Below are 960,246 nucleotides of genomic sequence, written 5' to 3'. Positions count from 1 at the left end.
ACTGGACACAGTATTCAAGGTGTGGGTGCACCATGGATTTATATAGTGACTTCGATATTTTCTCTTATTTTCTAGCCCTTTCTAATAGTACCTAACATTGTTAGCCTTTTTGACTGCGGCTGTGCATTGAGCTGAAGTTTTCAGACTCCAAGATCTCTTTCTTGAGTGGTAACAACTAGTTTAGAACCCATCATTATATACATATGTACTTGGGATTATTTTTTCCAATGTGCATTACTTTGCATTTGTCCAGGTTGAATTTAATCTGCCTTTTGTTGCTCTGTCACCCAGTTTTGTGAGATCCCTCTGAAACTTCATAGTCAGCTTTGGACTTAACTGTTTTGAATAATTACAAAAAGTAATTTTCCCTCTGCTGATACTCCCACCTTCTTGTCAACTGTTGGAAATGGGGCACCTTCATTGTGTTGGCCTCATTAGCACTACAAAAGTAATTTTCCTTCCCTTGGTATTCACTCCTTCTTGTCAGCTGTTGAGAATAGGCCACTTCCACCTTAATTTGAATTTGCTTGTTAGAACTGACCCCCCACTTGGTAAGGCAATTCCCATCTTTTCATGTGCTATAATACATATTCTGCTTACTGTATTTTTCACTCTCTGCATCTGATGAAGTGTGTTTTAGCCCACGAAAGCTTATGCCAAATAAATTTATTAGTCTCTAAGGTGCCACAAGGACTCCTCGGTTTTTTTTAATAGTTTTGTATCATCTGCAAACTTTGCCACTTCACTGTTCACTCCCTTTTCCAGATCTGTAATGAATATATTGAACAGGACAGGTCCAAGTACATCCTGGGGGGATCCTGTTTTTTTTTTCTGCTGTCCATTTTGAAAACAGACCATTTATTCCTACCCTTTGTTTCCGATCTCTTAACCAGCTACTGATCCATGAGAGGATCTTCTCTATTATCCCATGACTACTTTGTTTGGAGCTTTTCATTAGGGACCTTGGCAAAGATTTTTCTGAAAATTCAAGTACACTATATTGACTGGATCACCCTAATCCACATTTTTGTTGACACCTTCAAAGAATTCTAATAGATTGGTGTGAGCCACGACTTCCCTTTACCAAAGTGCTAAGAGGAAAGCTATTCTAACCAGTGTCAACAGCCAAACATTCTCAGAGATGAACAACCCAAGCATACTTACAAATCCTGGGAGGATCTTGGAGGAGGATTGGCTGCTGAAAAGGTAATAATTTATAGTTGACTTCATAGCCTTCTTATCATGGAAGAACTGATTATGTGAAGTGTTCAGTATTTTGCAGGATCAGTCCTTCAGACTTTTGTCTTCTGAGATGCCAAGGCAAAGACATATGTTCCAGGCTCCAAAAAAGCACAATAATTATTCACAAAAGAATAACTTTCCCAAACTGCAAAATGAGAGAGTCTTTTATACAGAATGTCTTCATCTGGGATACTTCCACATGCTTGATAGAATCATAGAAATGTAGGACTGGAAGAGACCTCGAGACATCATTAAGTCCAGCTCCCTGAGTTGAGGCAGAACCGAGTAAACCTGGACCATCCCTTTGAGGCGTATATGCAACCTGTTCTTAAAAGCCTCCAATGATGGTGATTCCACAACCTCCTTTGGAAGTCTATTCCAGAGCTTAATTACCCTTAAAGTTAGATTTTCCGAATATCTAACCTAAATCTCCCTCACTGCAGACATGGAGAGTAATTGATCACCAACCTCCTTATAACAGCCGTTAACATATTTGAAGACTGGTATCGGGTCATCCCTTGGTCTTCAATACATAAGAAATTATTGGTTTCTTGAAATAAAATATGATATACTGCAAGATACATTTCAGAAAGTTAATCTTTAAAAACACAGAGCTTTACTGGTTAGTTTATTTGCATGATTTATTTTAAAGTTTCATTTAGCATTATGCTGCTAAAAAAGTGTTGAAGAATGACATAGCATAATGCAGAAGAAGTCATTTCCTGTGGTGGGGGTGTGTTGTTTAATATAACAAGTTACTTTTCTTCTTCTTCTTACTGCTTTGTGTAAGTGCACAGGTGTTGCTACCTATCTTTCAGCAATGGTGCTTAGTTGCAGCCAATCTTATTGGAGACATTTCCTCTGTACAATATTTCCTCTATATTATTAAATGTATGATCAGGAGTTAGAAACCCAATAGCAAGGTCCATTTCAATCTGGTATAGTTATCATGGAGATTAAACAATTAGCAATTTCATCAAGCACTTACATTTCTGTCCACAAGTATGGATTAACACAAGATTAACACACACATTTTCTGATTCTTTTCATTAGGATGCCAGAAAAATGAAATTTTAAATGAATGTTAATTAAAGGGTTTTTTTGTAATTTCTTCTTAAAAGTTGTAAAAGAAAAAAAAAATAGATACCACTTAATTGGTTTTAATTTGTATTGGCCTATGCACACCAGCTGGCTTTATCTCACATGTGATGGCAAGGTCAGTGTGCATTGAACAAGGGATCATTGTCATTATTAAACGTTTTATTGACATGACAGAAGTAATCTTGAATTCTCTATTAAAAGCCTATTCTAGACATTGCCTATCATATGTTTAGTAGCTTGTGGAAAGGGTAAGTTAAATACATATAACTACTTGCCAATGGTGGGAGTTCAACCAGCCATGAAGGAATTGAGTTCCTGTTCCCACTACGCCTTTCTAATCTCTGCTAAAGGAACAATGCTGCCTTGCCTTCAAAGCTACACCTCATGGCCTTCTAGGAGTGCTGCCATTACCATAATCATCCCATTTGTAGTGGCCTGATCCTGTGTCCTCCAAGTACTTTCTGCGGAATGTTCTATAGGTCCTACAATTAATATGAGGGTCCTTAATGTACAGCCCTGTATCGTGGTGGTGGTTTTATGCAACAGCTTCATGGAAAAGTCATGATACCATGAAGGCTGTTTATTTTTCTGGAAAGACCCAGAACACACAGGTTTTTTTACACAGCAGCAGAGACAACCTGAAACTCTACAATGGACCTGACAGGATATCAGCAAAGGTAAGAAGTCAGAGAAGCATTAAAGGGAAAGATTGGAAATCACCATATCAGTCTCGAGGAATCATTTAAAGAAAGGAGCAGGATTTGGGATCAGGTCAAATGACTAGCAGAGGAAGTGGAGTGTTTGGGGAAGGAACTGGTTGTGGAGAAAGAGCTAAAAAGTTTTGTATAAGTATGTGTTAATGGCTTTTCATACTGCACTTTCATCCATCATTAATAGAAATGGATGTATTTGTAAAAAGTCTCTCTGGCTACAAGGGTTCACACTTGACTTTCCTATCTCGTGTTAACATAATTGTTTAAAGAAAAGCTTTTTCTTTTAAGAGCCATTCACAGCCACATAATTTGTTGCCTTTACTTCTTTCTTTTCCTCTCTTTGGGTACTCTTATTCCTCTAACTGGTACTCATATTCTTTCTGTAGTCATTAGGAATGTGAGAGTCAATGCCTGAACATGACCATCTTATAAGGAAGAGCCTGGAATGTGTTTGCAGTTCTCATAAAATAAAATTCCTCAGTTGATCCAGGCCAAGACTCTTGGCTCTTAAAAGAAACATTTATATGCCAAGTTTGTACCTCCAATCTGTTTAAGATTCCTGGAGTGGGAATAAGAAATGTCTTTGGTAGTTGTGACTGTGCAGAGGCTGTCAGGAGTAAAGTAAAATTGAAAGCCCACTCCTTTACTATAGATAAAATTACTATCAGGTGGGTGCATGACTGGTTGAAAAGCTGTACTAAAGAACAGTTACCAATGGTTCGCTGTCATTGGGTTCGGTCCGGGAGTGGTCAGTCCTGGGTCCAGTACTATTCAATGTTTTTATTAATTACATGGATAATGCAGTGGAGAGTATGTTTTTAAAGTTTGCAGATGACACCAAGCTAGCACTTTGGAAGACAAAATTAGAATTCAAAGTCAACTTGACAAATTTGAGAACTAGACTGAAATCAGCAAGATGAAATTCAGTAAGAACAAGTGCAAAGTACTGTACTCCACTTCGGAAGAAAAAGTTAAATGCTCAACAACAAAGTGGGGAATAACTGGATAGGTAGTAGTAATGCTGAAAAAGGACCTGGGGATTATAGTGGTTCACAAATTGAATGAGTCAGTAATGAGATGCAGCTGTGAAAAAGACTAATATCATTCTGGGGCACATTAACAGGCGTGTCATCTGTAAGACAAAGGAGATAATTGTCCTGCTGTAGTCGTCACTGATGAGGCTTTAGCAGGAGTAGTGTGTCAACATGTGGCACCGAGAATTGAAGAAACGTGGACAAATTGCTGAAGAGTCTTAAACTTCACTGTCAAAGCCAGCATAGCAATCTATTGGTTGCTACTAACACTAGGGTAGGGACTATTAACTGGCAGAGGAAAAAAATCTAGAGCAGAAGCTGCCAAGGAAGCCTAAATAAATTTTCTTCCCAACCAACAACATCCTCAGCATGACAAAGACAAAAAGAGCATGTGTGTGCCTGGGAGGTCACAATTCTTGTGCAAGACTCTTCCTTCTTATCCACCCTCTCCACCCAGAGCCTTAAGTGGCTGATGGTAGTCACAGCATGAGGTAGGCTGTCCATTGTGCACCTATATCCTTGCATAGACAACATGCCAATAAGTATGCTGTCCATAGAAACATACCCATTCAGAAATGAACAGCTGCTGGAAAGCATTCATAGCCACCAGTTCTTCAACATTAAAAGCTTTTGATCCTAATGCAGAAAATGGCTCTCCAGGAGTCAAGAAAGTCATTGCCCTGTCTGTAATTTTACCATAATGGTAAAGACTTGCAAAAATCAAAAACTTCATTGCATCAATCATTTCCTGAGGGATCATGAGTAGCCAATTATTTTCAATAGCTAGATTTGGTGGTGCTATGCATCAGCTTCATCCCTGGAGTGTCAGGGATCAGGATGCAGGTGGCTGGCCTAGTGGTCGGAGTAGCCATTGGGAGCAGGGAAACAGACCTGAGGTCAGAATAATGGAAAAACAATGGAATCAGAGTCAGAGGCCAGATGACAAAACCAAGAGTTAATCCAGAGTCAGATCCAGGAATTTGAGCTAAGGGTCAGAATTGGATTATCTGGAGCCAGAGAAGGCAGGAACAGGGCTGGATCCGAGGCAGGAGTGAGGCTGGGACAGGGCTGTGTAGCCTATAGGTATAGGTATTTGCTAGGTAAGGTATAGGAATAAATTAAGGCAGTAAAGCAATGAGCCTACAGACCTGTATATTGTAATTTATTGTCTTAAGCAGTTAGCATAAGGTCTTGAGGCCTGTGAACCGTGGCATAGTTAAATGGCCTGATAGCCACCTTGAGTTTTGGGGAATTGGGAAAGGTATGTTTAAGGGGAAGTTTATACTAGGCAACCACAAGAACATTGAACTAATACCAGCTTATGGATAGAAACATCCGCAGATGTCTGACTACAAGTAAACCATGTCAACAAATTGATGTACATGATAATAAAGTCAGATCGTTACTACACTAACATATAGGATGCAGGCACCCCACCATTAGTAGGGTGAGAAAATACAAATAAAGTAGAGGGGAGAAACCCTAAATATGTATTAGACATAATGGCACCAGCATAACCCATTATAAAAGTTGTATCCCAGCCTATGTTTTTGGGGCAGGGAGAGATGTAGCCCTTGGGAAGCGCCAGGATGGCGGCCACTGATGATGGTGATGAGGAAGATAATGGCTAACATTTTGATTGTTCTGCAAAGGATGGTATGAATATATGAATGTTCAAATGTACTTCTGTATTATCTCTATCTACCTTGCAGGGTTACAGTGTTGGTGACTTTGCTAACTGTACTAATAAACTATTACAAATACAGAAGGATTTTCCTAAGTGTGAGTTGTTGCAATCGTGCACATCGGGGTTCCCAACTGAACAGTAATTTTAATAATACTGGGCCTAATCTTGGGACAAGAACCTATCAAACCTCAGAGTGTTAACTGGGAATTCATAAGTAATATAATTAATACATAATCCATAGATCAGACAATAGCTGGACCAAGGCAGGAATGGGACTGGAACAAGGCATGAGCAGAAGCTAACACAGCTGTGGACAAATGCTTTGAGCAGCCAGCACACTACTACTACTACTTGTTGTATTTAATGGCGTAACAGACTCCGTTCTGAGTCTATGACCACCAGGTGCTGGATTTCATGATATACAGTTACATTCTCTCTCTCCCCACTATTTTTAAAAAAATGTAATATTACTCTTAATGGTGCCCCATTCTCCTAATGCTCTTACCAGGTATTTTAGTGTAAACTTTGTTGCTTTTAAGTGTCGGAGTTTCTCATACAAAATCCCCCTATCAGTTTCACATCTTTCCACTTCCAAAGGATGTGATCAACCATTTATTTTGTTTTGTATGGCTCACACAGACCATCTTTGTGTTTGTTAATTAAGACAAAGTTACTATTTAAGCCACAGAGTCTGGTAAGTAGTCAGAGTAGAGCTCAGCTACCTCACTCTTTGATTCTAGGACATTCATCATGAAATCTTTTCCCCCTTGTTTTGTTTATCCATATGTTCTGCCACTCGTTTCTTAGCTTATTTTTAATTAGAGTTTTAAATTCCTGTTTACTTAGAGGGATCTGTAAGTCTGTTTTCATTTTGTAACAGCATTTTTCCTACTTTGTCAGCCACCTCATTTCCTGCTACCCCAACATGCACTGGGAACCATGCTATTTCAATGTTTACTCCCGTCTGTGCCAGTTCTGTAGTTAGTAACCATATATCACTAATTATATCATTTCTGCTCTCTGAATTCCCATTTTTGATAACCGGTATTCCTGATAGTGAATCCGACAAGATGACACTGGAGGTAGGTCACATATCCAGTATAACACCAATGTTATTCCTGTTAGTTTGGCCATCATAATGGCTAAAACATTGATAGGTTTATGGATTTCTTTATTCCAAGTGTTGGGATGCAGAATGCTGTCTCCACTCTCCTGGGTTGTTTTTCCCCCCCACCTTTAGACCCATCTATAAATATTTGGCAATGTTTTCCCCATTTATCACATATAGATCAATTTGCTAAATAATACATTTAGCTCTCCTTTTCCCCTTTTAATTTCATTATATAGCAGTGGTGGCCAAACCATGGCTCGTGAGCTGCATGCGGCTCTTTTACCGTTAAAGAGCAGCTCATGGAGCCCACCCCCGCCATTCTCCACTTAGCAGATTGGGATGTGGGAGAGCTTGGGACCTCTGTCTTGCAGCAGGGTGGTGAGGTAGGGTCTTCTGCCCAGCAGGGATGGGGTCTCAGGACTTCAGCCCTGTGGGGTGCATCTGCCAGGCTCCAGCAGGAGTGGGGCTGAAGCCACGAGCCCTGGCAGGTGTGCCCTGGTTCTTGAACTTCTGAAAATTGTTGTATGCAGCTCGGCGGGTCTGTAAGTTTGGCCACCCTGGTTATATAGTTCCACATTTACATGAGGGGGTGTGATTTTTTCCACCCATAATGCAATTTCCCACGGCGATATATGCTCATTTCTTTTAGGTCTTTCTTTTCTCTTAGCTCCTTTGTCCACAGTTTAATCCTATTGATATGAAGCATTTTGGGGGGGTTTCTCCACAAGCTGTCCACTGAATTCCCAGCATTCTTTGTATATTTGTTTAATGTTTCCACCTTCCCTGTTTCCTATAACTTTTGCCCAACACGTTAAGTCCAATAACTTCATTCTTAACACTACAGGCATTTCACCAGCAGCTATCTGCATTGCACAGGTGTTGTGGTGCAGGTACCACATACACTGTGTAATGCCAGGGCTTGGGTTGAGTCTTCCTTAGGTTTGTTTTTGATGCTGAACTAAACTCTTGGCATCCATACTCAATATTGGGTATTATTAATGCTCTATAAAGCATTACCATTGCTTTCTTTTTCATGGCCCAGGTAGTTCTGGAAATACTTTTAAGTATATTTAGTTTACCATTACACTTATCTCCAATATTTTCAATGTGATCCTTACATGTTAGTTTGCTATCAGATGCCACACCCAGGAATTTGTAGATTTTAACTATACCTCTTTGCTCTATTTTTTCCCTCTGTTTGTCCATAGAGAGACAGTTTACAATATTTTTTTTATTTTCCTTTTAGTGAATATCATTCCTTTAGTTTTGAGAATTGAAAAGTCCCATATGTTTCCCCATTCTGCACTTTTCTAAGTGCTTAATTAATTTGCTTCTCAGCTGTTTCTGGTTTTAGCCCATAAGGCACAATCATCTGCAAAATAAGGATGCACCTATTCCAGCACTCATCCATTTTGGAAGATCATTGAATAAAATAGGGAGTGCCATTTGTGATTGTATATATGCTGGAGTAGACTTTCCCTTCTCTTATCTGCATAGTTCTTTTACTTAAGAAATCCTTTATCCATCTATACATTTATCCTTTTATGCCCAGGGAAGCTATTTTATGCAATAATCCCACTCTCCATAACTTGTCATATGCTTTTTCAATATCAAGGAAAGCTATCATCATATATTTTTTATTCCTCATACTTCTCTGTGCCTTGGTCTCTATGATCAACTGTACTCCTTTCCCTCCTGAATCGACTTTGCCCATTTTGTCTATAAATCCCTTTCTCTCTAGATATGTTGTTAATCTTTCAGTCACCATTCTTTCCATGGCTTTACTCATGATGTAAGGGTAATTGGCCTGTATGCCTTAGGGCTTGTTCAGAGCTTCCCTGGTTTCCATACTGGGACTACAACCACATGTCTCCACACCATTGGTAGCTCTCCGAGTCCCCATAGACTGTTTCATTGCATATGCCATCCTTGACAGTGCAGCATTTTTCTTTTTATCTGTTGCTTTTGGAAGTTCCCTCATCCAGAAGTTTTCGTTTAATATTGTAGCCTCATCTTCCTCCCACCTCTTCCAGGTCTCATGATTCTCTTTAATATTTTTTCCCCTAAGATGGATTTCTATATTCTCACTTTCATCATTAATAATGTGATGGGATATTTCTGCTAGGCCTTCCACTTTTCCTTCATTTCAGCTTTTTTAATCTCTTGACCTTCTGTAATGAAGCCTGGTATAGAACTGCTCTTACTTGGTATTCCATTCATTTTCAGAATCTGCAATTTCCCTTGATGTTTTAGTAGTTTTTTTTCCCACAGTACTTTCTCCAGTTTTCTTTCCTTCATTTCTTTTTTTTTCTTTTTTAATACCCTTTGCACAATTGCCTTGTTTCTTTTATATTTCATTAAGTCCTGACTATTGAGGACTCATCCCATATGCCTTGCTTTACTTCATTTTCATTCCTTTTGTGTGGCACCCCATATACAGCTTGTCTTGTCGCCATAAACTACTTAAGCAGTTGGCAGCTTAATTTCAGTTTTCCTAACAACTTAATCTTTGAGTTTCCCCATTTGTTCTTTGCTTTTACATTTGATTAAATTATCTCCTTCATATAGCTTTCTAGATCTTTCTGTTTCTCCAGCACTTTTTTTAACCCTCTGCCACTTTCAGACGGTTTATATCCCCTCTAGTCACATCCTTGACGAGTGCTTTTATTATTATTACAGTTAGATTTTTCTCTACTCTTTCCTGTCTTTCTGCCTATTGTTTCTTTGTTTAGCTTTGGAATGTCCACCGTTTTCTTTTTCCTAACCTGTGACCAGTCTTCTCCTCTGCTGTCTCTTCCATCATATTCTAGACTGGTTTCAGTATTCTTCATTATATTTTCCATCTCCTCCAGCCTGAGCCAAGCCCAGCCAGCACACTGATGCTGCTGTTTGGTTTTAAGAGCAGGTCTGCTGATCCCCTCAGCCAGTGAGGTGGGTTGGCTAATCAGGCAGCTCAACTGAGGCCTCGCTGAACTCATAAGACTGCCTGGGGAGGTTAAGTTAGCAGGTAAGCATGCTAGCTCAAAGTCCTTACTTCTAACATTTGAGTTGGATTTTCAAAATGCACTTGCTGAAAGTCCTTTTGAGGACCTAGAACTATGCACTTGGTGCAATGCAAAATTAGGCATCATTCTCATATAACACATAAATGCTTTTTTGTGGGCTAGTAAGTTTAAACAACATGGTGGAAGCCAACCAAATTTCCACTCTAGAGCCATGCATACTCTCTATGGAAGCAAGCATACTTGGAAAACTAATATCCAAAATCTCACAATACACATCCTTTCATTTCATGTCAACACACCTCTATCAGGGCATGTCTTAAGAAAAACAAAACCCTGCAAACATGCACATAAGGTATCAGACTAATTGGCCATCTGTGACGGGGCTATTCTGGTGGGACCCAACTGAGAGTGCCAAATCAGGACCAATTGCTTAAACTGGGCAGTCATAGCCCTAGGCTGGGGTTTTTCCACCTCTAAGGCAAACCAAACCAGCCAGACAAAAAGGACTTTGGTCTCACCCCACTGGCTAACCACAAGTCACACAAGCAATTTCCTTAGACACTCCAGTCTCCCAGCATCACCACCAGTGCACTCGTCCTGGGGATGAATGGTTATGAAAACCAACACCCCAATAAAAGAAAAAGGTTCTCTCGATCCCAAAGGACCAAGCCCCAGACCCAGGTCAATATACACATCAGATCTTACCCACAAATCACGCTGTTGCCAATCCTTTAGAATCTAAAATCTAAAGGTTTATTTACAAAGGGAAAAAGGTAGAGATGAAAAGTAGAATTGGTTAAATGGAATCAATTACATACAGTAATGGCAAAGTTCTTAGTTCAGGCTTGCAGCAGTGCTGAAGTAAACTGCAGGTTCAGATTAAGTCTCTGGAATACATCCCCCACTGGGATGGGTTGTTCAGTCCCTTGTGTAAAGCTTCAGTTTGTAGCAAAGTCCCTCCAGAGGTCAGAAGCAGGATTGAAGACAAGATGGAGATGAAGCATCAGCCTTATATAGGCTTTTCCAGGTGTAAGAATCTCTTTGTCCACACTGTGGAAAATTACAGCAAAATGGAGTTTGCAGTCACATGGACAAGTCTCTGCATACTTTGCTGAATCACAAGGCGTGTCTGCCTTCTCTCCATGGGTCAATTGTGTAGCTGATGGCCCTTAATGGGCCATCAAGCCAGCTAGGCAGGGCTAACACCAGCTTGTCTGGGATATTTCCCAGAATACAAAATACAGACAGTACAGAGCCAATACTTATAACTTCAACTACAAAATGATACACAGACATACAGACAGCATAATCATAACCAGCAACCCAGAACCTGGTCTTAGACACCTTATATGACCCCCTTTACTTAAGATTTGTTGCCACTACAGGACCTTGGTTGCAACTCCTGTTCTATATGGTCCCAGTTTATATCAATAACGTCACACCATCTAGTCCAGTATCCTGTCTATGACAGTGACCACTACCAGTAAAAGGTGCATGACACCAAGTAGTGGGCAATTATGTTGTTTTCAGAGAATTTTCCTTCTGCTTCCCATTAGGGGTTGGCTAATCATTGAGGCCTGAGTGTTTATATTTCTTCCAAAGCCTGGGAGTAACCAGAGGTCAAACCTTCGTCATGGCAATGGAAATAATGTCCTCGGTAGAAAAGAATCTGCTGCCTTTTAAGACAGTTCATATATAGCACCCATGGCCAAAACGAAGCTTGTGAGCCACATTCGGCTCTTTAAGGGATCAACTGCGGCTTGCAGAGCTTGGGGGTTTGTCCTGTGGAGGAGGCGGGGAGATGAGCTGGCACTCGCGCCTCCAGCTCCAGTGTGGTGGGGGGTGAGGCTTGGGGCTTCCCCCTGCAGCGGGGCAAGCCACTGCTCGTGGCTTCAGCCCCTAAGCGGGCTGGCAAGATTTGGGGCTTCACCCCTGTAACGGGGCACCGAGACTAGTGTGTGATTCATTTCAATTGTTGGTACAACATACTGCTGTGAATTGCTGTACTCCGTGATGAAGTTCGTAAAATCGAAACATTGTGCAGTCCTTACAAATCAACATCTGACTGAGCACCTCCATAACGCCTTGATAACATATCAACCAGATTTCCAAAGATTTTCGACCAGGATGGAGACCCACAAGGCCTCTAGCTCTAGCAGTAATTAGCCGGGATACAGTAAGTAGGATGTTAATATTTTTTAAAATGCATGTGTAAAGGTTGTTCATGTCTTGCAGCTCTCAAACTTCTGGAGATTATCATATGAGGCTCAGAGGGTTGATAAATTTGGCTACCCCCGATATATAGGATACAGAAAAGAGGAAAAGGGAGAGTTGTAGTCCTCTTTTTAGTCCTTCACTGGTCCAGAAGGCACTTTTGGACTTGCTAGACAGCCAAGGATCCCAGATTATATCTGAAGAGAACACCATACCTCTTGAAGAAGGGACTCTGTCATCCAGACTGGGAAAACCTACAATTAACAGCCTGGGCATTGGAATAGAAGTGTAGTTCAGCATGGAGTCTCCATTAGCCTGTAATATAGTTTGGTATCCAGGCAGAACTCAAATAGGATTTCATTCATTGATATGGTAAAATTTACATTTCAGGTGTGAAAAGAAACAAAAAACTCATTGCAGTGCCCAGTAAAATGGGGGCCTGATCATGTTTAATCACAACGACAAATTAGACAATAAGATGTGGCTGGCCTTTCTGGTTGCCATTACCTCCAAAAGGCAAATTTTGGAATTAGTTCCCATATTCATACAAGAATCTCACTGCCTTTGTATACAGAAAAGGTTATTCATATAGCTTCAGAAACCTTTCTGTTCAAGATAAATTCCTCCTTCCACAGTTCCTGGAAAACAGTTCTCCATCATTTTGGTCTAACTCTTGGAAGGTTGTGGTATAAGTGGACATTCTTAGAGCTCTAAAGACGCATCTCAAGCATATGGAATACATATGCCAGCTGTATCCTATTCATCTCATTTTATTCAAAATTCCAAGGCCTTATGGCCTCAAGGTTGCTGATAGCAAGATGTAAAAATCATGCACCAGTTGGCATGCTAGGCATCTGAGAAACTATTCACAGCAGTCCCTAGAGGCACTGGGAGAAAAAGTATATGAGCCTCATCAGACAAAATTTTGTAAAGTTACCATTGTTCTGCAAAGGCGTCATTTGATAGGAAGGTGCTTCCAGGTTGGTTCCCACATAACGCCTTAATTTACAAAGTTCTTGCTTTATTGGGGGAGGAGGAGGAGGACTTCCATTCCTGCCTATTATTGTAGTATAATAATTAAACTCTGATTGTCCTTTCCCTCCCTACTTCCAGGATTCACTGCTTGCTTCTTCCCATGGGTAATGAAAGAGGAGTAAAACTGCAACAGAATGAGAAATATCTTGCTTGATCATTTTTTTTCTGTTAGCACTTCTCTCTGAATTCAACCTACCCTGGTAGTCTAGTAAATGACCAGAATGGAAAATTTCTTGAAAGGGAGAATTATATCAAGTTGTTGCATAGTGTTTCTTCAGCTATAATAGAGCTCTTCTGATAGCCTGAGCTGAAGGGAGGAGCTTAGTACACTCCTGGAGCCTCCAGTAACAATGGACTGCCTCCGAATTCCACAGTTGGGGGCTTTAGTCCATGAGTAATGAATTCGGGAAGAAGCTGCTAACAAAGAAAATTATTAGGTAAAAATTCCTCATTCTAGTGTAATAAAACACAGATGGGAAAAAGCAACCCAAATAGAGAGTTAATAGCTATATTCACTATTCTCATGAGATTAACTCAGGGTTGAAGGGTACGTTCCTGCTGCTTCTGTTCTGGCCAGTGTCCATGGGGTGATAGCCAGCAAAAGAACATGTCCTGAGGAAACGTATTTGGTCAGTGCTGAAAGCCATTTGTCAGTCTGAGAAAAAACAGTCATCCCTTTAACGGCACCCCGACCTTTGGCTTTCTAGCATTCCCACAAAATTGCTCCAGGTCTGCAGAGTGATACCCATGCTGCAGGAATTCTCACCCCTGGGAACAGGCTTCAGAATTGCTTCCCAGGCCCATTGCTTCATTTCAGCATGCTGATCTTTTCAGTGTTTTCTGCCCTCTAAGTTTTGCAATGTCTTTACATTTCATTTTGCCTCAGAGGTAAATCAGCCTGTACTTAAAAGAGCCTGCTGTATTGAGCCTCCCTGTTTAATCTCATTAGCTGCCTTACACTAAATGCAGGATGTCCAGCAAAAGCAGTAGAGACTTTTCTTTATGCTCTTTTTCCAGGATGCACTACCGTTTAAGGAACAGAGGACTTACCTTGGGACGGAGGCAAGAGAAGGAGTGCATAGCTCGGTTGACCCTCAGTTCCAGCTATGCACAGTAGCAGATAACATGTATAATACACTAGAATTCTTTTTCTCCTTACAACTAGGAAAGCATTATATTAACTCTTTCCCGAGCATTTTATTTGTGTCTATCAGTGCATATTCATATATTTTAAAAAGCAAAAAACCAAAATATAAAGTCCTACAGCTTACCAAGATGCTACCTCTCATTATTTTTTCTCACGATTCATGAGGTCTCTCCCTCAGAGTCTCTCCTTCAAAGTGCTTACTAAGTCTACTATTCTTTTCCTGAAAAAAAGCACTGATCTAGATTCCCCAAAAGATTTTTTCCATTATGCAGCATATGTAGTTTAGCAGTGGAAAAATAAGGAGACTTCCAGAACTACTACTCAAAATTGCCTTTTTTGCAGCATCTAGTTTGTATCTCCTGCCTGTGGACTTGGATCAGTGAAAATTTTGTTCTTTGTCCCAAAATATTAAATCTCTTTTTTGTTTTTAGCTTTGTTAGGTGTTTTCCATATCTCATAAATCAGGTAAAGATATAATTAATGTGCCATGATTCCTTACTCTCTCATTAAGGTCAAACACAGTCAAAGGAATTCTTTATATATGGGCATAAGGAATAAAAACAAAAAGTGAAACAAATTATGGGTACCCACTACAGATCACCAGGAGAAAAGGAAAACAAGAATGGGGGAAAGAGGTACACACTCTAAAGATACTTCAAGCTACAGCATACTGTACTCATGAGGGAATTAACCACCAGGCTAGCCGTTGGGTAAAAAATACAGCCAAAGAGTTCCAAGTTATGCAGAAGGCAATTTTGTCATGTTTCAGAAAATAGTGACACCACCCTGAGGAGAAGCCATCCCAGATCAACTTTATATTGATTGATCAAGAATAGAGAAATTAAAGGACCACAAGTTATTTGAATTCCACAAGGTAATTAATAGGCTCATTAAATACAGAAGAACTAGGGTATTAAGAACAAGGAAATAAGAAATCTAGGGTCAGATTCACTAGCCATACTCAAGCTGCTTTGAGCTGCTCCAGTGATGCAAAGCAGCTATGAACCCAACCTAACTTGCCAGATGCCACTGTGTGATAGAAATTGAGTTGAAGTAAAGATTTCAGTGTATGCAACTGTGTGCTGCTCCCCCTGTTAGAGTTGCCAACCCTCCAGGATAGTCCTGGAGTCTCCAGGCATTAAAGATTTAATCTTTAAAGATTATGTCATGTGATGAAACCTCCAGGAATATGTCCAACCCAAACTAGCAACCCTACCCCCTGGGGATCCTCAACTGAAGATCTTTTTATTGCTCCACTTTCAGGAGACTAAAGAGGAGGGTCATGCTGTCCCCCGGTTCTGGGGTTGCCTAAGATCCCAAGAAATGAAAAAGAGAACATGCTTCAACTTTGTTGGTCCTCTCTAAAGGAGTGAAGAGGTTTTTTTTGGTGTTCCCCTCCAGGAACAGGGGTCAAAACTACAGTAAATACTAGAGCAACTTTAAGGGGAAGTGAGGGAGGGTAAGCAGACTCTACTACAGTGAAATAGCTTATAGTGAGGTCATTTTTTGAAAATTAAATGAAAAACGGACTTCACTGTGATTCAGTAATAAATGGTTACAGAAAACAGATTGTCCTTGTAATATCATAACTCTCTCTAGTTATATTCATATCAGGGTGGAACATGCACATTTATTTTTCCGGAAGTGAACTTTCATGCTTTTAGATTTCCCTGAGTAGCTCTGAACAATAGCAAGTCTGATTAGAGATTCAAGATAACTAGGAGTCTGGAAGTTTAACCTAATCCATCTTGACTGTGCAACATTTCTGTGTAGAACACACTGTAGTTCACACTGGGTGACAGCATATCTATTTTAGTTATACACACTGAAATGGCTGTACACATATGGAAATCACTATTTTTTGTTTTTAGCCACTTTAAGGGATCTAAACTGTGTAAAATTTTCTGTAATGAAACCTGAAGACTTGTGTAATGAAACTTGAAACTAATCTAAATTCTTTCCTGATTTCAGGCTTTGCTATAAATCTGAAACTTGTGTCAAGTTTGTCTAGATTTGCAAACCATTTGATGAACCTGAGATGATTTATGTTTTCTGGTGAAAAACAAAAAACAAAACAAAAAAGGTTTTGTATGGTTTAGACTCAAAAGCAGGTATAACAGTTATTTCGATTTAGTTTCACTTTGGCTTTTTAGGTTTGTTCAAATCCAAAACTCTAACCAAACTTCAGCACACATGAATTAAAACAAAATATGTCTAGCACCAGTAACTCTACAATGTAAAATAGTCTTGCAGAAAACTTCCCCATCTTACATTTTCTGGAGAAATTTGAATTTAAATTACAGAAATATGAGGCATTTGAAGAGAGGGGAAATGAAGAATAAATATAGTAAAATTTTAAATTAATCGAACTGTACCATAAAATCCCTATGGATAGAAGTTCCATGCTTCAATAATAAGAGTATAGAAGTGGGAATATACTACCAAACACCAGGATGGTGACAATGACTGTGAAATGATCAGGGAAATTATATAGGCTGAAAAAACAGTAATGGGGGATTTCAACTACCCCCCTATTGACAGGGTACATGTCACCGCAGGACAGGATGCAGAGATTAAAATGTCTAGATACTATCAAAAATTATTTTTTGTAGCAGCTAGTCCGTAAACCCATAAGGGAGAGGCAAGTCTTAGTTTAGTCCTAAGTGGAGCACGGGATCTGGTCCAAGAGGTAAAAATAGCTGAACTGCTCAGTAATAGCTACCATAATGTAATTAAATTTAACATCCTTTGAGGTGGAGGGGAAATACCAAAGAAACCCACCACAGTAGCATTTAACTTCAAAAAGAGGAACTACACAAAAATGAGGAAGCTAGTTAAATGGAAATTAAAAGGAAGAGTCACAAGAGTGAAATGCCTGCAAAGTGCATGGACATTATTTTAAAATACTATAACAGAGGCTCAGACGAAATATGTATACCCCTGATTTTAAAAAAAAGTAATAAGACCAAAAAAAAAGTCATAATGTCTAAACAGCAAAGTAAAAGAGGTGGTTATAGGCAAAAAAGGCACCCTTTAAAAGTTGGAAATCAAATCCTGCTAAGGAAAATAGAAAGGATCATAAACTCTGGCAAGTCAACAGTAAAAGTATAATTCAGCAGGCCAAAAAAGCATGTGAAGAGCAACTAGCAAAAGACACAAAAACTAACTGCAAAAAATGGTTTAAGTGCATCAGAAGCATGAAGCCTGCCAAACAGTCAGTTGGGCTAGTGGACTATCAGGGTATTAAAGGAGCACTCTGGGAAGATAAGGCCATTGCAGGGAAGGTAAATGAATTCTTTGCATCAGTCTTCACTGCAGAGGATGTGAGGGAGATTTCCACACCCGAGCCATTATTTTTTGATGCCAAACTGAGGAACTAGCCTGGATTGAGGTGTCAATAGAGGAAGTTTTGGAACAAATTGATAACAGTCCCAAGGATAACAGTCAACAGGACCAACGTTATTCTGAAGAACCCAAATATGAAATTGCAGAACTACTAACTGTAGAATGTAACCTATCGCTTAAATCAGACTTTATAGCAGATGACTGTAAGGTAGCTAACATAATGCCAATTTTTAAATAAGGCTCCAGAGGTGATCTCGGCAATTACAGGCCAGTAAGCCTAACTTCAGTACCAGGCAAATTGGTTGAAACTATAGTAAAGACAGAATTATCAGACACATAGATGAACACAGTATGTTGGTGAAGAGTCAATATGGCTTTTGTAAAGGGAAATCATGCCTCACCAATCTCTTTGAATACTTTGAGGATGTCAACAAGCATGTGGACAAGGGTGATCCAGTTGATGTAGTATACTTGGACTTTTGGAATACCTTTGACAAGGTCCCACATCAAAGGCTCTTAAGCAAAATAAGCAGTCATGGAATAAGAGGAAAGGTCCTCTCATGGACAGGTAACTGGTTAAAAGATAGGAAACAAAGGGTAGGAATAAATGGTCAGTTTTCACAATGGAAAATGGTAAATAGCAGCGTTTCCCAAAGATCTGTACTGGGACCTATGCTGTTCAACATATTCTTAAATGACCTGGAAGTGGAGGTAAACAGTGAGGTAGCGAAGTTTGTAGCCAATAATAAATAATTCAAGATATTTAAGTACAAAGCAGACTGTGAAGAGTTGCAAAGAGATCTCACAAAACTGGGTGGCCTGGCAACAAAATAGCAGATAAAATTCAATGCTGATAAGTGCAAAACAATACATATTAGAAAATGTAATATTAACTATACACACAAAGTGATGGGTTCTAAATTAGCTGTTTCCACTCAAGAAAGAGATCTTGGCATCATTGTGGATAGGTCTCTGAAAACATCTGCTCAAGGTACAATGGCAGTCAAAAAAGCTATAGAATGTTAGGAAAGGGATAGGTTATAAGACAGAAAATATCATAATGTCACTATCTATATCCATGGTATGTGCACACCTTGAATACTGCATGCAACTCTGGTTGCCCCATCTGAAAAGAAGAGAAGGACAATAAAAATGATTAGGGGTATGGAACAGCTCCTGTATGAGGAGAGATCAAAAAGATGGGGACTGTTTATCTTAGAAAAGAGATGACTAAGGGGGGATATGATAGAGTTCTATAAAATCATGAATGGTGTGGAGAAAGTGAATGAGGAAGTGTTATTTACACCTTCATGTAACACAAGAACCAGGGATCACCCAATGAAGTTAATAGGCAGCAGAATTTAAACCAAACATAAGGAAGTACGTCAATGTGCAGTGAACCTGTGGAACTCATTGTCAGGGGATGCTGAGAAGGCTAAAAATATAGCTGTGTTCAAAAAAGAATTAGATACGTTCATGAAGGGTAGATCCATCAATGGATATTAGCCAAGATGGTCAGAGATGCAACCCAATTGTCTGGGTGTCACTAAACCTCTGACTGCCAGAAGCTGGGACAGGATGACAGGGGATGGATCACTCAATGACTTGCCCTCTTCTGTTCATTCTCTCTGAAGCCTCTGGCAATGGGCACAATTGGAAGACAGGATTCTTGGCTGGATAGACTATTCATCTGACCCAGTATGGCCATTCTTATGTACTTATTAACAACATTCTCCCCCATGTTCTGAGAACTAAGAACATTGTTCTTTGTTAAGAAGACAGAGAAATAAAATCTATCACCTAGCATTTTATTCATGGTATTCACAAACCTGTTAAATCTCATTTATCAATTCTTAAAATGGTGATGACAAGCATTAGTAGACAGCCAGTTTTGTCAAAGGAGGAGTAATGCTCAGAGAAATCAATATAGAGTTGTAACTGAAGATAAGAGAGAGTGGCTGAAAGTACTGCATGAAAATGTCAGCTATTGATTACAGTAGCAAGGCTCTCCTACCTTCCCATTTTCCAGCCACATTTTTTGGAATCAGTTTTAAAATCTGGAGATCATGGACATTGGGTGTCATCTCCCACAGAGTAATAGTGATTGCAAAGAGCTCTCTACATCATGATTCCATACACTTGGCTGTTTCAAGGAATGCCTTTTGATTAGTTATAAGAAAATGCAGGGCCAAGTTTTCCCCCCACCTCACTCCCTCAGACTTCTTGATAGTTCTAGATGTAAAGACCATATTCTAATGCAGATGCACAAGGGAGCAAAAATACTGTTGTGTCAGCAACCTTAATTTTGCACCTCAGCATGCAGGAAGATGGGGGTGCAGGACAGAAGCGGGGGTAGGGCCGATGAATCTATAGTTACACTGGTCCATTCACCATTCCCCAATCCCACAAGAAAGAGTAGAGTAGTGGCTGTTGAGCAGCTTCAAGTGGGAGGAGGGTTCCCCCACAGAGACCTTTGGTGAGCGGCTCGGACAGTCCACTGATTCCAGGACTTGGCCATAAAGAATGATGTAAATATTCTAAACCAGATTATTTTTAATGTAGGATTTGGTTTGGTTTTTTACTCTCCAGTCTGTGAGAATATACACTGAAACTGCAGTAATTCTTCTGTAGATGAAAGTCTTCTGTATACACAAGTGTGGCCTTCAAAATTTTGGCCTAAAAGCCTGAAAACAAAGTCACATGTGATTACTTTATCAAATTTTAATTAATGGACTAATGCAGGGGTTCTCAAACAGGGGGTCGTGAGGTTATTACATGGGGGTTGTGAGCTGTTAGCCTCAACCCTAAACCCCACTTTGCCTCCAGCATTTATAATGGTGTTAAATATATAAAAAAATGTTTGTAATTTATAAGGGGGAGTCGCACTCAGAGGCTTGCTATGTGAAAGGGGTCATCAGTACAAAAGCTTGAGAACCACTGGACTAATGGGACTATCAGTACATGATTATTCAAACACTGTTTTTTTGTATAGGGGTATCTTAAACAAGAGATAGGTGCTCATATGCACTAGGAAATGTTTTCTATTTTTATCCACAATATATATTGTCAGTGTTTAAAATAGATTGTGTTCAGGCTAAGCTAGCTAGTCCTGAACCCCAACCACAGCCAATAACAGCTAGATCATGCATAAATCAGTTTGGGCTACCTATTTAAATACTCATGAAGCTTTTCATTTCACGCTAGATCAAAATGCTGTTCTCCTCCATCCCTAGGATAAAAGTGTATCTAAGAGGTTCTGAAAAGTGGCTCATAATTATCCTGGTTGGATGTAGAGTTTCTTACTATCTTTGATCTATAATGTAGTAACGTGTCAGCCCAGACCAAAGTAGTTTTATGTGTAGTAAATAAGACAAGCTGAGTAGCTTTATGGTTAATTGATTAAAATGTTCTAAAGAAGGTGCGAGATCAAAGAGCAACTTAATGGTTTTATGTTACTCTAGAGAACTGTCAGTCGACTCGTCTGACAAGGGTGACCTTGTGCAATGCGGTAAACAGGCAATTTTTAAAAAAGCCCCAAACCTCACATTGTGCTTATTTAGTTTTGGCACCCTTATTTCCTTTAGAGGAATATGTGTGTTTTGTTTTATTGCACCAATGCTGTGTGACAGGTTACATTTTGTTATCATCTTAGGTGATGCAGTACAAAAATACAATGAACAAAACTGGCCACTTTCCATACGCTTTCCCTGATGAACTCAGATTCACAAGCTGCCACATCATTAGTGGAAAACAGTTTTAAAAAACACAACTGAGGGGCAATTCATCCTACAGGGCCTAATCCTGTGAGTTGTTGGTTGAGAAGGCTCAACCCCATTAGAATCAGGCCCATAATGAAGAGTACTTTGGGGAGAGGGAGATGCCCAAGGTCATTTACTTGCTGAGCATTAAAATTCAACATGCTTTAATGGCATCATTCTTTGGCTCACAGATCTGAATATTTTAGGGAAGAAATTGTTAAAATCACTCAAAAAAAAAAAAGAAAAAAAGGAAAGAAAAGACCTACAAATGTGTCTGCTTAGGTACTTATATGACTCCCATCAGTATAGAACATGAGCACCTCACAATCATTATTGGATGTTGTCCTCAACACTGTGTGGTAGGAAAGTACTGTTCCCATTATACAGATGGGAAACTGAAGCACAGGATAGCTTAAGTGACTTGCCCATGGTCACAAAGGAAGTCTGGGGGTGAGACAGGAATATAATATATGATCCCAGACCAGTTCCCATCCATTTGACTATCCTACCCTCTGCCAGTTCATACTTTCCCATCAACATTAAGGTAAGTAGATGTATTGTTAAGGCGTAAGATGGCTTTAGGACCCCACTCCTACTTAGTGTTTCCCATGCTTGGGTTTCTCAAAAACTGCACTTCCCTGCTTTCAAGTCAAACACACATACCCTTCTTAGCATCTGTGTTACTACAATAACACACTTCAAGAATCAACTTAAATGAGAAAATGTCTTGTTCTGACTCTACAGTTTCTCCAGCCCCTTGTTGTGGTCAGACTTTCTTTTCCAAAATCCAGGTCCTGCTGCTAGGCATTTCCTCAAGCCTCTTTCTCTTAAGGCTCCTGCCCCTCACTGCAGGTTTTCCAGCTAGGCCTTTCCCTTTTGCTGGTGTGGAGAGAGTTTCCCAGTCCTCTCTAACCCTGGATTCCCTTCAGGTCTCTCTCCTCCTCAGTGATGAAATAGACTCTTCACAGGAAATCCAGCCACCATGGCTCTTATCAGGAGATTCTGGTCACCTGAAAGCCTAAATTCATCAGTTGGGGCTGGAAAATGAGGCACAGGTGAGACTGATCCCAATTCCTTAAAAGGATGAGTCCTCATTGGTACAGGCACCTGCAAACCTCTCCAGCTCTCAGATCCATAGTAATTAGAGATATCTCCCAACTCAGGGAAAATTGCACAGTCTTCCTAATCACACATATAGTCTCAGAATCATACTTTGACTAGACTCTTCTATTTATGTGAAGATATCCATCTCAGTTCAACAACTAGCCAGATCTTCCTGTCACTCCACACTTAAAAAAAAATGGCTAACTAACATTCATTGCTGCTCTTCCCACTCAGACCTTCATGCTGTAGCACAGTGGTTCTCAAACTTTTGTGCTGATGACCCCTTTCACATAGCAAGCCGCTGAGTGCAACCCCCTTATAAATTAAAAACACTTTTAAATATATTTAACACCATTATAAATGCTGGAGGCTGACAGCTTGTGACCCCCTATGTAATAACCTGGCGACACCCTGAGGGGTACCGACACCCAGTTTGACAACCCCTGCTGTAGCATGAATAAGGGCCTAATGCTTTCCAAGGTAAGAGAAAAAAGCCTATTTGAGCTGACCCACTGGAAGCTTTCCTATGTAACTGATCATCTCTCTTTCCTGGGGTCACTATGAACTAAGAACCTTTGAGTAAGGGGAACTGCTATGTTCGAGGATTATGCCTTCTAAGACACTGCCAGGTGGGCCTTTGTTTGGAAAGGAAGAGTTTTATTCATAGTCCCAAGTCAAATAAAAACTCTTGCAAAGTCAAATCAGAAAAAAAAATACTTTCCCTTGATTTTGTCAAGTCACTTGGGATTTGTCTTACTAGAAAGGGTTATTGTACAGTGACTGAGAAGTTGATTCTTCTGGAGGGAATGTGATTTAAACTACATGCAGAAAAATGGAGCTAAAATCTTTGCTATTCAAATAAGGACTTTGTCTTAGAAAATCTCTTTACAGAGCAAAATGAGGACTTGACACCTCCAAAAGACATATTTATGATTTGTATGAAGTAGTTAGACTTTGGGACTTCATATTAGTGATTTTATGGTTTTGTAAATACAAATAGCAAAGAATTATGGTGATTTAATATTCACTGCACACACTCACTTTATTCAAGTACAAATGGTGCCTAGAGGGTCCATAAAATCACTGAATTAGGCCCCACAGAATCTGTTTTATTGCATTCTACCTTGAAGATACAATTACTTGCTTTAATATAAAATGGTCATACTCCATTCTTCAAGGTGATCAAGTGTAGTTTTGTGGACTGCAGGTTCCTTTGTTGCTAAGAATTGTATCAAAGCCTCTGGGTTTATCACCTTCCACTTTTTCTTTAATCACTTTTTTTTTTTTACTGAATGCTTTTCTCCAACCACTCTCCCCTATATAGATACCTCAATCGCAATCCCATTCTGAGTGTTGGGTCCAAGTCTCCTACTGCTTGAAATGGACTTATATTTGGCTCATTCTGTGCAGTTTTCATATTCTAAAGTATTTTTAAAATAACTCACTAGAATTTGTATTTAATTGTTTATCTTTCCAAGTTAGGAGTAGTTCCCAGTGTATGTCCCATGTTCACCTATCAGAATGCACTTACTAATTATTTGATTTCCATCTATATTAATTGGCATTGAGTCTTTCTACATTTTGTAATGAATCTATGGCTCTATATTTATCACCAAGCTGCATATACTGCATCTAACACTGGCAAATAGAACTGAGGCCTTTATCACTTTAGTTACAGGAGATTGCAGTGTCTCTCTATTTACATTTTTCTATAGATCACTTTCCAACTTATGCCTATCACCTTAGCAACAAGGTGCCTAATTACATAAACAAACAAAAAAATAGGTTTAACAAAAAGGTCTATGTAACAATGTTCCCTTAAAATGATCAGGTGAACTAGAACTTTCCTGAACACAGGTACCTTATGTTGTGTCCTGAAACTCTCCAAACAAGGGCTCTGGTGGACAGCCGTTGAAAGCAGATTGAAAGAGCAAATAGCTAAAGATATGAAAGCAAACTTCAAGAATTTCTTAGGTATAATCACAAAACAAACAAATCAAGAAGCTTGCACAAGAATTGGTCCACTAAATCACCAGGAACTAAAAGGAAAAGTTAAGGACATTGGTGGGAAGACCAAATGATTTCTTTGCATCATTTGCACCATCGAGGATGCTGGGAAGATACCTGTTCTTTCCTGGTAATAAAGATGAGGTACTATTAGAAAATGATGGTTTGTAAGAAGAGGTGCTAGAGTAAACTGATAAATTAAAAAAAACAGTAAATCACCAAACATAGATGAGATTACAGTAAAGAGTCCGCAGAAGTTTAAGTATGAATTAGCTGAACTGCTAGCTAAAATGAGCAATCTCATTAAAAACAGTTACTATACTGGTGGATTGATGAGTAATACAAGTTTCACCTATGTTTTAAAAATGCTCCAAGGGTAATCCAGGGAATTAAAGACTAGTAAACCTTACATATGTACCTGGTAAATTGGTTGAAACAATAATGTAAAGAGAATAATAAAACATCTGTAAGATCATAATATGATAGGGTTTAACCAGCAGTTCCTTCAAAAGAAAATTCAATCGGACTAATCTGTTAGAACTCTTTGAATGTGTCAAGGTAATGGACAATGGGGAACCAGTTCCCACTTATTTAGACTTTCAAAAGGCCTTTGACAAGGTACCTCACAACAGGCTGCTAAAGAAACAGAGTAGAAAGACACAGTATTGTTGTGCATCAAAAACTGAGTAAGAGATAGAAAACAAAGAATAAAAAAAATAGTCATTGTGCGGCTCCTGCTTGGCAGCACAGCCCAGAAGCGGACAGCATGTCCCTGCGGGAGGTGGAACAGGGGGCCCTGCGTGCTGCCCCCACCCGCATGCACTTCCCCCGCAGCTCCCATTGGCTGCAGTTCCTGGCCAATGGGAACTGCAGAGTTGGCGCTCAGGCTTGGGGCAGTGCACAGAGACCCCCTTGTCCCTGCCCAGGGTTCCGCAGGGATATGGTGGCTGCTTACTGGAGAGGCATGGGGCCAGGGCAGGTACGGAGCCTGCCTTAGCCCTGCTGTGCCACCAGACTTTTAGCACCTAAAATCTCCCAGTCTGGTTTTAGTAGTCTCTGGGAGATAGGGCCTGATTCCGGGAGACTCCCAGCAAAACTGGGAGACTTGGCAACCCTAGTTAGGTGGGGAAGCATGCCACACAAAGCAACAACTTCCCTGCCGTGCTCACTTCCTGCCCCCAACATGTTGTCTTCAGAGCCAAGAGCCCTGGCTACATGGATTACTCCTAGCACTGGGGAGGGGATGGGCTTTCATGGTCTCCTATGAATGGACAAAGTATTTATTTCCCTGTTTATTATTACTTGCATGCAGGGGCCATAAAGTTCAATGAACTGCCCTTAATCAGCATTTCATATGTCATATATGCTCTGTTTCCTGGTCTGGGATAAAATTAGAAAAAGATTTCTCAGTAAATAAAACAGTTTCTCTGGCAATTGAGCTAAGAAATGTGTCTCCTTCCTATTCAGCAATCTCTTCTATTTTGGCACCTTTAATATGTGAATTAATAGAAGATTTTATTTTTTCCATGTTCAATTCCCCAAACTGACAGCAGCAGCATTAGAACAATGAGCAATGGGTAATATTGCAAACAGCTAGCACAAGCAAAGTAATGAACAAAAGACAGGGAATCATCACCACCAAGTGGACAAAACACAAAACTGAAAAAGAAGTATCTCTGTGGATTACTTCTTTTTCTGGCGCTCTATTAGAGAAACTGTATCAGACAAACTGTACTCACACTATCAGCCTAATTATCAACTGTAAAGAGATTTCTATATCAGTTTGCCTAAGTAGTGTATAAACTACATTCTCTCTGACTTCAGCTTATCCAGTTTAGAAGACTATAAGGGTGAATATGACAACTAAAACAACCAGTCTGCAGTAATTTGCTAGTTAGAGCAGACCAGCTCAATCTTCAGTAACTGTAGGAAAGTAATTTTACCCAACTAATAAGTATATCAGATGTGAATACCTGCCTCTAAAGCATACAGCCAGCATCAAAAGCTGTTTGTGCTGCGAATACCAAATTTTGTACTATAGAAATCTGTGGGAGCAGGATCAAGGGTAAAGTAAGTAGGTTTTTCCCCCATAGTATATTAAGGTATGTTATAAAGTAACAAACCTCAAATATGAAATAGAAATCAAGCATTTCTGAATGATCCAATTAGAAAAATGTGTGAGAAAATCCAAGCATCTCTGAATGTGCTGACAATATCTCAGATAGTTTGATAAAACTAGAGAATTTGGAGTTGAGAACACTGGTTTCCTGTTCTTAGAGCTGTCACTAATTTGTACGACTGGGTGTCACAAACCTTTCTGTATCTGATTTACTGTGATCAGAGGCATACTCTAATCCCCCTGTGCCTCTGTTTACAAGGATTCTAATACTATTTGTGAACCTTCACAGATTTGGTATAAGGCTGAATTAATGAATGTTTATGAAGTGCCTTGCGGTCTCTGGATAAAAGACACTATAAAAGTTAAAATATCATTATTGTATTACTATGGGTTTCTAACTTATTTGTCATCAGGTAGCCACTATGTTACATGGGACGATACTAACACCTAAAATGGTAGGGTATTAGGAGTGCTTGATAATGGCATATCTAAGGCTCACACATCTAAAGTACGCCACATGAAATGAATACATCTTGAGGGGGGAAGGTCCCAGAGCCCAGGCTCCAAACTGACCTTGGATGCCTACGCTGCAGCTGAAGCCCCTTGAGCCTGAGTTTGCTGCAGTGTAGCCAGAGGAATTGTACGGTGTTTTTGGTACATGATTATATTTTGTTAAGAATGTTGCTGCAATTCAAAATGGAGATTAGAAATTCAAGATGGCACATATATTAGGGAGGGTTTGAACTCCATCTTGGTGCCCTTCTTCATGGCATTTTCCCACCAAAACTCTGTTTCCAGGCAGAACTTGAGGGACTGAGAAATGGCTGGAACCGGTTGGGGGCAGGGCCTGTCAGTGTGTGTCTCAGAAAGGCGCACCACAGAGAGCATATAAGGGAGTGTCAGCGGTGACACAGGGGCTGTCCACCATCGAGGCAGCCATGTCCAGGTTCTTTGCGTGGCATCGGATCAAGACTTTGGCTACTAACATCTGTCAAGGACTCTGATACTTACCTGATTCCTGTAATCCACCAAAGGATCCAGTGAAGGTTTGCCGTCAGCTCAGATCTGTTGATCTCCTGCTTCGGCAGTAAGGGCTAGTCTACACTTACCAGCCGGGTCGACCCGGTGAGTTCGACTTCTCGGAGTTCGAACTATCGCGTCTAATCTGGACGCGATAGTTCGAACTCCGGAAGTGCCGCGGTCGACTTCGGTACTCCACCACTGCAAATGGCGGTGGCGGAGTCGACCTTGGAGCCGCGGACTTCGATTCTGCGGCGTCTGGACAGGTGAGTAGTTCGAACTAGGGTACTTCAAATTCAGCTACGCTATTCACGTAGCTGAATTTGCGTACCCTAGTTCGACCCCGCTTCTTAGTGTGGACCAGCCCTAAGAGAGCCAGATCTGCTGATGTTCCAGAGATCCTAAGATGGACCATCCATTGCCAGTGTCCTCCATCTGCAATTAGAAGAGAGACAGTAATTATTTTGGGGCATTTATTAGTTTAGCCAAGGGAGAGTTTAAGGCCTGGTCTACACTACGACTTTAGGTCGAATTTAGCAGTGTTACCTTGATTTAAGCCTGGCCCCGTCCACCCAACGAAGCCCTTTTTTTCGACTTAAAGGGCTCTTTCAATTGATTTCTTTACTCCACCTCCGACGAGGGGATTAGTGCTGAAATCGGCCTTGCCGGGTCGAATTTGGGATAGTGTGGACACAATTCAACGGTATTGCAAACACGCTGGCCAAACAGGAAATGAAATTCAAAAGTTCACAGGCCTTTTCCTGTCTACCTGGCCAGTGCATCTGAGTTGAGAGCGCTGTCCAGAGCGGTCACAATGGAGCACTCATAATAGACAATCAGGTCATACCAGCGATATTATTGAATGTTTTAGACAATCTATTAATACCCAGGGACTTTAGTCATCTAGCATTGCTCAGCTAGAATGGCACTTTTTCCACACCAATTTTCCTTGAAAATTTATATTTATATTCACAGCTCCACCAATTTTGAACAGGTGCTGAACTGCCTGATACTCTGTTTGAAGATGAATGTGTCTTGCGCATCTAAACCTTTGCACAATTATATGCCTATATTCTATTTTTTTTTTAGTCTCAAACTACTCTGTGTGGTTAGTCCAGGATAACCATGCTGAGATGAAATTTGAATGTTACCTAAATAAAAATAGTGTTACATTTAAATCAGTGCATGTCTCCTGAAGCTAGAGAAAATTTCTAACTAGTTAAAAAAAGTGTGTTTTCTCCATAAGAACTGGGGAAAAGGAGAATCAGGGAATGATGGAGAGTGGGGGGAGTTGGCAGAACATATTTGGCTCTGTTGTACCAGTGCCTTGAGAGCCCAATTCGGGACTAAGGCCAAATTATGCTAGGTGCTGTCCAAGCAGTCTCTCCTCCCCTGATGAAAAAAAAAGTTAACAAAATTAAATTCATATAAAAATGTTGTAAGCATATTTTAATTGGTGAGAAAATTATAAATTGTTATAAGTGGAGATATACCTATCTCCTAGAACTGGAAGGGACCTTGAAAGGTCATTGAGTCCAGACCCCTGCCTTCACTAGCAGGAACAAGTACTCATTTTTGCCCTAGATCCTTAAGTGGCCCCCTTAAGGATTGAACTCATAACCCTGGATTTAGCAGGTCAATGCTCAAACCACTGGGCTGTCTCTTTCTCCCCCCCCCCCTGCTTTCATTCTTGATTGTAAATGGCAGATGGGCTGATAAATTTTCATGACAGTTTTGCAAGGCTGTACTGAAATTGTATTGTGTTACTTTTTCCCATTGTGTATGTGTGTTGGGGAGGAGAAGCTTGCAGGATATGTAACCAATAATTTTTGGAGGAAAAGTTGTTTAAAGCTCTTTAAAATAATGTGTAAAAATATAGTTTTAAATGGAGTACTACAAAATACTGTAAGGCTTGACTCTTGCTAGTGAAATGCACGCTGTGCTGTGCCTCCATCCCCACTAGTGGTGAAATGGCCAAGCTTCCTGTACTCTCTCCTCTGATGAGTGAACTGAAGCTGAGCCAGCTTGGAAAGGAACATGGCCAGCGCACCACAAGGATGCACTGATTCAGTACATCTATCGGGTAATCTCCATTAGTGGGACTTTTATGGGTCCCTGGCTGTAAATTAATGGTGTTTTTCCTTTGCAGAAGGTAGTTGTGGTAGTGCTTTCGCCAGTTGAAGGCAGTGTAATGAATCCCCACGCCAGTGCAGTTGCCCTCATGGGTGTACAGGTTAAATGAAGAACACATTTATTATTGATATTTGCAAGTTGTGTCCTTATTGACACAGTTTATTTCTATTAAAGTGAATGTCTACAATTGTACTGTATAGGCAGTTATCAGTCACTTTAAGTCTGTCCAGATATCTTACTCATTATGAGACAGCAAGTAAAGCATTAGCCTGCACAAAGTAAAGAGTTGTGTACATAAGAAGTGGCTCCAATGCTGGGTTGCATTTGCATGACTTTCTGTGTGCATGCATACACATAAACATACACATTCCCCCGCCCCTCCCCTCCAGGAGAAGATTACTTGCAATTATTCATATTCTCATCTTTTTTCCCCCTAACTCATTCTCTTCGACTTTGCAGAGATATCTACAAACCTCAGTTAAATGTAATATTACCCACAGTGCATTCACTTATCCAAATGAGAGGTTTTTTTAGTTTGTATACTTTTCAGAGAGACAAATTGCAGTTCCTGTGTCAATTGCCATATTTTGTAAGCTCTCCAAGAGAAAGATATTGTCTTTGGAGGCCATCCTGCCTTTTCCCCCACAGCTGCACTCTTAAAGCAATGGCTTACAGTTCCAACACAGTCCTCAATATACCACAGTAAAGATCATATGTAAAGAAACAAAATTGTCTGAAGGCATCCATGTGTGTTCTCCAAACATTTTTCTGATTCATGAAAAATAAAATAGATTAGAAAAATATCCATAAAATATAATGGCTTTGGAATGCAAACGTTAAAGAATGCAGGCAATTTTATAAATGATTATAACCTATTCTAAAATGATTGCAATAAGAATTCCGACATGAACAGAAAATAGTCATAGCACAATAGTTATCTCATCTCTAGCATTGTTGATGAGGAAAGCTATATTGTGCTTTAGGCTCAGCGATGCTTTGGTTTTCCTAAACAGGATGTTTAATTGAAGTTTCCCTTACCTTGTAATAAGCAATTTTCCCTTTGCAAGAGAGATTGTATACCTATAGATGGTGGTGTCACCCCACGCAGCTGTTACAGAAATAATGCTGTTCAGTACAAAAATATATCACCAACACCAAGCAAAAAAGGATAATGGCTCAGAAAGGCAGCACTGGTGACTCTTAATGAGGATAAACACTTAAGCCTACATTTTCTAGTAGCGATTCCGGGTGTTCAAGTTGAGGCATTTAAAAGAAATCTAGTTTTCAGAGGGCAGTTACTTACTATTTTTTAAAATTTAGGCCTCAACTTAAAATTTCCCTAAATAATGTGGAACCATGAAGTAGTTACCTGAAGTTACTAGACTTTCTGATTAGTTTCAGCTAAATATTTAGGAAATGGAACTTTGGGATGGACCATTTTCTTTTTATTTAGAATTTTTATCGTCATCCTCTTCTGTATAAAAACCTCTTCTCAGCCAGTGTGTTTCAAATGAGTTCAAATGTGTGTCACTATGTTTTTCTCTCCAGCTTTCAGTCACTGGAAGAAATAAATCATTTTTGCTGGATAAAGCTTATTCCAAAATGCCAGCGCTGACCAAAATCTGGTCAGACAGACCATAACTATGTTTCAGCATTGCTATTGCCTTTTCCCATCTATTACTGAAGAAAACCAAATGAATAGGTTGTCTAATCCAATTTCTTTTTAAGTCTTATAAAGTCTCTCATTGTGTATTACTGAGTTTCAAGGAATAACACACACCTTTCACAATTTAAGCAATAACAAAAGAAAAGTGTCCTACTTGGGGAATTCACTGGCATATGTTCAAGATCAAATGTATCTCTTAAAGAGCAGTGAACATGCCATAGCTAATTCGGTCTGTTGGGAAAGAAAAACTGTAGTCTTCACTGGAAAGGTTACTCACTACACAGGCTTACCAGCAAATATTGTAAGAAACTTAAAACTGTCAAATGTTGATACACTGAGAACTGTTAGCTGGAAGATAAAACTGGTGGCTCAAATAATATCTTTATTGGAATGTTTTTATCCAAAAGTACTTGCAAATAGAATTTATATCCTGGTCTGCAAATTGCTACTCTGAAACTAAAAAATAAAATTAAACTAAAAATACTTCCCAGCCACTGGTGTTATCTTGTCTTCCTACTGGAGAAAAATGGGAGCTTGGCTTCACCAGCCTAATTCAAGTCACAACTATATAGCACAGCATATGTTGAAAGTCTTCCTTTTTCTTTCCTTTAACCTTTCTTCCCATAGATGTGCATCTACAAGCTGGAAGCCAAGTATTTAAGTTTTGATTTGTTCAAGATGCATCCTCTGTTTCTTGATACTTTATTTTTCTTTATGAACAGTTAAAGTAGCTTGACAGACAACACAAAGTTTCTAGCACTGCAGGATGACTTCTAAGGAGTCATTCAGCTTTGGACACGGAACCAATGCACACAGCAATGGCTAGTTGGTTCAACTAGCACCCTATCTTCGCTCATTTAAAATTGTCATCTGGTCTGGTGGAACAAATTTGTGGGAATAAAATGAGAAACCCAGGCCCTGCGTCCATCCATTTTGACTTCCCCCGTGGTTCTTGTTAGCGGCAGCCTGGGCATGTGTGGGGGTAACATGGGCACGGGGACTCTTGCCCAGATCCTTGCAAGGTTAGGACTTCGGGGAGAATATCCTACAGCCAGTGATTACACCTAGGAGCCCAAAAGGGAGCTGCCAGGCTGGTGGGGACAGGCCTGAGCAAGTGCCATTAGCTGCCCAGAGCAATAACTCTTTAGCGGGGATCAGGACCAACTCTACAGTTTTCACTGCCCCAAGCAGCGCGCCGCAGTGCCTCCGCAGATGGCCGGGGCAGTCCCTGTGCCCTTAGGGAGCCGTTACCGCGGCTTCGGCAATTCCGCGGCAGCTTCTATGTTTAGCTGAAGCCCCCGCGGACAAGTCTGTCTCCAGAAGCTGCCCCCGAATTGCCGCCACCGCGGAAACGCGCCTGCCTCCCTAAGGGCACACGGACTGCCCCCACTGTCCGCGGCGGCAATTCGGCGCGCTGCTTGGGGGGCAAAAGAACAGGGACTGCCGCCCCTTGCAGACTGCCGCCCCAAGCACCGGCTTGGAATGCTGGTGCCCGGAGCCGGCCCTGGCGGGCACAAGGATTGCAATGCAACAGTCAGAGCTGAGGAAAGGACACGGGCGCCCTAGTCCCAGAACCTGGCTAACGCTTCGCTGAGGGCAGCCAGGCTGAGGCACGGAGAGCTCCCCGCCCCGGCAGGGTGAGTGTGGGCGAGCAGCCCAGCCCCGCCCCGCTAGGGCTAGGACGGACGGGACTATAGCACAAAACTGTAGGGGGGAGATTCGTGACTGAACATCCCCCACCCCGCCCCCATCCACGCACGCTCCCCGGCCCCGCCTGCAGTAGCTTCGCGGGAAGTTTGGCCTTTCCGCAGCCCGTAGACATAGCAGAGCTTCCTTAGCAACCGGCGGGACGGGAGGTGTCGCTGTGACCGAGTAGCTGCGCAACCCCGGCGTCTGGCGGAGCTGGTAAGGGCGGCGGCGCGCAGCCGGGAGGGGGCTTGGCAGGGCGGAGCGCTACTGTGGCGGGCTGGGGGCTTCGTCCGAGAGTCCCTCCCCCGACACACTGTAACCGCCAGAGTTACGGACCGAGCCTCGCTCCTCCGCCGGACCTGGGGCCCCGCAAACGCCCCCGTAGACTGGAGCAGGGGCCGCAAGCTCTGGCACGCGGCTCGCTAGGGAAAGCCCCCGGCGGGCCGGGCCGGGTCGGGCCGGTTTGTTTATCTGCCCCCAATGGGGGCTGCTGGAAGCCGCGTCCAGCACATCCCTGGGCCCGCACCGCTTTCCGCGGCGCCCATTGGCCTGGGACGGCGAACCGCGACCGGTGGGAGCCGTGATCTGCCGAACCTGCCGACGCGGCAGGTAAACGCACCAGCCCGGCCTGCCGGGGGCTTTCCCTGGCGAGCCTGCCAGAGGTTGCCGACCACTGGACTAAAGCCCCAGCAACACCTCAGAGCCCAGCCAACACCCCCAGGGACTTCAACCCTGCATCCCCCAAGCCCTGTAAACACCCCCATAGACGGGAATCCCGCCACTACCCCAGAGCCCTGCAGACACCCCCATGGACCCACATCCTGCAGAGCCCCTTAAAAACTCCTAGGAACCCGAACCCTGCATCCTCCCCACCCTGAGCCCTGCAAACACCCTCCATGGACTTGACCAGCACACTCCCTCCAGAACCCTGCAAACACCCGGCCACATAGACCCACATCTAGGGTGATCCTATTTCCCAAAGGGAAAATGGGACACTACGAGAGGCTAGCCCTCCTCCCCCCACCCAGCATGGGCCCAGCCCAAGTGTGCCCCCTGCCCCCCGTGAGCCTGTCCCAAGCTGTTTGCCTGAGCCCCTACTGCACGGGTCTGGCCTTCCTGCTCACCCAAGCCCTGCCTGGTCTCCTCCTAAGCCCTGACTCCCTCCCTGCATGGAGCTGGTATCGCAACTTGTCCCCCAGCACATTCGTCCACACCCCACTTTTTTGACAAAAATGGGCATTTGTTTTGTTTGCTCAGTTGGCAGGAGCAAATGGGACAAATACCCACTTTTGCCGAACAAGTCGGGACGTCTGGGACAGGGCTTAAAAAAAGGGACTGTCCTGGCCAAAACAGGACTTTTGGTCACCTTACTCACATCCTACAGAGCCCTGAAAACATCCTCACAATCCCAAATCCGGAGTCCTGCATACACCCCCATTGGTCTATATCCCACAGAGCCCTGAAAATGCCCCCTATAGCTCTGTAACCCTGCATACCCCTCCAGATCCCCACACATAGCCTATAGACTCATACCACACATTCTCCCCTGTACCGTGCATACCCCCTCAGCTGCCTACATTTCCTATGCAACCCTGTACATACATAGAACCATGCAAAAATTTCATAGATCTATATGACATATACACCCCCAAAGCTCTGCTTACATTCCCATAGATGCCCTTGCTGATTTCGTCATATAACCCTGCATATACCTCCCATAAATCTAACACTCAAATATGCTGTATAGAGAATGTGTACTCATTACATAATCCCCTGCACTCCATAGACCTTAACTTCCTCATATGTTCCATATACCAATAGTCCCCTCTCTATGTCTCCATAGAATTATAATTCTCCACCTGACCTTATAGTTTCACTCCTCTGCATATACCACTCCTAGACATAAAACCCCACCTGAAACAGCCCCTTTCCATCTGATGAATCGTCTGTGGCCAATCAGATGGGATCCTGCTTTGCGAACCACAGAAGATTCTTCAGGTGGAGAAGGGCAGAAAGCAATATTGCTTCCCCCTCTGCCTCCACCTTATTTCCCCAAACTCCTGAAATGCTCCTTAACTTCTCCCACTTCCCAGATTATTAGGTTATTATTTATGAATAGGGATGAGGGTGCTGTGTGACATGTTAGATAGCCCCTATGCTAATGTTCCTCCTTCATATTTCCACAGTGTCCAGAGTGTGCCTGAGAGTAGATTCCAACAATTTTGTGGTAGCTCACTAGAGCCTCACTACTACAATTCTGCTCAATATTTCCTTTGGGTGTTTTAAAGAAGCCAGTGTTGCTTGGGCCACTCTGCTCCTTTCTTTCTATAGCCTGGCCAATGGCTTCCTGTTCCCACTCATGCAGGGAGAAGTTCTACTTGCCCTAGGTAAAGGTGCAAGTTAGTATTTGAAGCCCCAGATACTGTGATTCTACCTTTCCTGAATGACTCACTTAAGTCTGTGACTCTCAGGCCTGGTCTACACTGGGGGGGGGGGAAGGGGAGAGAATTGATCTAAGTTACACAACTTCAGCTATGTGAATAACGTAGCTGAAGTCAACATATTCAGATCTACTTACTGCGATGTTTTCACTGTGGTAGGTCGACTGCTGACGCTCCCGTCAACTCCACCTACGCTTCTCGCTCCGGTGGAGTATCGGAGTCGACGGGAGAGCGCTTGGCAGTTGATTTATTGCGTCTTCACTAGACGCGATAAATTGACCTCCATTGGATCGATCGCTCTGGAGGTATGTATAGTTGTGCCTTAACTCTCTCCTCTTCTGCTTTGAAACTTTTCCTCATGCTTGCTAGTTTTATTTCTGTTTAATGATTTTTAACTTAGGCCTGTTATCTACCATTGGGATGCTTTTATTTCTAGTTTAATCTTGGACATCACTTCTATGCATCTCACTGTATCTCTCCTCTCTGATCTTTCCTAAATGTGCGTCATTTATACATTTCTATTGTGCAGTCAACTCCTAGCTGCGCGATAACTTCAAATTCAGAAGTCTTCTTGGGTAAAGTATTATTTTCCTTCTGCCCTTCTTGTAATTCTAACTCTGTTACTATCTTCCTTAACTCCAACCTTGATTTGTCCCCAGGTGCTGAAATTTTTCTGTTACCCATAGCCACATATTTTATTTTAATTCTTATTCTTCTTTGCTGGTAAGGTCACTACATCTGGAATATTAGAATTTGCTGTTGCCTACTTTCTTCTCTGCTGAAATCTTTATCATGTGGCTTAATTAATTCTCAGAAGAGAAACTGATTTAGAGTGTCTTACTATGGATGACCATGCTAGTTATTACATTATAATATTTTTCTTCTAAAATGTGCTCTTTCAACAATCTGCAAGCATGTTCAAATGTTAAGCTAATTAACAATATTAAACAAAATGATTGGTGCACTATATTAAAATAGATTGCAAATACTGTATTTTCCCTATGCTTGCTACCTGGTGGAACATGCTTCTAATTATGTGAACTTCCTGAATGCTTTGCTGAGGAAAATAAATTCTACATTTCTCGTATTAAATATGGTTTCTTGTTTTATTGCTAATGTTACTTTTTAGCAAGACCATCATTATGGCTGAATGTAGATTTTGAAGTTTGGCACCAAGAGCAATATTGAATTGGTTGCCTGACATATTAACATAATGTTAATCTTAAATTTTGTTGTTTTACTATTTGGAGCTTTTATAATATGGAAACCATTCAGAGAACAATTATTCTGGCATTTGGAGAAATACATTAAGTATGATGTGGTAATAAGAAGTTTGGTGGTAATAAATTTGCACTAGCAAGTTACAGTAGAATCTCAGAGATACGAACACCTCTGGAATGGAGGTTGTTCATAACTCTGAAATGTTCGTAACTCTGAAGAAAACATTATGGTTATTCTTTCAAAAGTTTACAACTGAATATTGACTTAATACAGCTTTGGAACTTTACTATGCAGAAAAAAAATGCTGCTTTTAACTGTCATAAGTTAAATGAAACAGGCACAGAAACAGTTTCCATACCTTGCCAAATATTTTTTTAAACTTTCCCTTTATTTTAGTAGTTTACGTTTAACACAGTACTGTATAGTATTTGCTTTTTGTGGGGGGTGGTGGTGGAGGGGGAGGGATGTCTCTGCTGCCTGATTGTGTACTTCGGCTCCAAATGAGGTGTGTGGTTGACCGGTCAATTTATAACTCTAATTTTTTGTAACTCTGAGTATGTACAAAATCAAATAATTCTGTTACATGGGAATGTCACTTTTATCTGTGGAATCATTGCTAGCTTTAATACAGTGTATGCATTCATATTTTTTAAAAGTCATGGACAGGTCACAGGCAGTAAACAAAAATTAACGGGCCCGTGACCTGTCCATGACTTTTACTAAAAATACCCCTGACTAAAACTAGAGCGGGGGGGAGATGCTTGAGGGGGCCCCCATGGGGGCTGGGGAGGGGGCATGGCCCAGAGGGGTGCTGGGGAGGAGGACATGGGTGCTCGGGGGGTGAGTCGTGGCCTGGGGGGGCGCTGCGGGTGCTGAGGAGGGGCACAGGTGCTGGGGGCAGAGTGGTGGTGTTGGTGGGGCTGGGGCAGGCTCCCTACTCAGCTCCTGGGAAGCAGTGGCCCTAGCTCCCTAGTTCCATGTGCTGCCTCCGCTCCGCCCCAAGCCCCGGTTCTGCAGCTCCCATTGGCTGGGAACTGGGAACTGCAGCCAATGGGAGCTGCGGGGGCAGTGCCTGGCTGCCAGCAGAGGCAGCACATGGAGCTAGGGGAGTTGAGAGAGGGGATCCCCTCCTCCAGGTAAGCACTGGCCTGCACCCCAAGCCCTGAGCTTCCCACACCCAAACTCATGCTGCTGGAGTGCAGGGGGGGGGCCTTGACTGCCCAAACAGCAGCCAGTGCGACTGGCCCAGGGGCTGCCCGAGCTGCTCAGGCGGCTCCCGGGCCAGCTGCATGGGTCTGCTGCAGAAGTCACAGAAAGTCATGGAATCCGTAACTTCCGTGACAAACACGGAGCCTTAGTCATGGAATGCCAGAATTCTGAGGGGGAAAAAAAAAGAAAAGCCGTGAAGGAGAATCCAAGGTGTAAATCAAAACTAGAATTGATTTTGGTAATTTGGTAGAATTTGATTTCTCAGTAGACAGTGACTCAATGATTGAGTCGTTTAACAGTGTATACTATGAGCAAGGGAACTTGGACTATCCCAGCAGGACCAACACAATTAATAGAAATTAATTTTGAATTAAATCATTGTATAAGTCACCAAATCACTTTAAATGTTTTTGTAAAAAAACAAAACAAAACCCTGTATCTCTGAAGAACTTATAACTCTGAAAATGTTAATTCTTGTATCTTTCTATAAGTATGAAGTGATATCAGAGACTGTATATCTTTCCTCAGTAGTAATCTGGGTTCTTCATTAAAGTTTCACACTGAAGATTTGATATGTTAAATTACAAATACAATTTCCCCTGTTAAAAAGATACTAGAGTAGTGTTTTCTGCATTATAACTAATTTTTGAAACTTTGAGTATTTTGTTTATTTAATACACTATATGTACATGTTTTCTAATTGTTAGTTTTTAAAGTGTTCTATATTCCGAAAGTTACTTTTTGAAATCTCTTTTGAAATCTTGTCTTCATTTTCTGTTCTTTTCCCATTTTGTCTATCTTCTCTTCTTCATTTCTATCTTTCTCCCTATTTATTGTTCTCTGATTTTGCTCTATTTCAGAATATTTTTTAATCACTCCTTGCACTTAAATTCTCTTTTTTTCCCCATCTTTCCCATCCCTTCCAATATTTTTGCTTCCTCTTCTGTTGTATTTGTACCTGCCCTCCCTTCCTCCCTCCAGAGAACAGCTTTGTGCTTTAAGTGGGGCACTGGCAGCAGAGTGAAACTGACTAAACTCAATTTCACTTTGCTGCAGGTGTCACTCTAGCAGAGTGGTAAAGGACAACAATGCAGGAAACAAAGAGATGTGGAGGTGTGTGTTTGAAAAATGGAGTGATTGTTATGCACCCTGCACTGTTTTGGGTGTTCAACAATACATGATTTATATGCATTGGTTCATATTTCCTGCATTCCTTGCACACCCAAGAATGTGAGATTTGGACACAACAAAAATCAGGATTGAAGGTCTTAATTTGCTGTCAAGTGTGAATGAGAACTCTGTTTTTTAGGTTTGTTTCCTTTTTTCATTCTAGGAATTTATGATAAAAGAATGTCATCAGGTTTCCAAATAAAACCAAAGACTGCAATACAGAAAAGCAAGACATCTTCATCTCCTTCATCTAGTTCTCCAGACCTTGCGGTTAAGCCACAACCAAGGCCTAGTGATAAACTTAACCCCAAAACTATTGATCCGGTATGTAGAGATGGTATTTCTAAACAAATTAATTTTTCCTGGAAACAGCCAACCTTCTGTACCAGCATAAATGAGTAGGGCCAAACAGAGAGTGAGAGAGTCACAAAAAATATAGCATTCAATTGGGACAGCAGAAATCTTTGAGCACAGAAGGTCTATTGTTTTCTAGGGCTTAGATCTTCTTTTATATTGTCCCATATTTTCCAGAATGTAAACTGTTTCAAAAATAAGTTACAAGCCCTTTCAATTGCAGAAACGACAGTGGATCTATTTATGATATGAAGGTTACCATGTCTTGTTCACCCAGCCTGAAAAACTTAACAATAGCACCAAGATATGTTAGAAATTCCACTATTTTTTACTGGGGCGTTGATTTTGAACATCACTACCAACATTGAGTACTAGTTTGGTGCTGACCTACTGCAAATGTCTACTAAATGTGTTTGTCAAAACTTGCTGGACATAATTATCAAATTTTGACACTGCATTATTTCCACTTATTGTTCCTGAAGAAAGAGGATGCCAATTCTGAACTTACAAATAGTTGAAGTAATTGAATTTTAATACAGCTAAATATAAATGTGTACATCTAGACACAAAGACCGTAGGCCATACTTGCAGGTTAGGGGACTCTAACCTGGGAATCAGTGACTCCAAGAAAGATTTGGGGGTTGTGGTAGATAATCAACTGAACATGAACTCCCATAGCTGTGGCCAAAGTATGCAATCTTTGGATGCATACAAACAGGAATCTCAAGTAGGAGTAGAGAGGTTATTTTGGCTCTGTATTAGGTACTGATATGACCACTGCAGGAATACTTTGTCCATGATTCAGTAAGAAGGTTGATAAATTGGAGAGGGGCAGGAAGAGCCATAAGAATGATTAAAGGCTTAGAAAACATGTTTTACACTGATAGACTAAAGGAGCTCAATCTGTTCAGCTTAACCAAGAGAAGGTTAAAAGGTGACTTGATCACAGTCTATAAGTACCTTCATGGGGAACAAATATTTAATAATGGGCTCTTCAGTCTAGTAGAGAAAGGTATAACACAGTTCAATATCTGAAAGTTGAAGCTAGACAAATACATACTGGAAATAAGTGGACATTAATAGTTAGATTAATTAACCATTGGACAGTTTGCCAAGATTCATGGTGAATTCTCCATTGCTGGCATTTTTTAAAATCAAGATTGGACTTTTTTCTGAAAAATGTGCTGTAGGAATTACTTTGGGAAAGTTCTATTTTTCTTGAAGTTAGATTAGAGATTACTTTTTCGTTTTAAGGCAAAAAAATGTAGTGCCAATATACTTAAGATTCTTGTCTTCACTGAACTGTCAGCATTAGACTGACAGAATAAGTGGATAGGATACCTATGATTGTTTCTGTTAAAACCTTCATCCCTGACTGTTCTGAGGTAACATGATCTAGAAAGAGTGGGCAAAGCTATTGTGAGTATCAGCATCATTTTCAAGACTATCTTCTTCCTTACTTGAGATTTGCTGTAGAAAGCACTTTTTTCCATAATAGGAATATGTTTTCTATGCTTGGAGACACTTCATCTGATTTGTGAGTTTTAGATTCTTAACGTTTGTTATTAATCATTCACTCTCTGAGGTCTGCAAGCCCTAATGCCTGAGGTAAACAGTATCTGATTCCTTATCCTTTTCACAAGGGTATTTGACAGCAAACTCTACATTTCTAGGATTGGTTTTTCTGTATAGAAATACTTCAGTTTTCTCTTATGCTTTTTCCTTTTAAAAAATAAGCGCACACACACGCACACACACACACACACACACACACACAAAAAGGCTAAAGGGTTTTCAGTACAAGGTAGTTGTCACTCTTTTTAAGAGGAGATGGGTCTAGCCTCACCTGTGACTGATCAGCTGCCTCCCAGCTGAGGCAGACATTGGGTGATAGCTGGAAGATCATCTAGTATTCATAAAAGCCAGCAAATAGATCATTTGCTGGTGACAGTTGTCAGGAGTAGGAAGGAGCAGGAGTCCCTGGCTCAAGGGAGAGAATCTAGTTCATGTGAAATTTCCAGGTAATAGTCCTGTAGAGAGTAATCCTGCAAGGAGCAGCCTATAAATTAGATGGGAGAGGCTTGCTATGACTTGGTCATGGAGTAGTTAGTCCCCTGCAGAAGACTCTGGGTTAGTGGAGAGGGAAGTATTCAATATACTGAACTTGTGGTGTTTTGAAGAAATAAAGCCGAAACTCTGAGGAAAAAGAGACTGAAATCTTATGGCTGGAGACTGTTCTGTGGTGCACGCGCTGATGAGTTAGCTTACCAGTTTACAGTAGGTAACACCATAGGCTGAATGGAAAGCCAGTGAGAGACTACAAGCGTAATGCTTATGAAAGGTGCCAACTTGCCAGTACCAAAAATTGAAAGCTTCTGTCCAGAAGGAACAATTTTATTAAAATAGCATCTTTTTTGTGAAAAATATCGTGGTTTCATCAATTCACTGTTATCCAAGCCAACATACAATGAAATTAAACACAAAATTATGTTAAAATTGAGTTAACATTGCAAAATCAAGCACTCAAGAGGTAGGAAATGGCAGACTGCAACCTTAATCAGACTCCTCATGGGTGTGCTTTATGATACAATCTTTAATTACATGATTGCATACTATTTTTTTCCACAAGGCTCCTGGTTCATTCAGTGCACAGAATTTACAGCGTCACTGAGTGAGCAGGTATTTGTTATTACTTTTTAGTCTTGTTGTTAAACATGTGACACTAGACTTTCCTCACTATTCAAAACCCTGCTCTGAAGTAAAATTTATTAACTTTCTCAGATACTTTTCTGTGGTGCTCATCACTATAATATCTGAGAGATTCACAAACAATAATTTATTTCACAACACTCTGTGAGGTGAGGTGGTATTATCCCCATTTTGCAGGTGGTGAATTAAGGCACAAAGAACTTAAAGTAAAAAGTATCTACTAATTTTGGATGTCCAATATGAGACACCTAGGATTGGATTTTTCAGAGCACTTAGCTTATATAGCACTCTATATCAGAGGTTCTCAACCTTTCCAGACTACTGAACCCCTTTCAGGAGTCTGATTTGTCTTGTGTACCCCCAGATTTCACCCTACTTAAATACTACTTGCTTACAAAATCAGACATAAAATACAAAAGTGTCACACCACATTATTACTGAAAAATTGCTTACTTTCTCATTTTTACCATATAATTATAAAATAAATCAATTGGAATATAAATATTGTACTTACATTTCCGTGAATAATATATAGAGTAATATAAACAAGACATTGTCTGTATGAAATTTTAGTTTGTACTGACTTCACTAGTGCTTTTTACGTAGCCTTTGTAAAATTAGGCAAATATCTAGATGAGTTGATGTACCCCGTGGAAGATCTCTGAGTACTCCCAGGGAGAACTGCTCTATATGATCAAAAACACAGCTCCCATTGACTTTAGTTCCAGCTGTGAGTGTATAGTATTCCAGAGTCTCAGGTTGCGCACACACAATCAGTGAACACACTGTCAGTGAACATCTAGGAAAAGTTTTGGCTTAAGTGATCAGTTAGCATCCTCATATAGGAACTCTCAGGAAGAGGCAGGGATAGAATCCAGTTCTCCATGGTAGCATTCAACTGCCTTAATTATGAGACAATCTTTTATCTTCTTCCAATCTTCTGTATCTTTCATTACATTTCTGAAAAAATTAGGCAGGGGTCCTACCTCCAGCCTCCTTCATTGCACAATACTGCTTCATCTCCACTGCAGGTCCATCGTGTGCACTGAATGAGGCAAGGGTCATGTGGGGAAAAATTGTATCATAGCATATATCAGGGGTCGGCAACCTCTGGCACGCAGCTCACCAGGGTAAGGACCCTGGTGGGCTGGGCCAGTTTGTTTATCCGCCACGTCGGCAGGTTCGGCAGACTGCAGCTCCCACTGGCCGCGGTTCGCTGTCCCGGGCTAATGGGGGCTGCGGGAAGCGCTGTGGCCAGCACATCCCTCGCCCATGGCACTTCCCGCCGCCCCCGTTGGCCTGGGACAGCGAACTGCAGTCAGTGAGAGCCGCGATCTGCCGAACCTGCCGACGCGGCAGGTAAACAAACTGGCCCGGTCCGCCAGGGTGCTTACCCTGGCGAGCCGCGTGCCAGAGGTTGCTGACACCTGGCATATATGCACAAGGAGGCCAAATTATGGTTGCACAGCAACTCCTCCTCAATGGTGCCAAGGTCTCCTTGCCCAGCCAGTCCCAGTCTCCTTCCTGGCTCCTCATCCAGTCTCTCTTCCCACCCTCACTGGCTCACAGTCTCCTTGTCCCAATATCCTCCTCCTCCTCTTCTCCCCACCCAGTCCAACACATATCCCCTCTTCAGTCAAGTCAGGCTTTGTGATGTCTGTGTGCCATCTGGGGGAGCATGGAGAGCCCAGAAGCCATGCTCCGTCCCCACTTATGTGAAGAGACCCCTCCGCTTCTATGGGGCCATTATTGACTTTAGTGGGACTACTTGCATGAGAAAGTAGAAAAATGGGATGGGAAATGAAAAGTTCAAGGATGAGCATATTTATTATTTTTTCTTAACAAAATAGTAGTAACATACTGCTGTGAGGCTACTTTATTATTTAGTTAAATGTTAGAATTCTTTTTCCATCTAGTCTCTGCAATATCCTTTACAATTGTTTTCTGATCACAAGGTGGTTTGTCACATTTCTGTCTAAACTGCAATACTGAAGTACATTTATAATGGTTATAACTGAAATATTATGCTAGTGAGTAAATAATGTATTTTACTTTTTTGTCCACCCAGTTTGGGGATCATTCAAAAGCTCCTTCTGCGTTTTCTGCCATTTATTCTAAAGGTGGTATACCTTGCAGGTAATGAATTTTTAAAACCAATTGAACTGAATCTGTTCCGACAGTAGTCTTAGGTGCAGTTAAATAGATCAAGACTCGTTTAGTGTAGGATGAAAACTATACACTGACTTGTATGTTCTCTGGCTACTTGATTTTACTGATCTCTGAAGGTGCCTCTGATATTTAATTCTTCTCAAAAGGAAGCAAAAACAATGAGGAGTCCGGTGGCACCTTAAAGACTAACAGATTTACTTGGGCATAAGCTTTCGTGGGAAAAACCCCACTTCTTCAGATGTAGAAGTGGGTTTTTTACCCACAAAAGCTTATGCCCAAATAAATCTGTTAGTCTATAAGGTGCCACCAGATTCTTCATAGTCTGTATCCACAAAAACAAACTACCCCTCTGATAAAAGGAAGTAATCACTCAACATTTGTTTAGTTATTTATTATCATACATAGGTGTAGAGGCTGTACCACTCCAAAAATGGTGAAGTACTTACAGAATTAATTTGAGTCTACTTTGTGAAAGCTGTTGATTTCTTCATACAGAGATGTTTTCTTCCTCACAGTAGCAGAACAGAATCACATTTGGTGTCATTTTAGTGAGTAGGCAATTGCCAGTCCTTTTGCCTGCAGTAAAGGTGCAGGGAATGGAACATTTCTTACATGATCAGTTTCTTTACTGCTAGCAGCATCTTCCACAACTCTGTTACATTTGGGCTGCTCTCTTCCACTTTGCAGTTTCCAGAGGCAGTTTAGGTTGCAGCGCTACTCATGCTGGCCACGCCCCCTTTTCCTGCTTGCCTCCAGATAAGTCATTCCAAAACTTGTAGAAAGAAACTAGTAACAATAACCTCAATGCCAACTCAATAACTATGTACTTCAGTGCTCTTCTGACATCTAAGATGTGCAACAGCTTCTCAGTAGGATGCTGTGGCCTTGGACAGAATGAGGGAAGAATAATCTCCTGTGAAGCGTGGAAAGGAGAGTTTGCTTTGGTGAAAAATGATTCTGGAGTTCTCAGCACCACCTTTGTCATTGTGGAACATGCAGTAAGGTTTCTGCACAGATAATGCTGCCAACTCAGACTTATCTAGCAGATGCAATAGTGACCAGAAAACAGGTTTTGATAGAGTCTAGAATGCTGATTATTAAAACCAAAAGTTCAGATCGGTGAATTGTTATGGTTTTTATTACCAGAGGTAGTCCCATTTTGAGAACATTGGTCTGACAACTAGTCCAGCCAGTCTGACTGCTCTGAGAAACCTGGATACCTGAGAGTTGCCTGTCATGGATCCTGAGGATCCTGTGAATAGAATGCTATTAACGGCTGATACTTGGCATGCTATAATATTGAGTCAAAGACCTCTATCCATGCCCTTGGTCCAGATGGAGGAGTGGGCCTTTAATGGAGAGACTCTCCTAGATGAGAGCCAGGTCTTAATGATTTTGAGGACAGACCAAGGGTTGCTAATGCTTCTCTTGCAATAGGCAGGCTGTTAGTTGAAGCCAGTCTCAGTCTTGATGGGGAAAAGGCCTGGAAAATGATATCTGGTCTTCTCAGTAGCTCTAATGATGGTTCCAGTTTCAGCTGTATCAGAACGGAAAACTATGGCCTCCTAGGCTAGTAGGGAGTTGGCACTATTATCTTGGTTTGTTCCCTCTTTATCTTTTGGATCACTTTCCCCAGGAGTGGAAATATTTATGGCAGGCCTTGCAGCCATCTGTATGACAGGGCATCTGTTTCGATGGAGTTGGGGTGTACTTCACTGGTAAAATATTTGTCATTTTGCAACGTTGCGGTTTGCGACCCAATCAGCTGAGCGGAGATTGGCTGCTGGTTCACAATCTACATTTGCAGGGAAGTCCGTCCTTTTAAAGATCTTGTCCTTAGGAGTGGACTTAAATCTGCCCAGCCAGGCTCTGTTGTTCACTGCAGTTACAACCAGGGAATTTGGGGCTGGATGGGAGAAAAAGCCCTTAGCTCCCTGCACTGGGAAAAAGTAGTGTTTCTCCAAGTGCTTTGTGGTAGGTAGTATTGAAGCTGGCGTGCTCCAAAGAACCTTTGCAGGCTGTAAGAGTGCATCATTAATAGGGAGGGCCACTCTCCTGTGGCAGATGGCTGCAGGATATTGAACAACTTATGGATATTTTAGGAACTCTGCCTGAATGCCCAGGGAAGCCACCACGAGCTGCAAAAGGTCCTGGTATGTCTTGAAGTCCCCAGGCACTGAAGGAAAGAACGAGCCAGGTACTGCCAAATCATCCAGGGACGAAGAGGAGCCAAGAAGAGCCAAGGCCAGGTCCTTCCCCTTGTGGACCCAGATGGGATGATTCCAGAGGCTCCACAATGGGAAGGTTCACTGGTGCCTGAATCTGTGGTGGATTGGCGATCCCCGCCACCGTCCTGCCCAGTGATCTCATCTTAGAACAAGATTGAGGTGTGCAACCCTTGGGACCGAGGAGCATCCCACGGATTCCATGGAGGCCACTGGGCATAAGGATAGGACATTGGTGACCAACAGGTGCAGGGCCAACTGTGAGACAAGTGCCAATCCTGGTACTACTGGTGCTCCATGAACAGCCCCCCTGTGAGCCAGGCAATAGAGAGCGGGAGGAAAAAGATCCAGACCTTGATGCTTAGGAGTCTCAGTTTTCAGGGGACTGGTACCAACAGTGGAAACAGTACCACCAGCACTGAGTATGCCTCTGTTGTGCCCAGTGCCAGGAGCAATGTTGAACCCGAAGTCAGCGTTGGTACCGAAGTAGCTGATGGTGCAGAAGTGGAAGGTGCTGAGACCACCACTGTAAAATGGGCGGCGCAGGATGCAGTGGTGCCGAGGAGGTCCCTTGCCCCGAGCCCAGCACCGACCCCACTTCCACAGAGTGCAGAAGGGAAACATTGGGGTGTGGTGCCAACACAAAGGTTCAGCAGTCTGCCCAGCCAATGGGGCTATAAACGATGTAGCCCTGGTAAAATCTTAGACCAAGGGAGATGTCGGAACGGAAAGGCAGAGGTGGTCCTTTGGCAGAATGTCAGGAACCAATGTGGAAACAGTCCGTGCTGGCATTACTCTCATCGGTGCCAGACTCAACAGTTACGCTGGGGCGAGAACTGGTGTTGACAATACAGGTTCTCTAATCTTCCTGTGCAGTCCTGGGGAGTGGTTAGAGGCACCTGTGCCATCCTGCATGCCAGTGCGTGCTCTTTCTATAGGTGGCAGAAGAATCTCCACAAGACCTGAAGTGGTCTCAGTTGGTCTTATGTGACCTTTTCCTCTGTGCACTTGATGGGGAATGGCTCCTCCATCTCTTTAGAGAGGCCCTGGCTCCAGAGCACAAATAGCAGCACTCTGAGAACCTAAGGATGACCTCTGATCCAGCGTAGGCCACATAGCCTGTTTGAGCAGATGCTGCTTTGGGCAAAGGTTTCTAGCCACCGGAGTCCATTTTGTGAATGATTTACAAATAACGCCACTCCTTGACATGGGCATCGCCCAAGCACAGGTGTGGGGATCATTCTTGGGGATCACTCCCATGCACAACAGACAATGTTTAAACCGTGGTGAGGCCATCACCAGGAAAATAATTAGCTAAATTAACTAACATTAAATTTAACTAATACTAAGGTTACTAACTGTATACAACTAGAAAAAAGTCTGAGAGAGAGAGATTGTGAAGTTAAGAACCACTTAGAGGGCTCCAACTCTAGCCACAGGCAGCCTCATAGCCCCTCCTCTGGTGCTGTCTCATGTAGCCAGAGGAGGGGCTATGAGCAAGAGGTATCAGCGCCGCCTCCTGTGGGTATTGCTAGGCAAAATTCTCTACTTAAAGAAGAACCAATTAGCTCTAGCATAAATACAGATAAACTTAGTTAAAAAAAAAGTTTGATCTTGTAACTATCCATATAAATACAAAATCTTTGTTTTGATAAATATCAGCACATTAAGTATCAGAGGGGTAGCCATGTTAGTATGTATCCACAAAAACAATGAGGAGTCCGGTGGCACCTTAAAGACTAACAGATTTATTTGGGCATAAGCTTTCGTGGGTAAAAAACCCCACTTCTTCAGAGGCATGGAGTGAAAATTACAGATACAGGCATAAATATACTGGCACATGAAGAGAAGGGAGTTACCTATACAGGTCTGTCGCATCTTACGCACATTTAACATGCGCAAATTCAGCTTTATGCGATTGGCAAAAAAAACCACAACAAAAAACAAAACAAAAAGAGAAAAATAACAATGTAAATACTGTTCCTGTAGTGTGGGCAATTCCGCCCGCCATTACTCAATGTAATTTTGACTACACGTGGTTTTCCCTTTACGCGCTGACTGCGGAACGTAACCCCAGCGTAAGATGAGACAGACCTGTAGTGTTCTGCCCAAATAGGGCTGTGCATTTCACTGGGAAGGCAGTGCATATTAGAAGTGTCTATATACCTTTACAGTGATTTTTGCGAAACAATTGCAGATCTTTTGGTATGAATAGCATGTTAAAGAAATTTACTGTTATATGCTGTTTATTTTTCTCTACCATTTACTAACTTTTGTTTTACCTGATAGGTTGGTTCATGGCTCAGTAAAACACAAATTACAGTGGGAATGTCTTCCTGAAACTCTTCCATTTGATCCTCTTCTTATTACTTTAGCTGAGGTAAACTTGCTTTTCTTGAATAATAGAATAATACAATGCTTTTTTGCCATGCAAATCTCAAAAATGAAATTGGCATGCATTATTCAAAGAGGTGGGTAATTGAATGTTGATAACTACTATAACTAAAACAGCTGTTTACATATTACTTCACGTCAAGTGCCAACTCACTCTGATATCTAGATACTGTTGTGATTGGTGGTTTTCTGGAGACCCAAACTAAAATCTTACACAAATTACAAGAATAAATAATATTCAGATGTTGAGCATTTAGAGGCAAATCCAGTTTCCAGTGTCCAGACCAGCTATTTCAGTTGGATAGTGGGAACCTTCACGGGAAGGAACATGGGGAGGAACAGTGGACCTGCATAGAAGCAGATACTTTGTACTCCTCCAAACATCTCCAAGGAACTCGAACACATATTTTACCCCTCTTAGTTTTATTCCTAACTGTTATACCTCATTTTTATCTCAGTGTGGAATCCAAAAAGTTATATTCCTTAGGGGTTGTAACTAGTGAATCTTTCTGGATTACTGGATGAGCTGTGTCTGGTGGACACTCACTAGTCTCCTTTATCTGGATCCAACCATTGGATCCCATGTGCTCTTAGGCTGGCAGAGACTGGAGAGAGTCTGGGTGTTGTCTTTAGGTCTCTATGCGCACTCTCAAGATGTACTTCCTCTCTCTGGTATTCCTTCCTGAGAGAGAGCATTCTACAGTCCTATTGGCTAGGCCCTGAATCTAGTGCCAGCTCTTCCAAGCCTCCCCCATAGCTCTTGCATGCTTCTAGAGTTGTACTGAAGTTATGGATCCACTGGATTACTGTTCCCCTCTTCAGGGAATAGAGAACAGTAAAAGCAAGAGGCACACAAACTTTGCAACAGAATTACTAAATCAGTTGTACTTTACTTACAAACAAAGCACGAGATATACCTCTATAGAAAATAACAAAAACCTTTATGCAAAACTCTCCTTCCAGTGCCCTCACCACTCCAGGAGTGCTTTGGTCAGTCCTTTCAGGATCCCAAGACTCTCCTTGCCACCACCATTATTGTCTTCTCCTCCTCCCTCCTTCCCCACCCCCAAAAATTAGTGAGAGCCTTCGCAATATAAGGTTGCTGTCCCCACTTTCAAGTGACTTTCCTCAGTGGCTTTGAGTTCCTCATCAGGTGATTTGATGGTTGGGTACATACTCACCTAGGAGAACTAGTTCCACTGGGTAGCAGCTAGCTTATTGTTTTAGGATGTTTCCATTTGAATGGGAGACCATCCAGATTAATGACTCTTGCTTTGTCTGCATTATTAGCCCTTTGCTAACACTTCTGGGATCCTCACTCTGAGGTGGAGTTTTGATATAGATATGTACAGACATACCCTAATCCATCACACCTTTCCCAGTGAAGGCCTAAGGGATAGGTTTTAGTGGCATCAGGAGATGCCTTTTTCTCTCTGTCCTTGGGCTTTGGATCAGCTCTCTCTCCTTTTGCATACTCTTTGCTACACTAACTAGAAAAGGCAGAGGGGAAGGAAGATGAAGCACCTAATGGCTGCTGATTAGCAATTGCAATCAAAAATGCTAGTGGCTAGAAGGAAAACTTCAAGTAAAACCATCTTCCTAATCCAATATGAAAAGAGAAGTAAAGAGGAACAGCTGTTCATTCTTTCTTCCTTTCTACCCTTTGCAAACATCACATGAGTAGGATTCAGTCAGAGGGTGACTCGGGAACAGAAAGGACTGTTAGATTACAGTGTTTTTTCTTGCCTATAGAGTTGTAGCTTTCCTTCCCATCAATCTAAGAACAAAAAATAAGCATGTTAGCTAAATGTTTCAGTGAAAAAGAACAGTAGTTAATAATAGTGGTGTTCAATTGTCTTTATGCTTCAGAGGCAACTTCCCCTTGAATCCATTTGTCTTTGTTTTATCTGTATACGAACTTGGGAAGACAGGGATTTACAAGTCCTTATTTGGAAGATTTTGTTCACAATTATAAGAGCTAGAAATCTTAAATTGTGTACAATCTTAATCTATCATGGGAGTTAAATGAATACATAAAATAGGCCAGATGTGGCCTATATGCTGGGAGTTTGAGTATGATTTAGAGATTAGATTCTGTATTTTATGCATTGTACATCAACTGACAATAATGCTGTTCTGTAATCCTTTTAAAATCTCCTTTTGACCTTATATAGGCCCAATAAATACTTGTCCTAATAATGCTTTCTGAAGAACTGGAACATTTCAGTATAGCTCTTTATGTAGCTTCTGATAACGTATTGCTCTATTTTAATAGTTTTGTGTCTTAATATTATTTTAAATTGTTCTTGGAGACATTTCTCCTAGGAAATGAGAACTCTGTAATGGATTTCCAGCAATATTTTAAGAGAATTAATATTTTGAAAGCGAGTAAGCTTTTAATAAACCCATAGAGAGATTGTAAAATGTCATTGTCAAAAGATACTATATCCCTAGTGTTCAACAGACTTTCAACTGAGGGGTAATGTTCAACCAAAACAGTTATTTTATTACGATTAGTCACTGTCAGTTTCTATAGATACCTGTTAGCTGCAATATATTTGTTTTTGAGCCTTCAGTAAGATGTAGTTCTCAAATTGGAGCAAGAGTGTGGGTGGGAATTACAGCTCCCAAGAAGCTAATCTAACCAAGTTACATCCCACAGTGATTAACCATCTTCAAATATTATCTTTGTTTTTAGTATGTTTATCAGTTTGAGCAGTAGAATATTTTTTAAAAATAATCTTTCTCCATAATTTGGGTTATGGAAGAGTAATGGAAAGTTGCAGAACAAACAAGAACCCAAAAGATCTGTGGATTTTGCTGTTCTTTATAATAATATTTATTTTATTGGGAGTGACCACTATAATTAAAGTTGCATAAGGATTTCCATTCAAATCCTGTTTTCGGTCCCTTTACAACCTTACAGCACTTTCATTCTAAGGCCTGAAATATTTCACACTAGGGCTCTGTCTAGTGGTAAATTTTCTAAAATCCTGAGCAAAACCATCCTGAAATTTCAGATGTTTACATCTGAAACCATGAAATTGACTATTTTTAAAAATCCTATGACAGTGAAATTAAGCAAAATGGACCGTGAATTTGGTAGGGCCCTAGATAGATCATTGTGGTGTGAAAAGGAAGGCCTTTGGCAGAGCTGAGTTTGGATCTCAAAGCTTCAGCTCCTGTAGGGAATCCTTTGATTCTTTTGTGGTTTCAGAGATTCTCCTGTCAGTCACCAGTTTCCTGGGTGTAAATAAATTTAGGTCCAACCCAACTATGCAAAGAGAACCTTCTCTTCAGTGAGTTAATCTTGCTCACTGGAAGTGGGGCCTTGTAAACCAAAATGAATCAGTAAGCAGCCAGGAAACCTAGTAGAAAATATGCTCAAATTTATCCTTACCTTCTGCTCTTTGTACTGCTCACTACAAATTACTTTGTATCCAGTATTATTTCCTGATTTTCCAACATTTGGCAGAGAGTTTGCCTTAAAAGACATTCAACAAACTTAAATTTAGAGCGTGTCCACATTTGAAATTCTACAGCAGCACAGCTCCAGCGCTTCAGTGCATGCACTACCTATGCTGACAGGAGGGGTTCTCCCATCAGTGTAGGTAATCCACCTCCCCAAGATGCAGTAGCTGGGTCGACGGATGAATCAGGTCAATCAGTGGTGTGGATTTTTCACACCCTTGAGTGATGAACTTTTTAGTGTAGATCAGGCCTTAGAGTCCTGTATCAGACATGCGAGGCTGAACCTGAGCTATGTTTAGATGCTTTTGAAAGAAAAAATAATCTCTTAATATTTGAAGTGGCTGAGGGACCTTCTTTCACAGAACAAATCAAGGATTTCTGCCATATCGATTGTGAGTTCCTGTAACTCCTGTGATTCAGGATATCACAAGCCTGCACATTTGTACTGCTTTAAAGTGTCAGCCTTGTACCATGTTCTGTTTTCATTAAGGGTAGAGAAATCCCTTAGAAAGGTCATCTATTTTCTATTCATGGGGCTGTGGATAAATTAGTTTGGGAAGATGGAATGAAAATAAGGAAGTACATCTGTTGATGAAAATGACCATATTAAAAGGGTAAAAGTATTCTTTCACATACCAAGGAAAAAACCTGAATATTTAGTGAGCAGAGATATACTCAATAAATCCACATGGTGGAGTAAGTGTATTTTATGTTTTTGAATGGCTGCAATAAAACATAAGCAATATATTGCTGCTAGAGGGAACCTTTTGATGTTTTAATGTAATGTTGTGTTAAAAGTTACATATTAAGAAAATATATTTTCTATATATATATAACAGGGTCTAAGAGAGACAAAACACCCATATACATTTGTATCAAAGGAGGGCTTTAAGGAATTACTCTTGGTTGAAGATGCTACTGAAAAAGCAATTCCCTTGTTGCCTCGTCTGATTCCAGTGTTAAAGGCTGCTCTGGTATGTTTCTCTTATTTTTCATTTATTGTACTCTTGGATTTTTTTTTTCTTACAGAGATGAAGTCTAAAGAAAAAGGTCAGTTTGATACAAGTGTTGCAGATGGGAAACTGTCTGAGTCCTGGGATGACAGTAGCAACCCGTGAGAAGTGGGGCAGCTCTCAAATGACTCTTTAAGCTCTGAGAGTATGTCTACACTGCAGTGTAAGCCTGTGCTTGAGCCTGGGCTCAAGGCTACACCCCTCCAGCCCATCTACACTGCAGTTGTGTTAGCCCAGGGCTCGGTCCCAGGACCTTGCAGGGCTGGAGGGTCTGAGCTCAAGTCAAGCAGGGTCTGAGCCCTATTACTGTGCAGTGTAGTTGCAACCCCACTTGACTCAGGTCCCGGGAGTCATCTGGAAGTATCCCACATCTTCCTTAGTCCTCTCTATCCCAAGAATCTGCACTCTATTGAAAACAGAAGTCCCTTCCCTCCCTCCCCGTTTGCAAACAGAGGCAGCTCAGGTGAGTGTTAACCCATTCTATTCTGAGCACCAATCTGCAAGCACGTTATCAGAGAGCCTCCTGGGTGTGCAATGGAGAGCAAACCAATCAAGCCTTTTGCAAAGCAGTGTGCTTTCTGGTAATGTGCAGGGTGGGCAGTAAAGTTTTCCCACAGTATATCATGTTCCTAAGGCTAGAGTGACCACACTTCAGGGGGGAGGGGAAGGAGGACTGCTCTAGGGACTCTGAGATATAATTATTTTGATATGGCTCTGCACACTGCAGTGTGGACACCAGAGCACTAGGTTCGAGCACAGGTCAGAAAATTCTTAACTACGGTTAAAATATAATGTAGATGCTCAAGCCTATGGTTCCCTAAGACAGGTCAGCTAACTGAATTCCCATTAACCTTGGTCTTACGTTGCAGTGTAGACATACTCAGAGTATGGGAAACAGGCACCAATAGAACTTCAACATCATTGTGCTTTATGTATAATATGCATACAATCAGAGGTAAAATGAACAGACCCCAAAGCAAATAGATAAGAGTGTTTTATGTAAAGATTGAAATAAAATTAAAGGGGTTCAAAGGATGAAATGGAATAGATCAATGGGGAAAGAGGAATAACATTAGAAAATGGGATTAAGCATGCTTTTTAAAAATATGTATTACAGTAATGCGTCTGAAGGAATTGAAAGGTTATGGCAAGCCAAAAGTCTTAGGTTGGAATGGACCTGTATGGGGACTCTTAATACAATGGCCCAGATCTGCAAAGATACTTAGGTGCCTAAACCCCAAATTTAGGCTCCTTTGCAATCCCGAAAACCCCATACTTGGCTGCCATCCAGCCCTGTAGGAACTTGAACTCAGTGTTAAATTTCCACTAAAAGTTCCCTAGTCATGTAAGTATCTGCCTCTGAGCATGCACACTGCTGCCTCATTCTAGGCATCTGGATTCGTCTCTCCCACCTAAGCCTTATTGTTGTCCATAGCCGGGAGAGATAGGCGGAGAAGAGCGGTTTTGTCTGTGGGGCCTGATCTGATCGGCATGCTCAGAGGATCAGCATTGCAACGCCTAGCTCCCTTTGTGGATCTGGGCCCAAGTCTCTTTTCAGGGTTATACTCCTAGTTTTCCCACTGACTTGTTGTGTGAATTGAACCAAGTCATTTAATTTTGCTGTGCTTCCGTTTGTTCACGTATAGAAGTATCGTAATTGTTATTTACCCCATGGGTTTTACAGGGATGGATTAATATTTGGAAATTCTTTGATTCTTATGTTACGGGCACTACAGATGAATCAAGTAATATTCATGGGCACCGACTGTGGGTGCTGCAGGGCTGGAGCACCCACAGGGAAAAATTATTGGTTGCTCTGTACCCACTGGCAGCCAAGATCCCCTCATCCCCCACCCCACCTCCTCCTCTCCTGAGTGCACCACATCCCCGCTCCTCTGCCTGCCTCCCAGCGCTTCCCGCCTGGCCACTGTCGAACAGCTGTTTGGTGGCGTTAGCACGCTCTGGGAGGGAGGAGGAGGAGTGGGAATGTGGCACGCTCAGGGGAGGAGGTGGGGAAGAGGCAGGGTGGGAATTTGGGGAAGGAGTTGGAATAGGGACAGGGAGGGGGTGGAGTTGCGGTGGGGACTTTGGGGAAGGAGTTGGAATGGGGTGGGGCAGGGCCTCATAGAAGGGGCGGAGTGGGGGCGGGGCTGAGGTCAGAGGGGTGTTGAGCACCCACCAGCAGGAGCCAAAGTCGGTGCCATGGTAATATTTGTATTCTTTATCAGTCCCTTAGGCCTATTCTGGCAGTTCTAGTTATTCAAACTTTTTCAGTGTTTATCCTTTTTCTTTGAACTTTTTCCCAGTTGTTTTCTTACAATGTAATGCTGAAAATGAAATGCATTTCTCTAACTGAGGTCTAAGAAGTACTTTATGTACATCTAATCCTTCCATTACCACTGCAGTTCAGTATAACACATAGTTGATCATTACACAAAACAGTCATTAGTGTTCTGTAACACATTTGTTAATGATCCACAATAGATCCTTCCAGGAACCTCATTCAATATCTTTTTCCAACCTAACGCTACAATAGTTACTCTGGGTTTACTGATTTATTAGCTAAAATATTACTTACTATACTATAATTCCAGCTAATCCACATTTCTTGAATGCTTTTTAAAAATGCTAAGGGGTAATGTAGCAAAAACCTGACTAAAACTGAGATTCTGTAGATGGACTTGTCACAGTTTCAGAGTAACTGCCCCTGTATTCAATCCTTCATATTTCACTTCAGGCGTGTCCAGTCAAGTCTCAGGTCTGCAGCCATCACCAGTCTTTGTGTGGGGACCCTTGCCGCACTCCTATCTGACATCGGGTTTTAATCCTGCACTTAGCCCTGCCTTACACTGGGATAACCCCAGAAAGCCAGTCTGCCTAATGGCCAGCACCTGTAACATTGATTTATCTCTCCAAGGGCTATGAGCAGTGTATTGCCAGCAGTTACAGGTTACCACGCAGCTCTTTCTAAGCAAGCACCTTTAGTTTTAAGGTGAAAGCATTACAGAGAAGACATAATAAAAGCAATAAACTGATTTAAACACACATTAGACATACCAGGAGCCACCCATCAGTCTTATGGGGCCCTAGTAGGCCAAAGTAGTTCGCATGGTTGGGGCTCCTCTGTAGGGAAGGTCCTGTCCTTTTGCAGGGTCAAAAAGAAGACCCTGAGTCAGTTCACACACGGCCTTTTTAAGCCAAAAATGCTTTATTATCCTAGTCCCAGGAACCCAGTTTGAATCAGTATATGTGAACCTCCCCGAGGAGGTGATTTCTCTCTGGAGATCTTCAGTGAGTAATTCACCTTAATCACCCCCACATACACAGTTTTAATTCCTGAAGGAGCTCTGGTAACCCTCCCACAGGGAGTAGAACATAATCACATTCCCTGTCCCACAGTGTTACATAAACGTAATAAAATATGTTCCCCCAAAGATACTGCATGCTGTTTAACTACCTAGCTTGCTCTCCTATCAAATAAATAAATGATTAGTTGTCACACTACAGAATAAATGAAAAAGTCTGTTTCATTCTGAAACTTGCCATCAGCATCCAATATTGGATGCTGTAGTGTGTTTGTTTCCTTTTTTCCCCCTGAAAATACATTGGCACTTAAATGTTACATGCTTGATATTAACATATTCAATAATGCTGTACTTGTGTTTCTAAACCTCTTCAAACATTAGTGTCAGTGCTTTGAAAAAATAAAGCACTGTGTAAGTGCTAATTATTGTACTCCAGAGATTGCTGTTTTAGTGAGCTTGCACATTTGATTGTGGATTACTGTTTAATAGCAGTTTATTAATTTTTCTCCCCCTTGCAAGGCCCATTCAAATGGTGAAGTATTTGAAAGAGGATTGAATGCTTTGATACAGCTGAGTGCCATTGTTGGCCCTGCTCTTAATGATCAGCTGAAACACTTACTCACAAGTGTAAGTACAAAAAAATAGACACAGTAACTGTACCTCTTCATTTCTTATGTTACTTTTGTTTAGAGACTTCCTGTCATTTCACACAAAGATGATGGAACTTTCAGCTGTTCCATGAAAGGCATTTCTTGATAAGCTTTAGCAGAGATTCATAGTTTTATTTTATTATATGGTGAATTATAGCACTGTAACAGTCAGTATAGCTACTAGACCAAAAGAACAATTTGTACAATAAACCTCCCTAAAGACTGAGACAAATTAGTTACTGTGTTTTGACGGGACATTGTTTATTTATTATAAAATTACCTCTGAATTTTAAATATTAATATTTAGTAACAAAACCCATTAAAGTTTCTGTGATGGGGAGGACTAGGTCCTGAGGCCCCCTGGTGAAGGCCTTATGGCCCTGCCATACCCCACCTGAGAAAAGGGCCGTAGAGAGGTCCTCCGAGCTGCTTAGAGCGGCTGTGTGGGCAGCAGCCAATCAGGGCCCAGCAGGCTAGTATAAAAAGAGCTGCAGGGCCAGACTGAGCGCAGTTCCTTGCAAGAGCTGGAGGAGAGTGGATGGTGCTCCAGGCTGGTTGCTGGGACTCCATGAAGTCAAGACCCTGAGATCAGGGTGTAGAATGTGCAGGAGCCACAGGGAAGTGGCCCAAGGAATTACAGCAGCAACACAGTTTATTTAAAGGGACATTGAGGAAGGCTGCTATCTATAGGGTCCCTGGGCTGGCACCCGGAGTAGAGGGCAGGCCCGGATCCCCCCCAACAGCTACTGGGAAAGTGGCCTGGACTTTGAGGCACCCCAGAAGGGGAACTGAACTGTAATGGCTCAGCTGAAGAGCTGGGACCAGAAAGGCCTGAGAGGATGAAGACATTGCCTCCAGGGAAAGAGACCTGGGGCACTGCTGTATTCCAGAACAGGGACAAACAAAGAGAGATGTTATGGAGGGCACTGAGAGAGTACCCCGAAAGGGATTTGTGTTGCTTTTATCTCACAGACATACTGTGTTTGATTTGGCTGGAGGGCTGAGTCAGCGAAGACCCACCACAAACAGAAAGAGAGTGCAGGCACACACAGTTGGCCAGGGGGCACTCACGAGAGGTGAGTGCAACCCCATTACACTGGTAACAGAAGTGGGATTGTTCGGACCAGCCCCTGCAAACAAGAGGACCATGGAAGAGCTGATAAGAGCTCTAGGCCAGCAGCAGCAGGCTGTGGCAGCTTCAAAGCCTCAGCAAGCCACCCAGCAACAGCACGGCAAAACCCTTCAGGGGCTTCAACAGCAGCAATTCCAGGATCACCAGTCTCAGGCTTGGCAGGGAGCCTGGCGGCTAAAACAGCATCTACCCTCGCCCGGCTGCTGCAGGTGCCACAGAGGAAAGACTCAGAAGACCACCACCGCGGAGCTGTAGGTACTATGGGCAAGGAGGTGAGGTGAGATGGATTCACCTTGATACAAGCCATGGTTGTAAGTCCAGCCTGGTTGCCATGAGGGTTGCTGGGACCAGTAAAGGCCAGGTGAAAAAAGACACCTGGCCATGAATGGCTGGGGCCCAGGTTATAGATAAGGCAGAACAGAGGACCATTGGGACTCCATTTAGGGCTTGGAAGGCTGCCCCGGGGACAGTTTTTTTTTCCCATTGTGGGGAAATGGGCCACATAAAAAGCTATTTCCCCCCCCCCCCCAAAAAAAACAAAAAACTCTTACCTCAGGAAGGCAGTACTGGTACTATCATAGTCCCAGGACTCCCTGTAATTGGCAAACCTTGTAGACAAGGAAGAAGGACTGAGGCCCATGTGATAGAAATGGGAAAGCAGTTTAAACAACCCTTTTGCTGATGGGAAGACCCAGCCTCCATTGTCTGTCCTGAGGGAAGAGAACATGGGGAATGTACCTAATGTTGCAGGAACTGAAGCAGGGCCTTGAGAAGGTGAAGCTGGCGCTGGCGGCCAAATGTAAAGAGGTATCCAAAGAAAGCAAAACGTGTCTGCCTAGTGAGCGAGACACTGTGTATACAAAAGATGATAGGCAGGTGAAGGAGGTGAGCTGAACTAAAACCTGGAGGAGGATGTCTCCAATCTAAAAGATAGACAGAAGGAGTTGGAGCATCTGCTTGTTTTGGAGAGGGAATGCTCTGCCTATTATAGAAACCAGTGGGCCCATACAGAAATAGAGGTACAGGAGAGAGAAACTCTCTCCTTGAGCAGAATTCTGAAAGAAAGCCAGCAACAGAAGCTGAATCTAGACAGGACCCAGCAAGCCTTAGAGCAGCAGCTTACCATACTGGGAAAAGAGCCAGAGACTAAGACCAGAGAGTACCACGAGGCTTGTGTGGATACCAGTGTGTTGGTTGATGGGCTAGGCACCCAGAAAGGCCTCCCGAAAGGAGTGGGTAGCAGTCTATTAAAGAAGCGGGTGTCCTGTGGTACAAACACTAAGTTCCCATGTACAGCAATGCTGCAATAATGGCAGTAGCCCCCTCAGCCACACAGCAGGCCTCTACTGTAAAGGACTGGGGTAAGTTAGAAGAGAAGGCTGCTACGGCTGATTGGAATCAGGCTGAAATCCTGGACTATGGATACAGGTAGCTCAATACTGGCAGGAGCTGGAAGAGATCTCATCTTCATGGGAAAGGACTGTAGGGCAAGCAGTAAAACAGGAGCAAGAGCTGACTCATCTCAAAGTTGAAAAGGAGACAGCGGACCAACAGTGCTTAGTGCTGCAAAAGGAGCTGACCAAGCTCCAAAACCTGATCAAGGTCCAGCCAAGGTCAAAGTCCAACTCGGCTAAGGAGAAAGCTGGGTTTTTTTGGACTGAAGCCAGTACAGAAGGAAGATGGCTTGGATAGGGACATACTCACCTGCTGAAGCAGAGAGCTGCCTGACCATGGGTCTAAAAACCCAAGAGCATGATATAGTGGCAAAGCAGGGCAACAACTGGACCTCTGCTAAACAGAAGAGCTCTTCTCAGAGGAAAAAGGAAGCTAAAAATGGTCCTAACCTGCTGAATGTCATCCACACAATAGTGTGGGTACAGAAAGAACAAAAGTAGGTGTTGCTAAGCCAGGTATTGAAAGCAGTGGGAAAAACAGTACAGAACTTGGTCTTTGGAAGTCCTGGAAGGGATCTTAACCTGGATAGAGAGATCCTTAATTCTGAAGACTATACGTGCAGATGAATCCAGAAGGACTCCTCTCCAGATCAGGAGGCCACAGTAAAAGAGTTTATTTCTGGGGAAATCCCAGCTCTGTTAACCAGCCTCCAGGCAGTAAAAGGCTTTTACTATCTGAATGCGCCACATGTGGTAAATTATGATATGCCACTGACTATGGAGGGCTACGTGCACTGTATGGGCTACCTACAAAAAGGGGAACCCCGGGCTGTGGTCATTTCATATTTCTCTGAGGAAGGTAAGAGTATTGCCAAGGACCTGGTGGACTTCCTAGTGTAAGCCAAACGAGAAGTCGTCCGCCTTCCCCTTTGCTGAGAAACATGGCTAAAGGGTACCTTTGGTCAAGCCCACCTTTGAGATAGGTTTACTCTGAATAGAAGGAGCTCCTAGAGAGCCTGAACAATGAAAACCTCTCCAGACAAAGAATTCTGAGAGGAACCCTGATTAACTGGGGCAGTGAGATGTTAAAAGCTCTCCAGGTAGAAAGGCCTGAGAGGGAACCCTGCTAAAAAGGGGACAAGGATTATAAAAACTCTCCAGGTAGAAAGGCCTGGGAGAAAAGTATTCTGAAGAAGCAGGGCAAAATTAATAGGTGTGTTGCAGAGCTACTTAAGGAAGGAGTCTGAATTGGAAAATTTCTCCAGGTAAGAGAGGCCTGGGAGGGAACCCTGACCAAAAGAGGCAAAGATTATAAAAGCTCTCCAGGTTGATAGGCCTGGGGGAGAAGATCTTGAGCAATCAGGGCAGAAAGTGAATTTCTCTCCAGGTAGAAAGGCCTGAGAGAGAAGACACAGCTCCATTGGGGTGAGAAACTGCCAAATCTCTCCAGGCAGAGAGGCCTGACAGGGAAACCCTGAGAAACCTGAGCAAGGACTACTAAAGTTCCCTGTTTTTCCCACTGTAAGAGGCCAGGGAGGGAGAGACCTAACAAACAAGGGCACAGACAAGCACAGACAAAGGAACTCCACAGACTATTCCCAGCAACAGTTTCGTATTTCTTTGGTACCCTTGTTTTGCATCAAAAATAGTTGCAAACAGATATAAAAGCTGACTGTATATGGATTTTATACTGCTATCCATCATTGCAATAACTGAGCATTTTCTGCGAAGCTGTTTTTCATTACAAAAAACTTTGTTTTCCCCTTTTGCTTTTGACCATGTGTCTTACTTTGGAATTGCTTACTATGCGTAAAGTAAAATCCTTTTACTGCCTGTAGGCTGCTTTCATTTTCCTGAACTAAGGTGAAGCAATAATCTAAAGCAAAGTAAATGTGGTTGGTTTTCATGCATTGTACTTCAATCATTTTCTTTCCAAGTTATATTTATATTTTTATTTTTTCCAATAGATTTCAAAGAGGTTAATGGACAAGAAATTCAAAGAGCAGATCACTGTTGCGTTACAAAAGCTAGAGCAGTATGGCGGAAAGGTGAGTTGAACAGATTATTCTGCATTTTACATTTTGTTAAAAAATATAAAAACATACTTGAATTTAAATCATATCAAGAAAACTTCTGATTTCAAGTCTCTGAATCCTTCAAATTAGAGCTTTGATCCTGCCAACACTTATACACTTCTGCCCTGATATAACGTGACCCGATATAACACGAATTCAGATATAACATGGTAAAGCAGCGCTCGGGGGTAGGGGGGGAAGGACGACTGCGCTCTCCAGCAGATCAAAGCAAGTTCAATATAACACGGTTTCACCTATAACGCGGTAAGATTTTTGGCTCCCGAGGACAGCGTTATATCAGGGTAGAGGTGTATATGTGCTTAACTCTACAAACGGTGACTACTCTATGTGTAAAATTAAGCATATGTGTAGGTTTTGCAGGTTTGGGGCCTAGTGGTGTTGTGTACTGATTCATAATGTGCAAATAGCTTTATTTTCCTGTATATGAATGGTGACCTAGAAAATAAATAGACTCTACTTCATGTAATACATAGTCACTTGTAGCCTTTTATTTTACATTTCTATAGAGAATACTTTCTGATTTTAAATGATTGTCATACATCCCCACACTAATTTCTTGTGCTCCTTCATAAGAAACATAGGTGCAGACCTTAACATGACATTCCAAGGATCCACACCTACATAGGGATCCACACAGCAGGCCTCTTACTCCCACACTGAATTCCATTCTATGGGACTCCATTGGGAAGTAGGTGCCTGTCCACACAGATGCCCTTTGCAAGTTAAGTGTCTCAAACATTAAACTGTTTCTGCTAGGAGGTGTGTGCATACTTACTGGTGAGATGGAACATTTGCTATTTTTTCCTCCCTAGACACCAGAAGAGCTCTATAGTTCTACTTCCAGGGCTTGAAATTTGTGAGGAAAAAAGTTTATCTACTGCAGTGACATTTAATGTTTTTAAAATACTGGCTTTGTTAGTTAATCTAAAGTATTTAAATGTCCGACAGTAAGCATCAGTTTGATCCAAGTTCCATTTGTATTAACATTTTGTCTTCCCAAACAAACAGGATTTTTTCTAAAGCAATAATAAAACAATTACTAAGAAATACTAAAATTTTGTATATAAAACGTAAGAGAGATTGCATATATCTGATACATTTTTGTACTCTACTTTCCGATTTCCACTTCTTCTTTTGTCCTGTTTTCTACCCTCTCTTCCTGTCCCCTTTTCTTAAGAGAAATTCTCTTACCAACCATTATTACACCCTTCTTTAAGTTCTCTCACTCCTCCATTGTTGTCTTTAAATTATCTCCTAACTCTTATTGAGGATTAATTCTGCCTTTGTCAAACACACAGCTTCTATTGATTTAATTGAGAATTCTTTTGATAGTTTAGTTTGTATGATGGGTGTTTAGATATGTATAATTTTAAGGAAATGTTATAACTCAGATACTTCCCTTAGTTGCCTTCAGAACTAAGTTCTTCATACTGTGTAAACTTCATTTTTATCAACAGGAGAGTGTAGCTATCATCAAATCTAAAATTCCAACCTATTGTTCCATCTCCTCTTGAACGAGAGACCCAGCTAGTCATTTACACTGCATGGTGTGGTTGTGGGCGTCAGAAGCTGACTGTGGATGCTGTTGGAATTTCCTTATGGTACAATTTACAGAATGTTTGTGGTTAGTTTTATTAGAATAATCTGGTTTGGGAGAAAAATGAAGGTTAAGTGAATTGTGTCCATAATATCTTGTAATTATGGCAAACAGTTATATCATTTTTATTATATAAATCTGTTTGTGTATCCAGTCTTATGTTACAGTCAACAATTGGTTATCTACCATTAATTGTTTCAGCTGTAAACAAAGTTAAATGTTAATTCATTTTTGCTGTACATTCTTATTTCCTTAAATAATTCTGTCACACTTACTGTTTATCAGATGTTACATAAAAGGTAGAATTTGATTGTAATTATTAATTAAGCAGTAACTAACTCCCTGCTAAAGTGCATATACATATTTATTTTACATAGGTAAAACTTGCAATGATTTCTTTACATGATGAGTGTTACAGAGATGAAAATGTGAGTTTTCTGTTACAAAAGAACGGATTTAAAACTAGTTGTACGGTGTTGCTCCAGTAGTGTAAATAGTGTAAAATAATCAGGTGTTGATATTGGAATACTGTTTTTCATATTCCATCCCAGTAACCCTTTATTTTGAAAACTGTCACATTGGGAACTTAAATCTTAGCACAGTACTGAATTAACAGTTTAATACTTAATTCAGATGCGTGTATTGAAACAGTAAATCCATTTGGTTAAAGAAATGTCTGTAGTCTAGTATTTTTTCAAAAAACAAAAACATTCTGCTTGTTTTTCTTTCTTGTATTTTATTTTTATATATAGAATTTTTTTATTTATTTTTTTGTACAAAATGTGCACATTTAGTTTACGCAAACACACTACAGCAAATTTCAGGTGTACATGTATTGTACTACTCTTATTCCTACACTGGTGATAGCAGAGCAGCCTTCAGCATTCCATCTCTACACCAGAATAGATACCTGATTTATTTTTGCAAAATAATGGTTGCAGCATTCTTTCTACTCCAGTAGCCTCTTCACAGCTTTTGTGCAGAAATGTCACAATAAAGATTGGCATATCTTCAGTAGCATTTCAAAATATTGGCCTGAAATCACTGAAAACAATAATGTAGTAATTTTTATTTCTTAATTGTAATGGGGGAAAGATAATCCATTTTAATCTTTCAAGTGTGTGTACGTATGTTTTTCTAGGTCCAGAATTAAAGCTGTTCCTACTTTGGTAGAATTAATGTTCCTCAAAAATGTAATAGTAGTACTGCTTATAAACAACACTGATGAATAGCTAAAGTTTCTGCTTCTTTTTCACTCCCTTTTCATAGTAAACAGACCACTGAAACAGATATTAGACTGTCTAGATATTACTGCATTCTGAGCACTGAAGTGAGATGGAAGCTTCAAAAGACCATTATCTCCTTTTTTCCTCATTAAAACCGGTAAGACACGTACTTCTGGAAATGATGGTAAACTTAGATTTTCTTCACAAAGAAATTTGAACTCAAAATCTTTTCAGGTCCTTAATTTTGAGCAGAAAACTTTACTGACAGTCCAACTCGAATTGCACATAAAATATATAGGACTTCAGGTACTCATTTCATGAAAAATTCATAAATGCAGATTTATTAGGTAAGGATGATCTGTTTAATACCTATCAGTGGTACATGTCTATCTGAGTCATTACATTTTTTATTATAAAAAATATTTCTTCCTCTTATGTAAATTAGGTGGGCTTCAGTAAAAGAGGAAAGAAAGCCAAATAAAATTTGGATGTTGTTGCAGGAGATATGTATTGCTCATCAACTGTACCAATCTTTACTCAAAGTATTATGTAAAAATGAGTATTACACAATACAGGGTGATTTCTCTGTAAAACAGAGGTTGACACTTAAAATCCTGGGGCTGAATCCAATACAAACAAGTATCAAAAACAGCTATTTCTGACCTCTTTGTGTTAAAGCCTCTTTTATCTAGGGGTTGGAATGGTAATAAAGCTGTATAATGGCAGATGCTATGCTATTTTTGGGAGTTGTGGGGTAAAACCTAATATTTTTAGAATATCCCATTGGATAAAGGACAAATTATTACATCCTAACCTTTGGGAAATCATTTTTGAGAGGAATGCTTTATAATAAAACAAAACTTATTAGCAGAATACGTGTCTCAGTGTAAAGCTGAGCAATCCTACATATGATAAATGTGGCAAATCCAGCTTTAAGTAATGTTGCAGAATAGTTCACATTTGTCCATTAATTGCAGAGTAAACCACATTGTTAAATCACATTTTCAAAGAGCTGCATGGAACGCATTATGTTTTCATCCTGTAAAGAAGAAAAAAAATACATGTCAGATTATTTTAAGAGTATAAAGGGAAAAAGTGAGTAGAAGTCACTAATGTTAGTTACTGACAGCAGCAACTTGTTCGGAAAAGTGATGATAAAACTTAACACTGAGACGTACTGATTTTAGAAAAAAATATCAGAACTATTAATAGTTACTGTAAATTAAATAAAACTGAAAAGAGCATATTAATTTCATTTGTGTTTTTGTTAATCATTCTATAAAATAGTCTACACTGTTTTGGAGGTAATCAATTAATCTTTTGACACGCTATAAAAATGTCGTAACTTCATATGTGCAGTTTGAGTACAGACAATAACTTCCATATATTTGAAATTGTTGCCTGGCACAGTATATTCTCCCCAAAAAACCCTTTGGCATTATAGGGGACTATTTTGTAGATTGAAGAACAATTTAAAACTGAGTCAGCACGTGCATGCATCACTGTGTGAGCTAAACATCTTGATAATTTTCTCAAATGCATTGTTAAAATTGTTGGCTCCTCAGCTCAGATTTTTCCCCACTGGCAGTATGACATAGCAAGTGTTCTCTGATTCTACTTCTGTTTGTCGATATTAAATAGGGAACTAATTTAATCCATTTTTATTTAAACTTTTAGAGGTGCCTTTACACAGTTATCTTGCTCAGAATCATCAAAATGTACTTGTCATCCTCCACTAAATAAATATACATAATAATGGTGAAGACTCTCAGCAGTCACACTAAAACTACCCCTTATTGTCCACCTCTCAATACCTAAGAAAATAATTTGGTCTTGCATTTGCCTATGTTTTGGACCAAAGGAAGAGTGAATTTAAGAGTAGAGAGTATCTTATGAAGAGTGCTATCTCCTAGATCGAGGTAGCTCCAGCTCCTTTTCAGCTGTGATCTCTCACATAATTAGGGCCTAAATTATTCTGGGCTTTCTTAATAGGTTAAAATCCTTGCCTTGAATTCCACCCAGAAGCTTATTGACAATAAACTCTCAGCACGAAACTCCACCTAATAAACTAGCCTATGTTCTTCTCTAGCTCTAGTTTTCAAGTGGTCTCGTCATGTAGCTAATTACCATAAACTAATCTCAAGGTGAGGGTAACTGTAGCAAGGGACACATTGGAGTGAAAATGGTGAACTTGTATCAGCAAATGCAGCTAGAAGAAAGTGTACTTGTCCATGTACATAACTTGGGCATCTAGGAGCAATCAAGTATCTTCTTAAAACCTCATGGATTCTGCAGCTGTATTTAACAAATGGCATTTGTACTCTCTCACTGAAGTATATTATATCTGCATAATCATATGGCTCCTTCCCCCAACCAACCAACATTATCTGTCTTATATGGATTGAATTGCAGCCAATAGATCCTCTCTCCACTCGATTATTCATTCTACTCAATGAGGTCAGATGTGATAAACAGTAGTAAAATACTTCATAACAAATCCAACAACAAAACATCTGTTTATGATGTTCTAAACAGAATCAATAAATACCAATTACCTACCAGCAAAAAATGTCTCTACTACTAGAGTTGTGATGCTGTGTGGAAAGCTGTCCAAATTTCCTCTTTAATAATAGGATAGAACACCAGTCTTCGTAATGGTAGCAAGCCCACTTTTTACCCACTGCACTGTACAGCTGTCCTACTTCTTATGGTCTTTTTTAGGAAAACTTTGGGCCTGACAGATAAATGTAGGTCTAGCCTGTGTTTTAAAAGCTTCTTTCAACACTCTTTCTCAGTTCCGAAATAGGAAATGAACAAGTGAATCTGTTCTTAGTCTTCCTATTCCATCAACATTGTGATGTTGCTTTGTACTTCAACTATAAATCAGTGGCTGTTCGAAATAATTTATTCATTCTGAGCTAATAACACTCAGATATCTTGTTAGACAACTGACGATAGTGCTAGTATAGGGTTTTAGGCCAATGCCATTAAATCTAGTGGTACTTTTGGCCTCTCTTTATTATCCGTTATGCAAGACCGCTGATATATTGAAATTGTAATCAGTGCTATTGGCTTGAGCAGTTACAGGGTTTTTTTAAGTTAATAACTAGTGTAGAAGACTACTAACTACATTAGTTTCATCTATGTACAATTATCCAACTATGGCTAGTTGGCAAGTGTAGCAAACACAATTACAGTATCAACTCCTAAATTATAGAAAAGTATCAGAAAAACTGCATTTCACACTGTATGAATATTAACTAACACATTAATCTTGGTGATATGGGCTAATACACACACAAAAAACCATTTTTAAATAAAACAAGGACCTAGTACTGGCATTGGCAGTTGAAGGCTGATTTTGATCCTGCTATTCTGAAATAATTGTATTTCAGAAACACACTGTGGAAATGCAGTTACACAGAATAATTTTGCAGAAGAGAATTTCTCTGTTTTTGGTTCATATATGTATTGTTTTATCTCTAAAATTGATGAATAAAAGATAACAGAGTGAACCTATTGCAAGAAGTAGAATGAGCAGTGAGAAATTCCATTGTTTAATAATAAAGATAGAATCTATGAAATTAAGTCTGGCTACAATACCGAAGCTAGATGTTGTATACAGTTGGAAATTAAAAAAAAAAAAAAGATTGTTTGGCCAAGAGTGATTAGATGCTTGACGTGTCATCTTCCATGTCGCCACTTGTAATTTTTAGTGTTAGCCTAAACAAAGTGTCCATATCTAACCCAACCATGCTTATCATTAAGCTCTCTTTTGAGTGAACTGAAGCTCATCAAATGTGGGTTTTAAGGAGTATGGGGAAGAACAAAACACTGAGAATATCTGCTGATAGTCTTGAAAAGCTAAATTCCAGGCATTGATGCCCAACACCCTAACAGCCGTGGCAAGATGTAGGAGATGAGTTCCCAAATTACTGGGTCCCAAAGTATGTAGGGATTTAAAGGTGGTCACTCATGCTATGAATCAGAGATGGACTATAGCTGCCCAGTGCCAACATATCTGATTACTCAGAAACAGCAAAGGCTATAACAGCCTGCTTAAGCCATGAATCATTCTGGAAAAGAACCACATTGTAGCCCTTACTGCACAATCCTCCTCTATTCCTATAGATGAATTTTCCTACCTATCCACATCATTGCCATCTTGTCCAGACTCCATCTGTAATTTTATACCCAGCCTTATCCAAATCTGTTAGGCACTGAGGAAATAGCAGAATTGGCATTTAATGAGAGGGAGACCATATGCCATCTGCCTACTGGTGATCAGTCTGCCTGAGCAGCCTTCCAGACATACTGAACAAGAGAAGTGACAAGATAAAACCCTACAGCACCCTATATCAGATCTCTCCAGGAAATAAAACTTACTCAGCAACACTGCAATCTTAGAAAGGAGTAGATCCACTGCAAAGAACACCATCGACACTATGGTCAGTGGTATCCAAAGCTTATCAGCCACCATGAGAAGTGCTATTAAGAATAGTACATCATTGACTAGGTCTCTATACCCTTTCACTATCTCCTTGTCTTTGAACCAACAGGAATTTCCCATGGAATACCTAGAGATGCAAATAAAAAAAAACTAACAAAAGTCCATACCATCTTTTATATTTCCTGTGCAGCTTTTGAGATATAAGGTGTTGCTCATGGATAGACATGCTTTTCCTAGTCTTGTTTACCCATTCTATATTGCTGGCTCCCTTCTCTCATATACCAAGAGGGCAATACATTGACTCTTGTTGTTGTTTTTCCTAATCTCCTTTCCCGTATCCAAGAAAACCCAAATAGAGCTGGTATGTCCACTGAAATCTACTGTACTTTACTGTATTTATTGTTAGACAGAATTGATGGTTTTAGTTTGTTATAGCCATTGACAGTTCTTTTCTCAAGAAAATCAATCTGTGTGATCTAATCAATTGTTGCTAGCCCTTTCCCCAGTTTGGATCTCAACACTTGATCTAATGTAGTTATGACACCCTCTGTATGTACCATGCTCCTCTAATAGCTTGTAACCTTGTACAATGTACAAATAACAAGTAGCTTTGGTGTTTTCTGCAATTTTATTATGAAAAAAATAATACTTATTTTTATAAGGCTGTCTTGTCTAACTGTAGATAAATTCTTAAATAATAGCACATTCAATTATCCTACAGTGAATAAATGTGAGTTCTGGCAGATATTTACCCATCACAAGACTCAGATAAATATTCACATAACAAACAGTTTATTGTCTACTACATGGTAGCTTTGCACAGGAAGAGAGGATGCAAACACACTAGTAGAATAGGTGGACATTAGCTTTTAAAAAACTATCACCTCTATGAATACAAATATTGTATATGTTTGCATATGTAACTGATTGTTTTGTAGAACAGTTTGCCAGACCCATTTTTTTGTAAAGGTGCCTAGAAGTGTAAGCTACCTCTTTACACCCAAATCCTAATTGGTAGTACCATGTGACATCCATTTAGCCAGCTGATAGAAGTAACTAAATAGCTCACATTTATCATTACTTACTTTTTGGCAGCTTTCAATGAATTCATCTATGGTAACTACCCCATCTTTATTCTTGTCCATTTTCTGTCCAGAAAGAATAAGAATATTTGCTTAAATCATGGAAAAAATCCTACGTAAAAACACTTACTTTATTTACTACTTATTTCAGAGTTATACTGCAGGCTGGTGGCCACCCAGGTCAGGATATCATTTTGCTAGACACTACAAGTACATTCCAGTCCCTGCACAGGGAAGATAGAGTAACAAAAATAATGCGCAAAATTGTTTGCCAATCAAAACATGGGATTTTTCTTGTAGACCATCCTTTTTTGTTGTCTTGCCCTACCTGGAAAAATGTTTCCACATGTTGTCTAGGGGCGTCCTCTTTGAGAACAGGATAAGTGCATTTTCCCATCATATCATATATAGCTTTCATAATATCAAGCATTTCCTGAAGAGAAAAACATGTTTATGTAAATGTTTCTTTTGAGCATTTATACTTTAGAAGAAATATTTAAGACTGTGCCACAGTCAAATTGTGATTGAACAACTTCAGGAATGTAATGCACATGGATCACTTTGAAATTTAAATTAGCTACTGCAGCTTCCATACGTTCTACAATAGAGAGAAACAGATAAAACATCTTAAGTAACTGAAAACCCTTAAGTAGATGCAGATTTATGCTTCTGAATTTAAATGCTTTATGATATCTAAAAGTCCAATGATATTGTGGAAAGAAAGCTCCTGTGGACCAATAAGTGGAAACAAACCAAAATATATATATATGTAGCAGATGGCAATTGGGCAAAAATCACATCACCTCCCTGTGTGTTTCCCTAGCTTTTGTAAGGTGCTTTGAGATATGTCGCTGGAAAGTGTTCTATAAGAATGATTACAAACATGTAATTCATCTGCCAGTATGCTGAATAAAATACAACTTTTTTTTTTTTAAATATAGTAATCTTTATGCAGTGTCTTGCTGAAACTGTTAGTACCAGTATAATTTACAGTAAACAGATTAGGAGCCTGATCTTGCAAAAACTTATGTGCGTGCTCACTTCACATGTGCATTGTCCCATTGACTTTGATGAGTAAAGTTCAGCATGTACCTAGTCTTTGCAGAATAAGGCCCTTATAATAAGGAAATAATAGCATTTTAATACATTATGTGTTAACAAAAAATTATCAGGGATAGATTTTTTTTTAAAAGTGTTCACTTGCATTTCTGGATACACATTTTTATGTACAACTACCCTACCTAGTTCTTGCACTTCTGTGGGCAAATGTAGGTACTCAAAGGCATACGCATTGTACCTCTTCCTTAAAAAATTTGGCCAGCTATGTTATCTATGACTACTAATAAAATCTAAAGTTGTGCTAGTTCTTAACTATCTTTTTTTAAAAAGTTTCTATAAAATGCATTTATTTTAACCATTTTAAGTTGGAAAGAAAATAAGTTATCTAGTTTGCTACCAAACTCAGTTTTGACAACAGTTTCTCTAAAGCCATGTTCCTTTCAAACCAAACACTAAGGGACACATACATGCTCTGGTTTCAGTTATTGTGGCTACAAAATGAATTCTTACCTCTTTAGTTATGTATCCATCCTTATTTATATCATACAAATTAAAAGCCCAGTTGAGTTTTTCTTGTACTGTCCCTCGGAGTAAAATTGAGAGACCCATAATGAAGTCCTAGAAAGAAAACAAAAAAATCTAGGTAGTTTGAAGCTGAGCTGTATCTTTCTAAATATGCAACTTTTAAATCTTATACTCCAATGTGATAAATTCTCGAGTGTAATACCAGGCTGGAAAGAAGGACTGTTGCTTCGTCTTGTTTTGGGAACTAGTAGTAAAGACTGGTTTTAAAAAAAGTCCTTCCAGACTTTTTATGTAGTACTGCTAATTCATGGTGTATTGCTCTATTAATATAATACAAGCAATAATCAGTTTTGTAGCCTCCTTCTGTTAATGCATTGAATGTACTGTAGTGTATGACTTAACCTTATAAAATGCTGCATGCAAGCAACTCCTTTTGAAGTCAGTGTGGGGAAAAAACACATCACTGCTGTGCACAGGTCCAGAACAAAATCTATGTACGTCTTAAACCCTCAATTTAGGGCTTAACTGGGACTTAAATGGCATATATGACTTACTGTGGAATGCTACATGGGAGTAACTTTCACGCACAATAATAAAGATAATATTCTTAGCTCTTACACCTCTGCAGAGGTTTTCGTCAGAGGCTGGCTGCTCTATATATTGGAGCGCAAACAAAAAAAGGCTATTTTGAGAAAACTGTTCATTAGAGAAACTTAGCTTTATTTGTACCTCCTCTATACAGAGATAATGGTACATTAAAATATTGTAGAGAGAGTCTACAGAAGTAAAACAACAAAATCTGAATCCACTCCTTTGATACTTGGTGGTAGATAACGTTGAGATTAACGTAGTCAGCTTTCAAAGAATAAAATTAGTCATGCTACATTACTTCCCTAGAGGCCAAGAAGTCTAATGATTAATAGACTCGTGTTACACCAGTGCTAGAACTAGATTTGTGTTTCATAATGAATACGGTTTTATAGTAGCTTGTCAACAGAGACTGGACAAAGCAGTCAAACAAACTTATTAATTAGTTGTATTTCTTTCATATTTTTATCTAATTTTCAAAGAGACTTGGTGAAACCAGGGCTTTATCTTTCCCAGGCCCTTGTCTCCTAGTTACTCCTGACCTGATTTTGTGACATCATAGTCATTGCCATAGAAATTATAACCAAACATTGTAAAGGCTCAAATTGAAATGGGAATATATCCAACAGCAGTAAAGTCCTAGAGTAGCACCAAGCCCATTGACTACAAAGGTTAAATAATTCTGTACTGACGCTCGTCAGGTTTACATGTTTATTCAAGAAAGCAGAGTTGGAAAAAAGCCAGCATTTTGAGGGACACAGCCAATGGCCTTACAAAGAGGGGCTGATGCATCATGTTTTAGTGTTTTGTTGTTTTCTTCTGTATGGCCAGCACAGTTACGCTTCCAAGTACATATTGAGGACAAGATCATCTAAGGCCGCAAAGCTCTATTGAAGTCCTGTTTTTCTTGACTAGTTGGTATAGTGTGCCCTGGGGTTTGCTGATTTCCTCATCATTTCCAGTATTAGTATACTCGCCTCATGATGCATTTTAAAGTTATGAATCCTGAAAAACATTTTACTGAACTTACTTATAGCTTCAGTGACTCAGGGCTAAATCTCTACATGGCTCTTTGAAGGCATACTGCCAACTATTAAACCATTATGCTTCAGGAAATTCAGAACAGATTTGCTCATATAATGTTAACAATCATCATTCCCATTTCTCTGTGTGCTAAATCTTGATGGATCTTTTCCTGAACTCTGCTACGCTTAATGCTGTATTGTCAGCTTTCATGCTAGCATTTAATTCATTGCTCTGCTCCATTGAGCTTTCTCTCCTGTTTACTCCCATTTCTGGTGCTCCACCATTCCATTGTTTGCTCCCCTTCACTATATTCTGTCTGAACTCAAGGTACACTTCCTCGGAGGCCAAGCAGAAGCATGGATGGTGACCAAATTAGCTAGCCATTTTGGGAGAGGCAGAAAAATGTTCCTCTTGCTTTATCTTCCCATCTTAAAAGTTGAGCATTCAAGGCTTAAGGGCATATTTTGGAGCACCTCCTGCATGGAGCTGAGTGCACATTGAGCCTCACGGGTGTTGAAAAGACTCTGCTCTCAGGATGTGTGCACATCTTGCAAGATCAGCCCCTGGCTTGGCCTCATATTTTCAAATCTAATACCAATGGGAATAGTAGACACTATTGTGAAAGTAAACTGGTTTTTTTGGTTGGGATGTTCGCCTTGCCCTAAGGTGTAAGTCCATCTCTGAAGTGCTAATACAAACTAACTCTGATAGAAAGTTGTGACGTGTTGAATAAGAACCCCTATGCTGCGTTCTTTGCTAGGTATATGCTTTCATTTCAGACAGACACAACACAGTAATCAAAGTCTAGAGGGATGAAAAAGCTGATTAATCTTTTCCATTAAAAAAAAGTACAACTTATGTTTAATATTGTACATTTTTAGCCTGCTCTTGCCAATTTTCACTGTGTATATTATTTATTTATGTAGATTTCAGTCTAAAAACTTACAAATGTGAGGATGCCTATCCAAACTCTGGGTGCCACTGACATTCATAATATATTTGTTCAAAATATGTCACCCAAAACGCAGCATTTCTTCTGCCTGACCTTTCATCCATCATTTGTTCATGGGGACCAATCCAGTTTAAAATTACTTCGTATTATTTTTATTTAAATTCTGTGTGTGCAATTTAGTGCTTTGGGAAGCAACCACGTTATGAGTGCTGGAACCTGAAATTTGTTATTTATCCACATAAGGCGAAATACAGGCACCCTGTGCCCTTGAGAAACTATTTTGGTAAGAAGAAAATATCTCTCTCTGCCTCCTTGGGTTTTCAATTAATGCCCACCCCATTGGCACTGTCACCATGCTAAAACTATCTGCAAAAGTGCCAGCTGCCACTGTGGGCTTTGTGAGGTGAACCACTGGGAAATGGATGAAAACAATCTATAGACCACCAAACAAGTTCCTTTTGTGTATGATCCACAGACAGACCTTTGGAGCCAATTCTGCAGCCATTCCATGCACGTTACTTTTTTGAATACAATGGCTTTTTATTAGTAATATTAAGTGCCAGTGTTGCATTTGGCCCTGAACAAGACACAGAGAACACATGATTAGGCGCTTTACTTTTCAGTTCCCTAATTTTGAGTTTTATGTTAGTACTCTATTAAGGTTGTTACTTAATTAATTAGTTCTCCTCAAGGACTAACTGAGACAAAAGCAATCAGAAAGTCATTGACAACTTTGTTAAGAGATACTTAATCATCCTTGAACAAACAAATAAAAGTCAAGTTACTCACAGATCACAACCAACGGCTTTAAACAGCTCTTTTGCAGAAGTTAGATGTATGCAGGTAGGGTTAGCTCCACAAAGGGACTAACTTTTAAGTACCCTATACAATATATGGGGAGCGATAGGTGCATAAGCATGGGAGCCATAAAAGCCAGCATGCTGCGCTACCTAAGTTTTGACAAGAGAGGTGTGGTCTAAGCCCGCCACTCTCAGGGAGATAGGCCCCTAACTCCAGAGCTTCTCATCCATAATCACTCTCCTGGAGTTTGGCCTGTTACCAGTGTTTAATTTATGTCGGGGCTGAGCCCCGGCACCTCTAAGCTTGGCAGTTCATAGCCCCGGCACCTCTGGGCTTATCGCATCAGTTATGGAAGTTTAAAAAAAATTGCTTTACCCCGGCACCTAATTGCTTGAGCCCAGCACCTCTTTCCTTACAAATAAAGCACTGCGTATTAGCTGGTTTTTGGTTTGATTGATTTTTTTGAGGGGAGGGGTTGTAAGAAATGGAGGCAGCAGCAGCCCCCTTACAGATTTTAACCCAGTGGTTAGGACATTCACTCAGGATGGGGGAAATTCAGGTTCAAGACCTCCCACCCCACCCCGCAATGTAGAGAAGGGATTTGAATTTGGGTGTCTCATCTCTTAGATAAGCGCCCTAACCCATGGGTTATGAGGTATGCTGGGATAGCACACACTCAATCTCACTTAATTTCTGGTGTGGGAGTGTCTTCTTTTGACACAGTTCCATGGTATCTAACTAATTATGCAAGAAGCCAAAGAGAGAGTCAGAATCATTCTATAGGCCAATGGTTTGTGCATTTGCCTCAGAGATGAGAAACCCAAATTCAGAGCCTTTTTCTACAGCCGGCAAAGAGAGGATTAGAATCTGTCTCTCCCACATTCTGGGTAAGTGTCCCAAGTACTAGGCTAAGGTTCTATGGGGGCTGCCTCTTTCTTCCCATCACCTCCAGCAATTTTGTGAGCATTTAGCCCTGCTCTGAGCATACATAACAGATCAGACCCTGCATATGAGCTAGGCAATGGAAGCCTACTTTGAGGATCCCACTGGGGCTAAAATGTGAGATAGGCACCTAGATTGAGGCAGCAGTGCCCATGCTCGCCGGCAAAAATGTATACACCTACAGGATTAGGCAGCAGATGAGTGGATGCTTGGAGAATCTCACCTAAGGCTATGTCTACACTTAGAGTACAAACACTGCACACACACCCTAGCATGGGTATAAATAGCAATGTAAATGGTGACACACTGCTTAGGGGAGCAGAGTAAAGATACACCAGAAGCTACAGGTATGTACCCTACACAGCTCTCTACTCATCCAAGCTGTGCCTCCAATGGCTATACTGCTATTTTTAGCAGTGTAATGCCCCACTGCCTCCTCAGTGCCAGAGCTTTTTCTGCTGCCTCCCCCTGCCCTGCCTCACCAGAGCCTTTCACTGCAGTGTCCAGCTACACATACCCTACCAACCACCACCAGTGTAGAACAGGCCTCTGGGCATCCAAAAGGGCATTTGGCTACCTAAATTTTTTTGTGTCTCTAGTGCACAATACCGCAGCCATGCCAGTGATGAGTATTAGTTGGAGGTTACTGAGTGATCTCAGTTCCCACTGGCCCAGACCCTGTAAGTCACTGAGCAACATCAGTTGCCCATGAGGATGCTAGACGTCAGTCTAGATCAGGACCACTGACTTCAATAAGCGTTGAAGGCAGGTCGAGATATTTGTGAGTTACAAGGGCTAAGGCACAGATTCTCCCATTGTCACAAATACTTTGGAGAATCTGGGCTTAAGTGAATTAGACAGCTAAATCCCATTTTCAAAGCCATGTAGGCAATTAGAGGCAGCAAGTCTCATAGAAAACAATCCATGGGATTTAGACTCTAAAGGGCCAGATTCACATAGGGTACTTAGGCACCTAAGTCCAACATTTAGACATCACTGCCATTCGCAAAAGAACACTGCTCAGCCACCTAATCCCATAGGGGCATAAGGTCACTAGGTGCCACTTATCTCATCAGTGGGGCCTCATCGTGGAGGCATTCTCAAAGCACACTAAAACTCAGGCTCTGCACAAAAGACAAAAATGGAGGGTGTATGTATACACCCAGACCTAATAGCCCAATAGTTAAGGCTCGAGGCTGTGGGAGACTTAGGTTTAAATCCCCACTCTATCTGATCCAGAGCAGGAACTTGAACTCAGGTCTTTCACCTCCCAGTGAATGTCCTAACCATCAGGCTAGTTTGGGATGGGTATGTTTCTGTCTCTGCTATTAGTACTGTTCTGCTTTGTATAAATAATTAAATATTCACTGGACCAGTGAAAGAGAGAGAGAGAGATTAGCATATTCTCCTGTGACACCCAGGTTCCAGTACTGCTCCAATAAATACTTTATTATTTATACAAAGTGGAACAGCTTCAACGAGAACATTAAAAGATACCCACCCCCCTCGCCTCCGCAGTTATGTGGGAAGTAGTAGACCTGGATTCAAGTCTTGCAATAGGAGGCAAAGTAGGACTTGGAATCTAGCTGTCCCACATCCTGGGTAAGTGCTCTAACCACTGGGATACTGGAGCAGGAGGAGCACTTCCTCCAGCTGTGTTTTCTGCAGGGCCCTATCTGGTAAGTGGACTCTGAGCACTCCTACCAGATTGGGGTCCATGGGCAAGATAGGTGGGAGGAATGCATCGTTAGTGAATCCCACTTGGGCTTAGGTCTGAGATGCTCAGAGGTGTCAGGACTTTGATGGCTGTGCACAATCCCAGCAGCAGAAATTCAGTTGCCTAGGGGAATTTTAGGTGACTAGGGCCTGAATGCCAGTGAAGCCTAAATGTTGGACTCAGACATCTAAAGGTTAATTAGGCATCTAAGTAACCCTTGTGACTCTAGTCCAAAGAGACTAATCTCAAGGAAGCAGAAAGGTTAGTAAGAGGCGGTTTCTTACCTATAACTGGAGGTTCTTTGGGCCCTATTTGTATGCCAAATGTGGTTTCGCATGCACACCATGCGCCAGAGAAGGAAGTTTTTCAGCAGCAGTGTCCTTTGACTCTTGTGGCCGCCTTATGTCGCCACATGCTCCCTGCGAGGTTATAAGAGGCCATGCAGGGCAACATGCGTTTACTCTCCCTCTTACCACAGCATAGAGCATCCACAGCAGAGTGGAAGGTAGGCGGGCATTGAAATACAAATAGGGACCACACATCTTGAAGAACCTGCAGTCAGTGTCGCAATGGAGTGTGCATAGCATTCTGTAATGCAGTTAGAGAGCCAACTGATGTGTGCTGCAAGGAGAGGGCCTGCCTGCTTGATCATTCTGTGATGGCAAATGACGCATAGGGAGGCATGAAAGGCACAAGTTCTGTCCATATAGAAGGCCAGTGCCCTGCAGATGTCCAGGGAGTGCACTGTGCTGTCCATGGGAGTGGCGTGGGGTTTAGGATGGAAGACCAGGAGATGGATGAACTGGTTGAGATGAAACTCAAGACCTCCTTTGGGAGGAACTTAGGGTGAAGGTGCAGGGAGACCTGGTTTCTATGGGAAATGGGGTCAGCCATCATGGCCATCAGTTCACTGACCCACCAGGCAGAGGACCTTCATGGATAAGTGGGCCAGGGAGCATGCGGCCAGGGGTTTGAATGGAGACCGGGTGAGGGCAGACAGCACGAGGTTGCGGTCCTGGGGTAGGGGGCCTGTTAGCACTGGCAGGAAGAAGTTCATCAGGCCCCTCAGAAACTGGGTAGTGGTAAGGTAAGGCTGTCCATGGGAGGGAGGAAGGTGCTGAGTGTCACAAGATGGACATGGATCAAGCCAAATGCAAGGCCTGAGTTTTTGAGCGCCAGGAGGTAGTCTAGGATGATGGGCATAGAGACAGCATGGACGGGGAGGTGTCATCATTGTGCCCAGGAGGTGAAATGCTTCCATTTTGTGGCATAGCATGCCCTCATAGCCTCCCATCTACTCTGTGTAAGAATATAGTGGATGGTGCTGAACAGGCATTGCCTACGGCCAAGCCCCATCCAAAAACCAGGCCGTCCACTGGAGCAATCCCAGGGTGGGGTGGCAAACCCTGCCGTGGTCTTGGGTGAGAAGGTCTGGCCAGTTGAGGTTGATCGGTGGGTGGGCCAACAGTCTGAGTAGGTCAGGAAACGAGAACTGTCGGGGCCAGCGCAGGGCTAGCAAGATGACTGTGGCCCAATCTGAGTGGATCTTGCGGGGGACCTGGTGGAAGAGTGAGACGGGGGAAAGCATACCAAAGACCACCATTCACCTCTGGGGTCCTGACCCCTGGCTGCCTGGAGAAGCAGAGGGGGAACTTGTGGTTTGCATGGGTGGCAAAGAGGTCCCAGAGGGGGGTGCCGGAGGTCCAACAGATAGCGTGGAGCATGGGGCCATGGAGTTCCCACTCATAGTTGATGTACCAGGTTCTGCTGAGTGTGTTCGCCAGAGAGTTCTGCGTCCCTGGGAGGTATGCTGTGTGGGGCATGATGTTGTGGCAGAGACACCAGTTCCAGAGGTGGATAGCCTCTGTGCAAAGTGACCGGGATCTGGTGACACCCTGTCTATGTACGCCGTAGTGATGGTGTTGTCTAAGAGGATCTGAATGTGCTGGCCATGGAGAAGAGGCAAGCATACGTGGCAGGCCCGTTGGACCGCATGCAGCTCCAGTGCATTGATGTGCATGTGAACTTCCCTGGGAGTCCACCTTCCCTGCATGGTGTGGCCAGCCAAGTATGCACCCAACCCTACCAGGAGTCTCTGGTGAGGGTGGTCGTGGGGATGGAGGTGGCAAATGGGGTGCCTTGGAGCACTTTGGTAGGATTGGTCTACTAGTTGAGCGATGCACGGACTCAGCTAGGAATAGTCAAGGCTGAGCCCAAGTGAGTGATATGGGGCCTGCAGACCAAGAAAAGCCACAGTTGTGGGCAGCACATATGGAGGCACGTGCATGGTGTGTGACCAAGGCGGCAGAGACAACAGTAAACCGTTATGCGTGGGTTTTGGTGAAGTGGTCTGCAGGGCAAAAGGCTCGTGCTGCAATTGAGTCTATGTGCACTCTGATAAAAGTACTGAGTAAGTGGAGATCGAGGATAGGGCAGAGGCCCCTAGCCTCCTTCTAGATGCAAAAGTACAGGGAGTCGAAGCCCCTGCCGACGAAGGGGGTGAGCAGAGCTCCCTGGGGTGGTGGTGATGGTGGGAAGGTGAGGAATTCTATCGAGTAGCCATCTCATAGTATCTCCAATGCCCATCGATTAGTGGTGATCTTCCACCATTAGTGGGCAAATAGAGCAAGATGGCCCCCAAAGATGGCACAGGGGGCTGCAGGCAGTGACATGGGGGTTCGCAGCTCTTGACTGTTGCATAAAAATTGGGCCTTCTGCTGCTGTCAAGGTGTGGCAGCGGAAGCCGATGGCCATGAGTGCTGGGAGTGAGGGCACTAGCGAACTGGCTCTTGGTACCTAGTGTATGTGGGTTGGTAAGGCGGGTGTGTGGGGGGAACTATGGCTTAGATTGTTGGTGGGGGTGCTGGGGGTGTAGATCCCAAAGGACCGGAAGGTCACCCACGAGTCCTTTAGTGAATGCAGGGCCGTGTCTGTTTTTGTGGAGAACAGCTAGTCCTTGTCGAAAGGGAGGTCCTTGGTGGTGGATTGGTCCTCCCCGGGAAAACCAAACCACTGGAGCCACGCATCACATCTCTTTGCCACCCCTGTGGCCAGGGACTGGGAAGATGTTTTTGCCGCATCCACTGTGGCCTAGAGGCTGACTTTGGCCATCACGTGGCACTAGTCCAGCAGGGCCTGGAACTGCTGGTGCTTGTCCTGCAGGATGTCCTCTAAGAACTCTGCCAGCTTGGTATAATTGTTAAAAATATACTTCACCAGCAGTGCTTGATAGTTAGAATTGAAGGGCCTCAGAAGCGTAGTCTTTGTGACCCAGGAGGTCCAGCCGTTTCGCTGCCTCATACAGGGGTGTGAAAGTGGTAGAGTGCTGACACTCCTGTTCAATGACCACGTGTGTGACCAGTGAGGCTGGAGAGGGGTGGGAAAGCAGAAAGTCAGCCCCCTTAGCTGGCACAAAGTACCTGCATTCTTACCGCTTGAGTTTCAGGGCACAAGATGCCAGTGTGTGCCACACTACTGGGGTGGGTTGTAGGTTGGCACTGTGAATGGGCACAGCTACACTCATCAGACCCCGGAGCTGGAGAATGTCCAATAAATGGTCTGGTTGGTCCTGGACCTCCTCCAAGGGGATGCCCAAATCGAGGACCATCCTCTGTAGCAGCTCCTGTTACTGACAGCAATTGTCAGAAAGGAGGGATAGCTCAGTGGTTTGAGCGTTGGCCTGCTAAATTCAGGGTTGTGAGTTCAATTCTTGAGAGGACCACTTAGGGCTCTGGGGCAAAATCAGTACTTGGTCCTGCTAGTGAAGGCAGGGGGCTGGACTCAATGACCCTTCCCTTCCAGTTCTAGGAGATAGGTATATCTCCATTATGATTTATTTTATCAGGAGGTGAGCGGATCGGTGGGATCAAGGCCTCATCTAGAGAGGAGGGTGCTGCTGATGGGACCGGTGGTGCCAGGTTGAGCTCCGGATCCTCCTTTGGGTCTGAGGTGATCAGAATCAGCAGAGGAGCTAGGGTGGGGATCTGCTGTGGGGTTTGTAAGCGCACTCGCAACTGTCCTTGTGCATCTTCTCACGTCTTGGTGGTGCCGATGGATCCGGGAGTGAAACCAAGGGCAAAGCACTCCTTGCCGGTGATGGGCAGTGCATCACTGGCACCAGCGGTCTGGGATCAGACTCCACACAAGCCTGGAGTGACTCTGCCATGAGGAACTTGCAGAGGCACAAAAGTTTAGTGTCACAGATCCTTGATGGGAAGGACTTGCGGATATCTCAGTGGGTGACATGGTGTGTCTCGCCTGGGCAGTAGAGGCAACGTGTGTGCTCATCGCTCATGTAGAATGAGTGAGGGCATAACGTGCAGTTCTTGCACCCTGGAATGCGAGGCATAATCCTCCAAAGGGGTTGGAAGAGACCCCAGAAGGGGCTACTATATACACTAACTAATGTATTACAGAAGTACGAATTAAAAAGGAAACAGAACTATCTACCGTCGTTCTTGTAGAGTGTACGAGTGCGAAGGGAGGATTCCAACTCCAACCATGCGGTAAAAAGGAACTGATGGCGCATCGTCCTGCATGGCCTTTTATAACCTTGCACGGAGTATATGGTGACATAAGGCGGCCATGCAGGTCAATGGACACAGCTGCTGAAAAACTTCCAGCTCCGGTGCATGGTGCACATGTGCACCCACCTTTGGAATTCATATAGGGACCATCACTCGAAGAAGAACCAATGTTTTAGATTCTCGGTTTTGACTCCCGCACTTTTTATAAGCCCTACACTCATTTAAAGCTTTGTGGGGGGAGGGGTCCAAATAAACTCGACTTGAACCTCGGGCAGAGCTGCAGAAATCCAAATTGAAAGAATTCTAAAGGTTTACCACATGCACATTTTTTCTGGACACTTCAGACTTGTGTACAGATGCATTGTTCAGGAGATGAAGGCAGGCGCACACTTCTTTTGCCGGATTGGGTTTGAGGCTTTGGGAAAGGAAGGCTATAGTTTGGTGCCTTGCCTTTGGGAGATAAGCTATGAGGAAAACCCAAAGTCAGATCAGGGCTGCCCACTCAGCTGTGACTCAGACAAAATGGGCCCTAATGCTGCACAAAATTATGCATGTATTTAATTTCAAGCATACAGATAGTCCCACTGAGTTCAAAGTGACAACTCAAGGGCTTAAAATTTAAGTATCTACATAAACCTTTGCAAGCCTGGGGCTCAAATGGGGTGTAATACATAGGTCTGCCATATCCTCACTCCTCACTGCAGCTGCTGGTTGAAAAATTGAGTGAAAATGCCTAGAAAAAGTTGGAGCATAGGATTGCTTTCTCCCTTCTCCACAATTCCAGCAAATCCATGTTTTTTGTATTATATTCCTACAAATTAGGTTGGTACAGGCAGGGCCAGCTCCAGGCACCAGCCTACCAAGCACATGCTTGGGGCGGCACCTTGGGAGGGGGCGGCGATCGAGGTTTGTTTTTGTTGTTTTTGGTTTTGGGTGGGGACTTGGGCGGCGCGACGCGGTGCTAGGGGGGGCGGGGACTTGGGCGGTGTGACGGGGAGCTGGGGGGAGGGACTTGGGTGGCGAGGCGCGACACGACGCTCGGGGGGGCGGGGACTTGGGCGGCGCGACGGGATGCTTGGGGGCGGGAACTTGGGCGGCGCAACACGGCGCTGGGGGAGCGGTCAGGCGGCGCTCGCGGGGGCAGGGCAGCGCTCTTTTTTTTTTTTTTTTGCTCAGGACGGCAAAAATGTTAGAGCCGGCCCTGGGTACAGGAGAACATAGCGGAAAGGAAATTGCACTTCTTCTGGCTCTTCCTGTACCAATCCAGACAGCCTATTTACATAAAAGCCCATGTGATTTGTTCTTGATATAATGAGGTTATAGATAGAGAGCATTTTAGCAGTAAATAAAATTTACCACGACTACTACGGAAACAGCTGGTGACAAACCAGTATTTATGCCCCAGCTTTCTAGAGCTTTTCCTCTCTGTTTTCTTTTACTGGCTGGAGGACAGAAATACCTACAATATGGTATAGAAAAAAACTTTATGAGTAAGAAAAATTATTCCTTCTAGAATAATTTCTTCACATTACCTAATGAATCTACATGCTGTCTATAAAAAAAAAAAATATATATATATATAGTTAACTACTGGGTAATATGTTTAGAAATTTTTACACTACCTTAAAGAATAAAAAGAAGTACTTAGGTATTCATATTCTGCAGTTAGTTTGTAGGTATTATGCTGCTATATATTAAAAGAATGTTGGGCCAGTTTCCATTAACCACAATAAAGCTACTCTGGATTTAACACCAGGATAAATGAGATCTGGATCACTCTACCTAGGTTAATACTGTACAAAATTGAACCTGAAAACCTATGCTTGAAATGAACAAACCAGAACCTCATTTTTGTTTTTCTGTTTTCTTTTTTCAAAGCTCTTAGTATACATAGGGCTTCCCTTAGGTGTGTTCAAATCCCCTAGAACAGAGGTTCTCAAACTGTGGTCTGGTCCGCAAGCTCCATTCAGGTGGTCTGCAGCTAGCTTCCTCTAAGGTGCGCACCTGGGCAGCTGCACACAAGAAAATGAAGGGCCACCCACCTAATTATTGGAGCCGTGCAGGCATGGCTCCCGAAGGCCAGCACCTCACCTTACACGTGCATCTTCTCCAGGGTCCAGGCACCTAATTAATTTGGGACGTGCAGGGCTGCAGCAGCCAGAGAAACAGGCAACTTTCCCCAGGTCCAAGGCTGCGGCAGCTGGGGAGAGATGGCCCTTCTTCCCAGCCTCAGCTCTGTGGCTGCTGTGGCGGGGGAGAGAGGGAGAGAGACCACCCTCCTTTCCAGCCTCAGCTCAGGGGCTGCTGCAGCAGGGGAGAGATAGTGCATCCATCACATTAGAAAGGTCAGACTACTGATATTAAAATATGAGTTGTGTGCTTTTATTTGTAGAACAAAAAATGTTAATTATTATAATTTTTTTTTATATAGCACTTTTATCCAATGTAATTTACAATAGTTAGCTAACGGTACAAACAACATTTGGAAAGATCATTAAGTGGTCCGCCGCGACACTCAGCAATTTTCAAGTGGTCCGTGAAAAAAAAAAGGTTTGAGAACCACTGCCCTAGAAACTATAACAGAATAAGGCCAAACATGCCCTCCCTTTTTTAGGGCTTATTTCACACATGATGAAAAAACAACACAATAACATGGGAAAGATGCAGGAGGTCCTTTTACTGTGACTTTTTTCAGTAACAGACAATAACAGCAAAAATGTGGCTAGAAAATTGATGCAAACAATTCTTTGCCAGGGTTGCCTCTGTTGAATAATATATGCTAATATTATATGTATTATCCACACCATATTAGTATACATTAAGCACAAATAGCATTAAGCACAAATATTATAGCAGTTATATTGCCTAAATTGGCTATGTTTTCTTTAACCCTGCTCACTTATGATAAGTTTTGCATAACCCAACACATAGTCAACCTGTGGAACTCATTGCCAGGGGATGTTGTGAAGACCAAAAATACAGCTGGTTTCAAAAGTGAATTAGGTAAGTTCATGGGGGATAGGTCGATCAATGTCAGGGACAAAATCTCTTTCTCTGGGTGTCCCTAGACCTCTGATTGCCGGGAGTGGATGACAGGAGACAGATCACTCGATAACAGCCCTGTTCTGTTCATTCCTTCTGAAGCATATGGCATTAGCTACTGTTGGAAGACAAGCTACTGGGCTAGACAGACCATTGGTCAGACCCAGCATAGCCATTTTTATATTCTTCCCTTGCATTCACTGAAGTAAGTTTTGTTTTCAGCAATAGGTAAACTGTCAAGATCAGGACAGATGAGTGCTTTACCATAGCAACAGAAAGGGAGTTGCTCTCACAAGTCTGTACAGGAATGTCCCAAAGGAAGAGGACAAGACATCTGATTGTTCTACCCTAGTACAAACCTAGGAGGTGCCTTCACGTCCTTTGGTACCTAAAATACATGTGTTCAGAACAAAGAGATAAGTGGTACACCATTGTACCAGAAAAACAAGTTAGAAAGCTGATCAGTTCAATCTAGTTTCATATGATGTACATAGTACTTTTTACTTGTGAACAGGTAGGGTATAAAAAGATGGCTGGGGTGTAACTTGGGGAATTTGCCTTTTGTGATGTAAATGTAACAATGCAGCATGAGAAAGCTTCCCAGAGACTGGTATCATATAGAACGTGTGTCCTGTACTATATTATTATTATTGGCTTATAGCAATAATAGGATGACTGACATGGGTTATTTGGTCTCGAGTATATTTCGTAACGAACCAAAGTGTGATCAAGCAAATGACTATGCACTATCAAAACCTCTTCTGTTGTCAGTTTGAGGAGAAAGGAGGAGCAACCCATCAGTGCATCGATCGAAGATATGGATTAGGGCCCTCATTCTGCGATTGGCACCGCACAGAGCCTCCTTGACTTCAGTTTGCAGAGGTCCAGCTCATGGATCCAGATGCAGAATAAGGGCCCAGGTGTTTTCAAATAAACCTAAAGCCTAAACAAAATCTTGTTGCTGTTTTCTTTTTAAATATAGCAAAACCCCAATGAATTTGGTTTTTTACACACAGTAGTCACAGAACTTGTGCTTGGCAAAGGCACCTGCTTCCATGTTGTTCAGATTACAAGTACGCATCAATAATAAAAGAGTGAAAATACTTGTGAAATTGTCCTGTGTAATTGCCAGACTCTGAAAGAAATTATTCTCTTACAAACTACACATGTGAGAAATTTCAGACAAATTTAAAATTGGGATTATTTTAGCTAGTCATGACCTTAACGGTGAAGAGAATAGCAGCTCTTCATGATGGACATGACATAAAATAAACATATTCGTTAGAGGTGAATTGAAAGGCCTTTTTGAATTCCATGACCTAAGATCATGGTTCGTTCAATATTTGATGACACACATCACTACTGCAAAAAACACACCAGGGAGTTGTGCTCTTTACCATGCTATTGATGATGTCATCTGCTGGGGCAGGCAAAGTGCAAGAACCCTGAAATCATGTCTCGGCATTCAAATGGAGGAAGAGCTTATTTTAAATGCTTATGTCATACAGTACATTTGCCATGAAGCCTCATTTTCTAAATGTAAAGCTTGCGCCTGGAAACTACTTGTGCATGTGACTAATCCTTATTTATTTGAGTAGTCCCATTAACTTCAATTGGAGTTGAGAGCACTTGTCATCTCACAGGAGGCACTCAGCAAGATCATATGTTCTTATATGTCATTTGCATCTAATTCAGGTTGCCTTTTAAACGAACATTACATCAGCAGCACAGTTTGAGTTACAATGCTGAGAGATGCAGCTCTAAAATAATAATGGCTATTGCCAATGCACTGGAAAAACTTGAAATCTGGACCACAGCTAAAAAAGCTAAGTTGGTGAGCAACAGAGGCACATACATTCAGTCCTACAGTTAAAAACTGATAAAAGCACTTACCTCAAAACTCACAGATCCATTGTGATCAGTGTCAAATGCATTAAAGAGAAAATGTGCATAGGTTGTAGAATCTAAAATTTAAAAACAGAAAGTGTGTTCCTTAGTAAGTGCATTTTAAAAAATTACCTGGTACCCTAACACATTTTCTTTAATTTTCTTCTATGAAAATTTTTAGCCAGGGCTAAATTTGAACTCCAACTTTAATCAGGTTTCTCTTTTTGCAGGAACAAAATTATAATTAATTACACAAATAATTACATCCTCAAAAATAGCCTAAAAAATAGAGGCTATGTTCTAAAAAATCTATCCTTATGTGTGCTCATCATCATTACTACATGGAAGGGATCATTCACTGTCGTATGACTTTATTGTGACTATTATAATAAGCTCAGTATTTACAAAATGGTCTGTATTTGCTCAGGACTCTGCTCATCAGATAAGGGACCATAACTGGAGTTCTGTATCCTGAGCTGCAGAAGATGATGTTCATTTGTTCACTTTTAAGGTAGAAACGAAGCACAACTATCAATGCATTTGGTAGATTATTTTTATTTTGAAGGGAACCATGTTACCCAATTTGTAACTGAACTTGCCAGCAGGCTTCTACATGAACGAGCACTGGAGATGGCCACTGATTGTCTGGTGTGATCAGTAAGTTAAAAATATGACTGAACATTCAAACAAGTGATCCATTTATTAAACAACTATTTTATTCTCTCTGAATATAGTGGATACTGCTATATTGACGTACTTTGAAAAATAAATGTAGAACATAATAAAAATGTGCCAAACCTCTAAATCAGGGATCTCAAATCACCACGAGGGCCACATGAGGACTAGTAAAGGGCCGCATCACTGACAACTTTTCATATAAAGGTACAAAGCTCCCCCCCACGCCCCTGGTCTCACCCCCACACCCTCCTTCCATGAGGCCCCACCCCTTTCCCAAATCCCCGCCCTTGCCCTGCCTCCTCCGCCTCCTCCCCTGAGCGCATGGCTCCCTGCTCCTCCCCCCTCTCTCCTGCACTTGTTTGAACATATGTTACTAAGCGCTGCCAAACAGCTGTTTGGCAGTGGGAAGCACTTGGAGGTAGGAAGAGGAGCTGGGACGCGGCGTGCTGGGGGAAAGAGGGGGCAGCAGGTGAGGGGAGCTTGGCGGCCGCAGCAAATAACTCTGAGGGCCACTGTGCGTTTGAGACCCCTGCTCTAAATATTTACATATGGCTGTCTCCCGTTAGGGACTGCATAAGCTAAAAAGTGGAGATTGGTTTTTTTGGAGGATTTTCTGTGGTATTTGTCATCATAGCACCTGAGCACAAACACTAAGGAATTTGTCCTGACAACTCCCTTGTAACAGGGTAATATCTTCCTTTTTTTATCAATGCAGAACTGAGGCACAAAGAGCTATGGGTATGTCTACACTATGAAATTAGGTCGAATTTATAGAAGTCAAGTTTTTTAGAAATCGTTTTTATACAGTCGATTGTGCGTGTCCCCACACAATATGCTCTAAGTGCATTAAGTCGGCGGACTGCGTCCACAGTACCAAGGCTAGTGTTGACTTCCGGAGTGTTGCACTGTAGATAGCTGTGGGTAGCTATCCCACAGTTCCCGCAGTCTCCGCTGCCCATTGGAATTCTAGGTTGAGATCCCAATGCCTGATGGGGCAAAAATAGTGTCGCAGGTGGTTCTGGGTACATGTCGTCAGGCTCCCCTCTCCCTCCCTCCCTCCGTGAAAGCAATGGCAGACAATGGTTTCGCGCCTTTTTTCCTCGGTTACCTGAGCAGATGCTATACCATGGCAAGCATGGAGCCCGTACAGCTCACTGTACATCTCCTGGGTGCTGGGAGACGTGGGACTGCATTGCTACACAGCAGCAGCTCATTGCCTTTTGGCAGCAGATGGTGCATTACAATTGGTAGCCATCGTCGTACTCCTGGGTGCTCTTTTAGCCAACCTCGGTGAGGTCGGTCAGGGGCACCTGGGCAGACATGGGAGTGACTCAGCCAGGTCATTCCCATCTTCTGCCGAGCACCCAGGAGATGACGATGGCTAGCAGTCGTACTGCACCGTCTGCTACTAGCCTAAGATATAAAAGATAGATGGAGTGGATCAAAACAAAAAATTGACCCGATTTGTTTTGTGAAATCAATGGCCTGCTAAACCCAGGGTTTTGAGTTCAATCCTTGAGGGGGCCATTCTGTGTGACAGTTGTTTGTGTTTCTCCTTGATGCAAAGCCACCCCTTTTGTTCATTTTAATTCCCTGTAAGCCATGTCATCAGTCACCCCTCCCTCCGTCAGAGCAACGGCAGACAATTGTTCCGCACCTTTTTTCAGCGCAGATGCCATAGCACTGTGATCATGGAGCCCACTCAGATCACCGTGGCAATTATGAGCACTGTAAACACCACACGCATTATCCTGGAGTATATGCAGAACCAGAAGCTGCAAAAGCAAAACCAAGTGAGGATGCAATGGCAGTGCGGTGACGAGAGTGATTAGGACATAGACATGGACACTTCTCACAAAATACGGGCCGGGCAATGTGCCCTGGCAATGTGCACATCATGCTGATGAGCTCTGCATGAGCTCTGCATGGTCACCTGTGCTGATCAGCTGGCCAAACAGGAAACTAAATTAAAAAGTTTGCGGGCCTTTTCCTGTCTACCTGGCAAGTGCATCTGAGTTGAGAGCGCTGTCCAGAGCGGTCACAATAGAGCACCCTGGGATAGCTCCCGGAGCCCAATACCGTCGAATTGCGTCCACACTACCCCAAATTTGACCCGGCAAGGCCGATTTCAGCGCTAATCCCCTTGTCAGAGGTGGAGTAAAGAAATCGATTTAAAGAGCCCTTTAAGTCGAAAAAAAGGGCTTTGTCGTGTGGACAGGTCCAGGGTTAAATCGAGGTAACACTGCTAAATTTGACCTAAAATCGTAGTGTACACCAGGCTTAAGAAGTCTCATTTTAAGAAGTGAGAGCTCCTGCAGCAAAAAAAACCCAAAAAACAGATGACATGTGACCCAGCTTATCAGACTCCTAGTCTAATGCCTTAACCACAACACCAGCCTTCCTCTCTCTGAGCTCCCAAGAGTTCTCCTCTGGATTTCCGTTCCCACCCTAATACACCCAAAACCTGTGGTAGAACACCATGCAACTTAATACTGCCTGAGGTATTATTTACTTGTCCTACTTTCCTCTCCACACTTTATATATGTAATCCCTCCGTGCTTTATGTATTTGTATTGGCTTGTCTATAGTGCTCATTACCTTAATAACTAACTACCTCACAAACTTGAATTAATTTTAGTCTCAGAAAATCCTTGTGAGGCAAGAAAATGTTAATTTATAGATGAGGAACTGAGGCAAAGAGAGATTCAAGCTAATTGCCCATGGTCATGCAGGGAAAACCAAAGATGAACTTATCCTAGGTGTTCCTCTGGGAGAAGGGATGATCCTACCTGAAGGTGATAAATTTCTGCGGCCTCATTGTGGCAGGTGCAGCTCATTAACTCTAGCCTGGATGATCTAATACTTAGTCCTGCCTTATGTGCAGGGTCATGGATTAGAAGACCTCTTGAGGTCCCTTCCAGTCCTCCAGTTCTATGAATGTTACCCTCTACACTATTCTGTTACCCTCCTGTTTCATCACCTTCCACATCATATCACATTAGAATTTGTACTCCACGTCACATCTTCTGGCGTTAGTGGCAGCGCTCCTGAGTGGCATGCTTACAGAACAACACAAGGTCTTATCAGGGAGCAACCTTGTTACTGCCTGAGAAGTCCTTTTCGGTCTAGCAGGATCTACAGGGGACTAAACCATTGGCTCCTGTGTACCGTATTTGCATTTCTGTTTTATCAAAATCATATTAACCTTGAAAAACTGGTCACACTGTGCAGGGCCAAAACAATCTTCTTGCATTGGCTCTATCAAAGGCATTTTCTCTAGGCCAGGGGTTCTCACACTTCATTGCACCATGACCCCCTTCTGACAACAAAAATTACTTCACGGCCCGAGGAAGTCTGAGCTCGCCTGAGCCCCACTACCCTGAGTGGGGGGGTGGGACAAAGCCCGAGCCTCACCGCTCTGGGCAGGGGGGCCAAAGCTGAAGCACAAGGGCTTCAGCCCCAGGCAGGGGGCCTGCAACCTGAGCCCTGCCACCCAGGGCTGAAGCCCTTGGGCTTTGGCTTCAGCCTTGGGCAATGGGGCTCGGGTTTCAGCCCTGGGCCACAACAAATCTAAGCCAGCCCTAGTGACCTGATTCAAAGGAGGTCATGACCCACTTTGGCATCCCGACCCACAGTTTCAGAACCGCTGCTCTAGGCTGTATCATGCACTCCTAGTGGAGGCAAAATTCCCATTTTGAACTTAAAAAAACCCAAACCAAAACTCATGACTTTTATCTGAATAAGGACTGCAAATAGGCTTAGTCCTTATTATAGTATGATAATTAGATATTATATACATTAATTATTGTAGGAACAAACCCTGCACTGTTTGAACATATGTTACTAATGCGTCTTCATTTAATTCAAAAAGAAAATACTGTTGAGAAATAGACAATCACAACACTGGATGGATGGCTAAGTACCAACCACCAGTCAAATTCCCATTTTAATTTATTATTTCTTTATTATTTCTGGTATTGGAAGTTTGAAGACTCCAATATAGATCTGAAATTTTAATACACAAAATTTCTGGATTGTACTGAGAGAAGATTTGTTGAGTTGTGGAGGGTGGTATGAGAACTGTCTACAGTAACTTATGTTTATTATAAAATTATAATTCAATGAACACTGATTATTTAATACATTTTCTCACTATCATGGTAAAGTGTTACTGTTTATTTACTGTCTGTTGAGAGTGAATATAAATGCGTTAAGACACAATTTTCTATTGTTTACTGCCTTGTCCAGCCCATGCATAGCTGAAGGGATACAATTCAATTTTTAATTCTCATTTGTATCATGATGTATGAATAAAAATAATCCATGTTTTCACAATCTTTTCTTTAGAGTGATCTGTTTGTATATTTAAAAATATTCTTTAGGTCACTGTTCTTGCAGTCTTTGTGCAGGTAAAACACCCATTGAGGATGACTGGAATTTTGCCTGAAAAAAAGACTGCAGAGTGAGTTTACTTTAGTGTTTTAAGTAGAGCTACTTAATGTGATCTCTTTCCCACTAAATCGTGAATGTTATTCACTGCAGACAGAGCTTGACTTTTTAATGAAATACAGTTTCTCTTCAATGCCCAGGAATCATAACTAGTAGGATACACTAACATTTGGGCAGGCTGCAGCAGGGACAGATATAAAGTCATAATTTGTTTGAGATTCATATCATGTACCTTAAAGCATCTTAAATATATGTTTTATTGAAGAAAAACAGAAGTGGTAGCTACTATGCACCCACCAGCATCCCACTGAACATCAAGGGTAAACAATTTAATAATAGTCCAGTGAGTCCACTGTTATCTGTGACCTGAAAGGTTAGCGATCAAGTCCTAAGTTATATTTTTGGTGGTATGTAAACACATCAGTTGAATTGAACATTGAATGCTGGGAGGCAGTGTGCCCCCTTCCTTCACAGATACTGCAATGGTTTTCCTATATGCTAGAGAATTTAATGCAGCTACCTTAATTGGGTGCTTTTATAATGTAAAAAGCTTTTCTGAAAGCTATTTTTGCCTTATAAAACATGTTCATTTTACTGTAGTTCTTCATCATCCCTTTGTTATTTGGAACCCAAATCACTCTCTTGTCCCCTTTCTACCCCTGCTTCCCACTTCTCCTGCACTTTAATGAAATGACTTGCCTGGGAACATGTGAAACTAATGTCCTGAGGGCTGGTGGAAGTTGCTTGATTACCATACAGAGGAAATGTTACACCACAGTTGGCTTCCTCAAATGGAATGGGCAGATCCAACAAGAAGTTGTCTCATTTTTTGTATTGTTTACACTATATGAGCTGCTGATGCACATAGCTACATACAGTACAGGAATGATGATTCTAGGTGTATACCACACCTGTTTCTTTCTAGTTAGCTAATCTACAGTAACTCCTCACTTAAAGTCATCCCAGTTAACCTTGTTTCCTTGTTACGCTGCTGATCAATTAGGGAACATGCTCATTTAAAGTTCCCTAATTGATCTCATTGCTCCCTTCTAACGTCATTTGGCAGCTGCCTGTTTGTCACTGCTTGCAGGAAGAGCAGCCCGCTGCAGCTAGCTGGTGGGGTCTTGTAACCAGGGTGGACCGGCAGCCCCACTATCAGATCCTCACTCCCCTAAGTTCCCTGTGCTGCAGCCGCCCAGCAGGCTATCAATTACAGGCTATCAATTGCCAGGCAGCTCAGCTGTCCCTCCCCACACTGCCATGTGCTGCTCCTGCCCTCTGCCTTGGAGCAGCTCCCAGAGATTCTTGCTTGCTGTGCAGGAGGGTGGGGTGGGGGGGGCTAATGTCAAGGTGTCCCCCTCCCCACTGCTCCTGTACCCCGCTTACCCCTTCTCCATATAGAGCAAGGAGGTGACATGAAAGGAGAGAGACATAGAGAGCTTGAAGCAGCAGCTGCTGTCTCAACTTCCTGATCCACTTAAAAAGACAATGCACTTAAGAGTGGGTCAGCTTACTTAAAGGGGCAGTGTGCATAAAAAATAAATAAAATAAAAATAAATTAATGGAGATATCCTATTGCCTAGAACTGGAAGGGACCTTGCAAGGTCATCAAGTCCAGCCCCCTGCCTTCACTAGCAGGACCAAGTACTGATTTTGCCTCAGATCCCTAAGTGGTCCCCTCAGGGATTGAACTCACAACCCTGGGTTTAGCAGGCCAATGCTCAAACCACTGAGCTATCCCTCCCCCCAGCTCTCCTGCTCTCCCACACACAAGGTGTGTGTCTGTCTCTGTCTGCTATACTGTCTCCTCTCCCTCGTGTTTATGCTGCCTTGTGTGAGAGGCTACATTAACAACGTGTTAACCCTTGAGGGCTCAGCCGAGTGCTAGTTCATCATTTAGCAGCAAGATATTTCCTGGAAAATATCCCTCCCTCTTTCACCCTCTAACTTCACCACCTCAACCAAGCTTCACAATCATCATAGCTGTGAACAGTATTAAATTGTTTGTTTAAAATGTATACTATGTGTATATCTATATAATATATAGTTTTTTGTCTGGTGAAAAAAAAAATTCCCTGGAACCTAACCCCCCCTCTGCAGCGTGGGATGCAGGTCACTTGCTGGGATCATCGAGGTATAGCTCACTCAATCAATTCCCTGCCACTGCAGGGACCTCTGGTGTTGATGCACCTCAGTCCCTCCAATGCTCTGCCTGTGGTAACAGTTTAGTCTCCCGTGAGCGTTAACACTTGGTCTAATTTTGGTTGTTAGGTTTAGTGTGCTGGTGCTGGGTGGTGTAGGTGGCCTGTGATATGCAGGAAGTTAGACTAGATAACCTGGTGGCCTCTTCTTGCCTTAACCTCTCTGACTCTAAATACATAGACTGTTTTGGCAAGACTTTCAAAAGAGCTCAGCACCCAATCTCGCCCTTTGTTTAGGAGTTTACATCTGATAATCTGGATCGGTTTAAATGTATGCATGGTGTCTGTAAATTATTGCACTAACAAGGCATCTTGAATACCCGAGGAGCAAAGAACTGACTTTAGTGTCAGTCCCACACAGAGAACTGCACAGGTCAACCCGTGCACCTGCTCAGGGTCCAATGAAGCTCCACGCAGCTGTCTGCCTTTGTGGCCCTCTGTGTGGGATCAGAGTCTTTATTCTAAACTACTGGAAATTCCTAACACAGCTGAATATTATAATCCTTACCCAAGCAAATCTCTGTGTGGTTTTCTGCCCAAGTAAGGATTACACTATCAACTCACTATTTTTTCCTTTGTATATTGATATAATTTAAATAGAATGAAAATATCCTTTTACAACAAAAACTGAAAGTGAGACATGAATTTGTGTTGTACTTGCTCTTCCGACAGTGCATAAATATTTTATCTCTGACTAGAAGAATAAAATTTCAGTAGACAGTCACAGACGAATAGTTCACTTTTTTAATACCAAACTACTTTTTAAAATAATAATTAGGACATTGAGTCTTCTGAATATGCAAAATGTGAGTGTAAAGGAAAGCAAAATGACATTCTTTAGTATGTGCTTCTTGCAATGAAAATTTGGCTACATAACTGGCCTGACTTTTGTAAATGAGTGAAGTTTCTGTATGGGATTTTAAAAAGCAATTCTGTATTGGGCTAACTTGGCTCCCATTGAAATCAATGCCAGTTTTATCACTGGCTTTAATGGGAACAGAGTTAGGTCAATGCTGGACACTTTTAAAAATTCTACCTGCCATGCACTGAAATAGGAACCTATATCCCCAAATATGACTGACATATCAATCACTATCCTTCCTATATACTTCATAAGGATTTCTTGAATTTTATACATGTTAACAATATGGTAGCTCTAATGAAGAATACAATCAAGCATATTAGAACTGGGAACAGTGAGTTTAAGGAAACTGTGGGTGTGGATGTGGTTTATAGCTGAGCCACTATTAACAATGTCCTCAAAGAATCTTGTGGTCTCCTTCATACATTTGTACCTCTGTTCAATGTTAAGTACTCTAAGAAAACAGAAACATTAAGGGTCAGATTCTGAGCTTATTGACATTAGTGAAAATCATAAATAATTCCATAGGAGTCAATAGAGTTACACTGATGTAAAACTGGTCTAACCAAAAGAAAAAGCAGGCCTTATATGCTATCTTCTCTCACAATCCCAACAGACCATATACTAAATTTATGGTGATAGCTGTTTACATGTTTGAATTTTTTTTAAATTAATGTAATTTATATTCCTCCTGGTTCAAGGAGAATTATGAGCAGAGATATGAGAGGTGGAAAGTGGAGTTACAATCATAACATTCTGAACAACTTTTATAAAAACCTCTGCAAGCATCTTATTCAGAAGGAGAAACACATTATTAGCTCTCCATAACACCTCCTATTATTGATGAATGAATTCACTGGATTTGATACCTCTTAATGTTGACAAATATCAAGATGATATTAGTATGTGTGGAGCCCCTTTGAGAAATATGTAGAAATTCAGGAAAGCCTACATGCCATGGGTGAGAGCTTTGCCACTGACTTCAGTGGGGTCAGGACAGGGGCGGCTCCAGGCCCCAGCATGCCAAGCGCGTGCTTGGGGCGGCATGCCGTGGGGGGCGCTCTGCCGGTCGCCAGGAGGGCGGCAGGCGGCTCTGGTGGACCTCCCGCAGGCCTGCCTGTGGAGGGTCCGCTGGTCCCGCGGCTTCGGTGGAGCATCCGCAGGCAAGCCTGTGGGAGGTCCACCGGAGCAACGGGACCAGCGGACCCTCCGCAGGCACGTCTGCGGGAGGTCCACCGGAGCCGCGGGACCAGCGACCGGCAGAGCGCCCCCCGCTGCGTGCCGCCGTGCTTGGGGCGGCGAAATGGCTAGAGCCGCCCCGGGTCAGGATTTCACTCTCTGTTCTTAAAATCATTTGGAACTGAGAATGCACAGTGCTTTGCAGTAACAAGCCCTATATAGCTGTGACATTTGTTTCATGTATTTTACCAACATTATATGAAGCAGGAGTAAAAAAGGGTGAGTTCTGTTATACTGGTCTAGATTGGCGAATGCCTATTGGTGAAAATGTGGAAGATTGGAAGTTCATAGTTTCTTTCTTCTTCTTTCTTCTGTTGCTTTAACTTGCTGAAGCATGGTGGATTACAGTGGGAAAAGTTGCTTTTTACAAACCAGGGTAACTTATAACTGATACTACAGTTTTATACTGATTGGTATAAAAAACTAGACAGATAGATAGCAGTTCTACTCTTCTTAAATGTTTTGTTCTTCCTTTTGAATGTTCCTGGTTGTTGTGGGTTTCAACAGTGGTAACCCACAATGATTACTACCCCTTTACCTTCTAGTTTTTTATTTAAATTAAAACTAATTGGGAGTTTTTGTTGCTACTAATTAAGGTTTTACATAAAAATGAAAAGCAACAGCCATTGCCAGTTAGCTCCATGGAAACCTTCCACTCTCAGTGTTATAGGAAGAGATGAACAGGGACAACTGAATAGAAAAGAAGTGGGGAGGGAACAGTAGAAGGAAAAAGGGGGGGAGAATAAACACTGAAGGAAAATCTGAGGTTCAAGAAGGAAACTTTAGTCATAAGTGATTATGTACTTTCATATCACTGAAATATGAGGAAGATTGAGAAATTACTGAACATCACAGGAAACCACATAAAAAGGATGAAAAAAGACCTGGAGTAGGGAAAGAAATCCCACTGAAGTTAATGGGATTTCACCCACTTACACTAGATTTGAATTTGGCCCATTTAAACTACCTCCAACACAAATTCCTACTGGGGGGGAGAAAGGCAAAGAGTAGCAAAGACATAGCTATATTAAAGTTTACAAGGAGATGAGCTGCTGAGAGAATCTTGATTTTCAAAAAGACTCAGATTGTGTATTCATAACTATATCCTGACACCTTGTAAATACCTCCTCTTTTTGATTACTGTCATACATGCCTGTGAACACGTCTATCCATTAAGATACTTACAATTCTCTACAGAACTTTATACAACCAGTTTATTAATATGAACAATGGGCTGATAATCCAATTTAGAAATTCACAAGCGCAGTTCTCTGTAAATGCTAGCAATGCTAATTATGTCTGCAGAGTACTCACCTCCCTGTGGAAAGAACTGAGAATAAATCTCTTTGAAGGTCTCTTCATTAACAATCCCACTGGGACACTCCTAAGGAAAGTCACAGACAAGACGTATGAGTAAACTGTCCATTTACTGCAGTGCAAACAAATCAGTTGTTCATGAGATCATACATCCAAGTGATAAAGCTGATACAGGTAAATCTGAGATACTAAAATACCAAAAAAACAAAATCTGATTCTTGCATTTTAAAACAAATATTAATAATTTATCACTTTAAAGCCACTTTTTAATGAACTTCCTCTTCTATGCCACACCTAAACGTCAGTATCTTCAGAGAGCTGGGTGACTGACACAAGCAGCACTAAGCTCTGTTGCAGTCCTTCTTCTATGGAACTGTCAATGTAGCCTTTGGCCATAGGCTACCTCACAGCTGTAGACAGCACTCATGCTGAATGGAAGCCAGCTACACAGCACTGAAGTAGTATTCTCTTCAGACTCCACCTCAAGGATAAAGGATGTGGACATTGAACTATGAAGAACCCAGCACAGAAGAAGAAAATCAAGCCCTGAAGATCCTCCTGTCCCATTATTCCTTGTGTGTGAACCAAGTTAGTTAGAGAGGAAAACAAGATGACTGGAAGGTAGGCTAAAGGGCAGGCAGATTAGGAGGAAGGCAAAGTGAAAAAGATATCAAGGGAGAAAAAGAAAAATAGAATGGTGATTTTATAAAAATGATCTTTGGAGACAGAAGATATAGAAGAGAGATGGTGTTATCTACTGGCTAGTGCAGGCAACTTGGATCTGAGAGATCTGTGTTCAATTCCTCATTTTGCCAGTGACTCAGTGGCTGACCTTGGCAATTCACTTAACTTCTCAGTGCCTTAGTTTCCCCATCTATAAAATGGGGATAAGAAAACTGACCCACATTGCTAAGATCTTTAAGATCCTTGGATGGAAAGCACTATACAAAGTATTTTTATTAAACAGAAAGGAAAGAAAAGAAAAACTTTGACATTAGTACATTTAATTTTTATTTATTTGTGTGCTTACAATTTGGAGTGATGGGAAATTAGGAATTCATGGACCTAGCCTCAAGAAAGGGGACATGTGAGGTATTGGAGGATGAGATGAAGGTCATAAACAATGTGATTTTTCATGTGGGCTCATAAAAATCAAAACAGGGAACACTGAATGCATTCATAGTTCTAACAATCTATTCTAGATAGCAAATAGGAGTTCAGTGATAGCAAATAGGAGTCTGTACGCTGATTTCTCTCCCTTTTCTTTAGTTTATAGAGAAAGACATCCAGAGTAAGCCCTTTTCATTCAATGTGCAATCTGCTCTCTTTTTGGTAGGTCACAAGAGGCATAGTAAATATTAGCAACTCCAATTACATCAGTCCTTAGGTTAGGCTATACAGTAGTGTCAGGAAGAAAACTGCCATTTCCTGACAGCATACAACTGTACATGTTAACTGTTACAAATAATGCTGTCACAGAGGAGATGATTCAAATGTACCCTGGAACAACTTGCCTGAATTATATTTTATGTTAGCTCAGTTATAAGTTAGCAACTGCCATGCAGCTTTGTTTTTGTGATATGAGTCAATTACCATAGATAATAGGATTTGTCAATGCTTTCTCTAAAACTGATACTTTGCTTTGACACTTAACAAACTAATGTATTAACACACCGGTTGAAAGAAATACTGTTTGAAAAACAATCCACTTTCATGGAATTGTATAGCAGTAGAGCCAGTAATGACCACTTGGGTCACCTAACCTGACCCTCTGAATTTTGCTGAGCGCTTCACTACATCATTTCCATTAATGTCTTATTGGATATCTGCAGTAATGGCATCTTAAGCACAGCCATTCTACTGACCAATTGTTCTTGTTAAAAACTTTCCCTGTAAGGTCTAGCCTAAATATTCCTTTCTTTAGCTTAAGGCCACTTCTCCTTGTTCTAACATTCCCTGAGATCGTGGAGAGTTCTGTTCTTTCTTTAATACCATTATCTTGAAAATATTTATAGACAAAGATCATGTGGCCCCCTGAGTCCTCTCTTTTCTAGACTTATAAATGTATCTCTCTTGTGTTAAGGGGGTGTCTTTGGCCCACCAAGGGATAAAATATTAAGAAGACCCTTGTTTACTGTTACAACACTGAATAGTGTCTGTGCCATATTATCGCTGGCTTATTCCCACTGTAACAACCACGATTAAAAATCTTTTAAACCTTTTATTAAACACATAGAAAAGGAAGTTAAAGCATTTGAAAGTTAAAAAGTAAATAAGCCTTTTGTCTGAACAATTTTCTATATTCTGTTTCCCTTTAGTCATATTGAGTTTTTTATAGGAGGAAAACCTTTGTTTGATAGTCTTTTCAAATTGAATTCATGATGGTATTAACTGTTCCTTGTAGGAAAAAAAGAAAGTTCATTTAAATGGTCTTGAGCCGTGGTCATTGAAGTCAAATCCTGTTTCCTTTAAAAGAAAACAAGATAAACCCACACAAAAGGGGAGACAAAAGAATAGTAGAGATAGAAAATACAGCTTCTGTCTCTGACAATCACTCTCATTTGCAACCTTGGGAAATTAGAGGTACAGTTCATGGTCTTATCAGACACTCCTAAATCTGGCAAACTTTTACCAGTGTCATGCTGTCTAGGGCATTGCTTTCAGCTGGCCTTTCTGGGCACAGGCTCACAGCAGTGTTGTAACAGGGGGAGTTGTCTTGTCCAACTAAGACAGGTTCTTTTTAGCCAGGAGGCAAAAAGAGAAAGATAGAAAAGAGGAGAAATAAGAAGAGGGGAAAAGATGACACATGAACAAGGGCATAACACTAGGCACCTCAGGGTCACATTTTAGATGTTGTTAAGGAGCTAGCCGGAGCTGGCGGAGGTGCTGATGCCATTAAGCTTCCCTCTCTATGGCTTTGTCTGGTTAGGACATCTTTCAGGATCAGGATAATAAAGGCCCAGTGGTGTCATCATGGATCTTGGGGCCCCTAGAAGTGATAAGGATAATGGGAGCCATGATGATGAACTTGCTCCTTCCAGTCCACCCATCCCACTGGCTCTTTCAGTGGCCCCCCAGATAAACAATGTCAAGAAGGGTGGTAACCTCAGCCCAATAAAATTAATGAAGCCAAAATCACTTCAGTGATTTCTACTAGAGACATTACTTCCCATTTCTAGAATCTTTCAACTTCTTGTTAACCTACAAAATCCAATTACCGGTAGTACCAGTCTATTTATCTCCAACTTTTGCATACTTTTATAATCAATTTTATATGATTGGCTGAGTTGGACTTTGTACCTTGGATAATTTAACATAGGGCTCCTCACAATGGCTCTCTCCATCTCTCCTCACATGCTTTAGCCACTAACCCTTGTACAATTTTGTTTACCTTGTTTTGTTTCAGGAACCTGTTCATGTCCATTTACTTAGAAGCTGTGCATGTTTAATTTGTTTTGTCTTGTCCCCCTGTGTATGTTTTCATTTTCACTGAAAACTTTAATTTACTATAATCCCAAAATATAATGGAGCAACACGTGTATATGCTTTTAATTCTGATTCTTCAAATTAAAAAGAAATGAATTGCTTTCTTAGGGCCCAATCCAACTCCTAATAAAGGCAACGCATGTTTTTCTAATGACTGTAATGGGAGCTGGATAAAATCTTTAATCTGATACTTATAGGATGAGAGTTTAACAACGAACTTTCTTCTAATATCACAGTTCAGGCAAAAACTGGATCTGTCATTCCAGATAAAGGGTTAGTGGTCAGCTTTCCAGAACACATTAGCCCAGAGATACTCGCTGAAGCTCAGTCTAGGACCTTATAAGCCACATATGGCTCTTAGAGACTTGTAGAGTGCACAGATCTGAATGTGGCTCCTCTCAGGTGGAACACACTCTCTGTGTTGCACTGAAATAGATGGGGAACGCTGATCAAATTCACCAGAGGCACCATTTCCCCTCCCATCCACCTAAGCAGCTGGATGGAAAATGTGCAACTGAAAGTAGTAAAGTGAGGAGGAAAAAATCCCTCCTTCTCAGAAGGCAGCAGAAGTGAGGAACAGGAGAGGAGAGAGGAGGAACAGTCCCTCTCGCTCATCAACCAGGTAGGTGTGAGAGGAAAGGAAGAGTGGGAGAGGGTGATAGTGTTAAATGGAGTATATGAGAGTCACAGATAGACACATGCTGACATTCTGACATTGGTTTGTGCGATTTGTGAGCAAGCATCGTCATGTACTGATGCAGAGCTGCAATGTCATGACTGAAACATTGCAGCACCATATGGACACTGCATGTCAATTATTTTCCAGTTCTCTTTGAATCTGTTGGGCTTTATAAATTCAGTAGGTGTTGGTATAAGTTATGAGGAGGAGAAGAGCTGAGAATAGGGGGGAAAAACTAGTGCAAAAATGATGATTAAGCTGCTTTTCAGCCAAGTGAAAGAAATTGATTTAGTTGATTAATTCAGAACTATGTGGAAGAGTGCCACTAGAACTAATCTCCATAAAGTACTGAAAGAGCCCAAACGAAACTTAAATTGAAAGGGCAAACTATTTTTAACAAAAGTTCACATTGCTCTGTGAATTATACTCTGTGGATCTTTGTTCTGATTATCCTTGTAAGAAAGTCCATTCAACACACTATCTGACACTTTACAGCAATGATGGAGGAATGGAACTTTACCATTTGCAAAAGCTGTCCCTTTCACATCGGCTTTCTTATTCATACTTGTCCTGTGTGGGGTATAAATCTCAAACAGTTGAAATAAAATAAAAGGAACTATGAAAGGATGTGGCAAAAGAAAAAAAAATTCCAATATTTTATTACTTCATCAAAATATTTTATGTCGATTAGAAAATGTCTCACTGAATAGTCAGCTGAGAATCCAGGATGAGAAGAAAGGAGAATGTTGTTATAAAGGACATGAGAGGCTATAAGAAAGAACCAAAAGATAGAAATAAAACCTGTACCTTTTGCGAGAGATTTTTCCACAATTCAAGAGTGAAAACCATCTCTAGAATATAGTACAGTTGAACCCTGTTATGTCGCCGGCCTAGGGGTTTGCCAAAAATAGTCCAGATAACCGATGATCGAGATAAACCCCTATCCACCCTCCCACCCCTGAACTCCCCTGCCCTCTCTCCAACACCCCCTCCCTGCCCCCTTATCGCGGTGCCTGCACGTGGCTGGATCCGGCGAAGCGGGACGGGGACCCGGAGCCGGGCAGCCAAAGAAGCGGGACCCGGTAAGCGGGCCGGGCGGCAGGCGAAGCGGGACCGGGTAAGCGGGCCGGGCGGCAGGCGAAGCGGGGACCGGGTAAGCGGGGCGGGCGGGCGGGCGGCAGGCGAAGCGGGGACCGGGGACGCAGTGCCGGGCGGGCGGGCGGCAGGCGCAGCGGGGACCAGGTATGCGGGGCCGGGCGGCGGGCGGACGGGCAGGGACCGGGTATGCGGGGACGGGCGGCGGGCGGGCCGGGCAGGGACCGGGTATGCGGGGCCGGGCGGGCGGGCGGGGACGGGCAGGGACCGGGTATGCGGGGCCGGGCGGGCGGCGAAGCGGAGCCGGGCGGACGGGCGGGCGGCGAAGCGGGGACCGGCGAAGCGGAGCCGGGCGGGCGGGCGGCAGGCGAAGCGGGGACCAGGTATGCGGGGACGGGCAGGGACCGGGTATGCGGGGCCGGGCGGGCGGGGACGGGCAGGGACCGGGTATGCGGGGCCGGGCGGGCGGGCGGCGAAGTGGGCCGGGCGGACGGGCGGGCGGCGAAGCGGGGACCGGCGAAGCGGAGCCGGGCGGGCGGGCGGCAGGCGAAGCGGGGACCAGGTATGCGGGGCCGAGCGGGCGGGCGGGGACGGGCAGGGACCGGGTATGCCGGGGCGGGCGGGCGGCGAAGCGGAGCCGGGCGGACGGGTGGGCGGCGGCGAAGCGGAGCCGGGTGGGCGGGCGGCAGGCGAAGCGGGGACCAGGTATGCGGGGCCGGGCGGGGCCGGGCAGGGACTGGGTATGCGGGGCCGGGCGGCTGGGGACACGGTGGGTCGGGGACGCGGGGAGCCGGGCGGCTGGGGACGCGGGGAGCGGGCGGCTGGGGACGCGGGGAGCGGGCGGCTGGAGAGCCGGGGAGCGGGCGGCTGGGGACGCGGGGAGCGGGCGGCTGGAGAGCCGGGGAGCGGGCGGCTGGGGACGCGAGGAGCCGGGCTCGAGATATTAGGGTTCGGGGAATCGACATAAGGGATGAGAAACCCATAAGACAAAGAGGGAGTTTGGCGGTTCCACTTGTAAAACGTCGACTTAATAGGGTTGGCAAGTTAACCGAGGTCGAGATAAATGGGTTCGACTGTATTTAGAGCCTGATCCTGATCCCATTGAAATGAATAAGAGCATTACCACTTACTTCAGTGCAAGCAGGACTGGACTCTAAGCAGGTTACCAAAGAATGCTTAACTCTTGTGTCTTAACACAGAGCAAAAAGCCAAACATGTCTGTCTCTATTTCTTTATTAGTCTTTCTCCCCTCACCCGCTACCCATCCCTGAACTGCAATGCCTCCCTTCTTTTGTATCAACTTGAAAGTCTGCTCCAATTCTCCCATACCTTATGTGCATTACTTTTTGGAACCGCATAGTTCCCTCCAGCTCCCCGAAAACTGCTCACACAGTACTTGCCCACTACTTCTTTTCCATGCTATCATTCATCCGCAGGCTGAAGAAAATTAAAGAAAAACTTTGTACTTTTAAAGACCTTTCCATTTGAGGACTTCAATGTGCTTTACAAATTAAATCCCACAGCACCCCAGTACAGTAGATAAATTGGAACATGGTTTATCAGTGAGGCAACAGAAGTTAGCATCTCACCCTTAGGTGACACAGGAAGTCTGAGACTGCACTGTGAACAGAACACACATTCCCTGGCCTTAACATAAAAGTATCCTTCCAGCTGTGTGAGTTGAAAGAAACTGAAAATAACTGGGTATTGTCACAAAGAATAGTAATGTTGAGTGTGGGAGAAAAGGGAAAATCTTTATGATCCTAGGACCACTGCCTTTAACTATATCACTGGTTCATCTATAGGAGTAAGGTTTGTAGAACTGGCCCCTTAATTAACTGACTTCAGTTAATTGGGTTCAGTGGGACTACTCACATGCATAAGTCTTCATAATATCTGATCCTTACTTTGTTCAATATTTTGAAACAGTTTGTAGGAATGATGCTATATGTAATAAAATAGGATTAGATATAATTTATATTCAAGATAAAATATAATCTCAAATAGTAAATTTTGTAAATTGCAATTTAAAAATTATCAAGAATTTGGGTCTTGATCCTGACTGATGCAGCACATCTATCATTCAGCTCCCATTGTAGTCACTTATTAAGATCAGGCACTTAAGAGTTTTCTACAAAGATGTGATACCCTCTGATTGTATAGATACAACCAGATGAAAGCATGCGAGCATGATTTAATTAGAGACAGAATTAGATGGATATTTTTGCATACTCAAACTTCATTTGTGGACAGATGTGTTCATGTAACACTTTGTCTGTCTTGTCTATTTAGCTTAGAACAGGGGTAGGCAACCTATGGCACGTGTGCCAAAGGTGGCGTGCGAGCTGATTTTCAGTGGCACTCACACTGCCTGGGTTCTGGCCACCAGTCCGAGAGGCTCTGCATTTTAATTTAATTTTAAATGAAGTTTCTTAAACATTTTAAAAACCTTATTTACTTTACATACAACAATAGTTTAGTTATGTATTATAGACTTATAGAAAGAGACCTTCTAAAAATGTTAAAATGTATTACTGGCACGCGAAACCTTAAATTAGAGTGAATAAATGAAGACTCGGCACACCACTTCTGAAAGGTTGCCAATCCCTGGCTTAGAAGCTCTTTGGGGCAAGGTACTATATAACACTTAGCCCTGATATTAGTTGGAGTCTCTGGTTCTTACTCTAATAACAATACACAGCATCTTTCATTTAAGAGTGAGGGATTTTTTGTTTGCTTGTTTGAAACTCTAATCTCCTCTGGTACGCAATGTCACAAAACTAACAGCTTTTTTAACATCTTTAGTAATGTTAATTGCATATAATTATTCAGAACTAGATTTTATTAGTTTATATTTCTGTCTGATGTGTATTGCTATTACCTGGGGAGCCTGCATTTAGCTGAAACTGATACTGAAAATATATCACCATCAAGGTTAAAGATCCAGTGGTTTACATGAAAAGATAATTAGCGTCAACTTGATTATTATATTGTACACTCTGAGTGGTGATGAAGTGTGAGGTCTGCAATATCCCCAGACAGCATTTTTGCTGTACCTTTAATGGTTTTATTGTACACACATCCTTCTAGGAGCTGGCATTAACATAAAACATTACATTCTATAACTGTGTGCAAATACCATAATGGAGTCCAAAATGCTGCTTGAATACAAACTTCAGATTTGAGAATAGCGAGCTGGGGTTTAGTTGCAGTACAAGTGAAGTTACAGTCTCACAGGCTGAAGTGATCAAGATGACTACAGGAATAGCATTATAATTTATCACTGTGACAGACTGGATTCAAACACCTTGTTCAACTAATTGTATATGGAATATCATTCTATCTCATATTGGCAGGGAAATCTCTTTCTAGCATCCACTTAAATGAGAAGACAGGGTAACACCTTTTAAATGTGCTCTATATGAAACATTGACAAAGACAAATCAGAAATGGCATTGCTAAAGGTTGCCTCTTGCTGGAATGCTCTTTTTCTATAATAGTGACACGTGACAATCAAAAATGTGCAAGGGACAATACTCAAACAGTCAATGGGACTATGCAATCCATCCGCCATGTAAAGGCCAGTTTCTGTCCTTGTGCATGCAGGCATATCATATAAGTCAACTGGAACCCTGTGGGAGCATACTCAAGGGCAGAATTTGGCCTTCTTTTGTTGTATACTTGGATATCCAAGGTACTTTAACTTATTCTTAAATAGATCCGATACAAGTCTAATTCTTCAACTCTCCTAAAACTTGGTTCACATGGATAGAATCTGTTTTAGAAACTTGCACTAGATAAGCAATACAGATTTACTGTAGGTAAGTACAAATAATGGTGGGGCAGATCCGACCTCTGTTTTCTCCTCAGTGTAATCTTTAAATAATAATGCTGAGAGACAAGACAGAAGTAATGTGTTCTATAATGGACTTTTTTCAAGAGTGTCTGGTTCTAATTTCCATTAGTGTAACAATTTATTACTGCCACATATACTCTGTAAGGCAATCATGACCTAGCAACCCCATCTTAGGACAAGTAGTTCCAATATGAACTTTTGTACACTAACAACTCATGATAAGATACTATCTCACCTAAATAACTATTTTCTATTCCCTCCTTATCCCTTGGCAGTGTAACTTTAAAACTCTCAATTCTAAATGCTAATGAAAAGCTACAGTAAGGACTGGTCCTGCAAAGTGCTGAGTGCCACTTTTAATATGCTGAATACCATTACATTCTTGTAGGAGGTATTCAGCGCACCATAGAATCACAGAAATGTAGGGCTGGAAAGGATCTTGAGAGGTCATCTTGTCCAGTCCCCTGCACTGAGGGATCACCAAGTACACCTAGACCATCCCTGACAGATGTTTATCTAACCTGTTCTTAAAAACCTCCAGTGATAGGGATTCCACAACCTCCCTTGGAAGCTTGTTGCAGTGCTTAACTATCCTTATAGTTAGAAATTTTTTCCTAATATCTAACCTAAATTTCTCCTGTTGCAGAGCAAGCTGATTACTTCTTGTCCTACCTTCAGTGGACATGGAGAAGAATTTATAACAGCACCTAATACATTGGAAGACTATAATCAGCCCCCACAATCTTCTCTTCTCAAGACATGCCCTTTTTTAACCTTTTAATATCACATGATAAGGCTCTTAGGGCCAGATTTTTAAAAGTATTTAGGCTCCTCCCATTAAAATCAATGGGAGTTAGGTGCCTAAAATACCTCGAAAATGTGGCTCTCAGTGTTCAGCAGTAAGGAATGACAGATTCATCAACACCACAGGCACACAAGTGTTCAGATACTACAGTGATGGGATATTATTTTTCCCCCCAACAAATAACTAGGGACAATAGCATGGTCTCCACAGAAGTCTGCAGACTACATTCTACAAGCTGAACTCTGGACATTCTCTTGTCTCTGGTGACTGGCCCTTTACTCTGGCCTCATCCCACCCCCTTCTTTCTCTCATGGCTCTCCACTGACAGCTTCATTCTCCTTGCCCTACATGATCCTTTCCAGCTTCCTTCCTTCCTTCCCTCCCGCCTCTCCCCCTTTTTCCTTCTGTCCCCTTTCCTCCTTTTCACTTAATTTCTTCCTTCCCATTTCCTCCCTTTTTTCCTATGCCCATGCTGTTCTCACCTGATTATGTAAACATATCACATTACTGCTATGTTTGCTCTCCCTTTCCCCTTCCTTCCTTCCTAACATTTGTCACACTTATTGCTGTGTAGTTTCTTCAATTAGGTTGTAAGCTCTTTGGGATAGGGATAGTGAATACCTATGTGATTGAATAGCACCTAGCAGTACGAGACCCCAATTTCAATTGTGGCCTTTGGTTGCAATTGAAATATAAATAATAATAGCTATAAAGCTAAACTTTAGCTAGATTTACTGCTGTGGATTTTGATGAATATAAGTACTTGGTCTTCAAGATCAAGTCCTTATTAGAACCTGCCCTTCAATGCTGATATTCTATACCAATGGCTAATAAGTTAATATAGGGAACCAATTTAATTTTCAGTGACCATAGGAGCATAAGTATTGCTATATCAGAATGGATTAATGATCTGTCAAGTCCAATATCTCAGTTCATCCGGACAATATGGCAAATGGCACAGGAAATTATAACCCTCATCCCAGTTGTTCAAATGACTCAGCAATACTTTTGTCAAAAAATTTCAACCAAAACATTGAAAAATAAACTTTCTTTGGAAACTAATTTCTATGGTAAAATATTTTTTACTAAAATTTTAAATGGGAGATTTCTGAATAAAAAAAATTTATTTTGAGTTAAAATCTTTTTGTTTCTTTTTTAAAGAAACCTTTTTTGAAACATGGTTATTTCAAAACTTTAGATTTTTGTTTTTTTAAACTTTTCCTAACTGGACAAAAAAATGACATCTATGGAATACTTTTTTCTTCTTTTTTCTCTTTTATTTTAATTTTTCCTGTTTCTATTCTGTAAGATTTCAAATTTTTTCCATCTTTGGAGTTACAAAAGGGCAAAAGGAAAAATTAAAAACGCTGTAACTTTGCCACATTAACTTTTCAAAAGTTAAGAAAATTAAGAAGAGTTTGATAATCTCTAATTATATTATTATACTTGCAGTGAAATTTTTGTCTTCGCTTCTCCCAAGGACTGGTTTATCTCATAAGAACATAAAAATGGCCATACTGGGTCAGACCAAATGTCCATTTAGCCCAGTATCCTGTCTTCCAACAGTGGCCAATGCCAGGTGTCCCAGAGGGAATGAACAGAAGAGGTAATCATCAAGTGATCAAGCCCCTGTCACCCATTCCCAGCTTCTGGCAAACAGAGGCTAGAGACACCATCCCTGACCCTCATTCCCCTCTGGATGCCTTCTTGCTCCCTGAAGGTATCTCTCCTTTGTACATTTGTATCAGAACCCCAGATCTCAGTTCCCCAGGTCCCTTTGAGCAGGGGTACTCTGCCAGGCCCACTCTAGGTGTCTCCAGAGAGGCCTCTCCCTGGGCTTTCCTAGAAACAAATCTCCCCCTTGCTGACAGAGCAGGCTTCTTCTTTTAGGACTCCCCATCCACAGGCTACCATCACATGATGAGAGGTCACCTGAACCAATCACAAGCCCATGCCAAAACCCATGCCATCATATAATGCCAGATCACTTGACCCAGTCACAGGCCCATGCCAAAACCCATCACCTAGGAGGCAGATAACTAGGAATAAGAGGGGTTGAACCCATCTGCCCCTAAAGGGCCAGCCCACCCTGTAGCATTGTAAGAATCCTCTTTTGTATCCTCATTTGAGTCAGATCCTGCTGCCTGGGTGTAGAAAGCAGGAGGAAGGTTGCATAGAGAGCCTCTTCCCTATCCACAGTAGCAGAGCAGGATGCATGTAAGGGAGCGTTAGTGATACAGACTCACACTAGTGATGCTCACACTAGTGATGCTCTACCTTTTTTGCCTCCCCAAGCAGCGAAGCAAAGAAAGAAAAAAAAATGGGCGCAGCAGTGCCACCGAAGAAAGAAAAATGAAAGAGCTGCCACCGAACTGCTGCCAAAGAAGAAGAAATGAAAAAGCTGCCGCCGAACTGCCGCTGAAGAAGGGGGTGAGGGGAAAGTCGGAGTGCCACCCCTTCAGATTTGCTGCCCCAGACTTTAACTATGACCACTTAGTTATACTAGCTTCTCTTTGTCCCTCCCAAAGAAGCATCACGTGCATTCCATCTTTTGTCGGCTTATTCATCAACAATTTTTTCCTCATGTATTTTCTTCAAAAGCACTAAAACATATAATCTGTGAAAATTAATTCTCCATTGTGAAAGGGATGAACACAAAAGCACAAATCCAAACTTATATACCCTGACTTACTGAGTTTGTGTGATGGAAAGGGCGGCGGGTGAGATTTGGGGACCTGGAGAATGCTGAACTCTGGTTATAGTCTAAGGGCATGTCTACACTTACCGGGGATTGATGCTGCGGCAACCGATGCACTGGGGATCAATTTAGCGGGTCTAGTGAAGACCCACTAAATCGACCGGAGTTCACTCTCCTGTCGACTCCAGTACTCCACCGGAACGAGAAGTGTAAGGTAAGTCGATGGGAGAGTGTCTCCTGACGACCCAGCATGGTGTAGACACCGCAGTAAGTCAACCTAAGCTACGTTATTCATGTTGCTGGAGTTGTGTAACTTAGGTCGACTTACCCCCATAGCGTAGGCAAGGCCTAACACAAGGCACATTGAGGTATTACAAGAAGCTCATACTTTTCTTAGGGCTTGTCTACACTACAGGACTATTTCGAATCTACTTAAGTCGAATTTGTGGATTCGACCTTATGAAGTCGAATTTGTGTATCCATACTAAATACACAAATTCGAACTTCTGAGTCCACATTCACGGGGCCAGCTTCGACTTTGGAAGCGGTGCACTGTGGGAAGCTATCCCACAGTTCCCGCACTCCCCGCTGCCCATTGGAATTGTGGGATTTCCCCCCAATGCATGCTGGGGGAAAAAATGTGTCGTCATTGAACCGTCAATCCCGCCCTCCCTGTCTTCCTTGAAAGCGCCGGCGGGAAATCTGTTCGCGCCCTTGTCTGGTCGGTTACAGCGCGGACGCCACAGCACTGCGAGCATGGAGCCCGCTGCGATCATCGCTGCACTTATGGCCGTTGTCAACTCCTCGCACGTTATCGTCCACCTCTTCCACAGTCAGATGCTGAGAAACCGGGCGAGGAGGCTCCGGCAGCACGGTGAGGAGAGTGGCGCAGACCTCTCAGAAAGCAGGGTACGCCGGGCAGTGGAGATCATGGTGGCAATGGGTCAAGTTCATGGTGTGGAACGGCGATTCTGGGCCCGGGAAACAAGCACAGACTGGTGGGACCGCATAGTGCTGCAGGTCTGGGATGACACAGAGTGGCTGCGAAACTTCAGGATGCGTAAGGGCACTTTCCTTGAACTGTGTGACTTGCTGTCCCCTGCCCTGAAGCGCCAGGACACAAGGATGCGAGCAGCCCTGAGTGTGCAGAAGCGAGTGGCCATAGCCCTCTGGAAACTTGCCACGCCAGACAGCTACCGGTCAGTAGCGAACCACTTTGGCGTGGGCAAATCTACCGTGGGGATTGCTGTCATTCAAGTAGCCCACGCAATCGTTGAGCAACTGTTCTCAAAGGTAGTGACTCTCGGAAATGTCCAGGTCATCATAGATGGCTTCGCCGCGATGGGATTCCCAAACTGCGGTGGGGCTATAGATGGGACTCACATCCCTATCCTGGCACCAGCCCACCAGGCCAGCGAGTACATTAACCGAAAGGGCTACTTTTCAATGGTGCTGCAAGCTGTGGTGGACCATAGGGGACGTTTTACCAACATCAACGTCGGGTGGGCGGGCAAGGTTCATGACGCGCGTGTGTTCAGGAACTCTGGTCTGTTTAGACGCCTCCAGGCAGGCACTTTCTTCCCGGACCACAAAATAACGGTTGGGGATGTGCAGATGCCTACAGTGATCCTCGGGGACCCGGCCTACCCGCTAATGCCCTGGCTCATGAAGCCCTATACAGGCGCCTTGGACAGAGACAAGGAACTCTTCAACTACCGGCTGAGCAAGTGCAGAATGGTGGTGGAGTGTGCTTTCGGACGTCTCAAGGGGAGATGGCGGACCTTACTGACTCGCTCGGACATCAGCGAAAAGAATATCCCCGTAGTGATTGCTGCTTGCTGTGTGCTCCACAATCTCTGTGAGAGCAAGGGCGAGACCTTTTTGGCCGCTTGGGAGGTTGAGGCAAATCGCCTGGCTGCTGTTTACGATCAGCCAGACACCCGTGCTGAGAGAATATCCCAGCGGGAAGCGATATGCATCAGGGAGGCTTTGAAAGCGAGTTTCCTCGCAGAGCAGGGTAACCTGTGACTGTCCACTTGATTTTAAGAGAGCCTGATCATAAACCAAGTTTCCCCCAGTTCCGAAGGACGTTTTAAAACTAAGGACATGTTTTAGTAATTAATAATAAATCTTTCGTTGACTTTGCATTTCTCTTTCTTCGTTGAAACATGGAAGCACTCTGTGCTGGTTAAGGTGTGCACTGATGGGTGGGTTTGCAGGAAGGGGCGAGGGGTGCCGTCTTTGGATAGGGGTTAACATGACGGCTGTGGGTTTGGGCGTTGGAAGGGGTGAGGGGTGTGGGGGAAGGGTGAGTATCTGCCCCTGGATGAGGTCTCTTTTTGGGGCTCAGGGCACCGGGGAGGATCGTGACTACGGTCCAAGTGCATGTGAAGGGAAGCCTGCCTTTACATTCTGGGATGTCAGGCACCAGGACCCTGCACAAGCATACACATCAAGGAAAGACCCGGGGCAGCATACACCACACAGACTGTCCCTGGTGCCTAGTGACTGCAGTCTGTGTGTGCCCTGCAGTTGACCCTGCAGCCAAGTCTGTAGCATGGCACTGTGGGCTATGCAGTGAAATTACAACCCCCCCCCCCCTACAGAACAACAGAAAGTCTTCTGACACCAGAAACATGACGGAAACAGTCAGTAACACAAAACCGCTTTTAATAATGTAGTACACAGTGGGGGGTTTAAACTTGGAGTTGGGACTGGTTGATGCTTTAAGGAAAGAGCTTGTACAAATTTACAGCGCGACAGTTGTCTCGAACATTATCGGTGTGCTGCGGTGCAGGGACAGTTCTCACGGCCCCTACCGCCCCTCCGTCTTGTCACTTTGGGTGAGGGGGGGACAGGACTTCTTGGCGTTGGAGGGCGGTTGCAGATGCACTGCAGGGGGGCTCTCTCCTCCTGACTGCGGTCTTGCAGAACATCTACAAGGCGCCGGAGCGTGTCCGTTTGCTCCCTCATTAGACCAAGCAGCGTTTGAGTCGCCTGCTGGTCTTCCTGCCGCCACCTATCCTCCCGTTCCATGTGTGTGCGATGCTGCTGACACAGGCTCTCCCTCGACTGTCTCTGCTCTGCCGCCTCCGCTCTGGAGCTGGCCATCAGTTCCTGGAACATGTCGTCCCTTGTCTTTTTCTTTCGGCGTCTAATCTGAGCCAGCCTCTGCGAGGGGGATGGCGGGGCAGTCCGGGAAGGACCCGAAGCTGTGTGATGCGAAAAAGTAGGTGATTTCCTTGAACAAATACATGTTTTCCAACAGTAAACACAGTCTAGTCAGTTTCAGTTAAGAAGACCAAACAGGGAACCAAGTCTCAGGAGATCTCGGAACTAGTCCGAGATTTCGGAATACGCTCTCATTGGCGGCGCGATTGCACTGGATAGTGCACAAGCGAGGAGAGACAGCTGCATCCCTCTTGCACAAAGTCCTGGTAAGCCTTACAGTACAGAGTGCTTATCAGTTACTGCTTAGCTGTGCTCTCCTGCTGGAGGCAATGTGCAAAGCAGAAAAGATGAGCGTTATGCGGCACCTCCCGCCAGTGAACGGGAAAGACCCCTGTATGCGTTTCCTCTGTGGCCTGCAACACGTGGCTGTTAAGCGAGGGTCATTCTTATGCAAAGTAAAACTCTGTTAAGCGAGGGTCATTCTTATGCAAAGTAAAAGTCTACCATGCACAATAGTAACAGTACACTAATTCCACTAATTAGATGCAGCACTTCCACAACGACATCACCCTGAGGCGTGTCAGGCGCACACAGAGAGAGCGGATGCTAACAGAAGCCCTGCACAGACCAGGACCATACGCTGCCATGCTCGTCGAGGCGATGGTCCCCCTGTACCTGAGGATGGCCTGGCGCGGAAGAGTGTGCTTCAACGGAGCACCCAATAAAGCACCTCTCCCAAGAAACCTCTTGCTGAGGCTTTTCCAGCTGCTCTCTGAGAGCTTTTTTGAACTATCCCCAGAGGACTATTGCTCCATTGCTGTTTGTGTAGACCTGCTGTTTGTCTAGTTTCATATTTAAAAATTGTTATATAGTATTTCTATTTTTTATATATATCCCTGTTTCTTAAAAAAATAAATGTATCCCTGTTTGTAGCACTTACCGCCTGATCCTTCCCCTGATTCCGAGTCCGGGTTAACGGGCGGGGACGGTTGGTAGGGGATCTCTGTGAGGGTGATGAAGAGATCCTGGCTGTCAGGGAAAGCGGGAGTGGGTTCAATGTCGCCTGCGCCGTCCTCAACAGACCCTTCCTCATCTTCCCCATCGGCGAACAGGGAGGGGGAACTGTCCCGGTACACTATTCCGTCCTCGGAGTCCACCGTCACTGGTGGGGCACTGGTGGCAGACCCACCTAGAATGGCATGCAGTGCCTCGTAGAAGCGGCATGTCTGGGGCTGGGCTCCGGAGCATCCGTTTGCCGCTCTGACTTTTTGATACCCTTGTCTTAGGTCCTTCACTTTCACGCGGCACTGCATCGCATCCCGGCTGTATCCTTTGTCTTTCATGGCTTTAGAGACCTTCTCGAAGGTCTTCGCGTTCCGCTTGTTGGAGCGCAGCTCCGAGAGCACAGACTCCTCGCCCCACACAGCGATCAGATCCTGGACTTCCCGGTCAGTCCATGCTGGGGACCTCTTTCTATTCTGGGATTGCCCGGACTCCTCTGCTGGAGAGCTCTGCATCGTTGCAGGTGCTGCGGAGCTCGCCCCGATGTGCAACCAGAACGTCAGATTCAAACCGCCCAGACAGGAAAATGAATTCAAATTTTCGCGGGTCATTTCCTGTGTGGCTGGCCAGAGAATCCAAGCTCGGAATGCTGTCCAGAGCGTCAACAGAGTGGTGAACTGTGGGATAGCTCCCAGAGCTGCTAAGTTCGATTAGCATCCACACCAAGCCTAATTCGAGCTAGCAAGTGCGAATTTAGCGTTACTCCACCTGCCGGGGTGGAGTACCAAATTCGAACTAAAGAGCCCTCTAGTTCGAATTAAATGGCTTCCTGGTGTGGACGGTTGAGCGGTTAGTTCGAATTAACGCTGATAAATTCGAATTAAAGTCCTAGTGTAGACCAGGGCTTAGACTCCCATTTTTTGGCCAAGCTCCAAGACCCTAAAGAGGGGAATAGACCTAGAGGGCCAGATCCTTAATTACTGTAAATCAGCATTGCTCCATTGACTTCATAAGGCTATGTAAATTTACACCAGTTGGGGATATAGCACAAACACTTCTTTATCTCCCAGAGAAATAGGATAGGTAAAATATGTAATGTCATATGGTTTTTTTTGTATCTGAAAACAGACAGAAGGCTTGCAGTATAAATATGTATGTTAGTCACTTCTCCAAGATTGCTCAGCAATGTTTATGTACAGAAAATACATGCTGTAGGAACAAGGATTATTATACATAACAAAAAAAAGATTGAATGTACAATCACCATACTTAGATTTCCATTTCCATTCCCTGCTCTAATTTTAGAAAATATATTAAGAGAAGACAACATGGTTTTACTGTTATACACATATAGCTCCACTGAAATCTGTGGAGTTGCACCTGTGTAACTGTGAGAAATTAATAAAGTTAATAAAACTTAAAGAAGTTATTTCTCATCAGCATCAGAAGTATCTACCCTTTTTCTTCCCTACACACCGGATTTTCTCTGAACTCTCTTTTTTAACACACCTTTCCATGTAGCTGAACTGCTAACAATTGGTCCTTGATTTTTCACATCTCTTTTTGAAGTTAAATGCACAATAGAAATATTTAATTTTTTTTCTTGACAAATCTTTCAACTCTTCCACATCAAATGGGAGTATTGAGGATGATCTGGGAAAACTGGTACATGTGTGCGGTGGTTGCAATGACTGTAAAAGAGATTTCTGCTTTTGCTTGTCTCATAAGACAATTATATATTATTTCCCCATTCTGCTGTTTTTATTGAACTTTTCTAATTGCACTCTATGGGCCTGATTCCTAGTGGTTCCCAAACTGCACTAAGTGTGTAAGTAATGTCGTTATGCCATCTTTACATCTCCCTAGAGCAGCCTCAGCTCTTCCCTTATGTGCATCTATCTACCTGTGACTATAAGGAGCCATTGAGGCAACTGGAGATGATTGGTGCAGAGAAGTACCCACTCCTTACTCCAGTCATGTCCATACACTAGAGCAGAGGCCATGGCGTCCGCTGTGGCATCTATGTGTGCCTGATTACTGGCCGCCGGAAAAGCAGCCGCCGAAATGCCGCTGAGAAGTGGCAAAGTCAAGAAGCACAGCCGCTGAAATGCCGCTGATTTTCGGCAGCGACACCTCTTGATGATGCTACTTCTTGGCGGCATTTTGGCAGCTGCTTGTCTGGTGGCTACACTGAAAAGGTTGGGGGCCACTGCACTAGAGATTGGAGGCAGCTGAGACACAGAATAACTATGCTAGAGGAATTCCTTAATAGCTATTTCTGCTTGATTTATGGCCCCCTTGCACTGGAAAATATAGTGTACAGAGGCAGAAATGTAATGGTGAATCAGACCTGAGTCTTGCCCCGAGTCTGTGAAAATAAACTCTGTAGAGGAAACTAAATAATTACACTATACATTATATTTTAATATAACACTAATAGGCTATACTAATATTTTATGAAAACCATACAAATCCTAAATGCCTGTTCATTCAAAGCTAACGACAACTATTAGAGTTAATTAATGATTCTAGGCCTGGAGATTTTGGTCACTGTGCATCTCTTCAATGTAATTTTGATAAAAATGTTTAATATTTGTTTAACATAAGAGATAATTGCTTTCGCTAGACCAAACACAACTGTATATAACAGAGCAAGTATAAGTCACATGACTAGCTAAGAATTTGCACATCTTACTGTATTTATTTGTTACCCCATCTCCCCATCTTATCCTGGCTCATTTGTTCCATCCACTTGCATTTTGCCTCCTGGACTGTAAGCTATTCGGGATAGGGACTATCGTTTATTATATGTCTGTACAGTGCCAATCACAATGGGGCCCAACCTAGTTGTGGCTTTTAGGTGTTATCATCATACACATTTAATGATGATGGTAACTTCTCCAATAGAGCTTTCATCTGTGTAACCCGGGCCACATTTGGGAAGAAAGACCTTTAGTAAGTGTCCTAACTTACAATTTTTATAGAGCCAGAGGCAAGTTGCAGGGCTAGGAACAGGACTACACAGGACACACATTGCCCTACACTCTCCCAAGTCTCTGATAGCCTCAGAGCTCTAGAGGTCCCAGAAATTTGTTGACTGGGCAGGGGAAGATGAGGAACAGCCTGTAATAGAGGAAAGAGAAGCTCTCTTATTCTTCAGTATGATGGCTGAAAGTACAGTTTCCTATGGGAAGCCCCTGCACCTCCTGGCTGACATTTCAGATATTCAGGAGACCCTGCTGGGAAGAAATCATCATGACTGTTGAGAAGTCACATCTACCAGCATATAAGATTAATGCAAAATTAAAGAATTGGAGTTAGGGCTTGCCTACACTGGCAATTTATAGCACGGCAACTTTCATGCTCAGAAGTATGAAAAAACACCCCCCTGAGCACAGCAAGTTTCAGCGCTGTAAAGCACCAGTGTAAACAGTGCACCCAGTGCTGGTAGCTATGCCTCTCATTGAGGTGGTTTTTTAGAGCACTGGGAGATCTCTCTCCCAGCGCTGCACTGCAACCACACAAAGCATGTTAAAGCGCTGCCACGCTTTAGCACTGCCAGTATAAACTAGCTCTCAGTTTAAGTTTGGTTAAGAAAATATATATGTGTTATAAAGGAAGGCCCTGACTAGCAAGTAAAAGGAAGCCCTTTGAAGATAATGAATTATATGGCCAGAAGGAATGAAGTAGGGAGGATGTCTGGTTCAAAGAATGAGATATGGGAAAGTTTCTAAAGGAACACTTCTGACTGATAGGGGTGACTGCAGATGATTTTAAATAAAACAAAGAGAATCTGTCTTAAAATGAGACAACATGGCCCTTCCCAACCCACATACCCATGTTAAAGCCTATGTGAACCCAGGTGCAATGAAACAACTGTTGGTCAGCAAAGAGGAGGGGAAGAAAGGCCTTAGGCAGAGAGGAGGTTGTAAATCTTATCTGGAGTAAGACTGGAAATAAGGAAGAACTGTCTCAAATTGGTTTTTAGCTGAAGTCAGTAACTGGCAATGACATCACTTGTTTGTTGAAGGGTATAAAAATAATCTCTGAAAGGGTTCATTGCTAATACCTGCCTGACCACTTTGGAGCTGACCAATATGGGGCTGAGAAGCTCTGGGTTTAGCTCGTTTGTAAGCATCTTGATCAAATGTTTTTTTACTGTATTGGATGTAGTGACTGCTTATTTGTAGGCTGTTAGACACATTTACAGCAATTGTAGAAATACTATTTAGCATTTGGATTTAATAAAGGAATTTATGGTTAAATTAATATTGTGGTAATACCCTGCATAAATATTAATAATTCTAACTCACCAGGACTGCTCTGACACCATTATCTGCTACCCAGATCCTCTCCTTCCTCAGCCCACTTCTCCCTCACTTTCCTGACCTGCTTTCAACTTTGTGTGCCACCAGAAATGCCCTTCTCCACCCCAGGAGCTAATTATGGGGTTTCCTGCAGAGGTGGTAGGTAACTATATTGCTGAGGGTGTTGTGGGTAGGATAAGTAGCAATGCCATGGGGCACTTAAGATTTATTATTGAAGGGTAGGCAGTTTGAAATTGTGCTTTGGGCCAATACACGAATCAATAAATCATCTCAAGGTATGCAGCTGCACAGGGACCTCATCTTCCAGGCATTCCACATAACACATAGCCCGAATCTACCAGCCAGAGCACCTCACCCAGTGCCTTATCTGCAGTCCTATCGAACTCTGGAGAAAGCTTGCCCCACCTTCCCTTCTCAGCTCCCTATTTGTAAAATTATGCTTTGCATCCACTTCTGGCTTTCCATATGGGTCACCAGATGTCACAGAGCTTCAAACAGTTCTGGGGTGGCAATGTTGAACAGGTAACAGAATGAGAATTGTAGGTGCACAGGAGGTGGTATTGGTATATAGGAGAGGTGGAGAAGCACTCAATCAAAGGTGGGAAGAGAGCTAGATGTACCCAGCACAACATGCATCACTAACGGCTGCCATATCTCCTCCCACTTGCTGGACTCACCTACATCTAAACTGATCCTAACTCACTGTTGTCAAGCCCAATCACAAATGTCCAACGTCCAAAAATACTTTCCCCAACAGTGCCAGTCCCAACACTCAGCTGTTGAACTCACTCACAACCCACCTGCTTTTACATTTCACTGGTGATGCTGAAAAATGCAGTCCTATTGTCTATATGGTTTATGACAGGGGTAGGCAACCTATGGCACGTGTGCCGAAGGCGGCACGCAAGCTGATTTTCAATGGCACTCACACTGCCTGGGTCCTGGCCACCAGTCCAGGGGGCTCTGCATTTTAATTTAATTTTAAATGAAGCTTCTTAAACATTTTAAAAACCTTATTTACTTTACATACAGCCATAGTTTAGTTATATATTATAGACTTAGAAAAAGAGACCATCTAAAAACGTTAAAATGTATTACCGGCACATGAAACCTTAAATTAGAGTGAATAAATTAAGACTCAGCACATCACTTCTGAAAGGTTGCCGACCCCTGGTTTATAAACTTTTGCTGAATTTCAGCTTTGTACAAACCCACTCTCACCTCTTTCCTCCAGCCCACCCAGAATCTCTCTCATTCCCCCTCCTCTTCCCAGTTGGAACTATGAAAGGTCTCAAGCCTCATTATGTCCCATTCTTGGAAAAGGTAGACATTGCAGTAACGCCTCACTTAAAGTTGTCCCGGTTAAAGTTGTTTCATTGTTATGATGCTGATCAATTACAAAACATGCTCGTTTAAAGTTGTGCAATGCTCCCTTATAATGTTATTTGGCAGCCGCCTGCTTTGTCCACTGCTTGCAGGAAGAGCAGTCCGTTGGAGCTAGCTGGTGGAATCAGGGTGGATGGGCAGTCCCCCTATCAGCTCCCCGCTCCCCTAAGTTTCCTGTGCGGCAGCCGCCCAGCAGGCTATCAATTGCCGGCAGTTCAGCTGTCCCTCCCCCCACTGCCATTTGCTGCTCCTGCCCTCTGCCTTGGAGCTGCTCCCGGGAGCCTCCTGCTTGCTGTGCGGGGGTGGGGGGAGGAACTGGGGGGCTGTCAGGGTGTCCCCCTCCCCCCTGCTCCTGCCCCCTGCTTACCCCATCTCCATAGACTGGGAGGGGACACAACAGGGCTCAGGATGGAGGGAGCTTGCTCACAGCAGCTGCTGTCTCAACTTGCTGATCTGCTTAAAAAGACAGTGTACTTAGAGTGGAGTCAGTGTACTTAAAGGGCCAATGCGCACACACGCACAAGCTGTGCATCTCTGTCTCTCTCTGCCATGCTGTCTCCCCTCCCTCCATTTGTGCTGCCTTGTAGAGTGTGAAGCTACATTAACAACAATTTGTTGACCCTTGAAGGCTCAGCCGAGTGCTAGTTCATTATTTAGCAGTAAGGCATTCCCTGGGAAATATCCCACCCTCTTCCACCCTCTGACTTCACCACCTCAACCAAACTTCACAATCATTATTGCTGTGTACAGTATTAAATTGTTTAAAACTTATACTGTGTGTGTGTGTGTGTGTGGATATATATATATATATATATATATATATATATACAGTCTTTTTTCTGGTGAAAAAAATTTCCCTGGAACCTAACCCCCCCGTTTACATTAATTCTTATGGAGAAATTGGATTCGCTCTAACATCGTTTCACTTAAAGTTGCATTTTTCAGGAACATAACTACTATACCATGACTGGCACTGATTTATTTGGAATGGCTGACCTATAATGTTCTTTCATATTTTATGCTGGTGTCTGATGGCCTATCATTGACCTCCTGAGAGCAGATAAGAAATGAGACACTTTAAGGGCTATTGAATGCTCAGTGAATATTCACAGTAGATCAACGCAAAGCTCCTTGGCACAGATGCCTAATCATATCAAATACAGTCCTCTAATTGTGATTTATTTGAAAAATCCACTGTTCAATGGCCATCCAACACTTAATTCCACCTCCTGCTATAGATTTATATGACGAATTATGAAGTTTTCAACTAGTAGAATTCTCACCGTAAGTGTTTTATGGTAAAATGCTTTTTCAAAGAAGTGAAAGTAGATCAAGATAGGAGAGGGAGTTTTTGTGTCAGTCATCACAGGTCTTGACATTATAATGTTATGCAGCATTAAAGAAAGTTACGGAGGTGGGATTCAGCAAAAGGGAAATATGGGGCTAAAAGGTAAAAAAAGTCAAGCACAAATCAGCTAAAAGTAGATGTATGTGCAGAAAAATCCCTGGTGATTCCCATCCCACTCCCCATTTCTACTAGGATTGAGAATTTGATGAGGATAAGGAATCTGTACTGATGCAAAAATAAATAAAATTGTGAGGTCTGTCTTTCCCCCTTCTCAAAGTTTTGAAATACCCCATAAAAAGTTATGCACATTAGAAGATTTTAAGCCAATACAAAAGAAATATTTCATAATTTAGCTTCTCATCCTCACATTTCAAAGAGAGACGTGGGATACTGGGAAGAAGGGGTTGCTATTCTTCCCCTCTCCCCCCAGTGGGGATGGATTCCAATGTTAAAGGAAGATCTGACCTCCATCCTCCAAAGAGAAGGTGAATAGGTTATTATCACTTGGGACACTCCTCCCATTAGATGCTGCTGTGTTCCATCTACTAGAAGGAACTAATGAGAACCTTAGAAACAAGTTGTCTGTTCCTGCTGCTGCGATTTATGATTCCCTTCTTATTGAGTCCTCATTGCACCAACTATAGATGAGTGGGAATTCTGGGGAACTGAGTTCTTCCAAGCAAAAACAGAGAGGGAGAGCAGCTCATTCTTTGCTTTTAGAAGAGAAGCAGTTGTGCTCCTCCATACGCCTCATTATTTTAACCTTTGCTCTTTTGAAAGTAGGGCCAGATTCACCCCCAACTGATACATCCCTAGGAGAGGGCAGGTGATTTTTCTATTACAGCTTTCCTTTAGAGTTTCATGCCAGGAGAACAGGTTTAGTTTCTCTCCACAGCCAGCACCACCAAGTTTTGAACCCTAGCAACTAGGGAGATGTGGACACTAACATACTGCAGTCTCTCCTTTGGTGGACTCTCCACTTATAGGGCTCTGTACTGCATTTACACCTACAGAAGCAGACAATCTGGAGTGAATCTGGCCCATTGTCTTCAGACATATCTGACCTAACTTTTCAAATGTGAGCAGTGATCCTGGGAGCCTAAGTTTTTGGGTGCATAATGTGAGACACCTTAAAGGAGGCCTGATTTTCAGAGGACAGGACTCAGCAATTTATGAAGATCAGGCCCCTTTCAGATATCTCCATGTGGGTACCCAAAAATCACCTGAAAATTCAGACCACTTATTCAGAGAGGAATGCTATATTTCCTAATTGATACAGAGATCAGTAAGCTACTATTCTGTGCTTCTAATTAAATATAAGAAGTACTCTATTCAAGTAATAATTAATTTGGCAAGGGTGAGAAATTCCTACTAGTGCATACAACATTCCAATTTACCAACACAACTGTTAGAACAAAGCTTTCCAAAAACCTTTTCACTTGGTTGCAAGTTTGTGAAATTGGTTATTTCATCTACTGCTCAAGTAAATAAGCTTTCTTGATTATTTAAGATTTCTCTAAACTTGGTAAGGGTGTCTTGGGTGGTGGACTGTAAGTATATTAATTTAAGCCATCATGAAAACAATCCTACACCTTACTGCTTATCACCAGTGTAAAAAGTGCTCCTTTACAAAGATATGAGAGAGCACTGTAATATAAGTGGTATCTTCTTCACAAGAAAAATATAATCATCCACACAGTGGAATCCATCCTTGTCAAATGACTAAAAGTTCTGGAACTGCTGAACTGAGTACAGGGAATGCGTCAGTATTTTCTTTAAGAGGATTTAAAGTGCATGATTAAAATCACAATAGGACTTTTAACTCAAAATTGATGAGTTTTGGGGGAGAGGGTGATAGAGAAGGGACTGCTGTAGCTTTTTCTTTTGGCAAATAGAAAAATATTACTTACGCTTACAGTAACCATGGTTCTTTGAGATGTCTTGTCTGTGCATGCAAGTTCAGAATTTTTTAGAAAGCAGTTTTCCTGCACATCCTCACCCTCCCTGTGACAAGGGCGTAAAGGACCCAGCCAATTTTCAATTCCCTTGCTAATTTGGAATCCCAAAATGAGGACTCCAAAGGAATAGGACTGGTGATGGAGGGTGAGATGTCGGATTTATATGGACAAGCTAGCTAGAAGAATCTCACTTTAAGGTAAGTAATCATCCTTTCTACTTTGAGTCTTCATCTATGTTGATCCCACTATTGTATTACTGCGTGCTAGTCACCAAACTGGAGGGAGAACTGAGGAGTCTTATCTAAGACCGAAGACTAACTAGTCAAAGGGAGAGTTGAAGAAAGCCCTTCTAAACCTGGCATCAGTTCTGGCAGCCACGTCAAAGGCAGTGTTTAAAGGAAATGTATGTGGAGAGCGCCACATAGCTACTTTACAAATCTCTGACATGGGAATGTTTCTTGAGAAAGCTAAGAATGGTTTCCTGAGCCCTAGTTGAACGAGCCCTGATTCCCAGAAGAGGAGGCATATCTGCCAGTTTGTAATAAACAGATATGCAGTGAGTAACCCACTTGGAGAGGAACTGAGTGCAGAGCGCCTGACATTAACTGCTTACTATTTCCCTCTCGGCCCTTTTTGAGGTTGTAGATTGAGGCCTGTGTCTACTATAAATTATTCCCTGGTTTTAAGAAGACTATATAGACTGGCAAGACCAGTCTTGGCTGGCATCTGGAAGTGGAGAATGTTGAAGAGCTTATGGGTCTTTTCTTGGAATGCTGAAATCTGTGTCTTGAGTGCCTCAGGTATTCTCCCAACCAGGTCCTGCAAAGTCCTACAAACAACTAAAGATCCAAGTAGAATTGGCGAGACTATCTTACCAGGAGATGATGAAAAATGAACCACTGCTTGCTCTGTCACTTCATCTCCAGGATGGCTGGTGTAAGGCTCTTCTTCATATTCAGGCTCTCACTACGAGTCTTTCTGTGCTTGAGAGAGGCTGATCTTTGCAATGAAGGGGATCTTGATCTCTCTCTAATTGAAGGTGCAGGAAAATGAGACCTAGATGTGCACTTGGTAGGACCCTAGCATGCCCAGTAAGGCCAGGTAGGGTAGAAAAACTGAGAGGGTGGTGGAGGGACCAGGGGGGAGTGTTCCAAGCCTATCAACCCTATAAGTGGGGAGGGAAATACCTTTCCCTAGGGTAGGCTGGGGTGATAACCTTAGCTGAGCTTTTAAGGGCAGGGGAATGCTCTCTACTGGAAGCTGAGGAGAAGGAAGGGACTCAGGAGGGGGTGCTGATGAAATCAGTTCTGGGGAGATTGGTACCAAGGAGGAAGGGGGTCAGCACCAGGGTCCCACATGTGAGCTGTAAGCAGCACTGGGATGTTGTCCCCAAGACAGTGTCAATCTTGAAGAATTTTATTAGTACAGCAAATCAGAGCTCAAGGAGTGGAGTGGACTCTCCACTGATAGGAACACTGGGGTACGTTGGCTTGGGAACACTGTTTGGAATCCAAGGAAGGTCTCTTGGACTCTGAGATACCCCTCGTGGACAGTTCTAACAGGCGCAGCTTTAGGTGAGATTCCCTTGACTTTCTGGGCCAAGTAGAAAAGGACCTGCAGATTGAACCATGTTTGGAGATATGAGATTCCTTCAAGCAGAAAAAGCATCTTTTATGGCCATCAATTAACGAGATCAGCCTGTCACAGCAAGGCAGGGCTTAAAGTCTACCTTAGGGGAGGGGGGTGAGATGCAAATACCTGAGGAGATTCTCCTGCAAAAAATTCCCCAGTGACAGGACAAGCTGCCAAAGGGGCAGAAAAACTGCTAGCTCACTATAAAAACTACTAATCTAAAGCTATGTATAATCACTTATTAAAAAAAAACACATGTGTGGCTAGTCACAAGTGAGAAGCAGAGAGGACACTGCAGTTCCAACTCACTGCTGTGGGAGTGAAGAGGGAACTGAGGGTCGGTCAGGTCTGTGTGTCCCTCTTTGTCCTCAGCTGGGTGGGGGTATGAGGGTGTGAAGGGCATGGGCATAGCCTGATTGGGCACTGCTTATTAGAAAATGATGAAATTGGGGGTATTCACACAAAAAGTGAGATCCTCATAGACAAGAACTCAAAGAACATTTGAGGCTACATTCTTGAGACCCAGGAGCTACTGTAAATTTTATGAAATCTCATTTTTAATGTCCGATATTTTGCAAAGCTTCCCCCCCCCATTCATTAGAAAGACACAAAGCACACAGTGTAAATGGGGGTGAGCCCAGCCTCCTCTCCTCTGCTAGAAGAAACAGAGAGCTCCCTGTCTCTACTCTGTCTTCAATATGCGCTACAACTTCACCTCCTTCTTTACTATTGCAGTGAATGTTTCCCCTCCCATTTCAATCTACTTTAAACAATGGACACAGCTCTGTGTTTGCCACCACTGATCCATCCATAGAATGTGCCAGTTGGTTTTCTTAGAAATGGAGGGAAAGGCAGAGAGAAACTAAACAGCCAATTTTAGAAACATGTTTTCTCTGTACTACCCATTTATCAGATTTCCTTAGATAATTTTCTGTGCTTTTTCTAACTTCCCTAATGTATATATAAATTATTTTCAACATTTAATTATACACCCTCTAAACTCATGAGGTTGGTAAACGGTCTTAAAAAATGCTCAGTGAGATTATTCTCCAGTGGGCTGATGCACAAACAGAATTCTCTTTAAAGCTAATAGCTGGTAGTTTTTGGTGTGCAAGGTATGCAGTTTTGGACCCCAAGGGGACTTTTGCTCAGATGCAACAGTGCTAATTTCACAGTTCAGAATCCTCCTAAAGAACCTGAGCAGATCTGCACCTGATCTACACCATCTCATCTAATTTACACCATCTTATGATTTGGCCCTTTATAGCCATGTATATTTTTATCCTGTAATATATATAAACTAGTCTTGCTTATTATGATACCATAATTCATGCCCCCTAATTATATTAATGAGTCTATTTAAAGGAAAATTTATCCACAGACTAGCAATTAAAATGTAGTTACAGCTGAAGGGATTTCATTGAATTTTGTATTGGTAGAGCAGCTTCATACTGTAAATATGAAGATTACCTAGAATATTAGCAAAGTACTTCCCTGCTTCACAGGAGTTCTATGAAGCCCAGTTCATTAATGTGTGTAAAATACACTGAGGTCCTGAGAAGGAAGCAACTGTATAAGTGCAAAATAATAATTTTTATTATATTGCTTTAAATAACTCTCCTGAAGTTTGTAATTATAAGACCAGCATTCATATTCGTTCCATCAGTGTGATATTATCCCTGCTATGTATAAGCATGTACATTATATATGAGAGTGTGTTATAATGATCTAGCTCTATGCTGATGGATTTTCCCTAATTCTCTCTATTGAATAATCTGTGTTTGATTCAATTATGTTGCAAACCACTGGTGTTTTTTATTTCAATTATCAATTCTAGTCATAGTGTTATCAGGAGCGACAGAGCTATTAATTTAATCTCCTGTTTAAACTGAATTATTTCTTGTTTTCTTCTTTCATGTTATCTTTGCCAAGACTAGGATCTAAGGAAAGCTTTAACAGTACCTTTGCTTTGCCGAACAGTTCTTAATTCTTATTTTAATAAACTCTGTGCAATCATTTGGAAAGATGCTTTATTGCTAACCTATAAAGCAATGAAATCACAGAAACATGTTTGGTTGGTCAGAGATACACATGGTTTGAACCAACATCACTGTAGAGTATGGGCAAAATGCTAGCCCCACTGAAGCTAATGGCCAAATGCCCCTTGACTTCAATAGGCCAGGATTAAATTCTAAAAGAGCTTTGCCATTGTCTTCAGGAGATACAGGATCAAGACCGTAATTTAGAGAGTGCTTTTACATATTTTCCAACAGTCTAGTTTCCATTTTAAAGTATTATGTGCTCATTACACTTTTTTCCCAGAGATGTCCCATATTTATTCAGAACCCAAATCCTCTGCTATCTCCCTAATGCCTAAACAATCATTTTTATCTGATACCAATGCTTATTTCCCACAATACTGTTGCTCGAATACATAGAAGCAAAGAATTTGCAAGTGAGGTGGCTTGAAACAACCTGAAATTAATGCAAGTCTATACCTTCTCATAACCTCACTGTCTGCTTAATCCTCAGAGGAGGTAATCTGTTCTTCTTAAGTACATTGCCATCAAAAAGGGCCTCCAGCAGATCATCACTGAGCTGTCTGAGGACCACGAGCTCCACCATCCAGCAACGCCCCTCCCCCTGCAGGGCAGTATCTCTTTCAGGCCACCTTTTAAAAGTCCTCATTCTCCTTGAAGAGCTGTGAAAAGCCTGATCAACCTGGGGCCTGCTCTATTTACTTGGACTCACTCTCAATTAATCACCTATTTGGACGAATGAGCGCCCCCTGTCCCACCTCCACTAGTGTTTCCATTCTCCTTATTGCCCTTCTCTCTCCACTTCCCATGTCTGTACCCACCCAGCCATGCCTCACCTTCATCCCAGCTCTTGTACCCACCATCCTCAATCCCTCCCCTCCTGCTCTCATATTCCTCCTTCCCCACAGAAGCCCCCTGCAAAGAACTCCCAACCCTATTTAACTAGAAAATACATAAATGTATTTAAAAACTTGAAGATAAAAAAGTGGAACCAATAATATTTGTCTATTCTAAAACCTAAGCATAGACATTTCACTGTTTTCACCTTAATCCTCTCTTCCTCTACCTCCTTATTTATGGCTTTCTCCTTTCATGTTATATACAATGTCTGAACTGATGCATGAACCCTGAAATTGGATCAGCTATTGTGCCTCTGCAGAGCTCTGCTGAAAGTCACAGGAGATATGTCCCAATATGTCTGCACGGATGTACTAGCGGACCCACCTGCAGGATTGGGGCCTTACACTATAAACTCTTCAGGACAGGGAATTAAATATATATCTTTGGACACTAAACTACTACTAATAAATAATAACGAGAGATGTCAGTCATGTATGTAAAGAGATAATAGGATGCTTTGACTTCTGTTTCACCCCATCTCTCGCTTCAGAGAATTGGTAGTATTCTTTTGTGACGGCTCTTATGTTACTGTAATTGAACCTTTCTGCAACAGACTACTAGACTCTTCTTAAAGAGAAGCTTATTCTGTTGATTTATCAAAACAGGAATGTACAGAGAAACCAGAGGTGAAAGTAAATCGGTATGGTCCAGTACGGTGTACTGGCAAGAGCCGGTACGCTGTGCCAGACTGGACTGGCTTCTCCGGTGGTGATTTAAAGGGCCCAGGGATCCAGCCGCTGCGGGGAGGCCCGGGCCCTTTAAATCACCACCGGAGCTCTGGCAGTCGGGCTTGGGCAGGAAATTAAAGAGCCCGACTGCCCAAGCCCGACTGCCTCTTCCGGTTGAGGTCATGCCCCCACTCAGGACTCTGGTGTACCGGTAGGTCCTTTAAGTTACTTTCACCCCTGAGAGAGACAGAAAAAAATGATCAACAAAAGAAATATAAATCCAAAGGGAAAGTAGTAAAATGTCTGCTTAGTCCAGGGATTAGCTGAACAGGGTCGGGGGTCTCCATTGATTTGCAGCTTTTACATATTCATTTTCATCAGTGGAAAATGAGTATTAAACATTACAAAATGTAAATAGTAGCATTTTATATACACTTTGCACTGCTGTAAGCGATCGTTCCAGGTGCAGGTCAATAGGGAAACAGGGCTGTTGAGTTCACAGCTCTACCACTTATAAATTGTATGATTTTGAGCTCACACAATTATACTACTCTGACAGCAGTATAAATCAGCAGTAACTTAACTGAAGTTAATGGAGTTACACTGGTGTAAATGAACCATGCTTTTTAAGAATTTTATTCAGGCCCTGTGTCTACCTGGCTAAGCCTCAAAACTTCTCTGTGCCTCGTTTTATCCCTCTGTGTAACAGATATAATAATACATCCTGGAATATGGTAAAGATGCATTTAATATTAGGACAGGGTTTTGAACCTTCCTGTGCAAGGCATTATTATATATACAAACCTGTTCCCACCCACTACTAATGACCACAACAGCCTTCTACAGTCTCAAACCAAAATAAATAGTAACAAAGGAACTGGTTCACATCCATCCTGTGTGACTTGATGAACTAAATAACAATTAACAAATTGGCTACTGGTGCCAGCAATGTTTTAAATCTGTGTTTCTCTTTATGTAACAGTGCCAGCCAACTAATGTAATTTTAGTTACCTATTATTAGTGATGGCACTGACACAACTGTAATCAATTTGGCTTGCAATTTGAAATTATCCTGCACATAGTGAAGGGACTATTCACGTTAAATGGCCCATCAAGGAACACTTAACTCACAATGGACCATGGAAGATGACCATCTACACCTGATGGACTTTCCTGTGATGTTCTAACTAGAGTAGGGTAATAGCCTCTGCTATGAAGCATGCATGGACATGTGACTTGCCCATGTGACTCCAAACGCCATGTTCTTACCTGTAATTTTCCACAAACTAGAATAATGGGTTTCCCTTCACTTGGCAGAAGCTATAAATGGCCCTGGAAACATCTCCATTTTGCCTCTTTCCTGCTCAAACCTCTGGATTATGACCTTATACTAATGGGAGCATTCTAACCAAAAGACTGAGGACCTTCCAATGATTTGGAAGCAAACAGAGACTTAACAAGCCAGCAGTTTATTCCATCACTGCTACAAGCCTGATCCAAGAACCATGCATCTATTGTATGTATTTGATTCCTTTAACCAATTTAACACTCACCTTTCTTTCTTTCTTATAAATAAACCTTTATATATTAGATTGACAACAGCATGATTATTGGATAAGATCTGAGTTATATATTGACCTGGGTATGTGGCCGGTCCTTTGGGATCAGAAGAACCCTTTGATGAAATAGGTTTTAAATAACCATTCAGCATTAAGTCTATTGTCTGGGTGTTGAATCCAGGACTGGAATACTTAAAGAGGCTACAATTCTGACTTCTTGTTAGCCAGTGTGGTGAGACAGAAGTTGACTTTTGTTGCTGGATTGGTATATCTTATGTCAGAAACGGTCTAGATAATACTTAGTCCTGCAGTGAGTGCAGGGGACTGGACTAGATGACCTCTCAAGGTCCCTTCCACTCTTATGATTCTATGTTTCTGTGGCATTCTGTTCAAACATAGCCCTTAGCCTGAATGCTTCCCATTGCTCTTTTATTAGAAAAGTGAGTTGCAGGTTGGGAGCTTAGTTGGTGTTTTTATTTTAGTTTGACTAGCTCTATCTCTTGCACAATTTAAAATGGGAGTGGACAACTCACTGGAGAAAATACTGTAGGAAACAACCCTGCATGGAACAGGCAGAGAAATTGTGGAGATACGGCTTCATTTTCTAGAGCTGTCAAACAGGCACTTTTCATTATGAACACAAATTCATACCCACCTTTTGAAAAGAGCTTCCCAATTCAGCACAATGTATTTCCTAGAATGCCAACAATGACCCACTTAGTATCAATCACAATGGTGGCTTTTCTGATATAGACATCTGTGTATTGGGAACTAGACAGATGCAGATATTTTGTTTGTTTTTTAGGATTTAAAATGGAAATAAACTGAAAATGCTGTATACTGTCTAAAATGTTGTTTAGGGATTTTTGTATCTGGCAGACAAACATATGCTAGTATCTGGCTTTGCAACACTGAATTCAAATTTTATCGTTTCAATCCTGAAATACAAAATACAATGAATTGGCAATTCAGGTTTAATGAACACATCTATATTTACAAAATGTTTGTTTTGAAATTGTGCCAATGACTGAGTCTGGCTGTTATCCTCCTCATGTTATTTCAGAACTTTTCAAAGAGCACTCATTCTTTGTTTCTCAAAGAAGTTCATTGGTAGAGGAGGAATAGTAAATATTTAGTTAAATACTAAACATGAACAAATACAATTAGGAAGTCCAGCTGTTAGAGAATATAGTCAACTTGCAGAAATGAAAAGAATAAAAACCAATCCCTTTGGGAGGAAAAGAGAAATAGAGTTAAAACTATGCCACAGGCTTGCAGTTTCAATATTGTACCAATTATTTATGTCTGATATGCTATTTAAACCCATATAAATGTGCATGACTTTAAACATGTGAGTTATAGAACTGAGCTTGGAGTTAGCACTTATAGGTGTAAACTAGAAGTAACTGAAAAATATTGAAGTGAGTGACGTTACACTGGTATAAAACTTATGAGATGAATCAGGCCCACAGAAGCAAAACCCTTCTCTCTGTGCAACATGTAAGAGAAAATTTTTTTGTCCCTAGGTTGCTTGGCTGCAATAGACTCCTCTCTATTCACGAATCCATTGCCATGCCCACACAGACCACATCCAAGCTTCCTCTGTTCTAACGCCCAGAGCATGCAAGTGCTGTGTAATTCTGCAACCTGGTTTCACCATCCACAATAGAACTACACTGATTCTGCTACCATTTTGACGCTATGCTATGTGCTCAAAGAAGGGTCATAGTGGACGTTAAGAACTAACGTGTTAGGTCATAAAATTCATCTCCTTTGGAAAGGAAGAATGACTTTAGAAGATTATGGAAGATCTGATGATACATCCACTCACCCATAAGTATCAGGCATTGTTTCCAGGATTAAATGAAAGACATTAAAAAAATCAGAATTAATTTTTAAGCTATGTCAAGGGTGTTTAGAGCAAAGAGATAGCATTAAAACATTTCTATACATCTAAATAAATATATCACATAAAACCAATCTTCCATATCCTATACATAGATACTTGGTGTATTAATTTTTGGAGTGCTTTTATACCTTATCACATCAGTAATAGTTATTGGATCTGAATAATAAAACAGAACTAAGTATCTGGTGATACTGACTTTCATATATGTGTGGAAACATGAAGAGTGAAACAGAGAAAAAAAACCACACTGAAGGCTCTTTGTGAATAGAACAGATGACTAAGTGCATTAAAAAAATCCTGACACAAGGGAACTCTCACACATCCAAGGAAGAATCGCACCATACCGGGTGGCACTGAAGTAAGCAGATTATTTCATTTCTCAGAACTGTGCCAGCCCTCGGGAGGTTCCTTATTCTTCAATCATCAGTAAATGTGCAATGAGATCAAAACTTAGCAAAAACTACAGAGCTTCTGTTCCTCAAGGCTTTTCATTGACCCACAAATAACTGCAGCTTAAAAAAGACTGATATTTGCTTAGACTTTTAAGATAGGATATTATCACATCACTCTGCTAAGTAGATGGTGGTGTTTGAGGTATGGGCTTTTCTTTTTGTTTATGGAGGAAAAGGAGGGGTTGCCCTACTAACTAGAGGTAAAATGAACTATTCCAGACCAACTTGAGTCTGGTTTATTTGATTGTGTCTCATTGGTGAGGCTGATAAATCTAGAGAATCTTGCCATTTAGGAGTAAGAAATAGAAAAAATAATTAGTAGCTGAGCAAAACCTCCAAGCCCACTACTGGAGTGACCTTTAGTAGAGTGGGAATGCATACTTGAGACTTGTAAATAAATTGCCTAACAAATACAGAAAAAAGAGTTTTGTTTACATTTAGGACATAGGATTGGAAGGGATCTCCTGGGTCATTAAGCCAGTCCCCTGCTTTCACAAGCAGTTAAGTTTTTAAACGTATCAAGCTCCACCTTGAACCCAATTAGTTTGTTTGCCCATCATTCCTATCTGGAAGGCTGTTGCAGAACCTCATTCTTCTTATGGTTAGAAACTTTATTTTAATTTCCAGCTTAATTCATTCATGGCTAGTTTATACCCCTTGATTTTTGTGACTTTAGCTTTAATAGCTCTTCACCCTCCCTAGTGTTTGTCATGTAATTTGCTACTAGCAGATCCAGTTTCTGTACCAGATATGGACTGACTGCAGAGATTCCTTCTGAGAGAGCTACATCAGATGTGTTCACTAGAAGATCCTTTAATGCTCTCCCAGGTATGACTGAGATTATCTTAAATAAGGTATGTTCACAGAGCACCACCTAGTGGTTGCAGAGTATAATACAGTTTAGCATTCCATTCCATTCCATTCCTCCCTTTACATTCCTACCATTTACAAAGTTTGCACTTTCATATTAGCATTGAAGTTCAGTACAGATCAGTCTGTTAAGTGTCTCTGAATTGTACTTGTTTTCTAATTACACAATACAAATGCATTACATCTTAGTCATCTTGCTGTCCATTAGTTACAATTACTAGCTGTGGTCAGTTTGGAGTCCCTGAATCATCGTCATCTTGTTCTGCATCCACGTCTGTAGAGTTTCCTTTGTTGATTGTTTTTCTGGGGAACAAACTAGATGTCAACAGTTTCTGTTGGTCTTGATCATATATGATCTGGGTGATGAATTATTTTTCTTTATGACAGCTGGAGTTGTCCATTCTTTTTCTCCATCCAATTTAACACATACACGGTAATGAAGTTCTAAACACAGCAGTTCTCTGAACTTCATCTCTTGTAAGTGTTCATGAGCTTTTTTTTGCCTTTTCATATGATTTGGATACACAAGGGGTGGATGTGGCCCGCGGGACCGTCCTGCCCGGCCCCCAAGCTCTTGGCTCACAGCCCCAGCCCATCCCCCGCTGTTCCCCCTCGCCTGCAGCCTCAGCTCTGGGCGGCGGGGCTGTGAGCTCCTGGGGCAGCGCAGCCGCAGAGCCTGGCCTGGCCCGATGCTCTGTGCTGCCTGGTGGCGGAGGCGACAGCAGCGTGGCCAGGCTCCAGTCAGGCAGCGGGGCTTTAGCGCCGCCAGCCACTGGTGCTCCAGGCAGCACAGTAAAGGGGCAGGGAGTGGGGGGGTGTTGGATAGAGGGCAGGGGAGTTCGGGGTGGTGATCAGCGGGCGGGGATGTGGATGGTGGTGGGGGGGGGGAAAGGGGGTTGAATGGGGGCAGGGGTTCCAGGGGGCAGTCAGGAAGGGGGGTTGGATGGGGCGGCAGGGGGCAGTCAGGGGCAGGGGTTCCGAGGGCAGTCAGGGGACAGGGAGAAAGGGTGGTTGGATGGGGTAGGGATCCCAGGGGGGCCCGTCAGGAATGAGAGGAGGGGTTGGATGGTGCAGCAAGGGTCCAGGGGCAGTCAGGGGACAGGGATATGTGGATGGGGCAGGGGTCCCTGAGGAGCCATCAGGGAACGGGGGGGGGGGGGTTGGATGGGGCAGGAGTCCAGGGGGGGCAGATAGGAGGTAGGGCCAGGCCACGACCCCATCCCCTAACCGGCCCTCCATACAATTTACGAAACCCGATGCAGCCCTGAGGTCAAAAAGTTTGCCCACCCCCGGGCTACACTCTCTTCATTTGGCCACTTTGGAAATAGATCTACTGTTCTGAGTCTGAAACTGAGTTTCCTTACAATCAGGAGTTGTGCTGGACTAGTTGTGCTATTTGTGAGAAGAGCAAGGAATGGATCTTTCTGCTGTAGAATTTTCTTTGCTGTCTGTACACTCTCCATTTGCCTGCAGATCATTTGGGCTGCTAATAACCTGATCCAACTCATATTTTGTCCAGAATGATTTAAATTCTACTGCAGTGAATCGTGATCTGTTGTCCAATACTAGTTTCTCTGGACTACTTATGTGAGCAAAATCTTACCTCAGTTTCTTGAGAACACTGCAACATGTTATGTCTTCAAGTACATTATTTCTATATACCTGGAAAAATAGTCTATGATGACCAGGTAATTGTGTCCTTTGAATCACATACAATTGCAGCTAGTTTCTTCCAAGGTCTGTCTGGTAAAGGTGTTCGTATGCTCTATGGTTCAGCACTGTCTCAAGTTTATTTGTACCGGATCTCCAGTACATCTTCCATGCACTATGAAAGCTTTTGTCTTTAACTTTGTAAGTTGATTCTTACCCACATTCTGGGCCATGCAGTTCAGAATACCTCCAGGACTCGTCAGAGCCATGTCAAATGACTTCAGCTCCTGGAGGGGCTGAAGGTTATTGTAAGTCCCTTCTGAGATGATTATGATGCCTGCTCCTGAGTCAATTTTCAAGTCTATCCATGAATGTTCAGTTTCCTTCTCCAGGCAGACTCTGTGCCATCATATGCAACGGATCCCAGAAACAATGGCGCTTGATTGTCTGTAATATTTGTCAACTCCCTGACTGCTTTGGTGAGGCAAACATCTGCAAAATGTCCATATTTTGTGCATTTATTACATGTTGCAACTTTGGCAAAACATACATCTGTTGAGCTGTGAATTTTTCCACATCTTGTCAATTTAGACTGTAAGGCTTTGGTGTTTGACTGGAATTTGTCCCTCTTTGCCTGGGAGTTCTCTCTCATTGCTTCAGGGGTCTTATGGTAAAGCTAGTTTCTTATTTTTAAAGTTTGGCAAGTTGCTCTTGGTTTTGCTGTTTCACCAGCTCAGACTATTTGAATAGCTGTGTGTTAGGTTAAGTCTGTTTTTAATTGCAGTTGCTGTGAAATATTTTTATCTGTTAACCCAATAACCAGCCAGTCTGATATTTTCATGTTTTGTAGTTCCAAAAAAATCACAGAGCTCTTATAAAACTTTCAGCATTTTCCACCAGTTCTTGAATTCTCTGGTGGCAACTTGCTCTTTCATAAACCACATTTCTTTGAGATATAAAGCAAACATGGCCAGAACTCTTTTGTAGACATCTTTGTGACTGTCTTCAGTAAAGTTAAAGTCAACTTTGGCTGGTGTTGGGTACAAATGACCTTAGTATTGAATGCAGGGGTAGTGAAATATGGTTACCAATGTTGTAATTATTGTAGGAATACAGGAAAACGGGACTGTGTTTAACCTGTCCCAAATGAGGGGGTCCATCCTCAGTTGAAAGAATCTCGTTAAGCAGGGACTCAAATGTCAGATCCCTGTGAAAGTAAGAGGGGTGTGGACAGGTATGCCCAGCCAGGAGGCTGCACACCCTAAAGGGTCCTCCCTAGACTGGTTTAACCTGTTCCTCCCCACTGTTCAAAGAATAGAGCTAAATAGGCTTCATTAGGAGCCTCTTTGTTATGTTAAATGCCCAATCAGAGCTGAAATCACTTGAGATGGGGCAGTGTTTCTGCCCAGCATGCAAAGAGCTGAAAATTACTAAGAGACTGGTGTGCAAAGGTCACAGCAGAGGAGCAAGTGGCAGCAGAAGGCTACTGACAGTCAGCTGATGAATGAGTGGCTGGTGCAGCGGACAGGCGTGATGAGCAGCCAGAAGGGCAGCTGTTGGAGAGGTGCAGCAAGAGTGGAGAGCAGGCGGCCAGCAGGGCAGCTGGTAGAGAGGTGTGGCGAGAACGGTGAGCAGGCGGCCGCCAGAAGCAACAAGCAGGCGGTTGGTGAGTGGCCAGCAGGGTGGCTGGCAGAAAGGGGCAAGTGAGTTCCTGAGCAATGGAGCGAGTAAGGTACCTCTTTACCCCACTCGGGGAGGGAGGTGAACTCTGCAGATGAACCTCTGAACTCTGGGTCTGCACTGACCAAGGATAGCAACGGTGAGTGGGGTGCAGAGAAGGGTCAGGCATGTGAAAGGGACTTTTGGGTTGCTGGACTTAAGAACCCGAGGGGAAAAGGATACTTCCCAACCTGCTTGGGGGTTGGTCTTTTACTCATGGTTTGTGTTTATAAACCCTGTTTGCGGTGTTTTCCCAAATTAACGTCGAGTTACATCCATCTCTAAAATTAAATGTTCCTTTTCTACATTCAAACTCTGTGCTTGCGAGTGGGGAAGTATTGCCTCTCAGAGGTGCCCAGGATGTGTGTGTAAATTTCCCAGGTTACTGTGTTGTATCAATGGAAAGGAACCCCTAGATATTGAACCCGGCTCTGGTTGCTGCTGGCTCCACCTGGCAGACGAGTTACACTTGAATTACAGTGACACTTATTGAGACCCCAGTGGGCTTGGGACTGTAGAAATACTTACTAAGAGATAGTCCCTACCCTAAAAACTTTACAATCTAAATAGACAAGACAAGGTGTCGGGGGAGGGGAAGAGAGAGAGAGAGGCACAGAGCAGTGAAATGGCTTGCGCCAGGTCACCCAGCAGGTCAGTGGCAGAGCCAATAATAGAACCCAGTTCTTCTGATGCCAAATCCACTGTCCCATGCACTACAGACCACACTTCCTGGTCAACTAGAGCTAATGCTTTCCCCTTCGCAGCAGCACTCCTCCCACCAAAATCTAACTGCCTAATCTTAGGCAAATCTAATGCACTCATCAACTTGGTGTCTACATGCAATCAATAACAAATAAAATGCCAAATGCAGACACTGCTATAGTCAGTTGTTGGTGAAAATTATTCTTGATCACTTGTAGAAATGTTTACCTATACCTATTGGTATAATTTGCATAATACCACATAAGGGGATATGATTACAAAGAAAGACATCTTTTTCTCCTATTTGACAGATATGGAAACTGAGGTAAAGAAAGGTTAAATATCTTGCTTAAGGTCATACAGTCTGTTCATACTGGTACGTGTGGTACATACTCGTCACTATAGACTCTCCCAAATAGTTAAAGACAGAAATCATAATAATGAACCCTTTCTTCTTTCCCAGCCTGTATGAAAGTAGCTGAATTAGTTTATTGTTAATTTTTATTTTAGAAAAGATATAAAATTTAATATATATAGTGTGTGCATGTGTGTGAGAGACAGAAATTTATTGAGGGAAAACAAAGACAAATGCCTGAACTTTTATTTAGTTCCTAGCACAATGAAGTTACTGTTCATTCTTTTCTCTTGTATGTGTGAACTTACTGGCATAGATCCTGCTGCAGAGAAAGTTCTGTTTCCCACACTCACAAGCTTCTCTCTGTTGCTCAACAGAGGAATGTAACCATCATGGGAGATTGGATCTCAGTTAGCTCAGGCCAATCTCAGGGAGGACTTTCAATATCAGGACAGAAACATTAAATTAGTATCTGTTGTCAATGGAGAGTCAGTGCAGAAAGCAGAGAACCCGAGTAATGTGTTCATGGCCACTTGTGTTGCTAGACAGATGGTAGGCTTTGTTTTGCACCAGCTGGATCTTTTAAGGTGTGTGGCAGGCCATAAGTCAGTGGCAGAGTAAGTAACAGAACCCACGTCTTCTGACTCCTAGTCCTATGCTCTATTTACTTGATCATACTGTCTCCTGAGTTTGTTATTTGTTACATTATTATAATCATCATGTTCAGATGTCTATAAATTTATAGACGTTAGTTTTGGATAAATGTGTTAACCTTAAAATTAGTCACATGCAAAGCAATGGAACACTGTGAGAATTCGAATGTAATAGAAGTTGAGCAAGGGAATGATGAATACTGGATCTGTGGGGTTTTCGATTTGCACTCAAGTGAATCCAAGTTGGCTCAATGCTCTTGAGTGATACAAGTGTAGATCCTGGGGCTTTGGAACATATGGCTTTCCTGTTTATTTCACTATTTGTGTTTTTCAGTATTTATTTTTAACAGAAATGCAGAACAACAGACAGATCCTACCTGACATTGTTTCTGTGGAATTCAAGAAAAGATTCTGTGAGGAGGGCTTAAATGATTTATGAAAAAAATGGAGATGTATTTGGCTTTGATTAAATGAGATCAGGCTTTGACAAAGACTCCAACGTTTCTTAGAATTTCCAGTAATACACAGGTGCTGATCCTTGGGTCTGGTGGAGCTGTGCTTAGTCCATAATCTCAGGAGGGGGAGAAGGTGGTGCTAAGCCACTTTTGCATTTTTCAATTGTTAGGGACAACCTAGGCCACATGCTCTAAGTTACACCAGCCAGGGATCACCACAATAGAGGCAGTGCCTTAGTGATGAGCAGACTAGTATCAAGATAAACCCTTTATTCTGAACAGAAACTATACACAGAATGAGGGAACAAAACTTTCTACAACTCTGTGTAGCTGCAGCCTCTGCCTGTCCTATCCTAGGCTTTCTTGTTCTGCCCCAGCAAACCAAAGACCTGTCTCTATGATATACAGGAAGTGTGTCATCTCTGCATTTCCTGGAGGACTTACTCTATAGCACACACAGTACACGCCTGCCTAGGCTGTATTATCTTTCCCAAGTACCTTCTGTAAGTCTGGTGGGGGAAAATACACGTGTGCCCTAGCAGTATCATATCAGACTATACTTCTCCACCTGCACAGATCACAGAACCACAGAGTACATTTTGCAGGGTTCTGAATACGGTGATGGTATCACAAAAGGAACTGCCCAGTCTCACACAGGAAAGAAGTGGTGAGGCTCATGAATCTGAATGAAAGAATCTGGGAGGACTAATGCAAGTCAAGGTGTGTTTGCTCTGTTTTAGTGTATATAGTTGATCATCCCCTCCTTCTTTCTATGGATATAGCCCAAGGAGTAGACTAGTGGTTTTCAACCTGTGGTCTGTGGACCCCCAGGGATCTGCAGACTATGTCTAAGATTTTCAGAGGGGTCCACACCTCCATTCAAAAAATATTTAGGGGTCTGCTAATGAAAAAAGTTTGAAAACAACTAATGTAGACTAAACAATGTACTTGTGTGTGTGGAGATGGTGAGAGAACTCCTTCCCCTTCCTCCGCCTCCCCCCTCCCCTCCGCTACTCTGCACAAACATGATTGATTGACAGCCTCCCCCAGTCAAACACATAGAATTAACTCTAACCTTGGGAGGGTTTGAGCAAATGGGCAGACAGGGTGAAGGTGGGAGTGAGACTGGGATTCCTGTTGGGCTATCTGGAGGGAGCCACCCTAGTGGAGGTGCAGACCTGGCCAGATGACCAGAATACTTAAAATATTTTTAAGTGGCTACTGAGATTTATGGACTCCTGCCCCACCCCCACAGATGCAAGAGTTCTTTGCTTGAACCCAAAAACCTACTGAGAGACTCAGAGACTTTGCCAATAGCCTTCAAGTGATCTTCTGCTCCATCAAAAGAAGAGACCTTTCCTGGTTAAGGACCTGGCACAACAATTGGCAGAAGGGGCCTGTGATCGTGTTGCTCAGCTGGCTTTGCACTCCCTGCAGGTCCAATACCCCAATATGGGCGCTGAGAACTTTAAAGAGAAGGCTGTGGATTCAGTTGGGTCACAAACACCTGAGAGCCAGGGCTGGAATGCCACCCACAGGCTGGGCTTGGGTTACCTGCACCTGACCCTTGGGGCCTGATTGGGGGTGGACTGAAGTTTCCCAGCCAGCATAGAGACCACATCACCATCTCACAAGACACAGAGGCAGCAGTGGTGCAGCTTTCCAGACTGGGACCAGATGCTCGCCCCTCCACCAAGGGACACATTGGCCAAGTTGTCTAGACACAAGAGGAGCTGAGCACACAGACAGACAGTTTAAGGCCTAGTCTACACTTACGAGCCGGGTCGACGCGGTGAGTTCGACTTCTCGGAGTTCGAACTATCGCGTCTAATCTGGACGCGATAGTTCGAACTCCGGAAGCGCCGCGGTCGACTCCGGTACTCCACCACTGCAAAAGGCAGTGGCGGAGTCGACCTTGGAGCCGCGGACTTCGATTCCGCGGCGTCTGGACGGGTGAGTAGTTCGAACTAGGGTACTTCGAATTCAGCTACGCTATTCACGTAGCTGAATTTGCGTACCCTAGTTCGACCCCGCTTCTTAGTGTGGACCAGCCCTCAGAGAATGTCCAGTGCCCTGAGACAAATTCAGTGGCAAGGGGGAAGGCCATGGTGGAGGGTCAGTGAATAGCTCCATCAGGATGGCCATCCTGTCTGCTGGGAATGTGGGGAAGTCAGACACATTCTGAGGAGATGCTCCCAAGAGACGGTGGCTTTTAACCTGGGGTCCTCGGGGCATGGGACCAAACCCCAAAGGGACAACCAATAGGTCTAACGCCTGACTGGAAATTATCCAGATTCAGCAGCCAGTGCCCGTTTGTTCCCATCATCCTCCAAGATGTATAGATGGATGATTTGCTGGACACTGGTTCCCAAGTGACTACTATCCAGAAAAAGACATTTCTCTGGCACTGGTAGCCACAGGACTTATCAAACCCTTCCAACAACTGAATCCAGCTAGATGCTGGGTACATGCTTGCTGACATACAGTTGGGCTCCAGGATGCTTTGACAACAAAGGATGCAAGCAACACTGAAAACTATGTTCTGCTCCCTGTTGTTCTAGGCATGAATCTGCTACAGCAGTGCTAAGATGAACTTCTAGAGGCACAGTGGGCACAAGCCTCAGCTACATCCTTAGGGGAGGACGGTATGCAGACCACCATTAGAGAAATATGCTGCCAGTGAAAGTCCTGAACCACACCCATCAGCCCATAAGGCTGTACTGCAATCAAGTCATTGCATGGCTCCTCTACTTTGAGTGGGAAGGTGTGGTGATCCCCACAGAGAGACCAGACACCGGGAGTGCCCCCCCATTGCCTTGCAGAGCAGCATTAGTGAAGGCTTGGGAGAGGCCTAGCTTCAGGAAATAGACATGGGTACTGTGCAGATTACTACAGAACAGAGGGATCATCTGACCCAGCTGATTTGAAAACATTCTGCCACCTTCTTCCAGCACTGGGCTGTCTTCAAGTGTGCAACCCCCATCCAGCATCGGATTGCCACCAATCATGCCCCGATCCAAGAGAGGTTCTGGCTAGTCCCACCTGCCTTATCCCAACCAATGAAGATATGCTCAATGAAATGAAGGAAGCAGGTGTTATCAGAGAAAGCTAGAGAGTCCATGGGTAGCCCCAATTGCCCTGGTAAAGAAAAGAAAAGACGGGAAACTCCACTTCTTCGTGAACTATCAGAAACTCAACCAAGTTATGCATAAGGATGCACACCCACTCCCTTGCATGGAGGAGGCATTGACTGCCCTTAAATATGCCTCCTTATTTTCCGCCATTGACCTGGCTAGTGAGTATTAGCAGATACCAATGGGGCTGGAGGACCAGGAAAAAAGGGCTTCATCATATCCATGTATTTGCCTTTTGGCCTCTGCCATGCTCCAGTGAGAACTCTGAGATGGTTCTCCTGTATCTGGATGACATCACTGTATGTCTGAAGACACATGAGGAACACTTGAAACACCTGGACTTGGTGTTCGCCCAACTAACTGAATAAGGTCTGAAGATCAAACCTTCCAGGTGCCCCTTGCTGAAGGAGAAAGTGGTTTATCTGGGCCAGAGAAGGTGCAGGTTGTTGAGACGTGTCTGATGCCAACCACAATACAAGATGTCAAAAACAACCTGGGGTTTGTTGGATATTGTAGATGTTTCATAAAATACTTGGCCAAGCTAGTTGCATCCCTACATGCCTTGTTATGAGGCCTCTCCAAGGAAGGGGCTATACAGAAGGGTATTCTGAACTAGGATGAAGGCTGTCAGAGGGCCTTTGGATGCTTGAAATCTGCCTGGTAAAGGCACCAACAATGGCCTACCCAGACCACACCCTCCCTTTCAAACTGTATACAGAGGCCAGTAACCAGGGGTTGAGGGCTGTACTCTCTGAGGACCAGGACAGATGGAAGAGGATGATTGTGTATGCCTGCTGGGGACTGATAGAGTCAGAATGGAATGACGAGCATTACAGCTCCTTCAGACTGGAATTCCTGGCCCCGGTCTGGGTGATCACCTAGAAGTTAAAGGCTACTTGGCAGCCATTTCCTTCATAGTGTCCATGGACAACCACCCCAGGAGCACACCAGCTCTGCCAAATGGAGAGCACTAGAACAATGCTGGGCATCAAGACTGGCCAGCTACAACTTCTCCGTCGAATTCCAGTATGGCCAGAGCAACACCAAGCTGATGCCCTGTCCAGGCTGCCAACAACAACAGAACCAGGGAGATCATGGCCAGAGCAGCCACAGAAGCAAAGTGTGCTCTCTATATAGCAGCCACTAGCTAACTATGACAGCCTACAACCCAGCAGGCAATGGTCTCTGTGAGCGAGCCAAACAGCTGCTGCTGGAGGAATGGAAGACTTCCTACCTGCTGGAGCTGACCTACATATATAAAACACAGTGTACATTCCCCTCCTTTCTGATGTTCTGCAGATATGGCCAGCTGCCAATAGACAAGACCCTGGTCATCTGACAGGGGACCTCAAGGAACCAGGGTCCTGGGACCCCAGAATGGCATAAGCATCACCAACGTTTTCATGAGGCAGGCCAGACTGTAGCCTCTAACATGGGCCAAGCCTGAGAAAGACATAAATGGAGCTATGACAGACATGCTGGTGCCAAACCATTAGCACAGGGGAGGTGGGGAAATCAGGTCCTACTCAAGCAGCAGCAGAACTCTAAACTGGACACAGCCTGGAACCCTGAACTGTACATCATCTTGGGCTCCTGTATGCCGAATAGCTGGTATATAAGATCTGAGCAGGGGTGCCATTTCACATTTGGGGGGGAGTGGGCAACTTTAACCATGATTCCAGGGGCTACACAAGCATCTGAAAACTGTAGGGTTTTTTTTTTCTTCAGATAATAATTTAGAAATTAGCTGATGGAGCACTGTATCTAATTCCTATATATATAAAAAAAGAATTAAATAAATATTAGACCCACTCAGCTCTAAAACTAACATGTTCTCACATCTTGTGTCAACTCACTTAAGGGACACTGGTTAGGTTTAAAATTTTAATGTATATTCTTAGTTTGTTACTAATTCTTGAACACAACAATTGAAACAATTGTAGAAAAATCTAGATTACATTCTATCACATTTTTGCAGTTCACCAAGCTTGGAATAGATCATTTAACTTTGAAAACATCCCACTAGAGTAAGGGCCCAAGAGTTTATACTGCACATGCCTGGTCTTCTAGGGGTGTTACCTCACTACAAATAACAGACTAGAAACTGACTTTAAATAGGAGTGAAACTGATATTTTCAAGTCACTTTCACAGTATTGCCAATCCTAATGTTCAAAAATCATGAATCAGGCACACCAAAAATCATGAGATTGGCTTTAAAATCATGAGAGTATGTAAAAATAACAGATTTGGTGTTCTTTTTATTTGCTGTCTGCTTTTTGAGCAGTGAGGTGCCCTAGAGTCACATGTTGAAGCTTCCTGCACAGCAACAAGGACTAGAAACGTCATTTTTCTTTAAGAATGAAGGCTGAAATGATCAGATATCCACTTGACTCCACGAGCTGAGGCTTTAAGGAAAACAATATTTATCATGCCAACTCTCATGATTTGTCATGAGTCTCAACACTGCTTTCACTTCTATTTAAAGGCTAGTTACTTTCCTGAAGGCTCTTAAACACAACACTACAGTGATTGAGTTGCAGTTCTCACAGCAGAATATTTAAAAGCAAACACCAAGAAAATTCCACATTTTAAAGTTGAGAAAAAAATTGAGACTTCTGCGGTATATCAGGGCCACTGCAGGCAGGAAAGGAAAATAAATAGGCACAGGAACTTTGGGCAGCTCTTCCACTTGAAAGAAAGTTGGAGGGTCAAATCTTTGAGTCCTTAATCCAGCAAAACTTCTATTGTTTAATAACGATACATTTCATACTTAAATATCTGAGCCATCTTATCCAGGGCTATGCATTCTAAACACATTGGCTCAAGGATGACATTTTCTGGCATATTCTGAACAGTGCTGAGCACACAGATGGTGCCCAGTGAATAATACAAATCATGACAATAATCATCGACTCTATGGACTCTGTGGATGCAATTTCTGTTCTTTTTTCTGGAATTGTCCTGGATACAGCTGAAACCCTAAGAATTTGAGGTATAAACACACCTGATACTTAAATTATACTTTCTGATTCCTTCCTTTTCACCAACTCAGAACAAAAAAAGACAAAACAAAATGGTTTTCAGTTAAACCATTGCTCTACAACCCAGCATGGGGCAGAACCTGCCACCTCTTGGGTGTTAAGTGATCCCTCCCATCTGAGTCTCATTCTCCATCCTTCCTGACCTCTGTGCTGCTTTTCATGCTGTCAACTAAAACATCCATCCCAACCTCCTGAGACCATTTGCTGGAGTCTCAAAGAACTGGCCACCTTGGTTTTGCTCCCATCTATCAGAGTTCTCTTTTTTTGAAGCATGCAGCAGAGAAATGGACTGGTCTGCTGGATAGGGAACTAACCCTGAAAGATCTGGGTTCTACTCCCACCATGGACTTCCTGTATGACCACAGGCCAGTGCCTTAGTTTAAAAACATTTTAGGCACCCAAAGATGCAGCTAGGCATCTAGTGGGGTTCAGGGCCGGCTTTAGGAAGTACGGGGCCCAATTCGAACAGTTTTGACAGGGCCCCGGCAGGGAAGACGAAAAAAACCCCAAAAACACGTAAAAAAACCCACGTGAGGCTTGTACTCACCGGGCGGTGCTCCGAGTCTTCGGCGGCACTTCGGCAGCGGGTCCTTCACTTGCTCCAGATCTTCGGTGGCACTGAAGGACCCACCGCTGAAGTGCCGCTGAAGACCTGAAGCGCCGCCAGGTGAGTAAAAATTTAAAAAGGTGCCTCTAGCCAGGGAAGAGATTCTCACTGGGCGCGGGGCCCTCTTAGGCGCGGGGCCCGATTTGGGGGAATTGGTGGAATTGGTCTAAACCCGGCCCTCGTGGGGTTTACAAAGTACCTAACATTCTAGGCACTTTTGAAAATTCCAATAGGTGCCCAAATACCTTTGAAAATCTGGCCTTTAGTCTGTGTGTGCCTTAGTGCCCCATCTGTACAATATGGATAACAGCACTGCTCTACCTCACTGAGGGGCTGTGAGGAGAAATAGGTTAATACCTTGTGATACTATGGTGAAGGGGCCACAAAAGTACCACAGATAAAATGGGACCTTATCTATACCACTGCTATCCCTTCCCTTGGTTTTGGCCCCTTCTTTTCACCAATGCCCCCCAAATCGCCCCCTTTTCTGAATGTAACCTTGGCTCAGAGGGCTTGCCTGTATCTTTTGAGTCTCCTGTGTTCTCACTAAAACAACCCCTCTTCCCTCCCCCACTCCACAGAGGGATTCCTGTTTTACAGAATAAACTTCCAGATCCTTAATTTAATCACAAGCCCTTTCTTATCTTGCCATTTTGAGCCTGAGCCACAAAACAGCATGTTTGTGTGTTGGGAGTGGGGGGGAGGGAGGAGATTCTAGTTCTAGTAGCAGGAGGCAGGGCTGGAAGGAGTCACTGGGCTCCCACTAGTGGGGTGGATCATACAGGGGGGAATCCCCACTGCAGGCACCCTACACTGGTCTTGTCCTCAAGGCAGGGGAAAAGCAGAGTGAGGGGATCAGGGGACACATGGAGGAGGTACCCAAGTCTGACCCTGAGGTGGAGGAGGAGCAGAGCAGGGAGGAGGCACACAAACCTGACCCTGGAGGGCAGGGGCAGACAACAAAGAGGCAGGAGCACCCCACTGTTCTCAAAGGCTGAAGGGGGAGTCCCCCCTATTGGACTGATACAGCAATGCTGACAGTGGCCAAGCCATGAGGTATGCCCGCTATCTAGGAACAGGTGTGTTTACATGGTGGTGGACGTGGAACTGGTGACGGAGCTCCTTCTCCTTCTCCCTTCATTATTTCTCCTTCTCCTCCTCCCTGTTATTCTGCACAATCCGGATTGGTTTGGTGGGACTGCCAGTCAAACACACAGAGTTAACGCTGACCCTTGAGAGAGTATGAGCGAATGAGCAGATGGGTACTGGATAGAGGACCAGCCCAGGAAATTTGGAAACAAAAACACAAGAAAGAGCCCTGAGCAAGGAGAGAGGGGAAGCTGTTTGGAGGAGAGGAAGCAGCTTACAAAAAGGGACTCTTGTAATCTCTCAACCTGGAGGTGACAGGACAGCTGAGACCACATAACTGACACACCGTTTTGAGCTCAGACCAGAACATACAGATAAGCTGGACTGACCCAAAGGATGGAGAGGATTGCACTGGTGTGGGGCAGAGTCTGCGTGTGCCTGGCCAGGCATGGAACGGGGAAGAGCTGTTTTGTTGTATGCCATCCCAGGACTGAGAAAGTTTGTGTACCCCCTGCTAGAGATCTCGGCCTGGGTCAGCTCCTGGCTTTTCCTGGGTTAGATACAAGGGTTGCTCTATTATTAAGTGTGGTGCTTGTTCCAGGGGTTAACCCTGACCCCACTAAGAGAGAGGGTTGGTATTTGTGCTGAGGTATGTGGCTGAGATCTAGGACCTCTTCCCCAACTATGGGAACCCCCACCTGACCATTGTCTTTTCTTCTGATTTTGTGTAAGGTTTGTTGCTGTTTTTATAAATGTAACAAATACTAATTTAAGAAGGCAGGATAGCAGACTCCTAAAAACCCGCACCTAGAACATCACAGAAGAATTCAATCTCTCTAGCATCATTCATTTTTATTTTTCCTTTAAGAGTCAAAAGCCATTTTCCCTTGTTATGATCAGCTTTTAGCATTTGACAAATATAATGCAAAGGGACACATTCTCTATTTGTACTACAATACATAAATTCTACTCAAGAAACGGATTGTCTTGGAGACCACATTTGAAAGGGAGAATGAAAATTATTGCCTATTAATCACTGGTCAGAGTGGTTATACAAACTGAAAATTGCTTTAAGGGTGAAAGTCACCTCTGTGCAGAGAAGAAGCATGAAACCTATGTAACACTGAAATCTCACTTATGTCATCAAAATGACACTCTGCCTTGGGGAGAATTTCACTCTAGAGATGTAAAAGAAGAATTAGTTGTTCCTAAAATGTAATGGACACAGATGAGATTTACCTTTTACCTAAAAAAAAGGTATTAGAGATAAGACAAACAAATGTAAAACTTAAACCTTAAAACTTTTGTAGGGAGGTTGAGGTATTTTTCTCTCCACAAAACAGACACTGTATAGACTGCCACCCACAAATCAAAAAGTTCACGCAAGATTCCAAATATTAGGCACACACCTCCACCCCCAAACCTCAAAAACCAAAACAACCCCCCCCCACACACACACAAAGAAAAGGAGGCGGAACAGGAGAAAGACCTTATACCTGTTAAAACACAATAGACCAGTGGTCTAAGGACAAGGCACCAAAAAAGACTTACACCAACATCAGATATAAAAGGCAATAAGAAGAGGTTTTATAAATACATTAGAAGTGAGAGAAAGGCAAAGGAATGTTTAAGTCCACTATGTAGTGGGGAAGGATTGCTAACAACAGATGACATTAAGGTGGCTGAGGTGTTTGATGCCTATTTTGCTTCCGTCTTCATTAAAAAGATTAATGGTGATCAGATAGTTAATAGTATCTTTATAGTAGCAAAAAAGGGAAAGAACACAAGCCAAATGGGGAAATAACAGGTTAATCAATATTTAGATAAGTTGACAGAGCCTGATGAAATTCATCTTAGGGTACTTGAGGAATTAGCTGAAGCAAACTCAGAACCATTAGCAATTATCTTTGAGAACTGGTGAAATTCCAGAAGATTGGAGAAGGGCAGACATAGTACCTATCTTTTAAAAAGGGAATGAACAAGACCTTGGGAATTACATACTAGTCAGTCTAACTTGATACCTGGAAAGGTACTGGAACAAATGATTAAACAATCTTTATTTTTTGGGGCAGAACTCACTTGTCCTTGTCTGCTCCTCTCTTTGGCGGCACATACAACCAGTGACCCTGGGAGTGGGTGGGTATAAGGTATTCAAACCCTTTAGCAGGGATGAAATACTTCTTTTTGGACCTCTTGGAGGTGGGTGGGATGGAGGATGGGGTTTGCCAGAGGGCCTTGGCTATCTTTAGAATCCTGTCATGCAGAGGCAATGCGACCCCTGAGGAGGCTGCCACCAACAGCATGTTGAATAAAGTATCAGACTGCTCTGCCATTTCTTCCACCTCCAGGCCCAATTTCAAAGCCACTCTTCTGAGCAAGGCTTGGTGCTCCTTAGAGTCATCAGGTGGACGGACATGTGGGGGCTGCCACTACTGCATTGTCTGGTGACGAGGATGAGGACTGGACCACCAGGAGAGTGCCTGGGACATTGTGCCGCGTTGGGGAAGGTTCTTTTGGAGCGGACACCTGCTCCTTTACTCCAGTATCTGATCCCGCTCCACGTCAATGCTGGGGATTGCTTCTTCGAGGCAGCAAAGGAGGAGTGGTGTGAAAAGAGCACTGGCATAAACAGCATGCCCTACGTGTTCCAATATGGCTACTGAGCCAGCTACTGGCTCTACTGCCAGGTCGGCACCATGGAAGCTAAGGCGGTCTTGGGCACTCACAAGGGCCACTGCTGTCATAGTAAGGGGATGAAGTCCCACTCCAATCTGGACAAGTCCCCTTCCAGTGATTAGGGTGGGGCCGTAGAAGTTTGTGTCTGGCGACTGACCGTAGATGTGGGAGAGTGATGCCTCAAATAGGAGGACTGGTGCCTCTCCAAAGACTGGTGCCGGAGTCTGGGAGATGGGTGCCATGCCGGTGACCAGTCCCATATTTGAGGGGAACGATGAACTGACGGAGATCTATGACAAGGGGTTGGCTGGAGGGAAGATGACTGGTGCCGGATGTATGGGGACCGACGTCTCACCATAGGCAATCTGTGCCACATCAACGATGACCACGAGCATGGTGCTGGAGACCTGGGCCATCTGACAGGAAATCTAGATTGCGGAATCGGGGATCTCGGCTGTGGAGATGGTGAATACTGCCTCTGCTCTGGGGACCGACGGCATTCGGTTGCCCTCTAAGGAGATCTCATAGCTGGCTTTCCCCCATGGGAAGCCTTAGCCGGATCCAAAGCCATGCGTGGCACCGGCAGTGCCGGGAGAGGTCTCTGCTCCAGAGCCTCCAGGAGGGCCTCAGATGTCGATGGCCCTGCCAAGTGCCTGGGTTCCCTACTGCTCCAGGGAGTCGGATCTCTAGGAGAGCTGGGGGGTCCAGCTGGAGAGGTACCCCCTTGTGGCTCCAGAGTGGGTGGGCAGCCTGAACAGGTCCTTTGCCCAACGCCCCTTAACTCTTCTTGCTCGGTGCCGGGGAGCCTTGTTTCTTCAGACACTTCTTGGGCACCGGCGAAGAGGAGCAGTGCCGGCAGTACACTCTGCACCGATACTGAGGTGCTAGGCATAGAGTTGGAGTGGGAAGGCTCCGATGCCAGGCAAAGTGCAGCCTGCATGAGGAGGGTCCTTATATGAGTGCCACACTCCTTTTGAGTTCTAGGACAAAAGTCCTTGCAAATGAGACACTTTTCCTTCACGTGCGACTTCCCCAAGCACTTTAGACAGCTGCTATGAGGGTCACTAATATGCATAGGCCTATTGCAGGCAGAACAAGGCTTAAAACCCAGGATGGGGCATGCCCCAGCCCAGGGCTAAGTCCCGCTAACTTACACTACTTAATACCTACTTACTGACTAACTACTGTAAACAAACTATATACAACACTAACAAGGAGAGTTAGAGAGAACTGCTGTCCACTTGCGAGGCAAGGGGAAAAGGTGCTCCGACCAACCATCATGGGCAGTAAGAAGGAACTGAGAGGGCATAGGGCAGGTGCTGCACTCCAGAGGGTACCACTGCCGACCTGATGGATACAGCTAAGGCAAAATCTCAGATGGCTGTGCACATGGGCGCGCACACACATACAATAGAATTGACATGAGCAAATACTCGAAGAGGAACCTAATACACATTAAAATGAAGCACTAAACACTAACTAACTAATCAAACAAACACGGTTTGAGTAAGTAAGGCACTTTGTTCAATGCTATGGATCCATGAGATCTGTCTGACTGCTACGGTTGGAAGGAACTGAGGTGGCAACACGACCCATTTTATAGCCACACCTTCAGCACATGCTTTTATACTGAGGGAAGGAATTGGTATTTATTATTTAGCATGTGCATAGTCATTTAGTTAAGTGATGGCATCTTCAGTGGCGTGATGCAGTTCTTCTAGGCCACTGCTGAACCTAGTCAGCAGGCATTCATCGACAATGTGCATCATCATCTGTATTGCACCGCAGCTGCACAAAGGGCTGTCACTAAGGCCCCAGCAATACTGGTTGGCTGCACAGAGACCTTGCCAGGTCTGGAACCTGTTCAACAGGCACAACTGGTGCCAGGGCAGGTCAAAACCAGGGGTCAGCGACAAGGGACTGGTTGAGGATTATAACAGATCCATTCCTCTTGCCAGAGTGTTTCCGCCCTAACATCCTGGTGTGGCAAATGAGACCACAATGGGCGACATGACAGCAAATGTGCAACTGGTGGTTTAAAAAGGTCATTGTGCAGCGGCAGGCTTGGGTTGGTGTGTACTTTCTCCACTAACTTGCTACTGGCAACCTCTCGTCTGATATGAGGAGGAGCAATATTGCTCACAACTGGAAGCCATGGGAGTGGAGACGGATGCAGGGTGCCGGAGATAATACGCATAGAGGCATATAACTGCCTATCCACCAGTTTGATGTGTGATGATCGACTCCAAACAGGTGCGCAGTACTCCGCCACAGAATATGAGGTGGCAAGAGTGGACGTCCGTAAAGTTGGAGCATGAACACCCCATGACAAACCTGCCAGTTTGCTTAGAAGATTGTTGCACATCTTAACTTTAGCTGCTGTCTTCTTCAGCATAGTAACTCAGTGTGCAGTCTAAGGTCACACCTAGATAGGTCGGTTCTACTTCATGCTTCACCTTCTGACCATTCAGATAAACATTCAGCTCTCGAGTTGTGCTGGTGTGATGAAGATGGAACAAACTGGAGACTGTTTTTATGACACTTGTCTGGAGGCCCCAAGTCTTACAGTAGAGTTGTTGAGGAGAGGACTTACAGAGGAGTTGGTGGGGCGCAGGAGCATTCTAATGGGCACTACTATCAGCAAGGCTGCACCAAGACAGGGGGTGCATCTACATGCTTTTGAATTTTTTTGGGGGGGGAGAGTGTACAAGTTAAATATTTTTATTACAGTAGAATTTACACTATGTTGAATTTCAACATATTGTCTGTATGTGCCTGATTTATATACTTATTAACAGCAATATGAGCACTTTGAATGAAAGGTGTCTTAGAAAAAAAATTTCTCAGAAAATATAAATACACAAGGTAACTATTTAAATCTCCCTCATTCATAAAAGTGTCTCTATTCAGTTTCAGAGACTAAGGAATCAATTCACATTTTCCATGGTACAAGGATGGGGTTGGGGGTGGGTGTATGGGCCCCTAACCTGCATACGTTTCAGTAGTGACACACATCTAAAATCTATCCACATTTCCCTGAACGTCTGTTAGTCTTCTGAGATATTTATTAGTACAATAGAATTTGTGATGAGAACAATAGACCAAAATAAAGGGTCATTAATGTTTAAGTTTTGCACAGGAACATCCTTTGTGTGACAAAGGCATCATCTAAGATTATATCTACACTTAAACCGCTACAGCAGCACAGCTGCAGCTGTACCACTGTAGTGCTTTGGTGTAGACATTCACTACAGCAATGGGAGGGGTAATCCGACCTCCCCAAGAGGCAGTAGCTAGGTTGATGGAAAAATTCTTCCATCAACGTAGCACTGTCTACACCAGGTTTGGTTGGTGTAGCTATCTCTCTCAGAGGTGTGGATTTGTCACACTGCTGAGAGACATAGTTCTGCAGATGCAAGTTTCCAGCGTAGACCAGCTCTAAGTATTTTTAAAAGAGAAATGTGCAGTGGCTTAAAGCTGTGAGAGACTTATTAATAGACAAAAGAAAAAGCAAGTCCACATGCTGAGTGCATGCTTGATAGTCTAGGCAATTTACTGTGAAGTGCCATTTGTACTAGGCATGCCACAGAGCCATTGGTTTGAAAGGTTAATGATTGCAGCAATCACAATTTCAATTTACAACAAATGGATGACAAGAAGCCAAATAGAAAATGGAGGAGCCCCACTGTGATGGTAGCTGACCAACAATCCATCAACAACACTCCAGGAAGATTGTGAAGCCAGAATGCTGGGAAAATCTTTGGAGCCTGGAGAAGTCTGAGACTTCCATTCAGGGGCGGCTCTACCTTTTTGGCCGCCCCAAGCAGTCATGCGCAGGAGGCGCCCCGGAGCCGCGGGAGCAGCGGACCTCCCACGGGCATGACTGCGGATGGTTCGCTGGTCGCGCGGCTCGGCTGGACCTCCCGCAGCTGCGGACGGTTCGCAGGTCCGGCGGCTCTGCTTGAGCTGCCGCAGGGATGCCTGCGGGAGGTCCAGCCGAGCCGCGGGACCAGCGAACCGTCCGCAGTCATGCCTGCGGGAGGTCCACTGGAGCCGCGGGACGAGCGCCCCCTCCGCAGTCATGCCTGTGGCAGGTCCGGTCGTCCCGGGGCTCCGGTGGACCTCCCGCAGGCATGACTGTGGCAGGTCCGCCGGCCCAGCCTGCTGCCCCCCCGGGAAAGGGCCGCCCCACGCGCGTGCTTGCCGCGCTGGGGTCTGGAGCCGGCCCTGCTTCCATTAAGCCCATTTTTTCAAATAACGTAAAAGCTTTAAAATTTCTAAATTACTGAACACAAGCCTACGCCCTCCCGTAGTGCTTATCCTTTTCATAGCTCTTATCACATCAAAAGGATCATCTCCCACCCCTTCGCATCACATTTCCTTTCATCTCTCACCTCTTGTCCTTTAAGTGTTGCCCTAGTGACCGTGGCCATGACCCAAACAACCCTTCCCCAGAAAGCTAAATGAGTACTTCTGGCTGCTTTTCTACAATTGTCCTCTACTGCTCTCTCCTGAACATTGCAGCAGATGTGATGTTCTACCAGGGTAACCCTCTCCAAAGCATCCAAGCAGCCACATAAACTGAAAGACTCATTCCTTGACTTTCTGCTTCTACTGCATGAACTATTCTACTGCTTCAACTATTCTATGATAGGTGCTGTGATGGTGAGAATGTCAATTCGGCTGATCATGATATAGTTCAATGTAATTTGCTTGCATAAGGAAATCCAATTGATTAAAATGTCCTTGAAGGCTTACTTAGTTTTTAATTAAACAACAACAACAAAGTAATTGCCCAAACCTCTTAAATGTCATGCACATTACAAAAACACTTGATTCAGATATCATCTTTCTCGTCTACACTGAAGCAGAACTGTGCAGGCATACACTGCATACACTGGACATAATTATACAGGATATCACTTTTTATTTCTGTCATGACTGGGACCCAATGACTTATTCCCTCCTGGAGCATTTGGATAAACAGACATACAAGAGAGAACTGTACTGTATAAAGTAAAAATGCAGTTGAAAATTCAGACAATTATACTTTTCATGTGCAGTACATGATTTTTGATGCACAAAAGGCATTTAATATTATTACAAGTTCTAGTCAAATATGAATTTCAAGAGGATTTAATTAAAACTTTTCATGTTATGTTTATCATCATATTAGTCATAAATATATGGTGGCTGTTCGGAGTCTCATCCCCTTCTATTCCTTCCCAGCTTTGTTGTTATTATTACTATATTATCATCAGTTGTATTATGGTAGTGCCTAGAAGCCAACTGATGATGGGATCTGGTCATGTGAGGCACTGTACAAACACTGAGGAAGGGACTATCTACTACTCTAAGTGCTTACAATGCAAGGGCTTGTTTACACAGGAAACGTTCACCATTTATACTGGTTTAGTTAAATAGTTATAGTTCTACCAGTATAAACCTCGGCAGGAACACTTTTATTCTGGTATAAGAGTGGTTATTTTGGGTTTACCTTAAAATCGTTCCCAAATGTAATCCCTTTTTCTTTTTCTTATTTCCTGTTTTTCAGCCAAAAACACATATTGCTATAATTACAGCTGCTGCTTCTACTTGCTCTGAGTTGATATGGAAACATTCCCAGGAACCAAGTATAAAGCCTTGAGTGACTGCAAAGAAGTAGCTGCTAGGCTATTTCAGCACTCTAAAGGGAGTGCAGAAAGCTGTTAACCATACCCAGCAGCTGTTTGGAAGCTAATGTGGAAGGCTGCACTAAGGGCCGACATTCCGCACGTTCACACATACCCCTTAGTTAGAAGCTGGAAGGTCCTGCTCAATCAGTATTGAGTTCTGGCAGGGTTACAAAATTAGCAAACACCAGTCAGATCCAGCCCAGCCGTGCATGCAGGGAGAAGACAGAGCTTCCCAGGGTAACCTAGACTGTTCCATTTTGGCCAGGACAGTCCCTTTATTAAGCCCTATCCTGGCCATCCCAACTTTTTTGACCATTGTTCTTGCCAACTGATTAAGTTGGCAGAAGAAAATGGGACAAATTCCCAAGTTTGTCAAAAGAGTGAGGTGCAGAAGAACGTGCAGGAGGGCCAGTGGTGATGCCAGCCACGTGTGGGGGGCAGGGGAGAGAGACAGGGCTTGGGCAGGGGAAGGTAGGACTCAAGTGAGCAGCAATGCCAGCCCCAGCCTTGCATGGGGGCGGGGGGGGAGAGACAGAGCTCGAGCAAGCAGCGATGCCAGCCTTGCAGGGGGGAGGGGGAAAGGGGGCAGGGGAAGGAGGAGGAGGAGGACAGTCAGAGCTTGGGAGAGCAGCGACAGCAGCCCCGCATGGGGAAATGGGGGGGGAGGGCTCAGGCAAGCAGCTTAGGCCAGCCCTGTGCAGCGTCCCATTTTCCCTTTGGGAAATATGGGCATCCTAGGGTTGGATCTAAATACAGCCTGGTCTACACTAGGCGTTTAAACCGGTTTTAGGAGCGTAAAACCGATTTAACACCACACCCGTCCACACTAAGAGGCCCTTTATATCGCTATAAAGGGCTCTTTAAACCGGTTTCTGTACTCCTCCCTAACGAGAGGAGTAGCACTAATATCGGTATTACCATATCGGATTGGGGTTAGTGTGGCTGCAGATCGACGGTATTGGCCTCCGGGCGGTATCCCACAGTGCACCACTGACCGCTCTGGACAGCAATCTGAACTCGGATGCAGTGGCCAGGTAAACAGGAAAAGCCCCGCGAACTTTTGAATATTTCCTGTTTGCCCAGCGTGGAGCTCCGATCAGCACGTGTGGTGATGCAATTAAAAATCAAAATAAAGAAACAGCTCCCGCATGGACGATGCAGATGTGATCGCTGTAAGGGCAGGCAAATCTGTTCCATCAGCGCTCCGTTACAGAAGACGAAATTCAAAATCATTTTTAAAAAATCTCCAGACAGATGCCATAGCAGGGTCTCAGCGCACTGCTGCGTGATAAGCGTAACGGAAAGCCAAAGAATCAAATGGACGCTCATGGACTGGAGGACTCAAGTTATCCCACAGTTCCTGCAGTCTCTGAAAAGCATTTGCATTCTTGGCTGAGCTCCAAATGCTTCTAGGGTCAAAAACAGTGTCCGCGGTGGGTCAGGGCATAGCTAGGCAATTTACGCACCCCCCTACCTACCCCCAGAAGTGAAAGGGAAAACAATCCTCTCGACTCTTTTACATGTCACCCTATCTTTACTGAATGCTGCAGATAGACGCGATGGTGCAGCACTCAACACCAACATCCTTGCTCTCCCCACGCTATGGATGGCTGATGGTACAATATGGCTGGTATCCGTCCTCATCATCAGCCTATTGGCACATGGGGCAGTGCAAAAGGACTGGTAACCATGCTGACTAGCATCGGTAAGGTCAATCAAGGGCGCCTGGTCCTAATTTTTCGTGGTAGATGGTACAGTATGGCTGATAACCATCGTCATCATAGCAACAGGGGGCTGAGCTCCATCAGCCCCCACCCTTCATGTGTAAAGAAAAGATTCAATTGCCCCTGGACTAGCAGAGGGATGCTGGGCTCCTCTCCTACACACTCCTTACTGTCCTGTCTGGACTATCATAGCAGCTGGAGGCTGCCTTCCACTCATATCTCACTAACAAGTCACTGTGTCTTATTCCTGCATTCCTTATTACTTCATCACACAAGTGGGGGGACAATGCTACGGTAGCCCAGGAAGGCTGGGGGAAGAACGGAATGAACAGGTGGTGTTGTTGCAGGAGCACCCCCTGTGAATAGCATACAGCTCATAATTTCTGCAGGATATGACACAGAGCAGCTGTGCTCTCTGGTTCTATGATACAGTGGTTCTCTAGTACACTTGCCCATATTCTAGGCAGGACTGATTCTATTTTTAGATACCAAAAAGGAGGGATTGACTCAGGGAGTCATTCCCAATTGTGGCTTTTGCGCCCCTGGCTAAGAGCTGCCAGGGGCACTTATGACAGCAACAGATGGTGCAGTGCAAAAGGACTGCTAGCCACGATCATCTTATTACCAATTTATGGCATGGTAGATGGTACAATATGGCTGGTAACCATCTCTGCTATCATGCAAAAGCAAAAGCATGCTGCTGTGTAGCGCTGCTGAATCGCCTCTGTGAGCGGCATCTAGTACACATACGGTGACAGTCACAAAAGGCTAAACAGGCTCCATGATTGCCATGCTATGGCATCTGCCAGGGCAATCCAGGGAAAAAAGGCACGAAATGCTTGTCTGCCGTTGCTTTCCCAGCGGAAGGAGTGACTGACGACATTTACCCATAACCACCCGCGACAATGATTTTTGCCGCATCAGGCACTGGGATCTCAACCCGGAAATTCCAAGGGGTGGGGGAGGCTGCGGGAACTATGGGATAGCTACGGAATAGCTACCCACAGTGCAATGCTCCAGAAATCGACGCTAGCCTCGGACCGTGGACGCACACCACCGATTTAATGTGTTTAGTGTGGCCGCGCACACTCGATTTTATACAATCTGTTTTGTTAAACCGGTTTATGTAAATTCGGAATAATCCCGTAGTGTAGACGTACCCTACAGCTTCCTGTAATTTTTCAGAAGTCAGTGGGACTGAGACTGGGAAAACAGTATAAAGGAGGAATTGGAGATCGGAGGCCAAATGTCTTTGTGAGGTGTTTTATTACATCATTGAAACAGAGAGAGTGTGTGAGCACACAGCGACAGTTATCACCAAGGTTTTTTCTTTCTTATTTGATGTTGTTTATGTGGATGCTGAAACAACTGGCTATGTGGTACAACTAAATGTTTTATTTAACTGTCACTATAATACCTAGGGCGGGCCGAGGTGGAAGCAGAAGATCTCTGATTGTCAGAAGTCCCTATCCCTGTATTTATTTTGTAAGGGACTAGGCACTGTGTTATATTCTTCATGTTAAAGGAAAACAAGAAATCTCTAGTTAGTGATGTTAGTCTCACCAGGGTACATTGTAACTGCTGTGCTGTAATGATTTATCTTTGGAATGTTACTCATAAAAAGGAATTTGAAATTATTAATTGTATGTGTGCATAACTGTCTTATGGCAAAGGCTGGTACTGGATTCCTAAGAAGAAAAAGAAAGTGAATCCTATTACAATTTCAACTTTTAGTATTTAGAGGGTTCCTATAGTAAATCAAGCTCTTGCAAGGATAAGAATTCATGGTCTCTGCAAATACTTTAAGTCAGGAAGAGGGATTCTATAGCATAGAATTGGTAAGTAAATTGACTTACCTTCTCTCTACGTAGGTTCCACAAGCAACATAAATTAAACTGAAAAAGGCACCATCTCCTTTTTATAAGAATAAGAGTCTCCACTGGGGTGGAGGGGTTTACATTGGTATAATTATGTTGATTTAAATTCACAACTTAGCTTATACCAATATAACTTTCCCACTCAGGCAAACCCTGAGTATACACGACAGACAAGGCGTGGGGGAAATGAAAAGAACCAGACTTATGGTTTGCAAATGTCATGCTGGTGCCACATTTTTGTTTGTGTGTATGGTTTTGTTAGGAGGAGATTTGGTAAAGGGGAAGAAAGGAAGGGAGTAGGGACACTGAAGGGAGTTAGGTAAGGGGGATGGGGCAGGAGAGAACAGGGAGACAAGGAAGGAGGAGAACATGGAGGGCAGGTGGAGTGAGACAAAGACTGTGTAGGATGTGGTTGGAACAAACAGCCAATCAGCACAAGGGCTAAAATATCCTGAGTCAAATTTGCAAAAGCATTCTGACGACAACATTGGTGTCCAGTACCTGCTAAGGCTGCTTGAACTCCATTTGATAAACTATGTAAGGATGATAGAATAGACAAATATTTGTGGCTCAGTACATGCAAGATATCTGTGTAGTAGAGGTGCACTTGATCCACTCACGCTATGAGGAAGTTGGGGATCTTTGGCCCCAACACCAAACTTTGCAGCTAGAATTTATTACTACAATGTATAAAAACGAAACCCCAGATTCAACTGTGAACTTTGGAAAGAATCCAGTTCTGAATTCTGTGGCTTGGCTAGCTTCTGTTGCTGTGGCAGATGTTACTTTCCTAACAGTCTGTAAGACCGAAATATCCATTGCAGCAGTTTTGGAGACAACTGATAAGTTCTTTATTCAGTTTATAAACTGAATAAAGAAAAACTGCAGCTCATGCTCATTAACTCCAGATATTCAAAACTTGCATCTCTTGGATTATCATGGACGATAACGGAATGAAATATCTGAGGAAGGATGTATTACCATGATAAAACCTAGCTGATGCATCTTGGAATGTAAAAGGGGAAAACAAGTAAGGGATGGAACTCCTGTTTTAGGCTTTATTGAAAATCCTCATAATATTTCCTTATAACCAACACTTTCTACATACATGTTTCTACGTTCAAGAAAATATTCAGATCCAAAAAGACTCAAAAAGCTAGAAACTGCTCTTTTGGAAACATATAGGGAGCCTCAATTTGCCCACCTTACAGCTCTTAAAACCTTTCCAATTATGCCTTAGATAATTAGAGAACATTACCTCAGGATTTGCAATAGCTAGAGAATACTGTGAAGAACAAGGGAATGTTCTCTAATTATCTAAAGAAGTTGGAAAGCTAACAGCAATCACTCTTAATCACTACAATACCAATGTCTGATACCCATTGGTGTCAGGAATGATATTCAGTCAGGATGCCCTAAGGGTCTGACTGTATTTTATTTGCATTTGGATTTTTCAGTGAAAACCTTTTGTTTAAGAAGAAATTTCAGCTAGACTTCTTTCATTATAGATTATCCGAAAGCTGAAATCTGTAAGGTTTACTGTTTCTTCCGAGTGCCTGCCATTAAAAAAATATTATTCCTTCATTTTGTCATTGTGCTATCAGTATGCTATTAGTGGTACTGCATCTAACTTCTTATATTTCATTTTTATAGTAAATGTCAAGTGAAGGTCAAAAGAAAAACTAGATCAAAAGGGCCATAAAAGAAGGCTGCATATATTTTTGCATTCATCTGAACACAGGACTCAGCTCAGTGACTGGAAATTGCTCACTGATTACTGGTGTGCAACTCCAGTTCATATTATTCAAGCTCATTTAAAATCAAGGATCTTGGCTCAATGTTAATTGCATGTAATGTCATATAAAAGCATTCATAAAATAATCTAAAACAAAAAACAAAAATAAAAAAACACAGCTCTTGATACTTTCTGGTAGACACTCAAGGGTTTAGACTCAGAAATAACTTCATTCAGCTCTGTGGGCCAATAACTGCTTTATGCACATGTAATTCCCTCTGATTCAGTTTGTGCAAAATACTACCATTTTGATTTGATGTTGTTTTATAACCACTTTGCACAGGTTTAAATGATAAAATAAGGTGCAAGAAGACAGTGGAGAAACAAGCCTCATGTCTTTGGTTAAAAATGACTAATTTGTGCATGTTAAAATAGCTAGTAGTAGGACAGCTTATGTAATCCAGTGATTGTAAAAGAAACCTATTTGAAATTCACAAAGAAACACAGAAAATTGTACATCAGGGCTACAGCCACTACCTGTTTCATACTAAGGTTTACAACAATTGACCACTTAGGAACATTAATAAAAGTTTGCACTTACATAGTAACTCATGTAAGAATCTCAAAACGATTCATATACATTAATTAATTAAACCTCACATTACTTCTGTGAGGTAGATAGTATCATCCTGCTGAGTAAACCGATGCAAAAAGAGGTTAAATAACTTGCTAAAAATAACACTGCAAATCAATGGGACAGTTAGGAGAACAAGAATATGAGTCTACGGTCTAACCACTCTTCTTTACATTTCTCCATTTCTGTCTCTAAAACTCTACATCTATTAAACTTTGAGATGGGCTTAAGCTGCACAGTTTACCTCCAAACCCATTTCCAAACTTTCACACAGTTTGAAGATGTTCAGATTTAGGTTTGTGATTTAGTCTATTGTAGAGATAAGGACCATAACTTGGTGCCTGAGCCAAATTTGGGTCAGAACTTCTACACATTTCTGATGTTTTTCTATCCAGAGTTTGACTTAATTTCTCATTAAGCAAACTTTTGCCTATCTAGAGAACATCTATCAGTACTTAACCACCAACTATAAAAACCTCCTACAAATTGAACAGTCAAGCTTATGCATACCTTGAACATCTTATCTTGTTTATGGCAAACACGGTATTTGCTAAATTGACCAGATACATAGTATCCTGTTATTTAAACCCACAAACACTTTTATTATGCATTCCATTCATATACCATTTCTGATTTTGTTGTGGGTTGCACGCTGCTTAAGGTGACAATAAAGTCAGAAAGAAAGTGCTTACATTCTTGAATCCTCTATACAGAATCTGAAGTTCCTTCTTTGTGAATTTGCTCTGTGCTTCCAGCAGTTCAAGAGCCTCAGGCCGATGCCGCACGGTGGCTATTTCCATTTCATCTTCTACACTGTCTACAGAACAGAAAGAAAGCTCAACAAGAATATACGTGACACAGAAATACCTGCTCATTGCATAAACAGAAATATTAAATTAGAGTCTTTAGGAAAAAGGCATTTACAACATTGAAGAAAGAGGACATAGTGAATTCACTAGGGCAGGGATTGTGTCTACTTCTATGGTTGAACAGCACCTCATACAATGAGGACCCAATCCTGATGAGCATGCCTGGACAGTGCCATAATATAAACATTAAATAATAATAATGCACAGCAAGGGAGAATCCTGAAGGTTATGCATGACCTCCCGGATAGGTCCTTTTCTGTCTCTAATGCTTATGATTTTATGATAGCAAAAATAACTCAAGTTTCACAAAGTAGCATTGTCACCAGGATCTAGCTACAGGAATCTTCTGTCTAACCCATTGATTAGTTAATGAATGGGGGTTTGCAGCTTTGGGCTGGAGCATGTATGTGTTGGCCTATTGTTCTAAAGACCAAGGTGGTATTTGGGGAATTCTGTAAGACATCACTGGGTTGGTGTTTCATAACTGAGGTAGACCTTACTGATGTATACAGATACAAGGTAGCCTCCTGGATAGTCCTGTCTTTACATGGGTGGGAAGCTAGTTGGGGGATTTGCCAACTTGAGCACTTGTAGACCTTCAAGGCTTCCAGCAGAGCATCAGATTACAAGGAGTGAGAACTGGAAGATAACCATTTGATTAACTTGTTTGAGTTAAAGTTTCACAGTAAAAAGTTTAATAAAGTTGCGGCAAAGGCCTTTACACGACAAATACTTTGCTGAGACTTGTATTGTTGCTTCATGCCGCTGATCCCAGCAAAAGACATGTTTAAAAAGAAAAAAAAAGTTTCACGGTATTTTGAAATCACAGCACAGTGCAATTTCTGTAGTGTTCTAGGGACAAATTTATTAAACTCACTACCTTGTTCTAGTGTAACAGTTGATCCCTCTATAGATATGTAATCTGAGCCAAAAAACAAAAAACAAACATACATAACAATTCTTAGCTCATACAAAACACAAAATGCAGAGACATCGTTGGTTCAGAAGGCCCAATGCCCATACAGTATTATTGGGAAATGTTATTAAATCTATTTTTCCATGATCAAACATTCTTAAAATATATTACTTAAGTACAGTGGTGAGCTGCAGCCGGTTCGCACCAGTTCGCAAGAACCGGTTGTTAAATTTAGAAGCCCGTTTAGAACTGGTTGTTCCTGGAGGGACAACTAGTTCCAAAAGGGCTTTTAAATTTAACAAAAGCTCCCTACCCTTCCTCCAGCCCCAGCTCACCTCACCTCACTCCGCCTCTGCCTCCTCTTCGGAAGCTCCTCCGGCTTCTCCTCCCCCTTCCCAGCTTCCCACGAATCAGCTGTTCCCATGGGAAGCCTGGGAGGGCTGAGAAGAAAGCAGAGGCTTCCTGCAGGTGAGCTTGACCTGGGGCCGGGGCTGGAGGGTGGGGACGCCAGCGGGAGGAGGGCTCCAGGCGCCACGCCGCCCGGCGAGGTCGCGGCCGGACCCTGGGGCGGGGCGGCACAGCTGCTGCCCCCCGGGTCCAGCTGCGAGCTCGCCGGGCAGCACGGCGCGGCTCCTGCCCGGCCCCCGGGTCCGGTCCGGCGACGCGGCTCCTGCCCGGCCCCCGGGTCCGGTCCGGCGACGCGGCTCCTGCCCGGCCCCCGGGTCCGGTCCGGCGACGCGGCTCCTGCCCGGCCCCTAGGTCTGGCCCCAACCTCGGCCGGGTGGCACGGCTCCTGCCCGGCCCCCGGATCCGGCCGGGACTTCGGCCGGGCGGCGCAGCTCCTGCCCAGCCCCGACCTCGGCCGAGCAGTGCGGCTCCTGCCCGGCCCCCTGGTCCAGCCCCAGCGTCAGCCGGGTGGCTCCGGTCCCAGCCCCAGCCCAGCTGGGCCCCCACCTCCAGGCAGCATGGTAAGGGAGCAGGGAGGGCGTGTTGGATAGAGGGCAGGAGAATTGGGGGGGTGGATTAGTGTCGGAGCAGTCAGAGGGCAGGGAACAGGGGGATTGAACAGGGGCAAGGGTCCCAGGGGGGGCAGTCAGAAAGGAGCAGGGGTTGGATGGGGCGGTGGGGGGCAGTTAGGGGTAGGGATTCCAGGGACAGTCAGGGGACAGAGAGAAGGGGTGGTTGGATAGGGTAGGGGTCCCGGGGTGCCATCAGGAATGAGAAAAGGGGTTGGATGGGGTGGCAAGGGGCAGTCAGGAGACAGGGAAGGGGGTGGATAGGGTACGGGTCCCGGGGGGGGCTGTCAAGGAACATGGGGGGGTTGGATGGGGCAGGAGTCCCCGGGGGGGGGCATGACCCCCTCATGAGTTGAGGAGGAGGGAACCGGTTGTTAGTATTTTGGCAGCTCATCACTGCTTAAGTAGTGTTACACTTTAGGAAGCTCTCACTGCCAGGCCATTTTTTGTTCTGACATTTGCTATAACAGTGACTTCCAGCTGCCAGGCTGAAATCTGGCATCAGGACGTTGATTTCAACCAAACAATAAAAATGAAACCCCAGTTTAAAAAACAGCACATCCCCTGTAATATATAAACACACACAAGACTACTATAAACTCAGCTGTACCACTTAATGTAATTGCATTGTTTTGCCAAGTCTTCTAGTGCTGCTGGCACTAGAACAGAAGATCTAACTTTTAAAGAAGAATTTGGGAGGAGGAAAGGAAGAAAAACATGCTTTAAAAATGTGAATAGCTTTGGAAATGTTTGGTGTCCACCAGATGGTCCAATGCGTAAGGCACTAGCTGAGATCTTGGGAGATGAGGGTTCAATTCTCTGCTTCACTGCAGACCTTTCTATGTGACCTCAGGCAAGTCCCTTTGTCTTCCTGTGCTTCAGAAACCCATATGCAAAATGTGAATACTTCACAGGGATATTATACATTTAAGATTATGAGGTGCTCAGCTGCTATGGTAACCTTAGATAGAGCTGTAATAACAGTGTTCCCAAACATTAGTTCACATTTCAAACAGCTGATCATTTCAGTTATGCTCATGCCCTCTTTTCTCCACTGTTCTGGAACATTTGCATGGAAAAATTTGCATTCACTGTACTTAGGGGAATGGCAGCTCTTCATATAAACACCAGCATTATCACGAAAATAAGGGTATTTGTGTGCAAACAAGAGTATTCATTATTCACTGTTCATAATTATTCCTCTGCTCAAACGTTTCAGTCATCCAGTCGTGAAGTAAAAATAATATTATGTGATTTAGGTGCCAATGTCTGAAGTCTTTAGCAACTACCTATAGATAAAGAATTAATTCACAGAAATAAAAATCCTTTCAAGAATGACAATCCTGTTCAGAATGATTCACAACGGCAACCTTCATTAAATAATTTATTTGCAAGCAATTGTTTATCCAGCTCTAGTGCCCATGATTCCTCTTTTTTTCCATCTGGTTTATGCTGCCAGGCTTTTGGTGTCATTTCCAGAATCACTGCCTCAAAGAGATATTTAAAAAAAAATATTTTGTAACATCAGACACAACTCATTTGGTGATGCCTTGGAGGTAAGACTTATGGCAAGGGTAGCTGAAAGGCAGGTTCCAAGCCCCAATCCAGCCAAAAGATACCATGTACTATGTGGCCACCAACATCTGAAATATTGAAATGAGGTACACACAGACTAAGGCTTTCAGGATACAATGATGCATCTCATTCTGAGCAGCCTCTGTTCAGTCCAGAGATGGATTACTGTATGCCGGAATCTGTAGTGTCTCTGCAAGCCTCATCTCCCTATCAAAGATGAGGATGAGTGCAATTTGTTCTATTATAAGCAAATTAGTTGTTATGCTCAGACTCTGCAAGTTGTTGGGTATAGTTTGGATGCCAAATCAAGCTCCGCAGTTTCTGAGGACTACCTGCTACAGTAGCAACTGGGCCTAGGATTTGGCTGATTGGTTCATTCCTTTACAGTCATTGGGCTTGCATAGAAATAAATGAAGGATGATTTTGGCCTTTTAAATTGTGTGATGCTAGGAGTACACAGTTGTGCAAGATATCTAAGGTCCTAATACACCTAGAATAAAAAGTTACTACCTCAGTAGATTTTTTAGGAAAGGAATTGTATTCCAAAATATAACTCCAGTATTTTAGGATCCATTATCATCATGATGGTGACAAAGGCTTGTTCTAGAAATTGTGATTTGATTCAAATAGGATGTCAGTGATGCAGGACAGAAACAGTATGGGACATCAAAAATTGATTCTCATCAGGCGTTTATATCTTCACTGTAGCCTGCTCCTTTGTCTAGATGTTCTGTCTGTATTCTCTACATATATTGACTTTATATATTGAAGATGCTCGTGTCAAAACTTTTCAGCTCTCATTGTGTACAGAAAGATTTTTCTTGCTAAGAAGCAAAAAACTGTTCTACTTAGATCACTTATTTATAGATGCCATTATATCCAATTAGTGCAGTAACATGCTACCCTGGTTTATGACAATGATTATGCACGGCACACTGAAGATTAGAATATTTTCAATTAAAAATTAAAGGCTTTTTTTCTCCCCAATGCAATTCAAATCTTCCAATTTGCATTTGAAAATTAAATCTTGCATTCTTACAATACAAGAACCAGTAAGCTCCGCCATTCAGTATTCAGGAGTTTGTAAGCACTTGCATTACAAACCCTAATTTTCTTGATAAATGGCCTGTGAAAATTTGCTGGAACTTGTCATGCAAGGTCTAAGTCTAAGTGATACATTTTTACAAAAATCAAATTTGATTTACACTCGTTTGCAGTATAAAGATTGTGCACAGGAATTAATTCAGTAGAAGGACTTCTACAGCCTCATGCTGCTTACATGGAAATAAATGTCAGTTTGATCATTAAAGGTCTGACTGTCAAAGGTGCTGAGCAATCACTGACTTCAGTGGAAGTTAAGGGTGCTGAATATGGCTAAGGATCACATGATAAGTTCCTCAGAAGCAGGACTTTTGTATTCTTCCAGTGGCATAATAACACTTTACAGTATCAAACAGCAGATCCAGTCTTTTCCTAAAAAACTCCCACATTTTATAACAGGACCCTGAGAAGCATGTGTTTGGATTTCAGGAATCTGCATTTTTGGTTTCTCCAAGCCATTACTTATCTGTGTCAGCACCATTACACAAGAGTGTCTATAAAGAGGAATGAACAGTGACATAGTCATTCAAACCTATAAGAAGGAATTTTGTTACACAACAGATAAAAACATCGCCCTGTTTAAAATTTAGCCAACATACTCAGTAGAATACCACTAGTATCAAGGAATCTTCAGTGAACACAAGGGTACGCCTCAATTTTACTCTTCATCTGGAAGATGGAATTTTCAACAACATGGTTCCCAATAGTCCCATTCTGGGGCATTTTACTCACAGGGAAGACAAAAAAATTCTTCTTGCAGCACCCAAGGATTTCCTTAGAGGTTTATGCTATTACTTATTACTCTTTTTTTTACTGTTTATAAAGTTCTTTAAGAAATTCCACTTTTCAGCCTATCATCGGTGTAGCTAACTCATAATTTTATCATAAATCTGATGATATGTGGTCATTTTCTTAAAGCCCAATTCTTGGAATCACGGGATTGAAAGAGAACTTCAGTTTCCTTTTTCAAACAAAGTAAGTTTCTAGTCCTCATGGTAGCACAGAAAAGCTTGACAAATGAACCCTAAAAGATGGGGCTGGCACATAGCTGGCCAAGGAATGGAGAACATAAAGGCTACTTTTGTGCCTCCCTACCCCCAAACTACAAGGACTTATTTTTGAACAAATATTATAATTTTGCATAAAAACAAATCTTTCCCTTATATGTAAAAATTAATCTATACTATATAGGAATGTTATATTTACTAATTATCACAATGGAAGAAAAGGACCAGGCCTTAAAGGTCACCTGCATTCACACTATTGAAATCTTCCACTAATTACATGTCAAATTTAGTGTTTAGATTAAACGGAATAAAGAATCAACCTGAGAACAAGCAACTGTTGAAAAGTTACCAGTACTTTATGTCCTGGTGACTATTTACACATTTAAATAGGCCATACCTTAGGCACTTACAGACTTTTGCCAGAAATGCACACTCTAAGCAGCCATTCGTGAACAATTTGACAGCCTAAAGAGACTTTACTAGCTTTAATACAAGATCAATTCATCTATACAGTAAATGGTAAGGCAAGAGGCAAACACAGACACTGAAATGTTGAACACTGTCTGGGTTTTTCTTTAACACTAAAAATGTATACTGCATTTTAATGATTCATCAAATTATATTAGACAATAGTGTGGTGATGATGGTTCCATATTAATAAGAAATTTAGTCTAATACACTTGTCACATTGTATTTCTGTATTCTTTTATACTAAACTTCTCAGTAAACAAGACCAAAGTGAGACTTCTTTATAAAGAACAAATTACACTGATTGAAAGTGCTGTATTTCAGAAATATTATTTATCTGGTGTTACATTTAGAACACAGTACCTTTTAAATTTTTTTTTTCCATATGTTGGCTACAGAATCACACAAATTGGGGTCTGAGGGCACTCAAACATTTAAAACGCTGCAGCGTTGCAGCAGCACTGGTGCACCCATGCTGCTTTAGCGCTTCAGTGAAGATGCTACTTAGCCCTCCTGTTGATAGAGTGCTGTCTACACTGGGCGTGAGGTCGATATAACTGCATCGCTCAAGGGTGTGGATTTTTTGCATCCCAAGCAATGTAGTTCTACTGATGTAAGTTTAGAATGTAGACCTGGCCTGAGGCAGAAAACCTACATTCTTAAATATGCAGTGAAACTGTGTGCAAGTATATGTATTTATATACAAAGGGCTCATAATTATAGCGGCATTAATGAAAGTTAAAACCGCCCATATCAATTCTCTAGATCCTGGAGTGTAAGGACTTAAAGTATTTAATTGGTTTTTCTACAGAAAATGTCAGGATAGATATTAAATGACCTAAGAAAGAGAAACTGGCACACATTTACCCCTTAAAGTTTTATGTGAAGTATTTTTACAGTTGTAATGCTCTTCTATTTTTAAGTGGTTTTTTTACACTGGTTTCAGAAACTATTTGCCAGATGAGCTACGTTTTGAAAAATTTTCAGTTCACCAAATGAGGGAAAAGGTTAACAGCAATATAAAACACACAAACTTACCCTTTAAACAGTGGCATTTAGAGAAGTATTTCCAAAAGCTGGGCACTAAGTTGTGCGCCCCAAATTACGTATGCACACATTTGCGTACATAAAATCCAAATGTATATATTGCTATCAAGTAACTGCATGCACAAAAACTATTCATTTTTGGTACATTTTTGGCCCCAATTCAGTAAAGCATTCAAGCACAGGTGTGATGCTGGCAGACCAGATGCCAGCTCATGCCAAGGCCCTGGGCCTCCCTGAACATTGACAAATACATAGCTGGAGACCAATCTGGCTCACCTGTATGTTAGTATAATTAAAACAGATATTATGTATGTATGTAATGTTTAGTTATTATGTAGGTATCTAATGTTTAGACTTTATGGAATGCTTGTAGGATGCTGCATGTATAAATCCTACTTATAATATCTGTATCCCATGGTATAGGGGAATATTGAAATATTTGCTCTGTAACTATAAAAATATTTGCTAAGACTATAAGTCCCCCACAGTCACAGAAGAAGAATTACCAAGTGTGAAATACCAGTTCACCACAAGAGGTATTATCTTTGAGGTCTACAGACATCAGAGAGGCCACTGTGGACAAAAGACTTTGTTGACTGCTTCCTCCACAGCCCTGAAAAAGGTACCATCACAGCTTGAATCCTGGGGGAAGGAAATAAAAATGTTGTTTGAGGAGAGCTTATTATTCCTATACTGCTTGAATTCATAAGCATAAACAAGGATTCCCCAACTGTTTAGCTTGGGTTAGCCCTAAAAGACATATAAAGTTTGCTTATTATAGAAGTTCTATCATCATTTAGAATTTAAGACTAACGTGTGTGTGGGGGGGGGGGGCGGGCTACTTTAACCTTGTAAATAACTCATTTATTTTTCCCTGTTAATAAACCTTTAGTTAGTTTGTTACAGGACTGGCTAAAGCACTATCTTTGGTGTGTGATCAAAGGTACCAATTGACCTTGGGTAAGTGACTGGTCCCTTGGGACTCAGAGTAACCTCAGAGTATTTTGTGATCTCTTGTGTTAAGTGACCATCTAAATCAGCTTCTGCACCAAATGACTGGAGGATAGCTAATGTGATGACAATTTTTAAAAATGACTCCAGAGGTGACCCTGGCAATTGCAGGCCAGTAAGCCTGACTTCAGTACTGGGCAAACTGGTTGAAATTATAGTAAAGGACTAAACTGTCAGACACATAGATTAACGTAATTTGTTGGGGAATAGTCAACATGGTTTTTGTAAAGGGAAATCATGCCTCACCAATCTGCTAGAATTCTTTGAGGGGGTCAACAAGCATGTGGACAAGGGAGATCCAGTGAATATAGTGTATTTAGATTTTCAGAAAGTCTTTGACAAGGTCCCTCACCAAAGGCTTTTAAGCAAAGTAAGCAGTCATGGGATAAGAGGGAAGGTTCTCTCAAGGATTGGTAACTGGTTAAAAGATAGGAAACAAAGACTAGGAATAAATGGTCAGTTTTCAGAATGGAGAGAGGTAATTTAGTGGTGTCCCCCAGGGGTCTGTACTGGGCCCAGTCCTATTCAACATATTCATAAATGATCTGCAAAAAGGGGTAAACAGTGAAGTGGCAAAATTTGCAGATGATACAAAACTACTCAAGATAGTTAAGTCCCAGGCAGACTGCGAAGAGCTACCAAAGGATCTCTCAAAACTGGTTGACTGGGCAACAAAATGGCAGATGAAATTCAATGTTGATAAATGCAAAGTAATGCACATTGGAAAATATAATCCCAATCCCAAATATAAAATGATGGGGTCAAATTAGCTGTTACCACTCAAGAATGAGATCTTGGAGCCATTGTGGATAGTTCTCTGTAAACATCCACTCAATGTGCAGTGGCAGTCAAAAAAGTGAATAGAATGTTGGGAATCATTAAGAAAAGGATAGATAATAAGACAGAAAATATCATATTGCCTGTATGTAAATCCATGATATGCCCACATCTTGAATACCGCATGCAGATGTGGTCGCCCCATCTCAAAAACGGTATATTGGACTTGGAAAAGTTTCAGAAAAGGGCAACAAAAATTATTAGGGGTATGGAACGACTGCCATATGAGGAGAGATTAATAAGACTGGGACTTGGGACTTTTCATCTTGGAAAAGAAACAACTAAGGGGGGATATGATAGAGGTCTATAAAATCATGACTGGTGTGGAGAAAGTAAATAAGGAAGTGTTATATACTCCTTCTCATACCACAAGAACTAGGGGCCACAAAATGAAATTAATAGGCAGCAGGTTAAAACAAATACAAGGAAGTTTTTTTTCCACACACCGCACAGTCAACCTGTGGAACTCCTTGCCAGAAGATATTGTGAAGGCCAAGACTATAGCAGGGTTCAAAAAGAGAACTAGATATATTCATGGAGGATAAGTCCATTAATGGCTATTAGCTAGGGTGGGCAGGTATAGTCAGGGGCGGCTCTAGGCACCAGCAAAACAAGCTGGTGCCTAGGGCGGCAAAATGTAGGGGGCGTTCCCTGCCGCCGGGGGGGGGCGGCAGGCTGGGCCGGCGGACCTGCCGCAGTCATGCCTGCGGGAGGTCCACCGGAGCCCCGGGAGGACCGGACCTGCCGCAGGCATGACTGCGGAGGGGGCGCTCGTCCCGCGGCTCCAGTGGACCTCCTGCAGGCATGACTGCGGACGGTTCGCTGGTCCCGCGGCTCGGCTGGACCTCCCGCAGGCATGACTGCGGCAGCTCAACTGGAGCCGCCGGACCAGCGAACCGCCCGCAGCTGCGGGAGGTCCAGCCGAGCCGCGCGACCAGCGAACCGTCCGCAGTCATGCCCGCGGGAGGTCCGCTGCTCCCGCGGCTCCGGGGCGCCTCCCGCGCATGACTGCTTGGGGCGGCCAAAAACGTAGAGCCGCCCCTGGGTATAGTGTCCCTATCCTCTGTTTGCCAGAAGCTGGGAATGGGCGACAGGAGATGGATCACTTGATTATTACCTCTTCTGTTCATTCCCTCCGGGGCCCCTGGCATTGGACACTGTCAGAAGACAGGATACTGGGCTAGATGGACCTTTGTTCTGACCAGTATGGCTGTTCTTATGTTCTATCACAAAGTCAACCTTGCCTGAGTGGCAAGATAGCCCAAAATGCCAATGGGGACTGTCTGTGACTCCATGTATATTACCTGAGGAGTTTACACTTGTTACTTGGTTGATCAAATCTAAGTATAGAACTCATAACCAGTTTGGGGTTTGTGGCCTGCTTCTTCACAGACTGTCTGAGGTTGATATTCTTGCTTGTGAGCCTCTCCAGACAGCATGCACAATAACTACCTATTTTCTGTACATCATCCCTCAATTTTGTCCCAATTCAGCAACGCATTTAAGCACGTACTTAAGTCCAACTTCATTCAGCAAAGCATTTAAGTATTGCCAACCAAGATCCCAAAAATTTGTAAGAGTTTTTTTTAAAGAAAGACCATCTTGTGTTGGTTTTTGAGGGGAGTGGGAGTGAGGGAAAGAAATCTGTCTTGATTTTGAACTTCCCTACCTATTCTCACTGTGTGACAATTCATGTGGCCCTCTCTCCCAAATGTACTGGGTCAGGTGATTTTGGCCCCTGCTGCACAAGCAATCACTCCCACATTTACTCGTCTCCTATCCGGCCTTCAGCGCATTACTTCGGCCCACCCATATTAGTTCTACTCCCAGCATCAATTCAACTTCCCCAGCCTCACTTCTGGTCCTCTCCCATGCCCAGGAGGGCAGTGCAGTGGGATCTCTTCTCCCTCTTCCAGGCTGTGGGGGCAGCTCCCCCAGTTCTTCACTCTACTCTACCCCTTCCCAGGCTGGGTGCTGCAGAGAAGGGTAGGGAGAGGGAGAGTGACAGAGTAGAAGGACCGGTTGGTCAAAGGAGGAAGGGAGGAAGGAGAGTCACCCTGAGCTGGCTGGGCTTTTTCTGCTCCTTCCCTGCTCATATGAGAATACTTTGGGTGGGAGAGAGCTCTGTCTGCAGCATTTCTGACTTGTTACTCTGCCCTAAGAGGCCAACAACCCATCAGAGGGCTGGAGCTTCTTGGGTCATTGCAAGAATGGCTCCAGCTCCATCCAAAAGCATGTCACTAGTGTAAAAATTCAGAGACTTGGCAAGGATATGTACTTAACTTTAAACCTGGGTTTAAGTTGCATTAAAGGTAATGGGAATTAAGCACATAGCTAAAATAAAGCAGATGTTTAAATGTTTTGCTGAACAGGGATAGAATGCTGAACTGGGGCCTTTATGCATGCAAGTATCTATCTATTTTCCATGCAATATTATCTGAGTTGATCAAAGAAATTAAGATTTCACGCACATAATTGTGTGCACGCCTGTTTTTATGGTCATCAAGTACTTGTTTTGAAATTATATCCCTTACAGTCACTTAAGAGTTCACAATGCACAAAACAAATTATGTTTTGGTAATGCTCACTTTCTTTCTAGTACTCTGGAATGCTGTCTGGCCAAACCAAATAGCAGTTATGTCAAAAGGTGATAATAAATAGTGATGATGGGTGTCTTCAGTTGCCTTGACACTTAAAATTAGTGCTATATTACTAACTAAAGTACAAAGCGATATACTGACTCCATGTTCCCTTTTTAATATTCCGTTCCCAAATACAGTGAACTTCTATGTAAGTTTTACTTCAACTTGCCTTACTTGGTGGACACCACCATTTATTAGCAAACAAGTGCAAGTCTCATGCTAAAAAACTTGTTTTAAATTTTTTTTTTGTTTGTGCAACAATCTATTTTATTGGGGGGAGGGCAGATTACTATTACTTGCATGTAGGGCTTATAATATTAGGTTTTAACTGATAAACATTGAAAGACACCCTGATACAAAAACTCCCACCAAAATCAATATTTATCCAATAAACACTGGAAATCATTACTTGTATCTAAGGGCTGGTCTCCATGGAGCAGTAATGTGAACTAAGGGAGTGTGATTTCTAAAGCACAGTAACATATTACTCATTAATTGGTCTATGTAGACCCTGCTAGACACTAAAGGTTCCCTAGTGCACTTTAATATACTGCTGTTTGAAACAGTACATGCTAAACCACACTAGGGAACATTACAAAGAGATTACTCATTACCATACATACAGAGAAAGCCCCCAAACTCCCTGATTTTTGGACATTTACAAAAAAACCTCAAAAATTGCCAAAAATAACCCCTGAAAAATGAAATTAATAAACCCTGAAAAACAGAAGCTTTATTTATATAGCAGCAAAAAGCATGCTAGGCTCTTCACAGGTATACAGAAAGGTTGCTTTCTAAACAACTTAAATTGCAAACCTATAGTCATGACTAATACCAATGTTTAGGTCTTTTCAGCTTTAGGTCGCAAAGCTTTTTGTAAAGATGGGCAAGTATCACAGTCTCCTATAGGCTTTTGTATGTTACCACATCAATCTCCTTGGACATTCAATAACAGATTTAAAAGTAGCCATGTTTCAACAAAAAAAATTACTTCAAAAAGAAACTGCAGAGATACAATTAATTTGCAAATTTAACACCATTAATTTGGGCTTGAATAGGGACTGGGAGTGGCTGGCTCACTACAAAAGCAATTTCCCCTCTCTTGGTATTGACACCTCATCAGTTATTGGAAGTGGACAACATCCACCCTGACTGAATTGGCCTTGTCATCACTGGTTCTCCACTTGTGAGGTGACTCCCTTCTCTTCATATGCCTGTATCTGTAATTTTCACTCCATGCATCTGAAGAAGTGGGTTTTTTACCCACAAAAGCTTATGCCCAAATAAATCTGTTAGTCTTCAGGGTGCCACCGGACTCCTCGTTGTTTTTGAGCCAAGAATGAAACCCAAGTCTCCTGATACTCATATTAGAGCCCTATCCATTGGACCATATTATCTCCTGTTGACTTAAATGGGACTACTCAAGTGAGTAATACTCTTCAGGATCGGTCTGTAGTGAGACAACTTATGAATGAATACAACGTAAAAGGTTTTCTATCAACTCCAAACCTAACTTCCACTTTTAATTGTTCTTAACCTCAACCTATTTCTCCTCCTCTTTGCATTAAACCTCTAACTATTTTCTCCTATCTTTTTGGTTTTTTTGACTGCCTCTTTTTATTTATTTTTTGTTATTTTTTATCCCTAATCTGTTTTCACTTTTTTCTTTCTTTTTTATGGTTTTTAATCTTTGCTTATTTTCACTTGATTTTATTTCTCTCTTTTCTGTTGTCTCTTGTCTGTTTCCTCCAGTTTGTTTATAAACTTTCTATCCTCTCCAATTATACTATGTAACCTCCAACTGAGTATCACACCATCTGCAATTGTTGGTTTTAACCTTTCCTTTCCATGCTGACCCATAGATTTCTTACCCAAGCTCCATACAACAGTCACAGCCTCTGATTCTGTGCTGCATTCCGGAAACTTTGTACTACAGGCAAGTCTTATCCTACGCGGGGGTTCCGTTCTGCGGTTATCGCGTAAAGCAAAAACCACGTATACTGAAAATTATATCCCCAAGCCCTTTAAATCCCGCCCGCAGCTCCCGCGGCAGGGCCGGGGGGGCATTTAAAGGGCTCCTCCGGGCTCCCGCCGCCGTGGGGATCCCAGAGGAGCCCTTTAAATGCTGGCCCCGGCACCGCCGCCGGAGCTGTGGGCGGCGTTTAAAGGACTCCGCCGGGCTTCCCGCCACGGTGGGGAGCCTGGAGGAGCCGTTTAAATCTCACCCGCATCTTTGGCAGCCGGGCTGGGGCTGGCATTTAAAGGGCCCGGAGCTCCACGGTGGCTGGAGCCTCGGGCCCTTTAGTTCGCCCCAGGGGCTACCAGCCACCTCTGCAGCTGGGAGCCCCCTTGGTGATTTAAAGGCCCTGGGACTCCCAGCCACAGCTGGTGCCCCAGAACCTTTAAATCTTGAGACCACGCCTCTTCCACTTGAGGCCCTGTCCCCCGGACTCCAGCCCTTCAGTGTAAAGCTGAAATTGCACATGTTAAATGCGCGTAAGTTGCAACAGACCTGTATTCCTATGACAAAGGGGAAAGAAAGCATTCCAGCACTCTCCAGCTGGGAATTCCACCCATCAGAAAGGGTTCTCCTAAGTGGCACAGGACTAGCATAATGGCCTTGCAGCATGGGTGGGCAAACTATGGCCCAGGCGCCGCATCTGGCCCTTCAGATGTTTTAATCCAGCCCTTAAGCTGCTGCTGAGGAGCGGGGTCCAGGGCTTGTCCCGCTCTGGCGCTCCAGCCAGGGGATGGCTCAGCGCAGCTCCTGGAAGCAGCAGCATGTTCCCCTCCAGGTCCTATACGTAGGGGCAGCCAGGAGGCTCCGCACATTGCCTCCTCCCCCAGCACCGCCCCCGCAGCTCCCACTGGCCAATGAGAGCTGCAGGGGCGGTGCCTGCGGACAGGGCAGTGCGCCAAGCCTTCTGGCTGCACCTCCACGTAGGAGCCAGAGAGGGGACATGCCGCTACTTCCAGGAGCTGCTTGAGGTAAGTGCCACCTGAAGCCTGCACCCCTGACCCCCTTCCACTCCCCAACCTTTTGCTCCAGCCCTGATCCCCCTCCCACCTCCAAACCCCTTGGTCCCAGCCCCGAGCACCCTTCTGCACCCCTAGCCCCTCATCTCAAGCCCCAACCCAGAGCCCGTAAGCCCAGCCAGAGCCTTCAACCTCCCCCCCCCGAACTCCTCGTTTCTGGCCCCAACCCAGAGCCCACAGCCGCAGCCAGAGCCTTCACCCCCTCCCATACCCCAACTCCCAATTTTGTGAGCATTCATGGCCCACCATACAATTTCCATACCCAGATTTGGCCCTCAGGTTAAAAAGTTTGCCCACCCCTGCCTTACAGTATCACTTCCTTCCCCAGTGTAGGGGCAAGCTCTCTGTGTGGGAGGAAGCAGAGAGAGACTGCTCAGTGCTCCAGCTATTTTGGGCTGCCAGAATAGCCCATTGGTAGGTGTGGAAATCTATTATAAATTGGAATAGCCCCTGAGGCTGCTTAAAGTTACACCAGGGCCAGCGTAGGTGCTCTGCAACTCTCAAATTCTGGGCTTGGCGAAGGGGACTCCCAGGTCTACATTTCCTGACCAGCTCACAATTGGGGCCAAAAAGTTACTCTTAAACCCATTATTATGTTAACCAATTTATAGAGGAAGATCCTATTGTTGTTAAAGTGGATTTACCTCTATTCAATTTAGCCCATATACAATACCAGGATGAGGTGGGGCTGAGCAATTATTCTTTCACAGATAGTGTCCTTTTTCTCTTGCCCTCTTTTTCTCTTTCTCTCACACATGCACTGTAAAGTGTTACCTCCAAAGCAGTTCACTGTTAAGTAGTTACAGTTGCTTCCCCCCAGAACCAGTTATACTGGTATTGTTCTATGGGCTGGCCATAAATGGCAGTTTAAAAACCATTAACACCTTTGTCCCACACACAGACCAAGCATTTCCTTTATCCAGTGACCTAATTCTTAATTGTTTACAGGGTTGGTGTAGCTATGTTAGTCCCAGGATATTAGAAAGACAAGGTGAGTGAGGTAATATCATCTATTGGACCAAATTATATTGGTGAAAGGATGATTTCAAACTTGTAAGCGCAAAAGCTTGTCTTTCACCAACAGAAGTTGGTCCAATAAAAAGTTCTCACTCATCTTGTCTCCCTAATTCTTAATTAGCTTTCAGAGGAAAAATACACAGCAGCTATTCATGGCAATGACACCTTGACATCAATTTGAGCAAGGATAAAAATGCTGAGAGTTTACATACCCCTCCAGAATTACCTCTGAAACATCAGTAGATCATTTGAGTCATTAGCAGATATCTTGTCTCCCAAATGAGCAGTTAATAACATAATTTTAAAAAGTACAACTTGTGACACATGCAAACCTAAAAACAAAATCAAGTGAAAAATAAAACTTGCTTTGAATATCAGGAGATGGCGTTTTGGCAGCCGAGCAGGGCAAGAGCTTCATAAGCCGCTCTTTAATGCTGCGTTTGGTACTGTTCTGAGCGTAGAGGAAACCTAGAAGATACATTATCAGGACTGTTAACATAGCCTTAAGTACAGCTTATGTGCATGCTGCAAAACTCATCATGCCAAAATTCTGATGGGTAAAAGGGACAGGCAGCAGTGAGACAATTCCAGCTTGCAAAAGGCAATCAATAACATTGAGGAGGACAACAAAATTGTTTGTCTTTGCATATTTTCTATCGGGGCATTTTCCTGTGTGCGCCTCTCTTTAAAAGTGCTTGTCTAGCATAATAAGGTGCAAAATGTAGACACTAACTCGTGTCTTTAAAAGAGAACAAGAACTGTGGGTGTTTTTAAAGATTTAAGTTACAAAATACCAGCACTTCACTTTATTGTAATTATTTTAATTGCCATGTGATTCAAATATGAAAATAAAACTGTTTTGTTGTCCCACATGAAGGTTCTCCAGCTCCATAAATGAGCTTGCATCAAATGTTTGGACCATATCATTCATTTAGCAACTGTGATCACCAGCTGGCACTTTTGCCTTTCCTGAAAATTACAATGCTACTCGATACTAGCCATTCCTCCGTTCTCTGTCCTTTGACATATAAACAATTATAACTACCCATTATACATTGTTTATATATAAATGGCAAGAAATGAGGATATGGCTATTTAGTCAAAGTAAGTGTTAAGAAATGAGGAAGATTATTACTGGCACGAATGTTAGCCTGCATTAGTGGAAAAGAAGTGGCCATAGTAGATGCCTGTGACTTCAAACCCCTTGGGTACATGTTAAACAAAATATACAACACACACAGACAATCTCCTAGACTGATGTTTAAGGCAAGAGACAGAGTTAATCCCTGTAAAGCAGATAACTGATTTATCTTCCTGAGCAAGGTAGTGCTCAATCTGGGTATTATGCAATTCCCACACTTCTCATCTCTACCACATACAGCCCTACACAGTGCAGCACTTTTCCTGAGAGTTCCTGCTCTGGTAGCAGGAGTGAAGAATGAGTGGGGAAGGAATGAGGTGTGGTGGAGCCCACTGATGGTTCTGGCAGGACAGCTGCTACACCCTAGTGACCTGGATAATTTTGGGGTGTGCCAGCTGGGGTTCTGTGCTTGTGCTGAACGTTTGAGTGGAAAGTGTTATGAAGAAAAGCCATGCAACTTCCTCTCATCTCCTGAATGACTAGAACCCAGACTGTCCAGCCTACCACCGCCAGCAAGCAGAAACAGTCTGTGGAGCCTGCAGTGCTATCTGGGAAAATGAAAGTATTTTTAAAGGTTGATCTTTTTAAAAGATTTTAAAAATTAAAAACAAAGAAAAAAGTTGCGAAAATGTTTTTAAAGTGTTGAAAGAAGTGAGGAAAGAAGGAAAGGCTTTGGTGAGGGGGGGGGGAGGAGGAGGAAGGGAGGGAGAAGGCAGAAGATGCAAGAGTCAGTCCTGAAGGGAAAGCAGATAGAGGAGAAAATCTGAGGCACTGTCAGCTTTTGTGAGTGGCTGGGCGAGCCCAGTTTCAGCACAGGACCAAGGAAGTCAGAATTAACTCTTGGGGGATCTATTTTGAAAAACTGTTTGACAACAACAATGAATGCATTATTATTTGTATTACTGTAGTGCCCAGTGGCCCCACTTAGGATAGAAACCCCACTATGCTCGGCACTGCACAAACCCATCATAACAGACAGTCCCTGCCTCAAGGAATAGCTCAAACTTCAAAGACTACTTTGAATATAAAAGTGACCCATGAAACTAGGTTGTCTTTTGATTGGCAGAGTAGCTAGGCTGTCTAACAACTGCGTTGTGAGCTAGATATAGATCTAGCTTGCTGAAGAGTCTTGTTTTATCTTTTTTATTTTGTTTTATGTTACTAATTCTTGAAACAAAGCATTCTAGTGAAACGTAATCCTAACTCATCAACTTTATTACTATTTAGTACCTATATAGTTCTGCAGATGTGCATTGTATTTTACAAAAACCAATAAAAGATGTATTCCTTCTCCTAAAGGGCTTGCAATCCAAGACCCTGGATTTGCTAACCTTGTGCCCATAGAATTCAATGGAGTCCATGTGGGCTTAAATGTAGCTCATCTACTTGCATCATCGAGGCCAAAGGTAAGCTGAGAAAAACGAAGCGATGACAACACAAGAAGGGGTAAACAAGAGGTAGGACGGCATAATTTTGTTCTCATGTTGAAGTCTACTGCATATATCTTGAAGGGTTTTGTTTATAAAGATTTTACACTACAAATGGGTATAAAGTAAAGGGATTGGCCAATCTTCTCATAGCACAGTGAATCAGCAAGCAAGCTTATGCCTTCTGGTGGCTGCAATGTGTTCATCCTGGACCATACAGGCATCTGTGATGTTACAGCCACCCAGTACAACCCTCACAACTTCCAAGGAGTCTCAGATCACATTTTGTGAATGCTTAACCTGAAGGATTATTTCCCTGAAGCACTGAGATGACATATGGAACAGTTTTCATGAAGAAGCGCAAGTCCATACCCTCGGAGTGGGGGATGGGGACTGTACATACAGGAAAATTTAGGTGTCAAGCTCCATAAATAGAGGTCAGTGAGGAAGATGAATAAAAATGGGGATGAGGTGAGAAGTTATTTGTGACAGTAAAAGTTGTATATGTGTGAGCACTTACTCCTGCATATAATGATTGTAGAGTATATTATACCATCATAATCACAGCATTTGCATTATTATAATTAAATACTGCATCAGCACATTATAAATCTATTTTCAACCAAAATGTTCAGCCATGTTAAATTTAAATGATTATTAAAAAACTAACTGCATTTTTGCACTCAAATTCTGAAATTACATCCATTTTATGATGAAGTTCAATACATCATTATAATGGACAACATGGTAACCATGTTTAGTATTGTAAAGGAAAATGTAAAGTGTCTAAGCTAGTAAATTTTTAGAAGTAAATTTAGTGCTGATAAAAGTTGACAGAGTGGCCATTATTCATCCACAGAATACAGTACAAATTCCTCATACTGCCCAGCCAATGTATCTCAAACATAACCTGTGGGGATCTAGAAGAGGACAGAGCAGGGTTGTTCACTGCCCTACCATGTGCCCTTTGAAAAGCACAGTAGAATCACTGTGGGTCGGCTTATAAAACTCACTCATTCACCTTACTTGATGAGAAGCTCCATTGATTTCAATGGATCTGTTCATAGAGTAAAGTACTATTCAAACCAAAAAAGAATATGACAATCTGGTCATATGTATGCTCAGTTGTTGTTGGTTTTTTTGTTTTTAAATCTCTGCTGAAACTGTGGGGGGAAAAACAGTTAAGGCCAAATGTTGTATTTTGTTGCAAAATAGGCTCGGAAAACTGAAATGCTAGTAGATAACAACATTTGGTTATTACCAACATGAGACAGATTAAAACTGGAAATCTACAGGTGAAAGGCTCTATATCTCATTACAAGCTCTCATAGCCAATTCTCAAACTATTGTTTGTAGCATGCTGATAGTCCAGGAAGCACTATTAAGTAGATAAAGAAGCTGCTTCCCTCACAGTGCTAGAGCATAATAATAGTAATACTTAGCATATCTGTAATGATGTATGGGCCTGATTCTCTTAACTCTTCTTGGTTTGGTTTATTTAAGGGCTTATATTCAATGCAAAGTTAACTTGGGTCTTACTCAGGTGTTGCCCCAACCTGGCTCCCATCTATACACAAACCCTCCGGCCTGACTGTGGTGCACATTTATACCCAGGCTAGTTAGCCTTTCCTAGGGCTAGGCTAAAGCTCAAGTGCTGCTTACACATGGGCTGGTAATTCACCCACTTTGCAATGAGGATGCAAGCTAAACCACTGGAGCGCTGATAGTCCTCCAATGCCTCCCCACAATTCCTTCCATGTGCCCAGGACAGACAATTTCTTCCACAAGTCACTGGGAAAGAATCAGCCTCCTGCAGCACTAGAGAACCACATGACTCCAGAAGTCCTAATACCTGACAGCAGTAAGTACAATACCAGTTTGGACTGATTAACTCGAATGGCTTTGCAGTGTGGCTGGTCAGACCCGAGCAAGGCTAACCTAGGTGCTGATCACCCAGCTTAACTTTACTATAAAAACATATCCTAAGAGTGGCTTTTGTTATTTACTATAAATCATATTCTGTTACAATGGCATAACTCCAGAGGTCAATGAGTTATTCCAAATTTACACTGTGTAAGAGCAGAATTTGGCCCTATGATTATAAGTAGGGCTGTTGATTAAACGCAGTTAACTCACGTGATTAACTCAAAAAAATTAATCACAATTAAAAAAATTAATGGCAATTAATCACAGTTTTTAGCACACTGTTAAACAGTAGAAATTTATTAAATATTTTTGGAAGTTTTTCTAAATTTTCAAATATATTGATTTAAATTACAACAGTATACAAAGTAGACAGTTCTCACTTTATATTGTTCTTTTTTATTACAAATATTTGCACTGTAAAAATGGCAAACAAAAGAAATAGTATTTTTTCAATTCACCTCATACAAGTACCGTAGTGCAATCTCTTTATGGTGAAAGTGCAACCTACAAATGTAGATTTTTTGTTACAATAACTGCATTCAAAACAAAACAATGTAAAACTTAAGAGCCTACAAGTCCACTCAGTCTTACTTCTTGTTCAGCCAATTGCTAAAACAAACAAGATAATGCTGCCCGCTTCTTATTTACAACGTCACTTGAAAGTGAGACTAGGCTTTCGCATGGCACTTTTGTAGCTGGCATTGCAAGGTATTTATGTGCCAGATATGCTAAACATTCATATGCTCCTTCATGCTTCGGCCACCATTCCAGATGATATGCTTCCAAGCTGATGATGCTCAGTAAAAAAAATCATTAAATTAAATTTGTGGCTGAACTCCTTGGGGGGAGAACTGTATTTCTCTTACTCTGTTTTACCCGCATTCTGCCATATATTTCATGTTATAGCAGCCTTGGATGATGATCCAGCACATGTTTGATTTCTAAAGATAGCTACAGCACTCGACCCAAGGTTTAAGAATCTGAAGTGCCTTCCAAAATCTGAGAGGGACAAGGTGTAGAGCATGCTTTCAGAAGTCTTAAAAGAGCAACACTCCAATGTGGAAACTACAGAACCTGAACCACCAAAAAATAAAATCAACCATCTGCTGGTGGCATCCGACTCAGATGATGAAAATGAACATGCATTGGTCCGCATTGCTTTGGATGATTATTGAGCAGAACCCGTTATCAGCATGGACATATGTCCTCTGGAATGGTGGATGAAGCATGAAGGGACATATGAATCTTTAGTGCATCTGGCACATAAATATCTTGTGACGCCAGCTACAACAGTACCATGTGAATGCCTGTTCACACTTTCAGGTGATATTGTAAACAAGAAGCAGGCAGAGTTATCTCCTGCAAATTTAAACAAACTTATTCATCTTAGCGATTGGCTGAACAAGAAGTAGGACTGAGTGGACTTGTAGGCGCTAAAGTTTTACATTCATTTATTTTTGAATACAGGGTTCTTTGTACATAATTATACATTTGTAAGTTCAACTTTCATGATAAAGAGATTGCACTACTGTACGTACTTGTATTAGGTGAACTGAAAAAATACTATTTTTTGTTTTTTACAGTGCAAATATTTGTAATAAAAGTAAATATAAAGCGAGCACTGTATACTTTGTATTCTGTGTTGTAAGCGAAATCAATATATTTGAAAATGTAGAAAATATCCAAAACAGTTTAAATAAGTGGTATCCTATTATTGTTTAACAGTGCAATGAGTAGTGATTAATTATTTTAATTGTGCCATTAATCACGATTTTTTTAAAAATCGCTTGAGAGCCCTATTTATAATCCATCTCAAAAACAACACACCAGATGACATCAAGGCTGTAATGGAAGGAACAAAACAAAAAAACCTCAGGAGATTCTCCCTTTAGTGGTTGTGGTACAGTGGTAATTACAGTACCTTGAAAATATATTCACATGGTTAGCCAATATCATATAAGGTAGAACCCCACTTATCTGACCCGCCATGTTAACCACAACCAGCGGCACACTGGTCTAGAAGAGGGCAAACTCTCTTGCGGCCACTACATGGTGATGCAACATTGCACTCTTCCATTCTCCAGTTTATCTAGATTTTTATTTTCTGATCTGGTCCTAGTCCCAGTCAGATCGGATAAATGGAGTTCTGCTATACTTCTAAAAGTTATACTATACTTATGCTAACTACATGCATACTCCCAAGTATACTTTGCAAATCATGCCAAGTATATAGTGGAAATATATTTGTAGTAAACTGTGCATGATCTCTGTTCCTTGTACATGTAGAAACTGGCAAAAACAAGATGTATGTTCTTTTAAGATTTGTAAATATGAGCAGTGCCAGTTAAGAACATAAGAACATAAGAACGGCCGTACCGGGTCAGACCAAAGGTCCATCTAGCCCAGTATCTGTCTACCAACAGTGGCCAATGCCAGGTGCCCCAGAGGGAGTGAACCTAACAGGCAATGATCAAGTGATCTCTCTCCTGCCATCCATCTCCCTCCTCTGACGAACAGAGGCTAGGGACACCATTCTTACCCATCCTAGCTAATAGCCATTTATGGACTTAGCCACCATGAATTTATCCAGTCCCCTTTTAAACATTGTTATAGTCCTAGCCTTCACAACCTCCTCAGGTAAGGAGTTCCACAAGTTGACTGTGCGCTGCATGAAGAAGAACTTCCTTTTATTTGTTTTAAACCTGCTGCCTATTAATTTCATTTGGTGACCCCTAGTTCTTGTATTATGGGAATAAGTAAATAACTTTTCCTTATCCACTTTCTCGACATCACTCATGATTTTATATACCTCTATCATATCCCCCCTTAGTCTTCTCTTTTCCAAGCTGAAGAGTCCTAGTCTCTTTAATCTTTCCTCGTATGGGACCCTCTCCAAACCCCTAATCATTTTAGTTGCCCTTTTCTGAACCTTTTCTAGTGCTAGAATATCTTTTTTGAGGTGAGGAGACCACATCTGTACACAGTATTCGAGATGTGGGCGTACCATGGATTTATATAAGGGCAATAATATATTCTCAGTCTTATTTTCTATCCCCTTGTTAGGTGTTTTAGGGATAACAGGTATAAGATGCCTTTGTGATGTGCAAAATAATTGGAAACTAGATAAGAACAGGTGTGTAAGGTCTTTAATTAATCAAGTAGAATTTTCTATCTGTTGTACACAGCTGAGGTATAAAAACGGATTGTAGTTGTAATAAATTTGGAATAATGAAGACTGGGTAAATTATTAATTCCTTTTGTATTGTGCTGATTTATATAATCTGATTGAACCAAGTTATCTGACAATTTATCAATAAAGAACTGAACCCATTGGTATCAGCATTTTCTACATTCTTTTTCCTTAAATTTCCTCACCTTTCCTCTCTTTTTGTAGGCTTCATTTACCATCTTAACATTGGCAAAGGCTGTAGATGAGCAGCTCCCAATTACACTCCTGTTCCATTTTTCACTTGGCAGTAGCTGCTGTCACCAGCTGGTGAGGGCAATGTTCTCAACTTTCTGTGACCAAATGCATAGCTAAGTTGCCCTCTATTTCTGTCCACATCACAGGTTTCAAGTCACCTAACCAGCAAACAAGTTGCCATTGCCAATGCATTGCCAGCCTAGCTTAAAATATTAATTACAGGTTAGGTACATAAAGGAAAACAAATACAAAAGCAAATAATGAGAAAACTGTCACACAAAATAAGATGAAAGACAATAGTGGAAAGGCAGAAAGAAAACACATTGTTTCAAAGCATCAAGAATACATTTCATCTTTAAAAACCTTGAAATCAACCTTGAAACCTGAAAATAAATCATAGATTCATACATCTGTGCTGCTCCATTTTAGACCCTCCAGAAGAGAACAGTGTTACAAGCATGTGGTCATTTATCTTTTGTGACACACACTCTCTCATACACCAAGGATGCTATTACATATAAATGTCAGATAGCAACAGCAGAAGATGAGACATGAATTATGGGTGAAGTGAGTACTGATGGCGATAAATGTTTTTTCACAGGAAAAATATTATCTAAATGATAATTATGGTCCCTTTCTGCCTTTGTTTCTCAGTTTCAGTCTGGAAAAGCTGTTTAGAGAGTAATCTTTCTGACTGGTTTTCCGAGGCAGAGAAATGAAGCAGAGTACTGTTTCATAATTTACAGCCCTGTTTAGTTCACAAGTCACGCTTTTGAACTATAGTTACTGTTTTTCCTCCTGGCATGTAAGTCTACAGATGGCAAGTGAATAAAATAGCAAATAATATTTTCCCTTAGACATTATGTCTCCTCCGTATCAATAAATATCACAAAGTCATGATGGATGGGGAGACAATGAGGCTCAGGGTACATCCCCTTTTGTACCAATGATTGGGTCATTTATCTTTGTAAGGAGGAGGGAAAGCCCCATGCTCTAATACTCCCAAACGTGATTTTTTTGGAGGATGGTTAGTACAAATCCCATAAAACCAAGCAGTTAATGGACCATGCCTAGTTGCATAGGTCACATTTCCAAATTAATATTTTACAAGCACGTGACAGTCTTGTACAATAATTAGATGAGTGGTGTCTCAGGTAGGCATCTTATGGTGGGCTCAATTTCAGGTGTACAACTCATTTTTTCCCGAAGTCAAAACAGCTGGCAGCCTGGTGGCCAGGGGTCAGCTCAGATGGAGAGGAGATGGAGACAAAAGAAAGTTAAGTTTCATGTTCACAGTTCATGACTTGTGCAGGTGTAGAGATATTAAAGAAGGTACTAACAGTGATTCCCTCAAGTGACAAAAATCCCCCCAGGTTCACCAAGTACAAAAATCTTTTAAGTTCTTATGTTAAAACTTGTAAGCTCCTGTCTGCAGAAAACACTGATTTGTATCTGTCCTGTGAAAGATACTCTATTACTATGTAAAACTTACAAACAAGTTAATTGACTTTGTTCTTGAAGTAAACACTATGCTAGCCTTAAGCTGTAATTGATACAATGTAAACAAACAGACTCCCACCCTCTGTGATTACAGGGCCGGGAATCTCATCGGAATTAACACACACCCCAAAAGTGGTGGAGACAGTAAATTAAAATATGGTTAAGATATGGAATGTATGTTGATGAATGTTTGATGTACGTGAATGGTTAGGGGGATGCCAGCCTGGAAAGGATCCATCGGCCGAAGAATGTGTCAAGTGGACCCAGACAACCACCGGAGGGTAAACTGGGATCCACCCCAAACACCTGGAAGGAATGTGCCACTTTAGACAGTGTGGAGCCACCAGGAATGTGCCATCTGCTAATTGAGCCAACAACAGCAGGATGAAACGGTTCCCATAGACTAACATAGGAATTAATTCCTATAAAAATGGACTCTAAAAACGGAGGATTTTGAGTCTCTGGTTCTGCTGCCAGCCTCCAGGCGCATCAGGTGCATCTGACACAGACTCGGCTCCATCCTCATGACCAAGATACCTGGCCAGTAACTTGGCATGAGCAACTTCTAGGCTGGTAACTGTAACACCTATACAGAACCTGAATGAATGATTGTGTGAATGAATATATATTCATATATATATATATATATATGTGTGTGTGTGTGTGTGTGTGTGTGTGTGTGTGTGTGTATAAGGAATAAGTTGTAATATGAATAAGTGGTCAAACAACGTTGTTTATTTTTATCTTTTGCCTTATTATTATATTTACAATAAATGTGGCATCTTTGCCTTATCCCTCTTAATAAGATCCTGCTGGTTTTTATTATATTGGTATAACACAGGCAGCCAAGGCATAATCCTCACAGGGACTACTTACGTAACCAAACTGGGCACACAATATAATAGTTTACAACGTAATTGTCATGCCTGCCCAGCCAACTCTCTATGGTAGAGCCAAGAACAGAGCTCCTAGAGCTGTCAGCTGGCTGTTCTTTACAACTATGGCCAGCCTAAGCATTTTTTGCCAGGCCTGCAAGTTACCACCAGTTATATATCCCCTGTATTTTTTTTAAAAAGTAATTCCTGTCCTCTCCTCCCCTGCCAAAAAACTAACCTAACTCCTGTTCACATGGTCACACACCAGTATGTCCCCATCAGCTTCATAGAATGCAGAGTTGTGTAAACCCCAGCAAATCTGTCACCTGAAGGAGCCACTAAGAAGCTGAATTGATTAAACTAATGGCAAGATGGGCAAACAAGCATTTTAGGGACCATTGCAGAGACTGGTCATACTACAATCTTGTTGCTCTCCCATCCATGAAACCCATCTGTGTGCACCCACTTCAAATCAGCCCTCTATAAGAGAGACAGTCATGTGCAGTCTAAGACTCTGGGCATTGAAAGGCAAACCTACAGGCAGCACAGCTGTACAATGCTGCTACTGACCTAGATGAGGGACAGGCGTCCACTTTTCTGCTCACCTCCACTGAACTACAGGTGAGAATGAGATGGGGTAGTGGGGAGGTCTTGGAAACAAAGATTATGTGTGGGCTGAGAGAAAGGCCTGAGAATTACTAAATGTGCCAAACAGAGGAAGTGGGAGATATGAGGGTGGGAACTAGGGAGGCAAGAGAAAAAGGGAGATGGTGGAAGGAGAGAGGATGAAGGAAGGCAGGATAAAGATGAAGAAATGGAAAAAAGACAAAGCATAAGAAGTTACTCACCTTCTGCAATAATGATGGTTCCTTAAGATGTGTCCCCCTATGGGTGCTCCACTGTAGGGGTGTCTGCATCCCTGCACTGCTGATTGGAGAATTTTGGTAATAGTGTCTGTTCGGCCCCTCATTGGAGGTTGGGGCTTCGGAGTCAAGTCTGTTATGGATGATGGTACCGTGGTGCCAAATTTGGCATCTGAGTCCCCCAGGATGGCATAGTGCTCTGCAAAGGTATGCGCCAATGTCCAGGTAGCTGCTCTGCAGATTTCTGATATAGGGATACCTGATGGATGAGGAAACCGGTCTCGTAGAATGTGTGTGGACTGTAGATGGAGATGCTAAGTTGGAATCTGGTAACAGAGTATGATACAGTTCAAGAGCCATTTAGAGAGTCTTTGAGTTGAAATCACTGTGCCTTTGGGCCCGTCTGGAATGGAGAGGAAGAGTCTCAATGCTCTCCTTACATCTAGCATATGGAGAGTGGCTTCCCTATTATCCTGGTTAGGCTTAGGATAAAAGGTTGGAATGTGAATGTGTTGGTTCACGTGAAATCCTTGGGGGTGAACTTTGGATGTGGTCTAAGCGTGACTTTGTCTGTGAATGGGGGATGTGCCATCAGGGCCACTATCTCCCCTATCCTTCTTGCCGAGGTAATGGCAATCAGGAATGCCATCTTCACGGAAAGGTGAGTTAAAGAACAAGGGGCCATGGGTTCAAAGGTCGGTCTAGTCAGTCATTTTAATACTAGATTGAAGTCCCATTGTGGGGTAGGAAGCTTGGGTAGGGGAAAGAGGTCCAACTATGCCTTTGAGAAACCTCTTTGTAATCCGGTGGGAAAAAATTGAGCACCCTTCTGGAGTCCCAATTTCTTGAGATCCAACATATAGTCTAGGACTATGGGTAGAGTGGCCATATCCAGTGTGACCCTTTTGGACTGGCATCAGATCCGGAACCTAGTCCACTTGTGTAGATAAGTACGAGAGGTAGTCATTTTCCTACTGTGTAATAACACTTCCTGTACCTCTTCAGAATATGATGTCTCTATGAGCTAGAACTATGAAGGCTTTGAGGCTGTATTATCCACAGGTTGAGATGGAGAGTGCATCTCTTGTTCTGCAAGAGGAGGTAAGGAATGATTGGAAGAGTCATTGGTGGACACAGCGCCATTTGTGACAGGTAAGGGTACCATGTCTGTCTGGACCAGGTAACAGAGATCAGTAGGATGTTTACTTTTTCTCTTTTTTTATTTTCAACAAGACTTTCAGCAATAGAGGGCATGAGGGAAAGGCATAAAGGAGGCCCTTGTCCCATGAGAAGAGGAGAGCGTCTCTCATGGAATGCTGGACAAATGACCACTCTGGAGCAGGACCATGAGCTTTCTTGTTCCAGTAAGAAGCAAACAAGTCTATTATTGGTGGCCCCCATCACTGGAATATGTTGTGGAGTATCATTGAGTCTATCCCCCACTCATGGTCATGTAAGAATTTGTGTCTGAGACTGTTCACTATCATGTGATGTACTCCTGGTAAGTAAGCCGCTGATATTGTAACGTTGTGGGAAATGCACCAACTCCATAGCCTTAGCGCTTCAATACAAAAGGAGGGTGATCTGGCACCTCCTTGATGGTTTATGTAACATAGGCTATATTGTCTGTCATGACCTTTGTGTGTGTACCACTGATCATTGGCAGGAAGTGAGCACAGGTAAAATGTAAAATGTGCACTAGTTTGTAGTATGACTGCTCATCTCCTGCAGTGCCTCTGCCACTCACTGGGCCAGCTCATGAAACAGCTTAAAGTCATCTGTCAAAGATGGTGGAGGCGGCATGACCATCTCATCTGGTGATGACAATGAGTAATTAGTCAGGAGAGTAATTAGTGAAGAGGACTTCAGCCTCTTGTTCCTCTCAATTGTTCAGGGGGTTTGCATGCCCTTGATGCAGCAGCCAAAGGAGGATGTCTCCATGGCTCTTTATAAGCCACGCTAGAGTCACAGGAGGCACGATGTGTGTGTGCCTGCCAATGGTCTCAGTACGGCCACCGAGAGGGTGGGAAGGGGCCCAGTGCTTGGTACCATGTGATGGTACAGTTGAGGTCCATACTGGAATTGGAAGAGAAGAGGCAAGAGATCACGTCTTCTTACTCACTATCTGACTCAGTGGATAAAAAAGGGGGTATACAGCATGATGTTGCCAGCAAGTCTGGAGTTCTGGGTAGACTCAATATCTGGGTAGACTTAGACGGCTTCAGTGCTGTAGGTACCAATGAGACTGAGTGAGGCAGAGATCATTTTCAGCTCAGTCAGGGCTTGCTGGGGGATTCACGGCCCTTTTCTTGGAGGCCTTACATGAGTGGCTCGTGGGCATCTTCTTGGGCTCACCTCCCTTAGAAGTAGAGGGTTGGGCAAGGCTTCCTGCCATCTGGGGTCTTGGCGTGGCTCAGAGGGTGATTCAAAGGCTGCCTCCATTAGGAGACGCTTGAGTCTCAGTTCTCTGTCCTTTCTGGATCTGGGCTTCAGTTGTTGGCACAAACCACACTGCTGCAGAATGTGGTTCTCTCTCAGGCAGCAGACACACCGGGAATATCCGTCAGTTACCAAGACAGAGGTCATTGCTTCTGAGACAGTCCTTGGAACCCTGAGCATACACTATCCAGAGGGGTCCGCAGGTGTGTGTGGGTGTGTGTGTGTGCCAAAGAAAAACAAAGTCTAAAATAAAGGGAGATTCTTTTGGTAATAAAGATAAAAGAGTAAAGAAAAGAAAGGGAAGCTCCAAAAAGGTAGCTAAAATTAACAATTCTGAAGAAGTTAATGATCTGCGCAAATGGACAGCTAATGCTCCAACTCTAGCCAGGAGCAGTTGAGAAGGAACTGAGGAGGGTTCGACTACGCACCGTTGGTTAGCCTCATGGTAGAGCACAGGAGAGGGGGAGGGCAATGTATGCGTAAACAGACACTGCTACCAAAATTCTCTGATCAGCAGGGCAGGGACACAGAGACACACCTACAGTGGAGCAGGGATACTACTCAAGAGGGAGAAATGGTCATCCTTTTTGCCTTCCCTTCCCCTGTGCCAAACTCCCTAAGCCCCCTCTAACTATACCACATAATCCCCTCCTAACATGGACAAACATCCAGTTTTTAAACAGGAAAATCTAGTCATCCTATAAACAAAGTATTAATATTTCTGAACATAAACACCATCTCAAACTATTAGAGATGTTTCCAGTCACTTGAACTTAGGCAGCTGAGAGTTTAAGAGTGATCACTAAGCAAACAGTTGAGAAATGTACCAATGCCCTGATAATATGGGATTCATTTTATCACACACACAGAGCATGTGCATAAAATTAGCTGGCTTATTATAGCAATGGCTACATTTAATCTAGTTCACCAGCTTAACCTTGGAAGTCTAGTTTGAATTAAATGTAAAGTGGGTGAGCAGGTGGCGAGGTTCACATTGGACCAGACTGCATCCAGTTGTAGTTGTAGTAGCATCCAGTTTCATCACCTTCTGCTGCTGGTAGGTATTGGATGAATATAAAACAAGCTATTTAACCAATTGCAACAGATACAAATCATGACAGTCCTATAAAAAACATCAAGAAAGTTCTCTTGGGAGGCGGGGGGGAGAAATAGACTTAGGAAGAAAAAGAAGGCTCCATAGTAGAGGTGAAATTGCAATATGAGACAAAAGTAATCAGGAGAGCAAGGGGGTAGGCATGCAATTTTAAAAACTGTAAAAGTAACTTATGCCCCTATAATAGTTTCAGGGCAGGTTCCTTTTCTGAAGCTTCTCCTAAGCAAAGTAATCTCCATTTTTCATTTTCAGGCTGGGATGCTCAAAGGCATTCTGGGGAAAAAAACCTCCATTACTGAACTAGAGAACTTAATAGCCAACAACCCTCTGAATATAATGCTCTTTCTCAATAGCTTGAGACAACTACATAGCCTACTTTTCAATTTCTGCTCTGACTGGGACATAATTGTACTCTATCTCTGAAAAGAAAATATTTACAAGTAGACTTCTTTTGAATGACAAACTAGTGAATACAAATGTCTGGCAGAAGCAGGACTCCCTGATACCAACAATATCGGATAGTTTTACTTCATATTCAAGAATGCCTGCCTTCCCAGAAGAGGACTGTGATAGCTTTATTCCACCACTCCAACAATTTACAGAAAGGATGCATAATACAGGTAGAGATAAATATAGAGGGATAAGATGGGTCATTTTCCAAATCACATTCTGACTCATTAAAGATAACCAGAATATTGTAGCTCAATATACAGTATAACAGCTTTAAAAGCATTTTCATTGCTAGCCTCTAGCTAGAGAGTTCCTAAGCAACCAGTGGAGGTTATATTGTTAAGCATCAGTCCTTGTTTTTCCGAATGGGTAAGGATTACTTATGACCTCTTGGTTTTTAAACTTGCCATGAACTTTGTCCACCTTACTTCACAGAAATTCTTTCTATTTTATTCTCCACTTCTGATACTCACCTCCATCCTTTCCCACAATCTCATCACCAGTGGTGTGATACCTTTCTCCTATATAATGATGCTATCTGTAACAGCCTTTCTATGTTTTTCCTTATCATCAGCTTTCCATCTAATTTCTAAGATTATCTCAAAATAGCTTTTCTTCCTTGCTTTTGATTGTGCTCCCCTGTGTTATTATTATTTAACTCCTGAAAACATTTGGGGGATATTATATCACATCATCCCAGTACTTGAATTGAGGTAACTTTTTTGGGGGGTAGGGGGGTATATTCACATAATGTGTAATTGTTTCTTTTTTAAAAAGCCCTAAAGAATTCAGCTTCAATGTGAATTTTGCTAAAACGGTGAGAACTGCAAATGGCCTAAATGATGACGCTAAAATTTAAAGCATTGTTAAAATTGACCATAAAAATGCAAACTACTCCTATTGGCAAAAAAGATTCCCAAATGGAAGCATAGAATATAATCAAAAAATTGGGAGTAGAGAAGAATTTACTGCTGAGAAAACTATTTCTTATACTGAGTATAGTAAAGACTTGAAATAGCTAATCTAGATGGAATAATAAAAGAAAAACAACAAACAGGCATAAAGAAGTATGTTCTGCAGAGAATTTGAAACATTTCTTCTGGTGGATGGTAAAGAAGTAGAGGCAAGAAAAATAAAATAAATAAAACAAAACAGGCACAATGATCCCTTTGGCGTTTCACCTTGACTTGGTTTCTGATGTTATTTATTCTTTCATGCAAAAATGCTTGGTCTGCTTTAATGAACTGATTCAATAAAAATGACCACTCCTTATTTTATTTAATTAGATAGTGAAGGCCTGATTTTTCAGAGACTTATACTGTCAGCTATACCTGTGCAAAGTGGATGCTGCACCATATCAGTGCAGAATTGGGCCCTTCAGGTATAGTCCAATTAAAAAAATACTTTTTGCGGCTTCTGAATTGTATGGGATCCTCAGCCATAGACAAGGGCCAGATCTGCCACCATTTTACACTGGCACAAAATGAATTAAGACTATTGAATCCATGAAGTAACTCTGGATTTACACCACTGTAAGTGATGACAGAATCTAGCCCTAAGTCTGATTGCTGAATTAGGCATTCTGGGCCCAATTCTGCAGTGATGAACAGTGCTTTAAGTTAAACAGCAGGAGTGAGTTGGTCTGAAAACAGAGGTATAAATTGCATACATTTTGCATTCAATGTGCAAACCATGAGTAATCGCATGCTGAAGGAGTTTAGCAGAAGAAGCAATTGGGCAGGAGAGTGAAAGATAGGGTATGGAAAAAGCACACATTCATAATGATTTATCAATATGATGATTGGTTATAATGATACTGGGGATGTCATGATTTTAGGAAAATTAGGTGTCACCATAGAAGAACTTCACTGAGTGAGGGTCTAGAAATCCCTCAATATCCTATCATAGATTAACCCCTTTCCAAGTTGATGTAAACAATGCATGATGGTTATTTATGTCCACTGGGAAAATTTCAATATGAAAAAATAAAGTCTTAACAAAAGTAGGGAAACTCCCAACTCTGCCAACAATTTTAAATAGTGTTGAAAATGTGTAAGCCAGAACTCAAAGCCAGTCTCCTACCTCCTGTCTTCCACTCCATAAAGGAGCCAGTCACCACAACTGACATCAACCTGAGGAGGAAAGTAAAAGGAACACAGCAGCAGGAGCAAACTGATCAGTTGGTTGCTCCCACCCCAAAGAGTGTCCAAGCTGCCAGGATGGAGAGATCCCTCATTCCCAGCCAGCCACTGAAGGAGAGTCAGGGGGCAGCCAGCGAAACCTGACGTGGCCACTGTTGCCACCCCAGAAAGTCCCAGAGCCACCAGCAGAAAGAGGAAGCAGGAAGAGGTCTTGGTTCCAACCAGAGTCATCCATCAATTCCCTCTCAGGCACCTGATTCCTCAGATGGGGAGGGAAACAGACTGCAGGTGTAGAGTAGGAACTTTGATCTGCTAGCCTCTTGCTCCGCTTCAAAGCAGGGACAGCAATGGGACCCCAGGCAAGAGCCTGCTCTGCACAATGCCTGAGACCTCATGGGATTAGCTTGGGCAGGTGAAAAGGATCAAGTTGGAGCTTTGATGAATGTCTTGCAAGGCTCTAGCCTTTGAAGTGTTCATCAGCCCAGACGTTTGAAGTTTCTGAGTGGTTAATTGCTCCCTGGTGATGAGAGGTGAAGCTCAGATGAGCAAAACAGGGAAGATTTGGTATAAAAAGTCACTTGCTAGGCAAACTCAAGAGTCGTGAAGAGAGGCAGCTAACAGGACAGTTTTAGAGGGAGTTGAAAGAGGGAATGAGAGAGGCTCAGTACAACCTGTGATATCAAGATGGCCAGTGATGGAGCAGTACTGGTGACCTGGTGGATATGCCATATTCCCTTTCTTGCTTGAAGTCAGTGGGGACTTCCTGTGCATGAAGTACAAGTTGGTGTTTGTGCTGGAGGAACAGATTCTTGCATTAGAGGGGCACTACTAAGAATCAGAGAAACTGAAGAGTTCCTAGGAAACAAGAGAATCCCAAGTTCAAGGAAGAATGGAGCTGACTACAAAGGAACATGTGAGAGAGGAAGCCATAGAGGACACCTAGCGGTCTGTCAACACCAGAGGCAAGAGGTCACAGTAGCTTCTACATAATTGGAGACAGATGAAGCTGGAGCAGACTGTGGCCACCAAAGAGAAGAGAAGTAGGAGGAATTTCACACAGCTAGAAGTTTCAAATCAATACCACATCCTCAGTATGGAAACTATAGATGTTACCTCTCAAGATCCACAGGTCCAAGGGACTGAAGAGATGTACAGGACATCCATGCAGATGAAAGCTGAGCCCAAACTTTAAGAAAAATTTAGCTTACCCTCAAAGGAGTTCTTTAACCATCCAAGGTCAACAAATGATTCTTGTTGGCGATCCAATACTCAGAAGAAGCAAAAGAAAATTCTGCTAGGGCCAGGAAGACAACAGGATGGCGTGCTGCCTTTCCAGAGCCAAGATGAGGCATTGATCTAAGATTGAATAGGCTTTTGATATTGTTGGCAAGGATCCATTGCTGATAATTCATATTGGCACAAATGACACTGCATCATGGGATATATCACATGTAGTAAGTGACTTCAGGAAACACTGAAGTGTCTTGAAGAGAAGAATGTCCAGGCCATCTTCACAGATTCTTCTTGTCTTTCAAGCAAAAGGAAGACAGAAGGCAAAAGATGCAGAAAGTGAATCACTGGCTAGGTTAGTGGCAAAGGATAAAGAGCTTTGGTTTCTATGAGAAGAGGGGGCTATATAATTTGCATGGCCTCCAACTCAGTAGAAGGGGGGACAAATATATTTGGGGAAAGGCTGGTTAGAGTAGTCATGAGGGTGTTAAACTAATAGCAAAAGCGGAGCATAAAAAGAGGGAAGATGTGAGCACTCAGCACAAAAGTCAAGATGTTGAGAATAAAATTAAATCAAGGAATCAAAGGACATGAAAAAAAGAAATGTAATTGCCTATACACCAATAATAGATTCCCAGGTAACAAACAAGGAATTGATCATTTATGAGGATAAATTCAATCTAGCAGGTATTGCTGAAACCTGGTGGGATGATTCACACTACTGGAATGTTAAAATCAATGGTTATACCAATGTAGGAAGGATTGTAGTGAGCAAAATGGGAGGAGGGTGTCACTCTATGTCAAACATAGTATTACTTGTTGCCAAGTCACTGATGACAAAGAAGAAAATGATCTTGAATACTTATGGATCAATGTCCTAACACATAAAGCAAAAGATAGGGTACTAGTTGGTATCTGCTATAGAACACCAAATCATACTAGGGAACAGAATGACCACTTCCTTATGCACCTTATTCCTTATGCGATGTGTAGGGAAAAAACTATGTGAAGGGGGACTTCACTTTGAGTAACATATGCTGCAGGTCTCATGCTGCCAGTACTACAGCATCCTTGGAATTTCTAAGCATTATAAATGACAATTTCCTAATTCAAAAAAATATTGCATCTAACATGGGGGTATTCTATATTAGACCACTAGATCTAACAGATAAAGACGAACTGATCACAGAACTAAAAATTAATATTAGCTTAGGTGCATGTGAACATGACATCATCACATTTATAATGTGCAAAGAGACTAAAGTCCACACCAGTAATATATACCCTTGGTGCTTTAATAGGGCCAATTTCACAAAGCTGAAAACTGTATGAGCCAAATCAACTGGGAAGAAGAATTTAAGCAAAAAAAAAATCTGATTAATAATTAGGAATCATGTAAGAACACCTTAAGAGTTTCCCAAAAGTCACAATCGCACAAATTGACGAAGAAGACTGCACTGGAGGGAGAAAAAAAACCTGATTTAGTTTAGCGGGGAACTGAAGACAGCTGAAAAAAAATATAAGAAAGGGAAGAAAGGGCAAATTGATAGTAATGAATATAAATCAAGTTAGGAATTGTAGAAAATTGATAAGGGAGCCAAGGAACACAAAGAGAAAACTATGGCCAGCAAAGTTAAGGAAAATAAGCAAGAGTTTTTTAAATATAGTAGGAATAAAAAGAACAATGACAATCATAGTGGTCCATTACTAGATGGAAACGGCAGAATTATCAATAATAATGCAGAAAAAGCAGAAGTGTTCAATAAATATTTCTGTTCTGCATCTGTGGGATATTATATAGTCTCATCATATGGTGACAACATTCTTTCCCTCCCACTAGTATTTCTGGAAAGTTAGGTTTCAGAGTAGCAGCCGTGTTAGTCTGTATCCGCAAAAAGAACAGGAGTACTTGTGGCACCTTAAAGACTAACAAATTTATTGAAGCATGAGCTTTCGTGAGCTACAGCTCACTTCTTCGGATGCATAGAATGGAACACACAGACAGGAGATATTTATACATACAGAGAACATGAAAAGGTGGAAGTATGCATACCAACAGGCAGAGTCTAATCAATTGAGATGAGCTATCGTCAGCAGGAGGAAAAAAACTGTTTGAAGTGATAATTAAGATGGCCCATAGAAGGTGTGAGGAGAACTTAACATAGGGAAATAGATTCAATTAATGTAATGACCCAACCATTCCCAGTCTTTGTTTAGACCACAGGTAATTGTGTCTATGCAAACTAGACACAATTACCTGTGGTCTAAACAAAGACTGGGAATGGTTGGGTCATTACATTAATTGAATCTATTTCCCTATGTTAAGTTCTCCTCACACCTTCTATGGGCCATCTTAATTATCACTTCAAACAGTTTTTTTCCTCCTGCTGACGATAGCTCATCTCAATTGATTAGACTCTGCCTGTTGGTATGCATACTTCCACCTTTTCATGTTCTCTGTATGTATAAATATCTCCTGTCTGTGTGTTCCATTCTATGCATCCGAAGAAGTGAGCTGTAGCTCACGAAAGCTCATGCTTCAATAAATTTGTTAGTCTTTAAGGTGCCACAAGTACTCCTGTTCTTTTTTCTGGAAAGTTAGACATTTTAAAATTTGAAGATCCAGCTAACTTGTATCCAAGAGTTTTAAGAGAGCTGGCTGAAAGCTGGACCATTATTGTTGATTTTCAGTAACTCTGGGAGCACTGAGGAAGTTCCAGAAGACTGTAAAAAAAATCTAATGTTGTGCCAAATTTTTAAAAAGAGTAAACGAGATAACCTGGTTAATTTTAGGCTTATCAGCCTGATGTCAATCCAAGATAATGGAACAGTTTATACAGGGACAAGATTAACAAAGAACTAAAGGAGGATAATGTAATTAATGCAAATCAACATGGGTTTATGGAAAACAGATCATGTGAGACTATTTTAAGATTTTTTTGATGAGATTACAAGTTTGGCTGATAAAGATAATAATGTTGTTGTAACATCCTTAGACTTCTGTAAGGCATTTGACCTGGTACTGCACAATATTTTGATTAAAAAACTAGAATTATCTAAAAGTAACATCGCACACACTAAATCAATTAAATACTGGCTGAGTGATCAGTCTTAAAATGTAACTGTATATGTATATTTAACATTATTATTAAAGACCCTGAAGAAAACAAAATAATCACTGAAAGTTTTCAGATGACCAAAAAATCATGGGAAAGGTAATAATGAAGAGGACAGATTACTAATTCAGAGTCATCTGGATTTCTTGGTAAACTGGGCACAAGCAAACAATATGTATTTTAATACAGCTAAATGTAAACGTATACAGCTTGGAACAAAGAATGTAGTCCAGGGTGGGGGGGGGGGGGTAGGTCCTGGGAAGCAATGACTCTGAGAAAGATTGGAGGTCATAGTGGATATGAACACACAGTGTGTGACACTGCGGCCAAAAGAGCTAGTGAGATCCTAGGATGCATGAACAGAGGAATCTCAAGTAGGAGTAGAGGGGTTATTTGACCTCTATCTAGCAATCTAGCACTGTGCAATCCACTGGAATATTGCTTCGAGTTCTGGTGCCCACAATTCAAGAAGGATGTTGATAAATTGGAGAGGGTTCAGAGGAGAGCAACAAGAATAATTAAAGGGTTAGAAAACATGCCTTAGAGCAGGGGTCTCAACAAAATTTTGGTGGCCTCAGAGTGTGGCCACCAACTCTTGCTGGTGGCCGCTCTGACAATTTTTCCTAAAATACTTAATTAGCATTAGGAAAAACAAATAAACATGCAAATATACAGGTCCAAATCAATGTAATTTATTTATGTAGGGTTTTTGGCAGGCATAATAATAAACATAATTTACAAACAGAATAAAAACGCTAATAAGGTGCTTTGCATGTTCTTGTCTTTTGTTGTTTTTTTGTGTGCGCACTTTTTTGGATTTTTTTTATGACTTGCTAGCTAGTAAGTCTGCTTCTGTGAAAAGTGATGTTGAGTGGTCTCTGACTCACAGCTGGGAGGGAGAGGACCAGGGATGTTCATTATGGCTCGCTTCCCAGCATGGGAAGAGGGAGAAAGAGAAGCTGAGGGTGGCGTAGCAGGCAGCTACCTCTACAAATCAGAGTTTAAGGAAAACCTGCAAGAATATGGGAATGACTAGATGTTAACCAATTTGATTTGGGGTCAAAAGAAGTGACTTGAGCTTATTTGAATTGGAAATACTGAATTTATTTATATATATTTTCTGATGGGGACTAACTGATTAATGCCTTAATTGGAATGAAGGGCCAGCGATAATTAGAAGAATGAATTTGTGATGGAGAAAGTGTGTTAGGGGATAGGAAAAGAGGAGAAAAGAAAGCATTGTTGTAGAAAGACAAGAAAGACTGGTTGAAAGGAAAAGTAGCACCAGAGTGAGTGGTGGTGACGGCACCAATGCGTCTGCACCTGGAGAGTGAGTGAAAGAGATGGAATGAAGTGAGACAAGTAAGACTAAATGGAGTGAGTGAATGAGAAGAGTGGGATAAAGAAAAGGTAGTGATTGATAAAAGAGAGGTTGGAGAAAAGGGGAGTAAGGTTAGAGAGGAGGAACAAATTAAGGTGAAAGAGTGAATATGGAGAATGGAAGTAGGAGTGAAGTTTCAGAGGAGAGGGGGTGTGACCATATTTATTTCCTCCGCAGATAGCGTTTATTTAATCATATGTGTGGGGGCTGGGAGCATGTCCATTTCTGGACATGGAGATGTCCACTGCTGGTTTTGCTCTTTGGCAAGAAAGCAGTGTCTCCTCAAGAATTTATCTTGCTTCCTCTGAAAACTGATAGCACTGTTTTTGATCTTAATGTCAAGTCTTAACAATTCTATTTGTGGGTACTAAGGTATTGTCTGATTAATCAAATGCAAAAGTTGTTAGGTGGAGGAGAGTTCATCCCAATGACCTTCCTTTGAGAATCAATGCACCTGTTTGTTGATCTCTCAGCTGCCAGTCATGGAGTTAGGAGACTTGACCTTCCTAGGCTTTGGCAGTCATGTGTGACACAGACGGCTATGTATCATTTTTGTTGACCTGAGACAATGGTGAGTATTAATCAGCCATTTGACTAGTGAGGCTATCTACAGTACTCTTTTTAATTGAAAAACAGTATATACATTTAAAATAATCTAGCAGGTTAACTCCCATCATCATTATTGTACTTTAAAAATATATATCTTCATGATCATTAGAAAATTGAGATAAAACACAGAGTTCATGAATAATCTGTGGAGTTTTTCTCACGAGCTTTCAAATTATTATTCCATGACTTTAGATGGAAATAATTAACCTGCAGTGCTCTAGGCTATTATTTAAAAGTAACTGTGTGAATTTAGCTCTCATGAAAGAGCCTTAATTGAGAGCCCTGAAGATTTTCACAGAAGAGATACAGTGAAGGCAATGCCAGTGCACACTTGTCCACATGGGATGTAAGTTGGGTACTGTGACTCAGCCCCACCTAAGAGTATCCATCGATGCTTACTTAGAGCCTGATCTTGCACTCAGTGAAGTCAATAGCAAACCTCACGCTAACTTGAGGGTGTGGGGTTAGAATAATAAAACCATGGAGTTAGAAGGGTCTTGTAGTCTAATCCCCTGCCAAGATGTAGGATTTGTGGTGTCTAAACCATCCAAGACAGATGGCTATCCAGCCTCTAATGGTCTTACTCTTCACCCTCCTGCTAGGGCAGCCAACAAGTTTATTTTTTTCTGTGAATCTTGGTGATGATTTGTGTAATACTGACACTCGTCCTCGAGGTGGGAGAACGGCACTGATGGTAGTGGCTGCTCGGCGAGCAGTCTTGACTAGTGGACCCATGACGGCGAGGTGCCGGCGATCGATGCCAAGAGCTATGGTGTCTTGGCGGAGACTTTGAGTGGGATTCCGAGCAGGAACAGCGTCGATGGTCATGCCGCGACCGACTGCGGTACCACCTTCGAGACGAGGACCATTGGCAACATCTGCCACAGTCCTGTCTGTGCTCACTCCGTGAAGACCAGCAGTGCCAGGAGTCCTGATCAGATGGCACCCATCCAGACAGTCTAGCCGGCGTCAAGGGCAATCCACATGGACTGAGCCCTGAATGGTCACTGGGAGGTGAGCAGTGTTGGGAATGTTCCCTTGACCGAGATTGGTACCGGGCGGGAGGCGACTGCGGCGATCCCAGTGGTGGCTTGACTCTGGAACGTGGGGCCAACATCGGCAGCGCTCCTGGCACCGGCATGGACACGACATCCTTAGCCACCTGGAGGGCTTTGGGTGTAAATGGCATCCGGACATCAAGAGAGGCCTGCTCTGAAGGGGCCGGGCTACTTCGCTCCGCGTGAGTTGGAGGCCTAGGGCCTGATGGGGATTGAGGACTACCCGACATAGGCCTAGTCTCTGTCCCAGACTTCCCTTGGTGCCATTGTGAAGAGGGAGTCTTTCCGATCCTCTTGACATGCCCCGTGGAAGGGGAGCGGTGCCGACTAGTCGAAGGTACCGGAGGGTCTCCGCGTACTGACGCCACGGTGCTAGGTACCAGATCGGAGCGGCGTGCCAGGGTCGGGGCCAGCACCAACTCCATCAGGATGGGCCAGAGTCTAATGTCCCTTTCTTTTTTAGTCCGGGGCTTGAATGACTTGCAGATCTTGCGCCTTTCGCTGATATGGGTTTCTCCCAAGCAGCGCAGACAGTCTGCGTGAGGGTCACTCCTTGGCATAGAATGCCGACAGGAGCCACACGACTTAAATCCAGGGCATGCCCGGCTCACTAACTAAACTTTACTGAAAACTTAAACTGACTACAGGTACTACTGAATGAACAGTTCTGGGGACAAGCTGCAGCAAAGCTGGAGCTGAGCAGTTCCAACACACCTTCACTAGTGGCAAGAAGGGACTGAGGGTGGGGGGAGCGCGCAGCTCCCCTTATACCGCGCCAGGCAGGTGTCACTCCAGGGGTCGCGGGGGGTGCTCCCCACTACGGTTACTGCTAGGGGAAAAACTTCCAGCACCGGTGCACATGGCGAGCATGCACGCCTACTGTGGAATACACATGAGCAATCACTCGAAGAAAAAAGTTGGGGTTTTTTTTTGTTTTTTTGTTTTTTTTTAACATTTAAAAAAATGAATAAAAAGATTTCCTGGTAATATAAAGCCAAGGAAAGAAATTTAATTTATTCAAACCATTTCCTTGGACTTGGAAATTGCTTTTAAAGTTGGTATTGTTCACAAATATTTTGAAAACCATCTAATTTATTTCAGCTGGTTGGTTTGTGAACACTTCACAGAAACATGAAAATATTCATTAATGATAATATACAACTGATCAAAAGAGCTCTGGAAAGCCTAAGAGTGCCCTGGATTGAGCTTCACTGCCTAGGATATGACAGAACTTCACCACTGTGACTGAAAGGACTCAGCACAAAACTTGGGAATCATTGACCCAACAGTTCTTTCCCTGCACTTATTTCTACAGGCCAAATCCTGAAGCTTCGGGACAGTCTTTACTCAGACAAATTCCTGATGATGGCAACAAGCCTGTTTCTCCTCTCATTTATGCACTGTAAATTTACATGAAGTTAATGGAGTTATATAGGTATAAAATAGGTGTAAATGAATAGCAAACTAGCCCACAGGGAATACATATTTCTTTTTCATTCTTTTTTACATTAATTACTGAATTTTTAATATTTTTTTCATAGCACTTTTAAGGCCAAACCCCCCCAAACCAAAATCAATCACCATCCACAAACAGGAGGGATAGCTCAGTGGTTTGAGCATTGGCCTGCTAAACCCAGGGTTGTGAGTTCAATCCTTGAGGGGGCCACTTCAGGATCTGGGGCAAAATCAGTACTTGGTCCTGCTAGTGAAAGCAGGGGGCTGGACTTGATGACCTTTCAGGGTCCCTTCCAGCTCCATGAGATAGGTGTATCTCCCCATTCATTAACAATGTTCTTGCTACAAGATGTACATTTCTAATATTTTCTTTTTAAACCATACCTGCTTGTTTAAAAAGGAGATACTAAAGGCCCAGCCAATTTTAAAGGATGTATGGTTTGGGTTTTTAGGGGGAGGTGAGGCACATTGAATACTGCTATCCTAAAACGTTAGCAGATAGACAGCAGCAAAAAGAGCCTAAAAATGAATAAATATTTTAATTACCTTACAGCCTAGTTCTATGCCGATTTACATCCTGTGAAAATCTACTGACTTCAGTGACATTTCTCAAGGAGTATGTCAGAACAGAATTTGGCCTTTTCACAGCACAGTATTGTGCCTTAGTGGTCATAGTTATACCAGCACACCAAAAACCATGCTAATCTGTTAGTTCCTTCATTTTCCAGAAGAATCATGTAGCTATCTCCTTTTTTTCCCCAAATAGCTTGGACTTCATCATCATCTATCATTTTATCAAATGTACTTTTATGCATTTCCTATGCTGCTTGAGTGGTCTTCTGATAGCCCAGTCACTCAGGGTTACAAATGCTTTTAACCACATTTGGAACATGTTCCCAAGTTAATTTTTTATTTACCCATGACTCTTTTTGAATCCTTTATTTTTAAATCAAATACAAAGAGACCATGCAATGAAGAAAGCAGTAACTTCACTTTGTTTCTTTAGAGTTCTGTGCAGCAGTCTTAACAGTGTTTCTGGTGTAAGAATAGTGAAATATCCAGACTTGGCAGTAACTCCAAGACAAGGGGAAGAAGGCAGCCACACTAAAAGTGAGAGTAGTTATCTGTCTATTACTGGTCCCTGGGTCTTACATAAAAAACACAGAGCAGACCTTACTACTCTTCAGATAGGGTACCTTACTATAAGTGCTGTATACAAACCTAAGTATCTTATGATCTCAAGTTGAGCAATCAGGTGAACAGATAGACATATACAGAACAAAAACAGTCCTAAAAATATCTAGCTCATAATAAGGAATCTGTGTAAAGCTTCATCTTTTTTAATATTTTCAAACAATGCACTCAAGGTTTATATCAACATAAAATACTAACCAATAAATGTCAAAAAACTACAGATTTTTTTTGACAGTTATAGACTTCAGTAAATACAATCCCTGACTATTGGTGCCACTGAACTTCTCAAGCTTTTTTGGCCTATTGAAAAGTCAGACCAAAAAAAAAAAAGTCTTTGCTTGTTAAATATGGAGATATACCTATCTCATAGAACTGGAAGGGACATCCCGAAAGGTCATCGAATCCAGCCCCCTGGCTTCACTAGCAGGACGAAGTAGGGTCCTTGGGGGAAGGAGTGAAGTGGGGGCAGGGCCTCAGACTGAGCCAGGAGGTTTGGGGGTCTGTGGAAAAAATGTAAATCAAAATGGAGGTCCTTGGGTTGCTAAAGTTTGATAACTGCTGAAATAGTGGGTTTCAGAGTAAATGTTGTATTATTCTCTTATAGATGTGTAGAAGTTCTGCATGTTACATTATAGCCAATATAGTATTATACTGTGACAGTGTATTAAAGCTTCAAACATATGTATGAAGGGTGTCTGCATACCCTAGATCAGTGTTTCTCAAATGTGGCCACAGTGGCTGCATGCAGCTACCAGGGCCTTTTCTTATGGCCACAGCCTTCTGGACTGCGATGGGAGTGGGAGGGCAAAGTAGCTCTCCCTCCTTCTCCCTGTTGCTCCTGGATGCACCACCTTGGTGTTGGTTGCTGGTGCCACCAGCAGGGATTGGGCCCTGCCCCCTTCTGGAGTCACCTGGGGCACAACACAGTAGGAGCAGGCAGCCAGTGAGTTCCCCACTTTCCCTGGAGCAGCGGGGCTCAGGCTTTGGACTTCAGGCCTGGGGTGGCGAGGCAACAGGCTCTGGCCACAGGGTTTCAGGTTCCATCCCTGGCTCCTGTCCTCTAGCCGCGAGGCTTTGGGCTCTGGCAGCAGGGCTTCAAGTTCCAACCCCCTGCTGCCGCCCCCAGCCTTCCACCCCCATCTCCCCAGACCACCACAGCCTCCTCTACCCTCCCTCCAGGGCTTAATTTGTCCCCAAGCTTGCCAGGGCTGAGTAAGTCTGCTGTGAAAAGTGATGCTTGTATGTTTGTATATATCACTTTTCACAACAGACTTACTAGCTAGCAATAAAGAAATGACAATGATCTGGACATGCATATGTGCATATTTATTTGGTTTTCCTAAAGCTAATTAAGTATTTTAGGAAAAAGTGTGAGAGCAGCTACCAGCAAGAGTTGGTGGCCACATTCTGAGGCCACCAAAAAATTTGTCCTGAGAACCCCTGCCCTAGGTATTATAACGGTTATATGGTCCATGTATGCTGTGTGTTCTGTGTAGTCTGTCTTATTTTACTGTGCCACTTTAATTTATAATTTCTAAATAAGTGTTTTACTATGTCTTATGTATTGTACTGTATTCCTTGTTGCTTTATTGAATGTACTGTAACTCATTTTCTTTAAAACAAATGATCCTTTGTTTTCGAAGAATTACTGCTTGAATATCAATCCTTTGAGTGGAGGGCTGTATCCGTGTCCTTCCACGGGTTAGCAGAATTAATCTGCTCTAGGGAGTACCCTGTGAGTCAGAGATAAACCCCCTGGCAGTTCCTCTAGGGTAAGCCACTCCTTGTTATCCATTTGGGTAGAGTAAATTGACAATCAATTTATGGTTATAGGCAAGCAAATATTGTGGGTGCCTTGGGTCCAGATTTTTGGATTAACACGTGGACAGAATGTATCTTTTCATTAGCCTAAAGTCACAGAAATGACATATAGGTAGTGGTAAAATTTCCCATTTCCAGTCTTTTCCTACGTATAAACTATTGACATTAAAAATGACCCATATATAATTAATAGTTCTCTGTATATCTTGTTTTACACATTATGATGCTAATTCAACTTCGTGAAGCAGTTGTTTAATTTTAAGAAACAAAATAATCCACATTCTAGGTGATTTCTAATTTATAGCAAAATTACAGAACATTTTGCTATGGCGTGCTGTACTGATACATCATCAATCATCAATCATCATCATTCATAGTCAACTCACTATCATAATTTCAGAGCACAGAATACATTAAAACCAGTTCCTGCCTGAAAGATCTTACTGTCTAAGATGCGACACCTGCAATTGGATACACGTGGGCAAATACTCGTATCTGTGCAACTGAAGTTTATTTGTAAAAGTGAAGATGTGGAGCTTACTCTAAATTAAACCTTGCATTATCCAGCTCACCAACTAATCCAGACATCCTCAAGCTTTTCCATGTTGTGGACCAATGAAGAAAGTGAAGAGACAAGAAGAACATTAGCTCATCTGGTGTGGGCACAATGGGAAAAGGTGAGTTTTCAGAAGTGAATTAAAAAGAAGGAAATGGCTTGGCAAACCAGAGTAGGAAGGCTTTTTTAATGTGAAAAAGGCATCTTGCCCACTGGGGCAAGTTTCAACAAAATAAAGACAACTCTAATGGATGATGAACCGCCCATGAAGAAAAGGAAAGAACTGTTTAACTTCACTGTCCTTCCAGCAATGATATACGGAGAAGAAAGCTAGTCAATGACAAAAGCAGCAGAAGAAAAATTTGCTGTCACTCAGAGAGCAATGGAAAGGCAAATGTATAAGATATTGCTCTGTGATCACATACCGAATGAGGAGATCAGAAGGCGTACAGAGGTGACCGATGTAGTGCAGGAAATGTACGATGCAAAGCAAAGATGGGCGGGTCATGTAGTCCGCAGGCAAGACAGTAGGTGGACAACCCACATCAGTGACTGGATCCCAAAAGACCACAAGCGACTGCTGGGAAGATCGAAAACATGCTGGGCCAATCCCATGACAAAACTTTTTGGCCAGAAATGGAAAGAACGTGCTCGCAACAAAATAGAATGGTGTAGAGTCAACTTGTGTTTGTGGAAGGATGGGCGAGGACAAGCTGAACAAAAGTGAAAAAGGCATTGAGATGCTTGTGGAGGAAACTGATATGAGGTGCACAAATGCTCATGTCATTGACAGAGCAGAGAAGTGAGGGTAACATAAGAGATCAGATTGGCAAATTCCTTGCAGGTCAAAGAGCCTCTCATTTCCAGGCTGGCACAAGATCTGCCCCAATTACTGTTGCATATCTCACTACCAAGACACTTAGACATGTCAATAATGCTTCCTTTATCTACTGGGAAGTGTGAAGGTATAAGGGATAGCATTCCTCTAGAGTCAAAGGCCTGCAGCTGCTGACTAGCTGATTAGTCCCCCTCTGCACCGAGAAAGACCCAGAACTTAATTCGCTGACCCTTACGAAACAGGGCAGCAGGCAGTGGAGGAGGGAATTGTAACACTCTTCAGAAAGCTGATGGGCCAGGGCAGTGTTCTCAATCATAGAATCATAGAATATCAGGGTTGGAAGGGACCTCAGGAGGTCATCTAGTCCAACCCTCTGCTCAAAGCAGGACCAATCCCCAACTAAATAATCCCAGCCAGGGCTTCGTCAAGCCTGACCTTAAAAACCTCTAAGGAAGGAGATTCCACCACCTCCCTAGATAACCCATTCCAGTGCTTCACCACCCTCCTAGTGAAAAAGTTTTTCCTAATATCCAACCTAACCCTCCCCCACTGCAACTTGAGACCATTAGTCTTTGTTCTGTTATCTGGTACCACTGAGAACAATGTAGATGGACTGCTACTGGAGCTACTGCAGAGAGGCATTGCTCCAGAAGCCAAATGGACAGAAGGAAGATTGTGTAGATCTTTTATTGCTGAGGATCTGAGGTAAGAGTCAGGAAATTTTGGTTACTGGAGTTACTGGCATAAAGGATAGACTTGGGGAAGGGACTACTCAGCCAGCATGTACTTCGAAGAAAAAATCTGCAAGGTTTTGTTTGTTAAGAAGGCTTAAATAAAACAAGTAACCCTGCTGGAAACTGCTTCCCTGGATTCCTTGAGAAAGGTCAGACAGAATTAACCCAGGGAGTGAGCTGACTCAGCAAGATCAAAGCCAGATCTGATAGGAGGAGGTTGCTATAAGATAAGCCCTTATCCTTTTGCGGGAAGTAAAAAAGAATAGGTGTGAAGGATGTACACAGAGATGCTGCAGCCAGGCAAGGGTCTGATTTCAAATCCATATTTTACCTGCAGCTCATCAAGTATTATTCACAGACAATACAAACTTGAAAGAGAAATACAGAATTAATTAGAATTTATCATCAGTAATATGGAGGAAAGTTCTTGACCTAATACTTAAATAATCTGCTTCATATCCATGTCATTTATTGCAGCAGAGACAGATCTCTATGGCAGGTATTTGTAGCAGTTACAAGAAAATGGGCTTCAATTTCAGGTGACTATTGTGACAGGTTTATAGTTTTCTATTCTCTGGATTATCAATTTTAATAAAAAGAACACTACTAGGAGGCTTTTTTAAAATTAAAAAATTCTTATTTAAACCAGACATAAAAGACTTCTGATTTTTCCATAGAATACTTAATTCAATAGGATTCAAAGGTCTGCTACCAAATTCTTAATGAATATGCTGATGGTACATTAAAGGGACACCATTGTAATTATCATAGAGACTTTGGATTAGGAATCAAAATTACTCATGGTGGTGTAAAGAGGGAATCATTATGTAATGAGCCTCATCAGCAAAAGCACATTGATAGCACTTGGGGAGCCAGGCATGCAAGCCAGCAGCACCTGTCTGTACAATTCTTAGCAACAAATGTTTACAGTTACTTTAAAAGCAGAGGTGAAAGTAAGCCAGTACGGGCCAGTATGGAGGACTGGTAAGAAAAGGAGACTGGCTGAGGGAGGGAGAAGTCTCCCCCTACATAAGAATAGTTTAAACTCAGCTGTTCCCTGAGTGGTTCAGCCCCCAGGGTTAGAAGCAGTTTCTGGCATCCTTGTTAATTTCACTCACAGTAGCTGGGGGGAGTGGGGAGGGTGTGTTTGACCATAGCAGGGGCAGTCCTTGTCTGCCCCCGGGATACACATCAAATACAAGCATTTGGCTGCACAGCTTAAATCCAGAGCTAATAAAAGCAGGTGGAAGGGGAAAACTCACTGTCACATTGGTTTCTTGTCTCCTCCCTCCCCCTCCTCCAGCCAGGCTGCAGACAAGGCTCTGCAGTCCTCCCCCCTCCCCAGCAGGGGTTCTCCTCTTGGCTCTAGCTTGCAATAGGAAGAGTGGCTGAGATGCCTGCTGCTGCTGCTGCCTGCAAAAGAACAGTTTAAGCAGTTCAGCCCCCAGGGTTAGAAGCGTTTTTGGCATCCTTGTTAATTTCACTCCCAGTTGTTGTTGGGGTGTGTGTGTGTGACCATGGCAGGGGCAGTTCTTTTCTGCCCCCGGGATGAGGGGATCACCTATACACAAAAAACACAATCAAAATCAGGAACCATTTCCAAGTTCAAATCTATCCCATTCCCTCCCCAGTAGAGGATCATGGGGGGAGGGATAGCTCAGTGGTTTGAGCATTGACCTGCTAAACCCAGGGTTGAAAGTTCAATCCTTGAAGGGGCCACTTAGGGATCTGGGGCAAAATCAGTACTTGGTCCTGCTAGTGAAAGCAGGGGGCTGGACTCAATGACCTTTCAGGGTCCCTTCCAGTTCTAGGAGATAAGATATTTCCATTATAAAAAAAATGGTTGTGATGTCCAAACTGCTTGCAGATCCTCTTTGAAATGTTACTGAACCGTGCAGGGAACAGCTGAGTTTAAACTGATCTTATGCAGGCGGCAGGCTTCTCCCTCCCTCAGCCAGTCTCCCTGCTGCAAGCTAGAGGGAAGCCCCTGCAGCTGCTGCTCAGTGCCAAGTAGGGAGAAAGCATGGAGCCTAGTGTCCGCAGCCTGGCTGGAGGAGGGGGGAAGACACGGAGAAAAATGTGACAGTGAGTTTTCACTTTTTCAGGCTTATTCCAATAGTAAAGTTTTATTACAGACAGTACTAGTAGTAGTAATAGTAGCTTTATTTTCTCTATCTATGTCATGCAATGGGAGGGATCCATGAAGTACGTAGGAGAGGTGGGTTGCTTGCGATTAGACTATATGGGTAAGAAATGTAAATTATTTTCACTCCTGCCCAAACCCCAGGGCTCCCAGCTGCCTCTGCAGCGGGTAGCTCCGGGGGTGATTTAAAGGGCCCGGCTCTTAGCTTCAGCTGAATCCCCAAGCCCTTTAAATCCTGATTTAAAAGCCCCAGGATTTAAAGGCCCCACCTCTTCTGATAGAGGCTCCTCCCTCTCCACAGGACTCTGGAGTACCGGCAAGTCCTTTAAGTCACTTTCAATCCTGTTTAAAAGTCTCCGGTATTTTTTCATATGATGTAATAGCTGGTTGGCAACAGCTGTTGCGTGGTGTCAGAACAAAACTTGAAGAAAGAAAAGATGAGAACAAAGCAGGAAATAATGGACCAACTCAAGCCTCCAGGAAAATTATTGTTTGAAGAACAAATGGAGAAAGTGGAAGCAAGGATTTTAGCTATATAGCAATGCATGTGGTGCAGGAAAAAAAAAAAAAGGATGAACGGCTGCAAACAGCATTATTTCTTCATGTGGCAGGTGAACAAACAAGAGGTATTTAATACTTTTCAATTTGATGATGCACCAGATAAAGAAAAAATACAGGTCTTAAAGAATAAGTTTGAGGCACACTGTCTACCATGAAGAAATATCATATATAAGAGGCACAAATTTTTCACCAGAATTCAAACAGATAGGGAGAGTACAAATCAATATGTAACTGATTTAAAACTGACAGCACAATTTTATGAATATGGAGAACGGTGTGAATCCCTCTTAAAAGGCCTCTTGTATGTGGTATTGTGTCAGACTCTGCGTAATCTAGGTTACTGAAGAAGACTAACCCTTGAACATGCTGTGGACATGTCAGGCAGATGAAATGACTGCAAAATAATGGAAAGTGCTGGTGTGACGTTATCTAATTAAAAAGTGACCATAATGATCATTCTTGCACCCTCTGTTATATATTGTAAAGTATTGTAAAAAATGTGGCATGTAAGATATCTATGGCAAGGTTATAATTTGCTCAATATGATTATGTTCCTTGTATGCATGTATCATTTTTGTAGTTAAAGTTATAAGTATTGGCTCTATACCTGTATTTCAAAATGTTTGCTCTGGGATAATGCCCATAAGGTAATTAGCCAGCACATCTTGAAGGGACTATTCAAATTAAGTGGCTCAAAGAATATTTAACTGACAACGTAAGATACCCACCTACCCTGCAGGGACTTTCCTGTAAATGTGCTGTTTGATAATGGCTTCCTACTATGTCTGAGTGGAATCATGCATGGACATGTGACTCACCCATGCAACTCCAAACACTATCTTGTCACCTGTAATTTTCCACTAGTTGTGTTGAGGGATTTGTTTCCCTCTACATGGCAGAAGATATAAAAGGCCCTGGAAACCCCTCAATTTTGCCTCTTTCCTGCTCAAACCTCTGGACTATGGACTTATACTAATGGGAGCATTCTAACCAAGGGATTGACGTCCTTCCAATGATTTGGAAGCAGCTATAGATTTGACTTAAGTCAGCAGTTTATTCCATCACTGCTACAAGTCTGAACCAAGAACTTTGCAATTACTGTATGTATTTGATTCCTTTAACCAATTTTAACTCTCGCCTTTCTTTCTTTCTCTTTCTTTCTCTCTTTATAAATAAACCTTTAGATTTTAGATACTAAAGGATTGGCATCAGCATGATTTTTGGGTAAGAGCTGAGTTATAAATTCAATAATAAAAAAATAAATTAATGGAGATATCTTATCTCCTAGAACTGGAAGGGACCTTGAAAGGTCATTGAGTCCAGCCCCCTGCCTTCACTAGCAGGACCAAGTACTGATTTTTGCCCCAGATCTCTAAGTGCCCCCCTCAAGGACTGAACTCACAACTCTGAGTTTAGCAGGCCACTGCTCAAACCACTGAGCTATTCCTCTCCCTGGTAAAGTTATATATTGACCTAGGTGAGTGGCTCATCCTTTGGGATCAGAATAACCTTTTATTTGATGAAACTAGTTGTAAAGAACCACTCATCTTTAAACCCAGTGTTTTTGGGGGTGATACAAGGACTAGAATACCTAAGGAAACTGCTTTTATGACTTCTTGTTAACTTCTGTTTCACCACACTGGTTTTCTTTTGTTGCTGGTTTGGTATATCTTATGGAAGAATAACCACTAGTTTTGGGGTGTGTTTGCCCTATTTCTCAGCAGTTTGTCCTGAATTTGGTATTCTCAGTTGTGACCCACAAAGGCACAGTTATAGCTGGGTGAACCAGAAAACCTCATGAACACATTGCAATAAAAGTCTGTCTATAGTAAGCACCCTGACATGCAGTCATGGACTAGGGGGTGTCCTACTACTAATAAAAACCTGTGAGAAAAAGAAGTGAACAAGAGCAGTGTCAGAGGCAACTAAGGATTGTTATAAACGTGGCCAAGAGCTATGCCGTAAGGAATTATCCTGAGCATGGGCAAGAATACCAACGATGTGGCAAACAATCACTTTGCCAAAATGTGGAACTTTGGAAAGGAAAAGTCCCAGGGCAAACGGATGTTTACCCTCACAGAAGGAGATGAGCACTTGCAAGATCTGTTCCTCAGTATGCTGAGTACGAAACCTCCTAAGGAAAAGCGTTATGTGGATTTGCTCATTAACCATGAGTTTTCAAATTGATAATGGAGCACAGGCCAATGTGATGCCTTTAAAGTTATACAACACTATAAAGGACCAAACCACTTCACAGCTCAAATATCCTGGTGATAACTTATTCAGGGGAAAGTCTGCAAGTGTGTGGTGAATGCAACTTGGACTGAGAATATCAGGGTCAGAAACCATTGCTGGGATTTTAGGTGGGCTTACAAGACTGTGACAAGCTTACACTTGGTGCAAAGTGTCAATATGTTAAAAGGAAGAACCAGAAGGTGACTGGGATATATTTAAAGAATACAACGATGGTTTAGGGTACTTGCCAGGTAAGCACACAATAAAAATGAACTCACAAGTACCACCTGTAATTCAAGCACCTCATAAATCTTCTGTGGTATTAAGGGACAAAGTTGAAAAAGAATTGTACTGAATGGAACAGTTGCAAGTAATGCAAGAACCTACAAAATGGGTCAATTCTATAGTAACTGTTGACAAACCAGGTCAAAATCAAAGAAGAAAATAGTTCCAAGAGATATTAAGGAAGTCATACAAAGGGAACATTTTCAATTGCTTACAATAGAAGAAATCACCAGCAAGTTAGTGAAAATTGTAGCCTTTGCTGTCTTAGCTGCCAGTATGGATTTTGGCAAAGCTGGATGACAAAAATTCTAGATATTATATTCAACACACCATTTGGCAGGCGCAGGTTCACCTTTTGGCATCTGTTCAGCTCCGGAAGTGTACCAAAGGGTATTCCAACAAACTTTTGAAGATCTGAAAGGTGTTGAATGTTAACTAGATGACATACTGATGCGGGGGAATACCAGATGAGAACATGATGAAAGATTCAAGAGAGTTCTAGATTTGTTTCATGAAAGGAACCTTGAACAAGAGCAAATGTAAATTGGCTCTGACAGAGATAAAATATTTGGGGCCTCACTTGACAAAAAAAGGTCTAAAACCTGACCACTAAATAAACTGCTGCAATGGCACACACAAACCTGAAAGGCTGAATTGCAAAGATTTCTTGGAATGACTACTTAACTTGGGAAATTTATCCTGCACAGGTCAACATATCAACTCTATAAAAACACCTCATGGATGCCAATACATAAGGTAGCATAAGAACACCTGATAGAATTGCTTACCAGGGTACCCATGCTGAAGTACTTTAGTGTACTAAACTAAGCAGTTACTGTGTCAGTGGATTCAAGTTCTACCGGATTTAGGGCTGTATTGCTGCAAAAGCGAGTACTTGCTGTTCATGTCTCTAAAGCTGTGACAACTACACAACAGAACTATGCCCAAATAGAAGAAATGTTGAGAATAGTATTTGGCTGTACTTGATTTCATCACTTTATCTACAGGAAAAGAGTAGCTGTAAAACAGACCAAAAGCCTTGAGGTCATTTTCAGAAAATCTGTGTACTGTGCTCCACCAAAGATTCAAAGATAGTTGCTAACACTCTAGAAATATCAACTGGAATTTGGGTACAGATATGGGAAAGAGTTGGCAATTGCTGATGCTTTATCCAGAGTATGCATGTTGCATGGTGAAGGAGTATGTTCAGAAGAAGCTGATGTTGCAATATATCTCAATGTCTTATTTGCCTTTTTCAGAACAGATATTGAAGAAATTTCAAACAGCTTCAGAAAACAATGTTGTCCTGCAAACCTTAAGACAAACTATTTGGCAAACATGGCTAGACAAGAGACCTGAGGTATCAAAGGATATCCGTACTTATTGGTGATATAGAGAGGAACTGAATGTGTAAATTGGACTTGTTTTTAAAAGTGACAGAATCATAATACGGGAAAGTCTCAGAAAAAGATCTTGTCTGTTGTCCTCAACAACAATCCCCTCGCTTTCACAGGCCTTGGGAGGCAGGCCAGTCCTTGTCCACAGACAACCTACCAACCGTAAGCATATTCTCACCAGCAATCACACATGTACATAGCAGAGGGGCATTGCTGGCACATGATGGCATATGTTACATTGGTGGACGTGCAGGTGAATGAACTGGTGATGATGTGGCTGATCTGGTTAGGTCATGTGATGGTGTCGCTGGTGTAGATATGTGGGCAGAGTTGGCATCAAGGTTTGTTGCATGGATTGGTTCCTGAGTTAGAGTTACTATGGTGCAGTGTGTGATTGCAAATTATGAATGTTCACAGTGTGTGTGAATCATGGCAGACTTTGACCGATAATTATTCAACCATTTGTGTGTCTTCCAGGTCCTACACATTTCTGCTTGGCCAACATATGTGATTTTGCCTCTTATGTCCATATCCCTGTTCTTCTCTGCTCCCACAATGATGCTACTTGACATGAGCATCCTTCTTTCTCTTAGTCCTATTTACATGCCTTTTTTTATTCTTCTCCAGGCAGAGAATGACCTTCCAAATCATGTTTGCAAAGTCACCCACCTCATTAGTCTCCTAAAATGTCACATATTCAACAATGCCCTGAAATTCTGAGATAATAACAACCCATACATTATTCTCTCTTCAAGATTGTCTCGAGTCTGCCCTTTTTTTTTTTTAAACTGTAAACTCTTTGCATCAGTGCCTTTCTTTAACTTTGTGTCTTGTAAGTGTGGAACACATTGCCACTAAGCAAATAAAATCCTAACAGTGATTTTGAGTTAAAACCGCCTTTGCTGGAAATTGTATGCAATAGTATAAAAGGTGTAATTGTTATCAAAGGACATGTTTCCTTGCAAAACTCCCCCAAATGACCATACTCTGACTCTTAAAAAAATGTAAGATTATTAAACAGTTCACTTTCCAGGCAGTAATATAAATGAGAGCATTCTAGCCTAGGCAACTGTGCATGGCCTCTGCCAGGAGCACATACTAATCTTGTGTGAAGTAACAAAAGAACTGAGATCTTCCTTGATATCCTCTTGCAAAGCTATATGATGTTTTCGAAATCTCAAATAGTTACAGAGTTTGCAAGACAGTTCCTAGACATTAATGGCTGCAAGATTTCCTGAAGAGAGGACAACAAACATAGGCAAGCGTAAACCTTTGCCTGCACACACAAAGTTATTCGCTCTTTGATTTCCTTTCAGAGAACACTTGTAAAAAGACAAGAGTAATATCAAACAAACAAACAAGCTAGCACTTCCCACTAACTGAGGGAATCAGAAAAATATAGAGTGCTAGGCTACTGCCTTTCAGAGTCTGAAACACAGACATGGAGGAGTTAATGTTTTTTTCTGACTTTTCTTTATAACTAAAATCTTAGACAGCAATCCAAATAGTTGGAAATTTTGGGTCCTGATATTGCTCTCACTTACACAAGGGTAAATCAGGAGTAACTCGACTAAGTTAAAAGACTTAAGACTCAATAAAACCCTGTAAGATCAGAATGAGGCCCATGATGTTCAATTTGGACAACAATTGCGCCAAAACAAGAACTTTTCTAATGAAACCCTCACATGGAAGCAACCTGAGGTCATTTTGAAGGGCTTTTCATTTTTGGGTTGAAAATTTCACACAATGCTACCCACAATATAAATTGCTCCATAGAGTGGAGTGACTTACACAAGCAAGTCTGCAGCAGAGTGCATGAAATTAACAATCTAGAGATTTAAAATAGATGGAAATAATGAAGCCATGTAGGTCAAGAGCAATGTGGTATTATCAGGCTGATATTTCACATGCAACTTGCAAAAATGATTTACACTTGCAGAATGAGAGAACCAGGATCATACTTTCTCCGTTGGGTAAGTAAATAAGCCATTGCATTTGGTAAATTCAAGACTGCACACAGCAGAAGCAGAATCTAGAGTCATACAGTACTGCAATTTATAACTAAAAAAGATTGGAAAAGCCATAGATTTTAAAATGTGGCCGAACTGATAGCCCTGTGGTAATTTAACAGTTTATGTGCTGAATGACAAGAGTGGGATTTCTTTTGATGAAAGGCACAATACATATTTTTTTGGAACATACATAGCTCACATTCCATAACTGCTAACAGAAAGAAATAGCACCAGAGGCCCATCCCTGTATATGGATTTCCTCCCAAACACATTAGCAGCAGCCACTAATAATACTCTGCTGTTTTTCTATATCAAATAATACATGGTATAATGTTCTTCCTTATCTGTTCAAAAATATTTCTTATATATCTATGCAACAGTTGTGATAACAGAGTTTGGTTCCAACCCATCTCTGTCCTTGTCTAGCACTCACCCTAAATATGCAGAACTTTGTTAAATGTGTGATATTTATTTTATTTTTCTCCTTCCTCACATAATGGGCTGCTGCCATAACTGCCTGTTTCTGGCTGCGAGTATAACCAAGGGGATATGTTCAAAGCAGCTAACTGCAATGCAGCTTTTAGAGCTGTAAAGACTGTAGACTCCTCTGTGACATGCTTATCCCTCCATTGGCCAATTGCCTAAGAACTTGCTAATCTGCCTTACACTTTGCTTCCTATAGGTAGCAGCACTGATACCTTGGAAAAAGAATAAATCACCTCTGCAGTGATAAAGCCTTCATTGCAGACTGGGAAACATATGATGCAATCAAATAATGATCTGAAACAGTGGTTTTCAACCTGTGGTCTGTGAACCTTTGAGGGTCCGCAGACTATGTCTAAGATTTCCCAGGGGGTCCACATCTCCATTTGAAAATTGTTAGGGGTCCACAAATGAAAAAGGTTGAAAACCACTGATCTAAAATATCAGATGCATATGATGCATTAAAAAGATGATTTCATCAAAAGAGAATATATCACCACTTGGGATTCGATTTTGCCAGATACTGAGCACTCTGGCCTCAATCCACCAAAGAATTAAAGCGTGTGCTTAACTGAAGTCAATGGGGTTATTCATCTACTAAAACCTTTACAAGATCAAGTCCTTGAGCACAAATGCAATTTGATATGCCGGTTGCAGAATCAGGCCTTTAAACTTTTCTCCATTTATAATATTTGTCCCCCATCTGTAAAATGTGGATTATAATAATTCTCTCCATCACAGGGGTGTAAGGAAGCTTAACGTTTAAGTGCTTTAAGACCAGAGAGGAAAGATGCTATGTGCATAGTGGCAATATTACTAGAGGTATAATCTGGAAAACAATCTGGAGTTGGCAAATCAATGGACTTTCCATTTCAAGTTTCTATTATTCATGTTTAGATAAATCGCCATGCCAAGTAAATTTTTAACTTTCATCTTCCACAAACTGAACAGGGTTCTGGAATAATTTCGAGATACAGGGAGCACAGGCACTGACTTATTTTTCCCAGGGGGTGCTCTACCCCCACTCCGCTCCGAGGCCCCACTGCACTCCACCCCTTCCCTGAGGCCACGCCCCTGTCCTACCTCTTCACCCCTCCCCCACCCCACTACACCTCTTTCTGACCCCTCCCCCGAGTACCTTCTGCCAGCCGCTGAACAACTGATTGGCAGCCTGCCCGAAGGCCACAAAACAGCTGTGGCTGGTGGGTGCTGAGCACCCCCTATTTTTTCTCCATGGGTGCTTGAGCCCTGGAGCACCCATGGAGTCAGCACCTATGATGGGGAGCATTTTGCCTAATTAATTTTATAACCCCTATTTAGAGCCCTGTACAGCTATGTAATGGGGTGCACTCACCTCTTGTGAGCATCCCCTTGGCTGAGTGTGTGTGCCTGCTCTTGCTCTCTCTCTCTGGGGTGTCTTAGGTGACTCAGCCCTCTGGCTGAATCAAACACAGTCTCTGTGATGAAAGCAAAGGAAAACCTATTCTGGGGTACAGGTCCAACAGGGGTCTTTTTCAGTGCCTCCTGTAATGTCTCACATCAGTGTCTCGGGGCTCCCTCCCTGGTGACAAAGTCTTTGCCCTCTTAGCGTCTTTCTGGCCACAACTCTCCAGCTGGGCTGCTGCAGTTCAGTTCCCTTCCTCTGGGAGTGCCTCAAAGTCCAGCTTCCTTTCCCAGTGGCTGGTGGGCGGAGGGGAGGATCTGGACCCACCCAGTACTCTGGGTCCCAGCCAAGGGACCCTATAGCTAGCAGCCATCCGCAATGTTCCTTTAAATAAACTGTGTTGCTGCTATAATTCCTTGAGCCACTTCCCCCATGGCTCCCGCACATTCTTCATCCTGATCTCAGGGCCTTGTCCTCGTGGAGTCCCAGCAGCCAGCCTGGAGCACCATCTACCCTCCTCAAGCTCTTGCAAGAAACTGTTCTCAGTCTGGTCCTGCAGCTCTTCTTATACTAGCCTGCTGGGCCCTGATTGGCTGTTTCTCACACAGCCACCCTAGGCAGCTCGGAGGACCTCTCTACTTCCCTTTTCTGGGGTGGGGTGTGGCAGGGCCACAAGGCCTCCAGCAGGGGTCCTCAGGATCTATTCCACCCCATCACAGGACACAATATTTATATCCCTGGATGCAGATAGCTACTTTATATCAGTGGATATCTGCAGAACTGTAGGGCTCTACCAGGAACTGCAGTGGTGAAAGCAGGAGCATGTCAGACCACTCCTTGCAGGAGCCAGTGGCCAGCCGTGGCAGCTCCTCTGGTGGGGCTGTACTGTCCCCAGCCCTGCCCACTGGAGCAGGCACCAAGCTCACTGGCAGGACTCACTTCCATGCAGCAAGCCTGGTGCCCACGCCAGTGGGCAGGGCTGGGAGCAGTACAGCCATGCCAGAGGAGCTGCCCAGGCTGGGCGCTGGCTCCTGCGAGTGGTGGCCCAACATGCTGCTGCTTTTGCCACTTCGGTTCCTTGGAGAGCCCTGCAGCTCTGTGGATATAAATTTTGTATCCGCATAGGGCTCTACCCATATTTTACTAAAGCTCATCATTATTTCCAGAAAATTTACCATTAGAGATACGGGGACTTCAACAACAAAGAGAATGTCCTCTGCGCAAACAGGTTTTATGGGAATTTTCACCAGTTAATAAATCTGAATTCCAAAAGCTGTTCCCGAGCAATTTCAATACCAGTTGCAAGGATAAGCAAACAAAACATCCTTGCCTGTATACAAGTTTATAGACAAAGACTTCAAACCATTATTAAAGATTCTAGTTGTGGTTTATGTATTATACAATTTAAAGCAAAAAGCAATGGAGTGGATGTATAGTAAAAAATCCCATTCTGTTCTATCAAAGGCACTGGAAACAGAAAATATTATAGTGGCTACTAGAATTATTGCATCTTTCAGTTCCAAACACATATGTAAAACCCTTCTTAAAAACTGTCTATATCTTTCGTCTCTAGAACAAAACCTACCTGGCCAAGGCAAATCACTAACTTTACTTAAACTGGTAGTGATCAATTTAGTAAATTCGTTATAAGCAATAACGAGTGATGAAATAAGCTTATCGTTAATTGATTTTTGTAGGATTGTCTCTAGAGATCAGAAGTGCCCTATTACTTAATATCATTCCTTTGGACAGAAAGCGTTTAACACCAGCAGAATTTATTTTTTTTTAACTTTAGTTAAGTAAGAAAGTAATATGCTTTTGTACCGTCTCTGAAAGCTTCCCAGTTCACATCATTCACTGCGTTTTTTGCACAATTACCTCATCCCTTTTTGTACTTGGTACTTTAATAAGCATAACAGCATAATGTCTGGAATGAAAATGTGCCACTAGGAACATTTCATTAAAATGTTCTAATATTGGGAGAAATAACTTAGGAGTGGTGGTAAATTTACAATACTGATAACAGCTGAAACCATCTCCATCATTATCCACCTAGTGAAATCATGACTCAGAACAGGTGAATTTTTATAAGCATATCAAACACTAAATCATATAGACAGAAACTACTGGGAGAGGCATAGGGAACTGAGCGTTGAATCTTGATGATCTCATGAAAAAATATTTTTAGTTTGCCAAGTTTAAAAAAATATATATTCAAGTTCTTATACAGGAAGATACAGGCCCTGATTCCAGTTGCATTTGTATTGGTATATATCAGTAGTTATGTCCGTTTTATGCTGTTGTAGCTACACTGTCAGTAAAGTTGCTCATGATTAAGGCTATTTTTTAGTCACGGGTATTTTTAGTAAAAGTTGTGGGCAGTAAACAAAAATTCATACCCCGTGACCTGTCCATAACTTTTACTAGAGACCTGGGTGCTAGGAGGGCGGGTGGAGTCATGCGGCCTGTGACCCCCTCTGGTTCTTGAGGGGGTGGTGGCAGGCGGTTGGCATGCAACCCAGAAACCCCATTGGTGCGGGGGGGGGGGGAAGGTAGGGCCCCAGCAGGCTCCCTACCTGGCTCTGTGCCTCCTCCTCAACAACAGCAGAGTTTGGGTGTAGGAGGGGGTAGGAGGTTGGGGCACGGGACAGGGTGAGGTGGGCTCTGGGTGGCGCTTACCTGGGGGGCTCCCCGGAAGCAGTGACATCCCCCTTGCTCAGCTGCTAGGCGGAGGCGTAGCCAGGCAGCTCTGTGCGTTGCCTCCGCCCAGAGCACCAGCTTTGCATCTCCCATTGGCCAGGAACTGTGGCCAATGAGAACTGTGGGGGCGGTGCCTGCAGGTGGAGGCAGTGCGCAAAACTGCCTGGAAACGCCTCCAACTAGCAGCTGAGCAAGGGGGATATCGCCGCTTCTGGGGAGCTCCCAGGTAAGCGACACCCAGAGCCCACCTCACCACATCCTGTGCCCCAAACCCCTGCCCCCTCCCACACCCAAACCCTGCTGCTGCTGGCAGGGAGTGTGGTGGCCCAAGACTGCCTGAGCTGCCCCTGAGCCAGGTGCACTGGCCGCTGCAAAAGTCACAGAGGTCACGGAAAGTCATAGAATCCATGACCTCTGTGACAAACTTGCAGCTTTACTCATGATGTATACCTGTGTATGACAGACCAGGATCACAAACAATTTATATTTACATAAAGACAAAGGGTGAGGTCCTCAGCTGATATAAACCAATATAGTACCACTGAAATCAAACTATTCTGATTTATACCAGTTTAGGATCTGGTTCAAATTGTATTTTCCAAAGTTCAAAGCTTTGAAAAGTTAGACATTGTGCCACAGAGAGGTAAATGTCACATTGCAAGAGGATTTAACAATGTTATCTTTGTACCCACTTCTCTTTAGCAACAGCAAGTTTTATATTTACTAAACAAACTGTTTTATAACATTTAATGTAACCTGCAAGATAACAAATTTTAAAATATAAGTAAATGATACAAGGCATTTTCCTGGGATTAATGGACCAGCTAAATGGAGTAGTTGATGGCCTAAAGAATCCAGTTTAACCACTCAATAGCCAGGTGTCAACAGAAGCAGCTATTAAACACCTGTGATCTGGCCTTGTACCCTTCTGCTTATTTAGCTCTTTAGGGCTTGTTTACACCATGTGGCATAAGCACCAGAGGAGTGTAAACTGCAGAATGTCCTAAAGGGTTGCACTCTAACTGCCCCGTATAGACCCTGCTGACACACACTAAAAGGTTCCTAGCATGCATTAACATTGTACTGTTTGAAATGGCAGTACATCAGTGCATACCAGGTACCTTTTAGAGTGCATCAGCTAGATCTACAGATGTTGAATAGCTTCTTCTGACACCTGACTATTGAGTGGTTAAACTGGATTATTTAGAGTATTCAGTATTCCAATAAGTAAGACACTAAGACATTCAATGAGACAGCATTTTTTCAAGTTCAGGCATGAGTACCAAGTGATAGTCCTGAAGAGAGATGTTCCTAGGTAGCTTGACTTTCTCCAGTGATGCATGTTTGACAGTAACATAAATATCCACAAGAAGATACATTTGGGCAGATTTGCAAACTAACAAACAAACAAGGACACCCACTAACAAACACCACAATTCCCCTTAATATGTATTTCTGATAATAGAGAAAAATAGTGAAAACTTAGAATTCCCAACTACCTTCCAGACTAATTAAATCATAGCACATATACTTGTGTAAGACTGAGTGTATGATGTCAGTTATTAAAATGACATTCCTTTGTGACTGAGAAAAAATAAATGTTGGCTTCCTTCAGAGTAAAGGATGGAGAAAGCAGTTATTTACTAGCGTGTCTGAGTTTAATGTTTCTCTTTAGCACTCTGAAAATCTAATTTCCTCTAAACAGGATCTGTGTTATCATCCATCACATCCCTTTTGTGCTGGCTCCTTAGTGATATTGCTCATAACAGCTTGTCCTGATAGGACAACTGTGGTGTGAGGCTACAGTATCTAACAGATGCTTGCACCCTAATCAGATACACACTAATCAAATAGTATGTGTTAAGATAGATGAGTAACATACAGCTTGTTTTCTTCTGAATCCTCATCTTCTTACTTTCATGAAAGGCCTTCTTTATGTAACACTAAAAAAATCTTGGGGTGCAGCTCCAGCAGAGCCACTGTATTATTCTCAGTGTGGGGCCAAATAGTTAAAGGGACTGTCACCAGATGTGTAAATCTGCACCATCAGTTCTGTATGCAGAGTCAGTGGAAGACAGACAAATATCAGCATTTCAATCTCTCATTACTCTACATGGAGTTGCAAGACCAAGTCAGCTGGTTAAACATTGAAATTCAAATATTTATGCCATCAAATCATTTTAATTATACAAACAACATTTAGACATTTGAAAGCTGTAAAAGCACAAAATGCATGTGATCCAAACCAATTCAAGTTAGCATCAACAGGCTTGCAAGTTCCACAGCAAACTAAATCTATGAAAAGGATTTCCAGAAGAAGGAATTTATATCATCGCTCTAAAAATGTATGGCACAAACTTGTGGTACAATACATTACACCAGTTTGCTTCCCACTAGCAATACATACTATTCAATGCTTTCTCGTTCTCATAGTAACCTTCTCCAAGAAGCTGCAAAAGCAATACAAAATAGTGTAGGGCTGACCTGCTGCAAATTCAAACTGGTATTTTTAAACGGTTTATTGGTATGAGCTGTGGGGTCCATGTTAGTGCAGACACTGTCTGGAACCTAGGAGCAAACTCCAGTTTCCCCTCCTGAGTGAGCTTTTAACAGAACCACATGAAAAATGTCACCCTGCTGCTGAATCCAGAGAAAAATGTGCATTTTTAAACAAACATGAATTTTAGTAGTTAAATAAAAGCTTGTGGAAACCAAAAGGTAGCCCTGGTAGCTATTGGGAACCATGCCCTCAGTCAGCCACTAGTCAGACAGACGCTATAGGATATTCCAGTAGCTTGCCAGCGGAGATAAGGGTCGTTGTGGATGGCACCCGACTCTACATCTTCACTGCATTAACATTTCCCAGCAATTCCAGTGCCTCATTTACATCTGTGCAACCCTGATGGGCTGCACAAGTATTCAAAATATGACAATCAACAAAAGAGTTCAAGAATAGCACTGTGAAGTTTTAGGGGCACATTCTCAAAGTAGTGGAAGGAAAGCTATGGGGAAAGGAATGTGCTTTTGTATTAAATATTGTATAGATACATATTCTAAAAAAGGAGCATTAAAATTGAAAAAGTGTTAAATATGAGTTAAAAATACTTAAGAACTATTCAAGATTTACTCTGTCTGGGTGAACCACTCTGACCTTAGAGCATAGAAACCGCCCTTCTTTTCAGGGAGGGAAACTGGTATTTCTCTCATCATCGTCTTGAGTACCTGGACTCTTCTGGCCGGGACCAAAATGCCTAGCATGTAGCCATTTCATGGCTTCTTCTTTCCCATCACTAAACTTCATCCTTGAGGCATCCTAGATACCCATCAGCCTGACCTCACCCATGGCATTCAGCTATCGTAATGAGAGACACTGGTTAAGGACAAACAATCATCTTGCAAGAAGCTACATGGATCCCAGCAAATCTCCAAACCTGTACCATGGCTCCTCGAACCGAGCATCGAAGCTTTCCTTCAGAGGGTCTTTCATATCTCACTTTCTGTGGCTATTCTTGGCAAGTATCTAAGTTAGCTATCACAGCAGCCTTGGATCCCCTTCTCCAGTCCTGCAAGTTTCCTTTTCTCTCCTCCTCTACAATGCCAGAATGGGTCTGGCTTTCGGGAGGGGACGAAGAAGAGATGTGTACTGGTGACACTTTGAAGGGAAAGTGTAGTGTGTTACATGCTGGGAATGTGGGGATGTGATTAGTCAAGGTTGTGAGGAAGAAGAGGAGAGAAAAGCATTTCCTATTGAAGAAAATGGCAGCTTTACCAATTTTGGGTTAACCAGTATTACTGTGAAGATGAAATCCAAGTCCATTGTTTTCATACTAGCAGAGATGACAAATTAAAAAAAATTCTTCCTTTGATTTCAGAAGTAGCATTAAAAATGTCCAATTTAAAGCCAACAAAAAGATCAATTTTATCTCAGATGTGAAAGAGAAAAATAGTTTTCTTCCCATACCGCATATTTTTAGCTCAAATGGATGCAACTAAAAAGTCACCATTAAAAGTGCCTCAGTTCAATACTTCTGTAGTTTAGTCTTCTTTTTTACTCTATTAGAAAAACACACCTTGTTTGAGATTTTTATACATTTTTACCTACACCTCCTCCCACCCACCTGCACATACCTGTCCCTCCACACTCCCAGGTTAAAAATCACCAATATAATTGTTTATATGTATGATAACATTGGTGGGGTTTTATATTTTATAAAAATATAAATAAACCACCAATATCATTGTTTATGTATACCCCCCCACCCCCACCCCCAATTATATTGGTACCCTTTAACCTAGACAGGCATTTGCTCTAACAGTCACTGCCACAGTAAAACATAACGTGTAATATCACCCTAGATGAATGAATATTCTAGCACACAGCTGACATTAGAGAACACCCTAGTTATTTTCTTGTTACTGTTCAGTCCTCATCCTGCCCGCTGATCTATGTGGGTAGATTAGATCCTTACACTCACGCAACATCCCATTGAAGCCAATGGGATGCTGGGTAGGTATAAACTCCCATCTCATGGATCACTTTGCAAGATTATGTCCTTAATTAGCTGTTTTCTAAATGTCTTCTCTCCTTACAGCATATTTTAAAGAATCAATGTCCATTGAAATCTGCTAGCCATCTGATCAATAGCCACAGGAAATGAAGATTAGGAGGGGCAAGGTTCAGAATTTATGAAATCTGAATCAATAAAAATAATTAGCCTATATTCCACTAAAGAATCAAATAATTATCTGAGAACACTTTCAAAACCTTAAATTTATCATCACACCCAAAAGGCAAATAATTGCTTGCTGATACAGTAAATGAGAACTCTCAATTTCAAAACAAAATAAACATTTAATGAATACTAGAATACACTGGAATCTACTAGCCTATTAATAAACTGTCAAAATCCACAACAATTTCTTAGCAAACAATTTGGGGAGAGGGGGTTGTGCCTTACTCACACCCCCCACTAGATTTAACTAACACCAATCATGAATTTCTGGCTTTTGTAAAACAAAGTGCATTAAGAAATGTAGGGGGAGATTTTTAAAAGCACCTCAGGGATTTAGGAGCATAAATCATTGCAATTCAATGGCATTTGTGCTCTTAAAGCACTTCTGAAAATCTTTCCCCTATCCCTCACCACCTAGTAATTTGACAGATTCTTCTAGGGGTTCATGTGCTTTTCCTGAGGGTTTGAAGTGCAGATAGCTAAAGATACTTTTTCATTCCTGAACTAAATCCAAAATGTGAGTTAAGGTGGAGAATGGTGAGTGGGAATTAGGGAACAAAATTCTAGAACATTTCCAGGACATTAGACATAAAAAAACCCTATATTACAACAACATTAAGGTTACAAAGTCAAGCACTCAAAAGTTAGAAAATGTCATAATTAAAGTTGCCTTGGCAATCTTAATTCTGCCTCTTTTGTGTATGCATTATGACCCAGTCTTTAATTACATTATCACATACTAATTTGCACAGTGTCCTGTCTCATCAGTGCTTAGGCTAGACCTACTCTGGCAGTAAAGATTTTGAGCAATGACAATAAGATTGCATTTCCTGATTACTTTAGCGGGAGCTATATTTGTTTAACAACTCTGAAGATCAGTCTCTTAGCATCTCTCTCAAATGGCTCACCCAAAATTAAAAGACACTGAAAATGTTTGCTGTATCCTCAGAGCCTGTTTACCTATATGTAAAATGGGGGAATTATATTTTCCAGATTAAATCTGAAAATACATAGTATTTAAGATTTCTTCAGGCAGAGGTACTTAGATAAATATTGTCATCTCTATTTTACAGATTTATAAACTGAGGCTCAGAAACCATTAATCTAGCTTGAAAAAACAGGCAAATTTAACTGAAAAGAAGATGACAAATAAATGTTTCACTTGGCTTGTGTGGTCTCAAAGAGTGAAATAACTAATAAACACATTGTTTGGGCATAATAGGCAGACTGACGTTCAGGCATGGGCAGTATCCAATTTATTTGCCTAAAATATCTGAACATCAACTGTCCATTTTCCCCCTTGGAACTTGGAAAATAGAAATTATTTAAATATAAATGAAACAGCTACAGGAGGCTGGGTTTGGTCAGCCCTGGGAAAGTTCTGTAGCAAGGACGCCTGCTGTAACATAGCTAGTGAGTGTAACTATGGAAACAAGAAAAAGGAACGAGAAAGGAAAACAAAACTTGGTGATAAAAAGATGAAAGCAGACCATGAAAACAGTACCTCAAGAGAGCTATCCCCTTGGTAGTTTGCAGTCAAAATCTAAGTAAAATAGCAGAACTTCCTGATCTTTCTGTGATCTGTGCATGGAAGGGACCCTCTCCACCCAATCTGGTCCTTCCCATGCTGAAGGTTTGCATTTCAGGACAGCTGCCTTTCCATCATTATCCCCCCTTTCCAAAAAGAGCCCTCCAAGGGGAGAACAAAACTGCATGTGGAGTGGGGGGGTTGTATGGAGCTTTGAGGAATGCACATTATCCAATGGGGCTGGGGGCCCTAATGCTGGCACAGAAGTATTAGGTCTCTCCACAGATGACCCAGGGACTTGCCAGGTTTGAGGGTAAAACCACAGCCTGTTCCATTCTGAGGCAGTCATTTAGATGACTGCAAAGGAAACCTCCCCACAAGGGCTCATCCTTTGGTTATTTTTATGGGCTATGAAATGCGTGTTGTATTAAGGTGGTTTACCCATCTCCTGCCAGTATGCCATTTTTCCTCCACAGCATATTTATGAATATTTGTCCAATGTAGCTTTAATTTACAAAACTGATGTGGCTTCAACAACTTCCTCCCCTTGCAAGGCTACAACACAGGCCTTTTCTACACTACAGGGGAAATTCGATCTAAGCTATGCAATTTGATTTACACACTATGTGATGTTGATGGAAGATGCTCTCCCATTGACTCCCCCTACTCTTCTCAATCCAGTGGAGTACAGGAGTCAACAAGAGAGCAATCTGTGGTCGATTTAGCGGGTCTTCACCAGACCCACAAAATTGACTGCTGATGCATCGATGGCTGCTCATCAATCCCCCCGGGAAGCACAGATGAGCCCAACAGTTTAATAGTCCATCCTATTTACTAGCAACATTTATTGATGTTCTGAGTGTGTCTATTCATGAAAATTAATCCAAAATGGAGTTGAATGTGAATTTAAAGTGGATTAACTCCATGTGTGGACGCTCTTATTACCAAAAAAACCCAAAAACAACAACAACAAAAAAGTTGTGCTAGTTCTCCTTTCCTTATTTCCACACCACTACCTTTAGTTATAAAAATCCTCCTCCCCTCATTCTTGTAGCACCCTAAATAATCCCCTTTATAGCCATTTACACCCTTCATATACTTGCACATGATTATGCAGCTGCCATTTAGCCAAACTGTATATTTTTAGTTCTCATATTCTTTCCTCATATGTCACTGCCCCTTTTCATCTCTGAATTGCATTCAGTTTGTCAACAAAATACCTTTTTTCTCCATTTCTTCTCTCCCAGATGTTATCATGAATACCATTAAAATTCTCTGGCAATTTACAGAATGAAACAGTTTCTGAAAGTGAAAGGAAGAAATGCCATGGAAAAATGGATTGATATGATATTCTGTCAGAGGACAACAGGGACTGTGGAATGAGAGAGGCATAGTCTCCACCTCTGCAGCTGAATATGCAACAAGAGGTGCTCAGACTTTATCATCAGGCAAAGATTTAGGAACGGTCTTCTATTCTTCAAAGTCTTGCCTCCAGAATGGAAGTAAAAATTATTGCTGTTGTATTAGCTCATTGGCTCTTAGCACAACTTATTAAAGCTGCCCTGATTGAAGATAAAAGCCTCTGGCTGGCACCTAATCTTATAGTAATTGTTGTGAATTTGGGAAAAGCACCCTGAGGTTAGTTGTTTTCTAAAGCAGCCTTCCCAGGAGACTGCACTGGGAAGGGTTAGTTTCTTTGGTGACTATTAACATTATAAACATATTCCAAAACTCAACTTGATTTCATATTTCATTTTGTTGCTGTTTATATTTGATAATTATTGCAACCTAGAAAAAATATTTAAAATTAATTCAATTGTGAATGCTAATGAACAGTTCTACATTGTGTTCTAGTGGGAAATTGGAGCAAATACTCACCATATGCTTAGAATATAACTAACATTGGGTCTTCTGTTAAAAAGAGGCTCAGGAAGACATTGCAGATGCTGTCAAGAACATACCTTTTGATAGGACATTCTTTATGAGGGGTCTTTGTCTCTGAAATACTCCTTTCTTAGTCCATCAGGGTTTAGTAATCACCCAGACACTGCAACTCCCATCATTTCATGAGTAATGGTTCATAAGCAGAGGGGTTGGAGTTTGAAAGAGGGTTTATGATACAGCTGAGTAAAACGGTGTTAGTTTTTGTAAGAGGACTTACTAATCTGAAAAAAAATGTAACTAGGAACTTGATGGATCAAAATACTGTACTGAAATATTTAAATTTGCTAACGGTGTTTTAAATTTGATGAAGTACCTGGAACTCTGTAAAGATATGACAGAAATAAAAAACAACACACACAAATAAACTCAGAACTAGACAAGTTTTGTGACTTGTATGTGTGTAGCCTATGGTGTGAACATATATATTATATATAAAGCTACAGATGGCTTGAGGAAAGCTAACTATCACCATATATATAAACTTTCCTAAAGCCATCTAAATCTGGTTAGGAATCAGCTGAAGTGAGCCACATTCATGCCTGGTACAACTGCATTGATTTCACTGACTGATAGGGACAGTATTCTCATGTGCACATCATGGCTACTTTGTGCCCAACTGCACATGCACAATCTACAGAATCTTGAATCATATTCACTTGTACCTGGATTTGTGCTTTATGCTGAAAAACAAGAGAATTATCTGGCTATTTTGTACAGGGAAACTGCTTTGGAGCTTTAGGATACCAGCTATTATTGATACAGGGTTAATCCAACCTCTGTTTCTCAGGGTCCACTTATCACTTGCTGTTCTTAATAGCTAAGACTGACACCTATAACAATAATCCTGTTGCAAACAGCAACAAGGAAGAATTCTAACTATTTCACACTATATTTAATGGCATCACAGTTTTTATTTTTTTCAGCTGTATTCAGTGCTGAAAAAATGACTGTCTCTTAAACGGCACACCAGATAAGTGAATTTACTTTTGGCCATTCAGAATGAGAACACTTTTGATTTACTCTGTAAACATATTGTTTTGCATATTGATAGGTGAATCTCTTAGAGAATGAGGCCCTCAAATTATTTTGAATTTGTAAGAGTTAAAAAATATAATTTAAGTCCACGAACCTTTTTACCTTCAGTTCAAATCCATATTTTTGCAGGAACTGTACAAATAAAATGAAACAAACCAAAGGGAACCTGATTCTATGAGGGATACAAGAACTCCTTTACTCTACCCATCCCCACAAAGCTACATTGATGCAGGTGAAGGCCTATACGGAATACGCTCTGTCTTAGGGCACGGCTACATTTGCGAGTTAGAGCGCATTAAAGCTGCCCCGGGCGCCCTAACTCACGACCCGTCCATACTGGCAAGGCACCTAGAGTGCCTGGACTCTGCAGCTGGAGTGCTCCTGGTAATCCACCTCCACGAGAAGATTAATGCTTGGCGTGCCTTGGCTGAAACGCCCGGGCATCAGGGTGAACGAGGAGTTGCATTACTGTGCTCTGATCAGCTTCCAGAAACGTCCATAATCCCCTTAAGTCAAATGGCCAGGAATGCAGATATGCCCTTTCGAAGCTCCGTTTCTGACAGCTGGCATGCTTACCTGCTTCAAGACAAAGCAAGCCATTACTGTGGAATGCTGTGTGAGAGAGGGGGTCTGAACTTACAAGACAGCATGCTGACATGCTCTCAGCCCCCCAAAAACCCACTCTCTCTCCCCCCACATACACACAACACACTCCCTGTCACACTATACTCCATCCCCCCATTTGAAAAGCATGTTGCAGCCACTTGCATGCTGAGATAGCTACCACAATGCACTGCTCTCTGTGGTCATTGCAAGAGCTGCTAATGTGGTCATGCCAGTGCGCTTGCAGCTGTCAGTGTGGACAGACTACAGCGCTTTCCCTACTGCGCTCTACGAAGGCTGGTTTAACTCAAAGCACTCTACATCTGCAAGTGTAGCCATGCCCTTACACTCAAAGCACCACTATATATGTGGCAAATTACACCTACATAATTACACCTATATAATGCATCAAATTATACCTACATAATGATTACACATCAGTGACCCAAGAAATATGCAATCCTGCTCCACAAATGCACTCCCCCTCATTGTTCCCTCCCAGTCTGATCAGTATAGTACTGCCAATGTCAGGGGCTAGATATCATAGGAGAATGATTTAAAGGGACTTAGGGACTGGAGTGCGCCTTTTGTTAATCTGCAAGGCAATGTTCAGGCTGGCATAGGCCATAGTAGAATGCATGAGTGACTGAAAGGCTGGTAGTATCAGGGAGCTCACACCCTGCTGCTACAAGAAACCCAATGCCTGCAGCCCAGGGGAGTCTAACAGGGTGATCCACAGTCCTGGATGCTCTGAGTACTATCGCACAAGGTGGGTAACTGGAACCTTGGCAGAATGCAGGATTGCTCTGCCCAGGGAGGCATCCGAGGCACCTACTTGCATCACAGCACAGTGTTTTGTGAAGATGCGAACTGAGTTCCTTTTGCTAACATCAGTGATTGGTACATCCCAAAGGCTGCCTGAGCGCTTGTCGAGTGCACTATCACAGTGCCCTCAAGTGGGATCTTGTTCAGCTCATAGGAAAGTACTATTAAGCCCGAGACCCATTTTGACAGCATCTGAGCAGAAATGGCCTCCCCTTTCATCTGCTCCACAAATGACCCATACAGTCTTGGTGACTTCCAGAAAGGCTTTGTCCTTTGCAGGTAAAAAAAGACAAGGGCCCTACATACATCCAATATCTGCAACCTTGCCTCCCCTCAGCCAGCGTGTGGCTTAGGGCAGAACACAGGTAAATGGATGCTTTAGTTGATGTGGGAGGCCAACGCCACCTTAGGGATGTAGCCTAGTGGAAACTTTGTCCTTGTAGAAGATTGTGTAGGGAGGGGTCTGTCATGAGCTCTCCAACCCTCCTGATTGCCACCAGAAACCCTACCTGCCTGGACAGATGCAGGAGAAAGCACAATGCCAACAGCTCAAACAGTGCTCCCATCAGAGACAAGAAGACCAAGATCAAGTCCCACGCGGGAGCTGGCCTCGCCATTGGTGGGAATGTCCTTCAGAAAGTTCACCGTAACTGAGCACCTTGTTAGCATTCACAAAGTTTGACGACAAATGCAGTTCAGGATTAAGTTTATGTGCGATTTGCAACAACTGATTGGTGTGTGTGTGTGTGTGTGTACACCCATGCATGAATCTGATGGGAAGGGAGTAGTCAATAACTAAAACAAACAGAATATATCATTGCAACTCTTCATGGCAGTAGCTTCTTTATCAGATGATATCTGTATTTTTAAATGCATTTATAAACAAGAGATCATTACAATAGATACCGAGCTGAACTGAGATACACCCTCATCAGGTCTGTATATGACCCACTGTTTTAAAATTATGGGCCTTATCCTCTTCCTATATTGGGGAATTCACTGCTGCTATATGACCTCTTTGTGTTGGCTATACCTGCAGAAAGGGACTATTAAAACATGCACAAATCCACCCCCGCCCCTCAACCCACCGCTCCCACAGAATACTCTAGAACAAGAGGCGCACTTGTGGGGGCCATAAAGCTTGACCTAAGATCTAACTTCCTACCCTGGCAGGCCAGGGTAGCACTTCATATAGGTTCCCCAGCTGCCACAAGGCTTCCCTGTTTATTTGTAGTGACTCCTCTTACACCTGAGAGCCGATAATATAAGGAAAACTGCTTTAAGGGAACAAGGTGTCATCCTGTCTCAGTAACACAAGCACAATGAAAACAGAGTTGATGAACTGAAAAATTGCAGGTTTCCAGTACTACTGAAGTCTAATAACAAGGAATTCTCATTTATCTATCCAGAGGGATGGATCCAAATACTGACAGTTGTTATGGCTCAGCCCACTTACCTTTGATCAAAAAAGTTTAAGTAAATTAGGTTTTGGCCTTAGACACCTGGCAAGTTGTACCATTTGAGTGACCCTGAATGAGGGTAACTCATTTCTCTTTTGATGGATGAGTGTTTCCCTGGCTCACTGACAACTACAACTGATAGAATCTTCTTTTTATATAGATGTGTACTTGACAGTCAAGATAGTTCTACTTCTGCAATCCTAACTAGGATCATCTCCAAGCCTGAAAAAATAGTTGTGGACTGCTACAGAGGAAGATTTAATGTGCTCTATGCACTTCTGTGAAGCTTAAGTAGCATTCTTAAAAAAACAAAGCAGGAATAGGTTCCATGAGAAAGTTGATTTCTTGCTGAATCAACCAAACATTTGAATAGCCAGTTTTCTATGGGCTTCCTCACTACAAGGCTGGGAAATATTTGAAGAGAGTAGAGCATTACTTTGGAACAAGCTGCCCTATATCTTCAGTTAGTAAGTGGCTGCTCATCAGTTTGTAGCTCTTATGTAATTAATGAAAAGTATCACATATACTTCTGAAAATTATTACATTTACACCACATATTATAATCACATTAATTATTTTACAACCTTATTAGATCATATAGGCACATATTTGGTTTTCTTTCTGCAATGAACATTTGTAAAGGAATTATAGCATCTTAAAAATCAATCTGAAGAATTTAAAGATTCCTGCATAGTTCCTCTTGTCACAACACCAGTTGTTGCTATAACAGAAATTAGCTACTTGTGCTATGGACGGCAATTTTCCATATTCATTTTTCAAAAGAGTAGAAAAACAACATGAACATAAAAAAAAAATTTAGCAATTCTGAAAAACAAATAAAATCTTATAATGAAAAAGGTTTCAGTTCATCAAACATCTACAGCTGGACACAGTATCTCACTAAATGATAAATGATTCAATATGCACTTGAAAAACATATTCACAGAATTCTTCCACACAATCCACATACTTAACAGTCTTTGTGAGACATGAAGCACCACTCTGATATGTGACAGCTATTGCTTATCCACTTACTTTGGGATACACTGCAATCAATTTTGTGTGTCTGGAGCTGGTATTATAGCAAGTATTTTAAAATTCTCCAGACATTATATAATATCTGTCACTATGTCAGATAAGAGGGGGAAAATGGAAAGTGCACTTTTTTCTGATATTGTCCTTGGGCCTTTATTTTAATTGCTGTGTTATATATAAAAATAGAACTTTTAGTAAAATTTTCTTTATTTAAGGTAGCTCTGGTAGCGTATTATTGATGTTGCCAGACACTTCTCAGTAAAAGACACTATTTTCAGTTGCTTATAACTTTGCCAAAGTTTAACCCTTTGAGCTTGATTTTTACATGCAGCCAAAATAGTTCAACTGTTTCAGAAAACAAGTTTAGGGAAAAACATTTTGCCCAGATTAAAAAATTCTGGGGAAAATTAAAACCAAAATCAATTTGTTTAGAGACATATGGTTGTAAGGACTTTACCAGCAATTCATATAGTTCACCAATTTGAGAGGAATTCTCAGACTAAACAATTATGTCTCTGAGAAATCTAACATCAGAGTCCTCCAATCACCTGGATAATTTGTCATGAATGGCTGGGGTCCATTGTAGTCTTTTACAGCCATGTTGTTCCAAAGGGGTAAATAAGGTGTTCTCATCCATTGGAAATGCCCGAAGAAGCCTGAAGAATGTAACGCCAATATTTAAAAAGGGCTCTAGAGGTAACCCCAGCAATTACAGACCGGTAAGTCTAACGTCAGTACCGGGCAAATTAGTTGAAACAATAGTAAAGAATAAAATTGTCACACACAGAAGAACATAACTTGTTGGGTAAAAGTCAACATGGTATCTGTAAATGGAAATCATGTCTTACTAATCTATTAGAGTTCTCTGAAAGGGTTAACAAACATGTGGACAAGGGGGATCCAGTGGACCTAGTGTACTTGGATTTCCAGAAAGCCTTTGACAAGGACCCTCACCAAAGGCTCTTACGTAAATTAAGTTGTCATTGGATAAGAGGGAAGATCCTTTCATGGACTGAGAACTGGTTAAAAGACAGGGAACAAAGGGTAGGAATAAATGGTAACTTTTCAGAATGGAGAAGGGTAATTAGTGGTGTTCCCCAAGGGTCAGTCTTAGGACCAATCCAATTCAACTTATTCATAAATGACCTGGAGAAAAGGGTAAACAGTGAGGTGGCAAAGTTTGCAGATGATACTAAGCTGCTCAAGATAGTTAAGACCAAAGCAGACTGTGAAGAACTTCAAAAAGATCAAACAAAACTAAGTGATTGGGCAACAAAATGGCAAATGAAATTTAATGTGGATAAATGTAAAGTAATGCACATTGGGAAAAATAACCCCAACTAACATACAATATGATGGGGGCTAAAGAGATCTTCGCGTCATCGTGGATAGGTCTCTGAAGATGTCCACGCAGTGTGCAGCGCAATCAAAAAAGCCAATAGGATGTTAGGAATCATTAAAAAAGGGATAGAGAATAAGACGAAGAACAACTTATTGCCTTTATATAAATCCATGGTATGCCCACATCTTGAATACTACGTACAGATGTGGTCTCCTCATCTCAAAAAAGATATACTGGCATTAGAAAAAGTTCACATAAGGGCAACTAAAATGATTAGGGGGTTGGAACGGGTCCCATATGAGGAGAGATTAAAGAGGCTAGGACTTTTCAGCTTGGAAAAGAGGAGACTAAGGGAGGATATGATAGAGGTATATAAAATCATGAGTGGTATGGAGAAAGTGAATAAGGAAAAGTTATTTACTTGTTCCCATAATATAAGAACTAGGGGCCACCAAATGAAATTAATGGGCAGCAGGTTTAAAACAACTAAAAGGAAGTTCTTCTTCACACAGTGCACAGTGAACCTGTGGAACTCCTTGCCTGAGGAGGCTGTAAAGGCTAGGACTATAACAGGGTTTGAAAGAGAACTAGATAAATTCATGGAGGTTAAGCCATTCATGGCTATTAGCCAGGATGGGTAAGGAATGGTGTCCCTAGCCTCTGTTCGTCAGAGGGTGGAGATGGATGGCAGGAGGGAGATCACTTGATCATTACCTGTTAGGTTCACTCCCTCTGGGGCACCTGGCATTGGCCACTGTCGGTAGACAGGATACTGGGCTGATGAACCTTTGGTCTGACCCAGTATGGCCGTTCTTATGTTCTAAGTCCTAAACAGCTGCCTCCTGGAAAATGTTTTGGATAGGCTTTGATGATATAGCAAACATTTCCATAAACATTTCTGTAGTTGTGATAAAGATCAGAGGTCCAGTTCTGTGAAATGGCATGTTTTGTTTTGCCATGCTGCATTCAGCAGTACGTGTCTTTTACAAGCAGTTATGTCCCATCTTTAATCTTGATTTTTAAAAAAGATTAAGACAATGGTGAAAATGTTAATGCAAATTCAGTTGCATTTTCATAAGATGAGAAACAGAGGGCTGTTAAAACACAATCCTGCTAGTTTTATTCAAGATGACTGGCAGGCAATCAGGAAATGATTATAAGACATTAACAGGTCAATGGGGAGTAAAATCAATTGAACAGTTTAAATGTGTCGCAAAGTCTGATGGAAAAATGAGTTGTGTCTTCCACGGAACAGCAGAGACTAAAATTAGATTACTTATTATTTCTTGTTAGATTAACCTTCTGCTTTCAGGGAATGCATGAGGCAAATCCTGCCTCCTTCCATCTATTGGCCTAGAGGACCCAGGAGAAGAACTATAGTTCCAGTTCAATTCCACTGTGGAAGGAAATAATCAAGTAAATAAGGAAGTCAAGGTATGTGCACAACCCTTGTATGGCCCAACCCTGCAGAGGATCCCAATGTACTGAAGTGAAGAAGGTGGAATGGGTCTGAGGAAGAAACTATGTTGATCCAATGGCATTGCCCTTCACAAAATGTGTGCTGTCAGTGCTGTAAGCCAAGCCCTTTTAGCCCCTCTTCAGTGTACTCTTTGAGAGAGGTCAAGTCTGTCACCCAAAGGGTGGAATCTTGTGGCCCAATCAATTTTGGCCTGGATCTTGGAGTGGCAGCCCCCTTAGTTCCCCAACAATGTTAATATGACAGGCCTAACTATATTTGGCACCTCTAAGCCCTTTTCCTCCAGGACTAGTGAGCTGCTTAAAGTGACTCAAATATAGCTTCTTAATTTAAAAAAAAAAAAAGGAGCAATACTTATTTTATACCAATGTATATAACAATTAGAGACAAGGGCCTATATGACTATTTTCCCTTATCTAAACTTTACCCAAGCTCTCAAAGAAAGTTCTCTTCAGTTAAGTTCCATTCAGCCCAGTTACCTGCATCTCTAGGCTGGAAGAAGCAAACTGCACTGCTGCAGCATGCTCTGTGTGCCATTCTGTCAGAGAATCACCTCCAATTGTTGCTGCTGACCACTCAATCCCCACTTCCTACCTCAGCTAGGATCCTTCAGTTTTGGTAGGCCCTCTAATCCTACATTTGGCCTGGGATAAATAAACCTTGCCAGCCTAGCTGAAGCCAGAGCAGAAGCCCAATGAATAGCTTCCCCAATTGTTTCCCCAAGGCCCCTTGGTATTAGATATACCTTATCTTTTCATTGTTCTGTTTCCTCTTGGTTTGTCCCTTACAGCATCATTTGATTCATGCAGGATAATATCAAATAGGTAAACTGAGGTGCACATGATAGTTATAAAAATAATATTGGTATTTCTCTCATTCTCTGCTGGTGCTTAAGAACCACAGGAACTATTGAAGTCTTTATCCAAAGGAGAGGTAGAGCTGCCCATCTATAGCTTAAAAGGGTATATTTTCACTCCAACCATCACTCGACCTCCCTCCCACACTGGTCAGCCACAGCAGTTTACTTGGAGAAAAATTTCCTCAAAATAACTATGATTTCATATTATTAGGTCTACTGGAAAAACAAGCCATTAATGTTTTACCATGATAAAAAATCTCATTTCCAAAACTTAATTTTGACAACTGGGAATTTTTCATGTCACTGGACACAACAAGAAAAATAAAATTGCCACTGACATTTCAGTGTCTCTCCTTCCTCCTAAGTTGTCTCATCAGAGATGGATCTTGGACCATTAAACTAATTCTTAGCAAGAAGAGAGCGATTTTACCCTGAAAAAAAGGGCAGATAAAAGTGGACCTCTGCAAAAGGGTAAAACTGCAATTTGTTCATATATATGAACCATATTATCTTTTTATCTTATATTGATATTAGATATAATCTGAAGGTCATTGTTTTGCCAACAATAATAAAAGGATCTGATTCTTAATTTCTTGCACACCCAAAACTCTCACTGACTTTAAAAATGAAAGTTATTGTCAACAGTACTTCAGGGGAGCAATGTATAGAAGAAGAATACAGGTTGGGACCCAAATAGCCCTACATAATGAATGTATATCACAACTATCCCAATTACTTTCCAGTTAAAAATAGCTTTCAAATGAAATAGCTATTCAGAAAAAATGGCATAAGGTTCACTGCACTCATTTAAATATGACAGGTAAAATGCCTCACAGTGTATTAACCTAATTTAAAATAATATTGCGGCAGAAATTGTATGAGGTAGATTTTTTAACCTAACATTCCTTCAATTATAATGTAAATAGTATTCTTAACAGTATGTTGTCTGAAGTGTTTACGGGTGATGTTTGCCCCAGGGCTCAGGCTGATGCACAACCCTATGCATCACAAAAGCTCTGCATCAGGACTGAATGGAGGCGAAGGTCCCATCTCAGGAGTAGTGCATCCTGTGCACACCATGGTCACTATGCCAAACCCACATAGACCATTGCAGAATAGCACACTAGTTAGTGGCAGGCCAGGGGAGGGCGCCACCTATAAATTTTTACATAGGCCTGGTCTACACTGGGGGCAGGGGTCGAACTAAGGTACGCGTAGCTGAAGTCGAACTACCTTAGTTCGAGTTACTTACCCGCCCTCACGGCGCGGGATCGACGTCCACGGCTCCCCCGTCGATTCCGCCACTGCCGTTCGCGGTGGTGGAGTTCCGGAGTCGATGGGAGTGCGTTCGGAGTTCGATATATCACGTCTAGATGAGACGCGATATATCGAACTCCGAGAATTCGATTGCTACCCGCTGATCCGGCGGGTAGTGAAGACGTACCCATAGATTCAGTAGCCCTGTTATCATATGAAACCAATGAGAAGAGACTGTGGCCACTACTCAAATCCACCAGCTGGAAGAGTAGCCCTAGACAGCCTCACATCCTAACCCTGAGCTAGATGGTGGTGGATTTCATCTCTTCAACAACCCTCAACTACAGGAGGGCACAAATACTGGAGCTCTAGATAGTTGGAATGAATTTCACCATAAGTAAGCTAAGATAGACAAAAAAAAAGGAAAAAAAAGAAAAGAGAGAGTAGACCAGACCTAAAACCTCTGGTTGTATGGATACTGTGTGATAACATACTCTATCTTTGGTTCTTAAATGAGTACAATGGCACCTTGTAGACAAACTAATGAGGAAGTGTAAGAAGTCAGTGCAACTGTGCAATATATGAATCCTGAAGAACACAGACAAGTGTAATTCAATAAATATTGACAGAAGTTGTTCCTTTTCAATCAGCTTTGACAATGACCTTTATTCTTCATTTAAGTGAGTTTAGCCCTAGAGATAAATAATTAGTCATAGGTTTTGGCATCTTTGTTACACGATGCTTCTTAATTAAAGTCCCCAGTGGGGCTGTAAGAATTTGTAAGCAAGTACTGTGCTTGTGATGTTTCTTCCTTCAGGCAAACATTTTAAATATTTACAGCATACATGATCCGAAAGGCTTTTCAATTTTCCCCCCCTTGTGTTATAGTGTACAACAACAATCAGCATAGCTCACTCTGGAAAGCTAGTAGGAATAATTCTGAATCAACCTACTGTCAATAAATGGTTAACCAGTGCAATTAACATACCTCTAAAATCATAGGTAATACCCAAGTTTTCTCTTGCTAATAGATTATGCTGCAGTCAGTGCTATGCAGTGACTTTGATAGACATGCATTTGCTGAGTTTTTACTTCCTATATTGGTTGATTATACATCTCACCTACTTTTAATGTCTCTCTAAATGTTTCAGAGTGATTTAAATGTATTCACCACCATTGCTTCAGGGAATTGGAAGGGTCCACCCTTCACTTGGATGCTTTCCTGGGATTTCACTGAGGGAGCACAGCTTTAAACTCCTGCAGGATCGTCACAGTGACCTTGCTGGCAGAGGTTGCAGTGGAGCTGAGCTCAATCAGAGTATTCCCTGTGGCTTCCCTTTTTGGAAAATCAGAAAGAAATACTTCAGAAAGTGGAAGCATGGGCAAATTGCTAAGGATGAGAACAGAAGAACAGCACAAGCATTTAGGGAAAAAAATCAGAAAGGCTAAAACACAAAATGAGTTCTACCTAGCAAGGGACAAAAAAGGCAATCAGGAGTGAGCAGGCTGGACAAAGGAGCTCCTGCCAGCAAGCTAATGAAGAGCTGCCAGAGACAACAGTCCAGGAGGGGACGAACTGACCGATAGGCTAGAGAGCCTGCAGAGATCCAGGGGAAGGTGGGAGCTCAGGGCACTGTCAGAGTCAAAGAACACTGATCTTGACTATCCTGCTTGAGGATCCTGAACTGGAACCCAGTGGAGTAGTTTTTTGCCTGGGTTCCCCTACTAACTGCCCGATGGACTTAGGAATGAAGAAAGGGTTTTCAGACTCCCAGGCACCAGGAATAGATTGACAGCCCCGCTAGGCTATATGAGCCCAGGTGCTGCACGACACTTGGGCAGAGGGGGTGCCACTACCTCTCAGTACCAATGTAGAACGTAAACATTGAATTCATCTACAGCTTTTGCAGTGTTTTATTCTGTAATATCCTAATAATTTAGGAATGGAAGGAAACTGATCTCAGAATGTATTTGTGCATCAAAGCTGCTATTTTAATTTGATAAACATAAAATCCTACCTGCTTCATGCCACCAAGAATCAGAGCTGACAAAAAAGGAACTTTTTTTAGTAATAGCTTGGCCTTAAACTTAATATGCTAATTTAAACAGTAGAGAACACTAATAAAAGCTAGTGTGATGGTGCTCCCCTCCCCATCTCTCATGAGTCACAGATATTGCTTTTCTGAGAACTGTAAAAGAGTGGTTTTCAACCTCTGGTCCACAGACCTCTGAGGGTCCACAGACTATGTCTAAGATTTCCAATGTGACATTTAAGGGTCCGCAAATTAAAAAAGTTTGAAAAGTATTGCTGCAGAATATTTGTGATTTTAAACCAACAAGGATTATAACCTTTGAAACAGATTCCATAGTTATGAATTCAGTTATGTACTTTTTCTCTATGAATCTCACTGTTAAACAACACACAGTTGATCAGCACCAAACACATGCAGAATTGACAGACATGAGATGGAACAGTTATTGAGCATTTAGTAGTTATTTCCTCCCACAAAGTAATCCATAGCACCTCACTACTAGCTACAATGGTTAAAGAATCTTGGAACCTTTTGAAGTTAAATAAATTTTACAAATAAAACAACTTTAAAATTGCCTGCACAAATAAATGTTGTTTGACATTTTCCTCACAGATCCAAAGAGCATAATCATATAAATCACATAAATTCTTCACCACAGTATAAATATGTTCTCTCTAGTCTCTCAAAAATATAAAGTTGCATCATTCATATTATATACCTGATGGGAATTAATATTTAGAGACTTGCTGATAAGAGGAAGGTTAATGATTTCTCTAAATTGTACCCACCAGGAACTGTTTTTAATTGTCTTGAAACTACTTAACATGCCGTTATACAAATTATTGAAGTTGCTCTCTGCTGTCACCACATAATGATGTTTCAGGAGTGGAAGAACTTTCTTTTAAGGGTAGAAACAACTTTACAATGGAAGGAGTTGTGGGCACTCCCTGCATTACGCAAGATCTAATTGGGTGAAATTCAACTCTGCAAGGAAGGCCAGCACAAGGCCTATGCACCACTTAAGCCCTGTTATGAGGTCATAAGTGGGATTTAAATTGTGCATAAGTCATTTGCAGGGCTTCTGTAGAGAGGGCTGAATTTCACCCATTGTAAATTTAGAGGTCATGTTTTCAAAAGAGCTCATCACCCAGCAACTTCCATTTAGGCAGCTAAATAAGTGGAGATTGTTTCAAAAGAGCTCAGCTTCCACTTAAAGCTTCTCCACTGGAAGCCGCCAGGTGGTAAATTCTTTTGAAAAAATCTAGTCCCACTTGGGAATGCTGAACACTTGAAAATCAAGTCAGACATGATAGGAGGTTCATAAGGATATAATTCAACTACCTTTCCCAATCTACTTAAGGCAAATGCTAATCACTTATGTGGGCTAACAACATTCATTTATATTATAACAGAGAGACATATTAGGAGAAATGAATTTAATTCCCTCAGCTGCCCCATTTCTATATGAAAATACTATACTTAGCCACCTTTCATTGAGCTTTGAAATTCTCAGCTGGAAAGCACTATATACGTGCAAAGTATTTTTAATGAACAATTTAAAGATAGATTAAGTTTGTCCGTATATCTGAAACTCACCATTTTAGTTCTACAGATTGCTGAGTTCCATTATTCTGAAATATTTTCCCCCTATCATTTTGGAGTTTTTATATTTTATATATAATTATATATTCTGTGTTTTACACATACACACTCCCCTAGCTACCTCTTCTGGCAAAAATGATGTTCACACTATATAAAGCACAAAAAGGTACAGTATAGCCTATTTCACCCCACTGCAAAATGGATGTGACTTAAAAAAGAGCAGTAAATATTATTGCTATTACTTTTTGTTTAACCCTCCCCCCCCAAATTCTAAAAGGCAGAGACAGCACTTCATTTCTCATTCACTTGTAGAATTAGACTCTCTTAATCACCTTGAAATCATTTTTAAGCAGAGTGATGCCCTATTTTATGAATTTAATTATAATGGGAAGAAAGTAATAAAGCCATTATTGGGTTCATTTTTCCTCAGAAATGTACAACTTTCTAATCTAGTAATAGTACAGTATGAATCGTTTTGTGTCAAATACAGCCTCTAAGTACCTGCGGGGTAAAGCTTTGGTTTTATTGGAATTAGAGGGAGAAATTATTCAAGAGGCAAGACTATAAAAAGTTGTTCTCTCTGTATGTAGTGGCTTAAAACAGGGCCCTGGATACTTAAGTCCACTTTTCTCCCTCTGAATATCATGGCAGTTGGGCTTATTTGAAGAGCTAGAGGCAACAGCTTCCTATGCTTTACCTGGAGGACCTAGTGGCTGGGCATTCTGTGATGGATGGTCTTTGGCTGTGGAGTTTACTTCCCCAACAGGTTTGCCAGTGCCTGGACCAGAAAACTTTCAGAGCATGCTGAAAGGACTCACCTGCTATTCCTAGCTTTTTCTGGAATGGATGTCAAGGAGGGGATAGATTGATTTGTAATCTTTTTTTAGGGCCTGGTAAAGTTTTGGGAGGTCTCTCTCTCTCTCTTTTTGTGTGTATAAAAGATGTTATGTATTTTATTAATTCTCACAATATGCCTAGAAAACATGACCAGCATAACCGGAATGAAATCTAAACAAACAACATTTAACAAATAGTGAAAGTTTTAATACAAACGTTTTAAACTAATCAGAAGGATGATGAAGTTTGTTTTCTGGACAACAGTACATAGGATAATGAATTTTGACAATTAGGAACAATGCTTGGTAGATATATGAATTGAATAACTAAAGAGAGGTCAAAAATATTTACCCCACTTGAGCTACATATTTTGAAATGGCAAGGCAAAGAAAAGAAACAAAGTTCTGTTGAGAACAGACATTGCACTCAGAACTGTCACTATTTACACCAGTTTTAAACTAGGGTACCTAAATCAAAGTGGCCTCATTTTCAGAAATGCTCCCTGTGAAAATCAGGCCACTTACTGTGTTCCTGTGTGATGCCAACTTCAACTACCCATTTGATCATTTTTCCCCACAAGCACCACTCTACCTTCTTCCATGCACCATGGAACACCGTCCCCAAATTCATCCATCCTCTCAGTCAAATCTCTATTCAAGACACTCAAATAAACATAAGTGAATTAAACTGACTTTTATAGCATAAATAAAACAAAACCCACTGTTTAACAGTATTGACTCACATAAATGTTTATTTTGGAGTGTCACTGTCCACCGTCTCTCACTGGAGTTGCATGTCTGGCACTGTGAATTCACAATGCAGTGACACAGTCACTGTTTGATTACAAACTTGTCCAGTATTCCCTAGATCATTACACGATCCACAACATTGTCAACCTCCTTTTCAAGGTGATATAGGAGGTTAAGATCATTGAAGCCCCTGTACTTTACATCACATCCTTTATTTGGGTCGAGGATGGGACAATTACCTCAGCATTAGAGTTCGTCTCCATCATTTTCGAGTTTCACTTCAAAGTGGTCTCTGATATCAGTCACAGTGTCCTCATCAGAGAGAAGTTTCCACAGCAGTAGCATTGTTGTTCTTATCAATGTGGTGCAACACCATGTAAGCCATTTGCTTGCGAAAGTACACCTTGACAATGCTGATAATTCCCTGATCACATGACTGAAAGATAGAAATTATGTTCTTTGGGAGGAATTCAAGTCAGATATTCCTCAGTGCTACATCTTTTGTCATGTGGGCTTTCCAATTGTCCACAAGTTGCAAAATCTCTCTCCTTTTCTGGCCCAACTTTCGATCCACATCCTTCAGCCATTAATCAAATAGATACCCGCTCATCTAGGCAGTGTATTGGCAGTGTAGCAGACTAGAAGATGTCTCACATTTTAAAAACAAGGTGGGTTTTGACTTTTCCTGATGATGAAAAGGTTCTTTTTCTTACCAGTTATGGAACAGAGAAACAGACCAGTAATCCTTTCTTTATACTTTTTTCCTCCTTTTTTATTGTGTGATTTGAAGGTGAGAGTGCCATCAGGCAGGACTTGAAAGTAAATTCCACTTTTATCTGTATTCCAAATGCCTTCTTCAGCGAAGTCATGTCTAATTTTGATCCACTCATTTTCTAGCCATTCTTCATCTGACCTAACATCCACATCTTGGGCTTCTCCATGCATTTTCTTTAAAAAAAAATCCCACCTTATTTTTTAAAGCACTCAAACCAGCCAGTGCTGGCCTTGAAGTCACTAACATCCAGGTAGTTCTTCCACTTTCTGCATCACCAATGGTCCTCTTAGGGCGGCATTTCTCTTTCTGGCATTTCTGATTCAGTTTATAAATACCACCTCGAACCTAGCTGCCTTTCCTGACCACATTCTTTTTCTTTATCCTTCATTTTTCATGTTGCTCTCCCTGTCTTTGAGAATATTATATACTGAAGGTTGTAGGATACCCAATTTCTGAGCTGCATTTCTTGGGCTGGTCTTGGAAAGACTATTGTAGGATTCCAGAAGGTGGCGTATTTCATCTGCAGAAAGTGTCTTTCTTTTCCTGATACATCGACTCACACATAAACAGCATAAATTGTTTTTTTCTACACAGGGATTATAGTTTATACATGCTATATGCCTAATAACATGAGATATTATCAAATTTAAAACAGCTTTATTGGCTTATTACATGTCATTGCATTTGATTGAGTGTTGTATTATATGTAGTTGGTTTGCCCTGAAATGATTCTTATAAGCAGATTGCTTGATTCTTACAAGCAGAATATTTTAGCATGGTTAGTATAGGAATTATTTTGATCACTATAGACGGTCCCCATATCTTTTCTAGCGACACCATCGGATGATCCAACCACACAAGCCACACCATCAGGGGCTCATTTACCTGCATATGTACTAATGTGATATATGCCATCATGTGCCAGCAATGTCCCTCTGCCATGTACACTGGTCAAACTGGATAGTCTCTACATAAAAGAATAAATGGACACAAATCAGACATCAGGAATGGTAACATACAAAAACCAGTAGGATAACACTTCGATCTCCCTGAACGTTCAATAACAGATTTAAAAGTAGCCATCTTTCAACAAAAAATCTTCAAAAACAGACTTCAAAGAGAAACTGCAGAGCTACAATTCATTTGCAAATTTAACACCATTAATTTGGGCTTGAATAGGGACTCGGAGTCACTGGCTCTCTACAAAAGCAATTTTCCCTCTCTTGGTATTGACACCGCCTCATCATAGAATTATAGAATATTAGGGGTTGGAAGAGACCTCAGGAGGTCATCTAGTCCAATCAAAAGCAGGACCAACACCAACGAAATCATCCCAGCCAGGGCTTTGTCAAGCCTGACCTTAAAAACCTCTAAGGATGGAGACTTCACCACTTCCCTAGGTAACCCATTCCAATGCTTCACTATCCTCCTAGTGAAATAGTGTTTCCTAATATCCAACCTACACCTCCCACAACGCAACTTGAGTCCATTGCTTCTTGTTCTGTCATCTGCCAAAACTGAGAAGAGCCTAGCTCCATCCTCTTTGGAACCCCCCTTCAGGTAGTTGAAGGCTATCAAATTTCCTCCACACCCCCCACTCTTCTCTTCTGCAGACTAAATAACCCCATTTCCCCCAGCCTTTCCTGGTAAGTGATGTGTCCCAGCCCCCTAATCATTTTTGTTGCCTTCCATTGGACTCTCTCCAATTTATCTACATCCTTTCTGTAGTGGGGGGACCAAAACTGGATGCAATACTCTAGATGTGGCCTCACCAGTGCCGAACAGAGGGGAATAATCACTTCCCTCGATCTGCTGGCAATGCTCCTACTCATACAGCCCAATATGCCATTGGCCTTCTTGGCAACAAGGGCACACTGTTGACTCATATCCAGCTTCTTGTCCACTGTAATCCCCAGGTCCTTTTCTGCGGAACTCCTGCTTAGCCAGTTGGTCCCCAGCCTGTAGCGGTGCATGGGATTCTGCCTTCCTAAGTGCAGGACTCTGCACTTGTCCTTGTTGAACCTCATCAGTTTTCTTTTGGCCCAATCCTCCAATTTGTCTAGGTCACTCTGGACCCTATCCCTACCCTCCAACATATCTACCTCTTCCCCCAGCTTAGTGTCATCTGCGAACTTGCTTCATCCCATCATCCAGATCATTAATAAAGATGTTGAACAAAACTGGCCCCAAGACCAACCCCGTGGGCACTCTGCTTGATACCGGCTGCCAACTAGACATCGAGCAGTTGATCAATAGCTGTTCAGCCCAACAATCTAGCCAGCTTTCTATCCACCTTATAGTCTATTCATCCAATCCATACTTCTTTATCAATTATTGGGAGTGGACCATATCCATCCTGACTGAATTGGCCTTGTCAACAGTAGTTCTCCACTTGTAAGATAACTCCCTTCTCCCCACGTCAGTATATTTATGCCTGCATCTGTAATTTTCACTCCATGCATCTGAAGATGTGGGGTTTGTTTTTTTTGCCCATGAAAGCTTATGTCCAAATAAATCTGTTAGTCTTTAAGGTGCCACCAGACTCCTCGTTGTTTTTGTATATTACGATTGTTCCCTGCCCCTCCTTCATGAGGCCCATCCTGCACATAAGGTGCCCCCATGCGCCCCTGTGCTGGTATGCCACCTACTTCTTCCTAGGTGTAGGGGAAAGCCGGCTTTGTAGAACCTCTATACCCCTCTCCTCTTGCAGTTTAGTTTGCGCCCCTCACTCCAATGCTCCCAATGATGTAGTTATGCAGACATTGTCAAAGATCATATGCTGCTACCGATATTGTCCTGTTGCTGTTTACCACTCCACAGCCACTAGGAGACCAAGAGAGCAATTGTGACTCTCTGAATAATAAACTCCATCATGGGCTGACCCTGGAGCAGTGCAACAACGCATTTAGTATTAACTAAAGGTAGTGTTTGGACTATACATTTTTTGAATCTGTCTTTCTGTATGTTTCTAAACCACCTAGTATATTGGGCCTGATTAGAAATTCTGGGTACTACCGTTATATAAATATTACAAAGCAACAACAGTGGCACATAGGTCTTTCAAGGTTATTACCCTAATTGTATCAAATGTATGTATTATTATGGGCTGGAATTATATGCAACCCTCTATGGGGGGAAATGTAACATAAGTGAGGCCTGGAAATTCAAAAGACTACACTGAAAATATGCCAGACAAGTATCAACTTTTGAGACAATAAGTGTTCAGTGGATTTCCTAGGGAATCCCTAGGGAGATGTTAATGCAAATTCCCTAGCTCCCATTATACAAAAATTCAACCTTTTGAAGCAATGCCCTGAGGAGGGGGTATTGTTTGCAGATTACCTGTTACAGAAGGCCAAGATCAAAGGCCTGAGCTGTATAAAGAAACTGCTGATCAGCCCAGTCTTTTTTCTAGATCTAAGAGGGATGAATTTATAACCCTGGGAAAACCCAATTCTGTTTTTTTAAGGACTGAAACCTGCCAGAGCTGGGAATGACCTCTGGTAAGCTTTATAGCATGTATGCAGGCTTTTATTGATTTAAATGTTATCTCTGTAATGCTTTTGCCTTAAGAATAAATGTGCTTGATTAGAAGGATGTAAGTGGTAATGTATAACTGTGGGCAATACACTGGTCTTAGCCTTCAGAGTGAAAGCAAAGCACAGGCATTGGTCTACTCAGGCAGTCTGGCTTGCTCAGGCTATCACAGTGTAAATTCAGGGAGCTGTGCTACATTAAAACCCCTGGTCAGGAGAGAGTGAGATGCAGTTCTCTGCCAAAGAGAGATAACAGCTGAGAGTAGGAATCCTTTAAGTGGGGACTCTTGAGGGACCATGGAGGAATACAGGTAAAGTTACCCTGAAACTGTGACAACAGCAATTGCATAAAGCCCATAAAAGCAAAGATTTTGAGCTATGGATTTGACTTGATCATGATTTTTCAGTCACTTTTATTTAAACATTTTTCCATAAGATATAAGTTTAACCAGGTGAAAACAATCTAACTGAAAGTCTTAGAATAGTATTTTTAATAATTTCACCCCCATTCAAACTTTAAACAGGATACATCTAAATGTCAAAAAGCTAGTAGCCTAACAGTATAAAATGATAATATAAGTGTATATGTAGAAATGTCCATTTATCGCTAGTACTCTGGAGTGCTGCTGCTTTGATAGAAATAAATCTATACTTCTGTGTGGGTTGATTACTTTACTATGAATACTGCCATCTTGTACACAATATCCTGCTAAGGGATTAAAATGGTCAACACATATAACCTCTGAAGAAATTAGCTTTGCTTTTGTACAGTGTAGCTCATTGATCTTACTCATCTGAGAAGTTGAAATTCTATCATTGTACAATATGTGAGAATCAGGGTGGAACCCAAATCCCAAAATGATTACTGTGAATTAATTGGGTGCACTCCATTTAATGTCTTTAGTAAAGCGAATGAAAGATTGCCCAGGAAAGGGAGGAAAGGCTGGGAACAAAAAACTTCTGCTGCAACTTAAGTCAGATGACTATTATTCAAAGGACACACACACAAGTGTGCATAGGTAATCAACATACTGTATACAATATTTTCTTTTGAAAATATTATTTACCAAATTAAAGGAAAAGTAGTGATTTTTTTCAAAATTTTGGAATCATATATTGTGTCTAAAATATACATATTTTGCAAATTTAGGCAAGTCCAGCCATTGCACTATCATTTGAAAAATTGTTCTTAGTCTGTGTATATGTAAACTAGGTTTGTATATTAGCAAAAAAGGAAAATGAAAACAAAAACCCACACAAACAAGGAAAAAAACACCCAAGAACACACACCATAGCCATGAAAAGGGCTAAGGCATACCAAACAATGAAAGAAACAAGGTTACCTTTGACACCAAAGCCCCAGTTCTACAGTTCCAATCAATTCAAGAGTATTACAAGCTGTTGGATTGCTCCCTTTGTGCCTTACATTGCAGTTATACGTATTTACAAGGGGAACAAGTATTTGATAATGGACTCTTCAATCTGGCCAAGAAAGGTAAAACACAACCAATGCCCCGGAAGTTGAAACTCCACATATTCAGACTGGATATAAGACATACATTTTTAACCATGAGGGTAATTAATAATTGGAACAACTTATCAAGGGTTGTGGTAGATTCTCCATCACTTACATCTTTTCTATCTAAATTGGATCTTTTTCTAAAAGATATGTTCTAGGAAAAATATTGGGAAAGATCTATGGCTTGTGTTATACAGAAGGCCAGACTAGATGATCGCAAGAGTCCCTTTTGGCGTTGCAATCTATGAATTCAACAACAAGAAAAAATTGTATAGTGGTTATCATTTTAAAGTCAGCATTTCCCAATATCTGGGATATCACTAGCTTTCCCTGTTCTTAAGGGAGGATATTTTTATGGTAACTGTGGAAAGAAATGGCAAATATTTACTTTTTAATGGCTTCTTCAGTATTCTTAAATACTGAGCAAGCAATAAAACACTCAAGGAAGAGCATGGCAATGGTGAACTTGTCCATGTAATACAGGGTCAAACTGAGAGCAGAACCCATGTATGTATGCAACAGAAAAAGAGCTCCTTTTCCAACTTGTACCTGCAGAAGGGCAAAGTATAATTAACAAGTTGTTGTGTATTTGGTTGTCATGGTTTTTGTTGCTATGGCAACTGAGTTAGATTATTATGGGTTAGCTCAGCCAGCTTCAGCCGGCTGAGTGAGTTCTCTGAGTCTGTAAATAAAATGGTGGTTTTGTTAGCTGTCTCCTGTCTGGCCTCAAGTGATTTCTTCCAAAACCGGCTGCCCCCAAGGATATAACACAAGTCAAGTTACAGGAGTGTTTAAAAGGGTTGTGTTTTTCAGAGAAATTAATGCCCAAGGTTTTACAAATATGTACATGAATAACTATCTGCATGACAGACCCACTGAAATCAGTATGACTACTCACATGCTAAAAGGTTTACAGGATTAGGGCCTAGGCTTTGAGGTGTTTAAAAAGGGAATACAGATTGCTTGTGAACTGGTATCTGCATTTGCAACATCTGTCTATGTGCTAAACACATTGTTCAGAAAGAAGAGAATGCTCTGTTCCACTATCACATTATTAAAAAAAAGTAGGAATGATAGGCAGATTGGTCATATCAGCCATGCAATGAAGAAAGTAGTGCATAGATCCAAGTCTAATGAAGGCTTAATGCAATGGTTAAATAGAGGGCATCTATGGCTGGAGGAAGTACAATGGAAAATGAAGGTTAGGTTAGAGAGACGACAAAACTATTAGTATATGATCTACTTCACAGCAGCTTTTTGTAACAACCTAAAATAAGGCCACACACATTTTCTCTGCAGCAGCAGAAATACTGCAGGTAAAAATTAAAAACCCTCTGAAGGTGATAATGGTAGTAGGTATAGTCCATGATACACCAACCATGAAAGATATGCAGAATCATAAATAAATTTTACTATTATCAGCTTTTGTTTTTGTATAGGTCACTACACCTGAACACACACACAACACAAGATACAATACTTTGGTATTATAACATACTCGTTATATGAATTTTTGAAGCGTGGTTAGAAGAACAGCTGACAGTATGTTATCCCCAATGCCAATTTATTTCTGGGTGAAATTTAAAGTGGTGTATATGTTTGTTTATCTGTAAAGCTCAAAGCAGGTCCTGGCTACAGGAGATACATCTTTCCCCCTGTTGAGATCAGATGAAATTCTTGAGCTGGTAATCTCTTGGTTTTTGTGAAAGTTTAAATGGAACTCCATTTATCTTAGGTACTTATATGTGAGGTACTCAGGTAATAGTGCTTATATAAGGTGTTTATCCTTACAACACCTCTCTGAAGTGGAGAAATATTATCATTCCCATTGTACATATGAATGATTGAGACAAACAAAAACTTGCACAAGGTCACACCGGAAGGGAATCAAACCCAGGTCTCCCACCCCAAATACTAGACCATTTTGGTCATTCTTCCTCCTGCTAAATGGAGTTATTCCTAACTTATACTTGTGAAACTGAGGGCTTGTCTACACTTATCAGAGGATTGACACTGCGGCAATCAATGCATTGGTGATCCACTTAGCGGGTCTAGTGCAGACCCGCTAAATGGACCGCTGATCGGTCTCCTGTGAACTCCTGTACTCCCCCTGATCAAGAAGAGTAAAGGGAGTAGATGGGAGAGCGTCTCCTGTCAATCTTACGTAGTGTGGATCCCGCGGTAAGTAGATCTAAGCTACATTGATTTGAGTTATGCTATTCACATAACTCAAATTGTGTAGCTTAGATCGACTTTTCACTTTAGTGTAGACAAGGCCTGAGAGGAGAATAAGGCCCACTATATCTAGGGCCATGCAAATCTTTGGATATCCGCTTCATATCCATGGATGAGTTTTGTAGATAGTGGATTGGATGCCAATACAACCACAGAGGGATTTAGTCACTGGCAGCGCCTGGCCTGCCGTGTCCGGCTTGGTGGGCACATGCGCTTTGGGCTGGCAGCCAGTGGCTGGGGCTGGGCAGCAGGCCAGAGTGAGGTCTTGCACGGGTTGGTCGTGGATCGGGTTCTGTTCAACATCTTCATTAATGATTTTTTCACAGTTTGCACTCGGCCAGATTGTGACCATTCTTCAGAGGTACACCTTGCTACTGTGAGCTTTGTCCCCTCAACAATGGATTACTTAACATGGAGCTACACACTCAGAGCATCCTGAAACCGAAGCTGTTGCAGAATGCAGATGCACACTTGGCATGTGGAGTATTTTACCTGCAGCACTTGACACCAATACTCTGGGATCTATACTGGCTGGATGTGGGTTTCCAGGTGGGACTTAAGATGCTTGTTTTGACTTAGGAAGTTCTCAATGGCTTGAGACCTGCCTTCTTGAAAGACTATTCTCTCCCAGTTCCAAGCTTCCACAATTGGAAGGCACTAGCTGGACAGTGTGTCATAATCTGAGAGATTTTCAAGAACCTGTTTAAGGGCTTTTTTCTGCAATAATAGATAGAGGGAAAGGCAGTGGAGAGGAATAGCTCCTAATTGATTGCAGAACTGGTAGACTTGATGTACACAGTGAGAAAACATTCAAAACCACACTCTATACTTCAAAAACAGACAGTTACCTTTTCATAACTGTTGTTCATGTCCATTCTATTCTAGGTGTGTGTGCTCGCCACATGCACATGCACTTTCCCTCAGTAGTATCTGTAGGGGACTGGCTCCGGTGCCCTCTGGAGTGACGCGCATATGCACCGGTATAAGGGGTACGACTGGCTCCCCCATCCCTCAGTTCCTTCCTGCTGGAAACTCCGACAGTGGAGAAGGAGGGTAGGTCATGGAATGGACATGAGCAACACATCTAGAAGAACAACAGTTATGAAAAGGTAACTGTCTTTTCTTCTTTCAGTACTTGCTCATGTCCATTCCATGTGACTCACAAGCACTACCACTGTAGGTGAGTAGGAGTTTATGGACATATTGATTACAACACAGGTGTGATGAATCAATCATAGAATATCAGGGTTGGAAGGGACCTCAGGAGGTCATCTAGTCCAACCCCCTGCTCAAAGCAGGACCAATCCCCAGACAGATTTTTACCACAGTTCCCTGAATGGCCCCCTCAAGGGCTGAACTCACAACCCTGGGTTTAGCAGGCCAATGATCAAACCATTGAGCTATCCCTCCACCCCCCATCATTTCTGGCCTACTGAGTGACAGTGTAATGCATTGTGAACGTGTGTACCTAAGACCATGTCACGGCTCTACATATATCATGGATACCAGGGACATGCGCCAGGAAGGCAGATGAAGACACCTGCGCCCTAGTCGAATGGGCCTTCACTATTGGTGGAAGCACAACCTACACCAACTCATAACAAGTACAGATGCAGGCGGTGATCCAATTTGAAATTCTTTGAGAGGACATCTGAAGGGTTCATCCTGTCAGCTATCGCGATAAAGAGCTGGGTCAATCTGCAGAAGGGCTTGATGTGCTCCAGGTAGAACCCCAGGGCGTGTCTGACATCCAGATTGTGCAGCCACCTCTCCTCATTGGTGGAGCAAGGCTTTGGACAGAACACAGAGAGGGAAATATCCTGGTTGACATGGAAGTGTGACACCACCTCATGCAGAAAAGCCGGATGGGGCCGCAGCTGGACCTTGTCATTGTAGAATACCGTGAATGCGGGCTCCAAAGTGAGCAAGCAGTTGCCAGGGGATATTATGAAAGGCAAAAGTATAACTGGGTTAAAAAAAGTTCATGGAGTTCACTGTACATCAGTGGCTATTAGCAAAGATGGTCAGGGGTACAATCCCAAGTTCTAGCTGTCTCTAAGCCTGTGACAGCCAGAAGGTGGGACTGGATAACAGGGGATGGATCACTCAATAATTGCCCTGTTCTGTTTATTCCTTCTGAAGCATCTGGCATTGGCCACAGGTCAGAAGACAGGATACTGGCCTAGATGAACCATTGGTCTGACCCATATGGCCAGTCTCATGTTTCTTCTTAGTGGAGTAGTTTTAGTGGTATACCGTGGCTTTGTTTTTGTTGTACAGTTACTTTAAATAATGTTCAATGTGCTTGGAATAGTAGATGAGGGCCTTTTTATCTTATTATAAATGATAGTAATTAAATAATCAATAAAGTGCTACAGTTTCACAGTGTGGATAGATTAAGAAGCAGTGAGGCAGGTAAAGAGGCAGCAAAGCCCTTTTCAGCAACATGCAGACAGGGGAGAGGAGAGCAAGCTTGGGGAATTGGCAAGAGTATGACTGACTGATCCAGGAACTGTGAAAATTCACTGATCTCAAACAGAAAGGAAGGATAATTTTGTGGGTAAACCACTGGGCTGAGACTCAGGAAATCTGATTTCTGTTCCCACCCTGCCACAGACTTCCTGAGTGAGCATAGCCATGTCTCTCTGGGGCAGATCATCAGCTGGTGTAAACTGTCATGCATCACTGCCATAATTTCATTGAGTTCAGTGGAGTTATGACAATTTACACCCGCTAAAGTTCTACCCTTTCACCTCTGTGTTTCAGGTTTCACAACTGTAAAATAGGGATAAAAATGCTTCCCTATCTTCCAGTGGTGTTGTCAAGACAAATTCATTAGTGTAGGTGGGATGTTTATATATTACATTGATGAATACCACCAGAATGCCTATAAATATAAACAAACACAGGGCTGCTGCACTGGCCTGCTTGTGCAGGTGCCTCGTGCAGGATCTGGGGAATAATCCTCTATCTTACATTTTGAGCTAAATACACAATCCTTCTTTTGTGCAATGGATCAGTATTTGGCTATTAGGACCTGATCCTTGTCCCACTGAAGTCAATGACAAAGCTGCAGTGAATGCTGTAAGTTATGAATGTCGTGCAAAGCACTCCTTATTAATTTCTTACATGGGCAAAATTCCTATTAACTTTAGGGGGAGTTTTGCCAGAGTAAGTGATAAGTGAAAGAGCATGAAACAGGCCGCACTGGGGTAAGAAATCCTGCTAACTACTGCTGCTAGTCAAACTAGTAATATTATAATGTTTTTGTTGTGTTTTATAATATTTTTTCTCCTGTACAGATCTGTCAGTTCCATGTTACTGGGTGATTTTAAATATAATTATTATATTATGCGAGGAAACATCATGATACTATTGGTTGGAATTAATTACATAATTCTAGTCCTAACCCTGAATAGTTATGCTTCCTATTGTATATCACACTGCACTTTTTATTTCTTACAAGGTTGGTTCGTTACTAGCAGATTTTTTTAGGGGCATGATTTACTGCATTTGCTGTAACATATAGAACACTTTCTCAGACTTAATCACAATATGATTTTGTGAAGAATTAAGAAAAGGGACAAATTCATAATTGCTAAACGGATGAATTCTGTATTTTATCCTTTTTCTATAAATACTTTATTGCCATCAATTATAAAGCAATGAAGCAAGATGAAAGTTTAAAAACACTGAATGTTTATGTGCAAATCTACACAGCCAGAGTTTAAAAGAAAAAAATGTGAGTATTATGAGGGACAGATTAACCTGTAGTATAGAACTTTGAAAAAGAATTTCACACTTCCATAACAAAAAGTATTTAGTAGAAAGTTTTGCTGTTGCCAGATGTTGTAAATTCTCACAAGCGGTTTTAAGGATGAATTATTTAAATAGTTCAGTAACTGTAAAAATGCTAAGTTAAATATTTCACATTTCATCAGTACGTCAAACAGTTTTATGAGGTGATTTTTCAAATCTCCATCAGTCAAAGATCTTTTCCCACTATGAAGAAAAAAATTATGCTTCAGAAAATTAGTGTGTTCTCCTTAGCTATCTGACTATGACCAGAAAGTGCCAAAGTTACAGTGAATATCTGGTATTTACACAACAACAAAATCAAGCTTTAGGATATAAATGTTTTTTTGTTTACTACAGCATTCAGACATAAATTAGAGTAGATGACAGTATAATTTGATTTTTAGAACTAAATTTAATTAGCAAATGTGAAGTTAACATATTCAGTATCATGAAACAATGCTTAGTATCTGTATCAAGGTCTACACTGTGCCACTGAGTTTTAAACAGAATCAAGTACTGAAATTAATGGGAAGTTCTGTTTATTAACAGATGGCATGTTATGTCCCTATATGCATAGAGAACAGACAGTCTAAGCAAATAAACAGGTTATACACACACACCAGAATAATTATTTTTAGAACTTATATCAAAGCAGAAGAGCACTCAGTTTTATAAAACAAACTATGACACATCTCGATGTATTAAGTTTTCTACTAGTGAGCAGCTTTCAAAGGTTATTGTAACTCATAGATACATGTGTTTTCAACCTTTCCAACATACTTCAATGCAGACACGCTGTAAAATGTAACACGCTGTATATAATAAACCCTATGTTAGATTCTACTTCTGTTTTAAAATATCAGATAAAGGAAACAAATCAAAACAAGATTTCACAGTCCACAGGTTATTCTCACTTTTTCAAGCACTTTCACGTTACAGGTTTTATATCAGACTGGCAGTCTGTTTTACGTAGACAGCTTTTAAGCAGACTAGATACTACAAACAGCACAAACAGTGATTGACCACTTTACCTTCTGAAAAATCAATCAGTCCCAGCAAATGAAGCAGCTTCAGAGACGCAAATATAATCACAACAATACCCACTGTTTGCAGTCCCTCCGACTCCCACTCTAACGTCAACATTCTTCAAACAAACAAATCATTCCAGTCTTCAAGCCAGTTCGTAATCAGAGGGAAATTAGAGGATTTTACCAATATTTTGTTTTGAAAAAAAGTTGCAATGGTGAAAAGCAACCTGGTGCTGTACTGTGGAAATTAACTGACCACCCTAGTTGAGGCAAAATACTAGCTAAAGCCCTGCATCTCATGCTTCTCTAAGCATTTGATTTCATTAGCAGTGAGTCCTCTTAGAACGCTGAGGTGGACCACTAACCCCTGGATATGACATTGTATCCAGCAAGTAACGTTACTTCAGAGCTGCTGGAAGAACATCTGTTTCAGAACTGGAGACTTTGCTGTGTCAGTTCAAAAAAAAAAAAAAGAAACACTCCCAGGAAACTTGCACTAGGGAGCACACTGCTACCAGTACTGTGCATTCTAATGCTCCTAGACTCATGCTTTAGGATTCTACCCAAGAGCCTATTTTTACAGTTTTTGTTTTTTGTGGATTTGGTTTTTTTGGGGGGGGAGGGTGGAGGGTGGAGGAGGGGGGTTAAATCTGACAAATGCCAGTTTACTGAAGACATTTGTTTTCACATGTCAAACTCTGCATATCAGAAAAATACTGTCTTTTGCATCTTACTGCAGGATATTTACAAATGCTGTGTCTCTTCTTCCTGAGCACCACCAGAGCCTAGTTAGAATCTCTAATGAAAATGACAATGAAATTAAAGGATAACATTTTTAACATGATGATCTCGTGTCCCTGTTTAACAAAATGTAAAGTTGTAAAAGGGCCACGCCTTCCCAACCCCCAATTTTTGCAACATAGGTACAGTATGTCTTTTAGACATCAGAAGTGCTTCTTTTTTGACTAAGGGCTTGAGCCTGCACATTCATAGTTTTTAATTGAATTTAATGATGCTCAACTACCACGAGGAACACAGCAACTGCCAGAATTAAGCCCAAACTACACATCAAGAAAAAGGCTCTTCTTTACCATTGCTGATATATCAGTAGGCTTTTATAAAATTAATCTATTCTCTGTGTTCAAATGAACAGAAATAAGGTATATAATGTACAGTGCTTACTGTAAGAATTATTTATGAAGAACGAGCCTTCGCTTTAACTATAGAATCCAGTGTATTCAGCGATATTCAGGTAAATAAAATAACCATTCTTTCCATTCCCCCCCCAACTTAGATATAGGATATCTGCAGAAGCAGCACAATAAAATAGTGGATCATAAATAAACTAAATTCACTAATATTTTGCGTGCATCTTCTTGCTTATTCTAATCTTCCTGGTATTTATATCCTTTAGTTCTCATTGTCCATAAATGACCCATTTGATCCATCTCCATATTCATTTTCTATTCTCTCTCATTTCTGTGCACTGGTTTTATTCACAAGCTCTTTTTTCTTTGAAGAGTAGCATCTCATTCCCTCTTTCTCTCATTTTTCTATTCACCCCCCTTTGCTTTCCACCCCTTAGCTTTCTCCCATTTCACACAGTTTCCCTTTCTTTTGTCTCTGTCACCTTTTTCACCTTATTTTCATCTCTCTGGCTCCTTTGCTCTCTCTTCTATCCCACTGTCTCTTTGGGCTTCTCCCCCTCTTATTCTCTCTTTCAAATAATGTTAACATTTAGTTATGGTCAGATTTTCAAAACTGCTCAGCAACTAACATACTGAGAGTCCCAATGAAAGTTGAGCTTGTTTGAAAATATGACCCATAGTGTTCTAAAGACATTGACAAACTAACATTCTGCAGCCCAAGAGATAAACATTATTTTCCCCACTAACTAGTGTTAGACACACTATTAGAATAAAAGATTCTCCCACTCTAAGTTCTGGCTTAGTCTCCTAGATCAGGCCCTAAATGGGACCAGAAGCCCCACCAGTTGCTCAGCAGATGTGCCAGAAGAGGAAGTGCAGTTACCAGAAGCCCAGGGTTCCCACGTCATCCAACTGATCTGGGTTCTCATGTCATCAAACTGATCTGGAGTCCCTCTAAAAATTTGAGGGACCAAAAGCCATGTATTTCATGGGTCCCACTGATCAGCCCTGGCAGCCATGTGTCAGTGAAAGGAGACTCTTTAAGAAAACAATCACTAAAACCTTGTCACAAAATCATCATGATTCTACAGAATGATAGACAGGAAACAGCAGAATAAAGACAATGGATTTCAAGAAGGCAGACTTCAGCAAACTCAGGGAGTTGGTAGGGAAGATCCCATGAGAAGCAAGTCTAAGGGAAAAAAAACAGTTCAAGGGAGTTGGCAGTTTTTCAAAGAGACATTATTAAGGACACATCCCACTGCATAGGAAATATAGGAAGTATGGCAAGAAACCACCCCGACTTAACCAAAAGATCTTTAAATATCTGAAACTCTAAAAGAGTCCTACAAAAAGTGGAAAGTAGGTCAAATTAGGATGAATATAAACCAACACCACAAACATTCAGGGACAAAATTAGAAAGGCCTAGGCTCAAAATGAACTTCATCTACTAGAGACAAAAAGGGTAACAACAAAACATTCTACAAATACATTAGAAACAAGAGGAAGACCAAGCATAGGTTAGGCTCATTACTCAGTGAGGAGGGAAGACAACAACAGAAAATGTGGAAATGGTTGTTTCAGTTTTCACCAAAAAGGTTAGTTCCGATCAGACATCTAACATAGTGAATGCCAGTGAAAATGAGGTAGGATCTGAGGCTAAAATAGAGACAAAACAAATTAAGAATTAGACAAATCAGAGGTCTTCAAGTTGGCAGGGCCTGATGAAATACATCCTAGAATACTCAAGGAGCTGACTGAGGACATATCTGAGCCATTAGCGATTATCTTCAAAAACTCATCGAAGACAGGAGAGATTCCAGAGGACTGGAAGAGAGCAAACGTAAGTGTCAATCTATAAAATGGGGAATAAGGACAATCTAGGCAATTACAGACAAGCCATCTTATTAACTTCAGTATCCGGAAAAATAATAGAGCAAATAATCAAGCAATCGATTTGCAAACACCTAGAAGATAATAAGGTAATAAGTAACAGTCAGCATGGATTTGACAAGAACAAATTGCATCAAGCCAATCTAACAGCTTTCTTTGACAGGATAACAAACCTTGTGGATAGAGGAGAAGCGGTAGATGTGGTCTTTTTTGACTTTAGTAGGCTTTTGATGCTATCTCGCATGTCCTTCTCAGAAACAAACTAGGGAAATACAACCTAGATGGAGTTCTATAAAGCGGGTGCACAACTGGTTGGAAAACCATTCCCAGAAAGTAATCATCAATGGTTCAAACTTAAACTGGAAGGGAATATCGAGTGAGGTCTTGCACAGGTCGGTCCTGGATCGGGTTCTGTTCAATATCTTCATTAATGCTTTAGATAATGGCATAGAAAGTATGCCTATAAAATTTGTGGATGACCAAAGCCTGAACCCCACTGCCCTGTGGTGGGGGCAAAGTCGGTGTCTCATCCCTCTGGGAAGGGAGGCCAAAGCTGAAGCGCTTCAGCCCCTAGTCAGGGGGCCTGCAACCTGAGCCTGGACGCTCAGGGCTGAAGACCTCGGGCTTTGGCTTCGGCCCTGAGGCGTGAGGCTCAGGCTTCAGACCTCAGCCCCAGCAAGTCTAAGCCAGCGCTGGCAACCCCATTCAAAGGGGGTCGTGACCCACTTTGGGGTCCCAATCCACAGTTTGAGAACCACTGATGTAGACAAACTGGAGAATGTCCAGAGGAGAGCAATACAAATGATTAAAGGTCTAGAAAACATGACCTATGAGGGAAGATTGAAAAAATTGGATTTGTTTAGTCTGGAGAAGAGAAGACTAGGGCGGAAAGGACATGATAGCAATTTTCAAAAGGTTGTTACAAGGAGGATGGTGAATAATTGTCCTTGTTAACCTCTGAGGATAGGACAAGAAGCAATGGGCTTAAATTGCAGTAAGTGAGGGTTAAGTTGGACATTAGGAAAAACTTCCTAACTGTCAGGGTAATTAAGCACTGGAATAAATTGCCTAGGGAAATTGCAGAATCTCAATCACTGGAGGTTTTTAAGAACAGGTTAGACAAACACCTGTCAGGAATGGTCTAGTTATTACATAGTCCTGCCATGAGTGCAGGAGCTGGACAAGATGACCTGTGAGGTCCCTTCCAGTCCTACACTGATTTTTAGAACTGAATCATAGAAGTTTACATTCCCAAGGCAATCTCCATGGTAAAAAGGGCTAGACACATACTTTTTTGGTTATTTTTAAAGAAAGTTACACTTAGCATTGATATTCTCAAAGTCAGGGGGCACACAGCCATGGACTTGGTGAGCCTCAAAGTCTCTGCTCTGCAAATTAATGCAATATGGATATGACACAAAAGTGCATGCAGGTGAAAAGAACGCAGCATTATATTTAATGCACCATGCACCACTTTCAACTGTGGCATTAAAATATGCTGAATTCCTCCTGTAAACAATTCATTAAAAATAAATCAGAAGTGAAAATTTCCTGCTTCATAGCATTTGAAAGTAAAGTAGAATTTGGGCAAGGTTATCAATCAAGTACATCCACTGTTTGTATTTTGAGCACTCTTAGAATCCACAACCGAGTGTGATTTCTCTCTCTTATTTTACATCCTAAGAACCACTTAAGAAACATTACTATATGTCTTTATGGGAGTGTCTGTGCAAGCACTCTAAGCAAAATTTAAAAAGTCTTATTTTCAAGAAAAGCAGACTTGTGGGCACCACCACAAAAACACTCAGTAAAATATCCAGTTAAAAAAAAAACCAGACACTTCTCTGCTAACACTTCTCTGCTGCCACTTCCAGAAGCTCTCATTGGCCGGGAATAGTCAACCACGGCCACTGGGAGCTGTGGGGGGGCCATGCCTGTGGATGGTCAACGTCAGCAAAATGTCTTGGGTCCGCAATCAGATTACCCTGGTGGGCCGCATGAAGCCTGTGGGCCGCAGGTTGCCCACCACTAATCTAGTCTGACCTTCTGCCTAACACCTTAATAGAATTTCCCCCAAGTAATTCCTGTTTGAACTGGAGCACATCATTTAAAAAAACCTCCCCTCATGATTTAAAAAATGTCAGTGATGGGGAATCCACCACAACATGTGGTTAAGTTGTTCCAATAGTTAATTATTCTCACCGTTAAACTTTATGCCTTATTTCCAGTCTGAATAGGACTAGCTTCAACCATTGGATTGTGTTATATACCTTTCTTTGCTAGATTGACTATAGGTACTTACAAACTGTGATCCAATTACTTCTTAACCTTCTCTTTGAAAAGCTAAATAGATTAAGCTCCTTGAGTATCACTAAAAGCCATGTCTTCTAATCCTTTAATCATTCTCATGGCTCTTCGCTGAATCCTCTCTCTGATTTATCAGCATCCTTCTTGAATTGTGGGCATCAGAACTGAGCATAGTATTCCAGGAGTGGTCGCACCAGCGCTGAACACAGAGGTAAAATAAGCACTTTACTCCTACATGAGTCTCCTGCTTATAAATTCAAGGATCGCTGTTTAAGCAACTGCATATGCTGGTACCTAATACCAGCCTCATCTGGGTTTCACAAACTGGTGTGGGAGTCTTTAAAAGTCTACTCCGCCTGGAGAAACTCCTTTTAATATCCTTCCAGATTACTCTTAAAATAACTCATGTACATTAAAAAAAGCACAGGGCTAAATTGTTCTTTCCCCTCACAGGTGTGCAAGGAGGGAGGGTAGGAAGGCTGTATGTAATTGCCAAGCCCCAGGGCTCTGTGAACCTAGCATTACTAGCAGAGCCAGAAACCTCCAAGAGGAGGTGATTGAGGTCTTGGCCCTGCCCAACCCTCCTCCTTCCCTGTAGGCCAGAGCAGTTGGTTGGTCACACAGGAAACACAAGCTTTTCCCTCTTAATAGTACCATGGAGGCACCTATGTGCCACAATACTGGAGGCAACAGCATCTCTCCTGAGGCACGGTGCCTCCTGGAGCTCCCATGTAGTGCTATGGATCTGTATTTTCCTCAGTAGAGACAGTGTCTGTTGGACCAATCCAACCCCCAAACTCCTACATGCAATTTTTTCCACAGGAAAAAAAAAGATTCTTCTTTTTCAATGTCCTACTTATTCCTATACATATTAGAAGTAACATTTATGTCATGTGTAAAAAGGGTGTATTAAATATTAGACTGGACTGTGTAGAGTGTAAGCACTTAAATCTTTGTTGTGTGGACGCATGTATGATACCTAGTGCAATGGAGCCCATACCCTTATCTGGTCTTCTAGGGTATGTTTACATGAAAAAAAAAAACCTGGCAGCAAGTCTCTGAGCTTGTGGTATGGGGCTAAAGTCCCCTTTCTGGTTTCAGAGACCGGGCTTCAGTTCGAGCAGGATCATCTACACTACTGGTTTTAGCTCCATAGTATGAGCCCAAGACAGACTGAGACTCACTGCTGTGGATTTTGGTTTGATCTGGGTTTTTTCCTTGCTTTGTAGAGGTGTGTCTAGTTTGTACTGCAGTAACATCAACAAATGTCAACACATTAATCAGGGTATTTTGCTCCCCAAGTGCATTGTCTGTACAGTTTGGAAGTAGAAAACCAATACTGAAAATGGTTTCAATAATTTCATACAACTGAAGTGGAGCAAGAAGACAGGAATTGCCATATTGGATCACAATAGTTCTCCAGGTAGTCTAACATCCCATCTGTAACTGGTACCAAATGCTCCAGAGGAAGGTATAAGGAACCCTGAAGCAGACAATTACGGAATAAACATCTGATAGGAAGTAACTTCTCCTGAGCCCAATCAGTTAGTGGATGATTTATTCCCTGAAGGTTTATAAGACCTTTGAAAATTGTATCTGATGCAACTGTGGACATTCTCATTACCCATATAAACATCTAAATCTGTTTTTTAATCCTACTAAACTCTTGACTTCAATTTCAGCTTGCAGTAGTGAGTTACACACTAATTATATAATGTGTACATACATTTTCTTCAATCAGTTTTAAAATTTATTATTAGTTATTATAATTACCACCACCACAACAGCACTCAGGAACCGTAGGTAGACCAGGATCCCATTATGCTAGGCAGTGCTAGGCAACATAGGACAAAAAAAAGATGGTGTTTCCCCCAAAAACCTTATAATCCAAGTTATACAATTTTCTGCCTTTTAGTTACCCCTTGTTCTTGTGTAATAACTTATGAGAAAGGGTAAATAGGAATGCTCAACTGTTTTTCTCTATATCATTAAATATATCATATTTCTCTATCATGTCTGCTTTTATCAATCTCTTTTCTAAACTGAACAGTTGCAGTCTTCAAATCTTTCCTAAAATATAAGTTTGCCTGTAATCATTTTCATTGTTCTTCGCTGGATACCTCCTATTTTTGCTATATCTTTTTTGAGATGGGGTGACCAAAACTGAATACATTTTTCAAGGTGAGAGCATCTATCAATTTACAGAAAGGCATTATAATTTTTCCTAAGTGATGGCATCTGCTTAGTGTTATAACTAATTTAAGGAAGAGACATAATTGACTAGTAAGGAACAGTACTTCATTAGAAACTGGCTATTTGATTTTTTTCCCCAAACGTAGTTAAAAAAGGAAATTGCTGATGAGTTAGAAAGAGAGACAAAGTTTGGAGGGATTTAATTAGCTGCCCTTCTTTCTGCACTCCGCTTTTCCACAGGGAAATGTCAGTCAGCCAGAAAAGAGTGAAGTTTTTAAGTAAATACAGAAAAAACTTAAGTATAATGCATACTGAACTGAACGGCTTCTTGTATTTGTTTTGAGTGCCAGATCAGAATTTATTACAGAAATTCTGGAGCTGGTAACGACCTTAGCCTTCCTGTTAAATATCTGGTAAAGATTCCATTCATCAGTAATAATCCACAGTTTTATGCACATGGAAAACTGACGAGAGATCTTAGATCTGCAGCAGAAAACTTGTTCAGTAGACAGTATGGCTGAAACCCAGGGAAGTAATTTTCTTAATTTATGCAGGTCCAGACAAGGATTATCCACAGAGGAAATTAATTCATGTTTCTGAATACTACATCCCCTGTGTACTCTGCTACTGATAATCGTATAATATCACACATTCATCCCAAAGTGATTAAAAAAAAAGAGACTGATACATAGGATCCTTTGTTCATCTCAGCAATATGGCAATGATTTTACAGCAGAATACCACGTTAGAAGAATAATTTTTTCAGTCAAAATTGCTGGCAGTCTTTAACTAGGTAAAAAGCGACAAAGAGTCCTGTGGCACCTTATAGACTAACAGATGTATTGGAGCATAAGCTTTCGTGGGTGAATACCCACTTCGTCAGATGCATGCGAAAGCTTATGCTCCAATACGTCTGTTAGTCTATAAGGTGCCACAGGACTCTGTCGCTTTTTATAGATCCAGACTAACACGGCTACCCCTCTGATATTTAACTAGGTAGAATTCAATTACCTGAGCTGGAAACAAGAAAACATGGTTTGCTCCAATTTTCAAGTTGTGGTCTTGGATTGTTTTTTGTTTGTTTGTTTTTTTAAGTAAATTACATTGAAATATTGCTGTAGCTTTGACTGCCTAAAGATTTTTCTCTGCATTCTGCTTGTTCTGAGTTATTGTACCAGAGTTCTTATTTTTATTCTGTTTCTGATGTGTCTGACACTTACTTGGTCTTAAACATTTACTTTTGACCTTCCTTGAACATACATTAAAATGCCACAGCCACCACCGAACTGAGATGATTTAGAACTCTGACTGTATAATAATCTACCTCAAGTTCATGTAAAAATTCTAATGCATAAAAATATAAAGGGTAATCATTCATCTGGTTTGCAGTCTAGAACTGATCAATACAGAGTGGCATTAGGCTGCCTGATATTGTTGAATGCTCATTGTGACTATGTCTCTGAATACATTTTGTGCATGGTCTCCCTTCAGGTCAGGCAAGAATAGCTTGATGGGGAAGAAACCACGTACTCTGGAGCCATTCACATGTATTTGGATCCAGTATCTTTGGGGTATCAATTGTAAATATGAGAGCGCGACATTTAGAAGAGAACTGCCTTCATAGAAAAGCTTCTCAAGGTTTCTGCAAGTTACAGAAACATTTCATTTTTTCTAAAATAAAACCTCTGGATAGTTGCACACTTTACAAAATTCTAGGAAAGATATGTCCAAATTTCTCATATTCCTCAGCATATATGTATGTACTTTAACTTTCACTTGGCCCAAATCCTGATGTATTAGTCTGCCAATTAAGGCAGATTCAGGTGTTTTTTTTTAAAAAAAAACAACCACCCCCAAATGCTCCCTATGGGGTAGTTTGAGATCTTGCAGCCAATTTTTTTAAAACAAACATAAATGTATAAAAACAATATACAAATTAACTTAGTGGATAAAACACAAAGTGGTTTGCAAATTAAACTGCCTCATTCAGGAAGCAATAGTGAAGTTTGCACATTATAAGGATAATACAAAGTATTAGAAAAAGGCCAGTTCCTTCCTAAAATCATATTAAATTATATTTTGCAGCAGCAGCAGCTAATAATCAAACTGTAGTTTATTTTACTATAAAACCCACTTGGTTGGCAAATTGTACTGCCACTTCTGGCAAAAATACTATGTTTCAACTATATGGCAGTAGGTTATAGCACACAAACCTTATCCTCCCTTTTGAAATCAAATAAAACTGGCTCTTGCAATAGCAAAAGCTGCTGTTGCTAAACTTGCAAGAGTAAAACTTGCCACACAACCTACTCTGGATTGGCTGGAAAATAAAACTGTTCTTTGCCTTTCTGGCAAAGGTATTGCCTTTCAACTACGTGAATGCAGAACAAAAAATCCAGGCTCAATTTCTCCCTCTGAAGAGGTCTACTTAGAGCACTAAAAAACAACATAATCCTCCACCCGATTCTTCTGACTCTCTCCCCCACCGCAAAGTCCATTTAGCTGGTTTGCTTTGCCAACCCCTAGCCCTGATTCACCCACAATGTCTGCTTCCTCCATTTCTACTCTTGTGCTGAGGAGAAAGACTGGCAGAAATCCTGTGATCAGGCTGACTTCCTCCACTACAAATTATTCTCTCCTCCTTCAGTTCTTTCTTGCTTAAACAACGCTACTTCTCCAACACATTTGAATCCCATGCCCACAATCTCAGCTGCCTTTTTACCACCACTGACGCACTCAAACTTTCCACTCTTTCTGCCTCCATTTCTTTTTCTGACCAGGATCTCACCAAATTCTTCCTACAGAAAATTGACAAAATATTACATAACCTTCCCTCTCCTCTCAGCTTTCCTTCCCTTCTCCCTTACCCCCAACAACTCTTGACTCCTATCCTGTCGCAGACCCTTCAATTGCTGCAATGACCCTCCATCCCATCTCCTGATTTCCCTTGCAATCATGCTCATAGCTTCCTTACTCTTCTCTTCAACCTCTCCCACAGCTTTCCCCCCTCAAAATACAAAAAAAAATTTCATCCCAGACCCACTCCTATCCTGTTTGCATTTCTTGCACTCGATTGAAACTGCTCTTGCCGAAGTCTTGAATTACCTCTTCCTAGCTAATGTGCAGAAACCCAGTACTCTATTCTCATTTTCCTTGACCTCTCAAGCTGCCTTTGCCACTATGGACCACGCTCCTCTTCTTGAAATTTTGACCTCCCTTGGATTCTGTCACTATATCCTCTCCTGGTTCTCCTTATACTTCTCTAATCACTCCTTCAGCATGTCCTCCAGAGGATCATCCTCTTTTGCCCTCCAACTTTCTGTGGCAGGTTTCCACAGGTCTCTGTCCTTGGTCCCCTTCTCTTCTCCTCTACACCTTATCTCATATGCAAACATAATTTCAACTACTATTTCTATGCTGATGACTCTTAGATCTACTCCTCTGCGACAGAACGGTCTCCTTTTATCCAAACCAAGTTCTTAGCATGTCTCTCTGGCATTCCCTCATGGATGTATAGATGTTAGCTCAAGTTCAAGATGGCTAAACCAGATAGGGTGACCAGATGTCCCGATTTTATAGGGACAGTCCCGATTTTTGGGTCTTTTTCTTATATAGGCTCCTATTATCCCACACCCCCGTCCCGATTTTTCACACTTGCTGTCTGGTCACCCTAAAACTAGAGCGCCCAATGTTCCCTCACAAGCCCTCCCTGTTACTTTCTTTCTTCATCACTGTAGACAATATCACCATCCTGCTTGTCACTAAGGCCATAACCTGTGCATCATCTGCAACCTGAACCCCTCTCTAGGTCCTCAGATCCAGGCTATGTCTAAATCTTGCCAATTTTTTTTTTGCATAATATCTCAAAGACATGGTCTTTTCCATCTATCCACAAAGCTAACACTCATCTAGCATCTCGATTACTACAACATCCTTCTAGCCTTGACAAATGCAGATTTGCCCCACACAGGATGCTGTCATAAATAGAAGTCTCATAGCCCATCACTTTGTCCATGTCACTTCTCTCTTTTTATCCCTCCATTGACTCCTCTTATCACCACATGAGCTGTTTGTATTCACATTCAAAGTCCTTGATGGTCAGTCCCCGCTCTACTTATCTCTCATTTGCTACTGAGCTGATGACACTTGCCTCCAGTCAGACCATGTCAGCTTCCCTTGCCCACTGGTTAAATATATGAACAAGTACCTTCATTCCTTTTCCCATGCTGCCCCTCATGCTTGGGAGGAACACCCCATAAACATCTGCAAAGCTACCTCATTATCATCCTCCTAATCCTTCCTCAAACACTCACCTTTGTCTAGATCCCTACCAAAAAAAAACCTCACAAAGCCAACAAAAACCAAACACTCACTGAAATACTCGGTGCTATTTTTGTTAATATCCTTTTGAGTTAGCTGACATTTATCATCAATTACGTTCCTTACATATACAGGAGTTCAAGAGAGATCTACAGGAACAAGTTGGCAGAAGAGGTAGAACACAGAAGCAGAATATTTAACTCCACGTTCAACTGCAAAGCTGAATTAGGAATACATTAATAGATTCTCTACCACTCATCTTAACAGCTACCTTTTTGTGGACTGTGCAGGTGTCGAGGACCCCAAATGAGTTCCCAAAGGAAAAAAGACATGTACCTGAGCCCAAATTCTCTTGCTTAGGGATATACAATCATTACTTTGAATATATTTAACAGTCATATTGATTTGACAACAGAATTGCATTATGCAGTAATAATACATAAGAATGTAATATTCAGAACTGCTCTGTAGCATCTCCTGTATGGGCTAATATTTATTTGATTTATTAGCAGCTGCTAAAGCATACATCACTGTCTATTTCTCACCCTACAGTGACCAAACATCATTTATAATCTTTTTCAGTGAAACAGCATCTTCCAAACCTTCTTTCCTAAGTAGGAATTCTAACTTACATGTTGTATAATCTGAAAACACGCTGCAGAAATGTTTATTTCTTTAGGACAATAATTGACAATTTTAGATTTAAACCAGATTTCAGCCCTCCTTAATGTAAAAAAAAAAATTACCTACCTTTTGTAACTGTTGTTCTTTTGAGAGGTGTTGCTCATATCCATTCCATTCTAGGTGTGTGCGGGCCCACGTACACAGTTGTCAGAGACCTTTGCCTTACCGGTATCTGTAGGGTCGGCTGTGGTGCCCCCTTGAGTGCCTGGCTCATGCATCAGTATATTAGATGCCGCTGACCCTATGCCCCCTCAGTTCCTTCTTGCTGGCAACTTCGACAGAGGGGTAGGAAGGGAGGTAATGGAGTGGACATGAGCAACACATCTCGAAGAACAACTGTTACAAAAGGTAGGTAACCCTTTTTTCTTGGACCGCTTGCTCATGTCGATTCCATTCTAGGTGACTCATAAGCAGTATCCTCAGAAGTGGGCTCAGAGTTCACAATTTAGCAGCTTGTAGTACAGCCCCATCGAAGCTGGCATCATCCCGGGCCTGCTGGGTAAGTATATAGTGGGACGTGAGCTTATGGACAGAAGATCAGGTGGCTACCCTACAGATATCTTGGATAAGCATTTGAGCCAGAAAAGCTGCCAAAGAGGCCTGCACCTTGGTCTATTGGGGAGTTACAATCATCAGGGGTGGCACCTTCGCCTGATCATAGCAGTAGCGAATGTAAACAGTGATCCAAGAAGAAATTCTCTGAGCAGACATTGGGTGACCTTTCATCCTGTCAGTCACCTTGATGAATAACTGTGTTGACTCATGGAATGTCTTGGTCCTTTCAATGTCAAAGGCTAACACCCTCCTGATGTTTAAGGAATGCAGCCTATGCTCTTCCTCCAACTCATGCAGCTTTGGAAAAAAGACATGTAAGAAAAATGTCCTGGCTCTTATGAAAATGAGGGACCGCTTTGGGCAGGAAAGCTGGGTGTGGCCTCATCTTGCCCTTACATGTTATGGTTTTAGCAATCTGCCGCCTGGTGCAGCACCTGCAGTGCAGGTCAGCCTACTCGTTCTTTAGCCACTGGGGCTGCTTCAGGCAATGAGGGCCCTGAGAGAGAGCAGGGTCCCTTGCCACTCCCCAGAGGCGGATCCCTGGTTGGGCTCGGGGGGGGGTCCAACCTCCATGGTACCCCCATGAAGCCCCAAGGCGGGCACTGGCCTGACATTGGTCCTTTGCCCAAAGCACCTTTTCCTTCCAGTGCCAGGGAGCTCCTCTTCTTTTGCCGCTCCTTAGTCACCGGTGAGGGGGAACCGTGCCGGGTGGAGCATGGTGCTGGCAGTGTGCTTTATGCCAAGTACTCAGCATGGGGTCCAAGTGGGAGGGCTCCGATGCAGGAAAAAGAGCAGCCTCCACCAGGAGGACCCTCAAGTGGATAGCCCACTCCTTTTGGGCTCTACGTCAAAAGTTTTTACAGATTTGACACTTGTCCTTTCTATGGGATTCCCCCAAACACGTCGAGCATGGTTTGAAGCTGGGAGAGCAGGGCAGGTCCCACTCTGGGATGAAGTTCCAGCCAGGACTCTAACTACCAACTAACCTAACACTTAAGTTAATGGCTACAAACTATATACAAAGAGGATAACAAAGACTGCAAAGAACCACTAATGCTCTTGTGATCTGCAAGAGAAGGTGCTCCAACCGTCATGGGCAGTAAGAAGGAACTGAGAGGCTGTAGGGTCGGTGGTGCCTAATATACTGATGCATGAGCGTGACACTCAAGGGGGCATCACAATTGACCCTAAGGATACCACTAAGGCAAAAGTCTCTTGACAACTGTGTACATGGGCATGCACACACCTAGAATGGAATCGACATGAGCAAGCACTCAAAAAAGAACTTGTAGAGCCAGATCATGCTCTTAGCCTGCAGAGAAGACACTCTGCATTAAGGGCTTTCTGTGGATCCATGGATTCATGAGTGGGGTGGGCACCAGGAGATTGTTGTAGGGACCAAATGGAGGCCAGGGAAGTAGCCAGAGGGATGTACATCTTCCACTTCACACACAACATCAAAGGGAACAGAGGCTGTATCCATTTTCATGCAGAGGTTCTTGTGTATTAGTCATCTCAGGGAAAGTCACTGCTTGAAGATTCCCTGGCAATGTAGATGAGGCAGAGGAGAGAGGGTCCAGAGCTAATGCAGAGCTTAGGAACTCCATATGGATCTCAGGAGATTCACAGGTTTGTGGGTGGATGTTGTACTTGCCACCAGTTGTGTGTGAGGACTGTTTGCTGTAAGGAAATCCCACTAGGGTGACCAGATGTCCTGATTTTATAAGGACAGTCCCAATTTTTGGGTCTTTTTCTTATAGGCTCCTATTATCCCCCACCCCCATCCCGATTTTTCACACTTGCTGTCTGGTCATCCTAAATCCCACCCTCCAAAAAATATTTAATAATGAGCTCTTAAATCTAGCAGTGAAAGATGTAACACGATCCAATGGGTGGAAGTTAAAGATAAACAAATTCAAACTGGAAATAAAGTGTCAAATTTTAACAGTGAGAATAATTAACCATTGGAACAATTTAACAAGGGTTGTAGGGGATTCTCCGTCACTGAAAACTTTTAAATCAATATTGGAAACATAGGAATGAATAGTACAGAATTGTTCCTGACAGTCCATTTTCTTGTGCTTTGTCCAGTCAAGTAAAGTAAGCCAAATGATGGGTCTTTTGACACTTCCCATGGGAAATTACTGTAGAGTCTAATAGGCCAAATTCATCAGTATGTTCTCTTCTGATATACTGCCTGGGCTCAAGATACTTCATGGGAGATGTAGCCAGAACAGGCAAGTAAAACTTCCTGACAAGTCTCCAAAAAGGTACCAGATTTGCTTGGAATAGATACTATTTCAATAACCAGCCCCTCTTCCTCTTTCTCACCATATCTCTGAAGAAATTACTACAGCACTAAGGCTATAGTTTCTGTGGATATAGTGGGCTGCTTATGTGGATGTGCAGCTCATTTTGATGTGCTCCTTTACATGCAAAAGACTCTGCACCCAACACCCCTTTCATGATCTATTCCACACTAGGACAACTATTAAAAGAATGTCTGGCCTAGTTCAACACTGGTTTAAGTGTCAGTAAAGGGATTACACAGCTATTTTACCATTTAATCAGGGTCCAGGATTTGGTCCTTGGTGCTTAATTTCAAATTCTCAGACAGTTATTTCCCCCATTTATCTCTTATCCAGACTGTGCATTTTAACTCCTCTAACCTTCTCATAAGTCATTCCCCCAGATTCCTAATCATTTTACTCTTCTCTGAACTCTTTCCAATTAGGCAATATATTATACAAAAATAAATCCCTCCAAAATAATTCTATATAAATTTCACCTTAATATTATTAGTCAGTCTGATATTTTGAACAAATAAAAGCAAAAAACCACTTTATTTTTCTGATTTCTTTGCAGCATTAGAAACACTATACCAGGGGTTGGCAACCTTTCAAAAGTGCTGTGCCGAGTCTTCATTTATTCATTCTAATTTAAGGTTTCGCATGCCAGTCATACATTTTAATGTTTTTAGAAGATCTTTCTATAAGTCTACAATATATAACTAAACTATTGTTGTATGTAAAGTAGATAAGGTTTTTAAAATGTTTAAGATGCTTTATTTAAAATTAAATTAAAATGCAGAGCCCCCTGGACCAGTGGCCAGGACTCCGGCAGTGTGAGTGCCACTGAAAATCAGCTTGTGTGCCACCTTCGGCACACGTGACATAGGTTGCCTACCCCTGCACTATACAGTAAGCTGAATGTCCACGGAGTTGGTGGACTATCTGAGCTTCACTCTATTGAAAGCGCACTCCCCATCATCTGAACTGAGGAAAAAACTCTGTTTAATCCAGTGATGTTTATTTGCAATCCTATTCTTCTCAGCCTCTCTTTGTTGATAACAGCAGCAAGGCCAGATTGCAATACTCTTAGACCAAGTAGTGCATATTCCTCAAGCATATTCCTTGTGCCTGTATCAGGTCCTGTTTAGCTGACTGAGCTCTAACCCACCCTGCGAGTTAGATTATAAATACATTATCTTTTTTGTTGTTATACTAACAAGGTTTAATACAACAACAACAAAAAAAGATGGAGATGATACCTGTCATAACTATAAAGGGAAAGGTAACAGCCCTCCTGTGTACAATACTATAAAATCTCTCCTGGCCAGAGAAACCAAAATCCTTTTACCTGTAAAGGATTAAGAAGCTCAGGTAACCTGGCTGACACCTAACCCAAAGGACCAATAAGGGGACAAGATATTTTCAAATCTTGGTGGGGGGAAGGCTTTGTTTGTGTGCTCTTTGTTTTGGAGGTTGTTCGCTCTTGGGACTAAGAGGGACCAGACATAAATCCATGCTCTCCAAATCTTTCTGAAACAGTCTCTCATATTTCAAACTTGTAAGTAACAGCCAGGCAAGAAGTGTTAGTTTTATCTTTGTTTTCTCAACTTGTAAATGTTCCTTTTGCTAAAGAGTTTACCTCTGTTTTCCGTAACTTTGAACCTAAGGCTAGAGGAGGTTCCTCTGGGCTCTATGAATATGATTACCCTGTAAAGTTATTTTCCATCCTGATTTTACAGAGACGATTTTTACCTTTCTTTCTTTAATTAAAAGCCTTCTTTTTAAGAACCTGATTGATTTTTCCTTGTTTTAAGATCCAAGGGGGTTGGATCTGGACTCACAAGAAATTGGCGGAGGAGTCTCTCAAGGCTACCCAGGGAAGGGTTATAGTATTTGGGAGGGAGATATTCTGGGGTGAAGGTAGACAGAGTTTCCCAAATGACTCATTAACAATTTGGGTGGTGGCAGCGACCAGATCTAAGCTGGTAATTAAGCTTAGAGGTTCTCATGCAGGTCCTCACATCTGTACCCTAGAGTTCAGAGTGGGGAAGGAACTTTGACAATACCTATTCTGAGTCTCAAGCTAACTATGGAGATCTCTCTTCACCACCAGGACAGGGTTGTTTTATTTACTTTTAATTGTTTGGGGAAGGGGAGTGCCACTACAGTATAAACCAAGCTACACTTGCCATCTTCTTTATTCTTGTCAGCTGCATCAAGCCTCCCATTTAGCTGTATGTGGGAAATCTCAAAATTTCCAAAGGAGGCCGTTCAACGGTTTTCACAAATTACTTCTTTGTCTGCAGAGGAAAAACAAAAACCAGTGCCCAATAGTTTTCTCCTCACTCCAAGCCTCCATACATAATATAGTATCTGGAAAGGTCTTCTGCCTTATAGTTCAGTCATTCCTCATAACAAGTATCTATTTAGCTTGAACTTTGGGGGCTTTGACATATTTCCTTTAAAAACATTCAAGACTTTCTGCTTTGCATGTAGCAGGTTTTATAGCCTCTCTATGAAGTAGGTTAGAAACAGATAAACATACTCTACTCTGGGAACCTCAGAAGAGTTGGTTTACTGGACAAATGAAAATGAGGCAGAGGCATTACTCTGTTTAATGTTGGACTGAATTTGAGGATGATCCCACATAATCTTGGTGGGGAGGTGTGTGTAAGTGGGGTGGTATAATGGCTGCCATTAAAAAGCCAGCATTTGCTGGAGAGTTTCAACAGTTTCCACAGGCTCATTTAACTAGAGAGGGAAACTGTGCTGTCACATACTTTGTGTAACAATTGTCAAATGCTGACTTTTTAATAGAGGCCACTGTAACCAATGCACCTCCACTACCAACAACAACACAGCAGAGTTGAAAAAGAAAAAGGTAAGCACTACCAAACAAACTATATTAACTTTCCTTCTTGATTGTACTGGTACAGACAGTGGGTTATGTCCTTTTGCTGCCAGCTAACTGTTATGTAGTTCAAGTGGTAGCAGTCTGTACTACAATGCCAAAGGTTCAGGCTTCCAAACACTGCGGATGAGGCATTATTGGAGACTTGTTACAGTTATATTGACTATAATTTGGTTTAGGTTTAATCACACTCCCCTCATTTGGAAATAATTCTTAGGTTGAAATGTGAAACACTCTAAAAGTTTAGAAATAATAAAATGTTTTTGCAACCTTAATTCTGCACCATGATGTGTGTATTAAGATACAATTTTTGACTACACTTGAGATACTGGCAAACCAGGTACCAGATTATGCCGACATGCATTACTTGGATACTAACAAATACATAATTGGAATTAGTCTGACTCACCTGTGTGTTAGTATTGTTCAAATAGGTTTTAGAGTTATAAAATGTGCCTTTAAAAGTCTTTATTGAATGCTTGTAAGTTGCTGCATACATTAATCTCACTTATAACATCTATATAAAGTAATATTTGAGCATTTGCAATTCCTGTCTGGTGATTTACACAGTTATAGAGAAGGAGACATGAATTCATGTGAAATGCTTGCTTCCAACAGAAGGTGTTTGTGCCTTTTCTGTTAGGCAGGACCTTCAACAGAAGAACAACTATTGTGGAACATCGGAGAACAAAAGACTTTGTTGACTGCTCTCGGTTGCCTCTTCCCCCCCCGAAGAGGAGACATGCAAGTGAATTCCCCCCCATCAGCCTAGCTGGCAGCTCAGAGAAGGGCAGGGGAATGAATAGAAGTCCAAAGAGGAACTGTATCTTTATGTTGCTTGGACTCTCAAGAACAAGATTTTCTAGGCATAAGCAAGAGATTCACCTGGGTTAGCCTTCTGGGACATGTAGAGCTTGCTTGTTATATTACCTTTTAAAACGTAAGACTTTATTTCATTTGTGTGTGTATGTATACTTGCTTTAACCTTATAAATAACTCTCTAATTTCCTTTTACAAATAATAAATCTTTAGACTGTTTATTATAAGATTGGCTACAAGCATTGTCTTTGATGTGATGTAAAATGCAATTGACTTGGGGCAACTGACTGGTCCTTTGGGACTGAGAGTAACCTGAATATTATTAGAGGAGTAGCCATGTTAGTCTGGATCTGTAAAAGCAGCAAAAAGTCCCGTGGCACCTTATAGACTAACAGACGTATTGGAGCATGAGCTTTCGTGGGTGAATATCCACTTCGTCGGATGCAAGTGGGTATTCACCCATGAAAGCTCATGCTCCAATACGTCTGTTAGTCTATAAGGTGCCACAGAAACTCTTTGCTGCTTTTACTGAATATTATTGTGATTTTTTTGATGTAAGGGATCACCTATCAAAAAGGCAAGTTTACCTGTGTAGCAAGATAGACCAGAGTGTCCAAGGGACTGTCTGTGACTCCACGTTAAGGCTGTTAGAGTGCTGAAGAGTTTACACTTGATAATTGGGTGGTGAAATCTAAGTATGGAACTCACAGCTGATTTGGGGTTTGTGCCATGCTTTGTGTCAGTCTGCCTTGAGGTTGATACTCATGGCCTTCAGCCACTACAGGACAGCTTGGCATTATCACATACTTTTTCTCCCCGCAAACACCCCACCCTCATTCCGGATAGAAGCACAAGAGGACAGAATTCAGATGAGACAAGGAACCTTAGAATTGGCATTTCCTAACTTACAAGTGCTTGATTTTGTAATCTAACATTGTTCTAGATGCAATACTACATAAGACAAACAAAATCAACTTCGATATTTATAATCAAGAGCTTACTCCATTTCAGGTATGATACAGTTCAGTGAGAGTATATAGTTCAACTGTCTTTGTCGAAAGTAGTTTCTTTTAACCCTGTGAAGATGTGACAAAGATATTGTCGAATATGTCATTCAGACTGCTGCAACCCTGGTAATAAATAGTGCTCAAACATTTTTCTCCTACATAGTATTTATGGCGTACATAAAAGTGTGCAATGTGAATCATGAATTAGAAATGACAAAAACATCTGTTATTAATATACAATACTCCAGAGAAATGACATGTAAGTAGCACAGAAAACCTTTAGCCCGCTTGTGTATGCCTTGTGTGGTACACAAGGTGCTACACAGTTGAATCATTACTTCATTGGGAATTGCATGTACTCTGCAGCTCTGAAACTCAGGATATAGGGTCTCAAATGTTGGGCACTTAAAAACACGAGGCACGCAAAATTAGTGATGTGACCTGAGTCATTACTTCTTTTCTCTTTTTCCTCTTGTACGGTTGACACGCAATAACTTCATCATTTCTATAGGAACTATCATGTGATCTCAGCAATAGTGTCACAGCAGAATATTTAATAGTTAAGATATTAAATCAAGATTACAACATAGATTACTACATCTTTAAGAATACTAAAGATTGCATGTTGAGTGCTGTTAAATGTAGCTGGGCAAACAAAGGAAAAGTTTTCTACTGTATGATCATCCTTAATAAAGCAAAAAAAATTTAACTCTTACATTTACTGACAAACACCAGTGATCTAGTTTACAACAGAAAAATAATCCATATTAACCTATGCCTTTTTTATCTGAGATGTAATCAAAGCATCTGTTAAACATCACTAAAGATCTGTTCGCATAGATTATAATGGACCGAACTGAATACATTTTCTAATTTCTGGAATATTGCCCAATTGGAGAACAAAAAGTCAAACAAGATTTATATTTTAATTATATTGAAACTGCTTAGGAATCTAGATACATAAGCAATTGGCAATACATAACCCTTTCATCAGTCTGTCATCTTTTATCTGACATTTACATTTTCCTTTAGAAATAATAGCAAACTATCATCCAAGCTATAGTAGCTTTTACTGTGCCTGCAGATGCACTGTGTAACATCTTAAGTTTGCTATGTCTCTATAATGCCTTTTTGCCAATTTTCAAATCCACATATAACGAATACCATGTATGGCTCTTAACTTGTAAAGTCAGATGAAAAAACCTCCATTATATTGGCTGATCAGAAATTTTCCCCTCCATATTTGTGTTTGTTAGCCAGTCATCATCAATCCAATTAAACCTTTCCAGCTAACTGATAAGAGCACACTTGTTTTCCATTCTGCACTGTTGCAGTATCACCAGACATGCCAGCTGCGGATGCAGTCAGCAGTTCCATTTATTCCTCACCATGTTTAATTCTATCATTTGCTTGTTCACCATAGTGAAGACAAACTGGTTGTACTACCTCGTGCTGACCATGAAGGGTCGGGAGGAGACTCATCTCCAGATAGTTCAGGTGTGCAAGATCTCTGACAGATTAACCCAAACCTACAAGCTAGGAGAAATGTGTCACATAATTTCTAATCACCTTTATCAGCTAATAAGATTTCGATAGTGTTCATCACCTCCATATCTGAGCACCTTACAAACACTAGTGAATTAAGTTTCAGAAGAGAGTGTCTTTCTAAGAGCTGAGAATAAAATCCAAATCTCTTGACTCCAAAACCTGTGCCCATACTCATTCCTCACCCCCCAAAAGATATTGGTTGCCAAATGACAAGTAAATGTGCTACAAACATTCAGATTCATAGGAAAAAACAAAAACTAGAACTGCATTTTAAAAACATTTATATTGTTATATTAAGGATACCAAGGTTTTCAGTGAAAGAGTTAAAGATGTCATGCAATAACTGTCCAGAGAGAGTGTTAAGGGTCACATGAGACATTGCAAACCACCTACATCATATGCTGCAATTCCCACTGTCTCTCGCAGACAAAAGGATGCCAACAATCTAATGCATAACTGAACAGTGAGAACTCCTAAATGGCTACAAGCCCATGATTATGCTTTATTCAGATTAATTTTTTTTTATTTTTTCTAGGTAAAAGACTTGCTCTAAAAGTGTGAAATCAAAGAAAATTTCAAAATAAAGACAAATGAAAACCTGCAAATGGCATGGAAGAAAGGCCTTGTCTACATGAACACAGTTTTTGGCAAGCTGCGATGTAAATCTACCTTGCATAGCCTGCTGCATGCTAAGGTTATGTCTATACTGCAATTAAACACCCACGGCCGAAGCATGAAGGGGCATACAAATATTTGGCATGTAAATATCTGGCACGTAAATACCTTGCAACACCAGCTACACAAGTGCCATGCAAATATGCCTGTTCTCACTTTCAGGTAACATTGTAAATAAGAAGCAGGAAGCATCATTTCCTGTAAATGTAAACAAACTTGTTTGTCTTAGTGATTCGCTAAACAAGAAGTAGGACTGAGTGGACTTGCAGGCTCTAAAGTTTTACATTGCTTTGTTTTTGAGTGCAGTTATGTAACAAAAAAAGCTAAATTTGTAAGTTGCACTTTCCCAATAAAGAGATTTCACCCAGTACCTGTATGAGGTGAACTGAAAAATACTATTTCTTTCATCTTTTTTACAGTGCAAACATTTGTAATAAAAATATAAAATGAGCACTGTACACTTTGTATTCTGTGTTGTAATTGAAAGCAACATATTTGAAAATGTAGAAAAAAATATTTATAATATATTTAAATTGGTATTCTATTATTGTTTAGCAGCACTTTTAAAACTGTGATTAATTGTGATTAATTTTTTAATTGAGTTAATTTTTTTTGAGATACTCACTTGAGTTAACTCCAATTAATTGTGTAGTGCTTATACTGATACAGGTTATTTTGATTTGCTGAAAATATACGGGCATAATGCATCCTATACACGTATAACTGTATCTACGCTAGGACTTTTATCAGCTTAATTATATCAGGATAAAAATCACACCTATAAATTTCAAAGATATGCCATTAAAACATTAAGTATAGACCAGGCCTCATCAGGATAGCTGCCCCTAATCAAGAAAAGTTACTTTTGTATATAGCAGACATTAGCAGTGAATACTATACTGAGGTGTTTCTTCTCTAAAATCATTAATTTTTGTCAACCAGTTGGGAGAAAATTCACCCTCTTCTTTTTTCCCCTCCTTTATTCTTGTCTGAGAAGATCCTAAGGAAATTCTATCCAAAAATCTCAGCCGAAGAAATATTATTTACACAATTAAATCACACAGAAATTAGAAAATGCAAAGTTACAGTTTCACATTGTATCTGTAATTTTCAAGGAGTAGTAAAAGAGATGAGCATCTGGTAGGCCAAGGAAAAAAAGTTAAGAATAAGAGAGGAAGAACAGCAGTGCCAAGAGGAAGAAGCTGGAGTTGTGAGGGAGGCATGAATGGGAGAAGAGAAATAGTGGAGAGTATAGGAAGTAAGAGGAAAGTACCAAGAGAGGGAGATAGCCTGGAAGATACTGTGATCAGACCATTGCAACCCTTTGTACATTATACATACTCCATGTATCCTCCATCATGACAACGGAACCATGTTCACTCTAGCTGGTACTTCTAGAACTCAGGATAATGACATTGAATATGAATGAAGTGAACACAGTATAAAATTAGCAATTGTCCACAGTTAGTATCTGTAGAACACGCAAACAGAGGTAAAAGGCTATGCTTGTTGTGTGGGTGAATGAAAAGGACATCAATTAATGGACTAGTGGGATCACAATCATTCAGACTTATAAAAAACTAACCACCACCCCACCTGCCACTCTCGTTTATAGATGTACAGAGGAAACTGAAAACACCACATCTGCCCTTTAGAGACCTGGACCATCTATAGCCTGAAAATGTCTCTCTGGCAGCTTCATGAAGAATAATCTTCCAAGACACTTATTTACAGGAACATAGTTGTGCATTTGTGTTTTGGCTATCTGGGAGCAGCTGTCTTCTCTTAGCTGGCAGCAGCATGCATTGATTTAAATCAAAGTGATTAAAATCACCGATTTTAATCATGATTTAAATCAGTAAGCAGAAAACCTTAATTTAAGTACATTTTAATCATGCTTTGCATTCGTACTTTTTAGTTATTTTTCCTAAAGACAGATTGCTTGATTGATTTTCAATTAAATAGAGTCTTTACACCAAACTTAATACTTTATGCCTTGTTAGGTGTTTTTTTTTAAAGTGTATCTACACATAGTTATTCAGATTCCTAATTTTTACACTTCTATTAGGATAGAAAATGGTGAATAATGCATATCTTAATTACTATGATGAAGAGTTTTACTTGGGATTTGTGCCAAACTATTTGGATGAAAATTTGAATTCAATTAATGCACAAAAACATTTTAAAGTTGTTTTTCTTAATTAATACTACCGTAAATACGTTGGATATATAAGGGAAAAGGTTTATCAAAACATGTTTTGCACTTAAAATGGATTTACAAAATGAAGGAAGTACTATCTGGAGTAAGTGAATGGATCTGATTGTTTCTCACTAGCAGGTCCTTCAGGATTTTAGAACTAATAGATCTCATCCTCATACTTAGTTTTTATTCATAGACTGGAAGAGGAAAACAAACTTTCCTAATCATTCAGCTCCCAATGGTCTCTTGATTTTTTCTGTGTCTGCACTATCAAGACTATACCCGCATAGCTACACCAGCATAACCCCATAGCATACATGCAGCCTACACCAATGGAAGAGGTTTCTCCATCAGGAGAACACTATCTCCCTGAATCAAGTTAGCTACATGGACAAAAGCATTCTTCCATTGACATAACTGCATCTAGAGTAGTGATTAGGTTGGCACAGTTATGTCAGTCAAGGATGTGTTTTTTCACACCCCTTACTAATGTAGTTATGTCAGTCTAACACTTAAGTTTAGACCAAGCATTTGAATGAAGAGATGGTTACTCACCTTGTGCAGTAACTGAGGTTCTTTGAGATGTGAGTCCCTGTGGGTGCTCCACTTTCAGTATCTGTGCGCTCTGCACCTCTAAGTGGAGAATTTCAACAGCAGTACCTGGCTGGGCTGCACATGCGCTCTCCCCGTCTTGCACCTGCAGCAGCAGTTAACTAGTGGAAATGGTCCTGTTCCAGTACAAACCGAAGAAATTTCCTGTGCCTAGGGCATACAGAAATATGAAAATATGAGTCTTGCAGATCGAGGGCTGCAAACCAATCCCCTCGTTCCAGTGCTGGAATGATTGTAGCTAATGTAACCATCCTGAATCGTCGTGTTCTGACTAATTTGTTTAGCTTTCTAAGATCAAGGATGGGTATCCATCCTCCAAACTTCTTTCAGGTTAAAAAATAATGGGAATAGAAGCCCTTCCGTCTGTGATGTACTGGGACTGGCTCTACAGCAGCCAGTTGTAGGAGATGTTCCACTCCACTCTCAGGAAGGGCTCGTGAGAGGGGTTCCTGAAGAGGGACAGAGAGGGATGGTGGGTAGGAGGGATGGGGAGTAACTGTATAGCATAGCCGGTCTTGATGATTTCCAGCACCCATCTGTTGGAAGTGATGGTCTGGCAGTTTGGATAGAATGGTATTAGATGATTGGTAAAGGGATGGCTGTTGGGAGGAAATGTTGGCAGCAAAAGTTGGGGGAGGTCCGGCAAGCCCTCGACCAAACCTTCAAATCTGCTGTTTACAGGTTGATTGTTGAGATATGGTGGGTTGGGATGATCTTGGTCTGCATCTAGGCGGTCTCTGTGTATGCCTCTGGTTATCGTATTTTCTTGGGTGCTGCGTGTACGGGGCCTGTCTGGGATGCTGCAATGTATAATACCTGCCTTGTTTTTATTTTGTTGCAGGTGTATAGATGCCAAGAGACCTGAGCATGGCCCTCAAATTTTTCAACGAATGGAGCAACTCGTCAGTCTTGGCGGCGAAGGATTTTGGACCTTTGAATGGAAGGTCCTCTACTGTGGCTTGGACCTCCCTAGGGAAGCCCGACAGGTGAAGCCAGAAGGCCCAGCACATAACTATGGCGATGGTGATGGTACTTGTTGCCATGTCAGCAGAGTCAAAAGAGGCTTGAAGGGCAGTTCTAGCCAAGAGGTGGCCCTCGGAAATGAGCAATGTAAACTGCTCTCTTTTGTCCTCTGATAGTCAATAAAATCAGGGGACAGAATATTTTTTTGTCCACTCTTTCACATATGGGCGGGATGATTGCAGGGATCTGCCAGATGTTGTGGTGGGTTCCATGATTGCTGAGTTAATCGGAAGGGCAATCTTGGAGGAGGTGGATGTGTGACGTATGTCCAAGAGCTCGTGACATGACTCACAGACCTCCTCTACAGTTATCTGGAGTGTCTCTGCTATTCTTTTGAAGAGCTCCTGGAAATTCCTGAAATCATCTCCAGCAGTAGGCATAAGGGGCACAATAGTCATCTGGAGAAAATGAAGTGAAGGAGGCAGGAGCCATTTCCTGCTCTGTTCATGAGGGGCAGCTGGTGGCACTGTGGGTCATGGTGAAGAGTGCTTATGTACCTCCATGGTGCCACTCGGGGGCCCTAGGATAAAACTGTCTATCAGCTTCCCATGGGTCCCAGAATGCCCATTGAGGTGGGAAGAGCATAGTGGGGCGGGGGGCCCAGCAGTGACCATGACATCCTTGAAATCCGGAAGGAGGCTTAGTGCACTCCTGATGTGCTGACTGAACACTGCCTTGCATAGGTGAAGTGTTGGGAGAAGAATCCACCCCCCCTTCATCATCTTCATCCTCCTTGGTAGAGAAAGGAGGAGTGGCTGTAGTTGGTGGAGTGAGCAGTAGCAAAAGTACCGAGAAGAGGTGATTCTGCTTCCAGGGCAATTTTCAGGTCCTTCAGAGCAAGAAACTGTTGAGGCTGTGGTATCGATGGAAGTACCTGTGTGAAAGGCAGTATGGAAAATTGTGGCAGTAAGAGAGGACCTTGTGGTACCAGTAGGAAAGGAGCCGACAGAGAATATGCCAAGGACGATGTGGCAATCAGTGCTGCAGTGTCCATGCTATTCAATGTAGGGCCAAGCAGCTGGCACTGTTTCCTTTTGTACCACAGAGTCGCTCTGCTCAAAGCACTTTGTCTGTGCTGCCAGTGCAAAGGTGAAGGAGGTGGTCTTCTGCCTGCCTGCCTGGGGTCTTCGGCTGTGACAGTACCGCTGGTACCGGAGGGCCCTGCTGACTCAAAAGTACTAAGCTGTGGCACCATTGATATTGAGGTGGTGAACGGAGTCCAGGAATGTTTCCTCTGACACAATCTTGATAGGGGGAAGTGTTAGCTCTCCTCTTGCCACGTCCTTTTGTCCCTTTCTTTCAGGGTGAAGGAGCGGGGTCTGTCGGAAGCCTTCTGCAGTGATACGGTGGCAGGAGAAATTTGCGAGCCTGGGTCTGAAGACCCAGGACAGAGGGACTTCTCCATTAGGATAAGTTTCAGTTGAAGATCCCTTGCTTTTCTTGTGCGGGTCTTAAAATTGTGGCAATGGGTGCATTTTTGGGGCACGAGTTTCCCCCAGGCACCAGACTCATTGTGAGTGTCCATCAGAATGGGAAATCACCTTGTGACAGGAGAGGCAGCATATAAAGCCAGGCAAACCTTGCAATCTGAGGAAAAGTAACGTCCCTTAAGGGGATGAAAGGCAAAAAAATAAAAACCAAAACCTTTGTTTTTTTAAACGGGGAGAAAAAAATAAAGAGTTCTTAAATAACTAAGCTAAGTACACTAAATTACTTGACTAATCTAACTAAACTAAATCTGAGGTAAAGCGAACAAGCATACTGCTGGAGCTCTGACTTGGACCAAGGGCAGTTGAGAAGGAACTGGGAGATAAGGGGGGGCCACACAGCACTAGTTAATTGCCGCTGCAGGTGCAAAGACAAGGAGAGCGCATGTGTGGCCCAGCTAAGTACTGCTGTATAAATACTCCAACTAGAGGTGAAGGGTGCACAATCACCTAAAGTGGAGCACTCACAGAGACCCGACTAGAAGAACTAGTCACTGAACTAAACTAGTTGAATAAATTTAAATAAAGAAAATGCTCTCTCTGTACCTGCAAAAGAGGCTACTGCTATCAAAACCTGGTTTAGCACTTCAGCAAACTCCTGGAGCTCAGCCAATGACTTCCACTAGTTCAATGATTTGACTTTAACACTTCAGCAACAAGTACTGCATATTTAATTTAAATTTAAATTTAAAGTGATTTTAATATATTATAGTGAGTTTAGGCCTTAACATAGGTTGTCAAAATTTAATTTTAAATACAGGTCTGTTTTTAAAGTAAATCTATATTTAATTTAAACAAAAATCCAATTCAAATTTAAAAATCCATTTTATTATAATTAATTATAGATTTTTAATCCACCCTTGCTGGCAGCCAGAGGAACATCAGCCATTGACAGCACATCCTACTCTTATAAGCAATTTTGGTATTCTCCACCAGGAAAAGTATGAGCAAGCAAAGAACTCTAGCATGTGATTCCAAAAATAAATGAGATGAAAGAAGAGTGATGTAGTTGTTAGTACACAAAGAAACACTACATCTAAGACCATTTAACTTGTGGAGAGAAGCTTGAGAATCTAAAACACCCTTGGTTTTATTGTGAGCATTAATAAAAATTAACAGTGCATTACTGTTGGCCTTTCAGGTATACTGGAATGAATACTTTCTCATAGCCAGTTCAACACAGGCTCCCAGAAGTGGTTTAGTGAAAATAATGTAAAACTGGAGAAGACTGAATATAGGACAAGCTGTTCAAAAAGAATCTTCTTCCGGGGTAAATTTTATTTCTTAACAAGTAACTTCTCAGGACCCAAGAAATACAAAATAGATTTAACAAATGTTAAAAAGAACGCCTACCCATAAGCTCTCACTTCCCTTGACATAACTTAAAATACAACTCAAATAATATAAGTGCAGCAGTACTTAGCTATTGTCCTGAATAGGTTAAAAGGGAATCAATTTTTTGTGCTCATAACTTACTCTTTGTTTCTCTTTGTAAGCAATTGGTGACACAGGAGTTAGGGAATAGGAATTAATGGGCATTGGTAGCTCTACTTGTGTATTGCAGACTGTCACATTCATTTCTACTTCTCTGGAACTAAATTTTGCATAGCAGGGCTATGCAGTTCAAAAGCAGAAATAATATCTACCCTCTTCATGTTACAAATGACCTTTTGAATATTTTTTAATCAAACTGGGTTTTAGAGAAAAATTAGAAATGGAGGAGTTCCAGCAAAAAAGTAATAAAGAATAATACCTAGTTCTCATATAGCACTTTTCATCTACAGATCTCAAAGCCCTTTACAAAGGAAGTCAGTGTTCTTATCCCAAATTTACAAAAAGAAAACTCAGGCACTGAGACATAAAATGACTTGCCCAAGGTCAGATAGCTGGCCAGTGGCAGAGCCAGGAAAAGAATATGTCTTCTGAGTCCCAATCCAGTGTTCTGTCCAATAGGCCACCGTGCCTATCAAATAAGAAAAATTCTCACCAACCTTGGCAGAATCTCTCTGGCTCTATTTTGAATGTGCAACATCCATGTTGGCATATCATAGGGTTTTTTCCTTTGTACGTAACCAGCCAGATATTGATCACACATATGCATAAAAGTTAGGTTTACAAATACTCATGCAGTTAAAAAAGATAGACCCTAGATATATTCCATAAAGTGTTTGTTTAAACTATATAATCTTTTCCTAATTTTTCAACTGCACATGATGAGATGTGAGGAGTATTGTTATGGTATTCCGAGGTCTACCAAAGACTTCGTGACCTTGGGGAAGTTGCCTGTTGTACTTTCCTCAGAGCACAAAGTGGAGGAAAATAATATTCACATATTTGATTCATTAATATTTGTAAAGTGATTTCAAATCCTTTGATGGAAGCTGCTGAAATATAAACTATTGCTATCTTGTCATCTATATCACCACTTACTAATGTTTATAAATTCCAATTCCAATGTGGTCTGAACAACAAACTTTTCTTTTTCTAAGCAAATGTTATGATGAGTTGTACTTAGGCTCTTTTCTTTTTTAACCTCATCCTGAATTTTCTCATTCTTTATTAAGTCTTACCTTATGCCTGCCTAAAGTGATTAATCAAAAGAGGGGAAGTCATGCTGATTTTAATACAAATGGTTTGGTTCTATAGGTTCTCTCATATTAAACACATGATCTAATTAACAGCTGACTGAATTAAGTGGAAGGCAACTGTATATTACAGTGATTTTGTTCTTTTATGATGAAGTGTTTATTCATAGCATATTTTAGATCATTTTCTGTTAATTTTATAACTGATCTGTTCTAGTCTTCAAAAAAAAATTCTATTTTTCATTTGTATATTCATATTACAGTGGATGGATAAAATTAATGTTTTTGTGAAACATTAAAGTGCTATTGAATTTTTTAAACAATTAAAATGAGTTCCAAATTTAAATAAACTACATGAAATTAACAATCCTTTATCAGAATCCTGAATTTATTGCAACACATTTATCATATTCATGAATTCAACAGTGTTCTAGTGGATTCATTAAATTAGTAGCAAAAAGACTAATCAAAGATTAAGTAGACATCAGCTAGCACAAGGCACAAAATTAACATTAATTTACTGGATTAATTATTTTTCCCCCACGCCACGGTTTCATGAATCAAATAGGAGGCTGGTGATTTTAATGATAAGTGTTTGATATACAGTATTCATGACTCCCACATGATTTTCAATTTCATGTAGGCATGTAAATTGAAGTACTCTTGAAACAGTTTTTAAAAGATCAATAGGAATTCACTTATGTAATGAAGCCTTCATTTTTGCAAATTCTAGAAAAAGCAGTTTAAAAAAAATTCAGTTTAATTAACCTATTCAACCAAATCAAATCAGTGGACCATATTTATTATATATTCTAATATCCTGGTCCCATTCAAGTCAATGGCAAAACTCCCATTATAGTATTTCACCTATAATGTGTAGCATTTAGAATCCTGTAGATATTCCCTAGCAAAACTTTAATGAATTCAAGTGTTGATACACACAGTGCATCATAACAGTAGTATTCCTTTAGCTTTGAAAAAAAAAATGCTTTACGACAGTAAAGATTGTTAATACAAGAAATGTCTTGCACCTTCAATTATAATCACCGGGCCTTTATTTATTGTTTGTGGAAAATCTCAATGCTATCTTATCAGGTGGCAGGTACTGGATGTCAAGTTGCCAAATACGGCACTTGGTATCATGATTCCACCTATTGTATTCAGTACAATAGGGTTCTGTATTTAGACAAAGAGCCATTCACTGTTGTCTTATTTTCATGACTTTTTTTAAACCCACAATAAATGATAAACTTAGAAACAATTGTATATAAAGTAAGGAAACCTACTGAACTGTTAAAATCTGTGGGTAGCCTTTTCACTTGACACTGATTAAATTATTTATTGTTTATAGTATTAATGGTTTAAGTTTTCTAAACAGTAGGATGTATCATCAATACTCAATGCTTTTTTTGCCTTGGTCTTCACAGACAAGGTCAGCTCCCAGACTGCTGAATTGGGCAGTACAGTATGGGGAGGAAGTGGCCCACAGCAATGAAAGAATAGGTTAAGGACTATTTAGAAAAGCTTGACATGCACAAGTCCATGGGGCCACATGCAATGCATCAGAGGGTGCTGAGGAAGTTGGCTGATGTGATTGCAGAGCCATTGGCCATTATCTCTGAAAACTCGTGGTGATCAGAGGGAGGTCCCGGATGACTGGAAAAAGGCAAATATAGTGCCCATCTTTAAAAAGGGGAGGACGACAATCCAGGGAACTACAGACAGCCTCACCTCTGTCCCTGGAAAAATCATGAAGCAGGTCCTCAAGGAATCCATTTGGAAGCACTTGGAGGAGAGGAAGGTGATCAGGAACAGTCAACAGGGTTTCACCAAGGGCAAGTCATGACTGACTAACCTAATTGCCTTCTATGACGAGATAACTGGCTCTGTAATTATGGGGAAAGCAGTGGACGTGATGTATCTTGACTTTAGCAAAGCTTTTGATATGCTCTCCCACAGTATTCTTGCTAGCAAGCTAAAGAAGTATGGATTGGATGAATGGACTATAAAGGATGATAGAAATCTGGCTAGATAGTTGGTCTCAATGGGTAGCGATCACCGGCTCGATGTCTAGTTGGCAGCCAGTCTCAAGCGGAGTGCCCCAGGGGTCAGGCCTGGGGCCGATTTGGTTCAACATCTTCTTTAATGATCTGGATGATGGGATAGATTGCACTCTCAGCAAGTTTGTGGATGACACTAAGCTGGAGGGGAGAGCTGGATATGCTGGAGGGTAGGGATAGGGTCCAGAGTGACCTAGACAAATTGGAGGCCAAAAGAAATCTGCACTTAGGACAGAATAATCCCATGCACTCCTACAGGCTGGGGATCGACTGGCTATACAGCACTTCTGCAGAAAAGGACCTGGGGATTACAGTGGATGAGAAGCTGGATATGAGTCAACAGTGTGCCCTTGTTGCCAAGAAGGCTAACAGCATATTGGGCTGCATTAGCAGTATTGCCAGCAGATCAAGGGACGTGATTATTCCCCTCTATTCAGAACTAGTGAGGCCACATCTGGAGTATTGAGTCAAGTTTTGGGCCCCCCCATGCAGAAAGGATGTGGACCAATTGGAGAGAGTCCAGCAGAGGGGAACATAAATTATTAGGGGTCTGGGGCACATGACTTATGAGGAGAGGCTGAGGGAACTGGGGTTATTTAGTCCGCAGAAGAGAAGAATGAGGGGGGATTTGATAGCAGCCTTTAATTACCTGAAGGGGGGTTCCAAAGAGGATGGAGCTAGGCTGTTCTCAATGGTGGCAGATGACAGAACAAGAAGCAATGGTCTCAAGTTGCAGTGGAGGGAGATGTAGGTTGGATATTAGGAAAAGCTATTTCACTAGGAGGGCGGTGAAGCACTGGAATGGGTTAGCTAGGGGGAGGTGGTGGAATCTCCATCCTTAGAGGTTTTTAAGGCATAGCTTGAGAAAGCTCTGGCTGGGATGATTTAGTGGGGGTTGGTCCTGCTTTGAGCAGAGGGTTCGACTAGATGACCTCCTGATGTCTCTTCCAACCCTAAGCTTCTATGATCAGTGTATTCTTTAGAGAAGACAAACTATATGCAGTTATTTTCTCTGACTTTTGTTTTACATAATTTGTGAGGAGCATTTTCCAGTATCCAGCACTTTTCTCCACATTTACCTTTTCTCTAAACAGCTTCTGTCCAAAAAACTTCTCTAGCTATGGACGGTTAGACACCAATCAGAGACACAAAGACAGTCTTTACAACTGATTGCAAACCAAAGGTTGTCCATAGAAATGATGTTAGATGTTGCTCTCCTAACCGGGATCTGGATGTGTTATTTCCACAATGTTATCACCACATTGTAGGCTCTGGAATCAAGATCGGCCCCCACCGTGGATGTCCTGCTGGATGTTTTGAGCTACCAGTAGGTCACTGAACAAGCCTCACTTTTTTGTAATCTTTAAAGATATTTTCCTACTACTCACACTGTAGACTGGGGCTGTATGCCCCATTTCATTATACAAGTTAATTATTCTGCACCCAATCAAACATCAGAAAAACGTTTTGCCAAAATGGTGCATGTCAAATACCTATATAAATGTTGTGTGGCAGGATTTTTCTTTTACAGACATACATTTTTAAATTATCTGAAGCCATCAAGTTACGCCACAGCTAACCTACATGAAAGTATGATCTTATTACTTTACCCTTGTCTTCCCTCATATTGTTTGTCACAATCACTTACACTCTTTCAAATTAGAGTGTAAGCTCTTCAAGGCTTTTTCTTATGTTTGTTTATTTGTACAGAGCATAATTCAAATGGACTCCCAATACTGACTGGGTCTTTGGGTGCTACCACCATATGACACAAATAAAATAATAGATAAAACCTTCCCTCTCTGGTCTCCTCATTTACTGATAAGTGTCTTTAAAAAGAATCAACATAAACACCAGAATTTAGATGATATAGCTACTGCAGCTGAATCCAAGACTGGCATATTAACCTTCTTTTGACTTAAAATTTGTGCCATAAAATAGCTTGAAACAACGAATATTTATTATAATTTGAATCAGCTATGGATAGAAGAACACAGTGCGTGAGACTCTTCGGGTCTTTTATTGATTGGAGAGAAAATTTTTGCACAAATCCAATGAAACAGCATGCAAATTTCTTTCTGCCTTAAAGATCAGCGTATTTCCTGTGGGGATGTTCAAATCACAATCTTTTCATAGAATTGAACCAACCTGGATGCAGAGAAGTGGAACATAATTCATAATAATTGCAACAGATTCTCAAATGGAAGTTCTCTTCCCAATGCCACTTTGATTCTCCACCCCCGCATCAGTAGGGTTAAGGGCGGAAGCTACATAATATTTTTCTAAAGTCAACCTAGTAATCCTATTAACAACAATATTTCCACTGGATTTTATAATATTTGTAATTGTACTTCATTGATGTGGACACAGTAGCAAAATGAGGGCAGGCACATGCATGGAATTAAACAGCAGGCTTAAACTTTTATTAAACTTTTAACGAGGGAGGGGCACTACCCGCTCATCACCCATACTCTCCTATACCAGGCATTAAATGGAGTCTAGGGCAGGGATTACAGGGCTCCTCACCATATAAGCTGTAACTGGTGTCAGTGTTACAGGACTCCTCACCATATAGACTCTCCTTAGCCAACTCCCCAGGACCCAGCTCTGAGTCCTAGCACCCTCCCCCCATGAGGGGGACAGAGGTTGCAGCAAGGTAGGGACCTTGGCCTGCAAGAGCCATTAGGTCTGACCTTGGCCCAGGTGTCACCCTATCACATGAGCCCAAGGCCCATTACCAAAAATCCTATGTCTTTTACCTCTGGGAATCATTCAATGAATTCTCTTAACTGCACTGGAACCTGGCCACCAGTTGTGATGAGTAAGCAACACCACCCCAGTATCTTGGTTAGGTACATGCACAGTCCTACTTAATCCACTGTGGCTTGCAGATGCTGCAAAGAAGGCAAAAAACTGACCCATCGGAAAAAATTTCCTCTACCAACTGACCCATCGGAAAAAATTTCCTTCCTGACCCCCTAGACAGCCAATCAGGTAGACCCCACAGCATGCATCAGGCTGGGTTCCATTCCCAATTTGGGTGGGTAGGATGAGCTGCTGGAACAGAGTAGGAAGAGCTCCACATGGCCCCTATGATGGGCTAAATCCTAGGACGCAATCAGCACTCCTCCCACTCCCTAGCTAATGGTTGCCAGAGACTCCCATGGGAAGAACTACCTATTGTCCCTTGGCAAGTGCGTCCTTCCCTTGCTACTAGGGCTGTCCCCCTTTCACCACTGGTCCATCCATTTCCCTCAAATGTTGAGGTTGGTCAGTTGCATTTCGTTTTTGTCTATTATTGTGCATTCTAAAAAGGTAATCATATTCACAGTGCTTTTACTTTAGAGGGAAAAATCAATCTTAATATGATCCATGAAGAAAGGATAGTTTCTCCCCACAGTACATTAAATACAGAAATGCATTTAGCATTCTGGCTAAACCATTGCAGTGAAAATAAACAAAAGAAAAAAAGTGGAGAAAGACTATGGTTGTATGAGGAATGTTTCCTTTTGGTTTATGTGTACATTGAGGTCTGGCATTTTAGGGTGTGAAGCAATTCCTGATCTCTGCAAACTTAACCAACTGTCCACATTACCAAGCCATTATGCAGAAAACCTGTGATAGAATTTTGGAATAATCAACCAATGAGATGATTCTGTGCCCTCTACCCCACAACTTAAATTTATAATAATGGATAAATATATCCACGCACCACCCTCTGTTTCAGATTCACAGAAGTCCTGTAACAAGCTGTAAAACATCAACAAGCTGTTGATGCATTGAATCCAGAGTGACCAATACAACAGAGCAGATTTCTCAAAACAATTACTTGAGGGAATTGGGTTGTGTTTTTTTTCCGTTGCAAATGATCAGCAAACAGACTTAGAATGTACCACAGTATCTGTGAAGCTACAAGAATGCATTACTTGAATAAATGCTGTATTGAGGCATCTGGGGCAGGAATCCCATCCAAAACTTTACAGTGCAGTGAACAGAATTCTAACTGTACTGTTTCAAGTGCCCTACTCTGTATCCATATTGCTATTAATGTACACTAATCGCCAATATCTAATGTAACAATCTGGTTAGATAAAAGTCCAAATGCAGACCCCCTGCTGCAGCAATATGTTTAGGATTCTAATCAATAATACACTTTTCCAACAGTTTTCATCATTTCACCCTCAGAATCAAGACAAATCCAGTAAAATGTATAGACACATTTGTTAAAATACATTTGTCCTGAACATTCACACTGTATCTTATGTATCAAAGACCATGTTTGCTAATAAATTGAACATGATTGACAATATTACATTCTTATTGACATAAAAAAAAAAATCACATGAACTAAGAAATTTACTTTTTTGAGCCCTTCTGCAGTCCATTTGGCTACCATATATTACTAGTAGGTTTCAGAGTAGCAGCCATGTTAGTCTGTATCCACAAAAAGAACAGGAGTACTTGTGGCACCTTAGAGACTAACAAATTTATTTCAGCATATGCATCCGAAGAAGTGAGCTGTAGCCCACGAAAGCTTATGCTGAAATACATTTGTTAGTCTCTAAGGTGCCACAAGTACTCCTGTTCTTTTTACGTATTACTAAATTCAGCAGTGCCAGGAGTGTTGATTTGTATCTCACAATTCACTGACATGTACACATTAATAAACTAAATAATTTCCAGCCCTATCTCACACACATCATATCTCTGTGGCTCATGCTTGACAAGAGAAGTCCCATGCTGAGCTGTGGCATTGAAGAAGAAAAATCACTGTTGGCAGAGATGTTTTGAAAGCAAGTAGAACAAATAAATATTGCATGTCCGATGCACTGTTCTTTAGAACAATCAAACTTCCAAACATGGCTTTTTGCTAAAGGGCTAGTGGCAATTTCATGATAAACCCCCAATTTAGAGTTTTATGACTCGTCCATTTAGCTTCCTCTAGTCTGAAGAATGGAATACAAGATATAACCCGGGAGCAAAAACTTTCAGTGGAGAAAATGTAGTAGAAAAAAGTTTAAAAGGCTATTTTAACTTATAGGAGTACAAAATAAAACAGAAGTCATTTGCTCTGGACATTTCTATGCCTACAGGAAGCAAAAAAATATATATCTTTGATTTACAGAACAAAAAATATAAATGCAATTTGATAAGTTATTAGTCTGTGATATGATCTGTTCATTTGAGAGATTCTGAAAAAAATAATCTAAGAAAAATCTCTGGAGCTACTGGGTGAAATTCTGGACTCATTGAAATCAATGCATTGACTTTTAAATAGGACCAGGATTTTATCCATTGTAGTTTTGGGTCTGACATACCAACCATTAAAAAAAAAATCTAAAAAATGTGTTCTTAATATTGCACCCATACACCCACTTCCCACTGTACTTCCCCTCTCCCCACTTCATTTCTTGGGTAGTCTTGTCATAGAACGTAGAATTTTGGAGCCCAATCCTGCAAATATTAACCAGCGGGTGTAGTGCTTACTACAGACCATAGCTGCATTTTCTCCAATGAGTGTACACACAGTTATACAATTTTGAAAGATTAAGCCTTTAGATTGTGAACTCTTCAAGGTAGAAAACATAACTTTTCAAATAGTTCTCTAAAATGCTAGCACACGTTGAGGTGCTGTGAAAGAAAATGCTAAGGGTAGGATTTTCAGATGTGCCTACATGAGTAGGTGTCTAATTCCCACTGACTTTCAATAGGAGTTGGGCTCATGAATCACTTAAATGGCATTCATTTGTTTCCTCAACCCCCAAATCTAATGTGTTCCATGAAGTTTTAAATCCAGGTTGGGGAACAGTACTAGAATAAATTCTTTGCTTGGTTATTGTATGACTATATTGACTGAAGGCTAGAATTTACTGTATTCTGCTACATATCTGATGCACAGCTGCAATGCTATTTCATATCTTTGAAATTATCTTTTAATTATTCCAATGCTGATCACTTGTTAATGGTTAAGTTAAAAATGTACCAACTATATAGTTTGTTAAAAAATCATCTGCAGTATATATGCAGTACTATTTCCCAATTAAAATATTTTTCATAAAGGTATTTGCTGTACAAACTATATCATGCATCCTAAATATGTAATTATATGAATGAACAGAATGCTTCCTTCTGGTCTGTTGTGTAATTTATATACTTTTTGACAATATTTGTAAATAGAAATTTAACTGCTTGACCAGAGGCTCTAAAGCAGATGGTATGATATACTAGCTATAGAAAATACAAGATTTAGTAAACACAAGGCTGAGGCTGTACTGGCAGCCCTATGAAGAAGTGAAAGAAGCATTGCTTCCTCAAGAAGGAGAGGAAAATTCTAACACCACATCTTTACTTGGCCTTTGCTCCTGTCTAATGGAGATGCATTACATTTAAATTATATTCTGAGACAGTATCTTCAGTCAATATTTTTGTATAGATGCAGTGAGGATTGTAAAGTATACTGCTTTATTCACACAGAAATTTTGCCTTGGACAAAGGGTGGATTAAACCCTTAAATATAATGATATATTTATGATATAACCTCAAGATCATGCAACTTGTTAACGTTTTTCTAATTCAGATAAGATGGAGATAATACTAACTCACTTCCCAGCGAATCCTTATTCCAGCTAACCATTGAGAAAACAAAGTATCACGTCATTTGTGTGATGATAGTAGGATAGTTATCCATATGTCATCTGGGCATAATTGTGTATTCTCTGCTAATTTTGTGAATTTATATACAAGTTGAACTTCTGTATTGTTTTGTATGTTTATTTGCATGGTCTCTGTCTGGTTCTGTGATTGTTTCTGTCTGCTGTATAATTAATTTTGCTGGGTGTAAACTAATTAAGGTGGTGAGATATAATTGGTTAGCTAATCATGTTACAATACGTTAGGATTGGTTAGGTAAATTTTTGTAGAATGATTGGTTAAGGTATAGCTGAGAATATTACTATATAAATTAGGGGCAAACAGGAAATAAGTTGGGATTCAAAAATAAGGAAAAGGAACTTGAATTTAATCTTGCTGGAAGTTCACCCCAATAAACATACAAAACAATACAGAAGTGAGAATTTCACAACTACGTCTATACAGACATAAGGGTTTTACAATTACATCTATAGAGACATAAGGGTTCTCCAGCTGTGTCTATTGATAAGTGAGTTCTTACCAGACACAAAACTATCAAACTAAGGGCTTGGCTACACTTACAAATTTGCAGCGCTGCAGCAGGGTGTGAAAACACACCCTCTGCAGCGCTGCAAATTGCGGCGCTACAAAGCGCCAGTGTAGTCAAAGCCCCAGCGCTGGGAGCCGCGCTCCCAGCGCTGTCCGTTATTCCCCACAGGGAAGTGGAGTACGGACAGCGCTGGGAGAGATTTCTCCCAGCGCTGGTGCTTTGACTACACTTAGCGCTTCAAAGCGCTGCCGCGGCAGCGCTGCTGCGGCAGCGCTTTGAAGTGTAAGTGTAGCCAAAGCCTAAATTCCTTTTACATCTTCTAGGCTCTTCCCTTTCTCTGGAGGTGATAGATCGAATTACCTTCCTAACAGCCCCAGATTGCCTTATTTTAATATGACTAGTTTGGAATGTGAGGATGTGACCATACATTTCCCAGTTTATGGCTGCTTAGCTGAAGAACCAGGCCTCAGACCGTCACAGTAAGAGAAGGCCATTACACAGACAGTGATTTTTGATTCTCTCTTTTATACCTCTATAACTAGCTAAGTGATAAAAATACACCTAAATTCTTAAAGTATAGGCCTTTGCAGACAGGCCTGAATATCTATATCCTAACTTACTTCACCTCTATTTCACCTTCCAATCCCATGCATGTCTTGTATATTGTAGTCAGTGGGAAAACTGCCTTGACTTTAAGGTCTGAGTTAAGCAATTTAGGACAGGTCCTGTCCCTTACCATGTGTTTGTACAGGGCCTAGCACAATGGGGCTTTGATCTTGGTGCTACTGGAACACAAATAAAAATAATACTAACAACAATGGCAAAACAAGAGAGTTTTAACTTTTTTTCTTAAGCCATCCAAAACACAACATCCCCTAAGGTTTTGCTGGAAAAAAACATTTCAGATATCTCTGGCAGAAGCTTGAATGATAGCAATAAGAGTGGAAATATTCTTGGAATGAAAATATCTAGAAAGGGAAGTAAATTACTAAAGATTTTATTTTCCCTTGTTTGTGCAACAGTTTCTCAAGTATAACAGATAATACCTACAGCAGCTACAAGTAAAACTAATCTTGAGTAGTGCTACATGGGCTAAAATGCTTGAACAGTAAGATGCAGAGTTCACTATGATACAGTATCCTGTAGATACAGACCTTTGGAAAAAGTAAATCAATAGAATTTTGTTTTACTGGATGTCATAGAAGTTAAAGGCTGGACTGGAAGTGATAAAAGTATAGTACAGAACATGTTCTACTAAGCCTTTGTGAAAGTATCCATTAACTCAAATTAATGAGCTACAAAACTAACAACTGGTGCAGTGTTTTAGATTTCAGTTGTCACAATCTCAATCATTAAGGAAGTTTGCTGTGTTTCTGTCACATTTTCCTTGAGACAAACCCAAAGAAAAACACCAATACTTTCTATAACTATAAAATATTCTTTTAACAGAGGTCTGATTCAGCAATCCAAGCAGTTGATACACACCTGAAAATTTTGGGCCCTATTCTTCATTTGCAGGAAATGAGTAATTTCCACTGAAACCAACAAGTGTTACTTGGCCTTGTGGTGGGAGAATCAGACTAATTTATTGGAGTATCTACAGAACTCATCCCTATAGTATTCAAGCACAACACAGGCATTAAGAGCCAATACTGTCTAACCCTTACACATGCTGAATATCATGCATTCACATGAGTATTCCCAATTAAATCAAAGATATTATTCAAGAGGGATGTGTTAGTCAGTGTATGGGGTGCAGAATCTGGTCCTAATGAATTAAGGACTGTCATAAAATCCCCTGAAGTTTATGGAACTGCACCCACTAAAAGAAGAGGATAAGTAAGAGGTCACATAGTAAGTTTGCAGAAAGTAGAAGCCAGATTTCCCGCCACCCAGGTATGTGCCTTAATCATAAGATAATATCTTTCTTTCCATATTGACCCTATTGGACTACTATAGTGAGCCCTCTCACTGTTCCCCGGGGCTCAGGTCTCCAACAAGGAGACATCAGCAGCCCCTCTGCTGCTGCTCCTTCCTTCAGCCCTCTCTGGAGTTCTAGCTCTCTGGCTCAGAGCCAGCATGCAATTCCCTCTGCTCCTTCCCATTAGTCCTGGCTCGGTAACACACCTCTTGCTGCTCTTCTGCCTTCAGCCCTCTCCTAGGAACCAGCTTTTGTCTCTAGCAGCTCTCATCTCCTGTCCTTCTCTTGACTGACTCAGTCTGCTCTGATTCCTGACTGACTTTTTATAACCCACCAGGTGCTGCCGAGCCCTCTTAATTGACCCAGCTGGGAGCAACTGGACTGGAACAGGAAAGCTGAGCCCAGTTTCATTTAATGGGCTAATCACTCTGTTACAGCCACACTCAAACACTCCCATTGCCTTTAGTGGGTGTTCCACGTGCAAAATAATTACAGGACTTACCTAGAAAAGTAGAAACCATAAAACTAATGAAAAAATGTTGTTTTCATTTGAGAAAATATCGACTGAAACCCCAAATAATACACTTGTATTCTGACAGAGAAAAAGAGGCCATCTATTTGGGAATAAGGGGAAATAATGCTTTTAATAACATTAACTCATTAGTATTTTATACTTTATGTGCATGAACAATAGGTTGGAATTTTGCATGCGCTAATGTGGGATCTCTTATGGACACCAAAAACACAGGCCTTGCACACTAGAGTCTGACCCATTTGCTATGGCCCAACAAACCTAACTTTTTCTCAGATCTCTAAAACAACAGAGATGTGACTCCAACTAACAGTAACAATTATTAGCTGAGCTTGTAGAGGCCTTACAGTCAACCTTTGTCTGTAAATGCTATATTCAATAAATTCCAAAATTTCAGGGAATTTTCTAGGCATTAATGGCCAGAATCATGTTGATTTTAAGGGAAATAAGAAAACTGAAACAGGGAAAATGAAGGACGCACGGACCCACTACCAGCTGCTGTCAGCCTCAAGCGCCTCTGCAATTGTCTATAGATCAAACAACTGGTTGATGGCACTTATTAAGATAAATACATACATACATCCTAACGCCTAGCTATTATATGGCTGTTTTCATGAATAAATCTAAAAGCACAGGTCAGTATCTTTTATCCTAGTTTTACAGATGGGGGAAACTGAGGCAAAGAAGTAAAGTGATTTGCCCAAGGTCACCCAGCAAGGCTGTGTCAGAGCCAGAAAGAGAAAAGATTGTTACCTTTCTGTAACTGATGTTCTTCGAGATGTGTTGCTCATGTCTATTCTACAGTAGGTATGCGTGCTCGCCACGTGCACCGGTGCCTGAAGTTTTTCCCCTAGCAGTACCCGTAGGGGAGTGCCCCAGCAACACCTGGAGTGGCACCTCCATGGCACGGTATAAGGGGCGCTGCATGCTCTCCTCACCTTCAGTTCCTTCTTACCAGACACTCTGACAGAGGGGAAGGAGGGCGGGATGTGGAATGGACATGAGCAACACATCTCGAAGAACACCAATTACGGAAAAGGTAACTGCTTTTTCTTCTTCAAGTGATTGCTCATGTGTATTCCACAGTAGATGATTCCAAGCTGTATCTGCTGGAGATGGGTAGGAGTTCACAAGTTCTTGGGATGGAGCACAGCCCTGCCAAACCTGGCGTACTCCCTGGTTTGGGAGATGACCGCATAATGCAAGGTGAAAGTGTGAACCGAAGACCCTACAAATGTTCTGGATGGGGACATGGGCGAAAAAGGCAGCCGAGTCCTGCGCCCTAGTTGAGTGTGCCCTCACAATTGGTGGTGGAGGGATTCCCGCCAGGCCATAACAGGTACGGATGCACGAGGTGATCCAGTAGGAGAGCCGCTGAGTGTAGACTGGCCGACCTTTCATGTGCTCGGATGAAGCGAACGGTTGCGAGGACTTTCTGAATGGCTTAGTCAGTTCCAGGTAGAAAGCCAGAGCCCATCACATCCAGTGTGTAGAGGCAGCACTCCTCACTGGACACATGGGGATTGGGGCAAAGGACCGGAAAAATGTCCTGACCCATGTGATAGGTAGAGACCACCTTCGTGAGGAACAAAGGGTGTGGGCAGAGCTGTACCTTATCTTTTGAAACACCATGTATGGGGGCCTGGAGGTCAGGACCTTGAGTTCCAAGACCCGCCTAGCTGACGTGATCGCAACCAGGAAGGCCACCTTCCACAAGAGCTGTGGCCAGGAGCACGTGGCTAGAGGCTCAAACGGGGGCCCCATGAAACGGGCCAACAGCAGGTTTAGGTCCCACTGCGGCACAGGGGGCCTAACATATGGGAAGAGATGATTCAAATCCTTAAGGAATCGGCTAGTCATAGCATGGGAGAATACCGTATGGCCCTGCACCAGCGGATGGAATGCTGATAGGGCCGCCAGGTGCACCTTGACTCACGAGGGCACCAGGCCCTGGGCTCTAAGGGGAAAGGGGTAGTCCAGAATGAGCTGGATCGGGGCGGCTACTGGGGAAATGCCCCGCTCGTCCGCCCATCTGTAAAACTGAAACCACTTTGCCAAGTATGCTCAGCATGTGGAGGGCTGCCTGCTTTCTAGGAGGACGCGCTAAACCCCTTCCAAGCACGTCCTTTCCTCCCTACCTAACGATTTAGCAGCCACACAGTGAGGTGGAGTGCTGCTAGGTTGGGGTGGAGGCAGCAGCCCTGGTCCTGGGAGAGCAGGTCCAGGCGGGATGGCAACAGCCGTGGCGGGGCGACTGCCAGGCCCATGAATGTCCCGTACCAATGCTGCCTGGGCCATGCCGGGGCAATCAGAAGGACCCGGGCCTTGTCTGACTATCTTTTCCAGGACCTTGCTGATCAGTGGGAACAGGGGAAAGGCACAGAGAAACTGGCTTGACCAGGACAGGAGGAAGGCATTGGAGATAACGCCCCATCCCAGCCCCCCTCGGAGCAGAACTGGGGACACCTGGGGAGTTCCCCACACTTGGAAAAGTCTGTGCACCACCTCTGGGTGGAGAGACCACTCATGCTGAGAGAAGTCCCTGCTCAAGTGTTCCAGGCACCCGACAGGTGGAAGGCCTGTAGGCAGATGTTGTGGGCTATACAAAAGTCCCACAGCCTGAGGGCTTCACAGCAGACGACCAGGCCCCGCCTTGCCTGTTGATGTAAAACATCAAGGCCGTGTTCTCTGTGAGAACCCTGACCACCCGGCCCTCCAGGTGCAAGCGGAAGGCCATGCACGCCACCCATACTGCCCTGAGCTCATTGACATTTATGTGGAGGGTCAAATCCTGAGCTGACCACAGACCATGGGTCTGAACATTCCCCACATGGGCCCCCCATCCCAGGTCCGACACGTCAGACACGAGTTCCAGCGACGGGGCCCTGCCCCTGAATGGGACCCCTTGGAGCATGTTTCTAGGGGAGGATCACCACCGTAGAGAGGTGATCATTGGCTCGGGCACTGTAAGGACTTTGTCCATACTGTCCCTGGCCTGGGAGAACTCTGAGGCCAACCAGAGCTGGAGGGCCTCATCCTGAGTCTGGCGTGACGGACCACACATGTGCACGCCAACATGTGACCCAAGAGCTGGAGGCACGCTCTGGCTGTTGTCACCTGAAACCTTGTGACTGTGTTGATGAGCCCCTTCAGGGTCTCGAACCAGTCCGGTGGCAGGGAGGCTTTGGCTGATGAGGCATCCAGGACCGCCCCGATAAACTCTATGCATTGTACTGGGACTAATGTAGACTTGGTGTTGTTTACCAACAGGCCCAAAGTGGTGCACGTGGACAGAAGGAACAGATTGAACTCATATCGGCCCAGGAGAACCTTGTGGTTTCAAATGAGTCCAGACTCCTTGAATCTTTATTTTTCATGATAGGGGCTAGTTGTCCCTGCCGTTCCCTGTGGCTAACCCACTCGACTACCAGGGAGTTAGGAGCAGGGTGGGTGTATAAGTATTCATGCCCCTTGGTGGGTACAAAATACTTGCGCTCCGCTCTTTTAGAGATGGGGGCCAGTGAGGCCGTGGTTTGCCACAGGGTATTTGAAATTTTTGCCACTCCTTCGTGGAGAGGCAAGGCCACCCTGCCTGGTGCCAAGGAGGACAATACATTAAACAGGGAGTCTGAGGGCTCCTCCATCTCCTCTGCTTGGAGGTGGAGGCTTGATGCCACCCTTTTTAAGAGTTCTTGGTGAGCCCTAAAATCCTCCTGCGGGACGGAGGGAGAAGGGGCTGTTATTGCCTCATCCGGGGAGGGTGAGGACGTCAGCACAGTACTTTGGGTGTCCACCGGCACCGGAGGGTCCACCCCCTGGTCGGTCTCCTGGCATGGTGCTGAGGATGTACGTCCCACCACCTCCTTCCTCGGAGGTCTGGAGAGGGAGGCCAATGGTCCTTCTGAGGCTCCGGCTACCGAGGGAGCCCCCACTGGGGGCTGCGTCAGGGGCCACGTTGCCCACTGGTAACTTTGGGCCAGCCAAGGGGCCTGGTGCCACTGTACCTGCGGTAGCACCGGCAGAGCCAGCTGTTCAGCCTGGCTGGCCTGGCCCATCAATGGACGACTACGAAGGGAGGCCGGGCTGACATATGACCTGCTGTCCCTGGACCAGGAGGAGCAGCGGCGCTGGGAGCAATGCCGACCACGGGACCGCGATCCCAATGTGGAGGACCGGTATCGTCAGTAACAGCTTCTCCGCAATCAGCTCCCGATGGCAGACCAGCGACAGCGAGATGCCAGCGACCGATGCCTGGAGCTGCAGAGGCGGGACGTCAAACGGGAACGACATTGATGTTCGTGCTGTGATCGGATGCAATAGCCCCTCCAAGATAAGGACATTTGGCATCGTCTGCCTTGGTCCCATCGGTGTTTGCTCCTCAAGGCGGAGCAGTGCCGAGAGTCTCCATCAGATGGAACCCAACCAGACACTGTGGTGGGCATCGAGGGCGATCCATGTGGACTTTGCCCTGAACAGTCGTAGGGTGGCGAACAGCATCAGGAATGTTCCCTTGACTGAGACTGGTATCAAGCTGGGGGTGACTGCAGAGATTCCAGCGGTGGCTTGACTCTGGAGCGTGGGACCGACATCGGCAGTGCTCCTGGTACCAGTATGGACATAACATCCTGGGCCGCCTGCAGGGCCTCCAGTGTGGAGGGCATCCAGACATCTAGGGAGGCCTGTTCCGAGTGGGTCGGGCTACTCCGCTCAACTTGAGTTGGAGGCCTAGACGCCAGTGGGGATCTAGGACTGCCAGATATCGGTAGTTTACTACAGGTTTACTACAGTGCCATGGCAAAGAAGGCCTCTTTCTAGCCTTCTTGGTGTGTCCCAAGGACGGGGAGCGGAGCTGACTAGTCGATGGCTCCGAAGGGTCACCGTGCACCGACACCGTAGTGTCAGCGCCGACTCTATCAGAATAGCCCGGAGCCTAATGTCCCTTTCTCTCTTTGTCCAAGGCTTAAACGACTTGCAAATCTTGCAGTGATCGCTGAAACAGGTTTCCCCCAAACAGCGCAGACAGTCCGCATGCAGATCACTCAGTGGCATAGATCACCTACACGTGTCGCACGACTTACAACCTGGGGCACATGGCATGCCCCGGCCTGGATGCTCTAGCTAAACTAAACTAACCTAACTACAGGTTAGGGGGGGAATCAAGGCACACATAGAGCCCCTGCCAAGGAGAGGGGAATGAAGGGAATGGGGCACACACAGCTCCTGGCACTGGTGGTGGGGGGAAGGAGGAGACTGGGGTATACAGAGCCTCTGCCATGGAGGTGAGGAAGAGGTACCTGGGAATCGGAGTACACAGAACCCTTGGGGCAGAGGGCAGAGGATTGGGGGACCCTGCTATAAGGAAAGGGGCTCACATAGATATGCCCCTGCCATAGAGACAGTGTGGACTGATTTAACTCAAACTGATTTAACTCACTGATTTTAATCATGAGTTAAACTGACAAGCAGGAAAACCTGACTTAAATCACCAATCTTGTTTTGCATTTGTACTTTTTAGGTGTTTTCCTTTAAAAAAAAACTGTATTTGTGTACAGTTCTATTTGGATTGAAATTAAAATTCAGTTAAAATGCACAAAATCGGCATTTAAAAATGTGCTGGACACACAAGCAAAAAGGTTAATCAGAAAGTTTATCAAAACATATTTTGCATTTAAAACTAATTGATTTATTAAACTAAAAAAACCTATATCTGTAGTTAGTGAACTGAACTGATTGTTTCAAGTTAACATGTCCTTCAAGATTTTAGAATTAGTAAATCGCATTCTCTAACAACTAGGCTTTTTTTCTATCGATTGGAAGACAAAAACATGCTTTCCTTCTTTTTCTGAATGAAAAAGTCATTTACCTAAACTTCCGGAATAAACTAAAATTAAGATAATATTCTCACTGCACATGTAGAAAAGGTTACTGCTGTCAGGTGCTTAACCAGTGACTTCCATCAATTCAGTGGTTTGGCTTTCTTTAAAACTTGTCAAACATATACTACTTAATATTTTAAATTAATGTAAATGATTAACAGATTGCAGTTAATTTAGACTTTAAAAATAAATTTGAAATTTTGACAACCTATGTTAAACAGGTTTATTTTTAAAGAAATAAACCTTTAGCAGATTTAATTTTTAAAAATCAGATTTAAGTAAAAAAAATCTGATTTTTCTATTTTTGTAAAATATAATTGATTTCACTGGTCTACAATTTTTGAGAAGTCATCTGCTTCAGAGATAAAATGTGATATTTATTATGTATTTTGATGTGCTGAATTCAAATATGACAATTAAAACAACTGATTGGCTACTGTTTCTAAGAGATTTAAGTTTTTACATTTTGTGTCTATGTATATTGTGTAGATAGTAGAGTTTTAATCATAAATTGTAAGCCTAGGTCTTTTCATGTGTTTATGGTTGCTTTACATGATAATATTTCACCTGTTCTGTTTATGTAACAGTTTAAAAATCAGCAAAAGGGTTATATAAATAAAATTTATTATGAAACAAGGCAAAAAACTATTATGTACATAGTTTAGTCCTATTCAGTGTCTACTCGGCGCTTCTTGTCTTGTCTCTTGTATTCATTAAATGGAGCATCTCTTGTCACTGTCCAGCAATAGTCTGCAAGCATTGGTGGGCTCCATTTGCCCTGATAGCGTTTCTCCATTGTTGCAATGTCCTGGTGAAATCGCTCGCCATGCTCGTCGCTCACTGCTCCACAGTTTGGTGGAAAAAAATCTAGATGAGAGTGGAAAAATATGTCTCTTTAGTGACATGTTGCAACCAAGGCTTTTGTATGCCTTGAGGAGGTTTTCCACCAACAACCTGTAGTTGTCTGCCTTGTTGTTTCCGAGAAAATTTATTGCCACTAACTGGAAGGCTTTCCATGCTGGCTTTTCCTTGCCACGCAGTGCATGGTCAAATGCATCATCTCAAAGAAGTTCACGAATCTGAGGACCAACAAAGACACCTTCCTTTATCTTAGCTTCACTTAACCTTGGAAATTTTCCATGGAGGTACTTGAAAGCTGCTTGTGTTTTGTCAATGGCCTTGACAAAGTTCTTCATCAGACCAGCTTGATGTGTAAGGGTGGTAACAAAATCTTCCTTGATTGAACAAGTGGTGGATGCTGAACACTTTTCCTCCCAGGCTCCAATGACTGTCGGAGTGGCCAATCTTTCTTGATGTAGTGGGAATCTCTTGCACGACTATCCCATTCGCAGAGAAAACAGCAGTACTTTGTGTATCCAGTCTGCAGACCAAGCAAGAGAGCAACAACCTTCAAATCGCCACAAAGCTGCTACTGATGTTGGTCATAGTTTATGCACCTCAAAAGTTATTTCATGTTGTCATAGGTTTCCTTCATATGGACTGCATGACCAACTGGAATTGATGGCAAAACATTGCCATTATGCAGTAAAACAGCTTTAAGACTCGTCTTCGATGAATCAGTGAACAGTCTCCACTCATCTGGATCGTGAACGATGTTGAGGACTGCCATCACACCATCAATGTTGTTGCAGGCTACAAGATCACCTTCCATGAAGAATGGGACAAGATCCTTTTGACGGTCACGGAACATGGAAACCCTAACATCACTTGCCAGGAGATTTCACTGCTGTAGTCTGCAGCCCAACAGCTCTGCCTTACTCTTGGGTAGTTCCAAATCCCTGACAAGGTCATTCAGTTCACCTTGTGTTATGAGGTGTGGTTCAGAGGAGGAGGATGGGAGAAAATGTGGGTCCTGTGACATTGATGGTTCAGGACCAGAAGTTTCATCCTCTTCCTCGGCTGACTCAAGTGAGAATGATTCTGGTGCATCAGGAACCGGCAGTCCTTCTCCGTGGGATACTGGGCGTATAGCTGATGGAATGTTTGGATAATGCACAGTCCACTTTTTCTTCTTTGACACACCTTTCCCAACTGGAGGCACCATGCAGAAGTAACAATTGCTGGTATGATCTGTTGGCTCTCTCCAAATCATTGGCACTGCAAAAGGCATAGATTTCCTTTTCCTGTTCAACCACTGGCGAAGATTTGTTGCACAAGTGTTGCAGCATATGTGTGGGGCCCACCTCTTGTCCTGATCTCCAATTTTGCAGCCAAAATAAAGGTGATAGGCTTTCTTAACCATAGTGGTTATACTGCGCTTTTGTGATGCAAAAGTAACTTCACCACAAACATAGCAGAAGTTATCTGCACTGTTCACACAAGTACGAGGCATCTCTGCTCACTTTGGCTAAACAGAAATGTGTCCCTTTGCAAAATCAAACACAGACAAATAAGAGAGCACAACACTGTATGATTTCTAGAGCTGATATAGGGCAATTTGTTCAGCAGAGTGATGTAAGCTTCGTTATGATTGCATCATCCATGACTTCTAGGAATAACATGATGCAATTCATATCATGTATGACGCAATACCAGCTTCAGATTGCATCATTCATTGTTTTGCCTAAAAAGCAAGTACTGTCCAAACCCAGTCATAGATTTATTCATAGATCCAGTCAAAGATGTATTTTAGTCATTTCTGGTTTAAATTGAGATCCCTTCCCTTTATAACTCACTTATCCTCCGCTATTCCCAAGTCAAGGGTCGTATATACTGACCCAATAGCATGTCTTGAAGACTAGAGCCAATCAACAATTTTAAGCATCATTTTCGTTCTCAGTGACCCAGAATTAATGAAGTTTGACTACATTTATTTCAGAAGCATTTTGGCTGTAGAGCAGTGTTTTTAGCCATCCTGCATGGAGGACTTTTGGGAGGGGAAATGTGGTGCACATAGAGCCAGTGGCATGGGAGGAGAGGGAATGAAGAACACACACAATCCTTGGAAGGAGAAGATTGCAGCGATTTACAGGGAATCCCTGACAGAGGAGAGGAGGGTCGTATATAGGGAGCTTGATGCGGGAGGGGTAATGGAAGGTTGCAAAAAACCTCTGGTGAGTGCTCTGAGCTTGGCCTACACACGCTACAAAGTGTGTGATGCCATATTAAGTTAAGAGGAGCACTTTCTTGAATCCATAGTACAGCTTAGGTGAAATTCTGCCCTTACTTACTTTCTATTCAGTCCCACTGACCGAGTGCAAGTCAGGGAAGACTGACCCAGTGGAATGATAGCTGAAATCTGACAAATATCATTTGTGTGAGAGAATGCAGAGAATTACAGCATAGTACATTAATTCTCTTTTAGCCTTTTCCCTCCAAATTAATACATTTTAGAGATCTGGTCATTGATAGTGTGGGTTGGGGGGGAAGTTGGGAAATTGAGTCACAAATCCCCCCCAAGTTAGGCTTAATCAATTTTCACCTTTATCTGTACTATTTCAGACAGAATTATTGTCACTTATAGTGTATGGACATACATTTATGTCTGACAGATAATAACTGTCAAGACAGAATTGGTAAATGGGCTCAAGTTACAATTCTAGGGCACTAGGAAGCTCTTCCACCTTCCATGATAGTCATCACCTTTTCTGATCCCTTGGTCTGTTCCTTCAGTCCCTTTATTCAATTTCTAGCCTGATGTTTCTCCAATTTGGGCCTATGTTCACTTAGGTCTTGTATACATTATAGATTATTTAACCTTTATCCAATTGGCTTTTAGCACATCAATCCTAGAGATTTAAGGTAACTCATACATAATGCCTACACAAGCTTCAATTATCCAAGTTTGGTATTTTTTCCTGTGGTTTGAGTTTCTGGGTCATGTTGTTTTGTGTAACCTGTCTTGGGTCTTTCCAGAAAAAAGGTTGTGTTTTCTTAATCTATCATTATATGTTTGCGTATCTCTAATTTACATCTTCCAGCACAAAATGTTACCTTTGTTCTGTCAGCAACAACATTTTAAGCAGATTAGAAAGTCTATATAAAAGAAGAATCAGCAAAAAAAACACTTATACCAGCAAAGACTTGGCTTAAGCGTTACCTCATCTGTACTCATTCACTATATATAATTACAAATTATTAAAATATAGCTAACAAAGCTCCTAATCTGACCATTAACAATTCTTCATTTTACATTTCAATGCTATAAATCAGTGTATGTTTTTCCATACTATCTATTAGAAAAGGGGACGGATGTTATAAAAAAATTATTCTTTAATGGCCACATTTCTTATCTTCTTTAAACATAGCTTTTTCATTCAAAGTTCAGTTTTGCTTGTGATTCATTACAAAGAAACATCATTAGAAAATTTCCTATAAATGCATTTTAAGGGGTATCTCAATTTCAGGGCCTTGATATTCGGTAGCTTTTAATGGTACCCCAACAGAGTTATTAAACATGGGAACACCTTACTCATGGTTACTCATTGAAGAATGTTTCTGTATATTAACAAAGATCACATTATATGGTGGTAACCATTAAAAGGTCAACATTTGCCAATACAGGGACCCATGTTGCGAGAATAGTTAGGTAAATTGGCAGGATGGGGGGAAAGCTCCTTCACTGGCCTGAGGAAATACTGTCCTCCTTCCTCTCTACCCCTCTGAAAATTAATTCTGCCCTAAACTGAACAATTTTTCCTTAGTTCCCACCATTGCATATGGGAACCCTGGGGACAGCCACTAGATGTTGCAGTCATCCTGCTAGGGAATAATGAGGATGCTGAGTTTTCATGGAGCCTTTGATACAACAATTGGGTACATATCTCTAGATTATTTAGGTTTGTACACCATGACCATAACCATGGTATCTCCCTGTAGCGAGTCGGTGTGGCCCCCCTCCTGCCCAGCAGAGGGAGCCCCCTCCCAGATGCCCAAGTGGGCTGAGTCACCACTTCCTGTTCCCGCCCCCCGGAAGTCAAGGGGCGGGACAGGAAGTAGAAAAGGAGAACGCCAAAGCTCAGTCAGGAGCCAGCCACCGCCGCGAGCAGACGTGTCGGCGGGAGCTCCAGACTGGGAACCCTCCAGGGCCCGAGGCGGCGATCAGGACTGGCCCCCACTGCCCCGCGCCCGGTACAATGAGGAACCCGCGGAACTTCCCCGGGATCGGAACCCGGAGCAGCCGCTAGGACTTCCTCACGCCCGGTACGAGGAGGAGCCGCCGCCGCTTCTGCCCTGCTCTTATCCGGAGGAGCCATCGGAGGCAGCCGGGCCGGACTTCCAGCAGGAGTTGCCGGACCTGCCCCCAAGCCCTGGTCCTGCAGACCCCATGCCGATGGACTGGTCCGAACTCACGGCGACCGAGGAGCAGGTACCCATAGAGGGGGAAATGGAATGTAGCCCGGGGATAGCCGACCCCTGTCAGGCTGTAGGCACCGAGGTGCACATGTCAGTGTGTTGCAGTCAGGACCCCACTGACCAGCGGCAGTGCTAGCCACTAATAGGGCCCCGGGCTGGGACACAGTGGAGTGGGTGGGCCTGTGTCCCCCCTGCCACCCCACTCACGGGTGGCAGTCTCCCCCTCACCCCAGCGCAGACAGAGACGCCTGCACTAATCTGAGTTGCTGTCATTGCTCAGCTCCTGACACCAGGACCTGAGTTCTGTGGACTATGGTTTGTTGCCCCGCCCTGACCAGAGGGTCTGGGCTTACTGACTGTGTAATTGCTCAGCTCCTGAGGCAAGGACCTGAGCCCTAAACTGAACTGCTGTAGTAAACTACTGTGGCCCAGCCCCCTTGCTCCAGAGGGCCTGGGCCTGTTGGTACTGCTGGTGCCCAGCCCTGCTCAAAGGGGCCTGGGCTTAGTTGAACTAGTGTTACTGCTCAGCTCCTGCGACCAGGACCTGAGCCCTGAACTATTGGTGTTGCCCAGCCCCCGTGCTCCAGAGGGCCTGGGTTTATATTGAACTGGTGTTGCCCAGCTCCTGCTGTAAGGATCTGGGCGTAGAACTGCTATTGTGCTGCCCCGCCCTAATTGAGGGCCTGGGCTTACACTGATTGACTGTGTGCCTTGTGTTCGGCCCCTGCGTGAGGGTCTGAACCTGTGAACCTTCTTGAGACTGATTGCTGTTATCCAGTCCCCCTGCTCCAGAGGGCCTGGGTTTATATTGAACTACTGTTACCCAGCCCCCCCTGCTCCAGAGGGCCTGGGCTTATATTGAACTGCTGTTATCCAGCCCCCCTGCTCCAGAGGGCCTGGGCTTATATTGAACTACTGTTACCCAGCCCCCTGCTCCAGAGGGCCTGGGCTTATATCGAACTGTTGTTATCCAGCCCCCTGATCCAGAGGGCCTGGAGGTGTCGAGACTGATTGCTGTTCAGCCCCCCCCTGATCCGGAGGGCCTGAGACGTGAGACAGTGCTAACCCTGATTTCTTGCCGCCCCACCAGTTAGAGGGGACAAGGAGCGAGTCGGTGTGGCTCCCCTCCCGCCAGCCGGAGGGTTGAGCCCCGACCAACAGTTTACACTCCCCCTTAACCATTTCACAAGCAGTTGGGAGATAGTCAGTCAATCCAAGTTATTCTTTTTCTAGTTAAGCATTCAGTGCTTTCCAGACTGACATAATGCCAATATGGATACGAGAGTTTAATCCAAAGCATTCTTTACAGAGTTGTTGTGTCCTGTGCTACGAACTGAAAAGATTCTAAGAATATTAACTCACCCCGAGAAAGTGTCCCAATAATCCAGGGAGTCACTGGATGGAAAGCACTACTGTCACTGAAAAAAATCATGGAAAGTTTTAAACTATTCTGTCTGATTTTAAAAGATTTTAATTTGTTTAAATCTAATAAGTAGAACTAGTCTTCCACAGCTTATTATTCAAATCAAAGAGAACTCCACAGAATTCTGAAGAAGCATTACACTATTGCAAAACAATTATTTTAGCAACCTGAGTCAAAAGATAATACAAGGTAAGAGGTAAAATTCCATTAATTCGGAATGCACATGACTAAAATAAAATGGATTGACACTCTTTACTAAACATATATGCAGCTATTTCTGGAATCACAACTGCATCTTCTTCCACTACAACTGGAGTAAAGTATCTGTAACACATATTTGTCATCTATTGGATAACGTGAAGAATGGAATTCAGGAACCTATAATGTACGTTGTTACCTAAAAAGCAGGTAAGGATGGACAGCCCAATTAGAGAGATGTTTCCCACCTTTCTCCAAAACCCCTCAAAGTCTGAAAGAGCCCACCAGAGTGCAAATGGATCTGGGAACCAACCAGAACTTTCCCCACCTCTTCTCCAGTTCAGACATCTATATTGTATTGTGGACCAGTAACCAGGGCCCAAAGATCAGAGCTGTGAACCAGAATTGCTGAAGTTTTGTTTGTGTTTTATAACAGCTACATATAAAGCACTTTTTTAACAAAAGGATCTTAAAGAACTTCCCAAATGTTTATTAAGACTTACTACCTGCTGTAAAGTAAGATATTCATCTTAAAGAGGAGTAGACAAAGATACCCAGATGTTAAGTGACTTGTCCAAGATCATATAAGAAATCACTGGCTGAGTAAAATATAGAAACTAGGCATGCTGACTCCTTTCATGTTCTAACCAATCGAAAACACCCCCAGTTAACTAAGACGACGGTAGTATTTTACAGCAAATACTCTTATGTAATCTTTTATAGGAAGTGGCACTTGAATAACTGATTTCAGACAATCTCTCAAATTAGAGCAATTTATGATGAAGTTGCCTATTATGTTTAATCCGTACCTGGCCTCATTATCATATAGTTTCATATATAAGTATCAAACCTGTCAGTTAATTATTTCCTCATGGGACAGATTTATTTTTAAGTAACATAACTAGACAGGCATATTTATCAAAGATGACTTGTAAAATGAACTTGTATGGAATGCCAAGTAATATTTCAGTCAGTACTTCTCACAGTGTTAAGATTTACTGAGCCCAGAATTTTCAGAAAATTCTTTTGACTAAACTTGGCAAACAACTAGTGTTTTGACTGCAGCAAGCAGTTCTGAGAATATAGTTTCAAAGAGATGAGAATGTAAACCTCATTACCACAGCCTATGACCACTGACCAATTATTTAACGCCACATCACAATGTATATAAAATTAGACTATTTTGTAAGCTGGATAAAGTTCAATAAAATGTTTATATATAATGGAATGAATTAGATTCTCCAAATTTCATGCCTGTCTAAAATAGACATAGTAAGTGAAAAATAGTTATAAATATTGTACATCTGTTTCTCTGACAACTCATACAACAGTAAAGGATTATTCCTAAAAGAAGAAAAAAACAGGTCCTGCATAGGCAAGTGATCATGCATTTTATTCATAGGTTCTGTATGCCTACAGCTAACCAAAAGTTAATTGCAGCCAATTACAGAGGAGTAAGTCAGGATGCCCAGATCACATTTATTGAACAAAAAAATGCAAGCCTGCTGAATCACATGATCCTAAGCCTCCCCCCTCCCCAAGCTCTAAGGGAGTAAACAGATCAAGTTCTATAAATATTTCTCAGATGACTACTATTTATCTTAATAAAACATATTTCTGATTTGGCAACCAATAGATCATCTGACATCACTTTACCAAGGGTTCAACAAAATTTGACCCGGGAGGGGGCAGAGAGGAGGGCAAGAGTCCTTGAGCAGCTACCAGCTTTTGAAATCATAGAACGATTAACAATACCATACTCACATCAGCTTCGAAGGGAAATGCTTTTTATGGATTATCACTGCAATAAAAAATGCTGCCAGTGACCTTTTGCATAAAAATAGGATTATTTTGCATTTAAGATTCAACTCTAAATTCACCTACTGCTATCAGACAATTATATCACTTTAATATCTGGCATGTGTTTAAAGTAGATTAGATTATCTGGACAATATTCAATTTGTTTTAGCATTTTGATAACAATGTTGTTTTGTGGGAAGCCAGTTATTAAATTCACTTCTCCTACTCAGTGCTGGATCACTGGTTGTGAATTATCAGAAAATACGGGTAATATATACTGCCCATAGCTATAATGTAATGGGAAAAAGGATCCTTATCAAATTCCTTTCTATACTCACAGTTCACTCAAATTTGCCATCTCCAAGAGTTCCTTGAATAACTTTCCACATTAGGGCAGAATAAAATCTCCCAACATATATTCCATGGCATTTTATTTGCTAATTTTTTAAAGGACATTTTGTACCATCAGTTTGAAATTCAAAGCAAGAGAGATCAAAAAGCAACTCTATGCAGCTCCAAATAAAATGAGCAAAATACAGCTCGGTGACCCAGTGTTCACCCTACACTCAAGTGGAAGGGTTAATGGAGGCCTACCACACCCCACCCCAGAAAGAAGCAGGGGAGGTGAGTCCTCCTAGCAGCCTATGGAGCAGGTGGAGGAAGCAGCCAATAGGAGGGAGGCTGCACGGAGCAGCCAATCAAGGCTCAGTGAGCTAGTACAGAAGGAACTAAAGGGCAGAGCAGGGTGAGTTGCTGCAGGTACATAAGAATATAAGAACGGCCATACTGAGTCAGACCAATGGTCCATCTAGCCAAGTATCCTGTTTTCTGACAGTGGCCAATGCCAGGTGCCTCACAGGGAATGAACACAACAGGTAACAGAATAATAGAATATTAGGGTTGGAAGAGACTTCAGGAGGTCATCTAGTCCAATCCCCTGCTCAAAGCAGGACCAACACCAACTAAATTATCCCAGCCAGGGCTCTGTCAAGCTGGGCCTTAAAAACCTCTAAGGATGGAGATTCCAACATCTCCCTCAGTAACCCATTCCAGTGCTTCACCATCCTCCTGTGATCTGGAAGCATCAGTTAGTTGTCTACCTTATTCTTCTGATCTGGTGGTCTGTTGCACACACCCACCACATCATCACCCTTGTTGCTCTCGCCTCTAAACTTAACCCAAAGGCTCTCAACAGGCTTTGCTCCAGTTTCGTACTGGAGCTCTGAGCAAGCATACCACTCTCTTACATACAATGCAACTCCTCTACCTTTCCTCCTGTACCTGTCCTTCCTCAACAGTTTATACCCATCCATGACAGTGCTCCAGTCATGTGAACTGCCCCACCAAGTTTCTGTTATTCCAATCACATCATAGTTCCTTGATTGTGCCAGGACTTCCAATTCTTCCTGCTTGTTTCCCAGGCTTCTTGCGTTCATGTACATGCACTTAAGATAACTAGCCAATTGCCTTAATTTCTCGGTATGAACCAGGAGGCTTCCCGTCTTGTACCCTCCTCCTTGTGTTTCCTCTCGGTATCCCAATTCCCCACTTACCTCTCGGCTTAGGTCACTATCCCCCAGCAAACCTAGTTTAAAGCCCTCCTCACTAGGTTAGCAAGCCTACCTGTGAAGATGCTCTTCCCTCTCTTCATTAGGTGGATCCCATCTCTTCCTAGCAATCCTTCTTCTTGGAACAACATCCCATGGACGAAGAATCAAAAGCCCTCTCTCCAACACCACCTGCGTAACCACGCATTCACCTCCACAATCATCAAATGATCCATCCCCTGTTGCCCATTCCTAGCTTTTGGCAAACAGAGGCTAGGGACACTTCAGAGCATGGTTTTGCATCCCTGCCCATCCTGGCTAATAGCTAGTAGCCCAAGGATTGAGGACTGTGTTCCTAGCAGGCTGCAGCACGGGTAGCACCTTGGACAGGGCAGTTGCTGGCAGGGATGGTGGAGCAAGAGGGAGCTCCTAGCTGACTGCTGGGACTTGCTGGCTGAATGCCCTGAGAAGAGGGTGAAGAAGGTGTTGGGGCCATGGGGAAATGGCCCAGAGAACTGAAGCCACATGGAAGGAAGTTAAAGAGACATAGTAGGAGGCTGCTATCTATAGGGTCCCTGAGTCGGGACCTGGAGTAGTGGGGCAGGCCAGGTTTCCCTCCCATCCGCCACTAAGGAAGTGGGTCGACCAGTAGATATTGATATCTAAGCCTGGAAGGGGGAAACGGGTAGTGACAGGGCTGGAGGGTCATGAAGAGGATGCTGTCTGCAGGCAGAAAAGACGACAGGAGAGGCGCCACCTAGAGAGGGCACAACGTCTGGCAGAGCCAATCCCCATGATGGCCAGCAGGAGGCACTGCTGTGGTGAGTGGACCCATCAAACAAATAATAAATCCTAGTATGAAAAATAAATGGTTACTTACTGTAATTGTTTTTTGAGATGTGATGCAGATGTGTATTCCACTTAGATGTGTGCACACCAGAGACTTTTGCTAGGCAGTAGGGGTTGTCTCTCTCCATGACTGTGGCCTCTCCTAGCTATATAAGGTGGCACAGCCCTGACCCCCCTCAGTTCCTTTGCATCACAAGCCCATGAGAAGAATACAGTGTAGAGGGAATGGAGGATGGGTTACAGAATACACGTCTGCATCACATCTCGAAGAACCACAATAACAGTAAGTAACCATTTCTTCTTAGAGTTGATGCAGATGTGTATTCCACTTAGATGACTCATGAGCAGTATCCCAATCTGGAGGTGGGTCAGAGTCTACTAAAATAGGAATCACAGGACTACTCTTCTGAGGCCTGCATCTACTCTGGAAGATGCGGTAATAGCATAATGGTCCGTAAATGGAACATGGATGACCACATGGTCATGCTGCAAATATCCAGTAAGGAAATATCACTCAGGAATGCTATCAATGTCGTTCTCATGGAGTGAGCCCGTATCTGCTGAGGCAGTGTAGCCGAAGCTATCTCATATGCAGGCTTGACACAGTATGTTATCCATCTAGAGATGGTCTGGCAGAGACTGTTTGTCCCTTCATGAGGTCTGCAAATGCCACTAAAAGGCAAGGCGAAAAATGAAACTGCTTAGTCCTCGGTAGATAAAAGGCTAGAGTGTGGCTTAAGAAAAAAACACAGGTAAGTACATTGCCCAATTCAGATGAAACTGACAATCCATCTTCGCTAAAAACTTTGGGTTTGGTCACAGTGTTATCTTGTCCTTGGACAACTCGGGGTAAGGCGGCTCAGCCATAAGGGCCTGTAACTTGCAGATAGGAATGCAGTTTTCACAGACAGGAGGGGCAGCTCACAGATGCAAGGGGCTCAAATACTGCCAGAACCGGGGAAAGGCCAGAGGAGCGGGTGCTTGGGGCAGAGGCAGTGCGCGGAGCACCATACCCCCCCCACTCCGCCTAGGAGCCGGACCTGCTGCTGGCCGCTTCTGGGGCGCAGCACAGTGTTGGAACAAGTAGGAACTAGCTAGCCTTAGCCAGGCAGCACCGCCGACAGGACTTCTAACGGCCCAGCTGGTGGTGCTGACCAGAGCCACCGCAATCCAGTGCCTTCCATTCTGCGACCCAGTACTGGACCCAGGAAACACTATGAAGTCCTTTGGGGCAGAAACCAGAGGGGGTGTTTCTCTGTCTGATGTGCACCTAGCTGTGAGAATTTTTTTTTTATTAAGCCTGCCCCTCCCCCACAGCACAAATCTCTCTGAAGCAGCTGAAAAAGTGACTCAGTGACCCAGTGAAAACATCAGACCTGACCAAGTGGGAACCTCTGGGACAAGGGAGCAACAACAACAGCAGAAGAACTGAGCCAACTTATTCTTCTCTATTTGTAAATGCTATCTTATCTATGCTTCCAGAACCAAGATTCAGTCACTGAAGAAAACAGTGGTTAAGCAAAAACAACTCTGCTTACTCAGAAAAACTAGGTGTGAACATTGACCAACATCTAGGAGGAGAATATATCTGAAGTATCAAAAGATTCAGATAGACGTACATATGGGTGTAAAACACACAATAAATAATATCACTTTGCCATTCTATACAATGTCTTTTATCTAAGAATCTCAATGCAAATATGAATTAATTAAGGTCGAGAAAATCCCTGTGAAGCAGATTGTTATCCTCATTTTACAGATGAGGAAACTGAGGTGCAGAGAATAAAGATGAAATTCAGCCATGGTGTGAAAGGCCAGCACAAGGCCCCTTGCACTGAGGCAGTGGGGGAACTGTGAGAGGAACAGTTCCACATCTCCCATGCACTGTCAAAAGGAGGTCTCTGCAGCAGTTTTGTGGAGATCAGCAGAGAAAGAAGTGTGCTTATGGATGAGCCAGGATAGAGACCACAGAATCTTTATTTTAATGGAATCATTGGTCCTGATACAATAAGCAAGTGGTTAAGAGGTGCAGTAGCTACTACTCCATCCTATGCTAATGAAGTAGCCCTGCAAGAACTATGCTGCTGCCCTGGGCCCCGGCGCAAGGTGGATTTCATCTCCGCACTTTAAATTACCACCTTAGGGCTTAGACATTAGTTAGAACGCATTAAACCCTGTGCAGGTGCACTCATTCAGACATAAAGCAAAGCTCAGTTTAGCTTAATTCACTGAACTAAGACCACTTTACTTCTGAATGAAAGTGCTCACACCGCAGTTTAATGCACTTTAACTAATACGTTTGAAAATTCACACATTTAGTAAATTAGGCTTAACTTTCTTGAGTGTATAGACAAGCTTTATGTGCTGGAGGGCAGTGACTACTTTTACTATATGTCTGCACAGTGGGGCCCAACACTACTCTATTAATATTTACTGTTTGTATTAATGAGTTAGGACAACTAAAGTTTGCATTTCTCCTTGACAGGATCCTGAAGACATACCTACTGCGCAGGCCAATGTTACAGTGTTCTGGGGCTGAATACCACAGTAGCAATTTTCCATAGTTCATTTTATTTAATCATGCCCATGGCAGTAAATCAATTGAACAAGAATGCAAAGTGGTGATGAGTTATTTGTTTTATTAAAAGCTCACTTTCTCCCTTTAGGATTAAAGACCAAAGCCCTCGGAGTTTTAAGCCTGCATTGCATTTGATGAGCTCAGAATGCATCCCCAGAACAACAAAAGTCTATTGTTGATCAGTTAAAAGTGGATTCAGTCAAAGGATAATATGAACTGAAGTATTACAAGACAAGTCATTTTCCCAGGAGCAGCAGGCAGGGCTAATAAGCCAGCCAGGTATAGGCTGACCTCAGAGGAATGGTATTCCTTACACCTTCACAGACCCTTGTAGTGCTAGGTGCTGCACAAGCACAGTAAGAGAAAGTCCTGCCGCAAAGAACTTACAGTCCAAGACAACAAAACAGACAACAGCAGACAAGGTACAATCTAAATATTAAAGGTGATATTAGGAACATGTCTTAACTTCTCTTTCCTCCCCCACCTCCAAAACTATCTCTTCTGCCTCTCCCACCATTAACTCTATCACAAGTTATCTGGGGCACTGGGCCATTGCTGCCCCAATGTGCCCTCCTTATCCCACTGCAAGGGGGAAAAATCCCCACAGTCACTTGAAGTGTTTGTGTCTCTAATGGCAGACATCTGGTGAGCGCTTGGGGTCAGGGAAGATCCCTGGGGTTTCAAGGATCCCCGAGTCTGTAGCAACTCCCTTAAGTATAAATGTAAGTACCTGATGGATTCAAAAAGGAATCCAGCTTTTCCTAAATAAAACCAGAAATAGAAGTACAGTAATGACATGAGTTACACAAGCTGCAAAGTCTGCAAAGCAGACCAGGATAATGATGAATGGATCAGATTTGGTATCAGTTACAGTGGTGTAAACCTGGAATAATTTCACTGAAGTTACACCAGATTTACTCACAGAAGCAACTGAGATGAAAATCTAATTCAAATAAGTGGGTAGAAAAATGGAAAGAAAACTTCAGAAGGAAGTTAAATACATAGAGTACTCTTTTCTAACCATAGTAAATACTTATTTGGTCCTTTTGAAAAAAAATTGATAACGGAACTCACTGATGCAGAGGTTCAACCAAATTTAAAAGCAAAAATCAGACCGCGCTATTTTTCTACAAAATAAAAGCAGGCCTACATTCTGAATGTAAAGCATTGAAGTAAGGCAAAATTATTACTTTCATAATGATCTTTGCTATAATAGTTAAGGTTGTCAAAGGAATAGATGAGTGCACATTCCAGAATACTTTGTTCTGCCATGGCAAATTTATTTTTCTGTGACTGTTAGTGGGATGGGGATTTCATTATTTTGCACTTGGTGGTAATGAATGAATGGTTGAAACTGACCATTCAACCATATACCTCATTTGGAATCGGAAGTACACAATCAGGCAGCAGACATGTTGCCCCCCCGCCACCATCCAAAAAAGCAAATACTGAACAGTCGTTACTGTGTTAAACAGAAACTACTAAAAAATGAAGGAAATTAAAAAAAAATTGACAAGGTAAGCAAACTGATTCTTTGCTTGTTTTATTTGAATTAAGATGGTTGAAAGCGGCATTTTTTCTTGTTCATAGTAAAGTTTCAAAACTCTAAGTCAATATTCAGTTGTAAATTTTGAAAGAACAACCATAACATTTTGTTCAGAGTTACCATTCCTTAGGTGTTTGTAACTCTGAGGTTCTACTGTACACAGTATAGTAACTCCTCACTTAACATCATCCTGGTTAACGTTGTTTCATTGTTATGTTGCTGATCAATTAGAGAACATGCTCGTTTAAAGTTGCACAATGCTCCCTTATAACGTTGTTTGGCAGCCGCCTGCTTTGTCCACTGCTTGCAGAAAGAGCAGCCCATTGGAGCCAGCTGGTGGGGGCAGGAAACCAGGGTGGATTGGTAGCCCCCTATCAGCTCCCCTAAGTTCCCTGTACTGCAGCTGCCTAGCAGGTTATCAATTGCTGGGCAGTTCAGTTGTCCCTCCCCCCACTGCCATGTGCTACTCCTGCCTTCTGCATTGGAGCTGCTCCCGGGAGCCTCCTATTTGTGGTTTGGGGTGGGGAAGAAGGGTGCTAATGTCAGGGTGTCCACCCCCCGCCCCCGCTCCTCCCCCCTTGCTCCTGTACCCCATCTCCACAGAGCAACTTGCTGATTTACTTAAAAAGGCAGTGTACTTAGAGTGGGGTCAGCGTACTTAAAGGGGCAATGCACCTCTCTCTCTCTCTCTCTCTCTCACACACATGTACGTACATGTCTCTCTCTCTTGCATGCTGTATCTCCTCCCTCTATTTGTGCTGCCTTGTAGAGTGTGAGGCTATATTAACAACAGTGTGTTAACCCTTGAAGGCTCAGCCGAGTGTTAGTTCATCATTTAGCAGTAAGGCATTCCCTGAGAAATAGCCCACCCTCTTCCACTCTCTGACTCCACCACCTCAACCAAGCTTTACAATTATAATTGCTGTGTACAGTATTAAATTGTTTAAAACGTACACTGTATGTGTGCGCACGTGTGTGTGTGTATGTGTGTTTATATATGTATATATATAGTCTTTTGGCAACAAAAAATTTCTCTGGAACCTAACCCCCCATTTACATTAATTCTTATTGGGAAATTGGATTTGCTTAACATCATTTCACTTAAAGTAGCTTTTTTCAGGAACATAACTACAATGTTAAGTGAGAAGTTACTGTATTGTAAATAATATGTATATGATTCTAAGAAATGGTAGGAGGGGGAACAGGACAATAAAGACAATGGATTTCAAGAAGGCAGACTTTAGCAAACTCAGGGAGTTGGTAGGTAAAATCCCATGGGAAGCAAGTCTAAGGAGAAAAACAATTGAAGATGGTTAGCAGTTTTTCAAAGAGACATTATTAAGGGCACGAGCAAACTATCTCATTGCGTAGGAAAGATAGGAAGCATGGGAAGAGACCACCCTGGCTTAACCAGGAGATCTTCAATGATCTAAAACTCAAAAAAGAGTCCTACAAAAAGTAGAAACTCGGTCAAATTACAAAGGATGAATATAAACAAATTACACAGAGATCAAACTAGCTAGGGAGGTAAAAGGAAACAAGAAAACTTTCTAAAAGTACATTAGAAGCAAGAGGAAGGCCAAGAACAGAGTAAGCCCATTACTCAATGAGGAGAGGGAGACAATAACAGAAAATGTGGAAATGGCAGAGGTGCTTAATGACTTCTTTGTTGCAGTTTTCACCAAGAAGGTTGGTGGCAATTGGCTGTCTAACATAGTGAATGCCAGTGAAAAAGAGGTAGGATTAGAGTCTAAAATAGGGAAAGAACAAGTCAAAATTACGTAGACAAGTTAGATGTCCTCAAATCACCAGGGCCTGATGAAATGCATCCTAGAATACTCAAGGAGCTGACTGAGGGAGATATCTGAGCCATTAGCAATTATCTTTGAAAAGTCATGGAAGATGGGAGACATTCCAGAAGACTGGAAAAGGAAAATATAGTGCCCATCTATAAAAAGGGAAATAAGGACAACCCAGGGAATTATAGACCAGTCAGCTTAACTTCTGTACCCGGAAAGATAATGGAGCAAATAATTAAGCAATCAATTTGCAAACACCTAGAAGATAATAAGGTGATAAATAATAGTCAGCATGGATTTGTCAAGAACAAATCGTGTCAACCCAACCTAGTAGCTTTCTTTACAGGGTAACAAGCCTTATGGATGGGGGAACGTGGTAGATGTAGTATATCTTGACTTTAGTAAGGCTTTTGATACTGTCTCGCATGATTTTCTCATAAACAAACTAGGGAAATGCAACTTAGATGGAGCTACTATAAGGTGGGTGCACAGCTGGTTGGAAAATTGTTCCCAGAGAGTAGTTATCAGTGGTTCAGTCATGCTGGAAGGGCATAATGAGTGGAGTCCCACAGGGATTGGTTCTGGGTCCGGTTCTGTCCAATATCTTCATCAATGATTTAGATAATGGCATAGAGAGTACACTCAGAAAGGTATGCGGACGATACCAAGCTGGGAGGGGTTGCAAGTCCTTTGGAGGTTAGGATTAAAATTCAAAATAATCTGGACAAACTGGAGAAATGGTCTGAAGTAAATAGGATGAAATTCAATAAGGACAAATGCAAAGTAGTCCACTTAGGAAGGAACAATCAGTTGCACACATACAAAATGGGAAATGACTGCCTAGGAAGGAGTACTGCGGAAAGGGATCAGGGGGTCATAGTGGATCACAAAGTAACTATGAGTCAACAGTGTAATGCTGTTGCAAAAAAAGCAAACAACATTCTGTGATATATTGGCAGGAATATTGTAAGCAAGACACGAGAAGTAATTCTTTCGCACTACTCTGTGCTGATTAGGCCTCAACTGGAGTATTGTGTCCTGTTCTGGGTGCCACATTTCAGGAAAGATGTGGACAAATTGGAGAAAGTCCAGAGAGGAGCAACAGAAATTATTAAAGGTCTAGAAAAAATGACCTATGAGGGAAGATTGAAAAAATTGGATTTGTTTAGTCTGGAGGAGAGAAGGCTGAGAGGGGACATAACAGTTGTCGAGTACATAAAAGGTTGTTACAAGGAGGCGGGAGAAAAATTGTTCTTCTTAACCTCTGAGAATAGGACAAGAAGCAATAGGCTTAAATTGCAGCAAGGAAGGTTTAGGTTGCATTAACTGTCAGGGTGGTTAAGCACTGGAATAAATTGCCTAGGGAGGTTACTAATATGGGATTAATCATTTATTTTTAGATCCAAGTCATATGGCATAGTCAGGGGTACAAAAGCTTATACCCTATTCCATGGCCTTGCTTACTAACCAACTCTAGGCATATTTTTTTATAAATGCAAAAGAAAAAAAGAATTAGCACCAACCAAAAAAAACCCATTTCTCCCTGCCCCTCCCCCCCGCCTCCAAACACACACACATACTGCTCCCTAGGAATTCTTGGGTGCTTCCTCTGCTCCCTTTCTCAGCTCAGGCTGCATCTTTTTCTATCCATGCTTTTTCGTATGTTTCCACATGCAGTTGTATGCATATACTCTCACCTGAAGAAGCATATGAATTCTTGTGCTCCTGTGTGCATAGTAAGCCAAGCAGAAGGCTGATGGATGTTGCTGCTGCAGAGCCAGTCTTTCTACCCTGTGAGCTTCCAGCTACTAAGTGTGGGCATGTAAAAGATAGAGCATCAGGATAGATGCTGTTGGACAATGGCTTACTGAGAGCACAGAGAAAGCAAGCCTTGATCTAGCAGGAGACAGCAGTGGAAGGAGAAAGGACAGCAACAGGAGTCATCAGTTGAGCTATTGGCGCTCTGCATCTGCTTAGCACAGCCCTAACAGGCTGATCACAACGCAGTATGGGGCATGGCAAGATTTGCCAGTAGTTGCAGCACTTATACCCCTGCATCCACATGTCAACCTTCCCAGTAGCTTTTATCTGAACCATACTTGGGTTTAAATTATAAGTGGGAAGAAGCAGCCCATGGACTGATGCTTGTTTTTCATAGGCAAATATTATTTTGAGATGCTGGCAAAGCTTCGGCTGAATGTGGTGTATTTTATACTGTACTCTGAAAAGAGTGCTGTTTCATTAGTCTTCTCAAGCCATATGAGCTACACCTCCTCAATTTTACTATCATTAGTTAATCAGGCAGGCTATTTTTGAACCTCTTATTCAAAAAAAAGAACACAGAAGTCAGTTTCATTATTTTGCACCTGATTCACTTGGTGGTAAGAAAGTCTATGCTAGCCACAGAACTCTCACAATGATAAAGCGTGTCTATAAAAACAACACTGTCCTTTAAAATAGTATCGTCTTTCAGTACCCAGAGAAGTTTCAAGGACACAGAGTCCTCATGCTATTTGTTGTTCCTATTACAATTCTAGTTCTTTTTCTCTTGCACATATGCAATCATCTGAAGTTAGCCAGAGTGCATTTCTAAATTATGGTATAGCTGTAGAAGGACTGCAGGATCAGGCCTGTGATTATATTACAGATACTTGTGTGCCACCATAGGAAAAAAACCATAATAAAATATAGGACTGATCTTCAGTTGGTATAAATTAGTGTAGATCCCTTACAATGAATGGTCTTACAAACATTGATAACAGCTGAGGATCTAGCCCAGTGTTTTTAATTCAATTTAATCATAAATTGCCGTTTTCTAACTTGAATGTAACTCATTTAGAATGACGTATATTGTACTGTAAAGACGTACTCGAATGTTTTAAGATTTGTTTAATAAAATCTTAAGTACCTTAATATAATCTACCCAAAATATACTTGAGAAAAATAGGTTTTCCTTCGGTGTCTTCCTCTCTACATGACACTTATTTACTCTTTGAAACCTATGTTCATATTCAAATGGCAGAGTATTTAACAGACCATGTTTAGTCCATCAAAAAAAAATTTTTTTTTAAAACTGCACTATAAAAATGTTTAATTTGCAAAATATCAGCAAATGTATGAAAAATAAGACGACAGTTTTTGACTAGTCTTTTTCCTTTTTATAGTGGCATCTTGAAGCAGATGGGCACACACACAATTTTTATTCCAGTAAATGGCAAATAATTCCCTACTTAATAAATTACGTCAGTGGCTGCTCAAGTATATGACAGAAGAAATGTGAGTTCCTTCTTCTCAAAGGCACCAAAAATCAGCAGAGATATCCCATGGGGTTCTATAAATGTAAATCGACGTGGGGTACTGACCAGAAACAGATTGCAATCACAGGGAAATATCATGAAGCACAGCAATTGTATATTTTCATCAAGCTTTGAAGGGTACCACCAACTAGTCACATCCTAAAAAGGTGGCTCAAAAATGAAACACAGAAGGATGGAAGTTACTTTTCAGTCCATCTGGAGATGCAAGTACAAATAATTCCTACAGCAAGCATGTGTTAAGATAGTGATTTGTTTTTATCCAATCAGACGAGAATAAACATTAGAAAACATCTATTCAAAATACTGCAAGTGTACCATTAATTGGGCATGAAACTTTTTTTTCCTGTTGCTTGCCTTTTTTAAAAGTTAATTTCCTGTTCATACATGCTGATCTTCTCTGAGGTCTTTACACCAAATACTGCAATCATCTATATTATTTCACACTCACTATAAATGGACAACCAAAAATCTGATGCAAGAAATCTAATTGATATTATTAGCATTAAACTAGGAATAAATCTGGGCCAAAGAGAAATAAGTCTTATTAAAAACTCATACAGAACTTAATAATCTTTCTGCAGAATTTTTAAACCAAGCTTTAGCAGGGTTAGAATTTGCTAAAAAACCTTCATAACTCATTATTTAGTTGTACAGTATTTTAGAGTAATTTATAAAGAACCTGATTTAATTTCTTCTTGTTTCAACTAAATTAAAATTTCTATACAATTTTTTCATAAGGGGAAAAAAGTTGATCCGATTGATCCATTTCAGTCACTTTGTTTGACCAAACTTAATTCTTCCTACTCCCCTCCCAGGAGCTATTAAACCCTTCTATTCGTTTTGGTGATTTCCACTCACACATTTGGATCATTTTCTTCTCCCCTCAGAATCCTCAATACCATAATGCCTAATCAGTCATCACCTGGGTTAGATAGCTTTCTGTTCCACATATTCACTTATGTATAGTCTATATTTAACATGTTGCTTATATCTCTATCAAATATAATTTCAGTAATCGAAGATATGCACCGCATGCAATCCCTGACCACAATGACGCAAAAGTACTTGCTCCTGTCACTTCCAACAATGCCTTCTCTTGAAACAGTGAAAGTGCGGTTCTTGACAATTTACAAAGAACTAGATGCAGTCATTAGCTGCAAGGATGAAATGGGAAAACAAAATCTGTGTTCTTATAAATACTGCTGTCAGGGCCGGCTCCAGCTTTTCTGCTGTCCCAAGCGGTGAAGGAAAAAAAAAAAAGGAAAAAGAAAAACCCAGTTGAGCTGCCGCCGAAGTGGAAGAGACGGAGTGAAGGACCCGCCGCCAAATTGCCGCCAAAGACTAAAGCGGAGCACTTGAGCTGCTGCCGAAGTGCCGCGGAAGACCCGGACATGCCGCCCCAATAACGGACAGAGTGCTACCCCTTTCTATTGGCTGCCCCAGGCACCTGCTTCCTTCACTGGTGCCTGGAGCCGGCCCTGACTGCTGATATAGGAAACTGAGTTAAGTGCCTGGTCTACACAAATAATTCAGGAGAAGTTTATCTAAACAAGCCACATAAAACTTCTGTGGGGATGGAAGGCCACAAAAATACTGACATCCCTTCTTTTTCAGAACAAATTGTGAACTTGACCATTTCTTCTTGTAAATTAGAAATAAAATCTAGAGACTATGTTTATTCACATGAATGTTGCGGGTCTTACTGATAACTGAGCAACTTCAATTTTCCCTTTCATTTGCAAACTGGAAGATCTCTCCAGCAACAGGATTATCCTCATCCTTTAAAAATCTATTCAAACATGACAAAAAGCTGTCATAAGTTTGTTAAAAACCTACTGGAAAAAATGTGTGCATATTTTCATAGTTTTATTTCAAGTAATTTTTAACTCAATATTTCTTTGTGAATTTTGGCAAAATGAAGTTTAATATTGATAGGTAGAAAAATTAAAGTATGTGTGTTTTGACAAAAAATTAATCTTGTCTAAATAAAATTTCCAGTTTGGAAGGTTTTACTAAGAAATAGCTCCATTTTTTATTGAAAACAGGCCCATCTTTCACATCTACAGTTCTTTCCTGTTTCAGTCTTTCCAGTGAGTCGCTTCTCTTCCTCCGCTGCATGAAGTTCAAAATTCTGGTCCTTGCTTTCAAGGCCAGCAAACTTCTGATCCTCTCTACATCTCCGTCATTGTCTCTTTACATGTTGTTCCCCATCCCCTCCATTTCACCAACAATGCAAGCCTTGACCTAGTATTTGTCTGCTTCTTCATCAAATATCTCCATATCTTCTTCAATATTATCCCCTTATGAATAGAGAGCTCTTTTTCCTCATTTAAATCTCTCCTAAAGAGCCATATTTATTCTCATATCTACAGGTAACTACTATAGTATGGTTGAAGGCTAATTTAGGATAGTCTATGCATTCACACATTATATATCTATCTTTTTATCAAATAATAATTGCATATTCAAATGTTGTTTGAGCAAGATATTGCCAATCACCTCTTGTCCATCTTGCTTGTTTGTTGCTCATTTTCCCTGATCCTTTGTGTTTTGTTTCCATTTTTTGTTGTTTTTTGCACGGTCTCGATGGGCCACGCTCTCCTTGCGAGGTCTATGTTCCCTTGAGGCGGAGCGGTGCCTGAAACCCCTGCCAGTCAGTACCCAGCTAGACAACCTGGTGTGGGTCAGCAGGGACCAGCACGAACTGACACGGGGTGGTCACAGAGTGGGGAACGGCATTGGGAACCTCCCTCAACCGTGAGCGGTACCATCCAGGTGGTGACTGCGGGGGGTCCGAGCGGCGGCTTGCCTCTGGACAGGGGAACCAACGATGGCGGTTCTATTGGTACCAGTAGAGACATAACATCTTGAGCCGCCTGCAGGGCCTCTGGCATGGAGGGCACCTGAATGTGGCCACTGGCATCCAGAGAGGCTGGCTCGGAGTGGGACGGGCTACTCCACTCAACTTGAGTCAGAGGCCGCTAGGCCAATGGGGACCGAGAGCTGCCCAACGTGGGTCTACTGTCTCCCCCAGTCTTGCTCCGGTTTCTTGGCAAAGACCTCTTCTTCACCTTTTTGGACAGGGACCGGTGCCAAGAGGTGCCAACTGGTGAAGGGCACCATTGGGTCACCACGCACCGATGCCGCGGTGCTCGGTGCCGACTTGGAGCGGTGCACCGGTGTTGGGGTCAGGGCTGCCTCCATCAAAATGGCTCAGAGTCAAATGTCCTGCTCCTTCTTGGTCTGAGGTTTGAAGAATCTGCAAATCTTGCAGCGGTCACTGAGATGGGCCATTTGCAAGTGTAGCATGACAAAGTCCGCGGCACGGGGCATGCTCCTACCCAGGTGCACTTAACTAATTGTAAATAAAACTACTATAACTACAAGGACTACTAACTATGAACTAAGAGTCCAAGAGGAAAAGCTACAGCAGAGCACCTTCACTGGCATCAAGAAGGAACTGAGGGTGAGGGGAGTGTGTAGCGCCCCTTATACCACACCATGGCAGCACCACTCCATGGGTTGCTGGGGCACTCCCCTATGGGTACTTCTAAGGAAAAAATTTCCGGCACTGGTGTACATGGTGAGCATGCACACCTATTGTGGAATGCACATGAGCAGCACACTTCGAAGAAGAATGATCATTAAACACCTAAGGTTTCTTGATGTCATCAATTATTAACTCTCCTTCACCATGGTATAGAGCAGGGGTCCCCAACCTTTTCAGGACCAGGGACCGGTCATGCCTGCGGAGGGAGCGCTCGTCCCGCGGCTCGGGTAGACCTCCCGCAGGCGTGCCTGCGGGCGGTCCAGCTGAGCCGCGCGACCAGCGAACCGTCCGCAGTCATGCCTGCGGGAGGTCCACCGGAGCCCCGGGAGCAGCGGACCTCCCGCAGGCATGACTGCGGAGGGAGCGCTCGTCCCATGGCTCGGGTAGACCGTCGGTTCGCGGCCCGGTTTGTAAGAGGCCGCGGACCGGTACCGGGCCGCGGACCGGGGGTTGGGGACCCCTGGTATAGAGGGCCTATATTTTCTTTAGTCTTTTTCTTGCTTTTAGTGTATTTATGGACCCACTTCTAATTGTCTTTGATTGCCTTTGCTAGGTATAACTCATTTTGTGCTTTAGCCTTTCTGAATTTGTTCCTACATGCTTGTACGATTCTACTGTACTCATCCTTAGCAATTTTGTCCATATTTCCAATTTTTCTAAGATTCATTTTTGATATTTAGGTCATTGGAGAGATTCTGATGGAGCCATATTGATCTCTTACTCTTCTTCCCATCTTTAATTCACATGGGGATAGGCTGCCTTTTTTTTTTGCGGGGGGGGGTGGTAAGTAAAAACTGCAAATTTTCATAGGCTTTTTATTCAAATTGGATTATTTTTGCATTTTTTGTGAAAATGGAAGAGAACCTCAAATTTCCCCCTTAGGGGCACAGGAAAGAAACAGGCCAAGAGTAACGTGAGCACAGAGCTGACAGTTGTGCTGTGCCAGAAGGGGTGACATGATGGCTCCTTTCTTTCTCCAAATCATCGCACACCCATGTAAGAGCAGCCTCTCCTCCGCCACACACCATGTAAACCAAGAGGTGTGACAGCTTGAATTGTCCATGAAATACTTTTTCTTCCAATGTCTACATACAATCCCACTCATTGTGAGAAGCATTGTCTCTAGTGTTTGTTTATGGAATGTTCATGACCATATGAGTTATATGTTGCAAATCCAAATATAAAGAAAAGAAAAGGAGTTTGGCAGAATGTCTCTAGGTCGTTAGGAAATATAGAATTTTCACTTCACTATCATAGCTTGATATAAGAACTATTTCTAAAGCAGTAATTTTTGCTTATGGCTACGCATCAACCGTGTCAGACCCTGCTGCCAGCATCTCATTCGATAGGGCTTATAATTGCATTACCACTTCATAGATTTTTTGTTATGACACAAAATTTAATTTCCAACACAAATGTTCTTTATGTTTTAAATTAAAAAAAGTAAACACATAATGTACTAATTGTAATGTTACCTTTGCTACAATAACTTTTATTCTAATCTCTATAAAGATTATTATTGCAAGAATTCTTTAGAAAACTACATTTCAGTTTCCCAATTTGGAGGATGTGCAAGATGATCTTCCTTTAGAATCTTAAGACTTTAAACTGAAATTCTGAAGTTATTCTCTGCTATTTTAAGGCCCAAATCTACATTAATCATTCATACATAACTTTAATTTCATTCACTGATGTGCACCAACACAGGATTGGATTTGCAATTGCAGTTTTGTCTAATATTTTTTGTTCAGGTTGCAAGTAACTTTCCATATGGTGACAGGTTCCCTTCAATTTTCTCCTGTCTTACTTTTATTACCAACTTATGGTAGTAATCTAAGCTACAGCAATACATATCAGCAGGGCTGGCTCCAGGCACCAGCGAAGGAAGCAGGTGCTTGGGGTGGCCAATGGAAAGGGTGACACATCCGGGTCTTCAGCGGCGGGTCCCTCAGTCCCTCTCTTCTTCTTTGAGCTGCCGCAGAAGTGCCGCCAAAGAGGAAGAGAAGGAGCTAAGGACCTGCTGCCGAATTGCCACCGAAGAAGGAAGCGGCACGATTGAGCTGCCGCCAAAGTGCCACCGATTCGCTTTATCTTCCCCTCCCCGTTCGCCACTTGGGGCAGCAAAAAAGCTGGAGCTGGCCCTGCATATCAGTAACTAGAGTAGGTACTATGGCTAAAATTCATCAAGGTTCTTAAGCACAAGTCTAACTTTAAGCACTTTAAGTAGTCACATTTACTTCACTGAGAGTACATATATGCTTAATATTAAAATGATCTTAAGTACTTTGCTGAATCAGGACCTATATTACTAGTATCATGCAACTCAATTCATTGGGGGAGGGGATCAGTTTTCACACCCAGGTGAAAGGTTTAAGTAGGGCGTTTATAGTGCATAGAGTTGTGTGTGGATCCTCTTTATTGGGAAGGAATTTCATATTGGATGAAAATAATTAATATTATAATTCAGCTTGGCAACATCTCCAGTCCCATGTCATTTTTATAATATTTGTTAAAATAAATTGTAAAATAAAAAGTTACAAACTCTTACTTGGATTATTCTTTTTTAATGTTTTGGGTCTAATCCAATAGCCCTATGAGTAAAACTAATTGAATTAATGAAATTTTGAGATTCAGGACAGGTCCTAAAATGCATAAATAATTAAAGATAAACGGGCCTCTTTTACAGATGCTAGTCTAATATTAGGCTCTCTCTAGATATCCAGATATCAACATATTAACAAATGACATCCCAAGTCAATGTAGAGATCACAAATCAAATCTGAAAGCTAACCTGCTTGCCACTAATATTTACTTAGATAGATAGATAAAATCCATCTATCTATATATTATATACACACAAATGTACTTTTCCAAAATCTCAAACACACTTCTGACACCCACTTAAAACTATCTAAATAAAATCAAATGCAACAATTCTCTCAAACAGAGAGAGGAAAAAAGTCCTGACTCCAACCTCTAACTCCAGCCACACAAAGCACCCCCAAAGACACCTCCTCCCTGCTCTCTCCTGTGGGAAGAGAGATGAGCTGTGGAATATTCCCTAAAGGTCAATCTATTCAAGCTATTTCACACCAAAGGGTGAATTCACAAGCCTTTGTTCTTTAGTTCTCTGTGTAACCCCTATTAAGCTGTAGCACAATGCCGTACAAGTAGAAAGAAGTATTCATTGAGAATTAGAAAAGTTTGATGTGACATGAATTAGCTACATTCACATAGCCTATAACCAAGATGAAACAAAAATGGACTCAGTTTTTAAACCAAAACCAAGTACAGTGGGCCAAATTCCTTGCAGGTGTAGCTTTAGTGACTTAAAATTACCCAAAGAGGCTTTTAACCCAAAACATGTTCTCTATATACCAGCAGTTCTCAAACTGTGGGTCGGGACTCCAAAGTGGGTCGTGCCCCCACTGACAGACTTGCTGGGGCCCAGCGCTAAAGCCCAAGCCTGACTGCCCTGGGCTGAAGCAGAAGCCCAAGGGCTTAATCCCTGGGTGGTGGGGCTCAGGTTACAGGCCCCCTGTCTGGGACTGAAGCCCTTAGGCTTTGTCCCCCGACCCAGGATGGAGAGGCTAGTGTGGACTCAGGCTTTGGTCCCCCGTCTCAGGTTGTGTAGTAATTTTTGTTGCCAGAAGGGGTTGTGGTACAATGAAGTTTGAGAATTTACTATGTGTATAAATGCACTTAATAAATAAATAGCAGAAACACACACACTGAGTACATAGCTAAAGAAATTGCAAGTGGTGATTTGCTGTGTCCAGAGGCCTAATGGATCAATTATGTCCTTTACAGGCTGAAGCCAAAACTCAATTCCTCTCTTAAAAGAGATACATAGATCAAATCAATAAGGCGGCTGTTACTTACATGTGAGCACTGCTCATATGAAGAAACATTGTGACCTCAGCCTTATTTTCTGTCTGCAAGATATGATCTTACTGATGTGAAAGGTTATGATAAAGCTCCTCAAGAAATGCAGTCAATCTCTGTATACATACACTGTAACAATTCTGTTTGTAACAATGACTGATCCAAATTTTGATAGAATTAAAAAACCCTTTTAGAATTATTATAATACTGACAACAGTCAAAATGTTACCTGTGTAAACCCTGTAAATGAAAAAAAAAATTGTTTGCAGTGACCAAAATGTTAAAATAAAAACTACTAAGATTTGAGGTTTTGTTTACCTCCCCCCACACCACCTTAGATTTGTTTTAGTCTCTCTCTTTGTGCTCTCATTTTTACAGATTTTCAAAAGAATCTAATTTTCTCATGCAGAAAGTCAATGAAAGACAGATGACTAGTAATGAACAGAAATCAATGTTTTAGAACAGGGGTAGGCAACCTATGGCACGGGTGCCGAAGGCGACACGCGAGCTGATTTTCAGTGGCACTCTCAGTGCCTGGGTCCTGGCCCCTGGTCCAGGGGGCTCTGCATTTTATTTAATTTTAAATGAAGCTTCTTAAACATTTAAAAAACCTTATTTACTTTACATACAAGAATAGTTTAGTTATATATTATAGACTTATAGAAAGAGACCTTCTAAAAACATTAAAATGTATTACTGGCACACGAAACCTTAAATTAGAGTGAATGAATGAAGACTCGGCACACCACTTCTGAAAGGTTGCCGACCCCTGTTTTAGAACATATTGCAGCATATTTTATTGTGATCCACATGGGATTATCTATAGTACCTCCATTAGGAATTTGTAAAATGACAGTTCCCTATCACTCTAATATCAAAAAGTGTGAAATTCACCCCGATGCAAGAGCCATACTCTGCTTATGTTTCACATATTAGCCAAAACAGAACTTAAGTGGTGCACAGGCTTTCCCCTGGCCCCTCTGCCCATGGCTGCATTTCTCTCTCAGTGCTGAATTCACTTTGCATCTGTCAGAAGGCATTTAATAATAAGTAGGGTCCCATCAAAATCACGGTCCATTTTGGTCAATTTCATGGTCATAGGATTTTAAAAATCATACGTTTTATGATTTCAGATATTTAAATATGAAATTCCATGGTCTTGTAACTGTAGGAGTCCTGACCCAAAAGGTGGTCGGGGTCCGGGTGTGTGCGTGCGCAATATTATTGTAGGGGGAGGATCATAGTATTGCCACCCTTACTTCTGCACTACTACTGGAGGTGATGCTGCCTTCAGAGCTGGGTAGCTGTTGGTTGGGAGCCCAGTTCTGAAGGCAGAGCCGCCTCCAGCAGCAGTGCAGAAGGAAGGATAGCATGGTATGGTATTGCCACCCTTACTTCTGCACTGCTGTCTTGAGGGCTGGGCCCTCTTTGGCCCAACAGCCGCCACTCTCCGGTCACCTCACTCTGAAGGCAGCCATGCAGAAGGGTGGAATGGTATAGTAGTGCTGCCCTTACTTCTGCATTGCTGCTGGCACGGCACTGCATCCAGAGCTGGATACCTGGCCAGCAACCACCACTTTCCAGCCACCAAGCTCTGAAGGAAGCACAGAAGGAAGGATGGCAATACTGTGACCCCCTTACAATAATCTTACTCCCCTCCCATGGCCCCCTCTTGTGTGGGGACCCCCAGTTTGAGAAACACTAGTGAAATCTGTATATGTAGGGTAAAAGTACACAAAAGACCAGATTTCACGAGTGAGACCAGGTTTCATGGTCCATGACATATTTTTCACAGCCATGAATTTGGTACGGCCCTAATAAGAGATGTACATTAACCCATTATGTTAATAAAAAGTTGGTCCCAATTTGGCCTGCAAGATGCTAAGCACTCTGACCCTGATCCAGAAAAAAAAGAGGATGTGCTTCCATGCTGATGAGGCTCGTTAAAAAAATGCATTAATTACATTTATGACTGACTCCTTGTGGTAGAATTGTATGCCCCCTGCTCTGTTTTACCTGCATTCTTCTATATGTTTCATGTTCATAGCAATCTTGGATGATGACCCAGCACATGTCATTCCTTTTAAGAATACTTTCATTGCAGATTTCACAACACACAAAGAAAGTACCAATGTGAGATTTCTAAAGACAGCTACAGCACTCAACTCAAGGTTTACGAATCTGAAGTGCCTTCCAAAATCTGAGAGGAACAAGACGTGGAGCATGCTTTCAGAAGTCTTTAAAGAGCAACACTCCAATGCGGAAACTACAGAACCCAATCCACCAAAAAAGAAAATCAACCTTCTGCTGGTGGCATCTGACTCAGATAATGAAAATGAACATGTGTTGGTCCACACTGCTTTGGATTCTTATCGAGCAGAACCAGTCATCAGCATGGATGCACGAAGGGACATATGAATCTTTAGTGCATCTGGCATGTAAATATCTTGTGATGCCGGCTACAACAGTGCCATGAGAACACCTGTTCTCACATTCAGGTGACCTTGTAAACAAGAAGCAGGAAGCATTATCTCCTGCAAAACCGTAACCAAACTTGTTTGTCTGAGCGATTTGCTGAACAAGAAGTAGGACTGAGTGGACTTGCAGACTCTTAAATTGTTTTATTTTAATGCAGTTTTATTGTACATAATTCAACATTTGTAAATTCAACTTTCATGATAAAGAGATTGCACTACAGTACTTGTATTAGGTGAATTGAAAAATACTATTTCTTTTGTGCAAATACGTATAATCAAAAATAAATATAAAGTGAGTACTGTACACTTTGTATTCTATGCTGTAATTGAAGTCAATGCATTTGAAAATGTAGAAAACAAAAAATATTTAAATAAATGGCATTCTATTATTGTTTAACAGTGCAATTAATTGCACGATTAATTGTATCGCTTGACAGCCCTAGTAATTTTTTAACTGTTAGTACAATTATCACATGAATATACTTTATGTTTATACTCAGTTTTGTCATTACAGAAAAAATGTTGCAAGGCTTATTTTAAACAGTAGGATTTAGGTTTTGAAGTCTTAGGAAATTTTGACACCTCTTCCATTTAAAATGGATGGAACATGTTCTTAAGTCCCTGTGGTGCAAGTAAAATTTATTTCTTACTGGTACGCTGCACATAGGTGACTCATGGGAGGGACACAAGGGGGGGCACATGATCCCCCACGTGACTCCGCCCCACTCCCATCCCACCTTACCTGGGCGGGGGGCTCTGTCCTCCTGCTGAGCCGGATACAGACTTCTGAACCGCAGGGCTCTCTGGAACCACAGTGGCAAAAGGAGCAGAACGTGGGACTGTTGGACGGCCCCATGCCGGCAGCTCCTCTGGCACAGCTTTACTGCCCCCAGCCCTTCCACGCAGCTGCATTTCCTGTCTAGGGTCCGTACAGCCCTGCCAGAGGGGGCAGTGGGCAGCCCTATATTCTGCTCCGGTCTCTTTCCAGTACGGCATACCGGCAATAAATATCTTAATGGTACTGCGTATTGAACCAAACCACCCTGCTTGCACCACGGCTAAGTCTTCAGGACTGCTTTCAAAATATCAAACTAATCTGGGAGGAAACTGAAGAAAGAATGAATAGTCCAATTGCCAGCCACCTCCAAATTTATTTATTTGCCCATGTCCGGTCTCAAAGGAATTAATAATTGCACTTGTTCTAACTAACATTAAAGACAACCGCTGGTCACATAATCAGTCTGTATGATTTGGCAAACAAATCAGTATTATCAATTCACTGTTGAAGAACAGAAAATTTCCTTCAGTGCAAGTGTTAGTAGCCTGTTTTGGAGATGAAGAGACAATTATGTAAATTAGACATAACTATGAAAGTCAAAGCTTTTCCCTCTCTTTTCTTAATGTACCTTGATTTTTTATTGGATCATTTGTCTTACAGTATTTCGAGGGTCTGCCTTTCCTTCAAAGCTGTACTTCAGACCTCTTGGGAGAAGCAGACAAAAAAAAAGTACCTATCTTGGAGCACCTAGCTGAGGCAACCCTTCAGGTTACATTTACAAATGGAGAATGAGTCATTGCTCACTTAAGAAGAAAAAAAGAGGGTGTAACACAAATCATAGTTAAGCTTAGTGGTATGGCCTTAATAATAATACTTCACACTTGTGATGCTGGTGGACCACACCACCTTTGCCAAAACTATAGTCATCATCTGAGCACTGACAAATTCAGAACTGGAAACCAGACCAGTTCACCTGCATGTTAGTGCTGTTCAAAATAGGTATTAGACTTATATGCATTCCATAGAGAGTAAACACATTTTTGTAAGTTGCTGCATGCTTAAATTTCACTTGTAATAGCTTTATCCCATGCTATAAGATGATATACAAGTTTTGCTTTATAACTTTAAAAATGCTTGCTCTGAACCTGTGAACACGGTCAGGAGGCATAGTCCACTGCCCATCAAGGAGAATTATCAAAACTAAATGGGCAATTGTGGAATATCCCAATACAAAGACTACATTAACCATAAAGGCCCTCTCAAATCCATGAAGGTGCTACGTGGAAGAAAGCTCATCCCATCAGCTTGAATTCTGAAAGAAGACAGATAGGTCTGCTCTGTGAGCTCACAGGGCTGAAGCTGGGAAATAGAAACAGAGATACCCATAGATTGTCCCCATAGATTGTCACTCATTTGTGTATATATGTTGCCTGCTTTAACCTATAAATAACATTTTTCCAAGTCAATACATCCTTAGTTTAGTACAGGATTGGCTACAACAGTCTTTGGTGTGAGATTTGAGGTACAAATTGACTTGGGGTAAGTGACTGATCTCATGGGACTGGAAGGAACCTGAATCTTTTGTGATCTTTGATGTATGGCCACCAACTATCACTAAGTCCAACTTGTCTGGGTGGCAAGATAGACTGGAAGGCTGAAGGGATCTGTCTGTGACTCCACTGTAAGAATGTTATAGTGGCTTCAGGCATTCACATTTGTTACTGGACTGGTGAAGTCTAATTACAGAATACACCACCAGTTCGGACTGTCTGCCCTGTTTTTTGACAGTCTTCCCTGAGGCAGGCACTCACAGTCATGAACCACTCTAGACAACGCAACAGCACTTACATAGCATCTTTCATCCTAGGAGCTAAAGAGACTTTAAATTGGTATCCAAGTAAGATTCTTCACCCCTCACTTATAGATAAGGAAGCTGAGGCACAAATTATGAGGCTTCTTTATTGTCAAATAGCATGGAAGTGCCAGAGATTGGGTGTAGAACCCACACCTGCTAACTCCCAGTCCTATATTCTAAACAAAAGACAGTGTTGTCTCTGATGGAAATACAATCTGCAATTAGATATTATCTGGTCTTTGTTCTTTAAAAACAATTTTTGAATTAAAGATTACAAACAAACCAAGGAGTCCATTCCTCTACATGGCAATAGCTATGTCCTGAATTTAAAAATTATAAAGCTAGCATGAAAGTCAAAACTCCAATTAAGATTTAGTTACTACTACCAAATCACTGGGCTATTTGTTAATATTAAAACATAAGGTTGCAGCGCCTTCCAGCATCATTCCTTTATTATATGAGCATTTTGAGAGGAACAAGCTTGCAGTATACAGCCTAGGTGGCATTGCATGTCTTTTGGGCAGTAGAGAGGATATTTATACACAATAAGAGATTTTAGTATCATTATCATCAGCATGCTCTGTGAACTCCCTCCAACAGTTAGTTTTGGCCTCAAGGAAGTAGCATGTGGCACCATTATAGTTATGGTTACAAATTCTTCCTGTAGTGTTATACTTTCTTTTCATCATCTTTGTTAGTTAATTCTGCAGAGAAAATTCATCTGTGAAGTCAAGTGTGAACACAGTATGACACTTACAAAGAAATAAAATTGGTTTCTAGCTGGTAATGTATGAGGGGTTTTTTCCCTTTAATTAGCACTTTTGGTACAGGCAAAGTTGTAATATTTTAAAGGGTGAAAAATGTCTAAGTAAAATGTAAAGTGTTGGGTTATCATCATCAAGTGTCCTCTGAAGCTTGGAAGAGCAGAGACAAGGAGATGAGAAATATCCCTCCCTGTATACTGTCTCTTCTGCCTTCCAGAGCTCAGCGGGTAGCTTGGAGAATTTCAGGCTATTTAGCAGAAGCATTTTCTGCATGTAGAAAAGTAAAATTAAAAAGAAAATGAAAAATTAACAAGAGAAAGTGTGTCCTGGATCCTCCACGAGTGGGAATGGCTCAGTAATCTAAATATCAGATTTTAAATTTATTCTCCCCAGAGCAACAGATAAAAATCTATGTACAGCTTGAAAGGCAGAACCAATCTCTAGGCTGAAAAACTGAGTCCCATGCCATTTACTGGGAGGATTTTTCAGAGCTCACCTTGGTAACTGAAGCCCAGGTCTGTTATTTGTGGACGTTAGAGTGATGATATGTTTTATAGAAGTAGAGCCTGAGCACAGGACCAGAGACCAGGACTGCTAGCTCACAGAATTTAAGGCCAAAAAGGGCCATCATAGTAATTTAGTCAGACAGCCTGCATAAAGTAGGCCACAGCACTTCACTGAGTGAATCCTGTGTTGACTCCAATAACTTTCATCCATTTGATCTTCCTATGCTTTTATTTGATAGGTTTAAGAATTATCTTGCGCCATACCTACTGTTTATAAAATTGTGATTCAAGTCAGCTATTAATCTTTCTTTGGTCAGCTAAGTAGACTAAGCTTTGTTGATTTCTTATTTTAAGTATGTTTTCCAGTACTTGAATATTCTTGTAGCTCTTCTCTAAACCTTCGCCAATTTATTCAACATCCCTTTTCAAGTGTGGATGCCAGAAGTCAATACAGTGTGCCAGTAATGGTGTCAGCATTACAGAAGTAAAACCATCCTGCTTACCCTGGCGAGCTGAGAGCCAGAGGTTGCCGACCCCTGCTCTAGATTCATAGATGCTAAGGCCTGAAGCGACCAGTGCGATCATCTATGTGGACCTCCTGAATAGCACAGGCCATAGAACTTCCCCAAAATAATTCTTAGGGCATCTCTTTAAGATAAACATCCAATTTTGATTTTAAAATGGTCACTGGTGGACAATACACCATAACCCTTAGTAAATTGTTCCAACTGTTAATTACACTCTGTTAAGACGATAGACCTTATTTCCAGTCTGAATTCATCTAGTTTCAACTTCCAGCCATTGGATCATGTTATACCTTTCTCTGCTACATTGAAGAGTCCATTATTAAATATTTGTTCCCTATTAGATACTTATAGACTATAATCAAATCACCCATTAATCTTTTCTTTGTTAAGCTAAATATATTGAGCTCCTTGAGTCTATCACTCTAACGCATGTTTTCTAATCCTTTAATAATTCCTGTAGCTCTGAACCCTCTCCAATATATCCACATCCTTCTTGAACTGTGGTCATCAGAACAGGACACAGTATTCCAGCAGCAGGCTCATCACTGCCAAATACAGAAGTAAAATAACCTCTCTACTCCTATTCAAGATTCCCCCATTTATGCATCCCAGGATTGCATTAACTCCTTTGGCCACAGTGTCACACTGGGAGCTCATGTTCAGCTGATTATCCACCATAACCCCCAAATCTTTTCAGATCATTTCTTCCAAAGATAGAGTCACCCTCCCCGCCCCCACTATGTAAACATGGCCTACATTCTTTGTGTGTGTGTGTGTGTGTGTGTGTGTGTGTGTGTGTATATATATATATATACACACACACACACACACACATATTATATATATACACACACACACAGAGCATATTAAAAGGCCTATTATTTGCATGCACCCGCTTTACTAAGGGAGCCAAATTGCTCTGTATCAGTGACCAGCCCTCTTCATGACTTGTGCGCTCCCCCAATTTTTGTCATCTGCAAATTTTATCAGTGTTTATTTTTTGTTTTCTTTCAGGGCATTGATAAAAAGTGTTAAATACCATAGGGCCAAGAACCAATCCCTGAGGGATCCCATTGGAGATGCAACCACTCTGTTTACAGTTAAATTTAGAGGCCTATCAGTTAGTCAGTTTTTAATTAATTTAATGTGTGTCATTTTAATATTACATCATTCTAGTTTTTTAATCAAAATGTTGTGCAGCACCAAGTCAAAGCCTTACACAAGTCTATTATGCCAACAATACCACCTTTATCAACCAAACTTGTCATCTCATTTAAAAAAAAAAGAAAGATGTCAAGTTAGTGACAGGATTTATTTTCCATAAACCCATGTTGATTTGTATTAATTACATTACCCTCTCCCTTAGTTCATTATTAGTCGAGACCTGTAACAGCTGCTCCATCATCTTGCCCAGGATTGATATCAGGCTGACAGGCCTATAATTACCTGGTTCATTCTGATTACCCTTTTAAAAAAGCGTTGGCTTTCTTCCAGTCATCTGGAACTTCTCCAATTCCCCAAGACTTACTGAAAATCAACATTAATGGTCCAGCAAGCTCCTCAGATAGTTCTTTTAAAACTCATGCATGCAGGTTATCTGGCCCTGCTGATTTAAAAATGCCTAATTTTAGTAGCTTTTCTTCAACAGCTTCCAGAGATACTAGTGGAATGGAGTGTTATTCTCTGTTCACTCTTATTCACTATTCCTATGCTCAGACATCCAGGGACGTTAGCCTTCTGATCTTGGGAGCTCATGTTTAAATGGTTATTTACCATGACCCCAAGATCTGTCAGAGTCACTGCTGCCAGGATATAGTCCCACATCCTGTAAGTGTGTTCATAGATGTGCAATTTTGCATTTGGCTGTTAGCATTTTGTTTGATTATGCTCAGCTTGCCAAGCAATAAAGATCATTCTGTGTAAGTGTCCTGTCCTCTTCATTATTCACCGTTTGACCAATATTCATGTCATCTACAAACTAGATTTTACATTTTCTTCCAGATAAAAATACTGAATGTTATTGGGCTCAGAACTAACTTTTTGAGCATTCCTCTAGAACTAGATCCACTCTTGGAAGATTGCCCATTACCAATTAAATTTTGTGGTCTATCAGTTAGCCAGTTTTTAATTTATTTATTAGGTGCATTTTGATTTTTCATAGTTCTCATTTTTTAATGAGAATGTCACAAGGTCAAATGGCTTACAGAAGTCTAAGTCTGTTATGTCAGAGTTATATTGACCAACCAAATTTGTTATTTCAAAGGAAAGTATTTCTTCTAATGCAAACTCTGTCACAGATTCTCTGTGTGGCCTTGGGGAATTCATCAGAGGTGATTGGAGAATAAGTTTTCCATTTTGCAACAACTGTCAAGGTTTAAAGATCTGGTTTTGTTCCACAATGGAAAGAAAAGTTTTTATGGTTTTCAAAAAATTGAATTCTGTTAAAAAGACAATTTTTTTTATCCAGCTTCCTTACACCCCCATATCCACCTGGACCTCAGAAACCCTCTCACCAAAACTTCATTGATATGGATAGATCTATGCAAAATGTTTTGACTTTATCAAAGTAAAAAGTTTCACTGAAAATGTTCCTAGCAGCTCCAGAAGTCACTTCACCTTTGCATCTTAGTGTGCCAATCTGTAAAATGCAGATAATATATATAAATGCCTACTTCACAGGGACATTGTGAGGATGAATTAATGTTTGTATAGTCCTTTGAGTAAAACCAGTGTAACAAACTGTCAATTTCCTGCAATCTCCTGAATGAAACTTATGTTAAAACTAATTAAATGAGGTTTAACTTCCTTAGTGTTTATTGTATTAAAAACGCTGTTGTGTGTTATTCTATGTATTTTCATGGAAAATACAAATAGGAGAATAGCAGGGGGTGATTAGGCAAATAGTTGTAACATCTCCAGAGAAGCCATCCTCCAGGAGCAATACATATAGACTAGCTCATACTGGATTCTCCAGGGACCAACGGACAAAGAAAGGGGTTTTGGATAAATAAACTGGTTTCAAACTGGCTCATGGCCTTCATCCTGATTCAACAATCGGACAGGACCCCTGGTCCACAGAAGGACCCAATCCTTAGACTATGGCAGAAAGACGGGGCCTGCCAGAATCCATGTTACTGTTGGGGTTAATTCTAATAAGTTTATTAGCACGCGTGTAGGTTTTAATTGTTTTTAATGTGATTTCTCTGTAATGTTTTTTTACTTTGAGAATAAAATAGGCTTGCATTGGAAGAACTATGTGGTACACAGGGTAGATGCACCTCATCACAGGGTACTGGGTGATATATGGTCAAAAGAAAGAGAAAGGCTGTACCTACAGCTGGTTAGGTGCTATGCTAGTGACCCTTACTATAAAATGTGGTAGTACGGCCTCGTGGCTGGAGTCAATAGAATGGCTCTTCCACCCAGGGCTCAGTGGCCCAATGGCCGGAATCCATACAACAGCCCTTCCATGCCAGGCTGTGTGTTCAAACGGCCAGGGTCAATAGAACAGCCCGTCTGGTCAGGACAGCGTGGCTCAACGGCCGGAGTCAATAAAGTTGCCCATCTCTGTGGGGGTTGTGAGGCCTATTGGCCAGAGTCAATAAAGCTGTGCACCTCTTAGTGGCTGTGTTGGCCTATTGGGCCATTGGGGAAATGGGGCACCAACTAGGGGTATGTGGCACCTGGGGTACGGAGACTCGGGTGCTGCCTGCTTCTCAGAGTCCCAGCCCAAAGCCCTGGCAGTGGCGAGGGTTTTAGCCACTGAGTCAGAATGGATCCTCCTGAAACAGGCTGACCTGTTCCTCGATTCCCCAACTGGAGCAATGTCTAAGGCCCCTAGGCTGCTTCCTACCCTGTCTCCCTGTCTTGCAGTTGGGGATTGGTCCCGCTTTGAGCAGGAGGTTGGACTAGATGACCTCCTGAGGTCCCTTCCAACCCTGATATTCTATAATTCTATGATTCCTCAGTGATGGACCATGGTTCCCCTGGGTCTCTGGGGCCCTCAGGTGCTGCAGCTCATGACGACTCAGTCCCTTCTCTGGATTCTGCAGGCAGCCTGCAATAGGTCTGGGGCTCAGCATGTCTTGGGTCTACAGTCAGAGCCTACATCATCTCCTGGGAGAGAGCCTGCAGTCTGCATCCTTCCCCTTCAGCAGCCTACCCATACTGAGCTGGGCTGCTTCCTTTTATATTTTTCCTCCAGGCTAAGCATGCACAGCTGAGGCAGAGGGGCATGGCTTCCTCAACCTGCAATGCGCAGTTAACCCCACGTGACCAGTACATCCCATCACAGATACTTATAACTGGAGCAATTACAACTGTTAACCGTTTCTGAAGAGAAAGCAAGCAGATATCCTTAGGCAACCTTCTCTGTGCTGGGAATAACAGTGAATTGTACATCTTGGAAATACCCCAGTTGAGAATGAGAGACACACCCGTCTCTACCCAGAAAGCCAACAACAAGGGAGCTGGAAATACTTGCTGAACAACTGAGTGGAACCACAGATGCAATTACCCTGAAATGACACTTGGCACTTACTGCGTCTCCTTTGCAAATTATGTGGCAAAACATTCATTTGAGGTCCCGTTTACCATGCTACAGAAACAGCGCTAGAACCCAGGTTATTGCTATAGTTTCCACCATGGTTTCCCTGATTAATGTAGGCAAGGCGTAAGTCACACTAGCAAACAGCACGTCTATAAAGACCCATTAATTCTGAAATCTGCTATAAAGAAACGTAGTTTACCCAAGATTTTTTTTTTAAGCCAACATTTCTAGAAATAAGAGGTGCCGCTTTCCCACTTTTCCTGGTTCTACTTGTTTCGCAGTTATACACTATGGGGTTTCTTGCACCTCCTTCCGAAGCATCTGATACAGGTCACCATCAGCGACACGACACTGGACTAGCTGAACTACGGCAGTTCCTATAACAACTCTTTAGCCTACTGTTAAGCCAGTGGAAGGTAATTTGGAGATGCCTTCAGAAAGATTTTGATCCCTCAGACAAGCGTAAGCTATGCCTGCTTGTTGTGGAAGTCTGCCCCTCTCTAGTGGTGGCTAGAACAATTAGAGATTGAGGGATCTGCAACAGAACTTTGCTAACAGAGCTGGGTTTTTTCAGGCAGTAGAGGTTCCTCAGTTAACATCCAGAGATCCCGGTTTGATCCTCACTGCTCACGACCCACCCAGGAGTGTTAGCAAGTTATACAAGTACACAGACCCCGGCAAACATAGGATGAAAAAGGCACTATTCATGACTAGAACAATGTTTTGCCTTTATCATCCAATTTGTCTTTACTTTTGAATGTGATTATAATACATGTATGCAGTGTGATATGTTTGCAGACTTGCATCTCCAGCATTTTCTATCTACAGTGATAACAGATGGAGCCTCTCAAGAGTCCAATAAGATGTGTTGAGGATTATGTCTCGTAAGAACCAAAAACGGACAACATTTCAGTGACAGAAAAATTTCAGTTATTGAGAGAAACAACAGGAGAAGCTATGACAAGATTTGGTCCTTCTCTGATAAGTTAATTGGCATTAGAAGAGCTTGTTCCTTATTTATTTGTAATGTTGCCTTTGGACTTGCAAATCGCTGATGACTAAAACTAAAACAGCTCTTTTAAAAATTGCTCACTCCTCACTCACATGAGGATGGAGCAGAGAATGGCAATTTAGGCAGCACAAAAGAGAAGGGAATAGGTGCTTCTGCCCCCAAGTCCTGTGTGTGGAAATCAGTTACAATATGACCCAGTGAAAGGGATGATTTCCCACGCAATAGAACCCCACCGTCTGCAGTATGGTATGTAAACACAAAACTTAAGTAAATACATTAGCTTTCTGACAGGACATAATATCAAAACATCATGCTGGGCTTATTGACCATGTCTGATTACACATTCCTAAGTGCCTTGTTACAGTCAATAAAATGCATGTGAAGAGAGATGACAATTAAGACACCACCACCACTTATTTCCAGAGAGACAAATACGTAAACTGTAGGCAATGAAATTTCAACCTAACACTCAAGCTAATCTTTGAGTAATCAAGGACATAATTTTCCTATATATTCACTCAGTTACCGCTTTCTTTTTAGTATAAAGTATTTAAACAAATCCTGCTCATTTTACTTAATTTTACAAAAATGAAAGATTTTAAAAGATAAGAGAAATTAAAAAAATGGAAAGTAAGAATGGTTTCAAGTTGCTTTTCTGGACCTCCTTCTGAAGACATCATTATAGTGTAACTAACAGACTTGGTATACTTATGGAAAAGAGGTCATTAAAGTGGCTATCACCTTATGAACTATGCACTACAACATTGATCCTGAAGAAGAGACACCATTGTTAGCTAGAGTAGCATCAGAGAGGAATTCTATTTGGTATATTGGACTGATTGGTATGTTCCAAGACTGTCCGAGCCTGTGTTCTTTTGAGTTCAGAATTGGAAGTTCAGAAAGGGCTGCCACAACAGCCTGGAGACTTTTCCTTCAACTGAAAAAACTAAATATGCAGAGACATTGAAGGAAGTTCTGTTTATTGGTTTTGTTCCCCCTCCCCCGCCCCACTGTCTTTCCTTTTCTTTATTTCCACTCCAAGTCTAATGATTTAAAGTCTACTGAGCATATGGACATGTTTCTTGAATCTAACAACATATCATACATGGTCCTTGTCTATTCACCTGACACTTGTAAAGAGAAATACTACATATCATCTGAGAATCAGGCCTTCTCTCATCATCCAGCCATCTAAAATTTAGGGGAAATCCAAAGGAGACATACTGCTTAGTCAGGAAAGGAATTCTGTCTCTTTTTACCTGGAGGTAATAACAATAATCACCACCCAAGAACCATTTGACTATAAACAAACATTATTTTCTCCTAACGTCTCCTCCTAACATCTCCTTCGACTCTCCTATCTGTTCCTTTGTTTAACCTTTGTTTGGTTTTTCGGAAACTGATTTGATAAAACCAGCAGTAGTTAAGTGTAGGATTTTTTGGTTATAACCCAATTAATACTTTTTATCACAGTACGAAAAGGGTTAAAACAGCTTTTCTCATTTGCAATTTTTCCTGCCTGTTTAAATAAATGTAAAGAGAAGTTTTTAGCACTAGCCGTGGGGTGCACTAAATAACATCTCATTAACCCATAAACCACGACAATTCCCTGAAGACTTTGAACATTAACACAGTTTTTCTTCTGGGTGTTAAAGCAGCAGTAAAGTAGGATTGAAATTAGCTTATAGAAGAGAGATGCCTGAGCTTTAAAATTTGGTTTTGAGTTTAGATCCAAATCCAAACTTCCCTGAAGTTCACAGGTTACTTGATTTGGTGTTCCAATTTAACCCATTTTAGAGAAAGTGTGAGGAACAAAGTTTGGATCTGGATCTAAACTACCTCAAAGTTGAAGAAGGTTCAGACTTTGGCATCCAAAGTCAGGGCCATTTCAGTTTTTGGTCTGTAACACTGGGCTCTCCAAAGTAACACAAATGCAAAGTAACAGGCACAGAAATATCAGTTGTAATTAAAATAGTATTTTCAAATATATTTAAATACATAAAAAAGTAATATTTGCTCCTACTGCATGGATTTTGAAATAGCTTGGCTGGTCTAATAGAGTTAATCTTTATCAACAATTCTTATCACAACAGATCACTAAAACAATACTAAAATTTAAAAAAAAAATGCTTCTGTAGCAAGAACTTTTAGAAGTCTTAATCAAAATTTATGCTGATAAAACCACATGGCATTTTATTTTGCAGAGTACAAGCTTGTTTGATTGTAATAGGGTACCTGATATGTAATTTTGTGTTAACTTCAGTATAACCTAAGGTAACTAAAAACTGATTTCAACTTGCCAACATCATAATGCTATGACTGCAAATTTTAATATTCTATGGTAGTTAGCCCAGTTTAAGTAGTGATAAAAAATTATTACTGTCTGATGGCTGTTCAATGATTTATGTGAAGTTAATTGCAGATCTCAATCCAGATTCTAATGGACAGGCGTCTACATTCATAAGAAACACTTCAATTGACGATTCTTACTAGCAATCACAGAGGTCAAAGGGAATGGATATGAACACCAAACTACCTTCTCACTCTGGACCTGATCCAAGACCTAAGAATATCTTTCTAATGATCTCAATGGGCTTTGGAGCAGGCAGTCTGAGTTATTCCTTCAAATCAGAGCCATTCCTTCAAAATAAGCGCTGAAGAACCTTGGAGGGTTAGGGAAGGGAAGGAAAATGTCCCCATTCAGAAGATAGAGGATTTCATCTTCAAGGGTGCCTTTCTGGACCTTTTAGAGATAATGAATTAATTTTCTTTAAAAAAAATTATACTGCAAAATTTGTGGAACCTCAGGGTATAAATTCAGTAAATCTGTTTAGAATATAGTTACTACATATATATTTCCCATGTAGCTCCAAATAGTTAAAAGTATTCTTCCTCGCTTGCCATCTACAGCAGTGTAAATGTTGCCGTGCACTGTTACGCAGCTGTCAAGTTTCACTTTTGGATAAAAAGTGCTACATAAATGTAAAATCATCACCATCATTATCATGTTAAAACTTTTACTGTTTAAATGCATAAATCTAACTTTAATACTGAAGTCTTCATGAGGAAAACAGAGGCGGGTGGAAATTAAGTTCCTCTAAAATATGAAACATTTGATATGCTATAAAAAAGTTAACCCTTTTCCTGCAATCCTCACCCACACCTCTCATACTTCCTTCATCTATTAATATTTGTTCAAAAGCAATGGATATTAAGGTACACGAAACGATAATGGTGCTTTCTACCTTGATGCAATGGGTATATCCCACATCCAAGTGTTTAATGGGAGAAAGTTTACCAGGGTGCCAATTAAAAAAAACCCAAACAATTAAAACAAAGCCTGTCATTCCCCCATCATACCAAACAGCACAGATCTGTGCATAATTACAGTTTTAAACACAGTTAGGCCAATACCCTGAACTTACATTCCTAAGACTAAATTTGTAGACGTGACCAATGAAACCACGGGCTTCCATTTTTTGGCTGCTCAAATTGAGGTACCTCAAAAGTACTGACACCCACTATGGATAGTCAGGCCCCCTTTAAAAGGTGTCTCAAGTTGAGTAGCCAAAAACTGATGCACCAAAAATCACTAGTCATTTTTAAAACTTTAGACTGTAAGTCCTGATTTTCAAATGCAAAGAGTACCCAGAAACTCTCACTGAAATTAAAGTTGGTCAAACTGATAGGTGCTAAGCACTTTTGAAAATCATGCCAACTATTCAGATGACTAAATATAGATTTAGGGCTGAGATTTTCCAATCCACTATGATATTTAGACATACAATCATCATCAATTTCAATGGGAGCCATATACTTAACTGCCTTCAAATCCTTCCTCAAAGTTTTCTTTTGCCATGATGCCTACAAAAAAACTTTACCGTGGTTTGCCTGTTGACATGTAAAGACCACATCTATCATACTGACTAGTATATAGTCTCATTGTTTCCTTTCACTCCCCTGTATCCATCAGTTGTCTCATGTCCTATACATAGATTGTAAACTCCTTGGAGCAGGGATCATCTTTTTGTTGTGTTTGTATAGCACCTAGTACGATGGGTTCCTGGTCCATGACTAGGGCACCTAAGCACTATGGTAATATACATAATTAATAATAATAATGGCTATACCTCCCATCTCCTCTAAAAAAATCTGACCCTAGCAGAGTTACTTTAGGTAACCATTTTTTAAATTTTGGCCTCAGCTAATTAGAGCTTTGATTTGTTTTGGACAAAGTATATATTCAAAAATAGTGTTGACAATTTTTTTTTGCAAAAGATCTCATTTAACCAATAATTCAATTTTCCAAAAGTTTCAAAATTAAACATTCCTAGAAAAAACCCCACTAATTTCTAAAAAAATATTTTGAAATGAGGGAAATGCATATGTTTGCTCACTTTATTTTTTTCCCTTAGAGAAGCAGAAAAATAAGTTTTGTAAAAATGCTAACAAGTAACACTTCAATTTTAAAAAGTAACACTTAGTCTCACATTTTAAATGCTCTAAGTAGAAGAAACAACCTGGAGTTATTTTCCAGTTGGAAAGTGTGAGTAAGTGGGTGTGGAAAGCACTTCTCAAACTTTCTTATAATTTTCTAACTGTCAAAGTTTGGAAAACAGTAAGAAAGTAGAAAACTAGATTTTTTTTAAACACTTCCCTTGTGCTGGAAAATTGTTATTTCTTAACAGAAAAATGTGAACTGGGATTTTTCATATGAAAGTTCCTGCAGAAAGCAGTTCCCATTTGCTGGCCAGCTCTAGTGCTGACTACAATAGCCAGCAATTGATGAGTGAAATGAATGATAACCAGCAATATGCAGTTTCAAACACAAACACAGAAAAAGGCTTCTGCCAATCTTTCTATGTACAGAATGAATAGGACTCATTCAGTGTTCCATAATCAACTTTTTAATAAATTGCAATTAATATCCTCCTTGGAATGAGCTTCCTATTACACTAATCTAAAATTTATTTGTAGACATCAGACATCTGTGATTGTTCCCAGTGTATATTATCTCCTTACTACTATAGAATGAATAAAACGCAATTAATCTTCATTGTTATAGTCAAATGCCATTAACCTAGACTAGAAGGCTGTGAAATTAGTGTTCAAAGCTGTCATGAATTTCAGTAGGATTGTTGGGGGATCAAGACATGATTTTAGCAGCAGAACACAGGTTAATTGCTGAGAGAGTTAAGGATTTCATTTTTTCCAGATTAGTTAACTTTTTAATTTATTGGCTTTAAATAAGGGTGTCATTTAATCCAGTTATTCAACTTTTGCCAGCACTTCTACAGTTTAGCATAACATTTGCAATTTAATTAAATGCTAATATGAAGTATCACTCATATCACCTTCAGACCAGAATGTGGGTGGCTCATTTACTTCAGAATTTTTCAGCTCACTGGACTAGTGAAGGGCAAATGGAAACTTTTCCACATTTCTAAATAGCAATTAACACAGAATTAACATCACAGGAAAATATGGAGCATTCTGTTTTACTCTGAAAACAGTGCATTTCATTAACTAAAGCAACAAAATTCCATTTGATGGCAAAACCAAAAACTGACTGCTGAATAGGGATTATCTTTTCAAAACTATGTATCACAGCAATTTATTACGGTTAAGAAAATGCACACAAAAAAAGTACAATTGATTTTTGTCACAATATTCCTCAGTCTGTATCTTAAAAGATCTTCTGCTCTGTTCTGATTTTTTCAGATTCATATTTTGAGCCACATTTCTTAGAGGGTATGTTAGAACGAGGAACTGTAATTATATTTTTCCTGGTGCTGATTAAGTATCTATATTAAACAAAAAAACCAACAAACGGGATAGCTCAAGCAATTAAAATGTGTACAGATCCCCTACATGTTTTCAGCTGAATTATGAGTAGGCATAAACAAAGTACTTCTAGTTTTATCATGAGAGCTTCATTATGGCACTTAAGCCAAGGAAGAAAGTAGGAAGGAAAAGGCCCCAAGGGAAGTTTTACATTTCTTTATTTCACTTTTCCTATCCCATTTTCAGACAGAGAATCTGTCATACACAGTGTGATTACCTGTCAGAATTACACAAAAGGCTTCTAACCCAGTTTCTAATGAATTATGACCTTCAGTGGTGACAGCCACCAACAAAGATTTTATGAAGCAACGATGCTGTATTACCAGTCATTTGTATTGTGGAAGTGCCCTGGTGTTTAAACCTGTAAACCAGATCTCGACTGTCATGGTGGTAAATACAGAGAAAGACAGTCTTTCATATAGCAGGACCCAAGCCAAATAGGGCTTGATGCCACAGCCAAACATATCCCTCTCCACTATTTTTTATCTAAGCTCTATTTTGCTAATTGACATACAGAGCCTTGCCAGAACAAACTAACATGAAAGGCAACACAACAGAATAGAGCTAGCACTATCTGTGCTCTCCACATTGCTGTTAGTAACAGCAGCCGACAGGACAGCTCACAGCCAATTGCAAAGCGTCCCCCATGTACATTTTATTAAAAACTACAATAAGCTTATTTCTTGTGAGTTGCCAAGGATCCCTCTAACACAGGTCAGCCCTGGAAATTATTTGCCATACCTTCCTCTCCTGTAATCCTGCATTTTACCATAAGTCATTCTTTCTGTTATATACCCATAACCAGGATCATTGACCACTGACAGCTGGATTTGAGAATGCCCTGCTAAAGCAGAAAATCTATGAACTGATCCATAAGGCCACTTCCATGCTCTCTTACAAATCCCTCCTCAAGATCCATTCCTTCTGTTGTGCCTGAGGAAATATTTGTAAGAGAAGAGGGTAATGGCCTTAACAGATGAAACTGGCCAACTGGAATTGTCAGAGATGCATAACTCCAGAGAGGAGTCAAGTTGTCACTATAGAGCTCAAACAACGTGAAGTAGTGCATATTCATGCAATGTGGCCGCAGAACATGAGCAGCAAACGTCACACTGGAATTTTAGTTTGTTTCTAATGCGGTGGTGCTGAGATATGGCAGCTCCAACTATGAAACCCCAAGCCACGAAAATGAAATGGTACAAGACACAGAACAGGACAATCACAACTCCTACACACACACACACACACACACACACACACACACCCTAGAAAATAACTGTTGGACTAGATGTCCTGATGTCTCTTCCAACTCTAATCTTCTATGATGCTATGATTCTAAACTGTAATCAATTCACCCCTTACACTTCTCTTTGTTAAACTAAATAGATTGAGCTCCTTGAGTCTAATCACCGGAAGGTAGCAGTTCTCAAACTATGGGAGGCACAGGAATGTGTAAAAGGAGGCAGGGGTTGTGTGCTCTTTGTAAGAGCTCCAGCTGTCGGCTGCATGGCTGGGCTGGGGCTCCTACAGAAGAGCCATGCACACCGGAGGGGATGAGGTAAAGGAAACAGCTGGAGCTTCAGCCCACCCCACTCTGACAGGGAGCTGCAGGGCTCTTCACTAGTCCCAGGCAGGACTCTTTCAGAAACTGTGACCTCCCTCCTCCCCTCTACTTTAGAGTTTCCACTGGTTGATTCTGAGGTAGAGAAGGAACTGAGGGAGAAATGCCTGCACACACTGTCTGGAAGACGGGGGGGCAGTGTGGGCAGACAGACTGCTATTGAAATTCTCCCATCCACAGCACAGGATGCACACACCTACAGTGGAGCAGCCATAGGGACACTACTCAAAGAAGAATCAGTTACCTGGCAGTCAGTGAGGATTCCCCCCTTTTGAGATCTGCCAGTTTTTAATTAATTTAATGTGTGCCATGTTATTTTTATATTGTTCCAGTTTTTTTAATCAAAATATCATGCTGTACCAAGCTAAATGCCTTACAGAAGTCTGAGTATATTATGTCAACACTCTTACCCTTATCAACCAAATTTATAATTTCATTTAAAAAAAGGAAGGTATCAAGTTAGTTTGACAGAACCCATTTTCCATAAACCCATGTTGATTTGTATTAATTACCTTCTCCTTTAGTTCATTACTAGTAAGACCTGTCTCAGCTCACTGTTATCTTGCCCAGGATCCATGTCAGGCTGACAGGCCTGGTTACCTGGTCCATCCTGTTTACCCTTATTAGAAATCGGCATTAGCTTTCGTCCAGTTTTCTGGAACTTCCTTAGTGCACCAACACTTACTGAAAATCAACATTAATGGTCCACCAAACTGTTCATCCAGCTCTTTTAAAACTCTTCTATGAAAGTCATCTACACCTTTTGATTTATGCACGTTATTTGGTGGCCTGTAACAGACAAAGCAACTAGTTAGGACACCGATCCATCAGCATTCAAGATATTTTCTGCTGAGTTATCAGTGACCCAAACAGATATTGTCATTTTTGACAGAGTGCCGTTCCCCCTCTCCTTTTGCTTACTTGATCTTTCCTAAATAAGTTATAACCATGGATTTTGACATGCCAGTTGTATGAATCATCCCATCAGTTTTCAGTAATACCAAACAGATCAAATTTATATGCGCATAAATGAGCAATTCCAATTCCTCATTTGTTACCCCAGCTCCTAAAATTGGTGTACAGGAAATTCAAGATTTTTTTCTGTGTTCTTTAGTTCCTTGTTTAATGTTGTTCTCAACATCTTGATTTTGTACTGAGTGCTAATATCTTCCATCTTCTTACCCTCCCCTTTTGCTACTAGTTTAACCCCCTCCTGACTATTCCAGCCAGCTTGTCACCAAAAAGATTGGCCCCCCTTCTAGTGAGGCGGAGGCCATCCAAACTATATAACTCTCTCTCCCCACAGAAAGTGGGTAATCGATCCACAAAACCAAAGCCCTCCACCCCTACATCACATATGTAGACGGCGATTCACTTCCAAAATCTTATGCCTTCTGTCTTCCTTTGCTCATGAAACTGTAAGGATGTCAAATAAGATTGCCTGGATATTCTTCATCAGCACATTTTCAAGTTTCCTGAGGTCATCTATCATCTGCAAGATACTCTGTGACACAGCATCATTAGTAGTAATATGAACCATCATCAATGGATTCTTGCCCAGAGACTTCAGAAGCCCATCCAATCTTAGAGGGATGTCTCGTGTCTTGGATTTGGGAAGGCAGCACACTGTACTGTTGTCTACCTGTCCCTTGCAGAATGTTATTTTGATTCTTCTGAGTATTGAACCTCCAACAAGATCAGAACTCCCCTTCACCAGGTTTCAGAGCTCAAGCAGTAATGTCTACACTATTATTTTTAGTCCCATAGTGTGAGCCCAAGTCAGCTGACCCCACCTCTAAGGCTAACTACCATGGTTGGTTTTTTTTCCCCAGTGTAGATGTACTCTATGAGGCCCCATTGAGAGGCTGTTAATAAGGCCAAGGTGAGTTGGACCAGCTCCCTCCCAAAGGGCCCAGTCCAAAGGGTAAAAAGAAAATACAATGGGGCATTTGTACAGGGACAAAGAGGAAGGACAGAATCTATGTAATTTTCTGCATTTGCTCTGTGAGATGCTTACTGTGCTGACTCTGATCCTACCTAAAATATCTGCTCTTCACTTGCTTAGCCATTTTCTTCCTTGTTCCTTTTATTCACATGCACACACACAGACACACACCACAATTCTTTTCCACTTCTGTTAAAATTCAATCTTTCCTCCTTCCTCTGATCTTCCCCAATTCCAAATGAATTCTTCAGTTTCTCCTCACTCTCCTTCCCTGCTCCTTTCTTTCCCTCACATTCTCCCATTTCACTTCTCATTTTGACCAATCAACAGTGATTGGATTAGCAGAGAAATCAGATTAGTGTGGTTGATGATGAGTTGTAATTTGTGCTGCTACATCCACACTGTATCACTAGCTTCAGCATCGGCAGCACTTGAGTTTCAACCCAACCCCCCAACGAGTTAGTGAGTTTGAGTTTAAAGTACTATGTAATTGGAACTAAAGATTCATGGGATTTGGGTTAATGGCAAAACTCAAGTAACAGCTTGAGCTAACAATACTGTGAAGACAAGCCCTTACACACTGCCTTCTGACTCCTGTGTATTAACTTCACTAGAGTCAAATGTCCACATTTTAAAGGATTTTAGTTTGGCTCAAAGAGCCTCTTGAACTTTGCCATTTAGCTTTATTGATTTAATACTTGTCCTGCTGGTTCTCTTTTTGGGTACATCTACACTGCAGATGGCAGATGCAATTCCCAGTATGAGTTGAGGAACATGAGCTAGCTGTGACTGAGCGAAGCATACTAAAAATAGCAGTGTGGTCATAAAGGGTCAAAAAGGATTTTAAGGAGCAAAAAGCTGAAGCTGTAAAAATAAAAAAAAGATTCCTCAAATATATCAGAAGCAGGATGCCTGACAAAGAATCAGGGGTTAAAGAGGAGCAATTAAGGAAGATAAGGACAGCTAAATGATTTATTTGCATCAGTCTTCACTGCAGAGGATGTGGAAATGATATCTGCACTGGACCTGTTCATTTCTGGTAACAAAGATGAAGTATTATTAGAGACTGAGGTATAAGAAGAAGTGGTGTTACAACAAACTGATAATTTATAAAGCCCCCAGATGAGATAGATACAAGAGTTCTGAAGGCGCTTAAGTATAACGTGATTGAGCTGCTTACAAAAATATGCCATCTCATTTTAAAAAGCTATTGTTCCAGAGCCATCAGGCTCTAGGGATGGTGTGGGGAATTACCGAGCAGTAAGCCTTATACCTGTACACAGGAAATTAAGGAGAGGGCTGAAGCCAACGCCCGAGCCCCTCTGCTCATGGCTGAAGCATACACCAGAAGGCTTCAGTCCTGGACAAAGGGGCTCAGGTTCCAGACCACCAACCCCCCGCACCTCTCCTGCCTGGGACAGCGGAGCTCAGGTGGGCTCAGGCTTTGGTCCCCCATTCTGAGGTTGTGTAGTAATTTTTGTTGTCAGCAGGTGGCCACAGTGCAATGAAGTTTGAGAACTGCTGAAGTAGTAGACAAAAAAGTGAACCAGTTGACACAATTTATTTAGACTTCCAAAAAGCCTTTGAGAAAGTCCTTCACAAGTGGTTACCAAAGAAGCTAAAAAATCCTGGGTGACAGAAAATATTGTCATGGACCAAAAAATGGCTAAAAGACAAAAAATGAATCTGATTAAAAAGTGTTAATTTTTCTGGCATAAGGGAAACAGTGGGGTGCCTCAAGATTCTGTACTATGTTCTGTGTTGTTTAATATATTTATGAATTGCCTTGTGTTGGTAGGGAGCTGTGAAAAGCATGATTTTCAGACCGGAGATCACTGTTTAGAACTCGAGAGAGAGATCTAAAAAGGCTAGGTGAATGGGCAACGTGACGGCAAATGAAGTTCAGAGAAAAGTGTGACCTTCACACACCTTACAAGGTTTAAATTAATTGTACCAGCTCAGGGCAGGGACCTGGGAATCATTTTAATTTAGACAGTTCAATGAAGACCTGTGCTCAATGTGCAGCTATGGCCAAATAATGCAAACAAAAAAATGTTCAGATGCGCAGAGAAGGGATGGAGAATAATATGGACCATATTACAATGTTGTTCTATAAATCATGGTGCACCCACTTCTGGAACACAGTGTGCAGTTCTAGTCACCCCATTTCAAAAAAGATACTGCCGAACTAGAGGGGGCTTAGAGAAGGGTAATGGGAATGAACAGGATAGAGAAAAACTCAAATTGGGATTGTTTATCTTCGAAAGGAGATAAATAAGGGGAATATGGTAAAAGTATGTAAAGTAGTGAATAGTACATAAAAGGTAGATCAGGAGCTTATGTATTCCCTCTCTCATAGCACATGAAGGGGGGTTCCAAAGAGAATGGAGCTAGGCTGTCCTCGGTGTCAGATGACAGAACAAGAAGCAATGTCTCAAGTTGCAGTGGGGGAGGCCTAGGTTGGATATTAGGAAACGTTATTTCACTAGCAGGGTGGTGAAGCACTGGAATGGGTTACCTAGGAAGATGGTAGAATCTCCATCCATAGAGGTTTTTAAGGTCTGGCTTGACAAAGCCCTGGCTGGGATGATTTAGTTGGGGTTGGTCCTGCTTTGAGCAGGGGATTGGACTAGATGACCTCCTGAGGTCTCTTCCAACCCTAATATTCTTTGATTCTAAGAATCAAACAACATTAAGTTAAATTCAAAACTGACAATAGGAAATACATTTTCGGACAATGCATACTGAGACTGTGGAACTCACTGCCACAGGAAATCATTGAGGCCAATAACACATCAATATTCAAAAAAGATTGGACATTCATCGGGATAAAAACATGCTGAGTTATAACTGATGACAAATTGGAAGGTATATTAAATCTCAGACTTCAGAGCTTAAACCAGTTTCTTACTATTAGAGATCAGCGAGAGACAATGTGCCTTCTGCCAGATTCTTCTGCCTTCTGCCACAACTGCCTTCTGCCGGATTCTTGCACCTTCCTCTGAAGTACCTAGGACTAACCACTGTCTGAGATAACATACTGGTCTAGATGGACCTGAGTTCCTGTATGGCAATTCCTAATACTATTTAAACTAAAATTCCCTCTCTAGAAATACAGCTGGGCAAATAATTCGTATAAAAAAATGTATACAACAGATATAATCTCTGTTATTAAGCATCTTGGAATATATAACTTTCTACTATTTATTTTTATTTTAAATTATTCACTATTGTCTAGAAATAATTCTTTATCTGTGAGCATTTTGTTATTACATTCAACATTTGAGCAACGTTGACTGGATACAAAATATCTTTCTATTACCTAATTGGATTAATATAACTGTTACAATAAGGTTTCCATAAGATCACACATGGTTAAAAAATCTATAACTCATCTTCTGCAAGTACTCTGCAATACACCTCTACCCCGATATAATGCGACCCAATATAACACAAATTTGGATATAATGCAGTAAAGCAGTGCTCCGGGGGGGGGGGGGGCAGGGCTGTGCACACCAGCGGATCAAACCAAGTTTGATATAACGCAGTTTCACCTATACTGCGGTAAGATTTTTTGGCTCCCAAGGACAGCGTTATATCGGGGTAGAGGTATACATTTAAAGTTCATTATTCCATAAATATCCATAACAGTAAACTTATTTTCCATATTTGTTGAAAGTCACGAGCCATAAAAAAAGCCATGAAAAAGATAGTAAAACCAGATTTTGAAACATCTTTGCAACCATATTTGTGGAAAGTTATTTGCAGTCTTTGTCAAAGATCTGTAACTTGTATATGGACTTGTACTAGCTACACAGGAAGATAAGTGCAGGTCAAGCAATAAAAACTTTTGATCCCAGTATTACAGGTCTTATGCCAAGCATACTCCAAATAGGGGTTTGATGTTGAAAGATTCTGTATAAAAGAATCTTTACACCAGCTGTGCTTGATTTCTAAGCCCTGGGTTAACGTAAAAAAATCAATTGTTCTTTCACCACTGCAACCATCTTTCCAGCGTTACTCAAACTCCAAATCTTTTCTCTGGTAGCAGGTCCCAGGGCACCTCTCTACAGATATCTGAATTTTGGCCCCTGTGAGACATGAAACTTTGCAAACTCAGCCTTGAGCATTAAGCCTCAGTCCATAATACTATGTACCAAATATTGGTTGATGCCAGTGATATCATCAATTCTATTATTTCACTCTTCTCCCTCACTCTATATCTGACCTCTTGAGTCCTCTTCCCCAAAGGAATCCTGCACAATACCTTCAAAAGACAAGCCTGTGAGCTTAAATTCGTACCTTTGCTAGATGCTAAAAGTCATGGACTTAGAGACAGTGGATTTATGACTTATAACAATCTATAACCCACTTACCAACCCCTCAGATTCTACCCTCCATCTAACCTACCACCCACATGGCTGGAGAGATGTTAACTGGCCACTTAACATACATTTCGAGGGATCATTCAATGTGAATTTACAGGGTGGATAAAAAAAAACAAAACAATTTTTTTTGATAAAATGCTTTTTGAGGAAAAAACCTAAGTAAAAGATAGTTTTAATTAAGATACATTATAGCTCAAAGATCTCTCATCATGGAATAGGGATTATAAATTCTAATTCTATAGTATGACACAATACATTCATGTAATGTTTAAGAAAAGTTTTGTAAATGAGTTCCAATAGTTCATGGATTAGGGACCCAATCTTATGGGGTTCCACAGGCTTCTAAATAGAAAGATTAACCTAAAAAAACCTATCTACCCAACGAGACTCGGTGCGCAGTCTAGAAGATACCATCAGAGATGTTTAGTTTTGCAGTTCTCAAACTGTGGATTTCTCTCTCCAGAGGTAATATGTTTGTTAACAGCAAAAATGTTTTAAAATAATTAAATAATATATAGAGGTGAGAAATAACAGACCTCAACTCTATTGTCCCTCTGCAAATTTGTGTACACATTGTCAATCCCTTAACTCTCTCTAAAAGTGCCAAGTTTCAAAAAGTTCAATGAATAGAAGACTGTTGGGGGCAGAATAGATCTGGAGAAGGAGAAGAAGTCCAGAAATAAATATGAGAAGCGAGGGACATATTCTTTTTTGTTAAAATATTATATGTTTGCTGTTGAAGAAAAAAATCCAGAATACTTAACGTTGTTGTTTTAGTTAAATAAAACAATTTAAATGTCTGTCTGGTGTTCTCCTAATACAACCTGGCAAGAAAATCCTCCAAATATTAATGATTAACCTGTTGAACTGGAGATAGTTCACCTCCCAATGACTTCATAAATATCTGCTTCAATTACCTTTGGTAAATGAAATAACCAATCATTCATTTTATGATATAGCTGTAAAACTAATCTGAAAAGTTTTCAAAATAAATCACTAAAATGTATAGTGTGTACCTTCTAAAAATGAAACCTACACCTATCTCTGAGTTGTGAAAAAATATGTTTTAAGGTTATAACAACCAACAAGAATGCACTTTTATGTAGAAAACCATGATTAAATCGAGTTTTCCTGATTAGTGATTTAAATCATGATTTGATCAATTTGATTTAAATCAAATCCATCCTGATTACTTATGTTCAACAATCTGTTCCAACTTTTATTTAACTGTGACACTTGGAGTACATTTCCCAAATCTGAAGAAGAGCTGTGTGTAAGCTCAAAAGCTTATCTCACTCACCAACAGAAGTTGGTCCAATAAAGATATTACTTCACCCATTTTGTCCCTTAATACCCTGGGACCAACATGGCTACAACAACAACAATCCATACATGTTTTATTTCATCTCACTATGCTTCCAGCAGATGGTCTGAGATAATAGAGAATACTCTAACATTTATAAAAAAATACTTTCCATCCCAAAGGATCCCCATAGCCGTTCATAAACTACAGCATAGTTACAGGACTAAGAGAAAGCAGCCAGTCATTAAATTACTGGACACAAGCAAGACACAGCTGAAATAAGCTAAGGATGGACTATCTACCTGGATTTCAACCTCTATGGGAAATCTCTTCTCTTTGCAATTTTAACTAATCCCTTGATCTTAAGGGCTGGTCTACACTGGGGAGGGGGGTATCGATATAAGATATGCAACTTCAGCTATGTGAACAGCGTAGCTGAAGTCAAAGTATCGATTTACCTCGGGTCCTCACGGCGCGGAATCGATGTCCGTGGCTCCCCGTGTCAACTCTGCTACCACCACTCACTCCAGTGGAGCTCCCTCATACGCTCGGCATAAGCAATGAAAAGCTGAGGGGATCTACGGAACGGCCTGGTTCGGTCTAAGTAAAAAGCCAGCACTCTACGCAGATCTAGCATGTGCAGGCATTGTTCCTCATTGGAGGAATGGGGCTTAGGACAGAGGACTGGGAGGAAGATGTCCTGATCCATGTGAAAAGCCGAGACTACCTTCAGCAGAAAAGCCGGGTGTGGGCAGAGCTGGACCATATCCCTATGAAAGACCGCATATGGGGGTTTGGAGGTCAGGGCCCTAAGCTCCAAGACCCGTCTGGCTGAGGTGATAGCTACCAGAAACTCCACTTTACACGATAGGTGAGACCAAGAACACGTAGCCAAAGGCTCAAATGGAGGCCCTGTGAGGCGGGAGAGCACTAGGTTCAGGTCTCAGAGCAGGACCAGGGGTCTACTGTAAGGAAATGCCCAATCCAGCCCTTTCAGGAACTGGGAGGTCATATGGTGTGAAAACACCGAGTGGCTCTGCACTGGGGTGGGGGGGGGGGGAGGGTGGAAAGCCAAAATGGCCACCAGGTGTACCCTGACCGAAGAGGGCGTCAGCCCTTGGGTCCTAAGGGACAGGAGGTAATCAAGGATGAGCTGGATAAACACAGAGGAGAGGGAAGAACCCCTCTCCCTTGCCCACATGGAGAACCGATACCATTTGGCCAGGTAGGTTCGACTTGTGGATGGTTTCCTGCTCTCGAGCAGGACCTGTCTAACATCCTGAGAACACCTCCCCTCCTCCTCATTCAACCACGGAGCAGCCATGCTGTTAAATGGAGCACGGCCAGGTTGGGGTGGAGGAGACGTACTCCCTCTTGGGAGACGAGGTCTGGTTGGAGCGGCAGCCTGCACAGGGGGCCCACTAAAAGCTGCAGGAGGGACCCATACCAATGTTGACGGGCCCAATCTGGGGCTATGAGGATAATTCGAGCCCCGTCTCCCTTTACCTTCTGTAGGACCCTGCCTATAAGGGGAAAGGGCGGGAAGGCGTAGAACAGGTGGCCCGACCATGGGATTAGGAACGCGTCCGATATCGCCCCTTCGCCCTCTCTCGCCCTGGAGCAGAATCGTGGGCATAGGCGATTCTGGACGGTGGCGAATAGATCTACCTGGGGAGTGCCCCACTCTAGGAAGAGCTGCCTGGCCACCTTCCTAAGTAGAGACCACTCATGTTGTTGGGAGAAGAACCTGCTTAGGTGATCTGCGAGCGTATTGCGCCTGCCAGGCAGGTGAAAAGCCCCCAGGAGCTGGGCTTCCTGGCACAAGGCCATGTAACGTGTGCCCCCTTGCCTGTTGATATAATACATCATGGTTGTATTGTCCGTGAGGACCCTGACCAAATTCCCTACTAGGGGCTGGCTGAAGGCTACGCATGCCAGGCACACCACCCTGAGCTCCCTGACATTTATGTGCAGATACAATTCCAAGGGTGACCCTGGGTTTTGAAGCTCCCTACATGGGCTCCCCATCCCAAGTCTGAGGTGTCCGACACCAGATCTAGTGCGGGAGGGTGTTCCCTGAAGGGGATTCCCTGAAGTATGGTGCCCGGGAGGGACCACCATTGCAGGTCGGCTACTACATTGGGTGGCAACGTGATGACCTTGTCCAGGTCGTACCTGGCTTGGGAATACTGGGAGGCCAGCCAGAGTTGGAGGGGCCTCATCCTGAGCTTGGCATGTTGCACCACGGAGGTGCATGCTGCCATATGGCCTAGGATTTGAAGGCACACCCAAGCCGTCATCACCGGAAAGGCCATGACCAAGGTGACGAGACCTTTGAGTGTCTCGAACCTGTCCTGGGGGGAGGGAGGGAGGCCGTGGCTACCCGGGAGTCTAACAGCGCCCCTATGAAGTGTTGGACTGGGACTAACATGGACTTCTCTTTGTTCACCACCAGGCCTAGACTCATGCAAGTATGTAGCAGGAATTCCATCTGTGCCTGCACCTGGGACCGAGACTTGCCATTGAGCAGCCAGTCGTCCAGGTAGGGGGAAGATCTGCAGCCCGTTCCTCCTGAGGTGGTCTGCCACCACCGCCATGCATTTGGTAAAAACCCTGGGGGCCGTGGAAAGGCCAAAGGGGAGGACCGTAAACTGGTAATGGGCTGTCCCTACCAGGAAGCGGAGGAAGTGCCTGTGACCGTAGAAAATGTGGATATGGAAATATGCATCCTGGAGATCCAGGGATGCGAACCAATCTCCCAGATCCAGGGACGGAACAATAGAGGTCAGGGACACCATACGGAATTTGCAGGGAACCAGAAACTGGTTGAGATTCCTCAGGTCGCAGATGGGCCTGAGCCTGCCTTTCGCCTTCGGGATCAGGAAATACTGAGAGTAACACCCTTTGCCCTGGAATTCCCGAGGTACCCTCTCCACCGCGCCTAGGGCGAGAAGGCACGACACCTCCTGATTTAGAAGGAGGGCATGCTCCAGTTCCCCAGGAACATCCTGGGACGAAGGATGATGTGGTGGGGTTGCATCAAACTGCAGCCTGTACCCCTCGCAGATGGTACTGAGGACCCACCAGTCCGACGTTATACGGGACCAATGCACTCTGAAGGCCAACAAACAGTTGCCAAAAACCAACTTTATTAACTGGGGGGTTTCCCTGGCAACAGGCCAGGTGGCCCCCCGCAAATTGTCAAAAATGCCTCTTCCCTTGCCTCTTGCCCTTCGAGGGGCCGGGGCGTAGGGCCGAACGGGACTGGCGCTGTAACCTGCGCCTCTGGTCCCTAGGCCTCTTAGGCGGAGGCTCATATCTGCCCCTTATGGGGGGAGCCGAGGGCTGCGGCCTGGGTTTGTCCTGGGCTGGCGGAACATACAGGCAGAGGGTCTGCAGGGTGGTACGGGAGTCTTTCATCCCGTGCAGACGAGTATCCGTTTGGTCCGCAAATAACGCTTTGCGGTCAAACAGCAGGTCTTGCATCAGGGACTGGGATTCCACGGACAGTGCCAACAGTGAAAGCCACGACGCCCGTCACATGGAGATAGCCGAGGCCATCGAATGTGCCGCTGTGTCAGCCACGTCCGAGGCTGCCTGCAGAGCCGCTTTCGCCGCTGCTGCCCCCTCATCGACTAAAGCCTTGAATTCCTTCCTGTCCTCTTGAAGAGAAAGCTCAAATTTAGGCAGAGACGCGCTCAAATTAAAGTCATACCTGCTCAGGAGTGCCTGATGGTTTGCCACCCTGAGCTGAAACTCAGAGGAATAAACCTTTTTTCTAAAAGTGTCCAGCCTCCTCACATCCTTGTCCTTGGAAGTGGGCGCGGGCTGGCCATGTTTTTCACGGTGGTTGACCGACTCCACCACCAGTGAGTTCGGGGCAGGGTGAGTGTACAGGTACTCATGCCCCCACGTTGGCATAAAGTACTTCCGCTCTGCCTTCTTAGAAATGGGGGGCAGAGAGGCCGGGGTTTGCAATAGCCAATTGAAATGTTGGCTACCCCTTGGTGAAGCGGTAGGGCCACGTGGCCGGGTGCCAAGGAGGACAGGACATTGAACAAATTGACCGATGGTTCTTCCATTTCCTCCGCCTGGAGCTGAAGGTTGGTGGCTACACGCCGAAGAAGCTCCTGATGAGCTTTGAAATCCTCCTGAGAATGGGGGGCAGCGCCGCTATGGAGTTGTCCGGTGCCAATGAGACGACCAGTACCGCCCCTAGGGCATCAGGCGGTGCCGGTAGGTCGCACTCCGTGTCCATGTCCAGTTGCGGTGCCGGTGGTTCGGCACCAGAGTACTGCTCTCGGTGCTGAGGTGGAGACGCAGCGGGCGCTTGGAATGCCCCAGCCACAGAGCGGGGTCTCAGTAGTGCGGGTGCCTGGGACCACAGTGCCCACTGGCACCACTGTCCTTGCCATGGTGCCCCTTGCCACTGTGCCGGCTGAGGCCTGACCAGGGTTACGCGTTCTTGAGGGACAGTGCGGCCTGTGGAAGGATGACTGGGATCCGAGGCTGAAGTGACCGAGGATCGCACGGTGCCGTAGGAGCGGCTCGATCGGTCCCGTCTATGACTGGTCTGGCCCCGGGATTTAGACCTCGACGATAATGAGACAAACGGCGGAGGTGCTGTCTCTGGACTCCTGTCAGCGACCTCAGCCACGACGCACCGGTGACTGGCGGGACTCACTCCGAGCATGGCGCGTGCCATGGTAAGATCAACGGTGCCAATGGCGTCGTGACCTGCTATCACTACGGCTGGACGAGGAGCGTCGACACTTTCTGTCTCGGCGCCTGCGGTCCCTGAGTACCAAGCAAGACTCCAGTGACTCGCTCCCAGGTGACCCCGACAATGGAGTGGGAACCTGACGCGGGCTACGGGAAGGCCCTGCAGATCAAGTGGGGACCTCAACCTCCGACCCAGCCGGTGAGGGCTGGTGAGCGCCCAGCGGCAGCTTCCCTTGGGGCCCCAATTCAGGTGGCCTGCTCGGTACCGGCAGGACCAGTATGGCATGCACTGCCTGAGCTGCCTCTGGCTTCGACAGAATCCTCACACGCTGATGGGGCTGGACTACTCCGCTCCACGCGAGTCAGAGGTCTGGGTCCCAAGGGGGATCGCGGGCTGCCCAACTTGGGTCCAGCCTCACCCCTGTCCTTATCTCGGTGCCGCTGGGTCTTGGCTTGCTTCTTGGCCGGGGAGAGGTGCCAGCTGGTGGATGGGGCTTTGCTCCGCACCAAGGACGCGGTGCCTGGTGGGGTCAGCGTGGCGGTGCCGGGGCCAGAGCCGACTCCATAAGCAGAGCCCGGAGTCGGATCTCACGTTCGCGTTTAGTACGGGGCTTGAAGGACTTACAGATTTTGCAGCGCTCACTTATGTGAGTCTCGCACAGACAGCGAAGACACTCAGTGTGGATCGCTTCTGGGCATGAAATTGTGACAGGAGTCACACGACTTGAAGCCTGGGGCTCGGGGCATGCCCCGAGCCTGGCTACTAACTGGAGAAAACTAGTAACGGATGAAGATCGTACTACTAAGGAATATACTCCAGTAAAGCTGGAGCACAAGTTCCGACTACCTTCACTGGCGGCAAGAAGGAACTGAGGGTGGAGGGGGAGCACGCAGCCCCCTTTATGGCACCATATAGAGGTGCCACTTCAGGGGTCTCAGTGGGGCTCCCCCATTACGGGTACTGCTAAGGGAAAAACTTGCAGCAACGGTGCACGTGGCGAGCACGCGCACCTACTGTGAAATATACATGAGCAATCACTCGAAGAAAAACTAAATTTGTCAAGTTACTTGCTACAAGTTATTTTCTCAGCTCTACACAGTTATTACCTGCAATAAGTATATGGAAATCAGGAACTCATGGAAATACTATACTAAACCTATATAGTAATGGTGAGTAACTCAAGTGTTTTTATGGCAACCACTGTATTAAGTAAGCATCACCTACTACAGAAGGAACTGAACGTTTATTCATAGTATCCTTAGAACAAAAATTAAAGCCACAAGAAATGTATTTTTTTTAAAAATCCCTGGAGTCTGCCTCTTTCTTCTCAGGTATTATTACAAAAATGTCAGTGATACTTTAAAGCCTATTTTTGCAGAGTGAGAAAAAAAATCATAGAATCACAGAATATTAGGGTTGGAAGAGACCTCAGGAGGTCATCAAGTCCAATCCCCTGCTCAAAGCAGGACCAACCCCAACTAAATCATCCCAGACAGGACTTTGTCGAGCAGGCCTTAAAAACCTTTAAGGATGGAGATTCCACCACCTCCCTAGGTAACCCATTCTAGTGCTTTACCACCCTCCTAGTGAAATAGTGTTTCTTAATATCCAACCTAGACCTTCCCCATTGCAACTTGAGACCATAGCTTCTTGTTCTGTCATCTGCCAACACTGAGAATAGCCGAGCTCCATCCTCTTTGGAACCACCTTGCAGGTAGTTGAAGGCTACTATATAATCCCCCCTCACTCTTCTCTTCTGCAGACTAAATAACTCCAGTTCCCTCAGCCTCTCCTCGTAAGTCATGTGCCCCAGCCCCCTAATCATTTTCATTGCCCTCCACTAGACTCTCTCCAATTTGTCCACATTCCTTCTGTAGTGGAGGGATGCAATACTCCAGGTGTGGCCTCACCAGTGCAGAATAGAGGGAATAATCACTTCCTTCAATCTGCTGGCAATGTTCCTACTAATACAGCCCAATATGCCTACTAATACAGCCCAATATACATCAGGGGTGCACATAAGTCTCTTGGCAAAGTTGATATTCAGTTAAATAAAAATGAAAAATGCCAGAGAAAGATGTATAATATTCAGAGAAAGAGACTTTCATTAGATTACTAAAAAGATTTCTTGCACTTTTTATTTTTGTTTTCAACCACCTTGCCCATAATTACATGATCCTCTTTTCATGTCCTACTTTCACTGGTTGCTTTGCTGTATGTATTTTTGTTTTTCTCAACACATGATCTGAATGAATTTGTTTTTAGATATAGGATTCCCGATAGTGAAGTAATTAGCAAAGCAGTAATACCTCTGAGCTTATACTCTGAAGATCACCTACCTGAAATAAAATGAGATTAAGGGAGAGATGACAATTTACATCATCTGTGGATCTGACCCTTTATATAAAACAGAAATATAAATACACAACACACACAAACCTCAGACTTTTTTTATAAAACTAAGAGGACTTATCTAACACTCAGCATCAACAGTCAAGAGAACATCTCAAATCTACAATATGAATAGAATTTATAAAATGTCAGAATTGTGAGATTTTGCAGACTTTTATTGCTTGAATTCATACAGGAGGGCTCATGGGGATACGTGGCTCTCAGAGAGGAGAGTTTTGGTACATACAGTGAAAAACAAAATTCAATACAGATAATGAAAAATACAAGTAACACTAAGAAATTAAGTGCAATAATCCTCATACATAATGTATACTGTCTGTTGTCATAATATGTATAAACAGATACCAAGTTCTCTGCCTGCTTTCCATGCAAAACCATATCAGAATCACTACAAAAGCAAATGAGAATGAAACTTATCTATTTATCTCCGTAACCTAATACTCCTGGTGCTGCTGTTTATGGAGAAATGACAGTGATCTCCTGAATAAATCATGGCAGAGATGTTTTTCAAGATATTTGATTATAAGGAAATGGTGATAGTTCTTTATTTTCTGATCTGTTTTACAGGTCTGATTTTTATGGTCTTTTCCTTATTTTGTCTGTTGACCCCCTAAGCCACAACATACTGAAACATTTCTGCAAAAGGTCTCTAAACACGATTAACTCTTTGGATGTGAAGCATCAGAGTAACCTTACCAAAGAAGGACAGTGTATGGAATAGAACAGTTCTGTATAGCAATGGCCAGAGACACTGACAGAGTCGTAATTTTTTTTCAGTACCTACAAGAACTGAGAAAGAAAGAAAAATGCTGCATTCATGCATACCAGCACATTGGTAGAGAGGAAAAGACAAAGTTGGTCTCTAGCAGGGCAATCCAAAGAGAAAGAATATAGAACAGACACTTTGAATTTTATATGAAGAGCATAGGCCTTTTGAGAAATAGTTATTTGTACAGAATACACATCTTCCAAAAACCAAACATCCAGCATAGCTATCCTTAACTCTAGTAACCTACTGCTCTTCAAAGGACTGCTGTTCTTCTCTTAATCAATAAAAATAGCTGAATCACTCATGCAAACTGTTTTCTCTCTCTCACATTCTTCTATGTGTATATTTATTTATAATGATCATGTGCATTACTATGTGTGACAAAAGGAGACATTTCAGCTATGGACTCAGAGCACAATACAAAAAAACCAATTGCAATAATGAATAGAAATAACTCTAGATATGCACAATTTCTTATCCCTGCTGTGCAAAAGAATGGGGTTGTCCACCACGGTGGCACCATATCCACATGCTAAAGCCTCTAAAAAATATCCTCCATAAGTATGGGGCTTTGCACAATGAGGTGGTGGGAAGATGCACACTGTCCCATCAGCACCTAGTAGAAACTCCATGAAAGGTAATATGGTCATAAGTTATAGGTAAGAGTTAGAGCAGGGGTAGGCAACCTATGGCATGCGTGCCAAAGGCGCATGCGAGCTGATTTTCAGTGGCACTCACACTGCCTGGGTCCTGGCCACCGGTCCGGGGGCTCTGCATTTTAATTTAAATTTAAATGAAGCTTCTTAAACATTTTAAAACCCTTATTTACTTTACATACAACAATAATTTAGTTATATATTATAGACTATAGAAAGAGACCTCCTAAAAACTTTAAAATGTATTACTGGCACACGAAACCTTAAATTAGAGTGAATAAATTAAGACTCGGCACACCACTTCTGAAAGGTTGCCGACCCCTGAGTTAGAGGACACTAGAGCCAGCATAAAAGGCTCTTATCCCCCAGTGGCTCCAAGATCTGCAGAGTTTGGAGCACAACAACATCTGCCTTCTTCTTCTGAGGTGCCCACATATGGGGAACAAAATCTCATCTTCTCATGCCACCTCCTCTAATGGAACAATTTGGAAGAAACTTGGTGACAAAACAAAATTTTCTTGTCCACGGATCTGTCTTCATATAATTAAGTGCTGATCCTTTTGGTAAAATTCAAAAGAGTCAAAGTCTGAAGTCAGCTAATAATCCCACTAAAGTAAGTGGGGTTGTAGCAGCATAAGTGAAAGTGAAATTTGAAAGAAGAGATAGGAGTTTGAACTGTATGAGTGTCTAGAGGAAAGTATGACATTAACCTCCTTTGAACAAGGCAGCTGATGATACAGCACTTGAACAAACTATGGGAAAAACCTAAGAATTCAACAGAAAATTGATGCTCTTTTATGATTTTAACCCTCCTATGAAATTGAATAGAGAATTATATCCTTGTCATAGAATACATGTAGGATGGTTCATAAACATAAGATCACAATTTAATTCTACAGATTTTTACAGTATTGTCGGAAGAACATTCTGAAATTTCTACCAAACTCAATTAGTTTTCCCCATATTAAATTCTATGACACTTTTTCATAACTTTTGTAGTAAAAGATTCAAGAAGTTGATCAAAATCTCTGCAACTATTATAAAATTATTCACCCCTTCAACTATTTTCCAGTTGTTAAGTTTAAAGTATAGCATTGCTTGTGTAGACAGTTTTAATGAATCAAGAATGTATGTGTATAGCCAGAATTTATATCCGAAGAGCAAGATTGTACTCGGCCCTGTGTGGATGTTCACGAAGAATAAGTGGACACAGCAGCGGCTCCAGGCACCAGCGCACAAAGCACGTACTTGGGGCGGCAAGCAGCGGGGGGGCGCCCTGCCGATCCCTGAGAGAGCAGCAGTCAGGCAGCCTTCGGCGGCGTGCCTGCGGGAGGTCCGCTGGTCCCGCGGATTCGGTGGCGGGTATGCTGAAGCCGTGGGACCGGCAGACCTCCCGCAGGCAAGCCGCCGAATCCGCGGGACCGGGGACCTCCCGCAGGCAAGCCGCCGAAGGCAGCCTCCCTGCCGTGCTTGGGGTGGCAAAAAAGCTAGAGCCGCCCCTGAGCGGACACAAGGAGCAGTCTTGCTCCCATGCCTACCTTTGTTCACAGGTCAAGCAATTGCAGTTGTTGCACTTCCTGGAGCATGGAAAAGAGAGGGAGCAGGAGACGTAACGTAGCCCTTCCCCAATCTGCAAGGTGGCTCTGCTTATGGGGAGTGCAATACTGCATGCTGTATCCTGTCAAACTGTGGCACAGTTTCTGTGTTCCCAAAAGCATTATATTACTGAAACTGTTGTCTGAAGCTCAACTTCCAACAGAAGCTCCCATTGGGGTTCTGCCTTAAAGGCACAATTTACCCGAAACCTAATGAAAAATAAATTGCAATATTACAATACATTATTTACCTCACTGCCCATCTTTGAGAATTTTATTTCTCTTCCTGCCTTCTGTGAATGTCAAAAATAAATCATGAGCTCAGGAAGACAACTTGAGGAAGGGGAACACATTTGGGGGTATTTTTTCAAAAAGGACTGAGTGGGAATTTATATGCACAACATCCTTTCATGGCAATGGGAATTGTGCATTTAAATCTCCATATATTTCCAAAAATTCACCAGCTGAGAAAAATATCCAACTATTTAAACCTATGTTGATCAGAAATCCTAGCAACTGGTTCTTTATACTGGCATTTAAGGACAACAACAACAAAACAAAAGCAGCTATCAGTGTGAAAACAGAGTGACAAATTATATTGTGTCTGTGTTATCCGAAGCTGATATTTATAGTACTTGTCACACTTCCAAGACCAGGGCACAACTGATGGGGTTGTATATATTACTGTCTTTTCTGTGTACTTGGAATGATAAAGCATTATTTAAAAAGGATACAAGTGATTTTAACATGATTTTCAATTAAAGGAAGAAAGCATATTTTAGGCTTTTATTATGTGAAATAAAAGTCAATGAAATTCACTCATGATAGACAATGAAGTGGAACAAATTAATACCATGCACTATCAGCCCTTTGATATACTATCCATTCAAAGTAGATATCATCCTTATCTGGGTAGACCGTGAAGACAAATTAAACAAGTTTCCATAAAGCTTTCAACAATTTCTATTCAGCCCTCAGAATCAAAATGGAAAATGTAAGAGAAAAGATCGTTTTCTCAATCCTACAATTACTGTGAACTTGGGAAAATTAATATATCCATCTATGGACAGCCTGCATAGGTTATACTATTCACACTGCATAGGTTATACTAAAATGGGTTGCTATTTTCAGACAAAATCACAGATGTTAGCATGACTATTCAAAAATAGGAAACTAATATACCTGGATAACTGACAGAGTGCATTACCCATCCAAGTCCCAGGAGACTTCACCAAGCAGTTTAGCCAGCATCACTCAGATGGAGCCAAAAGGCCAATATTTTATAAAGTTAGGAAAGATTTTGGGTGCCCAATCTGACAACTCTTGCAGAACCTGGATTCTGAAAATAAGGACCCTTTAAGATGTCTCAAATTGGGAACCCAAAATCTGATGCACCCAAAAATCACTAGCCAGTTTTAAAGATCTTGGCAAAGGTCCACACATCCATTTTCCTTGGCAGGTGTGCAGGGAGTATGGAACCATAACAGAGAGGCTAAGTGGCTGCAAAGCAAAATTAATAAAAGCTTGCTAAAATTACTGAGCCTACAGACACCAAATGGAGCAAGAGGAAAGAAAGCCAGACCTAAATCAGCAGCATCCATCTATCCATAAGCTACTTAAAAATCTATGCTCCACAGGGCATGAATCAGACCCTAAGGTGGAGAGGGCAGTCTCAACAGGAAGGCCATGGCATTAGAGCAGAACACACTCACCTCACCATAAGTGATTGTTCTCCTCTAAATGCAAGACTTAACTTCTTCATTTAAGCTTCTTTTGTAACAGCATCTCCACCATTACTATGGTTACCAACTTTCTAATTGCAGAAAACCCAGCACCTTTGCTCTGTCCGGAGGCTGCGCCCCTTCTCCCAGGGCCCACCTCCTGCTCTCTCCATTCCCCCTCCCTCCCTTGTTCGCTCTCCCCCACTCGCTCATTTTCACCAGGCTGGGGCAGGGGGGGATTCTAGTTGAGGATGTGGGCTCCAGGGAAGGGGGTGTGGGCTCCGGCCTGGAGGGTAGGGCTGAGGGCTTTGGAGTGTGGGAGGGGGCTCTGGGCTGGGACAGGGGGTTGGAGTGCAGTCTCCGGCTGGGGGTATGGGCTCCGAGATGGAGCCGGGGATGAGGGGTTTGGGATGCATGAGGGGGCTCCGGGCTGGAGTGTGGGAGGGGGCACACAGTGCAGGCTCTGGGAGGGACTTTGGGTGTGGAAGGGGGTTTGGGTGTGGGCCGCACTGACCTCAGATGGCTCCCAGGAAGTGGTGACATGTCCCTCCAGCTCCTAGGTGGAGGCACAGCCGGGACGCTGTGAGCGCCGCCCCCAGGTGCTGGAACAGAGCCAATGGGTGTTGTGGGGGTGGCACCTGTGGGTAGGCCAATGAGAGCTGCAGAGCTGGCACTCCAGGCGTGGGCAGCACGCAAAGACCCTATGGCCACCCCTATGCCTAGGAGCCAGAGACACGTGCTGGCTGCTTCCCAGGAGCCACACAGAGACAGGCAGGGAGCCTGCCAGCCTTGTACCAACCAGACTTTTAATGGTCCAGTCAGCAGTGTCGACCAGGGCCACCAGGTCCCTTTTAGACTGGGTGTTCCGGTTGAAAACCGGACACTTGGCAACCCTAACCATGACCAGTAAACAATTTGTGGGGAGGAAGAGGGAACACAAGTAGAAAAGAAGAGAGATAAGAGAAAGGGAAAATACACTGAGAATTGAGAGACATTGAGGGAACAGAAGACCTTTTTAGGATGCATAATGATGTATTTAATTTTGTCTTGTGCTTAGAGACCACAGTAATAATAACATAAGAATTCCCATACTGGGTCACGCCAATGGTCCATCTAGCCCAGCATCCTGTCTTCCAACAGTGGCCGTGGCAGATGCTTCAGAGGTAATGAACAGATCAGGGCAATGTTGTTATATAAATCAAAAAGATAAAACAGATATTTTATATATATAGTAGTGGACACTTCAGAAGGGGGGAGGCTCGTACCATTACATAACCCAATAAACTATAACAACCCCTCCTCCATCTTAGAAAGTCCAGTATAAATTCTAACATCTTCCTCAGCCAGTGAGACAACTTTTCTTCAGGTCTAATTGATTGTCCCAGTTCCTTTAAATATTAAAATACAGTTCTTTCTATGATCCCTGAAGGCTTCAACCCTTTTGTCAGTCCTGGGAAGACAGCCAAGCAAACAAAAAGTTGTATCTTTCCTTGTAACATGTAATTTTGTAAAATACGAAACTGCTGCTTACATAAAGGGGTTTGACATGCTAATTTTCGAGAAATCAAGTTTTCATATATCTATGTAAATGTGTTTTATTGGTAGGAAAGATAAGTATGAAAGAAGACAAACACCAAAACACATACAAACCACTATAAATACATTTGATTAATCTTAAGAATACACAACTGCTTCTGATATGAGGCCAAAAACACAGAAGCTTCAATTAAAAGTAAATATAAAAACGAATCTGTAAATGTTAGCCAGTAACCATGCCAGAATAGGATAGTCCTCATACTTGGAATGATTAATCTAGGTCTGTGCAGGAAGCCACATGAAAGTGGCCTCCTCCATCACAGTATGACAAAATATATTACTTGAAATCAGATTCACAGTCACATATACTGTGGTTTTCCTCAACTGAATTACAAGACAACTCGTTTTCTTGGTAAATTCAACCAATTTAGTTGGGGGGTTTTCTTAGGGTTTTTTTTTGTTTTTGTTTTATAATTTCCATGGGATACAAGAGAGGTTGTGGGCCTGTGGAATAGATGAAGGAATGCATAGAACATAATTATCAGAAGATCATTTTTTATTGCATTGGAATATTATGAAAACTAAAGAAATGCTATGTCCCAATTTTCTATACCTATGTTTGGAAGATTTCTGGATCCATTAATTTGTCCTTGTAATTGGATTTATAATAATCCAAACTACTGACAGGTACTAGAAAATAATCTGGGAGTCAGTTCATGTGGTTTAATTTCAGCAAACAACTGGGAGATGAAAATAAATCACAGAATAATACAAGATTAGGGTTGGAAGAGGCCTCAGAAGGTCATCTAGTACAACCCCCTCCTCAAAGCAGGACTAACCCCAATTAAATCATCCCAGCCAGGGCTTTGTCAAGACAAGTTGTAAAATATTAAAGATTTTAAGTGAGGAAAAAGTACTTAAAATCAATGCAAAATTTCACTGATAACCAATGAAGGGATTTCAGGACAATAATACAGTATGACCACATAATTGGCATACAGTGAGAATTACAGCTGCATCGTTTTGCATCAGCTGAAGTTTTTTTTTAAAAAAACATGCACTATCATAAAAATCAATAGGAACAGAAGAGATATTCAGTAGCTAATGTTGAGATCCTGTCAAAAGTCATTTACACATCCCAACACTGACAGATAAGTTATCAGACATCAGTCATTTATATCCCAAAGATTTCTGGCATAAATCTTAAAATAAAATTATCACTCCTAAATTAGCAGAGAGGTGGAAGCCTACTTGATGCAAATAAGTTACTGTACATTCACTGTATAAAGCATTATCAAGCATTCACTGTATAAACCAAAGTGATACTAGCTTAAAACAGGAACTGTGGGAGGTTATGGAGTTTGGGAATATCATTGCTAGCACAGGACAAACATAAAAACCATGATTAACAAATGTAGTACAGGGCTTGTCTAAAATAAGATTTTAACAAAAGTGAAACGGTATTCCTAACACAGGATAAAAGGTAAGTCAACTAAACACGCTGATCAAAGGCAACCAAAATATTCAGAATGATCCAGGCAGAATTGTGTAATCTGTTTTATCAGTTTTTTAAGATATATTTGTACTGAAGTACTTTTGTTCCATATAAAAGCACTATGCTTTCAGCAGGCTTTAGTAGCTGATTACCATTATTATTTCTTCATACGGAACAGAATTGGGCCTGAAGTCAGATCTTCTGAGGCAAACAAAGTTAGTTCCAGGGGACTGCAACCTAGGTGGGGATCTAAGAATGGGAGAACCTCTTGATTCCTTCCTGAGTGACATGATGGCTCAAGGCCTGGGAAAGAGTCATCTTCACTAAAGACTTTGTATAAGTAAGTTACTGATGTGTCCAAGAGAAGCATCATAATATCAAACTATTTCAGGAACAAATCCTGTCACTGTGAATATGGAGCATAAAGTCAATGTGAGCAGTCTGAGTATTCTGAATTTATGGAGTGAAATGGGAGCTTTGCCATTGACTTCAATAGGATCAGATATTCACCCCAAGCATACACGATTTACCATGCCCACAAAGTTAGCTGTAAGAAGTAACCAAACATGACATGTTTTCCACTAGGCTTGTCAATTAATCACAGTTAACTCAAGCGATTAACTCAATAAAAATATTAATTGCAATTAATCACGTTAACCGCACTGTTAAACAATAATGGCATACCAATTTAAATTTATTATAAATATTTTGGATGTTTTTCTACATTTTCAATCCATTTCTGGTTACCACTGTGGAGACATGGACAGGTCACATGTTTCAGCTGACCGGCATCGCTGGAGGTCAGCACTGTGAATAGAAGGATTGGTGCCAGGACCAGGGGGACTGTACCACAATGGAGATCGTTCCCATGGAGTGGGTGACAGGGATCTGCACTAAGACAAGACAACCAGCGAGAGGGTGAACGGTGCTGGTAATACAGAGCCTGGCACCTCCCCGTAGGCAAACCACATTGAGAGGGCAGAGACCACAACTGCAGTTCCGGTGATCTAAGGTGAGCCCCTGAGGATCTGGGTTGTGAAGCCAGAGATCTGTGGTCCGCAGTCAGAGAGCACTGCTTCAGCTCAGGAGATCGGCACTGCTCAACTGCCCTCTGGGGGGGCCTTGGTAGCTGGTTTGCCCTTGTAGGGAGCCTTTGCCGCTTCACGGTGCTAGCTGCGCTGGTAGAGTCCTCTGCCCTCTAGGCACCAGGAGAGACTATGAAGGCGTCGATCCCACCACAAGTCTGGCTCCCCTACTGCTTCAGGGAGTCGGCAGTGGATCATTTGGAGAGCTAAGGGCTCCAGTGTGGACGGGCAGCCCAAACTGGGTCCTTTGCCTGATACCTCATGGCCTTTCTTCCCTGGTGCTGGGGAGCTGTGTTTCTTGATCATCTTTTTGGGCGCCAGCAACAGAGAGTGGTTTTGGGCGGAGCCCGGTGCCGGGGTGAGCTACGCACCGAGGCTGAGGAACTAGGGATAGAGTCCAGCTGGGATGGCTCGGAAGCTGGTCAGAGGGCAGCCTCCATGAAGAGAGCCCTCAAACGGATATCGCGCTCTTCCTGGGTCCTGGGGCAAACATTTTTACAGATACACTTGTCCTTCACATGCGATTCCCCCAAGCACTTGAGGCACTAACACATATAGGCTTGTTGCAGTCTGAGCGGGGCTTAAATCCTGGAAACCAGGGCATGCCCCACCTGTGACAAAGTCCCCTATGGGGCTCTAACTTCTAACTACTATAAACAAACTATTTACAAGGCCCTAAGGCTCAAACTCAGAAGAGACAAAACTGCTAGCCCTTGCTATTTTTTTAAATAAAAATAATATTTTTTTTTAATAATTGGAGATATACCTATCTCCTAGAACTGGAAGGGACCTTGAAAGGTCATGCTATGCAAGGAAAGGTGTTCTGACTAACCACCACAGGCGGTTAGAAGGAACAGAGGGTGTAGGGTCGGCAGTGCCTGATATACCGATACATGAGCATGGCACTCAAGGGGGCAGCACAGCCGATCCTATGGATACTGCTAAGGCAAAAATCTCCGATGACCATGCATGTGAGCACGCACACACACAGAATGGAACTGACATGAGCAAGCACTTGAAAAAGAATGGAAAGTTTTACTTCACAATTTTCACTTTTCGTTTTTATAATTTAATTATTATTTTAGGTCTTTTAAATTTTTAAATCCTCTTGGGATTTTCTTTTCAAAAGTGCTCAGTGTTGAAGTCAATGGGATTTTACCATCAATTTAATTCGAGCAAGGTTAGATCATTTTTTAAATCCCGTCTATTATGTATTAAGGACCTTAACTTCACTAAACCGAAGTTTCCTCTTTGAGAATGTGTTCCAAACTATGTAGCTAGTTTAGCAATTCCGATTCACATCACTTCCAAACAACTTCTTCCATCTTACTAAGTTACCTTCTTAAGTATCTTGCATCTCATATCTTTTCTATAATAGCTAGCTATACATTTTAGTAAAAATGTATATATGGTTAAACTGCATTTGCCTTTTCTTTTCATCATAATTTCTCTTTTTCATAGATTTTAAGACCATCATCATCATGTAGTCTGACCTCCCACATAACATAGTCCATATAATTTCACCCAGTAATTCTTAAACCCATAATTACTGGTTGAACTAGAGAACATCTTTTAAACCTTGCTAAGTTGTCCCAATAATTAATGACCCTCACTGTTAAAAAACTGCATTGCTTTTGGACTTTTCTTATGGATAGGAGCAAGAAGTCCTTTTCTATTTGTCCTCACACTGAAAGCTTCTCCGCACCACCTATAATTTCATTTAAGTTTCTCTGAAGTTTTTCCATTTCTACTATGAACTCATGGTTTACTATTTTTACCAGGTACAATCTCATAACATTCCAGCAAAGCTATATGAAAACTATGCCCCTACTCAAGGGGACAAGTAACTTTAGATTCTCATTATCCTCCTTCAACCAATATTTACCAGAAGAACAAGAAATATCCTAAAATGAAATTCTGTTGCCATTCAGTATCAATCACACTTTATTTGAAGAACCAAAGTTTACTAAAAGTGGCATAGATTTGCCTCTGCTTAAATTTGACCTTCAAGTGCAAGGTTTAATAGGCTGGGGATTAAAGTTAATCACTGTGGCTTGTTCATTCATCTAGGTTAGAAGGAACTACAAGGAGGAACTAAAACAATATAAAATAAAGCCGGAAGGCAAAAATAGTCTATAAAAGAGATAAAATGAAGTGTGTGTGTGTGAGAAAGAGAAAAGGTTAAAACTAGGTAAAAGGAAAATGTTCCAAAACATTTTAAGATTTCATTGCTTTTTCTGTGCTGCATATCAGATGATTAAGGCTACATTTTAATCACAGGTATTTTTAGTAAAAGTCATGGACAGGTCACAGGCAGTAAACAAAAAATTCATGGCCTGTGACCTGTCCATGACTTGTACTATATACCTCAACAATTTTTTTATTTTTTTTAGGAGGGGGTACTGTGGATGCTGAGGGGGCATTGGCACATGGCCTGGGACTCCACTGGTGCTGGGGGGGCAGTTGGTGGGGCTGGCAGGCTCCCTAACTTCCCGGAAGCGGCAACATCCCCCCTCCCTCTGCTCCTAGGCACAGGTTTGGCCAGGCAGCTCGTTGCCTCTGCCCCAAGCGCCATCTCCGCAGCTCTCATTGGCTGGGAACTGCAGCCAATGGGAGCCGCAGGGATGGTGCCTGCAGGCCAGGGCAGCGCACAGAGCCACCTAGCTGCACCTTCCCCTAGGAGCCTAGGGATGTCACTGCTTCTGGGAAGCCCCCTGAGGTAAGAGCCACCCAGAGTCCTCACCCCCTCCCACACCCCAACCCTCAGCCCTGAGCACTCTCCCACATCCAAACTCCTGCTGCTACTGGCGGCAGGGGGGACCAAGACTGCCCCAGCAGCACCTGGGCCAGGCGTACTGGCCGCTGCAGAAGTCACAGAAAGTCATGGAATCCATGACCTCCGTGACAAACTCGCAGCCTTACAGATGATACATAATAACTGTTGTCTAAGGGAATTAGGCTATACTTACATACAATGCAAACAAATGACACCTCTAAAACTGTACAAGTTGCAATCTCTGCTGATTTTAAGCAACTTGTTTCAATGAGAAGATCCAGCCTAACCGATAGAGAATGTTTTATATCACAGTATATGTTAGAGTGCCTCTCAGCCCAGAATACACTGACAGCTGTGACCAGTGGAAGTCTCATGCTAGATTGCCCTTGATATAACAGAGAGGGGGCAGCTTGCAAACACATTCTCTGTAAGGGCCTAGGACTCCGGCATGCCCTCCCAAGCCTGGTCCGAAATAGCCCAGATTTGCTGACTTTCAAGGTACACTCTTCAAAGACCAGCTGAAACAAGCAGCGAGAGAGGGGTACAGGCTGATGAATGGGAGTGTTAGTATTATGTTACATTCTACTGCCTGCGGAAAGGGTGATCTGATTCAACTGGATTTAGTTTTTGTAATTTTAAATAATCTACAAGGCTCTCAGATCCTGCACATGGGCACTTTTTATATCTTCTAAATCAAAAGAAAAAACAGTTTTCTCTGCTGAATTTATGTAATGAGGACAATCACATTTCCCAAAAATGGACACTAATATATATAGTTTCCAATTTAGATTGCGTCAGCTCAGGTATTTTGTTCAAAAAATTATTCTTACCATAAACACACTTTGAACAATATCAGTTTTTAAAATTACAGTTAGTATCTCTGAATTTAGGATGCCAACCATCTAGCTGTAAAGTGACAATTTTTATAGGAAGTGGATCTGGCGCTGCTCATATTGAAATCAATAGCAAAACACAAGATATAGTAAAATTTGAACCAGGCCTTAGGGCTGGGAGCCTTTTGTAGAAGGCTAACCACCTCAGTATGTGCTCTCATAGGATAATTATTTTGATTATGCAGCTACTGCTGCCAGTCTATCACCTCTGATCAGGGCCAGTACAACCATTTAGGTGACCTAGGCGGTCGCCAAGGGCGCTAAGATTTGGGGGGCGTCATTTTCTTCGGCAACGACTGTGGCGGCTGGATCTTTGGCCGCCCCAGTTGCCACCGGCATTTAGGCAGAGGGAGCTAGGGCAGGGGAGCGCGGGGAGAGCCGCCTACAGCAAGTAGGGGGGGGGGCGGCCCGCAGGGGAACTCCCCACCCCAGCTCACCCCTACCCCGCCTTCTCCCTGAGCACGCCATGGCTGCTTCACTTCTCCTGCCTCCCAGGCTTGTGGTGCCTAAGCTGATTGGCACCTCAAGCCTGGGAGACGGGAGAAGTGAAGCGGCGACAGTGTGCTCGGGGAGGAGGCGGGGCAGGGGTGAGCTGCTTCATTTCTCCCGCCTCCCAGGCTTGCAGTGCCTAAGCTGATTGGCACCGCAAGCCTGGGAGGCAGGAGAAGTGAAGCAGCAACGGCGTGCTCGGGGTGGAGGCGGAGCAGGGGTGAGCTGGGGTGGGGGTGCCTCAGGATGGAGGATGGGGAGCTGCCGCGGGGGGGCGCCTCAGGGCGGAGAGGGGGAGCTGCTGTGGGGGGCAGGTGTGCCTCAGGGCAGGGGCTCGGGGACGGGGGAGGGCGCAAGGTGGAAGTTTCGCCTAGGGCGCGAAACATCCCTGCACTGGCCCTGCCTCATAAAGTCTATCTGCTGCTGGCTTTTATTAATTCCTTGCCATACAATTTGTGTGAGTAGATACACAAGGTGGGGAGGTAACATTTTATTGGACCAAAATCTATTGTTGAAAGAGACAAGATTTCAAGCTTGAAGAACACTTCTGTGTAATTCAAAAACACGTCTCTTTCACCAGCAGAAATTGGTCCAATAAAAAAGGTTTCCTTCCCACCTTGTGTCTCTAATATCCTGGGACCAACACAGCTACAAGAACTCTGTAGGCATCCTAGTTAGACTCACTTCTTTATGAAGGAGATGTGATGGGCATTGCAACCACATTCAGTATCTCTGGGGATCAAACTGTGTATAATGTTTAAACCACAAAAACCTCAAAAAGCCATTGGGCCAAATAGCATGATCAGTAGAATATTCAAATCCTTAATCAATACAGGTAATGTGTATTTCTGTCTCACTGTTGGGGTGTTAACTGCAAAAACTGGAATCACTAGGGGGTGATTAACGCAAACAAGCCCAGCTTTGAAACTTGCCTTCCTGGACAAAAAACACAGGGCTTCTTTCTGATCCAGCAAATGGACATGAACTTTTGTCCTAGGGCCCCCAATCCTCCTTAAGGGTTTGAAAGACTTCGGTCTACCAGGGCCCCATAATACTGATGCATGATTTCCGGTACATTTGGTAAGCATGCAGGATCCCTTATTTAGGTTATGGATTTTGTGGGGTACGTTTTCTATATGATGCTTTTACCCTAAGAATAAATGTACTCTTCTGAGAAAGAGCTGTGTGGTAACTGGTAAAAAGACAGTCATTGTCCTCAGAAAGAAAGCACAATATAGGTGCTGGCTGTAGGCAGACTGGGGATATCACAATGTATAGCAAGGGGCTGTGTAGCCTTATAACCCACAGTCAGAAGGGAATGGGACATGGGTCCCTGCCCAGACACAGGTGACTGCTGAAGGTCTGAGACCTGACTGGTCACTCTTGGATTGGACCATGGAGATGAGATATAGGTGGAGTTACCTAAAACTGTGACAATAGCTTTTTATTAATTCCTTCCCATATGACCTGTGAGAGTCTATTATGCATGCATGCACACACAAGAGTGTGCACGATGTTATACAGCTACATAAATGTTTAAATAAGACAGACAAGGTAGGTGAGCTAATATCTTATTGATCTAATACATATCAAATAAGAGGTATTACCTCACCTACCCTGTGTCTTTTATATCCTGGGACTACATGGCTACAATACCACTTCCAACAAACAGATGTTTAATTAGCAGGAGCTTAAGATGGCCACATTACTGTTCATGTTTGAGTATACATGTAAATATAGAAGAAGATATTACATCCAACAGCAATAACTGCAGACCTAACTAGAATCTGCAATACTACCTCCATCTTTGCTATTTTGAAAAATTAAGCACAAACATATTAAATGATACAAAATTGTAGGACTCAAGAAAGTTAAACTTTCTTGTAGTTTCACTAACTCACTCATCAACCAAAATCATGCAAAATTGCCTAGAAAGGTAACTGTCAAGCTTTTATTTTTATTAAAATTCTCAGTCACCTTAGATAAATACAAATAGCTATTCTTCAAATGCTTGAGAACCGTCACAAATATTTTCATAAAGTTTGTTATGAAGAACATTTTATATATGCTTATGGTTCTGTAATTATTTGTTTTCCATGTGGTTTCCTTTTGCTCATTTCAAGGTCAATAGTATATCAGAAACTTATGAAAAGCATGAGCATCTAGTGAATGCCTTACAGTTTCAATACTCAGTTGGGAATGGGCCACATCCACCATGACTGAATTGGCTTCGTTAGCACTGACCCCCCACACTTGGTAAGGCAACTCCCATCTTTTCTTGTGCTGTATATTTATACCTGCTTACTTTTTTTCACTCCATGCATCTGATGAAGTGGGTTATAGCCCACAAAAGCTTATGCCCAAATAAATTTGTTAGTCTCTAAGGTGCCACAGGGACTCCTCGTTGTTTTTGCTGATACAAACTAACATGGCTACCCCTCTGAAATACTCAGTATGATTCTTCTTCAGTGAAAAACAGGGTGTTTAATTTGACAGATTACTTGGGACTGTTTTTAACTGATTATCATATTAAAAACATGTTATTTCCAGGTTAAAAGAAAAACTAAAACTTGTACTGTAAAACTGGAATAATTTGACGGATGACTGAGGCCAGTCCAGTTCAAACATTATTATTAGAACTTCTGTTGAGGGTTTGCTACATGACAGCATAATAAAAGACTAGAACAAAAATCCAGCATAAGACCATGTTATATACATTCTTTGCTATTATCCACCAAAGAGCATTTGGCAGATGTATCATGAGATTCTGTACCTTTGAAAACCTTAAGCTTCTCTTACTGTGTATTTTTTAATGTTTTTTATAATTTAGTTTGACTCTGTCTTCTTGCTTACTAGGGTTTACCTCATACTGTACCTTAAAATGTTGAGTTTCATGTTCTGAAATTATCAAAACTATTAAACCAACTTTAATAAAGTCTTTTCTAATAAACTTAATAAGCAGAGAAAAATGTTAGTATAAATTTGGTTGCTTTCATCAGTTTACAATAATGCCAAAAAAAAGACTTAAGACGTATATGCTACAGAAGGGCTTCAATGCACAAGTTTTTACCTTCATTGTGTTATGCAGTGCCATTAGGAAAAATACAAGTTGGCACCTTGGGTGAATAAAAAAGAAAACCAGAAACATTATATTAGTCTTTTTATTTGATATGGTATCACTAAACACTTAGTGATGTCATATCAAATATAATGATCAATACCAAATGGCCAAAACTCACCTTAACAGACTTGGACAAGTGGTGGGTATTGACTGACTAGAATACCATAGTGGATTCTGAAGTCAAATTATATCTAGTTCTGAAACTCTGTAATTAGGCATTAATAATTGATAACAGTTCCTCTTCAAAAGAAGTTACAAACTAATGAGCAGTGATGGGTAAACTGCCCAAGTGTTAGAGTTGTGATTTGGCTCCACTATGCAAGATAGTGATAATTCTACCCACTCTAAAAACTCAGATACTTATCCAGAATACAAGGACCTCTTGGGTCAGAAAAACTGGCTTGGAAATCTCATGAGAAAAATCTTTGAGATTTTTCAGTTCTCCCAGAGTATTGCCAAAGCAGCAGGAAGCAAGAAAATCCTGTTTTTCGTAATTTGACATCTCCTTTTCTCGTTACACCTCAAAAGTGTGCAGCTGTTAGCAAAACAAAGCAAATAAAAAGTAAACCAAAATGGGGAAAAGTTAATTTGGTTCAGTTCAACATGATTCTTATTTTATCCAAACTGCTTAACCCATGGCTTGTCCTACATTTGTAGAAGTCCTCTGTGAAGTAATGTGACAGAGCCATATTTAGTTCCTGCCTGAGCCCTTTTTGCTAATTCCTGTTTACGGTCTCTCCAGAGTTTGGGCTTTGACACTTCATACCTAAATTTAAAATGGACCCATTTACTCAGCCTAAAAGGTAGGAAGGATCTGCACATAGTGAGTTGCAGAGGTCCACAGAAGCTGTGTGGTCTCCAGCAAGTGCAACTGCAAACGTTGGTGAGGTCTCCATAAAGTGCAAGACCTTTCAAAGCATCAAGTTTAGGGGCTGTTGACCCTATTGTTCCTCCTCAAGATCAGTCTGGATGCATTCATTGTACTAATGGATTTTTAAAATGTCAGCAATTACTCAGTCTCAAAAGCCTTTAAACAAAGACAGAACCTAAAGTCCAGCAGGCTACAATAAAACTGCCTTATGGGTCTAAATGAATCTTCAAAAAGCAAGAAAATTCAGAAATAAGGCTAAAAATCTGGGCTGACAGTCCATGAAGTAATCATACTGATATTTAGATCTGCACTGCATCATATACAACATATACACAGTACACAGACTGCTTCAAAATGTGGACACGTTACCCTGATTAAAGTATTATCAGCTAACATTTTTATACTCAACTCTAAAATTATTAATGAGATTTTACATCATAACATTGACCACCAGCTTCAGAAATAAAGAAACCTCTGGGAAGAGCCACAGAAACTCAAACCAGCAGGAGATACAGAGGAACAAGCCAACAGGGACCTTAAGACATATGTCCTACTGGTTTCTCCAGCTTTTGCTCCCCCCCGCACTGTGTGCTTGCCTCCCCGCAGCCCCTTCCCTATGCCAAAACTTTACTTTGCATTACTTTACCTGCCCCTCCATGCTGCTCTTCTTCCATCCCATTACTCCCCTTACATATGCTCTACCCTGCCTCCCTTCCCTTCTTTTGTCTCTGTTTTGATAATCTCCTCTGAACAAAACCTCACTTTAAAAATAAATTTTAAAAAAGGCCCCAAAATATCCTGGAACATAGGTGCTGGAACCAGGGGTCCTTGAAGTGCTGTTGCACCCCCAGGCTTGAAGTGGTTTCCATTATATACAGGGCTTACAGTTTGGTTCAATGGCTCTCAGCACCCCTACTATACAAATTGTTCCAGAACCACTGTCCTGGAATCAGTGTGACATTTTCAGACTACCACACTGTTCTGTCTGCTTGCAAGTTATATCTCTGCTTCCCCACCCTTCATTTGTGATGTCTATTTGGAATGTAATCTTTTCAAGCCAGTGACTGTTTCCTACCTGATGATTTTATACAGCAAAGTCCTGATCTTGATTGAAGCTCTTAGATGTCACACTAATACAAATCAGTGAATAATGACATAATTCTGTACCGACATTACACATAGAATAACTGTTAAACACATTAAGGTTGCATGTCAAGCACTCAAAAGTTTGACATTTCCTAACAGTTCTGGCTGAAATTTAAAAAAAAATTAAATTAAATAAATCAGCATTACACCCAGCATGGAAAATTTCGGCCGAAATGGCTGAAGTCTGGAAGAGTTATAAGGGAGTGAAAACAGGTCTTATAAAGGGAAATGTTGAGTAATCTTAATAATAAAGCAGTACTACCAATCTCATCTATAATTCTATATTATACACCAAAGTTGAAATCCCAGCCCTCGTTAAAGTCAATGACAAAACTGCCAACTGGGTCAAGATTTTACCCTAAGCATCTATGCTGCCAAACAAAAAGCAGGAATGCTTTTGTTTAATGTGACTACTACCATCCGTAAGAAATGAGGATGACATAAGAAGCACTTTATTTAAAATAGCTAACTCATCTTTAGCACTTTCACATAGTCAAATATACTAAACAGAGAGAGGATTAAAATTATTTTCAAATGAAGGAGAAGTACAAATGACTTTACCAGTACCCAGGATTTGGCAGCTAGTGATTAAATTATAATACAAAGTGTTTTCAGTAAATACATATTCATGGTAATCATACAAGATATTTACACCCAGTTTAGAAGCTGGAATAGGGCCAGATTCCTGAAAAATTTTGCAAGGGCAGGCTCAGGATTAGGTCATTATAAAGTATATCATTGGTGCTCTCTGCTGGTCAAAAGGGGGAAAAGTACAGTATATGCATCTCTCATGTGTGAATAGGAACAGGAAATATTTTAGCAGTTATACCCCAGTCTCAATCATAAAATGTTTTATGTAATGTGATTTTTCCCCATGATATACTGTTCATCAGTATCCTTCAGACCAACAAAAATAATAATAAATGCAGTCAATCAGTGACCTGTGGATACATACAGCCACTATATAGCTTACTGGCTGCCACATTTGCACAATTTATCATCAAATAGTAAGTGGTGTCAACTCAGGTTCCAAATCTACCTGTCCCAAAATTCAGATTCATGCATAAAAGCAGCATTAGATCTCTCAAATCAGGTCATTAGGTGTATGATTCCCTGATCTTTACACAATTCAAACTTTTGGAGGGTGTAAAAACATGATACACAAAATTAGATAATTTTGATTGCCTACATTTAGACATGATTACTTGAAGGTAGAGTAGAATATTGGAACAGAGGCTCAATCTGGAGATTAAAGGGCAAAATTTTGTCTATTTTAGGTTCTTAATGTTCACTGAAATTAACAGTATTTTAATAAAAAACCTGGTCCCTCCTTTGCATACCATGTCCTACCATAGAAAACATAGGCCCTAATCCTACACTGAGATTCTCTAGCACAGACTCTTGCACCTGTATAGTATTGCACCAAAGTCAAATAAGTTTGGTTTTGTTTCCTTATAACATTTTATTGTTTTTATTTGTATGGGATTTTAAATTATTTGGCTTTATATTTTATTTATATTCAGATAACCATATGAAACAAATCAGCTATGTGAAAGAAAAATGCTTTTGTTTTCAATATTTTTATGTTGACTTAATCTTTTAAAGAACACAAACAAGTAATCAAGAGTGCATTTATAGAAATAAACATGAACTGACAAGGGGACTGAAAAGAGAACTGTTCAGAAGCCAAATCAGAGTAACCAGCTGAGAATTCCTAATTTGCGTAAATAGCATATAAAGTATCCAGAGTTTGAGACTGAAAATCATTGCAGATCTATAGAATTCAGGAACTGAAGGGGACCAAACATGCTTCCACTGAAGCAAGACTGGCTTCATGGACTCTCAGACTGCAAAGAGCAGGAAATGGAGAATTAAAAGATTTAAGACACAAATATGACAGACTGTAAAGTGTATGGAAGAAACTTTTAAGGAGCTTGGATTTGGAAGAACCTGTGTTGTTTCTAGATTTGACATCAGGGAATTAAGAGCTGATTGTTTCCTAAACCTTAAAAGATTGGTATTGTTGGAAATATGGGAAACAATTATAGATTTACCAGACCAGACAGAAGAACATAAGAATGGCCGTCCTGGTCAGACCAAAGGTCCATCCAGCCCAATATCCTGTCTGCCGACAGTGGCCAATGCCAGGTGCCCCACAGTTAATGATCAAGTGATCTCTCTTCTGACATCCATCTCCACCCTCTGACAAACAGAGGCTAGGGACACCATTCCTTAGCCATCCTGTCTAATAGCCATAAATTCATGGAGGTTAATTCCATTAATCTAATTCTCTTTTAAACCCTGTTATAGTTCTAGCCTTTACAACCTCCTCAGGCAAGAAGTTCCACAGGTTGACTGTGTGCTGTGTGAAGAACTTCCTTTTATTTGTTTTAAACCTGCTGCCCATTAATTTCATTTGGTGGCCCCTAGATCTTATATTATGGGAACAAGTAAAAAACTTTTCCTTATTCACTTTCTCCACACCACTTATGATTACCTTTATCCCAAAGTAAAATATCTTGGCTTGAAAGTCTGTGATTTTAACTGATTATTTTTACTTACAACTCTCTACCCGTTATTAAAGTTCAAGATGCAGCATTCCTAGTGGACATTTACTTCTATTAATAAATGACACATGAGAGTAACTAGAACATCCCAAACTTAGAGAAAGTAGGTTCCAGATTTAAGGAAGTAAAATATTAAAATAGACTGAATTAAAGTTTCTCTGTTGAGAAGTATTCTTCTCCGTCATAGCTTGACCTCTGACCTTTCTTTACATCAGAAGACTCCCTTGCCTGGGGTTGATGAATGAAGATGAAAAATTTCAAGGCTACTGTTTTGGGAGAAATATAAATGTTTTGAGTTTCTCATTTCTGAGCCAACAATCATTTGGCTTTTACTTTCAAGTGCTTCCTTGAGACCAACACGATCTTTGACTCCCACAAGAAACTTCCTACCTAAGTACGGTGAAGTACAGAGACATTTCGAGATAGCTGCTGCCTTTTAAAAAAAGTTATATCTGTACTGATTATTTTTCCATCCCTCCCTCCCTTTGTATGTTGCTTTTCTTGTTATTTCGTAAGCTCTTCAACACCAAGACTGTATACGTTTGGACAATGCCTATCACCTTGTGGTACTACCATAAATACATTATTAGTAATAGCTAGTTTCTGACAGCACCAGCAGCATAATAGGCACTGTACAAACACAAAACAAGGCACACAGTTGCTGCCTCAAAGAGCTTGCAAACTAGAAGACAAAATAGAGCTACGTTAGGAGATGGAGGTGCAAAATGCAAATAAAGTAGTCAAGCTGGTCACTGTATATGTTTTGAAGATGTATGAGAAAATCATTTTCTGTGTTTGTTAAGACGTATAGGATATTTCCAATTATGCCTCAAGCTTATCATCATTAATCCATAGTTTTGTGTTTTATTTTTTGTCATCAGAGTTGAACTGGGTCTTCAGGTGGGATTTTAATGTGGCTTTGTGGACCAATTGAGGAAAGGGTATTCTACTTTCAAGGAGTGGTGCAGAAGTATGTGTGGAGGAAAATGTGGGTGAAGCTGACAAATAGCATGAACCTGAAACAAGAAGCTTGATCTGTGTGTAGTGAAATGGGCAGCCAGTGGAGGGACTTCAGGGACTGAAGGTGGGTTTAGCATAGTTGAAGTGACAAACTATAAAGAGAAGGAAGGAATTTTTTTAAGGAACTAGGACTTGAAACAGCATGGCCTGCATTATGTCCTCATTTGACTTCAGGGAATTAAGAGTTGATCTTTTGCTAAGGCTCAAAGATTGGTATTGTTAGAAATATGAAAGATTATCTTAGTAGCAGCATTTTGTATAGGTTGAAATGGGCAATCTAAGTATTAAGGAGCATGTAGAGGAAGAAACATAACAGGATTTCTGAGCCCTTACTCTGTCACTGGCTCACCTGTTTAGGATCAGCCAAAACCTAGTCCAATTTATATTGTTGTACACTAGAAAGCTCTCTGGTGTCAATAATGACACATTTTAAATATTATTTCTAATATATTTTGTTAATATCTGGTCATTCAAAAGCACAAATAAGGCCAAAAACCAATTCAATCCTAATTTTGGCCAAATTACTCTTTGTGACGGAAGAGTAAGTCTGTCTCTTGTAGGAAGTAATACCCATTTCACCTCAGTCCCCATCCTTTTGGCTATTGAACACCATACCCTCTTCATGTCCAGCATGAACCTAACATACATATCCAAGCATCTGTACTATGACTTTCATTACTTCAAATCAGAAAGCATCTCATCAGCTAATACTGGTCAGAAAACTTTGTACATATACAGAATCTTGATAATTTCCAAATTCAAACATCTTTAAAACCCTGGTGTATTGTTTGCCTTTAATTTTAATTCTCCTTTATAAAAAAAGACTAAGTTATGGTAGTCCTTAATAGAGTAGTCCTAATGGGCAAGTATTACTTAGAATGAGTTCAAGTTGCAAAGTCAGGCTCAAAACAAGGCAATCAAATTACCACATGGTGAAAACCGCGTCTCTTTCACCAAAGCATTTACCTGCAAAATGGGGCAATTTTACATTCTGATATCTGCCCCAATCAGTATTTTAAAAAAAAGATTAAACATAGAGCTCCTTTGACAAGTCACATCAAATATAAGATCTGTACCTAGCAGGAAACTTCAGCTCAATTTGTTTAATTAATAAAATCAATGTATTTAGCAGAGTACAGAAATATGAATTATTTATGCCTTGATCCAAACCTCACATTTTTCCTCAATGGAAAATCTCAGCACTTATAAAATGACACATCTAGATAGAGTCTGGGAGTACATACATTAAACTGGCTTTGAGCATGTAGCATTAAAAGAATTGTCAGCTAAAGAATAAATTCCCAAATGGCTTAAGGAGCTTTAACTTGAGGTCACAGCAATCCATTTTATGATAATCAAACAGGATGCAAAAAACCATTTTGTGATTTCTGTGCCTCTATTTTCTTAAACTCCATGTGAGATTAAGGAGATTATGAAGAGATACTGGAATATCTGAGCTAATGGCTGATGCATTGTTGCAATGGAAAATGTCCATTTTTATATTACAAAGCTAACTCGGTTTCACTTGGCTGTACAGATCATTAATGATTATTAAAACATGCTTGTCTAGAGTGAATAAAGATTAACATTTTCTTCTTGCAATAAAATGTTTTGGTGTAGTCTCAAGACATGGAAGCCTGTATTTCAAAACCAGTTTCCTGAAAACTGCCTATTAGTTATTTTTAAATTTAATATGAGCATCAAAACCCAGATCCAAACACTTCTGAACTTTGAGGTGTGAAGGATTCAAAGTCTAAACAGGATCAGGATCCAAATTTTGTGCCCAGCTCCCAGCTTTGTAATGTGAATCACTACAATTCTGGATCTGAACACGACAGAAGTTTAAAGTCTTCATAGTCTGGATTAAAGAGTTACAGCTCAGGCCTGTCTCTTTTAAATAACAAAAGTACTTGAGGTGACTTCCAGTTTCCCATAAAGAAGCTCTGAATAGATTTTACTAGCACATACTAGTTGCCATATCATTTAAGCAAGTTAATTTCAAACTAAGTCAGCAAAGAAGCTTATTGTCGTCATTCTTGTCTTTTCATCATGGTGGTTTGCTCTCATATCTAAAATTAATTGGAAGCTCTTTGGGACATGGACCACAGGTAGAAACACCTAGCACATTTTAGGGTGCTGAAAAATTAAAAAATAAGAATAGTTGCAGTTCTACAATATCTTTCATTCAAATATCTGAAAGTACTTTTCTGCTCAACATCTCTGTAAGAAAGGAAAGTATCATTATATCAATTTGAATGACAATTAAATGGAGACAAATTAAAATCAAAATGTCCAGAAATGACCATTGAGTGCCTAACTTGAGACAACCTGGCCTTGATTTTCAGTGACAATGAACTCACCACTTCTCCCATTCTCATTGACTTCAATTGGGAGCTGTGGGTGTTCAAAGCTGAAAATCAGGCCCAAGGTATATCTATCTGGGCACCTAAAAACCTGAAATGACCCAAAAATCAATGGTCCCTTTTGAAAATATCAGCCAAAGTGACAGTGCCAAAGCTGGAATGGAAATTAACAATCCTTTTAACTCCAAGTCCAGTATTGTAACAACTAGATAAGCTCTCCTCTAAAAACAAAGTACACTGCAAATGGAACTCAAACATCTGAATGCACCATACAGTAAATAGGACATACAAAAATAAAATAGGTATGTAGCGGGGTGGTCACCCCTGAAGGGGTTAAAGCAGCCCTGGAGAGGGCTGTGGCAGAGAAGCTGGGCTGATGGGGAAAGCAGCCACAGCCGTAGCCAGTGCAACCAGGGCCCAGCTGGCCCTTATAAGAGGGCAGTGGGCCAGAAAGACACACACTCTCTCTAGCCCTTTGAAGGACCTGGCTGCCTGGGAAGCTGAGGAGGGTACCTAGGGAGGAGCAGTGCTGGAGAAGGGGAGAGGGAGCTGGGGCGCTCCAGCCTAGCAAAGCCGCAGGCTGAGTTAAAGGGTACTAGGGCTGCAGGGGGGCAGCCCAGATATAGGCAGAGGCAGCTGGTCCAAACCCCCGTGCCAGTGATGAGTGGTTTATAGACAGTCTGCCCCAGTACACGGGGGTTATATGATGACTGGCAGTAGCCACTGAGGCAAGGGGGGTTAGAGGGTTGGGGGCTCCCCTGGGTTGGGAGAGCCAAACTGTGGGTTACTGGTGGGGGCAGGACCAGGGAAGCAGCCCTGACATAGAGGGCCACTGGGGTCCGGTAGGGACACGGGGGACCAGCTGCAGAGGGCGCTCCGGGCTGGGAAGAGCTAATTCCCTGGATGACCAGCAGGAGGCGCTGTGCTGGTGAGTCATCGCCCCACCACAAGGTAATACAAAAATATAAATGGCCAAGTTTAGCCTTTACTGATGGGTTTGTGACTGACAATTGTGATCTGCACAGTTCTTACAACCACTTGCTGCAGAAACTAGTGCAACTCCCTTTGTGGTTCAGATCCAGTCTCAGTGCCTTTAATTTAAAAACAAAAAAAAATAAAAAGATGCCACAAAAATAATTTTGATTACAGTGGCGTTGTAGACAACACACCTTATTCCCCTAATGTTTCTTTTTGCTTTCCCAGTGTGTAACTGAGATAGAAGACTCAGGCTCAATCCAGGTAAGATGGAGGGTATGCAATTTAAGGAACTGGCCAGGGATCTGACCTTAAACTCAACTGCGGGTATCTGTCCTCTGTTTGTCAAGGTGGTTTGCAATCTGCTCCTGGCTTCTCAAATAGCAGTAATTTCCAGAAATGCTTGCCCCTCCCCATTCTTTAACTGGTCAAAGTGATTGCACCCCTTCTTCTCAATGTACTCCTTACCTTGATCATCTATTCCTTTGTCACTTTCAGAATATTTCAGCATGCTACATTTGGTATTATCCTGAAGTCCCATCAGGAAGCTGCAGCTATTGCATAAAGTAGTGGCCCATCTTCTAGATTTACAAGACCACTGAAGGGATAGCATACTACTACTCTAACTTCACTGGCTGCCAGTTCACTTCTGGGTGCAAGCCAGGGTCTCTCTCATTATCTCTAAAGCTCTAAATAATCTGGGACCCAGGTATCTCAGAGGCAATATCCCTTCTTATGACTTGATACCTTGATAGGGCTGGTGGTAAGCACTTATCTGGAATTTACTCCTGAGATGGATTAATCCAAGCTGCCCGTTTCATCATCTGTATGTACATGACAACTTAATCCCCATTTGGTTAAACAAATAAGAAAGGGTTCTATCTACCATACTGATAATTAATCCTCACTTGCTTACCTATCCACCTTTAACCTCATGCTAGATAAGCCATCTATTGTGGAATTACAACGGGAGGCTGAAGCTTGGTATATGAGGAGGAGGCTGCGTGAAAAGCATTGTACTCTGGGTTACATTCAGTATAGGGAGTCCTTGGACTTACGACGCCCAATTTACGTCAGACACCACTTATGATGCTTTTCAATTGACTGCCCATTTTGCCCCTATGACACTTGTTTCACCCCTACGACGAAAGCTGGCAAGGAAAACAACACACATCACATGCTGAGCCTCAGCCAATCACTGATTTCACTGTTCACACTTTCTGACTTGGCTAAGCCTGGGGCCAATCAAAAACAAGTGGCAAGGCTACCCAGCAAAAAGCTACCCTGGCCATGGAAGCCAATCAGACAAGTGACTGCAAGGGACCCCCTTCCAGCTCCATTCATTATAATTCGACCACAAAGTTATTTACAAGCAACTCTGTAAAAAGCAAGCCCAATTCTGCATAGTATCTTGACGGCATTCTGAGCATCTGCCTGCTTTGCTGCCTGTCTCCCTGGCATTCTGCCCAGTCTGACTTAAGATGCCCAGTTGCTGTTCTTGGTGGTTCTAAAAAATAATAATAATAAAAAAAAATTTAAATGGCAGAAAAGCGTAAATCCAGTGCAGGTGATGTTTCTTCTTCTAAGAAACTCAGAACAATTACTATGGAAACAAAAATGGACATCATTAAGAAATCCGGAAAAGTAGAGACAGCAACTGAAATCAGCAGAGCTTTGGAAATCCCCCAAGACTATCGTGATCATCCTGAAAGACATAATCAGAATTCAGGAACATGTCAAGGGCTCAGCTCCTATGCAGTCAACTGTGATAACTAAGCAGCATGTTGGACTCATTGCTCAGGTTGAGAAACTGTTAATTGTTTGGCTGGAGGATCAAAATCAAAGCAACGCTCCTGTGAGCTTAGGCATAATTCAGGAAAAGGCTAGGAGTCCTTATGAAGAGCTAAAGAAACAAACAGTGGGGAGTTCTACTCATGAGCCCTTTAATACAAGCAGGGGCTGATTTATGCATTTTAAAGCCAGGGCCAATTTGCACAACATCAGGGTCTCAGGTGAAGCTGCCAGTGCTGATGAGGCAGCAGTAGCTCATGCTTTTCCTGACACATTGGCTAAAAATCATTGAGGAGGATGGCTATTGTGCTCATCAAGTCTTTAATGTTGACGAAACGGGGCTCTTTTGGAGAAGAATGCCATCAAGAACCTATATAGCCAAAGAGGAGAAATCCATGCCAGGGTTCAAAGCTGCTAAGGATAAGCTCACTCTTTTGCTCGGTTCAAATGCTGAAGGTGACTTTAAACACAAACCCTTACTTTTTTACTGGTGGGAAAACCCCAGGGTTTTCAAGGAATATTCCAAGTGATATGGAGATCCAATTCTAAGGATTTTTGAGGATTGGTTTAATCATCATTTTGTGCCAAGTGTCAGGAGCTATTGCAGCAACAACAATCTTCCATTTAAAGCACTGTTAATCCTCGACAATAGTCTTGGTCATCCAGCCATCCTTGACGACATGCATCCTGACATCAAAGTGGTATTTCTGTTCCCCAGCACCACCTTGTAGTTGGAACCCATGGACCAGGGCGTAATCACATCCTTCAAGGCCTACTATCTCAGGAGCACATTTGCCCAGGCCATCAGGGCAGCTGAGAAGCAAGGCAGACCAACTCTGAAGGAATTCTGGAAGGGCTTTCAACATGCAGTTAAGTACCTTGGTGATACACGGAATGAGATGAAACAATACCATCTGAATGGTATTTGGAAAAAATTGTGTCCTGACTTGATTCACAGACACTGTTGATGAGGTAACCAAATGAGGTTCCTTCTTGCCAGACAACTCCGACAGAGGGGAAGGAGGGCGGGATGTGGAATAGACATGAGCAACACATCTCAAAGAACACCAGTTACAGAACAGAAAAATGTCTTCTTCTTCGAGTGATTGCTCATGTGTATTCCACAACAGGTGATTCCAAGCTATGTCCATTGGAGGTGGGTAGGAGTTCACAAACTCTCGGGACGGAGCACAGCCCTGCTGAACCTGGCATCCTCCCTGGTTTGGGAGACGACCACATAATGCGAGGTGAAAGTGTGAACTGAAGACCATGTAGCAGCCCTACAAATGTCCTGGATGGGGACATGGGCAAAAAAGGCAGCCAATGAGGCCTGCGCCCTAGTCAAGTGTGCCCTCACAATTGACATTGGGGAGATTCCCGCCAGGTAATAACAGGTACGGATGCAAGATGGGATCCAGTTGGAGAGACGCTGAGTGGAGATCGGCCGACCCTTCATGTGTTCGGCTGAGGCAATGAACAGCTGTGAGGACTTTCAGACCAGTTTTGTCCACTCCAGGTAGAAAGCCACAGCCCATCACACATCCAGAGCATGGAGGTGGTGCTCCTCAGTGGACGCATGGTGCTTGGGGCAGAGGACCAGCAGGAAAATGTCCTGACCCACATGGTAGGCAAAGACCACCTTTGGGAGGAATGAAGGATATGGACGAAGCTGGACCTTATCCTTATGGAACACTGTGTACGGGGGCGTGAAGGTCAGGGCCCTGATTTCCGAGACCCGCCTAGCCGACATGATCGCCACCAGGAAGGCTACCTTCCACAAGAGGTGCAACCAGGAGCATGTAGCTAGAGGCTCAAACGGGGGGCCCGTGAAGAGGGCCAGCACCAGGTTCAGGTCCCATTGGGGGCCTGACATACGGGAAGAGAAGATCCGATTTCTTAAGGAATCGGTCAGTCATAGCATGGGAGAATACTGTGTGGCCCTGCACTGGCAGATGGAAGGCCGATATGGCCGCTAGGTGCACCTTGACTCACGAGGGTGCCAGGCCCTGGGCTCTAAGGTGAAGGAGCTAGTCCAGACTGAGCTGGATTGGGGTGGCCACTGGGGAAACACCCCGCTCGTCCACCCATCTGGAAAACTGAAACCACTTTGCCAAATATGCTCGGCATGTGGAGGGCTGCCTGCTTTCTAGGACGACGTGCTAACCCCCTTCCGAGCATGTCCTTTCCTCCCTACCTAACGATTTAGCAGCCACGCAGCGAGGTGGAGTGCTGCTAGGTTGGGGTGGAGGCAGCAGCCCTGGTCCTGGGAGAGCAGGTCCGGCGGGATGGCAACAGCCATGGTGGAGCGACTGCCAGGCCCATGAATGTCCCGTACCAATGCTGCCTGGGCCATGCAGGGGCAATCAGAAGGACCCGGGCCTTGTCTGACTTTATTTTTTCCAGGACCTTGCTGATCAGTGGGAACGGGGGAAAAGCACAGAGAAACTGGCTTGACCAGGACAGGAGGAAGGCATCAGAGATAGCGCCCTGTCCCAGGCCCCCTTTCTCCCCCCGAAGCAGAATCAGGGACTGCGACGGTTCTGCTGATTCGCAAACAGGTACACCTGGGGAGTTCCCCACTGTTGGAAAAGTCAGTACACCACCTCTGGATGAAGAGACCACTCATGCTGAGAAAAGAAGTCCCTGCTCAAGTGATCCGCCTGTGAGTTCCGGGCACCCAGTAGTTGGTAGGCCTGTAGGCAAATGTCTTGGGTTATACAGAAGCCCCACAGCCTGAAGGCTTCCTGGCAGAGGGCAGAAGATCTGGCCCCGCCTTGCCTGTTGATGTAAAACATCAAGGCCGTGTTGTCTGTGAGAACCCTGACCACCCGGCCCTCCAGGTGCAAGCAGAAGGCCATGCATGCCAGCCGCACTGTCCTGAGCTCCTTGACATTTATGTGGAGGGCCAGTCCTGCACAAACCATAGACCTTGGGTCTGAACATCCCCCACATGGGCTCCCCACCCCAGGTCCAATGCGTCGGACACCAGCTCCATCAACGGGGGCCTGCCTTAGAATGGGACCCTGTGGAGCATGTTCCCCGGGAAGGACCACCATCATAGGAAGGTGATCACCAGTTCGGGCACAGTGAGGACTTTGTCCATCCTGTCTCTGGCCTGAGAGAATGCCGAGGCCAGAGCTGGAGGGGTCTCATCCTGAGTCTGGCATGGTGGACCACATATGTGCACACGAATGTGTGAGCCAAGAGCTGGAGGCACGTTCTGGCTGTTGTCACTGGAAACCTTGTGACCATGTCAATGAGCCCCTTCAGGGTCTCAAACCTGTCCTATGGGAGGGAGGCTCTGGCCAACGTGGCAGCCAGGACTGCCCTGAGAAACTCTATGCATTGTACCGGGACTAACGTGGACTTGGAGTCGTTTATCAACAGGCCCAAAGTGGTGCACGTGGACAGAAGGAGCGCCACGTGATCCCGCACCTGTGACCAGGAGCTGCCCTTGACCAACCAGTTATCCAGATAGGGGAAGATCTGGACCCCACAGCACCTGAGGTAAGCCACCACCACCGACATACCACTTTGTAAATATCCTGGGGGCAGTGGACAGGCCAAACGAGAGGACCATACATTGGTAGTGCTCCTGCCCAACCATGAAACGGAGGAAGCGTCTGTACCCCTCAAATATGTGGATGTAGAAGTATGCGTCCTGCAGATCGAGGGTGGTGTACCAGTCCCCAGGATCCATGAAGGGAATGATGGAGGCCAGGGAGACCATGTGGAACTTGAGCTTCACCAGCCTGAGCCCCACTTTGGCCTTCGGAATAAGGAAATAGCAGGAGTAGTACCCTCTGCATGTGAACTCCACTGTCACCACTTCCACCACTCCTAGGCCAAGGACCCGCCCCACCTCCTGCTCGAGCAAAGCCTCATGAGAGGGGTCCCCCAAGAGAGACGGGTGGAGGGTGGTTGGGCAGGGTGGAGGTAAACTGGAGGGTGTAACCCCGGGAGACAGTGTTGAGGACCCATCGGTCCAAGGTCAACCGTGACCACTCCGGGAGGAAAGCACACAACCGGTTGGAGAAGGGAAACTTTATTGATCGTGGATCCCGGATGAGAACTGGCAGGGCGCCCCCAGGCGTCCTGTCAAAAATGCTGTTTCCCTGCCCGTTTGCCATTGGAGGACCCAGGCTTGGGGGCACATGGAGACTGCCTCTGCGGGCCCTTCATATAGTCCCACGACTTTTTATAAGCAGGCTCATATTTAGAGTGGGAGGCCTGGGCTGGAGTCTGCTGTGTCTTAAACTTAGGTTTAGCCAGAGCTGGAACATATAGGTCCAGAGTCTGAAGTATTGTGCAGGAGTCTTTCAGGAAATGCAGTTTTACATCAGTTTGTTCCACAAACAGAGCTTTGCCATCAAACGAGAGGCCCTGCAAGGAGGTCTGCACCTCACTGGCCAGCCCAGAGAGCAGGAGCCACAACGCCCTTCTCATGGATACCGCAGAGGCCATAGACGCTGCCTGCAGCGTTGCTCCCACAATCGCTGTACCCTCCTCCACCAGCACTTTGAATTCCTTCCTGTCATGTTCCTGGAGGGAGTCCTCGAACTTGGGCAAAGAGCCCCACATGTTGAACTCATACTGGCCCAGAAGAGCCTGATGGTTCGCCTCCTGTAACTGGAAGCTCGAGGACAAATAAATTTTTCTTCCAAATGAGTCGAGCCTCCTTGAATCTTTATTTTTCAGAGTAGGGGCTGGTTGGCCCTGCCACTCCCTGTGGCTGACCGACTCAACCACAAGGGAGTTAAGGGCAGAGTGGGTGTATAAGTATTCATGCCCCTTGGCAGGCACAAAATACTTATGTTCCACTCTCTTAGAGATGGGGGCCAACGAGGCTGGGGTTTGCCACAGGGCATTTGAAATTTTTGCCACCCCTTCGTGGAGAGGCAAGGCCACCCTGCTCGGTACGGAGGTGGACAGTACGTTAAACAGGAAGTCCGAGGGCTCCTCCACCTCCTCTGCCTGGAGGTTGAGGCTCGATGCCTCCCTTTTTAATAGTTCTTGGTGGGCCTTAGAGTCCTCCTGCTGGACAGAGGGAGAAGAGACCGTAATCACCTCATCAGGAGAAAGTGAGGAGGCCAGCGCCATACTTTGCGTGTCCAGTGGCACCGGGGATCCACCACCTAGTTGGTCTCTGGGAACAGTGCCGAGGATGTACATCCCATCGACTCCTTCCTCAGAGGTCAGGAGAGGGAGGCCAATGGCCCTTCTGAGGCTCCGGACACCAAGCGAACGGGGGTTGCATCAGGGACCACAGTGCCCACTGGTACAATTGTGCCAGCCACGAGGCCCCGTGCCACTGCATCTGCTGTGGAACTGGGGGAGAGGGCTGTTCAGCCTGGCTGGCCTGACCCATCGATGGACGGCTACAAAGGGAGGCTGGGCTGATGTACAATCTGCCACTGTTCCTGGATCGGAAGGAGCGGCGGCGACCCTGAGACTGCAACATGGAGGTCTGGTACCGTCGGTAACAGCTGCTCAGTGATCGGCTCCAACAGGCAGATCCGCGACAGCGACTTGCCAGCGATAGATACGCGGGGCTGCAGGAACGGTGCTGGGGCAGGGACCTGGAGCGAGATGACAAACGGAAACAGCGTAGACATTCGTGTCCCAACCAGCTACGATAGCCCCTCCAATATGAGGACCTTCGGCGGCATCTGCCTCAGTCCCCATCAGTGTTCAGTCCTTGAGGCAGAGCGGTGCCTGGAGTCTCAGTCAGACAGAATCCAGACAGACAACCTGGACTACGCATGGAATGGTTGCTGAGCGGCGAACGGCATCGGGAACGTTCCCTCAACCAAGACCAAGTTGGGGGGTGACTGCGGAGATCCCACTGGCAGCTTGCCTCTGGAGCATGGGGCCAACATTGGCAGTGTTCCTGGTACCAGCATGGACATGATGTCCCAGGTCGCCTGCAGGGCCTCCAGCATGGAGGGCATCCGGACATCTGGGGAAGCCTGCTCCAAATGGGCTGGGCTACTCCGCTCAACTTGAGTCAAAGGCCTGGAGGCTGATGGGGATTGAGGACTGCCCAACATGAGTCTAGTCTCTGCCCCAGATTTACTGAGGTGCCATGGTGGAGAAGGCCTCTTCTTAGCCTTCTTGGCATGCCCTGTGGACAGGGAGTGCTGCCGACTAGTAGAATGCGCCGGGGGGTCGCTGCGCACTGACATCGCGGTGCCCGGTGGCTACTCAGAGCAGCACACCAGAGTCGGGGTCAACGCCGACTCCATGAGGATAGCCCAGAGCCTAATGTCTGTCTCTCTCTCGGTCCGAGGCTTAAATGACTTGCAAATCTTACAGCGATTGCTGAGATGAGTTTCACCCAAACAGCATAAGCAGTCCGCGTGCAGATCGCTCACTGGCATCGGGTGCCTACAAGTGTCGCATGACTTAAAACCCAGGGCACAGGGCATGGCCCAGCCCAGGTGCACTAGCTAAACTAAACTAAAACTAATCGAGTACTGACTACAGGTCACATATATACTGAATGAATGTTCACAGCATGAATGTTCTGTGAACATTCATACTGAATTCACATATACTGAATGAACAAGAGTTCTGGGGACAAACTAAAGCAAAGCTGGAGCACCGCAGTTCCAAAGCACCTTCACTGGCGTCAAGAAGGAACTGAGGGTGGGGGGAGCATGCAGTGCCCCTTATACCATGCTATGGAGGCGCCACTCCAGGGGTTGCTAGGGGCGCTCCCCTATGGGTACTGCTAGGGGAAAAATTTCGACACCGGTGCACGATGAGCACGCACACCTACTGTGGAATACACATGAGCAATCACTCAAAAGAAGAAAACTGGGTTATTGTGGTGAAAATAGTGTATCAAGCCTTGGTTCAGGAACAAATCCTCCCTCTATATACCATTGATTCCTATGGGAAAAGTGATTTCGACTTACAACACAATTTGTTCCTCAGAATTGCATTGTAAGTCAGAGGACTCACTGTAGTTTTACATGAATAACCCAGGGGACATAATGAAAGAACACAAACGAGCACTTTTTACATTATCATTCTCTAGACTTATTAGTTCCATCTTATTAGAGATGTGCTAACTCTCTCAAGGCCTTATGTGAAGAGAAATAAATGTATGCAAACAGACAAACGTGGCAAAGGGACATGGAAGAAAGGGAAAGAGTGAATGCTATGTAGCATGATTCACTCCTTTTCAAAACTGACAGCAGCCCATCCATGGCTTCTCCACATCTCTGTGCCTCCATGGAATTTTGAGGGAGCAGCTAAATGGTGGAGAACAGTAAGGGAGAGGGGTATCTGTGAACAAGTGGCAATTTCCTCAAATGTATCTATTATTCAATTACTTGTGATTTTTATGCATTGATTGTGATAATTTCTCTGTAAGTCAGAAATATTCCCAACTAGGGCTTTTGGGCACTATCATACTGGTAACACTAATAATGAAGTTGTGATGGTTGCTTATAATGGATCAAATGAGACTCATGGTACTGGTTAGATGAGCACACAAACACTTCTAGCATAAATACTCATTAATGCAAATTAAAGGAGAAAAAAACACCTTTGTTTCCACAAATACACGTGCATGCAATCTTGAAACTCAGATTCTGTGAACATTCCTGCCAGTAAAACTTCAATAGTACTTTGGATACTGAACACAAGAGACAAACACGACCACAGAACTTTCTTCTAAGACAATGTGAATGAATAGTCAAAGGTTTTTTTGCAGAATTCTCTTACTTATAGTCCTTAGCATTTGCAAATCTCTTTGAAGAGGTAAAGAGCCAAGTTGTATAATTATCCCCTGCTAACCCTAACACTTGCAATATTGACTGAACTACACTCTTAAATTCTTAGGAACTCTAAGTTAAATGTTAAATTATTCTTCAAAAAAGCACAAAATCTCACAATCCATGGTGCGAGACCATTTCTAATGATGTGGGAGCTAAAAAACAAAGTCTAAGATGAGTGGTCAGAAAGTACAGCACACTATCTATCAGCTCAAGTACTGGCAACCACAAATGACAGTTTAGTGAATCAGAAGCAAATGCAGACATGAATAGTTCAGGGATCAGCAACCTTTGGCATGTGGCTCGCCAGGGTAAGCCCCCTGGCGGGCCGGGCCGGTTTGTTTACATTCCACGTCCGCAGGTTCGGCTGATCGCAGCTCCCACTGGCTGTGGTTCACCGCTCCAGGCCAATGGGGGCGGCGGGAAATGGCGGCCAGCACATCCCTCAGCCCGCATAGCTTCCCACTGGCCTGGGACAGCAAACCGCAGCCAGTGGGAGCCATGATCGGCCGAACCTGCAGGTAAACAAACTGGCCCGGCCCACCCAGAGGGCTTACCCTGGCAAGCCACGTGCCAAAGGTTGCCGATCCCTGCACTAGTTAATAAACAGAGCTGTGCAAACTCTGCAGAGTTTGGTTTTGAAGGGAATTAACTGCCCAGTGATTCAGGATAGATGAACTAACTCTCCATCAGGCTTTACTTAAAGCAACTTATCGAGAGCTGTGATGGCATGACACATATTCACACATTTGCTTCCCACCCTTGCTTCCCAATAGTACAATGCTAGCACAAACTCTTCCCAAATCATCTCCTCTCCCAACTCTCAGTGCTATCTGGCTTTGTTGAACAGAGGATGACAATAGCGCCATAAAATTGGTAACTACAAAACCCCCAATCTAGGATAGAAACCTTAACCCTGGTATGCGGTTGATGGGAAACCAAAATGGTTCCTTATCTAGCATACTAAGGATCATGGGACTCCTTTTAAACGCAGCTCAGAAAAGCCAGTTGGCAGAAGTGTTTTTCCTACTCCCATTGCACTATTAGGGGTAAGAAGGAAACCTACGTATCTTCATAAACTCCTTGACCCCAGAAAAAACCTTTAGGACTGGGGAGGCCATAGGCCCACAGCTGGCAATTCTCCAAAGGTCTTCTTGGTGTGAGAAGAGCCACCGAAGAATCCTAGAGCCAGCTAGACCCAGGAGGAGTAAGCAAGGAGGGGGCAGGCCACTGTCGTTCCCCCCTCTCCCCCCACAACTGACCAGAAGGTATTAATGTAAGAAGGGATAGTCTTGAGGATTACTGGAAAGTGAGATGCTGTTGAGGACAAAAAAAGGGAGGTTCATGCATTTCCTATGTGCGCACCGCCTCAGCTCGTAGTTACTTGCCAACTGCCAACAAAAGCATTATGAAATCCAAGGCTCAGGCAGATTGAAGTTAAATAGGAGTATTTCACACTGCTCCAATAAAGCCTGAAACTTCAAAAATATCAAAACACACCTAAGTATAAGAATTGTGTATAGACAGACAACATTAAAATGAGTAATTTTATCTTGAAAACAAATGTGATCCTGAATTATTATTCATTCGTTTACACTCTAAGCAGAGGTTGAACCTAATTTGTCATTGAACTCCTTATTTATTGCTTATTTACTTAATATCCACTGTTTATTCACAGCACTATTTAGGATACAGTGAAAGCAAATTAAACTTTTTTCTTTCAACTGCTTTCTGATATCCTAGACATACTGCAGAGAATGAGAGTTATTTGTATTATTTGTATGACTGTCTCATTTACCTGCTTGATGGTATCCTGCTTGTCTGCATGGAGCTAAATCAAAGGAAGCTTTTAGTAGGGAAACAAACAGGGAATGAAAAAATGGTAGAGATAAAACACATGGGGTAAACAACTTAAGGGAGTTAAAATAAAAATGGCTAGGCCATTAATGTTGAAGAGGCTATTTTTCAGGCACCAGAGTTATGTGAAAGCCTATATATCAAAATAAATAAATAAAAAAATACCACAGATAGACCCCCCTAGGGAAAAAAGAAGGGTGAGTGAGTTTTCAGTAGAGCTGGTTAGAAATTTTACAACAACAACAAAAATCAGAATTTCATCAGAAGAATGCCAGTTCACGGAAACTGAAATATACCATAAAAGTGAGTTGCGTTCAACTCAATGTTGTCAAATCACAAGAATGCAAACCTGCCTGGTCCTCTACCAGCTCTCCTGAAGTGCTGCTGGGGAGCCTGGACTCTGAGTAAGAAGATTTAGAGTTAAAGATTAAAATTTGCCTTTAATGTATTCCATGGTTGCCATGCTTTGTGTCAACATTGATTTTTCATACCAATCTATTTAAAAATGTCTAGGCACACTGAGGCAGAGGAAAGAAAGTCCTGGCCTTAGTGTTGATTTTAAGTGATTTACCATAGCTTTTGAATACCAAATTCCATGATATAACAATTAAAACCAACTGCTTATTGAAATATATTGTTGACAACTAAATCCTACAGATTTAATTCACTCCAAACAACTAGGCTTTCAATATTGACAGCTCAAAAACAGCTACTGAATTAAAGCTACTTTTTCTAATTTTCTAGGCAGAAATCCTTTCTGGCACAGAACAGGCTCCCAGGGTCTGTGGCTGGCTCCACAGTAGTTCCCAAGCCATAGATCCTATGGAGACCTGGCAGCTGCTGAGTGAAATTGATATTCTTATCAGTCATACTCAGCAACTGCTGGTCATCTTTGTTTGGAAACACCATGAATTGGTATTTCTGAAAACTAAACTTTGAGAATTTTTGGTTTGCAAGAAATTTCAGAAAAATTTGCTTTCAGTCTACATTGAACCAAAACTAAAATTTAAAATTCTCAAAATTTCTTGTGAACCAGAAATCCTGACTTTCAGTCAGCTCTAGTCATCAGTAGCTACAGGAGGGAACACTGACAGAGACACACTGAGGCTTCAGAGACAGTCTGTCTCTTCCAGGCAGTGATTGAGATAACTTGGCTGAGTAGAATCTACCAAAGCTTTCGAAGGAAGATTAATGTTTACGTAAGAGGAAGTCTGCATTTAGGCATTTATTATTATAACCCTTTTCTCTGTTTGATATGTACCTTTAGGTAAATAAATAGTATTTTGTTTTAAATAAGCTGTTTTTGAGCCACTTTAAAAGTCAGCCATTCCCCAGAGGAAGATATCAAACACAACTGGGCTTTTTGTGTTAACATAGTTGGGAAACAGAAGGGATGCCACCCAGAGATCCAGTCCAAGAGTGACAGAGCCTCAGGGTTCCACCGATGAGAGAGGTGAAGGAAGCTAAGCTTATCACCTGAAGGATGTATATGAAAGTGACTAAAACAGGTCTAAAAATACAGCTTGCCCTGTAACCATTACATATGCAGCAGCTAAGCAGTCATTTGCCTGAGGAAAAAGTTAACTTTTTTGTTTCTTTACATGTTGCTCTTATGACAAGAAATCATTAACTGGCACTCTTGTAATCAAGACATTAAGCACTTTAGGGAAAAAAAATCATGGCCAGACTAACAGTGAAATATTTACTGTTAACAGAGTCAGCTTTCATTAATGTCACAGTCCTATAATTAAAGATCCATCAGGCTTTCCATTACAAACTCTGATTTAACAGGTATTAATATCTTTGCGACTGTAAATTAGACAAGGCTGTAAAAAGGTGTTAAGGCTAAATGCAAGTGACTTCCCATACCTCCTTAAATATGTACCAAACAGTAACATCATCATTTACAACTACAGCTTCTAATGAGCTAGGGCTCAGCCGCAACGTTTTCCTAATGTGAACAGCCTCCTTCTGAAGGAAATGAGATTACTCATATAAGTAAGGATTGCTCACATGAGCAACAGTGTGTATCTATTACCTTTAAGTTGATTTAAACATGTTCAACCTAAAAACATATCTTTAAAGTAAACTGTACAGGCATGTTCCCATTCGTTTTGCTTGGATTTGTAATGAAAATATTTAATAAAGTCACAATTTTTAATTTAAAAAACAGTATTGGATATGAAGAGATTTAAGTATATATTTTATTGACTGTTAATACCGTTTTAATATCAAGAAACATTATGGATCCTAAGCTGGCCCAGTCCTGGAAGCTGCTCCATGCCAATGAACCCTTGCTTGGAGTGTTATTGAATTCAAGAGGATTCTACAGAAACCCTTGCAGAGTCAGGACCTAAATCTTTATTTAGGCAGCTACATTGATCTTCAGGTGCCTAACTTTAGGCATCCAAGTTCAATTATTGGGCCTATGATATTGAAGCCATTAGAAAGCTCCCAGATTGATGTTCTCTTAGGCTGCTCACAGTGAATTCAAATTTTAGGTTATTGATATCTTGGGCATCTTATTTTGTTTTTACTCTAATAAGTGAATTCTAATACTGCAATAGAGAATTGGAGTCTTTCCCAATCTTGGGACACCGCTTGTATAGGGAAAGCCCCAGTGGGCCAGGCCGGTTTGTTTACCTGCCGCATCTGCGGGTCTGGCCGATTGTGGCTCCCACTGGCCACAGTTCACCGCTCCAGGCCAATGGGAGCTGCTGGAAGTGGCGCGGGCCGAGGGACATACTGGCTGCTGCTTCCAGTGGCTCTCATTGGCTTGGAGCAGTGAACTGCGGCCAGTGGGAGCCGCGATCCGCCAAACCTGCAGACGGGGCAGGTAAACAAACTAGCCCGGTCCGCCAGGGGCTTTCCCCACACAAGCGGTATCCCAAATTTGGGAAACACTGCTCTATTGGAATCGAGGGGAGTGGCCACAGAAACCAGGTGGCAACACATTATAGGAGACAAATGAAAAAAAGCAGGGACAGGAGTGAGGGTCAAATGTTCAAAATAAGGATACTGGATGGGGACCCTGAGCAGAGTGCCCTGGATGTCACACACTTTTCCACAAAGTGGTCAGTGATGCCACCCAGGGGAGCTATGTCCAGATTCATGAGACAATAAAGGAACAGAACTAGCTCTCCTCCCCCTCCTCCCGTCTCAGAGAACACCATCCCTGCCCCACCTCCACTCCCCATCGAACTTCTTCATGCTGGAAGCATGGACTGCCATCTTGGTCAGTGCCAGGATAAAGCTGACAAGCAGGTCTTGGACTTTTGGGGGCCACCGATGGCCATGCATAAATAAGGAAATATGCACATAAGTACAGCCAGAACCTCTGCACTGGGTTCTGGATGATCTGAAAGAGAGGATACAACCTGGGCACACTTGACAGAGACCAGGGTTTCCTTCTACACACCTGGAAAGATACTAGGAATGTTTGCCCTTGAGAATGAAGTCCTGAATTTATTCCCAGAACAGATACAGCATAAGCTGTAATCTCAGAAAGGTGAAGTCTAACGATAAGAGGGTGGTTTGGTCTCCATATTCATTCATGCCTTGGCTTCTCTGCAGACACCAGCAACAAGATTTCTCATTATTGCCAACTATGATATGGGCACTTACCCATTAGAAACTGAATTGACACTACTAATGTTGTTGTAGCCTTGTTGATCCCAGGATATTAGAGAGAAGGAGGGAGGGGTGAGGAAATATCTTTTATTGGACCAATTTCTGTGGGTGAGAGAGAGACACTTTCAAGCTTACCCAGAGCTCTTCTTCAGGTCTGGGAATTCTACTCAGTGTCACAGCTAAATACAAAGGTGAAACAGACTGTTTAGCATAAGTCAGTCACTCTCAACCCAGAATAATGTTTACCTCTGGGGGTACACAGAGGGGTACATGAACTCATCTAGAATAGTGTTTATCAACCCTGAGGTCATACACTCCAAGGGGGGCATCACAGGACAGGTTTAGGGAGGCTGCAGTGCAACTGCCCAGGGCCCCATGAAACTAAGTTACATGCTTCAGCCGCAGGGCTCAGGCTTCAGACTCCTGAAAGGGGTACAGTAGTCTGGAAAGGTTGCAAATTACTGGCATAAATAGTTAACACATTGTAACAGGCCACTTCACTTTCAATGGTCTCTTAGCACCCTGCCAGCCACAGGGTGGGGGTGGGAGGGTTGTTAATAGGTTACAGATTGTTGTAATAACCCTATTTTCCTATTAAATGTCATCTATTTCTAATAGTTCAAACTCCTTATTTATTTTCATAGGCTCCCATATAATGTGATTATAGTGCTGCATAACTGATATTTTTGAAACTTACTATGCAACGGTCTTCCAGCAACAGTCTTCTCTCACTTACACTGAAGAGATTCCATTGAATTCAGAATTACAGTAGTGTAAAACAGGTGTAAGGAAGGGGCGAATAAGACCCACCAATTTTTTTAAATAAAGTCTGCCCCTTGTGTGATTGTGAAGAAAGCCTTCCAAATGTAAAAAGAACAGGAGTACGTGTGGCATCTTAGACACTAACATTTATTTGAGCATAAGCTTTCATGGGCTACAGCCCACTTCATCAGATGCATAGAATGGAACATATAGTAAGTATATATATACATACAGAGAACATGAAAAGGTGGAAGCTGCCATACCAACTCTAAGAGGCTAATTAATTAAGATGAGCTATTATCAGCAGGGGAAAAAAACCTTTGTAGTGATACAAAAAAAATAATAAAAATCCAACTACACAGTATGTCTGTGTAGTTGGGGGGGAAGGGAGAGGAAATACAGGACATTTTAAAGGAAAAGTCGGGACACCTGCTGGAGAGCTTAAATACGGGACTGTCACTTTAAAACAGGACATCTAGTCACCCTACCAAGAACTCAACAAGACTCCTAGGCTGAGAGTACTTGGGTGTTGGGGCAGCTGGTGTAAGAAAGCGTGGCTCAGAGCTGTGCTTTATGCTGGAAGAACAAACCTTCCCCATCTCTAAACCTCTCTGGTCTTGAAGTGGTTTCCATCATATACAGGATTTACAGTTTGGTTCAATGGCTCTCAGCACCCCCACTATACAAATTATTCCGGCACCCCTGAAACAAAAAGGTACCAGGGGGCTAGTTCTTCTCTCACCAATGCTGGTTTTACATGCATCCTTTGAACTCCTCTAACTTGAGTGGCGTTACTCCTGATTTATACCAGTGTGAGAAAGATCAGAATCAGGCCCACTGTGTCCTGTTACATAACAGCCAGTATAGGCACAAGTGCTTCTATCTCTGGAGCTCTGACAAAGATTCAAATAGCATTCAAATCTCCGTCACACTGCTCAGGATTGCCCTTAAACTGTGAAGGGCAGTAGGAAAGTTGTACCTTACATAATCAAACACCAAGTTTTGGAAATAAGAATCCAAACATATTGTACGGTAGATCACTTCAATTTTTTTCCAAAGCTCCATATGTTTGGCTTTTGGCACTACGAACATTTTCTTATGTTTCAGCTTCCTCTGGCAAACAGTAACTTATTTATTTAGTTGAAGCTCCAAGGGACAGACATGCCAAAGCCAATAAAACTCATACTTGCAGTTTGTTTCTATTATATCTATATATTTCACTCACATCCATAGCATTCACAGGGCCATATATTAGCAATTCTGCCTTAAAAAACACTACCGTACCTGGCCTGCCTTTACACAAGTGGAATGGCAAATCAAAGACAATTTTTTAAAACCCTGAAAATACAGACTCAACGCATAGCTGCGTAGCAGAAAGCAGAGAGCTGACAATATTGGCTAAAATAACCTGCACACTCCTTAAAAATAATTGAAATAAAATGTTATGGATTTGCTGTGGTTACAAAGTCAGTAATTGAAGAGGTGGGAATCAATCTCTAATTGATCGGTGGGCCAAATATCTCTCTGGTGTAACTTCATAGAAATCAGTCACCTTTGTCTTTGAAAAATACCTTATACCACAATATAAAAGGAGATGTAAGTGCAACATTAAGTGCAAAAATGTGATTTTTTCCAAGCATGTTTTTATTGGGGTCATGAGACTTTGTGAAAATAACTATTGAGTTGGTGTCATTCAGTGATTTTAAAAAGTTCAGATCAAGAATAATCAAGAAAATGTACCATGAAAAAATCTACAAAGTCAGCATTGGGACTGAAGAAAGTATAAAGGCATAAAGGACTAAAAGTCTGAATGCAGATCACTAATCACCATGGGCCAAACCTAGCTGTCCAAAGCCATTGAAATGAAGATGAGTTTTGCCTGAATATTAACTGCAAAATTTTATTCCTGTCTTGAGAATGATTGATGTCCCGTTGCACTTTTTAAAAAAAGTGAAATGTCTGAGTTATCATTTTCTCACCATGTACTTGCTTTTTGTACTTCTGCAAAAATGATAGACTAATTCAAATTAGTTATATGAATATTTAACATTTATTATTCTAGTGTTTAGTAGCAGAGCTGAATGTCAGGAAGACAGTCCCCAGCGATAATGGATGCAATCTGGAAGTGCACATTCCATTGTAATACAAAAGAGAGAAATGTTGCCTTTAGAAGAGATAGCCAAATTAATTACTGGTCTATCTTCAGTGAAATTAAAGAGGAGTTTGGCCCAAAGTATTTCATATAAGAAAACAAGTATAATTTTCAGCATTCACTGGTCTCCCATATATAAATAAATTTGGTTCCATATGTGAAGTTACCATTACAGAAGCTAAAAAGGTAACAAGATTTTGTGTGTGTAAATCATGTGGAGTACTATTAAGAAACTGAACACCCAATGGCCTTTAATACAGGAGGCATTTGTTTACACTTTTCTCCACTCACTCTAAGCCTAAAGAAATTAAAAAAATGTAATTGTATTTAGAAGAGACAGCTGCTTTTCCACTGTTCTCTGCTTTGTTTAAAATGTTTTATATAGGATCTATGAATAAAAAAAATATTTGGAAAGCAGTGTTGGGTTTTGTCACTAGTAAGCCTTCCATAGACAGAGAACCTGTTCAATCCTAGCATATAAAAGAATCATGGTTTACAAGGATGAATGCATTTGCAATAAATCAGTGCTCAAGAATATTTGTTTTAAATGTAAGTGATCGCCATGTGCATTCTATGTGTGTCATTTATTACATTCAGAAGCAAAACTCCTCAGTAAGGAACCTTTCACAGCACACAAAAATATATACAGAGAGAATGTGATATGATATACAAATATTGGGAAACAACTGCTGACAAGTTACTTACTCTGCAATCAAACTTCTGGGCCTTCCATATCAGTGCCTCCAAAACTCATGTACCATTGATTTGCAAAGTGAAAAAAGGCAATTATTTTCTTAAATTAGAGCTCATTTTAAACATTCTGAATTTTGACGGACTCCCTCGGGGAACTGATGGGCAGGATTCCCCTGAGAAGCTAATATGAGAGGAAAAAGGAGTCAAGGAGAGCTGGCTGTATTTTAAAGAAGGCTTATTGAAGGCGCAGAACAAACCATACCAATGTGCAGAAAGAATAGCAAATATGGCAGGCGACCAACTTGGTTTAACAATAAAATCTCTGGTGAGCTTAAACACAAAAAGGAAGCTTACAAGAAGTGGAAACTTGGACAGATGACTAGGGAGGAGTATAAAAATATTGCTAGCGCATGCAGGGGTGTAATCAAGAAGGCCAAAGTACAATTGATGCTGCAGCTAGCAAGGGATGCGAAGGGTAACAAGAAAGGTTTCTATAAGTATGTTATCAACAAGAAGGTGGTCAGGGAAATTGTGGGACCCTTACTGAATGAGGAAGGCAACCTAGTGACAGATGATGTGGAAAAAGCTGAAGTACTCAATGCTTTTTTTGCCTTGGTCTTCACAGACAAGGTCAGTTCCCAGAATGCTGCACTGGGCAGCACAGAATGGGGAGGAGGTGAGCAGCCCTCAGTGGAGAAAGAACAGGTTACTGACTATTTAGAAAACCTGGACATGCACAAGTCCCTGGGGCCAGATGCAATGTATCCAAGAGTGCTGAGGGAGTTGGATGATGTGATTACAGAGCTATTAGATGTTATCTTTCAAAACTTGTGGCGATTGGGGGAGGTCCTGGGTGACTGGAAAAAAAGGCAAATACAGTGCCTATCTTTAAAAATGGGACGTGATATATCTTGACTTTAGCAAAACTTTTGACATACTCTACCACAGTATTCTTGCCTGCAAGTTAAAGTAGTATGGATTGGATGAACGGACTATAAGGTGGACAGAAAGCTGGCTAGATCATTGGGCTCCATAGGTAGTGATCAACAGTTCGATGTCTAGTTGGCAGCTGGTATCAAGCGGAGTGCCCCAGGGGTCGGTCCTGGGGCCAGTGTTGTTCAACATCTTCATTAATGATCTGGATGATGGGATGGACTGCACCCTCAGCAAGTTCGTGGATGACACTAAGATGGGGGGAGAGGTAGATATGCTAGAGGGGTAGCTATAGGGTCCAGAGTGACCTAGACAAATTGGAGAATTGGGCCAAAGGAAATCTGATGAGGTTCAACAAGGACAAGTGCAGAGTCCTGCACTTAGGAAAGAAGAATCCCATGCACCGCTACAGGCTGGGGACCGACTGGCTAAGCAGCTGTTCTGCAGAAAAGGACCTGGGGATTACAGTGGACAAGAAGCTGGATTTAGATCAGCAGTGTGCCCTTGTTGTCAAGAAGGCTAATGGCATATTGGGCTGCATTAGTAGGAGCATTGCCAGCAGATCAAGAGAAGTGATTATTCCCCTCTATTCGGCACTGGTGAGGCCACATCTGGAGTATTGCATCCAGTTTTGCCCCCTCCCCCCCACTACAGCAAAGATGTGGACAAATTGGAGAGAGTCCAGCAGAGGGCAATGAAGATGGTTAGGGGGCTGGGGCACATGACTTACAAGGAGAGGCTGAGGAACTGGGCTTATTTAGTTTGCATAAGAGAAGAGTGAGAGGGGGGATTTGATAGCAGCCTTCAACTACCTGAAAGTGGCAGGGGGGGGTCCAAAGAGGATGGAGCTAGGCTGTTCTCAGTGGTGGCAGATGACAGAATAAGGAGCAATGGTCTCAAGTTGCAGTGGGGGTGGTCTCGGTTGGATATTAGGAAAAACTATTTCACTAGGATGGTGGTGAAACACTGGAATGGGTTACCTAGAGAGGCAGTGGAATCTCCATCCTTTCAGGTTTCTAAGGCCTGGCTTGACAAAGCCCTGGCTGGGATGATTTAGTTGGGGTTGGTCCTGCTTTGAGCAGGGGGTTGGACTGGATGACCTCCTGAGGTCTCTTCCAGTCCTATTCTATGAATTCCTGACTACTTTATACAGGTTTCACTCAGGCACAACTTTCCTTGACTCTGGAAAGAACAGCTTTAGGGCTGAGCACTATGAAAAAAAACCCCAAACATTAACTCTGCAATTTGCTGCAGACCGAAGGTGCTAGGATTAATTATTTAAAAAGTAAAATTAGGAAAACTATACACATCTGTGTAAACATACTGCCAACACACTGCTCTATCAGCTACTTGAACAGACTCAGTCGGGTTGTTTGGCTTGTTAGCAATCTTATTATCATCAGATGTCAATCAAGAAACTGCAGCTCATTGATTTAAATCAAATGTTGAGTTCTTGAGTACATATGTGGATGAGCGTCAGAACAACAGTTCAGTTTTGAACTATACGATTTCACTGTCATGGAATCAAGTCAAATAAAAAACTGATTCAAAAGGAAGAATGGAGAGTTGTAGTATCAATGTGTGACTGACCCTTAAGAGGATGTAGAAATGTAATAAAAGTATCTACATGCAATATGGAAAATAATATTGTTTTTTGCCTATATATGAGCAGATGGTATGTTCACAAATTGAGTTTAATTTACATATGTTCATGCTCATGAAGAACCCAAATCAAGAAAGGTATTGAGTACAGGTGAGCAAAGGTTTTTGGCTAAAATCATTTTTCCTTGAATGAAGGAAGATTCAGGTTAACTGAAATGCTTTGCGAATTCACATCAGTTCGGCAACTTGTTTCAGTTCAAGAAAAGGAATTCAGATGTCAAAACGATTCATTTGGCATTTCTGAAACAAAAGGTTTTGATTTTTTTCGGCTAGATTCGCAAGGGGACTTAAGCGGTTGTCATAAAATGGTGGTGATGCCTTCCATATACCCATACCCCGATGATTTGTGCACTCACCTGGGGATGTGGGACACCTAACTTTGGTGCAGGGAGTTGAACACAAGTCTCCTACATCCCAAGTGAGTGCCCAGTGAGTGCCTATTAGCTCTTCTGGCATAGGGTTCTCACTCTCCCCTGTTGAAGCTATTTCACTTTGCATAAGTAATTGAATATTCATTGGGCCAGAGAGCAAGAATGACTTTCTAGAGAAGTGGGAGACTTGGGTTCAAATCCCTGCACCACAGTGAGAATTCAAACCTGGGTCTCCAATGTCCCAGGTGAGTGTCCTCACCATTGAGCTATACAGGTGACAGAAATTGCTTCTCTTTTGTGAATGGTGCCCATTTCTTTTGCTTTTATTAATCAGCTGGGCAAAGATGCCCAAAATCAGAAGGAAGTGTTTTGCACAAACCAAACAGAATGTCTTCCAACTTCTCGATCTGCTGAACATTTTAAAAAATGGTTTCAGGTTGACCTGAAATTATTATTTTTTCAATTTTTTAAAAGATACAGTGAACATAAAAAGCCATTGTTCACTCCATCGTAGTATTGAGCATGTCCTTTTAAGTGTAGAACTCCTTCACCTCTTAACAGACGTTAGCTGACTGGGCCCTCAAGTAGCTACCACTTTGTCTTCTCTTGTACCATTGTATTTGTGTTTTAAAAGAGGAGTAATCAGCTGACAAAACACAATATCACTGACAAACACTTCACTCTGATTTCATCTCCTTATCTAATGTACCCACTTACAGTATTTTAACTGAAAAAAAAAGATTTTCCACATAACTGTTGGCTATAGTCTGCAATTGGTATCCATTATAATCTTGTGTTAATACATTTTCAGTAAACGTTTACTGCATACTGTCTAGTAGATAAATAGTATCTCCCTATGAAGAATAGACAAGGGAGTAGAGTTATTACATGTATTACAATAACCTACTGGCACCAATTGCAATCGGGGCACCACTGTACTATGCACTGACATATGGTAAAACATAGCCCCTGTCCGAAATAATTGACAAGTCTTGTTTTAAAATTAAGCTAGTCTAAACATGCCCTCTTGTTAATCTAAACTATTTTTTCTAGAGTGTTATAAAGTGGGTGCTACTCTAGGGCCCTAACAGAGATCCCACATCTGCCCACGCACTGTAGCAACATTTCCACTTTCTGAAACAAGCATTATAATAATGTTGTATTTCACATACAGCTTAAGTTGACACAACTAGACAGAGAATGAATCTCAATATTAGATCAGAAAAATGATGAAATAACGTATACAAATGACTCACAAAATATTTTGTGTCAATGGATACAGAGGCCAAATACAAATCAATGAACAGCCATAACTCACATCAATGGCAAAGAGTATACATCGGTTTCTGCTAAGCTACTTACTGAGAGGTTGACAGTGTATCTGAGTTTTACACTGTATACCAGCATCCATATGAACATGGAATACTCTATGGCTTATAAACCCATGAAGAATTTATTTTGTATTCTAAAAAGTTATCTAATTTGAAAATCTAATTATAGAACTTACCCCCACTTTGGGGTATCTGTCTTGAAGTAGGCACTCACGGTCGTGAGCCACTCTGAACAGTGTGACAAGGCACAGGATGAGGGAAGGGGTGACACTAGGATCAAGTGAGTCCAGGAGTTGGGAAGAGTGAGTAAATGGGAAGTGGAGAGATAAGAGGAGGAGGAGAAGAAATTTCATTGTGGATAGCAAGCAATAAAGAGATTGATGTGGGAGAGGAAAGAGGTGGTTATGTCATATTTCGTTAACATTCTGTTCTTACAATTATGACTGCATGACAAAGCTTATGGAATTAAGTTAACTCCACTTCAGTAAGGTTCAGGTGCTTCAGAACTCACTGTATTAAAAATACAGAGGTTTACATGTTATTGTGAAATCGCACATATGAGCTTCAAAGGACTCTTAAAACCAAGGGCTAAAACAAGAATAAACCATTGGGTTAGTTTCATAGGAAATACTTGGTCAGGAGAAAACAAATGACCCACTTCCAAATCCAGACTTTTGAAGCTACACCTTGAACAGTGGATTAACTATTAATGGTCTCTTCAAAAGGACCAAACTAGTGACACTCAAACTCATCGGGCTTCTTGTTTTAAGAAACCATCAAAACCCCCTGTGTGGAGGTTTGAAAGGACTGCTCCCCTGCCACAGTCCAAATTATGAGTTGGGGTGATCTCTGTTAATCTTATTAGCATTGTACATGCTCTTTAATTGTTTTTAATAGGTTTCCCTCTGTAATGCTTTATATCTTAAAAGCAAATGTGCTTGCTTAGAAAGAACTGTGTGATAACTTGTAACAGTGGAAATTACACTGTTAGCAAAAGAAGCTGGCATAGGCAGCCTGTCTCTCACTGGGGATGTCACAGATAGTCAGGGGACCGTGCACCCTAGAAATACCCTGGTCAGAAGGGAGAGAAAAATACACGCATCTCCACCCAAGTGAGGCAACTGCTGGGGAGCTCAAACCATACAGTGAGTGCCCTTGCTGGACCACACAAGGGAATTACAAGTGCAGTTGCCCTGAACAGGCTGTATCTGGGTTTTTATATCATGCCCATCACATTAATCAAATACCTTGGTCCTGACCCAAAATTCGTTAATATGAACAGGCGTTTTTCCTTTAACTTCAACAGAATTTAGATAAAGCCCATAGCTCTAGAAATTTGCAATTATTAAATAAATATGCTAATATCATTGCAAGGACACCCAACGTATGTGCCAATCTGCTGTACCCTAATTTTATATCTAAAAATGCTGCCTCAACAGTGCTCTGAGAATTGCTTCAAGCTACAGCATGGCTAGGAGTAGGTATTGCAAATGCAGAGTAGCGATAGCCTAGGTTAGGCTTCCTGTTCAGTAACAAGTATCCTATTTGAATTTACTGTGTCCAGGCTATCTACTGTCCCAACCTCAGCTATATTAAAAACACATTTATGTTTTTTGAGCAGGTTCTAGCTAATTAAATTCTTGTGAATCATTCCTCTTCCACATTCCCCCTAGTGAATCACCATTTGTTTTATGCACTAAATTTGCTATGCTGCCACATACTACATTTTGGAGATCAAACCACTACATGATTCCCTTCAATTGATGTAATGAGAGATCATCACTGAATGTGTATATTTCTAGTGGGGTATCAGTTCTTAGCCCTATGCGATTTAACATTTTTATGAATTACCTGGAAGGAAACAGAATCATCATTAATAAAGTTTGCAGATGAGACAGATTGAGGGAGTGGTAAATAAATAATGAAGAGGACAGGTAAGATAAGCACAAGCAAAAATAGGCATTTTAATATAGCTAAATGTAGAATCATAGAATATCAGGGTTGGAAGGGACCTCAGGAGGTCATCTAGTCCAACCCCCTCCTCCTCAATGCAGGACCAATCCCCAACTACATCATCCCAGATGGGGCTTTATCAAACTGGGCCTTAAAAACCTCTAAGGAAGAAGATTCCCCTACCTCCCTACGTAACCCATTCCAGTGCTTCACCACCCTCCTAGTGAAAAGGTTTTTCCTAATATCTAACCTAAACCTCCTCCACTGCAACTTGAGATCATTACTCCTTGTTCTGTCATCTGGTACCACTGAGAACAACCAAAGTACCCCCCTTTAGAACCCCTATTCAGGTAGTTGAAGGCTGCTATCAAATCCCCCCTTCTTCTCTTCTGCAGACTAAATATTCCCAGTTCCCTCAGCCTCTCGTAAGTCATGTGCTCCAGACCCCTAATCATTTTGTTGCCCTCCGCTGGACTCTCTCCAATTTATCCACATCCTTCTTGTAGTGTGGGGCCCATAACTGGACACAGTACTCCAGATGAGGCCTTACCAATGCAGAATAGAGGGGAATGATCACGTCCCTCGATCTGCTGAAATGCTCCTACATATACAGCCCAAAAAGCCATTAGCCTTCTTGGCAACAAGGGCACACTGTTAACTAATATCCAGCTTCTCGTCCACTGTAACCCCTAGGTCCTTTTCTGCAGAACTGCTGCCTAGCCACTCGGTCCCTAATATGTAGCAGCGCATGGGATTCTTCCGTCCTCCGTGCACAACTCTGCACTTGTCCTTGTTGAACCTCATCAGGTTTCTTTTGTCCTAATCCTCTAATTTGTCTAGGTCCCTCTGTATCCCATCCCTACCCTCCAGCATATCTACCACTCCTCCCAGTTTAGTGTCATCTGCAAACTTGCTGCGGGTGCAATCCACGCCATACTCCATATCATTACTGAAGATATTGAACAAAACCGGACCCAGGACCGACCATTGGGGCACTCCTCTTGATACCGGCTGCCAACTAGATATGGAGCCATTGATCACTACACATTGAGCCCAATGATCTAGCCAGCTTTCTATCCACCTTATAGTCCATTCATCAAGCCCATACTTCTTTAACTTGCTGGTAAGGATACTGTGGGAGACCGTATCAAAAGCTTTGCTAAAGTCGAGGAATAACACGTCCACTGCTTTCCCCTCATCCACAGAGCCAGTTATCTCATCATAGAAGGCAATTAGGTTAGTCAGGCATCACTTGCCTTGGTGAATCCAGGCTGCCTGTTCCTGATCACTGTCCTCTCCTCTAAGTGCTTCAAAATGGATTCCTTGAAGACCTGCTCCATGATTTTCCCAGGGACTGAGGTGAGGCTGACTGGCTGTAGTTCTCTGGATCCTCCTTCTTCCCTCTTTTAAAGATAGGCACTCCATTAGCCTTTTTTCCAGTCATCCAGGACCTCCTCCGATTGCCAGGAGTTTTCAACGATAATGGCAATCACATCTGTCAACTCCATTAGCAAATGTATACATCTGGGAACAAAGAATGCAGGCCATACTTGCAGGATCGCGGAACCCTATTCTGGGAAGCAGTGACTCTGAAAAAGATTTGGGAGTCATGTTAGATAATTAGCTGAACATGAGCTCACAGTGTGATGCTGTGGCCAAAGGGCTAATGCGATCCTTAGATGTGTAAACTAGAGGATCTCGAATAGGAGCAGAGAGGTTATTTTATTTCTGAATTTGGCACTGGTGGGACCACTGCTACAATGATGTGTCCAGTTATGGTGCCCACAATTCAAGAAGTATGTGGATATTTTTGAAAGGATTCAGAGAAGAGCCACAAGAATGATTAAAGGATTACAAAACATAGCTTGAAGTGATTGAGCTTGGGTCTATCTATTAGCTAAACAAAAAAGTTAAGAGGTGACTGGATTACATTTTATGAATACCTACATGGGGAACAAATATTTAATGGGCTCTTCAATCTAGCAGAAGGTATATCATCATCCAATGGCTGGAATTTGAAGTTAGATCAATTCAGACTGGAAATAAGGCGTAAAATTTTGAACCATGCGTAATTAATGATTGGAACAACTTATCACGGGTTGTGGTGACTTCTCCATCATTGACCATTTTTAAATCAAGATTAAATGTTTTTCTACAAAGATATGCTCTAGGAATTATTTTGGGAAAGTCCTATGGCCTGTGCTATAGAAGAAATCAGAATGGATTATCGCAATGGTCCCTCCTGTGCTTGGAATCCATAAAACTAGATAGTTTAATAAAGTGTTAAGTATTGATAGGAGAGTTTATTGCAGGGGAAGAGGCTTAAAAAGTCCCTTTACCCCCCACATATTCATGGGTCTCTACAATTTTTGATTCTGGCTGGATTCAGAAGTAGATTTGCCAAAATACAAGAAAGGCTATACTTAGTGTACACTACTGCCGGCCTGCCAAACAGCAAGAAAGCAGAAAAACTAATCACAATGTCTCTCTTTGCATGGTTCCAGCCCAATATTGCAGATTTGAGAGTCAGGCACCAAGCACCAAGACTTCTGACTGAGCCTCGAGCCTTCTGAAGTTTCCCTTAGTGCTTCTTAAAAGAGATCAAGTTTTTCTGGGGTTTGAAGCATCCCAGTGCAGTTGTGTGTGCTCTGTTGAGTAACTGCTGCTATAACTAGTTGTGATGCTGGATGTCACTAGTTTACTCCGTCAGTCAACTGCTTAAATGGCAGTGCAAGAAGAGTGGTATTGTACAATGGAAGTAGCATGCAGACAGAACTGAGTAGCAGTCAGAGAGCTGGTGATGAGAAATATAAACACCAAAAGGTGACTGGCAGTAGGTGGAGTTCCCTGCAATATCCTGAACAAATCTTAAGTTAAACGTAATTCAAAAAAGGCTAAGTATTTTATAAGCTCACTCATGGGTGGTGCATAATGGAGGCGGAGGAAGCCTAAGCCTCCCCAGAACTCGTGCCACCTTGAAGGGCAGTGGCAGATTTGGGTCCACAGAAAAATCCCCCATACCACAGCCCCAGGGCTGGACGACCTCTAGCTCCCCATCACAGGCCCAAGGCTGTGGCAGGGGCACAGAGCATTTCTGGCCTTGGGGCTGCAGTGGAGGGGGGAGCAAGAAGGGGGACAGGGCCTTGGGGAAAGAGGCTGAGTGGGGGCAGAATGGAGGCGGGGCTGTAGGGTAAAGGGTGGGGCCATGAGTGGAAGGGGCAGAATGCAGGGGCTCCAGACTCAAAGCTCCAGCCAGGGCAAAGAGCTCCACTGCGGCCGCAGCCAAGGCGGAGAGCTCAACCCCAGCCAGGTCCAAGCTCTCAGCCTCTCCCCCAGCCGTGGCCCGGACCAAGCTTTCAGTTCCCCCTGCCAGCTGAGAGCAGTGGGCAGGGAGGTGGCCTCAGCCAGAAGAGCCGGGCATGGGGCTAGCCACCCCCAGTAGAAGCTTCACCTGCTGGCACATGAGCTCACTATATTAAAAATGCACAAATTTTCACAGGTTATTGTGGGATTGTATGTAACTTCTCTAGGAGATGTGACTAACATAAACCTTGGGCTTCAACAGATTCTTTGAAACAAAGATAGAAGAGTGACTCTCAGACTCATGGGTGTGCTGGTTCTGAGCCAATAGCTGTTATGAATTTGAGACCACAGAAAACCCTGAGTGAGGTTTGAAGAACTGTTCACCTGCCAGAGCCCTTGACTGAGTCAGTAGTCAGAATGCATGTAGGTTCCTTTATTGTTTTTAGTATATTTGTATATTTGTTCTGTAACCTCTTTATCTTAAGAAGGAAGGTGCTTGATTAGAAGGGACTGTATGATAATTTAACTCAACTGTGTGATAGTTACGCTGTTTACGTGGCATCTGAGAACTGGCAGGCAGAGTCAGTCTGTATTGCTCCAAGGATTCACAGTATAGTCAGAGAACTGCGCAGCCTGGAAAAACCCCATGAAGCAGTGAGCGAGACACATGGGTCTCTGCCCACAAGAGGGGACAGATGGGGAGCTGGAAGTCTGTGACCGGGTGCCCTTCCTGGACCACAGAAAGGGAATACAGGTTCAGTTGCCCTCAACTGGGACAATAGCCACTGGAAGCAGCCTGTGTGAACTGTGAGGTTCAAAGTAACTGATGGATCAGCCCTGGAGCAGAATGTGGGCAGAGAGACACCTTGGCAAGGAAAAAGCCTGGAAGATGATCCAGAGCAGAGCAGGCAAGGAGATCTTTAGAAGAACCTACCCACCTGCAAGGAAGAATTAGGCATCCTAAAGCCAAGCAACAGGACAAGTTGAACAGTTAAGGGAAATCTTATGCAGATTTCATTTATAAATTTCCTGCCACGGCCTCTAATATCATCTGAAAGTCATGTTCCATTTCAAAGTAGGACCACATTTTCACTAGTACCTACAGAACCTGCATTTTTAATCACTTTATGTGCAGAAATTGCATACCTCTACAACAGTACCGGATTTACACATGCAAAGAGCTGTTTGTATGCACAGATCATAGAATCAATCATAGAAGATTAGGGTTGGAAGAGACCTCAGGAGGTCATCTAGTCCAACCCTCTGCTCAAAGCAGGACCAACCCCAACTAAATCATCCCAGCCAGGGCTTTGTCAAGTCAAGCCTTAAAAACCTCTAAGGATGGAGATTCCACACCACCACCACTACCCTTGCAAGTAACCCACTCCAGTGCTTCACCACCCTCCTAGTGAAATCGTTTTTCGTAATATCCAACTAAGACCTCCTCCACTGCAACTTGAGACCATTGCTCCTTATTCTGTCATCTGCCACCACTGAGAACAGCCTAGATCCATCCCCCACTTTCAGGTAGTTGAAGGCTGCTATCAAATCCCCCCTCACTCTTCTCTTCTGCAGACTAAATAAGCCCAGTTTCCTCAGCCCCTCCTTGTAAGTCATGTGCCCCAGCCCCCTAATCATTTTTGTTGCCCTCCGCTGGACTCTCTCCAATTTGTCCACATCCTTTCTGTAGGGTGAGGGGGGGGAACTGTACGTAATACTCCTGATGTGGCCTCACCAGCGCCGAATAGATGGGAATAATCACATCCCTCCATCTGCTGGCAATGCTCCTACTAATGCAGCCCAATATGCCATTAGCCTTCTTGGCAACAAGGGCACACTGTTGACTCATATCCAGCTTCTTGTCCACTGTAATCCCCAGGTCCTTTTCTGCAGAACTGCTGCTTAGCCAGTCGGTCCCCAGCCTGTAGCGGTGCATGGGACTCTTCTTTCCTAAGTGCAGGACTCTGCACTTGTCCTTGTTGAACCTCAGAAGATTTCTTTGGCCCAGTCCTCTAACTTGTCTAGGCCCCTCTGGACCCTATCTACCCCCCACATCGTAATGTAATCCACAAACAGATATGAGGTCTTCAGCTTCATAAATGCAGAAATGTGAGATTTTGCAGCGTCTGCTGCAGTTTTGCAGACCAACTGAAAATTTTGAAAATTTGGCAGATTACACAGCAGATAAGTTACTCCCAGAGACTTAGGCACATTTTAGGTTGTTTTGTGCAACAATTAAAACATTTTGGGAGAAAAATGGGAACTGAAGATGCACTTACTTTTAATCAAAGATGCAAAAAGAAATTTAAGAATTTAACTTTAAAAAGGCTTGTGTTCCTTTCCCATTTTCTTGGTTAAATTATTATTTCCATTTTTACAGTAGGTGCTTGTTCAATGAACTTTTTGGAACCCCTATCAACTGGTAGCCAGCCACTGTCACTTTGTCTTGCTATGCCTCTGGAAAGATGGAAGTGTTAAAAGTGCCAAGTCTTAGCAACTGTGTGTCCCTGAGCCCCACAGTGGATGCATATTAAAAACACTCCAGCAACAAAAAGACAATAGGTGCCAGACAGTAGCAGAATGGGAAACAAATGCTAGAGGATTAAAATGTTATTATATGCAGGAAGACTATTCAGGCTTTCCCAACGACAGCAGTAGCTGCTGAAACTTTGCATAATTCATGCAAATTCCAATTTCAGGGCAGGGTGAAACTAGACAAGATTAGCTCAAGCATTTGCATCAATTGCTACAACATGTCCCTTCTATTCTGAAAGTATTTTAACTATTTCAGGGGCCAGGTCCTCAGCTGATATAAATTAGTGTAGGTCCACTGACCTCAATGAAACTATGAAAATGTATGCCAGTTGAGGATCTGATCCCAGGACTCAGAATAAAGTGTTTTCAGGAATGTTGAAACATTTGAATACTAGATCTGATGCTAAAAGTAGGAATTGAGAGGAAAAAAAACCCCTGACATGCTGCATACACACTTGAGCTAGAAAACATAGCACTGAAGGTGTATGATACATAATGAAGATGTAAACACAGCAGAATAGGATGGATCAGACCCTTTGAGCTTTTCTTTCCATATTTCTGTTACAATTCCTGTAGGCCAAAATTTTCAATTGAAGCAGAGCAACTAAAATTAGGGCAAAAATTCCCTCTGCAGCACACATTCTAGATCTCATTTTGCGTTCATCCTACTTGTGCCACTCAAGGACACCACTTTGTATTTTTCTTCCTGATGCATTACCCTGTGTTTACCATATATTATTTTACTTCCTCTTTGTTAAAGCTACTCTGTTACTCAAGGCTATGACATTGAAACACAAGAGGGTAATTTTATTATACATTAACTTCTACATATCAGGTTTCATGGAAATGGATTAAAGTACTGACCCCACTAAACTCAGTTTATCTAATCAGGAAGAAGGCTGGGTGTAAATTGAGATGTCTGACTCCTTAAATACAATCAATATCATAATTGATCAAAGTCTACAAAGTAAATAGAGATCAGTTTCAGACATGAGATAAATGCAAAATATTACCAATACCATGCACCTCTGGAAATACCTATCCTATCTAGGGAAGGGAAGGGAGAAACTTATGGGTCTTAATCTGCCATCACTAACATTGGCTTCTGACGACGTAACCCAGAGCATGGAGCCGCTGCAAGTGAACTGTACACCACAAGGGATGTTACAGTATCATCTTCTCCTATCCCTACTGCACTTAAGGGCCTAAAGCCAGCCAGTGCCTCCTCAATCAATGGGTGTTACTGGCCATAGTGGGATCATAACCAGACCACCTGGAACATCTGCTAATTCAATAGAGCTTCCAGGCAGAAGAAGCTTCTAGCAGAACTGCTAGGGGAATCCCAGCCACAGTTTAAAGCTGCCTTCCTGGTGAAACACTTCCAAACCATCACCACCATCTCCAGGTTGCATCTGCTCTGTTAGCCCGGGACTTTACGGTTTGTGAAAGTGGAGATGAATAAAATCCTAAGTCTGCATTGCTTACAACAGCTAGAAAATGCAAAACAAATCAACACACTTCAAGTTTTTGAAAATCCTTTAGTTTTTCTACTCTGAACTTCAGGGTCTGCACAATATTTTGCCTTGCTTGAGGTGGTAGGACAGACGGTCCAGGCTCCAATCACCATTATATGAGAGTTGAATGGAAACAACTTTCTGCAAATATCAGACCCATTTCAACTCTTGCACAAATTCAGAGTTATCATAAAAGTTGGGGTGGCTCTGAGATGTGGAAAGACAGGGAAGCCACACCACCTTGGTCTCCCAAAGAGACAAGCAAATTTCCTCATTCCTACCTGCTAATCCCCATATCATCACAGGGCAGGGACCATCAACATTATCTGCCTTTCCTCATTCCACCTTGCTCTCTTACCTCTCCCTTCCTCACCCCAGGAGCAGTAGCCCTCAAGTTAAAATGCTGCTGTGGGCAGCTGCGTGGCACAGCGTACAAAATATCAGCCTGCCTACAACCCCAGTTCTTCAGGACCAAAGAGTATTATTTTTCCATGATATACCAGCATATTTTAATAGCACTTGTGACTTCTGATGTATATTGCACTAGAAGTTCTCATATGTGTAACATTTCCAGCTAGCGAAGCTCTTCATCCATATGGGGGAAAAAAAAATCTCGGTTCTGAAACTGAAGATCAAGGATTCTGTTCCTGAGACATCATGGGTGTGGACACCGATTTGAAAGGTTGGTTTTGGAATGCATATGGCTTTCTTAGAGAATGTGTTTGTATAAACAAAGTCAGCTGACAACTGGTAGGTGAAAGGAAAAGATCTGATGAAAACAAGAAATAGTCAATAGAAAAAGAAATTTGAAAAAAGGAGAAGAGCTGTTTCAATGGTCTCATTTATAATAGATAAAGGAAAGGAAAAGAACATCTGTCACCGGAGAGCATAACTGATGATAGCCTTGAATTGTTCAGATTGGCAACTGAAATGGGCCTTGAATTCCTAGATATCCACATACTCTGCAACTATCTTAAATTTGAATTTGTAGTTGTGGCTAGTGGGTTTGGATACTGCTTCCCTTCAGATGATGTCATGCTCACTCACTTGCACATGTCTATTGGACAGGTCATGCTAGCTTAGCAAACACCTGCATTTTAGCAGAGGATGGTCCTAAGTTTTATTTCCTAAAATTTGTGCTAATTCAGACATTGTTCCTGACATTACAGTTCTATTGCCATAAGAGATACAACATGAATAGATGGGTATGGTCCAGGGTCATACTGTAAAGGTACCTGCAAGAGGGGAAAATACCACATCTGGCTCATTTAAAGGTTACATCTTTTTAAGTAGAGGATTTCCTCACCCTGGCCACATATGAAGATTCAAGCTTTAATCAGTCTGGTCCAACAAAGGATAGCTTGATTCAACCAAGAGAAAACTGAAAAGAGAATTATACTGCCCTTAGCTTAGGGGCTTTGGTGAGCAGCAGCATTGCCCTTCTGGGTAAGTAAGTCAGTCACTTTCCCAACAACTGCTTGGTCTGGAAGCTTGCTGGCTGGTTTCTTCCCTGGACCAAGAGGAAAGAGTAAGCCCTTCCTCAGGGCCCCATCTGTAGGGCAGAGATGCAAAGAAGATGGTGTTAAAGGACTCAGGTGGAAGATTCTTCATTTCCAGGGAACAGTATGGGGCAGGCCTCTGCATGGTTTTCTTTTAGACAGTTAACCCTTCCTCGTCGACCTTAGTATGGGGTATGTGCAAGCTCATCACAGAAAGGTCCTATATATCCCTCCCCAGCCTCCCCCAGGTAGTAATGTGAATACCAAGATCAGTGTCACACTGTATTTCAAAGTGACAGGGATAGGCTTGATCAAAATAAGAAGGCAGCATTGTAAGCGTGACTTTAAGAAAGGGGGAAAAAATTCTTACACATGGAAGTGAACTGATTTATGCTGCAATAACGTCTCTAAAGAGCATGAAAATAATATAAGCTAGAAGCCCAAGAGCCAATAAACTGCAACTGAATGATTGGCAAGTGTGTGATGACAAACCTAAATGTACCCACAATGGGGTTTAGAAAAAAATTAAGTCCTAGTCTTCCAAAACTATTAATTACACCAGATATGAGGAGACAGGAGGACACATTCAGTACTAAGTATTCAGTATTTAAGAGTCGTTGGCTCAGTTTTCTTTGGCAAAGTTAACAGTAACTAGGACCAATTTCAGCTAGAACATTTTAACTACAATGTTCTGATTAGGATACATAGGCTAATAAAAATGCTAAAAAATACATAGCAGCAGTATTATCATTATATTCATTTTGTGCCTTTCCTCTCAGGATTTCTCCCTCTTTTTTTTTTCTTTTTTTTTTTTAAAGAAAATCTTTTCATAAGAATCATACTGACAATCTACTTCTAAACCACTACGAGCCAACCAAAAAAAGGAAAATAGAGGAATTTAGTAATATATAACAAAACAAATAAAAATTCTAGAGCTTGACAGATAATTCATTTTTTGGTTCATCGGTGGTTCTGGAAAAAAATAAATCAGTTCAAGTTGAATCAAATCAGAAAATTCCAAAAAAATTCAAACAAACAAAAAAAAAGTCAGTATTGGATAAATGTTTTCATTCCAGCCAATACGTTTTGGTTTGGGATGTTTTTTCAAAGTGCTAGAGTCATACAAAGCCCAGAGTAGGTGGTAGCAATGGTGTCAGTAAAGTTCCCTTATAAGCTTTAGGCGCGTTGTTAGGGCACTTATCTGGGATGTAGGAAACCCAGGTTCAATTCCACCCTCTCCCTAATGTGAAAGGATTTTAAATGTCCTCACATTGCAGGGGAGCAGCCTAACTAAATCTGATAAAGGGACCCGTCCCTACCCCATTCTATTCTGGCTATTTTGCAAAATCTAGCTCTTGGAAATCCCACAGAAACAAAACATTTAAAGTGCAACAAAATATTTAGTTCCATCCACCTTAAATGGACTGTTTTGATTTGCTGTAATTTTTTGGAATTTTTAAACATTAAGCTATGGATATTTCAGAGTGGGTCCTCTCTCAATCTCACCTGTTGAAGCTGTTCCACTGTATTTAAATAACCAATCATTGGCGCACGTATGTAAACTTGGGCCTCAGCTCCCAGGTGGGTGCCCGAGTGAGCTATAGTGTCATTCTCTCTTTGGCCAAATGACTATTTATATAAAGGAAAAGAGCTTCAACAGGAAAGACTGAGCAAGGCCCACTCCAGACTACAAATTCTTCTGCAATATGGGAGATGTAAGTTCATGTGTATTCTCCACATCAAAGGGAGGAACTGATGCCAGGTCTGTCCCCCTGCAGCTGACTGCCCCATTGGGCTATGGCTTTAAGGGAGACAGCATCTCCTCCTCCACTAGCCCCTTTGTAAATAGTGCCTCAGTATAAAAAAATGGTTTTGGCTGTATCTGTTCAGCAAATTGGTGTCAAATTCACAATTTCAGTTTGCTGAAAAAATGCATTTTAGATGACCTTTTTATTCACCAAAAATATTGTCCCAGTTCTAATTTGGACCCGAAAAAGGGAAAGTGCCAGAGACTCCATGAAGTCCACTAGGGACTTTGCATTTGGATTTATGTGCAATGGTGATGAGCGGGGGTGAGGGAATAGAGGCCTCAAAGCATTCAAATATTATTTTCAGACCAATGATTAATCAAAGGTCTTGTCTTTTCCCTACTTCACAGCAACACGTACACATTTGGTACCTCTCATGGGATGAATGGGGACATTTTATTTAAACTTCACAGGAATCAAATGTTTACTTTATCACAAAAGAGCAAATGAATGTTAACGTGTAATTAAAACAAATGAAAAAAAATCAGACAAAGCACAGATCAATGTCGGAACAGAGTAGTAGTATCCTTGACTTGAGAGTCACACACAGACTCATTACTGAAGAGAGCCACTGATATAACCAGTATTAATTAACAAGCCTTCAGAGGTCAGCCATCTGTTAATGTAGTTGTAATATCGAGAATGCTTTGAGCAAAAAAGTTCATGCACAGCAACTGCACTGATCTGGCCAGATAAAAAACCCATTTATACAGATACACTGCTTTCCCTGCTTACACAGCAGTTTAAGCAGTAAGATTGTACAAGGCACTGTGCAAATGCTGAACTATGCAAAATCCAAAATAGTTTCCAGCAGTAAAAAGCAGATAGACCTCCTAGAGGCACAGGTGTGAGTACAAAACAATACAGCCTCAGTAAAGAGCAAAGACCAATGACATATGGTCATTATGATTGGAATGAGTCATGGTTCAGGTGGGTTTTTACTTTTGGAATAAGGAGAGGAAGATGGTTGGCATTTATGAACTGGGAGGGTAATCCAAGTGTAAGGCCTGATTTGAAAGAAGGTGCTAAGATTAGAGTGGCAAAAGACAAAGGGAGCAAAGAGGAGAGAGGCATTGGGTGGAATGTACCGAGCAGAATGAGCACAGGAGAAGTATAGGTAGGGAGAGGGCTAAGTGGTGAAATCCTGTCCCCCCTGAATTCAGTGGGATTTTGGCTATTGACTTTCACAGAGTCAGGATTTCACTCATGGGGTGGATTTGAAAGTGAAGAGGAGAAGCTTGAATTTGAAGCTTCTTGCTTCATAGAGCAGCAAGAAGCCAAGATGATCTTCTTACTGGAGTTTCAGTGGAAGAGGATGTTGGAGAGAAGGCCCTTTCTGTACTCTTTCCCCTTCAACTCTTGTCACCACTGCAGAGTGCTGAGGTTTTCCCCCCTATTTTTTAAGTTTGGGATAAAGTGGGAAAATGTAACCATCCATGATGTCTTTACAATCACCAGGAAGCCATGAGAAGGTAGGAGTCAAGAAAGCTGGTTCTCTGCCTTCTCAGGTTTTTCCAAGGTATGTATACATAAAAAGGATGGATGCCAGACTGTTCCTGAGAGAGGAGCTACTCCCCTCCCCAATAGAACAATTCAGAAGAAACTATGCAGAAACTTAGGGTACGTACTCATGCTATCCACATACAGATATGTGAAACTAGCATTAAAATAAAGAGGGCTTGACTTTCTACTGCCTTGCACTTTACATAGCTAATCATATTTCAGCAAAAACTAGAGCAAACTGAAATTTTTCTGACAGAACATTTTTTGTCATCAGAAAATGCCAATTTCTAGACATTAAAGCTTTCTGTGAGAACGTCAATTTTTTTTTTAAGGAAAAAAATTGAAAATAGGCTTTTTTAAAAGGTCCTAATGTTCCATTTTGACATTGAAATGGAATGTTCTGATTTTTTTGTTTTGAGGTTAATATTATAATATATAAAATTTAAAAAAGTCAAAATTGGAAGAAAATGTTTCAGTTGAGTTGAAATGAAATGGTCAAAATTTTTGTTTTGCAAGAAATTTAGAACATTTTGTTTCAATTTAGAATGGAAAATGTTGGAATTTTCCATACAACAGAAATTCCAAGTTTTGCCCAGTCCTAGCAAAATACTATCAGATCAGAATGGTTGCATTTTTCCATTCACCATACACATGTGAAAAACAAACAGCACAAGGTGGTCTCTGTGGAGTGTGAGGAAGTAGCATGTCTAGCAGGTATTTGTCTTTTTGTACATGCTACGTCATCCAGTGTCAAATCCATTTAAGTCAATAGCAAAAACTCCTATTGACTTCAATACCACCAAGATTTCACTCAGAGTACTTATGAGCAAAGATGGATTGAACCTGAAGAGACATTATATAATCAGACAAACATTTAACAAACATTTTAACAAAATTTATCATTCAGATCTAAAAATCATCTACAGTGCAACCTCGTTCTGAGGCGGATTCTAGAAGACATGACACCAGCATTTTGTAAGAAAATAAGACCAAAAAATAGCTACATACACTGAAGCTTTGGTAAATTTTAATGTTGCTGCCTTATAAGAGACATACCTCTAGCAAGGTCACCTGCATGTCACACATTACATTGATGGGCTTTCTAATTAAAGGTGTAGGTGAAGCTGGTGATCTGGATTCTATTTTCAGCTGTGCCACAAACTTCCTGTGTGACACTGGACAACCATATAGAATCATTGATTATTAGGGTTGGAAGGGACCTCAAGAGATCATCTAGTCCAACCCCCTGCTAAAGCAGGACCAATCCCCAAATGGCCCCTTCAAGGACTAAACTCACAACCCTGGGTTTAGCAGGCCAATGCTCAAACCACTGAGCTATCCCTCTGTCTGTGTCTCAGTTGCCCTGACTGTAAAATGGAATAATAATAATGTTGGGAATAACTCGTTAAATGCTCATGAGCTGGTCGGGAGGATCACAGGAATGTCTATAATTGAACACACAATATTAATGCAAGTAACACACACACAGATGTGCTAAATTTTCAGTCAAGTGAAGGATTTAGAACCACAACTCTCATTAATATTAATTAAATTTGAGGGGAGTTTGAGTCTTAGCTTTGAAAATACCAACTCATAGACTTTAAGGTCAGAAGGGACCATCATGATCATCTAGTCTGACCTCCTGCACTTTACGGGTCACAGAACCTCACCCACCCACTCCTTTAATAGACCCTTAACCTCTGGCTGAGCTATTGAAATCCATAAATCATGGTTTGAAGATTTCAAATTACAGAGAATTCACCATTTACACTAGTTTAAACCTACAAGTGATCCGTGCCCCATGCTGCAGAGGAAGGAGAAAAACCTCTAGGGTTTCAGCCAATCTGACTCAGAGAAAAATTCCTTCCCGACCCCACATATGGCAATCAGTTAGACCCTGACCATGTGCACAAGACCCACCAGGCAGATACTTGGGAAAGAATTCTCTATAGTAACTCAGAGCCCTCCCTAGCTAGTATCCTATCTCCGACCATTGGGGATTTTTGCTATTGGCCATTACCGATGGGCAGGGCTTAAATTCAGCTGGAGCCCACCACAGCAGATCTCCGGTAAATATTTCCAAACCTGTGGGGCTGATGCCCCAAGTCCCTGCACCCCACAGCTGAAGCCCGGAGCTTCAGGTGTGGGGTGGGGTGGGAGCACTCCAGAAAATAATCTTTCAATTTAAATCCTGCCAATGGGCCACATGCCATTGTAGGCAGTCCCATTGTACCATCTCCATAAAGTTATCAAGCATGGCTGATTTGATTTCTTAATTATCAGGTCAGTCCAGCAACTGTAATTAATAAACAAAGACTAAAAAGACTTTAGATTGATCTTTTAGAAATCAGGATTTTCTTTTATAACTCCAGTGCCATCCAGAAGATGCAAATGTGCTTTAATAATTACCAGAGGGGTAGCCATGTTAATCTATATCCACAAAAACAACAAGGAGTCTGGTGGCACCTTAAAAACTAAAATTTATTTGGGCATAAGCTTTCGTGGGTTACAAAAAAAATCTCTCTCCTTCAGATGCATGGAGTGAAAATTACAGCTCATTATAATAATGCCTGCATCTGTAATTTTCACTCCAGGCATCTGAAGAAGTGTGTTTTTTACCCACGAAAGCTTATGCCCAAATAAATGTGTTAGTTTTTAAGGTGCCACAAGACTCAGATTTCAAGTTACAGAGAATTCACCATTTACACTCCTCGTTTTAATAATTACATCTGTCATATACTGATTTGGGAATAAATCTGATTTTCAGAAGTTAAGCATATCATTTACGTGAAACAGATATTTACCACACCACAGGTGTTGACTTAATAGGAGAACTACAATAAATGTAACTACTCTGGGTGATGAATATTCATGGTTTAAATGGCACCCAGTGTACATACTGTAAATGATACCCAAAAAGTACATCTATTTCCTAATCAATATGACAGTGGCAGCCATGAATGTCTAATCATTCTGTTCTGTCTGGCTTTCACTGACTATATTGTAGTGCAATGAACACCCAATATCTGATTTCAGTTGTTCATACAGGATTTTGCATTTCTCTTCTCTGTCCTCTTATTCATATGAGCTTTCTCAGCTGTTGCCTATGGAAACAGAGTGGAAATCTGACCACTAGTTTCAGTGTATCAGATCAAAAATTGAAGAGAACCTTATTTATTTCCTTATCCTCCAGAATCAAGTTATTCCAAGTATCAACTGGCTTCTGGCTCAAATAAAAAAAAAAGTTGCTCAATTGGTACTGGTGAGAGGACATAGGATATTTGTTTGTATGGCAGGCTTTATATGCTTAGTACAACTTCACAACATTCAATAAATAAGCAACAATGTACTTAGAGATGGTCCTGACTCAAGAGCAACCAGAAGAAAACCTCCTTGAGCTTTGGAAAAGTTTGAAGCCAGATCACGACTGAGTGTCATAACTTGGGCTTATTTCTACATGGGCTGGAATTTAAAACACATAAAATTCATGGGGATACTTGGAAAATAAATGCAAAGACAACTCTCCCCTTGCTGAATATTACAAAAGAGATTTTCAAAGGAAGCTAATGATCTGCTCACTCCCAGTTGTCTATTTTGGCCTATCCCCAGCATAAAATTGGTTAATAAGCTGAAGTGTAATTTTGTGAAAAATCAGGGGTGGCACAAATAACTTTGATATAAAAAAAAAAACAACCACACACACACACACAAGTATTTGCCAGTCAGTTTTCCTTTCTAAACCAGCTTTTACTGGTAAATATTGATTAGACTTCAAGTTAGTAACCCAACCAGCTCTCAGTTGTAATGTTAAAGACTCTAGATGGGGCAGACAGAAACAAATATATCCTGATTATCCAAATATTCTAGGGCCTGATCCTCTACTCTGCAAATACCTTTCTTTGGTGCCAGCTGCGGGGAACCTACTGAACATTACTTCTCTGGGTTCTGAGGAGCCCAAAGCAATACTCATCGATTCTACTGTCTCTTTTCCCACATATGGGCAAGACATACCGGATTTAATTTTGGTGTGAAAATTTTTTGGTTTCGTCAAAGAAGCCTCCTGAAGTGAATTGGCAAAGTATTCACATACTTCAATTAACATGAATAAACAGGTCAGTGTGTCCAAGCAGAATAAAGACCACTTCAAGTGTCCATTTGGGAGCACAAATAAGCAGAGAGCCCTGCATGGATACAAAAATTTGGATCTGCATCCAAGATAATGAACTTGTATCAGACCCACGATCCGCATTCCACCTTTTATATGTATCTGCATCCACACCCATACTAGCACCCAGGCTCATTGTTAGAGCCCTGTGTGGATACAAAAATTTGCATCCACACCCGATCTGCAATCTGCAAAGATGGTAAACATTACAACTGCATCCTTGTCCACACATATGAAGTGGATATCCACGGATTTGCTTGGCTCTACAAATAAGCATTTGCATGCACAAATATTGAGGTTTGTACACATGAACTGCTAGCTCACAAAGGATGCAGACAAAGTTTAGGTGGCTCTGGAGTGTTTGGCTCAGACATACTAGAAGGTTTTAATACACATTTCTACAGTCTCTATGATCATTTTAGTGTGTATGTTTTTTTTAAAGAGGTAAACTCTTGTTAATAACTTTGCCTAATTAGCCACAGTCGAATATTCAATGGATCCACGACACAGTTTTAAATATTTCCTGTGTCAGAAACATATGGTTTCAGCAATTCAGCCATTAGTTACTGACCTAATATGCAATGTTTTTAATAACAGATTTAAAGATTATCCATGAAGCAACTATAACAACAGGTTTTGTGAATTCTTTAGACAGATGGTTAATAGTGAACTGCTGATCACCACTTGCAATGACTTGACAGCTGACAGATTGCTTGCATGTTGCCAAATTGGCAACATCACCTGGACCAGTGCAGAAAAGCATTTACAGCTTTCAAGATATGTTCCTCAGATGGAAACTAAAAACAAACTGAAATTCTTTATGCAGATCAAAACGCATCAGCACAACCAAGAATAGAGAGACATAGTAAAACCCCAATGCAGAACCACTACATTGTCAACAGCACTGAGCACCTTCCAATGAATTAAGTAATCCCTAGATTGCTTTACAGAAAATAAAGTTATGGGGGAAAGCCCTGGGGGTCAAAGATGCAGCCTGTTAAAGTTTGGATGGAGTAAAGAATATTAGCCTTTTGTAAGTAAACATAATCCTGATAATACTGGGATAGAAAAACTGTTACAAATACTGTTTAACCCAGTCATCAATGCCAACATAGCAGCAAGAAACATGTACCAATAAAACCCTTTAGTGAGAGTATTTTCTTACACAAGATTCAATTTCAATTTCCTACTCAGCATGGACAAATCTAGCCAGCATTTTTGGTGTGCTGTACAAGAGAGGGCTTTTCAGGTAAGGTGAGATTTGGGTTTTATTAATGAAAAGCATCCACACAATGTGATGATCATTATTGTCAAAAGTCAGGTAAAGTTATTTCAGTCTATCAACTTCAAAGGAAATAGGTACAGATTCAGCTTACAAAAAAAGCAATTCATCCATCCTATTCATCCATCCAATTTGTACCTCAATACACTTCACTATGAATATTATGTTTAATTTTGTCAGACACTGTATCTCACAGTAAATACCATCATGAATTCTAACATCAGTGAATGTTAAAGGAAGGATAAATACAAACATTTGTTACTATGAATTGATTCTATTTACAACATTCAGCAAAATAATAATAAAATAATCCCACATAGAGGAAAATGTGTCTCCAGTTCAGTTTTCTAGCAGATGAGCTACAGAATTTTAATTCCACCTCCACGTTGACTGACTCAGTCTAAAAATAGCCTTTTTGATGTGTCACAAGACATTCAAGTTCTGGTTTATTTGAACTGATTAACATATAATCAACCTTTGGCACAAATGCTTGATTAAAACTCACATTCAAAGCTGGATGTGCAGAGCTGGATGCTCACTTTTAAGTTGTTAAAATCCTGAAACACACACTACATTTTATAAATAATGAATACATTTTTCCCCATGTTGTTTTTGTAAAATAATCTCACTTGAGACCGCCTGGTCTGAATGTTGAATAGCTTTCACTGAAAATTAAGCACATCTCAAAAGCAAACAACTTTAACTATTTCAGCTTCACTACTTCTGATTAAATAGAATCAAATACAAGAAGATTTTAGAACACATTTATATCTTCTGTTAGGATTAAATTAAAATTACTTGCAGTCTTCATTAAAACCTATCACATCAACTGATTATTTTTCCCCCCTCTCTCACACATGGCACCCCCACCCCCTGGCAAAGGGAAAAAAAGGCCAACTATTGATTCTAAAACAGTTCTAACTTCACAAATGCTTCTGAATAACTATCTACTTTTTAATGCCCTTTCTGGTTTTCAAGTTATTGAATGGGTCACTTAGAGCCATAGCTTGCTCAAAATCAAACTAAGCTTGTGCACTAAAAATAAATTGCTTATGTTCCTCTTTCATATTCGATCAAATCAATATGGCAATAAAGTGTTGCACTGAAGCAGATTCATTCCATACCGTCAAAAAATGATGACTGAAGGTGACAACTCTGAACTTCCATATTGTACTTTACTACCCCGCCCCCCCCTCCAAAAAACCACCCAAATTTCCTCATGTTTTAAATCAACAAGAACAGGAACCTGACAGAAAACACTGTTCAACATACAAAAGCACTACACTAAAAATACCCAGTTTCCAGTGAATCTGAACAAAAGCAATAGATCCAAACATCCCCCAACTTTGGTATAATTCAGATCCAGAGCTGGACTTTGTGGCTGCCCCCCTTGTCTGGGTTGAAATAAAACCCAAACATACTCAAACTTTGAAAAAAATGAAACTATCAAGCTCTGCAGTTTAGTCCACCTGTAAATAGCTATTACCCTGGTCTCTTTAAGAACAATTCTTAATCAAGAACAAATCTTTATCAAGATACCCCATCCCAAAAAAGGAAGAGTGGTCCAGTGGTTAAGGTACTAACCTTAGACTCAGAAGATCGGGTTGCATTCCTTCTGCTGCCCCAGACTTCCTGTGACATGTTGGGCAAATCGCTTAGGGTGTCTGCACAGCAGCTAGATGTAATTTCCAGCTGAGGTAGACATACATGCATTAGCTCTGTTTGAGTTAGCACAAAAAAGTGGCAGTGGCAGCTCGGGCTAGCCACCCAAATATGTGCCAAAGCACAACTGAATGGGTGCAGTTGTAGTTGAGTGACTAGCTTGTGGCCATGGTGGCACACTATTTTTTTAGGCACTAGCTCGAGCTGAGCTAGGGCCTGTATGTCTACTAAACGGGAATTACACTTCCCAATTGCTTTATAAATGTACCCTTAGTCTCTGTGTACCTCAGCTTCCCATCTGTGAAGTGGGAGTGTACAGTATTTCACTACCTCATAGGGGTGTTGTGAGGTTAAAGTATTAAAGATTGTGAGGCTTTCAGAAATTATAGGAATGGCGCCAAATAAGTACTTTAGCAGCTAGTTATTATTGCTAATCTGCCTAATAATGGATAGGCAGGTGGCTTGTAAAGGATTCATTAACACACTTTAAAAAAAACTGCAGATAGTATATTCAGCCTTGTGTTCTGTTCCTATTACTGCCACTCATGTCTTTCCCCTACTTGGTTGTTGCATAAAACAAGGGAGAATCTGTCTCAATCCAGCAGAATCTTTCACAATGGGAAAAAAAATAAACTTCAGTCAGTGTATGTCTAGCAAGTTTGCAAAGATCTGTTTCCTGCAGCTTTAGTCAAACATTCTATGTGTGGCAAGTCCACTGAATTGAGCCCTAAGCTGCTATTTGTTTTTCCACATTTAGGGCAGTCTTCAAACTTGGGCCCATCCCAGGATATGTAAACTACTTTTTTTTTTTTAAAATAATTATTCCAGGAGTATGTTCTACATACCACATAAAAAGGCCTACAGCAAAGTCATAATGGCTGTGACAGATATAGCAACCCCTTGCAGGATCTTTAAGGTCCATTGTTTTAAGTGAACGGTTTATGTATCATTATGTTCTACTTCATGGGGGAGGATTATCACAGCTCCTCCAGGAAATAAAAACGGCGGGTGGTGATTAAAGCAAATCAATCAGGTTGTAACTCTCCCAGGGAGATATCCTTTATGGGAAGGCTCACATAAATTACTTCTGACTAAATTCTCCAGAGACCAGAGACAAGGAAAGGACTTTTGGATAAACAGCTTGAGTTTAAGCTGACTGAGCACCTTCTTTCTGATCCAGCAAATGGATGGGAACTTCTGTCTAAGTGAGAACCCCAATCCTTGTGAAAGGGTTGGAAGGACTGGGCCTACTAACACCCCGAAGATTTGTGTGACCTCTGTTAAGCTTTTTAAGCATGTATATAGGAACTTTTATTAGTGGGCATGTTTGTTCTCTATAATGCTTTTACCTAAGAATAAAAGTGCTTGCTCGGAAAGAGCTGTGGGGTCACTTGTAACTACCAGCAACACACTGGTCATGGCTCTTGGAGAGAAAGCAAAGCAAAGCACAAGCACTTGCCTTTCAGGGATATCACAGTGCAGATCAGGGAGCAATGCAGCCTTTAGAACCCTGGTCAGGAAGCAGTGAGACAAGTCTCCACCCAGTAAAGGTAACAGCTAGGAGCCAGAAACCTGTAAGTGATTTGAGCACGGAGTGGGTGCAGTTGCCCTGAAACTGCGACAATGGCATTTTAAAACCAATTTTAATCATATTAAAAAAAAATCAAAAAGCAACCATTTAGAGCAGGGGTCGGCAACCTTTCAGAAGTGGTGTGCCGAGTCTCCATTTATTCACTCTAAGTTAAGGTTTTGCGTGCCGGTAATACATTTTAATGTTTTTAGAAGTTCTTTCTATAAGTCTATAATATATAACTAAACTATTGTTGTATGTAAAGTAAATAAGGTTTTTAAAATGTTTAAGAATCTTTGCTTAAAATTAAATTAAAATGAAGAGCGCCTGAACCGGTGGCCAGGACCCGGGCAGTGAGAGTGCCGCTGAAAATCAGCTTGCGTGCCGCCTTCGGCACACGTGCCATAGGTTGCCTACCCCTGATTTAGAGTTAAAATTTTCTAGTGCTTTGCTAAAGGAGTTTCTGCTACACCGTGTTTTTTGAAAATGGTAGTTGCATACTCTGAAAAGAAACAAATTTCAAGCTGTATGGAAACTATGAATATATGTTTTATTACACTTTTAAAGTGAATATATTTCATGTAAGAAACTCAATTTTAAATGTATTTCCTCTATATTAATATTCCTATTGCTGTATATGAGTATCATATCTTTATGTGCTTTGTTGTACTAACTCAAATTGTCAGCAAGGTTTTTCTCTGAGTAACTGTTAGATGTCTATAAATCTTTCAGACATGCTGGTTTCCTAATGTGAATGGTAGAAAAAATGATAAACAAGTTGTTCTTTGCAGAAGTTATACAAGATGCCGAGTATACTCTGTACTAGTTTTTACTCTGAAAAGGCATGCTACTCCCTAATTCTATATAGAAAGTAATATGGACAGGAATTGAATTCAGTCTATAAAGATGGAACAATGTGATCCACATATCCCAAGATTGTTTTAGTCTGTTCTGTCTCATTTGTGTCTTCATGCATCCATCCCTTTACCAGAGAGTGTCTGTTTTACCAAGGCCAGTACTGAAGTGGGGAGGAGAGCAATCCTCAGCAAAGGTCATATTGCAAAGATGGGCACTTCCTTTGTTGACAGCAAGCAGTAGTCATCAGCCACCCATAAAGAGGGACAGAGGGGCAGCTGCATGAATATATATGGGGAGGGCACCAAAGTATCTACTATATCCATCCTACATCCCAGCCACCCTGACTATCCAGGCAGATATTCTAAGTATTTAGAGCAATCATTGAATGGGCTAACCCTGTTTATCATAGCTGAGATAGCTGCAGTCACTTCAGCTTCCTGTCCCTCCCTGTCATTATTTCCCCATTGTTTGTAATACATATTTTTTGTATACTATTGTTTTCCTTTTTCTGTTGGTCACATCTTATTCTTGTTTATCTAATGGAACAGAAATTGTCAATTGTCTTTTTGATGACATCATTGTTTGTGCACTACTGCAAATCAAGGATGACACCATGTCTAGAAATAAGGCTTAACTAAAAAGATGGTTAATGTAACTCCATTATCAAGTATTTGAGTTTTAAAACTACACTAAGTGAAAAATAATTTAAAAGCAATAGAAAATTTCATTTTAAAGAATACGGTTTTTTGAAAGTTAGTATTCACCTGATCAATGAGCCTTTCATTTTAGTTTCACTTTAGCATTAACTCAGGCATTGATAGATTCCTTAGATTAAATTTAAGATAAATGCATGCCAGTGTGTCTCTATTACTGTAACTTACCACAACCTTGTCTTGTCAGCTCCTGGCTGATAATGTACGGGTTGAAGTCTTACCCAGAGACAACAATGGTATGGAGTATGCCAATGGTGAATGTCTTGGATGAGATATTCTGTCTATTGTAGCTCTTTGCTTCAGGATACCTTAAGTATATGAGTGTGCAGATTGCTGTCTATTGTTAATTCAAAATTGTTAGTTTGCTATTTCAATATTTTACATTTCAGGATAAAACTATGTATGGTAGCCACAGCTTCTTTTCAATATGTGGTAATAGTCTTATAGTTCATGCCTACATAGGCCCATATTTGTAAATTTCCTGAGGATGTTCTACATTGTGTTGTTCTATCACAAAGTACTAATGCTTAAATTAACTAAGGCAGCGCTATGGCTAGTGTGCGTTTTGTTATGAATATATGATACCTTGATTTATCATGTCAGTATTTTCACCTTTCACATACAAAGTGGAAATGGGTGGCTATATTAGGAGTATCAGTTTAAAAGCAACTGAGAGTCCTGCTTTAAGTAGGAAAAGGGTTGACATCAATATGGTACATTGTGACCACAACTTTTAAGCAGTTCCTAACTTTAGAATATATAGATTTATTCACAGCAAATTTAAAATAGGACATATGCTGTACTTCCATCCACTGCCTTTAAATATGCAGAGTAAATCCAGGGAGAATTTCCAAAACTCGTAACATTGATTCTGCTTCTATTGAGAAAACATTGAGTTCTTCTGCCACAGCTGAGGCCTTAATCAGAACACCACTTAATTATATATTATGCATAATAAATCCAAAATGCATATTTTACCAGAAAGCTCTAATGCACATGTTATTTATTCACAACACAGGGCCAGCTTTTGTAAATAGCAACAAATGCCATTTATATACAATACATGTGAGTGGAAAAACTAAATAGAAGACCAGACATGACATTCTCATAATTACACCGAGCATGAAAACAGAAGACAAATTAGAACTTGGCTCTACTGTGTAAACTTGCAGAATCTTCACAGAACAGAATACAGGGAGAAACCTAATCTGTTGATTATAATTTTATAACAATTTAGTGCTATAATGTATCCACGGTCAGGGGCGGCTCTAGGATTTCCGCCGCCCCAAGCACGGCGGCACGCCGTGGGGGGCGCTCTGCCGGTCGCCGGTCCCGCGGCACCGGTGGACCTCTCGCAGACGTGCCTGCGGAGGGTCCGCTGGTCCCGCGGCTCCGGTGGACCTCCCGCAGGCACGTCTGCGGGACCAGCGGACCCTCCGCAGGCATGTCTGCGGGAAGTCCACCGTCGCCGCAGGACCAGCCTGCCGCCCTCCCGCTGGGGTCTGGAGCCGTACACAGTGTGATAATGCTAAAGAAAGAACAGAAAGAAAATTAAGAGTTAAAAACCAAAGTATGGTTGTTTAGTAACAGTACAGCTAGAACAGTCTGGAGAGTGCTTTTTTGTGATTATTTATTCACCTACTCTAGGAAGACATTCCATTATGAAGTAATTCCTTTAACATTCATCACACATTAAATACCTGGGGGGGGAAACCTCCTCTTTTTCACATCGATATCACCACCATACTGAGCAGCCACCAAAATACTGTCACACAGAAATTAATGCAAATAAACTGTTGGCTTACAATATTACAACTGTTATTTGCTACTTGCAATAAATTGAAGTTATCAGGGAATATGGTGTTGGCTGGATTTTAATGGAAACCACTTAATTATGGAGCCAAAAATAGTGTCTCCATAGGAAAGCTAGTTGCAGCTTTAACATGTTAAGACCCCCTTCTTTTACATCAAAATATATCCTTTCTTCCTGAGATTTGTTATATGCAGTCACCTGTAAGAGAATTTCTTTTTGTTTGTCAGACAAGCCATATTGAACAGAGATACGAGATGTTGGAGGTACCAGGGTTTGACCAGAGATATGAGATGTTGGAGGGGGTTGTTTCTCTGTATGTTTTTATTAAATGAGAGGTTTTACAGCTTTTGAAAAATTATTCCCTTGGAACACTGCACCTCAAACATTCAGTCTAGTAGCTCCAATTGTGTTTTATCCATTTATTCTTCCCGTGAGGTCATATTTTGAAGTACACTTAAAAAAAGATGGGTGGTTAATTGAAGGATTTCAACAAGATGGAGACCAGAGAGAGGGTATAAATGTTACTATTGTTGACAGCTGAGGGAGATGATGCTTTAGCTCAGTTAGCTTATGCACTGCATCTACTGCTTTTGGATTATTCAAATGGTGCCTGAGAAGGATTCCTTACACTAGTATAGAGAAATGGAAAAAAAGCCTTTGGGGGAGGGAGTATGTATAGTCTCCATAATGCTCCCAGCTCCAGATGACCTTCTACAGATCATGAGACCAGAAATCACAACCCAGGCTTCTTGCATGGCATTAGGAAGCCACTGGACAAACATCCCTCACTCTGAACTGCTGGATTTTGTTCTGGAAAATACTTTCCCCAGCTGTTAAAGAGCTGTGTCCTATCCCAATCAAAACTAGACTTTCCTGCTGGTTAATCTCTACAACAAAATAACCCTGTTACTTTACTATGATGTTGAGCAAGACTACGTAAATCATAGCTTGCTGGTTAATGTTACTCCCCAAACCACTCCCCAAAGTGGTTTTAGTACACTTTCTAAAATATTGTGTATTCCTTTGAGAAGGGAGAGAAAAGAAAAAAAAAGTCTGTTTACCAATATTCAAAATTGCCATAAGAGAAGATTCTCTGAAAATTTTTTTGAGAATTCAGTCACAAATAGGAGAGTATTTTAAAGCAGCTCTTCTAATTCAATGCTTTATTTCACCTTTCATCGTATGATATTAAACAGGTTAATTTAAAATCCTTTAAAACAGATAAAAAGCAGAGGAGGCTGAACACTTGTACTAATATCAGACTTCATTGCAGAAGGTCACACACCTAACACTGTAATTTCAATGGAAAAATTCAATTACCAAAGATTTCCTAATTGGTTCTGCTAAAGAAACAGTAGAATTTGGACTTATCTACAGCTCTGCATAGAAACAATACATGTAGACATATTTTACATGAAAGTGTAAAGAAGGCTGACATTCCTTGGAACCATTAACATAGAACTGAGTAGTAGCAGGGTGGTGATATTATCTCTGCGTATTCGTACTGATGAGACTAGTTTTAGGACACCAGTGCAGTTTTGGTGTCAAGTTTTTCAACATTCTGTTTAAAGTGTTAAGGAGAGTTCAGAAGAGAGAGTTAAAAAGGATGTTGAGGCCTAGAAAACATGATTTAAAATAAGAGACTACTAGAGCTCAAATTATTTAGTTTATGGACGAGAAGATTAAAAGATGGCTTGATCCTGGTCTAAAACAAATTTACATAGGGAAGATATCTGACGCTACAGAGTATTTTAATTTTGCAAAGACATAGTAAAATCCCATGGTTAGAAAATTAAGCTAAAATTTTAACTGAAATATGGCTCACGTGTTTAACAGCAAAGGTAATTAACCATTAGATCAATTTATCAAGTAATATGACAGATTATCCATCACTCAAGTTTTTAAATCCAGGCTGGATCGCTTTTAAAAAGAAATGTCCCAGTTTTATTAATTATTATCTTGAACTAAGAATTACTAGCACCCTGAAACCATTGTGTTGTACTTGTTTAGATTGGTTAAATCTATTCTCAAAAAGATAAGGTAGGCAAAGAAGCAGAAGGAACAGTAATACTTCAATAAGGTTTAGCAGTAGAATGATATTTAAGAGTGATATAAAAATGGCACCCTCTCATGAACAGATTCACTTCCCAGTTGCAGAAGAGACTCTGAATACAAGTTTTAGTGATGTATATTTAAGACTCGTTTTAGCACTACAGAGCTGTGGCAGAATGAGCTGGATTCTGTTTCTTCTAAATCAGCACTATTAAGTAAGCTTCACTTGCAGAGCTATAATTTGCCCTAGGTTACACATGTGGCACCCCACTGATAACAGTTATTTACACCTTTGTAATCCAATTTACCTCAGAATTACCCAGATTTAAAAGAGGCCACAATCTGAAGACAATGAGGTTGTTGCTTTTCTCTACCGGTGATATTTAATGAGACAAGAGAATCCAGCTTCACCTTCACATTCTAGCTGGACTTTACAAATGTGGCACTTAATTTTCCATCCCTAGCACAGCTCCATAAATGGAGAAAACTGGACATGGAAATCATTGACAAGCACAGAAGCCCACTGTCATTTTTACAGTCATTTGTCAGAGCTGAATCATACCTTTGGCAAAACTCCTATTGACTTCCATAGTGCACAATCAGGTCCTTGGGCTGTAAAATGACATCCAGTACTTTAGGTTAATTAAAAGAACTAGGGATGATGCTGTTGCTCCTTTTGAAATAAATTCTGTGTTAGACTATAAACACCTCTTCCCCACCCCACCCCAAAAAAAATGGAGGAAACCAGGCCTCTCTGAGCCTAAAAAAGCAGACTGAGAAGTTGGGAGGTAATGCAACTTTGTGGATACAGCACTGACCTGAGACCCAAGAAGGCCAAGGTTCTATTCCTAGCTCTGCCACTGATCTGCTAGGTGACCTCAGGCAAGTCACTGCACTTCTCTGTGGCTCCTTAGGCTGGATCTTGAAGCTAGACAAATTCAGATTGGAAACAGGGCACAATTTATATAAAGTGAGGGTAAGCAATCTCTAAAGCAACTTCCAAAGGCTCATGGTGGACTTTCCATAACTGGCATTTAAGTCAACGTGAGGTTTTTCTAAAGGATTCCTATTTGCACGACAGCGTATTAGTTCAATGAAGTCATATATTATACAGGAGGTCAGATTAGATCATCATAATAGTTCCTTCTGGATTTAAGAGCTATGATGTTGGCAGGCAAACTTCTGAGCTTAGATGAACAGGAGCAACAGAGAAATTTAGGAAGCAGTTTGGAAAGGGTCTGTAGTTTCTTTTGTTTTAGGTATGGCTCTGCACCAGGTGTGAATATCTGTGACTTGCCTTAGATATGCTATGTTTTCCTTTCTGCCAGGAGAGCTTTCTAGTGCACGAAGTGCAAGATGCGGGCTATAGTGGAGGGGAAGATACATGGCCTGGAAGCAGTGTTTTCAATACTGAACAACATCAAGAAAATAAAAAAAAATTTAATCGACAACCACATTCAAAAGACTTTACCTTGGACACCATAAGAGGAAAGATCAGTGATAATGGCATATGAGAGAGAGAGAGAAATAGAAATCACACTGGTGATCTGGAACTAAGAGGGGTAAAGAGAGCAAGGAGGAATTCAATCCGGCTAGGAGAACTGAATCATTATCAGGTACCCAGCAAGACACCTACTGAGGAGACTGTCCCCAAAAGAACGGAGCAGAAAGCTACTGGGGACACATCTGATAGATTGTCCTTGCCGTATGAAGCAAGCAGCTATAGAGAAACTGTTCTACCATCTTAACAAGGCAGCCAGTGGTCACTCCATATTAAGAAGAGTTGACAGATAATTCAGTAAGGGCCACAAGGACAAGATGGTGATGCGCTGCATCCCCAGAGCAAAAATGAGACGTAAGCCACAAGTTTTGACAGTTTTATGAAGTTGTCTGGTAAGTCTCCACTGAGGATGATCTATTGGAGCCAATTATTCAGCATCACTTGAAAATACAAAGATTATAGAAGACTTCAGGGAGCTTGGAAGAGAGCTGAAGAAGAGGGAAGTCCAAGTGGTAGTCTCGGAAATCCTCTGGACCCATAAGCAAGAGAAGGGAGAAAACACTGGGAGCTGAATTGTTGGCTCTATGACTGGTGTGAAGCTGAAGGTTTTTGTTTTGTGGGTCAAGGGCCACATTCCATACAGCCTGCATCTCACAGGTAGGGGTGCTAAGTCTCTGAGCTGGAGACTAGCTAGAGCAGCCAGAAGTGCACAACATAAACAGAGGAAAAGGAGGGCACTAAGAAAGTAAATTCAGTACAAACTCAAACTCAGCAGGTCATGAGCAACTTAAACCAGTATGACAAAGAATGTGAAAAGATTTTTTCAGTTGCTTATACAGGGGGTGGGATAGCTCAGTGGTTTGAGCATTGGCCTGCTAAACCCAGGGTTGTGAGTTCAATCCTTGAGGGGGCCACTTAGAGATCTGGGGCAAAAATCAGTACTTGGTCCTGCTAGTGAAGGCAGGGGGCTGGACTTGATGACCTTTCAAGGTCCCTTCCAGTTCTACGAGATGAATTAAATAATTGGAGATACTTATTTATTTTTACAGCAATGCTAAGAGTCTGGGTAACAAGCAAGTGTGATTGGAGATTCTTATGAAAAAAGAAATGTGATATAATTGGCATAACTGAAACCTGGTGGGATGGCTCACATGATTGAAGTGTGAAAATCCTCAGTTATAACCTAGTCAGGAAGCCCAGAGTGAGTAAAAGAAAAGTGTGGGAGTGCCACTCTATGTTAAAGACACCATTATCTGTTCTAGAATTATGGATTTCATAAGCATGGGAGGAAACACTGGTCAGGGTCTGTATAACAGACCCCCACCAATATGTTCTTCTGTAATAATTAAAAAAGCTCATTAATCCATATGCATTCAAAATTACAGATAATTTTCTAAAACAAGCGGTACTGCACCCAACATGAGGTAGCTATTTTGGACTTAATTACGATACAGATGGTAAGCATCATCTTACAGTCTAGTGATTAATTCAAGGGAACATGACCTGATTACATTCACTATGAGCAAAGAGAGGGCAGTTGCAACCAGGAATAGATATACCTGGTGCTCCAAATGGGCTAATTGCAGAAACATGAGGAAAATTCTGAGGAAAGTTGATTAGTAGAACCCTGCAAATCCGTGGGTATCCACTTTATAGCCGTAAACCATTTCTGCGGATACCTGCACGGATAGGCATACAAATTTTGTATCCGTGCAGGGCTCTGACGGTAAGGGGGGGGCAGCTATGAGGAACTGCAGCATGGATCATCTACCTGCCCTGGGCCGAAGGGATGGGCTGGGGGCTGCTCAGGCTCCATGCCTAGGACAGGTAGAGGGGCTGCTGCAGCTCCCCACAGCTGCCAGTGCATCTCTGAAGGAGGGGGTGTACCTTGGCGCCTCAGTCCAGCCCCCCCTATAGAGCCTTGCAAATCTGTGGATATCCACAGATAATTTTTGCAGATCAGATGTGGATTCACAAGTGTGTATCCATGTATGACTATTGATTAGGAGAGAAAGAAATTAGACAAAAAAAGTGAATGAAAATTGGGAGTTCTTTAAGAAGAGTTTATTAAATACCAAAATCCACAATCAAGAAAGGACAAATTTGGCCAAAAGCCCATTCTGGTTCAGTGGTGAAGTGAAGATTGATTAGAAATATGGGGAAATATATAGCAATCAATATAAAATTTGAAGTTATAAAGTGCAGAAATTTGATAAGGGAAGCTAGAAGCAGAGAAAAATCCATAGCGGGCAGGGCTAAGGACAAGACGACATTTAAATATATTAGGAACAAAAGAAAACATAGCAATGATCTATGCTTCCTACTAAATGGAAATAATAATATTAATTATGCAGAAAAAGCAGAAATGTTCAATAAATATTTCCAAATTTAAAATGGAAATAAGTAGGATGATTTATCCATACGCTGAGAATGTTGAAGTACTTTCCAGTCCATTAGTAACTAAGAAGGATGTCAGACAAGATATAGAAGGGTTAACCATTTTTAAATAGCAGTTCTGGGAGGAGATGGAGGAAAAGGAGAAGAGTTGGCTGAAGAGATATTTGGCCTGCTGATGTTTATTTTTAGTAAGTCTTGGAATATCGGGGAAATTCCAAAAGACTGGAAGAGTGCTAATGTTGTACCAATATTCAAAAAGGGCAAGTGGGATGACCTTGGTAACCAACATCAGTCTCAGCCAAAATAATAGAAAACTGGTGGGGAATTTAATTATATTTCTATTCTTTTTAATTCTTGATTGATGCAAATCAACATATGTTTATGGAAAATAGGCCTTCTAAAACAAACCTGATTTCATTCTTTGAGATTACAAGTTTGGTGTATCAAAGTAACTACATAAATGTAATATACTTACAGTTTTGTATTGTATTTGACTTAGTATCACATGACAGTCTCATTTTAAAATTAGCATTACGCAATATTAAACAGAGATATGTTAAAGGATAAAAAAACTGGTTGACAGGTCTCAAAAAAGTAGCTGTCAATACGGAATCGTCACTGAATGGTGGTGTTTCTTGGAGGTTTCCACAGGATTGCTAGTAAGTCCAATGCCATTCAACATTTTCAGTCATCTGGAAGTAAATATAAAACCACTGCTGATAAAATTTATGGATGAGACAAAGTTTGCCAGAATAGTAAATGAGGAGGACAGCGCTGTCATTCAGAGCAATTTGGATAACCTGATAAGCTAAGAGAATTCAAACAAAATGCATTTTAATACAGACAAATGCAGTTTTATACATATGCAAACAAGGATTTCAGATCATACCTACAAAATGGGGGACTGTATCCTAAACAACAAGCACTCTGAAGAGGATATGGGCCTATAAAAACAGGTGAATAGTGAGTTGTGACCATAACAGCATCCTAATGTAAGAGGCTCACTGGTATCTGGCAGTGAGTTTCAGCTAGCCTGACCAGTTCAGCGTACCCCCAATCATTAATGTCAAACGATGTTGTGTTATGTAGGGTGGCACTGGAAAACGAACACTCTAATCACTAACAGTTTTGCATGGAATATGTACAGTAATCACCCAAGCACTCAAATATGAAGGAAATGTAGAACAGATTTCTCCCAGATAAGGACAGCCCAATGCCTCCAGCCACATATCAGTTAGCCATCCATTTGCATCGCAGAGAGCAGGAACAGATCAATTTTCATATTACCAAACACCGGGGGGCGGAGGCACAGGATGAACTTCCTTTAACCAGATTCCATGTCTCCTTCACAGCTTGAATTAACTTTATTTGGGGGCATAATCTTGATAAGAACCCAATGTAAAAGGTTTACTGTACTAGAAAAGAGAGGGGCACAGAACTAAGTTCTCTCTCACCTAGGAAGACAAGGGGACCCAGCACCCTGCATTTCTGTGGAAGGTCCTGACAGTAAATTATGCTGGACAAAGTGATTGGGGACATAAACCATCTTAATCAGAGATGCTAGATTAAAATTTAGACGTTTAGTTGCATGTCCTTCACTTTTGCTTGTAACCATTTTTACTGTTTTGGTTACTTGGCATCATATAGGATAGATTATTAATAACTTGTTTTGCTTTAATTTAGACCAACCCAGTACTGTATTGTAGTATTTGAAGTGATTGTTAACTCCAATTAATGAGGCAAGCTGCTGGGTATTGACTCTTTAGAGCAGCAAGTGAACCTTATTCTTCTGAATAGTCCAGAGAAGGGCTGGACATTGCAGAGCACATGGTTTTGGGAAAATTCATGACAGGGAGTGTGGCAGAGTCACTTGACTAGCAATCAAGACTGGTGGATATCAGCATGTAGCTGGTCTGTAACAAGCAGGCTGCTGGAATTAAGCCGCTGAGCCTGAGCCACTTAGCACACACTCAGGCCTGATCAACATGGGGGGGGGCGTGGGGGGAGAAGGGGAAGGAGAATTGATCTAAGTTACGCAACTTCACCTATATGAATAAGTCAACAGCTGACGCTCCCCCATTGACTCCGCCTGCGCTTCTCGCTCTGGTAGAGTACCGGAGTCGACGGAGAGCACTCAGTGGACGATTTATCGCATCTTCACTAGACGTGATAAATCAACCCCTGCTGAATCGATCGCTTTGGAGGTAAGTCCAGACATGCCCTCAGTGCATGCTTGTCTGCTAGCTGTAGGTGTACAGGTTGTAAGCCACAGCAGCAGAGCATTTAAGGCACCTAGGTTTACAGGGCAGGCAGTAATAACCCCTCATGGGCCTGAATTGTACCCCAGAATGTGACAGCAGTGCTTACACATCAGATGTCTGTATTTTAAGAACAGATGGAGCAAAGTTAGATGGTGCAGAACAGAGCCACAAAAATTACTCAAGTGCTGGAGAAAATGCTTTACTGTGAGTGACTTAGAAAGCTCAATTTATTTAGCTTATCCAAGAAGAGTCAGAAGTGGCTTGATTACAATGTATCAATACCATCACTGGGAGAAAATACTGGGTTCTAAAAAAGCTCTCATCTGGCAGAGAAAGTCATAACTTGGCTGGAAGCTGAAGTCAGAATTTCAAGGGAGGAATTAGGCAGAGGTTTTTAATAATGACTATCATTGGGTCAAGTTACCAGGGTAAGTGGTGAATTCTCCATTTCTTAAAGTCTCCAAAATCAAGACTCAATGCATTTCTTGAAGATGTGAGTTAGTCAAACAAGTTACTGGGCTCAATACAGGGATAATTGGTGACAGTTAATGATCCGTGATATACAAGGTCTAATGAGATGATCTAGTGTTTGTTCGGCTCTTAAAGTCTTTGAATGAATCAATGAAAGCTACTTAGGCTAACTGAAATGCAGGACTGACAGGGTTTATCCAACCTGTTCTTAAAAAGCCTCCAACAACAGGGCTTCCATAACCTCCTGGGAAGTGCATTTGAGTGCTTAATTCCCCTTACAGTTAGAAAGGTTTTCCTAATAGCTAATGTAAATCTCCCTTGCTGCAGATTAAGCCCATTACTTCTTGTCCTGCCTTCAGTGGCCAGAGAAAAATATCTGTTCTTTTCAAAAACAGTCCTTAACATATTTGAAGACTTGCAGATACTCCCTCAGTCTTTTTTCTTAAGAAAAAAAACACGCCCAGTCCCCCCCGCCATGCATCATGTTTTCTAAACCTTTTATCATTTGTTGTTCTCCTCTGGACACTCTCCAGTTTATCCACATCTTTCCTACAGCATGGCACCAAAACTCCAGCTATGGCCTCACCATTGCTGAGTCAAGTGGGACAGTTGACTCCTGTGTCTTACATACAATACTCCTGTTAATACTCCCCAAAATATTAGCCTCTCTCACAACTGCACCACATTGCTGGCTCATATTTGATTGTGATTCACTGTAATCCCCAGATCATTTTCAGCAGTATTACTGCCTAGCCAATTATTCTGCCAGGGCTTACTAGATAGGAGAGAAGCTGCAGATGTGATATAGCATTTTGTAGTTTTGCATTTGATTTTTCCTTTTTAATTGAAGTACTTTGCACTTATCTTTACTGAATTTCATCTTGCTGATATCAGTCTAACTCTCCAATTTGGCAAGGTCATTTCGAATTCTAATCTTGTCCTACAAAGTGGTTGCAACCCCTCCTCTTCTTGTCATCTTCAAGTTTTAAGGATATTCTCCAGTTCATTAACAGAGTTATTCATGAAAATATTGGCTAGTACCAGACCCAGGTCATACCCCTGCAGGACCCCACTAGATATGCCCTCCTATTTTGACAGCAAACCACTGATAACTACTGTTTTTGATCTTTGAGCCAACTGTGCACTGGTATGCTAACTTCATCTAGACTACTTTTTGAATGTCATATGGGATTGTGTCAAAAATCTTACTGAAAACCAAGATATTTTATGTCTATTGCTCCCCTCCCCCATCCACTAGATCAGTAACACTGTCAAGAAAAAACATTATGTTGGTTTGGCATAATTTGTTCTTGACAAATACATGCTGGCTACTCCTTGTAACCCTATTCCCTGGGTCCTCTTTGCCCCCCCTTCCCCTTTAAAGAGGTACTATGTTTGCTCTTCTCTAGTCCTCTGGGATACATCCTGTATAGAAGTAATCACTAACAGTTCTGAGAATGCTTCAGCTAGTTCCTTAAAAGTACCCTAGAATGAATTTCATTAGGCCTTGCCAACTTGAATGCAGCTAATTTATCCAAGTATTTTTAACCTGTTCTTTCCCTATTTTGACTTGCATTCATTCCCCCTTGTTAATTGTTTGCCACCATTAACCTTTTTTAAATGAAAAAAGTAAAATAGGCATTAAATACCTCAGGCTTCTCAATGTTATCAGTTATTGTCTCTCCTTCTTCACTAAGTAGAGGGCCTACGCTTGCCTTCATCTTTCTCTTATTCCAACAGTATTTAAAGAATCTCTTCTTACTGACTCGTCTCTCTTCCTAGATGTAAATCATTTCGTGCCTTAATAATCCTGATTTTGTCCCTACATGCTTATGGATTTTTTATTTTTTTGGTACGCTGGGTTTCAGTTTCCTCACCTGTAAAATGGGAATAATGATATTTGCCTCCCTTTGTTAAGCACTATGAGATCTATAGATGAAGAGCACAGGAAGAACCAGTAGTAGTAATAAATACTCAATACTAGTTAGAAATATGAATGGATTTTAATACTCAGATTAATTTTAATCTATTAACTCAAGGTGAATTACAAGACAATTTCTCTTCCACCACACCTATACTCTTACAATATGAAAAGGTTACTGAGCTATTTTACCCACTATACTGTAAACTGAAGAATGACTTATTAAAAACTGGATTAAAAAATCTTCAACAACCCATTACTCTTATCGCCTCTAACTAACAAGACATTTATATTGTGTCCATTTAGACAGATACTACTGGAAGATAAATATGCCTTGCCAAAAATTGGTTCAATTCCAACCCACCATAGCCTGTGCTAGCCACATCCATTGACAAAATAAGCATCCACTGGCTATAGTCCAAAACTAAGAAAAAATAGTCAGTCAAATGCATTTCACAAGGTGTAATGAAGATTTTAATCAGACTGGAACTCAATGTGGCGAATAGGAAGCCGAAGTAAAACTAACATACAAAGAGTGTGTTCACATGACATCCTCTGCCTACAGTGCCCTTTGGCAGCAAAACATCTGGGACTGGAAGTAATAGCTTTGTCGTTTGGATTAATCATAGAATCATAGAATCATAGAATTCAAGATCAGAAGGGACCATTATGATCATCTAGTCTGACCTCCTGCAAGATGCAGGCCACATTAGCCGATCTACCCACTCTTTTAGCAAGCGACCCCTGCCCCATGCTTCGGAGGAAGGCGAAAAACCTCCAGGGACACTGCCAATCTGCCCTGGAGGAAAATTCCTTCCCGACCCCAAATATGGCGGTCAGCTGAACCCCGAGCATGCGGGCAAGACTCTCCAGCCATACCCTCTGAAAGAGGTTAAGAATATCATATCACACCCAATTTGACCCAATTAAGTACCAGTTTGGCACTTAATTGACCTATTGACTAAGCCCATTATCCTATTATACCATCTGCTCCATAAACTTATCTAGCTTGATCTTAAAGTCATGGAGGTCCTTCGCCCCTACTGTTTCCCTCGGTAGGCTGTTCCAGTATTGCACTCCCCTGATGGTTAGAAACCTTCGTCTAATTTCAAGCCTAAATTTCCTGACTGACAATTTATATCCGTTTGTCCTCGTGTCTACATTAGCACTGAGCTGAAATAATTCCTCTCCTTCCCTGGTATTTATCCCTCTGATATATTTAAAGAGTGCAATCATATCTCCCCTTATCCTTCTTTTGGTTAAGGAAAACAAACCGAGCTCCTCAAGTCTCCTGTCATACGACAGGCCTTCCATTCCTCGGATCATTCTAGTGGCCCTTCTTTGTACCCGTTCCAGTTTTAACTCATCCTTCTTAAACATGGGGGACCAAAACTGCACACAATACTCCAAATGAGGTCTCACCAACGCCTTATATAACGGGACTAGCACTTCCTTATCCCTACTAGAAATACCCCGCCTAATGCAACCCAAGACCGCATTAGCTTTTTTAACGGCCACATCACATTGCCTACTCATAGTCATCCTACGATCAACCAGGACTCCCAGGTCCTTCTCCTCCTCCGTTACTTCCAACTGGTGCGTCCCTAGCTTATAACTAAAATTCTTGTTAGTCATCCCTAAATGCATAACCTTACACTTCTCACTATTGAATTTCATCCTGTTACTAATACTCCAGTTTACAAGGTCATCCAAATCTCCTGGAGGATATCCCGATCCTTCTCCGAATTGGCAATACCTCCCAACTTGGTGTCGTCCGCAAACTTTATCAGCCCACTCCTACTCTTGGTTCCCAGGTCAGCAATAAATAGATTGAATAAAATAGGACCCAAAACCGAACCTTGAGGAACTCCACTGGTAACCCCCCTCCATCCCGACAGTTCCCCTTTCAGTACTACCCTCTGCAGTCTCCCCTTTAACCAACTCCTTATCCACCTCTGGATTTTCATTTCGATCCCCATCTTTTCCAATTTAACCAATAATTCCTCATGCGGTACCGTATCAAACGCCTTACTGAAATCCAGATATATTAGATCCACCGCATTTCCCTTGTCTAAAAAATCTGTTACTTTCTCAAAGAAGGAGATCAGATTGGTTTGGCACGATCTACCTTTCGTAAATCCATGCTGTAATCTATCCCAGTTGTCATCGGCCTCCTGCTCCTTAACCACTCTCTCTTTCAAAATTTTTTCCATTACTTTGCATACTACAGATGTTAAACTAACAGGCCTGTAGTTACCCGGGTCACTTTTTTTCCCCTTCTTGAATATAGGAACTACATTAGCTAATCTCCAGTCCAACGGTACAATCCCCGAATTTAGAGATTTATTAAAAATCATCGCTAACGGGCTAGCAATATCACTCGCCAATTCCCTTAATATTCTAGGATGAAGATTATCCGGGCCCCCCGATTTACTTCCGTTAAGCTGTTCAAGTTTGGCCTCCACCTCAGATACCGTAATGTCTACCCCCATATCTTCATTCCCATCGGTCCCTCTATCACTATTCCTTAGCCCTTCATTAGCCTCATTAAAGACCGTGGCAAAATATTCATTCAGATATTGTGCCATTCCAAGATTATCCCTAATCTCCACTCCGTTTAAAGTTTTAAGCGGTCCCACTTCTTCCTTCTTGGTTTTCTTCCTATTTATATGGCTAAAAAACCTTTTGCTATTGGTTTTAATCCCCTTCGCTAGGTCCATCTCCACCCGTCGCTTTGCCTTTCTCACTGCATCCCTACACCCTCTGACCTCAATAAGGTAGGTTTCTTTGCTGATCCCTCCCATTTTCCAGTCCTTGTACGCTTTCTGTTTTTTCTTAATGACCCCTCTAAGACGCTTGGTCATCCAGCTCGGTCTAAAACTGCTACCTACGAGCCGTTTTCCCTTTCTCGGGATACATGCCTCTGACAACTCCTGCAATTTCATCCTGAAGTAACCCCAGGCGTCATCTACCTTTAGATTCCTACATATGTTGGTCCAGTCCACTTCCCTAACTAGTCGTCTTAATTTAGTAAAGTTAGCCCTTTGATTACAAAATGTAAGTGCCATATTAAGTAGCACAATAGGAAATTAATGGTCAAGAGTATAAGCAGCAGCAGCAGCCTCTGTGCTGAGACGGTAAGAATTCTGCAGGAAGTTCTGCACCTTTCCCTTTAACCAAGATATTCTCATACTTGCTCTAAAAGAGATCAGACTGACACTGAGCAACATAAAATGATGTGGTCTAAATCAGCTGTTACCACTCAAGAAAGATCTTGGAGTCATTGTGGAAACATCAACTCAATGTGCAGCAGCAGTCAAAAAAAAAAAGACAGAACGTTGGAAATCATTAGAAAAGGGATAGATAATAAGACAGAAAATATATTGCCTCTATACAAGTCAATTGTACCCTCACATCTTAAATACTGCATGCAAATCTCATGGTCCCATTTCAAAAAAATATATACTGGAATCAGAAAAGTTACAGAAAAGAGCAACAAAAATGCTTAGGGATAAGGAACAGCTTCCATATGAGAGAGATTAATAAAACTGGGACTTTTCAGCTTGGAAAAGATGACTAAGGGGGATATGATAGAGGTCTATAAAATCATGCCTGGCGGGGAGAAAGTAAATAAGGAAATATTATTTACTCCTTCTCATAACACAAGAACTAGGGATCACAAAAATGAAATTAACCGGCAACAGATTTAAAACAAATAAAAGGAAGTATTTCTTTACACAACGCACAGTCAACTTGTGGAACTCTTTGCCAAAGAATGTTGTGAAGCCAGCACTATAACAGAGTTAAAAAAGAGAACTAGGTAAGTTCATGGAGGATACGTCTATTGATGGCTATTAGCCAGGATGGGCAGGGATGAAAAACCATGCTCTGAAGTGTCCCTACCCTCTGTTTGCCAGAAGCTGGGAATAGGCAACAGGGGATGGATTACTTCATGATTACCTGTTCTGTTCATTCACTCTGAAGCACCTGGCATTGGCCACTGTTGGAAGACAGGATACTGAGCTAGATGGACCATTGGTCTGACACAGTATGGCCGTTCTTATGTTCTTAATAGAATCCTAGTATGAACAGGAGAAGAGGCCTATCCCCAGACTGACAGGATCCAGACTATTCAGAGCTTTTCAGAAAATAACCAACCCCTTCAATTACACCAGGATGCAGATTGCAACTCGGATGTTTTATGTTCATGTAGACTTCCTTTGCCTAAAAGGTGGATAGAGACATTCTTCACTAGCTGAAGCTTTCCACTGTATCCCAAAGTAGAGCACCTTTCAACAGTTCAGCTGTAATGTCGTCTGTTTTGGGACATCCTAAGAACACATGGAATTGTGGCAACGGCTGTATCAGAGGAAAGGTTGCAGTCTCCAGACCTACTGGATATGTTAAAAGGAACTTTGAATGTCATCAGCATACAAGTGCTCCTACATACTAATGTACAACTTTCCCCAAGCACATTCCTGTAGAACCCTGTAGCCCCCCCATCACAGGAGATCACTCAAAGAATGTATTATTTCAATAAAAACTGGAGAAAGAGGATCAGGCGTCAGAACTGACCAGAAGCTGGGGAGTGGCAGGTGGAAGACATATAGAAGAGTCTTAGCTTGTAACACCACCCTCTCAACATACTCAGTAAAGCTCTATTTCTTTCAATTGTACCTGCTTACTACATCATTTACTGTTAATGAAACAAGGAGGATAGCAATGGTCATTCACAACTGAATTCTCCCTGAAAAGAGCCACTACCTTTCTTTGGAACAAAACAATAATTTTGACTCTCCCCAATGGGTTTAATTTTCATCTAATTTATTATAAACAGTATAAGGTTGTGCTCTGTCCCATATATTGTAAGTCAACCTTGCAAAATTCCACTTAAGGCAAATACATTTTTGAAGGATGAGTAAAAAAAAATATATTAAAAATCTTCACAATAGTAAGAGATAGGCAGGTGTTAAACTGATATAGTATGCATTTTTGGTAAAGATGTCTGAATACAGTTTTGAAGTTATTAGTGTCCCCCAAAACAGGGCTATGTGAAAGCCTTTTAATAGATCTGGTATTATGGACACCTAGACAATCTCTGGACTATTGGCTACTTTAAGTGTGCTATTAAAAATGATGGCACACCCTGGATACAAAGCAATCTGGATAGCTTGGTAAGCTGGGTGCAAACAAACAATATGCTTTTCAGTGCAGTCAAATGTGAAGTCACATCTAGGAAAAAGAATGTATGGTGTACTTACAGGATGGTGGCCTTTACCTTGAGAAGAGGTGACTCAAAGACTTTGGGGTCATGGTGGATAATCAGCTGGATTTGAGCTCCCACTGTGACTTAAAGGGCCAGTAATATCTTTAGATGGATGAACAGGGGATAAGGAGAAAGAGTATGAAGGTTATTTTACCTCTGTTGGGCACCAGTGCCACTGGAATACTGTGTACAGCTCTAGTTTCCGTAATTCAACAAGGACGTTGATAAACTGGAGAGGGTTCAGAGGAAAATTCAGAGCCATGAAAGTTATTAAAGGATTGGAAAATATGTCATAGTGAAAGAGAGGGACTTCAATCTTCTCTTTGTTAAGGTAACTAGACTGAAGGGTGACTGGACAGTTTATAAGTACCTACATGGGAGGGGGAAAAACTGATGAGCTGTTTAATCTAGCAGACAAAGGTATAAGATGATCCAATGACTGAAATTGAAGCTAGATACATTAAGGGTATGGCTACACTGGCGATTTGCAGCACTGGAAAGCCTCCACCAGCGCTGCAATTAGTAAGTGGCCACACCTGCAAGGCACTTCCAGCGCTGCAACTCCCTGGCTGCAGCGCTGGCCGAACACCCCTCTCGGCATGGGGAATAAGGATTCCAGCGCTGGTGCTGCAGCGCTGGTCATCAAGTGTGGCCACACACCAGCGCTGTGATTGGCCTCCAGGGTATAAGGATGTATCCCAGAATGCCTGTTCAGCCACTCTGCTCATCAGGTCAGACTCTACTTCCCTGGCCTCAGGTGACCCGCCCTTTAAATGCCCCGGGAATTTTAAAAATCCCCTTCCTGTTTGCTCAGCCAGGTATGGAATGCAATCAGTGAATCTTTACAGGTGACCATGCCGCCACGTGGCAAACGAGCCCCAGCATGGAGCAATGGCGAGCTGATGGACCTCATCAGTGTTTGTGGGGAGGAATCTGTGCAGGCACAGCTGCGCTCTAGCCGTAAGAATTATGATACCTTTGCCCAGGTATCGAGAGCCATGCTGGAAAGGGGCCATGAGCGTGATGCGGTGCAGTGCAGGATAAAAGTAAAGGAGCTGCGGAGTGCCTATTGCAAAGCACGTGAGGGGAACCGCAGATCCGGCAGTGCCCCCACGACCTGCCGGTTTTACAAGGAGCTGGATGCGATTTATGGGGGTGACCCCTCTGTAAATCCAAGGACCACGATGGACAGTTCAGAGCCGGTAGAGGAGGGGGAGGGGGAGGCAGACAGTGAGGCTACTGTGGTGGGGGAAGCCAGCCCGGAGGAGGCACGCAGTCAGGAGCTCTTCTCAAGCCAGGAGGAAGCTAGCCAGTCACAGCCCCTGGAACTTGGTGCAGAAGAATCACAGGAGCAGGTCCCAGGTAAGCAGCTTTTATTGCAACGCAAAGGTTTTGGGAGAGTAGGGGGGATGGTATGGCTGCATGCCTGCATGCCTAGACATGGAATATCCCATTGATGTGGTCTATCACGTCGCAGTAATCTGCCTCTGTAATCTCTTCAAAAGTTTCTGCAAGAGCATAGGCAATTCGCGTGACCAAGTTTAAAGGGAGAGCCATTGTGGTCCCTGTCCCATTCAGGCTAACGCGTCCGCGCCACTGTTCCAGGAGGGGTGGGGGAACCATGCTTGCACAGAGGCACGCTGCATAAGGACCCGGGCGGAATCCGCATTGTTGTAGGAGACCCTCCCTTGCTTCTTTGGTAACCCGCAGAAGGGAGATATCTTCCAGTATTAACTCCTGTGGGAAATGGAGGGAGTGTTTCAGTGCTGGTTTCCCCAACTGCATAGCGCGGCAGGCAGGAACCCCAGGAACCCCAGGGTTAACAAAGCCCCGAAACAGGCAGCCTAGCCATGAAGCAAGAAGCACCCTGCTCGAGCAGACCGCGGAAGGAAACCCCAGGGTTAATTCCTGAGGGACATGGCACTGCTGCGTTTAACATCAAGCAGCCTAGCCATGAAGCAAGAAGCACCCTGCTCGAGCAGACCGCGGAAGGAAACCCCAGGGTTAATTCCTGAGGGACATGGCACTGCTGCGTTTAACAAAGCCCCAGCACCCTGCTCGAGCAGACCGCGGAAGGAAACCCCAGGGTTAATTCCTGAGGGACATGGCAGTGCTGCATTTAACAAAGCCCCAGCACCCTGCTCGAGCAGACCGCGGAAGGAAACCCCAGGGTTAATTCCTGAGGGACATGGCACTGCTGCGTTTAACATCAAGCAGCCTAGCCATGAAGCAAGAAGCACCCTGCTCGAGCAGACCGCGGAAGGAAACCCCAGGGTTAATTACCATTACCATTTCTGGGAGGCTGTGAATTCTCTAGCAGTTGCTGAAATGTGTGAGGAATGCTTGTGAGACTTTAAAATAACTTCAGATTATACACAATGGAAGCTCTCTTAAAATGTATCATTTGCTGTATTTTTACAGTGACCTTGAGTAGTCCTGGGCCGGTCTTATCAGTGACTGAAAGAAAGCTTCAAAACCTGAGGAGGAAACCGAACAAAAGCAAAGAAGAATTGGTGAAGGCAGTTATGAACCAGTGTGCAACAGAGAATAAAAATGCGCAGGAATGGAGAGAAAAGATGCATCACTGGAGGCAAACAGAAAGCAGGAGAAAGGCGTTGACGCTGAAGAAAACCACGAGGCAGCTTATAAACCTCATTGCGTGCCAAACAGACTGTATGCAGTCAATGGTAGCAATGCAGGCAGAGCACTACTGTGCCAAACCCCCACCCTCCCAAACCTCTTTCCCCTATGCACCAATGTCAGCTCCAAGTCCCGTTCCCCAGCATCCAGGTTCTTACCTACACCATCACCAGCTGCCCCCGACACCTGTACGGTCACCTATGAGCCCAGAGAACTAAGACCCTTACCCTCTGCACTCAACCCCCATCACCATGCAACAGTACAATCCTGAGGTGCACAGCACTCCTGGCAGTACATATGAAAAACTATGAATGTACAGTTCAACAACCAACCCCCCCTGCCCGTGTACTTCCTTTTTTTTAAATAAATGATTTCTTTGATTATGAATCAGTTTTTATTATTGCATAAAGTGAAAGATAACAAACCCCAATGAAAACACAGGTAACAAACATCAAGGAAAACACAGGCACTTAAAAGCACTGTAACCAGTGCACGTCACTCCTGGTCAAGGCAAAAAAACATTACTGTTGGCTTTCAGCCTCAAATTTCTCCCTCAAGGCATCCCTAATCCTTGTTGCCCTGTGGTGGGCGTCTCTAGTAGCCCTGCTGTCTGGCTGTGCAAATTCAGCCTCCAGGACTTGCACCTCGTTGGTCCATGCCTGGCTGAATGCTTCACCCTTCCCTTCACAAATATTATGGAGGGTACAGCACGCGGATATAACCGCAGGGATGCTGCTCTCCCCCAAGTCTAGCTTCCCATACAGACATCTCCAGCGAGCTTTTAAACGGCCAAAAGCACACTCCACAGTCATTCGGCATCGGCTCAGCCTGTAGTTGAAACGGTCCTGGCTCCTGTTCAGCTTCTCTGTATATGGTTTCATGAGCCAAGGCATTAATGGGTAAGCGGGGTCCCCAAGGATCACAATGGGCATTTCAACGTCCCTTACTGTGATCTTTCGGTCTGGGAAAAATGTACCTTCCTGCATCTTCCTGAACAGGCCACTGTTCCGAAAGATGCGTGCATCATGCACTTTTCCAGGCCAGCCTGTGTAAATATCAATGAAACGCCCACGGTGATCCACAAGCGCCTGGAGAACCATAGAGAAATACCCCTTGCGATTAATGTACTCGTAGGCTAGGTGGGGTGGTGCCAGAATAGGAATATGCGTCCCATCTATTGCCCCTCCACAGTTAGGGAAACCCATTTCTGAAAAGCCATCCACAATGTCCTGCACGTTCCCCACAGTCACGGTTCTCCTTAGCAGGATGCGATTAATGGCCCTGCAAACTTGCATCAACACGATTCCAACGGTCGACTTTCCCACCCCAAACTGGTTCCCGACCGACCGGTAGCTGTCTGGAGTTGCCAGCTTCCACATTGCAATAGCCACCCACTTTTCCACCGTCAGGGCAGCTCTCAATCTTGCGTCCTTGCGCCGCAGGGTGGGGGCGAGCTCAGCACACAGTCCCATGAAAGTGGCTTTTCTCATACGAAAGTTCTGCAGCCACTGCTCGTCATCCCAGACTTCCATGACAATGTGATCCCACCACTCACTGCTTGTCTCACGAGTCCAAAAGCGGCGTTCCACGGTGCTGAGCATTTCCGTTACCGCCACAAGCAATTTCATGTCACCCGCTTTAGGCAAATCCATATCATCATCGGACTCCTCACTGTCACTTTGGAGCTGAAGGAGGAATAGCTCAACTGCCAAACGTGATGTGCTGGCGACAGTCAGCAGCAAATTCCTCAGCAGCTCAGGCTCCATTTCACAGCGTGCTGAACTCACAATGGCAAGAAACGTGGACGGCGAAACTGTGACTGCTGGGAAGTGAAGCGATGCACCACGGGGCATTGGAACAGGAAGCGGAATGACCCACACACTTCCTTCCCCTTCCCACAATACTCAGCGCCAAAACGGCGCCAAAACGGGATGAGGTGCTCTGTGGGATAGCTGCCCACAATGCACCTCTCAGTACAGCGCTGGAAATGCTGCCAATGTGGCCACACTGCAGCGCTGGTAGCTGTCAGTGTGGCCACACTGCAGCGCTGGCCCTGCACAGCTGGATGACCAGCGCTGCAAACCGTAAGTGTAGCCATAGCCTAAGACAGGAAATAAGGCACACATTTTTAACAGTGAAGATAATTAACCACTGGAATAGTTTACCACGGCTTATGGTGGATTTTCCATCAATTATAAGATGGGATGGGTTTTAAAGGATATCCTGTAGTTAAAACAAAATTAATTCAGGGAAGCTCAATGGCCTGTGTAATACAGGAGGTCTGACTAGTGGATCACAATGGTTCCTTCTGGCCTGAGAATTTATGAATAATTAGTGTCAAGCAATTGGTATTAATCAATCAGTGGTGCTAGAACAATTTGTATAGTGAGGGTGCTGAGAGCCATTGAACCAAACTGAAAACCCTGTATATGATGGAAACCACTTCAAGCCATGGGGTGCAGCACCACCCACAGCACCCCTCATTCCAGCACCTATGGACACTATTATGTTATTCCAAAATACTTTTTGAAACTATAATTCTGTGCCAGAAAAAAGATTCTCCCAGTATTCACATGCCTACGTGAAAGTTAAGCTGTTAGCAACAGCTACATATCAGCTTGCGATTAAGTGTTTTTAATGCCTTCCCATTATTTTGGGGAGATTAATTTTAAATATTTAGCTTTGTGAAAAGCATCAGGCAGACAGCACTGGAGCTTAACTTACTTTATTTACGGTCAATTACATGGCAATGGCTGTGTAAGTATCCTAATGTTATTCTATCAGTGTACATCATTTCTAATTGGCCAGCCCAGTCAATGATGGGTGACAGGGTGGTGCAGTCTCCATACCTATTACACTCTTGCAGTATTTGCTGAAGCCATCAACAATATATTTACCCATGTTTGAGATCTAGGGATGTAGCGCACTAAAGAAATGCAGAGTATCATCTTCCAAAGTAGCAGTTAGTCCCAGGAGGGAAGTTCTTCACTGGGCATTGAACTGAGGCCACTAACACATTTCACAAAGGCAATTGAACAGCTGTCAGAAGGTAATGACTCTCAGCCATTATGTTAGTCATAACAATGAGCTACAAGTTAAAGGAACCTATTATTAATTTCCTGAGTTTACCTAGCCCCTCTTCTTAGACTTGCCCATTTCTAGTTTTCAGACATTGTACTCAGAACTTTATACCTCCAATGTGATAAATATCTGAAATGTACATATGACCTATTCTTATTGTGTATGGAACAAAGACAGTACAATTATCCTTGATTGAATATATTAGATTTCCATCTACTGCTTGCATTGTAGCTATTGAGTATTGTTTAGGGGTTTGCTTTAACAGCTGTTGTTCAATTTCTCTTGAAAAATCTGAAGATATAATGTAGCAACTATTTCTAAGCGAGTGACCAAAAACACCTATTTTAAAATGTTCAAGATTTCCCCCCAATTCCCTAATGACACATTCAGCCAGGTCTACTCACATGCTAATTTAGGACCATATTTTAAAATATCCATGCATGCAACACCCTCGGACATCAAGGCGGAGTGTACAGTATCATTCTTAAGAAATGCAGAATGGTGCACAACCCTGTGCGATTGTTACAGGCTAGTGCTCATCAGTATAAATTCTTTGATGTGACAATTCACACACACACACACACACACACACTTCCTTTCATGGACATCACAATGAAGAGTGATTACTCTTAAGTTCCCAGCAGACTGCAGTTTGGGTCACAAAACAGATTCAATAGCTGCTGTTTTCAGAGCAGAACAAAAAGAGCAGCCACAAGTAACTCAAGAGAGACTGTCATTACCAGTCATACCTAGTGCTTGTTAAAAAGAAAGCACTAGGACATCACTCAGCAACTCCCTGTATATCCACGGTCATGCACTGTTTTCCAACTGAAAGCAATTTATCAAAATACCCAGCATTAAGATTGGGTTAGAAACTTTGGCATTTTACAGCAATCCACTGATCCAGTGGATTTATCTCCATTATAATGATTTCAGCTGTAAAGTTCTGTGCAAACTACTGCTGCCACTCTCAGGGCTCACAAGGAAGTTTTTGAAATTATTATTGATATCATGAAATTAACATTTTATAGCCAGGGAAATTATAAGAAACAAACCATGTTTCAGCGTAACATTAACTACCCTTTATGTCATCTTTTATTTCTTAGTGAATTTTATTAGTGTCAATGTATTGCTTTGAACAGTATCTGTTGCTATTTGTGTGTGTTCTCTCACTCCACACAAGTGAAGTATGTTCTATTATTTATCTGATTGAACAGGGCCATTTCACAACTTATTATACATTTAGTATTAGAAATGAGATTCAAATTCTGACAATATACTATTAACAGAAAACTATTTTAATTTTTGTAACTGAGAAGGGGCTGACCTTTTTATAAGGCACATCAACTTTATTCTTACATTTTTGTTTTAAAAAGCTAGATTAGACCACCTGAACTTTAATAATGGTCTTAGATGCAGAGGGGAAAAATATATTATTTAAAACTCTCTGTATCTGGTTAATTTGATTAACTTGTACACAGATTACCACCTTTCATAAGAAACTACAAACATTATGAAATATAAACTGATATCCTGACTACTGTTATACCTTAAGATTTTAGCATATTTTAATTTACTTGTTCTTATATCTAACAAGCCTGCACCCCCCTATCCCTCCAAAGAGTCATGTGCGGTTTATCAAGAACATTTCAAACTTCAATTTGTACTGTAGTAAAACATTACTGTATTGATACTCTAATAATGGAAACATTTTAAATACTCACCTTTGAAAAAACACCAATAAGATACCAGCCTGCTTAAGTGTAGGCACCTGTTCAATTCACAAGCAATTGAAGAGTCCTTACAAGTATCAAGTTCTGTGATCTGTATAATTATACTGTTTCTCCCTTTAATATCTGTCATACATTTTAAAAAACATCTTTCCTTTTAGTTTGGAAATACTCCTACTATAATCACAGCACAATCTTTCAGCAACTGAGGATGATTGGATATTTTGAATGGGCCTTTCCAATTACTTAGGTGAGTGCAGCAGATTGGGAAATAAGTATTCTGATTCTGCCGTTACTACTTCATTTTTGCATACGAAAAAGTACCTTTGTATTGAATTACTTTCAATGCATAATGGCATGTATTCAAACACTGCATAGTAAATACACACCACAATACTGAGAAAGATATTGAATAATGTATATATTTATGTAGTTAAAACTAAATCAGAATCCCAACTGAGTAAATGGAATTTTGCTGTAGATTTAAATAGGGTAAGTATTTGATCCTTCTAGATTAAGTAGCTGATTGAATCACAAAATTCAGATCCAGATCCAAGCTTCCCCAAATTTGAGGGTGTTCTGATCCAAGCTTTGGTTTTGTTCCATTCCATTTGGAGGAGAGAACTCTGAAGTTCAAATATGGTTCTGAACATCAGAGTTAAAGGAGCATTTGATTTGGTGTCCTAGTTTGGATCCATAATTATTGAATTTAAAAGTAACTTCCAGACAGATCAACAAATATCTGAGGCAACAGAACAACTCTCAGTGTTATGAAAAGAAAGCCAACAAATGTCAGTCAAGGCGAGCTATTGGTGAGCAAGGAGATCTTACTAGGAAAGTTGAATCCTGGAGCACAGAAAAGGGATGTCACCTAATGAAAGCTGCATCAATGCAATATAAAACAAAGAATAATATTTTAAGGACACTATCAAAATTTTTAGAAAACCATATAAGCATCATGAATTGGCTTGTAATTGTGTAGGATTTAATTTTTTTAAATGTTCTAAGAACTTTTCAGCACTTACACATGTAATACATGTATCACAAAGTAACATATGTGCGAGAGTGTAGTTAAATAGAGTTTCTCTAAAACACCTCAGGCAATTATTTAAATCCCCTAAGTAAAACTGCCAAAAATAAAAAAAGACCACAAACACAACCACCACTAATTTCCCTCTTGCTTCATTCAAAACCTTCATTTTCCAGGTCTGAGAAACATGCAGGGAGTAAAGCTGCACAGCATGAATAAACCCATGACATCCATTCATCCTTTCTGTGTAAGCCCTATTTTTGTGTATTTAATCATTTATAAATCTAATGAGCAATTTCAACAAAATATGCATTTATTCCATAAATATTGTTGCCTATAACACTTTGAATACCACAAAGCAATGAGTTTTATACTTTTTCTTATGGTTTATTTCAGCTAACATTCTGGAAAGCTGTGTTATAAAGGGTAAAAACCAAACAGATTGTGTGCACATGCAAACGGACAGTTCTCCTTGAACTCCAGAATTTTTGTAACACAGTAGTCAGCGGTTCTACAAACCTGTATACATCTTACAGGAATTTTACAGACACTGGGAAGCAAGTCTACCCCCATAGTCTGTCTCCCATTTACCATCATTATATATAAAATAAAAATAAATAAATAAATTTAAAAAAAAACACCAATAGTGGATTTTACCATAGAAACTCACTGGGATACAACAGTCATACCTAAACAGAATATATAGAAATATACCAACTAAACACAGATTGTATTTTGTAAGAGGCTATCATTGTAGGTAACTTTTACCATTACACTGAAGTATAGATATTTCAGTTTTGTAATTAACAAGTTTAAGACAAAATCAGCTTCTAATAATCTATTCAAAAGCATAAGGTCTGTTATGTATACCAATAATAATGAACTCTCATGTACCCTAATGCACTCACACACCATCCTAAAACAAGCTTTAACAAAAATGCATCTGATAATATGTCTGTGGGAGACACCATTTTCAGGAGCTGTAATTATGTCTACATATACATAGCATGAGAGAAAAGACAGTTTTCAGTGAACACTCTTAAAAATCACTTGAAGAAAAGAATGAGTTTCTCTAAAGGGTTACACACACACACACACACACACAGAGGATTACTTTAAGCCTAGCAAATATACGTTGCAGAGATTTTTCGGGTTGTTTTTTTCTTTTTACTTGTTAGCCTATAAAACCATAATCTGCTCATAGACAGAGATCCCAAATGTATGTGTATAAATACATGTATAGTCTAAAATGCAGGTTTACAGGAATATTTAAGAAATTGGCTGAAATAATCTAAGAGCTTGTAAAATTTTGGGAAACAATATCTGTGCACTTGTGTACTACACTGCACCCAGTTTCCTGGGTAGAATAACTACTTAAATGAAAAGAATAACTATGCCCTAAGAACAATATCACAATAATCAAATGTTTTACTATGGAGCACTCAGAAAAGCCATACTTAAGAAATGTAAACACCTGATTTCTTATGTTTACTGTTTTATATACAAACTTTGTTGTTAATAAGGGTAAGAGACAATTGTCTACGATAAACAGCATCAAGCAATACAAACTTGCAATTCACTTGGCTGCCCTCAGTGAATGTTAGAGTTGTTCATTTGAATCCAAGGACTGCAGTTATTTCCCCCAAACACATTGTTTTGCTTTGATAATGAAGGATACTTTAATAAGATTGGGAATTATAATAAAATATGTATAGCTGGTTACAACACTCCCAGCCCAGATGATGTTCTTATAGATATAGATCATTTTATAAAAGATATTTTCATGTTAACTATTTTGAAATCTGATTTGTGATCTATTAATATTGCTACAACTATAGATTATAAACATGAATAAGGAGTTAAGAATTCTTAACATCTTTGCTAAACATCTAGTTTTATATTTGTACAGTACTTGAAAGTATTTTAATAACATTTTTGCTGTAAAAAGAAAAACCATCACTACAACTTGTAATGTTTAAACCACAAAGCTCCTGTTCTGCATTTCTGGGTGACTCAGTCAGCATCTTACATCTAGTTTACAGGTGCTCCTTGCATTGTTACAAGAGATCATAACAAAAATATTTTAGAAGTCACTGAAATAAACTCCCTTACCTTCTACACCTGCTTCAATCAGCCCAAATTGTTCCAACACTTTAACAAAAAGCACAATCACGATCAAAACTGCTATCATTTCAAGCCCTTCCAGGTTCATGGTGAGAGGTCATGGTCCAACCACAGCCACTGAGGAAAGTGCTCTTCTGCCTGGCTTTGTAAAGCCATTAAACTACATTAAGAAGGCTACTGCAAGGGGGGGTGGGTGAAAAGAGAGAGAGACGGGGAGAGAATGAGAGAACGAGAGAGAGAATACATCCTGTCTACACTAACAGAGGCCAGAAGTGGCAGACGGATAAACTCAGGCCTGTCAGGATTATCTGTTTGCTCGTTATCACTCTTACACAGAAAGACAGCCATGCATGAAGTAAAGTGCCGATCACCCAAGGACCCAGGAGGTCACCGAGTAAATGTCCCCTGTAAAAATGACATGCCTAGAGTGATAGCTAGGCATCTGGGAATATGCTGCTTCTTGTGCCAGTGCTTCTGGTACTGTAGCATTGTTGTGGATATTCAGTTGCCTAGGTAACAGAAGCTAACTAATATGTGGACTCACATTGGACACTAAGGGACAAAAAGGCCTCATATCAAAATAAGAATGGGAACATGAAAATAATCAGGATAGCTGAATTAAATCTGAATGGCTTGAAATGTGTTTTTCTAGAAAACTAGTACTATATAGTCTCCTGTAAATTAATCAAATTGTATAGAAATATTGTAGCTTAAGATTGGAGTTTTCAATTAGTTTCTCTTGTCAAAAAGAGCCTGAGGATTATGAATTCGCTACTGTGCCTACCAAGTATATTTATATTTTATTCCTGGAGCATAGAGAGAATTATTTTTGCACTTTATTTTTTTTTAAAAGTACAAGCCTGTTCCATTTCATCCTTTTATCTTTTTTATGTTTATGTTTTTTATGCCAACTTTGTGAGATTAAAGAAATTAAAAAGGAAAAAGATAAGGGAGTATGAAGGGGGGGGAAGAGTTCACTAGCAAAGCTTTTAGTGTATTTTGGGGGGGGGGGGGAGAGAATTAACTATACAAAGTATTTTCCACAAGGTCAGCAGCAACATAATACCAGTGTGTTAATCATGGGACAAAATTACAGTGCTTCCACAGCAAAAGATATGCTAATTTTCCCTAATGCAGACAAAGCCTAATGGCTTGATGAGCACATATCACCCTATGTTACCACCTGACAAGTATTATCTGCTGGGGAAGATCTCCTCTCCACCCCCAGAATGGTAAGGAGAGAAAAAACATCCGTGGAAAATCCCAAGGTACAGAGCTCCCTCTCAACAGGGATTCAACTGAGTGCCTCACTGGTTGTCTTTCAAAAATGCTGCAAGGCTTAATGATTTTGCATACCTTATCTTTGCCTTTCTTTAAGCCACCTTTCCTTGAGTTGTTTGTACATCCTTTCCCCACCCACTCTTTTTCTCAGGGCAGGTGCTTTTCTAAAGATGTTTCACTTATGCTAAACTTTTCTTCTTCCAGGGCACCCTAGTAATGGACAAACAGGTCACAGAACACTTGCTGAATTTGGGCTTTTAATTTGCCAGTCCACCAGTTTAAATAACACAACTTTTGTTGCTTTGTGTGCTGTGCATAAAAAAAAAAGATAGGTACAAAGTTATTTAGGATGCATGTGAGAGACAAGGTGGGTGAGATAATCTGATATTCCCACATATGAATTAGTCTATCCATTCCCATGGATTATGTAATTAAAATGTGGCTGCTGAAAATGTTAAAAAATGTATTGAAAAAACAAGAATGTTCTTTTTAATGGATTATCTTATTATGGGTAGCACCTGAAAGCCCCAACCAAAATTGAGTCCATGCTGTGCTACCCATTGTACACATGCAGTAAGAGTGTCTTTGGCCTCTGAGTTTTGTCAGTCTTGTCTAAACAGATTGTAAAGATGGAAGAGATAAAGGAAGAATTATTATCCCCCGTTTTACAGATGGGGATCTGCGGCACAAAGACATTAAGTGACTTGCCCAAGGTCACCCAGGAAGTCTGTAGGAGAGCTGGAAACTGAACCCAGATCTTCCAAGCTCAACTACAGCAAATTAATTGCAACACCATCCTTGCTTATTTGTCCTTCACTCTTATGATGAATCAAAGTATCACCTATAACAAAATATATTGTACTAGGTTTTTTTTAATTAAAACCTCTAGTCCTCAATTCAGTGTTTACACAGCATAAGGAGTGGTAGAAGGGCAAACAAAGAACAGGCTAGCCTGTTCACTTTTGAGACACTTGCTAATCAAGCTACATCTGTTACTTAAACTTACCTATTTGCATAAAAAATAGAGCACACACACACACAAACATAGGATGCAGTTTTTTAAAATATAAAAATCTGAAATCCAGTAGTAGTTCTGCTTAAAAATAAGCAAAAACAAAACCATTACAAATAAACATTTGTATCTGTGTATCTCTAATCATTTGTATTTAATCTTTTAAGTAAATAGTTAAGAATTGCAAATAAAATATTAAATCCTCTGATGCAGTCAATCATTATGAGATTTAAGACTAACTATGGGACAAACCTTACTGTTTTTACTCTCAGCCACCTGCTGCCAGCCTACATTTTAGGAGCTGCTATGATGGTGCTACATCACCCAGATATTTCCCCATCCTGGGAGATCTTCCACTAGCCCTTTCAGCCAGATTTAAAAAGCAACTTTCCATTGCAGCCTGTTGAGAGAACAGCTTGATCATTTGCCAAACCACAAGCTCATTCTAGTCATATATTGCTTTAAATGGTTTATTAACTATCCTTTGGAAAAGCCTGTGCACCTGTAGTGATGAAGAGCTTATATAGCATGCTATCATTTGAAAATGACAATTGTGGGTGTACAGAAAGTGGACTGTGCCAGGGATGGTGTTAAAATACTTTTGGGGAAGAGGAATCTGTTTTACAACATGCTTTGGTTTTGTCTAAGTGATAGATAACTTCAAGTTTTGAGTTGTTAGTACTTTGCATAGTTGTGGGAGGCTAGGTATCCTCATGTGCTCTCAAGCCAATTAGTTCACCATGTCCAGCTGGGCCTGTTAGTGCACCGTGATTCATATTAACTGGAACCTCTTCCTAGTAAGGAAGAGCGCAACCTACACTGCTATTGCATGGGTGCTCTATGGAAAGCAGCTGAATTTGCCCCATACTCACAGATAAAAGCAAAAAAATATGAATTGCAGTCTCTACAACAGACATAATAGGATAGCGACGAAGAGCTGTTTGAAGGCCAAATTTCAAAGTGACTGAGAATAAAGGATCTAGCTTTAACTGAGCTAAATAAGGTATTTAAGAGTTCTGTAGCCGCCTTTGCTGCGGTGTTAAAACATTGGCAAATAATGTATCTGCTATTCTCTTAATCTTCAATAGTGCTATAGTCCACACACAGAGCTCTTTAATAATTACACAATACTACCCATACATTCACAGACTCCTGAGCAAGTCATTTACACTTACCATTACAAAGACACAAATGAATAGATCCATACAGATATGATGAAGTTACACATCTAAAATATTTAGAAATAAGCATAGTGCTTCTGTGAAATATTTCTTCAACAGAGGCAATCTAAAGCAGTAGGAAATGGAGCTTTTATTTCTGCTTACTATACATACACACCTTAAGGCCTGGTCTACACTAGGACTTTAATTCGAATTTAGCAGCGTTAATTCGAACTAACCGCTCAACCGTCCACACCAGGAAGCCATTTAATTCGAACTAGAGGGCTCTTTAGTTCGAATTTGGTACTCCACCCCGGCAGGTGGAGTAACGCTAAATTCGACATGGCTAGTTCGAATTAGGCTAGGTGTGGATGGAAATCGAACTTAGTAGCTCCGGGAGCTATCCCACACTGCACCACTCTGTTGACGCTCTGGACAGCAGCCCGAGCTTGGATTCTCTGCCCAGCCACACAGGAAATGAACCGCGAAAATTTGAATTCATTTTCCTGTCTGGGCGGTTTGAATCTGACGTTCTGGTTGCACATCGGGGCGAGCTCCGCAGCACCGGCAGCAATGCAGAGCTCTCCAGCAGAGGAGTTCATGTAATCTCTGAATAGAAAGAGGGACCCGGCATAGACAGACCGGGAACTCTTGGATCTGATCGGTGTGTGGGGCGAGGAGTCTGTGCTTTCGGAGCTGCGCTCCAACGAACGGAATGCAAAGACCTACGAGAAGGTCTCCAAAGCCATGATACAGACTGAGGATACAGCCGTCATGCAACGCAGCGCCGCGTGAAAATCAAGGACCCCAGACAAGGCTACCAAAAAATCTAAGCGGCCAACGGACGCTACGGAGCCTGCCACCACTGCCCCACCAGTGACCATGGACTCTGATGATGGGACAGTGTCGACGGACAGTTCCTCGACGATGTTCACGGACGGGGAAGATGAGGAAGGGTTTGTGGAGGACGAGGCAGGCGACAGCGCTTACAACGCTGGTTTCCCCGACAGCCAGGATCTATTCATCACCCTCACGGAGATCCCCTACCAACCCTCCCCGGCCAGGAACCCGGATCCTGAATCAGGGGTAGGAGCAGTCGGTAAGTGCTTTAACCATGTTAACTTTTATTCTTAATATAACAGGAATCTGAAGTGTGTGAAAAGGAGGTCTCTGTATATATGGTGATAGAACACAAATCCTCCTGGGAGAACGCCACGAAGCTCTCCTGCCGTTAATCGATAAGCATCAGCAGGAGGTTCCTGGGGAGAGCTGCCTTATTGGGTGCTCCGTGATAGCACACTTTTCCGCGCGAGGCTTTCATGCGGTATTCAGGGAGCACTGCCTCCCAGAGCACGGCTGCATAGGTCCGTGGTTCGTGCTAGATTTCACGCAGCATGCGCTCTCTATCTCCTTCAGTGCCTGTCCTCACGGTGATCTCGCTCTTAGACTCCTGCATCTAAGTAGGGGAAGAAATGTTACGTTACGCCTGGTCCAAAGTATTTTTAATAAATAAACGGACAGACGGCATAGCACAGACTCAGCACGCAGCTGCGTGACGAGCGTAACGGAAAGCCAAAGAATCAAATGGACGCTCATGGAGGGAGGGGGGAACGAGGACGCAAGGTATCCCACAGTTCCTGCTGTCTCCGAAAAGCATTTGCATTCTTGGCTGATCTCCAAATGCTTCTAGGGTCAAACACAGTGTCCGCGGTGGGACGGGTCATAGCTCGGCAATTTACGCACCCCCCCGACCCCCAGAAGTAAAAGGGAAAACAATCCTCTGTTGACTCTTTTACATGTCACCGTATCTGTACTGAATGCTGCAGATAGACGCGATGGTGCAGCACTCAACACCAACATCCTTGCTCCCCCCACGCTATGGATGGCTGATGGTACAAAACGATGGAAATCCATCCTCATCATCAGCCTATTGGCACATGGGGCAGTGCAAAAGGGCTGGTAACCATGACAACCGTACCAACTTGCTTGGGACCGGTCGGTCAAGGCCGCCTGTTGCTAATTTTTCATGGTAGATGGTGCAGTATGGCTGGTAACCGTCCTCATCATTGCAACAGGGGGCTGAGATCCATCAGCCCCCACCCTTCATTGTAAAGAAAAGATTCAATTGCCCCTGGAGTAGCAGAGGGATGAGTGGCTCCCTCCTCCACACCCCTTAATGTCATCTCTGGACTATCATTGCAGCTGGAGGCTTCCTTCCACTCATTTCTCACAAACGACTACCTGTGTCTTATTCATGCATTCTATATTACTTCATCACACAAGTGGGGGGACAATGGTATTGGAACCCAGGAAGGCTGGGGGAAGAACGTAATGAACAGCTGGGGTTGTTTCAGGAGCACACCCTGTGAATAGCGTTCAGCTCAAAATTTATGCAGGATTGGACAGAGAGCAGCTGTGGTCTCTGATTGTATGATACAGTGGTTCTCTAGTACAGTTGCACATAATCTAGGCAGGACTGATTCTATTTTTAGATACCCAAAAAGGAGGGATTGACTCGGGGAGTCATTCCCAAATTTTGCTTTTGCGCCCCTGGCTGATCGACCAGGGGCACTTATGACAGCACCAAATGGCGCAGTGCAAAAGGACAGGTAACCATGACCATCTTATTACCGTCTTCTTACCAGTTCATGGTATGGTAGACGGTGCAGTATGCCTGGTAACCATCGCTGCTGTCATGCAAAAGCATAAGCATGCTGCTGTGTAGCGCTGCTGGTCCGCCTCTATCAGCGGCATACAGTACACATACGGTGACATACACAAAAGGCAAAATAGGGTCCATTGTTGCCACGCTATGGCGTGTGCCAGGGCATTTCATGGAAAACGTGATCGAAATGATTGTCTGCCCTTGCTTTCCCGGAGGAAGGAATGACTGGCGACATTTACCCAGAATCCACCGCGCAAATGATTTGTGCAACAGCAGGCACAGGGGTCTCAACAAAAAATTCACAGAGACAGCCTAGATTCAGTTAATTGTTCGCAAAAAAGTATCATTGCAAGGAATTAACTAACTGTTTCCCATCTCACAGCTTCCACTGTCTCCAGACCTTCCACAGCATCCACCTCGCAGAGGCTGGCGAAGATTAGGCGGCGAAAGAAAAAGACAAGGGACACGATTTTCGATGAATGTGTGGGCTGCTACCTAGCCGAGGCGGACCAGCAGAGGCAGTGGAGGGAGAAAGTCTCTCTGTACCAGTGCTCACACAGCGAATGGGAGGAGAGGTGGCGTGAGGAACACAAGCAGGCGACTCAAGCAATGCTTGTACTACTGAGGGAGCAAACGGACATGCTCCGGCGACTTGTGTATGTTCTGCAGGTCCGCTGCAGGACAGAGCCCCCGGCAGTATCTCTGCAACCGCCCTCCCCCGCCACAAAGTCACATACCCCCCTCACCCTAAATAACCAGGAGGATGCCCGCCCTGGTCCGTGAATACTGTCACTGCACCCCAGCAGAGTGCTCAAGTAACCAAAAGCTCTCATACCCTACGTTTGCATAAGTCCTTCCCTTCCGGACTCAAACAAGTCCCAATCCCAGTCCCATCCCATAACTGTGTACTTAAGTAATAAAAATACTTTGCTGTTAAGTACTGTTTCCGTCATGTTTCCTCACTGAAGACTGTGTTTGAATGGGGTGCGTGGGGAAGTGCGTTGCTAATTGCATAGGACAGGCACCTTTCGCAGGGTACAGACACGGGGTCCGGATCAGCAGCGGGTAACACACACAGTGCAGTCAGCAGGCACCGTGGTCGGTATGGGAGGTGGTTTCCAGGTTCTGTGTGGGCGGTGGGGATGTGACTTTTTAGCGGGGGAGGGCAGGTACAGATCTTATACAGCGGTCCTTGTCGTGGACCGCTGAGTCACGCAGCAGAGGAATCTGTATCCGTCCTCCTCCGCCACAAGGCCACATAGCCCCCCGCACACAGAATCCCAAAAAGGAGGGATGGCAGGCTCCGTTGAAACAAGCAGTCCGGCAATGCGGACCGCTGTAGGAGCAGGAGCCTGTCATTCCTTGAGTTTAGAGGCGGTCTTTACATCAGCGCACACCCTACCCACCGCAGTCTGCGTTCCAGTTTCGACCCTTTAACGAAAAGTCATGAATAAAGAAACCTCTCCTCAGTAACAGTGTGACATGTATTTTATTTTTACACGTGTCTTGGAAGTGGAGGAAACGGGGAGAACGGGGTATTTAACCGAAGAGGAGAGTCAACAGTAACTGGGTAAAGAAACAGGGGCAGGTTCAGCTTCTCTGTAAAGAAACTGAACAGTCACAGGTCACGCTGCTCGCTGGTATTTGAAGAGTTCCTTGTCGCTGTCCCAGGCGCCTGTATAGGGCTTCATGAGCAAGTGCATTAGCGGGCAGGCTGGGTCACCGAGGATCACTATAGGCAAATGCACATCCACAACAGTTATTTCGTGGTACGGGAAGAAACTACCTTCCAGCAGGCGTCTGAGCAGCCCACAGTTCCTGAGAACACATGCATCAGGAACCTTGCCCGGCCATCCGACGTTCATGTTGGTAAAACGTCCCCTATGGTCCCCCAGTGCTTGCAGAACCATTGAAAAGTAGCCCAATTTCTCAGCAGCTGAATGTGGAAGAGGTGGACGATAAAGTGCGAGGAGGAGAAAACGGCGAGGATCGCAGCGGGCTCCATGCTTGCAGTGCTGTGGCGTCCACGCTGTCACTGACCAGAAAAGTGCACGAACAGATTGCCCGCAGGCGCTTTCAGGGAGGGAGGGAGGGCGTGATTGACGGTTCAATGACGACAGTTACCCAAAACCACCCTCGACACATTTTTTCCCCCAGCATGCATTGGGGGGAAATCCCAGAATTCAAATGGGCAGCGGGGACTGCGGGAACTGTGGGATAGCTTCCCACAGTGCACCGCTTCGAAAGTCGACGCCGGCCCCGTGAATGTGGACTCAGAAGTTCGAATTAGTGTATTTAGTATGGATACACAAATTCGACTTCATAAGGTCGAATCCACAAATTCGAATTAAGTAGATTCGAAATAGTCCTGTAGTGTAGACAAGGCCTAAGTTTAAAGCAGCAAACAGCTATCATATTGTGCACTAATCTGACAAGCTTGGGGCGTGATCCTGCAAAGGTGTAAGCATAGGAGTAACTCAAGTCACATGATTAGTCCCCATTGAACTCAACTCTTTCCAGCCTTCCCTGTCCACCCAGCCCTGTATTCTGGGTGTCATCTTTGATTTGGCCCTCTCTAGACCCACACGTCTAGATCATGGCTAAATTTTGATGGCACAAACACCCAAGATTCACCCTTCTCTCACAGTCCACACAACTAATTAACCTTCATTTCATACCCCACTCATTTTATCGCATCCAGACTACGGTAACCTCCTGCTTTCTGGCGTTAAATAAATGCCATCTTATTCCCCTCTTATAGCCATTCAAAACGGTGCCGTGAAAATCATCATTCTGATGGTCATTCCAGCCATGTCACCCCTCCCCTCACATGTCTCTATTTCAAACACCAAATACTGGTCTTCACTGTCAACACTGGTCATGACTTAGACCTGATGCCAGCCTTCTTTGCCCATTAATCAAGCCTTGCCTACAAACATCTTTGCTCTCTCATGAAGCTCCTTATGCATTGGTAAAAAAAAAAAAAATCGGCAAAACTGCCACCACTATCCTCTTTCAAATCCCTCCTCTAAACTCTCCTCTGTTGGGGAGTCTATAAACTTCATGTCAACACGCTGGCAGTTGGGTGCTACAACTGCTTGTTACACTAATTGTAATCACATCACATCTGTTTTCTCATTTTATACTTGGATTGTAAACTCTTTGGGGCAGGGTCTCTCTTTTCATTATACAAGTGTACAGTGCCAAGAACAATAGAGCCCTGATCCATGATGGGGTGGGTGACTCTAGATGCTACTGGAGCAGGGGTCCCCGCCATGGCGCCCGCCGGAGCATCTATGTGCTTCTGCAAACTGGTTGGCAGACAAGCATCCGCCAAAATGCCACCGAAAAGCGGCATCAAGAGGTGTCGCTGCCGAAATGCCGCTGATTTTCAGCGGGATTTTTGGGGGCGATGCCTCTTGACGTTGCTGCTTCGCGGCGGATGCTTGTCCGCCAGCCACAGTCCTTGGTGGCTCGTCATCCAGCGCCTGCCACCTGGAAAAGGTTGGGGACCACTGTACTGAGTATAAATAGGACTGACCCTTAGAATTTTTCTATATTTTAGCTTGATAGTTTATGAAGAACTGATTTTAGATAACATGAAACTTAATTCAGTCATTCAGTCCCAAAGTGAGAAGTATTTTCACTTTTTTTCTCCACCAAGTTTATTCCAGCCTTAGGGTGCTATTATACAATTAATCATGCACTATGAGACTCAAAGTGCTGAACTTAGGGTACGTCTACACTACAAGACTATTTCGAATCTACTTAATTCGAATTTGTGGAATCGACCTTATGAAGTCGAATTTGTGCATCCACACTAAATACACTAATTCGACTGTCTGAGTCCACAGTAACGGGGCCAGTGTCGACTTTGGAAGCGGTGCACTGTGGGAAGCTATCCCACAGTTCCCGCACTCCCCGCTGCCCAGTGGAATGCTGGGTAGAGCCCCCAATGCCTGCTGGGGGAAAAAATGTGTCGAGGGTGGTTTTGGGTAACTGTCATCATTGAACCGTCAATCACGCCCTCCCTCCCTCCCTGAAAGCGCCTGCGGGCAATCTGTTCGTGCACTTTTCTGCTCAGTGACAGCACGGGCGCCACAGCACTTTGAGCACGGATCCCGCTGCAGTTATGGCCGTTGTCAACTCCTCGCACCTTATCGTCCACCTCTTCCACAGTCAGCTGCTGAGAAATAGGGCTACTTTTCAATGGTGCTGCGAGCACTGGTGGACCATGGGGGATGTTTTACCAACATCAACGTCGGGTGGCCAGGCAAAGTTCATGACGTGCATGTTTTCAGGAACTCTGGTCTGTTTAGACGCCTGCAGGAAGGTAGTTTCTTCCCGGACCACAAAATAAGTCTCGGGGATGTGCAGATGCCTACAGTGATCGTCGGGGACCCAGCCTACCCGCTAATGCCCTGGCTCGTGAAGCTCTGTGCATGCCCCTTGCACAGCGACAAGGAACTCTTCAAGTCCCAGCGAGCAGTGAGCAGCGTGACCTGTGACTGTTCAGTTTCTTTACAGAGAAGCTGAACCTGCCCCTGTTTCTTTACCAAGTGACTGTTGACTAGCATCTGCAGTTACATACCCCGCCCACCCCGCTTCCCCAACTTCCAACACACGTTTAAAAATAAAATACATGTTCCACTGTATCTTTACAAAGGTTTCTTTATTGATGACTTTGCGTTACAGGGTTGAAACTGGGACACGGACTGTGCTAGGTAGGGTGTGCGGTGATGTAAAGACCGCCTGTAAACTCGAGGAATGACAGGCTCCTGCTCCCAGAGCGGTCTGCAGTGCCGGACTGGATGTTTCAACGGAGCCTGCCATCCCTCCTTTTTGGGACTCTGTGTGCGGGGGCTATGTGGCCTTTTGGCGGGGGAGGACGGATACAGATTCCTCTGCTGCGTGGCTCTGTGGTCCAGGACAGGGACCGTTGCATGAGATCTGTAACCCCCCTCCCCCGCTACAAAGTCACGTACCCCCCCACCCACACAGAACCTGCAAACCACCTCCCATACCGACTAGGGTGCGTACTGACTGCAGTGTGTGTGTGACCTGCTGCTGATCCTGCCCCCATGTCTGTACCCTGGTAAAGGTGATTGTCCTGTCAAATTACCAACCCCCTTCCCCCCTTTCAAACACAGTCTCCTCTAAAAGAACATGACGGAAAAAGTAATTAACGGAAAAGTATTTTTTATTATCAACTAGACAGTTAGGGGATGAAACTGGGATGGGGGCTTGGGTGAGGCGGGAAGGAAAGGACTTCTCAAAATTTAGGCTATGAGAGCTTTTCGGTACTTGAGCACTCTGCTGGGGTGCAGTGACAGTTTACACGGCCTCTGGCGCCCCTCCTTCTGGTTATTTTGGGTGAGGGGGGTATGGGACTTTGTGGCGGGGGAGGGTGGTTGCAGATACACTGCAGGGGGGCTCTGTCCTCCTGCCTGAGGTCCTGCAGAACATGCACAAGGCGCAGGAGCATGTCCGTTTGCTCCCTCATTAGTCCAAGCAGTGTTTGAGTCGCCTGCTTGTCTTCCTCACGCCACCTCTCCTCCCATTCGCTGTGTGAGCGCTGGTACAGAGAGAGGGTCTCCCTCCACTGGCTCTGCTGGTCCGCCTCGTCTCGGGAGCACCCCATAACTTCAGCGAACATCTCGTCCCCTGTCTTTTTCTTTCGCCGCCTAATCTTTGCCAGCCTCTGTGAGGGGGATGCTGTGGCAGGTCTGGAGACAGTCGAAGCTGTGTGATGTGAAAAAGGGAGTGAATTCCTTGCAAAGATAAATTTTTGTGAAGAATGAACACAGTGTAGTCTGTCTCTGTGAATTCTGGGTTGAGATCCCAGTGCCTGATGGGGCAAAAACCATTTTCGCGGGTGGTTCTGGGTAAATGTCGTCAGTCATCCCTTCCTCCGGGAAAGCTACAGCAGACAATCATTTCAAGCCCGTTTTCCCTGGATTGCCCTGGCAGACGCCACAGCGTGGAAACCATGGAGCCTATTTTGCCTTTTGTGCCTGTCACCGTATGTGTACTAGATGCCACTGACAGAGGCGGTCCAGCAGCGCTACACAGCAGCATGCTTTTGCTTTTGCATGACAGCAGAGATGGTTACCAGACATACTGTACCATCTACCATACCATAAATTGGTAATAAGATGGGCATGGTTACCAGTCCTTTTGCACTGCACCATTTGCTGCTGTCATAAGTGCCCCTGGCTGCTCTTAGCCAGGGGCGCAAAAGCCAAAATTGGGAATGACTCCCTGAGTCAATCCCTCCTTTTTGGTATCTAAAAATAGAATCATTCCTGCCTAGAATATGGGCAAGTGTACTAGAGAACCACTGTATCAGAGAACCAGAGAGCACAGCTGCTCTGTGTCAGATCCTGCATAGATTATGAGCTGTATGCTATTCACAGGGGGTGCTCCTGCAACAACCCCACCTGTTCATTCCATTCTTCCCCAGCCTTCCTGGGCTACCATAGCATTGTCCCCCAACTTGTGTGATGAAGTAATAAAGAATGCAGGAATAAGACACAGTGACTTGTTAGTGAGAAATGAGTGGAAGGCAGCCTCCAGTTGCTATGATAGTCCAGATAGGACATTAAGGAGTGTGGAGGAGAGGAGCCCATCATCCTGCTGCTAGTCCAGGGGCAATTGAATCTTTTCTTTACACATGAAGGGTGGGGGCTGATGGAGCTCAGCCCCCTGTTGCTATGATGACGATGGTTATCAGCCATACTGTACCATCTACCAGGAAAAATTAGGGCCAGGCACCCTTGATTGACCTTACCGATGCTAGTCAGCATGGTTACCAGCCCTTTTGCACTGCCCCATGTGCCAATAGGCTGATGATGAGGACGGGTACCAGTCGTATTGTACCATCAGCCATCCATAGCGTGGGGGGAGCAAGGATGTTGGTGTTGAGTGCTGCACCATCGCGTCTATCTGCAGCATTCAGTAAAGATAGGGTGACATGTAAAAGAGCCAACAGAGGATTGTTTTCCCTTTCACTTCTGGGGGTGGGTGGGGCGCTGCGTAAATTGCCTAGCTATGCCCTGACCCACTGCGGACACTGTTTTTGACCCTAGAAGCATTTGGAGCTCAGCCAAGAATGCAAATGCTTTTCGGAGACAGCAGGAACTGTGGGATACCTTGCGTCCTCAGTCCCCCCTCCCTCCATGAGCGTCCATTTGATTCTTTGGCTTTCCGTTACGCTCGTCACGCAGCAGCGTGCTGAGTCTCTGCTATGCCATCTGTCCGGAGATTTTTTAAAAACACTTTGGACCAGGCGTAACATTACAGTAATTCCCCTAATTAGATGCAGGAGTCTCCAAGCGAGATCACCCTGAGGACGGTCACTGAAGGAGATAGAGAGCGCATGCTGCGTGAAAGCCAGCACAAACCAGGGCCCTATGCAGCCGTGCTCGGGGAGGCAATGCTCCCTGAGTACCTCATGAAAGCCTGGCGCGGAAAAGTGTGCTACCATGGAGCACCCAATAAGGCAGCTCTCCCCAGGAACCTCCTGCGGAGGCTTTTCGATTACCTCTAGGAGAGCTTCGTGGAGATCTCCCATTAGGATTTCTGTTCTATCCCCATATATAGAGAGACCTCCTTTTCACATACTTCAGATTCCTGTTATATTAAGAATAAAAGTTTACATGGTTAAAGCACTTACCGAGTGATCCTTCCCCTGATTCAGGGTCCGGGTTAATGGCCGGGGACGGTTGGTAGGGGAACTCCGTAAGGGTAATGAAGAGATCCTGGCTGTCGGGGAAACCAGCGCTGTAAGCGCTGTCGCCTGCCTCGTCCTCCACAAACCCTTCCTCATCTTCCCCGTCCGTGAACATCGCCGAGGAACTGGCCGTTGACACTGTCCCATCGTCAGAGTCCATGGTCGCTGGTGGGGCAGTGGTGGCAGGCTCCGTAGCATCCGTTTGCCGCTTTGATTTTTTGGTAGCCTTGTCTGGGGTCCTTGATTTTCACGTGGCGCTGCATGGCATCCCGGCTGTATCCTCTGTCTCTCATGGCTTTGGAGACCTTCTCGTAGGTCTTTGCATTCCGCTTTTTGGAGCGCAGCTCCGAAAGCATAGACTCCTCGCCCCACACACCGATCAGATCCAAGAGTTCCCGGTCAGTCTATGCTGGGTCCCTCTTTCTATTCAGAGATTACATGAACTCCTCTGCTGGAGAGCTCTGCATTGCTGCCGGTGCTGCTGAGCTCGCCCCGATGTCCAACCACGAAATGAGATTCTAACTGTCCAGACAGGAAAAGGAATTCAAATTTTCCCGGGACTTTTCCTGTGTGGCTGGTCAGAGCATCCAAGCTCGGACTGCTGTCCAGAGCGTCAACAGAGTGGTGCAGTGTGGGATAGCTCCCGGAGCTAGTAAGTTCGATTTGCATCCACACCTAGCCTAATTCGAGATAGCCATGTCGAATTTAGCGCTACTCCCCTCGTCGGGGTGGAGTACCGAATTCGAACTAAAGAGCCCTCTAGGTCGAATTAAACGGCTTCCTAGTGTGGACGGTTGAGCGGTTAATTTGAATTAACGCTGCTAAATTCGATTTAAAGTCCTAGTGTAGACCAGGCCTTAGTAGAAATACATACTATAGTATTCTTAGTTTGGTTATGCATTTCTGATATAACAAAGGATGAGCATCTCTGAAACAGTCTTCGTTATGTAGAACAAGGCTGGAGGAATACAAGGTGGAATTTTTAAAAGCACTTAAGGGAGTTAGGAACACAAGGACTTGGACTCCCAGCTCCCTTAGGTGCTTTTGAAAATCCTGTTCATTGACAGTAAGTCTACCAACCATATTTTATTGGATTCATTGTACAGTTTTACATGCTGTTATAGCAATACAGAGCCATTCTGGAGATGTTATGGTGTGAAGTCTCACAGAAAGTTGCTTCACGTCTGAATGGAGACCACAGTACAGGATGTGTCCAAAATGCTGAATGTTACCCAGGGTCACCTTAAAAAGCATGGAACCAATAAATCAAGGGCAATTGGCATGAACTCATCCTTAACCCCCTTCCTCCGAAGAAGTTACTTTGTTTCTGGTTAGTTGTGACTGACTCCGTCTCCCTCTCTCCAGCATTCCCAGAGTAATTCTTGAAGCATTCATTGATACACCCACTCACTCTAAACATCACTGACTCACACTAACACCATCTGCTGTATATTTTCACCTAAACAAAGTTTGTAGCAAAGTAATATTTAATGTCCTGTGGTGGTAAATAAAACAAAGCAAAACAAAGCCTCCCTCCCCTCAAATCAAAATTTTAGGTTATATTAAAGGAATAGACAATAAAAATGAAAATATAATGCCATTCTACAGATCATTAAGTATGCCCTCACCTTGAATACTGTGTCCATTTCTGGCCAGCCCATCTTAAAAAGATAGAGGATCAAAAGAAGTGCAATGAAAATGATTAGAGATACTAAATGCAAATATTAAAAGGGTTAGGTCTCTCAAGTCCTGGCAGGAGAGGATTACCTGGGGACAGGACAGAAGAATATTAGATAATGAACAGAGCTGAGAAGGTTAATTAGGTGCTCCTAGTTAACCTTTTTCCAGAATACCAGAAAGAGATCCAACAGAATTAAGTGGAAACAAAATTTAGGATAAAATGAAATATTCTATTTTGCACACACAATGCAGAGTCTTTGGAAGTCACCAGTCACAAGATAGTCAGTGCAAAATTTAGAGCGGATTAAATAAAGTAGACACGTATTTAGTAAATATATCTACAGTCACCTTACTAGAATAAGAATATATAAGCAATATAAATCCTCAAGGCTCACATGGCTAGGAAAACCCTAACTGACAGAAGTTAGAGAGAAACTTGTCTTAATAGGCAGGTTATTACACAATTATGCCTTTTGATGGTTGTTGCCCCTTCTTCTGAAACACCTGGCCCTGGCTACTGGACTAGCTAGATCACTGGTCTGACTCAGCACAGCAGTTTCTGTCTCTCATTCTGCCGGCAGACCTGCAGCAAGCCAGCACTGACTTTGTGGCACTTGCCAGCTTAGCCAAAAGAGAGTTAATACCTATGAAAGGTGAGTGAAACCTACACAGGCAGGGATCTTATGGAATCCTGATTACAAGTGAAATCTGCTCTTCAACAGCAGGATCCCCAGGGAGGGTGATTGAGCAAGTCTGCATAACCTTTGGGCCAACTAGAATTTACTTGGCCATCCCTCTTCCTAGTACTTAAACACAACTCCTACAGCAGGGGTCGCCAAACTTACAAGCCGCATACAGCCATCTTCAGAAGTTTGAGAGCAACAGCGCACCTGCTGTGGCTCCGGGCTTCAGCCCTGCAGGGATTGGGGGGTCTTGAGGCTGAACCTCCAAGCCCCAGCAAGCGTGCCCTATGGGGCTGAAGCCCCAAGCCCCTTCCCCACTGGGCAGAAGCCAGAGGCAATGCATGGGGAGCATGCCATGTGCCCCTGAAGATTTTTGCCAGCGTTTGCTGACCCCACTCAGTCACATGATGCCACAAGGCCCCTCCCTCCACAGCAACTACTGGAGCTGGCAAGCTGGGAGTTGTGGTTGTGAGGAGAGGCAGTGGCAAATAGCTGGGAGCTCCAGGAAGAGAGACTGCTTTTGCTGCTGCCTCTCCCTGTGGAGCTAACACCTGGGAGCTGCAGGGAAGGGCCCCTCAGGGTAAAAGGGGGAACATGCCTTGGGGGGGGCACAAACCTTTAAATTGTATTGTCGCACTCTGAGCAGGCACTAGTAGTCTCTGAGAGAAGCCCCTAGCCCAGGGGCGAGCAAACTTTTTGGCTTGAGAGCCGCATCAGGTTTCCAAAATTGCATGGCTGGCCGGCTAGGGGAGGCTGTACCTCCACAAACAGCCAGGTGTGGCCTGGCTCCCAACCCCTATCCGACCCTCCCTGCTTCTCACCCCTGACACCCCCCCTCCGGGACCCCTTCCCCATCCACCCCCCTGCTCCCTGTCCCCTGACCACCACCAGAACCCCCCACCCCTGCCTGCCCCCTGCCATGCCAGCCAACCCCTCCTCTCATTCCCACCTCCGGACCCCTGCCCCATGCAACCACCCCTTCTCCCTGTCCCCTAACTGCCCCTAGAACCCCTGCCCCCGACTGCCCACTGCTGCCCCATCCAACCCCCCCTTCTTCCTAACTTCCCCCCAAGACCACTGCCCCCATTCAACCCCCGTTCCCCACCCTCTGACCACTCCAACCCCTTTCCACACCCCCAACCACCACTCCAAACTCCCCTGCCCTCTATCCAACCCCCCTGTTCCCTGCCCCCTTACCACGTTGCCTGGAGCACCGGTAGCTGGCAGCGCTACAGTTGCGCCACTGCGCAGCACCGAGCACCGGGTCAGGCCGCAGTTCTGCAGCTGCGGTGCCCCAGGAGCTCAGAGCCCCGCAGCCCAGAGCATTGCAACGGCAGCAGAGCGAGCTGAGGCTGAAGAGCAGTGGTGGGGCCAGGGGCTAGCCTCCTGGGCTGGGAGCTCAGCGGCCAGGCAGGAGGGTCCTGCAGGCCGGATGTGGCCAGCTGGACGTAGTTTGCCCACCTCTGCCCTAGCCCCACCACAGGGCAGAAGCCCTGAGCTCCTCCCTCCCAATCTGGTAGGCAGAGAATGGGGGAGGGGAGCTCTCTGAGCCACACGCTAACTGTAAAAGAGCCACATATGGCTTACAAGCCATGGTTTGAACACCCATGTCCTACAGAAAAGCATATGGAGACCCAGAATTCAGTCACTGGGGATTTTGAGCAAGGATTGCACAGTGTCAACCTCCCCACAAGTCAAAAAAAAATAAAAGTAATGAACTTAAGAATTAAGTACCAATTCTATAAAAATCTTATGGCAAAATAAATAATAGCAGCAGCTTAATTTCTACTACGTAACAAGGATACTTCATAATCCATATACATAATCTTCACACAGTTATACATAAATATAAAGCAACAAAAATTCAAATCTAATTTGTTAGTCCCCACAAACACAGTGAAAAGTAATGCAATGTTTCAAAAGCTCAGCTGGAGTTCTCTGTCTGAAACCCAGGCAGACTCTTTCTATTCCTCTGCTGGACTATGGAGTCAGCCAACTAATTAACCAACCAATCCCTACTAAGTATATAAGAGAAAAAAACAAAACTGAAAATAGCACAATCTAAGTGACTCTTTCCCCACCATCACATTTAAATAAGAGAAGAGTTGGTGAACCATACCACTTAAAACCATTTAATTAAAACAGTTTGGCTAAAAACATTCATGGCATACAAATTAACATGAAAAGTTAAAAAAAGGAAATGGGGGAAAAGGACTATAACTAAAACTGCCAGTGCCTCCCTGTGTTGGAAAGTTAATAGGACTAACCTGCTGCAAATTGCTTCAGAGTTAGGGAAAACCACCTGCTTTCTGCTCCTCTGGCTGAACTTCTCCCAACCCATGTCAGTCACATGGCCTTTTGTAAAGCAGCAGCCCTGACTGCTAGTCCTCAATGGAATCTATGAGCCCAGCAACAGGGAACCTATTGAGCATGCCCAGAGAACTACCCCACTCAATTCCAGAAACTTCTGGGGATGGAATGCTAATTGTGCACCTGCCCAGCTGCCAGGACTCAGACAACTCCCTTCTCTCTAGGGCTCTTAAAAAGATATCTCCTCATTAAGTGTGTGGGTTACATTTGCAGCCCTCATCCCAGAAGGGGTAACTAAGTCTCATAGAATTTACTAGAAGTTGTTCAATAAGTACTTTGTGCTCAGCTATAAAGCACGTGAAAAATAGTATTGAATTATAAATATCACTGGTTAAAATTAGACACAGTGCCATTTAGACAGTAAGAAAAGTGAAAGAAAAACACTTTCATTTTAAATGTGAATATTGAAAATGTTCAGTGTTTTTTGCACTCCCAAAATTCACTTGGCTCCTTAAAAAAAAAAGGGGGCCCAGGTTTGATCAGCTTCACTTCTTTACCCTTTTGTCTGTCCTTAGATGTTGCAGAGGTTTTTTTCCTCCCTCCAGGAACATCTGTAAAATTAGCCCTACATCAGTAATCTTAACAAAAAGAAGAAGAGTATCCAAAGCCAGAGAGAAAATGATCTGAAAAGAAAAATGGATCTTAACATATCTAGATACCACAAAACAGAATTTTCTGCTCAATTATAGAGAAAAAGAAAAGTGAATAGCATACATCTCGTGAGTGCAAGTCTCTCCTCTTATCACTCTTTGGTCAATCTGCCTGCAACTCTTGCTGTCCAGAAACCAACTTCTTGCTACGTCCAGATATCTGCCTTGATCTAGGTCAGTCTCCCCTACTGATACCCACAATGGACATTTGAACTCACTGACTTTTCTAAGATATGGCCCACTGAAGATACAAATGTCCTGAATGATGATGATTATTAGTCAGCTTTCAAAGGCTTAGGGACTAGGCTAACAGATCGCATTTTGCAGACCACTCTGACAAGGCAATAGATGGTGCAGAAACATGCAAACAGATTGGTACCAGAGAAAATGCCAATCCCAACATGCTCATTTTCCAAGTTATCAGAGACAGAGGTCCAGATCATTTGTCACAATAAAATTGGCATTTGAACGTGAACATTTATTCTCAGTTTATACCCAACTCTGGTTATCAAAAGGGAGAAGATACCTCAAAGATAGGAAAATATTTGTCTTTTTGCTGTATTTTTATCCCTACAGACTGAAAGATTGTAAAGCTCCCTGTTGGCTTTATTAATGTTTATATCAACTGTAAACTTTTGGCAAAAAAAAGTCTACATACAAATAAGATTGATAGAACAGTTCCTTTAGTTCAGCTGATGCAGCATGTTGATGATTGGCATTTTCCTTCTATCCCTTATTAGCTCATTAATAGCTCACCATGGATAACAAGGGACTTTCATGCTAATCAACAGTAAGAGTCCCAAAACATTCTAGCTCATATTTCCATGGGAACCAACAGGGGAGACTGAAACCAGATAGCATTCTGTAAAGCCCAGCTTAAAAAACAACAAGGAAGTCTGGAGTATCAGTATCAGCTGAACCCATGGCCGGCTCCAGGGTTTTTGCCACCCCAAGCAGCAAAAAAAAAAAAAAAAAGCGATCACGATCTGCAGCTCTACTGCCGCCGCTTCAGTCTTCGGCAGCAATTCAGTGGCTGGTCCTTCACTCCGAGAGGGACCGAGGGACCTGCTGCTGAATTGCCGCCGAAGACCCGGACGTGCTGCCCCTCACCGTTGGCCGCCCTAAGCAGCTGCTTGCTGGGCTGGTGACTGGAGCCAGCCCTAGTTGAACCACCTGATACTTTGAGTCAAATATCAGCATGTGGTCAGGGTTCAGTTCCACTTCCCCAGAACACCACGGGCACCTATGCTTAAAAGAAATAAAGTCCCCATGAAAAAGAAGATTAACTATTAGGATCTCAACAGAACCAGATCAAATGTCTTTCCCAGTTCCTATGGGCTGGCTACACAAAAATAGCTTGAATATAAAACAAAACCTAGATTGTAGGATTTAATTCCCATGTTTGCCCCTACAGATTTCCCAAGCCTGCCAGAGAACTATGAAGCCCCTTCCACTAGTAAGGCTGCACAGCTGTCTTTGTTCTGGTATGTAGTCTCCCAAAGGCATTTCAGGTTTCCCTCTCTGATCCCTGAGTCATACAAAGAACTCACCTGGGCCTCAATGTTGCAGCACCTCTGTGCAGGCAGACCTCTTTGCCTATGAGGACCTCATTGCAGTAAAAAGACCCAGAGTTCTAGTTTTCCTGGAGTTGTCCTCTCAATATCTAGTCTGATGCTGCTTCACTTTATTATGGAAGCTGAAACATGGGTACAACAGAGGACTCAGCACCCCAAAGGGTCTGTGCCAACCTTCACATAGTAAAATTTATCAGATATTGCATATGGAGTTGATGTAAGTAATAATAATATGGCCTTGCACTATCTGATGGCTGTTTGATATATGCACAATTAATTGACAATTACAAGGTCAGATGGCCACTTTGCATGCACCTCCCTCACACACACAGAGACACCTTTTTTAGCAGTCTCAGCAGAGGCACCCAAGGATAGGCAGGAAGATTACACTAACTTCCCAGCTCTGGAAGTGGTCTTTTCAGATTAGCATTGAGGTACACTGGTGGGGCAGTATGGAGAAGCCTGAACTGTTGGCATCTATTATGTGACTGAAGAGAAAACTTCATCCTACAGAACAGTGAGTCCTGCACCATTCAACAGTACTAAATTCACCAAAGCAAAACTTAAATTAATCGTAAAATCTGTCTTCATACACGTGTCTCTCCTCTTTTTTGAGAGACATGTTTCTATTTTATCATCTGATTCTTACACTATTACACTTGTTGGGATTTTGTCAAAATTAATTCCTTCCCTTTAATAACCAGTTCATTTGCATTCCAAAAATGTAAATCTGAATCAGATTATTCATTCTAATTGGTTCTTTAGTTCTGATCATTCTAAGCCTTTTGAAAGCAGCCTTTATTTAAAATTCAGATTTGTTGCACTTGAAAGATTAGGGCTTGATTTATATCTTCTCTGGTTGGTTCTGGATGTATGGAACAGAATATGTATGTCTGGATGAGCCAGAAATCTCTCTCAAAATGGTTTGTAATTCTCACATGTTGAGAAATACAATAGTGCTGCCTTTGAGTTTTATTTACCTATACATCTTAAAATAGCCTCAAAAGTGATTACATGCTTCAGAAAACTGTTTATAACTGGCATGCAGTGTGCTGACACCTGGCAAGAATACTAGCACCTATTTTGAAGCCATTTTTCTGGCATTATATAAAAGCACCAGTGATGCTTCCTAAAAAAAAAAACCCCACCACATCTTGCCTTTAGTTCAAAGTCTGATGGAAATGTTGGTAGTTTTGGTTCAGACACTTTCTAAATCTAGCAAGCAGACTTATCTGGATGAGGAAGAGTGGGCAATAATTGAAAAAGCCTAGAAAAAAAATTCATTACGGAGCTGGATGTAAGAAAATGAAAATACACAGATATTTTTACTGCAAAATACTAAAGTGGCTCTGCCCCTCTTGAGGATTTCTCTATGCAGAGGAGAACATTTTGCTAGCTGCGTAAGTCAGCTTTAGGGCCACTTTGCCAGGCAAAGCTTCTGCAGCATGGCTGAGAACCTAGCCCCAAATTCAGTGATTCTTTAACATTGTGAGCTAATGAATTTCATTGGCTACTCATTCACCCCTTTCTTCACCCTAACTCCTGCAAGTGTATTGCTTTCCTCAATAGCCCATTAACAGATGTGGTAATCAACACCACATACAGGCTCCATTTCTCAGTTGTATTATGGACCTGGTACGCTGCAGAAACTAGTTTGCCACCGTTGCTGCTGCCCCCTCTCTTCCCCTCCCATTTTACTTACCATTGCCATTATCAAAATAGTCAAGCTAGAAATAAGCTTTTAATTTTTTCCTTAATTTCCATGTTTCTACTACCTTGGAAGAGTGCAAAAATAAGGGTCATGCTTACCTTCATCTATATCATTTAACAGTAAAATTATTCTACTTGCACACCAGAGCAAGATCCTTCCCTATAACAGCTTCACTTATATTCAAAAGCAGATATACTATTATGATGAAACACTACCTTTCTCTGGCAGGATAACAGATCCATTGATCCACAGTAAAAGTTCTCATTACTATCAAAGGAAGTTCTGTGCATGGAAGATGGCAATATTTGACCCCTGGTTTGAAGGGCATACACTGCTGTTAACAAAAAGCTAAAGGGTAAATTGTTTTTATATTGCAGCATATTTCATTTGCTCTGTACTAATCTGGGGTCACATTCACTGCAGGCAAAAGTGATCACAACTCTACATGTTAAAATCCTCTATTGTCAGTGTTGTTCCCTCTTTTACACCTATTACCTCTTATAAATTATGAATGCTGTATACACATACCACATCATTAGTGGAGATCTACAATGGGGGGTCCTGGCCGTAGCATACCTGTGATCCCCAACTGATCCTTGGAGCTATAGGTAGCCAACATAAGCTACAGCAGCTTTCAGCCTGCTTTAGTATTAGAAGACCAGCCCAAACAGAGTGGCCTCATGCTTACAGGAATACAAAGGTGGTTTATAAAGTCATCTCCGCAACCCTCTTCCATCATGAGCTGAGCAGAAGGCAATTGAGAAAGACAGACAATTGGAGCCATAGACTTTTCCTTCTCATATACAAGAATTCTCAGTCTGATATTTTGGATACTAGGTTTGATGGAGAAGTATACTAGAAATTAAAGAACAAGACCTAGAGCAAAGCGATTTGAGCTCTATTTCTGGCCCAGACACAGATTTAGGCCATGATCCTACAAACATTTATGTGCTTAATTTTAGGTATGAATTTTTAACCTTAATCAATTTATTCCCTCCTTAGACTTAGCAAGGGGAACTTAAAGGATCTGTGCCTCCATTGAAGGTCCCTAAAAGTCAGGGGGTGGGAGGTCACCCCCCATCATTCACCCTCAATGCTTCTGTATCTTGGGAAATTTCCCAAAACCTGGGAATTTGTGAGTAAAATGTTTCAACTTGGGAAATTGTGAGCAAATGTTTTGAATGAAAATTCCCAAATTCTCAAATTTTGAGAAATTTCCAAGGATATAGAAGCACTGCTTACAGTTGGTGAAGAAAAAAAGGGGGGGAGAGCATGGCTCCCCTTGTTCCAGCACCCCTGGTGCTCTCACCCTGAAAGTCTGAGTCCTATCCTTTTTTCAGGATTTACCAACAGAGCTTGCTCTACTTTCCATGACTGGTTCATCTCTCACCAGGCCTTCTGCCAGACTTTTCTAATTCAGAGAGGATCTCAGGGCTTATTCTCCCCCTAGATTTCCTCCTCAAGTCTTCTGGTTTCCTTGTTACCTAATTTCAGAGTGACTACAACTGCCTCACTCCTTCTCTGCAGCCTATTGTCTGCTCTGAAGTGCGTTACCTTATAGTCAGCACCCAGCTCTCGTCCCAGCTGATCTTCATACTTAAGCCTGGCTTTCCCTCCAGCTGCAACCTGGTGCATTAATTGGCCTCTCAAGACAATAACCACCTTTTTGGGGCCTGTGGGGGGTGCATACCCCATCACACTCGTATGCTGAAGTCCCCCATAACACTACAATGTTTCCTTCCACACGTTACAGACAAATGGCTAAGGACTTACAATACAATTTGAGATCTTCTAATAGGCAGTGATTTAGAAGTACAAAGTATTATTAGCATAAGAATTTTGCCTGTTCTTATGAAAAAAGTAAACAGACAACGTGTCCTTTCCTTTCACCTTTCAAAGGTCTGTCAGATGGTCTCCTGTCATTTTTGGTAATGCAGAGTGTGAAAAATGTTTGTTTAACATTGAAAAGATTTATGTTACTCTTTCATTTTAATGACAAATACAAGGGTTTGAATGAAAGCAAAAACATATTTGCTGTTATCTTTACAGGCAGTGTGTAACAAACGGGGCTCAGAATGCTTCAGAGACGTTAGAAAAACATAAGAGGATAAGAAATGTAATATTTGAAATGCTGTACCTCAATTGGCAAAATGTACTAAAACAAGTACAACCTCTTTACTAGATATCTTCCTCACCTAGTGTTTCCTACTGTTTCTCCTAACTGCCTCATCAACTTTTTGACTGATGAAATAGTTACATTCAAGCTATATATGCTGATCTACATTCAAAATGTCACCATGATCTATAGGATTCTTTGAATTTTAATATGGAGAATTTGCACTCATAAGCAACTACAACTATATTTTCTGTAATTTACATAAGAAGAAGAGAAACCAATGATCTGGGTAGGATGAGTGTTAGAATGTGGCAAACTGCTCAGGAATGAAAAGGAAGAAACTGGGGGAAAACATAACTGGAATTAAGAATACTTACCAAAGTACAAGAGGGATTGCAATCAGAGGAGCACCAGTGAGAGGCAAAATGGTCATATTAGGGCTGCACCTACTGAGCATCTGGGAATGGGAAGGCACGAGCCCGCTCACATCTAAATGCCCCATTGTAGGGTTGCATCTGCCTGCCTCTGCCAAATTTAAAGGCCCAGGCCCCATAAAGGCATGCTGAGAAAAGAATTCTTATAATAGGGCAATTCAACAGTGGGGAGAATAAATACTGACCAAGCAATAACAAAGGGAAGTGCTCCAAGGTAAGGGGGTACTTTTGTGTATCATCACTATATCACGAGTCATCCTTTCAACCCAGCTGAACTTTTAGTAGTGAACATTTACATCTAGCACTAGCTTATCTAGTGTGGAGGAATAAAGAGAGACAATGATCTGAGAATACACTTTGTTACTAAAAGGGTATTTTACACTAACTTTGTCCTAAAATTTCATTTACTTAAAAATATCTAGTATTTGGAGAAATTTAATTGTCTACTATTTCTATTGTCTAAATATTTTACTGTAAAATGGTAAACCCTCATTCTCTATGCATTACTCTAGCACTATTTGTGCCCTGCTACTAAAAGGCTAGATTGCCAGGAAGCAAAGGGAGTACAACTGACAAACCCTCTTCCACAGAAATGCTGCTTACATTGCCATCAGCATCACTGATATCAGGCTTGTCTCATGCACCGGTAGAGAAATGGGTTAGTTTCCCTATGTTGAGAGCATATTAAACACTTCACAGAAAAAGTACTTGCCAGTGGTTCTTCACAAGGAAGGTTCCTCTACTTGAGGACCATAAAGTACACTCGTGGGGGACATAATAGGGTCAACTACTTGGGGACATAAAATATACTCATAGCAGGTGCCATCCATGCCTTCTGTGAGAAGGGCACTAAATCGAATTCTCAAGATGAGAAGCATATATCAACAGAAAGACTCTTAAATTGATCTCTCTGACACAGATCAATTACACATCAAACAGTAAGGGGTAAGGCTTGACACTGCTGAGGGATCTGTAGGTGGGGGGAGGAAAGTTTTGAGGTTGGTGGCTCTAAGCCACTCTTCCATTCCCCAATCAGGCACCTGGCAGGTGCTGAAAAGGTCCCCAGAATAATTTAAAACAGCCTAAGGCCTACAGTAAATTAGTCCCATAGGGACTGGTACACCAGCTGGTGATCCTCACCCCAGATATATCCTATACTCATAGTGGGAAGCAGTGGGCGGCCCAGAGCCAGCTATGCAGGTGTTATGGCATTCAAGGATGCTCAGGGGAATCCCGGATGCCCCTCTAGGGCAACATCTCTCATTAAGACAAAGCAACTAGGCAGGGGTGAAGATCTGGCCATAACTCCTGAAAAATATTTAAGAAACAATTAACATAAAAAAAGAAAAGGCAGCTTTATGTGATTAAGATTAATACATATGGGGAATTTTGAATGTCATCTCTGCCTAATAGCCAAAGCTTACAGGGCACTATATTAAATTGAAAAGTAAATACAGCAAGCAGTGAAAACCAACTTGAAAAGAGCCAGTTATGAGCTAGCCACCAATTGTGATCCAGTCCCACAAAGTTTTTAGTTATGTTTTTTATTCTTTTGCCCTAATTGTTTTGGTTTAAGTTACATTAGAGATATTTTACTTCAATATGTATATTGTTTCTAATTCTTCCAGGAAAATTCTTTAGCTTGCCACCTGCCCCCACCCCCAAATATAAACAGCTAACAAGGGCTGAATCTCAGATGTGATAGCACTTGACTTTTACTGTAAGAGACATTAATAGTTGTAAAAGGTCCTGGAGTGATAGCACTGGAAAGTGACCAACTCTTGAGGCAAAGCAGCCTTAGCATAGGTGCCAGCAGTGCTGTATCTGTCCCTACATTGTTCCACTACTGTGCTTCAACTTCAGTCATTTGAGGCACTCTCAAGGAATCAGTGTGTGAGTGGGTTTGCCAATTACAGGGTGGTTCTCCAGTCATGTGGATACCTCTTCATAGGGCACTTGTCTGAAGTCACTAACATTTCACACATATCTAATCACCCAGTTGGTAAGTACCTAGGGCTCATTACCAACCCGAGCAGAATTGAACCTAGAAAATCCTTGGACATTTAAATTTTAAGAACCATGAACACTCTCCAAAATATACATGAGAATTTGAGAAATTTCTAGACTTTTAGATTTTAAGCACAAAGGGAGCCATTGTGATCATTTTATCTGGCAATCTGCATAATCCAGACCATAGAACTTCACCTATTAATTCCTGCATCAACACTAAGTGGTGGAGAATCCACCACAACCTTAGGTAAATTGTTCCACTGGTTAATTAACCTCGCTGTTAAAAATGTGTGCCTCATTTCTAGTCTGAATTTGTTTATGTTTAGTTTCCACCTATACAAGTCAGACTGGTATCAGATCTATGAGAAAATGCAGAGAAGACAGGTAAATAATACACTGATTTAAATAATATTTTACTAATCTATGATCTGACAACAGCTAAAAATGAAACAAGTGTGCAAAATTGAATCTGTGATGCAAAGAGACAGGTTTGATGACAGACATGTTTACAGCAGTTCTATATCATTTAGCAGAAAATTATGTAGATTTGGAAGTATGTGATGGAATAGATAGTGACAAAACAGTCATAGGACTAAAGGCTTCAAATGGAGCTTGACCTTTAAGAAATGCTAAACATCTGCTGCTCCTAGTGATGAGCCCTGGCAAAGGCAGGTGCTCAGCACCTTTCAGGATTTGGTGAACAATGAAGGAGAAAGATGAGAACTTTGCTTGCCAAACAGAGGAAGTTGCAAACCAGTAAGTGATTAGCAGGGCCGCCCAGAGGGGGGGGCAAAGGGGGCAATTTGCCCCAGGCCCCGGGCTCCGCCGGGGCCCCCAAGAGAACAGCGGAGGCTCCCGCCTCTGCCTCCGCCCCGCTCCTGGAGCCTCAGCGCATCAAGCGCCGAGTCTCCGCCGGGGCCCCTGAGCCCCGCCCCGCTCAGAGCCGCGTGGTGAGGGGGCGGGGCTGCGAGCTCACAGCCCCGCCCCCTCACCACGCGGCTCGGAGCGGGACGGAGCTCAGGCCCCGCCGGCCACACGCTGCGGCTGTTCCGGCGCGGCGCTGAGACTCCAGGCGAGGAGGGAGCCGGGGGTAAGAGGCTGGGGCTGGGGCGAAGCGGGACCCGCCGCCGAAGCGCAACCCGGTCTTCGGCGGCGGGGGGCCCTTCCGTTCCGAGACCCGCCGCCGAAGTGCCCCGAAGACCCGCGGCAGGGGGCCCCCCCGCCCCGAATTACCGCCGAAGACCGGGCTGCACTTCAGCGGCGGGTCCCGCTTCGGCGGTAATTCGGCGGCGGGGGGCTCCCGCCGTGGGTCTTCGGGGCACTTCGGCGGCGGGTCCCGGAACGGAAGGGCCCCCCGCCGCCGAAGACCCCGGGCCCCCGGAATCCTCCGGGCGGCCCTGGTGATTAGCAATATAGGCTTGGAAGGCAGAGCTAATAGAAAAACACAAAAGAGCGGGAGAAGATAAAGAAAGATAATGTTGAAATGAAAAGTGCAGGAGGCAAAGATAGGGAAAAGGGCTCCAAAATAAATAAATAAAAATACCACAGAAGGCTGGGCATGTGTGTAAATAGTCATAGAGTTTAAGACCAGATCATCTAGTCTAACCTCCGGTATATCACAGGCCACCAACACAACACAGCACCTGCAGCTAAACCCAACAACCCAAAATTAGACTCAAGTATTACAGCCCATAGAAGACCAGACTTATGTGCCACAGGCAGAGAATAGAAGTGACTGAGGTGCATTGGTACCCATGGCCCACACAGTGGCAGGGAAACGATTGAGTGAAATATACCCAGATAATCAACCTGCATCTATATTCTGCAGAAAAGTAGGGGGGGGCGGGACCCAAGATCACTGCCAATGTGACCTGGAAAAAAATTCCTTCCTGACCCCACACATGGCGATCAGTTAGACCCTGAGCATGTGAGAAAGAACTAGCCAGCCAAGCACCTGAGAGAATGATCAGTGCCATCTCAGAGACCTGACTTACCCCAGACTATTACCGTTTACCTCCATCTCCAGCTGTGACCATCCCTGAAGCTTCAGAGTAAGGAGATTAAAAAAAAAAATGGGTTGGGGGAATATCCTTCCTGACCTCTGACAGTAGACAGCTGAAACCCTGAAGCATGAGCTTTTAGGAATATAAGACAAAAACTGGAAGTGAGTCCTAGGGCAGCTGATCCCTGTCCCTCACAAGCAACCCCATCATACAATTAAGCTCATAAATTTGTCCATTTCTCTCTTAAAACTAATTAAGGTATTTGCCCCACAACTCCTATTGGAAGGCTGTTCCAGAACCTCACTCCTCTGACGTTAGAAATCTTCTTCTAATTTCCTACCCAAATTTGTTCATAGCCACTTTATATCCATTTATTCTTGTGCAAACATTGTCCTTTAGATTAAATAGCTTTTTGCCTTCTCTAATGTATTAATAGAGAGCAATCATATCCCCTCTGAGTCTTCTTTTTGCTAGGCTAAACAAGTCAACCTCTTTCGGTCTTCATGCCCCTGCTCATCTGAGTAGTTATTTTTTGGCATTTGTTCCAGTTCAATTTTTTTTTTTTAAAACATGGGTCACTAGAATTGTACAATGGCATTAATACTACTTCAGCTGTACTGGAAAGTCCTTGCCTGATACATCCTAGGATTGCATTTGCCTTTTTGCACAGCTGCATCACATTCATAGCTCATAGTCATCCTGGAATCTACTCGCATACCCAAGTCTCCCTCCTCCTCATTTGCTTCCAGCTGATGAGTCTCTAGCTTGTAGCAGAAATTCTTATTATTAGACCCTAAGTGCATGACATTGCAGTTCATACTATTGAATTTCATACCATTTCTGTCACTCGTTTCTTCAAGCTCATCCTGTATAATCTGATCTTCCTCTCTATTGACAATGCCTCCCACCTTTGTATCATCAGTAAATATCATTAGCACACACCTACATTTTGTGCCCAGGTCATTAATAAAAATATTGAATAAGATTGGTTCCAAAGACAGATCCTTGAAACTCCACTGCACCTCTACCCCGATATAACACGACCCAGTATAACACGAATTTGGATATAACATGGTAAAGCAGTGCTCCACCGGGGGGGGAGGGGCGCGAGGCTGCGCACCTCAGCAGCTCAAAGCAAGTTCAATATAACGCAGTTTCACCTATAATGTGGTAAGATTTTTTGGCTCCCAAGGACAGTGTTATATCAGGGCAGTAGTGTAGTAACCTACCTCCAATCCAAAAATTCACCTTTCAGCACAACCTGTTATCTTCTCCCCTTTAGTCTGTCAGGTTTTTTTATCTACATTACAATTCTTACATTGATGCCCATCTTCCCTAATTTAACTAATAATATTCCATGGGGTATTATGTCAGATGCTTTACTGAAGTCCAAGTATGTTACATATACTGCACTTTGATTATAAAAAAAATCAGTTATTTTCTGAAAGAAGGAAATCAGGTTAGTCTAGCATGATCTATGTTTGGTAAACCGATGTTGCATTACATCCTGTTTACCGTTTACCTCCATGAATTTAATTATTTCCTGTACAATTTGTGCTAAAGCCTTGCATACTATTGAGGTCAAAACTAACAGGTTTGTATTATTTCCTTTTCTTAAATATAAGAGCTATGTTAGCTATTCTCTAGTCATGTGGTACAACCCCCAAATAGATATATTAAAAATCTTTGCTACCAGACTAGCAATCTCATGTGCCAGTTCTTTCAGTATTCTGGGACGGAAATTATCCAGTCCCCCTGATTTGAATGCATTAAGCTCTTAAGGTCTTTCTTCCACCTCAGATGTGGTAATTTCCATATCTAAAACACTAATTTCCATCAGCTGTACTATTTTCATGTACATGTTCCATATTATCATCCTTATTGAAAACTAAGGGAAAGCATTTGTTTCATTTTGGGGACATACCTAGATTTTTAAAAGGCAAATTGCAAAACCACATGCATAAACAAACCACTTTATTGTGGTTTGTAAGACTATTAAAAGTGTACACCAAGATCCTGCCCATGCTTCTGTAACTGTAGAGGTTGCACTGATAGTAAAACTAGCATGGTTCTGCTTTGAGAAATGAGGTTGGTCAAAATGGTTTTGACTGGTCATGCATGGTCTTGTCTGTGGGCCTGGATCCCCTCCCTGGATCCATGCAAGTTACCATTTCTGACTGCTTTTATATACAGTTTTCCAGCTGTCTTCTACCTTAAATTCTTAACTATAGAATTATTCTAGTCTTTTGTTTCTTGGTCTTTGTTTTTCATTTTTTAAAATCTAATACCCAGATATTCCATCACTGTCATATGTCAGACAGCCATAGTAACGATGAATGGAACATTTGTCTAAAACACCTTCTGAATACAAATTACCTAGGTGATCAGAGTCACTGTCTGGATTGTTGGAAAAGGTGTGTGGCCCTCTAAGGACTAGAGAGCCAGAGAGTGAAATTCTGCTGCAGCTGCAGACCAGGTCAGCCTGGGGACTCAGACTATTACCCCCACTTTCAGCTGGCTGGAAGAGAGGGGGGACTGAATAGATCCATGCCGGTGCAGGAAAAGCCCTCTTTTACCGGGACCAGGCAGAGCAACACCCCCCCTCTCACCCCTGGAAGTGGGGAAACCAGGTTTTGTCAGGATCTGCTAGGGGCATAGCGCTAATTGCTTCCATCTCAGGTGGGCTGGGAAGGAATTTTTCCCTCCATGCCATATTGGCAAAGTGGATTTTTTTTCGCCTTGCCCACAGCAGGTTCAGTGGGGCTTAGTTGGGGTGAAGAACAAACAGGAGTTAGGCTATGTTGTCGTAACTCATTATGTAAATATGGGGTGGCTATCCAGTGCAGGTACTCCATAGGGTTCCGGGCTCCTATGACTGGTACAACAGGGAACCAATCCCTTCTCTCTTTTATAGCCCCCCCCAACCCTTATTTGAGGGGTGGGAATGGTGAGGTCCCAGCAGTGGGTTGGCTGAGGACCAAGATGTGTAAGGGGGAGGACTGATGGAAGCCCCCCAGGCATATATTAAAATGATTATGGAATTACCTGAACTGTACAATTCTATCTGTTGAGTATTCCCAGACACTTAAAACTAAAGTTGTGTTTTAATGAAACAACGTCAAGAGTCTGCTGTCCTTCTTCCAGCATAGCTAGACAAAGTCCGATGAGCAATGGTGCAACTGAAAATATTCTGAATTTCTTATTTTCTTATTTGAACTCCTAGGTGCCTGCACACCATTTACAGCAGATAATTTTATGCTGGGAAATGTTAGCTGCTGGTGTGAAAAGGTTAACTTCCAATTGTTGATAGAAAAATGCACAAATTTCTTCTTGTTGACCTCTGTGACATACTCCACAGTACGTTGATAATTGTTCAAGTGCAATCATATGATCAGACTTTTGCAGAAGAATAGGTTGACGAACCACTCAGAAACACATAAATCCATAATACAAGTAGCAGCCAGCAGTGGGTATTTGATCACCCACATTGCTCTAAAGGCATTTCTAAAAAAGTAGTCTATAACATGGTTAAATCTAGGACTGGGTGAATAGTCTGACTGGAAATCCCAATCTACTTGCATTGACAGTCTCCACACTTTTGGGGTGGACTTGCAATACAGATTTTGAGAGCCTTCCCCTCATCCCCACCTATGACAAAACATAACTGATTCTTGTCTGCAGCAATCAAACCAGCACACGACTCATTTTATATTCCAACTAAAAAGTTAAAAAAATAGCTTCAGTAGAATAAGGGCAAAGTTCAGCCTCAGAAATCATTAAAAATAAGGAAATGACCAGTGAAGTCTGTCCATCTTATTTACCATGCCTTTATAATTCACACACTGCATTTTCATTAACAGACTCCTTAACTTCACAAAGAATTTCCTTCCGGCTCCAATTGATATGCACACACTACACACAACATGTTAGTTTCACTCACACTGCAACCTTGACTCCAGTCTCTCATTTACACGTGTCATAAACAGAGCTAAGGGTAGCATAAAATCCCTCCTTTACCTTTAAGGGTTTAAGGAGCTCAAATAACTTGGTTGGCACCCGCCCAAAAGGACCAATAAGGAAAGAAGATACTTTCAAATCTGGGGTGGGGGGAGGCTTTGTTTGTGCTCTTTTGTGTGTGTTCCCTCTTGAGACAAAAAGAGAGACCAAGCTGGTAATCCAGCTCCTACTAAAATGATACATCTAAAATTCCAGAAATTGTAAGTAATAGCAAGGAAATGCATTAGATTATCTTTTGGTTTAGCTTGTGAGTTTTCCCTATGCTAAGAGGGAGGTTTATTCCTGTTTTGTAACTTTAAAAAAAGCCTAGAGGCGAATCCTCTGTGTTTTAAGTCTTTTTTATTACCCTGTAAAATTACCTTCCATCCTGATTTTACAGAGGTGCTTCTTTTTTTTTTTTTTTTTTTTAACAACAAAGTTCTTTTAAGAACCTAATTGGTTTTTAGTATCCTGGTCTGTGCTCACTTTGTTAACCTATTTGGTTGGTATATTATTCTCAAGTCTCCCAGGAAAGGGGGTGAAGGCGCTTGGGGGGGATGTTTTGTGCTCCAAGTGGCCCCTCCCTGAATGTTTGTTTAAATCACTTGGTGGTGTCAGTAATAGCTCCCAAGGACAAGGAAAGGAATTTGTGCCTTGGGTAAGTTTTTAACCTAAGCTGGTGGAATATAAGCTTAGGGGGTCTTTCATGCGGGTCCCCACATCTGTATCCCAGAGTTCAGAGTGGGGAGGGAACCCTGACAACACCACAAACACATCAGACACTTATGGTGCATCTTCACTAGAAAATAAAAGGGTGTTCATTTCTTACCTCATGTAAACTAACATGGTGTCACTGACATGAGGTAAAATCCTCGTAAAGACAAGGCAGTTTGTAATTTTCAGAGGTCTGAGCAAGTCAAGGTAAACCTGCTAACACATGTGGAAACTACAAACTGCCCTGTTTGTGTAGCATTTTACCTCATTAGTTCCCATGTGTTAGCTGACATTAAGTAACACCAAACCTTTTTTCCTAGTGAATACAAGACTTTGGAGTTGCTAAAGAACAAATGTTTGTAGCCTGGATCAAACATGTAAGGAGTATCCATGCAGGACTTTATAAATGTGTTAAATATCTTGAGTAAAATTAACTCAAAGTCCAAAAGTCTAGTGAAGACAAGTCTTTAACCAATACATGTGTCAAAATAAAATGTGTTATTGTTGCTGAGGTCAGAGTTAAGGTTAATCCACTACTACTTTAAACACAGGGCTTGGACAGAGCCAGTACACAGTTGCACATCACCTCTAGGGCCATTTTTATTCTCCATAATCTTAGGGCAGGTCTACACTACAGCCTAAATCAATATAATTTACGTCACTCAGGGATGTGAAAAAGCCCCCCCCTCCCCCAAGGGATGCAAGTTTTACGCTGTCCACACTGGTGCTATGTTGGCGGGAAATGCTCTTTCACTGACATAGGTCCGCTTCTCACCGAGGTGGAGTAATTATGCTGACAGGAGAGCACTCTCTCATCGGCATAGCACGTCTTCACTAGACATGCTACATTGATGCAGCTGCTGTAGTGCTGTAGTCTAGACTTGCCCTTTATATTTTTAAAAATAAGTCTCTAGCAGTATGGTTGTGAAGAAAACCTCAGAAATGTGAATCAGGTATAACTCATGCAGAGATGTCTACATGGGTCTGCAGAGATGCTGGCTGCTCATTCTTCTCAGAGAGGTGTCATTATTACTGAGCATCTGACTTATTTTAAGTGTCAGTGTTAGTTATTTCATTCTACATTGTAAGAAGAGAGGGAGTATCACAGAGCTGTACAATTTACTGTGAGCGATGTCTCATTTTGATGCCACAAATGGGTGGGATTTGGGAGATACCACCATTTCTTCCCTCAAATCAAGAAGGTGTCATGCCGAAGGAGGTTAGCAGAGCCCATGGATTATAGCAGCCCCACCAAGGGAGAACCATGCTCTAGGATCCGAGGGGATTTTAGAGACCATGACTATTTAGCTGTTCAAAATATGATCAATCTACTGCAAGCAGTTTCTCATTCTGACGATTCACGTGGGCAGAGCTTATTTTGTGGATTGAGCTTGGAAGAATACCTCAATTTTTCCTCCTCTAATTTAAAATATTTTATATAGCTATTTTTAATGTGACAAAAATGGTAAAGGGATTAAGCTAATAATTTACTTGAAATAATTATCTGTGATGGGAACATGTTAATGAGATAAGCAGCTCAGTATAGAATTAATTACATGCAGTACTGGTACTTCAGGTTTACAGAGCAGGTCCACTGAACTTGAGTGATGAATTTAGAAAACAAAGCACTGAGAATAAAACAAGAATGATGCTATGGGGAAGGAGTGCTTAAAGTGAAAATATTTTGCAAGATCCTGTTGGAATAGTTATGAGAGACGCATCATGGAGAAAATATTTTCCAAAGAACTCTGTACTAATGAGGATAAGTCAGAAATGATGGTGGAACTTAGACTACTGAACATTCAGAATACTTTATACTAGGGCTTGATCTACACTTACAAGTTAGGTCAACATAGCCACATCAGTCTGGGATGCGAGAAAACCTCACCCTGACCAACATAGCTATGCTGATCAAACTTCTAGTGTAGGTGCAGCTATGGTGACAGAAGAATGCTTCTGTCAGCATAGCCACCATCGTTCAGATAGGTTGTATTCCTACATAAATGGAAAAATAACCCTCTATTGGTGTACGCTGTGTCTACACTAAGGAGTTATGTGATCATATCTAGGCTGACATGACTATGCTAGTAGCATCCACATAGTGTAGACATACCCTAAGTTAAACTCTTCTCCTAGACTTACTGATACACATTGGTGAATGTGTAAGAAACTGTAAGTGAATCAAAGTTACAAGTACTAATTTCATTATTCCACAGACCAAAAACAGAACACATAATACACTTGTTAAAATGTCCACATGAAATAAGATTAACATTAACATTATGTTGTGGGGTCATAGTAAATCAGGGCCCCCTTGAGTTGCTTGGGGCCCTAAGCAATTGTTTAGTCTGCATATGCCTAGTGCCACCCTTGAAGGCACCCACCTGGGGAGGCGTGACAACAAGTTCAAATCCCTGATCCATATCAGGTAGAAGCAGAAACTGAACCTGAGTCTCCCACTTTCATGGGTGAGTGCTCAAACCACTGGCCAAAGGTCATAGAGGGGGGCAGTGACACCACCTGAATTTTTCTTAAAGGACTGATCTAGGTTAAGCACCTAATCAAGAGAATATTCACAATCCCGAGTGGAAATAGGCACCTCCCTCTGGCCTGGAGCTAGGTGCTTAGGTCCCTTTGGAGGCAAGGCTTAGACCACACTCCTCTCTTTAGCATTTCCTATTGGCTAGTTTAGACAGCTCCCGACTCAGCGTGCTTTCGTTAATCCCATTTTTAGATGCCTAACTCTCCCTACGCGTTGTATTGGGTGCCTGGGTAACTAACTCATGCTTGAAAATTCCACTAGGTGGCAGGATGCCTAAAAGTTGGGTACCACGAAGCTGAGCATTGCAGTGCCTAAGTCTCTCTTGTGAATTCCACCCACAGCTCCCCACTCACTATGACTCTGAGGGGTTCACATGTGCATAAGTTTTTCAAACAAAAGCCTGGAGTTAGTCACATTAAAGAAATTTGTTTTTAAAATACTAGCTTCAGGTGAACAGACATGAGTTCATGGTTTAGCATATCCTACTTCTGGTTAAATCAGACCCCATTTTAGGGAATTTTGACCATAGGAACATTAAGTACAGGTATCTAATCTAATCTTTTTTTTTCTGAAGGATGACCGTATCACAGCAGAACAACAGTTCTGTGCTGAGGCCGCTGCTGCCAAATACTCAACACAAATTATTCCACTCTTGGATGTTCATCTGAGTCCTAAATGAGTATCCCATTGCACACTAGTAGCTGATGTGGATGAATTTCAATGTCATGTAATTTAGTATCCACTGGAGATATATATTACACATTTCAGGATAAATTACATGAAGATCAAACATAAATGAGTATAAGTCATTCATGAGCGGAGACGTCAAAAAAATACCATAGAGCAGCGAAACATCTGTTATAGCATCTTAAGGGAGAGATGGGCACCAGTTCCTATATTATGAGAGAATGACACAGCTTGGGTAGAGCTGGGTCTAGCCCTGGTAATGAGGTGAATGAGACCAAAACTCTTTTTGAAATACCTGAGGCCAGCCACAATCTCATTACTGCACGCTCGTGTCCAAACTACTGGGGAAGTCTAGCCTGAAACTTGGTATGGGATTCCACAGAGGGAACAGGGCGTGATGGGTGAAGTCCTGCTCTCTCCTGAGCCAATTTGTGGAGCTCAGTCAGCATAGTGAATAATGCATGCTGCAAAAATGGTTGTAAATAGCAATGGCTGGTCAGGCCCGTGCTCCTAGAGGCAATGGGCTTGATTTGCCATTGCCCTGCACCATGTGTAATCATTTACACCAGTGTAAAGTGAGAGTAATATGCTTTGGTGGAAATGGCTACACAAAGAGCAGGAAAACAATGAATTGTCTGCCACACAAACAATGTCTGCCACAGAAGCAGTCACCAGTTTGTGACCCATGTCCTCCCAACATGGGCAGTAGCTTTTAGTCACAAACTTGTGATTTATGTTATAATTCAACCAGCTGCTGAGGAAAGTGAAAAGACGACAGCAGATACATAAAACAGTGAAAATGAGAGATATAGTTTTGAGAATGAAAACAGCTCTCTCTGGGCTTATTGTGACTGTGATGTGCATGCAGGAGTGGCTGCTGGGAGAAAAAGGTCATAAGGAGCTTCTTTCACTGGACCACTTCTGTGTTTCTGGAGTATACAGGTTAGGACCTGATCAGTGTTGCCACATTTACTACACATTCCACAGGTGGGTGTATGGGAAATCATCAGTGCAGGGGGAAGCCAGAATCCTAGACCTTGAAATCCCTAACAAAGACTGAAGTCGTCAACCACAGTGCCAGTAGCATTAGCAGAATCTCAAAATGAGTGTGACTGGATGCAAGCTGGGCAATTTCCTTTCCCCACTCCTCACCACAGCCCAGAAGTGTAAATAAAAATCTTCAGGATGCTCCCCCATTGCCAGAGGGGACATTGTGTCTGCCTGTTTGAGCTACAGACAAGATACCAATGCTCGTGTTGGGAACCTCTGCTCCCACCTCCATCATGGCTGTGGCCTAAAGAAACACAGAAGAGTCCCTTGGACCTGATTGTCCACTGCTTGGCACCCTATGTAGTCCTTTACACTTCTGCAAAGTAGACGTAAAACTGCTAACCAGAATGCTCTACTCATATTGGCAGTAACTTTCCACCCATTTTTGCCTCTGGGTAAATTACTAGGGTGCAAGAAAGAGAGAATCAGCCCTTTCATGTTTAGTAACACTGAAAACATGCACCTTATATTTTGAACTATTACTACTACATGTAACCAATTATATACAATACTTCATGTGTTGAGAAGGGCTAGAAGTCTGATTCAATTCTTCAGAGAGCTTGTGGCTGACAGCCAGTGCTACAACTGGAGTGGGATATTTTAATAGGACAGATAATATTAACATAATTAAGAATTCACAACAAGAATTCAACTTTGTATTTCCTTGCTTCAAAGAGATCTGATGGAATGGCTCAAAGGGATCTTTAAATTTTAAAAAATAGAAGCAAATGAATGGATACTTACCTCAGATTTCATGAGAAATGAGTCATGGCTCCACAGTCATAATTCTTTTCATCTTTCTCTTTTTTTTAAATAAAAATAATCGCCCTTGTTTGTCAAAGTGGAACAGAATTAATTTTGCTTCAGCTGAATTGTACACTTACAGCTCTGTGGAATATAATGGGCTACTTTGTGAAATGGGGTTCATTAGTACAGCTGAGAAGGTATAATATTACTCATTGACAAGGATATTCACAACTATCACTCATCGGGGTAAATACTCTTTTCTGTTCATTAGATATTATCTAAAGAAAAATGCAATTTTGGAAGTAAGTTTAACTTCACCAGCATATGCTTAATGTGTTTGGGAAATTACTTTACTTCAATCTGTAGATACAATCTATTTTTATAACAACAATGCCCTTAATACTTTCATCCACAAATATCTAAGTGCTTTGAAAAATAGAGATGGTGGCGGTTTTTTTTCCACATTTTTAGGTAGGAAAAATGAGGCACAGTGACGCTATTCAAGTTGACCAACATCACACAATGGCAGAGTGAAGGATATACTCCACGTCTTCTCCCATCCAGCCCCACATTCAATTCACTAGATCAAAGCTAAGAGGTAGATCTATAAAGAGGATGCCAACATTGTTACTTTATAATTTGGAGAATTCTACAGTGCGTCTTAGAGTGCATAAGGACAAATTAGGTACAATACTATTCACCACAAACTTTTTGGAAGAAAATTGTAAGACAGAAGAGAAAACTTGAAGAAGGATCTCCTACCTTTTACTCTCAGCATAAAATATTTTTATAAATGTAGAGAATCTGTAAGAACAGCATGAAGGTTTCCAAGGAATATAAAGGATGAAGAGTTAATTCATGAGGAATTTCCATCAGATATTATCCATCAAATGATGAGGTCCACAAGCTCCTTAAAGCCAAGGCAGTGTCAATGAACTGATTAGGCAGTTTGACAGAAGGGGTATTATTTCCACCTGGCTGTAACCTTTAGTATACTATTTCTTATACAATTAGTTTAATAGCACTTTTTCTCTACAAAAGACTGTGCAATTCTGATAAAGGAATTTCTCCACCAGACACTATAGCTCAAAACCACAGCAATACTTTGTCTCACCAAGTCTATGCTGCTACTCACCCCGAACCTGAGAGGAGATCTTCACCCCTGCTCTAACGCTTTTATGCCAAGTAAAAGATGAGAACAGTGTAAAAGAGCCTTAAAGGCCCCAGTTCTAGCTGAGGGAGGATTGCCTGGTATAGGGGATGTGACAAGGGCAGGGACTCAGCACACAGCACTACAGAGATTCATAAGAACATTGGGAATCATCAAGAAAGGGGTAGATAATAAGACAGAAAATATCATATTGCCTCTATATAAATTCATGGTACGCCCACACCTTGAATACTGCCTGCAGATGTGGTCACCCCATCTCAAAAAAGATATATTGGAAAAGGTTCAGAAAAGGGTAACAAAAATGATTGGGGTACAGAACGGCTTCCATATGAGGAGAGATTAATAAGACTGGGACTTTTCAGCTTGGAAAAGAGGCGACTAAGGGGGGATATGATAGAGGTCTATAAAATCATGAGTGATGTGGAGAAAGTAAATAAGGAAGTATTATTTACTCTCTCATATAATACAAGAACAAGGGGCCACCAAATGAAATTAATAGGCAGCAGGTTTAAAACAAACACAAGAAAGTATTTTTTCACACAATGCACTGTCAACCTCTGGAACTCCTTGCCAGAGGGTGTTGTGAAGGCCAATATTATAACAGGGTTCAAAAGGGAGCTAGATAGATTCATGGAAGATAGGTCCATCAATGGCTATTAGCCAGGATGGACAGGAATGGTGTCCCTAGCCTCTGTTGCCAGAAGCTGGGACTGGGTGACGGGATGGATCACTTGATGATAATCTGTCTGTTCATTCCCTTTGGGGCACCTGCCATTGGCCACTGTCAGAGGACAGGACACTGGGCTTGATGGACCTTTGGTCTGACCCAGTATTGCTGTTCTTATGTTCTTATGATTCCAGGCAGTTCTGCCGCCAACAGAACAACTAGGACTCTAAGTTATGCTGGGGACTTCTACAGCCCCCAGAGCAGTTCAGGAGCAGGAGAACAGAAAAGCCATGTTAGCCCACACCCTAAAAGATGCAGCACAGAATCTCTCCCCGGCCCCTCCCCAACTATCATGAGACATATAAACCACCTCTCTTCATGTCATGTCACAGGAGTGGAGATTAGCTAAGATACTACAAAGACTCAAGATTTATAGGTCTCGGGAATGGCAAATACATCAGGGCTCAATGCGATCAATTGAAAATGCCTATCCCGCGTTGGCGCATCAGAACCCTTATATTTGATTACCTTCAGGGCAAATAAATGGCTGTCTATTTTGACAGACTTTTCAGTGGGGAAAGGTAGAAAGAGGATAGTCTTAGAGTTTGGAGGCTGATGAGTTATTTAGTTGATGTTATGACACTGTGTGAGATCTATTTAGAAGATATGTTTTTATTTTAAATTGAACATGTTTCTAGGACATTTGTTGACAGCTCCATTATAAAATAAAACAATAACAATAAATACATAATAAAAACCATGGATTACTGTTTCCTGAAACTGAACATGGTGAATCAATGAATTATGCTTTAAACTGAAGATGGTCCAAGATTTGTAAAATGCTATCCACAATACCAAAGGTAAGGACAACCTTCCAGGTGAAGGGAGCAGTACATATGCCAACATTGTGTTCATCCAACAGTAGGACAGGGTATGTAAAAGGTAGATCTGGTAGGGACACCTATGGTTAAGATTGCCTAACACTTTCCATGAGTGGCTTATAAACGTTATCCATTCAGGCTGAATTTTTCCATGTTTGCTCTCTGCCTCTGATTGAAGTTTCCTTTTCAAGTTTAAGTGAAAATGATGCAGTTGTTTCTAAGACTGAAGCTAGTGAAAATTAGGTAGTTTTGCCTATGCTACATTTTCCCCTAAAAACTTTCCTTGAAGAGCTACATGCTTTGGAGCAGAAACTTTAAATCTGGCAGGAGAAAAATCTTGGGGTCAGAGAGGGCTCCCTTTCTGTTCCCTGCAAGGTCTCTCTGTACACCCGCAGACAGGTGTAATGACAACTTAGCCCAATGGAGTTCTGGCTCCAGTTTGTGGGTTAAGGATAGTTGAAAGTAAGGCAGAAGGGGATGAGTTTACTGGATTTGGGTAGTGGAAAAAGAAGGAGAACCACTGTATGGCATTAGAAGTGACACATTAATGCTACAATTTAACAATATCCTGATTTCGTGTGAACTACTGAGCGACTGTTCTTTAAGTAGGGCCAAGTACAGTTAGAAACTAAAAAGTGATATTTTCCCTACCAAATGAAACTTGCTGCAAAGAATAGATATGTTTGGAAAAAAAATTAATTGCAAAAACACACATTTTCAGACTTGCCAATGCCCTGGGTTATCCCTGGAAGACTGCAGATTTCCTGACCCATCTGAATTTCTGGGAGAAATCACCTAGTTTATGGTGAAATTCCCTCTGGTGGGCTGCTCTTTCTCAATTCCCCAAATTCCTATGAAACAGCAGCCAATCAATGCTACCACATACACAGAACAGCCCAGTCCCTCAGCATGTGTAGCAGGCAGAGCTTCTGGTTGCAGCCACCCTCTCCCCAGTGTAAACAAAGGGCTGAGAGTGCTGCTAAGTGTGCAGTCCTGACCTGAGAGCTGGGGTGAAGGGAGGAGTGTCAGGAGATGGAGGGTCCTGCGTAGCACAGTACTGGAGAAGGGGAGTCGGGGGAGGAAAGGCATTGGGTAGCAAGGTGGGTAGCCCAGAGGCCTCATAATGTGGTACCAGGCTTTCAGGAGAGGGGCAAGTCCAACATCTTCACTCCCTCCCTTGCCAGAAGGCAAAGGGTTGGGAGGAAGGAAGCCCCATAAAGGGCTGGGGAACTTGCACAGCGATGATCCTGCCAGCTCTGCAGCTTGTGCTCTCGCTCTCCCACCACTGTGACCATCACTTCCCAGTGTCCAGCTTTCCAAAACTGAGGGAGGGATTCAAATGAAATGCTTTGAGGGGGTGTGGGGTTTAAAACAGAGTGTTGTGTATGTGTGTGTGTGGAAGGGAGGAGTTAAAATGAAATGATGGGCAGGCAGGGCCGGCTCTACATATTCGGCCGCCCCAAGCAGTTATGCGCGGGAGACGCCCCGGAGCCCCGGGAGCAGCGGACCTCCCGCTGGCTTGACTGGTGAGGGTCCGCTAGTCGCGTGGCTCAGCTGGACCTCCCGCAGCTGCGGACGGTTGGCTGGTCCGGCGGCTCCGGTTGAGCTGCCGCAGTCATGACTGAGGCAGGTCCGCCGGCCCAATCTGCCGCCCCACGCGCGTGCTTGTCGCGCTGGGGTCTGGAGCCGGCCCTGTGGGCAGGGAAGAGTTCAAAATGCCACGTCTAGGGTGGGAGTATGTGAAGGGTAGTTTACATAAGATGTTGTGGGGTGATGCCTCGGGGGTGGGGCTTGTGGTTGTGGGGCATAGTTAAAACAAAACACTTGGGAGCAGTTGTATGAAATGGTGTATTGTGGGGGCGGGAGTTAAATTGAAATGACAGAGGAAGAAAAGGTGTAAATATAACATGTTTTAGAGAGGGATTAAAATAAAATTCCAGGGAGGAGAAAGAAGTGAAATGCTGATGGTAGGCAGGGAAGGAAGGGGAAAAGAATTAAATGCTGGGGTCTCACTGTTTCCCATTTTCTCTCTCTCCTCTTTTCCTTCTCTATTTTCATTTCTCTCTGTGCATCTCGTTCTCAGGTTCTAAGCAAACCTATGTACATATATTCAAATTTACACACAGGCTGAACATTTATTTACATTTTGCATATCTACTACTTTTTGCTTTGAAAACTCAGCAGATGTATGTGCATTCTCATTAGATGTTATGAATATATATAGCAATTTAAATCATGTCTGACACTTTCACTTAACATGGGCAAATAGGTTTTACAGTACGAAATACACTTCATCCATAACAATTAAAGTGTGCTGAGCAAATTAGGTAGACAAGGGAGGCAAAGGTGTTATGAAGTGCTAAAGCTTCCATGGTAACCCTGGCAGTGAGGATGCAATTGGCTCATACGGCTCCTTCTGTCATGTCTTGATTCCACGCCAACAAACCATGAACTGTCCATCATTTCACACATCTATTTATAGATCATCCTCAGCTGCTACGAATAAAATGGTAAATGATACACATTCAGGGAGGGCTATTACCAGTGATCAAGAAAGGGGGCTGTTTCCATATGAAATGTAATCTGCAGCTTACAGTGAAACAATGTTACTAAGCAGCAGACTTGATATGTGAGGTGACAGATATGTGGTTAGGGTGACCAGATGTCCTGATTTTATAGGGACAGTCCCTATTTTGGGGGCTTTTTGTTATATAGGCACCTATTACCCCCCACCTCCATCCCAATTTTTTACACTTGCTATCTGGTCACCCTATATGTGGTGTGTTGTCAAAGTGCCTGCATTTTTATTAACAACAATTTGACCCACAGGCAGGAAGCCTATATCAAACTGGACCAAGAGTACTGTAGCCCTTGGGGGAACAGCAGGGGTAGGTGCCACTGCTGAATACTACCCATGGATTGGATAGCCAGGTAACAGGTATGTTGGCCTCTGTCTACAAGAGCTCCACCTTCTATGTGATATACATAGTAAGGGCTGCTAAATATGTTTAAGTGCCCCACACCATGCAAGCACTGCAAGGGCAGGACACTTGATACAGCTGCCTGGATCATGTGTTATTGGCACAGAGTGCCCAATGGGCACACACAAACAAGTAAAATCAAATCAGGTAAGCTGCACCACAAACATATTGCTGCACCAAACTCCAACATCCCCCAAGGAAGGCAAAGAGACACCCCTAGAGATTCATGTGTGGATGGAAAAAAAGTTAGGAGATTCCTTCCTGTGGCAGTCAGATCTAAAGCCAGAAATAATAGGGGAAGCCCTACTGACTAACCAAGGAGACAGTGCAACAAGGCACAAAGCCCTCACCAGTGTGCCAGTAGTGCCATAAGTGGACACATGACACAAACAGATAGGAGGCATCATCTCATTCCCCAAGCCATTCATAGCCTTATTCCTTTCTACTTATTTGATTTTTTCTCTTATCACTCTCAACGCCCCTCATCCCGCATCCTGTTCCAACAAGGATGCCAGCCTCATCTCCCAGACTGTTATAAAACATCTCTGCATCTTACAGACTGCCTTTTATATATGAAACATGTATGCAACTTGGTGTTGGTCCTGCTTTGAGCAGGGGGTTGGACTAGATGACCTTGTGAGGTCTCTTCCAACCCCAATCTTCTATGATTCTAGACTGACCCATAAAGCCACTACCCTCTCCTCCTTCAAATCTCCTCTGAAGACCCACCTTGGCCATCATTCCTGTAAGAAAATCAGCCAATTAATCAAATTATTATGTAAAGTTATTATACTGATTATTTTTCTTGAATTAGCACTTTGACTACAAATATTGTCACAATTTTTTTTCACATTTTACATCAGATTGTAAACTTTTTGGAGCAGGGACTGTTTCTTGCTATATTCATACAGCGCCTAGCACAATGAGGCCTGATCCAGAGTAGGGCCTTTAGCAGCTACCACAATAAATAATAAATAATTTAATTAATTAACAGTAATTTTACTTCTGGAGCTAATATGTTTTAAAGACATACATACTTGTTCACTTCATACTACACTATGCATAGTAAACTATAGCCTTTGGTGTGGTTGTCCTCATATAGACAGTTTTCTTTGAAAATAAACCCTACGACATTATTTAGTTGCTATATTTTACGTGTTGAGCAGCCTGTACATGTCACAGCACAGAGCTCTTTAACAAAATAACGTGAATTCTTCCACAGTTTAATGCTTGATGCTGACAACTCTAGAGGGAAAACAAAGCTGTTTGTCATGGAGTTGTCATTTTTAACATGTCTGTGCATATAAATGATCCAAAAGTGAACATTTGGTGAGAAATTTCTAGGTATTATTTATTTTTCAAAGATTTAGGAATTTAAAACCAAATAGCTGGAAGTTTGGAGGACTGCACATTTCCCATCTATTAGAGAGAAGCTTAAAATGTCACTTCAGTCAATTACCCATGCTCCCAGTACCTACAGAACTGCCTATCCAACCATTCCCTTAACTCTTCAACACAACCCATTTTAGCATTTAAGAAAAGGTCTCTTTTCAAATCCATCCTTCAGGCAAGCACCGGTGCTAGAAAAGTACATGCCCCAAACTAAACAGGCTGGTAGGAAGTAGTCCAGGGCAGGGCAGTGAATTGATTAATTCTATTAATCTCTGCCAGGAGAGCTGTCCCTGTTCAGGAGTTGACAGACACAGGGCCGGCTGGGATCCCATGGGAAGGAAGGGCCTGGTCCCCCTGCCTCCCCTGGCCTTAAAGACTGAGGCTATGTCTACACTATGAAGCTTTTAGCGACATGGCTGTGTCACTACAGCCGTGCTGCTAAAGGACGCACAGTGTAGCCGCTGTTTGTTGGCTCTCCTGCCAACAAAAAGCTTCCACCCCCAACAAGCAGCGTTAGCTTTGTCAGCAGAAGAGCACTCCTGCCGACAAAGTGCTGTTCACACTGGCGCTTGTTGTCAGCAAAACTTTTATCTTTTGGGTGTGTGTCTTTTTTTAAACACCTCTGAAAGACAAAAGTTTTGCTGTTCGGTTGCCATTGTAGATATAGTCTGAGGCTCCACAACCAAGCTGGGGACTGGAGTCCACAGGCTCTAGCCAAAAGGCCGTTCTGCCCTCCAGGTTGCCTGATACAAGGATGCTGCATACACTTAGTCATTTGGGTAATCCTGAAATGGGTGATTAAGAGTTTGTAGGATCAAAAACAATTTCCTAACAGGAATGATGAACGCATGTTTTAAAATACTGACTATTTTATAGGGCCAGCTTTTTTTCAAAGCTAACTGTAATTATGATTATCCTCCTGTGTTATGCAGGGGGACAGACTAGATGAACACAATGGTCTCTTCTGACCTTAAAATATATGAAGTCCATGCCATCCTAGCAACTATACATTACCTTATAAAAGGGTACAATTACTATATCAAATTACTTTTCTCCCACCCCATCCACATTAAGATTTGTACGGTACTACCGTGTTACAATTCTTAGGACATAAAAAATACCCTAACCTTGGATCCAGCCAAGCCACATTATGCACAGGGCCTTAAGGTGGGCACAAGTAGGACTTCTCCCATAAAAGTCTGTTGCTTTTTCCTTGGAAATACCTCCACAAACACTTGGAATATAAGAAATGAACACATTCAGGACATAACAGGTGATGCTAGACTCAAGTCTGCTGCCAGACCCCTGAAGTACTAACTTACCCTTTGCTGCAATGGCCTTCAGGGGGCTGTTACACCATCTGGGATTGCCAGAGAACAAAAGCACACCCCTGACCTATGCTAACCAGTTTCACACTAGGTAGGGAAGGGAACCCTTGAACTGAGGAATTCTCAGGAACCCAGCTTTATTGCCTCTGTGTGTAGCCAAAGCAGCACAAAGGGGTCATAATCTGGCCCGTTAAACAGAAGCCATGTGCAGAGCTGTGTCCAGCCCTTACTCTTACTTAGATTTGCATGTGTACACTCTGAATGCACAACTGGTTTCATGTTTGAAATTTCAGTCATTATTCTGTCCTCTTGAGGCATCTTGGCAAACCTGATAAAATTACAAAGTATAAAAAGCGAAAGAACTAATCCAAACAAGCCACTTACATATCGATTCTCTTTTTATTCATTTCCACCCCTACTCTCCCAAACTTGGAGCACATGCTGGCCCCCCAACAGCTTTCCTTCTGTGAGCAACACTCACTCAGCAGATCACAGCTGAGGTCACTGACCCTGGCAGCATAAGACTTCTCCAAAGTATTAGGCACGAACATGCCTTGCATAGATATCAAACATCCATGCTAGCTCTTTCCTTTTCCCCACCCCCTTTTTTTTTTAAACTTACTTCATTGTCTTTTGCTTCCATGGAGCAGGATCAGGCCTTAAATATGCAGGACAGAGAACCCTGGGGACCAAAACCCCCTATTCATCCACAGCACATCTACAGCAAAGAGAATGACGCTGCTGGCTTCAGTACACTGTCCCACTTAAATTTTCTCCAGATGGAACCCAACTCTAGGGAACTCAGCCACAATTTGATCCCTGCTTTTCCCTTGCTCCTGGAAGAAATAAGCTACACTAGCCCGTTACTTGGTGCAGCTTACTACCCAATCTGTGTCAGCCCAACGTGATTGAGAGGTGGAAGAGCCAAAGCTCCGTTCACTTCTTGCCCAGAGTGGGGATTGCAGGCCATACAGCAGCAGTTCTCCCTTCCTCACATAGTCATTATCTGCAACATAGGTAGCAAACACAGGGGAGTGAGAGGGATTCCTTATTCCTCAGTACTACCCATATACATGCATCCAGTGAGGATCATATCTGGTCCAGACTACTCAATTAGATGGAAAATTTAGATGGCATGTACCTCTCTGAGTTGGTAAATTATTTTAATTAAACATATGAATGCAGCATGGGAGAAGTGGCTGATAATGAAATAGAACTGGAAGTTAGCGAATATATATTTAAAAATGGCAGTGGAAATCAAGAGTAACATTACCTCCTTTTTAATGAAATACTGTGTTTCAAGTTGGGATGACTAGAACAGGAGAAAAGTAAAGTTCAGTGTGGTAATTTCTCTCAAAATGGTAGAAACTTTTTAATTGTGACCCACAGCAGTTACAATAATTGGCCCTGGTGTAGATCCCATGGCTAGAGACATCTGAATCCTATATGAGACATCAGAAGCACTTGGATTAATCCCTAAACACATTAATAAATACACATACTAGATAACTGAAAAATAGGAGTAACAAACAAACAAACATTCAGCTTTTAACAGAACACAAGCTCTGTTGCAGTCTCATAACTAAGTACTTTCTGCATATAACCTGGTCCTCATGAGAAGGAAACGGCATAATTTACCAAAATATAACCTAACACTGTTCTTCCCCATCTAATCTAGGCATATATATTTGGTGGATGGCTATAAGTAATTCCACTAGGCACGAGAGAGAGAGAGAGAGAGACACACACACACACACACCTTCTCCCCTCCCCCTTCTACTTACAATGCAGTAGAGTGGGAGAGGAGGAGGAGGAGGAGGAAGTTAAAATAAGTCTTCGAAATAGGGTTGCACCTGTCCAGGTGTTCTCAGAACCATCCCTTTTTTGGAGATAGCTGTCCTAAGGAAATATGTAAGGTTACTTACTACACACTGCCAGATGTCTAGTTTTATGGGCTCAAGGTCATTCTGAATGTCCCTTTTTTGCCACCTTTTTTACAACCTACTTCAAAATGTTTTAATCGATTCTCTTAGCAAAACATTTTCAAGATGGTATGATCTTTACATACTGCCTAATTTCAAATTTTTATATATATCTAAAGAACAGTAGAGAAATCTGTAGATGGAAATGAACACTTGCCAAGATTTAAAGTTAGGCTCATAAATCCATATTTGGGCATCTACTTAACTTGACAGATTTTTAAAAGTTCTGAGAACCCAGGAGCTCTCAAAGGTCACCTGAAATGCAGGCTCAGAATTAAAAAATAATAATAATCAGGCTTACTTATATGCCCAAATATGGATCTAGGAGCCTCACTTTAGGATCCTGTTTTTGAAAACCTAGGCCACCAAAATAGCATTGTAAACACAGTTTCACATGGTTGTATCACAGCAACTATTAATACACTGTACATAAATTCAAGAAAATGGCAGTATTTATCAAGTAATTTATCAGTGTTATAATGGTTACTTAAACTTCCAATGTAAAGGTGATCTGAGCGCTTTACTTTTGAATGTTATGTTAAATATCACATCTAGTACGTATCACTGAATAGTAGTTATCAGATAATTGTTTTAGTCCTGGAGTCTTAGAATTCCACCTGTAAATCTAGAATATTTCCGTGTCAAGATTTAAATCTGATCATTCTTGTCAGTGGACCCACTAACTCTGTACTGTTTGGAATGCCTTCTCTTTTTGTATGATTTTTCAACTCTGTTATTCAAACTTCGGCCATTTTCTGGTTGGCCAATGACATTTAGTCTGCAATTTTGAAAGAATTATAAATAAAAAGTTGTAAAAAAAAAAGTAATCTTCCAGTTCTGCAGGAAGAGAGAGTCTTCTCATAGTAATGCAATGTTTTTCAATAGCACTCACCTTCTAGTGAAGAAAATTCCCTGCCAAACTAGAAAACTTTTATGGCTCCAGAACTACAGATTAGCTTTATTAATGGTCTGAAATTACATGGTGTAAAAGCAGAATTTGGCCAATTCTGATTTAGGGCTAGATTGTAACTCCTTCCTACATGGTTGTTGTACAAGAGTGAAGAAATAATGCCCTCTCACTCTCTTGTACATCTTCAGAAAACGTATATAGCTTTTGAGTCTGGCCATGGGCAGGAAGGGTAGGGTTTCCCTCCCACAAAGAGCAAGTTGGTGAGGTTGATGTGAAGCAGGTTGTGGAGTAGGTGGGGTCATGCCAGAGCTGGCTGGACATGAATGAGGAAACATACTGCATTTGATAATGGGCCAATACAACATTCTTCTCCTTTCCCTCACCTAAGCAAATCAGCATCGCCAGTGGAATTGTGACTCGTGGTATGTCTTCACTGCTGAGTTAGGCTGGGTGATTGAGACCTGGGTTAGCCTAGCCTGGGTTTGAGTGGCCACACTGCAAAGCCATACCTGAGATACTGTGTCCCCACTGGTACAACACTCCCCATGTGTGTCCTCTGGGGGCATATCCCAGGGTTCTTTGTGCTGCAGTAAGCTGAGATTCTCTCTGTGTCTTTCCAAGCAAATTATGGGAGAACTTGTCCCTCTTTCTGGGCAGATGGGGAATTATTTGAAGGCAGTAGAGGCCTATGAGCACTCAAGTGATGTAGCTTGCATCCTCTCTGCAAAGTGGGCAGGTTACCAATCTGAGTGAAGCAGAACATGGGCTCTAACCCATATGCCCAGCAGTGATACTTGCAAAGTTTGAAAGCACACTTGTTATAGTTAAGAGCAACTGCAAACAGAAGTGACAGGGAGAGGGGGTATGTGGAGTCAACCCCTCACCCAGATTTCTGCTTGGCCTGCAGTGGGGGGGCGGGACAGAGAGGGTCTCTGTCTTTCTCCTGCTGTGACTGCCTTCCAGCATGCTCAGCCCCTCTCCCTGGCAGCTGGGCCCAGGCAGGGAGTGGAAGGGGCAGAAGCAGTTGCTTCTCACACCAGCCACTCCAGGCCACTGCTTTGTGCAATGTGGCGGCTGCCTGCAAGAGCCAGGCTGAGGAGGCAGGGAGCCGGAAACAGGCCAGGGGGTGGGGAGATTCCGGTTTGCTCAGTCCCTATTCCCGGCAGCCCGGCCCAGCGCGGGATGGCCTGCCACTGCTGCTGCCACCTCACCAAGCCAGGCTCTCTCAGGCTGCTGCTGGACTGCACAGGGCAGTGACCAGGAGTGGCCAGCTTCAGCCATGTGAGAAGCAGCTCTGTTCCCTGCCCGGACTCCGCTGCCAGAGAGAGTGGCTGAAGGTGCTGGGGGTGGGGTGCAGCAGGAAACAGAGACCCACCCACAGGTAACATGGGGTGGGGAGAACGCAGTGGCTGCAGGCTGGGTGTGTGTGTAGGTCACTGGGCAGAGGAAACGTGGAGCAGTCACATGTCCTCCCCTTTAGATCGTTTCCCCCTCTCCCCCAGTATGGGGAGGAATGAGTCTTCTATGACTGCAAATGTATTTTCCCCTCACAGTCCAACAAAGGCACCCATTCGAGGCTCCTGGCTCCTCAGCCATCACCTCTCTTGGGCGGAGACCTGTGTCTCCCTCCCTCTTGACTGGGGTTTTCCCAGCCAGCATAGTTCCCTTCCTATACTGTGAGTTCCCTAGCAAGTGAGACTACCGAGCAGGCCTGCTTTTTTCCCCTCCAGAGACTATAAACAGCACAATTGCTTACAGTTAAGTTACCACACAGCCCTCTCTAAGCAAGCACATTTATTCTTAAGGTGAAAGCGTTACAGAGAAAGTATGTTGAAAACAATACAAGAACCTATATGCATGCTAATAAGCTTAGCAGAGATCACCCCCAAACTCCAACAAGGGCTCTGTCTGGTGATCAATCCTTCAAACCCCACCAAGGGATTTTCTATTGTTATAAGTTCATAACATCTGTTAGCGGAGAACAAGCACACCTATGAGTCTGTGAATCCCTTCTTTACGCGGCCTGGTCTTTGATCATCACAGACTGTGAATAGGCAATCAACCAGACAACTGTGCTCTCCTCAGGGTATAGCTTCATAAGGTTAGGTGTGGAGGTGGGAATTTGATTCTCCTCCCCCTGGTATTTCCTCGGAAACCCACTTAACTTTGTTCATCCTAAAAGTGCCTCCTTGTCTAGCATATTATTTTAAAATAGTCCTTTGAAGCTCATGACATTTCTCAGAGTTTACACTGGCCACATCCCCCCTCCTCCCAAAGTTATATACAATCCCATAGTATATACATTTTGCATTTATAATACAATGGACTCCAATGCTATTTAAAACTTAATGCAATAAGATCTCCCAAGATATTACAGGAAATTGCCATATCTGTCATAACACTAAAATCAGGTGAGAAGCTTTTGTGTGTGGGTGGGAAGAAGATTAGAGGCAACAACAAGGTAAGAACCCAGGCTAACTCTGCAGGGAAGATATGCCCTCAGAGATGTGTCTCAGAGTCCTTTCCGGAAATCCCTGTAGTCCAACACAATTATGAGCCACTCCTTAATACAGAGCCGAGAAAGGATTCTTAATCAATCCCTTAACAAATAGATTTGTTAAATATTTATAGTGTGTTTTGATTTCCTTTGGTATTAACTCTAATAAAGTATTTATAATAGAAGCAAAGTTTTATTTACCTCTAGCCACCTGGCTGTAGACTTGCTATTTTGTTTTCTGCATTTTGTGTCATTGAGAAATGATCTTTGAGTATTCTGAAGAATTATGTGGCTAGAGAGTTCATTTACATATCTTTAGTATAACACATTTTATTTAAAGTCCCGCTGAGCACAAATCTGTCCTGCTTACTCAAACAAAGTAGTGCCTCTCTCTTCAATACCAGTGCAGTTATCCACAGATTAAGGTTTTACTCCATGTGAGTAAAGGTGACAGAATCAGGCCTTACAAAACATTTCTTGATAACAGCTGATAAATGTGACTCTTTTGAAACTATAGTTAATAATCTGCAATACTTGCATAAATGTATACTAAGATGGATGACTTCAAACAATTGTCACTAATTAAGAGACTGAAAAAACCAAAAGACTAATAACACTTTATAAACCAAGATAGGCATATTAGCATATTTTACCCCATATCATTGTTGCAGTGTCACAAAGACAAATATTCCTGATTACACCTGAAGCAATACTATAACTAATGCAATCAATCATAGCAAGTGACTTTAGGTTGTTGTGGTGGTTTTTATATTCACACTCATTTTTATATTAGCTCTGTTGCTGAAATAGAAATATGAAACTGAATCAAATTTGTTGTAATATGTTGCTTGAAGGATTTCCTCTCAACTGAATTGTTAGCAGCCATTTCCTAAAAGTATCTAATCAATAGGCAGACATTCAACCTAAGCTATATTCATTAGAGGAGAATGTATTTTTCAGAAACCCAACTTGAATAACTGTTTATCTTTTGTGTGGCACTGGCATGCAACACAATCTTCTTTGCCTACCTGAAGATTTGAGAGATTTTTTTTCAATTAACCTAGGACTGAAAAGTCACTCACAAAGAAGAGATAAAAAAGTCATTTCATTCCAGTTAACACAGCTCATTATTAATTAAGACCACACAGCTCATTTTGAGTTATATGCTTTGGGGTATGCAGAGAATTAAGGGCCAGACTTTTAAAGGGGTTAGACACCTAAATACCTTTAATTATTTGGCCCTAAGCCATGTAAACACATAGGACAATATGATAATATAATCAGTCCAGGTAATGTTTAGATACTGTAATCAAATTATTTTTTGTTGCTTGTTCTTTTTTTCAAATGAGATCCAAAAAACTATGAGCCTGATCAACTGGTCAGGGGCCTCCCCTAACTGAAACGCTGCATATTTGCATTTGGCAGAGTAGCTTGTCCCATAAGCAAACTTTGTTTGAACTTACAAAGCTATTCCTGAGTATTCCCTTCCCCACTAACCTAACCCGACCCTGAACTTAGTTGACAGCACCATTTGCTGTCTCCTCATTCCAGGTACTTAAAATGGAGGACAAGGGATAAGTACAGGTATTATTCCCATCTACAGACTGAGAAGCTGAGGAACGAATTGCTTATGGCAAAAATTTTCAGAAGTAACTATTTGTTTTGGGTTTCTCAGTTTTTTGATACCCAACTCCAGACAATTTAAGAAGCACTTTGGGATTATAATTTTTTTTTGTCAGTTTCAGCTCCCACCCATCATGTAAGCAGAAAAAAGTATGCAGCCCTGGGAATTTGGCTAAGTGCAATAATTACCGTGACTTAGGTCCTGGGCTGCATCTGAAGAGCATTAGACAACTTGGAGGGAGTAGGTGCAAAGGCGGTGTGAATGCCACTTTGTGACCCTTGATCCCAGGGTTGGCAAATGCTTGGCCAGTTTCAAACACAACTTAGAGCAGCCAATTGCACCATTTACCACTGGCCCTGAGGACTTGTTTTTGCAGCTGGGTACTGGCACCCAGAGCATCCTTACATCACATGTCCCCTTTTCCATAGGATACGGGACATGACTGGGGCCAGGGGAAGAGGTCACTAAGGCAGCTTTACATCAAGCTATGATTCACCTCATATGAAAGTGGAATGCTCAAGTAGCTAGATGCACTGGGTGTACTTTGCATAGGGAGAATGGACAAGAAGACTTAATGCACTGAAGAATCCATGCCCATAGCTTTACCTACAATCAAGATCTCTTCTCTAGTAGAACAAACATGTAAATTCTGTTTTATATTTTATGCTTGCTTTCTTATAAACAGATACACAATACTACATGCATGCTATTTGTTTGTGTTTGTGCCATTCTGTTACATCTCATTAGATAGCTGACCAATGCAGTTGTCCACAACAGCTTCCTATGCTTTGTTAAATATAGTGTCCTCTTGTTGGCTTCTCTTTGTCCTATGGCACTGCTATCTGACCTACCTATAAAATGCATGATAAAAGGTAACAAATACTCTGCTAGGGTAAGTTTCTCAGTAACTGAATTTAAGAAAAACAGTGAAAAATCCTGTTCAGATCTTCAACCAATTTCATAACCCTATTCATGCCCGTTCGTGTAAGCATGTGTTTGCACAAATGTATAAGGAATGCCTGCTGTTCATAAAAGATATCCATAAGGGTTTAGAAAAGATCTGCAAGAATTGTTCTAGGTCTGGAAAACATGCCTTATAGGAGAGACTAAAGAAGTTCAATCTATTTGGTGACTCCAAGAGAAGTTTAATGGGTAACTTGATCACAATCTGCATGGAGAAGAGATTGCCAATAATGGACTGCTCTTTAATCTAGTGGAAAAAGGCAGAATAAGATCCAATGGACAGAAGCAGAAGCTACACAAATTCAGACTAGAAATAAAGCACGATTCTTAAGAGTGAGGATAATTAACCACTGGAACAACTTACGTAGTAGGAATGTAGTGGATTCTCCATCACTGGAAGTCTTTAATATAAGACTAAAAGATATGCTACGGCTCAAACAGAAGTTGTGGGCTTGATGCAAAAATTATTGGATGAGATTCTCTAGCCTAAATTTTGCAGGAGTTTGGGCAAGATCACAGTGGTTCCTTCTGGTCTTAAAAATCTATGGATCTATATTTGTGTGTGAGCAAGGATATTTGTATGCAAAATCCAATTCATTATTATTCTTAGAAAGTTTCCAGCATAGAGCAGAAACAATATGAGGTGGCTATAGTTTGAAATTTGTTTGCATAAACTGTTTGTGGGACAATTTAATTTGCACAAATAAAATCTGTTGGTGAATAATTCACAAACAGGAAAAAAGGTAGAATTCATCATATTGGTTATTCACCATGAATTCAATCAGCTGCACTGACAAGGGTGGTAGGCCTAAAGATTAGAGCTGGAGTACTGGCTTTGTCTTAGATCATGGGAACAAGTGTACAGCATACCACTCCATAATTCTGCTCTGTTGTTCTGAAAGCACAAATTATTAGCTAAGCAGTACAAAATGATCTCTCTCTGACTACTTAGGGAGTTGCCACTATTGTGTTATCCTTAAAACCTGCAAGAAAGCTTTGATTTTAGTAAACTATTGATGGCTGGTAATCACAAGGGAATTGGTTCTTGAACGCCCTACAGAAGGGATATGTGGCAATGTTCCCTCATCACTGCATAAGCACCAAAAGCTCCACTGCATCAAAAACTCATTAACACAGCAGTGTGTGAAGGGTGGAGGAGGGACTCTAGCAAAAGCTGGTCTATGTGATGTTTCCTTCTCCAAGCATGGCAATAGAAAACATCCACATGTGTTCTATGCACCCTGTCAGAGGGGTCACAGGTATGCATGAGTTGAGGGATGTGAAGAGGAGTATGGCATGGGAGACAGGGCTCTCTCTTATCACTGATGATATGGCTATGTCATGCAAAGACAACAGAAGTTTCCTACCTATGGTTGGAGGGTCTCGTGTCATGTGCCAAGGCTTTTCAGCATATGTAATTATTTTGACCATGCCCCCTATTAGTATGCTGTCAAAGGCCCTGTTTTTCCATGGTGAAGGTATAGCACCATGCTGGGTCTACAGAAACTGCAGATCTTGGCAGATAACTTCTTCTCTTCTGTTATTTAGATGTGGAAAATATGCCCCTTTCAGTGGATTTCTTTAGGCAAATAATGAAGTTTACCAGGGCAGTAAACAATTAATGACATTGCTTAGTGTATGTCACACTATCTGAATATTGAAATTTACAGCCATCTGGATTGCCCCCTGCTTCTTTGAAGCTTTTGGTAAAAGCTCACTTTGGACTGCAGCACATTTTAAAGATAGCAACTTAAATGCCAGCATCAGAAGAAGCTTACTACCGTGGATTTGCACTATTTATTCTGCAGCCCTAATTTGGGGCAGCTAAGAGATGCTTTCTGGTCAGTGAGATATTTTTATAAAGGAGTTTTTCAGTTAGGTTAAAATTCATGTTTGTCAACGGTCTCCTCAAGGGATCCCAGTGGCAAAAAAATTGTTTCTTTTCCTAAGTCACAATTACTTTATTTTAGATAGTGCTCTATGAAGAAAAGTATTACATGATCCTCCAAGGATCAAGTTGTTAGAGAGAGATTCCTGTTTCAGGCCTGTCTCATTGTATAAGCCTCCTAGAATCAAACTCAACGAGAACCCCTCAAAGGCCCTCTAACATGGTGTAATTTACCTTTTTGGAGGCTGACCTATTAAAGCTTGCATTTTGGGGAAGTTCAGTAACAAATGAGCTTTCAGATTGATGCTGCTGGCTCAATGACCTTGACATGAACACAAATCCACAATGGTGTGTTATACCAAAAACAAACTGTAATACAATGTATTTGTTTCTATTCTATGTTTTTTGCCATAGACACAGTAGGACAGAAAAGTTTCAGAGAACTGGTGGGAGGTTAAAACGCTACAAGCCAGACGACCCAGATATGGGCTGCTTACATGTCACACCAGTCATTGTATGACTGCTACATTGTAGAGCAGAGTTAATTTGTCCTGGACATTTATATCAGCATACAATTGTTTTCATTCACTGATTGGTCAGAAGAAGGGAAATGGAAATGACAATGACCAACAAATATTTTACAACATGTGCAAACAGTAACATCTTCTGGCATATCTGCCACTGCCCCAAGTCAAGTCAGCTCTGACTGAACACTACTGTGCTGCAACTAATCAACCCCAATTTGGTGTTTTTAAATCAGAGGATTTCTTGGTCAGTCTGCTGTATAGGTCACATGTAAAAGTCAGCCATAACCAGGGATAAGCATCACCCCTGAATCGGATGGTATCACAATATCCAGACAAAGGATGAATATCACCCAAATGCTAGGAAATCCCTTCCATCTGCCCTTCAGTTCAAACACTGGATTTTAGAAGAAAAGCTAACACTTGTGTGTGCTGTTAGTGCTTTCTTGGTGTCAGCTTTAGCTCTTGTTAGAGGTGCAGGGATTTGAGTTTAATGCTGACCTCCCCCAACTCCCAGAGCAAAGAGCAGAGCAAAGGTGGTACTGAGGGTCCTGCTTTCTATCCCCTTTTCCCTACAGATCAGGTTGCTACAGTCTGCGGCAGGAGACATGATCTGAAGCCACATCCCTCTGCTCCATCCTGTTAGTGGTTGGAACCAAACAGGAACAAGAGGTGAGACTCTGCTCAGTTTCTTCCTACTGCTTCCCGTGGAAATGGATGCTCAGGGGCTGCTGCGGAGCTGAGATGAGACAAATGGTAAAGCTCTACTCTCCCCTACTGCTCCCTGTGATTGGCTAAAGAAATGAGTGGGGGTGGAGACAACGCTCCCAGCTGCAGGTCTGGACTTGGGGAACAGCTTTCCAGAGGTGTCTTTGAAGCTGCTGTGTGATCCTTCTGATCATGCAGCAAAGTAAAAATCCTCCCACCTGGAACCAACATCTTGAAAGTCACACACACAGTATGTCTGCTCTGCAGTCACAGATTGTTGCTGACCTACATTTAATCCAGCTAGTTCAGGCCCTGGAACAGTGAAGTTGCCGCAGTATCGGCTAGCTGCCTGAGTAACTAATCCAGGGCTCTAGGTGGACTCATACAACCCACATTGAAGCCCGTGCTGTCTTTAATCTAGATAGCTATATTAAAGATAGCTTGGGTATGTCTCCATGAGTTGGAATCACCTCCCTCATTGCAATGTAAATAGAGCCACACACAGAGAAAAATCATGTATTATAGAAGTATAAGAGTTAACTTTATAAAAGTTCAATAATGAGCCTTCCTGTCTGCCTGTGTGGGGGATTAAGGGAGTGTAAGGAGCCTCCTTTTTTCCTGCATGGGTTACCTGCATCACCAGAGTCTGCGGGTGGAGAATGAGCTGGCTGGATGGGGAGAGCTTAGCTTTGCTCACTCAATACTGAACCCACCACAGGGAGCAACGAACTAGTCTGCACCAGCCCTTTTGCTGGCCCAGGTGATTTTCCCTTGGGATCGTGGAGGAAGCAGGAACCAGATTGTTACTCTCAATGTTGCAACCGGACTCTTACTCTGCTCCTCTGGTAGCTCAAGAATGCTCTGCTCATCATTTGGGCTTGACTTCAGGATTACAGTCCAGCACTTGATGAGCAGTGGGAGAGACATAGGAGGAAGGCAGAAGAGCAAGACTAGGGTACTTTCAGAAGACTATTGAGATACTGGCTTATGTTTGGTCACTCAGTAAAACCCCTATATGCCTTCTACTGCCATTGGTGTTACCTTCCCCATCCTCCCACTCCCATATTACTCCCTCCCCCTTAGTGGATAGCTTGTTAGACAAGGGTAACGATGTGTTTTAAGTCTACCTCTGATTTCCACATGCAGAGAAATATCGTTGCTTGAGCAATATCACCACCATACACAGTGCCTGAACAATTCCATGCATCTCAACCGTAGAATATTTGTTGCATAAATGTTGACTGAAGTGCTTTCATCGAGAGCAATTTTATTCCAGAAGGGTTGTGCAGCATATTTTGGAAAGGGTCCCATTTTTAAAACTGTGCAGTACTCCTCCATTTGGACTTCTTGCAAGCTATGATTGAGATAATTATGTTTTTCTCAACTATGCTGATGTACAAACAGCAAAGAGGAAATGATAGCTACTAATAATCAAAGTACTACTGCATCATAGCCTTCCTTTCTTCTGCTGCTATCTGTCTTTCACCAGTCCTCATCCATAAAATATCTCACTAGCCAGCAGGTGTCCTCTTTCTTTATGGCTAACTTGGAATTTCAAGCACGATTTACATTTCTTTGATGTGTACTGGTCTCTGAATCATTAGCTATTTTACGCTCCTACCACAACAGCAGATTTTTTTCCCCCAAGACAGGAAATTCAGAACAAAAATGCTGAAAGGAAAAGAGTAAGCTGTACAGCAAAGACCACTGGGAAATGAGAAAGGATGAAATGATGACACAAGGCATAAAACTTGACACTTTTCTTGACAGTATTAGCTGCACAGCCAAGGACCAAAAAAAAATGTACACTATTCTTCCCTTTCAAAAGTAATGCTAAAATGTAGAATTTGGTTAGATTGTCAAAAAAAATGTAAACTTCTCGCTAATCTTGCTATGGCCATTACAACATGTTCAATTGGGCATTAGAAAGATAAAAGCAACATGTAATTTCTTGGTGATCTACTCTTAACTGTGTCCATGAATCTAGGGCTTTATCCCACTTTCACTGAAGTCAATGGAAAGACTTCCACAGACTTCACCTGGAGTAGGAACAGGTCCAGAAAGTCACTAGGAGATGCTTTCTGCTGGAATCTAAAAAATATGTTCAGCTAACACTTGAGGTAGTAGAGATACTGTACTGTTCTTGCAGATGTGCTCAAATTCATTAGTGTTGCAAGTTGTGCTAGGACTTCAGGGTGCGGAAGCATTAAATCCTGCACCAAGATTGTCTGGGTAGCACTTAGCAGCTCTTCTAGATGTCTTGACTGAAAACCATCAAGTTGATAATGGTATTTCTATTACCTGAACCAGTAATGAACCTGTGCTACATAAAACTAAATGACCAAGAAGTCACATCTTTTAAGATTAGCATCCATAAAAAATTACTTCTCCAGAAAAATCTTTTTAATCTACATAATGAGGAACCTACAAGGTCCATAAAAATGTAAGAAGTTCAATCAGTATTTTCCCTCATTGAATTATTCAGAGAAAATATTTAACACTAGGATCTTAGCATATGGCATAAGTATATATGCAAAGCATTACAAGTTTCAAATGATGCAGGATTCCTGTCATGATGCAGAATGTTTAATTCCTCTAGAGGTAGCCTTTGTACGTTCCCACATGTGGCTTCAATGTCTGATCGTCCTTTCACATACTCCCAAGAGGCAAAGTTGTCTTGAGCCTATATCCCAATCAATACCAAAAGGTGGTGTCTGAGTTTTACCTGAATTGGACCATTAGTGCTCTTCCTAAAACTTCATTCTTGGTTGTAGTGTATTGTGCTTAATTTCCTCTATGTCAAAAGGCTGTGTGTGTATTTGATTAGGGCATTTAGAAAGCCAGCTAGACTTCTTTTTAGCTTTTGGAAATCATAGTGAAGGGATAGCCATTTCCATATATCACCTTTCTAAGTGGATCAGGCTGCGAATTGAGACCTAAAATAGCTAAGTATCAGAGGGGTAGCCGTGTTAGTCTGGTTCTGTAAAAGCAGCAAAGAATCCTGTGGCACCTTATAGACTAACAGACGTTTTGCAGCATGAGCTTTCGTGGGTGAATACCCACTTCTTCGGATGCAAGTGGTGGAAATTTCCTGGGGCAGGTATATATAAGCAAGCAAGAAGCAAGCTAGAGATAACGAGGTTAGATCAATCAGGGAGGATGAGGCCCTGTTCTAGCAGTTGAAGTGTGAAAACCAAGGGAGGAGAAACTGGTTCTGTAATTGGCAAGCCATTCACAGTCTTTGTTTAGTCCTGAGCTGATGGTGTCAAATTTGCAGATGAACTGGAGCTCAGCAGTTTCTCTTTGAAGTCTGGTCCTAAAGTTTTTTTGCTGTAGGATGGCCACCTTAAGATCTGCTATTGTGTGGCCAGGGAGGTTGAAGTGTTCTCCTACAGGTTTTTGTATATTGCCATTCCTAATGTCTGATTTGTGTCCATTTATCCTTTTCCTTAGAGACTGTCCAGTTTGGCCGATGTACATAGCAGAGGGGCATTGCTGGCATATGATGGCATATATTACATTGGTGGAAGTGCAGGTGAATTCACCCACGAAAGCTCATGCTGCAAAACGTCTGTTAGTCTATAAGGTGCCACAGGATTCTTTGCTGCTAAAATAGCTACAGTTCTTTAGGGTGTTAAAGCCACTCTACAAGCGCCAAGGTGGTATCAATACCATGCCTCTAATATTTCCATCATAAAAATCTGCAGAACTGCTTATTATGTGATGATATTCACAGAATTCTGTCACTTCTCTCTCATATCAGATCTCTCTCTAGATCTGATTCTTGCTTTGGGAGGGCAGTTCTTCAGTCTTGTTAACTGGAACGTCTCAGTCCACATTCCTGGAGATTGGACTGCTCAATAAACTTCCAAAACCTCTAAATACCCACAGTGAAGAAGAAAAACAACTATTGCTTATCATAGTAACTGGGGTTGATGTATTTCCTGCTTATATTAACCTGGCCACTTTCACCTCTTCCTTGGAGTTTTACTTTCATGAACACTTGGTTTGGCTGAAGGGACTGAGAAGTTTGAGGCTATACACTCTTTTCACAATCTTGGCTATGAATGTTCAGTACCATGAAAGGGCACTCACAACATCCTGACAAGCACTATTTTCCAGGAAAGTCCTGAAAGCCTAGCAGGACTGAGGGAGGAGGGTGGCACACATTCTACAAGTTTGAATCTGCAGAGGCAACATTCCCAAAGAATGAGTTACTATGGTAAGTAACTTTTTTCTTTTCTTTGCTAGATCTGAGTAATAGCATTACTGTCTTTCTGGCTGGCTTTGATTGATAGCTATTAAATTAGGTTTTACCTCCTCGGTTCTGTCCAGATTAAATACATTTATAGCACAGCATGACACAATGAGGCAAAGGAACAAGTGGCAATTACTTCGTCTATTTTAGCCTCCTTCATAGTTAATCATTTAAAGAGTAAGGTGGGGGGACGGACACCTGTGTGAGTTTGAGGAAAAGAAAATGGAATGATCTGGCATTAGCCATGTTTAATCTACACAGTTTGCAAATAACACTTGTCAGAAAATGTGATTTGTAAAATTGAGTGATTTTTAGAAAGTGAACCAAAGAAAGAGGCATTAAATATGCAAGACCGTGTCAGCTTAAAATTGCTGAAGTCAACAGACATACAAAGACGATGAATTTGGCCAATTGTGTGTGACTTAAAATAATTAATATTTTAGTTTTAGGGTTTTGGTTATTTTTAACATTAGAATGAGGAAGGTGACTTCTCATGGTATCAGAACAGGAAATTCACTGGATGACTGGTGCTTCAGATAGTGTTTCAAATTTCATATGCTCACCAAGCATAAAAACCATGGCTCTCATGCCTGTGAATAACTGCATCTCATGCTGGCATTTGCCCATCTGGCCATATATATAAATGGCCCATGGTCATATATAGAAGTGGTTTCCTAAGGCAGATGTCCTGTGGCAAGACAGGAACATCCCATTCAGTGGCTCCTGACAGGGAGGAGGAACATACATTTAAATTCATGTACTTGACACATATATGAAGTAGGTATGGTAGTATGTATTAATGGAAGAATACCCAGCAGCTTCTCCCTCAAACCTCTGACCAAAATCCTAGTCCTCAAGTCAGACAAGGCTATATTGCACACTTTGCAAACAGGACTACACACATTCAATTCTTTGCTGTTGGTGAGACAAGAAAAATGTGAATGTAAAGCCTGCTATATAGCCAATAAATCTGGTTTCTGTTTCAATCAGGAAGAGATCCAGCTATTTTCTGAGGGTCTAGATCAGGGATCGGCAACCTTTGGCATGCAGCTCACCAAGGTAAGCACCATCGCAGGCCGGGCCAGTTTGTTTACCTGTTGCGTCCGCAGGTTCGGCTGATAGCGGCTCCCACTGGCCGTTGTTCACCATTTCAGGCCAATGGGGGCTGTGGGAAGTGGCATGGGCTGAGGGATATGCTGGCCGCCGCTTCCCACCACCCGCATGGGTCTGGAGCAGCGAACCGCGGCCAGTGGGAACCGCGATCGGCCGAACCTGCGGACACGGCAGGTAAACGAACCAGCCTGGCCCGCCAGGGGGCTTACCCTGGCGAGCTGTGAGCCAAAGGTTGCCAATCCCTGGTCTAGATGTACAGCCAACTAGCCAGAAACTTCCAGTGTCTTGCTATCTCATCCATTCACTCTCTCTCCTCCAGAGATTCAAAGCCCCATTTGTTTGGTTATGTCTGATCATCAAATAGCTAAAGATAGCTGTTCTTAATAGAACTGGACGAATTTTTTTTCCAGTAATGTGATTTTTTCAAAATGTCATTTCAATTTTTAATCTGGCCAATTTAAAAAAAAATCACACACACACACACACACACAACTGAAACAAAAAACTAAAAAAAGGTTTTTGTTGACTCTAAACAAATTGCAAAAACACCAAAAAGCAAAAAACAAAACAAAAATTTATTTCAGGTGTATTCAAAACATTTCAATCAATTTTAAATGATTTTTTCCCCAAGTTTTCAGATTCAACAAAAATATTGATAAACTTTGTTTTGATTCAAATTGAAGTTCATTTTTTTCTTATTTTTCAGTGTAGCCTCGTACAAAAAAAATCCATTATTCACTCAGCTGTAGCTCTTAATACTGTCATCCATACAACACTTACTGGTGACTTGCCTGAGCAGCCACCTGTGACACCTCAGCCACACTGCCATTTTTAGTGCACTACCTCAAGCAGAGCTACATAAGAATGGCCATACTGGGTCAGACCAAAGGTCCATCTAGCCCAGTATCCTGTCTTCCAACAGTGGCCAATGCCAGGTGTCCCAGAGGGAATGAACAGAACAGGTAACATCAAGTGCTCCATTTCCCGTTGCCCATTCCCAGCTTCTGGCACAGAGGCTAGGAATACCATCCCTGGCCATCCTGGCTAATAGCCATTGAATAGCTAGCATGTGTGGATCTACCTGCTCTGGGAAGCATTTTCTAAATTCAGCAGAGATGTGACTGTTCTATTATTGAGCATCTTTCTATAGCCTGATCATCCTTGGGTGCTGGATTATTTCTGCAGGAGATCAAACTGAACCCAAATCTCATCTTTAGGAGGGCTACAAGATAGCCCTGCATAAACAGCTTTTCCCCAACAACCAAGTAATGACACCACTCCATGTGGAAGGAATTCACCATCAGATAGCAATTCCTGAAAGAAACCAGATAAAAAGGAGTAAGGCAGAGAGCTCTTCCCACTGGAGATAATGTAATACATCTTTAATGTTATGAGGGACTCAAATTCCACATCGACGAGCACCAGGGAAATGTCTATAAATAAAAGTGTATTCAGAAGTGTGCTATTGCCAGATACAAGAAGTCAGGTAAGCCATAACCAACTTCACAGTCCAACTGACATGTGCACCAAGGAGTTTGGAGTCCACTTAAAAATGAAAAAAAGGACTTTTTCAGCCTGATCTGAAAAACAAAAATTGATGGATCTGCAAAGCAGGGGACTACAACTCCCATCAGCCTCCCCCCTCAACTGTATCCCCTTCCCCAGGCCAGGTAAGGTCCTTAAACAGGAAGTGGCTGGGCCCTGTTTGGAAGGGGAGCTGTAAGACAGCAGGGAGATGGAGAGAAGCCCCAGGAATAATGGACAGAACTGCATATGGAAGAGGCTGTGACTGCTGGATAGCACAGCTGTGTGCAGGTCTGTGTGGCACTTATGGGGGAGCAGCAGTGGCTGGGCAGGGAGCCACTGCAGAGGGGCCCCAGTGAGAGACACTAACTGAACCTGGCTTGGAAACTCACTAGTTCTTATCTATTTAAACAGAGACTGGGTTGGAGAAACATCTGAGGCACTAGGCCTGAAGAACCCTGACTCAACTGGACTGTCCAGGGACCCAAACAAGAACCACTATTGCTCACTTTGAACTGTACCTGTTTAAACCTCCATATCTAGGGTATTTGGAATTGTCCCCTTTCCTGCCAGCCCTTGTAAAAAACTTTTCCCTGAGCCACGTGTCTGAATAGTGATTGGGACCCCCACTAGGACTAGTGCCTATAAGCTGTAGCTGCTGACATACCCACAGTGTTGCCTCTGAGACATAGTACACTCGGCAGTCTACTGGCATCCCAATAATTACAAAACCTTTCTACAGCCATGGCTTAAAGATTCTATAAAGGCTCAGTATAGACAAGGTTTGTGTTTGGTAAAAGAAGAACTTGCCCCACTCTACACTTTCATCTTTCCTATTAATGATATCCTCCTATAAAGACAATGCAACCTCTAAGTTCCAAGGTATCTGTCATTTAGGTCAAATTTGCCGACAGTTATGTTATTTTCCAGTGGTGTTTGGCTGTGTAATAGCAGCTTTCACCTCTTAGGAGATTTCTCCCAATCTCCTAAAATTAACTATTAAACAAAAACTCTCTTCCATTTCATAACATCTTTCTTTGTGCAGCTGCATCATCAATGCTGCTGGCAGGAATGTGCTCCACTCCATGGATGGCACTTAGTTAGCTATTTCACACAGGCCATCAAGGGAGCCATCATATTGGGCCTTTCCTGTGTCACACCAAAACATTGGTGGTTTAAATATTTTCATTGACAAGGTGGAATTACCAGTATTTTTGATGTAGAGGTGTGACGAAGATGTGGAGGATAGAAACTATGAACTATTCAAGCAAGCTTTACTGCTCACATTTGAATTGACCCCTGAGACATAGTCAAAGGTCTTGGGGTATACAAAAGACCCTGGGTGTCACCTACATGGAAGTCATCACCCTGATGGGAGAATAGCTCAGCAAATGGGGTAAGGGTGCAGGGGTCACTACCCTGCAGGATTTGTATAACCTAGTTGGGTTGGAGCAGCTTCTATAAGGTCTGTCCTCAGGATCTTAAAATGTGGCTAGTGGACAGGAAGCCTAAAGACCTGCAGACTGCAAGTAGGCTGGCAGATGAGTTTCTTGACAGCAGGTCGGGGTATGAGAAGAGACTCAAAGGGGACTGGCCTAAGCCTGGGTCTGGGGAAAGGGAACCCATGGAGGCATCCCAGGAGTGAGACTCAGGCAAACCCAGAGTTGACAAGGTAACCAAGGGGGGCAGACCTCCAAGGGACATCAGAGACCTGAGATGTAATTACCGTAGCAGAAAGGGCATAAGGTTGTGCAATGCCTAAAGATCAGGGAATTGGTGGCTCAACCAAACCCTCGAAAGGATAACTAGGGAAATGCTCAGGACAGAGGGGCTAAATCAACCTCTGTCTGCCCAGGAAGGCAGCCTGTAACCAGTATCAGAGAGAGTTAATGAGGTGAGTGACCTTTTGTAGGAAAGCAGTCACACAGCCAGCACCTCAGGAGTACAGGGCGTGTTGGCAGACAGGGTCCCACTCCAGTGTCCCATGTACATGTCATCTTGTACTTTCTGGGGTTCAGGCACATCTGATCCCCAGTGGGAGAGGAAAGTGGTTGTCAATGACATTCATGGGATAGAGATTGTGGGCCAGAGAGAACTCATCAGACCCTGTGTAGTGCAACAGCGCAACCCCATCAAATGCTGAAGGGATGTGTAACTTGGGTAAAGGTCCCAAATATGAAGCCATTCATGCTGCCTCTGGTTCAGATCCCCATGCAAATACAGGAGGGATCAGGGTGGCTGGTAGCAGCGGTCCTCCAAAATAACAGTTTTGATGTGCTTTTGGGAAATGACGGTGTCTCTTTGTCTCTGTAATGACAGAGGATTTGAACCCAGGGAGCTCACAGGCTGAGAATTCAGGTAGTGTCAGAAAACATGCAAATAGCCAGGCAGGCTGGTGGGAGGAGGAGGAATGTGGGCTCATTGCCCTACCCACTCCTAGGTAGATAAGAGAGACGAGACAGTGGCAGGACCCTATCCCAGTTTGAAACCCAAAGGTTTTGGGGTGGCAATAAAGCACGGGGCTGCATAAAAGCTCTTTGTGTGCACCCTGCGAGTGTCATCGAGCAGACCAGATCTATTTGAGGATGTGAAGCTGCTCTGAACTGTGTATTGTAAACCGTAATTCTGATGGATTAGCAGACATGCTAAGAAAATCTTGAAGATGCCTGGTATAACAACTGCCAAGGAAATGGGAAAGATGTAGTGGCATTTATGGATAGCATTGGTGGGTTTGAACTTCTTCACTGAAGTGACCCCACTCATTTCGTCTCAAAAAGGGGGAGAGATGTGATGAAGTAGGATTTTTTTTTCCAGAATATTTTGTATTAATGTTGCGTGCCTCAGTTTCCCCTATGTGCTGCATGATTAATGGGGGGGGTAGATGTTTTCTTTGCAGAAGAATCCAGAGATCCAGGGGGGCGTGACAATGGCCTGGTGATTTGTTACCTAGCAACTGCCAACCGTGGCCCTATTTGGGAAGCCAGCGGTTTGACCAGCTGGAAAACAATGAGTGAGTCAGGAGAAGACCAAGGGACCCTGTTTGCCCCCGAAGAGGTACAGAAGACTCAAGACTGAGGAGAGGCCCTCCTGAGGGTGGCAACATGTGGGCCATGGTCTGCTGGACACACACTTCAGGACTGGGGGAAAAGAGGGAGATCAGAGAGATCTGAGCCCAACTGAGCTCTGGGAATACCCAGATGGACTATGCTGTAATTTTTCCATTCTCTATGCTAACCAAATACTTTCTATGCTGTGTTCCAGATATCTAATAAACCCTCCTGTTTTTACAACACTGCCTGAAAGTCACTTCAGTCTAAAATGGTCAGGGGTGCATTGCTCCCTTTGGGCATGCAAGCCTTCCCCAGGTGTTCAGTTCAAGTGAACTCACTGAGGGGAGCTCACAGAGGAAGCAGGGGTGCTGAAGGCTCCAGTGTTCAATCTCAGAAGGAGTGAAGCCAAACAGCTTACCTCAGTGAGAGAGAGTGACCCTAAACGGTTAACATTCCAAAGGGGTTCTCTCAGGTACTGTTCCAGAACCATGGGAGAGCAGTGGATCTGTGAATCCGTGACAAGAGGCTATTGCTTCTTTTAAACAACAATTACAAGGCAAGCCAAATTTTGAACTGTTGTAGATGGCCCTTGAAGAGTGTTGCAGCCATCTCGTTGTTCTATAATTTATAAACCACAAATTAAAAAGTGTTTGTTATTCCAGCACTAGCATCTAAACAATTACTGTTACCTGTAGGTGATGGCTGTCACACGTTACTGCTGTTAATTGCTAAGGCAAGCTGCTGCATAATGGGGATCTTATAGGAGGTATATAATGAATCACATAACAGTTACAACATGGCATTCAGAAAGACAAACTGGGTTGTGGAAGGGGGAAATCATCCCCTTAAAGTTTAAATGAGACAGATTATTTTAATAGAGTCTTATAAATATATGTAGTGCCTACATTACTGGGCTGAATTAATCAAAAGAATCCTGGATATGCTTATTTAGTTGTGAATTTTGGCACTTATTCATTCTGGCCCAATCCCAGCCCCACTGCATAGCCCAACTACTGAGACTATGCTCCAGGACAGAGGCTCTTACCCTTTTCAGACTACTGTACCCCTTCCAGGAGTCTCATTTGTCTTGCATACCTCCAAGTTTCATCTCACTTAAAAATACTTGCTTACAAAATCAGACATAAAAATACAAAAGTGTCACAGCACACTTTTAATGAAAAATTGTACTTATATTTCAGTGTATAGTATAAACAAGCCATTGTCTGTATGAAATTTTAATTTTTGCTGACTTCACTAGTGCTTTTTATGTAGCCTGTTGTAAGACTAGGCAAATATCTGGATGAGTTGATGTACTCCCTGGAAGACCTCTGGTTGCGGTTCCCCTGGTTGAGAACCACAGTGTTAGAGAATTTTGCCAAAGGGAAAGAAGGAAGAAATCTTCTACTCTTCCCCAGACCACAGAGTGGACTGGAGGCACTGAGGACTAGATGCACAAATAGCAAAGAATCCTGTGGCACCTTATAGACTAACAGACGTTTTGCAGCATGAGCTTTCGTGGGTGAATACCCACTTCTTCGGATGCAAGCCGGCTTGCATCCGACGAAGTGGGTATTCACCCACGAAAGCTCATGCTGCAAAACGTCTGTTAGTCTATAAGGTGCCACAGGATTCTTTGCTACTTCTACAGAACCAGACTAACACGGCTACCCCTCTGATACTAGATGCACAAAAGGTCTAAGACGCCTAACTACCACTTAGGCACTTAAGTCCCACATTTAGGCACCACAGATCCTCCTTGACTGCCCCCCAAAATCTGTAGCACCTAGATTTCCATGATTATAGTCCCCTAGACACTTAAGTTTCTGCATGTGAGCATGAATATGGCTGCCTCAGCCTAGGTACCTGGGAGCTGAAGCACCTAATGCAGGGCTGTGGATTCTACTGGGTATTAAGGTACCTAAAAGTTAGGTGCTGCAATGCTGAGCATTGTAAGACCTTAAGTCCCTTTGCAGATCTAGCCCTGTGTGCCTACCATCCCCAATACTTGTTAGCTCCATGTGATCTCAGATCCAATGATCCTTTCCTTATGCCATCTCCTAGCTGAGCACTGATGAAAAGGGAGCCCTACAGAGCTGGGTTCTGTGGCATACCGGTAACGTGCATCCTCTGCATGAGCTCTTCAAATCCTACTTCTGTCATGCCCCAGATACTTGCAGCCCTGCCCCTGTCACTAGAAAAGGGACCTCTGTGTCTGTGGTGCAAAGTGCATGATTTACCCCCAAAATTTGAAAGCCAATTTTTAAGGAGTTAATTCCCAAACTTCTCTATCACAGAAAGCTGTCACCTGTGTTTTGGTAGCAACCAGCCCATGACCACCATCACCTGCTCATTCAGTTTACCTTTAATCCTGAATGAGTACATCTCTTGTATTCCAGTCTTAAATCTTGCAAGGAGTCTTTGGTGTTGAGCACAGATTAATCAGTTATGCCAATGCATAATGCTTTTGTGTTGTGTACAAATATAGGTGCCAGGACAAGACCATCAAGTCTGTTTAGACTGCCTTGAATTTGAACTCTGACCAATAGAAACACAAGGCTGGACATTTATTGCGTCATCAGTTATTATACACCCTCAAAGCATCACTTTCAGTAACAGTATTTCTGGTACTTACATGCAGGGAAACTTATAATCAGTACCTATCTCATAGAGCTGGAAGGGACCCTGACAGGCCATTGAGTCCAGCCCCCTGCCTTCACTAACAGGACCAAGTACTGATTTTGCCCCAGATCCCTGGGTGGCCCCTTCAAGGATTAAACTCACAACCCTGGGTTTAGCAGGCCAATGCGCAAGCCAGTGAGCTATCCCTCCCCACCTGATAGTAGGTTGGGTCTCTGTGGGATATCGACAAGCAGTCCAGTAGGTCAAGTACAGTAGTAAATAAAACGGTCACTTTTTACTGCATACACCCCTTACATGGCATTCTGGTTTAATACTTATGCTTTAGCCCTTTTTTCCCAGGTAATCTTCACAACAGATGTATGAATACCTAATGCTGAAGCCATTTCAGTATATCAGAAATGGATAATGGATAATTAATTCCAAGCTTATTTTTCTTGTGAAAGTGCTATACACTACTCATTGTTGAAATAACTAATCATTGTCTTTGTGCCAGTCTCTTGAGGAATTTTAAACAAAGCCACAATAATTGCTTAGTTATTTCAGGTCTGCCTTGTAGTTTTCCACTATATTAAAAAGGTATTCAGTGCATGTTTGCCTGATGGAGCTTTTACTTATTTTTAGTCAACATAATTACCCTTTATGAACACATCTGTAATCTAAAAAATAGCCTACATTTTATTTATTACACTGATAATTTGACAGATTCATAATTGCCTAATGTTTGTACCATTACAATAGCAACGAACAAACAAGATGGATTATGTGGGAAAGAACATGATATGGTGATTTTTTTTCCCAAAATATTTAATCCCAAGTCACACACAAAGCAATATCAACTGTATGATGTTCCACAAAAGAATGAAGACCACACCTGAATTTTAAGCAACATGTTTAAGAGTAAAACCACTACTGATGGAGTGGATTCATAAATTGGTCTTAGGTGTTGTAACACCTAAGTCCTAGCCACACTGCGCATTATATGGGGAGAGTTAAGTGCCTAGGAAAGAAATTCACAGAAGCCAGCAAACTGGGCAAGGGCCACTTAAGCCATCCAGTAGTGAAATGCAGAGGAAAAGGTTGGGACTTAGAGCTCAGATCCACAAAGGGACTCAGGTGCCTGACTCACAGGCCAAAAGGAGACATCTGTCCCCACTTGGGATTCACAGCTCTGAACCCTCTCGGAGTTAGCAGAAGGTCAGCCCTTTTTTGTGAAAAAGTAGAGCTACCCCACCCCAATATTCCAGTGATCAGGGCACTTAACTGGGCTGTAGGAGACCCAGGTTGGAACTGCTGCTCTGCTTCGTTGGTGCTAGGAGTTGAACCCAGGTCATGCACTGACTACCAGGCTATTAGCTGTTTTGTAGCCTGTTGAAAAAGCTCCACTTTGTAGAAATAATTAAATATTTATTGGATCACAGCATGACTCAGAGTAACTCTGTAGTCCAGTGGTTCAGTCACTCCCCTGCGATATGAGAGCATTATGGTCTAGTCCCTGCTCTAATTAATATTTAGTTATACAAAGGGGAACAGCTTCAACAGGAGAGATGAAGGGACACTCACCCCAGAATATCCAGTAGCCTGGTGGTCAAGACATTCTCCAGGGAGATGAGAGACTTGTGTTCAAGTCCCTGTTCTAAGTCTCCTACTTGGTGGTGTCAGGACTTGAGCCTTGTCTACACTACAAAGATAGAACAGCAGAATGTGTCTTCTGTCGACCTAGGTGTGCACGTGTCTACACTCAAATTTGTTTCCTGCTGATGTAAGCACCCCATTATGGCAGTAACATCACCTCCTTGAATAGTGATGAGCCATGGTCAATGCAATGTGAGTATAGACACCACATAAATCCTCTAGCAGCTGTCCCCACACTGAACCCTCTGGTCACAACTGAACTTCTCAGCCCAGGGATCTTCCCCTCTCCAGTGTATTTTAGAAATGCATTTTCCTGATTGACCAGCTTGGTGAGCACACCTAGCAGCTCTCTTGTTGTGTGCAACAGCCCAACCAACCATACCATAATCTTGAGAAACTGGAGAAATGATCTGAAATAAATAGGATGAAATTCAATAACGCCAGTGCAAAGCACTACTCTTGGGAAGGAATGATCAATTGTACAAATATAAAAAGGGAAAAGACTGCTTAGGAAGGAGTACTAAATAAAAGAATTTGGGAGTTATAATGGATCACAAACTAAATATGAGTCAACAATGCAATACTGTTGCAAAAAAAAAGCGCAGCATCATTCTGGGATGTATTAGCAGGAGAGTTGTAAGACAGACAAGTAATTTGTCCATTCTACTCAACACTGGTAAGGTCTGACCTGGAGTACTGTATCCAGTTCTGGGCACCATATGTCAGGAAAGATGCGGACAAGTTGGAGAAAGTACAGAGGAGAACAACAAAAATAATTAAATGTTTAGAAAACATGATCTGCGTGGAAAGATTGAAAAAGTTGGGTCTGTTTAGTCTCGAGAAGAGAAGACTGAAGGGGGCCATGATAAATCTTCAAATATGTAAAATATTGTTATAAATAGGAGGGTGATAACTATTGAAGACAGGACAAGTAGTAATGGGCTTAAATTGAAGCAAGGGAAATTTAGGTTAGACATTTTAGGAAAAACTTCCTAGCTGTTACAATTGTGTGTTTTATCTGTAGCTGCTGCAATTACAGCCTTGAGGGGATCCACCCTCCACATTTGCAGAACATCTGCCCACGATAAGGAGGATAAAGATGAGGACACAGGAGGATATATTCAGAGAGGTCCTACAGGCCAGTGCTGCATTGGACTGTATCAGAGGGCCAGGAGAGTGACTATTTCAGACTGTATAGAGAAGGAAAGAGCAGACAGAAGAAAGACCCAGGAATCCCAGCAGGAAAGGAAGAGGGAGATGCACCAGGATGTAATAGGGATTCTCCAGCAGCAAACACAGATGCTGCAGATTCTTTTTGAGCTGCAGGTTCAACAAACACAGGCTCACCTCCCTTTGCAGTCAATGGAAAACTCCATTTTAGCATCTCCCTACACCCCCCACCCCAATATTTCACGTAGCATCAGGGGTCACATCCTAACCTCTATCATTTCACACCAGGACAGTAAGGACAACCACAGCTTCACATACACAAGTGGATGTGAATGTTTTTTCACCTTAAGTTCTGTTCTGTTAATTTATTTCAGAAGTATGTATTGTATTTGTTTTTAATTGGACATTTTTGCACTTGTTTTGGTACACAATAAAAATCTAGTTTTTGGAAAATGATTTATCTTTATTACTTCACAACATATACTGCAGAATGTGTAGTGCTCCTGAAGGACCCCACTAATTATTATCGTACAGGGTGACAGAACTCATAAGATCAGTGACAAACACTATGTAATACTTATAAATGTAAAGTAATCACTGAAAAATTAATAGGTACATTAATAAACAGTATTACATTGATAATTTTATGCTATTAGCCAGGGTTCTCAGAGCTCAAAACAGTGCTAACTTAACTGTTTCTCTCCAGGCGGTGTCAGGAATAAATCCGTGGGAACACAGTACTTCCGTCTGGTAAATGATTGATACAAGCAAGCATGCTCTTATCTAAAACTACTGTTTATTAGATGTTAAGCACACACATGGTTTAGGCAGGGGCGGCTCTAGCAATTTTGCCGCCCCAAGCATGGCGGCACACCGCGGGGGGCGATCTGGCAGTCGCCGGTCCCACGGCTCCGGTGGACCTCCCGCAGACGTGCCTGCAGAGGGTCTGCTGGTCCCGCGGCTCCGGTGGAGCGTCTGCAGGCGTGCCTGTGGGAGGTCCACCCGAGGCGCCTGCCGCCCTCCCAGCGACAGGCAGAGCGCCCCCCGCGGCATGCCGCCCCAAGCGCGTGCTTGGCGCGCTGGGGTCCGGAGCTGGCCCTGGGTTTAGGACATCCCAGATATAGTTACTCACAGTCTGAGATGGTTTCGAGTGATCACAAGCCAGGCTTCCAGGGGCCCTCTTTCCATCCAGCAGATGGAGAGTTTAGATGTCGGCTCCTTGCCTTAAGAGAAGCTCCCTTGAATTGCTCTGAGGTATTTACTTTTACCTAATCTTTTATAGCTAACTCTAACAAAGCACATAACCCATAGTGAATTCTAGTGGGTCAGCATAATAACCAATTCTCCTAATTTCAATAAACTACTCATCTCAAAACATTTCTAGTATTTCTAGCCAGAACAACAATATGTCAGAGGCACCCAAAACCAAGGTCGCTATTCATTCACTCTCTTCCATAACCTTCTGTCCCATCCTCCCATTCTAATTAACAATCTGCAAGTATGCAGCTGTCTGACCTTGTCTCACAAAGGCCTAAGATTATTCCCAGCTATGTGATGTTTGGTTTTCAGCTGGCAGTGGCTGAACATACAAAATGGCTGACTGCAGTAGAGTTAAGTTCTGGGGTACACGTGGGAATGTCAAATTCTGAGATAACATAAGCCAAGCACCACACAATTCCTAACAGCTCCCCAAACTACAACCCCAAGTAGACCACAGTCACGACACGACATTACAGTGGCTGACTGTTAAAGTGTTCTTTCAAGGCCTCCCTCCACCTCATAGGTCCCTGTTAAGCTCTACTAGTAGCCCTGGTGTCAGGCTGTTCAAACTCAGTAAACAGCCATGCCCCTCGACCCCAGTGGCAATGTTTGCTTTACAGGTATTATGTAGGACACAGCAGGCACCTATAACCCTTGCGATATTTTTCTCACTGAGATCCAATCTTGTGACTAAACGTCAGTGACCCTTTAATCTACCGAAAGCACATTCAACTAAGTTCTTCTGTGAACCTAGCCATTTGTGACTAGAAAATGGAATCTTTTTCATTGCTTATGTATTGTAGTTGGTACTCTTGTGATTTAGTAAAGTACACTTTATTATTAACAACATGTCCTACACAGATATTTGAATACTGTTATATTAAACAGTAGGATATAATCTAGCCAAAGTTCATCTACATCAGTAAATATTATGCAGTATGATTAATTCCCTATGTCAAACTCATCCTACATTACCAAGTCCAATAATACAAGGAAAGCTAATGGCACTTCATTACTAATACCATGAGTAAACTTCATCCAGTGTTTGAATTATGCTAATGCTGAGCCCCAGAAGTTCAAGAAGCAACCCTGGTGCCTCTGATGGGAGGTCTGATTAAAATGAAGGTGGACTCCTCTACTTCTGGCAGCTAAATTCTATCATTAGCATTATAAAATAAAGTACAGTGGTTTGTTCTGAAGCTTGATACATGGAGCTTTAGTCACACAATTCAGATTACCATTTAACATTAGCTGGGTGGCTTTAAGGCCTTTGTATATGTTTACATTGAATGTGGGAATTTCCAAAAGAACTACATTTCTGGTGTTTTGGGGGCTTTTAACAAAGTTTTTATTTTTTATTTTTCACACACATCTGTGTCCTACTGTACCTCTACTTCTTATCTGCTTCCATATACTGTGCAGAGCCTCATTTACAAAGGGCTCAGGTGAGGCTCTTGCCCATACTGGGGGCAATGTGCACCAACGCTGCTCACAGCATGCGACTCCCAGAGGGCCTGGATGCAGGGGGAGCAGTAGCCAGGGCAATACAGAGATAAAAACTCCATTTAATCATCCTTCAGTATTTATAGAACAGTATACCTCCACTTCCTTGACATGTTACTTATTCACGAATAGTACAGTTTGTCATTTAAAAACATGCTGTAACATCAAAGTACAAACACAGAAACTGGACTCAAATTATGTCATGCTATTCCCATTCCTTGGTAATTTAACTGAACAAGACTACTGATACCTTAACTTTGCTTCTTATACTAAAATATTGATCATTTTCTTAATGAATTTCAAATTATGAATAACTATGCTGGTTCACAGAAGAGAGATATTTATAACTCACGCTATTTTCATCGAATAATATTTTCTGTGGGCTACTTTATTATTAGATATGCATGAATCTGGTGGGATTTATGGTTCACTATCCCCATCTGTTGTTTTAGAAGGGGTGCAAAACGAGTTTGAATTTAAATATATCCTTCATATCCCTCATCATTTATTTCTTTATTTTTGTGCCCAGAAAGTGATTTTCAGTTTCAGAAGTGCCATGTATTTCTACTATAAAAATGCAGAGAAGTGTGAACTAAATATTAGGGATTAAGAAAAAATCTGAAGATCTATTTTTCATCAGAATGTTCTTCTCTTCTGTACATTTTTCTTAGTCTCTCTTTAATACTATTTAATATTTATATTACAAGCAGTGTCCAGAGGCCCCAAGCAAGATCAGGACCCCAGTGTGCTCAGTACTGGACAAACATCTTCAGTGACACAGTCCCAGTATTGCCAATCCCACATGTTCAAAAGTCATGAGTGAGCTCACCAAAAATCATGAGACTGTCTTTAAAGTCATGCGACTATGTAAAAATAATAGTTTTGGTGTTTATTTACTTTGTTTTTTGAGACTTTAGGGTGCATTGGGGTCCCATTTTGAAGCTTTCTCCACAGCCACGAGGGCTAGAAACTTCTCATTCTGAAAGAAAAAGTGGCTGAAATCATCACATATCCACTTGACTACAGGAACTGGGGCTTTAAGGACAATAATTATCATGAGACTCATGACAAAATCATGAGTGTTGGCAACACTGATAACTAGCGTGTAATGGGTGAGTTAAGAGGATTACAAATATATACAAGCATTACCTACATATTTGCATTTTCACTTCTAATAAAAAAATAAAGTGGCAAATATCCACATCTGTCCCTCAGTCTAGCCATAACTAATTGGCTGATTTCTTACAGGCCTTACAGCAGGGGTGGGTCTTGAGGAGAGTTTTGAAGGAGGAAAAGCTAGAGGCTTGTGGATGAGTTCAAGGAGGTTTTCCACACTTAAAGAGTAGCATGGAAGAAGATATGGAGACATTTAAGTGAGACGCTGACCCATGGATGGATGGGGGATGCTGGTATAGTTCGCAAACTGGAAGTGGTGTGGTGCAACACAAGTGAGAGAAAACCAGATAAGTATGAAAGTTGCAAAGGGCCTTGAAGAAAAAGAAAGCAGCTTCAGTCTGGTAGTCAACTCTCACTCAGAGGTGGGTACATATTTGTGGCACTGTACATAGCTTGCATTGGGATCCTTCAGGCTGAAAGGTGCTTTTGCAAAGATAAAATAATATTTTAAAACAAATGTGAATATTGTGAATGTACTTGAATGACAACCATGGTGACCACAGTGTTTGATTTCTGCACACTACATATATGGCATGGGCAGCAACTTAACAAGCCTCTTTATGCTGCCATCTACAGCTAGTTCAGTCTTCATGGTGGAAGGATGATCCAGTAGCTAGAGGCTGAGGGAGACCCAAGTTTAAATCCTGTTCAGCAGCCACAAATATCTCCAGTGACCCTGGGCAAGTCACTTAGTCGCTCTGTGCCTCAGTTCCGCATCTGTAAAATGGGGCCATATAAAATGTATAAGGTCTTGATTGCCAAATACAGTGCTACATTTTGTGATGCTGACAGCTGTCCACTAGGAACTAGACTGAGACTGCTGCGGCAGGGTGGGATATGTCTGTATCAAATGATAAACTCCATTTTGTATTGTGTGTTGAACGGGTGTCTAAACTTGCCCAAGGCAAGCCCATTGAATTGTTGTTCCCTTGCTCAGGAAGGTGCTTGACACCTCCTCAAAGGATTAGCACTGAGAAGCCATCATGATTATAATCTGGAGCCACTGACTGCTAGCTCACTCTTATGGAACAGTGTCCTTTCGCCCCTACCTCCCACAGGGACCCATAGACAGGGCAAGCAGGAGCCTGGAGTTTTCCAGTGGAGTACATGGGTCATGGCAAGGAGACAAAGATTCTATTTAAAGGCAAGGCTCTCTGCTTTCAGCAGGGGAGCTGATGACCATTGCCAAGTAAGCAGGACTGGCAAGAAAGAGGGCAGGAAGGATTATGTCCAGCCTGAAATGCTGGCAAATCATTGGACGCACATGAGGAATGAAATCTGACATGGAGAGGATGCATTTCAGTACCTCTGTTATTTTTCAAAGATTTATAACTCCTGAGTGTTTTTAAGAAAAAAAAAATCTATTAAGAAATTCCTTTGCAAAGCCTGTGTTCCTTTTTTCCTGACACATTGTCCCTATAGGGGTTAAACTAGAATCCTAGGGAGCCCACAGACTAGGGGAAGTTCTGGGGGCATTTATGACTGAGGAAGCTCCAAGGTTTGAAATTGATTTTGGGGTTCAGGACAGCACGGCAGCAGCACCTCACATGCCAAGGAAGTCAGATGAGCTCTGAGCCCAACAGCATGTCCTATAGACTTAGAGTTAGAAACAGTGACTACTCAGACCCAATTAACTTGGAAGCACATGGAACCCAGCAACTGAGTCCACTTGCAACATACTGGGGACTTTTCAGAGTAACACTGGGAATGGTTCTAACAACCATGTCATTTCACATAAGTTACTGAACAATTTTCATATGATAATGACGAGTGGCTTCTATAGTCCTGGGTTGGATCTGACCTACTGACCAAGTGATGAAACGTTCTGATAGTAGAATCTCAGAGTGACGAAAACCTCAGGAATGGAAGTTGTTTGTAACTCTGAAATGTTCTATTACTCTGAACAAAACATTATGATGGTTCTTTCAAAAGTTTACTACTGAACATTGACTTAATACAGGTTTGAAACTTTACTATGCAGAAGAAAAGAAATAAAGGGGAAGCAGCATTTTAACAGTTTAAGTTGAACACAGTACTGTACTGTATTTTACTACTTTTTTTGCCGGGACGGGGCGGGGGGAAGAGCAGTGAGCAGATAGTAAATGTGAAAAATCGGGATGGGGTGGTGTGGGGGTAATAGGTAATAAGACAAAGCAACAAATATCAGGACTGTCCCTATAAAATTGGAACATCTTGTCACCCTGAGGGGGAGGAGAAGGGCAGTGTCTCTGCTGCTGCCTGATTGTGTACTTCTGGTTCCAACTGAGGTGTGTAGTTGACTGGTCAGTTCGTAACTCTGGTAATATAATACAGTAGAACCTCAGTTACGAACATCAAACACCTGAACTGTGCAATCCCCCAGCTACCTTATTTTTCATTGCGTAGGAGTATAAGGTGACCATTACTACTTGGCCATATAGTAATCATACTATATAGCAGTTACACAATTGATTAACTGGAAGGAGGACACTTACTGAAGAAAAACACATTAAGGAGTACTGAATTTTTCATTATTCCTCAGTCACTTTCCAACTTGAAGCCTTTTACTGAAAGATTTTAGTTAAGTTTTTCACTGTAACAAATGATTTTTTCCTCCTGGCAGCTTCTTTGCTGCCCTCTAAAGCTCTTTACTAGAACAGCAAAACTGAATGCAAAACTGAGTTACAAAGATTATAAACCTCAGCAACAAGGTGGCTGGAGAAAGAAAAATCTATGGTCTAACAATAACCGTTGTTGATAAAGAAAAATAACTTGTTCTGTTTTGCAAAAATGCAGTCCTGTCCATAATTTCATCTGACTGGCACCACTGTTAATCATTTAATGAGCTTAGCACAGTACATATTTCTAAGCTACTATATAACCCGATCCAGGGACATGCTCTTAGAAAATAACAGATTAAATAAAGGAAAATAGGCTGAAGAAGTTTCATGCAAATACTAGCATTTGTAGTATTCTATTAGAGATGTTTTGTGAACATACATTGTTTATTCTTTTTCTTCTGTTCTTGTTCCCTGAAACGTATCCCTGCAGTAAATCAAATTCCTATCACATTTCTTTGTGTCCTGTTTTAAGTGAAAGAAAAAAAAAGAGTTGACACAAAAAGAATATATAGATAGATAATTCATCTATTGGTTAATAAAAAGTAGTGTGTTATTTTTTGGTTACCTGTCCCATGAATCTGTATTCATTGTTATATCATGAGTATTTTATTTAATAATTTTTTTTAAGTGTAAAAGTTTTTCCTGTCCTCCCCAGTTTGAAATTTTTTCCCAAAGGTTTGGTATTTTCTGATTTCTCTCTTAAGTAGATACTATCACCACCTTGTTAAATGTTAAAGTTTTAGAAACATAATATTGTGGGCAGGAGTAGATCTGTCTATTTCAATCTCCTGTTCCTCATTTGCTTTCCCAATGTAGACAAATACCCCATCTCAGCTGGTAGCCTAAAGGTGGAATCTAAGGAGGAGCAGGAGAGGAGGATGAAAGGGATGTGTGTAAAATAAAACAATTCTATCAGTAAGTTTTATCTGGTCTCCTGATCACCTGAAAGGACGCATTAGCTTTGGTAAAATCTTTCACAACTCTAGACTCTGCTGATAGGAGTACATTGAAAGGTGGAGTTGGTTCTGTTCCAGGGTGAGACCTCTGAAGTTCAGACCACCAACAGTGCTCTTCAGTGTAGACTCAAATGCTCCCAGAGATAAATTTTCAAGATTTAACAAGACTGAAAAGACTTAACTGATTTGAATAAATGCTATTTTCTGATGATCCAAATATTACTTTATATAAGGGCAGCAACTAACTCATTGCAAGCTGATTGTCCAGAGTGCTTGACTCTGGCTCTCTTCCACACCCTAATTGTTACTCAATACAGGAGGTAGTTGTAGTTTAATAAGGACATCCTGAAATTAAAACTTCTGGGATATAATGAAAGACAGTTATGTTTTTTTCTTCGATACTGCGAAGGGAAAAACTTCTGGCACTAGTGCTTGTGGCAAGCAGACACACCCAAGTTGAATGGACATGAGGAATCACTCAAAGAAGAATACTTAGCTTTTATATGGCTCTTTCAATTTGTAGATCAACGCATTTGACAAAGTATGTATTATTACCTCATTTTGCAAGTAGGGACACTGAGGCACCGAGAGGTGAAGTAATGTGCCCAATATCACAGAGCGGGCCATTCATAGAGCCAGAAATAGATTCCAAGTTTCTACTCTAGGCAAGTGCCATATCCTAAGAACCATGCTATCAGAGAGGAGAGACTTATCTTTCTCCAGTCCAATCCACAATTTTCTGATCATACACTGGCCAATTATATGTAATCATGTGTCTCGCTAGTGACTGGTCCCTGAAATTATACAGCCTAATATCCTATCACTAAAGGACCTCTCCTATAGATCCAGTAATAGAAGCCTGTGTTTTTGGGTATTGAAGTCATGGATTTGTTCTCTGCTGAAGACCATTGTGCCTGTGTAAGATGGCTATGATTTGGTACACACAATTACAGCAATGTTCTCAAGGCTGAGGGAAGGATGGATCCTTTCAGGCAGCCATGGTACCAGATAAAATGTAGGGATATGAAAAAAACCCACAATTTCTCTCTTCCTCCTCCTTACATTGCACCCTTAAGCTGCCATCTCAGATGGAATATTTTTCTAAAATGAGGTGAGGAACAGCTGATTGAAATAGGCATTGAAAAATGGATGCCATGAAGTAGTGATGTTTCTGGCTGTGAAAGATCTCAAAATACTGGCATGTCTCCATTACAATCTAGATTCATTAGTAATTTGCTTAGGAGGATGTTTCAACATCCTTTCTTCAGACATCAACCAGGTATCTCAGGGGTTGGCACATTAATTGATGCTGTGGACAAACCTGAATTGGCTCTGGCCTTCAGTATCAGATCACCATCCATGTGACATCCAGGAGATCTGAGAATTGGATCCTGGCCCTTCATATGTTGTGGCCCATCATTAACAGTGAATGCTCTCAGCCTTCCACAGAAAAGTTCCCCTTGCTGGCAGTAGCCTCACTAATAACATAGATCTCTTTTTAAAGATGGTGGCTGACAACGTGGTAACTGTTCAGTTGCTGGGCCATCTCAAGGTCTGCAGCATCATGGACCACTTCAAATTTGACTTCACGCCAACTCACAGCATGAAGACTACAATGCCTTGGGGGGGGGGCAATGTGTCTCTTATAAGGAACATGCTCCAATACCAATTAGTGGTTATTTACTTAATTTTTTTCTGAGGCTTAGGTACTTTGATGAACATGTACACCGTGCCTTAGAAACTCCACCAAAGCCACCTGTATATGAAGCTTAAGAAGTGTGAATTTGACCTGGATAGGGCTGAATTTGCCTACAGTAATGCAACCCATGCCTCCACCCAACAAAGCCTGTTCTTTGCTAACTACGGTGTTCAACCTCGTTTTCTTCGAGATACGCCTGATACTTGCTGTCACAGACTTGGCTATCCACCTGTGCGAAGTACACCAAGAACTCAAGGAACAATTGAGAACTGCTAAAGAAGCTTACAAGTGCCATGCTGACGACAGCTGCCAGGCCTGTCTTGACATTGTCCTATAGACAATGCTTTAAGGTTCTAGGAGGATAATCAATCAGCGCTCCCATCAGCCAAGCTAGATCAGTACCTGGGCCCATTCAAGACCTTAGAACAGGTCAACACAGGTAGCTGCAGCTTGAATATTACTGAGTCCCTAAAGATCCATCCCATATTTCCTTTCTAAAGCCTGACAAAGAATCTATTCCCAAACCATGCCAACCCACTGTCAAAGCCCATAACCATCTGAGGATAGGAGGAATACTTGGTCTGATCAATTCTTGATTCCCAGCGAGTTAGGGGGAAACTCCAGAACCTGGTGAGCTAGAAGGGCTATGGCCCAGATGACTGGTCCTGGGAGCTGGTGGAAAACATCCACACCCCAGATCTGCTAAAGAACTTCCACTGAATGTATCCCAAGAAGCCAGGCCCTAGGACTCCTTAGATGGTGCCCTTGAAGGGGGAATTACTGTCAGGAATCAGGGCGTGCAGCTGGACCTGAGATCAGCTAGCTGTCGTGCAACTGAAGGCCCTGATTGACCAAATCAGCCAATTGGCTGAGATGCATCAAAAGTTCTCCTCTTAAACCCAGCAGTAGCACTAGGCCAGTGGCTAGTCAATGCTTATACTGGCAGTTGCAGTAATTTCAGAGCGAGCCTTGTTCCCAGCCTCACTCCTGCCCTGCTTAAGTCCCCTCTTTTGCTCAGTTCCCAACTGTCTGACCACCCACACCCCAGTCACATAGTTACATAGACCTTGCTAGAGACCTCTATATGGGTTAGAGTCATTCAGTTTTGACTGAATGAGATATACATATCTATAATCCTTATATACATATGAACAGGGCCTAAAGCCTGCCACTTAGCCAGGAAATATTGGAAGTCAAGGATGGCCTGGTGATCTCAGTGGTACCTGTTGGCAGTCAACATGGTTTACAGCGGCATTCAGGCTGCTCTAATCTGTACTATAGTGGTGCTGTTGAAGAGGAAGAGGGGTGGCAGCTCTGAATCTGACCCCTTGTTTTGTTGTTTGGTTTATTTGTTTTAAACCAAAGGCTTAGGTGTTAATTGGGCATGAATGTTTGTGAGCTTTGTTCCACATACAAAAAACATCAGGAATTGGACAGTGGGAAGAGTGAAAAATGAAAACTAAGTAATTTACAACAGTGGATGATATCCTGTACTTGCAATTCAACTCTAAATTTAATGAGCTCTGAATATACACTGGGATTTTTCGAAATAAAAACTTACAAGTTTTCTAAACCATTTTTCCTTACACAAGTTTCTATAGACCCAAGACTCAGATAGGTTGCTCAAAGTGAGACAGTCCTGGTTTGCAAATCGTCACAAAAGAATTTTTAACTCGGTGCAATCATAAATTTAGCTAGACCTTTTTATCTATTTCCAGAGCTTGGAAACTTTGCATTTTTTTTATATACTCCGTATTACTGAAGTACTGTGGCTTTTAAACTGGAATCAAATTTACCTTGACCAAATATGTGACAATGAACACACATTTCACCTGTTAGGGCTTGTTCTCTCAGAATGCAGCCCTTGTTCAATACTAAAGTCAGGGAGGATTGAGAGCACTTAGCATTAAAGGTCGCTGAAACTCAGATTTTGGTTCACCAAAAGTTTTGGTATTTTTAAATTTGTTTTCATTCTGATTCAGAATGAAAGCACGCTGACTGAAGTTGCATGTTTCATAGAATAGGAGAGATGTAGGGCTGAAAGGGAACTCAAAGTCATCAAGTCCAGCCCTCTGAGATGGGCAGGACCAAGTAAACCTAGAGCGTCCCTAAAAAAGGTGTTTGTCCAACCTATTTTTAAAAACCTCCTGTGATGGGGATTCTACAACCTCCCTTGGAAGCCTATTCCAGAGCTTAACTACCCTTACAGTGAGAATGTTTGTCTTAATATCTAACCTAAGCCTTCCTTGCTGCAGATTAAACCCATTCCTTCTTGTTCTGTCTTCAGTGGACATGGAGAACAATTGATCAGTCCTCCATGATAGCCCTTAACATATCTGAAGTTGGTTTTCAGGTCCCTCCTCAGTCTTCTAGTCTCAACACTAAACATGCCCCTTTTTTTTAACCTTTCCTCATAGCACAGCTTTTCTAAATCTTGTATAATTTTTGTTCCTCTCCTCTGGATTCTCTCCAATTCTTTCCCAAAGTGTGGCACCCACAATTGGCCGCAGTACTCCAGCTGAGGCCTTGTGAGTGCTGAGCAGAGTAGGGCAATTACCTCCCATGTCTCATATATTACCCTTTTGTTAATATAATATATTTGTTAATATAGGCCAGAATATTAGGCTTGTTCACAGCTGCATCATATAGTTGACGCATATTCAATTTGTCATCCACTCTAACTCCCAGATCCTTATCAACAGTACTACCACCTAGGCAGTTATTCCCCATTTTGTACTTGTGCATTTGATTTTTCCTTCCTAAGTGAATTATTCTGCATTTGTCTTTGAATTTCATCTTGTTCTATTCAGATCAATTCTCCAATCTGTTAAGGTTTTTAATCCTAATCCTGCCCTTCAAAGTACTTGCAACCCGCATTGGCTTCAGTGGGGCCAGAATTTCACACAGTATGTGTATTTTCCAATTTAAGCATAAAAGTTTTCAAGCAAATGCAGCAAATATTGAACAGTCTTGTATTCCCCAAATTACATAATCTGATTCTACCATGAGATCAATTGACTATATTGTAAGTATTTGTTTAAAAACAGAAAATGGCTCCAACAGTACATAGTTAAGAGGTAATAAAACAATGTTCAGTTAAAGTGTAAATAGACATTACATCAACACTAAGATAGTTGTAGTTGCTGGGGGAGGGATTAAAAATATAAATATTTGCTTTTCAATAATAGTACAATGCAACTTTCTCTCTTGGGTTTCCCAGGAATCCCTTTCTCTCTCCTTTGTTTGCAGAAGGATGCCTTGTTAGAGGAAAGATTTCTTGTGGCTAAAGCACCAACTAGGATTCAGGAGATCTGGGTTCAATCCTCAGCTGTCCCACATATTTCCTGTGAGGCCTTGGACACATCATTTCTCTCTGCGCCTCAGCCCCCCCATCTGTAACCTAGAGCTAAGAAATACATCCCTACCCCAAAAGTGCATTGAGAGGAGAAATCCATAATTACTTGGAAGTTGCCCAGATACTACAATGATATGCATCATGCAAGTACATAAGAACGGCCATACTGGATCAGACCAAAGTTCCTAGTATCCTGTCTTCCAACACCGGCCAATGCCAGGTGCCCCAGAGGGAATGAACAGAACAGGTAATCCTCAAGTGATCCATCCCCTGTCACCCATTTCCAGCTTCTGGCAAACAAATGCTTGGGACAACATCCCTGCCCATCCTGGTTAATAGCCATTGATGGATCCATCTTCCATGAAGATATCTAGTTCTTTTTGAACCCTGTAATAGTCTTGGACATCATAACATCCTCTGGCAAAGAGTTCCACAGGTTGACTGTGCGTTTTGTGAAGAAATACTTCCTTTTGTTTGTTTTAAACCTGATGCCTATTAATTTCATTTGGTGACCCCTAGGTCTTGTGTTATGAGAAGGAGTAAACACTTCGTTTACTTTCTCCATACCAGTCATGATTGTATAGACCTGTCATATCCCCCTTTAGTCATCTCTTTTTCAAGCTGAAAAGGCCCAGTCTTATTAATCTCTCCTCATACAAAAGCTGTTCCATACCCCTAATCGTTTTTGTAGCCCTTTTCTGATTCCAATATATCTTTTTTAAGATGGGGCGACCACATCTGCATGCAATATTCAAGATATGGGTATACCATGGATTTATATAGAGGCAAGATATTTTCTGCCTTATTATTTTTCTTAATGATTCACACAAATCATACACTCACAGTGGTATTATCATAGAATCATAGAAAATTAGGGTTGGAAGAGACCTCAGATGATCATCTAGTCCAACCCCCTGCTCAAAGCAGGACCAACACCAACTAAATCATCCCAGCCAAGGCTTTTTCAAGCCAGGCCTTAAAAACCCCTAAGGGTAGAGATTCTACCACCTCCCTAGGTAACCCATTCCAGTGCTTCACCACACTCCTAGTGAAATAGCATTTCCTAATATCCACCTAGATCTCCCCCACTGCAACTTGAGACCATTGCTCCTTGTTCTGTCATCTGCCACCACTGAGAACAGCCAAGCTCCAGCCTCTTTGGAACCCCTCTTCAGGTAGTTGAAAGCTGCTATCAAATCTGTCCTCACTCTTCTCTTCTGCAGACTAAACAAGCCTGGTTCCCAGCCTCTCCTCATAAGTCATGTGCCCCAGCCCCCCATCATTTTCGTTACCCTCTGCTGGACTCTCTCTAATTTGTCCATATCCTTTCTGTAGTGGGGGGGGGGGGGCAAAACTGGATGCAATATTGTCTAGGATTGCTCCGCTGAAATCAATGAAGAGACTTTCACTGACATCACTGATGGAGAATCAGGCCTCCAGTCAGCTTTTTTTGTTTGCTTGTTATAGTGCTCTATGGGAAGGAAGGAAAGATAAGAATATTGATTTAATAGCTATTCTAAAATGTAAGGGATTTTCAGTAGTCATTGTGACTTTAATCACACAGCAGGGACACAAGCAGGCTTCCTAAATTGAGTTACTAACCTGTGCCTGCAAAATTGAAAAATATCCTGGCTACTCACTTGACTAGAACAAGAGGAACCTTTGTCAATACAAGTGAAGGCTGACTGTCTCAATGGTTGGGTACATGAAGGACAGATTTAGACCGTATGACAGTTGACAGCAAGTTGGAAAACTGTTTTAAGTGACCTGCCCAAGATCTCACACAGTAAGTTAGTGGCAGAGGTGAGCATAGAAGTCATTCCCATGCTCACATTATTACCCAGAAACAGTGCTTGTCATTTGAATATGCCACATGGTTCCTGTGACTTGGATCCAGCTCTCTTATATTTACCTTCTTAGGCTGCCTGCCAAGGAATCACCAAGCTAACCCAATGATTAGTTACCATGGAGACAACAACACTGCATAGATCAGCTGACACAGACACTCTTATTCATTGAACAATTCAAATCCATTGATTTTCCAGTGCTGCACGCCAGCCACATTGAGCTCCTGCCCCACTAATGAGGCACACTCTTTTTAACTTGAAAATGCAAGTGATTCATGTATCTGGGTGTGATAGCTGAGCTGCTGTCAGGAGGTCCTGTGTGATGCTATAGTAGTAGCTGCTAACGGTATACATATGTTCATTCTCTTGTATTTACTTTCTCTTTAGGGTTTGTTTTTCATAAAAATAGTAGTAAATTTTGGCTGGTCCCTGCACAGATGCAGAGAGAAAGGGCTTCAGATGAACCTTCCTCCCCACCCACCACAATTTGTGCCCAGGCACTGGCCTGAATCACCCTGGAGTAGGATGGTCTTTGTTACTTCCTCCATCTCTCCAAAAGGAACCAGGGTCTGCTAGCTGCAGAGCAGGGATGCAGCTAGAGTTCATGCTGAAGGTTCCAGCTCAACACAGATGCTTCACTCCCCTCCAGCATGCCTGTTAGTGCAAGAACAGAATCTACCCCATTAATGTTATCTTCACTTCTCTGAACTGGGAGCTCTCAACTGCATGTCTGGGTCCTTGATGCTCAGATCACCTCATTTTCCCCCTTCATCATCTTGGGAATGAATTTATTTAAAAAAAAAAGTCATTTATTTTGTGGACATTGGGTTTCTGTGTGGTTAGGTCATCAGTGCTTGTCTCATTTTCTGTATTCCATCACCTCTCTCCCACCCTCTGTTACCTGTACATCACTTTGGGGTAGATGTTGTGGACTGTTTAGATACCACTACTTATTTCACCCATTTTCTCCTCTGTGCCTTTCTTCAGTTTCCACTTCCTGTGTTCTGTGCATGTGTCTGAAGTGGACATCAGGATGACTACTGAACATTGGGCTGCTGCTGATAGAGTTGCACTACTGAGGGGAGCAGTGGGGGGGAACCCTAACCTAATTGGTTCAAGATTGAGCTTGATAAGTTCATGGAGGGGATGGTATGATGAGACTGCTTACAATGCCGAGTGGCTCATCGGCGACTGCCTGTAGCAAAAAATCCCCAATGGCTGGAAATGGGACACTAGATGGGGAGGGTTCCGAGTTATTACAGAGAATTCTTTCCCTGGTATCTGCCTGGTGGGTCTTGCCCACATGCTCAGGGTCTGGCTGATCATCATATTTGGGGCCAGGAAGAAATTTTTCCCAAGGTCAGATTGGCGGAGACCCTGGGGGGTTTTCACCTTCTTCTGCATGAGGTCATTTGCAGGTTTAAAACTAGCGTAAATAGTGAATTTTGTGTAACTTGAAGTCTTTAAAACATGATTTGAGGACTTCAGTAACTAAGCCTGAGGTTGGGGGTCTATTACAGTAGTGAGTGGGTGAGATTCTGTGGCCTGCAAGGTGCAGGAAGTCAGACTAGATGATCACGATGGTCCCTTCGGACTTTAGGGTTTGTCTACACTGGCACTTCATCAGCAAAATTTGTTGTTGTTCAGTGGTGTTAAAGACACACACACAGTTTTACTGATGGAAAGCACCAGCGCCTCCAGTCTAGCATGTCCCCAACTTACTGGCAGCACAGGTCCATTGGAACTGCATTACAAAGGACTCTTTGCCTGTGGTTACTCATGCTGGAATGGACTACTTCTCCTGCTTAATGGGGATGGAGATGTTGATGGGAAGAGCAAAGACCCCTGGCCCATGGAGTAGCGTAACTTAGGTCAACTTACTGTGGTGGTTTAGACAAGGCCTTAGATTTTGAGATTTGCCCAAAATTTTCAGCCAGTACCTGGCAATCTGCAAATTTAAGTCATGAAGGATCTACTTTTGATCATCTATTCTCTATTTTCCTTAACATTGTAATCACACTATGGATGACATGTGCAAACAACATAATAAAGCTCAAGTATCAGTTAATATGCTTGCCATATACATAAGTTAAAGTTTCTCTATTTACATGAATTGGTCCTTAAAACAGGATATCTATTTCTAGAGTGTTAAGAGCTACATTAGTGGCTACTTAACTCTGTAAATACAGCACAGCGTATATACAGTGTTATTGTTTTTTTCTCACCATCCTGTAAAACAGGGGTAACAATAGGCAGACGATGGGCCAAATCTGGATTGCCAGATGCTTTTGGACGGACCCTGAAATCTTATTTACTTATTATTGTCATTTTAAAAATTATTTACCTTGGAGTCTGGACTTTGACTATACCTTGACACAAAATAACTGATCCTTGCTTTAAATTGAGAATTTACAGCAGAAGTGGAGTGGAACATTGTGAACTTTGTACATTTTGGGACATATTAAACAAGGAAAAAATAGAAATATATTTACAGTTATTTTCTCTCAAAAATAACTATTATACAAAATTTATCTAGTAGGGCAAATAATCTTATGTTGCTTTTAAAAAGAAAACCTTGAAAGAAGCACACACACTTGGCACAAATTTTACAAGCAAGGAATCAATCAATATACAGTTATTTTAAAAGCCAGGAAGACTGCAGAAAAGGAGCATAATATATACAATATTTCCCAGAAGACACTTCCCCCCACCCAAAGATGTCTGTTACGTCCTATTTGAATCCATACAGTATAGCTGGTGAATATTCACATAATACATTAAAGCAAATTCATTTTCACAAGTACATCTGTGTATTCTTATTGCACACTACAATAATTACTTGATAAATCTAATGGTGTAGTGTTATATTTTACATTTTCCTCATCTTAAAGACTAAGAATAGATAAAAGCACACATTTCTTTATTCATACACTTACAAGTAGGTTATATAGATCAATATGGGAGACAACATGATTGCCTACAAATTCCACTGCAATATTAATAAATCAAGTAAAAGTGTTAGACACTTAAAATGGCATGACATAAAAAGACTAAAATTACTTGGCTGTCCTCTATATTGAGAGAGCATTAGAAAAATGGATAGTATCTCATTCCATACTTAACATTGTTTTAGAGATCAGCTAAGACAGTAAATAATTACAAGAAAGTTCAACTTGTATTTCAACCCTGATATCTTCTTAGAAGTATTTATCACTATGAACTCAAAGGGACAGACCTTTTCTCAAGTAATGAGAAGAAATTAGCAACTGGACAGCTGTTCTAATTTTAAATGGACAGACAAATTACTGTGCAGGTTTCCTTATATAATTTAATTTGAAGGAAGGATACCCTGAGGTGAACCATTCGGGCCTGAAGCTTTAGTTGAGTGCACTCCATCTGAATTCATATAAATCTGAAATCCAGATGAATGTATGGTGCTTATAATTAAAGTATCATTATTGTATTACAAGCTACCGCAACACAATTTTCATATTATCTAATATTATGTTACTCCTGATCTCTAAGTTCATGACAGCACACACTGATAGATTCACATTTTTTCCTTAGGCTTGCCTTATTTACCTGTGACTTTATAAATGGTTCATTCAATATGACGGTAGCTTTATTATCCAAAATACTTTTCTTGAAATATTTTGACACGGAAAATAGATAGTCCAGGCCCAATGTTCCTAAATTTCTAATACACTTTTCAAAAAGCAATCAAGCTCACTACCTCAGAAGGTGTAAACTGTCGATGAAAGCCCATGGAGCTCTGAGAGATAATTTAAATGTGTTGAGGATCTAGCCCCATAAGTCTAAATGTTGGCATTTTTAATTTGCCTATGGTCTGTTTGGTAGTAGATCAATTTAGATGTTCAAATAATTATTTTCTATCCTATGAAGTCAAGATACTCTAGCTACTCAAAAGCAGTGATCTCATTAGGAAGAAAACAGTCTTCAGTAAATGGCAGTATATACACACACATATATACATACACACATACTCCACAATATTTTAAAGCTTAAATCAATATAAAAAAATCACACATTTATATATTAGCAACCTTTAATACAAACATCCTATCATTTTTGCAGAAGTTGCATGCAAGGCAAGTTACATATACTTGGAAGTGGATCAAGAGTTATCCCCCTACCTCCATTGTGTCGCCTCTGTTTTGTAAATATGCAAAAGGTTACCATCATAGCTCCCATCTTCAAACTTCTGTTCCAGACCTTCTGTTTCCCTTTTGCTAGCCTGATGTATTCAGGACTTTTGTCACAGTGCACAGAAAATAAACTGACACTATGGCAAAGTAAACATAGAAGGCTTCTACACTTATTGGTCTTCATTCCTCTCAAGTACTGGCATCATATCTGTTTGCAATATAGGTATTTAGGTGCTATGCTCTCTAGATTTCAGCTTGTGATATATGCATGTTAGAGTTCAGAGAAGTACTTCAGTGGGAGAGCCTAAATACAATACAATGTAGCCCTAAATGAGCTTTCTGCTGCTTTACGCACTGCTACAGTATTTACAGTGCAATTCGCATACTTCTAAATATTAGATTCAAATTTTCTTTGGCTATAAATAGAACAAGCTGGTTATATTGCAATAGTTGGAGTGCAAAATTAAGTAAGCAGAATTAGGTAGTAATAAAGTATATACTCAATCCCTTCCTACTGTATGTTTATAAAAAATATAGGGTCAAATCCTAAATGTAGGAGGGGGAGGGGGGACATACTGCTGCTTTCGGGAGCCTTGGTACGCATGCGTGGAGTGGTCTCCGACCCCACTCTCCAGCTGGAGTGCGGAAGCAAGGGAAAACCCAGACCCTGATCCCTAGTGGGAACTCGAGGGCCTGATTAAGCTGGCTGGAGGGCTGGATGTGGCCCCCGGGCCATAGTTTGCTCACTCCTGCTCTAAATGTACTATTGGCTAATAGTGATTTATATTTAACTGAATATGACCACCTCAGCCTACTCCTTTCAAGCCTCTAAACCTCTAAATAAAATAGAACAAACCAGCAACTAAGATTCCTTCATTAATCTGGTTCAATGCTGAGAAAAAAAAACAAACATTTTCATCTGTCCAGTAATCTTCAAATGAATGTCCACTCAAAATACTAACAGCATCTGAAATATTATCGTTACTAATATTGGTCCTGATCTAAGTGATGCTAAGTATTCCTTACTCCCATTGAAACCAACCTGAATAGTGAGTTTTCAGCATCTCTAAGTATTAAACCCAGTAGGAATTATTCTAAAATGTTTGGTATAATTCTTAATGAATAAAGGAGACATGAAATAAAACCATCAGTAATGTCACTGTACTGGAGACAAATACTGTTTAGACAACGATAATTAGCTGAATAATTATCAGTGACCTACACAATTTTATTCGTTTGTTAGTTTCAGATTCAACTAGAGAAATCAGCAGCATAGGAACAAACAACCACCAAATTACCAAGAAATTCTAAATTACTCCCTCATGCCCCTCTTTCAAATACCATAGAGAATGGCTATTTTTTTAAGCATTTAGTGTTTATTATATAGCTCTAACATTTAGCCCTCTAAATATAATCCATGTGATAAGAATAGAAGGGTTATGACTTTTTTGCAGAAAGATATTCCCCCCTTAAGTTATAAACTGAATGAAAGGTTTAGTGAATTCTAATTGTTTTGGAGTAGAACTGCAGCACAAAAGCTCTGTTCAATTAAAAATTAATCACATTCCACAACTTTCATTCTTCACCTTTACTATGCAGTAATTTCAGTGTTCCTAGTTCAAAAGCAGTATGTATGCATTGGGTGCTTGCTCTACCAAATTTAGATGGACATGCAGGACTATACGTCGCATAACTCCCATTTTTGTTAATAGAACCTTGTGTGTGACTCTCCATGCATTACAATGATATGAAATGCAAACAGGGGTATGAAAAAACAACATCTGGCTTCCCAACAGCAGCAACAATCCTATAGAAAAACTTAAGTTGAAGGAGGCAGTGGAAGCATTGGCAGCTACCCACATACATCGATAATTATTGCAAAGCAAAAGGATATCTTCATGTAACACAAATAAAGGACACATCAGAACTGACAAGAAAAAAGAAAAATGATAATGACTAAGGCCACGTGCTGTGAACAACTATCCTATTTTGATGACAAAAATCACATTCAGTCCAAGAACTGTGAATGTGACTCCCACTCTTCCTGAGTGTCAAAAGAGAAGCCAAGCGACTAGCGCTTCTGTTAACCAAAACAGCCAAAGCCTCATGCAGGCAGGTATCTTCCCTTTTTCCTTCAAAGATGTAATAGTGTGAGCAACAATGAAGAAACCCACCCCGATGCATCAGATTTTGTTAATTACTACCCATTGTCCATTCCTGGGCAAGCTCAGAGAGATGCTAATCTGAGGCTGCCCAGAAGATCATTTGACCAAGGCCAATATCTCATATCTGGCACAATCTGGATTCAGGCCAGTATGTGGGATGGAAACAGTACAGTCATTCTGTTGGATTAGCTCCGTCTGTTAGTGAATGGAGTACATACATCCATTCTCATCCTCCTGGATCTTATTCCACAGAATTGATCATGAGATGCTACTAACCTGCCTGAAGGAAACTGCAGGAATCCAATGCACCAAAATGATGTGAATTTTTCCTGGAGGGATGCTCCCAAATAGTAGTGATGGAAAACTGTACCTCTGCCACCAGATCTTCACTGGCGACGTCCCACAAGGATTAATTCTTTCACTGATCCTATTCAATATCTATGTGCAGCCACTAGGAGAGCTGGTAAGACAGTGCAGACTCAAGTGACAGCAATATAGAGATGACACAGCTCTATCTATCGTTCACATATGATACTGCCACCAAACTGACGCAATATGTGGCTAAGTTCAGCTCATGGTGGGCAGCATGCTGGCTGAATCTGGACCAAGCAAGATGGAGGTTGTGCTGGTGGGCAGAGGGAAATACTTTGACTTTTCAGCCACAATGCAGTCTCCTTTGGTTGACGGTACACAACCACAAAGGGCTAAGTCAGTCTCCTGTTAGTAATGCTCCTGGATTCCTTGCTGACACTACATGCTCTCCACCAATAGCATTTTAGATCATTTTCACTTTGATAGGAGGCTGCCTCCCATCCTGGTGGACAATGACTTGGCCTCAGATATACATGCCAGCTGGACTACAGCAATGCAACAACACACTTGGGTATGAAGCTGTCAGTTTATGAAACTAACCAAAACATAATGCAGCAGCATTTTTTCCTCAGGAGCACAGGCTCCTCTGAGTAGATCATAACTTCCCTCCGCTCTCTACACTGGCTTCCCATACAATACTGAATCATATTCAAGATCTGTCCTTATCTTCCAGATGCTTAATGGACTGGCCAGGACACCCAAAAGATAACCAAAAACTCCAAAATGAGTACAGTGGTCAACAGCTCCATTTCTCAGGCAGAATGCAGCTGTTCACCAAAATGGCAAAGTTCATCTATGCAGAAGACAGAGCTTTCCTGTGTGCTAGTACAAGGCAATGGAACAAACTCCCACAGGACTGAAGAATCACTTCAGACCTCACCACTTTCCAATCCAAGTGCAAAACACTTTTCTTAAACTTTGCCTTCAGTAACACCACACACACAGCATGGCAGATATCAAATGATGCATTAGAAAAAAAAGTCAATTTTTATCTGGCAGCGAAAACAGATAGTACTGTGATAAGCATGACACAAGAACCTGAATAAAATATAATTAAAATAGAATATTACCCACCCACCTCTTGCAAAAATGCCCCACATCCAAACACACAAACAAACCAAGAGGAGGGTGGACTCCTCAAATACAGAAGATGTTAATATTTTATTCTATCACCTGCCCCCCCAACAGCTGGCAGAGCCTATCTGAATGTACAGTACTCCGGCGGCCCAGAGACAAGTGAAAGCTCTCAATAATTAAGGCCAAATCATAAAGGTATTTTAACTGATTAATGGTCCAGATAAATAAGATAAATAAAATGCATGTATTTTAGGATGTAATACTAATTGCTGCAGGGCTACAGGGAGACTGTACATCCCTTGCCCTTGTCTCACCTCTTCCTCTTGATCTACCTGGTTTGCAGAAGAGTCTTCAGGCTGTGTGGATTTGATAGAGTATGAAAGGACAGTGGCATGGAGGCAGCTGTGTCTATTTACATCCAGAAAGGGTAGATCCACTTGTATAAGGTCTGTTTACGGAGGTCGAAAATGCACTAGGAATAGGCTCATGCTGCAAAGTCCAGATCCAGAGCCATACTTTGTTTGGTTCTGGGAGTCTAGTTCAGACCAATCTCTAGAATTCACATTCTTTCAGTCCTGATGGAAACCTGCCCATTCTGGCAGCAATAAAATCAGATCTGTTAGAGTTATGTAACATCACCACCACCAATGGATACACTTCAGAATGTTTGGAGGGGCACTTTGGGATGCAGCCAAGAGTCTGGATGCTTGTCTAAAGGACACTGATTCAGTTCTTCCTCTAGCATTTGCCGTGCTTGCCAAGCCACCTAACAGCACCTTCCTCAGCACAATGAAGGGCCCTAAGGCCACCATGAAATCTAGTCAGCTGACACTTGTTGACAACATATGCCATTGACTGAGGGAGGCCACACCGACAAAGTGGGTCACCACCAAACCTCAGGTGCAGAGGTTGGCTGCACACATTCCTTGGCAACACACATTCCTTGGCCAGTTTGGAACCATTAAAGCAGACTCCAAAGGCGACATGGCAGGTCAACTCCAAACAGTCAAAACAGTTGGATCAGTGACAAGGAAACCATTCCAAACATCTTTAGCAACCACTCATCACACCATAGGGTTGCTGCTGACAGATTCTGATCTGGCAGTTGAGACCACAATGGATGCCTCTATGCAACTCATGCTCTGGGGTGACTGAAAATGTCTGGACAGTGGGAGACCTGGATTGGCAAGTAGCTTTTCCATCTGTCTAGCTGTAGACTCTTTGCAATGAATGTGTGGAGGGGCTATGTTGCTCAGAACTGGTATGCATGGAATAGGAGTGTGGGGGTAGGGTGCCTGTGATAATATGCATGATCGAGTTCAATTTGATGTCCACCAATTTAGTCTGTAGCAAACGACACCACACAGGTATTCTGCTGAGGAATACCACAGTGCCAGAGCCAACGTGCGAAGTGTCTGTGTGCCTGCGCCCCATATCAAACAGGCTAATGTGCTGATTAGATTATACCTCGTCCTGACTTTGGCAGCAGTGTTTAATAGATGGTCATGGAAAGTCATAGAGTGGTCCATATGACACCAAGATGGCCTTACGTTTCAGTAGTTTTCCATTGAGGAAGACATTTAACTCATTTTTAGCACTTGCATTGTGGAGCTGGAAGATGCTCAAAACTGTCTTAGTCACACTTGGTTGTAGGCAACAATTGCTATAGTAGACTGCCATCTTGGCCAGGTCAGTGTTCAAGATGTTCTCCAAAGAGCACGACTGGGTTCTATATATGCCATCTGCATTGATAAACTTGAGTGATTGAGCCAGTGGCAGATCATTTGTATACAGATTGAACAGGATGGGCACTAGCATGAAACCTTGGGTTAAGCTGTTGGATTGTATTCTCCATGCACTTGTTATATCTCCCATATGTATCCAAAAATGCCTGTCATGAAGTAGAAGTTCAATTATGTTCACTACCCATGCTGGGAGAGCTCATGACAGTTTTACCAGAAGTCCAGTGTACCATACTGTATTGTAGAACACTGTTAGGTCCAAGAAAACAGCGCCTGTCTTCAAGTTATGTTAAAACCCATTTTCTGTATATTTAGCAAGGGATAGACTTGGCTGCATGTCCTTCGACCCTTGTGGAAGCCAGCTTGGTTGGTGCTGAGAGTTGTTTCCACCTCTGGAGATATACTCTGGAAGATAAGCTGCTCCAGGACTTTCAAGACAGAGAGATTGGTCGGTAGCTTGCTGCATTATGTTTTAGGGCAATCACTTTTGACATCCTACAGATCCGTGGCAGATTACCCTTATTAAACAAACTGCATTAGGAATTTGGATAGCCATTGAAGGGCATTGGTTCAAAGGAACTCTAGAAAAATATTGTTGTATCCTGCTGCAGATCTGGGTTTGATGTTGCTTAGTGCAGTGTCTAATTCAGTAACTGAACTGAATATTTCAAAATACTCTGTTTTGTAACATATCTTGCAGTTCCTGATTCTGGTTTGGTAGATAAATTATTTTTGGAATTGTTTTCAAACAGTAAAAATGAACAAGAGTACTTGTGGCACCTTAGAGACTAACATTTATTTGAGCATAAGCTTTCGTGGGCTACAGCCCATTTCATCAGATGCATAGAATGGAACATATAGTAAGGAGATATATATACACATACAGAGAACGTGAAAAGGTGGGAGTTGTCCTACCAACTCTAAGAGGCTAATTAAGAGAAAAAACTTTTGTAGTGATAATCAGTATAGCCCATTACAGACAGTTTGACAAGAGATGTGAGAATACTTAACATGGGGAAATAGATTCAATGTGTGTAATGGCTCAGCCAGTCCCAGTCTCTATTCAAGCCTACCTTGATGTCTAATTTGCATATTAATTCCAGTTCAGCAGTTTCTCATTAGAGTCTGTTTTTGAAGCTTTTCTGTTGCAAAATTGCCACCTTTAAGACTGTTACTGAGTGGCCAGAGAGGTTGAAGTGTTCTCCTACTGGTTTTTGAATGTTATGATTCCTGATGTCAGATTTGTGTCAATTTATTCTTTTGCGTAGAGACTGTCCGGTTTGGCTAATGTACATGGCAGAGGGGCATTGCTGGCACATGATGGCATATAGCACATTGGTAGATGTGAAGGTGAACAAGCCCCTGATGGCGTGGCTGATGTGATTAGGTCATATGATGTCACTTGAATAGATGTGGACAGAGTTGGCATCGGACTTTGTTGCAAAGATAGGTTCCTGGGTTAGTGTTTTTGTTGTGTGATGTGTGGTTGCTGGTGAGTATTTGCTTCAGGTTGAGGGGCTGTCTGTAAGTGAGGACAGGTCTGTTTGCCAAGATCTGTGAGAGATCATCTTTCAGGATAGGTTGCAGATCTTTGATGATGCGCTGGAGAGGTTTTAGTTGGGGGCTGAAGGTGACGGCTAGTGGCATTCTGTTATTTTCTTTTATAGGGCCTGTCTTGTAGTGAGTGACTTCTGGGTACTCTTCTGGCTCTGTCAATCTGTTTTTTCACTTCAGCAGGTGGGTACTGAGTTTTAAGAATGCTTGATAGAGATCTTGTAGGTGCTTGTCTCTGTCTGAGGGATAGGAGCAAACGCGGTTGTATCTTAGAGCTTGGCTGTAGAGAATGGTTTGTGTGGTATGTAAGTAAGTATAGCAGTCAGTAGGTTTCCAGTATAGGGTGGTATTTATGTGACCATTGCTTATTAGCACAGTGGTGTCCAGGAAACGGACCGCTTGTGTGGATTGGGTCTAGGCTGAGGTTGATGGTGGGATAGAAATTGTTGAAATCATGGTGGAATTCCTCAAGGGCTTCTTTTCCATGGATCCAGGTGATGAAGATGTCATCAATGAAGGGCAAGTAGAGTAGGGGTGTTAGAACAACGCTTTCTTAGCTCTCATCCCATAAGTCAGCCATAAAAATGTTGGCATACTGAGGGGCCATGCGGGTACCCATAGCAGTGCTGCTGACTTGAAGGTATATATTGTCCTCAAATGTGAAATAGTTGTGGGTGAGGACAAAAATCAAAGTTCAGCCAAAAGGTTTGCCGTGACATTATCGGGGATACTGTTCCTGATGGCTTATAGTCCATCTTTGTGTGGAATGTTGGTGTAGAGGGCTTCTACATCCATAGTGACCAGGATGGTGTTTTCTGGAAGATCACCGATGGATTGTAGTTTCCTCAGGAAGTCAGTGGTGTCTCGAAGATAGCTGGGAGTGCTGGTAGCCTAGGGCCTGAGGAGAGAGTCCACATAGCCAGACAATCTTGCTGTTAGGGTGCCAATGCCTGAGATGATGTGGTGTCCAGGATTTCCAGGTTTATGGATCTTGGGTTCTAGGCATGTGTCTGTACAGATCTGTTCCTGTGCTTTCAGGGAGCAGATGTTGTAGTTTCTTTTGGTAATCCTCAGTGGGATCAGAGGATAATGGCCTATAGAATGTGTTGTTAGAGAGCTGTCTAGCAGCCTCTTGTTCATATTCCAACTTATTCATGACGACAACAGCGCCTCCTTTGTCAGCCTTTTTGATTATGTCGTCAGAGTTGTTACTGAGGCTGTTGATGGCATTGTGTTCAGAACGGCTGAGGTTATGGGGCAAGTGATGTTGCTTTTCCACAATTTCAGCCCGTGCACATTGACAGAAGCAATCTATGTAGAAGTCCAGTCTGTTTTGACCTTCAGGAGGAGTCCACACAGAATCCATTTTTTGGTAGTGTTGGTAGGGAGGATTCTGTGGGTTAGTATGTTGTTTAGAGGTGTGTTGGAAATATTCTGAGTCGGAGACGTTGAAAGGAGGATTCTAGGTCACCGCAGAACTGGATCATGTTCGTGGGTCTGGAAGGGATACAGACTAACACGGCCGCTACTCTGAAACTTAACAGTATTACTCCTGACCCAGGATTCATTTTTATAACCCTATTTTTCCTCTTTTCTTTAAAATTACTTTGCATCATAAAATTTAAAAAAAAATAGAAATTAAACATGAAACCAAACATTCCTTGCAGTAGTTATTATGGTTTGGAATAAATGTTTGGAGGGAATTTTAGGGACAGATTAAGATCATGGTTTATTTTATCAGAGAGAACTACCCATCCTTAATTATTACTAGTGGAATATGGAAGCGAGTAGTTTAAATTAAAAATCTATACTGTTGACAGCTATTGCCTAAACTACACATGCTCCAAATTTTATTATGAACATGTAATGATAGTAAGAACAAACATTTTTTACTCCAATTAGTAATAGGTATCATTATGCAGTATATTACACCCTACTATTTTTACAAAGGCTTTTTACTCCAATTAGTGTTTGTTCTTACTGATCGTAAGATTTCCCAGGATTAACTATCTGCCATTTTTTCTTAGACTGCTTAGAGGATAATGCATACATATAACTATGGGATTAAATTCAGTTGCAAAAAGTAGTGAGGATGGAGTTCAGGTGATTTAGGGCCAATTCCATGAATTCCTGGGAACTCCTGTTACAACTAGAAATTTCTGTATTTTACTTGCTGTAGGCCAGAGGTAGAAAGGAAATTTGCAGAAGAGTTAACAGTTCTGTATTAACTTTAAGGCAGGGGTATTCCACACTGTGGATCCATCTCCAGCATTGCAATTTTAGATAGCCATTGGATGACATATCATGGGAAGAAGTCTCCTTGTGACTTCTTTCTTCTTAAAAATCCATACAGGGGGCAGAGACAACCAAGTCCTCAGTGCTCGAATTAGTATATCAGTTTGCTGTGTTTGTACATAACCAGGCTTTAAAATGCTTCCAACTCAGTTGATTTTATTCTTTCCCACCCCCCAGAGACTAATCCTCACTGAACCCTTGTCAGCCTGAACACTGCACTATAGAGTTCAGCCAAACTTGATTACGTAAGAAAATGTTTCTTAAATCCCCCTCCACCGCCACACACACACACACACCTACCTACCTGTGGGACTAACTTGATTTTTGCCACCATCACACTCATTCTGCTTATGTTATATACTCCTTTCCCCACACCTTGCATCTGTCTTGTCTTTTTAGATTGTAAGCTCTTTGGGGCTGTGTCTCTGCAGTGCCTAGCATGATAGAACCTTGATCTTGGTTGGTCCTTAGGCACCACTATAATAAAGAGGATTAGTAACAGTAATAACTACAGCTTCAGCTATTCTGTAGATAAAAAATGCTCTCCAGGCTTCAAGATGAAGTGGGATTCTCAAGCCTATAGTAGTTTCAATCATAATACCTATGTCTTCTCCCAAAGCTCTGCAGATTTTACTCGCACACTACTTACATGAATGGGTCTGAATCTGCAGTCCTTACTCAAACCAAACTCCCTCCAGTCAGTGGGAATTTTGCCTGAATCTGAAGAGCAGGATTGGATCCCCTGAGTTGGTGAACAGTAAATCCTTACACAAAAACAGAAGCCTTAGTGTAATTTTTTTTTTTTTAAAAAGCCAAAAGACTTCTCTGATGTGAATCAGATTCTATTTTCATGTACAGGCCTACTACTTTTGGAGCCACAACAACTTCAGACAGGCAATATCACCTGCACACCTTTGCTTGAAATTATCAGTATAATGTTGCTTGAGGGCTTCATTACCTACCTGCAAGGTCCTTTTCTCTGTAATAGCAGCAAAGAATCCTGTGGCACCTTATAGACTAACAGACGTTTTGCAGCATGAGCTTTCGTGGGTGAATACCCACTTCGTCGGATGCGAATATGTGTACACTTCCAAACGTAATGAACGTACTAGGCAATATCTTTAAACCTTGGACTATTTTTGCAAATGTTAGTTAATATTTTTCATCATGTCATTTTATAAGAGGGAAAGTCAAATTCCAAGCAAGGTGATAACATGGATGCTGATGTTAAATACTTATAAAAAGTAGAGAGACAAGGTGAGGGAGGTAATATCTTTTACTGGACCAACTTCTGTTGGTGAGAGTAAAGCTTTTTGCGCTTGTCTTTCTCACCAACAGAAATTGGTCCAATAAAAGATATTACATCACTCACCTTGTCTCTCTAATATGCTGGGGCTGTCACAGCTACAGCTATGCTGCATTTAAAAAGCAGAATGAGTTATTTGCACCTGGCATATATATATTTTTTCTCTTTTCTCCAAAAAGGACAGTTACCACCAACTTTAGGTAACATCTAAGAGACTGGCAACGGAAGAGTTTTTGAAGAAAATGTCACAGCTAAAGGGAAATGGAACAAGGGATATGGTTAAAGTGAAAGCCTTACTTAATAATTTACATGTAATGTGCTTCAGCCACCCTCACACCCCCTTTTCTGTAACTTTAATAAAATGTTAAAAAGATTTTAATGGTGGTTTTGCCATGGTCTCTGTAGGCTGAGGTCTCTGTATAGCAAACCTCAAACCTTGTTTAAAACTGTTTAATGTTGGACAGTGACATGGGTGTAACACCTTTGACTCTTTCAGCCCATATAGTCCATCTAAATCAACACAACAGTGATCCAATCAAGCTAAGGAAATGGCAGCTGAAGGGAATGTCAAATGGGACCACATGAATGGAGAGTGGGCCAGTGAGTCTCTTCAGCAATAGGAAGGCAGATGAGGGTTGGGACTCTCCAGGGAAAAGTCCTGATCTATTCTGCTTCCTACTTGCTACTGCCAAATACTGTCCCCTGACCCTCACATTAGAAATCTCATTTGTTCTCAGGTACCCAGGCAGGATCTGAATCAAATACAACTGACAAAGAATACATCTTCTGCAATGCCCCTCTGCAGAAAAATTGCTAAATCAGATCAAGAAATCTGTCTGGGATCAATATAGAATCAAAGAGCTATAACAAGAACTCCCACACCTGCAAAATTGTTCTACAGCATGTTGACTGAATAAATATTGTGATTTGACAAGCCGCTTTCAGTGTTGATGGACTAAGGAAATTGCAAATCTATGATTAAAATAATATTAATGCTAAACCTTTAAGGGAAATGACACGTTTGGACTGCAGGGGAAAGCTTATATTTTACGTTTTCAAAATTCTTACTCATCAGATATTAATTACAGAGCCTCAGGGAGTCATGAACCTCTATATTATATAAACTATTATTTGTCTCTTTAAATTGGATTAATCACAAGGCTGAATGTTGAGTAATCTTCTCACCACTCTATCCCTAATTGGACAATCATTATAACTGTGACTTCAGATAGTTGTGCAGGTATAAAAGTAAGTTAAAGGAAAAAAGTCTTGTCTATGCTTGTGGTTACCAAATAACAAATGAATGGCAAGAAAGGAGATCTATAATTTGGGGGGGATTGCTTCTGAGATTATACGCTATTTTAAAAGGAAAAACTAAATTAAAACCATTAAAAAGATGATGATGGAGATATCCTATCTCCTAGAACGGACCTTGAAAGGTCATTGAGGCCAGAACCCCTGCCTTCACTAGCAGGACCAAGTACTGATTTTTGCCCTAGTTCCCTAAGTGGCCCCTTCAAGGATTGAACTCACAACCCTGGGTTTAGCAGGCCAATGCTCAAACTACTGAGCTATCCCTCCCCCTGCTATCCAGTCCACTTACAAAAGTAAGATATTAATTTTTTTAAATCTGAAAGACAGGACCTGAAGAACTGGAGTAGATGCTCCAATAGGTTGCTTGGGTGTCTGAAGGCTAGGAAGGGCATGGACAAGACCACCTTTTCTCCTTCTCTTCTGTTTTCCCTTAAAGTGCAAGGACCCTGTCCCAGACTCAGGGGTTGAAAACAAAAGCAGGACCATGAGGTACAGATTGAAGCCCATTGAGAAGCTACACTCAGTAATAATGAAGTTCCTGTGATTCACTGATGAGGGGAAATTCTCCATGAGGCTAGGAATCAGACACACGGTGATATGTGGTAATCAGATCTTTTTCTATCTACCGGTAACTATGGAAATAATGCCCAAAAGAGAATGGTGGAATATCTCTGAAAGCAACTGAATAAATATGGGTTCCTGCAAACATACTACCCTCAGACAGCAAGATCAACATTGTTTTGATAGAAAATGCAGTTTCTTCATTGAATATGTGAAGTATGTAGTTTTTCCACCACTATTTGTGTGGTTCTGGAAACTGGTTTACTTCCTGTATGCTTAGATCTCACCAGGGAGTTATCAGGTAAGGACACATCAATCCCCATTTAAAAGCCTTTTACCTGCAGCGCCCCCTGCAAGAATCCCCTTCTCTTCAATTTCTTCCTCCCTCTACCATGATTCAAACCTCCCAGGTACAAGGACAAAGTTCAAGTTGCACACTGAATAATCTCATGGCATTTCCAGTTTTGAAGTACTCACCAGTGTAATCATACCATGTAGAGTGCACTCTGTCTCATACTGAAGCTGTTCCATTTTGTATATTAACTATTCATTGGGCCAAAGAGAGAAAGACTGTGTAGATTGGTGATATCAGCATTCATGTGAGAGGTAGAGATGTGGATTCAAATCTTCTCTCTGCCTGATTCAGAGAAGGGAATCACTAGGCTATAGAGTCAGTCTCTCTCTTTGGCTCAATGAATATAAGTAGTTATACAACGTGCAACAGCTGCAATAGGAGACAATGAGAGTGCCCCAGCCCAGGATAGGCTACAGCCTGGTAATTAGGATGCTCATCTATGAGAGAAGAAACCTGAGTTCAAGTTCCTGCTCCGGAGTGGAGAGTCACACCTGAGATTTCCTACATCCCATGCAGGTGCCCTAGTCAGTGTGCTAAAGGTTATAAAGGAATACACACAGTTGAGGAAAAACATCTGTCCCAGCCAAAAGTAATCAGGTCAAATTTGCCAATAGTTTTGAGTTGGCCAAAAAAGCATTTTTATTAGCTTGAAAGATTTCACCCAGGTCTAATTGTATATGCCTAAACAGGTAACAAATTGTTTATCTTCCTATATGCTTCTCCTTCCAGTTTTGGAAATTTGACCTCTGGTTGAATTTACATCTTCCTCTAGAGATAGTGAAATTATACAGTATGGGACCTATATTGGCTTTTATCTTATCTCTTGTAAGCCCTTCCTCTTCCAACTTCCCAGTATTCCCTAATGTATAATTATTTAAACCAGGGGTCAGCAACCTCTGGGGTAAGCACCCTGGCGGGTCAGGCCAGTTTGTTTACCTACTGCATCCACAGGTTCAGTGGATCGCGGCTCCCACTGGCCGCGGTTTGCCACTCCAGGCCAATGGGGGTGGTGGGAAGCCGCGGCCAGCACATCCCTCGGCCGGCACTGCTTCCTGCAGCCCCCATTGGCCTGGAGCGGCAAACCATGGCCAGTGTGGATGCCAGTGTGGATGCCAGTGTGGATGCAGTAGGTAAACAAACTGGCCTGACCCGCCAGGGTGCTTACCCTGGCGAGCCGTGCGCCAGAAGTTGCTGACCCCTGATTTAAACCTTACAAAGGAAAGATTTCCAAAGTACAATATTTACTTTTTTTTCCCAAGAAAGTAATAGACTGCATCAAATTGACAGCATTATATATAGAATTTATATTTTTTTCCACAGTGTGGCAGCAGAGTCTTTAAAAAAAGAAAAAGAGTGCCACTTCAAGAAACCATAGCTAGAATGGATAAGAAATGGGGGGTGATAAGTTAAAAAAAAGACCGAAACAAATTTGTTTCCATAAGGATGAAATTCTTTAGCATTCTGGATAACTATAGGTCCTCCCATTTACAAATAAACCACTTTGTGGGTCATTCTTTGCTTTTTTTCTGGTAATAAGTCTCATGGAGAATATTTTGTTTTTTACATTTGATATGATGGTTCAATGACTCGAGTTATAGGAGCATATTAATTATGCCCCTCACATGGGGGTGGGGACACACTAGAGGAACCTTGTTCTATAAAGCTAGATGGAAATATTAAAGGGGAAGGGGACACTCTTTAGCCTCCAGTTGGGTAAGCGCTATGGCAGAGTGGAATATGGTCCTTTCAAGCAATGAATAGAAAGCAATGTAATTCTTCTCACTCCCAAAGAATGTCTTTAATTCTACTATTGAGACAATTGAACAAGGGATAGAGCTTAACCAGAATTAAGAAGATTGGAATCTAATCTATTTGCCTCATTCCAGAAGTAGCTAGACAGATAACCTTACAATTAGGCTTGGAAGGATTAGATTGCTATTGGTAAATGTCAATAAACATTGATTTTACCATACTCACACAAACCAACAAAAAATTCTCATCACGAACTGAAATTTATACATAGGTAAAATCAGAAAAATAATGCTTGAGAACTTATTCAATATCTTTAAATCAAACTCTAAGGATGTTTTCATTTGTGATATTTACAATTTGTGTTTTAATAGTTCTAAAGCTTTAACCTTTTGAAATCAATGTCTACGGTCATTAAAATAATTTTCTGACAACCCCCATAAGTTTCCCACAACAGTGACAATTTAAATAGATAAAAATGCTTACCTAAGATTGATTTGTTGAAATTAGAAAAAAAATTGAATTCTGCCAAGTCTGCTTACAGTGCCACACTAAGACCTTCATCTTCTGCATCACTGACTCAGAGATAGCAAAAGTTCTAGCCGCACTTCCTTGGTCAGTGAGCAAGGGACATCTTATTACCCTTAAATATTCCAATTTCCAACACATGCTTTGCCTCCAACTTTTCACCTCTAGTCTGTCATGTCTGGAGTCAGAGGATGAATTTCATCCCTGTGCAAGGGGCCAAGACAAGTCTCTAAGGGCTTAATTGTTAGAGCAAGGTGCTGCAAACCAGTCATGTTGGCCGCCTAAACAGTGGTAAGTTTCACCCAGAAGGAGCAGATGGAACCAGCCTAAGCAACAAAGCGTGAACGCAGATCCAAATATCTGGGTTTTGATTCACTCTGTTATAGGTACCACAGGCAACTATGAACTTGCTCAAGTATTTAGATGTTGGTTTTGGCTCAGGATTATTTTTATTAGAATCAACTAGATATATTTTTTCTATTATTTAAATAATGGTGCACTCAACTCTCATGAGCGCCCCCTGGGCCAAGTGAGCATGCCTGCACACACTGCTCTATCCCAGAGCAGGGAAAATGTCTTCGCCCTCTTGGGGCTTCCTGGCTATAGCTCTCCAGCTGGGCCACTATAGTTCAGTTCCCCCTCTGGGGTGCTTCAATATCCAGGCCACTTCCCCCAGTGGCTAATGGGAGACGAGGGGGACCCAGCCCACCCACTACTCTGGGCCCAGCTCAGGGACCCTGTAGATCACAGCTGTCTGGTGTGTCCCTTTAACTATGTTGCATGGCTTCTCTAATTCCCTGGGCCACTTCCCTGTGGCCCCATGCCATCGTCACCCTTACCTCAGGGCCTTGTCCTAATGGAGTCCCAGCAACCAACTCAGGGCTCCTTCTCACTCTTCCTGGCTTCTGGCAGCACTGCCCTATTCAGGGTTCTGTAGCCCTATTCAGGGTTCCGTCAGCCAGCCACACACCATCCACTCTCCTACAGCTCCAGCAAGGAACTGAACTCACTCTTGTGCTAAAGCCCTTCTTATACTGGGCTGCTGGGCCCTGACTGGCTGTGTGGGACACAGTCACTCTAGACAGATTGGAGGACCCTCTCCACTGCCCTTTTTGGGGAAGGGTGTGTCAGGGCCATGAGGCCTCCAGAAGGGGCCCTCAGAGGGTCTGGTATACCCTCTGAGACAATAGACCAGTTGTAGTTAATCCTCCCAAGAGGAAGTATTTCCATTTCTACTACTGAATGAATACCTCAAGGCAATCTACTCATTTACGTTAAATGTGTTTCAAAATAATGAACATAAGAAAAGGTTTGATATATTTATAAAAAAAGTCATCAACACGTCATTTATATGAACACAGATTAAGAAAACCATTCAAAGCATGGCTTATGTATTTCCATTATCTCTTGGGGAACAAGTCCTAGGAACTAGTGTCTAGTATCAACACAAAACTTATGAACTATTGGCTTCCCCTTTAAAATCATTAAAAGCAGTGTATATATGCATATCAACATGAGTGATACGATGTATGTATCATTTATATATTGGAATGATCTGACCATGGACCACAATCTGAAACTGACTCATTAGTGGAGCATTTTTTCATGACAGTTGGTGGGCTGCATTAAACAGCAAAGCCATAATATATAGATTACCCATGTTCTCCTTCTCTACATATAATCTTGGATTTATACTTACACCGACAAACTAGAATGGGTATCATAGAAGTTATAGGTATCTAGGAATAATAGGTAGTCCAGTCCCCTGAACTAAGGCAGGACTAAGTATTACCTAGTATCTAGTATTATCCATTCCTGACAGGTGTTTGTCTAACCTGTTCTTAAAAATCTCCAAGGATGGAGATTCCACAACTTCCTTAGTTAAGTTTTTCCAGTGCTTAACTACCCTTAGTTAGGAAGTTTTTTCTAATGTCTAACCTAAAACTACCGGTACCTTGCTGCAATTTAAGTCTATTACTTCTTGCCCTGTCCTCAGTGGTTAAAAACAATTTGTCACCCTCCTCTTTATAACAGCCTTTTACATACTCAGAGACTTACCACGGCCTCCTCAGTCTTCTCTTCTCCAGCCTAAACAAACCCAATTTTTTTCAAGCTTTACTCATAGATCATATTTTCTAGACCTTTAATCATTTTTGTTGTTCTCCTCTAGGCTTTCTCCAATTTGTCCACATATTTCCTGAAGTGTGGTGCCAAGAACTGGACACAATACTCCAGTTGAGGCCTTATCAGTTTTGACTAGAATGGAAGTATTACTTCTCCTGTCTTGCTTACAACACTCCTGCTAATGTATCCCAGAATGACTTTTGGCAAGAGTATTACATTTATAAGCAGAGTCTGAATGGGCTCTCCCCTGACATTTAGTGGTGAGCTGTGGAAAAGAACTTCAGGAGCTGATCTTGTTTGCATGGACACACCCTCCCTGCCTAGGTGCTCAGCACAATAGGATTGCTTGCCCAAATGATCACTTATGGCTGGTGTTGGATCCCCAGTCTCCTTGTTATTGGGGGGCAGGAGTAATAAAGGGTAGTTATCCTTGTTGTGTGAACCGAGGGCAGAAGAACTGTACCTGGCATACCCCAATGGAGGGACTCACCCTCAACTGAACAGCACTTGCTAGGCAGGAGACATGGGTTCCAAAGCCCAATGAGTTGAGATTTGGTGGGGACAGGTACTTGTACCTGGCCCTGCTTAAGGGTCCTAGACACCATTTGACCTTTCCTCTCTCCACAGTACAATAAAAGCTAATTTAGACTCAATTGAGAGTCTTGTTATATGCTGTAGAGCTGAAGTCACTGATGTCTAGGTCTAAGTATTAGACCTACTTTGGGACAGTGTCTCTATTGCAAGAGACTGCCCAGTGTGCACCAGCAGTGAGGCTCCCCCACTAACATCTGAAATCACCGAGAGCTGTGTTAAATGGTGGACCCTGAAGACATCTTGGCGAGTGGCCAGCTGGCAGAGCGGGCCAGAGCAAAGCCCCACAGAGAAGTGTGGCAATCGGCTGGTGGGGTGTGCAAGATGCCTCCTTACTCCCCCTTACACCCAGAGTGGGAGGTGAACTGTGCGGATGAACCTCTCTTGCTGGCCAAGGATAGTAACTGTAAGTGGGGTGCTGAGGAGGGATGGGCATGTTTTCTTCAACAGCAAACACACAATATTTTAACAAAAAAGCATGTCCCTTCCTTCTCATATTTATCTCCAGATTTCTCCTCCTTGTCCAGACCTATTCCTTCCCCAACAATCTTCTATTCATTGAACTTTTTGAAAATTTGCACTTTTACAGAGGTAAAGGATTGACTCTGTACACAAATTTGCAGAGAGACAATAGAGTTGAGGCCTGTTATTTTCACCTCTATATATTTATTTAAAAACATTTTTGCTGTTAACTAGATGTTACCTCTGGAGAGAGAAATCCACAGTTTGAGAACTACAAAACTAAACAACTCTGATGGTATCTTCTAGACTGAGCACTGAGTCCCATTGGGTAGATAAAAAGATTAACCTAAAAAAAAAATCTATACAGAAGCCTGTGGAACCCTGTAAGATTGGGTCCCTAATCCATGTACTAATGGAACTCATTTACAAAAAACTTTTCTTAAACATTACATGAATATATTGGGTCATACTATAGAATTAGAATTTATAATCCCTATTCCATGATGAGATATCTGAGCTATAATGTATCTTAATTAAAACTATATTTTGATAAAATGCTTTGAGGAAAAAACCTATCACAAAAATCTGATTTAAAAAAAAAAGGATTGATTTTATCCTCCCTGCTCACAACCAACCATTTAAAAAAAGTACAAACTACAAAAATTCCACTTTTGTCTGAAAATATTTACCAATGATGGCTACTAGTAATATCTACTACAGTAACTAAAAAAGAGTAGAGGGGAAAAAAATCTATTTTTCCAGTTTACTTTCTTTGACAGTCCTTTGTGTAAAGTCATTTTCACTATTTCCTCCTTATACTCAGTTAGGTCCTGATCCTGCAAAACCTTTAAGCATGTGCTGCACATTAAGCACGCATGTAGTACCACTGACTTCAACAGAACTATTCAGATGGGTAAAATTAAGCACATGTATCGTGTGCATGTTCTGGGCCTTAGCTGGGGAGTTTCCCTTGCTATGTGAAATACCCAACAAACAGTAACAGGAGACAAAAAAATTAGAACAATGCAATCCTAACATCAGTAGGAGCGGACAGAGAACTTATTGGCAGCAACTGAAACTACTGGTAACAAAAAATTAACAAGATTTCATGTTGACGTCATCCTTTTAATGGTAGTGACCTATAGGACTTTAAAAAACTGAAAAATGTGAATCTTCTACATTATACTCACAGACTTACAAGTTAGTTCTAAATTAAGAATGTTAGACACACTAAATCTAATACACTGAAAGGTTTTACCTAGAACAATTCAACGCCCCAGTCTTGCAAGGCAGTCTATGTGGATGCACCTCAGCAACCATGATCAAAGGGCCTGCCTTGCAGCCACAGGTATTTGACTGAGGAGCTCCTCACAGAATAAGGGTCACCAATACTGACTTCTTTTCCTTGGCCTGGTGGATTACTGGGTATCACTAACTCACTATCAAATGGAACAGGCAAACACCTTCTTCCACAGATTACTTCAATACAATATCATACTAATAACTGAACTATGGATTTGTATCTCCTGAAACCCAGATACTTCAGGCCAAGTTCTATATTTTAAGTCTCTGACTGAAGGTTGGATTACTGACTCTGTTCCACAAGCCAATTTATATGGAGTAGCTCACAGCACTAACATCTCACATAGAATATCAGGGTTGGAAGGGACCTCAGGAGATCTAGTTCAACCCCCTGCTCAAAGCAGGACAAATCCCCAGGTTTGTTTGTTTTTTTAAACCCCAGTTCCCTAAATGTCCCCCTAAAGGATTGAGGTTTAGCAGGCCAATGCTCAAACCACTGAGCTATGTAGCCATTTTTAAGTATTACTTTTGTAATTTTCTGGTAAAACACTACTGACTTCTCATTACCCTTCTTGATCTTCAGTAATGTGACCCAGGCCATTTTTCTAATCTAAATCAGATTTATTCATAGTTTTGGCCAAACCCTGCTGTGAAATCTACCTTAGGTAGGGTCCATTCGGTATAAAACTACCACCATGAGATCATACCTAATCATCACTTATGTTTAATACATTATAAAGTGATACAACTAATTTCATAAATGTTTAATGAAAGCATTTAAATGAATTGAGAACGTCTGCTGCCTCAAGCTATTACATGTCACTGTTCTTACTGATTGTGGATGTTATGTTAAAAGGCTGATTTGAACTATGAGAATGTAACAGTTATCTCAGAACATAGAAAGTGTATTTGTTAACCAAATATTTGTGTTTAGTGTAGGTCAAATGCTATGTCTTGTACACCGTTTTAGAATTCTGGACTTCTAATGCAAGTATAGGAAGGAATAATGTATATCCAATTGCATATAAAACAAGGGCGTAACCACTGGCAGGTTTCATCTATACTGTAAACAGAGTTTTGAATAATTCACATCTCACTAGAGCCTCCCTATGAAATTAGACTTACAGGTGCACAAGAGATGGTCTTTGGTATATGTTGTATGTTAAAAAAAGAAAAACATTGGATAGCCACATTTATTTTACAAAAGAATAATCTGACAAGTTACATCTACTACCTTTACCTTTAGTAACAAATGTCATTTAAAATTGTCAGCCCTGATTTGTTAAAAATACACTGACAAAATACGCTGTATCTGGAGTTATTAGACCTGAATCAAACCTGCCATTAAAGTACATGATTGTGTACCAAATCCCCTGTCTTATGTTTCAGAACAGAATATATTGTAACTTCAGATTTTTTATTATTATTATTCATAGAAATGTCTGGCTAGTTTGTGACTACTCAACTCGGACTCAATATCTTTGACAGGTTAGTTATATGTTGAGAGGGGAGCATATGAAATGGTTACTTATGTAACTGTGGTTCTTCAAGATGTGATGCAGACGAATATTTCACTTTGTGTTTGTGCCCAGTGCGCTGGAGCCACAGACTTTTGCCTAGCAGTACCCATAGATGGGCAGCACTTGCGCCTTGTGACTATGGCCCCTCCCTAGGCTCTATGAGGTGACACCACCCCAACCGCCCTCAGTTCCTTCACACCAAAAACTCATAAGAGGAAATTCCAATGCAGAGGGGATTTTTATGTTGTGAAGAACACCTGGAGAATCCTCTCTGAACCACAGCACTATATTCTTATTGTACATGTTTGTGGAATCAGCACCAGCTGCTAAAAGAAAATGCCAACACTTCATTAAACCTCCATGCTCTCTTGCCTGAAGTTTTCTTCCTCTTTGGAGGAATTACGAGGTCTGGTATTCTAATTGTTACTCTGAAGCAAACGACCTCTATTTTAGTTTCTCTCTCACACACACACACAATGTTTGAGCCCCAGTTTTCTTTAAGAAGACTTTAATTCATAAATATTAATGTAATCTGCTTTAATCACCACCTTCTTATCCTATGAGATTGTTTCAGGGGCCTTTTGGATCACCACTATCACCCTTGTCATAGTGGTCGTTTGCTTCAGAGTAACAATTAGAATACCAGATCTCATAATTCCTCCAGAGAGGAAGAAAACTTCAGGCAAGAGAGCATGAAGGTTTAATGAAGTGTTGCCATTTTCTTTTAGCAGCTAGTGCCGATTCCACAAACATGTACAATAAGAATATAGTGCTGTGGTACACAAAAAAAATTAAAAATTTTTAGAGAAGGAATAGCAAAGGCATTTTTTACTTTATAGTTAGCTACAGTGCCCATTAGGTAGCATTAAATATATATTCAGTATTACTCAACCTTATTTTCACATAGTGTATGTAATGTTGCAAAGTCAAGCACTTGAGGGTCAGGAAATGCCAGAAGTTTTCCCTTTATGCATTATGACAGTCTAATTATAGGATCATACTATTGGTTTTCCACAGGACCCCTGCCTCATTCAATGCACAGGGATGGACAGTGCTCAAGGAAGGAGGCAGCTATTCAGTATTTTTATCATTCAGTTAGTGGCAGCTTTCTTATTTGCTGTACACCCCACCACCTTAAGCATGCAGTCAGTACAGAATTATTTGTTTTCTCAGTCTTTGCTAGGATACTCAGCACCTTAGCATCTGAGTGCCTCACAAACATCATTTATTTCCACATTTCCACAGAGAGAATGTTGTTTTTCCCATTTTACAGTTGGAAAGGCAAAGAAACCTGACTGAGTCAACACAGTCAGTGGCAGAACTAGGATTAGAATTCAAGACTTCTTGACTCCTAAAACTGTGCTCATTCATCCACATCACCCGTCCTTACATGCCAGAACTGCTGAGCAACAACAGCTACAGTTTTGAGTGCCCTATTTGAGAGGCCTAGGACAGAATAATTTTTCAGAATACTTATTATATAGCACTTTATATGTTCCAAGTACAGTTCAGTATCAAGTTCGTGCAGAAAATGAGGAACACATGATTAGTAGCCATTTGCCAAAATGCTGCTTAGTGACTTGCTCAATGTCACATATGAGGACTGAGAGGCAGGGTGAGAGCCTAGCCTGACCTCAACCAACAATATGTTAAAACGACAGCTTGTCTTGTCCATGCTAGTATTTTAAATAGGTGTTAGCAAACATGCATTAAAAATACACCTTTTAAAAGTACCGGGAACCCTGGGAGCTGACAGCCCCTCCAGTAGTTGGGGGGGGGGGGAAGGGCCTAGGCCAGAGTCTCCCCAGCTCCTCCATCTCCAAGACCAAGCTAACACTTGTTGCAGAACCATTGTCCTAGTGAAGACAAAGATGGGAGAAAAGGCACTGGCCTCAGCACTTTCACCCTGCTAAATTTCAATGGCCCTCTGCAAACAATGGTGGTTTAAGAGCTACAAAAAAAAAATCATAACTTTTTTTTTATAATGGAAAGCGTTAGGAAAGCTAATGACAGAGGTCACTACTAGTTTCCCCCATAATCATCACCTTAGTAATGATACAGGTAAAGACAGTATTAACAAAAATATGTTAAACAAGAATACAATTTTCTGTTTTATTAAGTTTTGTTGCTTCTAGCATGCCTTTTTAAAGCTTCATATACAATCTAATTTATCTGGACAATTTTTTATATCTAATGAGTCAAAAGCAAATTAACAATATTAACTCACTGCAAGAATTGATGTTATTTTGCCTTTAATTTCAAAGACATGTGTAGTGAGAAATGTTACGGCACAATGGTTTTTGTTGATTAAACATTTTCTGAACTATATAAACATACAGAAAACTAAGTGCATGGATGTTTCTGACCATGGAATTTGCTATAAATGACATTTGATCAAGATTTTAGATCAACTTTCTTGTAATCTAAAAGGGCGTAGCTCAAAGCTCACTGGTAAAGGGGAGTCTTTCTATTGATTTTAGTGGGGTTTATAGCAGGTCCTAAATTTCAGCTCAATATTGTTAGCTACTATCTGATAAGTAGAAGATTTTGAAAGATTGAAATATCCACTGTTTTGGAACACCAATTAAATGTTAGCACATTTAGCAGTTTTCATTGGAGTATCTTGAACTTTTTTATAAAGTTATTCAACCTCACAATATCCTTGTCAGGTAGGAGATGATCATATTCCTTTTAAATGTGTAAACAAAGGCACAAAAATTTAAGTCTAAATTTTCAGAGGTGATCACTAGTTTTGGGCTTTAAAAAAAAAACAAAAAAAACCCCTCAGACTCCCAATCTGGGAGACTCGGGGCTTAATTATCAGAGGAGCAGTGTGTGCCAGTGGGCCTGTAGTCTGTCAATCAATATTTCATGGCAAAGCAAAATTGAGAAGAGAAATTTAAATAGTGGCAAATCCATGCTACTTTTGTATTAGCTAAGATAGGAGCTGCATGTATCCAGCATGAAGGCATGATCCAAACCCCATAGCCAAGAACAATGGACACAAATCAAAAGGACTATTGCCAGCTCCAAAAGTTCATCACAAGACAGACTTCAGAAAATAATGAGATTAAAAAAATAAATCATAATTTTTGGGTCAAAGTGTTTTTTGGTCTGTCTTCATTTATGAACTCCTGAGTCTTCATACGAGTGTGTGAGAGAATTAGTGTTGCCAACTCTCCCAAATGTATTGGGTAAGGAGATGTTGGGCCCTGCTGCAGTAGCTCTCACTAGCTGCCCTGGTGCAGAGCTTCCAGTTTCTCCCTAACCCCCAAATTCTAATTAGTGGCCCCCATATTCCTGTATTGGACCAGCCCCCAGCCCAAAAATTTATTATGCACCTCCCTAGCCCTGAGCAGTGAGTATACACCTACTCCCCATTTCACATCTGTTCCTCATGCAGCTCCAGGGGTTCTTCACATGTGCACCCTTCCCAAGCCTGGTGTTAGAGGCAGAGAGGTGGGAGAAAGAACAAACTGACCCACTGTTCCTGAGGGGAGGAGAGTTACAGCAAGGCTGCCCTGAGCTGCTGGGCTCTTTCCACTCCCTCCTGCCCCAGAAAACACGGCTGCTTCCTCTCCCTCCTCAAAGAGTCCTCTTGGCACCTGAGAAAGCACTGCCTGCCTTCTGAAGAGTCCTGATTGGCTGCTGTTTCCCAGATGGTGGACAAGTTTGGCTGGCAGCCAATCAAAGGGAGGGTTGCCCCAACGCATGCAAGGCTGAAATTTACCTGTTGGCTGGAGTGTGTCTTATGGCAGGACCAGCCCCAGCTAAACTCCCATAGCTCAGGAAGAAATCCTGAGAACTGGCAACAGTGAAAAAAAACCTCAGCCATCTTGACTGATGAGTAGTGCACACAGAAGTGGAAATCAAAGGGCCTTAAAATGCTGGATCTCTATATTTACTCTTTGTGGAAAAGAGTGTACAACTTCTTGCTGACATGATAATGAACTCTAATATCTAAAACTTGATGCGTAGGCCAGGTGAGAGATGAGCAAGGATTTTTCTTGACATAGCCAAGAGAAATGTCAGCACTGATCAGAGAGTATGTATTTAAGAGCTGTAAGATTTTCTTTCCATCTCTCTCTAATTAGGCTAAATGTTTAGAATTTTTCACTCTAATAATTTTTTTTTATCTCTAGGTATTGGGTGATATATCATAGACTGATATTTTCACAAAAGAGAAGAGAAACCCTAAAACTCTAAATAGAGGCACAGAAGAGAAAAGCAGTTTCTGGAGCCTAACTCACCACTCATGATCTTTGTTAGATGGGGCTTGATCAGAATTTTCTTCCTTAAGGTGTAACACACAGCTGGTGAACTGAGGGGAAATGTCTAAAAACCAAAAAGATGATGTGAGTTGGCAGGGGCATGAGTTACACTGAGCACATTTAACTCCAGTTGAATGAGAATTACAGGTGCTCATAACTCTGGAAAAGTCAGGCCTAAAGTGTCCCAAGTTGAGCATTAGAACTGTCCAGAAAAAAAAAATCAATATTGTGGCAAATTTCCCCGCCCCCATTTTTCATTAAAATTTCATTTTTTTCTGAACAGGTTTCCAAAAGAGGGAGTCATCCAAAATTAGTGGACACTTCTGAAAATTTAAGCTGAAGAGATTTGCCCAAGGTTATACAGCAAGAGTTCAGTGACTGTCTTCCACTCCCTTGTTCTAACCAAAACTTGTCTTGTAGTCCTTCCTTTTCTTATAACAAAATGTAGGGCTCAAATTTTTAAAGATATATGCACATGCTTTATTTTTAAAAAATTGAATTCATGGGTTGTACTTTTGTGGTAAAAGTTAAGCATGTGCATAAGTCTTTACAGGATCAAGATTCAGGGGAAAAAAAAAAACTACCAATGGCACATAGTGAGAAAAATAGCTTGTATTCCAAACACCATTGACAGTAAGAACACATAGCAAACAAAATATAGAAAAAAATGACCTTGCATATCACCCCTGCTTCAGAGACGTAATGGATTCAGGAAACCTATTCATTTTGTTAGTATTCATTCCTACTGCTGTAGCCCCTAGGGAAGTGCTCTTCACTATTTTTGAAGTGGGGGCCACTTTGGAAAAAAACCTTCAATGTGAGAGCCACATCAACCCAACACAGACAGTTGAACACATACCTGACAGACTCTTGAACACTCCAAGTTCTTTGTCGGTGGATTTGGTAATATTACCCTTATTGGTAATATTGCTTGAGGTGCAGGAGAGGGTATGGGGGGGCTGGCTTTGGAAGGGGGCTCAGGGCTGGGGCAGGGTTTGGGGTGCAGGAGGTGGTCTGGGGGGCTGGCTCCAGGAGCCTGCAGGTTGGGTGGTGGAAGAGCTACTCAGAACCTGCCCATTGAAGACGGCAGCACTTTGGGTGGCCACGGCCACGGCCCCACGCCCCTCCTGGATGAGGCCAATGCACCCCTGTGGAGACACATGGCTCTGCGTGCTGTCCCTCTCTATAGGCACTGTCTCCGTAATTCCCATTGGCCAGGAATGGGGAACTGTGGCCAATGGGAGCTGTGGGGGCAGTGCCCTCAGGCAGGAGTAGCGCGCTGAGACCTCTTCTCCCACCCTTACCTCCCCAGGGCCACAGGGGCATGCTGGCCGCTTCCAGGAGTGGCATGCAGCTGGGGCAGGCAGGGATCCTGCCTTAGCTGCAGCCTCACTGTGCCGCTGGAAAGTGCAATTGACAGGGAGCCTCACTAAGGGTCCATGGGAGCTGCCACTGGTGCGCAGGCCTTGCAGTGAAGAACGCTGCCCCAGGGGTATATCTACACTCTGGCTGGAGACAGCTGCAAAACGTCTGTTAGTCTATAAGGTGCCACAGGATTCTTTGCTGCTGATGCAGGAAGAGAAATTCATACTGGCTGAAGTTGAGTTAGTGCTCTAAAAATAGCAGTGTGGACATTGTGGCTCCAACTGAGACTTGGATTAACTACCTGAGCTCAGACCCAGCTGCTGCCTGAGCAGCTTGAGGGCCTGAGCACCCACATCTACACTGCGTGAGTCTGTCTACCTGTTCTGGGAGGTTTGCTCCTAGCTGCAATGTAGGCTCCAGGAGCCTAGTCATGGACTACAAACCCATGGTGTTAGGCTAAGCTGTAGAAACAGAACAAAAAGACTGCTTCTGCCCCAAAAAGCTTACAATCTAAGGGCTTGTCTTCACTATGGAGCTGAATCTGCACTGCACTGCACTGCACTGAATCAATACAGCGGCATCAATTTAGCAGGTCTAGTGAAGACAAGTCTCCCATCGATTTCTGTACTCAACCTCAATGAGAGGCGGAAGCAATGTTGGCGGGATCCCATGGTAAGTAGATCTAAGCTACATTGATTTGAGTTACACTACTAACATAACTCAAATTGCATAGCTTAGATCAATCAGCAGTGGTACTGTAGATCTGACCCAGGTGTAAGACAAGAGATAACAGATGGGAGAGTATAAGGAAGTAATGAGATAGCACTGGTCAACATGATAGGCAGTAGCACAGCACTCCAGCAGCCTAACCATGGTCAAGTTTTTTGTAGGCATCATGGCAGAGGAGAGTTTTAAGGAGGGATTCGAAGGAGAACAATCAGGTGGCTTAACAGATGTTTATGAGGAGCTCTTCCCAAGTGTGAGGGGCAGAGGATTAAAGGACTGCAGTATCACTTTTGTCAGATGCAAACTTTGTCATCTTTCCATTTAATCTTTTGAAGCTTTGTAAATTTCTGCAGCACAAGTACCAATGAGCATGAGGACCCCTTTGGAAGTGAAAGGTGAACTCCATGGGCCAAGATCTTCATAGACACTGTATTGAAGGGTGACTATTCATTCTAGCTGTGTCTATCATGGATTGAAGACATCTGGCTGAATTGGCAAAAGTGTCCAACTGCATTGCTATAGATACAGGCTTCTATTTTCATGGGAGAATTAGGTATCATGAAAGTCATAACTGAAAGCTACTCATAAGATGAGCAAGCCACATGAGGATAGTACAATGTCTCATAAGACCAAAAGGTTGAAATTGATCTGGGATATCTAGATGGGGCAGGTCTGTCTGCTTTCAAACATAGTAAATAGGCAGCTATCTATCGTGTGTGTGTTAAAAAGGATATCAGCAGAATTTGTGGAGATTTTACAAGGAGATTAAATACAAAGTTATTTGCAGAACTTTGTATGTACACATATTGAAGATCTTTTAGAAGCGGGGATTAAGAAATAAAGGGCTTCCACTACTGTCAGAAGGAACATTTGGAATATTTCTACATGTGCGCGCGCAGGTGTAGAAATTCATAGTTGAAATATTCATGAGGGGGCAAGGGATAGCTCAGTGGTTTGAGCATTGGCCTGCTAAACCCAGGGTTGTGAGTTCAATCCTTGAGGGGGCCATTTGGGGATTGGTCCTGCTTTGAGCAGGGGGTTGGACTAGATCTTCTGAGGTCCCTTCCAACCCTAATAATCTATGATTCTATGAAGGGAAAAAGGGCCACATTTGGCTACTTATTTTTTGTTATATTTTTAACCTGGCTCAGCTCTATTACAAATTGATTCCATTAAAAACAAAAATTACAGTGCCATATACTTAGACCAGCTCTATTCACAAAACTGAATTCTTTTGCTTTCCTGTGAAAATGTCATAACTGTGGGATATCCCACACTTTCCCACTGTTTCCCAAATTTACCATTTGGGAAATAGTCCCAAATTTTGGGACTGTGGAGAAAAATCACTTTTCACATTAACATTTAAAACTGAACGTGAAAATGTTACACAAACACTTTGAACCGTGTTCCAATTGGCAAAAGTTGGAAAACAGTAAGAAAGGGGAGAAAACCACAATTTCAAAGCAAAAAGTTTCAAAAGGGCTCCAAAATTTCAGGTTCTCACAAAATGTTTGTTTAAAAACCAGGTTCAGAAAAAGAAATTCCCATAAAAGTTGCATTTTCAATGAAACCCTATTTTTGATGATGAAACTACTTTTTTGAAATTTTTTGATCAACTCCACTTGTTAAAATTCACCATCTCAAACAACAGCCTTTCTAGACAGGTCAAAGTTTGAACTAATCTGTAGACACACTTTACCCGGGTTGGAGACACAATGATGAGATGTCACAGAGAAACTTGCATTGCCACTGCCCAGGAGGCAGTTGTTCTGTGGAGAGAGGACATCAGTTTCCAGTGCTCTCGTTCAGATACTTCCCCCCACCCCTTTTTAACATACACAAAAGTGGAATTAGCTATGTGCTGTGCCTAGAAAGAGTGGCAATAGAGCATTGTAATGTTTTATAGCATTATATAATACTACTGACTGTAGCATTGTCAAAGTGCTTTATTTATAGCACTCTGCTGAGATCCTGAGGCTGACTGAAATTTGTATCTTGCAAAATTATGCACAGAAATGTCTGTTTTTGTTATGAGAAAACATGTCTAAATAATTGCTGAATATAGAAAGGCCCTATTTTTTTCTTGTCAAACACATCTTGTCAAATGCAGCAAAGAATGCTAATTCCTTTATTAGGAAAATAATCAGACAAATTGCAAAAAATTTTGAATCAATTTTGTTTTCCTTTTTATATATTAAAAACTGAGGATAATCTACAATATACACTGGACTTCCCTGGAAAGGTTCAGAAATTAGCTTTATGATCTGTGCTATGTTAAGATGCAGGTTAGTCAAAGGATTTATTCAGTATAAAACAAATAAAGAGTGCTAGGAAATATGATTCTATACAACAGACACCATGAGAGATTAAAATGCTTCAAAACAAAAAAACATTTACAGCAAGGGTCAAATGCACATTAAATATTGCAGTTTTCAAACACTTAGAATTTTTCACATGGGAATTTATTTCTCTGTACTAGGATATATCCAGTCACTTATCTTTTTACTGCTGAGATACTTGGAAACTTCCTTTCTGAATTATTAAACACTTTTGGGATTTTGCTATAGTTCACAGAAATATGACAGTCTGATGAATCTCAGCACTATGATGTGTTACCAAAACACTAAATGTGCTTGACAGCCTGATAAAAAATGAATTGCTCTTCCTTCCGTGTGGTAGGATATAATCCGACCAAAAAAAAAAAAAAAAACAAAAAAAAACAAAAAAAAAGTCACCCCAACACAATAAAGTGCATCTTTTAAAGGTTAGTAGACTTCTTCCTTTTTACAAAAGGTGCTTTACCAAATGGCAACAATTAGCCTTTAAAAAAAACCCAGCAGAATGTGTGTCATCTGTTTATTTTGATTTTTAATTAAAAAAAAATCACCTGTTTGAGCACTAGGCGATTACAATTTCACAAAATACAATAAAAACATAAGAAAAACATTTGAGCAACTGATAAAACTACCCTGTAATCAGAATTTTCTCCAAGCTATCACTATTGTCTCATACACTCCATAGAGAAGCATGCTGCTTCAGTTAGAGCTGCCCAGAAACTTTTCAATTAAGCTTTGATTTGGGGTTGAGAAATGCCAATTTGTCAAAACTGAAACTATTGTGGAAATGTATCCTTTTGATAGTCCAGGATGGATTTTCTGGTCAAAAGCACAGGGGTGAGAGAAAAAAAGCCAATAACGCTGTGGTGAGGGCATGATCTGGGATGTGGGAGATCCAGGTTCCAATGCCTGAGTCAGTCAAGATACTTGAACCTCAGTTCTCCCAGGCGATTGCCCTAACCACTAGGCTATGGACTATTCTGGGGTGGGTCTCTGGCTCTTTCATCTTCAACTGAAATGCATATGGACAGATTTGACTACTCCTGCATGAAATGTCTGCTGAGCATTTCCAACCAAACTGCCCTTATACCTATTAACCCCAAACCTGCTTAAATCTAACAATCAAATTGACCTTGGGGTATGCACAGTGTTTTTCTTCAATAGATCTCAAGCTTCTACTATTTGATTTTAAGGAGAATCTGTGTTTTAAAGTACAAGGCCTATGACAAAGCTGAACAGTTCTGATTTCATCCTCAAGACTGCACTAGTACATATACTAATTACAATTAGAGCTGGTCAGGACATTTCTGTTTAAATACCTTTTCAATGGAAAAAATGCAGTTTATGAAAAATGAATTTTTTCTGCCGGAAAATTCCAAAGTTGCTGAAATTTTTCAATTTTTCATAAAAATATTGTGTTGGATCAAGTTGACCTGAATCAAAATATTGTGATGTATGGTACTGAATCTAAAGTCTCATTTTGAGTCAGTTCAACATTAATCTGTTTGCCTGAGATACCATGGTGCCACATGTCCCCATTCTCTTGAAGGGGTGGGGCTCCCTGGCTGGATTAGATTTCCCATTATATATGATGGTACATCCATTGGTCGAACCATCGTGGTGCATCATGGGAGATCTAATTTGGCTCATAGCCCATCATGGGATCCTGGCTCAGAGGAGAGGAAAGTGATCAGGAACAGTCAGTATGGATTCACCAAGGGAAAGTCATACCTGACTAACCTAATTGCCTTCTATGAAGAGATAATTGGGTCTGTGGATGAGGGGGAAAGCAGTGGATATGTTATTCCTTGACTTTAGCAAAGATTTTGATACGGTCTGCCACTGTATTCTTGCCATCAAGCTAAAGAATAGGCTGGATTAATGGACTATAAGGTGGATAGAAAGCTGGCTAGATCATCAGGCTCAACAGGTAGTGATCAATGGCTCCATGTTTAGTTGGTACCCCAGTTTCAAGCAGAGTGCCCCAAGGGTTGGTCCTGGGGCCGGTTTTGTTCAATATCTTCATTAATGATTGAGAGGATGGCGTGGACTGCACTCTTAGCAAGTTTGCAGATGACACTAAACTGGGAGGAGTGGTAGATACACTGGAGGGTAGGGATAGGATACAGAGGGACCTAGACAAATTAGAGGATTGGGCCAACAGAAACCTGATGAGGTTCAACAAGGACAAATGCAGAAACCTGCACTTAGGACGGAAGAATCCCATGCACTGTTACAGACTAGGGACCGAATGGCTAGTTCTGCAGAAAAGGATTACAGTGGACAAGAAGCTGGATATGAGTCAGCAGTGTGCCCTTGTTGCCAAGAAGGCTAACAGCATTCTGGGCTGTATAAGTAGGAGCATTGCCAGCAGAACGAGGGATGTGACCATTCCCCTCTAGTCAGCATTGGTGAGGCCTCAACTGGAGTAGTGTGTCCAGTTCCACTATAAGAAGGATGTAGAAAAATTGGAAAAAGTCCAGCGGAGGGCAACAAAAATGATTAGGGGGCTGGAGCACATGACTTATGGGGAGAGGCTGAGGGAACTGTGATTGTTTAGTCTGCAGACGTGAAGAATGAGGGGAGATTTGATAGCTGCTTTCAAACTACCTGAAAGGGGGTTCCAAAGAGGATGGATCTAGACTGTTCTCAGTGGTACCAGGTGACAGAACAAGGAGTAATGATCTCAAGTTGCAGTGGGGGAGGTTTAGGTTGGAGATTAGGAAAAACTTTTTCCACTAGGAGGGTGGTGAAGCACTGGAATGGGTTACCTAGGGAGGTGGTGGAATCTCCTTCCTTAGGGGTTTTTAAGGTCAGGCTTGACAAAGCCCTGGCTGGGATGATTTAGTTGGGAATTGGTCCTGCTTTGAGCAGAGGGTTGGACTAGATGACCTTCTGAGGTCCCTTCCCATGAGTCACCGTTGCAGTTCAGACATTCATAGATTTGTTAAACTGATATGAAATGAAATATTTCCAAAGTTTCAGAACTCTGTTCTGTGAAAAAAAATTGATATTTTCACCTTTCATTCTGATTTGTAACAGTTCATTTTTGCCACTTCCTTTTTCCCCAAGAATCCCTAGGGTTCACCATGACCAACAATCATGTTTTTAAAGGTGTTAAAGCCTATCTAGCGTTAAACATGTTTATAAACAAACACTTATTTTCCTAATCTAGACTGGACCTTACTGAGACCATGGAGACTGTCAGGTCAGCTTCCAATTCTGTTATTCTCTATTCAAGTGTATAAATGGTTTAAAGAAAAACCCTTCTTGTTTACTGCCTCAAGTTACTCTCACACAAAACAATGTGGAAAGCATCTAGCAAATTCATAGGTCATCGGGAGGAAATCAAGCAGTAAACATCAGTTACACCTGCAAAGTACAGTACCTTCCTACATTATGCCTGCCAAGAGTATGTGAATAACTCCTCAGTTGCAAGGAGGACTAAACTCAAATATCACCCACAGGGATAAATGGCGGAGGGGTTAAAGCTCACTATGTATGATTAAAGGGAAATCAACCACTCGCTATTTATAGAATTCTTGTCCCATGAGCCATCCTTTGATCTATATTTTAATCTTTCATTTTGCTCTGGAATACTCGATTTTGGCAAGGAAACAGGCTGGAGTTCTGAAAAATCTTTGTGAACATAGTCATAAGCAGCATGTGCATGTTCATACAGCATGGCTGATACAAGTAATAGTGCACCAGGCATGGATCACTGCCACCTTCAAGTCCTTGAAATGCCCTGGGAATAAGGAATCTTGAGGTCTAAAGCACCTCACCTGGGGCCCTAAGGGGAAGAGGAGCTCCCTTCACTTTGGGGTGTTAGTAAGCTGGGGGACACCGAAAAAGAAACAACTGTGCATGGTGAGGAAACTCCTACCACAATGCTATTTAACTGGCATAGGGAAATCTAATCCTTCACATTCATTCACTAGCACATGGATTGCAGGAGTCTTTCACGCAACCCCCTCATCCAATTCATGAATTCAATGCCAAAACCCCACAGGTATCTGAACAAGCCTGGGACTTGATCCATACAAAATTCAAGCACAGCAATTGCTACCCAGAAGCTCTACTGGTCCCTTGGGCTCCACAGAGAAGAGGCTCCCCTTCAGCTGCTGAATTAGGCAGCCTTAATCACTCCCTTTCAGAGGCAGAGCCCTCAACTATATCTAGCCTGTGTGCTTGTTGACAATGGTGTCTGGGGACCCTATGGAGATGGGATTTTCTCCAGCTCATTGATAATCTGCTAAGGAAGAGGCTGACAGCTTTAATCCAAGAGTAAGCCACAGACAGCAAGAAAGAATCCAATTGCTCAAAAGGGAGATGTTAATTCACATGGTTTAAAGCCATGTACAAGGAGGCCCTTGGAACACACCTGCAGTCAGAGAGAGGCTCAGTTAGCAGTTTCTGATAAGCAAATGATGAGCCTCTCCCACTGCTGACTCCAAGATAATTAAGATTAATAGTTGAGAGGACAGACACCTTTCATACATTCCACCAGCAATTCTAGTTTAGAGCTGAACTAACTAGTTAGCTTCAGTGAATGGAGAGTTCAAAGTAAGATTTGTGCTAGATTTTGTAGCCCCCCTACCCCTACTGCTTTCCTGACACACAACCAGGTTCTTTAACTTCCACAGACCCATCACATACCTTCAGGTTGCCAAGCAAACAGACTTTGGAAGAGTATCCAAGCTAGTCCTCACACAAGGAGCACAAAAGAGTGAAGTGAGGATAGGAACTAGTAGTCAACATTTAGAAAGGGTTTTGAGAGGGAAAATTATCTAAATAAGCTAGGGTTTGGGCAGCCACTGGATGCATTGAGAGTTTTAGGACTTACATAGCACCTCACAAAAATTATTAAGTACTTAATTGTCACAACATATATGTAGTACAGATGTGACCAATTTTTGCAGATGTAGAAACTGAACAATGAAATGAAGGCCAATTTTTTCAAACTTGAGTATATGGATTAAGGAAGTCCTAAATAAAAGTGGCTTGATTTTCAGAGATAATTGGAACCAATGGGCATGGAGAATTTACATCACTTCTGGATTTAGGAACCTGATCCTGAAAACACTTGTGCCCTTAACTTTAATAATTCAAAATTACTGTTTGAAAATCACTGCTATAAATTAACTTGAATTGCGGGTCCCTAATTTTATTTTTTAATTGTATGGCAGACCCCTTTGGAAATCTTAAACATAGTCTGTGGACCACCATTGGTATGAGACCACAGGTTGAAAAACAATTTATAGTAAAAAGTAAATAAGAAAAAATCAAAGCCAAATGCTTTGATTGACCTGAACCAATTTCAGGGAGGTGGGGGGGGGGGATTTTCAATTTGTGAAAATATGAAATTTCAACTTTGCATCTTACTTTGGAGGGAAAACTTGGAAATTCTGAAGTTCTTGCAGACATTTTTTTCCCCACTCAGCTCTAGCTCTAACTACTACACCATCCTTCTGCTATTTTTTCAAACTCAGTTCTTTGTTTTTTGGTTATGACATTGCAATAAAGAAACAGCACAGGTGTGAGGGAGGGGTAATAGAATTCCACCTGTTTTGTTATTTAAACAAGGATTTCTCTCTTTTGGAGTGATTATAGGGCAAGTGCAAGTACATAAGTTATTGCACACTGGGCTTTCAGTTGCATTGTAAAAACATGGGTTCACTTTCACCACATTGTAAAGCATCTTTGAATCACTATGACCAGACTAAAGGGTATGGCTGACACATTTTCCACTGAGGTTATATATAGAGAGACACATGACAGACAAATGCAGTCATTAAAGCCTATCACGTTAGTGCACACTTCGGGAGTCCTTACTCCACAACTCATTGACAATACATTGTAACACTTTAATAAGCTTTAAAACCTTGGAGCCATATGTCTGAAGTTACTTTGGATAATTTTTAGGGAGAGTACTCTACTTACATGCATTATATCGATTTTGAAAAAGAAAACTGCTCATCTGGGGGGGGGGTCCAAAGAGGATGTAGCTTGGCTGTTCTCAATGGTGGCAGATGACAGAACAAGAAGCAATGGTCTCAAGTTGCAGTGGGAGAGGTCTAGGTTGGATATTAGGAAACACTATTTCACTAGGAGGGTGGTGAAGCACTGGAATGGGTTACCTAGGGAGGTGGTGGAATCTCTATCCTTATAGGTTTTTAAGGCCTGGCTTGACAAAGCCCTGGCTGGGATGATTTAGTTGGGATTGGTCCTGCTTTGATCAGGGGGTTGGACTAGATGACCTCCTGAGGTCTCTTCCAACCCTAATAGTCTATGATTCTATGAAGCCAGAAAGCCTTTCCCCCCACTAATTTTGACCCTGGGCCAGATAAAGTGGAGCTATGCTTATTTACACTAGTTGATTATCTAGCCCACTGATTCCCACCACCTAGCAGTGAAAAAAAACTGAATATCCCTCAAGTTGAAACATTATGACAAGTGTCAGTATGCAGTATTTTACTAGGATCAAGTTAGAAGCACAGGATCCTCCCTCCCCCTACCCCCAAGCCCCAACTGCTGGTACTACTCTCTTGTCAAAGGGCAACATAACTTCCATTGTTTCAGATACCCTTTGATTGTGGTTACTTCTGTCAGCAGATGCATCTTCTTGGACCTGCCACGTCTTACAGTGTAGGTTCTCCCTCGGCAGTAACCCTCTATTTCATCCCTGATGGCTTTATTTCCTAACATTCCAGCCGGCATTGTCTCTGGCTCATTCTCCAGGCCTGCCCCAACTCTAGTAATGACCTGATCCATCCTCTTGATCCTTCCCAGTCCCCGGTTCCTCCTCTCCACTGGATCCTTCTCTTGCCTCCCAACTGTGACTACACCTGATTCTTCCCCTTCTTCCTGCCATCACTCTACTGGACCCATTTTTGCCCCACTTCCAGGCTATTGCCAATTGACTCCAACAAGCACTCCCCATGCAATTCTAGTCAGCACCAAGAGCTAAGGCCAGCTGACATTCGACCCTGTACAAATTAATGCAGGAATGAAAGGACTGAAAATACTCATACCATGTTAGCTCAATAAAAAGAGATTTTTAAACTAACTTTAATCTCATGTAGACATCAGATACCTGTAATACTAATTCTAAGGCAGCCAGGCCACAGACTGAATAAAGCATTACAATTTAATTTATGGAGGATAATAAATCTTCAGTGGTTGATATTAAAAAGACCTATATAATGCAAATGTACGCTTCTGAATAGTCCATCAAAACATGTCTGAACTTGGTTTAAGAAATAGTTTTATATAACATGGGCTAATCTTGCATTAAAAAATCAATTAAATTGTTTGAATACTCAGAAGGGATTGAACATGTAGTATTCTAACAAACTAAAGATTCAATTATGCTTTGTAACTTGATCATTGTTTTACAAAGTAGGATTTATTCCGCTCGCATGATAATGAATGAGCAGAGTTGAAAAGCAGGAAGAGTTTCATGAAGATCTCTGCTCTGCAACCAAACTTTCGTGTCCCATGTTTAACTAAATCTACAACAGACAAAATAAAAAAAAGTGTTCATTTAAAAAGTGCCAATTTCATACTGTAGCAAAACCAGTCTAATCAGTAGCTACACCTTCAGTTGATAGCATGTTGAATGTGAAAATATGCTACAGTTCAAAAATAATTGTTCCAAGTTACAGATCTCAGAATAAAAATAAAAGTATATTTATATTCCACCTCTTTGCACTTGCTCAAATATATAGTACCCAAAATATCTTTTGCAATTATTTTAATTATTTTTACCTTTGATTTATTATACAAGAGTAATCTGAAATTGTAATTTCTCATTAATGTCAACTAGGTTTTGACAGTGTTTAAAATGTCCCCTCTATACTGGTTTGCAACATATTTTATAGCTGTTTTGAGTCCTTTAAAATTTATAATGACAAATCATTTATATTTATGCATCTTTTACTGAAGAGATAGATCACCAAAATAAATTGTTTTGTTATGTTGCAGTATGAGGACAAGTAAGTGGAGCACATTGTGGATGAAAAACCAACTATTCAAACTCATTTACATTAAATTCAAAGTTCACTTGTGACCTGATCAGCCCTGGAAAGTAACATGCAGCCATTAGGGCTCACTCCAGTCAAAAGGAGCCACTGCAGCTGCTGATCCAAGACTCAATGACTTCCCATTCTCCTTTCAGCAATTAACTGAAGTGACAATTAAAAAATGGAGTAGTTAATATGCCTAACAAGATACTTTTAGCATAATCAGAGGCATTCACAGCTTGATAAAGTGATAAAAAGGCTGCATAGGGTTTGTTGTACTTAATTTGCAGTCTCGGACTAAGGGCTTGTCTACATGGGAAATCAGTAGCACCTAGAGGCCTGAACCAAGCTGAGACCCCATTGTGCTAGGCATTGTGCAGACATATTGCTCAAACTCCAATGAAAGTAGTTTTCAAAATAATTATTTCATTGGCATAATTAACCTTTAACTCCAGCCTCAGCTTCACAGGCAAAGATGTATCAAACGCTACCTAGGTTCTTCTATGGCCCCCAATCACAATATATGAGCAACTCACAAACATTAGCATATCCTCATGACACTGCTGTAAGGCAGCAAGACACAGTCATCATCACCCCCCCTTTTATAGTTGGGAATCTGAATTACAGAAAGATGAAATGGCTTGCATGAGGACACAGAGGAAGCCTGTTTAACAACCGGAATCTGAAGTCAGGTCTTTAGAGTCCTACTCCAGTTTCTAAGCTACAAGGCCAATCATCTCACATGGATGTATTCTATTCACAGCTCAACAGAATAAAAATACCTTATCTGTTCGTAAGTGGTTATCTATCTTCAGTTCCATGTCATGATATTGCTTGCCTTGTAGCCAAATATGAGCGAAATACAGAGGTCCTATTTTTAACCTGGCCCGTATGGACCTATTTTTAACCGGGCCATAACAGGTGCCCGGCTTGACATCTAGAGCACCTCTAAATCAGGCCCAACATGAACAACTCTAGCTCAAGTCAATGGAAACACCAAGTGTTGAGTACACTGAAAACTCAAGTTCTACATATAACAAGTTAGGACACTCAAAAACTGAGGCATGAGTTAAGTCAAGCATAGAGTCAATATTCTATTGTACTGTATTTAATTATTTCAGAATTGTTTGAAATCTCTTTTAATGAATTGTTTCTAGTAATTTTAGAGGTTATGTTCCATAACTCAACTATCCCCTTTTCCATCAATAAGACTGGTATTTCCGATCAATTCAAGATATAAAAAGCATTTGGAATGTACCATTGTCTTGAAGAAAATAATAAGTAGCTGAGTAGGAAAGTGCTTGTTATTTATTGGTTAACTATGAGAGTGTGGTAAACTAATTAAACATGTTACATTTAAAGGATATTAACTTCATAGTATCATACCATCCTTTATGTTCTCAGCATATACAAATATCAACACCCCCTCATAAAACTCCATAAGATTAGGTTGTGGTATTATTTCCATTTTACAGAAGAATCTGATATGCAAAGTGAGACTTGACTAATTCCAAAGAGGAAGTCAATGGAAAAAGTGGAGTGCAAATCAGTAGCTGTGACACTGCCCCGTGCTTCATCCCATAGACAGCAATGCCTGTACTTGTCATTAACACCTCTGACAAATGGTCTATACTTCCAAATGAGTAAGCCCTAAAATTTTAGGTGACATGATCAGTTGTCCTGAGTTTGTGGGTTTGGCAGGTTAACACTCTTCAAAAATTGTCCTGAATTGAGACAAAGAAATGAGTTGTTTGGATTATAGTAGCATTGTATTATTTTTAGAAACATGATTGCTGCATTACCATTTAATGATTTTCATTTTACAGTTAACACTTTAAAAAACACACATCACTGATGCAGCTCCTACTGACTTAGAACTGCATATCTAACTAGCTATCATGGAACAGTAACTAAAAAAAATAAAGTCTGTAATTTTTAGACAGTAAGCAGCATATTTTTAGATTACCGGTAAGCAATGAAAACCTACAGTGTAATAGTCCATAAGGATCAAGGAAAATAATTACTGTATCAGAACCTACAGAAAGGAAAATTTATTGCATTAAAAAGTAATTATAAATTGTTTATGTACATAGTAATTATCTGATTATAATATCTTATACATACTTGCTTATCAATGTGGTAGCAGAAAGAACCCTGCAGCCCATTAGAAGGGGACATCCTTTTGTCCATTTGTAACATTTTGATCATAGCTTTTTCTGTGGCTTTTTGGGGAAGTTCAGGATAATTTTAAGTCTTTTAGATACATGTTTATATTGTCTATTGTTTTCAACCATAAAGCCCTGTATCCAAAAGGTGCTATGTATTATTAAAACTTCAGTAACGAAACACATTCACATAGCCCTTTTCATTTTTTGTTCTTTATATTCATTAATCTATTCTCATAACTAGTATATTTCCCATAATCAAGGGATAATTACTCACTCTCTCTGGTTATATTTTCCAGACTATTGCTTAGTAAAACTTAATAAATCAAGTAAAACAAGTTATCCCTCTCCCCTCCATTCTGAGGTGATGAGAGTTCCAAATGGCAAATAATCTGCCTGCATAAGCAGTCTGAAAATGAGAGAGATTTCCTTCAGGTTTATAAGAATATTAAGAATGCAGGTGCTTCATTTAAATGGGCATGTGTTCCTGTGCCTGCCCAGAATGCACTTGTATACATATGGAGGTAATGCATATCACTGAAAAAAAAATTAGGAAGCTAAAAGGCAAGCCCTCCACCCCATCCTCCCACCACCCCAATACATCTACCTGGCAAGATACAAAAGATTCTTTAAGCCAAATAGGTTCTTTTTTTTTCAAAAAAGAAAATCCAGCCCAGCTAAAGCCAATAAAAAGGACCAAGTTATGATAGGAAATAGGTACGTTAACAAGTCTAAGAGGGATTTAGAAGAGCAATTATCCAATGAGACAACCAAACATTTAAAAAAACCCTTCAATTGCTCACTTTACTCCCTATTGCTTTAACAGACCTATTCTCTCTCTCAGGCTTCCTGCTTCCAATACATTTAAAGAGGATAAGCTATCTTGCGGTCTTAAAAATCATCTCATTGTCCTCTTTCAAATTTCTCCTTGAAACTCTCCTCAGCCATGATGCCAACAGAAAAAAAACAACTATGGATAGACTGTTGGCGTGCTGTGATATTTGTGTTTATTATTTTAATGTTAAAATAATTTCCTGAATTATGTACATTGTGTGACTACATAATTACTAACATGCCTCTGTGAATCCAGAGGCGAGAAATTAGTCAGTGACATGAACTCTAGACTTAACTGAATGCAGATTAGAGAAAAGTCTAATCACACTCAGAAATACCTCTACTCTAAACTCTGAATGAAGGGGTAGAACCACAGAAAGGCTCATGTCAAAGACTATAGGAAAGGGTATGAATACAATTTTCGAAGTGCCAAGGGTCCTAAGGGATTTAATTCCCATTGATTTTCAGTGAGTCTTAGAGTATGTCTGCACTACAAGTGCTACAGCAGCACAGTTATGCCACTGTAGCGTAAAACACTTAGAAAAACCTCTTCAGTCACTCTATCATTGTAATAAACCCAACTCCTCAAGAAGCAATAACTAGGTTGACAGCAGAATCTTTTTTGTTGACCTATTTGTGTCTACAGTGGGAGTGATGTTAATTTAACTATGTCCCACAGGGCATGGGATTTCACATACGTGAGTGATGTAGCTAGGTCAACCTAATCATAGAATCATAGGTCATCTAGTTCAACCCCCTGCTCAAAGCAGGGACAACACCAACTAAATCATCCCTGTCAAGCCTGACCTTAAAAACCTCTAAGGAAGGAGACTCCCCTACCTCCCTAGATAACCCATTCCAGTGCTTCACCACCCTCCTAGTGAAAAACGTTTTTCCTAATATCCAACCTAAACTTCCCCCACTGCAACTTGAGACCATTATTCCTAGTTCTATCATCTGGTACCACTGAGAACAGTCTAGATCCATCCTCTTTGGAACCCCCTTTCAGGTAGTTGAAAGCAGCTATCAAATTCCCCCTAATTCTTCTTTTCTGCAGACTAAATAATCCCAGTTCCTTCAGCCTCTCCTCATAAATCATGTGTGCCAGCCCCCAAATAATATTTGTTGCCCTCCACTGGCTTCTTTCCAATTTTTCCCACAACCTTCTGTGGGGCCCAAAACTGGAAGCAGAAATCCAGATGAGGTCTCACCAATGCTGAATAGAGGGGAATGATCACGTCCCACAATCTGGTAGCAATGCTCCTACTTATACAGCCCAAGATGCTGTTAGCCTTCTTGGCAACAAGGGCACACTGATTCATATCCAGCTTCTCGTCCACTGTAACCCCTAGGTCCTTTTCCGCAGAACTGCTACCTAGTCACTCAGTCTCTAGTCTGTAGCAGTGCATGGGATTCTTCCGTCCTAAGTGCAGGACTCTGCACTTATCCTTGTTGAACCTTAGATTTCTTTTGGCCCAATCCTCTAATTTGTCTTGGTCCCTCTGTATCCCGTCTCTTCCCTCCAGCATATCTACCACGCCTCCCAGTTTAGTGTCATCTGCAAACTTCCTGAGGGTGCACTCCATGCCATCCTCCAGATCATTAATGAAGATATTGAACAAAACCAGCCCCAGGACTAACACTGAGGCACTCCGCTTGATACCAGCTGCCAACTAGACATGGAGCCATTGATCACTACTCACTGAGCCCGATCTAGCCAGCTTTCTGTCCACCTTATAGTCCATTCATCCAGCCCATACTACTTTAACTTGATGGCAAGAATACTATGGGAGACCGTATCAAAAGCTTTGCTAAAGTCAAGGAACAACATGTCCACTGCTTTCCCCTCATTCACAGAGCCAGTTTTCATCATAGAATGCAATTAGGTTTGTCAGGCATGACTTGTCCTTGGTGAATACCTGCTGACTGTTCCTGATCACTTTCCTTTCCTCTAAGTGCTTCAGATTTGGCACTGCTGATGTGGTCAGTGCACCCCACTTCCACAACTGCCCGAGTGGTGTAGGAGGAACACAGGTAGGTGCTCAGATACCATGAGGAGAAACATAACAGACATCTAGACAGACAACTCTATTCTATGGCTCCCTGAAGGTGTTCAAGGGAATAGTGCTCTATAAGTCTCCAATTGCTGCTTGGTTGTGAGGGAAGAGAGATGGGGTGTGTGCATATTTAATTTCATTCAGTCTGAGGCCTCTCTTTTCCTTGTATGAGTGCCAGAACACTGGTGTCAGCCAATGATTGGCTTTAGGCGTCTAGCTGCTCTTTAACGTCTAGGGGGAAACAGCCAGAGAAGAACCGACTCCTCACATCCAGGCATCTGACCATTCTCATCTTGGAAATCCATGAGTGCCTGCATTGGCACTACAAATCCATTACCAAAGAGGTATCTCTGTAGAACAAAGTCCAAGAGCTGATGTGGGCCAGCACTTGCTTTCTGCTGGATAGGTCTTATGGAGTTGGAGCACTGCAGCAATTTCAGTATGCCAGCATGTACTTTCACTACCAGAAGTAATATTCTGTGCTAGAATCATCTGCCTGAATGACTGTGACTGAGCAAGTAGTACAATACAGTATTGGAAGGAATTATACTTTGATTTTTAGATTCCACATTCTGCAGACTTCTTGAGATCATCAAGAATGGCCAACAAATCTGAACTTTGAACCTCTAACCGAAGTAGTAACTTTTCCTTCATATGTACAGCCAGAGCAGGTGGTTCTATTAGTTAAAAACAACTTGTCTGAAGATGTGCATCAATACATTCAATTCATAAACACCAAAACCCCTTCAGCTTCATTCTTGCACATAAAATATTCATCTACTATATAGTCTTGATGCAAATAATCAAACTGCAGAATCCTATTGACAATATAACCACATCGTTTAAACAAATGCAAAGAACAAATCAATAAAACATAATGCCAGCATTGAGAAATAGCATAAACATTTGTTAAAAAAATAAAATAGCATGACATTCAATGCTTTGCAAAAAACAGTTCAAAATATTAAAAATTATAAAGTTAGTGGGTAAGCTAAAATAGTTTGAATTCTGCAGAATGGAATCTTGCAGCTTCAATAGACTGCATTATGAATATGAATATTCCAACACCTCAACATAGACAAGATTTTGTAGTGTTTCAGCAGAACTATTCACACAAATGTTTTGCTGATTTTTTGCTTTTCGGTGGAGGGAATATAAAGTGTGCTTGTACAAAAGTGACAGCACTTTTCAGGTGGTGCCATATAAAACCATTTCATGGATAAATCACAGCTCCTGCCACTGACACCAACACCAAATGCTTCCTCCCCTCCCCCAAAATTGTTCCACAGATCTCTGGTTTTCTAATAACCTGTGATAGAAGCAGAAAAATGGAAGACAACTCAAACTTCAATGGCGAAAAGCAAGCAGATATTTAGATTCAGGCACAACGATTTTTTTAGAACTGTGCACACTGGTCACAGCCAGGAGATCCAGCTGCTTTACTGCCATAGTAGCTGCTAACTCTGATCCCACTGAGCTTTTCCAAATGTTGGACCACTTTGTAAACCATTAAAACCATGCGTTCTACTCCATACCCATCGGGCTTACCCACATCAGAGATGCCCCCTTAGGGCATCAAGAACTACACACTACTCTCAGGCATAAACCCTGAGGTGTTTTTCCCCTCCTTCTTTGAACAAGCACTGTAAACAAGCTGGAAGCTTGAGCTTCACATATTTCCCCAGAGTAAGTGGCCAGGTTCCACGTTTTCTATAAAACAGTACAGTCTTAATCATGAAGGATAAATGAGATCATTCTAAATTAAAGGAAGTAGTGTCCAGCAACTTGATGAATGCAATGAATTTACAGCAGTGATAAAATAGTCCATTGGCTTATAATTCTTATCAAGGAGAAAAACCAAATTCTTCATAGCAAATAAATGATTTAGGAGTACTAATTACGTACACAGTTGACAACTAAAGTGTAACAGCAGACAGCTATTTACGTGACTGACAAATATGAAAGAGATAAAATATTGAAGGAAGGATTTACTACACTAGTCTAAGTTGTTAGCTTTCAATTCAGTATGACAAGAAAAAGTATCTTAAGAGTCAAGCTAAGTATAGCTTAAGATGGCTCATTTAACCACTCCATAATTAGCAAGAGTTCCATAATTAGCAATGATGATCCATTTACACAATGATTTGATGGAAACCTTTCATTATAATTTTAAATGAAACTTCCCATTTGAATTTTAAAAACGTATTTTAGGTAGTTGATGATTAGGGCACAATGAGATATTTACACATTTTCCAATTTATCATGCTTCATTTATTACTGAATTAAGTTATTTAAATGATGTCCTCTCTACCCCTTAATAAAGAGAGAGTATTTATTTCATGCTTTACATTTTCCAAGTGCTATATAAACATTAATGAAATCAACCCTACTGCCCTCTATGGAAGCCCCATTTTAGAGAGGGGAAACAGACGAAGATTCAACGACTTGCTGAAGATCACATACATTGAAAGAAATGAAGAGTTCCTAGTCCCATGCTAATGCTACTAAAAGTGTTGCTTCTTTCTACTTAATAAAGTACTATAATTTAGGGTACTGAAAATGTGAACAAAATGTGCGCTCTACACTGAGGGACATAATGCCTTCCAAACTCTGGAAGCACAGAACTCCCTCATCCATACCAACGGAGGGCTCAGCTGACTGTGGCCTGGTATACACTTAGGGTACGTCTACACTGCACACTCCTTTTGGCAGCATGTAGATTATAACTGTGGGTGTGCAAAGTATGTAGATAGCCGTGTAGATAGAGAGGCACTGTTTATGTGAATAAAGAGATACTCCTGAACCCTGCTGTAGCCTTTTCCCACTGTAGAGAAAGACTGGCAGTGGAAAAAGGTTCTGGCAGGGGCGGGGAAGCAGTAGAGAATGGCTCTGGCAGCTCCCCACTGCCAAGCCTTTCCCTATTGCAGCCCCTGTGACAGAGCTTTTAACTGAGATGTGTAGTTACCACAGCATGGACACAGCCTGCTTTTCACTGCAGCGTGTACCTACACATAACCTACATACTGCTGCAAGAAGTATGCAGTGTAGATAGTTTTAGAAGTTTTTCCAGCATAGCTATGTTGCTTAGAGCTATGATTTTTTGCTGACACAGTATGCTGGCAAAAGCCCTAGCGTAGATGCTAAAACCTCCTTTTGCTGGCATAGTTTATTTTGCTTGGAGACCTGATAACCTTTTAAGAGTAGACAAGGCTCATGTCACTGTTTTTCCATCCCTTCTTCCCCAACAGATGTCTCTACCCAGGTCTCGGGATCCATGTGGGGAAGAGGTCAGGGTTGAAAGGGAGTAGGTAGGCCAATGAGCAGGGGGCAAGCCTCCCCAATGTGCTCAGACAAGCTTACAAAGGAAAAATATAACATGTCCTGGGGCTTTTATTACTTTTCCTGTGGAGCCTCCTCCAATGTAGGGATTCACCCTTTAGTGGGGGAGGAAATCTCCGAACAGTGACGGCAAGGAGATGGGCCAGAATCATTGGGGGACAGAGTATGGATGCACAAGTCCCCTATGAAGCCTCTCACTCATCTCCAGGGATTCGTAGGTTTGGGGATAAATCCTACAGCATTCTGTTTCCTGGGCTTGAGAAAACCCCATTCTCTCCAACCAAATGAGCAGGGACAACTCCACAAAGGACACAAGCAGACTTTTCCTCTCCCTGTGGGAAAGGTGCTCCCAGTGATAAAGATGAAAAGCTAAATTCAGATGGGGCACAAACAGGTGCAATTCCATTGATGTCACCTACTCTGATCCTGGCTCAAAAGCCTTTTAAAGGTTGGAACAGCAGCTTACTATAGCTTCTGCAGTAGCAACTACAAGAGTAAATCTTTAGCTTCATGGATTTATTTGGGCTTTTTTGGGGGGGGAGGGGGGGACAATTTAGAAGGATGCTGGTATTGTTACTGCAACCTCTATAGTGATTTGCAACCCCATGTCGCACCAATCTGAGGGAACTCATTTCCCCTGAAAGAAAGGCAGTGTTGTCACTCTACCAACCCTCCTGGGGGTATCTCACAGGGAAGAAATCTTTGAACTGGATTAATTTTAACATAGCAGTTCCAACAGACACTGCCCAGGGAATAAATTCAATCAGCACATCTCCTGGATGCACTGGCCATGTCTCATAGCCAGAACCCCGCATTTTTGTGGCAATGCCGGCTACTTCCATGGTGGATTTGGGGTGTGGACAACCTGCCTTTTTATGACACTATTCCCTCAGAACATATTCTGCCATAGCAGGTCCTCTGTTTCTTCATTCTAGGGTGTGCAGTGGCAGAAACTGTATAGACTTCCATGGAAGTCTATCTTCCAATAAGGACTGCAGGATCAGATTCACACACACACACATTTTAAAACCCATTAAAGCCAGGAATTTAGTTGTATGGCAACCTTAACTAGTGCCTGGAGCATATACATTACAATAAGTGCTGTTATTTCAAGATCACAAAGGATGACTACATTAAGGGCTCAATTTTTTCCCCTCTGATTATTAACCAGTACATATCAAGTTTTGTTATGTCTTTGTATCTGCAGTATACTTTATGTAAAATTATCTAGTTATCTCAAGCACAAACTGGGGGTTGTGAAGTTATTATGTGGGGGGTTGTGAGCTGTCAGCCTCCACCCCAAACCCTGCTTTGCCTCCAGCATTTATAATGGTGTTATATAAGTGTTTTTAATTTGTAAGGAGGGTGGGGTGTTGCACTCAGAGACTTGCTGCGTGAAAGGGGTCACCAGTACAAAAGTTTGAAAATCACTGCACTAGAGGTTAACAGATCCCAGTGCTGAGCAGACTGTGCATGCACCATCCCCACAGAGTTAGGGGGGCAAAGCTGGATTCCCCTGTAAAGGTTACTCCCAGCTGCTCTAAACTCGGGGGTCACAGGGAGCCAATGCGTTACAGGAACAACTGAGAATGGATGAGGAGCTGGGCGGAGAAGCTGGGACTGACAGGACAAGGGGAATGGATCTGGGAACCAGTGGGGCAGAGGGAAGGAGGTGGTGGGAGGAGACACAGTTGGGACAAGGAGCTGGAGCATTGGGGGTCAGGGGTGGTGACTTGTATAGACCTGTGGTGCCTGGCTCCAGCAATACTGAGGGCCCGGGGGCCCAGCTCCACCAAAGTTTGGGGACAAGTCTCTCCCCCAGCCCCACCTGCCACCCCTGTGTGCCTCCCCCAGGCTCCAGAGCATCCCTGCCTTAAGTGGGTAGCTGCTCTGCACTGTGTGAGGTGAGTGTGCTGCCCGGGGAGGGTGGAAGAGGGGGTCTCTCCCAGAGCTCACTGTTGCCGGTGGAGAGAGGGCTGGGGAGAGTCCTCCTTTCTGGCCCCAGCTCTGGGGCAACCTGCCTGCACCCTGAATGCCTCAGCCCCAGCCCCACCCCACAGCCCACATCCCCAGCCAGAGCCCTCACCCACCCTACACTCCAACCCTCTGCCCGAGCCCTGAGCCCCTTCCTGCAGCCTGAACCCCTCACCCCTGCACTCCAACCCTTTGCCCTAACCCTGAGCCCCTCTACATCCCAAACCTCTCATCCCCAGTCAGAGCCCTCATTCCCCCCACACCCTAACCCTTTGCCTCAGCCCTGAGCCACCCCCTGCATAGTGAACCCCTCATCCCCAATCCCATCCTACAGCCCTTACCCCTGTACTCCAAAACTCTGCCTGAGCCCCTCCCACATCACCAGCCCCACCCCAGAGCCCTCACATTTATACATTATTTAAAATATATATATATTGTCTTACAAGGCAGGTGGCAAGACTTGGACCTGTTCTGGGCACCACCAAAAATTATACAAATCTGCTGCCTCTGTTGGGGGTGGTAATTAGGACTGGCTGGACAAAGAAACTGGGACAAGGAGCGGACACATATTGAATGAGGAGCCTGAAGAGGCAGACTGGGAGCCAGTGGGGATAGGCACATGAGTGGAGGTGATTGCCGGGGGGGTGGCGGGAAGAGATCAGAGAGTGGTCCTATGTGGTCACTAATTGATTGTTTCTCATTTTCTGCATGCTGACTTGAGATGCAGAGGTCTGATAGGTAGAAGCGCTGAGAACTCACAGCTGCAACTGAAGTCAATGTGAGCCATGCTCTGAACATATATACAGCTATAAGATGCTAAGTAGCCTGAAAAAATCAAGTCCTAGGTACCTCAGATTGGGCACCCACAATTAATGGATACTTTTGACTTTCTATGCCTAGTTCTCAATCGGTAAAATGGGGATAATACCCACTCATCTCACATGAGTGTTATGAAGACAAATTCGCTAATGCACTCAGGTACTGTAGCGATGAGCACCACCAAAAAGCCTGCTGGAAAATTACTAATTCTGTCTTTAAAGCATAGTTTGAATAGTGTGCAGTAAATAGGCCTAAGCTCACACACTGAAGCAAAGAAGAGTAAAAAAAAAAAATAGTGATTAAATGAGCGCTGCCCATTTTGTTTCACTGAATGGAACAAGGGTCCTGATGAAAAAAAATAGTATGTGATCAAGTAATTAGAGGGTGTATTAATGCATGGTGTCAAGTGCATCAGACGAAGCGGGTATTCAACCACGAAAACTTATGCTCCAATACGTCTGTTAGTCTATAAGGTGCCACAGGACTGTCACTTATTAATGCATATTACTCCTGGAGGAATTTTGTGCCCTGTGAGGGCACAGAATTCATACCTTCTGCAGATTTCTTGGCTACCCCGCAGAAAAATGGGGGAACAAAGAAATCTGTGGGGAACACACACCCCCCTTCCGCAGCAGTCCGGGCACGTCTGCTGGGAGCAGCGAGTGGATCACGGTAGGGGGAGGAGGGAGGCTGGGCATGCATTTGTGGAGAGACATTAAGGTGGTGGGGCTGGGCACCTACCTGCAGAGAAATGAGTGAGAGAAACTCACCCTGTCCCTCTCGCTCCCTGTTGCTGCATCCTGGGCAGACGGTGTAGGGGTGTGTGTCAAGCAGGCTCTGTCCCTGACACAGAGCAGAAATGTAACAACTAAGCAGGCAGGCTGCTAATATTCCCATTGTTAGTTAATTGTTCCCATTCTTAGTCAATAAAGGCTCCTTTACCTTGCCAGAGTGATATAAAGGAGCCTTATTGTAAATGCCAGTATTAGACCTTCCTAGCTGAGGATTCCATGTGCTTTCTCACTTGTTTTCCTGTGCCAGAGAGGCACAATGGGGTTAGATTACAGCTCAGGGTCTATTTTACTTATCCATTAAAAAATGGACAACAATGATTAGCAAAACTGTACGACTTTCATGTGGGATTTTATCCGCATGGAATGTGGAAGCTGGGAGAGACATTTCAAGAGCTTACCAAGTTTTAAGGGAGCAATAAAGTTGGGGATTGGTCCTGCTTTGAGCAGGGGGTTGGACTAGATGACCTCCTGAGGTCCCTTCCAACCCTGATATTCTATGATTCTATGAGTGAAAGTCTGAGCAATTTAAAACGACAGTCTACTTTACAGAACACCAAACACCAAAATAAAAGTCCTGTAATTTAAATGAAAATCTAGGATTATAACTGGAACGCAGGGTCTTGGTTACCAAGTATTTGTAACTTAACTTTCATGTGTTTAGGAAATGCTGAACAGTTAGTGGGTTTTTCCCCTGTATGGTAGTTTAAAAAAAAAGTGAGTGAAATTGGTGTGCTTACATTGCATTATTATGACAAAAAAAATAGGCAGAATTTGAGATTTTTTGGTGCAGAATTCCCCCATGAGTAGAATATGCTTAAGGGGGATGATTCTGGTTTTACAAGGAGCCTTAATTTGGGCATTTCCTAGTTTTTAAGTGCTTAATTTTGCAAACTAATTTCCTTTTAAATGTTTTTTATATAATCTTAATTGAAATTACATGGGCAAATCAGAGTGAGAATTCCATTTTTATAGGATTCTACAAGAACACCCAAAGCTGGGTATCAAGTTACAAAAATGACATTAGAACAAACTAATTGGTGGACTGTGCCCTGAGACTAGGACACTCTTGCTACTTGTTTTGAGAACAATAAGCAAATATTAAGACATCTGCCAAAGGAGAATGATATATGAAAAGTCATTGGAATTGCACCTGATTAAACTAAGTCTGAATTTGACACACAGTTCACTATGGATCCAAACCTGTGAGTTCTTTCTATGTGGAACAGACATTGAAATCAACGGGGATTCTGTGCATTGAATCACTCAGATTGAAACTTGTAAGTGGAATCCACAGTATAAAGATCAATTGACAGTATACCCTATATGATTAGCATTTAACATTCTAACAAGGAGTTTGGTGGCACCTTAAAGGCTAGCAGATTTGAGCATAAGCTTTCGTGGGTAAAAAACCTCACTTCTTCAGAGGCATGGAGTAAAAATTACAGATGCAGGCATTATATAATGCCACATGAAGAGAAGGGAGTTACCTCACAAGTGGAAAACCAGTGTTGACAGGGCCAATTCCATCCTGGTGGATGTAGTCCACTCCCAATAATAGATGAGGTGTCAATTCCAGGAGAGGCAAAGCTGCTTTTGTAATGAGCCAGCCACTCCCAGTCTCTATTCAAGCCCAAATTAATGGTGTTAAATTTGCAAATGAATTTTAATTCTGCTGTTTCTCTTTGAAGTCTGTTTCTGAAGGGTTTTTTCTTCAAGTGTAGCTACTTTTAAATCTGTTATAGAATGTCCAGGGAGATCAAAGTGTTCTCCTACTGGCTTTTGTATGTTACCATTCCTGATGTCCAATTTGTGTCCATTTATTCTTTTACGTAGGGACTGTCCTGTTTGGCCAATGTACATGGCAGAGGGGTATTGCTGGCATATATCACATTAGTAGACGTGCGGGTGAATAAGCCCTTGATGGCGTGGCTGATGTGGTGGTGTCGCTAGAGTAGCTATGGGGACATGGCCAAATAAATCTGTTAGTCTTTTATGTGCCACCGGAATCCTTGTTGTACTGCTTTGTGTATACAAACCAACATGGCTACCCCCTGATATTTAACATTCTATAATCTCATGCAAACCTTCCATCTGTGTATGAATTGTAGGGCTTGATCCTGGGTTAAGTCAAAGGGAGTTTTCCCTTTCCCTTCAGTGGTATCAAAATCAGACCCAGACAAAACAATTTAAAAAGTATAAAAGGGGTGCGTGTGGGGTGTGTGCTGAGGGGAGGGTGCATAAATTGTGTGCGTGTACTACTAAATCAAAAACTGCATCAATAATTTTAAGCTGAGGACAAGACGAGAGACTGAGGAAATTTGACAGCCATGACAATATTACTTCAGACTGTAGTAACAATGCCAGTTTAGACTTGCTTAGATAATCATCAGAAAAGCAGTGGGCAGCATATGACAATGGTGAAGCCCATTTGTAAGTTGTCTACATATTAATGTATTCCACCACTCTATTCTGCTAGGAGTACTGTTTGCTTTCAATCTTTAATGTAATCATTCACACATCAAGGAAAGAAATGATTTGTGATATTGCTGTGCACTTTAATATATTACAGAAAGCTCGTCATGCTGCAATGAAAAATCTAAGTGCTCCATTGCTATTATTTTAGTCTTACACCGGTTCACAAAAATAAGCCTTCCTTGTTCTGGGACATATCAGGTCTTCCCTCACCATAAGTTTTAAAGTATATATTGATTTTTTCTTTTCTTACATATTTTCAGTATAAAATATATACTATGAGAATAGAATATATTGTACTGCTCCAGAGCCAGATTTACACTTTAATATGCCTTAGAAGACATGTTTGTGCTGTTGGCCCTCATCTGCTTTCCTAATTATAATTCTAATATTGATGCTAGTAACATTTTAGACCTCAAGATTGAGGTTGCTTCCAAGCAGAGAGCACAAACAGCAATCTCTCACAAATGAACGATTTTTGCATCTTCCTCTGGAAACCTCATTGTTCTAATGTCCCAAAGAGATATTTAACACATAACATTTAGCATATCAGATACTTGCTAAATTTCTAGTCTTATTTTTCTAGTTTTGCTGGCTTAAATGGTGTAAAGATGCTTTACAAAGCTACCATTTTAGGCTCAGTTATTTCTCTTCAGATAAATGGCCAACAATGGGTTTACATTAGCTGAATCCCAAATAAATTTACTGAAGAGTAAATCATCATGTGGCATAACAAATACATATTTTAATGGTTTCGTTCATTTTAACATACCATCTAGGAATCAAACCTTTGCCTTAAAGATACACATACAAACCTTTTTTACGAAACCTGAAACAATTATGGCTCACACAATAGTAATTATATACCAATGATGATTCATTCCCATGTCCACACAGATTTTTCCATACAGCAAAATGCACTTTAAATTAAATGAACTTTTTCCTATTAAACTGGGACACTGTCCTTTTAAATCAACAGCTCCCTGTTTAGGAATTTCTATACATTTTAGGAGATCACCTAGAAGCCTAACAATATTTCAGACCAGCCTAATCATCCATGAGATGAAATTTAAGAAGAAAGGAGAAGGACTTGGAGAAGTCAAAATGAATCACCATAATGCTAGTCAATAACCTGTAACTAAATCAACCCTATCTGACCACTATTCATTGCTTATATTATACCTTGCTAGATGTGACTTCTAGGGATGAAGATCAGCATCTTTAAACTAGTGATGGACTGACAACTGCATAGCCAATAATGGTTGTGCTTTGTAGCTCACTACACAGCAGCAATCACCCTTTTCCTGACAGTGGTTTTCAACCCAACACTAGATATTTGTAATATTTGCTCTTGAGAATATTAACAGAAGTCAGTCACTGCAAAACAGCTAGTAAGATATTTTCCTTAAGAAATTGCTTCTTCGGTGAGTCTGAAACTATAGACCCCTAATTAAAACAGTCTAAAAATATAGAAGTAACACACAACTTCCAAGTTTTAGAATGATGGAATCCAAGTGACCCTGTCCATTTGACAAATAGTTTACACAATATTAAAGACTATATAGTTGTTGCTACCGTCCCACCTAGTTAGCACTGCTTAAGTATTTCTATGCCATGCCACGCCACTATGTCGAGTAGCTTATAGTTTTGCTGAACTCAACTTTTCAAGATGTGGCCTTTATCCATCCCAAATGGTGATTTTTTTGTTTTAATAGATTTGAGCAAAAATCCCTCAGCTACTGCTTTCACTATTTATAATAAAGAATTGTGCCTTTCTTGAACAAGTTTAGCTGCAGCAGTTAGGAACAGGACATTGAAATTTTGCAGGGAAATAGCCCCAAATGGTAAGTGCTTTTGAGAAGTCTGGAGAAAGTTGGTTTTCATTTCAACACGTGTACAACTAACTTAGCTGCATACCAAATATGTAACTTTTGAGGAGCTCTGATAATTCAAATGCTAAGGGAGCTCAGCAGGAACTTCATGGGAAAGCAGCTACAAAGTCCCCTGTCTTTTACAGAGCTCAAGAACTCCACAGGAGGCTGGGATCTCTGCAGCTGTTCTCCTGAACTCTGCAGGAAAGGGGAGTAACAAGAGTGAGCTGTGAGTTGGGGAATTGGAGGAGAAAGCAGAAATCTCAAAATTCAACACACTGATTCTAAAGATGTGCATTGAATAGAAACCTGCCTCATTTATTGCACAAGAGAACACAGTCAATGAGGCTCTATACACATTTACTCATACAATATAAGTAGAGAATACCCAAACTTGGAAAAAAAAGCTGAAAAATGATTACAAACTTTATTCTTTCGCTGTGCTCCATGCTGAGTGCAGAAGCTGTATAGTTGTGTGTAACTACATCCTCCCTGTAGCTGGAATGAACTCCAAGTCATCACAAACCTCACCACCTTCCACTCCAAGTACAAGGTGCATCTCTTTGACCTGGTCTTCTCTAACATACATAGCAACCTATGTATATTAAAAAATCCTATAAAAAGACATTCCACTGGACACACTCCTCTCTCTGGGAAGAGATGAGAGAACAAATAAGTGACTGATATTATTCACATCACTTAATGCAGTACTGAGAGGCGCTCACATATTACCGTGATGTGTGGTATAAGAACTTACATAGAATAGAAAGCTTAATACCTGTGCAGTATGATGGTCCATATAGTGCCACAAATGGTGTCTGATTACTACTATGGCCATGTCTATATGTACAGCACTGCAGTTGTACAGCTGCGCTACCGTGTGGTGAAGTTGGTCTGTGCTCTTCCATCAGAGCTCTCCCATCACCATAAAAAAAAACAACACCTCCCTGAGCGGCATAGGCTATGTTGGTGGGAGAAGTTCTCCTGCCAACATAGCGCTCTGCATATGAACACTTATGTTGGTGTAACTTATGTTGCTCAGAGGGGTGAAATATTCATACCCGAGTGACGCAAGTTTTGCTGACATAGGCTGTAGTGTAGACATAGCCTACGTAAGCATGCATGGCATGAGTATCTCCCAGTTTTAAATGACAGAATGCAATAGAGCCTGTTTTGCTACTTTATGGTTTAAAGGATCATTTTAAAATGATGGCACTGTAAAGGAAAATCTGGAAAGGAGAACATAAGGGGTGAAAGTCAGAATAAAGTTCACTGATGACACATTGCAGTGAATGTTTGCTATTGCACAAGATTCTCAATATGCAACTACATTTAGCAGGTTAATATAACCATTTCTCACACTGCATTAGTGACAGAATAGCAATGGCCAATACTGTGCACAGAGAAATAGCTCTAAAGACCAAATTTATTTTATTTAGGATGTTGTAAAAGACAAAAAATGGATGTTATTTTGACTAAGTCAACCAAACTCTTAAGATGACTTGAGACAAAAAGCAATGGGCCCAATTTGGAGCAGTGATGAGCATCTCATTAACTGGAGAAAGGGGTAAACAGTGAGGTGGCAAAGTTTGCAGATGATACTAAACTGCTCAAGATAGTTATGACCAAAGCAGATTGTGAAGAACTTCAAAAAGATCTCACAAAACTAAGGGATTGGGCAACAAAATGGCAAATGAAATTTAATGTGGATAAATGTAAAGTAATGCACATTGGAAAAAATAACCCCAACTATACATACAATATGATGGGGGCTAATTTAGCTACGAGTCAGGAAAAAGATCTTGGAGTCATTGTGGATAGTTCTCTGAAGATGTCCACGCAGTGTGCAGAGGCGGTCAAAAAAGCAAACAGGATGTTAGGAATAATTAAAAAGGGGATAGAGAACAAGACGGAGAGGGTCCCATATGAGGAAAGATTAAAGAGGCTAGGACTTTTCAGCTTGGAAAAGAGGAGACTAAGGGGGGATATGATAGAGATATATAAAATCATAAGTGATGTGGAGAAAGTGGATAAGGAAAAGTTATTTACTTATTCCCATAATACGAGAACTAGGGGTCACCAAATGAAATTAATAGGCAGCAGGTTTAAAACAAATAAAAGGAAGTTCTTCTTCACGCAGCGCACAGTCAACTTGTGGAACTCTTTACCTGAGGAGGTTGTGAAGGCTAGGACTATAAATGTTTAAAAGGGAACTGGATAAATTCATGGTGGCTAAGTCCATAAATGGCTATTAGCCAGGATGGGTAAGAATGGTGTCCCTAGCCTCTCTGTCAGAGGATGGAGATGGATGGCAGGAGGAAGATCACTTGATCATTGCTTGTTAGATTCACTCCCTCTGGGGCACCTGGCATTGGCCACTGTCGGTAGACAGATACTGGGCTAGATGGACCTTTGGTCTGACCCGGTACGGCCGTTCTTATGTTCTTATTAACTGCAAGCCCAATAAAAGGAGTAGTGTAGTGAGGTTAGGGATATTTCATTTATGTACTCATAGTCTAAAAAACTGGAACAGTCTAGGTCAGCATTTTTTAAAAGTGCGAGTCGCGACCCAGTACTGGGTCGTACCATGTAAGGGACTTGATCGCTCTGGTCAGCACTGCCGACTGGGACCTTAAAAGTCCCATCGGTGGTGCTGCCCAGCTACCTGGTCTGACAGTGCTGTGCTCCAGAAGTGGCCAGCAGCGGGTCCAGCTTCTAGGCGGGGGGAGAAACGGGGGTCCGTGCGCTGCCCCCACCCCAAGCACTGGCTCCACATGGCCGATGGGAGCTGGGTGGCAGTGCCTGTGGGCGAGAGCCTCACGGAGCCGCTTGTGCACCTCTGCCTAGGAGCTGGACTTGCTGCTGGCCACTTCAGGTGCAGTGTGGTCTGCAGTGCCAGGACAGCCCAGTCCTCTGCCCCAGCCCTGAGCCCCCCAAAACCCACTCCTTCACCCCAAAACCCTCATTCCCGGCCTCACCCCAGAGCCTGCACCCCCAGCCCAGAGCCCTGACCCCCTTCAGCACCCCAACCCCCTGCCCTAGCCCTGTATCCCCTCCCACACCCTGAACCCCTCATTCTCAGCCCCACCTCGTAGCCCTCACCCCCGAGCCCCTCCTACCCAAACGCCTCATCCCCAGCTCCATTGGGTCACGGGCATCATCACTTCTCTTTAACTGGGTCCCCAGAAAAAAGTGAAAACCACTGGTCTAGGTGACTGATCATAAGACTGACTTTGAGGTAACACACAAAACTTTACATTGGTGAGTTATAGTAATTGAATGCTACCCAATAGTCTATTTTTAACAGTGTCCTTATGCCCTATTGCAGGTTTCTTTATTTCAGCCATTAATCTTGACATAGGACGTTGTCAGATTTTTTTGAAAATAGATGTACATTACACCCACTGAATTTCTTTCTGTTATGGCAATAATACCTGCAAAGAATTACAGCAGGTTTGTTAAGCATGACCTCCTCTGACTGAATCCATATAGGTTATCCTTAATCAACCTCTGCTTTTCCTGCGGTGCTAGATGACTCAGGACTGGCAGTACAATACAATATGCAATATAATACATATTTCCAGTGTGGGTTTCTAGCTCAAATACAGCTCAATTCCATAGTAATTGATAATTAACAATTTGGCAGCTTTTTGGTGGCCTATCTGAATTTTGTTTTGCGGTTTTATTGTAGTTCCTAAAGAACAAGTATTCAGAGCACAAAATCCAGCACTACAGTTGGCACCACAAAACCCCGCCCCCCACATAAGTTTCACTGACAAAAGCGGACAGCGCTGTGTTGGCAGGAGAGCATCTCCTGATGACATAGCTACTACTGCTCGCTGGGATGGTTTAATTATGCTGGTGGAAGAGCTCTCTCCCGTCGGCATAGACCACCTACACAGGAAACCTTACATCAAGCAGCTGCAGCTGCGCCACTGTAAGGTCTGTAGCGTAGACATAGCCTAAAATACACTTAGATTCTGTTTAATTTGACAGAAGGGATGTGCTTTGCCCATCAGGTCACTGGGTCTGACTGTTCAATTTGTAGTGTATAGGGGATCTAGGAGTTCTACACGGTGTAATAGAGTAACTAAAGGAAACCTCATTTCAAAAACACTATTGAAGATTTATTTCAACTTTTTAGTATCATTCTGGGAAATTTTAGAAGCACTAACTTTTCATTAACTTGGTGTATGCAGTGTTGAAACCATGTTGGTCCCAAGCTATTAGAGAGGCAAGGCAGGTGAGGTGGTAGCTTTTATTGGACCAACTTCTGTTGTTGAGAGACAACCACCTCACCTGCCTTGCCTCCCTGAATTTGGTGGACTTATTTAAAATGTCAGTTTCATTCTTTAAAATTATCTTTGAATATTTCTGAAACTGGTGCAATCTCTTACTTACATCTAAGCATTTTACTTGAGATGCACACAATTAGGCTTTGTTTATGACTCTTATTGACCTGAGTTGAGCTGGGAAGGGGAGGTTGTCTAGTGACCGGGTAATGGAGTCTGGAGGCACTATGCCTTTGAGATGCACACTCTATTTCCCAAAATGGTCTGGGGAGAGAGTGGGACACAGTCCTAGCAACACATGCTCTGCAGGTATATTTAGAGCTTCACATAGTGCGGCTGTCCTAGCACTCGTTGTAATTGAGAAGAAGTGTGTGCACCCTGGTGAACTCCCAGCACCAAAGTCAGATGAGTCCTGGCCCTGGCATGAATATGTTGGAAGCAGCCATTTTCCCTGTTAAGCATACCTATATTCTGCCTTTTGCATATCCATATGGCATAAAGCATAAATTATGCCTGTAAGCTTTGGAGTTTTGAAAATATTTTAGCATAAAAAACAAACAATTTTAAATTGTGAAACAGAAAGATTGCAAAACAGTGTTAGAGAGAAATACTATAATTTAGGTTCAAAATTATAAAATCTTTGGGGAGCCGGACAATATGTGAATATTTCTGCCAGGCTGAGAATAGTGAACAAAACATTTTGCCACTTTTCTTTTTCACAGTTATGAAATAGTTTTTTCCTATCCTAAAATATTTTTATCCTAAAATATATCTATTCCTCACAGAAGAGGAGAGCAGGGTGCCTTAAACAGATAAAGTTGCATTGGGAAGCTTGCTTAGCATCTGCCATAGTCTGTGTAGCTGTTGCCAGTTTAATTAGCCTTTCAGTTCCATAAACATAACAAAATGGATTTGCAGCTTTTAAGAGTTAATGAGGCATGAGCTGTGTTTCATATTGGAATATTTACTATAGAAACTGTGCCTTAAACATGGTAATTTCACAAAGTAGCCTGAACTACCTATCAGCAGATGAAAGAGTGCTTATTACTCTTACAGACATCTGAACACCCGAAGGATCACAGATAGCTGAAGGTCATCACATCAGTTTGACTCACCTCTGCTTAGCATTTTCACTGATGTATATTTCCATAGAAACAAAAGCTTGGAGACCCATTAGCACACCTGTCATGTACATTTTCATTGAATGCACAGAGTCTCTAACCTAATAAGACATAGCCGACATCTGTCTTACTAATGGTTCCCAACCTTAGACAAATAGAAAATTGATGTCCTTGAAAGAGAATAAATTAATTTCTTAGTGCATCAGAATCAGACCTTAAAAGGAGTATCAGTTTAAGTATAGTGGGACTAGTGTTTGTATCCCCAGAACTCCTGAGAGAGAGAGAAAGCTTGAACTTAAACTTTCCTCTTCAATATATCTGGTTTCTGCCTGCCCCCCCTCTTCCTGCTTCTTCAGAAAAGTGCAGGGTGGCTGCTCCCTAATTTTGCCTTGGGAGGGAGAGAGATCTGCCTGGGGGCAGAAGTCACCCCATCCTCACTTCCCTATTGGCAGAGATGACCCCTATCTGCAGAGAGTGAAGGAGTAGAGTGAGGGCAGCCAGATTCAGCAGCATTACTGAGCATGCTCAGTACAAGCCAAGCAGGAAATGGGGGGGGGGTGCATGTGACCATGCATGCTCCCTCCCCCACGTGCATTTCCTCTGCCTACTGGTCAGCAGCTGGGTTGGAAACAAACTGCTGCTCCCAGGGCTGATGCCTGTTATGTGAGCAATGCAAGCCCAAGATGCTCTGGAAAAAAAAAAACTTGCCAGATTTACCAATAGGTTCCTATGAGTTTTTCCCTTTAGCAATTTCCCTGGAGTAATATACAATAGTTTCTGTGCCACAGTTCATTCTGCATACATGAGCAGCAGGAGCAGAGAGTTTTCTCCACACTGAGAAAAACAGACAGGTTCCAGCTCCCTAGAATATCCTCTTGAGAACTAGAGGGAAGCTGCTTCTTGAAAACAAAAGAATAAGAGTGTCTGATTGTGGTGATTGAAGGACAAAGCTATTTTGATGTAATACTTTTTGGGGGGCAAAGACAGGCTAAATCTTTGAGTTCACCCCCATTTAGAGTAGAAAGTCCTTGTGATAATGAAACAGCCTCTCTCTCTCAAAATACATTTGTTTATTCCATGAAAAAAACAATGGAAATGGCAACTGTTAACACCATGCACTGTTAACACAGACTGAAGGATAAGAGTTTGATCTTGCGCATGTCTAAGCACTGATGGCCTATTCATGGAGACCCTGGAATGTTATATTTCTACATATCCTTCCTCAATAAAAGTACTGGAAAGTTTCTAGTAGAAAAAGTGAAAGTATTAGGGAAAGGATTATAAACTGTGCATAGATATGGTGACAGTGATCTATTAATACCTACTGCAAGATATGTAGGGGCAGCGCTCACCCTACTGATCTGAATGTTATTTTTTCCTAAAACTTTCTCACTTTCTATAGATGAGTGCCAAACTCTGGGCCTAAACCAAAGTCCAGTGAAATTGATGAAGCTACTCAAGTACTTTGGTTTTTACAATAGAAGACAAGCTTAAAGGAGGGGATTATCCACAAACTGCTGCTGAAAGGACAGGTTGGCACTTTGCGGAGACCAAGCAATTTAAAATGGCAACTTAAAACTCAGTCTTCAATGAAGGGATGGTTTTCATGCCCAATGAAGAATTTTTATTTATTTACACACACTATCACTTGTGTTTTGTTTTCCAGTGATGCCAAGATCCAGGCTATGCACTGTTCAGACTTGAAGCATGAGTGTAACATCAAGAAGGCCCAATCAGAATATGATTTCAACAATTAGGCCTCAGACAAGGATCCTTGGGTGAACATGATGGTGCACAACAGCCTCAATCCTGATTCAAATGTTTGTTTCTATTTGTAAGGAGAATACCCAGCTGGCATACAGCTGGCCTAGTGGTTCTTTTAGACCACCCTCCGCAGCCCCTTGCCATGGAAGGCATTCCTGGAAGAAGAGGGTGCCTGGCTAGAGTGTCTGAGTGTACTGGTGATCTCTGGAAACTGGAATGGCTGTGGGGTGCCATGGGCAGCTGGATATGCCAGCCAAAGGCTAAGGCACAGGCCTAGGAATCAGAGGACCAGAGTTCTGTTCCCGCCACTGACTTGCTATACAACCTTATCCAATGCATAAACCCTCTGTCTCAAATTCCTCATCTGAAAAATGAAATGGAGATTATAGAGTTTATCCATCTTTGTGAAGTCCTTTAAGAACGAACATACTAAGTGGTAAGCATTATTTTCATTATCCATTTATCTTTTCCACCATGGATTTCTGGTAGCTTCTGCTGTGAATTTAGTAAAGGTTCACTACAACTATTATCTCAAGTGTCTATCAAGTCATAAGGAGTTGGTGTAGTTTACACATCTGACCACTTGTAATACACCCTTACTTGCCAGAAAAGTGGTATGCCTGTAATTTTAACCAGGCTGAAGAGCTCTATTAATGTTTTTTGGGGAAAAAATCCCATTCTTTGACATGGATTTGGGAATCACATTCTTGAAATTTATTATATTTCCTGAAGTCATGAAATGGAGCCCACTAAGTGCAATTTGCTTGGATTGATTTTGCCAGTCTTATAATTTCAAATTATTCACACATTTGACATTTTTGAAAAGTAGTATAATGAAAACTGAAAGACTTGAGAACTGAATGGACTGTCTGGTTTGTACAAGGATGCTACAATGCAAACCAGAGTGGGAATAAACACGATTTAGGCCTTGGTTCTTCAGATAATGGTCCTGTCCTGGATGCAATGCGTTTATCGCCCAAGAAGATTGCCAGATGGGTAAGTACTTAGCCACAGCAGTGCAAGTGGAGGGACTGGCTAGTCACCCTCAGTACTTTTGTATCTAAACTCATAGGAATGTACTTGGGGCAACTAGCTTATCCCACCGCTTGTGCTACCAGAGCTACACTCTATTTTTAGCAGATGGGCTTACTGAGAGCTAGCACAAGTATGTCTCCAGCTCCAAGTGTAGACACCCTTAGACAGATACATGCATAGCTTCAGTACACTAACATAAAACAGTGTTTGTAAAGAAGTGGATCTAAGCTTCCTTTTCACAAATATTTTACTGCTATATTAAACACAAATGAGTTATTTATTAAAAATAAGCTATGCCAAGTGATTGCTTTCCATTTCTCTCAGATTCTGTAGCTGTGCATTTTCTTTTCTATTCTCCTCTCCTTACAAGTGCTATTATGCTATCAATTTCTGACTCACTTTGATTTCCTCCTCTCTTCAGCAGTTTCTTTTTATGCTAGGAAGTCATTCTGCAACACTATACAATAAGAAACAGATAAACTAGTTGCTATGATTGACCTTCACTAAGAACATTGCCAAAAAAAGGAACAAAACGCTTCATTCTATATACTCCACACCAGTGCTAGTAAAATACAATACAAAATAACTAACAATCCCAACCAGTCTCCTACGTACTGATCACTGAGTTAGGCTCCAAGGCTCATCAAAGTAGGGTCAGTATAGCTGGGCATTCCACAGCTTGAGTGCCCATATGCTATTCAGAGCTGACAACTTCCTCTAAAGAGGAGTTGAATACAGTAGTAATCCTAGGCAATACACCTTTTCCAACAGCGCCCATGCTACAAAACCCCATTCATGCACTATGGAGCATATAAAATAGTGTATTCTTTAATGGCTCTCTCTTAACTGGCCTCAGAGAAGATTCAAAAGAACCCTTAGAGGAGTTCTCACACTTATTTCTTCCTGTCAAAAGCTCAATTCTTCTGGGCATGGAAACTTTACTGAAGGGTCTGCAATAGCTCAGTGGATGGAATGCGAGTCTGGGAGTTTCCATGGACCTCTGACTCACTGTGTAAGTTAGGGCAGTTCATCTGTGCCACACCATGGCTGTTTACAAAATCTGAAGGTAACAGATCTCCCTGCAGGCTGTCTAGAGGTATCTTTGCCCAAGGAAAACTTTAATTTTGAAAAGAGGAACATTTGAGACCATATTTATGTGCCTGCAGCAATAGAAGTCGGCTTGAGCTCACCTGAAAAAAATCAGATAGCTAGATCCCCTTGCTTTTATTCTTCCCTTTTCTTTAACTTTCTCCTTTCATTTTTCCTCATCATTTTCATTATCTGTTATCTCCTCTTTCCCCAACATTACTTTTGTGTTGTTTCATCTCTTTCCCCGCTCCTTCCCATCTCCTTTTAATCTCGTGCCTCCACATTCATTCTAATTCTCTTTTCTTACCTATTTTCAGGTACCTCAACCTTCTCTTTCCATCCTGGGGATGGGAAGAGACACTCAGCTCAGCTCCATATCCCTGCCATGTAGCACTGCCCGATACCAGGAGTCATGTAGACAGATGAGAAATGTGCATAGATGGAAGAGAGTTTTTCCCCAGCCCCTTAGGGGAACAGGAGAGGCTTGGGCCTGCAAGCTCTTCTCTCTGTCCCTGCAGAGAGGTTATAGATTCTTCTCTCATGCTCCCTACCAGTGGTTAGTATGGATCAAAATAGGAGCAATAGATTTTGTGGCTACCATCCCAGGTCTCAATCTTACATGTCATTGTATTATCTTGTAGTGACAGGCTGCAGCAAGAGGAAGAAAATATAGGGTTTTTTTTTTTAATATTGTGCCAATCAGTATAGTGTCTGATCTCCAGATCAGAGAGAAGAAATATGTCTGCAAGTTCTGCCTGGTAAGCCCTCACCAGCTAAATAGGGAAGGAGTTCCAGGGGAAGGATAGCAGAAGGCGCTGTCTCTTTTATTCAAAGAAGGAGAACTGCAATCCCATATACTCTCCCTTACTTTAACTACACAGGTCAGGGGAGGGCATCATCTGAGCTACTGAGATCTTTTCTCCCTCCCTGAAACAAAGTTCTGGAAATGAATGTCCCCTCTCTCCCCCCCTCTCCTTTTGACGCGTTAGGAATGGGGAGCCAGTGAAGCAGGGAATTGTCCCAGACCCATGTGAAGACAGACAAGATGCAAGGGATGTTAATTAGGCTGCAACTTCATTAACTCATCTGAGAACTAGCTGGCAGTAACTCATACAGTGCAGATCATGATTCCTTCTTTAATTGTTTCTACCTGGTGGAGAGCTGCCATCAGCCCCGCCATCTCTCGAGAGATGGTGTCCAGCCTGTTGCTGGGACCCTATTAATCTCCCCACATATGAGGTGTTTTTGGAATTGTTATAAGGGTCATTTCTAATAAAATAAGTTTGGACAGACCAAAATGTGTTACTTGGCTGGCTTTTGCCTAGTTTTGATGAGTGTTGTCTTAGTGACCTTGTTATTAAAGTAAACTTGCTTACAGGTACTGCATAGGACAAAGGTGATTTGACCATAGGATGTGCTTAAATTGGAAAACAATGGATACAGAAAATGTGCTACCAAAAGCCAATTAGAGAAAAAACAAGTTCCTGGTGACCTAGTCAAGCACGCATCAATGATTGATCTGTGGTAATAAACCAATTAAAAAGAAAAGAGAAACAAACATGAAAATAGCCTGGACAGCAAAAGTCATGCCAACTGAAGTTTATACGTGAATGAGCAGCACAAGATAATACTTAATGGTGATAGGAAAAGAACTAATGGATATATAATTTGGATGTGTCTAGTATATAGGAAATTGTAAGGGGCAGTCAGAGCTTTGTAGAAGTCCATTATGACCCACCTATGTATCAGGAGAAAGTAACTCACTGTTGTCTTTTTCCTGTATATCTGTTTCTTTCTTTAATAGTAATTGTAATCACAAGACATGCTTTTGATTCAAATAAAGGTTTGAATTCATAAACCTGAGTGTCTCAAACCCGAGTGTGTGGCACTCTCACCCAACAGAGTTATGGGGTGGGGAAAGGAGGTTGTCTGCTTGTTGTGGCAGACATTTGGAGCCTCAACCCCATGCCCTACCTCCGGATGCCTCCCCTAAGTCCACTTCCAACTCCACCTTTCGTCAGTGAATGGACCATATATGAAACAATTACCTCTCCTTTACACCTACCACAAGGAGGCGCCAGCAATTAGCTTGGCTGCCTCCCCATCACTCCCCTCCAAGTTCCCAGATATTAGACAGGGAATGGTTAACTATCAGCAAAAGTTTATATCCCCTCTCTGGTCAGAGAGATGCATCCCATTGTTCCTGAATAAATCTGGTACCAAACAGAGTATTTTTGATGGGTGACAACTGAATCTCTCTGTTCCTGATAATTTGGATATCTTCAGCCCCTGTCACCTATGGCAATGTGGTGGCTTCCCACCATACCTTCTGCTGCAGCATTTTAGATCAGTTCTCAGTCACCCCCTGGCCAATGTAGAAAAGGTCCTGGATCTGCCCTGAATTTCTCATTACCTCCATTACAAAATCCCAAGTTGTTTTCACCCGGGAGTACAATAATAATTTCAGAAGACTGCCAAAGAGCATAAAGGGGCATTGGCTGGTCCCCACCTGTCAGTTTAATGCACAATAGTGTGCCTGCAAAGGTGAATACTAGCACTTGTTACCCGTTCCCTTGCTTTGGGACACTGAACAAAATTAGCACATTTACTCTGTTGGACTCTTTCTCAGCCAAGGGACTCATACATCCTGTAAGCATTTGAAGGCCAGTGACTGATCACTTGAGCCATTTGCAACTTGATAAAAATCACCATCCTTTCCCACTCATGATATGTAATGTAGCCACCCCTGATGAACCCATCTTATGGCCTTTGCAAGTGGACAAGGCTTTGTGGCTCCACTGGACCTAACTTCCTGCCTAATTTTTGTCCCAAATCTTTACTAAATCTTCAGTTTGGTACCCCAGGTACACAGCGATTCACTCATGAAGCCCCTTCCCTGGGGAATGAATGTAAAAGAGGTATCCTCCAATACGCTCCTCCATTCATGCCAGCTCATCACTGCCTCACCGCTGAGAGCCAGTAACCAACGTCCAGGGGGAACTAGCCACGTGGCACAATATTATGCCCAAACACCCTGTCACCAACTCCGGTGACCTGTTCACATGATGGCAAGAGAGGCAACTCAGACTGGAGGCTGAAGGCTTATATATGGACCTTCTCCCAGCTATGTGTGGACCAGTGTTCAGATATCTAAAAGGGTGTCATAAGGAGGAGGGAGAAAACTTGTTCACCTTAGCCTCTAAGGATGGAACAAGAAGCAATGGGCTTAAACTGCAGCAAGGGAGGTTTAGGTTGGACATTAGGAAAAAGTTCCTAACTGCCAGGATGGTTACACACTGGAATGAATTGCCTAGGGAGGTTGTGGAATCTCCATCTCTGGAGATATTTAAGAGTAGGTTAGATAAATGTCTATCAGGGATGGTCTAGACAGTATTTGGTCCTGCCATGAGGGCAGGCGACTGGACTCGACCTCTCGAGGTCCCTTCCAGTCCTAGAATCTATGAACCTGAGCCCCACCAGCCTGCCCACACCAGGTCAGGCGATCCCTTCCTCTCCCACCTCACCAACCACTCCCCTCCAAAGTCTTGAGGAAGGGGAACCCTTAAAGGAGTCACTCCCTTCCCCCCCTCCCCACCAGTCCAGACAAAGCCCTCGCCCCTACTCCCACCTTTGAGATTGCGAGGGGTGCTCTCTCCTCCTTCCCTCTGTAGGAAGGAGAGGGTGGGAAATCAACAGGTCTTGAGGGCTAGCCTGGCATTTAAAACACTGTTGTGTCCTCGTAGAGCAAATGGAAGCACTGATTTGTGCACTGCTGCGTCTAGTCTAGGTGAATGCGCAAGTTTAGGAGGACCAGCCCTGAAACCCATAGTAAAGAGCAGATCAGCAGTGGCCAAATTGAAGCCTCTTGCAGGATGCATACATATCAAAGAACAATCGGCTTCATTTAGACATGTGCCTATTTCACCCCGGTGTAACTCTATTAAGTTCAGTGAAGTTACATCAGGGACTTACGTCCTAAGGACCATAATTCAGAGGGAACTATAATTAAGGCTACGATTATGTCATGGAGGTAACAGAATCCATGACCTCCTCCACTTCAGCCCTGGGGCAGCGGGGGCGGAGCTCCCAGCCACTGCAGGAAGCTGGGAGACGCCGGAGATCCCAGCCGTAGCAGGGGAAGGTGCAGGACCCTCCACCGCACCCCTCCTGCAGCAGCACTGGGGCTTAGTTCCATTTTGTCAGTTATTTCTAGTAAGAGTTAGGGTCAGGTCAGGGGCTTCTGTGAATTTTTGTTTATTACCCATGACCTCTGACTTTTACTAAAAGCATGACAAAATCGTAATCTTCATTATGATGGTCGCAATCAGAAAACAAATGCTGATTGACCTACTTGTGGAAAACAACTCATGGACATTTCTAAATTGTGTGGAGGCATCACAGATGAAATCCTAGCCCCAATGAAGTCAATGGGAGTTCTCTGGAATGTTGAATGCTCTATGAAAGGACTTAAATCCACAGAGAAAGATCATCTGAAATTATTAATGCTGTCCATGTCCTGCTTAGGCTGTGGGAATTCCTCAGTGACACTTGTGTCTTCTAAAAACAAAAAATCCCATAAGTTCCTTCATGCAAGACTCATCAGTATTTCTCAATCAAGATTGGCTGAAGGGGATATTGTAGTTTTCTCCTTCTGCAAGGATTTGTCTAGCAGCTGCCATAATTTTCACTCCCATGAAGTGATTCTTAGTCTAACTTGGACATTGTTACATTGTTTCCATCCCTCTTAACAGATTGTTAAGGAGCAGAAATATTTAACAGCTGGTTTAGTAAAGATGCTGTTTTATAAGGGGAAATTTAAAAAAAAATCATTTAACAGAATATTTATAAAACTAGAGTAGACTTCACTGCCCTACCAGCTGATTTTACATCTATTTCATTGCAGGATGGCTCAAAGGAGTCAGAAACAGTACAAGTGAATAAATAAGAAAGAAGATTTTTAATTCAGCCAGGGATAATATGTTATCAGAAGCTGTTTGAGCTGACTGCAGAGTCTGCTTAATAGAGCTGGTCTTATAATTTGTCAGAGGACTTGCAACAATTACACTAAGAGGTGCAACAGTGGGTGGACTGTCTGGGATAGTCTTGCCAAAGAGGATTGACTTAGTTTTTATTTAAAAAAAACTTTCAAGTCAAGGAATTTTGTAGTTTTTCCTATTCAAGTAGAATCTTGAATTATATGACTTCTGCTCCTGAGACTACACCAGTTTTTTCCCCTCATGGTTCTCTTGTTCCCTGGCTCTGTAAGAAGGGGGCTCTGATGCATATTGCGGGTCTCTTTTTCTAACCTATTGTACACAGGTAGTACATATATGTTGCCTCAGTTTTTGTTAAATTGTCCTAGAGATTCTTTAAGTTAGATCTGGGCAAGCCCAGCTGAGGCTATGACAGCATTTGTCAGGGAGTGACTGATTGGTGGGGAAAGGGTCTTCCTCTCTGAAGCAGTTAAAAGCATTTAACAGGTGGAAAAGCAGATCCTCTCTGATCCTTGGGAAGGGCTAGAAGGACAGATGCTGCAGAGAGTTAAAGGGAAATGAAAAGATGGTTTAGTATAGTTCACATTCTATTGTTATCACAAGTATATGCTAAAAAAATCCCTGGCACAAGAAAGACTATTAAGTTGGAACATTCCAGGGTCTTGGGTGGTGGAGTAAAGGGGAGAACAGAATTCCCAGCTTCCTTTTTCAGGATCTTCACTTAAAAATTGATAAAAATCAGGATGATGAAGAGAAAACATTTTTTCCCATGCATATTCCTTAAGAACCCTTCCCCTGAATTATAAGGGATAAAAGAGGGAGGGAAAAGCACACACACACACACACACACACACACATAAATGACTGAAACAGGACTCGAGTTTGTCAGAAGTTCAAGACAATCAACGCATGACAAAAATAGAAAGAAGTCCCCCTCACTTGGATGTCTGGCAGAGTAAAGCAAAAAGGAAAAATCACTCCCCAAACACAGCTCAGGAAACACTTGCTGAAATTCTTTATGCCTTGTCCTCAAAAATAAGAAGTTTGTATATTGCTTCATCTATTAGTGATTTCTATACAAAGAAGTTTTGAATGCAAGCCACAGTATCCTACGTCCACTTGGCATTCTGGGTCAACACCAAAAATGACATTCAACCCACATAACTCCTGTGTTCATAGCTGCATGACGAATGACATCTGAGGCATGCTAAAACTAAGTGGTCCTTGCTGTATCAACTCCAATCAGATTAATCCAGGAAAACTAAGTTAACAAGATCCCTGGTTCTGTAGCAATTATTTGTCTGACTGCAGCATTATAGAAAGATACCACATTCATCTGCTGGGGCTCAGAGCAGTTTGCACTAGAAATAAAATCCCTACCTCTAAAGGAAGATGTCAAATGTCTTCAGAGGAAGTGGCTGAATTCTATATTTATGGTCCATAGCCCAGGGGTATAAATTCAGGACTATGTAAGAACATAAGGACCATTGGTTTGATCCGATATGATCAATCTAGCCCAGTGTCCTGTCTGACAACAGCCTATGCCAGATGCTTCAGAGGACATTAACAGAACAGGGCTATTTATCGTGTGATCAGTCTCAGCTTCTGGCAGTTGGAGGTTGAGGGACACCCAGAGACTGGAGGTGTGTCCCTGACTATCTTGGCTAATAGCAATTGATGGACCTATCCTCCATGAACTTATCACATCTTTTTTTTTTAAACCAAATCATACTTTTGGCCTTCACAACATCCCATAGCAACAAGTGAGATTTGTGTGAAGTACTTCCTTTTGTTTTTTTATATCTGCTGCCTATTCCATTTCATCAGATTCCAATGTGTGTTATGTGAAGGGGTAAACACCACTTTCCTATTCACTTTCCACTCCATTCATGGATTTTACAGACCCCTATCATATCCTTCCCCACTCCCAATCTCTTTTAAACTGAACAGTCCCAGTCTTTTTAATATCTCCTCATAAGGAAGCTGTTCCATATCCCTAATTATTTTTGTTGACCTTCAGCACCTTTTCCAATGTTAATATTTTTTTTTTGAGATGAGCAACCAGGACAGCATGAAGCATTCCAGGTTTGAGTGTACCATGGATTTATAAAGTGGTATTTAATATTTTCCATCTCATCTATCCATTTTGTAGTGGTTCCTAACGTTGTTAGCTTTTTTTACTGCTGCTGCACCTTGAGCAGATGTTTAAGAACTATCCAGAAAGCCCCAATCTCTCTTTGATAGGTAACAGCTAATTTAGTGGGGGAACTTGTCAAAGGCTCTCAGAATACTTTACACACGTGCACACACACCACACAATGCACAGCAGAACGCCCACTGACTTAGGGAAGAGGTTGGCACAGAGATCCAGGGGAGACTATGACCATGATATAGTAAGAAAATGCTTAATCATTTGTTCCATGCCTTATTGCATTCACTCAGTGAGACAGTAGGTTCCCCGTTTCCCCACAGGTATTTCTACCCTTTGTTTTTCTTCCTCCTCCATCCTCTCCACTGTTTCTGTCTCTGCATTTCCTTCTGTGCAGCAACTCCCAGTTCAGTGTGTTTCATTCTTACCCCCATTCCACCCACTAAAAAGATTAAATAGTTAATATTGACACTGAAGAGTTATTATAGTTGATACTCTGCTCACATTAAATATGGGACAAAGGAGTTCATATACCTGAACCATTGTTTCAGACTGTCTCTAAAGAGAGCTGTCTCTAAACTGGTTATACTCGTCATATTTGAAGTTCTCTCTACTGTAATGAGGATTAGAATGTTACTTTTTTAAAAATGAAAAAAAAAGTTTTAAATTGGAGAAAAGGCATGCGCAATAAAGTCCTCAAACGTTTAATGCAGACCAGATTTGGTCTGTATGTTTGACACCTCAGCTCTGCAGCAATAAATATATTACCAAAATGTAGTAACTGCCAGCAAAATGTTTTGTTATTATAACATTCACTAGACAGATGTATTGTCAGCCATTAAAGTGAACAATGTGCAGGTTTGCTAAGTCATAAACAAAGAGGCTGACCAAGAAATTGCAGATTCACTGACCCCTGTCCTGCACATCAATACCTCTGAAAAGCAGAATTACATGTATATATGAAGGGCTAGCAGTTGCTTCAGTGTTAAAATGTGGTTGTGCTAGAGTTCTGCTGGCTGGTAAATGGCTTTTTAAATCAGATATATACTAACTGCTGCAGCTTTACGGCAACATAACTTGTATCAACCAGAGTCTGTAGGGTAGACATGGCCTTGGTGCCTAATACTCCAACTTGTGGAGTCATTTACCACTGATGCAAGTGCAAAGCTGGTGCAAAACATTTCCATTCTGATCTGGTAGCAGTGTTTTACATAAGGGTAAATGATTTTACAAGGTCCAAGACAATGGAGAATCAGGCCCCTACTCTCTGGCATTAATCCATTTTACTGGTAGCAATGAGAATAGAGCCCTTAAAATTAAGCTATTCAGCCATACAGAATTGTTCAATGAACAGTCACAGCATACATGCTGCAGCTACCCAAAGATGGTTACACCAAGCATGGATTAACTAGGTCTGACTGAATTATAGCAATTTCTATGAAGCCTTTTTACAGAGCTTTGCATATCTATTCCTTTAATAGCAGCTACCCCTCCCCAATAGATATCTTTCAGCTGCTTGAACAGGCTTATCTACATGACACACTATCCTGCTGCCCTATTTTGCACATTACAGAGAGAGTAGAGAAGAATTACATTAGTTTAAATTCTATTAGCCAGCATTACTGATTCATTAACATGCTGTACTTTATACAAATTTAAAAAACATTCTGCAGAGAACCACAATGCAGGCAAAAGAATGGGAAATTAAGTTTACTTCTTAAAGATCAGTTAGGAGATAAAGAGAAAACTCATGAGGTAAAAAATTTAAAAATGAGTAACTTCTTTGTAGCTACAGTAAAAAAAAACAAAAAAAACCACACCACACTGTCTCCAGGCTAGACTGGTCCCTCCAATGGAGAAATCTGAAAGTAGTGAGTAGGCAAGTTTCCCTAAGCAAGGGAAGTGGGGGGTGAGTTTATTTGCTCACCCCCTGTGGAAGAGGCAGAGTTTTCAAGAGAGCCCATAGATCTCAGAGGATCCAGTACAGACCAGGCCAATCCCAGTTGAAGCCCCATGCCTTCAGATCAACTCCTTTCTATATGTTCTACATAGTTCTGGATGGGCGAGATACTGTGGCAGGTTAGTTCCTTCAGAACAGTGTGGTAGGTTCCACCCTACCTACCTCTGCCCCTGGATCTTCTCTAAGGAGAGAGAATATACGCTCAAGCATAGCACACTTATCCGCCCCCCGCATAGAGTTGCCCCCCCATCAAGAGAAATCATAAGCCTGTGGTGAGTCCTTTACAGGGTCTAGGGCAGGGTAGTGCAAACTGCAGCCCGCAGGGTGGATCCGGCCCACCAGGGCTTTCAACCCGGCCCGCAGGATTGCCAGCTCTGTAGCACAGCGGAGCTAAGGCACGCTCCCTGCCTGCCCTCGCCCGTGCCACTCCCAGAAGTGGCCAGCACCACGTCCCTGTGGCCCCTGGGGAGGAGGTGGGGTGGGGGGAAACAGGGCTCTGTGTGCTGCCTTCGCCTGAAGGAACCTCCCCCCACAGCTCCCACTGACTGGGAATGGAGAACTGCGGCCAATGGGAGTTTTGGGGTGGTACTCGCAGGCAAGGGTAGTGCATGGTGGAGCTGCCTGCCCACCCCACTCCCAGGAGCCACTGCCAGACATGCTGGCCACTTCTGGGAGCAGTGCAGAGCCAGGGCAGGCAGGGAGCCTGCCTTAGGTCTGCTCCATGCCACTGCCACCCTGGAGTTGCTTGAGGTAAGTGACGCTGGGCTGGAGCAGCACCCTAACCCTCTTCCCTGAGCACCACCAACCCCCTGCCTTGAGCTCCCTGCCCTGAGCCACCCCACACTCTGCACCCCCTCCTGCACCCCAAGCCCATGCCCTGATCCCCCTGCTGCACCCCATACCCCTCCTGCACCCCAACCCCCACCCTGAGCCCCCTGCTGTACCCCACACTCTTGCACCCCAACCCTACATTTAATTTCCTCACCCAGATGTGGTCCTTGGGCCAAAAGGTTTGCGTATCCCTGTCTAGGGATACTGTAGGCAGGGAGAAATCTGGATTCATAGTGTCTGACATGGAGGTCCAGGACTGACAACTGGGACCATACAAAATAGATACAATAGTTTTGTGCTAATGTATAGAACTGAGAGCTATTGCAGGAAATCTGGGTTCTGTTATTAGTTCTACACACTCTATGAAACCCATCTAGTGCCTCAGTTTTGTGTTCAGTAAATTAGGGACAATAAAACACTTAACTGTGTTATATGGGGTGTTATGAAGATTAGTTCAAATAGGAGAGGTTAGAGTAATGCACTACTTTAGAAGCATGATGCTTGCTATTTGAAAGATTCAAGGAGAGATCTTTTTGTCCTGAAGAATTATAAAAATGTAACATTAGGCTTAGTTTGATAGAAGTAAAAACAAAGTATGGCTAATAGGATACACCAAATAAACTGAGCAGCCAGCTGACTGGACAACAATCAGGAACCACTGCACTGGAATATTAGAAGTTTTTAGACAAGAAGCAATTCCAGAAAGGGGGATGTTTCTCAAAAGATTAAAGTGGAGTCAAGGGTTAATTATATGGCAAGTATATGGCAAAGTCTGGAGACCTTCCTCCCATGCTAGATTCTTAAAAACCTGTCCATATAGTTCCAGAGTTAATTATATACTCAATAGAGGGCGACCCAAAGAGAGCATATTGCATTGCTATTTAAAAGGTGAATGAGCATCACTACTACTAATAATCTAATCTAGATCTGAGTCACAGTCCAGTGCCCTCCTCATTGGGCCATGCTGCCTCTGAACTAGAACTTAATGATTATCAACCAGCTACACAGCCACTATCAGTGCCTCCAGAATATATTAGTGTTAAATTCTTGGCTCCCAGTCTATTGTATAAATCTTGGCTATATACTTTCTGAATTCAGTCTTGGGAGGATACTTTTCTGCAGATCACACCCAACCTCTTAAATTGCTTTTGGGTACATCTAATTTTCTGTAGAAGCAGCAAAGAATCCTGTGGCACCTTATAGACTAACAGACGTTTTGCAGCATGAGCTTTCGTGGGTGAATACCCACTTCTTCGGATGCAAGACATAATTTTCTGCCTTCCTTAACCTCATCAATTCCTTCTTCTCCCATAAAATCCTCCTATCCAATCCATCCAAAATGTACTGGCACAGGTCCCCACTGGAGCACATATCCATCTTATATAGCCTCTCATTTCCTGTGGAATGTCTATACTATTCTTTGAGATTTTACTCTAGATTACCCCAGCCTGACATGATGCTCTCTTTATTTGATCCTATTCTTATGTTCCCTATGTATCTTGAGCTTTGGATTTCTTCCGGTCTTTCCTCTGTCCCTCCAAAGCAAGCAATAGATCCTTCTGGTCACCTTTCCCCTGGCAACCCTAATGTTTTTCAGTCTTGTCTGAAGTGCCATCTGTTCTCCTTGGCATATTATTCCTAATCTTCCTGTTAAAAAGAATTATATTACATCATACAGCCTAAGCCTCCCAACCACCTCAATATTAAGTTCTCCATAAACATGAAATATTCATTCCCCTTCCTTGCCAGATCTATAACACGTCATAAGATAAAATCTGTAACTTAGTCATTGCATGAAAATACAAGTAACATCTCTAACAAGTGGCGAAGTGTTTAATGATACAGTGGACTCATACTGGAAATGGATTGACCAGACAACTCAAAAAAAATCTCTGACTTCTGCAGCCTCAGATTTTTTCCTCATTGGAGGTCAAGTGAGGAACCAGCAACAGGACCAAGTGAACTACTAAAGGAAAAAAAACCCTACAGAATGTGACAATAGACTAGACTTTTGTTTTGTTTTTTTAAAAGGCTCTTGCAACATTTATTCACTATAGTAGGGAAGGATTACCTGGGGAAGTCAAGGAAGTCAGTACCAAATAGCATAAGGTCTATAAGAAAGAGGGGAAATTGATAATGAGGGAAGGCTATTCTTTTTCCTTTTATTGAGTGCAGTTGAGAACTGTAAGATTAGTTGCAGCTTCATATTATTTGAATTCCATCTCCATTTTCTGTGATATTTCCTTCTATTAAATTGTGCTTTGATAGCCAGCACAAACGGCTCTGGTGAATTCTGTGCTGTCTTCTGCAATTCTCTAGAGTGCTTTGTTGCAGTGCCAGGCATAGATTTTATAGCAGCGACAGTCACAGTTGTTTGGCTGCTTCCTAAATTGCATCGTACAATCAGAGGGTCTGGTAAATCATTTGCCATCACTGTCAGATGTAATGAAGTGTCCTTGCAGCAGGGCTGACTCATGCAGAGGGAAGTTATCTGGGGAGATTAAGTAGGCTAGTAGCACAGGCCCTTAAGGAAACAATGCAATTTTTTTTTTTTTAGCCTTAAGCCAAAATGTTAGCTAGTAATAGCAATCCCAGTGTGTGATGACTGTACTAGATTAGGTTATGTCTTGGCCGTGACTGATTGCTAGCACTTTTGGAATGAGCATGCTGCAGACTGTAGAAAAATAACTAATCTACCCAATTAGCTAAAAACTTCAGGAGATTATTTTAGCCATGGGATTCTGTGTGGATATGGAGAAAAAAAATTTTGACAAACAAGGTGGTCATTTAAGGACAGATACTTAGGTGAAAGCAAGACATGGAATATAATAGCATGTATATGAAGGGTTTTTTAGTAGCTGAAGATTAAAGAAATATCAAAAGATGCTTCTAGTTAGTTTTCCTCTGTGTCAAGATGGGTTTTTCTTTGTGTTTATTAGGATGTTGCCATAATTAAAAAAACTTCCATACAAATGCTCTGAGCACCATAATAATAATTAAACTTTCAGCCACCAGCAACATCTTTAAATTATATACAACCAGATTAATTATGCTAGCCAGCAGCAGCAAATAATGAATTGACAAGCTCCAGAAAAACCTACCCATCCCAACCTTATAAAATTGTTAAACCCTGTATCTTTCCCAGCAAGGCTCTGCATGGTAAAACACAAAATAAAACCATTGAAAGAGTTGATATTAGAAAACATTATCTCAAAATTTTTAGTCACATCAAAAAATCAAGCCTGTAATTATATTTTTCATGAAACTTAATAGAGTGGTGACAAAAATCATTTTATATTTCTCACGAGAATTATCAAGATCTCAAAATGTGTTATGTATTCTGACACAACACCACAGTATTTTGTTTTATTGCATAGAGTTGCTAAGAAATACTACCATATGGTCATGAATTTTTATATTTTCTTTAAAACAATGTAATCATAATACAATTTCTAAGTCCCATTTGAAAGTGGATCTCAGATTTTTGTCTGGACACATGTGGGTTAATAAGTTGTGCAAGAAAATTACTTTTTCCAATAAAATTATATTAAACACTGAGGTCTCAGCAGCAACCAAGTAGAGAGATTTGTATCTAGTCAACTAGAAATTACCATCTCCTGCCATATAAAGAAGTAGAAATAGTTGGTTGCATTTTATCACATACAGAACACAATCCAACACCTTCTCCTAAAATGTGAGTAATTTAATAGGATTTCATTATACCCAGGAGCCTGTGAAGTCATCCAGCCCCTACAAGCCATTACAATACGTGTACTATTTTTCTAGAACAGAACCATGCTTTGGAAGCTAACTCCTATATAAAAGAAAGGGAAGAGAGTCACTGATTTTAGTGGGGACAAGAAGAGGAACTACTATATTAAGCTCTTGTTACTGTTAGGCCCTGTCTACACTGGCAAGTTTCTGCGCAGTAAAGTAGCTTTGTGCTGTAACTCCTCAGGTGTACACGCTGCCAAGCCACTTAGTGCGCAGATATTGTGCAGTTGCAATGCTTTAAAAAAAAAAATCACTGCAATGAGACATGTACAGCTTTCTGCGCCGGGGCTACAGTGCTGCGGTGCCAGTGTAGACACCATAGTCGATTACAGTGCTGTGATTGGCCTCCAGGAGGTGTCCCACAATGCCTGTTCTCCAGGGGCAGTTCTAGCCATTTCGCCGCCCCAAGCACGGTGGCACGCCGCGGGGGGCGCTCTGCCGGTCGCGTGGCTCCGGTGGACCTCCCGCAGACGTGCCTGCGGAGGGTCCGCTGGTCCCGCGGGTTCGGTGGACCTCCTGCAGACATGCCTGCGGATGCTCCACCGAACCCGCGGGACCAGCGGACCCTCTGCAGGCACGCCTGCGGGAGGTTCGCCGGAGCCACCTGCTGCCCTCCCGACGACCGGCAGATCGACCCCCGCGGTATGCCTCCCCAAGCACGTGCTTGGCGTGCTGGGGCCTGGAGCCGCCCCTGCTGTTCTCACTTCCCTGGTTATTGCTTTGAACTCTACTGCCCTGCCCTCAGGGGACCAACCGTCGTCCCCACCCTGTAAATTCCTTTGGAATTTTGAAAGTCCCCTTCCTGTTTGCTCGGTGAGGCATGCAGTGGTCTCAATGCATCTTCCCAGGTGGCTATGCCTGCTCCATGCACCAGGTGATCCCCCGCTTGGAGCAATGCCAAGCTGCTGGACCTCATCAGCATTTGGGGAGAGGAGACTGTCCAATCCCAGCTGCACTCCAGCCGTAGAAATTATGATACCTACGGACAGATTTCACGATGCATGAGAGAAAGGGGCCAGGACCGGGACACACTACAGTGCAGGGTCGAAGTGAAGGAGCTGCGGAATGCCTGCCACAAGGCACAGGAAGCAAACTGCTGCTCCGGTGTTGTGCCCATGAGCTGCCAGTTCTATAAAGAGCTGGACGCGATACTCGGTGGCGACCCCACCTCCACTGTGGATACTTCGGTGGCTCAAGAGTGGACCGAGACAGGAGGAAATCGTGGATTGCAGGGGAGGGGTCCCCCAGAGGCAGAGGATGGTTTGGAGGTCAGAGATGCATGCAGCCAGGAGCTCCTCTCTATCCTGGAAGAGGCTAGAGAGTCACAACTGTTGGATGTTGGCGAAGCATAACGAGGAGGAGGCAGCCCCTGGTAAGTGGATTGGATTTTGGGAATCACTGAAGCAAGTTGCTGGGGGCAGGAGGGTTGAAGAAAGCAGGCTTGTCTCCCACTGTATGCCTAGTCTGAGTGGTGGGACAGGCTGTTGATTGCCGTGAAGTGAGGGGGTCAATCTCCCTCAGAGATCTCCAGGAAACTCTTGTGGAGATAATGGACAATCTGCTGCCACAGGTTCTTTGGCAGAGCTGCTTTGTTTCTTGCCCCATTAATGGTAACTTTCTCACGCCACTCTGCTGTCATGTGGGGGTGGGGAGAAGAGGGGTTTGACTACCATTGCTGCACACAGGTGAGCTGCATAGGGGCCAGGGCAGAAGCTGCAGTCTTGGAGAAGACTCTCCCTTGATTCCCTGCTCACCCTCAGCAGTGAAATATCTTCATAATGATCACATCCTGTGGAAAGTGTGGGTACAGGAATGATTATCAGACCCCCCTACAGTGCTGGCTCTCCCCAAAAACCATATGCTCAGTATACAGCAGGGTCCAGGAAGACCGATTTACCCTGTCCCTGCGGCTACTCAGCATTTTGGGGGTCTTGTGGCTCATGTGTGCTTGCCTAGGGTCAGCCAGATAGTGACAGGTGTGAGAGTACTGGCTGCGTTTTAAATCAGTGAATCAGTGTTCCCTGTGTTGCAAACAATACTGCTTCTGTAAAATGTTGCATTTAAACTTCACAGATGATCTTGGGAACTCAGCCTCCTGCTTTTATCGGCAACTGAATGGCTGCACAGAATTAGAAAGCAGCCAAGAAGAACTAAGGAGAACTTTCTGCATGATGTTACTATGCACTCTGCCACCGAGAAACAGGAATTGAAGGAGTGGCAGGACAGTGAGAAGAGGAACCTAAAGGAGAATGCGGCACACCAGAATGAAGCCAGGGGGCGGCTCTAAGGTTATGGAGTGCCAAGCAGACACACTCCAGGTGATACTAGCTCTGCAAACCGAACAGCTCCATGCCTGCCCTCCCCTGCAGCCCCAGTTGCAAAACTTTTCCCCAAGCTCCCCCCAGACACTGCCAACACACGGTTATCAACCTTCTGGCTTCAGTCTATACCTGTGGCATGCCACTCCTCCCCCTCACAGTCCAGCACTGCAGACTCCCACTACCCACTGCACCCATCCCTCTGCAGTTTGGCCCTGCTGAAGTATGGTACCCACTGTACTGTACTCCAAAGTTTGGATATGATCCCTGGACATACACAAGTCTTTAGCCCAGAGCCGGCTCTAGGAATTCTGCCACCCCAAGCATGGCTGCCTTCCGCAGCTTGCCTGTGGACGGATCCGAAGCTGCGGGACCAGCGGACCCTCCACAAGCAAGCTGCCGAGGGCAGCCTGCCTGCCGCCCTCGCAGTGCCCGCAGAGCACCCCCCTCCCCCGCGGCTTGCCGCCCCAAGCACGCGCTTGGCGTGCTGGGGCCTGGAGCCGCCCCTGCTTTAGCCAACCCAGGACCCCAGCCTATTCCTGGGACCTTCCCTTCCCCCATCCCCCTCACTGCTCTTATTTTTATTTGATTCTTCTCTGCTTTTTTTTAAATAAAAGAATTGTGTTGGTTTGAAAGCAATCTTTATTCTATTAATTGAAAGCAAAAAACCCTGCAAAGCAATATACAATTATGTTAAACCCACATGGTGCATCGACTGCACCAATCACCTCCTAGCATTACAAGCACTGCACTCCCAAGCATAGCAACAAATATTAGTGGCTTTCAGCTTCAAAGTGCTGCCTCAAGGCATCCCTAATCCTTATGGCCTTGTGCTGCACCCCTCTAATAGCCCTGGTCTCTGGCTGTTCAAACAGCCTCCAGCTGCTGAGCCTCTGCAGTCCAGCCCTGAGTGAAGCTTTCACCCTTCCCTTCACAGATATTATGGAGTGTACAGCACACAGCTATAAGCATAGGAATGTCATCTGCCAGGTGCAGCTTTTATAGAAGCAGCGCCAATGGGCTTTTAAATGGACAAAAGCACACTCGGTCATTTTGCACTTGCTCAGCCTGTTGAATCGCTCCTTGCTGCTGTCAAGTTGCCCTGTATATGGCTTCATAAGCCATGGAATTAAGGGGTAGGCAGGGTCTGCCAAGATCACTATGGGCATTTTGACTTCCCCTATGCTGATCTTCTGGTCTGGGAAAAAAGGCCCTGCTTGCAGCTTCCTGAACAGGCCAGTGTTCTGAAAGATTTATATGTCATGCACCTTTCTGGACCAGCCTGTGTTAATGTCTGTGACACACCCATGGTAATCCACAAGCACCTGGAGAACCATTGAGAAATACCCCTTGCGATTAATGTACTCAGTAGCTAGTGGTGTGGCACCAGAATTGGAATATGCATGCCATCCATCACCCCTTGGCAGTTAGGAAAGCCTGTTTGTGCAAAGCCATCTACAATGTCACGCATATTGCCCAGAGTCATGATCTTTCGGAGCAGGATGCAATTAATGGCCCTGCAGACTTCTGTCTGCATGAGTCTAACGGTAGACTTTCCCACTCCAAACTGGTTAGCGACTGATTGGTAGCAGTCTAGAGTAGTCAACTGCCACAGTACATTCACCACACACTTCTCCAATGGCAGGGCAGCTCTCATTCTCATGTCCTTGGGCTGCAGGGCTGGGGTGAGCACATCACATTGTCCCATGAATGTGGCTTTCCTCATCCAAAAGTTCTGCAGCCACTGCCTGTCATCCCACCACACAGTGCTTGGTTCCCAAGCCCAAAAACAGCATTCCACTGTGTTCAGCAACTCAATGCCACAAGCAATCTCGTGTCAGAGCTACTATGTGTGGCAAGATCAATGTCGCACTCCTCTTGCCTTTGTAGTTTAAGGAATAACTCCACTGCTACTTGTGACGTGTTGGTCAGAGCGAGCAGCATACTGGTCAACAGTTCAGGCTGCAGGAATGGATCCTGAAGAGGCAGGGCGTGCAGTACACAAACCATTGAAAGATGGCGCCAAATGCCGATGGAAGCACAGGGCTTGCTAGGATGCGAAGCAATGCATCACAGGGCACTGGGACAGCACCCAGGATGCCCCACAACCTGCTCCGCCTTCCCACAATTCTTAGTGGCAGAAGAAGAAGTGCTCTATGCAATAGCGTCCCAGAGTGCATGGCTCTGAATATCGCTGCAAGTGTGAACACGCTATTGTGCAGGCAGCTGACAGTGTGAACACACAACAGCTGTTTCCCTTCAGTGCTCTCTGAGCAACTCTAACTCCTGGGACTGTAACTCTACCAGTGTAGATATGCCCTTAGTGTACAGAGTCCCTGCAGTTATCAGTACTTACTTTGAAAAACTATATTGCCTTCCTAGCACTCATACAGACTTATCTGCAGATCTCTGTGCTTTGGCAGTCACCATCCTGCTATGTTATTGAACTTTCTGCTTTAAAAGCTGCTAGAAATACCAATGTCGTCTCTTTGCAGCCAGAGATCTCCCTTCTCATCAATGAGGAGCAAATTCCTCTATTTAAATCTTCAAGGATGAATTGCTGCAATGAGGATCTGTAGAAAAGCTCAATTCTATTGACTTTCATGGCATGCTAGAAGGCCTGTGTATTTGCTCAGGCTTTGGAGAAAGTGGTTAGTTGAGGAAAGCATGCAGGTGAAGAGGGAGAAGCAGTGAAGTTATTAGTTCTTTGGGGTTGGATGGGTGGAGGAGTTCATTACTGATAATTTGATTGGTTTGGACAAGATTTCAGCCTAGCCTAATGTGACCATGTAGGGCAAGGAATAGGTAGAGCAAAGGCCCTGCCCTTCTTCCCCCCATATGCTTCCCAGTAAAGCTGAGCTGGCACAAAGAGGACAATAAGCTGCAGTCTGAGGGATCAGTAAGTTCCTGGGACAAGGGAGAGCAGGGAAATATTTGTGACTGAGTGGTAGATCCTTCCCAGAGCTCCTCCAGGGGCGGCATAGATCGCTGCCACCCTTTACACAAGGCATACAGCAAAATCTTGGTTTAACCCTTTCTAAATGCTGTGTGCATAGGCACATTTTATAAATACAAACTAAATTAAAGATGGTGCTGCTGGTTCTTCCTTATCGGAAGGAGAGGAGAATGGCACACAAGACACATTGACAGAGCTTTCACAGCAACACATTAAGTTCATCTCATAAGATATTTGCTGTAATTTCTCTCGTGTTTTTCTTGTCTGCACTCTGTTCAGACTCCTTGGATTTGCCCAATATTTGGTCCCGTTAGTGTCAGGGGAGAAAACTCTGCAAGAGGAGTTGAACTTGATAAGTTGGGAAAGACTCTAAGGACCAATGTCTCTGCCATTAAACTCTCTTTTCCATTATGGAATTGAGATGTGCCTCTGGGAACATATCCTTGTGCAAAATAGGAGCCATCACATAGGAAGTGACACAAGTTCTGACAGCTTACATATCTTTTGCTACAGTAACTGACATCCATTTTTGGGTCTATTCTTTGGTTTTTGGAAACATTTCTCTGACTTGCTGTACATTAGGCATTTGATAAATGAAAGAAATCTGTCATCTTAATGCCACTGCATGGCTTCATGTAGAAAAAACTACAACAGTAACTAGAGGCAGGAACATCTGTTCCTGAGAAGGCAAGGAAACAAGAAATGTATTGTCTTGGCTAGGGGGAGAGAGGGAAAAATCACCCTGGAACTGTCTTTTTTGCTGCAGTATTTATATTAGTGCATCAGTAGAAAGGAAAATGTCAGGATGCTGGTCTTAAGTGAGGTCCCATATATGCCAGACTTCCCCCATCTCCACCAGATAAAAGCACATTTCCCTAGTCTCAATGTGCATTACAACAGCAGCTATTGGAACACGAAGGACATTTGTGGCAGAATAAAAATCAAAAAAGAGCATTCATCAGCTATTAATGTCAGAGGTAAAAGAAGCAGTAGATGCTCAATATTTTCCAGCATTTACCTCCTCCCTCTCCCCCCCCCCCCCCAAAAAGTCAGCAACACCTTAACATTTGTTTTATAACTCAGTTAACAGTTTGTCAGCTAAATTCATATGGCAAGAGCAGAAGTCTGGGGGTTGATGTAATTATTTTTTATTTCCCAACTCTAGAATAAAACAGAATGCTATATGAAATACATTGAATAAAACAAATGACACCAAATTGAAAGGTTTCTAAAAGCAAATGACCTGGATGTGGATTAAAATAAATAAAAAAAATAACCAACTATGTTTAATTAGACACATTCTACAGAACCTTTTATCTCATTCAAATCTCCTCCTATATTTTTCTTGATGCATATCACACACACACACACACACACACCCCCCTTAGTTCTTTTACAGATAAATAAAGTGCAGCAAACATCCATGTGGATGTTCACATTGAACAATCACATTAGCACAGACAGTTAAAGGTTAGTACTCTTACTTCAGGTGTTGGTATATTGTTTGACTGGCCAATCTGTCATACTTCGCCATGCAGTTAACCATTCAGAATATCAAAAAGCAGTTATCAGCAATGAAGGAAAGAAAAATGGAAAACTGAAACAAACTATGTGCAGTGGTTCCTAAGCAGTGTTATAAAAAACTTTAAAAAGTTTTATAGCTAGGAGGCAAGGCATTGTGCAATAAGTTTAATTTTTTATTTTTACAGAATAAAAGATTAATAAGGCAACCAGCACATGTGACATTCATCCATTTTGAAATATTTATGCAAAAAAAAAGTTGTATGTGAAAAAGACCACCATTCTGAGGCTAGCCCTATATTAGTTTACCTTTAGTATATGAATCTGTAATAGATTTAAGTTTACTTAAACCAAATACCAATTCCCAACCTGTTAGGTAGTGATATGCCCCCCATTACTGTACTAATATCCAAGTGCCTCACAATCCCCAGTGTATTTATCCTCACATCATGTCTGTGAGGTAAAAGGAAGTATTTTATACATGGGGAACTGAGAGAGACAGTAGAGGCCAGATTTTTCAGAGGTATTTAAGTGCCTAACTGCCACTGAAATCAAAGATAATTAGTTGTCCAAATACCACACCAGAAGTCTGTGGTAGAGCAGGGAACTGAAGCTGAGTGTCCCAAGCCACAGATAAATGTGCTACCTTACATTTACTCTTAAGAAATTTTAGTTCTCTATTAGTGCCTTGAAATATGAATGGAATGTGAAGGTGCTGTTCTGAGGAGACTTTGGATTACTTGAGTGACAAATTTCAGATTGTAGAGCATCTTATGTAGCCACAGGGCATCAAATCAGTTAAGAACATTTTCAGTTTAGATGTTTTCTCCCCCAATAACTCAATTTAGCATTTCTATCTTCATTATGCCACTACTTTGCCCATTTTAATAATCTGCTCTTTAAATTAAAAGAAAATGCAAGAAAAACACAGCAAATCAACCTGTAGAAAAAAATCTTGTCAATATAATTTCATTAACTACAACTCTTTTCATAAGCATTTTATACAGATTGCAGCCTATAGACTTTGCCCCTTTTCTATTATTTACTCTAGTATCCCCTTCCTTGTCAATATACTGCAGTATTGGTTTCTTTCTACTCAATAAAATGATACTTTTAATGATGCAGCACATTAAAAAGTGGTTGTTTAGTGTATCTGACATGCTCTAGAATTTCACTGCTGTATTTCCGAAGGCTGAACATTCTTATCCTCTTAGAAAAGACCTTGAAAATGCATTAAGGAGGAAAACGGTACTGGTCAAAGTACCTTGTATGTTTAAACTATGGAAGACTGCCTTCCACTATGTGAAGCGTTTATTATAAGGAATAAGTAGTCATAATCCAAAACCTTCATTGCTATCAAGACTGTGATGCTAGGTTTATTGGGAAATTGGGGTGGGGTTTAAAATCAGTCACTGGTAGAGAAGGTCAAATCCAATTGCAATAATACTTATTATTCTAATAACAAAGTGGGACTGATTTCAGGGTAGGGGAACAAGTTCTGCGCTAAGACCAAATCTAGCAATGTACAGTCATCTGCCAACTTCTGAAGTAATGGTGGAAACCCTAAACAGCAGATAAGGTGTGAGTTAATATACTAGTCAATATCAAGTTCAAGAAGTAAGCCTCAAAAAGTGGCCAGAGCCAACACTATTAAGAGCCATAAAAGTTTTTCTTGGCATCCACCTGTATGTTTCATACTGCAGTATTGCCAACCCTTGGTATTCAAAAATCACGAGTCAGCCTCTTCCCCTAAATAATCGGGAACTGGTTTCAAAATCACAAGATAAAAATGTTGGGCAATTGACATTTGCTTTCTGGCTTATGGAGGCTTTATGGTTCTTATTTGTGAGCTGTGCTTGACTACCATCAGAAATCTTTTCAATGAAATGTGAACTTCTGAAATAATCACGATTCCATGAGTGGGAAAGCAACACATTAGATACTGCAATACTCATGATAAAAATTTCAAGAGTTGGCAAGACTCTGCTTATCTATGAAATAATATTCAAACAGGTTTACTACAGGGCAATTTCTCTGATGTCATCCCTGACATTATTAGAACACTTTCAAAAACTGTGTTCCATTATTATTATCAAGCCCTCTTTAGGCATCATCTCCTTCCCTCCTCCCAGCTCATAGGTATGGGAATGTCTGCAAAAAACTGTTCCGACAAATCTCCGATTGTAATCTTTTTTTAAAGATGCTCTAGCTGTAGCCAGTTTGATAAGAGAAAGATTTTCTAAAAAAAATTTAAACAAATATCCTGGATTTGTTAGTTTTTTCTTCTTACTGTGTTTTTGAGATTGAAGAAATGCAACCACTCTCTCATTCTCTCTTCTCACTAATTTAATATACAAATCTCATTCGCAATTCCCAAAGAACTCCCCCTCCTTTTTCAAAGATATTTTTACACTACCACTTATGGTGGTATAACTTGTGAAACTCAGGGATCTGAATAAGCTATCCCTGAGCGACAAATTACACTGACCGAAGCGCCAGTGTAGATAGTGCTATGTTGGCAAGAGAGCTTCTCTCCCATTGGCTTAGAGCATTTGCACTAAAGAGCTTGCAGCTGCACCACTGAAAGCTCTCTAGTGCAGCCATAGCCTTAGTCTCTTCCTCCATTATCAATTCTTCCCTCCCCCTTGGATCATATATTTACCTCTTGAAGTGAGGAGAGGGAAGCCAAACCCCACAGAAGAAAATTGTGGGCCAGATATCAGCAGAAGCCCACAGCAGTCTCCTACACCTATCTTCCAGCTATCCTAGAGAAGTTGCTCACCCCTACATCACAAGTTGAGTCTCTGCATTCAGGAAGCTGGGCACTTCTCAGAACAGTGCAAACCTCTAATTAAATCCCTGTAAAAGCAATGCAGGCATACACAACGTTATTTCTCTCTCTGTGCCACCATATACACCAAGGGTGGTTTTTTAATAGTATGGAGTCCATGGCAGCAAGATAGATATTGTGAAGAGGGAGCTGTGCTGCTGGGACAGAAGGATGAGGCGCAGTACAGAAGCCCTGGATAGAGCAGGGTGAATAATTTGTAATAAAGAAATAATCGAATGAATTGTGATTACTTCTATTACTAAACTGACTATGATCAATTTTCTCAAATGTGCCTTTTTTCAAGTTATTTGCTGAATAGTTTCTGTAAATAATTCTTAGACTACAACTCAAGGGCAGATCATTGTAAGTATTTGATATTAGATATCAATTTCCTCTGGACACAAAAGTACATGTTATGTTTCTATTCATTGATCAAATTAGCATGATTCCCAGAACAGATTCTTGCAGTTACGTATTAAAAGTTTTTCTACAAATATTATGCAATATTTAGTTAGGATTTGGTTTCATGAACGTTCCTGCTAGTAAATTCAGTTGCTAGGCTATTTGCACAAGAGAGGCATGAACACAAATTTGTTTAAAATTGGAATGAATCTCTAAGAAAATTTGTTTAAATATTCCCCCTGGGGCCTAAATATGCAGGAGTCCCAATATTCATCAACTTTCTCCTCAGTTCTTTAAAGATATTCAGAGTGGTAAGTCTTGCCTCTGTGCAAAGCTAACACCTCCACCTCACCTCAACTCCTACAACAAAAATTATCTGAATGTTCTGTGAGTTGATATGGTATTTCTTAGAAATGAACATTTTGAACTCTTATTGACATCAACTTTAGTGCTAGTTGATCTAATTCTTCTATGATGTTGTAAAACAAAATCCTTGACTTACTTTATATATTACTGACCTAATCATCATTTAGCACAGTTATTGATCAATACCTCACATTACATTGTTGTCACATCACAGTAACCTTGGTCTTATATGGAGACTTCCCCCCCCCTCCCCCGCAATGGTCTAGCTCTAAGCAAGTGAGTCTTGTATAGAGAGAATGTTTGGTTTACTATGCATTTTCAAAACAGAAATACAATTATAAATATAAAGCTGGAGACCTTAGCTTTGTCATAAATCAGTATGATTTATACCACCAGAAACAGTATATTCATGATATCTGACTATGAAATAAACACAATTGGCTAGATTCTCCATGAAGATTCAGCCCCTTGCACTGCTCAGGTTGGAAGGTGTTGCAGAATGAAGCTCAATTTTGCCTTTTGTCTCCTATTAGAGACCCTGCGCCATTGGTATAAGTTAGAGAAGCCTCTTGGCTACTGTAATTCTCAGCGGGACCAGGATTAACAGACCCCCTACTGCCACACGCAACTCTGAGGAACTGAGCTACAGGCATTTCCAAGGAATTCTTATTTAACAAAAGTACATGAAACACAGGCTTTAAACTTAAAAATCTAAGGGCAAAATTTTGAAAAGTACCTTGTGACTAAGGTGACCTGGTCACATAAAAGCCTAAGTTCCATTGGCTTTTGAAAATGTTACCCACAACTCAAATGGATATGATTCGGTCACTCATTTTACGGACTATCTGCCTGAGAATATGCCAAATTGCCTGCACACCATAACTGTTAAATGGCATTTGCTTTTATTAGCATGCCTCATAAAAAATGAGTTACAGTACTACAGTCTTCCAGTAAAAAAATGGGGAATGAGCACATGGAATTTACTTCCTCATGCTGTCTTTATTAATGTCCTAAATCACAGAGCTGCTGATGAAGCCACTCTCTTTCACAACCACATTTAAGTCATATTTAAATGCATTTATACCATTAAAATGGGAATTTATACAAAGAGAATCCTATCTCAAGGAGATTGAAACCAAGTTATTTTCAGGGTACAAAGCTATAGATCTCCTGGGCTCTCTTTCAAGCATACTTATTGTCTGATGCTGCTAAATGTTGGAAATATAGAGCAATGATTAAGTTCCATTCATAAAATAAAGTTGTCACTGCTATGATATTGCTGTGTGATAACTGCACTATCAGAGAGATTACTTGGAATACAGTACTGAAATTTAGAACGTAGTATGTGAGATTAACACCGTAATAGACACAGGTAGACACTGGTTTCCTAACAACAATCACTGGAGCTCTAAAAAGATATTTTGATTTTGCAACAATTAAATATATTTATTTATTTCAGTTGGTGGAGTAACCCCTATACAAAAGGGTCCAATTCTGCATCTCTTACTACCTTACTGACTTCAGTGAAGCTGCAAGACACCTAAATTAACACATTCAGGATTAAAATGGATGCCTAAAATTGGGCTCCTTAATCCATGTTTGGACAGTCACATAAGTGGCCTCATTATCAGAAGTACTGAATGCCCAGAAGCTCCCATTAACATATATGGGATTTTAGGTGCTTATTTTTTAGAATATTGGCCAGTGTTTTTTTAAACAAATATATCTGAATGAGGAAAATATAATAAAATATATATATAAAGCATAACAATTGGAGTCCTTACAGATTTTCAATTAGAATTTGAGAGCAAGGGATGAAAGAGAGGGTTCCATTTGATATAATCCAATATACCATTATACTCAGTCAAATCTCAGTTTCTAAAAAAATACAATATATAATAGTCTATGGGTAACATTCTAAATAGTTATATGGATTCACAGATTCCAAGGTCGGGGGGGGACCATTGTAATCATGTAGTCTGACCTCCTGTATAACACAGACTATACAACATCCCCAAAATAATTCCTAGAGCTCATCTTTCAGAAAAACATCCAGTTTTGATTTAAAAATTGCCAATGATGGAGAATCCCACAAGACCCTTTGCAAATTGTTCAGATGATTATTCACATCATTAAAATTTGAGACATATCTGATAACCTCCACACACATAGTGCCTGAAAAAAAAATCAATATTTTACACTACCCCAGGTAATACTGTAACAGGATTCACTCACTGCAAGAGCACCTTCCCCCACTCAGATGCCTCCTGCCAATGGTCACTCCATCGCTGTAGTGGTTTCTCTTCCTGCAATTCACAAGTCAGCCCTCTGACTGGCTCACTGTATGATCCCCCCTTTTTGGGGTATCAACGTCTTGCCAGGCCAACTGTCTGGATGGTGCCTCCAACAGTCCTGCACCACTTCCCAGTGGCTGATGGGGGAGCCCTAGCTCACCTTCCATACTGGGTTCCAGCCCAGGGATGCTATAATCTGCAGCCAAAATGTATAGTCTCCCTCCCTGCCGCTGTTTCCATGTGCTTCCTCCTACAGTGCCTTCTCAGGCTTGCTTTCTTCACATTTCCTGTGAGGTTGACCCTTGTTCCAGGGCTAGGATCCCAGTGTTTACTCTCCCCCTCAGATTTCCTCCTCTGCCCCTCATTACTCCTAGAGAGTGAGAGCAGACTTTCCCTGCAGCCTCCTGCTGCTATAAACTTCCTCTTTTTATAATCCTTGCCCAGCTTCTCTGTCAGCTGGGCTTCATCTCCAATTATAGTGTTTATAACTCCCTGGGCCTCCCTTCAGGTGCAACTGTGAAGGTTAATTGACCCATTTTAGGCCACCTTAACCCAATCAGGGCTGCTGTGGGGTAAACATCCCATCACAAATATAGTTAGTGCTGAGGCATGTAATGGTAATGTGTGCTGAACTATATTACTGTGCTGTTGCAAATAAACAGCCAATTATCAACTGTAACATGGAATAACAAGCTGACTCTCTTCATGCACATAAAGCACTATCTCGTTTTACCTGTTCTGTCATTTCTGCTTGACTGCATCTTATTCAATAATATTTAATAACCAGTTAAAGTTTGAAATGTTAACACACAGTTCATTGCCCACATATTTTCAGGGCAACATGTTATTGCTTTTTTCCAAAGTGTCTCTGTATCTTTATATACATAGATATGATATTATATTGATCATCATACAAGAGTAGCACTTTTACAGCCTGCAATTCTATAACAGGCTGGTAAAAACATATTTCTGGTCACAAATTTGCTTGACTGAGTCTTCTTGAGAATGCCTCTTACTTTGTCTAAACAATTCCTGACTCAGTTTCTGCAATAATGGGTATTCTAAGTGAATGAAACCAAATATATATATTTTAAAAGTTATCATTTCCGTTAGTCCTCTGGCCTCACTAGCAACTCAATGTAACTCCAAAATACCTCGAAGACATCATCAGCAAGAGCCTGAAGTTGCTCTTTTAGATGGAGCTTACAAACGGGCTTTCCCCTCTCCTCTGACTGATAGCTCACTTCCATTATTCTGCTCAGCCCCTCCAGCTAGACTCCACCATCATTGTCCTTGTCCAGTGAACAGGAAACCAGACAGACACTTTTACTTCCCTAGAGAGCACCTACATGTTCCAGGCTTTGGGAAGTAGGATTTTTTTCCCCTAGCCAATTATTATAGTCAGCACTGTTATCAGCTCATAAAGTTAAGGTTTGCGGCATTTTCAAATATAAAAGCCTATTTTCAGGACAGACTCTCCGGTCAAAATGACATGCACTATCCCAGCACACTCAATATCCCAGTAGTTGGAGCACTCACCCAGGATGTAGCAGGACCTGAGTTTAAAACCTGAATCAGGAAGATAAGGGACTTCAACTCAGGTCTTCCTCACTCCAAGGGCAGGCCCTAACCACTGGGCATTCATGTGTGTTTGTGTGCATGTCCCCTCTGACAAAATTGTAATAGAAACTGACACAGTTCCATGAAAAGTTTCTGTTTTGATTAATCAACAATTTATGATGTAAAAATGTTTTGCTGAAAAATTCCTGACCAGCTCTAATTTTTAACCAGTGAACTGGAACTAAATATAAGGTCATTGCTGATTAAATCTGGGATAACAAAGACTAGCAGGTAAATAATTATGTGGACAGGGTAGTTATACAGAGTGATCTGGATTGCTTAGTAATCTGGGCCCATTCAAATAAAATGACTCTTAATACAGCCCACTGGAATGTTATGTATATAGGAGCAAAGAATGCAGGCCCTATCTACAGTGTGGGACTGTATCCTGGAAAGCAGCGATTCTGAAAAGGATTTAGGGGTCATAGTAAGCAAGCAACTCAACATGAATTTCCAATGCAAATCTGTTAAAAGGGCTAATGTGAACCTTAGATATATAAAACAGGGGAATAGGAAAGTAATTTAGTTTATTCTCTCTGTATACAGCATTGCTGAAACAATACTGGAATACTGTGTACTGTTCTGGTGTCCACACTTTAAAAGGGATGTTGAAAAACTGGGGCGGGACAGAAAAGACCCACAAAAATTATTTGACTGTCTGAAGAAAATGCCTTGCAATTAGAGATTTAAACTTCTCAATCTGTTTAGCTGTTCAGAAAGAAGGCAGAAGTGAATTGATTATGGTATCTAAGCATCTTCACAGAGAAAATACTGGGTAGTCTAGGGCTTTTCAATCTAGCAGAGAAAGGCATAACAAGAACCAACAGCTAGAAGTTATAGCAAGACAAACTCAAATTAGAAACAAGGCATGATTTTTTAATAGTGAGGGTAATTAACCATTGGAACTAGGTGTCTCAAAACCAAGACTGAATGCCTTTCTGGATGACAGTCAAACATGAGTTATTAGGCTCAATTTTTAATTTAATAATTGAAGATATACTAATCTCCTAGAACTGGAAGGGACCTTAAAAGGTCATCAAGTCCAGCCCCCTGCCTTCAATAACAGGACCAATTTTTTTGCCCCAGATCCCTAAGTGGCCCCCTCAAGAATTGAACTCACAACCCTAGGTTTAACAGGCCAATACTCAAACCACTGAGCTATCCCTCCCCCCAATGCTAGATGAAATTCTATGGTCTCTGTTATACAGGTCAGACTGGATGATCTAATGATCCCTTCTGACCTGGGAATCTATGATTATAAAGAATGTACAAAAAACTGGTGTCAGTGAGAGCTGTGCTCTAAACATACAAAGTGTGTAATAAAATGTCAAGTATTCTGAACATCAGTTGACATTTGAGGCTTTAATCTGTCCCCCGTGTGTAAACGGGGGATAAGAATACCATCTCACCTCACTGGGGTATTGTGAAGATAAATTCATTGATTTTGATAAAATACTAAGATATTAAATGAAAGCACCATATTCACCCTGTATTCAAGGAGGGGTTTGACTGCATGTTGAAGGCAAGACTGGAGTCAAACATTGAATGATGAGGATTAAAATAAATATTGAACAAGAATTCATTCACTGAATGAGGCAGTTGTCTTGTGGAAAAAATAGTATGTGATCGCACAAGGGGGCTGAATTAAAGTTTCACAGTCAACCTTAATTCTGCCATTTCCTAACTTTTGATTGCTTGACTTTGCACTTAATGTTCTTTTCACTTAGTATTTTATGTGATACAGACTGCTATGTCCTACGTATGGATGCAGTTTTAATGTCCTTATAAAACACTCCAATAATAGAAATTTTTACAAAAGTGCTGTAGATCACAGAATAATAAGCATGCTTGTAGGGAGAAGTCATTGGGATAGGTATTGAGTGCGTTTTGCTACATCTCTTGTAAGAGAAGCTGAACTGTATCTTCTATCAAAGATCCAAGCTGTAAGGGGAGAATAAAAAACTCCAACAACTTTTCAATAAGAAGCATTACTCAGGGTCATAACTTTATTTGTGGCTGACATTTCTTGTGCTAAATTAAAGTTAAAAAAGGAAGTCTTTAGATAGGGACTAAGGCTTTTGGGGGAGCATCTTGAAGGCTTTCCAAGTTAGATGAAATTAGAGAGGTTTTTGCCAAATTCTTTAAGGAAATCAGGCCTACAGAGTAGAGGAGCCTAGGAGCAACCTTCATTTTCAAGATTTCAGTTCTACCTACAAAGAGTATATGCTGTTTCCCCCATTGCTTCAGGGATATTTCAAGTTAATCCTCTATATTAAGTGGTAGTTTTGTTTTTATTTTGGTCTGTGAATCATGCCCCTCCCCAAACCCACATTTCATACTTGGTCATGCCATACATAAGTGCTTTGCATGGCAGTCAACTCCTCATACCTCACTATGCACTGAAACCCACTACAATCAAGGAGCCTCATCACCACCTCCCACAAGCATATTTTTAAAGGTACTATTGCCCCTCTTCCATTGAGTCACGGAAGGCCACATTGTTGGAGCACAAAGTATCCCTGACTTCTGTTGCCCAGGTGCATCCATTTCCAGCTGTGATATGTGCACTTTCTAGCTGAGTGTACTTATTCAGTGGCCCCTGGCCGTCACAGGTCCATTCAGGGGGAAATGGCTCACCTGTGACTTCACAAAGATTGTGAAGAGGACGGCAAGTCACAATAACATGGACAGCATTGATAACTTCTGGACTGGCAAGGGCATTCTCACACACGTGTTCTTATGCTGGAGGGTTGGGGCAAGCTGCTCACAAACCTCCAGAAGTGTAGCTTTCTTCATGCAAAAGTTCTGGACCCACTGTTAGCCATCCCAGGTCTGCATGATGATGTGACGCCACCAGTCTGCATTTGTGGCCTTGCCCCAGAAGCGCTGGTCTACATGGGGGACATCAGTGGCTATATCGAGTGTAATAAGCAGCATCAGCCAGTTTAAGTCTGCTATGCCTGGGTACTCTTTCTCCTCCTCTGCTTCCTCCATCATAAGCTCTGTCAGGTGCCTTTGGTAGATCAGAAAATGATTGTAGAAGTCCACCAGTGTCTCACAGAAGCTCTGCCCATTTCCTGACACAGGAGTGAAAGTGCAAGCAAGCGAAGTTCTTCAAAAGGTGCTTCCCTCCATGTTGCCAGCTGGAACACACAGACCAAAATGACTGTTTGACAGGATGTGTTGACAGGCTGTTCAAACTTCTTGTAATTTGCAGGATGGATAGTCAAGTTTTCCCACAGTGCATCATGGTCAAAAGGCTAGAGTGGCCACATTTCATCAGGGCAATAGGGAGTCTGAAATATGGCTGGTTTGACTTGGGTTTGCATGCTGCAGTGTGAACGCCGGAGCCTCGGGTTCAAGCCCAAGTTAGAAAATTCTTAACTTAGGGTTAACAATCAGTGTAGATGGTCAAGCCCTGGGTTCTCTAATCAGGGTCAGTTGACTTAAGTCCCACTAACCCTCAGCTTACATTGCAGTGTAAACATACCCTTATGGAATCTTTGGTAAGATCCATATCCTTCTCCAGTCTTAGCATATAAATCAGATTTTTACATCTATCTTTATAATTGAAAAATATGACCCTCTTTGGGAGAGACAATGTGGACTTGTTCTCCCAGGCCTGGGACATGCTGCAGAACATTTTCAGGCTCAAAAAGCCCTTTAGTGATCATATTTTATGATGTCCTCTCTTATTCCATCTCCTCTCCTGCATTGTTTCTTCTTACCCTCTCCTTCTTCCTTTTTATATTTCATTTCATAGAGCTTCAATAAGGCATTGACTGTTAACTTGCACCCCGCACCAATATAATTCATTTCTCCTCTTTATTAAAGGTTTCCTTCCCACTACCGGTAACAAATCAGCTAGGAGCAAACTGATACTTGAAGAGTTTCCTTCTAAAGTTTTGCCCCCATTGTTTTTATCTTAGTGAATGAAGTTATATTATTCTGCATAGATATTGTCTGATCTGATCTTTCTGAAGCTGATACTGCATTACAAGTTGGGGCTGAAGATTCCAATCCTCAGTCCTCCATCTTGCTGAGCAAAGTCCTTTTATTAGGCTTTTGCTCTATGTCCAGGATTTCATCCTAGGGGAGTAAAGTAGAGAAATAAAGAAGATGTTGGAGATTTTGTGGCTATGTAAGAGGTCACAAAGAATGTTTTAAACTTCAATGTGGGCCAATATTGGTCTCAGGGGATTGGTTTCATCAGAGTTTAATGTTCATTGTGTGCCTGTTTTATTTCACATTGTAGAGCAATTAGACAATACTGAATGTTTTGTGCTATCTAGAGTAAACAATACTGCACATTTTCTTCTCTCCAGAGACCTCGCTATTTATGGTTTCATTACTTTTTTGACTCTATCTGTCTGCCACAAGAAAAATAACATTTTATTTTTACAATGAGCTTTCATGATATTGCCTGTATTAAATCATCTGCTGATTTCTCCATGTCTGGGGATCTTTTGATAGTGTGATGACCAGTTAATGTTTGTGAAGCACTTCAGAGATGAAAAGAGCTATGTAAGTGCTAAGTATTATTATATTGCAACATATGTTCTACTATGGCTTACTTAGCAGATACAGGAGAGAATCAGTACTGCTGGAAGGCACCTATCTTCTTAAACAGGACAACCCAGAACCAGAGCTCCCTTTTCTCTGCCAAATGACACTTTAAGATGCTTTAAAAAACCAAGAGATTATACATCTGTCTTCCTGTAGAATACTCCTCTTTCAAACAATTATAGATATATTCACAGCAGCAGAACTACGGTTGCCCAGTTGCTTCCATTACACTAAAAATCATTCTTCTATGCAGTGCTATGAACTCTTAGCAAGATGCCAGTCTGGTGCAGAGAATAGCATATGACTAACAGGCAAACACTCCAAGAATACAATTAAAATTTCTTATTAGGCCCAGATTCATATTTGGTGGAATTCACCCCATACATTCCAGTTCATAGAGTACCTTGATTTGGCAGCATTAAAACCTCATGATGAGGATATACAGAGTGGGTTGAAAATGAATGGATTGCAGAGGGGTTCTTGCACACCGCCTGTGTACAGAAAGGGGACGTATGCCAGATCCAAATAGACCAGTATAGGAGAAGGTTTGGAGTGGACTGGCAAAGGGGGTATGAGATCCATGGCTGCAGATCTTGTGGCACTATATGCCCACATAGAGATGTGGAAAAGCAGCAACTACCGTTAGTCCATTGGCAGGAATATCAGTCACAAAGTGCTTGAGAGAGGTGCATGTGAGTATGTGAGTTTTGTTGTCTCCTCACCTCTCCGATACCTCTAGAGTTCCCTTGCAAAAGTTAGATTACGGTAGTCTTTCTCTCAGTGCATGTGTGTTGGAGGTTAAGGGGCAGTGGATTTAATTTAAGGAACGCTTTCTTTTACCCATTTTGCAAATGGGTCTCAGACAGAGCTGAGGCGCACAGTTTATTCATGTGGCCTTTGTAGCTACTGTTTGAGTAGCTTTTATAGGTGCTTGTGGTTTTTGTGGACTGCCATTGCCAGCACCCTCCAAAAACAAATACCCCCTCAAAAATATTGACCAATAAGGAGCACAGAATCCAGTACTAAAAAGGATGAAACCACCAACATTCCTTTGTAAAGCTTAATCACTATTACTGAGTAGAGATCATACAATCCACACTTCTAGATTACATTTAAAGCACTTTACCAACAACCAACATTTATTGGCTTTGATTCAGCAAAGTACTAAAGCATGTGCTTGGGTGCTTACATGAGACAGGGTCACATTGCTCAATTTATGTCCTTTAACTGAGTCCATTTGCTTGCATAAAATAAAGAAACTGTGACTGAATCCCAGTTACCTACTATGTAGCACTGTGCATGATGTAGTGATTTACTTTTTCAAATGTGTTGCTTTAGCAGAATTGGTGGCAGTTATTTGTATTGTTCCATGCGTCTCACTGAATGTCTATAATTCTTTATACTTGCTCATTTCTAGTCTCTGCCTCAGAAAATGCTTGGGTAGAACATACCCATCTCATGAAAATGGCCTCAATCTGGAGGTATTGCCTCAATCTAGGGATCTGATTCTCCTCTCACTTATATCAGTGTAAAACTGAGTTAAAGTGATATACTGTAAGTGAATAGAGAACCAGGTCAGTGTTTATATAGTACAATCATCATCAACAGAACAACAAATCAAGTGCTGAACCATAGTTTTAACTCAAATAATTTATAAATAAAAAAAATCAATAAATAACTTATTTCCTTTATTTCTGTCAAAGCTGTAAGTTGGAGCTAAATCCATTTACCGAATGCTTTTCAGTTCCCTATTTACTTTGGTTTGCTTTTAATTTAATACTCAGTCATTTACTATGTAGCTGTGGTAGATTCCTTGAACTCTATAGAGGAGAAATGTTCCAACACTTTTCTTTTACAGGAATTGCAGTAAAACAAGTTTTTTTTTAAGTCATCTTCATGCCATTTTCCCTTATAACAACTTTAGAAAAGAAATTTTCTCTCCAAACCTTACCCTCCTAGCAAAACTGTCCTTAACAGAAAGGAAAAAATATCAAAACAACACATTCGACCTTTGCTTATAGTTTCCCACTCCTCAGTCCCTAAGAAAGAAAACATCCCTTTCCCCAGAGTTTGAGGCAGCATTTGCACTGGAAACTTCACATTTGGACCCTTTTTTACATTAGTCTGCTAATCAACCAATGCAATCTGCACCAGTGCTTGCAACGTGAGGGGCCTAGTGTAGCTAAGGCTCCAGCGGCTATAACCATATTTAACATTTTCTCATTTAGACTTACCCTGAGCAGGTTTAAGTGGTCCAACATTAAAATTGGCTGCAGCTGTAGAGCCTGTCCATTGCTACATCAGCATTGGCAATACTGGAAACTTTTTAGAAAATTCCTTTATTGTAGGCTAGGGTTAAGAAGTGCATCTATCCAGTCAGGGAAAAGTAGCACACCATGTGACCAATCAGGTAGGAAAAAAAAGCTTTGAATATTCACAGTGAACTGCCCGTCAACAAGCTGCAAGCCCTGAATCAGTCACAGAAATTATTTGGTGAAATGATTTCAGAAAATCCAACCTCATTTGTGGAAAAAGTCACTATTAAAAAAGCAAAATTAATTGGAGAGTTAGGTGAATAATTAATCAAAATCCCCCTCTTGCCATTAGACTCACATTTTAAGACCAGAAAGGACTGTTAGATAATCCAGACATAATAATAATCTAAGGCTTTGTCTACATTAGCTCTATTGTCAGCAAATTTTTTGTCGGCCAGGGGTGTGAAAAAACACCTCCCGACTGATAAACATTTCACTGACAAAAGTGCCAGTGTGGACAGCACTGTCTGTGGGAGAGCTTCTCCTGCCGACATAGCTACCGCTGCTCATTGGGGGTGGTTTAATTTTGCTGGTGGGAGACCTCGAAAGCGTAGACCAGGGGTCGGCAACCTATGGTATGCGTGCCAAAGACGGCAAACGAGCTGATTTTTAATGGCACTCTGCTGCCTGCCGGAGTCCCAGCAGGCAGCAGCGTGCCATTAAAAATCCTGCCCAGCCTGGCCCGGCCCGCTCTTCTCCGCCCTCTGCTCCCCCCCACAGGGGCAGGGGGCAAGGGGCAGGGGGCAGAAGCTTGGTCCTGTTGGCTCCCCTGCCTCTTCCCGTAGTGTGCTGGGTTCCTGCCTCTCCTCCGCCTCTCTGTCCCTCCCTCCCTGCTGGCCGATCAGCTGATGGCCCTTGCGAGGGAGGGGGTCAGGAAGGAGCAGAGTCAGCATGAGTTGGCGGAGGCAGAGAAGAAGCAGGGGCAGGGCTTTGGGGAAGGTGGGAGTGGAATAGGGGCATATCCCCTCCATCCCCCTCTCCTGACCACCCCCCTCACACACACCCAGCCCTTTGCCCTGACCCCCGCCCACATCCAGCCATCTGCTCTGAGCCCTGCACCCCCCCGGCCCATGCCCTGAGCCCCACACACACCCCAGGCCCCTGCCCTGACACCTGCACCCCTCTCACATGCCCCCAGCCCTCTGCCCTGACTCTTGCACCTCCCCACATACCCAGCCCCCCACACCCCATGCATCCCCCACATTTTGACTCTAGCATCCCCCACATCCCCACCCTGAGCACCAAAAGGGAGCTCCTGCACCCGCTCCCCACATTCCCATCTGCACCCCTCGCACCAAATGGGAGCTGCCCATGTAAGTGCCCCACACCCAAACCTCTTGCCACAACCCTGAGCCCCCTCCCTCATTCTAGCTCCTGGTCAGACCCTACACCCCAACCCTGTGCTCAGTGCACTCCCACCATCAGCTCAGTGCAGAGAGAGGAAGAGAATGGGCCAGAACCAGAGAGAAGGTAGGTACCCACTGTATGTGGGCAGGGCCGGGACCCCAGATCGGCAGCGGGCTGAGGGGGTCTGGCAGCCAGGATCCCAGCTGGCAGGAGCTGGCGGATGGAACCCCTGAGTGGCAGTGGGCTGAGCCGCTCAGTCCACTACCAGTCTGGGGTCCTGGCCACTGGCCCCGCACAGCCCACTGCCGGTCTGGGGTTCTGGCTGCCGGACCCTTGCCAGCCGAAGTCCCGGCTGCAGGCCCCGCTCAGCCCACTGCTGGCCTAGGTGAACAGAACCCCAGCCCAGCAGCGGGCTGAGTGGGCCGGCAGCGTAAGATCAACATTTTAATTTAATTTTAAATGAAGCTTCTTAAACATTTTGAAAACCATGTTTATTTTACAATACAACAATAGTTTAGTTATATAATATATAGACTTATAGAGAGAGACCTTCTGAAAAACATTAAAATGTAATACCAGCACGCGAAATCTTAAATTAAAGTGAATAAATGAAGACTCGGCACACCACTTCTGAAAGGTTGCCGACCCCTGGTGTAGACATAACCTAAGCCTACTTCGAACATTAAATTTATCAGTTCACCTCAGAGATACTGCATCACTCATTTATAACTTTAATAAGGGAAATGTCTTCCTAGTCAAAGGTATGTTCAGACAAATTTAAAAGGCACTATATTTATTTGACCAGAAACTTCTCAGCTTTTGCACAAAACAAGCAGGCAAAATATTTGCTTGTACCAAGTATCCCTTGAATAAGAGGGCTCTAACCATTTGCTGGAATTATTTCATTAGATGTACTTAAATCTACCATTCAGTAATTAACTGCAAAATGTTCTCCAAGTTTTGTTCGTTAAATTCTGCGTTAAAATACAAGAGGGAAAAAGACTGTATAATTAAATGTAAAAATTAGGGTTAATTAGTCCCAGCATTCTTTTTTACATAACTTCTGTGCTGTGAAGAAAGTTATTCTGGAATATTTAACTACTGTCACTAACAAGATTGTTACACCCATATTATGATTATGCAAAAGGTTTTATTTTAATATCATTGTAACCACTTTTTGGAGCTGTATTTTGAAAAAAACCTTGATACTAAAGACAACACAGAAGCATGCCAGCGAGGCTGTGGATTGTACATCTAAACCCCCAGACCAATCCACCCTGTGTCAAAGCCAGTGGGGCAAGGGTCACTGCAGGAGTGAAACCTCTCTGAGGTATCCCTCAGAGTTTCCTCAGAATCACTCCACACACACATAAAGCAGAGGGTTTACTTGAAGCATTTTTTATTGATATCACCAAGGGATCCATTGGAGGTTCAAGGACATGGTTCAGAAGCCTTTAATTGTACACTGGTAACCTGGTCCCCACTGCTTTCCCTTTCCAAGGGGGCTTCATAGAATAGAGAGGGATCCTGGGGGAGAAGGGGTTATAGTCCCTGTAGGGTGGGGATGGCACATGTCCCCCAGCTCCACTTAGGTCCCCGTGCCCTATGCATGAATCCTAGGCCTAAGAAAATATTCCAGGGGTTTCTGAGAGAAGACAGTGCCAGAGGTGCAGCTTCTTCCCCACTGCTGCAAGGATCGGGGGGACTCAGAAGAAGGTCTCCTCCTTACTGTCAATGCATGAGAAGCTGCAATGCATTCTGATATACAAGTAGGTTGTGAGTGGTCTGTTGGCTATAGTTCAGTTTACAACAGAAATATACATGCCTTCATAGAGTATAACTATCAAATTCTTCTCTTACTAAACCTATCAAGAAACACACACAAGATCAACATTGTTCTCAGCAAGAACCATCTTAAATCCACAAACACTTTCTTTGATATTGACACAGCTAACCCTGGAGCCAGATAAAAGTGCCTGAAAGCATAAGATTTCTAGATTTAAAATTTATAAATTAACTCGAAGACTACATAGAAAGCACTCAAAAATTAGGAAAAGCCAGTATTAAGGTTGCCTCTGCAATCTTAATTTGGTCCCCTTGTATATATGCATTATGATATATTATATGATCACATACTATTTTTCCCTATTTTTTAAATTCTGCTTCATTCAGTGCATAGGATAGATGATGCTCAATTAATGAGCAGCTATTAATTTTTTTGTGTTATTTTTATTATTCACTGTGACCATAGGCCTTATCTACTGCACTCTATTCAAAACCTTCATCACTGTTGTACCCTACTGCTTCACAAACATTAATTTATCTTTACAAACACCCCTGTGAATTGAGGGCATGTTATTATCCCCACTTTACCGATAGGGACCTGAGACACATAGAGACTAAGGTAAAAAGTATCCATTAATTTTGGGTGCCCAACTTGAGATGCATAGGACTTGATTTTTCAGAGTATTACATACTCTATACATTCAAACATAGCTCCCATTGATTGCAGCTGTGAGTGCTCAGCACTTCTGTGAATCAGATCTCAGCATCTCAAATCAGACAACCAGAACAGAGGAACACACAGTTAATGATCAACCGTTGAAAGTTTAGTGTAAGTGACTTGCCCAGCATCACGTAGGAACTCGAGAGCAGAACAGAGATAGAATCCAGTTCTCAACAAAAACATTCAACTATCTTAACTATGAGACCTTTCTTTCTCTTCCTAAAATTCCCTGCCCCATTCATTACACACCTTCCAACTTCTGCAACAACTGAGTCAGGGTCCTATAGACATCTTCCTTCTTTATACAACCCTGATTCTTCCCAGAACAGGTCTATCCTGGGTTCTGAATGAAGCAGAAGTCCTGTGGGGGGGAAATAATGTGTGTTCATGTAAGCAAACACTCTCATAATGCATATACACAAGGGGATCAAACCAGGCAACCTTAATTTCAGCATTTGATAACTTTGGAGTGCTTGACTTTGCAACCCTTATAATGTTCATTTCCATCATATGGCATCACCTAGGTCACATCAGCAGAGTGGGAACCTTTAGATCCACTGCACAGACCTCTGCCACTTGAGTTAATGGAGTAACTGATAGCAGTAATAGGCTGTTATTCTCTATGTGGACCAGCACTAGAGGGGGATGAGACACTTAACCAGTGGGTTTCATAGATATTTGCTGACAGCAGAGGAATGGTGCGATTCAAGGATCTTGAGTTCCATTCCAGTCTTTAGAGGGAAACGTGCTTCAGTGGGCACAGACCCTTGTCCCAAGGTTGACCCCTTCTGCCCTATACCTTCCAACCTGTCTCTTGTTGAGTCCTGTCTCTTCCCCACCCTTAGAAGTGGAACAAAAAGCCATTTTTCTTGTCTACCTACTCCCAGTCTCCACTCCTCTGGCTTCTGAACCCAGTCTTAATCTCCTTGCCCAAACACTCTTATCTCCCCTGCAGGCTTGCTGTCCACCTGTCCAATCTTCCACCCAGCTTCCAGTCTCTTCCTCTCCCCACACCTAGCCCCAGTCTGGTTGCCCAACCAGTACCAGATTGCTCCCAGTCCCAATCCCCTTTCTCAACAGTCCCAGTCATCCTCCAACTCCGAGTTTCTCAATATGTTTCTTCACTTCAGCAGGTGACAGAGCCAGCAGATTACCCAGAAGTCACCTACTCCAGAACAGGCCCAACAAAGAGAGTAACAGAACACCACTAACCATCACCTTCAGCCCCCAATTAAAACTCTTCAGCACATCCTCAAGGATCTACAACCTATCCTGAAGGACGATCTCTCACTCTCACAGATCTCACAGGCCAGTCCTCTCTTACAGACAGCCCCCCAATCTGAAGCAAATACTCACCAGCAACCGCACACCACACAACAAAAACACTAACCCAGGAACCTATCCTTGCAACAAAGCCCATTGCCAACTCTGTCCACATATCTATTCAAGGGACACCATCATAGGATCTAATCACATCAGCCACACCATCAAAGGCTTGTTCACCTGCACATCTACCAATGTGATATATGCCATCATGTGCCAGCAATGCCCCTCTGCCATGTACACTGGCCAAACCGGACAGTCTCTATGCAAAAGAATAAATGGACACAAATCAGACATCAAGAATTATAACATTCAAAAACCAGTCAGAGAACACTTCAACCTCCCTGGTCACTCAATTACAGACCTAAAAGTCACAATTCTCCAACAAAAAAACTTCAAAAACAGACTCCAATGAGAAACTGCAGAACTGGAATTAATTTGTAAATTGGACACCATTAAATTAGGCTTGAATAAAGAGTGGGAGTGGATGGGTCATTACAGAAAGTAAAAACTATTTCCCCATGCTAATTTTCCCCCTACTGTTACTCACACCTTGTTGTCCACTGTTTGAAATGGGCCATCCTAATTATCACTACAAAAGTTTTTTTTTCTCCTGCTGATAATAGCCCACGTTACTTGATTAGTCTCATTAGAGTTGGTATGACAACACCCATTTTTTCATGTTCTCTGTGTATATATATCTTCCTACTATATTTCCACTGCATGCATCCAATGAAGTGGGTTTTAGCCCACCAAAGCTTATGCCTAAATAAATTTGTTAGTCTCTAAGGTGCCACAAGTACTCCTCGTTCTTTTTCCTGATACATACTAACACAGCTTCCACTCTTAAGCAGCAATGTGTGTTGTGGAATTGTAACTAATGAGGGTGCTGATTGGCAGTGACATCATAACTATTCCTACAGGAACACAGCGGGCCTTATTCCTTTCTCTCTCTGTTATGACACTATTGTTACTTCACTGCCTTCAGCAGACTTTATACCAATTTACAATTGGTTACATATATATTTTTATACCATAATCTAAACATGACAGGATACAAGAGAGAAACCTTGCAACTGCAGAAGCTATCCAAGGGCACTAGCTACTGTGCTGGTTAGTGGACATTTAAAGATTCAAAACAGTCAATAAAGTAACAAGAACAAAAACACCTGGGTTGTAAGCACAAAGGTTCATCTTCCAAAGGCATGAGAACTATTTTGTTTCTGATAATCAGTTGTGTATTTTCTGATTGTTTTGGGATAGAAATACATTTCTTAAGTATCTCCAAAAGGTATAATTTTCTACCTCTTTCCATTAAGCTTCCCATGTCTTCATTAGTTATCAGCTAAGGGACTTAAGAGCTGCCTGATGAATTACACATTAGATTCCAAAATGTGAACAGTGGCTATTATTGCAACAGTTGTAGTAAATGTATAGACTAGCTTTATCAGAACTTAAAAGGAGCCCTATAAATCTTAAGATATATTTCACACTGCACTGTACACTTCATATCTATTTTGTCACACTTTTGAACACCATGGGAATTATTATTGTAATAGTATCTGTAGTAAATATGATCAGTGAACTTTTCAAATACTTGTTTCTCTCAGCATTGAAGAGGTTTGTAAACATATGTTAAAACCAATTTTTTCAGAACTAAGAACATAGAGAGTTTTTAAAAAAAAATAAAGTAGACACATTTCATATTCTCTCTCGCTTTTCCAGCAATTTATCACTGTAAACTAAGCGAGCCTCTTCTAGGGCAGTGGTTCTCAACCAAGGGTACATGTACTCCTTGGGGTATGGAGAGATCTTCCAGGGGGTACATCAACTCATCTAGATATATGCCTAGTTTTACAACAGGCTACATGAAATGCACTAGTGAAGTCAATACAAACTAAAATTTCATACAATAACTTGTTTATACTTCTCTATATACTATATAATGAAATGTAAATACAATATTTATATTCCAAGTGATTTATTTTATAATTATATGGTAAAAATAAAAAGTAAGCAATTTTTCAGTAATAGTATGCTGTGACACTTTTATTTCTGATTTTCAAAGCAAGTAGTTTTTAAGTTAAATGAAACTTGGGGGTACGCAAGGCACATCATACTCCTGAAAGGAGTACAGTGGTCTGAAAAAGTTGAAAGCCACTGTTCTAGAGTGCTAATTGTAACTGTAAGAACTTCAGTAGATAATGTAATGTAAGATTCATTATCATAATTACCCAACCCATAATAACTCATTATACTTTTATCTAGAAAATGGTTTCAAAGTTATGAATTTAAGAAGCTTGTAGGCAGAGACATAAAACTGAAAACAGAGTAAAATAATGGAAAATCCATTTAATCTGGCATGGAGCAGAGGAATAGGTTAGACTACTTTAGGAAGACTGCAGGCCTTCATTTCCAAAAAAGCTTTCTTCTTACATAGTATATTACTTAATTTCCATCACATCCCAGAGTAACATGAAACCAGCATTTCAAAAACATCTGACAATTGATACAACACACAAAGGCAAACCATGCTAGATTAAGAAAGTCCTGGAACAGGAAATGGTATTTATTTTAAATACAAAGATAGGGAGGCTTTAGACAATACATCTCTACCTCGATACAATGTGACCCGATACCACACGAATTCGGATATAATGCAGTAAAGCAGCACTCCGGGGGAGTGGGGCTGTATACTCTGGTGGATCAAAGCAAGTTCGATATAACGCGGTTTCACCTATAACACTGTAAGATTTTTTGGCTCCCGAGGACAGAGGTGTAATTATATATTTAGTTGCTATTAATGAACTTTGTACAGTACTCAAGGTTACCAAAAGGCCATAACAGAGGTTCAAAGCTAGAACACCCCTATTTAAACACTAGTTGTCAATGTTTATACCATAATGGCTACTAACTACACATTGACATTTGCCACTCCTTCTATTTAACAATATTACAATTATTTATTACATTTAATCTTTGCAATTTTGTTTCAACTCTCCTAGCACTGACTTTTAAGTAAACATATTCAAGATCAACATCAGTAACTTTTGAAAATTGATTCAGAAACGTGTTACTTATGCTGATTTGAATGGCATTTATTTTTCAATAATAGTTTTTAGTATATTTAATTATTACATCTTAATACTGTACTCACAGTTCTGATTTATTTTTTGATCAAGGAAGTAAATTAAAAGTTATATTTAGCTTCCCAAAAAAGCAGTTATATTTTAGGGTTCCAGAATGACATGCTATAATACAAGCCAGCCTATATATCTCTGTCATCTGGCACGACTATGAAGAATGCTTATTACAGTGGAAAAAGTATATTTTCCAAAGTGTTATTTAAGAGTACACCTGCATTGCCTGCTGAGCCTTGTATTTTAAAAGCAAAATCAACTACTTGTCCAAACTTAGCATTTGGTCCAAATTAAAAAAAAAGCAACAATATAAGTGTATGAATTTTTATTTTAGTTACTGTAATGTCAGAACAAACATATCACAGGTATTTCACAGATTTCAAATGCTCTCAAGGTCTATGTTTTGTATAAATATTTTGTAACGGGATTTTAAATGTTATTTTAATACATAGCTGAGTTACAGTTCAAGATCAGCATATACCCTAGTAACTTGTAAGAGAATATTAATGTCAGTTTTCTATACAATAATCTGATTGCCCAGGTAAAACAACATAAGCAAGAGAAGGAGAGAAAAAAACCTAACAATTCCCTGCATCTAGTGTGTGTGTACCTTTCATTACATCTCTCTCTCTCTCTCTCTCTCTCTCTCACACACACACACACACACACACACACACACACACACACACACACACACATATTTCTAATTCAAATGTGAATGTAATTATACAGTCAATATATACTGTAGCAAAACCAGAAGTGTATATAATAATTCATTATACTTAGCCATAAAATCCTTAAATTATTATACTTAGCCGTATACTTCTTTAAATTCATTATACTGTATATTTTTACAAGATGAACAGTATCACAGCACAAAGCAATATACTATTTTAAACTTGGCTACAATGTCACCAAACTGCACATCTTGACTATACAGAAAAAGAATCATTACCTGTATGAAGAGAACCTGTGATTAGCCTGAGAAGGTACTGGGCAAATTTCAATATTTCACGTTTACAGCACTTTCTACAGCCACTCATCTTAAGCAATAAGGTATTCCTCTGAGAAGAGCCAATAAAGAGAATAGTTTCTGATAGAAAACTTCCGTCCCAGTGTATATCACAGTCTGTCTTAGAACTTGCCTTGTTAAAGCCAACAAGCTCCTTTGGATTTACCTCTGGTGTCTGAAAAGGAGATTCCTTAAATAGCTAGTGGAGTTGAATACAGATGAAAGTACAATAATGAACTGACAATAGGATGCTGATCAGTATGGTCACTTAGTTCCTTGTCTGACAATATAGACAGGCTATCTGAAAATGAACACTTGTAGTAAACTGGATATAGTATAGCAGAGATTCTCTTACACAGCAATCTCCTCAGTAGATACTGCAACCTCACAGACCATTCAGTCAGAGGCGGGGCCTGCATGCCCACTCTACACACAGATTTGTCCTCATCAATGAATCAGCATGTAAGCAGGTGGGGAGTGAGAGAAGGCAGGACCCTATTTGATTTCCATTTTACTGGGAAAAATTACCCTGCTGATCAGCAACAGAGTTTTTACAAAATATCCAAGTGCTGGATATTATGAACAGGGAAAATCTTAAAGCATGCTGTTCAAGGTCAGATACATAGTAAGTCACAGTAAAATTATGTACAATGTTCCTTCTATAATACTTCACCTACTGGAATGAAAACAAAATTTTAAGCTGAAAGTTATTTGCCAGTATGTTAATTTCTTGCATGGGCAGCCCAGTTAACATAAATGTTAATGTACAAATCCTTCAACCCAACTAAGGGCAGTGGAAATCTCTGATTGCTACAAAACTAGTGAGTTACACTGTACAGAGAAGGTACAGTATGGAATCCCCACTTAGAACTGTGGAGTTGTGTCCTGCAGGCTGGGGCAGCTCTATGTATTTTGCACCCCCAAGCACGGCAGTCAGGTAGCCTTTGGCCGCATGCCTGCAGGAGGTCCGCTGGTAATGCCGATTCGGCGGCATGCCTGCGGGAGGTCCGCTGGTAACATGGATTTGGCGGCATGCCTGTGAGAAGTCTGCCGGTCCCGTGCCTTTGGTGTACCAGCCACCGAATTGCTGCCAAAACCGCAGGACCGGCAGACCTCCCGCAGGCAAGCCGCCGAAGGCTGCCTGACTGCTGCCCTCATGGCAACTGGCAGGCTGCCCCCCGCAGCTTACCGCCCCAGGCATGCGCTTGGTGCGCTGGTGCCTGGACCTGCCCCTGCCTGCAGGGGTGCATCTGCCCTGCAACCTCCAGACACAAAGGAATGGCTTGAAGGTAAACTGTGGCATGGTTAGTGGGTTTGTGGGTGTGTAGCTCTAACAGCTAAAACTCCCATCAGGTGTGTTTGTGTGTAAAGCTGAAGTAGCATCTGTGAAATGACTGCTGGCACTCCATGATCTAAAAAAGACCATCCCACAACTGCTGAAAAACCTGCCCTTTCCCACCAGATAAAATTCTTTATTCTTTAGCTTGCATAAGGGAGAAGAATTCTCTTTTATGAAGTTTAATTTTCAGAGTAATTGCTAAGCATTTCATACATGAAAAAGAAAACACCAAACAGACTGCTTTTTCCTAGTGTATCAAACTAGATAACTCCCAATACTATGCAAACAAACAGAAAACTAAATTCTCTGGATAGTGCATTACATAGTAGTGTAATATGTAATGTCTAATAAAGTTAAAAGACAGGGAACCCATTAGGGAAAAGCTTAACAGAGGAAAAATCAGAGCCTGATCTAATTTTAATGACAGCATTGACCAAGTGAAACATTTTTGTGAATTTCTCTTTAAAAAAAATCATAACATCTGTGTGAGCACATCTGTAAGCATTTTTTTACTATTAAACGCTGAGTAGGGATAGTGTTTCATATCATGTTTCATAGATTTCTTAGAGTTTCAGGTCAGAAGGGACCATTAGATCACCCAGTATGAGTTCCTGTATATCTCAGAAAATTTAATTTTACACAGTTACCCCTATGTTGAGCCCAATAGCTTGGGTTAGCCTAAAGGATTTTAGCCCTCAGGAGTCTAAACTGTTGTGTCATAGGCAGAGAATAGGAAACACTGAAGTGCCTGACTTGTGCCCAAGTCCCTGGAATGGTAGGAAACTGATTAAGTGGGATATGCCCAGGTCATCATAGGAGGTGATCCATGCTCTGTGCTGCTAACCTAGAGGGAAAATGCCTTCCCAACCCCAGATCTGGTGATCAGTTGGACCGTGTGTGAGGAAGACACCAACTAGTCATCTAAAAGGATTATTTGTACAACTTCAGAGCACTGGTCTGCCCTGTCTAGTATCCCATCTCCAGCTGTGGTCATCCATCCTGCTTTAGAAGAAGGCAAAAAACCCAATCCATAATACTTCTGACCAGTTATGCATTGGAGTGGGGGGAGGGACCCTTCCTGAACATTGCAGGCAACTGGCTGAAGCCCTGAAGTATGAGATTACAGTCATTATCTTAATGCAGAGCTGCAAGTGTTATAAGCATGTAGAGGGCCCATGAAGGAAGGGAATGAACAGAGAAATTCATATATTCATAGACCAAGTCCAGAAAGGACCAATACGACCACCCTGCCTAACACCCCACCTACCCAGGCCATAGAATTATTCCCAGAAGCTGGGTTAAAGGATATCGTCTTGAAAAATATCTAATCTAATGTTAACAATTCCAACTGACGAGGAGTCCACTATTTCAGTGTTTTAAACAAAGTTGAACAGTTTCAACAGGAGCGAGAACTGCCCCAGGAATATCCCACAGTCCAGTGATCAGGGCACATGTGAGAGAGGTGGGAGACTCAAATTCTCATCCTGCTTCACATAAGGCAGAGGGTAGAACTGAACCCAGGTTCCCCACATCCTGGGTAAATCCCCTAACCGCTGGGCTAAAAGTTATATGGAGGACTACCTCTTTCTTCTCCAGCCTGCTGCAAATGGCACCAAAGTCTGAAAACAAGCTTTTTGGTTAAAATTATCATGGAATCATAGGGTTAGAAGAGCCCACAAGGGGCATCTAGTCTAACCCCTTGCCATCATGCAGTATTTAAATTTGGTGAATTCATGTCAAATTTGCTAATAGTTTTGGGTGATCCAAAACTGCATTTTCTGGTGAATAAACAATTAGTCGGAAATTTTTTCCCCATCTCTACTCAGCATCTCTTGAGACTAGTTCAACACCTGGCAAAAATCAGGCCTTTACACCATACTCCAAAAGTATCCCTATCTAACAAAGTGCGCTGAACAAAGTCTTTGGAACCACTCTCTTATCACTAACTAGTAACACCAGGGAGATAAATTAATTAACATTATTTCAGTAGCATTACTGGGGGGCATGGATCAGCATTCATGTCGCACTCCCCATCTGTATCCAGCCAGGGATGAATTCAGTGATGAATCCTGGCCATGTGCTACCTGAGGCATGTTGCGCGTACACTAAGTAGCAGCAGCATTACTACTTCCTATCCCAGTACATAATACTGAAAAAACAAAGACTTTATGTTAACACTTGTTCCATGTTTCAGTATCCCATATGACAGGAATTAAGATGGTCCCTTTTAATTATATGTAAAGGTGCAGTACTCCAAAACGAAGGGTGAGATCCTGGCTACAGGGAAGTCAATGTAAGTTTTGCCTTTGATATCAGTGGGGCAAGGATTTCATCTTTATGCCTACATTACAGAAGGTTATTCTAATGATTCACTGCAATGCTGCAATGTAATGTTTCATTTGTGCCTAGCACAATGGGGCTGAGGCCTTTAGGTGATACCATAATACAAACAGTAATCATAGTAGTCCTATTTGATACCAACAGAACTACTTGAGTGTTTAAACTTAACTATGTGCATAAGAGTTTTCAGAATTGGGATATAAATGTGTACTATTCAGTTTTATAAAACTGGACACAGAGGCCAAATGTAAAGATACGAATTTGCAATGCAATATGGCAGCAAAAAAGAGAGTGTGCGTTTAGGCTACATATGCAGAGTTAATGCATAAGAAAATGATAGTCTCTGATGAGACAATACTTCTGTTTACCCTGTACACTCCCACATGTTGTATGAAAATATAAAAATACAAAAGATAATAAAATGAAATTTTTAATCTTCCTCCCTGCTTTTCAGAGAATTCCCCTTCTGAAGATCATAGTGATTTCAGTAGTTACAATGTAAAAATATGACAAGAGATAACAGGTGGATACAACAAACAGATGAGGAAGGACAAGGTAACCAAGAGATGATTATCATAATAGTCAACTGTCACACCTTTCCCATACAGTTGACCACTTATCCTTTTAGTTGTTGCTCAGTCAGATTCAGTGGCCTGCTATCTACATGTGCAAGGCATGCACTGCATGACCGACCATGTGTTGTCCAACTGGTGGCCCACAGGTCAGATCCAGCCCATGACCACAGGCAGGGCTGGATTTACACCTCACACACCCTTAGGCACAGCACCTTCAGTGCTCCCCTCACCTCACCTCCCCCATGTGGCCCTACCTGGAGCTTGCCCCTCCCCATGTGGCCCTGTGACCCCCAACAGCCCTGTGTGGCCTGCTCTGCCTCCTAACCTGGCTCCAAGAAGGCTGCTGTGACTTTTCACTTGAGGAAAAAATGCATCCATCACCTGCATGCCAGCTGTTTGCCATCGCCCTCCAGCTCAGTCTGTTCTGGTGCCACAGCAGCCTCTGGTGGGAAAAAGGCAGGACCGCAGCACATTTTCTGCAGAAAAAAAATCTGCCTCCCTTGGACAAGAATTCTGTGCATGCTACAAATATCACCTAAGGGAAGGGGGCACAATGTGAGACAAGTGGTGTGTGGGGCAGATCAGGAGGCTCCTTCCCTCCCAAGATCTCCAGAGCAGTGTGGCAAGCAGCAGCAGGGCAGCAAAATAGCCCAAAATACCGTAATTCGCAACTGTTAAAAACCCGTGCAACTGACAGCTAAAAATAGCCCAACTGGGCTAGAAACACTGGCCTCAGGTATGCAAATGAGCTGCTGCATTCCTTATTAAAACTGTTGTGGCACACCACTGGTCAGGCTATACATATTTGACTCTCATTCCATACTTCTAAATCAATCCCTCCAATTTTTGTGTCTCTTCTCTTAACTCCCTTCCACTTTCTTTCTGGTTACTGAGGTACCCAAAACGGATTACAATATTCCAAGGTGGCTGCAACAGGAGCCCAGACTTCCCCTTTGACGTTGTGCTGTTAGCTTCAAATGGATCTATGATATCTCCATCCCATAATATGATGCCTCAAAGTATGTAGCCCCAAATACTAATGGATCTTTTTGTTGACTTAGCCCATTGAGAATTAATATTTATTTTGCTGCCTACTCTTTATGTCTATGTTTTTTTATATTCCACTAAATATCTGGGTTTAGAATAATATGTCCACAAACCAAACAGCTCTACTGAAAACACAGTTAGAAAAACTTCTGTCATAACAGACTCTTAGCATAATGCCAACAAATTATACGTGTTCCATTCCAATAGCTAGTACCTGCATTCAAGAAATTCCTTTCACCACTGCTACATTTCCAGCATGTACAGTATATTACCTTCACATAATATTATTCATAAATATATCAGCTAGCCTGCTAGAAGCATAAAACCTGACTTATTAAAATTAATTATTCTGAAAACATTAGACTTTGTGATTTTTAGTTCCTCTGCAACTAGCTGAATAACCAGAATGCTTGTTTTGGTCTATTCAGAGTCCTTGAGCTTCATCTTCATACAGCAAATTATATTGCAGACAGTCAACTAGAAACTGTTGCCTTAACCTCCCATACCGTACTCACTAGCCTAATTAAATGCTCACACCCCCAGCATAATATGACGTCAACACAAGCAACTTCACGGTCTGACCTTTCATAGGAGGCAGATAGAGAAAGATGTTGGGAAATGAACAAGATCTGTGTGTATCTCCTGTACCATATAATAGTGTAATGCAGTTTTCATGTCACATGCTTAAGTACTGTGCATTCACTGCAGAAGCTAGAGTACTCAGAGCCTTTTAGTGTGTGATATAAATTGAACCTCTGTATGCCAACTTAACAGTAAAAGCTAACTGTACAGAAAGATGTATCAATATTACTTGTGCAGATTACTAAAACGTTTACTATTTGGAGAATCATGGTTTTGTGTATTCTGTCAAATGAATTTTATGTTTTAAAATGATCAAAACTCAATCTTTTAAAAACAAGCAGAGACTCCAGGAGAACAAAACATAACTCTAGTATTGTCAGCAAGTGGACTTTTTGAAGCTTTGGACTTTCAACTTAAAAATTCCCCATGCCTGATTAATAGAAATTATGTAGCGTGCCCTCACCACACAAATATTACATGTCATGAATTCAAACGCACCATTTCTAACTGAAAGGCTATCTGGAGTTATGATAACTCCATCATACTAGACTGAACTTCTATTAAATGGAATTGTTGACTATGAGAGAGAAAGCAGAGCTCCCTGTGAAAAATCAAAAAGGAATTAGTTTCCCTATCACTGATTGCCATATACTCAGTGCTCTTCGGAGCTTGAGGTATACCAATATTAGAAATTGACACCGTATAGATAAATTTAATAACAGCATCAAGGGAGAGATTTAAATTCAGCCCTGACCAACATCATAAATCAATTTAAAGGAAGCCAGCAAAACATTGCTCATTTCACTCTAGATTTGACTGAATTCTTTGGGCATTGGAGGAGAGGGCTGTAGTGCTATTGGACAGGGATGGAAAGGGAGTGTGAAATCCCAATAAGACAAAGGTAAAATTGTCTATACTAAATAACTAAAGCACGGGGATGGAAATCCAAGTGTCTTGCTTTGAAATACATTATAAAACCAATAAAAAAGTGTGGCACTAAAACACACACGAAAATAAGAAATCAAGGTCATGGCATTTTCCTCCAGGCAACAATTAAGGCCAAGGCATTTCTTAGTGACATTTACAAAGAAAAGTAGTCTGAAAAAAGATATGTAATGTCTCCTCCTTCAAAGGTAGCCTAAATTGGCACAAAGAACCAAGACAGTGTAGACAAACCTCTGCCAAGCTTATGTAGCTGTTTCAGATCTGCCAAGTATTAAATACCTTGAACAGTTAAACACTTTTTCATTTGCCAGCTGTTTCATAAGTGTTCTTCGTCTTCTTTCCTCTCAACCCACAATGCTGTTTCTCAGACTGTTTTATGCTGCAGACCACCACAAAGGGCTGCTCTAATCTGCACACAGGGGTAGGGAGAGAATCATGAGACCGGCTATGCTGGATCAGACCAATGGTCCATCTAGCCCAGTATCCTGTCCTCTGACAGTGGCCAAAGCCTGTTGCTTCAGAGAGAATGAACAGAACAGGAATCATCAAGTGATCCATCCCATTGTCCATTCCCAGCTTTTGGCAAACAGAAGCTAGACACTTCAGAGCATGGTTTTCCATCCTGCCCCTTCTGGCTAATAGCCTCTGATGAACCTATCCTCCAGGAACTTACCTAGGTCTTTTTGAACCCTGTTATAGTCTTTGCCTTCATAACATCCGCTGGCAAGAGTTCCACAGGTTGACTGTTTAAAATGTGAGGAAATACTTCCTTTTGTTTTAAACCTGCTGCCTATTAATTTCATTTGGTGAACCCTAACTCTTGTGTTGTGAGAAGGAGTAAATAACACTTCCTTATTTAGTTTCTCCACAACAGTCATGATTTTATAGACCTCTATAATATACACCCTTAGTTGCTCTTTTCCAAGATGAAAAGTCCCAGTCTTATTAATCTCTCCTTATATGGAAGCTGTTCCATACTCCTAATCATTTTTGTTGCCATTTTCTGTACCTTTTCTAATCTCAATATATCTTTTTTGAGATGGGGCGACCAGATCTGCATACAGTATTCAAGATGTGGGGCACCATGGATTTATAGAGAGGCAATATGATATTTTCTGTCTTATTATCTATCCCTTTTCTAATGATTCCCAACATTCTGTTAGCTTTTTTGGCTGCTGCTGCACATTGAGTGGATGTTTTTCGAGAACTATCCATGACTCCAAGATCTCTTTTTTGAGTGGTAACAAGTAATTTAGACCCCATCATTTTATATGTATTGTTGGGATTATGTTTTCCAATGTGCATTACTTTGCATTTATCAACATTGAATTTCATCTGCCATTTTGTTGCCCAGTCACTCACTGAGATCCCTTTAATGCTTCGCAGTCTGCCTGGGAATTAACTATATTGAGTAGTTTTGTATCATCTGCAAATTTTGTCAACTCACTGTTTATCCCTTTTTCTAGAATATTTATGAATATGTTGAACACTACTGGTCCAATTACAGACCCCTGGGGAATGCCACTATTTACCTCTCTCCATTCTGAAAACTGATCATTTATTCAATTACTATTAGCTAGGATGGGCAGAGATGGTGTCCCTAGCCTCTGTTTGACAGAAGCTGGGAATAGGTGACAGGGGATGGATCACTTGATAATTATCTGATCTGTTCATTCCATCTGAGGCACCTGGCATTGGCCAGTTTTGGAAGACAAGATACTGGGCTGGATAGACCTTTGGTCTGACCGACTACGGCCATTCTTGTTTCTACTCTTGGTTTCTGATCTTTGAACCAGTTGTGGATACATGAGACAACCTTCCCTCTTATCCCATGAAAGCTTACTTTGCTTAAGTGCCTTTGGTGAGGGACCTTGTCAAAGGCTTTCTGAAAATTTAAGTACACTATATCCACTGGATTACCCTTGTCCATGTACTTGTTGACTCCCTCAAAGAATTCTAGTAGATTGGTGAGGCATGATTTCCCTTTACAAAAACCATGTTGACGCCTCCCCCAACAAACTATGGTCATCTATGTGTCTGACAATTTTGTTCCTTACTATAGTTTCAACCAGTTTGCCCAGTACTGAAGTCAGGCTTACTGGCCTGTAATTGCCAAGATCAACTGTGGAGCCCTTTTTAAAAATTGGTGTCACATTAGCTATCCTCCAGTCATTTGGCACACAAATTTATTTAAATGATAGGCTACATACCACAGTTAGTAGTGCTGAAATTTCACATTTGAGTTCCTTCAGAAGTCTTGGGTGAAGACCATCTGGTCCTGGTAACTTATTGCCATTTAATTTCTCAATTTGTTCCAAAACCTCCCCTCATGACACCTCAATCTGGGACAGTTTCTCAGATTTGTCACCTAAAAAGAATGGCTCAGGTTTGGGAATCATCCTCACATCCTCAGCCATGAAGACCGATGCAAAGAATTTATTTAGTTTCTCCGCAATGGCCTTATCATTCTTTAGTGCTCCTTTAGAATCTTCATCCAATGGCCCCACTAATTGTTTAGCAGGCTTACTACTTCTGATGTACTTAAACAATTTTTTCCGATTACTTTTTAAGTCTTTGCCTCGCTGTTCTTTATAGGCTTTCCTAATTATATTTTTACTCTTCATTTGCCAGAGAGTTTACGCTCCTTTCTATTTTCCTCAGTAGGATTTAACTTCCACTTTTTAAAGGATGCCTTTTTGCCTTGAACCACTTCTTTTACTTTGTTGTTTAGCCACGATGGCACTTTTTTGGTCCTCTATATTTTTTTTTGTTTTTTAACTTGGGATATACATTTAAATTGCACCTCTTATCATGGTGTCTTTAAAAAGCTTTCATTTTGGCACTGTACCTTTTAATTTCTGTTTAACTTTCTCATTTTTTGTAGTTCACCTTTCTGAAATTAAATGCTACTGTGGTGGGCTGCTTTGGTCTCCCTGCCCACCCTACCCTCCCAGGGATGTTACATTTTAACATAAGAACATAAGAACATAAGAAAGGCCATACTGGGTCAGAACAAAGGTCCATCTAGCCCAGTATCTGTCTACCGACAGTGGCCAATGCCAGGTGCCCCAGAGGGAGTGAACCTAACAGGCATTGATCAAGTGATCTCTCTCCTGCCATCCATCTCCATCCTCTGACGAACAGAGTCTAGGGACACGATTCTTTACCCATCCTGGCTAATAGCCATTTATGGACCTAGCCACCATGAATTTATCCAGTCCCCTTTTAAACATTTTATTATGCTATGGTCAGTATTACCAAGTGGATCTGCTATATTCACTTCTTGGACCAGATCCTGTGCTCCACTTAGCATTAAATGAAGAAGTGCCTCTCCTCTTGTGGATTCCAGAAATGACTGCTTCTTGGAGCAGCTAGTCAAGGTGTCAAGAAATTTTTATCTCTGTACCCCGTCCTGCGGTGACACGTATGGGGATAGTTGGGGATATGGGGATAGTTGAAATCCCCCATTATTATTGAGTTGAGTCATGAACCATAGCTGGCAATACCAATCATCACAGTCAGTATCCAGATTCAAGAAACACTAGTTCTGCCATCAAATGATTGTGTGTTTGTTTTAACCATTTGTCACCCCAAAACAAGCACTGCCAGGGTGGATCAGACAGTGATCCATGTAATTCAGTATTCCATCTCCAACAAGGGCTACAACTAGATGCTTTGGAAGCAGGAAAAAGATACCCCTCAGTGGACAATCATGGAATAGCTTGCACATAGACATTTCCTTCTAGCCTGTGAAGCATAAGGGTTTATACACCTTCTAAAAGTCCAGTTCATCTATGGATTATCTTACTCAGAGAAGTTTAATCCTTTTTCTTAATTATGCTAAACTCTTGATCACTGCTAAACTCAGTGATCTCTTGTGGCAATGAGTTCCACATATTAAATACATGTTGGGTAAAAATGTATTTCCTTTTACCAATATTCATCATCATCATTCTTTTAATCCTGTCATCAGTTTCACTGAATGTCCCCTTGTTTTTGCATATGAGAGCATAAAAAAGTTTTTATGAGAGCATAAAAAAGTTATAATTTCTTTCTCTTTCATTAATGTGCACACCTCTTTTGTGTCCCCCAATTCATCTCCTCTCTACACTAGGCAACTTCAATTTTTTATCAGTGTCTCCTGATTAAGTGTCTAATAGTTTCCAACTGCCTGTCTCTGAACCTCTGCTATGTCTACCATAACATATTTTTTTCTCTCTAGAGATGAATTTCTTTTCAGTTAAAAAAAAAACAACCCCCCATCACCACCTTAAATCTGCCCTCCTTTCCCTGTGCATTTATTAACATGGCCATTGATAGCACCAATGTTCCCTCCGTTTATTCCTGCATCTGAACCCAGATCTCTCCTCCCTCATCAAATCAACTAGGTTTTCTAAAAAATTAACTAAGATTTTAAAAAACCAAACACTCTTTAATACAATACATATGTTTATAATTAAATTTTGACTTGTACTTTTAGGCCCCAACACTAAGTACTTATTTGAATAAGCAGACCTTTTGTACACTTGTGAAGAGTCCCACTGAAATCAGCAAGATACCACACTCGTGTTGGTAGGAGCTATATATTCAGACAGCCATTTGAAAAACAACTTCATTGATCCCACGCATTTAAGTACAACATTCTTATGTGGCAATAGATGTCACTTTATAGTAAGTGACTCATAGACTTTAAGGGCAGAAGGGACCATTATGATCTTCTAGTCTGACCTCCTGCACAATGCAGGCCACAGAATCTCACCCACCCACTCCTGTAACAAACCCTGACCTATGTCTGAGCTACTGAAGTCCTCAACTTGTGGTTTAAAGACTTCAAGATGCAGAGACTGCTCCAGCAAGTGACCCATGCCCTACGCTGCAGAGGAAGGCAAAAAACTCCCAGGGCCTCTGCCAATCTGCCCTGGAGGAAAACTCCTTTCCGACCCCAAATATGTGATCAGTTAAACTCTGTCGATTTGCGGCCACACTAAACCTAATCCGATATGGTAATACCGATACTAGCACTACTCCTCTCGTTAGGGAGGAGTACAGAAACCGGTTTAAAGAGCCCTTTATATCAATATAAAGGGCCTCTCAGTGTGGACGGGTGTGGTGTTAAATTGGTTTTACACTCCTAAAACCGGTTTAAACGCCTAGTGTAGACCAGGCCTGAGTATGTGGGCAAGACTCACCAGCCAGGCATCCAGGAAAGAATTCTCTGTAGTAACTCAGATCCCACCCTATCTAGTGTCCCATCACAGGCCATTGGGCATATTTACTGCTAATAGTCAAATAGTCAAAGATCAATTAATTGCCAAAATTAGGCTATCCCATCATACCATCCCTTCCATAAACTTGTCAAGCTTAGTCTTGAAGCCAGTTATGTCTTTTGCCTCCACTGCTCCCCTTGGAAAGCTATTCCAGAACTTCATTCCTCTGATGGTTAGAAACCTTCATCTAATTTCAAGTCTAAACTTCCTGATGGCTAGTTTATATCCATTTGTTCTTGTGTCCATATTGGTACTTAGCTTAAATAATTCCTCTCCCTCCCTGGTATTTATCCCTCTGATATATTTATAGAAAGAAATCATGTCTCCCCTCAGCCTTCTTTTGGTTAGGCTAAACAAGCCAAGCTCTTTGAGTCTCCTTTCATAAGACGGGTTTTCTTATCTTACTAAGATCATCCTAATAGCCCTTCTCTGTACCTGTTCCAGTTTGAATTCATCCTTCTTAAACATGGGAGACCAGAACTGCACACAATATTCCAGATGAGGTCTCACCAGTGCCTTGTATAATGGTACTAACACCTCCTTATCTCTACTGGAAATACCTCGCCTGATGCATCCCAAGACCGCATTAGCTTTTTTCACAGCCATATCACATTGGCGGCTCATAGTCATCCAGTGATCAACCAATACTCAGAATTCTCCTCCTCGGTTACTTCCAAGTGATGCGTCCCCAGTTTATAACAAAAATTCTTGTTATTAATCTCTAAATGCATGACCTTGCACTTTTCATTATTAAATTTCATCCTATTACTATTACTCCTGTTTACAAGGTCATCCAGATCTTCCTGTAGGATGTCCCGTTCCCTCTCTGTATTGGCAATACCTCTCAGCTTCGTGTCATCTGCAAACTTTATCAGCACATTCCCACTTTTTGTGCCAAGGTAAGTAATACAAAGATTAAATAAGATTGGTCCCAAAACCGATCCCTGAGGAACTCCACTAGTAACCTCCTTCCAGCCTGACAGTTCATCTTTCACTATGACCCATTGTAGTCTCCCCTTTAACCAGTTCCTTATCCACTTTTCAATTTTCATATTGATCCCCATTTTTCCAATTTAGCTAATAATTCCCCATGTGGAACCGTATCAAATGCCTTACTAAAAATCGAGGTAAATTAGACCCACTACATTTCCTTTGTCTAAAAAATCTGTTACCTTCTCAAAGAAGGAGATCAGGTTGGTTTGGCACGATCTACTTTTTGTAAAACCATGTTGTATTTTGTCCCAATTACCATTGACCTCAATGTCCTTAACTACTTTCTCCTTCAGTTTTTTTTCCAAGACCTTGCATACTACAGATGTCAAACAAACAGGCCTGTAGTTACCCGGATCACTTCCCTTTCTTAAAAATAGGAACTATGTTAGCAATTCTCCAGTCTTACGGTACAACCCCTGAGTTTACAGATTCATTAAACATTCTTGCTAATGGGTTTCAAATTCCATGTGCCAGTTCCTTTAATATTCTTGGCTGAAGATTATCTGGAGCCCTCGATTTAGTCCCATTAAGCTGTTCGAGTTTGGCTTCAACCTCAGATGTGATAATATCTACCTCCATATCTTCATTCCCATTTGTCATCCTACCATTATCCCTAAGCTCCTCATTAGCCTTATTAAAGACTGAGGCAAAATATATACAATTATATCTCCTCCTAGCAGGCAAAAGGTCCCTCCATGTGGGTCAAATTCAAAGACCTGGGATTTCAAGTAGTTCCACTGGTATCTATCTGCTGGATACCAATACTTTTTAACAAAATATATAATGAGAATGTAAAAACCCATTAATAAGCAGAGAAAACAGTGAGGCTTTGCAGGTACCTGTACATTGTGTATTATCTTTAGCTGATAAAAGTTAGCTGATATGTCAGTACAATTCCCCACTCAGCCCAGCCATGAACAGTGTATCCCATGATTTGATAAACCAAATATTAATTGGAATGGGGCAAAATCAGTACTTGGTCCTGCTAGTGAAGGCAGGGGGCTGGACTCGATGACCTTTCAAGGTCCCTTCCAGTTCTAGGAGATTGGAATATCTCTAATTATTACTATTACTATTACATCACTAATGTTAGCCTCTGTGGCAGAGGAACTAGGACCTGCCAATAATTTACTTTTTATGCTTATTTATTGATTTTATTATAAAAGGGTCACATCCAAACTGCCTTGGTGTTCAGCAGAGATGGAGACAGTGTATAAAGCTCCTATAGAAAGGAACAATGGTACAGAACAAAAATTGATTACCATACTAAAGAAACGGAAGTTACCAGGGGCTTTTCCTCTACCAGCCTTGAGGATAGGAAGGCTGGGGGAGACAACCAGGAGCGATTCAAAGACAATATATCTGATATGGAAATTAACACCTGAGAAATGAATGGACACCCAGGAAAGAGGTGTTTGCACATATAAGCAACTCAGATGCAGGGACTTGAAAAGTAGATCCCAGGGACAGAAACATTTATTGGGAGCATCCCTCGCTGTCCAGAAATCAGTTAGAACAGAGAAGTCAGAGGGAGAGGGTATGTTTTAAAGCAGTGATACTCAATTAGATCTAATCACTGGCTGCTTTGAGAACTTTATGACAAGACGTAGGCCATTTGTGCAAACACCAAAACAAAAAAACTTCATAAAATATAAAATATTAGGGTTCGAAGAGATCTCAGGAGGTCATCTAGTCCAATCACCTGCTCAAAGCAGGCCCAACACCAACGAAATCAAGCCAGGCCTTAAAAACCTTTAAGGATAGAGATTCCATCACCTCTCTAGATAATCCATTCCAGTGCTTCACCACCCTCCTAGTGAAAACGTTTTTCCTAATATCCAACATAAACCTCCCCCATTATTCCTAGTTCTGTCATCTGGTACCACTGAGAACAGTCTAGCTCCATCCTCTTTGGAAATCCCCTTTCAGGTAGTTGAAGGCTGCTATCAAATCCCGCCTCACTCTTCTCTTCTGCAGACTAAATAATCCCAGTTCCCTCAGCCTCTCCTAGTAAGTCATGTGCTCCAGCCTCCTAATAATTTTTGTTGCCCTCCGCTGGACTCTCTCCAATTTGTCCACATCCCTTCTGTAGTGGGTGGGTGGGGGGACCAAAACTGGATGCAATACTCCAGGTGTGACCTCACCAGTGTCAAATAGAGGGGAATAATCACTTCCCTCGATCTGCTGGCAATGCTCCTACTAATACAGCCCAATATGCCATTAGCCTTCTTAGACACTACTGACTCATACCTAGCTTCTCATCCAATGCAATACCCAGGTCCTTTTCTGCAGAACTGCTGCTTAGGCAGTCAGTCCCCAGCCTGTAGCGGTGCATGGGATTCTTCCTTCCTAAGTGCAGGACTCTCCACTTGTCAGTGTTGAACCTCATCAGATTTCTTTTGGCCCAATCCTCCAATTTGTCTAGGTCACTCTGGACCCTATCCCTACCCTCTAGAGTATCAACCTCTTCCCCCAGGTTAGTTTCATCTGCAAACTTGCTGAGGGTGCAATTAATCCAATCATCCAGATAATTAAAAAAGATGTTGAACCAAACTGGCCCCAGGACCGACCTCTGGGGAACTCCACTTGATACCGGCTGCCAACTAGACATTGAGCCATTGATCACTACCCATTGAGCCTGATAATCTAGCCAGCTTTCTATTCATCTTATAGTCCATTCATCCAATCCATACTTTTTTAACTTGCAGGCAAGAATACTGTGGAAGACCATATCAAAAGCTTTGCTAAAGTCAAGATATATCACATCCACTGCTTTTCCCATATCCACAGAGCCAGTTATCTCATCATAGAAGGCAATCAGGTTGGTCAGGCATGACTTGCCCTTGGTGAATGCATGTTGATAGTTCCTGATCACCTTCCTTTCCTCCAAGTGCTTCAAAATGGATTATTTGAGTACCTGCTCAATGATTTTGCTGGGGACTGAAGTGAGGCTGACTAGTCTGTAGTTCCCTGGGTTCTCTTCCCCTTTTTAAATATGCTGCCAATAAAGACCTTCATTGCAACATAAGTATTAGTGTTTCTATCTTTTAACAAAGTTTATAAATCAACATTACCACCTGTGTTTGTGACAATCTCTAATGGGAGAGGGGACATCAACAATCTCTGAGAAGCTTTGTGAAGAGTGATTTGTAGGAGGTCAGGGCAAGGCACATGCACTGGTGAAGATGCTCATCTGTCAGGCGATTACAGTGCTGGTTTTTTATAATGTTGATGGTAGAAAAACCATCATTAAAAGATAGATGGCTAGATTCTGGCTATTCTGAAACTGGTCAGCATATTGAGTTCAGAAATCACAAAGTCCCACTTCTCTGAATTTTGCCTTCAAGACGTCTGAGCTCTGGAGCCTTACAATTGCTAATTGAAAGGCACTTCATCAATTGAATCAAGAAGGTTCTTTGCTTCAGAAGGACAAGGTCTATTGGCAGAGACAGCAAATGGATCACAAACAAATAAAAGCAAATCCTTTGGAATTTTAAAATTCTCAAATCGCATTTTAAAATTTTTGATCAGATTCTTTAGGAATTCTTTCATCGTTTTCATCCAACTTTCATCAGTAGGAACAATACACAATATGGGGAAGTGCAACATCTTTCCTGTTAAATCTGTTTGAAAGATTTCAAGATTCTTGTGCAAGGCACACACTTTTTCAAACCAATGTCCGACACTGCTTGCAGGGTCTTGAGCTGCAGGCTGAGGGAATTCAAGTGACCAGTAATATCATACAGAAAAGCCACCTGTGACATAGATGGGACATCATTCATAAATTCCAGGAATTCACAAGTCTTGTTGGTCTTTTGGTTTGAACAAAATCTATTTCTTTTTGAAATGCGCAAAACCTCTCCAACATGTGCCCCCTACTTAACCAGCTAATGTTGTGCTGCAACAGGTCACTGTATTTGGCTGAATCGTCTTGTAAAAGAGCTTTATAAAGATGCTGTTGCAAGCTAGAAGTTGAGAGTATGTAGTTCACTGATACTCATCACAATATCCATTGTTTTTTTTCAAGTCGCCAGACAACCTACTGCACAGGACAGTCTGATGAATGATGCAGTGAAGTGTATTTAATGAAGGATGCATCGCTGCCAAATGTGAAGCAAAGTCTTTCTTTCTCCCTGTCATGGAGGGACCTCCCTCTGTAACAAGCAAGTTTACTTTCTGCAGATTTAAACCATTTTTTTTTTAAAAAAAGCATTTTACCATTTCAGAAATGATCTCTCCTGTGGTGTAGATTTCTAATGGCATTAAACACAAAAATTCTTCCTTGAAAATTTCACCATCATAAAATCTAACAAACAGCGATAGCTAGCAGTGTCACTTAAATTGCTTGATTTGGCCACTGCAAGAAACACCCCAGCCTTCTGCCCTGATCCCTGAACCCCCCCCAAACCCCAGCCATCTGCCCTGAACCCCCTCCCCCAGTCCTCTGCCCTGACCCCTGAAACTCCCCCCCTCAGATCTGGGGTCCCGGCCACAAGCCCTGCTCAGCCCGCTGCAGGCCTAGGTGAACAGAATCCCAGGCTGGCAGCGAGCTGAGCAGGTTGGCAGCGTAAGATCAGCATTTTAATTTAATTTTAAATGACGCTTCTTAAACATTTTGAAAACGTTGTTTACTTTACATACACTAGTTTAGTTATATAATATAGACTTATAGAAAGAGACCTTCTAAAAACATTAAAATGTATTACCAGCATGCGAAACCTTAAATTAGAGTGAATAAATGAAGACTCAGCACACCACTTCTGAAAGGTTGCCGACCTCTGGTTTAGTTATAGGCTGCTGTACTGAATTCACTTTGGGCCAATGGTGCACCAGCACTGGGGTTCCCCTACTACAAGCTGAAATCACTAAGAGCTGAAATCACCAAAGAGCTAAATTTCTAAGAGCTGAGATCACTGACTGCTGTGTTAACTAGTGGGGGAGCCTGAAGATATATTGCTAAGTGGCTGGCAGAGCGAAGCAGTTTGTGGGATGGTTGGAGCGGCACACAGGACAGTGAGTGGAGCGGAGCGCAGCTGAGCAGTTTGCGGGACTGTTGGGGCGGCCCATGGGACAGCAAGTGGAGTGAAGCGGGGCGGAGCAGAGCTGAGCAGAGCAGTTCATGGGACTGCTGGAGTGGCTCATGGGATGGCTGGTAGAGTCGAGCAGCTCGTGGTGAAAGCTGCAGCAGAACCCCATGGAGAGACGGGGCAGTAGGCCTCGGACCACGTAAGGTGCCCCTTCACACCCCGTGCGCCCTTCCCCCCTAGGCTGGGGGGGCTAAAACTCTGCAGATAAACTTTTGAACTCTGGGGCTACACTGACCAGGGACTCGAGACTTTTGAGGTGTTGGACTTTTCGGACTTTGGGGTGATCTTTTGGGTTGTTGGACTTAAGACCCTGAGGGGAAAAGGACCCTGCCAAACTTACTTGGGAGTGGGTCTTTTGCTCATGGTTTGTGTTATGAAGCCTGTTTGTGGTGTTTCCCCAACATAATGCCGCATTGTTTCCCTCATTTATTAAAAAGATTTTGCTACACTCAGACTCCGTGCTTGTGAGAGGGGAAGTACTGCCTCTTAGAGGTGCCCAGGGGCTTGTAATTGTCCCAGGTCACTGGATGGGGGCTCAAGCTGGTTTTGCATTGCGTTATTGAAACGGAACCCCTAGATACTGAACCCGGCCCTTGTTGCTGCCAACTCAGATGGGTTACATTTTAATTTAGTGGGTGGGGGAAGGAGAGGGATAGGTCCCAATCCTGCTCTGAGCTACATATGGGTCAATCCCTGTGATCCTGCACAACTCAGTGCAGTGCAACTCAGATCCATAGAGCAAGGCTGTGGGGGGGGAAAATCATGGAAAATTAGGGTTTAATTTTTCCTTCCTCCAAACATATGAATGAATACTGAAAACAGAGACGATAATTCAAACTAACTGATGTTACCAAAATATATAAAAAACCTGTGTAGCCTATAACCCTTCATGTACTAAGACCAACTAACTGATACTAAAGATTAGTTGTATTTTACTATAGCACTGTTAATCTTTGCATTACCAGTACATCTGCCAGGCTTCCTTCTCTCAGGGGAATCTTAAGTGGAAATAAGCAAGGCTGGGAGAATTTTTCATTTTCTCCCTTTGAACACTCCTACGATTCTTTAGGAATGTGTTAGATTAACCAGTAATACTTCAAAACAAAAAATACAATTGATTTTTCACCTGTTCAAGAATATTTATGACTATTAATTAGAAGAAACACTTAATTAGAAGGCAAAGCTAAAATGAAGGGCACAATTTTGCCCTGGTAATTAACTGTTGATCAGTTGTGATGAAGGCAAAAAAAAGAAGCAACAAAAATGTAACAGAAAAATCTACAGTATGAAGACAACACTTTTTTTTAAACCAACAACTATAAATTACTGTACCAATTAAACCTTTCAAATCTAGATATTATAGTACTCTTTAAAATAATCTATAAATACAAATTATTACAATTCAAAGGAGGAAAAAACAGTTATAAATCAATTGTCATTAAAATGGAAAAAAATAAAAAGCTTTTCTGGGTTATACTAGTAGTCTTTCTATAAGGCTTGATTCCCAGTGATTATCCACATTAGATGGCCACATTTTCTTATCTGTCTCATTTTCATAGAAGTCTGAGCAGTGGATGTTAGGGGGATTGTGAATGACTCCATGTGGTGTGTATCCCAAGCCACATGCCTGCAAAATAAAACTGCCATTTAAGAAACTGGATTCAATAACATTTTCACAACTTGGAAGTCAGCATAGGAACTAAAATATTAATTTTGTGGGTCTTGTGCAGATATGTGCAGCTTTTATAGAAGCACAGAAGACAGATGGAGTGTTTGCTATTCAGTTTCAAAAGTTCCACTTCATTCACTTTGATGCTTGTTACCAAAGTCTTAATATATTGACATCTGTGTGTGCTGGTGTCAATATACTAATGGCCTTAAGGCGTTTGCTTCAGCTGTCAGTTTCTCTGTGAATGGGCACTGAGCTCTAAAGCAATAACTTATGTTTCTGGGAAAGGATGAAGAGCCAGAAACCCTTATCTAAACAATTCTGTCATCCTTAGTTACACTGTGTAGTACATTATTCTGCAATTATTCTTGATGTCAGTGGGACTACTTGCAGAGTAAGATGCTACTTGATGTAAATAAGACTGGCAGAAACAGGCGCTCAATCTGTGTGTGTATGTGCACATTTTGAGGTCAATGGGAGCTACTGGATGCCCACGCTTTTAAAAGTCGGGCGGGTGCATATCTGTATGTGTGTTTTAGATATGGTATAGGAGCCTAAATTGAGGCACCTATTCTTGAAGATCTTGTCCTAGAGTGTCATCTAGACTAAAAAAAAAGAAAATGTCTTTGACAAAGTTTTAAAAAAGTTAACCAGCCAGTATAGATGGAATGAATATATATGGAAATTATGAGTTTCTGAATATGGAAATGATTGCATCATGAAATTCACAAGGTTTCTGAATTGTACATCGTACACTGATTTTGTAATGCCATTCATGGAAATTTCTACAGCCTCATAAACACTGATTGGCAGGCACAAAATTATTCTTCAAGGATCCCTTTCAGAAGGTAAGAATAACTTTCTAGAATGAGGAAATCAGTACACCAGATTTTTTTAAACCAAAGGGCAAATATACTATTGTAGTAAATGCTTTATTTGAAATACCGGTATAAATGCTACTTAGAAGGCTGGCATCATAAGAATGCAATTAACACTATGACTTTCAGATGATCTACAATTTAAATATTGAGTATGTCATTATCATAACCCTTAGTAACCATGTTTTTGCACTGTAACAGTATCAAAATTGTACTGCATCTGGGAGAAAGGAAGCTAGTTCAGAATGCTGTTTATTATTCTAGTCCATTGATGACATTTGAATTCAAGAAATTACTAGAGTATTGCTAGGGCTTATAGTATATTCAATGTCCTCCTTTTGACAACCTTGATGAAAATGCCTGCTTATGTGATAAATTTCTAAATGATCTTAATGCTTTCATCCCAATAAGGAAGTTTTGATTTTTTTCTACTCTAGTATAATTATTTTCTTTACAGCAATCAGAAATATACTAAGTACTTTGGAAGTATAAAGGTTCTTTATAAATCCCACCCTCATCAAACAAAAGCAGTGACAGAGAAAATGCATGAAAAGACTATAGTATAGACTGTGGTAAGATGAGGCCCTGAAACACAAACCCTTGTATCAGAGGCCCGGTATGAGACCTAAAGCCTGAACTAAAGTAATGGTCAAAACTCTGATAACATAAAGCAAAGTTAAGCTGTGAGCCAGAGGCAGGCCCTGTTCACAGAAGTTGGCAAGAAGGTGGCTGATGTTGCAATTATATACATACCTAAAAGGTACTAAGCACTAGTAATATAAACATGTGCCAGGATGGTACCAGAACAGTCCAGAACAAGCACATCCCACATAGATAACAAGGAACAGGCTGACTCCTCCTAAAGACAGAGGAAGGAGGGTAATATGATAGATAGAGTTGTTTTGTTCGAACCAGCATGTACAAGGTGAGAGGCAGCACCCTAACACATAGAGGAGTTGCACCTCTTTATGTCAGGAGTGATGTGTAACTTGTTTGTACCTGTGTATAAGAATGCACCCCTGAAGAGTTGTCTTTGTCTGGCCTAGGGGGCAGTGGTAAATCCCACCACTGACTGAGCCGGTCCATTGTCAGGGAGCACATATGTAGTGATGATGATGATGTTCGTCCATCGTTTTCGAAGAAGACCTTGACATCTAGCAGGTTGTAAGCTGTCCACAGTGCGTCTGCAGGTGGCTGGCAAGGCCAATATGGGCACGGAATGTTCTGCCACATGTCGGGCAGACATGCGTGGACACCACTGTTACAGCATTTGCAGCTCTGGCTTTACGGAGTGCTCGCTTCTCTTGTGCTATGGTTATCCTTCTGGCTTCAGATGTCTGGCAGCCTTGGTGGATCAGCGTACGCCATGTCGATCGATCTTGTGCCAGGGTTTCCCAGGAGGTGATGTCGATATCCAGGGACTTAAGAGAGGCTTTCAGCGTGTCTTTGTATTGCTTCTTTTGTCCCCCGTGCGATCGCTTTCCTTGAGACAGCTCACTATAGAAGAGCTGTTTGGGGATGCGGTAGTCTGGCATCCTTACAACATGGCCTGCCCAGCGTGTCTGGGCTTTCATGAGCAGAGTATAAACTGACGGCAGGCCTGCTCTGGAAAGGACTTCTGTATCTGGCACCTTATCCTGCCACCGGATCCTCAGAAGTCTGCGGAGGCAAGTCATATGGAAGTGGTTCAGCTGCCTAGCGTGCCTCCTGTATACAGTCCAAGTCTCACTGGCATACATCAGGGTAGTTAGCACTACTGCTCGGTAGACTTTAAGCTTTGTAGCAAGGCTTATTCCACGGCGGTCCCACACGTTGGTCAGCAGTCTGCCAAATGCAGAACTTGCCTTGGCGATTCTGCAATTGACTTCGATGTCAATTGTCACTGCGCGAGAAAGGATGCTGCCAAGGTATGTAAATTGGTCCACTGCTTGCAGCTTTTGTCCCTTCACTGTGATGGTGGGCTCGTGATGTTGGGCTTTCGGAGCTGGCTGGTGCAACACTTCGGTTTTCTTTATGTTGATGAGGAGGCCGAAGTTGTCACATGCTGCTGCGAATTTATCCATGCTAGCTTGCATGTCCTGCTCTGATCCAGCATTCAGGGCACAGTCGTCAGCAAAAAGGAGGTCTCGTAGCACAGTCTCCTTTATTTTGGTGACAGCCTGGAGTCTTCGCAGGTTGAACAGTTTCCCATCAGTCCTATATCTCAGGCTGATTCCCAAGGAACTGTTCTGAAAGGCGTCTGACAGCATGGCTGAAAACATTATGCTGAACAGGGTTGGTGCCAACACACACCCTTGCTTGACGCCGTTTGTGACAGGAAAGGCCTCTGAAGCTTCTCTGTTGTCCAGAACATGAGCCATCATGCCATCGTGGAACTGACGTACCATCAGGATAAATCTGTCAGGGCACCCAAACTTCGACATGATGCGCCACAGACCTTCGCGACTGACAGTGTCAAAAGCCTTGATAAGATCCACGAAGATGGTATACAATTCGCGATTCTGCTCTTGACACTTCTCTTGGAGCTGTCAGACTGCGAAGATCATGTCCACAGTGCCACGCTCTTTGCGGACGCCGCACTGTGTCTCGGGTAGTAGACCCTGTTCCAGGTGGTCAATCAGACGATTCAGCAACACTTGTGCAAGGATCTTACCCGCGCTAGAAAGCAGTGATATTCCTCTATGATTATCGCAAACTTTTCGATTTCCTTTCCTCTTATAGAGGTGTACGATGGATGCGTCTTTCAATTCCTGAGGAATGGACCCTTGATTCCAGAAGGACTGGAACAGCTGAGTGAGTTCGTCAACAAGCATTGCACCACCATCCTTATAGATTTCCGCTGGAATCGCATCAGATCCTGAGGCCTTGCCACTGGACAGCTGGCTGATGGCCTGTAAGGTTTCAGTCTCTGATGGTGGAACGTCCAGGCTGTAGTTGATATCCGCCTGGGGCATTCTGTCAATCGCCTCATTGTTGATGGAAGATGGGCGGTTCAGTACGGATTGGAAATGCTCAGCCCAACGCTGTAGAATCAGAGTCTTCTCAGTAATGAGAGTTACACCATCTAAGTCCAGTAGAGGGGAACTACCTGAAGGCCGAGGTCCGTACAAGGATCTAAGGGCTTCGTAGAACCGTTTGGCATCGTTTCTATCAGCAAATTTCTGGATTTCATCTGCTTTGGCACTCAACCAGGAGTCCTGCATCTTGCGAAGCTTACTCTGTACAGTCCTGCGAATGTTGTTAAAGGCATTTTTCTTAGCTGTTGACAACGGGTCATTCTGATGAGCACGGTGAAGGTGGTGCTTTTCAGCAAGTAAAGCCTTGATCTCTTCGTCGTTTTCATCAAACCAGTCCTGCTGTTTCCTGTGTGAGGGTCCAAGAACCTTTAGTGCAGAAAAGTGCACAATACTACGAAAGCGTTCCCAGTTCCTCTCAACATTTTCCTCTAATTGCAGCTCTGAGAGTTGGTTGCCAAGATCTTCTACTAGTAAAGCTGCTGTGCTGGGGTTCCTCAGTTTACTGACGTTGATCTTTTTCATCACAGCTTTGTTTCCTTGCGGACGTCTCTTTGGCTTGATGTGAAGGCTTAATTTAGAGATGATAAGTCTATGATCAATCCAACAGTCAGCACTCGGCATGGCCTTGGTCACCCTTACATCCTGTCTGTCTTTCCTCCGCACGATGACATAATCAATGAGATCCCAGTGCTTGGAGCGTGGGTGCATCCAGGATGACTTTTTGCGAGTGGGCAGACGGATGATGGTATTGGTGATGATCAGATCATGAGCCGCACATGTCTTCAATAATAGTAGGCCATTGCTGTTGCATTTGCCGATTCCATTTTTTCCAATGACGCCATCCCAGGCAGAGTGATCGGATCCTACTCTCGCGTTAAAATCGCCAAGTAGAATCAGCCTGTCGGTGTACTTCACGGATGAGAGTAGGGCATCAAGATCTTCATAAAACTTGTCCTTTACTTCATCCGGATTCGTCATTGTGGATGTGTAAGCGCTGATTAGCATAACTCGCTTTCCTCTCGGTAGTGGGAGATGCAGTGTCATGAGTCGATCATTCACGCCCTTGGGAAAACTGGCAAGTTTGCGGACAAGATGATTCTTAACCGCAAAGACAACTCCAGATTCACGACGTTTGTCACTGCTGCGTCCACACCAGAAGAATGTGTAACCACCTCCTGTTTCTGTGAGCTGACCTTCGTTGGCTAGACGAGTTTCACACAGGGCCGCAATATCGATGTTAAATCTTGCGAGCTCTCTGGCGACCAGGGCTGTTCTTCTTTCTGGTCGATCTGCTGAGGGGTTGTCTTGAAGCGTGCGTACATTCCATGTACCAATAATGAGTGGTGTCACCTTATGTTTTATTATTTGAAATTTTGTTGTTCGACCGCATAAGATGGGATCCCCTCCAGCCACGGTAAGCTGGCCAGGGTTCTATGAAGCAAACAATGTTTAGGGCACCTTTTCTAGCCCCTTCCTCTTACTACGGAGGTGAGCAGTGCAGTCCTAAAGAGGACTGCTCAGTCACTCAGGTAAACGCCGAATCCAGCTGAAGACGACCATTAGACCTGAGCCACCTGTGTGCAGGTCCGCGGCTACAGCTCCCAGTGTATGCACACCTGCTGCTTCGTCGCTCGCCCATCGCCACAGGACTTTAAGGTTTACGAAAATTGGAGGGATGTCAAGACTTGCGCGTGGATTGGATTCAAGTGAGGGAGAGGTGCGCATAGTCAGCCTCACTCTCTCTTCCCAGATTCCATCTTACTCCAATGGCAGGACAAAAGTCGAGATGGTTGGAGATGGGCTGGGCGCAGTGGTTGACCAGGGCGTCTTTCGCGTCTTGCCGTGCTCTTAGCGTACCACATCGCTTGCAGAAACCGCCTTCATGACCGTTGGTCCTATTCTAAAAGGTCTCATCCGTTCAATCCGCCGGAGTCTGTCTTCACATGCTCAGGATAGACAAGGCCCTATCTCACCGTAGGTCTATGCCCGACGGCTACCCTCAACCTGGTTTAGCCAGCCTGTCGAAGCTGTTGCCCGGGGTGTGGCCGCTGCGCATGCTACAGCTACTAGGAGCCACAGGTGAGAGCTGAGTGACAGGTGGGGACCAAAGGTGGACGAGCTGCCCTAGAAGGACACGACATGCCCTACACCAGAGGTGCTACCCCTCCCTGAACACCCTATACAGCCCACATATGTAGTAGCAGAACTGTAGACATCTGATCTGAGGAGCTAGAGACTGTGTTTCATTTGGCAATAAACCTGGCCAAGTGCCTTTGTACCTTTTTAGAGTCTGTGGTCATTGGGGGTTCTCTCGGGTCTGCTGTGTCAGCTATCTGCACAGAGCCGGGGCAGCACACAGAGGGAACACAAGCATACAGCCAACTGTTATCAACATTGAACAGAGCAGAGCACCGGTGGTGTCTGATGACACTGGTGACCCCGACTGCTGATCTGGTGAGTAAGCGAGCTGTCCACTGTAGGAATCGTGATCTAACATGAGAGAAAACCATGAGTTAGGGAACCCCTGTAGCAGGGTGGACCCTGCTCCTGCCGGGAGGGGCTTGAAATGCTGCCTGACAGGGCTTGAGAGGGGTGGCTCTGGAAGCTGGGCTGATTAAAGAAGTGGCTGCAGCTGGGGCCACGCCCCAAACTGAAGCCCTGGGGCTTATAAGAGGCAGGGAAGCCAGAGCACAAACAGTCTCTCTCTGCTTCCAGAGAGAGATGGGCCTGGCTGCTTAGAGGCTGAGAAGGTACCTATGGTGAAGCAGGGCTGGGGAAGGGCTGAGGAGCTAGGGAAGCTCCAGCCTGGAAAGCCCCAGGCTGCGGCCTAGAAAAGGGCAAGAGGTACTGGGGGTTGCATGGGACAACCCAGGAGTAGGTAAAGCAGCAGGTCCAAACCCCTTTTGCCTGTGATGAGTGGGCTGATACTGCAGTCTGCCCCAGGGTGTGGGGCTAGACCATGACTGTCAGTGGCCACTACTGAGGCGAAGTGGGGATAGTAGGGTGGGGGTTCCCCTGGGAGGGGGAGACCCAATTATAGTAAAAGGGGCACCGGGTCCTGGGAGGGACACGGGGCCGATAGCAAAACAGGTGGATCACCAGCCTGCAGAGGGCGCTCTGGACTGGAAGAAGAGCTAATTCCCAGAGTAACCAGCAGGAGGCGCCGCAGCGGTGAGTCGACCCGTTTACAACCCCCTTATCCCTTCCCTTCAAATCCGCACAGAGTTTGATAATTGGTGGACTTGCTGGGTTGCTAGCAAAAGAGATCTATATGAATTTTAAAAATATAGTGGGGAAGAAACCTGGAATGAATTTTTTAAGGCAGAAACTGTAGCCTTGAAATGCAGAATATTGCAAACTATAACCATGGCTGTTAAATGATTAAGACAACATGACAGAAAATTGGCGGGGCAAGTAACGGAAACAAAGGAAATATTAAAAGAATCGGAAGACGTTACAAAGCCCTGGACTGCTCTCACTCTCCTTGCAGGACGGCAAGCAGTCCACAGACAGCAAGCACAGGAACAGAATAAAACACTGAAAACAGCTGTAAGAAACCTACAAAAAAAGAGATGTGCTGTCCCCTATTACAAATATTTGTGGTCAACAGCAGGCTATGGGTAGCTACCCTATGCCTGAAGAATGGGGACAGAAATGGGAAAAGGTGACTCTAGCTAAATTAAAAGATGAAACAGGGTCCACTCATTGCAACCACCATCATATAATAAAAGCTAGGTTCCGGTTAACCGTAAACTGAGACCTAGACTGGTGCCTGTCAGAACAGGAGAAGTGCACAGAAGGAAAGAATAGCAAACAATACTTTCACTGAATTGGTAAACCAGATGAAGGAAAAAATGGAACAGTTCACAAAGCACATTAGGAAACAGGAGCTGTGACTCGATCGCAGGGGACTGAATAAAAAAAATTTTCAAAGTAAAAAAATGAAATTAAGTGGGATAACACCTAGAATTGATACATTAACACATGGAGTTGCCCAAAAATAGTTAACTGCAGCAGGGAAGGGCATTTCCGCCATTCATTTGGCATGCACACAAAAGCAGCATATATTGGGGGAACAAATTCAGGTTTTACAAGAGCATGTAACTACCCCCACTCTCCTCTCAGAGCCAGGATAAAACCCGGGGGTGGGGCTTCCCAACTGCTTTAACCGACTGAACCATACTCCTCGGTCAGAGCTAAACATTTAACCTTCTTACTCAAATATTTTTACATACCAGTTAAGTTTTCCTTTATATCCTTTCTCAGTTTGCTAAACTTGCTGCTGCCTGTACTTTAAGATACTTTCTTGACTCAGGTCTCCCTACCTTCCTAGGTTGCTCTTCACCCCCCTTCCCCCACCTCGCCTCATTCTGTTTTCACTCTCTCTGTTTTAAAAGTAAAAAGTTATAGTTTTTACAGAAACTTCCAAAAGATAAAGCAATTGAAAACAGAACAAAACAACAAACAAAGAGAAAATAAGGTAAAAACTTTAAGTAAATCCAGTAAATTAATTTTAACCCTTCAAGAATGCAATAGCTGGAATTACTCCTAACTTTCTTGAAGATATGGTTGCCATGCAACGGAAATGCAGACTCTGCTTCTAAGCCTAACCACTGACTAATATTTGAAACATGGGCTATCCTTATTTCCATATAACAGAGTTTTAAAATAAAGTTAACATAAAGTAATGGAAAATGCCTTATGTTATTAAATTAATACAACAAATTTTGCAAATATGATTTTAATTAAAAGTTTTAAATAACAAGGTAATAACTTGCTTATTTAAATGTTTAACATTTTTGTTTATTTTGTATTTTTGTTTGCCTTATTTTGTATAGTTATAAATAGAATTCTGGTGCTATTTGTTTTTAATTGCAAGTTAGTCCAGTATGTCATTTATGTTGTCCTGTTTTATGGTTGGGATATAACCATCATAATATTATTAATACCATTTTTTTCAAAGTTCAACACAGTCTCAGTTATAAATATATATACATATATTTCTGACTCAACAAATAATGCAATCGCAAACAAAAAGAATTATCTTTCATTAATCAGTTTTGTTTTTTTATTTTGATTCAAAGAAATAAAAAGGTGGGGAAACCTCAACCTTAAGATTAATGTAATATTAACAAAATGTCAATTTCTTGTTTGGGCCTTTTATAAACTTGTTTGCACTTTTGAATATAGTTATAAGAATGTCATAACAAAAATGTTTTAACACAATTTATGCAAAAACCTAACCAAACAATTTCAACAGGTTTCCACAGTTGTGTCCCAAACACAACCAAGCATCATAAAAGTATAATACCCTCAAAGTATTTGCATAGACCTGTACTTAAAATTCATTTTGGTTTAATTTTTATTTTCTTTTATATTGTGTTAAAGGGAAGTATTGGTTATTAAAGTTTGTGCTTCTAAACAGTTAACAAAAGTGGAATTGGTATCACAAGCAAATTAAATCTAAAAAGCTTGGTAAAAATTATGTTATTAACTTTGCTAATACAGAATACTCAGCAAGGGAAATCAATACCCCTTCTCATAGAAGACTATGAGCATCTATTTTAGGGGCTAAGCATTTTATTTAGTATAAAATATTAGTAATGCACCTCAAGTGAAAATGAATGTCTATACAACAATTGCAAAAGTATAGCTTGTGTTATAAAAGACTTGGTCCCCATCATATTGTAAACGAACTACGTTCATCAATGTATTAAATTTGGATTATTGAAAACAAGAAGAGATGTAAAAAAAATAAACAAAACAAAACAAAAAAAACTTTATTATGTTAACTAGCTGTTTAAGGTTGCATCCCACAGACCAAAGACACCAGAAGATATCACACCACAAAAACACCAGATGAAATCAGTATACAGTGAAGAAACCCCCAAGCATCAAGAAAGGAAAACGAAGTGCTTTATAAATAAGAGACTGGTCAAATGCACTTCCATCTACCATATATGAATAATTAAGTTGGCAATCAGCTAGAAATCACTGTCAGTTAATTTGAATTTGGCTACTGTGTAAAAGCAACTATTGTTGTAGTGTTGTATTATTGTTGTATTATTGCTCTTTATAATCTATATATCACACTGGTGTGTCTGCCACTAATCATGGGAGTAACTGCTCATTGGGAGTAAGGGTTTCACAATTTAGCCTTAAAATTACAACTCACCGTATAATCGTATAACTGTGTATTGTCGGCCAAATCTTCAAGTTCTTAGGCCTGCAAGACTTCCAGTATTTTCAGTTGCAGTTTTGACCAAAAAAGAACTGCAGGATCAAGCACTATAAAAAATAGGCAGTGTACACACATCTATGGTGGATTTGATTCTGATTAATACATAAAACTCAGAGTTTGGAGAATGAGCTTCTCAAAACATCCTTATAATTTATAAGAAAAAGGTAGTGGTATAGCATGAAGAGCCTACAAGATAATATTTCAGTAGTTATGGGGAAAAAAGAAGCCATTTCAAACTTCAGTTTATTTCATGTAAACAATTCCCTTAAAAGAGATTGTATCTCTCTGGACAGAAGCTTGGTAATGCCACTGCTTTTAGAGAAATATGACTTGAGTAGTAAGTGTCAGACACTATCAGAGCCAGAGACTGTGACAAGCTCCAGCAAAGGGCACAGCTGAAGGCCTTTATTACTTTTTATGTACCATCGCCTAAATGTTGTTAAGGAAATGTGATTTCCAATTGAAAGCTCATTCATCCAAATTATTCAGTGCTACAAAGGAAACCTGACATGTAAACAATTTAGATAAGGATCCTAATCATCTAATAGCACAAAGTATCTGCAATTTTTCACTCAGAGTGCTAACACTGTTAAAAGTAATATACTATTGTCCTTGAAAAACTGGTTCAGCTAACTGCACAGTAACCACCAGAGAGGTTGCAGTTAAAACTTTCAAACCAGTAGAAACATTTTAATCATATCTTTGGTATTCTCCATAATGAGACAAGGAACCTCTCTCAAACTAGTAAATACTTTCATAAAAGGTAGAAACATTTTAAAGGTTGATTGCTTAACTTTGCACTAGTATTGCAGATTGGATTTTTCGTTTTAGTATTGATGGCAACCAAAGGTGCAGAGATACAGATTTCAAGCCACAAGATAAAAATGATGTTGCCAGAACTTGGGGTATGGATGAACCGCACAGGGCAAAGGTCACGTGCATCACGTAGGTATACAAGTTGCTTTAAGTTTGTTCTAATCGTTTTTTTTTCATGCCTGGTCCCCTGAAGCCAGGTCAACAAAGCTACAGGGTTACCTTAATTTACACCATCTACAATGGCCCTGTGCAACTGAAAACAATGGCTGAGGATCAGCTTAGCTTAGAGGCATCATAGTCACTCCTCCTTTTCTTCTGACCACATCTGCTTTTCTAGGTGGGAAAAATGTATGACAAAAGCCCATACACAGTGCGTGTGCACCACCTTGGGATCACCCTTTCACTGAGCTAGTTAAACCAGCTTTTAGGGCCAGATTGTTGCAGTCTCAGTGCCACAACATTGGGCCCATGATTTCTTACTATTAGTTTTTCTTTTTGCTATTCATGTAAACAGAGGATTGCTCTCCACTATGCTATTCATAAAGAGACCATTTATCTGTCCCATTTATTTTTAACAGAGAAAAAAAATATTTGTTATTTGTGCCATGCTCATATATGTGCCAAAAACCTCACACGAAAGAGAGCTTACAATCTTCACAGTGTGATTGTTACATATTGGCAGTTTTATCAGACATGAGTTGAATTTCTAGAAGTATTCAAGTTCAGTTTCCAAGAAGATTAATGTTTTAAATAAAATAGTTTTTATAGTTCTTAAATTCTCTTCTGTGAACAAATCAATATGGTAACAGCATTAAATAAAGAGAAATTTAAAATGCAATGGTTTAACTCATGTAACTAAGAGAACCTGGAATCAAACCGCAGTAGGCCTGCAATCTTCATCCAAGAACAAATGGAGGGAAAGGTATGAATAAAACTTTAAAGTAATCACCACAGCAAGTCCTTTCCAATGGCAATTTTGGCCTCAAGTTGCCAGGTTGATGTGTCTAGAATACTACAAAGAGTTAAAAATATGGTTCTCCAACACCAGAAATTGGCAGATATAAATAAACCAGACAAATGTGACTATAAATAACAATCCTGTTTTATGTATACAGTGCTCTTGGTCCAAGAGTCATATTTTACAAGCAATAATAAATTTAAGCTTTACACATCCCTTTCAGATACTGGTAATACTTATCTTTATTTTATAGTTAGGGAAACAGACAAACAGTAATTATGGGGCAGAGCTGAGAATAGAACTCAGATCTCCCAACTCTCAATCCCACAGTTAAAATATCACAAAAGCATCCTTTGCCCTACTTATAAGCTTGACCATAACTGGCCCAAGGTAACGGCCATTGAGGCCACTGGAAAGATGGCAACGGAAGTTAAATCGGGCCCTATAAGAGGTAGAGAGTCAGTAACCAATATCTTTGTTTGCCACACTGAAAATTTCCTCTTATGTCATTAAAAAGAAAATTCTATTTGAATAAAGTAATAGGTATATCACCTATTATGTCTGGTTAAAAAAAAACGATTAGAACAATTTATGATGGTAATTCTGTTTCTTAGTCAAAGGCACTCAAATTCACAGCTGTAATGACAGCACACAGACACTATAGAGCAGGGGTCGGCAATCTCTCAGAAGCGCTGTGCCGAGTCTTCATTTATTCACTCTGATTTAAGGTTTTGTGTGCCAGTAATACATTTTAACGTTTTTAGAAGGTCTCTTTCTAGAAGTCTATAATATATAACTAAACTATTGTTGTATGTAAAGTAAATAAGGTTTTTAAAATGTTTAAGAAGCTTCATTTAAAATTAAATTAAAATGCAGAGCCCACCAGACTGGTGGCCAGGACCCGGGCAGTGTGAGTACCGCTAAAAATCAGCTTGTGTGCAGCCTTTGGCGTGCATGCCACAGGTTGCCTACCCCTGCTATAGAGAAATCTCATCAAGTAAAAATTAGCTAAATTGTAGCATACAGAAGAAAAGTTAACTATAAAGAAGGCTTTTAAAATCTTGTGTCAGGTACCATTCAGTTCACTCGTGAATAATCTCACTAAAGAAAAGGGAGAGAAATCTGACATGTTACTTTTGGGGATGGCCCAATGGCCACTGCTCCATGCTGACATGCAAGAAACCCAAGGTCACAAGTCAGCAGTAGCTAGGAGTGCTCCATCCACTGTTAAGAACAAGAGTGTAGAGGAGCGCACTCACCACTGGAGCACCATCACCAGCTGTGTGGGGGTGTAGCAGGATCTCTTCACTCTAGTTCCCCCCTGAAGAGAGTAGTTCCAGACCTGTGGTGATCAGCTTCTTCTTATGACTCAGCTCTTCAGGCCAGGACACATTTAGACTCACCTGCTTCAGGGTATCAAAGTCCAGCAGAAACAAGTGTCTGATCCCTCTGTCCGGTCTGCCACCCTCAGTTCTGGGCCCAGTGGTTTGAGAGCTCTTAGAAAAGAATGCAAAAAAGTCCTTCTCCCCTGATGTCAGGGTCTGCACACCCTCCCTTCCCCCCGCCAGTGACTGGTAGGGGGACCAGACACTTCCTCTCCAATGGATTCCATCCAGGAACCCTATGACAGGCAGTCAAGGTTCACTACACCAGACTCATTGCTGCCACCTCCCTGGACTTATTCTTACCAAAGATTTCCCTGGCCTTTCTCCTCATCCTCCAAGAGCCTTCTTATTCCTTACAGATCTCTTCGCTCTCTACTAGCAGGAGAGTCACTGCAGAGTTCTTCCCTGAAACCCCCTTCTGCTCTCAACTTCCTTTGTTAATAGCACCACCTACCCTCTCCCTAGCTGGTTTTCCTCATTAGTTAGGCCTGGCCCACCTGCTAGTTAGTTAGGCCTGGATCGGGTGGTTTAATTGGCTCTCCGGCCCACATTAACCCTTTCATCACCTGTGTGGGATAGGCACCCCATCACACTGTTTTTCCAGTTTAAAAAATGCATTTGCCTGTAACTGAAATGCATATTATATGTCAATTATATCAAGGGAAAACTAATATAAAACCTGGTGTGAAATAAGAATCACCACATTAGTTTGAACCAATAGTAAATATATTAACATTACAAAACAAGAGCAACCAAATGTGTATTTAAAAAATCAATTTCAAGAAGACTTAGAAGAACCTAGTTTTGGTTCTTGAGACTGAGGTTATGTAGGGGATTTGATTTGGTCACTTCAGGTACAAGTACACTGCAGCGGGGAGCAAGTTGAGTGGCCAGATTCATGCTAGCTGGGCTAAAAATAGCATTCTGAATGTTGTAGTTTGGGTTCAAGCTCGGTCTCTCAAGCCTACCTGATCCCCTGGCCCTGCTAGCACAAGTTTCTCTACCTCGGCTAGGAAGCTGCAGTGTAGACATACCCTTCTTGATCACAAAATAGAGAAACAATTAGTAGTCTTCTTACCAAGGAGATATTGGAGTGGAAGAAATTCACCATGATGTCTAAAATAAACAGAACTATCTGATCATAAATTCAGGGTAAGCGGTTTATGTCTTAGTAGGAATATGTATGTGTTTACATATGGGAAATAACACTACTACTTATAAGGAAAGACAGCTGATTTAACAATTTTTTTGCCAGGGAAAATGTGTTTGTAATGTGTGAAAAGCCAGGGAGTTACCTGAAAGAACGTTAGACACAGATGACTAGAAAAGGCTGAAAATGAAGTCTATACTTGCTTTCAGACAAACATATTTAATCTAGAAAATAAAATTTGCAGTGCTAAAGGGGTCTAACAGTCATACATATTCCAAGCCCATTTTTATACAACAACAGAATTTTATCGCAGGGCAAGTTTCTAAAGAAACTCCTATGAAGATTTCTGGGGAGGGAAAGGATGAGAATGGCAGGAGAGTTTTAGATTAGAAGAAGATCTGGGAGGGTCTTAGTTCTGAACACAAGTTCTAAAGTTAGCGCTCAGTTTTTATAAAGATCTACATGGGCACAGAGGACTGGATGGCCACTTTTTAATAAAGTGAAATAGATTTGACTTGTAAAATGCCATACCAGAATAAGACTGTTTAAATAGCTCCTGCTTTTCCGACAATGGACCATGTCCTGCAAACCTTCATATTGGAGACTCTGAAGGAATGTATTAGTTTTGCCTGAGTGAGGATGGTAGCATTTGACTCACATTCAAGATTTATCCATTTTACTTGTACCAAGATGGCAAAATCAATGTGAGGTTTTGCAAGATATCAGATTTGCACATTGTGCATTTTTATAGTATAAACTGGAGATTTTAATCAACTGTGGGAAAAAAGTTATTAATTTTATCATTGCAAAAAGCATGCAGTTTCAAGCATCTCTAGCTATGTGATAAATAAACTATCCCTGGGGCATAAACTTATTAACGCTACTTGTGAGAAATCAGATCTAATCCCCAACTAAATCATCAGGAATTTCTAAAACCCACAGTGCACTCGAGACATGAGACTCCAGACTGCATTTTCAGTCCTTAAGAGGCCAGAGCAGCAGGAGTCTCCAGAGACACTTCTAAATCCTAATGCCACAACATGAAGAAAGAGACTAGCCAATTCCCTCAAAAGATTCCAATTGGAGTGGCAGGGAGGGGATTGGACCACACAACCCATGCCCAAAAGAAACTCGAGGGAGGAACAAGTCTGCCTGCCATCCCTGAAATCCTCAGAGGATGGCCACGTCCTACCCAGCTGTAGCCCCTGAACGTTACATGGCACTTTTTGCCTGTGGTAGCTCTTATGTCCTGGCCAGACTCAAATTACATTCTGCTTACCTAGAATTTCCTATGTGGGTCCAAAACAACACAGTATTCCTCACTTCCTGCCCCAATTGTCATGTAGCGATGCTGATTACTGTTAAACAGCTGCCACATGGAAACCCAGAATCCTACTGCAAAGGAGCATCCTCAACTTCCACTGATCATCCTTGCAGGATGTGTCTCCAACTTTTTTCTGTACAATATCCTGATTGCTGCTTTTACCCTGCATATGTTCTGTGCAATGTCATTGTTATGCCAAAGCATACACATCTGCTATAATGGCTTTGGTAAAACTACTACAATCTACTGTGACAAAAAGCCCACATTCAGAAATGTTCAAATATAGATAATTACACGGAAGACTAAAGCCTCCATCTGATTCATTATGAGCTATTAAGAAAATGATTTATTTTTTCAAAATAGTCCAAATTTGTGTTTATGACAGACGTTAATGCCTTACTTGAAGCTGCTCTTTTATGCCAGCTTTTGTACATGTCCATCACTATTTTTTTCAGTTTTTCATTACACTACAGTGACATTTAAAGAGGAAATGAAAACAAATAATGCTAAAATAGTTTATAAGTCCACTGTAGTCAATAATCTGTGACAACCTAGGACTTAACAGCTGTCACTTCACATGCTGAACACCATGGCCAAACCTAATGGCGACAGCAGAGATAGAACTCCTATTTTTATGCTCCAAAATCACTGGGTTCTAATATTTGAGCTAAAGGAAAATCTCATTTGCCTGTTAGTTGAACAGTGCTCATTACACACCATTGAACAGTTCTGATTCCATGCAATGTCCAACCATTGCCTTCTGATGTCTCAGATTGTAAACTCTCTAGAGTATGTGATTATATTTAATTCCGTAAAATATCATGTGTAATTACAATACTATGGTTAGATTGTGATAACCTTACTCACACTACTACCTAACTCCACAAATAGTTTCATTTACTTCCATGGGACTCTTAGGGTGCAAGATAACATTCAGCTTGAATAAGGGTATCACATTGCAAGCCCATAGTAATAATTAGGATCAATTTGCTTAAGGAAGGGAGAATAAACATGCACAGAGGAACAAATTAACAGAAAAACTGGAGCCAAACAGTCCACATATTTTTTCCAGGCCCTCACTTTACCCAGGCTTCAGGAACTGAGCAAACATTTGGCAGATGGAAAAGTAGCTTTGTGGAGCAGACCAGCATCCCAAATAGCTACTTTCACCCTTTGCAGTTTGCACGGTGGATTTGCTCTCTTTGGCTGTCCACAGTAGGAAGAATTTAAATCACCTTTGAGCCTCTGTTTACCCACCTGTACAATGGATATAAAATAAGTCTGGCCTCACAGGGTGTTGTGAGGCTTAGCGTATTCATATTTCTACAGTGTCTTGAGGTCCTTGCACAAGAAACACTGATATAATGTTTTCAATGTATATTACACTGTATAATCGCATACATTAGCAACACAAAAGTCATAATTAGAGCTAGTTGCAAATTTTTAAACAGAATGTTTTTTCCATCTGAAAATGCCCATTTGTTGAAACCAAAACTTTTCACAGAAACTTATTGGTTTAGTTGGGAAGGCTTCTCAGGCCTAGAAATATCTGGTCAAAATAAAAGAGACACCCACACCAAAATAGCCTGGTGACAAGGGCACAATTGGCTATTCTGAGATAGGTGGATGTCTTTCTCTCTCTCTGCAAAAAGCTTTGTAAGGTCTCAGTTTCGTTAAGATGTGGAATTGAAACAAGTGTTGAAAGACTGAAATTTTGCTGGCCAGCCTTACTTGTAATGTGTGGTTATTCACAGTCTACTTAAGCCTTTTTATATACAAAGCTGCAAACTTATGTCTTTTTTTTAAAAAGGGGAGGGGGGAGAAATGATCTTGCTATGTTTAATTACCGGTAATTAACAAACTATTATTTCATTGTAGCCTAATATATTTGAAATGATTCTTTTTAGTGTATCAGATTCAAAGTCAGAAAGAATCAGGCTTATACAAATCATAGCAAGTACATGCTCATAGCTATTTCCTATCCATGGATTTTTTCTTCAACAGCAAACATATAGTATTTTTACAAAAAAGCATATGTCCCTCCCTTCTCACATTTATCTCCAGATTTCTTCTCCTTGTCCAGATCTATTCCGCCCACAACAATCTTCTATTCATTGAACTTTTTGAAACTTTGCACTTTTAAAGAGAGGTAAAGGATTGACTCTGTGTACACAAATTTGCAGAGGGACAATATAGTTGAAGTCTGTTATTTCTAACCTCTATATTTATTTATAAACATTTTTGCTGTTAACAAGCATGTTACCTCTGGAGACACAAATCCACAGTTTGAGAACTGCAAAACTAAGCATCTCTGATGGTATCTTCTAGACTGAGCACTGAGTCCCATTGGGTAGCTAGAAAAATTAACCTAAAAAATCTATACAGAAGCCTGTGGAACCCCATAAGATTGGGTCCCTAATCCATGAACTATTGGAACCCATTTACAAAACTTTCCTTAAACACTGCATGAATATATTGTCTCATACTATAGAATTAGAATTTATAATTCCTATTCCATGATGAGATATCTTTGAGCTATAATGTATCTTAATTAAAATTATCTTTTGATAAAATGCTTTGAGGGAAAAAACCTATCCAAAAATCCAATTTAAATAAAAGAAATCCAATTTTTTTTATTTAAAAAAAATTGATTTTTATCCACCCTCTTCTATTGCTTCTCTCTACTCTCTAGTTGCATCTCATTTCAAATTGAACCCCAATCCTGTATCTGACTCTGTCTGGGCAGACCTGATTGACTTCTATGGGACTTCCTTGCAGATGCAGTAGTAAAACTACCCACTATCAACAGCAGGATGGAAGCTTTAGATTCTAAGTTCTTCTGAGTAAAGACTAGCCTCTAGCACAATGATGCCACAATCCTGATTTCAGTTTTTGAGCAGTACCATAATACAAATAATTTAAAAAATAAATAAATAATCACTATAGGCTCATTTGCATAATTATGGCCAGTGGTAGGCTTAATTTCTCCTGTAATTTTAACCAAAATTAAATGCTTGAGCACCTGTATTACTATTAATTATTAACAGTAGTATTGTGGCAGCACCTAGGGACCCCAGTTTTCAGAGGAGCTGAAAAACTTGTGAACGTAACAGCTTGGGAGCCAGGCTCCAAAGGCAACCAGGAGCTTGACTTCCCATCGGCTTGTCTGTGGGCTGACAAAGAGCCTGGAAGCGCTGGGAGCACCACCTTCCAAGCTTGCAGATCCTCAGCTGCCTGGGCTTTCAGGGTCTGTGAATCAAGGGCAGCCAGCCAGGTGGACTGCCAGCATGCTGGGGACTCCAGAGCTTTCTGTTCAGGGAGAATTTCTAAATGTTAGGATTTCATTCCAAACCAAAACTAGATTTTGAAATAGCAAAACCCTAAACAAAACAGAATTAACTTTTCTTTACACAGCTCTAACTATAAGTTCTTTGAGGCAGGAACTGTCTTTTTGCGATGTATTTTTATAGTGCTTAACCCAATGATGGGGATCCATAGGTGCTGCTAGAATACTACTATCAGTTCATCAGGCAGACTGACAAGGACCTGAGCAAGTCAGCTGGCAGGTAACTAGAGAGGTTTGCAATGGAAACCTGCCTGGTTAATAATTCTAATAATTCTTCCGGAACGAGAGGTGTGCTGTGCCCAGCTCCACCCATGGAAGGAGCTAGGGTTTTCACCTGCTTAATCCATTAGTTATCCAGAATTCACAGGAGACAAAGGATATTGTCATGTAGGTGCACCCTGACTACAGACTAGGGACCGAGTGGCTAGGCAGCAGTTCTGCAGAAAAGGACCTCTGGATTACAGTGGATGAGAAGCTGGATATGAGTCAGTGTGCCCTTGTTGCCAAGAAGGCTAACAGCATTTTGGGTTGTATAAGTAGGAGCATTGCCAGCAGATCGAGGGATGTGATCAGTCCCCTCTATTCAGCATTGGTGAGGCCTCATTTGGAGTAGTGTGTCCAGTTTTGGGCCTCACGCTACAAGAAGGATGTGGAAAAATTGGAAAGAGTCCAGCGAAGGGCAACAAAAATGATTAGGGGGCTGGAGCACATGACTTATGAGGAGAGGCTGAATGAACAGGGGTTATTTAGTCTGCAGAAGAGAAGAATGAGGGGGGATTTGATAGCTGCTTTCAACTACCTGAAAGGGGGTTCCAGAGAGGATGGATCTAGACTGTTCTTAGTGGTACCAGATGACAGAACAAGGAGTAATGGTCTCAAGTTGCAGTGGGGGAGGTTTAGGCTGGATATTAGGAAAAACTTTTTCACTAGGAGGGTGGTGAAGTACTGGAATGGGTTAACTAGGGAGGTGGTGGAATCTCCTTCCTTAGGGGTTTTTAAGGTCAGGCTTGACAAAGCCCTGGCTGGGATGATTTAGTTGGGGATTAGATCCTACTTTGAGCAGGGGGTTGGAGTAGATGACCTCCTGAGGTCCCTTCCAACCTTGATATTCTACGAGTCTATGATTCTATGATTACATTATCATAAGCAAATTAGGGAAATGTGGTCTAGAATGATGAAATTACTATCAGATGAGAGCACAACTGGTTAAAAGACCATTGTTAAACAGTAGCTATCAATGGATCGCTGCCAAACTGGAAGGGCATATCTACTGGGATCAGCAAGGGGTGTGTCTCAGTTTAAGACCCAGTGCTGTTCAATATTTTAATTGACTTAGATAATGGAGTGGAGAGTATGCTTATAAAATTTGTAAATGACACCAAGCTGAGAGGGGTTGGAAGCACTTTGGAGGACAGGATTAGAATTAAAAATTGGAGAATTGGTCTGAATTCAACAAGATGAAATTCAATAGACAACTGCAAAATACTTCACATAGGAAGGGGAAAAAATCAAACACACAACTACAAAATGGGGAATAACTGGGTAGACAGTAGTCCTTCTGAAGAGAAACTGGTGGTCAGAATGGATCACAAAACAGATGAGTTCACACTGTGATGCAGCTGCAAAAAATAGGATTCACGTAATCTGTTCCTGGCTCCAAGAGGGGAGTGTTGTCTAGCAGTTAGAGCTGTGATTGGTTAGAGACAGGATAGCCTAGCACACAGATTTGACTCATTCCATCTGCAAGTCAGTGTGGAGAAGGATTCAGGTCTGCTAACTTAAATTAGACTAGGATTCTGTTTCCAGTTCTGATATTAGTGTGCAACCTTTCAATTAACTTATTTATAACATGGGAGACTTATACTTGTTTCCTTTCTACAGTAGTGTAAGAGACACTTTGATCAATACTAAGGGCAATCAAGGACAGAGATATATAAATAGCAGTTGGTAGAAGTGAGAGCAGAACTTAGCCTCCTTACTCCCATCTCAACCACTGCACTTTCCTCTAGACACCAGGAAAGTCAAATATTTGGATAGGCAAATCCCTCACTCTTTTTCATGTCTGCAGAACATTACCTGACTAGACAGCGCATTGGAACAGGGATCCAGATTCAGTTGAAATGTGAGAGGTTCCTCAAAATTGAGTGCATTTGGGAACTCTATGTGATGCTTAGTTTTAAAGAAGAAAGGTGGCATCTCTAACCAATCTCAAAATATAGGATACCCTTGGAAAATGTGACATATTCAGAAGTTCAAATCATTTGCCTGTTCCTCTCCAAACGCCCTCCCCTGCAGGGTCCCATAGGCCTCCATACTATCCACTCTTTTTTTCAATATCTACATTAGACCATTGGGAGAAATAGTGAGATACCATGGGCTTAGCTGCCACTGGTATGCTGATGACACTCACCCATCTCTCATTCTCTACTAATATAACCATTGCCACTACTAAAATATCTTAATGCCTACTGGAAAGTAGTTCTTGGATGAAGAGAAGCTGGTTCAGACTGAACCCAGGCAAGTCTGAAGTGATGCTGGTGGAAAGGGAAAACCATTTGAAGAGCTGGCCAAGACGTCATCTCCACCTTCTAGCTAAAGACATATAGCCCTCGTTCAAAGTGATGCAAAGCCTTTTAAATTGTGTGCTTGGTTCATAGACAGTTACACAGGATTGGTAAGAACAGCTATTTAATGTTCTTTATTTTGATCTATGGTCTTTGTATGTCTGCTGCTCATACTGGAATTTCTTTTTCCTATTAATAATATCCAAATAATCTCAGCTTGAGTTGTTTTGTATAGTTGTCTTAATTGTATATAGCCACTTGTATTAATTTTCATTTGTTCATTGAAAAGAAAAGATCTTCATAAACAGTCTCAGAAAACAGTGGTTTTATACAAAATTCAGCATGTAATATTAGTTAGGGGATGCCTGCTGAGTTCCTTAGTTACATGAGTATATATGTAAGAAACTCGCTCCTTGATGAACTGTGCAAACGCTGCCATGAGACCTCTAAGGTACCAAAGATTTTATTACTATATATCTCTTCTCCAATCCTATGAGCAGACACTGAAGGACAGACCATATTATATCTCAGCCCACCAGAGAGCAAAGAGACAAAAGACGTCAGTTAAAGCATGTGTATGAGCTCCTAGTCCACCTCTTCCTTTTATTTCTTATGCCGCTTTGTTCTTCAGCATCAGTTCTTCTGCCCTTCTACCTCTCTTTCTTACTCTGCTTCTTTCACTATTCCAGGTTTAAGCCTGGTCTACACTAGGCGTTTAAACCGGTTTTAGGAGCGTAAAACCGATTTAACGCCACAACCGTCCACACTAGGAGGCACCATATATCGATTTTAATGGCTCTTTAAACCGGTTTCTGTACTCCTCCCTAACGAGAGGAGTAACGCTAGTATCGGTATTAACATATCGGATTAGGGTTAGTGTGGACGCTGATCGATGGTATTGGCCTCCGGGAGGTATCCCACAGTGCAGCAGTGACCGCTCTGGACCGCAATCTGAACTCGGATGCAGTGCTCAGGTAGACAGGAAAAGCCCCGCGAACTTTTGAATATTTCCTGTTTGCCCAGCGTGGAGCTCCGATCAGCACGGGTGGCGATGCAGTCCGAAATCAAAATAAAAAAAGAGCTCCAGCACGGACCATGCGGATGTGATCGCTGTAAGGACAGGCAAATCCGTTCTATCAGCGCTCCGTTACAGAAGATGAAATTCAGAATCCTTTTTTAAAAATCTCCAGACAGACGCCATAGCAGGGACTCAGCGCACTGCAGCGTGACAAGCGTAACGGAAAGCCAAAGAATCAAATGGACGCTCATGGACTGGAGGACTGAAGCTATCCCACAGTTCCTGCAGCCTCCGAAAAGTATTTGCATTCTTGGCTGAGCTCCAAATGCTTCTAGGGTCAAACACAGTGTCCGCGGTGGGTCAGGGCATAGCTTGGCAATCTACTCACCCCCCCCCACCCCACCCCAGAAGCGAAAGGGGAAAAACAATCCTCTGACTCTTTTTACATGTCACCCCCTATCTTTACTGAATGCTGCAGATAGACACGATGCTGCAGCCGTCAACACCAACATCCTCACTCCCCCCTGCCATGGGTGGCTGATGGTACAAAAGGACTGGTAACCGTCCTCGTCATCAGCCTATTGGCACATGGGGCAGTAACCATGCTGACTAGCATCCGTCAGGTCGATCAAGGGCTCCTGGCTCTAATTTTTTCTGGTGGATGGTGGATGGTGCAGTATGGCTGGTAACCATCGTCATCATAGCAACAGGGGGCTGAGCTCCATCAGCCCCCACCCTTCATGTGTAAAGAACAGATTCAGTTGCCCCTGGACTAGCAGAGGGATGCTGGGCTTCTCTCCTACACACTGCTTAATGTCCTGTCTGGCTATCATAGCAGCTGGAGGCTGCCTTCCACTCATTTCTCACTAACAAGTCACCATGTCTTTTTATTCCTGCATTCTTTATTACTTCATCACACAAGTGGGGGGACAATGCTACGGTAGCCCAGAAAGGCTGGGGGAAGAACGGAATCAACAGGTGGGGTTGTTACAGGAGCACCCCCTGTGAATAGCATACATATCAAGTTTCTGCAGGATCTGACACAGAGCAGCCGTGCTCTCTGGTTCTATGATACAGTGGTTATCTAGTACACTTACCTATATTCTAGGCAGGACTGATCCTATTTTTAGATACCAAAAAGGAGGGATTGACTCAGGGAGTCATTCCCAATTTTGGCTTTTGCGCCCCTGGCTAAGAGCAGCCACGGGCACTTATGACAGCAGCAAATGGTACAAAAGGACTGGTAGCCATAATCATCCTCACCAGTTCCAATTTATGGAAGGGTTTGGATGGTGCAGTATGACTGGTAACCATCTCTGCTGTCATGCAAAAGCAAAAGCATGCTTCTGTGTAGCGCTGCTGAATCGCCTCTGTGAGCGGCATCTAGTACACATACGGTGAGAGTCACAACAAAAGGCAAAACAAGCTCCATGATTGCCATGCTATGGCATCTGCCAGGGCAATCCAGGGGAAAAAGGCGCGAAATGCTTGTCTGCCGTTGCTTTCCCAGAGGAAGGAGTGACTAACGACATTTACCCAGAACCACCCGCGACAATGATTTTTGCCCCATCAGGCACTGGGATCTCAACCCGGAAGTTCCAAGGGGCGGGGGAGGCTGCGGGAACTATGGGATAGCTAGGGAATAGCTACCCACAGTGCAACGCTCCAGAATCCGACGCTAGCCTCGGACCGCGGACGCACACCACCGAATTAATGTGTTTAGTGTGGCCGCGCGCACTCGATTTTATAAAATCTGTTTTACAAAACCGGTTTATGCAAATTCGGAATAGTCCCGTAGTGTACCCTTAGACTAGGGGGGAAAGAAAGAGAAGAAAGGACCCATGAAAGGAAATCAATCTAAGATAGGATATAGAAGGCGTAAAATAGATCAGCAGGGTGAGAGATTACTTGGCAAGACTACAGTTTTGTTCTGAGTCTCCTTCTACTGACATGGGCTCCAGCAGCACCAACTCCACACATTAAAAAGCATGAGTCAAAACTCAAAGAATTATAAGATTGGCTTGGAAATCATGAAATTTTTAAAAACAGTACATTTTTATTTCTCTTTTGATATTTGAGGCTTTGGGTTCAGCATTAAAGGTGCAACAGCAAACTATCCCTATGTGAAGAAAAGAGAGAAATAATAGTAAGAGGCCAATATGGCTCCATCAGGATTTCTTCAACAAAGAATGCTACAAAATGTGGAAACATGGACAAATTGCTAAGAAGGAGTACAACATAAATAGCAGAAGCATGTAGGGACAAAATAAAAAAGGCTAAGGCACAAAACAAGTTACAGCTAGCAAGGGATATAAAAGATATTAAGAGGATGTTCTATCAATACATTGGGAGCAATCAAAAGATGAAGGACAGTGTAGGTCTATTACTTAGTGGGGAAGGAGACCTAATGATGGATGATAATAAGAAGGCTGAAGTGTCTAATGCCTATTTTGCTTCAGTCTTCACTACAAAGCTTATGACCAGCTACTTAACACAATTAATATTAACAAGGGGGAAGGAATGCAAGTCAAAATGGGGAAAGAATAAATTAAAGAGTATTCAGATAAGATAGATGAATTCAAGTCGGTAGGGCCTGATGAAATTCACCTGGTTAGTGATTATCTTCAATAACTCCTAGAGGACGAGTGAGGTCCCAGAGGACTGGAGATGGGTAAAACATAGTACCGCTATCTTTGAAAAGGGGAACAAAGAGGACCTGCGGAATTATAGACCAGTCAAACTAATTTCAATATCTGGAAAAATACTTGAACAAATCATTAAATAATCAGTTTGTACCTGGAGGTTAATGAGGTAATAAGGAATAGCCAACATGGATTTGTCAAGAATAAATCATGCCAAACCAACCTATTTTCCTTCATTGACAGGGCTACTGACCTAGTGAACAGGGGGAAAGCTGCATATGTGATATATCTTGATTTTAATATAGCTTTTGATACAGTCCCACATGACATTCTCATAACCAACCAGGGAAAATGTGGTCTAGATGAAATTACTATGAGATGGGTGCAAAAGTGGTACTCAAAAAGTAGTTATCAATGGTTTGATGTGAAACTGAGGGGGTGGGCGGATGTGATGGGTTATACAAACCCCACACCGGAGGAGTTAAAGAGCAGCTTTCAGTCCAAGTGGCCTGGCCCAGCCACACCTGTAAAGCCTGAAAAAGTTGAAGGTGAAGCTTAAAAAGGAAGCGGAGCAGCTCAGCTGGCAGCAGGTAGTGGAAGGGAGCAGCCTTGTGCTCTTGGGAAAGAGTACCTCAGGAACTCTTGTTGCTTGAGGCTTGGAGATACTGATATGACCAAGCCGGCAACAGAGGGACTGGTGACTTTTGAAGATTAAAAACTTTAATTTTGTGTTACGTTCTTTATTTTTCCCTGTGGGAAGAGGGGACACTGATTGGAAGTGATCCATGGAGACAGCTACATAGCACCCCTAGGACTACTCTTAGACCTGGATTGGAGCCTGGTGGAGATCATGAGCCCAGGCTCCCCTACCAACACCGGAAGGTGCAAGGGTCCAGAGCCCAAACCAAAGGGGAAGGCCCAAAGCCCTTGCTGACTTCTGAAGATTTTCATATCATTAGACTCTTTGTATGCCCCGAAAGGGGTAGATTCAAGCATGTGACCTGGGGTAGACTCAGACATGTGACCTGGCTGTATGGCTGAGTCACAAAAGGACTCAACGAGTAGTGATCAATGTCTCCATGTGGTGAATGTATAGTGAGAAAGGGGAATGCCTAGGAGCAAGACAACATGCCACACCCCAGCCTGACCATTAAGTGGCACTGCTGGTGAGTGTTCTCCTTCACAGGGATGTATCTAAAGCAATCCTGCTAGGGTCTGTTCTGGGTCTGATACTAGTCAATATTTTAATTAATGACTTTGATAATGGAGTGGAGAGTATACTTTTACAATTTGCAGATGACACAAAGCTGGGACATGTTGCAAGCACTTTGGAGAACAGGATTTGAATTCAAAACAACCTTGACAAATTTGAGACTTGGTTTGAAATCAACAAGATGAAATTCAATGAAGACAAGTGCAAAGTGCTATGCTTAGGAAGTAAAAATCAAATGCACAACCACAAAATGCTGAATAACTGGCCAGGCAGTAGTATTGCTGAAAAGGATATGGGGCTTGGAGTGGATCACAATTTGAATATGAGGTAACAATGCGGTTGAGAAAGAGGCTAATATCATTGTGGGGTATATTAATTGGAGTGGCTTAAGTAAGAGACGGGAGGTCATTATCTTGCTCTACTGTCTACTGTCAAGGCCTCAGCTGGAGTACTATGTCCACTTCTGGGCATCTCACTTTAAGAAAGACGAGAACAAATTGGAGAGAGTCCAAAGGAGAGCAACAAAAAAAGATAAAAGGTTTAGAAAACCTGACCTATGAGGAAAGATTTTAAAAAATCAGATAAGTTTACTTTTAGGAAAAGACGAATGAGGGTGGGAGGAAAGACCTTATAACAGTCTTCAGATAAGTTAAAGGCTGTTATAAAGAAGATGATCAATTGTTCTCCATGTCCACTGAAGGTAAGACATGATGTAATGGGCTTAATTTGCAGAAAGGGAGATTTAGGTTAGATATTAGGGGAAAACTTTCTACCTATAAGAATAGTTAAGTACTGAAACAGGAAGATTGTGGAATTCTGATCATTGGAGGTTTTTAAGAACAGGCTAAACACCTATCAGAGATGGTCTAGGTTTACTTGTTTCTTCATCAAAGTAGGAGATGGGACTAGATAACCTCTCACAGTCCTTTCTAGCCCTATGTTTCTATTATTCTATCTTTATGCTTCCTTCTTCCCCTCGGTCCCACAACCATAAGGACTAGAGACTTATTTTTTAAAATTGAAAGCTGAGATTTTCACATGGTTGTATGGGCTTTAAGCAAAACATCAAAAAGCACAAGTTTTATGATAAAAATCACAAGAGTTGGCAGCACTGAGACTCCAACAGGAAATCACCAGAATGCCTGTTAAATCTCCTTTTTCCAATGGCTCCATGGGGGAGAGGAGAGGAGAAGGCAGGAATCTGCCACTCCTTAGGCTCTGTCCCAGACCAGGAAGGTAGCCCTCTCACCTAGCCCAGGACACCCTACTTTGCAACCCTGAAGAGTCTGCCTCACCGCTCTGTCCCATCTGCTAGGCATCTGGAACTCTGCAAGCCTCTCAATCACTCCCATTTCCTGCCTTGCTTGTCAACATTCCAGGCCAGTGTGTAGGTGTGGAGATAGCATGTCTGAGTGGTATGTGGTGTACAAAGTGCCCGGGGGACAGGGCTGAGAGGGGCTTCTACATCATATCTCAGACTCCAAAATATATTGTATTGGTCAGTGCAATCTCCTCAGAATAACATGAAGTGCTAATTACCCTCAGACTCAGAGACTGTGTTGTCACCAAAAATAGTCCTACTAGATGAAGCTAACACAAATTAACGCTAGTGAAGATGAGGTAGTTTGTAGTTTTAACAGCGTAAACTAAACCATTTAAGTGTTAGCCAGTCTCAATTAAAACTTTGGGGGAATCCTAAGACTTACTGTGTTAAAATTGCAAATTTCTTGCCTTCACTAGAATTTTACCTTGTGTTATCCTTGTAAAGACTAGGTCCTAGACCACAGATGATCAAATCCAGAGCAGTAGGCATAGGACCAGCATAGCTTCCTAGTTTATTTTTCTATTTTCTGTTTTCTGACAGGCTATTGTTAGCAGGACATTTAGGAGATAATGAGAGTTATAAGTGGCTTGAGTAGAAAACCATATGAAAGCTCGCAAAAATAAATGAGAGAGAAGTTATTGTCTTGTGTGTGTATGGTTCCCCACTGCTCCCTTGGATTGATCTCATTTTTCTCTTGAAATAGCTTTCCCACGCACTCACAATTTAATATAAAATGAACGATGTGGCTAGTCAGCAGTTTTCTCCATGGCACCTTAAGGTATGGGTTGATTATATTTTTCTGGTGTGTAACAACTGCATAATAGTTTACAGAAAGCTTTAGTTTGAACATATCGGGTATATTTAATGTCACTTCCTGTATTACAATTAAATTTCAGTTCTGGGTAGCTTCTCCAACCCCTTTTAAGGATTTTGAAGCACTTTCTCAATGAGTTTTAGCTTTCTCCAAAGTTTGCTTGGCCCTTAAATTCCCTGCATCTGTTTCCCCACAGTAATATGGGAAAATTACTTATCTGCCTTAAAGGTAATTGTGAGGATTAGCTAGTTAACTTTTAAGTGCTTTGAGGATGAAAAGTGTTAAACAAGATAATTTGCTTCCCAATTGACATCTGCTCAGGGAAAAAGCTAAACTGAAAGTTGCTCTTTTCTTTTTCTTTAAGGGGAATTAGAGGACTACATAATACATCATTGGAAAGTGCTCTGATACCAGGGGAAAGGCATGGTGTAAAACACTGAGGACTTGTCTACATATATGGTGCAGCTGCGCCAGCCACTGTACTGCTTTACTGAAGACACCAATATGCTGATGGGAGACCTTTTCTCATCAGTGTAATTAATGCACCTCTGCGAGAGGCAGTAGTTATGCCGATGGGAGAAGCTCTCCTGTTTACATAGCACTACCTACACTGGGGGTTAGGTCGGTATAACTACATCAATCAGAGGTTTGGATTTTTCACATATCTGAACAATGTAGTTATACCAATCTAAGTTTGTAGTGTAGACCTGGCCCCAATAAATATACCCCCTAATGTTAAAGGAATGTATAAGTGTGATTTTTTTTTGTTGAAATAAGCTTTCCTTATGTCCATGGACTACTACCCCAAAATCTCAAAGTGAAAATAACTTTTCTGAATTTTATTTGTATCAAATTTGAAGACATGTTTTCCACCAAATCATAACTTGGCAGAACAACAGAACACATCCCTTTGGCCTTTTCTCAGAGACAAAATAAAAATGGCATCAGATATGCAGTGTTGCTGGACCTCATCCAACTTCTCTCACCCATTAATATTATGATGCTTGATATTTTCCCTCTTAAATCCATCATTTCACGCTTCCGTTAAGGTCTGCTCTCTGCAAATGAGGAGAAAATCCTGAGAAAGCAAAAAAAATATTTGCAAAATCATTTTAAATACTCCAAGGGTGAAATCCTGGCCTCACTGAAGTCAATGGCAAAACTCCCATTGATTTCAAAGTAGGTCAAGATTTTCATCCCAAACATTAACACTGCACTGATGGGTTTGTCTTCTCATAAGAAAGTGCTTTACATCTGAAAGGATCTTGTAATGGGTGTGCTAGCAAAGAGTTTGCATTCCAGGAACACCACTTCAGATTGCTTTCATGCAATCAGATAATTATATACTAATTTTATTTGTTGGGAATGGATGGGATTTATTTTTTAGCCATAGGAAAAACAAAGTCAACATTAGCAGATCAAGCTTTATAGGCTGGAGGAGTGAAAGCATTTTAAATACCTGCAACTAATTCCTTGATCCCTAAATCCCCAGAAAGTGTGTTGGAGAGCCAAGGTGCTCCAGCCACTGGGAGGTAGTGTTCGTTTGCAATGAACAGACAGGAAAACGTCAATGGAGTAGGATGTATAGGTCAGGGTATGTCACATAACATTTAAGGGATGAGGAAAGAAAGTGACAGAAGTTGGGCAGAACAGGTCAAGAGGTGGGCCTGGGATATCTTCTAGTGTTGGGAGGCAGAGTATATGATATGTTGGACATGATCAGCCCAAAACCTGACCATGGACCCTAAAAGTTTGGGAATTACATTTTTATTCTTAATCCCAATATTGTCACTCAGATCGAAAGACTGTAGAATTCTGGTGCACTGAAATACTTTTTTGTCGGCCAGCTTTGCTACTCCTCTCTGCATGGCCTCCTTCACTCTTGTCCCTGAGAGTATGTCTACAGGTGTGTGGAGTTAGTGTTTCCAAGTCTGCACTTGAGTGTCTAGACTGCATTGTAAACCTGGGTTTACAGTTGCTAGACCTGGGCCTCATAGGCCATCCATACTGCACTATGCAGACATTCTGACTCAGGTCTGTGGCTGCAGCTGCATCCACATTGCAAAAAGACAGGGGTTGGACCCAAGTCAGAGTGGAATTTGGGCTCTGACCCCCCCCTCGCCCCCACAGAGTCCTTGGGTCTGGGTCCTGAGTGCTTTCTGACCCAAGTCAGATTGGTGCATGTGTGCACACACAAGTGTGCATATGAACGGAAGGGGAACTTGGGCTCAAACTGAGTCAGAGTCTGGACTCTGTGTGCAGTGTTGATATACCCTGAGTGAGCAAGTCCCACTTTTACTTTGCACAGCTGACCTACAAAGGCAGTCCCTGCCTTTGGAGGGCCAGCCAGCTAGCATCTGCCTCAACAAATCTAGCTGTCAATCATGACTCAGCCAATGCCTCTTGCTACTGCTTGATACTTCTCTGCAAAAGCCTTGCAATCCTGTCACTGCACTATAAATAATCACAAATCAAGGAGAGGCAGTAGCAGGAGGGTTTCTGATCATGTCCCGCTTTTGATGCACTGGGTTCAATGGGTTAATCCAAATTAAATTTAATAAGGTGAGATGCAGCCAATGTTACAACAACGAATAAAGCACACTGAGATGGAATGCACAGCACTGCGAACAAATACTCCAACCACCCAATATCCACTGCCTTTGAACAAACAACTGTCTCAATACTTCTGCTTCTACTGTATCCATTCTAAATCCAGTACAATACTTTCACCTTTAACAAGGAAAAGAACATTTTTAGTAAGTCAGACAAATTCGTAAAGAGTAGCTGATGCTATTCAATACCTGTCCTTGATAGAAACTGTCATATCTCATGAGGTTCTGAATGTGTCCACCTAAGAAAATTATGGCCCAAGACATCTCTTATTTTCTTATAACAGCTGATGCAAACACTAAAGCAAATTGATTAACAGTAATAATCGGTTATGGTAAATAAGGGAAAGAAAGCAGGAAAATGGCAGTTTTAAAAATAACATTAGTGAACAAATAGTGTGATCTGACAAATGACATCTAAACACAGGCTCATTGCCAAAATGACTTTGGAAGAAGTGGGAACAATTCTCCACTAACTTGTATCCTGTGTAATCAATGAAATTTGAGCAAAATGGATTTAGAAAGCTACCACGATCTGAGTCCAAGTGTAGTGACTACAAACTTGTTTTAAACTTTGTGAAAGTGGAGTTATATTGGCTTGGTGAAAACTGAGAAATAGTTGCTTAGTGTCTACTTGCTTAGTGTCTTAGTGCTATCCAGGGCCGGCTCTACTGTTTTTGCCGCCCCAAGCAGCGTGCTGAATTGCCGCCGCTGATGATGAGGGCAGTCCGTGTGCCATTAGGGCGGCCCGCGCGTTTCTGCGGCGGCGGCAATTCGGTGGCAGCTTCTGTCTTCAGCCGGAAGACAGAAGCTGCGTCGCCACAGACAGCTAACATAGAAGCAAAAAATACCCCAAGGTCACTGCTAATCTGACTGGGGAAATTCCCGCCCAACTCCACATATGGCGATCAGTTAAATGCTAAGAATCTGAGCAAGTACCAGCTAGCCAAGCACTTGAGAGAGAACGTTCGATGCTACCTCCGAGCCCTAGCCCACCCTGTCTGATATTCCATCTGCAGCCAGGGTCATCTCTGATGTTTCAGAGGAAGGAAAGAAATAAACAAGAAAACATGGGCATGGAGGGGGAATCTCTTCCTGACCTCTGCAGGTGACTGGCTAAAGCCCTGAAGTGTGAGATTTTAGGACTATTGGACATGAACCAGAAGGGACCTCAAAGATGGGGGAATGAAACTCAAATCTTCATAATAAATTTATAGCGAAGCAAACCTATATTATTTCTCCTTGTGCTTAAATAATACTTGTTGATAATGCCATCTGCTGGCCACTAGCAACATATCTAGGTACAGTATTGATTTTTTTAAATGCAATTTCAACAATTCAGTTTGATGCCTTTATTGCCATAGTATTTAGAGATGTATGAATTTACAGTTCTTTTGATTTCCATTTCTTTTACTAATATGTAAAATTATCCAAAATTAATACTTTTCATGACTTAACTTGAAGTGGGATATCTGACCAATCGTTCTCTGAAATGAAGTTCAGACGCTTCTGAAGGAAATGGAACTCAAACCTGAGAAACAGCAAGGGAGCATGGACGCCAAGTATCTGAGGGAGTACCAGGCAATTATTACATCTTCCAGCCAGTATGCCATAAAAACAGTATTAACTTAAACCAGTGTCAGCAGGAAAATCCAGAGATACAATTTTAGGCCCTAATCCTGCAAGGGTAGATGTGGGGGCTCTTTAGGGGACAGGTATCCTCCTGTATGGAGCAGCTTGAAGGTTTACATTAACCTTTTAAATTTAAAATTGCCACTGTGTGCTTGCTCCCGTGCCCCACACTTCCCATGTCGGCAAAGCTTCCAGTGAAGTACATGATCACTCCGATAGTGAAGTGCATTTAGGTATTGTAGCTTATTGTATAGTCATCTCTCATTCTTGGGTTTACAGACCCCTGCAGTGCCTGTGTGTACACCATAAGGACAAGTTAAGGGAACACTGTTGGACTTTAAATCAAACTGATTTTTAAAAAAATCCTTATTTCTGTCACAAACAATACTGGAAGAATTTTGAAGTTTAATGTTCCAATAATATAATTTACTTCTCTATTTAAGACATATTTTTTTAACCTTTCATTTACCTTGGAAAACAAAACTAGACCAGTAATTTTCACAAACTGGTTTCTAGTTAGTTTCACTTTGTTTATTATGTACTAAAACACTGAAATGTTTGGTTGTGCTACAAACCCTCTAGCAAAATGTAAAACAAAACAAAAAATACCCACCCAATTTTTTCATTTTTACAATTTTATGAAAATATTTCAGTTGGATTAGGTTTGTTAAACTTAAAGGTTACTCCAAAACTGCCTACCTGTTTTCCTTGCCCATATATTTAATTTTAATATTTCTGGTTTCATTTCTTTTTTTAAATTTATGGCTGAGTTTCACCTTACATTTTTAAAAATGCATGATCCCAGATGATATAAAAGAGGTGTTCTATGTCAATTTTTTTCCTACTGAAGATTATGATACCTGTCAGGGAATACTTAGGGAATTCATAATACATGGATCATTAATGCATTATGACATGTAAATGAGTCTGTTATGGATATTAACAAGATAACCTAAACTACTATGTCTATAGTGGTGCATGTAGCCAGAGACTCTTTAATTTGAAGATCCTTGACTAAATGAGCAGATGGATAACTTAAGACAAACAAAGCAACAGTTATAAACCAATATTTTTTTTAAACTAAAGCATCTTAAAGCTCTAGTTCAATTCCACTTAAAAAGTCTCTCTCCTTCAGTGATCATTTTCAGAGAGGAGAGCAAAAATGAGATTAAAAACTACACTATTTTTAACTCACTTCTGTAACCTAAATTTGCAAAGCTTTGTTAATGAGAGTTAAGGTTGTAAGTCTCTCATCTGAGTCCTGCTAACACCCAAAGTATGACATTACACTTTCTTCATAAAAATTCTGCAAGTTTTAATCAACTCCAAAATTAAAATGTCTGGAAATGAATAGCTAAGGGACCCAACCCATTCTCCACTGCCATATAATACTTCATCACAAACTATCACCTCACTCATCTTCAACTTAGGAAGAAAATAGCTTTAGGAACACTTCTTACTCCTTAGTCTTGTTCTACTTTAGAAGAAAGTGACTCTTTCTGTGATTATTTACCTTTGTCACATATTAACGCAGACTCCCTCTCCCATTCCCCAGATCTCTCTCATCCCACTCCCAAAACCTCCTGACAGCCTGGTATCCATCTATTTTCAGGGCCTGAAATTCACTCAGGGCAGAGGTCTTCTTTACAGTCCCCAGGTAACAGCATTGTAAAAGGCTCCTTCTTTGCCTGAACTACTGGGACAGGAAGCAGCAGTTTCAGTGATGGCCAGGGGAGTAGGGTTGCCAGGTGTCCAGTTTTCAACCAGAAAGTCTAGTCAAAAAGGGGACCTGGTACACCTGACCAGACACCAAGTCCAGTTACCATGGGCAGGGAGTGGGGAGTCACTGGGTCATCAACCCGCTCAGCTGAGGTCATGTCCTATCTGCATCTCGTGGGTGGGCAGCAGGCTCTGTGTCAGGCTGCAGCTCCTGTCCCAGCCCTGGGACAGAGGGAGCCCAACTGCGGGGGTGGGAGGTGGAGAGGATCAAGTATCGAGGAAGGGGGAGGGGAAAGGAGTGAGCCGGGGCAGGGCTTTGAGGGAAGAGGTGGAATGGGGTGGGGCCTTGGGGAAAGAGGCAGAGCATGGGTGTCCGGTTTTCAAAAATTAGGAAGTTGGCAACCCTACAGAGGAGGGAAGTTGCAGGCGAGGAAGGGGGAACAGCTCAATAAAAAGGATCCTGAGGGAACAGGCCACTGTACAGCTCAGCACACAAGGAATCCAGGGAGCAACACAGCATCCTCCCCAACAAGGAAACTGTCCCAGAATGCACCAAACTACCAGCAAACAACAGAGTGAGTGTCCCTCTACATCACTAGGAATGGCTGAGAGGAGTCACCGTAGAGATAGTTTCAGCTCTGTATGTATTAGTGGGATGTAAATCTGCTGTTCACTCAAGACCCCTGAATCCCTCCAAAGCCTCATTCTCCTCCACCTTCAACACAGCCCACTGCTTCCACTTTAATCCCCTCTCACCTCATTCTTCCTCTTCAGCCCCACCTTCACCCCTTTGCTTTTCCTCCCTGCCTACTCCCGTTAACTGTGCCTTATCTCCTGTATTCTTAATAAATTAAACATTAAACCACTGTTTTATTTGAGCTTTTCCATTTAGAAAGAGACAAAGGGGACAGACAAAAGTATCTATCATGTAGAAAGAAGAAAAATAATACTCTAATGGTTAGTGGTCAATGGAATTCAACAAATTAGAAAGAACGGAAAGACTTATGCAATAGCCTCAATTAACTTACTGTAATGGAACCAGCTTGTATTGAAAATATTTCTATTATTTCTTCTAGTAAAAGAGGTGTAAGCTGTTAGGAAAACTATTCCATATAGATTAGATATACAGAGCTGTTTCAGTTTCTTAAGAACATGTCCTGGGCAATGTTTAAGGCAATATATAGCCATCTAGAGGGAAATGAGGTGGGATGTAAATTATAACCCATGATGCCAAGAATACAAGTTTTATACTCAAAAGAAGGATATTAAGTTCTAGAGATTTTTGTAAATGTCATTTCAGTATTTCTTCAGCTTTGGGAAAAAGAACAGAATGTGTTTTATATCTGCAGCCTTCTTTTGGGAATGACATCTCAAACATTTAGCGTATAGAAAGGTCAGCCTTGGACAAGTTTTCATAGGCTCAGTAACACTAGTCAAGCATTGTGAGGAAGGAAACTGAGTAAAGATTTACATATGATTTTTTTTAAACATAAAACCATATTTTTCATTCAACCTCAGAGAAAGTCATTTGTAGGTCATTCTGCAATTTGAATTTAATTTTGGTAACTGAACGATACACTAGACTGTTTAGTCATCTGTACATTTCCATTACAGATACAATTTTGATGGCACGCTATCCAAGAAATCTTCCAGAGGCAACATCTCTATCTTATTCCCATCCAGGTCAAAATAGCTTTTTAATAATGTCTGTAACTGATCACATAATACACAGTTGAGAAGAAATTTGAAAAGCCAGACTTTTTTTTTAATACGGGTTCCCTAAACTTATTTTTGATTGTCCATTAATGAGATCTCAAACAAAGAATATGCTTGCTTTTCTAATGTACGTTAAATTTCCTTTCAAAAGGATATTTTAAGCAATAATTTTACCCTATACATTATTTCAGATAGGATTTTTAGGAATCTCTATACTTTGGATCCTAAAATGGCAAGAACTTTATTCCCAAAACACACCAATCTATGTTAAATATTGGATTCCTCAATAACACAGACAACAATTGTTTTGACTGTAGTAAGATTTTCAACTGAACCAGAGGGGAATGCTGCATCATGTATTATTATAGGCCTTGGGTGACATATTCCTCCCACAACAATAAAGTCCTATAGCCTTGCACCCTAAAATTGGACATGGCAATCTGGCTGACAATTACATAAGAACGGCCATACTGGTTCAGACCGATGGTCTATCTACCTCAGTATCTTGTCTTTTTACCGTCCCCAGTGCCAGACACTTCAGAGGAAATGTACAAAACAAAGCAACTTTAAGTGATCCATCCCCTGTAGTCCAGTCCCAGCTCCCGGCACTTGGAGGTTTAGGGACACCTGAAGTATGGAGTTGTATCCTCTAGTCATCTGGTACAGAGGCTGATTTAAATGATAAGTTACATGCCCCAGTTAGCAGGACTGCAATTTCATATCTGAGTTGTTTCAGAACTCTTTGGTAAATGCCATCTGATTGTTTAATTTAGAGACACAAGGTGGGTGAGATAATATCTTTTATTGGACCAACTTCTGTTGGTGAGCAAGAGAAACTTTCAAGCTTACACACAGCTTTTCTTCAGGTCTGAGAAACATACTCAAAGGCCTGGTCTACACTGGGGTGGGGGAATCGATCTAAGATATGCAACTTCAGCTACAAGAATAGCGTAGCTGAAGTCGACATATCTTAGATCGACTTACCTCCCGTCCTCACGGCGTGGGATTGATGGCCACGGCTCCCCTGTCGACTCCGCTTCCGCCTCTCGCCCGGGTGGAGTTCCGGAGTCAACGGGAGCACGTTCAGCAGGTAGTGTGGACATACCCAGAGTGTTACAGCTAAATACAAAGTGGAACAGATTGTTTAGCATAAGTAGTTAACACATATTTCAAGGGACCATTAAATGTGAAGTGGTCCCTTAACACTCTTGCAATCATGGGGTAAGAGAAGGGAAGGGTTGTTAGTAGGTTATAGTTTGTTGTAATAAGCCATAAACCCAGTGTCTCTGCTCAGTCTGTGATTTTTAGTGTCTATCAAAGTTATGAATTTAAGCTCCTACGTTCATCTTTTGAAGGTATTGTGCAGATTTCCTTTGAGAATGAGGACTGAGAGGTCAGATATAGAGTGCTTGTTTTGTGAAAAGTGTTCACGCACAGGTGATCTGATGTTTCTGTCTTTTATCATTTTCCTGTGTGAGTTCATTCGAGAGTGTAGGTACCTCATCCAGTGCACTAAACGCCTCAATAACAACTATGGAGGTAACCAGGCCACTCTTGAATGAACTCATGCAGGAAAATGACAAAAGATGAAAGCACCAGATCACCTGTGGGTGAACACTTCACAAAACAAGCACTTTATATCTGACCTCTCCGTCCTCATTCTCAAAGGAAACTTGCACACCTTCAAAAGATGAGCCTGGGAGCTTAAATTCATAACTTTTCTAAACACTAAAAATAATGGACTGAATAGAGATACTGGATTTATGGCCTATTCCAACAATCTGTAACCCACTAACAACCCCCCAGCCCCAAGCTGTTTCCTCCCACTTCCATTCCTCTCCCCTCCTCACCATGATTGGAGGGGTGTTAATGGGCCACTTCACCTTGAATGGGCCCTTGAAATATATGTTAACTACTTATGCTAAACAATCTGTTCCACCTTGTATTTAGCTGTAACACTTTAAGTAGATTTCCCAGACCTGAGGAAGACCTCTGTTTAAGCTTCGCTCTCTCTCTCCAAGAGAAGTTGGTCCAATCAAAGATATTACCTTACTCACCTTGTGTCTCTAATATCCTACGCTCAACACAGTTACAATACTGCATACTGATTAATTTATCAATTTGTTCCAAAACCTCTACTGCCACCTCAGTCTGGGACAGTTCCTCAGATTTGTCACTTAAAAAGAATGGCTCGGGTATGGGGCTCTCCGCCATATCCTCTGCAGTGAAAACCAGTATAAAGAAATCATTTAGCTTCCCTGAAACGGCCTTGTCCTCCTTGAGTACTCCTTTAGCACTTAGATTGTCCAGTTGTCCCACTGACTGTTTGGCAGGTTTCCTGCTTCTTCTGCACTTAAAACAAGTTTTGTTAATTTTTATGTCTTTAGCTCATTCTTCAATTCTTTTTTCGCTTGCCTCATTATACTTTTATACTTGACTTGCCAGAGTTCACACTTTTTTTTATTTTCCTCACTAGGATTTGACTTCCAATTTTTAAATGATGCCTTTTTGTCTCCAACTACCTTTTTTTTTACTATGCTGTTTTACCATGGTAGTATTTTGTTGGTCCTCTTACTTTTTCTTTAAAAAAATTGGGATATACATTTAGTCTGAGCCTCTTTATGGTGTTTTGAAATAGTCTCCATGCAGTTTGCAGACATTTCACCCTTGTAACTGTTCCATTTAACTAGCTCTCTCATTTTTGTGTAGCTCCCCTTTTTGAAACTAAGCGCTACTTTGTTGCATTTCTTTAGAATTTTTCCCCCTACAAGGATGTTAAATTTAATTACATTAGGGCCGTTATTACCAAGCATTTCCGGGGACTTACATAAAATACTCCTGTCCATGCATCCCAAAATAATAATAGCCTTTTTTTGCAACTGCATCACACTGACTCATATTCAATTTAAAATCTATCATCACCCCCAAATCTTTTTCAACAGTACAACCACTTAGCCAGTTATTCCCCATTTTGTAGTTATACAATTGATTTTTTCCTCCCTAAGCGTTGTTCTTTGCACTTGTCTTCATTGAGTTTGTGAGTATTTCAGGCTGGCACAGCCCATCCTGCCCTCTCTGTCCTGCAATAACTTGTTATACGTGGCAATGGTTGCTCCCCGTTGCTCAGAGCAGCATTGTGGCTTTAAGTTGAGTCTGTCTCTTTGCCATGTGTTCCACTGGGTTACTCCAGCCTCCTCCACTAGTCATGCTTGCCCATCTACAGAGCCCCGTGTAGAAAAAACATTGTTCCATGCTGTGGGCCTGCATTTGAGAAGCTTTCAAAGTTAATGGCCCTAGATTACAATATTGAAGGCTTCTCAGTGATAATCCTTCAGGAGGTGTCAAGCACTTTCCCTGGGAAGAGCACTCTCTGGCACGTAATACAATAAGCTGCCCTCAGGAAAGCTGAGACTTGGGTTCAGCACAAAATGGAGTTCACAATTTGATACTGACATAGCACCAGGCCCCCATATTATGCAAATACTATTAGAATACATGGTCTTGGGGAAACTAAGGCATCACTCCTGTAAGCCTCTCTGTGTGGGTGAACCTCTGGGCTCACACAGAATCAATACATAGGCTTAAATTTATTTAATCCATAGCTGAAAAAACCTTTGCTACCTTAGAGTGCCAAGACAACTGAGTTGTTCTGTTTTATCATAAAACTTCAATGACACTAAAAAGCAATGACGCTGGAGAAAACCAAGCCTTTTTAGCCATGCAGTCAGTAGCTTTGTCCTAACTAACTTGATAGATTGACGTCTGACCTGCTAGAATATTTATCACGCAACAGCAGTCTTGTGTAGACAGACCTTGCAGAAACTGCATAGGTCAATGTGTCTGGGGAAAGTCACATAATAACTAGAAGTAATAAATGTCAGAAATAGAAGCAGTAGGCCAGACAATTATCCCTACAGACAAATTTTCACTTGAGACATCAGATGAAATTATAACAGCTTCAGATAGAAATATATAATTTACCAGATGGTACACAGTGCTACTGGCGGCCACCTGAAGGGCTTTCATTTGTCATATGCTGACCTACATTTGTGTTCTGTTTCCAAAGCTAAATGCAGCTTTTGGTCACATCTGCTTCCAGAAAGTGTTTGGCTACTAATAAATTTAAGGTTCCAAAACTACAGATTAAATTTATTAAAATAATGAATTTACTAATTAAGCATCAGGATGTTGTTATAGTCATACATTACGAGATGAGTGTCCTATAAACTCAAGTCCTTTCAATGCATACTTCGGGCCTCCCCAAGAAGTATATAATTGGCACAAAAGATGGTAGACTCCGTGTTGGGAGCTATAATCTCTGTAGGTGAGACCTCCCTTGTTGTGATAGGAATAGTGATCTGCTCCATTTTATGCAAACTAGGAGCAAGTTCCAAGCTTCTGGAAAATTGCCACTGCAACCCTCTGTTGGATTAGGCATCCACACATTACTACCTGATTAGTGCCTTGCAGCTTGCCTGTAGCTGAACTCAAGTCACATCACTACAGGGAAGTGCTGGGATGCCATGCTTCCCTAATCACCTTCACCATCCCAACAGGTGGGAAACCTATTGTAGCTGGTGTGTCCTAGACAATTCCAGCTGTTTCTAGTGAAGTAACAACACCAGCATAGTATTTCTCTCCTCCTTGGCAATAGCTCAGTCAGAACTTCCTCTTTCTGCCAACGTTCTACATAGAAAATCTTTTAACTATCTGCCCTTATATAATTGGTGATCTGTGAGCATATATGAACAGTCCAGTCCCTACCCAAAAGGGTTTACCACAAAAACAGATGAATGGTGGGAGAAGAGGATATAAATACAAATCACTAAACTTGTGACAAGACACAAGCAGTGAGTGTAATAGACAGCAGGAAGGTGACAGGGAGGATGAAGATAGAGAAAGATCACATAGTTATACATGTTTGCTTTACACACAACTTGATGATTTTAAAGCAGCAGAAAGTTGGTTTTCTTTTTTGGTTGTTTGGGTTCTGTAGTTTCCACATCAGAGTCTTGCTCTTTTAAGATTTCTGAAAGCATGCTCCACGCCTTGTCCCTCTCAGATTTTGGAAGGCACTTCAGATTCTTAAATCTTGGGTTGAGTGCTGTAGCTATCTTAAAAATGTCATATTGGTATCTTCTTTGCATCTTGTCAAATTTGCAGTGAAAGTGTTCTTAAAATGAATAACATGTGCTGGGTCATCATCCAAGACTGCTATAACATGAAATATATGGCAGAACGTGAGTAAAACATCAGGGGACATACAATTCTCCCCCAAGGAGTTCAGTCAGTCACAAATTTAATTTTAACGAGTGACATCAGCATCTGGCAATAAATATCTTGCAACGCCAGCTACAACAGTGCCATGTCAATGCCTGTTCTCACTTTCAGGTGACGTTGTAATTAAGAAGCGGGAAGCATTATCTCCCGTAAAAACTTGTTTGTCTTAGCAATTAGCGATTAGCTGAACAAGAAGTAGGATTGAGTGGACTTGTAGGCGCTAAAGTTTTACATTGGCTTATTTTTGAATGCAGTTATGTAACAAAAAACTCTACATTTGTAACTTGCACTTTCATAATAAAGAGATTGCACTACAGTACTTGTATGAGGTGAATTGAAAAATGCTATTTTTTACCATTTTTACGGTGCAAATATTTGTAATAAAAATAATATAAAGTGAGCACTGTACACTTTCTATTCTGTGTTGAAATTGAAATTGATATATTTGAAAATGTAGAAAAACATCCAAAATATTTAATAAATTTCAATTGATATTCTATTGCTTAACAGTGCAATTAATCACAATTAATTTTTTTAATTGCAATTAATTTTTTTGAGTTTATCGAGTGAGTTAACTGCATTTAATTGACAGCCCTACTGTAATATGTTAGGGTTTGAGGTGTTGTCTAGCATGTGGCTCAGTGGAGGCAGAGGCAATATGTAACTATTGATAATGGGCAGGCACAATTTAAAGGTCCTGAAGGGCACATGACTGCCCCCCCCATGTTGCCTCTGGGTGCAGGAACCTTTCAGCTGCAGTTCCCTAGGCCAGGGCAGCCAATCCCACGGGCTCCTGGGGTCTGGGGCCGCAGGAGTGAGGAGTACATGCCACTGGGCCAGCCCCCGCCCCGGGCAAGGAACTCGTAGCAACAAAGTTTCTCCCCGGAGCTCCCATGCCCTTGTGGACCTTCAGCAGGGGAGGGACACAGGTCATGCCCCTAACTTGGGCTGAGCACAGGGAATCTTCTCCCAGCGACTTCATCAGTGACCCCCCCCCCCACCCTGCAGCCAGTCCAGCTCTCCCTACCCCGCCAGGGTTACCTGCCCCGTAGGCCATTGCTGCCTCCCCAGCCAGGATCTTGCAGGCGACCTGGAGCAGTTACCCTCATCTGGCAGGAGAAGCAGCTTTGTTCCTCCTCGCCTCCACTCCTGTCCAGGGCCCAGGGCCAGAGAGAGGGGCCAAGTGCTGCGAGGGAGGCAGCATGAGCAGGACAGAGCCTCCTCCCTCCCCTGGCCGGCAAAGCAGAGCAAGCCCACTAGTGGCCCACTGAGCTGCATGAAGGGCCAGGAACCAGAGGGGGAGCAGCATTGGGCACATGAGGCCATACAATACCCAGCCATTGCAGCCAGGGTTTCGATTTGGCCACTCCGGTATTTTTGAATTTAATAAGCCATGTGTGCTCTGAAGGATGCCAAATAATTGGCTTTGGAATTGTTTCTACTGAGGGCTTATCCACACAGTGCCACCAAAGTGCACTAGAGGGAGTTGATTTGCAAAGAGCTGGAATGTGTTGTGCTCTAACTGCCCCATATAGACCTTGCTGGCATGCTCTAAAAGGTACCTAGTTCCCCTTAATGACTATGTTAACATGAATTGGGTACCTTTTAGAGCACGCCAGCAGGGTTTGTTTCATTTTGTGATTCCCTGGTAAAGCAGCTCTGACACTACCATCTTTGTATAGCAGGCTTCCCTTCTAAACATGAACTCTTACCTTCCACTGCTTTCTTTGGGTCCATTGTGACAACAGCAATGTGGCTTCTGTACTACTTATTCTTTCAAATTTAATGTCATCCCAGATATACTATTAATTTTACCATATTTAAAAAACTACAACTAAGAAATGTTCACTCCCCTCTCCGTGCCCCCTCGCCCCCCGGAAACATTTTTTCCACTATATGCAGCATCTTTTTGTTAGACAGAACCAATAATCTAATTTTATTTTCATGGGGAAAGTTCCATTAACTCTGTGAACCATAATAATTGGATAGCCTTATTCAAAAGCACAGTTAACAGCAATAACAAGCTTTTTGAAGACAACATTGATTGAATTGATCTGCCTATGCCATTAAATAAAGTGTACGCTACCAGTCCAGAAAAAAACAACTTTTTCTTCAGAGTGTCACTCGGTACTTTTCCCAGACCTGAAGAGGAGCTCTGTGAAGCTCAAAAGCTAGTCTCTTCCACTGACAGAAGTTGGTCCAGTAAAAGCTATTAACTCATCCAGAAAATTGAAAGAAAAACAGTAGTTTCTTTATCATACCCATTTTCTAGAAGTTACACCACTAGATGGTGATAGCTCAACACAGATTAGCTTCTTGACTTCCAAACTAAATGTGAACTGTAAAATTGGCACTATAGCTTAAAATAATCTGAGTATTAGAAAAACACTTTGCTCTTTTGGCTCAATAACTCCCTGTAGCAGGGGCAACCAGGCTCAGTTTGTCTCCTTCCCCATCGATCAAGCTGCCACCACAGGTTCTTTCACATTAACTCTCCCCTTCATAAATTAACATTAAAAAAAAAAAGTTTCTCTAAGCAAGTCTTCCCCCTGTTGGGTCACCACCCTGGGTGCAGGATACTCTGCAGCCCCCCTTTAAGTGTTGCATTTGAAAGTCTTTTAGCCCTACCTTTGGGCTTAAAGCATTCTTCTGTAACCCACACACCTTCTGCGTGTGGTGTTCTGGCCTACCTAGTAGGGACGAGAGAGAGAGAGAGACAAAGAGAGGGAGAGAGACAGAGACTGAGGCCTGGTCTACACTACGCGTTTATACCGAATTTAGCAGCGTTAAACCGATTTTACGCTGCACCCGTCCACATAACAAAGCCCTTTATATCGATATAAAGGGCTCTTAAAACCGATATCTGTACTCCTCCCCGATGAGAGGAGTAGCGCTCAAATCGGTATTGCCATGTCGGATTAGGGTTAGTGTGGCCGCAACTCGACGGTATTGGCCTCCGGGAGCTATCTCACAGTGCACCATTGTGACCGCTCTGGAAAGCGATCTGAACTCGGATGCACTGGCCAGGTAGACAGGAAAAGCCCCGTGAACTTTTGAATTTCATTTCCTGTTTGGCCAGTGTGGAGAGCTCACCAGCACAGATAACAATGCAGCCTCCTGAGAATCGAAAAAGAGCTCCAGCATGGACTGCACGGGAGGTACTGGATCTGATCGCTGTATGGGGAGAGGATTCCGTGCTAACAGAACTCCGTTCCAAAAGACAAAATGAAAAAACATTTGAAAAAATTTCCAAGGCCATGATGCAGAGAGGCCACACCCAGGACTCAGTACAGTGCCGTGTGAAAGTTAAGGAACTCAGACAAACCTACCAGAAAACCAAAGAAGCAAACGGAAAGTCTGGGGCAGGGCCAAAAACATGCCGCTTCTGTGCTGAGCTGCATGCAATTCTAGGGGGGTCCACCACCACTACCCCACCCCTGTCCGTGGATTCCGAGGTGGGGGTGGTAATCTCAGCCATGGCTGAGGATTCTGCAGACAGGGAAGATGAGGAGGAGGAAGAGGAGGACGAGCTTGCAGAGAGCACACAGCACTCCGTTCTCCCCAACAGCCAGGAGCTTTTTCTCACCCTGACGGAATTACCCTCCCAGCCCTCCCAAGCAACTATCCCAGACAATGAAGCCATGGAAGGGACCTCTGGTGAGTGTACCTTGTAAATATAAGACATGGTTTAAAAGCAAGCGTTTTTTAATGATTAATTTGCCCTGAGGACTTGGGATGCATTCACGGACAGTACAGTTACTGGAAAAGTCTGTTAACATGTCTGGGGATGGAGCGGAAATCCTCCAGGGACATCTCCGTGAAGCTCTCCTGGAGATACTCCAAAAGCCTTTGCAGAAGGTTTCTGGGCAGCGCTGCTTTATTCCGTCCTCCATGGTAGGACACTTGACCACGCCATGCATGTAGCAAGTAATCTGGTATCATTGCATGACAAAGCCTAGCTGCGTATGGTCCCAGTGATTGCTGGCATTCAAGCAACATCCGTTCTTTATCTCGCTGTGTTATCCTCAGGAGAGTGATATCGTTCTTGGTAACCTGGTTGAAATTCAGGAATTTAAGTAAGGGGACAGAGATGGCCATTCCTACTGGGCTGTTTGCCTGTGGCCTAAAAGAAATCCTTCCCTGCAGGTAGCCAAGCGGGGGGAAGGGGGGGGGCGCGAATGGCGCTGAGCTTTTCTGCGTTTGGCTAGCAGGGATCTTTCCTGCTACCAGCCACGCAGTTGGAGGGGGGGAGGGAAGAGAGGTGTTTAGCAGTGATCTTCCATGATGCCAGCCATGGGGTGGTTTCTGCTGCTGCATGTTAACAGGAAAGAAGCAGCACTCAACAGAACACCAAAGCCGCAGGCACACAATATTAAGATGCAAAATGCAACCTTGTAGTGAAGACACATATGCTATATAAGGTGAATAGTGTTGTTCACCGTGAAAGATGCCAGTGACCGTGAGGACAGGAGGGATGAACGTGAGGACAGAAGGGATGAACATGAGGACAGGAGAGACGCTCAAGATGAGAGGAGAGATGCTCGAGATGAGAGGTGGCGGCAGGAAGATCAGCGGTGGCGGGATGCAACTCTGGGACTGCTGCGTGATCAAACTGACATGCTCCGGCATATGGTGGAGCTTCAGAAACGGCAGCAGGATCACAGAGTGCCGCTGCAGCCCCTGTATAACCACCCTCCTCCCTCACCATGTTCCTTAGCCTCCTCACCCGCCAGACGAGTAAGAACTCGTGGAGGTAGGCTCCGTGCACCCGCCCACTCCACCCCAGTGGACAGCCCAACCAAAAGGCTCTCATTATTATGAAATTTTTTTAGTGGCCTTTTCCTTCACTACTATTCTCCCCCCAAACCCCACCCGGGCTACCTTGTCAGTTCTCTCCCTCTTTTTATAATTAAGTAATAAAGAATACATGATTTTTAAATGAGAGTGACTTTATTTCCTTAGAAAGCAAGCTGTGATCAAAGGGGGGTGGGTGGGTGGCTTACAGGGAATGAGTCAATCGGGGGGGGGGGGCGGTTTCATCAAGGAGAAACAAACACAACAGTCACACTGTACCCTGGCCAGTAATGAAACTGGTTTTCAAAACTTCTCTAATGTGCACCGCTTCCTGGTGTGCTCTTCTAATCGCCCTGGTGTCTGGCTATGCGTAATCAGCGGCCAGGTGATTTGCCTCAGCCTTTTTGTCCCCGCCATAAAGGTCTCCCCCTTACTCTCACAGAGATTGTGGAGCACACAGCAAGCAGCAATAACAATGGGGACATTGGTTTGGCTGAGGTCTGAGCGAGTCAGTAATGTGCACCAGCGCACCTTTAAACGGCCAAATGCACATTCTACCACCATTCTGCACTTGCTCAGCCTGTAGTTGAACAGCTCCTGACTACTGTCCAGGCTGCCTGTGTATGGCTTCATGAGCCATGGCATCAAGGGGTAGGCTGGGTCCCCCTGGATAACGACAGGCATTTCAACATCCCCAACTGTTATTTTCTGGTCTGGGAAGTAATTCCCTTGCTGCAGCCGTTTAAACAGAGTAGTGTTCCTGAAGACGCGAGCGTCATGAACCCTTCCCGTCCATCCCACGTGGATGTTGGTGAAACGTCCCTTGTGATCCACCAGTGCTTGCAGCACCATGGAAAAGTACCCCTTGCAGTTTATGTAGTGGGTGCCCTGGTGCTCCGGTGCCAAGATAGGGATATGGGTTCCATCTATCGCCCCACCACAGTTAGGGAATCCCATTGCAGCAAAGCCATCCACTATGACTTGCACATTTCCCAGAGTCACAACCTTTCGTAGCAGCAGCTTAGTGATTGCTTTGGCTACTTGCATCACAGCAGCCCCCACAGTAGATTTGCCCACTCCAAATTGATTCCCGACTGACCGGTAGCTGTCTGGCGTTGCAAGCTTCCACAGGGCTATCGCCACTCACTTCTCAACTGTGAGGGCTGCTCTCATCTTTGTATTCTGGCGCTTCAGGGCAGGGGAAAGCAAGTCACAAAGTTCCATGAAAGTGCCCTTACGCATGCAAAAGTTTCGCAGCCACTGGGAATCGTCCCACACCTGCAACACTATGCAGTCCCACCAGTCAGTGCTTGTTTCCCGGGCCCAAACTCGGCGTTCAAAGGCTAGAACCTGCCCCATTACCAGCAGGATCTCCAAAGCGCAGGGGCCCGCAGTTTGACAGAATTCTGTGTCCATGTCCTCATCACTCTCGTCGCCGCACTGCCGTAGCCGCCACCTCCTCGCCTGGCTTTGCAGGTCCCGGTTCAGCATTGACTGCACGAGAATGCGCGAGGTGTTTAAAACGTCCATGATTGCTGTCTTGAGCTCAGCAGGGTCCATGCTTGCCATGGAATGGCATCTGCACAGTTCACCCAGGAAAAAAGGCGCAAAACGGTTGGCTGCTGCTGCTTTCACGGAGGGAGGGGTGAGGCTGTACCCAGAAGCACCAGCAGCAATGTTTTTTACCCCATCAGGCACTGGGATCTCAACCCAGCATTCCAATGGGTGGGGGAGACTGCGGGAACTATGGGATAGCTATGGGATAGCTACCCACAGTGCAACGCTCAGGAAATCGACGCTAGCCTCGGTACATGGACGCACACCGCCGAATTAATGTGCTTAGTGTGGCCGCGTGCACTCGACTTTATACAATCTGTTTTAAAAAACCGGTTTCTGTAAAATCAGAATAATCCCGTAGTGTAGACGTACCCTGAGTCTGCTCTACAGCCTTAGCTAGCAGCCAGTTTGCTTTTAGCTCATGCGGTAGAGACTCATGCACTAAGCTCCAGCGGCCCCAGATGCAATCCCACCCTTTGACCACCGGCGTCTGTCGGTGTTACACTTCCACCACTGGTGCAGCGTTTCCCCACAGCCCTTCTTCTAGGGCTATACTAACAGTTGTTACAGACCTTTAAATTGAGGTTTCTCCTGACAACCTGGGGCCCAGATGTTCACATTTTGCATAGTACAACAGCCAAAACCAAACTCTTCATTAAGGAAGCAAGGTCTGATGGGATATCTGATTCAGATTTCAAGCATGCACTTTCTGAACCATTTCAAATGGAATGGAGGGGCTAGTTTAAAAAAACTGGCCCCTTGTAAAGTCATTCAGCTAGGCCTCTCTCCAGAGGGTGCGCAGTTCAGAGAGCAGCTTTATCGTACCCTTTCCCTCTCTCAAACCAGGGGAGGATGGGGGGAATATGTCCAGAAGTGGTTTGTGTGTTTTTCACTAATAAGACACTCAAGTTATCTCCACAGAGCTGTCAGTCAGAACTAAGCTGCTTGCGTTCCTCAGCAGATGACAATGGAGCCAACAACAACAAAAAATCTTACTAACATCACAACCTGTCTACAGTGAGCTGGGGTCCATCTGACCACCTTTGCTTAAAACCTTTGTGGCTGTAGGTTCGGCAGCATCACCTGGACAGGCCCTGATAATTAGTGCAGACCAAGATGTACTGACAGCATTGTTAATGCCACATAAAAGTGCATTTTATTAGATATTTATTGTGATGTTTTTGTCTCCATGAATACAAGTCTCAGTTTTTTGTTAAGCGTACAACTGGGTCAGAATTTTTTTCTTTCCAGCCACGTAAGTTAAAAATAAGTGCTTGAGCTAATGGGAGTGTCTTATTTTTCACAACAAGAAAAGTTGAGATCCTATGAGTCTAACACTTGAGCCATGTAGCCCAACATTGAGTTACACCTGGAGCATATAAATATTAAGAACAAAAGGATTTTTTAAAATGTATTTGACATTTGGAAAAGTAAATGGGAACAGTTATACAACGGAGTGCAATTGAAGAATACTGATTTTTAGAATCAGCAAATTTGTGCTGGCTAAGAGAATGGAGGGTGAAATCCTGGTCCCATTGGCTGACTTCACTGGAACCAGGATTTCATCCCAGAAGTTTCTCCTAACAGACTTATTGTGAGTCTGAGTAAGTAAATCTCCACTGTGCTTTCTTGCTAATTAGTATTTATCTTTGTCTAAAGCAGCTTTCTGTAAGAACTGTATATATTTTTATTTATTGTTTGTGTAGCACCTTTAATATGTGTGCTACATGCTATAAATGAAGATAGACAAAGATGAGTTATTAATCATGGGTCTGTTTCCATTTATTTATTTCCAAAGCTTCCTGACCTCTCACAAACCATGAAAATACTTTGCTGGAAGTGATAAATGAAGGATAATTCAGGAAAAAAAGAAATGTGGAGAAAGCAAAGTGTATATTACCCATTTAGGGTCAAATTTTCAGGCTTGGTACAGGGGGTTTTGTAGAGGAGAAGCTCAAATGTTCCCCAGGGCTACATTGCAGCTGCTGTTGCAGACTCAGGGCTGTACTGGTTTCCACAACTTTTGCACCACCCCCACATAGAACCATGAGACCCATGTAGTTGGGTATCTAATGGCATCACTTCTGAGATCTGCCTCTTTGAAGCTGGGGCACTCAGTGGTACAGAGGGATTATGGACCCTGTTTGCAGGTCCCCCTCCATCCAATCCCAGAGGGAAGGAAGGATTTGTCTACAGAGAATGCAGTAATACATATAATCATATCTTTGAGTAGGAAGCTGACCTGCTCTGAACATCTGCCGCTGACCTCCCCATTAATGGTGTAATCTATCTTAAACTGTTAAGACACCTTTGCTTAAAACCAGCTTGCATCCTGTGACACTAAGCACCCCTGTATTCAGACCCTACATCGGGGTAGGCAACCTATGGCACACATGTAAAGTGGGTAGAAAATGCTATCCTGTTTTGGACTATCTTGGCTTTGCACAAGTGAAAATGACTACACAAGGCTCAAGGCAGTGGAGAATTAGTCCCAGAGATTGTCTCTGTCCCTACTGTGGGAGCATGAGAGATAAGAAGAAAGTGTTGCACACCCCACTTCCCACATAAGAGCTAGCCGGAACATCTGCAGTAGCTTCACTTGAAGTGGAAGCAGGGACTACTGACCTTACACCTTCCCAAGGGCACAATCTACTGAAAGGAGACAGGAATGAGTGAGGAAGAGCCATGGCCCCACCTTCCTTAGGCACAATCTCTCCCTGGGTTCCGTCTCAGGGAGTGAGCTCTACCTAGTTGATGTCAAACTGAAAGCTATGCTAATAACAGTTTTCAGTTTGTTGGCTGTTTCAAAATTTTTTAATTCATTTTGGCTCAACTCAAAAGAAATGTTTTGAATTTTTCAGCAACCAAGAAAACCAAATACAATACAAACTTCTGAAATAAATTAAAGGACCAGAACTTAAGGGGAAAGAACATTCATGTCCATTTTGGCTACACATACAGCAACCGTGGCTCTCACAGGTCAGTGTATGTGAAGCTTTGGTTGTCCTGGTTTGGAGTGGTAGTGGTTGGTATAAGGCCCCTTATGCCATGTGGGCTGTTGGGTGTGAGGTGTAGAGAGGTGCTAAAATGGAGCTCTCCACTGAGAGCGAAGGGAGGCTCATCTGGGCTTGAACCTGTAGGTACACAGGAGTCTGCCACGGCTGTATTTGCTGCCAGAGAAGCCCTACTATGTTCTGTTGCATCTCTCTTTTCTGCTGGGATTTTCGCCATACAGTCTGAAATATTTACCCTCCAGGCCCTCTGTTCGCAGTCTGAGGCAGCACTGGTTCAGTGAGATCCTGCAAACACGTCATCCCGAGTCCTCCTCTTTCTTCTCTCTCCTACAGTTTTAAACAAGACATGCTTATTGATACTTATACACAGGGGCTCCAAAGCTCAACACGGCTCTCCAGTCCCAGCCATAGCGGGTATGGCTTAGTAGGAGTATTGGGGGGAAATGGAGGGAAATGTTTGGTTTGGTTGCATGAACCAATACGAGTACAGGACAATGGCACTGAGTAGACTGTTATCATAGGTGGTGGTGATTTTAGTTGATATCTCAGTCCTGAGGGTGACCGAGGCTCTGAGAGTACAGTCTTGCGATCGTCCTGAAGCAGCCCAGACCTTATGCGGCTAGCCTGTTACTCCTCCAACAATGCGTTGCCAGACCACACCATGCTGGTGTATGGTCTAATTGCTGGCACACGATGACATATATCACATGGGTAGATGTGCCAGCAACACCCCTCTGCCATGTACATTGGCCAAACCGGACAGTTTTTACGCAAAACAATAAATGGACATGTCATAAACAGATAGTTAAGGGTTAAGGTCTCTTTTACCTGTAAAGGGTTAACAAGCAGTACCTGAGAAACACCTGACCAGAGGACCAATCAAGGGACAGGATAATTTCAAATCTCTGTGGAGGGAAGGCTTTGTCTGTGTTCCTTGTTTGCTCTGTGTGCTCTCTTTGGATCTAAGAGAGGCCAGACATGTCTCCAAGTTCTCCTGGAGTATTTCCTACTATCCAGTATAGTGAGTATTAGAAAGGCGAATTAGTCTTATAATTTGATTTCTACATTTGCAATTGTGTGTTTGCTGAAGGAAATTCTTTATTTCTGTTGCTGTTACTGATTATTCTGAGGAGGAGGGAGGGGGAAGTCTCTCCAGTTTTTATAAGTTAGACCCTGTATTTTTGCATCCTGGTAATACAGAGAAAGTGCATTTTTTTTCTTTCTTTAATAAAATCTTTTCTTTTTAAAACTTGATTGATTTCTTCCCTTGTTTGGATTTTCAGGGGAAGGGGAGGGGGAAAAAAGTGAATCCCTCTTTGTTTGATTCAAGGAGTTTGAATCAAGGTATTTTTCCCAAGGACTAGGGGAAAGGGAGGGGAACTGGCTGTTTCTCTCTCTGGTGAGATTCAAGGGGTTTGAATCTGGGTTCCCCAGGGGAAGCTTGGGGAACAGGCAGTGTGTTATCCACTTTAAACGTAACTGGTGGCAGCGAAAACCAGATCTAAACTAGGATTTTAGTTTAGAGGAGTCCATGCAGGTCCCCATCTTGGAACCCAACAGCTCCAAGTGGGGGAGAAGACCTATGACAGGACACAAATCAGATGTCAAGAATTGTAACATTCAAAATCCAGTAGGAGAGCACTTCAATCTCCCTGGACATGCAACAACAGACTTAAAAGTGGCCATTCTTCAACACAAAAACCTTCAAAAACAGACTTCAATGAGAAACTGCAGAACTGGAATTAATTTGCAAACTTGACGCCATCAAATTAGACATGAATAAAGACTGGGAGTGGCTGGGTCACTTAAAAAATAATTTTCCCTCTGTTGATACTCACACCTTCTTGTCAACTATTGGGAATGGGCCACATCCACCCTAATTGAATTGGCCTCATTAGCACTAACCCCCCACTTGGTAAGGCAACTCCCATCTTTTCATGTGCTGTATATTTATACCTGCTTACTGTATTTTCCACTCCATGCATCTGATGAAGTGGGTTATAGCCCACAAAAGCTTATGCCCAAACACATTTGTTAGTCTCTAAGGTGTTACAGGGACTCCTCGTTGTTTTTATGGCTAGAGGGGTATGGCTGCAGGCTATTATGCAGCTATTAAAGCCATAGCTGTTAAGCTGAGAAGCTGCAAGTCATTTACAATCATTTGAAAAAGCCTCACTGTTATTTGAGAATAAACTTTTGAATGTATTTCAGTTCCTCTGACGAGTCTGGAATGGACTTACTTGTTCAATTCACTTGTATTACTAGCCTTACAAAAAAAGAGAAAGTTAACAGCTGCTTGTTCTCACTCATTTAATAAAATAAAAACTAGACTGTTATTATATAGATGCTTGGAATGTAGAACTGACACATCAAAGCTAGAAAAAACACACTGTGAAAGGTGGATCAAGGAGCTTTTAGAATACTGAAGAGAAAACAAGTTCTATAAGAGGAAATTGAAACATTTAGTTAACCGAGTAGGGATAAAGAATGTACTAAAGGAAGTGGGAAATAAAGAGCAAGGGAGATGTAAGGGCTCAGGCTAATCTCTCATTTCCCATGGACAAAATGCAGACATCCTACCTGTTTTTACTCTGCAGAATCCTATTATTAAGGTATTATAAGAGGTAAGGGGAGGAAAAGCAAAGACAGAATAATAGCACATTTGCCTATTCAATATTACTCAAGAATGTCCTAGAGATTATTCTTTCCCCTCTTTCCCCCCCTTTTTTCAGACAATACAGTCATGACTTGTTTTCTCTTGCATTAAACAGAACTTTTTTTTTTTAACTGCAAGTGGGAGTAACTGGAAATTCATGCTGACCAGTGATACCTACAATTCATTGCCTAAAAACTGTATAAGCCATTTGTCTTGTGTTTTCACAGGAGCAGCACGTGGTTTGGACAGAGACATCCCTTAGAGGAGGATCTATTAATGGAGATTCTCTATATCCTAGTAAGTAGAGGCTGGAAGATGATAAAATATGGGTAGGATCTGATGAGAAACAGAAATGAAAGTGATTCCTATTCAATTAGATCACATAATGGCAGACAGCTAAAAAGTGACATTTTTAAGTGCTTATATACAAGTGCTAGAAGTCTAAATACTAAGATGGGTGAACTTGAGTGCCTTGTATTAAATGAGGATATTAATACAATAGGCATCATGGAAACTTGGTACAATGATGATAATCCATGGGACACAATAATAACAGGGTACTAAATATATCGAAAGGACAGAATAGGTCATGCTGGTGGGGGAGTGGCACTACATGTGAAAGAAAGCGTAGAGTCAAATGAAGTACAAATCTTAAATGTACTAGAGAATCTCTATGGATAGTAATTCCATGCTTCAATAATAAGAATATAGCAGAGGGATGTACTACTGACCACCTGACCGGGATGGTGATAGTGATTGTGAAATGCTCAGGGAGATTAGAGAGACTATAAAAATAAAAATCTCAATAATAATGGGGAATTTTAACTATTCCCATATTGACCGGGTACCTGTAACTTCAGGACAGAATACAGAGATAAAAGTTTCTTGACACCTTAAATGACTGCTTTTTGGGAAGCTAGTCCTGGAACCCACAAGACGACAGGTGATTCTTGTTTTAGTGCAAAGTGGAACACAGGATCTAGTCCAAGAGGTGAATATAGCTGAACTTCTTGGTAATAGTGACCATAATATAATAAATTTCAACAAAATTCAATAAAAATCCCTGGGGCAGACACACCAAAGCAGCCCACCACCAGGGCTTTGGAGCGGAGCCCGGAGCTGGAGCGCAGAGCAGCTCCGGAGCAGTGGAGCTGCAGGTTTTTGCCTGGTGCTGGAGCAGAGCCGGAGCACAGCTCCAAAGCCCTGCCCACCACGGTAGCATTTAATTTCAGAAAGGGGAACTACACAAAAATGAGGAAGTTAGTTAAACAGAAATTAAAAGGTATAGTGCCAAAAGTGAAATTTCTGCAAGCTGCATTGAAACTTTTTTTTAAAGACACTATAATAGAGGTTCAATTTAAATGTATACCCCAAATTAAAAAACATAGCAAGAGGACCAAAAAAAGTGCCACTGTGGCTAAACAAAGTAAAAGAAGCAGTTAGAGGCAAAAAGGCATCCTTTAAAAAGTAGAAGTTAAATCCTATCGAGGAAAATAGAAAGGAGCATAAACTCTGGCACATGAAGAGTAAAAATATAATTAGGAAGGACAAAAAGGAATTTGAAGAACAGCTAGCCAAAGACTGAAAAAAGTTACAGCAATTTTTTTTTTAAATACCTCAGAAGTAAGAAACCGACTAGACAACCAGTGGGGCTGCTGGATGATCGAGATGCTAAAGGAGCACTCAAGGAAGATAAAGCCATTGCAGAGAAACTAAATGAATTCTTGAATCGGTCTTCATGGCTGAGGATGTGAGGTGGATTCCCAAACCTGAGACATTCTTTTTAGGTGACAAATCTGAGGAACTGTCCCAAATTGAGATGTCAGAGGAGGTTTTGGAACAAATTGATAAATTCAACAGTGACAAGTCACCAGGTTTTCACCCAGGAGTTCTGAAGGAACTCAGATATGAAATGGCAGAAATACTAACTGTGGTATGGAGCCTATCATTTAAATCAGCTTCTGTACCAGATGATTGGAGGATAGCTAATGTGACACCATGTTTTTTTTTTTTAAAGGCTCCAGAGGCAATCCCAGCAGTTACAGGCCAGTAAACTTAACTTCAGTACCTGAAACTACAATAAAGAACAGAATTATCAGACACATAGATGAACATATTTGTTGGGGAAGAGTTAACATGGTTTTGTAACGGGAAATCATGCCTCACGAATCTACTAGAATTCTTTGAGGGTGTCAGCAAGCATGTTGCCAAGGGTGATCCACTGGATATAGTGTACTTAGATTTTCTGAAAGCCTTTGACAAGGTCCTTCACCCAAGGCTCTTAAGCAAAGTAAGCTGTCACGGGATAAGAGGGAAGGTTCTCTCATGGATCAGTAACTGGTTAAAGAGATAGGAGACAAAAGGTAGGAATAAATGGTCAGTTTTCAGAATGGAGAGAGGCAAATAGGGTGTCCTCCAGGGGTCTGTATTGAGACCAATACTGTTCAACATCATAAATTATCTGGAAAAAGGTGTCAACAGTGAGGTGGCAAATTTGCAGATATTACAAAATTACTCAAGATAGTTAAGTCCAAAGGGGATTTCAAAGAGTTACAAAGGACTCTCACAAAACTGGGTGACTGGGCAACAAAATGGCAGATGAAATTCAATGTTAATAAATGAAAAGTAATGCACATTGGAAAACATAATCCCAACTATACACATAAAATGATGAAGTCTAAGTCAGCTGTTACCATTCAAGAAACAGATCTTGGAGTCATTGTGGATAGTTCTCTGAAAACATCCCCTCAATGTGCAGTGGCAGTCAAAAAAGTGAACAGAATGTTGGGAATGTTGGGAATCATTAAGAAAGGGATAGATAATAAGACAGACAAGATCATATTGCCTCTATATAAATCCATGGTATGCCCACATCTTGAATACTGCCTGCAGATCTGGTTGCCCTATCTCAAAAAGCTATACTTGAATTGGAAACGGTACAGAAAATGGCAAAAAAAATTGATTAGGGGTATGGAACAGCTTTCATATGAGGAGAGACTAATAAGACTCGGACCTGTGGTCTTAGAAAAGAGATGACTGAGGGGGGATATGATAGAGGTCTATAAAATCATGACTGGTGTGGAGAAAGTTAATAAGGAAGTGTTATTTACTCCTCATAACACAAGAACTTAGGAGTCACCAAATGACTCAGCAGGTTTAAAAACAAAAGGAAGTATTTCTTTGCACAACGCACAGTCAACATGTGGAACTGTGTCAGAGGATGTTGTGAAAGTTAGACTATAATAAGATTCTAAAAGCATCTTGCATTGGCCACTGTTGGAAGATGGGATACTGGGCTAGATGGACCATTAGTCTGACCCACTATGGCTGTTCTTATGTCAATAACCTCACTAAACGTGCAATTTAGAGTCAGACTACTGCTGCCTCAGATTAAGAAGCTGAACACTGTGTTCCCATTGACAGGAGGGAAGAGGGTGCGCAGCACCTCTTAAGACTGGGCATGATGATCACTGAATCCTGTGAGTTAGAGAGAGGAATCACTGCCTCCATCATCACCTATCAAGCAGGGATGAAAGCAAGAGAAATAGTGGCTTGAATGGCAATAGTTAGAGATCCTCTTTCTTTGCCTTCTCCCAGCATTCATATCAAGAAGATAAAGTGAAAACTAGCCAGGTAAATCCTTCAGGCAGCAATTTTATCTGCAGTTTATGATTATTAGATTGAGATTGAATAGGTATGGCACAAAAGGCCCTAAGAGGCTATTATTTTCTCTAGTACGTGTTTAGGGCTGCAAAGATGGAATAGATATGATTACTTCAAGTGGCAAGATTTTGTTTATAAATGGAAATGCGCAAGTGTAAACCTGAGGCCTGAAATTCAGAAGAGGAAATTAAAGTCAAAGGTAAAGTAAATGCATTACTTGCTTTGAGACTGAGACCCAACCCCAAAATGTCCACATTAGCTATTTGATACCAACAATTTTAGCTTTATCATTTTTAAACTCATAACCTCCAAATAAATCAGTAAGCTAGATTGTAAAGAGGTGATATAACACAATACTTTATATTGTACAGTATTATGGGATCAACTTGTAGGAAAGATGCTTAGTGAGATTGTATAATAGAGGACAATGGGCAGTTTGGGTATAACTTACATAAACCAGTGGTGCAAAGACATTGTAATGTAAATACATCACATTAGACCATCCAGTCACTAACTCAGATAAAATTTTCAATAAACTTATACCAGTCTAACAAGGAGCTTCAAAGCCTATTTTAATGAATAAACAGAGACTTCAACTTGTGCAATATGTGGCACCCTATCTCCAAAGTGAGACAGCTGTTGAGAGCACCATTAAGTAAGAGCCAATTTCCAAAGTTTTCCACCACCCAGCAGTTTGCATTGTGACACTCCTGACCAGATTTTCCAAAGAACTCAGTGTCATAGTTCAGGGCAACTGCACCTGTATTTCCTCTCAGGAGTCTAGCAAGGGCACCCACTCTCAGGCTTCCAGCTACCCAGCTGTTGCCTCGCTTGGGTGGAGACCTGCACCTCTCCCCCTTCTGACTGGGGTATGTCCAAGCTCCATTGTTCCCTGCCTTCATGGTGTTATTCCCAGCACAGAGAAGTTGCCCAAGGACACCTGCTTGCTTTCTCTTCAGAGGTGGTCAATAGATGAAATTGCTACAATTGTAAGGTACCACACGACACTTCCTATGCAAGCCTACATTATTCTTAAGGTAAAAAGCATTACAGAGAATATTTATATAAAGTGGTAAGAGAAACTACGCACATGCTAATAAGCTCATCCTAACAGGCATTCCGACAGGAGCAGTCCTTCAACCCACCACACCGCCACCCAAGGGAAATTCCTTGTGGTTACAAGTTCATCACAAGCACCTAGTCTTATGGGACCTCAGTAGGCTCAGTCCTACCCTAAGGATTGGGACCCTCCATTGACCAGGAGTCTTGTCCATTTTCTAGATCAGGAAGAAAATCCTGAGCCTGTTTAAAACCAGGCTATTTATCCAAAAGCCTTTTGTTTGTATGTCGGTCCATGGAGAATCCAGTTTGAACTAGTCTATGTGAACCTCACTGTGGATGGTTTCAAAGGCTCATGTAGGAACTACATTAGCATCCACCTCCCTACTAGAGAAGGTACATACAATGCCACAACATCACATACAGAATTGCATTTTCAATACTATGTACTTGAAAAGAATTAATAACCCTAATTCAATAAAGTTTATCTTAATTCTATAAGGTTTGTTCAGGATATTGTCAGTCTGTCACTCAGGCACCACTTGGGTACCTTGTGACAACGGTGAGAGTAGAACACTTCTTAAAGACTGACTGCTCTATTCAGGAGCGCTTCATCTCCTTATGCACTCCACACTTTTAGTCTCCCTGGTCAGCCCAGGACTAGGACAGTGTCCTTTAATTGTCCACCACAGCTCTGATCACTGGAAAACTCACATCATTCTGTGTTTTCACCAATGTTCTGATAGCTATGGAGACAATTATACTCAAGATAATAGTTAGGCTGGAAAGTGTAAGGATTTTGTGACTTGAATGTGAGCTACCCTGTACACTAATTGTACCTCCAGAGAACTTAATCACTAAGATGTAGAGAAATTTGCATGGAAACTGAATGCTAGAGTGTGGAAATGCTTGCAAAGTTCTTTGACACTGCAGTGAAGAGATCTGGTGGAACTTGCATTGTATTTGGATCCTATAGAGGGATGGTGCTGTGAAGCCTGATCTATAGGTTATAGATTAATTATATTGAATACTTAAGAATTCCCAGTTATTACTTTGAGGGCTGATAGGGTTCTTGTCCCAAGATCAGGCCCAGTATTACTAAAATTACTATATTGTTGGGAACCCCACTGTGCACGAATACAACACTCACACTATTGGAACTCTTCTATATTTACAATAATTTATTAATACATTTAGCAAAGTCACAAACACTAACTCAGTAAGGTAGACAGAGATAATACAGAAAGTACATCTGAAAATCCATACTTGTAGCATCCCTTTCAGAACAACCTGAAATGTTAGACATTATCTTCCTCATCACCATCACCTTCCCTCTCATCTCCAGTGGCCATCATTCTGGCACCTCTCAAGGGCTACATCTTTCTCTACCACTGCCCACAGGCTGGGATGCATCTTTTATAATATGTTACACTGAAACCACTATGTCCATGCATATTCAGTAGAAACTTCTCCCCTCTTACTTATTTGTATTTCCTGACCCTATTAATGTTGAAGTCTTCTTCTTCTATAGGTTAGTATATTAATTATCTCAACTTATCATTATATATGTCAATGCATTGCCATGGCACTCTTGTGTTGGAAAAAACATTGAACAAGCTGGTGTTAGCGCATGTCATTATGGACAAAATTCCCCCTTACACTCTATTTCCAGTTCCCCTATAGTTAGGCGTGACTGTTAGGTCATTTATCTGTGCCAAAGCTCATAGGCCTGAAGCCTTACGCTAAGTGCTGAAGCCAATGTTTTACAGGATACAGGCCTGTAGGTTCCTTGCATTACTGCAGAATAAAATAAAGGCAAAATATAATAAAGGCAAGGCAGTGAATATAATAAAGGCAAGCTAGCCCTACAGGTTACAGTTGCATGCTCTATGAGGCTCCATTCCTAACTGAGCACTTCAATATTGTGAGCTTGATATAGCCATTTTTTCTAGGGCTGTCAATTAATCACAGTTAACTCATGCGATTAACTAAAAAAAAAATTAATCGCAATTAATCACACTGTTAAACAATAGAATACCAATTGAAATTTATTAAATATTTTGGATGTTTTCTACATTTTCAAATATATTGATTTCTATTTGACACAGAATACAAAGTGTACAGTGCTTATTTTATATTATTATTTTTATTACCAATATTTGCACTGTAAAAATGATAAACAAAAGAAATAGTATTTTTCAATTCACCTCAGACAAGTACTGTAATGCAATCTCTTTATCGTGAAAGTGTAACTTACAAACGTAGATTTTATTTTGTTACAAAACCTCTCAAAAACAAAACTATGTAAAACTTTAGAGCCTACAAGTCCACTCAGTCCTGCTTCTTGTTCAGCCAATCACTAAGACAAACAAGTTTGTTTACATTTATGCACGATACTTCTGCCTGCTTCTTATTTACAATGTCACCTGAAAGTGAGAATAGGTGTTCACGTGGCACTTTTGTAGCCAGCGTTGCAAGGTATTTACATGCCAGATATGCTAAACATTCATATGCCTCTTCATGCTTTGGTCACCATTCCAGAGGACATGCTTCCATGCTGATGATGCTAGTAAAAAAAAAAGAATGCGTTAATTAGACTTGTGACTGAACTCCTTGGGGGAGAATTGTACGTCTCCTGTTCTGTTTTACTCACATTCTGCAATATATTCATGTTATAGCAGTCTGAGATGATGATCCAGCACATATTTGTTTTAAGAACACTTTCACAGCAGATTTGACAAAACGCAAATAAGATACCAATGTGAGATTTCTAAAAATAGCTACAGCACTCGACCCAAGGTTTAGAATCTGAAGTGCTGTCCAAAATCTGAGAGGGACAAGATGTTGAGCATGCTTTCAGAAGTCTTACAACAACAACACTCAGATGTGGAAACTACAGAACCCAAACCACCAACTATGAAAATCAACCTTCCACTGGTGGCATCTGACTCAGATGATGAAAATGAACATGCATCAGTCCGCACTGATTTGAATCATTATCAAGCAGAACCCATCATCAGCCTGGATGCGTGTCCTATGGAATAGTGGTTGAAGATGAAGGGACATATGAATCTTTAGCACATCTAGTATGTAAATATCTTGCAACGCCAGCTACAACAGTGCCATGCGAACATCTGTTCTCACTTTCAGGTGACATTGTAAACAAGAAGCAGGCAGCATTATCTCCGGCAAAATTGTAACCAAACTTGTTTGTCTGAGCGATTGGCTAACGTAGGACTAAGTGGACTTGTAGGCGCTAAAGTTTTACATTGTTTTATTTTTTAATGCAGTTTTTTTTGTACATAATTCTACATTTGTAAGTTCAACTTTCATGATAAAGAGATTGCACTACAGTACTTGTATGAGGTGAATTGAAAAATACTATTTCTTTTGGTTTTTACAGTGCAAATATTTGTAATCATAAATAAATATGAAGTGAGCACTCCACACTTTATATTCTGTGTTATAATTGAAATCAATATATTTGCAAATGTAGAAAACATCCACAAATATTTAAATAAATGGTATTCTATTATTGTTTAATCGCACAATTAATCGAGATTAATTTTTTAATTGCTTGACAGCCCTCATTTTTTCCCTTAGATAGATGTTTACATATTATTTGAATACTTTGTTACGTACATGAATGAAATAACTGAGAAAGAATCAAACACAGTGAAATCCAGTTAATCAAATCATCTGGTAAAAAAGCAAACCTGCTGAAACCATATTTGCTGTGCCTAACCAAAATGTATACAAAAAATAAAATACCTGACATTTTGCTATGTATTCTTAGACATACATACATAAGAATACTATGCAATTTAAATAAGCTACAATCAAGAGTTTACTTTGCATTCGTGTAAAACAAAACTGCAGCAGGCTGTCAAACTATAGTACACAAATATGAAAGCTCCACAAAAGAGCTAATGGTTTAACAGCCAGTAGAGAAAAATTATGTTTAAATAAGATGATCTGGAGCCATGTTTCTGTTTTCACTTTTCAGGGGCAGGAAAAATAGACAATCCCAGTGCTATCTAGTTCTTTCTGATATAGATGGCAGTAATGGTTCAGCCTAGGTCAAAGCACTTGAATTTCTGTACAAACAGCATTCTCAGTAGCTACATTATATTTTTTAAATGACAATCTTGTAGATAGGTGGTCTCTGCGGGGGAATGCAAGCAAAACATTTATATCAAACATCTCTTAATTTGAACCTTGACTGAATCAAGATTAGAATGCCACGGTCCTCACAATTATGAGGGGAAATAAAATATCCTTCTGTCAGCAAAATTCAAACCAAAATTCATCTCACAGTTCAAATGATAGCTAACCAGATTACTTCCATTATGTATGAAAGATGTAACCTTCCCACCTCCTCAATTTCCCCCCACCCCCAACAAAACCCCTATCAATAATGCAACGTTAAGGTTGTGAGATCAGTTACTCAAGTCAGGCTATTCATTCAGAAAACTTAATTTTCCCATGCTGCACATCCTGTATATAGATTCATAGAAACATAGTGCTGGAAGGGACCTTGAAAGGTCATTGAGACCAGTCTGGTGTGCTGAGGCAAGACCAAGCATAACTAGACCATCCCTGACAGGCGTTTGTTCTTAAACCTGCCTTTCCTTGAACAAGCTATACCTCTCTATACCAATATTCCAGTCATCAGTTGTATCCCACCAAGTCTCAGTGAGGCCGGTCATAATTTATCTTGTGTACTAATGTTTCCAGTTCTTCCTATTTATTCCCCACACTTCTTGCATTTGTATATGGACATTTAAGATATTGAACAGATTCTGCCAGTGTTTTCCCTCATGCTCCTATTCCCACCAGCCCTCTGCTGCCAACTTTTAGCTCTCTGTTAAAGTCACCTTTTTCTGTACCTTCCTATGGCCCTTTTGTCACCAGACCCCTTTAAACCTAGTTTAAACCCTCCTCACTAACTTTGCTAGTCAATATCCAAATATGCTCTCCATCTTCTTGGTCAGGTGAACCGCATTTCTTCCAAGAGGCAGTGTGCAGAGCGGAGGCCCCTGGGTGCCCCTATGCAGTGGAGCTGGAGTGGGGGCCATGCCGCTGCTTCTGGGAGCCATGTGGCATGGCCCCCAACTCTGCTCCCTGGCTGGATCACCGGAGGGTGCCGTGCCGCTCCTTCTGGGAGCTGTGTGGAGTGGCCCACGACCCTGCTCCCCTGCTGGAGTGGGGCAAGCCCCAGACCCCGCTCCTCAGTGGGAGCTCGAGGGCTGGATTAAAAAGTCTGGTGGGCCGGATCCGGCCTGCAGGCCATATTTTGCTCACCCATGCTTTAGCACATGACCTTTTTCCAGAGTGAATTACTGCTACATTATTCTTTTTTCATTAAATCTGATTGCACACTATTACTGTTAATATTTATCTAGATATGTGATTTACAAATTTGTTGATTATATATCAATTAGGGTAAAACTGATTGGATAGTTTGAAACAGAAAGAAGTTCATATCTTCATACACTTAAATCTCTTTGTGCCAACACATTATCTTTATCTCATTAGAATGTCTTATGCCATCTGAACCATCTGTGCTGCCAGCTGGTCTAATGCTCCAAAAATACCCCTTCAATTATAGTATACTGATTAGTTTTTAGTACAAAATCAATTGTAACTTAACTGAATTATAAAAATAAAAACATATTTTGCTATTTGAGAGTTGATTTTTATAATGAAAACCACCCCCCAACCCCTTCCATTATTTAGAAGCTTCATGATTTGCTTTGTATAAAAGCAATGGGATCTCCACTTACTTCACAAGTATTCCCACTGAAAGCATTAGGACCGCTTACAGATTAAGGTAGTACTTGGTGTTAGCAAATATTGGCAGATCCCTGTATAACAGTAGAAGCAGAACCTATTTATGTTTCCATTCAAATCTGAAGCTTCATTAGAGAAAGTTAAACTTAACAGAACAGTGATCTTTTATTTACAGTATAACATCTAAGGTTAACTTTACTTTGCCCTAATACTTTTAAAAGGCAAATTATGGGTGAAATCCTGGCCCACTAAAGTTAATGGCAAAAAACACCGTGCTGATGCATCTTCACTGCTATCCTTAGCCATGGTAGCTAGATTAAAGCTTGCACTTGTACGTCTAACCAAGCTGCAGTTACACCTCTGACTGCAATGAAGACATAGCCTAAGTGAGTGTAGTGAGTCAGATGGATTGATATTACTTATGTGCAAAGATGAAAAATAACGTAGCAGGTGGCCCATTTTATCCTACACATTCTTCTATCCTGATATTAGTTGTGTTTGTTGTTCCACTTGGTCCCTTGGGGTGTGTTGCCAATGGTGCTGGAACAGCTTTTATAGTGGGGGGTGCTGAAGGCAGAAACCATGTATTTGGGTGATTGCTCCTTCAAACCAGAGGGTGTGGAAGCACCCCCAGCATCCCAGTTCCAGCACTTATGAGTGTTGCCAGCTGGCATATGTTAAAGCAGCTACCATGCTACTCTACCCTGCACCCAGGTGATGGCTAGCACAGAGCCAGGCAAGGAATCAGGGAGCTATAACCAGCTCACTGGTATCACCCTCACTCTGCTGCCCCAAGTGAATCCATATGTTGAGAACCTTGACTGATGGCAAGAAGAGTTTGCTATGTACTGGAGGTCCCAGCTTTCCCATGGGATGTACAGAACTTGTTTCTAGCCTTGATAGTTTCCATGATGAGATCTTAAAATCACAATGTTTATGCATGAAAAAAGCAATTTTTGGTATTATCAGGGATCCCACATATGCATTATTTTTAATTTTCCTCTGCACAGCCTGTACATTTGGACCGGTAGTAAAAAGACTATCTTGGATTCACAGGTGGAAGGATATGGAGAACAGTACTGAAAACTATTGAAACCACCTAAAATATTTCTAGGGTCATTTGCTACGACATATGGAGCAAACACAGGATACCTGCTGATTTGCTGTGAAATAAAGGTTTTAATTGGCATTTGGCTGGATTCAGCTGCATAATTAAATTGAAGCTTTGCTACTTATGAGTAAGGCTAAGATTTTGTCATGGTTATTTTTAGTAAAAGTCACGGATTGTCAGGGGCAATAAACAAAAATTCATGGAAGCCATGTCCTGTCTGTGACTTGCTGCTGCAGCTCCATGGTTTCCCCTGCCACTGTGGTGGCTGGGAGCTGTGGTGTTTCCCCTCTGTTCATGGCAGCTGTAAGCTGCAGGGTGACCACATTTTCCAAAGAGAAAACAAACACCCCCCAGCTGCTCACCCAAGGTGCCCCCCACCACGCACAAGGTCGCCTGTCACTGGAACCCTGAGGAGGGCCCTCTCAGGAGTCTATCACCTGTCACAGGAACCTTACAGGGGGCCCTCTGTCAGTGCTGTTGCAGTTGATAGAACCCTGTCAGGGCCCCACTGGCTGCCAGCTCCAGAGTCCTGCAGTCCCTGGGGCTGAAGCAGAGAATGTCACAGAGGTCTCTGGAAGTCATGGATTCTGGATTCCGTGACTTTCATGACCTCTCTGATAAATGAGAGGGGGGATAGCTCCCTTTTGTGGACATCGAGCCAGCCAGTTAGCTATAGAATCCCTCTTGGTCGCTGTTTTCTACTTGCTTTACCTGTAAGGAGCTAAAAAGTCTGACTGCAGCCTAGGTAAAGAGAAGTGAGTGAGCATCTGACCAAAAGAGCCAATGGGAGGGCCAGAACTTTTTAAAATTGGGGAAAAAACTTCCCTTTGATGTCTGTTGTGGTTCTCCGGGGAAGAGGGGAACAGGATAGCAGTTATGCTGTGAGAAGCTGAAGGCCAGGTATGAAAATCATCAGAATCATACCTAGAATTGCTTATTTGGAACCTAGATATGTAAGTAGAACAAAAAATGTGTACGAAGTCGTGATTAGGTTTATTTTGTTTATTTTTTATGGTTGTGGATTCCTCTGTGCTAACCCCAGATGCTTTTGTTGCTTGTAATCTTTAAGCTGAACCCCCAGAAAAGTATTTTGGGTGCTTAATTTTTGAAATAGCTCTTCTAAAAATCTAGCAATAGCCTGAGTTTTCAGACGTATTTTCTTTCTTTTTGTTTGTAATACAATTTACCTTTTTTAAGAACAGGATTTGGGTTTGTGTGTCGTAAGAGGTTTGTGCACATGTTTTTAGTTAGCTGGTGGCAACAGCTGATTTCTTTGTTTTCCTTTCTCAGCTCTTCCCCGGATGGGAGGTGAAAGGGCTTGAGGGTACCCCACAGGAAGGAATTCCCAAGTGCGCCTTCCTGGGTTCAAAGGTTGTTTTTTTTGCATTTGGGTGATGTCAGTATCTACCCATCCAAGGTCAGAGAGAAGCGGTAACCTTGGGCATTTAATACCAGCCTGAAGTGGCCAGTATTAATTTTTAGAATCCTTGTGGGCCCCCACCTTCTGCACTCAAAGTGCCAGAGTGGGGAATCAGCTTTGACAACCTCCGTGACGTAAACGTAGCCTTTCTTATGAGTAATACAGCCATCCTGAACGCATGCCAACAAAACCTTTATACCACACAATGAAGGGTTCCATTTTCACAAAAATTTCCCCCCACACACACACAGGACTAGTGAGGGAAATCAGAACAAGTGGGAATACACAGAACAGATTTTCTTGCCAAAAAGAAAATACTACTCACAGGCACAGCAGGGAGGTCCCAGCAAAACAACATTGCCAAAGCTTTCTATGCTTGCATGGAACAAAGAGTGCTGACTCATCACAGTTTCCCAGTTTCTGACTGAGTAGCTGTGCAAGAGGATTCTACCCAGAGATGCTTCAAGACCCATTAGGCCTAGGATGCAGACAGATGGAAGAGAATTCTTGAAGGAAGGCTAAAAGAAAAGCAAATTCAGTTAGAAAGAAAGGAGACCTAACCTAGAGAAAGCAAAACAGACAGCAATTCATTATTTGAATCAAGGGTTGGCAATCTCTGGCACGTGGGAGCCGTGATCGGCCGAACCTGCTGATGCGGCAGGTAAACAAACTGGCCCGGCCCACCAGGGTGCTTACCCTGGCAAGCTGCGTGCCTGAGGTTGCCGACCCCTGATTTCAATGGTACTGCTTTCACTGCTTCTTATCCGCTTGCTTCTACTCTTTTTTTTTTAAAGCAACTTAAAAGTCTCCCACTCACTCTGCCTCACCTTGTAACAAGTAAAAAAAAAACTGGATAGCCTTTGCCTTTCTTATATCCACTGTTTTTGTCGGGTTCTCTAGATCTGATATCGAACTGGTTCTTCTATCCCTAGTCAACTTCTCTGGCACAATGCACTTGAAAATACAATTGTATTATAATGCACTAATAGTCTGTATTCTGCATACTTTAGTAAAGAAAATGCAAGTACAGTATCATTAACAACAACATCAGTTCTTTATGTGCTGTACCATTTACAAACAGACATTCAGAAATAGCATTTAATTTTGAATACTCTCAATATATTTAGCAGTTTAAATTGCTGGAGTAATGCCCAGACAGAAAGTGGCAAGATATGTAAAGACTGATTCAGTTTGCTAAGTGCCCCATGAATAAAAGAGTTCCTCCACTTAATACAATATATTAAGTTGTATTATTACTTTTTGATTGAGATCTTTTTTTTAAAAAGCAGCACTTAGACTAGAAGTGAAAGATACTGTGAGTACAGAGATAGGATAGGTATCTATTTTGGTTTCACCTCCTCCCCAGTTTCCTAAAAGCAGAGATCCTCTGTACTCTCTGTACCAAGGATGTTTTCATGTCCTTGCACAAACTTATACAGGAGGGTGATGTGGCAAACTAGTTCCACCCAGAGAATGATGCTACATTAATTTCGTAAGTGCTTGCAGCTGCTCAGACTCTTGGCAGCTACATACATTGCTCACTTTGCCCAGTCCATTTTATAATCACACATTAAAAGCCCCTTTTAAAACAAATCACTCAAATAATTCTAAATTGTGGGAATCCATGTTTTTCCAATTGCACTCTTAATGACCTGGTAGACACAGTTGTACATAATACCTTTTCTTGCTAAGTTGTGTCATTAACTATTCACTGCTGTCCTGAAGGGAGAGCATTAGTGTCTCATTGAGATGATAGCACTTATAAGTGAAAAAGCAACATCTTATTTAATACTGCAGATCTAACACCGAATAACATTCCCCATAGAAGTGCTCTGTTGTGGAATTTAATTCCCTGCTTTGTCTGACAGAGCCCAGATTTGGTGGGCACATTGCAAGACTCACCTGTTTTTCCAGTCATTTGCTGGAAGAGCAATTGACTGGGGTTATGGGGTGGATGAAAGGCTACACTTTATTCCGGTATTAAGATTAAGGGTTTGTCTGCAGATGACAGTTAATCTGGAATAAAATAAGGTGTGAATTTAAAGTGGATTAACTATTCCTGATTTACTTCAAGTGTGCACTATGTTATTTTAGTGTGGATTAAGCTATTATAGCAGAAGGCTGTCACTAGACTGGGTTGTAGGTAGTCATGCCTAGTGGTCAGACGCTCTGCGCCAAGGGTCGAGACAGAGTCAGGAATCAGAGCCAAGGATTTGAACCAGATTATCTGGAGTCAGGGAAGGCTGCAGCAGGGCGGGTTCTGAGGCAGGACCAAGATGGGAACAAGGCTGGGTTCAGGGCAGGATCTGGGCTGGAGCAGTGAAGGAGCAAAGCAGGAACAGGGCTTGGAGAGATAAGCACAAGGAGGCAGAGAGTCCATCGGCATGTGCACTGAGCAGCCAGTGAGCTACTGCTGCAGATAGGTTTAACCAGCCTGCTGGCTTCCTCAGCCAGTCAGGCAGGGCAGTGCATCAGGCAGCTTAGTTGACTCATTAGGGCATCAGAAGTACTGAGCAGGTACAGCTAAAGGCCATACTCCTGACAAAGCCACTCATATGTATAAGAGCATCCACACACAGAGTTAATCAGGAACAACTATACTGGAATAACTCCCCATGTAGACAAACCCTTAATCTCTTCAGGGAAGATTTTTGTATTGTCTTTTCATCACATTTGATTGTTGTTGTGTTTTTAAATTGTGTATTTGATAGGCACAATTAATAAATTCAAAGAAACAAAACATTTTAATATTGAAGAATTATTGGCCAAGAATGGAGTCCTAAACTTACTTTGAAAATAAAATCTAAAACAAATAAAGCAAAGCAGACATTTAATAGCATCATCCTTCCTTGTGAATAAATGCAATTCATCAGAATTTTCACCTGACACACAACCTCAGCTGGATAAAATATGGTCTGTCCAACAAAATGCATAAATATTTTCTCTTGGTTTCAACCTTTCATAACAAAATGGAACATTTTATAGTGTTTTGATACTGTACAGCTTCTTGCTTTATTAGCTGGAGCTTGATAAATGAAACAGCTGCAGTTCACAAAATACACTCACAATAGTCTCATGAACCACTGAATGACTCCAGAGAGGGAATCTCAAGCAAGAACTCACATTTCTCCAAGGTTTTATTAAAATCATATTCAAGCAAACAAGTTTGTAGAACCACAAGAGCCAAAGACCCAGACCCACTGTTCATTTTCTCCTGAGACACCTATTAAGAGATATAGTGCAGTTACTTAGAATATAAGAATCTCTGATTGCACTTAATATAACTGTTTTCCAATACTTAGTGTTTTATGCTGGCTTAAAGCCTACATGTATCCAAAACACATTAGTAAAAAGCCGAACGTCAGTCACATTCACAAATATCTTAACTTAGATATAAAGGGTGACATCTTGACCCCATTGAGTTCAATAGGAATTTTGTCATTGACTTCATTAGGGACCAGGATTTCACCCAAAGAGTAGAATAATAATAAAAAATGGCTGACTCGTGACTGCTTCCTTTCCTTACTCTGGAGTTCATGCACTCTTTCATGATACCTGTTTTTGACTAAAACGTTCTCAGACTCCCCATAGATAAGCTCCTCCTCTCTTATCCTTCAAAAAAACCTGATAAAGGCTCACCTATTGCCTGGAGACATAACATACCCACCACATTCTCTATTTGTTTAAAATTGTACCTATTTTGCTGTTACATTATATAACCTCTCTGGGGAATTCTATAGCTCTGTTATGTTTGGCTCAAGAACTATAAAGACTTTAGTGGCTGGAGGTTTATGTGGGGCACAAAGAGTGACACAGTGTAAGTGTGGATTACACCAAGATCAACGCCACGGCAGCTCAGTGAAAAATCTCCGGTTTCCTGGTGTCCTACCAATTCATATTTTAAATGGATTATTACAAATTGTGCATTTTCACCTGTTTGAATGGGGCTGGGGTTTTATGTATCTTTCCCTGCAAGTATTTATCCATAAGGAAGGAGTGTAATTAATGTCTAGAATCAATGTATGAAGAGTAATTCAGCACAAGTTTATAGATTTGTATGACCAGACTCTGATTTAAAGGAGCCACAGACAGATCTCCACAGATTTACTCCTATTTACACCAGAGCAGATTCAGTCCAAAGGGGTTGCAGGATTAAATAATGAGTATCAATACATATAATAAGTGAAATAAAACTGACAAGAGCACCAGAGGTTATACACCTAAGTGCTTAATTTTATGTGCCATGTGCTTTCTGAGCTATTGATCAGCACTATATAACTTGTAATGGGTATGTAAATTCTCAGCCCTATTAAACTACTATTGTTTCAGTTAAGGTTTGGAATCACATTCCTGTCATTGTGAAGGTGTACAAGTATTGTGTTAGGCACTGGATAAACAAAAAACAGCCTAGGGGTGCACAAGTTAATATTTAGTGAATTATCTGTGGGTTACCAAAATGCCTTCGATTCAATCCTGATTTCAATCTGGAGTGGTATTCTCTTTTCTGTTATCCTGAATACTGCCAAAGAAGAAAGCATCGCTGGAGGACGACACTGCAGTCAACGGAGTGGGTCCAGGACAACAGACCTGGTCACTCTATAAAATGGCGATCTCCCATACAAGTAAATGTGCTCAAGATAGATTTGCTCCTGAAAATGGGTGCATTCAGCCTGGCATAGTCATAGCCCCCAAACAATGTCTGCTGGAAAGGGGTTCAGGGCAAATCAGAGCTCAATGTCAAACCTACTCTGGAGACTGTTCTCCAGCCCCAAAGGGTTACCTCCTGGGAGACAGACAGCTGGAATTTTTAACAGTTTATCTTATAGGCCATGAGCATCTATTACTAAAAGACGCTATCCCAGGACTGGACAAGAGCACACGCATGGGGACCAGGATAAAGAGATTATCCAAATATTCTGGTGCCAGTGGCCTATGAGAACAATGAGTGTCCTAGCAAAGACACAAATACACAGAGGGGAAGAACCCAAAGATAATGGTGAAGATTTGGCAATGAAGATTACCCAAAGTGAAATGCGGGTAATAGGGACAAGATAAGTGAATGTGGTGTGAAGGGAAGAATTCAGGTCTACCAGCAGATGGCTTGCAGGGTGGGCCTGGGAGTTTCCATAGTTCTTAATATCAGGAACAGAATCCCCATTTTTTCTGGTTGGGGAAGAGGAAGAAATGGACGCAAATAACTGGCTTGTGAAGGTCTTCCATTTCCTATCACAGGCAGCAAGGTCCTGCAAGGGATCAATGGGCATAATCAGCATATGCTATCACCAATCCCCCAAGCATCTGAAGAAGTGGTTCCCGAGCCATCTCAAAGAACCAAAGATGGACCCAACTGGAACCTGACAGAGGGGCCCTGGACCAGTCACCTTATAACAGGGGAACAAATCCTCCCAGCATGAGATTTACCCTGGCAAGAGCTGCTCCCACAACACAAGGACAAGGAGGATGAGGATGCAGAGTACTAGTGAAACCCCTCCTGTGCGATCTGCAGAAAGACAAGTAGAAAGAGCCCATGGAAGATGGCAAGACCTGTCAGGACACCTAAATTGGTCTAAATCCTCCCCAAAGAGTTTCAGTCTTTTGAAGGGAAGGATGGAAAATTTAGTCTTAACTCCAACTTCAGCATTCCTGTACATGCTGGGATCCCACCACAGAGAGACCAAGGGGTCTTACAGCTATTCTAGCAGGGGGAAGTCTCTCTTCAAAACCTTCTGAATAGACTTCAAACTGGCGGTAGCCAGGGCTGTGCAGACGAGGCTCTCGTTCTGCAGACACACAGGGCAAACCTTCCTTCGTAGGAGAACCTAGACAGTGCCCATGTGAACTCCATCATGTTGGAGAGGATCTAATTTGCTCTCTCAAGTGCAAATCATAAATTACTTCCTACTCCTCTAAGGTGGAGGAAGTTGTGGCTGGGAGTACAAGGAGCTCACCATTTCTGTTAGGAGAAGGAAGAGCTGGAAATCAGAATGAGAGCAGAAACTACAAAGACTACTCCGATTGGGCCTGGGAACCATAAAGATATGTGAGGAGAAGAATAAACCTATGCCTGATGTAGAACAGGGACTTGAACTTGGGTCTCCTAACTCCCATGTGATGTGAGTGCCCTGACTGCCAGGCTATTGGCTATTCTGATCTAGGCTTTTTTCACTCTCTTTGATGGAGCTTTTCCACTTTCTATAAATAAGTATTCATTGGTCCAGAGAGATTTCATAGCCCAGTCTTGAGGCCACTCATCTGCAATGGGGAGACTTAGGTTGAAGATACTGCTCCAAATCTTGATCCTGGGTCTCCAACCTCTCAGGGAGTGGCCTAACCTCTGGACTACTGGCTATTCTGGGGGCCGACTGTGTTTGTTTTCCCATGCAAAATCTCAAAAGGCCCCCGTTTCAACCAGATGTAGAGCATGAAAAGTTTTTGAAATCTAAAAAACCCATATGCAAATTACCGTAAAGTCAGTGGGATCATGTTCAAAGCTGATGTCACTAGGTGCCACTCCAAGAACTCTGGGCATATAATTTCAAGGCATTATATATTGTAACAGATTTGTGACTCTTTCAGTGTCTCTGTCACTTGAAGCTTGTTAAGTATGCAGCGGAATGTTTATTCAGTGGTTTGAGCAACCTGAATAGTATTCAGGCTGTAACACTCTTTTCCAATTCCAATGCTGGAAATGTTTAATGGAATGAATTAAATCTTAGGGTCAGGACATTGTAAAGTTTTATCAGAAAGGTTAAAGATTCTGTATTCTGAACTTGTGGTTAAATCATCTAAACACTACAACAGTACAAAATTTCGACCATTCTGAATCAGTAGAATTTTATACCCACTTTGCACAGATGCAAATGACTAGACAAGTTGAAGCTATGAAAAATCAGGCCCATTAACGGCAATAGAGTTGCTCTAAACATGGGATGGGCAACTGGTAGTCTGGGGGCCATATCCATAATTTTTGTTTGGCCTGCCAGAGTCCAGTCTGAGGCAGGTGGTCTGGTGGGGCCAGGCTCAAGAGGGGGGCAGAAGGGACATCTGGGGGGATGTGCATGTGCACATGTGACAAGATGCTGTGCTGAGAGCCAATGGGCCAGAGTGGGAAGTCAGGTCCAGCCCTGCAGGCTAGGAACTGCCACTGTGATGTGAGTGAGAGCAGGATCACTCTCCAAACTACAACTGCCCCCCTCTGCCTGCCCTCATCTCATACACCAAGGCCCATCAAAGGCTTTCAGTGGATTGTGTGGCCCTCCAGGACCTAAAGTTGCCCATCACTGCTCCAGATTTATATTCTGACTTACTAAACCTATACAGATTGTTGTTAGTTAGGCATATTCATGCCACAAGTGAAGGGAAAAAATCTAAAATTCCTTTCAACAAAAGGATGAGAGTATTGAAAGTGTTACAGCAAATTTGTTTTTTGCTTCATTAACTCTAGTAATAAGCAAGAAAATAAATGAAAGTGCATGCTTTACAACCTGAAGATAGCTATAGGTTCAAATTGATATAGTAATCACAAATCAAACATTATATCTTTAACAGAGCACATTGTGCGGTGATTAAAGGAGCCATTCATGGGAGATATTCCCCTGAAGCATTAAAAATGAGTTGGTCAAGGAAAATTAAACAATTCAGCTTAACTTAAAAAGCATATTTGCTTACCAATGTTTAGACAAATAGATAGTACAGTGAAGAGGACTATTTACACAGAGAGGTAGATGGTGTCTGTCTCATTTTTCAGAATTCTGAAGCTAAGCCACTAGAGCAGGGGTGGGCAAACTTTTTGGCCTAAGGGCCACATCTAGGTATGGAAATTGTATGATGGGCCATGAATGTTCATGGAATTGAGGATTGTGGGGCGGGAGTGGGTGAGGGCTTCGGCTGGGGCTGAGACCGAGGGGTTGGAGGGTGGAAGGGGGATCAGGGTTGGGGCAGGGGATTGGGGCATGGGAGGGGGGGGTCAGGGATGCAGGCACTTACCTCAAGCAGCTCCCGGAAGTAGCGGCATGTCCCCCCTCTGGCTCCTACATGGAGGCGCAGCCAGGCAGCTCTGCGAGCTGCCCCATCCGCAGACGCCACCCCTGCAGCTCCCATTGGCCATGGTTCCTGGCCAATGGGAGCTGTGGAGGGGGTGCTTGAGGCAGTGGCAGCATGTAAAGCCCCCTGGCTGCCCCTATGCATAGGGGCTGGAGGGGGGACATGCTGCTGCTTGCAGGAGCTGCGCAGAGTGGGGCAAGCCCTCAACACTGCTCCCCAGCTGGAGCACCAGAGCAGGGAAAGCTCAGGACCCTGCTCCCCAGTGGGAGCTCGAGGGCCAGATTAAAATGTCTGAAGGGCTGGATGCGGCCTCCGGGCCGTAGTTTTCCCACCCCTATACTAGAGCGTTTTTCTCAATAATTCATATATAAATAACCAGGGGTGGCTCTATGTATTTTGCCGCCCCAAGCATGGCCAAATTGCTGCCGAAGCCGCAGGACCGGCGGACCTCCCGGAGGCAGGCCGCCAAAGGCAGCCTGACTGCTGCCCTCACAGCGACCACCAGGCTGCTCCCACGTGGCTTGCCGCCCCAGGCATGTGCTTGGTGCACTGGTGCCTGGAGCTGCCCCTGTAAATAACAAAACAAAAGTTCACTCTTGGCATGGTAACGTCATTGTTTCTTTACAAGAAGCAAAACCAATAACGTGCTGTTTTTAAAGACCGCTATGTTATGTTACACCTTGGAAAATAATTTAAATTTTTGAAAAGTGAAAGTAAAAATTTGCCAAATCATAGAATCATAGAATCTCAGGGTTGGAAGGGACCTCAGGAGGTCATCTAGTCCAACCCCCTGCTCAAAGCAGGACCAAACCCAACTAAATCATCCCAGCCAGGGCTTTGTCAAGCCTGACCTTAAAAACCTCTAAGGAAGGAGATTCCACCACCGCCCTAGGTAACCCATTCCAGTTCTTCACCACCCTACTAGTGAAAAAGTTTTTCCTAATGTCCAACCTAAACCTCCCCCTCTGCAACTTGAGACCATTACTCCTTGTTCTGTCGTCTTCTACCACTGAGAACAGTCTATATCCATCCTCTTTGGAACCCCCTTTCAGGTAGTTGAAAGCAGCTATCAAATCCCCCCTCATTCTTCTCTTCTGCAGGCTAAACAATCTCAGTTCCCTCAGCCTCTCCTCGTAAGTCATGTGCTCCAGCCCCCTAATCATTTTTGTTGCCCTCCGCTGGACTCTCTCCAATTTATCCACATCCTTCTTGTAGTGTGGGGCCCAAAACTGGACACAGTACTCCAAATGAGGCCTCACCAGTGCTGAGTAGAGGGGAATGATCACATCCCTCGATCTGCTGGAAATGCCCCTACTTATACAACCCAAAATGCCATTAGCCTTCTTGGCAACAAGGGCACACTGTTGACTCATATTCAGCTTTTCGTCCACAGTAACCCCTAGGTCCCTTTCTGCAGAACTGCTGCCCAGCCATTCGGTCCCTAGTCTGTAGCAGTGCATGGGATTCTTCTGTCCTAAATGCAGGACTCTGCACTTGTCCTTGTTGAACCTCATCATATTTCTTTTGGCCCAATCCTCTAATTTGTCTAGGTCCCTCTGTATCCTATCCCTACCCTCCAGCGTATCAACCACTCCTCCCAGTTTAGTGTCATCTGCAAACTTGCTAAGGGTGAAGTCCACACCATCCTCCAGATCGTTAATGAAGATATTGAACAAAACCGGCCCCAGCACCGACCCTTGGGGCACTCCACGTGATACCGGCTGGCAACTAGACATGGAACCATTGATCACTACCCGTTGAGCCCGACCATCTAGCCAGTTTTCTATCCACCTTACCGTCCATTCATCCAGCCCATACTTCTTTAACTTGCTGGCAAGAATACTGTGGGAGACTTATCAAAAGCTTTGCTAAAGTCCAGAAATAGCACATCCACTGCTTTCCCCTCATCCACAGAGCCGGTTATCTCATCATAGAAGGCAATTAGGTTAGTCAGGCATGACTTGCCCTTGGTGAATCCATGCTGACTGTTCCTGATCACTTTCCCCTCCTTTAAGTGGCTCCGAATTGATTCCTTGAGGACCTGTTCCATGATTTTTCCAGGGACTGAGGTGAGACTGACTGGCCTGTAGTTCCCTGGATCTTCCTTCTTCCCTTTTTTAAAGATGGGCACTACATTAGCTTTTTTCCAGTCATCCGGGACCTCCCCCAATCACCATGATTTTTCAAAGATAATGGCCAATGGCTCTGCAATCTCATCGGCCAATTCCTTTAGCACCCTCAGATGCAGTGCATCCGGCCCCATGGACTTGTGCTCATCCAGCTTTTCTAAATAGTCCCGAACTACTTCTTTCTCCACAGAGAGCTGGTCACCTCCTCCCCATACCGTGCTGCAGAGTGCAGCTGTCTGGGAGCTGACCTTGTCTGTGAAGACAGAGGCAAAAAAAGCATTGAGTACACTAGCTTTCTCCACATCCTCTGCCACTAGGTTCCCTCCCTCATTCAGCAAGGGGCCCACACTTTCCTTGACTTTCTTCTTGTTGCTAACATACCTGAAGAAACCCTTCTTGTTACTCCTAACATCTCCGGCTAGCTGCAACTCCAAGCGTGATTTGGCCTGCCTAATTTCACTCCTGCATGCCTGAGCAATACTTTTATATTCCTCCCTGGTTATTTGTCCAATCTTCCACTTCTTGTAAGCTGTTTTTTTGTGTTTAAGACGAGCAAGGATTTCACTGTTAAGCCAAGCTGGTCGCCTGCCATATTTACTTTTCTTCCTACACATCGGGATGGTTTGTTCCTGCAGCCTCAATAAGGATTCTTTAAAATACAGCCAGCTTTCCTCGACTCCTTTCCCCGTCATGTTATTCTCCCAGGGGACCTTGCCCATCAGTTCCCTGAGGGAGTCGAAGTCTGCTTTTCTGAAGTCCAGGGTCTCTGTTCTACTGCTCTCCTTTCTTCCTTGTATCAGGATCCTGAACTCGACCATCTCATGGTCACTGCCTCCCAGGTTCCCATCCACTATTGCTTCCTCTACTATTTCTTCCCTGTTTGTGAGCAGCAGGTCAAGAAGAGCTTTTCCCCTAGTTGGTTCCTCCAGCACTGCTCTCTTACATACAACGCAACTCCCCCACCTTTTCTGCCCTGCCTATCCTTCCTGAACAGTTTATATCCATCCATGACAGTACTCCAATCATTTGAGTTATCCCACCAAGTCTCTGTTATTCCAATTACATCATAATTCCTTGACTGTGCCAGGACTTCTAGTTCTCCCTGCTTGTTCCCCAGGCTTCTTGCATTTGTGTATAGGCATGTAAGATAACTCACTGATAGTCCTGGTGTCCCAGTATGGGGCTGGAGCCCTCCCCTCTTGCACTCACCTACTTGTGCTTTCTCCCGATATCCCACTTCCCCACTTACCTCAGGGCTTTGGTCTCCTTCCCCCGGTGAACCTAGTTTAAAGCCCTCCTCACTAGGTTAGCCAGCCTGCTTGCAAAGATGCTCTTCCCTCTCTTCATGAGGTGGAGCCCGTCTCTGCCTAGCAATCCTTCTTCTTGGAAGACCATCCCATGGTCAAAGAATCCAAACCCTTCTCTCCGACACCATCTGCGTAGCCATTCATTGATTTCCACGATTCGACGGTCTCTACCCTGGCCTTTTCCTGCCACAGGGAGGATAGACGAGAACACCATTTGCACCTCAAACTCCTTTATCCTTCTTCCCAGAGCCACACAGTCTGCAGTGATACGCTCAAGGTCATTCTTGGCAGTATCATTGGTGCCCACGTGGAGAAGCAGGAAGGGGTAGCGATCCGAGGGCTTGATGAGTCTCGGCAGTCTCTCCAGCACATCGTGAATCCTAGCCCCTGGCAAGCAGCACACCTCTCAGTTTTCCCAGTCAGGGCGGCAGATAGATGACTCAGTCCCCCTGAGGAGAGAGTCCCCGACCACCACCACCCTCCTCCTCCTCCTCTTGGGAGTGGTGGTCGTGGAACCCCCATCCCTAGGACGGTGCATCTCATGCCTTCCAATCAGTGGAGTCTCCTTCTGCTCTGTTCCCTCAGATGTATCATCCACTCCATCCTCTGCACTAGTACCTGCGGAGAGAACATGAAAACGGTTGCTCACCTGCACCTGTGTTACTGGTACATGGACATTTCTGGTACACTTTCCTCTTCTGGAAGTCACATGCCGCCAATTATCCTCACTGGCCTTCTCTCCCCGCTGCGTAGCCTGCTCTGAATCTTCAGAACATTGTGCCCGCTGAAGCTGATCCTGACGTCTATCCAGGAAATCCTCATTTTCTTTTATGGAACGCAGGGTTGATATTCGTTTCTCCAGACCTTGAATCCTCTCTTCCAATATGGAGATCAGCTTGCACTTTGTACAGACAAAGTCGCTCCTATCCTGTGGAAGGAAGACGAACATGGCGCATCCTGTGCAGGTCACAACAGCGGATCGCTCAGCATCCATAGTCTCTTCCTTCTAAGAGCTTCCTTACTTGTGGCAGACGCTACTCAGAGAAACCTGCGAGGGGGGGCCTCAGTAGGCTCTCTCCAGGCGAACTCCCAGGCAAACTCCTTCTGTTTGCCTCTCTGCTGTTCACTGGTCAGCTGGTTCGCAGCTGACTGCCTTTTTATAACAGTCAGGCCCAGCTGGAACAAAGCACTCCCAGGTCACACTGGTCAAACAAGCAATCAAACAATCAAGCACACAGTCAAATCAGAATGATAGTGTTTTACATCACACTGTATAGATGTATGTGACTGCACAAGGTGCAGAATCAGGGCCCTTATGTGTAGCTCAGTGAAAATGTTCCATGGTTCAATAATGTGAAGCAGACAGTTCTGTTTCTGTTGAAGTCAAGAATTTTGCCACTGACTTTGCTGAGTAAGATTAAGCTATTTAATGTATTATTCACTAAAGTAACCTTTATATTTTCAAGGTGTTGCAAGAGATTTAACTGTCCAGTTCCAGTTAGACAATACAACTCTTGCAAATGTTTGCTGTTAATTACAGTACAAAGTACAACTTTGCTGTATAAAGCAACATTTACAATGGTGCCTTTTTTCAGTTTCTACAAAAAGGGCCTGATCCTGTAATTATTGAGGCAAAAATTTAATTGTGGTCAGTGGCAATTTTGCCTCAGGATGGGTTGCCGGATTGAGGCCCAAGGTCTTGAAATAATGATGCTCACTTTGTGCAGTTATTTTGTAACACGAGAGCAAAATAGTACTGTTTTGTAGTCATTTAGCACAAAAGGTACTAGGCAGTAGCGAATCAGGCCCTGTATACATAAGTTGTTGGGTGCTAAAAAGTATTCCACTATCTCAAAAACTATACTTTTCAGGATGTACCGCAGCTTCTTCTACATTAAGAATTTCAACAGGAAATGTATCTTAGATCTTGAGCTTCAGTGGCATACAGGAGCAGTAAACAGTATGTCCTCTGCCCCAGTTTAAAAGCTATGCCAAGGAAGAAGCTAGGACCATAATGCATGCTGCTACAGCCATTCTGGTTTATGCCACAAGCTATAAGCAGCACCAGGGAGGCTACTGTAAATTAGAGCACTTTTGTGCCCTCCCTCTCCTCACACAGAATCTGACTCTAGGTGAATAATCACGAATGACTTTTCAAAAATATTGAGGATCAAAGGTATGAGAAGGCAAACTTTGGAATGTATGTTTTTCATTGTGAATGCCTGTGATTTTGGGGAGGGGGAGGATGGTATTTTAAATGTAAGCTTAATTACCCTCCACAAAAAGAAAAGTAAGACAGAAGGCATAAAAGGAGTGTACATTTTTCTTTTAGGGTCAAAATCTGGGAATATTTTCACATCTTTCTACATAAAAAAATTGACCAATTTATTGTGCACAATTTCTAAATACTCAATTTTAACAGATCAACTTGCAAAAATTATCTTATCTCAAAATTACATGATTTTGCAAAATGTTATGATTTGAAATTTCATGCAAACCATGGCCACTGTCTTGCGATTTTGGCTTGTGGAGAAAAATCATACATACATCGTCATGCACAAATACCATATATAAATACATGTGGTCATACACACATGCAGCAGGTTAGGCTAAGGTGAAAGTTTCCACATTCAACTTCTAGAAATAGAACTGGATTCCACACCCACCAGCAAAGAGGTGTGTGAATTGAAACCAGAATTTTGTGTAGCCAGAGTAAAGGAAGCACTCACATTCAAGTTCACATCTGGGGTTGTATTTTAGGCTCTCTTCTATTTAAAGCTGACTAAAACTTGAACATAATGTATTTCAACAGCACTTGATGACAGTGATGCGTCATTGTCAAATGGGCTAAATTTTAAACTGATGACTCTTACAGCTTCCACAATTTTAACATATACACTGCAGAACATTTCTCCAGCTTAAGAAAATTATGACATTCTTTTCATGCAACACCAATATCTTTGAAATGAATAGTTCAAAGCACCATTAAATTTTAAGTTAGTTAGTTCTAGAGTGTAGCAAATTTTAAGTGCTATGGAATTTTATAAAGAATTTTATAAAGACTTTTCTCACTGTAGGTTTCAAGCCTTGCTGAAATGACTAATTCTATATTCTCTTTACGTGAAATGAAATGGAAGTTACAGATTGCAAGAAGATGACATATGATAATTAGATCCTGTGTGGACACAACAGCTAGTTTTTGAAAGTACACATCTTGGCTATTTCTACATTTTTTTAGAATTAAAATAAAATTGGTACACTCTAGAACTAACTAACTAAGCCTTTCCAAATTTGAGATTCTTTAAAGGGCTTTATATCTGCATGGGACATTCACAGACAGGTTACTATGGGCCTTTGATGAAAGACCTGTACACCAGGGCCTGATGAAATGCATCCTAGAATACTCAAGGAGCTGACTGAGGAGATATCTGAGCCATTAGCAATTATCTTTGAAAAGTCATGGAAGACGGGAGACATTCCAGAAGACTGGAAAAGGGCAATTATAGTGCCCATCTTTAAAAAGGAAAATAAGGACAACCCGGGGAATTACAGACCAATCATCTTAACTTCTGTACTCGGAAAGATAATGGAGCAAATAATTAAGCAATTAATTTGCAAATACCTAGAAGATAATAAGGTGATAAACAACAGACAGCATGGTTTTGTCAAAAACAAATCATGTCAAATCAACCTGATAGCTTTCTTTATAAGGGTAACAAGCCTTGTGGATAGGTGGGAAGCGGTAGATGTGGTGTATCTTGACTTCAGTAAGGCTTTTGATACTGTCTCGCATGACCTTCTCATAAACAAACTAGGGAAATACAACCTAGATGGAGCTACCTAGATGGAGGTAGGTGCATAACTGGTTGGAAAATCATTCCCAGAGAGCAGCTGTCAGTGGTTCACAGTCATGCTGGAAGGGCATAATGAGTGGGGTCCCATAGGGATAGGGTCTGGGTCCAGTTCTGTTCAATATCTTCATCAATGATTTAGATAATGGCATACAGAGTACACTTATAAAGTTTGTGGACAATACCAAGATGGGAGGGATTGCAAGTGCTTTGGAGAATAGGATTAAAATTCAAAATTATCTGGACAAACTGAAGAAGTGGGCTGCAGTAAATAGGATGAAATTCAATAAGTACAAAGGCAAAGTACTCCACTTACGAAGGAACAATCAGTTGCACACATACAAAATGGGAAATGACTGCCTAGGAAGGAATACTGTGGAAAGGGATCTAGGGGTCATAGTGGATCACAACCTAAATATGAGTCAACAGTGTAACGCTGTTGCAAAAAAAGCAAACATCATTCTGGGTTGTATTAGCAGGAGTATTGTAAGCAAGATACGAGAAGTAATTCTTCTACTCTGCTCCACGCTGATTAGGCCTCAACAGGAGTATTGTGTCCAGTTCTGGGTGCCACATTTCAGGAAAGATGTGGTCAAATTGGAGAGAGCCCAGAGAAGAGCAACAAAAATAATTAAATGTCTAGAAAACATGACCTATAAGGGAAGATTGAAAAAAAAAAGGGTTTGTTTAGTCTGGAGAAGAGAAGACTGAGAGGAGACATGATAATAGTTTTCAAGTACATAAAAGGTTGTTACAAGGAGGGGGGAGAAAATTGTTCTTCTTAACTTCTGAGGATAGGACAAGAAGCAACGGGCTTAACTTGCAGCAAGGGCAGTTTAGGTTGGACATTAGGAAAAACTTCCTAACTGTGAGAGTGGTTAAGCACTGGAATAAATTTCCTAGGGAGGTTATGGAATCTCCATCATTGGGGATTTTTAAGAGCAGGTTAGACAAACACCTGTCAGGGATGGTATAGATAATACTTAGTCCCACCTTGAGTTCAGGGGACTGGACTAGATGACCTCTCGAGGTCCCTTCCAGTTTTATGATTCTATGATTGTGCTGGACACATAGGAAGAAAGTCAGGATGCAAGGGATGTGAATTAATTCGACCAGAACTTGATCAACTTAACTCATCACGGAGTTCATCACTCTCCTTGCGTAAGGGTAAAGAGGCTGGTGAAAGGGTGTTGTCTTCTCACTGTACCAAACATTAGAAGTCCCAACCCAGTTTCCCAGGGGCCCTTCAAGGCATAGATCCCCCTATGTCCATTTCCAGCTGTAGTTTATCAGGGAACAAGTACCTGCACTGGATACATGCCACCTCTGATGTTGTAACAGCTTGAAATTTACCTTCTAACCTTCCCAACCTTCCCAATGAGTCCCTACGCTGTCATGGGATAGGTGAAAAAACCTACCCCACCCAATCTGATGGAAATGGAAAATTCTTTCCTAGTCCCAAAAAAAGGTGACTAGTGCCATGCCCACTGAAGACCAAAAAACTTAACCTATGTTAACCCCACAGATGGAAGAGGGAAGATGCTAATTCAGGTGCGGGCTCAGGCTAGAGGGACAGGGTTCATATACCCTTCCCCAGGTGACAAGGGACTGATGGGTTACCTGAGCTCCACCAGCCCAGGTGAGATCTTTCCATCCTCCCAGGCTCCCCACTTCTACCATTCCCAAAGGAAGGGGAGATCCTTTGAAGGAGCTACTATCCTATTTTACTTCAAGTCTAGAATAAGACCCACTGCTCCCCTGCGCAGACCTGTCAAATCCAGGGCTCTGAAATGAGGGACAGCGACTCTCAAAGTGAGGGACACTTTGAAATGAGAGACATCAAATTGAACAAGCACACTGTTTTAATAAAAGATATCTGAACAAGTATGCATGATATCCCAATTCCAGTCAACTATTCAGAGGATTATTCTTAGCCTGCACAGAAACCCAAAAATGCCACCTGAAATGCTCAAAGCAGGCCCCAGGAGAAGAACGTCCAGTCTCTCCCTCCTCCTCCTGTCCTGTTTCTATCTCCCTTCCCCATTTTTCTCCCATCCTCTTTCTGTTCCATTCCCCCATCTCTCTTCCCTCACATTGTCCTGTTTGCTTTCTGTCCCCCATTCCTTTCTCTTTCCCTGTCTGTCTTCCCATCTTTATCCAATCTGTCCCTCACTCCTGACCCCCTCCCCCAACACTCCCCGTCTTCTCTCCCACTCTGTCCATTTCTACCCTCTGTTCAGGTGACACTTGGCTCTGCCACCTACTCCAAAGATTCTGCCCAGCAACTAGTGACTGAAGCTGAGTCTGTGCCTCCTGATTGGCTGCCCTGCCTGAGAGGAGAGGGGCCTCACACAATCTTTCCACGGCTTCCCATGGAAATGACATCGTGATGGCAATGTGAGACAGCCTTAATCAGGGCCACATGCAGGAGGTTGCAGGAGAACAGACAAGATGCAGGGGATGTGGTTTAATTAAGCTACAACTGTATTAATTTAACTTATCTGGGGTCTATCCAGCAGTAACTCATGCAGTAGAGGTCATGCCACTTTCCTTAACCGTTTCCATTTGGTGGAGGGCTGCCATCAGCCCCCTAATTCCTCCAAAGCTGGAAAATTAAAATGCCTTAAAAATGTCTCTACTACACTTTCACTTCTTCCCCTTTACAGAAATCTGTGGGACTACTGATGTTTCAAGATACATTGCTCAACATACATTGGAATGTGAGAATCTGGGCCTAAATGAGCTGTAAGATTTTGGTACTTGTGTCAATAGAGCTGAAGAATAAAATGGTTGAAAGAAACAGTTTAATATATGGCATTTCAAAGATCTGGCACTTCCACAGATTCATTTGAAGCAACAGTGAATCTGATTAGTCTTGTGGGGAAAAAAAGAAGTAGAGGAAACAAACACACAACTGGCTTTTCTGATTAACTGCTGTAAACTTATGGACCTGTCAGCAACTTCTAAAGAAAACATTCAAGTATAATTTAGTGTTGTGAATTGTTTTCTCCTTCACTAAGTCATCACAAGAATTTTAGAGAGACATAAATTTTACTTATTTTTCCAGCAAGTATTTAAGTATTCAAATTCTGAATTCTCATTATGGTGTGCAGGGAGTCACACTTCCAGATAATAGGGGAACTGTGCATATCTCAACACTCCATCAGGAGGAATATTCACTTTTGAAAGCTCTCAAATCATGAGGTCTGCGTTCGTTAATGAAAACATACATCTAGGGATTGATCCTAAACCCATTTAAGTCAATGAGAATCTTTCCATTGCTTTATATCAGGCTCTTAACTAGGACAATATCCCGTTTGCTGGGAACTTATGATTTGTATGTAATTTAAACAAAAGAATCGTGGAACCAGTTATCTGTTCTAACAGGAAACTAGTATTTTCCCATCTGTAGTTCCCAGCATGCATCAAGATTACACTTGGTTAGCACATTTTTTTATTATATGATTTTTTCCTTTTGCTGCATATTGGTGGATCTGGTGAAGGCAAAGAAAATTAAGCATTGCATAGAGAAAATGAGCTCAAGTTTGATATCTCATATGGTGTAAAAAAGGAGCAAATCTACTGAAGTCATGGGCTTAGTGCAGTGCAACTGAGATAAGAATCAAGCCCAATGTCCCTATAAGGTTCATCCCAGGTGATTATCAACATCTAATTAACCAACCACAGGGTGAAGTCTAACACAAAATCAGGTTGACAAAACAAAACCAATAACCTTCCCGGTACTTCTACAAGTTTTTTCCTGCCTGTTGCCGTTCCCAGTCCAGGCTTTAGCCACAAAGAAAAATGGTAAACAGTAATGTTACAGGAAGGGGGGGACCTATAGCTCCCCTATGCAATGGATTGTGTGCCAGTGAGCACACACTAGAAAGTGCTGAAAAGTGGTGCTACTTTACAAGTAGAAGTCATTGAAAAATGCATTGAAAATTTCATCCCCTTTCTTTTTACCAGCTATATTGTATCAGCAATTTGCTACCACTTGTTAAATTGAAAAACGAAAAACTCTGTTCAATGTTAAGGTTGCTCTCATCGATAAACTAAACCATAAAAAAATAAGAAATTCGGAGTTAAGGATTTAAAAGGATTAAAAGGCTGCAAAGTCAAGCACTCAAGTTAGGAAATGCAAGAATGAACATTGCCTGTGCAGCCTTAATTCAGGCCCCTTGTGCATATGAATTACAATAGTCTAGAATTATATGATCCCCATACTATTTTAGACACAGAACCCACTTGGTTCATTCAGTGCACAGGATGGCTCGACTCTAAGAATGAATCAGGGATGTCAATGGAGAACTCTGTTGTCTTTAGGACCCCTGACTTATTTGTTGCAGAAATTAGAAGTTTTGTAATAAATGAGGCAGGGGATTTCTGGAAGAGAAGGGATGTTGTCATAGTTAGGGCAGTTGAATGCTACTCTAGAGACTTGGATTCTATTTCTGCTTATGCCACTAAAGTTCCTGTGTGATACTGGGAAAGTTGCATCAAACTTTTCAGAGACCAATGCATGCTGTTAGAGGCTGCATCATAATGCATACGCACAAGGGGCCCAAAACAAGGGTGCATAGTCAACGTTCATTCTGGCATTTCCTAACTTGAGAGTGCTTGATTTTTCAACCTTTTAAGAGTGTCATGAAATTTTATCAAAATGACTTCTCTTAGATACAAACACCTAAAGATTAAAAAATGATTGGGGGAATATAAAAAACAGCAAGGTATTGTGTTTGGAGGAGGTATCTGGAGCCTAATCCTATGAACTGCTGAGTACCTACAATTTCCACAGAAGACAGTGCTCAGAGAGTAGGGTTGTCTAATGGCACAAAACCAAACACCTTTGCCCCGCCCCCTTCTCCAAGGACTCGCCCCTTCTCAGAGGACCTGCCCCTCATTCACTCCAGCCCCACTCCCTCTGTTGCTCACTCTCCCCCACCCTCACTCACTTTCACTGGGCTGGGGATAGAGGGTTGAGATGCGGGATCATAGAATCACAGACTATTAGGGTTGGAAGAGACCCCTCAGGAGGTCATCTAGTCCAATCCCCTACTCAAAGCAGGACCAATACCAACTAAATCATCACAGCCAGGGCTTTGTCAACCCAGGCCTTAAAAACCTCTAAGGATGGAGATTCCACCACCTCCCTGTGCTTCCACCCACTCCAGTCCTTCACCACCCTCCTAGTGAAATAGTGTTTCTAAATATCCAACCTAGACCTCCCCCAATGCAACTTGAGATCATTGCTTCTTGTTCTGTCATCTGCCAAAGCTGAGTTCCATCCTCTTTGGAACCCCCCTTCAGGTAGTTGAAGGCTGCTATCAAATCCCCCCTCATTCTTCTCTTGTGCAGACTAAATAACCCCAGTTTCCTCAGCCTCTCCTTGTACGTCATGTGCCCCAGCCCCCTAATCATTTTCGTTGCCCTCCACTAGCCTTTCTCCAATTTGTCCACATCCTTTCTGTAGTGGGAGAACCAAAACTGGACACAATACTCCTGGTGTGGCCTCACCAGTGCCGAATAGAGGGGAATAATCACTTCCCTCGATCTGCTGACAATGCTCCTACTAATACCGCTCAATATGCCATTGGGCTTCTTGGCAACAAGGACACACTGCTGACTCATCTCAAGCTTTTCGTCTACTGTAATCCCCAGGTCCTTTTCTGCAGAATTGCTGCTTAGCCAGTCAGTCCCCAGCCTGTAGTGGTGCATGGGATTCTTTCTTCCTAAGTGCAGGACTCTGAACTTGTCCTTGTTGAACCTCATCAGATTTCTTTTGGCCCAATCCTCCAATTTGTCTATGTCACTCTGGACCCTATCCCTACTCTCCAGCGTATCTTCTCCCTCCCCCACCCAGCTTAGTGTCATCTGCAAACTTGCTGAGGGTGCAATTCATCCCATCATCCAGATCATTAATAAAGATGTTGAACAAAATCAGCCCCAGGACCGACCGCTGGGGCACTCTGCTTGATACTGGCTGCCAACTAGACATCGAGCCATAGATCACTACCCACTGAGCCCAATAATCTAGCCAGCTTTCTATCCACCTTATAGTCCATTCATCCAATCCATACTTCTTTAACGTGCTGGCAAGAATACTGTGGGAGACTGTATCAAAAATTCAAGATATATCACATCCATTGCTTTCCCCATATCCACAGAGCCAGTTATCTCATTATAGAAGGCAATCAGGTTAGTCAAGCATGACTTGCCCTTGGTGAATCCATGTTGACTGTTCCTGATCACTTTCCTCTCCTCCAAGTGCTTCAAAATGGATTCCTTGAGGACCCACTCCATGTTTTTGCCGAGGACTGAAGTGAGGCTGACCGGTCTGTAGTTCCCCGGATTCTCTTTGTTCCCTTTTTAACATATGGACACTGTATTTGCCTTTTTCCAGTCGTCCGGGACTTCCTCCGATCACCACGAATTTTGAAAGATAATGGCCAATGGCTCTGCAATCACATCAGCCAACTCCCTCAGCGCCCTTGAATGCATTAGATCTGGACCCATGGACTTGTGCATGTCCAGCTTTTCTACATAGTCCTTAACCTGTTCTTTCACCACTGAGGGCTGCTCACCTCCTCCCCATACTGTGTTGCCCAGTGCAGCAGTCTGGGGGTACGTCTACACTACGGGACTATTCCGAATTTGCATAAACCGGTTTTGTAAAACAGATTTTATAAAATCGAGTGTGCGCGGCCACACTAAACACATTAAATCGGTGGTGTGCGTCCATGGTCCGAGGCTAGCGTCGATTTCTGGAGCGTTGCACTGTGGGTAGCTATCCCGTAGCTATCCCATAGTTCCCGCAGCCTCCCCCGCCCCTTGGCATTTCCGGGTTGAGATCCCAGTGCCTGATGGGGCAAAAATCATTTTCGCGGGTGGTTCTGGGTACAGCCTCACCCCTCCCTCCCTCCCTGACAGCGGCAGACAACCGTTTCGCGCCTTTTTTGCTTGGTGAACCGTGCAGACGCCATAGCACAGCAAGCATGGACCCTGCTCAGCTCCATACCGCAATCGTGGATGTTTTAAACACCTCGCGCACTCTCGTGCAGTATATGCTGAACCAGGACCTTCGAACCGAGGCGAGTAAGAGGCGGATACGGCAGCGCGGCGATGACAGTGATGAGGACGTGGACACAGAATTATCTCAAACCGCGGGCCCCGGCGCTTTGGAGATCCTGATGGTAATGGGGCAGATTCTATCCATTGAACGCCGATTTTGGGCCCGGGAAACAAGCACTGACTGGTGGGACCGCATTGTGTTGCAGGTGTGGGACGATTCCCAGTGGCTGCGAAACTTTCGCATGCGTAAGGGCACTTTCATGGAACTTTGTGACTTGCTTGCCCCTGCCCTGAAACGCCATAATACCAAGATGAGAGCAGCCCTCACAGTAGAGAAGCGAGTGGCGATAGCCCTGTGGAAGCTTGCAACGCCAGACAGCTACCGGTCAGTCGGGAATCAATTTGGAGTTGGAAAATCTACTGTGGGGGCTGCTGTGATGCAAGTAGCCAAAGCAATCACTAAGCTGCTGCTACGAAAGGTTGTGACTCTGGGAAACGTGCAGGCCATAGTGGATGGCTTTGCTGCAATGGGATTCCCTAACTGTGGGGGGGCGATAGATGGAACCCATATCCCTATCTTGGCACCGCAGCACCAGGGCACCCAGTACGTAAACCGGAAGGGGTACTTTTCAATGGTGCTGCAAGCACTGGTGGATCACAAGGGACGTTTCACAAACATCCACGCGGGATGGCCAGGGAGGGTTCATGACGCTCGCGTATTCAGAAGCACTACTCTGTTTAAACGGCTGCAACAAGGGACTTACTTCCCAGACCAGAAAATAACAGTTGGGGATGTTGAAATGCCTGTCGTTATCCTGGGGGACCCAGCCTACCCCTTGATGCCATGGCTCATGAAGCCATACACAGGCAGCCTGGACAGTGGTCAGGATCTGTTCAATTACAGGCTGAGCAAGTGCAGAATGGTGGTGGAATGTGCATTTGGCCGTTTAAAGGCGCGCTGGCGCACATTACTGACTCGCTCAGACCTCAGCCAAACCAATGTCCCCTATGTTATTGCTGCTTGCTGTATTCTCCACAATCTCTGTGAGAGTAAGGGGGAGACCTTTATGGCGGGGTGGGAGGCTGAGGCAAATCACCTGGCCGCTGATTACGCGCAGCCAGACACCAGGGAGATTAGAAGAGCACACCAGGAAGCGGTGCGCATCAGAGAAGCTTTGAAAACGAGCTTCATCAATGGCCAGGGTACAGTGTGACTGCTGTGTTTGTTGATGAACACCCAACCCCCTTGATTGACTCAGTCCCTGTAAGCAACTCCCCCTCCCCCTTCGAGTACAGCTTACTTATGCAAATAAAGTCACTCATTTAAAAAGCATGAATTCTTTATTGATTCATTATAAAAAGAGGGAGAGAAGTAAGGGTGTGCTTTGGGAGGAGGAAAGGAGGGATGTTTAAGGCCATTAAAAAATTAAAATTCAGAGTAACTACATCCTTCTGGTTGGGCTGTCCACGGGGGTGGAGTGGGCGGGTGCACGGAGCCTCCCCCACGCGTTCTTACACGTCTGGGTGAGGAGGCTAAGGAACATGGTGAGGGGGGAGGGTGGTTATACAGGGGCTGCAGCGGCACTCTGTGATCCTGCTGCCGTTCCTGAAGCTCCACAAGACGCCGGAGCATGTCAGTTTGATCACGCAGCAGCCCCAGAGTTGCATCCCGCCACCGCTGATCTTCCTGCCGCCACCGCTGATTTTCCTGCCGGTCTTCCTGCCGCCACCTCTCATCTCGGTTGTCCCTCCTGTCCTCACGTTCATCCCTCCTGTCCTCACGTTCACTGGCCTCTTTCCTGTAATTTGAAACCACGTCCTTCCACTCATTCAGATGAGCTCTTTCATTGCGTGTAACTTCCATAATATCCGAGAACATCTCATCTCGCGTCTTCTTTTTCCTCCGCCTTATCTGTGCTAGCCTTTGGGATGGAGGAGGGACGCTTGAAATATTTGCAGCTGCATGAGGGAGATAAATATTTAGAAAGATACATTTTACAGAACAATGGTTATACTCTTTCACAGTGAAAAGCACTATTCACCTTACATAGCACATGTGATTTCCCTACAAGGTCGCATTTTTCATCTTAATAGTGCCTGCTTGCAACTCTTGGGTTACAGATCTCAGACACAGGTCCAGGCATCAGGATTCAGCTTGCATGCGGCCATGGTAAGCCACTGTCTCAGTGATTTACCCCTCCCCCCCCAACGCATGGCTAATACCACGCTAGCTCCCTGCTAATCAACAACCTTCCCCCTCCCCCCCACCCACTGCTTGTCCGGTAGCTTGGGGAAGATCGCCTCGCCGGTGACCAAACAGAAAAGATCATCGGCATTTCACTCCTCCCCTCCCCCCGCTTCGCTACGTGCAGGAAAGTGTTTTTTTTAAGCTGCTGCATTCCACGAACCCAGTAGAAAAATGGCCACCCCCCCTTACTTAAATTCCTGATTTCTAACCAGGTTATCCTGAACGATATCACTTTGCTGAGGATAACAGAACAAGATAAAGAGCGCATGCTTCTTGAATGCCAGCAGTCACCGGGACCATACGCCGCTATGCTTTGCCACGCAATGATACCTGATTACTTGCTACATGCATGGCATGGTAAAGTGTCCTACCATGGTGGGCGGAACAAGGATGCTTTGCCCAGAAACCTTCTGCAAAGGCTTCTGGAGTACCTACAGGAGCGCTTCATCGAGATGTCCCTGGAGGATTTCCTCTCAATCCCCGGACATGTTAACAAACTTTTCTAAGTAACTATACTGTCTGCGAATGCGTCCCAAGTCCTCAGGGCAAATCAATCATTAAAAAAGGCTTGCTTAAAAAACACTGTTTGCTATTTGCAAAGGTACACTCACCAGAGCTCCCTTCCATGGCGTCATTCTCTGGAATAGTTGCTTGTGAGGGCTGGGAGCAGGGTAATTCCGTCAGGGTGATAAAAAGCTCCTGGCTGCTGGGGGTCACGGAGTGCTGTGTGCTCTCTGCGAGGTCTTCCTCCTCTTCTTCATCTTCATCTTCCCCGTCTGACATGGCAGAGATTACAACCCCCACCTCGGAATCCACGGTCAGGGGTGGGGTACTTGTGGCGCAGCCCCCTAAAATTGCATGCAGCTCAGCATAGAAGCGGCATGTTTTTCGACCTGCCCCGGACCTTCCGTTTGCTTCTTTGGTTTTCTGGTAGGCTTGTCTGAGCTCCTTAACTTTCACTCTGCACTGCACGGAGTCCCTGCTGTGGCCTTTATCCGTCATAGACTTAGAAATTCTTTCAAATACTTTTTCATTTCGTCTTTTGGAACGCAGTTCTGTTAGCACTGAATCCTCTCCCCATATAGCGATCAGATCCATTACCTCCCGAGCGGTCCATGCTGGGGCTCTTTTTCGATTCTCAGGAGACTGCATTGTTAACTGTGCTGATGAGCTGTGCGTGGTCACCTGTGATGATGAGCTCTCCACGCTGGGGAAGCAGGAAATGAATTTCAAAAGTTCGCGGGGCTTTTCCTGTCTACCTGGCCAGTGCATCCGAGTTGAGAATGCTGTCCAGAGCGGTCAGTGGTGCACTGTGGGATAGCTCCCGGAGGCCAATACCGTCGATTGCGGCCACACTAACCCTATTCCGATATGTTAATACCGATATTAGCGCTACTCCTCTCGTCGGGCAGGAGTACAGAAACCGATTTAAAGAGCCATTAAAATCGATATAAGGTGCCTCCTAGTGTGGACGGTTGTGGCGTTAAATCGGTTTTAGGCTCCTAAAACCGATTTAAACGCCTAGTGTAGACCAGGCCTGGGAGCTGACCTTGTCTGTGAAGACAGAGGCAAAAAAAGCATTGAGTACTTCAGCTTTTTCCACATCACGTTTCACTAGGGAATAAAAAAGCGGGGTAGTTCTTGCACCTTCTCCATCACCTGAAAAGTGCTGTCTGACCCTTAGCTTTTATAATGAAAAATTAGAGTTGAAAGTCGCCAGTGGGCCATAAAAGGCACCTGGGCTCTGGCAGGAATGGGAGGGGTAGCATGAAGCTTTCTCACTCTGATCCATCAGTAGGCAAGAGTCTAATTTGCAGGCAGTTACTTATCTAATTTAAAAAGCTGAACCGGGACCCATAAACCAGTCTCACAATTCAGTGAGTTCATGGAGAGAAAAAAAACCAGGTTGTTTCTCAGATGCTTAAGGGCAGGAATCATGCTTTTAAGTTTTTTGCTTCCAACCAGACAGGCAATATCGGTGCGCTGAGGGGACAGATAGTCAGGTTGGGGCAGGGGAGGGAGAGGCAGAGGGAAGGTTATAATGCTTTGGCTACCTTCCTAGCTGGAGCAGTTAAAGATTTTCTCACTCATTAAACATAATTGTTGGTTTCAATGGAGTTCAATGCAGCCGCCTACTCTGGGGGATGGGTTTGACTCAATGGGGATAAACTTTTTATTTTTTCTTTGCTAAGGAGGTTCCAACTGTGAACTGAGGCACAGTTGTGATATCAAAGTGACACATTCTAGCCAATCAGAACATGGATTTGTACAAGCCATACTCTAAGATTATTTTTACTTAATTATTTTCTTCAGTGAAGTGAAATTGAAGTTAGATTGTAATAATATGGGCTAGGAAATGAGAAAGCGGACGCAAGTAGTATGTAGTTTTTATGTCCTTGTGATGGATATGGCAGAGCCCCCTGACTATTTATCCTCCATGCTGCATAATGGTAAAGTTCAGATTTGCAAGGTGGGTAGGGAACAATTAGGACATTTGGCATCAGAGGTTGTTTGGGAGGCAGTTTTGAATTGTATGTTCTATCTGACCTCTGGGTACTTATGGTCCCCATCACTGTAGTATCAAAGCATTTAAGATAAGCACATTAGTTAGATATTTTTGCTAGCATCATAATCTAAAATGTCAATGTAGCTAACTAATTCTGTGTTCATTGATATCATTCAGAGTTAATATTACATATAGATGAGTAGCACAGTTCACACCTTACAGAGAAACAGTTGTCAGCTGTTTGCAGTCTACATTGTTTCTCTCCATTTGTGTTTTCAGTGTATGTTCACAATCGTTAAGACTAAAAACAATTTTTAAAAGTGAATTCTGGAGCACAATTCTGCAGGAAAAGCTGGTGTGAATTCCATAGGAAATTCCAGAATACATGAGTTTCTAACTATACTGGCAGTATAACATTTCTCAATTTTTAAGAACTAATTCTGGAGAAGTTCATTTTCAGCTCTCAGTTACTTGTTTGCATTTCTACAATGTCCTTCAGCAAATGATATGGAGTCAAGATTCACACCATATTTTAATCTGATCAAAAGACCATCATCTATCACTATATTAAATGCTCAGTATGATTTAAATGCCTGAATAATTGAAGTGATTCTTAATGGAATAATCAATGACAGAAGTGTTCGGTTAGCATATGCCTATTTTTCATGGCTTTGGGCAATATCTGAGTTTAAATTAACAAACTGTCTCATATATCAGATGGTATTCAAGCAACTGCAGTTCAGTTCTTAAAGCTAGTGGCTAGAAAGGTAATCATAAACACTACAAATAATGAGTTTTTGGACCTTCCAGTGTCATGCAGATTGATGAGTGGCTGACACAGGCAGAGTTTGCTGCTAAACTCATAAAGCAGTCAGGTTTGTCATCATCTAACTCTTGTAATTAGGTATGAGGAGTAAAAAGGAGATTGAAGAAGGAGAGTGAAGCCAGGCAAAATAGAGTAAAACATTTTGATATTCCTTTTCAGAAAAAAATATTTTTCTCCGGTTCTTGCAATCACTGATCGTGATTTCTCTGTTCAATGTTTTATATTAAACAGTACATAATGCACACTGAAAAATATCAGCATGTGTTGCAAAATAGCTGCATTTTCACTAATGTTAATTCTCTAATGTGCTTGGTGTCTTCCTATATGGAGCAGAGTTCTGGAAAAATAAGTCCGACCAATGCAAATCGAACAGCTTTCAGTGCAAGTGTCTGCACAGAGTGGTCAAAGTAAAATAGACTGCTAGAATAAGTAATGAAGAGGGCCTAGACTGGGCACAACTACCTTCAACAATACAAGGAGCATGGAAGAAGAAACAGACCAATTTGGGACATGTTTTAAGAGTGCCTGATAGGCTACCTAAACAAGCATTTATTTGGTGACACTGGGGCAAGAGCTGGAGAGGCTGATATGGAGGCACACTCCAGAGCACAATAGTTGCTGAAGCAGCATTACTACACTGTAATATAAAAGACTAGGAACAAGAGCCCAGGAAAGGGTGATTGGCTGTATGTGCTTGATGGTACAGGAAGAAGGATGATAATGATTCTCTAATATACGGCATTTTAGATTTAAGACAAAATCCAATTATAAAGTATTAATTCATACTGTTTGCCTGGCATTCTCTCATGCTTTGCTCATGAGAAATATTTTCTCTCTTTCTGTCTGAAGTAAGCGTAGTTCCTAATTCTCTGCAGCTGAAGACAGAATGTCCAAGTCCACTGATTGAAAGAGAAATGCTCTCTCCCTGTGATTACCTTCTGGTACAGAACATATGTTCTATGAAGTAATGCAATCATGAATCCCAATTGTTCCTTTTGTAATAATATGCAGCACAAGCAACAATAGATTTCAACGTGCTTTACAAAGGTGAGTAAATACTATTAATCCCATTTTAAAGATGAGGAAATGGAGATATAAAGTTAAGTGACCTGCCCGAAGTCACACACTATGTCAATGGCAGACTTACAAAAAGAAATAAGGTCTCCTGACTCTCAGTCCACTGATCATTTGACTACATTCCACCCTCATAGAAAGGCACCTGTGCAATACTGTGTGTGGTGAGATTATATATCCCAAAGATTTAAATCATTCCTGTCATACCTTAACTGAAAAAAGTAGGGAAAAATATTGAGGAATAAGTAAAGAAAATCGATACCATCCCTTTCCCTCTCCAATCTAAGCAAATTGGTGGGTCCCAAAAATCTGAAACTAACATCTTCTCACAATTCTTTGACATAATATATTGATAGAGTCATAGATTTTAAGGCCAGAAGAGATGACTGGGTTCATCTAGTCTGATCTCCTGCTTAACAGACCATTGGACTACACTGAATTAATTCCTGACTCAAGTCCAATAACTGTAGTTAAATTGCAGCATCTCTCTTTGAAAAACATCCAGTCTTGATTTTAAAAGACCCCTTGATGGAGAATCCACCACAACCCTTGTTAAGTTAGTCCAATAATTAATTACCCTCATTGCTAAAAATGTGCACCTTATTCCTATTCTGAATTTATTTAATTTAAACTTCCAGACACTGGATCTTGCCATACCTTTGTCTGATGGATTGATTCAAATTCCTGTTCCCCGTGAAGGTGTTTACAGATTATGATCAAGTCACCCTTAACATTCTCTTTAATAAGATAAATAGATTGACCACATTGAATCTTTCAGCATAAAACAGATTTTCTAATCTTTTAACCACTCTTCTCTGATCCCTCTTAAAGTTCTGACATCTGGCAGATTTCTTTATTTTCCAACTGTCATGACTTTCAGATTTAGGCTCTGTGAATTTGAACTTCAGCTGAGATACCAGCTGCAGATAACTGGAAATATATTCACTGTTAAAGATTTTTATTGTTATTTAAATGTTTTTATTGTATGAAAGGACTATGGAGATTCCTGCTCAAATGGTCCATATGTTTGTTTCTGAATAGAGGACTCATGCTACTGGCATATAGTGATCCAGAGGGATGTTGTCTTACTTTTGCTGTCTCATCCTCGGCTCAGCTAGAAGTGGCTGATTCTGGAAAAACTGTCATTTGATTTATGATGTCTTTACTTGGTTTTAAGTTTGTCTTGTTTTCACAGTTCCTGTGACAGATCATTCCTTGTCTTAACTCTGACAGTAACAGAAGACGGGAATCTTTCAGTTAATTCCAAGCTTAGCTGCAGTCCTGTGAAGAAAACTGCACTCTTCCACCATTAAAAATATAACTGACAATGAGAAACAGTAACAGTAATATGAATGGAGCTGAGACCTAGAAGAGAGCACATTGAGGACATGTGGTATTAGCAATCTATTGTTTATTTTACATGTTATACTGTGGAAGAGAGCACTAAAATCTATGCTTTCTTTCAATTAATAGGCCAGTTGTGTAGCCACACCAGTCTGTGCTGTTATCCTGTCAGACTTAAGACAAGGAGAGTTATGCCAAACAGTCCTTGAATGGGAGATCTTTGAGAAACACAAATCGGTTACAGGAAGTGGTGTGAGTGATTCATTTAATAGAATCATAGAATATCAGGGTTGGAAGGGACCTCAAGAGGTCATCTAGTCCAATCCCCTGTTCAAAGCAGGGCCAATCCCCAACTAAATCAGTGGATACCTTTGAGTTAGTACTGAGCCAATTCTCTTCTTAAGTGTCAGTGGGCAGTATACAGATGAAGGTGCATGGTGATATCTTGATAAATTATGGTAGTTAAAATAGCCCTGGGATTTTTCATAAAAGTAGGGGTATTGAGTCTGGACAGATTCCAACTCTGGTATCTATATTTTGCCTATAGAATTCCCCTTGCACTTCAAGAGGTGACTATGTTAAGTGGTGGGTGAAATAATCTTTATACACCCAAAACGTACAGCCTAGGGCAGTGGTGGGCAAAATGCAGCCCGCGCGCCGCACATGGCCCGTCAGGGTAATCCACTAGCAGACCAAGAGACAGTTTTTTTGCATAGACAGTCCGCAAGCCCGGCCACCCGCAGTGCCCAGTGGCCAATGGAAGCTGCGGGCGGCCGGACCTGTGGACTGTCAATGTAAACAAACTGTCTTGCAGCCCGCCAGCAGATTACCCTGACGAGCCACAAGTGGCCAGCGGACCGCAGGTTGCCCACCACTGACCTAGGGGCATGAGAATCTTAATTATTGAAGATCTATACAGTGTGCTGAGACGAATGGTGCTACCGAAGTGATTTTTTTATTATAAGAAAAAAGATACTTTAATTAGCCCTTATCTGATACTCCTATTTGGGTTTGGTCCCAATTTATCCTCCACTTCCTTTTAAGAAGTATCCATGACTTTTCTGTTACGTAAAAGATTAAGAAATATACTCATCCCAATTCAAGTTGAACAGCTAGAGTACCACTGTCTGAAATCCTCTCTCACTAATTTCTCTCACTAATTTTCATTTTAAGTGGCACAGTAGCGTGGGTATTTATTGATGTCAGCACCTTGACAAATCACTCCTTCCACATAACAGAAATAGTATCAATATCATTTTAGGGACCATTTCAGAAGGAGCTTCAATGAGAAATCAATGAGACATGAAACGCCATAATGTTTATAATACAAGCCCTATTCTCTAACTCATCTGCATCTATTCAAAGATAGTTCTTCCTTTCAACACGATAGTGATTAGAGTTTCATGAGTTGGGTAATACATTTCTCAATCAATAGGGTCAAAGATCTAGTATGTGAATTTCCTAACTGCTCATTTCAATTTCTATCAAGTATTAAAATGCTATGAGATCCTCAGAATGAAGCAAGGGGTAGGGGGGTGTCACAAAAGCACAAGGTATTATTACCAGTGCCGTAGAAGCCATTAAAAACACCAACCACCAACAGCAGCTATGCAGTAACCACAGATAGCCTCCCATTGTAAATATGTAGGGATGGGGGTGGAAGAAGGGGCCGCAAACTGTTAATCTCAGGCTATGTCTGCGCTTGGAGCTGGGGCGTGGGATTCCCAGCTCAAGCAGATGTACTTGCACTAGCTCTCATCAAGCTAGCATGCTAAAAAACAGTAATATAGCCACAGTAGCACAGGCAGCACTGAGCGGCAGCATGGGCTAGCTGCCTCAAGTACAAACTCACTCGGGCCCTGTGGGTACCTACTTGGTACAGCTAGCCCCTCCTGCCGCCCACCACTGCCCATGCTACAGCAACTATGCTACTATTTTCAGCATGCTAGCTCGATGAGAGCTTGCGCACATACGTCTGCTTGAGCTGGAAATCACACCCCCAATTCCAAGTGTAGACAGAGCTTGAGATACCTCAGTGTGGCAAAGTTAATTTTTAATGACCGCCTCCATATAGTAACCAAATAAGTTTAGCTTTGACTTTTATACTATATTAAAGTTGATTTCCAATGCATTTCACAGAATACACATAGTAAGAAATGCTTCTCCTTCTGGATTATTGATTTGTATTACTGTAGCGCCTAGAGGCCTCCAATCAAGACTGGGGCCTCATTGGGCTAGATACTTTACAAACACAGAAAGAAGCGCTCTGTGCTCCAAAGAGCTTACAATTTAAATAAGCAAGACAAATGGTAGGAGAAAGGAAGCATTGATAACCCCATTTTACAGATGAGGAACTATAGGACAGAGAGATTAAATGACTTGCCTAAGACAGTCTGTAGAAGAACCAGGAATTTAGCTCAGATAACTTGAGTCCCAGTCCAGTGCCTTAAGCATACAAGCATCCTGCCTCTCACTGCCTTGTGTACTTTTACAATGCTATGCTATGCTACGCAACACAAAATAGGTGCCACTTTCTTTTAAAAATTGTATCTGTTTCCATAGCTTTCTGCAGGGCTTAACAGGGTAACATTCTTTATAAAAGACCATTTAAGAAACAGCTATATTACAAATGTTAGGAAATATTGATTTTAGCATCTCCCCTTAGCTACTAGCTTATATAAACCATCTCAAATAAATCACATTTGATTTCAATCTTTGGGAGAAATTCCTCTGAGGGCATGTAGCAGTATATTTCAGTTAAACCACTAATATAATTTTTCATCAAGCATTAAAGACAAAGAATAAACATGTAGTATGAGTAATGCTTTTGAAATCAGTTCAAAATATGTGCATCTGTGCAATTCTACAATTAGACCAAAGATTTTAAGTGATTTTGTGTCACAATACTGTGATTGATGAGGTGCTGTGTATCATACAGTGTTCTGAAGCGTAAGAGAAATGAAAACAACGGTAAATATGAACAAAACAAAAATACAGTTGCAGACAAAATGTCTGCAGAGATGACTGGCCCAATAGCAGAGGGTTTTTTAATTGCTCTTCTGGGGCAAAAGAAGCAAAAATAACTAGCAATGGACAAACTTTAAAAGGCTTAGAGTTCTGGGTAAGAATCCATAACATCTGAATGCTTATTTATTAATTTATGCAATGAACCCAATTGCACATCTTAGGGTACAGATCCATTTAAAAAAAAAGTCAATGCGCCAGCTCCTCAGCTCGAATAAATTAGCATAATGAATTTATACAAATAGAAAAAGCCCCCAACACATCAATTCACCCATCATACCTTCACACACAACTCTATAACAAATCCTACAACCATCTGTGTTTTCTTCACACAATGCTTTATGCAAGGAACACCCTCCATGAATTAGTCTGCAAAGTCACAACTCTCCTCCAAATCCCTCCTCGAGATCCATTCTACCATAATGTCTACAAGAAACTGCCAGCAAGTAATCAGTAAGGAGGAGGACAATAGGGATATTTAATGTTTATTTTAGATGTTTCTTTTCCCTTCTGTGCTCTTCCCCTTCCCTTTCGGCCAGGGCAATTCCTGGCCTGCTCCAATAGTGAGGGTCAGGAGAAGTGCCTCCCTTCACAGCCCTTCTTGGCTAACTGGGTGGCTGGAGGTCAGAGAGGCAAGTGTCTAACTACAAAACTTCAAGGGATACACGTGGATGTTGCAATGAATGGAAGGATCAATTATTTAAAACTTTAAATGCAAGGAGCTTATCAGGATCATCCCTAATGAAGGACACTTGCATGTTCCATGCATGATCCTTGCAAAAGTAGCCCTTGCTACCTTCAGAAAATGCACATACTTCTCTGTGCAAAGAAAGGTGGCAGAGCTCATTCTAGCTTTCACTAGACTGCCAAATTAAGTACATTTGCAGGCTATCATTGTTAAAAACCTAGGGTTCCATTCTGTAAGGTGCTGAGCACTCAACCCAGCAAAGCACCTGAGCAAATGCTTAACTTAAACTGATGAGTTGCATCACTGAAATCAATGGGACCTTGCTGGATCTTGCAGGACCTTGCCTACTGCACATAGGCAAAGTATAAGTTTCAGGGGCCCATAATTCAATCAAACTAAAACCAATTTCACCAGAACATTTAAATGCACTTAATGCCCGTGAGAATTATTTCCTAGACTGTAACCAGATTGTGAGGGCAGTAACTCTCTCCTGATCTCAGTTGGTTTGTTTCTGTCTCTCAGGGTATGTCTACATGGCAATTAGACACCCAGGGCTGGCTCATGCCAGCTGACTCAGGTTCACGCAGCTCGGGCTAAGGGACTGTTTAACTGTAGTGTAGATGTTCCAGCTCAGGCTATAGCCCGAGCTCTGGGACCCTCCCACCTTGCAGGGTCCTAGAGCCTGGGCTCCAGTCTGAGCCTTGAAGTCTACACCACAATTAAACAGCTCCTTAGCCCGAGCCCTGCAATCCCGAGTCAGCGGGCACAGGGTAGCCACTGTTTTTTATTTGCAGTGGAGATATGCCCTTGGAGGTCACGGCAGTGATGCTTTCACCTGCAGTGCTACCCCATGCATGGCACTGAAGTTCAAAGGTAATCAAGAACAAAAAAAACCCAAACAACTGAAATCCAGGGCCAATCACACAAACCATTAGCAGGGCCCCACCCTTCTATTCGGGGTTTGTTTCCAAAATAGTCTGTACTTCCACAATTCCCTTCTCAGGGCCTGGTCATCCATTCCAGAAGGGTAGAGCCAGCTGGCAAGCAAGCTCACTCAGAGCTTCAACCAGGCTTCTCTCCTATCAGGAAGAGCAGAACCCTGTCCTCCTTTCTGGTCAGACCCTCTTTTTGTCTGCGCTCTCCACGCCTGACATTGGCTGCAGGGTCAACAGACTTTTCTTAACCTTTTCATTGCCAGTGAGGAACCTGTCAGCCTCCTTAATCCAGTCATTGCTAGTACGGGGCCTCTCTGCCCCATCAAACAGAAAAAAATTCAACTTTCTCCCCATCCCACTTTGGCACTAGACCTAGTCAAAAAAACACACTGCAAGAATATTTAATTAATGAGAGAATGTTAATGGCTGGACTCTTTTTTCACCATACTTTCCAAAAGAATCATCACTGTGCAGCAACCAGGCCTGTAAAATTTCTTCCTGGTAGATGCATGTTTTAGGAAGTTATGAGTAGAATGGAAGATTTCCATTTCAATTTATTAGCCTCAGCAACATCAGCAGAGATGCATTTGATTACTGGAAGTTGAAAATAGAAGAGTCATGGCAAGCTTTTAGATTAGAGTAATTACACTGGAGTAATTATATGGGTCTGAGTTTCATTATACTAAAATAGTAGTTTTAATATCTGAGCCACTGAAGAATTTATACACTGACACTCAAGTTAAAAATCTCTTCTATAATATAGAAAGTGTATTAAACTAATATGCTTAAATTATCTGTGAACAAACAATGCCTGTCTTTACAGTCTGAGGTAAATCAATTGGGTAGGACATGAGAAAAAAAAGATTTATTTTCATGCTCTGCAGAGACACAGGGACACTTAGAATGACCAATGTTTGACAGTAAATAAACCTACCACAAGAGAGTCGTATCATCATCATCTGCTAAACTTTAGATTGTCATTATGAAAAAGTATTGCTGCTGCAATCACTATTTTAAAGAGTTCCAGACTTTTCTAATTGGATGAGCTCTGATGACATCTCATATTTATTACTAATATGAGATTATTTTTTTTAGATACTTTCTAAAGTTTTCTCTTTAGGACTTTTGATTTTTCCATTTTATTCACATAGGCCCCATCGCAACAAAACATTTAAGCACACACTCAGTTTTAGGCACATGCGTAAGTCCCATTAACTTTTGAAGTGTCACAGAATTTAAGCTCCTTCCAATGTAGCTTGAGATCTTCTACAATGAGACCCTCTTCTGGAAGCCTCAGAAGGATTTAGGGCTTTGTGCAGGGAAGAGGATGAAGTTTTTCCACCCACACACACGTTAAGGAGGTTCCACATTAGCCAAGCTACACATGCAAGCATGGGCCACCTTCCTGAGCTCACATTTTACAGTCGTAGGCCCTGATTCAGGAAAGCATTACTATTCACTTAAGCACATGCTTAATTTTAATTATGTGCTTAAATCCCATAGAAGCCACATGCAAAACACATGTGTAAGTGCTTTCCTGAATAAGGGCTTCCAGGAAGAAAGTATGTCTGCTCAATGCATAATTTTCCAGAAGCTAAAAAAACCAAAAACAAAAACACCGAGGCTCAGTTTCCTCTGTTCTTCAATGAAATCTATTTCCATGCAAATGTTATGTTTCAGCTATTGAAAGAGTTATGTAAATGAAGTCAATTCAAACATTTCAAACTATGAATAAAGAGATTTTTAAACAAAGTAATTAATATTAACATAAGTTCATGAAAAGTTCATGTACATACATTGAAAGTGCTGCACCACACATTTTGGATTCTTTCTACCTTTTCCCTCTTATTCACACATAGACTGGTTAGGCTGCTTTGATTTCTGTCACAAAGTAAAGAAGAATATAGTAAGAATTAGAGCATTAGACACTAGTTCAGGAGTCCATCCATGTTCAGCACAGCAAAGCAGGTGAGTATGTGCTTAACAAAGTTACATAAGGTAAGTGGGGTGTAAGCATGTTTCTGAAGTTAAGTATATACTTAAATACTTTGATGAATTGGGGCCTTATTACAATGTAGTGCCTAAAAAAATCTAGAAGGATGGAAAATAAGTAGGAGGAGCTTTTTCACCTTTTGGCAATATGCATAATGGATCTGAGCTCAGAGTTAGTTCTTTATTATTTAGCACTCATTTAACTTTGTGCCATCTACCTGATGCTGGGACATAGCTTTCCTGTTAAGTGCCTTACAAAGGGACAATGATGTTTTTTAATGCTTCAATACATTTAAGATAGTCATAAAAATAAGTGGAGTTCAAAGAAAAATCATCTTGTACTAGCTCACATCATGTACATTATTAAAACCTATTCACATTGTGTCCATTAGATGGCTTTTGGATGCCTTTTGTTAACTGGCACTCAGATACTTCTGTGATGAGTGCCCATTTAAGAACCTAGACAACTTGGGATCTCAGGAACCCCTTGTGAAAATTCTGCTACCTGATTTAAATAGGGTTGGTGAAACGAACTGCATATGGGGAAATTCACCCTGCTTTAGAAAAATCTAAATTCGTTCTTTTCAGAGCTGATTTCTTCTTGCCTTGGGATAACTGGGCTCCACAAAACAGATATTTTAAAGACATTCCCAAAAGAGAGCCTATTGCTCTTTTACAAGGGCTTCATCCCAACAGCCCTCTTCACATTCAGCAAGATGATCACTGCCATGTTGTAGGAATATTACTCAGTATATATTGCAGAAACAAAGAATAAACATGTCACTGCATGAGAACTCCATAGAGTTGTTAAGATGTTCTGTGTGAAAAAAGTTTTCCCCACCACAAAAATCACTGAAACACATATCTGTCTACTGAACAGTACCTTTTTAAGTAGGACTTCAGATTTGCTATGGTTAGATTTAATATATCATGTCACGTCCCTTAAGACACTGGAGACTCGCATAGAAATGCCAACATTTTTTCAGCTTCTTCTGAAGTAATCTCCTCTGCTTTGTTTAAAAGCAACTTTGCTGCCTTCTTTTGATGACACTTTTTCAGAATAAAGTAACATTAACAAAATGTGTGCAGTAACTGTATTTTACTTTAAATTAGTAATTTTATTACAAGTCATTAAAAAAATTCTTAAGAAATGATTGTTTCAAGTTAGTGAAATTTTAAGATAGTGAAAATTCTCAAAATACCCTTTTAGTTTAAGTGAAAAATATATCATTGACAGTGTATTTTTCTTTATCATCAAATTTGCCTTAAACAGTGTTAGCCTTAACTTACAATATAGCCCCAGAATACATTAGCGCTATCGTTTTCACATCTGGAAAAGCTGTATTCAAAAAATATTTTCATTCCTCCAAATTGATAATAAGCTCTTGCCATCTCGTACACAATATAGCATGTTGGCATAATTATCAGAAGTGTGAAATACAGGTTCAAGGGCTGATCAGAAGCTCACTGAAGTCAATAGAAACACTCATTGACATCAATGGGCTTTAGATCAAGTCCCATGGGGAACAGACTTTCATACTGTTTGGAAGAGAGGAAAGTCAGTCCTTTCTAGTGCATTTCATCAATCACCAATAAGATCCATTGTCATTAAAGAGACATTTTCAGGGTTATTGAATCTTACTTAGTAATTAATGTGTCTTAAAAGTCTGGATACTTTCCAACCACTTGTGTATCAAAAACAGGGTTGAAAATTTGAAGAACAGACTCAGGGTTTGTCTTCACGTACAGTGCAGCTGCGCTGCTGTAGTGCTTTAGTGCAGACATTACTCCGCCAGTGGGAGAGCTGCTCCCATCTGCGTAGGTAATCCACTTCTCTGAGAGGCGGTAGCTATGTCAACACTTGTAGTGTATCCATACCCTTACACAGGCCCACAGGGCTAAATTATACCAAGGCCCTCTCAAGCCTTCACAGCAGCCAGGATTGGGAGTGCTCAAAGGTGGCTTGCCCACCTTGACCCCTCTACCCCCTGGGCTGGAAGTTCTGTTTTACACTTCTTCAGGTTTGTCTAGATTGCAATCACAGAGTGTGATTGCACCTTGAGCCAACATACCCAAGCCAGATTTAATTTAGATAGCTCAGGTCCTGGAGCACTGATGTCGTGCTTCACCACAGGCTAGCCCCACGAGTAATTACCCAGGATTCCAACCTCACTTGTACAGCCTGCACTGAAGTTTCATTATTCCAGGATCCAAGCTAGAGAGATTTAGCAGTAGCTCAGGCATGCCTACTCAAACTGTAACCACACCTAGTGGTAGACATACCTTTAGGATACAAATATAACCTGAATACAATCCTGCTCAGGACGCTGCATATGTACTCAAGGAGCTAGCCTATTCCACTGCCCTGTGATGACTGGGACATGGGCAGTCAGAGCAGGAGTCAGAATCCAGGCTGGGTCAGATACCAAGACAGGTCCAAGAGCAAACTGAGAGCACAGTGTCTGAGTCAGGCAAGGTCAGGTACCAGGAGATCAGTCAGGCAGGTAGTACAAGAGAGGAACCCAACTGCTTGGACAACTTCCTGTTCCTTGTTTAAATATGACTTGGAAACCAATCAGGACTACCAGTGTTCCACCAATCAGATCCCAGGAGTGGAGTCTTCCGTCAGTGTTCTCCAGAGCAGGCAGCAGTTAGGTCAGAATTGCCTAGCTCCTAAAAGCCCTGGGGACCAGGCTTCAAGACCTGCAGTCCCTGACATGCCTGAAGCGCTGAGGCTACCCTGCTGTTGTAGCCTGAGCTAGATCACAATTAACATGGGTATGCTAGCTACACAAGCTGTCATTACATCTCCTCATTACAGCATACATATACCTTAAATAGCACAGTACAGACTCTCACCCCTCAACTTGGGTGAATTGCAAAAGGTCATTTCTAGTAGAAGAGTACAGGTTGGTCTTTATTTTACTCAACTCATATCTTTTTCCTACTTCTAATTAATATACTAACCATCTTTGGTGTTTCAGAAACTCCAAAATGTTCAGGGTTTTGTTCATAAACTTGTTGGCTGCCTTCTCAAATTGCAATATTTCCCATCAGGGAAATAGGCAAAATGGAAACAGCATATATTTCACTGTTTTTTATGTCCATGAGGTATCTGAAACATTAGAACAGCTGGCTGTTATGATGAGCTTTAGTTTTAATATTTAAGACAAAATGCAAACTATAGGTTAACTACAAGACTAATGTATTTTCTGTTCTTCATTTGATTTTGTATATTTTCAGTGGTGGCAGTGTCTCTTTAGATTTTAAAATACAATTTTAAGATTCTTCTCCTGATACTTTAAAAGGGGCAGGTTATACAGCAAAAGTAGTACAGTCAGGAGAGCAGCAGATACTGCTTGCAGTTCTCCAGTCCAAAGCAAGCTAAGACATGCACCACCAGGAGAACATGGGTTACCATAAGTGTAGAATTTGTGTTGTGCCTAGTCAGGACAAGACCTGTTTGCTATGAACTGACTGATTTTCAGGGGGCTATAGAAGCTCTCTGACAAAAATGGGAAGTCTGGTGAAGGGGACACATGATACAGATTTTTCATACATTTAATGGTCCTTTTGGGGATATACTTGAAAGAACTTCACCACAGTAACAAAGCTGTCATCTGCCCTGTTAAAACATTGATTCTTTTCATAATTGAATCATGCTAAGACCTTGGTCAGTCTGACAAATATTTTACACTCATGGCAAAGAACAGATATTTTCCAGGTTACCTCAGGTTGCAAAATCTGATATACTAGTCACAGATATTGCTGAAGTTCCTTAACAAGCAGAGAGTACAAATCTCTCCTTTGCGCATGCCAGCAGATTTCTTTGTTTTAAAAAGTTCCTCTTGTAAAAAATATTGAAAAATCCCAGAATTTACTTTTCAATTTTTAAAAAAATAGAAAATTCATTAGCGACTGTAGGAGCTCATTGGATCCTAGAGACTGTAAGTGCTTTTAAGAAAAGCAGTATTTCACTTTCAGGCACTCTGCTACCCTGTGCAAACCCTTTGAAATGTTTCAGCTCTGCTGCCTGCTGAAAAAGTCATTATCCTTGCAGAGTTCTGTAGGGAGAAGCAAGGGGCTTGAAATGTCACTTTCTCTAGCAGTATCTACAGTTTTTTGGATGCAATATGTTTCTAATAATGGTAGTAGGCTAATATTAAAACAGACAAAAAATAGGAATAAAGGCTTCTCTAAAAATAAAATTAATCATCAAGAGCAGTTAGGCACCCAACTCCCACTGAGAGTCATCATCTTTACACATATAAGTAGTCCCATGAGAAGCTGCAGGATTGTGCCCTAATGAATCCTATTAGCTCCTACAGGAATCCTCTGAATGGAGAATTTGAAAGATAAGGATCTCACTTTAATAAAGATTAGTTCTGAGCCCATGTGAAGAATACAATTGAATTTTCCCCATCTTGGCCTTTAAATCATAATGTACTTTAAGACCTGATGAAATATGCATTAACATCAACAAATTTTCATTTTAATTATCTGAAATTTCAAACAAAAATGTACCTGAAGCAGGTGTGTAGAGCAATTATTACAGCCTCTCTGTAGTCCTCAACATGGAAATGCAAGAAAGCAATTATAAAATAATCCCAAACAAAAAGTAACTTTGGGTAAAGTGGTACTTTTCCAAAACAACAGAGAACATAACTGTTTCCATTACTACCAATTAGCTGATTATTTCCTATGGCAACTGCACTGCAAATAGATCACAAAATTATATTCAAACCTGTAAGTGGTCTGAACAGCTCCATTACAACCCATATTAAATTGATCACTGGTTTATCACTTCCTTGATTTGGCATTTCAGAAGCTATGATTACATTTTTAAACACGCAAACTATCAAAATGTAATTAAAACCATGTTCCTGTAACAACTTGTAAAGCTAAATTTGGCTCCAACGTTGCAGAAATATTATAAGCATATCAAAGGGCTTCAGTTGTTCTGATCTTAAAATCATTATCAATTTCATTATATCTGCACCTAAGCATTTTCATTATTTAAAAGTAATGTCCATCTACAACAGTTACCTGCTTAAGATTTGGTGATGTAACCCCAAAGTACCCCAAGCTAATGTAACCCCACCTTTCCTCCCTGGGTTACTCAGGAGCAGGCAACACTCACCCGTGTGCCTAGGCGCCTGATGTTGTTGACATTAAAGGAGATCCTGAGTATCCCAGTGGTGATGTTGGATAGGTGGGAATCCTCTCTGCACCCCTCTGCTGCAGGCCCTTTACTCCTAAAGGAATTTAAAATTGGTGTTGCCTGCACCTGGCTGGCCCCTATACGCACTCAATGGTGTGCCTTGGGAACCTTCAGGAATAAACCTATTCTAATAATAATACAATAATAATAATAATAATAATCTGTGGCATGGGTCTAACTCAAAAATACCAATTATAAATAATATACATCCAATATACTTAAATTAGAGTTGACACACCTTTACTTAACAATTTAAGAAACGGGGTATAATAGACTAAGATTAAATGTTACTACCAATTTAAATCCACAGGGGGCTGTTGGATAAAATCAAATAACAAATATAGTATACAGTAATAAATGAAACTTATTTAACTGGCATTTACACTGCCACCATTTACCCCACCCCAGAGCGTAAACTCCTCTGGATTTCTGAGTCCTAGACACTTGCGTGGGCACGCTTGAAGATTTGAAGCTGGAGAGAGCACACTGTTTTTCCTTATTTTAAATTCTAAGGAAACAAGCTGTACAACCCCTCTGACGATTGGAGCTGGCCCCTCCAAATGTGAGCAGCTCTGGGTCCTGGAATGCTATGTGTCTAACCCTTCCAGTCTCTCTCTCCCTAGTCCACTGAAAGAATGATTGTCAGGACTTCATATGGAGGGGCCTTCTCAGGACTGCAGGAACATTCTACAGATCCTAGTTTTACATCCAGACCATGTTTTTGCTTTCCTTAAAAAAGGCAAGTATATTAATATTAGTGTAGGCCCCCTTTACTAGAGGGGCCTCTGAACTTTATTGGGAGTGTTCCAGTTGGGAAGATCCTGTGTGCTGCAATCTAGCCTTAGAGACTAGAACTCCTATGATGTCTTGGGGAAAAGTCAGAGACTTTCTCTTCCAGGCAGGGCAGGCAGAGAGGCGGTGGACTCCATTTTGGGAAGAGGAGTGAGACTGCTGGTGTGGAGCTCTGTCCATACCAGGAGCTGCTGCTAGGAAGCCAGAAGCTGCTGCTGAGAGCCTGCAGGGGCTTTGATCTCGCAGGGAGCCTCAGATACTATCTGCGGCTCCACTGGAGCCAGGGCAGAGACTATTGCTGTGCCTAGAGCTGACTGAGGTGGGCTGCAGTGAAGGAACTATGAGTAACCCCTACTGTTGTTTGGGAAAGTACTTCCAATGGATACACCCCCTGCTTATAGCAAAAATTCTTGTTGTTAGTCCCTAAATGCATGATTTTGCACTATTACATTTCAGCCCATTTCTATTACTCCAGTTTCAAGATCATCCAGATCTTGTATGATAGTCCGGTCCTCCTCCAAATTGGCAATACCTCCCAACTTTGTGTCATCTGCAAATTTCATTAGCACACTCCCACTTTTTGTGCCAAGGTCATGAATGAAAATGGTAAATAAGATTGGTCCCAAGACTGATCCCTGAGGAACTCCACTACTAACCTCCCTCCAGCTTGACAGATCACCTTTCAATATCACCCATTGTAGTCCCCCCTTTAACCAGTTCCTTATCTACCTTTCAATTCTCATATTAATCCCCAACTTCTCCAATGTAACTAATAATTTCCCATGTGGAACTGTATCAAATGTCTTACTGAAATCCAGATAGATTAGATCTACTGCATTTCCTTTGTCTAAAAAAATCAGTTATCTTCTCAGATCAAGTTGGTCTGGGACAATATATCTTATGTAAAACCATGTTGTATTTTATCTCCAATTACCATTTACCTCTATGTCCTTAATTACTTTCTTTTTCTAAATTTGTTCCAAGACCTTGCATACAACTGAGGTCAAAGTAATAGGCCTGTAGTTTCCCAGACCACTTCTCCTATCCCCTCTTATAAACAGGTATTATATTACCAATTCTGCAGTTGTAGGGTATGACCCCAAGTTTAGATTAATTCAAAATCCCTGCTATTTTGCTTGCAATTTCATGTGCTAGTTCCTTTAATATTCTGTGTCTTATCCCTGCCCATGAAGCACAGTACACCTTTGAGCAGAGTAGCCAATGGCTACCTCCAAAGGAAGCTATGTTGCTACATTTTAAAGTGTAACTCTCTGGGGCAGTTACTATAAGTCTGTACAGTGCAAAGCATGGTGAGGCCCTGGTTGTGGCCTCTAGTATCAATGATAAATAATAAGGTGGCTGCAGAGGCACCATGAAGCAGCATAAAGGGGAAAGTCATCCTTGCGGACAGTGCAGTATCTATTAACTTTTGTAGATGATATTCCCCTTCATCTGCACAACATGCCCTTGATGGGATCGCAGCTCCACAAGCTAAAATTTAGAATTTTGTAATGGTTTTACTGTCTTCACAGAGAGTACCGTAGGATGGGAGCATCAACCTCAGTCAGTTCTAGGCACAGACAAAAACATCCCATGGTCTCCCAAAGCTTTCATAATCAAAAGAGCAAATTGTATTGAAAAATACTGAAACATTCTGAAAACACCAGAAATCTACTAGATTGTAGATAGTTATGAGTTTACTCAATGACAGTTTACTCAATGTATTACTCTTTACAGCAGGAAATGCAATATTCCCATTAGCACAATTCTGCCTATAATATATAAAAGGCCATAGTAGAGAAAATGATAACACATTTGAAATAGATTACTTCTACATTCTCCGCATCCCCCATTTCATGTTACCAAGCTTAGTGATTTTAACACAAGTCTCACCATATCTGTTGTTTTACTTAAAGTCCCAGCTGCTGGAGCCATGTGATTATTTAAAATTAAAAGTATGTTTCTATCCCTCATGTTTGCAGAGGGAAGTTTGAAAACATGAACATTAAATGCTTAAAAATTAAAGGACAAAAAAAAATCCCCCAGAGTTTACTGGATGAGATCCTCATCCCTGCTCCCATCCTTTTATCCTGGTAAAAAAAGAGCTGGCATGGTGTAAAGGGGCTCTAAAAACCCTGGATGAGGCCCAAGGAGGATTCCCTTACTAAGCCATCTTCCAAGGACCCCCTTGTAGGCTCTGGCATAAGGAGAGTGCCAGAGGAGTGATTGAGGGCAGGGCCACAGCACTTGGTGCTGCAAAGATTTTAGATAATGCTGCAGCCCATTGGCAGCCAGGAGACAAGATGCACTAATTTAAGCCACCTTCTGACCTATTAGGCTGGAGTATGTTCCATCCCTGGAAGAGACCCAGAACTGGGAGGATGCAAAAGTAACTTTAAAGCTACCAAAATCCCCACTTTTCCTAGGCTGTAAGTTCTATGAGGTGCAGCACAGAATTCCATTCATTTATTTTAAAAACTCATGATTTTGTGGGGCCTCACTAATGATTTTTTGAATGTTGGGGGGGATGGTAAAACTCTCCACTTAAAGATACATCTAAAACTGTGTCAACCCTGTGGGTGGATTTTTCATAACTGACTATGCAGTAACATGTGGAAACAAGTTGTGCCAATTACTCTGTTTTAGAAAAGAACATCACTCTTGAAGGTATATTACTGTGACGTGTCCTTTCTGCATCTAAGAGAAGATTTTTAGTGAATAACACAAACATGCTCAAATCATGTTTCACACTGTTCTCAATTTAAGTAACAGTACCTTAAGCCACTTTAAAATCTTTTTGGGTAACAGTTACTTCTAAGAAAGATTCTTACATCTCCCTTTTTCATACCATGAATTAAGTCTGCAAGAAACGGAAGCAAAAACACATTTAAGAAGATGCAAGTATGTAACCTAGCATAAAAATCAAGTTCCAAAACACACAAGGACTTCGATTTTGATGTAAGTAGTCCATATTTCTGTAGTTCAAAGTGCAGATTCAGAGAAGAGAATACTTTAACTCTAAAGACAATGTTCTAGTTTATATTATGATGCAGGTATCGAGCATTCTTCTTAACATCTTCTCATCCCCCCTCCCCAAAATTCATATACAAAGTCTGTTCTTGCTTTTGTCTATTACTATGCAAAGCTCATAGTGGAGATTTGACTGGAGGTATTTTATTCACTTAAGTTAATTATGAATCTTTATAGCATCTGTTTTTCAGTACATTTCTTAAATAGGTTACATTCAATAGCTTCACTAAACCTCCCTCTGCTATCTCAAGTGGACAAACAAATCTTCAATAAATATAAGAAAAATATTCTATTTATACCTGCTTTAGGCAATTACTGTTCCACTGGAATGGGAACAATTTCTATAACAACTGACAAACTGGTAAAGAAAACCAGTAAATTTACCAGTTATAGCCCTGATCCTGCAATCAGCTCTATGCAGTTGAACCTTACATCCACATGAAGTCCCACCAAAGTAGATCATATAGATGCAAAAGTCTGCCCAGACTGACCCATTTGCAATGCTGGGGCCTATGTTACCACGTTCATAAAGAGATGACATAAGACAATTCTTCAGGACAAGTTCCCTGGTGCTGTAAATGTCACAGCTCCATTGACTCAAACGGAGTTTTGCAAGTCTACTTCAGTAGAGAGTTTGACCTAAGATCTTCAATAGACCAGAAACACAAAAGTAACTTTAGATTCTAATTACTAATAATAAATGGAACACTCGTCCCAGGTGATAAACATGTGGGTGCATGTCTGTGTGATGGTAGACCACTTAAGAGCAGAGACTTTAAAACAAAAACAAAGAAATATGTTAAAGGAAATTATTAGTCACAGCAGTTTTCGTCTTTTTAAATACTGAGTAAATTAGAGTTACTTTACCACATTGGCAGAGATAATGGCCAATAATAAAATATGTACCTATTTGTAAAATTAGCAATCATCTATTAAGTCATAAATGGCATAGCTATTAGAAAATTATGTAAACGTTTCCCATTTAAGTGATAGTGCAGTTTAGAATTTATATCTTCTATGCACCAGCAGTTTTATTCATTACCATAAATTTAAGAATCCTCATTCTTTCACATTCAGTTTCACACAAAACCACTTTATGGTACTTTCCAGTTTAACAGTTAAACATTCTTGTAGGGTCTAAAAGTTATTACCACAGCTCCTGACAGGTGGCCATCAACTATCTCCATGCTTGCAACATGGGGAAAATAACTCATGACAATTGGCTCCAAAACTGCAAACCTTTACCAAAAAATGATCCGGGTAACTACAGGCCTCTTAGTTTGACGTCTGTAGTCTGCAAGCTCTTGGGAAAAAAACTGAAGGAAAAAGTAGTTAAGGACATTGAGGTCAATGGTAATTGGGACAAAATACAACATGGTTTTACAAAAGGTAGATCATGCCAAACCAACCTGATCTCCTTCTATGAGCAAGTAACAGATTTTTTAGATAAAGGAAACACAGTGGATCTAATTTACCTCGAATTCAGTAAGGCATTTGATACGGTTCCACATGGGGAATTATTAGCTAAATTGGAGAAGATGGGGATCAATATGAAAATTGAAAGGTGGATAAGGAACTGGTTAAAGGGGAGACTACAACTGGAAGGTGAACTGTCAGGCTGGAGGGAGGTTACTAGTGGAGTTTCTTAAGGATCGGTTTTGGGACCAATCTTATTTAATCTTTTTATTACTGACCTTGGCACAAAAAGTGGGAGTGTGCTAATAAAGTTTGCGGATGACACAAAGCTGGGAGGTATTGCCAATACAGAGAAGGACCGGGATATCCTACAGAAAGATCTGGATGACCTCGTAAACTGGAGTAATAGTAAAAGGATGAAATTTAATAGTGAAAAGTGCAAGGTCACGCATTTAGGGATTAATAAGAATTTTTGTTATAAACTAGGGACTCATCAGTTGGAAGTAACCAAAGAGAAGGACCTCTGAGTATTGGTTGATCACAGGATGACTATGAGCCGCCAATGTGATATGGTTGTGAAAAAAGCTAATGCGGTCTTGGGATGCATCAAGCGAGGTATTTCCAGTACAGATAAGGAGGTGTTAGTACCGTTATACAAGGCACTGGTGAGACCTCATCTGGAATACTGTGTGCAGTTCTGGTCTCCCATGTTTAAGAAGGATGAATTCAAACTGGAACGGGTACAGAGAAGGGCTACTAGGATGATCTGAGGAATGGAAAACCTGTCTTATGAAAGGAGACTCAAAGAACTTGGCTTGTTTAGCCTAACCAAAAGAAGGCTGAGGGGAGATATGATTGCTCTCTATAAATATATCAGAGAGATAAATACCAGGGAGGGAGAGGAATTATTTAAGCTCAGTACCAATGTGGACACAAGAACAAATGGATATAAACTGACCATCAGGAAGTTTAGATTTAAAATTAGACTAAGGTTTCTAGCCATCAGAGAAGTGAAGTTCGGGAACAGCAGGGAACAGTGAAGTTCTGGAACAGAAGTTCTGGAACATTGGAGGCAAAAGACATAACTGGCTTCAAGACTAAGCTTGATAAGTTTATGGAGGGAATGGTATGATGGGATAGCCTAATTTTGGCAATTAATTGATCTTTGACTATTAGCAGTAAATATGCCCAATGACCTGTGATGGGATGTTAGATGGGGTGGGATCTGAGTTGCTACAGAGAATTCTTTCCTGGGTGTCTGGCTAGTGAGTCTTGCCCACATGCTCAGGGTTTAACTGATCGCCATATTTGGGGTCAGGAAGGAATTTTCCTCCAGGGCAGATTGGCAGAGGCCCCGGGAGTTTTTCACCTTCCTCTGCAGTGTGGGGCACTGGTCACTTGCTGGAGGATTCTGTGCACCTTGAAGTCTTTAAACCGTGATTTGAGGACTTCAATACCTCAGACATAGTGTGTGGGTGAGATTCTGTGGCCTGTGTTGTGCAGGAGGTCAGACTAGACGATCATCATGGTCCCTTCTGACCTTAAAGTCTATGAATCTAAATGAGCTGTAAAGTAATTTCACTATATTAGAAGGGCCAGATATTTTTGAGTAACTTTAACATACCAAACAGTCAATAGAAATACCTACAGGCCAGCACATTACACAGTGACCTAGATGTGAAAAGTTCTCATAGTCCTGCTGGGTAGAAAAACTCAATATTGATCCAAAAAAGGTTAACAAAATTAAAATTATTATAAATATAGGTTATTACAATCTTGCCCCTATCTTTACTGTATTTTAAGAGAGACAGTTATTTTCAAACACGCTATATGGAGATTATGATCGCTCACACCCCTAAATTGGCAATGAGAGAAAGGGATTAAGATTTGACCTACCATGTCATGCTTCTCTAGCCTATACATTTTAGTAATCTGGGGGATAAAATTATATCACTCCACACTCCTCTTTCCTCCACAGCTCCATGTGCTGTGTAACAGATTTTGATACAAGTGATGTAGGCACCAGGTTCAAGTCTCTACATCTCCCTCATTAGTGTTTTAACCACAAGGCTATAGAGTCAGCCTCTCTCTCTCCAATGACAATTGAATTATTTATACCAAGTGGATCAAGCTTCAACAGGAGACACTGAGAAAGCAGCATCCCAGGACAACCAACAGCCCACTGGTTGGGGTCCTTACCTGGGAGGCTGGAAAACCGGGTTCAGCTTCCTGCACTTCCTCAGTCACAGGCTGAGAGAGACCCATCCCAGAATAGCCTCATTCAGAGCAGGGATTAGTCTTCCACATTCCAGGTGAATGCCCTAACCACTGGCTATTCTGGGGACTGTCTTGGCCAAACATTTCATCCTGGCCCTGAGAAACCTTTCCTGATAAAAGTTTTGTCTAAACCAGCACATTCCTGTGAAGAGATTGGTTTTTACAAATCAATATTTTCTGAGGGAAAAAACTTTAATCAGAAATTACTGCCCAGCTGCAATCCAAATATCTAATTCCACTACAGGCAACAACAATGAAGTACACTAATTGGATGTTTCCACTAAACTAGTCAGTGGTGACAAACTTAATCACTTTAACTTTTATAATGCCCTCATTAGGTCGAACAGTTAAGCAAGACTGAGAACGGGAGGAGTTCATAGTTCTTTCAGAGCTATTGTTTTAAGCTCTCTATAGACTCATGCACATACACTGCATCAGTTTACATTTTGGAGGTTGCCTTTGCAGCCATAAGGGAAAGTCTTAACTTTCTTTTAAAAATAAAATTAACATTCGGGAACAAAACTGCGTGTCACATTTTAAAAAGAAGCAAACATATGCAGCAATTTATATAGTCACAAAAAAAAATCACATTATACACAGGAGCCTGGCTATAATTAAAGATGGCACTTTCAACGAAAGCTTTGTTTTCTCTCACTTTCTAACCTTCCCAGAAATTATTTTGTGACTAAAGTTCTCCATGACTGGCTTCCACTTGGGAGTAATTTTTTCCCTACAAAGATCTTCACAGTGTTTTATAAAGTTCTCAGCATGGGAGAAGAGAGACTTGCATCTATTAACAGGGTTTAAATACTTTTTTGTGCTAGGATGATATTTTTAAAAGTTAAAATTCAGCATTTCCATGAGCCCTAAAGAGAGACAAATAGTTTTGTCATGTCTGAAAGAACTTGGTTTTGAAATAACAAAAGTTATGGATGTTAAAAATAGCATATTTAGCAAGAACATTAAATTTGCTTCTTTAACTTCAGAAAGACACTCCCGGGTGTCATCTTTGGAACATCTGCAAGTAAGAATATTACGAAGACCATGCTTGTGTGTGTTTGATTTTGTGATCATTCCTACAACTACAAGGGATTCTATTAGGCTTTACAATCAGACTGTGGAGATCCTGCCCCCATTGCAGCATTTGTACACTATGTATATATGCTAGTATCCTTAAAATAGCAGAGATCTATTCAGGTGGACCACAGGTCACCAGCACAATGGTTTACATAATTTTAATGCAACTGGCATAACAAACTCAAGTAATTGTGGAAAAGGGCCAATATCTGCATTGGATTTACACTCTTTGTAATGACATTGATTTATTTCTCTCTGGATTTTTAGTGCAATTGCAGTGGCAGTAAGTTAGTACAGAATTTCACCTTGATGAAAAGGGGGAAAACAAAAAATTATAGAAGTGTTACACTTATGGATGGTGATTGGTTGTTTAAAAGTAGGTGACCTAACTTGTTTGAATATGCTTGATCTCATCTGATTTTAATTGCTAAGCCGACCTAGTCTTACTTGGAAAATAGCCCCTTTAGAATAGCAAGGGGCAATTTCTGGTGTGAAACCCAGTGCATCATCAGTGAAGGAGAATTTGACTTCTAGTATTCTAGTCTGAATATGGTTCTAGTAACAGTATCTATTCTTAATAATTTTGCATGTTTTTAAATAAAGATCTTAAATGCATAGGTCCAACATTTCCTTTGGTGGTAAATACCCATCAAGGGTCAGGACATTCCCTGAGTTTCTTCTCACATTTCTTGCAGTACATTCTGCTGGGGTGGACAGGATTCAAACCCTGCAAAGCAGTCAGGATTAAAAGCCACGCAACTTCCTGAAGTCCATGAGGAAATTCCCTGGATCTCGGGGCGGTATCTAAGGGTATGTCTAGACACCAGTCACTGGGTGTGGCTACAGCTCAAGGTAACATACCCAAGCTAGCTTTACTCTAGATAGCTCAGGTCCCAGAACAGTGAAGCTGTGGCAGCATGAGCTTCAGCACAGGTTAGCCCCACAAGTAATCTCCCAGGGTTCGGGACATATTTGTATAGCTAACACTGAAGCTCATGTTGCCGCAGCTTCACTACTATGGGACCCAAGCTAGCGATATTAAAACTAGCTCAGGTATGTCAGCTCAAGCAATAATCACACCCAGTGATGACAGTTAGACATATCCTGAGTGATTGAACTGAATGGTCTCTCTACCAGGGCTTTTCCACTCAGTTTCCCCATCTCTCCTCTACATATAATTCTAACGACTCCAGAAAATGTCCAGTGGTTTTATCTGGCCAGGTAATAAGCCTTGATTAAGTGAACTACAGTGTTAGATCCTAAGACCAGAGTGGTTTTGCGTTTCCTAGTTTTAAATAGTACTTCCGGGTGTATGTAATTTGCTCATTAGCTCAGTAGGTATGACATATCTGAAGAGGCACTATAAACAGAAACAGAGCATGCATTGAAGTACCCAGATATGGCCACAATTCCAACAAACACTCCCTGTCTGACAGTAGATTCCTATACATTATATACCTTATGTGACAGCTATATACTTATTAGGACACTAAAATGAAATTGCAAAGGAGTTACAAATATAAAGGTATAGATATGAAACCTACATATCATTGTATGAATGTTGTTATAAAGTAATTGTCCAGATGTTTAAGTCTATTCTGTCAAATTGCAGAAGCACATTCACACTAGAAAGAAAAATAATTTGTATATTAATGTGCCTCAAATACATATTTCCATACTGCAAAATTATGCACTATTTGTTTCCATATTTGATCCCAATCCTATGAAGAAAAATTTAAAAATCCATCAAACAAGAGTATAAAGCATTTTCTGGACTTAGCACAAAGTCGGGCTGGTGTGATGGGGCACTTGCCCCCACACTGTCTTGTTAGGGGTTAATAGAGCCCTAGAGCAGTGGTACGAAAAGCAGCCAATAGGAAAGGAGCTGCGAGGAGCAGCCAATCAGGCCCATATAAGAAGAGCTGCAGGGCAGAGCAAGTTCAGTACTTGCCTGGAGTTAGAGGAGGGAAGATCAGGCTCCTAGCAGGAGGAAGGAGCACCAGCACCCTGGACAGATCAGTGCTGCTAGCAGTGACCTGGGGGGCTAAAGATAGCTCCTGGTTGGCTGCAGGGATTCACAGGCTGGGGCCCTGATGCAAGGGAAAAGAGGGTGCTGGGGCCATGGAGAAATGACCCAGAGAAATGAACTGAGGAGTTGGAGGGGACGCAGTAATCTACAGGGTCCCTGGGCTGGGACCCAGAGTAGTGGGCAGGCCTGGGTCTCCACCTACCCCTTGCCACTGAGGAAGTGATCAGACATTTGGTTGCAGTTGCCACTGAGGGAAGTGTCTGGACAGTGGACTGCAGCTCCCCTAGAAGGCAGGGAGAACAGAGCACGACACGGCCAGATGACTGTGTCCTGAAGAGGATGCCGTGGTCCTTAGAATAACACAGGTCCAGGAGCAGAAGCGATGGTGGCAAGACACCTCCAGAAGAGGGCGCTTTGGCTAGCAAAGCTAATTCCCAGGACAGCCAGCAGGAGGCGCCACAGTGATGAGTGAACGCCATCACAGCTGGCTACTGAGAAGCGCTGAAAAAACACCCACCTAAAGACAGTGGTACTTAGTGCTCAGCAACAGGCCATAAGTTCTGGAAAAGCTGAATTTCAGCAAAACATTTTGTAGCTAAGTTGCTATACACAGATACTAAGGAAGAAGTGATTACTAAGGGATAGCATTCAATCATTTAATCTGTACAGGAATGAAATCAAGTAAGGAAAAGAGTGGGTATTCTGATGCTATGGTCACTAATAGAGCACTACAGGTAAAGGTTCAGAGTAAGTGAATTAAAAAAAACCCTAAAGTTGAACACAATGGGCCAGATCCACAGGTGCAGCCAAAATGCACAGTGTACGTAAATGGAGGTGGAAAAGCACTTTGCACTGCCCTGATCCTGGTGCTGCTCTGTATAGGCATTTTCCCTGTGATGTTAAAGCATCATAAGGGCTACCCTAATTTATGTGAGAGTGTTACAGCCACAAGGGGCAAAAATGCAGCCCAGGATTGATGTGACTCCAGAATCCCTACTGTATCACTGTAGGGTCACTGACAATGGGACCCTGGCTTGGGCCAGTTAAAATGGGTTTAATGGACAAATCACTTCAGTGCTACACACCGCACATGTAGATCCAACCCAGTGAGTTTAACCACATGACTTGTTACAGATGCAGATAATGGCCTTCCTGGAACTGTTACCCTAAATGACAATGTTACAGAACTACCAAGAGCTAGGCATTAATAATAATAATCTTCTTCTTCTCAAATAAGTTGGGTGTGGGAGAAATCTGTAAGTCTATTGTCTCTTGCATGCTGTAGAGCTCATTCTTCTAACTATAATTTTGCTTGGGCATAAAAATAAAATTGTATTATGTATACAAAGAAAAGCTAAAATAAATACTCAGTAAGTTATAGTATATAACACATTTGCCTGGTAAATACTTTCTAAATACATCAGCCTGGTAAGAAAAGAAAAAAGCTCTACAAGATTTATACACTTTATGATATTTAATAAAGTAATAGTAAACAAATGTTGTAGAGACATAAGCAGCATCTTTTGAAGTGCATACATTTGTTGCAACACTTTACACAAAATGATAATCTGAAATTGAATCAGCATTTAAAAATTCCAACAGATCCACTACTGCCTATGACATTAGTTTTTCATGTTCTGTTCTAAAATATGTTTAAAGTAATGGCTTCTTTATTTTTAGAAGGAAGACCAATCACTAAAATACTCCATACTCCATACTGGATATTCTAGAACAAAGGAATACGAATAAACACGAAAGCCAACAAACAAGATCACTGGTAAGATATTCATCACGAGAAGTGATCCTTTTTTTTTCTGATATCTAAAATGAGTTAACTACTTTGTAAAGGGAAAGTTCATATACTCTGAAAAACAAGAGCCATCAGCCCCTGATGCATATAACCATCTTCTGTGTATTACAGTTGTTTAGAATCTCTACTGATATCACCAAAAGAGGCAAGGTTTGCAAGAAATGTTGGAGAGTTGGAATTTTTCTTTCAATCTCAAAAGGCCCAGTTCCAGCTGTACCTCCAGATCTGTATCTAGCGTAACATGAAGGGCTTAAATGCACTACCCTTACTCACACTAAATAGCACCCTACAATATGAATATACCCCCTGAGACCTCTCCTTGGCCTATCTCATGGTTTAAGATAGTCCTCAGTGTGAATAAATAGCACAAATCTAGTTCTAACATAAGAACATAAGAACGGCCGTACCGGGTCAGACCAAAGGTCCATCTAGCCCAGTATCTCTCTATCGACAGAGGCCAATGCCAGGTGCCCCACAGGGAGTGAACCTAACAGGCAATGATCAAGTGATCTCTCTCCTGCCATCCATCTCCATCCTCTGACAAATAGAGGCTAGGGACACCATTCTTACCCATCCTAGCTAATAGCCATTTATGGACTTAGCCACCATGAATTTATCCAGTCCCCTTTTAAACATTGTTATAGTCCTAGCCTTCACAACCTCCTCAGGTAAGGAGTTCCACAAGTTGACTGTGCGCTGCGTGAAGAAGAACTTCCTTTTATTTGTTTTAAACCTGCTGCCTATTAATTTCATTTGGTGACCCCTAGTTCTTGTATTATGGGAATAAGTAAATAACTTTTCCTTATCCACTTTCTCAACATCACTCATGATTTTATATACCTCTATCATATCCCCCCTTAGTCTTCTCTTTTCCAAGCTGAAGAGTCCTAGCCTCTTTAATCTTTCCTCGTATGGGACCCTCTCTAAACCCCTAATCATTTTATTTGCCCTTTTCTGAACCTTTTTTAGTGCTAGAATATCTTTTTTGAGGTGAGGAGACCACATCTGTACACAGTATTCGAGATGTGGGCGTACCATGGATTTATATAAGGGCAATAATATATTCTCAGTCTTATTCTCTATCCCCTTTTTAATGATTCCTAACATCCTGTTTGCTTTTTTGACCGCCTCTGCACACTGCGTGGACATCTTCAGAGAACTATCCACGATGACTCCAAGATCTTTTTCCTGACTCGTTGTAGCTAAATTAGCCCCCATCATGTTGTATGTATAGTTGGGGTTATTTTTTCCAATGTGCATTACTTTACATTTATCCACATTACATTTCATTTGCCATTTTGTTGCCCAATCACTTAGTTTTGTGAGATCTTTTTGAAGTTCTTCACAATCTGCTTTGGTCTTAACTATCTTGAGCAGTTTAGTATCATCTGCAAACTTTGTCACCTCACTGTTTACCCCTTTCTCCAGATCATTTATGAATAAATTGAATAGGATTGGTCCTAGGACTGACCCTTGGGGAACACCACTAGTTACCCCTCTCCATTCTGAGAATTTACCATTTACATAGTCTGTTATCCTGGAGAAAAGTGCCCACATTATCGAAGTTGAGAATTGTGCCTTTTCATTACCTTGATCTGAAAAAAAAATTAAATGCAACTTGTGCTCTCAAAACATTTTGGGCTAGATTGTGCATCAGCGATCTTCCCTGCGTAGGCAGTTGTGAGTAAGCAGCTCTGTGAGTCAGTCTACCCACTGCTCAGGGGAGGTAGTGAACTGCACTGGGTCTATAACCAGCACAATGTATGTCTGCAAATTTTATTGTGAGTCTCACAAATACTTGGGGCTCTTCTTAAAGAATCTAGCCCTTGTGGTTGCAAAGAAAGGCTTGAAGATGTGAACCCTAAAGGCTCAAGAATCAGAAGGCAGATGAGTCGCCCACACATTTTATTTTTAAAAAAAATCTCATGATTTTAGAATGTTTGGGGTTGGCACAATTGTTGAGCGTATTGGGTGTGAGTGGAGCCTTGACTCCACCCCCTTTTGCCCTCCCCCATCCACCCACACAGGGAGGGATGCAGAAGATCTGATGAGACTGTTTCTTCTGCACTGTGAATAGCAATACAGATAGTCTGCACAAGGTAGTACTACTAATAAATAATATCTAGTTCTTATATAGCACTTTCCATCAATAGATCTTATGGCACTTCGTAATCTTTAGTACGGTAAGTGGCTCCCAGCCACAATCTGATCTTTTGTTATAAGAAAATATGCATCTTGTTCTACTCCCATTTGTTCCTTTTATGTCAGATTTCAGAACCTGAGGTGCTAGGGTAAACCTGTAAACGTTTATTAATTAGTATATTTTTAAGGTTAATGGAACTATTCATAGTAGTATTACTCTAAGTAGAAGGTGTTGCAGGATCAGGCCTTTCATTTGCATTTAAACAGGAACTGGGAAAATCAAGAAGATTCATAGTAATTGCTTAAACTTCTTAATCAATGCGTGTTCCCTCGGAACACAATGCATTGTCTTAGTGTTACACCAACAAGCTGATATTAGTTCATCTAATTAACTGTAAGCTTCTTGTGTACAAATTTGTTCTAATATTGTATTTGTAAAATGAGTTATACATTATCTATATAATCAGCACTTTAAACTGAAACTTGCCAGATAGCTACTTGATAATACTATCTTCATTTAGGTGAGGAATTAGGCTGTTTAAATTGGCAATTGCTACTGCACATGCTGTTTATGATCAGGTGTTCCTGCAAGTAATACTGTCTCCAGAGCTAGGGATGAAAGAATGGGAAATAAACAGCTAATTTCTTCAATTACTGGAAAAAAGAATCATGAAGAGATTGACAATCTAGTGACAAGTGCATTTGAATAATAACTTAGAAACTCACTATTCTCTTTTTGATCACTTTAAAATTTTGTTCTCTGGGAGTTTCAGAACTTGCTTGATATTAGCTTTTGAACCATTTCAACACTTTCCGAATATGTATAATAGTACTTTCACTGTGCTAGACTGAAATGTGTGTATGGCTATTTTTTTTTTGCATTATGGTTGAGATTTTTAATTATTTTTAAATAGAGAATTTAGCCACACAACAGCTATTAATTGCAACTCTGGAAAAGTGTGTTGGATAATTCCAAAGCTTTTAGGAGTAAAAACAATTCTGATAAAAATACTGCAGCTGATGCAATAATTTCTAGGAACTCTGTGCTCCTAAATCAGCTATGTGAGCTTTGCAAGCTATGAATTTGGCTACCAATATAGCAAGGTTTTTAAGTAACTTTGTCCCACTGACTTATCAGACTAATCATGTGCTTAAAGTTATACACATGCTTAAGTACTAGAGGTGAACTGGGTGGCAGCAGTAACAAGAAGCTCTACCACTGTGCTCAGATTATTTGTTGTTTTTCTGTACTTTGTTTTTGTCTCTAGTCTTTTGTCTCTAGTTTTACTGAAGGTGCAGGAGGCATAGCAGGTCCTTCCCTTGCTGACTGACAATAAACTAGCTAGGAAAGAATTGTATGGCCTTAAACTGATGTCTTTTTGAGCTCCAGAATGTAATTTGTCAGGCAGAAGAGTTGGGATCTCTAGTTAAAGATTTTCACCCAAGGAGACGGAAAAGCAGGGAGCTACCACTGCTGGAAGTGGTGAAGCCTCCAACCTGACAGAAGTCAGACTGGGCAGGACAGTGCCCTCAGCTGCAGGCAACAGAGATCAGAGTATGAAAGCCCAACAGTTGGGAAAGTACTAGTGATGTCTAGGAAGTGGAACGCTCCTACCCATGGAGTTGCTTCTTTCTCTCAGCCTTTCAGAGAACATTTGGTTTGAGTAGACTTAAAATCATAGGCCTGCATCATTCTCTTCCTCCTCTACCGCCTCCATGTCCAAGCCCTGCCAAGGGAGCACTGATCATCCACAGCAGCACCCTCTGCTCCAGCACCGCAACCGTAATCGTGGCGTAGTGAAGATGGTAGGCTCCAGGAGCAGGAGGGTGGGGTGGAGAGGGAGCCAACCCTCACAGACGGCCTGCAGTCAGGCCAAACCTGAGTGGTGCTGCAACCAGCATGCCAAGTCACAATGCCCAGCATAAGGAGCTAGGCTCAGTCCCGAGAGAAAGGAGCTGATGCTGCAGGGTGCGTGCAAAGTGGGCTCACTCACCCAGGCCCTACCCCAGGTCCTCCACTCTGCACTGAGCCTGTGACCCATCTACAATTTTCCTGCAACCCACTGTATGAGAACCATTAGACTACTGCACTCTGTTTTAAAAGCTGCCACTGGCTTCTGCACTCAGTTGTATGTGTGTGTTCAATTACAGCATTTCTTTCTCAAAAGACAACATGAACTTTGAGTACAAGTTTCAGTTGCAGGCAGGCAGGTGAATGCTGCAAGCAAGCAGTATTTCAGGAAAACCATTTATATTTATCTTTCCCTATTGGCAACACTGGAACATACAATTCCTTTTACAGCATTACATCTCATAACGGAGAAAAACAATATCAATAAGCCACAAATCAACAGGAAGAGTCAAAACAAAAAAGGAAAATAAACACAAAGATGTATCGTCGCACACGTAGGATGTCACTCAGTCGCTTTGAGTAGCACATATTTATTCAGTCCTTACTCTAGCAAAACTCCACCAATGTCAATTAAAGTTTTGACTGACCAAAAAATGATTAAGGACATCAGGATCTGGCCTATTTTATTTTAAAGTCAGCTAAACAGTCAAAGCCCAAGAGTTGTATTGATCTTAGGAAAAAAACAACAATCCATATTGGTACCAGCATTCAATAAAAGGAAACACTACAGCTGTAGATGAGCATTTTTTAGGTTGCTGTTGGTGAATATTTATCCCTGATTAAAATGAATTAGACCATCTCAGTATACTCAGTCTCTGCTGGAAAAATATTGTTCTTCAAAGCATGAGCAATGATGTTCATGTCTGATTAGTACACAAATACCTGCAGTGGGTCATAGTAATATCAAAGGGAACAGCCCAAGCAGAACGAGTGAGTATTAAAATAGTACCAGTCCTGTTGTGTTGAAGATTTAACCATATATATTGCTAATTTCTGTACTTCATGGACATAACACCATAGATACAGGAAAAATCCAGTTCTCAACATTATTTCAAAGGAACATTGATTGTATTTGACAGATATTATAGACATGCTGAGAACCATCTTACATTTTCATTTCTTCCCAGAAGAAAAATAAGATTTATTTATATATTCCCAAATTAGATTACAATCATTGTCAAACAAAGTGTGTGTTTGAGTCCCCCTTGCGCATTTTTTTCTTGATTCTCTCTGACTCATTTTGGAACAGTTACATCATTATCTAAAGCTGATTGCAAACTCAGTACAAATCTATTAATCATATTACATTTTTGCACTGTGGGGCCCCGTGCTGTCTTACGATGTGTTTTTCATTAAACATTCCATAATATTTTAAGCTTCGGTGATATATAAATATTTACTCTGAAAAAAAAATAAAAAAATTAAACTTTGTGTAGCTTTAGTCTTCTTCTGGACTTTTGGTATATTGAACAACCCGAACTGAAATGCTATTAGCAATATACCGAATTTCATAACTGCCAATGTGTTGAAGCAATAAAAAGTGATTTATTTGTTTTAGACAAATACACTCTGGAATCCAAAGTCTCACTCAAGGAGGGTGCAGTCTAGTGATAAAAACAAAGGAATGGAAGATTTTGTTACATAGGTGCACTTTTAAGTTATTACTTTTGAAGCTATTTTTTGGCAGAAGCCAAAAGCAATTTCATCACCTTCTGTACATACCCAGGATTGTTTGTCATACACTCTGTCCATGTTCACAGTGACTCAACGCCTTTGGTTAAATCACAGCCTTTCCTTTCTGTTTTTCAAAACTGTTCAAAGACTTCAGAACCTTTTGGGCCAGATGATCAGACCCATTTTGCCACTGAGCAGCACAAAGGTTGCAGAAACCTCTGGCAAGTTTCTTGCTGGGGATATGCCCCTGGAAGAAGGAGTTTCCAGAGGAAAGAGTCAACAGAACTGGCTCTTATGCATTCCTCGTTATTGCCACTGGGGCAGTGATGTGCCAGGGCAGGCAGGGGAGTGTCCAGAATACAATGTACTACAGCAATACCCAGATGGTATGTAGTCCCTAGGGCCAAGATTCACAAAGAGACTTAGGTGTCAACCCCAGATTTAGGCACCTATGTCCCAATTTTAGGCTACACAATACCCTCACTTGGCTGCTGCCTAAATCTGTAGGCACTTAAACTCAGCATATAAATTATGAGTGTAAAAGTTCTCTAGGTGCCCACATTTGTGCCTCTAGGCATGGCACTGCAGCCTCACTCTAGGCGTCCGCACACCTATCTCCCAGCTAAGCCCCAGCACAATCCACAACCCAGGGGAAGGTAGAAAAAGGAGACCCTATCTCACCCGCAGACCCCTGTCTGCGAGGTGTGCTCAGAGGTTGCCTACTGCATCACGTCCCATTCAAAATCTGGCTGGGAGATGTGGTGAGCCCACCTTATAACTTTTAACCCAGTAGTTACTGCACTCACCTGGGATGTAGGAAACTCAGGTTCAATCCCCCCTTTGATGGAGAAGAAAGGATTTTAACAGGGGGCTCCCACCTCTCAAGGGTTTGGGCTCTCATCACTAAACCATAGGACAGTCTGGTGGGTGAGAGCATGGGGTGCCTTCATCTCTCCTGCTGAAGCTGTTCTCCTTTGGATAACTACTTATGGAGTCTTTGGGCCAGACTGACAAAACTATAGCCTAGTGGTTAGGGCACCCACCTGTGTGGTGGCAGACCTAAAGTCCAGTCCCCCTATACCAATAACTCAATTATTGAAAGTGGAACAGTTTCAACAGGAGAGTGAGGGAGCCCCACCTCAATATATTCAGTAGCTCTGTGGTTAGAGCACCCTCCTGAGAGATGGGAGGCCCCTATTCAGATTCTCTCCCCACAAGGCAGAGGGGGCAATTGCACCCAGGTGATCCACATCCCAGGCCAGTGTTCTAATCACTAGGCTAAAGGTTATAAGGTGGGCATCAGCACCATATTCTCCTCCTCCACCTGTTTTGTGTGGAATGAGGTAGGCGCCTAACTCATTCTCACAAGAGCTGACTTAGGCATCTAAACCACCTGACTCCAAAAAAGGTGTTTCCCATTGGAGATGCGAACAAAAGGGGTGCATGCTGGCTTTTCATAGAATCATAGAATATCAGGGTTGGAAGGGACCTCAGGAAGTCATCTAGGCCAACCCCCTGCTCAAAGCAGGACCAATCCCCAACTAAATCATTGCAGCCAGGGCTTTGTCAAACCTGACTGTCAGGGTTCCTTCCCCACTCTGAACTCTAGGGTACAGATGTGTGGACCCGCATGAAAGCCCCTAAGCTTATTTCTACCAGCTTAGGTTAAAACCTGGCATGCTGCCACCACCAAGTGATTTAACAAGAAACAGGGAAAGGACCACTTGGCGTTCCTCTTCCCCCAAAATATCCCCCCAAGCCCTTACACTCCCTTTCCTGAGGAGGCTTGAGAATAATATCCTAACCAATTGGTTACGATGATCAAAGACCCAACCCCTGGGTCTTTGGACAATGGAAAAATCAGTCAGGTTCTTAAAAAAAGTATTTTATTAAAAATAAAATGTAAAAATCATCTCTGTGAAATCAGGATGGAAAATAACTTTACAGGGTAATCAGATTCAAAGAGCCCACAGGAGCCTTAGTTTCAAAGTTACAACAAAACAGGGATAAACTTCCCTCTAGCAATGGTAAAATTCACAAGTTGAAAAAACAAAGGTAAACTAATATGCCTGCCTGGCTGTTACTTACAAGTTTGAAATATGAGAAACTTGCTCAGAAAGATTTGGAGAACATAGGTTGATGTCCGGTCACTCTTAGTCCCAAAAGAGAACACCACCAAAACAAAGAGCACACACAAAACTCTTCCTCCCAAAGATTTGAAAGTATCTTGTCCCCTTATTGGTCCTTTGGGTCAGGTGTCAGCCAGGTTACCTGACCTTCTTAACCCTTTACAGGTAAAAGGATTTTGGTGTCTCTGGCCAGCACAGTATTGTCTACAGGAGGGTTGTTACCCTTCCCTTTATAGTTATGACACTGACCTTAAAAACCTTTAAGGTTTTCCTTCCCAATCTGAGCCTGTCTCCCCATTCATTGTATAGGAAACCCAAGCACTTAACTTGGGCTTTGTTGATCCCACTATTCCAGTGATTTCCTAGGCACCTAAAAATTAGGTGTTGCAACACTCAGCACTGCTGGGTCATGATTGTGGAAAGCATCTCTAAAGAAACTCTAGATTGCAGGTGAAATATGAGTATAAAACAGCAAAAATAAATTCACTTCAGAATTCTATAACAGTGTTGGGGATTATATCCCTTAAACATGCATAAAACATACAGGGAAAATATGGAGACCCATAAAAATCCTTTGGGAAAATATTTAGGGAGTCCTAAAAATACAAAATAGTGATTATTGTAAAAAAAATATACTGTCTACATCTACATTCTTTTGATTTAATGGACACTTTTCTGATGGGCTATAATGGACTTTCCCAGGCTTAATTGAAAAATAAAAAGCAATAATATTAATTAAAAATAATTGCAATACAGCACGTTTAAAATTAATACCCATTACAATTACGCATAGGGGCTCATTTAAATTAGCTGGTATAGATACCAAGAAAAAAATGAAATTAAAAAGATTGTTTGTCGAAAAACACAAACTGTCAACTGATCCAATTGAACTCTTAACTTTAAATGTCACTCTCTCAAGTTCTCAACCTTATGCTTTTGTTTCAGTCCCTCATTTCTCCCTCGTTATTAATTCTAGCCTCTTTTAAACCTGGATTTTCCTGACTTTTATACCTTGTGCCGATGTATTATAAAACACATCTCCTATGAACAAAGGTTACTAAATATCCACATGCTGGACCATAATTCTAACAATCTGAGCAATGGGCAACCAAGCCACCAAACACTTAGTCCTGGTCTACACTACAAAGTTAAATCGATGTTAAGGTCCACCTCCCTGAGAGGCATAGCGCATAGGTCAATGTAGTTAGAGTGATGCAGTGTCTGTAGACACTGTCACTTACATCACCTGTTGGCTGTCAGCCCCATGTGAGGCTCAAGGCAGGAGCTCCCCACCCCAGGGCCCACCAGCCTGGGGCTCCATTTCACAGCAGGGAGCCTACCAGTTTTACAACTGTTATTATTTCACATTTCCGCTCCAGCTGTCAGCCCCAGGGCTGGGGGCTCCAGCTGTGAGCCCTGTGTGGCCATCAATGGCCCACAATTTCCCACATCAGTCGGTGCAAGCAGAAGGAGGGCAGTGTGGACACCAATGGCTAATTTAATTGCTGTTGATGTGTAGCCAAGCCTTTAGTCACACAAGTAGTCTCACTGAAGTCAAATGACTCCAGTACTACAGAGACAAGGTGTGTGAGGTAATATGTTTTATTGGACCAACTTCTGTTGGTGAGAGACAAGCTTTTGAGCCACACAGAGCTCTTCAGGTCTGGGAAAGATACTGCATGTGTCACAGCTACATGCAAGGTGGGGTAGATTTTTTAGCATAGGTAGCTAGCATATGTTTTAAGAGACCATGTGAGGTAGAGCAGACCATTAATATCTCTGCAGTTTTAGGACACAGAGGGGGTTAGTGGGTTATAGATTGCTGAAATAAGGCATAAATCCAGTATCTCTATTCAGTCCATGATTTTTACTGTCAATAAGAGTTTTAAATTTAAGCTCCCAGGCTTGTCTTTTGGAAGTGTTGTGCAGGTTTCTTTTGAGGATGAGGACAGAGGTCAGACATAGAGTGATCACTTTGTGAAAAGGGTAGATGTGGTGTTTTTGTCTTTAATCATTTTCTTGTGAGAGTTCATTTGAGTGCATAGTGATTGTCTAGTTTCACCCACATAATTGTTATTGGGGCATTTAGTGCACCGGTTGAGGTACACCACATGTTGTGATAGGCATATGTAGGATCTGGAAAGGTGCATTGTGGGTGGTGTTGATCATTGTAGCAGAGGACATATATCTGCAGATTTTGCATCCTTTCTTCTGGCAAGGTCTGGTGCCACTTTGAGTTGATGTGGCCTGGTCTGTGGGGACCTTACTTCTGATGATGAGCTTGGAGTGTTTAGGGAATTATTTGAAGTCCAGATATGGGGGTTCAGGAAAGATTTCTGTCAGGATGGGGTCCCCATTGATTATGGGTTATAGTAGTTTGATGATATCCTGCACTGGTTCCAGTGTGGGGTGATAGGTGACAATTAGGGGTGTGCAGTCAGAAGGGGGTTTGAAACAGGTGCTCTTGAGGTATTTGGGCAGCCGATTTCATGACGCAATCTACTTCTCCGGTGAGTCCTTGTTTGGTGAAGGCAGTTTTAAGTAAGTTAAGGTGTATATCCTACAAACATTTAAGGAAATGATTAACTGCTCACCTCAATTGTTCTACCAGCATGTGCATAAGCATTTGCAGGATCAGGGCCAATGGGTTTACTTGTGTAAGTCAGGATTACTCATGTGAGCATGAGTTTGCAGGCACAGTCTCCTAGTACAACATCTAGGGCCTGATCCTGTGCAGGACTGGCTGTTTCCCAAGAGCCCTCAATTCTCATTAAAATAAAGTGGGAGATATGGGTGCCAATCTCAGGACTGTGCCCCTTGAAAGCAAGAACCTTCTCTCCTCTTTGTTCTGTAGAGCACCCAGCACACCATCAGTGGTCAAACAATAAAATAAAGAATATAAATTCATTATGTGGGATCTTGTGGGCAAAGAAATATTTCTCTTTAGAAGATAGAAGCAATATGATGTTAACTGAACAGTTCTCAAGTGCCTTAGATTGCTTGATATCTAAGAATATTTTCCCCAACCCCCAGAACAACCTGCCAACCCTCTATTTATAGCTAGTGACCACAAGCTGGGGTTCTCCCTCCCAGGGGAATCCAGCTATTAAAGGTGTTATTAGAAACTCCCATGTTGCAGTTTTATAAGTTATTACTGCTGTCCCTTTCTCTGGGTTCCCATATCTCTGACTCTGGAGAGGTGGAGACAGGGCTGCTTTGAAAATAGCATTCAGCTCTCTTCCTGGATGCCATAAAGCATGATATATATGCTAATAGAGAACTTTTATTCTGCATTTTGGTTTATTCTCCTTGGTAAGAGCGCTCTGTATCATTGGGACCTGGCCACATATTTTAATTGGTTCCAATCATGCAACTTCATACAGACCTTTTGAATTCTTATCAGTCAGTCAGTCTTGGGCCAAATCATGCCCACTGCCTCCACAGATGTAGGAGACAGAAGCACAGTGGATCTCATCAGGAGGGCATAAGGAATAGGGGAGTGGCATACCTGAATCTTAATTTTCCTTTCCCGCTGACCCCATAGGTTTGAAGATCTATGCTACAGGAGGAAGTATATAATAGGATTATAAAATAATTATTAAGAGGAGAACAGTAGAAAAAATAATTAATCATTTGCCAAATCTCCATAGGATCTCTCTGGATAAGAGATAATTTGTTACACAGTCTCCAACTTTTCTGGAAGGCTCTCCTATTTGTTATGTCTACCCAACTCTATAGACTATGACCAAATTTGGCCCTAGTGAGCACAGCAGTGGTAAGCAGAGATCCTACTATTTAGGGTAGGATTCTGCAGGGATGGCTAGAACAAAAACAAAACATATGCAGACCACCAGACCTCCTGATAGCACCATACAGAGTAGCCGGATAAATCACAGGTCAAACTCTGTGGAGACTTGGTGCCCATACAAGCTTGTAGCTAGGCCCACCTCCTACTGCACAGTTTTGAAACAGAGACAGATCCTGCCTCACTGAAAAGGATGAGATGCCTCACAGATGTTCTCCTTGCCCCCCCAGAATGAGCCCCATGTCTATCAATCAGAATGCATGCCAATAAATAAGCATGCTGTTTTGTCCAGAATGTATAGACTGTACTTGTTATTAAAACATAGTTGGCTTTTAGCCCACTTCACAACCTTGTGCACCATTTTTCATTCATCTCAAGTAATAGAAGAAGCCACTACTAATACAAAATATTCAATGAACAGTGCTGCTTATGAAAACTATTCGTAAAACTTCAGACAAGCAGACAGTTATGCACCCACCTCTTTGTCAACTGTTTCCTCATGAGCAATTTAGCCATTTTTGAAGGGGCAGAGGAAACATCATTCTGTAAGGAAACCCACCAACAATAAAACCAAGGAGTAGAGTTTTGCTGCAGTTGTGGTGTAAAAAACATACAGTGGGTTACCACTAAAAATATTTACTATTGTTACTGCAGGGTCCATTATTATGTGGTAACAACTCTAGATCCAGGCCACAGCATCCACGTAATCTACCTGCCTGCCAACATCAATTTGCTATTTGGGGAGATCCCCGCTGCAACAGGGGTGTGTTTAGTGGTGAAAAGAAGAAGTTAGGGCTTCCCTTTTCAGTGCTATTTCTGGAGGTGGGTTAAGAAGGTATAGCAATAAGCAGTTCCTCCCACTTGAGTCCAATTCATAGAAAGGGACCCAGGATGAGCCTGGGAGTTGCAGAGCTTGCATTTGTTGCAGATCCCAAAGCAGACACATGCTGTCCCTACTGCCTGTTCCATTCTGTATAATGGTGAAATAGAGGAAAACATCACTCTGAATGATTTGGAGCGCAAGATCTTTATAGAATGTATTTCAATACACTTCGTGCTCACAAGAAAGAGGAGACAAGCAGGAAGGGGGGACAGCATGACAAGAATGTGCACAACCATGAAATAAAACTAAATCACCAGCCTTCACGGTATTTTTAGTGGCTCTCTTTGTCATGCACCAAACACCAAGCATAAATCATAATGGTAAAGAGAATGGCTGAGACTTGATAAAATACAGCTAAATGTTGCACATATCAAATATTCAGCTCTAACCAGAAGACAATCTTAAATGTACATCTGATTCAAATATAAAAGCTTTCCATGACACGTGCGATTTTGTCTTTTTATAGCTGCATTAACTGATAGACACTATCTGCCTCAATATATTTTACAACAGTTGAATAAACGCTGGGAAAGGAGTATGTGCATCAAACCCTATATATATATATGGAGAAACTTTGAGTGTATTTGCTTATTCATCTATACCCTTAGCTTGCATAGTAACTGCTCAACAATGCAAAATAGATAGGACACAAACCATGTAAAATTGCTCTTCAGAGGGAAGCCGAGGTATTTTAACTGTGAAGTTATTGTTTATAATGTGAAGTGAGAATCTCTACCAGAATATTGCATATAATTAATCCAAAAATAGTTACTTAACTAGACTTGAGATTATGACCTATGCTGACAAAGGGATATTCAAACTAAAGATTAAACATCTTCTCTTCAGTGTATTGTTGTGGAATATCTAGTTACTGCAGTGTTCTTGGAGCCTGATTTTTTGGGTGTACAAGGAATGCCAAATCTCCATTTAGTCAACTGGAGTTTGGGGTGTTTACTGAATACAGGATGGTGTACACTTTTGAAATATCAGCTATACAGAGGCAAAAGGAGACAAGTTCAGTATTATATATTAATTTACATTGTTTGCCATTCTCCCTTAAATGTTATGTCACTTTCCCTTGCAGACTGCATACTATTCCATTTAAAATACTGATTTTCCTCCCTCAAGTTTCATAAATCCATTTCATTTGTTCCTTTGCTTGTGTATTCATAACGTCTGCAGGAATGTGCACAGCTTGGAAATAGCATATTTAAGTCAATTCAGTGCCTATAAAGGGAATATAAAAACCACTACACAAATGGCTAGATTTTCTCCAGCCCTCATGTTAACATGGCAGAAGACCCCAAAGGTGAAAAGTCCACTGGAACAAGACTGCAGCAGCACAAAATGGCCACAATCTTCCTTATCCTGGAAGGAGGTCTTGCGCAGCCAAAAAAGTGGGAGCATTCGAGCAGAAAGAGACTGACCAAGGTATCCTAGGAGAAATTGATTCATTTCCTTCCTACTGCAGAATTCCTTGACCCCAGAACAAATTCTAGCTGCCACCATGTTGGGAAGATCAAAGGGGAATGGACTGGCATCTGCAGGTGTAATTTACACTCCCTGCTCCAGCACTACCAAACTGGGTTCCTATCTTTTTCCAATAGATCTTGTACTTATGGTATTAGTTGAAGTGCTTTGTGAAGGCCTCCTTTAGCTTCTTTTTTTCCTTTCTCTGCAACTGTCTTTCCTGTGTATTTTCTCTTTCCTTCTCCTTTCCTACCAAGTCTCTTTTCATCTTTCTCCCTGTGTAGCTTCTCCTTCCCCTTTCTCTGCCTGTCTCTCGTTTAATTTCTTCTAGCGTCTTTCTCCCAGAGATGCCTTCAGCTGCTGAAATCAGGTCTTGATGGAAGAGTGTTAATACTACTTACTTAGCACTAATGCACAAGAATCTCTCACAGCGTGGAAGGGAGCAAAAAAGAGACAAGATAACTATGATACCCAACCAAATTTTAAAGTTTTGTAAATACATCTTCATAATATTGCTTGTGGAGTCTACTATATATTTAATGTGCATAATAGCTGCTTTCTTGAATTGTAAAACAGATTTTGGGGTGGAGAGGAGAGAACTGCAAAACAAACCATAGTCCTCTCCATTTAGCTTTTTTTAAAAAAATCTTTTATATAAAAGAGACACGTGGATTTTGTAAAGGTTTTGTTTGTGAAAACACCAGAATCCCAACACTACAACCAGTGTAACCTGTTCATCCGTAGAACATCTGTAACACAGGAATGGACACTGCCCTACCAATATGGCTCAGCCTTAATCTGCATCAATCTCTAGGAGTGGGGGCATTCCTGACTGCATCAGCAGTCAGTGTTGCTCCCATTGTAGGCAATTTGTTGTAAAGTGCTGCCTTTAAGATTCAATATGGTAACTTCCCACCAAATAAAATATGGAAAGGCACTGTCACTTTGAAAAACATAAAATAGATGTCCCTCTCTCTGTTGTTAACATCATTAAAACAACAGTTTAAAACCTAACAGACTTATCACTAATGCAGTTTGTTTATTTTTCACATATTCAGCTTAGAAAGTGATGCAGAGGAACAGTAGTACTTTTGTTGACTGTTTCAGTTTCTGATTCTCATGCATTAGTAGTGAAATGCTGAAGTGTTCATGGTACAGACACTGCAGTGCAAATATACTTACATTTAAAAGTTGTTTTCATTGGGACTTGAAAAAAGAAATCATGGAAAGAACTTTCTTGAAAACAGTAAGCACAAAGTTTTACAAAAAGGGCCTAAATTGATTGGACACTGCCCCTTTAAATGGTCAAGTTGTAAGACCCTTAGCAATGCCGAATGACATTTATCCAAAATAGTTTTAAAGATTCTATTCTAAACAACATTAAAGCCTAATATTGTAAGTGCAAATATCACACTATGCTTTATCCTTGGTAACTAAGATATTTTGAGTTTTAAAGGTAAAGACCAAAATCCAGCAGAGACTGATACACACGCACTACTTTACTCATAAATAGTCCCAGTGAAGTCCAGCTGAGTACAGTAATGCACGTGTGTAATATTGCATGATCAGGGACAAGAAAAATCAGGCTAATTATTATGAGTGGTGAGCCCAGGTACAATAGTCTTATATAAGTATTTTGAGACTTGTAATTACAATAAAGTAGATGTGGTCAACAACTTTTTTCCTCTTTAAGATTTCCGGCCACAATAGTGTACACTGAGTGCTTTATATTTTTGTAAAAATTCACACTTTGCTTTTTGTAATTAAGTAGTGAAAATTCAGTTTACTAATTTTATCAATATCAACCATGTATATTAAAGAGGTACCTATTAAAAATTCTATGAGCAAGCAGGATGCATGTCAAGAGAACCAAAAGAGTAATTCTGCTGAACATACATGTTAAAATTTTAAAGTGCAGGTTCATCTAAAAAAAGTATTTCTGTAAAAACTGCATCTAGTCATTTCATGTTTATTATGTCCCAGTGTTTCAGATTTTATTTCCTCAGTTTACATGCAAACATTTCCCCCTTACTGCTAACTCTGAAAATTCTACCTGTGAAGAAAAAAATCATGTTGCATTCACCCTTTCTTACACATCACTTCCAGTAACAATCCACTGGCCAAATTATGCCTCAGTAATAGCTGTGCAACCCCACTGTCTCCAAATTATGACCTTAGTTCCACCTGTTTAACCCTATGAGCCTTGAATGGGGATTTCACAGGTATAACTGAGGGAATAATTTGGCATGTAGAATATTTACTACAGGAGATAATATGAGAAAGAAAGAAACCAGCTTGATTTTTAGTTCCCAAGTAGAGACTAATGCTGACAGGAAAAAGTCTTAGTGGTTTCCAGGCCAAGTTTCCACAGTTTACAAGAAATATGGAGTATCACAGCATCACTTCTATGGAGTTACTTCTCAGACTAAAAAGACCCTTTATTTTTAAAGCACAGCTTATTTTTTCTGTCATCTGATACAAATATACAGTTTAATAATATAGCCTAAAAAACACAATTACACACACAATGATCAAGATTCCTTTATGAAGTTCAAGTGCCCTAATATCCTGTCTGTAAAACTGCAAGCCCTAATTTTTGAAAGGGAGAAAAGCAGATGAAAGCAGAACATTGCCCGGGGTCATTAGGCCAGGCAGTGAGTGGACAATGGGTACAATCCTACAGAGTGCACGTGGATCACAGACTTTTGCTTAGAAGACTACTTTGAAGCAGTAAGAAGCAGGCAGTGGCTAGGACTCTGCTGCCTCTCTTTATGTAACCTCACTTCAAGGCCGATGCTATTCTCTGCTTGGCATCAAGCAGTTTGCAAGCAGGAGTCTAAGAATACAGCAGGAAATATTAACACATTTGCATCTTTCCTTGACAAATACATGTCAAAAGGACCAGGTAATGTTATTTTGCAAGAGTTCTGCATGAATTCTCACCTCTCTCATACCCAGCAGGCTGTTAAGAATTGGGCATCATCCATAATACCAGCAATTTAAATAAAAATACATTCTCTCCATCCAAACAGTTTCATATCTAAATAAATTAGTTTCCTGGGCACGTTGGATGTAAACTCTAACCCCTAACTCCCTGGTTTCCTTTCTAAAATGCAAGTTACTCCATGCAGTTTCTTTGGAATACGTTGAACTGCAAAACACAAGAAAAACAAGACGACACCGGCCAGAGAGTGTTTCTGTTTTACAGAGTGTCACTGTCTTCAACTAGATAGTTCTGTTTTTTACTTAGACATTACACATGCAGGGAAGTACAAAATGTGATCAATGCAGGAAAGTACAAGTGTGACTGATCAAAATAACCTCATGTGAGAGTTAGCAATTGGAAAGAACACGTGCAGGTTGCATTTGGCAGTTTCATATCTAGCCTCCGTTAATTTCAGGGAAGGCAAGAGTACCAGCAAGGTTCACAGTGGACACCTTAGGACAGGCTTTCCTAGGTATTTAACATTTCCCTGACCTGGATCTCATGCATGAATCGCCTCCCTCTCTCAAGCCAGCACAGGTTTATCTCTCTCATGCAAAGCGGGTCGCTCTGACAAGTTGCAAGGTTTCTGCTTAACAAGAATCAAAGCCCAACATGCTCCCCCAGTCCTACCGCCTGTAGAGCTGGCCTCCTCCAGCTGCGCCGAGATGCTCTCCACTCTCCTCGCGTTCATGCTGAGAGGGGTGGTGGGCTCGCCTAAGTCTCGTCGGGGCTGGGGAAGAAAAGGGCGGCACGATGTTCCCCCGCCGAGGGCAGCGAGCGAGCGGCAGCGCTGTGTAGGGTCCGCCGCGCGCCTGTGTGCCGGAGCGGAGCAGCCGCGGCTCTCGCAGCGCCGGAGCCAGCCCGCTCACCTTGGGGGGAGGCGCGAGGGCGGGCGCGCCAGCCAGCCCCCGAGCGGGACCGTGGCACCCCCAGCCTAGCCTGCGCGGGCACCTCCCCCTGCAACCCGCTGCTGAGTCCCTGACGGGGCGCGGGGGGGGGGCAAGCACCGGATCCCCCTGGAGCCCTTGGATGGTTCTGCGAGACCCGTGATGAGCTGCCTGGAGCTCCCTGAGGGCCCCACTCATGGCTGCCCGGGGGGGCCCGGGTGCCAGTGCTGCTGCACAAAGTGTTAGCAAAGCATCGACACCTCTCCGCGCCCGGGCCAGGACATGGAGCCCTTGGCTGCACCCCAGTGCGGGGACCGGGGCTAGAATACCTAGGGAGTAGGCAGCAGCTGTGTGTGCCCCTGTACCTTGGCTCTGGGGAGGGGACACCTCTAGGAGGGGAAAGGCTAGTTTAGAGTCCATGTCCAGCCGCTCCCTGCCTTCCCAGAGGCTGCCAAGAAGACAGTTAGTTACTTACCATGGCCAGCGAGGCAGGTGTAGACACCTGGCTCCTAGGAACTGGCCTGAGACCATCTGCTCCTCTCCCACAGACCAGCCAACAGCATGCAATTGAATTTAGCACACGGCCCACCCAGGGACTGCAGGAGTCCACAGAAATCTAGTGCAGGTATCCACAGAGCTAAAAAGAAACACCCCCTTTGCCATTCTTTCTTCAAGTCAGTGTGGTCTGATACACTTGGCCCTTGACTAGGATCTAGGAAACCTGTGCTCTCTTCCCAGCTCTGAGATGCTGGGTGACCTTAGGCAAGTTGTTTCCCTCCCACCATTTGTCTTGTATATTTAGGAAGAAAACTGTTTGGAACTGGGGCGGTCTTATTGTGTGTACCTGGGGCCTCCATGTCAGTCAGGATCTCTGTGGGTATGTCTACACAAGGATAAAAGCCCTAAAGCATGGCTGTGGCTGCCCTGAGTCAACTGACTCAGACTTGGGCTGCTGGGCCTACAAAGATCACTGGGTAAACATTCAAGCTCAAACCCTGCACTCTTGCAGGGTCCCAGAGCCTGGGCTCCAGTCCAAGTTCAAATGTCTGCACAGCAATTTTTCAGTCCCAGAGCCCATGCCCTGCAAGCCTGAGTCAGCTGACCCAAGCCAGCAATATGGTTTTTATCCCTGTGTAGACATAACCTGTAGCTAGCCTGTGTCAGCTGACTCTGGCTGTGGGGCTATCAAATTGCAGATGATTGGGCCCAGGCTCGGGTCTGGGACTCTCTGCTCTCAGGGTCCTGGAGCCTGGCCTGAGTCCTGTGAGCAGTGAGTCCCAGACCAGAGCACAGACTCTACACCAAACCCAGACTTCTACACTACAATTTGATAACCCCGTAGACCAATCTGGCTGACACGGGCCAGCTGCAGGAGTGTTATTGCATACCCTAAGTCCTACTGCAAAACAAATATGTAGTTTGGAGATCAGACTGTGTACAGAACTCTGTGCAATCCAAAAGAACAATCGTACCTTGCAAAAGTAAGGCATTAACCCAGTTCTTGACCTGGAAGATCAAACTCATCACACATGAATCCCATTTTGTTTCAAAATCCCTGAGTTTGATCAAAATATGGCAAGCTCCACCACAGCATATGAAGTCCTATGTCACCTCAGAAGGACAGCAATAATATATCACCACACAAAAGAAAGCTCGTAGACACTTTGAATAACTTGTCCTGACTGGTCATGTTGACAATTTGAGCCATATTGAACCCTGGAGCAAGCTGATTGGAATGCCACTGATTAATGAAGTTGTTTCCAGTTACACAAAGGGTGGATGTAGCCTTTCCTTTTTGCTTTTAAATGCAAAGGGGCGACTTAAGGTATCCTCTAATTTAAAAAACAGCCTGCAGTGACACATCACTGGAAGATTTTTCCAGTATGGCAAATTTCCCAGTAGGATTTTCTGCTGATTATTTTTTTTTGTTCTTTAAATTAATATGAGGTTTTTTTAGGGTCCACAGTGACTTTTTCTCCCTATGCATTGTCTTTCTCTTCTTATCCCAACCATTTTTATATTCTTTTTTTGTTAAGGTGCAGAAAGGACTTAGGCATAGATTCAGTCACCTAAAACATTAAATATGTTGTCTTCTTCATTGGATTTCCTAACTGGAACTTTTGAACAATTCTTCCGCCCTCGTCGCCGCTGAGAGAGAAAGGGACAGTACTTCCCTCCTTCTTGCTAAGTCCTTTAAGGAAAATCCTCCCTTTTTCTTTGAGATAGAGATAAAATGAATATTGGCCTAAGATGATAGAATGGTTGAGGGCTTTCCCCAACACTGCATAGTCAGGGCAGGAAGAGATTCTACAGTCTACTAAAGCACTGGCAGCCAGAGATAGTGTGCAGAGGCACTCCTGCTAACTGACCATTTCTCTAGAAATGCCCTCTGTACTTTAGACTTGAGGAGAGGTGATATGCTGGCTTGATGCCAGCTAGAGATTCACCTATGTAATGAGAATTCTCAGATAGATGGAAACAGGCTTTCCAGGTGCTTTACGCCACTAGACTAGTACAGACAGAGCAGGCACCACTCTGGCCCTATAATCAGGATTTGAACTCAGATACTACTAGCATTGCCAGGAAACTTGCCCAACTGTTGACTATTGTATACCAAAATTATTCAATAAAGCTAGTCATCTTACATGAGCCAAAAACAAGGAAATATTGATCTACAGCTGCCACTTTACTTTGCTCACATTGCAGTACTTCAGTGTTGTCTCAGAACTGTGAGAGTTATGAAAACACTATTATGACTAGCTGTTGCAGCATATACAGAGCGAGCTAAAGAAAGTATGGCAATCAAATCAAAATGCCTTTCCATTTGTCAGTTTAAGCCAGAGACTTTTAATTAAGAAAAATTACAAATATAGCATAGTATAGAGTATAACTTTTAAAAAGTGAACAAAACTTGTTCAGATAAGATAGCATAAATCAGAGAAAAGAATAAAACTATAATCAATTGGGTCTGAGGCAATCTAAAACATGAATGACCCAGATAAACTAAATTGTGTCTGTAAATCTACAACTTTTTACCTTCTCCCTCCAACCATCTCTTCTGCTACTTGCTCTGTCTCCTTTCACCCACTACTCTCCCTTTGTCTGCTGTTCTTGATGGAACTTGTAGTCACTTGATCGATTCCCTCTGCAAAAGTCTTCCTTTGAACTACATCTTGCAGATAAGTTTTAAATCAAGATTGAAAGAGTTTAAGACTATCCTCAATCACTGCTATGACCATCTATTTAAAAGCTCATTGCCTCCAACTATTGTCACCTAATTCCTTATACTAATGACCAGTGTATAATCAATTTCCTTCTTTGAATCTACACTATGATCTCTATTCTGTGACTACTTCAAACACTAATCCCCAAAATTGTGACTGGTCACAGTGCTCAGTATGTAAGCAAATTCCATACCTATCTGCTTCATACTACTGTGTTCTCCAATTTGCTTTCCTAATCTGTAGCTACAGTTATGTGTAAGTAAATGGGAGCCAAACACTTTGCAATATTATATTATATCCGCAGGTACCTGTAGCTCAGGAGCTATAAGGTATGAGGACTCACTCTATGCCCACAAGAAACTCAATCTACATGTATGGCAGTTCTTTGGGACTGCAACCTCTTCCAAGCTTTATTGGATTTTATATCTCTCTGGATTATTTAATCCTACTTGTTTTCTCTTCTGATATGAAGATTTTCTTGTCTCACCATCATTAGCAATCAGATCCAAAATACTGTTCACTTAAAAACATTGGGACAAAGTGTACATAAATATAAATAGAAAAAGCATTGAAACATAATGGGACAAACTCTCAGCTGGTGTAAATGGATGTAGCTTCATTGATTTCATTAGAGATACACAGATAGTAGAGCTCTGAAGATTTACACCTGTTGAGCATCTGATCCAATTTTATCTAGCCTGAGACTACAGAAAGCCTTAACACCAATATGGGATGTGAGACAGTTACAATGGTTAAGTGTTAATAACTGAACCTGTCTGTCAAAAGTTTATACCTCAAAGTTTGGTGTGTTTACAGTTGCTCATAAAGACTAAATTATCTACCATTTCCCAAATAACATCCATTTTTTTCCAGTGTCCATTGGCTTTCTGCTAGCTTTCCAAGTCTCTGTATCCCTGCTGTAAGACATGTTTAGTGAAACTTTACACAGAAGGTACTTGGTTATTCTTGGCAGAGTCTGGTGATATAGAATTCTATTCAGTATTAAGAGGCAGAACTTAATGTGTTTGACATAATTACATCTTTACCAATACAAAAGTGCATTGTGTTTTCAGTTTCTAAAACATCTGAGGACCATTTCTCTTCTAGTTTCATTATGCCTACTTTATCATTTCAAATAGTTATTTTTTTTGACCTGTGTACTAATAACACTGTGCTATCATTTAGAAAGATACATATATTCTTGGGATTTCTTCCCTTTTAATTATTTTTTACTACAGTTGGTCATTCTGGTTCCTGGCTGATTTCTTCTCCTAGATGTTGAATTAATGTATTTCCCCTAGCCTTAAGGTTAAACCAGCTACCATGATTTTGCCACACCTGTTTAAAATGCTACGTAAAATAAATTGTATCATGAACTTACGGCTGAGAAGACATTTTTATTCTAAGAACAAATTCAGGACCAAATCATCCTTTCCATGAGTAAAAAATTGTGGAAAAAATAAGAGTGAGTTACAACTTGTGGAGTTTCAGTGGTGTCATCCTATCAAAGAGGGCATGGTTTCTACTCCTACTTCCGGAATCAGAAGGGTTTAGCCTTCTAAATGCAATGATCCCTAGGGATGTACAAAACTCTAGGGGAAAATCCCTGTTGATCTTGGGATATCTGCAAAGTGCTGAGGCTTTAGGGCAGAGACTCAAGCAGTATCTACACTAGAGAACTGAATCATTTGTAATTTAACAGGTTAGATAGAACCTGTTTAAGCACAAATGGTTCAGTGTGTTTATATCAGCCATCATGAGCCAATTTAAGAATCATTGCATTTTTGCCTCACTTTTGCAAGGCTTTGTTCTAAGCCATATGAGTACCTATCCCAAAGACAGTGGATTCTGGGAAATAATGGTTTAGAATGAAATGTTTCTTAGAACTGCTGAAAGCAAGTCTGATTGAAATGGATCTTGGAAGTGTTTCTAAACTAGTATGTTAGTCTGCCCACTGGTTTTACAAGTGTTCTAGGGGCTGGAACAGTTCTGAGAATAGCATATTTCTCTAGTTTAAGTAAGGCCCCAGTGCCTTCTCAGGAGCCATTCTTCCAATGTTTCTGTACTAGATTGCCCCCACAGGGAGAGGGAGTTCATAATGCACAGACCAATGTGTCATTAAGCTCCTATTTACAGTCACCTCTGATATTTTCCCCTAAAAAATTAGTTTATTATTTGTTCTCAAGGCAAATATCCCCCCCCTTTAAAAATTTCATTAAAATTCCCTTTTGTCATTTTAAAGTGATTCCAGCATGAGCAAAAAGCTGTTGTTTATGCTATAAACATTAGGATTTGGGGGAGGGGCTGCACTCAAAGTCAAAAATAGCTTTATTTTAAGAAGTCAAATTGTGCATGTACATATTCATATCTACCTTATGTATTTACCTAGCCCTCATTACCATAGTATCTGAGCACCTCACAGTCTTACTGTATTTATCCTCAACACGCCTGTGAGTTAGGGAAGTGCTATTATCCTCATTGTACAGATGAGCATGGAGAAACAAAATTGACTTGGTCATGGTCACATGGGAAATCTATGGCAGAACAGGAATTGAACCTGGATCTTTCAAGTCCTAGGCAAAAGCCCTAACCATGCTCAGTGAGGAATTTTCTGAATTCTTGCCTTGCTACATTACAAAAAAAACCAATTGGATGAGAAATATAAAACAAGTTATAATAGAATGGAAATATACTGATTTAAGTGTGAATAGAGGGCCCAATCCACTGCTCTTCCTCAGGCAAAACTCCTAAGGAGTATGGACAACAGACACAGGCCCAGAGTGCTGTTTTCCATATATAGGAACACAGAAACATGTGTCTAGATATCTGAATATTGAAATCAACATTATGATGCTGCACCTACATTTGATTTAAATGATTCCATAGTCTAATGAAGTAATTTGAAGATGAATCTTGTTACAATAAATGTACTGCATTCATGTTTATGGATAACAGTTTATACACAATAGAGTCAGGAAGTTTCTTAGTCATAATTTGGCCTAATTCATATATATTAAGACCTCAGTCCTGCAATCTGATCCAAACAGGTGAACACCTACACCCATCTGGAGCCCTGTTTATTTTAATAGGATTTAGTGTGGGTATGGGTGGAATGATCCCGATCAGTTTGCAGGACTGGAGCTAAAACAGAAAAGTTATCATACATGGCCTGATTCAAGAAGTTTCCCTACTCAAGACAGCATATATTAGAATATTTTAAGAGTGTTGGTGGTTTTAGGGAAAAAAAAACTTTGAATGTTCTGCCCGTTAAATATCAAACAAAACATTATATATAAATGTAATATTTTGCATTTAATTGTTCATCAGTACTCTTGTACAGAAAGATTTGGTGATAAACAATATGGGTTACAACCTGAACTGGTGTAAGCAGAGGACCTAGCCCTATATTGTTGAATAGCATTTATACCTTGTTACTTATTGGGAGAAGGATTTTAGTATAAGTCTATATGTAATTCATTGCATGTCTAAAATTAACATCTTTGATCATTTCTGTAGGGGTCAGGAGAGTTCCCACACTTAGCATAAATGGGTATGCAAATCAAAATTTAAAGGTGGTGACCAGCAAATGATTTTATTAAAACTTCAGCTTTACAATTATGTACCAGATGCTCCAAATAACTCAGCTAGGGGAGAGATTTACCTCTTATTCTTTAAAGCTGGGATTTTCAAAGGATCCTAGGCAGTTAGGCACCCAGCCCTCACTGAATTTCAGTGGAATTTGAGTGCTTAATTCCCAGAGGTTCTCAAACACCCAGCCTCAGTTTCCTCCCCCAAATCCAGGTTAGTTGACTTTCCTTGGTGAGAAACATTCTCCTGCTGAGTGGAGTTGACCCCTACAGCTTAACTATTTTGTTTTTGGTGTGGTGGTGATTTGTGTTTGTTTTTCAGTGTGTGCAGAATTTTTATGTGTTTTTAATTTCTTTTGTCAGTGCTGCAAACTTTAATATCCAAAGTTCAGATACATTTTTTAAAAAGTCATTTCAAAACCATGCATGCTTTTTAATACAACATTGCATGTGACCAAGCACCAATCTGCAATGCTGCTTGAAGGTATAATGAGGTAATCTGTATCACTTAATATAAACTGTTATTTAATCATTTGCCGTCATTATTAGGCTGTCACTGCAGTTATTTCATGAGTAAATCTTATTCAATATAATGTTTCATATTTACAGATACAATACTATCATTTCACATAAAGTATTTATTGAACATTTCATCCTCATCTGGATGGATCACAAAACACTTTAAAAATAAATAAATACGGGCAACTGCTTCATCTGCTACTGAAATGCAGCCAACTTTGGAGAACAGACAACTGGATCAGAGCACCATGTACAGTTGTGGATGTAAGGAAAATTTTGGCTAGTGATCCTGTAGCAGACCCCTGGTCTTGAGAAAATATGAATGGGGTTTTTAAATGTTGCTCCAGAACAGACAGGACCTTGAGTTTTAAAGACTCATCTCAAATACCCACACACAGTAGTACACATGGAGCTCAGTTTATAAACCTCTGAAGGAAAAAGTGCTGAACTGACCCTGCTGGTATTTGGACAGCGCTCAAACGGAGACACTCTGTGATAGCATGGCATCTCAGCACTTCTTCTGGTGGCTTGCCATTCAGCCATGTGTTGGCTCTCCACTGCTTTCTGCTCTCCCGCTCTCATCAGTGCTTCAGTCTAGTATTGTAGTCCAGTATACTCCAGCCTGACATGTCCACCCATTTCCCTGTCCTATCTGCCTCCACCCATTAGTACTATGGAGTGGGTGCGGGCTCAATGACTGGCAGATAATTAAGCTTATCAGAAATAAAAGAGCCATTTGCACCGTCTTCTACAGAGACAACGGTTACTGCATAATAACTTGAAGGCAATACTTTTTTTTTTCATTTCTAGTGCTGATCTGAAGAGCTGAAGACCAGAGCTCGAGTTTGAGGAGCAAAAGTCCAGGGAGTTCAAGGTATTTCAAACTCACTTCTTAGGCTCCCAACCCATCTCTTTCAGGCAAAATCTGGCTATATATATTGCATATGACATGCATATATACAGGACTGTAACAGGATACCCACTCACTGCTAGTGTGCCTCCTTGTGTTTATATCTGGGAAAGTAGCTCTCCTGGCATTATGTATCCTCTTCTGCTCTCTGATAGTCCCTTTTGGTAACTTGGGCCTCTGACCAAGTCTCCATTTGTTCTTCTGGGGTTAAAAAGTTAAACAGGGCCACTGTCCAAATGCCTTCTCCAGATAGTATTCAGCCCCAGCTCGAGGCTCTGTGCCACTATACCAGTGGCTGGCAGGGGAACCCTGTCCCTAGCACACACCAGGTTCTGGCCCAGGGACCCTATAATCAGCAATCCAGGTCTGCTCAGTCCCCCTCCCTGTTACTGTTTCCCTAGGTTCCTTCCTACCCAGTTGCTCTTCTTACCTGTTTCTGGGCTTATCACAAGAACCCACTGTACTCCCCATGGCTACTTCACCCTCTTCTAGCCTCTTGCTAGACTCCTTACTCCAGGACAGGATCTCAGGGCATAGTCTCTCTCTGGACTTCCTCCTTATCTCTCATGCCAGGGAGTGATTGCAGCCTCCTTCCTCTACAATCCCCTTTTGCTTTCAGCCTCCTGGCTTTATAGTACTGTCTAGCTCTTCCCAGCTGGACTTCACTCTTAGCCTGGGCCTCCCTCTCGGAGGTGATGCCAGGTAACCTAGTCAGTTTCTCAAGCCCTCATTAACCCTATCAGGGCTGTTGTGGGGTGCACACTTCATCACAAGGACATAGAGCTGTATATGTGGCTATGTAAACAAACATGCCCATAATTCACACATATATGTAGATTAATTTAATAACATCCTATTTCAGAATGTTTACAAAGCATTTTAAGATCCTGCAGATAAAGATGCTGTAATCATGCCAAGTATTGTGCTTATGATTCAGCTATGGAAATCTTAGGAACTTGAGTCACATGTTTGTTAATGCTTGTATATACAAAGACATGAGGCCAAAAGTCTTCTCTCAGTGAGAACAGTCCAACCTCTTTGAAGTGAATAGAATGGCATTGGTATGAAAAGAGCCTCGAGTCAAGATAGAAATTTTCCTCATTCCCACAATCAATGCTTTCAGATTGGCTGAATTTATTCTATGAATTTTAGTCATATTTCCTGATTTTTTAAAGATACTTTTTTCTCTCTCAATTTGAATAGCTAAGTACTCTGTTGTCATGGAAATCTTCACTTCCATAAAATCCTTGAAGACCAGTTCTGACTTAATCAGTGTTTCCAAACACTGCATCTACTAATTTCACTTCTTTCTTCAGGTTTCCCCATACATCTTCCCACCACATCTAGGGGAGATAGCCCTAACTTGTGCCAGATCCCTACGCAGTTTGATCCTTAGAAGATAAACACTACAGAAAAACCCAGTCACACCAATTTTCAGAAGGGATTTCTTCTGAAAAATTGAACCTCCTATGGATCATCTGCAACTACCTACATTAATAAGAGTATAGCAGTAGGATAATATGTAGGCCAATAAGAGTTTAGCAGTAGGAACATAATATTGACCACCTGTCCAGAATGGTTGCGGTGAGTGTGAAATGCTTAGGGAGATTAGAGAGGCTATTATTGTGTTTTCTGTTTTTCATAATGGGGATTTTAACTATCCCCATATTGACTGGGTACACGTCACCTCAGGACAGTAAGCGGTGATAAAATTTCTAGCCATTATTAATCATTGCTTCTTGAACCCAGCTAGCCCTGGAACTCACAAGGGGAGAGGGAATTCTTGATTTAATCCTAAGTGACACACAGGATCTGGTCCAAGAGCTGAATATAGCTGAACCGCTTGGTAATAGCAACCATAATATAATTAAATTTAACATCCTTGTAGGAGGGGGGAAATACCAAAGAAACCCAACATAATTAACTTAAAAAATGGGAGCTACAAAAAAGAAAATGAGGAAGCTAATTAAACAGAAGTTAAAAGGAAGTCACAAGCATGAAATTCCATAAAAAACCCCACCACCATGGCTAAACAGAGGCAGTCACAGACAAAAAGACATTTAAAAATTGGAAGTCAAATTCTATAAGAAAAATAGAAAGGAGCACACAAATTCTGGCAAATCAAGTGTAAAAGTAATTAGGCAGGCCAAAAAAAGAATTTGAAGAGCAACTAGGAAGAGACAAAAACAGCAAAAAAAAATAAAAATTTTAAGCCAGAAGCCTGTCAATCAATCAGTGGGGCCACTGGATGATTGAGATGCTAAAGGAGCATCCAAGGAAGATGAGGCCATTGCAGAGAAACTAAATGAATTCTTTGCAGTGGTCTTCATTGCAGAGGATGTGAGGGAGATTCCCACACTTGAGCCATTCCTTATAGGTGACGAATCTGAGGAACTATCCCAGATTGAGGTGTCAGTAGAGGATGTTTTGTAAAGAACTGATAAATTAAACAGTAATAAATCACCTGAACCAGATGGTATTCACTCAAATGTTCTGAAGGAAAAAAAATATGAAATTGCAGAACTATTAACTGTGGTACGTAACCTATTGCTTAAATCAGCTACTATACCAGATGACTAGAGGATAGCTAATGAAATGCCAATTTTTAAAAAAGGCGCCAGAGATAATCCTGGCAATTACAGGCCAGTAAGCCTAACTTCAGTACTAGGCTAATTGGTTGAAAACACATAAATAACAAAATTATCTGACATATAAATGGACATAATATGTTAGAGAAGAGTCAACGTGGCTTTTGTAAAGGGAAACCACACCCCACCAATTAGAATTTTTGAGAGGGGGGGGTCAAACAAACATGGATAAGGGTGATGCAGCAGATATAATGTACTTGAACTTTCAGAGAGCCTTTAACAAGGCTCTTGTGCAAACTAAGCAGTCATGGAATAAGAGAAGGTCCTCATGGATCAGTAACTGGTTAAGATAGGAAACAAAGAGTAGGAATAAATGGTCAGTTTTCACAGTGGAGAGAGAAATAGTGGGTCCTACAAAATCTGTGTTGGGACCAGTGCTGTTGAACATATTCATAAATGATCTGGAGAAAGGGGTAAACAGTAAGGTGGTGAACTTTGTAGATGATACAAAATTACTCAAGGTAGCTAAGTCCAAAGCTGACTGCAAAGAGTTACAAAGGGGCCTCAGATAACTGAGTGACTGGGCAACGAATTATCAAAGGAAATTCATTGTTGATAACTGCAAAGTAATGCACATTGGAAAACAATCCCACCTGTCCATACAAAATGATGGGGTTTATTTAAACTGTTACCACTCAAGAAAAAGATCTTGGAGTCATGGTGGATAGTTCTCTGAAAACATCCACTCAATGTGCAGCAGCAGTTAAAAAAGCTAATCGAATATTAGGAAGCATCAGTGAAGGCCAAAAGTATAACTGGGTTCAAAAGAGCTTTTAATGAATTCATGAAGGATAGGTCCATAAATGGTTATTAATCAAGTTGGTCAGGAACGCAACCCCATGCTCTGGGTATCCAGGGACAGATCACTCGTTAACTGCCCTGTTCTGTTCATTCCCTCTGAAGCACCTGTCACCAGAAACTGTCACCAGAAGATAGGATCCAGGGCTGGATGGACCATTGGTCTGACCTGATATCGCCATTCTTATGTTCTTATTTACCTAATATAGATGCTCTATATGTATCATTTACCTCCTTTTGAAATTCTAATGTATATAATGATCGCCTAACGGGCATAGGAGTAAATGGAATATTTAGGTCTGGTCTACACTTAAAACTTAGATTGACAGTTACACCCCTGAGTGTTGTAGCAATGCTGGCCTAATCCCTGGGGTAGACACAGCTAGGTTGACAGAGGAATGCTTCTTCCAACCTAGCCACTGTCACTCAGAGGTGGAATTCCTACAACAATGGGAAAAAAATCTCTTCTGTCGCTGCAGTCTGTGAGGGTTACAGTAGCATAGCTATGGTACAATACTTATAGCAATAGCACCTGCAGTGTAGACGTGGTCTTAAAGAATGAAGGGGGCACTGTTTGTGGGCAGGAAGTCCTGTGTCTCTTGAGCCATTAATATTTTGAACTCCTGTGATAGTCTCATTTTTTGAAAGCTCCTGCTGAAGGACCTTTCAATAGCACCCCAAATTATTATTAAATATTTATATTGTGATAGCACTTAGAAACCAACAAGGGTGGGGCCCCATTGCACAAACATAGAAAATGACAGTCCATGCCCCAAACCGCTTACCAGGCAAAAGACAAGACCTACCAGGTGGATGAGGCAAACAAGTGGTCCAGTGTGATGGGTGGAAAAGACAGAGTAACAAAAACAGGTGTAGGCAATTCTTAGCCAAACAGGAGCAGTAACCTCAACTTGACACCTGCTTAGTCCCTACCACGTTAATATTTGGCAAATATTTCAATGAACCAATTGATTTACATTGTTTGTTTCATTACCATTACTCAAAACACTTTAAAATGTAGCAGAAAATATATACATGAAATATAGATAAATAAATCAGACAGTGACTGGGACACAAGCTAGGGTGACCAGATGTCCCAATTTTATAGGGTCAGTCCTGACATTTGGGGCTTTTTCTTATATAGGTGCCAATTACCCCCCATTCCCTGTCCTGATTTTTCACACTTACTATCTGGCCACCCTAGACACAAGAAGAAGTCTAGAACAGTAAATCTAGAATTATGATGCTTGTTCTCTACAATTCATTCAGGTTTCAACCACTCTTCAATAAAAGCATGTCCATCCAACCAACACCTTGGACAATCTTTTAAAAATACATCAAAACAACTAGACCCATCAATTACTCCAAGATCAAGAAGCCTGGCAACAACATAGATACAACAAAATTCGAACAGAATCCACACTAGAGTCCCACCCCATTACTACCTAGCCCTTAAATCCTCACCCATCTTCTTACAGGTGGAGTGAGGGAGAAAAGATGGGTCTTGCAGCATGCCCTGAAAGCTAATAAACTTGGGTTATTATGAGCCAAGGGGGGGAATCTCTAAAGGCCAGGGCCTCTAATGAAGAACCCTCTGCCAGTGCCCCCCTTCTCTCATAGTGATGTGGACCAGTTCAGATGCCTCCACTAACTACAAGCATGGTAGCATGTCATGGGAAGAGAGAGATCTCTTTCCATCTAAGAGTAAGCTTTACGGGTGACTTAGTTTTTACCTATAGAGGCCTTATAGATTAAAACTAACACCTTAAAATCATCTTGGAAACCAACTGGCAGCTCATGTAGAGAACAGAAGCATAGGATTAATATACTTACAGAAAGAAACACCATTTAACAAGCAAGACATCAAATTCTGCACCAGCTATAGTTTCTGAGTGCATTTAGGAAGTAGCTCCATGTAGAGAACATTGCAGTAGCTTAATGTCAAGGTGAGAAAGGCAAGGACGATGAAAAGTCTAGCTCAAAAAGAAATAGTCACAACTTCCTGGCCATATGTAGATGGAATAAAAGTTGATCTAGCGGTAGGTGCTGCCTGACCTTTGTGAAGCTGCTGGGACCAGAACCCCAAACTATGCACTATGTCAACATAAGGCAGGCACACATGCTCAGTCAAAGGGGCAGAAGTTAGTCTTGCCTTCTTTTTCAGTTGTTTTGTCCAAAATCACCCTCAGTTTGATCTAGAGTGAGTATCAGCCAGTTTGATTTTATCCAGGCTCTCAAACTGCTCCAGACAGCAAGTAAAGCAATTGATTTCTTTCATAACATCAGTAGAGATGAAGATATAAAGCTGTCATCTGAAAACTTCCAACCAATGTCAATTCATTAACCTTCTCAATAGCCTCATGTACACATATGCATCTTGATTAATTAAATAGCGAGGATATAATAAAAGTATAATAAATCAGTGAATCTGACCCCACTTTCATTTATGATTTTATAGATGAGGAAGCACTCTTTTTCCCAGTTGCTACCCTCAATTTATCCCCCCATGTGATCTCCTAGGCTATATTCCAGAATTATATCCCATAATTAATGAGTTCCCTTACAGTAAAATTCCAATTGGTGCAAATCAAGTAAGGTTCAGTGGTACGCAATTATTTAATTTCCATTATAAAAAGTAAGAGTATATCAACACAACCGAGTTTCACTTAGGATTGGTGACTATTTTGTGTCAGAATTAAGGTAGCTGATGCGACAGGGCAATGAGGATGATTAACCAACCACTCTATCTAATTTTTGTAGCTCTTCTCCTTCCTCCTTCAAACCTAAGCATCTCACTGTTTCATGGTACACTATATACATTACAGACTCTCGTCAGTTTGTTTAATATTTTTAGGAGGTCAGACTAGATCAGGGTTTCTCAAACAGGGGTCGCTGCTTATGTAGGAAGGAAAGGGGTAATGTAAATAAGATAACTGGTCTAATTCTCTGCTCCTCTGGCTGAACAGAGTAGCCCTAAAGCTGGTTTACCCAGCCCCTGGAGGATTCCACCTGCTATTGCACCACAACCTTCTCAAGATAGGGAAAGATGACATGGTCAGGGCATCCTTACACTGTGGTGATCTCCAGCAGCTACAAAGGCTCCTAAAGGCTAGAGGCAGCTGCCAAACCTTTGAGAAGCTTTCAGATGCTGTAAGTTACACCAGGGGCTGGCCCAGCATCCAAGTGTCCCAGGAGATGTTGGATGGCAAAGGAAAACCTTTGCAGCTCCCTCCCAACTTATGCCAAGTATTCCTTGGCTGGATCCACGTGGTTTACATCATCACTCAGTAAGGGCTTCTGTACAGCATGGTGGAGTAAGACAATTTTTAAGGGAATAAGCTAAATATATCTCCTAGTTATATATATGTTATCCCTTTTGCTACTGAGCCTGAAGGCACATGGTTAGTCACCACATTGCCCTGACACATCAGTCACCTCAGTTTTGACACAAAAGTAACAACCGGTGTCAAGCAAAAGGCAATTATTTCTCCATGAAAGCTGACTCTTGGGCTCCTTCTGAGTACAAATTGACAAGGTTTGTTTTCATTGTATGAGTGACAGGTGTGTGATGAAGGAGACAGCCACCCATTGGGGCTGAACTGACCTAAAACTACCTAGTACATTTGATATTAATAGCATGAGGATGCACTTGAACCATTGATTCAGAGATAAAATTACCATTCCGTGTTTTTTAAAAATCCATTATCAATTATCTCATCTTTCCAATCCTGTTTTAATAAGGGGAAAATGGTTACTGCAACATGATTTTTAAAAAGTGGTATAGGTACATGTTTAACATGTCAACAAACAGGGGAGGTAGAAGAAGAAGTAGAGATAAGAAGCTTGGGTTAACTATGTTACATGGCACCTTTTGCAATTCAAAGGAATGCTGTGCAAATTTATGACCATTGAAGCCAGCCATTGGGGCAATTTACTTCCCTATCTATTATTATTTGCAATCTGAGAGGTTTCACAGTTTCCCAATAGGGCTTTCTTCTTTTAAACTGTTGTCTGGGATACAGCAGCATGGTATTCTGGACCTACTAGAGACAAGGTGAGAGCAAGGTGCCTAAGGAGTGAATATGATCTTGTGTGATCTCAGTTTACAAGAACATGGGATGTGTTATGGGCTTTTGCCTATGAATACATGTACTCAGCACAAGAATCCCTAGAGCAGAACTTTATTAAAAAAGCATTACCCCAGAAATTGACTGCTGTTGCTATTACAGCACACGGAAAACAAACTACTGGAAAAGTGGTAGGGTCCCTTTAAAGTAGTATGCCTGTTATGGTATATGAACGAGGCACATTGTTAACACCAATGCAGCTTCACCAATGACAGTAGCCTTTGTGTAGATAAAATGTTGTTTGAGGCCCTCCCCCCCCTTTTTTTTTAACCACTGCGTTAAAGTAGACCTGCTGTCAGCAAGTTTATATTATATGTTTTTTAAAACACTAGAGGCAACCTGGAGCCTTGTCTGCATTAGTACTCCCATCATTGCTACCACTGCTGGGGCTGCACCAGTATTAACAAAAATGGGGAAATATGCCTAGGGTAGACCTTGCCAGTAATGTAGACAAAATGCAGTATTGGCTATTGCTGCTACATGAGCATCCAAGAAAAGCAAAGGATGGAATACATCCCACAAAGCATAAACATGAATAGCTAGAAACGGGTGCAATCTCATTCAGGAAATCGCTACTATTCCTTACATGCATCTGACGAAGTGGGTATTCACCCATAAAAGCTTATGCTCCAATACGTCTGTTAGTCTATAAGGTGCCAAAGGACTCTTTGCTGCTATTCCTTTCAGTTGCTTCATCCCAGTCTATCAATATTATCTCAGAATATGCTGAGTTGAGCCTAAACAATCAGCTTTGCTCCAAGCTGCAATTTCAGCGAGCACTGGGTAAATTGCTCAACTATACCAGATGTGTCAGATGCCATGGAGACATATTGCTAGATTTTGTCAACATACTAAAGCTTTTCACCATCCCTTCTAGTGGCACCACACATGTTGATCATGAGGAGTGACAAAATAGAAGCATGTCATACACCACATAAAGGAACCTTCTGAACAGATGGTCCACTACATTTGTAAATTTCTTTACAAAAATCAGAGTCACTCAAAGGAGCTCCATCTACCTGTGTAATGGACCACAGAAGTTTCAACAGTCCCTCTTGATCAATGGTATCAAAGGCAGCTGACAGACTTAAAGAAATAGCATGGGCATTTGATACTCTGCCATCCCCCAAAAGAGACTATTATCTAATGCAACTAGCACTGTTTTCGTATTCTATGCAGGCCTTCTCAAAAAAGGAAATTTTGAATAAACGAGAAGAGATTGATAGTTGGCAAGATACTCACACATAACAGTAGAAGCTTCATAACGTTTCCTTAAGAACAAATGGCACACTGAAGAAAGGAGTTCATTATCTCTATCAACAGCACGGCCAGTGATTCTCCTCTGCCTTTCACCAGTCAAGGAGGCCATAGGTCCAACTCACAAGTGGCGGACTGCAGTTACCCAAACACAACAGTGAGTGACTATGGCTGAAACTCAGGAAAAGACGACTTAGCATTTGTCCACTCAAGACATTTCTCAAGACAGCTGAGTCCAGATCATAACAATTTTACCTGTAAACATGAAAATTCCAGAGAGAAAAACTCAATTATGTAACTGAGTGGAAACATCCTAGATTAACCAGCCTCTCTGTTGTGCAGAACAGGGTTGCTGTTGGGAACTCTGAAAACCTTTCTTCCACTCCTTCACAGTCATGGGGAAAGGCATCAGCAAATCTTTCTAAAGCATTTGGGTAGACTTTGCATAAGAATTCTGCTGATGATTCAAACAGACACTCTAGTTGTCTTCCTTCTCACTTCATCTGTTGCAAGTCATCTATAAACCAGGGTGACCTGTGTGCTTGAAGCTGGGAGAGAGGATGTTTAGGGGCCACTTTCTCAATACAGGCTATTGTTTGGCTGACAAACCACTCTAAGAGCATCCACCCATAGAGCCCTTGTACACGTCCAAATAAACTGGATGAAGAAATTGTTGGGTGTAATCTCCATCCCACCAACCAAATCCAGCCAATCCTCAAGATCGAGGATGGTTAGCTGTATGAAGTAACAAAACAAAAAATAAACAAACCAACTTTCCTAACATTTTCTATTTAGAAAAATGGATCAACTGAAGATGCCAAAATACAAGTCTTAACTCTGTGAACATTTCTAAATATTTATCTTCCCCTCATTACCTTGAGGTAACAATTACAAAATAAATTCTCTTTTTCTTCCTTGCCTGTAGGAGTAAAAACTGGAGTAGGTTTTCTCTAATTTTCTACATCACCTAGGTGCCCTGGAAATAGATTCTGTATCAATCAATACAATAAATAAAAGTACAGGTGCTGTTCCTCTGTATTTCTCAAAAAAAGGATTAGAGTGAAAATGTATATTGCATTTCTAGTTGTTATTTATGCTAATTAACTTCAAAAACTCGGCCCAAGGATTAAGAGGCTAAATGTATCTTGTGTTTTTGCTTATTTGTTTTGGGTTTATTTTTAAAATTCTATTGATGATAGACTTTTACAAAAGCAACTGTAGTTCCAGCTTGTATATTTTCATCTAGGGCTGTCTCTTTGAGAAACAAGTTAAAAAACCATTGGTTTCAGTGTACATAATGCTCCTTAGGCATTCTACATAGTAACTGGAAAGAAGCAGATAGGAGTGCAGCTTCCCTGACAGGCAATGCAATGTGATAACTACCTGCAACATGCTGATTCAAATGGAGAAGTCATTATAATTGTGCATTTGCTTGTATTTTTTGAAGAAAATGAATTCTGGAATAGGTGTAGAAGTTTGACAAGCTAAGGACGCAACGTGTACAGCACTACATAACAAAGGATGCTGTAAAATCTCAATTTTTGTCAGATGAATCAGTAATAGCTGCAGTAGTGACAAATAATGTTCAGGTTTAAATGCATTAGAAAGTTACATCTTTGAAACAGTAATATCCAAATTGCCTTATTTTTTATTTCAACTTTGTCTTTTTATTTGAATCTATTCTCCCATCCCTTAAAAAACTCTATCTTGCAATAAACGAAACTCTACTAAACTCAATGGAGCTATATTGGTATAAGTCAGAGCAGAATCAGAATCCAATAATTCTTAACATGATTACCCCAGTGGGTGTTATAAACTTTGAACATGCCAAGAGCTATATATAAGAACAAGGGATTGTGGCTAAGGTTTTAAAATGCAGTACAGTGGGTACCATAAGAAAATGTATAAATAAATAAATAAAAACCCTGACTTACTGGTATAAAATGAAGAACTTTAAAATACACTCCATTTAGTTAGTCCAATCCTGCAGTCCTTACTTGCCCTTATGAAAGGAAAACTTCTATTGACTTCAATGGGTATTTTGTCCACATGACAACTGCAAGATTTGGCTCAATGTTTTAAAAAGTTAAATAAAAATGAAATCACTTTTAGTGCATTAACTCAAGCAAAGCAAAGAAAATGAATGAAGACAACTTGTCATACTGAAATCACATCTTCACTAGAAAAATGTGACCCTACTCCTTTATTCCAGTGCAGAAAGATTCAGGGCATATTTTAGGAACCTGAATGCTTTTGTGGGTGAGCAGAGCATGTATGAAACCCAATATCTGCAGATGGTTTGCCTTGTGTTTGCTGAAAGTATTGCCATATTCCCCAATCAGACATTGGGGGGGGAAGTCCTTATCCACAGAGGACTTTAGGACATGTCTATATGTAGCATTAGTTTGCAGCAAGCTGGTGTAAGTCTACAACACTCTAGTGCGCCATGTGCTAACTGGCCATGTGGATCCTGCTACTGTGCAATAAAACTCCATAGTGCATTTTAACCTACTGCTTAATCTATTATTAAAACACCCATGCACATGCACACTCTGTCTTAGTCCTGTAAACCCATAGACATGTGCATAACTTCACTCACGCATAGTCCCATTGGCTTCACTTTGCGGTTAGATAACCTTGAATATATTCAATAGTACAGGCAATTGTAAAGTAAGAAGAAGTACAAGAGAGAGGACTTCAGTGGGACTGCTCACATGAGTAAATTATGCATGTGCCTACATTTCTTCATGATCAGGGTCTTTCAGGTTGTTCAGAATAGAAGTAGCATAGAGATGGAGTCAGTGCAACAATAGGGGTAATCTTGTATTTGGAGTTCCTGATTTGCAGCCAAGTGAATGTGTGAGATTATTAGAAATGAGTAGTGTTTCAAGAAAAGTATTTGACAGTTTTTAAAAATAGGCTCTGCTCTTTGTGAATGTACTTCTGGTCTGCATTTTACAGCCATGTGGTCAGGCTAGTCAATGGGTAGAGTTATTCCAGTTATTCTAAAAAAGTTAACAGTTATTTCCCTTTCTTCACTTTTACCTATCATTTCTATCCAGCCACCTCCTTAAAAATTGCCTGTTTAAACCATTATGAATAAATATGACTACCTTGCTTTCCGCTGCAGTCCCTTGTGCTTTAATACACTTTTTGCAAATAACCTTTCCATCTGCAGTAATCCAGGTACCTAACTGTAAATACTTATTTAGTTTGAGGCAAATGCAATTTTTAAGCTTATTTCACAGCACAATTGTGTTGGAATTAAACCCAGGATCTCAGAGTGAACATGGTATTCCATTTAATAAAATACTCCATTTTTTGGATATTAATATTGGACATTATCCTGTGTGTATTATTATACTGCTTTATAACTTATGTGCTGCCAATTGTGCAGTCCTAAACCAGATAAAACTATTGACTTCAATTGGTCTTTTGCCTGAATCAGGACTGCAGGATCAGGATATATAATTGTCGCACAATTTTTTCCAGAGTGTTTTCATATAAACTCTTCAGTGCTGAACATAATCAATTGACACTGTGGTTTTGTTAGCTTTATGATGTTTAAAGATAATTTGTGTGTCCCTCAGGCTGCTATTTTGATTATCACAGTATACTAAAAATAGTACCACTTTATTAGAGTGATCAATAAAGCAGAACAATACTTCTTTTAGCCAGATATCATACAAGAATGAAATAAATTCTTACTGAAAACAGATGGCCTGTTGCAGTGGTCTCCTTAGAAACTTGTCAGTTTGGCCTTAAATAAATAGTGGTATCTCAGGATTTGAGGTAATTTATTTAATTATCTAAAGCAATTGTCAATCTCTTCAGGGTGACCACTGGAGTTGTGCATTGAATAACTATATAGAATTATTGACTATTGGATCTTTTGTAATGTGCTGATACAGAGATAAGGAAAAAACTGTATTTCATTGTATGGCTTATTTTCAACAGCACTTTTCTCTTCACACCAGCATTTCACTGTGCTTCTGTTTTATCTGCATACTTCAAAAGCTGGCATATGGTAAATTCAACAAGGTTTTTGCAGGAGTTAGAAGTGACAGCAACAGTATCTCGGGAGCATCAGACAAACGCAGCCATACGTCAAGTTCCCCATTCCAGTATGGGATTTCCATAGCTAATTGAGGACATCATATGGCTTCAGAATTCAAAGCCTTTTCTTCCACTATGACCAGTCTAAAGGAAGAATAAATATTAGGACCGTGCCACATAAGAGGTAGCTGAATGTAATTGCTAAAGTAGCAGTTGTTAATGTTATACTGATATATTACAATTAGCACTTGGAGTTTTCCTTTCACTTTTAGGCACATGGTAATAGTATACTACATTTATCATTCCCAGAAGCTAAGTTTATTGATATGTTATAGACATACTGAGGCAAATTCTGGCCTGAGCTTCATGATAATTCCTCCAAAAACAGAGTATTGGGCAGATTGGACATCCCTATTCTGCCTCTCCCCAAATCCAGGCAGCGTTCTTTACAGACTTTTTGTGATATGTGCTGCAGAGGGGTTCTCTGGGGTGGTACTTAACAGAAAGGCGGCCTTAGGTGCCTATTTATACCATTATGCCTCCATTTTGCTCAGACCTCTGCACAAACTATATATGCTTCTGGCAGGAATTTGGCCCACCCAGTGGAAGTTAAATTTCCTGTGATGAGTTTATTCATTTGATCTGTAGAAGCTCCATGATAATAGTGAATAACTAAGCACTGTATTGGTTCTCAATTTTCAAACAACGTGCAGACTGTTATATAAATCTTAGACATCTACATATGCTGAGTGTACCATGTGTTGCCATCAAAGTTCAGGCATGACATTAGATTTAAGGTCCGAGAAGGGGGAGAAAGACCTGAAAGAACATTCTTTCCTCAGTACAGCCCAAGCTCTTAATAAAGTAAAATAGGAGAGAGAGCATCTGAAGTCAATATAAAAGGAACTTAGAATTGTGCTATCCACCATCAAACCCTGACTCAAATGGCTCTGTTCAACAACATAGTTTCATCCCTCCCACAAATGCATAAGGAACGAGATTTAAAAATTGGAACAATAAGGCTTAAAATTAATAAGTAGTTCAAAGTTAACTCCCAGTCAAAGGAAGGCTGAGAACCACAGACTGCTAGGATGGCACTTTCTCGTAGGCGCTCTGGGGATTAGCTTGCCAGGTCAACACCCCTTCCCAGGGTTGCACACCATCACTCTCTGCCAATCTGCAGCCCCTTTCTGGCTCCACGAGCTGGTGCTGCCTCTTTGTGACTCCAGCCAGATCACCAAATGGTTTCCACTTATGGGGTTGGAAAGTCTCTTACCACAAACAGGCTCAGGCAGTCTTTCTATTCCCTGCCTCATAGTGCCACTCCCTCAGTGGCTGGCAGGGGAACCCAGGCCAGCCCTCTACTCTGGGTTCCATCTCAGGAACCCTCTAACCAGCAGGCAAGGTCTGTTCCCTCTTAGACCTTACTACCTTTCCCTGAGTCCTTTCCTACCTTCCTGACTCCCACCCCACCTCAGGGTTTGCTAGCCCAAATACACCACCTTTCTCCAGGCCGTGGCTGCAGATTTTCCAAGGTGACCCTTCTGCTTCCAATTTCCTGTCTTTTTAGTCCCAGCCCAGCTCGTTCCTTCTCAGCTAGCCTCCCTCACTCAGTCAGGGGATTACCTGGCCACCTAATTTCCCTCAGCTGTGCCCCATTGGATTAATTAGCCCCCTGTTCACTCTGTATAAACCCTTTCTGGGCAAAGCTGACATAGCTTAAAATGTATAAATATTATGCAAACACCTTATCAGTCCAAGCATCTTGAAATATATTTACAAGAATAATAAACATTATTATGGCTAAAGAAGCAGAGTCTTGTTATATTTTGTCTAGGCTTTAGGAGATGAAAAGAACTGACTTTGACAGCAGCCCCATAAATATTACCAATTGATGGCTATGGTAAATTAAAGGATGTGGCAATATCTGCTGTGCCTTCATGTTTTGGACTTTTGATTTACATTGTCATCATCATCACTTATGATGATTTGTAAGAAATACAGTACATATATTTGTCATAGAAACCTTTAACTTCTACAAACAACACTTTTTTGCTGAAAATCTAAGAGTTATAGGTTTGCAGTGAATTGTTACAACTACAGAGAAGGACAGCGATAAAGAACTGTAACTAAGGTTGCCGAGAAGTTTCATTAATAACCTCCTGTTTTTACAGGTTGTTAACTTTCTGAAACATTCACCTTTGGGCTTAAATTGTCCATGGTCAAATGTTTATTTATTTATATTTAATTTTGAGCAGAATTCCACCAATCTTCCAAGATTGTCATGAAATTTAACCAGACCAGGTATAAAATCTGCTCTCCTTCCCTATTATCAATAATCACAGTAATGAAATAATAAGACTAATGATATTTTACTTGACTATCCGAAATAATTCATCCTGGGCAAGTAGAATTTTACAAGGCTACTTCTGAGTTCTCTGATGGGGTTAAAGACACCGAGGGCCAGACTGCTTCCTTCTGGGAGAAAATCTGCAATTAGGGCAGAGGAATCCTACTCCTTTCTCTCCACATGGAGATCACTCCACAATTGTTCCATTTTGAGGAGGAAAAAATTTGCTCTTCCCCCAAGAAATGGTCCAGGGGTGAAGGTCCACTGATTCACTGGGATCTGGGAGATCAGTGGGAGGTCTTCTGGAACTCTGTGCCTCCACACCTGCTTTGGTTCCCTGTGGATTGGCTCCGTTCCTTGGAAGCATGGCTTTAATGGATTCTTCAGGCCATGGCTTCCCTACTGCCCCCTTTTTAAAAGAGGATCCCTATGATGGTATAGGAGTTGTGGAAAAGTAACATAGCCCCAGCTTTTTTAATCTTCTGCCCCGAGTTCTGCAGGGCTAGGAGAGGTCGAAGCCAACTTATAAAAGTCCCTGAAGTTTCTGCATTTAATTATAAAGAAAGATAGTGGAGACTGCCAAAAGACCATTTATCTAATTTTGGAATCTTCATTATGATATTATTGCTACTATTTATTATCCATATAAAGAAAATGTGGACAAAATGATAATGTTTACAGTAGGCCACAGCTGTTTGTATCCATGAAATCCTTGCCATTTAAATCAAGTAATTGAATCATTTGAAAAAAGTATTTGTAATAGAGTCACTGGCCCTTGTCTTGAGGTTGGGATCACCAAACCTGTAAGCAAGGATGGAAGGGAAACATAAAAACAAGCTCACCTCTCAGACATGTTCCCTCCTGCTTTTCTTATAGGGCCTAATCCAGGCCTATATTTCCTTTTGGTCGTAGTAACCTAACTACAAACAATAAAGATTCTCCTGCTGGTTTAGTGGCTAAACAGCCCTATTCTACTCTTGTGTATGGGGAGAGGCGAATGAGAGAGAGAGGAGACCTTCTTCTTTTCCCAAGCACCACCCTCTCCTCTCATTTTGAGTGGAAATTGTCCAGTGACAAGGTTTAACCCTTCCATGTCTCAGCCAAGGATGGGTTCATACACTCCATCTCAGTATTGTTCTTCTATCAAAAGTATGTAGCAAAAGCTTTTCTTTTCTATGTTTTTGCTTTAAGCCATGTAAAAGAAGGCAAGCTAGTAGAGGACTGACAAGAAGATTATAACTTTGATCTGCCAAACAGTTTCACAGCTACACCCACATTATTAATTGTTGTTATTTCTGCTACATTATGGCTGTATCTTCAAAAGTGTTATTCCACAAAAAGAGGGGCGGGATGAGAGGAATAAGATTTCTAGAAACACTTTTCTGTTTTTAAGGTATTCTACCACAAAAGCTAGTTTCCAAACATGGACATCTAAAATATATAACCTAAAAAGAGCTAAAGCCTGAGAAAAAAATAAAACATTATTTTCATGGAAATTAGATTATTCTCATCCAATAAAATGTTCACAGTTTGAAATATGTACTGACGTAATGCAGTACAATGGTGACAATGGTAGTAGCATTCTTTACTGCAATGCTTACTCCTATTTCAATAAACAATGCCTTCTTAGCAGAGCTAATAATATACTGGAACACTGTAGAAACATACAAGTGGAACCACTGTAAATGCTGCAGAATTTTCAAATAAACAGTTATTTTATAAATTAATCCTAATTTTTTTCAAATTACTTCCTGCCTCTCTGAATATCTGCAAGCATGGATCACTAAATGTCAGTGAAGTAAATGGACTGATGGACTCTTAATTAAAAAAAAATCAATCACGAGAAAGTATTTGTAGAGGAGAGAACAGGATTCGTTTTTAAAGGGATTGCTTTAAGTGTAAGGCCCTGATTCTGCTATAGTTAATCCACCTCCCTGAGATGTGGTAGGTAGATTAGTGAAAGAATTCTTCCGGCCATCTAGTGCTGTATACACGAGCACTTAGGTCAGCTTAATTACTTCACTCAGGTATCTGCATTTTTCACACCCCCGAGTGACAAAGCTGGTAAATCAAATTTTTGAGTGTAGATCAGCCCTGAGGATTGAGAACCAACAAACAAGGCAACATGATATATGGTGCTTCAATTAAATGTGCCCAGAAAGATTAAAACATGATAAAATTAATGTAATGTAAATTTAACTGTTAGCCCTAGTTTTAATTTTTTTGATCATTACAAAGTTGGATTGTTCCCTGAATACATGTGAAAGCATGTGTTGAATGATGGTAGATCTCTAGGAAGACTAGTAATGGTGGGAGGTCTACAATTAGACTTACCAACCATGTTTAGATGGAATGGGGAGAAGGTTGCAGTGTGAATGATGAGACTATGTGGGATGGAGAAAAATACTGAGGAGGGAAGAACTACCTTGAAATTGATGGGATGGGGAAAAGGAAGAGAGAATACAACACAAAAGAAGGGGAAGAAATGGGATTGAGGAAAAGAGAGAACAATTCAGTTGAATTGAACACTTTCATTGTTTAATAGGTTAATGACAACCCTGTTAAGTTAAATGATACAATAAAGAGTAGGAATATGGGATGAGAGATCAATGGATGGGGCTCATATGCTGAAGTTTGTTTAGGGCAGCAAAATGCTCAGGGCAAGTCCAGACTCCACTTTTGTGAAGAAACTATGTATTTTCAATGTCTCATCATAGATATTCTCATACTGTGAACAGAGAATCTGCACAGAGAAGTGGAAGATATGAAAAAGATAATCTTATATAGAAAGATTGAGTGAATCTGATCTACAACAAAGAGAATCATTTGACATAGGTCACATGCATCACTGACACAGAGGAAGGCTTATTAAGAAGTCAGACCAAGTCCAAGATCTTCAGACATAGAAAATCCTAAAACAGAACAGGGAACTATTATGAGGGCAATTATCAGACAATTAGGAACCACTTAGCAATACAAGCAATGTAACTGAATGGAGAGAGAAGTTGATTGCCTGATATTAATAATGATACATACAATAATGAAGACAATAACAATAGTGATAATAATCAGGAATCTAATGTGAAGAAAAAGGAAAATAATGAAGAAAATCCAATAACCATGTAAATACATTCATTTGATGCACCATTGGGAGACAGGATTCTGCATAATGGTGCTATTGCACACAAAATAACTGATGGTTTGAATTCAAGTTCATTAACTAACATCATTTTACAATCAGCAATAGAATTGCAAAAGGAAATACAAACCCTTTAATACACGTAACTAATTAATGGGCTAATGCTGATTTAGTAGAATAGTTAGCAGGGTATCATAGATATTAAGACAAGAAAAGGCCACTTGGCTCATCTAGATTAGAACCAGCCTAAACTTGAAATTTCCAGTTCATGAGAAATTTCAACAATTTGAAATTTCCCATGAACTAGAAATGCAAAAAACCCTTTTGTTTATGGTGTTTCTAAAACAAAAAAATGCTTCCCAGATCCCTGGCAGCTGCAGAGTGATATCATGATTCTTGCCAGTTTTACTGCTGCTGAAGAGCAGTAGTAGGCAGAAGTAAAACTGACAAGAATCATGCAGCTGCTTGGACTCTTAGGGTCTCTGGCTATGGGGCAGCCCTGCCACGCTGGCTATTCCGGGGGATCTTGGGCCTTCCAGACTCCTAGACCAGCCAGTTCCCTGGCCTGCCTAACTCTCAGGACAGCTGGCTCAGCAGGCTGACAGAGTTGAGCAGCCTGGGGAGCCCGCTGGTCCAGGATGCTGGAAGCTCAGGGGTCCCCAGCCTGGGGCAGTCTGCACTGGAGGGTTGCCCCAGAGCTGCAGACTTTGGAAACCTATCCCAAGTCTTCCACATTCCAGCCCCCACAGCAGGGAACCTAGAAGCCCTGAGACCCTCCCGCTCCTGCTGCGGAGCCTGAAAACCCTGTGGGTTCTCAGGGCTTCCAGGCCCCCCAACACTGAGCCCAGAGCCAAGCCCCAGTAGATTCCAGGGCTTCAAGTTCCATGCAAGGAGCATGGAAGCCCTGAGGCACCAAAGGGTTTCTAGGTTCCTGGCTTCACAGACGGGACCTGAATGCCTTGAGAGCTCTGGCTGCATCTGGGGTTCTCAGCGGTTCCAGGCTCCTGGCCGCAGAGCTGGGAGCTGATCCCCAGTCAGAGCCAGGACTCACAGGGCTCCCAGGCTCTCAGCTCTGTGACAAGGAGCCTGGGAGCTTGGGGTCTCTGGCCCTGGATGCCATCTGCATGGTGGAGCCATGGACCCTGGCAACCCACTAGAAACCAGGCCTGTGATTCAACAAAAGTTAATCAAACCCCAGATGCTCTGTGAAACATTTCAGGTTCAATGAATCATCATTAGCCAACACAACTGTTTTCTTGGAAAATTTCCAACTAGTTCTAATCTAGATCTTCAGAGTACTCTGCACAGGTCATCTATTTGCTAGGGCTTCTGAGCACAACCTCCTCTAACTGTGTCTGTTCCCAGAATGTTTTGAAAATACTGAGAAGAGGCTGAGAATGATCTTGGGGGTATTTTAGGGTGACCAGACAGCAAGCGTGAAAAATTGAGACAGGGTGTGGGGGGTAATAGGAGCCTATATAAGAAAAAGACCCAAAAATCGGGACTGTACCTATAAAATCAGGACATCTGGTCACCCTAGGGTATTTCCTATAAAATATTGTCTGGTATCTGACCAGTGATGTTTTGAATTCATGTTAAGAACGAAACAAAACAAACAAACAAGCTTGTCCCCATCTGTAGGAGTCTTAATAATTAGTTAGCATATAAAGAGGGTGGCCATCCAGCAGCAGAAGCAGCCCACAGGCCACAAAACTGAGAGGGGGGAAAAAATCAGCCATAATTTAAACAGTCATAGAATTAATTCAACTCCCAGTGGAACCCCTCTGTGGCTGCAACTGCAGTATGAGAGTATCACAGACCCTGCTGTGTCTGTGCAGCTTGCTCGGTAGGAGGCAATGGCTGTGGATCCATCAACCCTATCAGCCAAGCCATCCTCTGTGCTTAAATCCTGCTGCTCAGCTAGGCTCTGTAGAGCACAGGTTGTGTAGACTCCACTGGGGACTTGACAAAGCCTGAGGCTCCTACATAACAGAATCACGCTGGTTCCACTGCATGCAAAGCCCTCCACACCCACAGGGGGGACAGCAGGACTTTTCCTTTATAAAAAAAAACAAACAAAGCCAGGCATCGTACCTGTGTCAGACTCCCTGCTTTTCATATAATTGTCCCCCTTTGTAGGCATGTTGTTTTTTTCCTGTCGAGGTGTATGACTTTATATGCATTTGCTTTGACTCTGTATTCACTCTATTCAGCCCACTGTTCTTCTCTAATTAATTATGTTTAATTATTACAGAAAAGCTAGAGGCTCCAAAGGACACGTGGGCCTCATTGTGCTAGACACGGTGCAAACATTTAGTAAAAGAGAGTCTCTGCACTGAAGAGCTTACAAGCTAAATAACGATGACTGACAAAATGTGGGAGGAAAAACAGCTGCACAGAGGAAAAGGCTCAGCTGCACAGAGATCAATGACAGAGCAGGGAATAGAACCCTGTAGTGACCAGGAGGGAATACAAATGAAAAAAAATCAAACATCTTTAAAATTCAGTTTCACCTAAGCTAGGTATAAACAGTATTATGCATGAATCATAATTGTATGCTTATGGCATCACTACAGGGTGGAGTTCAGCTTGTCCAGGTACCTTAACTGTGAATTGCCAGAAATAATATTTTAATGATTTCTTTTAATTTTCATCTGAAATCTGAATTTACCAAGTTTTTAACACTTGTTTGAGGGATAATTGCAACATTCCTCTCATGTTTCTACCCGTAAATTATTACAGATACAGTCTATCCACCTTAACTCCATTAACAATTTTTATTAGAAATTATGTATTATGTGTACTGTGGTAGAACCCAGAGCCTCCAATGAAGATCAAGATCCTATTGCTCTAGATACTGAGGGACACAATAAAAATCAGTCCCTTCCCTTGGAAATGAAAAGGTTAAAGATCTATGTAATCCCAGGGCCGGCTCTACCATTCTTGCCGTCCCAAGCAAAAAACACGCTCGGACTACTGCCCGAACTGCCGAAGCAAAAAAAAAAAAAAAAAGCTGCCCAGACTGTGCCATCCCAAGAATAGACAGAATGCCGCCCCTTCGCATGTGCTGCCCCAGGCACGTGATTCCTCCGCTGATGCCTGGAGCTGGCCTTGTGTAATCCCTATCAGTCACTATCATGCCCCCTGAAGTACACTGCCCACCTAAACTTAACATTGCCTCCTGAGATATGGTCTGGTTTTGACATTCTCTTTATTCCTGATGTACCTGTGGCCAGTTTCTCCATCAGAAACAGGAGTAAATTAAAATTGTAGTAGCTCACTGCTCATTTTCCTTCATTACTTTTAAAGGCTGGGTATAAGTAGGGAGACACAGATCCCCAGAAAAGACCCTGATCAGAATGGGGTCAAGAAGAAGGAAGTCCTATTTCTCTGGCTAGGCAGAGAAGAAAATCCTAGCTTGGCCTGGGAGCTGTCAGTTACAGAGATAGAAAAGATACCTTGTGCATTCTGGTGGAACCTTGAGGTGATCACTCTCATTATTCAAATTAATCTGAATTGATTTTACTTGTGGTGAACTGTTCACTTTACTGACGGGCGATGAGATCTTAGGTTTCAGTCTTTTCAGAGTTTGGGCTAGGAGGTTAGAAGAGAGGAAGAGCTACAGAAAGAAATTTACAGATGAGGAGAAACAGAGTAACAAGAGAGAAAGAAAGAGAACAATATAAGAAAAAGTAACTGAATTAGAGTAGTTGACAACGTGTCAGAGTAAAGACATTTAAGTGTCAGTGCAGCAGAGAGAGGGAATTTGATTTGATTAAACTGGAAATAAGAAGAGACAAGTTGACTAAATCCAGTAAATCTAAATTAAAAGCAGAAAAATGTATTTTTCATTCATAGGAAAATCGTAATTGCCAAAGATGGAAATTTCAAAGCAAACAAAAGATTGAAAGAAGTCTTCAGCAATAACCTTCTGGGCACAGCAACACAACTGCAGCCTGCAGCAGCTGCTATCACAGCACTTCAACAATTATGTATAGATGAGCATCTTCTAAACCAGCAGTGCTCACATTTTCTCCACATGACCCAAAAGCCACCAGTGAAGTCTTGGCACAAACTAATACTGTATACAAACCAGTGTGTGTGCAAACTTTACTAGGATTTCCCCCCGCCCCAGAGCTATTCTACAACATACAATATTGATTTAAGCACTTTTGTTACTTGTCTCAAATTGTAACTATCCCAGTTGATATACAAATGAGAGTGTGATGGGGCAGAGAGACCCTACATTGGCAATGATGGGTAGAGCAGTAATTAGGCATTTTAGCCTAGAGGCAACACTGGGGGGGGGGTAAGAGACATGCGGGGTCATGTGCTCCACCCCAGTTTTCTGCCTCCCATTTAGCACAGAGGTTTTAAAACTGTGGGATGTGCCTCCCTAGGGGGATGGGCTGGGTTAATGGGGTAGCCCCAGATGCTGTTGCCACTGAGGGGATGCTGCATAAGGGGCTTCCACTTCTCCCCCCCCCCAATTCCCCATCCCTTTCTCTTCCCCATCCCATCCCTCTTCCCCACTGTCAACTGCCCCATCTGTCCCCCCACTCCCACATCCCCCCTCTCCTATCCCATCCCCCTTCCTGCCCCACTGCCTCTTCCCCCCACCTCCCTCTCATTCGCACTCACCCTACTACAGAAAACAGGATACTGGCTATGTAGGGTGCCCAAAACAAGTAGAAGGGGAAGACAAGCAGCACTAGGATCCAGGAGGCGGCATCCAGCTTCAGAGGCACAGTTGACAGGAGAAACAGCTCCATACAGAGCCCAGGCCTCTGTTTGGGGGTGCAGTACCCCCCCCAGCCCAAACTACACTCATGGACTCTGGTCAAGGCTGCTTGGCCCAATCCTGCAGGAACAGGCTGACGCCACTGGGCCTGATCCTACCCTGTCCCATTTTTGTGCCCCCACTGGCTCTGGATGGCTGCCCCTCTCACTCCACCCTAGGTATGGCTCTGATGATGGGGTAAAGGAGGCTAACAGGCTCTCCACTAGCAATGAAAAGGTGAAGGAAAGCCTGTGGACCCCGTTGGCCCCACCCCGCTACACCTGTACCCAATGTCAGGAGGAGAACTAAAAAGGAGGAGTAAATGATCTCTTCCAGTTCCCTAATTAACTGGAACTTTTGCTAAAGAATCTGAAGGAAAAACCTTCAAGCCTTACTGTCTGTCATGTATTTGGTAGACTCATCAGAGCCCTTTATGTCCTTATAATACTGCTGATGAAGAAAATGCCAGGTATGAGCTGAATTATGCCACCCAGATTACAAAATTGAAGCTGTTCTTTAAACAGAAGCCAACAGCACTTCACTCTAGAAAATTAATGGCTATGTCTACACTACCACTTATGTTGCTTAGGGGTGTGAATAAGCCCCCATGAGCAACAGATGTTCCACCAACTTCTGTGCCAATGTGAACAGTGCTATGTTGGTTGGAGAGCTTTCCCACCAACAGAGCTGTTGCCCGGTCGCTGGAGCGGGGTTAATTAAGTTGACGGGAGAGCTCTCACCCGTTGGCTTGGAGCGGCTACACTAGAGAGCTTACAGCGGCAGAGTTCTCTAGTTTAGCCATAACCTGAGTATAGAATTAGATTAGACTGAATTAGTTTCTATCCTGTATCTCTTGCTCATGAGTGATCCTTACTCACAATAGTCATAGTGGTCAGTTGGTAAACCATTTGCAAAAGGATTACTCGTGTAAAATGATTTGCAGGATTGTGATCTTTGATCTGAAAGGTGCTAGATCTACAGCTCTAGAACATGATCCAGCACCTTGAAATTAGTGGGAGTTATGTCACTGACTTTATGGAAGTAGAATCAGGCCACTCTTTATTTACTAAGCTTGTCCTTTTTAGACAAGTAGTATTGTCGTATGCATACAATTTTTTTCTTCCCAAGTCCATGGAGAGGAATCCAATAATTTGGTGATTCTGAGTTGACACCAAAAATAGAAGAGATTAAAATAAGACAAGCGTGTATTTTTCTGCTATGTGCAATACAATAAAATATTAAACTGACAGCCCTGTGAGCAATATGAAGTTGATTTTGTCAATATAACAGGTTTGTGCTAAAGCAACTAAACTCATCATATATTGCATTTGCAGGAGTGGGGGCTGTACGTATGGTAGCACTGGCATAGATAGTCATAATTTTATTCAATTAAGTCAATAATTATTTATTTCCCTAATATTAAACAAGGGGGAGGGCATGATAAGTGCATCAACTCTGAAAACACCATTAGAGAGAATTGTTGTGAAGAGAAATCTCACAAAGGTAGATCTTCCTCACAGATGCTAACTTTGTTACAACAGTGAAAAAAATGAATGAGTGCATGTGAGCTTGCAGATATTTTACTGAACAGAAATGCTGGTAATTTAAACTCAAGAAAAAGTGGTGGTAATAATAGGTCCCTTCCATACACTTTTCTCTGGTATGATTTATAGCTGATGTACTGTAACAAAGACTGGAAAAATCTAATTAGTGTTTGGATTGTTATAATTCTGATGCTGTTTTTTTTTCTTTTACTCTAACATAACTCCTAAAATTTAGACAATTTCTAAGCTCCAACCTTGGTGTTTGGGATGTGGTGTGCTTCCTACACTGGTCCTGAGAGAGTTGAATTAGGCCAGGTGCAGTTTAATTTGTGCCAGGGCTGAGTGCTGGCACCTCTAGACTTGGTAGTTTCTAGCCCTGGCACCTCTGGGCTTGCTGTGTCAGTTATGACAGTAAAAACTTGCTTGACCTCAGCACCTCTTTCATTACAAATTAAGCACTGGCCAGGTGGGCCCAATCAGCCAAGTAAATGGCAAACAAGGGAGATGTAGGCAGAGCTGAGGATGCTAATTAGAAGGAAGGTCACCTGTGAGGGAACAGTCAGGGCTTGTATAAAGTCTGGAGGCTGGCAACAGCATGGGAGGTGGCAGGGAGGAAGCCTGATGTCTCTCTCTCCCTGTGGTGAAGAGGTGATAGGAATGCCTGACAAAGTTTCCCTAGTAGACCTAAGAGAGAGGAGTCGGACTAGGAAGGCTGGAGAAGGAAAAGCTTGGAGAAGGATGGTAGGAAGTAGTCCTGGGGACAGCAGTAAGGCTGATGTAGCTGCAGACCTTAATTGCTCACTATAAAGCCCTGGAGTGGACTCCAGAGAAGAGGATGGGCCTCGGTTCCTCTACCATCCACTAGAGAGTGTTATGGCATGGGGCAGTGAATGGGAAGACTGCCTGAGTCATTGCAGGAATGACAGTCAGGGCAGCAGGCGTAAGGACTGTCTGACACTGCTGGTACAGAGAGACTTTAAAAGACTACCCCAGATGGGGAAAACACAGAGTGACCTAGCTGGAGAGCCAAGTCATGAAGCGGCTGTACTGTGACTCCATGAGCTGGAGGAGCAATGGTGGCAGAGAAGAAAGGGGGTGCTGAACTGGCTGGAGCTAGTTGCCAGGAGGAGATGCTGCCCAGGGACGAGTGTCCGTATTACACTGTTCGGATGTAGATCTTTGCAGATTGTAACCATGCATTGTTTTGTTATAGAGGTTGCTCTTGCTTTGTCAGTAATCCAGAATATCACTCATTTGGGCACCCGCTAGGAAAATTAAAATTTGAGACAAGTTACAAAATCTATTAAATCAATATTTTGTGTTGAATTGCTGTGAAAAGAAATCTTTGTACACAGCACCAGTTTCCACCTAAGGTTGGGTTTCATCACTTACCATTGAAAAGGCTGTCTTTTCTCTGTTTGTTTTCTCCTGCTCTTCATTGTATTGCTTTTGTGAGCTGTGCTCTGGCTTGTTTTGAACTAATCTATAAATATAGCTGAAAAGAGAAAATTTAAGCTGGGAGACAAGGCAAAAATGGTATGATGAAGAGGTTGAATTGAAATGCCAGAATATCCCTTTCCACCTCTGGGAACAGGGGAATATAAACTCATTTGGTGTAAGATGTTTCTGTGTGGACCTCCAACTCCGCTGTTTCTAAGGGGAGAAAGTAGAAATCTAATGCTGGGGGCAAATTGGTGAAGACAGTTCATCATCCTGGTCACCACCTGGGGACTGAACAAGACCCTTCAGAGCTCTACAGCTTGATCTAAAGGTGGAAATTCCCCAAGCTGGGAATGCATAATACACGCTGAACAGTGAGTTACATACTGCCAGCATCCAAGCATTCATGGAGTCATAGCAAACAGATACCTACTATTTCATAATGGGTTACAGTATGTTAGAATCATCGAGTTTAAAGCCAGAAGGGACCACCATCCTTCTGACCTCCTGTATATCACAGGCCTCTAACATCACCCAGCTGTCTGCACACTAGATTACAATTAAAATAGAATAACTTTGAATGACTCAAATGCATCTTATTGTGTACATCACTAGTCTATAACTAAGGGTATGATTCTGTTATGGAGGTTCCTGATTACATGACTTTCCAGGACCCCCATGACTTCTGCAGCTGGCTGGCCCCCGGGCAGCACTGGGTCAGCGCTCAGACTGTTAGCTCCCTCCCCCCACCCCAGGGTGCGTTTAGTAAAAGTCAGGGACAGGTTGCAGGCTTCCGTGAATTTTTGTTAGTCCACAACCTGTCTCAGTACTAAAGATACACTGGTGACAGAATCTTAACCTTATCTATAAACGTGTTCCTTTCACTATTATTCTCATCTTCTTTCCCCCCCATTCCCTCCATTTCTTTGTTATACCCATTTGTCTTAAATCAGGCCCTGGTCCTGCAATTATATCTGCACAGGCAGACCCTTGTACTGAACCCTGTTCATTTCAATGGGACTCCATCCAACTACAAAGGTCTACACTTTATGTAGACTGTATTGACTTTTTTAAAATGTTGTCCTTTTAGATGCTAATGCTTATTTACTAAATGATTCATAATTCCATTTTGTTCGTATCCTTAAAGATGTTTTTATGCTAAAATACATTGACCCAATTCTGCCATCCATGAAATGATTGTGCATTCCACTGGCATCAGTGGAGATGTGTCCCTGGAAAGAAGGGCAGAAATGGATGCAATATATGTAAAGAATGTGACCAGATCCAGTGAAGAGACATGGTGGGTGAGGTAATGTCTTTTATTGGACCAATTTCTGTGGGTGAGAGAGACAAGCTGTTGAGCTGCACAACTCTTTAGGTCAGAGTGTCACAACTAAATACAAGATCAAACAGTTTAGCATAACTACACTGCATACAGAAGTCAGTTTGGCTACTCCAATTTACACCAGTTGAGGAGCTGACCCTATGTGTCTTATTCTGTGATACTAACACACCTTAGGTTATCAAAACAAGGATTTTTTAAAAACCAATATACTTTACAGCATTTGTGATATTTACTTTTGGAACTTCATTTAGCTTAACCGGATCACTTCCTTGTCAGTTTCACTTCTGTTTCTCTTGCATCAGTACAATGCTGCAGTGTTCTGGGTTGCAAGCACTGCAGGGAAATTCTTAAATAAAGTTGTGATTAAAACACTACACTGGCGATTAGATTCTGTAACAATTACCCTTTCACAGTTATTAATTTCCAGAATCTAAAGTGAGCATTTAAACTACTTCAATGTCCCTCAGTATACAGTAAAGCAGTATGAACACCTTATCTCAAACATTAATAGTTTCTAGGCAGATTTTCCATGAGGATTTTCTGTGGTGCTTTTACTTTTTTCGTTTGCAGCAAAAGAAAAGAATAAATCAGGTCTTCCTTTTTTTCAAGTTATTTGTGATCAGAACCCTCCTCTCCCTCCCCCCCCCACCACACTCTGCCACCCCCAGCTCATTCATGCCCTGTCCAGAGTTACATTGTGAATGTAAAGCTACAGTTTCATGATAGGAAAATGTGGAGGTTCTACATTACCGCTAGAGTTCCTAGAGTCTCACAGGTCAGTCCTATGGACTTTGAAAGACTACTGCCTGTGCTGAGCCCATTTTCTTCAGCCCCCTTTGGGCCAGCTTCTCTAGCCTCCCCAGAGCAGTACTGGTGCTCAGGAACCAGATGGATCATGACTGGCACCTGTGTAAATGTGAGGAAGGGGGTGTGTGTGTGCACGCGCGTGTGTGTGCGCGCGCGTGTCTTGCACCCTCTCCCTTCACTGGCACTGGTCAGAAATTAGCCCATGTCCTGTCAGAGTGCTCTCTGCTCTGATTCTGCTCTGTGATGTTACCAAATTGATTTTACCAATAAAAGCTACTTTTACATGTTCTGATCCCATATAACCTCTAAATTTATGATTCAGTTTGACTTGATTTGGCTCCTGTTCTTAAAGGGATCATAAATTTGCTGTTAATCTTTGATTGTATTCCATTTGCTCTAAAGGGACTTATATTACCTCACTACTCGCTATAGTACTACCTGCCAAACAATCTTCTTGCTGTAAGACTCTGCATTTCCCTATTAAGTTTCAGAGCATTCAGTCTTTATTCATTAAACTGATTGTGAACTACACCATTTCAATGCTCACTTCATTTAAACTGTAGTTATCCTGTTTTTTCAGATCACCTGAGACTGTTTAGTTGTCTCAGATTGACTTAGTCCAATACTACAAGTTGCCGTCATTGAAGTTGACGGAATTACTCACATACTTAAATCAAGGCACATGCTTAAGTATATCTTGCTGCATCTGTCTATAATCATTCTGTACATCACTGATGTGGCATGCTTGTATCTTAGTCACTTTATGCAGCTCTACATGGAAGAAATCTTGGATTGGTGGCTATGAAGGTTATCTTCTATCCTAGTGCAGAAATCCATGTTGCTGTAGTGAATGGTTCAATTTTTTTTCCTAAGCAAAGTGCAATACAGAGACTAAAAATGCTCCATCTGTGTTATAACAAGCAAGAATACTGTGACTTGTGTTTTTATAGCATCTTTCATCCATGCATCTCAATGGGCTACACATTAATTCCTTAAGCCTTGCAACACCCCTTGTATTCTCATTTTGGAGAGAAGAAAACTGAGGCTTAGAGAAGCTAATGCTCAAATTTTCAAAATCATCCACTAGTTTTGGGTGTTCCACTCGCATCAACTAGTGCCTGACTGCCAGAGCTGCTGGGCATCTGCAACTACATTTGAAGTAAACACGAGCTGCCGGCAGTCCACCCCATTGAAAATTAGGCCCTGGGTACCAAGTTGCACACCGTGATATAGAGCTAAATTTTCCAAACTGTTCACAATCTTTGGGGGTTGTCAAGTGTCTTGATCAAGATCTTCAAGAGTGAGTGAGACAGGCTGGTAATAAGTGCTAGGGGGTCTGGCCTTTGGTATTTTTAAGGTGCCTAATAGCATAGTAACTCTGTACTATCCTGGCTTGCAGGCCCCAGATCTAACCAGTAAAACTGTCACTTCAGTTTATTTGATGGGAATGATGACAACTTAGTTCACAAATGTAAACCTACACCTTTAAGAATTGTCAGGTGAGGGATGGAGATGCCTAGTGCACAAAGCTTGAAGCTCTTTCTCTGTACAGAGGGGCCTTAACTGTGCAACCACTAACTATGAACAAGAGAAGTCACTGGTTCTTCCCCCCCCCCCCCCGTGAGCCCTGCTGCTGAGCTATAGGGGCAGTTTGGCAGCTTTGAAGATTAAAGTTAGTTTAGTGATCTGAACTGGTAACTAGTTTAAAGCTCCCAGTTCAGTTTCTTAACAATTTAGGGGAGGAAGAGAGGAAGAAAAGTATCTGGCAGAAGAGGAAGCCTAGAGGAGGGACACTTCAGCCTGGGAGCTTTAAATGGGAAGGGAAATAGAGTGGAGTGTAGGAAAGCATTTCTTCCTCCCCAACTTCACTTTTGTTTTACCCATTACATAATGATCAGGCAGCTTCCCCTCGCTTCTTTCATGATGAGGTCACAGATGTGTACTTCTACCCAGTAATGTACAGCTGTAACACCAACCAGCCAATCACAACATGCTGTCTACATTTATTAGAGACACCAAAGTTATTAACCAGTGAACTGTGGCTGTGACATGCAGCTTTAGGAGCTCTTTTGATGTTGCTTCTTCAGCGGTCACATCTTCCAAACCCTCTAATTCTGGGCATTCATAGATATCTTTCCATACAGCTGTGAAGGCATCTTTGTCTACATTTATCTGCAAAAGGCTGTGAGTGAAACAGAATTTGAGCCCCTCAGCCACCCACTCTCCTCCAAATATAGGAGGATTAAAATGCTCCCACATCAGGACAAAGACCACCAGTTTGTTCCACTGCTGAGAGTCAGAATAGGTAGTTGGAGATTTAGTGCTTCTAAAGATGGCTGGAGAGGGACTGCTTCATCTAAGCCAGGGATTGGCAACCTTTGGCATGCAGCCCATCAGGGAAATCTGTTGGCGGGCCGGGATGGTTTGTTTACCTACAGCAGCTGCAGGTTTGGCTGATTGCAGCTCCCACTGGCCGGGTTCACAGCTCCCACTGGCCGGGTTTGCCAGCACATCCTTCGGCCCACACCGCTTCCTGCAGCCCTCATTGGCCTGGAACAGTGAACCGCGGCCAGTGGGAGCTGCGATTGGCTGAACCTGCAGACGCTGCAGGTAAAACTGTCCTGGCCCACCAGCAGATTTCCCTGATGGGCCGTGTGCCAAAGATTGCCAATCCCTGATCTAAGCAATGTCTCATTGCAAACACACTACACGTCTAGTCTTTAAAACTAGTGAAAGTGCAATACTTCCAAAATTAGACACAAATCATTGCTAGTCTGACCACTGAGTTTCTGAGCACTGGAGAAGCTTTGTCTCCAGCAATGTAAAGAGGTGATATAAATAAGGATCAATTATTCTCAATCAATGAGGACAAAGCAATGGCTCAAGGCTTAAAAAAAAGTCTACAAGAGGCCTGTTTTAGTTATCCCTTTTTGAGGGGATGAGTTACATTACTCTGTATGAACGTTATATTAGACTATACTGATCTGTATATCTATGTACTCACTGAGTGCTACTAGAATGATTTGGACAGGCTACAAACTGGAAGAGTCACAGTGGAACCAGACATCTCAAAAGTAAGATTAATAAGAGTATATGTTAGCTAGCTCATTAGCTCGGCACTTAGGGCTTGAGCCTGGATTCATTGAAGCCAATGGAAAAACATGCTGAGCCACATGTTATGTGGGGAAGTACTTACTATTCTCCCCATTTTACACTAGGGATCTGAGGCATAGAGAGAGACTAAATGATTTGCCGAAGATCACACAGGAAGTCTGAGGCAGAGCTAGTTTCCCAAGGCCCAGGCTAGTGGTCTGACCACGGGACCACCCTTCATCTCCCAGGACAGTCACCGTCACTGTGCCTGAAGGTGGTACACAGACTGCAAATTATCCCAGAGAGGTTGGGGAGTTTTCCATTGACCAAAGTTAAACACACAACATAAAATATTACTGAAATGGTCGCTGAAAGAGGTATGGGATTTCCTGCATCAACACACACAAATCCCCTCCCTAAAGAGAGTAAATGCTCAAAAGACTGAAGTTAATTTACAATAGCACCAAAAGGAGGTTTCAGTGGTCTAGAACCTGGGAGAGCTGGGTTCAAGGCCCTCTTTTTGTGACATTGGGGAAGCCACTTAGCCTTCCTGGGCCTCACTTCCCCACCTGTAAAATGGGGATAAAAGCACTGCCACACCTCACAGGTGTGTTGAGAGGATAAAACACATTAAAGAATGTGAGATGCTCAGATACTGTGGTAATAGGAGCCAGATAAGTACTTAACCTAGATAGATGAAGTGATGTGTGGTATCTGAAGGTAGATTCTGTTTTACCACCATGGTATCTAATCCTTGCTATAGCATCTGAAATGAAAACATCCACATGTTCCCTTCTTCTGAGCCTATTCCAAATGATGCTATACAGCAGAGGTTCTCAGACTGGGGGTCAGAACCCCTCAGGGAGTCGTGAGGTTATTACATCGGGGGTTGTGAGCTGTCAGCCTCCATCCCAAGCCCCGCTTTGCATCCAGCATTTATAATGGTGTTAAATATATAAAAGTGTTTTTAATTTATAAGGGGGGGGCGCGCACTCAGAGGCTTGCTATGTGAAAGGAGTCACCAGTACAAAAGAGAACCACTGCTATACAGAGAAGCTCAGTTATAAGTGTATTGCAACCTATGCTTGCTTGGTTTTGCTCTTTGTCCCCCTGTAGTGGCAGACAGATTAGCTGGAGATTGATGAGTTTGCTACAGCCTTGTCTAAGAGACGTGTGTCTTTTAGCTCAAGAGGCTCATGCATTAAGCTCCAGAGGCCGCTGGTTTAATACTGGCCACCAATGACTGGGATCTGTCAGCACCACATAAGCACTACTGAAAAATTAGAAAATCCCACATTTTATATATTTTCTGACATTAAATGAACAAGAAAGATTAGCTGGGGAGCAGAAGATGGGGATGAAGGATGAGGGAGATATCTGAGGATAAGTTACATATGAGGGAGTTCATATTACATACTGTATATGTCAGCTTGTCTAGGGGTTGGACATAAATAAGCACAGTCGTTGTGGTTGAAGGATATCATAGATTTTTAAGGCCAGAAGGAACCATTAGATCATCTAGTCTGATCTCCTATATAACACAGGCCATGCAATTTCACCTAGTTACCACTGCATTGAGCCAATACTGTGTTTAAAGCATATCTTCTAGAAAGGCCTTGAATCATTTTTGTGTCTCTTTTCTGCACTCTCTCCAGTTTTTCCAACATCCTTTTCAAGCATCAGCATAGGTGAGAGTATTCTAGTATTGGTCTCACCAATGCCATATCTAGAGGTAAAATCACCTTCCTACTCCTATTTGCAAATCCTGTGTTTGTACGTCCAAGGATCACATTCGCCCTTTTTTGCCACAGCATCCTACTTGAAGCTCATGTTGAGTGCTTGTCCAATATGACCACTAAAGGGACCAAATAATTTGAGTTTAACACCAGCCACATATCACGTAATTAGAAGAGCAGCTGCATTTGGTTCATGAGAGTTCTGTTCTAAGTACAGACTGCATGCAGTTAGGTGACCACCAGAAGGTGAACTGTACTATTGGATTGCCATCAGATCAGCAGTTAGGTTACAAACACCACTTTAACCCTATTTTTAGAATTGCAAACTGTTTAATTGTAATAAAAATGATCTTATATTGAGTTAGCATCTTTTATCCAAATGGTACATCCAAGCATTTTTCAAACTTTTACTAATTGATTGCACAGAATATCTATACTCACTAATCACTTTGCTCACCACATAAATGCAGCCACCTCTAGGATGAACAGCTGCTGTGATTCAAGAGTCTGATCCAAAGTTAATCTTAGTCAGTGGAAAGGCTCACAGGACTTCAATGGACTTTGGATCAGGCCCTCACAGTACAGAGACATTCTATACAACAGTTTAGAACACAAAATGAAGAAGACCATTAGAAGGATTTTAGACAGACTGTAATTAATCAGGACTGAAATTTGTCCAGGACCCCAGAGTTAATCTTACAAAGAGGGCCAAGGAATCAAATGGTTTTATCTCTCCTCCAAAATATGATTTCTCTAGCAATACAGTGCTCTGTAATACTTAACTGGACAATTGGTTTAACAAAGACTCAAATGGAAAAGTGCCAACTATTAGATCACCTACACCACTTCTAACATCCCTGAGGCATCCCACCCAAACACTGAACCAGCCTGACCCTGCTTAATTTATGAAAGATGAAAGTATAGCTTGAGTCACACTCTCAAATGCAAGAAAATATTAACTATCCATATAACCTCCTGAAAAGTCACAAGAATGTATGTTGAGTTAAAAATAATTAAAGAGATTAATACAAATAAGAGATATTTTCCTATTGAGATTTGTCAGTTTCCTTCTTTCCAAGTGAAAACATGATAATTAGACATTTGTCTTTTGTTTTCTTTTTGTAGATTGAGTCAACACTACAGTCACAGAAATAATGCAAGTGGTTCCTTAGCAACCACCAGACTCTGCAGGAAAACATAAATCAATATTCCTAAATAACAGTAACTCAGAAAGCCATTTAATTCCAGAATACTAGGTTCCCAGACCCCAAATCATTAACAACTATTTCACAGTAGATTAGAACATACACTACAGGGTAATAATGTGTATAAATTTTATTAAGATAGAAAATGAAATGGCAAAGTATTTGCATACAAATGGTAAATTGTTTACCACAAGCCTTAGTCTGCCAACTGTAGCATGATAAATTTTGGTCAATTTTCTAAACGGCATTAAAACCTATTAATTTCCAACCAAATTATTTGTGTATTCCTAAAACAGCACTTAATAGGGTGGTTTAGATTACTCTAGAAAAATCAAGGACTCAGAGAACAGGACATAAGATGGATAGAAGGCTGGCTAGATTGTTGGGCTCAACGGCTGGTGATCAACGGCTCAATGTCTAGTTGGCAGCCAGTATCAAGTGAAGTACCCCAGGGGTCAGTCCTGGGGCTGGTTTTGTTCAACATCTTTATTAATGATCTGGATGATGGGATGAATTGCACCCTCAGCAAATTCGCAGATGACACTAAACTCGGGGGAGAGGTAGATACTCTGGAGGGTACGGATAGGGTCCAGAGTGACATAGACAAATTGAAGGATTGGGCCAAAAGAAATCTGATGAGGTTCAACAAGGACAAGTGCAGAGTCCTGCACTTAGGATGGAAGAATCCCATGCACCACTACAGGCTGGGGACCAACTGGCTAAGCAGCAGTTCTGCAGAAAAGGACCTGGGGATTACAGTGGATGAGAAGATGGATATGAGTCAGCAGTGTGCCCTTGTTGCCAAGAAGGCTAATGGCATATTGGGCTGCTTTAGTAAGAGCATTGCCAGCAGACTGAGGGAAGTGATTATTCCCCTGTATTCAGCACTGGTGAGGCCACATCTGGAGTATTGCATCCAGTTTTGCCCAACCCCCACTACAGAAAGGTTGTGGACAAATTGGAGAGAGTCCAGCAGAGGGCAACGAAAATGATCAGGGGGCTGGGGTACATGACTTACAAGGAGAGGCTGAGGGAACTGGACTTGTTTAGTCTGCAGAAGAAAAGAGTGAGGGCGGATTTGATAGCAGCCTTCAACTACCTGAAGGGGGGTTCCAAAGAGGATGGAGTTCGGCTGTTCTCAATGGTGGCACTTGACAGAACAAGGAGCAATGGTCTCAAGTTACAGTGGGGGAGGTCTAGGTTGGATATTAGGAAACGTTATTTCACTAGGAGGGTTGTGAAGCACTGGAATGGGTTACCTAGGGAGGTGGTGGAATCTCTATCCTTATAGGTTTTTAAGGCCTGGCTTGACAAAGCCCTGGCTGGGACGATTTAGTTGGTGTTGGTCCTGCTTTGAGCAGGGGGTAGGACTAGATGACTTCCTGAGGTCTCTTCCAACCCTAATTTTCTATGATTCTATGACAGTTTATCATTCCAGCATTCCTCAACTGGCTCCATCACTTTCTGCAGATTACTTTTTTTTTTTTAGTAAGTTTCTAGCCCTCATGAAGATAAGCATCCAAGCGGGTACTGAACATGCACAAATTGAATGATGTCTTCTGGATTCTGCATACAGACAGTGTGAAACAATTCTAGGAGAGCTGTGAACTTCTTCCAGTCCACCTTAGAGGACTGCTGTCTCTGAAGCCTAGGGATGATCATATAAATAGAAACCCTGTTAACTCTTTAATTGTGCCTGAGGTTAGCTGAAACATACAGCTAATCCATTTATCCAATCCCAGTATATGTAATGGAAATTAGAGGGATTTTGTCTATTCACTATGGCCACTGCAGGATTGTTTATTACTGTATGCTCTTTGACATTTTGTATAGTCTAGTTTAAATATCCCATGGCCTGGATCTGCCACCATCATACTCAGGAGATTATCCTCACCAGGAGGAAAGATTTTGCTGATTTTTCTATCCTAATTTTACCCTCCCTCTTCACCCAATTTCTCCTGACTGGTCTGACAGACTTTCTTCTTCCCCTTTCACTGGATTCTTCTGTTCATTCATCCAAATGTTCCTACTTCATTTTGCAGAACACAGATGAGTCACCAGCTCAGAGAGTACCCATGACCTCTGGCTCCAGAAACATAGATTTCAACATTCAACAGCTATCTGAGTTTCCAGGAGTCTTATTTTCTGAGGGCAACCTACACACTTAAGGCAACCTACACACTTAAGGATTGATCTTTATTCATCACTGATAAAGTCTGCTGATGTCACAACAATAGTGGGAGTGGTAAATAATGAAGAGGACAGGTCATTGATTCAGAGAGTAACTTGGATAGTTTGGTAAGAGAGGTGAAAGCAAATAATACGTGTTTTAATATGACTGATCGATCTTTCAACTAGCTGTGCACCCTCCTTATAGTAAATTCATCTAGACCACATTTCCCTAGTTTGTTTATAAGAATGTCATATGGAACTATCAGAAGCCTTGCTAAAATCAAGATATATCATGTCTAATGCTATCCACTAGGCCATTAACCCAGTCAAAGAAGGAAATAAGGTTGTATGGTATGATTTGTTCTTGACAAAACCATGCTGGCTATTCCTTATAATCCTATTATCCTCTGGGTGCTTACAAATCAATTATTTAATAATTTCTTCCAGTGTCTTTCCAGGTATAGAAGTTGGACTGACTGGTTTATAATTCCCAAGATCCTCTTTGTTCCCCCACGTCCCCTCATTCCCTATACATTGGGGGTGGCTGGTGTAGTTGGCACTAAAGCAGCTTCCACCAGACTTATGTCAGTGGAGTTTCTCTGCACAAGCATTTTTCAGTGGCCTTCTCTGGCTGTTTTAAGGCTACTCTGCACCACTTATGGCAAGCCAGCCCCAACACTGCACTCCCACATTCTCAAGGAAAGGAATAGAGCCTGGACATATGTTGTCTTTCTGTATGAGTTCTTTTGTTGGAAAATTTCCATTCATACCCTCATTAGGAGCAGATGCTGTAGTTATGGAATGCTGGAAGCACCAATGATTAAGGGAGATACAATTTTTGCAAGTGTAGCTTTGAATAGATTTTTTTCAGTGTAAATGCTGAAGAAGTTACACAACAGGGTAGGGATTTTTAACAAAAAAAGACCAATTCCTTAAAAGTTAACAAAAGTTTTTTTTTCCTGTCAATCACAAAAGTACACCCTGCGAAAATATGTAATGTAAGTTAATACAATAACTCATGATTTTTAGTCTGTGTTACAGAAAGATGATACCAGAAAGAAGACAGAACTAGGTCATTCTTCACAATAGTACTACAAAAAGTGACAATGTGTTATGAGCTCACCAGTTCAGAAATAGGCAAAAAAATAAAATAAAAAAAAACAGCTATTTTTACTGCATCTGGTTACATATTCATCTCCTTTATTTATAGCAGAAAAATAATGTTGGTGACATTTCTGGCATTAATAAGGTCTTATAGCATTTTGTAATTTTTTTTCTGTGAAACAACAAACTAAATGATTATTCATAATCACAAGCAATGTATTTCAGCAGATTTATACAAGACCAGACTTATACTAGAGAACTAATACAGCAACTGCAATTAACTTTCCTTTGTTTAAAGCTGAATAATTGTACTTAATCAGTGGAAACCAGGCTCTATGACAGATCTGGCCTTTGAGGAGTATTGAAATTATACTATGAAATTACATATGACTGGGCCAAATTCATCTTTTGTATATCCCCAATAGAGTCCATTGACTTCCACCATAGCTGAAAATAAATTAGCTCAGTTATTAATTCTAGCCCCAGCACAAGTTCTTGACAGGGCCTGGTGAATAAGTTTGGGTAAAATGAGAATTAAACCAAACTTCTGTCCATGCTATAAGCTGAAACAAAATACTTAATTATTTTAAATATTCTCTCTCCCTGACTAGAGCTGGAGATCTTTCTTCACTGAAAAGGTCCATGAAAAAGATCATTTTCACTGAAATAAAAATTTCAACTTTTCAGTGACAGCTCTAAAACTTTCTGTGTTTGGTATCCAGTTTTTGATGAAAACTTGACATTTTCCATGGAAAGCAGATACTTCTTGCAAAAAATATTTAGTCAAAAACCCAATTTCCCATTGAAAAAGTTTTGACAGAAAATTTGTAACCACCTCTTATCCTTGACTTCCCTTGGGAAAAGGCACAAATAGTGGTTTTGTAGTAGGGTGTTGTCAATGCCACTTCTCCCCTCTATCCTTAGTAAACTACAAGATTCTTCTCTCCTACTGTATTACCTGATAACCTGCTTTCTGTGCTAAGTAGCTCTGAAAGTTTCTGTACTGGGCTGCAACATTAATTTTTTCATACTTTGGGGAACTCCTTGCACTCTGGGGAGTACAGAACCAACCCATTTTTTCCAGTTACAGTGAGGCCCAGCAAGTTAGTTTCTCATGCAGAACCAAATAATACGTGACAAATGAGAACCACAAATGCATGTCTTGAGGGAAATGCAAAGGATAAGTTTACTAGTTATCAGAAACAAGGTAGGATAGAATTCATTTTTCAGTTCCAATGAAAAGATCAGGAGATGTTTATGTTGCATACACATCTTGTTAGTTCATTTCATTAATAAAATATGGGCAATATTACCTTCAGTAATATCAATTATTATATCAAAGTAATAAGTAACATACATATTAATAAAATCCCTGCATCAGACAGGGATACAGAGATCCAGCAATATTAAGTAACTTGCCCAAATCAAGTCCACAGCAGAGCCAATATTAGAACACAAGCGGTCCTATCTCCCAGTCAAGAGCCTTTCTTCAAGTCACACCGTCTTAATTTATAAATTAGTAGAATGGCATGCTTACTGTGAAAGATAGAACAGATATCGGCTGTAGTCCACAATGCACTGTTACTTCAGTTACAGCAATTCAAGAAATCTCTCAGACACTCTGGTGATAGACAGTCAGCAGCTCTCCCTCTAACATAACAACATTCAAGAGCTGAAATGGTGTATGAACGTTCCTGCTATCACTTGCCATCATTTCATTCTACTTTTTAAAACTTTTTAATTTTTTCTTTTGATTAGTGACAGACTGGAGCACAAGAAAGTGCAAGCTTTTCTACCTTCGCTTTCCAAATGCGTCTCAGTCCTGATGAAGAGAGAGACCATCTCTGTGCTGTGACTATTGACTATAGTGCTAGTTTTGATGTGGGTAGATGCCCACACAGAGTAGGAGCAATACCACAACTTTTTTTCCCACCTAGACCACTGAACTGCCATCAGAAAAATTTCAGTACCATTATTATTAGTAATTTGTAGCCTGAAAGGACTCACAAACTCTACACACAGAGAGGAAGGCAAAGTCAGTACCTCATAGAGCTTACATTCCAAGACCCTTCAATAAGATTCCCATGAACCAACCCCTGTGAACATGAGGAACTCCACTGACATCAGTGTGCAGTTAGTTTTGTGGAGTCACACCATACATAAACCCAATGGCTGTGGTCCCAGCATGCCCACTTCCTTGCCTCCCAACCTCTACCTCACTGTGCCATATTAAGAGTTACTAGGGTTTTATTCCATAGCAAATAGTGGAGTGTAGAGTGTGAACAGGCTCCCTGCTGTCTTGCCCACCACTACTGTGGACTTGCAGTATTTCAGCTGAATTTGGACTGAGCATAATGTCAAGGTCTCTTCAGGATAATGCTCCACTTCTATTGCTGGCATTCTATAGTGCAATTATATAGCAGACATTAGTAATCATCTCTAGTACTACTGAATGACTGGGTAAAGAATGAATAGGAGAGATGTATTTAACATTAAAAAATGGAAGATCTATTTCTTATTATTAACCATTTTTACTATGGTAATGCCTAGGGTCCTATTGTGATAGGCAGAGTATCCCTTTGCTTATCTGGGGAACATTTTCCTATAGTGCTTTCTGTGCTACATGCCCCTATAGATACTCAAGGAGCAGTGATCACCAGTGTTTTGTTTTCTCTTCCAAAAGAAAGCTTTAGACATTTATAATTTTTTATCATACATATTACGCATAACTTTTCTTTATAAATATCAATCCGGTACCACTAAAGTCAATGAGACTTTTGCCTTTGACTACAATAGAAGCATAAGCGGAGTCAAAAGTAGAAATTATTGTAGGTGAGCTGAATGCATTTTAATATTGGTTCTTCCCTGTATTTTAAAACAAGTGCTGCTCAGAGACATCAAAACACAATAGGGCTAGGGTGCTGCCAGGAGGATCCCACTCTTGCCCACACTCTGATGCTCTGTGTTGACTAAGTTGGACTATGCTCCCTATTCTCAGCTGGACCCAATATCTCCCTCGGCCCACAGAGGTCTTCCAATCTATTCGGTGATGCTCCTGCATCACAACTGTCTTTTTAGCTGGATGGAACAAGACCTATATAATTACTCAAGATGGAACATGAACAAGCTATGAGAGCTGTGTCAAAATATCTCCTATAAGGTGTAATTAGTCTTCTGAAACACGACTATTCTACCCTACTCCACAACACATGGTGTAAAATTATTCTGTAATCAAATATGAAATGTAAGATACTTTCTTTTATTTCCAAGCATTCTTGAGTAAGATGTGATACAATTAATTTTTAGGAAGTAAAACAGTATAGACCAATTCCACAGCTGAATACTGGCTTTAAAAGCTGCTTTGCATATTCTGGTTTGTAGATCAGAATACATGCAATGCCTTGGGATGCCAGTGCCAAAGATTTTTAAACTATGGGCTAGACTGTGACTTGGACTACATGCCAGTCCAGGAGATAAGGGGAAGTAAGAACCCCCCCTTATAGCACTACACTGCCTATCCAGACCTGCATCCACATGCTCTTGGAGCAGGGAGTAAGCAGAGAAGGGTGGGGAATGGGTGAAGCCTTGACTCCATCTCTCCTGTTTGCTGGCCAGCGCAGGGGCTGTTGCATAGGCCAGCAGCAAACTCCTACTCCCCGAAGCAAGGAAGAAGCAGTGGTGGCTGTCTGAGTCACAGCACCTCCTAGTGATGTTTCTAGAGCAGTTAAGCTTATACCTTGCTCAAGGCTGTGCCTAAGTAAAAATTTAGCCCCATGACACTGACAAAAGTTTAGATTATAGGGCTCGTCTGGATGTCTTTCTGGAAGATGTAATTTAATCAAATACAAGTCATAACACAAGGGTAATTGGGGGAAATTCTAGGGCCCATTATATATGGAGGTCAGACTAGATGATCCAATGGTCCCTTCTGGCTGTAGAAATGTATTACTCATTACCAAAAAGTAGACAGACTAGTCAACACTTATTCTACCTAGGTAAATAACTATATAGCTGGAATTTTTCTAACCTGCTTTCTGTGAAGATGTTTTACTGTCCTCTTTGCAGTGCCCTTTACAGATTGTTCTACTGAAAAAAAAAATCATCCAAGATGTCCCTTTTGCAGTAGCCTTACCAAGCCTATTTTTAATTCTATTAAAACACTTGGCTACAATTGCAGTATAAAATATCAATATTATTGATTCAGTTTTTTCCTTTCTTCAGTATATGGCTTTAATTCAAGACAATTTGTATAATGAAAATAGGAGAATCTGCCAGATATAAGAGATGAAAGAGAAAGCATTTTTTTTCAAATAATCAAATGAAATGCATAATCAGCGTCATATACAGTCTATATCTCTGCACCGGTGAAGGAAGTTATATTGCTCCATATAGAATTGATGATTGCTTTGACCTAGCTGATCTGATTCTTCACTTCAGTTCTATGCTGATGTAACTTCATTGATTTCTTGGGGCTACAGCAACATAAAACTAGTGGAATGGAGTTGAGGATTAGGCTCACTGTATCTATTCTTTAACAAAAAAAACCCTAATCAGCAACAATCGGTTTCCTATCTCCTATTCCTATCCTATACTATTAAGTATTCAATTTTGGTTCATCAACATAAAAAAATCCTAAATAGTGTGATCTCTACCTCCAGTAAGGATAATGAAATCCACAGGCAAATGTGTGCATTTTAGATGCTCCAGTGGTCTCTGTTCATTGTGGTAGCCAATTTCCTGTCAAAATTATAGCCTGGCCTTATTGAAATCAATGGGATTTTTGCCATTGACTTCATGGGGCTAAGATTTCACCTGATGAAGTATACGCATAAAAATATATTTCTCTTTCTCTGTTCCTTCAAGTCTGCACAGGCTTGACTTTATGTATTCATTGGTAATGGTGCGTTTGTGAGAGGGTGAGCCTGAAAAAAGGGAGGTATTGTAGTTTACAATCAAGATGTTGACATTTGGTGCCTGATATTCAGAAATGCTGAGCTAAAGTCAATAGGAGCTGCTGTGCTTCTGAAAACCAGGCCCTGGTTATGAGGGGGGATTTGATAGCTGCTTTCAACTACCTGAAAGGGGGTTCCAAAGAGGATGGATCTAGACTGTTCTCAGTGGTAGAAGATGACAGAACAAGGAGTAATGGTCTCAAGTTGCAGAGGGGGAGGTTTAGGCTGGATATTAGGAAAAACTTTTTCACTAGGAGGGTGGTGAAGAACTGGAATGGGTTACCTAGGGAGGTAGTGGAATCTCCTTCCTTAGAGGTTTTTAAGGTCAGGCTTGACAAAGCCCTGGCTGGGATGATTTAGTTGGGTTTGGTCCTGCTTTGAGCAGGGGGTTGGACTAGATGACCTCCTGAGGTCCCTTCCAACCCTGAGATTCTATGATTCTGACAGAGAATTCCAACAATAGGCCACTTGCTAAGACAGCTCTATCTTCTGCACATACAAGTTTCACAATTGGGTTCCACTGTCCAAGCAGCATGTAGCTTGACATTGTGATTATGCAAGATGAAGCATCTTTCAGGTAACTTGGGCCAATCCTGAGGTCCACTTTAATACTGAATACTAAAACTTTTCATTTTCCCAAATATTAACTTAGGAGCCAATGAAGAGCCTGAAACATTGGGGTCACATGCTTTGTCTTCAGGCTTTGTCACCAAAAATATAGGTGGCTGTGTTCTGAGAGAAAAGGGAAGCTATTTAATGTCAATTTAAGTCAGTCTATTAGCTGTGGACTGTGGTACAATGTTGAAGCTAGGAATGAGAGCACAGATGGTGAATAGGAATTTTCAATATAATTGAAATATGCTAATTTCTCTCTCAAATCCTTACGTAATGTTGCAATGTCACCATGTTTTACCCTAATGGTGGTTAAAATTCATTGGGGTATAAATTGATTCCTATGTATAGAAGATAAATCAACTAGTAAAGTGCTTTTTGATGCTTCTGGATGAAAGGTGCTATATAAATGTAAGATCATCATCATGAACATACTTAAGAATAATATGCCACTTCATTTTATCAGCCAGTGAAGCCTTTTCAGACGTACAAGCCCAGTGAATCTGGTGAATTTTCTTTTCTTTCAGAAGGTGATTGTTCAAAGGTTCTCTCAGCTCTACAAATGATAACACATTTATATTTGAGGATCTGGGCCCTAGTGAGATTTTCAAAAGCACCTAAACGGGTTAGGCACCTAACTCTTTGAGAATCCTACTAGGTGCTACCTACATCATTAGGTGCTTAAATACCTTTGAAAATCTGGCTCTTAGTGTCTATCTGCATAGGATGTAAATCTAGTGGACCATCAGCTGATGCACTGAAAGCATGCTAGACTTTTGTGCATAACCAGGCTCCATCCATTTCCCTAGGTGATACAGAAAAACTGACAAGGGCCAGCTTCAAAAGCCTTGGTGACATTGTGGAGTACAGAAACACTCTGACCAGTGCTATTGACCTGCTACCCAAATATGGAGTTTGCATGATTGATTGTTTTTGGAATGGGTCTAACTTATTCAAATTGACCTAAATAAATATATTTTAAAAAGGGCTAAGGTTTGGGTTTCTTCATTTTAAATTATGAGTGAGTTTGTCAATTCCTAATCCTGGGTGACATGTTTTGAAATAGGATATGGACAGTGATAAATTGCATTTAGGGATCTTAAAAATGGGCTATAAAGACACACAAGTGGGAGCAAAAAGATAGTTTGAAAGGAAAAAAGAGAAGAGCTAAATTAGTTTGCTCTTTATAAAAGGAATATTATCTTGATTCTTTGATCATGGATGTTTGTTACCTACCTTTCTGTTGTGTTTCTATAATCAGATCAGAGAATTCTAGTTAATACACCTCTACCCCGATATAACCCTGTCCTCGGGAGCCAAAAAAATCTTACCGCGTTATAGGTGAAACAGCGTTCTATCAAACGTGCTTTGATCCGCCGGAGTGTGCAGCCCCACCCCCCCCAGAGCGCTGCTTTACCGCGTTATATCCGAATTCATGTTATATTGGGTCGCATTATATCGGGGTAGAGGTGTATCTGTATTTAGGATATTTGAACTAATTACTCAGGATTGAGAGATCTATTTTGATCTGTCTGCATCTCTGAAGCCTGGCAGTCAATTAGAGAGTCAGTGTGTTTATATCTATTTTCTGTCATACCTGTGCACAGAGTTAGAATCACTTAGGTAATAATTTAATGCATGTGATCTATCTTTGACAGGACAGCTCAAATGAGTTAACTGAGCTATTTTTTGGGCCAAGCCATGACAATCCTTATAAATCCCTATTTATCAAAAAGGCCTATAAAGCCACTTTGCTTTTATTCACGCTTCACATTCTCTGAGCAGAACACCCCATGCTAGAGAACAATATACTTACCATATATGGCACATGCTGTATTCCGCATCTTAAAAAAGAAAAGTCCTAAACTCACAGATGTTATAGTAAGAAAGTACCTCTTGGTTCCATCTAATCTTGCTTTCAATGCCTTCAGTGATAGCAATGCTACAGCCAGGACCCACATTGTGCTGGCTTCAGTAAGTGGGATTCACAAGAGCGGTTTATGTGCCCAAGTCCAACTTCAGGCACCACTGATCTTCACAAACTGAACCTCCCCAGCTGTTGTTTAACCCTGTAAGCACTTAAAGTCCCTAGGCACCTAAGTTTTGAGCATAAAAGTCCACAAGATATCTACATTTCCACAGGTGCAGCTGTGCATAGCTACCTCAGTCCTGACACTGCCCAGCATCTTGGTGCTTAACTCATGCCCAAGCCCCAGTAGGATTCACAAATTAGGTGTTTCCTCACCACTCTTCCCTTCAGTGCTCAATCTGGGAGACAGACTCTGAACACACCTAAACTCACAAAGGGGAAGGTGGTGATACCACCCTCCCTCCTTGTCACCTTAGACCCAGTGATTGACACACTCACCCATGATGGGGGAAACCTAGGTTCAAATCCCCCCTCCACCTCATGACTTGAGTTTGGATTTCCCATCCCTCAGGAGTGTGCCCTAACCACTGGGGTGGGTCTCTCTCAAACTCTCCTGCTGGAACTGTTCCACTGTGTATAAATAAATAAATAAATATTTACTGGAGCAGGGAGACCAGAACCTGTGTCTTCCATCTCGCAGGCGGGTGCCCTGGCCACTGGGCAATAGAGTTATTTTCATTCTCTCTTTCTGGCTTAATAAATATTTATTTTTATACACAGTGGAACAGCTCCAACAGGATGGTGTGAGAGAGACCCAAGTTCAGGACCCTACCCCACATCAGGCAGAGTGGGATTTGAAGTCAGGTCTCCTACATGCTGGAGGAGTGCCCTAACCACTGGGCTAAAGATCTGGGGAGACATCATCTGCATCGTGACCTCTGCTTCTCTTGAAAACGAACTCCAGAAGAGGGTTCTTGGCTTTGGCCACATCTCTCTTCTCTTTATTCCCTAGTGCCTAGCCTAGAGAATCAGGGTTTTTTTAATCCCTTTCTTAGATGCATAATTCTCCCCATGCATTGTATGGGGAGCCTGGGCACCTAACTCAGGGCTGCAAATTCCACTAAAAGTGGCAGGGCACCTAAAAGTTAGGCATTGCAACACTGACTGCTGCAGTGCCGAAGTTCCTCTTGTGAATCCCACCCCTTGTGTTCTGACATGAGGACTCCAATCAGATGGCCACACTGGCTAACAGTTGCCTACTTCAAAGAGTAGAAAATATTGACACAATATGAAGAACCTGTGATATTTGCATTATAAGTGTTTGAGATACTGGAGTCACTATGCAGCACAGCACTTTAAACATGCGAATAGTTCCATTTCTTCAAAACAGGGCCCAAACCATATGAAAGTTAAGTATATGCTTAAGTGCTTTGTTGGCTTGGGGCCTAATCTTCCTCACAATTTCTGAGAAATGATTGATAAACAGGAATTCTTTGATGAGGGCAGCCTTATTTTACTTCATTTGATGATTTATAACTACTCCATGAACTGATCATTCTATTACTTCAAATTAAAATCAAGGTAGCTGTAACACAATTGAAAAGATGATGATTTAAAATCAGAATGTTCACTTGTCACCCTACTAAAAGTATTCTTAAAAATCAGAGTTTATTGTAAGATTATGGGAAGGAAGTAGAAATGTTTTTCACTGCCAAATTATGATGTATTATTGTTTGAAAGAAGCATGTTGCCATCAATTAGATGAATCAAAATGCTATTTGAATGTAAGGGCTCAGTCACCCAGGGATCAAGATGATGTGTTGTGGAAATAATGGATATAATAGCTCCCCACCTCAAAAACAAACAAACAAACAAAGTATTTCCTTGACTTTAGTTAATCTTCACTGAACCTTTGACAACAGTTGGATTATAGCATATGATTTATTTGAGGATTTGTTATACACACACACACACACACATAATGTATAATTTTATTTATTGTCATAAGCTCAATAAGACTAGCTGCATGCATGAAGTTACAGAACGGTCTGATCCAATACTCAGTTAAGTCAATGGGCGTCTCTCAGTGGGCTTTGGATCAGGCCACAAACGTCAAGTGTTTCAGGATTGGGGCTTTAGATTGCCAACTCTTGATGACACTGACTATGCTTTCCTACATTTGTCAGAATTATCATACTACAAATAATCAGTAATAATCATAGACCTGGAAGGGACCTCGAGAGTTCATCTAGTCCAGTCCCCTGCATTTGTGGCAGGACTAATTACCTAGACCATTCCTGACAGGTGTTTGTCTAACCTGCTCTTAAAAATCTCCAATGATGGAGATTCCACAACCTCCCTAGGCAATTTATTCCAGTGCTTAACCACCCTGACAGTTAGGAAGTTTTTCCTAACGTACAACCTAAACCTCCCTTGCTACAATTTAAGCCCATTGCTTCTTGTCCTATCCTCAGAGGTTAAGAAAAAAAATTTTTCTTCCTCCTTCTTGTAACAACATTTTACATACTTGAAAACTGTTATGTCCCCCCTCAGTCTTCTCTTTTCCGGACTAAACAAACCCAATTTTTTCAATCTTCCCTCATAGGTCACGTTTTCTAGACCTTTAATCATTTTTGTTGTTCTTCTCTGGACTCTCTCCAGTCAGTACACATCCTTCCTGAAATGTGGCGCCAAGAACTGGACACAATACTCCAGTTGAGGCCTAATCAGAGTGGAGTACAGTGGAAGAATTACTACTCGTGTCTTGCTTAAAACACTCCTAATACATCCCAGAAGGATGTTTGCTTTTTCCGCAACAGCGTTACACTGTTAACTCATATTTAGCTTGTGATCCACTATGACCCCCAGATCCCTTTCTGCAGAACTTCTTCCTAGGCAGTCATTTCCCATTTTGTATGTGTGCAACTGATTGTTCCTTTGTAAGTGGAGTACTTTGCCTTTGTCCTTATTGAATTTCATCCTATTTACTGCAGCCCACTTCTCCAGTTTGTCCAGATAATTCTGAATTTTAATCCTATTCTCCAAAGCACTTGCAATCCCTCCCAGCTTGGTATCGTCCACAAACTTTATAAGTGTGCTCTGTATGCCATTATCTAAATCATTGATGAAGATATTGAACAGAACTGGACCCAGACCCTATTCCTATGGGACCCCACTCATTATGCCCTTCCAGCATGACTGTTAACCACTGATAACTGCTGTCTGGGAATGATTTTCCAACCAGTTTTCCACCCACCTTATAGTAGCTCCATCCAGGTTGCATTTCCCTAGTTTATTTATAAGGAGGTTATGCGAGACAGTATCAAAAGCTTTACTAAATTCAAGATATACCACATCTACTGCTTCCCCCCCATCCGCAAGGCTTGTTACCCTGTCAAAGAAAGCTATCAGGTTGGTTTGACACAATTTGTTTTTGATAAATCCATGCTGACTGTTACTGATCATCTTATTATCTTCTAGATGTTTGTGAATTGATTGCTTAATTATTTGCTCCATTATCTTTCTGGGTACAGAAGTTAAGCTGATTTATCGGTAATTCCCTGTTTCATAATTAGTACTAGTTCTACTATATTAAATACCTGACAACTGTCTTTAGGTGTCTAACAAAATACCCGTTGGCCCACATCCTCAGCTGGAGTAAATCAGCTTAGCTTGGATTTTATGCTTTTCTTGCTAATTTCTCATTTATATAATTCATACTGCAGAGTGAAACCAGCAATTACTAGTGCCCTTGTTGAATATGCATAATTGAATCATATGATATTTGTAGATATTTGCATATGGACATCAAAACAACACAAATACTGGCTGTTTTCTTCTGCATTAGAGTACAGCGCGTCCTTGGCAACACTGATTTATTTTGGAGAAAAATATGTAGGATGTGATATTTACAAAATTATTTTAGGAAAGTGATGAGGTAGTTATTAGGCGTGAAATCCTAGCCTGACTGAAGTCAGTGGCAAAATTTCCATTGACTCTACAGGGCCAGATTTCACCCTAGGAGGACAGGCTTTTTGTAATATTTTGTTATGTACAAAGCTCTACTTCTTGCATATGTGCAGAATTTCATGCGCTTGATCTGCAGTGCAGCTTTATAAAACAACCCCAGTCAGTTGATTAGCAACAGCCATAAAGAAATTCCTAACCTTGCATTCACTTTATAACTTTGCTATTTATTGTTAAGTTTGCTTCATTGGTTTTATGGTGCAACCATTTCAACTTTCAAATATGGTGGGGTTTTTTTCCAATTTAATCTTCGTTTCAAAGGAAAATTCTGTGCTTTGCAAGTCTTCTAAATATGTGTTCATAGTAAAGGAAGGCTAATGTCCTCCAATATGAGCTTATTGTATTTATAAGCTGCTTCCTTTTCTTGGTAAAAAATTATGCTTACCTCTGCTCAGGTGAACTATTCTTTGGGAAAGACTGTGAAGTCACAAGCAACAGGCAGCCAAAGGATTATATATTTTATATATACACACACAAACATATACATATACACACACCAGAGGTGAAAGTGGGTCAGTACAGCATATTGGTAAGAATTGGCCGCCAGTACTGGCTCATACACAGCCGATGTTAAAGCGTTGCCGTGGTAGCGCTTTAATGTCACTGCCTTTTTTGCCTCCCCCCCAGGGGGGGCCACTGATGGGGGGCGCAAAAGGGGCAGCTGCCCTGGAGCCTAGTGATTTAAAAGGGCCCGGGGCTCCTGGCTGCCGCTACCACAGCAGTGACCAGAGACCCTGGCCCTTTAAATCACCGCCTGAGCCCCAGGCGGCATGGGCCAGGCAGTGTGGAATGGCTGGTTGGGAGAGGCTGACCCCCAACCCAACCCCTTCCATCCAAGGCCCCGCTCCTTCCAGGGGCCCGGAGCCAGGCCTCCGTACCGGTAAGTCTTTTATATTACATTCACCCCGATACACACACACACACACACGGTTCAGCAAAACAACCAACAAATGTGCTGTTCTAATCAAAATTAATCAAATTACCACAGCTTCCAAGAGAGTCATTATATTTCTAAAACAAAAATACATAGCTTCAATGTTATTTGCCTGCTAATGTTTCTGGCAATTGCTAAACATACTGGAGTCAGATCTTCATTTGATGTAAATGAGCCAATCTTCATTTAATTCAGTAGACCGATGTTGATTCACACCAGCTGAGGATCTTGCCCACTGACTGGGATCATCTTACTGCCAAGTTTCTTTGGTATGTAGGAGTATTTCTGTGTGCATTGCAAGGGACCCAATACACAGTGCTAATGCAAATCTGTAACTGGGGGAGGGATGGCTTTTGTACAAGCTACTAAAAAAGAGCTGTAAGTTTATTTTACTTTCCCGGTCTCATGTCAGATATAAGATATTAGTCAGATATGGATTAGTCAGTATCAGAGGATCCTGACTAAGCAGAGGTAGAATTATGTTTTTACTGTAATGATGATTGACTAGAAATATCAAGATATTGAGACTAATGTCCCAGATGGACAGGGCCTCTATCTACAGAAAGTATCAGAGGGGTAGCCGTGTTAGTCTGGTTCTGTAAAAGCAGCAAAGAATCCTGTGGCACCTTATAGACTAACAGACGTTTTGCAGCATGAGCTTTCGTGGGTGAATACCCACTTCTTCGGATGCAAGTAGTGGAAATTTCCAGGGGCAGGTATATATAAGCAAGCAAGAAGCAAGCTAGAGATAACGAGGTTAGATCAATCAGGGAGGATGAGGCCCTGTTCTAGCAGTTGAGGTGTGAAAACCAAGGGAGGAGAACCAACTACAAAACCAGTTTCTCCTCCCTTGGTTTTCACACCTCAACTGCTAGAACAGGGCCTCATCCTCCCTGATTGATCTAACCTCGTTATCTCTAGCTTGCTTCTTGCTTGCTTATATATACCTGCCCCTGGAAATTTCCACTACTTGCATCCGAAGAAGTGGGTATTCACCCACGAAAGCTCATGCTGCAAAACGTCTGTTAGTCTATAAGGTGCCACAGGATTCTTTGCTGTATCTACAGAAAGTTACGGCTCTGTTGATACATACCAATGGACAGGTCAGTCAGATACCTGGCAATGTGAACAGTTCATTCTGGCTGCTGTATGGCAGATTCCCAGCATGTGTTGATTGTGCTGAGGAAAGGACAGGAATATGCCCATTTTGCCCATCTCTATGCTGCTGAGAGCAGCAAGGACCTCTGAAATAGGAGGTTTCCATCACAGCATGAACATCCCAACTATCGCAGCTCATGCTGCCTTTTTGTCTCTGGCTTAATTAAAGTGATGACCAACAGGTTCCTGAGCTGAATAAAACCTGCAGGTTGTTGGCATGGAAAGTACACTGCTCTAGGTATTAGCATGTGTGGAAGTGTGGCTGTGGGAGGAATATATCCACTTCCTACCCAACTGTAACCTGTTTTCCTCTTGACCCATGGAAATCACGTAGACCTGATATTCCGGAGTAGAGTGCTGTAGCTTTTTGACTGAAACTTTATTTCAACAACAACAAAATGCTGGCTCAGGTTGATGAACATTTTGTGAATTTGTGTCACACAAACTGAATGTTTAGTTTGAAAAGAAATATTAAGAAAAAGTATTTCATCTCAACATTTTAAAAACAAAATGTTTCAATTTTTTTATTCAAAATGACTTTGCTTAAAAAGCCCCAAAATCAAAACAAACCATTTCATCCAACCCAAAACAATTCCCTCCCACCCCTCCAACTTGTTAGTTTGCCAAAATGTTTTTGAAAACCTTTTGTTTCAGGTTGACCAAAAATTTTTTTTTTCCTGACACTGCCAGAGAACTGAAAAATGAGTTATTCACCCATCTCTGTTCCAGAGATATTCCTGTCTCCCAAGACTCAGCCAGAGAAACATAAGAATACACTCCCAGATACACACCACTCTTTAGGTTACAGTGGTCACCAGTAAAACAAACAAAAAAAGTCAGCATTTACAGAAGTACAAAAGGTTGCTCCAAATACCATCATTTCTCCTTATACTTAGGAGATACACGTGGTACCAGTTGTCAATAGCTGTCTTCCTAATGACTACTATTGTATATTAGGCACATCTTCCAGGTACAAAAATATACAGAATTTACCCAAAATATAATTAAAATAACCTGCACCTGGAGAATAAAGTAGACATGATTGGAAATAGTCAGTTTTTCATGGTGGATCCCTAGGGCAGGCTCTCGCTCCCACCACATCCCCTATGCACTGCTGTAGCGGAGTATAGGGCAGTACTGGTGATGCAACAAGCCCGAGTGCTGGAGCAACAGCCAGCATAGGGGGACATGCAGAGGTGAGACTGGGAGGGCTCCTTTAACAAGATAACAAAAAGTATGGAAAAGATGCTTAATGTGGTACAGACAGCAGGGATAGTTCTGGTGTCCTACTACTCAAGTTCTGCATTTTAAAAAACGTGACATAAGCATAAGTGACTGTGCTATTTTTATTTGTTTATCTGTCTGGTGCTGGTGAAGCTTTGAAACTATTTATAAATGTGTTCATATTTGCTGTATTAAGAACATCAAGTTCAATATAAAAACCACCTGAGCCCTCCAAATTATTGTCAGTTGTTTATATCATTTCATTACCCATTCTTTTGGATTATTTCACCTCATTCTTGATTTCTTCATGGGAAAATGCAATCTTTCCCCTGATGATTTGAATTCATGTCTAACTGGATCTCATGTATTTCTGTATCAGAGACATTCTAGTCCTGTGACTTCTCCTTTCAACTCTTTTGAATATACTACTAAAAAAAAATCACACCCCATTGTTGATATTTCCGTAATAGAAAAATTTAAGCTGTATATATGGGCCAGAACTGGAACATTGGGTCCCAACCCCACTGCATTTTAAAGACATTGGAATCCAGATCCAAATTTGGATCACAACTTCCTGATTTAAGCTGATCTCTATAACAAAGTTGTCTCTCTACTCCTGCCCTTTTACTCACTTAAGTTTCTCAAGAGGAAATATACACTGTAACCACACACCCGAAATTAAAATCATGTAAGCCTCAGGAAGGTTATCACTGTGCCTGTACATTTGTTGAACTTAGGGATAATTTTGAGTCTGTGCAAGAACGACCCCAAAAGCTTAGTAACTGTGTGATGGGCCGGCTGCCCCACCCCTATGTGAGAGGGGGCTAGAGTAGGCCAGAGCAGCTGTGCAGGCCAGCAGCCAATTAGAAAAGGGCTTACTGAGAGCCAATAAGGGCCAACATTAGAGCCAGCCAACTCATGACATTCTTCTGTTTCCACTCCCTTACTCAGCCTCCTGCTGTGCATGCAACTCTTCTCTGCAATCTGTTTCCATGCTTTGCTCCCAACATGTCATACAGCCAAGACTATGCTGTTCCCAACTTGCCAGGCAGCTACTCTGGCATCTCTCCAGCTTCCCTGTTATACTCTGCTCTCAGCTCACCATGTAGCTTTTCCAGTTTCCCTGGTCAGTTGTCAGTTTGCCATGACGTTCCTAGATTACACACCATAACAACAAGCTCTTCCTACCATACATAATATAGAAGTGTCCATCAGAAAATCGGTCATAATTAAGTCTGCTTTATGTACCCAGCTTTCCAGCCATTCTGAACAAACCAAAAATCTATTATCTTGAGTTTAGAGTAAGGTTACAAGGTTCTGTAACTCTTATTGAATTACTCACATTTAGGCTTGTCAAGTCTTTTATTTTCTCTCACACATGTCAGATATAATAAAAACTAACCAATAAAAAACAAAACAAAACAAAAAAACCCCTAAGCTGGCTATTTTGAGTCCTGTGCTTAGACTCATAAAACTTTTCCTGGTCCTCCTGATTCCTAGAAAATCCACGCTGCATTTCTTTTCAGACAAAAACTTCTTTGTAAGTGAATCCATTTGTCAGGGTGGGATTTTCAAAAGTCCTGGGCTTTGGCCTAACTCTGCAACCATTGTAGCAGTAGATCAGTGCTGAGAGCCTTTGAAAATCCCACCTTAACTTCTAGTAGTAGTGTCAGAGAGCAAGTAAATGGTTGATTATGTCTGTGAATAAAGTTAAATTAGACACACCAGGGGTGTATACGGTAAGAGGAGTTAGTATTCATTGCCAGTAGGTGGAGAAAATGGACACAAATTAGAAACCCAACTAAAATTGTCAAGATGCATTTATGAAAACTGGAAGATTTTTCAAACTATGCTTCTGTATTTTTCACAGTGATTGGATGTGACAAAGAAAGCAACTGGCAGAAAATGAAATTGCTGCTAATTGTGGGTGGCTGGGAAGTCCAACAAATTAATACTTGTGAACTGTTCACTGATCAGGAAGAAATACAGAATCTCTCATGAGGGGAAAGTGAAGTCTGACTGCACCTGCACACCACAAAATTTAAAATATGAAGCACAATCCAAAAAACTAGAGTAGGGGGGAAGTTCAGGTAAATGTTACCAGAACATTGTGAGAGCAAGTAATTAATAGTATAGATGTCTGAGCTCTTGTACTACAGCCATTTAAAAAACATTTCATATTTACTGATTATTTTCTAAACAACTTCTACACTAGAGCTAAAGTAACACCCCATCATTATCTAAGTACAGATCTTAGAACCAAATCTTCAGTCCAAGTATACCTGGCTGGCACAGGGAGATTCCATGGGGAAAGAAAGGACATAGTCTTTCCCTTCCCCCCACCAAATCAATAGCACTGCCAGTGTTATAGCTATACTAGCATCCACTTCACCTGCAGCCGCTGCAGCAAGGGTTTGACCAGGAACTCCATGTATGCCTGGATCCAACAACCCAGTCCTCAGTGCCTCTTAACGGGCATTCAGGGAGCTTCCAGGAGGATGGGTTCCATCACAAACAGGAGTTGCAGACTTCCAGCATGAATCCCTACATCCTGCACATCCTCTGCATAGGGGATCTGTATTGGTTGCAGGGCAGCCAGGACTTTCCACCTACGGAGAACAGAGCTAGGGTTTGCCCTCTAGTAACTGTAAGCCTCTCTAGTATAGCGTGTTTGTTCTATAGTGAATTGAACCCATTTGTGCCTTTATTTTTTTAGATTTTAAACACTGTAAGGCAGGAACTTGATACCTAACGTTCCAAACCATATGTACTTACAGCACTGTATAAATAACTGCATCTCTTAGGATTTGGCGCCAAGATAATAAAGGAATTTGTACAGGTGCTTGGAAATACTTTTCCCACTGGGCCAAGCAATACAAATACTTTCACCCTCATGCTTCAGGCATAAGCCAACCTATAACTTACACAGGTTAAGACAAAAGTTTCCCTGTGGATAGCTTATTTCATAATTGCCTACTGCAAAGTTTCTTATACCATCCTCTGAAACAGCTGGTTGGTGCTGCCCAGTAGAGCCTGTGTGGGACTTTTTAAAATCCCACTCCCGCTATTAAGGCAGCAGGTCCTGCATAGGGCTCTACTGGCCACTTTTGGAGGCAGGATATTAGACCAGGTGGGCCACTGGCCCTACGTGGACTTAGCCTAATCATTCCTTATTTTAGTTATGCCCATGGCTATAATTACTGGACTATCTCAGAGGCAAAATGACAGTGGAACCAGGTAGGTAGATTAAAATTGCTTGTGGGAAATTTACATAAAACTAATAGAGTGTGTGCACTCCAAGGAATAGGAGCCAAAATTGCAGAAACAGGACTGAATAGGGCTTCTGGTGAGATCACCAAGAGAGAAAGCAGCATAACTCCAGATCTCCTGACTGCCCCAATGGTAGAATCAGACAAATTACACAGTCTAATATTAAGGCTCCACTAGAGTCTCTGGCCCCATTTAGAGGCTTTCTTGTGGCCCACGTATGCTGACTGTGTGTGTATATAAGGGCCACAAAGCTAGCAAATCTGGACCTTAGAAAATACTCATGGCAAAGGATCAGAAGTATTGCTCCTTTTAGAGTCAGATAGCGATCCAAATAGAAGACCTGTAAACAGAGAGAGCCCACAGAGCGTGGACACAAAAACTTCAGGACTCAAACTTTGCTAAAGGATCTCTTGTAGTTTAGTGCTTGGACTTTCAAATTCAGCAGGAAATGTTATCAAAAGCATGGCATAAAGGGACTACTGAGATAAATAGAGATGAGTATGCTTTGATCTTGACCACTGAAGCACAAAGAATAAGATGAATCTTCAATTAAATAAATAAATAAAGCAAAAACCTACCTGCTTCCTTCTCTTCTCATTGGCACAGCTGTGATTGATACTGGTCTGTATTCCTGCTCACATGGATAGGCAGTCCATCAGCCAGTTCAGTTGCTGAGATTTGCAGATTATTTTCCTGTGAGTAAAACAAAAGGCTTTGCTCTAAAAAATGACAGGTTAGGGAATGGATGGTGGGAACACAGCAACCTGCCAGATGAATGCCATTTACAGGAAACAAAGAGCAGCTATAAATCCCATGGATTTGGAACATATGATAGGAACTATAGTGGTGCAACTAATAACTATTGAGACTGTGACTTCAGAACATATGACCGTGGTAGTTGAATGTCTGTGAAAATATAGTATCTTAGATGTCTATATTCCTGTCTTTATTCCCCATTAATCTGCTCTCGTTTTGTGTTGAGAGTCTTATCTAGCTATCCTAAGCCTTGATCTTGCAAACACTTCCTACTGGGCATAGTACCTATTACTAATTGGGATACACCTAATGGGAGGTGTTTGCATGATCAGTCTAATAGATTGTAAGTTCTAGAGGAAAGGAAAAGTATCTTTCTCTATGTTTGTAAAGGGCTTTGTAATTTATAGCACTATATGAAGTATTTGTATTAACAACCATAAATTATAATATGGATTGAATGTCATGGAATTAACTTTTCTCTTCTGGGACTTTATTTTTTAAGGAGGTTTTATTTTTAAAAGGCAAATCTAAAAACACTTTATAAAACCTGGTCTCAGTCCCAGCCCTGGCTACTTTATTCTGCTTTCAAAGCAAAGCTGCCCTAAAAGGGTAGCTGCAGCTCCCCAACAAAGGGGAATCCTTGGATAGCACACAGCTGCAATGGCCAGCTCCATAGCCCTCCACATTTGGGGCACATCAGGATCAGGGCTTCAGAAGGCAGGAGGGGGTCACACAGAACGTATGCTACTTCTCCTGGTTCTCAGCTGGCAAAGCTGTCCCTGCAGGAATGCTGCAACTGATGTAACCCAGAGCAGCTGCTAGAGTCAGCCCCATTCTCCTCAGCTGTGCTGAGTGCTTAGCTCAGTTGCGCATCAGACCACTTAATGATGCTTTACAATACCTCTGTGAGAGGCAATAGGTATTATTACACGTGTTTTACAGATTGGAAAATTGAGAGACATAGATTAAGGCCCAGATCCACATGGGTATTTAGGCTCTCAAACCCTGGTTTAGGCTCCACTATGATCCACAAAACTCCTGCTCGGGTACTTCCTAATCCTGTAGGTGCCTAAGCTAAATTTTCAGGATACACATTCTCTAAGAGCATCAGTTTCTGTCTCTGAGCACATGCAGCACTGCTGCCTCACTCTAGGCATCTGGACATCATCTCCCACCTAAGCGTAAATGCAATCCCTGAACCAGGGGAATATAGAAATTCACCCACCATTCTTCTATGCAGGGCACATCTTATAAACATTTAGGCCAGTGGTTAGAGCACTCATCCAGGATATGGGAGACCTGGGTTCCAGATCTCTGCCTGAGGGAGAGAGAGGATTTTAACAGGGCTCTCCTATGCCTCTTAGGAGAATGGATATTCTGATGTGGGTCTCTCTCAGTCTCTCCTGGTGAAGCTATTCAACTTTGGTAAAAAATTAAATAGTCATTGGAGTAGGGAGATTGGACCCTGGGTCTCCCACCTCCCAGCTGGATGCCCTAGCTACTACTAACTGTGGTATGTAACCTGTCATTTAAAATCAGCCTTTCTACCAGTTTGACTCATTTGAATCAGTTTCTGTACCAAATAACTGGAGGATAGCTAATGTGATGCCAATTTTTAAAAAGGCCTCAAGAGGTGATCCCAGCAGTTATAGGCCAGTAAGCCTGAATTCAGTACCAGGCAAACTGGTTGAAAGAACAGAATTGTTAGACATATAGAGGAACATAATTTGTTGGGGAAGAGTCAACATGTTTTTTGTAAAGGGAAATCATGCCTCACCAATATACTAGAATTCTTTGAGAGGGTCAACAAGCATGTGGAGAAGGGGGATCCAGTGGATACAGCCTTTGACAAGTTCCCTCACCAAAGGCTCTTAAGCAAAGCAAGCTGTCATGGGATAAGAGGGAAGGTCTTCACATGGATTAGTACCTGGATAAAAGATAGAAATCAAAGAGTAAGAATAAATGGTCAGTTTTTAGAATGGAGAGAGATAAATAGTGGTGTCCCCCAGGGGTCTGTACTGGTACCAGTCCTATTTAACATACTGTACTCATAAATGATCTGGAAACAGTGAGGTGGCAAAATTTGCAGATGATACAAAACTACTCAAGGTAGTTAAGTCCCAAGCAGACTGCAAAGAGCTACAAAAGGATCTCTCAGAACTGGGTGACTGGGCAACACAATGGCAGATGAAATTCAATGTTGATAAATGCAAAGTAATGCACATTGGAAAACATAATCCCAACTATACATATCATAGAATATCAGGTTTGGAAGGGACCTCAGGAGGTCATCTAATCCAACCCCCTGCTCAAAGCAGGACTAATCCCCAGACAGATTTTTGCCCCAGATCCCTAAATGGCCCCCTCAAGGATTGAACTCACAACCCTTGATTTAGCAGGCCAAGGCTCAAACCTTGGCCTGAGCTATCCCTCCCCCCAATTTTGGTGTCTAAATTAGCTGTTTCCACTCAAGAAAGAGATCATGGAGTCATCATGGATAGTTCTCTGAAAACATCCACTCAATATGCAGCGGCAGTCAGAAAAGCTAACAATGTTGGGAATCATTAAGAAAGGGATAGAAATTAAAAGAGAATATCTTGCCTCTATATAAACCCATGGTACGCCCACATCTTGAATACTGCATGCAGATGTGGTTGCCCCATCTCAAAAAATGGAATTGGAATTGGAAAATTGGAATTGGAAAAGGTTCAGAAAAGGCAGGGATCGGCAACCTTTCAGAAGTGGTGTGCCGCGTCTTCATTTATTCACTCTAATTTAAGGTTTCACGTGCCACAAATACATTTTAACATGTTTAGAAGATCTCTTTCTATAAGTCTATAATATATAACTAACCATGTTGTATGTAAAGTAAATAAGGTTTTTAAAATGTTTAAGAAGCTTCATTTAAAATTACATTAAAATGCAGAGCCCCCCAGACCAGTGGCCAGGACCCAGGTACTGAGAGTGCCACTGAAAATCAGCTCGCGTGCCGCCTTCGGCACGCGTGCCTTAGTTGCCTACCCCTGGAAAAGGGCAACAAAAATGATTAGGGGTAAAAATCATCCCTACCAGTAGCACAAGCTATATGTAGCTCTTCAGGAACCCATACTGTGATGTATTCAGAGTTAGAAGAGCTCCGTTGTCCAACAGCTACATTTTGTATTTGTCAGGCACTAGATAACAAAGCAAAGTGATAACCCGACTGCTTGTGGTGCTCTCTGACTCATGCTGACAAAGTGGCTCTTCAGAGTGGAGAATGGTTGAGTTCTATAAATCTATCCTGACTCTTAAGGAATCTTTACCTGCAGAATTATTCCCCTCTAAATCAGAGACTGGAATCTTTGCCAATTCAAAGATTAGACTTACAAATCTGTCCTTTCTTCTTTTGTCCTTTGGTTCCTTCCTCATTATGGGAGTCACGTTACCTACATCTCTGGTTGGCAGTGAGGAATTAAAGTGGTCTCATCCTTTTAATTTGTCTCATCATGTTTAGAATTTTAAATGGTAGGACTTACAATCCTGGAACTTTCTCTGTTTTCAGTTGCTTCAATTATCAAAATGCTGAACAAGTCTCATGATTTCCTAAAAAGTGTGTGTTTTTGTAAAACAAGACACAAAAGAATCAGAATCAAAACTTTAATTTCATTAAGCAATGACATTATTTACTTGTTCTTATACTAAGTTCTAAACTAGTTTCTTTACTTCTTATTGAAACATGTTGTATAGAGGATTTCAACCAAAACAAAACCAGGGAATATTTATTTCCAACTCTACTAAACTCCTCTGATCAACCTGCATTGGTATTTTCATGTGAATGTTTTCTTTTACATTTGTTAATTCATCAAGTGCTTTACCTCTCCTAACATGCATGATGAATGGAAGCTGGTGGCTGTGCAGTGCATTTTGGAACAACTGCAACTGACAGACTGTAGCTTGAAAATGTTGCTGTTCTGTCCACATTTGAAAGATACTGAAGGACAGTGTGTAAGATAATTTTGCTATAATTTTTTCTGAAAAATCAAACTAAATATATTTAGTACAAGTAGAGAATAAAATATTTAGGGCCAGTTCATCAGCTGATATAAATTGATAGTCAATAATGGGGCTACTTTGATTATACCAGCTGTGGATCTGTCCCCTACGGTACATGAATGTGCCTAGGAGACATGGAAAGATTTAAAGAAAAAATGCTGGGATTTTAAAATATTTACTGTTTATCTGTCTTGCCTTTTTAGAATGTAAGCGCTTTGGGGCAGGGACCATCTGGTATTGTGTTTGTACAGTGCCTAGAACAAGGCAGCCCTATCAAAGACTGGGGCCTCAAAGTGCTACTGTAATAAACTAAAAAATAATAATTTGGTGTTAGCTTTGTACAATTTGACTCTCCTCTAAGGGGCAGATTCCGATCCCCTCACTCCACAAGCAGTGCTATTGAACTCATCTGAGTAAGGGCAGTAACACTACACCTCTACCCCGACATAATGTTGACCCGATATAACACAAATTCGGATATAACACGGTAAAGCTGCGCTCCAGAGGGGCGGGGCTGTGTGCTCCAGCGGATCAAAGCAAGTTCGATATAAAGCAGTTTCACCTATAACCCAGTAAGATTTTTTGGCTCCCAAGGACAGCGTTATATCAGAGTAGAGGTGTATATCTGTCTGTACAGAGGGAGGGAGGGAGAGAAGACATGAAGAAAAACAGTGATGATTAATTTCTCCTCAATCTGCTTTTGTACCCTATGTATAAAGCCAACTTATGCTCTTTTTTTAAAATACTAAAACTTGGAACTGCTCTTATGTTGGCTAGAAATTGTAGAAAATTTGATTCAATATAATAAAATCCTTCAGACGTTTATAGTGGGAAGTCACATCTCATTTTTCTAGAGTCATTACAAATCACAGAACAGAACTTAGATTGGCCCTAAGCACATAACGTTTTAAGAAAAGTTTACTTAGATAGTAAAAATAAAAAGAAGCCTGAGGATTCATACAATATGTGGCTGTGCACAAGTTTAAGGGCAAGGGGTCTCCAAATAGCTGTTTAGACAATTCTGATTGTCAAACAGAACTCTGCAAACATATAAAAATCTCTGCAAGTACAAAGAAAATCATTAGCTCATCCGCAGCCACTATAGAACTGGTATTTAGATCTCTACTTGAAGATCACTGGAAACCTTCAGCAAGAGCACATAATCTGTGCACTGTGCTCCTCAAAGGCTCCCAGGTGCATTTGCATTTCCATGTGTAGGTCATTGTTTTTAAAGCCCTTGAATGGCCTGGAGCTTGGTATCTTAGAGACTGCTTCTTGCGCTGTAATAGAATATTTATTTTCTCTGTACACAGGGAGTACTCCTAAAGACAAACTACTGAGCACTTTCAAGCGTTGGCATCCCTCCACTCTTGGGTTAGCTCCAGAGGTGAAAGTAAGCTGGTATGGGCCGGTACAGAGGACAGGTAAGAAAAGGAGACTGACTGAGGGAGGGAGAGAGAAGCCTGCTCCCTGCATAAGAATAGTTTAAACTCAGCTGTTCCCTGATGGTTCAGCCCCAGGGCTAGGTTTCTGGCATCCTTGTTAATTTCACTCACAGTAGCTGGGGGGAGGGGGTCGAGGGGAGGGTGTGTTTGACCATGGCAGGGGCAGTCCTTTTCTGCCCCCGGGATGAGGGGATCTCTCCAATACTAATATACACAACAAATACAAGCATTTGGCTGCACAGCTTAAATCCAGAGCTAATAAAAGCAGGTGGAAGGGGAAAACTCACTGTCACATTGGTTTCTCGGCTCCTCCCTCCCGCTCCTCCAGCCAGGCTGCAGACAAGGCTCTGCATTCCTTGCCCCCCACCCCCAGCAGGGGTTTTCCTCTAGGCTCTAGCTTGCAGTAGGGAGACTGGCTAAGATGCCTGCTGCTGCTGCCTGCAAAAGAACAGTTTAAACCCAGCTGTTCCCTGTACAGTTCAGTGCCCAGAGTTAGGAGCCATTTCTGGCATCTTTGTTAATTTCACTCCCAGTTGCTGGGTGTGTATGACCATGGCAGGGGCAGTTCTTTTCTGCCCCTGGGATGAGGGGATCTCTTAACCACAATCAAAATCAGGAACCATTTCCAAGTTCAAATCTATCCCATTCCCTCCCCAGCAGAGGATCATGGTTGTGATGTCCAAACTGCTTGCAGATCCTCTTTGAAATGTTACTGTTTAAAAAAAACAACACAAAAAACATTGAGAACATGGTGGAAAGATGTGTCATGATGATTAGGGCTTATTTTGGGCAAAGCAATTTTGCTAAAGCAACTAAAGATTCACAGGGAAAGCAAATAGCCCCCATAGACAAAATCACAAAGGGATTGGAGGGGAAAACTGAATATTCAGGGAAATTATTGTGCCTCCTTTGAAAGAAATAGTAGTTTTCATTCCAATCCACCCTCTTTATATATTGATTTAAACACCTGAAATGTCTTTAGGACATCGGATGCAATCTCAGATCTCCTTTTGTTTTGTCCTGCCTGCAGAGTGCAGAGGCTGAAATTCACAAAACTTTCTCTCAATATCTTGTATATTTCATGAAGGCTATTCCAGTTGTCCTTCATTCACTCCTGACTTCCCCCCCCCCACCTCCGGCTCCCTTCCTGGCTGACTGGCTGTGGTTTTTGCCTTGGTTACTTACTCCTTGGCAGACCCAGCCCAGCGGCACCTGCTGGATCTCTGCAGGCAGCAGCCCACAGGGGCCGGTTGCTGGGGTCACTGCTGGTCGGTGGCAGGCTGCAGCTGCATTGTTTGTGACACATTCATACACATACACATACATACAATATGTGTTACTATCCCGTGGGGAGGGCGCCGGTGCCCTTTTGAGGGGTGAGGGGACAGGGGAGATAGTATTTCTGCTGCTCCAGAGGTGAAAGTAAGCCGGTCTGGTCCGGTCCAGTCCGGCGTACTGGCAAGAGCCAGTACGCCGTGCTGGACCGCATCGACTTCCACGGCAGGGATTGAAAGGGCTCTGGGCTGCCCGCCGCCCATTGAATCCCAGCCGCAGCTGAGATTGAAAGGGCTCAGAGCTCCCCACCGCTGCGGGCAGCCCAGAGCCCTTTAAATCCCGGCCACGGCTCTGGCGGCCGGGCTGGGGTCAGGATTTAAAGGGCTCCAGGCTTCCCTCAGTGGCAGGAGCTCTGAGCCCTTTAAATCCCTGCCCCAACCCCGCAAAGCTCAGGGTTTCCCCTGGCGGCCGGAGCACTGGGCCCTTTAATTTGCCCCTGAGCCCCGGGGGTCTCCCAGCCACCTCTGCAGCTGGCAGCCCCTGGTTGATTTAAAGGCTCTGGGTCTCCCAGCCACAGCTGGTTCCCCAGGGCCTTTAAATCTTGAGAGGCCACGCCTCTTCCGGATGAGGCCACGCCCCCCTCAGGGCTCCAGCAGTACCGGTAAGTCCTGTAAGTTACTTTCACCCCTGGTTAGCTCCCTCTTGCAATACCTCAAAGTATGAATTTGGCGCCCATATGAGGCAGGATGAGGCGTATCTAGATGCATAGCAAATCAACAAGTGTTGCCAAGATGTAAGAAAAAAAACAGACACCAGAGATGGGTATGGTCCACCGAGGGTAGGGCTATGCACTGTTCATGGGGTTTAATCCTGTGTCCCATTGTCATTACTTTCCATTCCTGATCCACTAGCAGGTTGCTGTGTAGCACTATGCCATCTCTACTGTCTCTTTCCTTTCTCCCAAGTCCAGGTACATATTTTCCTCGTTTTCTCTAACAGATGCATTTTATAATTCCTAAGAGGTTGTGGAAATACATTTTTTGTGCTGTCTTGTAATTTAGACAGAGTATAAAGTATCTCTGTGTCTTCTTCCTCACATTGGTTGCAAGTTCTCTCCACGTGAAGCTTAGACTGTTTTGCACGTCAGTTTCCGCTTCTAATGTGCAGTCATCGATTCTGCATGCAGTGAGAATCTGCCTTAGTTCTGCGCATTTCTCTGTAGCGAGGTAGTTGTTAGTGTGATGTTTAATGCAGGGATCTGTAGTAGCCCAGCTGTTACTGTTTCTGATTTGTTCCTCCTTGTGACTTGGCTTTAGTGTTTAATGTGTGGGTCTACAATCAATATGGCTTTTTGCTTTTAGGATGAGCAGTTGGGAGGGTAATAGCAGGGATGGGCTTGTTTAAATGTGGTGAACTGGGCTGTCTGGATTCCTGTAAATGCACCAATGGATGACAAGTGATATAAATAAAGAAAATAGGGTGACAACCTCAGCCTTCATGTGCATTGTACATTATTTAAAGTCTTCCCAAAGAGATAAAAAACAGGACATAGAAAAAAGGACTTTAGGCATATCAGAAGGTAAGAACCTCATTTACAAATGATTTGATGGTAATTCTTAGCATTTACAATATGACCTTGGAAGAACGTAAGGCTGTTCAGTGGAAACACCCCAACTTGAATTACTGGATCAAAAGGGAGCATTACAAGCAACAACCTTCACCTGAAAGCCCGCAACTGGCCTGCGTCATCTGACTCGGGCTCCAGGGGCTCAGGCTAAGGGTCTGTTTTATTGTGGTGTAGACTTTTGGGCTCCAAATAAATCAGTTTCCAAGCAGATTTAATTTAATTGAGCTAAATCTTGAATGCTCTGTGGGTTTACATGCATGTCAGTGGAGACATGCATGTCCTAATAGAGGAAGGAGTCTTCCCTCCATAAACACATATAAGTGCTTGGGATTTGAGCCTTCCCCAAATAGTATTGCTCCAAGAGATAAACTGGAACCCTCACAACAAGGGTAGCCATGTTTTTAATATTTTTGGATTCTCTTCCCCTTCTCAGTGTTGATGAGCTTTTCCTTAAATATAGTGGAGCTCAAGTCCAAGTGAAGTTGGACCAAAAGCTTTAATCTCTATTGGAGGATCCATAGGAGCCCTGCTGCTGAGGGATGTACTAGATCAGCTCAATCCTAGCTATCCTTGCTGTATCCCTTCCTCCAACCAGTGCTGTCTGCTTGTGGTGCTCTGCTAGCTGCTCAAGCCCTCTCCCCTCCATCAATCTCTCATGTGTAACAAATGACTAGAGTACCTTTTTAAATGTACATATTGTACTGGCCTCATAGAAAAATAATTTATTTACTGGAATTTCCTGATGGCCTACGCCTTAGGTAATAGTGAGCGATACTATAACAGAAGGATAAATTATGATGCACATACATATAAGTAGGCTTCTGAAGAATACACAGCTCAATAATAAAACTTACAGCCCAGACAAACCTGGTAATGGACTGTAGTTATGCTTGGTTACATTTTCTCTCTTTGTTGTAATACATAAATACAAAGGTTTGGAATTCTTTCCCTGTGTGTATGTCTAGAAAGTACAGCACAAGCTGTGCTGCACGTGATGATTTGAGGTTGGGATTGGTTCAGATAAGCATGCAGAATCAGTATGATAATTCAAAGTCTAGTCAAATATTTGTGTGTGTACAATTGTGCAGTAAATTTTGCCAGAATAGATTATCTGGTCAGCAGCAGAAGTGAAAACACACTTATCCAAACATCTGAAGAGAAGGTTGGTTTGAGTTTGGTACAAAGTTTGGCACAGTTTTAGGGCATAGGGAATTACGGGTGAGCCTCATCTTGTGCGCATTTAACATGTATTAATTCAGCTTTGAACGGTTGGCAAAAAAAAAAAAAGAGCAAAATAACAATTTAAATACTGTACCTGTAGTGCGGGCGATTCCGCCTGCCATTATACTCAATGCAATTTTGACTATACGCGATTTTTGCTTTACGTGCTGCCAGCGGAACGTAACCTCAGCGTAAGATGAGACTCGCCTGTATGTTTTATCTAAACCAGTTTCCCTAGTTACAAGCGCCAGATGCTGCCATTCCTGGAAGTATCAACCCCTGCTAAAACATGTTCCTATTACAGTAGGACCTGCTATAGGACTGCCTAACTGGGCACACCATATATGTTCCCAATCTAGAGGCTACTGCCAGTGCACACTGGAATCTAGAACTTCCTCAGCTATACAGAAATATTCTTAAAGATATGCCTGTAGAAATTAATACACTGAGTGAAGAATGCCAAAGTGCATGGCATATTTTTAGCTCTTTGGGATGGAGAATGTCTCTATGTCTTTGTACAGTACCTAGCACAATGGGACATGCAGTAAATATTGGCAGCACTATCCGCCATAGCAAAGATTAATGTTAACATTTTATCATTCACGTTCAATAATGCATTTCAGATAAAACTGTTATGTATGAGCCACTTGTCCTATGGCACACATCTCCCGAGGCTATCACATAATTGGTATAGTTCATCAGGTTCATTGCTTACATCAAATGAATTGGCACAATTCCCCCACTCCTTCCTGTCAAATACAAAATGTGTCCAAGAAATATATGACTGAGAGTAATTATATTAATGGCAAAATATGCATTAAAATTATTTCTGAAACCTTGGTAGTTTTGAAGGCAGTACAGCATCAGCAAAACTCTACTCCTGTATAAGATTTTAATGATGAAAGCATTCTTCAATAACTTTTGTCCATGATAAATATATTTAATTTTTATGACCTGTACTTTGACTTTCCTTGGTCGAATTCAAGGACTCTGGAGTTGAGGGATCCCTCATGATCCTGAAGAAGGATCTCCACATGCCAACATTAAATTCTCTCTCTCACACACACACACACACACACACACACACACACACACACACTCTCTCTCTCTCTCTCTCTCTCTCTCATTTATGCTAAAAGCAAATTTTGCTCCAAAAAGTTGCTGCTGGGAAGAGGAATATATGGAAAGTGATTATATTAACTAGTGGTGCTTCTGTAGGTGTCAGCACAGCTAGAATCGAGAGAGAGAATCAGAAGGGATGTCAGGTCTTTGCTGACCCAAATTTAAGTATCAATAGTGATGGAAAACTGCTGTCAAAGGGAGATGCTTATGAGCCTGGGGAGAAGAGATGGGAGCTGAAACCAAAGGGAAGAGGCCCTAGGAGATATAAGGCTCTCAGATACTACATATTAGGATCTGAGGCACAGGTTACAATCAGTGGAACTGGGGAGCAGGAAGGAGGGCTGGTGCCCCATCCACAGACATATTGTGGGGCTGATCTATGTTTCAGCCCCTGTGCATTGTTCTTAAGCAAGTTGTTCAGCTCACTCACGCCAGGTTGGGCTCTGCAGGTGCTGGGGGTGAAGCTGGAGGTGAGAGTGGGACCTGGAGGGGCAGGAGCAGGCACCGCAGCACCAAGGATTGTGCCAGGGAGCAGCTAGGAGAAGAGGTGATCAGGCCAGGGCCTGGAGGAGCTAACCCCAAGCAAGTGAGACACGAACCACCAAGACCCACATTCCCTGCCTGGATCCTGCTACCCACCCTGCTGAGTCTTAGTAGCTTCCTCTCATCCACATTCACACCACCCATGCTGCTCCCCTTCCTACCCCTCACATCCCAACTATACCCTACTCCCCAGGCCTTGCTCCCCATACAAAGCATTCCGACTTTCCCCTGCTTCCCATGCTTTGTACAGTGCTTAGTACATTTAGGTTTGAGTGTACATCTCTGCACCCCACTCAAAGCCAGCTTCCACCACCCTGGCACAGATAGAGTATGGCCTTGTTCCAAAGGCCATAGATGCCAGTGGTAAGGCTTCATTACCTTCAGTGGGCCTTGGATGAGGCCCCAAATGTCTTGCCTAAGGATAAAAATGGGCAATCTTTGGCAGTCCCACAAATTTAAACCAGATCTCCTTGTCTTAAACTACAAGACCTCCTTCCGCTCTGGATGATGTAAACCCATTGCCACCAGAAATATAATTGACTTTCTGCCCCAGGACATATAATTGAGAATTTTTTTATAAAGTTGTCACTTAATCAAAGCCTACATGTCACTTGAGTCCTTGTTAATAAAGGTCAAAACCTTTTCAAGTCCCCTCCATCACTGTTACATGCCCTCATGGTGAATGAATTATTGAATGGATGTAGCTTGGTACACATATTTCATGCTGTACAAGTGATATTTGACTTTTTAAATCTGAGGAATATTTTTGAACTAAGAGGTAGACTCTACGTCGGCAATTGGAGAAGTACAAAGGAACTCTGCAAGCTGCATAGACCTAAAAATAAGAAAAGCCCCAAAGAGAGACAAGTGACCTGAAAATTTTACTCTAACTCCCTTATTAAAATGTTTGCATGTAATTACTGAATTGGGTAATTCATGAGAAGTCATGTCACTGTGCATACATTTTTAACACTCACCAGCCAAAGTGGGTAGCCGGTACTTAACATTTCTCCACATCCTAGATTTTAGGCCACTGCATCCCCTCTCTTAATTTGCTTGAGTATGAGTTAAGTATGATTTGTTTTGTATGCGGTCTAAATTACAGCCTCCTCTTACGGAAGGCCTAATGTAAAGCATTGTGCTAGTTTATAAGTTGCTATGTGCAATGACTCAATTCATGACTGTTCTGCCTGGGCTCCCTAGTCACTTTTCTGCCTATTTTCCTTATTTATTTGTATCTGTTGTCATTAGAAGTAGCTGTTACTATTTTGCATATGCATTTTACCATAAACCAGAAGTTTAGCTGCACATTAGCAGAGGAAATGATAGAGATGGGCTATAAATTAGAAGACTGTACACCTTCTTGCTTCCTTATTGCGCATACCAAGGGCTGTGTGTGTAATGCACAAATATGCACGGCAGCATTTCATGGTATAAACAAGGAAAGAAACAGTGGGGAGGTTACATAGTTACTCGTTCATTGTTTGTGTGCTGTCAAGCTGTCTGGAATGACTCATGAGCATGAGTGCCAACCTCAAGGCAACTGTCATGAAGCAGGCCACAAGCCCCAAATATCAAATGTGAACTCCCCAAGGACTAGAACAGCCTTATCATGGAGTCACAGAGAGTCCGTTGGGCACTCTGGTCTATCTTGGCACCGAGGCAAGCCTGCCGGTGTAATAGATAGTCCCTTACACCAAAAATCACAATAATATTCAGGTTACTTCCAGTCCCAAAGGACAAGTCACTTACCTCTGGTCAACTGTACTTTATCTCTTACTAAAGACAATGCTTGTAGCCAATCCTATAATAAACTAACTAAAGATTTATTAGCTAAGGAAAAGAAACAAGAGTTATTGACAAGGTTAAAGCAGGTAAACATACATACACAAATGAGTTACAATCTTAGGTTTCAAAAAGTAGTAGAATCTGCTGTAATGTGCAAGTTGTATATGACCTTTAGGGCTAACCCATACTGCAGCTTAGGTATCCCTTGCTTATGCTTCAAAATATTGCCCTCTCCAAATTCCAAGCAGCATAGTGATACAGTTGCTTCTGGGAAGGGATTTTTATTCCTTTCCCCCAGAGTTCAAACTGTGATGGGACGAGGGTGTGGGGGGAGCAAACAAAGTCTTTTGTCTACTGACATTCCCCAGTGGTTTGTCTGGTGTCTATAGGCATTCATTTATTGGGCACGAGATGACACCTCTGGTGATAAACTAGCATCTCACATTTGGTAATGCTTCTCTCCTGACTGTGGGGTTTACAGTCTTAGCAAACATTTTTATAGTTACAGAGCAAACACCACTTAAATATTACCTTGTACCATGGGATACAGATATTATATGTAAGATTAATACATGCAGCCTCCTAGAAAGCATTTCTAAACACATCCTTATAACTCTACTATCTATTTTAACAATAACAACACACAGGTGAGCCACACTGGTTTCCAGTTATGCATCTGTCAGTGTTCATTGAGGCCTAGGGACCTTGGCATGAGCTGGCACCTAGTCTGCCAGCAACATGTGCCCACTAACTTGCTAGAGCCTAGTGCGGTGACTCCATGGGTAGAACAAGAAACATCCAGACTCTGGAGTGTGGCAGTTACTGAGCATACTCAGTAGCTATTTTGATGCTATGTAGAAACAAACCACTTCACCATCTGATGGCTGAGCCAATTGGAGCTCAGTGAGGAGAAAGCAAATAGGAGACAGCCTGGGGGAACTCAGCAACTGAATCATGCAGGGATCATGTGAGGTCTGTGTCACAAATGCTGTGCCAATCCCTTATCCTATTGGGAGCCAGAGAAGGAGACTGGAAGTTACTGCTGATTGTGAGAGTTTAAGACTTGTTGTTAGAGATGCGGAGAAGGTGGGAGGAGACTGTAGAACTGCCAACCCACTCTAGCTGTAAGAAGCTCAAGGGACATCTTTTCACACACAAACACACACACACTTTGAATTGCATACATTGCATACATTTCAAGATAGGCTGAGGAATGACCCCATGAGAAAATAGGAGGCAAGTTTATGTATGCGCATGTACACAAGCTTTACATGTCCTAAATATTTTGTAATAGCAATAAGTGTGGAAGTTTGAGTGAGAAACACCAGAGAGCTATCACAGAATAGTTGTTTGAGAAACATTCACAACCAATTCAAATATTGCTTGTGGGATGGGTTGTACTTATTAAATGTTGTTTTTTAAGAAATTTTGTGTCACTCTTTTTCTCTCAGAAGTGTAACTCTGTATAATGTTACATCTGTGTCCTGAAAACAGTGAGCTCTGGCCGGTGCTTCAGCAGAAGAGTAGGCTGAAGTGAAGGAAAGAGGAAGTAATCACACAGAATGTTCTATTAGCCTCTTTCCTGTTACAGTCCCCTAATGAGCTCTCTGTGCACCACCCTCATATCCCCCTCTATTTCAGGGACATAATGGAATCCCTTCTCACGTTCTCTCTAATGCCAGGGTCTCTCTGTGCTCCTCCATTTCCCTCTCACACCACACCAGGGTCCTTCATTCTCTCACCTGCTGTGGGGGTGTCTCTATGACCCCCATTACCACCCCTGGAAGGAGGTCTTGTGTGCCTCCAGTCCTCCCATTCTTTCTCTCTTTCAAGGGGTCAACATTCTAAACTCAGTTGGGATATGAGGAGAGATGAGATGGGGTGTGTTATGCTGGAATGTGCTAATTTCTACCATCAAGCAGTTCTTGGATCTATCAAAGCTTTTGGCTGTGCTAATCAGAGACAGGGATACCATATGTCCCCCATTTGGTTTTTGCAATTTACACCAAAAATCTGCCCTGCCCACTGATATCAAGAGCATTCCCTGACATTTTGGAGGGTTATTGGTTTACATCCAAACAGCACAATGCCATCAAACTGACTAACAGCCTCACAAGCCTAGTAAACTGTGTCTCAACTAGGGGATACAACTTCTCCTCTTTCCTTGTGTTCCAGCTTAATAGCAGAGCATATTTTTTTACAAGTCAGTAGGTCACAGTACAGGGTTGCATTCACTGATGCCGATTTTGAAATAGACAATTAAATACAATAATTGGCTAGTTGAATGCTGAAGAACAAGCTATAGAATGTGGCATGCAAGTGATTAATGGGACCCAGCATTTAGCTTTAGCTGTGACGGGCATTGTAGAAGCACTTTAGATATAGCTAGACAGTAAGTGTGACACTTAGCTCATTGTTTTCATGTCCTTATGAAATGTGAGCCATAGCGTGGTTAAATGTGGAGGCCACAACTTTCAAAAACCCTTAACCAATGGGAAACCACTCTCCAAACTACCCACTTCCAGGGTGGATTTTAACTGGGCACCAATGGCCCAGGTTCTACAAGCCTAAGGATGGGTATGAGGGTAATGCTTCCTCTATGTCCTCAGGGGACCCTGGCTGTGTGACACTCCCCTGGAGTGCCCAGAATGGTAAGCCACTGTGTTACCCCTGTGCCTCAGCAAGAGAGAGCTTTGCTGGACTTTCACTTGTGAGAGTCAGTTTCCTTCCACACCAGGTTGTCCGCCTCACCAGCCAACTCCTTGAGACTCTGCCAGTCTTAATCTTTCTTTGCAAGAAACATTCAGTGAATCCCAGTTCCTGAGTTTCCCAGAGACTGCCTCCACAAAGTATTTTAAAACATATTACCAGCACACACACACACACACAAAACTCTTTAAACACACCCTATACATACCTCACACAATGACATTCATGACCAGCATAGCAACAGTTTTTATATGAGACTTTACAAGAGTCTGACGCAAGTGCGTTGGGTGAACCCTTTGCCAATTGGCATAAAAAACCTCTTAGGGTCACAGGCTGGCAGGCAGAGTCCCAAAGTGCACCCCCTCCATCATGTTGGAATAAGGAGAGCGAAGATGCGGGACACCCCAAACTGCATGAGGCATGGAGACATAGTCTCTCTGCATGTAGTGCCATGCTCCCCAGGACCTAGCAGCCCATTGGGTTACAGGGACCTCACCTCAGCTCTTCTTTAACCCACCAAAGTTGACAGTGTAATGTAACCCCCAGCCCCCAAAACCAGACCTCAAGTGATGCCAGTTGGAAACTGAAATAGCATAATAGCTAATAAAAGCGTAACAGCAAACAGAGCCCAAATAATAAATAAATAGCAAACTGAGCCCAAAATGGCTACTCACCATCAGCAAGAGCAAGCAGAAGCTACTCCCCCTCTCCACACCCCTTGGCAGGTAACAGCCACTCAGTTGGTCCTTTATTGTCCCACTGTCCAGTGGCCGCAGGAGTGAGCGGGCCAAGCTCTGTTACTTGACTGCCATGTCAGAGAGCCCACCCCACCATTAGAGGGAGGGAATGAGACAAACAGCACCCTCCCCCATACACACACACTGCAGGGAGGGTGAGCCAGGGTGTGTGTGCTTAGTACTGCCCCAGCCACTCTCCCTTGGCATCTCCTTGTTCTATCCAGAAGGGGGGGGTGTTGGCAGTGCCTCTGACCCAGCAAAAACACCCTGTTCTAGCGAAGCGAGTAATTGCGCTTGCCTGAGAAACTAATATGAGTGTTACCTTGAGGCAGGCCTGTTGCTACAGAGAGGCATTAAAGGGTGCTCCCAGATCAGTCCCACAGCCTCCCCCATACCTAGCCGACAGGTCAGAGGATTTAAAATGGAATCCTGCTGGCTTCCAGGCAACAGAGGCTGCTATAGCTCTGTTCACAGCAGCAGGTAGCAGCCTCTGCTACAGCCTCACTGTAAATCAGAGAAGAGACACAAGAGGATCACCCCCTCAGTTATGGAAGGGACCTCCTAGCGAGGAGAGGGAGACAGTCCCAGATGGGCTGGGTGAGGTGGGAGACCCTAGAGGAAGTTGAAGTTCCAGATCAGCTGAAGGACTCTGAGTATGCTAGGTGTGTGCTGATGGGCAGCTGGACTACATAAGGGCAGATGGAGAAAGGTGTGGATGGAGGAAGTAGCCTAGAGTTGTGGGGTGGAAGAGGGAGGAGCCAGACCAAAAGAGACAACGGTTTTTTTTCTTTTATTGGTTTTATAAGAATCTGGATTCTAAAACATTACAAAAATAGGCCATCTGGTCTAGCTGGTTGAGATTTACTGTCTCAAAAGATGAGATTCTGTCAGACGTGGGTAGGAGGTTGCTAATGGGAACCCAGCATCCCTTTGTAAGGGGAGGAGGCAGCATCTGCTTTGCTTTTATGTTGTTCTACAACATTGATTTTGGCTGTTTTTATGTTCCGTGTTTCCACAGCCATCTGATGGGAGCTACATGAAGGTGCATTTGGGCATATTTTTGCTCCAGCAGAACATCCTGGCAAGTTCTCTGACTGCAGGAGTGCAGATGAACACCAGCTGGGCACTTACATTTTTTGGCATAAATCTTTTGTTTTGAAATGGTTTAAAATTTTCTAACAATGCACGTAGTGCAACACTTTCCTGGGAGGACTTAAGTGCCACCCCAAAATTTCTCACAGCCTTATATTGGCTTGGTGGGGTGCAAGCCTGGTTCAAGATAGCTACATTAGCCCACCGTAACTTGCTGTTTTTGTAAATCACCAATTATTCTCTGTTGTGATTGCACATGCTTGAAGAGAGCTTGAAGAGATTTTTCACGGTGTGTGTCTGAATTTACAGGAGAGGATAGACATGTTTCCTGCAGGGTGTTCCAGTGGCCAGTATGTCAGTCTGCGATTCGGTGTCTTAACAGTAATCAAGGTCTGGCTGCTGAAATGTCACTATGCAGCAGATTATTAAAAAGATTCAGTGTTTTGTTTTCTTTTAACTTTCCTCGCACATCACACTCAGAGTGCCTGCAATATGTGCATGTACTGTCACAATGTGGAGAGCTGATACATATGGGACTATTGTTTAAAACTAAAAACATCCCCTGTTAACATATTCAGTGAATAACTCATTGGGATGCTACTAAAGGAACACTTAAATTAAGCTTCCTACCACTTCAACAGCACTGCCATAAATTGCATAGCAATTCACAGTTGCTGCTGTGGCTTTTCTACGGCATGTTGGATCAGAAGCAAACACCATGCACATACTTTATTTGGCAGCTGCTTCACTTGTGCCATCTTCGGATTGCTCACGACTTAAATAAGGAAAACATTACAGAGAAGATCAGCAGATTCCTTTTTTGCTCTCTGAGATCAGTGCAACCAAATTTAGCAACATAGGCTAGGTACAGTATACTACATGCAGCTTTAAGACAAGCTAAGGATAAAATGAAATCCATGAGGAAACAGACTGACAGTGCAAAGACTATTAACTGTCCACTTTGACAGCTGTGGTAATCAAATAGGTGTTGTTATGGGACAGTTCTTGTCTTGTCTACGCTTAACTAATCTAAAACAAACAATGTAAAGAAGGGGAATCAGGGGCTCAGATGGTTGGATTTTCCTCTGTAAATAAGTGAAAATAACCCCATAAATTATGGAATAAAAGCAGAATGTTTCCTTTGTAACAAAAGAGCTAAAATAAAGAATTCTCTTTATTTTTGCAGCCTGGAGGTATTCAACTAACGTTCCCATCATTTCTTTTGCCATCCACTTTGATCTCAATTCCAATTTTTGCCCACGCTCTCCTCGACTTCTTTTTGTTTCATTACAGCAGAGGCCCTTTTGACTTGTATTTGCATATCTATTTTGAGGTTTCCATTTGCAGATCTAATGGCCTTTTTAACCTGTTTTAGCAAATCCACTAATGCCGCTTTCTTCTTTTGAAAAGCACTGGGGGGGGCAACTTATTTCATGTCTAGTTCTTTTAAACGCATCTGATGAGTTTATTTAGGCCTTCTTTGTATATACAGTATTAAACACTGCTTTTGAATACAGTGTTTTTATAAAAGGATTTTTCATTTGCACTGTAATCGCTTTTGTTTCCATCATGTACTTTGTTGTAGAAACTGACTGACTGATGTGAAAATAATAAATTACACTTTGATAAGCCATCAGTTGTGCTTTTATGAGTAAATCAATTTTAATTAAAACGAATGCATGGGGGCCTTGTGCCTCTCTCATTTTCTAGTCTAACTCAGCAATTTTGTCAATAGTGAAGATTAGATCTTTGAATGCAGCCCTCGTGTTGAGGATTGTGATTATTAAATATGAACTATATTGCAGGAGTGCCCAAAGCCCCAAGTCAGGATCTGGGCCTTGTTGTGCTGGATGATGTCTAAACATATTGAAAGACAACGTTCCTGTCTCAAAGAGCTTGCAGTCTAAAAAAGGCAAGACAAACCAGAATGGACAGGTGACACCTAAACCAGCAGGCAAAGTCTTTATAGTTACTTTAAAAAAAATCTATTGCAAGGATTTCCCATTAGACATGGTGTTTATATCACTCCTAGTTGTACTTATTGCTCTGTAGCTCCAGTCACATTTCTTGCAGTTACATGTAGGGTTTGTTTTTCTAACACAGACCATAGGAATTGCCATACTGGATCAGACTAGTGGCCCATCTAGTCCAGTATCTTCTGTGACCAGATGCTTAAGAGAAAGGTACAAAACACCCCCTAGTGGATAATTATGGAATAACCTGCCTTTATGTACAAGTTTTTTCCTACTCCTTTAATCATGAGGGTCAATGTATGTTTTTTGTTTAACCAGCTTAATGTAACTGGCTGTTTTCATTATCTATTTAAATAGCTAATCCTTTTTTGACTCTTACTAAGCCTTGATATCTAGCAGCAAAGAGTGACTCAGGTGAATTATGGATTGCATTAAAAAAGATTTTTTTTATCAATTTTAAATTTCTTGTATGTCTCCTTGTTATTATTGGCACACTCATTTTGCCTTCTCCATACCATACATTCTTTTGTATTCCTCTATCATGTCCTCTTTCTTTAAACTTTGTCTGTACAATTTTTTTTTCCTGTTGGGTCAATTTATAAAAACTTTTATCTTTTCCAAAATAATTCTGACACTTACACATTATTATTATTTGTAAGAGAGAAAAGTAGAATTATTATTAAATAAACAGGGACTAAGCCAAATACATATTTAGATCAAATACAGTACAGAGTAAGGGCTTATTCCTGCAATATACAATCCACAGACAGACTCCTGCATGGAACCCTATTGATTTCAGCCCAAACATTGTCAATTGCAGGACTGAGGCCAAAGTAAATTGCAAAAGCATTAATAAAGGTCTGACATAGTGATTTAGTCAAATAAGTCCCTAAGTATCTGATCCTATTCACATTGTCCTGTCTGGGATTTTGCCATTGACTCAATGGAAGGAGGATTAAGACCTATTTGATCTCACTATATATAAACTATTTCTAGCAAAGTTCCCATTCCTTCTCTCCAATCTATCTGTTCCCTAGCTTTAAATAGTCAATCATATCCCAACTAAGACATGCATGTTTCTGCTTATCTCTGTTTTTTAGTTTTGCATGGTCATTTATTAAATAAATTATGACACACTATTTACCTCAACCCAGAGCTTTGAGTCTTGTCTCTGGTTTCTTCTCTATCTAAGAACTTCATAAATAAATTATTGTTCCAAAAAAGATGAATAGATGAGTGAAGCTATAGTAGTTTGTCGCCACTAGTCCCTCCTGAGATGTCAGCTACTTCCCTTTTATCTTTTTATACATGGATGTTACTTCAGTCAAATAATAATAAAACTTCCCCGTAAAACTTCTAGCAGAAGCCTGCTGCTATAGTTCTGTCTCCTCATGCCCTGCTTGTCTGCCTGAATCTTACCAGTCTCATGTTTGAGTAGTGGAGCCTACTACCACTGGGATGGATGGATGGATGGCTACAACTTTGTCTACACTGACTTGTTCCTTTATAATTTCCTATCCTTGCTACCACTGGTTCAGCTCCACCACTGGTGGCAGACAAGGTGCCAAAAAGTAAACTAGGTGCAAGTGGCTGGCAGCATTTTAACCTCCATGTTATCCAGACCTGGTCTGAGCAGGATTAAATGACCTAGTAGTTAAACACTGGCTGCAGGTCTACTACTGGCTCATCTCCATGCCTGGTGGGAAATTTTAGGGGGCGGGGGGAATTAGACATCTTTTATGAGCCAGAGGGATGGCTGTAGCTCTGCCCTTTTGATTAGTTCCTATAACCGAAGCTGCTTTTTCGAAGGTTTATTGCTCCTCCAAGATGATTCCCCCTTATTTGATTTATAGTTCTTTCATATGTAGTTCACCTCATTCATGTCTGATTTTAAAACTATTCTTTGGGATACTTACTCACTCTCAGCTGCTCTGCTTCCTCCTTGACTTTGACTTCTTGTTTGACTTTGAGATTTGCTTGAGCCATCCTGACAACATGCCCTTGGAACTCTGGAAGTCTCTCAGTGTCTTCCCCAAAGTGAGCAGAGCAGAAAGTAGCATTCTGAGAGGTCATTCAGTGGGAAATGGCAGAGTAGCTAATGTTATAAAGAAGGAGTCAGATAAACCAAATCAAGCAACCTACAGTCCAGATCATGGCCTCTGATCAATACGCAACAGCTAAAGAGTCACAATGGTAGCTGCTCAGGAATATTGCCTCCTCTATACCAATGAGGTTAAAATATGACCTTCTGCTGCCCTTCCTCATTTGATCTTCTGAAGAAGTCAAAAAGACAGCCAACAAGAGAGGTGCACAACAAAGCATCTCACATGATCTTTGATTGATGAGACTTTTCCCATCCCTTGACTAATCTATATCCAGGCTATGTTTAACCTACCATCTACCACCAATGATTTCCAGGGGAACAGTGGGCCCTTAAATTGAGAGCTTCTTGAGGGACATGTTTTCTAGTTGTCTATAAAGTACCTTGTGTTCCTTTAGATATAAATTATGGAATAAATAATAAACCTTGCTCCTGTCTCCTTCCCTTCCTCTCCCTCCACAACAGTAGTTCTATCTCCTTCTTTGTCTTGCTCCCTCCCTTCTCCTTAACCTGCCTAGCTAGTGAAACCTTCCCTCTTTGCTGTGTACTAGAAGAGAGGTTCCATCCCTTGCAGAGGGACCTGCATTTTCTCTAGGATCAACCTACCTCTTAGCCTATTGCTGCTCTAAGCTGTATTGCAGATTCTCTTGGCCTCTGCTGTGCACATGCATAAATCTCTCCTCTGTGATGGTTTTTGGCCTGAGAGAAGGGCTAGGAGCAGACTGATACTTGCTCCCCCAAAACCTCCCTCTGTCCTTGCAGCAGTCAAAGGTTATTGGTGGGCTGTAGCGTGTTGGTGGCCGCCAGCAAGCAAGCCTTTGATTTATGGGTAATTGCAGATGCTGATGGACATGCTAGCCACCTTTCACAGGCTAAATGGAAGAAACAATTAAGCACTTATGAAGTAAAATAGCAGAAACAACTGAAGCCACCCCCTGAAGCACTGGATCACATAGGAAGGTCTGAGCAAGAACTAACTCAGGGAGAATAAGGGGTTTCCCTGAGACTGATTGCAAATGCTGGAGCATGAAGTTGTGTGTGCATCAGAGGCAGAAAGCCAAGAGAAAAATCACAGAATCAGCTAGTAGCATAATCCTGAGAAAGAGTCTTTGAGGCACAGGACTTGCTGGAATGCAGGCTGAGATTTCCTACCATGTTCAGGGAAATAAGGCTTTGTGTACATTCTATGTAAATAAAAAGGATTGCACCAAAGACATACCTTATTCCGTCATCAATTTCTCCTCTTAATGGAAACAACCAGGAAGGCCCCAAATATTGGCTAATTGCTCAGACCAAGGGACTCTTTTCCCCTGGACAATGATTACCTGCTAAGGAAAGTGACTAGGCTGTGAAGTATAAAATACCTTATGATTAACCAGGATTAATCAACCTGCTGATGTAACTGATTCAGACTGAGTTAACATCAAAAACTGGATAACATCTATACAAAATGTCTGTGGCAAAGGTCACAATTTTGGAAAGGGCTGAGCACCCTCACCTCCCACTGTTGTCATTTGGAACTGAGGCCACTCTGCCCCTGTCAGGAGGTGCTCAGCCGCTCACAGGATCAACCTGAGCTCTGCAAGCAGAGAACTCACCTGAAAACCTAGGTACCCTGGTTGTACTGGTGACATTGAACTCTCTCTGTTCAGTCATTTAATACAAGTGACATTTAGGCCATGTCTACACTACAGAGTTAAGTCTACCTAAGTTACATCAACGCTCATAAACTGCTCTAATTGCATCACTTGTGCATGTTTGCACAATGCTCCTTTGTCAGTGGAGCGTGTCCACAGCTGGTACTCTAGTACTGACAGAGAGAGCAGTGCAGCATGGGTAGCTATCCCATTGTGCAAATCACCACCTTCTCCCGCTAGGAGTTCTGGAAATGGATTGCACTGCATCATGAGGTGGGATCACCACCCCCATGATGCATTTTTCTTCATACCATAATTCCAATGGCTTCCAACTGCATTTTGCACTATTTTTCAACTGCCCCTGTAAACTTTGCACCAGCCATCTCTGCCTGAAAGCATGGATCCTGCACTGCTCACCAGTCTTGTGATATGTGATATGTGTTATGAATACAACATGGCTGATCCTGAAGTATTTCATGAGCTGCGAATCTGAACAGGAATCCATGCTGCCTGCCCTGCTGTGCACCATGGAAAGAAACAATTCAAGATTGATGTTATCATTCATGGAGCAGCTGCACATGATAGAGAGTTGCTATTGAGCTCAGGAATCAAGCACTGAGTGGTGGGATCGGACTGTGATGCAGGTATGGGATGATGAGCAGCAGCTGCAGAACTTTCATATTCGCAAAGCCAGCTTCCTTGAACTGTGTGTAGAGCTTGCCCCTGCCATGTGGCACAAGGACATCAAAATGAGAGCTGCCCTAATGGTGGAAAAGTGAGTGGTGATCACTGTAACTCCAGACTCCAGATATACTGGTCAGTCACAAATCAGTTTGGATTTAGGATGTCCACCGTGGTGGTTGCGGTGATGCATGTGTGCAGGGCCATTAATTGCCTCCTGCTACAAAGGACTGTGACACTGGGTAATGTGTGGGAAATACTGGATGGCTTTGCAGCAATGGGATTCCTAACTGCAGCGGGGCTATAGATGGCACGTATATCTCAATCTTGGCTCCAGACTATCTTGCAATAGAGTACATCAACAGAAAGGTCTCCTTTCTCTATGATATTAAGGATCACCAGAGTCATTTCACTGACATCAACACAGGGTGGTCAGGGAAGGTGCATGACACATGCATTTTAAGGAACACTGGCCTATATAGAAAGCTGCATGCAAGGACTTTCTTTCCAGACCAGAAGATTGCAATAGGGAATATAAAAATGCCCATAGCAATCCTGGGAGACCCAGCCTACCCCTTACTCCCGTGGCTCATGAAGCTCTATGCTGTAAACCTTGACAGCAGCAAGGAGCACTTCAACAACAGGCTCAGCAGGTGCAGAACGACCATAGAATGTGCATTTGGCAGATTAAATGGTCTCTGGTGCTACCTTTTTGGCAGGTCAGACCTCACTGAGGAATATTTCCATGGGCATAGCATTCTGCTGTGCTCTGCATAACATTTGCGAAACCAAGGGAGGAAAATTTCCTGGGGTGGAGTGTTGAGGTGGATTGCCTGGCTGCTGATTTTGAGCACAAATAAAGAATCACTATTGTAAGACTCAGTTGTAAGACTCAACTTTTATTAAACAGCAATACACAACTTAACATTTCTTACAAGGGACATGACAGTGAATGGCACTCTCTGAAGGAGCAGCAAAGAATCCTGTGGCACCTTATAGACTAACAGACGTTTTGCAGCATGAGCTTTCGTGGGTGAATACCCACTTCTTCGGATGCAAGTAGTGGAAATTTCCTGGGGCAGGTATATATAAGCAAGCAAGAAGCAAGCTAGAGATAACGAGGTTAGATCAATCAGGGAGGATGAGGCCCTGTTCTAGCAGTTGAAGTGTGAAAAACAAGGGAGGAGAAACTGGTTCTGTAATTGGCAAGCCATTCACAGTCTTTGTTTAGTCCTGAGCTGATGGTGTCAAATTTGCAGATGAACTGAAGCTCAGCAGTTTCTCTTTGAAGTCTGGTCCTAAAGTTTTTTGCTGCAGGATGGCCACCTTAAGATCTGCTATTGTGTGGCCAGGGAGGTTGAAGTGTTCTCCTACAGGTTTTTGTATATTGCCGTTCCTAATGTCTGATTTGTGTCCATTTATCCTTTTCCTTAGAGACTGTCCAGTTTGGCCGATGTACATAGCAGAGGGGCATTGCTGGCATATGATGGCATATATTACATTGGTGGACGTGCAGGTGAATGAACCGGTGATGGTGTGGCTGATCTGGTTAGGTCCTGTGATGGTGTTGCTGGTGTAGATATGTGGGCAGAGTTGGCATCAAGGTTTGTTGCATGGATTGGTTCCTGAGCTAGAGTTACTATGGTGCGGTGTGCAGTTGCTGGTGAGAATATGCTTCAGGTTGGCAGGTTGTCTGTGGGCGAGGACTGGCCTGCCAACCAAGGCCTGTGTGGCTACCCCTCTGATACTCTCTGAAGGGAGGCTCTCACAGCTGCATGTAAGTCCAGCTGTTACTATAGAAAATGTCCCTAGGGGTGGAATGCAAGGGGTACTGCGACAGGCTGGAAACGTGAAAGGAATGTGTGTGGGGAGTTTGGGGAGGTCAAGGAATGCACTTAATTCTCTGCTTCTGGCCATGTCTTCTCTCCTGGCTATCCATTTGTAGTTTCTCATTTATTGTGTCTCTTCATACTCTGTGCTCACTATCAAACTGATCTGACAATTGCAGCAATTCCAGAAACATGTCATCCTTACTCCTCCCTCCTCATTCGCCTCCTTATCTGACAGAAGTGCTCCACTGATGTGTAGGAGCTGACTCTCAAGATCACAACTGCAGAAGCAAAAGAAACAATACACAGAGTCAGTGCTGTGTGTGCACTCACAGTGTTGAGTCATAAAAGTTACGTACACCTCTTTCTCACTTTCCCTTGGCAAGCATGCAGCACAGTCACAGCACTAAACGTGGTGAGTTCAGTCTGGGGGGGGATGGTGGTGCAAAAAAGACAAAGGGTCTGGGTGGTTTCAGAAGGGGATCAGTACATGTGCCTGGGGACACTATTCTGAGTACTGGTGCCATTTTCCTCAGTGAAGATGACTGAAGCTGAAATCACATGACTGAGGGTAACCAAAGATGCCAGGCTGCATCTCCTCCATGTGTGCGGCTTCAGATCGGGTCTATATGCTGCTCACCTGTGTGCTGCTTTGGTTTCTCTGGAAGTAATTGCTAACTGGCATAGCAAATTTTCCTACAACAGGGGAAGAAACAAAGCAGCTCTGTCAAGGAACCTTCGGCAGAGGATTGCAGAGTACCTGCAGGAGAGTTTCCTAGAGATCTCTATGCAGGATTCCTTGGAGATCTCAATGTGCATTAACAAACTTTGCTGCAGGGCCTCCACTACGTAGCTGCACAGGGGAATGCGAAACAGATGCAAATAGTACCTACTGTTGTTAAGTTCAATGCCTTCTCCCACGTGCACCATGTAACAAAATAAAAGACACCTTTTCCTCATGTACTATCAAAGAAAAATAAAGTACTTACCGGAGCTCTCCTCTCCTGCTTCAAGCATGCAAGACCTGGACTGCTGGGACTGGCTACAACCCTCTGGAGTCAAAAATAGGTCCTGGCTCGCCATGCCACCAGATGAGTTGGTTGCCTGTCCCACATCCTCCTCCAATTCGACCTCCTCGTCCACCACTTCATCCTCAGGGTTGACTCCTCTGGCTGCTGCCTCCAGTCCCCCTGAAATATCCAGGGAACCTTGGCAGTAAGTGGGGTCACCACTGAGTATGGCATGCAGCTCCTTACAGAAGGAGCATGTTTTCGGCACAACACCAGAGTGATGATTGGTTTCCCTTGCCTTCTGATATGCCTGCCTCAGCTCCTTTCTCCTAGCTCAGCACTGCTGCATATCCCTTTCATGCCCCTTCTCATCCATGCCATGAGCAATCTGCTAATAGGAGTCAAAGTTCCTATGGCTGGATCAGAGCTGCGACTGAACAGCCTCTTTTCCCTACAGACCCAGTAAATCCAGCAATTCCAGTGTACTCCATGCAGGAACCCATTAGCTGCAGAAAACTGGCATGGTCAGCTGTGACATGAGCTGTCTATGCCAAGAAAACAGGATGTGGAATTTCAAAAATTCCTAGGGCTTTAGAGGAGGGGTGCACACCTGTGTACCTGTCTGCAGAGCAGTGGAGTAGAAACTGATTACCAGAAAGGTGACGATGGGCATTGTGGGACACCTACTTGAGGCCACTTAGGGCAACATAAGCAAGCGCAGTGTCTACACTGACTCTGCATTGCTTTAACTTTGTCGCAAAAAACTCTATGCCACTCATCGAGGTGGATTTATGATGTCGGCATTGCAGGAGAGTTAAATGGGCAGGAGGAGCATAGTTATGTATACACTGCCACTATTTTGTTGACAAAACCTGATTTTTGTCGACAAAGTGTGTAGTGCTAGATTCATAGATTATAAAGCAAGAAGGAACCACAGTGTTAATCTGGTCCAGTGGTGGGCAACCTGCAGCCCATCAGAGTAATCTTATTGCAGGCGGAGAGACATTTTGCTGCAGTTGGCCATACGTAGGCACTGCCCCGCGCAGCTCCCAGGGCCTGCGGTTTGTTGTTTCCAGCCCATAGGAGCTGTGGGAAGCGGCGGGCCACAGGGACATGCTGGCCGCCGCTTCCTGCAGCTCCCATTGGCCAGGAACAGTGAACCACAGCCACTGGGAGCTCCACGGTGCCGTGCCTGCGGACGGTCAACATCAGCAAAATGTCTCATGACCCGCAATCAGATTACCCTGATGGGCTGCATGCGATCTGCGGGATGCAGGTTGCCCACCACTGATCTGATCTGACTTTCTATGTAACATAAGCCATAGATCTTTCCCAAAATAATTCCTGTTTGAACTAGAGCATTTGTTTTAGAAAAAATCCAATTGTGATTTTAAAGTTGCCAGTGACTGAGAATCCACCATGACCCTTAGTAAAAGGTTCCAGTAATTAATAACCCTGACTGTTAAAACATTGTCTTATTTCCAGTCTGAATGTTTCTAGTTTTAATTTCCAGCCTTTTGATTTTATTATACCTTTGTCTGCTACAGTGAAGAGCCTATTATTAAATATTTGTTCTCCAAGTAGCTACTTACAGACTGTGATCAAGTCACCCCTTAACCTTCTCTTTGTTAAGCTAAATAGATTGAGCTTCTTAAGTCTCTCTCTCTATAAAGCATGTTTTCCAATCCTCTAATTATTCTTGTGGCTCTTCTCTGAACTCTCTCCAATTTATCAACATCCTTCTTAAATTGTGGAAACCAAAACTGGATATAGCATCCCAGCAATGATAGAGATGTAAAATAACCTCTCTACTTTTACCTGAAAACCCCTGTTTATGCATCCAAGGATTGCCACACTGTGACATCATGTTAAGCTGATTGAAAAAATGTGTAGGTCATGATGGATTGAGTCACTGCTTCCCAGGATAGAATACCATATCCTGTTAAATATGGCCTACATTTTTGTTCCTGGATGCATACATTTACATTTAGCCATATTAAAATGCGTCTCTTCCAGCTGTAACATATTCTAGTAGTTCTTCTACTATAAAGTGCAAATATAGGAACAGCCTAACTCTTATGCTTCATTTAATAACTAACAAATGCTAATATTATACTATTCAATCATTTCCCATTCAAACATACTTTCCTATCCACAATACCAAATATTATTTAGAATCCAAAAAGACAATTTATATATAACTTTTAATCAGCTTCCAGTAGAGAAATATCTTTTGACTCTCTCCAGAGACTTACAAAAACTGCTGAGTGCTCTCTGTCAAGAACTGACAGGGCTGCCCTCCTTTGGCAATTTAATTCCATATCCACATCATTTATGCAGAAAGTGAAAGTGCATACTGAACATGTTGTACTAATAATACTATGACACTGGCAGGCCAGGTGCCTGCTCATGTAAGGTCCCCATGTCTCAGCTGGATACTACGGCTGCTGATTAATAGCAGTTAACTCACATGATTAACTCAAATTAATCGCACTTAAAAAAATCAATTGTGATTAATCACAGTTTTAATCGCATTGCTAAACAATAGAATACCAATTGAAATTTATTAAGTATTTGGGATGCTTTTCTACATTTTCAAATATATTGATTTCAATTACAACACAGAATACAAAGTGTACACTGCTCAATTTATGACAGGTTTCAGAGTAGCAGTCGTGTTAGTGTGTATCTGCAAAAAGAACAGGAGTACTTGTGGCACTTTAGAGACTAACACATTTATTTGCCCACGAAAGCTTATGCTTAGATAAATTTGTTAGTCTCTAAGGTGCCACAATGAAAAGGGAATTGTTTGCGTGAGTAAGGACTATGTGTGCATAAACATTTGTAGGATGAGGCCCTCATGATAGCAGTGTGTGACATTTCACATCCTTTCTGATTGCAGCTTTTGCTGAGCAGCTATTTGAATGTTTTTCCCCTATTGAAATTGTGATGGATTGGTAGCTGCTCTGTAATAATTTATGACTACTGTATATTGGCCTAGTTATTGGGATGTTTGCTCCACTAATATATTGGGTTAACTCAATAGCAGCCTGTTTGGAAAAGCAGGCAGGAAGGAAAAGAATGGCTCAAGGTAAGCCCCAACACTTAAGGATTGTTAAGAGACAATGGCAGCACTATTAGCCATGATGATTTTACCTCCTCTCCAGCCAACCTACAAAAGGGGCCATAAAGAGAGAAGAGCAAAAGAACTCTGGCAAAATCTAGAACATTCATACATACATGTGTGTAAGTAGAGGTCACCTAATTGGGTGCTTTAGGACTTAAGCTGGTTGCCATAGTATTCAAAAGGGACTCTCTCTCCCACCCCACAACATACTACATTCTACAGCTCCAAGGAAGTTTACCTTCCTCTGAAATGTGTAGGCAAGATTCTGTCCTTTGTAGATCAGTTGTCTGATCCATTGTGGCTAATCCTGTCATAGGGAAAGGGATGGAAGAAAAAAAAATTCTTCTGTGATCTGTGGCTTCTTTGTCTTCTCTATGAACTGATGTACAGTTAGTACATACACATACAGCTCCACCCATCTGGCCTAAATGTGTCTAGGCTACATGGACTACTTGGTTTTATTGTGTTTTACCACTAAAGATGGTATTGTCCATATATGTTGGCACTCGCTGCTTGAATTCAATTTACTTCTCCCACCGCCTGCTGTGAGTGCCTGGGATTCTGAAGTAATCATTCAAACCTAAGGGGTTTAAGAACTAATAAGAGCTCTGTGCTGGTGTTTAGCAAGGCATGTGCTTGACAGCATTCTGTTGGCATTGCACATTGTCACCAGTTTTTTTCAATGGACATACTGGAAAAACACCCAAGACAAAAGCCAGGGAGATGAGAGAGGACCTTGAATTGTGCCACTGGGACAGTGATTGATGTCAGTTTCACTAAGTCTGCTGAATTACTTTAAAAGTCCACAGAGAAGAGCTTTTACCTTTACTTATTTATTTTTAAGAGCAATATGCTGCATTTCAGCAAGCACAGACATATGGTATTTGTTGCCTAATCATTACAGACCACACTAAAAGCATATTCCAGAATAATCACATGTATTATCAAGGAAGATACATTAGAGCTGTGCAAAATGTTCAGACTGAAATTCAAACCCACCAGAAACTCTTGAGGTTTTATTTCATTGCACAGTTAAAATTCAGTCCAGGTTTGTTGAAAAGGTTTGCAACTCCTTTCAAGTAAGCCTGGCATGGATTTGGAACAAATGACTTTATTTTGTAGAAATCTTGCAAAACATGTTGGGTTTAAGCTTTAGTTGGTATAAATTGGCACATCTCCATTGATTTCAACAGTTTCTGCATGCGTATGGAAGTCATTGGCAATATGCTATTCAATCCAGCTCAGGATCTGGCCAATTTGTTTTTTCAAGATCTTGATTCAAGATCAAGCGAAACTGAAATTTCCAGTCAGTTCTGCTTTCAATAAAACCCCTGTGGGGTGGGACATGCTAATGAAAACTAGAAGAATGTCTGCTCGAACCCCAGCAAACCAACCCCCCAAGTTTTGCCTAGCTCTAATATAGCTGAAGGGCTAGAGAAGAATGGTCTGGGGGTTAGGGCGCTAGCCTGGAACTTGAGAGCCTAGGTTTCAGTTCCCTGCTCTAGCTCAGGCTTATAAAAGGAGAATCATTTAATCTGTGCCTCAGCCCCTCATTTGTAAAATGGGGATAATGGCACTTCTCTATGTACGCAGTGTTGTGAGGATAAATACATGAAAGCTTGTGAGGCACTCAGATACTATAGTAACAGGGGCCAGAGAAGTATCTAAGGTGGGCATCTACCCCACTCTTTCTCAATGCCCACTGATGTGAAAAATAAAGGAAATTCTTTTGGAAGTCTTCTGATGTCAGTTACTCATGTCCTTGACTCTGAGCACCTCAGTATTAGAATGTCTCTCATCATTTAGAAGCCTGTCCTTCTGGTGTCTTCCTAAGTAGCTTTCTATTGCGCACCTCTCCTGAAGTCAACTTAGCTGATCTCAAAGACCTGTCATTATGATGTACCACTAAGTAGTGGATAAATCTGCAGTCTCCAACTCTTTGATAATTTCAGGGAAAATGCAGAAAATCTGATGCCAAAAATATTGAAAAAGGTCTGGAATGAGTACTTGTTCTGTTCACTAGTTTTTCACAAGACTCCTACGCAATGAAATTCTTTGTGTGAAGAAGTCATCTTTAGCATATGTCAGTCAATAGTCTTTCAGAGCTGTCTCACATTTTTATAATTGTATGATAGAAAGAGTGGAAGTTAATGTCCAGGATTTTACCAAAGAAGCGCTCTCTATCTAATTAGGGTATGAATTATAAGAATGCTAACAAGAAACAGAAACTTTATTTCCTGACCCCATTCATATGACCTGTATCAGGGTTCCTGTGACAGTGTGTACCAGGTCCTTTGAGGCCCACTTCTGGAAGCCTCAGGGTCCTATCACAACCCATTCCAGAAAGGAACAGCAGAAATGAGTCCTCCAAGTGGCCTAGAGAGGCTGTGTGGGATGCGGCCTAGAGAGGCTGTGTGGGATGCAGCCAATCAGAGAGGGGCTGCAGGGAGCAACCAATCCAGGCCCATGTAAAAGGAGCTGCAATGCAGAACAGAGAGCAGTTGCTGCCTGGAGTCAGAGGAGTGAAAATGGTACTCCTGGCTGGCAGAAGGACTTCCAGGACCTCGGACAAAGAAGTTGCTGGCAGGGACTGGGTGAGAAGAAGGTTCTCCTGGCTGGCTGCTGGAAATCAACCAGGACAAGGCCCTGAGGTAAGGGTGAAGAATGTGCTGGGGCCATGGGGAAGTGGCCCAGGGAATTGTTGCAGCGATGCAGTTTAGTTAAAGAGATGTGGTGGACAACTGCTATCTATAGCAGAGGGGAGCAAACTACGGCCCGTGGGACACATCCAGCCCACAGGACCCTTCCTTTTGGCTCCTGAGCTCCTGCCAGGGAGTGGGGTCAGGACAGGCTTGCGGAGGAGCCAGCCCAACTCCCTGGCAGCCCCTGGCCCCTCCCCTTCTGCTCCCCTCTCTCCCTGTCACAATTCCCCCAGTGCCTGGGCAGCATGGCTGCGGCTCTGGCCGGGCGGCACGGCTATAGCGCCGCCAGACCTGGTGCTCCAGGGCGGTGTGGTCAGGGAGCAGGGGGAGTTCCGGGGCCAAGGAGCTGGAGGGTTGCAGGGGGGGTGGTCAAGAGGCCTGGGCCTTGCTGCCAGGGACGGAGGCAGAGCAAGCAAGGGCCCCCATCCACCCCCAGCATGCTGTCCCAAGCCCATACAGGAAGCCAGCCCTGCCCAACTGCCAGGGAGAGCAGCCAAACAAGCAGGGGAAACACACAGGGAAAGCACAGGTAATATGGGGCAGAGAGAGCAGGAAGGGTTAGATAAGGGGGTACCAGGGGAATGGTCAGGGGGTGGGGAGAAGGGGACACTGAATAGGATGCAGGAGTCAAGGGGGGCAGTCTGGGGTGGGGAATAGGGGGGGTTGGATGGGGTGGAGGTTCTGGGGGGCTGGATAGGGGGTGAGGGCCAGGCCACGCCTCGCTGTTTGGGGAGGCATAGCCTCCCCGAGCCTTCCCTACCCAGCCCTCCATACAATTTCTGTACCCAATGTGGCCCTAGGGCCAAAAAGTTTGCCCATCCTTGATCTACAGGGTCCCTGGGCTGGCACCTGGAGTAATGGGTAGGCCCAGATTCCCTCCTATAATGGGAACGGAACTGTTTAGTGGCCCAGCTGGAGAACTGGGGCCAGAAAGGCCCAGCGGGGTCAAGAGTCTCTGAGGAGGGAGCCCTGGGTGCATGGACCTAGACCACAATGGTAGGGACTATTTGAAGGCTAGCCCAAAAGGGACTGCAGGAACATTTAAAGACTGAGACTGGGGAGGACTGCAGGAAGACACTGACCCACTGAGGAGGTAGGTCCCCTGTTGGCCTTGTACCCCGGAAGGGGTTTATCTATTTGTTGTTTCACATACAGACTCTGTGTGAGTTGGCCGGAGGGCTACATTGCTGAAGACTCACCAGAAGGCAGAGAGAAAGTGCAGGCACATCCACGTGCACATGTGAAGGGGGCACTTGTGATAGGTGAGGGCCACCCAGTTACAGTTCCAAAAGCTAACGCGCCTTTCATACAACAGGGTTCAATATCTAATGACGCCGGTGGCCGTTGTTTTACTTCATTTTATGTAGACCAAATCAAAAGTCTTTTTTAGCATCAGATTCTGCAACCCCTGATCACAATGAATGGGATTAACTCATGTCAGCAATTCCATAAAAGTACATGGAGCTACACCTCTACCCCGATATAACGCCAAAAAATGTTACTGCGTTATAGGTGAAACCGTGTTATATTGAACTTGCTTTGATCCACTGGAGTGCGCAGCCCTGCCCCCCCAGAGCACTGCTTTACTGTGTTATATCCGAATTCGTGTTATATCGGGGTAGAGGTGTATTTGCATAAAGTGCCACTCACCACGAAAAAGGGTTGCAGAAAGAGAAAATTCCTACCTCAAGATACTGCCAAACAAAAGAACAACTGGCAGACTCTTGACCTCTTGGGAAGTTTAATAATGTGACCAATTTCTGCTCTGGTAGTTGCAGCTAGTGTGGATGACTTTATTCTAGAAAATGCCAATTCCCCCTGTAAAAAGTATTGCAGTATTCTATAGCAATGGTTCAAAACATTACATCTCAGAATAACCCTATGGCACCAGTTCGGGAGAATATTCCAGAATATTGTTGGAGTTATTTATATAGGGCTATTGCCATCCCCAAAGACCAGACAGAATCATAGGGAGCAGTGTCCCTGACTAGCAGCTTACTGAAGGCACCATAGCAGAGAATGGTCCATCCATCACTGAAAGCAGAGTGTGTACAGTCTTGTGAGAGAGAGTCCAGAATATAGAATGGCTGCTTGCATGGAGTCAAACAAAATGAAACATGAAGACTTGTGAGTAGGAGTGATGAGAGATTCTGATGAGCACTCTAACTCCTGTTGACTTTTGTGAGAGTTGGTGGTGCTCAATAACTCCCATGAGGCATTGGAAGCCTTGTAGGATTGGGCCGTTGGTTTGGACAGAGACTGAATTGAGTTGGCTGTGTAATATTTTTGAATGAAAATAATACGCCCGCCATGTGTTTATTACGTGGATACAACTCTATGGACCCAACTAAACTGGCTGTAATGGAGGAATTGTAAAACATGAGTTTATATGTTTGGGTAACTTAATACCAGAGTCATTCAATTTTACATCTGTATAGAAATGTTTCATGCTTTTATATTTAGGGATTTCAGGGAAAAGAACAAAGACACACAATCAGACCACGTGTGTTTGAATACAGACAATAAATCTCTAATTATTCGTTAGGCAATGACCTTCTTCTGTATTGACTCTTGATAATATCTCTGTGTAGATAAAAAAATAAATACAATATTTAATTTCTGCCATGATTACTGGGCTAGCTGTACCTCTTCCCCCATTCTAGTCTCTCTGAGAGCCCTGTGCCTTTTATAATCCTGGAGTAGAATTCTGCTATTCTCACACCCTTGGATCCAGCCCTGGGCTACCATATCCCGTGTATCAGCTATTCTTAACCTGCACGTCAGACTGAATCCAGGCACCCATTTTCTCTTTGGGAATCTGTGACCAGTGGGATTCAGTGACAAAACAGCCCTCTTAAAACACACAAAAAAAGTTAACAGTAGGAACAAAGCCTTTAGAGAAAAATGACTTTAAAACAGCAAACAATCTACACACCTCTATCTTACTGTCTTACCAGGTGAGATGGGGTCTGGTGGTGAAGGAAGTTCCATGTTCTTTTTTTCTCATCTGTGTTCGCTAAAATGCAAATTTGTTTTGCCTCCTGCTATCTCCTCTCCCTGCTGTCTCAAGGACCCCGTTTACTACTGTGACAAAGTTCCTCCTCTACCTTGGTGGGTCCTGTGCTTATTGGTGGATTTGCTCACCTCAGTGATTTTCCCCTCTGATGGAACCCACGGTCTGGGTCCACTCCTCCTGTGTCTGATCAGGAGTTGGGAGGTTTAGGGGGAACCCGGGCCCGCCCTCTACTCCGGGTTCCAGCCCAGGGCCCTGTGGATTGCAGCTGTCTATAGTGCCTCCTGTAACAGCTGCATGACAGCTACAACTCCCTGGGCTACTTCCCCATGGCCTCCTCCAAACACCTTCTTTATCCTCACCACAGGACCTTCCTCCTGATGTCTAATAATACTTGTACTCCTCAGTCCTCCAGCAGCACACCCTCAGCTCCTTGCACCTCTTGCTCCCAGCTCCTCACACTCGTGCCTCACTGACTAACTGGGAGACTTTTAACTAGTTCCAGCCAGCCCTTGATTGATTGGGACACCTGAAGCCAATGTAGCTATCTCCACTGCCTTCTAGAAGGATTTTAATTGGCCCCAGGTGTCTTGATTAACCTAGAGCAACTGCCATTTGGTTACCATGGTACCAGGGATTTGTTTAGCCTGGGGCTAACATACCTGTTCCTCACTACTTTACTGTAGCCATCTGGCCTTGCCCCATCACACTACTTATAGGTAAATTGAAGTACACACACATTTCTTCATTCAGGATACTTCTGATTGGGCAGGGCTGTGTGGTTTTGAACATGTACTAAGAATATCATACAGTGGGATTTTTTAACTTTACATATAATGTTGTGACATACATTTCACAATGGTATTACTGGCAAGTGAGTTCTTAATTTTCAAATGATACCTCACAAGGCATATTTTGTACAAAGATTACTATGATGTGTTTGACGTGAATACGTGGTGCTTGTGGTCACACCCAGGCACATCTCAAAAGCATCCATTTCCACTGGCTGGTTATTTTAGTCTTTTCTTCAAAACCCAGGAGTTTGAAAGGTTCTGTGAAGTGCTAAGTCTGGGACGTGTGCTCAAGTAAAAGTGGCCTACATGGGGAGTTGAACAAGAAGGGAAAAACTAAGAAACACATTGTAAAAGCCCTCTCTTGGAAGCCACTTTGAATACCTAGACACCATTCACCTGTGGTATGAAGGCTTTACATATTTTTAAACTTATTATCTAATATCTTCCCCCCTCTGCAGGATTTTTTTAAAAAAGTTGACATGCAGTCCAATCGCTGTAGACCATGAACTTAATACAAAGCACATTAGAGATTATCCTACATGTTTAACAATAGCCACATTAGAAAAAATCAGGGAGCTAATTATCCCTTTTCTTGTGTGTGCACAGTTCCAATGGACTTACAGAGGAGTTCTGTGTACAATTAATGAAACAGTCAACCTTCAGGACCTAACAGAATGATTTTCAGAGGTGATGAGCATTCATTAGTCAAAAGTCATTAATTAGTCCTTATAGTTCTACTGTAGAACATTCAGAAAACTTGAGTACATTTTTCAAAAGTGCCTAAGTCCCATTTTCAAAAGGAACTTAAGCACTTTTGAAAATTTTTCCTCTCATCTGCACTTCCTTAAAAGAACACTAATGGGACTACTTTGCTCAGTGTGTGAAAATTAAGTACATAAGTCTTTGCAGGATCCCGACCTAAGATAATATGTTTTACTCAGTTTGGACAATGAAAAAAACAAGTTATAGTCAGTTTCTAGTCTCTTTCAGATTCTCATGTAACAGACAAACAAGAATGGGCTACATTAGTACAACTCCCTCTTTAGCTCAAGCAGTAGCAAGTCATGCTTTTAGCTCTGGAGATCCCCAGCTCAATCTCTAGCGTGTTGACCCAAAAGCAGTTGTCAAGCTATCACATGGGTTCATTACCACCCTGCCCTTCCCTCTTGCTAAACATGTTGGGTTCCCAGGAATGTTCCAGCATGTTCTGCCATACAACAAGTTGAGAGTCACAGGACTAGCACAGTGCTGCAATGTTTAGATTGAAAAAAGTTTGGGGGAAGTTTTCTTTACTTAAGAAGAAACTTTCCATTGAAATTTAAACAAAATTATCATGGAACCATTTACTCAATTAAAAAAAAACTGAAAACCACACAGAACCTAATTTAAAAAAAATGTTTATTGGTAAGTTTTGCAACCTGCTCCTCTTTTGCATCTCGTCATTTAGGATTCACAATTTGCTACCAGCATAAAGTAACATTTTCAGTTTATAGCCATGAGGGAAAAGAAAGTCTATAAAAATATTCAGTCTCACCAGTTTTATTATCATGCCCACTTTTATAAGAGTGGTGCAAATCCAAATCTTCTCATTTTGCTTCTGTTGAACTCTTCCCATTTGAGTAATTAAATTAACAGGCTTCGATTCCAGAAGGTCTTACAAGAGGAAGCCATTTTCTTTACATGATATTAGGTCAAATCACATCCACATCAAATATCTGATGGCGAATGCCGACAAATGCATGTTCCATGCACTGCTCAAAGTCAACCTGACGCTGTAAATTTTTATTTAAAAAGTTCCTTACATTAAGAATCCTCATGAATTTCACTGTTGCTTGAAAACTACTTTTTCCAGCAAGGCAAACCAGATGTCAGGCAGATTGATCAGAAATAAAAAATCCAACCTTGAGTTGTTAATCATTATGCATCATTATTATTTCAATTATTAACTTTATATAGTTTAGTATTGCAGATGTTTCAAACTGGAGTTAAAATAAAGTTTTATATTTAGATTGCTGATTCTCAATATAGAGTAAAGATGAAAAAGGAAAAAGATAAAATAGAAGAGAATCCAGATCTGAGACATTGGCCTACGGGTGAAGCTTTATATTGCTGTCAGGTGCCCCAGGTTCAACTCCCACTCCCTGCACTGGTAGAAACTAAGCCATGGGTCAAAGGAACTGTGAGCATCATTTCACTATAACATCTACCTATCTTAGGTACTTGCATGCCCCCATCATCACAGTATCTGAGCACCTCACAACTTTTATGTATCCTCACACACCCTTGTGAGGTGGGAAAGTTCTATCATCCCCATTTTACAGACGGGGAACCAAAAAACACAGAGAAGCTGAGTTACTTGTCCAAGGTGTGTCACACACACACACACACACACAGCCTGTAGCAGAACAGGGAATTGAACATAGGGCTTCCCAGTCCGAGAGCAGCACCCTAACCACAGGACTGCCCATCCTTACTGCTGTTAAGAACTGGCATTGACAAGGATGTCTTGTCTTCTCTCTGTAAAAACGTGATGGTGGGCAGGGATCCTCACTGCTCTGGCAAGGCTGCAGAGCAAACTCCCAGACAATAAAAACAAATGATTCCCATTTTGGGCCAACAAAATACTTCAAGATAATAACTATTCTGTTAACATTTGACAGAGACATCTTAAAACTCAAATTAATGATGTAGTTGGGCCATGTGATCATGTGCCTTTCCCAGTGTAGTTTCAAACAAAGGCCCCTTCCTGGGATTTAGCTTTATTAAATAAAGTCATTAACAAGACTGTAAGGTTCAATTCAAACCTTCTCAATAAGCTTGGAGGAGAGGCCTCCTAAAGATACTGCCACTGGATTGCTCAATTCAGGCCACATATTCATCCTCTTGCTCTTGAGACACTCCTACCTCTTTTATATCCAAGTGGGCTACAAGGCCCACCACGCTCCTGCTCAGTGTCCACTGAACCTGCTTAACCTTTTCCCATCAATGTCAGACACCCATTAATAGGATGGGGTATTTCAGGCAAACACTGCCAGCCTATTACACCCCCTACGCTACTTTTCTCAATATCCTTATCCAGGAAGCAGAGTATACTGGACTAATCACCTCAGCATTGAGCAAGGTAGTTAATGATTAGTCAATGTATCTTGAACATGGGCTGGATCACAAGGAGTTTGAAGTTTGCCAGCAGTTTAATCTTTCTAATAGAATCACTAAAACTCCAGCAACAATGAATGGAAGGCACTTTCCATTGGCTTTCACCAATCTGGAAGGGAATGATTTCTTTTCTTGTGTGACAGGAATAAGTGTCATTGTGAAATTCAACCAGAGACAGCAATGGGGTTTTTTTTCAAACTGTTCTGATGCTGCTTCTAGGGCACCAAATAAACTTAATCTGAACATCCTTGTCTGCAGCGCTTTGCAGTGAAAACCACTGAGCTGAAAACCAGATGAAGGATGTCCAGGTTTACGGGTAGAACAGTTCTACTAGTTGAGAACTTAATCTGTAGCAGGAAAAAAGAGAGAATAGATCTCCCCGTGTAGGATTACAAGAATTGCCTATGCCATAAATGCCTGAATTTAATGCCATTCCTCCTCCAAAGATCAAAGAAGCCTGGGTATCTGATGAGGACAGTATGGAGACAGAAGCACAGCTAGGGGCAAATGCATTGTTGGCAGCAGATAGTTGTAATGTCCTAACCACTCATGAATGCACTGGTCTGATGGATGCACAGCACTCTCTTCCATAAAGTTCTAGCATCCAGTAGCATTGTGGAGTCTGCAAATAGACCACAACAAGGTAGCCTTGAACTTAGTCTGGAGAAAGATACAGCTGTACTCACAACTTCCCATGCTAAATGCGAGATCCACGTCTAGCTACATGAATGGGGCCAGGGACCAACTTGAAGAAAAAAAACACTCATTGTCACAAAGACTTTAAGATTTAGATCCAAAATACTGGACTCATTGTCTGCTTAGACACTGAAGTCCATAAAGATACTGTGGCTGGATGACTCCAGCACCAGTCAAGAGAAGCTCATTTAGTTTGGTACTAGTAAGAAATGTGTAGGGTAGAAGAGTAGCCTGCACATTAACAGAATATCTACAGTACTTTTTCATGAAAGTCTACTAGATTATAAATCTCCTTTGACTAAATTCTTTGGGGAACATCTTTTTTTAATCTATGTTTGTACAGCACCTAGCACAACGTGTCCCCTGGTTCATGAGTGGGGCTTCTCGGTGCTATCAAAATTCAAATAAATAACTCTAATGCTAAGTGAACATGCTCAAATGAAGCCATCTTAAGAGTGGGACAAATCACGCATTTGAGGTTATAGAAGGGAAATAGCCACTCCTCTAGGCTCATTCTGCGCCCTTACAGAGCCAGTATGAGTCATCCAGACAGGTCTCAACATTGCAAGTAAGGTTAGTCAACCTCATCCAAGACCACCCTGGGTGAGTACCAAGATCATATTAAACATCACGATCCAGAATCACTATCTGTCCATGACCCAACCTTTAGCATCAAGACTCCTGCATGGTCTCCCAGCTTTCCAATGACAATAGGTATTGGGAAAAATAACAGAAACCCTAATCCCAGAATTGGTTCTCTACTGGACACCCAAATCCCGAAGCGGCAGTGATGCCCCATCTCTTTAATCAAGTCAACAAGCAACTAGCGAAAAGAAACTATGCTGCCTAAGTCCACATAAAGGGAGTTCATAACTACAAATTGGTGATAATGCAAGGTCCACTTTAACCAGTTTCATAAGGACCTACTGAAACAAATAGAGTGGAGGTCTCATTCATTTCAGTTGTCTGATGAATCTACATAAGATTTACATTGGAATAAGAAATGTCAAATTACACCTCTACCCCAATATAACGCGACCAGATATAACACTCCGGCAGATCAAAGCAAGTTTGATATAATGCGGTTTCACCTATAACGCGGTAAGATTTTTTGGCTCCTGAAGACAGTGTTATATTGGGGTAGAGGTGTAAATGGCCAGGAGGCATAAACTCATATTCCTAGGACTTAATATTGCCACAGACCTTGTAACAAACGCCATCACTGCCTGCTTTCTATTAAAATGGGAAAACTGCAGCAGTGGTTTTAATGAGAGTATCCATCATAAAATTTCTTTAAAAAATTCGTATGATGGCAATAAATCCTAGAATTGCCATTAAAAAGGAAAATAAATTTAAAATCCAAAACATGAATAACTAATAAGTCTGAGGCAAACTATTGAGAATATTGAGTGCCTTAATTCATCACTGTCTCCTGGTGTTGTGGTAGTTCAACTTGTTCAGCATTTAGCATCTTTCAGAGATGGAGGTTGGGAAATCACAGAAGCGGAGAATATTTCTCTCCTTGTCCTTGTGCATAGTTTGGAGATAAGCAAAATACAGCCCTGTCAAAGAAAACTAATTAAGTTCTCACCTCTTATTATTTGTATTACTGTTACTCCTGCCTAACAAAATGATTTACATTTTGTGAACTGTATGTGGTGCAAGACAGAGGCCTAGGAAGTTTTTAATTTAACAAAGAATCTAATTTCAGATGGATTTTATTCCTTCTTTCACCAAGACAGGGATTTTGGGGATTTACAGTGGTCTGTTCAACAGACCCTGGTAGAGATAATAAGTAAGAATGCTATATAGCGCATTCAACTGGTGTAGACCAGTTGACTGGCAGGACAACCAATTAACTAACACTGGAGAGAGTAGAGCTCAGCACTTCTCTGGACCTTCCACAAAGGTTATTCACATGTTATGCAAAGAATCAAAATGTAATTTATGCAACAGTGCCACAAAGGACAAAAGAAACAAACTGTACTCTGGGAATTATTTGTACATTGGCCATAAAGCTCACAGCTGAATTGCTTGCAATGCATCACATATGAAAGAATTTTGCAATGCAGAAAGGGAAGTGTATACTTTGCAATATTGCCTTAGAAGCTAACTTTTCAGAGGACATTTTGCTAAAAAATTAAAATAGATCAAGAGGAAAGATAAGCAAATAAAAGAATGATGGCTAAAATAAAAATAAGAATGCAGGGTAGGACTTTCAAATGTGCCTACATGAGTTAGGAACACAAGTTCCTTAGAAATCAATAGGGCTCATGCTTCTAATTCACTTGGGCACTTATGAAAATCTCACCAGGAGAATTCCACTTTCCTTTACCAACTGCAGAGAAGTCTATCCACAAATGTAAATGCATAAAAAAAATCATTTGATTTTACTTTGAACAAATGCTAAAAGAGCATCAGAAACCCAACATGTTCAGGATGATCTCAAAAGCAGAAATGTGCCTAGCTATCTGGAACCAATTCAGCTTTCCACTGATATAAATGAAGAACAGAAATTTGAAACCCATTTAGGCTAATCACCACTGATGAAAAACAGTGAGTATTTGTTTCTAACTATGATATAGTCGCATCTGTTTGGCGGACACAGATATGTACTACTTTTTTGCATGTCAGTTGAAGTACCGGAACTGTGTTTGTAGTGAACATTTGAGCTCATTTATTCACATGCATTAGGCAAGTCAGGTCTCACTTTGTCTTATATTTTCACCGCACTGATATCACTCATTAAATATATGTACATTGCAAAAACTGGCTATTGTAGTGCCATATTTACAGATAGCCTTACTTAACAAACAGTTCCATCAATTCCATCAATGGAATTACTAGACAGAATAAAATACCAGAATCTGGTCCATTGTGCAGGGAGTATATGGAAGTGTAACCATGTTTCAGAGGGTCACAACTAAGAATGCCAAATTCAGGACAAACTGCTGAGAAACAGGGCAGATACACCCCAAAACTGGTGGTTAATCCCCCATAAGATATACCAAACCAGTAACAAAAGCAAACTTCTGTTTCACCACACTGGCTAACAAGCAGTCAGAAAAGCAGTTTCCTTAGGTAGTCCAGTCCTGGTATCACCACCCAAACAGTACACTTACTGATGAATGGCTCCTTAAAACCAGTTTAATCAAACAAAGGATTCTTCTGATCCCAAAGGACCAGCCACACACCCAGGTCAATACGTCACTCATTGTAACTGCTCTTTAACCACCAAAACTCTCAATGTCAAAATTCCAACTTTGGAGAGCATGGGAATCTGATCCAAAGCTTAATTGACCTGGTTCTCTGGATCCTGCCGACTATGCCACTGTGACTGCTCTTAGTTACAGGAGATTGATGTGGAGAAGAGACTCCTGAATGGATGATTTGCTTTGAAGGGTGTCTGTCCTGAGGTGTGCTTCCCATCCCATGAAGGATGCATCTGAAGTTATTGTGATGGTAGAGAAAGGCTGAGTAAAGGAAAGCCTGCATAAACTTTGGATGGGTCCTTACACCAATTGAGGGAAGCCCAGCACCCGATGAGGAACAGACACCAGTTTGTTGAGACTGTTTGGAGTGTAGACTATTCTGAGCCATCCATAAAAGCAATGAAGATGCAACCCAGTGTTGTGGCACAAAATTGCAAGATGCCATATGACCTAGCAATTGGAAACAATTTCTTACTATCATTTGAGGACTTATTTGAATTTGGAAATGAGGTTTGCCAGTGCCATAAAACCTGTCTGATGGAAGGTAAGCTCTGGACGTTACTGCATCTAGAAAACCCCCTGTAAAGTCTAGCTGCTATACTGGAGTCAAAGTGGATTTTCAGAATTGAGTTAGAGTCCTAACCTGAGGGACAGGGACATAGCTGTCTTTACTGTAGAGAGACCCTCTTATGAACAGCTCTTGAGGAGCCAGTTGTTGAGGTAAGGGAGGACAATTACTCCCAATTGCCATAGGAGAGTGGCCAACACCACCACCAGGAGTTTAGAAAATACCCAGGGTGCAGAGGAAAGGGGAGCACTTGATACGTGAAGTGATCCTGGCAGACTGTGAAATAAAGGAACCTATTGTGAGAGGGGTGTATTGCGACATGTAGGTATGCTCGAAACATGACGACAGCAATGGAAATAGAATGAGCTGCAGTGTGGACTGCATCTAGGGAAGCTTGCAATGAGGTCCTTGCTAGGAGCTGAGTCATCACTATGATTGCCTGAAATTGTGAAGTTCCACAGGGAGATGTTTGATAAAATAATGAAATTTGATGTAATTGGTATGAGGCTTTGCCACCAGAACTTGATAATTTGCAATCCTAAATTGCAGCATCATGAAGGATCAGAGGGGTAGCCGTGTTAGTCTGGATCTGTAAAAGCAGCAAAGAGTCCTGTGGCACCTTATAGACTAACAGGCGTTTTGGAGCATGAGCTTTCGTGGGTGAATATCCAATTCGTCGGATGCATCATGAAGGAGTAACTCTTACAACTAAAGAGTTTTTGGCCCCTATCTTAAAGGTGTAGCTTTTGAATGGTGGTGTCTGCCACACTTATTGATGGTGTACACAGCCAAATAATTAACTGCAGGGTTCATAAATAAAAACTAATTTTTTTTTGCTGGCGACTCCTTCGCATGCAGTACAGAGGCCAGAGTCTGTTAAATTTAATTGGTGTTGGTCCTGCTTTGAGCAAAGGGTTAGACTAGATGACCTCCTGAGGTCTCTTCCAACCCAAATCTTCTGATTCTATGAAATGGTCTTGGTGGGTTCATGACAGCCTCGTACACTGGTAAGGTCAGTCGACTGGACGTTGTGGGGAGAATGTCTAAAAGTTTATTCTGAGACTCTTCAACCTCCTCCCTGGGGATATGGAGTGAGTGTGCAATTAGTTTCATAAGCTTATGAAACTTTAAAATCAGTATAAGAACGCAGGGGAGACATCACAGCACAATTTGGAGAGGATGAGGAGATATTAATAGTGTCACCACCTTACCAGCATTAGCCTCTTGCTCCTCAAAAGATTTCTCTTGGGCTTAAGGTTATTAAGGAGGGAAAGATGGGGCAGAAGACTGTTTTCCAGGATGTCCCCAAGTGAAAACAAAATTGTTGGTCATAGGCAGCCCATGACCCCCAGTATGACAACTGAGGGGGACCATAAGGGGGAGTGGAGGGGGCATCCAATGCCACTCATACTAGGTCGGGTGAGGGGGAACTTGATATTGCCTCACCTTCAGAGCATCTTTCTTGGTGTACGTATCAGAAGAGGTGTCTCTATGACAAAGTATCCCTGCACAGAAATCTGAGAGTCTGAAGAGGTGTCTTCAGCATAGTCCAAGGGAGGAGCAGACAGTTGAGGGGATGACAGTTGTCTGCCTCATCCTGAATGTACCAGAGAACTAGGGGCTACCAGGAAAGGATAAGGTCTCTGTGACGGAGCGGATCCTGGTACCAAGAGTTTTTTGGTTCCAATTAATAAAGATGACTCTGGCTTGTCTGAGGCAAACTAGTCTATAGAGAATCTAAATTCCTGGAGTACAGGGTGAATTTGTGCTGAAACTATATGAGATTGTTCAGTGTTTGGCAGATGTACCAGGGATGCTGGTACTATAGTACCAGTCCAATAGTCTGTGACGCCAACTTAGGTACCAAGGGTAGCTGTGATCGGAGCTCAGTAGATGATACCAACTTCTTGGATGGTAGAGTCTCTAGAATCTCTGCTAATGCAATCATGCTTAGACAGTACTGAGGACAACATGCTTGGTATCATGGGTCTTCAAAGAACTTGAAGTCTTTGAGAATGAACTCCTGGTATTGGGAAGCCTGGAGCCTCAGCAGTATCCTTTCTGCTGTCTCTGAAACAGTTGGTTTCTGAGGTGACAGACTTTTTTGAATCAGGCTCTTTCTGAGGAGATCTGGTATGCCTCCCTCTTCTTAGAAGCCCTGTTGGTACCTTCTGTGTTGTTGATCCCACAAAGATCTTGTGAATGAGCAGGGTACAAAGGTCGACAGGGCATTATGCTCACTCAGAGGCCAATGTACTAGGGGGTGGATTATCTTGTGATTTTCATCTCCAAAGCTGCCAAACAATTTACAGTGAGCTGGTGTACAAACTATACACAGGGACCAGTTTGTACATTAACATCTACCATGATTTCAGAATTATTCTTACCAAGCACTAAAGAGTCAGAAAATGTTGCTGAGTGTACATCAGAGCCTGCCACCATCCATCGCCCTGATTAGCTTGTTGCATACTATGGTCAACCTCAGACTGGTTCCCCAGTGCAGTGGCAATGCAAATTGATTCTTGAAAGTGTTCTCAGAAAATACCACAAGATATTCACAGACCATGAGTATGAGCAAACACATCATGTTTTTCAATATCATGCAATGAGATCATCAGTATGGGAGCATAAGTGGTAAGACTGAGAAGCCTCCTGTCTTTGGGAGCACAGTAGCAACACTGGAACAGCACTTCAGTTTAAAGATTAACTATGACCGGCATCAAAAGTACCTGCCTATTTAGTCCATTAGGTCACTTTTCATACATTTCTCGAGAATGCTGACTCTTAGTAGGTCTTAGTTGCCCTAACTTATTTACCTTTCTGTTCAGTGATCAGGACACAGAATACAAACTCACGGCCAAACACTGCTCACCTTAATCAAGAATCCACTGCCTTTGATGAATCTAGTCATGAGAGAGTAAGACAAGCAAGATTAGGCCTTCTGTGTCAGAATATTTTCACATAGTCTTTTGCTTAGTTAGCGTTCTATAACTTCACTCTTCAACCATTCTCAAAATTCCCCATTCACTCTTGTAATGCTCCACTGTGTTCATGGATCTCCTAATTTAATATCTTATAATAAACTAATACAAACCTCTCTTTTAGAAGGGTTGACTAGGGAATACAAACATATTTCAGAGGATCTAATCAGATTCCTAAGACACCTGAAATCTTTCCAATATCTTCTGCTTTCTGATTCAGAGAGATGTTTAGTTTTCTCCAGTTACAGGCTGATGAGATGTACAGCTCGGAACAATAGATGGAAAAACGGGAGGGGCAAAATTCCAGAGTGATTAAAAATGTAAAGACTAGTTTGTATTGCATTCTTGTTCACTCATGTATTTTCATGTGTTTGGCTGAAGCATCCTAGATAATGAAGCTCAAAACTTAGATGAATTAAAAATGAGAGTATCTATTATTCTGCTGTTACCTCAGTGCAGTTTTGAAAGAGACCCAGTGTGAAATCCTGGCCCTATCAAAGTCAATGAGAGTTTAACCATTGGCGACTAGGCTTGAGATGGAGGCTATTGGGGAAAAAAATCAAAGTAACTAAACAAAGTAAAAAACTTGGGAACAAGAATATCCAATTATTATATTGGAACAGGATTTATTTCTATCTATTCTTTCCTCCTTATATTCTACACAGACTGCAGTAATCAGAAAAACAGTTGTTACCCACTACAGTGTCCTTAACACATAATGGAAAAGAACACATTTATAGTCATCCATCAATGCGATATCATCTCTCTCAAAATTGACCTTTTGTTTTATTGTCTCCCAGCACCCTGTGACGTAGCTTTACTGTAAATTGCAGCAAGGGAGATTGAGCTTAGACATTAGGAAAAAATTCATGTCAGGGTAGTTAAGCAATGCAACAAATTATCTAGGAAGGTTGTGGAATTGCTATCATTGCAGATTTTTAAGAACAGATTAGGCAAACAGCTGTCAGGGTTGGTGTAGATAATATTTAGTCCTGCCTCAGTGCAGGAGACTGGACTAGATAACCTATTAAGGTCCTTTTTTCAGTCCTACATTGCTTTGATTCTAAGTCCACTGATCCACCAGTACCAAGATCACACATAGGAGCTCAGGAGAGGTGGACAGACAACCACGCTGGTATGTACAGAACTATAAGTGCTGGAGCACACACCAGCAGTCTCCCTATTGGCTCCCCCCATCCACCAGTGCCTCCCCCACCTCCAGTGGGCCTCAATGCTGTTTTGTGGCATGCAGAAGGCTGGGAGGGAGGGGGAAGGAGTGAGGACAAAGCACACTTGGGGGAGGGGGGCGGAACTGGGCAGGAAGAGGCGGAGCAGCGGTAGGGCCTTGGGGGAAGGGATGGAGTGGGGGCAGGGCCTGGGGCAGAGCTGGGGGTTCAAACACCCCCTAGCACTTTGAGAAGTCGGCACCTGTGGAGGGAACCCTCTAATATTAAGGGACAACTGTAATATGTTGACCCACTCTTGCATTTTGTCTCAGTAGTTATTTTGTTACCAAAAAAAAAAAAAGCAGCACTGAATTTAATGGCGAGTTCTGCTTAAAAACCAGTGACATAATATGGCTCATGGAGAGTGGAAAGCCAGATTCTATTACCCTCAGCTTTCTCCAATAACTTACTTTATTCTTCCAATGTAGTATATGTAGAACTTTGTTTCCCCTGACTCTTCTTACATTTCTCAAGCCACTTTCCCTTTTTGGAGATCACAGATATTCTCCATAGGTCCATTTTTTTGTGCGGTTAGTTGGTATAGCAGCCAAACCAAATAGATGCCTGTGCATAGAATTGCTATATTTTCTGCACACATGCCATTGGTGTATATGGTCCAAAAAGAAAAACAGAAGACCTGAGGCCACATGGATCCTGGATTATGCTATGGCTCACATCCACAAAAGTATTTAGGCTCCAGCAAAGAAATCAGTGTATACTAGGAGCCTACATACCTTTGTTGATGTGGACCCATTTCTATATATATGCCATTATTATAAAAGCCATATCAGTGATTTGGTTTTCATTCTTCTTGTTCATATTTCCTCAGATAGTTCAGTTATCAATTCTGCATGCATAGTTTATTATCTGATTCTTTTCCTCACCTATACTAACTGAAGACGCAAGAACTCTATACAAGCATCTCTCTTTAATTCCTCTATGTTTGGAGCTGACAGGTATTTTCATTTAGGAGCCTCTCTTGGGCACCAACATCTAAAAATACTTTTAGAACATTTGTTGTGGCGTGCCATAGCAGTGCGTGATGTATAACTGTTTAACCTGAAAATTTCAATTGTGTATGGTATTGGAAAGAAACAGAGGGAGCTAGGAGGCAGGATTATTTTTATATTTCTTTCTGTTGGGTTTTATGTACAGTCTTTTGCTACAATGTTATGTGTGGGTGAGAATAACTTACAATACAAAATTATTAGGGCTGTCAAGCGGTTAAAAAAATTAATCATGATTAATCACACTGTTAAGAACAAAATACTATTCATTTAAATATGTTTGGATGTTTTTCTACATTTTAAAATATATCGATTTCAATTACAACACAGAATACAAAGTGTACCGTGCTCACTATTATTTTTATTACAAATATTTGCACTGTAAAAATGATAAAAAATAATATTTTTCAATTCACCTCATATAAATACTGTGGTGCAGTCTCTTTAGAGATGGGAGCCAACGAGGCTGGTGTTTGCCACAGGGCATTTGGAATTTTCGCCACCCCTTCATGGAGCAGCAAGGCCACCCTGCCAAGGGGAACAGTATATTGAACAGGGAGTCTGAGGGCTCTTCTATTTCCTCAGCCTGGAGATGGAGGCTCGCTGCCACCCTTTTTAGTAAGTCCTGATGGGCCCGGTAGTCCTCTTGCAGGTCAGAGGGGGGCGGGGCTGCAACCATCTCCTCAGGATGGTGCGAGGAGGCAGATGCGGAGCTTTGGGTGTTGGCTGGCACCGGAGGGTTCACCACCTGGTCGGACTCTGGACACAGTACCGAGGAAGCGGGGCCTGTTGACCCTTTTCTTGGTGGCCTACGGATGGAGACCGATGGTGCTTCCGACGCCCCAGCCATCAAGCAAGCCCCCATGGGGGGCTGTGCCAGAGGCCACGGTGCCCACTGGTACCACTCGGCTGGCCATGACGCATAGTGTCATTGAACTTGCTGAGGCACCGGTGGGGCCAGCTGATTGGGCTGGCTAGTCTGGCCTGTAGATGGGCGACTGTGAGCAGAGGACAGGCTAACGTACGACACGCTGCTGCCTACGGACCGGGAGTGGTAGCGGTGCCGGGATCTACGTCGACTATGGGACTGTGACCTTGAGGCAGGAGAACGGCATCGACGGCAGTGGCTGCTCCATGAGCGATCTCGGCAGGTGGACCCGCGATGGTGAAGATCTGGTGATTGATGCCTGGAGCTACGGTGTCTTGGCAGAGACTTTGAGCAGGATTCCAAGCAGGAACAGCATCGACGGTCATGCTGTGACTGACTGCGGTACCGCCTTTGAGACGAGGACCATTGGTGAAGACAAGCGGTGCCAGGAGTCCCAATCGGATGGCACCCATCCAGACAGTCTGGCCGGCGTCGAGGGCAATCCACAAGGACTGAGCCCTGAACAGTCACTGGGTGGCGAGTGGTGTCGGGAACATTCCCTCGACTGAGACCGGTACTGGGCCGGTGGTGACTGTGGCGATCCCAGCAGCGGCTTGCCTCTGGAACGTGGGGCCGACATTGGTGGTGCTCCCGGCACCGGCATGGACATGATGTCCTTAGCCGCCTGGAGGGCTTTGGGCATAGAGGGCATCCGGACATCTGGAGAGGCCTTCTCTGAAGGGACCGGGCTACTCCATTCCGCGTGAGTCGGAGGCTTAGGGCCCAATGGGGACTGAGGACTACCCGACATTGGTCTAGTCTGTCCCAGACTTCCCTCGGTGCCGTTGCGAAGAGGGAGTCCTTCCACTCCTCATGGCCTGGAGGGGGAGCGGTGCCAACTAGTCGAAGGTACCGGAGGGTCTCCGGGCACTAACGCCGCAGTGCTGGGTACCGGATCAGAGTGGCATGCTAGGGTCGGAACCAGCACCAACTCCATCAGGATGGCCTGGAGTCTAATGTCCCTTTCTTTTTTAGTCCAGGGCTTGAATGACTTGCAAATCTTACACCTTTCGCTGATATGGGTTTCTCCCAAACAGCACAGACAGTCTGTGTGTGAGTCACTCCATGGCACAGAACACCTACAGGAGCCGCACGACTTAAATCCCGGGGCATGGGGCATGCCCTGGCCCGGGCTCACTAACTAAACTTTACTGAAAACTAAACTGACTACAGGTACTACTGAACGAACAGTTCTGGGGACAAGCTGCAGCAAGGCTGGAGCTGAGCAGTTCTGACGCACCTTCATTGGCGGCAAGAAGGAACTGAGGGTGGGGGAGAGCGCGCAGCTCTCCGTATACCACGCCAGGCAGGCGCCACTCCAGGGGTCACGGGGGGTGCCCCCCCATGGGTACTGCTAGGGGAAAAGCTACCGTCACCGGTGCATGTGGCGAGCACGCACACCTACTGTGGAACAGACATGAGCAATCACTCGAAGAACTGTGAACTATTCTGTTTGTACAGTGCCCAGCACAGTGGGGCCCTTGGTTGGCCGATAGGCACTACCATAATAAACACAATGAACAACAACATGGGGAGCAATTCTACAATTTGATTCATAGATTCCATGGCCAGAAGGGACCACTGTGATCATCTAATCTAACCTCTTGTATAAGACCGGTCATAGAACTTTCTCACTTTCCAGAGCATATATTTTAGAAAAACATCCAATCTTGAGTTAAAAATGGTCAGTGAAGGAGTATCCACCATGATCCAATTGTTCCATTGGTTAATTACCCTCACTGTCAAAAGTTTATGCCCTATTTCCAGTCTGAATTTATCTAGCTTCAATTTACAGCATTGGATCATGTTATACCTTTCTCTGCAGAGAGAGCCCATTATTAAATATTTTCTCCATGTAGATACTTATAGAATGTAAGAAAGTCACCCCTTAACCTTCTTTTTGTTAAGCTAACTAGATTGAACTCAGAGTTGGTCATTATAAGACATGTTTTCTAATCCTTTTATCATTCCCATGGCTCTTCTTTGAACCCTCTCCAATTTATGAACATCTTTCTTGAATTTTGAGCACCAGAACTAGATGAAGGATTCCAGCAGCAGTCACACCAATCCCAAATACAGAAGTAAAATAACCTTTCAACACCTCCTCAAGATTCCCCTGTTTATGCATCCCAGGATCGCATTAGATCTTTTGGCCACAGCATCACAATGGGAGCTCATATTCAGCCAATTATCCACCATGACCCCCAAATCTTTTTCAGAGTCACTGCTTCCCAAGGTATAGTCCTCCATCCTGTAAGTATGGCCTACATTGCTCCTAGATATATATACACATTTATAGTTAGCCAAATATTCTTTGCTTGTGCTCAGTTTACCAAGTGATCCAGATAGCTCTGAATCAGTGACGTGTCCTCTTCATTATTTACTGCTCCCCCCAAATTTGTGTCATCTGCAAACTTAATCAGTGATTTTTATAAACATTTAATAAAAATGTTAAATAGCATTGGGCCAAGAACCAATCCCTGCAGGACCCCACTGGAGATTCTCTCTTATTGACAATTCTCCCTTTACAATTAAATTTTTAGACCCATCAGTTAGCCATCTTTTAATCCATCTGTGCCACATTAATTTTATATCATTCTAGTTTTTTTAATCAAAATGGCCATGTGGTACCAAGTCTAATGCCTTGCAGAAGTCTAAATATTACATCCTCCTATTACCTTTATCACCAAACATGTAATCTCATTTTAAAAAGATATCAAGTGAGTTTAGTAGGATCTATTTTCCATAAACCCATGTTGATTTGAATTAATTACATTATTTTAGTTCTTTATTAATTGAATCCTATATATCAGCCATTCCATTATCTTGCCCAGGATCCATGTTAGGCTGACTGACCTATAGCCAGGTCATCTTGTTAACCCTTTTAAAACATTGATACATTAGCTTTCTTCCAGTCTTCTGGAACATCCCCAGTGCTCCAAGACATACTGAAAATAAACATTAACAATCCAGTGAGTGCCTCAGACAGCTTTTCTAATACTCTTCAATGCAAAGCTGGACCCAATGATTTAAAAATATCTCATTTACTGTCTAACATCCTCCAGAGATACTAGTAGGATGGAAAGAGATGTAGTCATCTGTTTTTCCCCAAATACAGACAGAAATATTTATTGAACATTCTGCCTTTTCTGAATTATCATTGATAACTCTACCATTTCCATTTAGTAATGGACCAATATCATTGTCAGAACTCCTTTTGTTCCTAATATATTTTAAAAACCGCCTTGGTGTCCTTAAAACTGCTGGCCATAGATTTCTCCTCGTATTCCTTTGCTTTCCCTATCAATTTTCTACAATTCCTAACTTCTGATTTACATTCATTACTATCAACTTCATTTTTTCCATTTTATATATTTTTATTTTTTATAGATGCCTTTACTTCCCCTCTAAACCAGTCATTTTTTAAACCATTTCCCCCCTCAATTATGGAACTGTGGCTTTTTGGACATCTAGTAAGGTGTTCTTAAACAACTCACACTCATTATTCATATTTTTCTGATTAAATTCTTCCTCACAACTGATTTGGCTCATAATTGTTTTCAGCATTCTGAAATTGGCCTTATTAAAACACCAAGTATATGTTACTGGTCTGGACTTTATTCTGCTTGCACATTATAAATTTGATCAAGTCATGACCACTTGTACCTAAACTACCATTAATTTTTAGTTCTTGAGAAGGATGGACAACATGATCTAACAGGATTTTTTCTATCTGTCTATTTATTCTTACTATCTGTCAGTGAAGTTACCCTACCATTCCCTTGACACTGGAGTAGGGAGGCAAGGCTCAAGTTGACAGTTGTAGGAAAGAAATGAAAATTAGCTGGAAATACATGGGAAGTTTATGGAGGCCTGTTAGACAACCCTTCACATTTCGGGTAAATGGATTATGATACCGCTCACCACTGTTTAGTAGGATTCTATTAGCCTCAATCTAGGGAACAGCTGCTTCTATATCCACACAATCTCTTGGCCTTTCAGAACAGTTTAAAATTGAGATAGCTGCATTCATTTTGGTAATGTCTATGAAAGTTATTTGACTTGTGCTGTCTTGATGAAATGAAACATCTTGCACCAGGTGTTTATTTCTTTGTTTTGGTGTAATGAGTGCAGCTGAAGGAACAGATTCATATGTTAGAAAAGCCTGAAAAGCAGCATCTTGGAAGCAAACAACTTGGATTTGTGCTGTTAAGACAGGAAAGATACTTGACATATGTATTGAAAAACTTGCTGAGTTAACAGCTGCTCTCTGTAAACTTTATAGGAAAAACAAAACAGAGGCCTCTCCAAGTTGAAGATAAGCCTGTATGATGACAGGGAGAAAAAAACTCCATCAGCATTAGGTTCATGTTAATTATGGTGTTATAAGACTAGATTGTTGGGAACACAGATATCCCTTTGGATAGCTTCAGTCATTAATTAATTTTTTTTGCATCTTTCATCTTATTTCTCAGTGACAGCACTGAGGCTGCTCTCTTCAGCTTCCAGACAAGAACTTCAAAACCAGGCCACTAAGGACTGAATTATCCCCAGCAAACTTTAACAATTAAAAACCTAGCATTGTCAAAATTTCTTTACAAGTCTGGATGTTCTGAGGACAAAGCTCAAAGCAGCTGTATCTTTGTCATGTTAACATCTTTCATATCACTGAAGGACATTAGAATTTCTCCCTCTCCAAATACAGCTAGGTTGTTCAAGGCAATCCCACAAGGTTTCCCCCTATATTTTTGATTGAGTTCAAAATCCTGCTGCCTGTTTGATGGAAACATAGTTCTTTACATCCATCCAATGATCATACAATTTACCTCTGGTGTTTCTTGTGCTTTCCTTATAGGAGAATTCTTTATGCATTAATATTACACCAAAGGTAGATATTTTGCAATAAGTACTAACCTAATGATCAAGAACTTCACATAGACCTTTATAGGCAACCACAAAAAAGGCCACTGAAGCAGCATGAGTTCAATAGCTGTGATGAAGGGGACATTAAGGAGGCAATAAAATGCTGATGTGGGAGATGGAAAAAAGCCTCTCCATCAAAGTTGTGGAAGCTTAGGCAGCTAATTCTGTGCAATTCTCCCACACCTCTTCCTTGCATTGCCATGAACTTTAACGAATGCTGAAGTGGTAACACAATGCTGAAAGTCACTTGATGAAAATAATTTGCATAAAAGATCAGAACATCTTAACAACAACAAAACACTTGTCAAAATAGAAATGCCAAGTTCACTTTATTCTTTTTCTAGTTAAATTAGAGAACTGTTGAGGAGTGACCTGAAAACTACCGAACCACACAGCGTCAGAAATTCATTAGAAAACATATTCCAGCTGCAGTTACCTGGTTTTCCCTATTTTAGACTGCCAGATTTCTTTATCCAATCTGAAAGTAAGCATTTCCCTTCAAATTTCAAGCAGAGGATAGCTCAATTTAATGGATTTTTAGGTTAAAAAGAGCCAATTAGTCAAAGGTTGGACATATTTCTTCCCACCCCTAATGTGCATCCAGCATTGTTCCCTGGTTATCCAAAAGTCTATTTTCTGAAGGTTTGGGGTGTCTCAAACCATTTGGCTTAAGGAGTGCTATACTGGATTATACATAGAATCAGAACAAACACTTACGAGGAGATTTTCAGCAGCAGGTAGATATGTAAAGATACAGATAGGTGCCTAGTGGGATTTTCAAAAGGTGAGGCACCTATTTTTATCTTTAGATGCCTAAATATCTTTGAAAAATCTGTCTCTTAGTGACAAGGTTGAGTAGTGTCTACAATGCTGAAGTCATAGCCAATTAAAAGTGCTCTCTTTGGAGAGATATAATGAACATGACAACAGGTTCAAAGGGACGGCCCACTAACAGCAGCAGCACCAGGTAGGAAAAGGCTTATACTAGTAGAAATATAAGCCACCTTTAATAGAAATCTGGATATTGTGTTTGTGTGGGGTGGGGGTGGTGGGAGGGAACAGAATGGCCCCCACCTTGCAGATGGTATGCAGAAAGTGGCCAAATAAGCTCTAATAGAACTGACCGAGACTCCCTAGTGTTTCAGAATTCAAGATAAGTGAGATAAAAGACTCCAAAGACTGAATGTGCCTTTGAATAGCCTACAGCGAAAAGTGCTTCCATTTAGCTTTATATATCAGTCTTGCAATAAGACTTTCAGCTCTGAGTCAAAACCTCTTCAACCGCCACCAAACAGCTTCTATGAACCACATAATCTCCATGACATCAAATGTATAAACAATAAGTCAGGATGCAACACTAGGCCTTGATTCTGTGAAATGATGTCCAGAAAGTATGTAAGTGGAACAGGTGAGTGGACTGATAATTAAGTCAGGTTAAAGAGCTAAAACTGATGTACCCAGGCTGGAGTTATCACCCGGGCCTTGCCTTGTCATATCTTCCCAAGCACTTTGGCAATTAGCCAGATGGGGTGGATAGGGAAGCATATAGCAGCTCCTTTTCACATTGAATCAGATGCACATCTGTCAAAGAACTTGGCCTTCTCTTGGAAGCAAAATATGGGAGATTAATTGTTCACAACAATGGCAAACAGATCTATTGAGGTGACTCAATCTGTGCCTGCCCACAGATATTTTGGGGGACAACTTTAACTATGATTCCACGGGCTACCTAGGCAACTGAAAACTCTACTTTTTTTCCCCCCACATAATAACTTAAACATTATCTGACAGGAGCACTGTATCTAATTCCTATATCAAGAAAGAAAATTTCATATTAGACCCACTCAGCTCTAATTGTACCATGTTCTGACATCTTGTGGCAAGTAACTTAAGGGGCACAAGTTAGGTTTAAAAATTGTAATGTATATTCTTACTGAGATACGCTTACTGAAGTCAGAAGTGACCATCATGATCATCTAGTCTGACCTCCTGCACTTTGCAGGCCACAGAACCTCACTCACTCACGCTTGTAATAGACCCCTAAGCTCTGGCTGAATTACTGAAGTCCTCAAAGTTACAGAGAATTCATCATTTACACTAGTTTAAACCGGCAAGTTACCCATACCCCATACTGCAGAGGAAGGCAACCCCCCCACCCCAGGGTCTCTGCCAATCTGACCTAGGGACCCCCAAATATGGTGATCAGTTAGACCTTGAGCAAGGTGGCCCTAGCAAAATTAAAACATGAAACAGGGTCCACTGCATTGCAACCACCATCATATGATAAAAAGCCATGTTCTAGTAAAACCTTACTGGGACGTAGACTGGTGCTTGTGAGAATGAGAGAAGTAAGTGCACCAGAGGGAAAAGTAGCAAACAATACTTTCACTAAATTGGTAAATGAAATGAAGGAAAAAATGTAATGGTTCACAGAGCATATTAGGGACAGGAGTTGCGACTCGGTTGCAGGGAAGTCAATAAAAAAGAATTTCATAAACCAAAATTGAGCAGGTTAACATATAAAATTAATGCATTAACAAATGGAGTTGCCCAAAAACAGTTAACCGCAGCATGGACGGTTATTCCCACAATCCATTTGGCACACACAGAAAAGCAACATACACTGGGGGAACAAACTCAGGTTTTATAAGCAGGTAAGTACCCCGACTTTCCTCTTAGAGCCCTATAAAAACCCAGGGTTCAGGTTCCCAACTGCTTTGACCCATGGAACCACACTCTTCACTCAGAGTTAAAAATGTAACCTCCTTTCTCAAATATTTTTACATACTGGTTAAGTTTTCCTCTATATACTTTCTCAATTGGCTAAACTCGCAGCTGTCACCTTTACCTTAAGATACCTTGATAAAGTTAATCTCTCTTGGCTCAGATCTCCCTGTCTTCCTAGGTTGCTCTTCACCCCCAGTTTTCCCCAGCGTCTCCTATCGTGTGCTCTCTTTGTTTTAAAAGTTATAGTTTTTTACAGAAACCTCCAAAAGATAAAGCAATTGAAAACAGAATAAAACATCAAACAAATAGAAAACAAGATAAACATTTTACTTTAAATAAATCCAGTAAATTAATAATTTTAACCCTTTAGGAATGCAACAGCTGGAATTACTCCTAACTTTCTTAAAGATATGGTTGCCAAGCAACAGAAATGCAGATTTTGCTTCTAATCTGAACCACTAATATTTGAAACATGGACTTTCCTTATTATCACACAGCAGAGTTTTAAAATTAGGTTAATATAAGGTAACATAAAATGCCATATATTACTAAATTATCATATATACTCGATCATAAGCTGGTTCATTTATAAGCCGACCCCCACAAGATGGATAAGTAAAAATGGAAAATTTTTATGACCCATTCATAAGCCGACCCTATAATTCACGGGTCAGCAAACTTTGGCTCTGGGCAGCATACCAGTGATCCAGGTGACAGATCAGAAGGACCTAGACAGGTCAGAGGAAATTGAAAGGAGTGTAAATCTGATCTTTTGCTTATTCTAAAAGACTGCTTGTGTGCATGCCTGTCAATAAATCTGGATGCCTGCTACTGAGTGAGAACTGCCCCACCCTGTGAGAGGTGGCCACTGCTTGCAGAATGCTGTATTGTAGTGGTTTTATGCATATACCCCAGGTACTTGTATGTTACATTGTAATATGTCTAAGGTTATTATATTAAAGGCCTTATGCATATGTACAAAAGGTTCAGTGTGTACCAATATTGCAACATTGTATGTCTTACAGGCTGGTAGTCTCTTGTACCATTTAAATGCATGATTTTTAAAAGTAATCTTATTGTGCCTTATTGCCTACTATACATTGTAACTTCTTTTTTGCATTATTACATATATTGTAACCACCTTTCTCTTAATAAATAAGACTTTGTTTTCAAAGCATTGCTGCTTGTGTGCCTATTCTAGATCAGAGGGTTGTATTCATGCCCTTTCAAGGGTTAGCAGGATTAGCCTGCTCTGGGGAGTCCTCTGCAGGTCAGAGGCAAACTTCCTGATAATATCCTGGCAATTCCCATAGGGCAGGTCACTACCTTTCTCCCCATTTGGGCAGAATAAATTGATAACGCAATTTATAATTATAGGCAGACCAATATTGATGTGTCTTGAGTCCAAAATGTGGGGTAACAGAATGTGCAGACTAAGGGCCAGATGGGGCATGAATGTGTGGATGGGAATACGTCTGTTAGTCCATGAGGTGTCATGGGACTCTTTGTCGCTTGTTAATCACTTTGTTTATATACAAAATTTATATACAAAAACTGCTTCCATTTGACTTTATATGACAGTCTTGTAGAAGCTGTACTCTGAATGAAAACCTCTTGTACTACTACCAAACAGCTCCTGTCAACATACCTAACTAGCCTTCACATCAGTGGATGTAAATACATCAGGTCTGGATGCAATACTAGGCCTTGGTTCTGAAAAATGTCTGGGAGTGGAAGAGGTGGTCAGGTGATGTGTGCATGAGGTTGGAATATCAAAATCAACGTATCCAGGCTGGTACCACCACCACCACCATCATCTTCCGGGTCTTGTTCTGACACATCTTTCTGGGAATTAGTGGAATGGGCAGGGGGGAAGCAAATAGCAGATCCTTTCCCCACCAGATCAGAAAAACATCTGTAAGACAGTGTAGCCTCACTTCTCCTCTGGAGCAAACCATGGGACAGTGTTTACATTGGCAGCAAACAGATTCATGGCAGGGACCCCTTATTTTAGGAATATCTGATCTAGTCTCAGTTCTTCATGGGTGAAGCCCTTCCCAATAAGCTGATCGGCCAAGATATTCTAGGAACCCAGTAAGTGAAAGGCTAGGAGGTTGATTTGATAAAGGAAGCACCTGTCCTATATATTACTTCCTGACATAAAGGGAAAGATCTCTCTCCCTCATCTGTTTTTTTAGTGCATTGCTGTAGTATTGTCTGCAGTACAGCACTGCTGCAGTGTTGAGTGGAAATGCCCACGAGGAGTAGAACAAGCCACCTGGAGGTGTGACACCCAGCAGACTCTGCCTAGGACCACAGGTCCTGAATGTGAAGATTGTCTAAATAGACACCCCAGCTTGGTTTGGATGCATCTGCCACAAAAGTCTTTGAAAAGGGTGGCGAGTGAAACAATACCTTGGCAGATGTTTCAAAGGTGTTTACACTAAACCAGGGAAGTCAGTACTTTGAAAGGAACTTCTACAGGCAGGTATATGCTGTGTAAACTGCTCTTAACTATTCCTCAATTGGACAAAGTCATTTGAGTGCAACCTGTCATGTGATCCAGCAAGCTGAGGCAGATTTTCACAGAGGTTCTTCATTCTGAAAGATCTCAAATGTGATGATTCTTTGAGCAAGATATGCTCTTGTTGACCGAGAGTCCAACATCACTCCTATAAACTCTATCAGTAAAATAGAGGGGAAAGTGTATTTGTTGCGACTGATTTTGAGGCTTAGCCAGGAAAACTGCTGGAAAATTATGTGAACATCTTTGAAGACCTGCCATGATGAGTGACCTTGAATCAAACAATAGTTAAGAATGTGTGTGAAGGCCTTGTATCCTCAGGTTAGCTGTTACCACAGATAAGCACTTGGTAAATACTTGTGACGCCACAGACACACCAAATGGTAGGACTGAGTTGGTAATGAAGGCATTGACAATAAAACTCAGATGCTTCCTGTAACCTGGATGGATTGACACATGGTAGTAAGCATCGTGGTATCTAAAGGGACTTTTGCATAAAAAACCAATTTCAGTTTCAATGCTCTTTATCTCATTTTGATTCTTTTCCTTTTGTGTGTTTCAATCAATACATTTCTAACCTTTGGCATTAATTTTATACTGTTTGCGCCATGCTACTATACAGGTTAAGGTGTCTCTGTAACAGGCCCAGACCTTGTTTAATACTGCTGAATATTAGACAATGACTAAGTTATGTTAATACCTTGATCCCATACATTCCATCTGAATTCATACAACAGTAGTACTGACAAAGACAATCCTGTGCATGATGATACTGATGCAGATTTCTCAGCAGAAAAAACCTTCCTATCAAGATGTGGTACTGAAGATTGTGAGGCAGACAGTATCAATGTAATTGGTAGTGATGTAATCACCAATGGCCAAGGAGTAACCATGTGGTACTGTAGCAGGGGAATGTGACTGCAGCGTCTGAAGACTCTTCATGCTGGTCAGGTTTCAGAGGAACAGGCTTGGACAAGTCAGAAGAGTAGACTTCTTGGCTGGTACTGAGGACGGTGACCAATTCTGAGCTCTATCTGAAGGTCTCTGCTGCTTCCAAGCTTGCACAATAAGAGTCAATTACTAACCCAAAGAGATCTGAAGTGAAGGCTTGGAACATTTCTCAGATGCATGTCTTAGGCCTGGTCTACACTGGGGAGGCGGGGGGGTTCAAACTAAGGTACGCAAGTTCAGCTACGCGAATAGCGTAGCTGAACTCGAAGTACCTTAGTTCAAAGTACTTACCCGTCCTCACGGCGCGGGATCGAAGTCCGTGGCTCCCCCGTCGACTCCGCCACCGCCATTCACGGTGGTGGAGTTCTGGAGTCGACGGGAGCGCGTTCGGAGTTCGATATATCGCGTCTAGATGAGACGCGATATATCGAACTCCGAGAAGTCGATCGCTACCCGCCGACCCAGGCGGGTAGTATGGACATACCTAGTGTCACAACACTACTGAGCTCCAGAGTAGCATCTCATGTAGCTAGAGTACTGAAAGGAGATAGGCTTTGAGGCGGCAGCAGTAGATTGTTTTGGAGGAGTCAGAGATGCTTTTTCATTGATCTTTCCATTAAAAAAAACATTTTCCAATGGATGTCGCAAGGTTTTTGTATGTACTTAGAAAAGGATATACACATTGAATATTTGATTGGGATGAGATTCCCCTACACAAGAGATATTTAGTATGCCCCTTATTTACACACATAGCTGTCTCACAGGCAGGGAAGGTTTTAAAGTCCATCAGACTTACACCCCAATACCAAGATAATCTTTTTTTGTTACTAAGTCTATATACCTATTTATATTTTTACCTCAGTGGGTTTAGAGAGAAACCTAAGAAATAATATGAAAACTAACTACAAAACCCCGCATCTAAGTAGCTATGGGGATGCAGAAGTACACTGTGTAACTCCATCTTGCTGCCACAGACAGTAAGAAGGAACTGCTTGGCAACTGGGGCTGCTCTGCATTTTATACCCTTGTGGGAGGGAAGGGGTGCAAGGTCATTCAGGGTGCATGTGCAGGTCCAAAAGATACAGAGGGAAGGAAGTTGGATGTGTGCACAAGGGAATTACTCCTGGGGTAATACCTTCTGCAGATTTCTTGCTCTCCTGCAGAAATATGGGGGAGCAAAGAAATCTGTGGGGAACACATGCCTCCTTCCCGGCAACTTGGCGTGTCTGCTGGGAGCAGCCACCAGCAGAGAGCATATCACCGTGAGGGGCAGGAGGGAGGCTGGGCGTGAGTGGAGAGACGTTAAGGGGGTGAGGCTGGATGCCTGCCTGCATGAGAACAAGTGAGAGACTCGCTCTGTCCCTCTCACTCGCTGTTGCTGCATCCCAGGCTTGGAGGCTAGGGGTGTGTGAAGCAGGCTCTGTCCCTGAGGCAGAGCAACAATGTAACCACTAAGCAGGCAGGCTGCTAATGTTCTCATTGTTACTTAATTGTTCCCATTCTTAGTCAATTAAGGCTCCTTTACCTTGCCAGAGTGGTGTAAAGCAGTGGTTCTCAAAGCCGGTCCGACGCTTGTTCTGGGAAAGCCCCTGGCAGGCCGGGCCGGTTTGTCTACCTGCCGCATCTGCAGGTTCTGCTGATCGCGGCTCCCACTGGCCGCAGTTCGCCGCTCCAGGCCAATGGAGGCTGTGGGAAGGGCAGCCAGCACACCCCTCGGCCTGCGCCGCTTCCCGCAGCCCCCATTGGCCTGGAGCAGCGAACTGCGGCCAGTGGGAGCTGCGATTGGTAAACAAACCGGCCCGGCCTGGCAGGGACTTTCCCTGAACAAGCGGCGGATGAGCTTTGAGAACCATTGGTGTAAAGGAGCCTTCTTGTAAATGACAGTAATGGAATCCTCAGCTAGGAAGGTCTATGTGCTTTCTCACTTTTTTTTACTGTGACAGAGAGGCATAATTAGGTTAGATTACAGCTCAGGATCTATTTTATTTACACATTAAAAAAATGCAGGACAATGATTAGCAAAACTGTACGACTTTCATGTGTGAAAATCTGAGCCATTTAAAGCAACATTCTACTTTACAGACCACCAAAATAAAAGTAACGTAATTTAAATGAAAATCCAGGATTATAACTGGAATGCAGGGTATTAGTTACCAAGTATTTGTAACTTAACTTTCATGTGTTTAGGAAATGCTGAACAGTTAATGTGATATTTTTTCTGTATCGTAGTTTAAATAAATTACCAAAATAAGTGAAGTATCAGAGGGGTAGCCGTGTTAGTCTGGATCTGTAAAAGCAGCAAAGAATCCTGTGGCACCTTATAGACTAACAGACGTTTTGCAGCATGAGCTTTCGTGGGTGAATACCCACTTCTTCCACGAAAGCTCATGCTGCAAAACGTCTGTTAGTCTATAAGGTGCCACAGGATTCTTTGCTGCTTTTACAAAATATGTGAAACTGGTGTGATTATATTGCATTATTTTGACAAATAAAATATGCAGAATTTTGGATTTTTGGCGCAGAATTCCCCCAGGAGCAGGGAATGTTGTGTGCAAAGGAATGTAGGGGGTGCAAAAAGCAGGAGAAAGCTTGAGTTTACAGTCTAGCTGCTTTGCATTGCTCTGGTGAAACAAAGCAGCTGTGAATCTAGCTGAATTGACCATTATGCTTTGGATGGTGTATGCTGCTCAGGAATCGTGTGGCAGTTAGAGTATACCAGTGAATCTGGCTATAAAAAGTTTAAATAAAAAAAATAAGGTTGATATTTCTAATAATTCAAAAATATTAAATATCACATGGTAACATTTTCTCTCCATTTCTTATTTAGTATTCATAGATCCATTTTGTAATTAAAAAAACAACAAACCCTACAGGAATTCTCAGACAAAAACGACATTAAGAATGAGTTAAGGCTGAAGTACACATCAGCAATTTAGAGTAAAATACATTAGAGAGATGTTGTTATTATGGCCAAGTCAAGTGTTATAACCCACAAAATTCAGAATTTAAGTTACTTAAAAGAAATCCTAACACACCGAAGTGTGGGAATGCACAGTTAGGGAGCCCACATAATTTTAATGCTGTCTCATAGTGATAGTGTAGTAGGGTAAAAAACAAAACAGATTAACCTAATCTGGGACCACAATCACTAAAATCATGGTTCATAATTATAATAATGGGTTTTTATATGGTGTCACTACAATGTAGAATTAATATTGTTTGGAGGCACTAGCCACGCACTTCTATATGTAACAGGTTTAAGTTCATTAAGATTAACCCCAACTCTGATTTTCCTGGGTTTGAAATGCTTGCTTTTGGGATAATTTTAATATTTCCAAAATATATTTTACACTAAATTACTCACATATATTCTCAACTATAATTCCATTTTAATATTGCTATTGTCTCAGGATTAATGGGGAAGCATACCTTAGAAATTTCTCACCAATTAATTTGTCACTCCTCCAGGGACAACTTTGAAATGTTAAAAATAAATAAATAAAGGGATTCTGACAGGTTATGAATTGACGTTCACCAGTCAGAGAGCATATTTACATTGCAACTTGAAAGGAGTAATTATGATGCGATGTGACTAAGTGTACCAGGCTCTTTGTGACCCCCTGCTTGGCAACTGGGGCTGCTCTGCATTTTATACCCTTGTGGGAGGGAAGGGGTGCAAGGTCATTCAGGGTGCATGTGCAGGAGGCCCCAGGGTTCTACTACACCCTGCCCCTGGAAAGGAGCTGTGAAGGTGGGTCCTCCAAGCCTTCTGAGAGAGGCTGCACAGAAGCAACCAAGCAGGCTTAGATAAAAGGAGATGCAAGGCCTTGGCAGGTCAGTTCCTGGATTAGACCAGAGGAGCAAGGAAGGGTGCTTCTCTCTGGCCAAAGGAGCTCAAGGGACAACCAGAGTTTGGTTGGGAGAGTGAGAACATGAGAACTTTAACCTTAAGATAAGGGATGAAGATAAAGAGGTCAGGTGGGAAGAGGCCCAGGGAAGTAACAGCAATGAATTGAAGTGAATGGCTGCTATTTATAGGGTCCCTGGGTTGGAATGCACAGCGGGCAGGCCCGGGCTCCACCATGGTCACAGGTGAAGTGTTGAATTTAAATGGCCCACAGCAGGACCAAAGAGGGCAGAGACTCTCAATTTATTGGCCTCTTTACTACCTTGGAAGGGGTTCTTTTGGACTTTGTGACTTGGCCGGAGTGCTGGAGACCCGCCAAGCGAAGCTGACAGCCTTCAGGTAGCACCAAAAGCAAGAGGAGGCCTGCAGCACCACATGCAGCAGCAGAAGATGCTCAAGAGGTGAGTGTCTTCCACAATTATATGCTAGTACTGTACAACAGCAAAAAAAATAAATAAAAAATCTGCTAACATATGAATACAAATAGCTTTAGATACAGGAACATCAACCAACAAGTAATAAATCACAAATGACACTTTGCATATACAGCTACAAAATCCTCAAAGCAGCAAAAGAATAAGCTTTATAGACTGAAACATTATACTGTCTTCTAGTCCCCACAAACTACCAAAATGTAGAATGATTGTTGAGATATAATCAATATGAACAAAGTGAAATACAGGAAACTAAATAAATACCTATTAATACTATCTGGCCTTTCTTTCATATTCCACTTTGCACCATATTCTTAAAAATATGCAGTTTAACTTTTTAAAATTAACTCTGCGTCATTGTGCTGATTCAAATATTTTTGACATTGCTGCCCAGATTAGTATAATTGAATTAAAAATGGCATTTTCATCCAGCTGTCATTTCTTCCCACTTTGTTCTTATTTTCTATCAATTTGATGATGCTATAAAGGGCACTTACTGGTTTACTAACTTTCATGTAAGTGAGTAATGTAAAATAAAGAAGAAACAACTATTTTCTTACACATCTGCTGCTTAATATTACATTTAAATGCTCTGAAAGGAAACTAGTGACTGGATATTTCAGTGATGTCAACTGAATTGCAGGTGACTAGTAGCAGGGGCGGCTCCAGGTCCCAGCACGTCAAGCGCGTGCTTGGGGAGGCAAGCTGCGGGGAGCGCTCTGCCGGTGTCGCGAGGGCGGCAGGCAGGCTGCCTTCGGCGGCTTGCCTGCGGAGGGTCCGCTGGTCCCGCGGCTTCGGAGGA

The 960,246-nt window shown here is 42.0% G+C and overlaps 2 protein-coding genes and 1 long non-coding RNA gene across 7 annotated transcripts; 2 read left to right on the top strand and 1 right to left on the bottom strand.

Annotated features, from left to right (window-relative positions):
- The first annotated feature begins 33,194 nt into the window (after positions 1 to 33,194).
- PACRGL (parkin coregulated like) lies at positions 33,195 to 86,498 on the top strand. Of its 3 annotated transcripts, XM_045019173.1 has the most exons (12): positions 33,195 to 33,346; positions 35,731 to 35,876; positions 39,335 to 39,495; positions 44,303 to 44,370; positions 48,918 to 49,008; positions 53,333 to 53,467; positions 57,331 to 57,438; positions 61,955 to 62,035; positions 63,541 to 63,684; positions 64,058 to 64,108; positions 64,950 to 65,063; positions 86,388 to 86,497. In XM_045019173.1, exons 3-9 carry the CDS (start codon positions 39,352 to 39,354, stop codon positions 63,595 to 63,597), a joined length of 684 nt encoding a protein of 227 aa, XP_044875108.1. In that variant the 5' UTR covers positions 33,195 to 33,346; positions 35,731 to 35,876; positions 39,335 to 39,351; the 3' UTR covers positions 63,598 to 63,684; positions 64,058 to 64,108; positions 64,950 to 65,063; positions 86,388 to 86,497. The 3 variants fall into 3 exon arrangements, with proteins under 3 accessions (XP_044875108.1, XP_044875109.1, XP_044875110.1); XM_045019174.1 differs by lacking the exon at positions 64,058 to 64,108; XM_045019175.1 differs by lacking the exons at positions 33,195 to 33,346; positions 35,731 to 35,876 and having other exon boundaries at positions 39,336 to 39,495; positions 86,388 to 86,498.
- On the bottom strand, positions 64,620 to 828,936 carry KCNIP4 (potassium voltage-gated channel interacting protein 4). 3 transcript variants are annotated; one of them, XM_045019171.1, is made up of 8 exons: positions 828,847 to 828,936; positions 162,510 to 162,634; positions 98,247 to 98,316; positions 87,510 to 87,580; positions 72,008 to 72,115; positions 70,767 to 70,871; positions 70,442 to 70,504; positions 64,620 to 65,945 (listed from the first exon to the last, which is right to left on the bottom strand). In XM_045019171.1, exons 1-8 carry the CDS (start codon positions 828,905 to 828,907, stop codon positions 65,898 to 65,900), a joined length of 651 nt encoding a protein of 216 aa, XP_044875106.1. In that variant the 5' UTR covers positions 828,908 to 828,936; the 3' UTR covers positions 64,620 to 65,897. The 3 variants fall into 3 exon arrangements, with proteins under 3 accessions (XP_044875106.1, XP_044875105.1, XP_044875107.1); XM_045019170.1 differs by lacking the exons at positions 64,620 to 65,945; positions 70,442 to 70,504 and having other exon boundaries at positions 70,553 to 70,871; XM_045019172.1 differs by lacking the exons at positions 64,620 to 65,945; positions 70,442 to 70,504; positions 828,847 to 828,936 and adding an exon at positions 488,578 to 488,720 and having other exon boundaries at positions 70,553 to 70,871.
- Positions 828,937 to 895,121: 66,185 nt separating this feature from the next.
- Positions 895,122 to 911,445, top strand: LOC123371492. The gene is made up of 3 exons (XR_006579809.1): positions 895,122 to 895,259; positions 899,092 to 899,202; positions 911,264 to 911,445. It is a non-coding gene; the product is annotated as an uncharacterized LOC123371492 (long non-coding RNA).
- Positions 911,446 to 960,246: the final 48,801 nt, after the last annotated feature.

The sequence above is a fragment of the Mauremys mutica genome, chromosome 5 (genome assembly GCF_020497125.1).
Source record: "Mauremys mutica isolate MM-2020 ecotype Southern chromosome 5, ASM2049712v1, whole genome shotgun sequence".
NCBI classification, from domain to species: Eukaryota; Metazoa; Chordata; order Testudines; family Geoemydidae; genus Mauremys; species Mauremys mutica.
This window is presented reverse-complemented; position numbering and strand designations above follow the sequence as displayed.

What these genes read in the sequence shown, in the direction of transcription:
- PACRGL (XM_045019175.1), top strand. Translation starts at nt 39,352, where the DNA reads ATGTCATCAGGTTTCCAAATAAAACCAAAGACTGCAATACAGAAAAGC. An exon ending in TTCTTATTACTTTAGCTGAG is followed by an intron (nt 49,009 to 53,332) that starts GTAAACTTGCTT and finishes TATATATAACAG; the next exon opens with GGTCTAAGAGAGACAAAACA. An exon ending in TGAAACACTTACTCACAAGT is followed by an intron (nt 57,439 to 61,954) that starts GTAAGTACAAAA and finishes TTTTTCCAATAG; the next exon opens with ATTTCAAAGAGGTTAATGGA.
- KCNIP4 (XM_045019170.1), bottom strand. Translation starts at nt 828,907, where the DNA reads ATGAACGCGAGGAGAGTGGAGAGCATCTCGGCGCAGCTGGAGGAGGCC. An exon ending in TGTATAGAGGATTCAAGAAT is followed by an intron (nt 98,317 to 162,509) that starts GTAAGCACTTTC and finishes GACTTTCCTTAG; the next exon opens with GAGTGTCCCAGTGGGATTGT. An exon ending in TCAGTTCTTTCCACAGGGAG is followed by an intron (nt 87,581 to 98,246) that starts GTGAGTACTCTG and finishes TTTAAATTTTAG; the next exon opens with ATTCTACAACCTATGCACAT.